The sequence below is a fragment of the Antechinus flavipes genome, chromosome 2 (genome assembly GCF_016432865.1).
Source record: "Antechinus flavipes isolate AdamAnt ecotype Samford, QLD, Australia chromosome 2, AdamAnt_v2, whole genome shotgun sequence".
Taxonomy (NCBI): domain Eukaryota; kingdom Metazoa; phylum Chordata; class Mammalia; order Dasyuromorphia; family Dasyuridae; genus Antechinus; species Antechinus flavipes.
The window spans coordinates 192369559-193522991 of record NC_067399.1 but is presented as its reverse complement, the minus strand read 5'-3'; the positions used below and the strand labels follow the sequence as shown (position 1 = coordinate 193522991).

The window sequence follows — 1153433 nt, the reverse complement described above, 5'->3', positions numbered from 1 at the left end:
GATGGTGCAGTGGATAGAGCATCAACCCTGAAGTCAGGAGGACCTGAGTTCAAAACTGGCCTCAGACATCTTAACATTTCCTAGCTGTGTGACCCTGGACAAGTCACATAACCCCAATTGCCCCAGAAAAAAATAAACAAACAAACAAATAAATAAATAAAATAAAAATAAGTAAAAATATAAATTAAAAAATAAAATAAAAAGTTGAAGGGGCACCCTTTCACTCTCGTAGTTCTGTAACCCTTTGAATCTGAATTTTATAGTGTTCTATTAGCCTTTTATTTCAAACTCCCCAAGCTATCATCACTCTCACCTCATTTTCTGGTAGAAGTCAGTAATCATTTTCATGCTTTGCTCATACAGTGAAGGGGCATAGACTTATAGGAGCATGGACTACATCCTTTGTTGTGGGTTTAAGGAGAGAAAGGTGTACTAATCCTCTTCTACTATAACTGAATTTAATTACAAGCAATTTGCACAAAACTCATCATTGATACAATAAAGATGAATATTAGTATGTAGTAGAGATTAAGACCTGAGTTCAAATCCTGATACATTCACTTGCTAGTTTTGTGACAGGGAAAGTTACTTAACCTCTATTTAATCTATATATCCTCATCTGTAAAATGATGATAGTAATAACATTTATCTCCTAGGTTTGTTGCGAGGATCAAGTAGGATAATTACAAAGCATGTAGCATAGTGGCTGGCACATAGTGAATACTATATAAATGTTATTATTATTATCATTACATTTTCTTATATTCTATCCTACTTGGCTCACCCTGCTCCCTCCCAGTGTTTATTTTACCATGAGCAGTTTTAGAATCTTTTTCTGAGGATTTAGTCTTCATACCACCACCTCAATCTGTCACTGCTTGTCCCATGTGCTCAAATACTCAGATTTGCCCCACAAACAGCACAAAATTGTGCCTTGGAGTGAACATAGACCTGTGGAAAACAGATAAAATTTGAGTCAAAGCAGAAGTTTTCCTGGGACAACTGAAGAAGATTTGAAGAAAGATGTAGGACGACAGTTTAACCAGTGTGAAGTGTAAACACTTCCAGGCTCCCCAGAAACAATTCTGAGACTTGGTGTTGGTGGAGCCTCAGCTAGAGCCACAGAAATTTTCACCTCCCTGAGTGTATGCTAAGTTGGGAGGTCTTAGTCCAGGAAAATTGAGGGAAACTTGGCTGATCTGTGCTGCAGAGACAAAGTTCTGGGCAAAAGGAGCCAGCACACCCATGAATGCAGAAGCAGTGAAACTGGGACCTGTTATCTGTTGGTATTTGCAGGAGTGGAGACCTCTTGGTTTGGCCAGGTCAGAGGGAAGAGCTAAAGTGAAGTTAGAGGCACCATTCCCCCAAACTCAGAATTAGAGGTGTTTACACTAAATTTTTTTCATTGAAAAAAATAAATGGGCAAAGGAGAGAAAAAAAACAGTCATAGAAATTTATTATAGGAATAAGGAAAGTCCTGGGTTAATCCTCAGAGAGGGACAATGAAGTAAAAAATCCTCTTCTACTCCAAAGAGTACTGTTAAATGGCTACCTGGCTAGAAAGAATTTATAGAAGAACTTAAAAAAGGCTTTAAAAATAAAATGAGAGACATTGAGGAAAAAATTTTAAACATAAGAATCCCCCCCCCAAAAAAATAACAAAATTATGGAGGAAAAGCTAACCAATGAGAAAAGGAAATATAGATTCTTAAAGAAAAAAAAATTCTTTGAAATTTAGTCTTGGGCAAAGGGAAGCCAGTGAAGCTGTAACAGACTAGAAATAACAATTTATATACATACATACATATATATATATGAGAGAGAGAGACATAGACAGAGAGAGACACAGACACAGACACAGAGACACAGAGAGAGACAGAGAGACAAAGAAATGAGAAAACTAAAATAGAATGTGAAACATGCTAAGAAAAACAACAGATCTGGAAAAAAGATGAAGAAGAGGAAATATAAAAATAATTGGAGTTCTTGAAATCTATGACCAAAAAAAAAAAATTAACACAAAAATGCAAGAAATAATAAAAGAAAATGGTCCTGGAATGATAGAACACAAGAGGAAAATAGAAATATATTGTGATCTTTTTCTTCTCAAAAAGCAGCCAGGTGATAAAAGTTCAGATCTTTTATTATCCCAATATAGCCCGGTTAGCTTAGAGGCCTATCTCTCTGCTTGGTTCCAAGAGCTCTCTCCAAATGTCTTTAAATCCAAAGGTCTGGTCCTTCAGCCTCTGCCTCTTGTTTTCTTCAGCCTCCAGCCAGCTCCAACTCTTCATGTCATTCCGGTGAAATCTCGACTTGTAGCGTCTTCCTCTCTCCAGAGCCCTCCAACTGGCCCATTGGCCTATTTATGCTCCTTCCAGAGAGAGGGATTATGGGTAGTTCTGCTTAGTACCTTGTTTCAGGTTCTGCCCAAAACATCTTCTTGTAAGATTAGATCAACTCTAACTACTTAGCAGTTAGTAAGGATTCCAACATCTCCCCCTTTCTTTTGTTTTAAAACATAGGGGGTTCCTGAGGGGGTACACATAAATCCATCAATATGGGCCAGAACTTTGTAACAGATATACATGGTATACATAAATCCATCAATATGGGAGGCATTATACATAATTTACAAAAGCACACAGCAATATAACACAGGCTAGTGGTAATGTAACAAATAACATGAATCAACATGAAAATTTAACTACTGCAAAAGTCTCATCAACAATCTTTCATCTCAAGAAATCCAATGATTCTTGCAATTGCTTAAAATACATAAGCACATAGTAATATAACACAGGCTAGTAGTAATGTAACAACATAAATCGACCTGAAAATTTACAAATGTCCATAAGTCCTAGAAATAGTCCATAAGGAATCCATTGTTCATTAGTTCATGCGCCAGGAATCTAATAATTCCTGTAAGCTCTGAAGTACTGCAAAAAGTCTCATCAACAATTTTTCATCTCAGGGAATCCAGTGATTCTTACTGGTTTTTCAGGAACTAAAACAGTTTCATCTTGTGTTAGGAAATCCAATGATTCCTGAAGATTTTAAAAGTCTTTTTTTTTTTTAACAGTCTCCTTGTCAGCCATTTGATTCTTTCTCCATCTGTGGAAATATAAGCAGATCCTCTTCCCCAAGCAGTTAATCTAATTCCCTTCTATTTACCAAATTTGGGATTTCTCCTCATCATCTGGTAATTACATTGGAGCTGTTTGCACTGGATATTGCCTTGTTGTCTTAAAAGACCTGTATTCTTCCCAACTGTAATCCTGATTGCTTTTCTGTTGGTTGATGACATCAGAATCCTGAATTTCTAAAGTCTCTCTGGGTGTAACTTCAGCTGCTATCATGCCCCACCTGTCCTTTGATTGATACTTTGGAGCTGGGCCTTGCCTCTCATTCTTCTGGGTCAATATACATTTAGAAGCCCAGTGAAAGCCTTGGTTACATTTTGGACATGGGGTTTTGGGTTTTCTCTCACCCTGTCTTCTCACTTTATCTCCATTTCTACATTGGGCTCTTAGATGTCCAATTTTTCCGCAATGAAAACATCGACGAGTTTCTCTAGAATTCCTCTGCCAAGAAGGACCTTGTCTTTCCATGTTCATCATTGTCTGGGCATAATAAGCATTTGGGCCCACTGTGGCACAGCGTCTTATGATTTCCTCTAAAGGAGAATCTTTGTCTAGCCCCCATATAATTCTTTTGCAAACCTCATTGGCATTTTCCTTAGCCAAATGTTTAGTCATTATTTCTGTTGCTGCATTGTCTCCAATGGTTCTTATTACAGCTGTTTGTAAACGTCCCACAAAATCTGCAAAAGTTTCATTGGGACCTTGCTCTATTTTTGTGAAAGCATTATTTCCATCTTTCTGTCCAGGGAGAGAATTCCAAGCTTTTATTGCAGCCTTAGAAATTTGCTCATACACTGTTGTGGGATAATAAATCTGTTCTGAACTCTCTGCATACTGACCGTCACCAGCTAGTTGGTCAAAAGCAACTTGTACAATAGCTCCTGTTTGCCTATTGCGTTGGGCTTGAATCTGCTTTACTGTGTTTCTGTCTCTCTCCCTCCCCCTTGTTCCACCCATGAAGGGTTAATTGCGGGGGGAGGGTCATGAGATGTGGAATCACCTAATTCCTCCTGCTGTGAAGTATCATACTCAGAATTGTAATTAACTCCATTCTCATCTGATTCGTCCTCCTTTTCACCTAGTAAAGTTGGCATTTCTTCCTCCTGTACTTTCCTTTTCATCATTCTATCACTTAAATAACTTCTTATAGCCAATTGTATTACATTATATGTATTAATTATTGAGTTAGGCCCATTTTTATCATAGAATTGACAAAGATCCTCTCCAACCAATTTCCATTCATTTAGATCTAATTCCTTATCAAGAGAGAAACAAGGACATATGTCCTTTACAGTTTGTAAAAATTCAGTGATTTGCTGTAAACTTATAATTAAACCTTGGCTTTCCATAATTTTGACAATGCTGTCTAAACATTTTCCTTGAACAGAAACAGGCTGTTTTCTAAATATCTGTCCCATCTTAGATGAAATTCTACTTTAACTCTTCTAACAAAATTTCTTTGTTGCACTCACCCTAATTTCTGGGTTGATGAGTCTTTTCCACTGGATCAGGATCAGAGGCTTTTCCACTTGAATCAGGATCGGAGCTTTTCCACTGAAATCCACTGAGGGGGTCTGTTAGCCCCACATTCAGGGCGCCAAAATGTTGTGATCTAGTTCAGATGGATCTGAATCGGCCCCACGTTGGGCGCCAAAATGTGGTGATCTTTTTCTTCTCAAAAAACAGCCAGGTGATAAAAGTTCAGATCTTTTATTATCCCAATATAGCCCGGTTAGCTTAGAGGCCTATCTCTCTGCTTGGTTCCAAGAGCTCTCTCCAAATGTCTTTAAATCCAAAGGTCTGGTCCTTCAGCCTCTGCCTCTTGTTTTCTTCAGCCTCCAGCCAGCTCCAACTCTTCATGTCATTCCGGTGAAATCTCGACTTGTAGCGTCTTCCTCTCTCCAGAGCCCTCCAACTGGCCCATTGGCCTATTTATGCTCCTTCCAGAGAGAGGGATTATGGGTAGTTCTGCTTAGTACCTTGTTTCAGGTTCTGCCCAAAACATCTTCTTGTAAGATTAGATCAACTCTAACTACTTAGCAGTTAGTAAGGATTCCAACAGAAATAGGAAAAAAAAAATCTACTGATCACTACTTCAAAGAGATTCTATTTGAAAAACACATAGGAATTTTATTGCCAAATGTCAAAACTCCTAGATCAAAGAGAAAATTCTGTAGGAAAAACAAAGAACAACAATAACAGCAATAAAAATAAAACAGTTCAAATATGCTGGGTTACAATTAGAATTGTACAGGATTTATTGGTAGATATAATAAAACATGGCAGATACTAGAATAACATATATTGACAATCAAAAGAATTAGACCTGTGGCTAACAATATCATATTCATCAAAACTACTATAATATTGAATGACATTGAACAAATTTGTAGAATTTCAGGACTTTGTCTCAATCAAACCTGAACTTAATTAAAAATTTAACATACAAGAATCAACATCAAAGATTAATTTCAAGTGACTCACCAAGGACAAATTGTTTTTGTTTTTTAAACATATTAATGTATACTAAATGTTTAAGATTGACATCAATAATTGGGTAAAAAAATTGGGGCAGTACTGAATATAATTTGACTCTTAAAAACAAAACTGTCTAGAAAAAGGTAAAAATAGTACTTAGGCTATATTCATGCAGTACAGAGGAAGAATAAAATAGGGTGTAGAAGGGTATATAGATTTATGGCAGTGGGAGAATGAAGGAAAGAACAACAACATTGGGTGATAGAGAAGAAGAGCAAGATGCTAGAAGAGCTGGAAAGTTATATGAAACATAATTCATCTATTTTTAATCCACTAACCCTGGCTGAAACTATGAGGTCACAGGATTTATAATTAGGTGTTATCTTAAAATTTTTCAAATATTGCCAACATGTTTTAGGAATCAGGAAACTGAGGCCCAGAGAAGATAAGCATTATCCATAAGTTAAGGTAACACTCCCATTTAGTGACAGAGCCTCCTGGAGATTATTGTGAGGATAAAATAAGATAAAATCTGTAAACTTAAAGTGATATATAAGTGCTAGTCATTATTATCTATCCATGAATGTGTCAAAATAAAGTAAAAAAAAAAATTGCAGATTAGCAACAAGGGGAAATTAAAGATGAGTTACATATTCAGAATGATTCTAAAACATCTGAAATTATGAAGGTTTTACTTAAAAGAAAAAAAATGAAATATCAGAAAAGGAGACAAATAAAAGTATATATTTAAAAAGTAAGATGAAACTCAGGAGAATAAAGAATTTATTGATTCTTTTGTGAAAGCAAAGTAGGCCATTTTCTATCTCAATTCTTACCTAGCCCTTTACTACTGAATGGGTGTTTCCTTAGACAAACTGAGATCTAGGAAAGACCTTAGGTTTAAAAGGCCAAGGTCTCCCACTGCCTCCTGGGCCATTGTCAGTCATCATCAAGACCTATGTCTTGCTACTGGATTTTGATAACTTTAAAGGAGAGAGTGGAGCTGATGACTTTGTACAAATTTGCTTCACACAATCCAATTCACTTTTCTGAAGTCATTGATCTTTGAGAACACAGTATGAATAACTGTCTGTGAGTAGCTACCCCCAACAGGGGACCCAACAGGCCAGTTCCAGTTGGTCAATGTTGCTGTTTCCTCCTCCTTCTACTCCATGTCTTCCTCCTTCTTTCTCCTCTTCTTCTTCCTGATGGGGAATCATACCTTTACATGTGGGTGTTCTTTCCAAAAGAATATAAATTTTTATCATTTATATTTTACAAGGTGCTTCAGGGTTTGGGGAGTAGATTTTTTTTCTTCTTTACTTATTTTATTATTTTTGTCTTTTTTAAAATTGGGACAATTAACTCTTTTGAGTCATGGTATTCATTTATGATTTTTTGAAATATATTTCTGAAAAACCAGATTTTGATAAAAAGCCTATTGGAATTCAAATGTATCTATTTAACTATACCTTTAAACCCATATCATTCTGGCTCTCATTGATTGGCTAATAATGGAACTCAGCTCAAGTCTCACTTATGAGTGACTTTGCACAGCTCTGTCTCATTTAAATCTAGTTCACTTGTAAGTCAAGACACTATCCTCCTGACGTCAGGACAAAGGATGAACAGCAAGAACAACATAAAAACTTAGCACAGTGTCTGATACATAGTATATATTCATTAAAGGTTGATTGATCGATTGATCTCATCCTCAATTTCATCATCTATAAAATGAAAATAATAATAGTATCTACTCATACTTGTGAGGATCAGACAGTATAGTCTATATAAAATAGTTGGCAAACTTTAAAGTATTGTGTAAATCCTAGTCAGTGTTGTTGTTGTTGTTGTTGTTGTTGTTGCTATATTAAAAATAATCATATCTAGGGGATATGATCATAGGCTGACCATTAGATTGATTATCATGTTTACTGAGATATTTAAGTTTATTGGCTGTACTGGTATATACCTTTAAACAATACACCTTCAAGAATAAAAACCAAGGAAATCTCTATTAATTAGAATGAACACTTGTGAAATATTGAAAGCATGCTACTGAGACAGTCCACCATATCTCCAACCTAGAGGATTCAGAGAAATCATTTAATGAAATTTTACAACTACTTGCAATCATCCCTGAAAATTAATACAGGGACTTAAAGGGAAAATTCATATAGGGATTTAAAAAATCAAGTAGGAGAGAATTTACCCTAAATCTAAGTTATTCTAAAAGCTAGAATAATAATGGAAACATTGTGGTTATTTGCAGACCAGGATCAGACCTCAGAAGTAAGGGTAATTCAGGGATCTTCAGTCAGGGTTTTCAATTAGGAACAAGAAGGAAACATATACTGTGTTTCCCCAATAATAAGACCTATCCCGAAAATAAGCCCTCCCCTTATTGTGTAAGATTCCTCTAAAATAAGCCCTCCCCTGAAAATAAGCCCTATTGAGATTGCTACTGTAGTGAAGGTGATCCCCTGCCCTACACGCTACATTATGGTACCCTCTGTATGCACCGTTCCCCCTTTCCCCCCCCTCGGGTGAAACGCACACTGCGCTCTGAGCTGCATCCAATCAGAGCTGCAGCAGTGAGCGCATCATCCTGTTCTTCCCCGGTGATTTGCTTGCTGGCGCCATTGAGAGCAGTGCCGTGGAGGAGAGCTGAGGCAGGAAAACATAAAAACCCAGTATGTAAGCAGGAGTGAGGGGGCATGATGGAGGATAAAAGGGGCATGATGGAGGATAGAAGGAGCACTCAGGGGGCATGATGGAGGATAAAAGAAGAACTCAGGGGGCATGATGGAGGATAAAAGAAGAACTCAGCCAGCATTCACTGCGCTAAAGAAATGAAGAACTTCATTGCAGAGAGAAGAATAGATCAAGTAATGATTCCTCCAGGAATGACTGCCTATCTCCAGGCCCTTGATATTGCAATAAACAAGCCATTCAAGAATTGTTTGCGCATGGAAGTCAATGATTACATTGAAAATAGAATGGAAAGAAATCAGCGTGGTAACTTTGTGAAGCCCTGTCTGCAAGAAGTCGTGACTTGGGTGAAGAAGTCATGGGATAAAATTACTGACAGCTGTGTCGCCAAGGCACCACAAGCAGGTTACCTGGATAAGACATGTTCATTTAAAGAGAACTATATTGCTGGACATGACAGATTGGGTCCACTTCTTCTGAAGGAAATAGAGGCGCAAGACATCCAGGATGGAATTCAGGGTACGGACACTTATGATAATGTTGTTGAAGAAGATGACATGATCATTATTGAATAAAGATATATTTTTTTTGTTCACATTTACCTGTTCATTAAAATTGCTGTCAGTGTTCATTAAAATAAGCCCTCCCCTGAAAATAAGCCCTCTGGTGTTTTTTCTGTCCAAAAAAAATTAATAAGACAGTGTCTTATTATCAGGGAAACACAGTAGTAGGCACAGAGGGTGACTGATTCTTCAGGTCCATTGACTGTAATGAGAAAATAAAGATTGAGTTCCAAGACAAAGAAGAGTCAGAGTCAAAAATTCATATTTTCTATATAAGTATACCTCAAAGATTTTGTGGGTTTAGTTCCAGACCACTGCAATAAAGCAAATATCATAATAAAATAAGTCATATGAAATTTTTGGTTTACTAGTGCTTATAAAAGTTATGTTTGAACTATACTATAGTCTAAGTATATAATACTATTATATTTTTTTAAACAGTGTGCATACCTTAATTTAAAAACAAATATTGCCCAAAATGTTAACTGTCACCTGATCATTCGTAGAGTTGCAATCTTTTCGCTGGTAGAGAGTCTTACCTTGATGTTAATGGCTGCTGACAGATCTGAATAGTGGTTGCTGAAGGTTGGAGTAGCTGTGACAATTTCTTAAATTGAGCCAACAATGAAGTTTGCCTCATCTATTGACTCTCTTTTTCATTTGAAAACGTAGAGGTCACTGTAGGTTTATTAATTGACCTAATTTCAATATTTTTGTGTCTCAAGGAATAGGGAAGCTTGAAGAAAGGGAGAGAGAAGGAATGAGGTATGCCTATATTGTTTTAAGTTAAATTTTAATCCTCTGAGGGAGGGATTATAAATGTTATCCTGATTTAAACAAAAATAAGGCAAATGAAACTTAAGGAGCTTCATTGATAGAATTGGATCTAAACCCATGCTTCTAACTTCAAGTCCATTGATATCTGAGAAGAGCAGATGTCCACCTATATATGTCAAGATTGCAGGGACAATTTGCTCACAAATATCTTTCAGGAAAAATGACTAATAAATGATAGAGATGAGATTCAAGCTTAGATCCTCTGACTTAAAATCCAGAGCTCCTTTCACTACATTTTCCTGCCTGCCTTAGGAAGTAGAGTGCTGGGGGAGTCTACTGTGTCTCATAGATGGAAATTATCTGTTCTTAACCTGTTCTGTTTAGATACAAGCCAATTGGTCCCAAAGACCCACAAATATGACAGTTGCTGGATCTACACACTAGTCAGTGAGTTTAAAAAAAAAAAAAAAAAAACAAATTGTAAATAAAAATAAAGGAATAATAATTTGTAAAAAAAAAAAGTAATAATAATTGTTCATATATCATAAGCAATTTAAAATTTACAGAATATAATTTTTATCCACAATTTACCAACAAAGGGGAGAATTTTGGTTTACTAGTGCATATAAAAGTTATGTTTGAACTATACTATAGTCTATGTATATAATATTATTATATTTTTAAAAACAATATGGATACCTTAATTTAAAAAAAAATATATATTGCCAAAAATGTTAACTGTCACTTGATCATTCAGAGAGTTGTAATCTTTTTGCTGGTAGAGAGTCTTTCTTTGATGTTAATGGCTGCTGACAGATCTGGATAGTGGTTGCTAAAGGTTGGAGTGGCTGAAGGTGTGGAGTGGCTTAGAAAAAGTACCCATAGTGGTGAGATTCTTAACAACTCTATACATCTGGGATAGATGAGGGAAATGGAGGGCCTAGCACAACTGACAAAAGGTAACTGAGCAATATCTTGGTGCCAATATCATCAAAACAAGAACTGGGAAAGGCCAGGAAGTGAGTAAGAAGGAGCTAACACAGTGAGGACCAGGTAGTGCAGTTTTCCTTCTTTCTTTCATTCCTTCATTCCTTCCTTCCTTCCCTCTCTTCCTTCTTCCTTCCTGCCTTCTTGCTCCTTTTCCTCCTCCCTTCCTAACTTCCTTTCCTCCTTTCTTCCTTTCCTTTTTCCCTCTTACCTTCATTCCCTGATTTCTTCCCTCCTTCCTTTCCTTCTTCCTTCCTTCATTCCTTCCTTGCTTCCTTCCCTTCTTCTTTCCCTCCTTCATTCCCTCTTTCCTTTCCTCCTACTCTCTCTCCTTCCCTCCTTCTTTCCTTCCTTCTTAATCCACAATTTACCAACAAAGGGTAGAGAAAAAGCACCCACAATGGTGAGATTCTCAACAAACATATATTTAGGACATATACACCTTTTCCTCCTTCCTTCCCAGACTTCCTTACCTTCTTCCTTCTTCCTTGCTCTTCCCTTCCTTCCTTCTTTCTTCCTCTCTTCTATCTCCCTTTCCTCCTTCTCTCCTACCTTTCTTCCCACCTTTTTTCCTTTTTTACTTCCTTCGCTCCCTCCCTCATTTTTTCCTTCCTCCCTCCTTCCTTTCTTTTCCCTCAAAAACCACTTGATCTTTGTTTTGGCCTATATTGCCTTAGAGTAAATGTTAATAGTTTTTGATGCTTTTTTGACCAGAAACCTTGAGAGTCTTCCTTTTTCAGATTAGTTCTTTTTTCCCCTTTTCTGATTAGGTAAAAAAGGCCACTCTTTGCCTCATTCCTTTTTTACCCAGCTTCAATTACTGACTGAGATGTTGCCTTAGTTGAATTAAAACACGTTAAAGACTTTAGATTAAAAAAGCCAAGGTCCCCCAGTGCATTCTGGACAATCTCCAGTTGTCCTGATATATATATCTGGCTACTGGACTGAGATGATTCTGAAGAAGAAAGTAAGGTTGATGACCTTGCACAGCCATTCCTCACTCAAATCCAATTTACTTGCATGTGATGGCATCACCTCCCTAATGTCCTGGTTATCTTCAAGAAAGAAGGACAAACAATATTCTAGAAATGAGGAAACTTATTAATTTCTCAGAGATAATGCACAAATAGCAAGAAACTATAGATGATTTAAAAAGGAAACAATTTTAAATGAAAAAATTCAGGAAAAAAGTGGGTCAGAAATCAGTTCTTCAAACATTGAAAAAAAAAAAAAACCTTACCAAACAATGGAATAGAAAAAAGTTAAAAAAGAGTTGATAATCACTCCAAGGAAGACACTTTGAGAAATAGAATAACTATTTTGGAATGCAAAAATAAAGATGTAGAAAACACTTTGAAAAGAACACATGATTGACTGACCACAATAATAACCTGCTCAGAGATTATTGAGAGGAATATTACTGCCATCCTTCTTCCCTACAAAAGAAATGAACTAATTAATTAATTAATTAATTAATAGCTGGCATAGTATTGAAGAGAACAGAATACAAGAAAACTCCTCAACTTTTGAATATAGAGACCATGAACCAATCAATTAAACAAGACCACAGATTGCCATGAGGGTTAGGGAGAATAATAGAGAATTCACACTTCAAACTCCAGGTAATTAAATTTTATACTTTCAAGGAAAAAAATGCAAATTTTGAAAGTAATAAAGTAGGTAGACTTTTTATGAGAAATTAGTGTTGAAAATGTAAAAGTAGATTTCAAAAGTTGCAGACTAAACCTGCAAATCATATCCTATACCTTGTAAAAAAAAAAAATCAATTGTTAAAAAAAAAAAAAGAAACATTTGAAGAATTCCCCTCACCAATAAAACAGTAATCAATCAGTTATTTAAATTAAAAGTAACTCAGACACCAGAAAGAAAAGAAAGTTAGATAAGTTTGATTATAGATTAAAGTCTAAATAATAGAATTAATTCTATCATGTTTATGAAGTGATAGTATCTTATTTTTAAATAAGTTTTATTTTGAGGATAAAACAATAACAATAAATAGGGATATATCAGGAACAAATAGGACTTCAGTAGCTAAAGATTAAAGGGAGATTTTTAAGAATTCAGAGAAGTAAAGGAGGAAGCCTCAAATTAATATTAAATGGACTAAAATTCCTATTGCCCTATAAGTGAATCAATATATTTTGTGGAATTCACAAAGTGAAATAATCTCCTGGGGAAAGTAGAGTCAAGGAAAGAGAGTAATGGGAACAGTGAAGGGATAAATTCCCTTTAACGTTAACTAGTTGAGGGAGGAGGGCTGTGGTATAACAGAATAAATAAAAATTGGGAAAGTCAATGAAAGAGAATTACATTTGGTGATAGTTGTCCTTCATTCTAGAAGAGGACAAAATAATATCACTACATTGGATTTAAATTACAGTGTGTCTGACTATGGCTGATCAGACCAATATGAGCTTAGAATCCTCTACCACAGATCAGACACATATGAACATGAAGATATTTTTAAATTTATGCATCTCCTGTTCCTTTTGAGGTATTGAAATTCTGCTTTACTTATAGAGGCCCAGGTGTTCTTTGATGGAGGCACATCAGGCTGGGTGGAGCTGTGTCTGTCCATTCCAAAGTTCTTCAGAGACCCCTTGAGAGTGTCCTTGCATTCTTTATTTTAGCCACGTGAGTATCTTCCTCCTGTGAGTTCTCTGTAAAACACTCTTTTAATTAGGCAGACTTGGCATTTAAAAAATTTGGCCAGCCCATAGAAGTTACACTTTCTGCAGAAGAGTTTGAATGTTTGACAGTTTAGCTCAAGAAAGGACCTCAGTGTACCCTAGCTAATCTTGACAGATGATCTTCAGAATCTTCCTAAAATAATTCAAATGGAAGTGAGTCATTTTCCTGTTGTGGTGCTAGTATGCAGTCCAGATTTCATAGGCATGTAACAATGAAGTCAGACATTTAGTTTCATATACATTCTAATACCTCTTCTTGTAATGCTGGAGAAACTGAGGCAGGATAGAGATTAGAAAACAATTTAATTTATTTGAAAGGGAGAGATTAACTGGGACCAGACAGATCCATGGTTTGGTCCCAGGATGGAATGAAACTATTGTCTCCAAGAAGTGAGCAACCAATGTTGGATACAAAGATTCTTTTATAGGCTAATGGGGGAGGCACCTGGGATAGGGATGACCTAATGGGAGGAGACACCTAGGATAGGAATGACATTATGGAGGGAGGAACCAGAGATAGGGAGAGGCTCCTGATATTCTAATGATATCTAAGATATAAAACTTTTATCCTATCAAGCATTCTAATGATTAAGAGGAATGGTTATAGTCTGAGGTCTTGGGGCAGAGTAACTGAGGTAGGACAATAAGGAAACTGGGTCAGGACATTAAAAGGAAACTATGGCACAACATTCTCTCCCACATTTTCCAGCAACTAGAAAATTTCCATAGCCTTCCAAACACTGAGTTTACCCAGGCAATGCATGTTTTCCACTTCATTATTTATGTATACATCCCTGGAAAGTATACTGCCAAGGTAAGTGCACTTCAAGGAGAAAGGGAAGAATATCTCTTGAGAATATCCACAAAGAAGAAAGAGGCAGATACACAAGGCTGGGGTTTATTGATTTGTCCAATCATTTCATCCCATTCTGACTAGTTGATAAGATTACTGTACCTTAACTAGGTGAAAACAACCAATCAATTTAAATAATAGGCTTCAGTTTTAATCAATCAAAGGCTTTATGTTAAATGTAAAAAAAAAAAAAAAAAAAAAAAAAAAAAAACACTTGGAAGTGGAGGGAAGCTATACTGGAAGAAGATTCAATAGTCTGAGGAAACTTGGACACATTCTCTGCATTGTCTATAAATTATCTAATTGTCTTTTAAAGTTGAAAAAGGAATCCAGACCACAGTGAAGCAAGTGTAGTATTCCAGTAAGACCCCTAAGGAGGAACTGCCTGGGTCATAAAAGGGAAAGGTGAGATCTAGCATTTCACCTTGTCCTATGTCTCCTTACCCACTATTCCCTCCCCTAATCTCAGCTTTTGATGGAAGCAGATACTATGAATTTTAAAAGATCTAGAAGACTGTGGATTTTTCATATCCTTCCTATCAGTGTTCTGATGGCATCCCCAGATCAGCTGATGGCAATGATTACATGGGGAATGTAGGATAGACTGAAAATGCCAATGGAGAACTTCTTAAGTACCCTACTCATGCAGAAAAGGAATTCCAGCATGTAGGAGCTGGGAGTTACTCCTTTACCACGGATTCTCTGTTTTATCCTGGACTCTGTAGGTACTTATTGGAAAATATTTCTAATAGTCACAGATCTTTCCCTTTCCTTTTTCCTTTTCCTTTTCCCTTCTCCTTCCCTTCCCTTTCTCTTTCCCTTTCCTTTTCCATAGGGTAAACTTTTTTTTGGTGGGGGAAGCTTCTCTTAATTATTCTTACCCATGCTTACTGAAGTACATTAAATACCACTTCTGAAAAGCTACTGAAGGCTAGATAACTAAGATGATCTCAAATACAATTTTGGGAGAAAGGAGGGGGAGAAAATTTGGGGGAAATGAGCTAATGAGATTAGAGATCACTCCTGATTTCTCAGGAATATCCTTCGAATTCTTAGGTAGAAATTCTCCAGGAATCTGAGACTTATCTGTGAGTGAGCTTTGAGAAAAAAGATTCTTTAAGATTATATGAGCTACATGTATCTTTAGTAAGAAATAGGGATCTTATAATGGATATTTTATAGGAAGAATTTACACATATAGGGTACGCTTTCTGTGAGAAATTTCTGTCTCCTGCATCCTACCTTAGATTAAGAAAATATGTTTCCAAGATCAACTCCAAAAGGGTGGAGGAGAGATAGAATCAGAGATAACAGTGAGTTAGAGATGTAGACAAATTGGGATAAGGGCAGGGTAAAGAATAAGATCTAAGGCATTTGGAACACCAAGTGGCATCACCAATAACATACTGCTTCATCTGCTATTGTTTCCCTCATGAACTAATATTTCTGAAAGTTAAAAAAAAAAAAAAAGAAGAAAATAAGGACAATCAATTAAAACCTAGAAAAACAATAACAGAAATTTGTACTACATAAACTTTATATTTATCTAGAATAGGAAAGAATAAAGAAATATCAAGCAAAATTATAGCTGAGGAATCAGAAAATAAATGTCAGAACTGAAAGGAATTTGGAAGAGAAAAATACACACAAAGGAAAAATTAAAGAAAACTTCTTGAAAAGAAGAACAAAAAATGTTCCTTAAAATGAGAGTTTGGAAAGGAGGAGAAAGGGAAGGGCTTTTTGACTCTAAGAAAGGCTTCTTGACTCTAAGAATAGTCATTGCACTAAATTCAATTATGTGAAGAAATGAGAGACAGTGGAAAATGCATTGGATTTAGAGTCTGATGATATAGAGATAAGGAGGTTAAGGAATTTAGAGTGTCACTAGCATTGTCCACAAAAGGTTTTCCTCCCATGCTGGTACCAGCTTGATTGTCAAAGGAGAAAGTGACCATTTGCATTTATTCATTAGCATTTATGACATTGCTTTTTTTCATCCTCCATTCTCCAAGGAGCCTAAAGACATTAGGAGGGTGATGTATTGTTTTGTACATGAAATGGATTTAAGTTATCAAAGTTATCAGCCTCACTCTCTGAAGTCCAGCAGCAAGATTCCTTCCCTATCATCAATCCTACTACTATTGTGGAATATATTCTTTTCTTCCTCTTTCCAATATTAAAAGAATTTTACCACATTCTCTTTTTACTTTTACTTTTTACATTTACTTAAAGAATTTACCACATTCTCTCCCACTATAAGGTTACAACATTAAAACTGGAAGATTTCTTGAGCAAGTCACTTAGGACTTCAACTAAGAAGCATAGATTTGAGGACAAATCCTTGGGGTTCTCTACTAGAGATTTTCTCTAAGGTCATATCAACCAAGCAATGACTATCTCGTTAGTCTGTTCATACAATTAGTACACAATCTTTCTTTATATATACCATTGCCTAAGGCATATCTTGTCTCCTAGAATACCATTATATTTTTTGTCAAATGCTTCACTGATATATGTGTGTTTGTGTGTGTGTGTGTGTGTGTGTTTAGATAGCAGAACTCTAAACAATGTATATAACATTATCATAATCTCCAAGTCTAAAAAACCTGTCTAAAAAAGATATGTGATTAGTCTGCAGTGACCTAGAATTGAAGAAACTATGTTTTTCTGGTTGCTTTTGATTACTACTTTTCTAGGAGTTCATTAACTAGCCCTTAATGCTGCAATCTAAAATTCTGTATGGAAACAAACTTCAAGTTCACAAGTCTATAGCTTGCAAACTCTTCCATTTTCATGAAAATCTGTTACAATATGTTCTGACTTAGGGAGAAGGACAAAATTTGTAAAGATAGGAAATATCAATCAGCAAAGAGAGTACATTCTAAAATAGAGGCTGGTTTCGCATTCAGGAGGGAGGAGGATTATAAAGTGGCTGAATCTCTTTCTATCACACATCATTAATATTTGTTCAGCCCAGACTCCTCTCTTTTCTAAACACCCTTACAAGTCATGGCTCTTTATGGTTGCTGAAATCCCATAGTAAGCATGGATTCCTACTTTTTCATCAATCAATAATTCAATATAAAGAGGATCCAATGGAGCTTCCTTCTCCCCATTAAAAGAGAAAAAAAATTCTTATTCAACTTGGTGATGCTTCAAATTCAACTTCAACTAAAAGTTGATCTCTGTTAAATTGCAAAGAATTTGCAAGAAAGAAAGAGAGTTGAAAGGGGAGAGCACTTGCAATCTTAAGTTAGCCCTCATTTAAACCTGAGAGTAAAGGAATACTACATTCCTCCTTAAGTTCAGATTTTGATAAGTGAAAACCAGGAAGACATTGGATGCCAAAAAGGGGAAGAATAGAAAAAAATAAAAAAAATAAATAATTTGAACACCTTGATGTAGTAAGATAAAATGAAAAACCCTGAATTTAGATTCAGAAAACATGGGTTTAAATCTACCATATTCCACTTAACTAGCTATGTGACCTTAGCCAAATCATTTCATATCTCATATCTCTCATAGCAGGTTCTTTTTCTACAAATAAAGAATTTGGACCAGATGTTTTCTAATGATCTTTTAAATTCTTAAATATATGAACTATCTATTTTACAAGGCCAAACTACTTTTCCATTTTATCTTGGCCTCTTATATTTTGATATTCAACTTTGGAGCTGGCTGTTATTCTTATCCCTTATGTCCTTCACCCACTTCTCCCAGTCCATTCTCCTTCTTTTCACTCCCTCTCTAACTTTTCTCTATCCTCTATCTATACTAAAACATCCCTCTGATATCTTAGTATACTCTCTGCAATTGTATTAAGAGATGATTTCTGAATGAAACTGATAAACCAGTTCTCTGAATTCCAACAAAAATTCAATTTGTTTCAACCAATGTTTGCTAAGCATTTTCTATTTGCAATATTGTGTTCTGGGGATACAATGACTATCCTCAAGGAGGTTAACATTTTTAAGATAATGAGACACATTCACAAATCTCATATATAAAAATGAGAAAGTTCATGAGCATAGTCAAATAAAGAATCAAGGGGTATTGTACAGGGTGCGAGCTATTCTAAATCTATAATCCTAATACCTTATATATTTTTATTTTGAAGTTAATACAAACTTGGAATCTACAAAAATATACAACCTGCACCCCTAATTTTTCTTTCTGGCCCAATACTATTTGCAATTATTTACAAATAGAATGACACTGGTATTCACTTTTAATACAAAAACAAATGTATCTCATCTTCTCATTGTGATTCTAACTTCCAATTTAGAGATGAATAACAACTTAGAAATTTGATGCCATGTCAGATTAATTAAAATAGATTCTTCCTGTTGGATTGAAGAGAAATTAGTCCAACACTTAAATAATTATCTAAAATGAACAAAATATTTAAAATAAATTACAAAGATTATAAACTTCTTGAGGGCAGGAACTGTCTTTTTTCCTCCTTATTTATATCCCTGGCACTTGTAAGCACATCGTAGAAACTTAATAAATGTTTATTGACTGACCCACAAAACATAGATCCAAGACAGAGAAACAAAAAGCAGTTCAAATTATGCCATACAAAGTAGATAACTGTTTTCAAAAGTATTACCAAGTCAGAGATGAAAGGAAGGCAACCGGTATACACAGATGGCTTTAGTAAACTAAGTGAGACAACACGATTTCATTAGCAATCAGAACTGACATAGAAATGGACACAAATGAATATTGTTTTTCAAACTTCATGATGGATTTATGATCATATTCAAGTGGGCATTTCCTCAATCCATGCAGATTGCAACTCTTCCTCACTGTCTCCTCTTGTATAATTCTATTCATGTTTTTCTTTAAATCCTCCATAAATGAACTACTCAATGCATTAGATGCCTTTCTTTAGGATCATTAATATTTTCAGATACCAGAAAGGCACTCTTTCTATCCATCTGTTATCACTCCCTGTCGTTGTACAGACAGCCCATTTCCTTTTCCAATCATGCATGCCCTTGATAATGTCTTTTCCACTATTTTTCACATGCATGCCATCATTAGTAATATGCTACAGCCTGTCTTCAGTCTTTATAAAACTCTCCACAGAGTCCTCTGACTGACCCATAATTTCGATTCTTCTGAAGCTGAGGCATTCTGTGATTTGAAGTCCTATCTCATATCTAGGAGAGTACAGGTAGGCAGACTATTTTGTCAGGGAGCAATTTGGGATTTTTGAATGAACAGATATTTCCCCAAAGCTGTCCACCTGTTCTCTTCCTTCTATTCAATGTTGAGCATACCTTACCTGTATTGCTTATCCAAGTAATGATGAACCAACTTACCTAGCTGCCAAAAAACTGAATATCCTAATATTTAAAAGATAAATTCTTGAATCATTTTGTCTGTGTACATGTTTGAAGATCTGTAGTATTCTAGATGCTCCATGTTTCTTTCTGCCTTAGAAGTTTATTATGACACTCAAGTAAAATAAGGTTTGTAAAATGTTACATAAATATTAGCTGCTATCTATCAATTTATTCTTCCACATCCATAAGTTATTTTCTAGTATATTTCTTCTTTCTCGATTAAATGTCATGAAAATGTGTTTTATATTTGGTGAGCTAATTATAGGTTTCCCCAGAGTACTATCCTAATCTTCTTTCTCAACTCCTATGAATTAAATTATCATCTCTACACACTTCTTATATTATAAATAGTAATCAATCACCATCATATACAAAAACTTGTATAGCTATTTCTCAATTGATGGGCATCTACTCATTTTCCAATTTTTTGCAATCACAAAAAAAGAGTTGCTATGAATATTTTTGTATATAGAAGTATTTCTCCTAGTATTCCAAATTTCCTTTAAAGAATGCAAAGAAGAGGGGCAGCTAGTTGGTGTAATGGATAGACCAACTACCCTGAAGTCAGGAGGACCTGAGTTCAAATCTGACCTCAGACACTTATCACTTCCTGGCTGTATGACCCTAGGCAAGTCACTTAATCCCAATTGCCTCAGCAAAAAAAAAAAAAAAAGTGCAAAGAAGAGGGACAACTACCCAGAATACATCCTGTAATTGCTTACTCTGATCTTTTGTAATTTCATTTTGTCGGCATCAGACCTTAGTTAATATCCAGCATAATATTTTCCTTTCACTTTTCTTGGCTGCCAAGCTTTTCTCAAAAATATATTTTTTAAAAAGCTATTGAAAAAGCTGCATAAGTTCACTATAATTTAAGTTTAGATGTCTTCTTCCTATGATTCCGTAATCAATCTCTATCCCTAAGTGCTTTACTATCACAATCAATACAATGGATATTCCAACTTTTTCTACTCTCTTTAAATTTTTAACTCATTTTTACTCCTTATATGTTCTTCTGATGATATCATTTTCTGTTTTCCTAACTACCTAATGTAAATCTCTTCAATTCCTCTTTTTTCAAGCTAAAAAATTCTTCTGTAACTCCATCTCTTTTTTATTATAGCAGCTCTAAGAAATGCTATCGCTACACCAAGGGTTAAGCAGCAATACAAGTAGAACAGTGATCCTTTTGTTTGCAATAAGATGATCTTTTCTTTCCAAGTCTAACCTCTGCCTCCTCTTTCATCTTTCATGTTTCATACAGGACTTTTCCCCTTCTTTGCCTCTATTTACCTTTCTGTCTTCCTCTTTTTCTTTCTCCTTTCTCCTTCTCTCTCTGCCTCTCCATATCTTTTTTTAAATTTCTGTCTCTTTCCTATCTCTCTCATCTTTTCCATTTTACTCATTCTACTTTACTTTTCTTTCACTTTTTCCACAAACATATTGTATGTTAATTTTCCCTGAAAAAGAAAAATAATTTCAATACTCTTCCCCCTTATAACACACACACACACACACACACACACACACACACTTCTTTTAACCAACAAACATACTGAAAAAGTGATTTACCTTGGATACCTTTAATTTCTTCATATTCATTGATCCTTTAATTGTAATGTCAGAGAAACTGAGCAAGACAGAGATTAGAGAACAATTTAATAGTTTATTAAATGGAGAGATTTTCTGGGACCAAGTGATCCATGTTTGGTCCCACGGCTGAACGAGATTATCATCTCAAAGAATACGGCCCTGAGTATGGGGACAGCAAGATTTTTTTATAGGATAACAAGAACAATGACATAGTGGGAGGTACCTGGATGGGGATAACCTTAATGGGGGAGGTACCTAAGATGACACAATGGAGGGAGGTACTGGAGAGGTTACTGATATCCTAATGATGTTTAAAATGGATAGACCTTTATCCTGTCAAACATTAAGAAGGAATGATTATAGCCTAAAGATATAAAACCTTTATCTCATCAAACATTAAGTTATAACCCGAGGCAAAATAACTAAATAGGACAATGGAGAAACTGGGTCAGGACATTAAAAGGGAACTGTGGCATAACATTCCACACTCTTTCTCTTCTAACTATTCAAATCTTTGAATATCTTCCTCTAGATGGTCTTAGCACCATAATTTTGGCCAACCTTATGTGAAGTAAATAGACAAAATAAAAATCAAAATACAGTTGGAACAATGAAAAAACTTATGGCAAGGTCAAGTCTCTCCCTGATAACCCCACAGTTAATCAGCAATACACAAAGTTCCTTATTTCACTCATGTCAGGTCCTCTGCAGTTGTGGAGCATATGGACAGTTTACTGTGAGTTAGGTCTGTGGTCATTTGTGCATGACTCGGCCTCTGCTTACAGAGCAACAGGGCTCAAGACAGTTGTGCCGCCCATTCAGAGGGGCAACCCGCTCCAGGGGAGAAGGGTGAGACTTGGAGTAGCTCCACCTGTCCTGCCTAGAGGAACAGACAGGGCTGCAGAAAGGATCAGATTTCTGAGCAGGTTATGCTAGACCAAGTTAGGCAAACCCAAACTTTTAGAGGCCCAATATCAAACTACAAAGTTCTTTTAAATACACTGAAATACTAATTAAGGACCTGGGGTAACAGGAGTGGAGAAACAGATCAGAGAGACTGACAGGTCTCTGATTTCTGGTTGTTTCTAAAAAAAAATAATCCCCAAAACTGAGTCTGCCAGCACAATTCCAACAGAATAAGGGATTTCAAAGTTAAAGCATAACCAGTAAATTATAGTCCAGTAAATTTAAGCAAGGAGTAAAAATGAAAAAGACTATTTAAAGGACTTCCAGTTAAATCTGAACTAGTAAGATAGGGAGTAGGGCAGAAGTGCCTAAGAAAATACACCAGTTTCCCCAATTTCCTATTTCTTCCTCCTTTTTTTTTAACTCATGGAAAGGAATTATCAAATAACCATCCCACATATAAATCATATACATATGTGTATACATAACCGACCAGAAATCCCTCAAACATAACAGCAATAGTTACACAAGTTTAACAATTTCCATCCCAAATCTTAAACACACAGTAATATAGTTAAAATCCTAACAATTCAATCACTTTCCCAATCCCCCATATCAGTCCAAATTACATCAGGAGAAGGGGTGATGGTTTTCTCAAAAGCTGCTTCCTGCTAAAAATGGGCGGAGATGCTCAGTCTAGGGAGGGGGATGGGTATGATGTGGCGTGCTGACAATCAAAGCTTGATCTAGGTCCCAGAAGCAAGTCAATATATCTGTAATTTGACCAAATCTAGAAACAAAAACACATCTAACAAAGAAAAGTTAGAACTGTCTGAGATAGAAAGACTGGTCCACAAGGATTGCTATAAGATATGGCCTCTCATTAGTTATAAACCTTAAAAAAACTTGAATATCCAGACACAATATATAGTAACCAATAGATGACCAGACTAAATACTTATTTGCTCAAGCATTTACGATATAATGATTACAGATAAGCAGATTGGAAACAGCAAGGTGTGGCATAATTGAATTGCATTAACAATTTCTTATTGACCATTGCTCTGATTATAGAAATCAGTTACAGGAGGAAAAAAAAAAATGCAGTGAAATATTAACTACAAACCCAAGAAATTTTACCTCCAATAACAAATCCTAAACTGATATTTACCATAACCTTATATTTATACAAATCAGTTTGCTGCTTTTAGCCAAGAACCAGGTAGCCACAACTTGATAAAAAATGTTTGGAACAGTTTAGAGGGAGGGGGGAGGAGAGGATTCCATGTGGCTGCCCTTCCCCCCACTCCACCTCCAAAGAGACAGGGGAAAAAGGGGATGTCAAACTAAACTTCACTCCAGGTTAACTAGATGCTCCAATAGCTGAACTAATAGCAGTGGGGGGTGAGTTTAAATCTTTCCTTTTGAGTACAAAAGATCGCTACCCCACCCAACATTTAAAGTAGCAAAAGTCAGTAGGGAGGGCAGGGGGAAGATTCCATAAAACCCACATGTTCAGCAGAGCTGGATTTAAAGCATAGCTTATAATGTTATAATATAGGTAACAAACTCTGAACCAAACTAAATACAGCTTTAAATTCCCAATAATACAAAACTGCTTTTCCTATCATATTTCAAATAATGAAACAGCATAGTTTCTTTCTCTCCCTCTGGTCCCATGTGCCCATTATTCCCAATGGACTTCTCCCAAGTTCTAACTTGGCCAGAGTTGAAGCCTTCAGAAAAGTCACATCCTTTTTGCTACATACTTTGCCTAATTAGGGGCACATGACCCCTTTCAGGTAAGTTAACAGAACTTCTTTAACAAGCTATTGTTCTTTTTAAGATCTCATACTTAAAATTAATTAAATATAGCCTGCATAGGCAACAGTAAAATTATTTCTCACATTTTAAAACTGCCTAAAAGAACACACAGAACAAATCTGGCATGCAAAGACAATAGTAACATTATTTCCCAAATTTGATCATTGTTCTTAAACTTAACAGAGCTCTTAAATTAACAAAACAGACAAATTACACAGAACACAGGGTACACCTAGACTATCCAGCAGTCAAAGTCAGCTCCATACAGAACACAGAACACACCTAGATTGTCCAGCAGTCAAAAAGTCAGCTCCAGTCTGCCCTCTCCTCCCATAATCCAAACAGAGCCTGCCATTTGTTTGTTTGTTTGTTTTTTGGCTAGATGATGTCTTAAAAAAAAAAAAACCCAGATTTGTACTCTGGAATGCCAGAGTTGTGCCAACTGGCACACAGAACCAAATGATGTGTCTTAGAAGACACTCAGGTAGTGTCAACTGCGTCCAGTTCGACACTAATCAAAAACCAGAGCCAGATGGTGTCTTAAAGAGACACCCAGGTAGTGACAACTGCATCCAGTTCGACACTACTCAAAACCAAAGCCAAAACACAGACAGACAGACAGACAAAAACAGATCCAGGAGACACAAAACCAGAGGATATTATCCAGTGTCCTGAATAATAACCTCAGAATTCAATGCCCGTCATTCTGTCAGCATTCTATTATTCTGAGAATCCAGGTGCTAAGAGATCAGATTGGACTTACTCTCCAAATCGAAAAGTATCCACTGTCAGGTGTGGCCCCAGCTGGTGAGCTGCTCTCTTCCTGGAGCCTCTGGAGGAATCCAGAGGGCTGGCCTTTTCCAAGAAAGATAAAACCCAGATCCCCAACTGCCTTCCAGGCCCAAAGTGGAGACTTGAAATGTCTCTAACCCCCAGTCCCATTCTCAGTTCCCAATATCTCGCTGGGGCCTCCAAAATGTAATGCCGGAGAAACTGAGCAAGACAGAGATTAGAGAACAATTTAATAGTTTATTAAGTTGAGAGATTTTCTGGGACTAAATAATCCATGTTTGGTCCCAGGGCTGATCGAGACTATCGTCTCAAAGAATCCAGCCCTAAGTTTCTGAACAGCAAGATTTTGATAGGATAACAAGAACAATGATATAGTGGGGGAGGTATCTGGATGGGGATAACCTAATGGAGGGAGGCACCTAAGATGACACAATGGAGGGAGGTACTGGAGAGGTTACTGATATTCTAATGATGTTTAAAATGGATAGACCTTTATCCTGTCAAACTTTAAGAAGGAATGATTATAGCCTAAAGATATAAAACATTAATTTCATCAAACATTAAGAGAGAAAGGTTATAACCTGAGGCAGAGTAACTAAATAGAACAATTAGGGAAACTGGATCAGAATATTAAAAGAGAACTGTGGCATAACATTAATAATTACTTATTTCCTTAATATCCTGCTAAAATTAACAATCATAGCTAACATTTATAAAGCAATTCAATATTTGCAAAGTGCTTACCTCATAGCAATCCCATGAAGTAAATAGTGTTTTGTTATTCCCATTTTCTATGTAGCAGAGATGGACTAGAAAAAAAGAGACCATCTTTGAAAACATAGGTATACCCTGCTTTAGCTCAATTTAAGTGGCTGCTTACAACATTAGTTTTATCCTACCCAAATAATTCAGGGGTCAGACTATGTAATAGAAAATTTTCCATTTGGTTACAAAGTATTAGGAACTGACAACTCAGATATTATTCGATCAAAACTGAGTGTGCATTAAAAAAAAAAGTTCCACTCTTTCATTAGCCCCTTTTAATTCTGCATCTATTTGAGACAGGATTGCTCAGAAGTGGTCCCCAGTGCCAAATAGAGGAGGGGAAGCAGTTTTATGTCTCGCCTAACCACAGCAACATCAGTTTTTGTTTGTTTGTTTTGTTGTATGAGTATGAGTGTATGTGTTTATTCTTTCTTGATCTTAGGCCAAAATTATTACTAGCCTGGAAGAGTTCAGATAATACTCTGAATGCAGGAGATTCTGAGGCCCTATCTTTGGTCCATCTATAAACCACAGATAATTGGCAATAGTATCAATGGCTACTGGAATGGAAGTGATACAAAGTAGTAAATGCATCAAGATATGGATGAGCATGTTGACAGCTTGAGGTAGTACCTTTGCCTCAAGATAGAAAGCAGTGCTGATTTTGTACCAAAGAAAGACAATAATACTTGGAGCCCAATAAAAAGCTATGCTTAAGGGAAACCTTATGAATAATCCATGAAGGGAAACAAGGACAAGAATTTGGAATTGTATCTTTGCCATAAGTGCCATAAGTATGTGTGCTTCACTTCCACATTGACCTTTAAGTTTTATTCCACTCTATCCAAGGACTTTTTCTATATAATGAAAAAAAGTACCCCATTGTTGGGAAATTTTTTTGTACCAATACTTTTGCTATGCCTTCTTATTAAATACTTTTGCTAAAACTTAATGAAGTTCTTTCCTGTTCATTTGTCTCCTGATTTGTGTCCAGAAAGGGTGATTCATTTACAATGCAGGTACATGAACTGATCTGGCTTCAGTTTTAGAAACTGTGAACTTAATAAACAAGTCTGGTGTTTCTGAGCTTATTTTTAAAAATTGTTCTTAATTCTTCTTTGACCCAGCAGTTCCATTAATGGGTCTATATACCAAGCAAATCATAAAGGAGGAAAAAGAACTGACATGTGCAAAAATGTTTGTGGCAGCTTTTTTTATAATAGCAAAGAATTGGAAAATGAATAGATGCCCATCAATTGGGGAGTAGCTGAATAAGTTGTGGAATATAAAAAGTAATTGATTATTATTGTTCTATAAAAATGATGAACAAGCTGATTTTAGAAAGGCCTGCAAAGATTTACAAGAACTGTTGCTGAACAAAACAAGTAGAACCAGGAATTCTTTGTATATAGTAACAGCAAGATTGTATGATGATCCCGGCAGGGGTCCTCAAACTTTTTAAATAGGGAGTTCACTGTCCCTCAGACTGTTGGAGGGTCAGACTATAGTAAATACAAAAACTTTGTTTTGTGGGCCTTTAAATAAAGAAACTTCATAGCCCTGGGTGAGGGGGATAAACTTCCTCAGCTGCCTCATCTGGCCTGCAGGCCATAGTTTGAGGACCCCTGAATAGTAACAACAAGATTGTGTGAAATCTAAGATTTCTTCTTTATGATTTCCTCAGTGGTTCAGTGATCCAAAGTAATGCCAATAAACTTTGGATAGAAAATGACAACAGCATCCAGAGAGAGCACTATGGAGATTAATGTAAATCAACCCACGTTATGTTTGCATCTTTTTCCTGTTTTTTTTCCCCTCTCTCATGGTTTTCCTTTGTTGTTCTGATTTTTCTCTCCCAACATGATTCATATAGAAATGTATAACCAGAAAAAAAAAAAAGTTGTTTTTAGTTTTATGTGTAGGTAGTTATACCCATCAGATGCAATCAAGCTACAGCAATTTGAGAACTAATATTCCACATTAAATGTGTAGATAAACAACTCCATTAGAGAAACCTGGAAAAGACAGGATGATTGGATCTTGAACCAATAAGTCTTGGACTTGGAACTTAGAACTATGTTATCTAGGAAATGAGCTAAATCTAATACTCTTATAAAACCCAGAGTATGAGATGGTTGTTTTTCAGTTATTGGATCAAGTCCAACTGTTCAAGAAAAAAATAATAGAGTGATTAGCCATTCCTTCCTCCAGCATGTCCCCATTTTATAGATGGAGATCTGAGGCAAAAAAAAAAAAAAAAAAAAAGTTGCATAATTTGCTCAGGATCACAAAACTATTAATTGTTTAAGGTAAGATTTGAACTCAGATCTTCCTAACATTCAATCCATTCTACATCTAGTTGAAGTTGTAGTGGTATAGGTGGTACAGTGGAAGTGGTACAGTTTATAGAGCACTAGGCTTAGAGTATATGTACTTTGTACATATACAGTACTTTTAAACATATTTTCATATTTCGTTCTGCTGTTCAAGAAAAAAATCATACTAAATGAAAAAAAAAAATACACCCCCAAAAAAGCAAGCAAGCAAACAAAAACAGTGAAATATTATTCTTCAATCTATAATCAGTCTTCATAGTTTCCTGTCTGAATGCAGATGTCATTTTTCAACCCATGTCTATTGGAATTGTTTTGCATTACCACATTACTGAGAAGAGCTCATCATAGTTGATCATCTTAGTTCATGTAAGTCTTCCCAGGCTTTTCTGAAATCATCCTACTGATCATTTTTTATAGAACAATAATATCCCTTCCCTTCATATACCATAAATTATTTAGCCATTCCCCAATTGATGGACATCCACTAAATTTTCAATTCCATGCCATTACAAAAAAAACTGCTACAACCATTTTTGTACATGTGATCCTTTTTCTTCTTTTATGACTTTTGGGATATAGGTCCAGTATGACATTGATGGATAAAAAGGTATGTGCAATTTTATAGCTCTTTGCAAATAGTTCCATACGCTTTTCCAGAATGGTTTGATCAGTTTACAATTCCACCATCATCGCATTAATATCCCAGTTTTCTCACAATCCTTCCAATATCTATCATAGGGGATACAATGAGATGGAGTTTGTGGAAAGAGAAACAAAGAGCTGTATACCTCGATACCAAGTGCACACATACACTCATTCCCACATATATACACACATACACACACACAGAGAAAATCAACTCAATGGTTGGAAAAAGCCAGAAATGAAATAAAGAAATTATTTTCCCAAGTTGATAGATGTATAAAGTATTGAACTAGTCATGAGAATGCTGAAATATGATGAAAAGATTGTAAGTTACTAATTATCTCCTTGTTAATACAAAGTTGAAGAACCAGATTTATTGACATGGTCTCTTCATGATTTATTAATATGAGATCAATTATATCTTTTCAATGAATTATCATCTCATATTGACCTTCTGCTCATGTCTACCCCCTTATTTCTTTGTAGATTTTAGAGGGTGCTATACCTTCGTGGTGTATATGCAGAATTGACTATTTAACCCCTTCCCAATGTAAGTAGATTTTCAGAATTACCAGACCTCTAGACCTTAATCTAATGCTTTTGTATTTATTCTTTCTCTGCACCTCATCTTTATAAATCTTTCTTTTGAGCTACCCAATTAATAATATCAATCTTAAACATGTGGTATACATTTCATGTAAAAAATAAACAATTTGTCCATGTTAAGTTTCTTGAAATTAATCTTGACACAGGCTCTAAATGTTAAATTTTCTATTAAGTTTGGGTTTGATTGAAAGAAAATCCTTTTAATCTCATAGTTTTTGGAATATTTCATTTTTCATTTGATATTATGAATAAATTTGCTAAATTTGACATTTTTTTACCACATGCCTAGTTCTTTTGATTGCTGCTTTATATGATTTCAGGATCTGTGGTCTTTTATTCAGGCAACTGATAAGTACTATACAATTCTAATTATAGCAACAGAGTATTTGAATTGGCTTTTTTCCTTGCTTCTTGTAAAATTTTCTCTTTAATGTTGGGGTTTCAAAATTTGGCAATAATATTCCTATATGTTTTCCATAAAGGATCTCTTTGAGGTGGTGATTGATGGATTTTTTTCTGTTTCTATTTCCCCCTCTATTTTTCTCTCACATCATATCACTTCCATGATAATTTTCTTGTATGATTTCATGCATTATTGTGTCAAGGTTCTTTTTTTGGTCAAGGTAGTCCAATTATCTTATATTTTTTCTTCCTGATCTGTTCTCCAGATCTGCTATTTTTTTCTTATAAGATGCTTCATATTCTGTTTTATTTTTTTCATTCTTTATATTTGTTTTGTTATTTCATGATCTCTTATTATTTCACTGGATTCCTCTTGCCAAATTCTAATTTTCAAAGAGATATTTTCATCTTTAAGACTCTATATTTCCTTTTCTAGTTGTATAATTTTTTTTTGAAAATAATCTTCTTTTACTTAATTTTTTTTTCCCTTGGGCAACTAGGTGGCACAGTAGATAGAATATCAGCCCTGAAGTTAGGAAGACCTTAGTTCAAATCTGACCTTAAACACTTAATACTTCCTATCTATGTGAACCTGGGCAAGTCACTTAACCCCCAAAAATTCCTCAATGTCTTTGATTTTTAAATGCTTTGAATTCTTCAATAAATTTTCTCTAAGCAGTGAGCCATTTAACATTGCTCTTTGGAGCAGAAGAAACTGTTACTTCAGTGTCCTCCTCTGAAGATGCTCCCTGGTCTTCCCTATTCCCACAATAAGTTTTATGATGGGGTTCTTTCTTTTTTGCCAACTCATTTTTTACAAGAAGCATTAGTTTAAGCACCTCTAATTTTGAGGAAGGGGGATGTGGCCTCTAGCTTCACTTCACCTCCACTCTCTGACCTGGAATCCAGAACTGTAATGGGCTGAGGCTCGGGTTGATGCACTGAGATCCCAAGCGCATGAGGCTAAATAGTAATTGGACCATACTCTATTAATATATAAGCCTGGAGAAAGAATGGTTCCTGCCCAGTCTTTGTGCAAGTCCTGATGTGTTGTATAGGAAATGACAATTTTGATGGATGGAGGCAGGGGAGTGGAAAAGGAAGGGGAAGGAGAGACTGCTTGCATTGCCATTGCGACGGCCTTTCAGCTCAGGGTTCTCTGTGCTAACTGGCTTCCTGTCGCAGGTGCCCATATTGCTATCTCAATCCTTCTTGCTCATATTGCTATTGCAATCCTTCTTGCCCATATTGCTATCGCAATCTTTTTTCACCTCTTCACTTCAATAAAGATTGAAGATTTTCCCCTTAATCTGAATTCCTGGCTCCGGCTGGAACTTAGGTGAGTATAAGACAAACAGGGAACTTATTTTCTTAAAGAACCTTTTTTGGCTGAAATGGGACAGATCCTAGCTAAAGATTCTCCATCCCCCACCCCTATCCCCCCACCCCCAGCCCCACCCAGGAGTGGTGCTATAGAAAGCCTGCTTAAGCTGATAGAAGATCAAGGGCTACTTATAACTTGGGAACAGACAGCTAGACTTCTGGGCACATTAAAACGCACCTCCCCTTGGTTCTTAGAGGAAGAGCAAATCTCTCCAGATAATTGGGCATTGATTGGTCAACAGTCTCCACATATTACAATGAAAACGGTCCTCATTCAATTTCCATCGAGGCATTCTATTTATACAATATAATACAGTTGGCCTTAAGATACTATATAAGTTCTAGAAGAAAAGGAAAAAAAAAAACTCTAGGAATAGCCAAATGGAGAAGCCTGAGATAAAGGAGGAAGATAATGAGCAGATTAATGACCATATCCCCACAGGGCATGGAGACTTAAGTGAGCTCAAGGGTGGGGTGAATCTGAGGCAGCTTCAGCCCCACCTAAGGAGCAGGTAATTGACTCTCCTCCATCAACTCCACCCTCCGGGATGTGGGTGGCAATGACAGCACCAGCACCTCCCCCCCCTGTATCCAGCCGCTCCTTTGAGTAGATTGCAAAAGGGACTAATTAAGGCCAAAAAAGAAGGGAGAAATGTATTGGAATTCCAACACCACATTTTTCCAGTTATTCAACAATTTAATTCTTCAGGTCAAGAAAGTAGAAGATACTCTCCTTTTGATATAGAAATCCTCAAAGACCTGAAAAAAGCTTGCACTCTTTATGGGGCTACATCAGCTTATGTTAAGATGCTATTACAAAATTTGTCTTTTGAAATCTTGACCCCTAATGACTGGAAATCTATAGCAAGGATATGCCTAGAACCTGGACAGAACTACTTGTGGCTTTCTGAATATAGTGAGCTCTGTAGGATACAAGCCCAACAAAATAGTGAAAGTGGAGTTCATGCTGCAATCACCTATGACCTATTAACAGGTGTAGGTCCTTATGCAGATGTCGCAGTACAAATTAATTATTCTATAGCAGCATATCAGCAAATTGCTGCTAATGCTATCAAGCATGGGCTTCTCTCCACAATAAAGACAACAAGGGTGGGGCCTTCACAAAAATAACACAAGGGCCAAATGAACCTTTTGCTGACTTTGTGGGACATTTGCAGACAGCTATCACAAGAACAAATGGAGAAAATGCAATAACAGACATTTTGATAAGGCAACTTGCTAAGGAAAATGCTAATGAGGTTTGCTGAAGAATTATACTAGGACTGCGCAAGGATGCTCCTTTAGAGGAGCTCATAAGACGCTGTGCCACCGCAGGCACAGATGCCTTTTATAGCCAGGCTATGATGCAGACTTCCCAAAATCCAAACATGAGAAGACAGAGTCCCTCCTGGCAAAGGACTTCCAGAGAGACTTGTAGATGCTTTCAGTATGGAAAAGTAGGGCATCTGAAAGCTCAATGTTGGTATAGAGAAAGAACGGGAAAACAGGGTGGGAGAACAAGACTCAATACCCCATGTCCAAAATGCAACAGAGGCTTCCATTGGGCCTCAGAATGTAGACAGATTCAGGGAAATGGGATTAGGAGCCCAGCCCCAGGGCCCAAGGCAAAAAACACTTGGGGCATGATGGCAGCCAATGGTGCACCCAGAGAGTGCCTACAAGTCCAGTACCCAGACATGAACAATCAGCCAGAAAGCCATATGATGGGAGAAGGGGATTACACAGTCAACCAGCCAGGAAGCAACCTGATGGGAGAAAGGAATTATAATTGGAGAGAATAGAGCTGTATGCAGCTGGGACAACTGAGATACCCCCTGGAGAGGTAAAGTCTGTTCCTCTCCAGCCTATGGATCCCTTACCTCCAGGCACAGTAGGCTTGACCATTTCACCTCCTTTTTATACGTACAAAACAGTGTCCATCCACACACTGATGTGGGAAACTGGGGAATGTGTAGATAATATCCCAGTCACTAGTACAGGTAGACAATGTGTGACTTATCACCCAGGAGAAGTAGTAGCATCAGGTTTACTCATACAGAATCCTAATAAGCAGCCTCGTGATAGTCACCCAGGTTCTGACTCCAGACCACAAAATCCAGGAATATACTAGACAGCAGCAGTAACGGCTGACCGACCTATGCTCACGATCTATATAAATAGCCCACCATTGGAAGGATTGGTAGACACAGGTGCAGATCGTACAGTTATTAGAGGTGCCAGTTGGCCCATTCACTGGCCAAAGATTAAGGCAGACACCTACATGTCTGGAGTAGGAGGATCAATAGCAGCTGAAGTTAGTGCTGCCCCTATGAGATGGACTTTTGAAGGCAAAACAAGAGCTTTTACTCCTTTTATAGTTGAAAAAATCCCCATCAATCTGTGGGGAAGAGACTTTTTACAACAATTAGGGTTAAAAATGAGTACTTTGGTTTTTTAAGCAGGGCTGCTGTTGAAGGCCTGCCAACACTTTCATCTGTTCCTATCCAATGGAAAACTGATACACCAGTGTGGATAGAACAGTGGCCCTTAGGCAGCGATAAAATTCAGGCCTTATTAGATATAGTACATTAGCAGCTTGAACAAGGGCACTTACAACCTTGTCTAAGTCCTTGGAATTCCTCAGTGTTCATTGTAAAAAAGAAATATGGAAAATGGAGGCTGCTCACTGATTTAAGAAAAGTGAATGAACAGATGGAAACTATGGAACTCTTCAGCCTGGACTTCCATCTCCTACTCAGTTGCCTAGGGAATGGCCTCTTTGGGTCATAGATATTAAGGATTGTTTCTATTCTATCCCTCTGGATAAGGAGGATATGAAAAGATTTGCCTTTTCAGTGTCCAACATTAACTTAGTTGAGCCTTACAAAAGATATGAATGGACAGTTTTGCCACAGGGAAAGAAAAACAGCTCCACTATGTGTCAAATGTATGTTGCTGCTGCTCTTGCTCCAGTAAGAAAAGCATTTCCAAAAGTTATGCTATTACATTATATGGATGATATATTGGGATGTGCACCTGAGGAACAAATGCTAGAAGCATGTCTACAAAAGACATTAGAAACACTAAGATACTATAAATTATACATAGCTGAAGAGAAAATTCAAAGACATGCTTCTTTTCAATATTTAGGATATGAAGTATACCCTAAGGTGCTTATAGTACAAAAACTGTCCTTAAGAACAGAGAAGCTAAACACCTTAAATGATTTTCAGAAATTGATAGGAGATATCCAGTGGATGCGACCAGTGTTAGGTTTGACTACCTATCAGTTACAACCATTATATGACATTTTAAGGGGAGACAGTGCTTTAAATTCATCACGCTAGCTTACAAAAGAAGCTCAAGAGCCTTTGAGAAAAGTCGAACTGGCTTTATCCAATGTGGTTGAAAGAGTCTCAACCCTTGGAAATATCGGTTTTTGCTACATAAGAGGCACCCATAGCAGTCCTTCATCAAGGAGACAGTGTGATAGAATGGGTGAACCTCCCGGCACAACCAGAACAAAGCCTTACTCCTTACCCAGTGCTTGTGGCTAGAATTTTATTAAAGGCCATTAAGTGAGCAGTACAATTATCTGGGACAAGACCTGACAAGATATATACCTTTTACACCAATACACAAATTAATGTGTACTGTGAGACCATCCCAGAGTGGCAAATTTTATTAGCCATGGCTCCAAATTTTACACATGGGTCTCCATTAAAGATAACCAGACTTACATAATTGGCGATAGATTCTTGAAGAATAAGTTTCTAAAGTTCTTCTTAAAGGACCAACTATCTTTATAGATGCATCCAAACACAATATTTGTGCTGTATACTCTCATGACTTAACTATAAAGAGAGTAATCAGAACTCCTTTTCAGTCCACTCAGCAGAACGAATTATATGCGTCATGCTAGCTCTCACTTATTACACATGAGACATAAATATAATATCTGATTCAGCCTATTCAGTAGGTGTGGTAAAAAGAATTGCCACAGCCCAAATAAAATTTACAGCTTCTAATGTATATCAGCTCTTTAAGGAACTTCAGGAGCAAGTGAGAAAACATCCAGGTAAGATTTATATCTTGCATGTCCACTCACATAGTGGACTCCCAGGTCCTATTTTTGATGGGAATTCAAAGGCAGATAGCCTTTTAACTATGTTAGCCAGTACACTTTTATTTCAGGAGGCCCAGGAATCCCATTCTAAATACCATCAGGCTGCTCGAGCTTTGTGTTTACAATTTGGGATAACAAAAGAGGAAGCTAGGAGCATAGTAAAAAGCTGTACAGCTTGCCTTCCTTTCCACACTCCTACACTGCCTCCAGGGAAGAACCCTCGTGGTTTGAGACCCAATGAAATCTGGCAAATGGATGTAACCCATTATAAATCTTTTGATTGTCTGTCTTTTATCCATGTTGTGGTAGACACCTTTTCAGGATTCACTTTTGCCATACCAGCAGCAAAAGAGACAGCCCGAGTGGTCACTGAATTCCTCATTCAAGCATTTGCCATTATGGGTGTGCCACAAGCAATAAAAACAGACAATGGTCCTGCATACACCTCCAAACATTTTGCACACTTTTGTGCACAGTATAAGATTTTATACAGCACTGGCATACCCTTTAATCCTCAAGGACAGGCAATAGTAGAGAGGAGAAACAGAGACATTAAGATGCTGCTCCAAAAACAAAAGAAAGGGGGAGCCACAGGTAACCCTAGAGAACTACTAAATCTAACCCTTTATACTATTAACTTCTTGATTTTTGACAAAGACGCACTGGCTCCAGCAGACAGGTTTGATAACCCACCGGAAGGGCAGTGTCCAGTGCGAGCAGCTCCACTATCTTTAGATAATTGCCAGTAATGTGGAGAGACCCAAAAAGTGGTGAATGGAAGGGACCAGGTAGGCTAACTGCTTGGGGGAGAGGGTTTGCTTGTATCTCTATAATCAGGAAATTGGAATCAGATGGGTGCCAACGAGCCATATTCGCCTTGTCCATCGCAGAGAGATAGAGCAGACCCTTGAAATGAAGGTGAAGACCCAAGCCATATCCAGTGGTTCTGTTGCTGATTGTGCTCACCATTGAAAGAGCATGGCAGTTATGGCGTTTGACTCATGGACATAGAAAATTGTTGGAATTCAAAACCCTCAGGAATTATTGGATTCTCTGAGACATGATAAAATTATTGTAGGATTTGAAAACCCTCAGGAATCATTGGATCCTTTAAGACATAAGACTTGAAAGCCCTCAGGAATCATTGGATTTTCTGAGAAATGATAAGACTGTTAAAGGACTTCAAAATCTGATGGAATCATTGGATTCCCTAATACATAAAAAGACTTTTGCAGGACTTCAAAAACTTGGGGGGATGATTGGATTCCCTGATATGTGAAGCAATGGACAATTCATTGGTTTGGGACTATCTCTTGGCTGCTAAAAAAGGCGTATGTGTGACTGCTGTTTACATACTCTCCTTCTAGGACTTCTGGAAATCTTTTACAATACCATGTTGATTTATATTGTTTGTTATACTGTTACTTGGGTGTACAATTCATGTTTGTTACACCACATCAAGCCTGCACTGACTGTGGGGAGAGTCATCACTAATAGCCTCTGCGTTATTGCTATGTGCTTGTGCAATACCTCCCCTGCTGATGGGTTTGTGCATAATAAGACCCTTCAGCCCAGAAACTTGCTACCAATCCCCACTTCCCTTTGGTGCTTTTCATCTCCCTTCTTGAGATGTCCTTTTTAGTGCTTTCACCTCCCTTCTTGAGAAGTCAGGGGGGTCGTGATCACGTCCTTTTCGGTGCTTTCACCTCCTTTCCTGAGAAGTCAGGGAGAATGTGATCACCTCCCCTTGGGGGCTCTGACATCCCTGAGGAGTCAGGGATGGCATGACTACCTGTGTTCTAAAACAAAAGAAAGCGGGAGATGTAATGGGCTGAGGCTCGGGTTGATGCACTGAGGTCCCAAGCACATGAGGCTAAATAGTAATTGGACCTTACTCTATTAATATATAAGTTTGGAGAAAGAATGGCCTCCGCCCATTTTTTGTGCAAGTCCTGATGTGTTGTATAGGAAATGATGATTTTGGTGGGTGGAGGCAGAGGAGTGGAAAAGGAAGGGGAAGGAGAGACTGCTCGCATTAATACTGTGATGGCTCTTCAGCTCAGGTCTCTCTCTGCTAGCTGGCTTCTTGTCGCAGCTGCCCATATTGCTATCGCAATCCTTCTTGCCCATATTGCTCTCGCAATCTTTTTTCACCTCTTCACTTCAATAAAGATTGAAGATTTTTCCCTTAACCTGAATTCCTGGCTCTGGCTGATTTTAAATACGTGGTCATTACACTGAACCAAGAGTTCCCCACTCCTGCAAGTGCCCACAATCAACAACATCCTGGCTCCACTGTTTCTACACTCACCAAGTGTGCTTATTCCTTCTTATCCACGGTTACACTCCTGTAGACCCATAGGTGGGCCTGGTATTCCTAATGAGCAAAGGTTCCCTAGTCTTTCTCAAACTCAGACCCCCAACTTCTCATGCTGTCTAGGAGGTAAAAATTTCTGTGGTTCCTACTGAGGCTCCAGTGAAACCCAACTAGCCTCAGGGCTTCCGACCAAGTATTTCTGTGGAGCTTGCCTGAAGGTATTTGTACTTCATATTGGCTAATCCCTGGCCTGAGGTTTTTTTTTTTTTTTTTTTCCCTCAGATCTTCTTGGATTGTACCAGGAGGTCCCAGGTCCTGCCCCAAGTCTTGATTTTTCATAAGACTATGTTTGCCCTGAGGTACAAATATGTTCTGTTTGTGTAGAAAATCTGGAGAACTTGAAATTTAGTGATTTACTCCATCATTTTCCCAGAATCCTCCCCTGTCTTACTTAATTTTTAAAATTCTCTTTGAGCTCTTCTATGGCCTGAGATCAATTCATATTTTTATTTGAGATTTTAGATGTAGGAATTTTGACTTTGTTGTCTTCTTCCAAGTGTGTTTTCATTTTCCTTGTCACCATACTAACTTCCTATAGTCATAATTTTTTTTCCTTTTTTTTTGTCATTTTTTCAAAGTATTTCTTTATTTTTAACTCTTTGTTAAAATGGGCCTTTGATTCTAGAGTAGAGGGAACATTCTTTCAAGCTTCTGAATATTCAGAATATTCTGACAAGCATATTACCATATTAACAAATGATAGATATTTCTTTAATCTGTGTTGGTAATTGCTCTGACAGTGTAAACTGCATCTCATTCATGCTTTCTTTTTTTTTATTAACCATTATTTTGCTGATGTCAGAACACATCTGGAATATCATGTGATGTTCTAAGTGTCTCATTTTAGGTAAAATAGTAATAGGCTAGAAAATATCCAAAATAAGATCCAGGAAAAAGGCCATTATCTCCATGTGTGATGACAATCAGTGGAAGAATGTTTAAAATGGAGAATAAATGACTTGGGGGGAACATGTTCCCCTTCCAATTACTTGCCAAAATATTTTTTTTCCCTAAAGTGAATGTCACTCCCTTACTTGATAAATTTGATAAATGGCTCCCTCTGAACCAGAAGAGCAAATAAAAAGTCCTCTCTCTACTATAAAACATTGCCCTCAGCATAGACTCTTTGGTTCAGCCATTCTGGATTCTTGATTGTCTTCATACACAATCTACTTCCAATCTCCTTTGCTTTATATTGGCCAGGCCCATGCTTGAAATTTATTCATTACTTTCTTTTACCTCCTAGAATTCCTAGCTTCCTTCAAAATTGTCCTCAAGCAGCCACCTACATAAATCTTTTCAGGATCTTTCCCAATTACTATTAAATTTCAAACCAAATTATCTTTTATTTATTTTGTGTACTCCTATGTTTCATATATATAACAACAACACTTGTAAAGTCCTTTAAGGTTTTCAAGGCTCTTTACAAATATCATTCATTTTTCTCTTCACAGTAGACATAGGAAATAGGTGATATTATTATCTTAATTTTTGAAACGAGGAAACTGAAGTAGATAAATTGTAACTTGCCCAGGATTACATAGCTCATAAGTGTCTCAGTAAGTATTTGAACTCAGGTCTTGAATACAACTCTAGCTTTATATCCAATGTACTCTCTTAAACACCTCATTTCTTCCCCTTTGCTTTATTAAAAGCTTTTCAGTGGCAGAGACTATTTCACTTTAGTCTTGGTATACCTAATTCAGCAGAATATATAGCACCTGGTAGGCATTTAATAAATAGACTCTAGCTGATTCCTTGGTCACTTTTGCTGGATCATCTTCCAAATCAATCCTTCAAACAAAAAGTGTCCCTCAAGATTCAGTTCTGAGCCCCCTTCTCTTTTTCTTCTACACTACTTCACTTGCAAATCTCATCACTTCCTATAGATTTAATTACCATCTCTATGCTTATGATTTTCAAATGTACCTATTCTACCCCAACTTCTCTGCTGACCTTCAATCTCTCATAAGCTGCTGCCTTTCAAAAATCTTGAATTTGTTGTCCATTAGATATCTTAAATTCAAAATATCCCAAAACAGAACTCATTATCTTTTCTCCTAATCCCTCCCCTGCTACTCCCTCCCCCACTACCTTTTCTATTACTTGCCATCTTCCCAGACCCTCAGGTTGCAACCTAAGATTCTTCCTGAATTCTTCAGTATCTTTCCCTTTCCCCATTCATATGCAAGCTGCTGTGGAGTCCTGTTGATTTTGCCTTTGCAACATTTCTTACATGTACCATTTTCTTTCCTGTGACACTGCTAATACTCCAAGCCCTCATTCATAGGATTATTGTAATAACTTGCTGGTGACTCTATCTGCTTCAACTTTCTCCCCATTTTGACTCATACCTTATTCAGATTTTCCTAAAGCTCAGATCCAATCATGTGACTCAATAATACTCAATAAATTTCAGTGGCTTCCAATTGCCTAAAGGATAAAATAGAAAATGATTTGTTTTAACATTCAAAGTTCTTCATAACCTAACCTCCTCCTACATTTCTACTCCCTGACATTATATTCAGTCACAGTGTCCTCCTGACTGTTCTACAAACAAGACACTTTGTCTCTCAGGTCTGACTGTACCCTCTTTCACTCTAAATATTGATCTTCCTTCTTTCCTAAAATCCCATTTTCTATAGCAAGCCATACCCAACACTTTGTAATTTCAGTGACTTTTCTCTGTTAATTATCTTTTTTTGTTCAGTCATTTCAGACTGTTCATAACCTATTTGGGGTTTTCTTGGAAAAGATACTATAATGGTTCACCATTTTTTTCTCTAGCTCAGGTTTTACAGATAAAAAAAAAATGAGGAAAAAATGATCACATACCTAGTAACTATGTTATTACAGATTTGACTCAGAAAGATGAGTCTCCCGATTCCAAGCCCAGTGCTCTATCCATAGCATCACCTAGATGCCTGTTAATTGTGTACTTATTACACAATACATAAGTATGAATAATACCTTTTGACCCAGCAGTACCATTACTGCATCTGTATCCTAAGAAAATCATAAAGGAGGGAAAAATATCTACATGTGCAAAAATGTTTATAGAGCTCTTTTTGTGGCAGCAAAAAATTGGAAAATGAGCAGATGCCCATCAATTAGGGAATGACTGGACAAGTTGTGCCATATAAAACAATGGAATATTATTGTTCTTTAATAAATGATGAACAAGCTAATTATAGAAAGGCCTGGAAAGATTTACATGAACTGATGCTGAAAAAAGCAGAACTAGCAATGCATTGTACATAATAATAGCAAGAATGTGTGATGATCAACTATAAAAGACTTGATTCTTCTCAGTAGTTCAGTGAACCAAAACAATCCCAATAGACTGGACAGAAAATACCACCTACATCCAAGAAAAGAATTAAAGCGATTGGATATAAATCAACACATGCTATGTTCATTTCTTTTTTCTTTTTTCTTTTATCTCTCTCATGGTTTTTCCCTTTACCTCTGTTTTTTTCCCCCAACATGATTCATAAAGCAATATGTATTAAAAATACATAAACTTACTACAAAAAAGAAATCTGAAAAAAAGTGAATTTATTTTGTATATAGCTTGCTTTGTATATATTTGTTTGCAGCTTGTTTTCCCTCATTAGATTGTAAGATTCTTGAGGGCAAGAATTATCCAACTATTTTGAGGGCAAAAAAGCATCCTTTTTTTTTTTTTTATCCCCAAAACATATCACAGTCCCTGGAACATAGTAGCTCTTAAAAATGTTTATCTATTGATTGACCAACTGAAGACAGTCAAATTTTCTGATTTTCATATGAGGGGAAAAAACAAATGTCTCCAATTATGATTTAGTGAGTTTGACATGAACTCTTTTTTATTTTTTTTGGCAAGACAATTGGGATTAAGTGAATTGCCCAGGGTCATACAGCTAATGAGTATTAAGAATCTGAGGCCACATTTGAACTCAGGTTCTTCTGACTTTACGGACAATGCTCTATCCACTGGACCATCTAGCTACCCCTAAACATGTAATCTTAATATTCTAGATTATGACTAAAGAAACAAGTACTTAGAACTGGTGATCAGAATGAACATGAATTCATTAAGAAAGGACCATAACAGACTATTTCTATGTTTTCTTTTTTCTTTTTTCTTTTTTTTTTTTTTTTTTTTTTTGGACTTAATTAGTAAACTTAGGGAGATACTCTGAACTAGGTAGTATGTTCAGATTTCAATAAGAGTAATTTAACAAAATGTTCTTTATCCTCATGAAAAAGATGGAAAAAATACATGATTGGTAATGGAATTAATGGGATCATGAACTTGTTGGCCAACCAAATAATTAACTGATTGATGCCAATTTGAAGATAGGTCTCCAATGAAGGACCTTAGGATTCAACTTCTTTGCACTTTGTGTTTTAGAATTATTATCAGTGATGTCAGTGAGATCATAGATATCATTTTTTATCATTTTTAGAAGACATTTTTAGAATTCCTAGAAAGGAAAGCTAAAACATTGACAGCAGAATGCCAATTCAAAAAGATCTCTTAATAGTCAAGAATAGTGAAGGAAATTTTATAATCTAAAATTTAATAGAGATAAACATAAGGTCCTGAACTTAGCTTCAAGAAACCAGCTTTACTAGTAAAGGAAGATGAAAGATTTCACTTGAAAGCAGTTTGTGCAAAAAGATAAAATAAAATGTAGTAAATTTCAAGATCAATTTGAATATAGAGCAAAAATAAATGGTTATATATCTTAAAATGTGGTATTTTATGCTTCATGTTTTAGTTTGTATTTTTAAAGAAAGTCAGTTATTAATTTTAAACATAAGCATAGTTTAGATTTAGTTTCTTTAATATGAACAAAATTATTTCCTTCATGTTTGTATATTTCATAAATGTAAAAATAATGTAAATATAAATAATATTTTTAAACTACCTGAGTGCATGTCTTAATGAAATGTTTCCTAATACTCATAATGAGTACTGTAAAGTGGCAATCAAAAAGCTAATATTAGCAAACTTATTTTGCATCAATAGAAACTAAGTTTCCAGAGTAAGGGACCTGGTCGGGTCATAACTGAAATATATCTTATATACCAGGGATTCTTTAACTTTTTCCACTCCTGACCCCTTTTTGCCCAAAAGATTCTTTTATGCTTTTATGTGATTCTGGGTATATAGATACATAAAATAGGCATACAAATCAAACATTTACTGATAATAAATTATAATTTCATTGTCTCCCATATTCATAATCCGATATGGGGTTAAGAAGCTTTGCCATATACCATACCACATATCAAATGACAGGAATGCAACCAGAAGGATAAATGGACTTAAAACCATTTTTTATTAGAAATTGTTAAAAAAAAAACCTGGACATTTAGCTTCAGATTAGATACTGTAGCTGACCTAAAATATTTCATAGAGGATCCTTTAAAAAAAAAAAAAAAAGGATTACAACTTTTATCATTGGTTCCATGAGAGAACTTGGAGAAATGCCTGTGAGGTTCAGCTAATTGCCTCAATATAAAAGAATAATGGGGTTTCTAGTGGTTAGAGCACCAGCCCTGAAGTTAGGAACACTCAGATACTTAACACTTCCTAGCTGTGTGAACCTGGGCAAGTTACTTAACCCCAATTGCCCAGCAATATATGTGTGTGTGTGTGTGTGTGTGTGTGTGTGTGTGTGTGTATTTATATATATTTAATTCCTAACAATTACTATTGTCCAATCGAATCCAAGCCAAAATCATTTATTTAAAGGGAGAACAAAGGTCTGAAGGAGTTTATATTTTACTGGGTAGATACAACATGGAATGAGATAAGTACATACATAATGATTGGAGATGGAATGAGCACTAACACCTAAAAGGAGATATGGAATGGCTTGCTCCCAGAGAATAAGAGAGTTCTGAGTTACTAGAAATTTTCAAGCAGATGTTGGATGGCAACTTCTTGGGGATGTTCTAGTTTGGACTCAGGTTTAGGGTTGAAGTTAGACTAAATGATCTTTGGGTTTCTTTGTCTCTCTTCAATTCCCTGACATAGAACACCTTTATAATAAACCCCAGCCATGGTCCAAGAGGAAAGAGTTCCATAGTCAGGATATCTAGGACATCAAATTTGAAAGGCATATATGCATTAAAGATCCTAGTCTAGTCTCTTCATTCTACTAAAGTGGAAAATACAGCTCAGAGAGCTGAAATTATTTTTTTCATAATCTCATAACAAGTCCTTTGACTTTTGACCCTCATATAATTGTCTACTATCATGAGCCACCATGATGCAATAAAAAGAATCAGATGTCACCAGTTGTTGATGCTGGATATTTTTTTCCACTGGCATATTTTAAAATGATCCAAACAACCAATTCATTCAAGCTGGTTTGTGAAAGAAAGAAAGGGGGAAAAACACAGCCTGGGTGATTCCTCCTCTCCTCCAATTTTAACTGGGCCAGACCTGGTAATCATCAGCCACAATGTCCGCCAAGAAGAGCATATGCAAAATGAATTCAGCAGTGACTCAATTCCTAAGTCATTCAACTTCTGTCCCAAACTGGATCAGCACTGAATGGAGAGAGCCAAACTTTAGGGAGCTATGGTCTAGGGAGCCAGCTCCCACTAGCAAGCAGGCTGCTCCCTTCTTCACCAGCTGTGGCCTCCATGTGGCCCTCTGTGGTTGTTATAGCCAAGGTCACACTGGAAAAAGGAAATATGCCCTGCTGGAAATGTGATTTGAAGGGCATATCTCTATAAAGAGACATTTTGGACTTCCCATTTGTAAAAAGTTCCTCTCAGGTATCTATGCTTTTACAAGCAAGAATTAAGGAGGTGATATATTTAAAAGTACTTTGTGTCTGTAAAATACTATGCAAATATAAGTTGGTTGTTTCTGTCATTGTTTTTGCCTTTGTGGTAGGAGTGATAAGCAGAATTCCTGATTTTCTAGACCTCCCAAAAACATTCTACTTGTTCAGCTCCATGAACAATGCATCTGTCCCATAACTCAAAGGTCTCCTAATTCTCTCTATTGCTCATTCATTAAAGTGGATTGCACTTATACCTCAACATGGTGTGAAAGACAAGGTGGGTAGGCTTTAGATATGGATTAGCATTAGGCCTAATGGGAGGTGGAGAACCACATTTTCAAATCCCATTTTTTATAGTTATTAGCTGTCTTTACCATAGATAAGTCCTATAATTTTCTAGACCCACTTTCCTCTCCTATTAAATGAGAAAAATACCCAACCACCTCCAAGGGTTTTTGTGAGATTCAAATGATATGTAATGTGTTTCCAAGACTCAAATCATTTAATTGAATATAATTTTTCCAAATATTCAAAAAAGAGGAAGATACCAAAGTTATGGGAAAAAAATCTTAGCATTTGTTGATATCCCTTCCCAAATCAAAGTGCCCAAGAAAACACCATCCCAAATGCCAAATAAAATATTTATTCTTCCATAGGTACAAAATCTTTATGAAGATCATCTATCCACAAAATGAGGATATCATTGATGAGAGTATTAGTAAGGAACAAGATGGAGTTTGAAAATGATGAAAATGATGTTCAACAAAATACTACATGTGCAGCATTTCATAATTGACAGCAAGGTATAGAGAAGAGAATATCATATCTTGCTTCTTATTTGATGACTTTGAGAAAGCATTTGATCTAGTAAAATAAAATGCCACCTTTAGGTGCTTTTACAAAGATTTCTTCCATCTATATATCAACATCATTCAGGATTCCCTGGAATATATAGCAATGGAAAAAGCTCTGTTCAGTAATCTTCAGCATAATAAGGATCAGCCAGGTCATAAAGCTGTAGATGTATACTCCCTCCAAAAATGTAATGTTCTCTGGTTTGGTTTTCTTGGGGTCTCTGGGAGCAGCCTTCTTTTCAGTTCAGTAATCACCACAAGAGTACCCAGGGGTTAAAGTCCAAATCCTTTATTATCTCTTTGCCTAATGCTGGGCAGCTTTCTGGAGAGCCTTTCAGTCTGACCTTGGTCTTAGTGGGGGAAATGCAGGAGGCCAGGCCAGCCACCAGGAAGATCGAAGATTGAATTGAATTTCTCCCCTTAGTTCTGAAAGCTTACACTCCCGCCTGTCTTCTCTGCCTTCTGAATCTCTCAGAATGAATCCTGGCTGAGGCTCCTAGCTTATATGCTCTATATTAAGTATAAACCAATCATAGGAAACCAATTTTTGTTTTAGAATTAACTCAATTATACTGAACCATGCTAAACTAGATAACCATTGGTTCTATCAATTCCACTGACTTAGCACCTTGTAAGAATTTTTTGTTTCAAGTTCAGAGTTCTGGCCCATAACATCTCCTGCTTTCTTTTGTTTTAGGACATAGGTGGTCATGACCTCCCTGACTTCGCAAGGAGATGAGAACCTTAACAAAGGGGGGTGATCACACCTTCCCTGACTCCTCAAAAAAGGAGTGAAAACCCCAAAAAGGGAGGTGATCATGCCCTCCCTGATGTCTCAGGAAGGGAGATAAAAACACCAAAAGAAATGGGAAATCAAATCAGATTTAGCAGGTTTCTGAAGGGTCTCACTTGAAACAGGTATATACATAAATTCATTAATGTGGGAGTCATTACACATAATTACATAAATTATTTAAACACATAGCAATATAACACAGGCTAGTAATGATGTGACAAATAACATGAACCAATATGAGGAATTATACATGTCCATAAGTCCTAGAAATAGTCCAAAACCAATCTATTGTCCATTGCTTCATGTGTGTAGGGAATCCAATTATTCCTGCAAGTTTTGAAGTCCTGCAATAGTCTCATCTTATGTTAGAGAAATCCAATGATTCCTGCATATTTTGAAGTCCTTCATCAGTCTTATCATTGCTCAGGGAATCCAATGATTCCTACTGGTTTTGAAGTTCTGCAACAGTCTTATGAACAATTTTTCATCTCAGGGAATCCAATGATTCCTGTTGGTTTTAAAGTTCTTTAACAGTCTCATTATCAACCATGCTCTTTCAGTGTCAGATGTTTCTTAAATCTTCTCCTTTGTTTCAAGGTTTTTCACTGTTTTCTGTCTCTCTCTGATGGATAAGGCGAATATGGCTCATTGGCACCCCACTGATTCCTTCTCCATCTATAGAAATACAAACAAACCCTTTCTCCCAAGCAGTTAACCTATATAGTCCTTTCTATTTACCACTTTCTAGATCTCTCCTCATCACCTGGCAATTACATAGGAGCTTCTTGCACTGGACACTGCCCTTTTGTTTGGTATTGTTGGTATGTTCTGTATTATCCCCAAGTGTAATTCTTTTCTCTCATCTGATTGCTTTTTTGATGATTGATCACATCAGAGTCCTAAACTTCTAAAGACTCTCTGTGTGTAACATCGGCTGCCATCATGCCCCACCTGTTTTTTGTTTGAGGTTTTGGAGCTGGGCTCTGCCTCTCATTTCCCTGGGTCAATCTACATTCTGAGGCCCAGTGGAAACCTCAGTTGCATTTTGGACATAGGGTTTTGGGTTTTATTCTCTCACCCTGTCCTCTCCCTCTATCTCTATACCTACATTGGGTTATCAGATGCCAAATTTTTCCACATTGAAAGCATTGGTGAGTCTCTCTAGAAGTGCCCTTGCTAAGAGGGACCCTGTCTTCCCATGTTCATCACAGTCTGGGTATAATAAGCATTTGTGCCCACTGGGGCACAGCATCTTATGATCTACTCTAAAGGAGCATCCTTGTGTACTCCTAGTATAATCCTTCTACAAACCTCATTAGCTTTTTCTTTAGCCAGTTCTCTTATCATAATTCTTGTAGCTGCATTTTCTTCAATGGTTCTTGTGACAGCTGTCTGCAGACATCCCATAAAATCAGCAAAGGATTCATTGGGACCTTGCTCTATTTTTATGAAGGCTTCCCCTCCTCTTTTCCTCGGAGGGAGCCCCAAGCTTTTATAGCAACAGCAGCAATTTGCTCATATGCTGCTATGGGGTAATTAATCTGTGGTAAATTGTCTGCATACTGACCTTCATCTCCTAGTTGATCAAAGGTGATTTGCATATTAACTCCAGTTTGCCTACTTCATTGGGCTTGTACCCTGCATAGTTCATTATACTCTGAAAGCCACAACAAGTTTTGTCCAGGTTCTAAACATGTCCTTGCTATAGATTTCCAATCACTAGGGGTTAAGATTTTAAAAGCCAAATTCTCTAGTAACATCTTAACATAAAACTATGTAGCCTCATAAAGAGTGTAACCCTTTTTCAAATCCTTAATTTTTTACAGATCTCCTTTGTTGACCTGAAGAATCAAACTCTTCAATAACAGGATATGCATTTATTTTTAAACTTTTAAATCAGATATATGCTGTCCTACTTTTTTTAGCTTTAACCAGTGCCTTTTGTAATTTTTCCATAAGCTGCTTTATAGGTGGTACTGATTGTGTTACTGCTCCTCCTCCTCCTCCTTCTCCCTCCACCTATGAAAAGGGTTAATTGAGGGAGGTAAGTCAGGGGATAAGGAATGCCCTAATGGCACCTGCTGTGAAGCACCACACTCAGAATTGTACTTAACTCCATTCTTATCTGATTCTTCATCCTTTTCACCTGGTTTATCTGGATCCTCCCCTTCCTGCTCTTTCTTTCTTTCTTTCTTTCTTTTTTTTTTTTTTTCTTATTTTAATACTTATATAATTTCTTAAAGCCAGTTGTTTTAAGTTATATGTATAAAGTGGTTTTTTTGGAAATTGGTCAGGTCCATTACATTGTAGTATTCACATAGTTGTTCTCCTACTAATTTCCACTAGTCTGGATCTAATTTTTTTTTTCCTTTGAGAACCAAGATATGTACTGTACAGTTTCTAAAAGTTCAATGATCTGCTCCCAAGTTACAATCAAATCTTGGTTTTTTATAAGTTTAACAATGCTTTCTACACATTTTCCTTAAATTGCAAAAGGCTGTTTTTTAAACATCTGTTTGACTTCAGCTGAAGTACCAGTTTAGCTCTTTACAAAGTTTCCTTCTTGTACTCACCTTAATTTCTGGGTCACAGATGAAGGTTCTTGGTCCCATGTTCGGACCCCAAAATGTAATGTTCTCTGTTGAGGTTTTCTTGGGGTTCCTGGGAGCAGCCTTTGTTTCAGCTGCTACAAACATGTACATGTGAATCCTTTTCACTTCTTTTTTATTTCCTTGGGATACAGACCCTGTAGTAGCACTACTGGATCAAAGGGTATGCACAGCATTATAGTCCTTTGGGAATAGTTCCAAATTGCTTTCCAGAATAATTGGATCATTTCACAACTTCATTAACAATATATTAGGGTCCCAGTTTTCCTACATCCCCTCCAACATTTGTTTTTTATCATTTCCTGTCATGTTAGCCAATTAAATAGATGTGAAGTGGTATGTCAGAATTTTTTAAATTTGCATTTTTCTAATCACTAGTGAAGTAAAGCATTTTTTCATATCACTATGGATGGCATTATTTCATCATCTGAAAATTGTCTTTTCATATTCTTTAACAATTTATCAATTGGGGAATGACTTGTATTTTTATAAATTTGACAAGGTTCTTTATATATTTTTAGAAATGAGACCTTTATCAGAAACACTGGCTGTAAATTCCCCCCTCCCCCAGCTTTGCACTTCTCTTTTAATCTTCTTTGTGTTGTTTTGTGTGTGTGTGTATGTGTGTGTGTGTGTGTGTGTGTGTGCAAAACCTTTTTAATTTAATATAATCAAAAATACCCATTTTGCCTTTTATAATATTCTCTAGTTCTTCTTTGATCATAAATTCCTTCCTTCTCCAAAGATATGATAGGTGTATTATCCTTTGCTCTCCTAATTTGCTTGTAATATCATCCTTTATACCCAAATCATGTGCCCATTTTGATTTTATTTTGATATGAAGTGTGAGGTGTAGCTCTAATGCTGAGTTTCTGACATATAATTTTCCAGTTTTTCCAGAAATTTTAATGAAATGGTGAGTTCTTATCCCAGAAGCTAGAATTTGGGGGTTTATCAAATACTAGATAACTCATTGATTATTGTGTCAGGTGTATCTAACCTATTCCGCTGATCTATCACTGTGTTTCTTACCAATACCAAATACTTTTGATGACTACTGCTTTATAATATAGTTTTGTCTGGTACTGCTAGGCCACCATCTATTTTTTTTTTTTTTCATTTACTCCCTTGATATTCTTGACCTTTTATTCTTCCAGATGAAATTAGTTATTTTAAAATTTGTCTCTTGAAGATAATACATTCTATTAGGACTTAGGGACATACCTCGGCAGCTATGATCTCAAATTTTCTCCTCATGAAAGGACAAGGAATTAGAATCTCCCATTCTTCAGCCTATTTATCTGGAATTTATCTGGAAAAAATTTTCCAATATAGGCATCTCTTATTTTATGCCAGGTAGAAAGGCTGGGAGCCATTTGTCTCTGTGGCTGCTTCTATGAGTCACAGCACAATACTGCTAGCCAGAAGAATGATTCACCATCTTATTAGTGCCAATGGAGGTATAAAGACTTCTGCCTCATTGTATAGTGGAGTAGAAAGAATAACTTCTCTGGAATTAAGAAAATTTGGCTTTTAGTCCTAGATCCAAAACTTATCAGATGAATGACTAGGGTTTTTAATCTTTTCTGAGACTCAATTTCCTAATCTATAAAGTGGGGCTAATAATATTTTCTGTACCTCATAGAATTATTGTGAACAAAACACTTTGAAGGTGTAAAATGCTAAATAAATGCAATTTATTGCTATTACTTTTTCTCTGAAAAATTGTGCCTTTTATTCTATAAAGCATGATAAGAAAGCAAAAAATAAATTAAGAAAAACCATCTGATTTCCAAGCTGAAACTTGAAGAAATCCAGGGAAGAAGGGAGGTTAGAATGAAGAAGTAGAGCATTCCAAGCATAAGAAACAACCAGTGAAAATGCTTGGCATCTAGATGTTGTTCTACAAAGAGCAAGGAAGGCATTGGTGATATACAATCATTCTTTTAGGGAGATTAATTGGATAATTGAGTAAAGGATGGTCGGAAGTGGAGAGAAACTTGAAGTGATGAGTACAATTACAACAACCTAGGGAATGAAGGCCTCTACTATAAGGGCGGCAATGCCAGAGGAAAAAAAAGGAGGCATATATAAGGAATGCAAAAAAGGTAAAATAGAACTAAAATAGGATATGGGAAGAAAGAATGAGAAACCTGATGATAAGACTGGACATCCTAGAGCATGTTTATCCTAACCACTAATAAAGAAACTCCAGAAGGAAGAGAATTTTTTTTTTTTTTTTTTTTTTTTTTGGTGTGTGTGGGAAATAATGATCTTAGTTTAGGACATATTTTTGGACATCTTAGTGTTATTGTTTAAAATTAGCTTTTCTAGATATGAAAATCTAGATGTATCACTATAAACAAACAAACTAACAAACAAAAAGCTCGTCACAGAAGTAGAGATAAGACTCCCTTTTAAAGAAAATGTGCTCTTAATACTATTACCTTTAGCTTTTTCCAGAATATTATTCTAGTAATGATGCCCATTCACTCATGCATACTAATTTTTTCTTCCAATTGACATTAAGCATAAGGGATAACCTAGAGATTACATTACACATTTTGGGTCCAAAAAGATATTGATGAATTAGATTATTGAACAGAATCTTGAATTTAGAAGCTTAAATTCAATAGAAAAGTAAAGGTATTGTATTTCGGTCAAAAAATCACTTTCACAAATTCAAACTGAGGAAGATATATGATGGAAGCAATTTTTCTGGAATAAAAGTCTTGAGTTTTCATAAATGTAAACCTTAATATGAGTTACCAGAATGTTAGGACAAACAAAAACAATTAATGAAAACTTTATCTGCAAAACTTCCAGAAACAAGTAGGTGAAAATCCTATTATATATTCCATCCTTATTGGATCTCATCTGTGATGTTTTCAGTTCTGGATTTCACAAGTTTAACAAAAATTGATAAAGTGAAGAGCATCTAGAGATAATCACTATGCTCAAGACCTTTAAGACCATATCACATAAGGATTAGTTGAAAGAACTATGATTATGAAGTCTGCACACACACAATAAGCATAGAAGAGCTGTCTTTAATTACTTGAGCATCTTAGAAGAGAGAATAGGCTTTATGTATTTGGCTTGAGAATGGAGTGAAGAACAATATGTAAAAGTTGTGAAGAGGAAAATTTAGTTTTGATATCAAAGGAACTCAATTTAAGCTGTCCAAAACTGTAATGGGGATTCCTTTTCGGGCATAAGTGTGACTAGATGGCTGCTGATGTCTTTTTAACTATCAAATGTCATGATTCTATGATTCCTCATCTGCCACAGACAGGTTCAATTTCATTTATTTATTTATTTATTTATTTTTTTGGTATCATGTCTCTCTTCTCTCCCTTACTCCCCAACATCAAAGAAAAAAAAAAAAAAGTCTATTCCTAATGTATCTATTTCTTTACCATTCATTCTCTCATCAACTTTCTGTAAATAGGATCTCTTACAGAATGTATTACTAAGAATGCTTCTCAAAAATAACATCTTAATTGCCAAATTATACAGTTCTCAAACTCTTTTGATGCTATTCACCACACCCTTCTCCTTGGTGACCTCTCACATAAGAGATATCTAACTATCATTTTTTGTTTTCTATTTGTCTAACCACTTTGAATTTTGTAACTTCTCACTCTTTTTGACTCAAGAAACATTTATTAAAGGTCTAATGTGTGTCATAGGTTATGGGAACCCTTTGGAAAACAAAAACAAAAAGCAAGGAGATCTTAAGATCAAGAAATTTATGTTCTACTTAGGAGATATTCCATGTACTAAAATAATTTAAAATAAATACAAAGAAATAATGGGACCAAGATATTAGCAAATGGGGAAATCATAATCATAATTCTGAACTAAATGTAGGGCCTGACACATAGTGGATGCTTATTTATGGATTAACTAAAAGAAGGTGAACTGCACTACAAGGCAGAAGTAAAAAGGAAGTGCTTGGAAGAAAAGCAAAGCAAAAGAAAAGCACACATGGAATGTTGTATAAAAAGAATGATAGGCAGGATAATTTGGGTAAAATGTAGTGTGTGATGTGAGTAATATACAATACATCTTTAAAGGTAAATCACAGACAGCTTAAAAGCTAAGCTAAAGAATATATACATCTTAACCGGGAAGTAAAAAGGAAGTTACTGAAGCTTTCTGAGCAAGGGTATAACATGGACTTAGTCCTTTGGATAGTCAATCTACAACTATGTAGATTAAAGAAAAGAAAGATGAGGGGTAAGGATGCCGTTTAACTGGCATTTCAAAAGGTCAGGTGGGATTCTCCTATTATTTGAATGAAGATGATGGCCAGGTAAATAGAAAAATATGGGTAAGGAATAAGCAGATTTTAAAAGACTTGGAAAATAATGGATGTGATGAATGTGATTCTGATGTTGGGAACGTCTTCCTCTACCTTTACATAGATAATCTTTCTCTGTACTCTTGTCCCTTTCTTCTTTTCCTCACTCTTCCTTTTCCTACTTTTCACCTACTACTCATTTTCCTCCCTCAACCTTTTTCTATATAATCTCCAGATCTCTTTTGAAGCTACTACTCTGGTCTCCTTTTGTTGTCTTTAAGCAGTGACTTTTTACCTAGGTGTAGAACTTTATATTTATCTTTGCTTACATTCATTTCATTAAATTCATCTGCTTTATGTCTGAAGCTGATCTGAGGGGTGATCAATATTCATGACAAAACATCAATGGATTCATTGGCATCAAAAACATTCAAAATAAGAGATAGTATTTTTATCTTCCCCTCCTCTCCAAAGAAAAAAGTCATCAGGGGAAAATTATTTGAAGCAAAAGTCACTAATGTCACTGTTGAGTGACTGAACCCCTCTCTCCATTAGATAATTACTCTAATGTGGTATGGAAGGACATATTGTCTTCCTATTTGGAACTTGTGACATAGAACACTTTAGATATTATTTCCTATAATAATGCATACTCTATTATAGATTTGTGCTCCTAAAGCACCAAAAAACCTTTCTCCCCTTTTCTTCCATTTATCCCCTAAATAGTTATGTAGAAAAAAAAATGTAAAAAAGTCTCTTTTAGTTGGAAGGATTTAGTTGGAAGGATTATGAAAGGAAATATAAGGTATATGTCTCTGTATATGTGCATGTGAAAGAGAAATAAAACAGATGCACACATACACAGAGGAGAGAGAATGAGAAGGAAAGAGAGAGAGAGAGACAGAGAAAGAGAGAGAGAGAGACAGAGAGACAGAGACAGACAGACAAACAGACAGAGAAAGAGAGAAAGAAAGAGGGAAGGAGGAGGGGAGGGAGGGAGAGAGAGAAACAATATGATATGTGCTAGAGATTGTGAGATTTGCTGCCTATTCTGAAGGATACATTTAAAACACATATTAAAGGATGAATATGAACAGATATTATTTAAGGTATCAAGAGCTTTTGAATAAGTAGATTGAGTTAGATTTAACAAAAATAGAATGTTATCGATTCTTGACCTCAGGAATTACTGAATGAAAGAAGCATTTGGATAAGATTTGAGCTCTTCATGAGACAAAGTGGAACAGGGATCGCCAACACTGAGGTTCACTATGAAATGAAAGAAAGAAAACATTCTAGTAAACAAGACAGAGGAGAAAAGCAATAAAAGTTAGTATTACTTTGCATATACGGAGTTAAGGAAAAGAAGGTATTAGTGTTGACAGCAAGATTTTAGTACTCATTGGAAGATTAAGTAAAATTGGTGTTTGGGGAAAAAAATAATTAACTTGGAGTCAAGATGAGCAGTTCAGTTTTGAGCATGTTAAATGTGGGCTGATCTGAAAAAAATTAGTATCTCTAAATGAAGATATCCTATTTAAAGCCAGAAGTCAAGTGAAAAATTAGGCTAAAGGAAACTTATTTGGGAGTCATTAGCATAAAGATAATTTCTTATCATTTTTGATAAAGCCTTAAGATTAGATGAAACTTTCAAGAGAAAGAGTATAAAAGGAGACACGAGCAGAATCAATACTTAAAATTTGAGGAATGCCCATAGATAGGAAACTAGAAACAGAAAAAAAAATTGTCAATGGATACAAAGAGGGAGCAATTAGAAAAATATAAGGAATAATGAGATAGTCTAGTGACAGAGGTAAAGAGACAGAAAATCTTCAAGAAATAAGGAATTATCAATAATACACAAAACTATAAAGAGGTCAAGAGTATGACAGAGGACAAACATTTGATTTGACCATGGTCATCTTTTAAAGAGCAGTTTTAATAAGAGTGATGGAAACAAAAGTCTGATTACAGAAGATTGAGGGACCATATTTAGGAAATGGAGACTGTGTGTCTAGTTCCTTTATGAATTTCAGATATTTAAGTAAGATTAGATAAGGCATGGTATTAGATAAACAGATTGGGGAAAGACTATAAAAATCATTTCATCTTATTTCATTATATATATATATATATATATATATATATATATATATATATATATAGCATAATGTAGCAAGTTTTCTTATGAGAAAACTTGATTTATAAGATTTTCCAGTGAGATTTTCAAATAATAGAGATTTTCATATACAGTATCTAAGATTTTCAATAGTATCCCTAACTGTAATAATTGTCATCATCCAATAGAATTCAAGAGTGAATTGGTAGGACAGAACAACTTTAAGTGTATGCAAATCACAAGTAATTGCCTACAGAAGCAATTTAAAGCTGAAAAGAAAAAAAATTATTTAGAGTATTTTTAAATATGAATCATATAATAATAATTGTAATTGACATTGATGTAGTACTTTAAATTTTACAAAGCACTTTGTATACATTAATCCTTCTGAACTTCACAATATTCTGAGATTCAGAGAGGTTAAGTGACTTGTCACTATCAATACAACTAGCAAATATCAAAGGCAGGGCATGAACCTAAGTTCTCCCGAACATAGGCTTAGCATTGTAACCATTACACAATACTACCTCTTTCCATTGGGTCATGGAACAAAAGAAGAAAACCATGAGATAATTCTAGGCAAAATGTTGAGATTAGTAAGTTTCTTCTACTAATAACTACTCACAAGAAAGAATGTGCTCTCTACAATTTTATACCCCCATGTGAATCCCAGTTCCCAGTGTTATTGCTTCCAGGAATATTTGTATTCCTACTCATGGAAAAATAAGATTTTTCTCCATTATTAGTGGATTTAAAACATGCCCTACAGATGATGAAGTTGGGAGTACAGGGTAAAAACAAGCATTAACCACCAACTCTATAGATTATTTGTGAGTAATGGCAAAGTCAAGGATATGAACATCTCAGTATTTAAAGATGAATAGAAGAGTAGATTGTGGTAATGGAGTAGATTGTGGAACTGGGACACTAGGCTATTTTAGAGGGTGTCAATATGTATGTTAAAATACCCAAAGGTCAGAAAATGAAGAGAAAATACTGACTGAGGCACTAAAATTATTGATGAAAGAAGGACCATAACTACAGGAACGGGACTTGGATAAGAGTAAGACGTAGATTTTATGCTGAATTGGAAAGATTGAGCCTCCAAGGAGGAAAGGTTTTTTATTAAATGTAAATCAGGGAGGATCTGGAAATGGCAATGGCAAGTAGAGAGTATAATCCCCATAATGATCAGCAAGTTTGGAAGTATGGAAGAAAGTATACAGTTAGCACTAGAAAGGATAGTAAGGGAAAAGATGTCATCAATAAGGAGCCATATCTCAGTGAGAACCAAAACATGGAAAACAGGAGAAAGAAAAAATTTAAAATGAAAATAATTTTTTAAAATTTTGGAGCAAGTATTCTGGAACAAAGCTTCTTAAATTTGGGGGTCAGGTAACTGGATGTGAGTATTGTGAAATTTTGATTTATTATCAGTAAATATTTAACTGTTTTATACCCATATACCCAAAGTTGTGTCAAAATTTCTTGGGTGAATTATTATTCAATATTGTATTAGAGAAGCTAGCTTCGGCAATAAAAGTCGAGAAAGAGATCAGAGGAATTAGAGTAGGCAATGAGGAAACCAAACTATCACTCTTTGCAGATGATATGATGGTATACCTAGAGAACTCCAGAGATTCTACTAAAAAGCTATTAGAAATAATTCATATCTTTAGAAAAGTAGCAGGATACAAAATAAATCTCCACAAGTCCTCAGCATTTTTATACATCACCAACAAAATCCAACAGCAAGAGATACAAAGAGAAATTCCATTAAAAATAACTGTCAACAGTATAAAATATTTGGGGATCTATCTACCAAAGGAAAGTCAGGAATTATATGAGCAAAATTACAAAAAAACTTTCCACACAAATAAAGTCAGACTTAAATATCTGGGAAAATATTAAGTGCTCTTGGATAGGACGAGCGAATATAACAAAGATGACAATACTTTCTAAACTAATCTATTTATTTAGTGCTATACCAATCAGACTTTCAAGAAAATATTTTAATGATCTAAAAACAATAACAATAAAATTTATATGAAAGAACAAAAGAGCGAGAATCTCAAGGGAATTAATGAAAAAAAAAATCAAATGAATGTGGCCTAGCTGTACCTGATCTAAAGCTATATTATAAAGCAGCAGTCAAAACCATTTGGTGCTGGCTAAAGAAATAGAATTGTTGATCAGTGGAATAGGTTAGGTACACAAGACAAAATAGTCAACTATAGAAATCTAGTGTTTGACAAACTCAAAGATCCTAACTTTTGGGATAAGAATTCATTATTTGACAAAAACTGCTGGGATAACTGGAAATTAGTATGGCAGAAATTAGGCATGGATCCACACTTAATACCATATACCAAGATAAGATCAAAATGGGTCCATGATTTAGGCATAAAGAACGAGATTATAAATAATTTAGAGGAACATGGGATAGTTTATCTCTCAGACTTGTGGAGGAGGAAGAAATTTGTGACCAAAGATGAATTAGAAACCATTCTTGATCACAAAATAGAAATTTTTGATTATATCAAATCAAAAAGCCTTTGTAACAAACAAAACTAATGCAAACAAGATTAGAAGGGAAACAACAAACTGGGAAAATATCTTCACAGTTAAAGATTCTGATAAAGGCTTCATTTCCAAAATATAGGGAGAACTGACTTAATTGATAAGAAATCAAGCCATTCTCCAATTGATAAATGGTCAAAGGATATGAACAGACAATTTTCAGATGAAGAAGTTGAAACTATCCCCACTCATATGAAAGAGTGTTCCAAATCACTATTGATCAGAGAAATGCAAATTAAGACAACTCTGAGATACCACTACACACCTGTCAGATTGGCTAAGATGACAGGAAAAAATAATGATGAATGTTGGAGGGGATGAGGGAAAACTGGGACACTGATACATTGTTGGTGAAGTTGTGAATGAATCTAGCCATTCTGGAGAGCAATCTGGAATTATGCCCCAAAAGTCATCAAACTGTACATACCCTTTGATCCAGCAGTGTTACTTCTGGGCTTATATCCCAAAGAAATACTAAAGAAGGGAAAGGGACCCGTATGTGCCAAAATGTTTGTGGCAGCCCTGTTTGTAGTGGCTAGAAACTGGAAAATGAATGGATCCCATCAATTGGAGAATGGTTGAGTAAATTGTGTTATATGAATGTTATGGAATATTATTGTTCTGTAAGAAATGACCAGCAGGATGAATACAGAGAAACTTGGAGAGATTTACATGAACTGATGCTAAATGAAATGAGCAGAGCCAGGAGATCATTATATATTTCAACAACGATACTGTATGAGGATGTATTCTGATGGAAATGGATTTCTTTGATAAAGAGAAGCTCCAACTCAGTTTCAATTGATCAATGATGAACAGAAGCAGCTACACCCAAAGAAAGAACACTGAGAAATAAATGTACACTGTTTGCATTTTTGTTTTTCTTCCCAGATTATTTTTACCTTCTGAATCCAATTCTTCTTATGCAACAAAAGAACTATTTGGTTCTGCACACATATATTGTATCTAGGATATACTGTGACATATTTACCATGTATAGGACTGCTTGCCATCTGGGGGAGGGGGTGAAAAGAGGGAGGGGAAAAATCAGAACAGAAGTGAGTGCAAGGGATAATGCTGTAAAAAAATTACCCTAGCATGGGTTCTGTCAATAAAAAAAAATATTTAAAAATAAATAAATACCCCCCTCCAAAAAAAAAAGAGAATAGATAATAATAATAATAAAAAAATTTCTTGGGTGAAAAGGAGCCATGAGTGGAAATAGTTTAAGAAGCCCTATATTAGAAGGCATAAGAAAAGAGAAAGGAAACTTTCTAATGGGGCATGTAAAGAGTAAAATTGAAATAGATAAGCATATGAGAATAGTGAGTCAATGACTGTTAGTGGATCTTAACCATTAGCAGCCGAGAGTTCAGGATGATGGAAGTATAAAGAAACGAGTATGTAAGCCACTGAGAAGTGAGTCCAGGTAGAATATCAGTGATTATAGAGAAGTCCAAGAAGGAGGTAAGAGAATAAATTATTAAAGGTCATTCTTTGAGGTCCAACTTCATTCCAGATGGAAATACTGTGTCTATTAAAACCCAAAAGGGCCTCCCTCAACAGACTTTTTAAAAATTCTCAGCAAATGATGATGTGAGAAATGGGCAGTGATCCTCTCCTTACCCCCTCATGAAAAAGAAGTGATATGATCAGCTCTATGCTTTAGATAATTCACTTTAGCAAACGAGAAGATGATATATTTGAGTGGAGAAAAATACCTAAAAGTAGGCAATATGGTTAGAGGGCTATTATAACATTGAAGGTGAGAGGTGATAAGGATCTGAAATAGGGTTAGGGCCATGTGAGTAGAAAAAAAGGGGACATATAAAGAGATATTGTGAAGATAGAAATAATAATATTAGGCAACATTGTGGATATTTCAAAGAGTGCTAATGTCAAGGTTGATTCCAAGATTTTGAGTGTTGGAACTAGCATCCTACTGTCTAAGAGACTAGTTCAGAAAAAATGAAAAGATCAGGAGAAATGAGTAGGAGTTCTGTTTTGGTTATGGTGAGTTGAGATGCGTGTGATACAGCATTTCAAAACATCTAAAATGCAATTGTTAATACATCCATGTAGAAAAGATAAACTCATTGAAACTGACTATGCCTTTCATCTCAGCCTATCCCTTTCATCACACTACACCTTGACTATTGCAATAGACTGCTGCTGGATCTGCCTACCTTAAATTTTACTCACTCCAACTCATTCTCTATCCAATGAATAAAGTGATTTTCCTGGAACAGAAAAACCAATCATCTACCTGATTATTCAATAAGTTCCAGAGGTTCCCTATAATCTCAAGAGTCTCATTTAAACTGCTGTTTGGCATTCAAAGTCTTTTATATAAACCTAATTCCCCTTCTATCTTTCCAGTCTTATTATAACTCACTTCCTAATACTAACTTTTCAATCGAGTGGCATTTGCCTACCAGCTGCTCCACAAATAAGACACCCCATTTCTCAATCCCAGACATGTCTCCTCCATTAGATTTGAAATTTCTTAAAATCAGGGACTGTCTTTTGCCTTTCTATATCATTAATATTTAACATAGTGCATGGTACATTGTAAGGGCTTAGCAAATGTTTGTTTATTGATTAATTGATTGATGAGATCACAAAATAAGATAATATGAGAAGAAAAGAGAAGACCCAGGATTTAGAAACTTCAGGAATACAATATTTAGGAAAAGTGACAATAATAAAGATCAACAAAATGAGAGTAAAAAACAATGATCAAAAAGTAGGATAACCAAGAGAAAGTTGTATAAAAAAATCTCTATAAAAGGATATCCAGAAGGAGAAGATACTCATAATGTCAAATACAGGAAAAAGTTCAAGGAACATGAGGACTGGAAAAAAAGACTATTAAGTTTGGCAATGTTTTGGTATGTCAAGGATCACAATTGATCTAGTGTGTTAATTATTCCCCCAAATTTTGCGTCAGCTTCAAATTTGTTAATTATGTCATCTCAACCTTAATCCCGATTATTGATAAAGAAAATATCAAACAACATAGAATCAAGGACAGATTCCTAATGAGACTTCATTGGGAACTTTTTCCCAAATTTATATTGAACCTTTGGTTTGACTTTTCTACCAGTGTGTAATTGAACTATTTTCTGGCCCATATCTTTCCATAAGGATAGCATCAGTGACTTCATTAAATACTTCATTAAGATCTAGATAAACTGTATCTATAAACTTCTTCTCTTGATCCCTTTTTTGGTAATCCCATGAATAAAATGAAATAGAAGTATATTGATATGACTGTTTTGATCAAAACATTATGAATCTTTGTAATTACTGTAGCCTTCTAAGTATTTCTTTAATAATAATCCACATTCTACTGCATCTCGTATCCTGGATATCAGCTATTTAAATACCCATTTTTATTAGTCCTTTACTATCTCAAGGTCACTCTTCTTTTCAGACAAAATACTAGCAAAATAAAAGTTGATCAGCTCTGCTTTCTATAATCATTTATAATAATTCATTCTACCCCAAGAAGATTTTTATTTTCATTAAATATCCCTTTCTTGTTACCACTGCCACCAAAAAATACCATTTTATTGTTCTTGGCTTTTCTTATCATACTCATATCATTCTATGCTTTGGAAATCCTGACACTGTTCTGTTATTCTCTACCCCCTTCACCACCCAACTTGCTAATCTCAAATCAGTAGGTCTAGATTTCCTAGAAATGGACTATCATCATGCTATTAAATTCTAGATGTCTCAATTTCTTTCTAGTAATTCTATTGTTAAGGGAGATACATTCCTACCTCTTGTCATTATATCTCATAAATCCTCATTGGTATATTTTCCATTTATGCAAATTAATCACCATATCACTAAATATTAAATAAAACAAAATCATAATAAATTTTAACTTCATGGTTAATATATGTAAAATGCAATAATGATCCATACCTCAGAGTCCATACACAAATCTTGGTCATACTATCCTACCAATAGTCTTAGTATCTTTGAGGAAAAGTGGGCACACACTTATAGAAACCTGTCAGGGAGGCAAATGAGTGAGAAAACTCATTTCTTATGGCAATGTAAAATTCTAGAATGCATTTTTCTTTGTCCTTGATATTTTCAGAAAGAATCCATAATGCACAAAGCTACCTGTTCCCTTTCTTACTCTCATCACTCTCTTCCAGAGCAAAAACTATTCTTCTTCTACCTCTCAAGTTGATAAAGCAGTAACATATTTCTTTTAATTTTCAATTGTTCTTAAGATGGTGTCAAAATAATTTTATGTATTATAGTGACAAGCAATTTTCTTAAGCCAGAAAAATGCGGAGTTCCTCATGTTGGTTCTCTGGGAAGCACAGAGAAACCAAGCCAAACCTTCATTAAATACTATCCTGTGTTGTCTGATAATACCTCAGCATATGATTACTTAACAACATAGCTCACAGCAGTTTCTCAGGTTGGTTTTCTGGGCAGTGGAAACACACCCAAACATCTCTTTACTCAACAGGATTCTGCATTATAAAGTATAATCACAGTGTCTTATTACAGCAAGGCAAAGCTTTCAGAAATGCCTTTCTCCTATCTGCTATTCTCTCACAAACCAACAAACCAAAGAGGGCAGAGGAGAGCAACCCCATATTTCAGAGGTTTCTTTTCTTTCAAATCTTAGATGGAATTGATGGGCAATAAATGAAACTTAGCAGTATTCAGCTTTTCTTCACTTAGAAGACTCCTAGAATTTTCTTGAGTCAATCCACAAAGCATGGCTTCTTTTTCTATCAGTAAGCTTACAAGTATTGCAGCTAAAGCCTTCCTGTCAGCTGATTGCACCTGCTAGTCTTCTCACTCAGCTCCTGCTGCCTTGTTAACTGTCCTGTTATATTTGTAACTCCTCTCCTGCTGGGTTTTTCACTGCTTCTAATGTCTCAAATCAGAGCTTGTTGGTGGTCTTTCTCTTATTAGGTAAAACTCTTAAAATCTGGCTTTTGGTTAGTTATAAAAGCAACAGATCTCATTTAATCTTCCCATCATACCCAAAGAGCTATTTATTAACCTTTTTTTGTGAATTTTACCCTCTCAAGCTCTACATATAGTCACAGGTAACTGAGCTGAAAGAGTACAATATAATGCAAATAGTCATTTCTCTGCCTTCAAAGAAGTCCTTTATGTCCTCTGTTCACTGCCCCCATAGCCTGTAGCTTTCCTTACAAATTAATAAAATAATAAATTTTTCCACCTATGGATTTTTCATTAATTTTTCATGGAAAATAATTTTTTTCTCAATTCAGAAATAAAAAAATTTCCACATTAATTCCCAATATATGAATACAAAATCTTAATCATTTTTCTTTGCTCAATATCCTATTTTCTTTCATATAATTTCATTTTTGTCCCCTTTAGCATATTAGTCACATATAAAACAAGCATTTTACATGTACATTCTTGTACCCTGTGTTACCAGCTTTGGCTTTGTTACATTGATCTAATTGTGTCTGACTGTACGTGACCTCATTTGAGGTTTTCTTGGCAAAAATACCCTTTACCATTTCCTTCTTCAGATCATTTCTACAGATAAGGAGATGAGATAAACAGACTTAAGTGACTTTTCCAGGATCATAGAGATAATAAGTATCTGAGATTGGATTTGAACTCAGGTCCTTGTATCCCTAGAACAGTCACTTTTTGTCCACTGAACCACTTAGTTGCCCTCTACATTCACTGTACAGATCTTTAAAAAAAATTAAGTTGGTTGGTGAGTTACTTGCCAAACATCAGAATTCCTTCTAAATTTTAGTTTATTTCTTCAGATATTGAGTTGGGATTTACAGAATAAGTAGAAATTAAACAGGCAAGTAGGAGAGGGACATTCCCTACATAAGGAGCAAGATGATCACATCCACAGATGCAAGTAGCCAAATGGGTTATCTGAAGAACACAAAATAACCCAATGTGGTTATAGAATAGAATGAATGGAGAAAAGGTATATATTATAAAACTGGAAAAATGGGGCAGTGTCACAATGTAGAATGATTGGATTTTCAGAAAAAAATTTAGAAGTTTGTTTTATAGTCAAGGAATTAGAAGAGTGAAGACTTTTTATTTGATGAATTCCATCATTTGATGAAATTTCGAAAAGATTTATGAATAAGAAAGATTATTCTAGAGGCTGTGTGAAAGATAAATTGGAGGGAGAAAAAAGTTGAGGGAAAGGGTTTATAAGAAAACCTTTTGTTTTCTTATACAAACGTTTGTAACAAAGAATTCTGGCACTTAGTGAAAATGTGGATTCCTCAGGACTCCAAATTTTTAACCCCAAAGGAGGAAGTGTAGGGTAAAGGAGGAGATAGTTGGGAAAGTGATTTTGGAGAATGAGAGACTTCAGAGGAAAACAAAAAAAAATGATAAAATCCTGTCACTAATGGACAAAGTTAGGCTGACAAAAGGAAAATAAGGTTTGAGCAAGGTGAATTTGAAAAAATCTATGTGGCCATTAGTGACCTCAGGCAAAAATCCCCCAAAGCCTCTTTGCCCTACTTTCAGCTTTTGCTATTACAATAACTATGGCAGAATGAAACCTTAGAAAGTGATCAAATCCAACTCATTAATTATTGCAATTAGATTTAATCCAGTTAGCCCTAATCTGCATCATTCATATATATATATGTATATATATACACACATATATATATTATATATTATTATTATTACGTATTATACCGAATATAACTTCAATAGTTAGAAATTACTGAAGAGATGTCTCATTTATATAGTGGTAAGTGGATCTTACAAGTAAATTTCCTTATTTAAAACTGATGATTCTACAGAAGTTCAGGCAACTCAACCATGTCATGTACTACCGACTAAGAATATAAAGACAGATCCCACACATTCTGATTTAGAAGCAAAAGACCTTCAAGATTGGGTCTCAGGCTGCTTTTAGAGGTCCCAGACCACTGATGATAAGGGAGTCAAACAGGTAGTCAGAAGATTACAAGGGGGCCTCTTTGCTAGCACTCAGGCAGAACTCTGTTGCTTTGCCCATACTTGGATGCAGAACACAATCCTGGGTCACAGTTCTAGGTAAGAAGAAGTACAGGTATACTAGAACTCAAATAGATTTGAGCAGATTGAACCTAATGACTTTATAAGAAATCAAAATACAATAAAGAAAAAGCAAAAAAGAAAAAATGAAATATCTCATTGGCAAAACAATAGATTTGGAAAATAGATCCAGGAGAGAGAATTTAAAATTTATCAGTCTACCTGAAAGTTATGATCAGAAAGAGTCTGGATATCATATTTCAAGAAATTATCAAAGAAAACTGTCCTGATATTATAGAACCAGAGGGTAAAATAGAAATTGAAAGAAATCCACTGCTTACCTCCTAAAAGAGATCCCAAAATAAAAATTATAATTGTGCAAATGGAAGCTAATAACTTCATGAAAAATCAAGAAACAATAAAACAAAACCAAAAGAATGAAAAAATAACACAATATAAAATTTCTCATTAAAAAAAAACTGACTTGGAAAAAAATCCAGAAGAGATAATTTTAAAATAATGAATCTACCTGAAAGCCATGATCAAAAAAAGAAGCTACACAATATCTTTAAAGAACCTGTTAAAGAAAACTCTTAATACTCTGAAAGAGGATAAAAGAGAAATTGAAAAATTCCATCAATTTCTTGAAAGAGATCCCCAAAATGGAAATTCCCGGGAATATTATAAACAAATTCCAGAACTCCCAGATTAAGGATAAAATATTGCAAGCATTCAGAAGAAAATTCAAATATTGTGAATCCAAGATTCAGCAGCTTCTACATTGAAGGATTGGCCAGCTTAGAATATAATATGCTGGAGAGCAAAGGAATTAGATTTACAACCAAGAGTTACTTTCCCAGAAAACAAACAAACAAACAAACAAAAAAAAACTGAGTATAATCCTTCAGGAGAAAATGGATGCTTAAGGAAATAGAGGATTTTCCAGCATTCTTGATGAAAATACCAGAGTTGAATAGAAAAGACTCAGGAGAAGCATAAAACTGTAACCAGGAAAGAGACATCCTAAGGGACTTAATAAAGTTAATCTGTTTATATTCCTACATGGGAAGATGATACTTGTAATTCATAAGAACTCTCTCATTATTAGGGCAGTTAGAAGTATATATAGATGGAGGGCACAGATGTGAGTTGAATATGAAGGAATAGTATCTAAAAAAGTACAATTAAGGACTGAGAGATGAGTATACTGGAAGAAAAGGAAAGGGAGCATAGAAAGGCATAAATTATCTGCTATAAAAGAAGCAACAAAAAGGTTTCACAATGGAAGGAAAAAGGAGGAGGGAAAGGTAAATAAATGAACTTACTTTCATCACAATGACTCAAAGATGGAATAACATACACATTCAATTGGGTATAGAAATTACTCTATAGGAAAATCTGAGGAGAGGGGTATACAAGAAGTGGTGAGGATGATAGAAGAGAGGACATATATGGGAAGGGGAAGAGTCAGAAACAAAAGGAGGAGAGACAGGGTAAAAGAAGAGAGAGAGAGAGAGGAGCAGCTAGGTGGCACAGTGGGTAGAGCACCAGCCTGAAGTCAGGAGGACCTGAGTTGAAATCTGGTCTCAGACACTTAACACTTCCTAGCTGTGTGACCCTGGACAAGTCACTTAACCCTAATTGCTTAGCAAAAAAAAAAAAAAAAAAAGAAGAAGAAGAAGAGAGAATAGAATAAATGGGGTGAAATACAGTTAGCAATTGTAATTATGATAAAAATTCTGAAGTAAGTTTCTCTGATAAAGGCCTCATTTCTCAAACACATAGGGAACTGAAGCAAATTTATAAAAATTATAACTGATAAATGACTAAAAGATATGACAGTTTTCAGATGAGGTAATCAAGTCTACTTATAGCCACATGAAAAAATACTCCAACTTATTGTTGATTGGAGATATCATAACTAGATTGGCTAATAGGCCAGAAACAGAAAATGACAAATGTTGGAGGGAATTTGGGGAAAAAGAGGCATTGATACACTGTTGGTGGAATTATGAACTGATTCACCACTCTGTAGAACAATTTGGAACTATGCTTAATGGACTACAAAACCATGTATACCCTTTAATCTAGTAATTCCACTATTAGGCATGAATTCCAAAAAAAAGATTTGTTTAAAAATGAAAAGGGCCTATATGTACAAAATTTTTATAGCATCTCTTTTCTCAGGGCAAAGAATTGAAAATTGAAGGGATTCCCATTAATTGGGGAATGGCTGAAAAAATTGTGATACAAGATTATAATGGAATACTATCCTGCTATAAGAAATAATGAGCAGAATGCTCTAAGAAAAACCTGGAAAGACATGAGCTTGTGTAAAAAGAAATATACTAACTACAAAGCAACAAAAATAATATGATCAACTGTGAATGACTTAGCTATTCTTAATAATACAATGATCCAAGACAACTCTGAAGGACTTTTGATGAAAAATGCTATACATACTCAGAAAAGAAACTGATTGTGTCTGAATACAGATTGAAGCATACTTTTTAACTTTATGTTTCCTGAGGTTTTTTTGGGGAGGTAGTTTCTATGTTTTATTTCACAGCATGACTTTGTGTAAATGTTTTACATCACTACACAAGTGCCTTCTCAATGAGGGATATCGAGAAGGTCAATGGGAGAAAATCTGGAGCTCAAAGTTTTAAAAACAAATGTTAAAAATTGTTTTACATGTAATTAAGGAAAACTAAAATACTAAATAATGGGGGGAAAGGATGTTTGAAGTGGCAAAAATTAAAATAAAATGATGAAAAATATTTCTATACATTCTATATATCTATATAGAATAGAGGATAATAGAGTAGAGCAAGTAATTACTAGGAGGGGAGGAAAAACCCAAGTTGAAGGTGGTTCTCTGAGTTTCATGGTTGCTAAGTAAAACTGAGCTTTCAAATCATGCTATCTGATTCCAAATGCAAAGCTTTTTTCCACTACCCCTCACAACAATGTTTTATAGAAGATCAAAGCATTATTAGAAAAGTAAGTTGTTCTTTAAACCTGTCTTCTATTGATAACAAAAACCCTTTCTTCTAGAAGTGTAAAGAGGGTTAAAAATATTTTCATTATCTCTCTTCTGTTCTACTGAATTGCAGTTGAGTTTATTTTGTGGAGAGGTAAAAAAGAATGAAACAGGAAAGAGCAGTGGAACAAATTGCCAAGATCCTAGTGACTCACTGTTAGTTCTGGAAAGGAAGTTAGAAATTTTAGTTTTCCCAAATTCGGGGTACTATAAGGATACTGTTTTATTGGTTCTTAGAAAAATAGTCAATGTTAGTGCTTTGAGTTTCAATCAGAGAATGATGAAGTGCATTGTAGTATTTTTAAGGATTGGTTTCTAAAATTTAGATCTTGAATAAAACACAATGGAAAGAGTGCTGAATTTGAGTCAGAGGATAGTTTATAACAGCCTTACAAGTTGCTTTCTGTGTGAACTTGAGCAAGTAACTTCACCTCTGAGGGACTCACTGTCCCAATAAGTGGGAGGAATAAAATGATTCTTACGCTCCCTTCTGACTTTAATTCTATCATCCTATCATCTAGTACAATAGGATCTTTTTATAGATGAAGATGCTGAAGCCCAGACAAGGAAAATGAATTGCATAAAACCATACAACTAGTGTAAGTAGCAAAGTCAGAATTCTAAACCAGGTTTTCCATTTGAAAATTCTTTTCAGTACTTCACACTAATTTTTAACACTTATTCTCTAGAAGAGGACATTTTCATTTATATATTTATTATATGTATTTATATGTAAGCATATGCTTCCATAACACATATGTGACATATACCTCTAGAGTTCATGTATATTTTATTTCGTTTTTAATAGAACAATAGAAGGTGCAGTATACAGCTTGAATTCAATATTTCAGAGTGAGCCAGGGTTTTCCCTGCATTGAAAGAATGTTCACAGCTTGGCGCTTAAGCCTGCCATGCTATGCTTCCCACGCTTTTTAATTTAAGCTCCCCTGGCTATTGGAGATGGACTGCAAATGATGGTGACTCTCCTGATAATGCCATTCAGAGGTCAGTGTGTAGTAGAAGCCAGAAGCCCAGGGATGAAGTATAGTATTTAAAATAATAAAGATTAAAAATATGTATCCCCCAACTCAGTGGAGCAAAGCTAACAACCCACATAAAGAGTCTTCGTGTGGGATGATACTGTCTCTTGGAGGCAGGAGTATTGCATGCAGCTGTTATAAATCTTTTGCCTGCATACAACTGCAGAGGGAGGACCTTGCTAGCAGCACAAAGCAGAGAAAAGTATGAGGTGTGTGTCTGTGTGGGTAGGTGTGGATGAGAGAGAGAGAGAGAGAGAGAGAGAGAGAGAGAGAGAGAGAGAGAGAGAGAGAGAGAGAGAGAAAGAGAGAGAGACAGAGAGAGACAGAGACAGAGAGACAGAGACAGACAGAGACAGAGAGAGAGAGAGAGAAAGACAGAGAGACAGAGAGAGAGAGAGAGAGACAAAGACAGACAGAGACAGAGGGAGGGAGGTGAGACACACACACACACACACACACACACACACAGATTGGACACTGAGGGAGAAGAGGATGTGAGAAAAATTGAATTGCAGAGAAAGACTTGTACAATCACTTATGTGATTGGATGTGAAACTATTTCCCTTTTCTCTCATCTAAAACAATAGTTTTATCTGCCTGATTCCAGGGTGTAGATTTACCTATTCAATTGTATTTTGTCATAAAAAGAGCTTCAGTAAAGTGACATCCTTTCTTTATCTCTCTCTCTCCCTCCCTCCTTCCTTCCCTCCCTCTCTCCTTTCCCTCCCTCCCTCCCTTCTCTTTCTCTTTCTTTCTCTCTCTCTCTCCCTCCCCCGCTGCAGAGCATAGTTCAACAACAGCAAGTCTTCTATCCTACTCTATTTCTTAAAGAAATAGTGACTGTTTGCCTGTCAGCTTTTCTATTTCAAAGCTCTACCATATTTGCTTTCAACTCTTGTAGTCAAAGATAGAAAATACCACTTCCTTTGAATGTAGTACTAAATAGTTTCTCTTCCACCTAGATTGCAATTGCTTCTGGGAATCATGAAAAGCTAAATTGGTGTCATAATTAAAGAATGGACAGTAGCTAATGTCTGTAAAATTTTTGTTAAAGTAATTTATACAATTTTATCATTAAGAATATGCCTCTCCTTTTTACTTTTGTGTTTTAATAGCTTATTATTGTTATTTTTCAAACAATATTAATTTATTAACATGCTTCCTCTTATTCCCTGCCACTAAGCAAATAAAAGAATAAAAGAAGAAAGGAAGGAAGGAAAGAAAGAAGGAAGAAAGGAAGGAAGGAAGGAAGGAAGGAAGGAAGGAAGGAAGGAAGGAAGGAAGGAAGGAAGGAAGGAAAGAAGGAAGGAAAGAAGGAAGAAAGGAAGGAAGGAAGGAAGGAAGGAAGGAAGGAAGGAAGGAAGGAAGGAAGGAAGGAAGGAAGGAAGGAAAAGAGCTCCCAAAATATGTGTGATGACATAGTTTGATTAAATTGTCACATTATATATGTATGAATATGCATATCTCTTTTTGAATTTAAGTCCACCACTTTTCTGAAAGAAGGTGAGTGATGTGCTTCATTTTTTCCTTTGGACCCATTATTATTCATTATGCAGATCATAATTCTAAAAACTTAAAATGTTATTTTTCTCCATAATATTATTATCATGTAAAGTGTTCTCTTATTTCTACTCATTTTGATCTGCATCACTTCATAAAGATGTTTCCTCTGAAACTGTTCATTTCATCATTTCTTATGATACTGTAATATTCCCTTACATCAATATATAACAATTTATTTAGACATTTCCCTTTAAAAGATTTAGGCTACCCATAAATATTTTTGTACATATAATCTTTTTCTTCTTTCTTTGAATCTTTTGGGCATAGGCCTAGGGCTGGTACAGTTGTATTAGAGGGTATGCAAAATTGATAGTTCCAAATTACTTTCCAGAATGACAGGATCAAAAAAGAAATATTCCTTATTTAAGATGCTCCATCTCTCTCCTCATAATGGATAGTGAGCAATACATGTTTGAAATCATAGTCTTCTCCCTTGGATTGTGAACTCCTAGAGAGAAGAAATTGTATGTGTTTGTTTTTCTCTTTATGTTTTTGGTTTGTTTTGCCTTTCTTTGTACCCCCAGTCAGTACTAAGCACAATGATGCACATAGTATATGTTTAATATCTGCTATTTTACTTTTCTATGACCATTTTGTTTATTATGCAGTGTATTTATTGTATTCATTCAGTATCTCATTCAAATCAATAGCATTAAGAAGTAATTTGTATATGGTTCAGCTCTTCTGGGAAACTGTTACCTCAGTGTGTCATGAGGGCATGAAAGTCATATTAGGTTCTCCAAGCAATGCTAGGATAAGGAAAAACAAACAAACAAACCTGTGGAAAGTCATATCAAGATAAAAAGACTTTGAGTGTCATTCTAATGTCTAGACTGTATTGATTATTTGAAGATCAGCCTAAATAAGTAGAGAAATGTCCATACTCAAATGATAAACCACATGATAATGAATTGTATCTTTCTGGGATTCAGATTGTCAAGCCCTAGATCCTAAGATCCAGAAGTGAAGTTGAATTCAGAGAAAACACATGTTCTCACTCTAATTGTTTATTATAAAAATTCAACAGGTCTGTTCTACTTCAAGTCCATTTGTTGTCATTTTAATTTTATTATAAATGACTTAGGAATATCTACCTTAAATGTACCTCATGAAACACTACCCATCAGGTTTTTTTCCCTATATTTCCTCAATTTTTTTCTCTGTAATTGTGGGGATGATAATATTCTTCATTTATGAGGTCCTGGTTTGGATCTTCACAATTTATGTATTTCAGAACAGTGAGAAAGATTAGTGTAGTAGAAAGGTTATTTACTGTCTTTAAGTCAAAAGATCTGGCTCTGACATTTATAAACTGACTTTGTGTAAATCACTTAATTTTGCTAAGTCCCAGTTCCCTCATCTATAAAATTAGATCAGATGTCCTAAGTGTCTTTTAGCTTCATAACTATGATTTTCCTTTCATATTTTGCAAAAGAGCTTGTATTCTAAAGCAGGATTTCTCTTGGCAATTTGTCTCTTATTTGGAATTTGTATTTTATATCTAAGATAGTTTCTAGACTCTGCCGGTTTGCCATGAGGATTATTTTGCCAAGTCAAAACAAGAATATATTAAGCACTTACCAAAAAAGAGGAGAGGAGATCAGAAAAAAAAAAAACAAAAAACTGAGCAATACATCCAAAAAAATTCTGAAAAAAGATCAATGCGCAACATGTGGGGAGCTTCAACTTCTACAAAGGACCAGGGTATGGGAATTACTTCTCATACATCTTCTTCTTTGCAATTTGGCAATATATATATATATATATATATATATATATATATATATATATATGTATATATAATATATATATACATATATATATATATTTGCATTTACATTGTTTTAAACGTTGTGTTTTGGGTCTACTCATTTTATTCTGAATCAGTTTATGTAGTTCTTTCCATCTTTCCAAATGATATTAATTGTTTCTTACATCAGTAATATTCCATTATATTCATGCACCATAAGCTGTTCATCCATTCTCCAAACAATGTATTTATAATGTCTTAAAATTATTACAATTTTTTGATATCACCAAAAAAGTGCTACTTTAAATATATGTGAAGATTTTCTTTTCAGTGTCATACTTGAGCTATAAGTCCAGTAATGAAATTTCTGGGGCAATGAATATAAATTTTTTAATAACTTTATTTGTATAATTACAAATTGTTTTCCATGATTACATGTAAGATTATAACTCCACAAAGAATACACCAGTTTGCTTATCTTCCCACAACCCTAACAACATAAACTATTCCAATTGTTTGTCATGTTTGCCAGTTTATAGGATATGAGGTGAAAATTCAGTGTTGTTTTATAATGTCCAGACTAGCTCTCTGGAGGGCCTTAGCATCAATCAGAGTCAGTATCGGTCAAATTTTGAAGGTCTTTAGAAGGAGAAGTGAAGGAGGCAGACAAGGTGCCCTGAGGCTTGCTGAAGATAAATCTTGGATTCTGGAGTCTGTTGCCTGAAGTGCTCTCTCCTCAGCATGCTTCTGACCCATTCCCTCAGCCCTCCAAACCTTGACTCTTATTACCTCATCATAATGCATTCAGCAAACACCAATCTTGAGGTGAGCCATCACATCACCCTATGTTTATAGAACCATTAACACACCTTGAGTAGTTAATTAGCCTTAAGTGCTCTGCTATCTTAGATTCAAATACACCTTTTCAAGTTCCAGCCCTCTACATTGTTTCAAAGTGTAAAGTGAAGTTTTTGAACTTTATTATTAGTGATCTGGAACATTCTTGTATGTGATTTTTAAAAGTTTCTAATTCTATTTTAAGAAATATTAGATCATATCTTTTAACAACTTATCAAGAAAGGGATGGCTTTTAATGATAGATATGTTTCTTGTTTGCATATCTTGAACATCAAAACCTTATAGAGAAAAGTGTTATAATTTTCCCATTTAAACACTTCTCTCTTCATACTAGGTATGTTAATTTTATCTGTGCAGAAGTTTTTGTTTCACATCTAATAAGGGTTATCTATTTTATTCTTTGCAATTGTTTCCATCTCATTTGGTAAAGAGTATAAATCACCTACCCATTACTTTTTTAGGCATATCATCTGTTTCTCTTCTAATTAGTTTAATGATATGATAATAACAACATGTGTCCATTTGTAATAATTTGGGGAATATAGTGAAAAGTACTAACCTAAACTTAATTTGTGCCAGACTGTTCCCAATTTTATCAAGAGGTTTTATCAGAGTCCATTCATATGTAATTTGTGGTTTCTGATTATCAAAAACTGTGTTATTATGATCTATTGTTTAAGTCTTCATTTTCCAGTCTGTTCCATTGATCTACCTTTTCATTCTGTTAACTAATGCCAGAATATTTTGATGACTGTTGCTTCATAATATAGTTTAGGACTGGAAGTGCTATTCTCCATTCAACCCTATCTCTTTTCATTACTTCCCAGAGATTCCCCCGGCCCAAGAAATGCTGTTATTATTTTTTAAAATTCTGAAAAGAATCCTTTCAAAATTGTATTAGCATAGTGTTAGAAGGATTAGCTAACAAAGTCAGTATTGTCATATTTATTACATTGATATTGCTCAACCATGAACACTGAGTATTCCTCAAGCTATTTGTTCTTTCTTTCTTTAAGTAGCATTTTGTAATTGAATCTAGATAAGTCTTTTGTATACTTTGGTCATTTTTTTTTTTTTTTTTTTTTTACAGATAGGTTACTTTCCCAATTTTTGAGGACACATTTTGTAGTATGACTGCTAATTGATTTTTAAAAGTTGATAGAATTCTCCTGTGAATCCATGAAAACCAGGAGGTTCCCTAATTCCTTGGGTAGCTGTTTTAGATCTCATTCTATTCCCTTTTCTAAGATTGGATTATTTAAGATTTCTTTTTGGTTATCTTCTATTAATTTGATATTTTTGTATTTTGAAGGTATTCCTGTTTTTTAAGTTCTTAGTTTGCTAACATTTAATTATGTGTAATAAGTTTTGATTCTTATTTCTTCTAATTTTGTTGTGACTCCTCTTGTTCATTTCTTATTTTGTTCATTTGATTTTCTGCCTTCTTTTGATCACATTGGCTAATGATTTGTCAATTTTATAGATCTTTTCAGAGACTCAGCTTTTAGTTTCATTTACCATTTCTAAAATTTTTGATTTATAGTTAATAGATTTCTCCTCTAATTTTTTAATATCTCCTCTTTTATGCTTATCTTAAATTTGTTTATTTGTTGGATTTCCTTGTTTTAAATGTGTATTTTTAGCTCATTAACTTCCCCTTTCTCCTTACCCCCCCAAATTCTGTTCATGTATGTTGGTACAGAGAACTACTTTAACTTTATCACAAAAATTTTGTTTTTATTTCCTTATTAATATTTTCTTTCATATTCCTTATTTCTATGATTTGTTCATCCTAATTCAAATAAGGAGAGGCCACACATAAAAGGAAGCTGAAAGGCTGGGAGGGATGAAAGGAAAAAGGTATCCATGGTGGAAATTGAAGAAAAAAAGTTCAGACAATGAGGTGAGGACTCTCAAAGGGAATGAAGAAATGAACATGACTGTCTAAGGCACCTTCTTTAATATGGATGAATACTCCTAGAAAAGCTGATCAGGTAGAGGAATGGATCCTAAACAGTAGATCCATCTTCCAAAGTGAGACCGTATCTGTGTTCTCAAGGGTAAACATAGTGCACAGCTAACACCTCATCTCGATTACCAAGCTCTTCATACTAGTCCCTAACTTCAATTACAAACATCTATATTATTTAAACAGATATTTGATCAGCTCTAGTTGGGAGTTTCCTCAATCTATTCAAAAAGTATCTGATCCACAATTTTTCATCTTCATGCCTTCCATGAATTCCAAAAGGATAATCATTGTACAACTGGTACCTAGAATACTATTTTGGATATAATGTTATATGAATGTTTGCCAAATTGAATCAATAAATAGAAGAGCATTTATTATTTACTGGATAGCATGCATTTATTATGCGCTGAGGTCAATGAATTCAAGAAAACAAGCCAGTTCCTGTCCTATTTCTAAAGGTGGATATGACCTGGAAGCAGAAAGACCTCTATTCGAACACTAGCTGTGTGATCCCAGGCAAGTTATTTCACATCTCTAGCCTCACTTTCCTCATCTGTAAAAGTGGAATAAAAACATAACACCTGCTTCCCAGGGCTGCTGTGAAGGTCAATGGAGAAAATTTGTGTAAAGCAATTTGCAAACTTTAACATGTTATATAAATGCAAGTTACTTTTATTACATGTTAATGCAGAAAGAAAAAATAATAAAACCTATTAAAAAAGAAGCAGAAAAAGAACTATCACACTCATGGTTGTATGTTTTAGAAATGACGAGGGAGAGGTCCCAGGCCTGATTCCAGGTAGGATAAGAATAAATTTGCCTATCTAGAAGTAAGAATCCAAGACTCCAGTAAGAGGAAACTGAGAAAGTTAAGGACAATTGTCATAGAGCAGAAAGCCTGTTTAGAAATATCTGGAAACCAAATTAAGACCTTCTTTTAAATATTCTAACATTTTGTTTATATATCAGGACATTTGGGTTTATCCAGCTTTTATCTCTGCTGTTACCACAGGATTAACAAACACCACCTCTTATAGACATACATATCTTCAGTAATACATTTTATGTCCCTTATCATAAAAAAGTCTTTGTTGTCAATAGCAACCTGCTTATATTCACTCTCCATACATCTGTTGCCCTTTGGGGTCACAACATTATTTTGATTCTTCAAAGATCATACTGGTCCATGATTCATCACTAGGAAATGGTAGTAAAGGTCTTTAGTTTCGACTATTTTATTTTATTTTATTTTATGGAGGCAACAGTTTTTTAAAACATATATTTAAAATGTAGAGAGCTTTGTCTGCCCACAATTATCCTTTTAATTTGATGTTTATTTATTGCTTTTGTCTTCTCCAGTCTGACTGCTGATTGGACATATGATTCTGAAATGATTATTATGTTTGTTACTAATTATTTTTTGCCAAAGAGATAATCATTTTTCTGTCAGATTTTTATATAGAATTATATCCTTAATTCCAGTAACTAAAAGGGACTTTCAAATCCTTTAGTTCTCTATTTGCCTCAGTTTCCTCAACTATAAAACGGGGATAGTGATAGTTCCTACCTCACAGGGTTATTGTGAGGATCAAATGACATCAAAATGATATTTGTAAAGCATTTAGCTTGTGCCTGGTATATATTGGGCACTTTAAGAAATGCTTATGGCCTCTTTTCTTCATTCCTGCCATTGTCTTACAGATGTAAAAACTGAAATTCAGAGTTTAAATGGTCCAAGGTCATATAACTACTAAAGGCTATAGTTGAGAGATGAACTCATATTCTGAGTCTAAATCCAGTATTTGTACTGTACTGTTCTGACTCTTCTTTTAATCATTTGGTATATTCAACATCTTGGCAGCCATTTCTTGAAGAAAATCTTCATGATGTGTAAACATGAGAATTCTTTAGCAATAGTTTGACCTCTTCTGTTTCTTGCTTTAAAATACTATTTCCTAAATCAGTTTTTGTCATGAACAGCTGCCTCACTTTTGAAGACAATATATATCAAGTTCTTCATATAATTTTTCTTCATCCTCTAAAATGGATAGTGTTGTGGAAACTGTAATTATCTTCATAATGGCCTTTTTGTGTTGTACAAGGTGAGATGACTAATTACCTCATGAAATAGTGTTTCTTTTGATACAAGATGAAATAAACTTTGAATTTTCTTCATTGATTTCCCTGATGTAATGCATATCTGTGAACCTTCCACTTAGCTGAAAATGTTATACCTTTTTATTCTACTTAGGCCAACTGTCAGTATGGATGTGTCCGTTCTTCAAATATCCTAATGATTTTGCTGTTGGGCAAAAATAATTTTTTATGATTTAACATCTTTTTTTTGCAGTAATATCCAAATGGCTTTGAGAATAATCAAGTAGAAACAGAAGTATTTTTAACTAGAAAGTTTCAATGTAGAGAAGACAAGTAATGTCCAGAAAGTGATATTAAATACCAAAGTTGTAAATTCAGTTACCCAGTATTTAGAAAATCTGAGAACATAGGTAACTTAGAGAATAACTATCTATTTGATGAAGGCTTTTAGGAAAACTGAGGAGCAGTCTGGCAGAAATTAGGTTTAGAACAGTATCTTATACTGTATATTACTCTAAACTCAAGATAGATATACAACTTATATATAAAAGATCAACCTAGAAAAATTAGAAGAGTACTAAATCAGGTACTTTCCATAGCTGTGACAAGGATAATTTTATTAACCAAAAATGGATAGAGAGAAACCCAAATGATGAAATGAATAATTTTATGTACACGATTAAAAAAAAAAGCTTTTACACAAACAAAATCAATGAAACTTAGATTTTTAAAGATGCATACAGAGTAGATAAAAGATAATCTCAGAAAAATTAATACTAGAAAAAGCTTCCTATGATGAATGAAGGAAGCATGGAAAACTAAGAAGTAGAGCTATTTAGATAGGGAATGCACCAGGGACAATCTATGCAAAGGCGGGAGAAATAGAAGATATAGTGCTTAAGTACAACATGCAGGACAATATGGATGAATCTCAGAGGGTAAGGAGAAGAAGAAAGTATGAGAAGAATAAGAAGAAAGTAGGAAGAGGTCTTGTTATGAAGGACTTTGAATGTCATAATGAGGACAGAACATTGTAACAACTGATGATGTTTTGGTTAGTTTTGCTAAGATTTTTTTCTCTCTTATTTACTTATATATCTAGTATTAATTTATTTGCTTATGTTTACAAGAGACAATTAAATGGATAGGAAAAGGAGAAAATAAATATTCAGAAATGAATGTGATATAAAGGCAAAATATGTCAACAAAATTTATTGTTGAAAAGAAACCAAGACTTTGTGGGTTGGGAAAAGAAAAGTAAGAAATTGTGGTAACAATTAAAAAATGGAACTAGATTTGTATGGAAGCCAGAAAAAATAATACCCCAAAATCATGAGATTATATCTGGGGAAAGTAATAAAAATGATAGATTTTTTTCCCACCTCTCCATGTTATAGTTTACCAAGTATCTGTTATGTGCCATTCATGGTGCTAGGCAGTGGAGTAGAAGCTTAAATATTACTGGTGGTATGCAATAGGGCACCTTCTGAGTTGAAATCAGATAAAATTGCTTCTGTCCACTCAGGTAATTGAAATAGACAAATGATCATCATCATACAAAATCACCCACAAATTCTCCTTAGAAGAAAGAGCTATAGTATACTCCATTGTTTTTATAACTCATCGAACTGACCATGTCCTCAGAAGGTTGGACAGCTAGGTTCTGTGAGCCCTGACCCAAGCTGGGAAGAATCTACAATAACTATCGTGTTTAAAAAAAAAAAAAAAAAAAAAAAAAACAAAAAAAAAAACTCAAACAAACCAAAAACTACTAAAAACAAAAGTCAGGAAAAGACAAATCCCTTTTCTTTGGACAAAAGAAAGACCCTACAGTTTGGTCACTGCTTCCAGTGCTACCTTCCCATTACAAGCTGCGTTTCTTTCTGAAAGAAAACGAAGTAGCTGACCATTTGCACAGAAGGAGTTCAGATATTTCAGACACCTAAAGTGCAGGTAATATCTGAGTGGGGAAAAAAGTGCATTCATCTACGCCTACGCCTTCTCCCACACTTCCCTGAGAAGCTAGTTCTGTACAGGATGAACTTTCCTATCAAGGTGACTTTTGTTTAAAATAGAAAAATCTCTCTCTCTCCTCTCTCTCTCTCTCTCTCTCTCTCTCTCTCTCTCTCTCTCTCTCTCTCTCTCTCCTGAGAACTGGAGAGAAACGGAAAAGCATAAATGGAGCCCCCATTTCCTCCCCTCTCCTCCCGCAAAGGAGGGCAGTGGCAAGTCTACAAGATGACAGTTTCTCAGGGCAATTTACCATCCCCACAGCTGCAGTGCAGCTGTCCCGTGATCTCCTACCGTTTCTCCCTGGCAAGGCTGGTAAGGACCTTGCTTTGCAGGAAAGACTGCGCGTCTGCCTTCCCTGAGTGATGCCTCCAACGGGCCAGCCGTTCACGTGGCCTGGGGTCGCTTTCCTGCAGGGCAAGCACATGCATTTCTTTCCAGGAAAGAAGCTGCTTCCACAGGCAGAGGCTACACCATATGGGTAATCACAGGGCTTTATGGGAAAGGACACAGATTTGCATAACACCCAAGTGCATCATTTCACTGACTCTCTTCTCTCAGAAAATCCCCCTCTCCATCTCTGACAGCAGCAGGGATTGTGCCTGGTCAGTGATCTCTCTGCACAAATTGTCTTTGTGAATATGACCTCAGAAAGATAGTCAGATCATCCCCACACTGCTTTCTCCCCGGACTGGAAGCTGGGTAAATTATTCTGGGTCAATAGCACCATTCTTTATATAAAGAGAAATAGGAATCCACATGAAGCATTATGTAGGGCTTTCTCAAAGAGAGTAGGATGTTTCTGTTTTGTTTTTAATATTTGGGATCAAAAAATTATGCTAAATAATATCAAAGAATCAGAGTTAGAGCTAGAAGTATCTTAAGAGTCATCTTGTCCAACCTCCTCTTTTTTACAAATTTGGAAATTGAGGCCCAGGAAGGTTAAGTGATTTGATTAAAGTGACAGAGTCAGGATTTAAACTCAGGCCTCCTGACTTCAAATCTAATATTTTTGTTTAGTTTTGTTTTCTTCCATATTATATTGTCTCTTCTCTGGGCCTTAGTGTCTCTCTTTATAAAAACAATCTATCTAGCTCTGATTCATCTTATAAATAGAGTCTGCTATCAGTATGAGGAACACAGCAACGTGTGTCTTCAATTGGATGAAGATATTGCTGAGAGCTCATTGTATGGCCCCAAAGTATGACCCACAATTATTTCTCTCATCTTTCTTTTTTTCTATCATGATTCAGGCTATTAACATCCACATTTAGTAGCCTGAATTATTTTGCATCTTAGAAACCTCCCTCCCCAACATTCCCCTCCCTGGCACTAAGCTTTATTACCAAAGAAAATAAATATTTCACATTTCATTTCTTTTTACAATTATGACAATGCAAAATGATAATAGATAATAGATATGGTATCAGATATGTATTAAGGTATCTTTATAAATGGTAATAGGTCCCTGATAGAAAAGAACTTGGACAAAATATTAGTATAGTTCTAGATGCTATCTCCAAAAGGGGAAAAACAGGGAAACCCAGATGATTTAGTGAATATTATTCCTGGAACTGAGTTGGAATACTGTTTTGACCCATATCTCAGCAGATGTGGGTAAATATAACCCTTTTCATGTTATTTAACCTTTCAGTTTATTCATCTGAAAAGAAAAATAGGGATAACAACACATTATTGACAAATGAAGTTCTTAGTTTTTGTTTTGTTTTCTTGAAGAAAATATTTTAGAAATTATAAAGACTATGAAAATGTTCCCAAACTGTACCACATAAGACTATAAGTAAATGGAAAGAAACATACCAAGTATTTCATATTTAGTTTAAGGGTATAGAACTGGTCATAGTAAAGTATAATAGAGTATGACATAACTTGAAGGTCATTAGGAAAATGTCTCTATCATCCTTCTGCTACTTATGTCTTAAATTCTAGCATCATATATTCATCCCTTGGGTAGTTGGACTTTGCCTGCTCTTCATTCTTTTTTAAATTGTTGATCAGTAGTAGTAGTAGTAGTAGTAGTAGTAGTAGTAGTAGTAGTAGTAGTAGAAGTAGAAGTAGTAGTAGTATTAATAGTAGTAGTCCTACTACTAGTAGTAATAATAATAGTAATAGTCATAATAGTAGCAGCAGCAGTTGTAGTAATAGTAGAAGTAGTAGTAATAATAGTAGCAGCAGCAGTTGTTGTTATCGATCTAACAGCAATAAGCATTCACACAACACTTTCAAGTTTTCAAAGCATTCATCTCGTTCCCTCACAACAACCCTACAAGATAGCTAGCTACTGTAAATTATTACCATGATCAGTTTTGGGGAAATCATTATGATAGCTGAGCAGAAAAATGTATTTGATTAGGGAGAAGCTTAAGGCAAAAAGAGCAAGAAGGCTACTGCAATAGTCTAGGCATGAGTGGAAGTGGTAGAAAGAGGATCATTGCAGATCTGACAAGATTTGTTAATGGTTTAGAAAGAATGAATGTGAGTGAGGATTTGAAAAAGACATCAAGGATGTAAACTTGCATGATGGGGAGGATAGTGGTGTTCTTGAAAGTAATAGGAAAGGTGGGAAGAGGGGAAGGTTTGGAGAGAAAGGTAAGTATTTGTTTTGGACATGTTGGGTTTGAGATGCCTATGGTTTATCCAAGTTGTCAAAAAAATAGTAAATAATGTAAGATAGAGCTCAAGGAGGAGCTTAGAACTGGATATATAGATCTCAGATCATCTTCATTGAACTCGTTAATTATTAATAAGTAATAATATATAGATTAGCAAGTAAAAATATGTAGAGCGAGGAGAGAAGAGAGTCCTGGATAGAACCTTGCTTTAAAAAATAGGATCAGGATCTTGAATGGGCTTTAAATTTAAATTGTATGAATCTCAAAGGATGATAAGTTGCTGAGTGATTGAAGTTGAGGGAAATTGGGTTGACTAGGTGGCACAGTGGAGAGAGCACTGGGCTTGTGGTTAGTCAGAAAGATTGGACGGAGTTCAAACCTGACCTCCTGACTATGTAATTCTGTGCAAGTTACTTAATTTCTGTTTGCCTTAGTCCACTAGAGAAAGCAATGACAAACCACTCCAGTAACTTTTCCTAGAAAACATCATACACAGCCGGTCCATATAGTTATGAAAAGTCAGACATAAATGAACAACAATTAGGTGAAGTATATAGAACATCTGACATGGAGTTAGGAAGCTCTGAGTTCAAAACCCATCCTCAATAACAACTGTGTGATGATAAGCAAATCATTTAACCTCTCTTTGCCTCATTATCCTCATTTGTAAAAAAAAAAAAAAAAAAAAAATGAATAATAATAGTACTAACCTCACATGATTGTATGAGGATAAAATGAAATTTTTATATAGTGCTTAGCACAGATCCTGGCTCATGATGGGTACTATTTAAGTATTAGTGATGATGATAATGGTGATAGTGATGAAGACAATGATGACGGAGGAAGCAATAAGGGAGTATTCAAACTCTGCTACCACAACTTGTGTGTCAGGGGATGCAAATGAAAATGGAGCCAATTTTGGAAAGGGTGACAAGAGATAAAGTGTTGGCAGGAGGAAGCCAGTGAGTGCTGAGATGAAACAAGTGAAGAAAGGAAAGGTAAGGAAAGCAAATATTGATTATGGTCTAGGTATTCCAGAGAGTAGAGTAAGTTGATGCTCACTAAATGTTTGTTGTCTGATTGGCTCAAGTAAACGTTAGGATAAATTATATGAAGTATTTTCAAAAAACATGCCAAGGGAAATCTGGGCTTCCCTGTCTTTGGGTTTTTTTTTTTTTTTTTTTTTTTTGGTTTTTCTTGGAGATAGCATCTGTGATAAATTATATAACTCTGTAAACTCTTCAGTATCTTTGTGGTGATAATCAAATGAGATGATGATAATAGAAAAAATTTCAATAAATTCATTATTTTAGTGCAAAACTTCTTTCACCAATGCAGATAAAACCTAATCATGCTCTCTTGTTTACTATGAACATTCTACAAATCTTCCATAAAATACCTACTTCAAATATTAGAAACAGAGTAAGCTCATATATGGAGAACTATCTCCTTGGGCAAATTTGATTCAATGAGATTGATGGGCATATACCAAAATAAAAAAAAAATATCAAATTGGGTACGTGATTCAGACATAAGGAGTGATGTCAAAAAACAAATTAATGTAACATGGGGAAAATACCTGTCAGATACATAAATAAGGGAATAGTTTATGACCAAACAAGAGATAGAGCAGATCATAAGAGGTAAAATGAATAATTTTCATGATATGAAATTAAAATGTTTTTGTACAAACAAAACTAGTGCAACCAATATTAAAGGAAAGCAGAAAATTGGTGGGGAATTAATAGCAAGTTTCCCTGATAAAGGCCTCACTTCTCACATAAATAGAAAACAGAGTCAAATTTATAAAAATACAAGCCATTCCTCAATTGATAAATGGTCATAAACAGGGAGTTTTTGGAAGAAGAAATCAGTAATCAAAAGTTATCAATAACCAAATGAAAAATGCATCAAATCACTAATAATTAGAAAAAAACAAATTAAAAACAACTCTGAGGTAATACCTCACACATATCAGATTAACTAAAATAAGAGAAAAGTAAAATGAGAAATTCTGGAGGGTATATGGAAAAACTGAGGCATAAATGCATTATTGATAGTTTTCTGCAGAATAATTGGGAACCACTTCTAAAGGGCTATCAAATTGTGTGTCTTTGAAGTCATCAGAACCACTACTAGGCCTGTAACCAGGGAAAGGCCTATATGTGCCAAAATATTTATATCAGCTCTTTTTGAGATGACAAAGAATTGGAAATTGAGGAGATATACATTGTTTGATATCTGACAAGCTCTAAGTGCTTCATAGCAGTTGGTACAGTTGCCTTCGTGGCCACTGGAAGAAATTGTTCCCAGCTATTCATTCCACTGGGGAAGTCTTTACAAACTTGTCTTAGACATTCCCCTAAGTCACCAAGAGATTTGAGAACTATCAGTTACTTTCAACCTAGTTTAGCCCAATTGCTAATAGGGGTTTATTGGAATCCCTAGGCATGTTATAGCTTCTTGGAGGCACAGATAAGAGATATTTAAAACAAAAACAACCCTCCTCCCCACCCCATAAACACCTTACAGTATGTGCATTTCCAATTTAGATTGTAAACAGAAGAGGCTCCTGAACAGGGCATAGATACAGTGCTATAGGTTAATCAACATAATTGGATTGTAATAAAAAGTGACTAGAAATCATTGAATCTTCCTGGTGATGAAGATGAAAAAAAATATTTTTAGAAGTATGAAATTACTTTCCTAAGGTCATACTGTTAGTGACAGAGCTCAGGCTAGAACCCAGGTTTTCTTACTCCCAGGTTGAGATCTTGCCAGCAAATCATGCTGATGACAAGAGATGTCAATAGCAATCCTCTGCTCTCCTACACTGCACATGCTGAGCTTTTTCCTGCACCCTCCTGAGCAATCCATCTTGCTAGAGAAATACATGTTGTTATTAGTAATGACTATTTTTGAGCAAGCAAATTATTGTCAGCGATTTATAGAACATAACAACCCAGGAAAGGATAAAGAGAAAGTAACCTATCACACACACACACACACACACACACACACACACACACACCTGGGGACAAGAGCCAACTTTTGTTGTTGTTATTATTGTTGTAATTGCCACTGATACTTTTGTTATAGAATTGTGTAAAGGGACCATGAGCTTTTTGCATTGTTAGGACAGTTAACTGCCTGTCCCTTCACCCTCTGATGATTCTTCTGCCTCCTTGAGGTTTCAGATACCTTTGGGATAATTTGTATGGCCTGAACTCTTACTTACTCACACACTAGAGCCCCTTTGCATCATATAGACAGGCATCCAAGTGTAATATGAAGAGCATTGTCCTAGTGCTGGCAGAAGATCTGAGTTTAAATTCTAGCCCCACCACTGGCTGTGTGATTTTGACCAAGTTAGGATCTGAGTCTCAGATTCCTTGTTAGGAAAATTAAAGACTGATCAAATAATCAATAAACATTTATTAAGTACCTAGCATGTGGCAGACATTGTACTAAATGCTAGGAATACAAAGAGGAAAGACAGTATGGAGAAACTTATTTAACCACTGGGCTTCAGTTTTCTTCTCTGAAAAATGGAAGATTCGGGGCAGCTAGATGATGCAGTGGGTTAAGTGCCAGCTTTGAAGTCAGGAGGACCTATTTTCAAAAATGTCCTCAGACACTTAACACTTTCTAACTGTGTGACCCTGGGCAAGTCATTTAACTGCAATTGCCTCAGCAAAAAAAAATCAAAAAAAAAAAATGGAGCATTTGGGCTAGATATCTCCTAGGTGTATTCCAGCCCTAGAATCTCTGATCCTACGAAACTTCATTTCTCAGAGCTTTTCTTTCCTCATTATTAAAGTGAGAAACAGATCACAGGCAGCCTGGGAAATTTTGTTATTATTGTGCTAAACTTAATATACCACAAATAAACTCTCTCTGTCTGTTTCCTCATCCCCCAATATGTGTGTATGTGTGTTTCTCTCTCTCTATATGTCTCCATATGTATATAGCTATCCAATATATATGTATATATTTATAAAAAGTTCATTTCATATACAATTCTTTTTTTTCTGTTCTTTGTATATCAAAGCATTTGTATTTATAAAAATTCACTACATGTGAATATAGATAGAGAATTAAGTGAAACAGTTAGACCAGATTTTAAAAGCAGTGTTTTCAGAATCCTATGAGTCAGTAATTAGTCCAACTGCCTTAACTATCTAAGAATCTTATTATATAAGGGGTGCCAGGATCCTAACAAAGGTATTGTAATGAAAGAAGGAAAATGGGATTTGGAAGAAATAGGGCAAAAACAAGAAACCTCTATAGTGTTGTATTTAAAACTATCCTGTAACATTTCAGCATATGTGGACCAAATATCTAGTCACTATTAGCAAGTATTTATCACTAGAAATCATAATTTATTTCAATTGAATTCAATAATAATTTGTTAAATTTCTATGTATCAGGCACTGTGCTAGGTACTAAGTATATATAAAAAGACAAAAATAGTCCCTGTCCTCAAAGAACTTATATTCCATAAGGGGGGAATAATATACATTGATCAAGAATACAATTATGAACAAGGTAAATGTACAATAATTATGGAAGAGAGAAAACATTAAAAACAATAATAGATGATATTTAAACTGAGCCTTGAAAAACTGGGGATTTCAAAAAACTGAGAGAATAGGAGCATGGGTATTCCAAGCATGGGTTGACAGGAAATTTTCTGTTTATCTCTATAACTTTTGTCTTTTTCCTCTCCTATATATTAATATATAGAGGGGAGATTAATCTTATATAAGGAGGGATGATCCATATGAAAAATGTAGTAAATGTAGAATAAAAAATATTTGGTAAATGAACTGTGTCAAATTCATTAGAATACAAATCATTTCGCAATTAATAGTCAAAGGATATGAATAGACAATTTTCAGAAGAAGAAATTAAAGCCATCTACAATCATATAAAATGTTCTAAATCACTATTGATTAGGGAAATGCAAATTAAGACAACTCTGAGGAACCCCTTCACACCTTTCAGATTGGATAAAATGACAGGAAAAGATAATGATAAATGTTGAAGGGGATGAAGGAAAGCAGGGACCCAACTGTAATTTGGTGGAATTGTGAAATGATCCACCCATTGTGGAGAACTATTTGGAATTATGTCAAAAGTCTGCATACCCTTTGATCCAGCAGTGTCTCTACTAGGTCTATATCCCAAAGAGATCATAAAAGAGGGAAAAGGACCTACATGTGCAAAAATGTTTATAGCAGCTCTTTTTGTGGTGGCAAAAAATTGGAAAATGAGTAGGTGGCTGTCAATTGGGGGATGATTGTATAAATTGTAGTTCATGAAACTAATGGATTATTATTCTATTAAAAATGAACAAATTGATTTTAGAAAGGGCTGGAAATATTTACATGAACTGATGCTGAGTGAAATAAACAGAATCAGGAATACATTGTATACAATAACAGCAAAACTGTGCAATGATCAGCTATGACAGCTGTGTTCTTTTCAATGGTTCAGTGATCAAAGACAATTCCGGTAAACTTTGGATGGAAAATACCATCCTCATCCAGAAAGAGCTGAAATTCTATCAATACATTCTATGTTCACTTTTTTCTCTTTATTTTTCTCTCATGATTTTTCCCTTTTGTTCTGATTTTTTTCTCCTAATGTGATTCATAAGGAAATATGTAAAAAGGAAAAAAAAAGAATGTAATTTATACCCAAATTAATTAATTAATTAATTCTTTAAAATATGCAGCATCTAAAATAGTACTTTGAATATTCAAGAAAAGAATTTGCATTTTATCCTAGAGATAAGAGGCAACCACTGAACGGGTTGCAAAAGGTAGTGTGCTCAGCAGAATACCAGCTTTATCACTTTCTAGCTGTGCTATCTTAGGCAAATTAATTTACCTCTAGTTTTCAATTTCTTCATCTTGCACAAGGGATTGCATTAGATGATCTCTTGATATATTATGCTTTAAAATCTCTGCTCCTTTGAAACTAGGAACCTAACCATCCTGAATAGAAGAATGACATGGTCATATTTTTGATTCAGCAACGTCAGTTTAGCAGCTATGGGGAAGGATATATAGGAGAGAAAAAAGATGAAAGTTAAAGAAACAAATAGAAAAGTAATTGCCTTGGCAAGTGATAATGATTTAAACTCGGGAAATGACCCAAGTTCCTATATATGGAGATACAACCCCCTATTAGAATGTAAGTTCCTTGAGGGTAGCAGCTATTTCCCTTTGCTTATGCAATTCAAGTGCTGGGCATAGTACCAGGCACTAGTATGATCTTATTGTTCAATTAATATAGAGAGGGCAGATATGTAGAGATGTTACAGAGTTTGAATTGAGGCATCTTAGTACTAATTATAAATAAGGAGGGATGAAAAAATATGAAGAATCAAATATGACTCCAAGACTATGAAATCCTTTCTAATAAGTTACTGTGTCCAAAAAATATATATAACTTTATCTTAAATGCTTCATCAAATGCTTCCCTTACCCATCTCTTACCCACTCCTACCTAATGCAGACAAAATGAAGCACTCCTATATAACACCATTCTGGATCCTGTAAGTGATGTGTTCCAAGCTGTGTTATTACTTAGAACAAAGACATATTATCAATATGGTCAATGTTTGAAGACTTTTCAACTTAGTAGATTATATAGGAGTTTAAAATCAACTGAAATAGTTTTTGACAGGGAGTCCAGCATCATCTCTCATTCCACATTAAATTAGGAATTGGAGGAGGACTACAGCAGTAAAAGATCTAACACAACAAGCATAGTGTCCATCAAGGTGATATTGAAATATATTAAATCCAAAAGATATTCATTTCTTTTAATTACCCTTTTAAACACTGTGTATACCCTTTGATCCAGCAGTGTTACTACGGGGCTTATATCCCAAAGAGAACTTAAAGAAGGGTAAGGGACTTGTATGTGCCAAAATGTTTGTGGCAGCCCTCTTTGTAGTGGTTAGAAATTGGAAAATGAATGGATGCCCATCAATTGGAGAATGGTTGGGTAAATTGTGGTATAAGAATGTTATGGAATATTATTGTTCTATAAGAAATGACCAATAGGATGAATACAGAGAGGCTTGGAGAGACTTACATGAACTGATGCTGATGAAATGAGCAGGACCAGGAGATCATTATACACTTCAACAACGATACTATATGAGGATCAATTCTGATGGAAGTGGATATCTTCGGCAATGAGAAGATCAGTGATGAACAGAACAAGCTACACCCAGAAAAAGAACACTGGGAAATGAATGTGAACTACTTGCATTTTTGTTTTTCTTCCCAGTTTATTTTTACCTTTCTAAATCCGATTTTTCTTGTGTAACAAGAGAACTGTATAAATATGTATACATATATTGTATTTGAGATACACTTTAACATGTTTAACATGTATGAAACTGTCTGCATCTAGGGGAGGGGGTAGATGGAAGGAAGGGAAAAGTTGGAACAAAAGCAATTGCAAGGGACAATGTAGAAAAATTACCCCTGCATATGTTCTGTCAATAAAAACTATAAAAATAAATCAATAAAATAAAATATAAAAAATTAACCTTTTAAGCCTATATGATTTTTCTTCTCTAAAATTCTATAAACTTTTTGGTGTCTAGGATTTTATGTGAGCATATACACAAGTATGTATTGTGTATTTTGTATATATTTATGTATTGTATATGCATACATTTAGATGCATATAATATACACACATACTTATATATGCATGGGTTTCCCAAAGTGCTTGAACACTACTATATATACAAATGTCACTTTAACTAAATACATGCTGAACAAAAGTTCGTTCAGTTAAACAAAAACTGTTCATCTATTATTTTGTCAATTTGGATTATTGGGAGTAAGTATCTTTTTAGTGCTTGCAGAGCTCCCTAAGGAAACCCTTTCTTCCACCTTATGCATCTGGGGCTTATTGAAATCAATACAATATCATTCTTAAGCATTAGCATCTGGAGGGCTTCATCATCTATAAGAAATCTGCTTCTAGGCAGAAATCCTCCAAACTGGGTACAAGTATGTTTGCCAAGCATATATCCATCTGCTTTATATCTTATTTAATATTGATAAACAAAGAAAAAATATTTTTGAGGTTGTAACCATCAAGAATTTGTATATGATCTAACATGTATATATGGCACATGAAGGTCCATAGTATATGCTTACTGTGCCTCATTTATATATTTATATGCATTACTTCTATATGTGTAGATAGATGATAGAGAGGAAGATAGATACATAAGGTATAAAAATATATAAATGCACAGATATAGATAGGAGTGATTTACTTTGCTAGAGAAGATGCTTTTTCCACATCAGATTTGGGGGAGGTAACATAAAAATTGGGGATTCATGTGAGTTTTATTCATCTCAGATAATTTTTATCATGAAGCATTTTGCTACAATGACTAATAACGATTAACTAGCATAAGGGACATCTTCTAGGAAACGTGTGCTTAGAAAAGAAGGTGGGCTGGCCATGTATCAAAAGCGAAGGGTAAGACAAGGACAGCTCAAGTGTTGTACTCATGCACACAAAATGTTAAAAAGACCTAGAGGAAGGCCTCTAGTGCAATGAATAAATCCTTCATGAAGGATTTATGGAGGAAACAGACAAGAATTGCACAGGATGAGGAGAGACGATAAATTGTATTCTTCACTATTGGAGAGAGTGCCCCTTTCAAAGATATCGTAGGTCTATTGAATTATTGAAGTATTCGAATGAATGAATGAAAATATGTACACGGACAATGAGTTTTAGTAGACCCATCAGGCAAAGGCAATTATCTATATAGCAGTGATCTGAAAAACAGTGATGTTATTTTTTTTAATTACAGCACTTATTACATACCTACCATAGATTAAGGAATAGGATATTATAATATTAGAGGTAGTTGCAACACAGAACATATTCTCTCTCTCTCTCTCTTTTTTTTTTAAATAACTTTTTATTGATAGAACCCATGCCAGGGTAATTTTTTACAGCATTATCCCTTGTAGTCACTTCTGTTCCAATTTTTCCCCTCCCTCCCTCCACCCTCTCCCCCAGATGGCAAGCAGTCCTTTACATGTTGAGTAGGTTACAGTATATTCTAGATACAATATATGTGTGCAGAAGTGAACAGTTTTGTTGTTGCACAGGGAGAATTGGATTCAGAAGGTATAAATAACCCTGGAAGAAAAACAAAAATGCAAGCAGTTTATATTCATTTCCCAGTGTTCTTTCTTTGGGTGTAGCTGCTTCTGTCCATCCTTCATCACTTGAAACTGAATTAGCTCTCTTTATTGAAGTGATCCGCTTCCATCAGAATACATCCTCAAACAGTATCGTTGTTGAGGTATATAATGATCTCCTGGTTCTGCTCATCTCACTTAGCATCAGTTCATGTAAATCTCTCCAAGTTTCTCTGTATTCATCCTGCTGGTCATTTCTTACAGAACAATAATATTCCATAACATTCATACACCACAATTTACTCAACCATTCTCCAATTGATGGGCATCCATTCATTTTCCAGCTTCTAGCCACTACAAACAGGGCTGCCACAAACATTTTGGCACATACAGGTCCCTTTCCCTTCTTTAGTATCTCTTTGGAATATAAGCCCAATAGAAATACTGCTGGATCAAAGGGTATGCAGTTTGATAACTTTTTGAGCATAGTTCCAAATTGCTCTACAGAATGGCTGGATGTGTTCACAATTCCACCAACAATGTATCAGGGTGCCTGTTTTCCCACATCCCCTCCAACATTCTGCATTATCTTTCCCTGTCATTCTAGCCAATCTGACAGGTGTGTAGTGGTATCTCAGAGTTGTCTTAATTTGCATTTCTCTGATTAATAATGATTTGGAGCATATTTTCATATGTCTATAAATACAGAACATATTCTCAACAAGATTTCATCTGATAAGGAATAAGATATACCTACACAAACAATTATCACATATTTTTGATTAAATATATGGCATACCTGCCCTTAAGTTTGAAGCAGGGGAAGGATTTCAGTTGGCAGAGGTGGGGATGTTATGATCTTAGAGGCCTGGAGATGAAGTATTCAAAAGCACAGAGGCAATTGATGACAAGACGAAATTGAGAAATGGCTGCTCCTCCACTTGAGCCCATGGGATGCATTAAGGTGAGTGGTGTGTGATTATCCCCTATTTAAGATAAATTACTATTGTTATACTCCATAATATAATTGTTGTTGTGCAACTTAGCCTTTAGCTCTATGAGGTTATGTCTCTAATAGAGAGTATTTCTGACATAAATGGGATTGGTGGGATTAGAACAGGAAGTCTTTTAATAGGAGACAGCCAGCATGTCTCCAATCACATAATCCTCATTATGATCCTCACTATCCCTCTGTACCACCACACTCCTGCCAGGGCATAGTGAAAATGATCAAGATGGCAGAATGGTTTGAGGGAGTAAAGCTCTGATCTCACCAGTTCTTTCCTATTCCCTTCCTGCCAAGTATGTTTACTTTGAAGTGTTAAAAGAGCTGGTACACTGAACTGTCTGTTAACATGAAAGGATCCTAGACTTAGTTGAGGAAGCAATATCCTGAAGGAAACTGAGCTGAAATGACCAAAGCAAGTAGAAGATATGTCTCTGAATTCAATGAGCCATTGGTCACCTGAATGACCTATGGCACTGTTTACCAAAGATAAATGTGGTTCTGTTGTCTAATGAGAGATTTGACATCTGGACCATGCACAGCTTTTGTAATGAAATTCCAGGGGTGGGCACTTAGTTATCTAGCCACTGATTGGGGATGGCTGCTGTTTCCATGGTGATTTCACACAAAATCCAACCTACCCTCCTTTCCCACCTCCTCCCCTTCCCTGTAACCTCCATTAAATAGAAACAAAAGGAATAATACAGAAGAATCAGTTTAATGAAGTTGGGCACAGTATAGAAGCTTTTAAGTATCGTTTTGTGGTAGTGGTTTCCTGGAATGGCTATACAATTGCATTCAGCTAGTCTCAGGAAGGAGAGTGGATGGAGAAAGGCTTTCACTGTGTTTTTAATCTCTCCCTTATTGTCAAGCATCAAATGAAATAGTACTTAGACAGAAAACCTCCTAGCTTGGGGGAAGGCCCTTATTTCTCACTACCTTTGTAAAACCTGCTTTATCTTTCCACATAAATATGGGGAAAGAATAGGGTATTCCGGAAAAATGACTACATCCTAGGTACCTTCTCTCCCTAAAGAGCATGAAGGGTAGAAATACGAATATGTGTAAGTGGTGACTCTTATCTTTCTAGCCAGCAGGAAAATTGATTTTTAAAATCATGTTTGTTGATTTATTATTATCATTATTATTATTTTGGCAAAGGGACCATGGTATAGTAAAGAAGAAAATAAATAGCATGAGTGTGATGCCAGAAGATCTTGGCAGAAAGATGGTTCAATGGATAGAGTGATGGGCCTAGAGTGAGGAAGATCTGAATTTGAATCTTGCCTCAAAAACCTACTAGCTGAGAAATCAACTTTATACTGTTTTTCTCTGTTTCTCACACATAAAATGTACTTGAGAAGGAAAAGGCGAAGTAATCCAGTATCTTTGCCAAGAAAATCTCATAGACAGCATGGTCCATTGGGTAATGAAGAGTTCAGCATCAATGAACATTTACAATTCTTCCTCTTCCTTCTGTGAGACTCTAGATAAGTCCCTTAAATTCCTTGGTCCCAAATTATTTCTTATCGAAAGGGGTTTGTTAATCTCATTGCACTCATCTATTATACTTTCCAGTATGACTGTATCCATTTAAAAAGCAGTATAAGCTTCCAGGCAGAGAGAGAGGCCTTGCATATTGATCTCCAGTCAAGTCAGTAATGATTGGGCCTGCCAGTGTTTCTGTAGCATTTATATAGTGCTTTAAGTTTTGCAAAGCATTTTAAAAATATGATCTCTTATAATCTTCACAACAGTCTTGGGAGATGAGTAGTATAATTTTCTCTGTTTTACAGGTGAAAAAAATAAGGCAGACAGAAGTTCAGTGACTTGCCCAGCTAGACATCTTTGTGGCAAGATTTGAACTCCAAATTTCCTGATTCTAAGTTTTCTGCTCTAACCTCTGCACTGACTAGCTGTCTCTATTGTTTCTATTTTCTGTTGCTCTTAGAGGAAAGCTTATTGCCTAAGATCTCTTGAGCATTTTTCTCTGATTAAGGCCCAATTTCTCAAATATACACTGATTACAGAACTTAGTTAAATGTATAAACATGAGCCATTCTGTAACTGATAAATGTACAAAGAATATAAATAGACAATTTTCAGAAAAAGAAGTCAAATCTATCCCTCCTCATATAAAAATGCTCTTAAAAATATCTCTATTGATTGGAGAAATGCAAATAAAAACAACTTTGAGGTACTACTTCTCACCTATCAGAAGCTCTGGAGATTTCACCCACAAACAAAACAAAATTAAGCCTCAGAGCAAACATAGACCAGCAAAAAACAAAAGAAAACTTGGGGCAAAACAGGTTCCTCCTGGGACAAAGAAAAGACCCTAATTAAGACTCCAGGCTGGAGTTTAGCTAGTGGGAAATAAAAACACCTCCAGGCTAGCTCCATTGAAATAGCCAGCCAGGAGCCCCAGGGCTAACTAGGTTTTGGCTGGAGCCTCAACCAGAACCATGGGAACTTTCACCTCCTAGGCAGCAAGAACAGTGAGGGTCTGAGTCCAGGAAGACTGAGGGAACCTTTTCTGATCAGGAACACCAGCCTCAGCTGTGCTGCAGAGACAAAGCCCTGGGTGAGAAGGAACCAACACATCTGTGAGTGCAGAGGCAGCGGGGAAAGTAAGTACGTGCAGGAGAGTAGAGCTTTTGGTTTGGGGTTCCAGATCAAAGGGGAGAACTGAAGGGAAGCTAGAGGTGTCAACCCCCAACCCAGGATTAAAGCTGTTTACACTGAGTTCTCTTGAAAAATGAATAACAAATTACAATGTTGACTATAACAATAACAACAACAACAAAAGAGATCTTAAAATCTTTGAGAGATCTAAGAACAAGCCCTAAAGCTATGGTAGCTGGAATCTGTAGGAAATTTTGCAAATAGCTGAACCTAATGAGGTTTGAAGTCTTGGAACTGCTTGATATAGCTTAGAAATGAATTGAAGGCAGCCAAGAGGGAGCAACCCATGATTCATTTATTTTCTGTTACTTTTGAAAGAGATTTTGGTGGGTCATATGTTACATAGAAGCTATGTTAAGTTTGAACCCAGTATACCCAAGTACTGAAGTAGTAAAAAGGAGAGTGGGCCCTTGTTGTTAGGGAAGATGCATTTTGTTCTTGGTATATCTTCTCAGAAAATGTCATTTATAAGAAATAAAATCAAATGTTCTTCAATCTCTAAATCTCATGATATATATAATTAACATTTAAGATAAGGGTTATTAATCTGGTCTGTGTACATTTTTTCAAATTTTGATAATAGTATTTCAATACAATTGGTTTCTTTGGCAAGTCTCTATTTTATCCATAGGATTCACTGAGTTACCAAAAAGACCCATGTTGTCTTTTAAAAAATTATGAACTTGATCATGTTATAATGTCACTGTGACTGTATACACTGTTCTCCTGGTACTGCTCATTTCATTCAGTATCAGTTCATATAAGTCATTTCAGGTTCTTCTAAAATCTGACTGCTCATCATTTCTTATAGAAAAATATGTTCATTATATTCAAATGTCACAATTTGCTCAGTTAGTGCCAAAAGATGGACATTCCCTCAATTTCCAATTGTTTGCAACCATAAAGAGAGTTGCTATAAATGTTTTTGTATATGTAGATTTTTTTTTTTCTCTTTTTCATGATCTCTTTGGGATACAGACCTACTAGTATTGCCAAATGAATAATTGTTTTCCCAAATTGTTGGATCAGCTCACAATTGCACTAACAATGCAACAATGTCCTGATCTTTATACATCCTCTCTAATATTTATCATTTTCCTTTTCTATCATATTAGCCAATCTGATCTGTTAGAGGTGGTGTCTCAGAAGTTGCTTTCATTTGCATTTCTCTAATTAATAATTATTTAGAGCATTTATTTTTTAAATTAAAACTTTTTATTTTCAAAATATATACATGGATAATTTTTAACATTCACTCTTACAAAACTTTGTGTTTTAATTTTTTCCCTCACTTACCCCTTCCTTTTCCCCTTCCCCTCAACAGCAAGTGATCCAATATGTATTAAACATGTTTGATTCTGTTATACATATTTCCATAAATATCATTCTGCACAAGAAAAATCAAAAAAGAAAAAAATGAGAAAGAAAACAAAATGCAAGCAAACAACAACAAAAAGAGTGAAAATACTATGTTGTAGTCCACATTCAGTTCCCACTGCCCTCTTTCTGAGTGCCATGGCTTTCTTTATCACAAGACATTGGGACCGAATGACCTGAATCATCCCATTGTTGACAAGCGTCATGTCCATCAGAATTGATCATCAAATAATCTTGAAGGGCATTTCTTCATATGATTATAAGTAGCTTTAATTTCTTCATCTGAAAATTGACTGGGGAATGCGTTGTGTTCTTATAAACTTCATTCAGTTCCTGATAAATGTACTGGCTCTCATTCTCCAATTGATAAATGGTCAAAAGATATGAACAGACAATTTTCAGATAAAGAAATTGAAACCATTTCTAGTCATATGAAAAGGTGCTCTAAATCCTATTTATTAGAGAAATGCAAATTAAGACAAGTCTCAGGTACTATTACACATCTCTCAGATTGGCTAAGATGACAGGAAAAGATAATGGCAAATGTTGAAGGAAATGTGGGAAAACTGGGACACTAATACATTGTTAGTGGAATTGTGAACAGATTCAGCCATTCTAGAGAACAATTTGAAATTATGCTCAAAAGATTCTCAAACTGTGCATACCCTTTGACCCAGAAGTGTTTCTATTGGGTTTATCTCCCAAAGAGACCTTAAAGGAGGGAAAGGGACCCAAATGTGCAAAAAATGTTTGTGGCAGTCCTTTTTATAGTGGCAAGAAATTGGAAACTGAGTGGATGCTTATCAGGTGGAGAATGGATGAATAAGTTATTATATATGAATGTTATGGAATATTATTGTTCTATAGGAAATTGATCAGCAGGATGATTTTAGAAAGGCTGGGGAAACTTACATGAACTAAGTGAAATGAGCAGAATCAGGAGATCATTGTACATTGCAACAAGAAGATTATATGATAATCAATTCTGATGGATGTGATTCTTATTAACAATTAGATGATTCAGGCCAATTTCAATAATCTTGTGATGATGAGAAACATCTACAGCTAGAGAGGAGATCGTGGGAACTGAATGTGGATCTCAACATAGCATTTTCACTTCTTTTGTTATTGTTTGCTTGAATTTTATTTTCTTTCTCTTTTTTTTTTCCTTTTTGAGCTGATTCTTCTTGTGCAGCAAGATAATTATATAAATATGTATGCCTATTTTGCATTTACATATATTTTTACCATGTTTAACATGTATTGGATTACTTGCCATCTAGGAGATGGGGTAGGAGAAGGGGGGAAATTGGAACACAAGGTTTTGTGAGGATCAATGGTGAAAAATTATCCTTGGATATGTGTTGAAAATAAAAAGCTTCAATTTAAAAAAAAAAAAAAGAAAGATACAGGAGGTACAAAGAGGAATGTTTTCAATAGGAGTGATGTTTTCAATAGGAGTCTTTATAAAATCCTTCCACTGAGCTCTCTAATCATTTCTAGAATCATAAATATAGAGTTCAAAAGAATCTCAAAGAACAATTAAAGACCTTAGAGATGAGGAAACTGGGTGAGAGAAGTGAAGTGACATGTATAAAGTCCGAGATATGGGGCATCAAAGTTGAACTTTGAATCACTATCTTCTGACAACATTGTCAGAGTGCTTTTTATTATTCTTGACTTTTGAAATTTAAAATAAAAATCTCCCTTTACCACTTTACTGGGCAGGATAACTTGAGATGCCTTCCAATAAAATGAGCCTATGTAAAAAAGAAAGAAAGAAATACTGACTATAAAAATTGTTTCCCAACTTTGTGCTTCCCTTCTCATAGGTTTTGTATTGCAAAATCTTTTTAATTTAATATAATCAAAATTATCCATTTTACATTTTATACTCTTCTTTAATTCTTCTTTGGCTACAAATTCCTGCCTTGTCCAAAGATCTGAGAGGTAGACTCTCCCTTGCTCTCTTTATTTGCTTACAGTATCATTCATTATGTCTAAATCTTGAACCCATTTTGGTCTTATCTTAGTATAGGGTGTTACATGTTGGTCAATGTCTAGTTTCTGCCCTACTATTTTCTAATTTTGCCAGCATTTTTTTGTCAAATAGTTCTTATCTTAGAAGCTGGAATCTTTAGGTTTATTAAATAGTAGATTACTATAATTATTAATCACTGTGTCTTGTATACCTAATCTATTGCACTGATCCACCAATCTATTTCTTAGCCAGTACAACTACTTTTGATGATTGTCATTTTATAATAAAATATTAGATCTAGAATGGCTAGGCCAACTTTCGTTGTATTTTATTCATTAATTCCTTAATATTCTTGACCTTCTCCAGATGAATTTTGTTATTATTTTTAACCTTTTAAGATATTTTTGGTAATTTGATTGATATGGCATTGAATATGTAAGTTAAGTAGAATTAATATTTTTATCATATTAGCTTGGTCTTCCAATGATCAATTAACATTTTTCCAAGTGTTTAGATCTGACTTTATTTGTGTACATATTATTTTATGATAGTGTTTATCTACTTTTTTGGGTTTGTTGTAGTAAGTAGACTCCCAAATATTTTATACTCCCATATATTTTCAACATATATATTTTATTTTACAGTTATTTTAAATTGAATTTCTCTATGTCTTGCAGCTGGACTTTGTTAGTAATATATAGAAATGCCAGTGATTTATATGAACTTATTTTATATCCTGCAACTTTGCTAAAGCTGTTAATTATTTTAAGTAGTTTTATTTTAGTTTACCTCTAACATTATTTAATTATACCATCGTATCATCTGCAGATGTTTTTCTTGTGGCTAAAGCTAATATTTCTAGCACAATATCGAACATTTGTGGTGATAATGAACATCCTTACTTTAACCCTGAACTTATTGAAAAAGTAACAAGCTTATTTCCATTGTATATAATGCTTGTTGATGATTTAGATACTTCATAATTCATTCTTATGCTCTCCAGTGTTATAAATCAACATTTTAAAAATATTTAAGCTATTTTCTTTACTGTTTTTTGCATCTCATCCCATCTCTTTGTAATTACTCAATAGACTCTAGAGTCCTTTTAGTCCTTAATTCTCAACCTTTCCTCTTTCTATAAGGCTTCTTATTTCTTTTTGAAAACTTTATTACTTTGTTATGGGCCAGAACTCTGAAACAAGGATTCTTACAAGGTGCTTGAGTCAGTGGAATTGATGATACAATGGTTATCTAGTTTAGCATGGTGCTTAATAGTTCTCTAAGATCAGTATGATTGCTTTAATCTTACAACAAGTAATAGTTTCCTAGTGATATAATGATTGGTTTATATTCAGTGTAGAGCAAATAAGCTGGGACTCAGAGTCAGAGACAGACTCAGAAGGGCTTGGAGAGAGACTCAGAAAGGCCAGACACAAACTCGGAAGGGACGCAGAGACAGATTCATTCCATCATCCACCTTTGTGGTGGCTGGAGGCTGAAGCAAAAGCTCTTGGAGCAAGGAGAGCCAGATTCATTCACTCCATCTCATACCACCGTGGTGGCAGGCCTGTCCTCCTTAGTTTCTCCACTGAAACCAAGACTCTGGAAGTTCTCTAAGAAAGCTATCCCGGCCCCAGACAAAGAAACTAGATTGTGAAGGAGATAATAAAGGATTTGGACTTTAACACCTGGCTCTTCTTGTGGTGATTACTCTGCTGAAAGGAAGGCTGCTCCAAAACCTCCAGAAAACCAAACAAGAACATTACATTACTTTTTCTCCTTTTTCTGCCTTTTATGAGTTCCACCTCCTCTAATCTCAATACACAGATTCCAGTATGATATGCTCAGGCTGTGCTCTATCACTTTACTTTTCATTTTTTAAAAATATCTTTGCAGCTACTTATGCAGGAGTGATAATGTTTGAACTTGTTTGCATGGCTGTCTTATATAGTATCTTACCTGGGGGCATTTTACAAAGACTCCATCTTCTAAACACCCAATGTGCTCTTGGGAATTTTTTTTTTGCATTGATTAACTGTAATAAAATACAAATAGGAAAGTATTGTTTGTCTAAGGCTATAGACCAATTTGTCCTGTGTATGGTTGGTTTGTATATAGCCATTTTTATGTTGGCTCCTCTGTTACTCTGTGAGCTCCTCGAGGGCAGGGATATCACTCAGGGTTTTTCTGAAGACTAAATGAGATATTTCTAAAGTGGTTAGCATACACACACACACACATCTCAATAATGGACACATGGTTTATAACTGCTTCAGTTCTCTGGATCAGACAGAGAATATTAACAAGCAGAGAAACAACAGCAAAACAGGAAAAGGAATGGAGGACAAAGAATACAAGAAATCAAACCCTAAACTTCACTCCTCAAAAGAAAAAGTCAGGAGAAGAAATAACTATGATAGTTTCATAGAACTTGCAAAATATATCAGATCTGATTTGTCTTGTGCAACATGATAATTGTGGAAATGTGAATAGAAGAACTGCACAGGTTCACTATATATATTGAATTATTTGCCATCTGGGGGAGGGCATAGGGAAAGAGAAGGAGAAAAAATTTGGAATACTAGGTTTTGCAAACTATCTATGCATTAATTTTGAAAATAAAAAACTTTTTTTTTTTTAAAAAAGGAGCAAGACTTCCATGGGGAAGTCATCTTGGAAAGACTCACATCAAAATATTGAAATTCTAATATATATATATATATATATATTCAGAAAAGTCAGGATTCTCCTGATCATACTTATAGTTTGGAAACATGTTTGCTTTAAAAAGAGTTGGCAATGATAACCATTTTGCTCAAAAGAATTTCCCTGTATTGGAGATGATTTTTGTTTCTTGTTTATATATCCCTTCAATTCACATGAAAAAGCCCAGATTTTCTAAGAACTTTTTTTGAATGATTAAGTCAGATGTTTTCTATTACCTTGTTAAACAAAATAAATTTCATCCAGATAATGGTCCCCACATGGTACATACTAGATAGTATATAAATGCTAAATTGTTGTGATATGACATGACACCAGGGAGGGAATGCCATGCAAGTGAATTGAATTTAAGCAAGGGGGTATTGTGCAAAGTCACCTACGTCACTTTCCCCTCCAGAAGCATCTGGCTCCAGTGGCAAGATATAGATCAAGATGACTGGAGATGACCCTGGATGTAATAAGTGACTTTGGCCTTTTTAAGCTAAGAGTTTCTCTCAGTTTAACTGAGGCTATATCTTTTTAGTGATTTATACTAGATAGCAATTGAGGCAAAGAATGTCCTCTTTCATTAAGTAAAAAAAAAAAAAAAAAAAAACAAAAGCAAACCAAAAGACATAAACAAATAAATGTGGGAGAGGAAGACCCTCAGGATGTCTGGCCAAAGCAGAAATGATTGCTATTTATAACATTACAATGACCAAATGGGGCTTGGCCTGGGACCTCCTGGTGGACAATCAATGAGAAGTATAGTAATTTTTGATTTAAGGAATGGTCCTAAAGAAGGAAATCTAGCCAGTAAACCCAAGATATCTTGGGGGGAAGGGGGAAAGGGAAGAAGGGAGGTGGGGGATGTCAGAGATCCAAAAGAAAAGGGAAAAAAAAAGCTTTTAAGAGCATTTGTGTAAATAAGAGTATGATATTCTTTATGGTCAGAGGGAGGAAAGGAAGCAAGGAAGCAAAGAAGGAAGGAAAGGAGGGAGGAAGGGAAGGAGAGAAAGCGGAAAGAAGGGAAGAAGTGAAGGAGAGAGGAAGTGAAAGGGAAATGAAACTGTGTTCCCTTTAAAATTATCACTCTCTGAAACTATGTTGCCTTTAAAGAAGAGATCAGAGTTTCCCCAGGCTCCAAGGAGTCTAGAGAGAGAGCCCATCTTCCCAGGATGAGAGAAGCAGCCCTATTCAAGGCCAAATTAACTCCCATTGATCTTTTGGGAAAGTCACATCCTTATTCAGAAAATTCTAAATTCTCATTCAATTGAGAAATCCTGGTCTGATCAGCTCAGGCTGTCCCAGGTAACTCCTTCCTTTCCCCACCAAAAGCCGCACATAAAATAGGTTTTATTTTACTCATTTCTTTGCAGAACATCCAAAGCAACTTGCTCTGCCTCTTTTGTAAAGTTGCTAGGACCCTACCCTATGGGAAGGAATTCTCTTCTCAGTGCCAGCTTCCATTGCCCTATTAGGACTTTGCCACTAAAGAAGTCAGTCTCTTAGCAAAACTGGCTTCCTATCCGAGAATAAACTTCCATTTTTGCCAATTAATATTTTGAGTTCATGAATTCCTTCACAAAGAACCTGCACCGACTAAAAGGAGATTTTAACAATTTTCTGACTGCCACTAACCTCATCAGAAGGACGGAAGAAGGGGAGGGAGGAAGGAAGGAAAGAAGGGAGGGAGGAAGGGAGGAAGGAATGAAGGAAGGGACAGAGAGAGGGTTGGAGGAAGGGAGGGAGAAAGGGTGGGAAAGAGGAAGGGAGAAAGGGTAGGAGGAAGAAAAAGAAGAAGGAAGGAATAGAGACCTATTTACCTAGGTAGCTAGGTAGCAGTGAAAGTAATAGTGGTGGTGGTGGTGGTGGTGGTGGTGGTGGTTTTGGTGTTGGTGTTGGTGGTGATGGTGATGGGGGTTATAATAGAAGTGTTAGAATTACCCCACCCTGGGGCTTAACACAGTGCCTGCCATTTAAAAGTTGCTAAATAAATTTTTATTGACTGAAAATCTCTGCCAATCCTTATCCTTTACATATGTCTTAATTTTTTAAGAAATAAGTCTATTTGCTTTTAGTCTAAGATGTTTCCCCCAGCAAAAATGAAAATAAAACAGTATCCCAAGTAAAGATATGAATCAGATATAGTCACTTTTATTCCCACACAAAAAGGGAATGATGAACAATAAAGAATGATAGAATGGTTACAATTGCCAATGAACAAACTCCTTTGAGGCACTTGCAATAAGGCTATTCATTAAACTATTTGATATTATATCCCTCCTAAATATAATAACAGCAAATGTGCTTTTTATTTTCCATGTTTTCTCTGTCTGTCTCTCTCTCTCTCTCTCTCTCTCTCTTTCTCTCTCTCTCTGACTTTCTCTGTCTTTCTCCTCCTATCTCCCATTCTTCTCTTTTCCTTTCCCTTTAATTCTCCTCTATGAATCTTCCTTTTCTCTTCTTCTTCCTTTGTTACTCCCATCTCTTTTTGTAATCAATAAATCACAGAATGATTATAACAAAATCTAATAACTTATCATTCTTTTTACAATCAGAAACCAAATAAGTAAGCCTTGTCATAATACAATTTCTATATATTTTATTTCACTTCTGCCCTCTCATCATCAAGTAGTAAATGGAATCTCCCGAGGTTCTCTCTGTTAGCTGTTTCCCTTGCTGCTCTTCTCTTTTTATCATCTCTGAGGCCACAATTGGTCCACTAGTTGCTCCTTTGGTGCCAGTCTTCTCCTGATGTTTTTTTGTTAGGGAATGAGGGATATGGGTGTAAAAGGCTGAAACTCTGAGTTGATGCACTGGGGTTGGACAACCGAGCAATTAAAGCAATTACCTATTGGACAAAACTCTATTAGCATATACTTGGAAAATGACCCTTCCCACTATTCTGTGCTGGTTTGATATTTTGGTGTATACAGAGAATTGTGGAAGGTATTAGGGGTGGAGTAAAACAAGCCAGAGTCACTTTGGCAGTAGATGAGGAGAAAGAAGGTCATGGAGATCCTGTGTCCATTCCCTTCACTTCTACCCCTAAAGGCCAAGAATAAAGACCAAGGACTTTTGCTTATCCTGACTCCGGCTGATTCTAAGGCATCCAGGGTGCTAACTCAGTTTTCACATATGGGGATTTCAGGTGTTTTTGAGATCTCATAGACATAGAAGGGATACAGATGCATCCCAAGCAGAGTAATACCTACATTGGATGAGTATAGGTGGGGGATAAAACTTCTGCCATTCTCTTCACCCTACCCTCTCAGAAGTAGCTTCAAATCCCTTTCATCATTGTTGATGTCAGAAAGAAGAGGAGAGAGCATATTCAGAGAGTTTTGCCTCAGCAGGCAATTAAAAAAGAGTTGGAAAATTCATGTGTTTGATTGGAACTCTGACTGAGCATACAGAGGGAACCACTTTGGGGAGATTCTTTGCTCTTCTCAATCTGTATCTTTTTCTTCCTTTCAAGACAATCTTTTTTCTATTCCTTCAAGAGAAAATAGTATAAAGAAACTGAATTTGGAGTCAGAGAATCTAGATACAAAATATAGTCTTTATAATAACTACATAAACTTGCACAAAAAGAAAACAAATAATAAAAAAGGATTTTAATTCATAGGGAAGAGGATTTTATGCACCTAAATTAAAGGTTCTTAAGAGTGTGTGTGTGTGTGTGTGTGTGTGTGTGTGTGTGAGAGAGAGAGAGAGAGAGAGAGAGAGAGAGAGAGAGAAATAGAAAGAGAGACAGAGAGACAGAGACAGAGACAGAGACTCATTTAAAAGTCTGGTGATGGCTACAGAGCCTTCTCAGAATAATAGTTTTAAAATAATAGAAGAAAACGCTAAATTTCAATTAAAAGACAATAAACATAAATATATGTTTTTCCCATCCAAAATCATGCACCCCTGATATTTTTCCATGGATGAATCTCTTATGTAGAACTTTCCTAACACTCTAGGAACCAAATTATGAAGGCAGCTACAAATCTAAAAGACCAGCCTTGGAATATATATACATATACATACACACACACACACACACACACACACACACACACACACATATTTAACAAATAGAATATCACAAAAACATACTGCACATTAACACAAAATTAATATGAAATAGTTATTTCTTCCACATCACAACTTTCCCCATTGAGGAGGTTTTGCTATATTGTGGGTTGACATAAGAAATAAAATGGGATTTTTTTTTGGGGGGGGGGTTGCAGAAGTTGTGGAAGATACATGAAAACTAGCAAACAACACTGAAAAGTTTAGAAACTCAGAAATGCATAAAATGTTTATATAATGTACAATATGAATATATTTTATCTTTTAGTACCATAATAATTTAGACATCTTCCCTGATACAAAGGGAGGACCAAAAAATTTTCCAAATCACAGGAATACTGTGCCCCTAACCCTCAAGATATGGAAGGAATAACTTTAATTTTCTTTTTATTGCCATGAAAGCATTTCAGATGGATATAGCTCTATGCAAGAGAAAAAACCCAGAAGACCTAGGCTCACATATTGACTTTGGACTAACACCCTGTGTGACCCATTTGATCAAATAATTTAACTTTTTTGGGATTTGGATTCTCAGTTAAAAGTAAAAGAAGAGTTTGATTCAGAGTAATCATAGTTTTCTCCAATATTCATTAACTATGTGATCTTGAACATATCAATTAATTTCTCTTAGGTTATGTTTCCTCAGTTATAAGATGAGGATAACAATGATGCTTACCTAACAGAATTACTGGGAGGATCAAATGAGATAATATATGTAAAAAGTTGTTTTTGTTTCTGTTTTTGGCTAAAATCCAATATAGTCCTACAAGCATATGATGAATACTCTAAGTTCTGGGGAATAACAAAAACTAGACTTGTGATTCCAATAGTATAAGGTCCCCTAGGTGAAAAACATTGTCTCAAATATAAGTTAGCACCCTCTCTACAACTTGTATCCTTAGAAAGTGAATGAAAACAATGGGGACTTAAGTGGCTTGTCCAGTTATTTGGCCCCTTATATGTTAGAAGTAGGAGTGGTACTTTTGGTTGAATAATAGTGTTACTAGTCACTTTTTTCTTTATTATCTCTCAAGCAGTAAGAGTCAAAAGATTGCCCACCTCAAAAAAAAAAAAATGGTTCCTGACTTCACAAAGCTTATATAAAGGATTTGGAGTTAGGGACCTATATGACTTTTTCTAGATCAAAATCTGTGATCCTAAGATCATCTTGGAAGCATTAAAGTAGGTTTTCAATTACAATAATTGCAAACAATAGTACTCATTTAATATAACCAAAAACATGTATTTAATCTTCATGATTGTTTGTATACTAAAACAACACAAATGTAATTCTTACAATATTATAATAAGGCAGATGTGTTAGAGAAAATATTGAACATTCCCTACCCTTAAACTTTTATTAAGGTTATCATATCATGTATCATATTATGAAAGAAACTATCTCTAAAACAATGTGAAGAGAATTACATATACTAAGTGATTTTTTTTTTTTTAACAAGACAGTCAAGTAGACACATATATGATAAAAATGCAAGCACAGGGAGGTAAATAAGGCTGCATCTAAGTGAATTTTTAGTTTTCTGTCCTGATGTCTCTTTCATTCATTTATGTTCTGGAAGATTGCTTCTCTTTCTCAGGTAAATTCTCCATCTCCACAACAGAAGACTTTTGGGAGAACAAAGACCGAGAAAAGGTAATAGATAAAGAGTGTGGCTGCTTAGTGGTTAGGGAAACTCTCTTGTGACACTGTTATTGAAAGCATTCTTTGCGACCTTTAAGAAATTAAATTCAGCTGAGATGAAGTACAAGTTGGTCTCACTTGGCAAGGTCTTTTTCTTTTTTTAAAGAAAAAGTTCATGTGAATGAATCCAACCATTCTGGAGAGCAATTTGGAAATTTGCTCAAAAAAGTTATCAAACTGTGCATACCCTTTGATCCAGCAGTGTTACTACTGGGCTTATATCCTAAAGAGATGTTAAAGGAGGGAAAGGGACCCACACGTGCAGGAATGTTTATGGCAGCCCTTTTTGTAATGGCAAGAAACTGGAAAACTGAGTGGATGCCCATCAATTGGAGAATGTTTGAATAAATTACGGTATATGAATATTATGGAATATTATTGTTCTGTAAGAAATGACCAACAAGATGATTTCAGAGAGGTCTGGAGAGACTTACATGAACTGATGCTAAATGAAAGGAGCAGAACTAAGAGATCATTGTCCATGGCAACAAGATGACTATACAATGATCAATTCTGATGTATGTGGCTCTCTTAAACGATGAATTGTTTCAGACCAGTTCCAACTGTTCAGTAACAAAGAGAGCCATCTACACCCAGAGAGAGGACTATGGGAATTGAATGTGGACCACAACATAGCATTTTCACTCTTTGTTTGCTTGCATTTTTATTTTCCTTCTCAGGTTTTTTTTCTTTTCTTTTCTTTTCTTTTTTTTTCTTTCTTTTTTTTTTTTTTTGTATTTGTAACTATATTTTTAATTCTAGTAATATGGGGTAGATCTCATAATTAAAGACAATGATTTTGATGATTTCAGAGAGAAACATTCCATAGCTAATTTTAATTTTCTTAAGAAAATTTAATTTTAAGTACTCATTAAATGAACCGAATCATGTATATTAATAATATATGTAATAAAAAGGCTATAAAAAGTAAGATACAAATATAAACAAAAAAATGTCCAATTTTTGTCAAATCATAATTAATTCCATATTCATTTAATTTTTATGTAAGTCTCTTGCTTACTTCAGTCCCATTACATTTTATCTTGAATCCCTTTACCTAGAATAGTGGCCATCTTTTTCTCTAAAACTCACTAAGTCTCTGAAGTACTAGGGAGATTTGCCATTATTTACTCTCTCTTATTTGTTTTGTGATTTGATTTATCTAAATCTGAGAGTGCAAGATTGAGATCTCCCACTATTATAGTTTTGCTGTCTATTTCTTCTCGCAACTCTCTTAGCTTCTCTTTAAGGAAGTTAGATGCTATACCACTTGGTGCATATATGTTTAATACTGATATTGCTTCATTGTCTATAGTACCCTTAAGCAAGATATAGTTTCCCTCCTTATCTCTTTTAATTAGATCAATCTTTGCTTTTGCTTGATCTGAGATAAGGATGGCTACCCCTGCTTTTTTGACTTCACCTGAAGCATAATAGATTCTGCTCCAGCCTTTTACCTTTAGTCTGTATATATCTCCCTTTTTTAAATGTGTTTCCTGTAAACAACAGATTGTAGGGTTCTGACTTTTGATCCAGTCTGCTATCCGCCTCCTCTTTATGGGAGAGTTCATCCCATTCACATTTGCAGTTAAAATAACCAATTCTGCATTTTCTGCCATCCTAATATCCCCAGATTATACTTTTCTTTTTCTTGCCCTCCTTCACTTCTTCCCTATTGGTCCCACTAACGTCGCGCAGCTCTCCCTCTTTAGTATCCCTCCTTCCTCCCTTTGAATCCCTTCCCCTTTCTTGTACCCTTCCCTTATTACTCTTTTTCCTTCTCCCTTTTCCTCTCCCACTTTTTAATGAAGTGAGAGAAGAATCTGTGTAAAACAAATATGTCAATTGTTTCCTCTTTGAGTCAACTCTGATGAGAGTAGGATTCACACAATGTTCCTCCCCCTCTCCAAGTTCCCTCATATATGATAGGTTTCCTCTGCCTCATTGTCGCATGTAGTTTCCCTCTTTTTATCTCCTTTCTTCCCTTTTTCTGACGCTATCCCTTTTCCATTTCTACTTCCCTTTTTTATGTTATATTGGTAAAATCAAATTATACATATGGTTTTTATGTATATTCACAACAGAAATACAGTTCTCAAGAGTTCCTTTTACCTTTTTCTACTTCTCTTGATTCCTGTTGTTGAAGATCAAATTTTTTGTTTAAGTCTGGTTTTTTCCTTAGAAACAGATGGAATTCCTCTATTTCATTAAATGTCCATCTTCTTCTGTGGAAAAAAAATACTCAGCTTAGCTGGATAGTTTATTCTTGGCTGCATTCCAAGTTCTTTTGCCTTTCGGAATATCTGATTCCAGGCCCTTCGATCCTTTAATGTTGAGGCAGCCAGATCTTGCGTGACCCTTATTGTGGCATCTCGGTATTTGAACTGTTTTTTTCCTGGCTGCTTGTAAAATTTTTTCTTTAGTCTGGAAATTCTGAAGTTTGGCCACACTATTCCTCAGAGTCTTTATTTTAGGGTCTTTTTCAGAAGGTGTTCAATGAATTCTTTCAGCGCCTATTTTCCCTTCCGGTTCTATTAATTCTGGGCAGTTCTCTTTGATGATTTCCTGTAAAATAGTATCTAGGCTCTTTTTTTAATCATAATTTTCTGGTAGTCCGATGATCCTCAGGTTATTTCTCCTAGATCTATTTTCCAGGTCTGTTGTTTTTCCAAGTAAATATTTGACATTTTTTCCCAATCTTTCATTTTTTTTTTGGTTTTGCTTGACTGATTCTTGATGACTCAATGAATCAGTCATTTCTATTTGTTCAGTTCTAATTTTTAGTGAGTTATTTTCTTCATTAGCTTTTTTTACTTCTTTTTGTATATGTCCAATTGAGTTGTTTTGCTCTATGGAATTTTTTTCCATTTCACTAATTTTTGTTTTTTTAGTGAGTCATTTTCTTTTTCCAATTCGCAAACTCTGTTTTTTACCTTTTCCAATTCACATTTCAGGAAGTTGTTTTCTTTTTCCACTTTATCAAATTTTTCTTTTAGTGAGTTATGTGTCTTTCCCCATTTCTCTTCTAGCTCTCTTTTAAGGTTTTTAATAGTCTCTTCTAAGAGAGCCTTTTGTATTGGAGACCAACAATAGTCTGGAGACTGTCTGCTATTAGTCTCTTCAGGGTTGAAAAGCTGTTCTCTTTCTGTGGAGAAACTATCAATCGTTCTTTTGATTTTTTTACTCATTTTGTTAAAGACTGTAAGGTCTGCCTTCAGAGCCAGGAGGTTACTAGCTTCCTCTGCAGAGCAATGAAAGGTATATGGACGGGGTAGCTGTCCTGCCCACCGGCTACAAAAAGCAGCGAGGTACTGGAGTGCTCTGGGAAAGAGTTCCCCACCTGAAAGTAACTCAGGCCTGCAGGGCTGGGCTGGGAAAGTGCCTTTCAAAGAACCTCAGCTGTGTGAGATAACGACTGCCCTGGGGCTAGACACTTAGCAGTGAGAGTTTCACTGCCCCAAGCCAAACCCTGCCCTGGGACTATGGGTATTAGCAGCTGAGCAGTGAATGGATTTGCAGGGACCAGAAGTGTCTGCCTGGGAAGCACAGTCAGCTGGGGAGGTTCTATTGCCCCAGGCCGAGCCCCCCACACTGCCAATTAGAGGCTGCCCAGGCTGTGCCCCACTGTCGTGCAGATTAGTAACTGCCCCCGCAAAAGCCCCGAACTGCCGGATGTGGCCACAGGGCTGTGGTAAAGTCTGCCTGAGTCACTTCCGGGTTTGAGGGGTTACAGCCAGATCTCGTTAGGTTCTGGCATTTTTTAGAGGACCCTCTGTTTTAGGCTTTAACTTCTCTGCCAGTTTACTGCTTTGTAATCAAGGAAGAGCAGTTAGCCTATAGCAGAGTCGTCTCTATAACTTCTCTAGCCACAGAGATCACCCCCGCCTCTGGTCTGCTCAGGATGCTAGCCTCTCGCTGCCTGTGCTAGTCTGTTCCTGGTCTCTCAGGACAAACCTTTCCTGGCGAGCTTCCGGATCGGCTGGTAAGTTGTAGTGCTTCTTATCTTCATGAATTTAAGCAGTGAAGAGTTATTTTTGAGGCTGGATTAAATAGTTGGTTATGAGGGTAATGAGAGGAGCTTAGAGAGTCGTGTGTGCCTGCTCCGCCATCTTGGCTCTGCCCCGGAAGTGCCGTTTTTTTTCTTTTCTTTCTGGATCCAATTCTTCTTGTGCAGCAAGATAACTGTATGGATATGTATACATATATTGGATTTAACATATATTTTAACATGCATTGGACTACCTGGCATCTAGGGGAGGGGTGGGAGGAAGGAGGGAAAAATTTGGAGCAGAAGGTTTTGCAAGGGTCAGTGTTGAAAAATTATCTATGCATATGTTTTGTAAACAAAAAGCTAAAATAAAGAAAAAGTTCATTTTGATCTCTGATAAGGGGAAATTTTAGTTTGTTTTGTTCATAATAATGAGTAGGAGGTTTCAATGCTAAACTTTAATCCCTTCATATTAGTAGGAATATGATTTTTTAAGGTAATTAGGAGAAGTTAAGTCTATTAAGATATTAATATGAAGTAGATTCCTTAAAAGTATTAATTAAAAAAAAAAAACAATACCAGCAAAATTAAAGGTTAGAAAGCAAACTTATACTAGCTGAAAATCCTGATTGGAAATAAAGTTAAATTTTTTTTTTAACATATTTGAAACATGGCATACTCAATCCTATTCCTCTGTCTTTTCATTCTTATTATTTTCCCCTTTGGTTTATTGTCTGATGTCTATCTTTTTTTCCATCATCACTTCTGTTGTTGTTCAATCATGTCATACTCTTTGAGACCTGTTTTGGAGTTTTTTTTTGACAAAAATAATAGAGAAGTTTGTAATTTCCTTCTCCAGATTATTTTTAGATGAGAAACTGAGAACAGGGTTAAGTGATTTTCCTAAAATCAGACAGCTAATAAGCATCTGAGCCCAGATTTGAATTTATGAAGAGAACTCTATGATTCCAAGCCCAGTGCTTGAAACTATGTCACCTAGATGCCCTATCCACATAACTGCCATATTCTTCATCAATAGCTAACATTTATATAGTACCCTGGGTAACTAGACGGTACAGTGTCCAGAGCACTGGGCCAGGAGTCAGAACAACTCTTCTTCATGAGCTCAAATCCAGCCCCAGGTACTTACTAGGTATATCTGATCCTGGGCAAGTCTTTTAACCATGTCCATTTCAGTTTCCTCATGGGTAAAATGAGCTGGAGAAGAAAATAGTAAACTACTCCAGTATCTTCACCAACAAAATCCCAAATGGGATGATGAGTTGGACATTACTGAAACAATCTAACAACAAATACAATATATAATACGTATTGTGCACTATGCTGAATACTTTACAAATATTATCTCATTTGATCTTCACAATAATCCTGGGAGGAAGATGACTTTCTTTTTCCTTTCTTTATATAATCTGCAGCACAATATTTTGCACTTAAATGCTTGTTGATTTGATACCCTTGAATTCAGTAGTAATTCACTCCTAGAATTATTCTCCTAACTTTCTGGCAGTTCTTTGTCTTTAGTTGTTTTATTTTTCTCTTCTTACTATATATGGACATTTCCCAGGATTCTACTCCTGACTCCCTTCTTTTCTTTTTCTTGAATCTCTTCTTTTGATGATCTAACCTATTAACAGAATGTTTATGATTTCATATGTAACATTACAACCTCTGTGGAGACAACCCCCAAATCTTTCAATCTGGAATATGGCCTGTTCTTTTGAGTGACAATCTTTCAGTTTTAATTTTCTCATGAATTCCCCCATCTGATTCTTGCCAAACTCATATAAGAGTGCTAAAATGACTTTGCTAAAATCAGGATATCTTAGAATTGTCCAAGACCCCAACTAATTGCCTAGATGGCCTTAGGCAAATTATTTCCTACATTGAGCCTTAGTTTCTTTATCTGAAAAGTCAGGGAATTGAACTACAAGATCTCTAAGGTCTTTTCCAATCCTAATATTCTTATAAGTCCTTAATTTAACTTACTCTCAACCTAAATTATCTAATGACATCACAATTCTTTTATGATCTCTGACACAAGATTTGTAATAATCTGACTTGTTCTTTCTTAGCCCAGTAAGTCTAATAATTCACTAAGTCTTGCTGTTTCTACCTTCAAATCTCTGAATTCTATCTTCTTTGCTATTGTCATCATCCAGGGCCTCATAATCACTTGGTCTGAACTATTAAAATAGAAACCTAATTCATCTGGCTGTTCTGACCAAGTCCTCTCCAACATCTCTGAGACCTGAAATCAGAGGAATCATTCTCATCCATAGTTCTGATCATAGTCAAGTTAGTGATAAACAGTGTGAACATAGTCAAGTCAGTGAAATCAGTGGTGATAGTGATCAAGTCAGTGTAGAGGAGTAGGAAATTCCTTGCAAAGGGGACATAGAAACTAACCCCAGGCTTCAAAGATACAAGCAGCACACAAAGTGCATCTTGACAGCCTCCAAAATCTTAGAGACTAAACACCATCTGAGAGGCAAGAAAATTACTTTTTTGGTTCCCAAAGAATAAACACCATCTACTGGAAGCAGGAGAGTGATTCTCTGGTTTCAGGAGAGGCACACACTGGTAACAGGTATATTAATAATAAAAGGTAATCTTCCAAAATGTGCTCTCCTTGGAGCCTAGATTTGGAGGCTTCTTTCTCTGACCTCTCTACCTTAGAATCTATTGTTATCCTGCCTTCTCTCCATGTAGAAAGACTATAGATTTCCATTATCACTGGATATGGAGCAAACTACAGTTATTGGACACCAGTCTTCTCTCTAAAATCATGATTGTTTCCAGAAGATCAAGAAGAAGGCCTCTCATACCCATCCTAAAGCTTTATTATACATGAAGGAAATTTTGTCATTCAAAGTTAGATCTAGTCTTAAGACTTTTTCCAACTTTGTTTCACCTATCATCATCTTGGGATTAGGTAAGAAAATTTACTCTGAATGTGTTTCAGTCAGTCTCCTGAAGACCTATATAGTTGGTTTCTAAAAACACTGTTTCCTGACCAAATCTCCTTTCTTCCTGAGTGTTAGAGAGAAAACTTGGTACTGGTACTTTTTAACCAGTGTTTTAACCTGTAAAGTGAAAATCCTGTTAACTGTTCTATACTATGACTACTCAATTTCTTTTTCTTCTGTTTCTATGAGAGAGTCTTTAGTTACCTGGGTTTAAAAAAAGCCTCCCTCCCATAATCCATCCCAATTCACCTCAAATCCATCCATCTTGCACCCCTGTTCTTTTGTTTCTTTTCATTGTGCCCTGTGTAACAAAAATTTCCCATTTTTAATTCCTATACCATCTTTTTAATGTATTGAATATTGGTAAAACTAAAGCGACTCTATCACATCACTGCCAATCTTATTCAGAACCACAGACATCTGTTATGGCCTACAACACACTGGACTAGAAGGACTCCACTTCCAATCCCTCTCTCTGATGCCATAAATGCAATCTTTTATCTTTAAAAGTTCATTCCATTCATCAATATCCTCCCTCTGACGCCAAAACTGCAACCTTTTCTCTTTAAAGGTTCATTCCATCCATCAACATCATTCTAACCAGATCTTCTTTGCAAGTTATCTACCATCCTAGATCATTCTCCCTCCTTTCTCTTGAAGTCCAATTCCTTTGTCTTCCTTTGTGCCCTAATTTCTGGTTGATACTTAGAGACACCCTCTTCTTATAGTTTTCTTCATACATTAATTTCCAGCCAAAATAAAGTACATCCTATTCCTCCCAAACAATATTCTATCCCTTGTATTTTTGCAAAAGCTTTCTATTATGCTTAAAATTCTCTCCCTTTTATTCTATTTACTTCAAACTCTCTTATTTCTCATGGACAGGCTTTCATATTCTCCCTAGGTATTCCTATTTTTCTTTGTGCTCTCTGTCTCTACATTTGTCTTTGTCTTGTCTGCTTGTCTGTCTATCTATATCATTATTTTCTCAATTAATCGTGTTCTTATTTATCTGTTTATATGATATAGCTTTTCAATAGACTGACAACTCCTTAAAGGTAGGTACTGTTTCATCAATGTATTTTCTAGCATTTATGTCTTGCACATAGTAGGCAATTAATATATGTTGGATTAGATTGATTTGGAGATTAGTCCTTACTACCAACTTCTTGCTAATTTCTCTTTCTATGTCCTCATTTTCCTCATTTGTAAACTGAGGTTGGGCTAGGTGATCCTCCATTTATCCTTTTCATGGATCCTATGGTATAGTCAAAATAGTATATTTGTACAATTTTTTGAACAAAATTCCATGCTTTTGTCCAAGTTCTTCTGTGGGATTGACCCTTCTTCAGTCTTGGTATGTCAATTTTGACCTATCTCTCAAAGTGCAATTAAATTTCTTCATCTCTCTGAATCCTTCTTCAATTCTCTCAGCAGAAGTCATTGTTCCCTTCTCTGAACTTACACAGTGCTATTTCTTTTTGGCATTTATCATATATTGGTTTGTAGTCTAATTGTTTATACATGAAATTTCTCTACTAATCAGATTTGTGAAGTCAAGAACCACATTTTAGTCTTCTTTTTGTCTCTCAAAAGGCTTTGTATATTGCCATGTACATGTTTGTATACACACTTATATACATATGTAGTGCTGAGTTCTTAAATCCTTAAAATAGGAATTTTAACCAAGAAAAGGTGGACTACATCAAAGCATAGAATGATATATGATATAATGAGAGAAAAGTAAGACCCGAGACTTTCAAAAATATGTGATTAAAAAGAAGAAATGAATAAATTCTTATGATGATATTGAATTCCATAATTAGTAGCAGGCTATAGTCAAAAATCACAAAGATCTGGATTCAAATCTAGTCTCAGACACTTACTTGATATGTGACTGACCCTGAACAATTCAATGATGTTAGAGTTTCTTTCTGTAAAATTGGGTATAGTAATATTTACTTCTCAGGGAAGGTAAGTGGTATAGTGGATAGAGAGGTAGGCCTTAAGTCATCAAGAATCATTTTCTTCAGTTCATCTCGGCCCTTTTATATATTAGCTGGGTATCCCTGGACAAGTCATTTAACTCTATTTGCTTCAGTTTCTTCATCCACAAATGAATTGGAAGAGGAAATGGAAGAAAATCTTTGCCAAGAAAACCCTAAATTGAATCACAAATAATTTGATACAACTGAAAAATTGACTGGACAGCCACAACATGTACCTCACAAGGTTGTTATTTGGGTCAAATCATATATATATATATATATATATATATATATATATATATAATATATTGCTTTCTAAATTTTGAATGATTGTATGAATATTAGCCATTATTACATTGTATTAAATAATTAATAAAATCCTATTATTCAGTACAATTAATGATATTACATCACCTTATATTCATGAAGCCACTATATGTTTTTGATTTAATGGAAAGAATTCTAAATTTAGAGTCATTGACTTGATTGAATTCTAGATATTATGATGATTTTTTTCCAAATCAATATAATCTGATCTCTCTGAGCCTCAATGTCATGTGAGAAATGTGGATAATATTCATCAGTCAATTAATCACTAAGTACTTTTTGGTTTCTTCTATTTGCCAAGAATGATACCAGGCATCATTGACACAAGGATAAAAATGAAACTGTCCCATAAATTTGTCATGAAGAATGTGCTTTGAGAAACTCAAGGAATCATAAAGGCAAGTGCCACAATAGTTCATATAAGGAGATCTAGCTGTGAAATCAGGGGATAAAGGTTTTAATCTAGAATTCAGTTCTTATTCTGTGATATTGTACAAGTCATTTAACTTTCATGAACTTCAGTTGGTCCATCTAAAAATGGAGGTAGTAACATTCTTTAAGCACAGAATTAAGAGAGAATCTCAATAAATTTGGATATATAAATATGAATTATTATTGCCATAACACAAAATCAAAAGCAGCAATAATGACTAAAACAGTACTTCTAATGATCACTAAAACTTTTACATTATGGAGAAGCAGGATTCCATCAGAGCTTGGAGTAGAGTCAGATGTGGCAAAGGCATGTACCACAGGTTTCATAACTAAGAACTGAAAGTACTTTGTAAAGATAAATCTTACAAACTGTATAGAGCCAATTAAAGTAATATATTTTCATAAAACCAGTAATAGAATTAAGTCTTAGGGCACAATAACATGTAGTGAGATATCTGAATCACAAATGAATGTCCATATTGTCTTAAATTATTGAACCAGAAGATTAAGATATTCTCTGGACAAAACTGATATTTCCTTTAATTTGGAGTTACTTCATAGGAGTAACAATAATACTGAATAATTGAGAAAGGGAACTGATCTAAGGAAAATATTATTTTTTAACCTCAGGAAATTATGAAGGAAATTGGATAGATAAAACACCAAGATTTTGGTATCTGATTCAAACTGTCTAAATAACTTAGCTTGTAGCATATGGTGGAAAGTTTATAGAACTGTCACCAAGAAGAGGAAATTATTGAAGGTCAAGTATCCAGGAAGTAATCAAGAGACATTATAAGGCATACCCAGGGACTATTACTGGAAAAGATGGATAAAAAAGCATTCTGCTGAAATAATATAAAAGTAGGAGTTTTTCAAATTCTGTTAAAGAATTAAAAATAATGGCTTCTGCTGTTGACTCTAATAAAAGGAATACATATTTATTGAAAGTCAATTTTATGGTGATGTAGAAAGCAAAGAGGAAAAATATGCTAGACATGAAATCCACATTATCTAGGATCAAATGCTCTCTCAGGCACTAGGTATTTGACACTGGATGTATGAACTCTTCCAATCTCACTTTTATAATCTGCAAATTAGTAATTATGTGATTTGTAGCTTTAAGGGATTTTAGAGATTATAAAATCCAACTCCTTCACTTGACAGAGGAAGAAACGAAAACCTGACTTTATTCTTTAATTATCATGATCAGTGCTTATTAATTTATGAGATATTAGTACTTATAGTACTTCACATCACAGGACTTCAGTAAGAACAAAATGAAATAATGTTAAATGTTTTGCAAACCATAAAGTAATATATAAATGTCATTTTTTATTAGTAGTGCAGTTCCTCTGAGGATACAAATCAATAACCAAGTTTTTTTTTTTTTTTTTTATCAAATACCTACTATATATGAAGCATCTTTCCTGATCCTATGGATAAAAAAAAATAAAAGCATAGTTACAATACTTGTTATAATTTGAAAGATACTTCACACACACTAAATAATAACAAAATCAGAGCCTAAATAATAAAGCAATAATAAAGCACGAAGAATGACAGAACAAAATTGTACATAATGAAGAATACTGAATTAGGAATCAGAGATCCTGCATTTAAATTTGGTTTCTGGTATTTTCTATCTGGATGACCACTAACGGGTAATTTTACTTATCTACGAAGACAACTTCCTCATATTGAGTTTGACTCATGAAGGGTGTAGACTAGGTCTTTGCTAAATTCCCATTAACTTATAAATCTATTCCCTGTCTCTCTCTACAAATATATAAACCCTTTAATGACAGTTATCATGTTTTCTTTTCTTTTATTCCTCTAGCTGTTCTAGCATCTAAACTATTGCATTTTACATTGTAAGTGCATGATAAAAATAAAATGAAGAATTGGACAAATGGTAATAAATGAATGAATGGTAGTGTATCCAGAGAACAAAATCTGACTTTAGTCAGAATGCTAGGCTTAAATCTATATGATATGAGCAAATAGAATATAAGCTGTTCAATATAAGGGACAGTTTTATTTTTTTCTGTCACTGGAGATCCTTAATCTGTGTTAGTTGAGATGAATTGAAATAAATTTCCCTGATCTGGGTTCCAATTTCATCTATAAATTGAGGGACTTAATTAAGATAATCTCCAAATTTCTTTATAATAATAAATCCCATGGGATTTAAAAGGTACAAATTATACAAAAAAACCCAATAAATTTAGAGATAGACTACCATGTAAGTGAATTCATCTAAGCTTGATATGCTTCAAATCAATAGTACCACAATAAAATGATGCTTACTACATGTGTGACCTTAAGCAAGTCATTTAATTACCATCTGCCTCAGTTTTTTCATTTGTAAAATGAGAGCAGTTAGACTACATGGTTTCTTCCAGCTCTAAATTTATGGTCTTAAATATGTCAGATACTTTATGTCTCCAAGGCTTTAATTCTCCATTTTTAAGATAGCAACAATAATTCCTGTTCTGCCTTTCCATAACTTGCAATAAGGTTCAAACAAAAACACCATATAAACTTAGGCTATTATTACTGATATTTATGAAAAATACATGTTTCTGGGAAACTATATATAAATCAAATTTTTGTAAACCAAATCATATTTTCCCCTTTTACTTACAATGTAATTCTAATATGGTTTATCTCTATTCTTTGTTTATGATTGATCCTTCAGTCTCAGCTCTCTTGAATCTTAAGCTGTCTTTCTCTTCTCCATTGTCAAAAACCTATGATGTATAAATAAATTCTTAAGTGTATTGGAGAAACTCATGAGTTAAAAAAGAAAAAGCAACATTAATATAAATCTTTTGTTAAGTGATAATGTGAATAATCACCTCCTAGTCTGTCTACTGTATAATTTCAAATACTTATGATTTTCCTTTTTTTTTTTCCCCAAAAATGGTGGTTTTACTTTAAGCTGAAAGAATATCAAATAATTGCTCATAATCACTCTCATTTTCATAGTACTTTAAAGTTTATAAAGCAATTGTTTCAGAATAACCCTGTGAGAAAGGCAGGAAAAGCATTTTTATACTCACTTTATAAATAAGGAAACTGAGACTCGGAAGGGATAATTAGCTTATCCAATGTCACAGAATAAATAATATAGTTGAAGATAGGAATGAAGTGACCTCTGGGCTCACTCCCTCTTTTAACTCCCATATCAATTTTAGAAAACGAAGCTTTTAGACTTGGAGTTGACCACAAAGAAGCAAATCTATTCATGTGATAGAGTATTGATCCAGTTGCACTGGACACTAGAAAGAGGAAGCAGAGCCAATTTTATAGCACTCAGAATCTCACACATAGGTGGAAGACTGTTGGCACTTGACTGTTATGAATGTGATATTTCTCTTTTTAATTAAATTGTAATTTTACTTTGATTTCTTGTTTATTTGTTATTGTCTTTTGTCTGTTTCCTTTTTTGCTCTTTGGAAACCCCCTAACTTGCCCAGGTTTGAACTATAGTTGCCACCCACATATCTAATCCCACTTCTAATCAACACTCATTTTCCAACTTGGTTGGCTTTGTCTCTCCAGAGAGCAAAGTTCTCTCACTTCAGGAAACTTACCACATTGGTGCTAGACTTTAATGTAATCATTAGATTTATGTTAGTAGTATTGCAGCTGAAAACTCTCAAACACAGTTATACCACGGTCTCAGTCTTTCTATTGGCAGAGATTACAAGCATGTACTACCATACCTGATTTATTTTTGTTTTGAAAAAAGAAGTGTTTTTTTTTTAATCACTGTTTTCCACTATTTTTGCAACTTCTCACATATTTTTGTTAGCAAATATGGTATAGAGAAGGAAAGGGTGGGACAACTTTTCTTCATAAATTATAAGTTCTCTGTGATCAGGAACTATATTTTATTAAATTCAATCTAATAAGCATTAATTGAACACTTGCTATGTGCAACAAATTCTCTTAGGCAGTAGGCATACAAAGGCAAATATAAGAGTTCCTGACCTCAGGAAGCTTATATTTACTTGTGGGAGGTGGGGGTAGTGAGACACAAGGCATACACAAATAAATAAATATAAAATACATATATAACAACAGTTCTTCAGGGCTAGGTCACTAAAATGTTGAGGATCCCATAGCTTTTGACCCATGCATAATAAGGCTAAATTCAGTCCTAGAACAGACTGAGGCCTGTGAAAATAAGTAAGGTTCTTTTCTTCTCAGACAGAATTTTTACACTCACACAGTGATTATAAAGTCACAGGGATTATAAAACAATGGTCTGGTTAAGTCATAAAGGTACACCCTATAAACAATTTCTGAGACTGATGAATTTGCATTTGACTTCACCTTGGCACTGTACTGTACAAATAGTCTTCTCAAGGTATATTGGTTCTGGCAAATCAGTTTAAGGATTGCTCTTTTTTTTTATAAGTAATCATTTTTACTAAGAATTGCTGTAGCTCAAAATGTATTTTTTTTATGTAGCTAGCAATGATTGAAGGATACAATACCCCACAATTTAGCATAGTGCTTGGCACAGAGTAGCTAATAAATGTTCATTGATTTAGCTTCAAAATAACTATGCCTCTAAAGTCTATATTTCAGACTTGCTATTCAGGCACCTATGCTCAGGGATATAACCACAAAGCAGGAAGCTCATATATCTGAATATGCTATAATCTCCAAGGTTGTAATAGGATATCTCTCTTCCCCAGGAAGTTCCAGAAAGAGAAAATTACATGACAACATTCTGAAGAGAGGAAGATAGGAGAGGGAGAGAGAGACAGTAGATACTTACTCCTTTGATGGTCCAATGAATGGCCAGTCCTTCTGATATAGACTACTCTCCCTGTTGTTATGGAGGCTGAGGAGGCCAGGCTCCATCTCTAAGTGCTAAGTCTTTCAAATCTGAAACAATGCATGTGGCTCACTCAAAAGTACCAGGGCAGATGTATTGCCAAATGGGGCCTGACCTTTCCCAGAAAGGAGACCAAGAACACAATAAAGGATGTATCCTAGCCAAGATGAAATGGGGTAAATAGTAAATCTCATATATGAAGTACCATCTTTATGGGGGTAAAACTGTGTCCCCTTTTTTTGCCACAAGTCCCAGGCTTTTCCAATTTTATAGCTTTTTGTTCTTTTTAAGCATCCCTAGAGAGAGAGAAAGATATGACAAAAATTTTCCCCTATTAAAAGGGCTTTTTGTCAAGTCATAGGAGTTTTCTGGCCGAGCATCCTTGGACAGAGAATTCTGCTGGGTGTGGAGTCCCCAAACAACCCAAAGGGTTCCCGGAAGTTTGGGCTATCCTCGCTATAGAAAGGACCACCAGAAAAGGGGGCTTACCTCAGCCAGGCTCTCGGGGATCCCCATACTAGTCCACCAAAAGATGATGTGTAGGAATAAGAGAGAAATCCCCGCTCTGCTTGGAGACGAAGGTCCAAATGCAAAAGAATTCACAAACCCGAAATATTAGTGGCAAAAAGGAAGTTTCATTGGCACTGAGAAGTCAGCTTTAATAGGAAGACTGACTTCCTCAGTGGCAAAATCCTGGAAGAGAAATAAAAATGAGAAGAGAATGTCTTCACAGTGGGCAAGAGTCCTGGTAGACAGCTGTGCCCTACTCCGGACTTCTGCAAGAATATGAGTTTAGAATTATCCTTTATAGAAATCTGAGGCTAATAAGGGCCCCAGTTGAAAAGAAAGCAAGTGCCCCCAGGTCTGGATACTTGGAGTTTCAAGCCACTCAATATCAAACCCAGATCACCCAATTGAATGAAAATCACTCTGAAGGTTTCCTGAATGGGGATCTGGCTTCCCAAAAGAGCAATGGGGGTAGGTGGGTGGGGGCGAGTTGATTTGCCTTAGAAAGGCCCAGTTTGAGAAATATGCCATCTCCTAGACTCTCTGGAGTCTCTGTTCTTTTACAGATCAAAAGGGGACATAATTTCAGAGTGTTAATTTTACAGATTAAAGGGGACACACCTCATCAATTTTGAAGGGGGCTAAGAATTCTAAAAGATGAAGATTGGGAGAGAGAACATTCAAGGCACAGAAGACAATCTTATTTATCCTTCTGTCCTCTATACAAATAGCAAGTATTCAATAGAGTTTGCTCAATTGAATTGGGCTAGAGGGACTTCCATTCCATTTCCTCCCTTATAAACACATACAAAAGACTTGGCAGTTCACCTGACCTCCTACTATTTGTTCTGTTCTCTGCCCCTCTGCTTTCTCTTGCTTCCTTTTTTCCTACTTTATACATAAAAATACAGATGTATGAATGGGGTAAGAGAACTGATTGGCAAGCCTGAGGTAGAAGAGGGTCAAAGAGAACCATTTCAATTTATTTCTTTTCTTACCTCAATTTCAGTACAGAAATATGAATAAAATACTAACCATTTGAGAAAATGATATGGTTACAGGACATTAATTAATAGAATATTTACAATGCATGTTACCAGTCAGATTCTAGATTACATACTTGGGAATTGCATAGATGTTTTAAAGTCTTTTATTTAGCTATAATATTTTGATGTGGGAAAGTGACATGTGGGAAAGTAACTGTCAATAGGCGTACAGGGGACTTAGAGATGGAAGGAGCCATAAAGAGCACTTAATTCAACCCTTTTATTTTACAAATGAGGAAACTGAGCCTCATGCTGATTAAGCAAAATGGCTTACAGATCACAGATAATAATAATAATAATGAAAAGGAAGAACCAGATCTGAATGTAAGTTTCCTATCCAATACTTTTTTATCTCAGAACAGATGTTAAGATTTTACACACAGACACACACATAAACACACACACACACACACACACACACAAACACACACACACACGCTGACTAAGAATGTATGATTTATTTGACTTTCAAAAATCATAAAATCTACAGGCTAAAGTTTTTAAAAATAAAATTGTGTGCTTATCATTTTTCCTCATTACTTTAATATAAATAGAGAGCTTTTTAAAAGTGCCTTTTATAATGATGATGATAGCATCTTTATCCATTTGTGGGAAGCAGAGCAAATATTTTCCAACTTGTAGGCAAATAACTATATGTCTGGATATCAAAAGTAAATATCCAAAAAAGGACAAAATGCAATTAAAATTTCATTTATTTTTATGGCGAGAATGCCTTGCCATTTTATCTATAAAATCATATTGCCTTGCTAATTGATAATACACATTAAAAGGTTACTAATAGAAAGGTCCCATATTCACATAATATATAATGACCTTCCTTATACATTTTCCATTATTCTGTCACCTCATGTTCACCTACAGCCTTTAATCCTCTTCTTGTTGTTTTTATGGGATTTGTGTTGTTTCTCTCACTCTACTTTCATTATGAAGAAGTTATTTTAAAAGGAAAGGAAAAAAGAGAAAGAATGAACTCTATGGCTCATTTCTTTGGTCAATCTTTACAAAGAAACTGGAAAAGGTTGTTATTTTATTAGAATGTCAATGAAAATGTCTGAGAGTCTATTCACTTATCTAATAAACTAATGTCTGTTTCATTGCATTATAAGGGAATCTGTCTGAACTCTGACCTAATCCCAATTTTTAATAATCTGTTTTCCTGTATTTTATTATCAGTATTCAGGATACCAAAATTCATGATTCATTACTCACAGGAATAAAAATTAGCCAATTTAATTAATAGTAAATTCATGAATTGTCATTTTCTTTCAGCTTCATTTTGAAGGATTAGCTATTTGTTTGTTATTCTTTATACCATGATAAATTGTTTTTAAATGAGAGTATGTCCTGAACTTGATTCCCTGGAGAGAAGTGCATGTATGTCCTATGGTATTATTTAGGTAAACAACAAATCTAGAATTCAGTTATATTGTCTTCTTTCCCAAATCAAGGGAAAGGACAGGAAAACATTAGTATATCTGAGGCATTGAAAAAGTAGTGTCATAGAAATCTAAATAATATGTATATATAATTTATTTATTTTTAATACATATTGCATTATGAATCATATTGGGAAAGAAAAATCTGAACAAAAGAGAAAAACTGAGAGAGAGAAAAAAAACAAAAAAGAAGTAAACATATAACATGTTGATTTACATTCAATCTCCATAATTCTCTTTCTGGATGTAGATGGTGTTTTTAATTAAAAGTCCACTGGGATTGCCCTGGTTTACTGAGCCACTGAGAAGAACCAAGTCATCCATAGTTGATCATCACACATTTCTTGCTATTATTCTTTACAATGTATTCTTGGTTCTGCTTGTTTTGCTCAGTAACAGTTCATGTAAATCTTTCCTGAACTTTCTAATATCAGCTTGTTCTTCATTTTTTATAGAACAATAATATTACATTATATTCAAATATCACAACTTGTTCAGCTATTCCCCAATTTATGGGCATCTACTTATTTTCCAATTCTTTGCTACCACAAAAAAGAGCTGCTACAAATATTTTTGCACATGAGGGTCCTTTCCCCTCCTTTATGATTCCCATGGGATACAGACCCAATAGCGGCACTACTGGGACAAAGGATATGCATAGTTTTATATCCCAGTGAGCATAATTACAAATCACCCTCCAGAATGGTTGGATCATTTCACAACTCCATCAACAATGCATTGGTGAGCCAATTTTCCCATATCTTTTCCAACATTTATTATCTTTTCAAGTTATCTTAGACAATATAAGAGGTTTGAGGTGGTATCTCAGAGTTGTTTTAATTTGCATTTCTCTAATCAATAGAGATATGATTATAAATGGCTTTAATTTTGTCATATGAAAATTGTTCATATACTTTGACCATTTATCAATTGGGGAATGACTTATATTCTTATAAATTTCACACAGTTCTTTATATATTTTATAAATGAGATCTTTATCAGAAACATTGGCTGTAAAAAAAAAAAAAAAATTTCCCTGTTTTGTACTTTCCTTTTTAATCTTGTTTCTGTTGGTTTTGTTGGTAGAAAACCTTTTTAATTTAATGTAATCAAAGTTGTCCATTTTGTCTTTTGTAATGTTCTCTAGTGCTTCTTTGGTCAAAGAAATCTAATCATAATCATAATCATAATGAATACAAAATATATATATTTTCCCATTTTGCCTCTAGCTTAAAAAGACTGCAATTCAAGGCCCTCAATAAAATGGTTCCTATCTACTTTACTAACTTTAATTTATATTATTCTTGTTCACACATTCCATATTCTGGCGAAAATGGACTGATTGGTGCTTCCCAGTGTAGGCCTGCAATCTCCCACCTCAATACACAGAATCAGCCAGTACAAATTCAGGAATAGAAATCATTCCTTTCTTGAATTCCTTCTCTCTTTTTTAACAAGGTTCAGCTCAGACATCAACTTGCCTGGACCGTTAAAATTGTTCTTTCCTTCCTCAGATTTTCTTAGAATACTTTAGTTTTATTTCTTCTTTGTCATGTCATAATCAATACCCTCCTCCTTTTCCCAGATTTCCCTTAAGACAATTTCTATCTCCAACCAATAATTTAAATAATTCACATTTCTATTATACTTTTATGCAGTGCTTTCTCCACAATCCACAGTTAAGTAGGGTTTATCTCCTTTTATAAAGAAGAAAACTGAAGATGAGTGAAATGAAATGGCCACATCTAAAATCACAAAAATTATTAGAATAGTGTGTGTGTGTGTATGTGTGTGTGTGTGTGTGTGTGTGTGTGTGTGTGTATATATGTATATATATATATATATATATATATATATATATATAAAATATTGTACTTATTTTTCACTTGATCCTTATGGCACCTCTTGATTTGGTTCTACAAAATAAGAGAAACTGAATTGAAATCCTCATGTTTATCCCATATCCTTCATTTTCCATTGCTTTTGTGATCAAATCATCTGATAAATCAAGAGGATCTCCCTTTCATGCAAAATCTGGGGAGCTTTATTCTTGAATACACATTTGTTTGTGTTAAAGTTTAAACTCAATTATAGTGTCCTCAAGAAGTTTTAGAACCCTCATAATTACTTTTTATTTATCTTGATATTGCTTATATTATAATCCCCTATATATAAATATATGTATTTTTATGGACCATATATATATATGATATACAAAACATATCTATAGATGTGTATGGATTACATAAATGTGTGGTTTGTATTGTGGATTGCATGAAATATGTAAAGAGTACAATACATGTATGTATGGATTAGGGGTTTAATATGTGTACAAGTTTTCTTCCATGATGAAATGTAAACTTCATGAAGGTAGTGACTATTTAATTTTATGTTTGCCTCCGGATCTAGAGCACCTAGCACAACGACTTAAACATACCAGGACTTTGACAAATAGATGCTAATTGATCTACTGACAGTATTATTTCTTAAGCTTTGATCATGTACAGAAGTAATGGATTTTGTAAGTACAATCTGTTATTTTCCTCTTCATTAAGTTTGTGTTTGGTGCTTGCAATGGACAATAAATATTTATTAAGCTGGGGGAGATACAAAATGAAGATTATATTCATTTTCTGATCTCAAATACTTTATAAGTTAATTGAAAGAATTCAGTGATAAGACTTAAAAGTGAAAAGAACCTTAAAGATCTTTTCATTTTCTAAATAACTATGAAGAAATAAAGAGATTGCCCAAAGCCACATGTTTAGTAAAGAGAATTTACACTTGTATTGTGCCTGGGACTTAATAGGTGTTTACTAAATTCTTGTTTTACTTAATGATTCTGTTCCTAATTCAATTAGATTTATACTATACCATGCTGCCCAATGGCTACTAAGCTATTCTCCTTATGCTCTCTCCTTCCCTGGCTCATTTCCAGCACTTTAGAGTAACTGACTTTGGCCATCTTCTAGTATAATCATTCATTCATTCTTAACCAAAGATAAAAGACTTGCCTGAGGTCACATGAATAGCAAATTGTACAGGATTTGAACTCCAGTCCTTAGACTACAAAAACACATTCTTTCCACTATATCACATTGATTTTTTTCCGCTCTGTCCCCATATACACACAATCATCGGATGTTTTCAAAGAAATTCACATTAACACTGTCCACAATGAAACTAGATCCTTAAAGGTGGCTGCAATGATTTCTGGTAAAAACAATCTTTGAATTGTGGCTCAGGAAATGTATGCAAAGACACTGTTAAAAGTAAACCTAACAAGCTGTGTGGTATTGAGACAAGTTTCCTAATAGCTCCTTGTTCTTGGAATATATGTTGTTTTAATACTGTGGTAATTATGTGAACTTGAAGCAGTACTTGGGGTCTAGAATTGTCCTTGAGTGTGTTGTGCAATGAATAATTTAAATGAGATGTGGAGAAACTAATTGGTTAATAACCATAATTGGGATTAAAGAGTAATTTTGATTTTTAAAGGATGTTTAAAAGGATAAATATTCAGTTTTCTCATTTTACTTAAAAAAACACTTTTTTAAAGCTTACCTCTCTAAAAAGCAACACATAATGAAAAACACTGGTAGATTAAATGGGGTGAGTGGTAATATTACCCTTGATGTTAAAGTGACATGCTATCGTCAAAGAGAGCCTGCTGCTGACAAGCTGGTGAAGGCAAGCAGCCGGCTTGTGCTCTACCCGGAGGATATTGACTGTTAGTATTTATGTTTTATGTTGCTTGGGAAATGTACATGGTGTAGCACAAAAGATTAAATTGTGCTGAACAAAGAGCACAATACCGACCCCCAGGAGGAAGCTAGCTTTTTAAAAGCATGAGTGACATGGGGCCAGACTAGCACAGGGTGGGTGGAAGTAGGAAGTTCTAATATGAATGTATTAGAGGACTGATGGTTTTTTAAGAAGGGAAGAGAGAGGGCTAGCTGAATATTTGCCTGACTGGAGTATTGTGTTTTAAAGAACTATACATCTGAGTTTATAAGTAGGAAAGAAAATAAGAGAACAAGAGAGCTCTGGCTCTAAAGAAAGAGATACAGAATACAGCAAGAACTGATAGGAGAGACATGATTTCAAGTCGCACAAATCATAAATCACAACGTACACTAACTAACACAGGCTAGATGAGGATCAATGTCCAGGATTTCTAGTAGTCAGGAAAAATTGTTTATGCCAAGAGAGGAAACTAAGTTCCAGGTCACATCAGACTGTGACCTTATTTGGGGTTTTATAGGCAAAGATACTAGAGTGGTTTAACACAGGCTAGATGAGGATCAATGTCCAGGATTTCTAGTAGTCAGGAAAAATTGTTTATGCCAAGAGAGGAAACTAAGTTCCAGGTCACATCAGACTGTGACCTTATTTGGGGTTTTATAGGCAAAGATACTAGAGTGGTTTCTCGTTTTCTTCTCCATCTCATTTTACAGATAAGGAAACTGAGGCAAACAGGGATTAAGTGACTCACTCAGAGTAACATGGCTAATAAGATCTGGGTAGGATTTAAATTCAAAATTCACATTTTAAAATGTAAATTTCTATCTCTAGAATCAATACTTCATATGCTATATCACCTAGCTGAATCCACAATATTGGGTAGATATTATAAGGAGAACTTATGGGAGGTTTCATATGATAAAACTCCTCATGAACAGGAACTAAGATCAACTTCTTTTTTAAGCTTGCATTTCTGCTACCCAAATTTATTCTTATCCATGCCTATTCTAATTGAAGGGAAAATCTAGAGAGGCAAAATTATTTCCTTTGTTTTAATGAACAGTGGAAAAAATATGTCTTCTAATGACCAAAGCTTCAGGGGTTAATGTCAAAAGATATGCATGAGCCAAACATTCTCTTTAGAATATATAAATGGCATGGTAAGCTAGAGACCATTACACTTGGATTTTTTTTAAAATGAGCATCTTGATAATGTCTAATACATTTATTAGTTGTATGCTCATAACCAACTCACCTTAACTTCCCAGAGACAGTTTCCTTATCTGTAAAATAGGGATAAAGTTTTTGTACTATCTATATTACAAGGTTGCTGTACAGAATTCATTTGGTAAGCCTCTTGGAAAAAAATTTGGTGTGACTGTGGTCAGATTTCAGCAAGAGATTTGTGTTAAATTCTAAACACCAAAGTCAATGAAGCTCAATGATAAACTCATGTGGTGTCCAGAGGAAAGAAGTTAGGATGGTGAAAGAATGAGAGTTCATAATGGTAGGAATGAGTTGAAGGATGCAGGAACATTTATCCTGGGGAAGAGAAAAATGAGGAAGAGGAGTGGAATGATAGGAGGGAGGGAACAGAATTATAATAGAAGTAACAAAAAGGCAAATTTAGTCTTAGTCATGGAAAAACAAACAAACAAACAAAAGATCTACCAAATAACAACAACTTCTTAATCCTTCAGAGGTGTCCAGAAGTGAAATGGTCTATCTTAATGGGTCTTTAAAGCAGAACTGAATAGTTACTTATTACATATGATGTGAAGTGGATTGCTTGATGGGAAATGCATTAGACTAAATGGAGGTTTCTTCCTATTCTGAGATTTCATGATATATATTTAATCTATTATTAGTAATCATGATTTAACATTTGACTAATTGAGAGCTATGCAACATCTTTGCCTAAAATAAAAAAAAAAATACCAATTAGTAACACAAAACTCCCAATTCATGAAATCAGTTGGTCTAATGGTGGCATATATTAAGGTATAGATGTGAATATTTCTATGAAAAGCACATATCACTCAACCACTTGACACAATACCTCAGCGAATCATGTTTTCTTTATTCATATTTTTTCTTCCTCTGTGGACTCTTTCTCATTCATCTTTACATTCCATCTTTACATTCCATCCATTTTAAGTCTCTATTTCTGAAACTATCACTTATTTATTCATTTTCAAATTTTATTCATTCATTCATTTACTTATTTACCTATTAATTCATTGATTTGTTCAATTAATTTATAATACGTGGAGTTGAAGGGATAAAAGACTTATTCATTTAAAATGGAAAGAGAGTCTGAGAAATGTGTGTGGAAATCAGACAACTTATAGAAAAAATCTTTTGGGCAAGAGGGAGATGAGGCTGGCATATGAAAGAGAATGCATAAGGAAGCTATTGAAAGGAGCCTATTAATGCTGATCACCTATAACTTGAAAGGGTAGAGCAGATTTGAGGCATAATTACAAAGTTGATAAAAGTTTTCTTTGGTGGCTTTGACCTTTTTTTTCTTTGACCACCTCCCCTATTTGAGATCCCACAGTCTTGAATATTCTGAGATTCCCATTATTAAACTTTCCTCTTTTGGTAGTAGCCTAAACCTTAAAACGACTTGCTCTCTTTTCACTACCAAAACTTCCATTTCCCCAGTATCCTGAGGTAGATATTGTTTGTTGTATAAAAGAAACAATACTAAGCTTAGTATCTAGTGGAATGGGTTTTAGTACCATAACCTACATTTTCCTGGCAGTCTTAGACAAGTAGCTTTCTGTCACTGGGTTTAATGCCTTAATCAATAAAATGAAAGGATTGAAAAAGGAAGTGTAGTATAGTGGAAAGGGAAATTAATTTAAAAGATTCTAACTCAGATTGGCTATTATCATCTATATCAATCTGAGCAAGTCTCCTCTTAACCCTTTTTGTCCTTATTTTTCTTTATATGGCCATGCCATCCTTAAACTCCCTTCCATTTCCAACAGTTCTTGATTTTATGACGTTTTCAAACTAAATCTGCTGAACGTGTCTTAAAAAAAAATCACTAGCATAGTAATAAAAAAATGGTACATTTATTTTTTAATTTGATCTTTAGAGTAACTTTATGAAATGGTGAGAGCAGATACTATGATCTCCACTTTACAAATGAGAAAATGAGGATCAAAATAGTTAACTGATTTGCCCTGAGTTATATAGTTATCAAGTGATCTAGGTTAGAGAAAAAAAAAAAGATCTTCACTAACTTACCTATATAACAATGGTAGTATATTATAATGGAAAAAAAAAAACCCACTACTGACTTTATAGTTGGTTATATCTGAATGTTTCTAAAAGAAAAAAAAAAGTCTATAGTTGCTACTAAAATATTTATATTTTAAAATGCAAAATGGATAATTTAAATTATATTAAATTAAAAAAAGGCTTTGTACAAACAAAGCCAATGCAGACAAATTAGAAGGGAAGAAGAAAACTGAGACATGTTTTTTTTTTTTTTTTTTATCCAAGAGTTCTGATAAAGGCCTCATTTCTAAAATATATAGAGAATTAACTCAAATTTATAATAATACAAGCCAGTCTCCTATTGATAAATGGTGAAAGGATATGAACAGATAATTTTCAGACAAATAAATTAAAACCATTTCTAGTCATGAAAAAATGCTCTGAATCACTATTGATCAGAGGAATGCAAATTAAGATAACTCTGCAGTACTACAGCAGTAGTACAACTATAACTAAGATGAAAGGAAAAGATAATGATAAATGTTGAAGAGGATGTGGGAAAACTGGGATACTAATACATTGGTGGAGTTATGAACTGATCCAACCATTCCAGAGAGCAATTTGGAACAATATCCAAAGGGCTATCAAACTGTAATAATATCCTTTGATCCAGCAGTATTTCTACTGGACCTGTATTCCAAAGAGATCATAAAAAAGGGGTAGGGACCCATATGTGCAAAATTATTTATAGCAGCCCTCTCTGAAGAGTCAAGGAACTGGAAAATGAATGGATGCCCATCAGTTAAAGAATGGCTTTATAAGTTATGGTGGATGGATATTATATAAAATTATTGTTCTTTATAAAAAATGATCAGCAGGATGATTTCAGAAAAGCCTGGAGAGATTTACATGAACTGATGCTAAGTGAAGTGAGTAGAATCAAGAAAACATTGTATACAGCAGCAACAAAATTATCTGATGATCAACTCTGATGGATGTGGCTCTTTTTAACAATGAGTTGATTCAATCCAGTTTCAAGAGACTTGTGATGGAAAGAGCCATCTGAATTCAGAGAGAGGATTGTGGGAACTGAATGTGGATTACAGCATATTATTTTCACCTTTTTATTGTTGTTTATTTGCTTTTTGTTTTATCATGTTATTTCCCTTTTTGATCTTTTTTTTTTGTTTAGCATAATAAATGTGGTAATATGTATAGAAGAAATGCATATGTTTAACATATATTGGATTGTTGTCTAGGTTGGGGAAAGCAGGGAGAAAAATTTGGAATACAAAGTTTGCAAAGATGAATGTTGAAAACTATCTTTGCATACATTTTGAAAATAAAAAAGCTGTTATTTTAAAAACAACAATAGTAACAGCAGCAATAACACTAACAACAATAGTAATAATTAGCATTAATGAAGGGTTTACTCTGTGTCAGACAATGTACCAACTGTCTTAAAACCAATATGTCACTTGATCCTTAAAACAACCTGGAGAGGCAGATGCTATCATTTTTTTAATTTTATAGTTGAGAAAATTGAAGCTAACAAAGGTTAAATTATTTGCCTAAAGATACAAAGTAGTAATGCATAAGGGTATATTTGAACTCAGATCTTTCTGATTCCAAGCACAATTCTCTAGCTACTATACCACCTAGCTGAGAAAATTCCATCTTCTATGAAAAGTCTTTCTTAATTTCCTTAAAGTTTCATCCCTTCCTTCTGCTAACTATCTCGAAATCATCTTATATGTAGCCTAATTTTAACAAGATTGTTTTCATGTTATCTTCCCTCTTAGACCTTCTATCTTATCTTTTGCTTGTACTCAGAATCTTTTTCATGAGAAGAGTACTAAAACAATGTATTAAGAAGATATTAAGCCAGATAAGAATTATTCTTTGTTAGGAAGAGATTCATACTGGTGGTAAAGACATATTTGTCTGAAAGAATTCTTTCTTTTACTCACTAAATATCTTTGGCTAAGCTCTTTAGGATCATAGGAATATTGATTAAGAATTGGAAGAGGCTATAGAGATCTAGGTCAGCCTTCTTATTTTACCAATTTGGAACCTGACACTTACAAAGATGAACCATATAGTCATATAGAAAATAGTCATAATTGACACATCGAAAATTTAAGGCTGTTTTATGACTCAAATTCAGCATTCATTTAGAGCAGGCCTACTCTGCCTCTCTTAATACCCATAACTTTTCTCCTTTCCCTTTCCCTCCATTCTCCAATCTTTAGTTTTCTTTTTAAAATGAAGGAAGTAGATTAATATCTAAGGCTCCTTCCAGCACTAACTTCCCATGATTCTATGAATATTCCCTACATACTTATAGGTTTTCTTTTCTCTTCTTTTTAAAATATTTATTTGCTTGTTTGTTTTTTACATCAGCTTGCAAGTTTTTTAAATGCAATATATTGCTTTAAATGGTTGATTTGTTCTACTTTCAGAATGAAGTTTCAAAAATTGTCATATGATCAAGAATTCCATTGGTCTTTATGGTGGAATTACTACCAAAGGAGAGATACTTTTAATCATTTACCTGATAGATTGACTAAAAGAAAGCCCTGAAGTTTCTTTGAAAGAAAAAATAAGTAAATGAGAAATAAGAGTGAAAGAAATGTTAATAAAAAGCTGAATCACAAATATTTCAATATTTTTCCAATTACATGAAAAATAGTTTACATTCATTTTTAAAATTTTGAATTCCAAATTCTCTCCTGTCCTCCTTCTTCTATTCCCTTATTGCAGTTTGATGTAGGTTTTAACTACAACGTCATGTATAGCATATTTCAATCTTAGTCATGGTATAAAAGAATACCCCCAAAAAAAAATCCCACAAGAAAAATAAAGTTTTCTTTTCAAAATATTCTTCCATCTTCATTTTGTCTATTCTTTAACTGTTTTGAGGACATTAATTTTATTTTTTTCTTAATTTTTCAAAGTCAAAAACTTTGCCGTATACTTCTTTTGCTTTCTCATGCTAGTATAGTTTCAGGTACATGTTATATGAAATAAAGAAAGAAAAAAAGGATGGAAGAAAGGAAGAGAGAGAAAGAGAAAGAGAGGAAAAGGAAGAAATTTTTAAAGAAAGAAAAAAGAAGTAATTTATACTCTTTTTTGATTATTTTGATTTGTCATGCTTTAGTGATTTGTTTTCATATAACACAAGGTAAAACAACAACAACACATCCTATAAAATAGAGATCCTTTAAAATGGAATGTGCTGCCCTATGTGTGAAAAGTGAAATGGAGTAATCAGTTTCCTAATATAGATTTTTAAGAAGAGGCTAGATGACCACTGGTCAGAGATCTTGTAGAAGGAATTTCCAAGTGTAAATCTGTAAATATTTGTAGTATTATAGGTTTAGAGCTATAAGGTCCTCCAGGACCATCTAGTCCAACTCTCTTTATTTTACAGATAAATAATTAAAGTCTAGAAATGTTAAGTGATTTGCTCAGGGAAACACAAATAGTAATTGGCAGAGGCAGCCAATGTCCTTTGATTCTAAATTTCCACTACTTCAAACAATCAAAACTCTTTTCTAAATGAAAACTCTAGGTGCCAGGGTAACAGTGGAAATCTAGGAAAAGCTACAGCTCATGAGAGCACTGAAGTATATGGTGAGATCCATTTTTCATCATCACACAGCATTTTTCATCATAAATTCTTCAAAACTGTCATATCATTGCATTGATGAGAATAGCTAAATTATTTACAATTGATAATTATTAAAATATTGTTGTTATTATGTATAATACTATGGTTCTGCTCACCTCGCTTTTAATCAGTTCATGCAAGTCTTTCCAGATCTTCCTGAAAGCATCCTGCTCATCAGTTCTTATAACACAATAGTATTCCATCACAATCATATGCCATAATGTGTAGCCACTATTGATAGATATCTCCTCAATTTCCAATTCTTTGTTACTACCAAAAAATGCTGCTATGAATATTTAGTATATATAGGTCCTTTTCCCTTTTAATATAGATATAGACAGAGGGAGAAAGATCTAGATCAAAGTGCATGCAACAGTTTTATAGCCCTTTGGGCATAATTCCAAATTGATCTCCAGAATGATTGAGTCATAACTTCAATAGTGCATGAGCATCCCAATTTTTCCATATCCCCTTGAACATGGATTATATTTCATTTGTCACATTAGCCAATCTAATAGCTATGAGGTAATTCTTCAGAGTTGTTTTAATTTGCGTTTTTCTAATCAATAGTGATTTTTAGCATTTTTTTCAGCACACACATTTTTGAAGGTTTGACAATGCAAACAGATTTTTTTGTGTCTTCTGACCTGTCATGGAAATAATGATCATTTTATAAGTAGTATTCTTTACATATGTAATATGGATCCAAATCACATACTGAATGGAATTAATTCAGATGAATCCTTTAGGAACAAAGTTAGTCCACTCCAGAGTGCACAGATCAGAGTGGCAGGATATTTGGAGAAGATTAGAACTTAGACCAACAATGAAAAACTCTTGCCCTTTCAAGTTCACTGAGCTCTTGAACCTCTGTTGTCCCCAAAGGCAAAGCTCTGAAAGCTGAGGATGGTGCTATTCAACTGTTCCCAATACTGACAAGAATAAGTGTATTCATTGTGATCTCTTAATAGCAGAGTAAATGTTGAACCAGCTTTTGTGTTCCTTAATTTCTTGACTTGCCAAAATTTTCCAGTTCATTTCATACAAGTAATTGAAGCTATTGAGCCCCAGCTTCCCCTATTTTTTTCCAGCACTTTGATGCTTTGAACATGAGATCAATCTGTCTTTCTTGACTTCATTGTGGCTACCCTTGCAGAAGAGATGAAGGCAATTTGGGAGCTGCAGCTGTCAACCTATTGTTTGAACTCCTGGCCCACGTGGCTTTTGCAGGAATGTATGGAAGCCAGAGCTTCTATTACAGCTAACAGTGTAGCTTCCACCTTGACATCTGGCTGAGTTCCTGCTCAATTTAAAGCAGCTGCAGTCATTCCCCTGTTCTAACGACTTTCCTTATTACCTGACAATCTATCTGAACTATCGACTCATTTCCGACCTGCCAGTTGCCTCAAAAGTTATGGAAATGGTCCTCAAGCTGCAGCTTCAGAGTTGCCTCCCCAAAACACTATGGAAGCTTCAAACTGCTATCATTGGCTGGAGACAAATGCCAAGTGACCAGGCAATAATGTTCATATATGCTGCAATAAGAGAAAAATGGTACTACATTGTTTGACTGAAAAGCATCATGGTCCCTGGGAGCTAAGGTTAAGAACACTTGCCATTGAGAGTTGTTCTTGATCCTTGGCATATATGTGGGAGGCAGCAGAAAAAAGAAAATGGGCCTCACTATATTCTTCAGTGCTTTTTAAAGTTATACCTTTTCCCAGATCTCCATTGTTTACCTGGGATCTTAGAGTTTTCATTTAGGAAAGAGTTTTGATTGTTTCAAGCAGTAAAAACTTTGAATCAAAGGACACTGGTTGCCTCTGCCAATTAATATCCATGTTACCCTGAGCAAGTCACTTAATATTTCTAGACTTTGAAATCCCATCTACAATGTCTCTGACCAGTGATCATCTTGCTTCTTCTTAAAGATGTTCTCTACTAGGAAACCCATTACTCCATTTCACTTCTCATGCTAGGGCAACACATTCCATTTTAGAAGAACTCATTTTATAGGATTCCCCCTTTGTGTTACATGGAAATAAATCACTAAAACATGACAGTATCAAAGTAATCAAAAAGGAGTATCTCTTTTCTGTCCTTTATTTTTTCTTAATTTCTTCCTCTTTCCCTTCTTTCTTTAGTCCTTCATTCTTTTGTTCTCTCTTTCTATCTTTTCTTCTTTCTTTCATAAAACATGCACCTGAAAGTATATGGCTCTGAAAATACAGAAGTATAGGGCATGGCTTTTGACTCCAAGGAACTTAAGAAATCAATTAAGAAATTAATATTAATAAAATCAATATTCTCAAAATAGTTAAAGAAGAACATATAAATGAAATGAGTGGTCCTGACTCTCTGGTATTTCTTCCTTTGTAGGCTGCATGTAGCTAGTAAATATAGTTCCCATTTTCAGAAAATGACGAAGTTTGAATGAATGCTTTTAAATTCACCAGTTCAGTGTCATTATTGTTTTGTAAAATATACATATGGTTTTTGGTTGAGAGTAGGAGGCTTGGGAGATATGATGATGAAAAGATTTGGAAGAGTCAGTTTGCTAAGTAGGAGAGTGAGATGATAATTAGTACAGGTATGGTAGGATAACCCAGATGAAATTGTGTAGCACAAATTTGTAGTGAACCCAATCAGAAGGATTGCATGATTTACTTCATCTGAGATGAATTTGCTTGACAAAGGCAAAGAGTGTAGCAAAGTTTTTATTGATAGACAAATACACAAAAGCAGAAAATTTTAAGAGTTGGAAAGAATCTATGATATTTTCTACTTCAAATCCATCATTATACAAGTGATGAATCTGAGGCTCAGGGAAATTAGCTGACTTACCTAAGGTCACATGGATGGTAAATGATGGACTTTGGATTCAAACACAAGGCATACCTTGGGAAGTTCTCAGAATGAAAATCAGTTAACTTCAGAATTGGAAGAAATCTCAGAATCCATCTGGTCCAACCCATGTCTGAGCAGGAATCATCTGTTTGCAATTTGCCCAATGAGAAGCAATCTGACTTTCTTTAGGACAGAGTTTCTTAAATTTTTTCCACTCATAAGTTCTTTTCACCCTAGGAATTTTTACACAGCCCCATAGAGGTATATAAAATTGGCACATAAATCAAACATTTACTGATACTAAATTATAATTTCATGACCCCCACATTCAGTTACAAGACCCCACATGAAGTCACCAACCACAGTTTAAGATATTTTGCTCTAAAAGCCCATTGGAAAAGCAAAATTCACAACCTACTGAACCATTCCATTAAATGCAAAGAATCTCTAATTCTTAGGCAAAAAATTGTGTACATGGAATCTAACTCATACCTATTAGAACTGTCCTTTATTCCAGGTTCTAGCTCCTGCTGGTTCTATGCAGATCATGCAGATCCTCAAATAGATCCCCTTCTAATGAGGCAGAAAATATATAAATAAGTATGTACATACCAAATGCACATAGCATTAATGAAAAGCAATTTCAGGGGCAAAGCATGAAAAGTAGGTTGGGAAACTGAGAAAATCCTTTGTCAAAAGGCAGACTGAATCTTGAAAGAAACCCAAGAAGTCAAGAGACAGTGGTAAGGAGAGAGCAATCAGTGCATAAAAGATAGCTGTGTATGGACAAAGAATTAGGAGATGGAGCATCTTGTGAGAAGAATAGCAAGTAGGTCAATGTAACTGAATCATAAAGTATATGGAGGAGGGTAAAATTTAACAACACTTTAAAATTAGGAAGGGGGCAGGTTATTACAGTCTCTAAATGTTAAATTATGTTTTATTATTTATTCTGGTGGTAATAAGAAATCATTGGAGTTCACAGGGGATCGGGAGAGGAATGACATAGACCTGTGTCTCAGGAAAATTTCCTTGGCATTTCAGTGGAAAGACAAATTATATGAAACAGAAACTTGTGGTAGGAAGATAAACCAAAAGTTTATCATATCAGTATAAGTTTGAGGTGATAAAGAGTCTGAACCAAGGTAGAGGCTAAATGAAGATGAGGGAACAAAGGACATATAAGAGAAATATTGTGGAAGTAGGAACAAAACAATAAATAGGATATATGGAACTTTTCTTATCATCTATAAATTTGATAAGTACAATATTCATGCCTTTATCCAAGTCATTGATTAAAGTTTAGAAGTACTCCATTAGAGACATCCTTCCCAGTCAACACTGAACTATTACTGCCTACTATTGGAATCTTGTTATTTTACTAGTTTTAAATCCAATCCACTTATACTATTGCCTAGCATGCACTTCCTCCTTGTTCACAATTACAGTATGAGAGACTTTGAAACCTAAGTAAACTATTTATATAAAATTCTTCTGTTCTACATGCTTCTAATAAGCATGTCAAAAAAAGGAGAGGAAGTTAATTGCACATGACCTATTCTTAATGAAATCATGCTGATTCTTTGTAATCTCTACTTTCTTTTCCAGAGGTTTTTAAGCCATACCTTTTTAAAGCATTCTTGAAATTCAATACTGTTTTGTTATGTCAGAGGCCTACCTCTAATGCCAGCATCTTCTAGCTCAAGTTCAGTTTTAGAAGAAAATGAGCCATTCTCAAACTACAACCAAAGATATTACTTTGGTCTAACAGGGCAAGAATAAAAAGCAATATAAAAAGTGTATAGTAATTAAAAAGTATACAGTAGCACTTAGTTTCTTTGGTCTCATCCCTGCCCCATTTGGAAATACATGTGATGGTAACATTCCTTATGTGGGCTCTAGAAATCTACCCAGTCCAAAGGGCCTTGATTCTATATGGCTAGAATTTTTATGCCTTTAGTTGACCAGGTTTCTTCCCCAAATTGAAAAGGGAAAGAATTTGTAACAAATATACAAGTCAAGCAAAGTAAATTCCTGCATTGAACATATCCAAATATATACCTCACTCTGTATCTTGAAACCATCACTTCTCTATCAAAAGGGATAAAATGGTAAATCTTCACACTTATACGATCATTTGTCATGTGCAGTGATCAGTCATCTTAAATATTTTCAGTTGTTTCCTTTATAAAGCTGTATTGAATAAATTGGTACAATTCTACTTATATCATTCTGCACAAGTTCATCACTTCCTTAGTTTGCTTTGAAAACATATACAATTGAATTATTTTGGAAATTAATTATAAATCATTTTCTAGAATGAGTGAATAGTTCCACCAAATAATGTACTAATATGCCCATGTCCCCCAAACCCTCACAACAGTTGTTATTCTCTTTTTATATAATATTTATCAATCTGATATATATGAGTTGGAACTTCAGAATTGCTTAATTTTACATTTAATTGTTAGTGATTTGGAGAATATTTTTCTGTTACTATTGGTAGACTGAATTCCTTCCCTTGAAAATTACCAATTCATATCACTTGACCACTTATCAATTGAGAAGTGACTCTGAATCCATCTCTTTTATAATATTGAATATGATAGATTTATCAGAAAAAAAAAACTTTCTATAAAGCTTTTTCCCTTTACTTGTCTATTTCCTTACTAATATTGAATGGACTGATTTTATCTGTGAAAAAATTTTTAAATTTTATATAATTATGTTTTGAAATTCTCCCTATACTTCATTTGGTCATGAATTATTGTTGCATCCATAGATATGAAAGGTAAATTTGTTGTTTTTTTCTATTTATATCTAATGTCATTCTTACCCATTTATATATGGAACTTATTTTGGTATGAGAAGTGTCTGATGCCTAGTTTCTATTAGACCATTTTCCAGTTTCCACAAAACTAAGTTTTGTGTATCATCTTCATCTCTATTATCTTCTCCTCCTCTTCTTTCCTTCCTCCCACCCACCCTCCCTTCTTTCTTTTCTTCTTCCTTCCTTCCTTCCTTCCTTCCTTCCTTCCTTCCTTCCTTCCTTCCTTCCTTCCTTTCTTTCTTTCTTTTATTTTTTCTTTCTTTCTTTTTTTTCTTTCTCTTTCTTTCTTACCTTTCTTTCTTTCTTTCTTACCTTTCTCTCTTCTTTTTCGTCCTTTTCATCATATATATATATATATAGTGTCTCCCATGTGCCAGACACATAGTAATGTGCTAAATACTTTAAAAATATTATTTCATTTGATTCTCATAATAACCATCGGAAGAAGATTCTATTTTTAGCTTCCATTTTATGGCTAAGAAAATTGAGGCAAACAGAGATTAAATGACTGCCTGGTATTTCTACCTTTCTCTTTTACTGCTTTTTCTCCCATCATTTCTCTTGAGATTCTTAACCTTTGATTCCTCTAAATGATTTCCACTATTATTTTCTAAATCTACAAAATAATCTTTTGGTACAATTTAATTGGTATGACACTACTGTAAGCAAATTAATTTGAGTTACAGTTTTATTACATTGACATAATCTACCCATGAGCAATTTTTTTCAGTTACTTAGGTGTCTGTTAATTTCTATAAGAAATGTTTCACATTTTGTTCATAAACTTCCTAGATATGTCTCGCTAGATAAACTATCTACCATTTTATGTGTTCTGTTGTTATTTGCATGGAATTTCTCTCTCTGGCTCTTCCTACTGGGTCTTGTGGATAATGTAGAAAAATACTGATGATTTATATGGATTTGTTTTATATCCTGCAGTTTTGCTGAATTTATTTGTTTTCATCATTTTAGCTGTTTCTTTAAGAGACAGATCTCTAAATATATCATTATTATCTATAAAAAGGAAAGTTTTGTTTCTTCCTTGCTTATGTTTTTTCTCTTGATATGTTTTTCTTATATCATTGATCTCATTAGGATTTCTAACACTGTTGAAGAGAACTGGTGACAATGGATATCATTGCTCTGTTTCTGATCTTATAAATACAGCTTCTAAATTTTTTTCACTGTATATAACTACTAGTAGTCACATTTTGCCTTATGAGTAAATTGCAAAAGCCCCAATTTCATAGTAATTTTGTCTTTAGAAACATAAAATTGACTCCACCAATTAGAGAGTAACATCTTCCTAACTAGCTAGATTGGATCCCAATCCTGTTCTTGTATTTGAATCCTATAGGCACCATACACTCTGATGTGGCAAACAAAGGGACACAGAGAAATAATGATATGGTCAGTCACATATGTTTATGAAAAATAAAAATATATTAGTCCATTGCTTTCTATATAAAATAAATGGATACAATTAGAAATGGATATTAACTGAAATAAGGCAAGAGTAGGCACTGGAGCCATCATTTCTTTTGTGTCTTTTTTTAAAATTTTAATTCAACAGTCATCTGAAGAAGTGGTCACAACTTTTATGTGAGTCATGTTAACTTCCACCTATTCCCTTCACCAAATTTCCCTTAAAATCTTGGGTTTGAGGAAGAGAACTTAAATATTACTTTCACTGCTTCCTTGATCATGGCCATACTTTATATGCAGAGAAAAGATATCATCACTTCCTTTCTCTTTCTGTGTTATCTTCTCTTTTCTTTTATTCTCCTCCTTTACTCAATATTTAGAAGGAAAGACCTGTCTTCCAATGCTTATCTTATATTGATTTATTATTTTTGCATTCTGGCAAAACCACAACTCCCAGAGTCTTTAGTAACTCTGGCCCTTATTCAAAATCCAAAATAAAGTAATTGTCCAGTGTTTCCTAAAAGACTGTCAAACATATAATGAATCTCTAAATAAATTTACCATTTCTACTAATCAAAGTATTTTGTATTTTTGTAAATAATATATTTCACCTATGTTTTTTTTATATCAAATTAGAAAAACATATGTCTAACCTATGCTACCTCTACAAGTGGCCCAGGGTAGGGAGAAGGAACAATGTCCTCTCTCCCATTCCCTATACCTTTGATACCCACAATGCAAGAACAGCAGGATGACCTGAGAGATAGATCAGAGTTCAGACTAGAAAGGGGAAGGAGGCAATCAGAATTTGCTTTAGATAAAAAATATTCTAGGAACACTCAAAACCTGCTGACCCAGACTATCCCTGAGATCCTAGAATAACACAACACTCAGTACTCTAAGATAGAATATACAAGCAACAGGAAAAGCCCTAGTATTCTCTCTAAAAGTGCTGTAGAATCCAACTCTAACATTAAGTCTAAAATCAGGAAGCATGAAAAAAGAATGGACAACACAGCAAGAGATCTCACCATAAGGAACTGTTATGATGGCAAGGAAGTTAAAACTAGAAAGCTGGAAAAAGAGAATGACTTTAAAATATTTAGAAATGAAATCTCAGAAAAAAACAAAGGCTGGAAAAATTCGGCTAGACTTCTTGAAAGATATGAAATAAGACTTAAAAATAATTTTTCTAATAAATGGAATAAGAGATGTTCAAGAAAAATATTGGAAAAGAATGAGAGTTATGTAAAAAAAAGAATTGAAAAGGGAATTAACAGCCTGATATAAAAGTTATACAAAACTTTCTCGGGCAACAAACTTTCTGAAAATTAGAATGGAACAAATAGAAGCCAATTAATTCATAAGGAAATAGTAAGATTTAAAGCTAAAGGTTTGGAAAATAAAACAAAGTATGAGGAGTCTCACAGCAAAAATTACTAACCCATAAAACAGATGAAAAAGAAAAAATATATATTTCAGAGAGACTTGGAGAAACTTACGCGAACTGATGCTAAGTAGTAAAACTAAGAGCAAGATTATATAATGATCAATTCTGATGAATGTAGTTCTTTTAAACAATGAGATGATTTAATTTAGTTCCAATGGTCTTGTGATAAAGAGAGCCATCTGCACCCAGAGAGAGGACTGTGGGAACTAAGTGTAGACCACAACATAGCATTTTCACTCTTTTTCGCTGTTGTTTGCTTGTCTTTTTTTCCCCCTTTTTGAACTGATTGTGTGTGTGTGTGTGTGTGTGTGTGTGTGTGTGCAGCATGACAATTGTGGAAATATGTATGGAAGAATTGCACGTATTAATTATTTGCCATCTAGGGGAGGGAGAAAGGAATGAAGGAAAAAAAAATTGGAGCACAAGGTTTTGCAAAGGTGAATGTTGAAAATTATCTATGTACATGTTTTGAAAATAAAAAGCTTTAATAATTTTAAAAAGGAAAAAAATCAATAATTTTATATCAAAAAAGCCTTGATATACTATTTCTAAAATGCTTAAAAGAAAACTTTCAATAACTTTTAGAACCAGGAAATGAATTAGAAATATATTTCAGTGATTACTTCCTATAATGAAAATTCCTAGGTACATCATAGCCAAGATCCAAAGTTTCTAGGTTAAAGAAAAAGTACAGAAAACTCTAAGAAAGAAAACTTCAAACATTAAGGAATCACAATCACACATAATTTAGTAGCCACCACAATAAAGGAGCAGAGAACTTGGAATAAAATATTCTCAAAGGAAAGGGGTATGGACTTACAGCTAAAAATAACTTACCCAGTAAAATTGAGTATCATACTTTGGGAAGAAAAATGGGTTTTTAATAATAGAGAACTTCTAAACATTTTTGACAGGAATGTCAGTTATGCATAAGCATTTAAGTGCAAACAGGAGTAAAGGGAAACATTAAAAAGATTAAAATGAATAAACAAGGAAATAGGTGGGGAAATGATACATGTATACTTTCTGAAGACTATCATCCATCATCCAGTTAGAGAATACCTAGGAATGATCTTGTTATCTTAAGAAAAGAATGAAGAAAGAGAATGAAATAGTCTTACAGTAGGGATAGTTGGAAAAGAAGGGGAAAGAATGTTAGGGGAAGTTTTTTCATATAATTAGGCTGCATAGAGAGTAGTGGGGAGCAGCTGGAACTTAAAACTCACCTTTATCTAAATTAGCCAAAATGGGGATCTCACACACACACACACACACACACACACACACACACGCACGCACACACACACTCATTCACAGTTGGATGCAGCAATACAATCCATTCAACAGGAAAATAAGAGGGAAAGAGAGAAGGGGGAAGAGATTTTAAGGAATGCATGATTAAGAGAAGGATTAGTCCTGAGCAAAACATACTCTAAGGATGCACAAAAATATTGATATCATTTTGAAGTATAAAATGATGGGAATCTGAAGGGGTACCTATAAATTGGGGAAGGAAAGAACAAGTTGTGATGAAATACTGTTGTACTGAATGACCAAACAAAATTCCAGAAATTTGAGGATAAAACATGCTACTTATTTCATTATATAAAATAAGAGAACTCAGAATGCAAAATAAGACAATTTTTTGACATGTTCAATGTGGAAATTTGTTTCGATGACTATATATATTTGCAGTGGTTTTTTTTTTTCCCCTAGTATTTTAAATATGGGGAAAAGTATTGAGAAAGCAGATTTTATCCAATTGAAACAAATTAGTACTTAAAAATTTGAAAAAAGGAAGAATTAGCTGACTTTTCTCTTAAAAACAACTACTACGTGTGTGTGTGTGTGTGTGTGTGTGTGTGTGTGTGTGTGTGTGTGTGTGTAAATTTAAAATCCTCTAGAATTGCTTTTACTGCATCCAAAAGTTTTATTATGTGGTCTCCTTGTCATTTTCTTTGTTGATGTGTACCATTTTAATTTCTTTTTTCACATTTTAAAAGTTTGTCCAGGTATTTGTATTTCATCTGGTTTCCTCCAAATCTCCCATAATCATGCTAAATTATTTTGAAAGTTGGTTAGAAGGATGCTGATACCAACTATGGTTAGTCAACTTTGAATCCTTTTCCTTTAGGCTAAAAACTCTAGTATGAAATTATTTTCTAAGCAAATAGTATTTTTAAAAATTATGATCCCAATTTTGCATTTCAGAAATTAAATTCAGAATCATAATCAAAACTTTCTTACTGTATGCCAATGATTTTTTTCCTATCACTCAACCAATTTGATTGCAAAGGAGAAAAGTTATTATTAATTTCAGGGTTACAAAACACCTGAATTCTATAAAATGTTCATATCAGAGTAGTATGTTTAATTTAAATACTCTGATTCTTTTTTCTTTTCTTCCTTAGTAGAGCTTTTTTCTAGTTATTTTATTTTCCCCATGTATTTTTAAAGCTTTTTATTTTAAAAACATATGCATAGATAGTTTTAACATTCACCCTTGCAAAACCTTGTGTTCCAATTTTTTTCTCCCTTTCCCCCACCATTTCCCCTAAATGGTGAGTAATCCAATATATGTCAAACATGTGCAATTCTTCTATAACATTTCCACAATCATCATGCTGCACAAGAAAATTCAGAACAAGAAATTTTTTAAAAATGAGAAAGAAAGCAAAATACAAGTAAACAACAACAGCAAGATAAAAATGCTCTCTTGTGATCTACATTCAGTCCTTAACAATCTTCCCTCTGAATACAGATGGCTCTCTTTATCACAAGACCATTGTGACTACTCTGAATAACCTTGCTGGTGAAAAGATTCATGTCTCTTATAATTGATCGTTGTATAATCTTGCTGTGTACAATGTTCTCTTGGTTCTACTTACTTCATTTAGCATCAATTCATATAAGTCTCATCAGGCCTTCCTGAAATCATTCTGCTTGTCGTTTCTTATAAAATAATATTACTTCCTTAAATTCATATACCGTGATTCATTCAGCTATTTTTCAACTGATGGGCATCCACTGTTTCCAGTTCCTTGTCACTACAAAAAGGGCTGCTTTAAATATTTTTGCACATGTAGGTCCTTTTCCTTTTTTATGATCTCTTTGGGATACAGGCCCATTAGGGACTCTGCTGGATCAAAAGGTATGCATAGTTTAATAGTCTTTTGGGAATAGTTATAAATTGCTCTCCAGAATGGTTGGATCAGTTCACAACTCCACTAACAATGGATTAGTGTCCCAGTTTTCCCACATCCCATCTATTCATCATTATCTTTTTCTGTCATCTTAGCCAATCTAAGAGGAATGCAGTGGTGCCTCAGAGTTGTCTTAATTTGCATTTCTTAAATCAATTATGATTTGGGACATTTTTTCATATGACTAGAAATGTTTTTAATTTCTTCATCTAAAAATTGTTTCTTCATGTCCTTTGGACATTTACCAGTTCTAGAATGACTTGTATTCTTATAAATTTGAGTTCATTCTCTATGTAGTTTAGAAATGAGGCCTTTATCAGAACCTTTGGATATAAAATTTTTTTGCAATTTTCTGCTTCCCTTCTAATGTTTTCTGCATTGGTTTTGTTCAAAATACTCTAATTCTCAGAGGTAAATAATCACATTCTGATCTAGAGAACTTATATGATTGATTATGTACCTAGCAAATGAATTTCTATTAGCATGATCTGAGATAATAAATTCAAAGAGGCCTAGCATGTGGAAGTGAAAGAATGCTGGACTCAGAAAACCTGACTTCTAATGCTTGATCAAACATTAGTGTCATTGAATCTAGAGAAATAATTTAGTTCTCCTGGGCTTTTTGTTCAAAGGCAGAGAGTTTAAACTAGATAACTAAGATTCAATTCAACTTTGATTCTGTCTCTGAAAATACTCAAACTCCTGTATAAACATAAGATAGTTGTTATTTTTTTTAATTCATCTAAATTATATATTCAATTGAATATATGGAATGGAAATCAAAAGAAATAATGGATGGATTTTTGACATGAAAATAGTTCAGATCTAAGAGCTATCAGCAACTAATCACAGTTGACACTAAACCTCTGACTTTGAAAATACAAATCATTACCTTTTTATTCTAGGTAAATTCATCTAGTGATATTTTACAAATAGCCTATTAGGCAAGAAGCTTTATGTGCCATTGGGGTCATTTTTGTTTTAGGCTCCCATCTAGTATAAATGTTACATGGTCCTTGATTTTTCTGCTGCCAGACCTTATTATTCTGCCAAGAAAAAAATCTTGAATGACTCCCAGTTATCTTTGGAATAAAGTATAAATTCCTCTGCTTATCAGTTAATGTCCTCTACATTTTGACTTCAATATATTTTTCTAACCTTTTTTCATATCACTCTCCTTCATAAGATTTATATTTCAATCAAATTTATCTATTAGCTATTACCTAATGTTAAATAGCATTTGGCAGTTAGAATGCAAAAGAAAAAATTAAACTTTTGATTGAATGCAATCTAATTTCATCAGTCAAAAGATGCAAACAATACAAACAACACCCTCCCTGTAGGAACAGATAATCAAGTATACATCCAATCAAGTCCAGATAAGCTTTTTCCCTTTTTACCAATGTTCATAAAAAGGTTTTCTCGATGTTATATGTCTCTGAAGTGGTTATTTGGCAAATGTCTGCCAATCAACACTTTCTTTAAATGAGCATGGAAATGCTCCATTTTCAAATGGGGGAAGCAGAAGAAATGCAACTGAAGAGCAAGCTGAAAGCTTACTGTTTTTAAAATATAATTTTATAGGTAGTTTATTATTTGAACTACTGATAAAAGTATTCATAATATTTTTCTATTGATGTTCTGTCCTACTGTGAGAGAATCTACATATGCGCATCAGTTATTTGAAAACATCTATATAGTTGTTTTTTATATCAAACCACATAAATTCTTATCTCACCACTGAAAAACAACTTTCTCAAAACAACTCAATCACAAAATGGACACTTAAAATATAGGTTTTAATTATTGAGATAAAATTTATTCTCACTATAAATTGGCATACCATCTCATATCTCATATTCAAACTTAGAAACCTTGTTGCATGCTGAAAAGTACTCTTTCCTCATCTCTGCTTCAAAGAATCCATTTCATCTTTCAAAGGTCAGTTCAGGTACTATTTTCTTTGTAAGATCTTCATAATATTAATAAAATTAATAATTAATATTGATTAATAATTACCCTTAATTTACTTTTTACACTATCTATTTGTATGTACATATTGTTTCTCAACAGAAGAATATGAGGTTAAGAACATAATATAACTATTCCTAGTCCTTTTTACATAGTAAGCACTTTAAAAAATACTTATTAAATTGAATGGAATCAAATTTAGTCAGTGATTCAAAGTTTACTGATTTGGCCATAAAGTGACTTGAAATTCTTCAGATTAAAATGTTCACAAATTCAGTTTATATTCGTTAAATAGTCTCTGATCTATTAGAAAATTGTTTTCTAGGAAAACAAACAATTTCCACTGATTACAAGAACATAGGACAGAGAAAAGGACCAGAGATTTAGAAATTATCTGACTGTTAACAAATCAAAGCTAGTTTATAGATGATGGAATAGAAACTCAGAAAGAGGAAATGAGGGTTAATAGGAAATATGTAATGAGTAGCAGAATAGTCATTTGAGCTTAGGTCCCCTGACTCCAAAATCAGTGATTTTTTTTTTTCTCATTATACTTTGGTTCTTATTTGAGACTCTGAACTCTCACTTTTACTTTAAAACATTTCTTTTATTGGGGAAATCTGAATAGTAAAGAATGAAAATTTCTTATCTTCCTTCTAAACCTCTGTTTTGTTTCTCTTAATGTATAATTGATTCTGTGCTCCAATTTAGCTCTAATCCCTCTCTATTCATCGGAGTCAATGTGTGTATTCCTTGTCTTCCACCCTGCATATTCTCAGATCAGAGTGATAGTTCATATTATTCTCTCTTGCTATGTTCCTAACCTCTTTCTTTCTAACCTATTCAAAATTTACCCATCCTGAAGGACCAAGATAAAATTTAGTGGATATGAATTTCCAACTCTAGTCTTGAATTAAAAATCAAACACACACATACAGAATGAAGGAATTATAGTAAGACAACAATTTATGTGGAAAATGTGCATCTATGTGCTGTATCTCTGTGTTGTTTCTGTGTTTACACATACATATATGGGGATTTTTTATTGGACTCAAAATGAGTCAGAATGTTATGACATCCAAAAAAGCTAATGTAATTTTTGCCCCAAAAGAAGCACATTTTTTTTTCCTAAAAGAAGCAAATTGCCCCACTTCTTAATGTGGTAAAAGCCCTGTTCCCACACATTTTGAGAAATAACTAAAGTTATCCCGAGGATCATTTTCAAATTAAAAAAACTTAGATGTTGAGAACTGAAATAACTTACCCAGAGACATGTATACAGGAAATAAAAATGTGCTTCTTTCAGTACAAAAATTACATTAGCTTTTTTGAAATGTAAGGGATAATGAAAGTTCAGAACCTGGGGTTCACTCAAACTTTCTGGCCACCAAACTGTGAGTTATTGTGTCCTAGAAGCATAGGTTCTTATAGAAGCAGGCCTAGATTGAGTAATTAGGATGGGTAGGATGTGCAAAGGAGATAGTACTTTACTTAACCTCCTGTGTGGGGAAAGGGGTAATCCTTTCAATGAAGCTCATTACCTGACTGTGCATGTTAACATAGAAAAATGAATCTTAGGCTACAGAATATTAGGACACCAAAAAAAATTGTTAAATTTTTTTAAATTTAAAAATTTGTTAAAATATAGAAACAACCTTAGAACACAGAATATTATAATGTCAAAAAAAAAGTTAGACTATAATATGCCAACGATGGAAGGGGTCTTGGAGCATAGAATGCTAAGAGCTGAAAGTGATCTTAAAAGATAAACTATTAGGGCATCAAAAGACTTGTTAGTATCTTGATTTCCCAAAATGAGATCATCTAGTCCAATACTCTCATTGTCATTTTAGAGAAGAGAAAGCAGAGGCCCTTACTTGAAAGGACAAGCAATTTCTCAAGCTTCTTGTTCAGTTGTTTCATTTATGTCCAATTTTTTGTGATCCCATTTGGTGTTGGCAAATATATTGCTGTTGTTTGTCATTTAGGCATTTTACAGATGAGGAAATTGAGGCAAACTGAATTAGATGACTTGTCCAGGCTCATATAGTTAGTATATGTCTGATATCAGATTTGAACTCAGGAAGATGAATCTTCCTGATTTCAGGCACAGCACTCAAATAACAAGTTGACATTTGTTTTTGGTTTTGTTTGGGGTTATTTATTCTAATTATTATAATTTTTTTTCTGAGGCAATTGGGATTAAGTGACTTGCCCAGGGTCATACAACTAGGAAGTGTTAAGTGTCTGGAATATATTTGAACTCAGGTCCTCCTGACTTCAGGGTTGGTTGGTCCTCTCTCCACTGCACCAACTAATTGCCCCACAAGTGACAGTTAGAGCCAGATTCTCTGAATCTTAAACCAGGATATGATTTCCCCTTCCCCTAGAGTAGTCTATCTTCCTAAATATTTATCTTTGATAATCATAGCGATTTGAGATATAAAAAGTCCTTCTAAACATTAGCTGGGTTAAGGGATTTATTCTTGAACCATTATGAACCGCCATCCTACAGCCTTCTAATGCCGATTTGTGTCCTGAAATCTGAGGGAGTAAATTCTACGAGTGAGAGTGTTAAAGGGCTGTCTCTGCTCTCTGGGGATTCCGAGGCAATATTCTGTCAGCCTTCTTTCTAATCAGGTGCTTCCTCTTTTGCCACTGGGTCAGAATGACAGGCAGCTTGCCTCCCCCCGGGAACCAGCAGCTGAGTAGATTTGGTTAGTCTCCTTTCTGTCCCTTGTGATTGGGAGAAGGGCTTTTAAATTTCAAAACACCAATTTTCTGAACCATACAATTTGGCATTTGTTGGCTTATAAGCTATCTTTGTATTTTTTTTTCTATTTTCTCCCCATTCATAAGTCTCATCTTCACAAGATTCTACATACTTAAGGACACAGGTCATGTTGTAGACTATTGTCTCTCATTGTTCATAAGTGTTTGAGCTCAGCATTCAATAAGATTGTGTTGATTCATTGATATTTCGGGCTTTTATGAAACTTCAATAAGTAAATATGACTCCAGTTCTAACGCAAACTGAATTAAAATTGTCCTTAGGAACTATGAAGAGTTATAGATAATGGTGATGGATTAAAAACCAATTGTACATATATATTTTGAACATCAAGTATAATATAATCATTGCTATACCTGTTGAAAACAATAATTGATTGTGGAACTGAAAGTTTGTATATATTCTTATGCAATAATAAAAGTTTGTTGTATATGTTATCATAAGTAATAATGCTTATTAATTTCTTTTAAATTTTATGGCACAGGTATTCTTATCCCCATTTCATAAGTGGGAATATGTTTGCATGGCAAGATTTTACTAGAAGTTTCCACTTTTCTGATACTTTCTCATTGTGGCATTTAATGGATTTCACATAACCTAGCATCATATAGGGTGTAACTATGTTGAGATTAATTTCTATGAGTCACACAAGAAACATGCTTCATTATTATAATTATAAATTATAATTTATATTAGGCTCCATGAGAGCAAGAATACATAAGGTTTTTTTGGTTTGTTTCTTTTAATATTGCTTATTCTGTCCAGCATAAGTTTATACATAGTAGATAATATTGATTTACTAATTGATTATGCATTTGGAATGCCTAACCTTTAGGGAGAACTGTTTTCATAGGTTAGGTACTTATTTCACTGCATGAGATAAAAGTCTGCTTTTATTATCTCATTCTATATAGCTCTTGTTCAGTTATCCCCATAAATCCTTTGTGAGAATCTCAAAAAATTTAAGTGACTGACCTAAGGATATTTGACAAATATATGTTTACATTTTTATTTGTGTTTGATTCTCTACTGAATCCAAGTCTAATAATGTTTCTTCTTAGCAATATACCTGATTCACATTTGGTCTTTTACATGTCTTAAACTAAGAGTAAGTTACTTATGGAAAGGGGCCATTTCTTTTTATATATATATATATGTATATATGTATGTATACATATATATATATACATACATACATACATATATACATATATATATATATATATCTTTTTATTTACAAGGTACATGCATGGGTAATTTTTCAGCATTGACATTTGCAAAAACTTTTGTTCCAATTTTTTCCCTTCTTCCCTCCACTCTCTCCCCGAGATGGCAGGTAGACCAATACATGTTAAATATATTAAAATATATGTTAAATTCAATATATGTATAAATATCCATACAGTTATTTTGCTGCACAAGAATTGGATTTTGAAATAATGTACAATTAACCTGTGAAGGAAATCAAAAATGCAAGCAGACAAAAACAGAGAGATTGGAAATGCTATGTAATGGTTCACACCCATTTCCCAGAGTTCTTTCACTGGGTGTAGATGATTCTATTCATTATTGAACAAATGGAACTGATTTGGTTCATCTCATTGTTGAAGAGAGCCATGTCCATCAGAATTGATCATCATATAGTACAGTTGTTGAAGTATATAATGATTTCCTGGCCTTGCTCATTTCACTCAGCATCAGTTCATGTAAGTATCTCCAAGCCTCTCTGTATTCATCCTGCTGGTCATTTCTTACAGAACAATAATATTCCATAACATTCATATACCACAATTTATTCAGCCATTTTCCAATTGATGGGCATCTACTCAGTTTCCAATTTCTAGCAACTACAGAGATGGCTGTCACAAACATTTTTGTACATATAGGCTGAAAGAGGCCGTTTCTATTTTTCTTTTTTAAATCTCCCACAGCTCTTCATGTAAAGTTAGCTGTTCTACCCAAACCTCTTTGCCAATCTCCAGTGTCACATTTCCATTTGCCTTTTAGATATCTTAAACTGGTTGTCCAGCAGATATCTTAAACTCAAAATGTCCAAAAATGAATTTGTTATTTCTCTCCCTAAATTCTCCCTATCTTCTTTTTTCCTTGTTACTATAGAGGTTAAATGCATTTTCCCAGTCTTTCAGTCTCAAAACCTAGGATTCACTCTGAACTCACTATCTCTCATCTCCCATATCCAATTATTTACCAAGGATCACAATTTCATCTTTGCAAAACTCTCAGATACTCCCCCTTACCTCATCTGATACAACCATCATTCTTGGGTAGACCTTCTTTACCTTACATCTATATGATTGCAATAGCCTTCTGTGCATTTGCCTGACTCATCTCTTCTCACTCCAATATATCTTCTATTCAGAAAGTGAAGTGATTTTCCTGAAAGAAAAATCCACACATCCACTTAATAAACCCTAGTGATTTCTTATCACCTCTAGGATCCAATATGCAATCCTTTCTCCAGCAATTAAAGTTCTTTACAATCTAGCTCCCTCCTAGATTACTCTCTACCTATATTCTGATTCAGTGACACTGACTTCTTGGCTGTTCCATGAACAAGACACTCTATCTCTATGGTTTGGATATTTTCTCTGGCTGTCTTCCATCATTGGAATTCTTTCCCACTTCATCTTTACCAACTGGTTTACTGGTTTCCTTTAGGTCCCAATTAAAATTTGCATTCTACAGTAAATCTTTCCCAACCCCTCTTAATTCTAGTGTTTTCTTTCTATTAATTATTTCATATATATATATATATACATATAAAGTGTTTGTATATGTCTGTTTATTTATGTTTTTCTCATTAGAATTTTGAGCTTATTGAGGACAGAAGCTTTCTTTTGCCACATTTTTTTTTTCTCCAAGACATTAACCCAGTGTCTGACATTTAGTAAACACCTAATAATTTTTATTGATTGATTCATTGATATAAAAGGGATTCAATAAATAGATTTTTATGGATTGATTACTATAAATTAAATTCCCCCTTTTAAAATGATCTTCCCCTTAGCTTCAGTACCTGATTTTTCTTAGGTTAAATGTGCTGTCCTTCATAAATAGGTAAGATTCTTCATTTGTAATCCAAATCTTTTTTATTCGTTTGTTATCCAAGTCATTTTTCTAAAAATTATGGTGCACATATTGATTAACAAATCAATATTGTACCAAAAGAACCAAATTACTATCAATGCTGATAGTCTTGCTATAAATTAAACTAGAAGATTATAAGGAATTGGCAGTTAAATGAAATAAAGAATCATAGTTTTTGTTTTAGTTTTCTTTCTTGAAAGGGTATACAAGGTGGCTGGTGCGTGAGCGGCCGAGAAACCAAATATGGGCCTCCTTTCAGCTCTGACTCAGGGCCTGGTCCGAGGGGCAGACAGAATGAGCAAGTGGACAAGCAAGCGTGGCCCCCGGACCTTCTACAAAGGTCGTGGGGCCAAATTCACCGGCTTTTCTAAAAGTGGGAAGTTTGTGATGGTGAAGGAAATGGTCCCTGAGTTTGTGGTTCCGGATTTGACGGGTTTCAAACTCAAGCCTTATGTGTCCTATCGAGCTCCAGCAGGCACAGATGAACCACTGACAGCTAAGCAGCTCTTTATGGAAGCCGTAGCACCTTCAATTGAAAAGGACTTTAAAGAAGGAACTTTTGACCCTAACAACTTGGAAAAGTATGGCTTTGAGCCCTCTCAAGAAGGCAAGCTTTTCCAGCTGTATCCTAAAAATTATGTGCAATAAAAATAAATGTTTGACCTCTAAAAAAAAAAAAGAAAAAAAGAAAGGGTATACAAAAGAATGAGCAGCATTGTTTTTCTCATCTGTTGAAGAAAATAAGAAACACACTTTCATGGGATATCTGTTGTTTTTCAGTGGTTTTAGTCATATCTGACTCTTTAGTCAGGCCATTTGGCCTTTTTGTGGCAAAGATAGTGTAGTGGTTGGCCCTTCCCTTTTCCAGCTCATTTTACAAACAAGAAAGTAGATGCAAAAAAGATTAATTGACTTCCCCAGGGTCATAGAGTTAATCAGTATCTGAATCTGAATCTGGATTTGAACTCAGGTCTTCCCAGCTTCAGATCCCATTTTCTGTTGCTCAAATTAGAGCTTTACAGATATCTACAAATAACAACTCAAAAGAGTTCAACCTAATAATCTAAATAAGAAAATAAAAATATGTAGATGAAGAATGCATGTTTTCTAAGGTATGATATACAGGTGAATGGTCAGCCCATGGAACTGGTCTATAAGGAGATATATTTTGAAAAAAACACTATAGATGGACCATGAACTGAACCTAGAATAGAATAGGAGAAAGAGAGGAGTCTGGATTGCATTTATGATTTTATGCAGTGTTTGAACTAAAAGATTATTTTAAAAAAGGAAAATAGTATCATTTTTCCTAGAGCTAAATGGCTACAGATTATAGATTACTGCAATACATAGGTTACCCAAAGGATGATAGAAAGATGGGAAGAGAGTGTAAATAGACTACCACACATTAACAAGGAAAAGGTTTGGACAAAAAAAGAGTACAAACATCATTAAATGTAGGAATAACTCAAAACTTTGGACTTGTCATGCAAAAAAAGGAAAAGATAATACATAATTAGCATGCATTATATCCATGTAATCTGAAAGATTCAGAAAAACACCATAAATATAATCAATGGAGCCCTGACGTAATTTAATGAGAAGATATGGAATGTCATAAAACAAAAATGTGTTATGATATTCAATATTGAAAGAAACACATGTATTGGTGAGATCAATTCATTTGAAAATTTAATTATAAGCTATTATATTGCAATAATCTTTCCAGGGTTAATGCTAGGAAAAGCCCTGAAGCAACACAAGGCCAGTTTTTATACCCCCCTTCTCCCAACACTTTTAGAATTCCTCATCCTGCTTCTCACCTTCCCCTCTATAATGCTCAGTTCACTCATGATGCATCAGGTTCTAATCTTAGTTCTGCTACATATTACCTAAATATCTTGGACAAAACCAAAATAAGCAATTTTTTGGAATGGGGACATTTTAACCTAGGGGACAGAGCCTCAGACTTGCTAGGAATACAAAGGCAAAAGCAAAACAATCTCTGTCCTGGAGGAGCCAAATCAGATAAAATACTAGGAATATTTCAGCAGAGAGCAGAAAAAGTTGAGGTAAAATATGAAACTGGGATTGAATCTTGATGAATGGTAAAGGATCCTAAAGGAGGAAATACCAGAGAGTACAGGTAATTTCCCTTCTCTGGATCTTAGTGAACTTATCCATAAAATTCAGCAAGTAGCAAAGATGGTTTGTAAAATACTTTAAATCCTCCTTTCCTAAGATTGTAATAGTCATGAAGGTAGGAATATTGTGTTATCTCAATTTCCTCTCCAATCTACCTCTCATTTCCATCACGCATGAAAAATGAAAGTTGGTATTATTATTGTTGTTCAAAGTCCTGTCAAACACTTTGTGAGCCCAATTAGGGTTTTCTTGGCAAAGATAATGAAGTAGTTTGCTGTTTCCTTCTCCAATTTATTTTTTAAGTGAGGAAACTCTGGCAAACAAGGTTAAGTGACTTTACAGAACTGCACTGTTAATCTGAGGCTAGAAATGAACTCAGGAAAAATCATTCTGATTCCAGGCCCAGTACTCTGTCCCACATACACTGTCCTATCTAGCTGCTGAAAATAAAACAACTTCATAGTGAAGTACAGTTGAGATAATGGATGTGTAATGGAGACTGGCCATCAAGACCTTCTCCCTCCTACCCTGCTTCTATGTTCTAATCAGAGTATATTAAGGGATAATCCTACCTTCCTCCACATGTTTTAGCCCAAACTATCTTGGAGAGTTTATAGAAGTGAGCTGAGCTCACACGATCTATTTCTACTCCTCTTGCTGCTGTTGCAGCAATCAAGGAATCATTGCACCCAAACTAAGATACAAAAACTTTCAGGTTAGAGCCAGAGCATGTCTGACTCACTGGGAGGGATCAATGTCCATAAACTTGTCTGCTCAATATTATGTGCTCTAATATGAGTGCATATACGTGTGTCTAGGTGAAAGAATATAATAACTGCCTATGACACACACTCTTACACATACTCTTGTGGTTGTTGAACAGTTGTTTCAATTGTGTCTAATTGTTCATGAACCAGTTTGGAATTTTCTTGGCAAACATATTGAAGTAGTTTGCCATTCCCTTCTCCAGCTCATTTCACATCTGAGGAAACTGAGGTAAATAGGGTTAAGTGACTTTCCCAGGTCATATGCTTAGTAAGTATCAGAAACTTGCTTTGAACTCAGGTCTCCCCGACTGTCCAATTCCTTCCTCATTTTGTATTTATTGACTTAAATTTTTATCTTTTTTAGCACTTTACTCGTTCCCATTAACACCGTTCTTATGAAATTTGGCTCTTCATTCTGACCTCTTGATGTTTTCCACCAAGCCCTGGATGTCTCTTAGGCTGTCTCTTAGGCTGCTACATTATATTTTATGAAATAGGGAAATTGCAGACAGAAAACTCATGCACATTCAGTGCATGTTATATTGGATTAGAGGCAGGTAGATCTCAATCTTCAGACAAATTATTCAGACTTTCTGACAAGAGTGTCATTTGCCTAGAACATAAAATTATCTTCTGTTCCTCAATTTCAATATTTCACTATCATGCATTAACCTTTTCTGCCAGACATTTAGAGTTTATAGTATATTATTACTTAACTAATGTGTATCCTCTAATGTAATTGTATTCTATTTTTATTATTGTATATATATGTATATATATATATTTCTCCATTAAAGTTCTCCTTTGTGTATCATGGTGGCTTCAATAACATCCTAGAATTCATTAACCCTATAGTTGCAAGCTTTTTTCATTTGCAAACAAATTGGGAAGATTAAGAGTTTGGGGCTGGAGATAGATTTTCATCTATGAATAAACTTAAGTACAGAAGATAGTGAACAGATAATAGAAGTTTTAGTTCCACCAACTCATGAAACCATTTGCATTACTCACTGCTATGAATTGATCATCAATGAAACTACATATATTAAAATATTAAAATATTTCTGTTTTCCATATTTACTAGATTAGAAACTACTTGAATGCAAAAGTGAATTTTTATTTATCTTTATTTCCTTCTCATTTCCTAACACCATATCTGATGAATGATCAATATTTTATATAATTTGCTTATTGATTGATTGATTCAATGAAATGAACTCATGCTATAAAGCCAAAGGGTTATCAATTTTTATATATTCATATTGGACCAGTAGTTGCAAAATGAACATTATCAGATGAATCTTAAGTGTCTTTCTGAATGGTTTGACGTTTTATACCCAAATTATATTGCTTTAAATTTCTCTGAAGCAAAAGTGAAAAGTAGCTATATCTATCTTCTTTTTGTATGAAATGTTTGTCCAATGTAGTTTAAATCCCTTGTGAGTGTTTGTCTTAATTTTATAATTCATTCTCTTGTTCACTATGTGCCTCTATCAGGATATACTTGTCATCAATTTGTTCCTCAGCTTGACCTTCCTACATTTCACTTCTTTTTCCCCTCTTATCCCTAATCACCACTCAAGACACAAATCTTCCTTCTTCCACTGCAATGAATATTTTTCTTGTTCCTTATAGTATTGCCTTAAGCTGCCCCAATCTCTTTATCTCTACCTCTCTAATGACCTATTCTCCTGTGCCATTTAGACTTACCATTCTATTGTAAGAATGGTTACAATGAAAATATTTTTCATAAACTCCCATTTCAAATAGTTTAATCTATGAATAAACAATTCCTTAACATGTCTAGGCACTAAGATAAATCCTGGAAATACAATAACAACAATAATAAATACTACAATAATAATTATAAACAATTGTCCTCAAGGAATTTATATTCTAATTCTATTCTTTCAATTTACTCCCCTCCAGGCATACTGTTCCCCACATACTACATTCTAACTCTCCCCTCTAAGCATTTTTCCTGGCTTTCCCCTATGCCTGAAACTTTTTTTCTATTCATCACTGAATTCTATTTTCCCTGACTTCCTTCAAATAGTAGCTAAAATCTTACTTTCTGCAAGAATGCTTTTGCTCTCCTTAATCTTAGTACCTTCCCTCTGAGACTACCTCCACTTTATCCCACATATATCTTGTTTGTGCACAGTTATTTGAATGTTGTCTCACTCCTGAGAGTATGAGTTCCTTGAAAACAGGGACTCCTTTTTGCATTTTTTTGTATTCTCAATATATAAATTTAAAAAGTGATTTTTAGAAGGGAAGGAATAGGGCAGCTGGTTGGTACAGTGAATAGACTGGCCCTGAAGTCAGGAGGATATGAGTTCAAATTTGATCACAGACACTTAACATTTGCTAGCTATGTGACCCTGGGAAAATTACTTAATTCCAATTGCTTTGCCAAAAAAAAAGGGGGGGGGGTGGAGGGAGGCTCTAGAAATTAGAAGAATAAGGAAAGGCCTCTGATAGAAAGTGGCTTTTAAGATGAGAGATTCTGGGAGCCAGAGCTAAAGAGAGAGAGTTTTCCAAGGATGATATATGAGGGCAGCTAGTATAAAGGCACTGAGAAAGGGAAAAGAACATCATGCTGAAGAACACCAAATAAGCCTATATGACTAGATTGTAGAGTATATTAAAGGGATTGAAGCATAATGTAAAGATGAATTCATCCAGGTAGTGCAAAGCTTTAAATGCCAAAGGGGATAAAAAGGAATTTATATAATCTCAGTATGGAGCCAGTATAGTTTACTGAATAAGGGGTAAACATGGTCAGATATGTTTTAGAAAAATCACATTTGTGGCTGTACAAAGATGGACAGAGATATATTGGGATGGTGAAAGACTTGAGCCATAGACATGAATTAGCAAGATGATGTAGTAATCCAGCTGCAGGGTTTTGAGATTCTGAAAAATGCTGGCTATCATAGAGAAAAGAGCGTGTATTACAAAATATATATATTATAAGTAGAAACAACAATGAAAACCTTAGGATGCTTTTGTAACATTACTTCATTTACTACTCTTCAATGCTCTTCTCCCCATATCTCAGCAAAAGGTCTACAACTGAAGCTCACTTTTCTCCCCTACTTCACATCTGAAAAGCTTTCTTCATCATCTCTCCATCCATTCTCTCTTCTTTTGCTTCAGACTCTGATGAAGAGCTTGCCCTTCTCCAGGTTAATCTCTTCACTTATGTTCTTGATTAGGAATTCTTCCCTTGATTATTACCTTCAGTGGTCCTTCACAACTGGAATTATCTCTCTTCTTAACATCTCTACCTTCTTTTGAAGCACTATCATCTATTTTTTACTTACTCCTCCCCAACCTCTGACTCAATCTCTTTCCCTTTAAGAATTTTTTAATATTTATTTTGCAACTCTATTTGAAAATTTATCTACATGTTGTCTTCTTTAAACCAAAGTAAGTTTCATTAGGACATGGACTGTTATATTTTTGAAATAATAATAGATGATAGCTAACATTTACATAGCACTAAGCAATTAACAATTATTTTATTTAAGCCTCAAAATAACCTAGGAGATAGGTGTTATCATTATCTTCAATTTATAGATGAAGAAACTGAAGTAAATAGTAATCAAGTGACTTGTCTATGATAATTCAGCTAGCAAGTGTCCGAGACTGAATTTGTGCTCATTAGGTTTTCCTAAATCCAAGCTCACAAATCTATCCATTGTGCCACTTTGAATCACCAGTAACTTGCATGTAGTAAGAATGTAATAAATGTCTGTTGATAGAAGTGTATGGATGAAATTTTCTTTCTTCCTCACTAGTTCCTTGACTTAGGAGGAGCAAGCAAAAGAATTTCCATATTTAATTCTTCTTCTAGACCATAATTCTGCACCCATCTCTTATCAATTCTACCTATTTTGAAGTAATTATCACCTATCTTGTCATTTTTATATACTATCATACAGAATACTCTCCTCTCCACGTCATCATCCTCTTCCTCATCCTGTTTCCCAATAGAAAATTTATTTTAACATTTATGTATGACAAAATAGCTTTCAGCTAATGACTGATTTTGTCCAGTTTCAAAGACTTACATACAAGCCCAGACCTACTACTTCATGCTCATAACTAAACTAGCCTACTATTCCTTACTCTCACTTATTCTATATTTCATTTAAATGTAGATCTCCAAGAGGAAGAGAAGATGGTCTGCTGGTATCTCTGAGGAGTAGGGAAAGAAGACAATTTAGGAATAGTCAACATGAAAACTGTTTTCAAACATATGAAGGATTCCCATATTTAAAAAGAGATTAGACTCCAGGACCCTGGAGAAGTTGTAGAAAAGCAAGCTTATATTTCAGTTAATAAAAATACTTCCTAATTATATTTAAATGAGCTTTCTTAACCTGAAGTTTCTTAGCCCACTAAGGTTCTGTGTACAGATTTCAGGAGGTCTTTGAACTTGGATGAGGAAAAATTTCATCTTTATTTTCACTGAAATTTGTTTCTTTTTTTCCTTTTTAATCTTATATATTTTACTTTATGTATTTAAAAAATATTTCTGAAAAGAGGCTTTATCTGATACCAAAAGGGGCCATGACACAAAAAAGTTAAGAACCCCTGATTAAGAGCCATTTCAAAATTGAAGAATACCTCAGGAGACAGCGAATTCCCCTTCCCAGTCAGTTCACATGGAGGCTACTTGACCCCTTGTCAGATATGTTAGAAAGTGGATTCTTGTTTTGTGTATAGCTTGAATTAGATGGCCTTGTATGTCCTTTCTAGGTCTAATATTGCTATTCTATGTAATTCTGAATTTTTTCCCTTTCTGACAATTCCAGTTTATATAATCTCCCCATGTTTATTCTTTCCTCCTAAGTACCCTTGTCCCTGATGCCCACATGGTTACCCATAGTGACCATTTTATTTGCTCAGGAAGCATTATAGTCTGTGGCGAGGATATGGAACAGACTCGGGAACACTAAAATGCGTACAGGCTGTAATTTAATTTGAATCACCTCTGCTTCCCCCTTAGACCTGATTTCACCTTGGCAGTCCCATTAATAAGGGGTCTTTGTGAATTTTATCTAGACCAGGGGTTTTAATATGATTTTTGTTTCATGGACCCTTCTGGCAGACTGGTGAAGCTTATAGACCTCATCTTAAAATAGATTTTTTAAATTCCAAAATAAAAGATCTCAGAAATATATAAAGGAAACTAATTATAATGAAATATATTTTAAAAACAAATTTAACCCCAGATTAAAAACCTTGCTTTAGTCAGTTGTTGAGAGAGAGAGAACAAGACAGAGGCAGAGAGACAAAGACCCAGAGCAAGACAGAATAAGACAAAGCGAGACAGGGAGAGGGAAAGGGAGGAGGAGAGAAAAAGAGTGACAGACACAAGAAGAAAAAGAAAGAGAAAGAGATAGACACACCGAGAGACAGCAAGAAAGAGACAGAGATAGACAAAGATAGATGGAGAGAGGGAGATAAAGAGGGAAAGGAGAAGAGGGAAAAGGAGAGGGAGAGGGAGGAAGGAACAGGGCAGAGGCAGAGAGGAAACAAATTGTCTATTTATTAACTGTCTACTATTTGCCAAGCTCTGTGCTAAGCATTTTACAAATATTAAAAATATTATCTGAACCATAGCAAGTAGATAGGTGATATTATTATTATTATTATCACTAGCATTTTATAATTGAGGAAACCAAGTCAAACAGGAGGTAAATAACTTGCCTAGGCTTATAAAGCTGGTAAATGTCTGAACTTAGAGTTCAACTCAATTTTTCCTGACCAGATCCAGAATTCTATCCATTGTACTTCCTAACTATGTCCAGACATAAAATATCCAGAGACAAAGCGAGAAGAATCAAGAGAAGACTAGGGTTAAAGATAGAAGTCTTGTGGATCTTTTATGTATAGTTTATCTTAAGTCCAGATCCTTTCTTTTTAATTCTCATTGTTTTAAGATTGATCAGGCATTTATCTCTCCAGTGATCTCCATCTCTCTCTATTTCTTCTCTAACTACCAAATCACTTCTACTTCTGGTACTATAGGAAATTGGGAAGTTTCTGATTCTTAACATTTTTGTTCAATCATTTGTCAGTTATCTTGGACTTTTTATGATCTCATCTGCAATTTTCTTGGCAAATGTACCATATTCTTCTCCAGTTCATTTTACAGATGAAGAAGCTGTGGCAAACAGAATTAAGTGACTTGCCCAGAATCACACAATTTGTAAGTGTCTGAGACTTGATTTGAATTCAGACAGGTGAATCTTCTTGACTTCTCCTTCAATGGGGATTGGTGGAGTGAGTATTTAATTTGAAACCAGAAAAGTTGAATTCAAATCTCACCTTTCATGCCATGTAACTTGTATAAGTTACTTCAGCTTTCTTTCAAATTAATTTAATTTGAATCACCTCTGCTTCCCCCTTAGACCTGATTTCACCTTGGCAGTCCCATTAATAAGGGGTCTTTGTGAATTTTATCTAGACCAGGAGTTTTAATATGATTTTTGTTTCATGGACCCTTCTGGCAGATTGGTGAAGCTTATAGACCTCATCTTAAAATAGATTTTTTAAATTCCAAAATAAAAGATCTCAGAAATATATAAAGGAAACTAATTATAGTGAAATATATTTTAAAAACAATTTAACCCCAGATTAAAACTTAGCCACAATGCCCACCACATAAAAGGTATTTAAAACATACTTACCAATTATCTAATTTTGATTAATAATATTTTATTGCCTACTTCACAGGATTGTAAGAAAACTGCTTTGCAGACCTTAAAGTACCACAGAATCCATTCCCATCAATTAAGCTAAGGGAATTCTTGTTTGTGTAACTAATTTGCCTCATGCTGTCCAAAAGTTTCTTTATAAGCAGGACAGCATCTCCCCAAAACAAAGTGGAATTCTTTTTTGGGGAGGAGGTGCTAGAATTAACATAAGTTAAAGCATTGTTTTTGTCTCAATGATTCAAAGATTTTAGTGCAGTGCAAAGAGTCCTAGTTTGGGAATTAATAGATCCATGTTTTTGCTTTTGATTAATTTTTATCATTTTATTTATAAATTTTATTTATTTATTTATCTCATCATTTTATTATAAAGGAATTTTTGTAAACTATTTTTGAAGTGAATAATTTACTTTATTATGCCCTTAATTATGCTTGTGTTTATAATCATTGATTTTCTGATAAGCATACCAGATTTGTTAGTTTCAAGAAGCTTTGGCAAGGTACAATTAGTGCCTTCACCTTCTTTCCTTTCCAATTTTCTTTTAAATTTCTAAAATCTGGTATTTAATTTCATCATTCCACTAAAATGATTCCTTTATCATTGATCTCTTATTTGCCAAATATAATTATTGCTCTTAATTTTTCTCCTTAACCTCATAGCATCTTTTGACACTGTTTATCATCCTCTTCTCGATATGCTCTTCTTTCTAGATTTTTGTAATACTGTTCTCTCCTAGCTCTTCTTTTTCCTGCATGATCGATGCTTCTCTGTTTCTTTCTTGAATTCTTAATTGTTATTTATTTTATTTTTAACTCACAGTCTCAGGAACTTTCATCTCATGTGCTTTTATTTCTCAAATTGTCATCTGGTGAATAGCAAAGAGCTAAGTGGAGCCAAGTTTGAAGGAACTCCCACTGTTTCTGGATCACCACTCCCAGGCCTAGAGGTGCTGACTACACACATGTTTGAGCCCTGCTTGTGATTTGAATTTAGGCAAATCATTTCATTTCTACAGGTTCCCATTTATTCAACTTTCAAATGAAGAAGTTGAATTAGATTTTTTTTAAGTCCCTTCCAGTTCCAACATTCTATGATCCTAAGATGGTGCCTCTTTGTCCATCCCCAAGTAGTTTGAGCACTCAGCTACATGGAACCAACTCAAAGGAATAATATCCTACTAATTACTGAAGCTGTTATGTGCTTGCTAATCTGCTTTTTGTCTTTGCTGTTGATGACTCATTTTGGTCTTTATGACCTCGTTTAGGGCTCTTTTGACAAGGATACTGGAGTGGTGCACCATTTTCTTTTCCAGCTCATACAAATGAAAAAACTGAGGTAAATAGGGTTTGAATTGCCAAGGTTAACACAACTAGTGTCTGAGATCAATTTTGAATTCAGGTTTTCCTGACTCCAGGAGTGATACTCTATACATTGCTCCACCTAGCAACCTAATGCTTCCTAATAAACACTGCTGATAGAATCAAAAAATGACAGTATACTTTAGATAGAAATAAGAAAGAAGTTTTTTTGAATCTTGACACAGTCACCTACTAATTGTGTTAATTCTGGATAAGATAATCTCTCCATCTTTGCCCATGATATTTGCAAGGTACTTGCCTGTAGATCTGTTCCAAACTCCTTTGATTTGCCAGCCATTTCTCATACAATTAATCCATCATAATCCATAATCATTTACTAAGTGCCAGCTATATAACAGTAGGTACTAGGTATATTTGACATACATTGAATTACTTGACATCTGGGAGAGGGGTGAGGGAGAAGGGAGGGAGAAAAAAATTTGGAACACAAAGTTTTGCAAGGGTAAATGTTGAAAATTATGCATATGTTTTGAAAATAAAAAGTTTTAATTAAAAAAAACAGCAGGTGCTAAGGATACAATTTCAAAGGATGAAAGAATGTCTACTCAAGTAGTTTGCGTTAGACAAGCATAAGATAAGCATAAACAATATAAAAATAAAGATTTACTTTAAATGATTACAAAGTAAATAATTACAAGAAAAAAAGAAACACAAAGAATGAAACAAATAAAAAGAAAGAATGAAACAATCCCTGCTCTCAAGAAGCTTATATTTCAATGCAGGATTGTGGTATAAATATAAGTGGACATAGAATAAGTAGAAATAAATATAAAATAGAGAAAGAGCTTATTATTTCATTGGCTTGAGGAATTTCTAGTTGAGGAAATTTCTATTACCAAGATAGCTAGGAATCTTCCTATGCAATGTCTTACCCTTAGAAAATTTCCTAGAGACCTGAAAAGTTAGATGATTTTCTCAATCAGTAGAGAAACCCAGGACTTTATATGTATGTGAATGTGTGTATGCATATACAGATATATATACATATATATGTATATATATATATATATATATATATATATATATATATACACACATACATATACACACATGTATATATATATATTATGCATGTCTATACACATATATATTATGCATATGTGTATAGACATACATAATATATATTATATAAATTATATGTGTGCATATCTATCTATAATAAATTCAAGACAATTGAGGAAGGATGGCACTAGCATTTGTGAGACTTTTAAAAGGCTTCATTTAGAAAACAGGTCTTGAGTTACAACCTTAAATCCATAAAGATTTTAGGAGGTAGTGTTGAAGAGATTTAGCATTTTGGATATGAGAGATGGTTGAGATAGAAGATTCAGTACTGAATAAGGAATAGAGATGTCCAATTTGGCTAGATGACAGACTATGAAAGGGGAGTTATATGCAGATATATTGAAAAGATTGGTTGGTGCTAGAGTGTACATTATAAAAGTTTAATAGAAGGACTTATATTTTTTTATTCTAGTAGCAATAGGAAATCATTGAACTATTTTGACTAGAGGAGTTGCATGGTCAGATTTACACTTAAGAAAAATCCCATTTGCAGATGTTGAAGAGTGAAGTGGGGAGTGATTTTTGTTAGATCAATTAGGAAACTATTTCAGTAATCCAAGAAAAAGAAGGTTTAGACTCTAAAGCAGGTTAGGGATTGGATAGAGAAAGAGAAGGGGTTGGATGTTATAGATGGGGTAAAGGGACAGATAGCAAGATTTGACAACTGATTCAATGTAATGTTCTCTTCTTTTCAAAAAATATGATGGTTCTCTGGGAGCAGGTTTCTTGGAGAGGTTCTGGAAACAGCCTTAGTTTCAGTTCCAAGTAATAATCACCTCAAATGCATCCAGGTGTTAAAAGTTTAAATCCTTTATTGTCTCCTTCAAAATAGCCCAGTTAGTTTTCTTTTCTTTTTTTTTTTTAATTTTAATTTTTTAATAATTTTTTATTGATAAAACGCATGCCAGGGTAATTTTTTACAGCATTATCCCTTGCATTCACTTCTGTTCCGATTTTTCCCCTCCCTCCCTCCACCCCTTCCCCCGATGGCAAGAGTCCTTTACATGTTGAATGGGTTGCAGTATATCCTAGAAACAATATATGTGTGCAGAACCAAACAGTTTTCTTGTTGCACAGGGAGAATTGAATTCAGAAGGTATAAATAACCTGGGAAGAAAAACATAAATGCAAGCAGTTTATATTCATTTCCAGTGTTCTTTCTCTGGGTGTAGCTGCTTCTGTCCATCTTTGATCAATTAAGGCTCTCTTTATCAAAGAGGTCCATTTCCATCAGAATACATCCTCAAACAGTATCGTTGTTGAGGTATATAATGATCTCCTGGTTCTGCTCATTTCACTCAGCATCAGTTCATGTAAGTCTCGCCAGTCCTCTCTGTGTTCATCCTGCTGGTCATTCCTTACAGAACAATAATATTCCATAACATTCATATACCACAATTTACTCAACCATTCTCCAATTGATGGACATCCTTTCATTTTCCAGCTTCTAGCCACTACAAACAGGGCTGCCACAAACATTTTGGCACATACAGGTCCCTTTCCTTTCTTTAGTATCTCTTTGGGGTATAAGCCCAGTAGAAACACTGCTGGATCAAAGGGTATGCACAGCTTGATAACTTTTTGAGCATAATTCCAAATTGTTCTCCAGAATGGCTGGATGTGTTCACAATTCCACCAACAATGTATCAGTGTCCCTGTTTTCCCACATCCCCTCCAACATTCCCCATTATCTTTCCCTGTCATTCTAGCCAATCTGACAGGTGTGTAGTGGTATCTCAGAGTTGTCTTAATTTGCATTTCTCTGATTAATAATGATTTGGAGCATATTTTCATATGTCTATAAATAGTTTCAATTTCTTCATCTGAGAATTGTCTGTTCATATCCTTTGACCATTTATCAATTGGAGAATGGTTTGATTTCTTATAGGTTAGGGTCAATTCTCTATATATTTTGGAAATGAGGCCTTTATCAGAACCTTTGATTGTAAAAATGTTTTCCCAGTTTATTGTTTCCCTTCTAATCTTGTCTGCATTTGTTTTGTTTGTACAAAAACTTTTCAATTTGATATAATCAAAATTTTCTATGTTGTGGTCAATAGTGATCTCTAGTTCTTCTTTGGTCACAAATTCCCCCCTCTTCCACAGGTCTGAGAGGTAAACTATCCTATGCTCTTCCAATTTATTTATCATCTCATTCTTTATGCCTAGATCATGAACCCATTTTGACCTTATCTTGATGTACGGTGTTAAGTGTGGGTCAATGCTTAGTTTCTGCCATACTGATTTCCAATTTTCCCAGCAATTTTTGTCAAATAATGCATTCTTATCCCAGAAACTGGTGTCTTTGAGTTTGTCAAACACTATATTATTAAAGTTATTGGCTGTTTTGTCCTTTGAACCTAACCTATTCCATTGATCAACTAGTCTATTTCTTAGTCAATACCAGATGGTTTTAGTAACTGCTGCTTTATAATATAATTTTAGATCTGGTACAGCTAGGCCACCTTCATTTGATTTTTTTTTTCATTAATTCCCTTGAAATTTTTGACCTTTTGTTTTTCCATATGAACTTTGTTGTTATTTTTTCTAATTCATCAAAGTAGTTTTTTGGGAGTCTGATTGGTATAGCGCTAAATAAGTAGATTAATTTAGGTAGTATTGTCATCTTTATTATATTTGCTCGTCCAATCCAAGAGCATTTAATATTTTTCCAGTTGGTTAGATCAGACTTAATTTGTGTGGAAAGTGTTTTGTAGTTTTGCTCATAAAGTTTCTGATTTTCTCTTGGCAGATAGATTCCTAAATATTTTATACAATCAGTAGTTACTTTAAATGGAATTTCTTTTTGTATCTCAAACTGTTGGGTTTTGTTAGTGATATATAAGAATGCTGATGACTTATGTGGGTTTATTTTATATTCTGCAACTTTGCTGAAGGTGTAGATTGTTTCTAATAACTTTTTGGTAGAATCTCTGGGGTTTTCTAAGTACACCATCATATCATCAGCAAAGAGTGATAATTTGGTTTCCTCATTGCCTATTCTTATTCCTTTAATCTCTTTCTCAACTCTTATTGCCAAAGCTAGCATTTCTAATACAATATTAAATAGTAACGGTGATAGTGGGCAACCTTGTTTTACTCCTCATCTTATTGGGAATGGTTGCAGTTTGTCCCCGTTACATATAATGCTTACTGCTGGTTTTAAATAGATGCTACTGATTATTTTAAGGAAAAGTCCATTTATTCCTATGCTCTCAAGTGTTTTTTATTAGGAATGGATGTTGGAGTTTATCAAATGCTTTTTCTGCATCTATTGAGATGATCATATGGTTTTTGTTAATTTGATTATTAATATGGCCAATTATATTGGTAGTTTTCCTAATATTGAACCAGCCCTGCATTCCTGGTATAAATCCTACTTGATCATGATGTATTATCCTGGGGATGATTTTCTGTAATCTTTTTGCTAATATCTTATTTAAGATTTTAGCATCAATATTCATTAGGGAGATTGGTCTATAATTTTCTTTCTCTGTTTTCAACCTACCTGGTTTAGGTATCAGTACCATGTCTGTGTCATAAAAGAAGTTTGGTAGGACTCCTTCATTCCCTATTTTTTCAAATAGTTTATAAATCATTGGGGCTAATTGTTCTTTGAATGTTTGGTAGAATTCACATGTAAATCCATCTGGTCCCGGGGATTTTTTTTTAGGGAGTTGATTAATAGCTTGTTCTATTTCTTTTTCTGAAATGGGACTATTTAAGCAATTTACTTCCTCCTCTGATAATCTGGGAAGCCTATATTTTTGGAGGTAGTCATCTATTTCACTTAGGTTATCAAATTTATTGGCATAAAGTTGGGCAAAGTAACCCCTTATTATTTCTTTAATTTCCTCTTCATCAGTGGTAAGTTGTCCTTTTTCATTTTTAAGACTGCCAATTTGATTTCCCTCTCTCCTTTTTCTAATTAGATTTACCAAAGGTTTATCAATTTTATTGGTTTTTTCATAAAACCAACTCTTAGTTTTATTTATTAGTTCAATAGTTTTTTTACTTTCTATATTATTAATTTCTCCTTTTAATTTTAGAATTTCAAGTTTAGTAATTGATTGGGGGTTTTTAATTTGGTCTTTTTCTAACTTTTTAAGTTCCAGGCCCAATTCATTGATCTTCTCTTTTTCTATTTTATTCAACTAAGCCTCTAAGGATATAAAATTTCCCCTTATTACTGCTTTGGCTGCATCCCATAAATTTTGATATGATGTCTCATTGTTGTCATTATCTTGAGTAAAATTATTAATTATGTCTATAATTTGCTGTTTCACCCAATCATTCTTTAAGATGAGATTATTTAGTTTCCAATTACTTTTTGCTCTATTTACACCTAACTTTTTGTTAAATGTAGTTTTTATTGCGTTGTGATCTGAAAAAAACACATTTACTATTTCTGCCTTCCTGCATTTAATTTTGAGGTCTTTATGTCCTAATATATGGTCAATTTTTGTGTAGGTTCCATGAACTGCTGAGAAGAAAGTATACTCCTTTCTGTCACCATTTAGTTTTCTCAAGAGATCTATCATACCTAATTTTTCTAATATTCTATTTACCTCTTTAATTTCTTTCTTATTTGTTTTGTGATTTGATTTATCTAAATCTGAGAGTGCAAGATTGAGATCTCCCACTATTATAGTTTTACTGTCTATTTCTTCTCGCAACTCTCTTAGCTTCTCTTTAAGGAAGTTAGATGCAATACCACTTGGTGCATATATGTTTAATACTGATATTGCTTCATTCTCTATAGTACCCTTAAGCAAGATATAGTTTCCTTCCTTATCTCTTTTAATTAGATCAATCTTTGCTTTTGCTTGATCTGAGATAAGGATGGCTACCCCTGCTTTTTTGACTTCACCTGAAGCATAATAGATTCTGCTCCAGCCTTTTACCTTTAGTCTATATGTATCTCCCTGTTTTAAATGTGTTTCCTGTAAACAACAGATTGTAGGGTTCTGACTTTTGATCCAGTCTGCTATCTGCCTCCTCTTTATGGGAGAGTTCATCCCATTCACATTTGCGGTTAAAATAACCAATTCTGCATTTCCTGCCATCCTAATATCCCCAGATGATACTTTTCTTTTTCTTGCCCTCCTTCCCTTCTTCCCTATTGATCCCACTAACGTCACACAGCTCTCCCTCTTTAGTATCCCTCCCTCCTCCCTTGGAATCCCTTCCCCTTTCTTGTACCCTCCCCTTATTACTCTTTTTCCTTCTCCCTTTTCCTCTCCCACTTTTTAATGAAGTGAGAGAAGAATCTGTATAAAACAAATATGTCAATTGTTTCCTCTTTGAGCCAACTCTGATGAGAGTAGGATTCACACAATGTTCCTCCCCCTCTCTAAGTTCCCTCATATATGATAGGTTTCCTCTGCCTCATTGTCGCATGTAGTTTCCCTCTTTTTATCTCCTTTCTTCCCTTTTTCTGATGCTATCCCTTTTCCATTTCTACTTCCCTTTTTTATGTGATATTGGTAAAATCAAATTATACATATGGTTTTTATGTATATTCACAACAGAAATATAGTTCTCAAGAGTTCCTTTTACCTTTTTCTACTTCTCTTGATTCCTGTTGTTGAAGATCAAATTTTTTGTTTAAGTCTGGTTTTTTCCTTAGAAACAGATGGAATTCCTCTATTTCATTAAATATCCATCTTCTTCCGTGGAAAAAAATACTCAGCTTAGCTGGATAGTTTATTCTTGGCTGCATTCCAAGTTCTTTTGCCTTTCAGAATATCTGATTCCAGGCCCTTCGATCCTTTAATGTTGAGGCAGCCAGATCTTGCGTGACCCTTATTGTGGCATCTCGGTATTTGAACTGTGTTTTCCTGGCTGCTTGTAAAATTTTTTCTTTAGTCTGGAAATTCTGAAGTTTGGCCACAATATTCCTTGCAGTCTTTATTTTAGGGTCTTTTTCAGAAGGTGTTCAATGAATTCTTTCAACGCCTATTTTCCCTTCCGGTTCTATTACTTCTGGGCAGTTCTCTTTGATGATTTCCTGTAAAATAGTATCTAGGCTCTTTTTTTCATCATAATTTTCTGGTAGTCTGATGATCCTCAGGTTATCTCTCCTAGATCTATTTTCCAGATCTGTTGTTTTTCCCAGTAAATATTTGACATTTTTTTCCAATATTTCATTTTTTTGGTTTTGCTTGACTGATTCTTGATGTCTCAATGAATCAGTCATTTCTATTTGTTCACTTCTAATTTTTAGTGAATTATTTTCTTCATTAGCTTTTTTTTACTTCTTTTTGTATATGTCCAATTGAGTTGTTTTGCTCTATGGAATTTTTTTTCCATTTCACTATTTTTTTTTTTTTTTAGTGAGTTATTTTCTTTTTCCAATTCGCAAACTTTGTTTTTTACCTTTTCCAATTCACATTTCAGGAAGTTGTTTTCTTTTTCCACTTTATCAAATTTTTCTTTTAATAAGTTATGTGCCTTTTCTGTACTCTTTTGCATAGCTTCTCTTTCCTTTCCCCATTTTTCTTCTAGCTCTCTTTTAAGGTTTTGAATAGTCTCTTCTAGAGAGCCTTTTGTATTGGAGACCACTAATCGTCTGGAGACTGTCCGCTATTAGTCTCTTCAGGGTTGAAAAGCTGTTCTCTTTCTGTGGAGAAACTATCAATCGTTCTTTTGATTTTTTTACTCATTTTGTTAAAGCCTGTAAGGTCTGCCTTCAGAGCCAGGAGGTTACCAGCTTCCTCTGCAGAGCAGTGAAAGGTATATGGACGGGGTAGCTGTCCTGCCCACCGGCTACAAAAAGCAGCGAGGTACTGGAGTGCTCTGGGAAAGAGTTCCCCACCTGAAAGTAACTCAGGCCTGCAGGGCCGAGCTGGGAAAGTGCCTTTCAAAGAACCTCAGCTGTGTGAGATAACGACTGCCCTGGGGCTAGACACTTAGCAGTGAGAGTTTCACTTCCCAAGCCAAACCCTGCCCTGGGGCTATGGGTATTAGCAGCTGAGCAGTGAATGGATTTGCAGGGACCAGAAGTGTCTGCCTGGGAAGCACAGTCAGCTGGGGAGGTTCTATTGCCCCAGGCCGAGCCCCCCACACTGCCAATTAGAGGCTGTCCAGGCTGCGCCCCACTGTCGTGCAGATTAGTAACTGCCCCCGAAAAAGCCCCGAACTGCCGGATGTGGCCACAGGGCTGCGGTAAAGTCTGCCTGAGTCACTTCCGGGTTTGAGGGGTTACAGCCAGATCTCATTAGGTTCTGGCATTTTTTAGAGTACCCTCTGTTTTAGGCTTTAATTTCTCTGCCAGTTTACTGCTTTGTAATCAAGGCAGAGCAGTTACCCTATAGCAGAGTGGTCCCTATAACTTCTCTAGCCACAGAGATCACCCCTGCCCCTGGTCTGCTCAGGACGCTAGCCTCTCACTGCCTGTGCTAGTCTGTTCCTGGCCCCTCAGGACAAACCTTTCCTGGCAAGTTTCCGGATCGGCTGGTAAGTTGTAGTGCTTCTTATCTTCATGAATTTAAGCAGTGAAGAGTTATTTTTGAGGCTGGATTAAATATTTGGTTATGAGGGTAATGAGAGGAGCTTAGAGAGTGGTGTTGCCTGCTCCGCCATCTTGGCTCCGCCCCGAAGTCCCCCACTTACTTTATAATCCCCAGTTAGTTTTCTTAGAGGCCTATCTCCCTCCTTGGTTCCAAGAGCTCTTGCAGTTTGTTTGTCAACTTCAGTCTCCAGCTCTCTCTGAATCTTGGTTCTACTCTTCTCAACTGAATTCTGGCTCTGTCAATCTCCTGAACTGACTTACTTCACTGACTCCTCCAATGAATCCTCTGACTTGTAAATCTCTTGAAGTCTCCTGACTGAGGCTCCAAGAGTTTCTTATATATGATCTCTTAAAGATGTGAACCTAAAGGTTGACTCCTCCTCTGAGAGAGAGGGATTGTGGGAGGTGTAAACTTGTGAATCTCATACTGACTTCTGAAATCTTCCAAACTTGTGAACTAATGTGTGAGCTAATGTGTAAATTCTCTTAAAAGTATGACCTCTAATGTGTGAACCAATTACCTAAGCATTATTTCTATCAACTCTAGTGAGTTAACACTTTGTAAAGATTCTGACAATTCAGTGTGTAAAGTCATGAAGAATAAGGAGTAGAGGATAATGTCCAGATTATTGCCTTGGAAAACCAGCACAATGGAAATACTTTCAACAAAAAATAGAAAAGCTTTAAAAAGGGGGGAGAGGGGGGGAGGGAAGGAGAGAGGGAGAAGATGAGTTCTGTTCCGGACATGTTATCTTAAGGATTCTAATTCAAAATACACTATTGATGATTTGAGACTGAACCTCAGGAGAGTGACTGGTACTCTCTATATAGATTGTTGAGTCTTCTATATAGTCATAATAAAAAACCCATGGTAGCTGAAGAGGTTATCAAGACAGAGAGTACACAGAGAGAAATGAAGATTGTCTTTGGCAGAGGTTTGGGTGATACCCACAGATCTTTCCTTTCCCCATTTTTCTTCTAGCTCTCTTTTAAGGTTTTGAATAGTCTCTTCTAGAGAGCCTTTTGTATTGGAGACCACTAATCGTCTGGAGACTGTCCGCTATTAGTCTCTTCAGGGTTGAAAAGCTGTTCTCTTTCTGTGGAGAAACTATCAATCGTTCTTTTGATTTTTTTACTCATTTTGTTAAAGCCTGTAAGGTCTGCCTTCAGAGCCAGGAGGTTACCAGCTTCCTCTGCAGAGCAGTGAAAGGTATATGGACGGGGTAGCTGTCCTGCCCACCGGCTACAAAAAGCAGCGAGGTACTGGAGTGCTCTGGGAAAGAGTTCCCCACCTGAAAGTAACTCAGGCCTGCAGGGCCGAGCTGGGAAAGTGCCTTTCAAAGAACCTCAGCTGTGTGAGATAACGACTGCCCTGGGGCTAGACACTTAGCAGTGAGAGTTTCACTTCCCAAGCCAAACCCTGCCCTGGGGCTATGGGTATTAGCAGCTGAGCAGTGAATGGATTTGCAGGGACCAGAAGTGTCTGCCTGGGAAGCACAGTCAGCTGGGGAGGTTCTATTGCCCCAGGCCGAGCCCCCCACACTGCCAATTAGAGGCTGTCCAGGCTGCGCCCCACTGTCGTGCAGATTAGTAACTGCCCCCGAAAAAGCCCCGAACTGCCGGATGTGGCCACAGGGCTGCGGTAAAGTCTGCCTGAGTCACTTCCGGGTTTGAGGGGTTACAGCCAGATCTCATTAGGTTCTGGCATTTTTTAGAGTACCCTCTGTTTTAGGCTTTAATTTCTCTGCCAGTTTACTGCTTTGTAATCAAGGCAGAGCAGTTACCCTATAGCAGAGTGGTCCCTATAACTTCTCTAGCCACAGAGATCACCCCTGCCCCTGGTCTGCTCAGGACGCTAGCCTCTCACTGCCTGTGCTAGTCTGTTCCTGGCCCCTCAGGACAAACCTTTCCTGGCAAGTTTCCGGATCGGCTGGTAAGTTGTAGTGCTTCTTATCTTCATGAATTTAAGCAGTGAAGAGTTATTTTTGAGGCTGGATTAAATATTTGGTTATGAGGGTAATGAGAGGAGCTTAGAGAGTGGTGTTGCCTGCTCCGCCATCTTGGCTCCGCCCCGGAAGTCCCCCACTTACTTTATAATCCCCAGTTAGTTTTCTTAGAGGCCTATCTCCCTCCTTGGTTCCAAGAGCTCTTGCAGTTTGTTTGTCAACTTCAGTCTCCAGCTCTCTCTGAATCTTGGTTCTACTCTTCTCAACTGAATTCTGGCTCTGTCAATCTCCTGAACTGACTTACTTCACTGACTCCTCCAATGAATCCTCTGACTTGTAAATCTCTCGAAGTCTCCTGACTGAGGCTCCAAGAGTTTCTTATATATGATTTCTTAAAGATGTGAACCTAAAGGTTGACTCCTCCTCTGAGAGAGAGGGATTGTGGGAGGTGTAAACTTGTGAATCTCATACTGACTTCTGAAATCTTCCAAACTTGTGAACTAATGTGTGAGCTAATGTGTAAATTCTCTTAAAAGTATGACCTCTAATGTGTGAACCAATTACCTAAGCATTATTTCTATCAACTCTAGTGAGTTAACACTTTGTAAAGATTCTGACAATTCAGTGTGTAAAATCATGAAGAATAAGGAGTAGAGGATAATGTCCAGATTATTGCCTTGGAAAACCAGCACAATGGAAATACTTTCAACAAAAAATAGAAAAGCTTTAAAAAGGGGGGAGAGGGGGGAGGGAGGGAAGGAGAGAGGGAGAAGATGAGTTCTGTTCCGGACATGTTATCTTAAGGATTCTAATTCAAAATACACTATTGATGATTTGAGACTGAACCTCAGGAGAGTGACTGGTACTCTCTATATAGATTGTTGAGTCTTCTATATAGTCATAATAAAAAACCCATGGTAGCTGAAGAGGTTATCAAGACAGAGAGTACACAGAGAGAAATGAAGATTGTCTTTGGCAGAGGTTTGGGTGATACCCACAGATAAATAATACTAAATGGTTAATGAACCAACAGAGTAGACAATATCAGAGTTAGAAAATTAGGAGCAGAACCAGGAAAAAGTTGTGTCATAAAATACCAGGAATTTCCATGAGAAAAAAATGGTTCACAATGTCAAATATTGTCACCAAGATTGTCTTAATTTTATAGGGCCAAAGATAGTTTCTCTGCTTCTCCCAGTTAGTACCAAAATATGAAATAGGACGTGAGGTTTCTTTTCTGTAGGTAGCCTTATAAGTATCACAGTGGATAGAATGCTGGGACTTAGGGTATGAAGACTTAAACTCTAGTGTCATCTTAGACATTTCCTAGTTGTAGGACCCTGGGAAAGCAGTTTAACCTTTTTTAGTTTTATTTTTCTCATTTATAAAATGAGGACAATAGCATGTCTATCTTTTCTCTATATAATATTTCACTCAATGATCTCACCAGCTTACTTGGATTCAATTATCATTGATTTGCTGATGATTCTTTAATCTGCCTATCTAGCCAGTTTTTCTACCTACTTACAGTTTGATATCTATGATTGTTAGATATTTTTTCAAGTATATTACACATATCTTAAACTCAACATATCTAAAATTGAATTTATTTCCCCCCAAAAAAAAAATTTCCCCTTCCAAAGTTCCCTCTTACTGTCAAGTAAAAAGAATATTGGGAAGTCTACCATCCTGTTAGTATTACAGGCAACTTGGATGTCATCTTCTACTCCTCACTTTATTTTTTTATTTATTTTTTTATTATAGCTTTTTATGTATAAAATATATGCATGGGTAATTTTTCAACACTGGCCTTTGCAAAACCTTCTGTTCCAACTTTTCCCTTCCTTCCCCCATCTCATCCCCTAGATGGCTGGTAGTCCAATACATGTTAAATATGTTAAAGTATATGTTAAATTCAATATATGTATACATATTCATACAATTATCTTGCTATACAAGAAAAATTGAACTAAAAAGAAAGAAAAAAATCTGAGAAGGAAAACAAGAATGTAAGCAAACAATAACAGAAAGAATAGAAATGCTTATTGTGGTTCACACTCATTTCCCATAGTTGTCTCTCAGTGTGGCTGGTTCTCTTCATTACTAAACAATTGGAACTGGTTTGAATCATCTTATTGTTGAAGAGAGCCACATCCCATCAGAGCTGATCCTAGTATCATCTTCTTGTTGCCATGTATAATGATCTCCTGGTTCAGCTTATTTCACTTAGCATCAATTCATGTAAGTCTCTCCAAGCCTCTCTGAAATCATCCTACTGGTCATTTCTTACAGAACAATAATATTCATAACATTCATATACCACAATTTATTCAGCGATTCTCCAACTGATGGACAGCCATTCGATTTCCAGTTTCTAGTCACAACAAAAAGGACTGCCACAAACATTTTTGCACATGTGGGTCTTTTTCCCTTCTTTAAGATCTCTTTGGGATGTAAGCCCAGTAATAACACTGCTGAATTAAAGGGTATGCACAGTTTGATAATTTTTTGAGCATAGTTCCAAATTGCTCTCCAAAATGGTTGTATTCATTCACAATTCCACTAACAATGTATCAGTGTCCCAGTTTTCCCAAATTCACTCCAAGATTCGTCATTATCTTTTCCTATCATCTTAGCCAATCTGAGAGATATGTAGTGGTATCTCAGAGTTGTCTTAATTTTCATTTCTTTGATAAATAATGATTTGGATCACCTTTCCATATGACTGAAAATAGTTTCAATTTCATCATCTAAAAATTGTCTGTTCATATCCTTTGACCATTTATCAATTGGAGAATGACTTGATTTCTTATAAATATGAGTCAATTCTCTCTATATTTTGGAAATGAGGTCTTTATCAGAACCTTTGAATGTAAAAATGTTTTCCTAGTTTATTGCTTCCCTTCTAATCTTGTCTACATTAGTTTTGTTTGTATAAAACCTTTTCAACTTAATATAATCAAAATTATCAATTTTTGATTTCTATAATCAATAATGATTTCTAGTTCTTTGATCACAAGTTTTTTTCCTTCTCCACAAGTCTGAGAGGTAAATGATCCTATGTTCATCTAATTTATTTATAATCTTATTCTTTATGCCTAAGTCATGACCTTATATTGGTATACAGTGTTAAGTGTGAATTAGTGCCTAATTTCTGCCATACTAGTTTCCAACTTTCCCAGTAGTTTTTGTCAAATAGTGAATTCTTATCCCAAAAGTTAGGGTCTTTGGATTTCTCAAACACTAGTTGCTATAGTTACTGACTATTTTATCCTGTGAACCTAATCTATTCCACTGATCAACTAATCTATTTCTTAGCCAGTACCAAATGGTTTTAATGACTGCTGCCTTATAATATAGTTTTAGATCTGGTACAGCTAGGCTACCTTCATTTGATTTTTCATTAGTTTCCTTGAAATTCTTTTTTTTTTAATTTTTATTTAATAATTACTTTATATTGACACTCGTTTCTGTTCCGATTTTTTTTTCCCTCTCTCCCTCCATCCCCTCCCCTAGATGGCAAGCAGTCCTTTATATGTTGGATATGTTGCAGTATATCCTAGATACAATATATGTTTGCAGAACCGAACAGTTCTCTTGTTGCATAGGGAGAATTGGATTCAGAAGGTATAAATAACCCGGGAAGAAAAACAAAAATGCAGATAGTTCACATTTGTTTCCCAGTGTTCTTTCTTTGGGTGTAGCTGCTTTTGTCCGTCATTTATCAATTGAAACTCAGGTCTCTTTGTCAAAGAAATCCACTTCCATCAAACTATGTCCTCATACAATATCGTTGTCGAAGTGTATAATGATCTCCTGGTTCTGCTCATTTCACTTAGCATCAGTTCATGTAAGTCTCGCCAGTCCTCTCTGTATTCATCCTGCTGGTCATTTCTTACAGAACAATAATATTCCATAACATTCATATACCACAATTTACCCAGCCATTCTCCAATTGATGGGCATCCAAGTTTCCTTGAAATTCTTGACCTTTTGTTCTTCTCTATGAATTTTGTTGTTATTTTTTCTAGGTCATTAAAATAGTTTGTTGAGAGTCTGAATGGTATAGCACTAAATAAATAGATTAGTTTAGGTAATATTGTCATCTTTATTATATTCACTCAGCCTATCCAAGAGCACTTAATATTTTTCCAATTGTTTAGATCTGATTGTATTTGTGTGGAAAGTGTTTTGTAGTTTTGCTTATATAGTTCCTGACTTTCCTTTGGCAGATAGATTTCCAAATATTTTATGCTATCGACATTTATTTTAAATGGAATTTCTATTTGTATCTCTTGCTGTTGGATTTTGTTAGGTAGAGATGTGTAGAGAGCCTGAAATCTAGAGAAATATACTTGAAACAAGTTGATGAGATAATGGTTTGCTAGTTCACATATATACTTAGTACTTAGTATGGTGATGTAATGGTTCTCTAGTTCACACATATTCAGTATAGTGTAATGATGTAATTATAATAAGGTGTTTAAACTGGGAATAAAGTCAGACTGGGAGAGGAATACTGGTTGAGAATGGCAGACTGGCAGACTGCTGGAGAAGACTGGCTCAGCCTGAGACTGGGTTGGATTGTGACAGATACAGACTGTTTAAGAGACAATAAAAACTTTGGACTCTATTCCTGTCATTCTCCTGGTGTCTATCCTGCTGAGACCAAGGCCCTTCTGGAGGACCTCCAGAAAGCTAGCCTGAACATTACAGTGATGTATAAAAATGCTGATGATTTATGTTGGTTTATTTTGTATCCTGCAACTTTGCTAAAGTTATAAATTATTTCTAAGAGCTTTTTAGTAGATTCTCTGGGGTTCTCTAAGTATACCATCATATCATCTGCAAAGAGGGATAATTTGGTTTCCCCAATACCTACTCTCACTCCTTTAATCTCTTTTTCATCTCTTATTGCCAAAGCTATCATTTCTTTTTTTTTAATTTTTTTTGAATTTTGAAAAAAATTTCTTTACATTATCCCTTGCACTCATTTCTGTTCTGACTTTTTCCCTCCCTCCCTCCACCCCCTCCCCCAGATGACAAGCAGTCCTATACATGTGAAATATGTCACAATATATCCTAGATACAATCTATGTGTGCAGAACCGAACAATTCTCTTGGTGCACAGGAAGAATTGGATTCAGAAGGAAAAAATAACCTGCGAAGAAAAACAAAAATGCAAACAGTTTGCATTTATCTCCCAGTGTTCTTTCTTTGGGTGTAGCTGCTTCTGTCCATCATTGATCGATTGAAACTGAGTTAGATCTTCTCTTTGTCAAAGAAATCCACTTCTGTCAGAATACATCCTCATACAGTATTGTTGTTGAAGTATATAATGATCTCCTGGTTCTGCTCATTTCGCTTAGCATCAGTTCATGTAAGTCTCTCCAAGCCTCTCTGTATCCATCCTGCTGGTCATTTCTTACAGAACAATAATATTCTATAACATTCATATATCACAATTTACCCAACCATTCTCCAATTGTTGGGCATCCATTAATTTTCTAGTTTCTAGCCACTACAAACAGGGCTGCCACAAAAATTTTGGCACATAGGTTCCTTTCCCTTCTTTAGTATCTCTTTGGGGTATAAAGCCCTTTAGTCAAAGCTATCATTATTAATGCAATATTGAATAGTAAAGATGATAGTGGGCAACCTTGTTTCACTCCTGATCTTGTTGAAAATGGTTCTAGTTTATCCCCATTACATATGATGTTTACTGATGGTTTTAAATAGATGCTACTGACTATTTTAAGGAAAAGTCCATTTATTTCTAAACTCTCTAGTTTTTGTTTTTGTTTTTTTTTTTAATAGGAATGGGTCTTGGATTTTATCAAATGCTTTTTGTGCATCTATTGAGATGATCATATTTTTTTTTGTTAATTTGGTTATTGATATAGGTCAATTATGCTAATAGTTTTCCTAATATTGAACCAGCTTTGCATTCCTGGTATAAATCCTACTTGGTCATCGTGTATTATCCTGGGGATGATTTTCTGCAATCTCTTTTATTTAAGATTTTTACATCAATATTCATTAGCGAGATTGGTCTATAATTTTCTTTCTCTGTTTTCCTCCTACCTGTTTTAGGTATCAGTACCATGTCTGTGTTATAAAAGGAATTTGTTAGGACTCCTTCATTCCCTATTTTTTCAAATAGTTTGTGTAGTGTTGGAGTTAATTGTTCTTTAAATGTTTGGTAGAATTCACATGTAAAATCTTCTGGTCCTGGGGACTTTTTCTTAAGGGGTTGATTTATTGCTTGTTGTATTTATTTTTTATAATGGCACTATTTAAGCAATTTATTTCCTCCTCTGTTAATCTGGGCAACCTATATTTTTTGTAGGTATTCATCTATTTCACTTAGGTTATCAAATTTATTGGCATAAAATGGACAAAGTAACTCCTAATTATTGCTCTGATTTCCTCTTCATTCGTGGAGAGTTCTCACTTTTCATTTTTAAGAATAACAATTTGATTTTCCTCTTTCCTTTTTCTAATCAAATTCACCAAAGGTTTATCTATTTTGTTTTTGGTTTTTTGCATAAAACCAACTTTTAGTTTTGTTTATTAATTCAATAGTTTTTTTTTTTACTTTCAATTTTATTAATCTCTCCTTTTATTTTTAGAATTTCAAGTTTAGTATTTGATCTGAGGATTATAATTTGCTCTTTTTCTTGATTTTTTAGTTGCAATCTCAATTCATTGATATTCTCTTTCTCTATTTTATGCAAGTAAGCCTCTAGAGAGATGGATTTCCTCTTATTACTACTTTAACTGCATCTCACAAATTTTGGTGTGTTATCTCATTGTCATTTTCTTGGATGAAATTATTAATTGTGTCTATGATTTGCTGTTTCACCCACTCATTTTTAGGATGGGATTATTTAGTTTCCAATTACTTTTTGGTCTATTTTCCCATGGCTTTTTATTGAATGTATTTTTTATTGCATAGTGCTCTGAAAAGAATGCATTTACTACTTCTGCCTTTCTGCATTTGATTTTGAGGTCTTTTTGTCCTAATATATGGTCAGTTTTCATATAGTTTCCATGAACTGGCAAGGAGAAAGTGTACTCCTTCTGCATCCATTCAGTTTTCTTCAAAGATCTATCATATCTAACTTTTCTAATATTCTATTTATCTCTTTAACTTCTTTCTTACTTATTTTGTTGTTTGATTAATCTAATTCTGAGAGTACAAGGTTGAGATCTCCCACTGTTATCGTTTTGCTGTCTATTTCTTCTTGCAGCTCTCTTAACTTCTCCTTTAGGAATTTAGTTGCTATTCCCCTTGGTGCATATATGTTTAATGTTGATATTGCTTCATTATCTGTGGAACCCTTTAGCAAAATGTAGTTTCCTTCCTTATCTCTTTTAATTAGATCAATTTTTGTTTTTGCTTGATCTGAGATGAGGATGGCTACCCTTGCTTTTTTACTTCACCTGAAGCATGATAGATTCTGCTCCAGCCTTTTACCTTTATTCTGTATGTATGACCCTGCTTTAAATGTGTTTCCTGTAAACAACATATTATAGGATTTTGGCTTTTAATCTAGTCTGCTATCAATTTATGCTTTATGGAAATGTTTACCCCATTCACATTTATGCTTAAAACTAACAATTCTGTATTTCTTGCCATCTTATTATCCCCAGATTATACATTTCTCTTTCCTTTCCCCCTTACTCCCCTCCCCAGTATTTAATTTATGGGCACCACTTGCCTCAAGCAACCCTTCCCCTTTGGAGTCTCTCTCCCTTAGAGTCCCTCCCTTTTCCTATACCTTTCCCCTACTATTTCTGTATTCCCTTCTATTTAGCTTACCCCTTCCTTTTTCCAATTTTCCCCTCCCACTTTTCAATGAGATGAGAGAAGTTTCTCTGTAAACCAAATATTTCTAATATTTTCTCTTTGAGCCATATCTGATGAGAGTAATATTCATACAATGTTCATTCCCCTCCCTTCTTTCCCTCAGGTATAATAGGTTTCTTTTGCCTCTTTGTGAGATGTAATTTCCCTCTTTTTACCTCCACTTTTCCCTTTTTTCTGGTACAATCCTCTTTCCATCTCTAGTTCCTTTTCTATATTATAAAAGTAAATCAAATTATACATGCACCCTAAGTATACCCATAACAGAAATACAGTTCTAAAGAGTTTTTGTTTTGTTTTGTTTTGTTTTACCTTTATATGTTTATCTTTGAGTCCTATATTTGGAGGTCAAATTTTTTGTTTAGCTCTGGTTTTTTCATCAGAAATAAATGGAAGAAAATGCTTACTTTAGGTGGGTAGTTTATTCTTGGCTGCATTCCAATTCCTTTGTCTTTTGGAATATCAGATTCCAGGCCCTTCTCTCTTTTAATGTGGAAGCTGTTAGATCCTGAGTAGTTCTTATTGTGACTCCTTTGTATTTGATTTTTTTTTTCCTGGCTGCTTATAATATTTTTTCCTTGGTCCCTTAGTTCTGAAATTTAGTCACAATATTCCTTGGAATTTTAATTTTGGCATCTCTTTTAGGAGGTCTTCAGTGAATTCTTTCAATGGCAATTTTACTTTGTGATTTTATGACATCTGAGTAGTTCTCTTTGAGGATTTCCTGAAAAAATAGTGTTTAGCCTCTTTTTTTATCATGGTTTTCAGGGAGTCCAATAAACCTCAGATTGTCTCTCCTAGATCTATTTTCCAATTCAGTTGTTTTCCCAAATAGTTATTTTACATATTTTTCTTTTTTTTTTTTCATTTTTTTTTTTTTTTGGTTTTGCTTGATTTATTCTTTATGTCTCATTGAGTCATTCACTTCCATTTGTTCAGTTCTGATTTTTAATGAATTATTTTCTTCATTAACTTTTCTTATTTCTTTTTTGTAATAGGCCCAAATGAGCTTTTAAATGAGTTGTTTTGTTCTATGGAAATTTTTTCCATTTCACAATTTTTTTTAAGAAGTTATTTTCTTTTTCCAGTTCACAAATTCTGTTTTCTTGGGAGTTCTTTAACTTTTCCATTTCACATTTCAGAGAATTGTTTTCTTTTTCCACTTCAAAAAATCTTTCTTTTAATGAGTGATATGCCCTTTCCAAACTCTCTTGCAATGTTTTCCTTTCCTTTCCCCATTCTTCTTGTAGCTTTCTTTTAAGATCTTTTAAAAATTTCATCTAGGAGAGCCTTGTGTGGAGGGGACTAGATTATATCCCTTTTTGGAGCTTCATCTGGAGACAATCTGCTTTTAGTCTCCTCAGGGTTTGAAATCTATTCTCTTTGATAATAGAAGCTCTCTATAGTTAGAGCTTCCTTTGCCTTTTTACACACACACACACACACATATATATATATACACACACACATATTTTACATTTTTTTTTTTTAAGTTGGGATATGCTTTTTGGACAAGGATGTTCTAAACTTCCTCTACAGATTCCCAGAAGTAGCAATAGCTGCACTGAGATTGCACTGAGTCACTTCCAGTGCTGGGTAAGTGTGGCCAGGTCCCATGAGAGTTCAGCACTTTAGGGTACACTTTTTACCCTCTGCATTTGTTTTGGATGTTTTATAATTCCCTGGTGATCTTCTGGCTTGCAACCATGACAGAGTAGCCAATATTGTGGTAGAGTCCTCCCCGTAGATTCTCTGCCTCATGAAGACTGCACCTGTCTGTTCAGCCTGTGCTGGCATCTGTGCTCTACTTCTCTGCCTGCACCTAGCCACCTCCTCCTGTGCCCACCTGATCAAAACAGACCTTTTCTGGCGATCTTCAGAATTATCTTCTGCTGGTAATTTGCTGCACTCCCAATATTTGTGGATTCTGTCAGTCTAGCACTAATTCAGAGGCTGAATTTTGTAATTATTGTGAGGGGAGAAGGAGAGCTCAGAAAGAAGCATGTAACCTCTCTACCATCTTGGCTCCATTCCTACTCCTCATTTTCTCTCACATCCTATATCCAATATGTTCCAAAGACCTGCAGATTTCAGCTTTGCAAAATTTCTCAAATGTACTCTCTTTTCTCTTCTAATATTTCTACCACCCTGCTGGAGATCTTCTTCATCTCATGGATGGATTTTTGCAGTAGCATGATTGTTGTCTGTAATGTTCTGGTTGATTTTGTGGAGGTCTTTAGAGCAGCCTTTGTTTCAACAGGATAATCACCAAGAGAATAGCCAGGGATAAAGTCCAAATTCTTTATTGCCTCCTTGCCCGGGGCCCAATTAGCTTTCTTGAGGCCCTTCAGATATGCCTTGGTCTCAGTGGGGGGAGCAGGAGGACAGGCCAACCACCACAGGCTGATGAAGATGGAATGAATTTCTCTCTCCTTGGCTCTGAGAGCTTGAGCGCCTGCCTCCAGTTTTGTTGTCTTCTCCAAGTCTCTGTCTCCAAGCTTCTTGGTCCCACAGGAGAGCCACCAGGAGCCTGACCAAAGATGGAATGTCTCTGGCTGAGTTTGTCCCAGTTTTATATGCTCTATTTTAATTACATCATTGTAGATGTGAATCTTGTAGAATAGGTGTCAATCTTGTAGAACTATATTAAGTATTAAGTACATATACTGAACTAGAGAACTATTAATCACTATGCTAAACTAGATAACCATTGTATTATCAATTTCACTAACATAACACCTTGCAAGAATCCTTGTTTGAAGTATAATAGTTCTGGCCCATAACAGTTGTCTACCTGCCACAAATCTCTCCCTACTCTAATCCATCCTCCATTCAGTTACAAAATCATTTTCTTAAAAAAAAAAAAAAAAAAAGACTAGTCCAAAGATATAACTTCCTACTCAATAAGCTTTAGTGCTTCCTTATCACTTCCAAAATTAAATATAAAATCCTTGGTATGATGTTCAAAGCTTTTTTACAAGCTGATATTATGTTCCTACCTTTCCAGACTTCTTATAGATACATCTTCTCCATGTTCTCAGATTCAGTGACATTGATTTCCCTAATATTTCTTGAAATTCTGTCTCTCCCCTTAGAGCTTTTGCTCTGGCTATCCTCCAACCTGAAATGTTATCCATTCTCACTTTTACCTTTTGACTTTCCTGATTTTTGTCAAGTCACAACTATAATCAGAATTTCTACAAGAAGTTTTCCCAACCCATATTAATTCCATCTTCTTCTGTGTTAGAATCATATTCTATTTATCATCTACATACACATACACACATATGTTTACATATGTTTTATATGTGTGTATGAGCATATATACAATGCTATTTGTACAGTTGTTTGCATGTTTTCTTCTCCCTTTTTTTTGAGCTTTTCTGGGACAAAGATTGTCATTTGCCCTTCTTTAATTGTCAATACTTAGCACAGTTTCTGACATATAGTAGGTGCATGATAAATACTTATTGGCTCTGTAATTTACAGGTTTATTATGAAAATCAAATAAGATAATTTATTTAAAGCACTTTGCAAACACTGAAGCTCTCTATAAATGTTAGCTATTGTTTTTTCTTTCATTCAAATTATTGGCTTTAATTTGCTCTGAGAACAGTATGGCAGATATTTGTAGTGGATAAAGACAAGTGTTGGCTGATAAAGTATCTGAATGTGCAAGGGGGAAGATGTCACTGGGAAGATGTAAAGATTAGACTCAATACTATCCTTATCAACGTAAAGCTTACAATCTAATAGAATCAAAGAAGTTGGAATTTTGAAAGAGTTTCAATTTATGGAAATCTCCAATCAAAATCTAGGTAACCACTGTAGAATACATTGTATAAAGGATCCTAGAACAGAAATATTTTGGGTTAGTTGACCTCTGAATTTTCTTTCAGGTCTCAGATTCTTTTAACTAAATGTGTTAAGAAATAGGGTACCACTGAAGGATTTTTTAAATAAAATACTAATGTGATTAGATTTATATATGTGCGTGAAACATTGTCAAAGCAGGGTGAAGGTTGGATTATCATACTTTTTTGTAAGGAAAATAGAAAGAAATGACTTATTTAAGAATACAATTGGTTGAATGACTGGGCTGGAAGAGTGTCATTAGTGATTTGACACTAGTGTGGAAGAGTCTCCAATGATGTACCCTAGGGATTGGTGCTTGGCCCAGGGTTATTTAATATTACTGTTAATGGTCTGGGGGTTTCTTGAAGGTGTCTGGTGTGTTATAATGATATCTCTTTTAAGTATGAATTAGATTTCATGATTGCTAAAACTACTTCTAACTCCCAAATTCTATGCTTCTGTGACAGACAGTAGGGACAGGAAAAACTGTTTAAAAAACTATTGCTTTAGTCTAAAGGGATAGTAATGAGGGCCCATACTGTGTGATGGCAGGCAGTAGGGAAAAAATAGATGTGAAAGTTGTTTCTAAGGTAGAGTCAATAGGACATTGTTGAGTTATTGGATAAGAGAGGTGAAGGAAAAAGAAGAGTCAAAGATAACGCTAAGGTGATGTACATGGTAGACGGGGTGATTGCTAATGCCAAAGACAGAAATAGTGAAGAAAAAACAGGTTTAGGGAAAAGATTGAAATTGAAGAGTCAGTGGAAAATTCAGGTAGAAATGTCCTGTAGGGAGTTAGAAATAAAGGTTCCTTGTCACTGTCTTTCAATATGGTTCCTGCCACCATTGTTCTATTATAATTGCTCTTTTAGAGATTACAGGCAATTTACTAAATGCTCAAATCCCATGGTCTCAGCTTTCTTTCAATCCTAACCTTGCCTGTTCTTTCTGCTGTATTTGCTGCTGTTTGCATTCTCTGCTTATTGTATCTTCTCTCTTCCCTTGGTTTCATTGACACCACACTCTTGTTGTTCTCCTCTTGTCTTTCTAATCGTTCTTTCTCTGACTTCAGGCAGAAACTCAGTATTTTCGAGATCTAAGGTTTCTCCCTAAATTTTGAATCTATTTCTCTATATTTTATTTTCTGGCACATTTGATCAGCAATCAAGCATTTATTAAGAGCTTACTCTTTGTAAATTGCAAGGGAATAAAAAAAAAATCTAAATCCCTTCCTGTCTTTTAGGATCTTATATTCGAATGGGAAAGGAATATACAAAAATAAGAACATACAAAATGCATAGTAATGAGGGCCCATACTGTGTGATGGCAGGCAGTAGGGAAAAAATAGATGTGAAAGTTGTTTCTAAGGTAGAGTCAATAGGACATTGTTGAGTTATTGGATAAGAGAGGTGAAGGAAAAAGAAGAGTCAAAGATAACGCTAAGGTGATGTACATGGTAGACGGGGTGATTGCTAATGCCAAAGACAGAAATAGTGAAGAAAAAACAGGTTTAGGGAAAAGATTGAAATTGAAGAGTCAGTGGAAAATTCAGGTAGAAATGTCCTGTAGGGAGTTAGAAATAAAGGTTCCTTGTCACTGTCTTTCAATATGGTTCCTGCCACCATTGTTCTATTATAATTGCTCTTTTAGAGATTACAGGCAATTTACTAAATGCTCAAATCCCGTGGTCTCAGCTTTCTTTCAATCCTAACCTTGCCTGTTCTTTCTGCTGTATTTGCTGCTGTTTGCATTCTCTGCTTATTGTATCTTCTCTCTTCCCTTGGTTTCATTGACACCACACTCTTGTTGTTCTCCTCTTGTCTTTCTAATCGTTCTTTCTCTGACTTCAGGCAGAAACTCAGTATTTTCGAGATCTAAGGTTTCTCCCTAAATTTTGAATCTATTTCTCTATATTTTATTTTCTGGCACATTTGATCAGCAATCAAGCATTTATTAAGAGCTTACTCTTTGTAAATTGCAAGGGAATAAAAAAAAAAAATCTAAATCCCTTCCTGTCTTTTAGGATCTTATATTCGAATGGGAAAGGAATATACAAAAATAAGAACATACAAAATGCATATACAATGCACAACAGATAACTTTAGAAATGAAGACAATAAGGAGGACCAGAGAATGTTTTCTCAAGAAGGCAACATGTTTTTTGACTTTAATATTGGGAATAGCTAGCTTTTATATAGTTCTTTTAAATTTTGCAAAGCACTTTATATATAAACTCATTTAATCCTTATAATAACCTTATAATGTTGGTGCTATTATCACTTTATAAATGAAGAAACTGACTCATGAAGAAGTAAAGTAACTTACTCAGAGTAAAACAGATAAATGTCTAAGGCCTGGTCTTGAACTCAGGTGTTCTTGATGCTAAATCCCATATTTTATCTATTGTCATGTGTAGCAGCTTAATGATACTTCTCTTTTTTAAGTGTAGAAATAAAAATATAATATGGAATAATCCTGCCCAAATTTTCACAAGGCTTCTTCTTTAATATTTCTCTGGGTCAAACTTAATTATGCACTTTCTTATAGATATAGACAAATCCTTGAGCAATCATTTCATTCATTCTCTCTGATTATTGTGTCAATTCCTCATAGAAGCCCCTATATTTTTTTTGTCTGCAAATAATCATATTTGTAGAGAATTCCCACGTTTAGAAACTCCCCCAATAGAATACATATTGAAAATTTATCTGCATTTTATAATCTTAGAAAATTATTTTGCTATGTGAGAAGTTAAATATCTTGTAATCACAGTCACTGTCAGGAGTACTTAAAACTTGATCTTCTTGATGGTAAGGCCTGTTTTCTTTTTGCTGCTCCACACTTTCTAGGTATTCAACAAATAATTAATATTTCCATTTTGATCTCTGAAACCTGGAAAGATATCTTGAAATTTATGGGTTAGATTTCTTTCTTAAAGACCATGTCTTAAACCCAAATCACTTCCACTCTCATTTTTGCCCAACAATAGGTCCCAGGCCAAGTCCCACATAGCTATTGTTTAAGCCCTGATTAGCTCAGAGTGATTTCTTTCCAAGTGTCCAACATACAATTATTATTTCAAAATTTGAAGCAAAGTATTAAAAAAGAAAGAGATTCGCACTAGTGAAGACATATGGCAGTAGCATGAAGTACAGCTTATATGGCATCTAAATGGAAGAAGCATCACCTAATAATGGTTAAAAACCCTTTTGGTGCTCCCATTTGCAAATGACATTTTTAGATTACATTGAGCACCAGATCCTTCTAGACCTACTCAAAATCTAAAGTCATTCAAAAGAGATTACCTGAACAATCCACGTATGAAAAATCAAATGGATGAAAAATGCCTTTTTCTCAGATTTCCAAATGACATGTATTTGGAAGGATGATCCACTGACTTAATCCTTCAGTATGATAAATAGACATCAACATATAGATAAATGGATATAGATAGTGTATAGATACAAATAAAGATATATGTATATTTAGATACATAGAAGGATATATACACACACATATATATCCATCCCATCTATTGTAATATTTATATCTATCCATATCTATCTATGTACACATATGTTTATCAGGTAACCATTGCAAATTGACAAGGATCTAGGCCAGATTGGTTAAAGAAGAAGGGATGGTTTTTTCAAGAAACCCAAATGTCTCAATGTAATTAAATCCATCATCAAACTCATCAAACTCTCCAAAGAACCAAAATTGTAAGTGATCCAGAGGACAATGGAAAGGAAAACAGTCCTATTGTCATAAATGACAGGTATTTTGATCATTTCTGAATTATAATGTTGTTCTCCACTAGACCTAGCACTTCAATTACTACCTTTGGTTGCTCTTCTCCTAATAGATGGGGATATACCATATGTAAACTCCCCCAAGCAAACCTGTCGACTCTTACATCTAATATTGTAAAAATAGCAATTAAATTAACACTACTATTTCCAGAAATTACATGTTAACCAATTGCCCTGTAATTCTATTTACCATAACTGATTTCCCTGACCAAAGTATCTTCCCCTCCAACACCCTGGAGTGTAGTCTTCCCATATTAAAATGTAAGGGACAACTAGATGGCACAGTGTGTAGAGTTATGGGCTGAGAATCAAGAACTCATCTTCCTGGGTTCAAATCTAGCCTCAGACGCTTACTACCTGTGTGACCATAGGCAAGTCACTTAATCCTATTTGCCTCAGTTTCCTCAATTATAAAATGAGTAGGAGAAAGAAATGACAAACCACTTTCAAGGCCAAGAAAACTCTGAATGAGATCACTTATCACAAAAAATCAGACATAACGGAAATGACTGAACAAGAAAATTAAAATGCAAACTCATTGAAAGAAGGAATTAGTTGTGTGTGGGGTGTGTATGTGTGTGTGTGTTCATAGTACTGACACTTAATTCAGCAGCTGAGCAGTAAGGAGTCATTAAATATATTTTCATTAGTTGGTATATTTATAGACTCCTAGGATTGTACATTTAAAACTTAAAGGTCCTTAGGGGTCCTTTAGTCAAGATTTCTATCTTATAGATTGGAAAATTGTGACCCAGAAAGTTAAAGTAAATTATCCAAGATGACCCTCAGTAGTTGAGCCAAGCATAACCTCCAAGTCTTTTAGCTCCAAATCCAGTGCTGCAGATTTCAACCTTTTGTTACTGCTTACTTATGTTTAAGAAATTTTAATAAGTTGCATAGAAAACATCAAGGATGTATGTGATCATAGACAGGGAAGAAGACATTTAGTGAATAATAAAGGTTGACCATCATGAATGTTAAAAGTAGTATCTAAGATGTTTGGGGTTTTTTTAGACCTGAAAGAATGCTTCCCATGAATTGGGTACATGCTCTTCAAAAGAAGTGTGGAAGGACATTAATTAGAATCACAGAGGATAACGTGGGATAGATAGCCTGCAATATGAAGTTTTAGGAAGTGCTCATAACTTCAGATTATCCATAATAGATAGAACTATTTTATGTTCTCTGAATAAGACTCATACTTTCCCACCTCTGGGCCTTTACCTATTATCTTCTCTCAAACTGGGATTCTCTTTCTTCATTTTCAATCCTATTTCTGCTCATCTTTTCAGGCCAAAATCAACTCTCATTTCACTCTAGAAATCTTCTGTAATATCTACAGTCAAGGAGCAGCAACATAAATAAATAAGCCACACTCCCTGCCTTTGAGGATTTTGAATTCTATTAGGAAGACATAAATGTAGAAGTACATTTAAAAAAATCAGAATATATTAGGTACTTTGGATAAAAAGTAAAACAATATGAATTCAGATGAGGGAGAACTAAGAACATAGTATTATAAATATAGAGCTGGAAAGGAGCTCAAAGCCCATGGAATATAACCCCATCATTTTATAAATGAGGAAACTGAGGCTCGGGGAGATTGGTAATTGGCCAATGTATAATTAATAGTAATTAGAGTTCCAATCTAAAACCAAGTCTTCTTCATTCCAGAGCATCTGTTGTTTCCATTATACCAAAGTAATTTTTCTTTTCTTTCAACATCCTTAGCAGTTTATATACCTTTTATTGTACTTTTACATTCCAGTTTACATAAAACTTATCTACCCTATTGGACTTCAAACTTCCTAAAAGCAAAGACTGTTTTATTCTATTTTATGTGTTCATCATACCCAACACTATGGGACAGTAATTTAGTAAATTATTACCAAATTAATAAATTTGGGTTTGTTCTTTTAAAAAATGAGACAGAGTCCATTTGCTGTCTGTCAAATAAAAGATAACAAAACTTAAGGTTAAATAGAAAAAGAAAGTGAATATTTCAGTGGTTATTTATGGGACAAAGTGGCTGTCAGAGTTAATAAGAACAAAGAGGTAAAGAAAGAAATCCTCATACAATAACCACCAGGAAACCTTTTCAGATTTCACACTCTGAGCTAAAGAGACAAAAAAAATGGGGTAAACAGGGTTTTACCTGAAAACCCTTATATTGTATTTCTGAATCTCAGCTAAGAATTGTATCTCAAAGGTGTCAAACAAAGAAAAAAGATGCTGATTTCATCTCTAACTGGGGGAAAAACTGACAGAAATTAGTATAGGTAACTAGAAATAAATACAGTTATGAAATTCTGAGAGCAACCTTCACTGGCAATTGAAGACTTTCCATAGTTGTTCTCTTTATGGCATAAGGAAATGTGTTATCACAAGACTAGGAAACACTGATGGTATGCAAATATAGTTCTAAATCTAAATTTTACTCCTACTTAAATCAAACAAAAAGGGTCATTTTGACCCTTAATTGTACTTAGCATCTGTATTTTTAAAAAAAGATACTTTGATAGCAGTTTTCTTCGGTGTTGCTAAGATAATACTAAGATTCACATCTTTAATTTCTTCTAGATTAAAGGTGGACTAAATTATTATATATATATATATATGTTTCTGTATGTGGTAAATACTATGCACATTGTGGAGAAATGATCCTGTTTTTATACCCTGACAATGGGGTATCCAGTGTTTTGTTGCTACCATATGCATTTGGGGGCAAAGCGATGAGAATTGCTCTCCACATACTGTTGTCATCTAATTCCCTCAGCATAATTGCAGGCAAAGGGGTGAGGGATGATTTGTCCACAAAAAGCTATTGATTAACATGTTTTTCTTTTTCCCCCTTTCTTTCCTCCCTCCTTCCCTTCTTTTTTATTCCTTCCTTCCTTCCTTCTTCCTTTCTTCTTTCCTTTCTTCCTTCCTTTCATTCTTTCCTCTTTCTTTTCTTTCTTTCTTTGCATTAATATGCATATTTCAAATATTAGGCCAAATGTTGATTTCTTCCAGTGTTGGTTAGTAATATTATATCATTGAGAAAGCTGTTACGAGAATTGATATCTCCTTTCCCAGCTCAAACTTGGCATTACTTGCAGTAAAATGTTCTGGCTTAGAAGCAGTATTATATTAAGCATTTATGTTAGCAAGGCATCATGTAAGTGCCTGTTATTAATAATACCATAATAAGGAGTGTCCGAGTAGGATGCAAAAGGAATAGCTTTTCTGTCTTCTAAATTTTAGGGCTGTCTATCTTTAACATGTTTGTTAATAATTTTAAAATAACTCTTCTATAATATTTCATATTTTAAGTAGAACTTTCCTCATATTAGTCCTATGAAATAGATAATATGAAAGTTAGTATTTCCATTTTACTTATAGGCAGTTAAGGCCAGTGGCAAAGTTAGCATAGAGTGGATATGATCTTCTCAAAGAAAGTATGGACATTGGTGGACTTTAAGTCTAGTGATAGGATATATTTCTAGAAAGCATGCCCCCAAGGTTTCATTTTTGGCTTTGTAGTACCAAATACATAGCAGGTATTTAGTAAATGTTTGTTGAATGCCTAGTCCACAATAAGTGCTTAATAAATAATTTGTTGCATGGTACAAGAGAGGAAATGACTTCTGCATAGATAGATAGTAAGTGATAACCTGGAGTCATAACATTTTGCATTAGGATAGGAAAGACCTTAGAGATGGTCTATTGAGAGGCAATTTTTATAGAAGAATGAGTGCTGAATATGGATTTGGAAGACATTAATTTGAGGTCTAGTTTGTCCTATTACCATTTGGAAAACTTTGGGCCAGTCACAACCTCTGAATCTCAATTTTCTTCTCTGTGAAATGAGGAATTCTTTGTGAAATCTTATAGCTCTAAAATTCTGATCCCAATCTATCATCGTCTTTTCATGAATGAGAAAATCAAGGGTTAGAAAATGGAAATATTTTGCTCAAAATCCCAAATGTAGTAACTAGATAGGAATCTAGGTTCTCTGTCTCCCAAATAGGGTTTTTTTTTTCATTTGTACTCTGATTGTCAGAGCTAAAACTTACCGTGTTTCCCTGATAATAAGACCTATCCCGAAAATAAGCCCTTCCCTTATTGTGTAAGATTCCTCTAAAATAAGCCCTCCTCTGAAAATAAGCCCTGTTGAGATTGCTACTGTAGTGAAGGTGATCCCCTGCACTACAGGCTATATTACGGAACCCTCTATATACACCATTCCCCTCTCCCTCCTCCCCCCTCCCCCCCCCCAGGTGAAACACACGCTGCGCTCCGAGCTGCATCCAATCAGAGCTGCAGCAGTGAGCGCGTCATCCTGTTCTTCACCAGTGATTTGCTTGCTGTCACCATTGAGAGCAGTGCTGCAGAGGAGAGCTGAGGCAGGACAACATAAAAACCCGGTATGTAAGCGGGAGTGAGGGGGCATGATGGAGGATAAAAGGGGCATGATGGAGGATAAAAGAAGAACTCAGGGGGCATGATGGAGGATAAAAGAAGAACTCAGCCAGCACTCACTGTGCTAAAGAAATGAAGAACTTCCTTGCAGAGAGAAGAATAGATCAAGTAATGATTCCTGCAGGAATAACTGCCTATCTCCAGACCCTTGATATTGCAATAAACAAGCCATTCAAGGACCATTTGCGCATGGAAGTCAATGACTACATTGAAAATAGAATGGAATAGAAATCAGCGTGGAAACTTTGTGAAGCCCTGTCTGCAAGAAGTCGTGACTTGGGTGAAGAAGTCATGGGATAAAATTACTGACAGCTGTGTTGCCAAGGCACTACAAGCAGGTTACCTGGACAACTCACGTTCATTTAAAGAGAGCTATATTGCTGGACATGACAGAATGGGTCCACTTCTTCTGAAGGAAATAGAGGCGCAAGACATCCAGGACGGAATTCAGGGTATGGACACTTATGACGATGTTGTTGAAGAAGATGACATGATCATTATTGAATAAAGGTACTTTTTTTTGTTTACATTTACCTGTTTATTAAAATTGCTATCAATGTTTATTAAAATAAGCCCTCCCCTGAAAATAAGCCCTCTGGTGTTTTTCTGTCCAAAAAAATAGTAAGACAGTGTCTTATTATCAGGGAAACACGGTACTTGAACTAGAGCAGTTTTCTGTAAAGTCATCAAGCTGTCTTGTATCATGAAAAAGTAAGAATATTTCTCTACTTTCCTTCTAACCTCCAATTCTTCTCCAACCAACACAGTGCCGGGTATTTTTTTTATCAGTCATCTCATAATATTGTTTTAGTTGAAACTTTAGGTGAAACTATTTTCACATAGTCTTTTCAAATGAAAATTATATAACATTATAGGTAAAAAAGTGGCTCAGAACTTACTCACCTTTGGAGTTAAGAAAGCAATTCAGAACTTATTCAGCTTTGGAGGTAAGAAAGCTGCTCAGAACTTACTCAGTTTTTATAAAAAATAGAATGAGAGTGGATGGGTGGTAGGGAATGATAATAAATGGTCCCACCAAAAGTTTTTCATTTTCCTCTGTGAAGGAAACAAACAAAAAACTGTTAGGATTTCTGCAGTTTAACAAGCTTAGTGTAATTGAAATGATAGAAAACAATCTCCTCTAAATGATGCTGTCTTCAACAGCAAATACACCCCCTCACAGTACTCAAAATTGCCAGGCAAAATGTCAAACCTGGTAGCAAAACATCTAGGTTCAAATATTCAGGCTGCAACAACTTTCTGTATTTCCTTACTAATGGCTCCTCCATCTCTCTGGACTCAATTTCTAATTTCTTTTCTTTAGAAAGGGGGTGATAGTATTTGTACCGCTTAGTTCATAGAATTGTTGTGAAAGTGCAATGGAATTTTTGATGCAAAAATACTTTTTTAATTCTAAAGCATCACATAAAAGTAGACTGAAAATTAACTAGTTTTAAGTGAACATGAAAAAACTTCTCTAAAACATGAAGGTAGATCACAGAGCATCTTGCTACACTGTTAATATCACATTATTGTCCTTTTCTTTTCTTCCTTTCCCTCCCTATATGTGGCTTCTATAAATGGATCACAGAAATTCTGACTGGAAGAGATTGGGAAATCATCTATTACAGGGATTCTTTAACCTGAGATCATTGGACCCCCAAAAAAGTTTATGCACAAATTTCAGAAGTCCACGAACCTGGATTAGAAAAAAAATGCATCTTTATTTTCACTAATCTTTAAGTAAAATTCAGGTTTTCCCCAATTATTTAAAAATTATTATTCATAAAATAGTGCCACAGATTCACCACACTGTCAAATGGATCCATGATACAAAAATAGTTAAGAACCTTAGATCAAGTTCAACTCTTAGGGAAAGATAAAGACAGAGATAGAGTCATGGAGTAAGAATCAGGATAGAAGCAGAGACAAACTAAGACAGATAAACCTACAAATTTCCCCAAAGTCTTACAGGCAATAAACACAGAGATAGGATTTAGTTCTAGCAACAGCTTGGAAAATTGGAAAAGCCCATGCCTGATAATTAATAACAGAATGACTATGGGCAAGCCTCTTATTCTCTCTGACTTTGCAGTTTTCCATCTGTAAAATGGAAATAATGATACCTACTAATAATGTTGCTATGTGGATCAAAGTTAAGTACTTAAAATACTTCATGAATTCGAAAGTACTATATGCCAGGTATTATTACTGCATTAATTTAAAACTTAACTATACATGAATACATTTTTGATACATATGCACACACACACACACACACACACACACACACGCACACAGAGAAACAGACACCCACAGAGATACACCAATATTAGAGGCCAATTACAATAGCTGGAAATTCATGACTTATGACTTCTGCCCTGATTGGTAGAACAATGTTTATGGTGATGCAAAAAGAGGATAAACTATGCTCTTGAGGTAATAATGCAAGGATCCTCCCCACTAAGCATAGAAAGCACTCCGTATTTTAGCTGGTCTGAACATTGTCAAATCCATTAGAAGCTCTTCAAGTCAAAGTGACAGCACTGATTGGTGGGATGGCTGATAGAATAAGTCAAATGTCAGTAATGTTCCCTGACTGCTAATAATGCTGATTCGATGATATGTAAAACTCTCTGGCAATAGAAGTGGCCTTTTCTCTGCCATCTCTCCCTTCCTCCTCTATATCATTCCCCCTTTTTTTACTCTCTTTCCTTCTTTTTCTATAATCTTAATACAGCAAATTTCCATGATATACGAGTTGGAAACTTATATTTTGATCTCAAGTCAATGTCACCCTAGCTAGAACTGTGTTCAGCCTATTGTTTTAGGATGTGCTCATTTAGGATAATTTTGTTCAGCTTTAATGAGCACTTAACGATTGATGGCTGGATCAAGAGGTCTGGACAAAATGGCAAAGGTTTTGTCAATTAAAAGATGCTAATCTCAGCATTCTGCTTAAAGGAAAGGAAACGAAAAAGCAACGGAAAGACAAATGGAATGTTGAAAGCATAAACACAGAGACCTAAACCAATTCATTCCAGACTCATTTATTAGGAAATTTGTTTTGTTAATTATTTTTAATCACTGACATAAAAATAAAGGAAAGAGAATTTGCCATTTAATCACATATAGAGTTTAGTGTATTATTTTCAAGAGAGTTAGCTAGAAATGTAGGTGGTCTTTTCTATCTGTTTAATTTTTTTTAAGGAAGGGAAAAAATATCCTGGCTAAGGACATGTTAAATATTTAAGTGCAACACCGCAGAATTTTCTGGGAGTGTAGTGGCATATTGAACTAATTTAGGTTATCAGTTATCTGAATCAGCTACATGACTTGCATTCAGAGTGAATAGGTAAGGCTTCATCAAATTTCAGCAGGTTTCAGGAAACAAGGTTAGAATTAGGGGGTACAGCTGGTCACTTTCAGAATTCCATCTTGCTCAGTTACTCAGTAAATATTTATTGAACACTTGACAATATACAAATTGTTCTTGAGTATCATATGTTTAATCAAAATTAAAAGCTAAAATTGTGATACATGAAGTAAGTCATATAAAATATGATACTGAGTGTCAGTTGGTGGTGATGATGCTGAGGGGTTGGAGGATGGTAGTGTTGGATAATTAATAGGGTAGGACCATGCCAAGGAGTAACTTATTTGGAGTATGTGGATCAACAGGGAGACAAAAAGGCACTTTCTAGTAACTTGTAATTGTCACCAATTATTATTGACTATTAATTGTTTCTTTGCTGTCACAATCCAGCTAAATTTCAGTGTCCTAGGACAAAATATAGAACACCTCCACCATGGTTAAGGATTTGTACCAAAATATAAAATACATTTTCCCCAGTCATAGAATGTTAATACTTAGAAAACTATGGAACTCATTTATAAAAATTTAATATTCATAATGAGCATAAGTTTTATAAATTACTGAAATAAATACTATACATTCAGGGAAACTGTGATAAAGGCAAATATCAGTATGAGGAATCACATATTCTACTCAATCCATAAATAATCACAGAATGACAGAATCTGAGAATTTGAAGAGAATTCATTGGTCATCTTGCCAGAAACCTTTACATGTAGCCCTTTATCACTGAAAGGATTAACAGGAAATGCAGATTTTTTTAATGTTTTGCCCAACACTGGAAAAAAGGACTAAAGAATCATGGCAGGTAGGTATATTAGTAGATAGTACACTGGAACTCAGGAAGACTTGAATTCAAAAAGACCTCAGATACTTCTTTGGACAAATTATTTAACCCTTTGACTGCCTCACTTTCCCAAATATGGAATGGGGATCATAATAGTATCTACCTTCCACAATTGTTGTGAGGTTCAAATGAGATAATATGCTTCATGTTCTTAGCACATAGTAGGAGCTTAATAAATGCTTATTCCTAACCCTCCCACTCTGAAGATACTGGGAGGTAGATGTTGTATGTGATAGGGAGAGCCCAGGACCTTTTGAGCTTAAGGGGATGAGAGGCCCCAGAGATGGAGACAAGTGCAAGCAGCAAGTTAATTGCTAATAAAGGATGCTGTGACCCCAAATTGAATAAATTCCTGATTAGTTGGATCCTTGTCTAACTCACTGAGACTCACTTATGGAGTAATCTGTCTAGACATAATTTTTGCTATATTCCTGACTACCTATCTTGGCATTACTGAGTCCTGGCAAACTTGTTCATTCTCTTTTTTCTTCAACATCAGCAAACCTCTGAATTTTCCTGAATCTTTTAATTTTTTTTTTAAATTTGACATCTATACTTTGAAAAAAGGATTTTTTTTCAGATAATGATTAGCTAATTTGTATTACATTCTGAGAGAGTACTTGCTTTGAAAGCGCACACATCAAGGACAATTTCAATCTCTCTCTCTCTCTCTCCTCTCTTTCAAAACACATAAAACTAAGTTTCTTGTGAATGGAACCACTATCATAATTCACCAGTGAAGATCTTTGCTTGAAGAACTCTAAACAATAGAACTCAACAGCTCTTGAGAGAGTCTATTCCATGTTTGAACAAATCTAAGTGTTAGAAAGTTGTTTTTTTCTTCAACTCAAGTCTAAAGTTTTCTCCCTGAAACTTTCTATCCTTTACTTCTACCTCTGTTGTCTTGTGGCCAAAAACTAATAAGCCTAATAATCACATATGTACAGTCCTTCAAATATGTGAACAGAACCACCATCCTCCTGCCATCCAATCTTGCATTTCTCAGATTAATCATTCCCTTTAACTCACTCTCTCATGATATGACTTCAGGTTTCTTAAGTCTTCTTTGGATAGTCTCCATTTTATTGGTTCCAGTCTTAAACTGTGATACCCAGAACACGATACACTATTCCATATGATATCTAAAGAATACAGTATAGAAGAAGCTATTCAGAGGAAGGGATATTAAGTTATCGCTTAATGTAGCCCAAGAATGCATTAGCTTTTTTTATTGCCAAATTACACTGCTAATTCAAATTGAGCTTTCAGTTTCCTAAAGCTCCTAGATTTTCTTTGAAGCAATCTCAAACAATCCCTGCTATAATTTCTCCAACATGGAGGATTCGAAGAATTTCAGAGTAAGAATTGCATTGTAGACAAAGGGCCTATGTTTGAGCCTTTTGGGACAATTGTGTGACCTTGGGGAAATCACTTCTCTGCCTCATTTTCCTCTTCTATAAAATGGAGATAATTATATTTATTTTCCTTATTTCAAAGGACCATGGTGAGCTGCATACAAGATGCTTTGAAACTATAAAGTGATACATGAGTTGAAGTTATTATGTATAAATTAATGAATTGTAACAGTGAAACTAGGTAATCTCCAGTACAAATATAAACTCTTACTAAAACTAGTGGTACCTATAACTCAAATTTCAGCAGAATACCATTTCTCTGAATTAGCATTTTAGTGAAATATATGTTTAAAAATAAATGATGCAATCATTAAATCTGATGAGAACTTGAAAATAAAATACTGTGTGGGAAAATGAGAAATATAACTTGGAGTAAATAAGTGAAAAGTTATACATTGCTTTACCAAATCTGAAACCTCACATTTATTATATTTTCTATAATAAAAGTATTCAGGAATAAGATGTTTTAACTTGAGGGGGTGAAAGATGGAAGGCTAAGCTACAAACTGACCCCGTTAGAAGGCCTAAAATAGAAAGTTTTCCAGAGAGTAACGAGTAATTTTTTTTTTTTTTTTTACATTTCTCCACATTCTTCTACAGTGAGATATTGAAGACAGCTCTGGCATTATTATTTAGTATGTTTTTTTTTTTAAATTAAATAGAGGAAAACTTCAATTAACTAGAATGCCCTGGAAATGAAATATTTTAACAAATGAAATATTAAAGTTAAATGAGAGATAATCAAAAGCTTTATTAGATTTGAAGGATGTTTGATAAACATCATTCTACTAACTTTGTGGATATAACAGAAATTAGTGAAACTGTCTTGAACAATTAAAGAGCATAAAAATTCATAGAATCATACTTATGAACACCCATTCTTATTTTAGTTGCTCTATGTATAAGAGACTGGAATTATTTTAACTGATTATGGAATATCACTTGGAAATTAATTTTTTTCTTTTAAATATTTGCTTATGAAACATTTAACTGTTCTAAAAATGAATTGTATTATATAAACAGATAGTAATCACTACTACAAGTATAATAATAAATTTTTGAGCATTTACATGGTACCTTTGTGCCAATCACGATACTAATTTTTTTCATTTTTTCATACACACACAGATGCACACAATCCAGATTTTTATTTTTTTTTAATTTTTATTTAATAATTACTTTATGTTGACACTCGTTTCTGTTCCAATTTTTTTCCCTCCCTCCCTCCACCCCCTCCCCTAGATGGCAAGTAGTCCTTTATATGTTGGATATGTTGCAGTATATCCTAGATACAATATATGTTTGCAGAACCGAACAGTTCTCTTGTTGCATAGGGAGAATTGGATTCAGAAGGTATAAATAACCTGGGAAGAAAAACAAAAATGCAGATAGTTCACATTCGTTTCCCAGTGTTCTTTCTTTGGGTGTAGCTGCTTTTGTCCGTCATTTATCAATTGAAACTCAGGTCTCTTTGTCAAAGAAATCCACTTCCATCAAAATATGTCCTCATACAATATCGTTGTCGAAGTGTATAATGATCTCCTGGTTCTGCTCATTTCACTTAGCATCAGTTCATGTAAGTCTCGCCAGTCCTCTCTGTATTCATCCTGCTGGTCATTTCTTACAGAACAATAATATTCCATAACATTCATATACCACAATTTACCCAGCCATTCTCCAATTGATGGGCATCCATTCATTTTCCAGTTTCTAGCCACTACAAACAGGGCTGCTATAAACATTTTGGCACAGTCCCTTTCCCTTCTTTAGTATTTCTTTGGGATATAAGCCCAATAGGAACACTGCTGGATCAAAGGGTATGCACAATTTGATAATTTTTGGGCATAATTCCAGATTGCTCTCCAGAATGGTTGGATTCGTTCACAACTCCACCAACAATGCATTAGTGTCCCAGTTTTCCCGCATCCCCTCCAACATTCATCATTATTTTTTCCTGTCATCTTAGCCAATCTGACAGGTGTGTAGTGGTATCTCAGAGTTGTCTTAATTTGCATTTCTCTGATCAATAATGATTTGGAACACTCTTTCATATGAGTGGTAATAGTTTCAATTTCATCCTCTGAAAATTGTCTGTTCATATCCTTTGACCATTTATCAATTGGAGAATGGCTTGATTTCTTATAAATTTGAGTCAGTTCTCTATATATTTTGGAAATGAGGCCTTTATCAGAACCTTTAACTGTGAAAATGTTTTCCCAGTTTGTTGCTTCCCTTCTAATCTTGTTTGCATTAGTTTTATTTGTACAAAGGCTTTTTAATTTGATGTAATCAAAATTTTCTATTCTGTGATCAGTAATGGTCTCTAGTTCATCTTTGGTCACAAATTTCTTTCTCCTCCACAAGTCTGAGAGATAAACTATTCTATGTTCCTCTAATTTATTTATAATCTCGTTCTTTATGCCTAGGTCATAGACCCATTTTGATCTTATCTTGGTATATGGTGTTAAGTGTGGGTCCATGCCTAATTTCTGCCATACTAATTTCCAATTATCCCAGCAGTTTTTATCAAATAATGAATTCTTTTCCCAGAAGTTAGGGGCTTTGGGTTTGTCAAACACTAGATTGCTATAGTTGACTATTCTGTCTTGTGAACCTAGCCTTTTCCACTGATCCACTAATCTATTTCTTAGCCAATACCAAATGGTTTTGGTGACTGCTGCTTTATAATATAATTTTAGATCAGGTACAGCTAGGCCACCTTCATTTGATTTTTTTTTCATTAATTCCCTTGAGATTCTCGACTTTTTATTGTTCCATATGAATTTTGTTGTTATTTTTTCTAGATCATTAAAATATTTTCTTGGAAGTCTGATTGGTATAGCACTAAATAAATAGATTAGTTTAGGGAGTATTGTCATCTTTATTATGTTCGCTCGGCCGATCCAAGAGCACTTAATATTTTTCCAATTATTTAAGTCTGACTTTATTTGTGTGAAGACTTTTTTATAATTTTGCTCATATAATTCCTGACTTTCCTTTGGTAGATAGATTCCCAAATATTTTATGGTATCAACAGTTATTCTGAATGGAATTTCTCTTTGTATCTCTTGCTGTTGGGTTTTGTTGGTGATGTATAAAAATGCTGAGGATTTATGGGGATTTATTTTGTAGCCAGCTACTTTGCTAAAATTATGAATTATTTCCAATAGCTTTTTAGTAGAATCTCTGGGGTTCTCTAGGTATACCATCATATCATCTGCAAAGAGTGATAGTTTGGTTTCCTCATTGCCTACTCTAATTCCTTTAATATCTTTCTCGACTCTTATTGCCGAGGCTAGTGTTTCTAATACGATATTAAATAATAATGGTGATAGTGGGCAACCTTGCTTCACTCCAGATCTTACTGGGAAAGGTTCCAGTTTTTCCCCATTGCATATGATGCTTACTGATGGTTTTAAATATATGCTCCTGACTATTTTAAGGAAAAGTCCATTTATTCCTATGCTCTCAAGTGTTTTTATTAGGAATGGATGTTGGATTTTATCAAATGCTTTTTCTGCATCTATTGAGATGATCATATGGTTTTTGTTTGGTTGGTTATTGATATAGTCAATTATGCTAATAGTTTTCCTAATATTGAACCAGCCCTGCATTCCTGGTATAAATCCTACTTGGTCATAGTGTATTATCCTGGTGACGATTTTCTGTAATCTTTTTGCTAATATTTTATTTAAGATTTTAGCATCAATATTCATTAGGGAGATTGGTCTATAATTTTCTTTCTCTGTTTTCAGCCTACCTGGTTTAGGTATCAGTACCATGTCTGTGTCATAAAAGGAGTTTGGTAGGACTCCTTCAATCCCTATTTTTTCAAATAGTTTATATAACATTGGAATTAATTGTTCTTTAAATGTTTGGTAGAATTCACATGTAAATCCATCTGGTCCTGGGGATTTTTTCTTAGGGAGTTGATTGATAGTTTGTTCTATTTCTTTTTCTGAGATGGGACTGTTTAGGATATTTACTTCTTCCTCTGTTAGTTTGGGCAAGCTATATTTTTGGAGGTATTTTTCTATTTCATTTAAGTTGTCGAATTTATTGGCATAAAGTTGGGCAAAGTAACTCCTAATTATTGCTCTAATTTCCTCTTCGTTAGTGGTGAGTTCTCCCTTTTCATTTTTAAGACTAACAATTTGATTTTCCTCTTTCCTTTTTTAATCAGATTTACTAAGGGTTTGTCTATTTTGTTGGTTTTTTCATAGAACCAACTCTTAGTTTTATTAATCAATTCAATAGTTTTTTTACTTTCAATTTTATTGATCTCTCCTTTTATTTTTAGAATTTCAAGTTTAGTGTTTGACTGGGGGTTTTTAATTTGTTCCTTTTCTAGCATTTTTAGTTGCAAACCCAATTCATTGACCTTCTCTTTCTCTATTTTATACAAATAGGCCTCTAGAGATATGAAATTTCCCCTTATTACCGCTTTGGCTGCATCCCATACATTTTGGTATGATGTCTCATTATTATCGTTTTCTTGGGTGAAGTTATTAATTATGTCTATGATTTGCTGTTTCACCCAATCATTCTTTAGTATGAGATTATTTAGTTTCCAATTATTTTTTGGTCTACTTCCCCCTGGTTTTTTGTTGAATGTAATTTTCATTGCATCGTGGTCTGAAAAGGATGCATTTACTATTTCTGCCTTACTGCATTTGAGTTTGAGGTTTTTATGTCCTAATATATGGTCAATTTTTGTATAGGTTCCATGAACTGCTGAAAAGAAAGTGTATTCCTTTCTGTCTCCATTACATTTTCTCCAGAGATCTATCATATCTAACTTTTCTAGTATTCTATTTACCTCTTTGACTTCTTTCTTATTTATTTTGTGGTTTGATTTATCTAATTCTGAGAGTGCAAGGTTAAGATCTCCCACTATTATAGTTTTACTGTCTATTTCTTCTTGCAGCTCTCTTAGTTTCTCTTTTAAGAATTTAGATGCTACCCCACTTGGTGCATATATGTTTAATATAGATAGTGCTTCATTATCCATGCTACCCTTTAGCAAGATATAGTGCCCTTCCTTATCTCTTTTAATTAGATCAATTTTTGCTTTAGCTTGATCTGAGATCAGGATGGCTACCCCTGCTTTTTTGACTTCACCTGAAGCATAGTAGATTTTGCTCCAACCTTTTACCTTTACTCTGCATGTATCTCCCCGCTTCAGGTGTGTTTCCTGTAAACAACATATTGTAGGATTCTGGCTTTTAATCCATTCTGCTAACCGCTTCCTCTTTATGGGGGAGTTTACCCCGTTCACGTTTATGGTTAGAATGACCAATTCTGTATTACTTGCCATCTTGTTAACCCCAGTTTATGCTTTTCTCCCTTCTTTCCCCTTCCCCCCCCTTCCCAGTATTAAGCTTGTGAGCACCACTTGCTTCTCAAAGCCCTCCCTTTTTAGTATCCCTCCCCCCGCCTTAAGAGTTCCTCCCCCTATCTTACCCCTTTCCCTCCCAGTTCCCGTATTCCCTTCCACTTAGCTTATTCCTTCCCTTTTCACTTTTCCCTTCTCACTTTTCAATGAGGTGGGAGAAGTTTCACCATAGATTGAATATGTCTTAAGATTTTTCACTTAAAGCCAATTCTGAAGGCAGTAAGATACCCACTATATTCATCCCCCTCCATTCTTTCTCTCAGATATAATAGGTTTCCTATGCCTCTTCATGAGATGTACTACCCCCACTTTACCCTTTTTCTGATACAATGTCCTTTCCACATCAATTTCTAGAACAAGGTATACATGTATTCTTTATACATCTATATAGTCAAAATATAGTTCCCAAGATTAATCTTTACCTTTTTAGATTTCTCTTGAGTTCTATATTTGTAGATCAAACTTTTTGTTAAGTTCTGTTTTTTTCATCAGAAATAGATGAAATTTGCTTACTTCGTTGAATGTCCATCTTCTTCCCTGGAAAAAGATGCTCATTCTCGCTGGGTAAGTTATTTTTGGTTGCATACCAAGTTCCTTAGCCTTTCGGAATATCATATTCCAGGCCCTTCGATCTTTTAATGTGGATGCTGCCAGATCCTGGGTGATCCTTATTGTGGCTCCTTGATACTTGAATTGGGTTTTTCTAGCCGCTTGCAATATTTTTTCCTTCATCTGAGGGTTCTGGCATTTGGCCACTATATTCCTTGGTGTTTTGATTTTAGGATCCCTTTCAGTGGGTGATCGATGAATCCTTTCAATGTTTATTTTTTCCTCTGTTCCTATGACTTCTGGGCAGTTCTCTTTGATAATTTCCTGGAAAATAGTGTCCAGGCTCTTTTTTTCATCATGTTTTTCTGGAAGTCCAATGATTCTCAGATTGTCTCTCCTGGATCTGTTTTCCAGGTCTGTTGTCTTCCCCAGAAGGTATTTCACATTTTTCTCCATTGTTTGATTTTTTTGGATTTGCTTGACTGATTCTTCTTGTCTCCTCGAGTCATTCAATTCCACTTGTTCAATTCTGATTTTCAGTGAAGTATTCTCTTCACTCATTTTTTAAAAATCTTTTTCTAATTGTCCAATTGAGTTCTTTTGTTCTGTGGAATTTTTTTCCATTTCGCCAATTTTGTTTTTTAGAGAGCTGTTTTCTGTTTCCAGTTCACTAATCCTATTTTTCAAGGATTTTACTTCTTTATCCACTCTCTCTTTAACTGACTTCTCCAGGCTCTTTTGCCAAGCCTCCCTCTCCTTTTCCCATTTTTCTTCTAGCTCCCTTGTGAGAGCCTTTTTAATTACTTCTATGAGGTTCATCTGTGCTGAGGAGCAGATGATCTCCTCCTTTGGGGATTCACCTGGGGACTGCCTGTTTTTAGTCTCCTCAGGATTTAGAGTCTGCTCTCTATCTGTATAGAAGCTGTCAAGGGTTAAAGTCCTCTTCAGCTTCTTGCTCATTCTGTCTATTAATCAGAGACAAACTACCAAAGAAAAACAGAAAAAACTGGAGTCTTTCTTTGGGGGAGGCTGGGTGTGTTACCGAGCTTCCTCTACAGACTGCAGGGGGCAGCAGTGAGGCACTAGCAGGACTGTGTTGCGCCTGCGCTCTGATGTCCCAGAGTGCTGAGTCACTGTGGGGGGGGGGGGGGGGGGGGGGGCGGCCAGGTCCTGAGAGACTCCAGCTGTTTGGGGTTGTATTCTTCAGCCCCGGTGTTTTTAGCTTCTCTGCTGGGCTGCTGACTTGCTGCCGGAGCAAAGTATCCAAACCTGTAGCGAAGCTCTCCCCGCAGAGACGGCTGCGATCACTCCCCACCCCCTCTCCAGTCTGCTCCCGTGCTCTCACTGCCGCTGCCCGCCGCCTGCGCCCGATCTAAAACCATCCCAGCCCTCCAGTAAAGACAGACCTTTCTTGGCGAATCTCAAGGATGGCTTCTCTTGGTAACTATATGTGGGTTTTTTTTTCAGTCAAGCATTAATTCAGAGGCTTGTAATGAAGTGGATAGTGAGAGAAAGCGTGGAGCTTACACAGCTGTGAGCCTCCTCTCCGCCATCTTAACCGGAAGTCCAATCCAGATTTTTAGAATGAAGATTTCAAAAGTTTCAGAAGGAAAGTCTGGGTACCATAGTGTAACAATTATAGTAAAAGTCAGCTCATGAGAAATATGAAATTTAGAAAAGTGAAATTCTGAAAATAGAGAAATACATGATAAGAAGTAAAAAGGAGATCTTTTTGAAAAGACCACTAATTTTGTGCAGTAAATTCCTGAATCAACTAATTTTAAAGGACATTTATAGAATATGGAAACAAAGCCCAGTAACAAAATAAGAATATAGAAATGCAGTGTGGTACTGATAGAATAATGTTGCAATATGCTTAAGTTAATTAAGAAAAGCTAAGGTGAGACTTGTGGTTAAGATAGCTTTCTAAATAAAGACAGACCCCTTATTTCACAGATGCCAACTTGTGAAAAATCCTGACATTCCCACTAGATGAAACATAACTTAAAAATTCAATGAGAATTTTCAATAAGTGCTCCCTTTGCTCTATATCTACATAAGAGATGACCCAAAAGCATGAGATCAATTAAAAAAGAGAGAGTCAGTAATAAAAACAATGCCACTATCATCAAATGTACATATAGTTCATAAGGCAAAATTGGATCCCTTAAGAAATCCTCAAGGTAGACATAAATCTTCAGGAATAAGGCCTTGTGTAAATCTAGAAATGAAAATAGACAGCAACCAATATGAGGAGAGAAGTGGGAAAGGGATAAAGGCACAAAGTCTAACAATGAAGCAAGATTAAAAAAAAATTAAAAAGAAACTTTGAAGAAGAATTAAAAGTAAAATAAGTAGCTTACAAAAGAAAATGAAAAACATTATTCAAGTAATAAGGCAGCCAGAAATATTAGAACTAAATCAAATGATTAGAAAACATATCTAACATAAAATACTGACCTTTGAAACCAATCACTTAAAAATAATGTACAAATCAATAGATTTTATAACCAAAAATTACTCAAAGCTATTAGAACCAGAGAGCAAAATAAAGATAGAAAGAATTACCAATTGCTTCCTGAAAGGAGTTCCAAAATAAAAATTTCTAATAATATCATAAAAAAACCTGGAGCACCCACATCAAATGTACACATATATATATATATATATATATATATACAGACAGACATAGTTTTATTATTATTATTATTATTATAACTTTTTATTGACAGAACATATGCCTGGGTAATTTTTTACATTATCCCTTGCATTCACTTCTCTTCCTACTTTTCCCTTTCCTTCCTCCACTCCCTCCCCTACATGGCAAGCAATCTTATACATGTAAAATATGTTATAGTATATCCTAGATACAATATATGTATGCAGAACCAAACAGTTCTCTTGTTGCACAGAAAGAATTGGATTCAGAAAGTAAAAATAATCTGGGAAGAAAAACAAAAATGCAAACAGTTTACACTCATTTCTCAGTGCTCCTTCTCTGGGTATAGCTGCTTCCGTCCATCATTGATTGATTGGAACTGAGTTAGAGCTTCTCTTTGTCGAAGAAATCCACTTCCATTAGAATACATCCTCATACGGTATCATTGTTGAAGTATATAACGATCTCCTGGTTCTGCTTATTTCACTTAGCATCAGTTCATGTAAGTCTCTCCAAGTCTCTCTGCATTCATCCTGCTGGTCATTTCTTACAAAACAATAATATTCCATAACATTCACATACCACAATTTACCCAACCATTCTCCAATTAATGGGCATCCATTCATTTTCCAGCTTCTAGCCACTACAAAAAGGGCTGCCACAAACATTTTGGCACATATAGGTCCCTTTCCCTTCTTAGTATCTCTTTGGGATATAAGCCCAATAGAAACACTGCTGGATCAAAGGGTATGCACAGTTTGATAACTTTGGGGGCATAATTCCAGATTGCTCTCCAGAATGGTTGGATTTGTTCACAACTCCACCAACAATGCATCAGTGTCCCAGTGTTCCCGCATCCCCTCTAACATTCATCATTATTTTTTCTGTCATTTTAACCAATCTGACAGGTATGTAGTGATCTCTCAGAATTGTCTTAATTTGCATTTCTCTGATCAATAATGATTTGGAATACTCATATAAGTGGAAATAGTTTCAATTTCGTCATCTGAAAATTGTCTGTTCATATCCTTTGACCATTTATCAATTGGACAATGGTTTGATTTCTTATAAATTGGAGTCAATTCTCTATATATTTTGGAAATGAGGCTTTTATCAGCACCTTTAATTGTAAAAATGTTTTCCCAGTTTGTTGCTTCCCTTCTAATTTTGTTTACATTAGTTTTGTTTGTACAAAAGCTTTTTAATTTGATGTAATCAAAATTTTCTATTTTGTGATCAATAACGATCTCTAGTTCTTCTTTGGTCACAAATTCCTTCCTCCTCCACAAGTCTGAGAGATAAACTATCCTATGTTCTGCTCATTTATTTATGATCTCATTCTTTATGCCTGAATCTTGGACCTATTTTGATCTTATCTTGGTATATGGTGTTAAGTGTGGGTCCATGCCTAATTTCTGCCATATTAATTTCCAGTTTTGGCAGCAGTTTTTGTCAAATAACGAATTTTTATCCCAAAAGTTGGGCTCTTTGGGTTTGTCAAACACCAAATTGCTATAGTTATTGACTATTTTGTCTTATGAACCTAACCTATTCCACTGATCAACTAATCTATTTCTTAGCTAATACCAAATGGTTTTGGTGACTGCTGCTTTATAACATAGTTTTAGATCAGGTACAGCTAGACCACCTTCATTTGATTTTTTCCATTACTTTCCTTGAAATTCTCGACCTTTTTGTGACAGAAGTAGTTTCTAAAAGAAAGAATTCAAATGACAGGGAGCCATAGTTGGGATCATATAACTTGGGAAGTTTCTACCAAAAAATGAAATAGGTAGTTTCAATAAAATATTCTGAAAGGCAAAAATATATAGAATGACAGACCAAAACAGTACATTAAAAAAAATTAAGTATAGTACTATAGGGAGGGAAGGTCCACAGGGAGTTTTAACTGAACAGAAAACTCTTTGGGTATTTTTGATGAAGGACCAGAGTGGAGTAGAAACTAAGCCCAGAAAAATATAAAAAGAAAATTTATTTCAACATTTGGAAGAAGCTGTATGATGATACAATGCTAATATTCTAAAAGAAGGAGATGAAATAAGTATCTTATCTGTGTTCAAAAAGTATTGAGGGATTTAAGGAAAAATAAAAGTCTCAAAAGTAGGATTGTTTTGGCTGGAAGGTTTGAAGAAGGGAAGCAGAATGAAGGCTAAAAGGAATTCACAAATGCAGAAAAAAATATTGATATAAAATTTATTTATTTGGGTGCTTTAGAAAAAAATATAAACTTAGGGGAAAGAATGAGGGAGGTAGTCATTGAATGAATCTCATACATATATAAACTAAATAAAAGAAGACTAAAACAGATATGTAGATCTATTCACACACATACACACATGTGTATCTTTAGTTCTGAAACATATCAAACCCAACATAGAAAAAAAAAGAGATAGAAGCCTAGGATAGTAACAAGATAGGAGGATAATAACAGAGATGGAATAGAGCAAAACAATCTCATCCTGAGAGAGAAAAAAATAATCAGGGAGAAGAGAAAGCAAAAAAATATATATTATAATTTCAGGAAATACCTTAGATTATCTCTTAGGCAAATGAGAGATTTAAAAAGTGGCTGCTTATGAATGTAGTGGAATATTATTGTACAATGGGATGAAATAAATAATTTCAAAGAATCCTTACTATCATGAATGGATGCAGTTAATTAAGCATGATAGGGAGAGCAATTAATACACAAATAACAACATTATTTAGAAAAAAATTTTTTTGAATTCTTAAGGACACTATGGAATAACCACCATTGTCTCCAGAGGGTCCATATTCTAACAAAGAGGTAATGGATAAAAGATGCATAGACATATATTTTGGACTTTGCCATGATATGCATGTACTGTTGTTGCTTTCCTGGCTGTGATTTTTTGTCGTAGTATTTTGTTGTTCTTTCTTTGTTTTGCTTATTTGGAGGTAGGATAGAGCAGATCAAAGGCATAAACAATAGTGATGTCAAAAGAAAAAGTCACTGAAACATTTTTCTTAAATGCAGAGAAGGTAAACGAATGAACTTCAGATGAAAACATAGCCACACACTTCTGTTTTAAAGGCAAGATAAAATTTATTATATAATCAAAAAAGAATAAAATTATATGAAATATAGATACATGGTTTTATAGAGAATGCTCCTTTTATGTTACGATGCATATTTGAAATTTTTGTATCTTTTTTAGTCTTTACTTCAAAATAAAAACAATTTAGAAAATCATATTATCTGTTCACAGGGGGCAATGTATCACATTAAAAAAAAAGATAAATACATGAAATTGTTCTATGTGAGGATGGACAGAGAAAGAAATAAAAGCTAAGCATACCAAAATACTTTTGTTTGTTATTGGTGTTGTATTAAGAGAAGAGGTAGTTTAAAAGATATGGTTACTGCTTCTGAAGGACTGAATTATGTTAACAATAATTAAAAGAGCTGCTCAATTTTTCTTTCTTCTTGTTCTTAGTCTTCTTCATTGAGTCCTTTCTTCTCCTCCTCCTTCTTCATCTCTTCTTTTCCTTTTCCTCCTTCGTCTTCTTATCATTGTTCTCTTTTCTTTGACAAAAAGAATGACTTCTGTATTGGAAAGGACTGAGTGGAAATGGCTATTCAGCAACTACTACCCAACATAAGTGACAAAGTGGAAAGAGTACCATATATGGGATAAGACTTATCTGGCTTCAAACTCCAATTCTGTTTTTTATTATTTATATAATCTGTAACAAGTGATTTGTTCCTCTGATTCTTCATCTACATAATGAAATATTTCAGCTGTTGTGGTTGTGGTGCACATTCATAAAGATAAAGATTCCACAAATAAAAAGCTGCCTATATTGCTATTCTTTGCCTGTTCACATCATATCTGAAACATTTTATACAATTTTGGACTCCCTATTTTCAAAATGTTATAAGACTGTTCAGAAGAGGAAAATTTTGATGAGGAGGAGCCTTGAGTTCATATCAAATGAGTACTGGCTAAAGTTACTGGAGATATTTAACCAAAAGAATAAAAGAATACTTCACCCTGGGCAGTCACTTCATTTGTGAATGCCCTAGCATTACTCTGTACTTTTACATTGCCAGTCTCTCCTAATTCCCAGGGTGTCAGAGAATATTCTGGCCACTGACCTTTGCAGTGTCAACTAACTTTAACCTAACTTGACTCCTCTGAGGCCTTCAGAGGTTTCTGGCTACAATTTCTTGAATTGTAGTTTAATAATTGAGAGCATGCTCAAGAATAGCCATGTACAAACTTAAAAGTCTTTATTATACTTGCTCACATAATGCCCTGACCTGTTAACTCCCAAGTGAACACCAGGTCTGCAAGAGACCCACATGTTCACTATTAAGCTCCTTGCCTCTTTTCCCTCCACTTGGTTCAGCTACTCCAACATAAAGAGAGGGACTTCCTGCTACGGTGGGTTTAAGAAGGGTCTGTAAGGTCACATGCATAGCTAATCAGAGAAGGAGAGAAGGAGACGTCTCCCATTATGAAGCTCTCTCAATATGACCAAGGTCCCATCCATGGGGCAGTCTCTAGCCACAGAAATTGCTTTTGGGCCACTCAAGCATTTCTGGCTTCTTACTTCCTGTTTTCCCTGTGTTGACTCATTGTAAAGAGACCCTTATAGATTCAAAGGGACATAATTGTGGTCTTTAAATATTTGAAGGATTTTAACATGAAAGAGGTATATGCTTCACTTGGTTTGTCCTAAAATTATAGTAATGAGACTAATGGATAGAAATCATCATGTGGCAAATTTCAGTTTGATGTCAGAGAAAAAATAATCTTAACAATTAGAGATATAATTGTCTTACATTTCTCTAATAGCTTCTCCATAAATCTGTAGAAAAGCCCCTTTCTTCATTTAATACAGCCATCCACAAATGGTTTTTATGCCAGAATTCATTTGTAATTTACTTACCTGGAAAAAAAGAGTAAATTTTACCATAGAAATTTTGTTACAAGATTATCCATAGATATATGTGCTATTGGGGCTTCCAGGCAATCCTACATATGCTTATTCTTCCAATGGCTTACTGATTCTAATGGTGTTTTGCAGTGTACAATGTGAATTTCCCACAGGATATCATTTGAATCTCAAAATAAGCTTGTGCAAATGATGTATTCCTGTCTCATAGATGAGGAAACTGAGATCCAGAGAGGTTGATGTAATGTACCCATGATTGCACTAATGGTACTATTTTATTTAGACTTCATAGAATTCTACCTATAAGAAAATACATAAAGTAAAGCATTCTCTTCATTGAAGATTTTTTTTAAAGGCTAGATGATAATTTTTATGTCTTCTTGTTCTTAGTCTTCTTCATTGAGTCCTTTCTTCTCCTCCTCCTTCTTCATCTCTTCTTTTCCTTTTCCTCCTTCGTCTTCTTATCATTGTTCTCTTTTCTTTGACAAAAAGAATGACTTCTGTATTGGAAAGGACTGAGTGGAAATGGCTATTCAGCAACTACTACCCAACATAAGTGACAAAGTGGAAAGAGTACCATATATGGGATAAGACTTATCTGGCTTCAAACTCCAATTCTGTTTTTTATTATTTATATAATCTGTAACAAGTGATTTGTTCCTCTGATTCTTCATCTACATAATGAAATATTTCAGCTGTTGTGGTTGTGGTGCACATTCGTAAAGATAAAGATTCCACAAATAAAAAGCTGCCTATATTGCTATTCTTTGCCTGTTCACATCATATCTGAAACATTTTATACAATTTTGGACTTCCTATTTTTCAAAATGTTATAAGACTGTTCAGAAGAGGAAAATTTTGATGAGGAGGAGCCTTGAGTTCATATCAAATGAGTACTGGCTAAAGTTACTGGAGATATTTAACCAAAAGAATAAAAGAATACTTCACCCTGGGCAGTCACTTCATTTGTGAATGCCCTAGCATTACTCTGTACTTTTACATTGCCAGTCTCTCCTAATTCCCAGGGTGTCAGAGAATATTCTGGCCTTTGCAGTGTCAACTAACTTTAACCTAACTTGCCTCCTCTGAGGCCTTCAGAGGTTTCTGGCTACAATTTCTTGAATTGTAGTTTAATAATTGAGAGCATGCTCAAGAATAGCCATGTACAAACTTAAAAGTCTTTATTATACTTGCTCACATAATGCCCTGACCTGTTAACTCCCAAGTGAACACCAGGTCTGCAAGAGACCCACATGTTCACTATCAACCTCCTTGCCTCTTTTCCCTCCACTTGGTTCAGCTACTCCAACATAAAGAGAGGGACTTCCTGCTACGGTGGGTTTAAGAAGGGTCTGTAAGGTCACATGCATAGCTAATCAGAGAAGGAGAGAAGGAGACGTCTCCCATTATGAAGCTCTCTCAATATGACCAAGGTCCCATCCATGGGGCAGTCTCTAGCCACAGAAATTGCTTTTGGGCCACTCAAGCATTTCTGGCTTCTTACTTCCTGTTTTCCCTGTGTTGACTCATTGTAAAGAGACCCTTATAGATTCAAAGGGACATAATTGTGGTCTTTAAATATTTGAAGGATTTTAACATGAAAGAGGTATATGCTTCACTTGGTTTGTCCTAAAATTATAGTAATGAGACTAATGGATAGAAATCATCATGTGGCAAATTTCAGTTTGATGTCAGAGAAAAAATAATCTTAACAATTAGAGATATAATTGTCTTACATTTCTCTAATAGCTTCTCCATAAATCTGTAGAAAAGCCCCTTTCTTCATTTAATACAGCCATCCACAAATGGTTTTTATGCCAGAATTCATTTGTAATTTACTTACCTGGAAAAAAAGAGTAAATTTTACCATAGAAATTTTGTTACAAGATTATCCATAGATATATGTGCTATTGGGGCTTCCAGGCAATCCTACATATGCTTATTCTTCCAATGGCTTACTGATTCTAATGGTGTTTTGCAGTGTACAATGTGAATTTCCCACAGGATATCATTTGAATCTCAAAATAAGCTTGTGCAAATGATGTATTCCTGTCTCATAGATGAGGAAACTGAGATCCAGAGAGGTTGATGTAATGTACCCATGATTGCACTAATGGTACTATTTTATTTAGACTTCATAGAATTCTACCTATAAGAAAATACATAAAGTAAAGCATTCTCTTCATTGAAGATTTTTTTTAAAGGCTAGATGATAATTTTTATGTCTGTTGAAAATGGTTATGAATTGGACTAAATGCCATGAGGTCTTTTCCTCAATCCTGTGATTCTTTGATTTAGACTTTAAATTTAGTTATTTCTATGCATTTCTGATATTTTAGTTTGATAGATTTGAATCAGGCACTACAATGTTACAAAAACTTGAGGGTAACAGAATTCTCATTCTATTTGACTAAACTGAAAAGGTTTTGCTTATGTTACAGCTTCATAATTTTAGAGTTGGAAAGGACATAAGAGGCTCTCTAGCTCAATATCTTCATTTACAGATGAGGAAAATGAGATTTCTTAAGGTCACATATATAGTAAAAAAAAAATAGAACCAAGATTCAAACTACAGTTCTCTGATTCCCAATCCAATGATCCTATTTTTCAAATATACTATATCTTCATTTTGGGAAATATATATGCACTCCCCAAACTTAGAAACACAACTAAAGAATAACCAAAGCATATTGGCAGGTAGGGAAAACTAATATAAAACCTTCAGTCCCTTATGGGTAACTGGATATTATATCCCAATCCAAAAGTTTCTTAAGTGTCATCTCTAAAATAGCACATTACAAGTAATGTATCTAGAAGTATTCTCCCGAATTTTGCTGATGTCTTCTTCTTGGATCTTAGGTTGCTATGGTATAAACAATACAGAGGGTCAGTGAATGAGGTACAGAATTAGAAAGGAGAAGAATGGGCTGAATTACTCTGAGGAAATTGCAAAGCATTTTTACTGACCTCAAGCTTCTCATAAAAGCAAAAGCTCATGTTATCAGTACAAACCTGTTACCACTCCTGTTATCCCTCCACTTGGTTCAGCTACTCCAACATAAAGAGAGGGACTTCCTGCTACGGTGGGTTTAAGAAGGGTCTGTAAGGTCACATGCATAGCTAATCAGAGAAGGAGAGAAGGAGACGTCTCCCATTATGAAGCTCTCTCAATATGACCAAGGTCCCATCCATGGGGCAGTCTCTAGCCACAGAAATTGCTTTTGGGCCACTCAAGCATTTCTGGCTTCTTACTTCCTGTTTTCCCTGTGTTGACTCATTGTAAAGAGACCCTTATAGATTCAAAGGGACATAATTGTGGTCTTTAAATATTTGAAGGATTTTAACATGAAAGAGGTATATGCTTCACTTGGTTTGTCCTAAAATTATAGTAATGAGACTAATGGATAGAAATCATCATGTGGCAAATTTCAGTTTGATGTCAGAGAAAAAATAATCTTAACAATTAGAGATATAATTGTCTTACATTTCTCTAATAGCTTCTCCATAAATCTGTAGAAAAGCCCCTTTCTTCATTTAATACAGCCATCCACAAATGGTTTTTATGCCAGAATTCATTTGTAATTTACTTACCTGGAAAAAAAGAGTAAATTTTACCATAGAAATTTTGTTACAAGATTATCCATAGATATATGTGCTATTGGGGCTTCCAGGCAATCCTACATATGCTTATTCTTCCAATGGCTTACTGATTCTAATGGTGTTTTGCAGTGTACAATGTGAATTTCCCACAGGATATCATTTGAATCTCAAAATAAGCTTGTGCAAATGATGTATTCCTGTCTCATAGATGAGGAAACTGAGATCCAGAGAGGTTGATGTAATGTACCCATGATTGCACTAATGGTACTATTTTATTTAGACTTCATAGAATTCTACCTATAAGAAAATACATAAAGTAAAGCATTCTCTTCATTGAAGATTTTTTTTTAAAGGCTAGATGATAATTTTTATGTCTGTTGAAAATGGTTATGAATTGGACTAAATGCCATGAGGTCTTTTCCTCAATCCTGTGATTCTTTGATTTAGACTTTAAATTTAGTTATTTCTATGCATTTCTGATATTTTAGTTTGATAGATTTGAATCAGGCACTACAATGTTACAAAAACTTGAGGGTAACAGAATTCTCATTCTATTTGACTAAACTGAAAAGGTTTTGCTTATGTTACAGCTTCATAATTTTAGATTTGGAAAGGACATAAGAGGCTCTCTAGCTCAATATCTTCATTTACAGATGAGGAAAATGAGATTTCTTAAGGTCACATATATAGTAAAAAAAATAGAACCAAGATTCAAACTACAGTTCTCTGATTCCCAATCCAATGATCCTATTTTTCAAATATACTATATCTTCATTTTGGGAAATATATATGCACTCCCCAAACTTAGAAACACATCTAAAGAATAACCAAAGCATATTGGCAGGTAGGGAAAACTAATATAAAACCTTCAGTCCCTTATGGGTAACTGGATATTATATCCCAATCCAAAAGTTTCTTAAGTGTCATCTCTAAAATAGCACATTACAAGTAATGTATCTAGAAGTATTCTCCTGAATTTTGCTGATGTCTTCTTCTTGGATCTTAGGTTGCTATGGTATAAACAATACAGAGGGTCAGTGAATGAGGTACAGAATTAGAAAGGAGAAGAATGGGCTGAATTACTCTGAGGAAATTGCAAAGCATTTTTACTGACCTCAAGCTTCTCATAAAAGCAAAAGCTCATGTTATCAGTACAAACCTGTTACCACTCCTGTTATATAGCAACAAGACTTGGCATGCTACTGCCTCCAAAGAACCAAAAATGAGTATCACATAGAGGGGAATGGAGAAGTACATGGTAACTAAGTAAACAGTCTAAAACATGATCAGCAAAGAATTCCAAAGAACAGAAGTAAAGAATGCCATGAGAGAAAGTAGGTGAGCTGATGACATTAAAAGGGCGAAGGGTAAGGGATAAATACCTAGAATACTTCAATATATCCTCATAATGCTGAAAGAAAGTAAGGAAAGCTTTCAAGAAATTGGGTAAAATTCCTAAGGTGAACTTTTGGGAATATATAGACAATAGCTGCCCAGTGTGGGCAATTAAAAATGGTTTGCAATCTGCAGCAATGGAGGGAACTCCTAACTCGAGAAGAGTATAAAATTTGGAGCTATCATCAGATCTAGGATTTCCCCAAAATAGTTTGCAAATGCAGAAACTTGGAAGAAGAGAGAGTACATGACCTATCCAACATCATCTAGATAGTAAGTTGTAGACATAATATTGATACTCATTTATTCTATAGCCAGTGCTCTCTCCACTATATCAAGCTATTTCTGCACTTTTCCTATCATAGCTGATCATTTAATATCTATTTTCTTATATATAGAATTCTATGAATTGTGGTATGAAATCTAAATAAAATACTACCTTAGTGCAGCTGTGGGTAGATTACATCTACCTCTCTGGGCCTCAGTTTCCTCTTCTATCAGAGGGGAATAATATCATTACACAGGCTTATTTTGAGAATCAAATGACATCCTATGGATAACTCACATTGTATCTTGTAAAGCACCATTAGAATCAGTAAACCACAGGAAAAACAATGCCTGGAAGCCAAAGTAGCATATATATCTATAAACAATCTTATAACAATATTTCTATGGGAAAATTTATTCTGTGTTCCAGATGAGTGAATTACAAATGGATTCTGGAGTAAAAACCATTTGTGGACGACTGTATTAAATGAAAAAAAGGGCTTTTCTAGAAGATTTATGGGGAAGCTATTAGAGAAATTTGACAGTTATATAAGAATTTACATAATCTAGACTAAAGAATCTAACATACAGCACTGAGTAGTTCCTTTTTTTAAGTAGCCCACTCAGGAAGATAGAGAAGGTAAGTAAGACAGAGCAGAAGAGAGGCATGGGGAGAAAATTATTATATGATCCTAACTGGCCTTCTGCCCTGGGCCTGAGGAGCACACCAACACAAAGGAGTTTATGTATGGATTCCAGACAACTACTGTGCTATGGAAACTGCCTTTAGATATGGATTAAGAGAGTGGGAGAGCAGGTTTAGAACTGCTAAAAAGTGTACTTTGCTGTCATTCTATCAGACACTGCTGTGAAGTAAAATGATTACACAGGGCAAAATGACCCATTTTGATTTGGTACAGGACAGACACAGGGCTAGTCTAAGTGTGTGGAACACTAATTAGCATGTTGCCTGGATAACATTTTTCAGTACTCAGTATATCAAACCTCTTTAAATATATCAATCCATTTGGGAAAGAAATAGGTCTCCACTCTCTTTTACAAACCATTCTTTTTCTATTTTAGAGTCCCAAAATGTGAATGGGGAAAAAAAGATATATTTTACCTCTTCGTTTATAAATGTTTTCATGTCTCACACTTAGAAGGTTAAAGATTTGACAAGATGAACATTTGGGAAAGATAATTGATTTCTCTGAGATTCTCTGTCTTCTAGTTTAGCATTAGCCTATATGAATTTCATTCATTTTTCAGTTAATTAAATTCCTTAATAAATCTCAGAAATTCATTTGAGGATATTAAGTAAACCTTTTTGATTGTTTGTTTTCAAATGTGTGTTTGACTTGTTTGTTTCTTAGTTAGTCTACAGTCAACATAAAATAATACAAAAAATTATCAAGAGAATTGTATCAAGAGAATTGAGATCTAATATTGGCCTTGATGTGACATTTAACCAATCAACCTCTCTCCTCCCAAATTTCCTCTACTTTAAAATAAGGGGTTTGAACTAATAGTTACTATCATCATGGCTTATATTTATGTATAATTTTTATAATTTTACATATATATGTCTGAAAAAGTAGATAACATAGATAGATATGCAGATAGATAAAAAATTTTAGAATATATACAATCTTTTCCTTATTTGGAAATAGACCAAGTAGTGGTATTGCTGGGTCAAAGAGTATAGGCAGTTTATTAACTCTTTGGGCATAATGCCAGATTGCAGCTCTCTTTGTGGTAACAAAGAACTAGAAACTTTAGGAATACCCATTAATTGGAGAATGACTAAATGATTTGTGATATATGATTTTGGTAGAATACTACTATGTTATAAGGAATAATGTGCTCACTGCTTTTATTATTTATTTATTTGATTTCACAAGACAACTAGGATTAAGTGGCATGACCAGGGTCACACAGTAAGTGCTCAGTGCCTGAGACTAGATTTAAATTTAGATTCTCCGGATTCAGGACCAATCAGTCCTCTCTCTTCACTGCACCATCTGTGTACACCAAACTAAATGGTTTTAGAAAAATATGGAAAGACTTGCACAAAATAATAAATAATTAAAGAGTAGAACAAAGAAAAATTGTATACAGTAAGTAGTATTTTAAGAATAACTTTGAATGAACATTTTGACTATTATGAATACCCAAATGTGTAATCTTTCCCCATCTCCTCATATTCTCCTATGCCTTTGAATCCATAAGTATCATTGTATATGTTGACCTCATTTAGAAGAAAACTACAGTTTCTTATAAGGTTTCTCTACCATCAGCCTCTAACACAGAGGTAATTGTATTAGCTATAATTACCTTTTTGTTGATCTTTTTGATTATGTTCATCATAAGATTGATATGGTCAGATGAGATTTTTATGAAATTATATTTCTTTTTGCCTTTGGATTCATTATGAAATGGATTCACCAAATCTCTCATTAGCCTCTTTGAGGACTTCTTTATATATGGATTCAAATTCACTGTGATTTTTGCTTTTATTTATAATTATCACAATGACACTTTTGTGTGGAGCCCAGTTATCCCATCTTTTATCATTGCTGCATATAAAACCCTGAAAGACTAGAATCAGGCATTGTATTATCAGATAGAATATTGTAGAAGGCTGAAACTCTTATGTCATTGCACTGAAGTCAGTTCAAGCACTTAGGGCTAATTACTGATTGGACAATACTTTATGGGCATATGCTTGGAAAATGGTCCTTCCCACTATCCTGTGCTGGCTCAATGATTGGTGTATAGAGGATTGTAGGAGGGACTAGGGAGTGGAGCAAGATGAGCCAGGGTCATACTTTGGCAGTAGACAAGGGAGAAGGCGGTTGGGTAGATTCTGCTTTGATCCTGTTCAATCCTGTGTCTAAAGACCAAAAATAAAGACTAAGGACTTTTGCTTATCCTGATTCCGGCTGATTCTGAGGTATCCTGGGTGCTAGTGTGGTTGTCACAGAATATGAAATCTAATCTTATCTTAGAGTAAGCTTAGAATCATGAAGCAATTTTTAATATAACAATTATAATCAATTATAAACTATAATATAAATTAAATAATAAATTATATTATACAAAGAATTATAATGAGAGAATTTGGGATCTAAAAGGAATTCAGACATTGTCTGGTACAATTTATTCATTTTCTTGATAAGGAAGCTGAGGCCAAAAGGGTTAATGTGACTAGACCAAGGTTATACACTAAAAATAGTAGGAACAAGAATTAACCATGTGTGTTCTAACTATAAATCCAATATTCTTGCAATTATATCATACAATCTCATTAATATTTGCCCCAAAATGATGTTTAGCAGTAAATTAAATCACAAAAGTGAAATACTAAAATGGATCTAGATTACTAAAGTAGCAGGAAATAGTGAAAAGAATTATAGAATCAGAATTAAATGTCCTGAGTGTAATTACTAGTTCTGATATGTAGTAGCCATATGACTAGATGATACAGTGTCTGGAGTCAAGGTAACATCTTCCTGAATTCAAATCTGGGGCCAGACACTTACTAACTATGTGACCCTGGGCAAGTAATTTAACTCTATTTACCTAACTTTTTTTATCTGTAAAACAGCCTAGAGAAGAAAAAGCCAAACCACTTCAGGATCTTTTCCAAGATAATCTCAAATGGAGTCAAAAAGAGTCAGACATGACTTAACTGAACAAAAAATAAGAGCCACATGACCCTGGAAAAATTATATCTGCCTCTGTTGATATACTGTTTAATCAATTTATAAAATGGGGAAAAATTAACTATCTTGATTCTGACATTTTGAAGGAATCTTTTTCAGGTATTGATTGGTATAATCTTTTCTCCCTTTACCCTTGATCTAACAGATCTGGGGAGAATTATAATTTATTAAATATTTAATTATATAGCTTTTTAGTCATAATTTCTAATAGCATAATATAGGCTTTACATATTTGATTTTGATATTCATATAGTCTTATAATTCTTTGATTATTTCTCCTTAGTCTGTTTTTCAAGTCAGTTGTTTTTTTATATATAAAAACCTTGATTATGTTTTAATATCTTTTCTTGTCTCATGGAGTTATTGCCTTCTGTTTGACTCATTCCAATTTTCAAAGTGTTTGCTTTCTGGGTAAGATTTACCATCTTCTATTCTAAGCTATTAATTCCATTTCTCATTCTTTCTTCCATAACTCTTATTTAATTTACCATTACATTTTTAAAAGTATTGTTTCTTCAATGTTTCACATTTTAAATCCTATTTGCTCATATCCCTGACCTCAGTTTCTAGACTAGGTTGTAATCAACCTTCCTTCAAGTCCCCAGGTATTGCCCTGGCTCTTTCTTCTCTGATTTAAACAGATTAGCTGGGGTCTGTACCAAATGTTGTCTAGCCTTTCTTTTTGTGTTCAAGTTTTCTGGACCCCAAGTTGGAAACTGCTCTGGCCCTGTCATCTTCTTTGGGTACAAGTTCCATATTTTTGACTTATTTTTAGAGCCACTCTGGGTTGCTCAGACCTCTAGTCCCTAGGAGTGCCAGTCAAACCCCTGGAGATATACTTATATAGTTCAAGTTTGAGGGCTGTCTGCCAACTTAACTTCTCAGAGCAAGTAGTCTAGTCTAACCTGTGAAAAATCAAATGAAATTGGAAATACTAAAGAGGCAACCTTTTTTACTGTTGGACATACACTTCCAAGTAATTCAGAATAGTAGTAGAGGGGAAAATCCAGTTTTATTTTGTTTTGTTTTTCCTAATCTTTATAAATCAATCTATATCTATTCCTTTAAGTATGAGGGCAAGTAATCAACTTTTTGTTTTCTAAGAGATTAGTAGTGCCCAGTTACTCCTACTTCTTTTTAAAAAAAATCATTTTATTAATAATGCCAGCATGCTTGTTAATAAAAAGATGGTCACTTGACCATTTCTCTTAGACCATAGACTCTTCACAGTGCTGAGTTCACAGTTTATATACCCTTGGAAGAATAGATGGCAATCAACTCTGATAGGTTAACAATTAATGAGAAAATGAATATTACAATAAGAGACTGGGCTTTATCCCAGTGGGAGTGTTGGGGTAGTATCTTGGTCAAAAAGACTTAACAATTTATACAACACCTGTCTGACAAAAGGGAAATCCACATTTTCTCAGACCTGTCTGAGCAACACAATAAATAGGAATGCACCCATTAATCCAAACTTAGAATTTAGTTTACTGTCTTTGATTAAAACTCAACCAGAATGGCTGAGTAAATCTTTTAGAAAGATTTCTCAGATTAATTGATTTCTGAATGAGGAATCAGAAAAGAGAAAAAAACTTGGTCCTAACATAATAATCATTAACATAAGAGAGAAATAATCGTTTCTTTCATGAATAAGGGGTCAGATATTTATTGTAGCACTTTTTGTGGTAGCATGTATTGAAAACAAAGTAGGATAAAGAAATGAATGGTGGCACATAAATGTAATGAAATAATGCTCCATTCTTTAAAAACAAATGACAAATATGAAATATCTGGAGAAACAATAGAAGGCATATGAAGTGATACAAAGTGCTATAAACAGACCCAGGAAGAAGATGGTATATTATAAATAATGACTGATGTGAAGTCTGAAACTAGCTTATTCTGTTCCCTTGTCAGGAAATGCTGAAACAACCTATCCAGCTTCTATTTTCAGTACAAACCAGTTACTCTTACATCTTGATTTAAAAGACTGAGTTCTGAAACTTTCCAGAAAATCAGTATTGTCAATGAAATTCCCCCTCCTTTATTCAATAAACTGGTTCATGCAGCTACTGGAGTCATGTTGTTTAGTAGTCCTACCATTGTCTCTCACTACCCCCTGTTAAGCCTTGGAAATAGTAGTTTGTGCTTCTGTCCCTGCTATTCAAAGCTGCTATTAATAACTCCAGGAACAATAGGTTGCATAAATGCATTGACTTTCCTACAGAGTGATATAGGTCTGCTCGTATTATTATTATCTGCATTTTCACAAATAAAAAAAAAAACTGCAAATAGAATCAGTGGCAGCTAGTATCAGTTGTCAAATTCAAACTTAGGTCTGTTTGATTCCTAGATATAGAAGTATAATTGTGTATGTAATTCATATTTATCTTATATTTAATTGGTATATATGTTGTGGCTGCATCTTTCCCTTATAATATAAACTTCTTATGGGCAGAGATTGTTATTTGTATACCAATTGCCCAAGATGATGTCTGACACATGATAAGTACTTGATAAATTCTATTAACACATAATAGACACTAAAAATTCTCTTATAATGGCCTTGAGTTTTAGTTCTGGACTAGGGAGTTTTAATTAATTAAGCTCATTCTCAATGATCTGGAGATATTGCCTAGAAGCCTAGAAGAAATTCTAAGACTTCTCAAGCAAGAATTAATAGGAATGTCCATCTTCTATAGATAGGGAGGTTAAATCAAAATTCCAAACAAACGTTCATATTGTTATAAATTAATCAAAATTGATAAAAATTATTTTAGCCATCCATTTCCCAAATTTGAAGCACCTCATATCTATTATCTCTACTTGTATAAGGAAGAGAAGGCATTGAGCTTGAAAGGAAAAAGGCTTGCTTTAAGAAGGCATTGTAGGTGGTCTTATATCCCAAAGAGATCTTAAAGGGAAAGGGACCTGTATGTGCAAGAATGTTTTTGGCAGTCCTCTTTGTAGTGACCAGAAAGTGGAAACTGAGTGGATGCTCATCTATTATAGAATGGCTGAATAAATTGTGGTATATGAATGTTATATAATATTATTATTCTGTAAGAAATGACCAGCAGGATGATTTCAGAAAGGCCTGGAGAGATTTACATGAACTGATGCTGAGTGAAATGAGCAGGACCAGGAGATCATTATATACTTCAACAACAATACTATATGATGATCAATTCTGATAGACACAGTCCTCTTCAACAATGAGATGAACCAACTCAGTTCCAATAGAGCAGTGATGAATTGAACCAGCTACATCTAGTAAAAGAACTCAGAGAAATGAGTATGAACCACTACATAGAATTCCCAATCTCTTTATTTTTGTCTGCCTGCATTTTTGATTTTCTTCACAAGTTAATTGTACACTATTTCAAAGTCCGATTCTTTTTGTACAGCAAAATAATTGTAGAGACATGTATACATATATTGTATTTAACATATATTTTAACATACTTAATATGTATTGGTCAACCTGCCATCTAGGGAAGGAGGTGGGGAAAGGAGGCAAAAAATTGGAACAAAAGGTTTTGCAATTGTCAATGCTGAAAAATTACCCATGCATATATCTTGTAAATAAAAAGCTATAATAAAAAAAAAAGAAAAGAAAAAAAAAAAGGAGGCATAGTAGGACAAATTGAAATGATGCAAGACCAATGATAAATTGCAAATTCAATAATAAATGGTATTGATGTAGTTAGAGTCTTATAGGTATTGAATTCCTCACAAATATTTTCTCATTTGATCTTTTCAACAACCCATAAAACACAGAATCTGATCATGTCACTCTCTTGTTCTAAAAACTTTAGTAGCTTCTTATTTGCCTTTAGAATAAAATCCAAAGTTCTTTGTCTATTTTAATGCTCATCACAGTCTGACTCCAACCTAATTTTTTAGATAGATCTCCCAATGCCACATAGACACTCATTTTTTCCAGCTAAATTTACTTATTCACTTTTCCTTTAACATAACATTTAATCTGTTATCTCCATGACTTTACTAAACATTCTCCATTCTTACATGCAACTCTTTCAAAGGAATCTTTACTTTCTTTCAAAGCACAGTTGAAAAGCCATCTCCAGTAATTGAGCGTTCATAATTTCCCCACTTGTTAGTGTTTCTTTGAAAATTGCTTTACATTTATTATATGCATATGTGTATATGTGTGTATACATGCATATAAATATATACATTAGTATTTCATTATCTGTATACATATTGCTCTCTCTCCCCACACATGCAAATAGAAAGTGTTCTTTTTGACAGCTGGGATACTTTTTACTACTTTGACTTTGTGCTAGGATAATATCTTACATCTAATATGTAATTAATATAGACTTATTGAGTTGAAATGGATAGGTACTATAGCTATTATTATCTCCATTTCATAGATGAAGCAGCATACTGTAGTAGAATCATTAATTGGAGAAAAAAGACTGAGATTTGGGGAAGGACTGGGAAGTTGAGTTACTGTCTGACAACTATCTTCATTTATTTGAAAAGTTGTCAAATGGATTTATCCTGCTTGGCCTTAGAGAGAAAAACTAGCTTACAGGGAAGCAAATTTAAGCCTTATCTAAGGAAAATGTTTCCCCAAACTAGAGGGATCGAAAAACAGAATGAGTTGCTTCAGCAAGTAGAAGGTTTCACCTTTATGTGAGGGTTTATGGATATAAGGGATAACTAATAATTTGCTGGAGATGACAGAAGGAATTCTTGTTCAGGAACAGGTTAGATTAAACAATCCCTATGATTCCTTGTCCCTTTGAGAATCTTTTTTTTCACTTGTATCTGACTCACCATGACCCCATTTAAGCAAATTAACCTTAAATGTTTTGTCATTTTCTTTTCCAGTTCATTTTACAGATCAGGAAATTGAGTCAAACAAGGATATGTGTCTTATTCAATATCACAGAACTGCTAAGTGTCTGAGGCTAGATTTGACTTCACGGAAATGAGTCTTCCTTACATCAGCAAGACATTCACTGTGGCTTTTAGCTATCCTTTGACATTCTATGAATCTTTTATTCTGATCAATGAATTTGGCAGTATTTGGTTTTATATGCTACTTTGCCAGTTATTATACATGTGACCTTAGAGAAGTAATTTCATTTTTCTGGGCCTCAATTTCTTCATCTGCAAAAAAGAATGGGATACATGAGAATTTTTCTAAGATCTCTCCTACTTATACATCAGTGATCCTTCTTACACTATTCTCTTTTTGTGCCTATCTAACACTAAATGTTAGACACATCCTGAGTGAACTCTAAGGCACAACGTGATTAGATCAATTGCTTAGTTCATACTGATGATTATCAATTTTAATGAATTAGAACTTAAAGTCAGATTCTGATACTCCCAATAAAATATTTTTAAAAATACCATATTTCTCTGCCACCTTAGAAGGCATAAAAATAGAAAAATGACTCAATCACCTATGGAAATTCTTTGAGCAAAGATACTGTCCAGTTAATAAGTAAAGGACAAGTTGTGACACCATTAATCTCTGCAAATACTAGTTGTAATCACAAGAAAAATCCCCTTCTCATTCTGTAAGGAATGTAGAAAAGATTGGTGGTCACATCTCTTGCTTAGCCATACCCCTACAAGATAGTTATCCTTGTCAGAAGTGTGGCTTTCAAACTAGAATGATGATAGATAGTTATAGCATAACGACAATAATTAGTTACTGTCATCTTCTTTAGATTTTTTTTTTTTTGAGGGAGAGGGAGGAGCAGCAAATTGGGCACTGCCCTGACTTTTTAAGAGCATTCCTTTTACATAATAGCACTTTCTGGTAATTACTTCCTTTCAAGTCACTGTACAATAATAGCATTTAATGATTGGAAATCTTTACACTTCAATGTACACATTTAAAACAATAACTTTGGGAAAACTTTAAACTCTTTCTTTTTCAGTAATTCACAAATTCAATAGCTCAATATAGGATTTTCACTGTTTTAATGAACTCATCTCTGCCAGCTATTTTCTCCTGTTTGTGCTCTAGAAATTTGCCCATTCCACTGTAAGATGAAAAAACCCAAAGGAATCAATTGTGAATCTCGATGGAATGTTCTTTTTTCTTTCTGACCCATCATAATACTTTTTTCCCCCTTTCAAAAAAATATGTCCTCTTAGCTCCCCTCAGCTTTAGGTCTATGATCCTATGATTATCACTGCATTTTATGATACTGGTAAAGTTACACCTGAAATTCATTCAATCGCTTACTGAACATTCACTCAACAGTCATTTATTAAGTACCTTCTATATGATGATTCTATGTTAGGGTTTAGGGATACAAAATTAAAATATGACAATTTCTGAAGCTCCTTGAGAAGCTTACAAATTATTGAAAGGAAAATGTATAGAAATTAGTAATTTAGTACCTTATTATGTTTTATATTATAATATCAAATGAAAATACAAAATTATTTCTGGGGTTAAGACAGATGTTCAGGGGAATGAGGACAGGCCTTATGTGAGATGTGACCCTTGACCTGAACTCCAGCTGAGAACTCTAGTAAAATGTATTCCCATAATAAAATGTCAGTAAAATGTGGCTATGAATTGTTTTTGTTTTGTTTTGTTTTGGTCAATGAATATCTTAAGCACTTAGGAGAATGCCTGAATCATACTAAGTATTTAATGATTGTTGATTGTTTTTACAGTCATGGCAGGGCAGCTTATATGATGACATGGAGTTGAGGGATGGAATTCCATACATAGACAAAAGCAAATATAATCATTTGGCTATAAATTACACATCATGAAATAGAGTAATGTGTAATAATCTCAGGAAAGTCAACTGAAGCCAAATTGGAAGAGGCTTCTCATGCCAAATTAAGGAATAGTATTTTACCCTAGAAGTGATCATGGAGCCACTGGAGGAAAAGAATGGTCCAATCTAAGAGGAAAAAGTCCCCTACATCTACAATGTTGTAAAAATGGGTGATTGAAAGAAATGAGAGTGATGTTGATAGAAACTGAAAAATTAAGGGAAAGGATCAGTGTTGGGGAGGAAGATAATCAGTAGTATTTTATACATTTTGAAGTTAAGGTATTTATGGAATATCTGTGTGGAAATGACTAATATGAAGTAGGTGATAAAAGGATCTTAGCTGAGGAGAAAATGGAGCTAGACAGTACAAACAAATCTGGTTGTCTTTTGCATAGAAAAAATAAATGACTGTGGAAATTGATGAGATGAGAGACATGTAAGGAATAAAGAGTTAATTTTATAATGAGTAAAGAGTAGGAGTTTAAAAACAATCTAATCCAATTACTCCCATTTTTCAGATGAGGAAACTGGGACCAAGAGAGAAGTGATGACTTACTAAAGAAGAATGACAAAAAGGGATAAGAATTGGCTGGCAATTCTGTAACTAAATCCAGTGTTCATTTTCTAGCAAATGACACTTTCTTCGATGTCTTCTATCAATTGATGTATATTTGTTTATTTCTAGATACTTCTGTGTGGATATTATGCCATTTTTATTTCTCTGCACATTTTCCCTAAAGTTTATTGAGCATTTCAACATGTCCAGAACTAGGTAGACACAATGGAATTGTGCTTTGCAAAATCATTTTTAAAATATAAAGTCTATCAGAAAAACAAAAGATTTTAGGGCTGAAAGGAACCTTTGAGTACACCTAATTCAACTCATCCATTTCATAATTGAGGAGTTGAAGGTTCTTGCTTAAATTATTTAAGATCATATCTAGCTAGTGGCAGAGCCAAGTGAGGACTCAGGTTTCTTAAGTCCCAGTCAAATGCTTCATTTAATTTGATGTGATGTCAGAGATGATTTTTGACAAAGATGTGAAGCATGTGAGATTTATCTTTTAGTATAGTGATACTTATAGTATTAGCAAATGGGTTCCTGGATGTCATTGAAACATTTTCAGGTATTCCTCAATATCAAAATTATTTTCATAACAATACTAAGATGTTTTTATTCATAATACTGTAAAATTTGAGAGATATAACTTACCAAATTTTAATTAGAATTTCTGGAATCCAGATTCTCTTTATGTTTATGACTTTGGGCAAGTCAACCTCTTGGCACTGGTTTCCTTGTAGTAAACAGAGTGAACTGGGCTAAGATTTCTGAAGTTCCCTAGTTCTAAGTTCTACATTTTTAATTTTCACTATAATCTCATCAACTCAGATTCAATTACTGTTTCAATGCAGACAATCCTAAAATATATAACATATACATACACAAACACACATAAAATTACACATATATACATACATGACCCCTTTGGATATCACAATGCTTTGCAGGCCACACTTTCCCTCCCCCCCCAACTGGATGGAGTTATCAATATTCTTGCTGTATTGGCCATGCTTCATGAAAAGGAAGAAGAATGAGAAGGGAGGAAAACAATGTGCGGTATACCTCATACTTATCTGGTCAATGGATTCTTTATATTACTCTAGTTATCTGTACCTGACTTTTAGCATGAGGACCAAAAAGAAAACAAGTCCAATTTTATTTCTGCTTCAGGGAAGTTTGTTAGAAGGTATTAATCATCAAAAAAATGATACAATTTTCTGTCATGATTACAGCTCAGAGTCTTAGAGTTAAGGAAAGTTTTAATTTTCTTTTATGATGAACTTAATAATATGTATAAACATTTTCAGAAAACAGGATTATATATGAAATTGTATATGTGTGAATATATTATATATAATATATAGTTTTTAATGAGTATTAACTTAAACACAATTAATTATAAAACTTTACTCCATTCCTATGTTCTCCTCAACTTTCTTCTGTCCTTTTGTTATTTTATCTTTTCTCTGTTCTTTCTTCATTTCAAACAAAATAAATCAACATATTGACCATATATGAAAAATCTCATTATTCATCTCTAGACCATCCCATCTCTACAAAGAGATGGAAAACATACTTCAGAACTTCTAATGTAATCCACCATTGGTTATTGATTGCATTGATCAGATTATTAATTCATTCACAGATTTTCTATATAAATTTGCAATACTTTTATAAATTCTTCTCCTAGTTCTGCCTACTGAACTCTGTTATTTCATACAAATCTTTCCAGGAATTTCTGAATTCGTTCTTTTCAATATTTGTTAGAGCATACTAATACTTAATTGCATTCAAAAATCATAATTTGTTTAACCATTCTTATTTTCTTTCCAGTTCTTTGCTACCAAAAATGCTGATTTTTTTATGCATATGAGTCCTTTTTTTGAAAGATCTTTGACCTCTTTAGGATATATGCTTTATCATCATCTCAGTGGGCTAAAGAGTATGCCCTCAGTTTAATGAGTTTGGGTATAATTTCATATTGCTTTCCAGAATGGTTAGACAAATATGTAGTTCTATTTATTAGTGTGCCTGTCTTCCCAGAGATCTCTCTTACTTCTCAACCATTTACAATCTAATGATAAGATAAAAGCCATATTATTCCACCCAATTTTGAATAATTTTAAAAGTATTATTTGTTATTAATATAAATGTAAGTTGACATATCAGTAATAAAAACAACAAAAACCATTTTGTTATATTAATAGATGCAGAAAAAAAAGCATTTGAAATAATACAACACCCAAACATAGGATAAAATAGAGCCTTTTTAAATTTTTTATTTTATTTTTTCCATATACTTGTAAAAACAATTTTAAAAATTTTGAATTCCAAATTCTCTCCTTCCTTTCTTATCCTTCTCCAAATTCCTGAGAAGTCAATCAATTTTGTATATGTATTACACACATATATGTGTGTGTGTGAATGTATGTATGTATTTATATAGTATATTACATATATGTGTAATGTATAGTGTGTGCTATACATACATGTTATAATGTATATTATTATAATACATATGTGTGTATGTATATATTACACATATGTAATCATTCAAAGCATTTTCATGTTAGCTATGTTGTGGGGCAGACCCAAAACAATGAAAACAGACAAAGAAAAATTTTAAAAAATATATTCTTTGACCTACATTCATACACTGCCAGTTCTTTGTCTGGAGTTGGATAACCTTTTTCATTATAAGTCCTTAGGGAATTGTCTGGGGATTGTTGTATTGTTGAGTGTAGCTAGATCATTCACAGTTGATCATTATATAATTTTGCTGTTATTATATTCACTATTCTCGCCTGTTAGATTTTGTATCAGTTTATGTAAGTCTTTCCAGGTTTTCCTGGAAGCATTCTTCATATCATTTCATATAGCACCAAAGTATTCCATCAATATTCCATCCACTATACCAATATTCATCCATATAGGACTTCATCAGCTATTCCCTAGTTTCAATTTTCAATTTTCAATTCTTTGCCACCACAAAATAAGTTATTATAAATATTTGTGTTCTTTTAGGTCCCTTTTTTCCCAAAATTTATTCAGAATTGACACCTATTAATGGCATTTCTGGACATAGTTCCAAATTGCTCTACAAAATGGTAGGATCACAATATAACCAACAATTCTTTATATGCTAATTTTCCCATAACCCTCCAATATTGTAATTTTTTTATTTTTCTGTCAAACTAGCCATTCTGATAGATATGAGAACTGTTTAATTCAGGGGTCCTCAAACTTTTTAAATAGGGGGCCAGTTCACTGTCCCTCAGACTGTTGGAAGGCCAGACTATAGTAAAAACAAAAACTTTGTTTTGTGAGCCTTTAAATAAAGAAACTTAATAGCTCTGGGTGAGGAGGATAAACATCCTCAGCTGCCACATCTGGCCCGTGGGCCGTAGTTTGAGGACCCCTGGAATTTGTCTTTTTTAATTTAAATGTAGATAACTTTGATTTCTTCTGCAAACTGCCTGTTCATATCCTTTGAGCATTTTTTTAGTTAGGAAATGGCTTGGATTTTTTATACATTTGATTCAGTTCTCAATATATTTTTGATAAATGATGCATTAAGCAGAGAAGGTTGCTATAAAATTTTGTTTCACAGTTATGATTATTGAATATTTCCTTTCATTCTATTTTCTCCTAATTATTTTCTCTCCTTTCACCCTATCACTGTTCAAAAGTGTTCTACTTCTGATTATCACCTCTCAAATTGCCCAACATTCTATCAGCCTCTACTCATCCTTTCCCCCTTCCCTTCCTACTTTCCTGTAGAATAACATATAATTGTATACACAACTTAAGTGTATATGTTATTCCTTCTTTTTTAAATCCTTATTTTTTAATGATAGCTTTTTATTTTCAAAATACATGCAAAGGTAGTTTTCAACATTCACACTTGCAAAACTTTGTATTCCAATTTTTTTCTTCCTCCTTTCCCTCTTCCCCATTCCCTAGATAGAGAGTAATCCAATATAGGTTAAACATGTACAATTCTTTTAAACATATTTCCACATTTATCATGCTGCAACAAGAAAAATCAGATTAAAAAGGAAAAAAATGAGAAAGGAAAAAAAGTAAGCAAACAATATAAAAAGTGAAAATGCTATGTTGTGATCCACATTTAGTCCCTTTATTCTCTTCCTAAATGCAGATGGCTCTTTCCATGACAATTCTATTGGAATAGATCTGAATTTCCTCATTGTTGAAAGGAGCTAAGTTCATCAAGTTGATCATCACATAGACTTCTTGTTACTGTGTGCAATAATCTCTTGGTTCTACTCATTTCACTTAGCATCAGTTCATATAAGTCTCTCCAGGCCTTTCTAAAATCACACTGCTGATCATTTCTTATAGAACAATAATATTTCATTATATTCATATATCATAACTTATTCAACCATTCCTCAACTAATGGCCATCTACTCAGTTTCTAGTTCTTTGCTACCACAAAAACAACTGCTGCAAACATTTCTACACATGTAGGTCTTTTCCCATTTTATGATCTATTTGGCATATAGACCTAATAGAGACATTCCTAGATCAAAGAGTATGCATAGTTCGATAGCTCTTTGGGCATAGTTCCAAACTGCTTTCCAGAATTATTGGATCAGTTTACAACTTCATCAGCAATGTATTAGTGCCCAGTTTTTTTCCACATTCCCTCCAAAATTTATCATTATTTTTTCCTGTCATCTTAGCCAATCTGAGAGGTATGTAGTATACCTTGGAGTAGCCTTAATTTGCATTTTCCTAATCAATTGTGATTTAGAGCATTTTTTCATGTGATTAGAAGGGGCTTTATTTTTTTTTCCTCTGAAGATTGTCTATTCATATCCATTGACCATTTTTTAGTTAGGAAATGGCTTGGATTTTTTATACATTTGATTCAGTTCTCAATATATTTTTGATAAATGATGCATTAAGCAGAGAAGGTTGCTATAAAATTTTGTTTCACAGTTATGATTATTGAATATTTCCTTTCATTCTATTTTCTCCTAATTATTTTCTCTCCTTTCACCCTATCACTGTTCAAAAGTGTTCTACTTCTGATTATCACCTCTCAAATTGCCCAACATTCTATCAGCCTCTACTCATCCTTTCCCCCTTCCCTTCCTACTTTCCTGTAGAATAACATATAATTGTATACACAACTTAAGTGTATATGTTATTCCTTCTTTTTTAAATCCTTATTTTTTAATGATAGCTTTTTATTTTCAAAATACATGCAAAGGTAGTTTTCAACATTCACACTTGCAAAACTTTGTATTCCAATTTTTTTCTTCCTCCTTTCCCTCTTCCCCATTCCCTAGATAGAGAGTAATCCAATATAGGTTAAACATGTACAATTCTTTTAAACATATTTCCACATTTATCATGCTGCAACAAGAAAAATCAGATTAAAAAGGAAAAAAATGAGAAAGGAAAAAAAGTAAGCAAACAATATAAAAAGTGAAAATGCTATGTTGTGATCCACATTTAGTCCCTTTATTCTCTTCCTAAATGCAGATGGCTCTTTCCATGACAATTCTATTGGAATAGATCTGAATTTCCTCATTGTTGAAAGGAGCTAAGTTCATCAAGTTGATCATCACATAGACTTCTTGTTACTGTGTGCAATAATCTCTTGGTTCTACTCATTTCACTTAGCATCAGTTCATATAAGTCTCTCCAGGCCTTTCTAAAATCACACTGCTGATCATTTCTTATAGAACAATAATATTTCATTATATTCATATATCATAACTTATTCAACCATTCCTCAACTAATGGCCATCTACTCAGTTTCTAGTTCTTTGCTACCACAAAAACAACTGCTGCAAACATTTCTACACATGTAGGTCTTTTCCCATTTTATGATCTATTTGGCATATAGACCTAATAGAGACATTCCTAGATCAAAGAGTATGCATAGTTCGATAGCTCTTTGGGCATAGTTCCAAACTGCTTTCCAGAATTATTGGATCAGTTTACAACTTCATCAGCAATGTATTAGTGCCCAGTTTTTTTCCACATTCCCTCCAAAATTTATCATTATTTTTTCGTCATCTTAGCCAATCTGAGAGGTATGTAGTATACCTTGGAGTAGCCTTAATTTGCATTTTCCTAATCAATTGTGATTTAGAGCATTTTTTCATGTGATTAGAAGGGGCTTTATTTTTTTTTCCTCTGAAGATTGTCTATTCATATCCATTGACCATTTATCCACTGGAGAATGGCTCGTATTCTTATAAATTTGTGTCAATTCTCTATACATTTTAGAAATGAGGCCTTTATCAAAAACCTTGGATATAAATTTTCCCCAGTTTTCTATTTCTCTTCCAATGCTGTCTGCATTGGTTTTGTTTGTACAATTGTTTTTAACTTAATATAGTCAAAATTATTCATTTTGCAATTAATAATGTATCCAACTTCTTTTGCCATAAATTCTTTCTTCTCCATAGATCTGAGAAGTAGACTATCCCTTGGTTTCTTAATTCGCTTATAATATCATCCTTTATGTCTAAATAATGAATCCATTTCAACCTTATCTTGATCAATGCCTAGTTTCTGCCACACCATTTTCCAATTTTCACAGCAATTTTTGTCAAATAATGAGTTTTTCTCCCAGAAGCTGGAATCCTTCAGTTTATCAAACACAAGATTACTATAGTCACTGACTATTGTGTCTTGTGAACCTAACTTATTCCACTGAACAACTACTACATTTCTTAGCCATTATCAAATTGTCTCGATGACCACTGCTTTATAATATAGTTTTAGATGTGGTACAGCTAGGTTACCTTTATTTGCATTTTTTTCATTAATTCCCTTGAATTCTTGACCATTTGTTCTTCTAGATGAATTTTGTTATTTTTTCAAGCTCTGAAATTCCTTGGTAACTTGATTGGTGTGGCACTAAATAAGTAGATTAATTTAGATAGAATTGGCATTCGTATTATATTAGCTTGGCCTATCCATGAGACTTCCAACTGTTTAGATCTAATTTTATCTATGTGAAGTGTTTTGTACTTGTGTTTATATAGTTCCTGACTTTGTTTTGTCAGGTAGACTCCCAAACTTGTGTATTGCTTATAGTTATTTTAAATGGAATTTCTCTTTGTATCTTTTGCTACTAGATTGTGTTATATAGCATATAGAAATGTCAATGATTTATGTGGATTTATGTTGTATCCTGCAACTTTGCTCAAGTTGTTAATTCTTTGTAATAGTTTTTTAGTTGATTCTCTTGGGTTTCCTAAGTATGCCAATATGTCATCTACAACGATGACATTACCTATTCTAGTTTTCTTATTGCTAAAGCTAACATTTCTAATGCAACATTGAATACTAATAGTGATAGTAGGCAACTTTATTTCACCCCTGATCTTATTGAAAATACTTCTAGTTTATCCCCATCATATATGATGTTTGCTTATGGTTTTTAGTTTAAGGAAAACTCCATTCCTATGTTTTCTATAGTTTTTAATAGGAATGGGTATTGGATTTTGTCAAATGCTTTTTCTCCATCTATTGAGATAATCATATGATTTCTGTTAGTTTGGTTATTGATATAGGCAGTTATGCTGAGTTTCCTAATATTAAACCAGCCCTGCATTCCTGATATAAGTTCTACTTGGTCATAATGCATTATACTGGCAATAAGTTGTTGTGACCTCTTTGTTGATATTTTATTTGAGATTTTTGCATCAAAATTCATTAGGGAAATTGGTCTATAATTTTCTTTCTCTTTTTAGACCCTATCTTATTTAGGTATCAGCACAATATCTGTGTGTTAATAGGAATTTCATAGGACTCCTTCCCTATTTTTCCAAATAGTTTTCATAATATTTGAATTAATTGCTCTTTAAATGTTTAGTAGAATTCTCTTGTAAATCTATTTGACCCTACAAAGTTTTTCTAAGGGAGTCCATTAATAGCCTCTTCAATTTCCTTTTTATAAACTGGAACTGTTTAAGAAATTTATTTCCTCCTCTGTTAATTGGAGCAATCTATATTTTTCTAAGTATCCATGCATTTCTCTTAGACTATCAGATTTATTGGCATACAATTGAGCAAAATAGTGCCTAATTATTGCTTTAATTTCTTCTTCATTGAATTGAATTCATTCTTAATTCACCACTCATTATTTAGAATTAGATTATCTAGTTTCCAATTTAGTTTAGTTTCCAAAATTTGGTTTCCAATTAATTTTTTATCTCTTTTTCTCAGACCCTTTATTACATGTAATTTTTATTGCAGCATGATAGAAAAAGAATGCATTTACATTTTGCATTTGATTTTGATATTTTTATGCCCTAATACAGAGTAAATTTTTATGTAGGTACATGAATACCACCAAGAAAAAAGGAAATCTCTTTTTCTCTCCATTCAGTTTTCTTCAAAGGTCCATCAAAACTGACTTCTCTAAATTTTTACTTACCTCTTTAACTTCTTTCTTATTTATTTTATGGTTGGATTTATGTAGTTCTGATAAAGTGAGGTTGAAATCCCTCACTAGTATAGTTTTGCTATCTATTTCTTTTTACAACTCTTTTAATTTCTCCATTAGAAATTTGAATGCTATATCACTTGGTGCATATATGTTTAGTATTTGTATTACTTCATTATTTATGGTATTCTTAGGAAAGTATATTTTCTTCCTTATCTCTTTTAATTAGATCCATTTTTGCTTTTGCTTAATCTGAGATTAAGATCAAACCCTTGCTTTTCTTTTCTTTTTTTTTTTTTTACTTCAGCTGAAGTATAATAGATTTTGCTTCAGCCTTTTACCTTTGCTCTGTATGTATCACTTTGATTTAAATGTTTTTCTTATAAACAAAATATTGTATAATTCTGGCTTTCAATCCAGTCTTTTATCTACTTCTGATTTATGAGAAAGTTCATCCCATTCACATTTACAATTAAAATTACTAAATCTATATTTCCCAAAATCCTATTTTTCCTCTTTTACTTTTCTCTCTCCTTTCCCCTTTTCACTCCTCACCGGTGTTTTGTTTCTGACAACCACTTTCTTTCAATCTGCCCTTTCCTTTTATAGCTCATCCTCTTTTCTTATCCCTTTCCCCTTACACTTTTCTGTTCTCCCTTCTATTAGTCTCTTCATTTCCCTTCCTCTTTCCCCTCCTACATCTCTAGAAGGTAAGACAAATTTCTATATTAAACTAAAAATGCCTAATATTCTCTCTTTGAGACAAATCAAATGAGATTGAGGTTTAAACAATATTAGTCACCCTCCCTTCTTTCTTTCATCTGCAATAGGTCTTTTTTGTGTCTTCATGTGATGCACTATACCCCATTTTACCTTCTACTTCCTCCTCTTTTAGTAAAATCCCTTTTCTACCCCTAGTTTCATTTTATATCATCAAAATAAAGTCACATTATAGCTACACCCTCTAAGTATACCCCTAACAAAGATACTGTTCTCAAGAGTTAAAGATATCTTTTTCCCATATAGGGATGTAACTATTTTAACCTTTAAAAAAACATAGTTTTTTCCTTCTCTTTTTACCTTTTTATGCTCATCTTGAGTTCTATATTTGGAAATCAAGTTTTCTATTCAGTTCTGGTCTTTTAATCAAAAATAAATGAAAATCCCATTTTTCATTGAATGTCCATGTTTTCCCCTGAAAGATAATGCTTAATTTTGCTGCATAAGTGATTCTTGGTTGCAATCTATGCTTCTTTATCCTCCAGAATATCATATTATAGGCTCTTCCATATTTTAAACTGGAAGCTGCTAGATCCTGAGTAATTCTGATTGTGGCTCCTTGATATTTGAATTTTTCCTTCTGGCTGCTTATCCTATTTTCTCCTTGAACTGATAATTCTGGAATGTAAATACAATACTTTTTGCAGTTTTCTTCTTAAGGTATCTTTCAGGAAATGATTGGCATATTCTTCCAATTGCTATTTTATCCCCTGATTCTAGGACATTAGGACAGCTTTTCTTGATGATTTCTTAGAAGTCATGATATAGTCAATATCCACACACTCTTGAAAGATGTTGTCCAGGCTCTTTTTTTCATTATGACTTTCAGGTAGTCCAGTTATTTTTAGATTGTCTTTCCTGGATCTATTTTCCAGGTAAGTTGTTTCCCCAATGAGTTATATTACCTTTTTCTTCTATTGGAGGGGGGGGATTATTTGATTGATTCTTGATATCTCATTGAGTTATTCACTCCATTTATGCAATTCTAATCTTTAGTGAATTATTTTCCTGAGTTAGCTTTTTTTACCTCCTTTTGCATTTGGTCAATTGAATTTTTTTTAAATTTAATTTTATTTAATAATAACTTTGTATTGACAGAATCCGTGCCAGGATAATTTTTACACAGCATTATCCCTTGCAATCACTTATGTTTCATTTTTTCCCCTCCCTCCCTCCCCCCCCCCAAGATGGCAAGCAGTCCTATATATGTTAAATATGTTGCAGTATATCCTAGATACAATACATATTTGCAGAACCGAACAGTTCTCCCGCTGCACAGGGAGAATTGGATTCAGAAGGTAAAAATAACTCAGGAAGAAAATCAAAAATCAAATAGTTCACATTCATTTCCCAGTGTTGCTTCTTTGGGTGTAGCTGTTTCTCTCCATCATTTATCCAATGAAACTCAGTTAAGTCTCTTTGTCAGAGAAATCCACTTCCATCAGAATACATCCTCATACAATATCGTTGTCGAAGTGTATAATGATCTCCTGGTTCTGCTCATCTCACTTAGCATCAGTCCATGTAGGTCTCTCCAAGCCTCTCTGTATTCATCCTGCTGGTCATTCCTTACAGAGCAACAATATTCCATAACATTCATATACTACAATTTACCCAGCCATTCTCCAATTGATGGGCATCCATTCATTTTCCAGTTTCTAGCCACTACAAACAGGGCTGCTACAAACATTTTGGCACATACAGGTCCCTTTCCCTTTTTTAGTATCTCTTTGGGGTATAAGCCCAATAGAAACACTGCTGGATCAAAGGGTATGCACAGTTTGATAACTTTTTGGGCATAATTCCAGATTGCTCTCCAGAATGGCTGGATTCGTTCACAACTCCACCAACAATGCATTAGTGTCCCCATTTTCCCGCATCCCCTCCAACATTCATCATTATTTTTTCCTGTCATCTTAGCCAATCTGACAGGTGTGTAGTGATATCTCAGAGTTGTCTTAATTTGCATTTCTCTGATCAATAGTGATTTGGAACACTCTTTCATGTGAGTGGTAATAGTTTCAATTTCTTCATCTGAAAATTGTCTGTTCATATCCTTTGACCATTTATCAATTGGAGAATGGCTTGATTTTTTATAAATTTGAGTCAGTTCTCTATATATTTTGGAAATGAGGCCTTTATCAGAACCTTTAATTGTAAAGATGTTTTCCCAGTTTGTTGCTTCCCTACTAATCTTGTTTGCATTCGTTCTGTTTGTACAAAGGCTTTTTAATTTGATATAAACAAAATTTTCTATTTTGTGATCGGTAATGGTCTCTAGTTCATCTTTGGTCACAAATTTCTTTCTCCTCCACAAGTCTGAGAGATAAACTATCCTATGTTCCTCTAATTTATTTATAATCTCGTTCTTTATGCCTAGGTCATGGACCCATTTTGATCTTATCTTGGTATGTGGTGTTAAGTGTGGGTCCTTGCCTAATTTCTGCCATACTAATTTCCAGTTATCCCAGCAGTTTTTATCAAATAATGAATTCTTTTCCCAGAAGTTAGGGGCTTTGGGTTTGTCAAACACTAGATTGCTATAGTTGACTATTCTGTCTTGTGAACCTAGCCTTTTCCACTGATCCACTAATCTATTTCTTAGCCAATACCAAATGGTTTTGGTGACTGCTGCTTTATAATATAATTTTAGATCAGGTACAGCTAGGCCACCTTCATTTGATTTTTTTTTCATTAATTCCCTTGAGATTCTCGACTTTTTATTGTTCCATATGAATTTTGTTGTTATTTTTTCTAGATCATTAAAATATTTTCTTGGAAGTCTGATTGGTATAGCACTAAATAAATAGATTAGTTTAGGGAGTATTGTCATCTTTATTATATTCGCTCGGCCTATCCAAGAGCACTTAATATTTTTCCAATTATTTAAGTCTGACTTTATTTGTGTGAAAACTTTTTTGTAATTTTGCTCATATAATTCCTGACTTTCCTTTGGTAGGTAGATTCCCAAATATTTTATGCTATCAACAGTTATTTTGAATGGAATTTCTCTTTGTATCTCTTGCTCTTGGATTTTGTTGGTGGTGTATAAGAATGCTGAGGATTTATGGGGATTTATTTTGTATCCTGCTACTTTGCTAAAATTATGAATTATTTCTAATAGCTTTTTAGTAGAATCTCTGGGGTTTTCTAGGTATACCATCATATCATCTGCAAAGAGTGATAGTTTGGTTTCCTCATTGCCTACTCTAATTCCTTTAATCTCTTTCTCGACTCTTATTGCAGAGGCTAGTGTTTCTAATACAATATTGAATAATAATGGTGATAGTGGGCAGCCTTGTTTCACTCCAGATCTTACTGGGAAAGGTTCTAGTTTTTCCCCATTGCATATGATGCTTACTGAAGGTTTAAAATATATGCCCCTAACTATTTTAAGGAAAAGTCCTTTTATTCCTATGCTCTCAAGTGTTTTTATTAGGAATGGCTGTTGGATTTTATCAAATGCTTTTTCTGCATCTATTGAGATGATCATATGGTTTTTGTTTGGTTGGTTGTTGATATAGTCAATTATGTTAATAGTTTTCCTAATATTGAACCAGCCCTGCATTCCTGGTATAAATCCTACTTGGTCATAGTGTATTATCCTGGGGATGATTTTCTGTAATCTTTTTGCTAATATTTTATTTAAGATTTTAGCATCAATATTCATTAGGGAGATTGGTCTATAATTTTCTTTCTCTGTTTTCAGCCTACCTGGTTTAGGTATCAGTACCATATCTGTGTCATAAAAGGAGTTTGGTAGGACTCCTTCAATCCCTACTTCTTCAAATAGTTTATTTAGCATTGGAGTTAATTGATCTTTAAATATTTGATAGAATTCAGATGTAAATCCATCTGGTCCTGGGGTTTTTTTCTTAGGGAGTTGATTAATAGTTTGTTCTATTTCTTTTTCTGAGATAGGAGTGTTTAGGATATTTACTTCTTCCTCTGTTAGTTTAGGCAAGTTATATTTTTGGAGGTATTCTTCTATTTCATTTAAGTTGTCGAATTTATTGGCGTAAAGTTGGGCAAAGTAACTCCTAATTATTGCTCTAATTTCCTCTTCGTTAGTGGTGAGTTCTCCCTTTTCATTTTTAAGACTAACAATTTGATTTTCCTCTTTCCTTTTTTTAATCAGATTTACTAAGGGTTTGTCTATTTTGTTGGTTTTTTCATAGAACCAACTCTTAGTTTTATTAATTAATTCAATAGTTTTTTTACTTTCAATTTTATTGATCTCTCCTTTTATTTTTTGAATTTCAAGTTTAGTGTTTGATTGGGGGTTTTTAATTTGTTCCTTTTCTAGCATTTTTAGTTGCAAGCCCAATTCATTGACCTTCTCTTTCTCTATTTTATACAAATAGGCCTCTAGAGATATGAGATTTCCCCTTATTACCGCTTTGGCTGCATCCCATACATTTTGGTATGATGTCTCATTATTATCGTTTTCTTGGATGAAGTTATTAATTATGTCTATAATTTGCTGTTTCACCCAATCATTCTTTAGTATGAGATTATTTAGTTTCCAATTATTTTTTGGTCTATTTTCCTGTGGCTTTTTATTGAATGTAATTTTCAATGCATCATGGTCTGAAAAGGATGCATTCACTATTTCTGCCTTACTGCATTTGAGTTTGAGGTTTTTATGTCCTAATATATGGTCAATTTTTGTATAAGTTCCATGAACTGCTGAAAAGAAGGTGTACTCCTTTCTGTCCCCATTACATTTTCTCCAGAGATCTATCATATCTAATTTTTCTAGTATTCTATTTATCTCTTTGACTTCTTTCTTATTTATTTTGTGGTTTGATTTATCTAATTCTGAGAGTGCAAGGTTGAGATCTCCCACTATTATAGTTTTACTGTCTATTTCTTCTTGCAGCTCTCTTAATTTCTCTTTTAAGAATTTAGATGCTACACTACTTGGTGCATATATGTTTAATATAGATACTTCTTCATTATTCATTCTACCCTTTAGCAAGATATAGTGCCCTTCCTTATCTCTTTTGATTAGATCAATTTTTGCTTTAGCTTGATCTGAGATCAGGATGGCTACCCCTGCTTTTTTGGCTTCACCTGAAGCATAGTAGGTTTTGCTCCAACCTTTTACCTTTAACCTGCATGTATCACCCCGCTTCAGGTGTGTTTCCTGTATACAACATATTGTAGGATTCTGGCTTTTAATCCATTCTGCTAACCGCTTCCTCTTTATAGAGGAGTTTACCCCGTTCACATTTATGGTTAAAATGATCAATTCTGTATTACTTGCCATCTTGTTAACCCCGGTTTATGCTTTTCTCCCTTCTTACTCCCTTACCCCCCTTTTCAGTATTAAGCTTGTGAGCACCACTTGCTTCTCACAGTCCTCCCTTTATAGTATCCCTCCCCGCCCCCTTAGAGTTCCCCCCCCAACTTGCCCCTTTCCCTCCCAGTTACCGTATTCCCTTCCACTTAGCTTATTCCTTCCTTTTTCACTTTTCCCTTCTCACTTTTCAATGAGGTGGGAGAAGTTTCACCATAGATTGAATATGTCTAAAATTCTTCTCTTAATGCCAATTCTGAAAGCAGTAAAATACTCACTATATTCATCCCTCTCCATTCTTTCTCTCAGATATACTAGGTTTTCTTTGCCTCTTCATGAAATGTAGTACCCCCACTTTCCCTTTTTTCTGGTACAATGTCCTTTCCACATCTAGTTTCTAGAACAAGGTATACATGTATTCTTTATACATCTTTATAGCCGAAATATAGTACCCAAGATTAATCTTTACCTTTTTAGATTTCTCTTGAGTTCTGTGCTTGTAGATCAAATTTTTTGTTAAGTTCTGGCTTTTTCATCAGAAATAGATGAAATTCGCTTATTTCGTTGAATGTCCATCTTCTTCCCTGGAAAAAGATGCTCAATCTCGCTGGGTAAGTTATTTTTGGTTGCATACCAAGTTCCTTAGCCTTTCGGAATATCATATTCCAGGCCCTTCGATCTTTTAATGTGGATGCTGCCAGATCCTGGGTGATCCTTATTGTGGCTCCTTGATACTTGAATTGGGTTTTTCTAGCCGCTTGCAGTATTTTTTCCTTTGCCTGAGGGTTCTGGCATTTGGCCACTATATTCCTTGGTGTTTTGATTTTAGGATCCCTTTCAGTAGGGGATCGATGAATTCTTTCAATGTCTATTTTACCTTCTGTTTCTATGACTTCTGGGCAGTTCTCTTTGATAATTTCCTGGAAAATAGTGTCCAGGCTCTTTTTTTCATCATACTTTTCTGGAAGTCCGATGATTCTCAGGTTGTCTCTCCTGGATCTGTTTTCCAGGTCTGTTGTCTTCCCCAGAAGGTATTTCACATTCTTTTCCATTGTTTGATTTTTTTGGATTTGCTTGACTGATTCTTCTTGTCTCCTCGAGTCATTCAATTCCAATTGTTCGACCCTGATTTTCAGTGAGGTATTTTCTTCACTCACTTTTTTAAGATCTTTTTCTAATTGTCCAATTGAGTTCTTTTGTTCTGTGGAATTTTTTTCCATTTCGCCAATTTTGTTTTCCAGTTCACCAATCCTATTTTTCAAGGATTTGGTTTCTTTATCCACTCTCTCTTTAACTGATTTCTCCAGGCTCTTTTGCCAAGCCTCCCTCTCCTTTTGCAGAGCCTCCCTCTCCTTTTGCCAAGCCTCCCTCTCCTTTTCCCATTTTTCTTCTATCTCCCTTGTGAGAGCCTTTTTAATTTCCTCCATGAGATTCATCTGTGCTGAGGAACATATGATCTCCTCCTTTGGGGATTCACCTGGGGACTGTTTGTTTTTAGTCTCCTCAGGATTTGGAGTCTGCTCTTTATCTGTATAAAAGCTGTCCAGGGTTAAATTCTTTTTCAGTTTCTTGCTCATTCTGTCTAATTATCAAAGACAAACTCAAAGAAACAGAAGGAAAAAAACCCCTTGAATGGAGGCTGCTTTCTTTGGGGGAGGGGCAGGGTATTCGTGAGGCACGGGTCCTACTGTGCTATGGCGCCTGCGCGCTGAGATCCGAGCGCTCTGAGATCCGAGTGGGCTGAGACACTGTGGGGGAGGGGTGGCCAGGTCCCGAGAGACTCCAGCTGTTTGGGGTTGTATTCTTCACTCCCCGTGTTTTTAGCTTCTCTGCTGGGCTGCTGACTCGCTGCCGGAGCAAAGTATCTAATCCTGTAGCAAAGCTCTCCCCGCAGAGACGGCTGCGATCACGCCCCACCCCCTCTCCGCTCTACTCGGTTCTGAGCTGCTGTCTGTGCTCTCGCTGCAACTGCTGCCCGCAGACTGCTTCTGATTTAAATACCGTCCCCGCCCTCGCGCAAAAACAGACCTTTCTTGACGAGTCTCAAGGATGGTTTCTCTTGGTAAGTAATTGTATGTTTTTTTTCAGTCGAGCATTAATTCAGAGGCATGAAATGAAATGAATAGTGAGAGAAAAACACGGAGGTTACACAGCAGTGTATTTCCTCTCCGCCATCTTGGCTGGAAGTCGGTCAATTGAATTTTTAAATAAGTTGTTTTGTTCATTGGATTCTTTCCCATTTCACCAATTACATATTTTAGGGAGTAGTTTTTACTTTTTTTTCACCAATTCTGTTTTTCAAGTAGTTTTCTTTTTTCATTTCATCAAATCTATTTTTAAGGAGTTGTATTCTTTTCTAATTCACCAAATCTATTTTTAAGGAGTGATTTTCTTGAGACAATTTCTGTTTCTTTTTCCAAAGTTCCCAAGACCTTTCCCTATTTTTCTTCTAACTCTCTTTTAAGATCCTTTTTGAATTCTTGCAAGAGAGCCTTTTGAATATTCTTTGATCCAGCAGTGTTTCTACTGGGCTTATAACCCAAAGAGATATTAAAGGAGGGAAAGGAACCCACATGTGCAAAAATATTTGTGGCAGCCATTTTTCTAGTGGCAAAAAATTGAAAACTGAATGGATGGTCATAGATTTGAGAATGGCTGAATAAATTGTGATATATGAATGTTATGGAATATTATTGTTCTATAAGAAATGACCAGCAGGATGAGTTCAGAGCCTGGAGAGACTTAAATGAATTGATGCTAAGTGAAATGAGCAGAACCAGGAAATCATTATACATGGCAACAATAAGATTATATGATGATCAATTCTGATGGACATGGCTCTCCTCAACAAAGACCAGTTCCAATTGTTCAATGATGAAAAGAACCATCTACACCCAGAGAGAGGATAGTTGGAACTGAATGTGGTTCACAACATTGCATTCTCACTCTTTTTGTTGTTTTTTGCATGCATTTTATTTTGCTTCACTTTTTTTTTTTACTGGTTTGATTTCATTTTTCTTGTGCAGCACAATAATTGTATAAATTTGTATGCATTTATTGGATTTCTTATGTTTTTAACCATGTTTTATTGGACTACTTGCCATCTAGGGGAGGGCATGAGGGAAGGGAAGGGAATCAGAATACAAAGTTTTGCAAGGGCTAATGTCGAAGAATTATGCACACATATGTTTTGAAAAATAAAAAGCTTTAATAAAGAGAGAGAGCAAGCATTTTGAATTGAAGAGCAACTCATATCATTACACTGTGTACAGAACAAGAGAGGTAAGGGTGGTCAAATTGTCTTCTGTGTTCTACCCATTTGTCAGGGATTCTGTAAATTCTCATGTAATATTGGACTTAAGTATCATCTGATATCACTTCCAAGTAGGAGAAATAATTTGAAAAAATATATATAATATTCCTAATGTGCTCCAGCTAGTAAATTTCAGTCAAACTTTCCCAAGTTTTTTTGGGCCTAAGAACACTATGCCTTCAAATGCCTCAAAATTCTTAGTGAATACAGGAATGTAGATTCTAGTATTCTCACTTGAGCATTAGGGACAAGGTAGACTATGATATCTGAAATTTTTAATTGCAAATTTCTTGTGCCCATGAAAGATGAAAGTAAACTATATTAGAACTTGTTTAGAACTCTTGAAACCATAAACTATTGTGTTGTGTTTATAAAAAAATACATAACTTGACTCAGCTCACTTCTTTGTATCTATTACATTCTTTTTTTGTATCTATTAAGTCTAATTATTATTTGCTCTCCTTAGTTATATTTTAGTTATACTTTAATATCCATTGGTATGCAGGTGTCTTTTTTTTCAATGCAAATGAAAACAGATTTTTTTTCATCTCTTTGTATGGCTAGGACCTACTGGAGCTTCTTATATAATAACAAGCAGTAAGTAATTGTTTATCAAATTGAATTGAAGTTTCAAATACCATATTTCAGAAAGGACATTGATAGATTGAATGTTTCCTAAGAAAGGTAAATGAAATGGTGAGACTTGGAACTCATAACATTGGAAAATGGGGTAAAAAGTCTGGAGATATTTATCACGGAAATAAAACATCTCTAAATATTTGACAGGTTAGTATGAAGAAGAAAGATTACATGAGTTCTGTTCCCCCTCCTCCCCAAAAAAAGGATATCAATAGAAAGGAGATTTTAGCTTGATATTAGGGAAAACTTTCTAATATGCAAAAAATGGAATGAGCTACCTTGGGAGGCACTGAATATTCTTCTATTTGAAATCTTCAAGGATTTCATGAGGATAGATGATCACATTAAAGAGATGTTACAAAGTAGAACCCTGTTGAGGTATGAACCAGATGAAATGGTCTTTGTAGTACCTTCCAATTCATAAATCCTTGACTCTATTGTATATCTTTTTGTCATAATAAAATATATAGGGCACCTCTCCAGGTTGAAGAGGTTTCTCGTTGCCTCTGGAAATGATAGTACTGTACTTCCTAAAATCTTACTTTTTCAATATATTTTATTTATAATGATCCAGTTAATATGTAGTGTACATATTGTTAACTTTATTTTATAAATGAGAAATTAGTCTTAGGCACTGCCTGGTTTCACAGTTAGCAGCAGAGGCCAAATTTAAGCCAAGATATTTTTAAGGAGCACAGTGTTCTTTCTAGAATACCATGGAGCTTCTTAGAATGGTATGAATAAAAGGTACTGCCATAGTGGATTATGCCTCCTACACAAGGATTTGCATTTGAAAAGAGGCAATATGGAAGTGAAAATGTGTTGTTAGTCCGTAGTCAGTAGCAGTGATGGAACCTGAATTATAGGATCATAGGATACAGTGCTAGGAAGCATCTTGTTTATCATTAATACAATTAATATAATAATACAATAATATTTATTTTACATATGAAATAAGTAAGGCCTAAAGGAGTAAAGAATGTTATCAAAAGATATAAAACAGCAGAAGCAAGATTTGAAGAAATGAACTAACAGAGGCAGAAGACAAGGTTAAAACTTGGCTTTGTTACTCTCTATGTAACTTTGAGCAAATCCTTTTAGTTGTTAAAACCTTAGGTTACTTGTGTATAAATGCAAAATTAATCAAGATCATCCATTCCCAAAGTATTTATGCAAGTTGGGTGCTACCGCAAAATCACAGAGGTATTTCCCCACCTGCCATCTCTGCCCTCACCACTAATCCAGGAAGAGGGGAAAGGGAGAAAGCACAGAGAAGAAAGTGATTTGTTCAAAGTTTCTATGATTACAACAATGTGAATAAAAACTTCACTAAAAAGAAACTGTATTCTAAGTAAATAGTCAGGAATGCTCATGAAGAAAGATAAGAACATAAACAAATCCCCTCTCGCTGCAGAAAAATAATGCCCTTCTAGATCAGAACATTATATACATTGTAATGATAAATTATACTGAACATTTCCTTTCTATAAAGAAGTGTTCAATATGGAAATATAAGAGAGAAATGTTTTTCTTTTTTTTCCCCAGAAATGATACTTTCTGGGCGTACCATTTCTTCATTGTAATGGTACTCTTTTCCCAAATACTATATCAAATTCTTTATTTATCTATCTGTCTGTCTAGATATCTATCTATTACTTACAAACATACATATCATATATAAAAGCATATACCTATATACATATGTATGTACATGTACATGTATATATTTGTGTATATATTTTCATAGGCAACTGAGTGGCACAGTGAATAGAGCACAAGCCCTAGAGCCCGGAAGACTCATCTTCTTAAATTTAAATTCAGCTCCAGATATTTATTAGTTGTGTGAGCATGTCATTTAACCCCATGTGCTTCAGTTTCCTCATCTATAGAATGACCTGGAGAAAATGTGAAACTATCCTAGTACATTTCCTTAGAAAATTGAAAATGGGGTCACATACATGATTAAAAACAACTGAAGAACTGCAATATCATGCACATACACATACAAACACACAATTTGTCCCAAAAAGTCTCAGTTCAGTTTAAAATTTTAATAGCTTAAAAATATAAAACTTCAAATGATAAACATATGTATATGCATATATATTCACTTAATATTTCTAATGATAGTATATACATTTCTTGAGAATAGCACTTGATTCATAAGATAATTTCTGTCTTTATCTACCCAGAATTTGCACCCCATAAATAAAAAAATACTTATTATTTATAGCATGAGATCCAGAATTAGAAGATCTGGGCTCAGATCCTGGCACCACTGTTAATTATGTGACATGGGCAAGTTATTTCACCTCTTAGAACATAACTTTATTACCTTTAAATCAGATGGTTGAATTAAATGGTATTTGAGGTATCTGACATACTGTCTGTAACATGCTCATCGCAAACATTAAAATGTGAATTTGTCAAGTTCATTAAAAGGTCAATAAATTACAACCATAAATGACTCTATAATGAGCTCTTTGGATACTCTATGAGTTGAAGGAAGTAACCATGTTGAGTGTGGAAAAGGGAAGACTCAGTGAAAATAGGATAACTGCTTTTACAAGGACTTGAGAATCTGATATTTTGGAAGAGGTATTAGACTCATTCATTTTGGCTTAGAGAACAGAGATAGAATTAATGGATGGGAATCACAAAGAAGGACATTTAATCTAGATGTTAGGAAAACCTCCCTAACAATTAAGAGTTGTCCAAACGAGGAATATATTACTTTGAGGTTTTCTTCCTTATAGATCTTCTAACAGGGGCTACATAATCATTTATTGAACATACTACTGGAGATTTATCTTGTGTATGCCTTGAACTACATTTCAAAGTCTCTTCTAATACTCAAATTCTATGATTCTGAAACTACATTTCAAAGTCTTTTCTAATAGTCAAATTCTATGACTCCTTCTTAGTTTTAAATTTGTATAGAGAGTCAACGTGGTTTCTGGAAAAGACAACTGAAAAAGATTATATGGGATCATATATTCTGAAATTTACTAGTTCTGTAATTTTTGACAAATCATTTTCCCTTTCTAGGATACAATTTCTTTCTGTCAAAAGAGGGATACTAATTAAACTATTTATCCCACAGGACAGTTTTATGGGTAATGTTACTTATTATTGCATTCTTCTACAAATATACTTATTATCCACATGAAGAATTCCTGTATCCAAAGATACCTGCCATAACAGGTAGAACCTGTAAAAGAAAAGTTTTGATATTGTTTAGAAAAATATTAAAAAGTCCATACTGAATGGAGGAGATTAGTATTTTTGGATAGTTTTGCAAGTTTACATAGAGGTCATTCAATTTGTTCAGAAAAAATTGTTTTGAATATACTTAATATACTTTTAAAATATCATTAGTTACCATAGTGAGCTAGGAGTGAACAATACCAGGTAATTAGGTAGAAGTCTAGATTCTGATTCACATTTTTTTTTTTAAAAAAGGAAAAATAAGTCTAGGAAAAGTCACTTAGTTCTATTTTTGGAGCTTCACGTTACAGTTGAAAGAACACTGATATGACCTCAAGCAAATCATATCCTCTATTCCAATCTTCAATTTTTCTTATCTTTTTTTCTAAGAAAATTAGCAAAGAAAATGGTAAAGGACAGATAATCTCATTTCTTAAAAGTATAAAAAAAAACAAGAAAATTTTGCACTCTCTCATCTGCATCAAGTTCAGAATGTTTATATATCTTTTATAGCCTAGTCACCATTATTTATTTTCTAGGTACGAGGTAGTCTTTTCCCTAGAAAATAAAGTAAAAGGATATAAAGTATGACTCTGTACTCTCTACATTATTAGTGAGAATACAGTGTTTCATTTTCAAAAAATGATGAGGTTTCAATGTGAAAACAAAGGAAAAAAAACATATTTGAAGAGGCAGATGGGTACCTTGACCTGTTTCTGTATGTTTCAGTATAGAACACTGTGTCACAAAGGAGATAGTAAAAAAAAAAAAAAAAAAAAGGACTACTTAATACTTAGAAGTAAGGAAAAGATCTGACATTCTTTTAAAGAGGAGGGAGGTATACCCTCTGAGAAACTAGCAGCTGCTTGTCTTCCAAGGAATAATTATTTGGTTCCAAAGGTTCTATTTATGTGAGAAGTCTTCTGGTAAAGGTCAGGAGAAGAAATGATTAGTGGTGGTTACTAGTTCCCTGTTGAGAGGTAACTATGTGCTAATCTGCTAATGGCAATAAAGAGGTCTGCTGTTTTTCTACCATTTATATCACAGTAGATGACTTGTCAAACCAGATTTTTACCTATTTAAAATATTAATATCTTTTGTTTTTGTTTTTTCTCTTTTAAAATATATTTCTCCTTTTCTTCTTTCTGATTATCAATGATCTGTAAGAAAATTTTAAAGTATATTTTAAAAGTGACAGCAAATATAATCAAAAATCAATTGTGTATAATTATATATGATATTAAAAATCCATAGTTCCTTATACCTGCAAAGAGATAAATATAGATTTTCTCACCTCTTCTCTTGAGTCATCCTAAACAAATATAACTAACAAGAGTTGATAGAGTGACTAATCATGACCAGAAAATTGATGGAAAAACATGCCTCCGGATTTTCATTAGAGTTGTGTTTTTTAAAAAAAAATAGATATTTAAAATGAGGTATACATTTTTACAGAAGAAGGAAATGGCAACCTATTCTAGATTCTTTGTCAAGAAAACCCCACATGGCCACAAAGAGTCTGATGTGATAAAAAAAAATGCTAAACAATAAACATATATATTTTACATATACCTATTGTTTTATTTCACTTTGCTTAATACACATTGGAATTTTATTCTATTCTAGGAACTATTTGGTCTTGCTAGAGAATATGTAGAAAACAAATGATTTCTTTTATGAAGTTTTTATTCTAATGGAAAGATGACTTGTATAATGCATGAATATACACACGCATGTATGTATATATGTGTGTGTTTATACATGAATGAATATATATGTTTGTGACTATTGAAACATACGAGATAAATAGTGTAAATAATATTTATAATGATAATAGCAACTAACATTGATATAGTTTTTACCATATGCCAGGTGCTATACTAAATGCTCTAAATTTTTTTTTTCATTTGATTCTCACAGCAACCCTTTGAGGGAGATATAAAGAACCTGATGCGAACAGTAGCTAACTGACTTCTTCAGGTCCATAGCTATTGCCTACATTCAAATTTGAACTCATATCTTCCTGACTTCAGGCCTGATGCTCTGTCTACTATGTCTGTAGACTGAATTACCTCCAGATGAAAGCTGGTTTAGAGGAGGAAGCGCTAATAGTTAGTGGGAATGGGAAAGACATATAGAAGGTTCACCTTGAGTCTTAAAAAAAAGATTCTAGAAGCAAAAGTAAGGAAGAATATTCTAGTTATAGGGACAGTGAATGTAAAATGAGTTGGGAAATGAAGAATTACATGGAAGAAACAGCACATAAGCCTATATGTATATGAACTATAACATTTATATGGAAGAATAATGGGTTAAAAGATTAGATAGATAGGAAGGTAGCATGTTATGAGGTGATTTACAGCCAAAACCAAAAAATGCATATTTGATCCTTGTAGTAATAAAGAGATGTGAAATTCATTAAGTAGGTAGGAAACATAGACCTACATTTTAGGAAAATCATTTTGGAAGTATTGTGGATAACATTAAAGTGGGAAGAGATTTGAATTGGGGAATCCAAATAGAAGAATATTGCAGTTATCCTAGAAAAAAGTGGTAAATATCTGAAGCTGGATCATAACTATGTGAACAAGGATAAGGAAATATATATGCATGTGTATTATATATATATATATATATATATATATACATATATATATATATATATATATTATATATATATATATGTAACAATGTATTTCAGTTTATTACATATGTAGAGTAAGGGAGAAAGAAGTATGGAGAATTGTGAGCCAGTTATTAACTTCAATGGCTTAAAGGATAGTGATACTCTTGAAAGAAAAAGAGAGAAAAGTTCTGGGGACAAGATAATTTTTTGGACAAGTAGAATATGAGATGTTTATAGGTCATATAATTTGACATAGTTCAAGATACTTGGACTCAGGAGAAATTTTAGAATTGAATTTTAAAAATCTAAGATTCATCTGTATAGAAAGGATAAGAAAACCTAAAATATATGATGAAATCATCAAATAAGAGGACATAAAGAGGAAAAAAAGAAAAATTATTTAGGATAGCCCTTCTGAGTCTACACAGTTAGTGGATGTGTCATGGGAAAAGATCCAGCAATGGAGAGAGACAATGAGTGATAAGATAGGTAATATAAGAAACATGTCAGAGCAGAAACAAAAATTCAGACAAGAGAATATTCAGGAGAAAAAGGTAACTGACACTGTTAAAGGCTGAAGAGAAATAGGAAGAATGAGGATAGGAGAAATGTCATTGGATTGGTCATTTAGATTTTGTGTACCATGATGTTTCCCTGTCTCACCTTTTTTGAGATGCAAATTTGTTCATTTGTTTGTTTTTGATAAATTGATTAGTTCTGGTGATTTTTTTAAATTTAAAAATGTATATATTATATACTATAACTCTCTGGGAAGAGAAAGGGAGAAAGTAGTGGAAATTTAGGTGACAAAAATGTATTAATAAAATGTATGCTTTTTAAAAAAATCATCAAAGATCTGTGCATATTCTTTGATCCAGCAGTGTCATTCCTGTATTTGTATCCCAAAATGATCAGAAAAGAAGGAAAATGATCCACATAGACAAAAATTTTTGGAACAGCCCTTTTTTGTTGTGGCAAGGAACTGGAAATTGAGTGGATATCCATGTGTTGGGAAATGGCTAAATAAGTTATGGTAAATTAAGATAATGGAATATTATTGTTCTATAAGAAATAATGAGCAGACTGAGTTTGGAATAGCCTGGAAAGACTTATATAAGGTAATTTTAAATGAAATGAGCAGAACCAGGAAACACTGTGCATAGGAGTAACATTATGTGATAATCATCTGTGAATGATGACTTAGTTCTTCTCAACAATGATAATTAAAGGCAATTCTAGTAGATGTGGAATGGAAATTATCATTTGCATATATAGAGAGAACTATGGAGATTAAATGTGCATCAAAGCATTGTATTTTCACTTTTTTGTTGTCTTTTTTTTTGTTTGTTTGTTTGTTTGTTTTTCCCTTTTGGTCTGATTTTTCTCATACAACATGGCAAATATGGAAATATATTTGCTATCTTGTGGAAGGGAGAAAGTAAGGGTGGAAGGGAGAAAAAATTGGAACCCAAAGTCTTACAAAAATGCATGTTGAAAACTATCTTTTTTCAATTCATCAAAGATGGACAGAAGCAGCTACACCCAAAGAAAGAACACTGGGAAATGAATATAAACTGCTTGCATTTTTGTTTTTCTTCCCGGGTTATTTATACCTTCTGAATTCAATTCTCTCTGTGCAACAAGAAAACTGTTCCGTTCTGCACACATATATCGTATCTAGGATATACTGTAACTTATTCAACATGTAAAGGACTGCTTGCCATCTGGGGGAGGGGTTGGAAAGAGGGAGGGGAAAAATCAGAACAGAAATGAATGCAAGGGATAATGTTGTAAAAAATTACCCTGGCATGGGTTCTATCAATAAAAAGTTATTTTAAAAACTATCTTTACATCTACTTAAAAAAATAAAGTACTATTAAAAATTTTAAAATATCACTATACTATTTATCAAAGATAGAAAAGAAGGAAAAAATGAATGTATTTTATATCTGTGTATGTATATATTTATAGATATACACATACACCACTAACAAAGAGGTGAAACCACCAATTGGAGAATAGTTCAATAAATTATAGTACATGAATGAATATATTATAATTTTGTTATGCCATAAGAGATTATGAAGTGCATGATTTTAGTAAACCTGGGATGGCTTTTATAAATCACTATGGAGTAAAGTGAACAGAAGCAGGAAATAATTTATACCAAAACAGAAACATTGTAAAAAACAACTTAGACCCAAAAATTGTTATCAATGTAATGATCAAAAATAATTCAAGAGAACTAGAGATGAAATATACAATCTACCTCATTACAAAGAAGTCATTATACAGAATGATACAAAATTTTCAGACATAGTCAATATAGGAATTTATTTTGACTATGTACATTTGTTTAAGAGTTTTATTTTGCTTTTAAAAAAAGGAGCTAAAGAAAAAATGAATAAAAATACATTTAATTGTAAAACGTGTTAAAAATAAAAAATATATTGAAATGCTTTATTTTTACATTGTAAAAATTTATCCTAGTATTCTTCACCCTTATTTTCCCAGAAAACCAATCCATGTAATAAACAATTTTTCAAAGAAAAAAATCAGCAAAATTGTCCAATAATTCACAAAATAAGAAAATATATTCAATGTTCTATACCCATGGACACCCCACATCTCTCTCTCTCTCTCTCTCTCTCTCTCTCTCTCTCTCTCTCTCTATATATATATATATATATATATATATATATATATATATATATAAAGTCAGGTAGGTAAATGTTCTCATCTCCTTTTGAAGCCATATTTATTTTGTTGTAATTTTTCAAAATTAATTTCTAACTTATTTGTTGGTTTTGTTTTTTCTATTTACATTGTTTTCATTGTGAATATCAGTTTCTTGGTTCTGCTTATCTAACTGAATCTGTTCACATAAGTTTTTCCATACTTCTCTTTAATTATTTTGTTTCATATTTCTTATAAGACAGTATTCCACTACATTTGTGTATGACAATTTTGTTTAACTATTACCTAATTAATGAGCTTCTAATTTGTTTCTACTTATTTACTATAAAAAACAAACTGAGATTACAATAAATATGTTGATGTTTATAGGGGCTATTTTCTTATCAAGTATCTCCTGGAATATATGCCCAATAGCCAAAGTTGTAGTTTAATGTGTTATTGGCATTTTGTACACTTTCTTTTCATAATTAAATTGTTATTCAAAGATTGTACTAATTTATATTTCCATCCATCCAATAATTTATATTGGAAACAAAGCACTAATGTTTCCATTTCCAAACCCCCAAAATTGAACTTTTCTTTTATCATGTTTACTAATTTGCCAAATATAAGGTGAACCTTAAGATTGCTTTGATTTAGATTTCTCTTATTATTAATGATTCAAAATATTCTTCCATATGATCCTTTAAAGAATGTAATTCACTTTTGAGAACTATTTATACATATTTTTGACCACTTATCTGTTTTAGAATAACTTTTGAATATTTGAAGGCATAAATATATGCATATATTCACATGTTCACATATTTAACATATATTATGTTTTATTATATATACATGTGTAAATATGTTTATATACACACACATATATACATATATACTCATTTGTATTCTTTTTAGAATTGCCTCTATCAATTCTTCCTATAATTATAAAACATAAATGATACTTCTATTGTAATTTTTCTGTCATGATATCTAATATTAAAATCACTAACCTTTTTGAATTTATTGTCATGTGTGAGATATTGATTTAAACCTAATTTCTGCAATTGCTTTCCAATTCTTCAGGGCTTTTTTGGTCTTGTTTTGCAAAAATTTCAGAGATACTAAGCAATTTACATTTTCAAGTTTGTTGAAAAGTTTATTATTGAGTATCACATTATTTTTTTCCCTGATTTTCTCTTTTCTATTCTGTTTCATTGATTTACTCTATTTTTCCAATTACTTCCAAATAATTTTGATGGCTACTATTTTTATGGTCTACATATACTATTTTCTTTTATTGGTATCTTTTTATTATTTTTCTTTATATTTTTGATTTTCTATTTCTCTAAGTAAACTTTACTATTACTTTATCAAGTTAGGTGGCATAGTGGATAGAGTTCTGAACCTGGAGTCAGGAAGACTCCTCTTCATCAATTCAAATTTGTCCTCAGATACTTACTAACTTTGAGACCCTGGGTTTTGCCTCAGTTCTCTTTAATAAACTGAGCTAGAGAAGAAAAAGGCAAACCAATCCAATATCTTTGCCAAGAAAACTTTAAAAGGTCACAAAGAATCAGATATGACTGAAATATCTGAATAACAAAAGGCCCCTCTTCAAAAGTGTATTGTGTAGTCAAAGTAATTGCTGATGCCCTAGGCTATTCTAAAGTAAAATCATACCACTGGCAAAAGATTTATATTCTCTCTATCTTCTACTTTTACATTACTGTGGTATCTTTTGATAATGCTGGTATTTCTAGGACTATATCAAACAATAGTACTGATTGAACATTTTTGCTTTACTCCCACATTTATTTATAAAGCCTTTAGTGTATTCTCATTCTATGTTACAGTTATTTTGGTCCTAGAAAGATATTTTATGTGGTATTTGAAAAGACCTTTCCATGTCTACAATTTATAGGGTTTTTAGCTTAAATAAGTATTGTATTTTGTCAAAACCTTTTTTTCCTTGACTTCCATTGGCTAATATAATGATGAGGTTTTCTATGGTATGTTTTTAATATGATTAATTACATCGATTGTTTTCCTAATGTTTAAACATCCTTTGAATACTTCAGATAAAAATGTTTGTTGATATTTCACCTTCTTCTTTTTACTTCTACTTGTAACCCCAGTTATATGACATAATTTCTCCCACCCTTTCTTTCTTTTATATGACTATTTATTCCTTTTTTTCCTGTTTATTTCTCTTTTTTAAGATACTCAAAATATAATAAAATCACTTCCAAGCCTTCTTTATTATTTGATTCCCTCTGTGATGTCTAATAAAATTTGTATTTTGAAGGAATAATTTTATCATCCCTTGCTATTAGAATATAAATTCTGCGTCCTTCTTTATTTCCTTGTATTTACCTTTAGTGTTTCCCTTGACTTCCTCATTTGTATTTTAAAGTTTCTACTTAACTTTCTTCCTTAAAAAAATCCCAGGAGGGAGTAACCTGGAAAAATTATTCTGTCTAAAATTATAATCAGTTTTAATGGGCTACTTATTCTTTACTATACACCTATGTCTTTTGCCTTTTGGAATATAATAGTTTAAACTTTTCATTCTTTTGGAGGGAAGAGTGTTCAGGAGTATTGTGAGTCTCAAATAAGATCAATAAAGTAAATTACTTTATAATTGTTAAAGTACTACATTAATACTAAATATTAATAGTATTAGCCTACAATAATCTAGCTTCCAGACTGGTGATGATAATTTTATTCGTTGAACCTTGCATCGCATTCCTGCTGAGATTGGTCATGTTAATAGAGCAATATCAGAGTGTACTGATAAATGTTTAACAATCAAATAATAATCAAATGTAAGGAATGTGTAAGTAACTTTCTTGTTTGAACTTTGCCATTTAATGAAAATCACTTTGGGTCTGAAGGACAAAATCTAGCTTGCCTCTGGTTGGAACTCCAATACATTGCTGCTAGACCCACTTGTAATCAGCTAGTTAGAAAGCTCTGTAAATTTAGAGTGCTGAAACTAGAAACACTCTCTGTTTGAGCTCCCAACTCTGGCATTCTAATGCAGACTTCAGCTTATGCCAGGAGTCTGATTAAGAGCCACACAGACTATACTTTTTTTTTTTTTTTCTGTTCTTGGTCATTGCCTGATATATAGTGTCAATGCTAGCATAACTAATTGCAAACTATGTCTTTATTTTGGACTAGATCTGCAACTTAGCTCTACAGTATGAGTATTAGAGTTACAAATTGGTACCTGTTCTAACTCTTAACATGTCTCTCTTGTCAAATCCTTTTTTTCCTTGACTTCCATTGGCTAATATAATGATGAGGTTTTCTATGGTATGTTTTTAATATGATTAATTACATCGATTGTTTTCCTAATGTTTAAACATCCTTTGAATACTTCAGATAAAAATGTTTGTTGATATTTCACCTTCTTCTTTTTACTTCTACTTGTAACCCCAGTTATATGACATAATTTCTCCCACCCTTTCTTTCTTTTATATGACTATTTATTCCTTTTTTTCCTGTTTATTTCTCTTTTTTAAGATACTCAAAATATAATAAAATCACTTCCAAGCCTTCTTTATTATTTGATTCCCTCTGTGATGTCTAATAAAATTTGTATTTTGAAGGAATAATTTTATCATCCCTTGCTATTAGAATATAAATTCTGCGTCCTTCTTTATTTCCTTGTATTTACCTTTAGTGTTTCCCTTGACTTCCTCATTTGTATTTTAAAGTTTCTACTTAACTTTCTTCCTTAAAAAAATCCCAGGAGGGAGTAACCTGGAAAAATTATTCTGTCTAAAATTATAATCAGTTTTAATGGGCTACTTATTCTTTACTATACACCTATGTCTTTTGCCTTTTGGAATATAATAGTTTAAACTTTTCATTCTTTTGGAGGGAAGAGTGTTCAGGAGTATTGTGAGTCTCAAATAAGATCAATAAAGTAAATTACTTTATAATTGTTAAAGTACTACATTAATACTAAATATTAATAGTATTAGCCTACAATAATCTAGCTTCCAGACTGGTGATGATAATTTTATTCGTTGAACCTTGCATCGCATTCCTGCTGAGATTGGTCATGTTAATAGAGCAATATCAGAGTGTACTGATAAATGTTTAACAATCAAATAATAATCAAATGTAAGGAATGTGTAAGTAACTTTCTTGTTTGAACTTTGCCATTTAATGAAAATCACTTTGGGTCTGAAGGACAAAATCTAGCTTGCCTCTGGTTGGAACTCCAATACATTGCTGCTAGACCCACTTGTAATCAGCTAGTTAGAAAGCTCTGTAAATTTAGAGTGCTGAAACTAGAAACACTCTCTGTTTGAGCTCCCAACTCTGGCATTCTAATGCAGACTTCAGCTTATGCCAGGAGTCTGATTAAGAGCCACACAGACTATACTTTTTTTTTTTTTTCTGTTCTTGGTCATTGCCTGATATATAGTGTCAATGCTAGCATAACTAATTGCAAACTATGTCTTTATTTTGGACTAGATCTGCAACTTAGCTCTACAGTATGAGTATTAGAGTTACAAATTGGTACCTGTTCTAACTCTTAACATGTCTCTCTTGTCAAATCCTTCTTTGCTGATTCTGGGACCTTTGCTTTTTTAAGATTTATAATAGCTTTTTTGTTTTTCAAAATACATGCAAAGATAGTTTTCAACATTCACTCTTGCAAAACTTTGTGTTCCAAATTTATCTCCCTCCTTCTCCACCTCCCCCATCAAGCAATCCAATATAGATTAAACATGTGCAATTCTTCTAAACATATTTGAGACCTTTTTTTAACCTAACACTGTGCCAAGACCCTGTTCCATCTCTCCTCTAGAAGACTTAACACAGAGTCCTCCTGGCTAGAACTTATCCCCAATAACAACAAATCGTTTTATTGATCTCCTTATGATGACTTGGACTGAAAAAAATAACACTGATTTTTCCTTAGATTTTCCAATCAGAACTCAGTCTGACTGAGATTTTAATTTCTAAGTCTTTATGAAGTAATTGTAAGGGAAAATTAGCTTGTATTGCCATCTTCTACCCTGCCAAAATGTCCACTTTTCTCCTAATCATTTTATAATCACCAAATCTAATAAATTTTATCAAACCTCATTATGTCATTTGCTACATAGTTGGTCTTCAATAAATGGTTTCTGATTATCTAAATTAGTGATGTTAAAATAAAATAAAGACTGAGGGCCACATACTGAATAAGAAAACCACAAATTAACATTGTTTATTTTTTTAATCACATTTTTAAAATTTTGTTAAACATTTCCCAATTACATTTTTAATCTGGTTTGGGCCACAGTCTCAATTTTCCAGAAGAGTTAGATGATTTTGGTGTAAAAGACTAGGGTTGGTGATAAATTTGGATTTTTACAATCCATGAATGAGAAGTTGCTGAAGAAAGTACATGTTAGATGTAGAAATAGGTAGAAAATAAATATTCTATCCCTTTTACTTCTTCTGCTGCTTTCCCATGACTAGTAAGTCTAGGGCTGTGAATTAAAGGAAAATCATTACTAGAAATCATGACAAAGAATGTGATGTCATCTGAAAGAATCAGATCTTAGTGTATGCCAGAAGGTAAAAAAGATGAAAAGAAGTACTATTAGATTACAAAAGATTTGTTATTTATAGTGTAGGTTTTTTATGTTCTCTTGAATAGGTGATCAGATCCAGCATAGAATATTTATAGGGTCAGAAAGACAGAATAGAGGTAGATGGTAATAAAAATATAGGGTTGGAAAGTTGTACTTTTGCTTTTGGGATCAACCAAGATGGTTAAAATAAGAAGAGTCTGAATATGCTAATCATTCAGAAATGAATGCAGGCTGAACAACAGTTAAGCACATTGATAGTGGTAGACTATTACAAGGTTTAGTAATTGCTTTCAAGTGCCTGAATTGGCATGCTGCTTTGTCCTAGGAAGAATCAAGAGGTCTTCCCCCTACTAGGAATGAGAAGGAGACAGTATATTACTATTAAGTTAAGTGCTGCATCATGGAGTACAATTCTAGTATGATCCTTGGGATCCCAGAAAAATGTACAAGCAAAGAATTGATGGACTAGTTTCCACCCATTAATTTTGAGTTGAGCCTTGATGTTCTGTGGCTATTGGGATCCAGAAGCCTAGCAAGGTGGCTGGAGGTAGTATCCTGGACTTGTGCTAATAGCAAATCTTGAACATAGCCTAGTACTATTTGATAAAAGAGTAAAATTAGATCTAGGTGACTGGGGAATGATCACTGATGTTTTAAAAGGAAAAATCAATAAAACACTAATATTTTTAAATGAATTTGCTTGGATTTTTGTAAATATAATCAGAAGGATTAGACATTACAAAGGCATGTGCAGAAGGGAAATTGTCTTTGCATATCATCCAACTTAGATAACATAGAATATCTAAAATGTAGGGAGAAAAATAGCAGTATTAATACCCAGAAGTTCACAAAAATAATATCTAGGAGAGGAGCCAACCATAAAACACATGACCTTAGCTTTCTAAACACAAGTCCACAAAGTGTGGATAAAGTAAATTAGAGGTCATAATATAAAGAAGTAAATTTAACATCATTGATATTAATAATGTGAGGCCAGGTGGAATTAGATAACAAATCAGTTATGACTCTTAAAGCATATATCTCATGGAAGAATGGAATAATATAGGAGAGTATAAAGAAAAAATGATATCTTTGCATATTGAAGAAATATATCCTTATAAAAAGATATAGGAAGAAATAGAAGGCCACATAATAGAGAATATTTGAGCAAAGATAAACAGAAACAGAAACTGGTATATTATTATCAGAGTATACTATATACAGTGCCTTTACAGAGAAGGTGAAAAAAAAAACTATCATAAAATCAAACATTTAAAAAAACCCGATAAACCCAAAGACTCCAGCTTCTGGCATAAGAACTCACTATTTGACAAGAATTGCTAGGAAAATTGGAAAATAATACAGCAGAAACTAGGCACTGACCAATATCTAACACCCCAAGTCAAGATGAAGTCAAAATGAGTTCATGATTTAGCTATAGTGATAATATAAGCAAATTAGAAGAACAAGGGATAGTCTACTTCTCAGATCTATGGAGAAGAAAGGAATTTATGGGCAAAGAAGAACTAGAGAACAATATGAAAAGCAAAATGGATACTTTTGATTCCATTACCTTAAAAAGTTTTTGTACAGACAAAAACAATGCAGTCTTTTGTTTTAGTCCTGGATCAGTAGTGAAGCAATCAAGTGGGACAACCCCACATACCAGCTCAGAAAGCAAATTCTGGGAAACTGGATTGTTTCCTGGAAAGATCAGGCTACCCTCTGCTGGGAGCAAAATACCAAGCACAAGGGGCAGAAAACTGGGGGAAATTTTTATATCTAAGGATTCTGATAAAAACCTCATTTCTAAAATGTATAGGCAATTAACTCAAATTTATAAGAATACAAGCTATTCTTCAATTGATAAATGGTCAAAGAATATGGAGAGACAATTTTCAAATGAAGAAATTAAATCTATTGCTATTCATATAAAATGTTCTACATAAGTATTAAGCAGAGAAATGCAAATTATGACAACTCTGAGGTACCACTACATACTTCTCAGATTGGTTAAGATGACAGGACAATATAATGATAAATGTTGGAGGAGATGTGGGAAAATTGGGACACTAATATATTGTTGGTAGAGTTGTAAACTTATCCAACCATTTTGGAGATCAATTTGGAACTATGACCAAAGGACTATCAAACGGTGTATACTTTTTGATTCTCTACTGGATCTGTATCCCAAAGAAATAGTTTAAAAGGGAAAAAGACCGACATGGGCAAAAATTTTTGTAAGTCTTTTTTTAATTTAAAAAATTAGGTTTTTTATGAGATCAGATTGCTATCCCTGTTTTTTTTTTTAAACTTCAGCTGAAGCATAATAGATTCTGCTCCTGTCCCTTGCCTTTAGTCTATGTATCTCTCTGCTAAGAGTTATGTTTCTTGTAAACAACATATTGCAGGATTCTGTCTTTGGATCACTGTGCTATCTACTTCCATTTCATTCCATCCCATTCATATTCACAGTTATTTCTACTTGTATATTTCCTTCCATCCTATTCTTCCTTCTGTTGTCCTCTTTCTCATTTCTCCCTTTCCCTCTTCATCAGTGTTTTCCTTCTGTCTACCACTTTCCCTGATCTGCACTCCCTTCTATAAGTCCCTGTAACGGGCTGAAAACTCTGAGTAGATGCGCTGAGGTCAGAGCACTTAAGGCCAATTACCAATTAGACAATACTCTATCAGGATATGCTTGGAGAAAGAATGGCTGTGCCCACTACGCTACAGGCTTAATCTGTTATATAGGAAACTGGGTGGAGGATTTGATGGGTGGAGTGAAAAAAACAGAGTCCCTCCTGGCACATTCGTGTCTCGATTGCTTTCACTTTGTATAGCCATTCTGTTCACCTCCACAAAGAATAAAGATCAAGGACTTTTGCTGATCCTGACTCTGGCTGATTCTAAAGTACCCAGGGTGCTAACTCGGTCATCACAAGTCCCCACCTCCAAACCTCTTTACTTAATCTCCTTCCCTCTCTGTTAGGTAAAATAGATTTCTATATTCAATTGGTTGCATATATGATTGCCTTTTTGAATCAATATAAATGAGAGGAAGGATTAGATGATGCTCATTACCAACACTCACATTTTCCCATCCACTGTAATAGGTCTTTCATAATTTTTTATATGAAATAATTTATACTATTCTCTCTTTCTCTTCCTTCTGTACACAGTGTACTTCTCTTTCTTATCCCTTAATATTTTTGTCAGTCTTTCAAATTTACCATATATTCATACCTTCTTTGTTTATTCTTTCTAGCTATTACTATCAGTGCCACAATTATTAAGAAGTTCAAGTATTACAAATATTATTTTTCTATGTAGATATGTAAACAATTTTGCTCTATTGAATCCCTTTTTACCTGTTTATGCTTTTCTTGGGCCTTTATATCAGAGGTCAAATTTTTTATTTAGTTCTGGTCTTCTTATGAAAACTTGAAATCCTTCTATTTCATTGAATGACCATTTCTCCTTAAAATATTATGCTTCACCAAGTATGTGATCCTTAGTTGTAGTCCTAGCTACTTTGTCTTCCAGAATATCACGTTATATTAACTGATCCTTTAATATTGCAGTTGCCAGATACTGTGTGATCCTGATGGTAACTCCTCAATATTTTAATTGTTTCTTTTGGGTTACTTGTAGTATTTTCTTTTTGACCTTATATTCTGAAATTTGACTATAATGTTCCTTGTCATTTTTAATTGGAGACTTCTTTCCTGAAGTGCTCAGTGAAGTCTTTAAATGCCTATTTTGCCTTTGGTTTTTAGCATATCAGGGCAGTTTTTCCTTGGTAATTTCTTGGAAGATGCTGTCCAGATCTTCCTTTTGATTGTGGATTTCAGGTAGTCTCCTGGATCTATTTCCCAGGTCATTTTTCTCCATGAGATATTTTACAGTTTCTTCCATTATTTTTTCATTCTTTTGAATGTTTAATTGATTCTTTTTTTAAATTTTATTTTATTTAATAATAACTTTATATTGACAGAATTCATGCCAGGGTAATTTTTTTACAACATTATCCCTTGCACTTGCTTATGTTTCGATTTTTCCCCTTCCTCCCTTCACCCCCTCCCCAAGATGGCAAGCAGTCCTATATATGTTAGATATGTTGCAGTATATCCTAGATACAATATATGTTTGCAGAACCGAACAGTTCTCTTGTTGCACAGGGAGAATTGGATTCAGAAGGTAAAAATAACTCGGGAAGAAAATCAAAAATGCAAATAGTTCATATTCGTTTCCCAGTGTTCTTTCTTTGGGTGTAGCTGTTTCTGTCCATCATTTATCCATTGAAACTCAGGTCTCTTTGTCAAAGAAAACCACTTCCATCAGAATACATCCTCATACAATATCATTGTCAAAGTGTATAATGATCTCCTGGTTCTGCTTAGCATCAGTTCATGTAGGTCTCTCCAAGCCTCTCTGTATTCATCCTGCTGGTCATTCCTTACAGAGCAATAATATTCCATAACATTCATATACCACAATTTACCAGCCATTCTCCAATTGATGGGCATCCATTCATTTTCCAGTTTCTAGCCACTACAAACAGGGCTGCCACAAACATTTTGGCACATACAGGTCCTTTCCCTTTTTTAGTATCTCTTTGGGGTATAAGCCCAATAGAAATACTGCTGGATCAAAAGGTATGCATATTTTGATAACTTTTTGGGCATAATTCCAGATTGCTCTCCAGAATGGTTGGGTTCATTCACAACTCCACCAACAATGCATCAGTGTCCCAGTTTTCCAGCATCCCCTCCAACATTCATCATTATTTTTTCCTGTCATTTTAGCCAATCTGACAGGTGTGTAGTGGTATCTCAGAGTTGTCTTAATTTGCATTTCTCTGATCAATAGTGATTTGGAACACTCTTTCATATGAGTGGTAATAGTTTCAATTTCATCATCTGAAAATTGTCTGTTCATATCCTTTGACCATTTATCAATTGGAGAATGGCTTGGTTTCTGTTTAATTGATTCTTGATGTCTTATGTAATCAACAGCTTCCCTTTGATCAATTCTAATTTTAAGGAGTTGGATTTTTTAAATCACCTTTTGTACTTTCTTTTCCTTTCACCAATTCTACTTTTTTAAAGCAATTTTCCAAACTGTTAACTCTTTTTTCATAGTTCTCTTTTATCCCTCTCATTTCTTTTCCCAATCTTTCTTCTACCTCTTTTATATAATATTCAAGCTCCTTTTTGAAGTCTTCCAGGAGTTCTTTTTGGGCTTTAGAACACTTCTCATTTATCTTTAGTGTTTTGTTCATAGACATTTTGACATTGTTATCCTCTTCTGAGTTTTTGCTATGGTCTTCTCTGGGACCATAAAAACTGTTTCATTGTTGTTGTTGTTGTTGTTGTTGTTGTTGTTGTTGTTGTTGTTATGGGGATGGAGGTGTATATTTCTCCTTTCTTTTACGTTTGTGCTCTACTTCCAGGAATGAAGAATTATTGTCTCAGGCTTCTTGTACTAATAGCCACATACCCTGATTGTTTACTTGATGCTGCCCTGATGTTGCCAAGAACGAGAAGAGACCCTCATGTTTAGTGCTGGCTGAGGGAATGGGGTAAAAGATGATTGATGTTGCTGGGAGGCTATAAAGCTCTGATAGTTTCCCTGGTGCTAAATTGGGATTCATATGCTGAGGCCAGGGACAGTGTTTCTATCTTCCCCCAGAACTAAGTGAAGCATTTGATAGGGTGGTCTCTGGAGGATGCTAATTTGTATGGTGCTCTGCTGAGACTAGTGGAGATCTGGCCACTGAAGAATGCCCAATTGCTTGAGGCTACTCTGGAGCATGTGGTGATTTCTGGACTTAGAGGCCATCAGCTCCCCTAGTTTTGTCAAAACATGTTGGGTAGTCCTAATGTTAGCATTTTCCTGCTTCACTGAGGCTCAAGATCTCCTGCTGAATTGCTGAGGTGGTGTTTGCTCACTAAACTCACTAAGTAAATAGTTTCCTCTCTTGGAATGTATAATATCCCCTCCCACCTGCTTACTCCTACCCAAGTGAGAGGTAACCCTCCTATCGATCCTCAAAGTTTCCTGGGCTAAGAGGTTGTTTTACTCCTTCACTTTGCTGTTTCTGCCACTCTAGAACCTGTCTTGGAGCATTATTTTGGCTTGCCCAGAAGTGAACATGGAAGTGTTACAGCAATTCGCTGCTTACTATGCCATCTTGGATACTGGAAGCCTAAGTACAGTGAATTTTAAATTTTGATATGAAAAGCAGGGTGTGTGTGTGTGTGTGTGTGTGTGTGTGTGTTTATGTTTTGTTTTAATCCAGAGTAACTGCAAATCTCATCAAATTAGCTGCCTTTGGGCAAGATCAACATGTTAAATTACATACTGCCTAATCATAACAGAGTTCACAGCAAATTAGCTTAAATTTAAGCTCACTCTTTAAAAAACCAAAATAGCTAGAAAAATCCCTTGCTTTTCCTTTCCAAGCCAATGTTGACAACAGAGTGCAACAAGTCTGTAGGAGAAACTTCAGCCCTGTTGGCTTTTATTTGGTGCTGAAAGAAACAACCATGACTAAAACTATGAACCAATTAGTCATCAGTCAGTTAATAAACATTTATTAAATACATACTATGTTTAAACTATCATGCTAAGTGCTAAGAATACAAATAGAGTTAAAATATGGTCCCTGCTCCCAAGGACCTCACAATTTAATAGAGAAGGATTACACACACACACACACACACACACACACACACACACACACACACAGGATAAATAGGATATAAATGAGAATAAGATTCTAGAATTTAGAGGGACTAGGAAAGCCTTCCTGTGGAATGTTACCTAGGACATAAAGGAGCCAAATAAATCAGTAGGCAGAGATGAGGAATCAATTAAAGTCAATTCTCTTTTATTAGTAAAAAAACAGGAAGAACTTGAAAGAATGTCAAATGACTGCTTCTGTCACAGTGCCAACAGAGCAGCTTTACAACCTTCATGCTATGTCTTCAATTCCTATGTCAGGTTCATTTATCTGTTTCTTATATACTTTTCCTATTCATTCAGTGACTTAAAAGAGATCCTCCTGACATTCAGCAACTTACCATTCACTTGATAAGTCATAACTGTCAAAATGTCCTTATAAAATTAAATAGTCTTGATATAATCATACCTGTTTCTATATGTTTATCTGACTTATTTTTTAAAACTCAACCTCTTCAGCCTAAAATATGTACACACAAATGAGCTTAAGTACCATGATGCTCTGAAACTATGAATGCATCAATAATCCTCTATCTCTTTAGTGCCCTCAATTCCCTATATATTTAAGAGCTGTCTTTATGAGAGAAATTGACTGTCAATTTTTTTATATTATTTCATTGTCTATGGTGAATTTTAGCAAAATATAGTTTCCTTGGTTATCTCTTTTACTTGTCTATTTTTGTTTTTGCTTTGTCTGAGATCAGAATTGCTACCTTTGCCTTTTTTTTCACTTCAACTGAAGCATAATAGATTCTGCTCCAGTCCCATATTTTAACTCTGTGTGGGTTTTTTTTTTTTTTCTGTTTCAAGTATGCCTCTTGTATATAGCATATTGTTAGATTTTGGTTTTTAATATATTTTTAATCTGCTTCATTTTATGGGTGATGTCATCTCATTCACACTCACAATTATGATTCCTAAGTATATATTTCCCTCTATTCCATTTTCTTTTATTTATGCTTTCTTTTTAATTTTTTTTTAAAAAATTAACTTAAATACAAAAGAAAATGGAAAAAAATGAAAAAAGACATTGCCATGTACACAATAGAACATGAGAAGATTCAAAATATGAAACAATAAATTTTCATATCAAGAAAATCAAGAAAATGCAATAAATACCAGACATGTGTTCAGAGCTTTTCTTTGTCTCCTCGTAAGTTTTCTTTTGTTCTCTGCTGTGCACTTTTTGCTTTTTTTCTCTTTTTTTCCCCTACTTAGCCCCCAGATCCCCAAGCAGATTTTAAATACAAAGTAGGTATAGAAAGAAAAACAAAAACAATACTGCCGTGTGCACAGCAGAGCATGAGAGGATTCAAAATATGAAACAAATTTATATTTCAAGAAACCTATATAATTATAAGCCTAATTATATAACTATGAATTTATATAAATTTTATATAAATATAAAAAAAATTACTGTTTCAAGTGTCCATCTTTGCTTCCTTGTAAATTTTCTTTTCTTCTGTGTATTTTTAATTTAATTACCCCCTTCCTTCTGTCCACTTGCCCCAAGAAGACTTCAATTAAACACAGATATATCTATACATATATACATACATATGCATATCTACACATTCACATATATAGAAATATACATTAATAATCATATACAAATACACATTCATATACATCTATGTAAGGCTGTACTATGTTCGTTCTTTGTTTTCTCTGAAGATTCATAACATCATCCTTCATAAATTCAAATCTTTCCATATTTTTCTAAATCCACCAACTCATTTCCTTTGCTACAACAATATTCCCAAACTAACATTATCTAATTATTTTAAATAGTCTAAAAATATATTGATTAATAAGGCTGACATATAGTGCAGTTTCCTTGTTATTTTCTTTTGATTAAATCTATTTTACCTTTAACTTTGTCTGAGATTAGTGATTATTACTTCTATTTTTTTCTAGTAAATTGTACTCCTAATCATTATTATCATATTACATATATGTTTGTATGTAGTGTTCCTTTTAGCCCATTCTTGATGTAAGTAGGATTTCAGAACTACAAGCCATTCTCTCCCATCTAATTCTTCTATATCAGTTCTTGTTCTCACATGTTATTTATATAATATAATTAATTGTTTTACCTTTGCCTACCCAGTTTTGCTTTTTTAGAATAACATCATGATTAGCTCAACCTCAATCTTTCTTTCAAACTACCCAGTTACTAATGACAATCTTAGACATATGGCTTACATTTCCATGTATAAAACATAAACAATTTTTCCTTATTGAATCCCTTGTAATCAGTCTTTGATGTTTACCAGATATTTCTCTTGGATCTTATACGTCCATTTTTTTTTATTGTTTAGGTTTTTTTGCAGCAAATACCTAAAAACCTAGCAATTCATTGAATTTCCATTTTGTTATTATTCAGGATTATAGTTAACTTTTCTGGGTGTGATATTTTTATCTACAATCCTAGTTCTTTTACTCTTCAGTATATATTCTTCTAAGACCTGTGGTCTTTTGATGTAGTTACTGCTAAATCTTGTGTGAATCTAGTTGTGATTCTGCCAAATTTGAATTACCTTTTTCTTGTTGCTTGTTAATATTTTTCAGTGATCTAGGGGTTTATTAATAGTATGTCTATTGTGTGTTTCTCTATAAATGTGTATCTATCTATCTATATAGTTCCTCCTTCTTTGAACCAATTACAATGAAAGTAAGATTCAAGATTTCCTGCCACGTACATCTCCATTTTTACCCCCACTATAAAAGTTCTTCTTTATATGTTTCTTTAATAGTATAAAATTTTCCTCATTAGATCTCTTTCTTCCCCTATCTCCCATTACATTTTCCTTTCTCACCCCTTCACTTTTTAAAAATATTCACAACATAATTTACTTACATCCATGGATTTCAATGAAGGAGTACTGTACAAAGTCATCAGCATCATTTTCCTGAGACATCAAAGTTCAGTGGTAATATAAAACTTAAAATAATGGAGTTGGCTTTGAATGCATCTTGGATATCTGACCAAGTGTTCAATATTATATGGTGCTATTCCTGCAACTTCATAATCATTGGAACAAATTATCCTCATCTGCTCATCATCTATCATATATTATATGATCATATTATATCACATGTCATATGAAATATAAGTTCTTTACTCCTTTAGTGTGGAAGCTGCTTAAGTTTGTGTGATCCTGGGTGGCTTCATGATTTTCCAATGTCTGCTTGCAATATATACATTTGACTTAAATTTCTGAAATTGGACTTTACTATTTTTGGGCGTTTTCATGTTGAAATCTTTTTCAAAAGGTTATCACTGAAAAATTTCAGTTTCTCTTTTACCTTCTAGATCTAGGCTATTAGGGCAATTTTCCTTAATTTTTTCTTCAAATATGACGTCTAAGCTATTTTTTTTAAACTTTGTTTTTGATATAGTCAAATATTTCTTAAATCTATTTTCCAGGATAGTTGCTTTTCTAATAATGTATTTCTTTTTTTTTCTATTTTTTCATTCTTTTGATTTTGTTTTATTGTTCCTTAGTGTCTGATTATAATTTTTAAGGAATTGTTTTCTTCAGTGCGATTTTATACCTCTTTTTCCATTTGACCAATTCTGCTTTTTCATGAGTGTTTTTGTTGGTGAATTTTTGTTCCTCTTTTATCATTAACCAATTGTGTCTGTTCACTCTAATTTTTTTCTCATTTTTCCCCCTCTACCACTTATTTCTTTTTTTTCCCAGAATTCTTATTGAATTTAGGTACAATTATCATTTGTTTCCTTTGAGATTCTTTGATAGCTGCTTTCATAGTGTTGTCTTTTTCTGATTTTGTGTGTTGATCTTCCCTTAAACCAAAGTAGCAATGAACCCAGATAAGAGTAGAAATTTATCAGAGTAGGAATAGGAGAACAAAGTTCTATTTCCGGAACAGAAACGATTGCAAGGGATAATGTTGTAAAAAAAATTACCCGGGCATGGATTCTGTCAATATAAAGTAATTATTAAAAAAAAAAATTTCCACTTCTATTTCCACTTTTTGCATTCTTTTGCTTCAGGAATGTATCATAAAATTACTAATTCTGTGAGTCACATTTATTACTATCATTTTTATTGTCAAATGGAAATGAGTTACTAAATTCCCCTCCACCCCCCACTCCTGCTTCCTAGGTATGGGTGAATAAAAATGAGTAAGCTGCCCTTTTGTATACAAGATAAAGATCACACATCCCTGCTTGTCATTACTCAATGTGGTGTTTCTATATTGTCAACCCTTACTTATGTCATACTACTTTACTTTCTTCACTGTATACTCCAATATAACCACTGCTCCCTTCACATAATATGTACATTTTTTCATTGAATATTTAACAGATTTGGGTTCCTTTAATAGAAATGGAAATTTTGGAAGGCAGGAAAGCAAGATAAAAAGTTCAGTTCTTAAAAAGTTGAGTTTAAAATATCCTTGGGTTTTTAAAAGCTCAGTAGGTTTTCCATGGGAATATGATATGGATGGAGAGCTAGCAAATAAAACTGAGATGGAACACTCATACACACAGATTGGAAGGCAACCAGTATCTAGAGGGAGAATGCAGTCAGTAATGTCAAATAAAGTCATTAAGTTGTTGCAAATAAGAACTAAGACTTGGACCTTTTACAGTACTTTTATGGCACTTCTAAAGAACTTTTTATTAATATTTTGCTTTGCAACTATCTCTTTGTCTCTTCCTTTTGCTAGACTGTAAGGTCCTTGTCTTAGCTAACTTTATATCTAATCAGCACCAAAATACTCTTCTTAAAGTAGACGTTTAATATGTGTTGGCTGTAATTGTTTTTTCCAGATAATGCAGATAATGAAAAGATAGAGAAAAGTATTTATTTCTAGATATGACCTAATTCCTTTTCAAGATATATATATATATATATATAATATATATATATATAATATATATATATAATATATATATATATATATTTGTTCCATAAGTACTTTTCTGTACATTTTTGACAAATCCACAAGATATTAACTAACTCTTTTCAGATATATCATGACAAATAAGTTCTTCCCTAAATTATACCTTTGTTTCTTCTATAACAGGACTTCCTATGGAGATGACCAAGGCTTCCTTCAGTTCTATATCTTAGATGAGAAAATAAGAGTAAATTAACACATCAGTTTGCAAATGTTGTCTTTATTTTATTTCTCTACACATCCCTCTTTATTTGTTCCTTTCCTTTCCAAAGAAAACTTAATGTTTCTATACATAACTTCTATACAACATTAGAAGTAGCTAGCTATTTACCAAATAAAATGATAGAATATCGCTTTGTTATTATTATTTTTCTTCAAGTATTTCTAAATTTTGAGCGGTTAGTAAGTTTCTAGTAATGGACTAATGGAAAATTGAGAGCAAACAGAAACCATTTGAATGCAGAAGAGTGTGAGAAATGTCAAATTCAAAATAAAGAAACTACCTGCAATTATGTGTTCCTATATTTTTATTTTATCACTGGAGTTTCAAAATTGCATTTTCTTACCTAGATATTAATTGATGTTTAAAACTCATTAAACCATTTTTAGTGATTTATTTAATTTTATAATTAGATCCTGTGATTGGATTATCTCTCAGATGTTAAGCTTTCCTTTAGTAAGAAAACATTCAATGAATATAGATATAAAATTTTGGAAGTATAGTACATCATTTTAATAAATATTAATTAATTAATTAATAATTATATTATATCATTATAATAACAAATTATTAACACTTAATAAATAAATATTTAAATGCTGTTTTAAAATAATGGAATAATGACAGCACAATAATATGCAATTTTTTTCTCATTGGACTATAATTTCAGGCTCCTTGTTGTCCCCAGAGTTACCTCATGGTAACTTTCCTAAATGGTATATGAAATTCAATTTTGATCATCAGAATTAAGGAAACAATTTTTGGATGACATGATCTACGATAGATCATCAAAAAGCATAAATAAGGAATGGATCATAGAATCATAGATTTTTTTTTAAATCTGGAATATCCCACTGAAACCATTGACTTCAAACCCTTCCTTTTACATGTGAGGAAAATGAGGCTAAGATAGAAGAAGTCAATTCCTTCTATTTTACATCTGATATATCTGAAGACCAGAGAATTTAAATGATGTCTTGTATAGATAGTGGAACATGTAAAAAGTATGTGAGATATAATTTTGGATAGTTAATCATTTTATTAATTATGCTACAGGAAAATTAATAAAAGGATTCAGTAGCACTCTTGAATGCCAAAGACCCCTCATGAAACTCACTCAACACTCATATGGCTTTGGAAGAATGTATGCTCCTGAGGGTGAAAATCACCTCTAATTGGATAACAAATAATGAGAAGAAATTTTAAAATGAAAAGTAGATATCTTCAAAAAGGATCACTTTTTTTTTACCAAGACCTCCTTCAGCCTTAGAAATCTAGAAAAAGAACATAACACTACCTCCCACCTCTGAGCAGAATATAATGAGCTCCCCCATTTGTGTGGGGTCTGTACAACTTTGAGGAGAAAGTTGATTCATTCTCATCATCAGCAATGTCTTCAGATTCTAGCTCAATCTATTTAAAGAATAAGAATTTTGGAATTTGGAGAAAACCTTGCATTTCCTCAAGGACTTATTATTGAATTAGTATTTCTCTCAATAGTAAATGACCAAGATTTAAATCCAAGTCTTTTGACTTTCAAGATCAGAAGTCTTTTCACTATTTCATATAGTCTGTTTTCTAGAAAAGAGAGTATTAATGTAGGGATGTGGTTAACTAGTTAGCTATAATATAGTAAGCCACTACTAATGAAATTCATTTCCTCTTTTTGTATAGATAAAGTGTCTATGTGGGTGACTATGAGTACTAAAAAAGAAAAATAAATAAAGGTGAGTAAGAAACAGATTGAAAAGAAATGTGAGAAATAGTTATTACACTCAAGGTCAGACTGACCCAGTCTAATCTGGCACAAAGTCCAACTAGCCTTTCAGGGCAAAAACAATTTTGAGACCAGTTTCCTAGATTGTGTGACATATGTAATTAGAGATAGGATGATAAAGAAATGGAATTTTGGACCAGTTTTTTTCAACAGCTCAGGGAAGCAACTCCTTGTATTCTTCTGTCATCATTACCATTACATAAATCTGAGTTCAAACTAAAATTGTAGAGTTCATGGAACAGGGTATCTACTCTGAATATAGCTTCTAAGTGAATTTATATTCTAGAAGTACCTATACGGTGCAGTGGATAGAGTGTTGGCTTTCTACTCAAGAAGTTAAAAATTCAGAACAAATCCTGTCATTGATACTTTTTAGCTATGTGACCCAGAACAAAATATGTAACTTCTGTTTGCCTTGGTTACCTCAATTGAAAAATGAATATAATCACTGAGTTTAGTTTAGAAGGAATTATTATAAGTATCCAACGAGTTGATGTTTATAGAGTACTGCACACATAGAAGACATTTATTCCCTTCTCCCTTCCTCCATTTTTGTTTTCCCTTATACTCTAGTCTATTCTTTCTCTGATTCATACCCCATATAGCTTCCAAAATAATTTTAAATCCTAAAGCTCATAGTATCATAAAATAAAATTTAAATATTAAAACTCATAAAATTAGAAACCTTCACTAATTCCACTAAAATAAAACAAAACTTTTCAGCTTTGCCTATCAATCCCTTCAGAGTCTAGGTGCTATCAAATTTTATTCACTTATAATGTGAATAACTTCTATACTGCTTCATAACTGCTCTGTATTATAGTCAAAGTGATCTGCCAGTTGTTCCCTAAACTAAATACACTATCATTTTTGTGCTTTTGCACAGACTTCCTCCAATATCTCCTAAATCTCACCTTTAGAATCTCTAGCTTGTTTAAGGCTTAATTCATGTACCCAACTTCTACCAAAAATCTACCCTGAGATCCATAGTTTTATGTGCTCTCTCTCCTCAAGTTATCACAGATGTTTTTGTTTGATAATTAAAATCCCTTTAATAGAAAGTAAGATCTTGGAAAAACAGAAACTAATTTTTAATTCTCAGTGATTATCATAGTGCTTTACCCAGAGACAACTTTTAAAAAATGCTTTTTGGATTAGACTGGATTGGATTGGACAGTGACTAGAAACTATGTTATTTTGACCATTTTAGTATTTTTGGTTGGCCTTGGGAATTGGCAGGAAGCTCCAAATTGGACTTGAAAGATTATTATGATTTTCAGATGAGATGTTGGTACTCATATATTCCCTATCTTATGATGTGGGGTTTATTTTGGTTCAGTTCAATTCAATAAAATTGTTAGTCAATAATCACTTGATCAAAAACCATTTATTAAATGAATACTATGTCACTGAATGGGTATAGCCTCAGTCAAACTGAGACCTGTTGAAGACTTTAGTTTAAGAAGGCCATAGTATCCCATTCATTCAGTATCATTTCCAGTCATCCAGATCTATATCTGGCCACTGGATCCAGATATTTCTGAAGTAAAAAGTGATGCAGGTGACTTTGAACAGCCCTATCTCACTTAAATCCAATTCACTTTCATGTCATGGCATCATTTCCCTGATGGTCATGGTTTGCTTCAAGAAAAAGGATGAAACAGCTATGAGCTTGGTCCTGTGCTAAGGAAAAAAAAAAAGAAATGAAACAGCACTTGTCCTCAAACAGCTTATACAATATCTAAAATGAAATAGAATGAACCCAAATAAAAAAGTTAAAGAGAATTACTTTGAGATAAAGAATAACAACAAAAGATGGAAGAGTGTAATCACAAGGGAATTATTTTGGAAGAAAAAATACCAACAAATAAGAGATGGAAGAAAGTAATCAGGGCAGGTCTTCTTTTGGATATAGAAGTTAATTTATTTTTGATCAAAGTAGATTTTACTTAATCTTATTATTCTATTATCAATTTCTTATGCCTCTGTTTGGTCCAACCTTAATTTATTTGGCCCACTATTCTAGCTTGTCAAATTTTATTTTGCATCCTGACTGTATTAGTTTTCCCTGCTGGTTTTATGCCTTGTCCAAATTTTATAAGCAAACCATATATTCCTATTTAAAAAAAAAAAAAGACATTTAATAGCTTCCATACAAAACTTTAGTCCATTGATGGATAGGTGAGACAATGTAGGACCTTGTTCCGTATAAAAGTTGGCAGAGAATAAAAGGGAGTCTGTCAAAGGAGTATGAAAAAGATATTTAATTAATGGAATTTGGGACTAAGGTGAGGCAAAAGCCTGATTCTTAGACAGGAGTATATGCCATTTTAGGGCCAACATTTAAGTCAACTCAATAAATTACATATGTAGGGTTTTTTATATTTATATCCCCTCTACAGAAAGTGAGGAATGGTTTTCAAATGTAGGTGAACTGAAATTTAGAGGTAGAGTTTAAGTAATCCTAATTTTAATATTTGTATGATATAAAGGCAGGCATATATTGCCTCTATACAAATTACTTCCAAATCTATATATCCAATCTTAGTCTCTCTCATGAGTTCCAGACCCACATCACCATTTTTCTATTAAATATTTTAAAATGGTTGTCTCATAAGCATCTTAAACTTAAGATGACCAAAGAATTCATCTTTCCCCTAAATCTACTCCTCTTTTAGACTTCTCTATTTCTGTCAAGGTAGGAAAAAGATGCCATTTCTACCAACAATCTTCTAGTCACTCAGGTGAGCAACTTTGTTAGTATCTTTGACACTTCACTCTTTCAGCTTATATATTCATATTTTCTATTACTACTTTTCACAAAATCTACAATCCCTCTAATTAAATTTTCTCTCATTCCTTATATAATATATGGAACTCCATTTCCCATATCCAAGCCTTTGTACTAACTATCCTCCAGGCTTCAAATGTACTTCCTTCTTCCCTTTGCCTCTTGCTTTCAAATTCAAGAATATAGCAATCCTCTCCCTATTCCCTGAGGTGTGTTCTCTAATAACAACAAAAATTAATTAAAATTCAGTCTCTCTGTCTGTTTCTGATTCTGTCTATAGATAGACAGATAGATAGATCAACATGTATATATGGATATAGGTATATATGTGTGGGTATAAATGTATATTTCTATATGTAAATGTGTATATGGTTTATTTTGGTATTCCTCTATGTAGCATAAGATAGTTAATGACAGCAACTGTTTCATTTGTGTCTTTGAATCCCAAGCACCTAGCTCAGTACCTGGTACATTGTAGGTATATAACATGTCAATTGATGGATTGATTGTTTGATTAAATAAATGAATGAGACATCACATCCCTGATCTAATAGACAGCAGATGCTTATTTGAAATGATAAGTGGCATTTACTATAAAAGCTAACTCATATCAGGGGACTATACTGGCAATGAGAGATCAAAAGTCAGGAGCTGCATAGATAGTCTGTGGAGTGGCTTCACATAATCCCAAAGGTCAATTGGGAATATTCAGGCTCTATGGTTTGCTCTATTGGGTTTAAATTTCATCCCCAATGTGGATGTAAATTCCCAGTGTTTTGTTGTTATTGTTTAAAAGCCAGTCTATTGTTTCCTTTGACTTGAGGAAGCTATGTTAATTCCCTCCCCTCCCATCCCCCAATTTTAATTTGGATTTTACTACTCCAAAGATCCCAGCAAAGTATACACTGCATCTGGCTAAGGGCTTTATTTTTATTATCAGTATTATCTTACGTTAGCATCACACTTCATCTCTAAACAAATAGGTGCCTTTGCAAGTTATCATTATCTAAAGAGAGATTTGGGGAGAAGATAAGTAAGACTGAATTAATTAGAAAATAAATAAGAAGTCCCAATCATTTTTCCTAACATCTCTCCCTACCATATGTAAAAATTATAGCAAGGCTATGAAGAAGACTTTTGTAGCTCCATTTGGAGAACTTCAAACCAATTCACTGAATTAACTTTCTCTTTGGAAAACCCTATTTATCTTCATATGCTATTGTTGACAGCCACAAACTAACTTCAATTATCAGGATGATCTAAATGACCATCCCAGAACAACTAAAGGGTCATAAAAGTTTTATTTAGCTTGCAAACATATAGATCTTTAATACAAGGCAAAGATATATGCTGATAGTTCTGTTTCTGATTCTGTTTCAGTTCGGTTAGTTGCCAAGATTTTCCCTGGTTTCCTCTTTTGTCCATGGAGACTGTGTTCAGTTTGGTAGAGAATACACTAAGTCTGAAAAGAGAGTGGGCTGACTCAGAGTGCTTTTTTTAAAAAAATTTTTATAGGCTAATAGTTACACCAAAGATCCTTTCACTAGTGTAAAAACTTCCAGTGTGCATGAAACAAAGAAAACCTTTTCATTATATCGTTATCTATTTGTCAGGGTCTACTTTGTTCAAAAATATCCTATAGTTTCCATGTATTTTATAATCTTCTCATATCCATATTATAGGTACTTTTCCATGAAATTGTCTGCTTCATTGAGTCTGCTCAATTCTGAGTAATGAATGTGGTCCTGGTTGTGAAGTATCACCTACATACATAAATACATACATTCATATATAGGACTTCAGCACTATTAACTGCCACCTAGCTGCCTCAATAGGAACATTTCACACAAATCAACTATCCAAAATTCTGTAAAAGACTATCCTATGTACAAAGCCCAGGGAAAGGCAGGTTCAAGAATTATTGTTGTTGTCCATTCTTCATTCTTGAAAAGGATGAATGACATAAGCAAAATGATGTCTTGACTTGTTAGTGAACTGAATTTAAGAGAGATAGAGTTGTGCAAAGTCATCAGGCCCACTCTCTTCCCTGCAGAGTCAGCAGAGTCCAATGGCAGGATAGATCAGAATGACTAGAGATTGACCTTTTTAAGCTAAGATCTCTCCCAAATCTTAGTTTGTCTGAGGTAGCACCTATTCAGTAGTTCAAGGCAAGATAAGAATTAAGATGGCCTACGTTACTTTCACAAAAGAATCAATGAAGAGGGAAAAAATTCTCAGTTTCTGACCAGAACAGAAACAATTGTTATTTATACATTTTATGCCATCAAAACCTAAACAATGATCTGGATTCAAGAAAAGACATGTAGTAAAAGGGTAACTTATAGTTCCTAGTTTCTAGAAGATCTTTTGAGAAGACCAATACACACACACACACACACACACACACACACACACACACAGCATTTCTGTGTTCTAGAGTTTTAGAAATGTTCACCATTTTTGCTATTAAGATGCTGTTCTGAAAACGACCTATGTACTCTGTATTGGGCCCTAGTTGCTGGGATTTAGTTGTTTTTTTCTGACTATGAATCCACCTAAGCAAAAATGAGGGATTAGCCAACTATAAAATTATATTTTTATAATCTATTTGCTCCACAAATTACATGAAATTAATAAGAAAATATTTATTTACTTTTTTTACTTTGGTGAATTCAACATATGGACAATCAATATTAGCACTCCAATCACAATAATGATGAAAATCTGTTCAAATTATACTTCTGATGCTTGCTTACTAGTTCTGTAATCTTTTTTGTTCTGAGATTGATATTTATTCAATCTTTTTTAAAGAGCTTTTTATTTTCAAAACATATGCATAGATAATTTTCAACATTCACCCTTGCAAAACCTTGTGTTCCCATTTTTCTCCCTTCCTTACCCTCACCTCCCCAGATGACAAGTAATCTAATATGTGTTAAATACATGCAATTATTCTATACTTATACATAATACAATTATTATGCTGCCCAAAAAAAATCAGATCAAAAAGAAAAAAAAAAAAAAAGAAGAAGAAGTAGCTCTGTATTCTTGAACAAGTCATTTAACCTCTCTGAATCTCAGTTTCCTCACCTATAAAATGCAGATAACAAAAACACCTTCTTCACATGTTTGTTAGGAGGGATAAGTGAGAAAATGTATGTAAATATATTGTAATTTATATAATTTATATTGGTAAATCTTAATGGGTGATATAAATGTTAGTAATTGTTATATTATCATCTCAAGTGATTCTTATTGGCCTTTCTTTACATATTATGCAGCCCCACTCTTTCAATGCAAAGGACTGCAGGGAAAGTTGAAGTTCTTTTAAAAAATTTTTTTCATTTCTAATAATGCAATATTTAAGTTCTAAATCAGTCATTCTGAATTTCTGCTTTATACCTATTTCACCTTCTTTTCCTATCTATATTTAATAGCTTTGATAATATTTTTAGTTATTGTTGTTAATATGTTTCAGCCTACCAAAAACCTATCATTTTGTATTTCTTCTGATATAAAGACATTAGAATCATAGTGATGGAAGACAGATTAATATTCATCTGGCCAATTAATGAATCAATTTATTGAATAACTAATATCTAGTTTATTGAATAGTTAATATCTAAATTCTAGGTACTATACTAGATGATAGGGATATAAGTATAAAGAATAAAATAACCCATACTCAAATGAAACTTACATTCTAATGAAGGAGACAAGTAACATATTGCAAAATATAAATTTAATACACTAAAGATATATTAAATTGTGTGATAAACAGTAGTTTGAAATGAAAGATACTATCATTTGATTGAATCAGGATAATGTTATGTATAAATAGTCATTGAGCTACATCTTGAAGGAAGAGGCACTCTAAATCAAAGGGTATTTTGAACATGGGGAGGGAGAAGATAGTGCAAATTGCCAGAGAAAGTAGCATCATTGTACATGATGAAAGGAGAGAAGAGCAGTTTGGTTGGATCACAGAATGTGGAAGAAAGAGAATGTCTTCTAGTCTGAAGAGACCAGAAAGATAAGATGTGTCCAGATTGTATAGAGACCAAAAAGTCAAATAGAGCAATTTGTATTTTATTCTAGTGAAATTAAAGAGCCACTAGAGTTGGATGAATAATGAAGTCACATGGTCAGATTTGTGCTAGAGAAAATTACTTGGTCAGAATTGGAGAGTAGTTTAGCCCTTTCATTTTATGGATGAGAAAACTGAGATATCCAAAAGTTAGAGAATATATCCTTTAAATGTTACATAAAGTAGTCTGGTTATTCTTCCTGATACTGATGGAGTTGAGTGCCTAGAATGTGATTACTATATCCTTTACGTGTTATAATAATAACCTAGGGGTTGAGGAGGTGGGGTTGTTTTTCTGATGCTATATCATGAATCTTCACCTTTGCTCTTCATTCTTTCCATTGTGATTATGGATATGTTGTCATTTAAATCATCCAGACTAAATCCACTAGAAAAGCAATATTTTTTAATGTGGAACAACAATAACTAACATTATTCAATCCTTACTATATCCCAGGTACTGCACTAGATACTTTATATCATTTCATTTAACATTCACAACAACTCTGGGAGGTAGATGCTATTATTAATCTTATTTTACAGATGAGAAATTTGAGGAAAAGAGGGGGTAAGTGACTTGATCAAGATCACACAGCTAATAAGTACCTGATGCCAATTTTGAACTCAGGTCTTGCTGACTTCAGACCTAATACTCTATCTAATTACTGTCTTAAGAATATTTGATATAAAACATCCTTCTAATATTCTTTGACAGACTATATGATCAATATATCCAAAGTCCAGGAGAAAGTGGGCTTAAGAAGAGATACATAGCAAAGGGATGATTTAAAACCCCCAGTTCCATGGGAGTTCTTTTCTACTCTTTACGTTTTACTTTAAAAGTTCTTCTTATGCATAGTATAGCTTCTTTGCTAGTTTACTTCAGAAACCATGCATCTAAATATAGTTAATCTTTGGCTTCTGATGAAAACATGACTGCCCCTGTTCCACAGATGTTACTGGAATGCCAATGAAAATACAGAAGGTCCTCTGACGTACTGTGCTATAAGATCCTCCTGCAAGGTGGTGGGGTGTGGGAACATCCCAATACCAAAAACTGGTTGTCATCCCTGAGAGATAAACTGGAATGCTAGCTTTTATTAATTGTTTGTTGGAATCTCTCTACCTTTGGAAATGGAATCTCTGGTCTGCTATTTTATAGAAGAACTCAGAGGGCAGAATCAATTTTTCTTAGACAGTCAGAACATATTTCCTGTACAGTCATCTAATTTGCCTAATGGCTCATCAAAAATTTCTAAATTGATCAAGACCTTTTCATACTTAGTTTGATTGCTTTTGATTGATTGATACAATTGAGATGAATTTCCACCTTGGCAAAATTCTGTTCCTTACATTTTATCACTTAATATTAGGGGGAGTGGAATTATAATCAATTCTTCTCAATGTCCCCCACCTTAACATAAGTAATAATGACAAAAGTGGATGGGATTTGAACTCAAATCTCATGTGACTCCAAGTTTAGATCTATTTTCACTGAGATGCTTTCCATGATCCATAGCCACATGAAATTGCTAGGAAAATATTGATATTAAATAGATGGGCATAACAAATGCAATATTTTTAATGATACAAAATAAAAGTCAATATAGATACATCACTGTCTACTACTATACTAAATAAATGTCTAATTATGGAATGATTTTAATATGGTCATCTTTTTTATAATTTTAAGAGATCTAAATAATAATACTAATACAATTAATAATAGTATATTTTATATATATATATATACATATACATATATATCATTATAAAGTTGGCAAAATAGTTTACATATTTCATCTCTTTAAAAGTCTAAAACTACTCCTAGCTTTTAAAGGACTAAAGAGCCCCAGAGAAACCTTAATCTTTTGAACCCTTTCTAGGAAATCTAAAGGTTATACAGAAGGAAGTTGTCTTTCTAGACCAGACTTAGCATCTGGCATGCAAAACTGGATTGGGGTCTCTGTGGATATCAGCTGACAAATCCATAATGTGTGGATCAGTGAATTTCAGTTGCTAATAAAGGATAATGGTCATCCATGATTGAATTATTTAAGAGACCCCTGGTTTGGCTTGTTCTGCTGGGACCTCCCAAGTTGACAGATGGATTATTCTGGACTCAGCTAGATGTTTGAAACTGAATGGTTGTTTCCCTTTAATATCCTTATGGGCTTCAACTTTCATGAAATAATGCAATGATTTTTAAGGCAGCCATTGTTTCGATGATGTAATTTTAAAAAATGATCCTCAGCACAGTGGATTGAATTTTAAAACAATAGAATTACAGAATTTTAGTGTTGTATTACAGCTTAGAGATTATCTCATCTGAATCATGTATTTTACACATGAGGAAGACTCACCTAAAATCATACAACTAATTAGAAAGAGGGTAGCTACTGAGAAACTCAAATCTCTTGACTCTTAGCCTTATATTAGTTGTAATTGAAAAATCATAATATAGACAATTATCAATTTATTATTGTTGTTGTTAATATTTTGGCTATAGTATGATACTAATAATAACCACAACATTATCAGTTTATCCAATTGTGCAATAATTCATTAACTATCAAAGATGAAGGAATATTTGAATTTTAAGAACACATTCCAAAGACATTAAAGAGTTATATAAGATCTTATATCAATTACAGTTTCACGTTCATTGTGTCCATGATACTTACTATCTAACCATTTCATTCTCTGCTGTCCCTTTTCTGTTAGCTTTCAATCTTGTTAATGACCTATTTCTTCCCAGAGACTTGTATAATCTTAGAACCTAAGTTGTCATATTGCTATGTGTAGGGTTTAAAAAGAAAGTAAGGAATAAGATTTGTTTTACCCCATAGGTACTTCCCACTAAAGCTTATTTGTTTGAGGTTTTTTGGACACACACACACACACACACACACACACACACACACACACACACACATATATATATATATATATATACTTTTTAAAGTTTCTCTTTCCAGGTGTCACAGTTTGCTTTGTCCTGTTTCTATTTATAGTCAACCCCTATGGCTCAGCCCCCAGCTTCACAAATAGCTCAGCTCCTTTCCTGATTTCTGTAATCCTTTCCTAAAATGGAGCATACTAGCTTCCCCAGAGCATGGACTCTTTCTAACAGGTGGTCTCCATGGAAAGGTCACTTGACCTCAAAAACAGTTATATGCAGCTCAAAAAATACTTCTATATCAAAACTTCTATTTGATTTTGAAACGTCTTTTACATATTCAGGTCCCATAGCCTTCTCTTCTCTTATAGTAGTCTCTTAGGATCTATAAAATACTTCATTTTGATCCTGTTCAAAGTATTCTCTTTTCTAATTCAGACCAACATAAAACATGTCCACCTTCTTAGTAGTAGTAGGACTAGTTTGTCCTAATGCCTAAACAGAATATCTCCTACTCATTTTAGCATTTCCCACTGAATTTTAAGGTTTTCAGGGATACCTCTGCTTCTTCCTCACTTTTCCTTTTTGCCATGATATTCCTGTAAGATATCTGAGCTGGGTTGTTCAAATAAGTCTAAGGATGATTTGGTAAAGAGTACTAAAAGTAAGAACTATGGGTGGAAGGGAATAAATAAAGTGAGAAAATTGAATTCTGTGTTCCTCTAATTTTGCACCAATATTCAACTTTAATTATATGAATCTAGAATTGATAGTGTAGATAATTATTCCATGAGAATGAAAGAGGTAGTAGACAGTCTTTATGAGATGCTATAGATTGAAAAAAATATTTTCAGGAAAACCTGAAAATTTCTCCGAATTTAACCAGCATATTCCTCAGAAAATAGAGATGCAATGCCTCATAGGGAGCTAAATAATTAGCTTGGTAAAATTTGCTAAAGATTGAATTCTGCTCATCTAACTTTCAAAAAAATTAATCACTGAAGAAAAATATGTTAAGTACCTACTATATTCCATGTACTCTGCTATAAACTGGGGATACTACTATAAAAATGAATCTGACTTCTAGTAAATTTAATTCTACTGGATTACCAAAAATTATCTATGTAGGTAAAGAAGCAACAGAAGAGGGTATTAGTTGTACTAAAAATAACTTTTTTATATAGTATGTCTTAGTTCTTATTTTGTATTCCCCTGGAACATTTCTCTAGCATCTCTAAAATACTCTCTCCTTCTCACATAAAGAGTGTAGCCAAATGCTTATCTAATTCTATCAGACCTCCTTAGAGAAACATTACTGAGACTAGTATATGAACTTGGGCAGTTGACTGCCTTAATGAGCTTATACAAGTGGATTTAACAATTTATAGTATTCAGAGGATCATAGATCAAGATATGAATTTCACATTCCATTTCTTTAGCATAATTCTCTTATTTTACAGATAAGCTGAAGTTTAGAGAGGTTGCCCAAGGCCATACAGGTAGTAAATAACATTGCTAGGATTCAAATATAGATCTTCACAATACTATAAACTATCCTTACTATTCTACTATGCATATTGTCTTGATTAATCCTGATTACAGAGAAAATAAGAAACAAAGATACATTGAATATTGTTTCATACAGAATTCTCCTATCACAGATATGAGCAAAAGAAAAGAAGTTGGAAAAATTCAAAAGAATGGCATGATCTGGGGGAGGGGGTGGAGGGAGGGAGGGGAAAAATTGGAACAGAAGTGAATGCAAGGCATAATGTTGTAAAAAATTACCCTGGCATGAGTTCTATCAATAAAAAGTTATTAAAAATCAAAATGGGTCTCTGACCTAGGCATAAAGAACGAGATTATAAATAAATTAGAGGAACATAGAATAGTTTATCTCTCAGACTTGTGGAGGAGAAAGAAATTTGTGACCAAAGATGAACTAGAGACCATTACTGATCACAAAATAGAAAATTTCGATTACATCAAATTAAAAAGCCTTTGTACAAATAAAACTAATGCAAACAAGATTAGAAGGGAAGCAACAAACTGGGAAAACATTTTCATAATTAAAGGTTCTGATAAAGGCCTCATTTCCAAAATATATAGAGAACTGACTCAAATTTACAAGAAATCAAGCCATTCTCCAATTGATAAATGGTCAAAGGATATGAACAGACAATTTTCAGAGGATGAAATTGAAACTATTACCACTCATATGAAAGAGTGTTCCAAATCATTATTGATCAGAGAAATGCAAATTAAGACAACTCTGAGATACCACTACACACCTGTCAGATTGGCTAAGATGACAGGAAAAAATAATGATGAATGTTGGAGGGGATGCGGGAAAACTGGGACACTAATGCATTGTTGGTGGAGTTGTGAACGAATCCAACCATTCTGGAGAGCAATCTGGAATTATGCCCAAAAAATTATCAAACTGTGTATATCCTTTGATCCAGCAGTGTTTCTATTGGGCTTATATCCCAAAGAAATACTAAAGAAGGGAAAGGGACCTATATGTGCCAAAATGTTTGTAGCAGCCCTGTTTGTAGTGGCCAGAAACTGGAAAATGAATGGATGCCCATCAATTAGAGAATGGCTGGGTAAATTGTGGTATATGAATGTTATGGAATATTATTGTTTTGTAAGAAATGACCAGCAGGATGAATACAGAGAGGACTGGCGAGACTTACATGAACTGATGCTAAGTGAAATGAGCAGAACCAGGAGATCATTATACACTTCGACAACGATATTGTATGAGGACATATTTTGATGGAAGTGGATTTCTTTGACAAAGAGACCTGAGTTTCAATTGATAAATGACGGACAAAAGCAGCTACACCCAAAGAAATAACACTGGGAAACGAATGTGAACTATCTGCATTTTTGTTTTTCTTCCCGGGTTATTTATACCTTCTGAATCCAATTCTCCCTATGCAACAAGAGAACTGTTCGGTTCTGCAAACATATATTGTATCTAGGATATACTGCAACATATCCAACATATAAAGGACTGCTTGCCATCTAGAGGAGGGGGTGGAGGGAGGGAGGGGAAAAAAATCGGAACAGAAATGAGTGTCAATATAAAGTAATTATTAAATAAAAAATTTTTAAAAAAATAAAAAATAAAAAAAGTTATTAAAAACAAACAAACAAAAGAATGGCATGGACTTGAATGATATAACTAATATGTAGAATGAACAGAAGCTTTTGAAAATGTTAACAGCAGTTTAAAAAAATCTTTTTTAGCTGAATTCAAAGCAGGAAAAAACAAGAAATGAATAGACCTATCATTTGCTTATGTGGAGGTCACATTAATTGATGTTTAAAAGAAAGTAGAACTACTCACTTGCTGTTTCATTTTATCTTCTTTTTCTTCAGACTAAGAAAGGTAGGAAAAATATGGTTAAGGTGAGCATTCAAGGTAATGGGTCCAGAAAAAAAATTAAATGCAAAGAAATAATATATTATTTAGAATAATATACATAGAATACAATGCTATATATTAGAATAAAATATTATTTAGAATAAAATAATTCTCATATTCCATTATATACTTCTTTATGATTCCTAAACTGTCATGAAAAATGACAGAATTTGTTGAAAGACTTGAAATAAATAAATATTGCTTATGTTATTATTGAGAAAATTTATTCCACAAACTAAACATCTCTGAGGCTGGCATTAACCCCAAACAAAATTCTAAATAGGATGGCTTTTAAGCACTTAAAAATTGAAGCATTTATAGCATTTATTACCAAGACCAAACTATGCCATCCTAATCTCATTAGGGGGAGGGTGGCAACCAGAGTAGTATCTAATTGCATAATATAACAGGATTTTAGTTAAATGTTTCACAAAATCTCTTATGACATTGTCTTCTTATGAAGAAGATGGGGAAATGCAAGATAGTAATACAGTTCTATGACTTATTAGTCTATTGAAATGATCATTTTAAAAGACTTTGGTGAGTGGATCTACTTACACCTAATGTATCAGTTGTCTCCCTCTATAAGAATGTGAGCTCCTTGAGATTGGAGACTGTCTTACTTTTCTATTATACCCCAGTAATTAGCGTATAGTAAGCACTTTATGATTATTTTCATTCATTTAATCTTTATTTGATTCAACTCTTAAAGCAGTCTCTAATGGTGTGTCACTATAAAATACTATGTGTGACTCTATTCAGTTAAACATGTTTTATCAATATACAAAATGATTATAAAAAGGATATGCTTATCAAATCTATATGCCACAACTTTGGAAGACATCATTAAATAGATTGAATGACAGAATGAGAATCCAAAAAGGTATTGATAGACTAGAAATAACATGTTGAATATAATGATATGAAATGTAAGAACAAGTGTAAAGTTCAAATCTAACAGCAAAAAAGTTCACAAGTTTAGTAAGAGGGAGGTGTGGCTTAAATGACAATAAAAAAAGAGACAAGAGTTTTTGGTTTACTGCCAGCCATATGTGACTGATTTGGCTGCCAAAGTTGAAATACAGTCTAAGCTTATATTAATAGGATTAGGTTATTCAGAATGTAAGAGATGATAGTTCCTACATATTCTTCCTATCTGATGGGTCTTATTCTTCTCTGTAACCACATTTTGAGAGAGGTATTACCAAACTAAAGACTCCCTGAGGGGGCTATCAAAGATAGTGAGGATACTGGTTGAACAAACTGGTAACACTCAGCCTACAGAAGAGAAAACTTAACATAGATATTTTGTTGTGTTGTTCAGTGACTACTCTGTGTGACCCCATGAATCCTGGCATGCCAGGACTTTTGCGTTCTACTATCTTTTAATTTTGTTCAGTTTCACGTTCATTGTGTCCATGATACTTACTATCTAACCATTTCATTCTCTGCTATCCCTTTTCTGTTAGCTTTCAATCTTTCCCAATATCAAGATCTTTTCCAATGAGTCCAATCTTGCCATTATGTAGCCAAAGTATTTAAATTTCCACTTCAGTATTTGAACTTCCAGTGAATGACCTGAATTAGTTTCTTTAAGTATTGACTGATTTGATCTCCTTGCTATTCAAGGGACTCTCAAAAGTCTTCTCCAGCACTATAATGTGAAAGCATAAATTCTGCAATACTCAGTTGTCCTTCTAGTCCAATTCTCACAATCATATGTTGTTACTGGGAAAAACAACAAAAAAAAAAAAAAAACTATAGCTTTGACTATACTGACCTTTGTCAGAAGGGTGACTTCTCTTCTTTTTAGTGGGCTGTCCAGATTTGCCATAATTTTTCTTCCAATGAAAAGGGATTTTTTTTATTATTATTTCATGACTACAGTTGCCATCTGAAGTGATCTTTGAGCTTAAGAATATAAAATTTGACACTGCTTCCATTTCTTCTCCCTCTATTTGTCAGGAAGAGATGGGACCAGTTGTCAAGATCTTATTTTTGTTTTTTATTCTAAGCATCAAGCCAACTTTTACACTCTCTTCTTTTACCCTCTCAAGAGACTTTTAATTCTTCACTTCCTGCCATCAGATGGCAGAATATGGATATAACCATCTTTCAAGTATTTGAAAGGCTAGATTCTGTTGGTGAATTAGATAGTATGGTATTCATCTATAGAAAGCAGGACTAGAATCAATTAATAGAAGTTACAGGGAAATAGAATTTTGTCTCTGGTATAAAGAATTTCCTCAAAATTTACAATATATAGAAAATGGAAATGACCACTTTATGAAGTTCCCTATCACTGGAGTAAGGAAAGCAGTGTCTGCACCATGAAAATGTGCAGAAAAGACCAAAATTGGCTTTATATGAGAATTAGGCTTTATGACTATTAAAGAGACAGGACAGACAGAAGCAGAGACAGACAAACACACAGAGAGATGCTTTCAATTGTGATTCTTCTGTACCAACCTTTCATTAGTTCACAACTTCAATTCCTTTGAACTGACTCTGGTTTAATTTAAAAATGAGAAAATCATTCTCTAACTACTTTGATATTAGTTATTTTTCTTCATTTTTAATTAAATTTTATTTTTTCAACTAACAAGCATTTATTTTTTCTCTTACTTTCACCTTTATGTACTCTATTCCCACTAGGAAAAAAAAAGAAAAATAAAATCCTTGTAAGAAATAAAGTAATCAAGGAAAACAAATTCTCCCATTGTCTCACTTTATATATATAAAATACATGTGTTTGTCTCATTTTGACTATTTAGTTCTTCATCTCTCTCAGAATAGGTAGTATTCTGGAATTATGGTTAATTGTAGCATCTATCAGAATTCTTAAGTCTTAGAAAGCTGTTTGTTTTTATAGTTATAAAGAACCCAATAGGTTCTTTAAATACTTCTTCATTCTACTTTCTCAACTCTACATTAATTTATATGAATCCCTCTGGCATTTCTTAAACATAATGGTATTTCCTTACATTCATCTACCAAAATCTCTTCAATCATGTCCCAATTCATGGGCACTCTCTTAGCTTCCAGTATTTTGCCACATGTTAGTGTATGTATGTATAAAATTTCTTTCTTTGATCTCTTTGGAGCCTAGTAATGGTATTACTCAATCTCTTCCTTTCAAATGGCCCTAAAAATGAAGCTCAATTAGCTGACTGTTGGAATCTTTACAAACTGCTAATTCATTAGAGTTGATAGATTATTGATCTGCTCTTACAAGAAGATGTTTTGGGCCAGAACCTGAAACAACGTACTAAGTAGAACTAATTGATACAATGCTTGTGTTCGCACCTTTACTCATTGGAGTTCACAAGTATGAGAGATTCACAAAGTTAACTGTAACTTTGTGAATTCACACCTCCCTTGAAGCTCTTAGGGCCAGAGAGCACTATGGGAGAAAACCCATAATCCCTCTCTCTCATATCCCACAATTCCTCTCTCTCGTATAAAAGAAACAGACAGATGCTCTTGGACAGATTTTACTAGAATTACATGAAGAGTGGAGCTGGCTGGAGGCTGAAAAAAGCAGAGGCAGAAGCAAAGGACAAAACTGCAAGAGCTCTTGGAACCAAGCAGAGAAATAGGCCTCAACTAACCAGGCTATTTTGGAAGGAGAAAATAAACATTGTATTTTTACCATCTGGCTGTATTTGGGGTAATTATTGATCTGAACTGATACTAAGACTGCCTCCAAGAAAACCTCCCTGAGAAACCTGCACCCTCTTCCCCAGAGAGAACTATTCTACTTAAAAAAAAAAAAAAATACATTTTGGCGCCCAAACAGGGACCTGTTCCAAAATACTTGTGGCTTCCAGACCTCTCCACTCAGAAACATCAAAGAGGACTGGAAGGTCAGCAGAAATGATCTGTGGAACCAGGGTGATAATACAGCATATGATCCCAATGTGGGCTGCACCAGCACAGCCTGACCTGGCCCCAGTCTATATCCCAGCATCAGTTAGGGGGAATTCTGAATTAGCAGTGATGCTGGAGGCTTCTGGATCTCTGGACCTGAGAACACCAAGGAGAACTTGTAAGGTCAGTAGGGAGGGTCTGTGGCAATGCAGTGGAAACCCAGTGTGCAGTCCCAGTGCAGGCTGCACCAGTGCAGCTCCAGTTCTGCTCCAGTTCCAACCCTGGGACCTGAGCATAAGCAAATCAGGCCTCTATTGATTTAGCACACTAGATCTTACAGCTACAGTAGAGTGGAGAGTCCTGATTTGCTTATGCTCAGGTCTCAGAGTGACGCAAGTGGGACCCATAAGTTTAATACTAGGGAAAGGGGTAAGGAGGGCAAGCAAAAGAAAAGCATAATCTGGGTATATTATGATGGCAGGAAATACAGAATTAGTAATTTTAACCATAAATGTGAATGGGATAAACTCTCCCTTAAAGCGGAGGTAGATAGCAAACTGGATCAAAAGTCAGAACCCTACAATATGTTGTTTATAGGAAACACATTTAAAGCAGGGAGATACATACAGAGTAAAAGGCTGGAGCAGAATTTATTATGCTTCAGGGGAAGTCAAAAAAGCAGGGGTAGCCATCCTTATCTCAGATCAAGCAAAAATTGATCTAATTAAAATAGATAAGGAAGGAAACTATATCTTGCTAAAGGGTACTATAGACACTGAAGCAATATCAATACTAAACATATATGCAGCAAGTGGTATAGCATTTAACTTCCTAAAGGAGAAGTTAAGAGAGTTGCAAGAAGAAATAGACAGCAAAACTATAATAGTGGGAGATCTCAACCTTGCACTCTCAGAATTAGATAAATCAAACCACAAAACAAATAAGAAAGAAATTAAAGAGGTAAATAGAATATTAGAAAAATTAGGTATGATAGATCTCTGGAGAAAACTGAATGGTGACAGAAAGGAGTATACTTTCTTCTCAGCAGTTCATGGAATCTATGCAAAAATTGACCATATGTTAGGACATAAAGACCTCAAAATTAAATGCAGGAAGGCAGAAATAGTAAATGCTTTCTTTTCAGATCATGATGCAATAAAAACTACATTCAACAAAAAGTTAGAGGTAAATAAACCAAAAAATAATTGGAAATTAAATAATCTCATCTTAAAGAATGATTGGGTGAAACAGCAAATTATAGACACAATTAATAATTTCACTCAAGTTAATGACAATGATGAGACATCATACCAAAATTTGTGGGATTCAGCCAAAGTGATAATAAGGGGAAATTTTATATCTTTAGAGGCTTATTTGAATAAAATAGAGAAAGAGAAGATCAATGAACTGGGCTTACAACTTAAAAAGCTAGAAAAAGACCAAATTTAAAACCCCCAATCAAACACTAAACTTGAAATTCTAAAATTAAAAGGAGAAATTAATAATATTGAAAGTAAAAAAAATATCAAATTAATAAATAAAACTAAGAGCTGGTTTTATGAAAAAACAATAAAATAGATAAACCTTTGGTAAATCTGATTAGAAAAAGGAAAGAGGAAAATCAAATTGTTAGTCTTAAAAATGAAAAGGGGGAACTTTCCACAATGAAGAGGAAATTAGAACAATAATAAGGAGTTACTTTGCCCAACTTTATGCCAATAAATTTGATAATCTAAATGAAATGGATGACTACCTCCAAAAATGTAGTCTTCCCAGATTAACAGAGGAGGAAGCAAATTGCTTAAATAGTCCCATCTCAGAAAAAGAAATAGAACAAGCTATTAATCAACTCCCTAAGAAAAAATCTCCAGGACCAGATGGATTTATATGTAAATTCTACCAAACATTTAAAGAACAATTAGTCCCAATGCTATATAAACTATTTGAAAAATTAGGGAATGAAGGAGTCCAACCAAATTCCTTTTATGACACAGACATGGTACTAATATCTAAACCAGGTAGATTGAAAACAGAGAAAAAAAATTATTGACCAATCTCCCTAATGAATATTGGTGCTAAAATCTTAAACAAAATATATCTTAAGCAAGATATTAGCAAAAAGACTACAGAAAATCACCCCCAGGATAATACACCATGATCAAGGAGGATTTATACCAGTAATGCAGGGCTGGTTCAATATTAGAAAGACTATCAGTATAATTGACCATATTAATAACCAAATTAACAAAAACCACATGATCATCTCAATAGATACAGAAAAAGCATTTGATAAAATCCAACATCCATTCCTATTAAAAAAACACTTGAGAGTATAAAAATAAATTGTCTTCTCCTTAAAATAATCAGTAGCATCTACTTAAAACTATCAGTATCATATGTAATGGGGATAAACTGGAACCATTCCCAATAAGATTAGGAGTGAAACAAGGTTGCCCACTATCACTGTTACTCTTCAATATTGTATTAGAAATGCTAGCTTTGGCAATAAGAGCTGAGAAAGCAATTAAAGGAATTAGAGCAGGTAATGAGGAAACCAAATTATCACTCTTTGCTGATGATATGATGCTATATTTAGAGAACCCCAGAGATTCTACTAAAAAGCTATTAGAAATAATCCATATCTTTAGAAAAATTACAAGATACAAAATAAACCTATATAAGTCATCAGCATTCTTATGTATCACTAAATCCAACAATTAGAGTTACAAAGAGAAATTTCATTTTAAGTAACTACTGACGGTATAAAATATTTAGGAATCTATCTGCCAACTGAAAATCAGAAACTATATGAGCAAAACTACAAAACTCTTTTGAGGACACAGTCATCTTCCTAATCCCTTAGGCTCACTACCTGAGTATCATCCTTACTTCCTGACTCTTTCTCATCCCCAATATATAATCTATGGGCAAGGTCTGGCAATATTACCTTTGTTACATCTCTCTCATCCACTTCTCTCCTCTGATATTGCAATTGTCCTATGTAGGTCTTGATTTCAGGTATAACCTCTCACTGGAACCATTGAAATAGTCTGCTGGTTGTACTCCCTACCAAAAAAACATGTTTCAGTAAGCCTCCAGCTGTCAAAATGATCTTCCTAAAGCACAAATCTGACCATGTCACATCCCAAACCACCACACATAGACATAATTCACACACATACATACATACATACACACAGAAACTCAACAAACTCTTCCCTAGAAATTTTTGGCCAAAGAAGAACTAGAAAACATTATAAAATGCAAAATGGACAATTTTGACTACATTAAATTAACAAGGTTTTGCACAAACAAAAATATAGCCAAGATTAGAAGGGAAGCAGAAAGCTAAAAAAAATTTACAGCTAGTGTTTCTGATAAACACTTTATTTCTAAAATGTATAGAGATCTGACTCAAATTTATAAAAATAAAAGCCATTCCCTAATTGAGAAATACAATTTTCAGATGAAGAAATTAAAGTCACTTGACCAGAGAAATGAAAATTAAGACAACTCTGAGGTACCACTTCACACCTATAATGTGATGAGATGAGAGAGATAATGATGAATATTGGAAGGGATGCAGGGAAAAATGTGTTAGAATTGTAAACTGATCCAACCATTCTGAATTGCAATTTACAGCCCAAAGGACTGTGAGATGAAGATGAATCTAGTTGTGCCTCAGAGAGAGCCTTCTCAGTCTTTCGCTGAACTCTAGACTCATAGCTTCTTCCTCTGAAAACTCTCCTTCTGCCACCAGCCAGCCAAGTGGAAAATATTCCAATGAATCTCTCTTGCCTCCGAGAGAGGGCTTCTGGCATAATTCAGCTGAAATCTGACCAAGAACCTCTGTCTGTCTATCTCTTTTATACGAGAGAGAGGAATTGTGGGATACGAGAGAGAGAGGGATTATGGGTTTCTCCCATAGTGCTCTCTGGACCTAAGAGCTTCAAGGGAGGTGTGAATTCACAAAGTTACAAAGTTTACTTTGTGAAACTCCCATACTTGTGAACTCCAATGAGTAAAGGTATGAACACAAGCCTTGTATTAATTAGTTCTACTTAGTACCTTGTTTCAGGTTCTGGCCCAAAACATCTTGTAAGAGCAGATCAATAATCTACCAACTCTAATGAGTTAGCAGTTTGTAAAGATTCCAACATCTCCCCCTTTCTTTTGTTTTAGAACACACCCCAAATAGCAATCGTAAGAGAGTCTCTTAAAAAAGACACTTGCTCAGCTGGCAAGAGAAACTGATATATCACCATTCCTCCCTCGTAAACGTCCATCAGCTGAGCATTCTCTTTCTATAAGGTCACTACTGGATATCTCCATTACACCAGAGTCCAGTACTAGCTATGGAGAGTGACATTATTTCTAGACATTCCAGAAAACTCTGGGAGATTGAGTCAACTAACAAGATTGAAGTGTAATAAAAATAGTAAAAGACTAGGACCAATGTACCTTTCATTACCACCAAATACCTCGGTCTTCTTTCCTTCCTCTGATTGTGAGGGAAAAGGGACTCACATTTCCCAGATCAATTGCCTTACTGGGCCCTCATGGTAAAACTATGCATACCCTTTGATGTATCAGTGTCACTACTGGGCCTATAATCTCAAAGAGATTTTTAAAGAGAGAAAAGGACTCACATGTGCAAAAGTGTTTGTGGCAGTATTTTTTGTAGTGGAAAGAAACCAGAAATTGAGGAAATGCCCATCTATTGGGGAATGGCTGAATAAATTATGATAATATGAATCTAATTAAGTATTATTGTTCTATAAGAAATGGTAGACTGATTTCAGAAAAGCCTGGAAAGACCTACAAGAACTGATGCTGAGTGAAGTGAGCAGAACCAAAAAAAGACATTATACACAGCAACTACAAGGTCATATAATGATCAATTGTAATGGATTTGGTCCTTCTCAACAATGTGGTGATTCAAGGCAATTCTAATGGACTTGGGATGGGAAATGTCATTTGCATCCAAAGAGAGAATTATGGAGACTGTATATGGATCAAAGCACGATGTTTTCACCTTTTTAATTTTTTTTTCTTTCTCATAAGCTGATTTTCTTGCACAACATGGCAAATATGGAAATATGTTTAAAAGAATTGCACGTATTTAACCAATATCAGATTACTTGTTTTCTTGGGCAGGGGGGAGTGGGAGAGGAGAGGAAAACCATTTAGAACACAGAGCCTTACAAAAATGAATGGTGAAAACTATCTTATGTATTTGGGAAATAAAATACTATTGAAAATTAAAATAAATAAATAAGCACTCCCTATAACCTCTAGAACTAAATATAAAATCCCACTGTTTGGTATTCAAAGTCATTAATAATCTGTTCCCCATGCACATTTCCAATATTTTGATTATTTACACCCTCTGCTATATACTCTATAATCTGATGACAGGACCTCCTTGTTGTTCCTTAACTAAAACAGTTCATCTCTCAACTCCCAAGTATTTTCAGGATCTTTCCCATATAAAATGATCTCTTTCCTCACCTTTACCTCCTAAATTCCATGAGTTTTTTCCTACTCCCAGAAAAAAACATTTTCTACAGGAAATTTTCCCCAAATTCTCCCCCACCCCAATTCTAGTGACTTCTCTCAATAGCTTACTCTCAATTTTGTGCATCATTATTTGCATGTTTCCACAGTAGATTGTGAACATCCTGAGAATAGGAACTGTCATTTACATTTCATTGTAATCTCAGTGCTTAACACAGTGTCTGGTACTGTATATATATCTGGTATATAGTTTGTAGTTTATAAGCATTTAATTGATTTTTTAGTTTAGCATAAAGTTTAATTAAATTACTCTACACATTTCTTTAAAATGACATGAAAATGTGTCCTTAGCTGTAAAAAAAACAGATGTAGGCCCTCCAATTAGTACTGATTCTTCTCTCTGTACATCTCTCAAGATTTAACGTCTGAACTAACTCTTTATGTCACATATTATTAAAGACAATTGAAATTAACTAAGGAGTACAGTGAAGGAATTTTTAAAAACACACAAATATCTCTGCATATATTTTTATGTATACATGTGAGTGTGTCTGATGAATGAGGTTCCATTTTTCTAGATAGCTATCATTTATATAGCACATTAAGATTAACACAGGACTTTACAAATGCCTCACTTTATCTTAATAGTCTTGGCAAATAGTTGCTATTATTTTGCCTATTTTGTGGCTTAAGAAATTGAAGCAGGCAAAGGTTAAGCAACTTTTTCAAGATTTCACAATAAATAAAATAGGCAGAATTTGAACTCAATTCTTCCTGTCTCCATATTCACTATTCTTAAATATTGCTTCAATATGCTGTCAATTTGAAAGGATAATTCACTTTTTGTATTATACCACTAATCAATTTCCAAAATCATGATTGGTACTCAAGCACAGTGGCAATGGGGCATGTATGAAAATAAAATAAAATCTATCCCAAAATGGGGAGAGAGCCTTGAAGAAGAGTAAAATCATGCTCTTACCTCCTTTTCCCTATTTATGGATATGATAAAGCTTTGTAGGAAATCTAGATTTTTACAAAGATTTTTATGAAATCTTAAAAAAAATCAAGAAATGAGGTGTTTGTTTTTTAATACAAGAGTCAAGAACCTATCTTTAGCTTGAAAGCTTCCAAGGCTTTTAACCTTGGAATCATAATGCAAAGTCTGGCTATTTGCTTCTACCAGCACCTAAACAGAAAGGGGAGGGAGGTGAGAAGGAATTCACAGAACAATGGAATGTCATTAAAGAAGTCTGCTCATAATAGCTCATTGACAGTTATACAGAGAGAAGATGTTTTAATATGTATAAAGAAGACTTTGTACCACAAAATATAATAAAGAAGACAATAAAAATTAAGCATCTTTTTACATCTAGGCCAGCATCCAAATGTAACAAATTAGCAATTATTTTAAAATACTTTAAAATTTTATAACAATTTGTAAAACATTGCACAGTATAAATATATATTCCCATAGATGCATGGAGATCCCATAAGGGTACCTATTATATAAAAAAAAGTTCCTCCTTTTCTCCTCTCTTTCTCTTTCATGTGTTTGATTAATAAACTTTTTTTTTTCTCCATGAAAATTACATTATTCCAAATCCACTGGCCATTCATTCATTCTCTTTCTGGATCTTCTAGGTCAGTTTTCAACCTTTCTATTCTCTTTCAGATATTCCTTTTCATTTTGCCCCTTGGATTTTCCAGATGGCATGTCTAGCACTTCTTTGAGTATTTTGAGCGGACCCTCACTTGCAACATTGCTTCTCAGTGCACTGTATTTTATAACAGTTAAAAATAGTTTAAAAAGCTGAGCGGAAGTCACGGTATTGGGCCAAAGCCAACTTTAATTCATGTCTTAAACTCCTGGAAATTCAGCTATTTCTACACATTTTCCATTTTATTTTTTCACCTAATGCTGGCTTCCATAAAAGGATAACTCTGGAAATTAAATCTATGTTCATAAATGCAGCTGTTAGGTCAGCATATAACAGGTGGTCTCCATAGTCTATATGCCCCAAACTCCAAAGGTAGCTCAAAGGAAGAGGTAATTTTGGCTTGACCTCAAAGATCTGAACTTCAGCCAGGAGCCTGTGTTTGCCCTTGATAAATAAGCTAAATTATAGTGGTCACCGAAGTAATTTTCCTAAAGCACAGGTCAGATTATGTCATCATACTACCATCTCCCCTCAGTAAATTCCAGTTGTTCCCTATTGCCTCTAGGATCAAATACAAAATGTTCTGTTTCATATCCAAAGCCCTTCAAAACTAACCCCTTTCTACCTTTCCAGTCATGTTACTCCTTAGTCCCCAATATCAATTCTGTAATCCAATGACTCTGGCCTCCTGTCTAATCCACAAAGAAGATATTCCAACTCTAGACTCCATGCACTTTCTCTCGCTCTCCTCCATGCCTGGAATGCTTTCCATCATCCAACCCCTCTTAATTACAGTGCCTTCCTTCCATTGATTATTTCCTTTTTAATCTCTATATACTTTGCTTTGTATATATTTGCATGTTTTCCCTCATTAGATTGAAAACTTCTTGAAGGCAGGGAATGTAGTTTGCCACTTTTTTGTATTACCAGAATGAGTTGGGAATTTCCATAGTCAAACTGAAACTAGTTAAAAACCCTGCTTTAAAAATGATAAGGCCATGGCAGCTAGGTGGCTCAGTGGATAGAGTACCAGTCCTAAAATCAGGAGGACCAGAATTCAAATTTGACCTCAGACACTTAACACTTCACAATTCCTGGCTGTGTGACCCTGGGCAAGTCATTTAACCCCCAATTGCCTCAGAAAAAAAAAAAAAAAGACAAGGTCTTTGCTCACTGATTGGACTTTCAATGGCCTCATTTCTACTCCTTTTGATACAAAGTTTGTCTATAGAGATGACCCATTTAACCCTCAAAGTGCTTCATGAGGTTAAAAAGGACCCAGAAAACAGATAATCTGCATTATGAAAGGTGAGCTGCTGACCCTATTAGATAACTGGGGGATTCAAAAAACCTGGCCTAAAACATGCTTTTAAATATGTCTCGGGACTTTCATGAAATTACATTTAAGTGCTATTCAACTTTATTTTTTGAATAACTAAAAGTAATTGAGTAAATATGGAAATGACAGTTATTCTGATCCTCATCTTGCCACTGGACCCAAATGGCTCCAGAGGAGAAAGTGAGGCTGGTAACAGTGCACAGCTCTCCCTCACTTACTTTAAAGTTTGATACTCATTATTAACATATTCTCCATCACTTTTTAAAGTCCAATCGACAAAAAGAAATAAAATAAATCAAGCCTTGATTTGTAGGATTTGCTGATTTCTGAGGGGAAAATGTTCACATAGAAAATTTTAAGATCTGTTCTCTTGAGCCTTTTAAAGCTGGCTTCATCATACCTCACACTTGGCACTTTCTTGATCACCTCCAAAACAACTATATCTATTACATAATAGACACAATAAATTGTGATTGATAGTTCTTTATGCTATAAAATTTGATCTTCTTGGGGTTCTAAATATTTAATGCTGTGGAGAAACTGATTAATTGAAATGCTCCTCATTGGGACAAATTTCAGTTAGGTTGGAAAGTTTATGACTGTTGTTTGTGCCTTAAGCACATTTTCTCATGAAACCATTCATTCATTTAATATACATTTATTAAACACTTACAAAGCATATTATGTACATAACTGAGTTAAGAGCTGGAAACTTTTTTATAAAGTCTCTACCCTCAAAGAGCTTACATTCTAGGGTGGAGAACACCAAATCTACTCAAGTAAGTCAATACAAAATATTAGCATTATAAATATTAAGTAGTTGATAGGGGAGACACTAAAGTATAGCAGCATTAGTAAACATACAGGAAACACTTTGTGTTTATCATAGCATTTGAGGTGAATCTTGAAGAAAGCAAGATATTCTAAATCTGAGGCAGGAAGCATCAGGTTTGGAGTATGCTGAGGCAGGAAGCATCAGGCTCAGGAGAACAGATTGTTAAATTTTCTGTGTGAACATTCACCCCTCAGAAATCAGCAAATGCTACAAATTAGATCTTGATTTATTTTATTTTTTGTTGTTGATTGTCTGGACTTAAGAAAGTGATGGAGAATATATTAATAATACATATTAAAGGTTAAAGTACCTATATATAACATAAATATGTATGCACACATGTACATACATTTACATATACAAATATATACTGGCATATATTTTCTTTCCTCCTCCCATCCAGAGCCACTTGTTAAACATTGAAAGAAGCTGTTGAAGTTTCTTCTAGAGAGAAATGATAATGTTGTCAGACTTGTACTTTAGAAAGTTTTATTTTTTCACAATTGAGTGGAGGATGATTTGGTGAAGGGAAAGAATAACCTCAGAGACGAATTAGAATAATATGAATCTACGACTTTCAAATTAACAGATATGTGAAAGATGTCTCCAACAGATAAGAGATTAGACCAAAGAGAGGCAGTACAATTGGAAAATATATATAAACAGAAAATGATTGTATACTTTTATGATTGGATTAAAGAATAATTTATTATATCCTCCTAGTCTCAGGAATATTTTCTAGACCATTACATAATAATAGCTGATATTTAAATAGAACTTTTCGATTAAGAAATCTTCTTACATCTATTGCTGGCGGCGCACTAGATGGAATGCCAGGCCTAGAGTCAGGAAGTATGAATTCAAATTTTATCTTAGACATTTCCTAGCTTTGTGTTTTGGGGCAACTTATTTAACCTCTGTTTGCCTCAGCTTCTTTATCTGTAAAAACAGGAATAATTATAGCATCTATCTCTCAGAATTGTTATGAGGATCAAATGCAATAATATTTATAAAATGACTAGCACGTTGAAATCATTATATACAACATCTTTTTTTAACATTTCAATTTATAATTTATTTATTAGCATCCTTTTATTTTTAAATTTTGATTTAAAAAATCTTTCCCTTCCTCTAAATCTTTTCTTCACCCATTGAAAGGACAAGTAATGTGATAATAATACTTATGAAATAATGCACAACATATTTCCATATTAACCATACTTTCAGAGCAAGAAAAATGCTTCAAAAGTAACAAAATTTTACTTCAATTTGCCCTCAGAATTCATCAGTTCTTTCTCTGTACATAGCATTTTTTTTCTTAGTAATTTTTTTGGAATCATCTTGCATCATTGTATTGATCAGAATAGGCAAGTTTTTCATAGTTGATCATCATTAGATTATTGCTATTAGTGAGTACAATGATCTATTAGTTCTTCTCACTTCACTTTGCTTCAGTCCATGTATTTTTTTTGTTTTTTTCTGAAACCAACACCCTCAAAATTTTTTGCAGTACAATCATACTCCATCACAATCATAGATCAAAACTTGTTTAGCTATTCTCCAGTTGATAAATATCCCTCAAAGTAATTTTTTCTTACTACAAAAAAAGAGATATTGTCTCTTGTACAAATTAAGTCCTTTCTCCTTTTATTTTATCTCTTTCAGATACAAACAATATTTCTTTATCAAAGAGTATTCATAGTTTTATAGCCCTTTGGTCATAGTTTCTAATTATTCCCTAGAATAGTTGACTACTCTCTTAGCAATTCAGTAGCTTATCTATTTTTAACCTCATTTTCTTCATCAGTTGGCATTTCTGATAGGTGTGAGGTTGTATCTCAGAGTTGTTTTAATTTTTATTTTTCTAATCAACAGCATTTTAGAGTTATTGTCTTTGACTATAGATTATTTTGATTTCTTCTGAAATCTTTATATGCTTGAACCATTTTTCAGTTGAGAAGCGATTTTATACATTTGATTTAGTTTTATAATAAACATATATTTGAGAAATAATATCTTTTTCAGAGAAAGTATAAAAAATTTTGACATCACTTCATTTTCTACTGAAACCTTTTAGCATAATATAATTTCCCTGATTTTTCTCTTTTAATTAGATCTATTTTTGTTTTTGCATTTTCTGAGATCATGATTGCTACCCCAGGCTTTTTTTTTTTAATTTTGACTGAAGCATATTGGCTTCTGTTTCAGCCCTTTATTTTAACTCTGTATATGTCTTTCTGTTTCAAGGGTGTCTCTTCCAAACAACATATTGCGGGATTCTAATTTCTAATTTATTCTGCTGTTTCTGCTTCTAAAGTCACTGAATCAAAAGCTTATACACAGTAATGGCAATACCTGACTAAAATACCCCATATTCCAGCACGGTGTAAAACACATTGGATTTAGATTCATGGAGATCTGGATCTAAATTCTGTCTCCTGTACTTATTTCCAGTGTGATCTTAGTTTTGTTCTTAGTAACTTACAACCTCTCATATCAGGACTAATTTTCCCCTTTTGGTATTCCTGTTTGTCTTCCCAGGGTCATATGGAATGAAACTTTGAGACCTCAGAATTCTTTACTTTTACATCTAGTGAAGCTGAAATCAAGAGAAATAGAGTGATTTACTCTATTTCATCCCATAAGTTAGCTAGAGTTGTGATAATTGAAGACTTCTCTGTCCTATTCTTGCTATCAGCAGACTATTAACTAATGCCTCAATCCTTTTAGGATACTCAGATCTAACACTGTCCTAGGCCAGTCAATAATACATTTGTTTAATCTTATCTGATTAAATAAGATGGTCTCTAAAACATGTTATAATGGAAAGAATACTGACTCTGGATTCAAAGAAATTATATTCAAATCCCACCTCTGATTTTATCTATGTCACCTTTGACAAATAAACACTCATTCTGGGCTTCAGTGTTTTCATCTGCAGAATAAGAAGATTGAATTTGATAGTCTCTAGAGTATCTTCCAGTTCTTAACAGTGATCCCAGGATAGTTTTCTATTTTGCATCCAATAATCTTCTTCTTTTCAGCCTAATTCACTAAATTCTAATTTTTAATTCACTAAAACTAAGTAGGCCTTAGTTTTCATATCTGCAAAATGAAGCTGATGATGTACATGACATTGAAAGTGCCTTTTATCTTTGATGCTATGAGATTTTAATTCAATTCAACAAATATTTATGGATCTAGTCCCTAAATATCTATTAGTATTGTTTCAGGTGTGGGGACAAAAATATTCCCCTTCTAGAAAAAACATGAAAAGGCATGCTGAAGATCAAAAATATATATAATAGGGCGAGTTCTAGCATTAATGAAATCATCAATCCTGAAAGTATTGATAAAGAGATTATTTCTATTTAAAATTAAAATTAAAAGACATGGTCTTTGCTCTCAAGACTACAAAGGTGAAATGACACATATTTAATTAAGCCTTTCTTTGTCTTTCTATTAAATCATATGCTAGTGATAATATACATTTCAAATATGTATAATGTCATCTTTGGGTAGTTGTTTTGTAAATCTGAAACTCTATCTGTCTCTCAATCAGATTTTTGTCATACTTTAACTCAAATAATTTTTTTCTTGCAGAAACCTATTTTTATTTCTTCTTTTTATTTTCTTGGACATACTATTTTAATTAATGTGTTATATAGAGTACTCTACAGTCTCTGGAATGTTTGAGTATTTTTGAGATTGGGAACTATTTCCTAAAGTGAAATAAGTATATTTTAGAGAAAATAAATCCATATTAATTGAAAAAAACCTTTAAAAATAAATACCCTTCACAAAAAGATTGTGCCTTTGTGCTATTCCTAAGTGCAATATTAAAGGAAAAGTAAATGTATGAAAGTATCCCAGGTGAATATTTGATTTCTGTCACTTTTAATATTCATTTTCATCTGTCTTTTACATGCTAACAGTTTACCATCTGGGTAGCAATAGCTGTTGTCCAACCGTTGCCAAGGTTCACTGATAAATCCCAAATTCTTGGGATGAGAATGACTATGGACATTAGAAAGGGATATTATATAGTAGGCATTTATTTATTTAAGAGTTTTATATTAACAAGTTTCAAAATGATAAGATATTTAAAATAGCTTATATTTACTCAAGAATTTCCATTCTATTTAGGAAGTCATTTCAAATCAATTTCTAATTTTCAAGGATTTAAAGAGTCTTTAATATCATCAAGTTATTTCACAATAATGCATTAGTTGGGTCATATATTCCATTCTCAAATTGTCAGTTCTATATAAAGAGAATGCAGATTGAGATGTTTCTAGATATGTACTCAATATATTTATACAATATTCAAAAAGAGTTCTGTACTAGTCTAACTAAAGTCTGATTAGTTTGTCTATAATTTGGCAGATGAGACAAAAAGGATTAAAAACTATGTGGTTATTTAAAATTAAATCCTTTTATTTGAATTTATATAAATAACATTAACCAATCTTCCTTTTATAAATTAAAAAGAAAAAGCAAGGTCTTAATTAACTACATTATTACTAAAATAATGTCCCTTGAAGTATTGTAGAAGACTGGGTTCTGCCAGATGGTACTAATATTGTAGAGCCCTTTGGAGTGGTCTACAGCTTGATGCTACAATGGCTCCACATACAGACAGCCTTCCAAAGGATATTTTGGCAGGAATGTAAATAATATCCAAACCACACATTGAAGGAGGAGCAGAAGTCTAGAGGTAATTTCACATTCTAAATTTTAGAGCTTAGAAATCATCTAGTTCCTCATGTTAGAGATGAAGAAACCTCTTGCTACAAATAAGGATTTCTACTTTTGCTATCTCTTGAAGATAGTCTAGTGAATTGGGAGTAATCTTAACTCCAAGGCTGATTCTATGTCATCAAACCACTAACAGTCACCACGGACATTTGGCAGAGTCAGACTCTAATGAAAGTCATTTGGACAGCTGTGGGATGGCCTGTGGGGTAGCTTCTACCTTTTTTCAACATTTAGAGGAAGAGATGAGACATCTGCTGCTTTTGAATACCGTAAGCAGTGCCATAGAATGAGAGAAATTCATCCAATTGGCTTATGAATGTTGTCCAAGTCCAAAACCAAACTCCTATTATGTGTCCACATGCTGTAGGGGCAAAGGAAATATGGTATATAGAGAAAAACCAAATTTACTGGATCTGGGCTCAAATCCTACTTATTAAATTTACTAATTGGATGATCTTGGGCAAGAATCTTAGTATCTGGGACTCAGTTTCTTCATTTAGAAAATGAGGCAGTTGTTCACAAAATAATTTCAAAAGTCTCTGTCACTTCTCAATTATATAATCCTATTTGCCTGGCTCCTTACTCATGACACTCTCTAATGAATCCTATAACTTTAAAGTTGGAAGGTACTTCAGAGGTCATCTAGCCCATCTTCTACCTGGACAAGAATCAATCTATTCTATGACATATATGACAATTATAATCAGGACTTTGTTTTAAACCTTCCATTGAAGAAAAGCACATTCCTTTCAGAGGCATTCCAGAACAATTTGGGGTAGTACTCATTGTTAAAAAGTGTTTGCCTATACCAAGTCTAGATTGTTTAAATCCTACAATCATTGTATCTTTTGGTATCAAGATGAATAGATTTAATCTTTCTTTCAAATGACAACTCTTCAAATTCTTTAAAAACAATAATTATTTCCTCTTATCAGTTCTTCAAAGTAAATATCTTCAGTTTCTTCATTCAATACATAGCTAATCCCTGAGGCAACTCATCTCACATATGAATCCTCAGAAAATGTTTTCCTGACTAAATGTTTGAGGCATTCTTTGGGTTAACATCAATTAAAATCCATGATGAAAACTCTCCAGCAATGTTTTAATTTTTACCTTCCAGCCAGAGGATACTTAAATTTAGCAACATATTTTTAATCGACTAGTACTATAACTAATAAAAAAAAAAGATTCCCAACATACACACTTTGGATATACTAGCTTCTAAATTACCACAATACTGGTAGAGAAGTACACAAAACTCAAATAAATGATGATAACAGCTAGCATTTATATACATCTACTATGTGTGAGGCACTACACTAAGTATTTTACAAATATCTCATTTGATCCTCATATATGGTAACTGCTTTTGTATCCCTGTTTTATAAATAACTGAGGTAAACTGATATTAAATGATTTACTCAAGTGACTTGCCTCAGACATCTAGATAAGTGACTAGAAACATATTTGAAACTGATACAATAATTTCATCCAAGAGAATGACAATAATGAAATAACATACCAAAATTTGTGGAATGCAGTGAAAGCAGTAATAAGGGGAAATCTTATATTTCTAGAGGCTTACTTGCATGAAATAGAGAAAAAAAATTTCAGTGAATTGAGCTTGCAACTAAAAATGCTAGAAAAGGAACAAATTAAAAACTCCCAATCAAATACCAAACTTGAAATTGTAAAAATAAAAGGAGAGATTAATAAAATTGAAAGTAAAAAAAAAAAAACTATTGAGTTAATTAATAAAACTAAGAGTTGGTTGTATGACAAAACCTTTAGTAAATAGATAAAACTTTAGTAAATTCGATCAGAAAAAGGAAAGAGGAAAATAAAATTGTTAGTCTTAAAAGTGTAAAGGGAGAACTTTCCACTAATGAAGAGGAAATCAGAGCAATAATTAGGAGTTACTTTGCCCAATTTTATGCCTATAAATTTGATAAATTAAGTGATATGGAAAGATACTTAGAAAAATATAGGTTCCAGATTAACGGAAGAGGAAGTAAATTGCTTAAATAGTCCCATTTTAGAAAAAGAAATAGAACAAGCTAATAATCAACTCCCTAAGAAAAAATCCCCAGGACCAGATGGATTTATATCTAAATTCTACTAAACATTTAAAGAAAAATTAACACTAATACTATATAAATTATTTGAAAAAATAGGGAATGAAGGATTCTTACCAAATTCCTTTTATGACATAGACATGGTACTGATACACAAACCAGGTAGGATGAAAACAGAGAAAGAAAATTACAAATCAATCTCCCTAATGAATATTGATGCAAAAATCTTAAGTAAAATATTAGCAAAAAAATTACAGAAAACTATCCCTTGGATAATACACCATGACCAAGTAGGATTTATACCAGGAATGCAAGACTGATTTAATATTAGAAAAACTATTAGCAAAATTGACTATATCAATAACAAAATTAGCAACATCTCAATAGATGCATACCCTTTGATCCAGCAGTGTTACTACTGGGCTTATATCCCAACGAGATCTTAAAGAAGGGAAAAGGACCCACATGTGCAAAAATGTTTGTGGAAACCCTTTTTGTAGTGCTAGAAACTGGAAACTGAATGGATGTCCATCAGTTGGAGAATTACTGAATAAATTGTGGTATATGAATGTTATGAGATATTATTATCTATTAGAAATGACCAGCAGGTAAGATGGCGGAGAGGAGGCACATAGCTGTGTAAGCTCCACGCTTTCTCTCACTATCCATTTCATTACAAGCCTCTGAATTAATGCTTGACTGAAAAAAAACCCACAAATAGTTACCAAGAGAAGCCATCCTTGAGATTCGCCAAGAAAGGTCTGTCTTTACTGGAGGGCTGGGACGGTTTTAGATCTGGCGCAGGCGGCGGGCAACGGCAGTGAGAGCACGGGAGCAGACTGGAGAGGGGGTGGGGAGTGATCTCAGCCTTCTCTGCAGGGAGAGCTTCGCTACAGGATTAGATACTTTGCTCCGGCAGCAAGTCAGCAGCCCAGCAGAGAAGCTAAAAACACCGGGGGTAAAGAATACAACCCCAAACAGCTGGAGTCTCTCGGGACCTGGCCGCCCTCCCCTTCCCCCCTCCCCCCACAGTGACTCAGCACGCTCTGGGATCTCAGAGCGCAGGCGCACACAATCCTACTAGTGCCTCATTGCTGCCCCCCGCTGTCTGGCGAGGAAGCTCGGTAACAAACCCAGCCCCTCCCCCAAAGAAAGACTCCAGTTTTTTCTGTTTTTTTTTTGCTAGTTTGTCTTTGATTATTAGACAGAATGAGCAAGAAACTGAAGAGGACTTTAACCCTTGACAGCTTCTATACAGATAGAGAGCAGACTCTAAATCCTGAGAAGACTAAAAACAGACAGTCCCCAGGTGAATCCCCAAAGGAGGAGATCATCTGTTCCTCAGCACAGATGAACCTCATAGAAGTAATTAAAAAGACTCTCACAAGGGAGCTAGAAGAAAAATGGGAAAAGCAGAGTGAGGCTTGGCAAAAGGAGAGGGAAGCTTGGGAAAAGGAGAGGGAGGCTTGGCAAAAGAGCCTGGAGAAGTCAGTTAAAGAGAGAGTGGATAAAGAAGTAAAATCCTTGAAAAATAGGATTGGTGAACTGGAAAACAAAATTGGCGAAATGGAAAAAAATTCCACAGAACAAAAGAACTCAATGGGACAATTAGAAAAAGATTTTTAAAAAGTGAGTGAAGAAAATACTTCACTGAAAATCAGAATTGAACAATTGGAATTGAATGACTCAAGGAGATAAGAAGAATCAGTCAAGCAAATCCAAAAAAATCAAACAATGGAAAAGAATGTGAAATACCTTCTGGGGAAGACAACAGACCTGGAAAACAGATCCAGGAGAGACAATCTGAGAATCATTGGACTTCCAGAAAAACATGATGAAAAAAAGAGCCTGGACACTATTTTCCAGGAAATTATCAAAGAGAACTGCCCAGAAGTCATAGGAACAGAGGAAAAAATAAACATTGAAAGGATTCATCGATCACCCACTGAAAGGGCTCCTAAAATCAAAACACTAAGGAATATAGTGGCCAAATGCCAGAACCCTCAGACGAAGGAAAAAATATTGCAAGAGGCTAGAAAAACCCAATTCAAGTATCAAGGAGCCACAATAAGGATCACCCAGGATCTGGCAGCATCCACATTAAAAGATCGAAGGGCCTGGAATATGATATTCCAAAAGGCTAAGGAACTTGGTATGCAACCAAAAATAACTTACCCAGTGAGAATGAGCATCTTTTTCCAGGGAAGAAGATGGACATTCAACGAAGTAAGCGAATTTCATCTATTTCTGATGAAAAAGCCAGAACTTAACAAAAAGTTTGATCTACAAATATAGAACTCAAGAGAAATCTAAAAAGGTAAAGATTAATCTTGGGAACTATATTTCGACTATATAGATGTATAAAGAATACATGTATACCTTGTTCTAGAAATTGATGTGGAAAGGACATTGTACCAGAAAAAGGGTAAAGTGGGGGTAGTACATCTCATGAAGAGGCAAAGAAAACCTATTATATCTGAGAGAAAGAATGGAGGGAGATGAATATAGTGGGTATCTTACTGCCTTCAGAATTGGCTTTAAGTGAAAAATCTTAAGACATATTCAATCTATGGTGAAACTTCTCCCACCTCATTGAAAAGTGAGAAGGGAAAAGTGAAAAGGGAAGGAATAAGCTAAGTGGAAGGGAATACGGTAACTGGGAGGGAAAGGGGTAAGATAGGGGAAGGAACTCTAAGGCGGGGGGAGGGATACTAAAAAAGGAGGGCTGTGAGAAGCAAGTGGTGCTCACAAGCTTAATACTGGGAAGGGGGGGGGGGGAAGAGGTAAGAAGGGAGAAAAGCATAAACCGGGGTTAACAAGATGGCAAGTAATACAGAATTGATCATTCTAACCATAAATGTGAACGGGGTAAACTCCCCCATAAAGAGGAAGCGGTTAGCAGAATGGATTAAAAGCCAGAATCCTACAATATGTTGTTTACAGGAAACACACCTGAAGCGGGGAGATACATGCAGGTTAAAGGTAAAAGGTTGGAGCAAAATCTACTATGCTTCAGGTGAAGTCAAAAAAGCATGGGTAGCCATCCTGATCTCAGATCAAGCTAAAGCAAAAATTGATCTAATTAAAAGAGATAAGGAAGGGCACTATATCTTGCTAAAGGGTAGCATGGATAATGAAGCACTATCTATATTAAACATATATGCACCAAGTGGTGTAGTATCAAAATTCTTAAAAGAGAAATTAAGAGAGCTGCAAGAAGAAATAGACAGTAAAACTATAATAGTGGGAGATCTTAACCTTGCACTCTCAGAATTAGATAAATCAAACCACAAAATAAACAAGAAAGATGTCAAAGAGGTAAATAAAATACTAGAAAAGTTAGATATGATAGATCTCTGGAGAAAATGTAATGGAGACAGAAAGGAATACACTTTCTTTTCAGCAGTTCATGGAACCTATACAAAAATTGACCATATATTAGGACATAAAAACTTCAAACTCAAATGCAGTAAGGCAGAAATAGTAAATGCATCCTTTTCAGACCACAATGCAATGAAAATTACATTCAACAAAAAACCAGGGGGAAGTAGACCAAAAAATAATTAGAAACTAAATAATCTCATACTAAAGAATGATTGGGTGAAACAGCAAATCATAGACATAATTAATAACTTCACCCAAGAAAACGATAATAATGAGACATCATACCAAAATGTATGGGATGCAGCCAAAGCGGTAATAAGGGGAAATTTCATATCTCTAGAGGCCTATTTGTATAAAATAGAGAAAGAGAAGGTCAATGAATTGGGTTTGCAACTAAAAATGCTAGAAAAGAAACAAATTTAAAACCCCCAGTCAAACACTAAACTTGAAATTCTAAAAATAAAAGGAGAGATCAATAAAATTGAAAGTAAAAAAACTATTGAATTAATTAATAAAACTAAGAGTTGGTTCTATGAAAAAACCAACAAAATAGACAAACCCTTAGTAAATCTGATTAAAAAAAGGAATGAGGAAAATCAAATTGTTAGTCTTAAAAATGAAAAGGGAGAACTCGCCACTAATGAAGAGGAAATTAGAGCAATAATTAGGAGTTACTTTGCCCAACTTTATGCCAATAAATTCGACAACTTAAATGAAATAGAAAAATACCTCCAAAAATATAGCTTGCCCAAACTAACAGAGGAAGAAGTAAATGTCCTAAACAGTCCCATCTCAGAAAAAGAAATAGAACAAACTATCAATCAACTCCCTAAGAAAAAATCCCCAGGACCAGATGGATTTACATGTGAATTCTACCAAACATTTAAAGAACAATTAACTCCAATGCTAAATAAACTATTTGAAAAAATAGGGATTGAAGGAGTCCTACCAAACTCCTTTTATGACACAGACATGGTACTGATACCTAAGCCAGGCAGGCTGAAAACAGAGAAAGAAAATTATAGACCAATCTCCCTAATGAATATTGATGCTAAAATCTTAAATAAAATATTAGCAAAAAGATTACAGAAAATCGTCACCAGGATAATACACTATGACCAAGTAGGATTTATACCAGGAATGCAGGGCTGGTTCAATATTAGGAAAACTATTAGCATAATTGACTATATCAATAACCAAACAAACAAAAACCATATGATCATCTCAATAGATGCAGAAAAAGCATTTGATAAAATCCAACATCCATTCCTAATACAAACACTTGAGAGCATAGGAATAAATGGACTTTTCCTTAAAATAGTCAGGAGCATATATTTAAAACCATCAGTAAGCATCATATGCAATGGGGAAAAACTGGAACCTTTCCCAGTAAGATCTGGAGTGAAGCAAGGTTGCCCACTATCACCATTATTATTTAATATCGTATTAGAAACACTAGCCTTGGCAATAAGAGTCGAGAAAGATATTAAAGGAATTAGAGTAGGCAATGAGGAAACCAAACTATCACTCTTTGCAGATGATATGATGGTATACCTAGAGAACCCCAGAGATTCTACTAAAAAGCTATTAGAAATAATTCATAATTTTAGCAAAGTAGCTGGCTACAAAATAAATCCACATAAATCCTCAGCGTTTTTATACATCACCAACAAAACCCAACAGCAAGAGATACAAAGAGAAATTCCATTCAGAATAACTGTTGATACCATAAAATATTTGGGAATCTATCTACCAAAGGAAAGTCAGGAATTATATGAGCAAAATTATAAAAAAGTCTCCACACAAATAAAGTCAGACTTAAATAATTGGAAAAATATTAAGTGCTCTTGGATCGGCCGAGCAAACATAATAAAGATGACAATACTCCCTAAACTAATCTATTTATTTAGTGCTATACCAATCAGACTTCCAAGAAAATATTTTAATGATCTAGAAAAAATAACAACAAAATTCATATGGAACAATAAAAAGTCGAGAATCTCAAGGGAATTAATGAAAAAAAAAAATCAAATGAAGCTGGCCTAGCTGTACCTGATCTAAAATTATATTATAAAGCAGCAGTCACCAAAACCATTTGGTATTGGCTAAGAAATAGATTAGTGGATCAGTGGAAAAGATTAGGTTCACAAGACAGAATAGTCAACTATAGCAATCTAGTGTTTGACAAACCCAAAGCCCCTAACTTCTGGGAAAAGTATTCATTATTTGATAAAAACTGCTGGGATAATTGGAAATTAGTATGGCAGAAATTAGGCATGGACCCATACTTAACACCATATACCAAGATAAGATCAAAATGGGTCCATGACCTAGGCATAAAGAACGAGATTATAAATAAATTAGAGGAACATAGAATAGATTATCTCTCAGACTTGTGGAGGAGAAAGAAATTTGTGACCAAAGATGAACTAGAGACCATTACTGATCACAAAATAGAAAATTTTGATTACATCAAATTAAAAAGCCTCTGTACAAACAAAAGTAATGCAAACAAGATTAGAAGGGAAGCAACAAACTGGGAAAACATCTTCACAGTTAAAGGTTCTGATAAAGGCCTCATTTCCAAAATATATAGAGAACTGACTCAAATTTATAAGAAATCAAGCCATTCTCCAATTGATAAATTGTCAAAGGATATGAACAGACAGTTTTCAGAGGATGAAATTGAAACTATTACCACTCATATGAAAGAGTGTTCCAAATCATTATTGATCAGAGAAATGCAAATTAAGACAACTCTGAGATACCACTACACACCTGTCAGATTGGCTAAGATGACAGGAAAAAATAATGATGAATGTTGGAGGGGATGTGGGAAAACTGGAACACTAATGCATTGTTGGTGGAGTTGTGAACGAATCCAACCATTCTGGAGAGCAATCTGGAATTATGCCCAAAAAATTATCAAATTGTGCATACCCTTTGATCCAGCAGTGTTTCTATTGGGCTTATATCCCAAAGAAATACTAAAGAAGGGAAAGGGACCTGTATGTGCCAAAATGTTTGTAGCAGCCCTATTTGTAGTGGCTAGAAACTGGAAAATGAATGGATGCCCATCAATTGGAGAATGGCTGGGTAAATTGTGGTATATGAATGTTATGGAATATTATTGTTCTGTAAGAAATGACCAGCAGGATGAATACAGAGAGGCTTGGAGAGACTTACATGAACTGATGCTAAGTGAAATGAGCAGAACCAGGAGATCATTATACACTTTGACAACGATACTGTATGAGGATGTATTCTGATGGAAGTGGATTTCTTTGACAAAGAGACCTGAGTTTCAATTGATAAATGACGAACAGAAGCAGCTACATCCAAAGAAAGAACACTGGGAAATGAATGTGAACTATTTACATTTTTGTTTTTCTTCCCGGGTTATTTATACCTTCTGAATCCAATTCTCCCTGTGCAACAAGAGAACTGTTCGGTTATGCAAACATATATTGTATCTAGGATATACTGCAACATATCCAACATATATAGGACTGCTTGCCATCTAGGGGAGGGGGTGAAGGGAGGGAGGGGAAAAATCGGAACAGAAATGAGTGCAAGGGATAATGTTGTAAAAAAAATTACCCTGGCATGAATTCTGTCAATATAAAGTAATTATTAAATAAAAATTAAAAAAAAAAAGAAAAAGAAAAAGAAATGACCAGCAGGATGAATACAGAGAGGACTGGCGAGACTTACATGAACTGATGCTAAGTGAAATGAGCAGAACCAGGAGATCATTATACACTTCGACAACGATATTGTATGAGGACATATTTTGATGAAGTGGATTTCTTTGACAAAGAGACCTAACTGAGTTTCAATTGATAAATGACGGACAAAAGCAGCTACACCCAAAGGAAGAACACTGGGAAACGAATGTGAACTATCTGCATTTTTGTTTTTCTTCCCGGGTTATTTATACTTCTGAATCCAATCCTCCCTGTGCAACAAGAAAACTGTTCGGTTCTGCAAACATATATTGTATCTAGGATATACTGCAACATATCCAATATATAAAGGACTGCTTGCCATCTAGGGGAGGGGGAGGAGGAAGGGAGGGAAAAAAAATCGGAACAGAAACGAGTGCAAGGGATAATGTTGTAAAAAAAAAAAAAAATTACCCTGGCATGGATTCTGTCAATATAAAGTAATTATTAAATAAAAATTAAAAAAAAAAAAAAAAGAAAAAGAAAAAGAAATGACCAGCAGGATGATTTCAGAGAGGCTTGGAGAGACTTATGTGAATTAATGCTAAGTGAAACAAACAGAACCAGAAGACTTCTCAAAAAGGGAGGGGGTAAAAACACCAAAAAAATGAGGTGATTATGCCCTCCCTGACATCTCAGGACAGGAAGTTAAAACACCAAAGGGAAATGGGAAGTCAAACTAGATTTTGTTAGCGGATTTCCAAAGGGTCTCACTTGAAACAGGTATACACAAATCCATCAGCATAAGAGGTATTACACAAGTACATAGTAATATAACACAGGCTAGTAGTGATGTAACAAACAGCATGAATCAACATGAGGAATTATACATATCCATAAGTCATAGAAATAGTCCAAAACCAATTTTTGTCCATTACTTCATGTGTTAGGAATTCCAATGATTCCTGTAAGTTTTGAAATCCTACAATAGTCTCATCATTCTGACCTCCCTGAGGAGTCAGGGATGGCATGCTCACCTGTGTTCTAAAACAAAAGAAAGCGGGAGATGTAATGGGCTGAGGCTTGAGTTGATGCACTGAGGCCCCAAGCACATGAGGCTAAATAGTAATTGGACCATACTCTATTAATATATAAGCTTGGAGAAAGAATGGCCCCCGCCCACTCTTTGTGCAAGTCCTGATGTGTTGTATAGGAAATGATGATTTTGGTGGGTGGAGGCAGGGGAGTGGAAAAGGAAGAGGAAAGAGAGACTACTTGCATTGCCATTGCAACGGCTTTTCAGCTCAGATCCCCCCTGTTAGCTGGCTTCCTGTCACAGCTGCCCATATTGCTATCACAATCTTTCTTGCCCATATTGCTATCGCAATCCTTACTCACCTCTTCACTTCAATAAAGATTGAAGATTTTTCCCTTAACCTGAAATCCTGACTCCGACTGATTTTAAATACGCAGTCATTATACATCTTATGTCAGGGAATCCAATGATTCTTGCAGATTTTGACTGAATTGATTCAGGATACTGTATCAGTCTTATTATATGTTAGGGAATCCAATGATTCCTAATGGTTTTCAAGTCCTGGAACAATCTTATGTCTCAAAGAATCCAGTGATTCTTGTGGCTTTTGAAGTTCTGCAACAGTCTTATCAAAATTTTTTTATGTTCAGGAGTCAATTGACATACATATTGGGTTAACAGTCATGCTTTTTCAGTGTCAGATGTTTCTTAGGTCTTCTCCTTTGTTTTGAGATTTTTTTCTCTTTTTTCTGTCTCTCTCTGATGAACAAAGTGAATATGGCTCATTGGCTCCCATCTGATTCCTTCTCCATCTATAGAGATACAAGCAAACCATCTCCCCCAAGGAGCTAACCTATCTGGTCCCTTCCATTCACCATTTTCTGAATCTCTCCTCATGACCAGCAATTATCTTAGAGCTGCTCGCACTGGACACTGTCTTTCTGTTGGATTATAAAACCTGTATTCTCCCCAGTTGTAATCCCCTTTTCCCATCAGGTTGCTTTTTGGCTGATAGATCATATCAAAGTACTGAACTTCTAAAGACTCTCTGGGTAGAACCTCTGCTGCCATCATACCCCACTTGTTTTTTTGCCTGGGGCCCTGGAGCTGGACCCCAATACTCATTTCCCTGATTCAATCTACATTTTGAGTCCACTGGAGGCCCTGGAGCTGGTCCTTGCTTTCTGTTTCCCTGAGTCAATCTACATTCTAATGCTCAATGGAAGCCTCTGTTGCATTTTAAACATAGGGTTTGGGGTTTTGTTATACCCTGTTCTCTCACTCTATCTATGCCAACACTGAACTTTCATATATCTTACTTTTACCACACTGAAAGTATTGACAAGTATCTCTAGAAGTCCCTTGCCAAAAGGGATCCTATCTTCACATATACAGCATCATAATTGTATATAAAAGGCATTTGTGCCCCCCATGGCAGAGCATCTTATGATCTGCTCTAAAGGAACATCTTTGTGTAGTCCTAATATAATTCTTCTGCAAAATTCATTAGCATTTTCTTTAGCAAGTTGTCTTATTATTTTTCCTACTGCTGCTTTTTCACCAATAGTTTGTATGACAGCTGTCTGCAGACATCCCACAAAATCAGCAAAGGGTTCATTTGGGTCTTGCTCTATTTTTTGTGATGGCTTCCCTTCCATCTTGTTTTCCTGGGACGGTGCCCCATGCTTTGATAGCAGCAGCAGCAGCAATTTGCTCAAATGCTATCAAAGGATAATTAATCTGTGCTAAAGTGTCTGCATAATGACCTATACCTGCTAGATGATCAGAGGTGACTGGTATATTAATTCCAGTTTGCCTAATTCGTTGGTCTTGTATTCTACAGAGTTCACTATACTCTGAAAGCCACAACAAGTTTTGTCCAGGTTCTAAATATGTCCTTGCTATAGATTTCCAAACATTAGAGGTTAAAATTTCAAAAGCCAAATTCTCTAATATCATTTTAACATAAGATGACTTGGCCCCATAAAGAGTGCAATCCTTGTTCAGATCTTTGATAATTTCCAGATCAAAAGGAGAGTATCTTCTTCTGGCTTGACCTGAAGAATCAAATTCTTCAATCACAGGGTATGCTTTTATTCTTAAATGAGATATATCCTGTCCTTCTTTTTTCACTTTAACTAATGCCTTTTTGTAATTGAGTCATAGGGGGTAGAAAAAGCTGCTTCATAGGTGGTGCTGATTGTGTCACTGCCCCTCCCTCCCCTCCTCCTCCTTTCACCCATGAAAGGGAAGTTGAGGGGGAAAGTCATGAGATGGGGAATGTCCTAGTGGCTTTTGCTGTGTGACGCACCATACTCCTTAATTTAGTTAGCACTGTATTTAACTCCTTTCTTGTCTAATTCTTCATGCTTTTCAGCTGTTTTATCAGTACCCTTCCCCTCCTGCTCTTTTTTTTTCTTTTTCTTTATTCTAAAACTTATGTAATTCCCTAAAGTCAATTGTATCATTATATATAGAGAATGTTTCTTTAGGAATTGAATCAGGATCATTTTATCATTATAATATTCTATTAGTTGCTCTCCCACTAGTTTCCTCTTATCTGGTTCTAATTTTTCTTTCTTAGAGAACCAAGGAGATGTGTACTGTAATGTTTCTAAGAGTTCAATGATCTGCTTCCACATTACAGTCAAACCTTTTTTTTTTTTTTTATTAGTTTAACTATGCACTCTATACACTTCCCTTGGGGTGGGGAAGATTCTTTTCTAAGCATTTGTCCCATTTCAGCTGAAACACTAGTTTAGCTCTTACCAAAGTTTCCTACTTGTCTATTTTTATACTCACCCTATTTCCAAGTCACAGGGACTTCTCCAATGAACTCAAGATTGTGTCAGTGGAACTGCTGAGTGTAAATTCTTACTCCACATTCAGAGGTAAAATTCTAATGTCTTGGGCTAGCTTTCTGGAGGATCTCTGTATGGGCCTTGGTCTTAGATGGAGAAGTAATGAAGGCAGGAGAGCCACCACAAGGATGATAAAGGATGGAGTCTTGAGTCTTCAAGTCCTCTCAGCCTTTAAATACCTTAGTATGATTACATCACTATAGTACACTGAGCATGCACCAATTGTAGAAACATTACATCACCATGCTAAGTAGTAAGTATATGTAAACTAGATAACCATAGTCTTATCAATTCCACTGAGTTAACACCTTGTTGTAGGATTAAATCAATCACATTGAACTAGAGAATTCATATGCTAGACTAGATAATCATTGTATTATTAATTCCATTAAGTTAGCACCTTGTTGTAAAAATCCTTGTTTCAAGTACATTTCTCCAGAGTTATGGCCCATGACATTTTCAAATGGATATAGGTGACAAGAAAAATGAGCATCTCAATATGGTAGGGAAGTGTCTTTCTTAATTGTATACTTGTGAAAAGTATACCGAAGTATATAAAGCATACTTTATATAAAAAAGTAAAAATAAAAAGTATTGGATACTTTAAAAGTCTAAATTTACCTCCTGAATCATAATCTGTACTCCTAGATTTTCCCTCTGGAATTAAAGAGAATAAAATAAATCACAAATGTTTCTGATTTCTACCACATTTCTTTTTTTTTTCTAGATGCATTAACGTTGTCTTTGTGAAAGTCTTTACAGAAGTCCTTGCAGGAGGTACATAACCTGTTATGCTACTATTTTTTTAATAGTATCTTCTTTGATATCAAAGTCATATATTTATTTAAAATGTATTGTGAAGTGTTGTTCTAAGCCTAATTCTTGCCACAATATTCATTTTTGTTCCAATACCATGATGGCATGATGGCAACATTTGATATTTTGGGGTCTTCTTGATGCATAGAAAAAAAAAAAAACTTTTTTATCCCTGCTCCCTCAATTTTGTTTTGTATGTCTCTGCTTTTTATGTATACTTCTTATAATCAACAGAATATAGGATTCTTTTTAAAAATCTTTTTCTTAATCCAATTATATTTAAAATTATAAGAATTATGTTTATATTTTCCTTCATCTATTTCTAAAGTGGGGCAGAAGGAGAGAACAAGTTATGATTATATACCCTCTTTTGCTATGACTACAATTAATGTTCCTTAGGTTGTAAAATTTCAAGCTTTTTTTTTTTCTTTTAAATTCCTATTCCTATTGGATCTCACTTATCCCTCAACTCCCATCACTCTTCTCATTTGTTACCTCTTTCTCTTTAGGATTTTGTTTTTCAGTTCCTCTCTTCCCTCTACTTTTATCTGAATAAAATCTTCCCTCTTCACCTTCCTTCCTCCCCCCGCAGGTAGATTCCTCATTCATTCCTCCCTTTTAACTAGTTCTGGGTATTGGGTTTATCTTTTAATTTCATTTTCTGGTGTCCCTTTCCAAAAAAGATTTTTGTCATTTTCTTCATTATCTTTCTTTCTGTTTATTGTAGACCCTCATTGTTTGTTTCATGACACCTATAATCACCTGCTCTCTCTTTCTCTCTCTTTCTCTCTCTCTCTCTCTCTCTCTCTCTCTTATATTCTTCACACAATCAAAACTTCCAAGATATCTCTTCTAGATTCCCTCTTCTGCATAATTTTTATCACTTATTTGTGGGGCTTACCACATGAATTACCATTTTTGATGTCTTTTATTGCAGATATTAGAAAGGGCTCTATCCCATGGTAGAATAACACATTACCCCTGATCTTTATTATCTCTTCTTCACCTTCCCTCCCACTACATTTGTCTGGAAATATTTCTCCTGTGACCATATTCTCCTACTCCTTTAGGTTCCCTTTCCACAGATATTCCACCTTTCTCCCTTCCAGTATAATTATATTTTTCAGGCACTAAATCCCTCAGACTTCATCCAGTATAAGGTTCTCATTTTTCTTCATCCACAGAATATCAATAGAACTGATGTGGTACTTGGTCATGGGTATTTAGGAGAATGTTGACAGGATGAATTACTATAAACAACCTGGAAGCCAAACTATTTTCAAAGGCCACCAGGGAGGAGAACTGATATGATTATCTCTTTAAGGACCATTTGATTTTGATTAAGTCTTTTATTATCTTAAGTAGGTACTTATTGCAGTAGGCCTTGGTTAAGTTTCTTGTTCAATTCTTTGACTGTAGCTAATCAATGAGTCAAGTTATGATGTCAATTCCCCTCCTTCCCCCAATAGAGATTATATTTCCCCTTTAAAGGAACATATTGTACTGTAAACTCCTACTAAAACTCATTCTTCAAGAATTTAGTTCTCCTTATGGAGTTGAGGGATCATTAGTGTTATGAGCCAGAACTTGAAACAAGGTACAAAGTCAGTGGAATTGATAGAGACAATGGTTATTTAGCCTGGTGCTTAACAGTTCTCTAGTTCAGTACATGTAACTTCGTACTTAATACAATTCTACAAGATTCATCCCTTTGATTAGAGAGGATATAAGCTCAGACAAACAGCCAAAATCAGAACTAGGGAACACAGAGAAGTGGTAGCAAGCTCTGCTCCGTCACTTCTCCACTGAAACCAAGATCCGGAAGGCCTCCTGAAAAACTATCTGAGCCCCAAGTGAAGGAGACAAGACTCTGAAGGAGACAATAAAGGATTTGGACTTTAACCCCTGCCTACTGAACTGAAATGAAGGCTATCTCCAGAGACCCCATAAAAACCTCAACAGAGAACAATACATTTTAAAGAGACTATTACAATTAGGAACTTGCCATACCTTAAAGGCATCAACTTCCTTAATGGTGTCTCCTCCCTAATTAACTGTGACTTCCACTAGGAAACTTAGCCTAAGTCTTCTCTTTTATTAATTGTTAAAAAACACCATATTGATTTAGCTCACTCTTAACAGCATAATAAAATCTTCTGCTTCTTGATTTAGAGATGTCAAAGCCTTATAAATTATTTATGAGACACTTCGTGATACTAGCCCATAACACTAACATATTTGAGGGTCCAAAACCTCCTCTCCCCAACATTTGGTAACAAACCCCATTAGAAACCTCTCCCACCTCCAAAGTAAGACCTCCTTCATTTCCTTTCATTTTCAATGTTCTTCCCTCCTCTTCATTCACACCCTTGTAGTTCCTCTTCTTTCCAAGACCAGACAGGTCTTCCTGTCTCACCTTCCCCTCATTTCAAGCCTTAGATTTTACTTAGTGTATCTCACAGCCCTCTTTAATCCCATGTTTCTTTCCCTCCTTTTATGTACTTTCTCATGTTGTAATGTAGCCCCACAAAAGGAGCATTCACTTGTAGGCAAGGTTTTTCCAGGTTCTATTTATAATGTCTTCTGCCTGTTTCTTCAGTGTTACCTCTACCATATTTGAATATTCTCCCCTGTCTCCGGATGAACTTTCAAAGAGAAATCTCTTACTAGTATTTCTGTTGTCACTCTATTGCTGTTGTTTGCATTTATTCTTTACTCAGGCATTTCTGTCATTTGGGGATTTTGAAATGCAAATAGTCTTTTAAGTTCTCTTTAAGTTTTTAAAAGTTTTGAGTTTTTAAGTCTTAAAGTTTTCTTTCTAAGATGTTTCAAACTCTTCTTTATTATTGAACATCCATCTTTTATCTTATATGGTTAAGTTTAAGTATGAGGGATAGGTCACCCCGCCTCCATCTAGAGCTTTTCTACACTTTGGAACTGTCTCCATTTCCTCTTACTTTTTTGAAGTGTGGAGTAGTCTTGCATTATTGAAAGACCTTTCCTTTGTATTTGAAGGTCTTTCTCCTGGTGACTTGAAGAACTTGTTTTGTTGTGCTACAGTTCTCTTTTAATGTCCTGATACAAGTTTCCCTAATTGTGCTATTTAATTATTCTGCCTCAGGTTATACCCATTCCCTCTTAATGTTTGATGAGATAAAGGTCTTAGGGTATACTTATTTCCTCTTAATGTCTAATGGGATAAAGGTCTTTATCCATTTTAGACATCTTTAGCATATCAGGAGACTCCAGTACCTCTCTCCCTTATGTCATCCTAAGTGCCTGCCTCCATTTTGTCATCCTCATCCTAGGTTCCTCCTCCATTATGTCATCAGTTTTATAACCATATAAAAGAATTTTGTATCTGACATTCAGGGCTGGATTCTTTGAGACTATAGTCTCGTTCAGCCCTGGGCCCAAACCATGGATCCATTTGGTCCCAGTAAATCTCTCCATTTAATAAACTATCAAATTGTTCTCTAATCTCTATCTTGCTCAGTTTCTCTGGCATTACAGTTTCTGAAATGAATTGCCAAATTTAACACTCTGTGGTTTGGAATTTATATCCTTGAATCTTGTTTTTGTTTTTGCTTTTTTTCCTGAAAGTGATATGTGCTTTCCTTCCAAAGGAATTTCATTTTCTATGTTCCAGAGTTCTGGGTAGTTTTCTTCTATGATTTCCTTCATGATTAAGGTTTTTTTCATTAAAACTTTCATTAAGATTTTTTTCTCCTATCATGTTCTAGAAGACCTACCATCCTTAGGTTTTCTCTAAACATCCTACCTTTGAAATCTACATATTTTATGTAGTTTTTTTAGTTTTTTGCTTCATTTCTTCTAAACTGTTCTTTACTTCTGTGCATTTGCATTTCTGATTTATTATTCTCTCTGTTATTGATGAGTCTTGATTTACATTGTAAATTCAATTTTTTCCCTCTTTTGTTCATTATTTTTGCTGTTCAGAACTTAAATTCTGTTCCCATAATTCTCATTTCTCTTTTAAATTACTTAAGAATAACATTTTATGAGTCTCTTCCATAAGGCCTTTTATCTCATCAAGTATTGACTCATTTTCTTCAGTTGTTATTGTTTTTCCTATTGATTTACTTGTTTATGTTCAAGGTCTCTGAAGTTTCTTTTTTCTGGTATCTTTAGTACTTTTAATCTTCCCCCACTTGTTTTCCTCCACCATTGTCCATTTCTGATTCCCTGCCCTCTGAGATTATATTTTTCTTTGAGATTGGATATGAAAGCACCTCAGCCTCCTTGCATATTAGACAATTCAGCGTTCACTAGCTTAGTTCCTGACCCAAATGACTATTGGGTGATCAGATCTCTTTCCTTCTGGAAAAATTATTAGAGTGGATTTTGAGGTAAGCTTGTGTTTTGTTCTTGGGTCTGCTAGTGAAGCCTTGATGCAGGTAATATGAATGGTGAGAGAAAGGTCCTGAGAGAGCTCAAAATCAATGAATACCATTGAATTCCTGGGTTTCATTGTTGTTGTTGTTTTAACTTATTTTAGTTAACAGATGTCCTAGACTATGGTTTTGTTGTTATATATGTATATATATGGAAAGATAGAAATGAATATACACACAAAAAACACACAAATTTAAATTATTTCACAAATTGCTTGTGAATATATACATTGATTTTTTTCCAGATAGTAGACCCTTTTATTAAAAAATTTGCTTTTTATGTCTTCAAAGTCACATTCTTTAGAATTTCCCAAAGTTTTGAATAGAATTGATCTATAGCTTTTATACCACAAATTGCTATTCTTCTTTTCTCTCGGTCTTTCAAATTTGCTTTTTGCTAAATCTCTTCCCCTTCACAAAATCTAGGTTGCAATGCTTACTTCCCCTCAGGGAGATTACCAATCTTTTACTCTACCAACTATTTCCTGTAGGTTGCCAGAAGAATTCAGATGCAAAATGTAATTTCATTTTATTAGTTCTTTCACCTTTTAAAAGATGGAGTTAATGTTAACCAACTCAAGAAGTTATTAGCAGCTCTTCTTTGGGCTGAGAGGAAGCCTAAGAATATATCTAAATAACTGAAGTTCTTCAGTACTTCCTACTGTTGAGGTGTGAGAAATGAGGAGTGAGATATCCCCAGGCCTGGTATCCCAGTTTTTCTAGCAAAAGAATTTGCAGTCCCAAACTGCAGGTGAGGTTTTTGGCCAAAAAAAAAAAAATGGGCTCATTACACTGAGAAATAACTTCCTCAATTGGGCCAAATCCTGAAAGGAATTTTAGCAAGGTAGGTTTTTGGCAAAGATGAGTTTACACTGAGAAACAATTTCTCAGTGGCCAAATCCTGATAGAGATTTTAGCAAAGGTTTGGGGTACAGCCTTTGATTATATTGGATTTTATTGCCCAGGCCTAGGGAGTGATCTCCAGATGAATTTTAGGGATTAATTTTCAATTCAATAAAAGGTGGTGATTTGGGCCCAGGCTAAAATCTCCATTTGAATTGTAGGTGGAGATTGCTATGGGAGTTTCTCCTAGGAACAGGAGGGTGGAGCCCCTTCCAGAGGTCTGGAGGGTTGAGATTTTAGGGTTTTCTAACCCAGGTCCACCTTCCCCCCAAATCATGTTGTACACAAGTTTACATCACTGCTACTGAGCTTATAGAGTTGTATTGCATTCACTCTCTGCTCAAGAAACAACATATTCTGATTGTAGGAGTTTCCATGAGAACTCAGAAAGAATCTTACCTACCATAAAGTATGCAAGTGGGGAAAGGGAGATGGAAAGAAAAATAAATGTACCTAATGCACTAAGGAAAACTACTCCCTGGTAATAACTTCAGCTTTTCTTCGGGTAAAGATTATTGTGCTTGTTTTTTGTTTTGTTTTGTTTGTTTGTTTGTTTTTGTAATTTGATCTCCTTTGAAATGTGTAGCTAACCAGCAGTGTTCCTTGGCAGAATGCAAATGGGAGAAGTATGCAAGATGTGGGGTGGCAGAAGTTTCTAAAAGGTTAGGTTTCTTCCTGTGAAAAATATGAATATACTGTGTCTAAAATGATGGACAGCTCCTTCAAAATAGAATTAATCAGGCTCATCCTTTTACCAGAAAGGAGAATAAAATACAACTTGAAAATTTGTCTTTACACATCTCCCTAGATTTGTTTCTTTGGCCTCTGAGGTTATTTTATTTGTAGAGAATATGATTTTCTAAAACTCAGTTTCATCCACATTTTTATACTGTAAGAACAAAATTATTTGTTTTTCCCTCCATTGATCTTTCCCCAAAATGCTTCTCCCCTCTAGTCCTGGATTTCTTAACAATAGTATAGTCTTTTAATATGCAATGGTACCCACCTCAATCTCCTCTTTTATTTATTCTATTTCTTTTGAATGTATTACATCTACAAGAAGCCACATTCTACCCATATATTTTACCCACCAACTCTCAGTGATGTGTATATTATGAGATCAAATTTTCCCCCTTGCATTGCAGCTACTAGTACTGAAAATTCAAGCATTTGTGTATAGGCATTTGCAGTGATCAGTTTTACAAATAGTTTTTGATTTTCTTGAAGATTCTTTCTTATGATCTTCTGGATCTTTCAACTACTATGCCTCCTGAATTATGGTTACTCTTTATGGCATTTAGCTTGGTAAATATACAAGAGTAATTTTATCCTTCTTCATCTTTTTTTGTTTTAAAATTCTTTTGATTAATCATGCAAGATTTCCTAACAAATATGTTCTTATCAATTTTTATTAAGTGTATCTCTCTGGCTAGGAGTCCTTCTTCCTTATAATGAATAGCTTCCATTTCCATTTTCTTTTTTCACTTCCTTTTTTCTTTATTTTTTTTTTTATTTTTTGTATATTCTGTGCTTTTTCTTTACTAATTCTATTTATTTTTTAAATTCTATTTATTTATTTAAAGGAAAAAAGAATAGAAAAAAGAAATATAAAAAAAGGAAAATAAAAACAAAACAAAACAAAACAAATCAGAAAATTGCCATGTGCACAGCAAAACACCAAGAAGTATTAAAAAATATATAACAATAAATTTCCAATTCCAAAAAGGATATATAGTAGTAGAAGAGAGCCTTGTCCATCAGAATTGATCATCATATAGTCTTGTTGTTGCCATGTATAATGATCTCCTGGTTCTGTTCAATTTTACTTAGCATCATTTTATGTAAGTCTCTCCAAGCCTCTCTGAAATCATCCTGCTAGTCGTTTCTTACAGAACAATAATATTCCATAACTTTCATATATCATCATTTATTCAGCCATTCTCCAAATGATGGGCATCCATTCTGTTTTCAGTTTCTAGCCATTACAAAAAGGGCTGCCACAAACATTTTTATACATGTGGGTCCCTTTCCCTCCTTCATAATCTCTTTGGGATATAAGCCCAGTAGAAATGCTGCTGGATCAAAGTGTATGCACAGTTTGATAACTTTTTGAGCATAGTTCCAAACTGCTCTCCAGAATAGTTACATCCATTCACAGTTTCACCTACAATGTATCAGTGTCCCAGTGTTCCCAAGTCCCCTCCAGTATTTGTCATTATCTTTTCCTGTCATTTTAGCCAATCTGACAGGTGTGTAGTGATATTGGAGTGTATTCTTCAAGAGGTCATTAAGGAAAACTGCCCCAATACTCATTGAAAGAATTCATCAATCACCTTCAGAAAGAGATCCCATAAGAAAAAGCCAAAGAACATTGTTGTGAAACGCTAGAATTACAATCTCAAGGAAAAAATACTGCAAGCTGCCAGGGGGAAAAATCAAATATCAAGGAGCAGCAGTCAGGATTAGCCAGGATCTACAGAACAAAGGAACACAAGGGCTGGAATATCATATTCCAGAGGGCAAAGGACCTAGGGTTATAACCAAGAATTAACTACCCAACAAAACAGCATAATTTTTCAGGGGAGGCAATGGATCTTCAGAGACTTTCAATCATTTCTATTGAAAAAAACAGAATTAAACAGAAAATTTAATCCACACACACAAGACTCAATAGAAACATAGAAAATTAAATGGGGGAAAATATATATTGTTTAAAGGTTAAACTGTTTACCTCCCTAGATGATATCTGTAATTCTTGAGAACTGTATCTGTCACTAAGGCAGACAGAACTTGGCATTACAAGGACTAAGGGTGTGGTTGTGAATGATCTTTGATGTGATGACATCCAAGAAAAAGACATTAAGGGATGGGATTGTACTGAAAAAAGAGGAAAGGGGAAGTATAATGGGACAATTAGTTCACATGAAGAGGCACAAAAGACCTATTACAATTGGTGAAAAGAAGGTAAGGGGATGAGCATTGTCTGAAGCTTGATCTCAGTTTTAGATCTAAGAGAAAATAACTTTATCATTCAATTGGGTGTAGAAATTTATGTAACCCCCATTAAGAAGTAGGAAAAGAAATAGGAAATAAAAGGGAGTGGCAGGATAGCAGGGAGAGCAGAACACTAGGGGAAAAGGTAAGAGAAGGAGGGAAGGTATGATAGGAGATAAGGTATTGGGTGGGATGGGTTAAAAAAAAAAACCTACTAAGAGAAGGGGGAGGAGCTATAGAATATAAGGTAATGAATTAGGTTGATTTAAAAAACCATTACTAAAGCCAGAATAGAAAAAGAGAACAATAGTATATACAGAGGAGAAAATAGGATGGAGGGAAATACAGAGCTGGTAATCATAATTGTGAATGTGAATGGAATGAATTCTCCTATAAAATGGAAGCAAATAGCAGAGTGGATTAAAAAACAGAATCCTACAATATGTTGTTTACAAGAAATACATTTGGCACAGAGAGACACATACAAAGTGAAGTTAAAGGCTGGAATAGAATTTATTATGCTTTAGCTGAATGAAAAAAAAAAAAAAAGCAAGGATAGCAGTTCTGATCTCATCCCCCTCACATCCCCCAAGTAGGTTGTAGTTAAGCCCAAACATATATATATATATACACACACACACACACACACACACACATACATACATACACACATATACTATGCATACACACACACACACACACACACACACACTTACCTATACATTCACAGTAACCCACAGACTACCTCCCTACACACACACACACATAAACATAGAACTACTTGTATACATTTCTACATATACTCAGACACAAATATATCCACACATATTTACCCAAATGTAAAACCATATGTTTTTTTTTTCTCTTCTACATTACTAGAAAAGGTTTCCTTTCAATTTTAGATACATAAAAATTATTCTAAATATAAATAGTGAAATGAGCTTTTTTCATATATAAAGTAGAAACAAAACAATATCATAAGAAACTGTAGCTTCATTTTGTACTTAATGCTTAATTTTTTTAAATGTAATTAATTCTACGTTGCTTTCAAAACCATCCTTAATGAAATAACAACAGCAATCATCTTAATAATAATGTTGAATGCTTACATGGCACCATATTCCAGGTAATGTATTAAACACTTTGAGGATATTATCTCTTTTGATCCCTACGACAACTCTACAAGTAGTTGAAATTACCACCTTCATTTTACAAATGAAGAAATTGAAAGAAACTGGTTAAATGGATTACCCAGGGATTTGCAGCTCATGTCTGAAGTCAAATTTGAACTCAAGTCTTCCTAACTATAGATCTGACTCTATTACTGCACCACCAAGATGCTTGGCTACATTTCTTTCTGAACCTCATTTTATTGCCTTCTTTGCATTTTAACATCTTATGTACTGAGTGGGTGCCTAAATTAACACAGAAAAAAAAAAAAAAACTAAAGTTAAAAGTCAAAAACATCAAAAGTTAAAAAAAGAAAGTCTACTAACATGTAATAGACATACCCATAGTAGAAAGGGCAAAAGGCTTGAATACCTTAAGTGCATATTAAAAGACTCTAAAATAATGACTATGCCTCCAGAGTATAGCCTTTATTCACATTTAGTCAAAAAAGATTTACTAAGTATATGATAAATGAATGTTAAATTCTGGAAATACTAAAAAAAAAAAAAAAAAAAATTCCTCCCCTCAAAAGGTTTACAATCCAATAGAAGAAAACAACATATAAAAAGATAAATGGAGAGGAAGAAGGGAGGAGGTATACAGTAAAGGTATTCAGTTGTATTTGACTTTTCCAGATCAAGAACCATATAAAGCCAATAGTACTCATGGGTTTCTTGGTCTATCCCTTCCTTCTCTACTGGATTAAGGCAAATAAATAGAAATTATTGGTAAATATACAAGAGTAATTTTATCCTTCATCTTTTTTTGTTTTAAAATTCTTTTGATTAATCATGCAAGATTTCCTAACAAATATGTTCTTATCAATTTTTATTAAGTGTATCTCTCTGGCTAGGAGTCCTTCTTCCTTATAATGAATAGCTTCCATTTCCATTTTCTTTTTTCACTTCCTTTTTTCTTTAATTTATTTTTTTATTTTTTGTATATTCTGTGCTTTTTCTTTACTAATTCTATTTATTTTTTTAATTCTATTTATTTATTTAAAGGAAAAAAGAATAGAAAAAAATATATAAAAAAAGGAAAATAAAAACAAAACAAATCAGAAAATTGCCATGTGCACAGCAAAACACCAAGAAGTATTATATATTTTACCCACTTGCTCAGGGTCACACTATCTAGTAAGTGTCTGATGTCACATTTGAACTCAGGTCTTTCTAATTATGCCCAGAACTCTGTCCATTGAACCATCTAGCTGCTTCAAGGAAGTGTTTGATAGAGAAGCTCAAAAGAGGTTAGCTTGATAAGAAATGAGTCTGATTGCCCTCCTTAAATATAAGCATTTGGGGAAATTCTTCACTCTGCTCTCAAAAGAGAGAACCAGAGAATACTGAGTATACTGATAAGGTACTGATGAGAAAACAAAGGCTAATACAATATTATGGATTTTGAGCTTTTGTTGATGACATTCCTGGTGGCATAACAGAAAATGCCAAAGGAACACAGCTGGTGGGAAATGAAGGAGACAATTCATAATGGTCCTTAACTTACATAAAATACTTAATTTGTATAAAACATACAAAGGTCATTCCCCAATAAATGTGATCAAAGTATATGAACAAATAGTTGTTAGTGCAATAATTTTGGGATTTAATTTGGAATTCTGTAAATAAATTGATCAAAAATGTCCATATGACAGAAAGATTCACCATTAGCTATACAATAATTACTGAGAAAACCTTCACACACATGAAAATTTTTCTAGTAGCACTTTTTTGCGGCAACAAAAAGTTGGAGACAAAGGCAAATTGTGGTATATGAATGTAATGGAATATTAATTTGCTATAAGAAACAACAAACATGATGATCATAAAAAAGCATAGAAAGATTTACATAAATTGACATAATGTGAAGCACAACCAAAATAATAAAATGCACAATGACTAAAATGTTGTAAAGGGAAAAATTAGCAATCTCAAAATAATCAAATGCAAATGTTGCAAAATTACAGAGAACAAACATGGTCCAAAGAAGGGATATGAAAAGATTCTTTTACTTTATTCCTTTTCAGAGGTTGTAAGTTTATGGGTATGCAATATTACATATATTTTCAGACTTATTTGATATGATAATTAGCTTTGCTGATTTTTTCTTCTAAATTTTTTTTCTCTAAAATATTATCTGTTATAGGATGGGTTATTTGGGAGGAGGGATGAAGAGAAGTACTGGGAGAAAATTGAGTAATGTAAAAACCAAAAAAGAGCAATAAAACATTTATTTTAAAGGTTTACCAAAAGAATATCAGTGGTGAATAATGATCAATAATAATAATACTTAGTACCCTAAAAGAACATAGAAGGCTTTTAGAGGGAAGGTATTACTAAGCAGAAGAATTTGGAGAAAAGAAAAAACATGTCTTCTCCAACATCCTTCCCAGAGATGATTAACAATTCCAGAGCAGAGGCTGAAAGGGAGTTTAAGGGGAGAAACTTCTGCTGATCCTAAGTTAAGGGTGACCACAAAAGCTTCAAAAAATCTTTTTAGAACACTAGCTGGTAAAAAAAAAAAAGGTTAACAAGCCCTTGTGAAGAGAAGCAATGTACTCTTCAGTTTTGTAAATAGTTGAAAGTAGAGAAAAATTTTAACTTCCCATTAAAGAGCGAACACAGAAGACTGGAGGATCAACCTATCAATGAAGAGATACTATGAGACAAATTCAGAAACCGAGTGGCCATTCTGGCATTTTCTTGCACTCAGTGGCAATCAGAATAGCCTTCCTGGCCCTATTTATTTATTTATTTATTTATTTATTTATTTTTTAAAATATCTTTTTATTGATAGAACACATGCCAGGGTAATTTTTTACAGCATTATCCCTTGCATTCACTTCTGTTCCGATTTTTCCCCTCTCTCCCTCCACCCCTTCCCCCAGATGGCAAGCAGTCCTTTTCATGTTGAATAGGTTACAGTATATCCTGGATACAATATATGTGTGCAGAACCGAACAGTTTTCTTGTTGCACTGGGAGAATTGAATTCAGAAGGTATAAATAACCCTGGAAGAAAAACAAAAATGCAAGCAGTTTATATTCATTTCCCAGTGTTCTTTCTCTGGGTGTAGCTGCTTCTGTCCATCTTTGATCAATTAAGGCTCTCTTTATCGAAGAGATCCACTTCCATCAGAATACATCCTCAAACAGTATCATTGGTGAGCTATATAATCATCTCCTCGTCCTGCTCACTTCACTCAGCATCAGTTCATGTAAGTCTTGCCAGTCCTCTCTGTATTCATCCTGCTGGTCATTCCTTACAGAACAATAATATTCCATAACATTCATATACCACAATTTACTCAACCATTCTCCAATTGATGGACATCCTTTCATTTTCCAGCTTCTAGCCACTACAAACAGGGCTGCCACAAACATTTTGGCACATACAGGTCCCTTTCCTTTCTTTAGTATCTATTTGGGGTATAAGCCCAGTAGAAACACTGCTGGATCAAAGGGTATGCACAGTTTGATAACTTTTTGAGCATAGTTCCAAATTGCTCTCCAGAATGGCTGGATGTGTTCACAATTCCACCAACAATGTATCAGTGTCCCTGTTTTTCCACATCCCCTCCAACATTCCCCATTATCTTTCCCTGTCATTCTAGCCAATCTGACAGGTGTGTAGTGGTATCTCAGAGTTGTTTTAATTTGCATTTCTCTGATTAATAATGATTTGGAGCATATTTTCATATGTCTATAAATAGTTTCAATTTCTTCATCTGAGAATTGTCTGTTCATATCCTTTGACCATTTATCAATTGGAGAATGGTTTGATTTCTTATAAATTAGAGTCAATTCTCTATATATTTTGGAAATGAGGCCTGGCCCTATTTATTGCGTTACTTCTTTCTTTAGTGACCTATCCAGAACTAACTAGCAGCTACTGTATAATGGTCTGCCTGATCATAATCATCATCAGTGTGTGGGACAGGTGCTAGACCCCCTTCCCCAAATTAACTAATCAGAGACATCTTCAGGTACAAAGATAAAACATTTATTTAGAACCTGCAGGGAGAGATCCAGCATACCTGGGAAGCATCTCGGCTCCCAACATGTCCCTGACTTGACAAGCTAGAAACAGGAAAGCTGGTTAAATAGCAAAAGAGCCAAGCCTTTTCATTGGATAGACTAAAACAAAGTAACCATCACTGAACAATGATCACCTGTGTTGTCTACTTCCTATGGGTCACATCACTTCCTGTCAGGCTTAAGGTCTGACCTTTAGAGACCTCTTGGCCTAGAGATGATATGACTTCTTGCAATCTGGGCCTAAGACCTGATCTTCTATTCTGAAGACCTCTAGGAATAGGGATCATGTGACTCAGGCCTACGATTTTATCTACTCTATTTCATAGATTTTTTTTTTTTGAGAAAGCTTCACTCAGTCAATTCCATTCAAAAGGAACCAGTACATTTCAGTCTAACGCTAAGAGAGTCTGATGAGGATCCAATATAGCTAGCAGGTAACTAATTCTGTTTAGCCCAGCAGCAACATGTCCCATCTAGATTCCTGAGGACCTTTTAGAGAGAACAAAAATGAGATTTTGTTGTTTCAATATTTTGAGTTGTCATGTATATATGTGTGTGTGTCCACTGCACATGAACTCATTGTAATTTTGTAATTTGAATTTCACCTATACTTCCCCCCCCTCCCCCGGGAATCCTAAAGTATTTATGGTATAATGTAGCTGTGTATATTTATTTTACTATGCTATTTGAATAAATGCCTTTGCTAAAGATCTAAGTTAACTGACATTGTTAAAAGGAAGCACCTAATGAAGCTCATGTGGTGTTTTGGAGGGTAGTTACCTAAAAAGTTAATCCATCTGTCCCTTTGAGGAGCCAATAGTCCAGCGGCGGTATAGTTGGGAAAGTAAGACTTAAAGGGACATTATTTGTTTCAACAACTCTTTTCCTTTTTGGCATGACTAATGCCTCTCTTACCCCAGGCACCACACTCCAAATTAAATCCAAGAGAAAGGGGAAACAATTCTTTGTAACAAGTAAACATGGTTAAGAAAATAAATGCACAAGGAATGTACCCTAATTGTACCAAACATAAAACTATATTATAAAACAGCAATTATTAAAACTGTCTGATGCTGGCTAAGAAATAGAGAAGTGGATCAATGGAATGGGTTAGGTACACAGTAGTCAATGATTATAGTAATCTAGTGTTTGATAAACTTAAAGATCCCAGCTATTAGAATAAGAATTCACTATCTGACAGAAATTTCTGGGAAAATTGGAGAATTATATAGCAGAAAGTAGGTATTGATTAATATCTCACACTGTATACTAAGATAAGGTCAAAATAGGTTCATGATTTATACATAAAGGGTGATACTATAAGCAAATCATTAGAGTGAGGCATAGTCTACCTGTTAGATTTGTAGAGAAGGGAGGAATTTATAGCTAAAGAAGAACTAGAGAACATTATGAAATGCAAAATGGATAATTTGATTACATTAAATTAAAGAGTTTTTGCCAATACAGTCAAGAATAGAAGGGATGTAGAAAGCTGGGGTGAGGGGAAAAATTTTATAACCACTGTTTCTGATAAAGGCCAAATTTCTCAAATATATAAAGAACTGATTCAAATTTATAAGGATAAAAGTCATTCCTCAATAGATAAATGATCAAAGGATATGAACTACTTTTAATTGAAGAAATTAGTCATTTCTAGTCATATAAAAATGTTCTAAATTACTATTGATTAGAGAAATGCAAATTAAAACAACTCTGAGGTACTCTACCTATATATATATATATATATCTCAGATTGGCTAAGAAGACAGGAAAAGGTAATGATAAATGTTGGGGGAAGATGTGGGAAAAATTGGAACACTAAGACATTGTTGGTTATAATGTCCAGACTAGCTTTCTGGAGGTTCTCTGGATGGGCCTTGGTCTTTAAATGGAGAAGTGATAAAAGCAGGAAAGTTACCACAAGGCTGGTCAAGGATGAAGTCCAGAGTCTGGAATCTTCTCTGTGTCTGTGGCTGAGACTCTCTGTTTCCAGTCCTCCCAGCCTTTAAATACTTCAGTACGATTATATCATTACAGCAACTGAGCATGTGCCAACTGTAGCCATTATATCACCATAGTGTACTAAATATATGCCAATTAGAGTGATTGTATCATTACATCACATTAATTATATGTTTAACTAGAGAACTATTATTCCATCAATCTCACTGAGTAGGTGCTTAACTATAAACACCCTGCTATCCTTAATTCAAGTATACCTTTCTAGAGTTCTGGCCCTCTATATCTCCTGCCTTTTTTTTTGTTTGTTTGTTTGTTTGTTTGTTTGTTTTAGAACATAGGTGGTCAAACCCTCCCTGACTTCTCACCAAAGGGAAATGGGGAGTCAAACCAGATATTGTTAGCAACATGAATCAATATGAGGAAATTTGTATGTTCATAAGTCTTAGAAGAAGGGTATATAAATAACATTCACATATACACCTCCTTCAATAGCCAAGAGATAGTCCAAAACCAATCTATGGTCCATTACTTCATGTGTCAGGGAATGCAATGATTCCTGCAAATTTTGAAGTCCTGCAACAGTCTTATTATGTGTCAGGGAATCCAATGATTCCTGAAAGTTTTGAAGTCCTACATCAGTCTTATTATGTCAAGGAATCCAATGATTCCCACAAGTTTTGAAGTACAGTAGTCTTTTCATGTCTCAGGGAATCCAATGATCCCTGCTGATTTTAAAGTCCTGCAACAGTAGGTTTTTTTGTTTTTTTTTTTTTTTTTTTTTTTTGGGGGGGGTTCATGAGTCAATTGCCATATTCATAGGGTTAACAGCCATGCTCTTTCAGTGGCACATATACTCAGAGATGGAACTACCTGATGTTTCTTGAGTTTTCTCCTTCATTTCAAGGATCTTCTCTTTTTCCATCTCTGTAGGATAGACAAGGTGAATACAGCTCATTGGCACCTATCTTATTCCTTCTCCATCTGTAGAGATATAAGCAAACTCTCTCCAAGATTACATAATAAAACTTTACATATCCTTTAAAGACATATTACTGGAACTATATCCCAAAGAGATAATAAAAAAAGGGGAAAAGACCCACATCTGCAAAAATGTTTGCAGCAGCTCTTTTTGTAGTAGCAAGGAACAGAAAATTGAATGGATGCCCATTCATTGGGGAAAGACTGATTATAGTATGTGAACGTAATGAAATGTTATTGTCCAATAAGAAATGATGAGCAGCTGATTTCAGAAAAGCTTGTAAGACCTACATGAACTGATGCTGAGTGAAGTGAGCAGAAACAAGAGAACATTGTACATAGTAACAACAAGATTTATGTGATGATCAACTGTGATGGACTTGGTTCTTCTCAAAAATGTGGTGATTCAAGGCAATTCCAATAGACTTCCGATGGAATATGTCGATCACATCCAGAGAGAACTATGGAGACTGAATATGAATGGCAGCACAGTATTTTCACTTTTTTCTTTTAACTCTTTGATCTGATTTTTCTTTCACAACATGACAAATATGGGAAAATGTTAAAAGGTTGACACATATTTAAACTGTGTCCAATTGCTTGCTGTCTTGGGGAAAAGAAAGACAAGTGAGGAAGGGAAAAATTTAGAACACAAAGTTTTAGAAAAATGAATGCTGAAAACTATCTTCACAAGTATTGAAAAAATAAAATGCCATTAAGAAAATAAATTCACAAAGTATATCCCCAAATGTATGCTTCTTTCTGCATCTTGAAAACCATAATTTTTCATTAGAAGATGGTAATATGCTTCAGCATAGATACTCTGGAGATTTTGTTGGACCTCAATTAAAGTTACAAAATCTTTCAAAGGTGTTTTTCTTTATAATATTTTTGTCCTTTTATGAATTTTTGTCTTTGTTCTGATCACTTCCTTTGGCATCAGTTCATACTATCTAAAAATCTCTGAAAGTGTTTCAGCTTTTTACAAAATTTATTATTTTTTTTTGGCTACACATGTATGTTAACTTTTAAAATACACATTTATGAATCATGTTGGGAAATATTAGAACAAAAGGGAAAAACCACAAGAGAGGAAAAAAAAACAGAAAAAATGATTTGTTTACTTAATTTTATTCTCATCCACTACCCACCACCCTTTCAGGATAGGGACAGCAAGATACAGAGCAGACTAACTGGAGGTAGCCCCTGATGGATGATAGCTTTTTTGATCCTGTTATTATTCTCTTTTTTAGCCTTACCCTTTCTATTGGTGTATTGCTTCACCAAACTCTCTCTCTCTCTCTCTGTTGTGTGTGTGTGTGTGTATCCAATTCTCCTTTATCTGTTTCAGATAAGACATCTATATAATTCCATTCTATATGTTTCTCCTTCAAGGTTTTTATAATCTTTTCATGTCTTTCAATTATAAGAAATTTGTATTTTTACCACTTCACTTTCTTCCTTCTTTCTATACTCATGTATTCTCTTTTGCCCTCCCTTTTCTTTCCCTTCTGAAAACATTCAGAAGAGAACCAACCAACCCCAAAATTTTCATTTTGAGAATCCTTAATACTCTTGGAAAACAACAAGAATTTAAAGGTATTCTTTCCTTCCTTCCCATATTATAATTCTAATACTCTATCACCATGCAGCTTCTTCCTATCACTCAAATAAGTTTTCATTTCTAGTTTTCTTTTAACTCTTGTATTTGTAGTTCAACGCTATATTCAGTTCTAGTCTTTTCATTAAAAATGATTGGATCCTACAATCCATTGAATTTTTTTTCCCCATTGGTAGGATCATATATAGCATTGTAGTAAGTTATTCTTAATCATATATTTGCATCTCAGTGTTTTTAGAATATTGAATTTCAAGATCTCACTTCATTCAGAGTAGAAGATGAAAAGTCGTCATTTTGATTATGCTTCCTTGATACTTAAAACAACTTCTATTCTAGATGCTTGCAATATCTCTTCTATTGTGGAGTTCTAGATTTTTTACTATGACAAACCTGGGACTTTTCCATCTTTCTTTGCTCCTTGATATATGAAGGGTGTTTGATTCTTTCTTAATTTTGCCTTCTAGTGCACTGTGCTGCTTTCATCTCTAGTTTCTTGAAATATCATATCTATAATTTCTTAGAAATAGAGTGGTTTTAATCATGGTTTCAGGAAGTATAATGATTCTTAATATACCTCACAGTCAGTTGTTTTAATATCAGATATCTTGTATTTTCTTCTTTTTTTAATCTTTTGGTTTTGTCCTAGTATCTCATTGTCTCATAAAGTCATTAATTTGTTTAGTTTGTTCTACTTTTCAAGGATTTTGCATAACTTGTGGCTAAATTTACTTCCATGAACTTTATCTTTTTTTCTTCTAAAATATTTATTCTTTAAATTTTACTGTGTAGAGCTTTTATGTCACTTTTTATCTTACTCCATTTCTTTCCTTTTAAAAAACTATATTCAAGTTGTCAAAGGATTATTTATAGATATTGAAAATGTTGTTGTTGTTGTGTTGTCTATCATTCTCAAAGAGGACCATGACATCAGAGAGATGATACCATGACATTAGAGTGGATTATATTTAAGTGAGGGAGGGCTGTGCAAACTCACTAGCTTCACTTTCTCCTCTAGAGCCATTTGAGTTCAGCAGCAAGATACAGAGCAGACTAACTGGAGGTAGCCCCTGATGGGCCATCTGATGAAGTGGAAATTCTTGGCCTTTTTAAATTAAGGTCTTTCCCAGGTCTCAGTTTGATTGAAGCAATACCCATTCAGTGATTAAGGCTAGATAAGTGTTGGCTCAAAGAATAAACTCTTTTATTTCTTTAAAAAAGTCAATTTGGAAGAGGAAGATCATCAGCATTTTTGATCAAAACAGAAACATTTGCTATTTATATTCATCCTGAGCCAATCAGGGCCTAAACAATGACTAACTGGAGGATGGCCTGGGACCTGCTGGATTTTTTTTTTTGTTTGTTTGTTTGTTTTGTTTTGTTTTGTTTTTTGTCAATAATACTTTATTTTTTTCAAATACATGTAAAGATAGTTTTCAACATTCATGTTTGTAAAACTTTGCCTTCTAAAATTTTCTCCCTCCCTCTCTTATCTTTCTCTTCCCCAAGACAGTAAATAATCTGGTACAGGTTAAACATGTGTCAACCCTTTGAATATATTTCCATATTTGTTATACTGTGCAAGAAAAGTCAGACCAACAATGGGGACAAAAATGAAAAATAAAACAAACAAAAAAAGTTGAAAATACTATGCTTCAATCTACATTTAATCTCTATAGTTCTCTCTCATGATGCAATTGGCAGCGCTTTCCATCCCAAGCCCATTGGAATTGCCTTGAATCACCACATTGTTGAGAAGAACCAAATTCATCACAGTTGATCATCACATATTCTTATTATAATCATGTACAATATTCTCCTTATTCTGCTCACTTCACTCAGACTCAGTTCATGTAAGTCTTTCCAGGCTTTTCTAATATCAGTTTATTCATCATTTCTTATAGGATAATATTATTCCATTACCTTAATACAACATAATTTATTCGACCATTTTCCAGTGAATGGACATCCATTTAATTTTCAGTTCCTTAAAAAATTCTATTAACATTTTTACACATATGAGTCCTTTGCCTGGGACCTATTGTTAGCCAAATAATTACTACCAGGGTAATTTAGATTTAAGGCATTCCTCAAGAAAAGAATCCAGTAAGCCCCAAGATATCTTGGGTGGTGATTTAAGTCATACAATCCATGAGTCTGAGATCAGCAATACCTGAGTTCAAATCCAACCCCAGACACTTCCTGGTTGTGTGATCCTGGGGAGGTCGTTTAATTTCTGATTGCTTAACAAAATTGATACACTGGAGAAGGAAATGGTCAACCACTCCAGCATCTTTGCCAAGAAAACTTCTAATGGATTCACATTAAATCAGACATGACTGAACAACAACTTACAAATTTGAAAATACCATATGGATAGAAGAACATCAGACAGCAATGGACCTGGAGTCAGAAAGATCTGAATTAAAATCCAACCTCAGACACTTACTACCTCTGTGACCCTAGAAAAATCAATTAACCTCAATTTATCTCAGTTTTCTCAACTGTAAAATGACTATACTAACTGGTAAATGTCATGCGGATCAAATAAAATAACATTTTTTTAAAGTGCTTTGCATAATGCCTGGCACATAAGTGATGCTTTATAAATACCTGTTCACTTGGTTCTCTCTTTTTGATTTATAATCAACAAATTCTGACCTGGTTATATTTTCCTCAGTCTAAAGATTCTGAAACTCTGAAGGTCATCGTGTAATCCTATTTCCTATCCTCTACTATGTGAATCTTTATTCTCATTCCCTCAAATCACACCATCACTAAAGTTCCAAACAAAAGCTATCTATACCTTTTACTATTCCCTCTGGAATACCTATTCCATGAACAACAAACTTCATTCAATTTTTTTTTTCTTTTTCCACTTCTTCCATCTTCTGACTCTCAGTGGGATATAGCTCCCCCTTGCCCACCATGACCCAGCCTCCTTGGCCATTTTTTCTCCTCTTCCACCACTGGCAATATTTTCATTCACTCACCTTGACTTACTGATTGAAGTGGAGGAGAGATTAGAATTTTTTTTGTACTTATTGTCATTTCCAAGTTCTCCCCTTATCATCATCACACATCATCACATCTTCAACATCTGCCACTCAATCAAAAAAAAAAAAAAAAACTTTTCTGCAGTCCTCCAGAATACTATGATACTTTATTCTGTCTTCAATAAATTCAGCACATAGCTTAAAATCTATACTCCTTAATTCCTGGCCTTATACTACAGGACTTCAACAGATGAAAGAGAAAGAGAGAGAGAGAGAGAGAGAGAGAGAGAGAGAGAGAGAGAGAGAGAGAGAGAGAGAGAGAGAGAGAGAGAGAGAGAGAGAGAAAGAAAGAAATAGATACTCCCTGAAATACTCTGACCTTCCAGTTCATTACTTTCCAACTTTTTTCTACCCTACATCAGCCACACACAATGATTTTTCCACTCTTTATCTTACACCTGGAAATATACCACTTTCATGTTCATGAACTCTTAAATTGTCCTTTCTAATAACAATTCAATGTTTTTTCATCTTTCTATCTTCCAACACAAAACTTTGCTCTTCATTCATATTATGATATCTAATCACTTAACTTTCTTGGTCCTTTCTATTATTTCTATGCTATATACTCTCCTGATTTCTTGGTGGATCAATTGAACTTTAAACTAATCCTCTTTTTCTTGAATGCCTATTTATAGGATATCTAGTGGTTTAGTGGCTAGATTTCTTTCTTAAGGACCATGCTTCAAACTAAAATCAATATGATTCTCGTTGATTGACCACCAATGAGTCCCAAGCCAAACTCCTTTTGGTCATTGTTTGGGTCTTGATTGATTTAGATTGAATATAAATAACTATCCCTTCTGCTTTGGCCAGAAACCTTAAAGGTCTTCCCTTCCCAGATTTATTTATTTAAGGTTTTTATTTTATTTTATTTTTTGGGCCAGGTGAAAGAGGAGATTCTTTTTTTTTTTAATTAAAGCTTTTTTATTTACAAAACATATGCATGGGTAATTTTTCAACATTGACCCTTCCAAACCTTCTGTTCCAAATTTTCTGCTACTTTCCCCTATCCCCTCCCTTTGATGGCAGGTATTACAATACATGTTAAATATGTTAAAATATATGTTGAAACCAATATATGTATACACATTTATACAATTTTCTTGTTGCACAAGAAAAATCAGATCAAGAAGGGAAAAAAAATCTGAGAAATAAAACAAAATGCAAGCAAATAACAGAAAGAGTGAGAGAGCCATGCCCATCAGAACTGGTCATCATATAGAATTGTTGCCATGTATAATGATCTTCTGGTTCTGTTCATTTCTCTTAGCATCAGTTCATGTAAGTCTCTCCAGGCTTCTCTGAAATCATCCTGTTGGTCATTTCTTACAGAACAATAATATTCCATAGCATTCATATACCATAATTTATTCATCCATTCTCTAATTGATGGGCATCCATTCACTTTCAAATTTGTTGCCATTACAAAAAGGGCTGCCACAAACATTTGTATACATGTGGGTCCCTTTCCCTCCTTTAAGATCTCTTTGGAACATAAGTCCAATAGAAACACTGCTAGGTCAAAGGGTATACACAATTTGATACTTTTTGAGCATAGTTCCAATTGCTCTCCAAAATGGTTGGATCTCTTCAAAGTTCCACCAACAATATATCAATGTTCCAATTTTACCACATCCCCTCCAACATTCGTCATTATCTTTTCCTGTCGTCTTAGCCAATCTGATTGGTATGTAATGGTATCTCAGAGTTGCTTCAATTTGCATTTTTCTGATCAATAGTGATTTGGAGCACCTTTTCATGTGACTGCAAATAGTTTCAATTTCTTCATCTGAAAATTGTCTGTTCAAATCCTTTGACCATTTATCAATTGGAGAATGGCTTGATTTCTTATAAATTAGAGTCAATTCTCTATATATTTTAGAAATGAGGTCTTTATCAGAACCTTTAACTGTAAAAATGTTTTCCCAATTTAGTCCTTCCCTTCTAATCTTGTCTGTATTAGTTTTGTTTATACTAAACCTTTTTAATTTAATATAATCAAAATTATTTTGTGATCAATAATGATCTCTAGTTTTTATTTGGTCATACATTTCTTTCTCCTCCACAGGTCTGAGAGGCAAATTATCCTATATTCTTCTAATTTGTTTATAATATCATTCTTTATGTCTAGATCATGAACCCATTTTGACTTTATCTTGGTATATGGTGTTATATGTGGGTCAAGGCCTAGTTTCTGCCATACTAATTTCCAATTTTCCCAGCAGTTTTTGTCAAAAAGTGAATTCTTATCCCAAAAGTTGGGGTCTTTGGGCTTGTCAAACACTAGGTTGCTATAGTTATTGACTATTTTGTCCTGTGAATCTAATCTATTCCAATGATCAACTACTCTTTTTCTTAGCCAGGACCAAATGGTTTTGATGACAACTGCTTTATAGTATAGTTTTAGATCTGGTACAGCAAGGCCATTTTCATTTGCCTTTTTTTTTTTTTTTCATTAATTCTCCTGAAATTTCTAACCTTTTGTTCTTCCAGATGAATTTTGTTGTTATTTTTTCTAGGTCAGCAAAATAATTTCTTGGGAGTTTGATTGGTATAGCACTAAATAAATAGATTAGTTTAGGTAGTATTGTCATTTTTATTATATTCACTTAACTTATCCAAGAGCACTTGATATTTTTCCAATTATTTACATCTGACTTTATTTGTGTGGAAAATGTGTTTTGTAGTTTTTCTCATATCATTCCTTACTTTCTTTTGGCAGGATAGATTCCCAAATATTTTGTACTATCAGCAGTTATTTTAAATGGAATTTCTCTTTTTATCTCTTACTGTTGGATTTTGTTAGTGATATATAAAAATGCTGATGATTTATGTGGATTTATTTTGTATCCTGAAACTTTGCTAAGTTGTGGATTATTTCTAATAGCTTTTTAGTTGATTCTCTGGGGTTCTCTAAGTATACCATCATATCATCTGCAATGAGTAATAATTTGGTTTCCTCATTATCTTCTCTAATTCTTTTAATCTTTTTTTTTTCATTTCTTATTGCCAAAGATAGAATTTCTAATACAATATTGAATAGTAATGGTGATAGTGGGCAACATTGTTTCATCCCTGATCATATTGTGAATGGTTCCAGTTTATGCCCGTTACATTTGATGCTTGCTGATAGCTTTAAATAGGTGCTACTGACTATTTTAAGGTGAAGTCCATTTATTCCTATACTCTGTAGTGTTTTTAATAGGAATGAATGTTGCATTTTATCAATTTTTTGCATCTATTGAAATAATCATATGGTTTTTATTAATTTGGTTATTGATATGGTCAATTATGCTGATAGTTTTCTTAATATTGAACCAGTCCTGCATTCCTGGTATAAATCCTACTTGGTCATGGTGTATTATCCAGGGGATGATATTCTGTAATCTCTTTGCTAATATTTTATTTAAGATTTTAGCATCAATATTCATTAGGAAGATTGGTCCATAATTTTCTTTCTCTGTTTTCATCCTACCTGGTTTAGGTATTAGTACTATGTCTGTGACATAAAAGGAATTTGGTAAAAGTCCTTCATTCCTTATTTTTTCAAATAGCTTATATAGTATTGGAGTTAATTGTTCTTTAAATATTTGGTAGAATTCACATGTAAATGCATCTGGTCCTAGGGATTTTTTTTTTCTTATGGAATTGATTAATACCTTGTTCTATTTCTTTTTCTAAAATGGGACTGTAAGTAATTTATTTTCCGAAAGAGGAAATTCTTTGTCATCATTGCTACCTAGTCCTAATCACTGAATTAATTTAGTCTCAGTCACACTGAAACCTATTGAAGATCTTAGCATTAAAAGGCTTAGGTCTCCCATTGCATCCAGAGCCATCTCTGTCATGCTGACTTATATTTTGTCCACTTATCATATTATTGATTATGAGCTGTTAAGTCTCACTCTTGTATCATCTTCTGCTCACATGTACTGCTGAATGAAAGTGGTGAAAAATCACATAGATATTAGGTTTGGATCCAATACAAATGTGTTTTACCACATTTTATATAGGCCTTCTCTGCTCATAGGCAATCTTTTTACACCATCATAATTAAATCACTGTTCCACTACAGTGGCATTTCTAAATCTCTTTTTATTCTTCTTCAAAGCTCCCATGGCTCCTCCTCTGCACTTTCAGCTGAGACTCTTGCCTAATGTTTTGCTAAAAAAATTGAGACCATTTGTCTATGTCCCATATTCTCCTTTCCTCTTAATCTCATATCACCTAAATGCCTTCTATTCTTATCCCCTTCACTCCTCTCACAGTAAAAAGTGGCCCTCCCTTTGACAAGGCAAATAAGCGACTTCCCTTTCATCCCATTTCTCCCCCCCCATCCCAGATTCCGTCCTCTATTATTATTTTCAATATCTCCTTTTAAATTATTCCTTATCATTTATAAGCATGCCCACATTCACCCATCCTCAAAAAATTCCTTCTTGATCCAGCCAAGCTTAACTAACAACTGACCAATATCTGTCTATCTATATGTCTGTCTCTGTATCTCTGTCTCTCTGTCCCTCCCTGATCTTCTCTCTCCTTTTATGCTTAAAGTCCTTGAGAAACCGTATACAATAAGACTCTCCATTTGTTTTTATCTTATTCATCTTAAGTCTCTACATTCTAGCTTATGTCTTCATCATGCAACTAAAACTATCTATCCAGATTTACTAGTGATTCTTTAATTACCAAACCTAATAATCTTTTCTTACTCTTCCTTCTTGACCTCTCTGAAAACTTTAATGCTATTTGATCAAACTCATCTACTTGATACTTTAATCTCTATAGGTTATCATGACAATTTTTTCTCCTGGTTTGGCTCTTATGTATCTGACTTCTCCTAAATCACTTTTACTAGATCTCAATCCAAGTGATGTTTGTAAATACATGTATGCATGTTATTTTGTAGGCTTTTTGAGGGCAAAGACTTCCCTTTTTTTCCTCTATATTTCCAACACCTAACATAGTGTTTAGCACATAATAGATACTTCATTGACTTTAAACACATTCAGGATTCCTAGTTTTTTTTAATATTTTCTGCATAATCTGGTAGCCTGTCTTAGGTTTTGGTATCTCCCTAACCTAGGTTCCAGAAATGTCTTTACCTTTCCTTGGTTGCAGCTGCTGCCTACAAGTTATGAATATGGATTATATTTTCTTTTTATAACAGTAAGTAGGCAGGGAGGATTCGGGGAAGATGAAAGAGTAGGTCAGAAAATTTCAAACTCTTCAGACTTCTCCCACAAACAGAACAAATTTGTACCTCAGGATGAACATACACTGATAAAAAACAAAGAAGATGAGATAGACTTTCTGGGACGATTTGAGAAGACTCAAAGAAAGAACCCAGTATTGAGGATGGCATTAATCAGTATAAAAAACAGGAAGTGGGGAGACAAAAGCCTTAGCCAGAACTACAGGAACTTTCACCTCCCTGAGAGCATAGGGAGTGGCCGTTTGAGTTCAGGAAGACTGAGGGAACCTCTGCTGATTAGTTGCCAGGTCCAGATATGCTGCAGAAATGGAGCCCATGGACTACAAGGAAACAGTACATAAGTGGTGGGGCAGGAATAATGCTGGCTGCAAGCACTTAAAGGAAGGTGAAGTTTTTGTTTTGGAATTCCATGTCAGAAGGGAAAGCTAAAGTGAAAATAGAGGCACTATTTCTTACCCAACCCAGGATGAGAGAAATTTACACTAATAATCTTATTTAAAAAAAAAAAATGAATAGGCAAAGAAGACTACAATCATAGAAACTTGCTATGGAAATAGGGAAGACCAGGGTTCATCTTCAAAGGAGGCCAGTGAAGTAGGTAAAAAGGCTTCTTCTGTCCACTGACTAATAAATAATAAATAACTACCTGTCAAGAAAAAGTTTGTAGAAGAACTCAAAAAAGGCTTCAAAAACAAATAAGAGAGACTGAGGGGGAAAAAATTAATTGATTAATTAATTAAAAAGAAGCATCCAAGAAAAACAAGATTTTGGAAAGAAAGTCAACCAATTAGAAGAGGAGATCCAGTTTTAAAGAAGAAAATAATTCTGAACAGAATCTTATGGAATACAGCCACTCTCCAGCTCAAGATAGATTGGAAAAACTGCAGTGAAAAGGGTGTTCAGCCCAGCTGAGATAGACTCTGGGAAAGCTGGTGAGAGGATCTTAATCACAGCAAATCAGCAACTAAGACCCTCAGTCCTGGCTCAGTAGAGAAGCTCAGTGGGGCAATTTCTAGTACCAGCTCAGAAAGCAAATTCTGGGAAATCAGGCAGTTTCCTGAAAAGAGCAGGCAAAGCAATCCCCTGCAAACACAAAAGGATACTGTGCCCAAAGCCAAGGCTCAGAGCTGCACAGGAAGCCTAAGACAGCACCACGTTTCCCCCAGGAGCAGAGCTCAACACAAAGCTCTAGAATACCTCTGGTATTAAAGAAGAAATAGCAAAAGGAAAGGAAAAAAATGAACAAGAAAGAGAAAGAATCCTGACCATAGAAAGGTACTCTGGTGACAAGGAAGAAAAAAATACCAACTCAATTAAGGACACAATGTCCAAAGAGGAAATTTCTCTCTCTCTCTCAAAGCTTTTTATTTTCAAAACATATGTATGGATAATTTTTTGACACTGACCCTTGCATAACCTTGTGTGCCAAATTTTCCCCTCCTTCCCCCAACCCCCTCCCTTAGATGTCAAGTAATTCAATAGTTATACATTTAAAATATGTTAAATGCAATATATGTAAACATTTACACAATTATCTTGCTGCATAAGAAAGATCAGATAAAAAAGGAGAGAAAATGAGTAAGAAAACAAAATGTAAGCCAACAATAACAAAAAGAGTGAGAATGTTATGTTGTGATACACGTTCAGTTCCCACAGTCGTCTCTCTGGGTATAGATGCCTCTCTTCATCACAAGATTATTGGAACTGGCTTCAATCATTTCATTGTTGGAAAGAGTCACGTCTATCAGAATACATCATCATATAGTCTTGTTGTTGTCCTGTACAATGATCTCCTAGTTCTGCTCATTTCACTTAGCATTTCATGTAGATCTCTCCAGGCCTCTATAAAATCATGCTCCTGCTCATTTCTTATAGAACAATAATATTCTATAACATTCATATACCATAATTTATTCTGCCATTCTCCAACTGATGGGCATCCACTCAGTTTCCAGTTTCTTGCCACTACAAAAAGGGCTGCTACAAACATTTTTAAACAAGTGGATCCCTTTCCCTCCTTTAAGATCTCTTTGGGTGATAAGCCCAATAGAAACATTGCTGGATCAAAGGGTGTGTGCAGTTTGACACATTTTTGAGCATAGTTCCAAATTACTCTCCAGAATGGCTAGATCCATTCACAATTCCACCAAAAATGTAGTAGTGTCCCAGTTTTCTCACATTCCCTTCAACATTTATCATTATCTTTCCCTCTCATTTTAGCAATCTGAGAGGTGTGTAATGGTATCTCAGAGTTGCTTAATTTGCATTTCTCTGATCAATAGTGATTTAGTGAACTTTTTCATATGGTTAGAAATGGTTTTAATTTCTTCATCTGAAAATTATTTGTTCATATCCTTTGACCATTTATCAATTGGAGAATTGTTTTAATTCTTATAAATTTGAGTCGGTTCTCTATATATTTTTAAAATGAGGCCTTTATCAGAACCCTTTAATACAAAATTATTTTCCCAATTTAGTGCTTCCCTTCTAAACTTGTTTGTATTTGTTTTGTTTGAACAAGAACTTTTTAACTTAATATAATCAAAATTATCTATTTGGTATTCAATTATGTGTTCTAGTTCCTCTTTGGCCACAAATTCCTTCCTTCTTCACAAAGCTGAGAGCTTTTGTTCTTCTAATTGCTTATAATATCACTCTTGATGTCTAAATCATGAACCCATTTCATCCTTATTTGGAATATAGTATTAGGTGTGGATCAATGCCTAGTTTCTTCCATACTAGTTTCCAATTTTCCCAGCAGTTTTTTGTCAAATAGTAAGTTCTTATCTCAAAAGCTGGGGTGTTTAGGTTTGTCAATACTAGATTGCATAATTTTTGACTATTTTATCTGTGAACCTAACCTATTCCACTGATCAACTAGCCTATTGTTTAGCCAGTACCAAATGGTTTTAATGGTCACTACTTTATAATGCAGTTTTAGGTCTGACGCAGGTAAGCCACCTTCATTGGTATTTTTTTTTCATTAATTCTCTTGAAGTTCTTGACCATTTGTTCTTCCAAATAAACTTTGTTATTATTTTTTCTAGATATATAAAATAATTTATTGGGAGTTTGATTGGTATAGCACTATATATGTAGATTAATTTAGGTAGTGGTATCATTTTTATTATATTTCTTGGTCTAACCATGAGCACTTGATATTTTTCCACCTTATTAGATCTGAATTTATTTTTGTGGAAAGTGTTTTGTAGTTGCATTCATATAGTTACTGACTTTCCCTTAGCAGAAAGATTCCCAAATATTTTATACTATCAACTTATTTTTAATGGAATTTCTCTTTGTATCTCTTGACTTTTTTGGTAATATATAAAAATGCTGATTATTTATGTGGATTTATTTTGTATCCTGCAACTTTGCTAAACTTGTGAATTGTTTCTAGTAGTTTTTCACTTGATTCTCTATGAATCTAAGAGTACCATCATATTTGCAAAGAGTGATAATTTGGTTTCCTCATTACCTTCTCTAATTCCTTTCATCTCTTTTTCGTCTCATATTGCCAAAGCTAGCATTTCTAATACAATATTGAACAGTAATAGTGATAGTGAGCAATGTTGTTTCACTCCTGATCTTATTGGGAATGTTTCTAGTTTGTACCCATTACATATGATGCTTGTGGATGGTTTTAAATAGTTGCTGCTGATCATCTTAATTCCTATACTCTCTAGTGTTTTTAATAGGAATGGGTGTTGGATTTTATCAAATGCTTTTTCTTCATTGATTGAAATATTCATATGATTTTTATTAGTTTGTTAATATTTTATTTGAGATTTTTGAATCAATATTCATTAAGGAAATTGGTCTATAATTTTTTTTTTGTCTGTTTTAACCTACCTGGTTTAGTTGTCAGCTCCATATCTGTGGCATAAAAGGAATTTGGTAGGAGTCCTTCATTCCCTATTTTTTCAAATAGTTTATATAGTATTGGAGTTCATTGTTCTTTAAATTTTTGGTAGAATTCACATGTAAAACCATCTGGTTCTGGGAATTTTTTCTTATGGAGTTGATTAATATCGTGTTCTATTTCTTTTTCTAAAATGAGACTATTTAAATGATTTATTTCCTCTTCTGTTAATTTGGACAATCTATATTTTAGTAGATAGTCCTCCATTTCACTTAGGTTGTCAAATTTATTGGCATAAAGTTGGGCAAAGTAACTCTTAATTATTGTTCTAATTTTCTCTTCATTGGTGGAAAGTTTTCCCTTTTCACTTTTGAGACTAATAATTTGATTTTCCTCTTTCCTTTTTCTAATCAAATTAAAGGTTTATCTATTTTGTTGTTTTTTTCATAAAACCAATTTTAGTTTTATTTAAGCAAATAGTTTTGTTTTGTTTTTTTACTTTCAATTATATTGATCTCTCCTTTTATTTTTTAGAATTTCAACTTTGGTATTTGATCGGGGGTTTTAATATGTTCTTTTTTTTAGCTTTTTTAGTTGCAAGCCCAATTCATTGATCTTTTTTTCCCCTCTATTTTATGCAAGTAAGCATCTAAAGATATAAAATTTCCCCTTTACTGCTTTTGCTGCATCTAACAAATTTTGGTATATTGTCTCATTATTTTCATTCTTGTGGATGAAATTATGATTTGCCATTTTACTCATTCATTCTTTGGGATGGGATTATTTAGTTTCCAATTACTTTTTGGTCTATTTTCTCTTGGCCTTTTATTTAATGTAATTTTTATTGCATTTTTACTTTTTTTCTATTTTTTCATGTTTTTTTTTTGTTTTCCTTGACTGATTCTTGTTGTTTCATTGAGTCATTTATTTCCATTTATTCAGTTCTGAATTTTAGTGAATTATTTTCTTCATTTACTTTTTTTTACTTCTTTTTCTATTTGTCCAACTGAATTTTTAAATGAGTTGTTTTGTTCTATGATCTGAAGAAAATGAATTTACTATCTCTGCCTTTCTGCATTTGGTTTTGATGTCTTTATGTCCTAATATATGACCAGTTTTTGTATAGGTTCCATGAATTGCTGAGAAGAAAGTGTACTTTTTTCTGTCTCCATTGAGTTTTCTCCAAAAATTTATAATAGTTACTTTTTTTAGTATTCTATTTACCTCTTTAACTTCTTTCTTATTTATTTTGTGGTTTGATTTATCTAGTTCTGAGAGAGCAAGGTTGAGATTTCACACTATTATACTTTTGCTATCTATTTCTTCGTGCAACTCTCTTAACTTCTTTAGGAATTTAGATGCTACACCAGTTGGTGTCTATATGTTCAATATTGATATTGCTTCATTGTATATGGTACTCTTCTGTAAGATATAGTTTCTTTCTTTATCTCTTTTAATTAGATTAATTTTTGCTTTTGTTTGATCTGAGATCAGAATGGCTACTCTTGCTTTTTTTACTTCACCTAAAGAGTGATATATTCTGCTCCAGCCTTTTACCTTTATTCTGTATGTATCTCTCTGGGTTGAATGTGTTTCTTGTAAACAACATATTGTAGGATTCTGGCTTTTAATCCAGTCTGCTATCCATTTTCACTTTATGGGAGAATTCACCCCATTCACATTTATGGTTACAACTATTAATTCTGTGTTTCCTGCCATCTTATTAACTCCAAATTATACTTTTCCTCTTTCCCTCCTCCCCAGTATTTTACTTATGAGCACTACTTGCCTGAAGCAGTCCTCCTCCTTTAGAGATCCTCCCCCTTTCTTAAACCTTTTCACTACTATTTCTGCTTTCCCTTCTATTTAGCCTACCCCTTCCCTTTTCCCCCTTTTCCTCCCACTTTTCTTTAGAAGAGAGAAGTTTCTCAGTGAAAATAAATATGTCTAATATTCTTTCATTGAGCCAAATTTGATGAGAGTAAGATTCACACAATGTTCACCACCCTCCCTTTTTTCCCTCTCAATTATAATAATTTTTCTTTGCCTCTTCCTGAGATGTAATTTCCCTCATTTTACCTCCACTTTCCTCTTTTTTTTTTCCAGTACAATCCCCTTTCCACCTCTGGTTTCCTTTTTTATATTATAACAGTAAAATCATATTATACATGCACTATGTATACCCATAACAGAAATACAGTTCTCAAGAGTTCTTTTCTTTTTACCTTTTTTATGCTTCTCCTGAGTGGTATATTTGGAGGTCATTTTTTTTAAGCTCTGGTCTTTTCATCAGAAATAAATGGAATTCACCTATTTCATTGAATGTCCATCTTCTTCCCTGAAAGAAAATGCTCAGTTTAGCAAAGTAATTTATTCTTGGCTGCATTCCAAGTCCCTTTGCCTTTTGTAATATCAGATTCCAGGACCTTTGATCCTTTAAAATGGAAGCTGCTAGATCCTGGGTAATCTTTATTGTAACTCCTCAGTATCTAAATTCTTTCCTTCTGGCTACTTGTAATATTTTTTTCTTGGTCTGATAGTTCTGAAATTTAGCCACAATATTCCTTGGAGTTTTAATTTTGGGATCATTTTCATGAGGTGTTTGATGAATTCTTTCAATGGGTATTTTACCTTCTGATTCTATGACATTCAGGTAATTTCTGATGATTTCCTGAAAAATAATGTCTAGGCTCTTTTTTTCATCATGGTTTTCAGGAAGTCTAATAATCCTTAGAGTGTCTCTCCTAGATATATTTTCCAGATCAATTATTTGCCCAGTTGTGTCTTTTACTTTTTTCTATTTTTTCATGTTTTTTTTTTGTTTTCCTTGACTGATTCTTGTTGTTTCATTGAGTCATTTATTTCCATTTATTCAGTTCTGAATTTTAGTGAATTATTTTCTTCATTTACTTTTTTTTTACTTCTTTTTCTATTTGTCCAACTGAATTTTTAAATGAGTTGTTTTGTTCTATGAATTTTTTTTCCATTTCACAAATTCTGTTTTTTAAGGAGTTATTTTCTTTTTTTGTTTCACAAATTTTTTTCATATAATTATAAATGGCTTTAATCTCATCATCAGAAAATTGTCTGTTTATATCCTTTGACATCTATCAATTAGGGAATGACTTCTATTCTTATAAATTTGACAAGAGTCCTTTAATATATTTTAGAAATAAGATTTTTTTCAGAAATACTGGCAATAAAGATTTTTTTTATCAGCTTTGTACTTCCCTTTTAATTTTGTTTCTGTTGATTTTGTTTGTGCAAAATCTTTTTAATTTAATGTAATCAAACCTTATGAAAGCCAAAATGGCAACTCACTGTTTGACAAAAATTGCTGGGAAATTTAGAAAGTAGTATGGCAGAAACTAGCGCCCTGACCAACACCTAGCTCCCTATACCAAAATGGATTCATGATTTAGATATAAAGAGTAATACTATAGGTAAGTGGAGTCAAAATGGCCCAGTAAAGTCAGGAAGTTGTCCAAGCTCTCCCTCAAACTTCTCCAAATTCCTTTAAATGATGACTTTAAACAAATTTTAGAGCATCAGAACCTAAAAAGATAGAGTAGAACATTTTCTAGCTGAAGATAACTTAGAAGCTCAGCAGAAAAGATCTGCTACACCGGGGTAGGAATCCAGTTTGCAATACAGGTGCAGGGTGTGCCAGGGCATGGACCCAGCCCCAGTCCTGACTCAGTCCAAACTTCTGAATCAGAAATAGTGCTGGAATCTTCTGAATCTCTCAGTTCCAAGACACCAAGGAGGACTCTGAAAATCAGTGGAGAGGATCTATGGCAATGGGTGTGCAGTTCCACCACAGCTCAGGTCAGTGGAGGCCCAGTCTTGCCCAGCACACACTTGCCCAGCTGCAGTAGGGTGATCACACTCCTAATAGCTCCAGGGCAAAAAAGATTGTTTGTGATCAGGTTTCTAGAAAAATTTCTGGAAACAATTGCACAAAAACCCTGAAACTTGGGACAATGTATCCTCCACCCTGGAAAGAGAGCACTACTTTAACAAAGACTTAAAAGCAGAGTTATGGGCTAGGAAAATGAGCAGAAAATTAAAAAAAAAAGTTGCTGACCCTTGAAAGTTATTTTGGTGACAAGAGAGATCAAAACACATACTCAGAAGATGATAAGAAATTCAAAACTCCTACATCCAAAGCCTCCAAAGAAAAATAAGAACTGGGCTCAGGTCATAAAGGACTCAAAAGTGACTTTGAAAATTAAGTTAAAAAGATAGAGGAAATATTGGGGAAAATTAGAGAGGTGCAAAAGGAAACACAAAAAGCTAATGAGAAGAATGCCTTATAAAGCAAAATTGGCAATTTGAAAAGGAGGTACAAAAGTTCACTGAGGAAAATAATTCCTTAAAAAATAGACTTGAGCAAATTGAAGCTAATGACTTCATGAGAAATTAAGATACAATAAAGTAGAACAAAAAATGAAAAAGTAGGGGAAAATGTGAAATATCTCATTAGAAAAATAATTGACATGAAAAATACATCCAGGAGAAAGAATTTTAAAATGATTGGTTTACCTGAAAGTCATGATTTTAAAAAGAGCCTGGGCATCATCTTTCTTTCTTTTTTTTTTAATTTATTTTTTTCATAATTATAACTTTTTATTGACAGAACCCATGCCAGGGTAATTTTTTACAACATTATCCCTTGCATTCACTTCTGTTCCGATTTTTCCCCTCCCTCCCTCCACCCCTTCCCCCAGATGGCAAGCAGTCCTTTACATGTTAAATAGGTTACAGTATATCCTAGATACAATATATGTGTGTAGAACCAAACCGTTCTCTTGTTGCATAGGGAGAATTGGATTCAGAAGGTATAAATAACCCGGGAAGAAAAACAAAAATGCAAGCAGTTTATATTCATTTCCCAGTGTTCTTTCTTTGGGTGTAGCTGCTTCTGTCCATCCTTGATCAATTGAAACTGAATTAGCTCTCTTTATTGAAGAGATCCACTTCCATCAGAATATATCCTCATACAGTATCGTTGTTGAGGTATATAATGATCTCCTGGTTCTGCTCATTTCACTTAGCATCAGTTCATGTAAGACTCGCCAGTCCTCTCTGTATTCATCCTGCTGGTCATTTCTTATGGAACAATAATATTCCATAACATTCATATACCACAATTTACTCAACCATTCTCCAATTGATGGGCATCCATTCATTTTCCAGCTTCTAACCACTACAAACAAGTCCTGGGCATCATCTTTCAAGAAATTATTGAGGAAAACTGTCCAGATATTCTAAAATCAAAGGGTAAAATAGAAATTGAAAGGATCCACTGTGGTTCATCTCCTGACAAGAGATCCCAAAATTAAAACTCCTTGAATATTATAGCCAAATTCCAGAACTTCTACATTGAGAAGAAAATATTGCAAACATCCAAAAAGAAATAATTTAAGTATAATGGAGCCACAATCAGGATCATACAAGATTTAACAGCTTCTACATTAAAGGACCAGAGGACTTGGAATATGATATTCCAGAGAGCAATGGAGCAATGGAGGTGATTCCAAGAATCACCTATTCAGCAAAACTAAGTAAAATTCTTCAGGGGAAAAGGGGGTCATTCAATGAAATAAAAGACCAGAACTGAATAGAAAATATGATTTTCAAATATAGGACTCTGGAGAAGCATAAGAAGGTAATTAGGAAAGTGATATCATAAGGGACTTAATAAGCTTTATCTGTTCCTACATGGAAGCATGATACTTGTAACTCCTTCAAACATTTTCATTATTATGGCAGTTAGAAGGACTATATATAAAGAGAGGGCACATTTGTGAGTTGAATATGAAGAGCTAATATCTTTTTTTAATGATGAAACTAAGGAGTGAGAAAGAAATGTACTGGAAGAAAGGGAAAGGAAGAAGTGGACTGGTACAAATTATCTACTATTAAAAAAAAGAGACTTTTTTTTTTTTTTTTTACAGTGGAGGGGAAGTGAAGAAGGATAGGATAAGTAAGTGAACTGTCATCAGAATTGGCTCAAATTAGAAATGACATACATACTAAATAGAGATATAGAAATCAATCTTACCCTCCAGGAAAAGAGAGGGCATATCAGGGGAGGGAGTATTTTGTAGCAAAACACTTTTGAGAAGGGACAGGCCAAAATGAGAAAGAGAATAAATTGGGGAAAATACAATTAGCAATAGTAATTGCAAAAAAAAAAAAAAATTGAAGCAAATTTCTTTCATAAGGCCTCATTTCCCAAAAATAGAGGAAACTGAGTCAAATTTATAAAAAAAAAAATAAGATCCATATCCCAATAGATAAATGATCAAAAGATATGATATATGCCCAAAGGGCTGCAAATTCATGCATATCCTTTGACTTAACAACACCACTACTAAGTATGAATATCTAAAGAGATTCAGAAAAAAAAAAAAAAAAAACAGGAAAAAAAAAAAAAGAAATGACCTATATGTACAAAAAATACTCATAGCAGTTGTCTTCTCAGGACAAAAAAGAAAAGAAAAAAAAAAGAAAAGAAAAGAAATCGAGAGGATGCCCATCATTTGGGGAATAGCTCAATAAACTGTGGTATGTGTTTATGATGGAATATTATTCTTCTCTAGGAAATGATGAGCAGAATGTGCTCATGGGCAAAAAAAAAAAAAAAAAAACATCTCTGGAATATATTCCATGAATGGAGTGAAATTTACTGTATGCAACATAATAGCAATGTTCTGGGATGACCAGCTGTAAATGACTTTGCTATTCTCAGTGGTATAATCAACCATAACTACTCTGAAGGACTTAGAATGAAAAATCCTATACATATCCAGAAAAGAAATTGAATGAACTGAATACAGATTAAAGCATTCTCAATTTCTCTCTTTATAGCTCTCTTTCTCTTATTTATCTTATCTCCCCATTCATTAGAGTGAGAGATAAAGATTCTTTTCCACAACTTGACATTTATGGAAATGTTTTGCATAAATTCACATGTGATTTCTTAATTGTGGGTAGGGAGAAAGGAGAGAATCTTGAATCTCAAAATCTAAAAAATAAATGTCAAAAAATTGTTTTGAATGTAACTGGGAACAATATCAAATACATAAATCAATATTTTTTAATAGTGATAATATAAGCAAATTAGAAGTACAAAAGATAGTTTATCTCAGAGTTATAGAGAAGAAAAGAATTTATAGGCAAAGAAGAACTTGAGTGTGTTATAAAATGCAAATTTGATAATTTTGATTATATTAAATTAAAATTTTTGTACAAAACCAATGAAATACAATTGCAACAGAAGCAAAAAACTGGGGGGAGGGGGAATTAAAATCCAAGGGTTCTGATAAAGACCTCATTTCTAAAATATATAGAGAATCGACTCAAATTTATAAAATACAAGCTATTCTCCAATTGATAAATGGTCAAAGGATATGAACAATTAATTTTCAGATGAAGAAATTAAAACTATTTCTAGTCATGTGAAAAAATGCTCTAAATCACTATTGATCAAAGAAATGCAAATTAAGACAACTCTGAGGTACCACTACATACCTCTCAGATTGATTAAGATGACAGGAAAAGATAATTCATAAATGTTGGAGGGGACATGAGTAAACTGGAACACTAATACATTGTTGGTGGAGTTGTCAACCATTCTGGAGAGCAATATGGAACTATACCCCAAAGGCATACCCTTTGATCCAGCAGTGATTCTACTGGGTCTGTATCCCAAAGAGATAGTTTTTAAAAAATGTTATGTGCAAAAATGTTTGTAGCAGCCCCTTTTGTAGTGGCAAAGAAGTAGAAACTGAGTGGATGCCCATCAGTTGAGCTGAATAAGTTATTGTATATAAATGTTATGGAATATTATTGTTCTATAAAAAATGATCAGCAGAATGAATTCAGAAGGACCTGGAGAGACTTCAAATTACTGATACTAAATGAACCAAGAAAACATTGTATATAACAACAAAAAGAATATATAATGATCAATTCTAATAGATGTGGCTCTTTTCAACAATGAGGTGATTCAGGCCAATTCCAATAGATTTGGGATGGATAGAATCATTTGCATATAGAAAAATGAATTGTGGGGACTAAATGTGGATCACAACACGGTATTTTCACCTTTTTTGTTGTTGTTTGCTTGCTTTTTCTTTCTCATTTTTTTCCTTTTTGATCTGATTGTGTGTGTGTGTGTGTGTGTGTGTGTGTGTGTGTGTGTGTTATATATATATAACCAATATAACACAGATCAGGAGCAGACTTTATTAGGAAAAAAAAAGTTAGGCTTAGGAATCATTGATCTCAGACAAAATCAAAATTAAAGGTTCAATCAAGAGAGAAATCTCCATTATATGTTAGACATTTTGCTTTGGATGTATGTGTACATATATATAAATGTGTATGTATATCCATGTTTGTATGTGTATGTATGCTTGTGTGTATGTGGATATGTTATGTGGGTGGTTGTGAATATATATGCATATATATATATATATATATATATATATTATACATGTACATACACATATAAGCATTCTGTATTGTGTGTATGTGTATATCTGTGCTTAATTATAGCCTGCTTGGGAGAGGTTGTGGGGGATGAAAGGGGAGAGACCCAAATAAAGTAAAAAGTACACAGCAGAGTTCAAAAAAATAACCTACAAGGAAGCACAAAAAAGATGGACCATCTGAATACAATCTCTTCTATTATTTACATGCTTTCTTGAAATGGAAATTTATTATTACATATTTTGAATCCTCCTTGATGTTCTGCTGGGCACATCACAATGTTTTGTTCTATTTTTTTTATTTTCCTTTTCTTTCTTTTACTATTTGTTCTTTTTTCTTATTCTATATTTAATTTAATAAAACATTTAAAATTAATATAAAATTTAAAAGTAAGTAATCTTCTCTTCGTTCATATAAAAATAGAAGTTAAAGAACAAAGATATATAATCACTTACTTAAGAATTTTCTCCATGTACTCAGTATTAAAAAACATTGGAAAAGTAAGAAGTTTGAAGGGAAAGAAACTCATCCAGTTGCTTGGAGAATTTTATTACCTGAACAGTTATGAGGAAGTTTCTCTGAATGAATAGAGTTTCTGAATGTACTTATTTTATTTATACATGTTTATTATGTTTTTAAAAGACACTTTAAATACAATTCAAGTGCAATGACTTTTTTGTTTTATTTTTCTTTTTAAATATTTTATTTTTATTATTCCAATTTTGACAAACAATAACAAATAGGCACATACATATCCACATGTAAAAAATACAATAAAAAATTATTAGTAAATAAAATAAAAGTATGGATCTTATGATAGTGCTGTCATAATGGTAATGTGATGAAGAGAGTTGAAAATATAAATAACCTAGAGAGTTAAAGGACGTGAAGTTGATCCAGATGTCATCTATTAATTGATATAACCCTCAACATTATTGCCAATGTCATAGTTTTAAAGAGTACCAAAGGCCCACTCAGATTTTGAAATTATACCAAAACAGCAAGTTTCTTTTTTGTTTGTTTGTTTTTGTTTGAGTGTTTTGTGTTTGTTTATCATTGATTCAACAAATAGCTTAAAGCAGGTCCTAAAGTTAAGAAGATAAGAACCAAGAAGAATAATTTAGCATGCTTTCTTTATAGAATGATGTCTGTTACAACCCAATTACAGTCATCTTTATCTAAAATGTTCTCCTGATTCTGTTTACCTTGTTTCACCAAATCAAATAAATTTTCCCAAATTTCTCTGAATGCATGTGTTTTATTATTTCTACCAGTACAATAATATTTTATTATTAATTCCTTTATTTTCCAATTCTTTGTTATAATAAAAAAAATACTGTTGTGAATATTCTTGCATATATAGGTTTGTTTCCTCTTTGTTTTACCTCTTTTTATATATTCCTGCTAATGGTATAGCCTAGATAAGTGAATTTTAGCGTTTAATTCCAAAATGAATTCCATAATATTTGTACTAATTCGCAGCTCAACTAACAGAGCATTAGTGGATCCGGTCTTCCAAATCCTTCCAACAATTATTTTCCTTTTCCTTTTTTTGTGAGGTTTGGCACTTTTGTAGATGGCAAAGCCTCAGAGTTGTTTTAATTTGTCTTTTTTTCTTAGTTTTAGATATTTGGAGTACTTTTTCACAAGAATGCTGATAGTCTCTGCACTTCTTTTGAATAAGGACTATTCATGGCCATTGAACATTTATTTTTTGGGAACTGCATTTTGTTCTGTTATACTTGAATCATAACCCTATAAATATTGGATATCAATGAAGAGGTTCTCTTTCTCAGAGAAATGTGCATAGATTTTTTTTTCCCCTTGCTGATAATTTTCCTGCTTGCTGTAGCTAAATTTATTTTGTTAAATAGGTTTTTTAAATTTTTTGCAAGCAAAATCATTCTCTCTTTCTGTTGCTAATATGGACTTTAACTGTTGCCATATCCATAGTTGTGATAGATGTCTCCTTCTCTGTTGCTCTTATTTACTTATGATGTGACTTTATATATAAGTGATACAACCATTTGAAGTATGTTGTAATATATGATGTGAACTGTTGTTTTAAAAATAATTTCTGTCAGATTCTTTATAATTTTATTCATTAGTTCTTATCAAATAGTCAATCCTTACCACAGAAATTAGATGTTTGCATTTATAGACACATGTGCTGTGTCTTCATTTGCTTCTGGGACTTGTGCTTGTAATGAACCCCAGTCCTAAACTTTTCTATTTTCTAATCCTCACCAAATATTTTTTTTTTAATGATTACAGCTTTATAATAAAGATTGGATCTGATATTTGAAGTTCCTTCTCCCCTATTTTTTTATTATTTACTTTGAGGTTCTTAATTTTTTCTTCCTTCAAATGACTTTGATATGATATTTTCTAGCTTAAAAAAGGAAAGCTTTAGTAGTTTCACTGATAAGTAAATTATTTTTATTAAGTGATTATTTTTATGATATTTATACTGTCCAACATAAGCAATTAATAGTTCCTTAATTATTTATTTATATTATCAAGATTTACATCTTTTATCTATATATTCCCTCTGTGTGTCTTGCTAGCTGAACTCCAAAATATTTCATTTATTTGTAGTTATCTTGAATGAATTTTTTCCCATCTCATTGTATTTGATTTTATTGAAAATAATCATAATGACAGATGATTTATGTAAGTTTGATAGTTAAATTATTAAAGTAATTAATTTGTTTCACTTAATTTTAGTTGCCAAAGATGGTTGCCATTTTGAGTGCATGGTTCCTGAGATGAGAATATGTCTCAGAGGGGAGAGATGCATAAAAATTATGAAGGCTGCTTGATTTGAATGCATCTTTCAGAGAGTTACAATTCTGCAGTTCAGCCAGTTCCATTTGATAAATTGTATCCACATTTTCAATGTCAATAGAAAATGGGTTATGGAAAAACTGCATGTCTTGTTCATGGAGATGAAGCTCTTTAAATCTAAATTGGAACTCCTTTTGCAATTTTTCCAGTGAATCCACACGTTTTGTTTGGGAATGCAATCAACGGTTTTTCCACTAACATATTTTGAGTTGTGAGGAGATGGCAGAAGTTTTCCTCCTTCACTTGTTTGATGAGAGGGCCTAATTTTACTTCAAATGCTTTGACATGTGATTGCATATCACAGATGAGCTTCCCCTTTCCTTGAAGTTGCATATTGAAATTGTTGAGTAGCTCTGTTACATCTGTCAGAAAGGCAAGGTGCCATTTCCATTCTGCATCATTGAGTTCTGGTACTTCTTTGTTTTTTGAAAGCAGAAAATTTGTAATCTGTGGAAGTAAGTCATAGAAATGGTTCAAAACTCTCCCTCAATTCAGCCAGTGGACTTCTGTGTGATATAGAACATCTTCATATTCAACATTTAGCTTAGACAGAAATTCCTGAAATTATCTGTGATTTAGTGCATTAGCTCTAATGAAGTTAACACAAGATACCACAATTTTCATAACAGAGTCCCACTTCAATGATTTACTACACAGCACTTGTTGGTGGATGAGGCGGAGTATGGCTATTGGATGAGAATGGTTATGTTTGTCCATCTCTTGGTTAATGTGAGCAATTACTCCTTTCTTAGACCCCACCATGCTAGGAGCACCATCAGTTGTCATGCTGGCTAATTTAGCCCAGTCCAGCTCCAAACCATTCATAATTTGGCAAATCTTTTCATAGATATCCTCTCCTGTAGTTGTTCCTTTGATGCTTTGCAGTGCAGCAAGCTCTTCTATGACTTCAAAATAATCCTTCGTCCCACAAATAAAAATTAGAAGTTGTGCAGAATCACAAACATCATTGCTTTCCTCGAGTGCCAAGGAAAAATATGAATTTTTTTTTTTTACGGAGTTTTGCAAATGCTGATTCAAATTGTCTCCCATTTCTTCAATCCTCCATGTAATTGTAGGTTCTGAAAGACTCGCTGTAATAAATAAATCAGCCTTCTCTGGACACATCTCTTTGGCAACAGAAAGAAAGCATTCTTTAACAAATTCTCCCTCCTTTAACAAATTCTCCCTCCACGAATGGTCTGCCAGTGCGTGCTATTAGTTTGGCAACTTGAAAACTTGCTCACAGTGATGAAATATTTAGCTGCTTCTGCTTCACAAAAATATTTTGCTGAGTTGTCAATGTATTTTTCAGTTTTAATATTTTATTTTTTCTCACTTCTCCAACCAAACAATCATTTATGTTGAATTTCATAGTGTCGACGCAAATTATATTCTTTGAACACAGACACTATATTCTGGCATATCAGACATATAGCTCTTTCCTTGTACTGCATGAAACAGTAATCATAAGTCCACTGTTCTTTGAATATCCTACACTCTGAGTCAATTTTTCTTTTTCTTGACATCATTATTTCCTAGGGATTCCAAATTGCTATTAGTAAAATACCAATATATATGTATATATTGGTATTTTATTTATATATATATTTATATATATATATATTGCTACAAAAACAATATACCAACAATAACTTTGCCCACACAGAGACATACAGGCCGCAATGCCCAACTTCCTCCAGCTGCCTCTGCACTGTGATGCCTCCGTTTCCTCCACTCTCTCTCCCACTTTTCGCGCTCCTGCTTCCAACCTTCACTGCTGCAGTGAATTCCCCCTGCAGTGGCGGGAACATGTGTAGCATGCACTGTACATCCTCCGCCTGTCTGTTGTGGTGGTTGTCGTTACTTTACAAGACCGCAGGCCATCAGTTCTCCATCTTCTGTATCTCTCTCCCTTCCCCACACCACACACCCTCGCCTGGGAACTCACCTCACCTCGGTATTGCCTCACACTTTGTCTCTGCCTCAGCCCAGTGCTAACCCAAGTTTAGGTCGAATGTCACTTCTGGTTCGATTTTGCCATAACCCCGCGGACCACATAAATGTCCTCAGCTGCTGCATCTGACCCATGGGCCATAGTTTGAGGACCCCTGGCTTAGACTCTCCCACTACAGTCCATTCTTCAATCAGCTGTCAAAATGATTTTCCTAAATCATAGATATTCTAACTATGCATTTATACTCTCCTCTAAATGAATAAAGTCCAGTGGTTTCCTTTCATACCTGGTATCAAATTTGAATGCTCTTTTTGCTGTACAAAGCCCTTTGTAAACCTCCCCCTTACTACCTTTTGAGTCTTTTTACACCTTATCCCTCTCTAGTACTCTAAGATTTATTTTGAAATCTACTCTCATCTACTCAGACCCAGTGGCACTAACCTCCTTGCTATTCCTCAAATAAGACAGTTTATCTCTCAAATCTGGGAATTTTCAATATCTTCAATATTTTAAATTACTTCCCTTTCTATGATAAGTGGCATAGTGGATAGATCCCAGGGCCTGAATTTAGGAGGGTCTAGAGTCAAATAAGTCCCCAGACATTTAAAAGCTGTGTGAAATAGAGATTGACCAATTTTGTCTCAGTTTCCTCAACTGTGAAATGGAATCATAATTCTTATTTCCAAATGATTATCTTGTCTCTGTTGATTACCTCCAATTAATCCTATATAGATGATGTTTATAAAGAGTTGTTTTCATATAATGTCCTCCATTATGCTATGAGTTCCTTGAAACTAAGGGATTTTTTTTTTTGCTTTTATTTCTAATGTAAGCAATTCTATAGCGTCTGGCACATACTGAACACAATAAATTCTTCTTAACCGATTGACGTTTTTTAAAAGCTATTTTCCACAATTGCTGTTGAAATTTGTTTTGCTTGTGAATATTTTCTTCCTATTCCATATTCTTTCTTAAGTTTCCCTTTCTCTTTTTCAATTCCCTTCTCTTTTCATGGTAGAGTTTAAAATATTTCCAATACAAAACATCTTTTCTTTTTGTTTAAGTACTCATGTGCAACCCTCCTTAAGTTGATTCAGATGAGTAATGTTTATGTGATGATTTCTTCCTCAGGACCTTTCTTTATGTTTGTAGCTGCATGCACCATGATTTTTAGATGTTCTAAATCCCACTCAGTTTTTTCTCATTTTTCTAATGTATTCCTTTTATTTCATCTCTTAAGATCTTTTAAAAAAAAATAAGATAAAACCACCTTCAGTTCTTCTCTTTAGTTCAATTCCTTCTGTGATTCTTGAACCTATTTAGATTTTAAAAGACCATCTTTCTTGACAATCTATATCAGAATACAAATGTTTCATCATTACTTATCTTATTCTAATTTCTCATGTATTTATGTGTTCTTAATAAGATAGATTGAAAAAGCAGAAGATATATGTTATTAAGTCCAACTTCCTAATTTTACAAAAAAGAAAAACTGAGACACAAAGAGCCTAAGTGCTTTTCTAAGATCATTCAGATAATAACAAGTGGCAGAGTTGGAAATCAAAACTAGTTCCTGAAATGCCAATCTAATTTAGGCATTTAGAAGTTATTTATCTAATCATAATAATATCCTTATTCATATTTTCATTTCATACAAAAGAATGAAACTGCACATTTCCAAGTAGTTAATATCATAGACCTTTCAATTTACTAATTTTTCTTTGTAAATAGCATTTCATTTTTTTCCAATGACATGTAAAGATAATTATCAATATCATTTTTATAAGATTTTCAATTCTAAGTTTTTCTCTTTCCATGTGTCACTATTATGCGGATCAAAGGATATGCACAGTTTTATAACTCTTTGAGCATAGTTCGAAATTGTTCTCCAGAATGGTTGGATCAGTTCACATAGATTGAATGTAAATAATAGTCATTTTTGCTTTGACCATAAACCCTAAGAGTTTTCCTCTCCCAGATTCATTCTATTGGAATCCTAGTGTTAACTCAACTTGAAACAAGGTGATAACTCAAGTTAACTCAATGTAATTGATACAATGCTTGTGTTCACACCTTTACTCATTGGAATTCACAAGTATGGGAGTTTGGCAAAGTTAACTTTGTAACTCTGTGAATTCACACCTCCTTTGAAGCTCTTAGGGCCAGAGAGCATTATGGGAGAAACCCATAATCCCTCTCTCTTGTATTCCACAATTCCTCTCTCTCATATATAAGAAATAGACAGAGGCTCTTGGACAGAATTCAGCTGAATTACATGGAGAAGGGAGCTGAATTTAGATTGAGAGGGGAGCATCAAATGAGTTCAGCCAGAAGCCCTCTCTGGGTGAGGAATTTTATTTCAGAACATTGACTGGGGTTGGAGAGGAGCACTCTGGGAGATTGAGAGCCAGAAGCCCTCTCTCAGAGGCAAGGCAGATTCAACTTGGTGCTGGCTCTGGAGGCTGAAGAAAGCAGAGGCAGAAGCAAAGGACAAAGCTGCAAGAGCTCTTAGAACCAAGCAGAGAGAGAGGCTTCTAAGAAAAGCCAACTGGGCTATATTGGAGATTGAGAGCCAGAAGCCCTTTCTCTGAGGCAAGAGAGATCCATTCCATTTTCCACTTGGCTGGCTGGAGGACTGAAGGACAAACCTTTGGATTTGGAGACATTTGGAGGGAGCTCTTGGAATCAAGGAGAGAGATAAGCCTCTCAACTAACCGGGCTATTTTGGAAGGAGAAAATAAACATTTGCATTTTATCACCTGGCTGCATTTTGGATGATTATTACTCTTAACCAAAACTAAGGCTGCCTCCAGAAAACCTCCCTGAGAAACCTGCTTACTTCCAGAGAAAACTATTATATTTTAAAGAACAAAAATACTACACATTCATTCATTCATTTATTTATTTAGATTTTTTTTTGGACTAAGTAAAAGAGGAGATTCTTTACCTCAATTTTTATGTAGCCTTAACCCCTGAATGGGTATCACTTCAGTCAAACTGAGACTTGTTGAAGATCTTCACTTAAAAAGGTCAAGGACTCCCGTTGTTTCCAGGGTTATCTACAGTGATCTTGATCTATATCTTGCCACTGAACCTAGTTATCTCTGTAGGGGAAAGCAAGGCAGGTGACCTTGCACAGCCCTCCCTTACTTAAATACAATTCATTTGCAGGTCATGGCATCACATTCGCAAGGTCATGGTCCTCTTCAAGAAAGGACAAATAAACCTAAGTATATCATCATATCATCTACAAAAAGTGACAGTTTTGTTTCTTCATCCTACTCTGATTCCTTCAATTTCTCTTATTGCTAAAGCTGACATTCCCAGTACTATATTAAATAATAGTGCTGATACAAGGTATCCTTGCTTCATTGCTGGTCTTATTGGGAATGCCTCTGGCATGTTCTCATTACATATAATACTTGCTGATTGTTTTAGATAGGTGCTACTTATCATTTTAAGAAAAACTCCATTTATTCCTATGCTCTCTAGTGTTTTTACTAGTTTTTACTATAGTGCTATATTTTGTCAAAAGCCTTTCCTGCATCTATTGAAATAATCATATGATTTCTTTTGGTTTTGTTATGGATATGGTCAATTTCCTAATACTGAGCCAGCCTAATATTCCTGGGGTAAAGGTTGGAGGAGGAGTCAGGCATTGTGCAATCAGGAAGTAAAAGAGCCTTTGAAGCCTGAGACCCCCTTGCCCCAGAAGTGGTTTCTGTGAATAAACAGAAACCACCTCATGGGGGGGAGGGGAGGGGGAACTCTGGTCCCATTGAGATTGCATTGTTAACAGAAGGAGTCTTCTTCTCTGATTGGCTGTATGTAAGACTCATAGATCCTATTTAATCTGTGGGGACAAGGAAGTCGCTCTCTTTGACCAGGAGTTCATCAAGAGTTCACTAGGAGTCAGCAGGAGATCAGTTAGAGGTAGGATGTAAATTCGTGAATAAAAGACCTTGAGCTTGCACATGGCTGTTCTCAAGCACTCTATTGTGCATTTAAACCATCATTCTATGAAATGATGGCCAGAAATCTCTGAAGACCTCAGACAGAGGTAAGGTTGGTAAAATTGGCTTAAGCACTGCAAAAGACAGTGAGCAGAGATTTCTCTGAGGGCCTGGGAATTAGGAGAGACTGGCAATAGTGAATGCAGAGTGGGCATTAACAAGGGGCATTCATAATCTGGTACAAATCCCACTTTGTCATAGTGTATTATCCTGTTGATAAATTTCCTTACTCTCTTCGCTACTATTTTATCTAAAAATTTCAAATCAATGTTTCTATAGTAAATTGGTCTACATTTTTTTTTTCTGTTTTGATTCTTCCTGGCTCAGGTATCAGGGCCATATTTGTTTCATAATAAGAATTTGATCTCTCTCCTTTTCTACTTATTCTTCCAAATAGTTTATATACTATTTGAATTAATTCATCTATAAATGTTTGATAGAATTCACTTGTAAACTATCGGGCCCTGAAGTTTTTTTCTTAGGGAGTTTATTGTTGGCTTGTTCAATTACTTTTTTTAAGTAAGATTTTTAAAGTATTTTATTTACTCTTCTGTTAAAATGGGCAATGTATATGTTTTTTAAATATCCATCTATTTCAATTAGACTGTCAGATTTATTGGCATAACGTTGGGCAAAATATCTCCTAATCATTGTTTTGTTTTCTAATTCATTAGCAGTATATTCACACTTTTTATTTTTGATGTTTTCTTCTTTATTTCTTCTTTCTTTTCTTTTTTTAACCAAACTTAAAAACCACAGGTTTATCTATTTTATCATTCTTTTTTCATAAAACCAACTCTTAGTTTTATTTATTAGTTCCATAGTTTTCTTACTTTCAGTGTTATTAATCTTTCCTTTGATTTTTAGATTATGTAATTTATTATTTAATTGGATGTTTTTAATTTGTGCTTTTTCTAGCTTTTTAAATTTCATGCCCAATTAAATGATCTTCTCTTTATCTATTTTATTCATTAAGCACTTAGAAATTTGCCTCTCTATGGCATAATCTCTTTGGCTGCATCCCATTAGTTTTGATATGGTGTCTCATTATTGTCATTGCCTTGGATAAATTTATTTGTATTTTCTATTATTTGATTTTTGATCCCTTCTTTATTTAGTTCTAAATTATTTAGTTTCTAATTAATTTTGGTGTATCTATCAATGGTCTTTTATTACATCATAATCTTAAAATGATGCATTCAATATTTCTGCCATTCTGCATTTGATTTTGAGTTTTTTTGTAGTTTCCATGTACCACTGAGAAAAAGGTATATTCTTTTCTATTCACTTCCTTAACTTCTTTCTTGTATATTTTGTGATTAGATTTATCTACTTCTGAGAGAGGAAAGTTGAGATCCCCAACTAATACAGTTTTGTTATCTATTTCTTCTTATAACTTGCTTAACTTATCCTCTAGGAATTTAGATTTCATGTCAATTGGTGCATATATTTTTAATAATAAAAACAATTTTAATAATTGTTTGTGGTACCCTTTAGCAAGATGCAGTTTCTGTCATTATCTTCTTTAATTATATCTATTTTTGCTTTTGCTGTCTGAGATCAGGATTGCTACTCTTGGTTTTTTTTATTACTTCAGCTGAAGCATTTTACCTTTACTCTGTGTGTATCTCTCCACTTCAAATGTATTTCTTGTAAACAACATTTTATAGGATTCTGGCTTTTAAAATACTTTTGTCTTCTTCTGTTTTATGGGATAGTTAATTCTACTCATGTTCATAGTTATGATTATTGTGTATTTTCTTCCATCCTATTCTTTTTTTCAATTTGTTCAGTTCTAATTTTAAGAAATTATTTTCTTCAGTTTCTAAGCTGTTAACTTTTGTATAACTTTTATTTTTACTACTATCCCAATTTTTCTGCTATCTCTCTTATTTGATTTTTAAAATCATTTTTGAGCACTTCCAAGGGAACCTTTTGGGGCTTGAGATCAATTTGTATGCACTTTTGAGGCTTTGCATGAAGGCATTTTGATATTTTTGTTCTCTTCTGAATTTTTGTTTTGATCTTCCCTACAACCATAGTGGCTGTCTATGTTTAGAACCCCTTTTAGAGTTCTTGCTCATTTTCCAGTCAGCTTCACAACTTATATTGTTGAATTCTTCTCCTGGGAAAGTGCAGGCATTGTCCCAACCTGCTTGTGCTATGGCCTACGGGCTTGGTTACTGACTTTCTGTGGTGGGGCCTTAGGTACTGATAGCTTGCCCAATGCACCATGGTGGTTCAAGGTAGTTGCGCCTGTTTTGCCCTTGGTTCTAGAGCTGGCAGTTAACTTTCTGCACTGGTGTTACAGGGCTCATAGCTAATCTGCCATGCCATTGGCCTGCTGAATCAAGACAATGGGGCTTAATTGTTGGTCTGTGCTGTGGCTAAAAGGCTCCCACTGGCTCACCCAAACACTGCCTGTGCTGGGCCATGTTCTACTTTGATCCAAGAAAGACAGACTTTTCCTGAAGTCCTTTGAAATTATCTTAAACTGGAAATCTTTTTCACTTCATGTTATATGGGTTCTGTCGCTCCAAAATCTTTGATTTAATGTTGTTTCTAAGAGGAGAACTCAGGCAATTTCTTGGCTTTTTTCTGCCGTCTTGACTCATTTTTGCATTTTTCTACTCGAAGAGAATAGAAATGATATTTATACCAGTAATACGTAAATCCATAAAGGAATCATCATACAGATTTCACTTATCTCATTTTAAGATTGTAGAGTCAAAAATGATGGCCAATTTTTATATCATCAGAGACTGTTAAAATTGAAAAGGACCTTAGAGATCATGACAGTTCGTAAACTTTACTATGGGGACTAATTTGAATACTTACTCATCTATATGTTAACTGGGTAATATTGGGGAAATTACTTATCACTTCTAAGGCTCAGTTCCCTTGTCTATAAAGGAAAGACTTCATATTAATTATATTTGTAAGGGATTCTAGATTTAAAATGATTCAACTCCATCATTTTACATAACAGTCTGTCTTAATTAAGCTCAGGACTTTTAATCAAAGCCTATTCCTTTTGGCAAAATGCAATTGGCAATTGAGTTTTTCATAAAGCTAAACTGATATTTTTATTAAAATACATTCAAATTTTGAAAACAGGAATAAATTATTTTTTAAAATAATATTGCTATTTTGACCCACACTTAACATGGGTTCATGATCTAGATATAAAGAATGATTTTATAAATAAATTAGAAGACCATAGGATAGTTTCTCTCTCAGACCTATGGAGGAGGAAGGAATTTGTGACCAAAGAAGAACTAGAGATCATTATTGATCACCAAATAGAAAATTTTGATTACATTAAGTTAAAAATTTTTTGTACAAACAAAATTAATACAGACAAGATTAGAAGGGAAGCAATAAACTGGGAAAATATTTTTATATTCAAAGGTTGTGATAAGGCCTCATTTCCAAAAATAAAGATAATTTTCTCAAATTTATAGGAAATCAAGCCATTCTCCAGTTGATAAATGCTCAAAGGATATGAAAAGACAATTTTCAGATGAAGAAATTGAAACTATTTCTAGTCATATGAAAAGATACTCCAAATCACTATTGATCAGAGAAATGCAAGTTAAGACAACGCTGAGATACTCTCTCTCACCTCTCAGATTGGCTAAGATGACAGGAAAAAATAATGACAAATGTTGGAGGGGATATTGGAAAACTGGGACATTGATACATTGTTGGTGAAATTGTGAAAGAATTTAACCATTCTGGGGAAAATTTGGAAATGTGCTCAAAAAGTTATCAAACTATGCATACCCCTTGATCCAGAAATGTTATTACTGGGCTTATATCCCAAAGAGATCTTAAAGAAGGAAAAGGGACCCACATGTGCAAAAATGTTTGTGGCAGCCCTTTTTGTAGTAGCTAGAAACTGGAAATTAAATGGATGCCCATCAATTGGAGAATTGCTGAATAATTGTGGTATATGAATATTATGGAATATTATTGTTCTCTAAGAAATGATGAACAGGATGATTTCAGAGAAGCTTGGAGAGACTTACATGAATTGATGTTAAGTGAAATGAGCAGAACCAGGAGATCCTTATGGCAACAGCAAGATTATACAATGATCAAATCTGATGGATGTTGCTCTCTTCAACAATGAAATGATTCAAACCAACTCCAATTGTTCAGTGATGAAGAGAATCAACTACATCCAGAGAGAGAACTATGGGAAATGAGTGTGGACCACAACATAGTATTTCCACTCTTTCTGTTACTGTTTGCTTGCATTTTTGTTTTCCCTCTCGGGTTTTTTTTCTTTCTTTGTAGATCAGATTTTTCTTGTGCAACAAGATAACTGTATAAATCTGCATACACATATTGGATTTAACATATACTTTAACATATATAACATGTATTAGACTACTTGCCATTTAGGGGAGAGGTGGGAAGGAGGGGAAAAGTTGGTTTTGCATGGGTCAGTGTTGAAAAATTACCCATACATATGTTTTGTAAATAAAAAACTATAAGAAAAAAAAAGAAAAATAATAATTTTGCCATGGGTCAAAATCATCATGGGAAATTTCCAGCAGAGTGATGACCTAGAAACTGTTTATTCATTTTTGAGGAAGTTCAGTAGCTTATATATAAATAATAAAGATGATCAGGAAAGCTAGACACAGATACACACGTGTAATCTTCCCTTCAGCTTTAATGTTTAACTTTGTCTTAACGTAAACATGGTAAGAAATAAAAAATGAATAGAAATTAAATATTGATGTCTATAAACTCAAAAGAAAGATCTTAAACAGTATTGTGGAGTGATAATCTCATATTTAAAGGGAAGTCTTAGAAATCCTGAAGGATCTTGGAAAAGATTATAATCATTATTATTCTAAACTAAAGAAAACATGTAATATTTTCGCTTACCTGGAACTCATTTATCCAGCAATTTCTTCTCACTAAGAAATAAGAAGATGGAAGGGCTTCTGAGCAATGAAAATTGACATGAAAGATCATGTAAAGCCTTTACTTTACTCCCAGAGGAGTTTCATGGGCTTCTGGTTACAGCCAATTGATTCTTACAATATAATAAATTTAGTCATCTGGGTTCTAATCTCATAGCAGAGTAACAAATTCAAAATGGGGAGAGATACTATTATGGGAAAGTACACTAAAAATAGTAAGAAATTATAATGAAAGTTGATCCATTCTGGCTTCATTTATTTCAAGGGCAATCAAACTTATATACTTCAATTGGATCATAGGATTTCACGTGCAAAGAGATCCTTGGAGATTATCTAGTTTGATTTCATTTTGTAGAGAAAGACAGTGGATCCTAGAAAGAAATATTGTGCCTGAATTCACGTAGGTGGTAAATAACCTCTGAAGTCATCATTGCAATTATTAACCTTTGAGGTCATCATTAGATTATAATCCCAGGTTTTGTTTTGTTTGGTTTTGTTTTTTAAGAAATTAATGTTTATAATTCCTTTCATTGTCTTGGACAGATTAAATTCTATATTATTTTAGAACACAGAGGAAGTATGTAATATATTTTTAAAAGATTGTCATTTGAAGTGATTAAAACATTGAAAATTGAACAAACTTTTATTATCTAGGAAATCAATCTTTCAATAACTGAAATTTTACTGTGGTTGCTTTTGAGGTCTTAGAAATGTTAACAAAGTTTTAAGGTAAAAAAACAATTTTCATTTCTCAGAAGGTTCAATAGCTCAGGTCTTTCTGAACTCTTCTCCATTGAGTTATCTATTTGTCCAATCCTACTACATTTGCAAGCTATATTACCATGGAAAAGTCATTTAATTTCTCCAATAACACTTGTTACTTCACAGATTTATGGTGATGAAAGCATTTAGTAAACTATTAAGTAAATTGAAACTATATAGTGAACTGAAAATGTAATCAATTATTATTAGTAATAGTAAATGGTTACAGAATAGAATAATAAATTACATATCATTGGTTATAGAGTATTGGACTTAGAATGAGGAAGATTCAGGTTCAAATTCCATCTGTGATACTTAATAACTATGTAACCAAGAGAATATAATAATAAGAAGAATACCTTTAGTAAAGCATATAATACTTATAGCATTTTGCAAGGCTATTATGAAATCCAAAAGAGATATTATGTGTTATATAAAATCACTGCAAAATTTTAGGTGCTGTATATCAATACGTAATTACAAGTTTACAGTGAATAGAATGTTAGATTTAGCAACAGAAAGACCAGGATTTGAAGCCTGCTTCCAGTCTGTGTGATTCTAGCCAAGTAACTAAGCCTTTCTCAGCCTCAGTTTTCTCAACCCTCAGAGGTTTGTATGATAAATAAATGACATTCTATTTGTAAAACACTCAGCTCAGTATCTGGCATATAGTAGGCACATAATAAATGCTTGTTCCCTCCTTTTTTTCCAACATCACTCCCACAGAACATTGTTATGAGGATTCAATCAGATAATGTATGTAAAGTATTTTACTTAAAATGTTATATAACTGCTTGCTGTCCTCATTAGTGTTAATGTCATTTTATTCATCTTTTTTGATGAAGTTAGGATTGAAATGTTTCTGGGATAGGTAACTATCCTGATATCTTTTATATTTAACATTTTGCAGACTATTACACAGATAGAGAAAATGACTGCTTTTTGTAATTAAATAGCATAGTGGATGTTAGCTCATCTCCTGCATGCTAATTGACAACATATTGAGTGGTAGGCAGGGTGACAAAGCTGATTTATACCTCATGCTGTTCCTACATACTTTTGATTTCCTCTACTGGTCCTCCATATTTTCACTGCTTCCTATTTTGTGTTTGGAAGTTATAAATTTATATCTAGCATGACAAAATCTAATAAAAATGATGGGGTCAGGGTAGCAATTCCTAGTACAAAAGAGGAGGAGCAAGGCACAAGGCACATGTAAAGAATTAACAATGGCATTCTCTTTACCAAAAGGTACCTTCATTTATAAAAAAAGGTTATAGATAAAATGAAGAAGAAAATAGATGCTAGGAATGGTAAATATAAAATAGATTCAGGAGAACAATAGAAAAAAATATATAGTTAACAAGGAAAAGAGTTTTTAACAATTAACAATGGAAAGACAAGTTCCCTAATGGAACTCACAATTAATCAGAAGGGAATATGCCATGAAGTAAGAATAGAGTACTGAGTGGCAGGATAAATCCATAGAGGCATTTAGCAGACTAACCCCAAAAGGAGTTGGCAAAGGAAGAGGATTATACCATTGATAGCGGGCTAAACCTAAAATGGATTTAGCAGCCAAAAAGAGTTAGTTAGCTACAATAATAAAAAAGAGGCACACACACGAGGCACAGAGAGGTGAAATAAAAAGAAAGAAATCATGAGGCAGGATACCATTGTGGGCTAAAAAAATATTTTGATAAAAATAGCATAGGCCATGGGCAGACTTATAGGGGAAATTTAACAGAGGGAGGGAATTGACATGACTTAGATTTTCTGATTATAGGGTAGGGCAGCTAGGTAGGGCAGTGGATAGTGCACCAACCCCCAAAGTCAGGAGGACCTGAGTTCAAATCTGACCTCAGACACTTAACATTTCCTAGCTGTGTGACCCTGGGCAAGTCACTTAACCCCAATTTCTTCAGCAAAAGAAAACAACAACAGTAAGGTGAGATTTCCAAAGACCTCCAGTTGGAGTGGAACAGTAATCAATAAATTCAATAAAAGACTCACCCAAGGTTAAGCTGATCCTTAAGCCTGATCAGTGCCCTTCCCTGCTTGCCTTAAGAGGTGTTGTAAATCTTATCAGTGCTTTAGGCTTTCTCTGTCAATATCCATTAAATAACTTTGTTCATATGCTTTCATGGATAAATTTTATATCTAGATTATTATGAAAAAATTACATCTTTGATAATACACTGACTTCTGCATTTTATTTGTTTAATGATGAAGGATATCTTGAAGTCTCTAGTGGTATTGATTTCTTGTTTTTTAGTTTATGAAGGAAAGCAATCTTTCTTGATATCATTCTGGGTATCATATTATATTTTTATTAATATTCAATGGATTCTAATTTATTCATGGTTATGTTCTAAAATTACCATTTTCCCCTTCAATTAGTATACAGACCTTCTTGGAAAAAACAAGAACCGAGGAATTCTACAACTTGTTGAGGGGAAAGAGGCATGTTAAGCAGGATAAATGAAAAATCCAGTCAAGGATTGGAGAGCCAGAAAATAAGGAAATAATAAAGAATATTAGTTATAAAAGATTTAGGATTCCAGATAGAAAGAGAGGATAACTAGATATTAGAAAATGAAGGGGAAAATCTGGACCATAAGAAATAAAGTCCAGACATTAGCAAGTTCATGTTCTGCCTATAAAGGGAGAGAAATAACTCTAATCTTTCAATTCAGATAAATTAAACTATTCACTTCAACAAGCATTTCTTAAGTTAGCTATTTGGTATAAGGAACTATGCCAGGTTCTAGAAATCACCACAGCTTTCCAGGTGGTTACATTCTAAGGAGTATATAGATAAGTATAAACAAAGTAAAAGAAAGTAATTTCAAGAGGGAGACAGCATTAGCAACAGAGGCTGTCAGGAAAAGCTTCCTGTAGGAGGTAACATTTACACTTTGAAGGAAGATATAATCTTAATAAGTAGAGGTAAAGAGGGAACACATTTCAAATATATGAGGGGAAAGTACATGGAAGTTGGAATTAAAATGTCATTAAAGGAAAAAGAAGGATGAAAGATATATGAAAGAGAACAATGTGAAAGAAGACTAGAAAAGTTAATGAAAGCAATTTGGCTGAGAACTTTAAAGCTTGGCCAAATACTTTGTTGTTTGTCTTTTCTTCCCCAAGAAGACCAATGACATCAAAAGGCTGATGTAGTGACTTTCAAATGAAGTGAATTTGAGTGAGACAGAGGTATACCAAGTCATCAAACTCACTCTCTCTCCCAGAGACATTTTTAGTCCAGTGGCAAGACATATGTCAAGATGATTGGCAATGGTATAGGATCCAGTGGGAAATCATAGCCTTTTCAAGCCAAGTCTTTCTGGAGTCTTAGCCTCTCTGAGGAACTCCCCTTTCAATAATTAAAGAGTAGGTAAGAGTAGAGGCAAAAGATGCCCAATTTTGCCTACACAAAAGAATTAGTCTGGGAAGGAAAAACTTTTGTGTTTTTGGCCAGAACAGAAACAGTAGTTAGTCACATTTACTCAGAGCCATCAAAATCCAAACAATGATCAAGTGATGCTTGGGCTGAGACCTGTTATTGACCAGTCTGTGAGAGCCAGAGTGATTTGGATATAAAGGCATCATCATGTACTTCCATTAAAGTGATACAGGTTTCATCAAAGTCTGTTTTTTCAGAGTTATATTTCAAGAAATCATAAATGACAACTATATGAAACAAAAGAATTAATTATCCCAGCTTAACAATTTAAGTATGTATATATACATATATACATATGTATATATACATATACATGTATATATATATACACACATACATTTAACACATATATATGTACTTAATACATATATATACTTAATATTGAAGATTTTTAAAAATATGTGTCTGTATTTATGAGGACCTGTGAGAAAATAAAATGATCAGATCTGAAATTTGTAGTATCAATTTGCCATATGGAAGATTAATCAGAGAACAAAGAGGCTGCAAGCAGCAGGATTAATTACTAGCAGAAGTGATAAGGGCTTAAACTTAGAGGTTTTATGAGTAAAAGAAAGGGATGTAAGTGAGAGACACAGGGGAGATAGAATCCATAGTACTGGAAACCATATTGGACTGGGAAAGAAAGAGGGAAGAAAAAAATAGAGCTCCAAGATTATTCATCCAAACCTGCCCAGCTAGAAGAGACAGTATAGAAATAAAATTATTTCTCTGTGTATGACCTTAACCTTAGTGTTCAGATTCAAAAGGAGGTCCCTAAAGGTTGAGGTCACAGATCTGTATCACAAGGTATCTCAAAAGAATTTGCATATTTGAATCCATCTTCAAGTCAAGGGATGATGTTTATTGTAATTGTAATGCCAATTAAAACAGGCTAAGTTTCAAAAGGATTTAGCCAAGAACTAGGAGCAAGAAGATAAATTTATAGGAAAAGACAGAGAAATCCAGTTCTTCATGTCACTGATATGCTAATATTATGGCTTAGAGATAGAACTGAGGAATGATGTGGTTTAGAGGTGGGGATGAGGAGTAGTCTGATATGCACCTCACCATTTAACTCAGAAACCCTATTATCACTGATCAACAGATTGCTATCTGGCAGTCAGCAATGTTTCTAGGACTATACTATGATATTCATAATGCCAATAAATAGATTATTAGAATAATAGCATCCCTAAGGTTTGGGGTTCTCTGGATTACTGATATATTTCTCCTAGAAGCTACACCATCATCATCCCCCTCTCAAGTAGTTTGAAACCTAAATTCATTTGGGACAAAATGATGGAGGTCTAGATTTCTGGAGCTGCTTCAGGCTGATAAGGGACATAGAACTGGTCCAATTACCTAGTGGAGTCTAGACTGAGAAAGGGAGACCTGTGACTTGAAGTTGGGGGCAGCAGCATCCAGGGGTGCTAAGTGGCAGAATCAAGTGATATTCAGGCTAAACAAGTACTTGGAATTAATGGCTTGGTGCCTGGGAGAAACAAGTCTCACAAGTAGATTAAAATGCAGGGGCCAAAAATGAAGGAAAAAAGGAATAAACAGAAGTGGATTTGGTATAGGGGTTACTAGGGATAATAAGTAGGAATTCTATCCAGAGAAAGACTTGGAGGAAAGTGAAAGATGAGGCTATCATGAATGTCTCACATCCAGATAGCTTTTCCTAGGACAAATTCCAAAGAACATTTCTCCCAAATACCTGATTTTGTCTTCTCAAAGGAGAAGGGGCAATGGGTGGAACAGGGGTATTAAGGAAAGGAGTGTTCAGGTGGCCTAGGGTGCAAGCACTGGTTAGGGAGGATAACAGGAAGAATAGAGAAGATAATTAAACTTAATTGCCTCAATCACAACTTAGGTATTTGAGAAATGAAGGCTGGGCAAGCCAAAATGAGGTATGGTCTCTTTTAGCAAAACCTCTGAGGCTTTTAAGTCTTGCAAGGGAAGACTTTTACTCAATTAATAAAGGTGTCAAAAAAAAAAAAAAAAAAAAGCCCAAAGCAGTTTGAAGCCCCTGTATATGGATAAAATCTGTCAGTCCTCCCCTGGGTATGTATCCCTCCTCTGAATGGACTTTTAATAGCCCTTTCAAGATTTACTTGAGCACAAACTGTGCAGGTCTGAGAGATCAGTTTAATTGTTTCTTCTGGATTGAGACCAGTGAAAATAGATTTCACAAGGGATCAGAGAGCATTTTTTTCCCAACTGAGTAGCTTGGTGTGGGCCAGAAAGAAATTTCCACTTCCTGACCTCTGGCATCAGAAGTTGGCCTGAAGGAATTTGAAACCACTCAGAAGAAGAAAGGGTATATCCCCCCACCTTTTTTTTTTCCAGCAAGGGTTTGTTGAGGGAGGTATATAAGGGAGTGTAGGAATCAGGGAGTTGGGAAATTAAAGGTGCTGTGGTCAAGGGCAAAGAGACACAGCATGGGAAGCTGAATCAGCAAACTGTTTCTCTTGACGTGAAGTGAATCCCCTTTCTGTTGTCCTTTATAAAACAGAACAGAAACAAAACATAACAAACTTCTCTAGGTTCATAGACCACTTGCAATAATTATAGAATTTCCCCTGCATACTTAATGGGGGAATTTTTTTTGTTGTAAAAAATCTTCTTTCTTTCCATATGGCCCCATGAGCATGCAAAACATGAAAGGAATATTTGTAGTCATAGATATTCATTTTCATTCTTTTCCCTAATTCTAAAGCTCTGGTGAGGGAAAAAAATGCTCGGAACCTGGTGGTGAGTTAGAACTTCCAATGGTTGGCCTAAGTAGAGTTTAGAAGCTTCCTCAATTAGAAGAGGTATGGCAGCCACTGCTCTAAGGCAGGAAAGTCAGCCCAAAGATAGCAAGTTTCTTTGAGAAGCCTACAAAATCCAGCCATGTCCATAAAAGTACATGGTTGTTCTTTAAGCAGGTTCAGTGAGTGATAAGATTGTCTGCTTCCTCTCAGCTGTGAGCAAATGGGAGGTGGGTGTTAATTCATGGTCCAAATACAAACTTCATTTCCCCAAGGCCAGGGTTTTTATGGCTGCAGCCAAAGAAGTCTCTATGTTTGGGCTGAAGATCAAGATGTCATCTACATACTGGATAACCAGTGCCAAATAAATGGGGGCTGTCACAGAAGCCATTGGAGAAATGAAGGCTGGGCAAGCCAAAATGAGGTAGGATTAGCCATGTTAATTGGTGGGGGTTATATTCCCCTGAATTTGCTCATTCAAAGGCAAAGAATATCAGTTATAATCCCAAGAGATTTTTATCTCAAATAGCAAATTCTACTAATCACAGGTGAAGCCTAGATACTTAATTTTTAAAAGGACTTATCAGGATTTACACACATAGGAGATTTTATATATAAAAATATTTATATATTTAAACTCATCCTGGTGCAAAGGATCAATTATTAAATAAACGTATAGATTCGTAGTCAACACATCCCTTGTTCAGGAACTATACATCCTAAACAGGCTCACTTCTCAGTACTGATAACCTTGCTTACCCTGATGGTTTCAAAAAAAACTAGCAAGCTTACAAATTAAGGGGAGTTGACAGAGACCCCAGAAAAGGGGCTAAGCTTGCAATAGCCCAATCTAACTATTCTTAGTATTTTCATGGGCTGTGCTGTTTAATATCTTTCCACACTCTGTGAAGGGGGAAAAGAGTGCAGCACATCTTCATAATTGAAGGCAAACTGATAAGGCTTTTGCCTCATCCCTCTTGTTTCACACGTGGTAATTACCAATTTTAGATTTAATATGATGACAATAACTCCATATAACTCAGTTAACAATTTTAAATTTTTCATAACAGCCAAATAGTCTTAGATATAATTTCCTCTTAAATTTCTAGCAAAGGTAAAAATACCTAATTCCCTAAATTACATTTACAAAACATTATAAAACAGAATTAGCAAGGCTAAATAAACTTTCCACCTTCTTTTAATTATTCAGTTTATTCTGTCCACAAGCTGTTGCAATTTTGGAAGTTCTCAGGAAAGGTTTCTATTCCCTTAAATAAGTTTCCCTTTTGTTCTAAAGAGAAAACAAGACAATTCATAAAATTCAGACTCTACTGCAAAAATGAAGAGGGGTTTATAGAATTTACATTTAAATATCCAATTTTAACATATGTGCCACTTTAGAAGTTATTGATGTAACTTCAATTTATGAGTTCCCTAAATTTTAATTAAATGTTCCAAACAAACTGAATTGCCATTTGGTTATTTTCCAATTCACACAAATCATTTCTCTTTTGCCAGCCAGGAAAGAGTTAAATGTCAGTTCTACTGACAGGGCCCTAAGAAGTCTGATTCTAAATAATTCAAAAACAGACTATATCTTGCCAGACTTTTAAAGTAACAACTAAGGGTTTTTCTGTCTTCCTAAAGTTCCCTAACTCTTAAATCTTCTGTTAACATTGTCAATGCAAATAGATTACAATTTACATATCCCTTTAGTGGGCTTTGATTAGAGTTCCTTTAAAACTGCTTTTACTATCATAAGTCAAATAACTAATTTCACTGAACTAAGTTTATTTTCTCTCTTTTCCTCTCACTCTTTTGTGCATATGTCCCTGTTGAAGTCAGGAAAGAAGGGAAGGGGGAAGAAAGAGAAAGAGAATCTCTTTCCTTTATGCATTATTCTCATAGTCCTGGGGAGGCCTTAATTTAGTTGAATTTGCTTCAAAATTACTTCACACACACAAATAAAAATCATTTTCCTTAACATTGGCTTTAGGTCACATATAAAAACCCATGTGAAGCTATCAAACATAAAGCAAATATGTGATCTTCACAAAAACATTCATTATTATTTCTCTTTACAAATCATAAAACTGGACAAAGATAAGATAATTTGCTATAAATTACATAGCTAATGCATATCTACAATTGAAACAGAGAATGAAGGGCTGATCAAATGCAGAGGTTGATGGGGTCAAGGGGGTAGGGGGGTGTGGGGGTATTTCTCACCTCACAGTGCCAAGCTGGGTGCTATCAGGGGCATTTGGATTCTTCTCAGGCAATTATTAGACAGAACCAGCTGAAGGCTGGGATAACTGGTGCCAGGATCTCTCTTTAATGGTTGTTTCAGGTTCCAGAGCTCAGGGAATGGTGACCTTGAAGACTGACAGCCATTCCATCCTTACTCCCCCAAGCTGGATTGGTGAGGTGTTTGGACAAGGTTGTGTGGGGTCCACGTGGCTGTTACTGCTTCCCCCATTTCTACAGGTAGGGCAGAATTTGAGTTTCCCTGCATTTACTCAGCATTCTTTTTTCTTAATCTTATCTGAGATGAGAGGGGCTAAGAGAAGGACATGGGATGTATCAATGTTGTTAGCAATCCCTACCGCTAAGATACACTTAGAACTCTAGGGAATAGAGTATTGTGATTGATCAGGGCTGTGGAGAGGGTCCAAACCTTCTAGGTTGCTTTCCCAGTGGAGTAGAAGAGGACTCCCAGACAAGATAGGAGTCAAAGAATGGTTAGTAAAAACTTGCTATTTACCTAGGTTGTTTTGTTTTTCTTTCAGAATGAATTCATGGAATTATTCCTAATGTCTCAGGAAATACTTTTTGCAATCTTAAAATAACTAATTGCCAAATTCCTTAATCATTACTCTCAAAATCTTTAGGATCTGCTAAGATATTATTTTAGCAGCTCTATAATTTTAATTAGCTAACTTTATTTCTGTAGCCCCCAGTTTGTCCAAAACTGGAGTCCACAGGAAAAAATCAGGCTTTTTCCCCTTTTAAGGTGGAAGTCAAGGATGTTAAGAAATCTTTCCCAGCATTTTAACTACAACATAGAAGTTTTTTCTTGCTGGCTGTGTTTTGAATCTTTCCAGTAACAAAATTTAGCTCATAGAACAAATATGACATAGACTTACTGCATATACACACAAATACAGACAAAAATGACATGGAAGAAACTATCCTATCTTTGCCAAAAGCCATAAAATTTCTAAAAAGGAGCAACAGTTAGTTCTTTGCTAAAAGTCGTCCTACAGCATTTTACCTTCTCTGGCATCCCAGAGAGAGTGAAAAATTGGCAAAGGTTAGTTTGCCGAGAATTGCAAGAATTTCCAAGCTTAGGCATACCCAGTCAAGGAAAATCCAAGAGCATGAAGTTTAAGACGACCCAGACAAGCCTTCTCCCAGTTTATTGGGGTGTCTTTCCTTGATAAAGAAGGGATAAAGTCAGGGGAGACCAAAATCTCTTAGTACAGGGCTACCAAATGTTGAGATTCATAAGGAGATCCCAAAAGATTAGAGTTCCAGACCAATGATGCGAGATATCTAAAAAGAATTTGCAGGTTTGGAACCATTTCCAAGTCAAGGGGCAAAGTTTTTTTGTAATTGTAAGGACAATTGAAGCAGGTTATGGTACAAAAGGATTTAGCCAAGAACAAGCAACAAGAAGATAAATTTATAGGAAAAGACAAAAAAAAATCTAGTTCTTCATGTCACTGATATGTTAATATTATGGCTTAGTGGTAGAACTAAGGAAAGGTATGATATGCATCTCAATATTGAATTTTATGGTTTAGAGGTAGGGTTGAAGAGAAATCTGGTATGCAACTCACCATTTATCTCAGAAACCCTGTTATCATTGATCAATAGATTATTATCTGGCAGTCAGATATGTTTCTGAGAGCATATTATCACATTCCTAAAGCCAGGAGACTTTAGGATCATGACAAACAGATTGTTAGAATAATAGTACTCCTAAAGTTTGGGGACCTCAAGATTACTGCTGTATTTTTCTCAGAAGCTATACCCCCATCACTAATAAGAGTATTAGAAATAAATCCTTGACCAGTTGCTTGGTAAATGAATTTCCTTATTGGATGCTGACTATATCAATGAAAGCATAGATCCTATATAAAAAGGAAAAGAAAGAAAAAAAATGCCCTTAGTAGAAATGTCAATTAAATAACTGGATTGATTTTCCTTGATAATACTTCATGCTTTTGGATACAAGGCTCAAGAAGTCATTTGCCAGTTGTCATTCTATTCAGTCCTTGAATTATTATAAGAAAAAAAACACACAAAGGAACAAGGAGCCACCTTAAATTTTTCCCTGCTTTGGCTTTTGATTGAATGTCAGAAAAGAAATAATTTGAGTCACATCCAGGCAAAAATATTGTCTAAAGGGGTGATGATTGGAAAGGTCAGAAGAAAGTATTGAAAGTGGAAAGATGGTCTGACTGAGACGAGATTAGATTTCTAAATTGCTTAGTTGTAGATGGAGTAACTGTTTGCTTGGAATATCTGACACAAAATCATTACCATAACATCATTTATGATCTACTACTGATCTACTAAAAGAAGTGCTTCAATCATGACATCTGTCTAGGTAAAGTACCTATCAACACTGAGTATATGGCTGTTTTGACAATCATGCCATTTTACTATCCCCAAGAGCAGCTTGATGGCACAGTGGGCAGAGTACTGGCCCTGGAGTCAAGAGGACCTGAGGTCAAATCTGGCCTCAGATATTTATAGCTTTGTAATCCTGTTTGCCTTTGTTTCCTCATTTGTAAAATTAACCTGAAAAGAAAATGACAAACCACTATAATATTTTTGCCAACAAAACCTCAAATGGAGTCATAAAGAGTTGAATATGACTGAACAAAACACAGCAAAGTTTCCCCAAATTTTTAGAGTTATTAAACCATCAGTAGGATATCGTTTAGAATCATTGAATCAAAGACCACAGGGTGGAAAGAGACCTTTGGAATAATGTGGTCTAATCCATTGATTTTTAATATGAGAGTACTAAGGCTTAAAGATAGAATATGACTTGTTTCATTTCAAACAGTTAGTCAATGGCAAAGCTTGAACTATATTTTTTACTAGGTTAGTATTCTTTCCCTTATTATACAGTTTTTCATGTTAGTATTTCTTAGTCAGTGAACTCTACTTTAATATCAGAAAACTATGGTACTCATGATAAATAAATCACAAATTCAAAGAACAGAAGCAGTCAACTGTACGTAAATACAAGTTAGAAAAAAAAATGTTGCTTCTTCATTTCCTCTTATTGTTTAGAGATAAAGTGATATTGTCCAAGGGTTAGGCATGTCTGGGCAATAGCAAAAGCAGCAAGGGACATGTGAAAAAGTTGCAATACAGATGAATCAGAAAACTTAAGAATCAGATATAGAAGGCAAAGAATAAATCATTTGTTTTAGAATGAACCTAAAAGATTGTAATAAATGCTAAGAAAAGCAGAAGATATGAAAGAAAGAAAGATTTCAAAAAAAAAAAGATTAATAACAGTTGCAATACATAGTTTAAGTACAATTCATGTAATATAGACCACAGAGTTAGTGGAGACAATAGGATCTTTATTAAATATAAAAGATGATTTATTAATAGTGAGGAGCTAATGAGAGAGAAAAATATAAAGGCAGAGAGACAGAGAGAAACAGAAACAGACAGACACACAGACAGAGACAGAGAATAAATATAAGGGAAAAAAATCTAGATGCCATAAGGGCAAATATCATAATCAAAGTCTTGTATCTTGAGGAGAAATTTTGAAATATAACTGTCAGGCTAACTATATCTGAATTTTTAGTAGTGGCTTGGAAGAAAAAAGAACACAACAAGAAAATGACTAAAATAAATGTTACCAGTTTTAGTGTCCATAATTTTTTTCAGTATAACAACTCTCAAAAAATATCTCCCTTAGAATGACAAGGAGGCTGTCACAATAATAACTTTTATTTCTATAGCACTTTTAAAAGTTTCTTCATAAAAAGCTTCAGAAAAATTTGCCCCTGCTATTTACTTTCTTAATACGTAAAATGAGGGGAGAAGGTTTAGATTAAATAGTTTTTGAGGTCCCATTCAAAACTTCAAGTTGAAAACACGCAGGAAAACTAAAATTCTGAAGAACAACTATATTTGTCAAGAGTTACATATAGTAAGTATCCCAGCCAGATTTCAAACCAGGTCTCTCTAATTGTTATACCCTTTCTAACCCCATCTGAAAAGCTCCATATCAAATGAATATTTCTAATAAGAACTGACATTTATGTAACAATTTAAAGTTTTCTGAACCTGCTTCATTTCACTAGCTATTAGTTTCATTGCTTTATACAACCATTTTCCTAATCATGAATCCTTATGTGATTGCTGTACTTTTTTCCCCCATTATCACACATGTTTAGGCATATGCACTCAAACACATTCTCTCTCTCTCTCTCTTTCTCTCTCTCTCTCTCGCTCTCTCTCTCCCAAATACACATATATCTTTCACATTATTTTTCATTAATCTACAAAACAGTCTTCAAATTATATCTGACTAGTATATCATTAATACAGCAGAAATTATCCTCTGAATGACACTAAAACTTCTTAGTTTGGTAATCAGTTTCCCACAATGTCACTTTTCCCCCTATGTAGACTTCCCTCCTTTCTCCTTACCAAACTTCCTCCAACCAAACCGGACCACTTGTGTCTATACTTTTCTACCTTGCACCTGATTGGTATATTTAATGTAAAGGATCTGATCTTAGAAAGTTCCACATTAAGGCTGGTGGTCCCATATCCCATCCCACTGAGTGGGCCTTCTAGAAGAATGACAAGCTCTCTTTGTTTCTCAGAGAAGGAACAATTTTATATGTCCCTGTATGCTTCCATTTCTTTAATCAGAGAAGTGTGAGCAATGTAAATTATAGAGTCAAATTTAGCTCTGAGCCCCCATCTACTAAAAATACAACCTCCTAACTTTGTTGTTGTTCACTAAATATTAGTCTTATGAAATTGGCATAGTCAATTCTATATGAAAATAGAAAGAACATGATTAACCAAATACAACATTTTACTTTTTGCATGAAATCAGTAACAGAGATTTTTAAAAATATATAATAAAGCATGTAGAATTGTAATTATGTGTTCCCAAATTCTCCTAAGGCCAGGTAGCCCATGGATCACCCTGAATGCAGGATTTTCAAGAAACAGTTTAGTTTGATTAACATTTTAACAGTTTCTTATCCAGTATGTAGGCAAAGCAGCATTTCTTTCTTCTTATATTTAAGAAATGCAATTGACTTGGCAAATGATCGGCTCACATATGCAAGTAGGACCTATTGCTAGCTTGAAGACTCAGGAATTCTTGATCTGTAGCTTGGCTCCTCCTTGTGGCACAAGACATAGACTCAGTGGGAGATAGAATTTCTAATGCCCAGTACTCTTCTATCTTAACATTCTGTCACTTGCATATAACTCTAAGTGCCTATTATCATGTTTCGCTCATTACTTCCCCTGAAATGGATGAGTGGAATATAAACAAGAGCAGACCATGAAATTGTCTCTGTTCCACTCACCATCTTGCATCCTCTGTCCACCTCATTCCTTCCTTGATCTTAAGTCCATCAATTCTCTGGTTACCAAGAGGTATGTCACATCCTACTTCTGTCTTACTGTCTCTTCAGTTTCCATAACTTTTGACATAAAACTTTTTATATATCCATCCTTCAAGGATTTTTTTCAAATACTGCATGATTCTTGAAATTATTCCCGATCATTATTTCTGTAAAGAATCTATTTAGTATGTAATGTCTTTATTCAAATTTTTATTAGGTTCATATGAATACATAGCTTATCAATCCTGCTATCCAGATAATACCTGGGCTATAACATGAGTGTAATGAATGAAAAATCATTTACTGAGTTCCAAATACTAGAGACACAAAAAGAAAATAGATATAGTCCCTGATGACAAACTCACATTCTACTTAGAGGAGACAACATATAATGTTCAGTTGCAGGTCAGATTAGAAGGTCTCAAAGTCCTAAAAGTATAAATACAAGTTATATGACAATGCTCAGAGGTCTGGAGGGCAGTGAGGTGATAAGGCTAATAGGACCTTTAGATGTAGTGACAAAGCAAATGATATGATGTAGTGGTCCTCCATCTTACTAGAAGGATTGTATTTAGTGACTCTTTTTTCAACTAAGTGAAGAAGTCTATTTTGAAGATTGGAATAAAAGGAAGGCAACAGTTTGTTACCATTGGGATGTAGGAAATGGGCCTGAGATCTTAGTGGAGATAGAATTCTTCTCTAATGGAGGGGTGAAAGTGGGGGCAGTATCTATCCAGTAAGCGGGAAGAAAAAGAAATTTTGGTGGGAAGTGGGGATAGAAGGATTCCTCATGTTGATTGTTCTCAACTTATACATTGCATGGGATTTGAAAGTACAGGAGTGGGGAAGTAGAGGAGAGAGGATGGGGAATTACTACTGGAGCCTGTTCCTGCATTAATGAAGAATATCAGCACATATTTATGGAAAGAATTAATGAATGACTTTAGAGAAATAGGATAAAACTAATGGACATGTGTTACAGAAAAGGAAAAGTTTTGAGCTTAGAGGTGTGAACTTATAAAGTTCAATTTGGTTTTTTGCTGTTTCAGTAAGACCCCACCCTCACCCAGCTGACCTAGAAGTACACTACTGATGATTTAGTCTCCTACATTACTAAGAGGATTGATACCATCTTGCAAAATTTCTTTCAATTCCCCTTCTCTGTTTCTTAATATGATCACCCTTCTTTCATTATATCTCTAAGGAAGAAATATCCCTAATTCGTTGCTAAAATAAAACCATCAACCCATTTTTGATATCATTTCTTTACATGTCATCTAGAGTATGACTTTAGTAATTGCTCCCTCTCTCACTCATGTATCTTCAATTAATCCTCTCCACTGAATCACAGACTCTCAGAATCTCAGACTTGGAAGAGTTCAGATAACATCTAATCAAACCCACACATTAATAAATAAATGAATGGTATATTTAATTTCTGGTCACATTCCACTTCTCACTATGTAACCCCTTCCTTCCATCTATAAGCTATCCCTTGTAAGAGCACAAAGTTGAGGAGAATAAAAAAATAGTTCAGTAAATATGACCAAAACATAAATAAATGAGTGAAACTTTTATTAAGCACATACTATGTGCAAAATACTGTGTGAAATTTTGCAGGGTTCAAATAAAAAAAATAAGAAATTTCTTGCACTCAAGATACTTACATTCTAATGAGGGAGAAGACAAATATGAAGGTTTCAGTTGCAAATCTGATTAAAAGATCCCATGGTCTTCAGGGTATAGCAGCAAAGTGGATGATAATGTTCCTTTTTAAATATCATCTTCAGTGATCAAATTATACCAATTTCTGATGTTTTAACATTTGACAGTACAAAGGATTTTTGTGACAAAAATTTCTTTTTCTTAGTTTTCAGCAGCATTTGCAGTAACAGGGGTCAGTTTGTCTTTCCATAGTTGTTGTTTCCCAGAATGGTGGTTGAGGGCATTAGAATAGAAGCACTTTTATTCTCAAGGTTCTTGGCTAAAGGATATGGAGTTTTCTCCATCAGAGTCTAAAGGAAAAAGTTAGTCAATATGATAGTAGTGGTTTGACTTGCCTGGCACATACTGCTTTCTGTATCTTTTACAGTTCCTTACTGCTTCAAACAAGCTATCCTGCCTGCCTCAAACTGTGTGACAGTTGTTTGGCAGATGATAAGAATGGTTGACTCATTCACTGTAGGAATTTCTGTCCCAGATTATGGCTAGGCTGGAAGAAGAACTTGTGGTCTGCGAGGTATTATCTCTCCCAAAGTTCCTATACTTATCTGCTGGTTGATGGCAGTTAGTAAACAGATATTGCTAATAATGATGAAGGTGAGTACCATCTCCATAGTGATTTGTCTTCTTTATCATGTCTATAGGAGCTGAGTCAAAAGAAGGTCTAATGATTTATGTGGAACTGCTATTCTTAAGTGTAATGGGCTGAGGCTTGAGTTGATGCACTGAGGTCCCAAGCACGTGAGGCTAAATAGTAATCGGACCATACTCTATTAATATATAAGCCTGGAGAAAGAATGGCCCCCACCCACTCTTTGTGCAAGTCCTGATGTGTTGTATAGGAAATGACGATTCTGGTGGGTGGAGGCAGGGGAGTGAAAAAGGAAGGGGAGGAGAGCTCAGACCTCTCTCTCTCTGCTAGCATTTTTTTTTTTTTTGCTTTTGCCATTGCGACGACCTTTCTGTTTGTTTCTCTTCTTCTTTTTGCTTTTTGCTGAGGCAGTTGGGGTTAAGTGACTTGCCCATGGTCACACAACCAGGAATTGTTAAGTGTCTGAGGCTGGATTTGAACTCAGGTCCTCCTGACTTCAGGGCTGGTACTCTACCCAGCAAAAATCTGAAATTCACACAAGACCATATAATGATCCAGAAATCTATTAACCAAACTATAAGTCAACTTATCTACTCTTCCACATGCAAATAGGAACGAGGGTCACCAACAAAACCATTTCTTATAAGCAACTAAGAAAGTAGTTACTTGTTATAACCAGAGTCAGTTGTTAATATGTTCAATAGTAAATGATTCTTCATGACTCTGTAGACTTTCGTATGCCAATGTTGTGATGAGGTTTTTTTGGCAAAGATATTTGAGTAGTTTCCATCATTCCTCCAGTGGATTAAGCCAAACTGTGGTCAAATGACTCACCCAGAGTCATACAGTGTGTGAGGCTGGATTTTAAAACCAAACTTTATTAGCACAGACCCAGCACTCTCTCCACTGAGTCACTTAGCTACCTTTGAAGTGGACCATAAATACACATGTATATAATCTAAAAGATTCTGTTCACAGAGCAAGAACAATAAAAGTCTAGGTCTCCCTTAAGAAAGGCATAAGTAGTCAGAAAACCCCAGCAACCCCAGGATACTGACTTTGGAAACCTGAAGGTAGGGGGCAACAGCAACCAGTGAAGTATAGTGATGCTAGTACTGGGATACCCCAAAACTAGGGCTTCTGAGATCCCTACAGAGTTCAGTATGGGCAGGTATTGGAGGCTACAGCTGATCTATTTTCCTTCACTTGTCTTGTCATGCAATTTTTAATTAGGGGAAGGAGAGGCATTAGAGAAGAGAGGAAGGATTAGCAAGTATCATGTCAAATGGAAGAGGAGCACTGAAACATTTTTTAGTGCATAGAAGAGACCAGTGGTTTAGAAAGTAGCACAAACAGGACAGTTTTGAAAGGAACTATGGAATGAATATATTCTTTTAATAATTAAGATACATGAGGTAGTGATTCATAGTTACAGCTGAAATCATTTTTGAGATTTTACTGGGTATCTGGCAACTTTTTAAAAGAAAATTATTTTAGCAGTAGTATGGAGGATAGATTGATGTGGAGAGAGACTTGGGACAAGGGAACCAATTAGGAGACTGTTTTAATAATCTAGAGGAGAAATAAAAAGGTCCAAACTAAGATGGAAGCTGTATAATTAAAATGAAGGGATCTGATGTGAGAGTTGTTATGGAAAAAAAATGCAAAACTTTGTCACCATCTCTTTAGAAAATGAGTGAAGTGATTTCTCAATTATTTTCAAATTTATTTATTTGTAAATCCAATTTATTTATTTGGACATTATAATTACAGCATTCATTTTTCTTATTTTTGTTTTGTTTATTTGTATTTTTATAGTCATCATGAATATTGTTTTGTTGATTCAGCTTATTTCTCCCTGTATAAGGTCACATAAGTCTTATCTTGAAGTCCAATTCATTTATCCATTCTCTATTCAGTGGTCACCTACTTTGCTTCCACTTATTTGCTACTATAAATGTTTTTTGTGTATACACGACCTTTTTGTGTATGTCTGTCTTCTTGGGGACCATATGCCCAGAAGTGAGATTTCTGGGTCAGAGATATGGATATTTTATTCACTTTTAAAGCATAATTTCAAAATTATTTCCAGATCAAATGACTCTACCAACAGAACATAACACTTTATTGATTACCATTTGCAATCTATATAGCACAAGAATCTTGTTGGAATCCTTACTAACTGCTAAGTAATTAGAGTTGATCTAATCTTACAAGAAGATGTTTTGGGCAGAACCTGAAACAAGGTACTAAGTAGAACTACCCATAATCCCTCTCTGGAAGGAGCATAAATAGGCCAATGGGCCAGTCGGAGAGTTCTTCAGAGAGTGAAGAAGCTACAAGTCGAGATTTCACCGGAATGACATGAAGATTGGAGCTGGCTGGAGGCTGAAGAAAGCAGAGGCAGAGGCTGAAGGACCAGACCTTTGGATTTAAAGACATTTGGAGAGAGCTCTTGGAACCAAGCAGAGAGATAGGCCTCTAAGCTAACCGGGCTAGAAGAAAAAGATCACCGCATTTTGGCGCCCTGAACGTGGGGCTGACAGACCCCTCAGTGGATTTCAGTGGAAAAGCTCCGATCCTGATTCAAGTGGAAAAGCCTCTAATCCTGATCCAGTGGAAAAGACTTCAACCCAGAAATTAGGGTGAGTGCAACAAAGAAATTTTGTTAGAAGAGTTAAAGTAGAATTTCAGCTAAGATGGGACAGATATTTAGAAAACAGCCTGTTTCTGTTCAAGGAAAATGTTTAGACAGCATTGTCAAAATTATGGAAAGCCAAGGTTTAATTATAAGTTTACAGCAAATCACTGAACTTTTACAAACTGTAAAGGACATATGTCCTTGTTTCTCTCTTGATAAGGAATTAGATCTAAATGAATGGAAATTGGTTGGAGAGGATCTTTGTCAATTCTATGATAAAAATGGGCCTAACTCAATAATTAATACATATAATGTAATACAATTGGCTATAAGAAGTCATTTAAGTGATAGAATGATGAAAAGGAAAGTACAGGAGGAAGAATTGCCAACTTTACTAGGTGAAAAGGAGGACGAATCAGATGAGAATGGAGTTAATTACAATTCTGAGTATGATACTTCACAGCAGGAGGAATTAGGTGATTCCACATCTCATGACCCTCCCCCCGCAATTAACCCTTCATGGGTGGAACAAGGGGGAGGGAGAGAGACAGAAACACAGTCAGCTTCTCCTGTAAAGCAGAATTTGACGAGATTAGAAAAAGCATTAATTAAAGCAAAAAATGAAGGAGAAGATATATCTGATTTTATAAATGCATATCCTGTGATTGAAGAGCTCAACTCCTCAGGTCAAAAAGAGAGAAAATACACTCCTTTTAATTTGAGAAAAATTAAAGATTTGAAAAAGGGTTGCACTCTTTATGGGGCTACATCATCTTATGTGAAGATGTTACTAGATAATTTGTTTTATGAAATCCTAACCCCGAATGACTGGAAATCCATAGCGAAAACTTGTCTAGAACCGGGACAAAATTTATTGTGGCTTTCGGAGTTTCATGAATTATGTAGGATTCAAGCCCAACGCAATAGGCAAACAGGAGCTGTTGTACAAATCGCTTTTGACCAACTAACTGGAGAAGGTCAGTATGCAGAGAATTCAGAACAGATTTATTATCCCATAACAGTGTATGAGCAAATTTCTAAGGCTGCAATAAAAGCTTGGAATTCTCTCCCTGGACAGAAAGATGGAAATAATGCTTTCACAAAAATAGAGCAAGGTCCCAATGAACCTTTTACAGATTTTGTGGGACGTTTACAAACAGCTGTAATAAGAACCATTGGAGACAATGCAGCAATAGAAATAATGACTAGACATTTGGCTAAGGAAAATGCCAATGAGGTTTGCAAGAGAATTATATGGGGGCTAGACAAAAATGCTTCTTTAGAAGAGATCATAAGACGCTGTGCCACAGTGGGCACAAATGCTTATTATACCCAAACTATGATGAATATGGGAAGACAAGGTCCTTCTTGGCAGAGGAATTCTAGAGAAACTCGTCGATGTTTTCATTGCGGAAAAGTTGGACATTTGAGAGCTCATTGTAGATATGGAGATAGAGTGAGAAGACAGGGTGAGAGAAAACCCAAAACCCCATGTCCAAAATGTAACCGAGGCTTTCACTGGGCCTCTAAATGTATATTTACCCAGAGGAATGAGAGGCAGGGCCCAGCTCTAAAGTATCAATCAAAGGACAGGTGGGGCATGATAGCAGCTGAGGTTACACCCAGAGAGACTTTAGAAATTCAGGATTCTGATGTCATCAACCAACAGAAAAGCAATCAGGATTACAGTTGGGAAGAATACAGGCCTTTTAAGACAACAAGACAATTTCCAATACAAACAACTCCAATGTAATTACCAGATGATGAGGAGAAATCCCAAAAGTGGTAAATAGAAGAGAATTAGATAGGTTAACTGCTTGGGGAAGAGGATCTGCTTATATTTCCACAGGTGGAAAAGGAATCAGATGGCTAACAATGAGACTGTCAAAAGAACTTTAAAATCTTCAGCTTTCAGTTCCTGAAAAACCAGCAAGAATCACTGGGTTCCCTGAGATGAAAAATTGTTGATGAGACTTTTGCAGTACTTCAGGGCTTACAGGAACTATTGGATTCCTGGCACATGAACTAATGGACAATGGAATCCTATTGGACTGTTTCTAGGACTTATGGACATGTGTAAATTTTTAGGTTGATTCATGTTGTTACATTACTACTAGCCTGTGTTATATTGCTATGTACTTATGTAAATTATGTATAATGCCTCCCATATTGATGGATTTATGTATACCATGTATATCTGTTACAAAGTTCTGGCCCATATTGATGGATTTATGTGTACCCCCTCAGAAACCCCCTATGTTTTAAAACAAAAGAAAGGGGGAGATGTTGGAATCCTTACTAACTGCTAACTAGTTAGAGTTAATCTAATCTTACAAGAAGATGTTTTGGGCAGAACCTGAAACAAGGTACTAAGTAGAAAAGAAAGGGGGAGATGTTGGAATCCTTACTAACTGCTAAGTAATTAGAGTTGATCTAATCTTACAAGAAGATGTTTTGGGCAGAACCTGAAACAAGGTACTAAGTAGAACTACCCATAATCCCTCTCTGGAAGGAGCATAAATAGGCCAATGGGCCAGTCGGAGAGTTCTTCAGAGAGTGAAGAAGCTACAAGTCGAGATTTCACCGGAATGACATGAAGATTGGAGCTGGCTGGAGGCTGAAGAAAGCAGAGGCAGAGGCTGAAGGACCAGACCTTTGGATTTAAAGACATTTGGAGAGAGCTCTTGGAACCAAGCAGAGAGATAGGCCTCTAAGCTAACCGGGCTAGAAGAAAAAGATCACCGCAGAATCTCACTTAATTCATGAGGAAACTGAGGTCCTGTGATGTTAAATAATTAACTAAAATTTACATAGTTTCAGATTTGGGCTACAAAGACAAATATAAGAACTGAAGCTATAAAGATATTTGAGAATGTGTAGGCAAAAACTTATAATGCTTTTTGATCTCTCCTGTGCCCATATTTGATAAATATATTCTAAGACATTCAGATCCAAGATGACATGAGGAATAGGACCTGCTTTGTGTCTTCTTTTGACCTGGTCAGGTAGAAAATTCAGAAGTTAAAAAAATTGAGGGTTATTTTTAGACCAATTAATTTTACTTGTTTGGGGGAGTTATTGGTAAGTAAACTCCCTATTAATGCAGAACTATCTTTGTTTCAATTAAAGTTGCCTGGAACACTCCAAAGTTAAGTGACTTACCGGAAATCACACAGTTAATTTGAGTTAGAGCAGGGGTTATTTACCTATTTTGTGTCATCAACCCCATGACCATATGGGAAATACTATGGAAGCTTTTTCTGAGTACTATTTTTATCTTTTTATTTCACTTTTATTTATTTATTTATCCACTCACTCACTTATTTATTTATTTATTTATTGTTGAGGCCATTGGGATTATGTGACTTGCCCAGTCTTAATTATTTCTCAAATAATTCAGCTAGGAAGTCTTAAGTGTCTCAGGCCAGATTTGAACTCAGGTCCTCCTGTGAGTACTATTTTTAAATGCATAAAATAATATACATGGGATCAAGAAAGAAACCAATTGTTCAGTTACTGAAATATCTCAAACAATCAAATTCATGGAAACTAGGTTAAAAATCTCTACATTAAATGCAGAACTGGAATGGGAATTCTTCCTTACTCTAAAGATGACTCCTCTCCATGACACTAAGCTGCCTTCTTTTTAGGATACAGCTTTTAAGATGCATTTTAAACATGGTTGGGGTGGGATGATGAATGTTTTGATTTTAATATATTGATAGTGCCAACAAAATAAACCCTAAAGCCTAATTCAAGGAATTTTTTTTTTTGGTTACAATTTAAACACTTCATTAAAAGATAGGCATTATGACTCTATAGGGGCATAATAGTATGTGTGTGTGTGTGTGTGTGTGTGTGTGTGTGTGTGTGTGTGTGTGTGTGTAACCTAGGTGGCTCAGTAGATAGAGCTCCTAGGTCTACAGTCAGAAAGACCTAAATTCAAATTCAACCTCAAACACTTACTAGCTGTGTGACAATGGGCAAATTCTTAACCTTGCCTTAATCCAGTAGAGCAGGAAATGAAAAACTACTTCTTTATCTTTGCCCAGAAAAACCCCCAGATAGTGTCACATAGAGATGAACATAACTGAAAAATGACTGAACAAATATAAGTCTAGACAGAAGTGTATTGGATTGAGAGACCAGACACCCTGGCTTCAAAATCTAACTAACATTCAGTAGTAGAGTGACTCTATTGCAAATCACCTCACAATTCTGAGCCTGTTTGCTTATCTGCAAAGTGGGAAAACTCATGCTGCCTCCCTTATACATTTGTCATGAAGATAATGCTTTATAAACTTTAAAGTTCCCTTTTTCTCAAGCATAATTATTAAAAGTATAGAATCTTTCTGTGACCTCTACCAACTGTGGAAGCCAACATTTTATACAAAGCAAAAGAATCTGGTTTTAAAGGCAGAAGAAATAAGATTGATCCTAACTGTACTGGTTAACAACTTAATCTTGGATGAGCCTTCAGACTTTCAGATCCTTAGATTCCTCATTTATGACTTAAGAATTATTATTTCTGTTACCTTTCATGGAAAATTGTTATGAGGGGTATATAAATTTGAGCTACTACTAAAATTCATGGAAAGTATAATCATGAAGTAACATAGCAGAGTAGATAAATGTCTGCTTTCATATTTAGGAAGCCCTGAGTTTAAATCCTGCCCCTGAACTATGATCCATTTTTTTTTTCAGTGACCAAAGTCATTTACTAAAACTATACAGTGAAAACAATGTTGTTTTAAAAACAACTTTGAGTGACTAAGTCATTTTGACTATTATAAATACCCAAATTAACCACAAAAGGATCTATTAAGGAAGACTCTATTTGTATCAAGGAAAAGAAGTGATAAATAGAAGTATGTATAGAATAATTTTAAATATACATACACTCATATTTGTGTCTGATGGCAGCCATCTCTAGGGCAGGGAAGTGGGGAGAATGAAAGGAAGGGAAGAAAAAAAGTTACATGATAACCTTTTTATTTATTTAAAAGGAATAGTAAATTGTACATAAAGGATTTGCAATTTTATATCTATCATCTTTTTTTAAATAACTTTTTATTGACAGAACCCATGCCAGGGTAATTTTTTACAATATCCCTTGCACTCACTTCTGTTCCAATTTTTCCCCTCTCTCCTTCCACCCCCTTCCCCAATATGGCAAGCAGTCCTATACATGTTAACTATATCATAGTATATCCTAAATAAATATATGTGTGCAGAACCAAACAGTTCTCTTGTTGCACAGGGAGAATTGGATTCAGAAGGTAAAAATAACCCGCGAAGAAAAACAAAAATGCAAACAGTTTACATTCATTTCCCAGTGTTTTTTCTCTGGGTGCAGCTGCTTCTGTCCATCATTGATCAATTGAAACTGAGTTAGATCTTCTCTTTGTCAAAGAGATCCACTTCCATCAGAATACATCCTCATACAATATCATTGTTATAATGATCTCCTGGTTCTGCTCATTTCACTTAGCATCAATTCATGTAAGTCTTGCCAGTCCTCTCTGTATTCAGCCTGCTGATCATTTCTTACAGAACAATAATATTCCATAACATTCATATACCACAATTTACCCAACCATTCTCCAATTGATGGGCATCCATTCATTTTCCAGCTTCTAGCCACTACAAACAGGGCTGTCACAAACATTTTGGCACATACAGGTCCCTTTCCCTTCTTTAGTATCTCTTTGGGATATAAGCCCAGGAGTAGCTGGATCAAAGGGTATGCACAGTTTGATAACTTTGGGGGCATAATTCCAGATTGCTCTCCAGAATGGTTGTATTCGTTCACAACTCCACCAACAATGGATCAGTGTCCCAGTTTTCCCGCATCCCCTCCAACATTCATCATTATTTTTTCCTGTCATCTTAGCCAATCTGACAGGTGTGTAGTGGTATTTCAGAGTTGTCTTAATTTGTATTTCTCTGATCAATAGTGATTTGGAAAACTCTTTCATATGAGTGGAAATAGTTTCAATTTCATCATTTGAAAATTGTCTATTCATATCCTTTGATCATTTATCAGTTGGAGAATGGCTTGAATTCTTATAAATTAGAGTCAATTCTCTATATATTTTGGAAATGAGGCCTTTATCAGAACCTTTAACTGTGAAGATGTTTTCCCACTTTGTTGCTTCCCTTCTAATCTTGTTTGCATTAGTTTTGTTTGTACAAAGGCTTTTTAATTTGATGTAATCAAAATTTTCTATTTTGTGATCAGTAATGATCTCTAGTTCCTCTTTGGTCACAAATTTCTTCCTCCTCCACAAGTCTGAGAGATAAACTATCCTATGTTCCTCTAATTTATTTATAATCTCATTCTTTATACCTAAATCATGGACCCATTTTGATCTTATCTTAGTATATGATGTTAACTATGGGTCCATGCCTAATTTCTGCCATACTAATTTGTGGTGATTTCATTTTTAGAATAATATAATGGTTCTCTCTGGGAGAAGGTTTCTCAGAGAGGTTTTCTGGAGGCAGCCTTAGTTTCGGTTAAGAGTAATAATCACCCAAAATGCAGCCAGCTGTATAAAAATGCAAACATTTATTTTCTCCTTCCAAAATAGCCTGGTTAGTTGAGGCCTATCTCTCTGCTTGGTTTCAAGAGCTCTTGCAGATTGTCCTTTGCTTCTGCCTCTGCTTTCTTTAGCCTCCAGCCAGCCAAGTGGAAAATGGAATGAATCTCTCTTGCCTCAGAGAGAGTGCTTTTGGGCTTCCTCCCAGAGTGCTCCTCTCCAACCCCAGTCAATGTTCAGAAGTAACTCTCTCTAACCCGAAGTAACTAACTAACTTGAAGCTAAGAGCCTCTTTATATATGATCTCCCAAAGGTTGACTCCTCCTTCTGGAGGCACACCTAAGGGAGGTGTGAATTCACAAAATTACGAAGTTTACTTTGTGAATCTCCCATAGTTGTGAACTCCAATGAGTACTTAAATACTTCTTGGTTATATGAGCTCTCTAAAGGTGTGAATACAAGCATTGTATCAATTTGTTCTACTTAGTACTTTGTTTCAAGTTCTGGCCCAAAACATCTCCTTGTAAGATCAGATCAATGATACTGAACCATGCTAAATTAGATAATTATTGTCTCTAATGACAACAATTTGTAAAGATTCCAACACTAATTTCCAGTTATCCCAGCAGTTTTTGTCAAATAATGAATCCCAAAAATTAGGATCTTTGGGTTTGTCAAATACTAGATTGCTATAGTTGACTATTTTGTCTTGTGAACCTAACCTATTCCACTGATCAACTAATCTATTTCTTAGCCAATACCAAATGGTTTTGGTGACTGCTACTTTATAATATAGTTTTAGATCAGGTACAGCTAGGTCACCTTCATTTGATTTTTTTTTTCATTAATTCCCTTGAGATTCTTTATCTATCATCTTTAAAAAAAAAAAAAAAATTCTGCTATTTTATGGAAATGTTTGTGTTATTTCATGAAATTAAAAAACAAAAATAGAAAAAAATATAAATTACAAAAGGCTTGAAGATTTTCACTTACAGTGGGCATTTCAACAATAATATTTTTATACTTATGAAATAATAGACTCTGCAAAATTTGAAAAGTATTATTTTCCCATATATCATAGGATACTAAGATCACAGATTTGGGGAAGGAATGAGCTGTTTTATCTAGCCCAACTCCCTCCTTTTACAGATGAGCACTCAGGTCTGGAGAAGTTAAGTGTAATGGGCTGAGGCTTGAGTTGATGCACTGAGGTCCCAAGCACGGGAGGCTAAATAATAATTGGACCATACTCTATTAATATATATTCTTGGAGAAAGAATGGCACCCCACCCACTCTTTGTACAAGTCCTGATGTGTTGTATAGGAAATGACGATTTTGGTGGGTGGAGGTAAGGAGGTGGGAAAGGGAAGCAGAAAGAGAGACTGCTGGCTGGCGTCTTGATACAGCTGCTCACATTGCTATCACAATCCCCCTTCACCTCCGATTCACCTCTGCTAACTGGCTTCCTGTCGCAGCTGCCCATATTGCTATCACAATCCTTCTTCACTGCCCATATTGCTATCACAATCCTTCTTCATCTCTGCTGAGAATAAAGATTGAAGATTTTTCCCTTAACCTGAATTCCTGACTCTGGCTGATTTTAATTATGTGGTCATCACATTTGGTGCCCAAGCGTGGGAACCAAGGACTCTACTTTCACTGAAGAAGTCACCAGTGACCAGAAACTCAGGTGAGTATTGTAATAGACAAACAGGGAACTTATTTTCTTAAAGACTAAACTAGTAACCTTTTTTGGCTGAAATGAGACAGATGCAAGCTAAAGATTCTTCATCTCTCCTCCCAACCCCCCCCCCCATGCCCACCCCCACCCAGGAGTGGTGCTATAGAAAGCCTGCTTAAGCTGATAGAAGATCAAGGGCTACTTATAACTTGGGAACAGACAGATAGACTTCTGGATACATTAAAACACACCTCCCCTTTGTTCTTAGAGGAAGAGCAAATCTCTCCAGATAATTGGACATTAATTGGGCAATAGCTCTCTGCATATTACAATGAAAATGGTCCTCATTCAATTTCCATCAAGGCATTCTATTTATGCAATACAATACAGTTGGCCTTAAGAAATCAGATAAGTTATAGAAGAGAAAGAAAAAAACTCTAGGAATAGTCAAATGCAGAAGCCTGAGATAAAGGAAGAAGATAATGAATAGATTAATGACCATATCCCCACAGGGCATGGAGACTTAAGTGAGGCTCAAGGGTGTGGTGAATCTGAGGTAGCTTCTGCCCCACCTAAGGAGCAAGTAATTGACTCTCCTCCATCAACTCCACTCTCCAGGATGGAGGGAAGAGGGGTAGTGGTGGGGAGCACTGACAGCACCAGCACCTCCCCCCCACCCAGCATCCAGCCGCTCCTATGACTGGATTGTAAAAGGGACTAATTAAGGCCAAAGCGGAAGGGAGAGATGTATTGGAATTTCAACACCACATTTTTCCTGTAATTCAACAGTTTAATTCTTCAGGTCAAGAAAATAGAAGATACGCTCCTTTTGATATAGAAATCCTCAAAGACCTGAAAAAGGCTTGCACTCTTTATGGGGCTACATCAGCTTATGTTAAGATGTTATTACAGAATTTGGCTTTTGAAATCTTGACCCCCTAATGTGGAAATCTATAGCAAGGATGTCTAGGTAGAACCTGGACAAAACTATTTGTGGTTTTCTGAATATAGTGAGCTCTGTAGGATACAAGCCCAACAAAATAGTCAAAATGGAGTTCATGCTGCAATCACCTGTGACCTACTAACAGGTGTAGGTTCCTATGTAGACATTGCAGTACAAATTAATTATTCCATAGCAGCATATGAGCAAATTGCTGCTAATGCTATCAAAGCGTGGGCTTCTCTCCACAATAAAGATGACAAGGGTAAGGCCTTCACAAAAATAACACAAGGGCCTAACGAACGAAGCCTTTGCTGACTTTGTGGGATGTTTGTTGACAGCTATCACAAGAACAAATGGGGAAAATGCAATAACAGACATTTTGATAAAGCAACTTGCTAAGGAAAATATTAATGAGGTTTGCAGAAGAATTATACTGGGACTGCACAAGGATGCTCCTTTAGAGGAGCTCATAAGACGCTGTGCCACAGTGGGCACACATGCCTTTTATAGCCAGGTTATGATGCAGACTTCCCAAAATGCAAACATGGGAAGACAGAGTCCCTCTTGGCAAGGGACTTCCAAAGAGACTCATCAATGCTTTCAGTGTGGTAAAATAGAGCATCTGAAACCTCAATGTTGATATAGAGACAGAATGAGAAAACAGGTTAGGAGAACAAGACCGGATATCCCATGTCCAAAATGCAACAGATGCTTCCATTGGGCCTCACAATGTAGACAGATTCAGGGAAATGGGATGAGGGGTCCAGCCCCAGGGCCCAAGGCAAAAAACACTTGGGGCACGATGGCAGCCAATGGTGCACCCAGAGAGTGCCTACAAGTCCAGTACCCAGACATGACCAATCAGCCAGAAAGCCATATGATGGGAGAAGGGGATTACACAATCAATCAGCCAGAAAGCAACTTGATGGGAGAAAGGAATTACAATTGGGGAGAATAGAACTGTATGCAGCTGGGACAACTGAGATACCTCTGGAGAGGTGAAATCTGTTCCTCTCCAGCTTATGGATTCCTTGCCTCCAGGCACAGTAGGCTTGACCATTTCCCCTCCTTTTTGTACGTACAAAACAGTGTCCATCCACATGCTGATGTGGGAAACTGGGGAATGTGTAGATAATATCCCAGTCACTAATACAGGTAGACAATGTGTGACTTATCACCCAGGAGAAGTAGTAGCATCAGGTTTACTCATACAGAGAACTAATAAGCAACCTGGTGATAGTCACCCAGATTCTGACTCCAGACCACAAAATCCAGGAATATACTGGACAACAGCTATAACAGCTGACCAATATATGCTCATGATCTATATAAATAGCCTTCTATATAAAATTAGAAGGATTGGTAGACACAGGTGCAGATCATACAGTCATTAGAGGTACCAATTGGCCCAATCACTGGCCAAAGATTAAAGCAGACACCTACATGTCTGGCATAGGAGGATCAATAGCAGCTAAAGTTAGTGCTGCCCCTATGAGATGGACTTTTGAAGGCAAAACAGGAGATTTTACTCCTTTTATAGTTGAAAAAATTCCCATCAATCTGTGGGGAAGAGACGTTTTACAGCAATTAGGGTTAAAAATGAGTACTTTGGTTTTTTAAGCAGGGCTTCTGTTGAAGGCCTGCCAACACTTTCACCTGTTCCTATCCAATGGAAAACTGATACACCAGTGTGGATAGAACAGTGGCCCTTAGGTAGCGATAAAATTCAGGCCTTATTAGATATAGTACAGGAGCAGCTTGAACAAGGGCACTTACAACCTTCTCTAAGTCCTTGGAATTCCCCAGTATTCATTGTGAAAAAGAAATCGGGAAAATGGAGGATGTGCACTGATTTAAGAAAAGTGAATGAACAGATAGAAACTATGGAAACTCTTCATCCTGGACTTCCATCTCCTACTCAATTGCCTAGAGAATGGCCTCTTTGGGTCATAGATATTAAGGATTGTTTTTATTCTATCCCTCTGGATAAGAAGGATATGAAAAAATTTGCCTTTTCAGTGCCCAGTGTTAACTTAGCTGAGCCTTATAAAATATATGAATGGACAGTTTTTCCACAGGGAATGAAAAACAGTCCCACTATGTGTCAAATGTATGTTGCTGCTGCTCTTGCTCCAGTAAGAAAAGCATTTCCAAAAGTTATGCTATTACATTATATGGATGACATATTGGGATGTGCACCTGAGGAACAAATGCTAGAAGCATGTCTACTAAAGACCATAGAAACACTAAGGAACTACAAATTGTACATAGCTGAAGAAAAAATTCTAAGACGTGCTCCTTTTCAATATTTAGGATATGAAGTATACCCTCAGGTGCTTACAGTACAAAAACTGTCCTTAAGAACAGGGAAGCTAAACACCTTAAATGATTTTCAGAAATTGATAGGAGATATCCAATGGATGCGACCAGTGTTAGGCTTGACTACCTATCAGGTACCACCATTACATGACATTTTAAGGGGAGACAGTGCTTTAAATTCACCACAACTGCTTACAAAAGAAGCTCAAGAGGCTATGAGAAAAGTTGAACTGGCTTTATCCAATGTGGTTGAAAGAGTCACTCAAAAACCCTTGGAAATATCAGTTTTGCCACACAAGAGACACCCACAGCAGTGGTTCATCAAGGAGACGGTGTGATAGAGTGGCTGAACCTCCTGGCACAACCAGAACAAAGCTTTACTCCTTACCCAGTGCTTGTGGCTAGAATTTTATTAAAGGCCATTAAGTGAGCAGTACAATTATCTGGGACAAGACCTGACAAGATATACACCTTTTACACCAATACACAAATTAATGTGTGCTATGAGACCATCCCAGAGTGGCAAATTTTATTATCCATGGCTCCAAATTTTACACATGGATCTCCATTAAAGATAACCAGACTTTTACATAATTGGCAATGGATTCTTGAAGAAAAAGTTTCTAAAGTTCCTCTTAAAGGACCAACTATCTTTACAGACGCATCCAAACATAATATTTGTGCTGTATATTCTCATGATTTAACCATAAAAAGAGTAGTCAGAATTCCTTTTCAGTCCACTCAGCAGAACGAATATATGCTATCATGCTAGCTCTTACTTATTACCCTGGAAACATAAATATAATATCTGATTCAGCCTATTCAATAGGCAAAAAATTGCCACAGTCCAAATAAAATTTGCAGCTTCTTATATCAGCTCTTTAAGGAACTTCAAGAACAAGTGAGAAAGCATCCAGGAAAGATTTATATCCTGTATATCCACTCACATATTGGACTTCCAGGTCCTATTTTTGATGGAAATTCAAAGGAAGATAGCCTTTTAACTATGTTAGCCAGTATGCCTTTATTTTAGGAGGCCCAGGAATCCTGGCTCGAGCTGCTTGAGCTTTACATTTACAATTTGGGATAACAAAAGAGGAAGCTAGGAGCATAGTAAAAAGCTGTACAGCTTGCCTTCCTTTCCACGCTCCTACACTGCCTCCAGGGAAGAACCTCGTGGTTTGAGACCCAATGAAATCTGGCAAATGGATGTGACCCATTATAAATCTTTTGGTCATCTGTCTTTTATCCATGTTGTGGTAGATATCTTTTCAGGATTCACTTTTGCAATACCAGCCACAAAAGAGACAGCCCGAGTGGTCACTGAATTCCTCACAAAAGCGTTTGCCATTATGGGTGTACCACAAGCAATAAAAATGGACAATGGTCCTGCATATACCTCCAAACATTTTGCACACTTTTGTGCACAGTATAAGATTTTACACACCACTGACATACCCTTTAATCCTCAAGGACAGACAATAGTAGAGAGGAGAAACAGAGACATTAAGACGCTGCTCCAAAAACAAAAGAAAGGGGGAGCCACAGGTAACCCTAGAGAACTTGTAAATCTAACCCTTTATACTATTAACTTCTTGATTTTTGACAAAGATGCACTGGCTCCAGCAGACAGGTTTTATAATCCACCGGAAGGGCAGTGTCCAGTGCGAGCAGCTCCACTATCTTTAGATAATCACCAGATGATGTGGAGAGACCCAGAAAGTGGTGAATAGAAGGGACCAGATAGGCTAACTGCTTGGGGGAGAGGGTTTGCTTGTATCTCTACAGGTGGAGAATGAATCAGATGGGTGCCAACGAGCCATATTCGCCTTGTCCATTGCAGAGAGATGGAGCAGACCCTTGAAATGAAGAAGACCCAAGAAATACCGGGTGGTTCTGTTACTGATTGTGTTCACCATTGAAAGAGCGTGGCAGTTATGGCGTTTGATTCATGGACATAGAAAATTGTAGGACTTGAAAACCCTCAGGAATCATTGAATTCTCTGAGACATAAGATTGTTGTAGGACTTGAAAACCCTCAGGAATCATTGGATTCTTTGAGACATAAGACTTGAAAGCCCTCAGGAATCATTGGATTCTCTGAGAAATGATAAGACTGTTGCAGGACTTCAAAATCTGCTGGAATCGTTGGATTCCCTAACACATAAAAAGTCTTTTGCAGGACTTCAAAAACTTGGGGGGGGGATCATTGGATTCCCTGATATGTGGAGCAATGGACAATAGATTGGTTTTGGACTATCTCTTGGCTGCTGAAGAAGGCGTATGTGTGACTGCTGTTTACATACTCTCCTTCTAGGACTTCTGGCAATCTTTTACAACACTATGTTGATTTATATTGATTGTCATACCATTCCTTGCGTGTACAATCATGTTTGTTACACCATATCAAGCCTGCACTGACTGTGGGGAGAGTCATCACTAATAGCCTCTGCGTTATTGCTATGTGCTTGTGTAATACCTCCCATGCTGATGGGTTTGTGCATACCTGTTTCTAATTAGACCCTTCATCCCAGAAACCTGCTAGCAACCCCCACTTCCCTTTGGTGCTTTTCATCTCCCTTCCTGAGATGTCAGGGAGTGCGTGATTATCTTCTTTTTAGTGCTTTCACTTCCCTTCCTGAGAAGTCAGGGGGGTTGTGATCACCTCCTTTTTGGTGCTTTTATCTCCTTTCCTGAGAAGTCAGGGAGGGTGTGATCACCTCCCCTTGGGGGCTCTGACCTCCCTGAGGAGTCAGGGATGGCATGACCACCTGTGTTCTAAAACAAAAGAAAGCAGGAGATTTAATGGGCTGAGGCTTGAGTTGATGCACTGAGGTCCCAAGCACATGAGGCTGAATAGTAATTGGGCCATACTCTATTAATATATATGCTTGGAGAAAGAATGGCACTCCACCCACTCTTTGTACAAGTCCTGATGTGTTGTATAGGAAATGACGATTTTGGTGGGTGGAGGTAAGGGGATGGGAAAGGGAAGTGGAAAGAGAGACTGCTGGCTGGCCTCTTGACACAGCTGCTCGCATTGCTATCGTGACTGCCCTTCACCTCTGATTCACCTCTGCTTGCTGGCTTCCTGTTGCAACTGCCCATATTGGTATCGCAATCCTTCTTCACTTCTACTGAGAATACAGATGGAAGATTTTCCCCTTAACCTGAATTCCTGACTCCAGCTGATTTTAAATACATGGTCATCACATTAAGGAGCTTGCCCAAAGTCACATAGCAGGTATTCATAGAGTTATGATTACTAATTTCCAGAGTCATTGTGAAGAATGAACCCTGGAATTAATAAAACTTTAAATAGGAGTTACCTATATCTTATGGTCCAGAAAAATATTAAAAATCTAAATGGTTAAGTGGCACTGTGTGGTTTATGTTTTTTTTTTTCCTGGAAGGGAAAGTATTTGATCATGAGAATTTATGACCAAAATTTTAGATATGGAATGGTTATCTTATTCATATATAGAAATAGAAGCCTAGGGATATTAAAACTTATCTAAAGTCACAGAGTCAGTAATAGAGTCAGGATTCAAATCCAGGTCCATTGACATGAAGTCCCTCTCCTATGTCTCTTCTACCTTCTTTGCATCTTGCCAAGTTATCTAAATAAGAGTCTCTCAGGATGGCTCAGTAAGGTGCCAGCTCTAAGATATTCAATATCTTGCCTGATTAAGTCCTAGGTCTGGGGGTTGAAGGAAACAAAGAGCTTGATTAGAGAGTGTTGAAGAGAAGCAATTTAAGAGGAACACAATGACTCCAGAAGTGCTTTAGAGATTATAAGTGGCATCTTTGCATCTCACATAATGTATTATGTACAATGTACAAAAGAGACGAGGAATGTAACTGGATGAAACTAATCTATCACATGTGATCAAAAGTGCATAGTCTTATGAAATATACTGAGGAAGAAAGTGTCAGAAAATAAGTTAATGGACAATTGTTTGTAGAGGGGAAGAAATATATTATTTTACTCACTCACTGATATTTTGTTTTAGAATAAGCTGAATGTTCAAATATGTGCAAAACACTTGACCTAGTGCTAAAAAAAAAAAAAAAAAAAAAAGAGTTCACTCACCAACACCTAATATAGTCAGTGTTTCAAGACTCCAGGCTTTCCAGAATGAAGGTATTCCCCTCCCTCCACTCAGATTGTGATCCCTCTACAATTTACACGGTGGCGAGAACATTGAATTTGATATTCCAGAATTGCATTCACCTGAATGATACTGTGCAACTCATTTTATTCTTTTGGGATTCAGTTCATTTCAAAATGAAACGAATGAACTACTTTATTAAGTACCTGTCTATGTTACTATAGGACTTTCTTGAATTGTTATGAATAAATAGAAACAAGGAAAGAATAGTTGAATGAACAAGTAGATGGATGGTTTTTAAGTAGATAGATGGATGATAAGTTTCCTTATAGTTCATCTCCTGATGAACTCTTTCTATCCCTAGCTAAGCTAAGCACATATACACTTATTTCAGATTTTGAACCCATATGCATGCATGTACACACACACACACATACACACAAAAACCATCTTCCAACCTTATGCTAACTCTTCATGAATTCTAATATTAGTCTTCTGTTGGCATAGTTCTCTAGAATCCAGAGTCACCTCCAAGTTAAGAAGAGATAATATGGTAGGACTATAGTGTGATTTAAATTCTAGTTCAAATAGTGGAAATGAAAATAATTCTACTTGGAGAATTCGTCTTGCAGAGAGATTAAATATGGATAAATATGAATTGTGCTATTGTTCTCATTTCCCTTCATATTTTCCTTCAAGAGAATCAAACAAATTTAATGCAAAGTATGAAGGAAAGGAAAATGTATTGAGGATATAGCAAGATAAACAACATTAAAATAAGAAGAGATACATAAAGGTATGTATACATATATTCAAGTATATATGTATACATAAAGGTATGTATACATATATTCAAGTATATATGTGTATACATAGGTACAAACATATATATTCACTGTGCATACATGTATACATATATTTTGTATATATACATATATATTTTCTTCAGATATATGTATATAGAACGATAACTATTGGTTATTTTTTTTAATTTAAAGGAAACATTTTTCTTTCTAAGAAAACAGCAAAATTCTATCAAAGCATGAAATAATAGTGTTGTCCTAGAACCTATAATTTAGAAATTGCTTTAGCAGTATAATAACAATTTGGTTTCATAATAAGATTAGCAATACCTAGAGTACTTCAACAGTTGCAAATTATTATACATTTGGCCATTTCTGACTCTGTGTCTCAATGGACCATAATGTCCATAGGGTTTTCTCCATATTGTAGTGTTATGCCATTTCCTTCTCCAGTGGATGAAGGCAAACAGAGATTAAGTGACTAGTCTTGTCACACATCTAGTAAATGTGTGAGGTCAGGTCTTCCTGAGTCCACTGAGCCATCTAGTTGTCCTCTTGCCCAGGATCATAGAATCTAGTAATTGTTTGAGACAGGATTCAAACTCCATTTTTCTTGGATCTCAGCCTCATACTATATACATTGTATCATCTAATAATATATACACGGTAGTTTTTATTTGTCTTGTTTAGACAGGTTATAGGGAACTTCTGATAGAAACTCCTTCTATCAATGCTTGCCAATAGCTGCTCTGCAATTTTTAGTCCTGTAGAGCTGCATGGGTTACTGAGAAGGCATTATGTGTCAGAAGTGAATGGGAAGCCATATTTCCCTAACTACAAGAGCCATTCTTTATCCACAATTAAGCTTCCTGTAAATACCTAGTTAATTTTTACTTTAAAATATGAAGCTGACCAATACTATATCCTTCTTTCTTATACTGCAGTAGTACTTCAGGTGAGAAGCCTTTATCTCAATTAATGACAGAATGACCAATGTTCTCTTGTATCATTATGTGCAGGATATATTGTCAGAAGTCTCTTCCTACCCCCTCTTCAACTGAGTTGAACTTGAAGGTTTTTTTCAAGTTACTTACCCTACTTATAGTTTATAAAACTGTCCTATGTGTCTTGTAATGTTGCTGTGAACACACACACACATACAAAGATAAACAAATAATGTAAAATCAGCTAGTTGAGGCTTTAAGAAGGAAAATACCTCATTATAGCATTGAATATTAGTGAATGTATGGATACACACAAATACACACACATACACACACACACGCACACGCACACACACACACCACACACTACACACCACACACACCATCTATTTATGATTAAAACAGTGAATCTGTGAAAGGGTGCACCTAGATGCTTTGATCAAAGAAATTAATTTGAAAATTTTTTGTTAATAAGTAAAATGACCAATAGTAAGTTACTAGGGACTCAAAATACTAGAATTATTTCCAGAAGAAAAAGAAACACCTATGTTTATAGGCTACATCGGACATTTCTTTTTGTTTTCCAATACTCTGGAAAATATCTCAGATGCTGTGATGATTCCTTAGTTCTATTAAGATGAAAAGTCAGTCTCTTTTCAAAAAGATATGTAATTGACAGATATATAGTCACACAATCTCAGAGTTATAAGAGATCTCAGCAGATAGTCCAATTCATATCTTTAAAAAAATAAGAAAAAAGAAGAAACCCCACTAGAATAGTCATTCAACATCTGCTGAAAGATATCTATTGAGTGGGAAGTCACTACCTTGGAAGGCAGAGCATTCCACAACTGGGCAGTTCTAATTATCATGAAACTTTTCCTAACTTCTAATCTGTATTTCCCTTCTTACAATTTCCATCCCTTATTCTTTCACTGTCCTTGGTGACTAAATAGAACAAGTCTATACGTCTTCCATTTGATAAACTTTTTAATATCTGAACATGTTGATAAGGGGCTTCCTGAGTCTTTTCTTTTTTAGAGGAAATTTTCCCATGTTCCTTAACTAGACTTGTTATGACATGGGATCATGGCCTTCCTGTGTAAGCTGTTCAGTTTAACAATGTCCTTCCTCAACTGTGGTGACTCATCATGAATACAACATTCTAGACAGGGTCTGGCCAGTGACAAAGCAATTACAGCTCCTGGCCTAGAATCCAGAAGTCCTAAATCCAAAGTCAACTTTGCTAACTATATGAACCTTGACAAGTAATTTAAGCTCCATCTGCCTCATTATTCTCAACTATAAAATGATGATTGTAAATGATTTTTATTTTCTATGATGGGAAAATACAATGAGATATTTTGAAAATGATTAGCACAGTGGCTGGCACACAGTAGAAGCTTAATAATTGTTTCCTTCCTTCCTCATAAATGGAAGTTCTGCCTCTTCTAATGCAGGCTAACATCACATTAGATTTTTGCTTGCCATTACACACTGCTAATCTATATTGATCGGGTAGCCCACAAAAACAAGCAAACTCCTTTTTTTCAGACACTTTTTTCCTTTCTTTATCTTAGCCATATTATATTAACAAAGGTAATATTTTTTTTTAAATCTGAGTGTGACTTTTCATTTATTCCTATCAGATTTTATTTTATTTTATTCAGCTCAAGTTTGTAACTTGTCAATATATTTTTGGATCTTGACTTTGTCATCTAGGGGGCCATTGACAATTTCCTACTTTTTTGTCATCTGAAAATTGGAAAAGGATGTCATTTAGATTTTGATTAGCGTTATCAATAAAATGTTAAATAGTACAGAGCTAAGAACAGTTTCTTGGTACATGCTATTTGAGACTTTCTGCCATGTTGACTTGAAACCATCATAAACAGTAATTCTGAAAAAGATCTTAGGCTTAATTTCATATGCATATTTGGTAGGAGTCAATGGTATTATATCTGAACAACAACAACAAAGCTAATATACCTTAGGCTGCTTTAAGAGAGACACAGTTAAGAAATAGGGAGATCATCGTTCCACTGGATTCTACCTTCATTAGACCCTATCTGGCATATTGTATGAAGTTCTGGGTATCACATTCTAACAACACTGTTAACTGGAGAGTTTTCTGAGTAGGACAACTATTAGGGTGAAAGCCTTTGAATCCATTTTCTTAAGAAGGTTGGCTAAAAGAAAACTGGACACATTTGGCCTGTGGAGAAAAGAAAGATTTAATTTCTTCCATTTGACCAACTAAGAATTAGGCAACTGCCTCCTAACAATCTTACCATCTCCTTCCCATCACTAATCTTTCCTTTGCATAGATTTTATCATAGGGCAATAAAAGACTGTGTCAGGGTTGTGACTGTGGAAATATAGAATAAAAGTCCTTAAGTATTAAGGACTTAGTAATTAACTGAATTTGAGATGATGAAGAAGAAAGAGTTAAGAAAATAACAAAGCTATAAGAAAGAAAGACTATAATTGGTGGGGTACTTACAGAAGGAATGACATCAGAAGGATTAGATGGTTTAAGGAAAGAAGCCAGGAAAATAATAAATTTGGTTTTGTATATGTTCATTTTGAGGTGAGTTCAGAGATTCCTTGTAGGCAGTTGAACATGAAGATCTTTGATTCAGACAAAATTTTAGTTACATATAATTTTTTATCAATTATTTGCATAGTTAAAAAAGTAAAAGTGAATGATTGCAAAGTGAAATAATGGATAGAGAAAAGAAGATCAAGGATGGAACCTTGTAAAATGCCTACATTAAAAGCTTAGGTAAAAATGAGCTATAGATGGAGACAAGGGAATAGTTAGACAGATGGAGGAAAAATAAGGATAATGTGGCATCTTGGCAGCCAAGTGAGGAGAGACTCTAAAAGGAAAAAAAAATGGTTAATGTGTTGAATGTTGCTGAAGGGAAAGGGATGACTTAAAAGAAGCTAAAGACTGAGTTATTAGACCACTTGTGACTTGAGAGAGCAGTTTCAACTCAGTGATAATTAAAGGAAAAGATTTTCAAAAGTGAAAACCTTACGATGCAAAGCCTTTGTTAAATATGAGATATTACTCTCATTTTCTATTATGTCAAGTAAGAACCTAGAAATGAAAATAGGTTGCCCAATGCAAAGTGAATATAAATTTGGTTTAACTATCCTAAAACTTCTGATTCAAAAAGACTTAGATGTCAAACACCTCTAATTTCAAAGATATTCACTTAGTTTGTCAACAGCTAAATATTAAGCACTTAACTATGAGCCTGGAATTGTGCTAGAATTTCTTTCATTCAGTATTTACTTGAATGAGGCTTTCTTAACAAGTCTTTCTAATGTCACACTCTACTCATTCCAATTAATTCTTCCAGAAGAAGATTTTTATGCATAAATTTAACCATATTACTCCTCTGCTCAAAAATCTTTCATTTTTGCCTAGCATTCAGAGCTCTCTTCAATTGCCCATCCAACCCCATGAGCTTCAGAATAATGGATTACTCTTTCCTCCTTAAATGAAATCTACTTTCTCTAATCTCTTTGCTGTTGCTTACAATATTCTTTATGGTTAAAATGCTTTCCTCCCCTTCTCTGCATATTGACTCCTTACCCAACATTTAAAGTCCATCTTAGATGCCTCTTCTATAAAGTGCATTATGATACCCAGGGTTAATAAAGAACTCATCTTTCTATCCCCAAATAGCATTTTCCTAATCTTCTAATCACAGGGCTTCTTAAATCTTTTTGCTTTAAACTCTTTTTCACCTAGGAAATTTCTATGTGACCCTGGATATCTAAGTAAATAAAATAGGTATAAAAATCACACATTTACTGATAACAAATAATGATTTTGTTACTCCACATTCAATTATGAGGCCTTATATAGGTTTGTGAACCACAGTTTAAGAAGCTGAGATCTAATGCACTGATCATGAAATATGTATTTTATCTCATTTGATGAATCAGTATTTTACAGTTACTATTATGCATAGGTGGAATTCTTACTTCAGGTAGTAGTGAGTATTCCGTCTGCCAAGGTCCTAAATTGGAGACAAGATAATGATTCATCAAAATATGGATATCTTCTATATTAATTTTTAAAAAAACTTAAGATGAATAAGATAGGCTGATGAGAGTGGGAATTAGAATCACTTTCATTATCTTTATTAACCATATATTTTGTATTTTCTTTAAAATAAAAACATTGGGACTTCCGGCCAAGATGGCGGAGAGGAAATACACTTCTGTGTAATCTCCGTGTTTTTCTCTCACTATTCATTTCATTTCATGCCTCTGAATTAATGCTCGACTGAAAAAAAACCATACAATTACTTACCAAGAGAAACCATCCTTGAGACTCGTCAAGAAAGGTCTGTTTTTGCGCGAGGGCGGGGACGGTATTTGGAAGCAGTCTGCGGGCAGCAGCTGCAACCAGAGCACAGATAGCAGCTCAGAACCGGGTGGAGCGGAGAGAGGGTAGGACGCGATCGCAGCCGTCTCTGCGGCGAGAGCTTTGCTATAGGAGCAAGTCAGCAGCCCAGCAGAGAAGCTAAAAACACCGGGGGTGAAGAATACAATCCCAAACAGCTGGAGTTTCTCGGGACCTGGCCACCCCTCCCCCACAGTGTCTTAGCCCGCTCGGATCTCAGAGCGCTCGGATCTCAGTGCGCAGGCGCCATAGCACAGTAGGACCTGTGCCTCACGAATACCCTGCCCCTCCCCCAAAGAAAGCAGCCTCCATTCAAGGGGTTTTTTTTCCTTCTGTTTCTTTGATAGTTTGTCTTTGATAAATAGACAGAATGAGCAAGAAACTGAAAAAGAATTTAACCCTGGACAGCTTTTATACAGATAAAGAGCAGACTCCAAACCCTGAGGAGACTAAAAACAAACAGTCCCCAGGTGAATCCCCGAAGGAGGAGACCTTATGTCCCTCAGCACAGATGAATCTCATGGAGGAAATTAAAAAGGCTCTCACAAGGGAGCTAGAAGAAAAATGGGAAAAGGAGAGGGAGGCTCTGCAAAAGGAGAGGGAGGCTTGGCAAAAGAGCCTGGAGAAGTCAGTTAAAGAGAGAGTGGATAAAGAAACCAAATCCTTGAAAAATAGGATTAGTGAACTGGAAACAGAAAACAGCTCTCTAAAAAACAAAATTGGCGAAATGGAAAAAAATTCCACAGAACAAAAGAACTCAATTGGACAATTAGAAAAAGATCTTAAAAAAGTGAGTGAAGAAAATACCTCACTGAAAATCAGGGTCGAACAATTGGAATTGAATGACTCGAGGAGACAAGAAGAATCAGTCAAGCAAATCCAAAAAAATCAAACAATGGAAAAGGATGTGAAATACCTTCTGGGGAAGACAACAGACCTGGAAAACAGATCCAGGAGAGACAACCTGAGAATCATCGGACTTCCAGAAAAGTATGATGAAAAAAAAAGCCTGAACACTATCTTCCAGGAAATTATCAAAGAGAACTGCCCAGAAGTCATAGAAACAGAAGGTAAAATAGACATTGAAAGAATTCATCGATCCCCTACTGAAAGGGATCCTAAAATCAAAACACCAAGGAATATAGTGGCCAAATGCCAGAACCCTCAGGCAAAGGAAAAAATACTGCAAGCGGCTAGAAAAACCCAATTCAAGTATCAAGGAGCCACAATAAGGATCACCCAGGATCTGGCAGCATCCACATTAAAGGATCGAAGGGCCTGGAATATGATATTCCGAAAGGCTAAGGAACTTGGTATGCAACCAAAAATAACTTACCCAGCGAGATTGAGCATCTTTTTCCAGGGAAGAAGATGGACATTCAACGAAATAAGCGAATTTCATCTATTTCTGATGAAAAAGCCAGAACTTAACAAAAAATTGATCTACAAGCACAGAACTCAAGAGAAATCTAAAAAGGTAAAGATTAATCTTGGGAACTATATTTCGGCTGTAAAGATGTATAAAGAATACATGTATACCTTGTTCTAGAAACTAGTTGTGGAAAGGACATTGTACTAGAAAAAAGGGAAAGTGGGGGTACTACATTTCATGAAGAGGCAAAGAAAACCTAGTATATCTGAGAGAAAGAATGGAGAGGAATGAAAATAGTGAGTATTTTACTGCTTTCAGAATTGGCATTATATTCAATCTATGGTGAAACTTCTCCCACCTCATTGAAAAGTGAGAAGGGAAAAGTGAAAAAGGAAGGAATAAGCTAAGTGGAAGGGAATACGGTAACTGGGAGGGAAAGGGGCAAGTTGGGGGGGGGAACTCTAAGGGGGGGGAGGGATACTGAAAAAGGGAGGGCTGTGAGAAGCAAGGGGAGCTCACAAGCTTAATACTGGAAGGGGGTAAGGGAGGGGGTAAGGGAGTAAGAAGGGAGAAAAGCATAAACCGGGGTTAACAAGATGGCAAGTAATACAGAATTGATCATTTTAACCATAAATGTGAACGGGGTAAACTCCTCTATAAAGAGGAAGCGGTTAGCAGAATGGATTAAAAGCCAGAATCCTACAATATGTTGTATACAGGAAACACACCTGAAGCGGGGTGATACATGCAGGTTAAAGGTAAAAGGTTGGAGCAAAATCTACTATGCTTCAGGTGAAGCCAAAAAAGCAGGGGTAGCCATCCTGATCTCAGATCAAGCTAAAGCAAAAATTGATCTAATCAAAAGAGATATGGAAGGGCACTATATCTTGCTAAAGGGTAGAATGAATAATGAAGAAATATCTATATTAAATATATATGCACCAAGTAGTGTAGCATCTAAATTCCTAAAAGAGAAATTAAGAGAGCTGCAAGAAGAAATAGACAGTAAAACTATAATAGTGGGAGATCTCAACCTTGCACTCTCAGAATTAGATAAATCAAACCACAAAATAAATAAGAAAGAAGTCAAAGAGATAAATAGAATACTAGAAAAATTAGATATGATAGATCTCTGGAGAAAATGTAATGGGGACAGAAAGGAGTACACCTTCTTTTCAGCAGTTCATGGAACTTATACAAAAATTGATCATATATTAGGACATAAAAACCTCAAACTCAAATGCAGTAAGGCAGAAATAGTGAATGCATCCTTTTCAGACCATGATGCATTGAAAATTACATTCAATAAAAAGCCACAGGAAAGTAGACCAAAAAATAATTGGAAACTAAATAATCTCATACTAAAGAATGATTGGGTGAAACAGCAAATTATAGACATAATTAATAACTTCATCCAAGAAAATGATAATAATGAGACATCATACCAAAATGTATGGGATGCAGCCAAAGCGGTAATAAGGGGAAATCTCATATCTCTAGAGGCCTATTTGTATAAAATAGAGAAAGAGAAGGTCAATGAATTGGGCTTGCAACTAAAAATGCTAGAAAAGGAACAAATTAAAAACCCCCAATCAAACACTAAACTTGAAATTCAAAAAATAAAAGGAGAGATCAATAAAATTGAAAGTAAAAAAACTATTGAATTGATTAATAAAACTAAGAGTTGGTTCTATGAAAAAACCAACAAAATAGACAAACCCTTAGTAAATCTGATTAAAAAAAGGAAAGAGGAAAATCAAATTGTTAGTCTTAAAAATGAAAAGGGAGAACTCACCACTAACGAAGAGGAAATTAGAGCAATAATTAGGAGTTACTTTGCCCAACTTTACGCCAATAAATTCGACAACTTAAATGAAATAGAAGAATACCTCCAAAAATATAGCTTACCTAAACTAACAGAGGAAGAAGTAAATATCCTAAACACTCCTATCTCAGAAAAAGAAATAGAACAAACTATCAATCAACTCCCTAAGAAAAAAACCCCAGGACCAGATGGATTTACATCTGAATTCTATCAAACATTTAAAGATCAATTAACTCCAATGCTAAATAAACTATTTGAAGAAGTAGGGATTGAAGGAGTCCTACCAAACTCCTTTTATGACACAGATATGGTACTGATACCTAAACCAGATAGGCTGAAAACAGAGAAAGAAAATTATAGACCAATCTCCCTAATGAATATTGATGCTAAAATCTTAAATAAAATATTAGCAAAAAGATTACAGAAAATCATCCCCAGGATAATACACTATGACCAAGTAGGATTTATACCAGGAATGCAGGGCTGGTTCAATATTAGGAAAACTATTAACATAATTGACTATATCAACAACCAACCAAACAAAAACCATATGATCATTTCAATAGATGCAGAAAAAGCATTTGATAAAATCCAACAGCCATTCCTAATAAAAACACTTGAGAGCATAGGAATAAAAGGACTTTTCCTTAAAATAGTTAGGAGCATATATTTTAAACCTTCAGTAAGCATCATATGCAATGGGGAAAAACTGGAACCTTTCCCGTAAGATCTGGAGTGAAGCAAGGTTGCCCACTATCACCATTATTATTCAATATTGTATTAGAAACACTGGCCTCTGCAATAAGAGTCGAGAAAGAGATTAAAGGAATTAGAGTAGGCAATGAGGAAACCAAACTATCACTCTTTGCAGATGATATGATGGTATACCTAGAAAACCCCAGAGATTCTACTAAAAAGCTATTAGAAATAATTCATAATTTTAGCAAAGTAGCAGGATACAAAATAAATCCCCATAAATCCTCAGCATTCTTATACACCACCAACAAAATCCAAGAGCAAGAGATACAAAGAGAAATTCCATTCAAAATAACTGTTGATAGCATAAAATATTTGGGAATCTACCTACCAAAGGAAAGTCAGGAATTATATGAGCAAAATTACAAAAAAGTTTTCACACAAATAAAGTCAGACTTAAATAATTGGAAAAATATTAAGTGCTCTTGGATAGGCCGAGCAAATATAATAAAGATGACAATACTCCCTAAACTAATCTATTTATTTAGTGCTATACCAATCAGACTTCCAAGAAAATATTTTAATGATTTAGAAAAAATAACAACAAAATTCATATGGAACAATAAAAAGTCGAGAATCTCAAGGGAATTAATGAAAAAAAAATCAAATGAAGGTGGTCTAGCTGTACCTGATCTAAAATTATATTATAAAGCAGCAGTCACCAAAACCATCTGGTATTGGCTTAGAAATAGATTAGTTGATCAGTGGAAAAGGTTAGGTTCACAAGACAGAATAGTCAACTATAGCAATCTAGTGTTTGACAAACCCAAAGATTCTAAATTTTGGGATAAGATTTCATTATTTGATAAAAACTGCTGGGATAACTGGAAATTAGTATGGCAGAAATTAGGCAAGGACCCACACTTAACACCACATACCAAGATAAGATCAAAATGGGTCCATGACCTAGGCATAAAGAACGAGATTATAAATAAATTAGAGGAACATAGGATAGTTTATCTCTCAGACTTGTGGAGGAGAAAAAAATTTGTGACCAAAGATGAACTAGAGACCATTACCAATCACAAAATAGAAAATTTTGATTATATCAAATTAAAAAGCCTTTGTACAAACAGAACAAATGCAAACAAGATTAGTAGGGAAGTAACTAACTGGGAAAACATCTTTACAATTAAAGGTTCTGATAAAGGCCTCATTTCCAAAATATATAGAGAACTGACTCAAATTTATAAAAAATCAAGCCATTCTCCAATTGATAAATGGTCAAAGGATATGAACAGACAATTTTCAGATGAAGAAATTGAAACTATTACCACTCACATGAAAGAGTGTTCCAAATCACTATTGATCAGAGAAATGCAAATTAAGACAACTCTGAGATATCACTACACTCCTGTCAGATTGGCTAAGATGACAGGAAAAAACAATGATGAATGTTGGAGGGGATGCGGGAAAATGGGGACATTGATGCATTGTTGGTGGAGTTGTGAATGAATCCAGCCATTCTGGAGAGCGATCTGGAATTATGCCCAAAAAGTTATCAAACTGTGCATACCCTTTGATCCAACAGTGTTTCTATTGGGCTTATACCCCAAAGAGATACTAAAAAAGGGAAGGGGACCTGTATGTGCCAAAATGTTTGTAGCAGCCCTGTTTGTAGTGGCTAGAAACTGGAAAATGAATGGATGCCCATCAATTGGAGAATGGCTGGGTAAATTGTGGTATATGAATGTTATGGAATATTATTGCTCTGTAAGGAATGACCAGCAGGATGAATACAGAGAGGCTTGGAGAGACCTACATGGACTGATGCTAAGTGAGATGAGCAGAACCAGGAGATCATTATACACTTCGACAACGATATTGTATGAGGATGTATTCTGATGGAAGTGGATTTCTCTGACAAAGAGACTTAACTGAGTTTCATTGGAGAAATGATGGACAGAAACAGCTACACCCAAAGAAGGAATACTGGGAAATGAATGTAAACTATTTGCATTTTTGATTTTCTTCCCGAGTTATTTTTACCTTCTGAATCCAATTCTCCCTGTGCAACAAGAGAACTGATTGGTTCTGCAAATATGTATTGTATCTAGGATATACTGCAACATGTTTAGCATATATAGGACTGCTTGCCATCCTGGGGGGGGGGAGGAGGGAGGGAGGGGAAAAAACGAAACATAAGTGATTGCAAGGGATAATGTCGTGTAGAAATTATCCTGGCATGGATTCTGTCAATGCGAAGTTATTATTAAATAAAATAAAATTTATTATAAAAAAAATAAATAAATAAATAAAATAAAAACATTGTTTTGTATTGTTCCCTAGGATTCAGAACAATCATTCTTGCTCTTTTAGTGATCATGTAAAACAACTCTCTTGACTTCCAAAGGTCTTTTTTCCTCACTTATGAAATTTGAGAGTTAGCCTAACTCTTAGATATAGCTATATTTCTAAAATAATATAATTCTGATGGTGATTATACTATCTTATGAAAAATATAATTGAGCAATATGAAACTCATATTCTAAGTCAATTTGCATTCAGTAAAATCACTTTGTGGATTTAAGAAGATATCTCAGAATCACAATTTTTTAGTGTTGTAAGAAACCTCAGAAGTCATCTAGTATAAACCATAAATAATCCAAAAAAGTGGTCAAGTAGACTTTTAGAATTTTAGCATTGAAAGGGACATTAAAATCATTTAGACTAACCTGTACCTCAGCAGGAATTACTTCTATGATATTGCTAACTTGTAATCATCTTGCTTACTCCTTGAAACAGATCATTTCACATTTGAATATCTTTAGTTTTTAGGGAATGTTTCTTAATATTAGATAGAAATTTGTCCTGTGGGTCAAAACAGAGAAAAAAAATTATAGACCAATTTCCCTAATGAATATTGATACAAAAAAAAAAAAAAACCTTTTTTTTTTCTTTTGCTGAGGCAATTGGGGTTAAGTGACTTGCCTAAGGTCATACAGGGAGGAAGTGTTGTGTCTGAAGTCAGATTTGCACTCAGGTCCTCCTGACTTCAGGTTTGATAACCTATCCATTGTACCATCTAGCTGCCCTCTCTGCAAAATCTTAAAATATTGCAAAGGGATTACAGCAACTTATCAGTAAGATAATATATCATGACAAAGTAGGATTTATACTAGGAATGCAGGTATCATTCAATATCAGCTATCAACATAACTGACAATATCAATAAACAAACATAAATATGATTATATCAACAGTTACAGAAAACATATTTGACCAAATATAGCAACTATTTCTACTAAACATACTAGAGAACATATGAATAAATCAAGTTTTCCCTAAAGTGGTAGCTTCTGGAATAAGAACTTACTATCTGACAGAAATTGCTGGGAAAACTAGAAAATAATATGGCATAAACTAGGCATTGACCAGCACCTAAGATCCTATCCAAGATATGGTTGAAATAGGTTTATGATTTAGGCATAAAGAGTGACACTACAAGCAAATTAGGAGCACAGTCTCTCAGATCTGTAGAGAAGGGAAGAATATATGTCAAAAAAAAAAAACCAAGAGATCATTATGAAATATAAATAGGTAATTTTGATTATATTAAATTTAAAAATTTGTACAAACAAAACTAATGCAGTCAAAATTAGAAGGGAAGCAGAAAGCTGGGGAAATATTTTTTGCATCCAAGGGTTCTGATAAAGGTCTCATTTCTAAAATATATAGAGAATTGACTCAAATTTATAACAATACAAGCCAATTCCCCATTGATAAGTGGTCAAAGGATATGAATAACTTTCAGATGAAGAAATTAAAGCCATTTCTAAGGATATGAAAAATGCTCTTTATCACAATGATTAGAGAAATGCAAATTAAGACAACTCTGAGGTACCACTTCAAATCTCTCAGATTGACTAAGATGATAGAAAAAGATAATGATAAATATTGGAGGAGATGTAGGAAAACTGGAACATTAATACATTGTTATTGAAGTGAACTGATCCAATCACTCTGAAGAAGAATTTAGAACTATGCCTAAAGAGTTATAAAACTGTAGATACCCTTTGATCCAACAGTGTTTCTCCTAGGTCTGTATCCCAAAAAGATCATAAAAAAGGAAAAAAGGACCCACATGTGCAAAAATGTTGTTGGCAGCTTTTTTTGTAGTGACAAAGAACTAGAAACTGAGTGGATGCCCATCCATTGTAGAATGGCTAAATAAGTTATGGTATACGAAGGTAGTGAAATATTATTGTCCTATAAGAAATGATGAGCAGGATGATTTCAAAAAAGCCTAGAATACTTACATGAACTGATGCTGAGTAAAGTGAATAGAATCAGAAAAACATTGTATATAGCAACAAGATTATGTGATGATCAACTATGATAGACTTGGCTCTTTTCATCAATGAAGTAATTCAAAGTAATTTCAGTGGATGGAAAGAGCCATATGCAACTAGAGGGAGAGCTATGGAGATTGTGTATCAAAGCATGGCATTTTTACTTTTGTTGTTGTTGTTGTTGCTTGCTTGCTTGTTTTTTTCTCATTTTTTTCTCTTATGATCAGATTTTTCTTGTGCAGCATGACAAATACGAAGGTATGTTTTGAAGAATTGATCATGTTTAACCTATACTGTATTGTTTGCTGTCTAGAGAGGAGTGGAGAAAGGGAAGGAGGAAGAAAATTTTGCAACACAAGATTGATTTTGCAGTGGTGAATGTTGAAAACTATCTTTGTATTATTTAGAAAAATAAAAAAAAAACTATTATAAAATAAAATAAAATAAATTGCCCTTTAGTACTCTGCTCATGCTCCTAGTTCTGCTTTCAGAGATTGAACCAAAAAAAAAAAACCTAAGCCCTTTTCCATGAGAGAATATCTCTCCCAGGTTTTATCATCTCCATGTTAAAAAGCTATAGTTGTTTAAATTTCAATAGTACTTTTTTTTTAACTACATGTAAAGATAATTTTCAAAATTCATTTTTTTTTAGATTTTGACTTCAATTTTTTTCTTCTTCTCTTATTTCTCCCCTCCCCAAAACTGCAAACTATCTGATGTAGGTTATATATATGTATACACACACACACACACACATAATCATTTTAAACATATTTCCATATTAGTTATGTGTTGACAGAAAAACCATAATGGGGAAAACACAAGAAAAAAGCAAACAAAAACAAAAACAAAAATTAAAGGTGAAAATTTTATGCTTCAATCCATGTTCAGTCTCTATATTTCTCTCTCTGGATTCAGATGACATTTTTAAATCCTAAATCTTTTGGAATTGTATTGGATCACTGTGTTGCTCAGAAGAGCTAAAAGTCTATTATAGCTGTTTATCACATAATCTTCTTGTTACAATGTACAATGTTCTTGCCTGCTTCTGTTCACTTCACCTAACATCAGTTCATGCAAGTCTTTCCAGGCTTTTCTGAAATCTGCCTGTATTTTTTTTTATTATAGAACAATAGCATTCCATTACATTCACGTGCCATAAGTTATTAAACCATTCCCTACTTGATAGGCAATCACTCAATTTCCAATTCCTTGCCAAAAGAAAATGAGCTACTACCAACATTTTTTTGCATATGTGGATCCTTTCCCTTCTTTTACTATCTTTTTGGCATATAGACCAGTAGTGACACTGCTGGATCACATGGTATGCATAGTCTTATAGCCCTTTGGGCATAGTTCCAAATTCCTCTCCAGAAGAGCTGGATGAATTAGATCAGTTGAATCAATTCACAAATCTACCAGAATTAGTGTTCTAGTTTCCCCACATCCCTTCCAACATTTATAATTATCTTTTCTTGTCATCTTAGCCAGCCTGATAGGGTGAGGCAGTACCTCAGAGTTGTTTTAATTTGCATTTCTCTAATCAATAGTAATCTATGACTAGAAATGACTAATTTCTTCAATTAAAAGTAGTTCATAATTTTCAAAATCAGAACAATACTTAACCCTTCTTTTGTCCAGGGTCCAGATATCCTTTTCTCCATGATTTTTCAAAAGATTATTGACTGAAATTTAGCAGTTCTCTTTGTCAGTTTTTTCAGTGTCTTTGGAATTAGTTTTGAGAATAGTGGCAAATACTTGAAGAATACCTTATTTCCCTATTTTCATGATCATAAATTCCCCATTTTCCCATAATTTACCTATAATTGCTATTCTAAAGATTATTCTACTAATAATAACTGTCAATTAAGAATTGATAAACTTTTCATTCTTCTGGTATCTATTATCATTATCTTTTCAACCTTAAGTAGCATTCCTTTTTTTATTCTCCTCTGTTCCCAACATAATTTAAACATATATGTGGACACATATACACACATATATACATACACATACATTTTATTATGAGATGAGCAAAGCTCATCTCCAATAATTCTGAGATTTAGTATTCCTTGTGCTATTCTTTTAGGCTTAAGTAAAACTTTTATATTCATTCTCTAATACTAATTTTTGTTTCCATATATAAATTTCTTTTAAAAATCTTTATTGGTCAATGATCTCTTTGAATATCCATGTCAATATCCAAGACAATTTCCTCCTATTCCTTTTCATCAAAGTTTTTTTTTCTTCAGAATTTAATTCTGAAGACATTTGCATCCATCTTAGGTTAACTCCATCAATAATATTTTAGGCCAGGTGATGCTAATTAATAATAGCTACCACTTGTTATAGCACTTAAAGATTGAAAATGTGCTCTTATATCAAAAGTCCTATAAAGTTTTTGTTTGTGCTCTATTATCCTCGATTTATAAATGAGGACATAGGAATTGAGGGGTTAAAAAGCCAGGACTATAAAATTTTATCCCATTGCCTCCTTTAAAATCCCTATTTTTTAAAAAATTCGAGCAGTAGTTCTCAAACTTTTGTTCTGTTTTTCTTTATACCATTTTAAATTATTGAAAATGTGTCCAAAAAGTTTTTGTCAAATATATTTATAGATATTTACCATATTAAAAGTAAAAACTAATTTTGAATATGCAGACCATCTAAAAGGGTTTCAGAGGCCCCCAGGATTCTCTGGACCCTACTTTGAGAACTACTGCTTTAGACCATAGGATAGAATGAACCTTAGAAATTTCTCTAGCTGAATTGCTTCATTTTATACTTGAATGAATAAGATTACAGGAAGAGGAAATGACTTATCCATGGTAGGTCACATAGTTAAATAAATATCAGAGTTGGGATGTGTGTATGTATATGTGTATATATGATATGTGTTTGTATGTGTGCAGTGTGTGCATGCATATATACATATATATTCAAGACATCAGAAATATGTTATAAAACATATGATTAAGCTCAAGGTCAGCCTGAAGGTTGGGTATGTGGTTAGAAGGAGTCAAGGAGTCTGCTTCAGCTTAAATTGCAAAGCCACAAAATGCCAGATCCTGTAGTAGAGGAGATCTCACCACTTTATAAGCTTCCTATTTCTACTTTTTAGGTCTTCTCTGGTTCCTGTGGGCCAAAAGCCAATCCCAGCAGAATTTGGCTAGCCCTTACAAGTCACTTGTAACATCTGGTTGATCTGGCAAGTAACAAGGTCAAAGGGATGAACATAAGCTCCTGGTGAGAAAAATTCTGACATTTGGATCCTATTCCCAAACACTTGTCATCAACATCAAGTAATTCCCAATGCTTTAAATCAGAGTGGGTCTTAGTGATCTTGGTGCTATATAAAAGAAGGAACAAGGACAAGATCAGAGACAGAAACCATAATATTATACATTTGACCAATAATACTGCTAATATAATACTATATCTAAAACATAAAACAAAAAACTCCTACAATAACAAAGAAAGAAAGCCATTGACTCGGGATGTTACTAATGCTACTAATATAGCTTTATACATGCAAATTGCAAAGATTTATCATCTTAAAATTTTCCTTCTCCTCAACAGCACAGCAATGTTGTACATCAGAAGTAAAGCATTATTTCTTACATTTTGAATGATCTGCTTAGTGAGGTTTAATGGAAAGAATACTGGATATAAACTCTTAGGACCTGAGTTCAAATAACAGTTCTTCTATCTACTACCCATGATCTTCAGAAAAATATTTACCCTCACTAGGCCTGAGTTTTTTCATCTCTCATTATCTGAATTCATCATCTTTTTCATCAAAAGAAGAATTTGGATTTAAATCTTTCAACTCTTCCCTCCCCCTCCTCTTTATATATATAATAGTTGAGCCCGGTTTCAAAGTATTACCTTGATTGAAATTGATGGGAGACAAAAATTATCTTCAAATTGAAATATTCGTATCCTTAAATATGAATTGTGCCTTAAATATTGAAGCTATTGGTTGGTTGGTCAGGGTGGGGTGGTCAAGGAATGGGAGAGGGAAAAGAATAACTCATTTCTGTGTGGAGTAGTAATATAGACTTAATGATAAATGGACCTAGCACCTCAAGAGCAATCTGAAGTTCATAAATTTAGGAAGTAGATGACTGGCAGAGATGTTCGGTATGTATTTATCTTTGTGATTAGGTATTTCTTTGTTTTTTCTCTTTTTTTTCTGTTGTTTTTCCTTTCAGTCTCCACACTTTCCCTTATTGCCTGGCTATTTTTTTCTCTTATTAGGATTTTTATGAAAGAAAATGAAAATAGATAATAATCAGAAAAGTGTACTATCTTTTTAGTGAATTTAAGCTTTTCTCTAGTGCAAAATCATTATATTAACATGAATATTCTCCCTGAAGTGCTCTGTGGATGAAAATCTTAGAACATAAAAATCTCTAAATAGATGCAGTTGTAGGTAATCTAAGGGACAAGAGATAGAGAGAGTGAAATGGTGGTTACAAGTAAGTTATGACAAATTTCTAACGATGACCTATGCTCATTAAATAGCTTAAGGTACATTATTGAGAAAATTTATTAGAAATTAGAAAAACAAGATTAGTTATTTAGATGGCATTAGGCAACAAATAATGAATTCATTACTGAAAATACCAGCAGTACCCTCAAAATGGCCAGAGACCTATGTATTTTAAGAAAGTCTTCTTTTGGAAGACCTTAGGGAAGCTTGGAAAGGATACAGAAACATGGATGGGTTTCAGTCTTCTTCATTGCATAGATTATTTGCATAAAAGAGATCTGAGATCTCTTGAAGAAGAATTGAAGTCTTCTTAGAGACATTTGTTGTACAAGCTATTGTCTAATGCTTGAAAATATAATAAATAGGATCTCATTTTTAAATGTACAAGTAATCTCCCAAGTAATCACTAGATTATGACTCTAAGAAGGAGACAGATAAAATCAAATCATACAGAATTAAAGAACTTTACAGTAATAAGGGACCTTGGAGGCTATCTAGTTCAAGCTATATTTGAAATGGAATCCCTACTACAGTATTCTCAATAAGTGTCATCAAGCCTCAAGTTGAGATGTCTATTGAGGAGAAATACACTACTTCATCAAGCAGCCCATTTCAATTATGAATAGCTCTAATTGTTTAGAAAAATATTTTCCTAACATGAAGTCATAATTTTTCTCTTTTAAACTTCCAGCTATTAGTCCTAGTTCTGTCTTGTAGGACCAAAAAACCCAAATATAATCCCTCATCTATGTGATAGTTAATAGATATTTACTAAACATTTCCTATTCTCAGCATTCTACTAGAAACTATAGGTACATACAAAGATATATATAACATGAATATATCACACTCAGAAATCTTAAAGTTTTCATGGGAAAATAAGACCAATACACATGAAATAGTTATAAAACATTTAGATGCTAAGTTAAGAAGTGTTATTCAATCAACAATCATTTATTACCTGCCTTCTTTGTGCCAGGAATTTTGCTTAGCTCCAGGGATACAAAGAAAAAGATGAAATAATCTTTACCATCAAAAAGCTTATACATTATCAAGGAAAATCAAATGTATACATGTAATTATATGCAAAATATGTCAAAATAACACAATAGTGACTGAGATCAGAAAACATCATGTAGGAAAAAAGTTTTAGCTGAACACTGAAGGAAATTCAGAATTCTAAGAAGTAGAAGGGAGGAAGGAATGTGTTCTGGTCATGGGGGATGACCTAAGCCTAAGCACAGAAATGATAATGAAATGCAATGAAAAGTGAGTACTAGCAAGGAAGCTAGTTTGGCTACACTATATAGTAAGAATTCAAAGAGTGTAATAATTAGATTGAATTCCTTTAAAAAAATGAGAAAATTCCTATAGAAGGTGACTCCTGAAGTGTTTTTGTCACCAAGTAGAAAATGGTTTTTAAAATTATGGATAGATTCTCTATGTGTATTGTAGATTAACCCTAGACTCAGGGATGCAGGAAACATTTTTATAAAACTGTGACACCTTTTTGGTCCATAATATCTTTAAGCATGATATTTTTCTAGTCTCTAAAATTTCTGTTCTCTCAATAATGTATTCTCTCTGTTTCCCATCTCCATCTAGAAAATCTAATTCCTATGACTCTGGACTCAGATTGGTGAGCATTTACTAGATTTCAATTACTCTGGGCATCTACCATGTCACTCTAATTTCCCTATTTCATCCCCTCCTTCACTTTTCATGTCTTACTCAAAACAGTAATCAAAGTAGCACTACTTGTCCTATAATGATATGTCAATCAATTGCTTTATGATGTCCAAAACCCATATCCTTGTTATTAACTTCTATATTTCTTCCCTATCAGAACCTAAGCTCCTTGAAGTCAAGGACTACCTTATATTTGTATTGATTACTTGTATTTGTATCCCCAGTGCTTAACACAGTGCCAGACATATAATACTTAATGCCTTTTCATTCATTAATTCATAATTGTCTTTTGAATTGATATATATATATAGAGAGAGAGAGAGAGAGAGAGAGAGAGAAAGAGAGAGAGAGAGAGAGAGAGAGAGAGAGAGAGAGAGATGTTTTCTACACACCTTTATGGTTATAATTTTCTCTAATAAAGTTAGCTTATACAATACTATATTTGTAGTTTTAACTTAATTTCTGTTTGTTAGAAGACAACCTGATCATTCTCTCCTGCTACCTTCTGTCTTCTCCTGTTTCCATACAACCATCGTTATACTGCTATTCAGTATTCTGCAGACAAATAATGAAGAACTACTATGTTGAAGTAATGATACACAAAAAGGAAGATTTCTCTTCACTAGGAAGCCTGGTTCCAGTTCTTTTTTTTTTTTTTTTTTTGAAGAATGTACAATCAAGTAAATTAGTTAAAAATCTTGATGCTTTCATACATGTGTAAGAAGAAGCTGGCATATACACAGACTTACACATGCAAAAACACTTTAAATACATACCATGAAATTAATTCTCTTTTTTTAAATGGAGATTTTATAAAGAATAGGAAGTGTACTCCTTAAGTTAAAAGACACTGATCTATCATTAGGCAGCATGATCAAAGGGCATGTCCTGTGATCACAGATGTGGTTTGTTATTGTCATTAGACAATGAACACCATATATCAAGCCACTTAATGTCTGGGATTTATTTTCTTTGTTCTTAGTTTAAAGGTATATCCATTGGAAATGGTTGCATAGACAAATTTTTTCTCCCTAGTAACCAAAGGAATAAAGTAAGCAGGTCATGAGTCTAAAAAGTATCTAGCTTTAAAAAAAAAAAGATAGAGAATATCTCATATGTGGATTAAATTGCCAAGGGCAGCAAAAAGCATATTATAAATAATTGAAGCAGGAATTAGATAAATATTTGGAGGAAAAATATTATTGTGGTCTAATTGCTAACTCCAAGGAGATATTAGACCTAGATGAGCAATAACCACCCCCCGCTCCATCCCCCATTTCAGCCTTTAGCCCTAAATTTCTTGAAGGACATTATTGTAGTTTTTAAAATCAGTTGATTTTAATTTTAATTTTTTAATTGGGTTATATTAAGTACAACTAAAATGGAACTGTAAAATGTAAACAGCAATGTTACTCCATTGTCGTATTTTGTGGCTCTGATTCATTGTTGTTGTTGTTTTTTCCCCAGACATTATTTCTCTTAAGCTGGTCGAGTACTGGCATTCTCAACCCTGAAAAACACAGAGGGCTGAGAAGAGGGAATATAAATGCTTCGCTGGAGCCAGACTAAGGCTGGGGCAGTTGCTGTCAATAAATTGAGGTTGAAATACATTGACAGTATGATGGGGGAGGTGTTCTTCAATGCTAGAAATCCCAGGAATACCTTATCTTGGGAATAAAGGATTAGATTCTATGTTCATCAACTTAGTAGTTTCCTGTTTCAGTGAGAGACAGCTACAGCTTCAGGTAACCAAAACAGTATGCCTAAATAGATATAATGGTATGTGTGCATGTATATATACATACATATATGCATGTATGTATATTATATGTGAATATATGGGTAAATGCCAAATATAGAATACTTAGTATGCACACAGAAAAGTATATTGTGTAATATATAGATGTAAATCTATGTTTTGAAATTTGTTACCTGGAATCAGGTAGATTTTTCCCTTTAGTGTTATAATATATTTTGAGGTAATTTTAGCTTATAGAACTAAGTCTATTTCTGCTTTGTTAAGAATATCATGTAGAAGATAGATGTTTATATTTTTATTTTATAAATATATTTTGTCTTTGGCATAATGCTTTTAAATATCTTAAATGACATATTTTCTCATTAATTTACTCAAGCATCATTCATTTCCATGCATTTTTTTTTGCTTATTTTTATGTGAACGTCTTGTCCTTTACAAAATGGAAACAAATCCCAGTGAAGTAGAGTGGTGTATCATAGTTGTATGATCAATTTGGACTGTGATTTTTTACTCCATGGTAATCGCATAGACTCTGGAGAACTGTCCTTAAATAGTATATAGCTGACTGTCTGGGGAAACTCAGTTTCAAGCCTCCTAGAGACAGGAAAATACAAGCTACCATTTTCCCCCTACAGACTGTAAATGATTCCCAGTCTTTGCTCCATAGAACATCCGATTCAGAGCCCAATCAGCTGAAAAAGCTGCACAGACGTCATTAGGGGTGTGTGTGTGTGTGTGTGTGTGTGTGTGTGTGTGTGTGGTATAGAGGGAGGGAGGAAGAGAGAGAGAGAGAGAGAGAGAGAGAGAGAGAGAGAGAGAGAGAGAGAGAGAGAGAGATGGAAGCAGGGAGGAAGGGAGGGAGATAAGGAGGGAGAGGAAGGGAAAAGCAAAGGGGAGAAGAGAGAAGAGAGGAATAGAAGGGAAGAGAGAGAGAGAAAGGGAGGGAGGGAGGGAAGGAGAGAGAAAGAGAAAGAGAGAGAGAAAGAGAAGAGAGAAGAGAGAGAGAGAGAGAGAGAGAGAGAGAGAGAGAGAGAGAGAGAGAGAGAGAGAGAGAGAGGGAGGGAGGCACCGAGTGTGAGCACAATCAGCTGCAGTTCCTTTGCCTAGTAAAGAATCCATGAAAGCAGTTCTATTGATTTCTGATTCACACTGCAGCAACAGGGCTAGAGTGCAGCAGGAAAGAGTCATGTCTTAGAAACTGGAATTAACTAAAGGCAAATAAAAAGGCATGTGAGTGTGTGTTCCGATCTTCATAATCAGCTCTTTGTTTCTGAAACAAAACTAAATCAAAACTAAATGAGGGGTCGGGAAAGCTAATCTGATAGCTTGCTTTCATCTGAAAGGAACACTAAAAGAAGAACTGATCTATATGGAATCTGTTAATTATCTGTAGTAAAAATAAAATAGTTCCACTCTTTAAATTGTTTTTATAAGGTTTTATATACTAGTTGAATACCAACATAGTATTGAACAAGCACCTAAGAGAATTCACAGGAAGATCAAAAAGTACAGTTCAAGAGGGGGTGTTGCACATGTAAGTTGAGGTTTGATTTCTTCTAAATATTTTGTTTTGTTTTGCTTTTACAAATATTTCATTGTGTGAGTACTGATTGTTCTTACTTTCTGTGTTGTTCCATTTTTGAGGCACTAGCATCACGTTGGCAAGCACTTGAAATGGAAACCATTTTTGCCTAGGCTGCTTTTCCCAAGCTTCGATGGAGTGCATGTGAGGTTGAAAGCTGGAATTTTTCTTTTGTGGTCTGTTGCTTGTGATTTGGTAGGAGATTGTTGCATCTCATGTGTTTAAATGTTGTCTTGGTCTTTCAGCCAGCTTGCATCTGTGAAGAAACCCTCCCTACCCCCCCACATGCCATTCCACCACCCACCCCACCCCACCCCCACCGGGGAAATACTGGACTAAGTGCAGTTTTCACAATTATGGCATGTCAGGCAGGCAGTGTAAGTGTGAGCAAAAAAAAAAAAATCAGAAGAACCCCCACCCCCTACCCCAGCACCATTATATTTTTGAGGGGGAAAGATGGTGATACCTTTTTTAAAAAACGAAAGGCAGTAAGCCATTATTAGCAAGAGCTATATTGAGCATGCTTGCCAGACAGGCAGCAAAGCTCAGCTCTAGTTCCGCCCAGACATGTGCCTTGCCATTTTCATTTTAATCAGTCTGCTCAGGATGGCTGCTGATTCATTTTGCAGGATGGCCCCCTGGGAGCCAAGGTAGAAGCCTGAGGCGAGCTGCTATTGCATCAATGCAGGGCACCGCATCAGAAGAGAGAGAGTAAGGGGGATAGAGAGAGAGTAACAGAGAAAAAGATCCCAGTACACCAAGATTCAAATATCAGCATTGCTATTAGAAATATCTTTCATGAAATCTAATATGTTAAATAAAATATAATAAAAAGTAGAAAAGAAAATTTCTTCACAGTTTTCCCCTTCTTCTGCCCTTCCCCTTAATCCCTGCACCCCAACAGTGGCCTAGAATTGCATTTGTTTTCTTCATGGTCACTGTAAAATAAAATACAGTTCTTTATTTACCTGATAAGTAGCTGGAGTGGTATACCTGATTTAGCTGGAGACTTTGATTTGTGGGATTGACAACCTTATTATGCAGTGAGCTTATTATTGATATTATTCTGCTCTCGGTTGCCATGGCCACCTTGTGAGAGACATTCAATTTTCTCTCTTCCATCATCATTATCTATGAGGCCATCTGTTGTGGAAAATGAATTCAGCCTCATTTGCATGACTGATAAGCAAATTTTTTTTTTTTTATCTATTTAACAGAAGGTCATATGCCGGGGATTTGGAGCTGGTGAAAAAAATGTGGAAAAAAAAAGCATATCGAGAGGATGAGTGGGAGTGCGTGCATTAGAGGATGTATGTGGAAGTAAAACAGATCCCTTAGGCCTGCTAGCCTATCGTGCTGCATTTGTCATTCCTGCCCAGGCGACATTTTTTTTCCCTTAAGCTTCTGCACACTAAACAGAGGGAGAGATCTTTCCCCTGCACTCTTCTTGAAGTTCCCCTGCATTTTGTTCAGTTTTGGTGGGTGTATTTTAATTTTTTTAATCACTGGAATGTGGGGTACCATTTTAATATTCACAGAAGAAAAAAGAACAGCCTTTCTGGTTCTCGGTGGTATGCTTTATTACTCGTCATCCTTTCAAAGTTGTAGTGGAGCAGGGTTCTCTCTTGATTTCTGTCATGTAAGCCAATGCAGTTATGAACAATTGAACTTATATTTAACTTACTGTGCAATATGAGTGCTTTTGTGAAGTATATGTGTGTGTGTATGCATGTGTCTATATCTGTACTAACAGTTTAAATCTTGAACTTAAACTGGAAAGATTTTGTTCTATAGATTGTTAGAAGTTGGTGCTGAAATGTCTATTGTTTTATCTTTCCAAGTTGTTCTATCATAGCTGATTAGTTGGAATGTTTCTGAGTTACAGCAGTTTTAGAGATATAGTAAAGATCTTTAAAATAGCAGACGTTGGGTTGCATGAATTAAGTATGGTATTGTTTATGAAAAACTTGCTGCATGTACAGTCTAGTTCTGAATTATATGAAGAGGCTGAAACAAAACTTCCCAGAAAAAATACTATATAACAAATAAAATATTGTATTTCTTTTAAAAGAACTAGAGTTTTTACTAAAAATAATATATATTGTGAAGAAAATGAAGCTTTATTCAAACTTACAAACTAAAATAAAAGCTTATTTTAAAAACATTCAACCTGTAAACATGGAATTTAGAATAGGCTGAGATGGTATTTCACTAATATATATTTCATATATAACACAATTACTGTGATTTATATATATATGAAATATATATGTATGTATATTGCTATTGAACTTACTATTCCAAAACTTCAAGCTGCATACTTTAACTTCCACACAGTTCAGAATGAGCTAACAAAGCTTCAGCAAATACCACAGCAGCTACCAAGAAAAAATAAGCAGTGAAACTTTAAAATTTAGTAATAACTTATCCAGAAGGATTACCTGAGAGTAAGCATTAGAGAAAATATTGAAAATAAGATTTAATAAGAAAACTCTTTATACTAGTTTTATTTCTCATTGATCAAGATTAAACTTCACATGTTGAAAAAAAAATCCTTATAGTGACCACAGACTTAGACATTAGCAAGAGAAATGCTTTAGAAAATAGGAATTATTTTTCAAATATTCAACATCTAGTACTCATACTAATTTTTTAAAAATTATTGTTTAAAAAAGGTAGCAATGTGATTACTTTAAAGATAGAAGAAAATTTTATACAATATTCTTTTTCTTTTCTTTGTGAAAGGGTAGGGGAATAATTACCATTGACCTACAGATATAGGATACAGGGGTCCTATATCTTGAGGACCCTTAATCTGATTTATTTAACCAGTATGCCCTTGTCAGAGTAAAACAGGGATGAGTTTTGAATTTCTGGTGAAAAGAAGTTTTGTTTCTGCTAATTGACCTAAATGTGAGAGTATCTGATTCAGGCTCACTAAAAAAGCTGGAAAGCTTTTTGTAAAAATTTGCCTAAAAATTTCTACTGTAACAGAAATTGGTTTAAGAAACAACAGAAGCACATATCCATTATAACATCTGAATGCCAGGAGTTTTTCAAGTTATATGCCAAAAAAGTATTAAAAAGTATTATTTTCCTATCATAGACTTCTGACAAGTAGTGGCAGTTAAGTAATCATTCTATCTGACACCCAACCTCTGTGGTGTGTGTGTGTGTGTGTGTGTGTGTGTATGTGTGAAAGAGAGAGTGAGTGAGTGTGTGTGTATGTGTGTGTGGGGGGGGTACAGCAATTTTTTTTTATCACAGATAGACTTTTTAAAGGTATAAATTGGATTTCAGGACTAAATTATAAAGTCTACCACAGCAAAACTTATAGAGTTTTGATGCTAGTTTCCTTAAAGGCCTACAGTTGAAACCTCTAAGTTAAGTAGAGGCTGTCTTTACCTTCTATTTATTAACAAATTGTTTCAAGGGTTTGCAAAAGAAAATTGTCAACTTTTCAAAAGCTTAGGAGATAGCACTGTGGATGTTCTCTCCCTTTCCTCACCCCCCCCCAAAAAAAAGTTAATTACCAAGCTTGGTTGGATTCCTCCTTGCCACCCTGACATTTGACTGCTGCTAATTCACTGATTAATCTCATTAATGTGATTATAGTAGGATTTGGAGTTGGCTGCCATTGTTCTGTAGACAGTGCTATTCAGCCTGAACACTTGCCACCTCATTCAGTTTTGCTGTGATTTTTCAAAGGCTGGTGGAGTGAGCTATTGTGAAAGAGGTTTCTCTGCCTTTCCCTTTCAGCACCGGGAGCTGTCCGCTGCTGATAGCAATTACATTCAGCAGTGACTGACTTCCTACTAGTTTACTGGCAATGTGAAAATGGCTTACTTTCATCACCTTAATGATTCTGCTCATTGAGGTAGAAGCAAGAGGGGGTTTTAATGGTCACAGTTAGACATTTTGAAGATGGTGGAAAAAAATACTATATATATTTTACACATATATGTATATATGTATATATATATACATACAACATACAAATATAAGCATATGTACATTATATATTATGTGTGTTTTTTTTAATTTGTAAAAATCTCAATCTGTCCTTGTATTGAAACTTATTTTCCTCTTCAAAAAGTATGACAATGATGTATCTATGATGACTATCTCTGTGCATTTTTTGATATGTCTTGAGAAATATGAACACCCAATAGTGTCACCTGTCCTTGCTTTTTAAATAAGACTTACTTTGTGTGATCCAGTATTACCTAGTTTCATATAAGGATATCAGGTACACATGCCCTCTTAATTTAAAATCTAAGTTAAACTCTAATCTAAAATTATTATATTCTAAATTATACACATTTTCCTGGTAGACATCTATTTCATAGGGATCTATCTGTGGCTGAAATAGAATAAACATTAGGGCCTAGTATAGTAACTTGTGTCCACATATGAGTATGGAAAAATAATTTTATATGAAATTTACACGTGTTGTATGTGATTATACAAATTTTTAAATAGTATAGACATAACTTTTGGGAAAATACATTAACTTTTTGATACTTTTTATTATGTTTTCCTATTTCTTTTGATTATTTTTAACCTTCCTCTTTGTCTAAAATGTTTACATTTGAAAACTTGCTACTCTACTTGCAGAATCATTTTATTTCTGCATGCTTTACATAAAGTTGTATGTGGCATTTCTGAACATCAAGAAAGCTTTATTGTGAAAGTGAATTTAAAAAAAGTTTTCTATTAAATTATACATTTATACCTTAACATATAACTATTTGCATGGGTATATGTTAATCTGTTTAATAAATGATGCACTTCCAAATATCTTTCAAATGATAAGCAAAAGAATTAATTAATATATTTTCAACAAATGTGGTTTACTAATTAAGGAATTTTCTAGTGTTACAAAAAAATGAACTGGCTATTTCATCCTTAAATTAAAATATAAACAAAGTTTTTTGAGGGATATAGAATAAAACATTTCATAGCCTGTCTTTCAGAGACCAAATTTTCAACTTTAAATAACTCAAAAGAATGTTTGCTTTGAATTTATTATTTTTTTAATATTTCATTGTCATTGAGTTGAGAAGAGGGTGAGAAAGGACCCTATGGACACACCATTATATTCAGCAGTTCAAGTGTTACTTTGCTTGATATTTTTTCCTAAATGCCCAGGAACATAATTTGGAATTGATTATTAAGTTGTCAGATGAATCTAGTACTTTGCCCTAAGTTATACCTCTAAAGCTAAGCACCACCAGAAATGTTCCCAAGAAGAAAATGAAGTGGCAGTTTAGGAAAGGGAGATTAATTCTGTTTTGCTAAACTGATTTGCTTTGCTTTATTTGAAGGATTTATGTTATGTATTCACTTTTCAAAAAAATATTTGAAAACATGGCCTCTACTAAATACTTTTTACCATATGGAGGTAGGGGGAAGTGTAGAGTATGGAGAAGTCTAATGGAGAAAATAATGAAGAAGGAGATAGAATTAGACCAAGGGTTTAACATGAAAAAATATATTCTTCCTTAGGTCAAGGTAAAGCCTAATGATTTACTCAGTTTCTTAATCTTATTGTGTACTTTATTGCTCTGTGTGTGTATGGGAAGGGGCAAAGGAGAGGGTTAATAATCATTCTTTAGCCATAATAATTATACAATAAATTCTAAGAATCCATATATAAATAGTTTGAAAGTATCATAATGTCTCTAAAATATGTATACATTACATATAATAATGGAAATTAAGTGTTTTAAAAAGGATCCTTTCTAAAGATAAAAATATATATTTAGCCAAACATAACATAATGGAAATCCCTCACTCACAGTATTAATTTTTAGATTTTTTGAAGTAATTTGGTCTATGTTTTGGGGTTTTTTAAATTATTTTAAAAACAACTCCCAACATTCTAAAAATCATTTTGGTATCAAATAATTTTCCTTGTGAGCAAAAAAAGTTTATTATTGATGTATTATTTATGTCTGTTCTTATATCTATTTTTTTGTTGTGTCTCTGTCTCTAATTCCTCAGATTCTCTGTGTATGTATCTCCCTTTTTCTGTTTCATACCTTCATTGTTCAGGCATACACAATGTTTTTTTTTTCTATGCATCTTTCCAGTATTCTACTGTTTGTGGCTTTAATATCATAATGAGTCTTTAGGGTATCAGCAGAAGTAACCAGAGATATAAGAAACAATTTTAAACCAGGTATTGTAAAAGCAGAAGAAAAAAATAGAGTTCCTTGTTTAATACTTAAAGACATATTTTAAACATAGCTGGACTAGGTTGCATTTGCTAAGAAATTTGTACAATGTTTCTGCATTTTAATCCTTCTCAGCATAGTGATTATCAGAAAAGTTAGAAGTAGAGTGGAGTATTTTATTCTGAGTTGGTAGGTTTTGTCTAAAATATTTTATAGGAGCTTTTCTTTCAGACTGCAGTGATTTCTGGCAGTGCTATATGGGAAGGGAATTGTAACCTCTGTAGTAACCAGTATGTCTGGTCTCAACACGTCAGGCAACAGGCTTGGTCTATAGAGGGATTACCTTTGAGGGCTGGGATAAGGTGTTCTTGGTAACTTCCTACTTCTCTGTCAGCCCTCACTGCCTCACCAAGGAAACAGAAGTCAGCATTGTCTCCCATGAAAAACCTGCAGTGTTTTATCAAGAGTGGTGGTACTAGCTGAAAGCATCACTGTAGACAGCAAGCTAAAAGAGTGAAGGTACTAAGAGGTGCTGGGATAACTAGAATGGGGATAAATAGGAAATGCAATAAAGGAATGTGAGATTCTCTTCATGTCAGAAATAATCCTGCATGTCTGGAGAAACTGCCTGTTAAAGAGGGTTTTGCTTGATGGCTAACAACTGCACTCCAAAAAGGTACACTCTTTTCATTTTTTAAAATTAATGTTAGATAAGATTTGCTCAGCCATTAGACTTGCATTTTGGCACTTATAATAGGATAAATGGTCTCTGATTTCTTTTTAGATACTTTAATCAATAGTTTTTCTTGTTGTTGTTGTTTTGCTTATTATTTCCTCCTCCTCCTTCCATGGGACCTTGAGCTTGCTTAGATGCTTTCAATTCTTATCTGATTAAAAAATTTTAAATTGTTCATAAAATCTCATGTTTTAGGGCAGAAATGTAACAACAAAGCCTTTCAAAAAAAGTCCAATGAGATTTCAGTATTACAGCTTTGTAATGTGCCTGAGATGTCTGTCTGCATGCTGCTTGGAGTTGTTGCTAAACAAGAGTCGGGATGTATTAAAGGCTAGTTACAATGGGGGAGGGGTGGGGAGGTGCTACCATAGCCTTTATGATTTAATGTAGCCTTTCATGATGGTGAGCGTTATAATAGAGAGATTTACCAAAAAAAAAAAAAAAAAGAGTAGCATGGAAAGTGTGGTTGGTGAAAGCAAACATTTATTGCTCATCTTAAAAAAATTATTAAAATTAGAAAATTTTTTACTGGAAAAATCCTAATGGAAGTCATATATTATTATTTTTCTTTGTATTTTGAAGATCATATTTGGGCTTGGCTGTCTGAATAAAAGTTTTCCTGCTTCTTCTACAAGCTAATAGATAATGATTTCAGCTATATAAGTCCTTTTTGTCTTTCTAGTTTCATTTCTTTTGTCTGAAAATATATTTTGAAAATATATAATGAAGCAGACTAGAGTGAAGTAGGCAACCTGAAAGAGGCTTGAAAAATCAGTTAGAGTTAACTCTTTAGGAGCTGTTCTTTCATTATAAAAGAGAGGATGGGTTTTTTTTTAACCTCATATTTTTTTTAAAGGAAAGGATTTTAAAATATTTTATGTACTGCTGATTTGTGCAAAGTTTCTTTTGCTACAGCATGATTTTACCATCGCATCATTGACAGAGGAAGTATTTTTAGATATATCACCTAGTCGGTAGCTGTTAACAGCCTGACTGTGGTATTTACAGTTCCCATCTATTACATTAAATACAGCACTGCACATGATACACATTCTGCTCTAGAGATTTAGGGGCCTGTGGGTACAATGTAAGAAGCATACAGCATACATCCCCAATCTTGTCTGATTGTACTGCAAGACTAATAAACAGGAGGGTTAGAAATTATTGGTTTAATCCAAAGCTAGTACTTGAAAAATACCTAGCTCAGCGATGAAGGTCTCCCACACATTAGGATTTTGGGAAATGGATATATTTTGTACTGCTTAAAGGATGCAGACTGAGACAGGGTAAGTCAGCAATATGCTACTGATGTGATTCTGCTGCAGTAATGTGGTCTCTGAGGGAAGTTGTGCTCGATGCACACAACCCAGCCAGGCTTTCTGTAGCCCATCGCCTGTCTGTCTGCTGCTTTTACATGGAGGTTGCACTGTAGCCATCAGCCAGAGTGCGGCACGCATGCCCATCTTTTCTGTCGTTTAGTGGTGTCAACTTATTAATTTCCATCTTCAACTACAGGCCCGTTAGTTTCCTGTCTAAAAGCATTATTACTTTTGTCCATGTGGCAAAATAATTAGCATACAGATGAGAAGTGATCCTGTGCCTGAGCTCCGATAGAAGGAGAAGATGTGCAGTGAAAAGTTGATTGGATGAATGGAGAACAAATGGTGGGCGTTCAAAAGCGTTAGAAGAGTTTTGTAGTCATGGAGCAGGTTTGTGAATTTCCTGGTCGAATCTCTTAAGATGGAAGGAAGGCAGGCAGGAAGGCAGGGGTTTCTGGGGTTGAAATGATTGCCTGTCAGACTGTGGCCTAGTTGAAGGTGCAAAATTGGACTCCACGCGGGGATAATTCATTTGGACTACTTTTGTTTTGCAATTCTTCAGCTTTCTATTTGATATCCCCTCAAGGTAAATATGTTATGTTTGCCCTGTTGTTTTCAGAATAGTTTGCTCCTCCTTACAAAGTAGAACAAAGTTCAACTCTTTTTGGTCAGTAACAAAAGCATAGCTGTTTGCTGCAGGTTTGGGTTTAGCGGCTCTGAACATCTTCCTGGGCATATGTCTGAAGTGGAGGTTAACTGTTTAGTGATGATTATTTTCAGAAATTTTCAGCAGCTTTTATTAAATGTGTTTTATTAATATTTGCTGGAATAGCATTATTCAAACTAGTAAAACTACTGAATTTTGTTTCTGTGACAACCCAGAAGCCAATAGTTTAGGTTGGTATATATGTACATGTCTATGTATGTAGGTAGGTATGTATGTACGTGTATTGTGTATGTATGCATGTGTATTTTTTCCTGACTGAAGGATGTTTTGGAGTTATTGGGTTTTTTTTGCTAGTTTTAAAAGTCAATTGGCTGCTGGTGATCAAAAACAAAACAAAGTTTATATTGATCTTTGTAATCTGTAGATTGGAAATAAAATTTGCATGAACTAACTCTGTTGTGCTAACTTATTTGTAGAATAACAATACATCTCCCTTTTTATATTTAACAATTCTGTAGACTCAGTTTGAGAATGCTAGGAAAGGTTGATGGAATCCTAAATTTCTATTGTCATTCAATGGCATAGATTTCTTATATAATTCTGTTGATGTATGCATTGCAACATGGATGTTTTAATATTTAGTTGGAGATACTTCCATGTCTGAGACATCATTTGTGAACAATTTTATCCTGTTTTAATGATTCTTAATTTCCTTTAAAAAAACTGAGATTTTTATTTCAACTGACCTAATTTTATAACTGCTGTTAAGGTTGAGACTAAGTAGAAATTATTATCCTTTAAATGTCTTTTCATAGTTTTCTGACTGTTTCAAATCTGGTAGGTGATTTGCTTTAATTCTTGAGAAGGAGAAGATGAGAAATAGTAGTTAAGAGTTGCTTGACTTTATTTTTTAATGATTTGGGGAATAATAGCAAATATTTAATAAAAATATAACTTTTGAGGGGAAGAATTTATTTTTTTTCAGTTCTATAAATTCAGCACAAAAAAAGGCAAATCACAAACACATTTTTTAAAAAGTCTGCAATACAAGATTGAGCTATTAACCCTTTAGTTGATAAAATGTTCATACTTTATTATTATTGTTATTATTATTTTACCATTTTCCATGTTTTTCCAGTTTCTGAATACTATCATTGAACTCGTTTGCATAATGGGTGAGTTTTCTACCTCTCATATTTGTTCTTATGTATTTATGTTAAAAACCTATGCATTTCTTTTTAATTTTCATATTTTTTGATCAACATGAAAGGAAAAATATTTGATTGTTTATAATTTTCTCCCCAAAGAAGTGGAGTACCCTATAGAAGCATATTAGCTTCTCCTAAAAGCTCTGAAGTAAAGAAAAGTATCTTATCTTGTGTGTGTCTTGCATTGTTCCACTTATTCTCCATTAATTTTACCAAATGAATGGTTTAAAGACTATGACTTAGTTTTCTGATAGTTTTCAACTTTTTTGAGGCTAAAATTTTCATTATTTGACTCAACCTATAAGCACCCACTTATTTAGCAGAAGGTGAATACTTAAGAGCTACCTATCCATAAAGCTTTCTTTGTGTTTGGCTGTTTTACAGAGGTATAGTCAGACCTTTTTAAAGGGGCCAGAATTATGTCAGATTAGTTTCCAGTTGACAGACTTACTTTATACCACTATCTGTCACAGTAGTTTTCAAGTACTGGAGTTGAGCTATGTTTGCATTCAAAGACAATTAAGCCTTTCAGAGCTAAAAATATGACAATGTGTGTTTTGCTCGCTTAATGCAAGATGGGTTTGATCTCAGACATTTTCCTACACCAATTCTGAGGCTGCATATCAAGTTTGCAATGAAAAACTTTTCTTTCTACATACATTTTAAGACAACCTAGAAGATTTTTGCTTGTTTGTTTAAAATCAGCAGCAAAGATTGTATAATTCTTGGGATTAATGGGAAGAAATATAATATATTGAAGGTCCTATATTTTATATTCTTGATATTATTCCTCCAATTTGGGTAAAAATCTACCACTTTTGTGATGTTTATGTTACTAGAACAAGAACCATATGTGGTTTTTTTCTACAAATTGTCATTTGACCTTACTTTAATCAAAATTGTATTCTCTCATATATTTTTCACTGCTGGGGTACTGTAATTAGTCTCTTGGAAGCTTGTTCTGAGGCTTTGTTTTGCAAGGTGCAAGTGAAGTGTTCACAGCAACTGTGCTGCTTCTGAGTCACCAAGTAAATGTGTAAACTAGGTACATCAGTTTTAAATGTATTTATGAACTCACATTACTAGACTTCAAAGACATTCTGTGACTTGATGCTTTACCAAAAGTTCAACTGCTCAAGCAAGAATCTCATTTTTTTTCTTTAAGATAATTGCTAAATTTAGAGTTTTTGCTTGAAAGACTTTTAGTTCTGGCATTTCTTTAAATCAAGCATCCCCTGAACTAAAATTTTTATTTTGAGGGATGGAAATCCCTTTTAATAAATTAAAATAGATTTTCATTATAGAAGTTTTTTCTCAAGAACTGTTTTGACCAGAACTATCATGGTACTATCTCACTCTTAGTATCAGAGCAGCAGGTTTTAATGATGCTTAAGGGAAAAAGGAGGAATGAAAAGTCAGGTTTCCTTATCCATTCCAGTGATTCACACATCATTGCTACAAAAGCACAAAGACACCCCTTATAGGTTGGTTTTCAATTGGACCATATCTCAGATTCCTTGTACCATGTACTGTCTCTCTCTGATACAACCGAACAGAAGCTGCAGACACTGAACTAAGTATTGTCGCCATGAAACAATGCTAGCTCGCCAGCCTGGTTGTGGGAATAATCAAGGCTGGAGGGCACCCCATAGAGAGCCATCAAATCAGGTCTGCTGTGGAAGTGTCTGGTAGATTGTGAACATTCAGGAATCAATGTTGCATCTGCTAGGAGACCCTTTGGCTCATTGAAACTCCTACCCGCCTAACGCATCTGGGCAAGGGGTTTTCAGAAGCCAGTTTCCTTCAGGATAAATTTAATATGTCTTGAGGGCTAGGCATAAGAAAATTGATTCTAGCTCTGCACTAGCAAAACTCATAAACATCTGTAAGATCACAGCTTTTCAACAACCCCGGCATTGGGGGCTATAATTTTGTGAAATATTCTAAGCCTACTCTTCTCATACCTCATGCCAGCATGGCATTTTTTAATTAGGAAGTTGATTAAAAAGGGCACAGTATACCATGAATGTATGTTCATTTGGCAACCATCCAGCTGTTCATTGTCTGGATCCATGGAAAGTGCTGCTCATCACTAGTTGCAGGAGAAAGAGAAAAAATCAGTGTGTTGCCTGAGAGATGGGTTTGGAAAAATCACCCTCATATCTAATGTCAAATTGATCTCTGATGGCGAGTCTGTAGATGAACACATTCAACTTTAGAAATGAAATTCACATTCATTTGCAGATGACTTATTAATATATGGTCATTTGACTATTCAAACTAAAAAATACTTTGGCCCTGATTTGCTGGGAATGGTGTAAAGGCCAAAAAGGCCATTCATATGCCTCTGAGCTCAAGCTTGCTGCTTTTAGTCCACTTCCATTATATCTCATAGAAATGGAGAAAGTGACAATGTTCATTCTGACAAATAGTCTTAATTATTTACTTTATAAGTGACTAGTATTGTTAGTATTGTTTCATGTTTTTCTTTCCTAGGGAAATCCCTCTCTCCACTAGCTGTGAGTAAGAACTTGGACTATATTATCAGAGGAATAAAATTTTATGCCTAATTGTAGTGTTCCTCTGGCTAATGTGGTGTGAATAAGTACCATGTTATAGCATTTAACCCTGTCCATCCTTCTCTTTGCATGAGCACTTGTTCCATCCCAAGTAGGATAAAGAAAATGAAGTAATATAGTCAACATTCAGTTCTGATAAAAAAAAAATTGAGAATGATCTCACTTGTACAGAGGGCAGATGTTCTGGGAATTCCTTTTAACTCTAGGGAGTGAGAAAAGGATTAAGAATCAAGGGAATACCTCCCTGCCCCAAAAGGCATCCTCCAATATTGATAGCACTTTTCTCTTTTGTTCTTTTTCTCCATCCTATATGACCTTTTTTAGAAATTAATGAAGTTTGTATTTTAGTAATATTTAACATAAAGTGATAGAATCAATAAATCTTAAGTTCAAAGCCCATATCACTCTCAACTATTGTCTTCTAATGGAAGAAGTCAGACAACAAAGTTAGGATTGGAAACTATATTTATAAGCAATACCTCCTTCTCTCTTTTCTCTTTTTCTCTCCCTCTTTCTTTATCTTTATGTCTGCATGTGTATTTATATGTAATATATATATAAATATATATATAAAATCCATATTTCAAAACTATATTTTTAAACTGTTCTTTTGAAGATTCTAGATTCTAGATAGTTTAATTCTGGTTATTGTGTGTGTGTGTGTGTGTGTGTGTATGAATGTAATGTTGCTGCTGCCACAGCAGAGGAAGAGTCACAGAAAAATGAACCAGTCTGAAAATGATGAGGTAGAGTCACTGCAAGTAATTACAAACTCAAGGAGGACTAGGTCTAAGCAGGGTTATTAGAACACTGCTTTTATAGGACAATATTAGAGAAAACTTTCCATTGTTTAGTCACAGGCTTACTGGTTGGCCAAGGACTATTTAGAGACAAGAAGACAGGCGAAGAGGAGCCTGGCTCACATTCACTCCTCTCTCGTCTCTGACACAATCAGCACAACCAGGATGCAGACAGTCAAAAGGGGCAGGAATATTGGTCCTGTAACTGCTCACCATTGGTAGAAGCATACCTAAAAAGGAGGGGGAATGAGGGGGATTCCAATTAGAAAGCTGCCATGCATTTCAAACCATTCAGATGAGTACATGCCACATTTACATAGTCTGAGCAGATTGAGCATACCTGCCAGTTCTAGAATTAAGAAGCCTGAGATTAAAACCAGAGGGAGAGAAGTTTGGCTAGAATTAATATTCTCTATTTTAACTTGTTAGAAAATTGAGTAGATGATTCTGTGTGCTTTTTGCACAAACATTAGAAAGTCAGGTCACTGCTGAAGGAAAAATAAAACACAGAAATTTGTGCATGGGGGGCCAAGACTTTGGGTAAGAAAAATAGTTGATACAATAGGTTCTTGTCATTGCAGGAAACAGCTTTGCATAACTAGGATAATATAGTTAGAGTGTAAGAGGCCTTAGGAACCATGTAGCTTGGCATTTTTGCAAAAGACAAATCTAATACTTTGTGAAACTAAGTGATTGTGATGGCCCAGCTAGCAAGTTTGAATTGGGAACTGAACCTAGTCCATCTCACTCCAAATCTATCTCCCTTTACATCCTACTAATTTGCTGAATTAGAAAAAAAAACAACACATCATATAATGGTACTTTATTGGTCTTCTGTTAAGATGATCAAAGCTTGGTTGTGAACTAATACACAATTCATTGACATAACATCCTAAAAATTCTAGAGGCTACTTATTCAACTGAGTTCTTCATGACCCTGGCCATAAAACATGGAAGCAATTTCATTGCCTCAACATGTCAGTCTGATATGCTGTTACCATGATTTTGTTAGCTCACAAACAACCCTTCTCCCTGATGGATCCACACCTGTAGTTCCAGCCAAGAAGTGTTGTGATCTTTTCTCCAGGGACAGGTTAATGCACCTGTTTACAAATGGGTTGAGCCACCTGTTCTTCTAGTTTTAAAGGTAATGATCAAAACAGTTCCAGATCAAAGGGGCTTGAAATATCTGTGTGAATGTCAAATTTTTGCATTTAAAAGAATGATTTTTCCTTAATCCTAAAAATATAATGTATTAACATTATATTTCTTCTTTATTTGTTGGTATTCCTCCACCCCAAGAAGATGCACAATACATCTAAAACATAATCTTAAAAAATTACCTAATATACTAAGAGGCTAAATGACTTGTTCAGGGTCACATAACCAGTACATATGTAAAGCAGAACCTAAACTCGTCTTCATGACTTATAGGTTAATTCATGTGTCCTATACTCTGTTGTCTTTTGTTATGTAGTCAGAAAATATTAAAGATTAAATAACTATTCTAAGTGACATAGGTTAGATTATGAAAGTTGAATGCTGCAACTATACTGAAAAATAATATAATTTACTATAAACTTTTACAATATTTCAATTAAAAAGAAAACTAAAATGCTCAGAACATCAATCAGTAAAGATATTAGTGCCTCATCTATATAGTTATTTATTTATATAGTTATTTTTAAGTTACAAAACACTTTTCTCACAACAACGCTGTGAGGTAAGTAGTGTAAATATCATTATATCTATTCCGCAAATGAGAAAACTGAGACATAGACCTTCCTTCATTCACAAATTTAATGACTAGTTCTTCTTGCAGGACTATCATTGCCCAAGTGTTCCAGTACATGTGCAAGCATTCTCTTTTGTTCCTTATCCTTTACCCTCTGAAAAGGAAAATAATATAATTTTCACTGACTAGTTCAGGTATTATTTCATTATATCTGTGCTGTAAATATTTATAAATAACTCAAAAATCTTGGTCAGAAGAAGGGAAGTAGAAACCTCTTAGAAGCTTGATATTTCTGGTAGCACATATTCATGGAATACAAGAACTATATATCTATCTTTGCTACCTAATTTCATTATCTGTTAACTACTAAGATGTCTTCTAAGATAAAAGTTCTGGACACCTTTTTAGTATAACACTCATTCATTGCCATTTCTTCATTTATGCACACAAACATTCTGAAAAAAAAAAAATTCCCTGTGCTCTTAAATATTCATTTCAAGTCAGAGATATTTGAAGGGGTAGTGTGAAAAGGGCATTGTGTTCATAATCAAGAGATCTAAATTTGAATTCTTCCTGGGTTACTTACCGACTGAGTGATATTAAGAAAGTCACTTAGCTTCTCTGACCTTTGTTTGATAAATTAGAAGATTGGATTAGAGTTGAGGCTTGAAAAAGGTCTTGCCACACCTAAACACTATTATCTTATGAGAAATTGTCCTGTTAAAGAGCAAAACTCCAAATGAAAATTTTAGATCTGTGACTCATTCAATTATAAGTAGACCCCTATCAAAAGTGAGGTGCCTAAGAATATTGCTATATTTAAGTTTTTAATTTGGCTGGCACAGCGATTCATGTTAGTTGTTTCATAGAGACAGGAAGAATTTCATAGCCACGTTACTTTCAATGATCAGTCAATTCAGCTTTTGTTTGAGAGATTTTCAGAGAAATTTCCTACCGTTGATTCCAAGAATGAGAAAGAGAGGTGTTCAGAGTCACTAAGGGCGATGGATATTCTTCAAAATAAAAGAAATGCTCAGTCCTATGTTCATTACTTTATCCATCCCCCTCTCCTCTGTCATTCTGAGGCATTCTGATTGGATTCCCTATAACTAAGAAGCAGATTGTTTAGGCTGGAATTAAATGGGGGCAGGTGGTACCACCTGCTGTAAATTCTTCAGCTCTTATTAGCGTCCACATCCGTCCGTGCCTGTTAGTTGTTGTTTCAATTGTGGGAAGAGACACAGGGGCCTAGCATCATGAAATTATAAGATATTAGGAATATGAGATCATGCCCAACTCAGATAGAAGTAGTTTACCTAAAATCATACAGCAAGTAAATAGTAGAACTAGGAAATAATTCAAATCTATAGATTCTATATCCACAAGTCTTTTAACTGTGCCATCCTGCCTTGAGTTAGACTTTGGTTCTTGAAAAATGTATGTGGTGTTTTCAATTAAAAAAAAATTGCAACATGTGGCTATTAGTATTGCCTGAGACTAGGAAACTGGTAAGAAGTAATGATCCAATTGTCTGAAGGAGTGGTATCAAACTTAAACAGGGCTGACTAACTCATACATAATGATCTTGGTGAGTCATATTGACTTAGAAAAACATATATGTGAACATTATCTTTGTTCCATTGTATTTTTACTGGGTTAAATATTTTTCAATTACCTTTTAATCTTCTTTCTTCCTTGCCATGAGTTTACCATATCTGGATATTTTAAATAATTCTGAGAATATATTCCTTTCCAATTATTTCATTGATTCTGTGGTTTAAATATTACTATAAATGTAAGTTATAAAACTTAAATACTTAAAAGGTAATTTTTAGAAATCTAGTTCATAAAATCAAAAATCTAGAAGTAAAAGAACAACAGAAACCATCTATTCCAATGTCTTCATTTAGAGATGAGGAAAATAAGAAATAGGAAGAGTGAGTGAACTTTATTTCAAGTAGTGATCATATAAATGATAAGCAACAAAAGTAGGATTTGAACTCATGTTCTCTGACTCTAGAGTTCATCCTTTTTCTATTGTGTCACATTGCTTCCTTTGTTCTATCCCCATTCTTGCCTTACTGACACAGACTATTAGAACAGGTAAACCAGTGTAACAGTGGAAAACATAGCATTCGGAATTAGTAAATGTGGATTTTCATCCTGCCTCAGATAATTATCAGCCATAAAGTTATGGACAAGTTATTTAATTTCTCATACCCATTTTTCTTTATTTGTAAAATAGGAATAATCATGCCATATTTTTACTGTCTCTAAAACAGCATTGTAAGAAAAGTGACTTATGAATCCTAAAGTCCTATGTATATGAGATACTATTTACATGCATCCTGGATTAGAATTAGAAAGAAAAAAAAAACACAAAAGAATTCAGAATTGCAACTAGAATCAAATGATTGAGATTTGAAAAGTTCCTTTAGGGGATCATTTAGTCCAAACTCTTCATTTTCCAGATGAAGAAACTGAGGCCGAGAGTAAGAATGTGAATTCTGTAAGATAAAACTGTTAACAAATACAGATCTTCAGGTTCCAAAACCCATATTCTTCTCATTGCACCAAAGAGCATTGTGAGAAAATAGAATGTTCAATAATTTTACAGTGTCATAGGAAGTGAGATCTGAATTCTACTCCTTTTTCCATCCATTGATATGTTTGTTCTTTGCCAGTTATGTGCTTTTTAGGATAGGATAAACAATTGACTTTGGGCTTTCTAACACCAAACTCAGAGTAGGTTAGCTTCCATGTTTGATAGTCATTCTTATATTTATAGGAATCAGCACAAAAGCATTAAAAGGAACAGGGTTGTCAATTTAATCTAATTCTCAACTTGCCCAGCCCTTGGGGGGTAAGAAAAGTTATTAAGGAATCTGAATGGAATTTAACATGTAGCTGAAATAGAACTTCCATTTAAATTATTTTTGCTTTGAGAATATAATTTTTATTTTTTGTCAGAGGTGCTTCATGTAAACAGTAAATATAATTGGAGGGATCCGTAGTGAGATGGAAAGAACCCTGGATTTGACATCAGAAGACCTAGATATGATTCTCGTTCTAAACTTGTCCTTCTTCCCATTAAATCAGCAGTTCTCAAACTTTTAGATTTCAGAATCTCTCTATACTAAATTACAGAGGATTCTAGAGAGCTTTTATTTATGTGAGTTATATCTACTCATATTTGCCATATTAGAAATTTAAACTGAGCATTTAAAAAATTCATTTAAAATAATAATAAGCCTATTTCATGTTAACATAAATACCATTTTATGAAAGATAACCATATTTTCCAAAACAAAAACAATTTAACAAGAATAGTGGCATTGTTTTTGCATATTTTTGCAAATCTCTTTAATGTTTGGCTTAATAGAAGACAGCTGGATTTTCATATCTGCTTCTACGTTCAATCTGTTGCGATAGATTATTTTCGTTGAAGAAACTCCAACCACACACACACATACCAACATATTTGGAAAAAGGAGAAGTTTTAATAGGCAAAAATTACCTTACTGTTATTTTTAAAAAATTAGTTTTGCCCTCTTAGACTTCCAGAAAGCTGTAGACCACATTTTAAGGATTGCCACGCTACATAATACTTAGTAAATAACTATTATGTTACTGTGGGAAAGTGATTTCTGTTCAATTACAGTTTTCTAACTTAAAAATGCTAGTAATAATACCGATATTAATGGATATATTGCACAGTATAAACCCAAAAACATGATGCAATCATTATTGATAATAATAAGCAACAGTTGCTTTATATATCAATAACCTGTTTGTTTTTTATCAATGTAACTTCTTTCATGGATATAGATTACAATTTAGGTTATTTTTGTTGTTTAGTCACTTCGGTAATATCTGATTTTTCATGATCCCATTTGGGGTTTTTTTAAGTAAGATGTTAGAATGGTTTGTCATTTACTTTTCTAGATTCTTTTACAGTTGAGGAAACTGAGGCAAACAGGATGAAATGATTTGCCAGGGTTCACACAATTAGTAAGGGTGTAAGGCCAGATTTTAACTCAGGAAGATTAGTCTTCTGACCCCAGGTCCAGAGTACTATCCACTGTGCCAGCTAGCTGTCCACAATAGAATGTTCTCCTATATAATGTTGCTCTATATTGTAAAATATAATTAGTCATAATATGATTACTGCAATTACTTCTATTATTACTACTGATGATGAAGAGGAAAAGAATGATATTATTGATTATGATGATCATTAGCCTTGATAATTAAAAAAAAAAATTGGCAGCTAGATGGATCAGTGGACAAAGTCAGGAAGATATATCTTCCTGAGTTCGAATCTAACTTAATACACCTACTAGCTGTATGACTCTGGGTAATTCACCTCATCTTGTTTACTTTAGTTCTTCATCATCTCTTAAATGAGCTAGAGAAGGAAATGGCAAATCATTATAGTATCTTTGCCAAGAAAACCTCAAATGGAATCATAAAAAGTTGGGCATGACTGAAAAACAATTCAACAAGAACAACAACAACAAGGATAGCACAAAGGATTTCTTCTGGAGAGATTTTATTAGTTGCATTTTTCTGATATGAAGTTCTAATGATGATTTTTATGATGATGATCTAGTACTATATGACTTAGTAATGTAGCATGATAAAAAATTAAATGTTGCTGATTTCTATGATGAGTTGATAGTTAAGAATAATCCTATTTTAATTTTTACTGTGAGTTTATTCAAATAATTTTCATACATATAATCATCCCCTTTAATCTCAAAATATTTCTGAACAGAAATACAGAGTAAGAGGGTCACAGAATAATGAATTAAGGAATTTAAATTTTAAAGGAATTGGATCTTAGATGTTATCTCGCCCCAAATCTTCATTTTTCAGATTGGGAAACTGAAATCCAGACAGATTTAGGCATTTTTCCTATGTCACACTCACAGTAAGGAATAGCATGAAAATTTGAACCCAAGATACTAGTTCTCTTTTCCATTGCCTCATACTATTATCCCATTTGATGGATGGTTAAGTGTTGTACAAAGAAAGTAAGCAGGGGAATAATGTTGAAAACTTGAGCCTGAAACCTCAGTCTCCCATCGCTAGCTCCCATCTATATTTATTTTCCAAACTGTTTATTCTGGTACTAATAATCAAGAAATTGAGGTGTCAGTCTCATGTCTTCAATATGATGAATTCTGTGCTTTGATTTGCCAACATAAAATGGCATAATACTAGTAGATAACAGAAAGAAAAAGATTGACCACAAATTAGAATAACAAAAAAACCCTAAATTAGATAAAAAACCAAAATATACTAATTTAATGCAATATTATTATGCAACAGAAAATAATAGAATATTACTATGCAATATAAAGTTCTTCAAATGTGAGGAATTCAGAGAAACACTGGAAGATTTAAATGATTTCATATAGAACCAAATAAGTAAAACCCCAAGGACAATATATTTCTCTACAATAATGCAAATGAAAAAAAAAATCATTAAAAGGAAGTTTCAATTTGAGTAAAAGAAATATAAACAAAGATCCTGGATGAGAGATAATGGGCATAATAAAGCATATCTCATCCATTATGTCAAAGATTTAGGGGAATACTATGGTAGAATATTATGTATAATTTCAGACAGGGTTTTCCTATCAGATTTTTTTCCTAAACTATTTGTTTTCCTAATGTAGTATTCAGTCTGTAAGGGAATGGGTGATGAATTATATAGACAGAAGTTAGCTAGAAAATCTATATTAAATAGCACATTGATAGTATCTTCATGCTGGACCTGAAATAAAAAAAAATAGATTCTGAATCCTGCCTCAAATACTTACTAATTATGAGACCTCAGGCAAATCGCTAGACTTCTCTCAGCCTCAGTTTTTCCATTTACAAAATGGAGAGAATAAAAGCACCTACCTCCCAGTGTGGTTGTGAGTATGAGTATCAAATGAGACAATCATTATATAGCACTTGGTACAGCACTTAGCATATAGTAAGCACTATATAAATATTAGTTGTCATCATTATCATCATCACTATCATCATTGCTTCACAAGGTTAGGATCAAACAAAATTACATATGTAAGGTACTTTACAACTCTAAAGTGCTAGGTAGATGCTAACTATATTATTATTATTATTATCATTGGATACTGCTAATATCCAATCAAGCAACAATCACTTATCACAATATGATAAGTGCTAAGCTTTGCAGTTGAGACCAGAAATGTAAAGGCTATATACAATAAAATAATCCCTGACTTGAAGCAACTTATATTTTATTAGGAAAAATAATATACATGTGTATGTGTATATGCATGCATACATACATACATACATACATATTCAAAGGAAATTCAAAACAATTATGTTTGATATCATTAGCAAATGATAGGAAAGGCTTTTTGTAGGAGATGATACTCAAACTGAAGGAAGAAAGCTAAGGATTCTCTTACATGAGCCATGTTTCTTTAACTACATGCCACCAGTAAAATGGGGGAAAGAAAAGTGAGAATACTAAATATGGGGAAAATCATAGAAAAAAAAAGAAATAGACAAATTAAGGGAAGAAAAATGCAGATAGTAAATTGAGTTGCAATTCTCTGACTTTTTAAAGTCTGAGGTTAATAGCTTTGGTTAATACTAGGTTAATACAAGGATGAGTTAAAGGGAAGGTCAGGTTACAGAATATTCCTTTTCAGAAGATCCATGGGTTCCTAAGTGACAAAAGAATGTATCTTATTATCTAGCAAATATAACTATTGAGTTATTTTATCAAAAGAAAACTTTACTGAAACTGTAATAAACCAAAGCAACAAAAAGTGAAAAAAAAATACAGAGACCTTGTGTGTATATTTGTGTGTGTGTGCCAATGTATACTAGATAATGATTTGTTCTCTGATTTATGAATTATTTGAATAATGACAATGGATTGAAATTAATCAAATCAGCAATCATTTATTTAATGTTTTGTGCAGGACACTGTGCTGTGTGCTTTGGTGAAGTAGAAGATATTGTTCCTGTCCTCAAGAAAATTGCCATTTAGTTGAGGAGACAAGAATATTGCATAGTGCATAGAGTGCTGGACTTGGAGTCAGGAATATCTGGGTTTCAATCCTGACGCCGAAACTTATTAGCTGTGTGACCTTGGGTAAGTCCACTTAATTATTCTGAATCTCAGTTTATTCATCTTTGAAATAATAAAATTGGACCTATATGATTCCTTTCAGTTTTAAATTTGTGATCTGATGATCCTAAAATCTAAATATGTGAAAAGTTAATGACCAATAAGAAGATACGATTAGTAATCCAAAACAAATGCAAAACCACTCAATTTCAAGAACACTTCTTAAGCAACAATAAAATGCAATGCAGTGAAGGTGCTACTATCTAAAGATATAAAAATGAAATATTACATGAACTCTGAATTCAAGGAATTTATATTCTCATTTTGAATATTTGGAATGCATGTGTATGTGCACGATATAAGATAAAGCATGATTCAGACCAAAAAAAAATGTTCTAGATCAAAGATTGATATACAATTTGAGAGATCATTATCAAATGGGATGATTAAGGGGGTTTTCAGAAAGAAGAGATTTTGCAAAAGAGGAAGAAAATGATTACAAAAATAGAGATGAGGAGGAAACACATTTCAAGAAAGGGAACTGATGACTTACATAAATATATATAAGTGTGATAGTGGCAGGAGAAAACCAGTTAAAAAATGTGAGTACCTGATAGCTTCTTTTTACTGAAATATGCATAAAATGCTCTTAAGTTCCTACATGAAAAACTTATATCTTCTGGATGTAAAGAAAGGTTTTTGAGCAGAAGAGTGGTATAATCAAAAATTGATTTAGTTGCTTATGATAAAAAATTATGAGAAGAATGACCAAGTCAAAGAGAGTAGGAAGCTATGCAATTAACCAGACAGTCAATGGTTAATTGCCAAATGAGTTCTACACAGTATAAGTATGATAGAAATTCAGAAGAGGGTGCTATTACATCAGGCTGCAATGGTCCGGATAAGGTGTATAGAAAAACTTTATTTTGAACTGAATCTTGAAGGATGTTACAACTTAGGCAAGGTGCCCTGCATAATGGACGTTTTTAGCAAATTTTTAATAGAATTAAATTGGTTGAAACTTTTGGGGCAAAACCACAAAGATGGGAAATTTCTGATTGTATAAGTAAGTTTACTAATCTTGTATAATATTAACTAAGTGCATATATGTAGTATCTTCATGTTTTCCATAGTTCATATCAATTAATCAATAAACAGCTACTTATTACATATTTCCTTTGTGCCAGATAGTGTGACAGTCTCTGGAAATATCAAGAAAGCTCTGGAAATACCAAGAAAGTGTGACAAGCTCTGGAAATGCCAAGTAGCTCATATTCAGATGAGAGAGAAAGTATGGAAATGGCTAGATACATTCAGAATACATATAGTATAAATGAGAGATAATCAAAGAGGGAAGGTCATAAGATCTGGGGAGATTGGAAAAGGCCCTTTGCAGATCATGATATCTGAGATGTCTTTTTTTTTCTTTCTTTTTTTTTTAATAACTTTTTATTGACAGAAACCATGCCAGGGTAATTTTGTACAGCATTATCCCTTGCACTCACTTCTGTTCCAATTTTTCCCTTCCCTCCCTCCATCCCCTCCCCCAGATGGCAAGCAGTCCTTTACATGTTAAATATGTTACAGTATATCCTAGATACAATATATGTGTGCAGAACCGAGCAGTTCTCTTGTTGCACAGGGAGAATTGGATTCAGGTATAAATAACCCGGGAAGAAAAAGAAAAATGCAAGCAGTTTATATTCATTTCCCAGTGTTCTTTCTTTGGGTGTAGCTGCTTCTGTCCATCCTTGATCAATTGAAACTGAATTAGCTCTCTTTATTGAAGAGATCCACTTCCATCAGAATACATCCTCAAACAGTATCGTTGTTGAGGTATATAATGATCTCCTGGTTCTGCTCATTTCACTTAGCATCAGTTCATGTAAGTCTCGCCAGTCCTCTCTGTATTCATCCTGCTGGTCATTTCTTACAGAACAATAATATTCCATAACATTCATATACCACAATTTACTCAACCATTCTCCAGTTGATGGGCATCCATTCAATTTCCAGCTTCTAGCCCCTACAAACAGGGCTGCCACAAACATTTTGGCACATACAGGTCCCTTTCCCTTTAGTATCTCTTTGAGGTATAAGTCCAGTAGAGACACTGCTGGATCAAAGGGTATGCACAGTTTGATAACTTTTTGATCATAGTTCCAAATTGCTCTCCAGAATGGCTGGATGTGTTCACAATTCCACCAACAATGTATCAGTGTCCCTGTTTTCCCACATCCCCTCCAACATTCCACATTATCTTTCCCTGTCATTCTAGCCAATCTGACAGGTATGTAGTGGTATCTCAGAGATGTCTTAATTCGCATTTCTCTGATTAATAATGATTTGGAGCATATTTTCATATGGCTATAAAAAAGTTTTAATTTCTTTGAGAATTATCTGTTCATATGAGATAAGTCTTGAAGGAAACCTTAGCTAGAAGTGATGAAGGAGATGTTTTAAATTAGCAAAGAATTCTACATATACCATCTCAGTCCTGTAAGATAAGTGTTACAGGTATTATGCCCATCTTGCCAATAAGAAAACTAAGGATCAAAGTGATTAAATCATTGTCCTATGGTCAAAGAACTACTATCAGAACTGGATCCTGCACACAGTTCTTTCTTCTAAATCCATTACTTCATCCAATGTCATCTCTATGTCTTTATAAAATTTACAGTATGGTATGGGGGAATAGGGATAAAGACACAAGCATAGCTAACCACAATATACAACATTTTGTGAGTTCCCCAGAGAAATACTAAGAAATGCTAGATGAGGTTCATGGGAGAATAAGGCAGAATTAAGAAGATTTAAATGTTCTTGTATCCTTTGACTTGAGAATAACATACTGAGTTCTAAAGTAATTGGCAAAACACAAACTTCAAAGAAATAATGGGATATTCATCATTTTTTCTTTGCTTTGTAAACACAAATAAGGATTTTTCATTCATTACATCTAGTTTTGCTTTAAGGATAATAAATTCAGAGTGAGTCATGAATATTAAATACGTGTGTGATAATGTTGAATGGTTTTTATTTTGCTAACAGAGTGAGATTTGGACCCCAACATTGTTTATGATGTGTAATGATCATGAATCTGCTTAGTTCAGGAATAAAATGTTCAAATCAGTTGACTTTTGCAATTCTTAATATTTCCCTCTCTTGCTGTTAGTAATATCTTCTAAGATGAGTATTACAAAATGGATAGTCTATTTTATCATAGAAAGAAAAATGACCACATTCATTTATTTCTGGCTCTTTCCCAAGTAGGCCATTTTATACAAGCACCTATTTTGATATCTGTACATGAAGGTAAGCATTACTAGGATAATAAATGCAACCTTCCAAATTGTTTTGAAAAAATAGATTTTTCTATTTTTTTCCTATCTTGTCTTTTTGAGATTAAATCAAAATTCTCTCTTATTCTTACACATATCAAAAGAACAAATTGGGTTTTGATAATTAAGTAAAATATTCTTAAGTTTTCAAACTTATTAATGTTTTAGAAGCTTAGGTAATTTTCCTATCTTTCACATTTGTGAAAAAAATCATCAAGCTGGGAAATAGAAAAGGTAGTCAGGTATAACTGAGAACACACATTATTTGGAATCACTGAAACTTGGGTTTGAGTTCTGGCTTTTTCCTCTTTTATATTTACATGTTATTGAGCAAATCTCATAATCTCTCTGGGGTTCAGGTTCATTTTCTCTCTTCTATAAAAAGAGAAGGATAGACTCTAAGAGGCCCTCTCCTTTGCCTTCCAGGTCTCAATTCATGATTTGATGATTTCATTTTTATGCTGAGGAAATGACTTGTTTAAAGTAATGGGTACACTGAGATTAACTTCTCATTGCTCCCTTTTCCAGTAATATTTATTGTAATTTGTTAGCAAGATATTTATTGAGAATTTTCTCTGTGTATCATGATGTTCTGGACCTCCCTCAGACATTCAGAAACAACATATGGTTTGCTACCTGCCATCTAGGAATTTAAAATCTTACTGGAAAGACAAGAATTATACTCAAAAAATCGAGAACAATACAAAACAGTATATAAAGGAGAGAGGGAAAGGAGGAGAGTGACAAAAAGACAGCAAGATGAGAGAGTTCACAAGTACAAAGTAGTCAATTTTACAAAGACACATGACCTTAAATTCTTCATCTCCAGTCCCACATTTCCAAAGGCATTCAGGTTATTTCTATGTGATTACCTTACCAAGATTTCTAACACTATGTTTAAAGCTTTTTCCTTCTAATTTTTTTCCAGATGACTTTCTCTTTTCCCCAATCTACATTCATTCAACTTCCCTATTAACCATTCTTGTGCATTCCTACTGCTATTAATCTATTAATATAGCTTTTCCTCACCCTTTTGAAGTATTGATATAGGCTCTAAAAGATCTTTCTGTCTCCATTGTCTTTTCCATTCCTATTCATATTCTATACCATTGTCAGACTCATCTTCTCTTTGAACATATCCAGTCATGTCACTCCTCTGTTCAAAGCTCTTCATTGGTTCCCTTAAGATCATACAATTTAAAGTTCTAAACTGAATTTAGAGAGAATATAAGCCAAAGGCTGTTAACCTGAGGTCCATGAATGCCAAAAAAATTTCTGGAAGTCCATGAATTTAAGTGGGGAAATTGTATTTTTAATATAATTGATTTATTTTCTAATCTTATGAATTTTATTTTATGCTTTTAAAGCCATTTTCTAGAGAAGAAATTCATAGGCTTTGCCAGATAGTCAAGAAGAGATTCGTGACACATACACACAAAAAAGTCTGAAAACTCTTCATATAGTTCAACCTTCTAATCTAAATTCTAATGTAAAGAAGACTAGAGAACTCTTCTTTAAAATTAGAAGGTTGAACTAGATCAAGGGTTCTCAGACTTGTGTGTGTGTGTCTGTGAGTGTGTGTGTGTGTGTGATGTGAAGGCCAAAGTGGGTAGTCTTACAAATAACCACACGAATCCAGATAGTATGATTCCAAATTCACTGTACCCGACACTGTATCACAATGCCTTCTCTATTGAATAAATTTCATATTCCCTTTTTTCTCAATCATTCAAGCTTTTCCATGACATTCCACTATCTAATCTTTTCAGTCTTTCCTCTCTCTCCCCTAATAGGTTCAACTGTTCTTACTATGTCTTTATTACTATTCCTCCCCTCTCTGGATCTAACTCCATTTCTTTACTCAGTATTCCTTGTTCAAAGTCCATTCCAAATGCTTTTGGCCCCCAAACACTATATATTGCCTCTAGTATTAAAAAAAATTGTCAATTATTTGGCTTTTGAAGCTTCAGCTTAAATCTGCTTTCTCAGGCTTTCTTTGTCATATACATTCTATAATTTGATGCACTATGTGGTTCAACTACAGTGGCCTACTTCTTGTTCTCCTTTCACTGTCTAGTACTCTATGTCTCAGCTCTGTGCTTTTGCCCAGGCTGGCGCTCATATTTGGAATGTATGCCCTCCTCATGTCCACATTTTAGAATCCTTAACTTTAAAGTTCAACTCAAGTGACACATCCTATGAAGCTTGTTATGACACCCTTTAGATACTAATTTTCTTATCCCCAAATTTGTATTTAATTTGTCTTTATTTTGTATTTGCTCATGGTGGTTTTCCCCTAGAATGTAAGTTCCTTGAAGGCAAGGATTATTTCATTTTTGTTGTTGTATCCTTGCTATCATAGTATAATGTGATTGATTTTCTGATAATCTCAGTCAATAATGACCTTCCTATGTTTAGAATTCACAAATAATTGTATTTATACCACTCATTTGCTTGTTGTGAATTATTACACATGGTGGTTGTTTATGAATCAAAATTAGAGATGACTATGTGAATTAGTGGTCAATTAGGTGGCACACTGGACAGAGTGCCAGACTTGGAGTCAGGAAGACTCATCTTATCAGTTCATATCTGGCCTCAGGTACTTACTAGCTAAGTAACTCTTTGCAAGTAACTTAACTCTCTTTGCCTCAGTTTCCTCATCCATAAAATAAGGTAGAGAAGGAAATGGCAGATCATTCCAGTATTTTGCCCCCCCCAAAAAAAAACCAAATGGGCTCTTGAAGAATCAGATACAACTGAAATAACTGAACATAATGTAGACTAATAGTAGCTTCAAAAACTCTAAATCAGTATTTTCTCAATGCTGTTCTTTCTTATCTCCATATTAGACAATAATAGGATCACAGAATTAGAGTTAGAAGGAATTTAGAAGTCATCATGTCCAGTGGTATCAAATTTAAATAGTTACAGGGCCACTACACTGTGTATAAAAATCCCTGGTAGATTCATATTGACTTAGAAAACTATTGAGCAACATTATCTGTGTTCTAATGTATTTTTTATTTCTTTTTAAAAATATTTCCCAAGGACCCACAAGTACAAAAAATATTTATAGCAGCCATTTTTGTATTGGCAAGGAACTGTAAACTGAGAGGATGCCTATTAGTTCGAGAAAGCCTGAATAAGTTATGTATGTATATGAATGTTATGGTATATTATTGTTCTATAAAAAATCTATCAGCAGGATGATTTCAGAAAAGCCTGGAGACACTTGCATTAAATGATGCTAAATGAAGTGAATAGAACCAAAAAACACTGTACACAAAAACAACAAGAATATACAATGATCAATTCTGATAGACGTGGCTTTTTTCAACAATGAGGTGATTCAGGCCAATTCCAATAGACTTGGAATGAAGAGAGCCATCTGCATCCAGAAAGAGGACTATAGGGAATGAATGTAGATCACAACATAGTTTTCACCTTTTTTGTTGTTGCTTGTTTGGTTTTTTTTTTTCTTTCTCATTTTTTTTTTCCTTTTGGTCTGATTTTTCTTGTGCAGTCAATTAATTGTATAAATATGTATACAAGAATTTCACATTTAACATATATTGGATTACTTTCTGTTTAGGAGAGGAGAGAGGGAAGGGAAGGAGAAAAAAACTGGAACACAAGGTTTTGCAAGGATAAATGTTGAAAACTGACTTTACATATATTTTGAAAATAAAAAGCTATTATTAAAAAGATAAAAACATATTTCCCATTTACATTTTAATCTGGTTCAAGAGTTTTGTCAGCAATATTTGAGGCCTCTGCTCTAATCTAACCCCTCTATCTTTTACAAATGAGAATATTTTGTGAGTCAGCATGTTATAGATTTGTACCCAAATCCTGTGACCACAACTATAAAGTTTGTTCTGCTGCATTTAGACCAGTTACTTAATTAGTTCCCTGAGGGCAGAAACTGCAAATTCTCTAAACTTTCAGTAAATTTCAGCATCTAGAATGATATTCTCCTCCTAAGAGGTACATAAAATTTTTGTTGACTTGAATTTATAATGAAATTTTATAAATATGATGATTTTATGTTTGTATTATGAAGACTTCAGAAGTCATCATATTCATTTCCCTCATTTTATGAATGAGGAAACTGAGGATTATCAGGGTTAAACAATTTGATCAAAATCACAAAAGGAATAAGTATCAAAGGAGTTATTTGAACAATGCTCCTTGTATAATATATTAATACAGTTAGCGATATAGTAGATGGAGTGCTCAATTTGAAATTAGGAATACCCGAGTTCAAATGTGACATCAGACATTAGTTAAGTGATCCTAGGGAAGTCAACAGTTCTGTGATTCAGTTTCCTCGTTTGGAAAATGGGAATAATACTATTCCTTACTTGAGATGTTTGCTCTATCCTTTGCAAATCTTAAAGCACTATATAATTATTAGCTATTAATAGTATAGAGGACACAGTAATTAAATTACCAGGCTTGGTAGTCTTCTTCAGGAAGAAAATCATCTTCCTGAGTTCAAATCTGACTTTAGACATTTACTAGCTGTGTGACGGTGGCCAAGTTCCTTAATTTTATTTGCCTCTATTTTCTCATCTGTAAAATGAGCTGGACAAGGAAATGGCAAACTATCTTTGATGAAAATACCCCAAATGGGATCACAAAGAATCATACAGAACTGAAACAATTCGATAATAATGAAAATAGTTTAATGCTTTCATTTTATAATCTCTCATACCTGAATATCTTATATAACTTAAAATGTATAACTTTTCAAACTCCTTAAGATCAAGGACCATGAACTACTGTCTTTCCTTTCTATTTTTGCAGAGCATCTTCTAAATCAGTGATTCTCAAAATAATGACTACTGGGAATGCTTGAGCGGGTTCATAAGGTTGAGGCTCTTTTGATATTAATACAAAGATACTTAATTCCTAATATGACTAATATCAACAGACACATTTTTATGAGTAAAAAGGAATGCTAAGAAAAAAATAATTCCAGATTATTCTGGTTGATAGTACTGTGTAAGTGATAAGTATTTATTCTCTGATTAAGTTATAAAAAAAGTTAATTTGTTCTTGAGCTGTATTAATAGTAATATGATATACAAAACAGGTAAGATTTTATTTCCATTCTGCTTGGTCAGGACAATTATGGAATGTTATATTCATTGCTGAGGGTTGAAGTTTTAGTAGAACACAAACAAAATGGAATGAAAAGGATAAACTAGAGAATGAAATCGTGAGAGTACTGGTAATTATCAGGTGAATCTTAACTGAAGGACCTAAAAATACCTAATATAAAAAACAAAATGACAAAAAAGTTTAAGGGAGGTGGGGGACATCATAACTGTCTTAAATTATTTGAAACTATCGTGTTGAACACTTATTCTTAATAGTTCCAAGAAATAACATGCAGAGCCAAAGCAGAACTTTTCCAGACTTGTCAACAACGGAGTGGATTATATTAGCAAGTAGTGAAGTGTTTGAGGATATCAACATTAGAAGCTGTGTTCTCTTCAACTCCTCAATCTCATTCACCATATATATCTAGTAAATGTCCAAATCTTGTCATTTATACCTTCCCAACCTTTACCTTTTCACCTTTTACCTTCATGTTTTATCTTCACATTTTTACCTTTACCTCTGCTTTTTAACTTCTCTGCATTCATATGGCCTACATTTTAGTTCAGGCTCTTATGAGCTCTCGCCTGGACTATTATTATAGCTTTCTAATTGGTTTGCTTGCTTCAGATCCCTTCCAACACCAATCTATCTTCAGCTGACAAAGTGATTTCCCCAAATGATAGTCTGACCATGTCATGTACCTATGCAGGAAACTTCAATGATTTATTATCATTGAGATCGATATAACATCTCCTATTTGGCATTTAAATCTCTTCACAATCTGTCACTTGAAAGATACTCAGGCCTTCCAAGTATTCTTGCATTTATTTCCCTTCCCACACTCTGTGAACCATCCATACTGGCTTTCTTGTTTTACACATACACACATACACACACACACACACACACACAAAACAAAACCAAAAACAACAATACCAACAACAACAACAACTTAGCTCCATCTTCCATCTCCATATCTTTTCATTGGCTGTTTTCTATGTCTAGAAAACTTTTCCTCATTTCTACTTTAGGTTCCCTGAAGGAAATTCAGTTTGAATTTCTCCTTTTGAAGGTGACCATTCCCAGTACCTACCATGTCTCCATTCTCCCTTTCTCCACTCCTACTCATCTGATAAGGACTTCTCTCTAACATATTATTGTCTATGTACTCTTTCAATACTTTGTATTACCTAGCTATTCTTATTTTTGTCTCCTTAGACTTTAGAAGTCTGCTCTTTGAGAGCATAACAAGTGCCTGTTGATTGGCTGGCTGCCCTGAAGTTCTAAGGCAGAAGCTAAATAACTGACTACCTGATAGGATTGTTACATAGGAAATGACATTCTAATTTGGCATGGAAGGATCTAGATACTATCTGAAGTACTTTCCACCTCTATTTTTGTATGAGTACAACTTCACTGGCCTAGGCCTATAGCTTCCGTTTCATTTCTCTCTCCTTTTCTCATTCCCACTTTTCACTTCATCCTTTACTAGATGGATTATGATCTGTCATTCAATGAATCAGTTACAAAGCTCTCATTGAATATTTGCTATGTGCCAAATACTTGGAGGGAGAGGGGATCCAAAGAAAAACAAAAATAACCTTTTCCCTTAAAGATTGTATATTCTATTTGCTTCCTAGATGGTTAGAAGAAAAAGATTCATTTAGTTTTCCTTTTCATTCTTCCTACTCTGTCCTGGAGGAGTAACCACCCAGTAATAATAGTATCAGCAAGTAACCAGAGATTCTAGAAAGAGTTCCTTCTTTTCTACTTTGTGTTCCATCACTATCATAAGAAGCTACCTTGGATATTCCCCAGAAAAAATGTGGGAGGCAGTGCCCATAAATCCCAACTTGGTAATCAATAAAAAGAAAAAATTTCCATACTTCATCCCAGACGATTTGGCTCCAACCCTTTCTAAACTTCTCTGTGTCTCATTTAGTCCTAGTGTGTACAAGACACAGGGTTAAGCAAGATTATTACTACTATACATACTTTCAAAGTTCAATAGATAAGGTAGGATATCAATAAAAGCCAGAATACCCAATCAATAAATACCCTTACCCAGAATCATGGAAGGCAGGAAGGCGATTTTTATTAGAATCTATTTGGACACTTCTTACTTTATCTACTTATTCAGCAAGTGTATTCTCTCTTATTGACACCTGATAGGTACTATTTGGTCCCACTTAAAAATAAATAGTTCTGTATCTAGCACTTAGATTGAAGCAACTGAAAGGGCCCTTCAAGATTTAAAATGCTGGAGTTTATTCACAACAATCAATGTTAATTATTGGGCAGAGAGGTGGATGGAATTGCAAAGACCAGGACTTTCTTCCCTGCTCTCCACAACCTCCTTTCACTCCTCTGGGTCTCCTTTCTTTTCTCTCCACTGAGGATTGCCCACACTCTCCTAGGAAGGAGTAGATTTCAGGACAGCAATCAGGTCAGAGTGCATTTTGAATCAGATGTTTCTGCACTTGAGCCCACGCACAGAGATAAGCTTTAGCACCTGCTAACAGAAAAGTGCTTGAACTTCTTTCCCTGCTGAGTGCAGAGGTGTTACCATGATAGAGGCAAGAGGGCAGGGGAGGAGGGGGATTGGGAAGGCCCCACAATGGGCAGGTGTGCCCTGAAAACAAAAAAGAACCACAGGCTTGACACAGATTTGGCTGTGGCAGCCTAGCTCTTGTTTAGTTTTGCTTCAGCACTGAGGCTAAGAACAGTGCTCTATAAAGGAACTTCCTGTTCTTAATGTAATATAGAAATTTGGATTTCCTAATGAAATAATTTTAAAAATCAAAATTGATTTTGTAATTAAGGTAATACTACTAGATTGAACAAAGCTTATTGAGAGAAAAATATGATTCTCAACATCATTTCAAGATATTAAAATGCCCATATTGGGTAGAGGGATGAACTTTGCTGTCAGTTATTGGTCTCAAATAATATTTGTTTGGCTCTGAAAAAGGGCAGTTACGGTCTCTGGATGAAATGCTTCCTGGCATTATATGCCAGTAGCTCCTAATTTCGATTTGTGATGTCCTTTCTTGTTTACTTGTTCTGGTTTCTGCATAGGGTTGTGACGACCATTCTAGCTTGCAATGTGGTTTGAAATTTAGCTGTGAAACCTCTGCAATCAATTTCACACCAACCCCAAAGGCCTGAAGTAGGAAGGCTGTTGCATAAACACTCCAGTATTGCTCAGACCAGTGATGCAAGTAAAACAATTAACTTACTTGCTCAGAACTTTCATAACAGGAAATGGGTTGAAAAGCATTATAAATGATGCTTAATGTCTATGATAATGATTAGGTTGGTGGGGAGGGTTAATCTTAAAAGTGTTGAAATGAAACCAGAAGGAGCTATGTAGATTGGTAGTAGCTAAATTACTCCGATGAGCATATTCCAAATGATGTTCTGTAGATGTGAATTAAACTTTACATAAAAAAATCTGGATACTACTTATATTTCTTTTAAATTATTAAATATAAAATCACACAGATATCAAAAATATGTGCAGCATTTTTTTTTACTTTGAATGAAGGTTTAATTCCTTTTTTTTTTTTGCTCTAAAATTTCTCCAACCCTCCAAACCAGTATTTGTATGTTGTATCAATCTATTTGGCTCTAAACATATTCTACAGCTAAATTAATATGGTAAATGACAAATTTATATTTCCCTCAGAATTCAAGTCATCTTACTTCCGCTCACCATACCAGACTATACTAATATATTCCTCTCTTTTATATACTTATAACTCATAATGTATACACCCTTCATTTGTCTGATGTTTTAGCAGGAAGAGAGCAGTGATTTCATTGACATGGAGAACACCCAGTGTTTTTCCTTCACTGATGTAGGTTGATAACTCATAATAATCCTAGCTCACATTTATTTCTATATGTTAAATATATTGCATTTTGCACACATGTTTGCATAGATTATCTTATTGTATCCTTGTAATGACCTCTTGAAGTAAATTCTTATATTATCCTCACTTTACAGGATGAGGAAACTAGGGCCCAGAAAAGTCATTAACTTATCTAAGCTCACACAGATAGGATATAGCAGAACCAGGATTTGAACTTTGGTCCATATTCAATAGAACCACTATACCATGAGTCTGCAAAATTTCAAGAGATATAAAAGATAAAACATTCTTTGGGAAATTTTTAGGTCTTTTGGCCCATGTGCATGAAGTAGTATGTTCTCCTGTGTAAATTTTCAATGCTTCTTCTGTGAGTAACAAAACCCTATTTCAGTCATTCTTCATCAGAGAAGAGACCAATATTTCCATGGTAAGGGCTTATATTACATAGCTCTGAGTTGAAGTAGTTTTTCAGCAACCCATCTGACTTGATTTGATTAATCTCCCGTTAGCCAATGCACTAGTCTCAGAAACTGAGTTTTGTTTCATTCGATGTGTAATAATATATTGTTTCTCATATATGTGCTACAGAACTCTGTCTCTTGCCTATATGCAAATTTACTAATTGTTTTCAACTTTACTCCTGCTTTTAAAGGTCCATTAGTCCCAAAGGGACATGACTATGGAGTTTGGATAATAGTGTGTGGACACTTATTCCTCCAAATGTTTTATCATAGCACACACCCAGAACTAGTGAAGAAAGAGATAATAATGACTAATGATTTTGAAGTATCTAATACTTGAGAATTCACTCCAATTTATGCCCACTAAAAATGAATGGAAAAAGATCTACTAATTGACAGTTATTCATTTCCCTACTATTGTGAATGCCATGAATAGTTCTATGGAACCACAGAAGCAACATATAACACCATTTTGATGAGTAAAAGAGAGTGGAGTTTTGGATTAGAAAACCAATACTTTTCCATTAAAGCATACATACATATTTATGATACATTGTTATTCATTCAACAAACATTTATTAAATGCCTATTAATATGTGCCAAACCATGTAGACACTTGAATATACGAAGTGAAAAACAAATAGTTTCTGTTCTCAAGAAGTTTACATTCTATCATAATTTATTTGTGAGCATTAGAATAATGGTGTCCTTAGAAATTAGTGCCCACAGTTAATCTCAATTCTTACTTCTATATTTCTATAATGATTTCTATAATGAATCATTATCCAGTAGAAACATTATCTAGAGCCAGAACACCAGGGTATGAAATCTAACTTTATTTTTTTACATTCGTGACCTTGAAATTTTCATTTCTCTCTTCCTCATCTTGCTCAATTATAAAATTAATTTCCTTCCAGCTCTAAATTACTAGTGACTATCACCTATTACAAATAATATCCTTGTACTCCAAAATATTGTGCTTTTTCCACATGTAACAAGTACAAAAGAACCTAAACATGAGACACTTGTAAAGGACTAGAACTTGTTCTCAATTCATTCCTATTATGTTTCTGAAACAACAAATGTAGAATTTATAAGATATTTACATAAATGGGGAGGGATAATTTTTTTTAAAAAATTAATTTTAATTTAATTAAAATTTATTTTAAAATATTACAAATGTTTGGATAATTTCATAGTTTTCTTCAAAACTATCTATTTGAGCAGAGCAAGTCTTCTATCTTTCTAGGGACAGGCAAAGAACTCATTGTTCATTGTGAGCAGACATCAGCTACAGGAATATGCATATATCAGCATATTTAGTGACAGCCATACTCTTTGTAATTTGACATCTCAGTCAAGTTTGTCTTTGACTCAGGCAGAAATAGAAGTAGCTCGCCCCCTCCTCCTCATCCCTTCAAAAGGAAAAAAAAAAGTCCCATAATTCCAGTGTTCATCTTGTGTTGAGTGATGAACTCACCTAGTTAACGAATAGAACTACACCATAACTGTCCCTTCCTTTCATGTTTTTTTTTTCTTTCCTCCAACATTTACAATGATTAGAAATACTTATAGGTCCTTAAGTCAGCAATTTATTATGATGTATTTAATTTTTTTTTTTTTGTTCTGGCTCTAATTATAATCATAGAGTCACAAAATCTTAGTACTGGAAGGAAAATTACAGAACATTTACTCCAATCTTTTTTTTTTATTTTATTTTTTCTGTCATGTATTCCTTTGTCTGGTTGGTAAAGCACATGAACCTCAGAAAAAATTTTTTTATAAAATAAAATATATAGAACTGCATAGGAAAATAACTATTTTGAAGTATACTTATCAAAATATTAAAACAATTCAGGTTTAACCTCAGGTTAAAAAAAATTCAGTCCAGCGCTTCTGATTTTATAGAAGAGAACCTGAGGACTAAAGATGATTACAATTAATATAAAGTTACAGTCAATATAAAACATCAAGAAATAGGACACTGGTTTCCTAACATCTCATATACTACCTTTTCTAATATCATGGCATTTTCTACATTTATGTAAATGATGATGAATGGGTTTAATTGCCTTTGTGTTTTGATACATACTATTGCAGTACCATCCATGGAATATTCAAGTTTCTACTCTATGTAGGTAATCAAAGGAACTGTGATTTTATTCACTTGGATTGATATCTAATCAAAAAATCTTTATTGGTGTTTCCTGTGCACCAGGCATCATGCTAAATTAAGCATTTAAAGACAACAATGAGACAGCTGCTAGTCTTGCACCCATATTTGTAGTTGTTCAATCATTTTTTAGTCATGTCCAACTATTCATGACCTTATTTAGAATTTTTTTGGGAAAGATATTAGAGTAATTTAACGTTTCCTTTTCCAGGTCATTTTACAGATGAGGAAACTGAGACAAGCAGGGTGAAGTGACTTTCTCAGATTCAGAGAGTCAGTAAATATACAAGGTCAGATTTGCATTCAGGAAGAGAAATCTCTATTATAGAATAGAGTGTTCTATTCACTGTATTATCAAGCTGCCCCACATATATACCCTGTGTCTAGCTGCATCCAAGTAGTTCAATATAAAATTTATACAATATAATTTGGGGGAGGTAAAGGTTTCACTTTAAAAAGCAATGCCTGGTCTGAGCTTGGAAAGAAGCTGGAATTCTAACAGCTAGAGGTCCTAAGAAAGAGCATTCCATATAAGAGGGAAAGCACAAAGTACAAAGGTACAGAAATAGTTAAAAGAACAAGAAAGCTAATGTGACTGGAATATAGAATATGTGAAGGAATGTGATTCCAATAAATCTGGAAAGATAGGCTAGAATGAGATGGTGAAGCCCTTTTAAATGCCACACAGAGACATTTGTATTTTATCCGAGAGGCAACTGGAAGCTACAGGCGGTTTTCAAGTAGAGGACTGACATGGTCAGACCTATGCTTTACAAAATCACTTTGAAAGCTGTACTCAGGATGGATTAGAGGGGGCAGAGAATTGAGAGGGAGAACAATTAGGTGATTATTGCAATAATCCAATCCATTGATGCATACTGAAATATCTCTCACTTAGTAGATAATTTTCATGAGTTTCTAGGGCTAAAAATATTCATGTCCATGGCCAGACTCCATCAGCCAGATATGAACTTCTTTAGAGTTAGCTAGATCAGTCCTCACTCATAGCCCATGGCCAAGCTCAAAAGTAGACCTTTTAAAGTTTGGGGATATCTTCCAGTACATGGAATACAATCTTTAAGATCCCAGTTTAACTCCATGTTATGATGAGGCATCAGAGACAGACTTACAGTGGAGAATATATGTTATACTGTAGTGTCAAATAATTAATCAACATTTTAAAGTTACAGGCACTGTGCTAGTGATTCTATTTGCATTTCACATCTAAAGATCTACTTTGGGAGATAGTGATTATACCTTTTCATATCATCAGCTTGTTTCTGCATCTTTTTTCCCCTCTGCCCCAATTTTCCTTGATCTCTCTTATTTAATTTTTCAATTCCTTTTCAAATTCTTCCAAGAACTCTCTTTAGGCTTGTGACCTTCTGATGTTACTCTTAGGGTAGGAGTGCCTTTTTAAAATCACATAATCTTCCTCTGAATATTTACCCAGATCTTTTATATCAAAATAGCTACCTACAGTCAAGTTCTTTTTTTCCTTTGCTTACCCATTTTCATTTTTATTTTGTTTATTTTATTTTTAATAGCTTTTATTAATCAAGTTTTACTCCTGAGTTGTGGGTAATGTTTTTTTAGGCCTCAGATGCTCGATACTGTTTTTTCTCGATTCTACCTACCTTGGTAGAATTCTTCCTCCTCTTCACTCTAAGACTTAGTTAAGGCTTCTGCCACACTGTCCCCAAAATGCTGAGTTTTCATACTCAGCTGATGTGTGTTCACTTCTCTTTGCCCACAGCCATACAACTAGGGGAATCATGGCTGGTCAGCACTGCTAAGTCTGGCTTCCAGAAACAGCACAGGATCCCTCAGTCTTCCTCACTTAGCATCTGCTGTTCTTCAGATGAAGGTTTGTGAGGTAAAGTTCCTGAGGCTGTGAGTTAAAAGTTATTAGGTAAAATTTCTTTAGGCCCTGAGTGAATGAAAGTAGAAGGTGAAATTTCTTGTGGACTCATTTGCTTTCCTCAGTGCCTGACATTTGTTAATTCAGTGGAGTTGACCTGGAGGTATCTATACTTCATTCAGGCCAACCTCAGCCTCTGGAATCTGCTCTGAAGTCTTCTCAAGTTATATTTTTATCCCATTATTTTTGCTGCTATATTTTCATTTTGTGTTTTTTTTTCCTGCTTTTAGAGGAAATATGGAAATCCTGGAAATTTCTGACCTACTCTACAATCTTCCCAGAACCCCCTTCAATTTTGCCAGGGTTATTATGGGAGATAGGTAAATTCTGGTCTCTAAATTTTTGGTCTCTCTTCCCAGTGGTAAAAACCTGTAAACAAATATTGCTGTTTATTTCATCTACTAGTGAATCTATCTATGGATTAGAAAGCCAATTGTAAAAGATGCAAAGATATTTCTGAGACATAACAACATAGAACTTTGGAGCAAACAAAAAAAGACAAAATGTAGAGGAAGAGGCATTATGAAGGAATGAAAGGTAGACAGATGTTGGAAAGAAGAGCTAGAGGAAAGAGAGAGACTAAATTAGAGATAGGCAAAGAGATAAAGTAGAGGAAAAGTATGCCTAGAGAGAAAAGGTTAAATTTTATATGATTAGTTGCCCCTACAACTTTTCTAAGCTATTAAAAATTTATGAGACACACCCCTTGGTTAGAAGCAGTTCAATTTTCCATTCTGAAAGTTGTCTTATATTAGATCAAGATCAAAGGATAGACCAGGATTCATCAATATATTTTTTATATTAACCATTGGGAGTCAATACTCCTGAATTCAGAGGATGCTTCTTGTTTTGCTGACAATAGAATCTGATTATCAATGTCAGAAAGATTAAGGAATCATCTGCACCCCAAATGTCTAATTTACATTGGCTCTTGATGCTTACTACCTATGTGACTATAAAAATCATGGAACCTCACTGGGCTTCATACTCTCACTTATGAAATCATGGGGCTGAACCTCCAATGCATTCTCATGAGTAGTTTCCAGTAATAAATCCATAATCCTAAAATTCTCTGAAATCACAACATTTAGAGCTGGAAAGCTCCTGAAAAGTCCAACTCTCTCATTTCACAATGAACAGAACTAAGGCCAAGATAAGGATAGTTACTATTTCCCCAAGGTCATACAGGCAGTAACTGACAGAACAAGAATTTTCTTTATACAGAAAAAAAAAAAAAAACCAAGATCTTTATACTCCAAATCCTATTTGCATATCTTTCCCACTGTATAAGTATTTGTAAAAATAATAATGATTAGAGAAAAAGTTTTTCAAATTGTTTTTCCAAGAATTCATTTAATAAACATTTTTTAGAATTTCTTTTTCTGCCTCTCTCACTTCCCATCACATCATCATCCCTTTTGTAGAATTAGTATTTTATCTACATATAAAAAATTCTCTGAAATATTTATATTATTTGAGGAAATGTGCATAATTAATGGCATTCTTCTCAAAGTGGAAGTATGTAAATAAGTAAGTGACACAATGGCTGAATAAGATGGGATGTCGTGAGCAGCAATATTCTAAAGAGAGAGAGGAAGATTCCTGTGTTTCAATAAAGATCCGGTTTTCATGGGCTCAGAAGGTATAGAAGATGCGTGATTATTCGGTGATGCTTGAAGCTAACATTATATGGGTAAGGGTTGAATATTTAAAACAAAATACTACTTTGCTTCAGTAATTTTTGATAAAGCAAGGAAATTGAAAGCATTTGGGATTGGATTGTCATGGCATATTTGTTTCTTTTAAGCAGTAATGTGAACTTCAAAGGCAATCAGAAATAGTATGGTGCATTAAAATGAATGGAGGATCTAATGTTAAGGGAGGAGAGTTCAAACAGTGGCTTGTTCATGTGCTATCTGGTTAACCTTGGGCAAGTGATTTAAATTCTTTGACCCTCAGTCACTTGAATTATAAAATGAGGAGATATGAATTCAGTATCCTACAACTTCCTTTACAAATCCAAATCTTTGATTCTAAGTTAGATGTGCCTGGCACATAGTTAGAACTTAGTAAAGACTCATCACTTGCTCCATTTTATAATGAGAGAAAGAGAGGTGAAAAGAACCATATTCCATTGATGGATTTTTGATCATGGATAAATCAGCTACTTAAAGAGTAGCTGGGAGCACTAAATTAATTAGAATTAGCCAGAATTCCATAGCCACTATATAATAGAAGCAAAAATTAAATCCAGGCTTTCTTGAGTATTGACCACATGTCTTCCTGATTCTAAGCAAGGAAGGACAGGGGGGAGAGGGAGGGGAAAAGCTTAAATCTTGTGCTGTAAAATGTGGGATTGGAAATAGATTAAATGTAGGGTTCCTTCCAAATCTAAATATTATTTCTGGATTTTGTATATTTAACTACTTAGTAGCTCCTCTACAGAAGTTTAGAAGATTGGCTACTGCCATACAAACTTACAAATTATCTGAATTAATTAACTTCTATTTATTTTCTTTATCTAGGATGAGCCCAAATTTCTTCATTATTGAATGCCATGATAATAATTTGACTTGAATCCATGTTTGAAAAGCATGGGAGCTGCTCCAAAGTTATTGACAAGCCATAGTGACATTGATTTTTTTTTCCCCTTTATACTTAATTAAAGGGATAAAATAGTTCAGCAAGCTGGTGAAAAAACTTCTTGTGCCAGATTCTGATTTTTGGAAGCTAACAAATGAATAATCATTAGTATGGAAATAGAATTTTATGTTTAATAAAACTGATTTTTTTAATGGAACTGTCCTCTAAGTGACTCATGAACCTCTTACTCTAATATGTCAAGGGATACATGAGTCAGCAAGTTAAACAAAGAGGTAGAGGGCAAAAAATGAGCAAATGCTCATTGACAATTCAGTGTTACATATTTCTAATTTCATTAATAATGTTGACTTCATTTGCAGAAGGGAATTCCAGTAGAATGCTGTCCACTTGATAAGTGTTTAGACAATCAGAAAAAAAAAAAAAAAAAAAAAAGGTACAGAAATTGATCTGTAGCTATTGATTTCAAGTGAAATGGGTTAACAGAAAAATCTCTCTTTGGAAATTTAAATATACCCACCCACATATCCCCACACACACACACATAACCATGCCATCTGACATTAAATTTCAAGCTCTTGAGCTGATTATGGGGCACACTGACTTCAGATTGACAAAAACCATCACCATGACAATAGGACACTAATTGGCATTCTGACTAGAAGGCTGGCAAGGAAGGACAAAGACTCAGCAAAATGTACAGACTCCATTGCCCTTAGGGAAGTGGTACATTTAGGTGAGTCATAGACATTGATGGGCAGGGCTCATTTGAAATTCTGGGAAATTCTAACCACGCCTTTTGCCTGGTCAAAGATACAATTCTTCTGGTCCAGGACCATTTTGCCTGAGGAAGAATTACAGCAATATACCTATGGAGGAGAATCCAAAGTATTTGGCTCCCAAAGAAGTTTGCCACCTTTTAAATAAGCACAGCCTTTTCAAAAACAGAAGGAAACTTTTATTCTTTGGCCCTATTACAGCTATTAAGCAAGAAATGACCATTGATTTTAGTAATAGATAAGAAAATTCAGTAACCAGAGAATGCAGGGTTGGGATTCTGAAAGTATCTTCATCAAGACTGACTACCTTATTAATGTCTAAGTGTTTACTTGAATTCAGGTTCCATTATGGTGCCTCACAGAATTGAAACCTAGAATATTGATATATTTAAGTATTTAAAAATAGAAGTACTTTAAAAAATAATTTAATGATGAAGCATTTTGCTCTTTATATAATCAATAACACTGAATTTAAAAATACATGCATATTTAGTTACACACATACATAGTATAATGCTGGAGAAACTGAGGCAAGATAGAGATTAGATAGTATTTAATATTTTATTTGAAAGGGAGAGATTTACTGGGACCAAGTGGATCCATGGTTTGGTTCCAGGGCTGAATGAGACTATTGTCTCCAAGAATCCAGCAAACAATCTGAATTTTCAATGACATATATACATATGGCTCAGACACAAGGGGTAGATGGAGGCAGGGGCAGAGTCAGAGTGATGAGAGCAAGAATGGGACTTTGACAGAGTGGAGGGAAGGCACCAGAGATGACAAAATGGGAGGAGGCACCTCAGAGATGAGGAGAGGCATCTTGATAAAATAGTATCTGGTATTCTGATAGCTTGGGATGAGGAGAGACATTCTGATATGCTGAGTATAAGAGCTTTTGTCCTTATCAAATATTCTGATATTTGGATAAGAGGGAGAGGTGGTTTTGCAGGATTGAGCAGAACAATTATAAACTGAGGTAGAACAATTAGGGAAACCAAGGCAGAACAATTTAGGGAAACTGAGTCAGGATAATTAGGGAAACTGAGTCAGGATAATAAAAGAGAATTGTGGCACGCCAATATGTATACATATATATAATTTAAAATTTATCAATATGTATTAAAAAAAACTCAATTTTACAGGCATTGTGCTAAGTATTAAGTGCTAAGAAAGGCAAAATGAAACATCCCTTGACCTCAGAAAGTTTACATCCTATCAAAACAAGGTACTTTCCAAACTTTAATTGGAAGATGCCATTTTAAATCTTTGGATAATACCTCCATGAAGCAGTTAGATAGTAAAATTGATAAAGAGCTAGAAATAGAATCAGGAAGATATTAATTCAAATGTGAATCATAGTTGTTGTGTTTTCTTGGGCAAGTCACTTATTATCTTCTGATTCTGGTCTATAAAATGGGGACAATAATAGTACTTGCCACACAGAGGTGTTGTGAGAACAAAATGAGATAATATTTTGTAAAGTGTTTTGTAAACCTTAAAATTATATATTTGCTGGTTCTTCTTAGTTATTCTTAAGTTTTTATTCTTAGTTATTATTATTATTAAGTTATTGTTAAGCCTTCTCTAACTAGGCTCACAGAATATTATAGCTATAAGAGACACTAGCCATTTTGTCTAGCTACTTCATTTTCCAAGAGAAAACCAGAGATTCAGAGAGGAGAAGTAATTTATATGTCACACCAGAAGTTAGTGACAGATATAAGGCATGAATCTCTTTGTTCAAGTCCAATTTTTCTAATACACCAGGCTGACTAGAATCTGCACAAGGTATTCTGCTTAGCCTGGACTTCATTAAGCAGGCAAGAGACTGCTAATGGTTACATTTTTCAGAGTATGCCTCATGTATAAGTATGTCTCTTCTTTCTAGTCTTCAGATCCTCAAGGATTCCTATTTCTTTCTGCTTGCCTCACCCAACAACACAAGAGCTAGGCATGTTTTAGACAGCCCATACTTTATTGAAAGGAAGCTGATAAATGTCAATAAGTGGCAAAGTACTTAAACTCCAATTTAAAATAAAAAAAAAATAAAAACATATTTAGGAGAGGAGACCTGATATACAAACCTTGACTTTTTTCCCTCAACAACTTGCCTGGAATATAATGAGTGCTTATAATAAATTCTAGTATGATCGTCTCCAACCCAAATTACCTATGTGACAATGCACAAGTCACTTTGTGATTTTTCCAATATTCCAGACAGCCATCTAAGAATGTCAGTTACTAGTGAGTAGTTGATCTTTGGGTAAGGAAGTTTACATACTAGTTTGCATACTAGGAATTCCACTAACAGATGAAATCGAAGATTCAACTAAGAGAAAAAAGCATTTATATTATGGAGACCATGAAATTGGGTCTGTAAGACTTATGGGAAGGAAATTTAGAGAGGTAGGTCAGCCCCTTTCTTTTATAGATGAAGGAACTGATGCCAAGTGAAATTACTTGACTTACATGTTTTCACAGAGCTATTAAGTAATACAGCTGGATTTTTATTCCAAAGCCAACAGCTTTCACATTGTTTGGAGATGGCATTATGAAGTTATAATATTAGCAAAGATGTATTCTATAAAATTAATACTGTAACCTCCATTTCTTAGATTTAATTCAATTCTTCAGCTTCTTGGAGACACTAAACAATTGGTTTCTTAGATTCTCTCTCTGTCTCTGTCTCTGTCTCTCTGTCTCTTTCTTTGTCTCTCTCTGTCTCTCCCCTTCTCTGTCTGTCTCTTCTCTGTATCTGTCTATTTCTGTCTCTGGATCTCTATCTTTGTCTCTTTCTCTATCTGTCTGTCTCTGTGTGCATGTGTGTCTGTCTCTCCATCTCTGGCTGTCTGTCTCTGTCCCCCTGGGTGTGTCTCTCTTTGTCTCTCTATCTCTCTTCCATCTTTTCCTTTATCTTTCCATCTGTCTCTGTCTCAGTCTGTGTGTGTGTGTGTCATCTGTTTCTATGTCCCTCTGTCTTTGTCTCTGTCTCTGTGTCTGTCCCTCTGTTTCTACCTCTGTGTTTCTGTATATGTCTCTCTCTCTCTCTCTCTCTCTCTCCTCTCTCTCTCTCTCTCTCTCTCTCTCTCTCTCTCTCTCCATCTCTGCTCCCCCCCCCCCCCCCCTGCCTCTCTGTCTCTCTCTGTCTCTCTCTGCCTCTCTCTCTCTCTCTCTCTTTCTCTCTCTCTCTCTCTCTCTCTCTCTCTCTCTCTCTCTCTCTCTCTGTCCTTCTGTGTGTCTCTCTGTCTCTGTCTCTGTCTTTCTCTCTTTTCCCCTCCCTTTTTCCACTGCCCTTCCTTGCTTATAATCAGGAAGACATGTGGTCAATACTCAGGAAAGCCTAGATTTAATCTTTGCTTCTATTATATAGTGGCTATGGAATTCTGGCTAATTCTAATTAATTTAGTGCTCCCACTTAATCTTTAAGGCTCTAAGAAATAGAATGAGTGTGATCTGCATTCTTCTTCAAGAGATCTCTTTACTAGTAAAATCATAGTTTCATTAAAAAAAATACTTTTGATTTGAGAGCCATACAATAAATGTAACTATGGATTCAGAAAGTATTTCTAGGACATGCAGATCTTAATCCCCCCCAAAATTACAAAACTGGTTCCTACTTGATGGGGCTGTGTACTGTGCTTTTGTAAAATCAGAAATATCTTGATTGTCAATACTTTATTGTCAGTACCTCTTAAAAATCTTTACTTGGTCCAATGTCTGACTCTCAACTGAGAAGGATAAATTTGCAAATGGGCAGGTCATCTTATCTGCACACTGGTGACATCCCTAGACATCACAATTGCATTTGTTTCCTATTCATTCAGGTCTAAGCGGAATAGACCGGGAGGATCTTAAAGGCTTGTTTACAAGGTTTGTGAACACTGTATTAGGCATGATTATGCTCTAGCCATCTAACAATATTGCTCATAAAAAAGGTAAAGAATCTCCCTTATGCAACCAAATTACATGTAAGTGGTTCCTTCAGATTGAGAGCATGCCACAAGGTTTCCCTTCACAACCAAGAAATATTGAAGCTCTTCAAATTGGCAGCTCTGCGGCACTTGCCATCCCAGCAGCAGGAACAGCTTGGCTGATCTGTCTTGTCTGACTTTTGTCCCCTGCTGATCTCCTTGCTTTAACATTGACTGGCTCCCATGAGCCGATTCTTTCTTCCCCGTGCCTCTCCCTCCTCTTGTCCTCCTCCTCCAGAATTCATGATACATTCACCACATGCCTGCATTCAGGTTGTAATATCAAGAGAAGAGGAAAAAATAACATATATTATCCCAGATTTTTCTGCATAACCCTAGACAATGGTTAAAGCTCCCTAAAGAGAAATGTTAGGTGCTAGGATCTGAAATCTTGTCCCAAAATGAAGAAATTTCTCTTTAAATGAAAGTAGCAGAAATCAGCAAGAGAATACACTTCCAATAAATACATTTCCCTTGCCTTTAGAGAATCTATGCTCCAATTTCTTTATGAAAAGTCTCCAATTCCTATTTGCCTCCCAGGGTAGCCTTTGTTTGGGGAGGAATGATATGAAGTTACCTGCTTTTCATATCACTGAAGGTGAAGGCTTCTTTGAACAACAAAGTGTTTCCTTTTAACTGAGTCAGGTTGGTCATGGGCATAATTATTCATAATAAACTGAAATGTATCTAGTGCTTTAAAGTTTGGAACTATTTTGCACACATGTCCTTATAGAATTTTTGTGAGGCTCAGATGAAATAATGCTTTTGAAGTACTTTGTAAGCTTTAAAGTGCTACATCAATATCAGTTTCTGATATTTATCATTGTTCATCACCATCATCATCTTTATCATCCCATTTCAACTTCATAAAATTGCCAGCTATAGGCCAGAAAGGGTAAACTAGGTCTAAAAGACATTATGTCCATTTTGCAGACGAGGAACCTAAGGCTCAGCAAAATTAATTGACTTGCTCTGAGTCATACAATGTCAGTAGTACTATCTGAATCTAGCTCATGAATTATGAATCAGATATCATGAAGATACCTTGTCTAGAGCTGTCCTCCAATTATACCTTGTTCATTATAACTAGATTGGCTGGGAATGTCCATGTCTAGAAAGTGTGTTTTATGTTTCTTATTCCATGATCCTTTTAAAGTGGTAAGATAATTAAATTAATCTAATAAAATATTTATATTTTATAATATTTTATATATTACTATATGTTATTACATAACATATAATAATATAACATAGCATAATAATTATTTTCTTTATTTCCAAATGATGTTTTCTACTTTGCTTATTAAATGAATCTATGATCTTGTAGGTAGAGATCATCCTTCACTCAGCATAAATTGTAATATATCCAGGCTTTGATCTGTTGTCCATGTCCTTTAAGAAATCTTCCATCTGTGAGCAGGATTCTTTAACATTTCTTGAGTACCAGTCTGGCACTTTAGCTGCCCAGATATTATTCATTTCTTTCTTTATGTTACCTATATTCCTTTTTTTAAGATCATGATTTACAGATTAAATGAATTTGTTATTGAGTCACTTTGATGGTACCTGATTTTTTTTATCCCATTTGGGATTTTTGGGGACAAAAAAAATTTCTAACATTTTTCAGATGAGGAAATTGAGGCAATATTAAGTGACTTGTTCAAGGTAACAGAGCTAATAAATGCCTAAAGCCTGATTTGGACTCAAACCTACTTGACTCCAGGTCCAGTACTCGATCTATTGTACCATTTACCTGCCCAAAAGTGAGTTTAGAGATCTTGTAGTCCTATTCTCCATTTTTTTTTTACAGATGAAGAAACTGAGAGCCAAATAGATTAAATGATTTGTCCAAACTTACTTAGAAACAAGTTGGATCTATATCAATCAGTACCTTATTTTCAACTGTAACACCCCAATTTCATTATCTATAAATGTAGGAGTTGGTTTAGGGATCAGTTCTTTGTCCCAAGGAAGCCATTTTAAACATAAATAGCACACAGACCCCATGAGGACACACAAGAGAAGACCAACAAAATATATTTTAACCAAAAAAAGTTCTGTACACCAAAACTTATTGGTAGCCCATAGATTTTGGTTTTTCAATATAATATGGGTGTTCAAAAGGCAGGATGCCCACTTTCACCCACTTTTATCAGTTTCCTTCCACAAGGATGCAAGATGGCACAGTAGCTAGATTAAGGGACTTTAAATCAGGAAGAATTCTGTTCAAATCCTGTTTCAACCATTATTTGTGTGACCTTATCATTTTAGCTTTGTCTTCCTCAGTTTTCTCATCTGTAAAAAGGAAATAATAATAATAACTACTTCACAGAGTTATGATGATCTAATGAATAAAAATATAGAAAGCATTTTGCAAGTTCTAGCACATTTTATAATTTCTAGTTATTATAATTATTAATAGAAGTGAGGTCCTCCAACTCTAAATCCAGTGTTCTTGCTTCTATACCATCCTATTTTCCTTATATATGTGTCTAATGATATACTTTTGGAGCCCATTTTATGTCCATGAGACTTCTTTGGTAATTTCTTAACATCACTGACTTACAAATCCACCATAAATCTGTTAATTTCACTTTGAATCACCTGTAACTCTCCATAGTTGTACTATCCCATGAATCAAAGCCATCTATTACGCCAGATCTTCAGCAACAGAAAGAAGTTTAGGATTTTTCAAAGTACAATGCATTGCCTTAATATGATCCAATTCACTCTTCCCTTATTCAATTCTGGTGCTATTATTAACGAAGCGGGAGAAGGCTTTTAAAAATATTTTATTCTTTTTTTTTTTTTTTTTTTTTAGAAAGGAGAGAATGTATTTAAGTTTTTTCTTCCCCCTTTGGTTTTTTGTTGTTAGATTTTGTTTTTGTTTTGATTAGGCTAATCTTAGAATCAGAATAGTGGAAAGAACTCTGAATTTAGAGTCACATGGATTGAGTTCAAATCTTTCTTCTACTACTCAGATCTTGAATCTATTTACTATTTGTCAGACATGATATTTATCTCACATCTCTGAGATTTTGTGCTGGCTCTCTCATACCTATAGCATTCTTCGGCCTTATCTCTGCATCTCAAAATCTGTGACTCCTTTAAAAAGTTATTTTAAGTACCACCTCCAAAAGGATACTATTCCTGATTCTCTCTATTACTGGGACTTCCACATTACTCTAGAAATATATACACATGTACATAAGTATACATACACATCCACACACACACATATATACATATATATATATACACACATCTATGTGTAGGTAGATAGGTAAGTAGATAGATAGATAGATCAGATCGATGGATGGATGAATGGATAGGTTTTTGTTTTCCCTGAAAGAATATAAGTTCACTGAGGACACAAACTGCTTAATTTTTGTCCTTGGATTTGTAGTACCTAGAACAAAGCACATTTTAGGTACTTAATTAATAAAGACTTGTTTGGTAGATTGAGTAAGTCATTTAACCTATATGAATCTGAATTTCCTAAACTGAAAAATAGGAAAGGTGCTTCCTTCTATGGTCCCTATAGATCTGAATTCAAAGGTCTATGTTAGAATTCATTGGTATTCTTTGGATACAAACAAGTAGACAGTAAACACAGGAAACCTCAAAATGTATTGAGTAATTGTGGGAATAATCAGTATAATACAAATAATAACTGGATTTTTAATATTTTAAAATTGTAAAATACCAGCCAATGTTTAAGTTATGAATATAAGTAATCCAAAAACAGATAATTGAGTAGTGTCCCTACATCATCAGGCTAGCTTTCCTTATATAATTGAAATTTTCAAGAGATTGATATGTAAGTGCAAACTGCAAAGGCTTCCTTGCTCATTTTCTTGGCTCCAGTCACTCTTCAAATTCCAATCTGGTCTCCATATTACTCAGTTAATAAAATGTTTCTGTCATCTTGTTATTCTCTTACTCAAAAACTGAAACTGTTTCCTTATTGTCTATTGCATCCTGATTTCTTCTGCATTGACTTTCAGATTATTCCATAATTGGTTCCATTCTATCTATTTGGCATTATTTCCTACTGCTCTTCAATATGAAAATTTTTTTTTTTAAATAAAAAAAGCCTCTATGCTTTATTTGGGGCTCCTACTAGGAGTGGTCTCTTTCATTTCCTCTTTTTGTCAAAATTATAATCATTCTGTCTTTTCTAATCCATAGCTTACCTTTTCAAAGAAACATTTCTTGAATACTCCATCTTACTCTGATCTCTATTTTCTTTCAACTCCTTTTATTGCAGTGATAATTATGGTGATCGCTAAGATTTGTATATCTTCTTAAGATAGTTGATTTCAACCTCTTATTGTATGTCCTGATTCCTTTGGCAATCCCATGAAGCTTACAGGCACTTCCTCAGAATAATGCTTTTAAACATATAAAACAAAAATTGAAAGCCAATTATATTAACATACAGTCATTAAAATATTTTTAAAAGAAAGAAATTCACAGAATTCAGGGTAATAACCCAAATCCTAAACTTTGCAAATAGCTTTCTTTATACATACTAGTTTATTTGAGTTCCCCAGCAATCCTGTGAGATGAGTAATATTACTATTTCCATTTTACAGAAAATTATAATAATAAATAACTAGCATTTTATAGTGCCTACTGTGTGTGAGACACTGTGCTAAGTACTTTACAAATATTATCTGATTTAATTCTTACAGCAATCCTACAAGGTAACTGCAGTCATTATCCTTATTTAGAGGAAAATGAGCAAAAAAATTGAGGTTAAAGTGACATGCCTAAGATCACACAGTAAGTGTCCAAAGTGATATTTGCATTCCTTTCTCCCTGCCTCAAAAATCTATAGCCCTATCACTACACTTAAGCTTGCTTCTACTTAATCAAGCCATTAGCATATTTTATTTACCATAGATCATCTCTAATAGTTTTTTGTATGCTAATTTTGTCACTCCAGATTAATGGTAAGCTACTTGAAGACAAAGCAATAATTTTTGTCCTTTCCCCCCTTTTCCAGGTATATCAATGGAGTTAACTACACATTTATATTTTATGATTTGCATATAGTATGCCTACATAAAACAGGAAAAAATTGTTAATACATCAAAATGTGCAAATTTTGTTCTAATATGTATTTTTAAAAATTTCCCTTGTTGGGAGGCTCCTTCAGTCCTGAACCACTTTACATATTGAGTAAAAGTCCTGCTTTCCCACCATTTTATTCAAATACCAAATACTTAAAGGTTTCATTAAGGCATCTTTCTTAATTTTATTATATAAGCCACAGTTGACAAATTCTCTCTCTCTCTCTCTCTCTCTCTCTCTCTCTCTCTCTCTCTCTCTCTCTCTCTCTCTCTCTCTCTCTCTCTCTCTCTCTCTCTCTCTCTCTCTCTCTCTCTCTCTCTCCATATGTATATGTGTGTATGTGTGATATATATTAAGCTGACTTGCTGAGTCCAAGGAAAAACCCAAACTTCCTTAACTCTTCATCATTTTATGGTCAGTTATCCTTTTTCCGATTCATCTCTCTTTTACAAAATATTCTGTTAGGGGTTGTATGTCATTCTACCCACCAAGACCACTTTCAATTCCCCAACAATAATCTGTAAACAAATTGACTATAGTCTCACTGGACTGAGCCTTGATATAACTTGTAGGATATGTCAGGGTTCCCACATTATTACAGGGTACCATTCTAATGACAAATTGCTTTCTAAGTATTGTCAAGTGACCTGAAAACAATCCTGTCATTCTGGCATCATTGTCTCTTACCAGACAAATGTATCTATATGACCTCATTCTCTGGTGAGTAATCACCTCATAGCCTGAGGTATTATACTAATTGAATATTTTACTCAGTAAAACTCAGCTAATTGCCTGTTTTTGTGTGGTAGGGTTATTAATATTATTAATGTTAGCAGTAGAATTTTTCCTCTTCCTTTCCATTGCCACATATTTTTAATTCTATAAACCATCTCCTTTTAATGTCTACAAAATAAAATGGAAAATAACCAGAATTTTTCTTGTATAGATTCTTCTCTTCCTCCTTCACTGTCCTTCCTCTTTCTATTCATCTCTTCCTTTTCCTCTTCTCTCACATCGTTTCTTTGTCCCACCATTCTCTCTATTTCTTTCCCCTTTCATCCATTCTCAATATATCTGTGCAGTTCATATATTTACAATGCACAGATAGGTTGAAGAACCTTGAAGTGAATGTCAATAGGCTTGACTTTCCTCCAGTTGCCAAGTTTTGCCTCACAGTATGTGCCTTTTTCATATTTTGTTACTCTGAGGGAGTCCATGTGTTGACATCTTCAAACTGAGTCCTGGGCATGTGGTTAGTTTATGCTTCTGACCCTTGCCTCACTAATCTCAAAAGCAGATTCTCACCTACAACCAAGCAATTCAGAACCAATGTCACTGTGCCCCTTTTTTTGTACTCTGTTCTCTACTACCTGCCAAATACTTTGGTGTCATGTAGGAAAGACCCACATTCACTTTTCCTCACTCTCCAGGTACTTAGCAGTTTGATGGGTACATCATGCCCCCAAATACAATGGTCATTTAAAAAAAAAAAGCCTCAATCTTGTTCTATCTTGTCTCCAAGGATAGGATTCTAAAATCATTGCTTTTCCTCTAAGCATCTGGCATGCTGTTCCTAAAATATAGAGGCATTTTTCTTCCCCTCCTTGATGTGTCATCCTTGCCCTCATTCTCCTCTTCAGCTGTTTGGAAGGTAGTGAGGACTAATGCAGCTGTCTTGAACAAAAGCTATACAATATCCATGACATCTAATCTCACTGATGATATAGGGACCTCTGCCTCCCATATCTGTTAAGCTGGACTCTTTTCCTCTTCCCATTGCCTTTGGGGAAACTGTCTGTACCATGAATCTTTTGTACTGCTTCTTGATCCTGCTTCTGCTTTGACACAGACCTCCACAAGCATGATATACAAAGGAAAGAACAGACATTTGAAAGTCATAGAAGGATATTATGTTTTTTTTTCACTGGGTAAATTGACCCTTGTGTCCTTCCCCACCCCTGGAATACAAATACAAAACACACACACACACACACACACACACACACACACACACACACACACACACACCTGCATTCACATACACACAATTCCATTCTAACATCTCTTTCCCACATACATAATTTCCCTCCCATTTCCCCTGAAACAGTCTGTTAACTATTTATCTGCAAATTTAAGTTAGGCCCTAGCTTTCACATGGCTCCAAAATTCTGGATCTAAAATGACTATTTATAATTCTGGCATACTAACCCCAAAAGACCACTTTCTTTGACTTTTTGCTTTCACATGGAATTATTCCAAAAAAAAATATTTAAATGTCACATATTTGGATTATGTCAAGATTTCCCAAAATGTGAGTAAGAGAATCCCAGATCCCATATGAGGCACTCAAGGTGCTTTTTATATTCCACAGAGAATGACAGAAGCATACAAAAACACAATATATTCAGCCCATATGCCCACCTGAGGAAAGAACTGAACTTGTCAGCCCAATTTGATTTCTGTTGAGGACTCTGTAGTATCCACCTAAGCTTAATAGTACCATGCTAAGATTTAGGTTCCCCCAGAGAAAATAAGCAAACTTTTGGAATTGCTATATAAAAACTCCCTTACCATCAGATTTAGACTGTTCGACTATCTCATACCATTGAAAGGTGAGAAAATTTCTATCTCTTGCTTCTCAAAGTTTTAAGACCCTTACTACTTCATTTATAATGTGGGAAATCTTTTATTCTAAAAGGCTCACTGTATCAAAGAATTTCCTTCTCTCTCTTGAGCAGGATTCATAACCTGGGGAAAGCATCTGTGGCTATTTTTTAGGAGAAAGGAATCAGGAAGAATAAATCTTTATGTTCACTAACTTCCAACTGAACTTTAGCATTTCTTTCAATTTTGACACAAAAAAGGTGAAAATAGTCCTTTTTAAAGAAGTGTTGATATTGCCTGAACTTTCAAACTGGTAGGGGAAAAGACGAAGTAGATGTCACCCATGAGACTACACATAAGACTGGTGCTACCCAGGAAATATAGCAACACCTGCTTGAATCTAGATTACATGATTATGTCACTTAGAAAATAAAAACCTACACTGCCTTCTACACAAGATCTTGGGACTTATAAACATCATTTATGAATTAATTACTAAGAGACTACAGTGAAAAACACGTGTTTACTTCCATCCTGTGCTTTTGCAGAAAATCTAATAATTTGTCATTTGCTGCCATTATTTGGGTTAGGAAATTCTATTCTCAGGATCCTTTCTCTCATGCCACATAGACACACACATATACACATAATTCCCATGGATTCTTGCCCCAAGATAATTACTTTTAAGTATGGGTGAGAAGTCTATGGCTTCTATCCACCAGAGAATGCAGGTCTAATCTACTATAGTATATTGGTTTATCATTTGAAGAAAACAAAAGGAAAAGAGGGTAGAGGATTAACTACACTTTCCTTCTTAAGTCAATCCAGAGGGTGGATACTGTGAGGAGTCTATCCTCTTAAGTATCTTACAGCCAATCATCTTGACAGTCCTTGGAAACCCATCAGCAAGCATCTGTTTTTGTCAAGGAAAATGTGATATATCTACACTCTTCTTCTTCTTCAGGAAGATGCCTTTTAACAAAAGTTAATGATTTGTAATAACATCAGGTAATTTGAGGAACTTATCAAATTGTTCAGAAGTAACCCTTCATGATCACCTCTCTTGACATAGCCTAGAGATAAATATGTAGGATTACCTTAAGAGAGATAATTGTCACAAGGTCTTAATTAAGCAATAGAAAAGACACTCTTACAGACAAATTTATTGAAGGTAGAGATATAAATTGATCTAACCATTCTGAAAATCATTTTGTAATTATACAAAGAAACAAAACTATTCCTATAGTTTGACAAAAAAATTTCACTACTAGATAGTTATTCTAAATAGATTGATGATAAAAAAGAGAGGATCCACATGTATCAAAGAATTTATCGCAGCAGTTTTTGTAGTACTAAGGATTTGGAAATAAAGTAGATGCCTCTCCATTTCAGGATGGCTAAACATTAGTTGTGGTACATTATTAAAATGAAATACTGGTGTACTATTAAAAACAAGGAATGTGATGAATGTAGAAATGCATGGAAAGACATATGAACTAATGCAAAAGAAACAGGATCAGGAAATTGGTATACATACATATAAGAGTAATCCCTTTATCTATCTTTATTTTTATTATTTGTATTTTTCTATTTACACACACACACACACACACACACACATGTATGTATGTATGTATAGTAAATGAGAAACAACAAAATAATCGGAGCCAAATGCTGCAGAATTATAATGTCAAGTTTGGTGCCAAAAAAGTGAAATAAAGATATTTCTTCTTTCATTTACAAAAGTGAAGGACAAGGATATGGGACCCACTTTATCCAACATATTCTCCGTTGTCTCTATATATTTTTCTTCCTTTATTTTAATTACTTTCTCTGATCCTAGGGAGACATAAGACATAAGTTGGTGGATAATGCATTGGGCATTTGTAATTTTTTTTGATTATGAATTTAAAATATAAGAACTCCATTCTATATACATAATAAAAACAATTACGTTTTTCATTGTATTTATTAAATGTGCTTATTTGTAATCACATTCACATATTGTATGTATATACATGCATTATATTGTAAGTATGCATTATTATGTTTCTACGTTTATTTGTCTAGCTTTCTATATTTGGTTATAAATACACACACACACACACACATATATATTTCAGTATTAATTGTTTTAGGATCAGCATCCTGAAAAAATAGATGGTAGTTATTGCAATTTGTTTTTTTAGAGGGCCTGGAACTACAGTCATGGTACTATGGGTAATTAGTACTAATGAACCCTTTTTTGGGGAGGTTATGATAACCGTAGCACTAAGCTCTTGGTGTTGTGATGGCAAGTTACTAGGGCCTGGTGTCAGAACATAAATATACTAATTCCCCTTGGCTAAGCTAAACCTGTCTTCAGGAGGACTTCCCCAGAGTTTATTGACAAGGGAGAAAGGCAACCATTTCCCCTCAGCCAGATCAGAAGATCCCTGATTCCCTTCTGCCTCCTTCTACCTTTTCTCTTGAGAATGGTCTCCCAGGGCCTTCTCTGTACTTGTGTTTGAGTGAGATGATGTTTACAGAATGACACAAGTGAGCTTTGGGTTTGGGGAATGGTAACCTCTTTGAGTATTAAATATATTTAAATTTATCTGATCCAATTAAATTTGGTCACTTTAATTTTTGTGCTGTTCCTTTAAAATGAATATTTCATCTAGATCCACTTTTTGTGCTTTGTTAGATAGTATGATGAAAATCAATTTTAAGTTTTTCAGATTTTTCAGAATTCATGTCACTGATATGAAATTTGTTAATTATTTTCTATCAGAGTCATTTGATTTGCCTAATATTCAAGCAATCTTTCATCTGTGTATTGTATTTAAATATTAGCAACAATGTGTAGATTTCAGGAAAAATGTCTAAGAACGATAAATGAATTTCTCTTGGCCTTGCTCACAAAATGAACATCAAAGTTTATGTGGTTACCTTCAGGGTGTAATATTTTTGTTTCTATTGCTTTATAAACCATTTTTAATATGTGTTTATGTCCTGGAAGATAATATCAAAAGAGGTAGTGTAGTGCTATGGAAGAATACATTGTGAGCAGATCTGAGTTTGAATCACAAACTGTTGACTATCTTTGCAACCTTCAGCAAACTCCTTTCCCTTGAGTCTGTTTCTCCCTCTGTAAAATAAGTAGGTTAGAGCAAATGTTATCTAATTTCTCTTTCAACTTCTTATCCAATTAAAATATTTCTTTGTAAAACAAATAATATAAATTATGATTGAATATACTATAGAAAGACTGGAAGAAAATACTATAGACTAGTAAAAATGAATTAATAAATAAAATAATCTTTTAGGCTTATGTGGGGTGATTTTTTTTTTTTTTTAGTCTATCTGCAAGACTGAGATAGAGTATGTCAGCATTAACCTGGCAAAGGAAACAATAAAATTTTTTCTTTGGATAAGGAATATGCAGTCACCCTTTGTGATCTCCTGTTTCACTCTGATGACAATAGAGGATCATGACTGCTTAGGCAATTATCCCCATCACCGTGGGCCCTATCAGGGGATAATTGATCGTGACCTGACTCAGGCTTTCTGTGCCACAGGCAAGTATGTCTCACAGGGTCAATGCCATATAGCTTCCCAGTGAACCCTGTAACAGAAGCTGCTTATGCTATAGGAATAGTCAATTTGAAAAGTTTAATCACTGACTTTTCAATCTCTTAAATTAGGGGAGGGGGAAAGTAACTGTCATTAATGAAATAATGCTGAGTTAAGGAACTACATTTTAAGAAACTACATGTATTTAATACCCAACTCTGAATACGTTTGCATGTATGTTGTCCTCGGCCACTAAAGTGTGTTTTTCCATGAATGTTTTCAAATACAGAAATTTTATGATTGATTTTCATATCTAGTAAAAGTCAAAGTAGAAATCTTAATTTTTATTAAGTTAATCTTAACATTAATCTTTAAATTAGATAGCAAAAAAACTCACCAGTGAACTTTGTCTGGTTCTTCACAAGTGATAATAAAAACAATATAGACATTCAATCTAACAATCTTTAGTCTCAATGTATTTTAAAAAAGTGTTGTTCAGAAGCTTTCACATAGTATCTGGTTAATAAATGTTTATTAGGTTAGGCCATTTGTTGGAATCTTTACAAAGTGATAAGTCAGTTGCCTAATTTAGCATGGTACTTAGCAAATTCTCTAGCTCACTAATGTATTTAAGTACTCATTGTAGTCCACACTTTTGGGAGATTCACAAGTTAGTATTCAGTATGAGATTCACATGTCAGAAACCCATAATCCCACTCTCAGATCCCATAATCCCACTCTCTCAGAGGAGGAGTCAACCTTTGTGAGATCATATATAAAGAAGCTCTTAGAGCTGTTGATTGGTTCAGTTGAAAAGATTGAGATGGGAGCACTCTGGGAGGAAGCCCATTCTCAGAGGTGGAGTCAGATTCATTCCATTTTCCACCTTTGTGCTGGCTGGAGGATGAAGGACAAACCTTTGGAATTGGCGACATTCGGACAGAGCTCTTGGAATCAAGCAGAGAGATAGGCCACCAAGAAAACTAACCGGGCTATTTTGGAGGAAACAATAAAAGATCTGAACTTTTAACACCTGGCTGCATTTGGAGTGATTATTACTCTGAACCGAAACTAAGGCTGCCTCCAGAAAACCTTCCCAAGAAACCTGCTCCCAGAGAGAACCATTATATTTTAAAGAAGAGAACACCACAGCCATTTTTAAGTGAATTTTTATTAATATTTTCTGTTTTTTATATTACCCTAGTATCCCATGCATCCCTTCTCCCTTCCTTGCCAGAGTTATCTAATATAATAAATAGTAATTTTTTCCGTTTTAAAATATAGATTATTTTAAGCAAATACTACATTCAAAAGATAGTAACAAAATTATGCTATTTGTCTGATTCCCCTCCTGCACAATTTTTTCCTCAATGTACTTAATTTTTAAAATTTCTATATTAGTGTTATTGTAAAAGAAAGCACACACCAAAAATAAATAAAAATAGTATGCTTTAATCTTCATTCAGACTCCATTAGTTCTTTCTTAGCAGGTAGATAGGATTTTTCATTATAAGTCCCTCAGAATTGCCTTGGCTCTTTGAAGTGCTGAGATTACTAAGTTATTCACAGTTGATCATCACACAATACCACTGTTTCTTTGAATAATATTCTGGTTTTGCTTACTTAACTCTGCAACAGTTAATGTAAGTTTTTTCCAGGTTTTTCTGAAAAAAAAAAAAAAAACCTTATCTTCATAGCATAACAGTATCTCATTACAATTATATAGCACAAATTTGTTTAACCATTTCCCAATTGATGGGCATCCTCTCAACTTCCAATTCTTTGCCATAAAAAGAGCTACTGTAAGTATTTTTGTACATATAGGCCCTTTTCTTTTTAAAAATTTTTCTTTGGTATTTACAATTAGTAGTGCTATTATTGGGTCAAAGAGTATGCAATTTTATAGTCTTTTATAGGCATTGTTCCAATTGTTCTTCAGAACAGATAAATCAGTTCACAACTCCAACAGTGCCTTAGAATCCCAATTTTCCTCACATCCCTTACAGCATTTGGCATTTTCAGGTTAGATCATTTAAAAAATGTTTTCTTCATTGAGTCAGTAGTAGGCACAGTAGATACAGGGGGAAGAGTGGAGAATTAGTGAAAGTAATTTAATATGGGCTTGTAAAGGTTACATGGGCAATCTAAAAAATAAATAAATAAAAGCAAATAAATCATTGTGCTATTTCTTATCTGGATTTTTACATACCTAAAAGTTCTAGAAATGATTATTTCTCACATAATCCCAATGCAAATATTCAGTCTGTTAATCAAGAACAATGATAAAGACCATTAGAGTAGAATAGTTGTAATAAACTGGAGACAATACAAGATTGTTTATTATTCTCATTATTTTTGGAGGATAGTTATTTGAAGAAGTAGCAAAATCAAAACTCTGTTTTATCATTGTGATTTTGCAATTTTGGGCTCTGAAGTTGCCAAATGTCAAAAGAATTTTAATAAGGTCAATAGTCAGGAATCATGTCTTATTTGTTTTTGCCAATTAATCAACTAACTAATTAACCAATTAACCAGATCTAACTTCAAGATCAAGATCCTTCACCTCTCTACCCCTCAGATTTCTCAACCATAAGAATGGGCTGGTGAGACTTGCCCCACCTATCTTAGAGATTGCTGTGAAAAAAGTACTTTGTAGTTTAAAATGTCATGTAAATGTGAGTTATTATCTCCCCAAGCCCTGAACAGAATTCTCGGCATGTGGTCTTCACTTAATAAATGTTTACTTAAATTCAGTTCAATTAGTAAGCTCCAACAACAAAAACAACTAGAACTGATATACAGGGAAATGGCTTATCAATGGGAAGAAACATTTATGCCTGAGTTTTGAAGAGAACCCTTGGTTACAGTAACATTTTTGTAGGTCCCACTATTTCATATTAAACCATTAAAGTTAGTACTTAGAATGCCTCCAATTACATTATTTATCAGTCACTCATACTTCTTGTATAAAGTACATTTTAGTCCTTTGGGAAAGTTAAAATAATTGATTTGACTAACTTCAAAGAGTGACAATCTAATAAAATAAGAATCATAACATTTATGTTTAATAAATATGTATGTAGAGGGTAAATCACATCATATATTTTACTTGGTGTGGTTTACAAAATCACACAAGTATAGATTGCCACTTTACAGGAATTGACACATCTGTCTTCAATTCTTTTTTCCAAGTATTGTCACATCCCTTTACAGAGCCATTTATAAATATCCATACCCATTCAATTCTTAGTTCTGACTGGATCTAAGCAGGAAATGACATTCTTCTCCACGTGGAAATCAGTTATCCTACTTTTCTATGTCATTAAAGTAACATTCTCAAAGTTTCAGTTCTTAAAAGACAATTTTAATGGTAATCATTTTGTATATTACCAATTGAAGAGTCAGAAAACCAGAGTTCAAGATCTGTTTATGACATACTGACTGAACAACTCACGCAAATCACTTGACCTCTTTCTCAATTATCTAAATTACAAAACAGGTATTAACCTCCATTAGTAGAGGAACTTTCCTCAATGGGAGTCACTTATACTAATGAAATCACAGGACTAGCAAAACTTCCTAGAGAAAAACAATACAAATAGGAGAACTCATAGTATCATTGCTTATTTAGTAGATCTCTTTTTAAAATGTATCTGCCCTTCACTCGGTTTTTAAAGGACTTAAATAATGTTTCATATTTGGAAAAGGATGACCAGACATGGCTATTTGTGAACACCACTGCTTACATAAATAGGCCACATAATACATGGCAACCCAAGATTCTTCAAGATCTTTAATTCTGAGAAATTCTAAAAATTCTAAAAATATTCAAACACTTACCATTTACAAGTCACTAGATAGATAGATAGATAGATAGATAGATAGATAGATATACATATACATATAGATAAATTTATATAGAGAGATAGAGATATAGAGATGATAGATAGATAGATAATCTCTTTGGCTTTCTAAGTTTTCTACAATTTGTTACCAACCAACCTTAGCTCCCTAAACAAATTAATTTATCAGTCACTTGCTATGAATAAGGCAATGTAACAAGAGATCAAAATACAAAATTTAATATGATATAGACTATATCCTCAATGATCGAACATTCTTAATCAGTTATAATGATCACTTTTGTGGTTTGCAAAGTATTTTATCTACCTAAAAAAGTATTTATCTATTATATATAACAGATATAATATAATATATAATATAATTATATGATAGTATAATATATAATAAGTATTATTTTATTTATCTATCTAAAAAGTATTTATCTACCTAAAGAGGAAGATGATTCAAGAATTTTTTTACATGTGACTAAACTGAAACTCAGAGATGTAGAGCCAACAAACTTTTCCAATCTTATATTCTACTCCCTCCTATGAAATATTTTATAGTTTATACAAATTGGAAGGCTCCCTTCAAATTCTAAACTTACTGACCTAACTGATGTCTATGTTCATGGCAGATCTTCTAACTGGAATGTTTTTCCCTATAATTCTCTATATTGAAATTCTGTTCTTGCTAGTCGAGGCCTATTTCAATATTACTTTCTCACTACACCTGCCCATCTGAAAGTAATTTCTCATTCTTCTGAACAACAATATAAATAACAACTTCTCACAGATGCATAATTTTTTCCAAATGTTTTTCTCTTAATCACTTTGTGGGACAGTTGAAGAACTGAGTCTTACAGGTTTTGATTTATTCATAGGAATGCAGTTCTAGGTAGTACAGCCAAGATGAAAATAGCTAACTTCAAGTTCAATGCTGTTTCTAATATATCATGCTATTTCTCATTTCCAAAAAAAAAAAAATTTGTACCACTATCAAACATTTCTTATGTCATAAATTGAAAATAGAATATACATGGAATGAGCACCAGCCCTGAAATCAGGAGGACCTGAGTTCAAGTCTAGTCTCAGATACTTAACCTACCTGTGTGATCTTGAGCAAGTCATTTAACTCCAATTACCTCAGGAAAAAAAAAAAATATATATATATACAACTTTGAAGTCAGGAAGTCCTAAATTCGAGATCTACCTTTGACACATGTTCTCAATGTGACTCTGAGGAAATGACTTTTCCTCTGAGAAATCCACCACATCTCTCAAAGTATAAATTTAAATAAATTTACATTTAAATGTGTCTTTAAGAAGCCAACTAGCATATTATATGGAGCAATGGACTCAACACAAAAATATGTGACATCAAATTCTGCCTCAATTATTTACCAGATAGGTTAATCATTTCATCCTAATTTCTCTCAACCTCATCTCAGCTTCCTTACCTGCAATATAAGGCTAATGATATGGTAGTATCCACCTTTCCAGATACAGATGAGGCTCAAAATAAGATAATATATGTAAAGTGTTTGGCAAATTAAAAAAAATATCACCATCAGTTCTTATTATCATATTATATAGTTAAATAATAGCTTATTCAGGGTAAGAATATATCTTACTTATTTTTATATCTCATCACCTAATGAAATTCTTATACATAGTAGCTATTCAATTAGATCACAAGATCATAGATTTAGAGCTGAAAAGGTGTTGAAAAATTAAGTCAACCTCCTTTATTATATAAATTAAGAAACTGAGTCATAGTGAAATTAAGTAGTTTGTTTAGGGTCACATAGAGCAAGAATTGTCTAAAGCACAAAATGAACTCATGTTTTTCAGAATCCATTTGCCAAGTCCATTGTCCTACTCTGTCTTATCATGCCTCCATAAATACTGACCTAAATTGAACAAAATATATAGCATTTCTGAAGTACTGGAAATGAATGAAAAGATTTCAAGTGGGGAATGTTAAGGATTTCAAAGGAGTTCAGTATATATTTGTGTTGTAGAAAAGCAAGAAGGGCATTCCAGGCCAGCAAAATGGTATGTGCAAAGGGTTAGACCTTTTAAGACCTTTCTGCTTCAGGTTTGCCTCCCACGGATTAGCTAAAATTGGAATGAATATGGTTGGTGGTTGCAAAAAGTTGAATTAATGTTCCCTAGAAATGATTTTCCCCTTTCAATCATTTGAGTCTTCCTATCTAAAACTAGAAAAACTAAAAATAAGAATTAGTAAGAACTTCTACTCTTCTTTCCTCTGTCTCTTCCCCATCTTTTCTCTTTTTCCTTTTTCTTACCTTTTTCTTTCTCTCTTCTGTTACACACACACACACACACACACACACACACACACACTTACACACTTCTGTTCCTTTCCCCTCACCATTACTTGTCATCTTTCTCTTGCTTTCCCCCCAATCCTCCAAGGTTTTCCAGAGTGGATAACACTATACTTATAGTGTGTGTGTGTGTGTGTGTGTGTGTGTGTGTGTGTGTGTGGTCTTTGTTTCAATCCAGGGTTTATAGTCCTATATTTCTATCATGTATCTTATTAATATCTACCACCATTTGGTTATCAGGTCATTCCACCTCTTCATATATATGAAAAGATAATAAGATAATATGTACATTTGGTCCTACTACTCGTTCCCAGCCATGGGGGACTTATTGACAAGGTTTTTTTTGAAGTCTTTGCAGAGAGGTTAAGGACTTGAAAGTTGACTTAAAATTTTCACTCCTGTCCTCATTTTCTCCATAATTTATATCTGAAACAAACTGGCATTGAAAGTGTTGGATTTTTGGCAATATTCTGGTGTCACACATGAGCTAGGAGGTGAAAAAAAGTAGAATGCCTTCAGTATTCTATAAAGATAAGATATAAACCTTTAATTTAAAGAAGTTAATTTGGAACATAAGGAAATATATCCAAATAATTTAAAATTAAATAAACATTATAAGCAACATAATAATCAACCATCTTCTGTCACATATTACACACAAGGGCACTTCTTTTGTAGCCCACAGGTATTTTCTGGAAATACTAAATGAATTTGAAAATCTGAGTTCCTGCTTGTGAATTCAACATATAGAAATTTTCTGCACAATACCTTTGACTATGCTTTGTGTCCTATGAAATTATCAGAGATAAGTTAAACAAATAAACAAAGGTAAGAATTATTGATTACCAGCAAATGAAACATAAAGACAGCCAGATGACCATTATATATATTTAATTATATATCAAAGTTAATTATATATCAAAGAACTTTGGCCTACTACCATCTCACTGGTACAGAATTTGCTTCAGGCTTTAAATTACAGTTTCTTATTCTCAGCTCTGACCCCTATGGGAACTCTGTAAATAATTGGTGATGATTATTAAAAATCACCCTTCCAAAATCACCTATCAGTTTATAAGGACCTATTTGTCCTTGATACCCAAAATAGGCTGTCATCCTTTAAGTGAATATAATGTCTAATTTGATGGAAGAAAAAGAGTAAAAAAAAAGAATGAAAAGACACTATAATTAAGGAAATAAATTCATGCTTGAAAAATAATTCTTTCTGGTATTAGAATATTTTGAAATATTTTCATTAATTCTAAATATTACACATCAAGCAACTACAATTGAATCTGGAGTGCTATGGACTTTTATTACAGTATAATGGAAAGGATACTAGATTAGAAAGCAGAATTGGATTCTAACTTTAGCTTCAATTAGAATCTTTTCTCTAACCCTTTTTATAAGTCACTATCTCTCTGTCTCTCACTATATTTACTTCTTCAAAGAGTTGGATACTGGATGGTCTCTAAAAATATCATAGAAAGCAAGTTATAGACTTATAGACATAGCATTATACTAGCCACACAACTACTTATAATCCTTACTTGTCAATCTTGATTTGGATTTTATAATTTCTACTCTCCTGCATGTCAGATAGGCATTTATAATTTTTTGGTGAAACTTTAATACAGTTTAATGTTTCACCTTTAGGAGATCTCATATGGCAGTTATACTAAAGTCCTTTCACCTGTTTATTTTTTTAAGTACCTGAAAAGTATCTGAAAATATTAGTGATCTCTATCTTATTCTATATGTTAGATGACATAGGAAATTAATCATCTGCTATGACCCTGATGTAAAAAAGAGGTCACAGAGATGCCTTGAAGAAGCATTTATAGAAAAGGAAAAAATATTTCATTATTCTCAATATATTATGCTCTGGAAACAAAATGAACTAATACAATTAAAACATATTAGGAAATAAAATGTTTAAAAAACATTGTTATGAAATAGAAATTAACCAGAAAATTAGAATCAAAGGATGTCATTGTTAAAACATGTCTCCAGACAGTCCCAGAATCTACTCAATAATATCCTCACCAAGTGCATCCAAAGCCTCTGTTTTGTCATTTACAGTAGTAGACAACTAGCAACCCCAGAAAGCGGCCCATTTCACTGTTGGATAGCTCTAATAGCTAGAAAATTCTCCCCTTAGCTAGAAAAAAAATCTGCCTCCAAGAAAATAAAAAGAAAGAAAGAGAGAGGGAGGGAAGGAGAGAAGAAGGGAGGGAAGGAGGAAGGGAGAAGAAAGGAGGGAGGGAGGGAGAGAGAGAAAGAGAGAGAAAGAAAGAAAGAAAGGAAGGAAGGAAGGAAGGAAGGAAGGAAGGAAGGAAGGAAGGAAGGAAGGAAGGAAGGAAGGAAGGAAGGAAGGAAGGAAGAAGGAAGGAAGGAAGGAAGGAAAGAAAGAAACAAAGAAACAAAGAAACAGAAAAAGAAAGAAAGGAAAAGAGAAAAAGAAAAAAATCCTGTTTAAAAAAAAAGAATATAATTAAGAAACTAGATTCAGGCTGCAAGTCCTTGATTTATAGGTCCTCTTCTTGCCCTTTAGAGACACATGGCATGCCTATTCTTAATCCTTCTTTCCATATTAGCCCGTCATATGCTTAAAAACAGCTCTTTTGCTGACCTTCTCTTCCACAAGTCTTCTATTTTTTTTTTACGCTAAATGCTCTTAGTTCCTTTAAATTAAATTAACCAGAACAGCCTATTCCTTAAACATTCCTGTTAATGGAGACTTAAGTCTGATAAATTTGGGTTAATTAGTATTCTGACTCAAAATTTCTTAGCTGTTCTTCCTGACCAATGAACTATTTAGAGAGAGCTACCGAAAAATTTAAAGGGTATCTATTATAGGACTACTTGTACTGGATTATTTGTTCAAGTAACACACAGAAATAAAAACACCCTCCAAAAGACCTATAACACAACCTACTTCCCTATGTTGTTGTAGTATAGATTCAGTAGCATCTAATTCCCTGTGACCCCCCTTTGGAGTCTTTTTTGGCAAAGATATTTTTGGCAAAGAGAGATTTGTCATTTCCTTCTTCAGCTTATTTTACAGATGAGGAAACTGAGACAAACAGTATTAAGTGACTTGCTCAGAGTCATACAGCTAGCTAGAGAGTGTCTGAGGTCAGATTTGAACTCAGGAAGATGAGTCTTCTTGATTGTAGGCCCTGCAATCTTTCTATTATACCACTTGGCTCTATCTCCTTTTAGTTTCTTGTCAAAATTTTGATTAAATCTTCTGCCACTGGAGTAAACATATTTGGCTTCTAACCCGTTTTTACAACTAACTAGCTATGTGACTTCAGGTAAGACTATTAAGTTTCTTAATCTATCAAACAATGACTCAAAACAATCCTCATAAGTTCCTCATCTCCCCTTCTCCAAACTGCATTTCATTATTTTTCTCCTTTCCCCTTCTCTCCATTCTCACATCCCTCACAATTCTAGTGTCTTAATCCCCCAAATCTCTTTGCCTTTAATTTCCCACTACTCTTACTTCCCTTCCCTTCCTAGTTCCTGCTAAACTAATTCTCGCCCACCCCCACCTACAGCATTTTCTCATTTTCAGTAGCTCTTTGCTAGCTTTCTCCAGGTAACAAATATGCTTGGGGCTCTCTAATTTTATTAAAAACAAACTAAAAACTTTCACTTTACTATTATTCCCTCAAGATCTCTCTATTCCCTACTCACTAGCACACTGCTAAAAAAGAGTAGTCTTTCTTCACTGCCTCTACTTCCAGTGCATTCACTATTCAATCTAAAACCACAAAATTGAAAGAGATTGAAAAAATCATTTAGTTTGACGTATCACAGAATAAGATTTCCATGTAAAACATAAAACCTTTGTTTGAAGACTTCTAAATATGGAGATCCAACTGCTTCTCAAAGGAGTCCTTTACAATTTTGGATAACTCTAATTGTTAGGGATCTACTTTTTTAAACATTATGTCAAGCTAGAAATCTTCCTCCATTTTTTGTTCATTTCCTTTAGGAAATGTTACACCTTCTCAGGTCAAATAGAAAAAAAAAATCCTTTTTAAATATAACATTCCCTTGGATACTTAAAAAAAGACAACATCCTATCGGTCTAGGTTACTCATTTCCAATTTCTTCAACCAATATGACATTGTTTCTGGTTTGATCACCAACATACTTATTTTGTCCCAAATCTTTTCCAGAGGATTAATGATCTTCTTAAAAAGTGGCACACAGAACTATGATAACTCCAGTTGTGATCTAAAGAATAGCAGAACTATTATATCCTTTCTTCTGAATGTTCCATTTTAATGCTAACTAAAGTCACTTTGTGGTTGCCCTGTCATATCATGCATATAAAGTTTTAGAGATTTTATGGATTCATAAATAACTTTTAGCTTTAACATAGTGTATGGTAGTAAGAATTTTATGAAGGTAGTGTTTCTTCCTTCTTTCATAAATGCTTCCTTTCATGTAATGATGCCCTTTGCATAGTGGCCCTTCAGAATCTGGATTTAAAAAATACATTCAAGTTCATAGTATAATATTTGTCTCATCATTGTAGCCTTAATTATCTTTGAGAATATCGCCTCCATCATTCAGCACACTTTCTCTCTTTCCTACTTTTTTATCATCTGAAAATTTGATAAATATGTCATCTATGCCTATATTTTTGTTGATAAAAATGTTAAATAACATATGGCCAAGAAGAGATCCTTGGATTATTCAACTACAACCTTTCTTCCAATGATATTGAGCCATTAACAATATTCTTTGGTCCAAATCTGTAGTGTTAACCTGAAATAGAAAAGGATTCTTGTTTATAAATTTAGGTCAGCATATTAACTTAAAATACCTCACGTTAACAACATTTATTTTCTATTTTACTGTCAATTATTTTGCCAAATATCTCCAAGTTATATTTTAATCAGATTTAGTTCATTCAAAAGTTTTGAAATAGCTTTGTGGTTTGATAACCTCTGGTCAAATAAATTCTCTTTGAATCCAGTCTAACTGTCCTGCAATCACCATACATATCTCCATTTTTCACAAGAATAGCATAAAAAACATATTAAAAGTTTTGCTAAAATCTAATGAAATTCCATGTTTGTTGTGCCTGCTTAATAAATTGTTGTTGATTAGTTGATTGATTGATTTATCAGCCTAGTAAATCTGTCCCTCCAAAAAGGAAATGAACTAGCCATGTTAATTCTTTGTGATCATTGCTTCCTTTTTTATATGTTCACTAAACATGGCTTTAATGACACATTTTAGAATTTTACCAGAAATTGAAGCAAAGTATATAATATAGTTTGTAGACTTCCTTGCTATCAATCTTTCTCTTACATTATATTATATTTGCTCACTACAACATTACCAATATTGCCAAATCCATTGACATCCCAATTATTCTTGACTTTTTCATTGTACATGACAATAGTGATCTCTTTCTATGTCTTGATGCTTTTCATTTCTTCCATTTCAATGTTCTTTTTTCCTTTTGCTAATTTTTAATATATCTCTCTGTTCCTTCTGTTTCCAAATTGTTGATGTTTTCATCTTCTTACTACCCTCTAAATGTGGGCATTCCCCAAGATAGACTTCAGTTCATTTCTCTCTCTCTCTCTTTTTTTTTTTAACAGTCTCACAACCTTCTTATTTTCTGTCACAAAGTGTTTTGGTGATTTCTTCTTATTTTAAGAAATTTGAGGAAGCAATGAAATGTAGGAAGAGGACCAGACTTGGAATCCAAAAATCTGTATTGAAGTTCCTACTCTTCTATGTAACTTTGGCCAAACTGCTTCATCTCTTTAAATATTAGAGAAATTAAGAGAAGTGAAATGAGTTGATATTATCATGTAGCTAGTAAATGACAGAGTTCTTAAAATAATGCCCCCAAAATTACTGAATGTGCATACTTATTTATCTTACTTATTTAATATGTATATTTCCACAAGTATGCATACATCCAAATGACAGTTACATTAGTGTCAGTTCTAGTACTGGCTCTATCATTAATTATCCATATAACCTTGGGAAGCATATTTAACCTTGATGAATTTTTTCATTTCAAAAGGCTGGATGAAAAGAAAACATATTTCTGCTCTAAATTCTGTGATTTAACTTTTTTTTTGTTTATAATGATTTTGAGTTATTCAATATATCTGTATTCATCTTCAGCTCTAGGCAATTTTGAATTAAGGTCATGAATTTAAGAGTTTAAGAGAACATTTTACAAAAAAGTAAAATGAATCTTTCCAAGAAGTCATCTGACTTACCTTTAAACAAATCAATTGGGTAAAATTCTTCTTTCTCCCCACTTCCAATGCATTACTTCATCTTTGTGACTGATTTTTATTCTGATCCCAAGAGAAAGTTAATATTCACCAGGATTCTAAATTCCATGCAATTTCTACTATGAGACAAGTGGTAGCATGTCTTCTTATGACATTTGAATATTATGTTTCATTTTTTCAAATTATGTGAATAAAAATGGAAGGATTAATAAATTAATTAAAAAATTAGTAACTGTCAAGTTGATTTTAATAGCCAAATAAAAACAATTTGGCTTTTTGAAGACTGACATTAGTTATATCTACCAGCTAACATAAATAGATGAAATGTATATCTTACATATATGTGTATGTATGTATATATATATATATATATATATATAATATATATATATATATATATATATATGTCTATCTATCTATCTATCTATTAGAAGCTCACTTGGTAATTAAAACAGCATCTACCATGATCTTAGAACACCATCCTCTGATGAATCAACAGTAGTACTAGATTCAAAGGGAAAGATGTAGCACAAAAGACAAGTGTGAGCTGAAGGAAAACATCATTCCCTGTACATTAAAAGATACAAGATAATGGCTTGCCAACAAAGAGCTAAATGAGGTCATCTTAAGGGTGTGGTGTGAGGGAGGGAACCATAGAATTGTAATTAAGAAAGATAAGAGAAATAGATTTCTTCTGTGATTTGAAGAAGACTCTAACCACTCAAAAATTCTTCTTTCTGGCAAATCTTGCTCTCTCTATTTGCTTAAACAACTTTCATACTTAACACTTCCATCCTTAAAAAAAAAAAAAAATTAATAATAGGGAAAGGAAAGGATAATGTCTTTGTATTTTGTTTTAAAGGAAAACCAGTTTGTTTTAACTTGAGGAAGGAAATCTTCTTTATCCAAAATTTAGTTCCCTTGAGCCAATATATTATAGGAGCTTCCACAATGAGATTTGGAAGGCACTCACATTTATAGCAATCAAAAAAGAGAATGACATTTTAGAGAATATTAAGATGATTAGAAAAATACAAAGACTCAGGCAACCTTCCTATTACAATCTGTAAAAATGCAGCCATAGCTACAAATGAAATCAGTAGCTGGAAAGCCAATAAGTATCACATTATTATATTTACCACAAGGACTTAAAATATCATCCACTCTTTTGTTAGAATTGTGTGAATTCTTTTGTAGACAAAACCTAGATTATCTTTTGGGGATTAAATAGGAATATTTTTAAGGTATATAATAAAGTTACCTGGAATCATGATTTTTGATAGAGTAGAGAGCTTTTATGATATAACCTGGAAGGCAACACTCAATATATGGAAACGTGACAGTGTCAGTTGAGACATTTGCTTTTTAAAGAGTGAAGAGAGTTTTCCTAGATATCAAATTGGGTTTCTTTGTATTGCATATCTCTTTAGTGACCTAAAGATAAGCTTAGTCACATAAAATGGTTTTTAATGAGACAATAAAACTTCAAAAATTATGTCCATATATTTAATAGAGATAAATTAAGATATATATTGGGGTTCTTTTTCTTCAAGGCATGAGTTTTAAGCTGCTCAAGTGTCAAGAGAAAAGATAAGAATGAGATGCAAATGCAGGGAGAAAAAACTAGTGAGAAGAGGAATTTAAAATGATGTTTTAAAAGATTTCAAAACTGACTACAAATAGCCAGAATGTTTGGAAACACCAGAGGGTAAAATTGGAAAGTGGGGTGTCAGAGAGAGCTCTCAAATCCCATTATTTCATAACAAGATTTTGTGGTTGTAACTCCTATACCCAGCTTTAGAAATAAATCTAGCCAGAAACTCTGAATTTTTAATCTGGAAAGGTTTTCATTTTCCCAGAGAATAATCCACCTAAAGATCAGATCTGTTACCTGGGAAACTAGACCTCCAGAACTAGCTTCTAGAATAAGGCCAGGGAAAATCACACTCCAGTATGGTCAGAGTTTACTGCTAATATGCTGACATGTTTGGTCAGACCATAGCTTAACATTAAATTTCACCAGAAATATAGGTGAAATTCCAGGTTAGACTGAGCAAAGCCCTGAATAGCAATACCAGTTAGCAATGTGATCCATAGTGGAAAGAGTAGTCAAAAAATAATTTAGGCTCTGTGAAGAAAAATAAATCAAGAAAAGCCAATTATCATTATTCCTGGGTGAATGTCACATATAACCAAAGTTATATAAAAGAGCTTGCTTTTTATCCACTCATATAAAATCTTGCCCATGGCTGAAAATGAAGATTTATTCTCTTCTCCATATGCTAAATTATTTTGCTTCCCTAATCAAAATATCATAGAACTTGATCACAATATCTCTCTGAAACAATACATATGCATATTTCCCATGTGCAATGCACATTATGGATAATGGATATATTATGGATAAATCAGCTCAGAAGAAAGATTGCAAGGATATAGGAAATAAGTAACAGGGTTCTATGTGGGAATTTGTCAAAAATCCTGGCTATATTCATGTTCTGGGGGATTTGAGAGCTCTTGTCCATTTTTTTGGACACATAAACTCTCAATACTTTATATGGGAGACTTCTGAGGATATTCTAGGAAAGAGGAACAAATATTATGTTAAAGTATTGAAAAGACAATCTAATTCAAAACTGGAGTGCAAAATCACATAAGTGTCTTGTATTTCTATTTTGTTTTATACATTTTTTCATAGCATTTTTACATGTTATGTCATGGAAGGTTCTCTGAATGTGATAAAAATTAGTATTTCTCACCATTTCTTAGACTACTAAACTTAGGCCTTCAGAGATCTTCCTTACTTGTTGACTGATCTACCTGAGGTTATTTATGAAGTTTCTTAGTGGCAGAACTAGAAATCTAGGTCTCATGACAAATAGCCCAAGGCTTATTCCATCGTATCACCTTGTTTCCCAAAATGGAGTGAGAGAAAACAGAGAGATGGTGAAGGACTTATCAATCAGTCATTGGGCTAGGGGCTGAGAATACAAAGAAACAAAAAAAAAATTAATTATAACCCCAAGTATCTTATGTTTCTTAGATACATATAAATGAAAGTATATTCAAAAGGCATTTATATAAAATATGTACAAATTAAATGTAAAATATTATATGAGAAAAAGGGGGAGGAAAGCATAGACATGAGAAGAAATACTTTGACCATAAATGAAGCAACAGTTTTTAAAATCAATCATCTCTTTGTTCTCTAGTTTCTCAACTATGAGCTAATTTTGGTTATAGACTCCTAACTCCCTTGTCATGTCATATTTCACTGTATAAGAGGTACTCCAAAAATAACAATCAGTGCTGTTATGCAAATAAAAATCAGTACTGTACAATAAAGTCACATTTATCTAAACCTAGAATACTGGAATATACTTTTTTCCCTTTTTGCTATCTTGTTAATTAAGGATTTGGATAGTAGAAATCTGCTATAGATTCTTTAAGATTTGAATGACCTATTCACACAACTATAGAATACTATAAAATGTAATTCACAGGAGAGTTATATGGAATATAATTTGATTTTCCTTTCATTCCAAGGACACTTAAGTATCATCCAGGATCTCCAAGTCACACTTGTGAATATTAATTATCAATATTCAGTATTGTAATTAGGAAAAATAACCCTGAATTTTATGATTGTTTGGAATCTAGATAAATGGGAGCTTACTAGGAAAATTTAATGGTTATGTTGTCAATATTTTATATATTGTTATTTCACTGGTACAATGTGCTTAGTCTCTTCAGTAAAACAGTTATTCACACTGGCCATAATCAAAGCATTCCCTGCTTGTAGATCTTCCTAGAGATTTAGATGCTCTTAGCACAGTCCTTCAAGAACTCAAGGTCATCTCCATATCATGAAGAGGCCTGTAGTTGTCAGTAGTTGAGCAATGGACAACTAAATTGGATGTTGTCAACATAATAATAATAATAGTTTTTTTTTTTTTTTAACTTGAACAGATTCTAGGATTCATCTAATCCCAGTTACTTAGTTTGTAGACAAGGAAACTGAAGTCCAGAAAAGTTAATGTATGTGTTCAGGGGTTACATAGCTACTTAGAGGCAACTTCAAGATTATAACTCATCTCCTTATTCCCTGACCATTAAGTAAAAAAATTTAAAAATCAGTCATAAGTCCATATGCAATATTATTTAAGGGGTATTTGGCATCCCGATCCTTTGAGGTACAAAAAAAATTGTCCAAATTTAAATGTATACAGAAAGTTATGATTTAAATGATTCTCCAAATGATGGCAATCAGGGGCTCAAATCTAACATATAACTTACTATGCATTTTGTTGCTTTTCAGTGCCCTATTATTAATATTAACATCCCTATCAAAATCCCTTCCTGAATAATCTAAAATTAATGGGATTGCATTCTTCTTATTTAAAAGTGCAGGTGATATCTGGAACAAAAGAGCAAAGAGGAATTTCAAGTATCCCCATAGGTACAATTCCTAAGCTCCTGTGAGTTTTTGTCATAATTGATTAGAGATTTTGGTGTCTCCAAATTTCACTTCTTAGTTTGTTGAAAAAGGCACCCCAGTTCCACATATACTATTGCAAAATTGTCTATGAATTATCAAGTAAAGATTAAAAAAATTTTGTACCCGAGATGTATATGAACTTGAATTATTTTTTATTATAATTTACAGCATAGAAAATAAGAAACTTCTTGGCAGAGTTAATGTACTATCTCTCTGTGCATAGGAACTTGTAAGAAATGTTCTGGTCCTGGAAAATTGTGATGACCGCGTATTTAAAATCAGCCAGATAAAAAAAGCCAGAGTCAGGAATTCAGGTTAAGGGAAAAATCTTCAATCTTTATACTCAGTAGAGGTGAAGAAGGATTGCGATAATAATATGGGCAGCTGTGATAGGAAGCCAGCTAGCAGAGTGAAAAGGAATTGCAGGTGAAAAGGGGATCGGAGGTGAAGGGCGGTTGCAATAGCAATGTGAGCAGTTGTGTCAAGAAGCCAGCCAGCAGTCTCTCTTTCCCCTTCCCTTTCCACTCCCCTGCCTCCACCCACCAAAGTCATTTCCTATACAACACATCAGGACTTGCACAAAGAGTGGGTGGGGGCCATTCTTTCTCCAAGCATTTATATTAATAGAGTATGGTCCAATTACTATTTAGCCTCATGTGCTTGGGACCTCAGTGCATCAACTCAAACCTCAGCCCATTACATCTCCTGCTTTCTTTTGTTTTAGAACATAGGTGGTCATGCCATCCCTGACTCCTTAGGGAGGTCAGACTCCCCAAGGGGAGGTGATCACACCCTCCCTGACTTCTCAGAAAAGGAGGTGAAAGCACCAAAAAGGAGGTGATCATGACTCACCTGACTTCTCAGGAAGGGAGGTGAAAGCACTAAAAAGGAGATAATCACGCCCTCCCTGACATCTCAGGAAGGGAGATGAAAAGCACCAAAGGGAAGTGGGGGTTGCTAGTGGGTTTCTGGGGTGAAGGGTCTTATTATGCACAAATCCATCAGTATGGGAGGTATTACACAAGCACATAGCAATAACTCAGAGGCTATTGGTGATGACTCTCCCCACAGTCAGTGCAGGCTTCATGTGGTGTAACAAACATGAATTGTACACACAAATAACAGTATAACAAGCAATATAAATCAACATGGTGTTGTAAAAGATTGCCAGAAGTCCTAGAAGGAGGATATGTAAACAAGTCACACATACGCCTTCTTTAGCAGCCAAGAGATAGTCCAAAACCAATCTATTGTCCATTGCTTCACCTATCAGGGAATCCAATGATCCCCCCAAGTTTTTGAAGTCCTGCAAAAGCCTTTTTATGTGTTAGGGAATCCAACAATTACAGCAGATTTTGAAATCCTGTAACAGTCGTATCATTTCTCAGAAAATCCAATGATTCCTGAGGGTTTTCAAGTCCTACAACAATCTTATCATGTCTCAGAGAATCCAATGATTCCTGAGGGTTTTGAAGTCCAACGATTTTCTATGTCCATGAGTCAAACGCCATAACTGCCATGCTCTTTCAATGGTGAGCACAATCAGCACCAGCACAATCCGATATTTCTTGGGTCTTCTCCTTCGTTTCAAGGGTTTGCTCTGTCTCTCTGCGATGGACAAGGTGAATACAGCTCTTTGGCACCCTTCTGATTCCTTCTCCTCCTGTAAAAATACAAGAAAACTCTCTTCCCCAAGCAGTTAACCTAATTCCCTTCTATTTACCACTTTCTGGATCTCTCCACATCACCTGGCGATTATCTAAAGATAGTGGAGCTGTTTTGCATTGGACACTGCCTTGTTGTGTTAAAAGGCCTGTACTCTCCCCAACTGTAATCCTGATTGCTTTTCTGTTGGTTGATGACATCAGAGTCCTGAATTTCTAAAGATTCTCTGGGTGTAACCTCAGTTGCTATCATGCCCCATCTATCTTTTGATTGTTACCTTGGCGCTGGGCCCTGCCTCTCATTTCTCTGGGTCAGTCTACATTCAGAGGTCCAGTGAAAGCCTCTGTTGCATTTTGTACATGGGATATTGGGTCTTGTTCTCCCACCCTGTTTTCTCATTCTGTCTCTATACCAACATTGAGCTTTCAGATGCCCTACTTTTCCACACTGACAGCATCTACGAGTCTCTCTGGAAGTCCCTTGCCAAAAGGGACCCTGTCTCCCCATATTGGGATCTTGGGAAGTCTGCATCATAGCCTGGCTATAAAAGGCATCTGTGCCCACTGTGCCACAGGGTCTTATGAGCTCCTCTAAAGGAGCATCCTTGTGCAGTCCCAGTATAATTCTTCTGCAAACCTCATTAGCATTTTCCTTAGCAAGTTGCCTTATCAAAATGTCTGTTACTGCATTTTCCCCAGTAGTTCTTGTGATAGCTGTCTGCAAACATCCCACAAAGTCAGCAAAGGGTTCATTTGGCCCTTGTGTTATTTTTGTGAAGGCCTCACCCTTGTCATCTTTATTGTGGAGAGAAGCCCACACTTTGATAGCATTAGCAGCAATTTGCTGATATGCTGCTATGGAATAATTAATCTGTATTGCGACGTCTGCATAAGGAACTACACATGTTAGTAGGTTAGAGGTGATTGCAGTATGAACTCCACTTTGACTATTTTGTTGGGCTTGTATCCTACAGAGCTCACTATATTCAGAAAGCCACAAGTAGTTTTGTCCAGGTTCTAGGCATACCCTTGCTATAGATTTCCAGTCATTCCAGGGGTTAAGATTTCAAAAGCAAAATTTTGTAATAACATCTTAACATAAGCTGATGTAGCCCCATAAAGAGTGCAAGCCTTTTTCAGGTCTTTGAGGATTTCTATATCAAAAGGAGCATATTTTCTACTTTCTTGACCTGAAGAATTAAACTGTTGAATTACAGGAAAAATGTGATGTTGAAATTCCTATACATCTCTCCCTTCCTCTTTGGCCTTAATTAGTCCCTTTTGCAATCTAGTCACAGGAGCAGCTGGATGCTGGGGAGGGGGGAGGTGCTGGTGCTGTCACTGCCCCTCCCACTACCTCTCCTCCCTCCATCCCAGAGGGTGAAGTGTCAATTACCTGCTCCTTAGGTGGGGCTGAAGCTGCCTCAGATTCACCCCATCTTTGAGTCTCACTTAAGTCTCCATGCCCTGTGGGGATATGGTCATTAATCTGTTCATTATCTTCCTCCTTTATCTCAGGCTTCCCCATTGGCTATTCCTAGAGCTTTTTCCTTTTCTTCTATAACTTATAGGGTCTCTTAAGGCCAACTGTATTATATTGTATAAATAGAATGCCTCAATGGAAATTGAATGAGGACCGTTTTCATTGTGATATGCAGAGAGCTGTTGCCCAATTAATGTCCAATTATCTGGAGAGATTTGCTCTTCCTCTAAGAACCAAGGGGAAGTACGTTTTAATGTATCCAGAAGTCTAGCTGTCTGTTCCCAAGTTATAAGTAGCCTTTGTTCTTCTATCAGCTTAAGCAGGCTTTCTATAGCTCCACTCCTGGATGGGGGTGGGGGTGGGGGGATTGGGGTGGGGGATGGAGAATCTTTAGCTAGCATCTGTCCCATTTCAGCCAAAAAAGGTTACTAGTTTAGTCTATTATACTCACCTAAGTTCCTCGTCACTGGAGATTTCTTCAGTGAAAGTAGGGTCCTTGGTTCCCACGCTTGGGCCCCAAATGTGATGACCGTGTATTTAAAATCAGCCGGAGTCAGGAATTCAGGTTAAGGGGAAAATCTTCAATCTTTATTCTTTTTGAAATGAAGAAGGATTGAGATAGCAATATGGGCAGCTGCGACAGGAAGCCAGCCAGCTGAGGTGAAGGGGGATTGCAGGTGAAGGGGGGTCGCGATAGCAATGTGAGCAGCTGTGACAAGCCGCCAGCCAGCAGTTTCTCTTTTCCCTTCCCTTTCCACTCCCCTGCCTCCACCCACCAAAGTCATTTCCTATACAACACATCAGGACTTGCACAAAGAGTGGGCAGGGGCCATTCTTTCTCCAAACATATATATTGATAGAGTATGGTTCAATTACTATTTAGCTTCACGTGCTTGCCGTGCACCTCAGTGCATCAACTCAAGCCTCAGCCCATTACAGAAAATTAAAAAAAAAAAACACATTGGGGGACAATTCAAGAGTATAAACAATTATTTGATTGTAAGAAAGCTAAAGTAAAGAGTTGGCTAGTGGGGAAAATATTGCATATTAGTTATTTTTGCTCATACAAAGATAACTGTAGCATGGTATGATGGATAGAAAGATGGTTTCAAAACAGAAAGTCATAGGTTTGAGTCTTCACTTTGATATATCACAGTTGTATGACCCAAGCTAAAGAACTTTTAGTACCTTGAGGGATAGCTTAATATCTACTTTAAATCAAAATACTAAAAAAAAAAAAAGTGCATATTTTCCTTCAAAAATCAGCTAAAGCACTACCATCAATATAAGGCCTTTCCTAATTTCCCGTTGCTTATGTGTGTATGCTTCCCTGAAATTACCTTATGTGTAATTATATGTTGTTTCACTGGATAAATTTCTGGTTTCTTATGGTCAGGGATAGATTTATTTGTGTGTGTGTGTGTGTGTGTGTGTGTATGTGTGTATGTGTGTGTGTGTGAGTGTGTATGTGTGTGTGTGTGTTTGTATGTCCCCAGAATCAAGTACAATACCTGGCATCTAATTTTTGTTAATTGATTGATTGGTACAATCATGATAGAGGAGGCCTTAGAGCTCAAACGGTCCTGAGAGATACATAGCAAACTTGCTCATGTACAAAGACATTTCTGAATGAAGGTCTATCTTTACTATAGACCAATGTTCTATAAGCAGGGGTACATAGCTTATTAAAGACTTAATAATGGTCTCTGATAGCCTGGGCCGTTCCTCTTGAAAGCTGATAAAACATCATTTATTAGGATATTGATGAAGCATTGACCTGATTTTTGTAAATATGGTAATGAGAAAAGTCTATTATCGGCTATCCAAATCAGCAGTCTTCCACAATTGGGGCTGGGAAAGATAGAAAGGTCAAAGGAAAACCAATCATCTCTTAGTTTTTCCTACTGCTTTTCAATCAATGTGTCCCTCATGTAATTACAATATGTACTTCTGATGTTAAAGATTTTAGAGAGTAATAAGAGCAGTTCAATAGTAGTGAAACAAAAAAAAAAAAAATCATGCAGTGAGGCCTACAAAAAGCTTCTTTCAATTTGGTACTGCAATATTCCTATGTCTTTCTCTTCCTTTACATATCTATCGATATGACCCTTGGGATAATCCTATGTGAGACTGTTGCTGTCCCTTTTTTTCAAAACAAGTGACTTGACCATGGAGTCAAGTCATCTCAGGATAAGAAAAAGAATGAAAATCACATTAGCTTTTTATACTTAAAGTGTACAGTCTAGAAAAAATCTGGAAAAATATGCTGATATGTTTTAAAATATAATGATGGAAGCTTCCATAGAAATACAACCATCAAAGAGGTAAATTTTATATATAATGTCCTCTTAATTTTAATATTTTGAGTTAGAGTATCATATATATGCATAGTTGATTAACTCTTAAACATTGCAAAACTCCAGTGTCTCAGTGATCCCTAAGAGCAACAGCTTGTAACGGTAGTGGGATAGGGCTGCTCTGGTTTTCCTTAGGGGCATCTAAGGACATCTGTACTGGTCTAAAATGTCTCTGATGGAATACTATGGAAGTGAAGTATAATTTCCCAATAAGTGAGAGGAGGAAACTTCACCCTTATGAATCATTCATCTACTTCCATTGAAGATGAATGTATACCTCATTTTATGAATGCAGACTACTTTGTGTACTGTCTGGAATAAACAAATCAAGAGAGAGACCGCAGAATATTGAGCTAGTTGTGATTTTACATGGACCTTAATATAAAATTCAGCATCCCAGCTATTGTGTAGGTTTTAAAATGTTATCTAAATTGGTATCACCAAAGCAGTAAATGGACTATATCATGAATCCCTTGCTGATTCCTATGATTTCTCACATGCAACAGATAATATAGTGATAGTAATTTCCATATTAAAAAACAATAAACATACACAAACCATATGTAATAGGAAAGTGATTAGTACAGATCTAATCCACATCTGGCTTGCTGCCTCTGCACTACTGTTCCACACTCCCACAGAGCTGATCTGAAGGCGGAAGGGAAGGAATTTGTCCTTAGATTCAAAGAGTAATTATGCAATATGTTATATTGTAGCAGAGCAAAATCAACTAAATGGGAAAGAAAGAAAAAAGAAACACAGAGGAAACAGTAAGAATGGAATTAATTTTTAAAAATTAGAAAAAATCAATCTCACTATTAAAAAGGCATGCAATGTTGAGTATTCATTCTTTCATCTTTTATCTATGTTCTGCAATACCTTGAAAAAGATGTGGCACATGCACTGTACCATAGATTGAGCACTGACATCTAAATACTCAAAGTTCTGATATCGATCAAAAAGAGTTCTTGGAAAATGTAGAGTCCGGTGCTATTTAGAAGAAAGTGCTTTTCTGCATACAAATCTTCCTTCCAATCTCAAATTAGCACTTTATTTCTACCTCTCATGGTCACAGATTCTATTTTTTGTTGTAGCTATTTTTTGTGTGTGCTCTGTCTCTTATTTAACTTGGAGTTTCATAAAGGCAGGGACTGATGAAGATGGATTTTGAATTAGGAGAGCTGGATTTGGATCATGACACTAACAGGTAGCCAGCTGTGTTACTATGGGCAAGTCACTTTTGAGACTGAAACTTTCACTTTTACATTTATAAAATAGGGATTATAATGCTTGCACTACCCATATAATAAGGAAGATACTTAGTCAACTTCAAAGTACTATGTAAATGTAAGCAATTAATAAATTTTGGCAACCTCCCCAGCATTGAGCATGATCATTTGTACTTAATATGTGCTTATTATTTTATTGTCCAAATGGATTATAGGAATGGGACATTCAGGATCGTTTAGTCAAACCTATTGAATTTACTAAATCAGGAAAGTGAGGCTCAGGGAGCTTAAGTGATTTTCCTAAAATCAAAAAAGCTGTAATTAGGATGTAGTGACTGAGACCTTGCCTCAGGGCACCAAATTATAGAGTGCATTGGCTTATTTCTTCAGTGGATAACAGCAATTATATAGCAACCACCCACCTCTGGATCCAATCACATCTCAGGCAAGTTCTTCCTAAATTCAGCCCAGCAGCCCCAGTAGAAGCCTCCCTGCTAGGTCAAAGTATATCGAGTCTTCTTTCTCCTTCCAAGAAATCTTTACATATCAATTTCTGAACTTCCTTCTCTCCTCCTATAGCTGACTGATTTACTGTGTGTCCTGGGCAACAGAAGTGCTCATTACTGTTCTGATAAGGACAACTAGCTATAAGTGGCAGAGACATTATTTGCACCCAGATCTTAGGATTCCAAATCCAGTGTTCTTGTAATGATGTTTTCCTTGCCTTAAAGGAATATCCTCAATTTGATCACTGTTCTATGACTTTTTTATGACTATTTTGTTACCAAGGTTATGGCATTATGAGGATGTTCAGTATTTTTTTTTAACAAAATCTATGATTTTAGTGGTACAGAGAATTTGGGAGGAGAGACGGCACACCCTACACCATTCAGACCAACACCTGCTCTGTCAATTATACTTTTAGTGTCAGGGCACTGAGAAGTTAAGTGATTTCCTCCAAGCACACAGCTATCATATAACACAGGGAGAAGCAGAGTGTACATCTTCCTGATGGAGAGTTCACCTCTTCATCTACTGCTCTTCACTGCCTCTCTTTCTTCTTTGGTTAAGATGAGATTTATCTTCAAGTCTCTTTTTCCCTTCCTCCTCTTGCTCATTTTTATTTGGAAACATCGAACTTCTCTGGGAAAACCTCAGTTTGACAAGCTTGTCACTTCAGGAAGAGATGCCCTTTGTGCCCACAAATACAGGGATCCCTGTATAGTTTGCAAGAACTATTTCTGTCTCTGTCCTTTTGTACATTTTTTTCCTAAAATGTTTAAATGGAGTGAAGGCTGTTTCTAAGGCAGAACAGAAATGGTATGCTCAGATGGAGAGAAAACTGGCACTTGGAGATCAGGGAGGCTCATCTCTGGCACTGAACTGTTTTGAAATCCCAAGCTGGTTTCCAACACTTCAAGTTCTGGTTTGCTCATCATCAAGAGAGGGCAGAGAGAATTAGTCAGAAGGCATATGTTTATTATAATCCAAACTTATATGAGGCTGTCTGGAAGATAGGAAATGAGAATTCCCAAGGTAATAATAACTCTCTTTTGCATAATACTTTCCTCATAAGAAGCTTTGAGGTAACTACTGCAAGTATTATCTTCATTTTCCAGATAAGGAAACAAGCTCAGAGTAGTTAAGATAAACTTTCTATAATGCTTCCTACAAGTGGCTCATTTTGAGGAATGGTGGATTTCTCATCATTGGAGGTCTCTAAGCAAAAACTAGATAAGGAGTATCAAGTATCTTGTATGAAAGATTCTTTTGGGGTCATAGACTGGACTAGATGGCCATTGTAGCTAAAATTCTATATTGTTGTTTGTCTTTCATTCTTGAAGAGGAGCACAACATCAGGGAGGTGATGCCATTACATGGAAATGAGTTAGATTTAGATGAGAGAGGACTGTGTAAGGTCACCTGCCTCACTTCCCCCTCCAGAGTTGTCTGTGTTCAATGGCAAGAAATGGATTGAGACAGCTGGAATGACCCTGGATGCAATGGGAGACTTTGGCCTTTTTAAGTAAAGGTCTTCAATAGTTCTCAGTTTGAATGGGGTCACATCCATTCAGTGATTCAGGCTAGGTTAGCAACTGAGGCAAAGAATGTCCTCTTTCACCTAGTCTGAAAAATCTAAGTAAATAAATGAATGAATGAATGAATCAAGAGGGGAAGACCCTCAGGATTTCTGGTCAAAGCAGAAATAAGTCAGTCATTATTTAGGTCTTGAGTGATTCAGATTGAATGTATAACTCTATGATTTATTCAAGGTCACACAATTAGTAAAATTAACAGCTAATATTTATACATATACATTTGCACCACATATCAGCTCCAATAAGTGCTTTAAATTTAAATAATAAGTGCTCATAACAACCTTTGGTAGATGGGGGCTTATTATTCTCATTTTTACAGATGAGGGAATTGAGGAAAACAGAGTAAGTGAATTGCCCAGGGACATATAACTAACAAGTCACTAAACCAGATTTGAATTCAGGTCTTCCTGACTCCATCTCTGGCACTATATCTACTATGCCAACTGGCCACTTCAATATTTAAGCATCATCAATGAGATTTGAATCAATTTTCTGTTACAGATTCCATATCCAACATATTCAACCATTCCATGCTGCCTCATAATTTCATCTAAGAAGATTAAAGAGCAAAGATAAAAGAAATTAGTAGGAATTGGTTACGTACTATGTGGAACAATAATGTAGTTGTAGAAATTACACTCAAAGAATGTTGATCACTTACCCCTTCCAAACTTTCCTCATATTTTATACACACACACACACACACACACACACACACACACACATACACACACGAGAGAAAGAGAGAGAGAGAGAGAGAAAGAGAGAGAGAGAGAGAGAGAGAGAGAGAGCGAGAGCTTGATACCATTATGTAATTACATAAAATTTTTGTGTTCAGCATAACTTGGTACAGGTTTGAATGGCAACATTAGTTGTTCTTATCATCTCAACCAAAATTTCTTGAAGACCCTAACAGCTATATATTATTAGAAGCTAGATGAAAACATAATTACACTATACAACCAAATGTGTGCTGTTCTTAACTAAAGCTGTTACATTTGTCATTCCTTTTGCTTCCATCACAGTTCATGATCCCATGGTTTACAAAATTCCAAAATGCAGTTACTATTTAGCAACAAAAGCACTTCGGTTTATTTCTAATAATAACAGCTTCTATTTATAGGTATCTTCAAGCATTACAAAGGGCTTTTTTATACTTTGTCCACAATACTTTATGTGGTCAAGTTGTGTTTTTGCCCTATTTCTGTTTAGGTCTTAAGATATCCCTAGTGGATATCTGTGACTTCTCCCTCTAATAGATTACTACATGTAAGGTAGAATATTTGAAAGGATAGTCCTTGGCTCTTCTCCAGGAAAATAGTTATTGCTCCAACTTCACCTACTTACTCCTGCTTATTTCTTTTCCTGGAATTCTTCCATCTCCCAAATTTAAATCAGTCCTTATCTTTCATTCCCTTTGCTTTATAATATCCACTTTCCATTAATATATTTTCCTCTCACTTGTTACAACCCTTTTCTACTCCACAGGTTTGAATATTTCTTTATTGCTGACTGCTAATATACCCTTTCATGTTTGTCTCCTGAAATGGACCCAATAAGAAACCTCAAAAAACTGTTTCATATTGTAGCTCAGGAGTTGGCACATGGGCTGATTTTTTTATGACAAGAGGACTGGCCACCAGCATCACATTCTCCTTCCTCCTTTTCCATACAATAGCAGCCCAATTACTTTCTTGCCCCAAATTGGTTGCCAGATACTCAGTTCAGATTTTACAGTGACTTTCCCTTGAGAACTCCTCAAAAATATAGAAGTTTTGCATCAGTTTAGAACCTTTCTTTTTGGAAGGGATCCCTACTTTAATTGAATAGCCAGGAAAATTTATATGAAACCTAGAGTCTGATGTTGTTAAATAACCACTGAATTGTTTATTTGATAAGATTAACATATAAAAGGAGTAAAATTGGTATATTTCAAACTCATAAGCAGAATAAAATCCAAATTGAACAATGCCATTGTAACTAGTAGTTTTCCTTTTAAATTATTTTATAATTATATACTTACTAACATTCAACAAATAATCAAAAAGCATAGTAAAAATTCAAATAAATTTTTAAAATTCAAATTAGAATATAATACATATTGCATATATATATGTGTGTGTGTGTGTGTGTGTGTGTGTATATATATATATATATATATATATATATATATATAATAATGATTTGTCTTGTGTATCCTTTTCAATCCATCTGTTTTCCAATAAGGTTGTATTGCCTTTGTTATTTTTTTTTAATATGGGGTATAGTCAATATACTACTCCTTTCTCCAGGAGATTTTTTCCTCTCCCTGAGTCTTTGTCACTGCTGTATTTGTTTCATTGGTTTACCTCACTTTCCTTTGCTAGAGCATCATCTCTCTACCTACTAAGTATGTTTGTTTCAAAAGTCTTTGTCTTCAATTTCCCCTCTCACAGTTTTCTCTTTTTGGGTGATGAAATTTGCTTTCAACTCCTGCTTAGTAACAACTATCATCTTCATGCAAATAAATTCCAGATCTATATATCCAACCAAAATCTATCTTGATCTCCAGCCAACCCCAAGTGCTGAGCGGGCATCTTGACCCTGAAATATTCAATCATCTCATCTGCCTTACTACTCAAGAATATCCCTCTTTAGGCCAGAACCTCTTCACTGTGTTCCTCCTAGGGTCTCCATTTTGTGAAGGGATTTCAGGTGGCCCTCTTAAACTCTGCTCCTGATTTCAAAACCACCCTACAAAAACTTTTCTGTTCCTTTTTGCTGGCTATCGTTTCCTATGAGAATGCAAAGTCTTTGAAGGCAAGGACTGTCTTTATTTATGCATAAGTTTGTATTTCTATGCATATATTGTCTGATGTGTAGTGTGCACTCCATAATGTTTATTTGACTTCTTCCCTCCCTTTCTCCCTTCCTTCCTTCATTATATTTGGGGAATGAAAGATCTGGTGCTTATACTCACCTAAGAAGAGGGGGAAATTCTGTAAAGACATCCCTCCCCGCAAAATCCTCCAAACTAATCAGTAAGGGTTCTTTTTTAAATTTAGAAGGAGTTATATACTTTTCTTAACTATAGATTTATCGCTGATCAAACATTTTGATGAATGTCTGAAGGAATTTGTATTCCTTATACCTATATTAGTAGGATTTTGTTAGGGTGGAAAATGTTACATTGTGAGAGAAAAAATAATCCAGAAATTGAAATCCAAAGATCACCTCCAAAATAGAAAATACAATCTAGGAAGTGATTATTCTTAATATGGAAATGATTTGACTTGATTTGATTATTCTTAATATAAAAATGAATTTAATCTGGTGATTTTTGGCATCTACTCTTTTTTATTTTACTTGAATATACTGTAGCTTTTCAGAATTTTTTTTTTTACTGTTCATAATGCATCTTCAAAAAAACATATTTTAAGTGCTTCTTTTTATTTTTTCCTACTTGAAAAGCTATTCTTTAGAATAAGAAAATCAGTAATTTAGTAAGAAAGATAACAAGAAAGTCAAAAAAATTTCTTCCATGATTGATTAAGATTTAAGACTTTCTCAAGCTTCTGTAAATGTGTCATTGAGATTATTTCTTCCACCAGCAGGACCTCTCTTTAACTTAATACATGGTCTTTTAGAGTCTTTGTGGCCAAAAAGTTCATCCCACTAATGTTAACTTGGTACTGAGTCTCTCTAGATTTAATATATCTGCGTACCAGATATATTTATTTGATTTTAATAGCCTTGACTAATTGGAGCTACTCGTAGTACTTGTGTACCTTAAAAGTATACATACATACATATGTGTGTATATGTGTGGTTTTATATATATATATATATACACACACACACTTTAATATAAACATGTGTTGTGCATATGCATGTAATATGTATGTGATATATACATTCATATGCACAAATATCTGTATACTTGTCTACTTTATAGTATAAACTGCCTGAATTATGTTTGAATAAGATATCTAATCTAAGAATTATGTTTCCCAAGGAAGCTTTTCAACATTTTATAATTTTATATATTTTATATCATATAGAGATCCAATGGGGAACTAAAATTAGTTCATTCATGTCCCTCTCCCATCAAAAATAACTTACAAAACACACACATGTCCACACATGTAAACCCCCACTTTTATTTAAAATTACTTAGGGAACTGAGGTAAAATTTTCTAAATGACTTTCTTTTCTACATCAGTTTGCATATTTTAATGATAATCTTGACAGTCAACTGTCATTTTTTCTGGAATAACTTCATTGTCTGAGAATGTCTTCATGGACCAAGAAAATCTAAAACAGAAATGAATATCAAATTTAGATATTCTGATCAAAGATTCAAAAGCATTACTTTATAGTAAATGTTGCCATAAGATATTGGGAACAGAATAAGGAATGACCAGAAAGAAAACTTGTGAGGTATTATTTTGCACCTACTGAATTAGGTAATTCCCAGTTTTCCCATGAAGGAAAGGCGGGTTTAGTCAGACTTGCTATAAGTTTCACAGCCATCTGAATTCAATTTCATTATTGACCTTTCCGTGACATTAAAAGCCCAATATTAAATATGTGATTTTACCAAATCATTCATGTACTCCACTCATGCTGATTTACTGTAGGCACCAGAATCAGGCTAAAAATAAGCAATTGGTAGACAGGGAAAAAATCACTATTGTCTTTACAATCTTAGGTGGCTAGTGTAATGGATTTGAGATTCATAGAATAAATCATAAAAAGAATATTTAGCCCCTCTTTAATTTTTAGCATGATTATATGACTATTGAGTTGTCAAATATCTGTGCAATGAACAACTGTACAACTTTTGCACCCCAGGGGAAAGTTTCACATAATAGAACAGATGTTTGTGATTCCTAATGCCTTTTAAAAAATCTTTTGAATATGGAATTACTATTGATTTCAAAGGCTAGAATACTAATAGGAAGCATCAACCCTGAGTTATGATGGGCCAATGGATAGTAATGAGGTGGATGTTACAAAGGGCTGTTGGGATTGCTAGGGCTAGAGACTAATATAGAGACCAGAATAGATAGCTGTTCAGGAGCCAAGATAAAGGCTTATCACAGTACCATCGTCTAAGGACAAAAGCACAAGAATTGATACTCTTATGTCATATAAGCTCAGCAACAATTAAGAAGGTAGGAATTCTGATTGACAGATTGAGATGTATCAGTGGGTTATTGAGGTCAAGGTAATAGAAAAGACCTAAAATCCAAGCAAGATAAATCAGGCTATAATGGCAGTGCCCAAAGTACCATGAGAGGTTCTTTGACCCACATTCAGCTTTTGAATGCCCTTCTACACTTAATTCATATTTCTCAACTGAATCCATATACTCCATATTCTAGCTACACTGACTTGTATAGATTCTTCACTGAAATCTACAGTCTATATTTTAGTTCTGTGTCTCTGTCCATGGAGTATTCTCTCTTCTTATATGTGTATCTTTAAATCCTTGCCTTTATTCAAAGTTCAGCTGAAGTGCTTTTCCTAATCTTCCCAGTTGTTGCCATCTTCCTGATGTTTCCAGCAAATGAAAAGCTAGGTCTGAAGTGGGTTCAAATCTGACTCCATACATTAAGAAGTAGACCTTAGTCTACTCTTGTTAGGAATTTTTTCTTCCTTCAGTTGCTTTATGTGGTATTCACCCTATTGTTGTCTTATATTTGCTTATCTATCTATCTTATAGCTCTTGAGATAAGAAAGGCTGGGCAAGATTGGAAAAGATTCTCACAATCTGGCTGCTAATTAATAGTAGTTCAATCTTATTTTACTTGGCACGGACAAATACAAAGAGCTATTTACAGATATTTATCATACCTATCAGAAAATTGATGGCAAATGTGTAGCCTTTTTCATACATAAACAGAATTTCCATTGTCCTGAAACTAATGCATTTTGTTATAGATGCTAATAATGCTATAAAATAAGACTCAATATTTGGAATTTTGGATTTTTCTGGCTTCTTGAATGAACAAGTATGTTGGTATCTCCTTCATACTCATAATGGAGATAATCATGCTTTTAACTCACATGACTTCACAAGGCTGCTATTTACTTTAGCTCCCCAAGAAGTATATAGTTTCTATCAGATAAGCCCATAAAATTAAAAAGCATTCAATTAAGGTAATATTGTTCTTTGTTTGCCAAAAAGAGTCTTCTTTGTTCTCCCTACCAAAAATTTACCTTTGTAACTCCCAATATAATGTATTTATACATACATAAATATGTACATATATGTATGTATGTATATACATACATTTATATGTATTATTTATTTATAAACATGATATAGCTTCTTGAAGGCATGTTTTTGTCCCAAGTGGATTACACAGTGCAGGCATTTAATATGTGCTTATTGATTATTTCTTTTAATATCAACATTTATCTATCTTATTCTTTTATGAAAGGTTTTTGCCCATTTCTAGATATATTGTACTAAGATATGCAATCCTGTGATTTATTTTTTTCAGCAAACCTTTTATTTCAGTCAGAAAACTAAAGAGCTCATTGTTGTGTATCGATATTTGCTTTTCTACCCCCTCCCCCAAAACATTTCTTTCTGGGAAAAACATTTAAAGCATCATTTCTGGTACACTGAAAAAATAATCCTGCTTATTAAATAGTCTGGATATATTGGTATAAAAATGCATATGTTTATGTTAGTTCTTATATCTCTTAGAAAATGTCTCTGTGACACTATCTTAGAGAGTGACTTTTTTCTGAGCTAGGATTTTCTATAAAGGGAATATGTTGTGTTTGGAAACAGAGTCTTGCTCCTACATAATAATAATACTAGCATGTAACCTCAGCACTGGTAGCACTGCAAAAGCTATTTAAAGAGAATTGGGTCCTAAGTTATTATTGACTACAAACTGAGATCAATGGGAGTGTAATTTCAGTTCTCTGATGTCAAAATATAGCATAAGTACTGCTACGATTTCAGTAGAGTTCAGCTCATGTTAAGGAAAAGAAAATATCTTTCAAAGCACAAGGCAAATATGTGAATAGCTAGTTACAAAATCATAAAATATTAAATGACCTATTTTGGAAGGATCTTAGTGTTTATGATGAACATGTGAGACCACATGTGAGAATTAAGTGTTTATAAAGTTCTTTGAGGACAAGAATGAAAGTGTATGCTTTGGAAAAGCTTTTCTAAAGCATGGACGAGAGACAGAATAATTACCGTATTTATGTATTTTTTTTTAAATGTCAAGACAGTCTGGGGCTGCCAAGTGATACCAGATCCCATTGGGTGAAGGAACTGAAAGGATATGAAGGCAAGAAAAGATAAGAGATGTAGAAAGAAGGGAGATAATGAAAAATAATCTTTACCGCATAAAGTATTATTCATTTTCTCATTTCAAAGCACCTCTGTAGCCTTTAGTTTTTAGACAGCCTCATATTTTTCACTGTTTCCATGTGATTTTATGTGTATTTTTTACATATGGGAATAGAGTTCAGTCTGCTGGATATGTAAAATGGAAACAACCTCTCTCTGTTTAGAAAAGAGGTAAGTGGCTAAGAGTGTAAATGTGATAGTGGCTGTGTACAAGTTAATTGTATTAGTATCATGCCTCGAATATAGTAGGCACCTAATAAATGCTTGCTGATTGAGAAATGAATGGATTATTCATGTCATTTCAAAGTCTGAATTTCATTTAGTTTCAATTTAGCCAAAGAGATGATTTCACATCAGAGGATGTGTCTATCAAAACCAGTGCAAAAGAAATTTTATGAGTCAGAATAAATATTCATCACACCCAGATTCTTCTACTGTGCTGCTTCAAATCCCCCATCCACCTACCTGTGACTCACATGCTATCTACTCTCAAGTCCCCTGTCAAATATTGCTCTCAAAAACTTTAGAAACCAAGAGATAACTAATATTTATGTAGAGTTTCAAGGTTTCCCTAATTCAATACACAAAACCACCTTATGACTTATCATCATTACAAATATTACTTTTTCTACTTTATAGAAGAGGAAACTAAAGGGGGTCAGAAAAGTTAAATGACTTGTACAAGTTTCAATCTAGGGCAGGATTTAAATTCAGGGATTCCCATCTTCAAATGTAGTCCTCTATTTAATAAATTCTTTTGCTTCTCCCTAAGTTTTTAATAAATGTTGGCAAAATTTCAAAATTGGAAGAGACCTCCAAAGCCATCTAGTCCAACTGCTACTTGTAAAGAAACTTTTTTACAATGTATCTAAGTAGTCATTTATTTATGCTTGAAAATCTTTAGTGAAGAGAAACACACTATTCCTTTGTACCATTAAAGATGTAATTATAAGTTATGTATTTTTTTAATTTACCTCTCCTTATTCCCAACATCAAACCTAAATTTATCTCTTTATAACTTCTAATCATTTTATATACTTTCTAGACACAACCAAAAAAATCTAATCTTTTTTCTACATTAGTTTTTCAAATATTTGAAGTCAGTTTTCATGCCTCTCCTGTCTTAAGTCCTCAATTCTCTTTTCTAAGTCTAATAGATCTAGTTTTTTTATCATGTCTTCATATGGCATGGATTCAAGGACCTTCAACATCCTGATTGCCTTCAGAATACCCTCTTATTTATGAACATTCCTTATCAAATGTGCTACCTATAACTGCATACAGTGTCCCACATATTTGACCATGGTATAGTGAAAATATGCCTAGAACTATGATATTATTAACCTTACTTGTCATAAGACACTGTTTTCTCGAATTGAAACTGCTACCCATTAACTTTCCTGTGTCCTTTTCAAATACACTTATTTCTAATCACATTTCCCCTAATTTGTACTAGTTGGGTTGATTACTTGAACCTAAGCATCTTGCTTTACATTTATTCCTGTTAAATTTCATCTTATTTACTTTACTCCATTCCTTAGTATAGCGAGGTCTTCTGGAATTCAAGTTTTGTCATCTCATATGTCAGCTATATGTTATCTGAAAATTTTATACCCATAGTATCTATGTCTTTATCCAGGTCATTGCTAACTAAATGTTAAATAAATAGTACACAAACAAGCACAGCTCTCTGTAATGATTCCAATGGAAATTTCTTTCCAGGTTGATAGTGAGCATCTCTTTGGGTCTGATCAATTAACTAGTTTTGAATTTATCTGTTTTTATTATTATCTAGCCATAGTCTTTGAATCATGCATTCAGATTAATTTAGTGATTCAAAATCAGTTAAATTGCTAACAATCTCCAGTTAGAAAAAATGCAAGTGTCTAGACAATTGTCTTCATGAAAGTTAATTTGACTTTGAGTCTAGATTGTGGAGGGGAAATACAAAGAATATTTCAGCCCTTGGCCTTTAGAATGTCACAGTAGTGTAGGGTGATGGGATTTCTATGTGTGTACATAAGTGTAATTGAAAGTTCTATTTTCTAGTCATTGTAAAATCGTTATACAAGATATTGAAGAATGGTGTTGACTGAAGCTTAACACTAAACACTTAGGTCAATAAAGCCGGATGTTAAGCTAAGTAGAAGACAGAATATGCTTATTATCACCAGTGTGATAGTCCCAGCTGCTGGACTTCAGGACAGTCCATCTTTACAACAAGAGATCTTTATAACTGACCAATTTGTCAGATCATCCCTTGATATTTTGTGGAATCCTCATAGAAGGGGCCTATTAAACAGAATTAGGTGAATTCAGAAACTTTTTTATTATTAAATTGAGTGGGGGGAAAACAAATTTTTTTCTAGATTGGGGTATAGTCAGAATAAATTTCTTTACTTCTTTCTTCAGGTCATCCTTCTTGGGCTTATATGTCTACACAGATCAAAACTAGAGGTCCAAAATTTGCAAACATTTGGTCAGTTGTGTTTTAAAATGATTTGTAAAACTGTTTATTTCCTTTAGTTTGATTAGTTGTTTGAATTGAATTGACTGATCAATTTTTTTCTTGTTAGAAGTATAGATGACAGGAAGTATGTGAGTGATTTCATTTATATATGGATTTCCAACATGAGCAAATTCCCTTTGCCAATGAAGATTAACATTTTATCAGCAATTTAGTCCAAGATCTGCCTGGAACACCAAGAGGTTACATGTATATATGTTACATATATATTATAAAATTCAGATAATCAGAAACATCACCTAGCCAGAACAAGTACTCTGGATATTTTGGATAATAAAGAAGTCATTCTAATTTTCAATTTTCAGCAGAGTAAGAGAAAGTTTAGAAATCCTGATAGAATAGAGGGAAGTTGGAGTAGTAGAATGGATGGAGTGTAATAAAAATTAAATATTATCCTACCTCTGCTTTTAATTGGATGGGTGATATCAAACAAGTACCCTATGTATATTTTGACAATGTATGAATTTCCAATTCCTAATGGCCTTATGGCTTATTGTCTGGAGAAAACTCCTTCTACCTATGCATATTAGCAACTCCTTTATAATTTAAGGCTTTAGACAAGAGTTCAAAACCTTTACTGTGTTATGAATTCCTTAGGCAGTCTCATGAACTTTAGGAAAATTGTTTTTAAAAACACAAAATAAATTAAAACTTATAGGATTACAAAGGAAACCAATGATCAAAATATTTTTTTAAATTATGGACTTCAGGTTAAGAAGCCCCATCTTTGTAATAATTAAAGGCTAAATGACTTGTACATCATCACAATATCAGCATGTGTCAGTAGCCATAACTTGAACCTAAATCATCCTGTCACCAGAGCTCCCCCTAACCATTTTGTCATCTTCCCTCTCTATTTCCCTTTTATAGATACAGAAACTGAAACATATATAGGCATCTTGTTTGATATCACCCATCCAGTCAAAAGCAGAGCTGGATTAAATTTAGTTTTTATTATACTCTAGTCTATCTATTAATCCAACTTTCCTTCAAAACCTAAAAAATTCTTTTTAGATTTAAATTTTTACTAGACTATGAAAGATCTCTTACAAGAAGACACTCTTCACTGATGATCTTCCCAAAATACCATTTCATTGTATTCTATATAAGGAAATGAAGAATAGCAAAATACTGATAAACTAGAGTACTAAATAGCCATAATTGTCAGGATTATTTTTCCCTATATTAATAATTGAATCGGTGATGAAACAATTTATTAAACATTTGGTGTATATCAGGCACTGACTATATAAAGAAAAAAATGAAACTGTTTCTCCTCTCAAGCATCCTGTATAAGATACATACATATATGTATGTGTATATATATGCATGCATGTATGTATGTAAAGCATTATATATGTGTATATATGTATATCTTGTCTCCCCAATAGAATGTAAGCTTCTTAAGTGCAGAGACAGATATATGTACATACATGTATATGTACATGTGTATATAAGTACATATACATGTGTTGTATAATATAATCATATTGTACACATGTGTGTGCAAACATATACTAAACAAACTTGGGAGGAATAGGACTAGAATTTGAGGGGTAACACATCTGGCAAGGGAAGAATAAACCAAGAAGGGTTTCAAGTAGAAAGTGGTATTTGAACTGAGTCTGGAAAAAAATCAGGTATCCTTAGAGACATATATAAGGAGGATGAGTATATAAGGAAGATGTATAGTCAGTTCAAAGATAAGAAGGTAGAAAATGAAATTCTGTAAGTGAGAAACAGCAAGAAAGTCAATATAATTTGACTCTAAATACATAGTGGGAAGTAATAAGCACTAAGGCTCAGACAGAAGGATTGTAAAGGATTGTAACTACCAAACAGAAGAGTTTATATTGATTCTAGAAGGAACCTAGAGTTGAACAGTGAGAGTGAACATACCTGTGCTAGAGGAAAATCACTTTGGTAATTGAGTGAAGGAGATATGGAAGCAGAAAGACCAATTGAATGGCTCTTATCAATAGCCCAGCTGAGAGATGATGAGGACTTGAATAAGAATGAATGGAAAGAAGAGGGGAGATATAAAAGATATAGTAGAGACCAAAACAATAAGCTCTTGCATCTGGATATGTGGGGTGAGTAAGGGTGAGGTCTATAGATGATACTGAGATTGGAAACTAGGGTGATTGAACAGATGGTGATGCCCTTAACAGAAATAGGGAGATCTGGAAGAGGAAAGGGTTTGGGAAGAAAGATAATGAGTTCCATTTTAGATAACTCAGGATATCCTATTTGAAAATCCAACAGTCAGTTGATACTATAGGATTAGCACACAGTAAAGAAACTAGAAATGAATATATAGATTTGCAGGTCCATTTCAAGAATTAAACCCATGGGAACTTATGAGGGTACCAAAAGCGAATGTATAAGGAGAGAAGAGAGCCCAAAGAAGAACCTCAGCATTTATCCACAGTTAGGGAGCATTACATCTACTATGATCAAGCAAAGAATCTAAGAACGAAAAAATGATCAAAAAAGAGAAGAGATTCAAAAGAGAGTAATATTTCATTATATAACCTTTTAAGGTTTACTAAGTATGTCTATTCTAACATTCAAGGTCCTTTACAATATGTCCCCTACCTTCTTTTCCAATATTATTTCATAAATGTCCTTTCTATATTCTACACACTATCCAAAGGTTTAACCAAATCAACGCTTTTGAGTCTTGACCCATATCCTTGGGCTAAAATGTCCCCTTCTACAGTCTTAGTTTCTTAGATGAATAAATTAACAGATTTTTATTAGATTGGATTTAATTAAATTTGTTAAAATATATCTTTGAGGATGAAGAGATTACTGAAGTACAAAATAAAATGATAATTTCTTTTCCCCTCAATAAACAAACACACACATACATACACACCGAAAGAGAGAGAGAGAGAGAGAGAGAGAGAAACAGTACAAAAAATCCCTAATCAGATTCCTAACACTAGCAAAACAAGATGATCTAATGAGATAAAAGATATCAGACTAGGTTAGAGAGGCAGACTAGGATGATGGATAGTGTGTTCAAATAAGAAAGACCTGGGTTTAAACTTCTATTTTTACTGCTAATTAACTGTGTGACTATGAAGTATCACTCATCATCTCTGAACCTAAGATTTTGGACGATTTTGTTCTGTTTTAATGAAGTCAATAATATCCATAATACCTACTTCACAGAGTTGCTCTAAGACTCAAATGAACTAACAATTTTAAATCACAGCTGAAAATAACATTAATAATATGCTAAGAAATCATTTCTCAATGTAATGACTATATGGCAGTAAGTAAAAAACTAGGAAAGACAAGTTTATAAATACATATGAAAAATTATCTCTAGCAGCTCAATTATTCACTGTTTTTGGATTATCACAGAACTATCAGAATCTAGAGGGAAAAGAACTGGAATAAAAGCAACTAATATCTTTAAACTCAAAGATATGATGAAAAGGTTGGCCAATTGGTGGCAACTAAAGGAGAATATGATAACTTTCAATACACTTAGAGAGCATAAATAGGAGGGAGAAAGATAGAAGAACTAGTTAGTTGGGATAATGGTCTTAAATTCTGAAAAAGAACATTGTGACAGAGTGTCAGAGGAAGATCCCTGACAGGGAGGTCTTTTAGATGATTGAAAAATTTCCCAGAGGAAGAGGAGGTGGGAGCACCATCTCAGGGGATATTAAAATGAGACAACAAAACAGTCAGAACAATTCCCATTGTCATTGGATCAACTTGATAATGGAGTAAATGTTTCTACATCTAATTGCAAAATCTATTTTGAAGGTAGTTTTGCTTATTGATTCAAGGGGGGGGGTATATTCCATTTTAGAAACAGAGTTATAAAAAGAAATGAAAATTTCATTACACCTCCTATAAGAGCACTAAATAAAATGTATGTAGAGTGTCAAATAAAACAAAAATTAATTCAGGAGAAAATTAATTTTAGGTGAGATAGCAAAAAAATATCTTTTTTTCTAAACCAAATTCTGAAGCACTTAGCCTGAAAACAATTAGGTTTGATAAGTTGTAGTATTATCCACTGTAAATGGGAAGTATAGATGATCTTAAGGTATAAGAAAATAAGGAATTGTGATAGTAATATGTGGTTTATGTTTGGCATAATGGATGCTCTATAATGCCACTCACTCTCATTTATAATACTGGAGCAAATCACATTGCTGACAAGTTAACATATTTGCCACTTGGGTGGCTTTGAGAATTTTTGAGAAAAATTTAACTCCTTAAATCTTAGTGGTAGCAACAAAAAAAGTCGTTATTAAATAAGATTCTAACTGACTTATTTGAAAGACAAATCTATTTTGCAAGGAAGTATCCTCCTTAAGAATAGATAGTTTAATTTTTTAAAAAAAAATTATTCTTAGTACCAAACATAAGTATTTTATAAATGCTTATATCCTAATGACTAGAAAGCATGCTTTTATTTCTGTTTGTTTGTTTTTGCAAGGCAATTGGAGTTATATGACTGGCACAGAATCACACAGTTAATATGTGTTGTGTTTGAGTCAGGATTTTAACTCAGGTCCTCCTGACTCCAGGACCAGTGCTCTATCCATTTCATCATCTAGCTGCCCCCCATGCTTTTATTTCTGGAACAAAATCTGAAGTAAAAATGATTAACATATCATTCAGGACAAGAAAGATATTCTATACTCTGAGTCAAATATACCCTGTATCTTATTCCTAAACATGACAGAAGTTGCCACTGATAAAGAGGCAATGTGAAGGATTCTTCCTCAGGAATTCTAAGAAATGTATTTCAATACTTCAAGAGTCTGTGTGGGTACTTCTTCATCTTATCAATGAAAGGTGATCTCATTGAGGAAGATCACAGCTCCTTTATTGCCATGATGAGCAATCTAAAGCAAATATTTATTAATGTGCCTGGTATTGCAATAAGTACTGAGGATATCACACAGAGAGAGAGAGACAGAAAGAGAGACAGAGAGAGAGCAAAACAGACACAGAGATAGACAGAGAGATAGAGACACAAAGAGATACAGAGATAGAGACAGAGACAGAAAAAGACAGAACGAGAATCATGGTGCCTGCCCTCAAGAAATTCACATTCTTATGGGAAAAAAAAGGAAATAAACACAAAAAGATAAAGAGAATATTAATGGTAGACAATTTCAAAAAAATACCACTAGCAGTGAGAGCAACTGGAACAAACTTTGGGTAGAAAATAGGTCATCATGAGTTGCTCTGTCTGAGAAAAAAAAAAAACATAATCACCCAGCAGTCAAATTCTGTTTCCAGAATTATTGATATAGATTGGTAAGGAATGTCTAAGTAAATTTGGTTCAACTTCTACATTTTGTATAAGAAAGAACTGAGACCCAGAGATGTTGGGTAAGTTGCCCAAACTCTTATAGGTAGTAATTACCAAAGATAAAAGTAGAACTCAGATCTTCTGTTCTGGAGAGAGTATATTTTTAAATATATGATAGTAAAATTTTCTGAACTTAATTCATCTAGTCTAAAGCCAGTAGACAAAGTTTTTCACGGAGCCTATACTTACTCATAGCCTCTTTAGCTTGAAAGAACTTTTCAAATTTGTGTTCTTTCAATATACTTTTGGAGATCACAAATTCACCTCCACATCAAGATAAGGCATCACAGAGTAGAGCTATAATAGCTGTGAGATGATTAAGATTACTGTCAGGAGGAGAAATTACTCATGCATATAAAATATTTGAATAAAAAACAAATGGCACTAAGATATTGAGCTAGGTTTCCTGGCACAATGGAGATTTCCTAGAAAGTATAATGATTCATAGAATGTTGAAGCCAGAAGAAACCTCAGAGGCCATCTAACCCAATACATACCTTATCTAGAAGATGATCCTCTAGATCATCTTCAATAAAGTCATCTAACCTTTTCTTGGCTACCTTCTATAAACAGGAACCCACTATCTTACAAGCCAGCTAATTCAACTTTTTCTTTTCTTTTCTTGATTCTTTTTCCATGATAAACATTTATGTATTAGTCTAACTCTGATAGAAATCTGTATATATAACAAAGTATAGTTATATTATAGTGATTGCATCTGAATGTGCTTTAACAATTCCTATTTCTAGCTTTCTATTGTAAAAAAAATTTTTTTCTCCTATTTCCTTAGCCATGAGAAAAAAAATTCTTTCTTCAGTGGTTATAGATAGAAAGATAGATAGATAGATAAACAAATATGTATATGTTATATTTTAATATACTTCCCTCATCTGATAGATATATATATAGATATATATATATATCCCTATTAAATTATATCTTAATAAATATGGTTGAATTTTAGAAAAGTGCAGGAGACAAATCTAGCATGTATCTGATTTCCAAGATCAGAATTGAATTGGACTGATCATAGTCATGAAAGTTATTTTATCATGTATTTGTTCCTTTATCCAGGAAATTATGTAATCATGCTAATGAAGATTTTCTCTTTAGAGAAACACAAGGTTTATACATTATAATTTTTATCTAATTGTTTACTATCTGTGGTTTATTTATTATTTACATATATAAAATGTTTCAGGAGTGCCAAAAGTGCTGATTCAAGCTTTAGCTATTAAAGTCTAATAATTTACTGGGATATCCTATAATACAGGGATGCCTTACATATAGTACATATAATATATGTTATATATTTGAAGTAATATATAACATATTACTTACATATTATCATAATAATAATATTGATAGGGGAGGCACTGTAATTTTATCCTTAGCAAAAGTAAGAACATAGGCTCCAAATTTTGTGTGTTATAGACACATTTCTTAGTATAGTGAAGCTTTAGGTTCTCCTTCTCAATGTTTGAAACTCCAGAAAATAAAATATATAATTTTACAAAGGAAACCAGTTAGAGTGAAATACAGGGATCAAACTAATGAAAAAATTAGTTTATTATCATATAATGAGAATCCCAGAGTTAGAGGGTGCATTTTGGACATTGGACTACCTGAGTTCAGGTCCCACCTCTGACACATACTATCTCTGAATTAAAGAAAATTACTGTTCTACATAAATAAAGGTATTTTCTCTTAGCAGATGTAGCTCCAAAAAGGAAATCACAAGTTAAAGCAAAATGTTGTTGTTGATGATGATGATGATGCAAAAGCAGATGCTAAAATATGAATTAGCTATAAAACTGAAGTTTAAAAACACTCTTCTTGATTGAAGTAGACTACATCAAAACCAGAGGCCTATGGAAAGTTTTATTATATCCCTGCAAATAAGGCCACCACTTGAAGCAAGTTTCTTTTTTTCCCTTTAGGGAACCCCATATTTCCCCATAGCATCTAGGACAAGTCTGGATGGTTTCCAACGTTGTAGAAATCAGGGAAAAAGCCTGTAGGGACATGTCCTCTATCTTAAGTACATAAACACCTACATTAGTCATACCATTATTAAAAAAATATATAGTCATAAAAATATAGACTCCCCTACCAGGTGCCCAGGATCATCATTATACCTTTGTCTCCATTCTATGGTGCCCTACCTAGATCTGCCTTCTGGGAAGCATCCATGCTTTGAAGCTTGATTAGCCTGAAATACCCACCCAAATGTTCCAGCATTGTACTCTTTTCAGTTCTTCTCTTTGCTATCTCTGTATCCCTCTCTGTTCTTTTTTTATTATAAAGTCTTTGAGAGCCGTTTCTGTGTCACAGAGCTATCTCCAGAATTATATGACTAAAACTTTGACCTAAGATGGAAATATTGGAGATGCCCTTCAGTCTGACAGTTCTTTACCTTCACAGAAGAATATGTCTCTCTCTTACCTAAGTTAGGGTTCATTCCATGGAGATCTTGTGCCCCATAACCAGCTTCATGACATTAATAAATCTGTTCCCAGGGCCATGGGTAAAGAAACTATAGATGAACACATCCTCTCTTTATGAAACTGAGTGCATCAGGAAGGGAGGGGATGTGGACAAGCTACCAAATTTTCCAGCAACACATTAGCAGGGCAAACTATCCCTTGCGTTGACCCCACACTCTTCAATTAGATTTGCAAGTATATATAGGAATCAGGACAATAATTCCCATTTATTACTGCAAGCTGTGTCAATCTGTCTTATCTTAAAGCAATACCTTGCACTAGTAAGAACTTAAGGTCTTTTTCATTTATTCATTTCAGTTCAAACATTCATTTCATTTATTCTTATCTGTAACACTTTTTATACATTCTTTGTAAATACTAAACACTAAATTAATGCTTGTTGAATTTCAATTCAGTGCAAGTTAAAATATTAATGGTTGATAATATTTTTATCATACTTTCTCCCCCTAACTAATGCCTTAACTTAAAGCAGTGAGGACTCTTAAAAGTGTAGAAATATTGGGAGGAGGCATTAGAGCCCTCAAGCACTTGGAAATCTCCTTCTTTTGCCCTGGGTCTGATTTGAAAGTAAAGTCTCAAGAGCTTTTAACTCCCAGAAAAAAGGTGGTAGATAATCAGGGACCAGACTGTTTCAAACAAAACAGTCCATCTTAGAATAGGTATTAGATATTCCCTAATAAAAACCATGAAATTTTTACTTGGAATACAGTGTGCAATTTAGGACTGAAGACTGAGAATAAAAAAAGCGCAGAGATACAACATACTCAAGACACAAAGGCAGAAAAATGAATAGTGATTGTTAGTTTAGCAGAGTGATGAAAGCAAATTGGAGTGAGCTGATGATGAGCTAAATCATCTTTTGTAAGTCTGAAGCATAAGATTTATTTGGGTATTTAAGAGTAAAAGTCTTTACCAGAAAAACGAAGTGTGTATAACAGGTGCTTAATGAATGTTTGTTGACTATCTATAAAGGGACTTAAAGGTATAAAATAACTGTACCCATTACTTAGATAATAAGAAGAATGAAGATTTGGATTCAAACCTTCTGATCAAAATCCAGTGCTCTTTGTACTTCATAATGCTAAAATAGCAGATTTTCTTCCTTAAATTCATTTTTTGCCCAGAATTCCAAATATTTTATATTAATTACTTTCAAATTCCATGCTCTGTAATAGAATATAACCTAATTATTGTTCTATATGAGACACCATAATAGGATTATATAATCCCTGAAGCATATGATCCATAAAATAAATTATTAATAAAAAATAACATATTAACGATATCTTACCAGAAGAAAAAGTTTGCCCCTTTTAGCTTTTGTCAATTTCTTGTTCAGTATTTTTCAATCATTTCCTCATATGGGATGGAAAATAACTGCCTAGATTCTGAGTTTCAATCTAACTGTGAGGTTCAGCTGTAGATGCCATTATCTCACAAATTAAATCCAAAATTATTGGAGGAAAAGCAATGAGGAAGATAACCTTATTCGGTAAATTAACATGACTTTTTTAAAATTTTATTTTCCAGACCAAAAAAGTCTCATTTATATTCTGGCTTTTAGTAATGTGTAGTAATAGAAGGCTATGTATTTAGAAAGAGAGAGACATCTTTGCAGATTATACAATGATTTTTTTCTTCATGCTCACAATTCCAAATTTGAATGGAAATGTTCCTTCAAAATATTGATTGCTTGATTTTCACAACTTTCCAATTTAGCAACATCTTATAATCTTTAACCAACCATTGTCCATAAATTTCACTCCTATATACAATACATTGTTCTGTAATCCCAGATACTAGTTTTCAAGTACTTAATTTTTTTTTGTCTAGAGACACAGAAAACAATTCTTGGTTATGAATGGTAAAAGTATAGATGTCTAAGTTTAAATTGCATAGAGTCTAACGAATAGTCACTACTTTATAACTAAGCAAGATCTGTTATCACAAAAGGTGGTATCTGCTAGTGACCAACTTATGGATGATTAGATTCTCTGTACATTATCAGGCTGCTTCTCAGATAGCAGACATGATCTTTCACTAGGACCATCTTGCTAGAACCTGCTGGAACCTAGATTTTATGAATAGAGTCAGAAGGACATTAAACATACTTGCAAAAAATATAGTTTCACAAAATAATTGAAGGGAAAACAAGTCTATAGAAAACTGTGTAAGATGCAATTAAATCAGTTAATAGCAGAGGTGTATATATGAAACTGGGAGAACAAATACATGAAAATTGGAACAGATCTGTAAGTATTTTTATTCAGCAATTTATGTTTTGTAGTTGAGAAAAGCAGAGGCACCATATTTGAAAAGCATTATAGTATGTAAGGGGGTAGATATGGCAATAAAGATAAAGATGGAAAGAACAGCTGGACCTGACCAAGTATACAGAGAAAAAAAATTCTTGCAATAACTTAATGAATTGTGAAAGCATAGAGTTATAATTTTCAAGATATAAAAAAGTAAAGATACTGAATAATTGGAAAGATCTCAGAGAAGACAAAAGAAAAAAAGGCATAGGGAAAAACCTTAATATCAATTTGCTATCTTCTCAGTTTTATATAATATTTATAAAAATAATCTACACACATATATAGAAGATATCATTGATGAAAATATAAGTATTTTTCATAATTTTCTATAATATCATAACTTCATGAGTAATACCTTTGACTGATGAAGAGCATAGAGAATATGAGCTCATATGTTTATTGTTAGTTGACTATTAATTAAAAGTATTTTGTCTAGTAAATACAATTTTAAAGACTTTTGTCCAACAAGGTATTAGTCATCTACATGTCAAGATCATCTCAGGTTCCGTAGTGGTTGAAACTAGAACTTTAAGATTTTTTTAACATTCTAATATTAATCAAGTCATTAAGCAGAGATATCTAAGTTTATAAGATTGGTTTCCTAATATCATGGGATAGGTTCTATTCAGAGTTCATTTAGAATATCTTTTGCAGCTGACAAATCCCTATAAATACTCTTGTTTGAGTAAAGCATTTTATTCATTTCACCAATATCTAGAATACTACAAAGGGCTTGTTTGCTGAAATATATGATGGCTCAAAATAGATCTATCAACATACAAAATAAAAACCAAATTGTTAAGTAATATTTCTTGATGAACAATCCCTTGAATTACTTCATGATTAACTTTACTAATGGCCAACACTGAAGATGGGCAATAAGTTGGATATACAATTGAAAAAGAGTGAGCTGGATTTCATTTGAGAAATTGTATAGCATAAATAATTCTAATTTATTCTCTAGTGTAAAAACCTACTTTTTAAAATACTAATGTTCTTCTAGTGGTGCTATATGGGAGAAAAACATGGAATGCTACAATCTTTGAGCAATCAAAATTGTGGATGACCTAAGGAACAGTGAAGAGACAGTGTATGTAAGTAGACTCAATATATTATCAATATTACTTGCATGCAAAAATGGTATAAAAGACAACATCCACAAAAAGCAGATGAGATGTCATATAGCAAGAGAAGGGAATACCCAATAGTTTATTCCAAGTGCTCCATGGCTACTCATAGAATATTTGTTTGTTTTTAATGATGGAGGAGGAGTGAGATCAAATATTTATTAAGTAACTATTATGAATCAAACACTATATTGACCACCCTACAAATATTATCACATTTGAGTGTCACAACAACCCTGGGAGGTAGGGTACTATTATCATCTCAATTTTTTAATTCTTTTTTTCTTTTTGTATTAAAATGTTTTATTTTCAAAATGAAAGCATGGATAATTTTTCAATACTGAGCCTTGCAAAACCTTGTGTTCCAAATTTTTCCCCTCCTTCCTCTCCCCTCTCCCCTAAATGGCAAGTAAAATCCAATATATGTTAAACATGTTAAAATATATATAACATCTCAAGGGGCAGCTAGCTGGTATAGTGGATAGAGCACCAGCCCTAAAGTCAGGAGGACCTGAGTTCAAATCTGACCTCAGACATTTAATACTTCCTAGCTTTGTGACCCTGGGCAAGTCACTTAACCTCAATTTCCTCAGCAAATATATACATACATATATATATATATATATATATATATATATGTGTGTGTGTGTGTGTGTGTGTGTGTGTGTGTGTGTGTGTGTGTGTGTATTGAAATTGAGATTACATATATATATATATGTAATCTCAATTTCACAGTTAAGGAAACTAAAGTAGACATTGGTTAAATAAATGACTTGCTCAGGATTAGAGTGACTAAGGCCTAATTTGAACTCGAGTCTTTTTTACTCTAAGTCTAGCACTTTATTACACTACATAATTGTCTCAGAAAATAGCTACTTCTAGTGAGGTTAGATGGTCTTTATTGCAGAGTGAATGGTAGAACATGCATAAAAATCATCCCATAAATAAAAAAATAGATTCCAGTTTGTATCATTGGAAGAGGGTTACCTATATCTAATGCAGTCACAATACTTAGCTTAAAAAGTCCAAGTTCTCCCATTGCATCCCAGGGCCATTTCCAATCCTCTTGATCTATATTTTGCCATTGAACCTGAATGGTTCTGGAGGGTAAACTGAGGCAGGTGGCTTTGTACAGCCCTCCCTCATTAAATGCAATTAATTTTCATGTCATACATCATCTCCTTGATGTCATGGTCCTTTTCAAGAATGAAGGACAAATAACAGTGACTTCTATTCCTTTTCCCTTCTCTTTGGTATAAGTACTCTTTAACTTCTTCCTTAGCAATTAATTGTCTCTTATTTGACTCTATCACTTAATGACTTTCACTCTGATCTTCAAGTGTCATTGGAATGAAGAGAACTCAAAAATCTATATCTCCAGCACCAACACTTCTAACTGCATGATGGACCTCTCCATTTAGACATCCTATTAATGCCTCAAACATAACATATTTAAAATCAAATTTATCATCCATTCCACCAAACTTCCTTATCTTTCTGGCTTCCTTTTATGTAGGAAATGGTACCACTATTCTAAGTATATACTTTTATAGCCAATTTTGACTCTTTACTCTAAGTCATCCCAATTGTAATGAGAAAAGTGACATGGAGTCAGAGAACCTAGATTTTAATTTTGGCTGTGCTGCTTATATTACTGTGACCTTGGACAAGTAACAACCTTTCTCAATTTGTTACATCATCAAAATGAGGACATTGATGCAATGATTTATAAAAACCTTTCTAACTCTAAATCTATGATCTTTTCCTCTTATAGTCATTCACCACTCTAAAGCTCAATCTAATCTAATAATTTTGCCATTTGTATTGATTATATCTTCATAATGTCTCCTTGAATCTGTCCTCTCTTTTCCATTCCCATTCCCATTGACCTAGTTCAGGCCTTAGTAATTTTCATTCTGACTCCTATTAATCACCTTCCCTTCTTCTCTCCTCAATCTAGTTTTCTTGATCACACTACCCTTGGGTCAGAAACTTTCAGTTTCTCCTCCTTTCTAACTGTATAAACTCCTTATCCTAATCAAGATTCTCCCAAAACTCTCTCTCATCTACTTTTCTAGTTTTATTTTATACTACTACCCTTCATGCATTCTATGATCTATTCAAACCAGACTATCCAATATTCCCCACCCATTCTCACCCTTGTATTCTTACTCACATTCTTCATTTACTTAGGATGCCATCTGCTTTATCCCTCCACCTCGAAGCTCAGCTCCAATGCCACCTCCTTCATAAAGCTTTGCTTGCAATGTGTTGTGACTAAATAAAGCACAGATACCAAGCATCATTGGCCTGAAAATTGTGCTCCTTTTTGATCAGCACATGGAACTTGGTAGTAAAAGCATTCTGATAGCATTTGACTTCCATATATGTATATAATATATGATCACCTGATTTCTATATTGGAAATTTGGACTCCTTGAGATCTCCAAGGTCCCTTCCAACTATGTAATTCTCTGAAAATTAGTAATATTTTTGACATTACAAATATTCAATTAGAAATATTGCTCAATGCTGCAAAGCTTTTCTACCCAAATCATTAAGATGCTACTTTTTGGAAAAGAAAATTCTGAGGAAAGCATTTTTCTAAAAATCCAGTTAAAAAGTATAATATTAAATAGTTTCATAGCAATTTAAGCTTCTAGTAATAAAATATATTGTCCTTCCTGTGACTATATTTAGATCAGTATCTATATTACAGACATATTCTTAGATTTCAGCAACCTTTGGGCAAAGTATCTCAAAATGGCCATGAAAGCTAAAAAGAAAAATATCAGTTAGATAATATTACAATTAGGTGAATTCAGAATCATCCAAGTGGCTGATTCCAAGGAGTGATATTTAAAGGGCTCATATTCATTTTGAAGGATGTCTTTAATAGTAATGTTCCCTTGCTCTTATTCTGTCCTTTGTGTTTATTGGTGACACAAATGAAGCCTGCTTCTGTGGAAGTCAAGAAATTGACAGGGATAGATAAATTGTCAGTCAACAGAAATGGGATTACAAAAGATCTTAATAAAGCAAAAATTATGAAACAAATCTAACAAGATAAAGTATACCAGGGATAAATGTAAAATGAATATACACAGCTTTAAAAAAATCTGTTGCACAAGAAAAAAAAGTGGGAGATATAACTAAATAACATCTCCATAAGCCAAGTGATGCAAAAAGGAAAAAAAAATAAAATAAGACTTAAAACAAGTTTAGATGGTAGGAATCAAGTGGAATTATCATGGAGAAAATAGAACTGAGGACAAGTTGAAAAGAAAGTTGAAAAAGAAAGCGTATAAAATATAAGAATTCCAAGTTAGAATTTTCCTTTTTGTATTCATTCATTCATTTCATTCTACAATAACATTATTGAATATCTATCTTTCTAGCACATTCTACTAGGTTCTTCAGATATTTTATTCAGATAAGATTCAGTGCTACCTTCATTGAACTCATTCAACTTGTAGTCTCAAAGTAGAGACTTAAGACACAAACACAGATTACCTTAATGATCAATATTATCTTGCAATTTCTTGAGAAAGATATACAACAAAATGTGTGATAATTACTTAGTCAGGAAGATTTGAATTCATATTCTACTTCAAACTCCTACTGTGTGATAGTGGACAAATTATTTAATTCATTTAACATTTTTTCATTGGTAAAGAAAGGGATGATGGAAGTTAGACTGAAGTTCCCCTCTACCTCAACATCTTTGATCTGTTATCAATTTGAAGATAAAGGAAAAACTAGGGGAGGTTCATGGAAAAGGTAGCATGCGAATTGGACTTTAAATGATCATTGAAAATTCAGTATGCAAAGAGCATAAAAGATAACTATCAGTGTAAAGTACAATGTGAGAGTTAGGGAAGGACATATCTAAGGGAAAGAGTTTGTACCTGTTTAGTGAAAAGTCATTAACTTAGGTATTTCATTAAATATGTAAACCATATTTTTGGCGGGGGTTGTGGCCTTTTTAAAGATCTTTCTATTACCTTGTAGTGTAGGATGCTTTATTTTCCAATAAAGAAGTTCATAACACTAAATTATCACTTTTTATAGAAAATATAATTTGGTAATAGAAACACGTGCAACATTCTTAAGTCTGTATAGCAAATCAAGAACAGAGCTCAAAGTAACAGCTAGATGTTCTAGTTCTTTCTGGTATCATACTGTGTTATTTTTTTCATCTCCAAGTTAGACTGAAATTATTAGTTCACATACCAATATTAATCTACTTTAAGTAGCTCCATTCAATCATAATTATAACTAATACACAAATGCATTTTCATAAAAACAGCTTTTTAATTAATTAATAAGAAAACAGCTATTCTTTGCCTACTCTGGGTCCCATTACTAGAATTTGTTATATTATAACCCCAGATAGAAAATGTACCAGTTATGTGATCTACTTTCAGATTTTTCTTCTCTAACCTCTTTTGTATTGCTATTGTTTGTAGTGATGGTACTCTTTTTAAAGGGGAGGTATCATAAACAGGGAATAAAGAAAGTTACAAATATTGTTAGCCAATATGAATATCATGGAGACAGAATTGTCCTATTGATAATTTAATTTTTGGCCTTTAAATAAGTTTGGAGAGGGTGAATTTTAGTATATAAATATAAAGGAAAGCAGATACATAGATAGATAGATAGAAGGTAGATGATAGATCAGCTAGATAATGTTACAGTTAGATATATAGGTATATAATGCAACTTTAGCAATCTTAGATATGACTAAAAACCAAAAAGTAATTTTAAAAAAGGCCTTAGTAGCCCAGATTGATGTTAGAATCATAAATTGGACAGCACCTTAAAATTCATCTAATCCAATCCCTCTCTCACCCCACCTCCATTTTACAGTTAAGAAAAATGATATAGAACACAAAAAAGCAAGTTACACAGGTGGTAACAGCTAGAATTCAAACCTTTCCTTCCTACTTAAGTCTATTTCTATTACACTATACTGTCATCTACCATTTTCCTCCATCATATTACAAGAAGCATGTTCTAGAGCTCAGTTACATAATTTATGCAAGAGAGACTATTATCAGATTATTTTTTAAACTCATATACCAAAGTTGAACCATTTTGATTACATGGAAAATTATCCACAATAGAGCACTGAACTTGGAATTAGGCATAACTGCACTCACATCTCAGATATTCACTAGCTGTGTGATCCAGAACAAATCATTTAACAATGCTCTCCCTGTTTTTTTTTTTTAATTTGTAAAAATGAGGGAGTTCAATAGAAAGTTCCTTCCAAGCTCTAAAATCTTTAGTCTTGAATTTAGGAGACTATAACTAGCAAATTAGAAGAGAGTGTATTGGTGAAGTAATAGGGATAATTAATGTCTAATAATAAGGAAAAAGAAAAGTATAGAAAAAAGATAAAAAGAATTCAAAAACTGATGGCAGGTTAGCATCATTTAGTGCAGAAGAAAATAGTCTAGCACCTCTTTAGACTCTGAGGACATGGCTTCTGTTATAATCTTTCTACTAACTCAATCAATAAATGTTTAAGCTCCTATTTCATGAAAAGCACTGAGGTTGGTAGAAATATAAAATTTATATAAATGTACAATATCTGCTCTCATAGAATTCACAATCTACTATAGCAGTAATGTCAATATTGACTTAGGAAACTACAAATTAACATTATTTGTATTAGTTTCCTCATTTGCAAAATGAACTGGAGAAAAAAATGATAAACCAACCTAGTTTCTTTGACAAGAAAACCCCAAATGGAGTCATGAAGAGTCAGACATGATTGACAGATTGAACAAGAAGAATAGTGAAGGTTTTATTGTATTTTTATTTATTTCATTAAAAATTTTCCAGTAACATTTTAATCCAGTTCTAGTAGCATTTGATTTCTAGTCTCTCTGTACTAGAGTAAAACAAGATAAAGGTTTTCATGTTTTCTTACTCTTTTGCTTCTCTTTCTACTTATCTGACCATTCTTCAGTCTTGTTACTAGTTCCTCATATAGAACTTGTCTCATAAAGGTGGAGTTTCCCCAAGGCTCTGTCTTAGGCCCTCTACTCTTTTCTTTTTATACTTTCTCAGTAGCTTCATGGATTCCCATGGGTTTAATTATCATTTCTCTGCCAATGACTCCCAAATCTATATATTTAGCTCTAGTCTCTTTCCTGGGCTCCAGTTCATCATCAGCAATTATCTTTTGGACATTTCAAACTACATGTTCTGGAGATCTTTCAACCTCAACATAGCTAAAATAGAACTCATTCTTTTCCCTAAATACAACCTTCTTCCAAATTAACCTTTTTTTTTCCTATTTTAGGCAGCATCATTCAATCAGTCCTTTGGGTTCAAAACCTTGACGTTAACCTCAACTTATCACTTTCTAACATCATATATTCAATAAGTTGCCAAATCTTATAATTTCCATCTCCAAAATATCTCTACTTCTCTTCTCATAGAGCCACCACTTTAGTCTTGGCTATATTATTTTAACTTCTTAATTGTTCTTCCTATCTCAAGTCTCTCCTTGAACTCCACCTTAACCTCCATGTAGTTGCTAAAGTTATTTCCTTAATTACTGATCAACTGTGTCACTCCCCTATTCAATATATTACAATGGCTTTTTTCTTGGAAACCAAATATAAACTCCTCTGTTTAATTTTTGAAGCCCTTCACACCATGACCTCCTCAATCTATCTTTTGGGATTCCCTGTACATTCCTCTTCTCATGTTCTCCCTGCTCCTCCTCCAGCACTACAGTAGCTGTCCTTGAGAGTAGACACATGGCACAAACTTCCTGCTTCCCCTGCCATAACACTACCCCACCAAGGCTTTTATCCATCTCTTTCTCTTTCTCCCTGCTTCTCTATCTCTCTCTGTTTCTCTCTCTGTCTCTAGTCTGTATCTTGTCTCTCCCTCTCCCTCCCTTTCTCACTCTCTCCCTTTCTTCCTCCTCTTCCCCCTCTCCTTTTCCTCTCTTCTCCTCTCCCCGTCCCCCTCTCTCTTCTCATTTCTCCCCCTCTCCCCTTTCGCCCTCTTCCTTCTCATTTCTCTCCCTTTCCTCCTTTCCCTCTCCCCCTCTCCCTCCCTCCTTCCCCCTCTTTACTTCCCCTATTCTTCTCCCTTCTCTCTTTCCCTCTCCCTTCTCCCTCTTCCCCTCTCTCTCACTATTCTCCCTCTTCCCCTCTCCCCTCTGTCCCTTCCCCTCTCTCCCTCCCTCTCTTTCCTCTCTTTCTCCCTCCCTCTCCCCCTCCTCCTCTTCCTCTTTCCCTTTCCTTCTCTACTTCCCCCTTTCTCATTCCTCTCTTCCCCTCTTCCTTCTCCCTCCCCCTCTCCCTTTTCTTCTCTCCCCCTCCTCCTCCTCTCCCTCCCCCCCACCTCTCTTCTCCAGGATACAATTGCATTTCTGACTACAAATTTTAATCTGAAGGGAAAATCTTGCAAAATCTAATTATCTGTCTCCACCAAAGGACTTCTCTTTCTCAACACAGATTCTCTGTCTGGACTCATTCCTCAATGTTTAACATATACCCTTAATGTTCTCCCACCATATTCTCCTTCACTCCTTTTACTGATGAAGAGGTGACCCTTCTTTCCAAGGAGAATCCTTTTACATGAAATCTTTTCCAGTCCTCATCTCTTTCAGCTGCTTTTGACAGTACTAATTACCATCTCATACTGGATACTCTCTCCTTTCTAAGTTTCCGTACGTTATTCATTTTTGGTTCTTCTCCTACCTGTCTGTTCCTTCTAATCCTGTTAACACACAATAACTGTCCCCTAAAGTTCTGTCCCGAAAGCTCTTCTTTTTTCTCTTTATACAACTCTCACTTGGTGATTTCATCAGTCCCATGCATTTAATTATCATACATTTGCAGATGATTCGCATATTATATATCCAGCCCTAGTACTAACAACTTTCCAGTTACTCAGGCTCACAAATTTAGAGTCATTCTTGAATCCTCTCTCACAGTCATACACCATAATCAATTTTAAATCTTTTTGTTTCTACTTTCATTCTCTCCATTCATACAGGCACCACCCTAGTTTATGTTCTCATTTTAATTAGATTTTTGAAATAGTCTTCTAATTGGTCTTTCTAACTAGTTTCTTCCCACTTCAATCTATCTTTCTCTACTTAACTGACAAAGTGAGTTAAGTACAGGTCTGACTTTGTTATCCTTCCACTCTACTCCCCCCATCCCCATTCAATAAGCTTCAGTGGCTCTCTATTATATCCAGGGTCAAACATTAAGTCTTCTGTTAGTATTTCAAATGCTTCATAGCCTTGTACCTCCTTCTTCCCTTTCCAATCTTCTCTCATTTTGGTCTCTTCCAGGTACTTCATGATTCAGATATATTGGTCTATTTGTTTTTCTACTCCATGTCATGACTATGTCTTTGAATTGTCTGGAACCCCATTCCTGGAATATTCTATTCCTTTACTGACACTTCTTAGCTTCTCCAGAATCCTCCAAGAATCAGCTCAGATCGTCCTTTGGCCACACATAGATCTGTCTCAATCTCTTTTCTACCTTTACACAAACATATTAAACGTAAATATGATTTCTTCCATTAAAATGTGAGCTCCTTTAGAACAAGAACTGTTTTTTTCTCATTTATATCCTGAGCACTTTCTATGGTCTTATATGTTTGTACAACATAGTAAGGCTATAAAAGGTGTTTATTGATTGACTAACTCTAGGATATAGCCAAACTGGTCCTTTTTCTGTTTTTCACATACAAAATTCCATCTGCTTTTTCCATGACTTTTGATTGACTGTTCCTATGACTGGAATGTACATTCTCTTCATCTTATACCACCTAAAATTCCCCTCTTAAGACATAGTTCAAGTACTATTTTTGCATGAGTCCTTTCATAATCCTATCAACTGCTAATGAGTTTTCCTTTACACTACCTTTTATTTAATTGCTTTGAATTAATTTTTTAATATTTATTCTGTATATAGATACATGGTTCTTGCTATCTTCTCCCATGGAATGTAAATTTCTTGCAAGTAGAGATGATTTCATTTATTAATACTACACATCTAGAAGTAGAGATATAAAACAAAAATTTATGACTATGAACATAAAACGGGTCATTCTATTGTTAAGTTTTCTGCATCACTAACTAAAGATCAGCTACTAGAAGGAACCAAACTTTGAAACATTTTATCTTTTTGGAGAGAAATATTCAAAAAAAATTCATTTGTTTTCCTGTCTTCTTAAACACATGCTACTTCTTAAAAATTTTTATATCCCTACTTCTAGATTTGTATATTAATAAAAAGATTAAACTCAATTTCATTAACCCAAAATCTTCGTGGATAAGGGAAAGAACTGGATAGCATATGCATCCTTCTCAAAGTTCTGCTTTATTTAGGGTTCATTGTTTGAACTTCTAGTACTGCTTCAAGGTGTGAAAACCCAGTCCACACAGCTGTGCTAGGCTGTGTCATGCAACAGAGGGCTATGAGGCTTTATGATGTTTGTTGCTCCCAGCTGTGCATTCCCATAGTAGGAAAAGCTGGATTAAGACCTAAGGTGGTAAAGCCAAGCACATGTGCTTTAGAGGATGCAATTGGACTAAGGAGCTTAAGAGCATCTGTATGTAGTACATGTAATAAACATTTGACATTTGTCAGATGCTTAAAGCTGAATGAATCTGCTGAAAGATTATTTTGTATATCCAGTTGTCATTTAGTAATAAGATGATTACTTAGAATAGTATTTGTGGAAATGCTGCTCTTTGCCCACTGCTTGGTTCCTATTATCCAAGATATCTCTTTATAAATTTAAACTCCAAATGTGATATAGAATGTGTTTCATCATAATATGGTATCATTAATATATCCTTTATAATATCTATATTTTGAGATTACATTTAGCAAACATTTATTACATGATTACTATAGCCACAGCAATGGGCCAGGTGACAGAGAAGATATAATTCTTACCTTCATCTTATAGAGCAACTGACAGTCTAGGAAGAAAATAAGACAAATAACACGTATTTGGATATTAGTAGGACTGACTGGAAAACTTGTGAACAGAGAAATTGATGGCAGAGTAGTTAAGATAATGAACTGCTAATCTATTGTGCTCTGCACAGTTGGGTTTAAATCCCAACTAGTTCATTCCTCTGTCAGGTAGACGGCACAGTAGATAGCGTGCTAAACCTGATGTCGAGTTCAAATCTGGATTCAGACATTTACTAGCTATGTGACTGGGCAAGTTCTTAAGCCTCTTTACCTCATTTTCTCATCTAAAGAAGGAATTGCCAAAAAAAAAAAAAAAAACCCTCAAATGGGATCACAGAAAGTCAGACAGGATTGTAAATGACTGAACAACAATACAGTCTCTGAAACATAGTAGTTAGGCACTTAATAATGTTTGTTAATAATGTGTCTGATTCATCATAGTCACAGAGCTGGAAGGGACTTCAGAGGCTAAAGAAAAAGAAGAATGTATGTACAGTTTTTGACAATAGCAAATAGTCTGCTTTAGAGATGTGGATGGAGCCTTTGTATAGGGAAGTATTTGAAGCATAGAGTCAGGAAAGGTTTCTATAGGAGAAAGATTCTTCAGTGTTTCCAGGTATTATCAATAATCACAGCTATCACTAAAACATTGTGAAGTCTAAATTGGAGGGCATGGGGAAGTAGTACCTATTAAAAAAAATAACACTTGATCATAGCCAAAAGGACTTTGTAGAACTTTACTTGAATTGTTTCTGCCAGAATTGTCTAACAAAAAAAAAGAAAATAGCCATCTCTGTTAATGTCATTCACTCATAATAACTTAAAGATTCAGCATCGCTACTATAATACTCAGACACACATTTGGAGTTTGGTTAGAGATAACAACAAATCTATATAGGCCTCATTTTATCCTTATGAAAAATGGATCTTGAACTAGATGATCCCTAATATATTTTCCAGCTTTAACATGATCTGTCATCACTGAAACAGCAACAGCTTACCCATAATTGTTATCAATTAGTTCAAATATAAAAATATGCCACTCACTTCTTCAATTATATAAATACATAGGCTTCTACTGTAGGGAAGAAAGTGTAAAAGTTGTATTATGGACTTGAATAAAATAAATCAAATCATCAAATAAAAAAAACTTCTTAAAATACACACATACACACACACATGAGCTCCCTTCAAACCTCAACTTAAATATCTCTATTTGAACAAGATCTTTATTAATTTCTTCTCTTGTCAGTGCTCCCTATCACAACTAAAATTATATTTCATTTATGATATATATATACATAAATTTTACATAGAATGTATGCATATATGTGTACATCCACATATATATGTATTAATGTATATATATTGACATATGTCTTATCAATGTCAATTTGTTTCCCCAAGTGAAAGGTGAAAACCTTAATAACAAAGAGCATTTTATTTTTGTCTTTATATCTTTAGTGTCTTCCATAATTGTTGATATCAAATTAATGTCAGATAAACGAATGAATGAGTGAATGAAACATTTATTAAGGGCTTGTTGCTGTGTTGTTTCATCCTATGTGTTGCTTTATGATCCCATCTGGGGTTTTCTTGGCAAGCATGCTTAAATGATCTGCCATTTTCTTCTCTAGCTCATTTTTTTTACAGATGAGGAAACTAAAGCAAACAGGTTTATGTAACTTGCCAGTCACACAGCTAGTAAGCATCTGAGGTCAGATTTGAACTCAAGAAGATGAGTTTTCCTGACTCCAGACTAGTATCCACTACACCACTATTATTCTATGGACTAGGGTTACAAATAGAAAATTAGCAGAGTGCCTGCAAATTAATGCTTCAAATTTAATTTTAACACAATACCTCCATGGCAATCTCATATGAACTTTGAATTGTGTTCATTCTCGTTTTCTTTATATAGACTGTCTTTCATCAAGTTTAGAAACCCCATAAAGAAAGGGATCTTAATCTTACCTTTTATCCCCAGAGCCTATTATAGGTCCCTGGAGGAAGGAAGCAAGCTCTTAAGTGCCTACTGTGTGCTAAGCACTGCACTAATAATATATACAAATATTATCTCATGCAGTCTTCACAACAACCTTGGCAGGTAGGTAATATTATTATCAATGAAGAAAACTGAGGTAGACATTGAGTCATTAAGTGAATTGCCCAGGGTCATGCAGCTAGTGTCTGAATTTATATTTGAGCTCAGGTCTTCATAACTCCAGGCCCAGCTCTTCATCTACTTGGTCAGCCTTAATCACAATAGTCACTTAAAAAAAGGTTCATTGCTATCAGATGAGCATCTTGATTTTTTTCAAAGATGTCATATGAAAAAGTATAACAAGTTTAAGTGTATATAGGGTTGCATGAAGATATAAGAAGACTATACTTAATGAATAAGCATTGAAAGAATTCTGAAGGTAAAGCTAGGAGAGGAGAAGATTTAGATAGATGTTTTCAAGGGTCTGAAGCACTATTATGTAGAAAAGAGACTAGACTTGTTTGGCTTAGTCTCAGAGGGCAGAAATAGAAGAAACGAACAAGAGTTACAAGAAGCAGATTTTTATTGTGCAACAGAACTTGCTTAAAGTTGAAAGGCTACTTTGGTAGTGAATATTCCTGAAGGTTCAAATAGAGTCTGCATGGTCACTTGTTATGGATTTTATAGAATAAATTCCTATTTAGGTACAATTTGTATTCAATACCCTCTGAGATCCTGTCCTTTGAGATACTGTGATTCCTGTGTTATTCGTATACTGAGGACAGAGATTTAATGTAGAATATGTAGTTTATTTTGTCTGAACATGTGAATAGAGTTACTAGCAATAATTTTCTAGCCTAAATGGGGACAAACACTAGGATAATGATAAAGGTTAAAAGAAAATATATCAATTAACTATAGCAGTCTTTTGCCACTTTGATTTTATGGATATGAACTTGAGTATCATTTTCTTCTTAAGTTTTTAGTCTATTGATTCACTATTCTGATTTGCTAGCTTATGTATTTATTCATATGCATTTTCTGGCTTTTTCTTTCCATGAGAGCTCTTCATCCTTCCTTTTAATTGCACCCCATTTCCCCAATGGTGCACTAGCACTGACAGTAGTATCAGTTGGTGACATTGGGCAACAGCATTAGGGCAGGATTCCCCACTGTGTGACTCTCAGTCTTGACTATTATCCTGGAATTTGATATGCTGACTCAGGCAAAAGTTGGCACACTTAAAGAAGAAGACTGTAATATCTTTCTCAGCTCCTTGGAGGAAAGTCATTATACGTAATTCTAGGACATCCTTCCCTATCAATTAATATATATGTTTGGTATCTCTTGCTAGAAAAGGAAAGGCTGTGAAATAAAGGTCAGATCCACAGCTTCCTTAGTAACTCAACTTTTTATTTAGTGATACACTTGGAAGAATCTTTGTCTCTGTCTCTCCTTTCCCCAATTTCTCCAAGTTCTTTCTCTCTCTCTCTCTCTCTCTCTCTCTCTCTCTCTCTCTCTCTCTCTTTCTCTCTCTCTCTCTCTATCTATCTCTCTCTCTCAATCTCTCTCTCTTGCATGCTCTCTCTCGCTCTCTCTTACTCTCACTTTCTCTGTGTGTGTGTATGTGTTTATCTTCTCTATCTTTCTCTTTCTCTCTGTTCATTCCTTCAGAGATAGCATAATAGCACCAGTCAGTTTATTTTTATATATTTCTCTTTGATGGCTAAGATGTAAAATATTCACAGCAGTAATTATCCATGAACAAAATAGAAAAATAAAGGTTTAAGTTAAAATCTGGGAAGTTACTTCGCTTTTAAGTTTAAAACATTGCCCATCCAGTTTTTTCTTTTTTTTCTTTTTCTCTCTTTATTCTTTTTTTTTTTTACTAGATATGTAGCTAAATACTTAGAAAATGTCATCATCTGGAATAATGGAGAGAAAGAGCTAGTGACATCACCAATAAAGTAGAGAAAGAAAAAGATAAGGAAAGACTTGGGAGAGGAGATAGATGGTGTTCACAGAGAAACAAGTCATTGCAATATGACATCCAAGTCCTTGTCAGATGTGTATAGGGAAAACATGAGGGGAATGATGCTTTCTTCTGTCTTCTAGGAAACATCAAAGGTACAATATGGTCTAATTGAAAAACAATTGGTTTGGGAGTCAAAAGACCTAGTATCCAGTCCTTCCACTGATTTTTACTAAGTGACCATAGATCATTCAGTTTAGTTCCTCTTGGCCTTATTTTCCTTATAAAAAAAAAACAAAAACAAAAACAAAAACAGTTCACTAATACATTATCTACCTCACCCAGTTCAAGTTTCTGATAGATAGATAGATAGATAGACAGACAGAAAGACAGACAGATAGATGCTAGATGAAAAGCATTTCACTAGACGATAATGAAAATTTCTGCCCTCCAAGAGCTTTCATTATACTGGAATAGGTCTCTGTGAGGAAGAAACTTTGCAAATCTCAAAGCAATTTAAAAAAATTAAACATGAGGAAGCCCAGCCTTAACTTACTACCTTAAACTCCTTCCTGTCTCTTTCTTAATATCTTAAAATATTATATTTAATATAAGATATTATTCTTAATACAGTATGATATTAAATATCTAAAAAACTTCTGCTTCTCAAAATAGTTCTAACACATTGACCTTAAGTGAAAATGTAAAGGACTTAAGGAGACAAAGCGTGATGAATACTTAAAAAAGGAAGTATGAATGTAGAGCTTGGAAAATATCAGTTATGCCTTTGAAAATTAGAAATTCACATCTAAGACTTCTGTTAAAAGAATGGAATATGTCTATCTGAGTAATTGAATAAAGTCATTGTTTTTTTTAAGCTTTACTTGTTCTTCTGTTGAGGGGTGTGAGGGTATATGCCATGGCATGATAAAAAAAAAAAAAACAATGACTGGAATCAAAGAAGCCGAGTTTGAATTCCACATCTGATGGTTACTACCACTTAAACTTACTGGTTCTCAGTTTCCTCGAATGTAAAATGAAAGGGTAGTACTAGATAAATTCTGAGTTCTTTCAATGTTCTTGATCTGAAATCCTAAGTGGTCTTTCTATATTTTCTTAAAGAAAAAACTAAAACCACCAGGTAAGTATTTGCTCTGCAGCAGTCTCTGAAAGGGGAAGATATTCTTCCTAAATCTCATGTTCTAAGCAAGATGTAAGTTTGGAATGTACACATACTGTGGTACAGCCAAACTGAACCATCTGCTGTTCACCAAGATAGACATGTCATCTCTAATATCTCTGAATTTGCAGAAGCCATTACCCTATATGGAAAGCACCTCTTTATATCTTTCATAACCTTTCTTTTTCATTAAGGCTCAGCTTTGCTATTTCCATTTCCATTTCTCTTTCATTTTCCCCCATAACTGTAAGCATTTAACAAAAGTTCAGCGACTGTCTAATTTTAGCTTTTTTATGTATTTCTAGAACTCTCCCACTAACCTTTCCTTTGCCTTTGTTACTCCTTCCTTTCTATGGAATGTGTCCATTCATTCACCCCTCTGAGAAGAATAAAAAATAGTCACTTTGAAAAAAGTGACCATTACATTTAGATTATTATATCCTAAAAAATCAGCACTACGTTCCATAGTGGGATTGGATAGATATTGGTTGGATTAAGTATTAAAATTATTAATGACAAAGTTGATGTGTAAGTTAACCAGCTAATATCAATCAGAAGCCACTTGTTCTGATTAAGAAACTATGTCAGACAATATGGGGAACATGAAGAATTTTAAAAGCCAGTAGTTTAAATTATAGTTGGGAGCTAAAACATATATATATATATACATACATATATATATAAATTTAAAAACCCATCTACTTTCAACAGATGCTTTTGTTGAACAAATAAGTTGGAGGTCACTTGTGATCTAGATTGGGACATAAAAAGGCTTCACAAAAAAAGTTGGAAAACTAAAAAGGTAGTATTGAAGTTGATTAAATTGGGCAAAATTTGAAGAAAAATTGGGCAAAATTGAGTAAAAACTTTCCAGGTTTGGGGGATGAAATGAGAAAGGAAAAAAATGGCAGCATGTTGGAAGAGTAATACTTGGATCTGAGACTTTATATTGAAAAACAAATGGAGAAAAATCAAGAAAGCTTATGAAGATTACAAAGGATCAGAGTTTTCAAAACTAGTGGAACTTCCATTTTTAAAATTGACTGAATAAGGTCTGAACTAAGTTTCCAGGTTGACCACTAAAAATTGGCAGACTAAGACAAATCATGTTGTATATTCTTTTTGTAGAGACATGATTAAATCCAACCCAGTGCAATTCATCAAGTACCCATTAAGAATTTACTATGTACATAGAACTATGACTAATTCCGCAGGTACTAAACCAAGGCAAGGAAAAATTCCTGCCTTCTAGTAGATTACATTCTATTGTGGGGATGCAATATGTAAAAAATGGGATGCATACATGATAATTTAATTAGTTAATGACAATGCAAATGTCTATAAAACAAACATTCTGGAAGTGAATTTATTTTAGAACACTTTTTATTGTTAACCATAGAGTCACATTTACTAATTAATATGCTAATCACATGAGGCACACATATTCTGTGCCTATACATTAATGTCTAGATGATTTGCAAACCTTGAAATGCTTTGTAAATGTCACAATTATTATCTATTGAGAAAACAATGGCTATTTTACATTTTCTCGAGATCTAGTTCTAAATCCTATCTTCCTATTTAGTGGGCACTTTGAAAGATTCTGCAAGGTTTTTGTGTTGTGTTTTATTTTTTGTTTGTTTTGGTTGAGTTAATACACATTCTAAAGTGTCTAAAATCCTACTGAGAAGTAATTCACTAGCTCAATTTGAGATATACTTTGGGTCCTCATAAGTAAGTAATGAATAAACAGATGATGATGTTTTAATAAACAGTGGCTGATGAAAATATTAGAAAATGCATTTGTCTAACATGCTTCTATTTTTAATCATATTTCATTTTATTAAATGACTTTTTCCCTTCTCACCTTCCTACTTTCTATCACCCTCCCATTGAGAAATCAAGAAAAAAAAAATTGTTGTTTTAAACATAATATTCCCTTTCCTAAAAAGAAGTCCCTTTTTTACCTCACTCCCCAGATATTCCTTGTTTTAAACATAATATTCCCACTCCTAAAAAAGAAGTCCCTTTCTTATCTCAGTCCCCGGGGCAGCTAGATAGTACAGTGGATAGAGCACCAGCCTTGAAGTCAGGAGGACCTGAGTTCAAATCTAGTCTCAGACACTTAACACTTCCTACCTGTGTGACCCTGGGCAGGTCACTTAACCCCAATTGCCTCAGCAAATTAAAAAAATAATAATAATAACTAAATATCTCACCCCCCAGTCTTTTGATTTATAAAAACACCTTCTCTTCACCTAATTGTCCATCTGGGCATTCTATTTAATACATATGTGACTTCAGGAAAATCATTCTGCTAGTGGTAGGATTCAGTTTCTTCATATGGAAAATGAGGGATATGAATCAGTTGATTTCTCATGAACATTCCAGTTAGAAAATTCTATGATCCTATTTCTTGTTTATTCAACAAATCATTAGCTGGCATTTATTAAGTATTACGCACTGTACTAATTTAGGGGCTATAAAAATGGCAAAAACATGATCTCTGTCATCAATGAGCAAACATAGTAGGGGATATGATATGAATAACTATATGTACAGGACACCTACACAATGTAGGTGAATTGTAGGAAAGTCACAAATACTTGGGAGAGAGAAGAAATGGGAATGGTCTCTTACAGAAGATAGATTTGTGTAGAGTCTCAGAGTAAGTCAGGAAAGCCAGAAGGAAGAGCTGAAGAAAAGAAAAGATGATAGCCAGTGAAAATTAATGAAATTGGAAAATGATTTGTCTTGTAAGAGAAACAGTAAGAAGGCTAGTATATCTATATGTAAAAGATAATAAAATATAAGAATTCTTGAAATGTAGAAAGGTGCTAAATTGTGAAAGGCTTTAAAAGTCAAACTGGGTTTGATATTTGATCTTGGAGGCAATAGTGAACCAATGTAATTTATCCAGTGAGAAGAGAGAATTACTATGCATTAGAAAGATCACTTTGATAACTAGTCAAGAATGGACTGGAATAAAGCAGAGTTAAGACATGGAGAGCAATTAACAAGAAGTAGTGTAGATATAAGATAATGGGGGCCTGTACCTTAGGAGGCACCTATGTCAATGGAGACAGGAGCACTTATATGAGAGAGATTATAAAGGCAAAAATGACAAGATTTGGTAATAGGTTGGTAAGTGAGGATGACTTGAAAGTTGGAAACTGAGTAGCTAAAATGATAATGGTGTGTTTGATAGTAATAGGGAAGTTCTAAAGAGGGAAAGGATTTAGGGAAAAGAATTTTGTTTTGGATAGTTTAAGATTAAGTTGTCTCCCAAAAATTCAATTCAAGTTGTTCAAAAAGCATTTGGTGATGCCAGATTGGAAGTCAGAATTGGGTAAATAGATTTGAGAGTCATCCTGCAGAGAGAAGATCAGGAGCTGATGAAATCACCCAGCACAATAGTATATAGAGAAAAGTCAGGAAAGCCAAGTACCAACCCTCAAGGTAAATTCATGTTTGTGGGTATGATTTAGATAAAGATTCAACAAAGAAGACACTGAAGGGGTAGTCAGGCAGGTAGGAAGAGAATGAAATATTTATTGTGACAACCAGGAGCAGAACAGAAATCTAGAAGCTAGAAGAAACATAAAATGTACATTAAGAAACATTCCCTGTCCTCATGAAGTTTGATCTATTGTAGGAATGAAACAAAAACATAAGTAAATATACTATATACCAGCTCATATGTTAATAGAATGAGAAGGATACAAATCAGAGTACTAGATGAGGTCCAAGAGAGAAGGACATTTTATTACCTATTTGTGTATGAGAGTGGGCATGGAATAGGTAAGAGATCAGGATAGAAGAAGTCATGGAGGGGTTGGCATTTGAGTTATGTTCTAAAGGAAATATAGCAGTTCACCATAACATGAGGAACATATCTATATTTACATCTATATCTATATATTTCTATAAATCCACAGCTAAGGGAAAGGGTGCAAACACTGAGCCTAAAACCTCAGACAGAATAGATGCCCAGTCAAGATTTGTCTTGGATTGGATTAACACTGAATTTGTCTGAGAAAAGGATAAAAAGCCCTATCTCACCCATAGAGTGAAATATATCTTTTCACAACTGAGTGATTTCTTCTCTCCTTCCACTTCATGATTAACAAAAAAGATCCCACCCCATCAGACTTCTCTTTTCGTGCTCACTTGCAGCATGCAGAATTTGTCATTTCATCTCAGTTATTCTCCCTCTCCCTATTCCCCTAGCTCCCAGGTGCCCACCAACATTGGTCTGTGGATAGTTGATAGAAACCAAACAAAAATAAACCATGAAATTTAAGTATTCAAGATAAAGCATTTATTTGGGCTGAAACCATTGCCAAGTCAGAAAGAAGTTATCTTTCTTATGGCACTGATGTCACTAGATGATAGGTGACTTCTTTAATGCATCATCACTTCCATCTTTGACATTAGCACAGATCCTTTTTTATTTCCCTCCTCTCATCCACACAAAACACAAAATCTTAGGCCCTGAGAGCAGATAAGTGGAAGTTCAGTAAATGTCCTCTGTTCTCTGCTCCCTACAAGAATAGTATACATATGAAGTAAGACATTTTCAGCAATTCACTAGACAATATGACAACCCCCAGTTTTAAAAGAAGTCTCAAAGTAAGATGTCTATTATTCCTTCATACAAGCCATTTCTGTTAATCTTTAGTTAGACTTCTTTGTTCTCTGAGTGATTTAGATGAGCCCACTTGGCCCTCTTTTCATTGATAGAGAATGCCTAAATAGAGTCTATTTTTATAAACAAAGCAGGGATAGAAAGAAAAAGTCCCCTAGGAACAAATAAATTAACTTTCATCAATCAAAATAATATACCTTTCCAGCCTTTGTTCAAAGTTATTTAATATCCTTGAGCTTCCAAAGTTATCAGTGTTAACATTTAGGGACTGTAGCATACTTTATTACCATTTATTAATTAATACATCACAATTGCAGACCATCTTTCATTACTGAAAATGCCACCAGTAAAGGTAGTATTGTGTGGAATTAATAGATGTTTTGTGCTAAATTCCTCCCCCTTTCCCAGCACATACAAATACACTTTTCTGCCTGACTTCCTACTAATAATAATCATAACATTTATGTAGCATTTTTGCAAGGGCTGCAAATAAATTGTCTCATTTGATCCTCACAAGAATATTTTGAAGTAGATAGAGTAGGTATTATTGTCCCCATTCTACTGATGAGGAAATTGAGTCTCAAAGAATTATGATAAAGCTGGAATTAGGTTAGACCCAGATTATGAAGGATTTTGTATGTTAAATAGAGGAGGAATTTGTAATTGTTTATAGAAATATTAGCGAGCCAGTGCAATTTATTCAGTGGAATGATGTATATGGTCACACTTGCTTTTTAGGAAAATCATTTTGACAATTTTTAATCATTCCTTTAGTCCTTCCTATAATTACTTAGGTGGGACAATGGAAATTACTGGCCTTGATTCTACACTATATTCGTATGCTGAAAGTGTTGTATGACATTATATCTGATGGTCAGAATCCCCAAATAATCCTTGGCTGATTTGACTGACATGTATTACTTAAATAGAAAATTATACTACATGTGACAGCTAAGGATTAGAAAATGAAAAGGCTCTCTCCTCTACCCATTCCTTCAACAACAAAAAAGTTGTAAATCTGTGTTTCAGATTTTAAGCCTCTAAATTACAGGTTCTTACCTGTTAACCTGTTCATTGTACTTGCATGTATGTATGTATATGTAGAAGACAAGGAGAAACAGGTAGGCAGAGAATGGGGTAGGGGAAGCACCACATTTCAATATAATTGATTTCCTTTGTTATTTTGTGTGTGTGTGTGTGTGTGTGTGTGTGTGTGTGTGTATTGGTTGCTTATAAAACATAATTCTAAGAAGGGCTTCTCAGTCAGATAACAGCTGTATGACACATAAAAAAGTGAAGACTCCCATCTCTAAAATTCTTCAAAATGTATGTCAAGAATATAGTCTTGGATAATTGATAAGTAAAATGAATTAACCCTATATATGTCTTTGGAAGTTTGAGACTTTAAGAAGTGGGTTGCAAAAATTGGCAATGTACCAAGTAATTCCCTTCATTTACCACATGAAGGTCCCCAAACTTTTGCTTTTTCTTGGTTCCTGGTACTACTTTCTCAGTTCACTTACCTCAGATCACCTTGTCCACATCTAGGAAGTTACAAAGATTTTTGAAGTTCTGTGAGATGACCAGTGCTTTGGACACTACTGTCCTTGGTTACAGAAGCTTATGTTCTGAGGAAAAGAAGATATACTTTCAGATGCTGTACCTTGTCCCATTTGCTCTTCCATGTATCAAACAACAGTTCTTTAAAAATCTCTATTCTTCTTGGAGAATCATTAGTTATCTTCTGGATCTGCCAGGAAGGTTACATAAATAAGTCCAGCAAGAAATTCTGGGAGGATGGGGAATGGCCACAGAGAGATAGGAATATGTCTGATATACTCTTTCTATCAGTGTGGTACTTACGTCAAGAAACGTCATCCATGCCAAAACAAAATATAATGAAAAATGAGAAAATTGATATAGAAGGGGAACCACTCTCAGTCTAGACAATCTAGAAAGATGATTTAGACTCTGCTTGCCACAGTAGGATAATATATGCAATTTAGATTTATGAGAAACTTTTGCGAAGCCCAAAAATCTCTTCTATATATTAAATGTGTAAGGTCATAAATAGGAACATACAATCCAAACTCATTTTGAAAATCTAATCTGCAGGTTCCTGTGAACATTTGTTGTAAGTCTTTCAGTGGAAAATGATACTAAATGAGACCACATCCCCTCTCCATACTGCCAACTTGGCAACTTTTTTGTTTTTGTTTTATGCCAACAAGAACCCAACTCCAGAATTACTAGTTTTTCATAAGGAAGTTTTGTGTGCAGTGGTTAAGATATTACAAGCATGGGACAGCATCACTTGAGTCAAGCATCTAATAAACTGATTCCTTTATGGAAATTATATCCTGTATTTTTGTGCTTTCTATCTTCCCTTATATATGATCCTCCTCAAATTCCAATTCTATGTCTTTTTAAAGAAGTATTCAGATATTGAATGAAGTATATTTTATTTTGTTTTGTTTTAAATAAAGCTTACTTTGTTGTGCTATTCTTAAAGCTCATTTGGGATTTAAGACCTTAAGCACCCAAATAATAGTTCCAAATTCAGCACATTCATAAATGATTTGTAGGTACATTTGAGCTATTAAATGTTATTTGAATGTTTAAGTCGTCCTAGAATTTTTATCATCCTGTGTATTTATTTGGGATTTTTCCCCTAGTAAAATCTACCTTAACATGTTTAAGAGAATAGAAAGTGATAAACGTATCCTGTTTTAAGCAAACCTAAATATAGAAGTCTAGATTAAAAACAATATGTGAACGATGATTATTCATTTTACTAAAAAGTTTTTCACTTTACAAATTTTTCACCATCATAAGTTACCTAGTTAATCAGCTTCTCTGGTGACTAAAAATAAAATTCACTGGACACAATTTTTATTAGCATGAAAGTTTTCCAAAAAATATTTTCCAATTTGGGAGTACATATGGATTGGAAGTGGACAAAAGAGTACTTTTAGTATTTACTGGACAAGCACTGGATGTTAAGCTAAAAGATAATGTTTGACGTTAGACTTGCATTGGGCTTCAGCATAAATTATCTTTTTTTGTGAGGAAGGGACAGATAGTACAGTGATTAGGGTAATAATATATTGGTGTTAATGATGTTAGACCATTTCAGATGTCTATTAATTTATAATTTGTCATCCCTAGAAGAAGTTACATGCATTTGTAATAAGAACTCATGCAGATGCCACAGAAAATGAAATGATAAATCTTAATAACATAAGAGCTCAAGAATTCTATTTCACATGAATACTAGTTCTTTGCTTTTATATAATGCTTGAAGTACTTTCTTTAAAATGATTCATGAGGGACACAATACTAGCATTATGATCAGTGAGGAAACCAAGATTCATACACAAACACAAGATTGCCCAATGTTACACATTTGATAAGTAGCAGAGCAAAAATTTGAAGCTGTCTTCTGACTCCAAATCTGCTCCATTTTTCACTATGCTGTTTTAACTTTCTTAGTTAGTTGATGATTGTGGTATCTTTATAACTGTGATGGAGTTCATTTGTGCTTCTTAAGGGTAAAATAGGTCGATGAAGATAGATTGTTGCTGAAAGGAGCCCTAAATGAAAATGCAATTCTACAATATCATCCCCTTCCTTGAATAATTTCACTATTATAGCTTCATGCCTTTGGGTCTTAAAGACTTTTTAAAAATATTATAACTGAATATTTTAATTATTGGTTAATATCTTAGTGGTGATTCTTCAGGGGATAGGAAAGGTAAAAGGATACCTAACTGGATAGGAGAGAGAGAAAAATGCTGATAGAAGGGAGAAAGGAATCCTAATCAGAGAAGATGGCAGCAAAGAAAAACTTGATCATATTTCTGACTTTGACAAAATTACGACTTCTTTTTTTGGTGTTTTCCTCTTACTCAAAATACATACATTTTAAAGTAATGATTAGTAGGATATTTGAAAAATTTTAATGCTCTAATATATACAGTGTTGTAGGTATAGTAACAAAGAGGAAAACAAAGATTCTAGTGAATCTCAGTGAAGAATATTCATCTGCTATGATGATAAGTTATCCCTTTATTTCTTAGGCTCAGATGGACAGACAGGTGGTATACTGGATAGAGCACTGGGTTTTGAGTCAGAAACATTCAAGTTCACAGCTAACTTGAGATACTAGCTATGTGACTCTGACCAAGTCATATAAACTCTGTTTACCTTTGTTTCCTTATATAAAATAAGTATGATAATTACCTCAAAGGGTTTTTATGAAGGTCAAATTAAATAATAATTGTTAAGTACTTAGTGTCGACTTACTATGTAGTAAGTAATATATAAATGTTAGCTTTTATTATACGTGTCACTGTTGAGTTTGTTCCAATAGTGGATGACTTGCTGCCCAACCTTCTTATGCTCAACTCTAATTCTTCTCTACTTAACTAAAACAAACGCCAAACAATTATCCTTGTTGCTAATATTATTTTCAGTCTTTCTAGTTTCTTAGCATTTACCAGAACTTACACTCTGTAGTCATAGCTTTTGAAATTCTCCATATAAGTTATCAGATATAAACTTTAGATACATACTGACAGTAAAACAGGTCCATGATCAAAGAGGAGAAAGAAAAGAACTAGGTAACAATATAGTGAAGTTGAAAGAGCTTGGAGTCATGAGTTCTGGGATAGAATTCCAACTTTGCCACTTATTTTACCTGTGTGACTAAGTCAAAACATTTAAACCTTCTGAACTTCTATCTCCTCATTTTTAAAAAGAAAATAATTTTATCTACTGATCTCTAAGGTCCTTTCCTTCTCTAGAGCTACAATCATATGAATCCCTATGTAAAATAATCCTCACAGCACTTTCAGTAATTCCATATCTCTACTGGGGAGCACTATCTTTTCAAAATTAATGTTCTCCCAGTGTTGCTTTATGGATGCAAAACAGAGAATACCTAAATCTCTGAAGAATCAAGATTCCAAAGAGCCATGGAGAAATATACAGTAACTATAAATAAGCTGTGCTTTATTATGAACTATGATTTTCACATGAGGAGTAGAATAAATTATCAAGTACAGAGAGGATGAAAAAAGGACTATTCATATAGCAAAAGTTATGGGTAATAATAGGAGACCGGGAACAGGGTCAGAGAATTTGGGATTTTAAAAATGACCTCTATGGTAATACAATACAATTGGTAACAATAATATGCTCAACAAATAGTCACATAGGTTCATCTAGAAGACTTAAAAAAAAGGAGAAACCATACCACTTTGGGGCAACTCCAGTTGTAACATTTTTCCTGACATTGAGTCCAAATATTCTTCTTTTCAATTCCCAAACATTTTTGACCTCTGGGATCAAATGGAAAAGTGTAGCCTTTAATTCACAATTCAACACTTCAAATACACAGTTATCATGTACCATTTGAGTCATCCAATATCCAGTCTAAACATGTACAGTTCATTCAATTAATCTTCATATTACATAGATTCAAGAACCCTCTCCCCCTTGGTTACTCAGTAGCTTATAAATGCCTCCCTTAAATTGTGACACCTAGAACTGAAGGCAAGTATTCCAGATAAGGTCTGATGAAAACAAAGTGCATTGATACCATCACCTCTCTATTTTTGAAGCTTTATTTTCCTTAATGCAGTGCAAGGTTAAATTAGTTTTTGTCTGCTAATTTATATTGAGCTTGTAGTTTACTAAAAACCCCTAGTTCTTTTTCAGAATTTTTTCAGCAAAATGCCTTAGCTTGTTAAAGATCCAAAAGGATCTTGACTCTACCATTGTGTTAACTATCCTATCCAAGTGTGCAACATCTGCAAAGTTGACAAGCATATCATTGATGCATTTATCATCCAAATCATTGCTAAAACTATTAAACAGCACAGAGACAAGTAAGGATATTACATCATATCATGTTGACATTGAACCATTAACATTTTCTTTTTGAGTCTGCCCAGGTATCTGGCACATAGCAGGTATTAAATAAATAAATGCTTATTAATTGATTGATCCCACCATTTTTAAATCCATCTGTTATGTATTCTAATTGATATCTTTCTATCTTATTTATCTTATATTTTATCAAAAAACTTCACTAAAATTCTGGATAATTATGTCAACAATATTTAGTACTTCAATAATTGTCAAAAAACAGAAATATAGTTTTACTGATATAAGCTATTCTTAATATAGTCTTACTATGTTTTGGGAACTATTATTTCCCTTTCTAATTGTTCACCAAACATCTCTTTAATGATTCTTCTAGAATTTCCCAAAAATTGAAGTCAAGCTTACTAGTTTATAGAGTGTAAACATTTCACTTTTTTGAAAATCAAAACATTTATCCTTCTCCAATTTTGTGCTTCCTCTCCTATTTCTAGTTATTTTTGCAAATGTCACTAGCAGTGACTTTTTCAAGTACATCTTTCAGTTCTTCCACAACCTGAAGATGTAGTTTAGCTGCACCAAGCACCTTGAATTCGTCAAGCACAGCTGCATGCCTTCTTCCTATCTTCTCATACTGGGTATCAATTGCCTATTAGACACATTTGTTCTATTATTTCCAAATAAAGTTCATTACAATAATGACCCATAGGAACACAATTGATGAATTGAGCATTCTCTGTGGAGAATGTGAACAAGAATTCCATAGAACAAAGATGCATAAAATGAAAGAGCTGTCACCTGCCTTGATGATGAGAATGTAGCAAAATAGCAAAATATCAATGCATGTCAAAAAAGTCCCAAATTTTCTAAGTTCAGACAATTCACATTTATAAGCATCAAATTAAATGTTTTAAAGTATTTTGCAACTTTAAAACACTATATAAAAGTTATTTGACAATAATATTTTTGAAGGACTTTTCTCACTGATTGATAGTAGAAGTATTATCCCTATTTTCAGAAGATAGGAAAACTGATGTTCTGAGATGTTAATTGATCTATCTGTGATCATGTATCTAGTAAATGTCTTATGTGGAAATTGAATCAGAGTCCAAGGTGACGTCCTCCATGGCATATTGCTGATCTACACTTGCATTCAATTATATATGTTTCCTTTTTTTCTATTTGTTTTTCTTCCATTTTCTATTTTATTTTCTTTTTTCCCTTCCATACCCAGCAACCCTGTATTCAGGGTTTTCTAAAATATATGTGTGTGTGTGTGTGTGTGTGTGTGTGTACATGTATATTCATATACATTGTGTGTATGCATATGTATATGTATAATTTCAACCTAGCATTTTGTCATCAATCTTATTTCAACAAAGAAGTCTATGAATAAAACAATGTATATTTCTTGAACTGGAATGCATGCCTTATATCTGAACTTATTTCTTGACAATGAGACTTTGGTACAGACTTTCTATGGCAGCTGTAAATTGCATTCCTTTTCCCTAAGTCATGAAAAAAATCTAAATTATATGTTGGAATTATCACTGAACTCTAGTTTAGCCAAGAGACCTGGGTTTGAGTCTTAGGTCTGGTGTTAACTGGGTACCATCAGGTAAATAATTTTCCCTTTCTGGATCTGTTTTCCTCATATATATTATTAAAGGGTTAGACTATAAGATTTCTAAGATGACTTTTATTAAGAAATCTTTTGGCCATATGATGATATGAGAGATAGATAATTGTGAAGTTCTTTGAACACTGAGAAAGAATGCTATTATGTACATTAGGAATGAGAAATGGTTTACTTAAAAAAAAAAAAAGAAAACATTGACCTACAATAAAATCTGTCTAGGGTCATGTGGGAATAAAGAAAAAATTAATTTATTTTTGATTTGTGCAGGGAAATGTATAAAATGTTATAGTTACTTCATTTTTACATTCAGAAGAGAGTATAAAAACATATTCTACAAATGCCACCTATTTTGAAACTTGATTTAGTTTCATAAGGTGTCCAATCAGTTAACTAAGAGATTGGGGAGCAGAGAAAGGAAAGGACATTAGAGAAGGAAAGATATGCCAATTAATAGAGTGTTGGTATGTTCTGAAATATTAGTAATCCGTTATTTTGATGAATTAATTTTTTAGGAACATAGCGTTAAACATCAATTCAAACAACTACACTTAATAATTATTTACATTTAAATTAATTAACATCAATACATGCATAATAATTTTCCAGTCTCTAAATCCCCATCATGACTCTTTCTCTATTAATTCTTATTCCCTTTTCCTTAAAATGATTTTAAATAAGTATGTAGATAATTCTTTGGATTCTGCTCTTTTTTAAAACTTTGTATTATTTCATGAAAGTCTTTCTCAGAAAATTTTATAGTTCTCACACTTGTCCATCTTAATTGGATTAAATTATTTAATTATATTAATGTGTAATTACAACTTTTCATAGAATCACAGACATTGCCCAAGTGTAGAATGAGTTTTCTAAACAAACTGTAGCCCATGGGAAGTATTTCGGTCAACAATCTCAAGTGTAGCAAAACAGATTAAAATACAATTGGGAATTTTTTAAAGAAAAAATAAATACATGATAAAACATAGGTTATATTAATATGTGGTGTTTTGAGTCAATATATGGCCTTTAGGAATTTTTATGTATGTTTTAGTGGTTCAGTTTCTATTTGAGTTTGACACCATTAATCTAAACAAATCATTTTATATGTAACAGAGGGTACCATTGCCATCACTGTCTGGAAAGCCAGATAGGTTAGATTTCAGTCATCTTGTATGGTTCTCTGATATTCTTAGCAGAACTGGAAGTGGAAATCTCAGTTTTCTGCCATTGGATCTAGATCCCACCAATGTAGTTTCCTCAATTACACAGAGATCCTCCATACCCCAGTCCCATTAGCCACTAATAGCAAAATTAGGTTTCTTTTCACCTAAATATTTACTTCAGAAGGTCGTCACAAATATAAAAAATTTATCCAATGTGTGAGAAACATTATTGACATGCCTACACACACACCCACACATACCCCTCACCTAAACACACACACACACACACACACACACACACACACACACATACACACACACACACACACACACACACCCCACTGGACAACCTCAATCTCTTGGGAGGGCATGGGATTTTAGATTCATAGCTCAGCTATCTTTCAGCTATCTATAGAGGACAATCCCACTTCCAATGTAAAACTCCCTTAAAGGCTCAAGTCCCAGGCACTCTGGTTTCTCAGGGCCTCATAATCAACTGGTTGGCTGTGTCATCCTTCCTGCAATCCTGGCTCCAAGGTCATAATGGCTTAAATTCCCAGTCCTGTGAGTTTGAGCTCTATCACCTGAAAGGGAAGAGGAGAAAAAGTACAGAACAGAAACACACGCCATTATTCCCATTTCTTAGGGAAAGGAAAGATTTTCCCCTTTCACTAGTTCAGTTCATGGCACCCATGCAATGAATAAAATGGAAGGATCTCTCCCCTATGAATAAAATAGATAAAAGTCATCAAAAAGAGCATAAAAGAAAGGACATTGGAAAACAAGTGCAGCCCAAATGACTAAGTCTTGACAGCTTTAAAGACATAAGAGGCCAGTCAAAGGAGACCATCCCAGTACAAATGTAGGGGATGAAGAGGCTTCCATTTTTGACAATCTATATATGCTACAAAGGCCCCTCAAGGGTGTTTCCATGTTAGGAGAACTGAGAGTGCCAGATTATCTAAAGTTACAAATAAAAGATGAAACATGACCCAAATTAGGAGAGCTAATAACTTTTTAAAGGTAGTTCTCATTCTCATTTCCAGGAATATTTCCTTTGCACTGACCAGGACCTTCATTAGCCAAGTAACTGACTTTTTTTATATGTAAAATGGGCATGATAAAACTGCCACTAAACTACCTGGAAGAGATATTGAAAAAGATGTGAGACATTATTTGTGACCCCTTAGAAAGAAATTTTTTACATGATCAAACAATTCCATAGTCAAATAATAATAATAACCTCTCAGTATTATTGCATCTTAAAGCTGTGGAATGTTTTTTTCAACAACAAACCCATGAGGCATGTAGGATAAGTGTGATTATCACCAGCATTACCCACAATTTACAGATGAAGAACTTCAGTTTCAGTTAGATAACATGATTTACCCAAGATCACATAACTATTAAGTGGCAGAAGTTGGGTTTTCAACCCAGAATTTCCTCCATTGCATCTTGAATTATGAACATGGAAACCTAGAAAAGAAAGATGAATAAATACGTCCATTTGTAGATAGTCATTGCTTAATCATGTGTCTAGCTACATGAGATATTCTAGCACTTTTGCCAGTGGGATTGTTTTCTACAAGAGTAAAACAGCATATTGTTTTTTCCTCAATGTCCTAAGGATATGCATCTTTTACAAAGTAAACTCAGACCTTAGTTCTAGGTCTGTACTAGTAACAATATTACATTTGTATAATCACTTTACAGTCATGATCTCACTTGTATTTCGCAGCAGTCTAGAAAGGTAGGAAAAATGTTCCTTGTGGGCTAGAACAGTCTCTTTCTGTCAGTAAGTAAAAAAAAAAAATTTATAAAGTACCTACCATATGCCAGAAATTATGCTAATCACTGGGAAGACAAAGAAAGACAAAAGACGGCTCCTGATCTCAAGAAGCTTGAGATCTAATGAGGGAAACAATAGACAAAAAGCTCTGAACAGGCAAGTTATATACAAGACAAGCACTAGCATTAAAGAGGATTAGGAAAAGCTTTTTGTAGAAGTTAGGATTTTTGCTGTGACTTGAAGGAAGCCAGGAAAATTAACAGGTAGAGATAGGGAAAGAGCTCATTCCAGGCTTGAGGGACAGCCAGTAAAAATGGCTGTAGTCAGATGATGTAGTATGTTATGGAAGGAACATGAAGAAAGCCAATATCCTTGACTAACAAAGTATGTATGGTGAGCAAGATAGAAAAAGGCTATAAAGTTAGGAGGTTGCCAGATAGGCTTAGCATGTTAACCAATAATTTTTTAATTTGATGTTGAAGATGATAGGGAGCTACTGTATTTTCTTGAATAGAAGATGATATGGTCATACCTGCACTTTAGGAAGATTAATTTGACAACTGTGTGCAGTGTGGACAGGAGCAAAGAGAGACATGAAGCAGAGAAACCAACTAACAGGCTATGGCAATAGCTTGGAATGCATAGCACCTAATACAATATGTGTCATATAGTTGAAATTTAATTATGGCTTGTCAAATTGAATTGAATTGAATCTTAATTTTACAGACGAGGAAACTGAGATTCTGAGAGCTTTACATTTGTCCAAAGTTCCTTGGCTAGTAAGTGTCTGTGCTAGTTTTTGTACTAAAATATTCTTGATTCCAGTTCCAACTCTCTCTCCCCTGTGGCTTGCTGCTTTTAAAATAACTAGCTTTAGGACTTTTAGGAATTTACTTAATCTCTCTAACCCTCAGCTTTATAATCTTTAAAATGAAGGATTGAGCAAGATGATTGTAAGTTCCTTTCTTTCTCTAACATCTCATGTCTTGTATCTTAAAGATTAACTCTGATAGAGAGCCATAGAGGGTTTCCTATTCTTTCAATTCATGAAGTCATATTCAATGTTACCTATAGGGATGCTTTATCCTTAAGATAGAACAATCCCAAAATGAAAAACAAAGTGCAGTGATGCTACAAATCAAAGATTTTTACCGCTTAGTCCTGTAATTTAGACGCACCACTCTCTATTTTGTGCAAGCCCCACACATACACCCACCTTCCTCCCCTCTTCCCTACCTACTTACCCACCCACCTGGAACATCTCCTGTCAACACTGGCACAGTCATGTATACTAATCATGGGAAGAGTAACCAGAAATTTCAAGTTTTCTTAAGCAAAATTGTTCATAAGAGATAGTTTCTTCCTTTGCTCCTCTGCTGGCATTTACTTTAAGTCTGCAGTAGGATAAGACTCATTAAAATGAAGAATTTATACTTGTAATTGAAGGCATATGCAAGAAGTTCTGAAGTGAGGAGAGATAATGATATTTGAGATGCTAGGGTTAAGAAAGGACATTTTTTCATTCTATTCCTTTCTTTCCCAAAGCTGAAGTTGTAATAAAGGTCCTTAGGTACATTATCTTTCTTGTTGGTTTCACATTGGCATTCATGTCATGAGGGCATTTGGGGTAGATGATAACAAACACAGATTAGGTTATAAACAATTTGCCATGTGTTCTGCTAAAGCAGATCCGGTGAGTTGTGAATGACTTGTGAAGATTCCAGCCAGGCAAATGGAACCCTGGGGGGTAGAGGGAAGGAGTGATTCAGGGGAATACAGAAGGAAAAGATCCAAGTAATTTCCTTGGGGAAAAAAAGCCAGCTTAAAAAAGGAAATCTAATCTTTGGCATTTTGAAGTCATGGTTGGTGATGTGTCTAGCCCACTACTTAAATATCAGGGTTTTCTTGCATTCACTGAGCAACTCAGAGAACTCAGTGATGACATATTGTGTCTATTTGCATCACAAATTCAAATGCAATACCAATCTAGCTTATTACTCTTTCTCTAAGGAATGTGATTGTCTGCCCCACTGCCTGCCTGCTTGCACCAAAACCCATTCACAGCTGATCTTCCCTGATGCAATACAAAAATCATGTCTTTTAATTAGGGATAAAAGGGAGAAAGGGGGCAGCAGGGGAGAGAAGAATGTACATTATGGAAAATTTGGAACTGGAACGTTGTGAATACAAAATTTCACCATGGAAACCCATTATCTGAGGTTTGAGCTCATTTTGAATGCTGTGATGGATCTGGGAGTGAGTGTGGGGTTGTTGCAGGGGGAGGAAGGAAGGGGAGGTGGATGATGAGTGACAGTTGGCTCACCCCAGCCAATCAGAGGGTGGCAGGCAGGCAGGGATGATAGGAAAAGGAGCTCAGAAAGGTGCACAGAGGCCCTGGGAAACACAGCTTCTGTGGCAGTGTTGGTCAAGAAGCAGTACAGATAAAGACAAGGTTAGGAGGTGAGAGACCTTGGAGGAAAGAGGAAAATCTACAGCAAGAGGTTTATCTGAGAACACAGAGCAGGGGACTGCCACAAACAAACATGCCTGAAGGGGAGGCACTCGGAGACAGAGAAATTGATTGAGTAAGACAGGCAAGGGCTTCAATAGAGAAGCATTCTACTGAGGAAGGAGCAGAGGAAGAGAGCAGGAGAAAGCAAAAACCCAGAGGAGAGAAAGGTCAGGCAACCGGCAAGGAGGAAAGCAGTCAAAGGGGAAAAAAAGTAGCAGAGAAATAAGAAAGCTAGGGAAGAGAGAGCAATTCATTAGAAATAAAGCCAGACATTGTATTTCTGTCTTATTCCTAAATTGCACAAAGGGGAAAAAAAAAAAAAAAAACAAAACACCACCACCAAAACAAATCTTTATAAAAAATTTCTAATTGGGTTCTTTTTAATTATATTGCACAAAGGAGAAAATTTTTTAAGAAATTTTTTTCCATGCTATCTTAATGAGGATTTTGAGCAGTTATGACATCTCTAATTTGAACCATGCCTTTATATGACTTTTTAAAAACACCACGATGGGAAGGAGGTGGGCTAAGACAATACTCATATTAGTGGCTTGCCATCTTTATGAACTGAACATGATGCTATGATAAACAATATACAGTACCATCCAGAATTGGCTTTCATTTGCTTCATCGTAATTTTTTATCTCAGGCATTAACATGTAGTTTGGACAAAGCATACATCTTATTTGAAAAGGATATCTGAAATTTTCCAAAATGAGTCCAGTTATAAATGTGCTGCTAGAAAGAAATAGTATATGGCTCAATGTATCCTACAATAACAGAATTCTCAGCATTAAGTTCCTTTAGATGCAACTCTGATTTCTGTCACTTTTAATAACCAAGGAATAATCAAAGCTTTTTTTGAGGGGGAGGGAGTTATTCTTCAAGTTTTCTACTGTGGAAAAAAATAGAAGTAGCAAATTATGAACTAACTCAAGCTATTATTTTTAATTTAAGTTATGGATACAACAACTACATGAATGGATATATTCACATTCCTAACTCTGTATAATTTCTATTAGGAATGATGAGAATCGTGTAGGTGCATTAAAGAGAATAATATACCACTGTCAGCTTATAAATTCAAGTCTCTTGACCTGATAAATATGAATTAGTTCCCAATTAGAATTTATGAAGTACCATTTCATAATGGGTGACCCTCCCATTTTATTTTATACATTTTATAGGGGTACTCAAACTTTTTAAATAGGGGGCCAGTTCACTGTCCCTCAGACTTTTGGAGGGCCAGCCTATAGTAAAAACAAAAACTTTTGTTTTGTGGGCCTTTAAATAAAGAAACTTCATAGCTCTGGGTGAGGGGCTAAACATCCTCAGCTGTTGCATCTGGCCTATGGGCCATAGTTTGAGGACCCCTGGATAGGCCATCTAAAAGGTATAAACCAGGTGCTAGATTTCATTGTATATGTTAAATTCTTTTAAAAACGAAAACTGATACAAATTTCTTTAGCAAAAAGCTTTCTGAGTATAGGTTGATAATATGCTTAGTGCATTGATCAGTATTCACTAAAAAATACAGTACAAAAGTATATATAGTTAAATATGCACCAGGTATTGCATTTTGTTCCATAATTCAGCTATGAAAATAGAAATTAATGGTGTGGGAAAACTGCCATTGGGTATTAGATGACTTTGCTCTCTAGGAGGTCCTAAGTTCTTTGTGTTTATTTCCTCTCTCACTGACTGCCTTTAGGAAGAATGTTAGCGATTTGATTTTGTGGCATATTTCCATTTTGTAATCCTATACTCTTACTTGTGCTTTCAGGACAGAGGAGAGCAGGATCATGAGATTATATGATCAGAAAAAGTTAAGAGCTGGAAGACACTTGATAGGTCAACTTAACTATAAGCTTTTTGAAGAACACCTCAGAAAGGCCTTGACTCCCCCCCTCCATACCAGAGGTCTTTAAGCAACAACTGGATGACCAGCTGTTAAGATTATTTGGGGTATTGCTGCTTAGTTATATTACATGATCACTATAGTCTTTTCCAACTCTGAGATTTTTATCTAAACTTTGTATTTCCCTGTATGTTGAATAAATATCGGTTGTTTTCCATCATCTAGTTAAGCACAGGAAAGACAAAACTATCCACATAATTGCCCAGATTGACTTAATAAGATGCATTTTTCCAACATAGAAACTGGCTACCATTAGAACGTGGGCTAAAATTAAGCAAGGCAGGCCATGACCTATGTCCTGCAGTCCCTGAAATTCTCCTTTATTTGCTGTCATTATTATTCTTTAGCATTTCATACTGCTTTGAGGCCCAACTACTCTGATAAGATGCTATGGTATATTTTCAAATCCAAGATTACAGGATCATTAAATTTAAAACTGAGAAAGATCATCTATTTTAGAGATTCTTAAACTTCTTTCTGTCATGGACCTCTCAACATTCTGGTAAAGACTATGGATCTCTTCTCAGAAAAATATTTTTAAATACAGAAAATATTTTTAAATAGAATTAAAAAGGAAAGCACCTATTTTGAAAAATAGTTTTAAAATGTAAGGAAAAATTCAAACAAACCCAGGTTAAGAATTCCTGAACTAATCTTAACATTTTTTTAATAAAGGAGGAAACTGAGTACCAGAGAACAAAGTTGTCTTTCTAGCTCTAACAACTTGTGATTTTTTTTAAAATTTTCAACTGTGAAAGGAAAGACTATATGCTATTGAATTATTTAAAGATACCGAGGCATTTAAATTAATCAAATAAAAGTAAATAATTGCTTTGGGTCAGAACTGCATTCCAACATACCTCATCTCTTGCCTTAGAAGGTATCTATGTACTCTGCCTTTGTATAAGGCCACCACTGGTCAGGCAGAGAATGCCCAAAAGTTAAACTTGAGAACATCATTTTGACTAGTAGATACAATAGTAGGGAAGCTCTTTTTTGATATGTATTAGGTCAAGATGAGATTTTGTGAATTTGTTTCATACTGTATTGCTTTCCTAGAACTTAGATATAGAAGAGACCCTACAAGGCTACAGAATCATAACACTATAGTTTTTGAGACAAAATGATCTTAGACATCACCCAGTCTTAACCTTCATTTCAGTAGACGAGAAAAAGAAAAAAGGAGTTTTAGTTACTTGACCAATACCACACAGGTAGCAAGTACTAGAGGAATTAGCCAAAAGCAAAATCAGAATTTGAACCCAGATCTTTTAGGTCCAAAATCAAGACATCTTTCCATTACATTATACTCTCATGCTTCCTTGAGCCTATATGCATCTCAGGGATGTCAGAGGAAAGAACTACCAGAGTTGACTTATGCCATCACAAGAAATTAGTCTTCAGTAACAATTGTGCCCATTGCTGTTGTGTAGGCAGGTTATCTTATGATAATGCACCATGGAATGTGGCTTCCACCTCCTGCAGGATCACTTCACTTTTTTCTCTCTCTCTACTATATAAATGCAAAGAAAACTCTCAGGAGGTATTTACTCAGGAACTTTTTTTTCCCCTCAGCACATAACAATATGCAAATAGCCAGGGATCAAAGGTAAGTCAGAGAAAAAAATGGCATTAAGTAGAATAAGTCAGCCCAGCCAGCAGCCTAACTACATGACAGACCCAGAGGCAACTTCAGAGCTGTCAGTTTCATTGCTTGTGGAGCACACCAAGAAACCAGCTGCTGCTGCTGCTACTGGAAAAACATTTTCTCCAGCTCCCTATCTTAGTTGTAAACTGGTCTTTAGTCTCATAAGTGGAGCCCTCAGCTCTTATCTTGCTGCTGGAGATATACCTGGGTAAAGGAATTTTTCCTGTTAATAATTATCACTATTAAATTGGCAAGTCTTTTATAACGGTACCTATTTCCTATGAATAGTCCATTTAACTGGACTTTGAATCTCCAATACTCTTTAAATATAAAATTGGGACTCCCTGATTATCAATATTTTTAAAAAGAGAAAAAGTCATGCTATTAAGGATGTACAGAGAAATATATAATCTATAGCATAAACTTCCACCCTGTTGCCCTCAGAAAATATCCTTTAAATGCTAAAGAGATAGAAATGTCATGTTGACTAGAAATAAACTTTCTTACTTTCAGAAAGTTTTTTTTTCCTTCATATCATAGGCTTTGTTGCAACAGCTGTGTGGGATTCCAAAACATTTCTATAAATGTTTTTCTATTACAAAGCAAACCATCAACTTTTTTTTTTTCAATTGAGAAATCACCATTGACTCTATAAAAGGGATGGCAGATGACTCATAAAGTCCCATCTACAATAGACTACTTTCCATGAAATCTGAAATTCAAACAAAAACAGAGGAAAAGAGGAACAATTTTGGTGGCTGTGGAATAAGTTTTGGCAATCAAATTGTTAAAATTAATTAAAATAACATCTGTCTGTTTCAGTTGACTGCTTATTTCTGGAGGTGCATGTTAAGATTACAAAGACTTGTCTTGAGGTGAGAGATGGTGGTGCAGTGGAAAGTTCACCAAGTTGGTTTGAAAAACTTAAAAAGGCATAAATTTAAAGGCTTCTGCATAGAGCCATAGAACTACAAGCAGAGAAACCCTTCAGAAGATATCCATTCCAATTCCCTCATTTTACAGATGAGAGAAGACAGGTAGAAGGAAGTAAAGCGATTTGTTGAAAGGGTAAATAGGTGAAGTGGCAAGCATCAGAGGTAACATTTGAATCCAGATCTTCTGATTCAAGATACTGCCTGACTCTGCTATTTTTGTGCTCTGTGACTTTTATTGGGGTATTTCACTCTCTGGACCTCCTTTCCCTCTTTCTCTTCATTTTAATGAAGGAGTTGGGTTTTATATTAACTCTAAGGTCATTTTTCCTGTCTATGTTTTATGAAATCTGGGCTTCTTTTTATAGATTTCTTTCAAATTCTAATGCACTATTTGGCCATCAAATAGCCACATACTCAACAAGAAATTCATATTACAATATATTAAAAACAAAATATTTAAAACTTACTTTAAAACAGAAAAGGAGAATTTTTAAATAGAGTTTTAATTGGAGTGTTTCATTTTTATTTTTTGTGGGTTTTTTTTTTCCCCTAAGGCAAAAAGTAACTTGCCGAGGCACATATAGCTAGAAAGTATTAAGTTCTAAGCCCAGATTTGAACTCTGGTCCTTCATATTTCAGGACTGGTGCTCGTGACTGCATCATCTAGCTGCCCCAAAAGGAGAATTTTTTTTTTAATATATTCTTCAAAAGTTTTTAAGGAAGCCTTTTTTTCAGGGGGTGGTTGGAGAGGCTTATTCTTAGTCATCCATTGAAAGGTTAAAATTTACAACTATTTCCTTTCAAAAGTATGTTTTCTGCTCTTAAGTGGGTGGCTAGTGTGTCTATAGCTTCTTGAAGTTAGGCCTATTCCCAATTATTTGTTCCTGGTTTAGACATTTGTTTTGAAAAAAAAAAGTTTGACATCAAGTTAATTAAATGTGATTTGGCAAACAAATTTAATTAAAGGAGCTAATGACCTCCAAAGACCTTTGGTGCTACTCAAGATCCCATTCTGCACAAAGTTGAGTTTACTTTATATTTGACAAACGCGTTACTTCTGAGATAGTTACTTAATCAGGTTTCTAATTGGCCATTATTATTCTAAACTTTTGTCATATATTTTCTTCTTTCATACTGACTAAGGTACAATATTATCCTTCCTAAAAAAATTGTAGAGTTCTTGTCTTCTTCACTTACTTTCTATGAGATCTTGCACAAGGCATTTAACTTATTTGAATGTAAATTTCTCTTTAAAAAATTTAAATGTGTCTTTATATTTTAACACACTATTTTCCCCCAGCCATCAAGCACTTATTTTTCTCCCTAGCCCCATCTGATAAAGTAAAAGAGAAAAAAGAAAAAAAGGGGGAAAAACATGGTTAATAAAATTTTATTAAGTTCATGCTATATGCCAGATTCTATGTTAAGGATACAAATATGAGAAAGAGAAAATCAGAGATTGAGACTGAGAGAGACACAAAGATAGAGAGATAGAGAAAGATAGAGGAAGGAAGGAAGGATGGATGGATGGGAGGAAGAAAGAAAGAAAATAATTGTATCATATAAGCACAGTCAAGTTCCCATATTGGCCACATCTAAAAATGTGTTTCTTATTTTGCACATTAGAACCTGATCTCTTTATCAGAAGGTACAAAATGTTTATTAGTCCTTTGGAATCATGTTGATTATTTAGTTGACTAGACAGGAGTATTTCAGAATTGTTCATTTATGTATAATCTATGTTATAGTATATATTGTTTTTTAGGTTTTACTTACTTCTCACTATAGCAATTCATAAAGGTCTTCCCATGTGTGTCTAAATAGTCTTTCTTCATTAATTACAGCATGCAATATCCATTACATTCACATTCCATAATTTGTCCAGCCATTCCTCAATTATTGGCTACCCCTTAGGTGCCACCACAAAAAAAGCTGATATATATATATATATATATATATATATATATATATATATATATATATATATATATATTTGTACCTTCCACGCACTCTGTAGCCTATTTATAAACATCATCCCATTCATTTACTGTAGTTTTCCCCACTACTTGCAATGTTTGCCTTTCTTACCTCCTCTTCCTCTTAGTTTTCCTGACTTTCTTTAGGAATCAGTCCAAATTCCCTCTCCCGTTTCTGCAAAGGATTTTTTTCCCTCCCATCACAATGCCTAAGGACTTCCTTTTGAAACTATCTCTCATTTGTAATATAAACACATGCATACATGTATATATGTATAATATATAATATATATGCACATCTATGAACACATATACATGTACATTATATTTGTGTGTATATGTGCTGTGTGTAAAATGTATGTGCTTAACTGTTTACCTGTTGTCTCCCCCATTCTAATGTAAATTTCTAGAAAGGAGGAACAGTGATTTTGCCTTTAAACATTTTTTTTTTGAGCACACACAGTGCCTGGCATTTATTGAGTCTTTGATAATTTTGTATTTACTGATGAACTATCTATATGATTCAATTGGATTCAGTCTATTTCTCAGGCACAGAGTATGTCACCATACCAACTGGCCATTTTGTAAAATGCTTGCATAGTAACTTCCAGTGTAAATTAGGAAACCTAGGTAAAAATACTGAGTCTATACATATCTACATGTCTCGCAAATGATGGATTAGCATATTTTCCATGCAATTCTCTATGTACCCCCAACTATTTTATTTTCCTAAATACCTGGGTCAATAGCTCAAGGTATCAGTTTCTCTTTATCTCTAGGACACATATTATATATGTGTTTGATAGACCGATGAAGCCCATGAACCCTTTCTCAGCATAATATTTTCGTAAAAATTCAAAATTGAAAGAAAGCTAAATTTTAGAGATTTATGAAAATAAAAAGATAGATAATCCCCATCCAAATTCAACAAACTCATTGCTGTGCCCTAGGTATTCACAGAAATAGTTCCAACCTTAAATGTCTTCTCTTCTCACTTTCCCTACCAGATTCTTACCCATTTTCCAATACTTAAGTTTTGTGTCATTTATTCCGAGAGCACTTCTTTGACTTCTCTATTGCTGGTGCTCTCTTTTCTTCTGAAGTTTCAAAGCACCACTCAAATACAGTTGCTATATTTACCTGAAACTAAAGTTCTCCCTTGTCCTACCACCCTTAAGTAGTATAACTTAAAAAAAAAACTTTTTTTTAAAGATAAAATTAAAAAATACAAGTTTTAAATCCAGGCACAAGTGCCATCTAGTGGCAAAAGAGGATACTGTGAGATAACTTTTGACTGGCTATAGCTTAAAAGTGAGAACACTATTGTAAATTTTAAATGATGAAGATAAAAGGGAGAACTAAATTAAAATGATGAAAAAATAATATTGGGCTAAGAGTCTAAAGAATGGTGTTCAAATTCCATATGGGTCAATTATTAGCTGTTTGATTAGTTGCTCTTTACAGGTTCTTTTTTGGCTCTAGTATTCTATGTTTCCATGAAGAGGGATAAAGTGAATAAAGTCATAATTATTACTGCACTTTATTAAAGATAGGATACATGAACTACTTTATGAAGCCCTTTAATAAAATGTTTATATCATTTTTTAATTTTGTTTTGGTCCAGATCTGTGATTTCATTGGTATAAGTAGTCTCTTGAGTATAGAAACCCCTTACAAAGGAGATCAGAAATTAGTATACTCTATAATCTTAGAGGATTCACAAAGGGCCCTGAGTGAGGGGTTAAGCGATTTGCTCCTGGTCAAACATTGAGTCAGTGTGTGTCAAAGACATGATGTGAACCCATGTGGGCCCTTTAAGATCTCCCATACTTCTCTCCCTCTCTCATATCATTCGTATATAATATGACTGCAAGCATATAATCAAACATTTTATGTATATGTAATTTTATGCTTCTAAGAAGGACTTTCTTTAAATTCAGAGTTCTCTTCCTTCCAAGCCAACACAATTCTATTTATTACTCTATTTTTCTATTATTTTTTGTATTTCACCTTTCTAAATTGATTTGTCAAAATATAGAAACTTTATTTTAACACTGCTTTGCATTCTCCACAGACCCTTGTGTAATAAAGATTTGTTGACTAATTACATGAAATTTAACCTTTTTTCTTGGATTTTGTAATGATTATTTTGCAAGTCATTGTTTTAACTAAACTTACTTTTCAGATTCCTACTCTTTTTTAATTACTAATTTCCTGGAAGAATATACAAAGTATCAAGGCAGGCATTCATCAGTGTGCAACTTGAAATTTGGCAGCAAGATATGTTTATTATTACAATAAAATTTATTCTTTTGTTAAGTATTTATGTTGTCTACAACTATAGATAAGAAATTGAATCTAAAGATCAGAGCAAGAAATGTAAAACTTTAGTGGCAACAATTGATAAAATTGAAAGTAGCAAATATAGTCTATTTCAAACTAGTTCAATGGACTAGTGTTTTACTCCTGTCTTTTCTACTTTGTCCTTGGAAAAGTTTTTCACCCCTCTGAGTCTCAATTTCCACATCATTAAAAAAAAGAAATGGTATAGATTACATAGGTTCCTTCTTGCACTAATATTCTGTGATTCAGTGGTTTAGGAGTCTTATAATCTGAAGATCTTGGTTCTCTGGTTCCACTGTGGACCTGCCAAGTGTCTTCAAGCTAATCATTTTTAAAAGTTTATTAATATTCTCTTCTATAAAATAGGAATAATGATAATGAAAAACTGAGTATTAAAAATAGGAGAGTCATTCCATAACCTAAAGGCAATGCAGAACAATGGAAAGGGTGACGGATCTAGAATCTAAAGGCCAGGCTTCAATTCCTGCTTTTTCCCCTACTATGAGATGGCAAATGAATTGCCCTGGGCTTCAGGTTACTTATCTGAGACAGTTGGATGAGATGATTTTTTTTTCAGCTCTAAATCTATGATGTTGAAGTAAAGTCTCTGAAGTCAAAGCCATACCCATCACCTTATGCATCTTTACTTTTAATGGTCTCCTCTTTGTGTGCTGGCAAAATCTTTTATTTCTCTAGTTCTTGGGTCCTGTAATCTATAAAATGAGATGATTATAGTTCATCTAAAATCATTTCTAGGTCCAACTCTTGTTGTCTTATTTTTTGAGGATTTTGCCAAATTTGACAGTTGTGAGGTATCAGTTAGGTGGTCACAACCAAAAAAGAAGAATCAAGAATATTATTTGACTTGTACCAATATTGTTGATTTGCAGCTCTTTTATGTAGTGTTACATTATATTTATCTTAGGCATATTATAATATGATATTAATCATGTAATAATTATACATATAACAATATTAACCATATAAGTATATATAATAATGTAATAATTATATTAGATTATAATATAAATTATATTTTGTAAGCTATAAAACATAAATTATTTATTTTATTATCCAAAAACAACAACAACATTTAGACAGCAAGGAATCATAGTAGTCAAAATTCTAGGCCCAGAATCAGGAAGACAGGTTCAAATTTGATTTCAGACACTAATTGTGTGATCATGGATAAGTCACTTAACTTCTGTCTGTCTCGGTTTCCTCACTTTAAGAGTGCAGATAGTAATAACATCCAGGATTTTGGGAAAGATAAAATTAGATAATATTTGTAAAATTCTTTGAAGTTATAAGATGGAATTGTAAACTCTTAGAAAACCTTCCAAAATTTTAAAGGCTTAGAATATGGATCAAGTAATGATCTATATATCTGTCATATCAGATTAAGTAAATTCAGATTGTTCAAAAGGAAGGTGATTTTCATGTTTTTTTCCCTAGTAATAAAAATTGCTATTCATGAATATTATCTATTGAGGCTCCAGGCTAGAAAGAATATTAACTCTAGCAAGCTCAAGTTCATGAAGGAATAAGGTGTCAAAGGAGGTCTGAGAAAATAACATGTATGGTTTCTGCTTTCCTATCAACATGCTCAGAGAGTACTTTCCAAAAACTTCTAAAGCATTCTCCAAAATTTCCAGCATTCTTCTACTTACTTAGTGGAAATATGAACATGTGAATATATTGTGATAAGATGGAAGCTGGAGGGGGTGGGGCACTGGAAAGGAAGGGGGAAGGAGGGCAGGCAGGGAAGGAGAGAAGCTGTATTACTGTGTTATAGTCATATCAGTCTTTTTCCTCAGGGACATTAGTTTTACATAGTCCCACTGAACCCATTAGACTTCATTCTGAACCATCTGTTTCAAAAACTCAGCATTCCCTTATTTGTGTTTGCTCTCATTGTTTGGCTTTTAAAAAAGTAAAAATAATAAGATCATTTCGGCTGTGTGTGTAAGTGTATTAGCCTGTAATGAAAATCCTAAAATAATTCAATTTTATGATATGCCAGTGGCAAGTCCAAACTGTGAGAAACCCTATATTTCATGCATTGTCTATACCAAAAAAACTGCTTTAGCTGTTTTGAGTATTTTGACATGTCTAGATGATTTTTGACTGTCAATCAAGCTTGTTTGAAATAGATTTCATTTGAGGATTTGTGGAGTTGGTTTGGTAGCTTTTTTTTGATTGTCGGAGGTGTTGGTTTGTTTTAAACTTTGCCTAGTTAATAATACTAGTAATAATATTAAAGTATTTTTTTAATTCAGCCTATGATTTCATAGGTATGAAAAATTACGGATGAAGAAACTTCTATTACTGTAGATAAGTATTTGCTCCATAAGGTTACTGAAAGGTTTGTAAATAGTCCAAGTTCTCTACTCACACTGCCATAAATACAAATACTGATACTAATAGTAATACTAATAATAATTACAGGCTGCTAGGTGGCATAGCAGATAAAGTTCTGAGCCTGGAATCAAGAAGAATTGAATTCAAATCTGTCCTCAGACATACTGTATGACCTTGGAAGTCAATTATTATCTGCCTAGTTTCCTCATCAGTAAAAATAGAGATAAAAATAATGCAAGGGTTGTTGTAAAGATCCTATGTGGTATTTGTAAAGTCCTAATGTCTGGGGCATAGTAAGAGCTTAATAAATGCTTGTTTCCCTCCTAACAATCATAACAGCAATGGCTTATACTTATTTATATAATAATTCATTCACAATTGAAAGGTACTGGTTAAAGCTTTAATTCCTACCTTCTGTGCCATCTTTCCCTAGAATACTTTGAACAGGAGAGTTGATGTGGTAACATCACAGGGTATTTGTGGGTGTTGTCAGTTTTGTATTTAAACAGCTGTTACTTCAAAATTTTAATTTATTTATCAAAAAGTATTTCTCAAACACAAAATTTCAGAGATGAGGAACTAAATATGTGTTTAGTGGATTTTTTTTTTCTATTTCAAACACTAGGTATGAAAGTGAATTTGAGCACTAAAGTTTTTTTTTAGCCCAATCTTGCAAAGGCATAGTAGGGTTTTAAAAATCCTTAAATGACAGATATTAACAAATATACATTGAACATGTTTGATTAATAACTTGAAAATGCAACATAAAACTCAACTATTATATAGTTTTTAATGCTTGGTGCCATAGGCAATCATAGTGCTAAGGTCTTTAAAATGAAAATGTCTTAAAGTAAATAATTAAGAAAAAACATAAAATCCTTTATCTTATATATTATTCAAAAGGAAGAAAACTAAATGGATAAATATACTTTAGCTACTGTCCTAAAAAACACCTTATTATAGGGTACTTCCAAGAGTAATCCAAATCATTATTTCCTTCCTCCTTGCTTCCATCCCTGCTTCCCCTCCTTCCCCCTCCCTTTCTCTCCTTTTTTCTCTGTCTTTCTCTCTCTGTGTGCACATCTTTTTCTCTTCTTTCTTTTCTTCCTTTTTTCTTCCTTCCTTCATTCCTTCCTTTCTTTCCAAAAGCATAGCTTACATGAATCTAGAAGTCATTTGGGAAACACCCTGAATATTCTTCTGTAATTTCATCTGTTCTAATAATTATATTGCTATTTATTTCAGAATATTCCCATGAGCTGATTCATGAATATGCAACTTTTACTTTTGTAGGTCTATTTATTCTTCAAATATCTTCCTATTATCATAGCTTATTGCCTGTTTATTTTTATTTACTTGGTTTAAATATAAGCACATGTTTTATAACAACATTGATAATTTTTTTCCCAAGCAGTTTCAAGATTTGGGGTTTATTTTTAGATAACTAGTTTTGTTGATTTCAGTAAATGCCCTACATTGAGAAAAGAAATAAGGAAAAAAGAAAGTAAGGGTTCATTATAAAGTTTTTTAACAATATAAATTCTGGGATTATTCTATTTTTTAATTTAGGAAATTAGATTTTATATTTCTCTTATTCTTACACTATGATTAAGTTATGAATAAGTATTAGGAAGAATTATGGTTTAATAGAAATATCAATTGATTGAGAGACAGGAGATAATTAAACTATATTTTGTTTTTCAAGTCAATTTCCCTTTTGGGGCTAAACTTTCCTCACTTGTAAAATAAAATATTTTAAAATTCTGACATTTAATGATTTTCTAACTTATTAGAAGGAAGCAAAAACACCCCCACTTCCATCTCCTACTCTCAAAAAATAAATAAGGCTTTAGAATTTAAGTTGTCCTTTCCCAGTAATATTGAGAATATAGAGATATTGGTGATAGTGCATATATTACCTAAAGCCTTTTCTATACTAAGGTCACTAAAAGCTCAGGAAACTTCTTCCCAATCTCATATTCATAATCTATTTATCAAAAATTGTATACTTGAATGTGGCGATTATGCTAGGAATGTGGATCAATAGGAAGACAACGACCTTGCTCTCTTAGCTTAACTTTTGTCCTAACTCAAATTCATTTACAGGGCCTTTATTATCTCTTTATGATAGCCACAAGCTTCTCAGATTCAAAACTAATCTAAACTATAATTAGTGCTTATTCACTTAGGTTTTTTTGCAAACAAAACAAATTCATCCACAAAAGAGAAGTAAGAGAGGATATAGAAACAATTATAAAAAATAAAATGTTATTGTTTAATCATTTTTCAATCATTTCTGACTCTTTGTAACTCCATTTGGGGTTTTCTTAGCAGAGATAGGAGAGTGGTTTGCCATTTCCTTCTCCAGTTCATTTTTCAGAGAAGTGAACTGAGGCAAACTGAGTTAAGTGACTTGCCTAGGATAACATAGTTAGTAAAGACCTGAGGCCACATTAGAACTTAGGTCTTCCTAACTCTAGATATAGGCTTTTCATATACTTCAGCACAAACCTAAAAATTAATTCATCTAAGTTAGGTGACTCAAATAGTCTCCTGATATAAAAAAGACTAATAGACTCTCTTACTATTTCCTTATTCATCTTGAGTATGAACTCCTTTTAAGTAATTTCTTTTCTTTCATTTCCTGTACAAAAGTCATCTTTGAAATAAAAATAAGCTATAGCTGTAATGAACTGATAATGGTAATTACTGTAATGAAACTATGTGGGTAGTGTTTTAAAGTTTTCAAAACTACCATCTAGATTATCTCGTTTGATCTACATAATAATTCTGCTACATGGGAAGGCATTTCTGTGTTATGGGTGAAAAAACTGAGGTCAAAGGAATAAAGTAATTTGACCAAGATCACAAGTTTAGTAAGTATTGGGTCTTGGGTTCATAGGTAGACCACTGCTTTGCCTTAATATTAGCTAACACCTTAATTGTCAGTTTAAGACTTTAGCAGGGATTAGCTAAAAACTGTAATTACCATTTAAGACCTGGGCAGGGATTAGTTTGCTGCCAGCGAAGAACTAAAACAGGACATAGAATGAATGGGTGCCTGGGGAGAAGAGAAGAAAAAGGAAAGGAACACTGATAGGGACAACAAACTTTGGCCAAACTAGTTTTGCTCAAAGCTGGGTCGTTGGATTTCTTTTGTTTCTCTGATTGCCCAGGCCTCTTTGACACTATCACCTTCATCATCATTTAATTAGATGAGCCCTTAGTGAAAATCTAATTTAATCTTCTTAGGATGTGAATAGTTCCTGATATCTGTGCTTTGCCTGTATTAATTCCTGTCCAGGTATATAAAGGACCAATCAGGGTGCTGATCTCTGTAAACAATTTTTGTTTGTTGCATAGATGACTGCAAACATGAAGTTAGCAAAGCAGGGATTGTTTTTGATGTCTCCCTTTTCTTCCTTGTTCTGATCTATACAAAGGTATTGCCTTTGCTTCAGATATCCAATCTCTCTTCCTGCTCCCAAACTCCTTTCCCCTTCTAAAATAATGAAGGATATCTTTGTCTTTACATTTTGTCTGAAACCAGTCTTAATTCTTTTAAGTATTAGCATTTTTAAACCTCTTTTCTCTGGCTTTGAAAAGAAAGGATTTATTTCATTGAAAAGAAGTTAATATGATAGTATTTTCAGCTAACCATATAGTCACTCCTGCCTTCTCATTTTACTTAGCTCTTGAGAGGAGAAGAGACAGACCCAACTTCATAGAAGTAAATTTAAAAAAAAAAAATTTAAAGTCCAATCCTCTGTCTCTGATCATAAATACAGTGCTTTTCCCAGTATACAGTAACTGTGTCCTGAGAAATTAGGGCAAATTGGGAGAGAAGATAGGGAATCCTAAAATCATTTACCTTAAGGCTGCCTCAAGGCTTTAAGACTCTTGACATGTGGAATGAAGATCAGATCAGAAAGAAAGAAAGAAAAGAAAAGCATTAAGTATTAATGACAACTCCTCCCCATTATTCCTCTGTCCAAAGGTTCTTAATACACAATCCATTCTTTCAAATGACTTCTCTTCCAACTTGTGATACCTTTTATTGATATGTTCTCTCCTCCCCAATCCCTCAGAAATTATATCATTATTTCTTCAGAAAGAAAACCTACAGCTTCACAGTTAAGAGTTTTTGCATCATCAAAAATTTTATTTTTGGAGAAGGAAAAAGGAAGGCATGAGTATGGAGTTGGATATAAGGATTTTGGAGGTGGGGTAGGCCTACCAAATTGATATCTCTAAAATGCATATCAGATTATCCTCCTTGAGACCTTGGCTTATCACCTCTAGGATGTCACTTAGAATCTAGAATTTTTTTAACTATGATTTTTTTTCCTTTAATTATGTACCAGATATCAGCTATATTAATATTGTTTTAGATTCATCTTTACATATGTTTACATGTACATGTATAGATGTTTATGTGAATGTTTACATGTAGTTATATATATATATATAAATGTATACATATATGTGAGGCGTATGTTGGAAGGTAAATGTGTGAATATGTATGCATGTATGTGCTTAACTATATAGCCTGTTTGAAGTAGTTGAAGGGTATGAAAGGAGAAAAAAAGAATAAAGTAAAAAGTACACAGCAGAGTACAAAAGAATAACCAAAAGGAAGCAAAGAAAAGATGAACAGTCACGAATATAATATTATCACATATGCTTTTTTGAAATAAAGATTTATTGCTACATATTTTGAATCCTCCTGATATTCTGTTGTGTACATGATAACATTGTGTTTTGTTTTGTTTCTTCTTTTGTCTTTATTTTGTTTTTTTTCTTATTTTGTATTTAGTTTCCAATAAATAAATACTTAAAATTATCTGCTAGATAGAAAAACAGGGAAAAAATAGTGATTATTTCTTGTAATCATCAACATTTCTAATTAACAAAGTGGAATGGGAGAGAAAATTGTTGTATGTGTATCTTGTTCCTGCTCTAGAATAAGCTCCTTGTTTTCCTCCAATCCATATCATTTAGGGGGAAAGGTCTAAGAGCTTACATACATAACAATAATGACTACAACTATTATGATGCTTCAAAGGATCCATGATTTTGAAAGTAAGTTTGCGCCATGATTAAAAGTGTGGAAGACTACAATGACTTCTCACTTAGTAACAGGTCATAGATTTAGACATGGAAGAAATCATAAAAGTTATTTAATCCAACTCTCTTGTTTTATAGACAAGGAAACTAAAGTCTAAAGAAGTTAAACAGTTGTGCTTCAGTTCCCAGAAAAACTTTACCTGACTTCTTTCCACATTCCATGTTCACAATCAAACAGACTTACTTGGTCTTACTTGGTCATCCATACATGATATTCCCTTTTCTGACCTTATATCTTTGAGTAGCCTACTTTCCATGCATGGAATGCTCTTCCTCTTCACCTTCAGGTCTTGAGACCTCTATTCTCTTAAGGTTTGGTTCAAGTGCCATCTCCTTCAAGAAGCTCTTCCTGATTCTCTTCATCACTAATATTTCCTCCAAGGTATTTCCTGTTTATTTTATATATTTTCAACTTGTTATCTGTTCAATTATTATCCTTCAGCCAAGTGTAAAAAGTGTTCTTTTTAATCCTCAGGCTTTATTGGCAGAGTGCACTTTGCATTGATTTGAACAGATTAGGTAGCATAAAAGCAAGTGGTTGGTACCCTAAAAAAATTAGCTATACAGGATGAGCTAGAAATAATAGTGGTAGGAGGAATTGTTGGAAAAGGAGCAAAGAATTCTTGTTCTAATGGAGAAAGATGAGAACCTTTGACTTTTAATGTGTTTATATGTTGTGTGTGTCATAATGTTGTTAATGATGATAATGATAATGAATACAACTATTATGGTATTTCAAAGGATCTATGCTTTTGAAAGTACATCTATGCCATGATTGAAAGTGTGGAAGATTACAATGACTTAGTAGGTCATAGATTCAGACATGGAAGAATTCATGCAAGTTATTTAATCTAACTCTTTCATTTTATATACAAGGAAACTGAAGCTCAAAGAAATTAAATGACAGCTGTCATTTACTTGTCATGGTTTTTCAAAATAAAAGAAATGAATTGACCTCACACACATAGTAAGTGTCTTTAGGCAGGATTCCTAACTACAGGTTCAATAATCTATCTACTTTATGAAACTTGTTCTCTTGGCTAAGGTCCCACAGATTATAAGGAAAAGAATCAAAAACTTGAGGCTCAGATTCCAGATCCAATTCCTTTGTGCCATTTGATCTTCATGAATTTCAGTGGCAAAAAATCCAATCAAAATTCACCTTCTGGTAGGAGTCCAGTTCAGTTTTCTCCCTGATGATCCTCTCAAGGAACACGTTCTCTATTTAATACCTTTTCACCTTGCTAGGATATGTCAAAGCTTGTAGTCTGTTGGCACAGTCTTTGAGAACCCACCTTTACATAATGGCAGAGTTTCAACATAGAAATTTAGTGGAGGATTATATCATATTGAGGAACAAGAAATTTTACATAGACACTAAATAAAAAATAAAAGGATTTTAGATCTTGGAAATCATCTGCTTCAATCTTTTCATCTTCCAAGTGAGGAACTTAAAATTAGAGATGAAAAGTGACTTGCCCAATTATCACAAAAATAGGAAATGGAAGAGCCATCCATAATTCATATTCAGGTCTTATGATCCCCAAGATCTGTATGCAATTTCAAAATGGTTTGGGTGGAAGTCATCTAATCCAATCTTCTTCATTTTTTAGAGGAAGAAGCTATAGCCACAAATCTGAGATTACTTTTAGGATCTTAGATCTAAAACAGAAAGAATAGATCTCAGAAGTCATCTAGGGCAAATATCTCATTTACAAATGAGGAAGTTATGATTTACCCACTGTCATTGGCAAATTTTAAGTGTCTAAGGTGGGGCAGAGATTCCAAACATGGCTACCATGTGAGGACCCTCTGTCCACTGGACCCTCTGTCCAGTGCCCTCCTTATCTCTCCCTTCCCCTATACTTTAACTTTGCTTATCCAATAATAAACCTCTTTTATCAATCTAAAAAAAAAAAGTGTCTAAGGTGGGAGGTGAGCCCTCAATCTTTTGGTTATAAGAGCCAGTGCTATTTACACTGCATCATCTTTACTCTAATCATTGGTAAACAGTAAGTGGCAGATAGGAACCCAGCACACAGGGATTCTGACTCAGAAATTCTTCTTTCCATTGCAGTACATTTAACTTAAAAAAAAAGTTGAAGAAAACTAAGAATGCAGTTCAATTATATAAAAGTGATACTAATTTCAATCCTTTCTTTGAATTGCTTACCAATTATGCCTAATTACCATGCAGCATAGTATTGATTATGTATATCCTTAAATATGTTAACTTTGTTGTCAGTTTTGATTACAACAGTTAACTCAGCACATGTGTTCTCACTCTTTATGGCCTGATGTTCAGCAACTTATAAAAAAAAAAAAAAGGCAGAGTACTTTAGTTCCAACCCAGTGATAATTCTACATTCAGCTGGCAATCACCTAATAAACACTCTAAAGTGTTAACTAATAATGGTTCAGGGTGCCCATCCCTCTCTAAGAGCAGATACACTTTAATAAACACTTTGGAAATGCTAACATTTTCCAGGCCAAAAAGAATGCATCTCTAATGATGCAATTTAAAGTCTTATCACAGGAGATAAGGAAGGAATTTAGGGCAAGAAGACTCAACTGGTACTTATCAAACCATACAATTATATCTGTACATGTAGTTTGTCCCAGCTAGTAGAGACTTTCAAGGCCCTCTATCTTAAGGTAGTAGTAACATTTCTAGGAATATGAGATTTAGAAGTAAAAAGGACATTCATCCAGTCCAATCCTTTCATTTTATAATTAAGGGAAATAAGTTCCAGAAAAAATAAAAGACTTGGAATCCAAGCCCAAGTCTTAGGATTTCAAATGAATTATTCTTTCTGCCTTCTAATGCTGCTAAAAATCAAACACTGATAGACTAGTTTGTATTCAGTCATTTCTATCATGTCCAATTCTTCATGGCCCCACCTGGGCTTTTCTTGACAAAAATATTGGAGCGGTTTGTTATTTCTTTCTCCAGATCATTTTGCAGATGAGGAAACTGAGGCAAACAGGGTTAAGTGACTTGCTATGGGTTACACAACTAGTAAGTAGCTGAGACTAGAGCTGAATTTAGAGAGATGAGTTTTTCTGGCTCTAGACCAAATACTCTATCTACTGCATCATCTAGTTGCTCCAATAGACTAGTATTACATGTGCTAGATATTAGGAGAAATATGTATATGCATGCATACACATATAAAAATGTATGTATGTATGTATACACATACTTAAATATGTTTATGTGTATTATCCAAAAACACACAAGAGTTTTGATCCAAATTGTGTATTTAGAAGATACTATTCTGCATATCCGTATTCTGTGGATACATATATTTATATATATATGTCCATCTAAGGTTTTAAACTATGTAAATATATGTATATGTGTCCATGTGTATATAATCATTAAAAGTTTTTGAGAAAGACACACTTTCACATTCTCATATTTATTTATGTGCTTGTCTGTATGTGCTATTAATTTCCCATACTGCCTTCTGAAAAAAAAAATTCCAAACATTTTGAGATAATTCTCAAGATATTCCAATGAATTCTTCTATCTTTATCACACCTTATTCTTCATTTTGTAAATGTATGTCCCAAACAAACTCAATTTGTTCTGATATTCTACATCGGGTCTAAAATTCACTTCCTAAGCACCTTTTCTCATACTATTCACTGTACCTAGCATGTCTTCCTCTTTTGTTACTTTCTATTGAAATATAAGATGAGCACTTCAACAATGGATTGTTGGAAACAGTTACTCACATCTCTATCATTCAACAAAAAATTCAGCTCTTTAGAGGCAAAAAGTATGATATGTTGGAGGGGAAACTACTAGATTTGGAATCAAATTCCGATTTCAAATCTAATTTCTACTGATGTTACACGTGTAAATACATATCAACAAATTGTTTTAACTTTTCTCATTTGTAAAAAGTGTGGGTGGAGCCAAATGATCTTTAAGATTTCTTCTAGTTCTAAATCTATGAAAAAAAAATTGTTTCAGGTGGAAGAAAAGTGACTAAGACCACATGAGGTTGCTGATTGGGGAAGATGGGTAACAATTTGGAAACCCACATCCTCTCTCAGATAATACTATATAAGTGTCTACAGAAAAAACAGGTGGATCCACATGCTATCTTCCTTAAGTCAGTTCTAAATTCTTTTACCTGCTAATCCATTCCTAAGGGACAGGAGGGCTGTTCTATGTTAACTCTTAAGTGTGATAACCTAGTAATGTAGTTTCTAGTGGTGTATTCATTTTAACACATTTCCATCACAATCCAACAGTTTGGATGGCCCCATGGAGTTTATTATAATGAGATTTTGCCTTTGAATTCTACTCTGGTCTGGCATCATTTCTAGAATTATGCTAATTAATTCAAGCTAGCTTTCCATTCAGCAAGAAAGCTTTACTGATTTAGATTCTCTGGTTTGGACAGTAATACAAAAAAACAAAACATAGGGTTTTTTAAGAGCAAGTTTTACCTAACAAAAAAAATGAAAGTAAGACTAGGAGACTGCCTAGTTAATTTGGGTTACAAAACACATCAGTGATCTCAATTACTGGAATTTTCAGTCTGCATTGATGAAATAAACTGAACAATTGGTAATACTTCCTTTCACTTGATATAATCTAGCCAAAGCCTAAAATGAATGATCTCAGATTCAGAATGGATTTGATATTGTGATTTCTATCCTGGAGAGTGAAAGAGTGAAAGAGTCAGGTTGGAGGCTTGTGGCCCTCTCTAGGAGGTGGAGGAAGATAGGCCAGCAGCTCTGATGCCAGCAAGTTGAACCAGAGAAAAAATCTCAAGTGAAATGTTTAAAGAGGTGACTATAGCTTTTTACTATGCTCTGGTGAGATCATATCAGTTTAATTCAGAATACACATTTTGGGAAGGACTTCCGTGAGTTGGGAAGTGTACAGAAGAGGGTGAAGAAGATGGCAAATGGCTTTGAGAGTTTAAAGGAATCAGAAGTGTTTAGTCTCGAAAAGAGATGGCTAAAGGGTACAAGAGAGCTGTCTCCAAGTCTGAAGAGTTGCAATATGCAAGAGAAATCAAATTTTAACTCCTTCATCCCAGACAATGATGCCAAGAGTGGAAGTTACAAAGACAGCTTTAAAGTCAATATAAAGAAAAAAATTTCCCAACAAAGAGAAATACATAAAAGTAAAATGGACTATCTCAGGAAAAATTGGGGCTAATTCTTATCAAAGGACTTGTAGCAAAACCCCTTATAATTTGTCAAATATTATCTAAAAAGATTTCTTGTCCAGGAATGCATTGGTGTTGTTCTTTAAGGTCTCTTCTGACTCAGAGATATGTGAAATTAATATCTTCAAATATGGCTTATTTTATAATGCTTATTATAAGAAGCAATGTTATATATCATGTAAATAGTACTTCTTCTGGAGTCAGGAAACCTGAGTTCAAATTCTGGCCCTGACAATTATTAGTTGAGTGGCCCAAGAAAAATAACTTACTCTTGAATCTCAGTTTCTTCAACTATAAACTAATGGGATTGGACTCAATCACAGAAAAAAGAATAAGACGGGATCTTAGAGGTTAGCTAATTTTATACATAGGAAATATATCTCTAAGGTCTTTCCCAGCTCCAGAATTCTATGATAGTGTCCCTTTATCTCTCTAAGTATAGCAATATATTCCTTTTAACATTTCTTAAATAATTAATAGTTTCCTCATCTGTATAATGTGGATAATGACACTTGTATTCCTTAATTCAAATGGGGTATTTTGAGGGAAATGTTTGTAAACTTTAACTTGGGATAGAAATGTGAGTTCTTAGTCACTAGCTACATACTCCTTAATCTTATCTTTTTACATTCTGATAACCACAGAAAGAATGAAATGTGAGGAAACTGTTCAGTGATGCTTCACTGAACAGAAATCAGTGGAGTTTAGAAGTAAAAAAAGAAACTTTATGTGGCAATCACTGTTGTCTGTATTTTATTTGTAACAAGTCAAGATTTCTAGGAAGATTTAAAAATACATGTGTGCCCAATGATCTGATTAATTAAATGCTTATTATAGGAGTTTGTGTTGCTGACTTTTCTTATAATTTATGAAACCAGAAAGTAAAACTGAGCATTAAATGCACAAGTCACAGAATGAAGGAGTGAAAGGAATGTATCTTAAAAATCAAGTAAAATTCAACCATTAAAACATGTATGAAATATAAAAGAAATCATTAAACTTCTGAACTTGGAGTCAGAGTACTTAACTGTATTGTGCTATTGAGCAAATCACTTAGTCTATCTCATCTGAAAAATGAATATAATACATATACTATCTACAAAGTCCAAGGGAATTTATTTTCTTTGAGGACTGAGAATTTTGTTTTTGTCTCAGCAGCTGGCATAAGTACTTTAATGAGTACTTAGTAAGCTAAGAGTTAACTGGGAATATACCTACACACATGTCTGTGTGTGTACATATACATGTATATGTGTCTGTGTACATAAATAAATATGTATATATAATGTGTATATTATATGCACTATATATGTATAATGTCTCAAAGCCATTTGCCATCTTCTTCACCCTCTATATACTTCCCAACTCATCTAACTTTAAAGTATTGTAGCTGTAACAGTATACCAAATATTATGGCTGTGGTTTTATGATATATATCTGTGTTTCACTGGTGTAAATAATTCCTGGTAAGGAAACTCTGCCAATGCAAATTGACACTCTTCTACCTCTTCTTTTCTGAGAGAGTCTCCAGGTACACCAAGAAATTAACACACTTGCCCAGATCACAAAGCTCACATATTTTAAAGATATGATTTGAACTAGGTGTTCTTGACTCTTAAGCTGGTTCCCTTTGGAGTCATGTTATTGTTGTTCAGTCTTTTCAGTCATGTCTGACTCTTCATGACTCTATATTGGGATTTTCTTGGAGTGGTTTGACATTTCCTTCTCCAGCTTATTTTATACACAAGAAGTCTTGGGACAAACAGGGCTAAATGACTTACCAAGTTTGCACAGCTATGAAGTGTTTGAGGTCAAATTTGAATTCAGGTCTTTCTGGCTCCAAATTCAGTGTTCTGTCTACTGAGCCACCTAGCTTTAGCATAATGGGCTTTCACATTACCATAATGCCTAATTCTGTATTAGTTCAATTTGCTAAATTATGACAGTGTCACTGAAAATATTTAAATATGACATATTTCTAGTGCTTGTTACTTTCAATATGTCCTTTGATCTATAATTTGGCCTTTGTGTGATAGGGAAAGGTCACTGCATTGGAAGTAGAAAGCCTAGGTTTGAATTCTAAGTGAAAATTATTACCAATCTAATGTTGGACAAGTCCCTTCTCTTTCTAGGTCATAGGACTTAGAGCTAGATGGGCTATTATTTAATCTAAATCCCTCATTTTCCTAATATTGAAGACAACTTTGGTCAAAGGATAAATGACTTGCCAAGGTCAGAAAGATAACAAGTACAAAAGGTAGGACTTGAATTCATGTTCTCTGAATTCACATCTGTTTCAAATTCCCATATCTGTAAAGTAAGGGAGCTAAACTAGATATCTAAAGGCTCTTCCAACTCAATATCCCATCCTAGCTGCTGAATATATTCCCTTTGTCTTGTCCTTTTCAAAGTTCACTGAATTGTTTTCCTGAATATTGATTTTTCCATCTAGGTAGGTGATATGCATAGGCATTGAATGGCCTGTAGAGCATTTAACTTTAGATCCCACATAAGCTGTCATTTTATCCTTGAGTAGCTCACACTCTTGTCATGTCTTACTGCTTAAATATTCATGTGTTCCCAAAGCTTTTGCAGAAACTGTCTTAGTAGACTGTATTTTCCTAAGCAATCTTATATGCTCTGCATAGATAGGATCCTTGAAGACCATATAAGCCATTGATACTAATTCCATTTACTTTCATTTACTAGAAAACTTTATATTTTATATATGCATTTTATATACATTTTAGAAATTAAAATACTTTTATTTTACTACTGTTTCATAATATTCTTGGATGTATACTAAGTACTGCTGCACATTTAAAGCAAGTAATATGCATGCTATTTCAGGGTAACCATTCTCCAGATCATAGGTACATTGCTAAAATATAGGAACACTCTATAATAGCAAATGAAAACTTTTTAATTGTTAAGTTGGAATATTATGCATGTAGAACTTAAAAATTATAATTATGAACTACTCAAATTTGTTTTCTTTCTCAATGTATGATTTTTGCATTTAATGACATCTACAGTAGTATGTCTCTTTTAGTTAACAGAAATGTAAATATTGCATTGTTTTTTTTTTGAAGACCATACCTTAGCATTGATTCATATTGAGTTTGCAGTCCACTTAAAGCCCTAGATATATTTTCACATAAATTGTCATCTAACTACACTTCTTCCATCTTGTACTTTGGAATTGAACATTGTGATCTGAAATTTATATTTATATCCATATTAAAATTAATCCCTTTAAATTTGCCCAGTGTCCTACTCTATAAACACTTCTTTACATCCTAAATTTGTCAGTGAACAGTTTAGAGAAAAAGCTTATCTTTTTCTCACCTAAAAATTTTGACAAGCATGCCATTATGTCTTTATCCAAGTCATTGATAAAAAAAAAAAAAAAAATTAAAGTATACAGTGCCAAGGAAACATTCCTGGTACACTCTAATAGAGACCAAAGGCCAAGTAATCCATAACAAAGAATATTCTTTGGGTTTGATTATTCAACCAGTTCAGAATGCTCCCCACTGTTATATCAGCTAGCCAATATATGTTCATCTTGTCCATAGAAATGCTGTCAAATACTTTTGTGAAGTTGAATTATGTCTCTACATTTCCCTATTTTACAAATTTAGCAACCTCATCCAATAAAGAGAATGGGGTTTGTTTGACATACCCTATTCTTGATCAAATCCTCCATATACAAAATGAGTACAAGCTGGCTCTTACTGATTATCATTTCTGGTTTTAGATACTCAATAATCATCCTTTTAATGATATGTTCCAGTATTTATCCAGAAATTGAAATCGTCTTTATAGTTTACAAACTCTACTTTCTTCCATTTGAATGAAAATCAGTACAATGTCTCTTTTCCAGATTTCATACACTCTTTTTGTTCTCCATGACTTTTCAAAAATGACTAAGTCTTTCTCAGCAAACACAAGAGCCAGTTTTTCAATTCCTTCAGGATTAGAATTCATCCAATTCTAGTAACTTAAATTCATGGAGGGAAGGTAGGTTCTGATTTACAAGTTCCCTACTTATCTTGGGTATCAAGTCCCTATTAACCATCTCACCCTGTCTTCCTCATTCCAAGGATCATTAATTTCTTGGTAAAGAAAAAGAAACAAGATCAAAATTGTATGTTTATGCCTTTTCTCTCAATTGTGTTCTCATAGTACCATTCATTCTAAACATCTGTCCTATTCCTTCTTTTGTACTCCTTGTAGACATAACTGCCATCTTTCTTTCTCCTTGTGCATCTTGAACTATTTAACTCTATGTATATTTTGCCTGTTTTGCTTCCATTTTTCTCTGCATTTTTAAAAATCTAACTTTATTAATAATTACTTTGTGTACCTATATTTACCAATTCAGGCAACTTTGACTTTTCTTACTTCCAGTGAAATGGACATTTTTCAAGGGCAGAGTCAAATTTTGTCTTTGTGATACTTCCCATATAGGTTTTTTTTTTTAAATAAATGTTTATTGAATTGAAATTTTAAAAAAAAGGTTTTTTTTCTAATTGGAATTATTTCTATTTGCATTTTTAGAATTTCATTTTTTTTAGAGCTTCTCAGCTTTCTTGTGCTGACTTCCCTGTACAATTTTAGTTATTCATCTGGGGAAAGCATTAATGGGACTTGTCAAGTAATGGAAAGGGCACTGAATTTAGAAGCAGTGGAGCAGGAACTGGAGGTTGGAATCTGAGCCTTGCTACTTCCTCTATGACCTTCAACAAGTCATTTTCCCCCTTGGTGTTCTCATATATAAAATTAGCAGTTTGGATTATATGACCTTTCAAGGTTTGTTCCAGGGCTAAATATTATGACTCCATTCTATCATGCCTGTTCTGGAGAAAATGAAAAGGAGGAAGGATCTGGGAATGAGTAAGAAATGGACATGAATATACACCCTGCTGCCTACTCACTTTCCTTAACTGAACATTAAAGTCTCTTAAGATCTCTTCCAGTTCTATCATTTGGTGACTTTATCTACTATGATGGAGGGACCTAAAGGGATTTTACGGTATATACAGAACCAGGGCAAGTGGAATATATGTATGTGTTTATGTATGTATGTGCACATATGTGTGTGTTCATCTTGTTTTGTTTTACACATAGAAACATATACAAACTTTAAAATAGGGTTTTGTGTTGAAACAAGAGGGTCCAGAGTTTCTAGGTTTTCCACAAATCTACAGAAATGCCACGCTTAACTTCTGTAAACAAAAGTAAGTTATGTCAGATAATTCTTAGGATGCTAGATTCAGAGTTAGAAGGAACCATCATTAAAGTAATAGCCTCAATCAGTCTCTTTATTTTAGAGATAATGGAATTAGGACCCAGAGAAAAGGAATTATATTCCTATGTTCAGAAATTCTATATTCATAATCTTATGAAAATTTTAACTATTAGATGGCATGTTATCTATATAGCATATTTCTCATCATAAAAAACCTCATAGCACTAAAAATAGAGAAATACTGAAAAATCTATTCTCCAACATTTAAAATATTTATGAAGTATTTATTAAGTACCAGTAACTGTGTGAGGTACTAGAAAGACATACAAGAATAAAACAAAACCTATTCTCATGGAATTTACATTCTAATGAAGTAGGAATTACTATAATTATTATTATTACTAGAGAGACATTATGGCATAGAGAATAGAGAGCTGCCCTTAAAGTCTTGATGACCTCCATTTAAGTCCTGTCCCAACACAGATTATCTGTATGACCCTGGCTGTGAAACTTGACATCTTAGAGCTTTTAGCAACTCTGTAAGAATGTAAGTTGCAGAAAAATGTCACCCTGCATAGGTAGAGGAAGTTTCTTCACCAGAGGATCCTTATACCAGTGAAATTATAGATAAAGGTCCTATCCCTCCTTTATTACTAGTGGTACTATTAGGTGCCATATATATAAAGTAATATGGCACAGTTATAATTTATTTATATATCAATTGTTCTTCAGAATAGACAGCAAAATATGAGTATTGTACTTTATATTTTGTAAGATCAAGAAATAGAAAGGTAACCTAACTTGCCCAGTATTTCATAGTTAATAAGCAATAGAATTAGAATTAGAACTTGAATCAAATTCTTTGGATACTAAATTCATTGCTTTAGCTAGTGTACTATATCTGCCTCCTGATTAAAATTATGCTCCCTATATGGAGAGAATCTAAAACTAAATATTTGGGATTATCTTAGTAGTGGACATAAAAATATAATTTGTGAAAATTTCTTATAAATAGTATCATACTATACATTTAGAGGTAAAGGGATCTGAAAGGCCCATCTAGTCCAGTGGCATTACTTTGCAGATGAAGAAACTGAGGTCTGAAGAAATATACTCATCCAAAGTCTACAACAGTTAGATGCAGAGCCAATGCCCTCTGACTTCTTCCTACTATCCTTCTCATTGTACTATTTTGACTGTCTTTCAGTATGAAGTGCTCTTCACCACCGGGGGTGAGATTCAAAGCTAAGATTCTTAAATGCTACCTAAAAAGTATGACCTTACTTTGCTTTGTGCTCCCTGACAATCCTTTTGGCTCCGTAGTGACTTAAAGGGAACAGTGGCATCCTCTTCAATCTTTAAAACCATCTCTTACCCTATGGAGATGTTCGTGGTGGTCTGAACACAGAATTGATCCCTTCAAGTCCTGGTTAGCTTGCAAGATACAACAAAATTATAGCAGAACGTGAGAATAGTAGCAGACAACTGATTAGCAATTTTATTCCTTATTCTTTTTGTCTCGAAATTTTCCAACTCTGGGTAGCAAATAGGATTAAATAATACATAGTAGGGTGAGTATCCTGATAAAGTGAACAAATAATATTAATGGTGAAACATAGGAAGATGTAAATGAGAAAAATATATTTGATATATTTGTTTTATTTGATAAAATAAAAAAAATAACACAAATATTTTAGGTAAAACTGGCTTTAACCATATTGATTTTTAATGTAATATATTTTCATCAATTTTAATGTACAGATCTTTTGCTAAAATATATATTTTTATGTTTTAAAAGAGTAGGATTTTTTTCCTAACTTCAATTAGTCACTCAGGAAGAAGTTCAGTGTAGTGGGATAAATACAAGCTTTGGAGTAATGAAAACCTGGATTCAAATCCTAATTTAAAAAAAAAATGTTCTTGCATGACTTTATATAATTCATTTCTCTTCTCTGGGTCTAATTTCCTTCTTTATAAAATAAGGGGATTGATTAAATATCTTCGGCCTTCCATCTCTAAAACTCAATGATTCCATAAAAGTATAAGACAGAAAAACAGGATATTTAAATTCTTAGATGCTGAGCTAATGCTTACATCTTCTAAGCTAGTATATCTGTTCTTTTACTAAGAACTTTAGAGTCATTTTATTGCTGAAGATATTCAGATGTAGAGAGAAGAATTTACCCAAGATAATATACCTTGACATTATATTATATCCACACAACTTTAAAGGATAAGTTTTTATGGGATGAACAGAAAATTTTCCTTATGGTCAACAATTTATAATATTCACCCTACTACTTCTCTCTCCAATGGTCTTTCTATTTTGAAAAAGTAAATATATAATTAATTGCCAACTGAAAATTGTTGGGGGCCCTTCATACAGAGTAAACAAAAAGAAAACGTTTGACTCTGTAATAATAAGGATATGATCATACTTCCTGGCCTTTAGTTGAGGCTCCTATTAGAAAAGCAAGACACAAGAAGCATCTGCAAAGCAACTTTACATAGTGTGTGCAAAGTGGTGTGATGTTGATGTTTATTTGTTTCTAGTTCTCAATGATACTTATGAGACAATTTTTAGATGATAATCTTAGAACCAACTTCATAGTGGAATATGCCCTGGTCGAAGAGTAACAGAATGATGAGCTTTGGAATGGGCTTTTAAAATTGAACTTTAGAGATTGATTGTATAATTCCATAACCTCCCTTTAATTTTTTTTGGTTGTACAACTAATAAGTATAAAGTATCTGAGGCCAGATTTGAATCAGATCCTCCTGAATCCAGAGTCAATGTTCCTTCCTCATTTAGCTGCTCCCATACCTTCCTTTTAAAGGAGAAGAAACTGAGGCGCAAAGGGGTGAGGTGATTTGCCTGAGGTCACACATAAAGTGATCCATATTTTCTAATTCCTGTGCCTATCAAATTTGTCATCCAAACTGAATTGGACATCTATTTTCCTCTTTTTCATCCTACCCCCAACCTCAAGTGAATCTTATCATCCATATGATCCTAATGACCTCTTAAAATATCTTTTTTAATTTTCTTGACTTCAATATAGAAACCATCCTAGACAAATGCTAATGTAAACATTTCCAGAGGAAAAGATTATACAGTTACAGAATCATTGTGTAAGAAGGAACCTCAAAATTTTCTAGTTCAACCATTGCCTAACCACAGATTCCCTAAACTCCTGACATGTTGTCAACTTGTCTGCAGGGAAAGACCTCAGGTGACAGAAAGGTCTTCCTGGACAATCTGTTTGCCAGTCCTCACTGGAAACAAATAAATCCTTATATCTTAGCAAAGACTCTCTGGCAGCATGGCTCAGCCCTATTTTCTCTTTATTCCAGACTCAACAGAGTTCTCAGTGGTATGCATACATTTAAAAGGAGCTTGTGGTTCAGCTGTATTATAAGAGATAAGAGTGCACAAGAAAGGGTAACAATTTTTTAAAAACTGTATTCCATCATGACAATAGCTTTGTTTTCTTAAAAAAAAAATTATAAGTGCAAGAATTCTATTTGATCAGCCTGTGTCTGCCCCACCTTCATTCACCAATTAACATCCTCCTCCTTTCTTATCATCTTGACCTACTTCTATTTCCCCCCAAAATCAATAAAGCACCTGCTTTAAACAGGTGCTCTGGAAAATCAAATCTTCTCTAAAAAAAGAAATGTAAAGAGGGAATCATAGAAAAGTATTCCATTCCTAATTGTATTTGCTGCTTGTTTTTTTTCTTAAAACCATCTGACTAGTCTCCATTGGCCTGACTAGCAGGTGGGCTAGTGTTTATTTTTAAGGACCCTTAACAAGGTCAGATAAAATATATGACCTATTAGATGGCAAAATTTGGACTGTTGTCTCATGTATTCTGCCCATGGATACTGACGTAGATGAATTCATACCTCCTTTTAAACTGTGTGTCTGACACCTCAAAAGGTCAAATGAGAAGATGAACAATCTGTATTCAACTGATATATAAGGAATTTGTCTCTCAATTTCAGGTCAAAATAAAAATGACCCTCCCCACATAATTTTCTACAAACTCTTAACCATAATTTTAAGAGAATTCTTCAAACTGATGCTCTCTTATAATGGTATTGATAATATAGTAGAATCTCAGTAGTATTGTCATACTTCTCTATATTAACAACTACAAGGGTAGGGGTTTGGATTCTAATCCTTCATAAAGAACCTTCTCATTGTCATATATAATCCACTTATTCACTTCATATATACTAATCAAAAAAAGTATTGCCTTATACTTAACAAGTGGGTCAATATCATGAGCAAAAGGTTTATATTTTCAATAGAATCATAGGATTTAAAGTTGGCAGTGCTTTTACAGATCATTTATTCCAAGGGGTTATTAACCTGGGATCTATTGTCCATGGATAGATTTGAATGAATCTGTTAATTTGTATGGGAAAAAAGCTAACTAGCTAGCTAGCTAGATATCTTTATTTTTACTAAGTCCTAAATTAAATTGAACATTAACTTGAATTATTGAAAAATATCATTCTGAAAATGAGTCCATACTGCCCAAAAGATCTATGACACAAAAGATTTAATCTAATCTAACCATCTCATCTGACATAAGAAGAAACTATGGCCTGGGGAAAAAAAGGGATGATTTATCCACATTCTCCCATCTAGCAAGTAGCACAGTAAGTATTCAAACACAGATCTTCAGACCTTAAATGCAGTGCTCCTTCTACAATTTATTTAAAGGGACTAGGAGTGGAGAAGAAGAAAGGGTATTACTGAGGACTTATTTTGGAATATTCTTTGGTTACTTTATAAAGAACTATGAATTGGCTCTAAAAGTATTTGTAGAGTAGGCAAGGTGTATAGCTTGAAATTTGAAAGGACTAATTGGAAGAATACTAATGTCAGAGAGGAGGATCATAGATTTAAAACTAGAGGGACCCTATGAAGTCATAGAATTCCAATTCCTTCATTTTGGAAATAGTAAAACTGAGGTAGAGAAAAGTTAAATGACTTGCCCAAGATCACACAGGCAGTCAAAGGCAGAGTTAAGATATAAATCTATCTCCTTTGATTCCAAATTCAGTCACCATTCTGCTTCTACTCAACCCTCTTTCAACTGCACAATGAAAAAGACAATTTAGGTTAAAAAATATGTACTGAAATAAGCAAAGTATTGAAAACAAATACCTATTACTTTTGAAAACTGTATTTTTAGCTGTTTCAGTCATTTTTCTCCCCCAAATCACCTTTTCCTTCTAAAAATATTTTTAATATCTTCAGGAGTGGCTCCCCCACCTTCCACCCCACTACTCATTTAATCATTTAGTCCCTGTTTCTTTTCTTATGGGGGCAAGCTGGTTTCCTCATTTTTGCAGTTCATCAATACAAAACTGATTTGAAGCTGAGCTGTATAATAATAAGCCTTTCAGCAGCCGGGCTTGACACTTGCCTTGTAATTAAGGCCTGATGGTTGTGTTGATGGCAAATGAAAGAAAATGGCTTTGTTCTCAATTCCAGAGGCTTGATTGCTGGTTCTCGTTCTCACCTGAATTCGACCCATTCTGCATTGTGCACATGATTGCTGGAGTGTGAGTAATTGCGGCCCTGGCAGATGACATTTTCATGAAGCACACTCTGTACTGCTCCAGAGGGAATTTACAGAATTTATAGCTGGGGAAGCTCATCAAACATGGATTTAGGAAATGCCTGTGTGGAAAGTGGGAGCCTACAACCAAATATCAGAGCTTTGCTTTTGACATTTGCCTTTACGTAAAGGACTACTGCCTGCAACCTGTTTTACCTTCTGTTTACAATCCTTCTGGAGTCTGGATTTTGTGATTATGAACCGATATTTAAGTTCATTTAGGCCAGATTTTAGTAATAGCTTTTCTTTGATTTCTCTGTTATCCAAAAGTAGAATATCAGGAGCAAATAAAGATAAAGAAAGGGGCGTAAGAAAGAGCTTTTTTTTTTTTTTCTCTGTGTTCCAGCACACCTTGTTTTGTGCAGCATATGTATTCTTGAAAGTTCGATGGAAGTCCTAGGACTGATCATAGAATTCTAGAATCATAGAATGGCACTTGGAGAAATTTGGGGATTCATCTAGTCTAGCCCACTCTATATCCAAACTGTTTAGATGAGGAAATTAAGGACCAGAGGCTTTTTAAAATTTTTCTTCAAATTGTATTTTAATATCCTAAGATAAATCACCATTTGGTGATATATATATACACACATACACATATATTTGTGTATGTGAATTCATACATATTTTGTTAAAATTAAAATTACTTTTTATATAATATTTATTTCTTATCCAGCTAATAACTTTTATTTACAGGCTTTTTCCTTACCCAGTTAACAACTTTTACTTATGCATTTTATCAGAATCATTTCCTAATATACTGTGTGACAATTTATCCAAGAAAAAATTGAATAAATCCTAGTTGATAAAACAACCATATCTGAGATGATATTCTAGATTCAAAACCAATTGTCACTTCTCTACATGGAGAAAGAAGTGTGTTTTCTCCTCTCTTCTCTAGAATAAAGATAGGTCCCTAAAATCAGAACAGAGTCATATTCTGAGTTGTTTTTGTTTATAGTATTGTGGTTATTTTGTATATCGGTTTCTTAGTTCTATGATATTTACATCAAGTCACAAAAGTCTTCCCAATTAAAGGAACATCATAATGGATGTTATATGAATAATTTTCCTGTTCTGGGTTTTACTAAAGTAGGGTTCACCTACAAAACGACTCCCCTGATAAGCTATTTACCTGCATATCCTTATCTTTATCACACGTAGAGATTAGTTGTACAAACATCATTTCAACCAAGCTGATTCCTCTGTATCTATGAAATTTTGGGTTTTCAGTAATCCTACATACTTGTCATTTCATTTGGGAAATCCAAATTGCCTTTAAATTTTTTTAAGTAAACATTTGAAAGATATTGACTAGAAATCATAGGATTTATGTTCATCAAGAAAATAAATATGAGGGGGGGTGGAGGGAGGGAGGGGAAAAAACGAAACATAAGAGAGTACAAGGGATAATGTTGTAAAAAATTACCCTGGCATGGATTCTGTCAATACAAAGTTATTATTAAATAAAAGAAAATTTAAAAAAAAGAAAAAGAAAAAGAAAATAAATATGAGATTTTGTAAACACTTATAATCCTTATTTGATTTTATTTTTGAAATATGGAAAACTTTTTTTTTCTGAGGCAATTGGGGCTAAGTAAATTGCCCAGGATCACATAGTTAGGAAGTGTTAAGTGTCTGAGACCACATTTGAACTCAGGTTCTCCTGACTTTAAGGCTGGTGCTCTATCCACTAGGCCACCTAGCTGCCCTGTAAAACAAAATTTTAAGCAATTTAGCATCTTACAAAATAAATTAATTTTGAATTGAAATTGACTTAAAGTTTTTATTTTTCAAAAGTTTTTTAAAAGAAAAACTTTGAAGAGAATAATATAAAAATATAATCTATAAAGATTTTAGTTGAAAATATGAGTAATCCATATAAGAAGATACAATCTAATATGTATTAATTTCCACACAGGACACCATAGGGAGAATACCTCATCTTAATTTCATTTTTTCCTTATATTCTTAGTGTCAAGAGCTTAGTAAATGTTTGTTGACTAATTGTTCAATGGAGAAAAAAAAAAAAAAGAACTAAGATCATTGATGTGGATAGGACCAGAGAGACCCTTTAATTTAGTTGTTTCACTTTTCAGATAAGGATCCTGAGACCCAGGTAAAGTAGGCAGTTTGCTCACAGTTATACAGGTAATGAGTGTCAGCAGCAGAATCTGAATCCAAGTCCCCTGACAATGGAAACAGTCCTTTACACTGTGACATTTTGCCTTCTAATTTGTGGGATGATTATTCTGGACAGAATATTTTTCACAATGGAAGTGATCATAGAATCTGGAGCTTGTCAGACAGATTCTTCAGCTTCTATCCAAATGCAGCATGAAGCAAGAAAAAAAGCACAATTCTTGGAATCAGAATATTTGGTCAGGTTCGAATTCCGACCCTTGCATTAAATGTGTGACCAAAAGAATGACTTATCTCTTTGTTTCTCTGGTTCCTTTTGTACATAGTGTGGATAAGATCACTTAAAACCAGTTTTGTGAAAACTATGTCATGTGTACCAAAAAGCACCTGTAAATGTGAGTTCTTATTGTTTCCAAAAAGTATTTATTACATTTTTTACAGCTATAAAACCAGTGATTTTGTCCCTTACACAGAGCAGCATTGTGGTAATGTTTTGCATATTGGCTACTTTTGCTTCATTTAGATTGATTTATATAATCTAGAACTTTTTAAAAAATGGAATGAGATCTTAAATTTTGCCTTGTTTGAAGTATTGTGGCATTTTAGGGTTAATTGTGGTAGTTTTGCTACTTTATGCCCAATAAAAACATTTTTAAAAACTATTCAACATTTACCCCAATGGTAAATTTATTCTTTTTTATATTATATTCAAGGATTATTTAGGTGCTTGTTCTTTGATTTGATTAAGTTTTTTTGTTTTATTTATCGATTAGCCTGTAGGAGATTACAGCTAAAGCATTTTTCAAGTGTCTGAAATATTATTGTTATTTGTGACTAATACTAATTAATTTAGCTAAATGGTCTAAATATTTGAAGTTGTTCATTTGTCTGTGAGTTCAGCATTGGTCCAGTCCTTTGAGCAGAACCTACTCTGGCTTTGCTTCATTGAAGTCATAGATCTGTTTATCAATACTAATAAGAGCAAGAGGGAGAAGATCAATTTAACTACAGCCACTGTTACTAATTTATGATACTATCTTCCTAATACTTGAGGGTGGGAACAAAGATCTTAAATATTCTTTCATAGATTTTTATAAGAAGCATCTATTTTAACCAGTTTTTCATTGAAGATTTTTATTGAGAAAGAGGAAAATGTAACAAAAAAAAAAGGACTAACCTTGGAATTCAGAGAGTAGGGTTCAATCCTGAGAAAGTCTTATAATTTCTCTTAATCTCTTTCCTGTCTGTAGGATGAGGGGACAGTGTTTAGCAAATATTGAAGTGCTATAGAAATGTGAATTATTAATGTTATACATATATTTGTAAATATATAATAGCTATATAATGTATTTAAGTTGTTGAGCTATTGGACTGTTAAAGAAATTAATCATATTCTAAATGCATATAGATTCCAGAACATTTTAATTTTCTTTAAGGATCCTAACGAACAGCAAAGGGTAGAAGTCTACAGAATTTGTTCCATTCTAAGCTACATCTTCAAAAATTGCTTCTTTATAGAAAACTTTGATGTGTATACCAGGACAGTGATAGGGAATAAGCTGTAAAGTTTAGACTGTTATAAATGCCTAAAATTTGGTGTGTTGCATTATATTATTTGTTTATTAAAATTGTCATTTATATTTGTCAGTGGACAATATCTGCTGCTTCATAAGGCGATAAAAAAAAGTTAAGAAACCTAGCAAGATGCATCTGGTACTGTTAGGAATGTGAAGTTCTCTAATAAGTAGTGTGATACAGCTACAGTTATGAACAATACAGTTGTCTGCTGACTCTAAATAATTTACCATATATTAACAATATAATAACCCTTCAAAAAATATCCACCAACACTATATAAGCCACAAAATCTAGAAATACGGTAATATTTAATGGCACTAAATAATATCTATATAGACACATATTATATATTCATGTATATTATATAATGTGTAAGATGTGTGTATACACACACTTATACACATACACACACACACACATACACACACTCTAATAGAGAACAGTGTCCTTTTGTAGAAAAAAAAATGATTTTAAAATCAAAAGTCCAGAGGTTGACTCTAAATTCTGACAATTACTCACTAAATCACCTTGGGTCATCTCTCTCCTCTTTGTCATTCATTTCCTAATCAGTAAAACTAGGAGATGGAGCAGGAAGAGACTTCAGAGATCATGTAATCCTAAACCCTGTGTACCTGCTTTTATGAATTTAGAAAAGTCTTTTTTTTTTTTTTTTTGTGCTTTGGTTCTCAGTTTTCTTTATCAAATTAGGGGATGCAGAGAATGAAACACAGGCTAGATGATCTTTAAATCTCCTTTCAGCTCTAAATGCTTTGTTCCTATATTTCAGTGCATGTAGGGTATGTACATTAAAAAACAGCCCATTCCCATTTATATTCAATCCCCTAGTTACTAATATTTTAGAAATAAAGGAAAGACATTTTGGAAGGAGGCATATGGCATCATAAACTAATACAAGGCACACCAGGCCCATTACAAAATGAAGTTTTTAGGGTCTAATCCTCTAGTGTTACAGGTCTTACTCTCCTATTGATTGCACTTGTGGTTAGGTATTCCAAGGACCATTGCTTTAAAAACTTTGCTCCTTCTTGTCATAAAGGCTAACGAAGGTATGTGTGATGGGGAATGTTGGGCTGGGGGATGAAATGGAAAATCTTGTCCTGTCGAGAGAACTTGATAGTTCTTACCCACCACTGTGCAACCTATGTGTACAGCCAGATATGTGGCTTGCTTGCAGGCAGTGAAGGTCATATCTCAGTGGGATACTCAGTGCAGGTGTAGTTGTGAGTGGGAGGCTCAAACACTTGTCAAGTTGTCAAGGACTTGGTCTTTTTATCTCAGAACCGTGCTATTCATGATACCAAAGTGGGGCAACAAAGGAGGAGGAATGAAATGCTAAAACATATGTCTAATGATTTGCATTTCCATAACACTTTACAGTTTCCAAGGTACTTTCTTTAGAATAACCCTAGGAAGTAAGTATGACAAGTGTTATTTTATCAATGAGGAAACTAGAGGGAGTGACTTAGCTAAGGTCGGTCACACAAGGACAAATGAACAACAGAGAAGAGATTTCAAACTTGGTATTACAATGTCAAGTGAAGGGCTCTAACAGTTATACTGTACTGATATGTGTCTGCCAAAGGCATTTTTTCTGACTCTTTCTTAGTGGATGAAATCTTGATTTTCTAGCATATTTTTATGACCTTAACTCTGTTCTCTAAGCCAGTGTTGAAAACAAAGTAAAGCATACAAACATAATGGGAAAAAAAATAAATTCTATCCATATTCTCTTCTGATTCTTATTGATAAACATATAAATTCTGAAAATAGTTGTAAGCAATTTCTACGTTATTTCTTCATTGCAAAAATATTTTTAAAAGTTTGTGCACAGCATTATAGGCAGTGAAAAAGATGCAAAGAAAAATAAAATAGGAATTCTATTCTAAAAATCTTATAACTTAATAGGACATATACGATAATCAAAAATCAATTACATGAAAAATATAATTTCATGAGAGAGAGAGACAACTACTGATGGAATTACAAAGAGGAAGAGATCACTTTAAGATGAGAAATCAGGAAACATTTTATGGAGGGGATAATATGAGTCAGGCTTTGAATGAGAACAAAGATTTAAACTGGCGAAGATTGGGGGCTGGCTGGGTGGGGAAGAAATTGTTTTGTTCTATTACTTAAGAGTTTGAGCATCTTTGATCTCATGCGTGTGGGAATTATCAGCATGAAAACTCCCAAAAAAATTACAACCCCATCTATTCACTAAATTATCATAGAGAGTTGTCTGGGATAATGATTTGCCTAGGATTGTAATAGTTTAAGTCAGAAACAAGATTTGAAACCAGTACTTCCTGACTCCAAAAGCAATTTCCTAATCGTTATACTCTGTCTCTCTAGGTGCCATTTTTTTTAACAGCACTATTTCCTATTAAAATTTTAAGGCATTAACATAGACTATATATATATGTTTTAGATCATTGTATTCATATATATGTTCATTATATTGATATCATTGCAATAGTCTGTGGATTTACACATCATATTTTGGCCATTCCTTTATTGTTAGGCATTTCAGTTGTTTTTAATTTTAGGAATGTGAAGTTCTCTAATAATTAGCATGATATAGATACAATTATGAAGAATACAGTTTTCTGCTGGCTCTAAATAATTTATTTTCTAATGTTTATTATCAAAATTTCTATTCCATATCTTTTTGTAGATTTTTTTTTTGTTAAGGTTGTTTCTTATCATTATATTTGGTGGGTCAGAGGTATTAAGAAATAAACTAATTATTATAAAAGTAGAATTTGCTTAAGCTAAATGGGACATATAGAGATTCATAAAAGCTCAACTCAGGAGTTTTCTTTTAATTTACTAGAACCCTAGTGATAGGAAAAGGACAGGGAGTGATATAATTGATTTATGGACAGAACTTCAATAATCTGGTCAATCATAATCTGGTCAAAAAGGGCAGAGCATCCACATTTCCTTGAGTAGTTTGAATAGAGCAGTATACCTTTCATAGATAACTCTTAGAATGAGAGATGTGTTATAGAGTTGGAAGAGATATCTAAAGTCATCTAGTCAAATCCCCTCATTTTAGATAAGTTTGAAAAATATTAGCCATGATCATTGCCAAATTCCAAAGTGTTACATATGGTTTGACAAAGAATATTGGAAATGACCCAATTTAATATCTTATAGAGATATCAGGTGTAAAGAAATTTTTATGAAGACTGAAAAATCCAACACTAGTTTTATATCTCCTTTTTCATGGCAGAGGGATAGGGAACAAATAGGACTTAATACTGTTTATGTTTTCAGATGCAGTCATTTTATCAGATGTTTGTATTTAATGGCACATGTTTTTGTCACATGACAGGATTCAAATTGGAAGGATAAGGGTTTTTCCCCCAGAAATAGATATGATGTGAAGACAGAAAGTGAAACCATGTTTAACAGATCATTTTTATAGTAATAACAGCTCCCATGTCTATAATGTTTTAAGTTTGATAAAGTCCTTTCTTCACAACAATACTTTTAAGACAAATAGCATAAGTATTATTATGCACATTCTACAGAAAAGGAATATTAATAATAGAGTTTATATATGTAAAGTTCCTTTGAAAGGGTTAAAGCCCATACAAATGTGAAAGTTTAATTTTATTGTTTTTTTTGTTATATTAACAATCTCAATAATAGCAGCCAGCATTTAGATAGTGATTTAAGATTTGCAAAATATTTCACAAACATTTCCTTCTTTGATACTTAGAACAATACTGAGAGGTAGCTGCTATACCATCTCCATTTTGTGGATAAGAATATTAAAGCATACAGAGATTAGACTTGTCGGAGATAACATGGCTAGTAAGAATCTAAAGTCACCTGTAACTCATATCTTCCTGACTCCAAGCCCAGTATCACCTGTCTATTAGATTCTGAATATAGTCACAGTTAAGTAATTTTAAATAAATAAATAAATATGGTGTGTGTGTGTGTGTGTGTGTGTGTGTGTGTGTGTGTGTGGCATGAGTGAACTCATTGTGAAAAGAGCATTGTGAAAAGAGCATTGCACTACAAGTCAGAAGAACTTGGGCTGTACATAGACCCAAGGTCTGAGTTGTAACCCAAGACCCTTTCCATTATATTATGTATGATATTTTGTTGTTTTATTAGATTGGGATAGCATTGATACTTCTTAACAGGACCAGGCAATTCTATTCAAGGACTAGTTGTTAAGTCTTTTGCTGACTTGACCAGTGTTACACAGTTAATATTTGTAAGAGGCAACAATTGAACCCAGACCTCCCCATTTCCCAGCCCAGCTTTCTATAAGCTATGCTATGCTATTTTTTTCTACATAAAACAAAAATACAATAAAGACATAAGGAAAAAAATACTGTATTCTAAGGAGGGAAGGAAAAAAATCCCTCAGTGATTCAGAGAAAGTGGTGTCAAAGAAGGGCTTTGAAAGTCAGAAATGATTTCATGGAATCAATCTTAGAAGGCACCTTGGAAATCAGTAAGTCCTATCTAAAGACTAAAGTCTCTTTATAACTTCCCTAATGAGTGGTCATCTAGCTTCTAATGGAATAGCTCCAGTGATAAAGGCACATACCTCCTCCTGAGACAGCCCTTTCCATTCTCTGCCAGTTTTAATTGTGAGGGAGGGCTTCCTTACACTAAGTTGAAATTTGCCTTCCTGTAACTTCCATCCTTTTAGCTCTTCCCTGTGGGTACAAAGAGAATGAGTATAATCCCTTTTCCCTTGACAAGGCTCTTAAATATTTAAAGATAATGATTATGCCCAGCCCCTTTTCTTCTTCTCCTCCTTCCAAAGCTCACCTTCACCAGACTAAATATCCCCAGCTCCTTCAGTTGATTTTTCAATAATATGGTTTCTACTTCTTCCAGCAGATTGGAAGACTTTCTTCTGAACACAGTGAAGCTTGTCAAATGCCCTTCGTAGAAAATGATGCCCACAGTTCCATGTGATTTGACCAGAGCAGGACTACTGCACATTCCCCCATTCTGAGCATTATATCTCAATCTGATAATGCCACCTAGAAATGCATTTTTATAATCTTTGCATTGTTGACTCATTTTGAACTTGTTGAACCCTCAAGCCCTGAGAAGACTTTTTGATACAAACTTTCAGTCATACTTCACCCCTCTTATACTTATGCAGAGTAATTATATATATATAATATTATATATATATATATTATATATATATACACACATATAAAATACATGTATATGTATATATTAGCAATTGTAGACCTTTATATTTTGCCCTATTTAATTGAATCTTAATAGATTTAGATTATTGCTCTGACTCATTTCTCATTCTTTCACTTTCTCTCTCTGTCTACATGTATATATAAATATACATATACAACTAAATACATATATGTATTTGCCTCTGTATATCTTTTTTGTCATTCACAATGCTTTCTATCCCTAAAATTTTCATAATTGGTAAATTTGACCACTAAACTAAGAAATTTATAAAAATATTTAACAGAGCATGATTGATGACAGACACCTGATCCACTTCCCTGGAGATCTCTTCCTTGGTGGACATGTTTATTTAAAAACATCCATTCTTTGGTTCTGGTCGCCTAATCAGCTCCAAATATACCAAGCTATATTCTAATTTTTAGAATCTTTTTTAATCCAAGCAGCCCCCCCACACACACACACATTACAGAGGATGAATGTGAAGCATTTCCTTGACAGTCTAGTAACCCAGTTCAAAAAAGTAAGGAGGTGAACCTGATATGAATTAGCCATAGTGAATTTATTTTGACACACACTCATCATCCTTTACCTTTTTAGTTGGTCCTATATCATCATTTCAATAATCAAACCATTCTAGAATTCAAAGAAACCTGTCATATTCACAAGCTTAGAGCTCTATAGAATCTATTTTCTTTTTAAAAATTGGGACTACATTTGTCTAGAGAAATTGCTATTATCTTTACTATTGTCAAGATAGTTATTAATATTTCAGCAATCATATCTGCAAATTCCTTTATTATCCTTAAAATGATTTTAGGATCTTTGCTCTAGAAATGGAAGTTGCCTCATTTTATTGTTGAGAAAACTGAGTCCCAAAAATATAGTTGAATTGCCCAGTGTTGTACAAGTAATAAATGAAAGTAGATGGGATTTTAGCTAAGGTCCTGCGGCTCCAAGTTCAGTACTCTATCATTGCACAATATTTTCTCAAATGACTTGAATTCATTCACAACTAAGTGTTCTCTTACTGACTTCAGAAAAGCTCATACTTTGATTTCCTATTAATTATTTTTGCTTTAGGAAAATAGTAAAATTGGCAGAGTTTGGCTCTTGGGAATCTTTTTACCACATCTCTCCCCCTCTCTCTGCTTCTCTCTCTGTTTCCCTGACTCTTTGTCTCTCTGTCTCCTCTCTGTCTCTGTCTCTCTGTCTCTTTATCTCTCTGTGTTTCTCTCTGTCTCTCTCTTTCCCTGTCTCTGTCTCTCTTTTTCTCTCTGTCTATCTCTCTGTGTCTCTCTGTCTCTGTGTGTCTCTGTCTCTCTGTCTTTGTTCCTCTCCCCCTCTCCTCCCTCTCTCCCTCCCTCCTTTTTTCTCTCTCTCCCTCCCTCCCTTTCTCTTCTCTCCCTACCTTCCTCCCTCTCTCTCTCTCTCTCTCTTTCTCTCCCTCCCTCCCTTTCTCTTCTCTCCCTACCTTCCTCCCTCCCTCTCTTTCTCTCTCTCTCTCTCTCTCTCTCTCTCTGTCTCTCTCTCTCCTTAGTCTCTCTCAGCTCCTATTCTCTAGAGACCTATATTTTATTCCCTTCCTTTAGACCTTGCTCTCAGACAGATAATGGCTCATCCCCATACCCTACCCCCACTCCCAATGTCATTGACAGAGGCTTAAAAGCTATTCATCTCAGTATTGTTTGCATTTTAACAAGGGAATCCTAAACATGGAAAAGCTTTCAAGACCCAAAGAATGAATCAATGATGGGAAACTTTCAATCACCATAAATGATGGTGAAGGACATTTTGAATGAGGTTATTCTGTTTAGTAGTCTTCTTTCCATATTCTGAAGGTCTTGCCCTGATATATAAGCACTACATATAAATTCTCACTCTGAAAACCCTGAGGAATAATAGGAATAACAAGTATTTAGGGGTTTGGGACCATGATCATTTTTATACCCCATTTAAGGTATAGATGACATTTGTTAGTTTGGGGAGTAGTATGGGGAATTAAAATAGGAGAGTAGATTTTATTCAGGGAAGTTACTCTCCTTAATTATATCACCTGGGAACAAGCACCCAATGCATATTTATTGAATAGAATTAAAAATATAAAGATAGCCATTGAGCACTCAATATGATAACTGCTGTAAAACCATATATATGCATATATAGAATGAAGTCCCCTAGGTCTAGACTCTCTGTCTAACTGTGTGACCTTAGGCAAGATACTTAGAATAGAATTATAAATCACAGAATTATGATTTTAAAGCTGGAAGAGATTTTATTTGTCATATAATCTAATTCTGTCATTTCACAGATGAATAAACTAAGAGCCAGTGAAATGAAGTGACTTGCCCAAGATCGCACAGATAGTAAATGGCAAGAATTAGGATTATATCTTACTCCAGCACTCTTTACCTTATATCTCACTACTTTACTTTGGAGGCTTCAATGTATTTATCTATAAAATGAAGAGGTTGAACAAGAAGACCACTAAGTTTCCTTCCATCCTTTAAACTCTTAATTTGTAATAATATCAATATTATTATCAGTCTATTCATTTTGCAATTTAGATGTGAGACTTTTATTTCAATAAAAATTATAACATTAAATAAGCTTTGATAGGGGTAACTAAACTCTCATTTCAATGCCTCATTATGGTCTAGAGTTATGACTCTGTTCTCAGAAGCAACCAGCAGAACCTTCAAGAGTCCAGATGAATTCCCATAATGTAATAGGAAAACAGAACTTAGTTGCTAAGCTACAGTGATACATGCTTTCCATATGGTATCACAGTCTTTGGCATATTAACTGGAAATCTAGAAATACTTTAAACATGGGCCCAGTTAGTTTTGAGAAGAAAAAAAATTAAGCTATCAATAGTCATATGGAAAATGCTACAAATTACTAATTGTTGTTGTTATGATTGTTGTTCAGTCATTTCAATTATGTTCAATTATTAGTGACTCCATTTAGGGTTTTCTTGGGAAAAATACTGTGGTGGTTTTGTCATTTCTTTCTCTAGCTCATTTTACAGATGAACAACTGAGCAAACAGGGTTGCAGAGCAAATGAGTGTCTGAGACCAGATCTGAAATAAAAAAGATAGTCTTCCAGACTTGCTGACTGGCACTGTATCCACTGTACCACCCACCTTCCCTACTAATAATTTGAGAAATGCAAATTAAAATATCTCTAAGACTCTTCCTCATACGCATTGGTTTGACAAAAAAAAAAAAGAAAAATGACAAATGACAAATGCTAGAGGGATGTGAGAAAACAGGTTCATTAAAATATTTTTGGTGAATCTTTGAACAAATCTAGCAATTTTAGGAAGCAATCATTTGCATCCCCTTTGATCTAGTGATACCATTACTAGGTCTATTCCTCCATAAAAATCAAAGAAGGAAAAACATCCATATGTATAAAAGTATTTATATTAGCTCTTTTTTGTGGTGGCAAAATTTTACAAATTGGTGGTACAATGGGGCATGGTCATCGATTAGAAAATGATTGAATAAGTTGTGGTATATGAATGTGATCATATACTGCAGTGATGTAAGAAATAAAGAGAGGAAGATTTCACTCAAACCTGAGAAGACTTGTATAAATTGATGAAGAGAAATGTAATCAAGACCAAGAATGCAATTTATACAATAATAACAATATGATAAAAAATAATCTAACTTGATAAATAGGAATTTAGAAGACTCATGATGGAACACACTATGTATATTCTGATGGCAATAATAGACTTAAAGAACAGCCTGAAAAAATTTTTAGACATGAACAATGTTGGAATTTGCTTTCTTTAACTATTTTTAGTATATACAATGAGTATTAAAAAAGACATTTGTTTGAATTTTTAATTTAAAAAAGGAAAATAAGTATAGATGTGGTAATGGATTACATATCTACTGGGTATGGTCATCACCAGGTTTTTTGGTCACAATCATCAAATTGGGCCAATTTGTAATATTTTTTTCTATCTACTTGTCAACTCATGGAACCATCTACCAAGGCATAAAGGGCCTATAATCTGTGTAGGTGGAAGTGTTCACATTACTGAAAATTTCTTGATGTACTAAAAAAAATTCTACAAATATAGGCCTTTAAAGTAAATAAATATAAACTCTAGGAGACAATTACTTCCCTTGAATCCTTATTCCAAATTCTGGAGTAAATTTCTTATAGAATAATAAGGAAGTTCTATGAAGAAAACAATAGCAAAAGAATCATAATCCAGGCTTCAAAACTTAACTGGACTCAGAATTTCTGAGTTAGAAAACACTGTGGAACCCATTTGCTCAACTCATAGCTGACCCTTAATAAAATCCTCAATAAATGTCATAGTTTCAGAAATTGTTATTATTAAAACATTTTCTTCCTCTTAGTTCCCTTACATTGAAGTTTAATTTGCCTATCTGGAATTTTCTTTCTTTCTTTTTTTTTTTTTAAATTTTGCTCCTAATTTTACTCATTAGGACCAAGCAGAAAAAAAACAAAACTTGATTTCACATGACAACCCTTCTACTTGGAGTCAGATTTCATAATTTGTCAAGTCTAGCCACATTCTCACTTTACAATTTTGAAGTTGATTTTTAAGCCTAAGTGCAAGATTCTATATTCAATCCATTTTATAGATAGATTTTTATTTTTATCTTCACCTTATAGATGAAAAGTTGCCTGTGGAAACATGTTAAATAACATTCTTTGGAGTTTTATCAAGTTGAGTTGTCATAATGGTCAAAGTGAACTTATTATTTGATTTTATAATGTGACATAGTTAATTTCAAAATATTGTGATTCTGATCTCCTCCCTCAAAATAATCTAATTAAGACATTCAGGAGCTTAGAAACTCAAAGCCATGATTCATAGATTCAAGCCCTTTCTCCAAGGAATATTAGCTGTAAGAGTTTGAGTCATTAACATGCAATATATTATCTAGAGAACTCTCTAATACTAAGAAGAGAAGGTATGAACTTGAATTGGTAAAGAGAATTTGTTTACCCAGAGATTCTTTATACCATAGAAATCATACATTTGCTCTTTATCCCCTATTCTTCTTTAATGCTACTTTGTTGACCACCTGAAATATTACAGTAAGTAGGTTTTTCCTTAAAGCTAATTTATTGTTAATCTGTTGTTAGAAGACTTAATAGTTTACTTTTTCATGTACTACCCCCCCAAAAAAAATGTGGCATAGATAGTACAAGTATTATTATACTCGTAGAGAAAGTAATTGAACTTCAGAGAGATTAAATTATTTGCCCATCATCACATTACTAGCCACAAGGCTAGTAAACAAAATATCTGGGATACAAATCAATTTTCTGACTCTAAATTCAGGGTCCTTTAATTATTCATAATGTTTTATTATTATTATAAATTTAGCTATTATTATCATTCTAACAGATGTTGCACTTAGAATAGGTGATCTCAAAGGGGGAAAAATGTGACATCACAAGATATTTTAAATAGTATGTGTTATTTATTTAGAGGAATGTGAGTTTATAGTGGGTCAGAGTGATTTGAGAAACTTTCATGGAAATGTGGGTATTTGATATATGGAATCGCTTGGAATTTGGAAAGACAAGTAGAAAGAAAGTTCATATAAAGGAAAACATGAACAAAGCAACAGAAGTGAATAAGATCAAGAAATCTTGGAAGATACATTTGGAGGTCAATTTGGCTAGAGAAAAGAGTTCAGGTAAAATGGTATTGAGAGGTAATGATAGAAACCAACTTGGTTACAGATGATGAAAGGGATAGGATTTCAAGATTTCCAACTAGAAAAGAACCTGGAAATCATTTAGTATAATTCCTTATTTTACAGATGAGAAAACTAAAGGCCAAAGATATGAAATTATTTTCTCAAGGCCATAGTGGCAAGCAGACTTGGACTTTTGGGTACAAATCTATTGCTTTCTCTACTGTACTTATTATAATGCACTTGAATAGAGATTAAGAGATTTGTCCTGCTGGTTATTCTATTTATTATAAAGAAGAGTATTTTAATGAAAACTTTAAAAAATAAAAACTGATTTAATAATATGATGTAGATTGAATTAGATTAGGGACTAACAAGAGATAGGAAGACATGTTAAGAAGTGATCTCAATACTCCAATGAGCCTTGAATGAATGATTTGTGTGGAGGGGGCTGGAAAAGAATGAGTATAATGTAACTTTACATCATTTGATTCAGTCTTACCTGCTGATTTTAGAAATCATTTTCCAAGAAAATAATCAACAGAATAAATTGGTAGGAAGGGGTTCAGTGAGATTAAATTTAATTCAGTTCAATTCAATATATATTAATCAGAGGTTTATTCTTAAGGCCTAACTATTTTGAGGTCACTATAGTAGAGAAAGTCACAGTTTCTGGTCTCAAAGACTTATTACTTTATTAGAGAGAAGAAAAGTTTGCAAATAAGTATAATGCAGATTGGAATTTGATAAATGCATAAAACATATATAAAAACAAATCACTGGGAAATTCAAAGAGGGATATCAATCCTGCTGGAGTATCATATCAGGGAAGATTGTATGGATGATATGGTTCTTGGTAGGAGAGTTCAAAAAAAGGAGTTCAATTAACTTGGATTCTTTAACAATAATATGCTTTATGGTAATCTTTTAAAGATGATTACAAATAATATATGGGACTTAGTGGAACCATGTGAGAATAGAATTTATCATTTGTTTGCCAGTAGTATAGGTATGAAGAAAATGGTCTCAAAGGTTCAAAGTCCCCATCTATAGGCAATCACATATGGCATGTGGTCCCCATTTAATACTTCTGCATTGTAAAATGACAAATCAAAAGTTCTGTCCTTTTTTGCAAATTTAGTCTATTACTGACAGGTCTGCTGGTAGGTTAATACTTATATGTGCCCTGGAAATAAAAGTATGCCTTTGTCAATTCAATGTCATTTCACAGGTTCTCGAAAATGAATTTCATGATGTCCTTTGAGAAACACCTCCCTTCTTTCCAAATGAGCATGCTATTTCTTAACACATTTCTGAACCTCTTTTCGTAACTGGTTAGTGAGCTTTCTTGCATGTGAACTCAATCTGACTCCACAAAAACATAGTATATGCAGTCATTGGTTATATACTGCAATCTGTTTCAGTTTCCAAGGGGAATGTCACTGTCAAAGTTGGCTATTTTCTTTCCAATAAGCCACTTGTTCTTCGTGTAAATTGCTTCCATTTTATTTCAAGGTAGTTTTTCTCTGCATTAGGAAATTTATTTTTTCTTAATGTAAGATAGTATAATGGAATTGACCCCACATGCCAAAATCTCACATTATTTATTTGTGAACAAACTTCTTCATGCTAACATTTCAATTCTAATCACTGATTACACTGGCATGGAACTCTACATATATGAAATTTCTGTTGTATGAGTCAGATTATATCTTTCTTGTCATGAAGATGATACTGATTTCTTTTGTCCAAATACCAACTATAGTAATATTTTTCCAAAATGAACATGCCATCATTTTCAACCATTTTCATTTTCCCTCCCTGCTTCTTCCTCAACACTTTTAAAGTTTTGCCCTTAGAAATGTTACATTTTTTGCCATTGTTGTAATTAGTTTTTTCTTATAAATCCAATTATTTAACCCAATAAACATATATTAAGCACCTACAGTATACCAGGCACTGTGTTAGTGATGAAGATACAATTAATAAAAAGAAAGACATTCCCTACTTTCAATGAACTTAGAATCTAAAGTGAGGGCTAGGGGGGGACAATACACAAAAAGAGGCATGAAAGTGGAGAGAAAGAGGAAGTACCTAATATAGGGATATCTTGTTCCATGGTATTATAAGGAAACAGATGCAAAGTGGAGTGATCTGAAGGGATCTTGTCCTCTATAAAGGATGACATTATGAAGGAGTTTAGTACTTCACCCTCCATCTCTCCAAAAGGATTTAAGAAAGGTGAAATGAATCAAAGTTTGAGATAGCAGCATGGTGGTGAGCTTAGAAGTAATGATCTTATCCTGAGGAGCATCTTGTTCTTTAGAGATGAAAATACCCAGGAAGCAAATGCAAAGTGGAGTTTCTGAATTTGATGATGTTCTTTGATACAAAAAAAGTGGGGAAAAAAACTATTAGTCAAATTCTGAATTGTATTATCTGTACATTTAATCTTTTTAATTTGTTTAAAGTACTCTGATTTATTTGCTACCAGAATGGCTAATTTCAGCAGAGTGCAATAGTAAATGAAGTACTAGTCTTAGAGTTAGGCAGGTGTGGTTTCAATCCTGCTTTTGAGACTTTACAGGTGTGAGATCATGGGCAACTCTCTTAATGTCTCTAAACCTCAGTGTACATATATGTAAAATTAAAATAATTTCACCCACCATATCTTTATCTCAAGTCATGAGGGTTATAGGAAATTCTCTATGCTTTGTAAATCATAAAAATCTCCAAGATTATAAAGATTTAAGATGATGACGATTATGATGATGATTGAAATTAATGACCACTCAATTGCAGTTAAAGGTCAGAGTCTGTGTACCAATTGTGGAACTCTGAAAGCTAATATGTAATATTAAATAGACACTAAAGCTGCCATTAATTTTGAAAATATCTGTTACTAAAAATAGTGCAAATCATTAATCAGGTGTATGATAAAAATTGAAAAAAAATAAAAGGCACAGAATTTTTGTACAATGTTAAAATCCATTCTTTCAATAAAGTATCTATAACAATATAATACATAAGGCTAGCCAGTAGGAAACTAAGATACAAAGATGAAAGTCATTAAAAAATCTTAAAATTTAGTTCCATAGGTGTACCACATTTCTTCTGATGTTTACCTATTTCCCTCTTAGGATTATCGCACTCATTTTCTTTGTTTAATTACATAAAATTTCCTATTCTTTGTTCTCCAAACAAACTTGGAATTCTCTATATTCAGCACTCCATCTGTCCCATCTCCTCTCTATTCTACCTCCAAGCTTTTACAAAGGCTATTCCCCATTCCCAGAATGTACTCCATTCTCATAACTATCTCTTAAAATCTGTAATTCATTCAAAGATCAGTTACAACATATTTTTTTAACAAAATTCCTTTTCTAATTCTTGTTACATGTTAGTGCTCAGGTAGAAAATAATTAAGAGGAAAGAAGAGAAAGTTAGGATACAAATTCAGCCTGACTGTAGCCTGAACATAGCTGTACTTAGAAGTCTGATAGTTATATTCCATGTGTAATTCATTGGAACTGATTGTAATATTATTTTATTTTACATTAAACTTTAATAGAGGAATGATCAATAACAGAGAAACAAAACGTCTCATTGTTCAGTAGTCCTTGACAGATCTTAAAGACAACATTCTGATGAGGCATTGGTATACATCAAATAGATGCTTTTGTGTCTACATGTTATAATTAATTGACACATTCAAATTTTGATTTGAAGAGTACTAATCTGAGAGTTTTATTTTACTTTCAAATTGCTAAGTAAGAAGGATTTTATATGCTCATATGTAATATATAAAGAATAAAATTTAGAGAGTTATTTCTTTATCATTTAGTAACATAAGTCTAGGTATAAAATGATCATTTTATGTACTTGATCATTTTAATAAACATTTTCTCACACCATCAATACCATATAATATAGTCTTTGTTTGATTAAAAAAGGGAGTAAGGAGAGGTGGCAGAGAGGAAAGGGCACTTTCAAGTTATACAAGCAAATGTTTTTTCTTTAATGCAAGAGAAACTCTATTGTCATGGGAGAGAAAAACACAATGTATTAAAAAAAAAAAAAAAAAAAAAAAAAAGCTTGAGGGAGTGATGAGAAGATTTATACAGAAAGTTAAATCTTGCTGCCAAAGTAAGAATTTAGTAGGTTGCTTTATGCTCCAGTGACAATGAATAAGTTCTTCATAATGGATTACCTTTACTTGGAGTTATAGTCATACCCTAGCAATAAACTGTGGTGTTACTTAACAAAAGTTTAAAACTGTAAATGTGTGTTTACTGCAGAGCAAAGATAGAAAAGTAAATGACTTGAATTTATTTCAGTGCCTTATCGGCTCTTTAATCACTTTGACATAGACACTTCTGTGATCCCAATTCCTCTATAATTTCTCATTCATGTTCACATAATCCTTTCTTGATTACAAAGAATTTTTCCTATGAGGAGTCAGTGGAAGTATTATTATCCTCAATGTGCAGATTAACAAACTGAGACAAGGAGAATTTTAATGATTAGCCAAAGATCAGCACTTCAGAAGCCTAATCTATCTCTGATCTTATTGGTATTAGTCTTTTTTCCACCAGTGCCTGTCTTAACCCATCCAAGACAGCTGATCTTTGGAATTATTTTCAATAGTTAGACAAAATCTACTATTCTTTCCACAAATCCGTCACCAGGATTTCCTACGGGTCATAAAGCCTCCTTCTTGGTCCTTGATTAATTCAGATTCCACTCTAGAAATCAGATGTAACTCAAGTCCAGTGCTACTTTCTTAGTCTAAAATTTTCCATGGCAAAATACTATCTCATAAAACCACTAATTATTAAAAAATTATTTTAAATGTCTGAGTTAACTTACCTCCCTTAATAAATGTAGACTAACTGTTGAGTGTAATGGTTCATTGATAATTTCTATAATGAGCACAATTAAATGGCTTTTAGTTAACTAGTCACTATATGAGACTATAGAAGCAGTCACTGTATAAGACTTAACTTGTAAAAATAAAGGATACTGAACTAAATGTGCACTAACCATAATACATATATAGGAAACTAAAATTTAAAAACACATAAACAACTTAAATAATTGATATGAGTACTTTTATTGTTATTTTCCTCTTCTGTTGATGAGGAATGTATAGAGAAAATGTTCATTTAAGAATTTCAAATATAGTACATTATTGTAAAAATAGAGTTTTTAAAAGAAAAAATACATAAGTAAACAATGAAAAATAATTTCATGGAATTACCACAAATTATATTTATTATAAAAATTTTACATTTTGCATTCAAATAAAATTGTTTTATTCATGTAAAAATTACTTCATTTTGTTTATAACAGGTGGGTTATTTTCCTTTTTTTTTTTTTTTTGCTGAGGCAATTGGGGTTAAGTGACTTGCCCATTGGTCATACAGCTAGGCAGTGTTAAGTATCTGAGGCCAAATTTCAACTCAGATCCTCCTGACTTGAAGGCTGGCACTCTATCCCCTGCATCACCTAGCTGCCTAGGTGATTTTCTTAATAAAAGTGTGACTAAGATCTGCATTCAAGTTCTGTTCAGGCTACAACTGGGCTAAAAGGGATATTAAGAACAATATGAATTGAATACTCCAAGTCTTCATAAAAATTTTTACTAAAAACAAGTAATCTCTCAATCAATATCCAAGCATTGGTATTCTAAGGGATTCAAGGACATAATTTCTGCTTTCAAAGGGTTTATAATCTCCTTAGTGATATGAATGGTTCTCAGGTCACTTTCCTTATCCTCAAACCAGTTGACCACTTCTCAGGTATGTTATTTTTATAAAAGATATTATTTGAATATGAGTTGGATTAGACAGGCTCGAATTTCTCTCCAAATCTGAGTATCTGTGGTACTGTGTGAGTCTGTAAATCCATTCCAGAATGGAATGAAGTCAGCAAAGTATTTCAGAAATACCTTGAAAAACTATTGCATTGTATAATTTGAAACAGTTTACTATGACCTATCTACTTCTCAATGTATGTCAGAACTCTTTCAATTTCCATTTGCACATTTTTTAGGAAAAAAGGTTCTGTTCTTTATGTCTTTGTTTTAGTAAAATCTTATTAAGGAAAATAATAAAATTCATTATGGTTGCATTTTTATAGGCAGTTTGTTTATTTCATAGGAAATAATGTGTTATCTTACTTCAAATCCCAGTTGCTAAGTACTCTGAATATGTTCTTTATTGCAAGGTAACCCGCAAGAAGTCTAGTACAGTATCTTTTAGAGGATTTATGGTAATGCTGCTGAATTTAGCTGATCATAAACAGCATGGTGAGCCCCTAAGGGTCTCTTCATTTTCCTGACACACTCCACTGCTGCCCCATTAACACTTCGTCTGTTATTGCCACATACTCAATTTAATGAGTATCTTTGAATTTGGAGGTCTGCACCAGAAACAATAGCTCTAACAACCAATGCCCTACCTAGTCATTTTACTCGCTCTCTGCCTAGTTTCTAGTTATGCCTTTTTATATATTTACCTGAAGTTCTGAGTTGGGGGAAAGGGTTATGGCATTGTCTATGTAATCCAAGCATATTTTATTTTAATTACAACTGCCACAAATCCCAAACTGTATACAAAAATATATGAGAGAGTATAGATGAAAAGCAAAATGCAAACCAGTGAAAACATTGTTTTTCAACTATGATAACATTAAATTAGTGACATGAAACACTGTCATCAGGAATGGACCATTTTGTATTCATGGTGAAGTCATATTGACTTGAAAGAATATTTAAAATAGCTAAAATATATTTTAATTATTCTTCAAACAACCAATTGTATCAAAGAAAGAAAAGGGACTAGATGCAGTTTCAGTGGTTGCCTGCTATTTGAATAGCATATAGAATGTCAAATCCAACTTTTTAGAGGCTTTTTAAAGTTCTTAAAGTTATCTAGAACAAAAGAAATGCATATTTCAAATATTTTCTGATATATTAATATCCTTCTGAAGCAGTGTTCCTAACTAAAATAATTTACAATTTATCCAAAGTAGTTACACATATTAAGCATAATTCTTTATTATGAATCTAAAAGAGCACAGGGGAAAACATCTCTTTTAGCTCTTCCTCATTTCGCTTTAGGTATTTCATGTTTGCTTGTTTTGTTTTGTTTTGTTTTCTTTTTAGAAAATGAATTTGGAGGAAAATTGATGAAATTCCATTCAGTGAACTCCAACAACCTCTGAGAGCAAAGTCTGGACCAAAGTTGAATCATCTCACCAAGGGATTTCAGGTACATTTGGCCTCAGTGTAGCACTCTCCAGAGATTATTAATGAAAGTTAATTTCCTCTATAGTTTATTCCATTTACTTTTAGCTCTTGGTAAAAGAGATTTTTTTTTTCCTGCGGGGTGCTCCAAAGCTTGCATGAGGCATTTAGGAGTTCTGTTGTGCATTCTCTTTAAGCAGTCAATTCATGCTAAAAAGAGCCATTTGCAGTTAAATTAGATGATGCATGTATTGTTCTTGATACTAAAGTTATACAGAGCAGGAATGAATGCTGGATCCTGATGGACCATGATACAGTGAAGTTCTTTGGGCTGTCAAGAGAACAAAAAATAGTCTAAGATTGGTTACCCTTCAGTGATAATATTGCATTTCATATAAGTCTAAGGAGAGTTTTCCATTCATTCCAGAAATGACTAGTTGTCAAGTATTGTTGTGTTGGAGGAGTTTTTGTATGTTTATAACAAATCTAAGCTTTCTGCAGACATCTTATTTGGAAATTCCCAATTGCTAAAATTCACACCATGAGTATATGGCAATTGGAAGTTATGAACCTTCAGCCTTTAGGCTTTTGAGTTTATAAGTGAAATTAAATTTTAAAACTGTAGAGCTCTTTGTCTCAGTCCCCATATTAAGGAGAATTTTCAAACTATGCCCTTTTATATGAAAAAGATGAAGAGATCCCATTTTCTCAGGATAGATGGAGAGAACTGTGGCATCTTCATTGTGCAATATTACTTTTTTTATCTGCTTCCTGTTTCGTTTGGCTTCCTGTTCACAGGAAAATTCATTACTTACTTAAAATTCAGAGAATGAGCTTGATTTCCATCATCAACAACCTTATATCAAGAGTCTTTTGTAGGGGAGGACGGTGGGGGAGCAAGACAGTTGTGGTTGTAAGTGATTTACCCAGACTCACACAGCTGGTAAATCTTAAATGTTGAGGCCAGATCTGAACTCAGATGTTTCTGATTTCAGACCTGGTGATTTATCCACTGCACCATCTAACTGAACCATCTTAACAGAGTCTAAAAAATTTTAAAGAGAAATTGTATTGCATAGTAGTTATAGGAATAGACTTGGAGTTAGAAAGACCTGGAATTGACTGATGCCTCTGATATATACTGGCTATGTACTAAGAGCAAGTAACTGAACCTTTCAGTATCTCCAAACTTGTCTATAGGACTTTAAGTTACAAAGGAAAGCTATATGAAAGGAACTTTAATGCCCCAAATTCCCTACATCAATGAAATCATGTCTGGATAAAAACAAAATAAAGAAAAATAAAATGGCATAATGGGTCTTATATCATTATTATATATATATATATAATTATTTTCCTAAAGAAAAGCTCTTTGTACAGTTGTTCAAAAGTAAGAGAGCTGTTAATAATACATTTCCCTGACTTGAAAAGTTAACTTCCTTACTCTGAGTGTTGAGACTTATGAAAGGGTCACTGTTTCCTACAATTAATTTTATTTGTTTGGAGAGTGATGAGAAATTAAAAATTTTGTTAGACTAAAAATTTTCATGATATGTAATATCCTTTAACGTAGATGGCCCGAACTCTGGAAAAGTATACTTGAAACAAGGATATTTACAATAGGGTGTTTACTCAGTCTAATGATGAGATAATGGTTCTCTAGTTTACATATACTTAGTACTTGGTATAGTGATGTAATGGTTCCACAATTGACACATGCTCAGTGTGCTGTACTGGTGTAATTGTACTAAGATAAATAAGGTCTGAGAGGATTTGAAATAAGCAGATTTGAGAGAGACTTAAGTGAGAATGTGCTCAAACAGGATCTCAGACTCCAGACTCCAGACAGATCCAAAAGAAAGCTGGCCCAGACATTACACTTTAAGATAGGGTTTCTTGGGTCAGCTAGATGGTTCAGTGGATAGAATGCTGTCCCTAAAATCAGGAGGATCTGAGTTTAAATCTGGCTTCAGACACTTAATACTTCCTAGCTGTGTGACCCTGGGCAAGTCACTTAACTCCAATTGCCTTAGGGGGAAAAAAAAAGTAGGGGTTCTTATATTTGCATCATCAGTGACTAACATAATGCTTGGTATATAATAAGTGCTTAATAACTGTATATTAATTGATGAATAGATGGTGGGAAGAAGAAGTCTGGGTGAATTTAATGCTTTGTATATCCTAGAAATAATTTCACAATTAATTATTTTGAAAATAATCTATATATTTTAACCCAAAGTATTCCAGTGTACTGGTCATATGTGAAACATACATAAAACTTTACTAAGTTAAAAAACAATGAAAAGTGTTCTTTAGCATTTATCTTTGGATAGGTCAAAAGTTGGGGCATACTATTGAGTTGTGAGATTAGGATATTTTGCAAAATAGGCAGACCACGTTATACATGTTCAGAGAAAAGCAATGGACAAAATTTAAAGATTGTTAAACTAATCAAAGGACCATGCACATTTGTGTATTTATAGTTAGTTTATGTATTCCAATTCATATCAAACTTACTCTTTGATTTTGGTAATGATATACATGAAAATCAACATAAGATGGCAGCACATGTGCAAATTATGTTCACATTTTCACTTACCGATTTCAACTTTTTTCAGTTATTTCTATTTATTCAATCTCCTATAAATGCTAAGTTTTATACCTAATGGAAAAATAATTTTATATAGTCTGTATTTATTTAATAGATACATTCTACTAACAATAGAATGGAGGATGAAATGAAACACTATAAATATAATCTGAAGTTTGTTTAGACACATTAATACAAACATACTGTTGTGATGGAAGTTCATATTAACTTCTGGAAGGAAGAGATAACTCTTTGTATAAAGGGAAAGTTTACAGATCACCCTATTACAATGATTTAAATTCAGAGTTTATAAATAACCACAATCTTTTTTGAGAAGAGGGGTTTCTTTTCTAACTTGCTTTCCAAATTTCAGCAGTTGCAAAAATCAGGAAAGAGATCTATAAATTATAATTCACAGACATCTTGGTCCACAGAAAAGCCTTGTTGTGTGTATCACATGAGCCAGTCAGCAGGGATTGATGACAAGCAATGTCTACTGCTAGGGCAGTAAGGAAAACAACACTTGCCACAGTGTTGTAGCTCTGCACATCAGGGCAAGGAGAGAGAAACCTAAAAGATTCAGAGTGGGAAAAAATGTTTCCAGCATTTTCAAAAATATATCACTCTGCTGACCAGAAAATGTAATATTTAAATCAGACTGAAAATTTTGTGAGATATAAAATCAAATTAAATCCAGTTCCAAGGAGTATTGTCTCACCTGAGTTACAGAAAATTTTTTGTATAAATTCCCAAATGCCAAAATGAGATCTTGCCCCTCTCTAGAATAATAAGAGTAATAATAAAAAGCAACAACAAAAAATATTTAGTAATTTGCACCATACTATTCATATTATAATACATAATTCCAGGTAATGCAAAACCAAATCCCCCTTTATATTATTCATTCAGTTCTCATCCAAAAACACTTTGTAACCATCAAAAAATGAAAGAGGAAATGTCAAGCAAGAAATTATTTCTAAGCCATGGGAGAAAATATTTTCAAATAGGAGTGGCATATTCATTTAGTATTTGATGAAGGTGTGAATTTAAGAGGATACTAATATCAAAGACCAGAGAAGACAAGACTATCACTAATGAAGCCACCTTTTTTTTTAATCATTCTTATTATGGATTAAATGTCACCATGGGGAATTATTTGAATAATTCAAATTAGACTACTCTCTATAGCATCGAATTTACCTTTCTTATTTAAAGTAAATCTACAAGAAAGACATATAATACAGTCTCTGACAGATCCTACCAAGGTTGAAAAGGCCCTAAGAATGGATTTGTTGGTAGACTATCATCTGAGATTGAATTTAATTAATCAGAAAGAGTAATCACTTACTTGGCCATAAGGTAATGATTTTTTTTAGTCATAATAATTCTCAAAGACTATACAGCAAAATATGGAGGACTTTTGATCCATTTCATTTATACTAATTAATCACAGATCCTTATAGAATTAAAAGTAATAATTGAGTTCACAATTATTAGAAATAAATAGTTATGTGAATTGTTTCTGATTTATAAGTGAGTAGAAATAGTACTGTTTAACGTAGTAGAAATGTAACACACAGGACTCTGATGGTACAAAGTAGTCTTGAAAAGAGAGTGATAGTTTACTAAAATGACTTAAAATATTATTAGAATCAAAAATCAACAAAGAAAATAAATAACCTCTCATCTTACTCTCCTTCTGGTGAAGCTCATTATCTTGTTATTTCAGTAGAGATAATATCATTGATAAAAGGACTTCTAAAATTGCATATTATAACCATACATATATTCTTATCTAATATATTTGTAGTATATTTTTTCTATGATTACCCCATAGAAGATATACATGATGCTTGAGAGATCTTCCTATAAATCTCATAATATTTTAAAAATTACTTAGGAATGATACAACTGAAAAGAAAAAAACAGGCTGATCCTACGGTGAATGCAATGGATAGGTCAAAGTTTGCATAGGGTACCACAACACCATTCCCTGATATTAAGATTTTTTATCCCTTTTTATTTACAAGTTATATGCATGGGTAATTATACAGCATTGACAATTGCCAAATCTTTTGTTCCAATTTTTCCCCTCCTTCCCCCCACCTCCTCTTCCATATGGCAGGTTGACCAATACATGTTAAATATGTTAAAGTATACATTAAATACAGAATAAGTATGTCCAAACAGTTATTTTGCTATACAAAAAGAATCGGACTTTGAAATAGTGTACAATTAATCTGTGAAGGAAATCAAAAATGCAGGCAGACAAAAATAGAGGGACTGGGAATTCTATGTAATGGTTCATAGTCATCTCCCAGAGTTCTTTCACTGGGTGTAACTGGTTCAATTCATTACTGCTCTATTGGAACTGATTTGGTTCATCTCATTGCTGAAGATGATCATCATCTTCATTGATCATTATATAGTATTGTTGTTGAGGTATATAATGATCTCCTGGTCCTGCTCATTTCACTCAGCATCAGTTCATATAAGTCTCTCCAGGCCTTTCTGAAATTATCCTGCTGGTCATTTCTTATAGAACAATAATATTCCATAATATTCATATACCACCATTTATTCAGCCATTCTCCAATTGATGGGCACCTGATATTAAGATTTAAAGGACTGATAGATTGTATGGATCAATATTAGGACATTTATAGAAAGGCATGGAGAGAAGAACATATAAGATGAAAAGGTATAGAGGGACTTAAATTTGCACTCATTGAAGGAGTGTGTAGTTTGTATCCACAATAATGCCACTGATCCAGCAAACAACTGACATGATAGTTGAACTGACCATTGGTTGTCCTTTACTTTTGTTATATCTCCTTGCTTTTCCAATTATTTATGTTGTTGATTATACTTTTAAACCAGTGGTAACTAATAAAATAATTATTTTTTTTAATTAAAAATTAAAGGAAGGGGGAAGTTCACAATGAACATGATGCAATGAAAATGAATTATATTTACTGGTAACTTTCTTCAAAAAGTATCCCTGTTCATTAGATAAAACATTTTAATGACTATAGTGCCTTTCTTCTGTGTGGGCTAGAGTAATATATTAGCTCCTTTTTATCATTTGAAAAATAGAGGTGTCTCAAGTCAAAGGACTTTCTAAAGATCTTTCAAACATTTTTCCATTGGTACAGATACATGGAAAAAGTGGGAAGATGGGAAGCATAAAGGTATAACTTAATTTTGACTAGAGATATGGTATCATTTTTTTATCCAGGGGTATATAGTTCAAGTATGTAAAATTTTTTTCTACTATAATACTAAGACTTGTATCATTGGCATTTTTAACCCTCTCCTTACCTTTAAAAAAAATGAGACTTGCCATACTACAAGGAAAGAATGCCTTTACTACAATGACAAAAAGAGGAGGCAGGTTTGAATCCACTGTATAATTATGGAATTAGATGCAGCTGTGTTATTCTTGAAATGGGCAGCAGACTGGCAGCTAAAATCAGTCAGAGGTGCCACCAACACCCCCAAACCTGCTGTTGAAGAGTATAAGTTAGGAATCACCAGATGGTACGTCATCCCCCCGGGGCATTACTTTTAGAAGGAAAACCATTGTTGAGCTAGAATCTTATGTACCTCAGAACCCTCTGTTACCATGAAGAAAATCCCTGATAGCTTTTCTCTAAAAATAGTTAAGGCAGGCAAAGTATTGTTAGCAAGGAATTGTTCTGAGAGTAGCTTGTCCACATTCTTCTCTTACCCACCATAGTACACCTGTTCACAAAATTTTTTCAGCCCCCAAATATTTGAAACACTGCTTCTGTTGTTGAAGTATTCTCTCCCACACTTCAGCTATAGATATGTAACAGAAAGCATATGTGTATCTATCACAATAAGCAGCCCTTATTAATTAATATATGAACCTAGGTCTTCCTATAGCCAAGACCAGCTCTCTACTCTTCTACTCAATCCACTACCTCAATGATCAGTGAATAAACATTTATTGAGTGCCTACTATATACCAAGCACTGTGCTAAGCCTATATTTGTATCAAATTCAAATGGAAAGAGGAGAAGGTATCACTAAGCCATACAAAAGGATCCCTGAAATCTGCAGATTGATTTAGAAAACCACATATTAACATTGTCTATGTTCTATCCTGCTTTTGTTTATTTTGTTAAATATTTCTCAACTATAATTTTATCTGGTACAGCCCAAACTGAGGAGAGTTTGGGGCCACGAGGATAAATGTAGGCTGTCTGTTTGATACCCGATCACTATGCCATACTACCCTTACTGCCAAATATGTTTATATATGTATGTGTTTGTATATATGTGTGTGTATATACATATATATACACACACACAAAGTGGCTAACATTGTTACAGTACTTTAAAGTTTTCAGAGGACTTTATACATAGTATCTCATCTAATACTGTATCATATACATATTTATAAACACATATAATGGATAATGTAATAAAGTTGACATTTATATAGAGCTGTAAGATTTACAGAAAGATTTGTATAAGTTATATTTATTTGATCTTTACATACTTGATCCTATGAAGGAACTACTTGAGATGTTATTAAATGGGAATTTAATAGATAAGGAAAATGAGGTTTTGAAAAGTAGAATATTCAAACCATAGTTATATAGTTAATAAGGTAACAGAAACAGTTTTCTAATCCAAATCTTCCTTGCTCTAAATCTATCACTTTATCTACTCTACCATTAAGTTCAGAGACAGATTAGATTAGATGATATCTGATGTCCCTTCCAATTTTGAACTTTGTGATTCAATTATATATTGGGAGATAGAGAATGAGAGGGAAGTGAACTTACATTCACCAGGCAGCTCAGTCTTCCTCATTTGCTAAAGTTAAGAAGAGAATGAGATTTCTCAGGGCCTTCCCACTATAACTATTGCTCTTCAGTAATTCAATGAAATAATTCAACAAATATCTATTAAGCTATTTGTAAATCATCATTCTATATGATAATAAACATAAAATATAGTTCACTTCTTCCTAGAACGTAATGGTTTACCTATAGAGTAAGACACATGAATAATTATTTTAAAATTGGAGATTAATTTATTAAGATTTATTCAAGAATATGGAATATTGTCTACTATAAATTTAAAATCTGAGTCTTATAGCAGAAGACTTAAAAAATGTTTTACCATTGAAGGCAACCATTATGACTTCATTCTAAATGAATATAAGATTTCTATTTTGTATCCATGCTTCCATTTAATAGTGAAACAATTGAGATAGTCTAGCATAATAGAAAGAAAAATAGGTGAGGAACTGGGTTCTAGCCTAAATTCTGCCTCTTATTTCTGTATGACTTTGGGTAAATCATTTAATTTTTCTTAGCCTCAATTTTCTTATGTACAATAGGAATAAAAATGCCTACCTCATCAGGATATGAGGATCAAATGCATTCGTTTGCAAAAATACCTCTTTAAAACATTTTTTAAAATGCAATATTTTAAGGGCAGTGGTGAGTTGCAAAAGCTTTGAACTTAGAGTTAGAAGAGTTGTGTTCAGGCTCTAGTTCCAGGAACCATGGTCATGTGACCTTGAACAAACAAATCAATCTCTCTAAATGTTTCTTGATTTCTTTACCTATAAAATAAAACAATGCCTATCTATTTCATAAGATTATCATGGAGGTCAATGCAATGTATCCAAATGCTACACAATTATGAACTATTATTTTTATTGTTGAGACATTATTGAAAATTTTTCCATGCATGTAAAGATGGTGCTGGAGAAACTGACATTTGGAGAAATGGTATTTAAACCATAATGAGCTGGAAATGTTGAGTATGAGTTTGCTTGCTATAGAGCTTAGATAAAACATGTAGCTCTATGACTGAGATAGTGCTAGCCTGATTTGCATCTGTATACCACTGAAAGCGAATTGCTTTTACATACACTATGCTATTTGATTCTCCCATAACCATTCTCTTAAGGAGATACCTCAAACATTTTTATTTTGCTGACCTAGAAATTAAGATAGATAATTCCCTTAGATTCCTGGAATGGATGATTCACACTACAGCATTTTAAATGTTAAGTAATAGTCTATACACCCAGTTTGCAGAGCATAGACATAAGGAAGAAATGTAACTACTACTTTTCTTGTTTAATTCTTTCATTCATGTTCAACCCTTTATCACCATATTTGGGGTTTTCTGGCAAAGATACTGAAGTGGTTTGCCATATCCTTCTTCTGTTCATTTTATAGAAGAGGAAACTGAGATAAACAGGATTAAATGATTTTATCAGTTCATAAGGTGAATAAGTATCTGAGGACAGATTGAACTCCATTCTTCCTAACTCTAGACCTGGCACTCTAACCACAGCATCACCTAGCTGCCTTTTAAGTAGTCTAGAACCCAATTTCTTAAATTGTGGCTCATGAATCTATGTGGAATCTCTTAACTGAATGGGAAGTCACAAAGTTATGATTTGTTATCAGTAATTGTGTGGGATGTCTATACCTATTTTACATACACATATACCCAGTGTCAAATAAAAATTTCATGGATGAATAGGAGTTGCAAGTGAAAAAAATTTAAGAAGCTCTGTTTTGGAAGAACAGAACTTCTCCTTGAGAGAACTTTTTTTTTTGTTTGTGCCTTATGTATCCTTAAAGTTCTCAGATAGTACATAGTAGATGCTTAATAAATATTATTAAACTTAAATGAATTAAATGTGATAAACTAGAACAAATGAGTAAGAGCTGTAAGAGAAAAGTAGATTTGCTGGTAATGTAAGAAAATAAAGAAACCCTTTTTTTAAAAGTAGAGTCAGCCAAAAGTGAAATGAGATCCATCAAAAGGGGAAAAGCTTATCATCTCTATATGAAAAGCTAAATGGTCACTGCTTATATAGTTGTGGATATTTGGAGATAGTTGACTGATGCAGTTGTCAAAAAAAAACCCTATCTTTAGACTTTAGACTTTAGAAAAAAATATCTTTAGACTGCATTAGAAGAAGCACAACTTTCAAAAATAAAGAAGTGACAGACCTCCTTTGTTGAGTTTGGGCTCCCACAGTTTAAAAATGGCATTGACAAGCTAGAAAGTATCCATTCAGAGGAAGATGATCAAGATATTGAATGGTCTTCGAGCTGATATAAAGGAACTGGAAATGGTTATCCTGGAGAAGATATATTTTTCATATATATTTTCAAGTATTTAAAGGCCTAACATGTGAAAGAGATATTATTCTTTGTTTATCATCAGGAACAAACTCATGGAAAGTGGATGTAAGTTGCAAATTTAGGCTTGATATCAAGACAAACTTCATAACAGTTAGAGTTATTGAAAATGAAGTGGAATGCTTTAGGACAAAGTGGGTGCCTTTTTGTTGCATGTTCTTAAGGGGAGGCTGAATGACAACTTATCAGGAATAACAGTTCTTTGGAGGGAATGAATTGAGATGAATTAAAGTTTATTTTCCTCTTTTGCATTATGGATTCCATTTAGCAGCCTATGTAGCCCTTCTTAAATAATGCTTTTAAATATCTAAAATAAAATATATAAGATGACAAAGAAAGGAATTATTGAAATAAAGATATAGTTTGTTTTGTTCTTTCCCCATCTAAGTCTATGATTATCTGACTGTAGACCTGCATGATTAAATAGACTCTTTGATCTCTTCTAAATCTTCAATTTTGCAAATTTATGATATCATAGTTGGGCTTTTCCATAGGTAGGCATTGAACTAGTTCATTTCTGAAATCCCTTCCAATTTCATAAAAGCACTCTTATTTCTGGTACATTTAGCTGAATGAAACTTATGGGTCATACATTTGAAATAAGAAGTATACATTTATAATTATTTGTGAAGATTATCTAATCAACAATGGTTTTGTTTCTTCACTGGATATTTTGAGGGGAAATTTTTACCCTTAGATACCTTTTTTCAATTTCTTCATTATTATATTCCTCACATCCTAAATTTTCTACATTAAAAGCAATTTTATAGTTTATACACAGCATAAGAAAAATAATCAACTTGTGTGTATTTTTAATTAAACTTTAATTATGATACCACTACCATGTTTAACTCTTTAAACCTTAACAATTATTAAAAGAATATATTTTCAAAGACTTTAGAATTAGGAGTACTTTGGGAACTAGACCATCTAGTTCAACACTTTCATTTGATACTTAAGGAAATAAATTCAAAGAAGGGAATTGACTTTCCAGGGGTCCCACAGAAATGGGATTTCAACATGGATCCTCCAAAAGTAGTCTTCTTTTTATTGCACTAGGCTACCAAATTCAAGAAGCCTATCTGAAATTGATATTATATGAGAAAACCCTTATTTGACCAAACAGGCTTCAAAGCAATATTAAAAAAAATACAGAAATAAAAGAAATACTTCAAAATAATACAGTTTAAAGTCATTGACATCTATGTTAAAAATAGACTCAAGATCTACCTTGGCAGTGCATGCATTGGAATAATGCAAATTTAAGATTTTTTTTTAACAAACAAATCATTTCTATAGAATTCCAACTATCATTCTATCACCTCAAAATGGATCTATCCAAAACCTAATTTATCTTTTTCTTAAAACTTACTCCCTTTTCTTATTTCATTATTTTTGTTGATAACATCAATATTTAGTCTCTGATGCTTGAAACCTTGATATTTTAATCTCTTCCATTTCTCTTATCTAATCAGGGACTAAATTCTATTATTCAAATACTTAAAAATCTTTGCATGTGCATTTCAGTTCAAGAGATGAATATATAACCATTTTAAAGATCTAAAGTATTTTACAAATGTTACTTGCTATCTTTCCCCTTATTTCGACCACACCTTAGTTCAGACTTTCATAACTATCTCCAATCTACTTGGTAATTGTACTGCCTTCCAAACTATTCTTATCTCTTCAAACCCCTCTGAATCCTAATATTTTTGTTAATTAATAAGAAACTCTAATGAGCCAACTATAACTAACAGCGTTCATGACTGTTACTCTAAAATGCAGAGTATTAGCTGAGTATAAGAAAAGACTCCTTTTATTACCAAATACTACTGATCACGCATCTAAATGAAAAATTCTAGAATAGTATTTCTGCATCATTAGGAAATGAAACTGTTTAATCTTGTTTGCAGAATGAAACCAAGATCTAGAAGTGGGCCTTGGCTAACAACCAAACCACAAACTGAGGTAAACCACCAAAACAATGTAATTTCTGCTGTCCTGTAAAGCCTTCTTTGATCATTTTGAGAACAAGTGATCTTTCTTCCCTCTCCCATGCATACTTACATTTGACTTCGTAGTGCAATACTTTCTATAGAGACTCTTTCTTCCTTGCCACTTCATTCTTCTTTGTATCTCTCAAAATGCCATACATGTCAGTATTCCATAAAAAATTGTGGAATGAATAACTAAATTCAAAAATTAAAGTAAGCAAATAATATGCAAAGCTCTGTTCAAGTTCTGATGAATATAAAGAAAAAGAATGACATAGTTCCTTCCTTCTAGGAGTCACATTCTACTAGAGAATATGGAATTAGAGAGATAAAAAATTCAAGGCAAAATGTAATAAAGGTAAGGTAGAATTCCAAATGATCTAAAAAGAATTTGAGGATCAAGAAGAATTCACAGCGTGAGCAGTCTTGAAGGAATAAATGAAATTGCAAAATGTCACATCTCAGCATGTTTTCCTCTATATCCTCTACCGGGGATCCTCAAACTACGGCCCGCGGGCCAGATGCGGCAGCTGAGGACAATTATCCCCCTCACCCAGGGCTATGAAGTTTCTTTATTTAAAAGCCCATAAAACAAAGTTTTTGTTTTTACTATAGTCCAGCCCTCCAACAGTCTGAGGGACAGTGAACTGGCTCCCTATTTAAAAAATTTGAGGACCCTTGCGAGACCAAGGGGTTGGTGGATATTCTACAAAATTTATATAACTTTTGAATAGTGAATCAGGATCTTCTCTCCTTTTAATGCTCTTTTCTGTTATATCACAGTTTCTGGAAAATGAAATATGAAAATCCACCTTTTTTTCTTTAAGATAATTCATATAAAGCCTATCCAGGGTTTTAAAAGCTAACATTTTTTGGTGATTTTTTAGTCCTTCATCTAAGATAATCTTTAAGGCTATAGATGTGCTTTTGGGGGATAAATACCCATCCTTTAAAGACACTCACCATAACCTGTGTCAATTGCCAATTTTGTTGGAAGCGGAAGCTGATTATATTGAAATATCCCTGTAGCCTGCCCCCTCTCCCCCACTCTCTCTCTCTGTCTCTGTCTCTCTCATCCTAGGAAAGCATATGTATCTCCATAAGGAAAAATAGCTTTGAAGCATACACCCACACCTGTTGAGTGGATAATTAAGGGGAATTTCCAAAGCTGTCAATTGAACAACTTCCATACTATTTTATTCACACCTGTGCACTCAATTAAAAGATATAGATTATCAAGGTGATAAGGAGATAAATTCAACATGATTGCTCATCTAAACAGGGAATATCTTGGGGATGTATTTAATAACTGGGCCTGTAGCCTTTACTGAATGCTCAACAATTCATGCTAGAACTTGAAACAAAAGTTCTACCTCTTTCTCTTTGTTGTCAATTCTGAAAAATGGGTTCATTATAAGAGCCATCATGATTATTTATTGCATCATTTCTGGATTACCCAAGCAGAATCCTTGATATTTCTGGGCTATCCATTTCTCTACTGCCAGACAAGTGTCCAAAGGGTCTCCATTTGTGTCTGTTTCAAGTATTTTGCCATAATTCTCTTCTTGTTGCTCAGCAATTTGAAATGTGAATGCATAAAATTATTGTTTTGTGGAAAGCAACAGAGGTTGAAATAGCAACAAGGGATAGTATTAGATAGTCTTAATTAGATAATCTTTCCCCTACCATGTTGTTTCTAAATAGTTTTCTCTAATTCCAGTCTATATGGGATAGATTCTTAGCATCAGAGAGCTAGAAGAATCTCAGAGATCATTGAATCCAACCCCCTTATTTTATACATCATAAAAACCAAGTCCCCAGGAGGTAAAATAATTTGCTAAAAGATCATAAGAGAAACATGGAATTAAAAAAAAGATTAAAACCAGGTCTTCTGACCCCATCACAGCTCTTTCTACTACAGTCGCTTTGGTGACAGACACCACTACTCCCCTCCCAACATAAAAATGTTCAAAGAAAATCCTAGGAAAATGAGTCATTGCCTCCAGGGATAATTGTAATACTCAAAAGTGGTATCCAAGAAAGCTCTAGGATCCACCTGTACTGCTCCATACAAGGGAGCTTGACTGCATGTCCTACACAAACACTCACACACACACACATGCATGCACTCACACACACACATGCTCATACATACACAAACATAAACTCTCTCATTCTTTCAACAAATATTTATTCAGTGTATGAGGGGCTTCATGGCACAAGAGAGAAAGCCCAACTCTGAACCCATAGGTCTTTGCTTCAAATCTCACTTATTAGCTGTATGACCATAAACAATTTATTGAACCTTTTGTCTCTAAATGTCCTTATTGGTAAAGTGAGAAAATTAGATTCAATAGTCTCAGTGAACCATTTATAGATTATGATTCTACATGATAGACACAATTCTATTTGCTGAGAATAGAGAGAAATAAATGAAATCATACCTACACCAAAGAAGCCTGTATTCCATTGAGGAAATAAGCAGGTTCATATGAAAGAAAATGCAAAATATATACATAGCAAATTCAAGCCAAAAAGTATTTATTAAATATCTACTATATACCAGGCACTGTATTAAATTCTGTTAACATGAAACAAGGAGAGATAAAAGGAGTTCAGTCAAATGAGGGAGACACCATGCAAACAATAGATGTACAAACAAGATATATACAGGATACAATGGCGATAAGTCAGGAGGCAGCAATGAGGAGGGACAGAATTCCAGGCAAGAGGGTCAACCAGAGAAATTCCCAGAGTAATGAGATGAAGCAAAAATAGGAAAAAAAGGACAGTATCACTGAATGAAAATACATGAAAGGAAGTAAGATATAAGAAAACTGGAAAGGTAGAAAGTGGCCAGGTTATAAAGGGCTCTAAAGGTCAAACAGAAGATTATGTATTAGATCCTAGGGGCAATGAATCAATGGAGTTGATTGAATTGAGGGATGATATGATCAGACATATTTCAAGAAAACCAATTTGGCAAGTGAGTAGAAGATGGATTGGAATGAGGAGAAACAAATCAAAGAGACCAACAAAATGAATATGATAATAGTCTAGGCATGAAAAGATGAGGTGTCACTAAAGTAAAGGCTGTGTCAGAGATGAGAGGAGGAGAATACAAAAGTTGTGCCAAAAGCAGAAACAAAATGACAGAATGGGATGACTGTTTGGATGAGTGAATGGAACAGGAGTGAAAAGTTGAGGATGACTCCTAGATTGTGCGCCAAGGTCACTGGGAGAATAATAGCAACTGTAGGGATCAACAAAGATTTTATGTAGGATGAGGCATTTGAGTTAACTTAGAAAAAAAGTTTGAGATGCTAAGTGTAGAAGTAAGGTAAAAGTACATTTCAGGCATTTGTGCAAAGTATGAAGACTGAAGATGGGATAGAATGTATTGGGAAGAACTAGTAGATCGCTATAGTTTAAATCTGTAAAGTCAAAATCAGCACATCTAAATCACATTATAACCGTGGCAAATGGGGTTGCAAAATACAATGATAAGATAATTGTCTGTAGCCTTTGGGTGGATAGAATGATACAAGCATTTCATATAAATTTGAGTAAAAAATTATTCATTTGGAGATGAACCATCACTAGAAAAGAAAAAGAATATGTTTTAGGAAAAAAAATCTATCCCCTTACAAGTTTTGTCATTTCTCCACTTAGAATAGCCCAAAGCTGACAGCCAGGGGAACATGCACATTGCTAGTGTGGCTAGTTGATGGCAAACATGCTTTTTTCACAACTCCCTATGAATCTGCCAAACCTTTTCTTACAGTCCCCACTCCTTTCTCTCTCTCTCTCACTTTTTTTTTCAGAAAACAAAGGTAAGGTACCAGTAATTGTTTTAAATCTAACTAGTAAAGGTTGATGCCATATTTCGAGATGCAGACTTGACTCCATTTTACTGTTTTGTTTTCTAATCCAGTTTGCTAAGGGTACAGTGGGAGTAGGATGTGCTGTTTCCATTTTATGAGACAGATGTTCTGGTAGAAGTGTACCCCATGAACTAGAATATCCTGAATGTACTATGGAACTCAGGGTTATTGGAGCACACCCAGAGCAGCACATGTAATGTTTGAGAGGTCAACTAGGAAAATCAGAATACACGGGACTAGGAGCCCAAAAATTGAATAAGGAACCAGGTATGAACCTTCAGTGGGGAGGGAGAGGGAAGTTGTGTGTTATTTAAATATGAAAGCTTTAAGATGCTAGGTCTGTTGAGAATTTGGCACTACAGGTCTGTTGTCTGCTATAATTAAGAGTTGTTTAGAAATAAAAACCTGATGTATGCACAAGAATGATATTGACTGTCTCCAATAAAAATTCAAGGAAAAGCCAGTGTGATAGGTTTCAGGAGAAAATATTGTTATGGTAACATGTATTTTTTTCTTAAAAATGAATATGAAAACAAGGCAGAGGAACTGATAGTCTAAAAAGAATTTTTAAAGGGTATGACTATTTCTTTATCTGATACTATGATTTCATCAATGTGGGGTATTCCCTTTATGGTTACTTTTTCTACCAACACAGTGTTGCAATTAACTTTAAACTTCCACTTTTAGAGAATTGCATGAAGGACTATAAGGTTGGGATGGCTAGATGGCACACTGGACAGAATTCTAGGCCTAGAGTCAGGTCTTAGTTCAAATTTTGCCTTAGACACTTAATAACTATGCATGCACATGTCACTTAATTCTATCTACCTCAGTTCCCTCATCTGTAAAATGAGTTGGAGAAGGAAATGGCAAACCACTGTGGTATCTCTTCCAGGAAAATTCCAAATGGGCTCCTAAAGAGTTGACCATAACAGAAAAATGACTGAACAAAAACTTTGAGGTTAGCGCAGGAATTAAAATCCAATTAAATGTCAGAGGCAGATTTTCCTGATGCCAACAGTAGTCCTCTTTCTCCCATGCTATTTTACACTGTATTCATGGTATAAATAAGAAAGAAAAGAAATTTTCCCTCTAGGATTAGCCTACAATATGAAATAGTAGAAAAAAGCCCTGAAATAGGACATCAAAAATACAATAAATCACAATTCAATTGCTTGTAGTGCTTTTCAATTTACAAAATGCTTTCTTTCAATATATCTCTGCAAAAGGCAATGTACCCATATTGCAAATTAGGAAAGTGAGGCTTAGAAAATGATATTCATAATGACATATCTAGTCAGTAGCAAAACTTTAACTGGAAAATCAATCATTTTATTAAGCTCAGTGTTTTGTTTACTCATAAAACCTGGATTTAACACTTTTTTTTCCTCTTGTAAGCTATATGTCCTTAATGAAGTCATGTAACCTCCTTAATCTCAGTTTCTTCACCTCTGAAATGAGAAAATAATATGTTCAAAATTTTCCTCATGGGATTATGTGGTTTAAACAGAAACTACATGTAAAATATTTTATGATCATAAAATTGGGTATGAATAGGTTATTATGTATTTACAGATGCTTATAATTATGTGTTCTTTTCAGTACGTCTGTAATGATTAAAAGAATGAACTCCCCAAATATCTTGTATCATATGGATAACACATTGATGAATTAAAACCCCAATAACAATGAAATACAAATGAGTATTAAAAACTGGATTTAATTGTAGTTCCCATTTTTCCTCAAGATGCCCAGAGAAATTCTACGAGTACTCAAGTGTTTCTTTGGTATGGTGGGTATTTGAATATTAACTGAAGGTTTCACTAAGTTATATCTACTTAATAATACCTGGTTCTTAATTTAACTAAATGGATATTCACTTCACCCATAGAAATCATACTCCTTCCTATTCTCATCCCCATTCACATCTCCAATCACACACTTTTGGAGAATATGTTATTTTCAAGAATTTCTGCAATAAAAAAAAATCAGCTTTCTGGCAATGAACTTCCCCACAAGTAGCCAAACCTGAACTCAGGAAATAGAACTAGAGTCTATTATTATGTCTCTATAATCAAAATCTTTAGTTTTATAATGACTTTTTGATCTTGGGTTCCACTGTTATCCCTCTGATAACCCAGGGTCCCCTTGATTCATTGGCCCCTACTTCAAGTTACTTAGTTTCACTTGTATTTTTATATATTTTAAGACTATTATTTTGTGTTTGAGGGTAATATCCCCAAATCTCTGGCATGATTATCCCATGAGATTATGTAATTGATTAAATGGAATTATACTTGGATTTGTAATTCCCATGAAAATTTCTTTATAATTTATACTAGGTGAATGAGCAACAAATTATGATTATGAAATCAGCTTGCTTTTTTTGTTTTTTCATTGTGGCATTTTTTTTCAGTGAAGTCTTTTTTAAAATATTTATCAGAAAAGATATTTTTTGGTTCTCTAAAATGAAAAATGATAGGAATTCAGTTGTGACACTATTGGATTAAACAAAAATTTGGAATTTTAAAAGAAACAAAAGGTAAAGAAAATCTCCTTTCATTAATTTTCTGAATATTCAAAAAGATCCAATTAAAATCTGTTTGGCATTTTTTCCCTCAATTTCCCTCAAGGTCTTACAGATTACTCATTTTCTCAATACACTTCTCCCAACAGTCTCATTGTTATAGGATCTGCTATTGGCTGCTTTGTTTTAAAACTGGAAACTTTTCCTCATTATGAAAATCATTCTCAATAGTCTTTGAATGCCTTTTCCTCTGATATTTGCAGGAAACATGGATTGGGCACAGTATATATCCTAATTTCTTATATTCTAATATGTTAATTTTTGTTATATATTTAAAATATCAACTTTATTTTTCAACATTTCTTCTTTTAAAATTTCAAGTTTCAAATTCTCCCTCTTTCCCATTCCTCCCACACTTAATGAAAAGGCAAGCAATATAATAGCAATTATACACTGGAAATCATTAGCCATAGCACAAAAAAGCAATAAAAATAAAGTGAAAAAATGTGTACTTCTGTTTGCATTGAGTTCATTATTTCTCTCTCTCTCTCTCTCTCTCTCTCTCTCTCTCTCTCTCTCTCCTCTCTCTCTCTCTCTCTCTCCTCTCTCTCTCTTCTCTCTCTCTCTCTCTTCTCTCTCTCTCTCCTCTCTCTCTCTCTCTTTCTCTCTCTCTCTCTCTTTCTCTCTCTCTCTCTCCCTGATTATTTCTTATAATTCAATAATACTTAGTCACAATCGTATGCCAAAATTTATTCATCCATTCCTAATTGAAGAGCAGCCCTTCAATTTCCAATTCTTTAACACCTCAAAAAGAACAACTATAAATATATTTGTACATATAGATCCTTTTCCTTTTTCTTTGAAAGTCTTTGGGGTAACTACTTAATAGTGTTACTGTTGGTTCAAAGGACTTTGTGCATAGTTCCAAACTGTTCTCCAGAATAGCTGGACCAGTCCACAGCTGTACTAAGAGTGCATTAGTGCAACTATTTTCCTCATCTTTCCATCACTTGTCATTTCTGATGAGTGTGAGGTGATACCTCAGAGTTTTAATTGGCATTTTTAAAATCTATAGTGAGTTAGAGCATTTATATGATTATAAATAGCTGTGATTTCTTCTTTTGAAAATTATTTATATCTTTTAATTACTTATCAATTGTGAAATAGCTCTTATTTTTATAAATCTGACTCAGATCTCTATGTTTAGGAGACATGAAGTCATTATTAGTAGAACTTGCTGTAAAAAATATTGATTTTACTTCACTTTCTGTGATACTTTCAGACAAAAGTGTACTTTCTCTGCTTATCTCTTTTAATTAGATCTATTTTTTTTTTGTCGGAAATTTTGATTTTTGGGGTTTTTTTTCTACTTCAACTGAAGCATATTAGATTCTTTTTCAATCCTATATTTTAACTCTCTGTTTTTTGGTTTCAAGTGTGTCTCTTATAAACAACATATGGCTGAATTCTAATTTCTAATCTGTTCTATCTGCTTCTGTTATATGGATGAGCACAAATCATCTGCACACAATTATGAAACCATTTCCCTCCATTCCATTTTCTTCTATTTCTCTCTGTATATCCCTATCTCTCAGTCTCTCTGTCTCTGTCTCTGTCTCTGTCTCTGTGTGTATCTTTGTTTCTCTCTGTCTCTCTTTTTCTGTCTGTCTGTATCTCTCTCTCTCCCTCCTTCCCTTCCCCTTCTCTCTCTCTCTCTTTCTCTCTCTCTCTCTCTCTCTCTCTCTCTCTCTCTCTCTCTCTCTCTCTCTCCATTATCCTTTACCTTCTCAAAATTATCTTTTGTTTTTGACTTCTGCCTCCTTTAATCCATTCCTTCTTTTATTAGCTCCCTCACATACACACAGAGAAACTTTCTCTTAATCCTTTCCTCTTCTATTTCCCTGTTTAATAGGATATAATTTAATTATGATTTTTAATTTTTGGTCGTGGAGACAGAATTAAATTAGGATTTCTTAGAAATATTTAACATAAAAAACATGTTTTTCTCAGTCTCTTTACATGCGTTTCAATAAACCGTTGAAATACAATTAATCTTTTTCAGCCTGATTTGTAGAAAAAGATTCCCTTGTGTGATCAGAACTTGGACATTGATTGCTATACTGTAAAAGGCAAGAAAAGTTAACATGTTCAGAAAACCATTCTTTTATCCTACAAATAAGTACTTTGGGTTCCTTTATTTGTGCTACAGGATCTAATAAGCTCAATAAACCATTCATATAACATGGTCCAGAATCACCAGTTGGGTATGTGTAAGCTCATCCTTCAATTGCTAAAGACAACACATAGAAGATGGAAGGTTCTTCATCAGATTAGATAGAAAAGCCTACATTCTAACTGTGCAATAGCAGATTGTGCATCGGTGCAAATTGTGGCAAAACTAAGATGAGACAGAATGGTATAACAATCAATCAGTAAACATTCAATTAAGCTTCTACATTATGCCAGACCCTGTTCTAGACACTGGGGATATAAGGCGGAAGATAATCAAAAGTAATTTGTTTGGATCAGGAAATACCTTCCTAACACTTAATAGCTTTATACCTCTTAAGTTTTTTAATCTTTATGTATTTTAAGCAATTCAATCAATTAACCATGGGGTCTGAGCTAGAAGGTAACTTAGAAGCCATTTAGTCCAAATGCCTCATTTTATAGATGAAGAACTGGAGCTCAAAGAAATGGTTTCCCCAAAGCCATGTAAGTAGTAAATGTTGAAAATGGCATTCAAATCAAGGTCTACTTATTTCAAATTCAGTGTATTGTTGTTGTTGTTTGTTCCCTCCATTGTTTCATAATACTTCATATCAACAAGCATTTATTAAACACCATATGCACAGATGGTTTCAATTATTCTGGTAAAGAAAATTTCCTATGTTAATCTTCTTCTTTACTCATTTTTCAATCATATCTGACTCTTCATGATATTTTTTGGGGGGAGGGTAGTCTTAGCAAAGATACTAGAGTGGCTTATTTTCTTCTCCACCTCATTGAACAGATGAAGAAACTGAAGCAAATAGTGGTAACTGATTTGTCTAGGATCACACATCTGAGTTATAAAATATCTGAATCTGGATTTGAACTCAGAAAGAAGAATCTTGCTGACTTCAGATCTGGTACATTATTCATTAGACCATTTAGCTATCCCCTTCCTGTGTTAATAAAATCATGTAAAAACCAGGATTACACATTTAGAGCTGAAAGAAATATTAGAAGTTATTGAGTGCAACTCTTCTCATATACAAGTGATTTAGGTAAGTTGTTCAGGTGAGATATGTGTATATGTAGTGTATATATCACATATATACTTACATATACACAATTGTGAAGGGACTAATGGAAAGAGAGAGATAGATAGAGACAGATGGAGAGACAGAGACAGAAATAGAGACAGAGACAAAGAGGGAGGGACGGAGGGAAAGAAAGAATATTTTAATATTTTCATTGATTTTATCAGATGTCCTTCTAGCAAAATTCATTACATTAACAATAGAAGAGTGTTTTCTATTAGACTATCCACAGGATTATAATATAACATAATGGATCACAATCTGATTATTTTTTGATACCCAGAAAAGTTTTAGTAGAACTACAAAATCTTTATGTGAATTTTATTCTTGGAGGCATGTTTCTTTTGTTTGTTACTTTCCAGAATAAAATAGGAAAACATATACTCACATAAGTACACATGACATTCACAGAATCAACCGTGCTTCATTGGCAGTCAAGGAAAATTTCATTCTTGTCTTAGCTCTACAAGGAAATTTGTTATTGACTTTAGACAAGTCACGCAGAAGTTTTTCTCTGCACAATTTTTAGAGGTTCAAATATCATTTCAGACATTAACTCTGTGACCCAAGCATATGGTTTAATTGACCATATATGAATCTTCATCTTATTTGTAAAGTGGGGACAACAAACTAGTATCAAAGTTACATGATCATTGTAATGATCAAATGGGATGATAAATGTAAAATGCTAGGTAAAATCTAAAGTTATATATAAATGTTAGCTATTATTACTTGGAGGGATAAAGAAGTGAATCCTAAAACTGAAATTTTAGTTGTAATCCTAATTCCACTAAGGAAATCCCCCTCCACCAAAATAGTTCAGTAGCTCATTTATAATTTATAGATTTAAGTGAGCTGTATAGTGTCATTGAGAAATTGAATGGTTTGACATGGCTTTATAACTGGTAATTCCAAAGCTATCCCTCTCTCTATTGTGCTACATTTACCACATTATCCATCTTGATATGTATATTTTATTTAAACTATAAAATCCAGCTAAATGATTTTTTCCTTAAGAATATTCTAATAATACACATAAAATCAGAAAATTTAAGTTTAACAGTAGTATTTTCTCTGTGCTTTGGGAATTTGATCTGTCTCATTTTTGTGTGCAAAAGTAGAACATAGTTCCCTGATTAACTTTAGTACACTTTGGTTAATGTTGATAAGTTTAAATATTATTTAGGCTCATATTGTAGCTCTCCAAATGCTGCAAGAACACATCAAAATTTGGACCTACGCAATGTGTATCCACCTCATAGAGTTTTCTCAAGAAATGTAGCCACACTCTAAAATAAATGGGGTAGATATTTTCCTGATCCCTTTGAGAAACTAAAACCATCTAATTCTCCTTGGTTTATTCCTTCACAGTCTGCATATATTTGCTATGCCTAATGATTTCTTCCTCCCAGTATGCTAAAGAGATTGAACCAGTCCTAGTGTGACCAATGCCCCTTAAAGCAAGAGAATTAAGAATGATGCTGGTCTCTCATTGCTTTATAACTATGAAAAATATTTGAAATTAGTGCATGTTGTTGTGTAGCATAAACACTTTTATGGTTAAGCACAATAAGAAAATATTGAAGTTAGCCAAGTGACATTTCCCTCCTTTTAACTTCACTAAAAAATGATTTCCATACAGTTGCATTAACTTTTACTTTCAATGTCCAACATCTTTGTAAACTTAAATGAGTATTTAATATAGTTCTTTATTTCCTTTTTTTATATATTTGAGCCCTTGCTTGATATTTGTTTTATCATTTTCCATTAATTTATTTGGTTTCTCTCTGTTTCTCTTTCTCTCTCTTTGTTTCTATGTCACACACACATAAACACACACACACACACACACACACACACACACACAAACACACATCATTGCTTTCTGTTGAAGATACTTCTACCATATCCTAAACCTAAAAGCATAAAAAACCATTCAGGTTATGGAGTATGGGATTTGAGATATAAGTAGCAGCAAAAAACTTAAAGTTGCTATGTGCTGGCTTATAATAGGTGGTATTCCATGCTATTCTTTCTGACAGATAAACAAATAGATTTAGAGAAGAGCTCCTTTGAACATGTGTTATTTTTTGAGAAAAGATTTTTTGAAGGATCTTTTTTACTTTTTGAAGTTAGGGACCATAGCTAATAATCCTAGAGACAAGATCTTTCTTTTATATTTCTTCATTTATTCATTTTCCTCTACCCCTCTATGAAGGTTGATATCCTCAAGACTATCCTGTCCTTTTTTTTTCTCTCTATTCACCTATAATAATCTCATCTGCCCAAGTAGGCTCAAGAAACCTTCTATATTAATAATTTCCAAATCTATATATCCAGTGTAATCTCTCTCCTGAAATGCCATTCTAAATTATCTATTTGTTGCTTAATGATCCAGTTATCCTGTGGTTGTTGAGCTCTTAAGTCATATCTGACTCTTCATGACCAATACTGTGAGGGAGTTTTTTTTAGCAAGAACCCTGAAGTGGTTTGCCATTTCTTTCTACAGTGGATTAAGGCAACCAGGAGGTTAAGTGATTTGCCTAGGATCACATGGCTAGTAAGGGTCTGAGGCTGGATTTGAACTCAGGTCTATTCAACTCCATGTACTGCATCCACTGAGTCACCTAGTTGACAGTTGTCCTACCAGTACCCAAAACACAATGTACATACAAAAAAAATCTGTCATCTTATTTTTTAAACTTGTCCCTTCTCTAAATCCCTAAGTAGCACCATTAATAATTTTCCCACTTATCCAGATTAATAACTTCAAAGTCATCTCCCTCATCCTCAACTTCCAATAACTTTCTGTTTCCTGTCATTTCTAAACATTTTGCACATACATTCTCTCTTTCTTATCTCTGCAACTGACACCTAAGTTTCATTATATCTCACTTGAATTTGATTAACAATTTTAGTTTTTCTTTCCAACCCATAATTTCTTGATCAACCAAAATTACTTCAGTTCACTATTCAGGTTTCTTCAGTGGTTCCCTACTGTCTTTAGGTAAAATATAAATTCCTAGCCTGAAATGTGAGAGCCTTCACAAGAGTATTTCAAACTTCCTTTCCAGCTTAACTTTCTGTTACTCTACTCCCCTTCACATTCTAAGCATATTTGGTTTGATAAAAGTTAAGTGATGACCACACATAACATTCTTTTGCCAGCATATATTCATTCTGGCCATTATTCATGCATCAAATGCACTCTTTCTTCACTTTAAGTGTTCTTTTCTTCCTTCAGAGTTTCAGGTCAGATATCATCTTCTTTAGAGAAACCTTTCTCAATCTGATATACATCACACACACACACACACACACACACACACACACACACACACTCCTATGAAAATAAAAATGATCTCTTCTACCTCAAATCTTTCTGAAACAGTGATTTCCAGTCTGCAGACCTCCAGAGCAGTATGGATTTACTGCAAGGAGTCTGTAGATCTATATACAAATCCATAAATAAACAAACACTTTTATGTGTAGAGTAAATAAATAATATATCTCATACATATATGCATTACTATTTTTCAAATATATGTAGATGCAGTTGTGATTAATAAAAATACATATTCATTTAAAGTGTTACAGAATTCATGGTAGCTTTTTATTACCATGAATTTTCTCAGGCAATGGATACTAATAGTACAATCCTCATACTAAAAGGTTGAGAAGCACTGTCCCAAATTCATCTAAATCTCCTTCCAAAATTCTTTATCTTGAATCATACAGATTTAAATGTGTGTTGCATACCTATCTTTGTTTCCAGTAGAATATAAATTTCTTGTGAGCAAAATTTACTTCTTTATTATTATTTTGGAATTATCTGTGTCAAATATAGTGACTTCTATATGTTTATTGATAAAGTTTGTTGTTCATTGAATTACGATGTTTTAAAAAGGCTAGAACTTTTAGCCTCCTCCCTGATACTTGACAAACAGCTTTCCCCCCTCAAGATCCTTTATTAATTTTATTACCCTGAAAGTGAAAGAAATATCCTCTGAGCTGTTAAGATTCTTTTAGATTGTTTTTTTCAAGTACAACCTATAGGCTAGATCTAGCCAGTATGAAATGAAGTGGGAGATTTGAAATTATCCTGTAAAGTCAGATGATAGAGGATATAATATGGATGACTCAGGTTTAAAAATAAATAAATAAATAACAATCCTGCTCTAGTTATCTGAGTAATTTTTTAAAATGTAGTTTTTCAGAGGTTTTTTTTTGTTGTTGTTGTTTAAGTTTTCTCAATCCATATATCTAAATTCATATAAATAGAAATCCTAAATAGTGTAGTGGTATCTACATTCTATTGAAAGAACCAGAGGAAGGCTTTTTTAATTATTTTCAAAATGTCTGTTTTTCCCACAATTACCCTGTGAAATAGAGAGAGAAATCAAGTCCTGTTTGTTGTCCGGCTTGCCCCTTCCTGGGAAAGAAGGGGATGGAAATGCTGCATTCAATTTTTCTTTATGCATATCTTAGTGTCCAGAACTATGTGAGCCATGTTCCCCAGTCTATCCACTATCACATACTCTTATGTTATTGTAGATGTAATAAGGATAAAAATTAAATAAATACAGGAAAAAAAACACAATCAGACTGTTCTCACACTTTGTCACTTTTGTCCAAAAAAAAAAAAAAAAAAAAGATTTTGTCTAAATCTTTTAGGCAATTACTTGAGTTCAAGGACCAATGGAGGAATATATAAATGAATGAATGAGTAAATTAAAGAATAAAAAAAAACTTTACATTATATGTCAATAATTTTTCTATGTGCCAGCCACACGCATTGAAAATAAGATTATCCCTGCTTTCAAAGATGTTGTATTCTAATGAGAAAGACAACATAGATAAGGGAATTGGTAGCCAAGTGTTTGGTTTTAGAAATCATTTGAATGGTTATTGGAGCAAATAAGGGAAATTATTGAAATATCCTTTCTAAATATAATAGCGTTATAGATATGCTTACTCTTCTAGAGACTGAAATTGAGGTTGTGAAGAAGAATTGGGGTACATACATTATGACAGAACATAAGTCAAGGAGATGGCTGTATAGAAATGTGAACTGTGATTAGTACCAGGGAGGTATCATGAGTTATGTGACACATTTAGCATTCAAGACAAAATGGATCACAATTAGTATGAAAGAGAATTCCAGAACTGAGAGGGTTAAGTATGGACCATGTATGAACTCTGTAGGTCTAAAGAGTTTAAAGAGTTCTAGAAATAGGCAGATATAATGAACAAAAGATAGCTGGGAAAGAATAGACAGAAAATACAGAAATCCTGGGAAATGAGGGAGTCATCAATTATTGAATTATTTATTCTGTGTATCACATTAAATGAAAAGCTATGGATAAGACAAAGGAAACAATAGACATCCTCAAATACAGGTGGCATGACCACAGAACCAAATATCATTGGAATCTAAAAGCAAGGGAAAGACTTATTACATCATTTTCCTTCTAGCCAAAATTATCACTTGGATTTCACCCTTAAGTGATTATATTTAAATTTTTAAGTTTTATTTTGTCATTGTTTGCTATAGTAAGATTCAGATGCAGAAAAAGAATTGAACTCAAAATTAAGAGATTTGAGTTTTAGTCCTGACTGCCACAGACTCATTGTGAAATTCCGAATAAGCCATTTCTTATCTCTGAGGTTAGTTTCCTAATTTGCTTTAAAAATGAGGAAGATAGAAAAATATTTTCTAAAGTCCATTCCAATCCTAATATTCTATGATTTCACACTTATCGGATTTTACTATATATAATCAAATTTTATTATCCAAGAAGATTGTAGGATAAGAGGTTTTTAGATTTGAAAGGAATCTCAGAGATTATCTAGTCCAAACCATGCATTGTGCAAATCAGTAATTATCCACAAGAATTTACTTCTCACTACCCAGCATACAGAATCACAAATTCATAATTCTAGTTTAAGGGACCTCAGTGGCAATCCAAGTCCAATCTTCTTAATGCCTATGGACATTGTCACTTATTTAAGATTATACATAGAAGTGTAAAAGGAATTATTTGAACCCTAGTCAATTGATTGATTAAAAGTCATTTGTCTTATATTTTACAGGATTACACAGTATAACTTATTTCAGATTGGTTACCAATTGAGGAAGGGAAGAAGGAAAGAAGGGAAAGGAGGAATAGAATTTGGAACTTAAAATTTTTTTAAGTCTTTTTAAAATTGTTTAAAAATGTAATTGAGGAAAAAATAAAGTATTATATTTAAAAAGTTATCCATCCTCTTGTGATAAAGAGCGCCATATGCACCTAGAGAGAGGATTGTAGGGACTGAGTATAGATCACAACATAGTATTTTCACTCTTTTTGTTGTTGTTTGCTTGCATTTTGTTTTCTTTCTAATTTTTTTTTCTGTTTTGATGTGATTTTCTTGTGCAGCATGATAATTTTGGAAAAATGTATAGAAGAATTTCACATGTTTAACCAATATGGGATTATATGCCATCTAAGGAAGGAGGTGAGGAGAAGGGAGGGAAAAATTTGGAATGCAAAGGTTTTGCAAGGATGAATATTGAAAATTATCTGTGCATATGTTTTGAAAATAAAAAAAATTAGTAATAATAAAGTTATTTTTAGCATAACAGCTAATATTTAGCATAACAGTAATTTTATAATGATAAAAGCCACAAAAGAATGAGACAAAGTTGGAGTTAGTGGTGGGGTCGTTAATCAAAGTTGTAATAATTGTACCATTCCAAGGTAGTTCTATGTTATGTTGTTAATATTGTGTCTTTGACTACTGCCAAAGTTGTGGCAATATATAAATCATGTTACAAATCATCACTAGTCATTATCTTCATTGTACTTATTGCTTTCTTCATGCACTGGTCAGGATATAAATGACTTTAATTGCTTTCTAAGATATCCTGAGTAATTTGATAAGGGGAAAAAAATGTCAGTGAGAGCTGATAGCTTTCAGAATTTGAGAAGGCTAGCAAAGGAAAAACGACCATGCATGTGAAACAATGGATGCCCAGTTGCTAGTTGATCTTTGGGCATATTTAGGAAGAGGTGAGCCATACTTTCATCATTGATATATATGCATATATATATATATATATATATATATATATCATTGGTGTTGAAAATTAGTTCCTGGTTGTACAGAAGGATGATGATAAAAGGCTATTAATAATTTTTGACCTTGTACTACTTCACTGATTCACTGAGTTTCTAGGATAGTTACAGTTATAATAAGAAAAGCATAAATATCTGATGGGTATAAAATATCTTAGAGTTTGGAGATTGAGTGCAAGAGGCCTCTAACAATGTCCTTCAGGCTAAGAAATCTATGTTTCCTCCTTCTTAATCTCTAAATTGACATTCCTTTCATGTAGTCTGATATGATTGTTCAAGAATATAGTTTCTAACTAACCCATAAAAAAGGAAATTATCTCTCCAACATTTATATTAGCTCCGAAAAGGGCAACATAGAAAACAAGGTGTTTTCAAATTCAAAAGTAGAAATCCTTATGAGTTTCAAGAGAGGTTTTACCGATGGACAAACAGGCCACTGTTGTTTACAGCAGAAAGTCCCAGATGGGTAAATCTGCTTGCTATTTGCCCCAGCTGTCAAAGCCCAGTCTGTGGGCGTCATCCATTAACATTCATTTGGCTGCCATTTCAGTTTTCACAAGTAGGTCAGTAGCATATTGGCCTCCTGTCAACCTCTGAACTTCAAGCCTCCTGCGGTTCCCTGGGGGTGTGAGTGTTTCGTGCTCTTTTAGAATCCCCTTTTTTTGATGAGCTGACATTTCTCCAGTGGAATGTGCCTCTTCTGGTGGCAGTGCATGTTTGTGCAGGTGTCAGCCTCAGAATGCAATGACTCATCCCCCTTCCAATCTTACAAGGACGACAGAATATGTAGGACACAGCCTAAATTGCTTCCTATAGTTATGATGGGTCTTTCTTTAGTCATCTTTCTAATAGAGATCTAGAGGTAAAAGTTCTGTTCAGAATGGCTGAACAACATGTCTTCAATGACAAAAGGATGCTCCCTTACAAATTCTCCACTCCCCTAGAGCTTTTTATCTTGTTTGGCAATAATGTGTTGATAGTAAGATGAAAATGACTTAGCTAAAATGGTTGTCTGACTTATTCACTGTGATAAGCCAGAAAAAAAATGGGAAAATGGGAAATGAGAAAGGGAGTATTTTGAATAAGAAACTAAGCTAGACAATATACCTGCTTGGAACACATGCACCTTTGGATTTTGTTTGGTTAAAGCTGGATTTGGTTTGAGTTTCATGATATCTTTTAGATATCATGAAACTTCACTGCCTAAATCTGACCTCTCAACAAGAGCCATAGTTTGGCTTTTCCATTTTAGGGAAAAACCAAGAAACAGTGTACAGTGATTTTAAAAAAAATTGAACTTGATAGTAAAAGTGTGTTGGAATAACAAAACCTTGCATAATAATGTTTCTGGAGCTGATTTAGTATTTGTAACCTTTAAAGTATGTGACTTCGAGAATATTCATGGATAAATTTTTAAGTTTTAAAAAAAATTACCATTGCCCAACAAAGGTTCATTTTCATTAGTCAGTATATTGAAATATAGATCCATTTTGGATTTCCCATGCCCCCATAATTTAGGAGATACATGGTTTATCAAGATTCTATTACAAAAAGCTTTGGTGATATTTTTCAGAATAAATAATGACATTTGGGATCACATTAAATTATTTTTTTCTCTTAAAATTGAGAATTTGGGTCAATCATTCAAAATGTATAGCTAAAATCAAAAGTCAGAATACTGGAATTCATGGTTTTAAATTGAGGCAAAAGTGCTAAATCCCAAATAATTTTTCAATGAACATATTTTCCATTGATCCTACTATAAACATAATGCTCTTTGCTTTAATGTAGATCTGTTTGCTATATGTCTGCTTTGTATTTTAAATCTTCCTATCTCTTAGATTATAATTTGGCATATTGATTCAATCATTCAATAAATATCATAGATGAAGGGAAAAAAGAGTGTGTTGGAGCCAACTTTTACAGCCTTTTTGCGAGTCAATTATTAAAGTTTCAATGTAAGCATTTGCACCTCAGAAACAGGCAAATTCGACAAAAGTGGGCTTGATTTATCATTTTGTCAATTGTCTAAATTAGAGATATTAAAGTCAAAACTCCTAAGCTCTGGAACCAATTTAAAATGTAATTGAGAAATGTCTAACAAAACAAATAAATAATATAATACATTGGAGTTTGTGAAATTAATTTTTCAAGGCCGATTTGTTTCCACGACATCCTGTAATTTACATGGCATATCTATTTGGACAATTCAGTAAGAACAAAATTGATTTGAATACTTATGGAATTCTTTAAAATTCTATTTTAAATCTTTTGTATGTGTACATATACTTACATCTGTATGTGGGCAAATAGATATTGATGTCCATGACAACTGAATCAATGTAAGCAAAAAAAAGATTTCTAAAATATAAAAAACTATACAAATGGAATTTATTTTGTGACTTGCTCAGACACATAGATAGACTTTTTTGTTTGAAAATTAAACAAAGGTCATCTGTGTCAGTACTTGGCAAAGGCCATCTGATGCTGACTGGCTGAGCCTTGCAAAGCCACAAGACAACTGAATCAACATTTTTTCCAGAATGTCTTCCTTCTTAAAATGACAAATAAGATTTCCTTCAAAATACAAACTATCCAGGATGTGGTGGCTAAAGCCTGTAATTCCTGCTATCAGGGAACTGAGGCTAGTGGATCTTTTGAGCTCAGGAGTTCCAAGGTGCAATAGGATTAGACCCAATCGAGTATCTATACTAAATCCTGAGCTAGGTGGTATATGGATACAGCACTGGTTCTGGAGGCAAGAAGACTTGAATTAAAACCCACACACATATTCTTACTAGCTCTGTGATCCTGGCCCAATCATAAATTTCTGTTTGTCTCAAATTCTTCAGCTGTAAAATAGAAATACTAACAGCACTTACTTTTCAGAGTTATTGTGAAAATCAAATGAGATAATATTTGTAAAGCACTTTGCACAGTGCACAAAGTAGGTATTATTTCCTTCTTATCTTCCCCAATATGATGATGCCCAGGGTTTAGGGGACCTATAGGCTGCATATAGAGGGAATGAATCATAAAACATCAAAAATAGAGCAGGTCAAAACTTCCATAACAATAAGAAGTGGGATTGGGCTTGTGAGGGATCTTTGAACTTCCACCCTAAAGAAAATAAAGAAACCCAGTCTCAAAAAAAAATTTTTTTTAAGGATCAAACATTACAAAATGCCAGCGTTAGCTGAAGCTTTGTTCATATAGCTTCTCTTATTCACACAAAAAAATCCCACATAAATTCTGAGGTCTCTCATTCCATTCCCACTGACAAATCTCAGATTTCTATTTGTCTGCATTTTCCCCTCAGAGTTCCAGGAATTTGACATGATTCTCCAATGCCATGATCTTAAACACCACTACCACCACCCCCCAGTGTGTTTTCCCCTCCAAATTAAGAATCAAGTTAATCAGCTGGTCATACCTAGTTTTTAGGAAGGAGCATAGGATAAGCAACTTTGGTAAAAAAAAATAAACATACCCTACATACAGAGTACATGAAAATGAAATCTCAGACTTGGAATACACATGTCGTAAAGGGAAACCACACAGCCCTTGATTGTTACTTTTCCTACTTCCTAGTCTCAACATTTTAATATATTAAAACATGATTTTAATCATACATATGATTAAAATTGGTACACATTTTATATCATATGGTATATATATATGTGCATATATGTATCTGCATACATGTGTGTACATAAAACAGCTGTTCTTCACTTGATAAAGTAATCTTCTTTAAAAATCATCTAAATGTGTAAATAACAGATTTTCAGCTTAATCTTCTCAAGAGTGTTTACATTTTTAAAAAGTATACTTCTCAACTGAAATGAACTTGTCAAATAAGCAAAGAGTCTTTCCCAAACAACATTTAGTTGAATTGAAATGTTTAAAATATTTGAGAATAGGGTTGTGGTGACCATGAAGGGACCATCCAGAAACACATGGGAGAATGGTGAGAATAGTAGTTAAAGAGTTAAATTTAGATTTTAAAAAGTCTCATTATAAAATTTAGCAAGTATTAAAAAATTCAATAATTATTGTCTGGAGATCTATTTGAACTGATGAACATAAAGAACTAATTATGAAATCTGTTCTGATTGTTCAAGAGAAGCTAAAAAAATATTAATTTTGAGGAAAATAATAACTGGTGATGAAATTTTTTTGCTTTTTTTGTTTATTTTTCCTCTAACATGATCCCTAACATAAAAATGGGAAAATGCTGCTATTCCTGAGATCCAAAAAAAATATAAATGTCAAAATCATTAGTGAAAAACACTAATTTATTTCTTTGAGATCAATGGTATGGCTCATGGAATTCATTTCACAAGGTTAGGCAGCAATCAGGCTTATTATACGGAAAATCTAAAGCTTTACAATTTTTTTGTGGTTAAAAAATGAATGATCCAGTCTGTCCCATGATCAACTTCATCAGCATGATGATGCTCTGAATCACAGGGTACTTTCTCTGATTCAATTTTCAACCCATTCCCAATAAAAGATATTGGTCCAAACTTATCATTTTTTTTATTTGATAGCTATTGATAGTAATTTGATTAATTGAAGTACACATATCGAAATCACAAAAATATCAAAATAGTGAAGTGTTATTATTGCTTTATTTTTATTATATTTAAATTTTTTAGCCAAACTTGTGATTTCTTTCCTATAAAGATCTCCCAATGGAAAAAATTTCCTCTAGCAATGAAAATCAATACTTTCTATTTCACTTAGGGATTTACAAAGTTATCTGAAACACTGAGATTAAGTGACTTGCATTGGGTCACAGTGTCAATAGGTATCCTAAGCAAGATGGCTTCAGCAGCCAGCCTTGGATTTGCTACCCTATTCTGTTTCCTTTTATACATCAAAATATTTTGCACATTATATTAATGATACAACAGTACTAATAGTTATAAAAAACTAAATATGATTATTTCAAAGCTTCTACCTCCTTCCAAAGAGGGCAAAAAAAAAAAAGCATATGGTGTTGTGTTCTTCCTAGAAATTTAATTTAAAATTTTCAGAGTAAATTTTCAAATATCATCTCATTTTATCCCAATTACAATTCTGGAAATTATATTCTTATCTCCATTTTACATTTGTAGAAAATGAGATAGACAGCAATGAAGCAACTTGCCCAAGATCATATAACTAGTAAATATAAGTGGTGGAATTTGAACTCAGGTCTCTTGGACTTCAGACTAATTTTTCTAAATCAGTTATTTGAAGAAAATATTCATCTGGAAATATACTTCTCAAGCCCATACATTCTTAACAGTATAGCAAAAAGGACAGCATCTGGGGGATTTTTTTTTTAACTCACACCTCTGATACTTCCTAGCAATGTGATGTTGGGTCAACCACTCATTTTTTCCTGTGTATCAGTTTCCTTATTTCTAAAATGGAAGGAATTGAAGCAGCTAAATTCTGATATCACTACATGATTAAAACCTGATGCTTTTAAGAATCCTTTATAGGAATGTCATGAAATATTAGTGACTTCTCAAAGCAATATGGAAGATCTAAATAATAAAAATTATACTTATTTCTTTATATTGAAAACTTCATATGTTAAAACAAAATATCTGGAGAAGAAACTTGAATTTCTTATAAAGCAACATCTAGCTAGTTATAATACTTTTGCATCATGCAGTTGAAAGAAAGAAACAGACTGACAGAAAGAGAGAAATAGAGAAAGAAAAAAAAGAAGGAAAGAAAGGAAGAAGCAATGAATGAAAGAAGAAAGGAAGGAGAAATAAAAAGGAATAGAGAGACAGAGAAAGAAACAGAGACAGAGAGAGAGAAGAGAAAGAAGAGAGAAAGAGACAGAAAGAGACACAGAAAGACAGAGAGAGAGAGCACAAATCTCTAATGTGTATACCTCTCATCAGCTGATACTATGACAACAAGATGCATTTGTCTGTCAAGGAGAAGCTCAGCCTTCATTGGGGGATTGTCACAGCTCCCTGAACATAGCAGGCCTGGTCCTGTGGTTGAGAAGAGGAGTGATTACACTGCTCAGTCTCTGGAACCAAATTAACTCTTTCTAACCACTAGGGTTTCAGGGAACTGGGATATATAATTGACTAAGTGGACCCTAGTGGCTTAAAAGAGTTAATTTCCCTTCAGAAATGAGCAAATTCACTTCCTTCTCAATGGTAGACCTATACTCTTCTCAGAACCATAAAAAGTTGAATCAGGACTAATATCAGAAAGAATGTTAGAGATCATTCAGGACACACTCCATCCCCCTTTGACAGGTTAAAAAAAAAACTGAAAATTTTGATAAGTTGTAGTCTGCCCAGAGTAACAAAGCTGGGTAGTAGGAGAGACAGAGCTAGAAGTTAGACTTTATAAACTTCTAGCCAGAACTCAACAACCTTACACTAATGTAATGTCATTATAGTTACCTTCAAGTGATGATAATAATTTACATATACGTAATACAAAGTACTTTGTAACTATTATTTCAATGGATCCTTAAAGCAATCTTTTGACGAAGGTACCACAGGTATTAACAATACTAGAAGTAGGAATCTTTGCACCTCAGGCAACCCATGCAAACCATATCTAGGATAAGGCAAGGGAGGTATTCTAAACAGGAAAGGGAAAATGGCATTACTCTGCAAATGAACAAACATCTTGAGGTAAAACTAGTCTGTTGCTGAGGAAGCTGTTCACTCCCTTCCCCATTCCACCATCATTCAGTTATTTGATAGGGTCCTATTTCGACTAATTGTTATTTTCCATACCTATGTATCATACATAGGTATCAAACTCAGTTGTTTCTTCATATTTAGCATCATAAAAGATTGATGTTGCTAGGGAACAGAGTAAGGTCATAATTTTTAGAGCAAATATATACATATTTTTAAATGTTTTGAAAGAATGGGAAAAGAGTACTTGAAGCTTTTCCTTTTCTCCCCACCCCCCAAAAAGTCTCTCAAACCATCACATCAGAGCTTGAAAGGATAACAGATAGTTCAACTCCTCTACTTGTTCAAAATCACAAAGGAAGTTTGAAGCTTTTTTGAAATTACGCATGATCTGAGATAAAAGTTCCAAACATTTAGACTCACAACTAAAAGTGATATTAGAAGTCATCTTATCCAACTCTGTCATTTTCAAAAGAAGGCAACAGAAACTCAAAATTAGTTTCAAAGCAGAGACCCAAGGGTCAATGTTTTTTCCAACAAGTTAATGACATTTATCCTCCTATAGTGTCTTTGACCTTTGAGAGCCCCTAATATCCAACAAGACAGGACTAAAACCTGTGAGAGGGGGAGCTAGACTCAATGTCTATCTGGGAACACCCTGATTCCAGTCTCACCACCATCACTCCTGTCCTTAGGCTCTTGTTGATAGGAAAGTTAAATGCTAGTTATAAAATTTCAAGAGAAAAATGAAAGGTCCTGGGGAAAGGTGACCCAGGAGCATTTCCAGATAAGCATGTTGACCTAGAGGAAGCTGTAAGACCCCCATCATTCTTTCCTATCCTTATTTTGCTTAAGGTGCTTACTCCACTACCTCCTCTTTTTCTAGAATGGATTGTGTTGAGAATCCACTGAATATTCCTTGCAATGAAGAGTTATTACACCATCCCTGGAACAGATGAATCTCTTTGTCTTCCCAAATATTCTGAAAAGCCATTTTTCAACTCACAGAACAGCTTGTTATAATGTCAACCTGGTCCTAATGTATCTAATTTTTTAGAGGACTGTGTTTTTATATTGACAATGACATCTCACAAACTTATTGGGTAACTCTTTAAATATTAGGGGTTGGGTTTTTTAATATTTAAAAAATGAAAGAAGCGGGCTTGATTTTGACACCAAGCACATTTAGAAATAGCATTAACATAAGGAAGAAACTATTTAAAATTTGAAACATAACTTGAGGATGGGGGAAGTACATATTTGAAACATACTATAGTCTATCAATCTAGCTATTGGTGAGAGTCCAATTCAATCAAAAAATGCAAATGTTTGCATTTGAGGACACAAGTGGTAGTAATAATGATTATAAGTAGTAGTAACAACAAGCATATAAATATAGCATATTTACATAACACTTTTTTGCCAGGCACTATAATAAATGCTACACAATTATTTCATTTGATCCTTATAAAATCCTTATAAAAATCATGAGAGGTATATGCTATTATTCTCTCCATTTTATAGATGAGGAAACTGAGGCAAATAGAGATTAAGTGAATTTCTTAAAGTCACACAGCTTGTGTAAGGCTGAATTTGAACTCAAGTCTTTCCAGTCCCAGGTCTGACATTTTATCCACAGAACCAGGTAACTGCCTTAATTAACTTATCACGTTTTTTGCAACATTAATCACTAATTAATAATTAGCATCATTATGAATGTTAGCTAGCATTTATAGAGTGATTAAAGTTCACAACATGCCTTTCACATACCATCTCATTAGATCCTCACAACAACCCTGTGAGGTAGGACCTATTATTATTCCCCATTTTACAGATTCTATTTTCATCCCTTTAAAGAGTTGATGAGTTGTCATAAGAAACAGGGATTAGATTTAGGCCCCCAAGGTAGAGTCAGAGTAATGTTTCAATAACTTTTAAGGCAGGACCAAATTATCCTAATTATCAAAGGTATTCAAAACTGAAGTACCTATCTTTTCATTTGCTAAATTTCCAATTAGTGAAAGTGTTCAAGCAGAAGCTAGATAGTCATTTTAGAAGCAATTCATGTTTCAGGTGGAGATTAGACCAACTGACCTTTGAAGTTTTATAAATGACAATTTTTGCTTTATAGTAGACTTTGTGCATAGACTTCATATTCTCAGGATCTGTAGAGCATGGAAAGAAAATTTAACTTAGAAACCATAGTAAAAATGAAGAATTTATCTGAAGATATTGCTGAGGCAATTTCAACTTCCTTCAAAATTGTCATCACTTTTTGCTAAAGTACTCAATTTTGGGATGTGACTTGTGCCTTAGGTGTACCATAATTCTTCAACTAGTGAATAGAGTCAGATTTGATTGACATTTTCTGTATGTTTAAATAGTGTGCCACTATATTTCAAGAGGCTTTAGGGAACCATCAGATTTAAATATTGCAATGGGATCTTCAATTTTAAAAATTATCTCCTAAGTCACATGGAATCAGTTATGCCAGTGTTTTGGCCTTATTTTAGAAAAAAGAGAGAGAAACTTCTGCCTCGTTTGGGTCTCCAATAAGACAGATTCAGAAGAAAAGCTCCAAAATACTTTTGCTCATTCAATATCACAATATCTGAATGAGCAACATCACTCTGAAAAGTAAGCAAACAGTTTTAGATAGAACCCAAATGTCATTTTAGACCAGTATTTCTTAAAGTGTAGTCTGGGGACCATTCCAAGAGAGTCTGTGATATCAAAATTATTTTCATAATGATATTAAGGCATTTTAATTCAGTGCAATCAGGAAGATCTGAGTTCAAATCCCACCTCACATTCTTAATAGCGGTGTAACCCTGGGTAAGTGACAACTTCTGTCTGCCTTACTTTCTACAACTATAAAATGAAGATAATTATAGTATCCACTCACCAGGGTGGTTGTAAGGGTCAAATGAGATAATATTTGTAAAGTACTTAGCAAAGTGCTTCACACACCCGTAGGTATTTGATAAATGTCTGCTCTCTTTTCCGTTTCCCTTCAACTTAATCAGGTAAATATTGATAGATATAATCCACATTAATCCACATTGGGGGAAGCCATCAATAATTTTTAAAAGTGTTAAAAGGTCCTGACATCTAATGTTTAACATAATAAGAAATGTGTTTTTAAAACATGGAATATAGTGTTCAATTGTATTGCAAAAAGAGAGAACACTGAGCCTTCTAGGATGCAAATCTTGGCTTTACCATTTACTCACTATATAACTTTGAATAAGTTGTTTAAGGGCTCTGACCCTTAGTTTCTTTAACCAGAATAGGAAGGGCATGAATTAGAGGATCTGTAATGTCCCTTCCTATCCTAACAAGGGTCTTTGGATTTGGAATTTGAATTCTCTGTTTAATCAAAGCCCATAATTTACAACAGAGAATTCTGAGGAAATTGAGATCCCTTAACATTGAAATGTTTTCATCCAAAGCACTTGTGGGTACTTAATTTCCCATGGAGGTAGGCTTCAAACCTACATTGGTTTTATTTGTACAAAGTCTTTTAAATTTAATGTAGTCAAAATTACACATTTTATATGTCATAGTGTTCTGTTTGGTCATAAATTCTTCACTTCTCCTTTGATATGACATGGTTTTATCTTTATGTCTGAATCAAGTACTCACTTTGACCTTATCTTGGTATATGGTATAAGAAGTTGGTCTATCCCTAGTTTTTTCCATAATGTTTTCAAGTTTTTTGTCAAATAAGTTTCTGTTCTATATATATGGTCAACCTATTAAGCAGGATTCTCTCAAGAATCTTGCCAGCAAGTTCTATAAGCAGGAGACTCTCAGATTATAAATTCACTACTCTTGGATCCCTGAAAGCAATTCATTGTTGTTGTTGTTTCCAAGTCTTTATTATCAGATTTGGCGTTTTCTTGGCAAAGGTACTGAAGAATTTTGCCATATTCTTTTCCAGTTCATTTTATAGATGAAGGAACTGAACCAAATAGCTTTAAGTGACTTGCCCAAGATTATATCTCTAGTAAGTAGCTCGGCATGGATGCACTGTACTATTTAGGTGAATCCCCATATTCCCCAATTTATAGTGTTCACTTTGAGGACCATTTCTAGAGCTTGTTCTATGATCAATATAGACAATTTAATCCCCTGACATTTCCAGGTTGATTCCTCTGTGAATAATAAATATCCTAAGAGGAGTCTGGAGGAGGAAAGACAAAGTTTTGACACATAGGCCGCAGTATTAGTGATACCTTCAGAAGCTGAGTATATACATAGTAAGACTTTTTCATTTGATTTCATTTTCACTTCAGCTAAGCTTTCGCTTCATACTTAGGCACTAATATTATTTGTCAGTTTTACATCCATGTGCCCAGAGGCTAATGATGGGTATATCTTTTATAAATCTAATCAGTAAGTAAATAAACTCAGTATGTAGATCCTTTGCCAATAAAATGCCTCCTTCTATAAAAGCTCTTTTATAAAGCTAAGGTGACATCTCCACTGAAAATTATGAATTTTCTTGTGATGGCCTTTTGAAAACCAGGAGCTGCAAGCATATTTTTTGGCATAACTATTCCATAATAACATATTTGATTTATGTATGCTTGCATGTTGAATGGCATTTTATGAGGGTGCTGAGTAGTATGGATCTTAATATTGATTAATTGGTCTTTTCACATATTGTTCCAGGCCATTTGTGAACCTAATTCATCTTTAGCTTTTTTTTTTTTTTATATTTAGTAGCATTATTTTTTTCCTTTAAGTATTAACTGCTTGGCTTGGCTATTCTTTCAAATTCTCCTATTGGCTTCCTAACTGAATATCACAAAAGAAGTTTAATCATATCCAACAATAAAAAAGGTAACAATGCTGTTTGGGGAGTTGTAGCTAAATCTATGGAACAGCTAGATGGCACAGTGGTTAAGACACAGGGCCTAGAATCAGAAGGGACCAGAGTTCAAATCTGACCTCAGATACTTGTGTGATACTGGTCAAGTTACTTAATCACTTCCTATATAAAATTAGAGAAGGAAATGGCATATTATTCCAATACCTTTGTCAAGACAATCTCTGGACAGTTGATCAAGAATACAAGGTTGGAAAGACTCTGTGACATGAGTGAATAGCCTAATACCTCATGTCAAAAAAATCAGTGAGTTTTAGTGAATTGCAAGCTTAATATGAGTTATTAGTGAAATCTGGAAGATTAAATATGCAGATAGGCTGAATTAGGAGGAAAGTGGGCCACTCTTTTATACTCTTTGGAAAACTGGGAATATTTATAATGGAGAAGAGAAGATTTTATCTATGGGATATAGGAAAGACAAAAGAGATTTTTTTTCAATTATTTCAAAACTTGCTGTATAAAATTGAATGATCAACAAGCATTTAATATTCATCTGGCACTTATGTTATGGGGCAGCTAGGTGGCACAGTGGATAGAGTACCAGGTCTACAGCTAGAAAGATTGATCTTCATGAGTTCAAATTTATAGCTCTGTCAAGAAAAATCCCAAAATGAGTCACAAAGAGTCATTCATGACTGAACAGCAATAACAAAATACTGGGAATATGGATAAGAATTTTTCCTATGACTTCATTGATATAGGGAACTACAAAATGGGGAAACCACCTCTACCAATGAAGATTAGTCTAACAAAATAATAAAAGCACTGAAAGGTTCAATGACATGACCAGCATTATAGTGTCAGTATGTGTCAAAGGAGGAACTTTGATTAAGTTTCCTGTATTCAAGGCCAAATCTCTGTCCATTAGGCAAATGCTACCTCTAGTTATTAAGTATAGAAAGACTAAAGGGAAAAAGTCTCTCCTTAGGAAACTTGCATTTTAGTAAGAAAAATAATGTAAATTAAACATTTTTGTTTGTTTGTTTAGCCCCCGAAAGCAAAGCCAGGACCAATGATTAGAAAGTTGCAGGACAGATTTAGAATCACTATATGGAGGGAGAGGTTGGGAAAACCTTCCTCTTAGTTTGACTTATTCAAAATAAAATGCCCAGGGGTAGAAATTGAAGGTGTGCTTAGAATTCCTATTACAAAAAATTCTAAATGAGTACTTGATGAACTACTTATCAGCAGTGTTGTAGACAAGTTTCAATATAAGGATAAAGATTGAGTTAAAGGACTTCTTAAGTATCAACTAATTCTAAATTTCTGATTCTTTAAAAACAAGGAAATGAAGAAATGTAAATGATGGAATAATTTGTTTGATTTAGGGTAAGAAGTGGATTTTTAAAAATGTTTTTATCTTCCTCGATGTTTAGCACAGTTTTTCAGATAGCAAGCAATCAATAGATGTTTATACATTGAATTGATGTTCAATTCAGTTTTACCCCATTGACTTATGAAAAAATAAATGATAGTACCATGTCTTATCTTCATCATACATCTCTGAATAAGTTAACATTGATCTGTCCCATGACCTAAGTTGTCTAAGGTACCAAAAATGCCTAATAGTGTCTTCTGCTCCTAACATCTAGGTCATAGCTGGATATAAAATAGTTTAAAATAAAGTTACATATATGATATCTATCTACTGCTATATTCTGATAAATGATCGAGATATGAAATTTACTAGTATGTTCTAAACTGATATGTCTTAATTCAAATGATAAACTCAAATAACTGCACAAATTAAAGTGACAGGGAGGTTCAGTTGTTTGAAAAAATGTTAGTTCTAAATTCACAGAAAAAAAAATCTCCAGAATACATGATTTGACACATTGGAACCTATTCAGTTTTCCTAACAAATCCTGAAATTTTGGAAAAGACATTTTACTTGTATAAATAATTTACATCTGCTATCTTGAAAACGTTTAAATCTATGCATGTATATACAAAAATCAATTTATAAAAACAGATAAAGTTAGTAAATTTTCTAGTTAAATAAGTCTTCAATTTACAAAAGAATTAATTGCCAGGTTCTTGAGGGTACATTTATGTATTGAATTATAAAAGATGAACTACTAAACAAAAATGTTGAAAGAGGTCAAAGAAACTTTAAACCTCAAACATAAATGGTTATTTTCAAAAACAATAACAATCATGACAAAACATCTCCAAAACTACTAGGTAAATCAGAGGGAATAATTATGCATAATTAGATGCATAAGATTTTTCAGGAATACATCTATTCTATAAAATAAAGTCAACATAAACTCAGAAATTATGTGAAAGTTAATTCTAGTTAATATTTTAAGTGTTACTTAAAGAAATCAGGGCAACTTTTAAAATGTGCAAATTTTCCTACATCTGTAGCTAAATTAACTTAAGGAATTTGGGGTTTTTTTAAAGACATAACAGGGATGTCATGTTTGGTGGTATGTCAAATTCATGTCAAAAAATTGCTGGCATTTGCTGCTTCCAAGCACAAAGAAGTATACTGTGACCGCCAAAATCATACATAGATTAGTATAACCAAATGGAGGATAAAAAATCAGAAAAGGCCTCCATATAGCATATAGTGAAAGGGGCACATTTTAAACATGCAATACCACTAGTGCAAAGAAAGAGAAAGAATGCCATTTATGAGCACAATTAATAGATTATCTAAAAAGAATGTGTTATGTATTAAAAAAAAAAAGGAAATAGTATGGACTAAGATTGAGAAGGGCTTTAAAGAATTGAGATGTTTGTTGTGGTGGTGGTGGTGGTGGTGGTGGTGGTTTTGCTAAGACAGTATGGATTCATTGAACTTTTTTAGTAAAGATCTATGTGGTAAGAATTGTATCTTCAGGATATCATTTTTGGGTCGGGATTACAATATGCAGAAAATTAATTGAAAAAGGGAAAGTCCACGGGCAAGGAAACCAATTAGTGGTTATCTGTATTAGTGCATTACTGAGAGAGAGACAGAGACAGAGACAGAGAGACAGACACAGACAGAGACAGAGACAGACAGACAGAGACAGAGAGAGACAGAGACAGATAGAGTGCGTGTGGTGTGTGTGTGTGTGTGTGTGTGTGTGTGTGTGTGTGTGTGTGTGCTTTGTACATGAATGAGAATTAGGGATTATATAGAAAGGGATCAACTAGACTTGGCAACTGATTGGATATGAAGTAAAGAATGGGGGAATAGTACTAATCAAAAGGTTGTTAATATGGATGATCAGAAAAATGTTGGCACTCTCAAAAGAAATAAGGAAGTTTGAGAAATATTTAAGACTTGTTCCCTACCCCTATGGACCTTATTATAGTTTCTGGAGATAAGGAATTTATACAAGTAACTATAAAACAATATGAAATCATAATGATTGGCATTTCTATAGCTTTTAAGTATTATATGATCTCCCTCACTGTATGCTTAAGCAACTGGATGAGCACTTTTTAGCAATGTTGTCAAAGGAATTTTTGCTCAGGTGTGGTTTGGACTAGATGTCCCCTAGAGTCTTTGCCAACTCAGAGATCCTGTGACTCTAAGACTTGCTGTCCAGAAGACATCACAAATTGTGACAAGCTATTATGTGCTATTGGCAGATGAAACTAAAAACATGAAGCAATATTCAGCCAACTGACTAAACTTTGAAGAGATTATTAAATTGTTTTAGCCATTGAAAAAGTGACTTAGTCCACTTAGGGAAAATGGAAGAGTCAATAAAAATCCTGGCAGAGTCAAATGGAGGCAATCCAATTTTGCTAGCTTCTTTTCCTTTCTCCAAAAGTAGAATTAATTCCTATTTACCTGTTGCTTCTGAAGTTTCTTTCAGAGGAATGTGTCAAAATCTTTAACTGTTTCTGGAATCCCAGATTGTGCTAACTGACAAGTACATTTGCCATCTGCTTTAGAAAAGGAATCTGTGGTGTCTGCCACTTGTGATAAGCAATGTATTATGGTGAGAGACAGACAGCACAGTGTAGTGAAAGGAACACAGAGGTGGGAGTTAGAGTACCTGAATTCAAATCTCAGCTCTGTCATTTAATAAGTGCGGGAGTGACCTTAAGAAAGTTATATCCCATTTCTGAGTTTCTGTTTTTTCAACTATAAAATAAAAAGCCAGCTGTTTGGTTGTTGACCTTCATTCTTGAAGAGAACCAAAATGATATCACTATGTTAGAGTCGAATTACAGTGTGTCTGACCGGTCATAGCAAAATGAACTCGGAGTGCTCTGCTACAGGTCGGACACAAATAGTCCATGTGAACATTTAAGGTAACTTCTCTAATTTTGTGCATCTGGCATTTCTTTTGGACAATTTAATTCTGCTTTGCTCATAGAACACAGTACTTTCTCTGATGAGGGCATGCCAAGCTGGAAAGTCTTGTGCCAGTGTCTCCCACATCATATAATCAATTTTAAAGTTCTTCAGAGAGACCTTGAGAGTGTCCTTGTATCAATTTTTCTGACTACCTTATGAGCTCTTGCCCTGTGTGAGTTCTCCATAATTTTTTTTTGGCAAGTATACATTTGGCATTCAAACAATGAGCCCAGTCCAACAGAGTTGTGCTCTCAGCAGTAGAGCTGAAATAATTGGCAATTTAGCTTGAGAAAAGACCTCAGTGTCTGATATCTTATTCTGCCAGGTGATCTTCAGATCTTCCTAAGACAATTCAGATGGAAGCGATTCAGTTTCCTGGCATGGTACTGGTATACTATCCAGGTTTCACAGGCATACAACAATAAGGTCAGCACCACGGCTCTATAAACCTTCAGTTTAGTAGTCAGGATAATACTTATCCTCTCCCACAATTTACTTCTGAGCCTCCCAAACATTAATTTATTGATTTAGATTTTTTGGATTAAGCTAAAGAGGAGATTCTTGCCTCAATTGCTACCTAGCCTTAATCACTGAATGACTGCAAACTCAATCAAACTGAGATGTGCTAAAGACCTTAGCTTAAAAAGACCGAGATCTCCCATTACATCCAGGGCCATCTCCAGTTGTCCTGATCTATATCTGGACACTGGACCCCGACAGTTCTGGAGGAGAAAGTGAGGCAGATGACCTTGCACAACCCTCCCTCACTTAAAGCCAAATTCACTTGCATGTGATAGCATCACCTCCCTGATGTCATGATCCTCTTCAAGAATGAAGGACAAACAACAGCCCAAACACTGAGTTAGCTCTGACAATGTGTATGTCAATCTCATGATCAATGTGGATATCCTTGGAAAGTATAGTGCCAAGGTAAGAGAATTTATTCACAACATTCAAAATTTCACCATTTACTGTAACTAATGGTTCAGCACTTATAGATGGTGGGGTGCAGCTGATGGAGGACCCATGTTTTCTTGGCATTAATTGTTAGGCTAAAATTAACAAAAGCAGCAGAGATTGAGCCATACTTTGTTGTGTCTCAGCTTTGGAAGCTGCATTGAGCACACAATCATTTGCAAATAAAAAATCATGCCCCAACATTCTCTCCACTTTAGTTTTGACTTGGAGCCTTTTCAAATTAAAGAATTTACCATCAGTGTAGTACCTGATAGAATACTGAGCCTAAAGTTAGAAAGACCAGAGGTAGAATCTTACTTTAGATACTAGTTATCTGATCTTGAGCATGAAACTTAACATCTTAGCTTCAGTTTCTGAATGAATAGAAGATGTGGATAATAATATCTACTTTTTAGATTTCTTTTGAAAATCAAGTGAAAGAGTATAGGTAAGGTACTTCACAAATTATAAAATGATGCATAAATGTCATTATTAACAATCCAGGAGGTCTTTCTACCTCTAAATGCTATGATTTTAGTATAATTCCACCATCAGATTTGCCTTTTAGCTACATTAAAGCTCCAGATAATAAAGAACTGAATTAAGAGCTAACTAAAGACCAGTGTACAGGGTCAGTCTAGAAGGCAACCTTGAACAAAGACCAGGAAATGAGGCTGAAGATAGCTGAGGCAAAAAAAAATCTCAGAAAATCATAACAGGTCTCTTGAGAAGGTAAATGCACTCATCCTCATTGCATGTCATTATTAGTCTGGAATCATAGAATCTCAAAGCTAGAAAGGGTCTCAAAATCCATCTACTCCATATTGTACCTGAATAGAAATATTCAACAAGAGGTCCTCTAATTTCTCTAAGGAACCCATTCCTCTTTTCAATAACTCTCATTGCTTGTTCTATCCAGGCCCTAAGTAATATTTGCTGCTCCAAGCATGTATCCACAAACTGTATTTCCTCTAAGCACGTCCTACTAGGGTAACAATACCCAGTTATCTCACAGAATGTTAAGTATTGCACCTGTTCCTCCTCCTCTCTAGTTACTTACACTGCAGTGTATGTTACTTCAAGTGGGAGATGGGAAGAAAAGAACCTTCAATGGCTCCCTGCTGTTCTCCTCCTACTCTCATTCAAACTTTCTCAAGAGAGGAAAGGAAAAGCCCAGAAAAGAAAGGATAAGAAGAGGAGGCAGAGTGGGTAGAAGAGATTGAGAAGGAAAGGTCTGAGAACATTTTCAAGTGGTTTTCACCCACTCGGAAGTCACTTGAAATTATAGGCTTGTAGAAAATAACTTTTTCCCACCTCTTTTCACCCAATTGCAAGCCCTGATGTGACTATTAATCCTTTTGCTCTAATGGATTTATTACAAGACCAAAGAATTATGAGTTTCTCTTATAGGAGTTTCATAAAGGACTATTTGCCATCCCTTCAAATTGAGCTTTTTATGGAGGTATTTTCCCTATTCTTTACTGTATTTCCACTGACCAATTATAATCATGTCACCCACGGCAGCTATTACAAGATCACCAGCTACTTGTCTGTAGGAGATCATGTAGTCATAACTATCCTGAGTCATAATTCAACTCAAGATTTAGAAATGCAGCTTTTAATCTAATTATCTATCTCTGATCTGGTATCTAATTAATAGGATTATGCAAAACTTAATAGGGGAAAGGCCTCTCATCTCTTTCTCAGCAATTGCATCTTTAAGATTTTTTTAAAAACTGTTTTAATATGACTTACAGCAGAAATAAGCCTTACAGATTCATAACTCTTCCATCCTCAACCTCACAGCTAAGGAAACACAAAAACTTACTGTAACTTCCAGGAGTCCATCACATGAAAGAAGCCACACCTTCTCTCTAGAGAGATTCTATCCTATAGTGGGAGATAATCCTAGAAAGCAGAAAACTCAGATTTTCATCTAAGTCCTATTAGCAGTGGGACTCTAAAATAGTTTGGTCAAATCTTCTCTAGACTTCAGTTTCCTCTTCAAAGCTAAGGTGTTGAAATGAATAATGAATTAACTCTTCAGATTCCACTTTAAAAAAAAAAAAAAGATTCTTTCATATCAAGAATTGAATTCCCTTGGGTAAGCTCCAAGAAGGACTTGTCTTTTTTTTTTTTAAACAATTTTCTCTTTATAACAGAATTCAAATGATGTTTGAGTGCATATTAGTAACAGTATTCTTGAATAGTCATTCTGGGAAGAAAGAAAATAAAGACTTACAAAGTAATCTGCATATTTTAATAGTGATAATATACAAATGATTATTTTTTAAGTTAGTGTTTCAAAGAATTTATTTTGACTCAAGATATATAAAAAATTAATTTTAATGAAGATGAAGTTAATGTAAGTATAATCAAAAAAATTTATTAATCAATTTATATTATGTTTTGAAATAGATGCTCTTTAATACCTGAAGATAAATTTTCCACAAATGAGAGGAAAGAATTTGGACCCATATCTCTCCTGACTCAAAATCCCAAGGCTCTTTCCATTTCCCAGTGCTACCTCCATTGTAAAGAAAGATGCTACTAAAATTGTGCTAAAAAAAAAAATTCCTTGCCAGAGAATTTCATTAATGAATTGCTGAGAGAAATTTTGTTATAAAGTAGAATAAAATGGCAAAAAATTATCGTATAGAAAAGATAACTCATTTATTTTCAATAAAACAAAACATTTTAGCAACAGCATAATTTGGAATTCATAAAAAGTATCATTAACAAAAAATAAGGGGGGAGGCACTTGTTAAAAATAAAACAAAAACATCTATGGGGACACAATACAGAATTCCACAGGTCTATGGAATTAGAAAATTTGAGGAACCTCAAAAGTCATATAATCTGGTCCATAGCTGAACAAAAATCCTTTCCACAACATCCCTGATGAATGATTATACAGCTTGTGGTTGAAGACTTCTGGTTAAAAGAAGGAAAGAGTTCCCACTCCTTCTTCAGGGGGCCCAGGTGACTTCGGGACACAGTTGTTAGCAAATTGTTCTTAAAATGATAAATAAACCTATTTATGCAAAGAATAAAAAAGAAAGAAAAAAGGAGAAGAGAGGGGAAGTGATAATGATGGAGGAAGATAAGGAGGGAATGAAAGAAAGAGACAGAGAAACAAAGGCAGAGAATAGAAATTTCATTCTTAGAGGGAAGAGACTTTCATTTTTTTTCCAAGTCCTTGCTGCTTAACATATAGAAGGCCCTGAAAAAATGTTTGTTGAACGAGTGAATAATAAACTAATTTTCCTTAGAAATAAAGATGAAAAGGAAACTCAATAAGCTCCATTTTTTTTTCTTTTAGTAAGTTTGCTAAAAGTAAGCAAAAACAAAAACAAACAAATAAAAATAAGAAGATAAAATTGGAGCCTATAAGAAAGGAATCAGCCTTTAGGGATAAATGACATCTTCTTATTATCTTTCCAATATTTCATGCTCCCATTCCCCTTCAGGGCTTGCTTGGTCACTAATCTTGCTGCCAACCAAGCTGACAGCTGACAGCATTTGAGGCTTTAATGAACTCTGTTTAGAAGGGTCTGCTAATCACCTTCCAGCACCATTGTCTCTCCTCTTTTGCACAGCCCTTTCCCCAGACATTCTGACATCAGCTTTGAAGATGCTCCTTTGCTTATAGTATTCAACCTTCTGAGGCCTGATTACTGTGACACTGACCTTTAAAATGTGTTTTCTTGGATGAAAATGACACAGCAACCAATTGAGAAAGGAAAACAAAACACTGAATTGTCAACTCAGGATCATTATTGTTTGTGTCCAAAAGTACTTAGAAAGAATAGGAGTCTGAGGCCCTAAATGGCTCAGCCTTTAATTTGTGTCTCCACCCACAGCATGAAGGGAATTTTAAATAATTCTGGACCAGAAAGAACAATTATATTAATTAATTGGACATATGTTTTGACCTGAATTATCAAGATCAATGATAGTGAATTTTAGACTTACAGCAAGTTTCTACTTTTTGGCAATTCTTTAATTGTCAAAGTTTTATATTTTTTATAACTTCTAAAAAAGACTATATGGGAAAGGCAAATTCGGCCTTAACTTTAAATAATCAATTTGACCAACTCTTCAATTGAATTTTGGAGTCAGAGTAAACCTGGTCAGGGGAATGTCTCATGCATATTCCAGCCTTTTTCTCTTTTCAGAATCAATCAAGTCATCATAGTAAGAAATACTTATTCTTCATTAGTGCTATCATTAGTGCTACCCTGGTATCTTAACTACCATGGGTTTGTATTTCAAGATTCATTCACTCAATGATACAAGTATTTATTAAGTATTTCCTTCACACAAAATCCTATATTAGCTGTACTGGGTGCTAGAAATATATTTGCAAGTTTTAAAGTTGATTTGAAGTGAGTGGGGAAAAAATACAAAGAGCCATCACTTGGTTTTGGAGAAAATAAGAGTGAATTGCATTTGCTTAAGCCTGACAATAAAAAGAAGGACAATTTGATAGTCTACTTGAAAAGAAAAGATTAGGTTGAGTCTACAGATTTCACATCAATTATTTTAAAATTATATTCATCTAGTCTGGTTCAGAGGACAGTTCACTAAGACCAAGTATATCTATATTTTGCAAAGGTATATTATTGAATAAATGAATGAAGTCACAAGTGATTTCTCAATATTTGAAGACAAAGAATGGGAATAAAAAAATTAATCCTTGTTTTCCAATTGAAAAAAAATCTTCAGAAGTGAATGTCATATTTGTATAACGCTTGAAGCTTCGTAAATTGCTTTGCTCACAAAAGTCTAATAAGAGAGGCAACAAAAGGATTACTTGAAAAATTAAAAGTAAAGGGTTGTATCTGTTAATCAATGAAATTTCAAGCTTCTGTTAAATGCTCACTATTCATGAGGCACTAAGGCCCCAAACCAAAAATGAAACAACTCCTGCCCTCAAAGAGTTTACTGAAGAAAAATAAATCAATTATATTCAATTCAGTAAATATTTATTAAGCATCTACTATGTGCCAGTCACTGTCCTAAGCACTGGGAATATAAAAAAAGAGATAAAAGATAGTCCTAATACTCAAGGTGTTTGCAATATAATGGGGAAAACATCATGAAAATAAATATATAGAAAACAAGCCATCTAAAGGATAAATAGAAAATAATTAAAAGGGGAAATACAATAATTAAGAGTTGCTAGAAAAGGCTTCCTAGAAAAATTGGGATTTTAATTGGGACTTAAAGGAAGACAGGGAAATCAGTGGTCAGAATGGAGAAAAAATGGGGCAAAATGCGAACAAAAATTTTTTAATTAAATTATTTATGTTGTGTATAGGAAAAAACATTGGTAAGTAAGGGGTCAGGGAGGTTTCATGAAGACTGTGACTCTTGAACTGAGCCTTAAAGGGCAAGGACATGAAAAATTCTACAGTGAAAAGATGAGCAAGGAACTCATTACAAGCATAAGGAACTGCCTATACAAAGACATAGAGATGGAAGATTGGATGGTTTTGTTTGATTTTGGATTTGGTTTTGGTTTTCATTTGTTTCTTTGTTTTACAGAAAATAGCAAATAGGATTCTATAGGTTAAATCATTGTGGTTTAGGAAACCTTGAATGGAAGGAAAATAAAAGAAACACACATGGAAAATAATATGAAACACACTTTAAAAGACAAACTAAGGAGTTCATAGTTTATTCTAGCTAGAGGCAAGAGAATGCCACTGAAGCATCTCATTCTAAGACCAATGAATTTGATACTATACTTGGCTGCCTCCTTAATAACAATTTTAAAAGAAAGAGAAGAAATTGATCAGTTGCTATGCTTTATAGTCATATCTCTAAGTTCAAAACCAAAACAATTAATGAGAATGAACAACAAGCCTCCTGATTATCTGATTTTCCATAATTTTGAATTAATATTTTGAATTTCCTTTTCTGTCATCCCAGGAAAGTCTAAACTTCAATTTGATATAACTTTGGATCTACAAATTATTAGGGCAAGTATTATTATCCTCCATTTTGTAGATGAGGAAACTGAGACTCTGGAAATATTGACACTTATTAGCTTCTTGACCCTAGGTAAATCATTTCCCCTCTGAGCTTCCGTATTCTCATCTGTATAATGCCTTTGTTTATAATGTCTGTAGCATTTATCTAATGGGGTTATTATGAAGATCAATGAGAAAATTAGTCTCATTTGTTTTTCAAAGCTTAAAGTACAATATAATTATCATTATATGATATATATATAATTATCATAAGCATAGAGATAATAAATTATAGAATCAGGAATCTCTACTTCAAATCTGAGGCTCTTTATATGACAGCAGAGTTACCTACCAAAAGAAAACTATATATTTATAGTCTTATCATTGTCCTAGATTCTTTAGAGGCTGAACCTAACTAATAATGAATTCATTTGTCACAATGAGTTTTCCTTTGTCAATTTGTATAGATTTGCATTTTTATCCTTCATATATTTCATTATTTGCTATTGTTGTTCAGTTATTTTGATTATGTCTGACTCTCTGTGCTTCCATTTTGGGGTTTTCTTGGCAAAGGTAATTCTTTCTCCAATTCATTTTATAGATAAAAAAATGAAGTAAACAGGGTTAAATGACTTGCCCAAATTCACAAGTCTTCTAGGCTAAATTTAAATTCACAAGGATGTCTTTCTGATTCCAAGTTCAATGCACTATCCGTTGGGCAACCAAGCTGCCCCATTTCATTATTGAATTCTTGATTTTTTTCAGTAGTTTATGAGACAGAGTTTTAAAGTTGGTATAAAGCTTCAAACTTACCACAGAGCTGACCAAAAGCAAATGATACTTAATACTCTTCCTCATGTTTTATTTTAAGTCATGATCATAAAGGACTATTTTGCCTAATTAATTCTGTCCCAAAGAATCAGAGAGAAATGAATGCCCCTGAACTGCCCCCCCCTTTAAAAGATGATATCACATTTATTGAATATCTACCCCTCCCCCATGCCACCACATCTCTCTGCTTCCCCACCCCCACTAATCACTGAGAAGAAAAAAGCTGAAATATCACCACTAGATATAGACCAAAGAATTAATTGTAGTATTGCATTTAATTTTTGCATTTTTTTTTATTAATTTGGAGCTAGAGTTCTTAACTTTTACATGTGTCATGGGTCCTTTAGACAATCTGATGATTTCTCAGGAAAGTGTTTTAATTGAAGAAAATTAAAGACATAAAATTACAAGAAAACCAATTATAGTGAAATTCAATTTCTCTCTCACTCTTACATATGCCTGTGTGTGTATGTGTATGTGTTTGTGTGTGTGTGTGTGTGCGTACACACACACACACACACACACACACACACACACACAACATGAGTTCTTAGATACAGGGTTATGAGGCCCCAAATAGAAGTAACTTTCAGGGGGAAAAAGCATGCTACCTGAAGACATAGTTCTTGGATTCAAACCCCAATCCCCTACTTAATATTTTTAGGTATAATAAATACATGCCTTAGGCAAGTCATTTCAATTTCCACCAATGCATACTGGAGTACCCCCAAATTGTCTTTAATATAAAGAATGTATCAGTCATTTTGGCTAATATCTTCATTGAAGCTATTTAATTGTTTTGGTTCTGCTTTTCTTTATTTAGCATGAATGCCCCAACAACCCTATGAGATAAGCATAGTATATATAAAAAATCCTGTGAGACAAAGCTATTACAGAAAAGGAAACTGAGAGTTGATCGATTTGATCAGGGTCTCATGAGGATCATTCAATGAAGTAGCTACTTTCTGTCAGGTACTGGACTAGAATGGGAGTAAGGATATCAAAAAGAAAATACTCTCTAGTTTCAAGAAATTTGCCTTCTATCAGGAAAGACCATGTGAATGTAGATAAGTATATACAAACAAATGAATTCCAAACACAAAATAATTTAGTTGGAAGAGGAAGCACATAGCTCATACAGCATAGCTATAAAGTAACCGCAAGAGTCAAATTCAGTTCTCTTGACTTGAATTTCAACACTATTTCCCCATTATCATATATGAATGTTTTAAGTGCGATAATATTTGTTGTATATTTAGCAAATCTGACATATTTAGACATGATGAATCTGGTTATTAGAGTGGCTTATAAAAATAATTTTTATCAATTATTCAATCAATAAGCATGTATTAAAGTGCCAGTCGGAAAATATCTTAGGATTGCCCTATAGGGCTAGAGAAATAATCTATCATTGTTTAGGTTCAGTATTCTAAAAACATAATAATGTAAAGGTGATTTTCTATTATGTGAAACATTCATAAAAATCTCATTTCGTTAATTTTCTTTTCTCTCAAAACTTTTTTTTGTCTTGTTCATTATCAAGAGATTTATTTCTATATCTCTTATAATTCAGTGTCACTCAAGGGCCCTATTGTTATTTGGTTAAATACCAATCTTGTTTAACTTCATGTTTGCTGTTTTTATTTAAATTTCATTTTTAATGTTTCTTTTCCTAGTGACCCTTCCCTCTAATCTGTGAATCTTATTTTTCTTAGTGGAGTTATTCATTAAGGTTAAAATTGGCACTGTGATATAGTGAACCAAGTCCTGAATTGGGAATTAGAAAAATTGAGTTCTAGTCTCACTTCTGGCACTAACACTATGACCTTGGACAGCTCACAGTTCTCAACTCTCTGTATCAATTTCCTCTTCTGTTGAATGAGATTTTAATTGTATGGGTGGATCAATTCTAAATTCAATAATGGTTGACAAATCAGTTTATACACTATCTCATTGTTTCTCAATTAGTTTGTTTAATCAGTTAGTTTGAATTTATTTTGTGCCTATTACATACCATTGTTTTACAAGGCATTGTGAACTATACAAAAGGGAAAAGAACATCACTGTTCTTGTCTTCAAATAACTGATTTTTTTATTATGTATACAAAACTATGCAAATAAATCAATATGTGAATCAGAAAACTTAACTATGGCATGCCAAATTGTACAAATGAGATACTTATGCTACTTATTTTTGAGGTAAACAATAATCATTATTTTCCATTTTACAGAGGAAACTGTACCCATTTACAGGGAAACTTCCATTGGTTGTAGTGCATTGGCTCTAGTATTTATTACATGATTTATCTTGTACATAGTTATTTTCATGTTATCTCTGTCCATTCTGTTCCCCCACTACCACCATTGGAATGTGGGTTCTCATTCCATATACTCTTCTGTATATTCCCAACAGTTAACAGAGTGCCACATATATAGGAAATACTTGTTGACTGATTGACTAACTTGGGTCAATCAAGTCAACTAACCACATATAGATATTCTATAATTCTATTGATCTTTTTTCATAGTTGTTCCATGATTTCATGGAAGGAATGCTGGACTTAGCATTACAGAATCGTAGGATTTAAATTAGAAAGGATCTTAGAGATCACCTAGAAAATCCCCCATTTTACAGTTCAGAAAACTAAGCCAAAAAAATTTTTTTTTTGCTTAAGCTCATCCAGATAAATAGCAGACCTAGAATTTAAACTTAGATTGGCCCCAAATTTTAGACATGACAAATTTCCAATTCAGGAGGCTTGAGATCTAATTTAAATTTCAATACTTAGCTGTAAGATGCAGCTTCATCTATCAGTCCTACTTTTCTCATCTATAAAATAGTTATTATTTTTTGTTGGAAATATATTTTGTGAATCCCAAGATACTATATAGGATAAAAAACTTAAATTGGAAGGAACTAGAGAAATAAATCACTATTTCCAAACCTCTCAATCCACAGATGAATAATAGTTGGTCCCTGAATAGTTAACTGATTGATCCAAGTAGTAAATGGCACAGCCAGGTTTTGAATTTAGATCTTTTGACTCCCAAGTCAGTGACCTCTCTACTTTACCAATCCAAATGTGAGTTATTATTATTATTAACTTATTAAGAGTCAAGAGACTAGCAAGGTTCTATATCTACAATGGATGATGAACATTTGTTTAAATGAAATTTAATTTTTCTAAGCATAAAGATTTATGGGAATGAATGCTAATTTTTGATTCTATGGAACAGAGGGAATTTCCATAGTCAAGACTCCCTACAACAATTAAATCACAAATCTAGTCCAAAACAAAAAATAAATAAGTAAAAATAAGAAAAAAAATAAAACATCCCCTTCATAAATTAAATAAGAATGTTTTAAATGTAGAATCTGGGAGATATCATTGGGCTGTAAGCAATGTAATGCAGTGTCATTTGGTTCCTATTTACTTCAAAATTACTTTTACCAGATATAAGCTGGTAAACAGAGAGACTTTTGATCATTTTCGTGTGTGTGTGTGTGTGTGTGTGTGTGTGTGTGTGTACGTATTTCACAAAAGTTTTAGACCTCAACTGACAAAAGGATAGGCTTAACTAGGGTCTGGTGGGGATCCATCTACTAGGTAAACCCCCTGGGCAGGGTGATGTGTGAAAGTTAAGGAAGATGTTACACTTTAGTATCAATAAGTAACTAAAGGATTTCTTTTATGACAGGATAAGTCTGATGTCATGGGAAGAGTGGGGTTTAGAACAAGGGAAAAGCAGTCAAAATCAGAAAATAGACAAGTTACTTCTTTCTGGATCTCAGTTTCTCCATAAATTAAATAAGAGGTTAGATTAGATTATCACTGATAACTATTTCAGTTCTAAATTCTATGATTCTAAGGTAGCATAGCTATCTTTCTTACCATGAATTTGTAGCTCATTTATACTCTGTCCTTGGTTTATTTGCCTATTTGATTTCTCCAGTCTTTTGGTTGAGATTTTATGGTTCCCTAACTTACAAAATACATTAATTTCATTGGGACTTAGATCCCTTAAAACTTAGTTCATATTACTGTCTCTTTCCTGTCTATTTTCTTAGAGAAATTGGAATGTAAATTCATGTAGTATGGATGAGTTGAAAACATAGGATTTAAAACTAGAAAGGACATTAGTGATCACAGAGTCCAATTACCTCATTTTACAAAAGGAAAAACTGTCACATGTGGAGTCAGTCAAGGGCAGATTCAGAACTAGAACTCACATTTTCTTATTCTGAGTCTTGTGCTCTTAACTCTATACTATGCTTTGCATATAGGCAATATGACACCATATCAAAAGCTACTAATCTTTCCTCCCAGGTGATTTTCTCTTGCTCATCAAAATGAAAACTGGGGATGGGAAAACTTCCTTTGGGTATTTCTAGTGAATGAGCATAAACCAGGGGCCACATGATGTCCTTTGGTTCACTGCAAGTTCACATCGAGGGTAGGAACTGTGCCTTTTTTTAAAAAATTAATTCATTTTCTGATAAATCTATTTGAGTAGGACTATTCCCAAACCTCATCTCACACCGACAGGGTGCAAAATGTGCCTGGCAGATCGAGCAGCTTGCATTTGAAACAAGACCTTATTTCCCGGCCCATCTGTGCTGAAGCCAAAATTTTGGTATTTCTCTGTGGATTTTTCATCTTTCATCTGAGCCCAAGTTATTTGTCAGTTTCTCTCTGACTATGTCACTCTTTTTGCTCAGGAAGCTAACAGATAAATAATGGTCCCAGTCCAGTACACATCTGAGAACAAGCTGAGCAGGCTTTGATTTGGATTTAGTAATGATTTCTATCACTCTGACTGTTTCACATGGCTGATAACCAAAGCTAGTAAATAAGACTGCATCCAAAGCCAAAGTAAATATGGGAAGCAGCCGACTAAGGAGAAGGTGAATAGGTTATACTGTGCATATGGGTTTGCTGATGCTTGAGTCCAACTCACCCACTTTCTCAGTCTGATAAAAGCAAAGAATCTTTGCTCTCTGCAAATAAAACCAAAACAAGGAATAATCATCCGGAAAAGCAGCTCACACAATTGAACTGGCAAATGCTCTAGCTGGCATTTCACCTCAATAACCACAGTGTCATCTAAATTCCCTTTAGAACTAAATTTTAGAGAATATACAACAGGATTGTCAGGTGAGAGAAATCTGTACACATTGGTCTCTGTCTACTGCATTTCACACGACACATCCCTACATTTAAATGAACAGGGAAGATTCCTAGTTCTGAATCTACCTCTGTTTCATCTTCCTGTTACACCTACTCAGAGCCATGTGCTCAGTAAAATAAGTCTTTTCTGCCTTTCAACTCCTCTGAGCCCTGCCATCTTTTCAGTGAACAGCTGAACTGATCTTTATCTTTCCCACTTGTACACTTCAATAATAATTCCTGTGGGTAAATCAAAGAATCACAGAAAGACCTCAGATGCTATCCAAGTACCATCACCATCTTTACTGTGTGGAAAGAAATTATGATTCTCCTCCTCCTCCCTTTCCTCCTCTTTATTCTACTTCTACTCCCATTTCATCCAGGGTCATCTCCAGTCATCTTTATCTATATCTTGCCATTGGACTCATGATTCTGGAGGGGAAAGTAAGGCAAATGACCTTGTACAGTCCATCCTCATTTAAATCCAATTAATTTGCATATCATGGCATCACTTCCCTGATGTCATGGTCCTCTCCAAGAATGAAGGACAAACAACAATTACTACTACTACAACAACACATACATACTCTCCTTTAAGTTTCCCCTTTATAGGACAACCATTTCCCAGCTGACACTACTGACACAAATCAAAGAGACTTCTCCCACTCATCAAAAGCTCTTGAGACATTTGCTTGATGAAAACTAAATAAAAACCTTCCCTTTTAAGAGTTCATTCAACCAAATTAAATTTTACCTGCTTTAAAATTGAACATATTCCTAATCAGAAAGACACAACTGAATACTATGTCAAGGTGCTTCATGAAGAACTTATGTAGCATGTGCACTCAAACACACAGATGACCTTCTTTTACAAATGCACAGATATCCTCCCTTTCCCTTCATCCATCTTCCTCCCTCTCTTCTTCCCCTTTTCTATGTTTATTAGTCTACCTTTGTCTCTTCCTGTCCCTATCTTCCTATTTGTCTGTCTCTGTCTCTTTATCTGTCTGCCATTATTTGTATCTTTCTGTTTCTTTCTGTCCTTTTTTTCTCCCTCTCCTTCCATTCTCACTCTCCCTCCTTCCACACTACTTTCTTATTTTTTCTCTACCTCTTTAAGTCTCTCCTTCCAATCTGTATTTATAGTTTAATTGTCTTTATGAATTCCAGTTTTTTTTTCTTGGCATTTAGAGGGATTACCCAAACTTCAACAGAAGTCCCTGCTAAAAGATCCTTCACAAGTGATGGTTAAGCCTCCATTCCAGCAAAGGAGAATTTATTATCTCTTGACATAGTTCTTCAAGTTAGTTTACCACATATGGGTTACAAGAATATTATGTGCAGAGAACTGTGTTATTCCCCTGGGAGATATAATATTTAGAAATCTCAGACATCATAGGTATATAGTAGAGCTGTAGTCTAACTAGCAGATATAACAAATTCACAAGTAATGATAATACATAATATTCTTGATGTTAGAGAGATCAAAATAAAATGTTATATGATGTTTGAAAGCAAGAAGAGTTATTACAGATAGGTGGAGGCCTAAGGAAAGAGTGGGGAAGATCCTGGAGAATCTCATAGAATAAATAACATTTCAATTGTACATTAAAGAATATGTAGAGGTATAAATTTGAGAGTAATTTGAATACAGGTGATAATTCATCAAGTGAATGATATTATCCAGGAAGAGCATATAGAGAAGAGTGAGTGCCAAAGACAGAACTTTGGGGAACATAAATGTTTAAAAGATTTTAAGGAGATAATGGCCAAATAAGGGAGACAACAACAGAATGGTTAAAGATACATCAGGAGAGGAGACAGGCCATGAAAGTATGATATCTCAGAAGTCAAAGTAAATTAATACAAAGGAAAAAGTTGTCAAGAGTGACAGATGCTTCAATAAGGTAAAGGAAGATGAAAACTCAAAAATGTCCATGAGACTTGTTGATTAGAGAGTCACTGGTGGCTTTTGAGAGATTAATTTCAGTAGAATGGTATAAAAAGATTGAAGCTAGATTACAAGATATCAAGGAAAAGGAGAGTAAAGAGAAAATGGATAAACTGGTACAGACTACTTTTTCAAAGAGTTTATTTGTACTATAATATCTAGAACTAAAAGAGATGAGTTTTTTTTAACTTCTCATTTGACAAATGAGAAACTAATACTCAAAGATTGTCAAACAGCATTCATATCAGAATGTTCCAAATATTTGTCAGAGTTTTCTTTATTGTACAATAAAATAACAATAGCAATTTACATTATATAACACATGTCTTTCAAAACAATGCAGCTGGGTAGTACAGTAAATAGATCACTGAGGTTGGAATCAGGGAGACTTATTTTCATGAGTTTAAATCTGGATTCCAAAACTTACTAGCTATATGATCTTGGCAAGTCAATTAGCCCTATTTGTCTTAGTTCCTTTCTATAAAATGATCTAGAAAAGGAAATGGCAAACTACTACAACAAATTTGCCCAAAAAACCCAAAAATGATGTCATGAAAAGTCAGACATAACAGAAATAATTAAACATTTACAAAACACTTTACTCATAATAGCTATGTGAGGTAGTTGTGGGATAGAGGTGATTATTTTAATCATATAGGAAACTAAATTACAGAGAGGCTAAGTGAATGATCCCAAGTTGCAAAGAAGACTTGGACAGTCAGAACTTTGGTTTACTCTTCTATGAAATACAATAATTGAATTAAATCAGAAATGTTGAATTAATGGCTTTCCAGCTACATAAAGACAAAACAAGTGGCTAAACCAGATCAAAAGTTAACTGAGAACTTTTTAACAAAATAAAATATAAATACAATACAACATAATATTAATTTGTATTTCTAAGTCAATATGTGTGCAACAGATATCTATTTCTATTTGAGTTTGATTTCACCGGACTTGTTCACCGTCTCCTTCAGCTTTGACATTGTTCAGTTTATATTATTATAGGAAATATAAGGGAGAAAGTGCAATAATATCCAGAAAGAGGAATTTAGAGAAGACTTAATGATCCATTTAAAGTGACCTTTCAGTTGATCTTTGTATGATGGGCAAGAGTCCTGTCTTCTAAAATATTAGTAGTCTAAACCAATTTGTTGTCAGCAACATAATTAATGTTCTCTCTTTGGCTTCATCTAGATCACTAATGAAATTGTTCATTTACATTGACCTTCATTTACACAAACAGTAGCCATTGAATGCATTGTAGGGCTAGTCTCCACCCTCTTGTTCAAATTATTCTCAAAGACTAATAAGTCTTTAAAGAGACTTAATTTAATTAATGTAATTTAAAGAGAGAGTCTAGGTGGTTGGGGCTGGACAACCCATACATTTACTAAATATAGGCTATAGTCATGAATAAATGTTGGAAAATCCAAAGCTCTCCATTTCATGGTCCCTTATCACACATTACGTCTTTATGATTCTGCCCACATTGGGATGGGCATAGGGTAGAAGACAGAAATGATCCCCATTTTGAGCAACCATGGTACAAACTGTTGTTTGATGAGAATATAATATGACAGAATCAAAAATTTAGCTGAAGTCCAGAAAGATTACATCTATTGCTTCTCCTTTATCTCTGTGCCCTGTCACTCTATCACAGAAGGAAATTAAATTGATCTGGCCCAATTTTCTTTTTACAAAAGCCTTTTTGGTTCTTATCCAGTGCTTTTTGTTGTTGCAGATAGTTGCAAATTGATTGGTAATTTGTCCTACCACCTTCCCAGATAGCACAAACTAGTCAGCCTGGAATTACCATGGTCATCCTTTTCTTTGTTTTTTGAAAATAAAAGTCCTTTCATTTGCCCTTTACTTCCAGAAGCTATTATCTGTAAATTCTCAAAAATAATAACTAGTGGAATCACATCAACATCTGCCAATTCTGTAAGTATCTGAGGATGTACATTGGGTCATTGCCAATTGAAATTCAATGATCTTCTTCATAGTGAATTTTCAAACCATCTCCTTTGAGCCCAATTTAGTTGGTTCTCATGCTTCTAGCATAGATATAGCTTAACTTGATTATATGATGACATTTGAGTATTTTTTGTGGAAATAAAAGTTTAATATATACAAACAAAGAGAAAAATCTGGATTTTGGGAGAGGTGTGCTGGAGTTATCCATGAGTCAATATATTCTGAGTCAATTTAAACTTCTAGGGTGAGCATTTGCATCTCACAAATTAATGAATGTTATAAGTCAGGGGATTTGATTTAATTTTGTTGATTATCTAGACTTCAGAAAGTGATGAAGAAAATATTAATATTGCAGATTAAGATTAAAATTGTGTTCTTCATATTTTTTTGCAGGGATCAAGGGGAATCTATTTGTTAAATATTTACTAGCACACTGCTACTGTTACATCTTTTCTTTTTTCCTGGAAGTTTTCTCTCATGTTCATCAGGTGTTCAACCATTTTATTTAGTCCTTTTGGGATTTTTGTAATTGAAGCTCTCTAGAATAGGCATTTTTCTACTTCACAGAATTTTCTAATATTGCTCCCTTAACTCATATCAATAAAGATATTAATTTAAATAGAAAATAAATTAAATAAACCTACCATCAGAACATATTCTTATTGGGATACAGGGAAATGTAGAGATGAATTCAGACTATATACACTATTGCAACTATTCTCCCTAGTGACAACAGCATTCATTTATCATTTGCAAGACAATTGATCATAGATAGGCTGGAATAGAGGCAATATAACATAGTGGAAAAAACACTGGATTTGTAATGAGTTTGAATCTTCATTCTTTTTTTATTATCTGTTTAACTTTTGTGGCAAATATATAGCACAGTAGAGTGTCAGACCTTGAACCAGGAAGACACAAGTTCAAATCCTACTAGTTTTGTGAACCTGGGAAAGTCACCCTCAACTGTAAAATGAGGATAATATATCACCTACTTCCCAAGATGGTTGCGAGGATCAAGTGAGCTAATATTTTAAAGAATTTTATAAACCTGAAAGCACTATAAAAACAACAGCTTGTAATTAATACTATCATCATCAACTCCAGCAGCAGTAGCAGCAAAATATCTCTTCTAATTTCTGGGCCTTCAGTTTCTTCTGATGACAGCTCAAATGACCTCAAATTCCTATGAAGCTCCAAATCTCTTCATCATAAAAAGCTAACTGGCTCATATGGTTCTAAACTCATGCCTTAAGCATTTGATATTTAATCATATTCATGGACTAGTGATTTTTGCTGATAAAACTTGTTTCTATAACTTAAAATCATTACACTTGTATTGTTTTCTCGGTGGGTCTTCAAAAAGAGATCAGATAACTCTAGAGCAGAAATGTTATATAGAAGATATTCCTAATGAGATACAGATGGGGGAAAATGACTTCTGAAACCCTTCTGACTCTTTTTTTGTTTGTTTGTTTTTTTATTTCTGTGAATTCATGTGATTTTAGTATTAGGAAGACTTTCAGAGACCATATAATTCAATCTAGATGCTGGCTATCTTTCCTAATCCTACTCCCAACTCTTAATCGCCTTAATTCTTTTATTCCAAGAAATTGAGCCCAGTACCTTTTAAATTGCTTGTTTGGTTTGTGGATGACTGTATTGTTTTTCTATCATGTATACATATTGATGAAGTTTTTTGTTTAATTCCTAAGAACTCTGTAAAACCCAACTCAAGTGTGACTCACTCCATGAAGCCTTCATTTCCACTCGCCAAATCATTAATATCCTTTTCCCTTCAGGTTTCATATAATTCTTTGTATTGAAATTCTCTCATGTAAATATCATGTACTGTACTTTTTCTGTGTTGAAATCTAATCCCTCTACTAAATTATGAATTCTATAATATTAAATACATCTTCTATAAATTCTATCTCCCCCATTGCGTAGATCAATGTTGTCCTTAAAATCATCTCATAAACACTGAATGAATGGAAGAATGAATTGAGCCATGTATATTTACTAAGAAAAATCTATTTCATACACTTTCTCTGGACTAGATGTTTAACAATGTTCTCCATGCTATTCATATTATTTTCTCTTTTTTTCAATTTAATCTTTATATCACCTATTAGTATTTTTCCATTTCATAGACCTAGAATCAGGAAAATCTGAGTTCAAATCCAGAATAGCTGTGTGACCTCAAATAAGTCAATTAACTTCTACTTGCTTTCCACTGGAGAAAGAAATGGCATACTATTTTGCCAATAAAACCCCATTTTGGGTGATAAATACAACTAAATAACTGAACAACAGCAAAGAAGGAACTTAAGAGCACATCACTTTTACCAATACCTGAAGGACAATATTGTAACAAATATTCATCTGTCCTTTGTTTGAAGACCTGCAATGATGGGAAGTTCACTACTTCCTGAGTCAATCCATGGCATTTTGGACATCCATAATCACTTTGATTATTTATTTATTTATTTTTGGTACATCAAAATCTCTCTCTTGCCAACTTCTACCTATTCCTACTAATTCTGGACTCAAGTCAAAATAAGTGTATTTCTCTCTCTCATTTATCTCATTCCAGATATTGTGTTTTTCTTGATAGAACCTAAGATCATGTTAGTTCTTTTGGCTATCTTGTCACTTTGTTGAATCACATTAAAATCATAGGTGATGATATCTTTATCTCTTGAATTATTATCTAATTACCCACCCCACCCCCAACACACACACTACACACACATATACACACACTGAACTTGTTGATTATTTTAAATTAACATATTATTTAGCATTTATCTGTATCAAATGGCAGGATGGTATAATGAAAAATATGAGTTTTATGAGAGATCTGAGTTCAAATCCCACTTCTGATACTTACTAGCTGTGTGACTATGGAAAAAAGTACTTAATTTATTTGAGTCTCAGCTTCAGGAAGTGTAAAATGGGGTTAATAACATCCAGGGTACACACTTTATAAGGTTGTAAAATTCTAATGAGCTAATATACGCACAAGTGCTTTTTAAACCTTGATGTACTATGTAAATGTTAACTATATCTATTAGATTTTATTAGATTTTTTTTTAGCCATTTGACACTTTCTGGATATAGACTCTTTGATCTAATATGAAAGTCATCCTACTAAATTTGGTGTCATCAAATTGACAGGCATGCTATTACTGCTATTATCCAAGGTGTCAAAAGATAAAGGTATAAAAGAGAACAAAATCCCTGGAGGGACATTACATTAAAGATGTCTCCCAAGCTCTATTGTGCCCAGCGGAAGATGGAAAGTGCAAGGTAATAGCACACATACAATATGAGGTCTTTTCACCTGAGAAAAGACTGGTAGGGACCAAGCTGGACATCTTCTATTTGTGCAAAAAGTCTACTACTTCTTGATGCTTCCTTATAGCCATCCACCTCAGGTGAGAAGATTTAGGATCTTATACTAAACATCTTGTATCTTCCATTTCCTGCTGCACACAGCTATATTCCTTAGGAAAAGGTTGCTAGGGACCAGTCTGGGCATCTTCCATCCATCCCAAAACTACCTTGTTCATTTCTGCCAACACAAGGGAATTTCCACCTCCTGCCTCCAGCCCCATGTGCCAACTTGAATGTGGAGACCTCCCCTACAGAAAAGGTGAATACTCCTCCTTTTAATTTCAGACCTTCTGCTGTGTCTGTTCTTTGAGGGTCCACCACCACTCAATGCTAAACATTCTCCCATCTAGTCATACTCTTTACATCCTAGTGACTTTGAACCTCCATAGGTCATCATCCAAACCCTATTCCACACTTCCTACTACAATTCCTACTACTATTAATAATAATATGGGGAGTACCTCAGTTAAATTGATGAGTCATAGAGTAGTAAAATTTTATTTGGGATACAAAGTAGTGGGGAAAATATTTCTCACTTGGATTTTAAAGACCACCTTTTAGCAGAATTATTCATGTATGCATCCATATATAGCACAGAGCTAGAAGGAAAGGAAGTTCTTAAATAAATACAATCCTTGAGAGGGAGATTTCGTGGGCAATGCTAGTCTAGGGGGTTGCTTCACAAACCCCAAGTATTAACATTCATGATTCTAACTTTCTAGAAAAAGAAGAGTGTAGTATTCTCATCTTTTGTATAATATATGATGGTTCTCTGTGAGAGCAGGTTTCTTGGGGAGGTTTTCTGGAGGCAGCCTTAGTTTCGGTTCTGAGTAATAATCATTCCAAATACAGCCAGCTGATAAAATCCAAACGTTTATTTTCTCCTTCCAAGTCTTGTTTCTTTTCTTGGGCCTGGTTAGCTTTCTTAGAGGCCTATCTTGCAGTAGAGAAGCAAAGGAGGAGAGTCTGCCACCACGGTGGTGTGAGATGGGATGAATGCATCTGGTTCCACCTCTGAGAGTGGGTTTCTTCTGAACTGTCGTTTCTCCACTCTGAATCTTTTTAACTGAACTCTGCTGACTGAGTTCAGCTGTTTTTATGCTCTCTCAAAGGTTGACTCCTCCTCCGAGAGTGGGATTATGGGTTTCTGACTTGTGAATCTCATACTGAATACTGACTTGTGAATCTCTCAAAAGTGTGTACTCCAATGAGTACTTAAATACATTAGTGAGCTAGAGAATTTGCTAAGTACCATGCTAAATTAGGCAACTAACTTAGCACTTTGTAAGGATTCTAACAGAAGAGGACTTTACAGAGAAGCATGTCCCTTAGTGAGAGAATAGGTAGTTAGGTGGAGTAAGGATCCCAACTTTGCCCATTATATTATTGTTATTTGGTTGGGGTTGGTATGGAGAAGGAGATAAGTTATCTTACCTGTCTAGCAGCCCCAAATATATTTCTTTGGGGGGGAGTCAAAGACAATAGAGTAGTACAATAAGACTGAATATCTAGATGGCTCTCTGTGGGGGTAAAAGAGGAACTCAATAGCTTTTGGACTGCTGCCTGTCCAACAGCTCCAACTTCAGTTCCTTTTTGAGATGAGACTGAAGGAGAGAAATATTAAGTTTGGATAGAATCTTGTGGAAAAGCATGATCTACAAGAGATGAAGAATTATATTGTTTTAATTATTAATTAAATAAGCATTATTACTATTATTTTGAAATCTTGCAAATTATAGTATTATATATAGTATATATGTTATATATAGTAGTATCATATTACACTACTAAATCATAAATTTCATGAGGTCAGGGATTATGTTTTATGTATATTTTGTATCCTTAGTTATTTAAAAAATCCACTGTTGTGTGTTTACTAAATTCTTAATAAATGTTTGTAGATTTGGTTTGACTTAACTTACAATGACATATAAGGATTTTTTTGTTTGTTTTATTCTTTTTTTCTCTGAATATTTCATCTCAGTCATTTAAACTACTGAATTTAGTATTTTGGAGTTCAGATTTTGCTTGTTAAAGAGAATTTCAGTTTCACTAGACTCTTTAAATTATCATAGAGAAGAGTTAAAAAGGAACTTAAAGTTCATCTAGTATAACCCCCCTCATTTTACAGAAGAACTGAGGTCCAGGGAAATCTAAATGACTTGCTCAGTACCTCTCTGGCATCAAATGGTAGAACTAGGATCTTACAGTTATAATTTTAGAAATGGAACATGTTTTAATGGTCACCTAGTCCAACACTCTCATTTTATAGCTTAGGAACTGATACCCAGAAAGGCTAAATAACTTCTCCATAGAATTATAAATAGATCATAAATAGCAGCCAGGATTTGAACCAAAGTTTCCTGACTTCAAATCCAAGCTTTTTCACTATAATATGTTGTTTACTTATAGGTGTTTATATATAGAAAGATGTAGCAAATGTATAGAAGTGTAACAGATTCTAGGAAACAAATCTTAACCTCTCTATTCCACCTTCCCTGTAGGAAACTGTGGAAAGATTTCCAGAAAAAGCAGGTGTGCAAATTACTCTTCCTAAAGACTTTATACCATCCATTTTTAGTACATAAAATGTGGTTCCTCTGAAAGACTAATCACATGATATCACATGTCACAGACTATCACAGTGATACTGGAATCTTCTGAGCATGTCAAAAAATGAAGTGGAAATAGACTGGTCCCTTTTAATTTGGATGAATTTCATTTATGTTCCTGGATCAAGTTGTGTTCATAGAAGCTCCAGACCTTACTTATCTTAATAAATTATGAAGCCCAGATGTTAAAATGAATCTTTCACATTTCTAGGCTATTTCCTTTATTTCAACACATAGGATTATTTTTTCTAAAACATAGTACAAGAATTACATAGTAACCTCATCTCTACTCAGTGATATAAGACAATGAAATTTGTTGGGATATTCAAGTCTCATAGGCATTTATTTACAAACCCATAATATGAAATCTATGCTTTGATATGTATATAATATATGCATACAGTATTACATAATAATCACATAATTATTAATATAATTATGTTTTTATATATACATATATATTACCCAAAATATGTGACTGTAACTTTAACACTGCCTTGAAGAGACTTAAGAATTCATGTAATATAACCTCCCTCACTTGCAGATGAGAAAATTGAGTTCAAGATGGGTTACTTGACTTGCCCAAGGTTATAGAAGTAGGCTAATCTCAGGGGCAGGTTTCTTAACTTAAGGTCTCTGAATAAGACTCCAATCTAGGTATTGTCATCACATCATCATCATCACCATCATTTATGAAGCAATTATGATGTGGGAAGTGGGAAATCAGAACAAAACAGCTCAACTATGGAAGGAGTCCTTTTGGGAAAAGAAAAATAGGCTATCTTCTCAATTCTTCTACCCAAGTCCACAGACTGAAAGGAAGTCGTTGACACTGTAAAAAAGGGATGCTACAAATATAGAAACTTGAAGGATATCAGACTAGATATAGCTGAATGCAGTGATATTATACTGGGCAGCAGAAGATCAAAAGGCAAGCTTACAGTTCTTATTGTTCATCCTTCTTCCCAAAGAAGACAGATAACATCATGAGTATTTTGGCTTTTGTGTGAATTGGAATCAAATGTGGCAAATTTGCACAAAGTGATTAACTTCACTCTCTCCTCCAGAGTCATCTAATGCCAATGACAGAACAAGAGTCAATATGACTAGTGATAGCCCCTATAATGTGTAATATTGGCCTTTCTAAATTAAGATCTTTTTCAGGTCTCACTTTGTCTAAGGAAAGGTGCATTCATTGACTAGGGACTAGTCAAGAAAAAAAAATGGGCCTAATTTGATAGGAACAATATATGCCTTAGGGAAGAAGATGCCTCCTTCCAGAAAGGAAGTATAGTCCTATATCAGCACTCTAATTGTTGGTTTCATCTAATCTAGAGTATTATATCCCAGATACCATGAACATTATTTCTGATGGGGTGAGAATGGAGAAAAGGATTCATTAATATTTTGCTACAAGAAAAAAATATAATGATTCTAAAGATGAGTACATAGTGAATACCAAGATAAAGCAAACCTCATATCACAACCAAAAAGGAAAACAGAACAAATCAAACAAATAAAAACGATATGGTATTCATATAAAGCGTATCCTTTTTTTTTTTTTTTTTGGCTGAGGCAGTGGGGTTAAGTGACTTGCCCAGGGTCACACAGCTAGGAAGTGTCATGTGTCTGAGATCACATTTGAACTCAGATCTTCCTGACTTCAGGACCTAAATGCCCTCATTTTATCCATTTATTGTATCCATTCTTATAACATTTATCCATTATTATAAATCCAAGTTTATCCATTCTTAGGGTTGAAGAGAGCAAAAGAAGGAGGAGCAAAATGCATTCATTCTAGTGACAGTCTACAGCTACTATTCATGACATTCAGATGCCATAATACCAGTAATAGCAATTCCTGATATAGAAAATAAATTCTCTTCCTAATACTTTCTGACTTGTCTTCTCTGCAATTTTGCTATTAGCAGATCCCAGGCGGTTTAAAGGAAAGCATAGGGAGGCCACACCAAAAGCTTCTGTGGGATCTATTGTATTCTATTTACACATTCAATTCTTTGAGGATTCTTATTATTTCAGCTAATATACCAAACAAATGCTTTTGCAAAGCCACGCAATTAAAATGTACTTCCTAAAGGTTTTGTGCTATTAAAATGGATCATTTGTATCTTGGAGAACTAATAGGACAATTAGGGAAGTGGAGGGTATTGAAACTAGAGAAATTGTAAAGCTAGCAACTAATTTTTTGCAGTAATGAATGTTACATCTACTGGACACCCCTTATTATTTGCAATAATAATGATAATCCTGAAGTAATGTGCAATAATGGTCCAAAATGCTTCATTTTATAATTGGCATAAGTGATTTGAAATGGTTGCTACAGAATAGTGTTTTAAGATCTCCCTTTTTCTTTCATTCTTTCTTTTCTAATAAGGTAAAACAATAATTATTGCATGATTTTCTGTAAATACTTTGAGCCCGAGGCTAAAACCAGCATCCTCTTTTCAATGGAAGCTTCATATTAATCTCTGTAGATGAAAAGAAGAAAACATCCAGTCTAAGTTTCAGTCGCTTGGACGTTCCTATATTTCTCCTTCAAGAAACTTCTTGTATTGATGAACTCAAGGAGAAAATGTATGTGCTATAGTGAAAAAAAAAAAAAAGTGTGGACTCCAGAGTCAAAGGACCTGGATTCAAATCTCATTTCTGAGATGATAGTACTTGAATAAATCACCTCATTAAATGAAGGGGTTTATTTTACATGACTTCTGAGATCCACTCCAGCTTTAAATTGGTAATTTTATGAAAAGGTCAGGAAGTCTTTGATGGGTAACAAGAACTAGAGACATTGTAAGGATTCCCTGAAAGCAATTTTGCTTTCATTTTGCATATTTCAAAATTTCCAAATTGCATTTCAAATCGGATATTTCATTTTCCAGCACCTTGGACTGCCACAACATGCAACTTAAGGCATTACAGCAGAAAAAAAATGAACAAATAATTTATGTAAATACCTCTTATGGTATACCATTGTCTTTGTGGATATATGTTTGCTGACCTTTATGCATTATTTCTTGTGTAACTTAATTGTATGATAGAAAGAGTTTTTTTTGGCTCTGAAATCAGCAAATATGAGCTCATTCCATCTTTGATGCTTAATACCTAACTTTGGGTAGATCATTTAATCTCCCTGAGTCTCAATTTCCCCATTTGTAAAATGAGATGGTTAAATTAGATGGGTTTATCTCCAGCTCTAGAAGAGATTGCTTTACAAATAGCCCATAATTTACCAAAACACTAATATTTTCACTCTGTTACACTTCTCTGGATATAACAACTAAGCAATCTTTAGGAAAAATTTTTTAAACTATGATGAAAATTGAACATTCAGATGCTAGCTACAGAATGCTAATTGTTTGAATTATTGGGACAATGTATATAACTGAAACCTTTTTCAAATAATATTTCTGGTCACTAAGAATAATGACAGATATTTTTGTTATGTTTAAAAGTTAATGAAGCATTTAACATACATTTTCTTAGTTGAACTTCACAATAATCCTATGAGGTAATATTAAAGATATTTTGGGCCCCATTTTACAGATAAGGAAACTGAGACTCAGATAGGTTAAGTGAAGTGTCCGTGATCATATAAGTGTAATAGTAAGTAACAGTGTCAGCAGCAAGTCCTGAATCCTGATCCTTGTGATTCCAAGCCCAGTAATTATATTTCACAATCGTTCCTAATACTCCTAACAACTTTATGGCATAGGCGTCACTTAATCAGTTGATTAAAAAAATTCATCTACCTTTCAGTCATATAATTATTCTACATGCTTTGAGCTGAACAGTTATTTACCCCAGTAGCATATTATTCATTTTAAGCATATATTTTAATATGTTTGAATACCATGATCTGGTTTTATACTTGTAATTTAATTTTTTAAAAAAGGCTTAACCATATTAATGACTTTTAGATTCTGTTAATATCAAATAAATCTGTACACATATGAAAATATCATATACAAATGAAAAAGAAGAACACAAAAGACTGATATGGTTCCATTCAAACATTTAAAGTTTTCCATAAATTTCAGTACTTTGGCCAAGTGATGCGTTGCCTTTAGCAGAGCTATGGAGAAAATCCATTTTCCCCTGTTTTCACAGTTGTCTGCTGGGTTAAATTCTGTAAGTGAAAACTTCATGCAAACAGACCCTTCTGCTATGTCCTCTACCCTTTGAAATCCAAAGAAAACAAATGATACTGGATCTTCTTCTCTTATTGAATATAAATATACCACGGTGCATATGTGTGTGTGTGTGTGTGTGTGTGTGTGTGTGTGTGTATGTACTTTTAGGGTTTCGTTTTACTTTGATTTAGCATCTACTACTTTATACCTGATGCAGAAAGATAGAATCATCAACAAATGTCATTGATTTTAAGTTACAGTTAACTCTAATGTAGTGAAATGTGAAAAGGAAAAAACAGTCAGAAAAAAAGCCCAGAATGATGCTTGTGATTAGGAGACTAAGAGAAAAGAAGAGGGAAAAAGGGAGAGAAAAAGGGAGAGAGAGAGGGAGGGAAGAAGGGAGGGAGAGAAAAAAAGAAAGAAAGAGAGAGACAGAGACAGAGATAGAGAAAGAGACAGAGACAGACAGAGAGACAGAGAGACAGAGACAGAGACACAGAGAAAGAGAGAGAGAGAACGAGGGATGGGAGGAGAGAGGGAAAGAGGGAGGAAGGGAATGAAAGAGGGGGAGGGAGAGGAGAGATAGGGAGAGAAAAGAGAGAAATAGAGGGAGTAAGAATAGAGGAACAGGGAGGGAGAGGAAGGGAGGGGAGGGAACAAGGAGAGAAAAGGAGAGACAGAGACAGAGACAGAGAGGAGAATGAAAGTGAAAGGAAAAAGAATGAGACTACGTGTATGTGTTTGTATCTGAATATGTAGATTAGATGACTCTCTTTTCACATGTATTCAAGGATACACAGTCATATCCATTACATGCACCTCCATAGTTGAACAGAATTCAGGACACTACTCCTCTGGCCATAATTTATCCATGTAACTGAATATTGCAGCAATTAATTTATTAAAATACCCTTTTAGTGCTTTTGCTGGCTGATTATCAGGCTATCATTCAGCAGCAGAAGACCCCCTTCCTCCCACCCCTTAACGATAATGTCATGGACTCCCTCCCTTAGACTCTGGGCTCCTTTCCATATTTCAGGGGGAGGGTGAGGAGACCATTGATTTAGAATTTCACAGCTGCCCTACTGCACAACTTCTATGACAAGAATCAGGATTGAGCATTGCAGAGGTGCTTTGGCAGAAGCCTGGGATAAAATCTCTGGGGTGCCAAGGGATCATGATGGATATCTCAAGCCCCAGTCCATGAAGAAACCATTACAAATGTGTTTTTACCTCAGATATATCTAAGTCTTCACTTGGATGTCATTACATGCTCAGATTTCTCTGTGAATTAAGACAAAAATATGCAGACCAGTGTGTATAAAAGTGTGGAAGAATATTCTACCCCTATTCATGTGTGGTGTCCATAGCAACAGTGAGCTCTTATGTTAAGAAATTCTCAATTAGTATTAAGTACACAAGTGTATATGACTGAGAAGCATTATTTTTCCATATACATACACACAAATTATATTGAGGCATTGTGGTACACTGAACTAGGAGTTAAGAGTATTGGGTTCTTGTCCAGGTCTGCTGTTAGAGATAAAATTATAAAGTATAGCAGTATATCATCAACTTTCCTTTTCTGGGATAAAGTTTCCTTATTTATCATATAATAGAGCTGTATGATTCCTAAGATTCTTTTTTTGCTCTAAAATTCTGTGCCCTCTATTCCCAATAATGCCATGAACTCCCTCCTGAAGCTCTGGACTGCTTTCCATATTTGGAGGGGCAGGGTGAGCAGACCATTGATTTAGATACATGTTACAAGGCATACACACACACACACACACACACACACACACACACACACACATATATATATATTAGGTTACTGGTAACTCTAATGTTGTAAAATGTGAACAGGAAAAAACAAACAGAAATATATGAACCTAGATAGATAGATAGATAGATAGATGCACATACACAGATATATATGAACTTGACCAAGTTCACAGTTAAGTTTAGATGAATAATGCCTCTTCTTTTGAAATCTTCCTTGAATTCCCCAAGTAAGAAATGAGCTCTACAAACTCACATAGGACTTTATTGATACTGCTTTTAGGTACTTAGAATAATAATAACTGACATTTGTATATTACCTTAAAGGTTACAAAAGCACCTTACATAAATTATTTCATATAAATTTCACAATGACTATATGAATTAGACACCACAGGTATTATCTGAATTTAAAAGATAGATTAATGAAAATGTATTTAGGGGATCACTATCTGCTAAACACTAGTGATGAAAATAGAAAAAGTAAGATACTCCCTGCTCTCAAGGAGTTCACATTCTAATGACAGAATAATATACATAGGAGATTTCAACTTAAAGGTCAGTAGACATGTGCAATTGTCTCTCAGTGTACATTGATGAGAGAATGATGACAAAACCAAAAAGATAGCAATATTTCTTTAATGTTGAGCCATTTGACAAAGTCAAGAATTTTCTTTTCTGGGTCTTTAGAATATATGACTGTAGCATCCTCAGAAGCAGTTACCAGGATATTTTCCAGGGTTTTCTTCCCAGTTTGGTGGCTGTGAGGGCTGGGCTGAAAGCAAGACTAGTGATCATAGGAATGTTACCACTCCCATGGCACTTTGGTTTCCAGTTGGTGGCAGTTGGTGAACAAGCGACTAGCGGTGGTAGTGGACAAGACGGAGCCCTTTTCAACATGAATCATTCTACTTAATAATAGATGTGCAGTTTAAGTTAAAACCAGGACCAGCATTCTGAGGAGCTTTGCTATACTCAAAGCTACTTTGCTTAAATCCCTTAGGATCTGAATAGAGGAAGTAGTTGAAGTGGACACGTATTAACTCTTATTCCTTGCTCAAGGTGCCTTGTAGTATCAGCTAGACTGGCTTCTTGTTAGGACAGCGTATCAGACATCTTGCCCGATGAAGATAGTGAGCTATGAGAAAATGATATAACTTGCCGATCGTCAAACAGCTAATGTTAAAGACAGGAGCTGATCTGAATCCAGATCATCCTGATTTCAAAACTAGCATTTTATCTACTCTGTCACCCTGTGTCAGGGGAGTCATTTGGAAAGCAGAGCTCAAACTGAAATTTGGTAGAAGAGACTGAATGACTTTAGAGGCTTGAGAGTTCAAAAGGTCCTAAAAGATAAACTAATCCAGCTCTACCATTTTACAGATAAGGAAACAGAAGCATGAAGAAATGAAGGGATTGGCCCAAAGTCACATAGGTAGTAAAGAGCAGAACTCAAATTTGAACCTATTTCTTCTTATTTCAAAATTCAGCTATTTCTATTGGACCTCAAATATCCCTCCTTAACAGATAGAAGCATTCAACTCCATTTTTTTTCCATGTCAATATTGGATTCTCTAATAGCAATAACTCATAAGAATATAATACTGCAAAATCCTCAGAGCAGTTACAGATTCCAAAGCACTTTTTCTCACAACATTGTGAAATGGCTGATGCAAGCTAGTATTTTACAGACAGCTCCATTTACAGAGAACAAAAATTGAGATTCAGAGAGAAAAGTAAAGTAACTTTGGTAAAATCACAGAGCTTTTAAATGACTGAACTGGGACTTAAACCCAAGGCTTTTGCCTCGAAACCTAGTACTATTTTTACTATATAAAATTTCTGCCAGACTATTTGGGAGAGAATGTACCTTCAGGGGATGACACATGTTTGGTGTCAAAATAGAAAGATACTTATGCATATATATGTATATATATATATATAAAACCTTGTAGGTATGTTTATATATATTTTTGTTCTTTGTGGCAAAAGCATCTATATTATTGACCAGTAGGCAATTGGTTAAGTGAAAGAAAACTTTGGAAATTATTTTTATCATGATTTTGAAAAAATTATTAGTTCTGGAGTGGTATGATCAAAGGCATAGATGAAGGAATAATCAAAATTTGCAATGGGAACGATTAGTCATTTTTAATTTCAGTGCTTCTCTCAATTTGTTGTATGGTCTTGAATAATCCCTTTCCAATCTTATTTTTTGTTTTGTTTTATTTTTTATTAAAAAAAGAATAGAAAAAAGAAAGACAGAAAAGGAAAACAGAACAGAATAGAACATTGCCATGTCCAGCAGAACATCAGGGAGGAATTGAAATATATAACATTAAATTTCCAGTTCAAGAAAAGATATATAATAGTAGAGAAATTTATATTCATGAGAGCCAGTTTTCTTTGATTCTTTGTAGGTTTTTCTTTTGTTCTCTATTGAGCATTTTTTTTACTTTATTATTTTTTTCCCCTTTCATCCTCCCTTCCTCTCTCAAGCAGTATATAGTTAAATCAGTTTGTTGTGTGGTGTTGGATAATCCCTTTACAATTTTAGGGCCTCAAGTTTTTCATCTTTGGTATACTCAAATGTAGGCTCATTGTTTCTCAGAGTTACTGGAAAAGAATAAAACATTATTAAAAAGAATAATATGAATTTCCAGGATTCCACTGAAATTAGCTTTGTGTAAATGGTGAAATAGACAAACCCATACTGTGTTGTATAGATCTGACTGATGACTAAGATCTGTCTCTCTACTGTGCCAAAATAGCTGGATGCTTTGGCAGTTTATGAACTAATGCCCTGAATGATAGTTTAAATTTTTTACTTTTCACCTGATTGTTTTGGCATTACAGCCTGACATGCAATATGTTGGGCAGCTTTTAATGAACAAATAGCTACATTACTATAATTAGATATTTTAAGTCCAAAAATGAATTTGCTCTCTAAAAATATTTCCTTCAAAATAGGGCAGAAAGATTTAATATTGGTAGGGTGACATGAATAACATGTGTCTTTTGCCCATATTATATCCTCACGAAATGAAATATTTCAATTATCAACTTTTAAAATGTTGAGCCTTTAAAAATCATAAATATCTTCCTCATTTTTGAATGAGAAAAGTATATATATGTATGTATATATGTGTATATACATACATACATATATATATATATATATATATATATATATATACATACATACATATATATATATATATATATATATATATCTCCATCCCAAATTAAGTAGCATTCTCTCATTCTCTGGAGAACCAAGAGCTCAAAGTTCACTTTTATTTTGATATAAGCAGAAATGATTCACCAACATTTAACTCTGAAACAAGATCACAAAACCCTTGAACCAGAATGTGAATAGTTATGTCAACTATGTAACAACAGTAATTTAAACCTAGGTAAGTGATCATTTCAGCTAAAAGAACCATAGTTCTGAGAAGAAGGTGGGAGGAATTAACAAAGAAATGAGGTTTCAGGTCTCTGGAATGAAAGCAAGATACTACTGTCCTGAGATCATTTTTTTCTTTGTTCCCAGATCACCCTAACATTTTTATCTGCTGCCTAGTGATGCTATTGCTCAATGCTACATGGGTCCTGCTGAGTTTCACTTGTTCCTTACATATCCAAAATCTATTTCTGCCTCTGTTCTCTCATAACTCAGGAGGGTGCAATGGAGGTTATCAACTGACTATGGTTCATATTTAGTTTCTTAATATATGGATTTGTGGATCCAACTACCTATCTTCAATTAACATACTTAATTTCTGTTTTGCAAAGATAAGCCAAACCAATCTCATCTCTCAAACAAAAACAAAACAAAATGATACCATTCTTGTTAGTAACAAATTTCTGACATGACAGCCCAAAGCAAAAGCAGCAAACTGAAAGGTCAGATCAGACCATTATATTACAGATGTCATCATTAGTGAATTCAAAAAGTTGATAGAAAGGGTGTAGAGTAAGACTATGCTTAAATAACTAAGTATACACATGCAATACCCCTACAGAAACACACACCCCACACACTCACAATTTAGTGTAAATTTAAACTATAGATGAATGGTCAGAAAATGTCAAATTTCATTGTTCAGAATAATTGAATTTTATAATCTTAAGTTTTTAAAGCTGAGCTTTGATTGTATTAGCTGAAGATAAGATGTTAAGCACTAACATCCTGTATCTTGGTGGACCATGAATATAATCTCCAATCATTTCCTTGATAATCAGAATATCAAAAGCATATTGGAAATCTTAGCTTTGCTTAAAGGACAATTTCCACCTCTACTGAAAGAGGAGTCTTTGAAAAGACATATGACAAAATGTATTTCCCTCTGGTTGGCTAACAAAGAGAATTAGTCTTCAATGAAAGGATCCATGTTTTCTTCACTGTAGGTATCCCCTTCACTGATACTGACTATAAACCCTGTCTGCCTTAGTCTATAGGCTTCATGAATTGTTCTAGTTTTTAGAATAAATAATAATAATAAATTTTTATCCTGTGACCAACCCTTTGGTGATAAATATTCAATTACTGAGCTTGGCTAGCCATCAAACAACTGACACCTAATCTACAACTTACTGTCTATGTGCTCTTAGTGAACACAATCTACTTGTTTATCTATTAAAAAAGAGGTGCTTAGGCTAAATGATCTCTAAAATCTTAGAAAATCTAATTTCTATGATTTAATTAATTAGTCAACCAGTCATCCAAGCAACAAGCACATATGTATTAATTAACTATTATTTGCAAGTTCTTGTACTTACTAGCCTGGGGATAGAAAGACAAAAGTAAAAGATTCTCCTTGTTCTCAAGGAACTAAGTCTGAGGGATATTCTGTATTTTTATGTATGAGCATAAAAAGATGCAAAGGAGAAATAATATAAATTCTATCTTGTTCAGTTGTTTTTCAGTAATATACAACTCTTCATAATACCATTTGAGATTTTATTGGCAAAGATACTGGAGTGGTTTGTCATTTCCTTCTCCAGTTCGTTTTACACATAAGGAAACTGAGGCAAATAGGATTAAGTGACTTGTCAAGATTCACGCAGTGTCTGGAGCCAGATTTAAACTGAGGAATATGAATCCTTCTGATTCTGAGCCCAGCACTCTATCTCCTGTACTATGTAGCTACCTAAATTCTATCTCTAGGCATTCCAATGCTAAAGTAACCAGGTCATGGAAGCCAAGGAAAAGGTATGATTTGAAAAGAAAGAATAGGAAAAAAATATATATTTCTTGAGCTTGTTTATTAAAAGGACAGTAAGTTACAAAGTGATTATAGAGATTATTGAATCTAAATTCCTTTTTTTACAATTAAGGAACCTGACCTAGGGAATTACACAAAGTCACACAGACACAGTTTGGAAGGAACAGAAGAAGATCTTCTTAGCTTAAATCTAGAGATCTTGATTCCTGCATCAGAACAAAGCCAGATACTGTGCCAACAGGACTAAAATCACACAGTCCAGTCTCTTTAGGCATCATAAAATTCAGGGTACTACTTCCTCTGCCATTATAAGTGTGAAGATTTATGTGACTTGTTTGTCTTCCTCCATTACCAGTCGTGTCATAATCATATGGTTGGATTTCCCCAAAGAACAATTAGGCATTTGCCTCAAGGGTAACTTCTATTCTTTGTAGTATAAGGAGGGGAGCTGCTGTCTCTGGAGACTGTCTACTGACCTGACATGGGAATTTCCTAGCACAAATGTGAACCTAGTTCCTATTTAGCCAGGGACTAATCAGTGCCCTTCTAATATTATGTTTGTTTGCAGAGCAAGGAAAAGGCATTATTTTTTTTTTACACTATGATTTTCTTAGACAATTTAGGATAAAATTAATCACTGTGGCAATGGTATCATAGAATCTAAAATTTTATGTTATACCTGAGGTTGCAATAATAAAGTAGTACCCAACATCTGGGATCCAAGTGGTAAAATTGGAATAAAAGGGGTCAGGAAAAAAGAGAAGAAAAGCTTCACATGTAGCAAAGGAAAAAGGAAAAACTACCAGCAGCCTATAGTTATAAATAAAGTCATGGAGAGCCAAAGATCTAGAAGATTCTAAAGGTCTCTTTGATATTATTTGATTCATTGAAAAGGAGAAAGAGCACACTATAATTGGTTATCAATATCTACATAAGGTTAGTTGTCCCACAAAATTTGAGAGTTATAGGTGAAGTAGGAAGGAACAGAAGAAGAGAGATAGAAGGGGGGAACAGGAACACTGCTTTTCCAAAGTAATGACTCATGTTAGAAAGAGCAGCAAATGAGAATATTCTGAGATTGTAAATCTAAGGTTTGTGCAGAGATTACAAGGGCAGGGAGAAAGGGAGCCTTCAATTTGGATGGGAAAAATTTATCTTTGTTTCAATGTAATCAATTTCCTTTGTAATATGATGTATCTTGTTTTGTTATTCAGAAGAAAGATCCATGGACTTCACCAGACTAGCAAAGATCCATAATGAATAAAAATGTTGAAAACTCAGGCTATAGGTAGTAAGAATGGGTAGGCAGAAACATATATCTTGACAATGTTGGGAAAGAACCAATAAGGGACTACCTAAACTTCACTAATTCTTGAAACCATTAGTTTATGGTAATAATAATAAATTTGTATATGGCACTTGAACACTTGCAAAAGCTCTTTATCTATATTATCTCATTTGAGCCTCATGACAACCCTATGAAGAAGATAATGTAACTTTTATTATTTTAGAGAGAAGAAACTGAGGCTCGAACTTGTCCTCAATCTTTCTGTCTCCAAGTCTATCTATTATTCCATTCTTGTTTTGTTTAGCTTTCGTTTGTTTGAGACTGGGTCTCTCTATTTCACCTCTCTATCTCACCTCACAATGAAAAAGTCACTCATAGGCCAGTTCTCAATGTTAATCAGCAAGGAAGCTTTAACCTGCTCCATTTTTTTCCACTTAGGCCAGTTCATTTCTCCTTAGGCATCCTGGTGACCTTCTGATCCTAGTGCCATATTTCTATAGGTTACTCCAGCTCAGAATTTGCATACTCAAGTGCTTCAGGCATTCCAGCAACAAGAACTATTGGCATGTGTTACAATGCCTGGCTACTTGAATATGAAAAAAAAAGTCAATCATAATATAAATTTACAAGGTATACACATAGGTGTGTATACATGTATATATGCATATGTGTTTGTACTGAGAAGGAAAAAAATTGTGCAAATGGAAACTGGTACATTTATGAAAAGAAATAAAAGGGAGACAGTTAATGCTAGGGACATTTTCAAGAAAGCCACTTTAAGAATCATCTCTTGGATCAATACTCATTTAGCTTTATGTCCTACACCATTTTCATCTGGCTGTGCATCTATCTACAGCATAATACAATAACTAATGTTTTTAGTGCTGACCTGAATCAAGAAAAAAATATTAGATTACATTGAAACCTTGCCCTGGTTAAGATGGCAAAGAAATACATGATAAAATTTTGAACCATTTCCACCAAAAAAAACAGCTACAAAATTTAAAAATTCCTTGGCACACCAGACTCTGACATCCATTCATTGGCACATATTAACAGCCATGTCTGACCTGAATATTCAGTGCTTTTCTTTTTCATCTCTAGTTTCCAGATGTCTCAATTTTCCTTGTATTATTCTTATTTTTATAAATGTTGTAAGACAATAGAATGTAAGGATTGTTAGGACAGTAACTGATCCCCTTTTACTGTCTTTGTATCTCCTTGCTCAAGTACAATGCATTGCTCATTTTGATTTTGTTTCAAAACTTGTGATTTCATCCATATAGCAGATGGAGAAAACTGAGAGTCTTGCTCCCTATATACTATTTCATGCTGCCTCTTGTAACTATCATTCAGTTAATGTAGTTTGTTGTATTTAGTTGAACCCAGGTTTCTATATGGCTAATAATTAAGTTATCTGGAAATCATACCTGTATAGAGTGGGTCTCTATTTGAAAGCAATACTAACTAAAATATTATCCTATAGCATTTAAATAATAATTGACAATTACACAGTGCTTTCTTTGATTTTCACAAAGCACTTTATGCACATTACCTCAGTATCAGTAATGTTATTTTACAGATGAAGAAAATAAAGCTCAGGGCAGTTACATTCTTTTCATCTTCCTGTTAAGGGTACAAAAGTAGCAATCTGTTGACCTTAAAAAATAATAATAAAAAAGTGTGTGGTCTTCCTGGCTCATGTTTTTAAGACACAAAATATAACCTCTCAACACTCATCAAAAACAGATGATTGTTGCCTACTTCTAAAGATTCACAAGAGCAGAAATGATAGTTCCATAGGAACCTAAAATGCATTGTTAAATTATGAAGATTTGGACAAGAATATGAAGAGCTCTGGGGTGCAAGTTGCATTTTCCTCATTGCAACTCATTTACTAGGGATATAAGAGAGAAAAAGAAAAGAAAACTGAGTTGTCATGAATATCCGTCTGAGAATGGAATTTAAATCTGACCATAGCTTAAAATATAGGAATGGCAGACTTCTGGGCAGAGATGGAATATATCTAGTAAAGGCTGGTAAGAATGTATTTGTCTGGTGTTTTGTAAATCTGATAAAAATAGATTTAAAATGAAATGGATGGGGGAGGGAGAAAAAATACTTGTACAGAACCAGCTGGCTACATAAAATATAAAGTAGCTACAGTAAATGAAGGATAGAAATTGAGGCACTCAGAAGTTTGAGAAACAAAATCCAAGAAAAGAACTAATACAACTCCAAATGTCTGGTAGTAGAGAGGGTTTAAAGTGTTGGGGAAGAAAAGCCCAAAAAGTTGTCTGTGAGTATTTTGAAGGGCTGTGGTAGGGAAGACTTATTTTATTCAGTTTGATATGAGAGAAAAAAACCCAGAAACAATGGATAGATGTTACAACAAATCAAAGTGAGGTTTGAAAAACTTTCTAGTAGTTAGAGTTGTTCTCAAGTAAAATAGGCTTTCTCAAGATACGACTTCAATGGAAGTCTTCAGGCAGATGCTGGTGCTTATCAGGTATCTTGTAATAGAGATTCCTTTCAAATGCCTACATGACCTCTGAGATCCTGTGCATTAGAAATTTCTATGGTTTTGTAATTCTGTGAATAAATAGATGCATCCTAAAGAAATGTAACATTAGAAAAGAAGCCAAAACTTGCTTTTTCAGGAATCCAATCAGGATAAGCATTTTAAGGATGGGCAATTATATTAATTGCCTCTCTAAAGCAGCTGTGAGGTTCTATGATGGGTCCGATGCACAGTGCCATATGCCTACTACTACTACTTGATGAGGAAATTCACATTCTGTAGTGATACTATTGTATGTAACCCAATACACTTAGAACATCAAAAGCAAGCACCTCAGATAGTAATTTTAAATATAGGTAAGGTAACTAGGAAAATCTGCTTTGGATTCAGTAAATATAGTGACTAAATGTTCAAGTCCCAATTATGGCTAACATCATAGAATCCATTTTTATGAATTCATTGAATTCGTTCTTCACATGGTTTAGAAGTATTTAGTAAGAAAGCTAAATGAAAAAAATATATTAGAATGCATGTCTAAGCCTGAGTTAAATAAATAATTTAATGAGTTAAGTAAATAAATTCTGTCTCAGATTAAAAGACAGAAAACAAATAATTTCATATTTGAATTTCCTAGGACTGCCATAAAATCACAAGATCATATTTTGAGGCCTTTGATGTTATCTAGTCCACCCCCCATTTTATTTGTAAGAAAACCAAAGCCTAGGCAATCAATAAGCATTTATTAAGTATAAGTTCTATGTGAGACACCGTGCTAAGCACACAGAATATCAAAACAAAACCAAAAAAAAAAAAAAAAAAAAGCAACAAACAACTGAAAGAAAAGAACAAGAAGATAGTCCTTGTCCTCTAAGAGGATAATCTAGTGGAGAAAGAAGCACACAAAGAGAAGATGAAAAGAAGAGAAGTAGGGAGCTTATTTTTTGTTGCTTGTTTGCTTTTTTAAAGTTTGTTTTGATATACTTAAGAAATGCTTACAAATATTATTTATTATTATTAAGTGCTCATATCTAACTTAGAAGTGTAAATTTGTGCCCCAGGAGACTTTACCTCTCAGTGACAGACAAACAAGCTATAATAGACATCGGATGAAAAGGTGATTAATTCCCAAAGGTAGAACTTGTTGGAAGTCATAATTAACTTACATTCACGTTATTTGTGTACAAATAACATATATACATATATGTATAATTGCAGATAAAGAATCTTTCAAAGAAAATATGTGAATAGAAGAATTACATTTAAAAAGGGGAATGAAAAAGAAAAGAATATAAATAATCATGCATTTTCTTGGGAAATTGGGATGATATAGCAACAGAAGGCTTAGAGTCAGGGGAAATGGGGTCTAATCCTGGCTTTATCACTAACTGAACATGTGACATAAGTAGTTATGGCATTTTTTCTAAAACTTATTTTACTAACCTATAAAAGGAAGGGAATGGACCTAATTATCTCCAAAGGCCATTGTAGTTCTGACATCTTATAAGATGTCTTCAATCTCTTATCTTATTATAAATACTTTCTTTGTATTTCTTTTGTTATTAATAAAAGTAGCTTATATTTTATGGCATTTGTTAAGCATTTTCCTCAGTTATCTGAAGAAAAAGTTAGTGCTACTATTATTTAGGTGACTCAGTAGATAAAATGTTGGACTTGGGGGTCAGAAAGATATGAATTCATATCCTACTTTAAAATGGGCAAGTCACTTCACTTCTCTATATCCTAGTTTCCTCATACATAAAATGAGAATGATAATAACATACTACCTTACTTGGCAAAGATCAAATGAAATAACTTGCAAACTATTTTGCCAACTTTTGAGCCTAAAGGCTAGCTACTATTATCCTCATTTGGCAGATAATGATTAATCAGATAAATCAAGCTGCTTAATTTCTCACAATAAAGATGTAATCTGAGCAGTAACTCAAACTTAAGCTTTCTGATTCCAACTCCAAGAATTTTTTCTCATTTTTAACACTATGTCCTCTTTTTCCTGCATTGTTGACTTCTCTAATTACACAACCAGCTTAGCACTTTGTGATCTGACTTAGGTAACATTGCTATTTTTTGGTATATGTCTAGTTCTCGCCTACCTCCCCTCCCTCTTACTGGATCCTAAGCTTCTTCATTCATTCCATAAGCATTTATTTGATGCCTGCTGTTTGAAATGTTCTAGATACGGGGGATATGGAGAGAAATTAAAATATTTCCTTTAGTTTATATTCTTAGAGGGACTGAAGATAAGGTGTTGACATGGACAGAAATAAATACAAAGCAAATACAAAGTAAATTCTGGGATCAGGGTGGCACTAAGCATTTGGGAAAATCTGAATGTATGCCTCAGGCAGAAGGTAGCCCTGGAAAGGAGCTCTCAACAAAGCTAGGGATGCTGTTAAAATGCAGATGAGAAGGAAGTACATTTCAGGCATGTGGGATGCCTATTCAAAGACATGAAGGTAGGATATCAAATGTTACGCAAGAACAATTATAGACATGTCAGTTTGACTAGAATTTGTAGTGAATGAATATGAGAAATGTTGAGGAAGCCAAGGAATGTTGTTCAGAAACAGATTATAAAGGGCAATTTATTTCAAAGTTCCTATTTTATTCTAGAGACAATTAGGAGCCACTAGAACATCTTGAGCAAGGAAACCTCACATTCAAATCTCTACTTTAGGAAGACTAATTTGGCACCTGTCTACATGGATCAGAGAGGGAAAGAATGAAGATAAGGAGGTAAATTAGGAGGTAGATCTAGTACTTCTAGTGACTGAACTCTGATGGTGGCTATGTGACTGGACACCATAAGGCATATGGAACACACTTAATGAATGTAACGAAGATAAAAACAACAAGATCTGGCAACTGATTGGATGTTGAGAGTGAGGAATAGGGAAGAACTGAAGAGGCTTTTGAGGCAACTAAAAGGATGGAGGTGCCCTCAACAGAATTTTTTTCCCAATAAGGAATATGTTGTTTTGGGCTTATTTTTAAAACAGACCTTCCAGTCACATAACAGATTAATTCTATAATTAAGATACATCTCTTTGCTTACTATCATCTGTAGTACATAAAATATTTTCATTTTAATCATGTGAAACTGCTGTAATATATCATCCATAAATGTAAAGTAGTGGTTAAATGGACCTACTTTTTTGAGTCCTTCATGTACACAATCTACAACAGAAGTGCATAAGGTTCAACAATTTGGAAAGCAATTTGGAACTATGTTAAAAGGACTATCAAACTGCATACCCTTTGATCAAGCAGTTCTCTACTGGATTTGTATCCTAAAGAGATCATAAAAAGAGGGAAAGAGACACACATACGCAAAAATATTTGTGGTAGCCCTTTTTGGAGTGGCAAGAAACTAGAAACTAAGTGAATGACTATCAATTGGAGAATGACTGAATAACTTATGGTATATGAATATTATGGAATATTATTGTTCTCTAAGAAATGATCAGCAGGATGATTTTGGAGAGGCCTGGAGAGACTTACATGAACTGATGCTAAGTGAAATGAGCAGAACCAGGAGATCATTATACACGGAAACAGCAAGATTATACCATGATCAACTCTGATGGACTTGGCTCTTTTCAACAATGAGGTGATTCAGGCCAGTTCCAATGGTCTTATGATTTTTTTTAAAAAGCCATCTTCACCCAGAGAGAGGACAGTGGAAACTGAATATGGACTACAACATAGTATTTTCACTCTTTTTGTTGTTGTTTGCTTGCATTTTGTTCTTTTTTCTTACTTTTTTTCCTTTTTGATCTGATTTTTCTTGTGCAATATGATATTTGTTGAAATATGTATAGAAGAATTGCACATGTTTAATTTTTATTAGATCACTCACCATCTAGGAGAGGGGATGGGGAGAAAGGAGGAAAAAATTAGAACACAAGGTTTTATAAAGATGAACATTGAAAATTATCCATGTGTATATTTTGTAAATAAAAAGTTTTAATTTAAAAAACGGTTTAGCAAGTTAAGAACATCTCTGAAGCCAATCATTTGGAAGTAGCCAGAACAAAAAGTGCCAGATATGAAGGCAGGGGAGATCTTCATTAAAAGGTTAGCTCAGATCCTAACCAGATAATCCATCATAGACAATTTGCTTCATCTTCCTGAATCTTGTTTCCCTCTTCATGATGGAGTCAAAAATACAATGAAGAAAATGAATTCCAGCTATGATTATAAAAGATTAAGAAAATAATATATTTCATTCTTCTTTAATGAAAACTGCCATTCTCAATATAACCCAAGAACACATTAATAAGGTTATTTTTAGCTGTTACATCCTATTATTTATTCATACTGAGCTTGTAGTCCACTAAAAGCATCAGATCATTTTCAGACAAAATGAATTCTTCTTTCCACCTCAAATGGAATGGAATATCTGGAATATCACATTCAGGTCTGGGCATCACAGTTTAGAAAGGAGATTGATAAATTAGAGATTATTTAGGGAAGACCAATCTAACTACAAGTACATGTTCTAAGTTGGAGAAACCAAGGAAATTTAACCTGGAAAAGATAAAATTGATGAGGGAAGATGATGGACAATATAATATCCTACTTTCAAATATTCAAAAGATTGATAAGTGAAAAAATTATGTGACTTAATTTGTCTGAACCCATAACAAAGGAGGAAGAAGAAGTTGAAATGGCAATAAGATATTCATGCCATGAAAATTTTCCTAATGATTAGAACTGTCCAAAAAAAGCAAAATGGACTAGCTCTGGAACTAAGATTTATTCACAATGGGAATCTTCAAGTGGAGATGGGGCAATACATTTATCAAGTAAATGTTTAATAAATAGTTTATTGACTAGCCTAGCTACAGCATTTTCCTGATATAAAGTTCAGTGACCTTATCAGAAAAAGAAATACAGTTAGCCTGGTATGACCTGCTGTTAATTAAGGCATAGTAGCCCTTTGTAATCATCATCAATTTTTATGGCTGTTCACTAACCATTTCTAATGAGCCAGTCTATATTTTTCACAGGAACCAAAGTCAAATTTACTAGTCTATAGTTTACAGATTCTGTTCTTTCCCTTTAAAAATAATCCGGGAAACATTTGCCTCTTACCCATCCTACAGTACATCTCTTATTTTTCACAGTGCTTCATTCACTGACAATGATTTAAAAATCACATCTGCTAGTAAGATTTTTTTTTCATTATCCTAGGATATAATTCATCTGAATCAGGTTACTTGAATTCAGTAAAGGAAGCTAGTTGCTCTCTGTCTACTTAATTATCTTAGGTATCAACTCCCTTTTAAGCATTATTATTTTACTATTTCTAGTGCAAAAGTTATTTTTCTTTCCAAACAAAAAAAACCCTAACCCTCAATGAAAATTAGCTAACCATATTTGCTGATCCTAACTATATTCACTCACCCTAATTACCCACCACTTGTTCCTATCCTAAGACCCCAGCAAGGGTCTTCAAACTTTTTAAATAAGGGGCCAGATCACTGTCCCTCAGACTGTTGGAGGGCCGGACTATAGTAAAAACAAAAACTTTGTTTTGTGGGCCTTTAAATAAAGAAATTTCATAGGCCTGGGTGAGGGGGATAAACATCCTCAGCTGCTGCATTTGGCCTGCGGCCGTAGTTTGAGGACCCTGAAGAGTTTAAAAATCATCATTTTTACTGAGCTTTGCTTTCCTTGTCAATTCTAGCTCATTTTGAGCCTCAATACTCCTGACACTATTTTTAAAGGATTATTGCCTTTTCCTTATTTGTTATTGTTCAGTCATTTCAATTGTTTGAGTCTTTGTGAGTCTATTTGAGACTTTCTTGGCAAAGATACTAGTGAGATTTGCCATTTTCTTCTCCAGCTCATTTTATTGATGAGAAAACTAAGACAAACAGGCTTAAGTGATTTACCCAGGCTCACACAACTAGTGAGTGTCTCAGGCTGGATTTGAATTTAGGTCTTCCTGTCTCCAGGCCCAGAACTCTATCCACTAACTTCTTTTTCATTATATTCGTCTTTTATTACTTTCTCTGGGATCCATCTTCTATACTTATTTTTAATATAAATTGCTGTGGATTTGCAGGATGGATTAGAAAGCTGAGTTAATTTTTAAAAGTTTTTTTATTAAATCATTACTATGTGACAAGCACCATGCTAAATGCTGGGGCTACAAATAGAAGGCAATGAAGGAGCAGGAGGAAAAGGAAGAGGAGGAGGAGAAAGAAAAAGAAGAGGAAGAGGAGGAGGAGGAGGAGGAGGAGGAGGAGAGGGACAGGGCCAGGAATAGGGACAGGGAGGAGAAGAAGGAGAAAGAAGAACAAGAACAACAAGAAGAACAAGAACAAAAAAGAACAAGAACAAAAACAACAACAAAAAAGAAAGAACAAGAAAAACAAGAACAAGAAAGAAAAAAGGAAGAAAAAAATGGCAATTCTAAAATTTAAAATGTTAGTTTGCCAGTTCCCTTATGCATCAACATTGATTGCTTTCTTTAGACAACTATTATTTTTATCCTAGCCATAATTATTTCATTTTGTCCTCAAAATTTCATTCTCAAGAGTTTTCCAATCTCTCCTTGACAAACTCTTATATAAACTTTTTACCAGAGGAAGGACAATTCTATCCTTCCTCTGAACTCTTTAAAATCTGTTTTCCTAAAATGTAAGTCTAACATATGACTTTTAGACTTTTCCTAGTTTTTTTTCTCCTCTCTCAAAATGCTAGGTTGAAGTGGTCACAAACTATCAAAGAGACGATGATTTCTACTCCAGCAACAATTTCCTTACTGTCAATGAAAATCAGATCCAGAATTGAATTTCCTCTTATTGTTTTCTCTACCTTATAAAGGATGAAATTAATACTAAGGCAAATTAAGAAACAATTAGCTTTTCTCTTTTTGGCAGATGTTTGGATAACTAAAATATCCCAGTTTTGCTGTATCACACTTTCATGATCAGGGCATGTTGTCTACATTCCATATTCCTAATATATTTCCTCTTTTTGAACCAGTGACCCATAGTATACTCTGATGGAAAAAAAAAAAGGCTTCTTTTTCTTCCTCAATTTCATCCAGGAATTTCTTACTCCTAGGTTTTCTCACATGAGTATCCCTGCTTACTACAACATTTTATTTCTTTTGAATGAGCCATGCCCCTCCACAGCCATGGTCTAGTCTTATTTTCATCCTATTATATTTTAATGCTACCTGAGTTTTATTTTGCCTTCTTGGATTTTTGTCTTCTATGAAATTCCATGTGGCTCAGCTGCACTTCTTTCTTCTTTGTAGAGTCTATTTAATTTAGCTTGATTGATATGCATAATCCCTTTTCTCCTTTCCACAGCTTTTATGTTAAAGATCTTTTGATTAGATTTGTTCAACAGTCAAATAAAGTCCTCAATAGCAAAGAACTCCAGATTCATCATTAGACATCTTCTTTCTAATAAGCTATTAACTTCTCAAACCAGTTTGTTTCTTCTATACCCTTTATCTTCAGTAGCCACCAACAACAAAAAAAATCAACCTGTGCTCCTTTTATCTTCAGTTTCTTGAAGACCCCAAACTTCAAAATCTTTGGAAGTGCTGACTGTTATGAAGGATATTTCTTTCCTGTTGCTATTAGAGATTCTTTTCAACTCTGATATTTAATGATTCTGTGAATATCACACTAAAGATATGACATTCCTAAATTTTATTCTTTATTTCCCCAATTGACTCTTTCAATATATCTTATCAAATATCGTCCAGTTATGCTATGAGCCATACTAATCCCAAGGATTATTATAAAGGAGTTGAATTCCCAGAACTTAACTAGCTATATCTTACTTTCAGTTTTCTAGACATAAGCCTGAGGGTCAAGATTAATTCTGTAATATTATTGGTCCAATTCCCTACTCCTATTTTTCCTCCAGCCATGGTAGGAATTATTTGGTCTATCAGCCTTAAACAATGTTTAGAAAGGAAGTATTTACTAAGATGCTACAGCAACAATTGTTTCAAACCATCTCCAAAAAAGTAGGTAAATTTTCTCATAAACAAATAGTCTAAAGGAAAGGGAGCCCAAGATTAATGAGTACGTGTGAGAAGGGCTAACTGAGCTCCTAGTTGCTGGAAATCCTTTTCTTTTATTAGTGGGGTATTCATTAAATTCTCCTTAAGGATCATAAATCTACTGTGTCCTTATCTTCTGATGCAGACATTGCTATCATGCTATTCAGAGTTGTCATTTAGAATATTAAAGGATAGAACAGAAGAGGAAGAGGGGAACTAAGGAAAACTAATATTGACCACAAAGGAATGATGTTAGAATTCTGCTGGGAAAGTCCAGCATCCTACAGATGGTGAAAATCTGGCAGTCATTCTCAGGTCTAAAGATATGGGAGAGGTATTGGGAGAAGGGGGGATAAGAGAAAACTGATTAAAGCCCTCCTCTTCCCTCCCCAGAAATAGTTCCTTCTCTAGGAGCTCAGGTAAAATGCCACACTCACTCCAGTTTCTTAAATTCTTCTTATTCAGGCTAATTCTATAGTTTATGTCAGACCCGGAGGAAATCCCCTGGCCAACTCAATCAGTCCTCTTGTCTGGTGCCATTTTTTTAATCAAAAAAAAAAAAGACTTTCAACTTCAAGGCTAAAATTGAATGGATTGATTTCAGAGCCTCATCCTTATATAAACATTTTTTTAGCATCAATGTAAAATGCAGTAGATTTAGCCCTTCCCTCCCCGATTAATGTTTTTGCCCTCTAGGAGTTTAAGAGCATAACTTTTAGAAAAGGGAGGTGGGGGTAATACCATTTATAAACAGATTAGTAAATACAAGGTAATTTGAGGAGAATAAGAGCTCTAACAACTAGAAGAAACAATAGTCTTCCTTCCTGTAGGAGCATCTTGAAGGAAGATAGGAATATTAAGAAGCTGAGATGAAGAAGCAGTGCACTTCTGACAAGAGGAAAGCCTATGCAAAGGCACAAAGAAACGATATTACTTCCAGCCTGATGAGGGTTTCAGGAACATTTATCTTTGTGTTGACTTTCATGTATCTTGATGATTTGTCCCACAGAATGCAGGGAAACATAATTTTAGAACCTTAAGAGGAACATATTTCTGTTGACCACTGAGATGGGGACGTAGCTTGTTTTAAGCATGGCTTTCTTTGTCCATAACAAATCTCTCTAAATCACTCTCAGCCCACTGGATTTTGCTTATTTCAACCCTTAGTGAAACTCTCTGGGGGTTCCCCCCTTTTTTAAACCAGTATGCAATACAGTTCATAAGCGCAGGTTTGTAGTCATCTGGTTTCCCCTCTGAACCTTCTCCAAGTTTGGCATCCTGTTAACGGATCTCCCATCTGTAGCTATATCCCCTGTGTAATGGAAGGGAAAAAATAGAAATGTTTAATATGGCTTTATTGTTTGCTTAGTTTTATGTGTCACAGCTTTCTGGAGAGAAGGCAGAATGAATTTTAATTTTTTTTCTGCCTTTCTCCCTAGTATGCTGCCTTCTCTCCCTCTTCCTGATGTTGATACTGAAACAAAGAAATTTCTTAACATCCTTCTCCCAGGTGTTTGTTTATTATCTTAAAAAGAGAGAGAGAGAGAGAGAGAGAGAGAGAGAGAGAGAGAGAGATCAGAGTTTTACCTCAGAGGTCACCTCTTTCACTGAAGTAACACATAAGGTCATTTAATTAGGATTATAGCATCACAGATTTTAAGTAAAAAATCAACTTAGATGCTATTGAATATAGCACCTTAATTTTGCAAATAAGGAAATTGAGACCCAAAGGCATTAATTGACTTGCCCAGGATCATACAACTAGGAAGTATCTGAGACAGAATTTAGACCTAGGTCTTCTTTTTTTCCCCCCTTTCCTGCTCTCTCTCTCTCTCTCTCTCTCTCTCTCTCTCTCTCTCTCTCTCTCTCTCTCTCTGTGTGTGTGTGTGTGTGTGTGTGTGTGTGTGTGTGTTTCTCTCTCTCTCTCCCTCTCTCTCTATTACTTTTTTAATTAAAGCTTTTTATTTACAAAACATATACATGGATAATTTTTCATTGACTCTTTGCAAAATCTTGTGTTTCAAATTTTCCCTTCCTTCTCCCCACCCTTTCCCCTAAATAGCAGGTAATCCAATACATGTTAAATATGTTAAAATAAGTGTTCAATCCAATATATGTATACATATTTATAGTTATCTTGCTGCACAAGAAAAATCTGATCAAAAAGAAAAAAATGAGAAAGAAAACAAAATGCAAGCAAACAACAACAGAAGGAGTGAAAATGCTATGTTGTGGTCCACACTCAGTTCCCACAGTCTTCTCTCTGAGTGTAGATGGCTCTCTTCATCACGAGATTATTGGAACTGATCTGAATCATCTCATTGTTGGAAAGAGCCATGTCCATCAGAAGTGATCATCGTATAATTTTGTTGTTGCCATGTACAATGATCTCCTGGTTCTGTTCATTTCACTTAGCATCAGTTCACCAAAACTATGTCTCCAAAATCATCCTGCTGATCATTTCTTATAGAACAATAATATTCCATAATATTCATATATCATAACAGCCATTCTCCAACTAATAGGCATCCACTCCATTTCCAGTTTCTTGACACTACAAAAAGGGCTGCTACAAACATTTTTTGCACATGTGGGTCCCTTTCCCTCCTTGAAGATCTCTTTGGGATATACACCCAGTAGAAACACTGCTGGATCAAAGGATATGCACAGTTTGATAACTTTTTGAGCATAGTTCCCAATTGCTCTCGAGAATGGCTGGATCCATTTTCAATTCCATCAACAATGTATTAGTGTCCCAATTTTTCCACTTCCCCTCCAACATTCATCATTATCTTTTCCTGTCATTTTAGTCAATCTGAGAGGTGTGTAGTGCTATGTGGTGCTGTCTCAGAGTTGTTTTAATTTGCATTTCTCTCATCAGTAGTGATTTAGAGCACCTTTTCATATGACTAGAAATGATTTTAATTTCCTCATCTGAAAATTGTATGTTCATATCCTTTGGCCATTTATCAGTTGGAGAATGGCTTGAATGCTTAGAAATTTGAGTCAATTCTCTATATATTTTAGAAATGAGACCTTTATCAGAGCTCTTAAATGTAAAAATGTTTTCCCAATTTATTGCTTCCCTTCTAATCTTGTCTGCATTAATTTTATTGGTACAAAAACTTTTCAACTTAATATAACCAAAATTATCTATTTGGTTCACTAAAGAGTTCCAGTTCTTCTTTGTTACAAATTCCTTTCTTCTCCACAGATCTGCGAGGTAGACTATCCTATACTCTTCTAATTTGCTTCTAATATCACTCTTTACGTCTAAATCATGGACTCACTTCAACCTTATTTTGGTATATGGTGTTAGGTGTGGTAGACCCAACTTTTCTTGACTCCATGTCCATCTTCATAGGACTGTCATACCTCCAGTTACAACAACTTGCTATCCATCTGAGACAGCCAGATGAATTTCTGACCAACTAATTTTTTTTTAGGAATTTTTTTTTACCTTGAGTTAAATTCTTTCTTTACAATTTCTACATACTACTCCTATCCCTGACAAATGTGGTGATTTTTTAAAAAATTAAGTTATTTCTGATCTATCTTCTAAATGACAATCCTTCAAAATTTGAACTCAGAAATCATGATCTCTTAAGTCTTGTTTTCATCAGAGCAAAAATATGATCACAGGATTTAGACCTAAAGGGAACTTTATAGATCATCTAATCCAACATCTACATTTTTATAAATGAAAAAAACTGAGTCTAAGAGGGATTAAGTGATTTTCTCAAAGTTACATATCTGGTAAGGAATGAAGCCAAGTCATGAATTCAAGTCCACTAATTCCAAATTCAATATTCTTTTATCAAGAACTTTATCATTACTTGAAGGATATGTGTTTTTTCTTTCTAATGTTTTGGAAGCTTAATATTGCTATATCTCTTATTATAATATATAACCAATATTGTTAGTACATATATTCTTAATTCATTTATATTTCATATTTTCTATTTTTTACTTATGTTAAATAATAATACAATTATCTTCAAATTATTTCCAGTGATAAAATTTAATATATTAAAAATATTCAAAATTAAGATCAATATAAAAATATTTTCATATATTACATATAATTTTCAATATTCGAATACTCTAAATCATTTATAAATTTCTTATATTTGAAAATCTGGATTTGCTTAAATAAAAAAATAAGGAAAAAATGTTTTCCCTTATGAACTGAGAACTGTGATTCCCAAAGAGAAAGCCGAGATGCCCTTTAGAATTTAGAACAGGTTTAGAGAACATTGTAGTCCTGAACCACCAAAGGGATATTTCCCTTGATCTACTGGTCTGCATTGGGTCAGTAATAACTTCAAGAGGCTAACATCTGAAATTGTCAAGGTCTTGAGCCCCTGAAGAATTGTCCTTATATGGCCTCTACTCTCCCAAGTAATTGGCAGTCATTTTTCAAACAAAATAATAAAACAAAAAGAAGAAAAAAATATTTTAATGTCACAGCTCTTTTAAAAAGTTTTTTTTTGTTTTCATTTTTTGGTTACTTTTCATTGTAAGTCAACAAAGTTCTCAATCTGTGCCCACCACTCTGCTTGGTGCTATAGAGGATAGAAAAGAAATTGCAAGACATCAACCATTCCCTCAAAATACTAAAATTAATCTCAAAGAAACACTTCAAGAACAATCTAATGTGCAATCAAAACTTCCAATTTTTTGGTTTGGATTTCATATTCATATGTCGAGAATAGAAAGACCTTGAAGGCTATGGAAGTCATGAAAATTTTTGTGCACAAAACAGTACTTAATCTGTACTTTGTGACACTTCCTAATCTCCTAAAAAGTTTTTATAGCATTGTGTTTGTAGGTTTTGTTGGGGTTTTTTTATTTGAGTGATTTTAAAGTAATTTGATTTTAGTATTTTGCAGCATCAAAATGAATAAATACAATTCAGAGGAAAAATAAAATCAGAGATATAAATCATTGATACAAATTGATAAGGCTATATATAATCAGAAAGGAACACATAAGTAAACACAGAGACAGAAATTACACTCTTTTTGTCTCTACTTACATATCAATGTGGAAGGTGGCAAGTAGAAAGAAGAACGATGACTACCAGTATGTGCTACAGCTGTATTAAAAAGTAGTGTGCGATATGTGAGAATTGCCTTCTCTTTTCATAAGTGGAGTGAATACTGTTGAATTCCTGGGTCCTCTTATTGCTCCTAGTTTCATGTTACAGATTTTTAGCATGATAAAATGTGCCCATCACTTTAAGTAAATTCCAGGATGCTAGTATGCAAAATTAATTAAAATAATAATACATAAAATACAACTTAATGCTTTAATTTAATTTTTTAAAAAATTTTCCCTATATTATTCAACATATTTCCCTATATTTCTGGCTTTTCCCTATATTATTCAACATATTTATATATGTATATATATATATATATATATATATATATATATATGTTTAAACATATGAGTATATATGTTTAAAAACACATAAGTCATTTGCACTGAAACTGTAAGTACCATGATCATGCTTCAAATAAACTCAGTTGGAAAAAGACAACTTCTCTCTATCATATCATCTCTTCCTACACTAGCTTCTTTTTTTAATTCAGATGCTAGTGTTTCTACTGGGCTTATACTCCAAAGAGATACTAAAGAAGGGAAAGGGATCTGTATGTGCCAAAATGTTTGTGGCAGCCCTGTTTGTAGTGGCTAGAAGCTGGAAAATGAATGGATGCCCATCCATTGGAGAATGGTTGAATAAATTGTGGTATATGAATGTTATGGAATATTATTGTTCTGTAAGGAATGACCAGTGGGATGAATACAGAGAGGACTGGTGAGACTTACATGAACTGATGCTAAGTGAAATGAGCAGAACCAGGAGATCATTATATACCTCAACAATGATATTGTTTGAGGATGTATTCTGATGGAAGTGGATCTCTTCGATAAAGAGAACTAATTCAGTTTCATTTGATCAAAGATGGACAGAAGCAGCTACACCCAAAGAAAGAACAATGGGAAATGAATATAAACTGCTTGCATTTTTGTTTTTCTTCCCGGGTTATTTCTACCTTCTGAATCCAATTCTCCCTGTGCAACAAGAAAACTGTTCGGTTCTGCACACATATATTGTATCTAGGATATACTGTAACCTGTTTAACATGCAAAGGACTGCTTGCCATCTGGGGGAGGGGGTGGAAGGAGGGAGGGAAAAAAATAGGAACAGAAGTGAGTGCAAGGGATAATGCTATAAAAAATTACCCTGGCATGGGTTCTGTCAATAAAAAGTTATTTTAAAAAAAATTCAGATGCTAACTTAATTTCCAAAACAAAAGAGTCAAGTAAATTGGATAATATCCTCAGAATATTCAGTGATGTTATCCACATATTTGGCTATCTAAAAAAATAATAATTATAAGGAGCTGAGAAATAGCATTAGGTTAATTTAGCACTTATTTCATTTATCTCAGTTAAAATATGCATGAAGGAATAGTAAAAGCAAAGCAACATGACATTTTTAGCTTATAGAGAAAATATTCAAATTGATCTAGGTTGTCATCAATTTGAAAACTCCCCAATGATTCAGATTGTAATCTATGAATCCCAGCCATGTGTTCTATTTCCATGTGTTCTCATAAAGTTCTAATAATGAATTCAGTAAAAATACTGGTGGGCTTTGATTTTTTCCTGCCTCATGAAGATATTATTGGAGGATCCTGACTATCCATCTGCCATCCCTTATATTCACCAACCCATGGTCTCTCCCAATCATATAAATGATGACATCATTTATTCCTGTTCTTCAGAGTTTTTTGTTCAGTTGTTCAGTCATGCATGACTCTTTGTGACTCCACAGAACATAGCACACTTTGATATAAGAACTTTCGGAGATGGGAAGTGATAAAAGAAGAGAGTGGATTGTTTTATTGTATTTTTTATTTGTATTTTGGATCCTCAGGCTAGTTATTTTTCAGGAAAAAAAATGAATTCATCTTTCAAAAAAAATTCCTAGACTTATGCTTAGTAAAAAGGAAAAAAAATATGATAGTACAACATGAAATTGGTGCACATAACATTATTGACAATTATCCTGTTTCTATTATTCTGAGCCCTTATTTTAAAAGACTATTAGGTTTTGGACCCTCATAAAGCATTTTACATAATAATATAAAAATATCAGTGCTTCACTTGAGAAGTATTGCCCTTTTTTATGACACTGAAAAATAACTCTAGATTTAGACTCTATTTTAAGATATCTAACAGAATTTCTGATTGGTGCCTTTGCTTTGACAGGAAATCAAGTGACCAACGTTGTCAACTACAGTACTGATTCTTTCATGGTGTCACAGTTTATGGAAATGAAGCAATCTCATAAGTTATTTTCCAGAAAATTACTTGTTAAAAGATGGGATGGTAAATTAAGCAAAATTGTATGGTCATAAGAATTGTCAGTAATGTCAAACACTGACTGACCTGATCATGATCATGATCTTGATCAATGCCATCTCTGCCACTGAGAATCTCAGGGTAAGATTTAGCAATAACTTGGGTAATCCAAAGTGGTGAAACATTTAGGAGCAGAGAGACAGTACTATATGAGGCTTCATTGAAGGATCTTAGATGTTTATCCTGGAGGAGAAAAAATTAAGAAGTTATAATAATTGTGTTCAATTCTCAAAAAGATTCTTACTTTGCACATATTAGACACTTAATAGGTATTGCTAAATTCATTTTCAAGTAGAAAAAAAGATAAGACCAAAATTAGTGAAAGTTAAAAAGAGACAAAATGAGATTCAATATAAAGAGTTTGGAGTCAGAGGACTCGAGTTCCAATATATAACTAAATACCTTTGTGATTTTGAATATGTTACTTTACTTCACTGAGTGTGATTCAGTGATTTAATTCTCCTTGTTTATAAAATGGGGATCAGTCAATAAACAAACATTCATCTAATGCCTTCTTTCTCTTAGGCACTTGAAATATAGTAACAAAAATAAAACAATCCCATTCTAGGAGCATTAGTTATTAGACATGACAGATGATCAGATATGGCAATTAAGAAATCATTGGTAACTTTGCAGAAAGCGATTTCAGTTTAGTGATGAAGTTAGAAGCCAGAATGTATAAAGTTATACAAGGAGAGAAAGTAATAGCAACAGATTTTTTTTAGATTTGAGAAATAGAGAAGAGATTTAAAATAATAGTAGATAAAGGGAGATGGTAGAATCTAGGAAATTTTTTTTAAAAATTTTAATAGATGGAACAAACTTGGGCTTTTTGTAGAAGCAATAAAGGAATTAGTATGTTAAGAAAAGTTGAAAATTAGTGGGATGGGACTAATTATAGGGTAATTTGCTGGAGAAGACAGGTAGTAATGGGATAAACTATAATGAAGACACTTTGACCTTGTCAAAGAAAAGAGCCACCTTCAGACTCCAGTATAGGGGAAGTGAGAATGTGGTATGAGATCAAGTGGTTTTGAGTTAAAGAGACAAGAAGAAAAAGAAGAAAATCATAAGTAGCCTTTAATTTTTTCAACAAAGTTATGAGATGAAGTCATAGTCAAGAGGTTGTGGGGGAATAAGTGTCAGAAGTATAAAGAGAGAATTTTAGATTAATCTCCATAAAGAGGATGATAGGGAATCAATAAGAAAAATTATTGTTCTTTCTAACTTTTAAGGTTCTTATAAGGATAACATGAGTCAGTAAAACGGTATTTAACACATTTAAAACAATGTACATGTAGATGATAGCAATGAATTTTAAAAGGCTATAGAAATGTAAAAATATCATTATTGAGATAATTGTTCCTGTAATCCAAAAATGGAGGCAACTGGGTAGGATAGTGGATACTGCACCAGGTCTCAAATTGGGACGATCTGAATTCAATTCCAGCGTCAGACACTTGTTAGTTATGTGATAATGGGCAAGTAACTTAAGCTTGTTTAGCTGTTGGTGACTATTGTTCTTCAGCTGTTTTCAGTTATGTTCAATTTTTAATGAATCTTTTCTTTTTTGGGTTTTCTTAGCAAAGATTCTGTAGTGTTTTGCTATTTCCTTCTCCAGCTCATTGTACAGATGAGGAACTGCAAACTACTCCAGTATCTTTGCCAAGAAACCCCCAAATGGGGTCATGAACAATCAGACAGTTTTGAAAATAACTAAGAACAACTACAACAAAATCCAGGAAACCCTGACTGGAATGTTCAAGGCAATTTTTTGGTTGGTTTGTTTGGTGATGGTGATGGTGGTGGTGATGGTGATAGTGGTGGTGGTTGTTGTTGCTTTGAGAAGTGGGATTTAAAAGTGGGATAGATAGCAAAAACTTAGGAACCAATCCTCTATTCCTTGCTTCAGCCTTAATGACATCAGTCACTCACCATTTATTAAGTACCTATATGCCAGGTCCAGTGCTAAACTCTGGGGATACAAAATAAGGCAAAAGACAGTCCCTCAAAAACCTCATAATCTAGTGGAGAAGGGAAAGCAAATTTGTGAGGCAAATTCCATATAGGCAAGAGAAAAATTTCCATTCTTTCCCTTTCCTCCCACTCAAGCATCAACCTGCAGGTTTGTAGCTATTCATTTTCCTGACCTGAGGGTTGGGAAGAAAAATCAGACAAAAGCTATTGAGTATTTTCAACACCGCTAGTCACAGTCAAGTTCTCACTGCTGTGTGGCTCATTTGTGCCTTAACAATGTAAACTAAATGCCCTCATGTAATGAGTGTTCTATTGCACGATCTCATTCATCCTCCTACAGCACTTAGGGCCACAGAATTTATAGCATTTGATTATGTACTGCTTGTATTGCATTATTCTCTAATTGTTTTTTCTGTTGGTCTTTATATTCTGGGCAAGAATGCAAGTTACTTGAAGGCAAAGACTATGTTTCATACTCATTGAGTATCACTCTGGTCATGGAGGAAGCAGCATGGCATAGCGGATACGCAGTCCTCCTCAAAGCCAAGGAGGTTTGAAATTGAGTCCCACTTCTGATGTAAACTGACTATGTGACTCTAAGCAAGTCACTTAACATTTCAATAGCAATTGTGTGACACACTAAGTCTCTAGAGCAATTTCATATATCAGGAGTTGCTGGTACTCCTGGAATCATAATTCTGATACAAAATAAGAGCCCCTAAAATCCCCTTGCATTCTTCCCTCAAGGTATCCTTCCATGACCTCCTTTGCATTTTTCTTGCCACTTCCCTAGTCTAATGTTTTATCATATCATGTGATACTGTTCTTCCTGACTCACTCCTAAGTGAAGGTACCTTTTTTAAAAAGGGAGAGGATTCTTCACACTGTTAGGACCCAGAAATACCATGGCACAAATCAAAGTTTCTTGACTGGGATATGGACTTCTCCTTTACAATCCAAGAAGAAAAGCAATGTGAGTGAGGTCAAAGCTAGGATCAAGGATTAAGTTCAAAAGAATAAGTACATAGCTGCAGATCAGAATCAGGCTGAGAAGAGTTATTAGTGGGAAAAGCAATTCTATCGACCAGGAATTCCTCAGTTTGCTACTTTCAGCTCTCAAGGATATCCATGAATTTATGTACAGTTCTCATCTCCTACTCCTTTCTACTAGCATCACTCTGCATAGCAATAGTCCTACCTAAAATCTTTCCATCCTCTAACCCATATTTCACAGTGATAAGATTAATATTCACAAAATACAGCTTTCTTCATGTCCCCACATCACCCCTCCACTATAGCACCCTAATGTCCTTGGAATCAAGAATACACATGTGACATTTTAACAAAAGTTTTCCCACCCTGAGTAGAAAACTTTTCTCCCACTGTGTCCCTTTAGTGTCATTTTAGCTATGCTGGTCTCCCAATTCCCTGCTATGTATGTTCATGATGTTGTTTCCACTTGGCATATTTCCCTTCTCTTCTTTACTATATCCTTAATTCTTAATCATATATTAAGTCTTAGCTCAAGCACTATCCTTAGACAAATCTTTCTCTGAACACTCCAGCTCACATTGACTTCTCTCTTCTATGGATTCCCTAATACTGGCATACTCAGTGTAATAATACAGCAGTGAGAATAACTTTCTCCCCAGACTTTGGGGAACAGAGGAAGGACATTTCAAGGACATGCTTCAGCATGTTTGAATTACAGTGGCAGTACTTTCAAGCATAGCCAAGTAGCTTTATGTGGGCAATAGTGGTGAATACACACACATAGATTATTTGGGCTTTGCCTAAAGTTAAGTAATCATTATGTTGAATTAATATCAATCTATATAAAGATAAATCTGCAAATGAAGAGTTCAGCATATTTGTTTTTTAAAAAGGTAATAGCAAGAATAAGGGATTTTGATTGGCACAAATGTTTTAATAAAGGCTACATGATATGCTTAAAAGAATATTGAACTTGAAGACAATTAGGAATAAGCTCTTAAAATGAGAACCAAGAAAGTATATTATAGGTTATCTAATTCAACTCTTCAGCTTACATATAAGAAAGCTGAAGTTCAGAGGGTCATTTGTCCAAGGTTGTATAGTTAGTAAGTGGCATGACTGTAGTAATCTAAATCTGACTCCTGATTCCAAACTGAAGCTGGTCTTTTAATCTCTCTGCCTCTCAGTTTTATCATCTGTAAAATGAGTGGATTTACCTAAATAATCTATCTTCCTTCCAACTTTTAAAAATCTATGATCCTATAAGTCACTCCATAGCTTTGAAACTTGTTTCTCAATTATGAAAATGGGTTAATAATTCTTGTCCTGAGAGATACAGAATGGAGAATAAATAGTATGATTCAACCTTGGTTCCTGGAAGACCTGAGAGCAAGCCCTTGAATTTTACTCTAGTTGTTTGACTATAAGCAAGTCACAAGTTGCCAATCTATATCAGAGGAAGGAGCTTTCACAACAGAAGTTCTCTACACATAAAAATCAAAGAACAATAAAACAATTAATTTACAGAAGTGAGAAGAAAGAAAATTTTAATTTATAATGACATAAATATAAATTTTTTGTTATCAATCATCATCAGCAGCCAGGTCTTTATTAGTGCATACAATGAATCCTATGAATTAATTGCAAGAATTTAAGTCACAACTAAAATTTCACCTACAAGAAGTCTTTGTCAATCCCTCTTAATGTATATACCTTCCTTCTTTCCATTATTTTTTTTGTTTGCATATATTTGCTTTGCTTTTTTTTTAATCTCCTCCACTAGATTATGAGGGAGTATCTTTTGTCTCTCTTTGTATCCCCAGAACTTTATAGCATGTGGCACAGAGTAGATGTCTAATAGATGGTTTTAACTGATTATTGAAACTTGTTCTATTGAAAATTATGTAAAATATGGTCATTGGTTTCAACCCAATAGAAATACGCAGTGTGAATTTAAATCATGTGACTACTTTATAGTAGCCATTATTTATACTAATCAGGACCTAACTGCAATAAAATAGTACAGATGTCTTTATTAGCTCATGAAGTCTCAATCAGTTAACATCAGTCAACAAGAACTTCATAAGCAGATAGGAATTGTTCTTGGTGCAGGGGTTGCAAAGAAAAAAGGCAAAGTAGTGCCTCAGGATCTTAACTTCTAAGATTTTTAAGAAAAAAAATTCCTACCATAAAAATGGAAATTTTAGAGTAGAAATTTCTAACTATCAACAATGAGCATTTTTAAGTCAGAAAAAAAATGTTTTTTTAAGATAGAAAACTCATTGAGAGAATGTTACCTGAAAAAAATAAGTTTAAATAAAGAAACTATGAAAAATAATTTAAGAAGCATAAGAAATTAAATTGTCAATGAAGTTTATGCCATTGATTTTTAGAAATGAACATAAATGATGAAAGTGTTTTTTGGTCTTTTGAGAGAAACTAGATGAAATTGCACAAGTCCATGTGTGTGTATGCAGTCTATCTGTATAAAACAGCAACCAGTGAAAAAAGAAAGGTGGTTTTTCTATATGATCCTAAAATAATGTATTAAAGTTTTCTAGGGAAATCTCTATCACATCTAAGACCCAAAAAGGTATATGTATACACATCAATGAAACAAAAATATATTTTTGTTTGAAAGTGGAGAAATTATATATTAGCAATTTATTCTATGAGATGGAGCAACCAATCAAGTGCATAATGGAGAAACTTTCTGTTTGAGACAGTCTGTGGGAAGCAAATTAAGTTATTTTAGCCCTGGATTTGACTCCTTTGGGACAATGCTTTTACTGACTCACATTATGTTTTTCACCTAGAGTATTAAGACCCAAACATGTATTTCCTGGCATTATAAACTATTTGATTCACCAAATATGGTTCCAATTAACCTTTAGTTTTTACTTCCACCTTCAAAATGAAGATTGGTTCTCACCAAAAATATTCAAGATTGTACCTCAACTTCTTAAGGCATTTAATTCCAAGAAAAAAAATTAAGAAACATTTAAATAAATGGCAACAATATTCAAATAACTCAGAAAGAACCAGAAACCATTTCAATGTCCGTTATGTGCCAGATACTATACTAGGCACTGAGGATTTAAAACAAAACAAGGCCTTTTTCTCAAGGAGCATATGATATTGAATAAACAAAATTGGACATTTAATTATGAAAACTATGTCAAAAAAAAAAAAAAACTATGTCAAGAAATTCTGGAAAGACTCCATACACCTTGTGATATGATATGAAAGACAATGACATAACAATAGAATAAGTGGACCTTGTATAAAGTATTCTGAATATGGGAACTGAATTACCTTGAAAGGAATACTAATGCTTTTCTTTTTTTTAATCTCATGACTCTTTTTTTCAATATCTTATATCAAGTAATAGCTCACATTTATTTACATTGGGTTTTAACAGTTTACAAACATTTTACATATTCATTTCATTTACTATTTGCCCCAGGAGTTAGATCCCATCCCAACTCCCTCAAGAAGAGAGTAGTGCTACTAATGGGTCTGTATCCCCAGGAAAAGATAAAGGAAGGAAAAGGATCACTTATGCAAAAATGTTTGTAGCAGCTCTTTTTTTGTGGTGGCAAGGAACTGGAAAACAAGTAGATGACCATCAATTGGGGGGAATAAGCTGTGATATTATTTTTCTATTAAAAATGATGAACAAGTTGATTTTAGAAAGGCTTGGAAAGATTTACATAAACTGCTGCTGAACAAAACAAACAGAATCAAGAATATATTGTACACAATAACAGCAAGAATGTGTGAATATTAACTATGAAAAACTTGATTCTTCCCAATGGTTTAGTGATCCAAAGCAACCATAAACTTAGAGTTGAAAGAGACCTTAGAGGCCACCTAGTACAAAACTTCTTTTTATGAATGAGGAAACTGAAATTTAGAGAAATTAAGAGACTTACAGATTTTGATTAGAAAATGCCATCTGTGTCTAGAAAAAGAACTATGGAGACTAAATGTAAAGCAACATATGCTATGTTCACTTCTTTTTTTTCTGTTTTTATTTTCCTCTCCCATGGTTTTTCCCTTTCATTCCGATTTCTCTCTCCCAACATGATTCATAAAGCAATATGTATTAAAAATAAATTATTTTTTTTAAAAAAGAGGACAGCACAATTCAATCTGAGTAGTCTGTCTTTGCTTTAAAAAAAAAGTGAAGAAATGTGCCATTTCATCAGTTTTCCAGCTCTGTTTGTTGCCTTGAGGAAGGAGATGATCACCACTCTTTCTGCCTTCTGATAACAAATTTTACTCTTTGTTCACAAAATAACCTTAAATATATTAACTCCTCCATTGAAGGGAGCCAAGCCTGTTGATTTCACCTTTATAATAACTCTTGAATACATGCTCTTTTCTCCTTTGATATTCCTACCACCTTGATAAGAGGCCCTCATCTTCTCACAGAAACTACTGCAATACTTTGCTTGTTGAATTCTCTGCCTCAAGTCTCTCCCAGTTCCAATCTTATCCTCCATTCAGCTGCCAAAATGATTTTCCTAAAAAGTACACCTGACATATCATCCTCCCTGCTCAATAAACTTTGGTGGCTCTTTCGACCTCCAGGATCAAATACAAAATCCCTTATTTGGCATTCAAAGCTCTTCACAATCTGCCACCTCCTTCCAGTCTTTATATATCTTACACCATGTTCCCTCCCATATACCATTTAATCCAGTAACACTGGCTTTCTTGTTATTCCTTGAACAAGACACTAAATCTTCAGACTCAGGGTGTGGCAGTCCCCCAAACCTGTAATAGTCTGCTTCCTCATCTTTACCTCCTGGCTTACTTGGTTTTCTTCAAATTCCAGCTAAATTTTCACTGTGTACAGAAAGTTTCTTTATCCCTTTTAATTCTAATGCTTTACCTCTCTTGATTATTTCCCTATTTATTCCTCATTTGTACATAGCTGTTTACATGTTCTCTTCCCCATTGTGTTGTGAGATCTCAAAGGTTAGTTACTTCCTTTTGCCTTTCTTTGTATCCCCACCACTTAGCACAGTTCCAAGCACATAATTGGTATCTAATACAATGTTTATTGACTGATTCACAATAGAAAAAACTGAGACTTGGAAACATTAAATGTCTTTTTCAGAGCTATCCTAGTTATAGGGAAAGATGAGACTAAAATTCATATACTAAAATCATAAAATACAAAACTAGAAAGGGCCATTTTACAAAGAAGGAAAATGACAGTCAAAATAGGAAAATGATGTGCTCAGTATCACACAGCCTGGATCTAAACCCTCACTTTAGGTTCCAGATTCATTCTATATCCCTACTTGTTAGAGTTGCCCAATTGGTCTTTGATCTCCAGTTATCAGCTGATTATATTATCGGCAGCTGCTATAACATATATTTGAGGGTGAATACAGTGTTACCGTGTTTTCCCGATAATAAAACAGTCTTATTATTTTTTTGGACAGAAAAACAGCAGAGGGCTTATTTTCAGGGGAGGGCTTATTTTAATGAACATTGACAGCAATTTTAATAAACAGGTAAATGTGAACAAAAAAAAGTACCTTTATTCAATAATGATCACGTCATCTTCTTCAACAACATCGTCATAAGTGTCCATACCCTGAATTCCATCCTGGATGTCTTGCGCCTCTATTTCCTTCAGAAGAAGTGGACCCAATCTGTCATGTCCAGCAATATAGCTCTTTAAATGAACATGTCTTGTCCAGATAACCTGCTCATAGTGCCTTGGCGACACAGCTGTCAGTAATTTTATCCCATGACTTCACATTGTGGGGGGGAGGGGGCGGTACATACAGAGGGTACCGTAATGTAGCGTGTAGCGCAGGGGATCACCTTCACTACAGTAGCAATCTCAATAGGGCTTATTTTAGAGGAATCTTACACAGTAAGGGGAGGGCTTATTTTCGGGATAGGTCTTATTATTGGGGAAACACGGTAAGTTACTCAATTAGGATTTGTTGAATTGAATCATAACATTAGTGTGTTTCTTAGATTATTGATTCCAACTCAAATGTTTAGGAATTTATGATAGAAAAGATTAAACTATCCAGGAGTTAAACATTTTACTGTCTGTGAAAATGAATAGTATACTTAAGGAGAATGATAAAAAGAGAAATGTATAAGACAAATACCTCCATTTTTCATTCATATATAAGTAATCAATATAGAGAAGCAATGTTAAACAGTGAATACTGTGCTGGATTTGAACAGAGCAAGATTAAGATTTAAATTCCATTTCCAAAATTTATTGGCTCTTTCACTGTGGATAGGACATAATATCTGAGGCTTAGTTTCTCCCTCTGTAAAATCCTGTAGATATCTGTAGATGCTACTGCAAAAAGAAGCAACTGGTGGTACAAAAGATTGAATGGCAGGCCTGGGATCTGGAAGTTTTGAGTCCAAATGTCATTTTGAAAATTAAGCCATTTTTTGTTTCAGTTTTTTCTATGGTAAAATGAGTACAATATTAGCACCTATTTCACAGGGTTATTTAGGATTATAACAGTAGTAAAAAAAAAAAAAAGTACTTATCAGAGTACTTAGCACATAGTAGGTGCTATATAAATGCTTATTCCCTTCCCTTTCCAAAGGGTGAATACAAGGTCCAAATGTGATGAGGTATGTAAGATACTTTGTAAAATCTTTCACCTGATTGGAGAGTAAGAAATCAAGGGCTACGACAAGATTACAAATCTGAGAGACTAGAGGACAGCAATAGAGAAGTTTGGAATGATAGCAATTTTGAGAAAAGTAAGAGAGAAAGAGTTCTGTATTGTGTATTATATTCATCTGCCTAGGTGACTGGGCCATAGCTACATTTGTTGGTTTGCTAAGAACTGCTTCCCCAAAATGAGGAAACATGCAGCTGGTCTGATGGAAAGATAGGTCAAAGATCTTTAAAAACTATAGTAAGGGGGACATTTATTCATTTATTCATCAGTTCATTCAGTGAAAAAAAGGAAACCTGGTGGAAAATTGGATAACTAACTTTATAACCAGGAAAATCTGAGTTCAAGTTCCATCTCTGAAATGTATTGGGCAAATCCCTTAATCTCTCAATGCTCTAGGCAATTTTAATATTGATTTATAGTAAGATTGTTTCTTCAGAAATCACAAATCCAGTCCTTATCATTCAACAAACATGTAAGTGTCTGAAGTTTGCAAGCACACAAAGTTTAAGTAAGACACAGATTTCTATTCTTACTGAGTTTATAGCCAAGAGAGGCAATCATAAGACCATAAACTTAGAGTTGAAAGAGACCTTAGAGGCCACCCAGTACAAACCTTCTTTTTATGAATGAGGAAACTGAAATTTAGAGAAATTAAGAGACTTACCCAAGATCACACAACTAGTAGGCATCTGAGCCTGGATTAGAATTCAGTTCTTCTTGACTTTGAGTCTATTATTCGAAGCACCAGCCAGCCAACCAGCTGCCTGAAAACAAAGTTCCTTTCTTAGCAAATAGTGAAAAGCAACCGTTGTCCATTTTATTGAAATTGATAAGGTCTGAAAGACTCATCTTCCTGAGTTCAAATCTAGTCTCAACACTTATTAGCTGTGTGACCCTGAGCAAGTCACTTAATCTTGTTTGAGGCAAACACTTTCCTCATCAGTAAAATGAGCTGGAGAAGGAAATGGTAAAATCACTCCAGTATCTTTGCCACAAAAACCCCAAATAGGGTCACAAAGATTCAGAAAAGACTGAAAAATGATTTCGCTCAAATTTGACTCAATATTTCTTTTATAGTTCTTCCTTAATATCTGTATGTTTCACTATATCTAATTTCTGTTGCTGTTTTGTAGTTTGTTAAAGTAATAGCATGAATTTTTAATCATAAAATCACTTTTTAAATTTTATATGAATTTAAAGAAAACTTGGGAGGAAATGTCATTACATGGTTGCTATTTTCCCCAGTTAGTTGGTCATGTTGTCATCAAAGTTCCTGAGAACAGTTCAATTTAGGAGAATTCACTTGAAAGGAACCTTTCCCAGAAACACATCAATTCCATGAAATGTATGCTATTCTGGTGGAATGTTGCCTTTTAAAATGTTAGTGACTGAGAAAACATTCAGGTCAGCTCATTCATCCATCCATAAGTGAATTACTTAAGACTCCTTAATTTATTAGCCATGCAAAATGTGGATTGGTTGAAGGAAATTGGTATATAAAGAGAGAAGCCTTGCTTAGGAGCTTTAGGCTTGAAAGGTGTCTTCATTTGTTTTGCAATAGCAAGAGTGAGGGATTTTGAATCTTGAGAATCTGGGTTCAAATTACGAAACTCTGCCATTTATTATCCCTTTTGATTTTTGGTAAAGACATTTAACCTCTCTGAGCCTAATTTTTTTTTCATTAATAAGAGGAGGAAGCTGAATTAGATGTCCTCCAAGTTCCCCATCTGGCTCTCAATCTATAATGCTATCATCCTAAAAGAATTTATATTTGTTCTATTTGACATTAAAAGGCATCATATCAGGGCTATGTGTGGAAATGTGATGAAGCAATAAGGAAACCTGCTATAATAGAAAAGGCACTAGGAGCCAGAAGATCTGAGTTCTAAACCCAGTTCTGCCACTTCTTATAAGTACTGCCCTCAAAGCAAATTGTTTCATTTTATGGGTCTCAGTTTCCTATCTGCAAAAATAAGAGAATTAATGATTTTTTGACTTCTTGCCAATTCTAAACATGCTTTTAACCTTTTTTGGTACCAAATATGAGATTTCTTTGGAATAAGATAGATGTTCATTCCTGTCTCCAAAGTTAGCCCTCCATCCACAAATCCATGCTGCTTTTCATTATAAAAAATGTTTTTATGAAGATAAGTTAGCCTCAATACAAAGAAAGAATTTCCAAACATTAAAATTATACAAAAGAGGAATGAGCTGCCTTGGGAAAAAGATTATTTATTCCTCATCACTTGGAGATCTTTAACAGATGATGGATAGCCAATTGTTATGAATGTGGAAGAAAAAGCATTGCTCAGGTACAATTTGGACCTGCATGTCCTCTGAGTTTTTCTTCAACTCTGTCATTATGAGTCTTTGGGTCCAGACAACAAACAGGTAAATGGAGAACAATAAGACGTTATTTACATTGTCATCTTTTCTTCTATAACTTGTATCAGTTGTTGTAAATTATTGTTTATTTATATTTTTTAAAAACTGTGGAACAACTGTGACCAAATAAGTATGTATGTTTACAAAAGTAAACATGCTGTGTTAACACTCTTTGAAACCCATTCCAATTAAGACAAGACAATGAAGGAAGCATATTGTTATAAGACATGAGTATGTCTAGATAAGCCCATCACTCCTTGTGATGGCTAAGGGAGTCATTATGAGTCTGAGGGAAAATGGCTTAGGTTTCTCAGATACACAATTGTTCAAAAGTATGTTTCATTCATTAAAATTTTTTTAATCCAAGAAAACTATCATTCCATATCCTAGAAAGTGTGCCAGTCTAATACCAGTTATTTAAGTATTTATTTTTGGCTCTCTTCTTATAAAATTATATGATTTATATCTGGAAAAGGATCTTAAGTAATTATATAAATTGTGGTGAGAATAGAATAGACTGGACTTGTCCACATCTGAAGAAACACTCTGTGGTGTTCTCTTCTTTTTCTAAAATAAAATCATTCTCTCTGGGAGCAGGTTTCTTGTGGAGGCTTTCTGGAGGCAGCCTTAGTTTCATCTCAGAGTAATAATCACTCCAAATGCAGCCAGCTGATAAAATACAAACATTTATTTTCTCCTTCCTTGGGCCCCAGTAGCTTTCTTAGAGGCCTCGGCTTTCCTTGGTTCAGAGAGCTCTTGTTGCTAGTCTTTTGCCTCTAGCTCAATTCCAACTGGTGGCTTCTTCTGAATTGACTCTCCTCCACTCTGAATCTTTTCAACTGAACTCCTGACTGAGCTTCTGTCAGCTTCTTATATATGATCTCCCAAAGGCTGACTCCTCCTCTGAGAGAGTGGGATTATGGGTTTCTGACTTGTGAAACTCATACTGAATACTGACTTGTGAATCTCCCAAAAGTGTGAACTCCATTGATTACTTAAATACATTAGTGAGCTAGAGAATTTGATAAGTACCATGCTAAATTAGGCAACTGACTTATCACTTTGTAAGGATTCTAACAACACTCCTTCCTCTCTTTAAGGACTTTTCTTCCCCACCAGAGTATTTCAGAAACCTGCAATTTTAATATTTTGATCTTTGAGGTTCTATAGACCTCTGTGACCACAAAGGTTAAGGACAAAAAAAAAGGTTGAGGCCACAAAGCAAGAGGATGCTGGTAATTGAGGTTATAGGAGGAGAGAGTATTCATCAATACTACACATACAATTACTCTTTCTGACTCAGCTAGCTCTCTCTGATCTTCAGAATCCCTTTTATATCCTTGCTTTTTAGTGAAATATTCTCTCTCTCTGCAATAGACCTCACCCTTCTTAATCCCTGTCCCCCTGTCTTTTCTGTAATTGCTTGTATAGCTAACAAACTCCACATCATCCTGAATTTTTTTCTTTCAAATTCATTTCATCTTCTGGTGCTCCTTGAAATCTAATTTCCTTCTAAAGACACCATATGTCTTAGCACCCTCTGCAAGATTAATTTTAATTTCTCTTATATCCTCTGATAAAAAAAAGACACAGGAGAATTTGACATTCTCTTTCCATTCAATCTCCAAAATTCAACTTCATTGACTGTAGATTCTTAATAGAACATCTTGCCTCCATTTTCTGACCCCTTCAATATATCATCTACAGAGCTGTAAAATTAATCTTCCAAAAGTTCAAGTCATGGAATTAGGAAGATCTGAATTCATACCCAGCTTCATATGCTTACTAGCTACGTGATTCTGGGCTCTTGACTTCTTTTTACCTCAGTTTCCACAAACTGCAAAATGGGGATAATAATTGTTGTGATCAAATTACATAATAACTGTAAAGTACTTAGCATCACTGTCTAGCATATAGTAAACAGTATATAAATAAAAGCTATGGTGATGAAATATTAATATTACTCCCATGTTCAAGAAATTCAATCAATTCACTACTATTTCATCTCCAAAATAAAATACAAACTTCTCTACTTTGATTTTAAAGTCCTAGAATTCAACAAAAACATAGTACATGGAGCACATCTTTTCCATTGCAAGTCATTGAAAAGATGAACACCTGATAAAACTTTGAATTATCAGCCCACACTTGTAACAGTCTTCATTACAAAGAATGAATTAAAGATGTGCTATTTTCACTTCAGTTTCTAATTTATTTTCTCTAAACAATTTAAAATAATTTATTAGAGAATAGTAATAATGGCAGATATTTACATAATGATTTATGACTTGTAAAATACTTTATATACACTATCTCATTGGATTCTCATAAATAAATTTGGCAATGCAAGTACTATTATTCTCCTTTTATAAATAAGGAACTGAATATCATAAAGTCTAAGTGAAACTTTCAGGAATAAGAGTCAATTTAAAGTCATCTGACTATCTCTTGTGTTTTTTTTCCTATTACTCCTTAGATGCCTAACACCCCCCCCCAAAAAAAAACCCCACCAGTGACATTAGCATAGCTATTTTAACTTGTCATAAAATTATAAGAAAATCATAAATTTTATCAAATTAATTTTGTTATGTGATCTGTTAGAGACTGACTTTTCCTTTTCAATTTTTGTGCTATATTATAAAATACTATAGGCAATAGGAGGAAAACATTATCACCTATCTTATTCCTTCCAGTTATCAGGGACATTTTGCTAAACTACAAATTAGATGCAACACAAAACCAAAATGTAAGCAATATAAGTCTCAATTCCAAATCTGCAATTTAGCATTAGTGTGATTAATATGTTTTGCATGACTTGAATTGTTCTAACTCTGTCTGATGATAATATCAATCAGTACATCATGATTATCATCTGACACTTAGCTAAGCATGCATACACACAATCAAAAAAAAAAAAAGAGCTAGATACTGTGTTGTCTACTGGATTATTAGAAATGGATTTTCTTGAGCCGAAGTTCTTGGCTTTCTCATAATAACTTGACTGATCATCCAACTAGCATTATTAAGCTTCCCTTTTTTTATACCAAGCACTGTGTTAAGTTCTAGGAATATCCTTATGCCTATATACATTATCTCCCCCTGATTGATATGTTTCTCAAGAATGGGGAGTGTTTTACTTTTGTTTTTTTTTTTTTTTTTTTTTTTTTTTTTTTTTTTTTTTTTTTTTTTTTTTTTTTTTATTTAATAATTACATTATATTGACACTCATTTCTGTTCCGATTTTTTTTCCCCTCCCTCCCTCCACCCCCTCCCCTAGATGGCAAGCAGTCCTTTATATGTTGGATATGTTGCAGTATATCCTAGATACAATATATGTTTGCAGAACCGAACAGTTCTCTTGTTGCGTAGGGAGAATTGGATTCAGAAGGTATAAATAATCCGGGAAGAAAAACAAAAATGCAGATAGTTCACATTCGTTTCCCAGTGTTCTTTCTTTGGGTGTAGCTGCTTTTGTCCATCATTTATCAATTGAAACTCAGGTCTCTTTGTCAAAGAAATCCACTTCCATCAAAATATGTCCTCATACAATATCGTTGTCGAAGTGTATAATGATCTCCTGGTTCTGCTCATTTCACTTAGCATCAGTTCATGTAGGTCTCTCCAAGCCTCTCTGTATTCATCCTGCTGGTCATTTCTTACAGAACAATAATATTCCATAACATTCATATACCACAATTTACCCAGCCATTCTCCAATTGATGGGCATCCATTCATTTTCCAGTTTCTAGCCACTACAAACAGGGCTGCTACAAACATTTTGGCACATACAGGTCCCTTTCCCTTCTTTAGTATTTCTTTGGGATATAAGCCCAATAGAAACACTGCTGGATCAAAGGATATGCACATTTTGATAATTTTTTGGGCATAATTCCAGATTGCTCTCCAGAATGGTTGGATTCGTTCACAACTCCACCAACAATGCATTAGTGTCCCAGTTTTCCCGCATCCCCTCCAACATTCATCATTATTTTTTCCTGTCATCTTAGCCAATCTGACAGGTGTGTAGTGGTATCTCAGAGTTGTCTTAATTTGCATTTCTCTGATCAATAATGATTTGGAACACTCTTTCATATGAGTGGTAATAGTTTCAATCTCATCCTCTGAAAATTGTCTGTTCATATCCTTTGACCATTTATCAATTGGAGAATGGCTTGATTTCTTATAAATTTGAGTCAGTTCTCTATATATTTTGGAAATGAGGCCTTTATCAGAACCTTTAACTGTGAAAATGTTTTCCCAGTTTGTTGCTTCCCTTCTAATCTTGTTTGCATTAGTTTTATTTGTACAAAGGCTTTTTAATTTGATGTAATCGAAATTTTCTATTCTGTGATCAGTAATGGTCTCTAGTTCATCTTTGGTCACAAATTTCTTTCTCCTCCACAAGTCTGAGAGATAAACTATTCTATGTTCCTCTAATTTATTTATAGTCTCGTTCTTTATGCCTAGGTCATAGACCCATTTTGATCTTATCTTGGTATATGGTGTTAAGTGTGGGTCCATGCCTAATTTCTGCCATACTAATTTCCAATTATCCCAGCAGTTTTTATCAAATATTGAATTCTTTTCCCAGAAGTTAGGGGCTTTGGGTTTGTCAAACACTAGATTGCTATAATTGACTATTCTGTCTTGTGAGCCTAGCCTTTTCCACTGATCCACTAATCTATTTCTTAGCCAATACCAAATGGTTTTGGTGACTGCTGCTTTATAATATAATTTTAGATCAGGTACAGCTAGGCCACCTTCATTTGATTTTTTTTTCATTAGTTCCCTTGAGATTCTCGACTTTTTATTGTTCCATATGAATTTTGTTGTTATTTTTTCTAGATCAATAAAATATTTTCTTGGAAGTCTGATTGGTATAGCACTAAATAAATAGATTAGTTTAGGGAGTATTGTCATCTTTATTATGTTCGCTCGGCCAATCCAAGAGCACTTAATATTTTTCCAATTATTTAAGTCTGACTTTATTTGTGTGGAGACTTTTTTATAATTTTGCTCATATAATTCCTGACTTTCCTTTGGTAGATAGATTCCCAAATATTTTATGGTATCAACAGTTATTCTGAATGGAGTTTCTCTTTGTATCTCTTGCTGTTGGGTTTTGTTGGTGATGTATAAAAATGCTGAGGATTTATGGGGATTTATTTTGTAGCCAGCTACTTTGCTAAAATTATGAATTATTTCCAATAGCTTTTTGGTAGAATCTCTGGGGTTCTCTAGGTATACCATCATATCATCTGCAAAGAGTGATAGTTTGGTTTCCTCATTGCCTACTCTAATTCCTTTTATATCTTTCTCGACTCTTATTGCCGAGGCTAGTGTTTCTAATACGATATTAAATAATAATGGTGATAGTGGGCAACCTTGCTTCACTCCAGATCTTACTGGGAAAGGTTCCAGTTTTTCCCCATTGCATATGATGCTTACTGATGGTTTTAAATATATGCTCCTGACTATTTTAAGGAAAAGTCCATTTATTCCTATGCTCTCAAGTGTTTTTATTAGGAATGGATGTTGGATTTTATCAAATGCTTTTTCTGCATCTATTGAGATGATCATGTGGTTTTTGTTTGTTTGGTTATTGATATAGTCAATTATGCTAATAGTTTTCCTAATATTGAACCAGCCCTGCATTCCTGGTATAAATCCTACTTGGTCATAGTGTATTATCCTGGTGACAATTTCTGTAATCTTTTTGCTAATATTTTATTTAAGATTTTAGCATCAATATTCATTAGGGAGATTGGTCTATAATTTTCTTTCTCTGTTTTCAGCCTACCTGGTTTAGGTATCAGTACCATATCTGTGTCATAAAAGGAGTTTGGTAGGACTCCTTCAATCCCTATTTTTTCAAATAGTTTATATAACATTGGAGTTAATTGTTCTTTAAATGTTTGGTAGAATTCACATGTAAATCCATCTGGTCCTGGGGATTTTTTCTTAGGGAGTTGATTGATAGTTTGTTCTATTTCTTTTTCTGAGATGGGACTGTTTAGGATATTTACTTCTTCCTCTGTTAGTTTGGGCAAGCTGTATTTTTGGAGGTATTTTTCTATTTCATTTAAGTTGTCGAATTTATTGGCATAAAGTTGGGCAAAGTAACTCCTAATTATTGCTCTAATTTCCTCTTCGTTAGTGGTGAGTTCTCCCTTTTCATTTTTAAGACTAACAATTTGATTTTCCTCTTTCCTTTTTTTAATCAGATTTACTAAGGGTTTGTCTATTTTGTTGGTTTTTTCATAGAACCAACTCTTAGTTTTATTAATCAATTCAATAGTTTTTTTACTTTCAATTTTATTGATCTCACCTTTTACTTTTAGAATTTCAAGTTTAGTGTTTGACTGGGGGTTTTTAATTTGTTCCTTTTCTAGCTTTTTAATTGCAAACTCAATTCATTGACCTTCTCTTTCTCTATTTTATACAAATAGGCCTCTAGAGATATGAAATTTCCCCTTATTACCGCTTTGGCTGCATCCCATACATTTTGGTATGATGTCTCATTATTATCGTTTTCTTGGGTGAAGTTATTAATTATGTCTATGATTTGCTGTTTTACCCAATCATTCTTTAGTATGAGATTATTTAGTTTCCAATTATTTTTTGGTCTACTTCCCTGGTTTTTTGTTGAATGTAATTTTCATTGCATCGTGGTCTGAAAAGGATGCATTTACTATTTCTGCCTTACTGCATTTGAGTTTGAGGTTTTTATGCCCTAATATATGGTCAATTTTTGTATAGGTTCCATGAACTGCTGAAAAGAAAGTGTATTCCTTTCTGTCTCCATTACATTTTCTCCAGAGATCTATCATATCTAGCTTTTCTAGTATTCTGTTTACCTCTTTGACTTCTTTCTTATTTATTTTCTGGTTTGATTTATCTAATTCTGAGAGTGCAAGGTTAAGATCTCCCACTATTATAGTTTTACTGTCTATTTCTTCTTGCAGCTCTCTTAGTTTCTCTTTTAAGAATTTAGATGCTACCCCACTTGGTGCATATATGTTTAATATAGATAGTGCTTCATTATCCATGCTACCCTTTAGCAAGATATAGTGTCCTTCCTTATCTCTTTTAATTAGGTCAATTTTTGCTTTAGCTTGATCTGAGATCAGGATGGCTACCCCTGCTTTTTTGACTTCACCTGAAGCATAGTAAATTTTGCTCCAACCTTTTACCTTTAACCTGCATGTATCTCCCCGCTTCAGGTGTGTTTCCTGTAAACAACATATTGTAGGATTCTGGCTTTTAATCCATTCTGCTAACCGCTTCCTCTTTATGGGGGAGTTTACCCCGTTCACGTTTATGGTTAGAATGACCAATTCTGTATTACTTGCTATCTTGTTAACCCCGGTTTATGCTTTCCTCCCTTCTTTCCCCTTTCCCCCCTTCCAAGTATTAAGCTTGTGAGCACCCCTTGCTTCTCACAGCCCTCCCTTTTTAGTGTCCCTCCCCCCGCCTTAGAGTTCCTCCCCCTATCTTACCCCTTTCCCTCCAGTTCCCGTATTCCCTTCCGCTTAGCTTATTCCTTCCCTTTCCACTTTTCCCTTCTCACTTTTCAATGAGATGGGAGAAGTTTCACCATAGATTGAATATGTCTTAAGATTTTTCACTTAAAGCCAATTCTGAAGGCAGTAAGATACCCACTATATTCATCCCCCTCCATTCTTTCTCTCAGATATAATAGGTTTCCTATGCCTCTTCATGTGATGTACTACCCCCACTTTACCCTTTTTCTGGTACAGTGTCCTTTCCACATCAATTTCTAGAACAAGGTATACATGTATTCTTTATACATCTATATAGTCAAAATATAGTTCCCAAGATTAATCTTTACCTTTTTAGATTTCTCTTGAGTTCTACATTTGTAGATCAAACTTTTTGTTAAGTTCTGGTTTTTTCATCAGAAATAGATGAAATTCGCTTACTTCGTTGAATGTCCATCTTCTTCCCTGGAAAAAGATGCTCATTCTCGCTGGGTAAGTTATTTTTGGTTGCATACCAAGTTCCTTAGCCTTTCGGAATATCATATTCCAGGCCCTTCGATCTTTTAATGTGGATGCTGCCAGATCCTGGGTGATCCTTATCGTGGCTCCTTGATACTTGAATTGGGTTTTTCTAGCCGCTTGCAATATTTTTTCTTTCATCTGAGGGTTCTGGCATTTGGCCACTATATTCCTTGGTGTTTTGATTTTAGGATCCCTTTCAGTGGGTGATCGATGAATCCTTTCAATGTTTATTTTTTCCTCTGTTCCTATGACTTCTGGGCAGTTCTCTTTGATAATTTCCTGGAAGACAATGTCCAGGCTCTTTTTTTCATCATGTTTTTCTGGGAGTCCAATGATTCTCAGATTGTCTCTCCTGGATCTGTTTTCCAGGTCTGTTGTCTTCCCCAGAAGGTATTTCACATTTTTCTCCATTGTTTGATTTTTTTGGATTTGCTTGACTGATTCTTCTTGTCTCCTCGAGTCATTCAATTCCACTTGTTCAATTCTGATTTTCAGTGAAGTATTCTCTTCACTCACTTTTTAAAAATCTTCTCTAAATGTCCAATTGAGTTCTTTTTTTGTTCTGTGAATTTTTTCCATTTCGCCAATTTTGTTTTTTAGAGAGCTGTTTTCTGTTTCCAGTTCACTAATCCTATTTTTCAAGGATTTTACTTCTTTATCCACTCTCTCTTTAACTGACTTCTCCAGGCTCTTTTCCCACTTTTCTTCTAGCTCCCTTGTGAGAGCCTTTTTAATCACTTCTATGAGGTTCATCTGTGCTGAGGAACAGACAATCTCCTCCTTTGGGTAATCACCTGGGGACTGTCTGTTTTTAGTCTCCTCAGGATTTAGAGTCTGCTCTCTATCTGTATAGAAGCTGTCAAGGGTTAAAGTCCTCTTCAGCTTCTTGCTCATTCTGTCTATTAATCAGAGACAAACTAGCAAAGAAAAACAGAAAAAACTGGAGTCTTTCTTTGGGGGGGGCTGGGTGTGTTATCGAGCTTCCTCTACAGACTGCAGGGGGCAGCAGTGAGGCACTAGCAGGACTGTGCTGCGCCTGCGCTCTGAGATCCCAGAGCGTGCTGAGTCACTGAGGGGGGGGGAAGGGGGGGGCCAGGTCTGAGAGACTCCAGCTGTTTGCGGTTGTGTTCTTCAGCCCCGGTGTTTTTAGCTTCTCTGCTGGGCTGTTGACTTGCTGCAGGTTCCAAACCTGTAGCGAAGCTCTCCCCGCAGAGACGGCTACGATCACTCCCCACCCCCTCTCCAGTCTGCTCCCGTGCTCTCACTGCCGCTGCCCGCCGCCTGCGCCCGATCTAAAACCGCCCCAGCCCTCCAGTAAAGACAGACCTTTCTTGGCGGATCTCAAGGATGGCTTCTCTTGGTAACTATTTGTGGGTTTTTTTCAGTCAAGCATTGATTCAGAGGCTTGTAATGAAGTGGATAGTGAGAGAAAGCGCGGAGCTTATGCCACTGTGAGCCTCCTCTCCGCCATCTTAACCGGAAGTCCCTTTACTTTTGTTTTAAGGGCTCTGTTGATCAATAGATAGAGGGTACATAGAACAATAGAAAACACATTGGAGAAAAAAGTCACATCCACTTTTGGAATAAAACTAGGTCATTCCTCAAATGTCAGGTCCCAATGACTGCAGATTCTGTCCCAGAATACACAGTGCCTGATACATGAGTGCTTAATACATACTTGTTGCTTACTTAATTGCTGAATGCTTGTGCCATGAGTTATCATGGTCAAAATGTTTTTTACTAAGTAGTGGCTAATCTTAAAATGAGCCCCCTCCATAATAAATTAGACTGGAGCTGAACAGCAGATATGGTCTCTCATGCACATAAAGCCTGGAGGTTTTGAATCTTTAAATATCCTTTCCCTAAGCCTATATTGGGATGACATAGTCTTCAAGAACAAAGGCCCAGATACAGATCCTGATGACACATCAGTTGAACATCATTTGCAAATGGGATTTTACTCATGTCAGTGTCAGGAACACTCACCCTGATGAGATCACAGATCCATCAAAGCATCAAAAGAACCACTGTTTAACACAAACTCATTTAATATTTAAGTTAGCATAAACTCATTATTTATATATACTTCTTAAGGAACAGCAAGCCAGCTAGATAACTAATGAATAGAGCAGTGAACCTAGAAAGGGGAAGATCGGAGTTTAAAAATCATCCTCAAGCATCTACTAGCTACAAGACCCTAGATAAATCACTTAATCTTTGTTTGCCTTAATCTATAGAAGAAATGGGAAACCATTGCAGTATCCCCTTATTAAGAAAACCCCATGGACAATAAGGGGTCCATGTGGTCACAACATGAATCAGATATGACTCAGGAACAGAAAGGAACAGTCCTCTTACAGAATTTAGTTTTACATCCTATTTTCTTATGGTTTTGATATAACACATTTCATATATCAAGTATATCTATAATATATTTGAATTGAATATAGCATGTGATGTTTTTAACGAAGGCCAATACCTATACGTGTACCCTAAATCCTATTCCCCTCTTGTCCTCTCTAGTAAATTGCCTCTACTTCTATTTCTACTTTCTCTTACCTTTAATCTCTCTTTATCTATTAGCTCTTTTCTGGCTTCCTAAAAATACACCTATATATGCCCTATCTTTAAAAACTCTTACCATCCATGCTACCTTTCATCTTATATCCCTCCTCCTGTTTGTCTGAAAGGGATCATGGTCTTTTGGATATCAGATATTTCCTCATCCAGCTGCTCTGGCTCCACAGCCACTGCTCATTATGACTCCACTGTACTTCATTCTATTTTTTTATTAAAAAGAAAACCACTCCAAAATGCTAGCCACCTTGTTTCTATAGGTATAAGAAGAAAGAAGCCATTCCACTTCTCCTGTAACACACACACACACACACACACACACACACACACACACACACACACACTCTCTTCAATTCCTTGAGAGAAATTTTTTGGCTGACAACTGTGACATAAAATGAGATATTCTCCAAACCATTTTTTACAAAGTCACTAGAATTAAAAATAAAGTTGTGTTACATTTCTAACACTATTTCTTATCTTGGAATTAGACATTTTTGAATAGACTAATCAAGTACAGGTAGGTGGAAGGGGAAAAAAAGCAAGATATTTGCCCTACAGGCCTAACTGTAAGCAATGGAATCAGCAATCATTAAAAAAATAAAATTTAAAAAAAAATCTATTAATCTCTCTTGCTTCTTCTCCCTCAATGAGTTTTTCATAACTTGATAGTCCTGAGACATTTGCATAGGAGTTTATTTCTCTTTGATGCCTTCCAGGAAAATAAGCATAGCAGGAAGAATCTTGCTTTTCAGGGTTATGGCTCAGCTTGTTAATATTCTAACTAGAGGAAAAATGCTCTTATTTATGTTTTGGCTTCCATTCCTGGTAGCACTCAGCCCTTTTTTTCTTATTGAAAGAATTTAAGAAGATGACGGTCTGATTCCTTTAAGAGTGTATCCTTCTTTTGGACAAGAGTAGGCTTTATTAAGTGCTTCTGAAAAAATATTCTCACACAAGTATGGTCAGTTCATTGAATATTATTTGACAAGTTGTAGATCTGGGTTTATTTTCTTTCTTGGTTTATTATACTTTAATCAGAAAACATGTGACATCTCAATATCAGGAATTTGTCGATTATTTTTCAAGAGTGACTAGTCTCCAGGGTTAGGGAATAGAATAGTCATAAATCTATTTCTTTCTGCTGCAAAATAAAATCATTTTGACTATTTTACTGTTAAAAGACACTAGTATCTTTTGTGAAGAAGATTAAGGCAAAAAAAATGTGTGTGTGTGTGTGTGTGTGTGTGTGTGTGTGTGTGTACATATGCAAAAGACAGTTTGGAACAATTAAAAGAGTTCTTTAGTTTTAATGAGAAAGTTGAAAGAAGGAAGCATATAGTATACCAAATTTGTATATAAATCATCACTATGGTGACATTATCACAAAAAGGCCAACAGGTTGCCCAAAGAACAATGGAGAGAAATACATTGAGGGCAATGTAGGAGACAAGTAAGTTTCAGCATATCACCAATGATGATTTATGTATAATAATACATGGTAAAAACACATCATCAAGAACACATATAAAACTGGATGATGGGTTCTCTAGAAAGAACAAGAAAATAGATATTGAACCTTGAGCTGGCATTAAAAGAACTAGAGTACAGTCTCCAGAACACCGGATGTCTCTTTAGAGGATTAAGGGATAGCTTATATAAAATTATTGCAACAAACATTGGTAATCATTTTTAAGCAAGTTAAGACATAGTGTTGTAAAGTGACTAAAATATGAACCTTGAGACATGGATTCAAGTCCTATTTCTCACACATATAAGTCCTTGAACAAATCACTTTACTGCTCAGTGCCACAGGCAACATCCAAGATCTTAAATTTCAGATATGCTACTAAATATCAATTAAGGGTGTTTTTGTACTCCCTCTTCTTCCTCTTCCCCCAGTCCACCCCCCATAAATCTCATTTCATCAAAGAATCCCCATTCCACTAGAAGTTAGAGATACATGAATACATAGTCAATATATTTAGTAGAACCCAGAAGTATGTTAAGCTCACCTAGCTGGCACAGTGTGTAGAACTCCAGGATTGGAATCAGGAATACTTATCATCCCAAATTCAAATCCAACCTCAGAGACTTAATCTATGTGACCCTAGGCAAGTCACTTAACCTTTATTACTTTAGTTTCTAATTCTGTAAAATGAGCTGCAAAAAGAAACCACTTAAATATCTTTGCCAAGAGAACTTTAAATGAGGTTTAAAAGAACAAATGAAAAAGATACGTATGAGAAAAGAACAATAAAATATAGCATGCTACAATCAACTTAAAATATAAAGAAGTTGGAGAAAAATTTAAGATATAAAGAAAAGTTGGAAAGAAGAAAAATATAGTGCTATAAATTCTGCTATCCAGTAATTCCTCAAACAAAAATCTCTATTTACAGGTATTTCTGTTTCACCAGTAAATTCAAGAGTGAAACTTGTAATTCTGAACCGAAGCCATGCATAATCCTAAAATACCTTGAAAATCATCAGAAAAAGGCTTCTGTGTTGTTCTAAATAACACAAAATAACATATGTTAAGTGTACTTTTTTAAGCTAATTATTGAAGAGTTAGTGATTTGTGAACAGTATATTGACAGCATATTATAAATTTTTACCTACCAAAGTATTTGATGAAGCCATATTCCAAAACCCTAATTCTGCTTATATGCAAAAATTACTATTATTTATGCCATACTTTTTTTCCCCAATATTTTCTCCCTGTTTTCTTAGTGGTATCCCCCAACTGTAAACTAATGAAGATGTTGTGCTCATTTGTAAAAAGAGGAGATAGATATATAAAAATATCAAATAACAATAATAATAATAACTAACATTTATATAGCACTTACTATGTATCAGGCACTGTGCTAAGCCACATAAGGTGAAGAATACACTGTCCCAGGTATAATCTTGTCCTTAGACAGCTACTTCCTAGCTATTTGACCTTGGATGAGCCCCTTAATTTCTCTGGGCCTGTGTTCTCCTTTGTAAAATGACACTTCATTCTAGCCTAATATCCATTAGAGTATTTGGAATCTTCCAACTCTATGGTTCTCAATCTTCAATTTCCCTCTTATATAGTATGTCAAATAGTATCAGGAGATAGTTTTACTAGGGTTAGGGTGGGTGAATCTAGAAAGTGGGATGTTAAGTGCTGTTTAATTACTTTTTGAGTGTAATGCCTCAGAAGACAGTACAGTAGGAAGTGAGATATATCAGTAATCAGGAAAAGGGGATTACCTTTAAAACCAGAAAAAAACTAACAAGACATTCTATATCTCTATTCACAAAGAATGAGGTAAACAACCATCTGTCTCAACTGGTGTGGTAATGCTGCCTGGAGGCAATGAACTAGGAAAAGACCTCTAGAGAATTCTAAAGGATGTCTCTTGTTCTCTCTCGTCATGAAAAGTTTTTTCTGCTCCTACTCTGAAATTTTGTTTAAGAAAAAAAGAAGCATAAAATTAGGGTTTATGAAAAAATCTTGGGATGCATAACTTTTTTAAAAGAAATTTATTTTTAAATTTATCAGAGAACTTTACAAGAATTTGAGGAATATGTCAATAGTCAAATTTTTGAAGTAATTATCAGTTTGTTAACACAAAAGTTTGTGCCAAGACTTCAATTTATACTTGTTCGTAAGATCATAGATTTGGAGCTGATAGGAAATCCTAGATATGATATAGTGAATAGAGATTCTTAATCTGAGGTTCTGTGAATTTGATTTTTAGATATATTTCGATAACTATTTCAAAAGTTTCTTTTGTAATTTGGGGTATTTTACTTTGTGTATTTAAAATAATTATTCTGAAAAAGTGGCCATAGCCTTCATCAGATTCCCTAAAAGGCTCTTTCTCCTCCTTCTTTTTCTGCCTCTGCCTCTGCCTCTGCCTTTGCCTCTGCCTTTGTCTCTCTGCCTCTTTATCTCTCCCTTTCTGTTTCTATCTCTGTCTATCTCTCCCTCTTTCCCTCTCAAGTCTCTCTCTCTCTGTCTCTGTGTATCTCTCTGCCTCTGTATCTGTCACACACACACACACACACACACACACACACACACACACATACACACACACATTAAGGTCCAAACCACTCTTTACTTGTGAATAAAATAAGAGAGAGGGTACTGCATCAGACCAAGGTCATACATGGTAAAGAACAGAGCCAGAACTTGATCCCAGCCCCTCTGGCATCTAGTGTGTTTCATTACACTATATATAAGGAAACAAGATCTCAGAAGTTAAGTTGATGGTATTACTTATTTTTAGGATTTTAATCATAAAAGTTCTGGGAAAGAAGAGGTCATTTTTGGCCTCGAGGCAGTTAGGTGGCACATTAGATAGAGTGTTAGGCCTAGAATCAGGAAGTCCAGAGTTCAAATACAGCCTCATATACTTATGGACAAGTTGCTTTTAATTTCTGTCTGCTTCAATTGCAAAGTGAGCACTTCCCTCTTAGGATTATTGAGGTTTTATAACGAGATAATATTTGTAAAGCACTTAGCACAGTGCCTGGCATATAACAGACACTAACTGCTTATTACCTATCTTCCTTGAAGGCTCATAGAAAGCTTCATAGAGAAAGAGGGCTTTCAGCACTTCTTCTCAAATGTTTTATTAAATTCTTTAGGTTTACATAATGGTGAATTTAAGACTAATTCAACAAGTGTTTCTTAAAGTAACTATTGGAGAAAGATGCATGGTAACTGTTGTGGATACAAAGTTAAAAATAAGAAAGAGACCCTGCCCACAAGAAACTTTCTTTCTACTGGGAAAGACAACATATTTTCAGATAAGTAAATACCAAGTAATTTGAGAGAGAGCTGACAGCTAGGGAGATCTAAAAAGGCTTTGCAGAACTAAAGCTGAATACATTCCAAGCAGGGGAACAGCCTGTACAAACATAGAGAGCAAGGATATAGAATGTAAAATCTAGTGGAAAGCACAGAAGTCATTTTAACTGAAATATAGAGAGCATGAGGAAGAGCAACATGAAATGTTTGAAAAGGGACGCTGATTGTGAAAGATTTTTAAAGCAAAATTGAAGAGCTTCTTTCTCCTAAAATAAAGAGGGAGCTATTGAAGATTCTCAAGCAAAGAAGTAATGTAGTCAGGCTTTATGAAGACTATTTTAGCCTCAGTGAGAGGAACAGCAAATTTAGTAGGGAGAGATTGGAAGCAAGGAGACCAATTAGGAATGTATGAAAATAGTGTAGGTAACAGGTTACACAGGATCTGACCTAAGGTGCTTATTATAGAAGAGGAGATAAGAAGATGGATAGTAAAGAGGCTATGAAATTAGACTTGATAAGATTTGGTATTTGACTGAATATAGGAGGAGAGAGAACTGTCCAGGATAGATACAGTAAGGACATTTAACTATCATTGAAATAGAAATAAAAACAATAGAAATAATATATTCAAACGATTATCCTCCTACGTGACTCCTGTGGTCCCAAGAATAGTCTGGGAAGAAAGCTTCCTCTCTTCAGATTCATTTCCCCACTCCCACTCACCCCATTCCTCTCCAAAGCTAGGAAAACAAAGAAAAGTCTCTGCAACCTATGCTACATAAAATACAAGCGACTGACAGCAGGGACTATTGCACTTTTCTGAGTAACCCCAGTGCCTTGCACTGTAAATGAATGGCACATGGTAGATATTAACAATTGCTTAACTGAATCCGGGCTCTCCCACCCACAATCGGTTACCTCAAAAAAATTCCTTCCCATATCTAAGCCTCAGTTTCCTCAATTGTCAAAAGAGGGAGCTGGACAAAATAACAGAGAGATATTTACATAATTCTTTAAAGTTTTATAATCTTATTTTAAAGTATTTCACTACTTACAAGAAACTGTGAGGTAGGTATTATTCTTATTCCTATTTTATAGATGAGCAAACTGAGCCTGGGTATCTAGGCAGCACAATGGTTCAAGCACAAGATCTGGAGTCAGGAAGACCTGTGTTAAAATTTGGCTTCAGACAATTGCTATTTGTGTGACCCTAGGCAAGTCACTTAACCCTGCTTGTCTCAATTTCTTCATTTAAAAAATGAGCTGGAGAAAAAAAATGATAAATCATTCCAGTATCTTTGCCAAGAAAACCCCAAATAGGGTCATGAAGAGTCAGACATGATTGAAATGACTAAACAACAAGAACAAAATGAGTCTAAGAGAAGTTAAATGTTTTACCCAGAGTCCCATAGTTAGGGAATTTTTGAGGTAGGATTTTAGCCTGAAAGGCTGAAAAAAAAATTACCTCTTATGAAAGAAATAAGGTTATTCTCAGGACTTTGTGCAAAGCCATTCCTAAAGTATAACTGGATCTGCATGAAGAATTAACTTGGTCATAACTTCTTTTATTTTGCAAGACAGCTGCCTGCTCCATTTAACTGACCACCCAGGGAACTTCTTCCTAAATAAGTATGTGCAGAATATGGGATTAGCTCATGTCTTTGCATATGAGCCAGCCTTATATCTGAAAAGTCATGTATTTATTGAGTTAGTGTTGATTTGAATATTTTCAAATTTTTGAAACACACTGGAAGTTTGCTGCATTAGCACTGGATCTTTTTATAAATTAAAAAAATCAAGATAATTAAGTAGTCCTATTTTATGAATTTTTTTTAAGTAAGGCATAGAACACCTATATATAAGCTTTACAGGTTTCTGACCATTTCCTCTCCTATGTCATTATCAACAATTTCTGTGTGCAAGTACCTATGTGGAAGATTATTTAAAAAGCTTGTCAGATAGAAAACACATCTTTGTGACAAAAATGCAGGATTATAGTTATAGAGGTATGCATTCTGATTAGATTATTTATTTATTGCAATTTCCCTCTCTGTTTTAGGAGGAATTATTATGATTATGAAAGTATATCCTCACACATTGTTAGGGGGGAAAAAGAAAACCCATGAAATGATGCTGAAGTGATTCTGTTACCCTAAAGATGTTAGGAAAGTTGGTGATATTTTAAAGGCTTTTCAAGAGAATGGTTTGGAATATTTAGTATGAGAGTAAAGAGTTCTCTGGTTTGTATGTGAAGATATATGTTCTGTATTAAGAGAGGCTTACACTAAAGCATCCTTAATTTTCTTAGTAAATTTCTGGTCTTAGATTCATATTGGTTAAATGGGGAAATTACTATCTTATATGCATCTCTTGTCAAAGGTTTACAACCTATATTAGCAAAAGGGTGAACTTGATAACTTATCCACCTCTAAATTACATGATCTATAAGTAATCCCTTCTTGATAATCAATGATAAAATGAATCATCAAAGAGTAATAAAAATCCTTAAAGTGATAGTGGTGCATTTCTTAAAAAGTGAGACATTAAACATAAATACAGTAACACTGTACATGTTTTTTTTTTCCTTCAGAAGTCTTAATAAGGTACCAAATTGAAAATCTTTATATCTTACTTAACTTTCAATGCTATTAGCACATTATAAAATAATTCAGATCAATCTTGCCTGATGCTATTTTTTTTTGAGATTTATTTAAGTAGGATAGGTAGATGGCATGATAGAATAGTAGACTTGGAATTAAAAACTAAACTGTATTCATGACTTAGATACTATGTATGTAATCCTGAACTTTCTCAACCAATCTTGACTACAAACTTTAGACATGTAGACGACTTAATTAATTATTCTGTACATATTATCATTTTGTGGTCAACTTTCTGTGAAAAGTCTATGCAGTATTAATTGAGGCTGGTCTTTCGACCACACATATAACCTTTTTAATCTTCCTTCTCTCCCTTTCTAGAGTGACTACCTCTGGTGAGAAGAGAAAGATGTAGTTTTCTCATCCAGTCAAGTTTTAATCCCTGACATATCATCATCAGAATTCCATCAAGAAGGATACAGTTGTTGACATAGACATATGGAAGAACCAAAAGCCACATAAAGGTAATTGTCTTATACTAATCAATGACATAGATTTATAAACTTGCGTAAGTTTCTTGAACAGAATCTTGTTCTATATGACAATATTTAAAATAAATGACAATATTGTTATTTGTAGGGCAGCTAGGTGACACAGTGGAGTGTCAGCCTGAAGTCAGGAAGGCTCATCCCCATAAGTTGAAATCTGTCCAGACATACTGGTTCTGTGACCGTGGGCAAATCACTTGACCTTATATGCCTCAGTTTCTTCATCTGTAAAATATGTTGAAGAAGGAAATGGCAATATCTTTGCTAAGAAAACCCCAAATGGGATTTTACAATTTGAACATGTCTAAATGACTAAACAACAATGAAAATTATTATTCTTGCCTACTTCATGGTAAAGAACAATCATCCTTAGCTATTTTGAGTTGTACTTGTTAAAAGCACATGACTGTGCTCCTGGACAAATTATTTAACTTCTTAGGGCCCCAGGCAATTTTCTAAGACTATAGGCTACAGAATAGTTGCAAACCTGTATTGGCAGAAGGAGTTTTCTCATCTAAAGTTCCCCAATGCTAATGAAATCATAAAGTCAAACAAAATAATAAATTATAGAATGAGATCTCAGTTTTTATATGCTTTTTGATGAAGAAATACAATTATAATTATATTAAACATACCATAAATGCCTATCTTCTATAATACAATATATTCATATTAGTAAATTCATAATAACAATTAATTGAAAATTAATTCAAATTAATCATATTATTTATTTCATAGAATCTTAGACTCAGAAGTAACTGCAGAGATAATCTTAACCTATATAAAAATTCCTTCTATGATAACCCTCAAAGGTCTAACTTATGTTTGAACAGTTCAGTGATAGAGAATATATTACTTTTATTCTATTGTTGGACACCTCTATTAATTGGAACTTTCTTAGGTAAGATTGAATTTTTACTAACTGTAGCTATACAAAATAAACAATCTATTACCAACCTTCCAAAAATTTTAAGGTTGTTTTCATCTACCTCCCCCGCCAAGTCTTTTCTCTTTGAGCATAATACAGAAAAAGAATACTGTCCCATTTTTCCTATTATATATGTGAAAAAAATTAACTAGATTGTGACTTTGAGGCTTCCATATATAGCTTAAAATTTCCTTGAGACTTTCAAGACACCCTGGGTTGCTAAAGAGTGATATTGGTTATCCACAATTCAGGTTCACAATGAACTATATTCAGATATAATAACTCATGATTTCATAGCACTTCCAGACAATACCACGTAGTTAAAAGCACCGAAATTGAAATCTGGAAGACTTAGGATTTAAGTCTCAAGTTTGATATTTACCAGCTTTTTGACAGTGGGGCAAGTCATTTAATCTCCCCAGCTTCAATAAATCAGATCTCACACCTTAGCCAAAAGGATTAATGTGGTGATTTCGATACAGTGCCCAAGTCATAGTCTAAAGAGAATTCTTCTGGATGGTGATTACACATAAGGACCTGTGGTGAGCTTTTTCTTCTCAAAACGCAGCCAGGTGATAAAAGTTCAGATCTTTTATTATCTTCAATATAGCCCGGTTAGCTTAGAGGCCTATCTCTCTGCTTGGTTCCAAGAGCTCTCTCTGAATGTCGCCAAATCCAAAGGTCTGGTCCTTCAGCCTCTGCCTCTGCTTTCTTCAGCCTCCAGCCAGCTCCACTCTTCATATCATTCCAGTGAAATCTCGACTTGTAGCTTCTTCACTCTAAAGAACTTCTTCGACTGGCCCATTGGCCTATTTATGCTCCTTCCAGAGAGAGGGATTATGGGTTTTCTCCCATAGTGCTCTCTGGCCCAAAGAGCTTCAAGGGAGGTATGAACTCATTGAACTCCAATGAGTAAAGGTGTGAACAAAGCCTTGTATTAATTAGTTCTACTTAGTACCTTGTTTCAGGTTCTGCCCAAAACATCTTCTTGTAAGATTAGATCAACTCTAATTAGTTAGCAGTTAGTAAGGATTCCAACAAGGACCAGTGAGTGGTAAATAAGAGAAGCCTTCTGTCTGAAGGTATCCCTGTTGTCTTTCTTCTAAAGGTTATTTTACAAATATGTTTAATGAGTCATTTTACTGCCATGTAGTTCCTTAATTATCTGTTCAGGGAATTTATGCTATTCAGGATTCTGTCACTAATTGGATATGCAAACTCAACTTCACTCTTTGTTCTTCAGTTTGCTCATCTATAAAATGAGAGGGTTGGACAAAATTTTGCCCCATTGGAGCTCAAAGTCTTTGTTGATTCATTACTGTCATTTGGTCCAATTCATTAAAAAAAAATTGATTAATTACCTACTATATGCAAGACAAGATGACCTCTTAAGATCAGTAGCTAATTTTAAGATTTTGGTCTTGAAGGTAAATTTTGGAAAGGCCATGTTAATTTTTGTCCATTATGAATAAGGAAATCTTTAATGATAAAGTCCTCATTTTTTTTCAGAAGATACTCCATTGCAAGGGCATATTAGATGAAATTTACATATATTTTAATATTAAAATAATCAATTTTCTTAGTGATGTTGATTGGTTGGTTGTTGGCCTTTGTTCTTGAAAAGGACCAAAATGATATTGTTAGGTTAGACTCAAGTTACAATGTGTCTAATTGTGGCAAATCAGATTAATATGAGCTTGAAATGCTTTACCACAGATCAGGCACAAATAGTCCATGTAAAAATCTAAGGAGGGGTATTCTCTAAATTCGTGTATCTCACATTTGTTTTTGAGCTATTCCAGTTTTGCTTTGCTCACAGAGTACAGTACCTTCTTTGAAGATGGCACGCTATGCTGGGCAGTCTTGTGCCAGTATATCTCATATCATGCAATCAACTGGAATTTATTGGATAAAGTGATGTTGTACCTGTCTATTGTGTATTCTATGTGCAGCTACTACTTAAACTGGGTATTTGTACTTTTTTACAATCACAAGCTTAATTTAGGGTCAGGCTTGGGGAAAATTATTAAAACGGAAAGCTAGTCTTCAGCACCCTAATTTTTATCAACCTCTTTTAATGCCACCCTTTAGCCCCTTACATGCCCTACCCAAACCCCATTACTACCTATTATATGGGGCTTAACAAGTTCTATCTTTTTAATACTCTGATCATTTTTCTCTTTCTTGATACCATCAAAATTTCTCTATCCAGTTTTCCATTTTCTCAGGCTTTGCACTCTACTAGGCAAAAAGTATGGTAGCTGTTAATTAGCAAAATTAATCCATACTGATTAGTGCTACTCCTTTGATTCCTTTTTTTGACATAAATTGTGTTCTTGAAGTTCATTGCCAGTAGAATACAAATCCTAAAAGGTTTTTCCAAAACATTAAAGAGTGCAACATTGAGACTAATGACAGGATATCTCTCTGCTGAAGACTGACATGATAAAAAATAAAGAGAATCCCTACCATAATAATAATTATTATTATTATTAAATTATGGTGATGGTAGTAATGATGAGACCCAAATTCTTAGCAGTTTCAATGGACATTATATCTTCTACTGAACTCTGTAATTTAAGCAAAAAAGCCTTTTCTCTCTTCTCCTCGTGAATCACAGTCCATTTCCTTGCTCTCCCTTGGCCATACCACTTACTTGGAAAGCACTACTTCCTTAACTCTGTCTCATGGAGTACCTGTCATCCTTTAAGACTTATTTCAAGCACCATCTCTGAAGCTTTTCCTGATTTCTCCAATTGGTTGTTTGGTAATTTCCTCTCTCTCAAAATAAGAAAGAAAGAAAGAAAGAAAGAAAGAAAGAAAGAAAGAAAGAAAGAAAGAAAGAAAGAAAGAAAGAAAGAAAGAAAGAAAAGAAAAAAGAAAGAAAGAAAGAAAGAAAGAAAGAAAGAAAGAAAGAAAGAAAGAAAGAAAGAAAGAAAGAAAGAAAAGAAAGAAAGAAAGAAAGAAAGAAAGAAAGAAAAAAAGACAAAGCTGCATGAGAAGCTGATCCTTCAGCTTTTGTCCCACCTTATTGGCAGATCACTTCACAGAAGGGGCATTTGATCTCTGGTCATTCTGAAATCAACTTTTCTCAGATCAAGGTTCAAAGCATAGCCAGAGTGCTGCTATTCTGAACTTGGCCTGGCATTGACTGAGGAGGAAACTCTTTTACTTTTCCCCTTAATTCATCCCCATTGTGACACTGTTATTGAACTCCCCCATCATTCTCAGTCCAGCAGCCATAGCTCTCTGCCATCATTGCTCCCAGACTGCTCTCTAACCACTAACTAGAATGAACCCCAAGAGTGAACCTCTAACCAGATGTTTTTAAATAAGCCTGGAGAATTTCAAGCACCTGCTTCCTCTGTTCTCCCTTCTTCCTCCCATCCCAGATACACATGCACTCAGACTCCTGGCACTGAATTCATCCTTTCTCTCTCAGTCTCTCATCAATCCCAGCTCCTAACGAAACCCCTTCTAGCCACAAATCCCCTGTATTTCATACAGTTTTTTTATTGCTTTGGTTAAATTAGATGGATACATCAGAATTATAAGTTATACAATACATCCTTGAGTCTCTAAGAGAGGAGGCCAAAATTACACACTGAAAATGGTTAAATAACAACTGGAGGCAGCGAAGGATAGAGCAGAAAAACAAATGATCCATTTAAAACATATTATAATTCAAAGAAGAGGTTAAGAAAGAGATGGGGGTGGGGAATGTTGTAGAGATCACTAGAGAAAGACTTCATATAAGGGGTTGGTGAACATGATTTTGGATAGATAGAGGAAGGAGATCTCAGAAAAGGCAGAGAATATTTGAAAGCATGAAGGAAGGCAGCAGTAATAATAATGGTTAACTTTCTAATTTTTTACTTTTTTGAGTTCCAAATTCTATCCTTCTATACAGCTAGCAAGTATGAGTCAAGAATTTAGCTCAGGTCTTCTTTAACTTCCTGAGCAATGAGATGACAATGGATAGAGCACAGGAACTGGAGGTAGGAAGACCTGAGTGACCTCAGACATTTACTAGCTGTGTGACCCTAGACAAGTCACTTAACCCTGTTTGCCTCAATTTTCTCATCTATAAAATGACCTGGAAAATGAAATGACAAACTACTGTAGTATCCTAGCCAAGGAAATTCTAAATGATGTCATGGAGATTTAAACATGACTCAAATCATAGAACAATCATGACAACTTCCTGACTCCAAGGATAATGCTGTATCTACTACCCAATGATGCACTTTGTAATACTTGCCAGTGTATATCAAGTTAGGGAAAAAACACATATTAACATTATTTATGTTTTGTTGTATTTTTATCTTTTAAAATATTTCCTAATTCCATTTGTATCTGCTTCTGACCACCTTGAGTAGAGCTTTGGAACATGTGTTTGTTGCCCCCAGGCTGGAGGTTTTAACATCTCTGCACTGAATTTTAATGAACAATGCTGCCTCAATGAACATGTATTTTTTGATAACGAACTCAGTCTAGTTGCTGAAGAGACTGCTGAAGTTAAGAAGTTGTAGGAAATAAGCAAAAAATTGAATTAAAAGGAAACATATATCTCTAAGTAGTGGGCAAAGAAGTTTCCATTCTATGCAGGCAACACCTAGAGATTTTTTTAACATGGAAGTGACATGATGCTGTCAGGGTTCTGTCCCTTTTCTATGATTCCTGGTCAAGATAGCTTCATTCAGAGCAGAGTGAAAACTCACTAAGTGATTTACTGATTTCTCAGACTCTTTCAGGAGTCAGGTGCTGTTTTTTTCAACATAGGCTTTCTTTTCTCTGTTCCATCCAAATTTATCTCTTAATTACAAGAGGTTTCTTCACCCCTTTAGTTAACAATTATTTTCCCTTATAAAACTGATGACAAAGGATAGAATAAAAAGCCCACTGTTTAAGCTAACTACTAAGGTCCAGGCTCAGGTTCTTGAGGACAGAAAGCAGGCTTTGCTATGGGTGAAGTATTTTATGCTCCTAAGCTTCTTTTCTCATCCTTATATAAAACGAGGGAGTTGAATGCCTCTAAAGTTTCTTCCAGCTCCAGACCTATTCTGCTAATACCCGAATTCTGGGTTCACTCTTATTCTTTAGAAACTAATATCCTGATCATTTGTGTACTCAAAAACTCTTAGGTTTCCTCTCACAATGGTTCTGCCTTTCTCCCAAACTACTCTCTTTGTCCTATTTCCTCCCTGTCAAGCCATCCTTGAGCTTGTATCAACTATTATCCTTACCCTAGGCTTACAGCAATATTTAGATTTAAGGGAAATTTTGACCTGATATATCAAAATTAGGTTCCATGAGTGCTGAGCTGTGAATACCTAGGGAGGCCATGGTAGCCACCACTGTAGGAAATCCAATTTTCTGTAAACTAGAGCTCAAGAAAAATCATACGCTTCATTCAATCTTTTGTAGGAAAACTATATTGCTGAAAGGAAGAGGGGAAATTTTGCAGAATTTTCTTCTGCATGGTAAATGTTTGAGAGCAAAAAAAAATAGAGAGAGTATCATGAAAGCTGACATATACTGAAATAACTTCATCATGAACTAATGGAGCTGACATTATTTACACATTTCTCTGAACACAGTTCACTTAAACATAGACAAGAAGCAGTTGACCTTTGATCAATTTAAATATCATTTAAGGATTGGATACAGGTTAAAATTCTTCTCAATCTGAGATTATCTAGGCTATAGGCTAACAGTTTTTCCAAAACAAGAGACTCAAATTACTTACCCTTATTATATGGGACTAACTGTGAGTAATTGGCTGCTTTCCTCTTACCTGAAGTGGAGGGATTCTGAGGAATCAAGTGATTGATAGAGGAGGTGGGAAGTAGAGACTTTAGTAGAGGAAGGAGAAATAATTTTAAAATGGCACTTCTGGGAGCAAATTGCCCTAAGTTGGCTACTTAAACAGGCTGAATGTATTAGAAGAGTGTCGGGACATGAGAGAGAAAAGGTAAGAGAGAGGATCAGCAAGAAACATGGGATAGTGATGATTCTACCATGGTCATTGATGGCAATCAGGAATGTTCTATTTTATTCCATCTTTAACACATTTATTATAGGTTACTCAACTCTAGTCTAGGTAATATCTAATGGAGGGAGAAGGGGGGAAAGAAGATAGCAAAAGTGAAGTAATATTTCAGGAATCCCTCAAAAGTAATAGAATGCTGCAGCATACCTCAGGGTCACCAGAAATCATAAAGTAATAATGATTCACATTTATGTAGTATTTTAAAGTTTACAAAGCTTTTTTTTTTTTCATGTGAGATCAGTAATGCAAACAGTATCTCCAGTTTGTGCTGTAATACTTAAGGAAAATGAGATTCAAAGACTGATTTCTATGGGGTCAAATAGCTCACAAGCATCAGAGCCAATACATGAATCAAAGTTTTTGACTAGTGTAATTAGAGTATTGATTACAATAGGCTAACAGTTAGTACTCTTTTCTCTAATATATATAACTACAAGGTATATAGTACACAAGGTATTCAGGATGCTCATTATAAAATTACTTTCATATTGTTTTCCTTTTGGAATTACAGTTTGTGCTGAAGAATTTCCAAGTAACTTGTCATTATCAGATGTTTTCTGAAGATGACTTGAATTTGATCTAAAATAGGCACCTGAATCAGTTTATGTCTTCTCTGAAGAATGTAGGTATGGAGGAGGTTCTTTATAATCCACAGGATTCTCTGAACATCCCACAAAGCAGCAATATCAAATTTGATTAGAAATGGATCTTAAAGGTCATATTTTAATTTAGAAAGCTGCAAAATAGCATTGTTTCTGTTGTATCATATTTTTATTTATTTTAAAATCATCCTCCAATTAGATTTTAATATAATTTGGTCCAGTCAAAAGTTTTGATGCTGCAAAAAAAGTTTTATATTTCTGGAACTAGAGTCCCTATAGGGCTTGAAATAGATTTTTTAAAACTTCAGAGAGACCCCAGAATCAGTCTTTTTTTTTCTAAGAGTTGAGCAGTAAACTAAAATGCATGTTTTCCAGATTTCACTTTTCTCAACAGATGTACTGGGGGATGGAAAAAGTCTATTATTATCATGGGGTATACATGAAGATACTCTGTCATTTGGTGGTACTCAGATTTAGCACCTGAGTTTGATTTATCAACCATTCAGTAATATTCATTGAGTACCTACTATGTGAAATCACTATTTTATTTGCTATAGCGATTCAAAAATTCCACTTACAGAGCTTATTCCTTAATTTCATGCATTTAACAGTTTACAATAGACAGTATCAACCACTGGGTTGGGAAAAAACAATGTGAATTCCCCAGAGAATACTCTGGTGGAATGTGACCAGATAAGGAAATTTCTTTGCTATTTTCTTTGTTTTTTTAAAAAAATAAGATAAATATTTCCCTTGGTTCCTTGCCCATTAATGTTTCTTCTCTGATAATAGTTTACATTCTGATTCTGTGACTTGCACCTGCTCTTTTACAAGAACACTGAGCTAGATGTTATTTAAAGATTATTATTTATTGCTAATAACAACAGGTATTTAGTATTTTTGCTCAAATTTCTGGGAATATCTCAGTAAAATATTCTACAAAAAGCTGGGTTGGAATGAGCACGGAGTTCAATCTCTTTGTCCTCTAATAAAATCAATCCTCTTTTTTTATATCATATGTAACAGTAATTTGAGTTGGATTTTCTTCCTTCAATTCTTCCTTCAAAAGCAAATTCATTACCAAAATGAGAAGCACAGTTAATAGTCAGCAAGCTCATATTAAGCAATTACTAAATATTGTTAGAGGTAATGTTTAAGGGGGGTAGGTAGATATATTGGAAAAGCCTAATAGTTCATTATATTGGTCTTCACAAAATGTTTCTGTTTGTAACACTAGCCTTTTATGATAGTAAGCTCTAGTTTTGTCCATTATAAGGCAGAACTGTCACTTATTGGGGATAAGCTCTCTGGGAACCTGCTCTCCATTTTCTCTGTGAATACCAAAAGCCAGATCTGTCCAAAAATCATATGGAAATATTCTGCATTCATAGTAAAAATAAGAGAGGGTAGAACTAAACCTTGCCCCCCCCAAAAAAAAAGCATTAAGTAAGCAATGTAAGAGAGAGACAGAGAAAGGGAAATAGACAGAAACCATGAGGACAAATAAAATGAGATTATAACATCACTATTATCAGTGTTTGAGTTTAATTGGCCTTTACTTTTAGTTTCCTTCCTCCCTCATTCCCATGAATCATTTCACCTTCCTTGAATCATAAATCCTTAAGAGCTTTGTAATTTTTTTTCAAAAATGATTTTTACTTTCAGCTCTTCTTCCAATCCTGTTTTTAATGCTTCCAACATCCTTAATTATGGAATAGTTTAAATCTTGATACTATCTCTTTAGCATTTTTACATTGTAATCTGAGTTCAACTCATTACATAATCAAAAATAAACACTTTCATTCTGGTAAGGCATTAAATACTCATTTTAACCAGGAAAGATTTGATCAAGGGCCTTAAAGCACTACATGCAGGGTAGGAAGGGGATAAATTCAAAGGACTGCTGTGATCAGTTTATAAAAGATAAGTGCTTAAAAGAAGAACAAAATAACCATGTTTTTGTCGCTATGATGTTTTAATTTCTAAATCTCTGTTTTAAAAGCTGTTTTCAAGCATTCTCTGTCCAGTACTTACATATACAGTGTGGCTGTCCTAAAATAGCCTCAAATGTAGCCAGCTAATTTCTGTTTCCAGGGTAACTGACCTAATTTGCATTGACTTTTAGTGAAGGGACTAAAGCCTATAAACACACTGTGATAGGTAAATCCCTGAAGTTATAGAGTATTATATTGAACATCGCATTTAAACGTACAAGCAAAATATTCTGGTCTCTATTGAGCTGGGGGAAAAGAACCTGGGACTCTCACATGTCCCTACAAAAGTCAAACAAATATGTTTTAAAATATATCTCATTTGATATGGGTATTCTGTCCAGTGAATCAGATCACAGCCCATTCCTGTTTGTCCATCCCATGTGACTTTTGCCATCTCAAAAATTAGCTTTCAAGAGCGACTCTTTCTTATTTTCCTTGAGCTTACAGTGGCACCAATGGACCATACACATTGCCCATCATTCATTTTTGCCATAAAGACCAGCATATCTTTACTTTTTTTAATATTTAAAGAGTTATTTCTTTTTATGCATTTTTTTATTTTAAACTTACATACAAAGTGAGAAAGGAAAAGAAGAGCATTGTCATGTATACAATAGGCCATAAAAAGGATTTGATCCAAAACAATAAATTCCCACTTCAAGAAAAACCTATATAAATGCTACACATCATTTTCAAGACTGCTCAGCCTTTCTTTGCTTATTTGTTGTTTTTCTTTTCCTTCTCTGTTTTCCTTTCTTTAAACTTTTTTTCCCTTCCTCACTCTACCACCCAAAAGAAGGCTGCAATTAAGCATTTATATACACATTATAAATAGATATCTATAAATATACGCATATATACTCATATATGTATGTATATACATACACACATAGGTATAAAATCATACCATGCTTATTTCTCCTATCATCTGGTTTTCTGAAGGTGGATAGCATTTTCCTTCATAATTCTGTCTTCCCAAGTTTTTCTAAATCAGCCAACTCATCATATATCACAGCAATCTTCCAACTGAGTCACATCATATCTAAGAGATTGTCTATGAATTTTCTGCATTCTTTCTATTCTTGATTGCATAGGTTTTGATCCTATAAGAACATTTTAATTTAAATAATCAAAATTATTATTTTTATATTTCAACAATGCTTTCACTTTATAATATAGCTTAAGGTCTGATACCAAATCTATTTCTTTTATATATTTTCCCCCTGGTGTTTTTGAAGTTCCTGGCCTTTTGTTCTTCCAAATGAATTTTATTATCATTATTCTACCTTGGTAAAAACAATTTTAATAATTTAATTGGAATGATATTGAATACATAGATTCATTAGGTAAAACTGTCATTTAAAAATTATATTAGCTGTACTTCATGAACAACATATGTATTATTTCAATTATTTACATCTGAGTTTGTATAAAAAGTGTTTTATGTTTTGTTCCTGTGTCTGTTTTGGGCAGGTATAGGCTTAGTATTTTATACTGTTTAGATATTTTAAGTGATCTAAAACAATAGGGAGCCATTTTGCTGACAGAGTAAAATTTCTCTGTTTTTTACTTTTTATTAAATTTGTTTTAACTTTATCTGAGATTATGATTACTACCTCTGCTTTTTCACATACTTTATGTTTATATCTCTCATTTTTACAATATTTTCTGAAAGCAACATCCTATTGAATTCAAAATTTTAATATGCTGTTTTTATTTTATAGATAAATTTGTCCCATTCACTCTTTAAACTATAATCACTTCTTGTGTATTTTCCTCCTTTCTATTTTTCCTCCCTATACTTCTCATCCTATTTATTTCATATTCCCTCACAGCTCTGCTTTACTTCTACCTGCTTTGTTCTTCTTTTTATCAATCTACCCACCCATCTAAGAGTACCTCCCTTATTCTCTTTCCTCACCCTATCGCGTTGCCCTCTAATTTCTTTATAAATTTGAAAGAATTTTATAACCTTGTAGTATATATAGTTTCCTCTTTAACTTTTTTCTGATGAGAGCAAGTTTCCAGTACTACCTACCCCATCTCCATTAGCTTCTTCTGTATCTGTTTTTCCTTTTATGCCTCATTTATGAAATAATTACTCCTTTTCATGTCTCTCTACAGGTTTATTTTTTTTAAGAATCATCCCATCATACTCAACTCAGCCCATGTCTTTCTTTCAAATTACCCAAATAATGATTACAATCATGATAGTACTGCTAATATTTTCACATATATGAACTAACCAGTTTGCCTTTGTTGACTTCCTTATAATTGGTATTTAATGTTTATCTTATATTTCTCCTTAACATTGTTTGAGTCCATTAAATATTCTTTTTAGGGTAATTATTCTTAACTTTTCTTGGTAAGTTGCCCTTGGTTATAACCACAGTTCTTTTGCTTTATGAAAGATAATATTTTAAAACCTATGGTCCTTCAATATTATAGTTGCCAGGTCTTGTCTAGCTTATTATAGCTCCAAAATATTTTAAATTATTTTGGGTTTTTTGTTGTTGTTGTTGTTGTTGTTGCTTCTAATATTTTTTTCCTTAACTGGTAGCTTTGAAACTTGGCTATTATATTCCTGCAAGTTTTCCTCCTGATGTCTCTTTTAGGTATTAATCAGAGGAATTTTTTAATATTTCTATTTTGCCTTCTTCTTCTAGAACTTCAGGGTAATTTTCTTGGTAATTTCTTTTAACATTGTATCAAGATTCTTTTTTATTAATCATAATGTTCAGGTAGTCTGGTGTTCTTATATTATTTCACTTTGATCTGTTTTCCATATTGGTTGTTTTTTCTGATGAGATGTTTCACTATCTCTTCTATTTTTTTCATAATTTTGATTTTGTTTTATGATTTCCTGGGATCTTAGGATTTTATTAGCTTCCCCTTTCCCTTTAAGATTTTGATTCTCTATCTCCAATTGACTGATTTCTTAAGTTTTCTTGATTTTCGTGGATTGCTCTTATTTTTTCCTAATTTTTCCTTGATCTCTCTTATTTGATTTTTAACATCCTTTTAAAGTTCTTCCAAGAACTGTTTGCTTGGGATCATTTGACATTTCTTATTGAAAAAGGAGCGATTTTTTAACTTCATTATCTTCCTCTAAATATGAACCCTGACCTTCTCTATCCCCATAGTAACTATCTATGGTTGGGTTCTTTCTTGTTTGCTTACTCATTTTTATTTATTTGTCATTTTGTTTTATTTTGTTTTTAGCAGCTATTTGTGTAATCAAATTATAGTACCCAAGTATGGGGAATGATATTCCAAGCTTCGGGTCCTTTTTACTGTTATTTTCTGAGATCTGTCTCAGGGACTAATTTTGTGCTCTCCTCTTCAGTCCTAAAACATAAGTAAAACCTTTCCTGACATCTTCCAAAATTGTCTTAGGAGTACAACTGCTTTAACCTATGTTTATTTCTACTTCACTGAGGTAATGTTATTTCTTTTGGGGGGAAGAAATTTGAAGACCTAAAAGTTTTCTGATCAACTCTCCTATCTTTGCAAAAATCTCTCCCCATCTTTTATATTCATTCCTTGCTTCTCTTTGCTTTCTTTGCTTCACATTACATCTCCTTCCTAACTGCTGGTTTATAATGTATGTCAGTCTATTCACACCCAATGTACATCTCTTCATAGCCCTTTGGGTGTTTTTCAACTTTAGTTCTTCAGAGACTCTAGTGTTCCATGACACAAAGACATATAACTAAATAGATATCTGAGGAAGAAATGAGGGAAAATGAGAGGAAGAGGGAGGGAGGGAGATGGGGGGAAGAAAAAAGAGGGAAAGAGAGAGAAGGGGTGAAGAGAGAGGAAGTGTAGAGAAGGGGAGAAGAAGAGAAAGGGAAAAAGAAAGAGAAAAAGGAAGGGTGAGGGATTGAGAGAGAGACTTCTTGATGGAATGATTCGAGATTCTTACTTTAATAAAACTAATACCCTAAAAAATTGTTAGGTCCAACAAAAGTTGTAAGTGCAAAATTTTCAAAATTATCATTTTATTGTATCTATTCTTACTCGTGTAAAGAAAAATATTCTACTCACGAAGACAGGTGAATTTTTACAAGAACACATGCAAAGATTATTCCTACCATGTTCATTACATACAGATACCATATTCATTACATACAAAAAAAAAGTATGTCTCATATCCTATAAATCTATAGACATATTCTAATTTGACATTGCTAAACATTTTTCTTCCACGGTTTAGGAGGCAGTTCTCTAAATAGTTGAATCTAGTGCAAATTGTGCCAAGTAAGAACAGGTACAAGTCTATGCAACAATATAATACATAAATATTATTCAGTGTTTATTTTATGTTAAATATTGTGCCAGGAACTAAGAAAATATAAAATTTTGTAAAACTCTGAATTTCATGGAGCTTATATTCTAGAAGGGTTAATATGCCTCATATGTAAACTATAATATAAGATTTTGTTGTTTAGTGCTTTTCTGTTATCTGTGACTCTTTGTGACCCCATTTGGCATTTTCTTAGCAAAGATTTGCCATTTTCTTCTCCAGCTCATTTTACATATGAGAAAACTAATGCAAACAGGGTTAAGAGAGTTGCCAAGGGTCACATAGCTAGTAAGTGTCTGAGACCATCCAGTTCTGGCACTCTATCCACTATGTCTCATAGATGCTCAAAATTTTAAAATAAATAAACTTTTCATAAGAGAAGCAGAAAGTAAATGACAGTTGACTTAAAAAAAATAAGAATTAAAGTTATTAAATGTATGCTGCAATATTCTGGATGTGATATCCAGATTACAGTTTCAACTGTAAGCTACTGAAAAGAGTAAGAAAAATTATTAAGATATTAATATGTTAATTATTTTATACTGAATTTTTTACATACCATATGGACAAGAAAACAGCCCTCATAGATCTAAAAGGAATCTCAGAAGTAATCCAGTTCAACCCACTCATTTTATAAGTGAAGAAACTTAGGCCCAGTGAAATTATTTGACTTGTTTACAGAAGTACTAAGTGGCACAATTAGGATTCAAATCCAAATCCAGAGTTTATATAGTTATAGTTCACTATATCTTTTTGCCTCTCTCTATATATAGATAGATATTGTATGAGCTTAGCAACCCGTCAGGAGCTTCATTTCTCCATTTTGTAAGAATTCTATTTTAAAATTTATAGATGAAGATAGAAATTAAATCAATTCATATTTTTATAAAGGAGAAGGTTTTTAGAAAAAATCATTAAAAACATCATATCTGCAGCCAATATTTATGAAGATTTTTAATATTTTTATTAATAGTTCTAATTTATAGGGCACACTCTTATTTTAAAAGGTTCTTTTCTGACAACACATAAAACATAGGTAACATCAAAATAGTTTTCCTTTTTAAAGATGAGGAAGCTCAGACTCAGAGTTATTGTTATAATCATTAAATGATTAATGGCTGTTAAACAAAGTTATAATTTTCAGTTTTACAGATAGAACAAATAGCATGTATATTTGTCTTGAAATTAGAGAATGTTGTTGAATGGAAAGTCTAATACACAAAGTCCCCAACACATTGTTGCAAGGGAGGTACCAAAATAAGATGAGATAAGAAAGAATCTGTTCTGAGCTTCAATTGTTAAGGGTGGAAAATCAGTAGTTTCTAATTTTAGTTAATTATTTTTTTTCTATTTAGTTGCTATTTAGTTGTTTTATTTATGCTATAGAAGAACTAAGGATACTGTCAGTACTCCCTTTAAATACCTTGGACAAATCCCCAGTTGCCCTACCTTAGTTATGGCTTTGGTAGTAATGATTGAAGTTGGAAATCCATTACAGATCTTTTGATTCCAGGCCCAATAATACTTCCACTTCATAATGCCTTCCTACAGACAAAAAGAATCACAGAATTTCAGAGTGAAAGAAAATCTTAACAGCCTTTTATTACAATCTATACCTGCAAGGAATCATTATCATAATATACCTGACAAGAGTTTATACCAACTCTACTTTGACACCTCCAAGGAAGAGGGACCTACCATGTCTCAAAGCAACCAATTCTATTTTTAGACGGTTCTAATTGTAAAGAATTGTTTTGTTCTGTTTTGTTTTGTTTTCCTTTCTGAAATCCAGCATAAATTTTCCTCTTTGCAACTTCTATCCATAACTTCAGTTCTGCCTTCCAGGCCAGATCTTTTAAACATCACTGACGGTGTCTCAGCAATCACATCTGCCAGTTCTGCCATGACCCAAGGCTATTGTTGATCTGACAGGTAACTTGAATTCAACCATGACAACTAAGTCTTCTATTACTGTCTACTTACATATCATGGGTATCAACTCCCTGATAGTCACTATTGTTCTGTCATTCCCAGTATAAAAACCCTTCTTTTTTTGCAGACAAAATGGAAGCAAAAATCAGGTTTGGGAAGCTTTGTTTTCTCTGTGTTGTTAGTTGTCATTGCCCCATTCACCTGAAGCAAAAGAATTTCCCTTCTTTAATCATCCATTTTCTCTCAAAATAGCAAAAATCCCTTCTTGTTGTCCTTAGTTTCCCTCAACAGTCTCCATTCATTCTGAGCTTTAGCAGTTCTGACACTATTTTTAGAGTTCTGTGCAACATTCATATATTCATTCTTTGTTACCTGGATTTGCTTCCATATGCCGCACAATTCTTTAAAAAATCTAAATTGGTTAGTGAGTTCTTTTTTTACATTTTCTTCAGACAGATTCTATTTTACCCTCTTCTCACTGGAATTGTTTCTCTTTGTGGCTTCAGAATTTCATTCTTGAATATCCGTCATACCTCCTGGAATGACTTGCACCTGAAACAGTTTACTCTATGGGGACCCTACATCTATTTTTCATCTCAGCATTTTGAAGTCTATTTTCCAAAATCTGAGTGTGTGTGTCAAACTATGTCCAGATTTTCTCCGATCTAACACAACTCTAGAATGGAGTGGTGATTCTTCCTCTGATACCACCTCAGCAACCAATTCCTCACTGTCAATAAAAATCAAATTCAGAATGGAATTTTTCCTTGATGATCTTTCTATCTTTTGAAGGATAAAAATATAACCAAGATAAGTCAAGAAATTATTGGGTACTCTCTTTTTTGACAGTGAGAGAGCTTTAGCAGATGTCTGGATAAGTGAATTCCCATATCCATTTCATATCATGCCTCAGTGCCAGACTTGTGATTTGTTCCTTAAATTCCTCATCTATTTTCACTTTCTGTCAAGGACATATATAGAATACTATAATGACAAATCACTTCTGTTTCTCTCTTTTGTGATCTTTGCATAAATATTCTGTCATACTCCTCCCTCTCTCACCACTACCCCAAGTACCCACATATCCAGATTTTCTCCCCCTAATATATCTTCTTAATAAGCGGTGTTACCCTATCTATCTAGAATCATGGTACAATCATTGATCTCATCCCACCAAGCCTCAATGATACTTGTGATCTGAAACTTACTTTCTTGTACTAGGGCTTCTATTTTCTTTTGTTTGTCGCATAAATTTGGGGCATCTGTGTACAGATATATGAAGCCATTTCACTATTGCCTGCTTTTTTTGGATTTAATCCCCTGTCATTTTCTAGATCCTCTTTCTTCTTAGTCACTACCTTTTATACTATCTAATTTGAGGGATTTACATAAGCAGTGTTCTCCTTCCTAGCCCCTTTGATTTGATTTGGCAAAGTACCTGGTAAAAATACATGTTGATAAGCCATCTCTAGACAGGAATTGTTCATCTCTATATTTTAAATGGTGGTTCAGAAATTCAAATCTTTTTTTCAGACTTACCCTTCTTAATTAGCTATTCACTTCCTAAATTAATCTTTCTCTTCTTCCCTCTTTGCCTTCAATAAGCAACAATGAAGAAAACACAACTTGTGCCCCTGTAGTCTTCAGGCTTTTGCCAAGACTTTAAAATTGTTGACAATGTTTATAGGTTCCTTCTGGAAGTATAATTTGTGCTCATGTAAATTGCAAGACCTTGGTAGTTGTTTGAGCAGCTCTCTACTATATCTAGGATGACACTGTTGTCATATTGGAAAATAGTTTTCATTCACTGTCTTATTGCTTAGAGTTTTCTATCTCACCATCTCCATCTTCTGCTGACCTCTTGATTTCCTTCAAGTTTCAGCTAAAATCTTACAGAAGAAGTCTTTCCCAATTTCCCCTAAATGCTAGTACTTTCCCTCTGTGAATTATCTCCAATTTATCCTATGAATATCTTATTTTTACATTATTATTTGTATATTAGACTGTGAACTTCTTGAGAGCATAGATTACTTTGTGACATTTCTTTGTATCCCCAGCACATAGCACAGATCTTGGCATATAGTAAGTTTAATAAATACTTGTTGATTGACAGGCCCTATTAACACATATCATTCTTTGGAGGAAAAAGAGCTGCTTCCACTTCTTCAGAACATCTAGATCCTTCCTCTTCAGGAAGAGTCTTACATCTGTTTTTAAACTCCAATTGTATAGCTGCCCTTTTCCTTTCCTTTCTCTTGTGTTTTGTGCCTTCCTGTTTGCCATCATCCTGACAAGAGTCATCTATTGTTTTCTCCACTCCAAAATTCTTCCCTACCCTTTTGAAGTCTCACTGCTGTTTCATTCAAGAACATTTCATCTTTCCTTATAACTTAGCAGGTATATGTGTGAGGGGGTGGGGAAGGGAAATCCTTTCACCTTCTCCTCCAAAAGAAAGATCATTTTATGTTTGGATCACAAATAAGTCACTGAGTGGTAGAAGAAATATAAGTGTCACATACTTTATGGAAGTCACTGCCTATTTTCCCTACTCTCCGTGATGGTTGAGAATTTTTCAGTCTTGTTTCTTCTACCTGCTTGTGGGTGCTGCAATCTTGACCCTAAGCATCTGGTTAAAACTTTTAAAGCCAGTTATTCCCCTTATTCAAATTCTTTTCCTTTGTTTCAACAAGTCAGCAGCCACTATCATACCTACATCACCTTTAGCCTTGTACCAAATCTCCATTTCATTTATTTGTCCCATTTACTGATCCCTTCTATCAATTTGTTTAACATTCTAATTTTTCCACTTACCTTTTTTTTTATAACTTATGCTGCCTTGTCTTGCCTTATGCTTTCTCCTTCTTCTTTAGTCTATTACTTCAGAGAATACCCCTGCATCTTTGTTGCTCTTCTTTAATCCATATTTATCTATATAGATATGTATGTATTAATTGATATATTTATAGATGGATTAAGGATATATATGTATGGATATGTGTATATATGTGTGTACATGTGTATATATACCTATATCCATATATCTATAACATATATACATATCATTATATACATGTGTATATATATTCTAACTCTTAATTGTCCTTGATCTTGTTTCTTTTTCAGTCTTGAAGATTCTGAACAGGCATTCAGAGATCTGCTTGAAGGTTTTTCTCCTTCAAATTCTCAATTTCTCCCAATTTTTCCTCCCCTAATTCAACTTCTGACCTACTTCACCAGTTCAAACATCTCCAAATCATTCATATAATTTCCATCTTAATCTTTTTCATTTGAAGCCCTTCACTTTTTTTCTGTTTCTTCTCCTTTAGAAGCTAGAAGTAGAACCAGCTGGCTATAATTCCAATATCCTATTCTTGCAATTTGAAAGAAATACAAGTGAATTGTATAGGAGAGAGAAAACTGATGAAAACCACACTGAGATGAAAAGTACCTGTCTTCAGAAGAAACATTTTCATTGAAATTTCTAAAGGAAAATTTCAATAGTTTGAACATTAGTTTTGTTAGAAGCTGGTTTTTAGAGCAGTATCATAGCAGAGAGAATTGTTGATAAACATTTCCATGAATACTTTCTAAGTATTTCTGATTGCTGTCCTCAAACAATGAAAAGTATGAGCTGTTCCAGAGACCTTCTTATTCACGCTAGAGTGAAGGGTCATTCATCTTTTCCTGATGATGTGATCATCACCCACATAGGTGACTGCCTAGGAGCTATTCTGGATAATATTCCTTTGAATAAGTGGATATGTCATCCTCCCAAAACATATAGACAGTGAAACCCACTGCAAAAGTATAAGATAGACCTTCTTCTACCAGGTTCTCCCTCCCTAACTGGCTCTCTCTACTACTAACTGCTACATTGGCACTTTCAGGTGGGGATGAACAAAATAAATCTCAGTGAAGCAATACCAGGACTGTAGAACTCCCACCAGAAATTTTAATATCTGCATCTGTGATTGATGAGGCCAATCTTCCCATCATTTCATGGGGGATTTACATGCATAACTCTCATTAGCATTAATGTGAATTTCTTGCATAAATTTTAACACAAGAAAGTAAGGAAAGATAGAATCTGATGTCTATGTTTTTTTTTTTCAGGCTAAAGGCTTCAATCTTTCAGTCTTTCAGATTGCTTGCCATGCTGGGTGCATTTAAGCCACAAGTTTTCTTTGTAGAGAAATTGACCTTGAACTGGATTCTGAACTTGTAGAACCACAACCTTCTCCTATATTGGTTCTATCATCCTTATAAATGTATAGATCCTATTACCAAAATTGATCCTTCAGCTTCCCATTTGAGTGTCATGCTATTCAATGATAACATGAATTTCATTCTAAAATAGGTCAAGTCAAGTCAAGAAGTTAGCAAACATTTATAAAGCACTTACTATGTACCAGACTCTATCCTAAGCTCTGGGGATACAAAGAAAGGCAAAATAGTCTCTGCTTTCAAGGAATTCACAGTACCATGGGGAATATGATATGCAAATAAAAATAAACAGGATAAATTGGAAATAATCTTAGAAATAATCAGTAACACTGATGAGTCTGGGAAAGAAATCTTACAGAAAGTGGACAGACAGTGAAAACACAGAATCAAGAGATGCTGTGATATAATGAACAAAAATCACTGTGTATTCTACTCCATAGAGGATAGTAAGATTGCAAATAGAGATTGCAAACATAGAAAGGAGAAGAACATCAGATTTTTTATGAGATGAATGAGCTTTTTTGTAATAACAATGTATATCCTTGTTTTTAAAAAATACTGGCTATATGATCCTTCTAACCTCACTGACCTCTAGGCAGTTCTTGAAGACTACAAGTTGAAATAAAGATGCTGATTTGCATGAGTATAATTTTCTCGCCAATTGTTCCCTATACCAATAAAATCACTTGTCCAGTCCCCTTCTTTATGTATATGCATGTATGGGAGTGTGAAAGTAGAGGCAGAGGTTTTCCCATATCTCCCTAAGTTAAAAAAAATGCAGGTTCATTCATAATTTTAGCAATATGTGTTTATAGAAACAACAGAGGCTATTTTCCAATCATATTATCTATGGCACAAGAGTTAATCCCACATAAATCTCAGGTGTTAGTTTCTCATCAGCCCTGGCCAGAAGCCACCTGAAATAAATTTCTTAAAGTATTCCTGTTCCCTTCTCTCTATTATGCTACTCTTGAAGCTTTCTTACATTCTGTTATTAGAGGTTGAGAGATGAAGGGAGTGACATAAAATGCCCAGACCACCTTTGCAACTTGATATGCTATATAGAACCTGACAAAGATTTGCAGTGAGAATGTCAAATGCATCTATCCTCCTTGAGAGTGATTAATATAGTGGAACTATGGTATAAAGATCTTTTAATTGCAATTCAGAAATGCTGGGATAATTTATAGGCAGATGTTGGTAGAAGACACAGCTTTACAGAATATAAGTCCAGATGTATATAGATGAGATAGTTAATATAGTAATGTGAGGGGGAAAATATTACATCTTTGTAGATTGTTGGTATAAGGCAAGAAAATTGACTCATTGATTTATACCACTTGCAAATCACTTTTGAAACTCAAAGAGCCACAAGAACCTATACTTAATATGTTAACATAGGAACTAATTTCACATTCCTCAAAGTGTTGCTTCACTGGTCAGTCTGAGAGACAAACTTTAAGAGCCAAACTCTAAGTCACGATCAACTAATCTGACAAAGGTTAGAACACCCACCAATAAAAATTGTCCCATAGTCAAATATTTTGCCTTTTCCTTTAGTTTTTTTAGGTAACATGATGTCATGTTGATTTTTTTTTCCTTTGAGGGACATAAAAGTGATAAGTAAATCAATGGGAATAGCAAATTGATCTGTTTAATACTGGATAGCTAAGTGGCACAGTGGATAGAGTACTAGTCCTGGACTCAGGACTCTTTCTGAGTTCAAAACGGGTTTCAAACACTAATTATATGACCCTAGGCAAATCATTTAACTCTGTTTGCCTCTATTTCCTCCTCTATAAAAAATGAGCAGGACAAGGACATGGCAAAACACTTCAGAATCTGCCAGGAAGACCCCAAATGGGGTCGCAAAGAATTGAACACAAGTTAAATAGCTGAACAACAAATGAAATGTAGTTGGCTGGAATTCACAATTGTCCCAATATAATGAAAAGAGAAGGGAACTTGTTGTCCAGAGATCTAAGTTCAGATCCCAGAGCTGATCCTTTCTAACAGTGGGCAAATTCTATAGATTTTCTGACTTTAGTTGATTACTCGATAAGATCAGGAGAATCATATTTTTACTCCCTATCTTATGAACTATTGTAAAGGAAGTTCTTTGTGTACCTAAAAGTGCTACTTACCTCATAGAATATTGTAAAGGAAGTTCTCTGTGAACCTAAAAATATTGTGTAAATGTGAATGGATACAGTAAACACACACACAAAAAAAAAAAAAAATGCATCTATCAAATTAATTTACATTGTGATTTCTTCAAATGCAGAAATAATGTATTTCACCAGTCCCATCCCATTTGTGTCATTAAGGGAGATTTTTAAAAATTGTTCAAAGGTGTAAATGTTTAAAGTATATACACACACACACACACACACACACACATATATATATGTATATATATATATATATGGATATGGATATGTATGAATATGGATATGTATGTATTCATGAAGTAAGATAATATTTATGGAGCACTCTAAAGTAAAATACTTAAGAAAACAATTCATTATAAATCCAATGAGTATAAATTAATTTTATTTTAAAAAATATGTATCCAGGGACAGCTAGGTGGTGCAGTGAAAAGAGCACCACCCCTGAAGTCAGGAAGTCCGGGGTTCAAATCCGGCTTCAGACACTTAACACTTCCTAGCTGTGTGACCCTGGGCAAGTCATTTAATCCCAGTTGTCCCGGGGGAAAAAATGTATCCATTTGCTTTTCATTGCATATAGCTAAACTATTTAAAAATAAAGCAAGGCAGTGTATTTCATTTCAAAGGAACAGTGACTATTCATTTTAGTTGTGTGTTAATTGATCCTCTAGAACTTTCTTTACTCTTTCTCAATAGTGAAATATGTTGGTCAAAATGCCAACATTTTTTAGGGACCAGGTCAAAAATAATGTATCAGCAATAGATAAATACATTTGGGAGTGTGTCAGCAATTCTGGTTGGCTAGCTACAACATTGGTTATGGGAATCATAGGATGCATAGTGGGAGAAGTGAATATGGTGAAGGCAGAGTTGATGTCAAAAAAAAAAAAGAGTGACTTGTCAAGCGTTATTCAGCTAGTAAGTGTCTGAGGCTAGATTTGGATTCAGATGTCCCTGATTCCAAGGCCAGCACTCTAGCCATTAGAGTGTCACATACCTGTATGTTGAGTTTCATGAGGAGCCCCCTATGAAGTGCTTTAAAGCCTTCTCCAATTTGCAGTAGAAAAATATTAATATCCTGATTCTTTGCATAGAATTTCAAGTTAATTAGAAAATTAAGATGTAAAAAAAAATAAAAATACATGAATGCTTCAGTGAATCTGCAATCTCATCAATGTAGGCATTTCCCCCAATAGTGTACTTTGCATCTCATCAGTATAAGCTTATCACTATAAGTATGAAAATTTAAGGTAAAAGCTTTTTAGTAACAGTTATGGATAAACATGCCACAGACACGGCACCTATAGGCCACAATAGAAGGGATACTATATTTAGAGACAGAGGACCTGGGCTTTAATCGTTGTTGTGCAATCAACTGCCTGGGTGCTCTTAGAAAAATTACTTCATCCTTTTAAGCCTATTTCCTTCATCCATAAAAGGAGAAAAATGAAATAAGTGATTTCTCAGATCCTTTCCAGCCCTAAATCTATACAATCCTATGATCTTATTCTGAGATGATGGAACAATAATCATTCTATTAGTCTTCACTATTACTTATTCTATTTACCATTTTTAAAATTCTCTTCTACCCTCTTTCCTTCCTTTTCATACCATTAGTTACTATGGCAACACTGTCAGCATTTGTGATACTCACAAAATCAATCTGTGACTGACAAATTTATCACTTAAAATTGATATAATGGTGGTTGATATTAAAGACAGTAACAACATCTAGTATGAAGTAATTTCAGTTTAGATTTATAAATGATTATCAAAAAATGACCAGGCCACAGGTATCTATTTCCCTATTCTCCCTATTGTATCTAGGATACACCATGACATAACTAACTTGTATGGGACTGCTTGCCATCTGGGGAGGGGATGAAAGGAGGGAAGGGAAAAGTCAGAACAGAAGTGAGTGCAAGGGATAATGTTGTAAAAAAAAATTACCCAGGCATGGGCTCTGTCAATAAAAAGTTATTAAAAAAAAAAAAAAAGGAATTGCCCGGATCTTAGAATAAACTTACCTTTCTTTATTAATTAACAAGGATGAATTTTGATTCTTCCTAAACAGAAGAGAAGCGGCCTTTTATTCAACCAATTACATTTTCCCTCGTTCTATTTAATATCCATTCTATGCAAGGTTTTAGATAGGTGGTCAATAAGTCATTGATAAATGAAAGTTCCTATCTAATAAGTAAAATAATAGAAGTATATTCTGCTCTATTTCCATTTTGAAAAACAGCTTTCTGAATAGAAAGCTGGGATTATAAAGTAGAATTATTGAAATGCTAGGAAAGAATTTAAAGATTATCTGGGTCTTATATTGCAAAGAAGAGTTTTAAGTCCTTAAGAAAGCAAGCAACTTTCCTGTTCTTATGGCTTGTTGCAGAGCCATAATCAAAAGGCAATTACTCTGGCTCAAATCTAGCATTCTTTCAACTTCCCTACAGAACTGTTAAGGGGGAAAGTATTGCTTTCTGTTGGTTCTGCTGACACATACTTTTGAGATCAAGAGGTGAAGGGGCTGTCTTCAGAGTACAGAAGTGTTTAGGCCTGGTGTCTGCTATGCCATTTAGCTTTAAATGGCTAAATCCTTTCTCTTAACTCCTTTGCATTTTTCTTTTAGTATTATTTTAGTATTTCAATGTCATGTCTCTTAAATCACATAGATCAGAACCCCTTGATGTTTTAGTACACAATTTTCAAGGATTTTTGTGACTGAAAAATTCTCTCCAAACTTAGCTAGGATTCTCCTCAGCCAAAAGATGTACTGTGCATCCCCTGGACAACCTAAACGTAAAGAGTTGAGGGTTTGGTAGAGAATGTATTTCATTTACATAGACTAAAACTCCACAGTTACTATTATACCACTCACTAGGCATGTAAGTTAGTTCCTTTGTGTAAACAATAAAAAATATTATAGTAGTAGATTTTTTTAAATTAACAACCATTATTTTACAAAGAACAATTTATTGGATATGTATGGAAATTAATTCATTAAGTATGCATCAAGCATTTATTTCATATGCAGAAGTCTTCTTAGATGCTAAGGAGATTGTAAAATAAGCTAATAGTATGTTCCCTGGACGTGAAGAACAAGTTGCCTAAAGCTCATTGACATAACAGGCAAAGAACTAAAAAATGCCACGTAAGAGTAGATGAGATGATGCCTTCAGGAAGAATCACAGATGAGCAAGATGGCTTTGAAAGTTGTATATTGAATATATGTTGTATTTAAAGATAAAAAAGCAAGCTTTATATAATAGAAATTCATATACATAATACAGTTTCATGCACATTCTTCTTCTGTTCCACAATGTACATTGAAATCTTAACTAGTAATCGAATTCACAATTTTAAAAATAATAAGGGATGATACCTTGTTATCAAGGGAAAACATCTCAACTGCCCAAAATTAGAACTGCCCAGAAGTTAAATGTTACCTTAAAAGATAGTAGGTTTCCTTTCCTTAAAGGATTTCAATCAGAAGATGTATGTTTGTTAGTGATGTATATTATAGAGGAAATTTCTTTTGGGGAATGGATTTAATTAAATGGTTAATGATGCCCCTGCCAAGTCTCAAATTCTCTGCTTCTGTCTGCTATAGTACAAATTCTATCATAAATGCTGAGGGGAAAGCTGAGGACAGAAATCTATAATCCCTGTTTCCATATCTACTTAAACTTCTGGAATTCTTTTTCAAGATTTTTCCCCCTTTCTATATGTCTTCTTTTGCCCCCACACTCTATTTCTTTCTGCTGCAGTCAAGTACTATTATGACTGCTTTGTTCATCCCACACCTGTAATCAATTCTTTCCAGTCTGGAATAGTCTTTTGTGTCCATTCTCTTTATTCCTTTAGAAATCTTATTTCATCTGACAAGCCAGATTTCTACTAAAACAGTCTTCAGCTGGCAAAAATGAATGAAATTAACCCATAAACTCCATATAACTCTTGCCTAGTCATACTGATGCTATTTCTCGATTGAATATATCTTTACTCTATTTGGAATCTTATGTCTTTTAAATGTGTAGAGATTACATAACTAAAATCCTACAATGGCAACCTGTATATCTCAGGAACTACTTGGAGATTTGACTAAATGTGCTGTAGATTAGGTTATGCTGTACATCAAAAGAAATGCTGAAGTGCTGAAGGCAATCTAACTTTGTCATTTCTTTCAATCATCCATACTAATGCTTACTGTCTTTCTACTTATAAACACAATTAGCTAGGTAGATATACACATATATGCACATGGCATACTTCACACATACTTCAACATTTCAAAGATCTGGGATTTCATCATTGTAGTTCTAAAACCAGAGACTGTCTTTGACAGTTGTCGACAAAAAAATTATAACCTTGCACCAAATTTAATAAATACCTTTATATAGCTAAGCTGGTGCTCAGATGACAGATATACAATCCTTTATAGAGTTCCAACTAACATTTATTAAATATACATGTGTGTATGTTGTGTATATATATATATACATATATATGTATGTATACATATAAAATGCACGATTATTTTCAGATTTATATATATGTATATATTATATATAATTTATGTATGTTACATGCATACTTCAATAGTTCAAAGATCTGTGATTTCATCATTGAGGTTCTTAAAACTATATACGTACACACATGCACACACAACCTATATATGTAATGGAATATATGAGTATATTTATACATCATCACATATACATAAATGTGTACACATGTGTATATGTATCTATTTCTATAAAGCCACATGCATATCTGTATGTATATATGTATACATATATACCATGCATATATTCATAATATAAATATATGCTTTTTCAGATTTTTTTTCCCACTAAATGATCTTGTTATAGTGTGGAGATAATCCCAGATTCTCAATGAACATGCAAAATGATTCTTAAGCTTCTACCAAACTGGAAAGACTTCAGGTTTGTGTCATATAAAATACTGTATATATTTATTTACGTAATACTAGAAATACATCTATACATATATTTTATGCATGGGATAAACAGTTTCAAAGAGAAAAAAAGAATAAAATGTGCTCAACCTTGAATTACTGAATGTAAATGTTCTTCCCTTGGGAGTCTGGAGGATTAGTCAGTCAGTTAGCATTTATTAGGTGTTTACTATGTGCCAAGAACCATGCTAAATGCTGGGGATAAAAATATAAATAGAAAGAAAGATAGTCCTTGCCCTCAAGAAATTTACATTCTAATGAGGAAAGACAACATATAAAAGGAATTCAAAAGATTGGCAGAATGCTAAGTTAGTATTCTGGACCCAACAGAGGAAGCTTGTTAAAAAAAAAAAATGGGACATGACAGCATGGAGGGTTATCCTTAAATGAAGGTTCTTAGAAGAGCTATCCAACGTGTGAAATCTAAGGATGAAGTGATGCTTCAGATGAGGAGCTAAGTCATGGCAAAAGAAGTCTGGTGTGTAGCCTGGAGAAAAATGAAAGAGATATTTTTTAAATGGGCCAAAACTAAAAAAAAAAAAAAAATGCAATTCATGGGAATCTAAATCTCTTAATTCACTTACAGAACACCCCATGCAATTGCTCAAGCCATCAAGTTTTTAAATGTGTTAATTTTCTTAGTAGACCACATCTGAATATAATGCCCAATCCATGGGACCACAGATGCAGAATTGAAAGGGAACATAAAAACCAACCCTGTCATTTTACAGAAGAAGAAACAAGCACAGATAAAGCAGTTTGCCTCAAGGAGAGTCAGAATTCAAACCCAGATCATCTGAATCAAAATAAGATATCCTTTTCATTGGACCACACTACCTTCTGGATATGACAGTTTAGGATAAATATTAACAAAACATAGAGAATGCAACTATAGGAGAACAACCAGGATAGAGGAAGTCCTTAAATACATAACATGAGAAGAAGAAATGGAAGGTATTTATTCTGGAGAAGAGAAAACTCAGTTTGGGCATGATGTGGGAAAGACAAGTTAGGTATGGAGCTAAAGATTAGAACTGGGAGTAAAGTGTAAATTTGTACTTAAATTTAGGTTTGGTATCAGGAGACATTTCCTATCTTTGTATGGAATGAGCTGCTTTGGAAAGTGGTAGATTTTCACTGGAGATATTCAAATAAAGGCAGGAAATTTTTTGGTTTGATTTGTGCTGGGGCGGGGGGGGGGTGCGGATTCTTCACTAAATTTTGGTTAGGCAAGATGCCTGTGCTTACTTCAACTCTAAAAATTTTACTATTCTGTGACTATTATCATTATTTTATTGTAACAGTCCCTGATTTCATTAGTGTTGGTGTGCCTTCCAGTGACATAGGTGACAACTCCTCTATACTTCAGTAGAGCATCATTTGAGTTGTCAAGTTAAAAAAAATCACCACATCGCCAATCTGGTAATTAGCCTCTCCATATTTAAGAAGATTGACCTTCTGACAATGAACATATTAGTAATCCTGTAACTGAAGTTACCTAGTTAATCTCTGCCAGAATTTATAATCTGTAAGCAGCATAGTCTTCTAAAACTAGTCATTGCATCTTCACAAGTTTTCTCAAATTTCAGGCTATTGCAGACGCTATAGCAACAGTTGGGAAATATGAACATCTTATTTCTTAAAAGTTATCTCAGTTTTATTGGATTATTTTCTTCATTTTTTCTAGAATAGATAATCTTCATGGGTATCTAGCCAGATTTAAAAGCAGGATTTTTATAGAGAGGATGGAGTTGGACAGGGATAGGAATGAAGTGAGAGAAGGGATAGGGAAGTAGAATACAGAGAAGTAGAATCATTCAAGTTTATTCCAGTCACTGATTGTACAGTTAACCTTAGGGAAATCTTTGAAGTGACAAACCCTTGAAAATGTAATTACAGGGCAACTCATAGTTGACTAAGGGGAAGGGGGAGTCCAGAGAGAATTTTGCATTTAACCTTCTCCCTCCTTCAGTTCCATTCCTCTTCTCCAAACCACTATTCTTTCTCCTATCATTGATCGTCATCTAAGAAAAGGTAGTAGCAAACAATGCAACCAAAACTGTGAGCTGAGAAAAAAACCTGTGTGCAAAGATAGCTTAAGATGGCAATATTCTTTTTTTATGGGGGAGGAAGAAGAGAAAAATTGTTCTTTTTTTCAACAAATCCTCCAAAACCTGGCAATTAACTACATAAACCAAAGGGGAACTTTATAAAATCTTCATAAAAAGACTTCCAAGTCCAAGCAAGAATTGTGAATTATCACCCTGCTGCATGTACTCTCTAAGTTTGAATGGACTTTCTCCTGGACTCTGTATTTATTCTCAGGAAAGTATGACATCCTACACTTTAAGAGGTATGTTTTATGACAATTGTTCTTATTATAGAACCCTAGTAAATACCCCCAATTAAAAACTAATTAGCTGTGAGTTGCTCATTTAAATCAACTGTATATGTTTGCAAAGCCTCTACTTATTCATCTGTTAAATGAAAGGATTATATAAGAGATCCACTATGGGTGCTATTTTAAGCTCTAAACCATTCCCAAGTGACCATTTTCATTTCATTGTTATAGACAAGGCATAAAAGCCTTGATATGATAGTTCTAGCTTTGAGTCCTATGATCAGTAGTACTTGAAAATCCAACAGCCTCTCAGAACTCTGTGGAGAATCCTAAGAGAAATTAGAAACCAAAAAAAATGGTAGTAGAAATGGGAAATGATATAATAAACTTAGAGGTAATGATGCAAATAGAAAATTTGATGGTAAATTACCAATATTGAATTAAAATGTTTGAAGAAAAATATGTCTGTTTGTCAAGAACTGTAGGGAAAACTGGAAAAGGTTTGGCAGAAAAGAAGTATAAACCACCACCTCATATCCCACATCATGATATGATTGAAATGGATATGAAATAAGAATATTAAAGATTCCACCATAAAATAATAGAAAAAGAACCCAATTATATCTTTTTCACAGCCATCACTAAGGGGAGAATTCTTAACAAAATAATTTCAATTAAGTAAAATTAACAAATAAAAATAACAAATTTTTTCCATGAAATATCTTCAATAAGGATTTGACATCCAAGATACATAAGGAACTAACATAAATACCTAAGAATAAAAACCAGATTCCAAAGGATATTAAATAAGAGGTTGGCAAAGAATTAGAAACTCTTAAAAACCATGTCAAACATTACTCCAAATAATTAACAAGAGAAATTCAAATCAAAATAACTGCTATTTTAACCCAGGACTAGTAAATAGGACCAAAACAATGGGAACGGTCAATATTAGAAAAGTTTTGGAAAGACTGTTGCACTATTTTTGGAGCAGTGAATTGCTCCAGTTGTTCTGGAAAGTAATTTACAATTATACTTAGAAAATAATTAAAATGTACATATACTTTGACCCAGAAAGAAAGGTTACATATTCACCAAAATATTTAAAATACTACTTTGTTTTATAGGAACCACATAATTGAAAATAGCTATTCATTAAGTGAGATTTTGTTGTTGTTGTTGTTGAGGCAATTGGGATTAAGTGACTTGCCTAGGGTCACACAGCTAGGAATGTTAAGTGTCTGAGACCAAAGTTGGACTCAGGTCTTCCTGACTTCAGAACTGATGCTGTATCCACTGCACCATCTACCTGCTCCTAAATGAGAAATATTTAGACAGATGATGTATATGAATATAATGGAATATTACTTACCAAAAAATCAACAAATGTGAAGAATAGAGAGTTACATGGGAAGATATTTGAATTGAAGCAAAGTGAAAGTAAGAAAAAAATCAGGATAAATAGGCATGCAGTTTAAAACTATATTAATAGAAACACCACCACAAATCACAACTGAATACTAAAATTATAATGAACCACTGTGGCTCAAGGAAGAGATAGGAGAATTTTCCTTTCACCCTTCTTTGAAGAGGTTAAGCATATCATATACTGAAGGATTTGATTGAAATGCCATTTTTTCTCTTTTATTCTTTGTCATACGGGATAAATCTCCATTTAAGAGTCATGAGGTAGAAAAAAAGTGATGTAAAAGCAAAATTTAATAAAATCTTGAAAAAATATATTATATATATATTTCAGATGATGTATGATAATGGGGAAAAAACTGAATTTGGATTCAGAAAAGTTGGATTTGAGCTCTAACTCTAACATTTACTACTATCTATGCTATTGGTAAGTCAATTTGATAAGGGACTTCAATTTCCTCATTTGTAAAATGAGGCTATTTGATTTCTAAGGTAGCTTCCAGTTCTAAATCTACAATCTTATGCAGATAACCTAGATAAAGGGTATTGACTGAGCAGTGCAGACCAGTAAAGAGAACATTAGATGTAGAGTCAAAAAACTAGAATTTGAATCTTAATTCTACTGCTTTCTATAAATTACTTTGGGCATGACAATTCCTCTCTGAAGGTACAAAATTTCCTCTTTGTAAATGGGGAGATAGACTGGATAATCTCTAACTTCAGATTCTTGAATCCTATGAATATTGAAGATTTAGCCCAAAGTTGGGCTAAATTTTTCTGATTGATTTGGTGTTACCTTCTTAGCATGTTGGTGATATCCTTCAATTCTTCCACCTACAATGTCATCCAAGTTGTCACAACTTCAAATATAGATTAAAACTTAGCTGCCAGAATAGTACTGAGGCATGAAGCTTACTTTCCCTTTAAGCTAATATATCTCTATAGCACCCTTCTTCAGAGAAAGTGTTTCTGCAGGCACATACGTGCATATGTGTGAGTGTACACACATGTACATACCCACATCTATATTTGTTTTTCAAATTCCACCACCTGATAAATATAAGATATCAATTTCCAAATCTTTACATTTCTCTTCTGTTTCCTGACAATTTATTATTACTGAATATTCTCATAATTCAAATAAATATAGTGTTTATATTACATTTGTAAAACTCCATTGGCTATAAAGATGAAAGTAATTCTATACAAATGAAAAATTCCTGGAATATGACAGGTGACAATTTTCTGAATTACCCTCCATGTCTTAGTGAAACTCAGTTCTGTAAGATGTTTTTCACTAATATATATGAATTACCAAAATATTTAGTAGATTAGTTGCTATTCTTGATTTTCCATAATCCATCCTTAGTTCTCCACCAAAGCTGTCCTATTTAGGAAAAATCTCCCTCCCCTTTTCCTTTTCCCCCTCTTTCCTCTTTTCTCCCCCACTTCTCCTCTTTCTTTTTATCTCAGTCCCTACTTCTCCTCTTTCTCCTTTCTGTCTCTCCCTCTCTTTCTATCTTTCTCCTTCTCTCCCCCTCTCTCTTACTCTCTCCTCTCTCTCTTTATATTTTTGTCTCTCTCAGGCACACATATGCCAGGAGACATCCCTGAATGGTTTAAAGAGCTCTGAATTTAAAGACAAATAACATCGGTTTATTATCTGTGTGACCTTGGGCAAGTTCTTTCCTAAGAAAACTATTCCTAAGTAACAATTTCCATTTTAGAATTTGTAACAGCAAAGGAATGAAAGCTGTAGTATGATACTTTCAATTTTAAGACCTGTGATCAAGCCTATAATATGTAAGGATAATGTATCCCTTTCCATGCTAGCTCCTAAGGAATGTGCCATATAGTTTAGAGTGATTTTTCCCCAAAGCAGGATATATTAATCAAGATAGGAAATTTAAATTTAAAAGAGGAAATTAAAAGGACATTTAATGTCCAATTTTATATAGATTTTAATATATATAGTATAGATTTTAATACTAACCCATACTTCAGCCAATATTTTAAAACCATTGCTATGTATTTTTTAAAATTTTTATTATTCTGCTTGTGAATCATAATTCACAAAAGTCAATACCACCCATTCTGCAAAGGAACACATTTTATTTAAAATATGTTGTATCTTTGGTAGATCTAATGTCTATCTCCCTTCCCTCCTTTTTGTTTCATGAAAATCCAAAATTATCACAAAATTCATCAAATAATTTATTCATCAAACAAATCATTTAAACAAATAATGGACATTGTTCCATCCAAAACTTAGGAAGTGTTGTCATCATTCTTGTTTAAAAGCCCTGGAAGCAAATAGATTATAGTAAACATAGGTTTATTCAGAAATCTAATGTGTCAGGACTTAGTGTTTCCAAATGAGGCTGTCTCCCTCTACAGAACTTTATTTATTAAAAAGAAGATACTTCCCAGGTTTTCAGCCTTGAATATACATTATATTAGTCTTGTCATACTTCAAAAAGGTCAAGACTACATTTTCCCTTGACCTCTTGTCAATATATAACAAAATTAAGGCAATACAGCATAATGAAAAGAATATTAGGCTTGAACCAAGAAACAGTTTGCATTCCAGTTCTGACACTAGTTACGTGGCTAATAGGAAGTCATTCATTCTTTTAGAGTCTTAATCTACCCACATGAATACGTTGGTCAGAGTCCCAAGTAAGCCATTTCAGGTTTGAAACACTTTATGGGTCAATATTTAAGCAGAAATTTTCAAGTTCCTAATAATTAATTTGCTTTACTTGGACAACGAAAAGACATCATTAAAGGGAAAAAATGTTATCAAATAGCAAGTCAAAACAAGTGAAAAGAAACAAATTTCCATGACACACATAGGGGTAGACTATTCCACAGGTTACCACAAGTGGTATAGGAGAGACATAAAGAAACATGTGACATAGAAAATAAATGGAAAGGCACACATGCAGAAAAAATATATTGCTGAGAAATATGCCTGTAAGGACACAAAGGGAAGAGGTGTATTCACATGTGGCCAAGGGAATTCATGCCTTTAATATTGCAAAACTGTCTGTGTCCCCTGGATGAGATGTCTTTGTAGAAACTCCCTGTTTTCTCCCCTTGAGCTGGTGGTGCTCTGCTGCTCCATCATACTCTGCTTTCTGATACATTAACTTTTCCCCCAAGGCATTTCTACCTGAGCTACTCTCTGCTTGGTTTTTCCACAGCTACTGTCTGTGATTAATATGAGCTAGATTACAACCACTTCTTAATTTTTTCTTCGCAGGGATAAGTGTCTACAAACTCAATGCTGTCTTAACTCTTTTGGGATATAGACCCTAATCAGCAGCACTGTCAGTTAGTCAGAAAAGCTATTAGGCATTTTTAAATCTGTCCTTTTCTTTTGCTGCCACTTAAGTTCCTTCATCCTAACATCTTATCTCAATTATAATTTGAAAATCTCTTTTAACAAATATATTTTCGATTCAGAAAAATGAATGCTCTTCAAATTATCCCAGAAACTTCATTTAGCAAAACTGAAAAAAGCTGTTGTAGAGAGCAGCTTTCTAGCATCCATTTGATTTATCATGAAAATCAACTTAGAAGCAAGACTAAAAAAGGTCAAGGGAAAGCTGATAGACTTGGCTACTACTATGCACCAGCCACAACAATCACTATATTCACATTCTCTCTCCATATTAAAGAATTATCAATTCCAGCAAATTATACCAAATTTACAATAGTAATCTTTAAGTGTACATCATGGGTATTCACATATTGTCATATCCTCTAGACATGTATAACCACCTTGAATCCCTAGCACATATTCAGATGACTTCATCTACATTAAAATTATATACAGCAACATGTACATACTCAGAAACAGAATATATGTCATGTTTAAATAAATACCCAGCTTTTAGTTCCAGGCCTGGCACATAGTTTGTTGTTGTTGCCAACATTTCTGGTCACATCTGACTCTTCATGACCTCATTTGAAGTTTTCTTGGCAAAGATACTGGAGTGGTTTTCCATTTCCTTCTCCAATTCATTTTACAGAAAAAGAAACTTAAGTAATAGTGCTAAATGACTTGTCTAGGATCTGATAGCTTGTAAGTGTCTAAGGTCATATTTGAACTCATGAAGATGAGTCAGCCTGACTCTAGACTTTTTACTCTATACATTTGTCCACCTAGCTGCCCCAGTACATAGCTGGTACCTAATGAATAGTTGTTGACTATGTCCATAAAACAAAAGTGTAAAGTATAAGCTAAAAAAAAATACAAGAGTCTCATTTAATATATATAATACAAAGCATTAGACATGAGGGTTTTAATCAATAATCAACACAAAGGTCATATATAGTAAATGAGAGATAGCATAATATAGGGAGGAGAGAATTAGAAAAACCTGGGTTCAGGTTCTTTCTCAGATAGCTGTGTGACTGAACAATTCACATTGCCTCCAAATGATCCCATGTTTTATAGGTGAACATATCCTCAAAAATTAAGAGTTGCTGATGTGCATTAGTTAAAAAAAATTTCCATGATGGAACTTTCTAACATTGATGAAATCATAGGTATATACTAAAATGCATGAATTAGATGACTCTATTAGTCTCTTTCAATTCCGATTCTAGGTTGCAAAATTTCAGAGGTTTTGAGGGAAAATGGAAGATTTTGGGGAAGGGCAAGCCCCATAACATTCACTTCTAATGAGTGACATTCAGGACCTAGTACAATATAAGATGCTTCATTAACTTGAGGGAATTTGATCATGATGATGATGATGAGTAATTACTATAATAATAATTGATATTTAAGGATTCCTTTTCCAAATTTTTGCTATCACAAAAAGAGCTGCTACAAACTTTGTGCACATGTGGATCCTTACCCCTTTTTTATGATTTCTTTGGGCTATAGACTGGGTCAAAGGGTGTGCACAGTTTTATAGCCCTTTGGACATACTCCACAATGATACTGAACAATGTAATTAATATTATCCCCATTTAACACATGAGGAGTACATGGAATAAAGAAGCAAAGATTCAACAGCCATAGAATATGTCAAAATATACTAATACATTGTTGGTGGAATTGTGAATACATCCAACCATTCTGGAGATCAATTTGGAACTATGCTCAAAAAGTTATCAAACTGTGCATACCCTTTGATCCAGCAGTGTTCTATTGGGCTTATACCCCAAAGAGATCTTAAAGAAGGGAAAGGGACCTGTATGTACATGAATATTTGTGGTAGCCCTCTTTGTAGTGAACAGAAACTGGAAACTGAGTGGATGCCCATCAATTGGAGAATGGCTGAATAAATTGTAGTATATGAATATTATGGAATATTATTGTTAGGTAAGAAATGGCCAACAGGATGATTTCAGAAAGGCCTGGAGAGACTTACACGAACTGATGCTGAGTGAAACGAGCAGGGCCAGGAGATGATTATATACTTAACAACAATACTATATGATGATCAATTCTGATGGACCTGGCCATCTTCAGCAATGAGATGAACCAAATCAGTTCCAATGGAGCAATAATGAACTGAACCACCTACATCCAGCGAAAGAACTCTGGGAGATGACTAAGAACCATTACATTGAATTCCCAATCCCAATATTTTTGCCTGCCCGCATTCTGGATTTCCTTCACAGGCTAATTGTACAATATTTCAGAGTCTGATTATTTTTGTACAGCAAAATAATGATTTGGCCATGTATGCTTATTTTTGTATTTAATTTATACTTTAATATATTTAACATCTACTGGTCAACCTGCCAGTTGGGGGAGGGGGTGGAGGGAAGGAGGGGAAAAATTGAAACAAAAGGTTTGGCAATTGTTAATGCTGTAAAATTATCCATGCATATAACTTGTAAATAAAAAGCTATTAAAAATAATACTAATAATTTTAAAATACCCTATAAAAAAAGAATATGTCGAAGTATATAATAAAACCAAATATACAATTCACCTGTAACAGATTGTCTCACATGGTGAAATCACATCCAAACAACACTTTAATGGGCATGGTTGGGCTGCATGTATGACTTTCTTCCCCTTTGTCCCTAAAATAGTTTATGATCCCCTGGTCACTGGCTAAGTAGTCCTAGCAATTACACTGGGATCTGCTGAAAGTTCTGTACCCTTACTTAGATTTTTGTCTGGCCCTGGCTGGCCCTATATCCTTGGATTATACATAAGATTATAAGGGACCAGATAGGACTAAAGGAGGTAGAAAATTTTAATCAATGTCATTGTGCTAATATGTTTGATAGGGATAATATCCACTGCGCTACTATGACTGTTGTGAGAGAAGGTTTTGTGAATCTCAAGTTTTTAAATAACATAATTATCATTATTATCATCATCATTATTATGAAAATGTTCCCTGAGAAAATGAAGCATTTTGGAGGGCAGGACCTGAGGATTTAGGATAGAAATGAAAATGATAAAGTTTGGCCCTTTCCCAGACTCTCCAGAAAACCTAAGTAGAGTTAGTGTTTTTTTCCCTCAAAATCCTCAAAAAGGAGGCTCATCTAGTCCTATTCTTTACAGATGAGGAAATTGAAGTCCAAAGATAGGCTTGCTCAAATTTGCACCACTGAGAAAAGAATAGAAATTAAAATTTAATTTTTGACTGAAAATCCAGGGCTCTTCTGCTGGGCTACCCAATTTATTGCTAAAGTCAAAGACAATTGAATAAAAAGACTAATAGATCTCAGAAAATAGTAGAACATCTAAGATTCCATTTTTCCTTTTTTCCACCCAAAGTACTTCGAAATATCTGACAATATTATCATTAATTTCTTTACTATTTTGGGGACATTGCTGACCAGATACTATAATTTCCTAGATGTGGGTACTTCCTCTACTCTTTCATAATGTTATGTAATTAATTAGAAAACTTAGTAAGCATTTGTCTTGAGTTAGGTGCTTATGCTAGGTACTGGAATACAAAAATAAAAATAAAACGGTCCCCTCCCTCAAGGAGCTTACACTTTATTAGGGGGTGACAGCCTTTATATATAGTTTATTATATAATACTTTAAAGTTAACAAAACATTCTACCATTACAACAACTTTGTGATGATTAATGAGATGACTATCCCCATTTTTTGCACTTGAGGAAACTGAGACTTAGAGGAATTAAGTGACTTACCTAGAATCACCCAGTAAGGAAACAAAATTTAAATTCAGTTTTTCCTGACTTCAAATCCAATGTTTTAACACCTACTTCATATATATATATAGGTAAGATACAAAGTAAAATAATATAGAAAATATATACAGTGAACTTTCAGAGTTAGTGTGAGCAAAAAGAAAAGAAACCATTACACCATGCTCAACCTGGTGGTAACCCTTTCTAAATTTAGCAGACTGGTCTTTAAGAAATCAATATATTGTTTGTCTCTGGTCCTGTTTTTGCTTTCAAGCCTTTTCAGATTTGTTTTGTTTTTGCTGAGGCAATTGGGGTAAAGTGACTTGCCCAGGGTCACACAGCTAGGAAGTGTTAAGTGTCTGAAGCCAAATTTGAACGCAGGTCTTCCTTACTTCAGGGCTGATGCTCTAGCTGCCCCTAAGTCTTTTCAGTTTGATAGAGACTGCCTACATTTGCTATTTACTGGCATAATTTTAGTGAATCCCAGGTTATTCCACACTACTTACTAAATCCACACAGAATTTACCTAAGAAGGTTTAGCTACACTGCTATTCAGCAAACATTTTCAATTCAACAAATAAGACATTAATCATCTTCTGAGTGTGAGGCACTGACATTACCACTTCCTCTTTGAAGTGGAATAATAACCATTTTTTTTTATCAGCCTTTCCCCACCACCATCACCACCACCACCACCACCTTCACTTGATCTAAAGGATGTGAGATGGGACAAGTCGGGACTTGGTCTGGATAGGGTAGTATAAAGAGAGAGGCATTATTGGTTCTGCCAGTCTCAAATAATAAGAACATAATGTCAATAGGTAGCACAAAAGAGAAATGACTAATAGCATGTGGACTTAGAAGTAACAGTGGCAGTTCAATTTTAAAGTCCAAAGGGAAAAACAAAGAACTTGGAGAAGAGAAAAATCCCTCTGAATATCTCTTTGAATCCCTGTCTTTCACTAAATCTTTCTTTTAAACCATCATGTAATTGATGGGTTTAAAAAGTTGTTTTGTCTCATATATCATGCTCTAAATATTAGGTTTGACTATAATTGCAATAGATTATACTAATTAATTTTTATTTTATCAAGTGTAATTGGTTAGGGTGCTATAGTCTTTTGAATATAATATGTAAATGTGAAGAAATGGCTATGCTAATCTATCTGATCTGAGCATAAAGTATGAACAGTTGTAGGTGCCATGTCCCTGCTTTTCAGTATTACTGCTTAATATTCAGAAATGCTTAGGGCAGTCCCTTATATAGGTAATAATCTAATAACATTCCTCAGAAAAGTATCTATCGTAGCAAAATATTCCTATCATAGCAGAAAAAGGATGAAGAAATTCTTAGAAAGTTTTGGTCCAAGCAGTATGGTACAGAAGAAATCACCATTGGATTTAGAAATAGAGACTTAGGTTTGAATCCTGCTTTGGACATTTACTATCTGTGTAATCTTCAGTAAATCATTTATCTTCTTGGATCCTCAGTTTTCTCATCTATAAAATGAGAGGGTTGGACTCAATGATCTCTGAAGTCCTTTCCAAACCCAATTCTATCATCATATAACCTGAATTCTAATCTATGTGACTTTGCTCAAACCACTTAAGCTTCTTGATTTTCTCAGCTGTCAAATTTTATGTTCTGACCTCTGAAGGACCTCAAATCTCCAAATCTATGATAGCATGATTCCATTGATTCCCCCTTCCGGGTTATTGATCTTTCATAGTAAGCTTTTCAGAATTACATCTAGCCTTCCACATTCATCTTACTTAAGTTGTCTCCCTTTATTAATTTCGAGAAACACACCTTACCACTCAGGTACATAGGAGAGTGTATGTTACATTACAGTGTAATAAAAAAAGGTGCTGAATTTGATGTCGAGACCTGGTCCCAAGTCCCAGATCTGTCACTGATAGTTACTATCTTTATAATTGCAGATGGGTCACTTGACTCTTTGCATCAAACTTTTTTCACCTATAAAATGAGGATAATAAACTTTAATAAGGATAATATGTTATAGAATTGTGAGCTATTGTTTAAAATAATTGCCGATAAAGATGATAAACTCTTTACCTAATTTTAGATTCAATACATATTCATTTCTCTTTGTCTCTGTCTGTCTCCCTCTCTCTCCCTCTATGACTGTCTGTCTCATTGGCTCTGTCTCTGTTCCTGTTTCTCTCTGTCTATCTCTATCTCTTGTCTGTCTGTCTGTTTCTCTCTCTCTCTCTCTCTCTCTCTCTCTCTCTCTCTCTCTCTCTCTCTCTCTCTCTTTCTCTCTCTCTCTCTCTCCTTCCTCCCTCCTATTTCACAGAAAGTATCAATATATCAGACTGCCCTCTTTATGATTCATTTCTCTCAGCTTTTGAAGACTACTTAAGATCTAGTTCTGTCTGATACAACTAAAAGCATCCCTAAGATTAGTAGTTAGGAAATATTAGGGAAAGGCATTTTATACTTTATTTCTAAGTCAATTCTCATATACGTCTCTAAAGGAGTACTACTAATTAGCACTATGTTAATAAGATTGACTAAAACAAAATCAAAGTTCATGGAAATGCAAATCATCTTTAAACTAAAGATGTCCCCACTGAAGTTGCTTAGATATTCAGGTGAATAAGAGTGAGAAACTAAAGGAAAAATCTGGCCTTGCATTTTTAGGACAAATGAGAGAGAATTCTACTTATCTTAAAAGGATCCCATTTCAGGAAAGAAAAGTCAGTTATTTTAAGGGTTCTCTTAGACAAAAGTAAGTCACCAAGAAAAATCCTTCCTGGGCTCTTGGAAAGAAAAGTTCCATTAGACTCATCTATCTGAGATAATTTGGAGTAATCTTACCAACTGGAAAAAGGATTAGGCGTTCTCTTATGATTTCTCTCTTACCATTCCTTAATTTTGTGTCTTCAGAAGAAGCCTACATCTTGTCAAGCAAAGCTGCTATCCCTACTTTGGTCTGTTCTGGGTCAATATGGTAAAGTGAAAAGAGCAATGAATGCAGAAGCATCGGATCCATATTTTAGTTCTTCTGCCACTTATTATCTGAAGGAACTTGGGCAAATAATTTCACTTCTCTGGGTCTCAATTCTCTCATCTGCAAAATGAAGATATTAGATTAAATTCCTTCCAAAGTCTTTTCCTCACCAGCTGTTTCAACCTATGTATGATCCTGTATGGATCTCTTAATATTTCCCTGGAATGGATTCATGCTTTGAAGGTGGAAATCTAGAATAGGGTCAGGGGAGCCAATTTACTTCTGAATCTCTTCTTCTCTTAAACTCCCACCTCATTCCCCCATTTCTACCATCCTTTTTAAGGTAAAGCTTCTCAGTGGAAAAAACGAAATTGAGCTTGATTAAAAATTATCTTTAGAAACAAATAATAATTATCAGATTATATAACTAGCTTATTTAAATTTTAATACATAAAGTTGAGGAATCACATTAGTGATACCCAGATATGAATGGGGTTTGACATGATTTATGTTGAAGGCTTGTTTTTCAGGAATTAAGGAATTGTTTTGCAGGAATGAAGATGAAATATTCTCATCAGTATTTTGGTCACACCTGATTGGAGGATCCATCTTCTACAATATTGGGTCAATTTCACTACATCAACATGCAGGCTGAAAAATGCCTCTGTTTGGGTGATTAAATGAGGATAAATGATTAACCTTTATGAGGCTTAAAGTTGTACATCTCTCTAATGCCCAGGAAAGTCTATTAAATTGACAGGAATAAAAGAAATAAATGAAAGTATATGTATATATATATATAAAATCATCATCAGATTTAACTGTTTATTTTTTTATTGAAATATCTATGTAGAATTAACTTCCCAATTCTTTCTTCAATTCCTGAGAAACTATGCAGTAGAAATAAATTATAAGTAAATTTATTTATTATCAGATTATAATAATGAAAATGGAAATCATATTAAAAGATATATGTAGGCAAATGAAAAATAGTAGCTATTTTTGTTTTGAAAGACCAAATATAAAACTCATTTTTTTCAGTAGAGGAGTGGTAGATGATACATATAGAATGTTGCATACCCAGTCAGACCGAATGATTATATCCATTGGTTTTTATTAATTTTATTTCTTTGTTATAAAGGAGGGTTATTTAGGAGAAAGTCAATATTGGCATTAAAAAAAGGCATCAATACAACATTTTTTTTGTCCAGATTTGTAAAATCTATTGATGAGGAAAATTCCCAGTTGTAGAAATTCTTTCCCTTAATCAGTTCAGCAATTTGTCTACAACATAGTTTTAAAGCACTGCATGGAGTACTGAAAGTTTAAGTATTTTGTCCATATTGGTACAAGTAATGTATGTCACAGGTAGGTCAGGAATCTGGGTCTTGCTGTACTTTAGAAATTTCAAAATCTAAAATTCTGTACTGTGTTTAAAAAAAAAAACCATTTTTACTTGTTAACTTTATTAATAATGTTTCACAGTTATCTGTATCATTAGACTCATATCCACAACAGAAAAATATTGTAACTTCAAAGACAGATAAAGGATTCTTACCATTATACATACTGCCTATTAAAATTTTAAATTGTTTTTGAAATAGCAATTGTCACAGAATCCAAATGAATGGGGGCAGGATAATTCCTTGGGTGTGTATGAAGAGTGGATGATGTTCTTCTAGCCTACTGAAAAGAAGGAAAATCCCTCCCTCTCCCCATATGAAAATCCCTTCTGTTTTGGAAAGGAATCCTGTGCACAATGGGTAAATGCATGCATTTGGAATTGCCATAGCAACAGTGTGATCAAATTTATCATTAGAAATATAAGACCCACTTGCTCATCAACCTGTTTAACCAACCTTCTAGGGCATCCCTTTTATGGCTAATGGAGGAAGCCAAGATAGTTAAATGAGGTTAAGTGATTTGCCTGAGTTCACACAGATGGGAGCCTTAGAACAGGAAATTCTGAGTTCTTAGTCCATTTTCTTCCCCTAAGACAGTGCTTCTCAGAAATGAGTATGTGTCTATTAATGCAATGATGATAACCACTAAAGCCTTATAAGGAAGCATTAACAAGTATAAATATAAAGGTTTTTAATATACCCTATATCTTCAAAGATGTGGAGTTTCAGATTTTTTAGGGTAAAACAAACTCCTGCAAGATTGAAATGGCATCTGACTTCATGACACAAAGGGTAAAAAAGAAACACGTCATTTGTGGTAAACTGCAAAGCATTTTGATTTAAAAGATGCTGGCAATTATAAACACAGAACAAACTTTAAATCAATAGTGATTCAATAAATGTGTTATTGGCATATTTGTGAATTACAAGATCATTTTTCTTAATATTTTGAATATCATATCATAGGGTCATAGATTTAGAACTGTCAGGCATCTTCTTGTCTTTCAGTCATTTTCAGTCATGTCTGACTCTTCGTGGCTCTATTTGTAGTTTTCTTGGCATATTCTGGAATAGTTTGCCATTTTCTTTTCCAGCCAATTTTACAGACAAGAAAATGAGGCAAACAGGATTAAGTACTTGCCCATGATCATACAGCAACTAAATGTCTAAGACCAGATTTGAATTCATGAAGATGGATTTTTTAACTAAATTCTAACCCCCTTATTTTTCAGATGAAGAAAGTGAGACACTAAGAATTTAAGTGATTTACTTAGGACTACACAGATATTATCAAATGTTCTATACCTATGTTGTCATATAAAATGACCATTGCTCTTATGTTCTCAAAATCGTGGCTTATACTTGAAGAAAAAGAAACCTTGGAGGACATTTAGAGATACTCACCAAATACACAAAAGCTTATTAAGCTTTTAACTATTAAGTTAAGAAAGAGGACCAACTTTTTCTCTCTTCTAAAGCAGTAAAAGGGATTTAGATTAGGTAAAAACGGAATTGACTTGCAGTGAAAGTTATTGAATACTAAATTGAGTTGTCAAGGCAAGAGGGTAGCATCACCGACTCTGGTTTTGTTCACAAACTCAATAGCACTTCAACTGTCAGAAGATAATTTTCCTTAAAGGCAAAAGGATCCACTAGGTGATTATAATAAGTCCATAGTAACCTTACCATTCTTTGACATTTCGCCCTCTTCTCAGGCTTCCTATTACCTGGAATGCTGGAGCACAGGCATAATGCTTTGAATAACTCTACAATTCTCTACAAAGACATGCCTTTCCCTCATCACTGGGAAACCATTCCCAGACTGGCATGTACATCATTCCCAGGTTGAATAGAATTTTTGAATAACGCAGCCTGAAGAACTTGGGAGTGAGAGTCTTCAAACTTTAAAACTAGGACAGATTTGGAAACTTAGCCTAGTTTTATACTGAAAAGATCAGAGTCCAAGGAGGAAACAAATGATTCTGCTGGAATGCCTCAAGCCAAGGGCTAGAATAAGTCACTTGTCTTCAATGACTGAATCAACAATCAACAAGCATTCATGTAGCATTTAATATTAATCTATGATAATCATGGGGACTACAAAAAAGAGAAAATAGCCCTGTCCTCAAGGAACTTCTGTCCTAATGGAATCCAATGCAGATATATACATATGCACACACATTTAGAGATCTACATATGTCTGTATGTATGCATATATATGTAAGACAGAAACCAAGAGAAATATTTAAGAATGACAAAACAACTGGTGAAAAAGGGAAAAGGGGAAAATTATTTACTTAGCACTTACTATGTTCCAAGAATTGTGATAAGTACATTTAACAAATATTATAGCTTTTAAGTATAAGTCTGTAGGCAACCATAGGCACAATGAATAGAGTGAATCGACTAGAAGTCAGGAAGGCTCATCTTCCTGAGTTCAAACATAGCCTCAGACAATTACTAAGTATGTGAACCTGGACAAATCCTTTAACCCTGTTCACCTTAGATCTTCATCTGTAAAATGATTTGGAAAAGGAAATGGCAAAGCACTCCAATATCTTTGCCAAGAAATCCCAAATGGGGTCACAAAAAGTCAGACATAACTGAAATGAATGAACAGCAAATATAAGTGAGGCACAGTGTCTAGATGGAAAATAAAAAGAATAGTTTTATCCAGGGTAGGAAAAAATGTTCTTAACTGGTGTTATTTGCAAATGAACAGTAGAGTATTTGTTAGTATTTATGCATGTATATGTGTGTACAGGTATATATGTACATATAAACATATGTGTGATAGATATAAGATATGCAAGATTCATTAAAAGTGTGGCCTTTTCTAGAATTTCTAAGCATTAATAGGGTCATATAGACAGTAGGAGGTTAATAAAGAAGACACAAACACGAACTAGCCAAAAGTGACTCAATTTGTCTCCTGAGGGGTCTTTTTGCCTACTCCAGTTCCAACCACAAATCTATCCAGTCGCACACCTCCTCTCTGAAAAAATGCTGAACTTGGGAGTGCCTGAGTACAAATCTTATCTCTGTAACAATGGGCAAATGAAGTCATGTCCCCTTTCTCTACCTAAGCTTCATCATCTGTAAAGAAGAGACTATATTATCTGCCTTTTAAGATTGTAATATTTGTAAACCTTAAAAAAGTATAGAAAGAGAAATTATTGTTGTTATAGTTCCGTTGAAAATATAGATGGGTAGCAAAGTTAGGATGGAAACTATTGTGGATTACATTATGTTTTGCTAGGTCTAGGATTTAATCTCCCTATGAAATAAATGTCTTGCTTGATATTTCAGCCAGAACCCTAGCTCCAGATTCCAGGAATTTGCTTCACCCTGTCAAAGCCTGTAGCCTTTCCTACCCCAGCCAGTGGCTAGACAATAGTGAATAATATTTCTCCTTCTCTGATGTTGATCAGCTAAGAGGGCAGCCAAAAGGTTATAGGGTACATAAATGTGTCCCAGACAATCAAACTGTATTTGTATCCTAGCAGATGATAAATTGCATTCTCTACAATCAGCTTAATTGGTCTCTGAGAGTGAAAGCAAGGACAATGGTTTTTCCTATGTTCTTTGGTTGGCCCCTACCTTATTTACTGGCAGTTCTTTCCAAGACAGACTGCAAATACATCCCTTTCTTGACTCATTGAATTCATCCTGAGGTAACCAGAGGCCCAATTGACTTCGAAAGCGGGGTGTTATATATGTATGTTGAAGGATAGAAATCTAAAGAAACAAATTTCATAGCCTTCTAAGAAATCTGCAGTTTTAAGGGGTGGGGAAGATGACCAGTGTCTTTATAGTGGAGGGGGATGGGGAAGGAGATGAGGCTAAAGAATATTGGTTGTTAGTAAAACTATAAATGGAGGGGACAGGCCTTGGCCCAAATCCATTCAATATTTTCCAGCAGATAAGATTTTCTGTTTAGCAGTTGTCCACACAGAAAGCATACTGTGTACTTCTTATACTTTTAAATTCCTCAAAGAAAAAAATCTATAGTTAAGATGTAAGAAATAAAAATCCAACCCCATCTAAGTATGGGTATGCCTGTTACATACCACAACATGGTGCTATTTTTCAGTAAATAATTTCTTTGATAGTTTTCAGAGAATCAGACAATACAATGTTAGTTGTATTACCCTTATACACACAAATCAATAAGCCAGGAACCATTAATTAAGCACCTGATGTGTCCTGGGCACTAAATGCTGGAGATGCATGTCTATATTGCAACAATAATAATCCACATTTATATAGCACTTTAAGATTTAAAAAGGACTTGCCTTACAAATGCATTGTAAGGTAGGAAGTGTGTTGTTGGTCAGTCCTTTTTCAATTGTTTTTGATTCTTGGTGACCCGTTTTAGGGTTCTCTTGGCAAACTGCAGTAGGTTGCCATTTCCTACTCTAGCTCATTTTACAGATGAGGATACTGAGGCAAACCGAGTTAAGGGACTTGCCCAGGATCACAAAGCTAATAAGTGTTTGAGGCCAAATTCTGAATTTAGGAAGATGACTCTATCTGACTCCATACTCAATACTCTATCCACTATGCCACTAAGGTGCCCTGGGGAGTACAGGTATTACCATAATTCCCTTTTCACAGATAATGAAATTAAATTATAAAGATGTATTTTATAGAATTAAATATAAATATGAAGAATTTAGAGACAGAAGGGACATTAGTGATCATTTAATCCAATGTCCCCCCCATTTACCCATTTACAAATAAATTAACTGAAGTTCAGAAAGATCATACAACTTACCTACCATCTCCCAGGGTATAAATGTCAGGATCAGATATCTAACTCAGATCCTTTGATTTTCAATTCAGAAATCTTTTCATTCCATGACTTACCCACAATAGTAAAGCTGCCTCAGTACTTTATTTAAACCAGGATTTTTGACTCTATGTTCAGTGTCATCTTCATTTTATCACATTGTCCACAAGGATAAAAAATGTAAGAGAAATATCAAATATGTTTCTTCCTTTAAATAACATTCAGTCTCATTGGAGGAGCCCAAAAATTAAATACACCGATACACAGAGAACTATTTGTAAGAGTCAGGGTTGTTATGTGCTTTTGTTTCTCTTTCATTCTCATCTATCTTCCACAAAGAGAAAGGGAGCCAACCTTCAATATTTCCATACAGCTTGGGAAAACATAGAAAAGGGAGAGAGAATTTTTTTAAAAAATAGATTTTTATTTATCAACTATTCTATGCAAGATACCATGCTACATACTTAAGGAATATAAAGCAGTTCTGTCTGAAGTACTCATACTCTAAGAGAATATATGTATGTTTAAACATATATTAGAGCAACAAGTTGGTACAGGTGTGAGTGAAGGATTTGGAGTAAAGAAGACCTGGCTCATATATTTACTAACAGTCTGACTAGACAAATAAAATCCTCTATCTCCCTCAGTTTCCTCATATGTAAAGTGAAGATAATAATAACAACTAACTTCCAGAATTATTGAGACAAATGGGATAATAAACAGACAGCATTTTGCAAACCTTAAAGGGTTATAAAAGTGCCAATCATCATCCTTCTTATTGTTATTATTCTTAGTGTTGGTATATATCAGTACACATAGCCACATTTTTACTGATGCTGTAAATTATTAGTATCAAATCAGTTGCATGGAAAATGAATGGTATAGGAGTTTAGGGAAGGGAAAGGTAATATTTGCTGCTGAGCTGATCAGATAAGGCTTTGTAAAAGCAATAGAATTTGGTATAGACCTTAAGTGAATAGAAGGGAACCAACCATATGCAAAATGGAGTGGGGAAAGTATTCCAGTTGGATGAAAAAGTTAAAAGCAAAGACTTAGGAGGCAAGTTAGCACACACAACATGAGTTTAGAGAGTAGCACATATAACTGTTGTTTGATTGGTTTTCAGTCATGTCCAATTCTTTATGACCCCATTTGGGATTTTATTGGTAAAGAAACTGGAATAGTTTACCATTTTCTTTTCCACTTCGTTTTACAGATAACAAAACTGAGGCAAATAGGGTTAAGTCTCTGAGACTAGAGTTGATGTCAAGAAGTTGAGTTTTCCTGACTCTGGGTCTGGCATTTTGTCCACTGTGCCACTCTCCACAATTTGGGTCATGGGAAAAAAAAAAAAAAAAACATTGTTTTTCCAGGGACAGGTAGGTGGTGCAATGGATGGAGCAGGAGACTTGAAGCAAGAGAGGCCTGAGTTTGCATACTGTCTCAGAAGCTGCTTTATCAACTAACTGATTGACTCTAAGAATATGCCTTAATCCCTCTGTGTCTCAGTCTATCCATCTGCAATAATAATAATAGCACTTCCCTCACAGGATTGCTGTGAGAATCAAAGAGGGTAACATATGCAAAATGCTTTAGAAACCTTAAAGTTTTTATTATACATAGCATTCCATTTCCTATTTTTGCTCTTGAGAAATCTCTCCTCCATGACTGCAATCCTTCCTCTGCCTCTTAAGGTCTCTTAGAATTTCTAACTTCCTTCAAAGCTCAGCTTAAATACCACCTCTTCTAGGCCTTTCCTGATCCCCAAGCTACTAGTGATTAACCCTCTCCTAAACTTACTTTTAAAACATTTTACATAGGTTTTTCTGTATATGTTTATAGCTGTCAGGAACTGTTTTATCTCTGTCTTTATATTCCCAGCACCCAGCAAACTCTTTGGTACATAGTGACAATAAATGCTGATTGTTTGATAGTAAGAAACAATGGCAAGGTAATGAATTCCCCATCTTTATAAGTGTTCAAGCAGCAGCTCAATGACTTCTTGAGTATGTTGTGGAAAAAAAATTATACATCAATCTGGGTGCTAAAATGGATGATCTTTGAGATTTTGAGGGCCGTTTTTATGCCTCTGATTAAAAGTATGTAAAGAAATTTGGAAGTCAAATTGTGGAAAACTCTTTATTCCAAGTATAGTGGACCCATCAAAAGCTTTTTAACTATTTTAAAGAGACATGATCAATAAGGATGCAATTTTGAAATATATCACCACTAACAAAATAGCTATCTCATACTTTAAGTTAGACTAGAACCAAATTCTTCCCTAAATATGATATTATATAATTGTTGGACCTGTTCAAATGTATGTGGATTGCCCAGTCACCCAGCATCTGAGACCTAAACTACACAACATCTCTTAATTGACTGTCTCCAAAATGCTTCCTGTCAAGCAGTTTGTTAGTAGCAAATATTAATTGAGTTGAATCAACGCCCTTGAATTCAACTCTGGCTTGTCTGTGGGAGGCTAATGATAATTGAAAAGAAGAATCCAAAAGATATTTGTATTTATTTTTGAAATTCAGTAAAAAAATAGACTCAGGCAGACCCAGACCTGGATTGATACTCAAACCCTTTTTCTAACTTCATTCAGTAATGATATTGGGCATTGCTCAAGCTTTTGGCAGAATTTACACTAATCCAAGATTAAATAAAAGCAGCTCTGTAATAGGAGTTGGGAGATCTAAGTTCCAGAATTGGCTTGCCCAGCTAACTTACTGTGTAACCTTGCGCTAATCAGCTCACACTCTTATCCCCCATCTGAAAGGAACGAGATGCTCTCTAAAGTTCTATCCAACTCTGATGTGACTGTCCAAAGTCCCATACAGATACAGATTACTTTTTTTTTTATAGAAGTAAACCTTACTCCACTCTAAAAGAGGAAAATCACTGACAAAACAAGTCATTTATCCAAAGATAAATGAATAATAGACAGAAGAGTTGTGGATAAACAATAATTGATGTAGAAATACCTGGACATTTTATAATGTTCAAGATCAATATGAGTCAATGGTGTGACATTACACTCAATTATCCAACCTTAGGCTAAGTTACACTCAAATATCCAACCTAAGGCTAAGTTGAGAGGCATGAGGTCCAGAGAAAGGCAGGAGATAGCTTTCTGCAGCATTCAGCCCTACTCATACCACAACTACAGTAGTGGTATACAATTCTGGGTATCATATTTTAGGAAGAACATTGGAAATATGGGTTATGTCCAGTGGGAAGCAACAAGTATATTAGGGGACTCGAGAATATGCCAGATGATATTAGTTGAAGGAACTATAGAAGAGAATAGGAAAGCCATCTTTAAGCAGCTATACCACATGGGAGAGGAATAAGATTAATTGTTCTTAATCCCAAAAGAAAGAAATAGGAGCAATAGGTAGAAGATGAAGGAAAGTAGGTCTCAGTGCAAAACTGGGGAAAGTATTTCAAATCTAGAGATATTCTAAAGTGGAACTAGTGACATAGAATGAGTAATATAAGAGGTAACCTCAGAGAGGAGAGATGAGCACTTATCAGAGTTTTTGTAAAGAATATTTTTATTCAGGTACATGAACAGCACAAGAGGACTACTGAGATCTGTTCTACCTAGGCCATTAAGTAGTGCAATGGATAGAGTTAGGGCTTAGAGTCAGGAAGATCTGAGTTTAAATATAACTTTAAACACTTACTAGCTATGTGACATTTGGCCAATCATTTCTGTTTTCCTCAGCTTTCTCTTTTGTAAAATGGGGATAATAATACACCTGTCTTCCAAGGTTGTTGTGAGGATCAATTTAGATAATTATAAAGCATTTAGCACAATGCTTGGCATATAGTAAGCATTATATAGATGTTAGTTATTATTGTTATTGTTATCATTATTATATCTGAAATTTTGTGAAGAACAAAACTGGTGAGAATGCCAGAATCACATTTTCTGGGATACATTGGTCATCTTTACTGTATTTAATGTATTCCCATAGGAGACTACCTCTAATTTTACAGGGAATTTTAAGAAGTCAGGAGGAATACATTAGCTACACAGCAATAAAACATTAAAGGATAGAGAACTTATAAAAAAGTACATGTGAGAATGGAATCCTTGGGGATAGTAATTCATATTCTCAATTAAGAAGATGTAAAATAAACTTATCAAAAGGTAAAGGAGGTTTTAACTCTTATTACTTGGCAGGATTTCTATGGCTAACTCTCTGGAATAGTTCCTTTGCTAGAAAAAATTATCATTATGAACTATATATATCATATACATATATATCAATTCTATGGTTAAAGTCTAAATTCTTAATTTTGATTAATGTCAGCATTGATAGCACTGGTCAAAACTGATAGCTATAACAATAAAACCAAAATTTCTAACGGTATCATAAACAAAGTAGCACCAATAGTCTATTTCGTGACCAAACATCATTTTAATTCCCACCATTGATTGTCATATTTTTTAGTCAAAGCAGCATATGTTGCTGCATTTTTGGATTTATCTGAGTCGTATATTCCATTTTCCTTCAAATTACAGAACTCTTTATGAATTAGGGAAGTGGAAATTAAAAGAACACTGAATTTTTATTCAAGGGCCATGTATTATAATCATGGTCTCAGTCAACAGATGTTGTTTTGTATGGGTGGAGGGAATACTCACACTCACCTCTCATTCCAGGAGTTTGGATTCCTCCATCGTACATGAAGAAGTTAGAAGAGATGATCTCTAAAGTCCTTTCTGTCTCTGTCATTCAATGGTTCCATGAATAAAATAATAATCCAAACAACTCTGGAATACTGATGACAACAACTCAAAGTGAACCCTCTCTTATGGCAACATATAGTGGTGTAAATGGGATATATGCTGTCTTGGAGGAGAAGGAAACACAGCTGTTGCTGGGCCTCTGGACATAATTATTAGCAAGATTTTAATATCACACATCATTTAAATTGTAATTTAAGCAAGTAGATGCTTTTTAATTCACCATCTGTGTAGTGAAATCAATAGTAGGAAAATTAGGCTGTGCTTTAATTAGACATAACCTGGTTGATTTGCTGTCAGATTGCAATGCCCATGATTGACGAGAAGGTGAATCCAACCACTTTCAAATTATATAATGGCTGGTCCTCAGTGATTTCACAAACATATTTTCACAAACATAATATGAATAAGTATAAGTACCCAGCCATGTGCACACAACCAAATCTTTGTTCATTTATTTTTCTTATCAATGGGGCAATCACTATCCAATATTTCATTCTAAATGATTTCATCTTTGTCTAGAATCCTCTTTGTGTGTTTTTGCCTTTTGTGATAGCTCTCTCCTGATCAGCTGTTCTAAAATATAATTCCATGGTGTGAGATGTTGGAATATTTTTCCTTTCACTGATATGCCCACTCATTTCCATGGAAACCTAGATCCTCAAAGGAAAAGCTCATAGAAGCCATAGTTGTTTGGAAAACAGAAAGTACAGGGGTTCCTGTGACTGCTGCGGTAACTAGGACTCAGGCACTTTCTCCAATACTATAATTTTGTTTTAGGGAAGGATAACTCGGCCCCAATATTAGACTTCATTAAACCAAAATGAGTTCTTTATTTGTCTTGTATTGTTTCATTAACAGTTAAACATAACTGGTGCATATGCTAATGTAAAGCATGTAAAATTATACTCAACATTCTCAAACACTTAGCAGTTTATAATTGCTTGATATTTCTTTAGAAATTTGGAGAAAGTACCTCCCTTCTGTAATCATGACATTCACATACTTCACCTGAAAAATTCTTAACTTAGCATCTTTCTTAGACTGATTCAAAAATATATTATTTTTGTAGTGATTCTCATTGTAAAAAATCCCATTTTGTCTTATTATTACTTGTAATTTTTTTCTCTTAATCATTCATTGTTTATTATATGTCAGGCACCATACTAGATTCTGGGGATGCAAAGAGAAAGAAAAAGAGAGAGAAGGAGACAGAGAGAGAGAGACAAAGAGAGAGAGAGAGAGACAAAGACAGACATGGAGGGAGGGAAAAAAAGAGGGAGGAAAGAGGGAGGGAGAGAGGAAGGGATGGAAAAAAAGAGGGAGGAAGGAAGGAAGGAAGGAAGGAAGCATGGAAGGATGGAAGGAAGAAAGGAAGAAAAGGAAGGAAGGAAGAAAAAGAAAAGAAGGAAGGAAGGATGGAAGGATGGAAGGAAGAAAAGGAAGGAAGGAAGAAAAGAAAGGAAGGAAGAAGGAAGGAAGGAAGGAAAGAAGGAAAGAAGGAAGGAAGGAAAAAAGGAAGGAAGGAAGAAAGGAAGGAAGGAAGAAAAAGAAATGGCTACTGCCCTCAAGGACCTTACATTCTATTGTTGCAAAAATGCAACAATATATAGTATCATATGGATGTATGCAAATTATAATAAATACTAAGTAGTTCTTCAGGTTATTTTCTTTACTTGTTATCCTCATATGCCTCAACCTAGCAAGGAAGTTCTTTGGGTTCTCAAAGTTCTGCGAGCTGAACACAAGCTCTAATACATCCCACCAAGGTGAAAAATCTTCCAGTGTGAGCCTACTGATGGATTCAGCTAAGAATTAGTTTTATTAGATTCAGAGAGACTCATTACCTGTTTGGTTCTAGCATGACAAATTTCGTGACAATTCATAAAACTGGTTGAGATATGGAAAAGCTTCAATCTTACATGGGTGGAGGAAATACACTCATGAAATCATAGATTCTCAAAGTACTGAAGGGTGATATTTTATATCCAATTTAATCTTTATGTATGTATCATCTCTTCTATTTATTATACATAAGAAGTGTTTTTTTTTTTCATTTTGATAAACTCTACTGCACCTAGCATTGTGCCTTTTACACAATAGAAACTTAATAACAGTTTGTTGAATGACTGGAGTAATGGATGGAATAAATGAATGCTTGTTCCTCTGTTCCACATCTATTTCTATAACTTAACTTTACATAACATCCCTTTTCCTTTGAAGATTACATTTCCCTTGTGGGAGTATCTTCAACAGCAAAGGGTATATTCTAATGTTGATTCAGTGCCCATGGGGCTAGGAGGATTAATTAATTCATTGCTGTATAGAACTTGGAGATCCTCAGATAGAAGGTGGAATGGAAGAGCAGCAGATGATTATTAAAGTATTAAATCCATGCTCTGCCACTAAATATAAGGCAGCTGAATTCTCACCAACTGTTCAAGAGAAAACGTAATTCCTACACATCTAGCCCCAGGGAAAAATGAAAGAAGAGCAGTTATAATGCACTGAGCTGGCTTTCAAATATGTTTATTTTTATTTTAAAAGTTCAGCGAGGCTATGCATTGTTGAGTCGGGTCTTCTTCACAGTTTGGTATTATTTATAAGATAAGTTTGGTGCAGAGATACAGGAGGAGGGAAAAAGCTTTTTCAATCTCTTAGCGATATAGGTTGAATCCCCACAGGATGAAATAAGGAGATGTGCTTAACCCATATTTCTTGAACTAACACGTATATTAAGCAGTTTATATGGGAATAACTTCAGCCACCCCTTAAAAGGCACTAGCCTCTGGGGTGGTGTGTAGCAGCTCTTCAATTGAGCACATGGCAACAGGGCCTTGCAAGCTTCAGCCAGCACAGAGCATTTTACATTTTTAAAAAAGCTGGAAGCAGCATATCAGGTAGGCAGAATTTAATTACCCTCTGGCAACCATCCAGGCCAGCAGGGTTAGCATCTAGTTTCCTGGAAGAGTTACCCTGTGATTCTGAGTACTTGCAATCAAGCTAAAAATGGGTAGAGTGGAGGGAAAATCGCCTCCTCTGTGTCATCAGTGCCTAAGGATGCCAACTCTGCTGAATATTGACATGCCTGTGAATTTGACTTGTCCTGAAGACCCTTAGCAGGTCACCTCCAGGAGACAATTAGTTAGCCCTAGTCAACATTCCAGAGCAGATATAAAGTGTTTGTTAAAGATAATGATCCTTTTGGGTCTTCTTCTGAAATATCAAATGCCTCATGCTAATAATAACTAGCTTTTATATAATAGCTTGCATTTTTGTAGCATTTAAAGTTGCAAAGCATTTTATGTATCATTTTATGTGATTCTTACAACAGCCCTAGAAGGTATGTGCTATCATCATCCCCATTTTACAGATGAGGAAAATTGTCAAGAGGGCTAATTGACTTACCCAGAGATCTTTAATTAGTAAATGTCTCAGCCAGAATTAATCTCATTCCAGACTCCCAGTCCTGCACTCTCACCATTGTATCATCTAGCTGCCTAATTATTGCTCCCTGCTTACTTTGTCCCTTGACTGTTTAGCCTTCTCCACCCCTATCTCATTTAATCAATCAGCCCCTACTTTAAGTAAAACATTATGTTGGGTACTTTGAAATGTACAAATACTATCATTCAATTTCATGCATATTTAGGAAGTGCCTACTATGAGCCCAGCATGCTAGTAAATTGGGGACATAGAGAAACCAAAGTCCAACAGTTTACCAATGAGAGACTTAAGTTTGGCTAATGGAGAACTTAGTGGATTGTGAGCCCCAGAGTAAAGACGATCAGAGCAGTCACTAATAAAGGCAGATGTGCCAGTGAGAAAGTAAAAACAATTTGAATCATTGGTGTTGGGCATGTAGAGTGGGTGATGTGACTAAAAAAGGAAAATCCTCTGGAGGCATTTCCCTGTGTGACACACTTCGCCAGGGTAGCCCTGAGCATGGACTCATGGAGTCAATTGGGTGGTGGCTGGTCTGGAGCACTACCTGGTATTGGGTCCTGCTGTACCTGACAATCCTCAAGGAAACATCCAAGAAACAGGTTGTGACAATAGAGCCTAGTCTGCTTTATATAACTAAATAAATATTTCTGAGCTTTCTTTTCTGTAATGTTCTTATTTTGATTTTTCTGGAGTCTCTGGAGTATAAATCCATCTCTATTGATGGAGGAAGATCTTAAAGTCCATTCTCTAAATAATAGAAATCTCTCTTTTCAGAATATAGTGATTATATATCAAAAACATTAATAGATATGTTGACAACTGTGTTCCTTTGTAAATTCATTTCAAATTAACAAACATCTAATAGGAATTTATTGCATGCAACATACTACTAGGTAAAAAAAAAAAAAATGAGATAAGATATAGTCCCTATTGAAAAAAAGACAATTATGGAGGTTTTGTTTTCTAAATATACTCACTGCCTTTCAAAGAGAAATTTATTAGTTTTTAGTGAGTACCTAAAAGGTACTGCTACTCTAGATACATACTCTTTTCCCTTTTCCCTTGTTCTCATTTATTAACAGTATTTATACAGTACTTTCTATTTCCAAAGTACTTTATTGTCTCTTATATTCTCATGGTTCTGTTTTTGTGTCCTATCACATTCGTGCATGGCACTGATCCACTCACATAGTTATAATGAGGAGAACCCTGAACTCTGACTTTGGCGGGGAAGCCATGGGGTAAACTTGAGAAACTCTCCTCTGGGACAGGTCAGCATCAGGGAATCAAGATAAATTGATTTCATTCTATATCTTGGTGGGATTAGCTATACCTCTATTCAGTTGAGTCCAGGACTACTATTTAGCTCGAACTTAAGTAGTCTCATTTAGCTAGAGATCTATACCTGATACCTCTATTGAGCTGAAAATTAGTCCAGGACCACTCCTACTGAGCTCTAATTTAAGTGGTCTTACTCAATTGGAAATCTAGGCTTGGGGGCAATGATCACATTGCATTCAATTGAAACCTCAGTCTCAGATTTCCTATTTAAAGGGCAATTTGGGGACTCATTTCTTTGCAAAGATTCAAAAGCAGGACCATGCCTAGCCAAGGGACCTCTTCTTGGCATAGCTGCCTGCAAGGACCCCTGCCTGCTGAGAAGAAATTCTCTTCTCAGAGTTAACCCCTCTTTATCTCTCTGCCAGGATTTCTCTATACCCCTTGTTTATCTCTCTGCCAGGATTTCTCTACTAGGATCCTTATTTCTCTGCCAGGATTTCTCTGCTAGATCTTTACTTCTCTGTCAGGACCTTGTCACCAAGTTGCTACTTAGCAAAAGCTGACTTCTTATCCAACAATAAACTTTCTTTTTGCCAGTCTAACTTTTCGGGTTTGTGAATCACATTGAACCTGTGTGCTAACCAGAAGGGATTCTCACAACTCTCTGCACTGCCACTAGTTGCATAAGCTATGACAATAGATACTTTTGTAGAGAGAGAAAAAACACACCTTTTCGGGGATTTCTAGCAAAGAAATCTCAGAGGGCAGTAGATTTGTTCATTTTAGGAAAGCTACTGATATGCTATACTTGGATCAGTTCGAGGAGTCCACTATATGCTAATTTTATCCTGTAAAGGTTGGTTAGAATTAGGACTAGTCTTCTTCCTTCCAGAGCCATTATTACCTTTATTAGTTAGGTCTTCCAGAGCTAGCTTTACCTTTATAAAGTAGCATTCTTTTGTAGTTAGACATCCTCCATTCCAGAATTAGTATAACCAAATCCATAAAACCAACCTAAGGCAGACATCTTGAAGTCAAAAAGTATACATTTAAGACAATCTAAATGATAGAAACAACTTGAAGCCATGGTATGATATCCTGGAAATTACAATCACATCATTCCCTCCCCAAATAGCTTTCTTGAAATTATAGTCACATAAGAATCAAATCCTGCACTATCACTTATCCTTTCATTGGAGTGGGAATGATTCTAAGAAATATATACTGCTCAATATGGATGAATATTAAAGGATTAAACTTTTTTTAACTTCAAGGACTTAACCATCATATTAGAATAATTAATTTTGGTTTAATTGGATAGTTTGGAGAAGGTAGGAAAATATCAGTGGATACTACATAAAATGGCACTTCACTGTACTTATAGTAGAACGTATCTTCTGAAGTAATTCCATATTTCATTTTTAAAAATATATTTCAATATGTATATATAATCAAGTATAGAATTTTTCAAGAATGATTAAAACAGAAATAAATTAGGGCTGAGACCACATATTTCCCAAGAAACTCAAAGAGAATTTTTATAGCTGAGTTTTAATTTCAGAACCCACAAAAAAGGGCTTGGGGGGAGAGAGATCCTGCAGATTCTTAACAATAGTGATAGCATTAGCTGATGCTTTAATATAACACATTTGTAAATGCCTTCACTAGGCCACAGGGCCCCTGATGTAGCAGCAGCAGTAAAAGCAGCAGCAACAGCAGCAGCAGCAGCAGCATGGAATTCAATCTTTCCCATGTCCTTGGAAGTTATTTTGGCTTCATGAAGTAATATCCTTTCCAAAATCACATGCAGCTATTTTCTGTGTGTGCAGTGTTTATGTGCAAGTCTCAAACTGAAAATTTGCTATGAATATTTTATGGAATACTTTTTGGAATTCTTTCATTTGTTCTTTTGGAAGGCATTGTCTGCTGTAGTTTTCATTGTTAGCAAAATATACCCACCTCCTGTTCCTCCATTGAATAATACTACAGCTGCAGTAAATAGGAATTCCAGGTCCTGTTTAATTTATGGTAATGATGTTAGTTGTGCTGTGATTCATATTTTTCATGTTTCTCTTATTAATTTATCATTTAATTGTTCCAAATTTCAAAATACTATAAGCTATTTATAATATATGCCTTTCAAAAAGACCTCCATAATATTCAGTTGCATGTGAGCAGCAGTTACATCTAGTGAAAGCTTGAGATTTATTGAAAGTATTTCTTTCAGTGGGTAAAGCCCCTTAGCTATGAGATAATAATAAAGCTAAAATCGTTTCCTATTGTCTTTTTGTCAACAGGGTAAGAAGTCTGTTTGAAATGATATTCTCATTCTACACAGTCTGCTTTTTTTTTTCATTACTTCCCGCATTTCCTTTTTTTTTTTTCTGTATCTCCAGGATAAAGTGTTTTTGGCCACTGTTTAAGACTATCCTTTTGTTGGTCTTAACTTTTCTCAGTTCTTTCTTCAGAGTTCCTTGCTTTCGTGTAGCAACTTTTTTTTTTCTGAAGGATACAGTATAACCTGTGTTTATCAGACTGGGGTATTTGTTTTTAAAACTATAGATAGCATCACAGAATGTCAAGAGGTAGAAGAGTCTTTATAAGCCATCTAATTCATAGCAGACCTGAACAAGAATCATCTCTATAGTATTCTGGATACCCATCCCCCTTGAGGCAGCTTAGTCCAGTTCAAAAAAAGTTTTCATACATTAACTTCACAATTATTTCTTTTCAATTTTCACCCCAAGTTCTTCCACCTGGGCTTAAACAAAACAAACTCTCCCTCTTCTATGGGTAAATAAACACTTTAATGCTAGAAAATAGGTATCACAACCGTAATTTTTAAAGAGTTGTCCCACACATCTCCTATATCAGGAAATTATCTAATGAAAAGGAATAGAACTTCTTGGGAGAGGCTCACTCATCATGTAATGACTGTGGCAGAGATAAGAGGCCAAACCAAAAGCAAAAAAAAAAAAAGTATTAGGATAGTAAGGAATACCGCTTTTGCTGATAGCAGCTTCAGTTTCTTAGAATCCAGAATGGTTTATTCCTTTTGAGGTCTGCTTAGAATACACAAGCAATCAGAAACATTCTGTGGTAATTCTGTTGCAAAAGTGGCACTTTTTCTATGAGAAGGAGAAGAGAAAAGAAAATTATACAAGGAATATAAGGGAGACTTTTAGGGGAAGTGTTTGCCATGCAGCTTACAGTTATCAGAATAAGACATTCCCCATTCAAAGGCACAATACAAGAAGAGTGACTAAATAGTTCTTACAACTTTGAAAGAGATTCTTTTAAACAAAACTGGTTAAGGTATCAATTCCGGCAAGACTTCAAGTATCTCTTATACAAAGTCAACAAATAGTTGTTTCAACAGTGGATAAGACCAAGTACTTTGCCATATCTTTGCATAGTCTATTATATTTCATTTCTCCTTTAATAGTAGTAAAGAAATTTATATGTCAGGTGACTAGTGGATTTCTACATTGTTAGTCCATCAAGAGAGCAATTGATAGCACAGTAGATGGAGTGCCAGTCCTAGAGTCAGGAAGATGAGTCTTCCTGAATTCAATCTTGCCTCACTTACTAGCTGTGTCAATCTGAGCAAGTCACTTGATCCGGTTTGCCTCAGTTTCCTCATCTGTAAAATGAGTTGGAAAAGGAAATGGCAAATAACTCCCAATCTCTGGAATACCATGAAGACCTCAAAAAGGGTCACAGAGTCAGACACGATTAAAGAACAACTGAACAACCACAAAATTAGCACTCCTTCACTATATCATGAAATAAATATGGTTTCCATTTTTCCCCACATACACATATATTAAGATGTGCCCTGATAAAATTGAGACAGACAATCTTCCCTCAGTTCCCCCAGGTAGACTCTGCATAGTGGAATCGAAAGAATGATAGAAAGAACAAGAAACTAGGACTCAGAGTCTATTCCTTATAACTTTGTGATTTTGCTCAATCTCAGCTTTCTTCCTCTGTCAAGTAGGTGCTTTTCCAAACAATATCTAAATCTTGTGATCCCTAATGATTTGAACCTACACCTTCTAAATCAGAGTTTCCTCTTCTTCTTATATATGTGCAAGTTGTGGGTCCCCACTCACATACTCTTTTTGTAGGTAAGAAACTAGAATTATTACAGTGAATTGGGACTTGAAAGTCCACATGCTTCAATTCCAGCACAGTTGTATTTCTAATGGTTTTGGTCAAAACTAACAGACAATGAAGAACCTAATTAAGAAAAATCAATCAGCGACAGGCCCAGCTTGGAGTGACCTCAAAAGCTGTCTACTCAGCCCCTTCATTTTACAGATAAGGAGAATAAGGTATTGGGGTGCCAAGTGGCAGTTATTTCCTAGGCCAGATCTAAAGCCAATTTCTCAACTCCAAAGTCACTGTAAGTTGGAAATACAAAGCACAAAATTCCCCACAAAAAGTGTTTCCTTAAAAATGAAAAGAGAAAAAATTTAAGAGAGGGTAAAAGTTTAAAGAATCAAATTCCTCCAGCTTTCAGAAGTATAGAAGCATAAAAGCAAGGGACCTAGCATTAGAAGTTCCATCTCTGCCACTTACTGGCAATAAGAACTTAGGTATTTTACTTAATCACTGTATGCCTTGGCTTTCCTAACTAAAGTAATTGGAATAATATTTGAGTTGGCTTTGAGGTCATAGCCTTGTTGTAAGTTTCAAATGATATAATACTTGTGAAAAACACTTTGTAAATATGAATGTGCCAAATAAACATGAGTTATTAGTAAGTCAAGCTACTATCTACATAGCTGTATACTAGAACCAGTTGTGAGAATGAACGCATTGGAGATTTAGGGGGTCAGATTCTTCAATACATGGTTATAATTGACTTAATTTTATATTATAATGGATTCTCTTAAAGTATGAGGTGATTTTTTTTTTTTGCTCAGAATTGTGCTGCTTTCTGTTACCCTAGAAATGTTTGCATGAAAATATAGTAGCAGCAAAAGGAAATCTGCAGCAAAATCCTTAATAGTTTATCTGAAAACCTTCAACATGTCAGCAGAGGGATAAAGGGAGCATCAACCTACTAGACCAAAATTAGGAACTCATATGCTCTTGAAAATTTCCTGAAACATTTTATGCCTTATTTAATGCAATTGTATAGAACTTGGAACTAAAAATTTGGGGTCAGAATTCAAACTCTGCTGTTTATCAGCCATGTGTTTGACTTTGGACAAGATATTATGATATAGTAAGTGACATGAAGACTGGATTTGGAGTCAGAAGACCTCGGTTCAAATCCTGCCTTACTACACATTTACATGCTTGACCACAGACAAAGCATTTGACTTTTCTAGACCTTAATTTTTTCATCTGTAGCATAAAGATACTAATACTTATACTATCTAAGTCCTAAAGAGTTTGGCTAAAGCATTATACTAATAATTTGTTAATTAAAGCATTGGTATGTTACTTAAAAATTGCAGCATTTAATCTGTAATCTGGTAATATAAGGAATTTAACCTTTAAGGTTTAAAAACAGTTTTCCTCATAGCGATCCTTTATAACAAATTGATGCAATTATCATTATTCCCATTTTACAAATGGAGAAACAGAAGTTCGCATAGATAGTAAATATAAAAATCAAGACCCATGGAACTGTAGGTCCAATGTTCTTTCTACAGGACTACACTGCATTCCAGATACCTCAGTGATTTTCCTTCGCATAAACTGGGGAGCCAAAATCATAGTATCATTTTGGGTAACTTGTCCTTGTAAAATAAATGAAGGTCATTCTTTTTCATACTACCCACATCAATAGATACCTTCTCCTATCCCATTCTGCCAGCCACTTCAGGTGTCCTATCACTCTAGTCTCCCCTCACATAGTTTGTGTCCTGTCATATGCTATTTCCCATTATTCAAGAAATATTATACCTTCCTCATCCAACTCTGAAATTTCCCATGATTTTGTAGAAGACATTGCTAGGAGTATATTTTTAATTTGGAGTTACACCTGTGGATAGACTATGATTTCACTGGTGATAAGAATTCCCAGTGAAGAAACTCCTTTCACCAATGGAGATTAATATGTGTTCTGTAATTTCTATATTTGCTTGGGGCCTTGAAAGCTTTAGTAACTGCTCAGGATCACACAACCAATATTGGTTCAGAGGCTCATGCCTAGATCTTCCTGAATATGAAATATGCTTTCTCTAGCTAAAACATGGCCAGAAAGTGTGTTTTTAAAGGAAGTGTGATGCCAGCCAAAGAATGCTGGCTTTGGATTAAAAAAAAAAAAAAAGTATGCTCCTTGAGGACAGGGATCATGTCCCAATTAAACTTTACAGATCCTCCATCCCACCCCATCCCAAAAACAATTTTGCTGGTAATGCTACTTATATGACCATGGGCGGGGTGATACAATTCTCTGAGGCTCTCTCTCCATTTTTATAATAAGAATAATACTGTCTGTACTGTGTGGCACCTCTAAAAATGTGAATTATTCTGATCATTATCTCTGTCCTATATCCTATGACTTTGAGAGTAAAAAATAGTTAATCAATAATATAATCTATAACAAAAGAATTAATATGACCTTTGCAATGACCTTCTTGAATCAGATTTTGAAACTCCCACCTAGCTTGACTAAAGCATTTGTAACTTAACATACTATTATCAAGTCAGACAGACTGGGAAGGATCTGGGGGAGGGGGGGAGGGAGGAGCTTTTTCAGCAGTCTTTAAATCACATTGAGAATGCAACTTCATGCATAACCATTTATGCATGGAGGATCTCTATTTTCAAGAATCTTATTTGATTCTAAATCTATTACAAGTAGGAAGGAAGGGAGGAAGCAAGGAAAACTAAGGCAAATTGAAGTTGAGTAATTTGCCCAGTTAGTAAAAGTTTGAGACCAGATTTGAATTTAATTCTTCCTGATTCTATCCACTTAACCAACTACTTCCCTCTAGTACCCAAGGATGGTCCCCACCTCTAGGCTGTATCTAGAATGGAAGTTCTAGGTTGAAGCTAATCTAGGAAGTCAATATTGGTTCTGCCTCACCTGATTCTGGAGAGAGTTTATTTCCAGGCTACCTGGAACTTCTTATTAGTTTATGGAGCAAACATTCCAATTGGAAACAGGAACCCCAGAATTTTTTTTGAATAGATTAAAAAAAAAAAAAAACTAACAACCAATAGAACTGACCATTATTTCTGAGTCACTTGATACAAACAAGCAGCAATAATCTTAGAGAAAGGAGTTGCTGGGATTATCCCAGTCCAGATCCATGCTGCAAAACCACTGTAACAGGGTCTTAACTGTGGGGATCCAAAGGTCTCCTGTGTGACTTCTAATCACAGGGCAATAGCACTTGCATTTGAAAAGGATCTTGGAGATCACTATTCAAACTGTTACCAAAAAAGGACAAGGGTTCAAAGTTTTTACATAGGGTCAGTAAAAAAAATATACGTATATATGCATATATATACATATATACATATATATGTATATATATTTAACATTGTCTTTTTAATTTTCATTCAGTTTAATAAAATATATAGCAAGTCAGTATAACAAATGAGTAAACATTGCTTTTTGTAAGCTTAATAAATGTCATATATGTATACATATATATAATTTTTCATATCATCAATGCTAATTAAAATACAAATTAACTTAAAATACTACTACATTCAGAAGAGTTTTTACCATTATATATTTTCTCAATCAATGGTACATATAATGTCATGTAGTCATCTGTAAAATGTTTTGACTTTAGCATAGCATCATAATTGAAAAGTTTGGGAACAACAGATTTAGTTGTGTCATTTTACACTTAAGAAAAGTGAGTCCCAGAAAGTTAGTCAGATGCCCAAGGTTATATAATTAATAAGTAGCAAATTCATGATTTGAACATTAATCCTCTGATACCAAAACTACTCTCTTTTTGCTTTACCATGATGCCTCTAAAGCTTAAATTTTAGATACTTTAACAAGAATGTTTCTATGCCTCATAGTAGTTGGTAGGCTCTAGAACATGATAGCTGAGAAATTCAGAGAACATGATATTGATGTTTTATTTCATGATATTTATTCTCAAGTAAACTAAAGAGATGCTATATGCTGTTTTCCATATTTTACAGATGGATAAACTGAGGCACAGGGAGATTAAGTGACTACCCCACGGTTTGACAGCCTGAGAGGACTAGAATTAGACCTCAGAGTTCCTGACCCCCAGACCTGTGTCCTTCATATTGAGCCACCACGCTGCCTCCCTACTTAAGAGAAAATACTTTCTATAAGGTAAATGGTGGCTTCTTCTTTGTTTGGGGACATATGGGATGTGCCCCCAAAAGTAACTACATCTAGGTATATCTCTATCTCTATATCTATCCATATTATATTTAACATATTAATATGACCTATGAATATATACTAAATGCTAAGTAACAGACAATGGAGTTTTTAGATTTTTTCTATTTATTTCTAAATAAGAGTCAGTTTGAGCAATTTTTAAAATATCTGTAACCTTTTATTTTAATCTAATGAAAAATCAATTTTCCTACAATTGACGTGAAAGCCAAATAAAACTTACCCCATTGAATCTATAATCCTTTGATTCCATAAAAAACTCCTTATATAACTTCTAACCTATGAATTAGAAGAGGAGCTTTGTCACCTCAGGAAAAAAGGTGCAGTCACTAAAAGCAGCATATAGTGTAATGACAAAAGATCCAGAAGATGTGGAGTCAAATCTGTTATGCGTTTGGCTTGGAACTTTGGATTATTCACTTAACATTTCTGAGCTTCAGAAATTCTGACCAGCTGAACTATGTTATGATTATGAGACAGATAAATAGATTTTAAAAAACAAGACCAAAAAAAAAAAAAACAGGGAAATATTGAAATATGAAAAATCAACAGGTACTTATGTGGGTTAAATGGACAGAGCTATACATGTGTGTGCATGTGAAGCAACACATAATACTTCAGACTTGTAAAGAAAGTTAGGAATCATCTAATCCAATCTATTCGATTTACAGAGGATGAAGCTAAAGCAGAAAAAGTAGTAATTTGCTCATGGTTTTATAGCTACTAAGTGACAGAGCTAGGGTGAGAATCCAGTTCCCCTTGCTCTATGAACTATGCTAAGCTGAAAATAAATTACCTTTACTAAATTTAACCATCTTCAAGAAAAACATGGATGGGGGTTTAAGGAGTGGGAATAGGAGGAACATACATGATATAAAACAGAAGAGTACTAAATCAGCAGGACAAAATTCTAATTAGAATTATCATTTGTTTGCAATATTTTTCCCTTCTCCTTGATGCTGTTCTAGTGGCAGTGCAGAGAGTTGTGGGAATCCTCTTTGGTTGGAGACATAGGTTCAACATGAAAGAATTCACGAACCTGAAAAGTTTGAATGGCAAAAGGGAAGTTTATTCTGTTGGCACTGAGAAGCCGGCTTTAGTAAGAAGGCAAACTTCTCAGTGATAAGGTCCTGGCAGAGAAATAATAAAAGGTTATCACTGAGAAGAAGGTCTCTTCACAGCGGGCAGGAGTCCTGGTAGCCTCTGTGCCAAGAGAAAAGGTCCCTTGGCAAAGCATACTGCTTCAGACTTCTGCAAAGATATGAGTTTAAAGTTATCTTTTTTATAAGAGATCTGAGATTGGAGTTTCTATTGAATGTGATTCCTTCAATGTTGTCGCTGCCCCCAGGCCCAGATTTCCAGTTGATTGAGACCACTTAAGTTATATCAGGTCAATATCTCCAGTGAGCTAGTGGTTCTGGATTAATTTTCAACTCAATAAAGGTCGCAGCTAGTCCCACCAAGATAACAGAATGAAACCATTTATCTTGATTCCCTGAGGCAAGCCTCTCCCAGAGGAGAGTTTCTCAGAGTTCATCCCCCAAATCAGGGAGTACAGTTTTAGGGTTCAACCCCATCATCCTCCCTATAGGGAAGCAGTTTCTATTCTGATCAATCATGAAATATTTGAACTTTATCTTTCTATACCCTGCCTCCTCTTTCTATGACCCACTCCCAACCCCAATTATTACCTCATCCCTCAGTTCAAAAAGCAGCTCTGCCATGAAACATTTCATGCTCCCACAATTATTAGTTCCTCCACACCACACCACATTATCAGTTCCTCTTTGTTTATTTCGTATATGCACATTGTTTCTTCTTATAGAATGTAAGCTTCCTAAAGTACAGTGTTGGGCACAAAGTACTTAATAAATTCTTATTTCTTATTTGATTAAAATGAAAAATAATCTATCAGTTATTTACCCTTTATGGATGACTGACTTATTATATTTTGGTCTTGAACTCATTCACACTAACATGCTATTTTAACCATCATTCACGTTTTAATTTTTTTAAATATACTTATCAAAATGAAAGGAATTTCTTCTATAAGAGAATAGTGGGGAAATTTAGAGTTGGAGAATCTGATGACATCATGTAGGATAAGTTCAGAAACTTAAAGGTATAGAAGCCACTGCTTTCCTGTTCTCTTCCTGCCCATGTCTTGAAATGGGCCAGTTTGATTTGCTACAGGCCTTAAAGGGCTGCAGAGAATAGCAAATGGCCTTGGAGGAGCTATATAACTAAAGACCGTAAATAGTACAGCCCAGCAAATACTGTAATTAGAAACTAGCAGTTGAATCCAAGGAAAAGCAGAAGTACATACTAACAGGACTTTCTTTACCCACAGGAAGAGGAATCTGTGACTTTCTGTCATAGCCTTCAAATTCCTATAGCCAGCCTGGTTCTAGCATCCATTTGCCAGCAGTCATTTTACTCTATCCCCATCATCCTCTTCTCAGCCAAATAACATTTCCTTACTGATAAATCAAAGTATAGAATCACAGAATTTTCAGTCTAGAAAAAATGTTAAGGATTATCTAGTCCAAATTCCTCATTTCAAATTTGAGGTGATTGAGGTTCAGAGAAAAAGAAAAGAATAGCAAGTTGTAGTCAAAATACCACTGAATGTGGAAAATCTAGCCTTTAATAAGTACTCTTTTTACGATCTATAATCCCACAGGGTAAGTCACTTCTTTCTCAAGGCCTTCATTTCCTCATGTGTTAAGTGTTATATGGAGAGAGTTGGTTGAAATGGTCTCTACAATCCTTTTCACTTCAAAAATCTATGTCACATAACTAGCAAATAGGGAAGGAAGTATTAGAATGCAGACTCAAAATCCAAAATTCTTTTCAAGTCCTGCTCACCCCTTCTTCTGTCCTTCAATAGATATTTGTTTCCTGGCACATTTGACATTTTTTTTAGCTAGTAGGGAATTATCTTTTTGTACCACAACCTCAATTTACCTGGTATCCTGAAATGCATTCCCCACCTTCTTATATTATTTCTTCTTCTGAGAGCAGCCTTGTCTCTCAAAGTCTCAATTTCCTCCTCTGTAAAAATAGAGGTTTGGGCTCCTAGAGGTAATAGGAAGCCACTGGAGTTTATTAAGTAGGAAAGTGACATGATCATTATCATGTTTCAGAAAAATAGCTTTAGTGGTGGAATGGAAAATGGATTGGAGTTAGGAGAAACTTGAAGCAAACAGGCCCACCAGAAGGCTAATACAGAAATTAAAACATAAGGTAATGAGGACCTGTACTAGAGTGGCAACAGAGTGAGATGAGAAAAGGGGGCATATTAAAGAGATGTTACCATACTGAAACCAAAAGACTTTGGCAAGACCTTGGATATGGGGGTAGGGAGGAAGAAAAAGATAGAGAAGAATCCAGGATGACTCACTCTTACATTGCAAGGTTGGGGGACTGGAAGGATAGTGTTAGTATCTCTAGTAATAGTGAAAGTAGCAGGAGGGAAGGGTTTAGGGGAAAAGTTCATGGGTTCTGTTTTGGACATATTGAATTTAAGTTGTCTTCTGGACATTCATTTTGAGACATCTGAAAGGCAATTGCAGGTGTAAGATTGCAAATCAGCAGAGAGATTGGGATAGGAAGAGTAGATTTAAGAAGCATTAGAATAGAGATGATAATTAAATCTGTGTGAGCTGCTGAGATCACCAAGTAGAGAAAAGGACATAGGGCAAAACAATTATATATAAAATGTATATTAGTATATATAAAATATATTATGTATAATATATAATTGCATATAATATGTATTATATATACATATGTTATTTATAATGATCTGAATGAAGATTCTGTAAAGGAAAGATAAAAGGAATGGTAAGATAGGTAGGAGAAAATGAGGAAAACATCATTGAATGGAGAGTTCCACTCTTATACCCTCAAAGGACAGTTGCAACAAAAGATGGAAGACCTCAAGTCAAGGGGAGGGTAAATTTGTATTATACTGAAGATTCACCACCTCCCAATTGGGAGATCTTGGCAGAAGGAGTAGCAGATGCCTTGTGCTAATAAAGATGGAAATGGCTGCTTTGGGGGAAATGGAATATATGTGACCTGACCACAAAAAGCTTTTCCTCAGAAAACACTATGTGCTGTTAAGCTGGAGACAGAAAGATCAGGTTCCTAGAATATCCAAGTTCTGAAGTCTTTCACATGAGGAAGGTGGCTGTGAGGCAACATCATGAAGAGGAAGACTCCTTACCAAGTGGTAGAAGGGATCTCAGAGGCAAACAGTTTATAAATAAGGTAACTGTGTCCCAAAGGCTAAGTGACTTTCCTAGAATCACTCAATCAGTAAGCCTCAGAGATAGAAGTAAAATCTAGCTTTTTCCAAAGATTCCAGAATCATGGTCTTTTCCACTGTACTCCACTGTTAGTTAAAAATCAGTATTTTTGATTAGAAAGGTTTTTTAAAAAGAGTCAGGATAGTGTGAGTTTCAAATCCTCTCTGAAATCCTGACATATTTAGGCTGCTGACTTCAGTTTTCTCATCTACAAAACAGGGATAATGTTGCTTATAGTAGTATTCTAAGTATATCATAAGGTTGTTGTGAGATTCAAATGAAATAATGCATGCAACATGCATTGAAAACTTTAAAGTTTTATATGAATTCAATTATTTTCCCCATCTTCTATTATAGCTAATGAGGTAGGGTTTTTTTTTTAAGGGAATCTTAGATTTGATAGAATCTTTCTGCTAATAAATTTAGTCATCTTTTGAATATATTATATTAGTTGCCTTTATAAATATCCCTAAAATCCATTTCCGGCAACACACACACACACACACACACACACACACGTGTGCGCGCACGTGCGTGTGTGTGTGTGTGTGTGTGTGTGTGTATGTATGCGCGTTTGCAAACTTGGTGGAGTTGAAAGGGTGAAGGTTTGCCAGTTACTATGATGCTTGTGGATGGTGTGTAAATAAAGGAGGAGGAAATGAGGGGGAAGTTAGGGGAATAGGAAGAATAAAAGGGCTAGATGAAGCAGGAAGAGTTCAAAGCTCTCCGTTTGTTCTACATTCTAGACTTTTTGTATATACCTGCCAACAACAAAATTGCTGATCTTTATTTACCTTTTTGACTAACACAAAACTATAAATCTGTCTATAGATCTAAATAACTTAGTCATGAAAGAGTCAGATCTTTTGACTAGTCATGCCTGTACTTTTTCCACTTATGAAACACTCTAGAGGTCCATTGCTAATCTTTACTGATGGAAGAAATGGTATGCTTTCAAGGAAATAATAGCTAAAGTTATTACAATTGATAACTGTTACACAGATCAGGACAAGGCAATCTACTAGATTTACTACATAAAAACATGTCTATTGTATCATAAAACTAGGATTCAATTGCTCTCTGTGTGCAGAAGACTCCTAAATCCACTTATTTATCTTCATCTATTTCTTGAACTCTAATCTCACATCTCTACCTATGTGCACCATAGGCATCTCAAATTCAAAATAACCAAAACAGTGCTCTTTTTCTTTACCACTTACTTCATCACTCTTTTCATTTTCCTCTTTCTATCAGGGACATCATCGTTCTTTGCAACTACTTAGATGTACAAAAAAATACATCCTTAAGTGAGGTCATTCTTGACCTCACTGTCACTCACACCTAATATACAACCAATTGCTGAGTCTAGTCAAATTCATTTCATCAATATCTCATATACTTCCCCTTCTTCCCTTTCTACCAAAAACCCCAATCTAATCCTTCATCACTTTTTGGCCAGATTATTGCAAAAGCCCCTAATCAGTTATCCTACATCTATCTTCTCTCTCTCTTCAATCTTTTTTCCCTACAGCTGTCAAATTATTTTCCCCTAAAACACAAATGTTACTATCTTGACCAAGAAATTTCATGATTGCCTTTAGGATAAAACACAAGCACCTCTACTTGACATTGAAATTTATTCACAATCTATCTGGCTCTAGCCTCTTTTTAAAGAAATTATATATTACTTATTCTCATATAACCTATACTCCAGTAAGCTTATCATGTTTGCTATTCCATGTAACAAAAAATTCCACCCCCCCACCATTTCCATATCTTTGTGTAAGCTTTCCTCCCTGCCAGGAAAGCATACCCTTCTTGGAACAACTAGATCCCATAGCAAAAGTGCTATGTCCTTTAAGAGACTTTCTCTGATTCCCTTAGTTGGTAGGATTGTACCCAAATTACTGTCTATGTATTTTGCATATGCTCAATGCATGCTTACTATTTATCTATAAACTTATTCTATAATTCACATCATAACCTTGGGCTTCCCTGACACACATATATTCCTTAGTAGGAATATATAAGCTCCTCGTAAGAAGATAATATCTCACTTGTATATTTAAATTTTGAGTACATAATATAATGTTCATTAGTTAAGATGTTTTACTAATGTTTATTTACTATTATTGAAGTAATGAAACATCTTATTTCATCAGAAGTTATAGAATCATAGTTTTATATCTAGAAGGATCTCAAAGGCCACGATCTTCCAGAAAGTATGAAAAATGAGATTTTGCAGCTATATTATGATTATTGCCCATCCATTTTGTGTGTGAGATACACCAGACATAAACTGGCTATTTGGGTGTCTTTCTCCTAAGCTGTTATTTTAAATTACTCAAATCTTTTCTTTCCCCATATAGGAAAAAAAAATAAAACACTTTAATTTATATCACCCAGAAGAGTAAGTTAAATTCCTCTCTGTCTTCTCAGAGGCACTTTTCTAAAGTTTCCTTCTTGAATCCCTTTTTTTCCTTTTCAAAACTCTTTTTTCCTGGTCATACCATATTTAGTGTTGTGTTCAGTTCTAATCAGTATGTTCTAGGCAGGATGCTAACAAACTGGAACATGAACAGATGGAGGGATAGGGGGCCTCTAACCTTGCCATGTAAGCTTTGATTGAAGGAAGTGAGAATAATCCATCTAAGAAAGGGAAGAATTAGAACCATAGGATCTAGCATTGGACAAGGCCTCACTTAATTTTTAATTTTTAAAAATTAATTTTTAAAAAATTTTATTCTTAATTTATAAGATAAAATAAGCATTTCCCTAACATAGTAAAAAAAAAAAAAAAAAAAGATTGCACATGAAATTGCAAATCTATTATGTACAACTTGCTGTTTTAAATATTTAATAAAGTTATCATGCAAATTTCTTTTTTTCTTCCCATCCCTACTCCCACACTATACAAACATGGATATTATATTTGTTAAATCATTCTATACATATTTTTATTTATGAGTTCTTTCTGTGGATGCAAATAGTGTCTTCCTTTATAGGTTCTTTGTGGTTAATTTGGGTACTTATAATAGTCAAAATGACTTAGGCATTCAAAGTTCTTTAAACAATATTGTTGTTACTGTATACAGTATTCTCTTGGTTATGCTCATTTTGCTTTTTATTATTTCATGCAAGTCATTCCATGTTTTCTTTTCAAAAATCAACAAGACTATCATTTCTAATAACATGGTAGTATGAAAAGAATCATCACATGGTGTGTGATACAGGGGTTCTCAATCCAAGGACTTTAAACTTTTTTTTTTGGAGAATATTTTGATAACTTCATTTAAATATAATTGATTTCCTTTGTAATTCTGTAGATCTTGTTTTATGTATTCAAGACATTCTGAGACAGGACCTATCAGTTTCACTAGGCCAAAGGGATCCATGATGCAATCAAGGTTAAGAAGCCCGGGGTAAAGAAAAGAGCAATTGATTTGGAGTCAGATTTAGTTCCAGATCTGACAATTGCTAGATATGTGACTTGAGAAAAATAATTTCATCTCTCTGCGCTTCAATGCTATCATATAAAATGAAATTTGACTATGTAATCTCTGTTTCCTCTGCCTCTAAATCTATATGGATCTATTCTTTCTAAGTAACACTATAGCTTGGCCTCAGGAAAAAGAAGGGGGATAGTGAGAGAACTATGACCCAAGGTGAATATTATATGGAGAGAGAGAGATTTTAGTGCAATATAAAGAAGAAATTCTCGATAAAATTATAGTTTCCCAACACTGGATTGGGCTTCCTCATAGATATATAATTTTTTAATTATCTGATCATTTGGGGAAAAAAATATTTAAAGAGAAATTTTCTTAACTTTTTTTCAAAATCAAAGGACACTTAAAAGATTACATTAAGCTCCCTATATTTTATTTCAATACTAAAACTGGAATCTTATTTTAAGATTTAGGAAGTGTTCCAAATATGTTCTCATTTGATTCTCACAACAACCTTGTGAGATAAGTACCATTATTATTCCCATTTTGTGAATCAAATAACTGAGGCAAAAAAAAAAAAGTTAGGAAACTTCCCTAGACTCACATAACTAGTAAGTATTTGAGACAATTATAACTTAGATCTTCTGACTACAAGTCCTATGTTCTGTGCCCCCAAGTACATATAACCTCAGTGTTTTATTTTGTTTTCATTTTTTTTTCATTTAAAAATAGAAATCCTATCAATTCATTAAAGTAATATTTACTATGTACCCACTTGATAGAGAATGGTTAGTGTAATTAAGACTCTATAAGTAGCTTTAGGACTTTTTTAGACTTTGTCATGAGGATTAATTATGAGGAATTTAAGAATAATTCCCTTTCTAATTTATAATTTGCTTAAATGTGATATTATTTTTCTTTCTTCCTGTTGTTTTGTTAAATGTAGATTAGTATATCTGTAGAAGGACTTTGAAGACAGAGGGCAGAATTAGCTGGTATCTTCAAGAAAAATCTGATATGAACAATAAGATATAACAAGTCTTGAATGGCACAAATAGAAAAAAGGAAGGAACCCTTGAAAGAATAATAACATGACTAAAAGAACAGAAGAAGGGGAGTCAGACTTAGAATAAATTGTGCATACTGAGAAGTAAGAAATAAGATAGGCTAGATTGGAAATTGATTCATTAGAGTATGTGAAAGCTAGGTAAAGGGCTTTAGAATTAATGATAAATGGCTATAGGGATCATTTAATGTTTGTTTGGGATTATAGGATTTAGAGATACTCCAGAATTTGAAGATCATATAGTTCACTATATTCATTTTATAGATAAATAAATTGAGATCCAAAGAAGGGACTTGCCAAGATCACAAAAATAATAGAGTTAGGAATCAAACAAGTTTTCCAAATCTTATTTTAGCACTTTTTAAACTATATGACTCTAATTCTTGACAGTAAGGTGATAAAAGAGACTGATTGATTAGAATGAAGAATTGAATCTTGGAGAGAATAGAGACAGGAAGACAGGGTAGAAGGCATGGAAGCATAACTACTCAAATTAGACTTGTGGCATGGGAAATGGCAAATCCAATTTTCCTTAAAAGAAAGAATTATAGTAAAGAACAGTATTAAGCCAAAGAAGCTGGCTAAAACTGGTTGATTTAAAAAAAAAATGTAGGGAAACCCTTTATTATAGTTTTATTGTTTATGATAATCTGTGTAGATAATCATTACTAAATAAATGACATATCTTTCTGAATAGAAAAAAAAAAAAAGAAAGAATTATAGATTTATGAGTTATGAGGTACAGTATGAATTAACAATTATATAGGACTTTGAAGTTTGGAAAGCACTTACATATATTATCTCATGTCATTCTCAAAATGACTTTGTGAATTAAGTATTTACAAATATTGTTGTTTCCATTTTACAGATAAGAAAAGTGAGGATTAGAAGGGAAGAGGAGTAAATGGAGACCAGTTTGAATTCATGTTTCTTGACTTTCAGTCCTATGTTTTTTATCATTATACACAATGAATGATCAAAGGAAACTATGAATTTTCCAGAGTGGAGACTAACAAAATAATGTCACCAGTAAGAAAAATGTAGATGTTTAAAAGAAAAGACACTTTAGTGAGAAAGATGTTTATCTATAACCATACTAAGTTGTAAGTGACAGTTTATTACTCTCAAAGAGGACCAAAATGACATTACTATGTTAGAGTCAAGTAAGTGTGTCTGGCTGTGGCTGATCAGACCAAAATAAGCTTGGAATGCTTTGCCACAGGTAGAATACAAATAGGACCTATGAACATTTAAGGTGTATTCTCTAATTCTGTGCATCTCATATTTCTTCTGAGCTAATTCAATTCTATTCTGCTCATAGAACACAACATCTTCTCTGACAAAGAGACACTATGCTGGGCAGTTCTCTGCTAGTGTCTCTTATGTCATACAATCAATCCTAAAATTCTTGAGAGACCTTGAGAATGTTCTTGTATTGCTTTTTCTCCTCACCTTGTGAATGCTTGTCCTCTGTAAGTTCTCCACAAAATAGTCTTAATGTGACAGTAGCATCCAAATGGAAGTGTCCTAAGAATAATATGAGAAATGTGAGATTGAAAACTGGATAGATCAAGAGATCTAGAGTGAAAATCTATGCAACTATCAGAACAAAAGAGTTTTTAATTTTAAAGCAACGCCCATGCCTATGAACAAGTGCTGAGAACTGACTACATAATGAGGAAAAGTTCAAGTAGAATCTCATTCAATATATCCAAGTTATTGTATTCTCCCTTTGATGCTATGTGGCTTCAAAACTTGGAAAAACATATATAAAAAAAATCAAAATCCCCAAACTCCAAAGGCTGTAATACTTATGGTAGTTATCAATAGCCATCAGCATATGATTGAACAGTTATTTGTGCATGGGACAAGTACCAAAAAAAATCATCAATTATATACATATCACAAAAATATGGGGGGTAAGTCCTATATGGAGGAGTAAGGCATAGCAAATGGATAGCTTGAGTACTGCAGTGTTATCCATAGACTATTTATAGTTTTACTTATTAATTAGATCCTCTATAAAAGATTTACAAAAAATAAATAAATAAAAATAGAACAAGGCTTGTACAGAATAAGAGAGGTTGAATGGTCTGCCATCTGTAATATGGAGGAATTACCCATCCTGATCAGATTCCATTCAAAAATAAGTATTAATGCTCAGGAAAATGGTCCCCATCGATAGACTAGCTTCCTGATGTGGTTTCAATGAATTCTCTCATATTAAAAATCCCACAGACACACTTTCTCAAGAGCCTGAATGAAAGTCACTTTTTATTAAAAACAACAATAACAACAAATTAGGTTATGTACGATTTGCATTATAAATAGGAAAAGATAAGAACACTGGTTATATAATCTTTTGTTTTACCATTCCATAAGAATTAATTTTCAAAAACCTTCTTCATTTCCTCCCTGACACTTAATCCAAACTCACCCATTGAAAATAATTCACAAAAAAATAGTCAGGATTTTGTTTTAGGGTTTAGGGTCAGTATCAACTTCTTGCTTCCCTCCTCTGGGTTCAAAATATTGACTTGCAAAGGGAGAACCATTCAGGAGTGACAGGAACATTGAAGAAGCAGGGTAAGGGGTTATTTATGTTAGGGTGGAGAAAGGAAAACAACAACTACTTTCAAATTCCTACAGAATGACTATGTGGATTGTATGAAATATCTGAATTTAAGCTTAGTTATAACAAAACAAAATTAGTTGTGTAGATTGAAAGGTTAATGTATACAGGATCTATAACATATTTTTGTTCTCTATAGTGCATAACTGTGATTTTTACATAGTAGTTGTTCAAAAAATGATCTTTGATAGGAGATGGGCTTCTTTTAGATTAAAGAGAAATGAAAAAAGAGCTAAAGTCCAACACCCTAACACAGAGTCAGGTTAGCATATCAAAGAAATCAAGAGAGATAAGATTTTTTAGGGTATGAGGCATGACCACGTTGGTTTGTGCCCCAGCATTGTAAGAAACCTTTCTCGCTCTCTTCTTTCTTTATGGCAACATGTTTACCCAAACCTGAACACATTCTAACAGATTAGGAAAATGAAGTGTTTCCAAAAGGAGCAGTCACATTAAAAATAACTCAGTTTTAATTACCTAAAAAGTAACTCTAAAGTAAGAAAGCTATGAAATAAATGCATTACTGTAGTTGCTAAGCCCAATCAGTGTGCTTCCCATTTAAACAAATTCTTAAAAAGATAATACAATTAGCTCTTAATGATTAAATATTCATTAAATACAATGAAAAACAAGAATTAACATAACAATAAATCTGTAAACCTAATTCACATTCTCCCACAAATGTACACAATATAGATAGGGAAGAATGTACCAAATTTAGGAGAAAAAATAATGACTTGGAGAAAATCAGGAGCTTAGGGCAACTCACAATTGTGGATAGCAGGCCTTGATGTTTTTGATGTCCTTAAGTAATACTCTGCATCAAAATTCACCTGTTGGACAACGTTGTTTCTCCAGTGTGTTTACTCCAGTCAAATTTCTACTTGTCTTTAAGGAAGAATTACTCTTTTTTAGCAAAAGCAGTTTTCATAAGCCTAGGATCTGCAGAATTATTATGATCAGTTCTCTTGGTAAAACTTTGAAGAGTTTCCCTCTCTCAAACTTTAGGAGTCATTAAAGGAAAAGATAAATTAACATCTTTCCCCAACCAGTTTTGTTAAATTGTAGAGGATTCTTTTTACTCCATTAAATCCCAATTGCAAAGATTTTCCTCTACACTATTCAACTCCCAGAAGAAAAACTTGTCTTTGCCTCATCAGCTCATCAGTGAACAAAGCAGACTCTTAAGTTTCTTTGACCTCTTGGTTTGACTATGTAGTCATCCACCTAGCTGGATTGCTCTGAGATCAGCTCTCTTGAAATAATTAGAAGTAGGCTCAGTTCCTACTACTCCACTTCCATCTCCTCTGTTGCTCCCATCACTGATTTAATCCAATCTCAAAGAAGGATCTCCTAGAGCAGGGGTCCTCAAACTTTTTAAATAGGAAACAAGTTCACTGTCCCTCAGACTGTGGGAGGGCCAGACTATAGTAAAAACAAAAACTTTGTTTTGTGAGCCTTTAAATAAAGAAACTTCATAGCCCTGGGGGATAAACGTCCTCAGCGAGGTCTGCGGGCCTCTGGCTGGCTAGCTGTAGTTTGAGGACCCCTGTCATAGAGGGAAGTGGCTGACCTTTACCTTATGGTATTAAACTAAAATGCACATTCCTATCAGGCATGTTGCAAATAAATAATATACAATTCTCCATGGTTAACAAAAAGCTCTACTTTTCTGAGTTTCTTAGCTATTAACCTCTAGATTTTTATAATAGCCACATACAAACTAGCTACTAAGGAGTGAAACAATCAGCCTCTTTTAACATAAGTAAGGGCTTTTCTCTAGCACCTGCTTTCTTTCATTTTCTCTTAGAGCTATGTTCTACCCTAAAAATGTTTTTTTTTCTAAGATGCTGCTTTCTCTCAGTCATCTATACTTCTGCTCCTTTCCACAGATAAAATTGTCCAAATTTATTTAAAAAAAAAAAAAAAAAGATAGTGTCCATAGTGTCAAATTCAATGAAGAAATCAAAGGAGGTGATATTATGATGGAATAGCTGAAAGGCACTCTAATTTCTCTGGACCTCAGTTTCCTCATCTATAATATAAGGATAATAATAGCACCTACTTTAAAGAGTTGTTGTGAGGATTAAGTGCTTACATTTAATGTATGTAAAATGATATAATGTGTGTAGAATGTTTTTAAATCTTAAAGTGCTATATAAATGCTAGTAGTGGTATTAGTAGTAGTAATAATGATGGTGATGGTGGTGGTGATAGTTATAGTAATAGTAGTAGTAGTAGCAGTAGTAGCAGTAGTAGTAGTAATAGTAGTAGTAGTAGTAGTAGTAGTAGTAGTAATAGGAGTAGTAATACAGATAAGATAATATTGATGATAACTCATAATTTGATGCTTAATATGTGCTAGGTATTATGCTAAGTACTTATCTCATTTGATCCTCACAATAACCCTGGGAGGTAGCTGCTATTATTATCACCATTTTATAGATGAGAAAACTAACACATTACACAGAAAAGTAAAAAGACCAAGATAAAATTAGGGATAATGAAGTGAAGTCTGAGCCCTCTACACTTTGCTTCCATAAATACTAAGAAGTTCAGAAGCAAAGAAAGACAAATTTTATGTATTGTAATTTAATTTATTATCTATCTATAGAGTACAATTGGTATCTTATTATGTCCTGCCACACTTTTTAAATGCCTATACACCTATTAGTTCATTTTTCTATTGATAGCTAAGACTATTAAGACTATCTTTTGCCAGGCTTCTTTCATCAGAGTGTGTATGTGCCTGCAAGTATTGCATCCCATTGTGGATAGGGATACTGAGTTTATATTTGTTGTAGCACCACCAAACACAATGCAGAACACAGAGTGGCATTTATTTAATATTTGTTGATGGAGGCATTCATCTCCTATTCCAAAAAAAATTATTAATAGAATAATACCATCTATCTTATATCACCATTATTTCATAAAAACTATTTTTCTTTCTTTGCCCCTAAATTAATTAATTCAGTTTTTCCAGGCAAACATATTTGTAGCCTATGTCTTCACTAAAATACAATAACAATAAAAATAACAACAACAACAATAATAATAGCTAACATTTATATAATGCTTTAAGTCTTAAGAAGTATTTTCCACAAGTTATCTTGGGAGGTAGAGTATATAAGTGCTAGTTAGGTTTGTGCTGCCTTTAATGCAGTTTATAATAATATTAATTTTTTTGGTTTCTATTTTTGACTCATATTGAGTTTATGGTTAACTAAAAACCCACTTTTTAAAAATTAGACCTATATATCATTCTTGAGAGGATAATAATAGGCATTATTATGCCCATTATAGACAAGAAAACTAAGACAAATTTTATTCATAATCAACACAATTAATAACTATTCCAGAACTAAATCTAGGTCTCCTATAAGCCCCTGCTCTTTCCACTAGACTGCAGCATCCTAATAAACCATCTTGGGATTTAAGAGGGCAAATGAAGGGAATCTGTGTGGCCAATGCAAATAGCCTGGTGTTTTTCATCCCAGACTTAAGGGACTGAAAATTGTCAAATCGGTTTGTGGAACCTCCCTGTATTCCTCTTCTCTGAAAGGTGCCTGAATAACACCCTATTTTCTCTTTGCACAACTTCCTTTTTGTCCAATGTTATAAAATGAAAGGCCACATTCTTGCATAATTTGTGAACTAGATCTAGCATTTTGGTCATTTTTCCCCCTCATTCTTCATTCCTCTGAGCCCCATAATTTTATATATTCAGCTATTTGGCCCTTCACAGACCTCTTCTCATATTCTCCCTGTTTTCCACAGAGCATCTGAACCCTCTGCTAGCATATCAACAGGGTCTGCTGCTTTTATTTAGTTCACATGGGCTTTTTTTTTATCCTAACTGCAAGGTTCAGCGGTTCCATGTCAATATCTCATTGCTTAAAGGTCCTCCAGGGTTACAACGCCTAAGAATGCACTCTTAGCTTTTCACTTCTCTGGAGTATTTGCAATCCCAAGACTATGGAAAGAAAATTGTCAGTTGACTTGAGGGAGTTTTTTGGAACCAGAATCTCTACAATCCAAAAGGAAGCTTGATGAGAGTCAGGATAATATAATATACTTGGTGTGAGGAGACCTGAGTTCAAAAACTAATTTATGAGCTGTGTGACTCGTTCTGATCAATTAAGCACTCTGAATTTCTGTTTGTTCACTGGCCAGTGAGAATAATAAAGTACTCATACAACCTGTTTCACAAGGCTGTTGTGAGAATGACCTTAATGTGAGATAGTACTATCAGTAAATATAATAACCGTTAATACAAACTTAATGTGATATATAGTAATATCTGCTATTATTTTCATATCTGGCATCCTCTTTTCAGATTTCCCAACTATACAAAATGTAGATAAATAGATACTTTTGCCAATGCTTCTCCAAAGTCATTGATCCAAAGTGCTGTTATTAAAAAAAAAAAGCTTACCATATTGGGCTTCTTCAGAAAGAGTAATAGAAAAAAGGCAGAAATAAAGTTCTATATTTAAATATATTTATGATATGTTCACATCTGTAATATGTGCAATTCTGGTCTCTGATGTCAGAAAAGCTATGCTAAATCTAGAGATAGACCAGAGAAGGACACTCATAGTCATTTATTTTTTCATTGATTATCTAATTTTAAGAAAGTGATAGAGAAAATATTAATAAGAAAGATTAAAGTTAAAAATGTTTCATATACACATTTTTCTGAAGAGCAGGTAATTAAACTTGTGTCAATATACCCCTGATTGAGTACTATATTTACAGCTTTAAATGATTATGAAAACCCCAGAGGTAGAAAGAAAATCAGAGACCCATACCCAAAGTATAAAATGCTATCTTCTATATCCAGCCTCTCTTTGAAAACATGCAGTGATTCATTATACCCAAGACCGGCTATTTAATTTAGTCACAACCCTGTTGGGAGATTTTTACATCTTCACTTAAATATTTCTTTGCTTCTTTTTTTTCTTTTGTTTATATTTATTTGAATTTTTCTCTAGTTATATTTAAAATATTTTTTTAATTTATTAAAAAAATTTTTGAATTCCAGGTTCTTTCCCATATCCCTGTCCACAATTAAGAAACCACATGTGAAGTTATGCAAAACATTTCCATAAAAGCCATGTTGTGGGGAAAAAAAAAAACCCTAGATTTCCCATCCTGATGAAAATAAAAACCCTCAAGAAAAATAAAGTTTTTAAAAAGAGAGAAAGAAAATGCTTCTACCTGTATTCAGATAAAAATAAAGTTTTTAAAAAGAGAGAAAGAAAATGCTTCTACCTGTATTCAGATAAAACCAATTCCTTCTCTGGGTATAGATAGAACTTTTCATCCTACGTCCTTCAGGGTAGTTGTGAATCATTTTGCTTCTGAGAATATCAAAGTTAATTACAGCTGGTCATTCTAGAATATTACTATTAGTTTGTGCATTTGTAGCACATTTCATTTTCTTGAATTCATGGAGGATTTTCCAGATTTTTTTTTCTGAGAGCATCTTGCACATCATGTTCCACAGAACAATAGTTTGTCATCACAAAAACATACCACGCTTCATTGAGCAATTTCCCAATTGATGAGCATCCCCTCAATTTCCATTTTTTTTTTTTGGCCTGAGAAGAGAGCTACAATAAATATTTTTGTACATATAGGTCATTTTCCTTTCTTTTTTAAAAAATCTCTTTTGGTATTCATGCTATTAATAATGTTCTTAGGTCAAAGGATATGCATGAATTTATAGCCCTTTTGACATAGATCATATTTTTTGATCATTTATCAATTGGGGCATGGCTCCTATTTATTATTATTATAATTACTATTACTAACTGTATTTGCTCCCCTATTTATTCTCTCTCCTTTCACCCTGTCTCTTCTCAAAAGTGTTTTGCCATTGACCACTTCCTCCCCTAATATGCCCTCTCCTTTATCACTCTCCCCTTCCTTTATTCCATTCCCCTCCTATTTTCCTGCAGAGTAGAATAGATGTCTATACCCCTATTTGAATATATATATATATATATGTGTGTGTAATTTCCTCTTTGAGCCAATTCTGATGAGAGCAAGGTTCACTCATGCATCCTTTCTTCTCCCTCTTCCCCTACATTGTAAAAGCATTTTCTTGCCTCTTTTTTATGGCAGATAATTCACCCTATTCCACTTCTCCCTTTCCCTTTCTTCCAATACATTGCTTTCTCACCTCTTAATTTCATTTAAAAAATATTATCCCTTCATATGAAACTCACACCCATATATACTCCTTCTAAGTGTCATCATAATGAGAAAGTTCTAATGAGTTACAAGTATCATCCTCCCATGTAGGAATGTAAACATATAAATCTTAAGTCCTTTATGGTATCACTTTCCTGATTACCTCTTTATGCTTCTCCAGAATCCTGTATTTGAAAATCACATTTTTTGATTCAGCTCTGGTCTCTTCATCACAAATGTTTGAAAATTCTCTTTTTCATTAAATGACCTCCTTTTCCTCTCAAGAGTTATACTCAGTTTTCTGGGTAAGTGATTCTTGGTTATAATACAACCTCCTTTGCTCTCTGGAATTTCATGTTCTAAACCCTCGGTCCTTTAATGTAGAAACTGATAAATCTTGTGTTATCCCAACTGTGGCTCCACTGTACTTGGATTGCTTCTTTCTGAATGTCTGCAATATTTTCTCCTTAACCTGGGAGTTCCAGAATTTTCCTGGGAATTTTCACTTTGGGATCTCTTTCAGGAAGTAATTGATGAATTCTTTCAATTTATACTGTGCCCTCTGGTTCTAGAATATCCGGACAGTTTTCCTTGGAAATTTCTTGAAAGATAGTATTCAAGTTCGTGTTTTTGATCATGATTTTCAAGTAGACCAATAATTTTTAAATTATCTCTGCTGTTTTGATTTTCTAGCTCAGTTATTTTTCCAATGAGATATTTAACTTTTTTCATTTTTTCTTTTTTGTTTCGATTTTGCTTTATTGTATCTTGTTTTCTCATAAAGTCATTAGCTTCCATTTGCTCAATTATAGTTTTTAAGGAATTATTTTCCTCAGTGAGCTTTTGTATTTCCTTTCCCAATTATTTTTGCTTTTTAAGGCATTCTTCTCCTCATTAGCTTTTTGTGTTTTTTTTAATAATATTCTCAGTTCTTTTCCTAACTTTTCCTCTATCTCTCTTACTTGGTTTTCAAAATCCCTTTTTGAGCTCTTCCATAGCTTGAACCCAATTTTTATTTTTCTTGGAGGCTTTGAATATAGGAGCTTTGAATTTGTCATCACCTTTTGAGTGTGTGTTTTGATCTTCCTTGTTACTATAATAACTTTCAATACTCAGAAACTTTTTGTTGTCTGTTCATTTTCCTAGGCTATTACTCAGCTTTTAACTCTTTGTTAAAGTAGGGTTCTGTTTCCAGGGTGGAGAGTACACTGTCCCAAGCTTCAGGGTTTTGTGCAGCTGTTTTCAGAGATTCTTATTGGAAACTGATTACAAGCACAATTTTCTGCCCTGTAATTATTAGGAATTTCTCTTCCCTACTATAGCTATAAGATGTAGGTGCTAAACTAACAGAGTCCTGCTTTGCTGACACCAGAACCAACACTGTAGATGAGGCTGGGGCCAGGGCTGCACTGAGGTGGCCTGTGCTGGGACTACATGCCTGACTCCTACCCCGTTGCCCCATACCCTCTCTGCTAATCTTCCAAGTCCTCCCTCGTGTCCCTGGGCTGAGAAATCCAGAAGCCTTCACACCCTGATGCTAATTCAGAGATCTTGCCTTACTGATGCTGGGGCTGGAGCTAAAGTGGGCCAAGGCTGGAACTGAGGCAGTGCTGGCATGACCTGCACTGGGATTGCATGCTGGACTCCTACAAACCTTTTCTTCTGACCTCTCAAGTACTCTTTGGTGTCTTTGGGTTGAGAGATCTGTAAGCCACCAGTACTGCCACTGACTGAGAAGTTGGTCTGGGATCAGGGCTGTCAGGGCTTGGATTCAGAACAGGGCTAAGGCTGGGGGTGGAATGGTTTGCACCAGGACTGCAAGCTGGAATCTCACACTGTTATCACAGACCTTTTCTGTTGATTTTTTAGGTTGCCTTCAGCTGAAAAATGTCCTACTCTGTCTTTTTGGGGTGTTTTGGGGGTATATAGTGCATCCTCCAACTGGAAACAGAGCCCTACTTTAACAGAGAATTAAAAGCTGAGTAATAAAAGAGGAAAATTATCAGACAACCAAAAAAGTTTTTGAGCATTAAAAGGTATGGTGACATGGAAGAGCAAAACACACACTCAGAAGGTAATAACAAAATCAAAGCTCCTACATCCAAAGCCTCTAAGAAAAGTAAGAATTGAGCTTAAACTATGGAAGAGCTCAAAAATGGATTTTGAAAATCAAGTAAGAGAGATAAAGGAAAAGCTAGGAAAAGAACTGAGAATAGTGCAAAAGGAAACACAAAAAGCTAATCAGGAGAAGAATGCCTTAAAAAGCAAAATTGACCAATTTGGAAAGAAGATACAAAATCTCACCGAGGAAAATAATTCCTTTTTTTTATTAAAGCTTTTTTTATTTTAAAAATATATACATGAATAATTTTCAATATTCACCCTTACAAAACCATCCTAATTTTTCCCTCCTTTCCTACTCCTAGTGGGACCCTTTCTAGGGGGTCGCCTCCTAGACAACAAGTGATCCAATATATGTTGAAACATGTTTGATTCTTCTATACATATTTCCACAGATATCATGCTACACAAGAAAAATCATATCTAAAAGGAAAAAGTGAAAAAGAAAACAAAATGCAAGCAAACAACAATAAAAAAAGTGAAAATACTATATTGTGGTCTATATTCAGTTCCTGCTTTCCTCTCTCTGAGTGCAAATGGCTTTCTTCATCACAAGAACAATGGAACTGGCCTAAATCATCTCAATGTTGAGGAAAGCCATGTCCATAAGAATTAATCATCATATAATCTTGCTGGTGCCACACATAATGATCCCCCAGTTCTGCTCATTTCACTTAGCATAAGTTCACGTAAATCTCTCCAGGTCTCTCTGAAATAATCCTGATGTTCATTTCTTATAGAACAATAATATTCCATAACATTCATATACCATAACTTATTCAGCCATTCTCCAACTAATGGGCATCCACGCAGTTTCCAGTTTCTTGCCACTACAAAAAGGGCTATCACAAACATTTTTGCACATGTGGGTCCCTTTCCCTCCTTTAAGATCTCTTTAGGATACCAACCCAGTAAAAACACTGCTGGATCAAAGGGTATACACAGTTTGATAGCCCTTTGGGCATAGTTCCAAATTGCTCTTCAGAACGGTTGAATCAGTTCACAACTCCACCAGCAATATATTAGTGTCCCAGTTTTTCCACCTCCCCTCCAATATTCATCATTAGCTTTTCCTATCATTTTAGTTGATCTGAGAGGTATGTAGTAGTATCTCAGAGTTGTCTTAATTTGCATTTCTCTGATCAATAGTGAGTTAGAGAACCTTTTCATATGACTAGAAATGTTTTTAATTACTTCATCTTAAAATTGTCTGTTCATATCTTTGACCATTTATCTACTGAAGAATTCTTATAAATTTGAGTCAATTCTCTCTATATTTTAGAAATGAGGCCTTTATCAGAATTCTTTAATGTAAAAATTTTTTCCCATTTTATTGCTTCCCTTCTAATCTTGTCTGCATTGGTTTTGTTTACAAAAACCTTTTAACATAATATAATCAAAATTATTCATTTTTCATTCAATAATGTACTCCAATTCTTCTTTGGCTACAAATTCCTTACTTTTCCATAGATCTGAGAGGTAAATTGTCCTTTGTTCTTTTAATTTGTTTATGGATATCACTCTTTATGTCTAAATCATGAACCCATTTTGACTTTATTTTGGTATATTTGGTATTGTTAGGTATAGGTCAGTACCTAGTTTCTGCCACACTAATTTTTAATTTCCCCAGCACTTTTTGTCAAATAGTCAGTTTTTATCACAAAAGCTGGAGTCTTTGAGTTTGTCAAACATTATATTACTATAGTCATTGACTATTTTGGAGGAAAATAAGTGATTGAGGGAGAAGTTGGGTGAGTTCTTACCTTTACTCTACCATCTTGGCTCCACCTCTGAGCTTGTCTATTTCTTTGCTTTTTTGAGGCTTAACTTTTGAATTCAAGAAGGAAACACGAAAGGATTAAGAGAAGAATAGCCTCTATAAATGAGAAAATAACTTTACCCTGATGTCTATTAGGTCTTTAATATGCATTTTTTATGAAAAATAAGTAACATAAAAATTGTGGGAGTCATAGAGGGCAGTCTGTATTCTAGTAAGAGCAAGAGAATGAATTTGCAATTTTCATATAAATTATAAGATTTCATGAGATAGTATTCATAACTAAATTGCAATCAAGGAAACTAATGTGACCATATATAAATCTGGTGAGCTATTATTTTATAAGGAAAGGGAAAAAATGGAAGACATGCAAAATTAAGAATACAAATTGGTAGTCTGAACCTGTATAAAAATAATGCCAATAATATTAAAGACAAGCTAAGGGTTACAAAAATTCCTCAAGGAAAAGAAAAGAATTTTCAAAGAAAGTTAAGAGCAAGAAGACAAAAAAAAAAATAATTCATGATTACAGATAACAATGTGTTGTTAATTGATAACAGAAAGGAAATATTTCAACTTCTCTTTAAGATCAATTTTTCTGTATCACATAAAATACTCTTAATGTAATGTAATGTAAAATGTAAATGGTAAAAGATAAAATACTAGCTAAGAAAGGTTTACATATCAGTAAGGGTGACCAAAGAGGTTTTAAGAAAACAACAAAGTACTTTAAATAACTTTTCCATTTCACTCTCAGAGAAATTACTCTTAGGAATACTGAAGTATCTTGTAAATATGATAGCTAAAAAAGCTACCAGAAGATTAGAGCTGGGAAGATATCCTGACTTTCAAAAAAAAAAAAAGAAAGAAAGAAAAGTAGATTCTGGAATGTAAAAGTTAATGGACTTGACTTCCAAAAATTATTGACAAAATTTCAGATGAATATTAAACAAATTCTTTATGCAGAACTGAAAAGGTGTGCTGTAATTATTAGAAAATACCATGGCTTCATGAAAAACAAATCAGGCCAAAAAAATGCTATTTTCATTGCAATATGGTTGTTGAACTATTAGATAGTGTAGCTAGTGGGGTATCGGAATCTAGCAGCAAATATACAAAGTTTCTCTTGATACTTGTGGAAAAGAGAACACAATAGGTACTAGATTATAATATAGCTAGCAGGATTCAAAACTGATTATACAGTCACATAAAAAGAGTACAGGTTAAAAAGATGGATGCTATACTGGAAGGAAATCTTTAAATTATGCTTTAGACGTCTATTCTCAACCCTATGCTTTTTCACATTTTGATAGAGATAGGAGGTATGCTTAGAAAAATTTTAGATGATATAAATCATCTATGGATGACAAATCAAAATGCAGAAGGATCTTAGATTGCAACAGGCTAAATCTAACAAAATGAGATGTAATAAAGATAAAAGTTCTTCACTTTTGTTCAGATAATTATTTATAACTGTTTAGGATGAAGAACTGTTATAACTTTTCAACAAGATGCTCCATATGAGTCAATATTGTGATATAGCTTTTAAAAAAGTTAATGCAACCACATGTAAAATCTAATGGAACAAAATAGTCTAGAATGAGAGAAGTGATAAATTCTATTATTCATCACCTTAGACCACAATTGGAGTATTTATTTTTAGTTCTGAAAACTATATTTTAAAAGTGATATTCATGGGTAACTTTTTTCATACCAGTTCAAATCTGCAAACGAATTTGGAACCTATTTTTTGGAAAATTGCCAGACTAAAAATGATAGACCTGTTTGAAGAAATTATGGGAGAAGGGGCTGCTATATTTCTTCTTACTACTCTTCCATCTTGGATTCCTGTCAGTCTTCATTTTGGTTTTCTTTCTTCTTTTAAGATGAATTCACAAATCTCTTGAACTGAAAAATGAAAAAGAACTTTGCTTTTTAAGTTTTTATCATAACTTTGAATTCACCATTCTTTAGGTAAAAATGCATTTATAGTTTTCAAATCTTCAACTGAATATTTAAAATAGTAATGAAGTTAGGCAACAGAAAAAATGAATCTGCCTACCAAATAATAAAGAGACAAGGAGATACATTAGTAAGTGACTATTCAATATATATATTTTCTCTGATGAAAAATTCTACTCTACTAATACATCATTGTTTGTGAATTGGTCTATCCAATCTGCAAAGCAATTTGGAACTATTTTCCCAAATTTACTAAACTATATGTACCCGTTGACCCAGTTATATCATGACCAGTCTATTCCCTAAAAAAGATCAAAGAAAAGATAAAAAGGACCTAGTGATACAAAAATAAGTATAGCAGAAGTTTTTTTGTTGTCACTAAAAACTGGAAACTAAGGGGCTGTCCTTTTGTGAATAACTAAACAAATTACATGTTGATGTAATAAAATATCATTTTGCATAAGAAATGAACAAAGGAAAGCAGGGAGAATTCTTTGAACTTATACTAAACAAAGTGTGAACCAAGTTAAATTCCACAATGACCCACACTATTGTAAAGGAAAAAAATCTTTTGAAAGATTTTAGAATTCATAGACCTACCAAAGATGAAATAGACCACTACCTCCTGCCAGGGGTGTATTGAACTTAAAAGTGTAGGAGATATGTATTCTCTTCGGAATACAATATTCTGACATCTATGGTCTTTAGGTGTAGAATTTTTAGACATGGACAATCTGAGAATATTTTTTTGGACTATAAAAAATTTATTTGAAGAACATTTTTAATTGTTTTAATTTAAGGGGCAGTAAGAGGGAGAGAAGGAAAGAAAAACAAAGGAGGGATACAGGAGATTTTTAAGTGACATTTGCACACTGGAATAAACAGAGAAGAAAGCAATACGAATAATGTAAGAACTCAAAATAATAACACATGAAGAATGAAAGAATTCCTCTTTTTCACTAGAGGCCTCTTTAAAAAAAAAAAAAGCACTAATTGTAGAAGTATGTTATCCACTGTATTGTAGAAGACTTTCTTATCTGCTTCTGTGTTGAATTTCATCTGGGATTCCTTTCAACTCTAGGATTCAGTGATTTTATGATTTATACTTAATACTAAATGAATTTTCAATGTATTTTTGCCATCTTCCTCATTGCTAACCTTTTCACAGAAGTCACTAAGTATGTAATTTTACCTTGATTTCATCCTTTGTAGCTACTTCAAAATAATATTCTGAGTACCAAAAAAAAAAAAATGATAAGCAACATCCTATTTGAAAAGAGAAAATTTTCATTATTCTATTATCATCTCACATTTTCATAGTGCTTTAAGGTTTACAAAGCAATTATTGAATTGCCTGTGATGTGATTTTTTTTTTTGCAAAAGTGTAACAATCCTTTTGGATTCCCTATAGTCATCTTTAAGGCTTTTTGAAACTTTAAGTTAGTTTTTTAAATCCTTCAAATGCTTCATTAGCTTTGAAAGCTTCAAATGTGACTATAAGGAATGCCTCCTTGGGTGAAGGGAATCCAAGATGTCAGTTACAAGCAAATATCCTGGGGCCATTTTTGAAGTTCTCAAACCATCATCTCAGTATTTAAAATTCCTTTTCCCTGCCTAAAATCAAATGGTTGAATACTATGTGGCATTATTCACATTTAACCTTCTATTCATGTTGAGATTTCCTTTGGCTTACCCATGGTGCATAAGCTTTTTGGTTGCAGAAATAAATATGACTCTTGTGGTTGGTGAATTAATATTTCCCCAAAGGTTTTTATTTAATTATGTAAATATAAAAAAAATCCAGTTGAGTTAACTTAAGTCACAAAAATGGGAAATAACAGATGCATTCATTTATTGCAACTTGTGAATACCTTGAAGGAAGTGACCATTCCTTTTGTAGTTTCTCTACATATTGTTATTAATAATGTGAGACCTAAAGAAACAAGTATCAGACTAAAAGTTCAGAAACATATATTCAAATTTTATGTCACCATTACCAAATCACTTCATATTTCTGAAGATCAGTTTCTTCTATAAAATGAGAGGGTTGAATTAGAGCAGTGGTATCAAACTGCATTAGAAACAGGGACCATTAAATAATATATAAGGATCCCTTCAGCACATATTGATTTTTAAAAACACATATTAGTATTATCTGAGTTTTATTGTATTTGTATGTATTTTGTTAAATATGTCCCAACTACATTTTAATTTGGATCCAGCTACACTTGGTAGTGTTGTGGGTTGCAGGCAGCCTGAAGACAACCTGTTTGAGAACTGTGAACTAGATGATCTCTAAAATTGTATATGGCTCTAAATCCATGATCCTGTAGAAGTAAACACTATGTCTTTTTTCTACAGTGACAGGAATAACTAGAGGATAGCAGCAAAAAAAAAAAAAAAGTACTTCTATTGTACCACAATTTCAGAAGAATTAATATTTAAATTTACCCTAACCTGAAGGACTACAGGGAGGAGCATGGTTGGCACGAGTAGACTGTGATACATTACCAAGAAACATTAGAAATCATTAGAGAAATTTATAAGAAATCAAGCATTTCGCCAATTAGTAAATGGTCAAAGGATATGAACAGACAATTCTCAGACCAAGAAATTGAAACTATTTCTAGCCATATGAAAAGATGCTCCAAGTCATTATTAATCAGAGAAATGCAAATTAAGACAACTCTGAGATACCACTACATACCTGTCAGATTGGCTAGAATGACAGGAAAGATAATGCAGAATGTTGGAGGGAAAACAGGGACACTGATGCATTGTTGGTGGGATTGTGAATACATCCAGCCATTCTGGAGAGTAATTTGGAACTATGCTCAAAAAGTTATCAAACTGTGCATACCCTTTGATCCAGCAGTGTTACTACTGGGCTTATACCCTAAAGAGATTTTAAAGAAGGGAAAGGGACCTGTATGTGCAAGAATGTTTGTGGCAGCCCTCTTTGTAGTGACCAGAAACTGGAAACTGAGTGGATGCCCATCAATTGGAGAATGGCAAAAAAACTGTGATATATGAATATCATGGAATATTATTTTCTGTTCTGTATTGTTCTGTAAGAAATGACCAGCAGGATGATTTTAGAAAGGCCTGGAGAGACTTACATGAACTGATGCTGAGTGAAATGAGCAGGACCAGGAGATCATTATATACTTCAGCAACAATACTATATGATGATCAATTCTGATGGATGTGGCCATCTTCAGCAATGAGATGAACCAAATCATTTCCAATAGAGCAGTAATGAATTGAACCAGCTACATCCAGCGAAAGAACTCTGGGAGATGACTATGAACCGCTACATAGAATTCCCAATTCCTCTATTTTTGTCTACCTGCAATTTTGATTTCCTTCACAGACTAATTGTATGATACTTTAAAGTCCAATTCTTTTTGTACAGCAAAATAACTGTTTGGACATATATACATATATGGTATTTAATTTACTCTTTAATATATTTAACATGTATTGGTCAACCTGCCATCTGGGGGAAGGGGTGGGGGGAAGAAGGGGAAAAGTTGGAACAAAAGATTTTGCAATTGTCAATGCTGAAAAATTACCCATGCATATATCTTGTAAATGAAAACCTATTTAAAAAAAAGAAATTATTAGAGAAGCTGTAGAGGATACCATCAGACTAATAAAAACACACATATAGATAATATATAATCATATTTTATAACATATAATGTATAATTTTAAAAAGACGGGAAGTAGGTCATTCAGTGAGATGTATTGTTGTTCAGTCTTTCCAGTTATATCCAAATCTTCATGACCCCAGTTGGATTGTTCTTGGCAAAGATATTAGAGTGAGTTGCCATTTTTTTCTCCAACTCATTTTACTGATGAGAAAATTGGGGCCAACAGGGTTTAAATGATTTGCCCACATAACTAGTAAGTGTCTGAGACCATGTTTGAACTCAGGTATTCCTGACTCCAGAAACAGGTCTCTAGACATTGCACCACCTAGCTATCCAAAAATGAGAATAAGAGATAACAAATGTAAAGTTGTATTCAATTCATCTTCAAAGAGCATAAGACCAAATAAAACACTCACTACACCAAATTTACCTCTGAATAGATACCTGCTTGCTAGGTACAATGTGTCTGCTGCTAAATTGATTTGCAGCTGGACTGGTTCAAGAAGTTTGTTCCCTAGAGCTGTCTTAACTGCTATGGCTACCAGCAGATTCAGTTAATGACTCCCATTGCTGTACTGCTAAAGATTCTTCCAATATTTTGAAGCCCCCAAAGCCACAATCTGTTAGGTCATCAATTTCAACAACCTAAATCAAGGAAGAAGAAACATAATAAAGTCAGAAAAATATAGCTGCCATGCATTTACAGTCTTAGGGCAGCCCAGGTATAAAGTGAAGGCAGAAAAAGCATCTCCTGGGGCTGTCACTGATAACTGTCTCCTCAACCAGAAGTGCAGCATTTCTTCCTCTTCGTTCAAGATTTCTTCCATTAGCTCAAATTTTTTTTCTTTTGTTTCTTTGTTTTGTTTTCTGTATATGCATTTAGTTCTAGATAAGCAATCAGTAAGATGATGCCTTCATATACTCTGTCAGGAAGGTAAAGTATCATCTTTCTACAGTACCGTTTGAGAAATAGGCTCATACTTCCATATTGATACCAGACAATACATTTTTCATTCTTAGAAGACTAGGCTATTATTGGCCACCATTATCCCTTCACCTTGTTACAGAAGACAGTTCATTGATGCAGCCATTGTCCTACTTTGCATCCCCCAATTGAGATACAAGGTATTTGTTTTGACAGTCTTTTATTAAGATGCCACAAAATCCTGAACTGAGAGGAAGGAAGTTAGAGTTTCAGAGTTCATTTCATCTTGCAGAATGATGATTTTTCTGGAGATCATGAAGTCCTTGAACATAGATAAGTTGGGAATAAATTCATTCATTTGGAGAAGAATTGAGTGGTAAACTTAAGATGCATGTTATGAGCAACTCAGGAGTTCAAAGAAGAAAGAGAGTATGTATATGGTTGTTAAAATATCATAGCCAACCTAGTATGGAATTTAAAGAATGAGTGAGATTTCAATGGACAGATGTAATAAACAAGGGCATTTTAGATCAGGGAAAAGCATTTACAAAGGATAAAGTTTGAGTGTGCCTTAGAGTGGCCATAAATAGTTTTCTGAATTTATATGAGACTGCTACCAATGGCTAGCTTTCCTAATCAATATCAGTTCCTTAAAAAATACTAAATGATCATGATTATAAAGATATCCCTTTGATTTGAATTTATATCCCTTCCAACCATGATACAAATTTAAATACCAATAGATGATATAAGGAAAAAGAGAAATCCTGTCTATAACAGGCACACAAGAAAATATTGGTAATGGAAAGACTTTGCTAAGTCCTTAATATAAAAAGAAAGAACATGAAGGACAAGAACTGACTTACTCTTGTATTTATATCTTTAGCACCTAGTACCTAGCACAGTCCCTGATATTTAGTGGGTAATTAATGAATGTTTGAAGAATGGATGAATAGATGACTTCCCATAAAGGGCACACACACACACACACACACACACACACACACACACACACACACCCCTACTTATATATGGGATGTGTGTGTATGAAACCTTTTCTAAAATCTTGAGTTTCAAACACTTAGTAGGAATATACTCTCTCTTCCCCCTCAAAAAAAGATACTAAAATGAAATATTATTTTCTTACCTTTGCCTTTTTTTCTACATTTTAATTAGCCTTAAGTCTGCTTCTTCAGATTTTAAAAATAAAATGACAAGAATAGGACTTCTCGGAATTTAAAAGGTCTCTTTAAATGCAAATGAAATAAATAAAATTGGGCATACTTTCTTATGAAGGAATCTTTACTCCTCAAGTTTGTCTTATTTATCCATACTATGCTTAAGAACAGACTGACCATCAACTAGGAAGATATTTTCCTTCCCCCTTAAGTTTTTATATTTGCTTTCAGTGGATTATAAAGTCATGTTTTCTTCTTCCTTAAAAACATAATTTTATATTCTATTAGAAACAGAAAACAAGACCCAGGATCATTATATTGTTACATTGCAAGTTGTATATGCCTTTATCCAATTGAAGAAACAAAGGAAAAGGAACTAGATTGCCAAGCCTCACTTTTGAGAAATTTTTTTATGTTAATATTTTTGTGACTTTGTATCCTAATAGTTTGAAGATCAGTGTTCTAATTCTTAAATTTAAATTTTATACGTCAGATATTTTTATCAGCATGTTTAGTCTTCTAACTACTTTCAAGGAGCCTGAGTGAAGGAAATTAAGAATTGTTTTGTGTGTATTAAGAATAAGAGAGCAAAGTTTGAAATCTATGTAATTTCTGGCTTGGAATAGACAATTGGCCTTATGGACAAGACAAAATACATTGTACAGCATGTTTTAGCAAAAAAACCAAACAAACAAAAACAGTAAAATGAAGTCAAAAGACCTAGATTTTAGCCCTACCTTTTTCATTAATTAGGTATATAAACAAATTACTTTATTAATTTGGGCTTCATCTTCTTCAATTGAAGAATTAGAATTGTCTATTGAATCCCTAAGGCTTCTTCCAGATGAAAGATTCTATGCCATATTGGCACATTCCATGTTTTTTAAGCAAAGTTCTTTACTTTTGCTTCTGATTTATTTTTTCTAATGCTGTTTTACTCCCATTGAATTATTCAGATACAAGTATTAAGATTTCCGCACTATTTTGTAGAACTCAAATAATGTGCTAATACTATATAGCAGTCTTCTTAAAGGAAGGTGTCAGCAAGAGACATATAATCAAAGGGACATGTCCCTAGAAGCAAAGAAGTCTGCCAAGATGGAATTCAGGGATGTAGTTATCTGGAAAATGATAGAGAAATAGAGAGGAAAGCAGCATGGTAGAAAACAAGGAACTAGCTAGCCTGGGTTCTTAAAAGGATGTTCTAGGAGAAGCCTACCACACTCCCATCACCGGGAGGAGGCCCAGGGCAAAAGATACTTTCAAAAGTTTCAGGAATGAAATTATCTTACAAGATGAAAAGAGTTCAGGGGCATATTGAAGCGCAGAAAAGCAGCTGAGTGGGAAAGTTTCTAACAATTAGAATTCTACAAATGCAGATTAGGATGCTTGAGGTAGGATTTTATCTCTTAGACGCTTTTAGGCAGAAATTGGCTGATCACTCCATTATAGAATCTATTTTCTTTAAGGTATGGAATGAAGTAGGTATCTGAATAGGTCCCTTCCAAGTATGAATTCTGCAATTCTATCATTCTGCTATAGGGAAAAATAAGCATACACAAGGAGAGAGAGAGAGACTATTTGGAGTATTGTAAAGGCCTTAAACTAAAAGCGATATTTGTCTAACTGGCCACCAATATATCCTAAGCCAAGTCCCATTTGGTCCAGATTGACTCTGATTAAATATAAACAGCAGTCATTTTTGCTTTGATTCATTCATTCATTCATTCATTTACTCTAAAGAGGATTGTCTTTGCCTCAATTGCTACCTAGTTTTAATCACCAAATGAGTGAGGCCTTAGTCAAATTGAAACTATTGAAGACCTTAGCTTAAAAAAATGAGTGAGGCTTTAGTCAAATTGAAACTATTGAAGACCTTAGCTTAAAAAGGCCATGGTCTCCAGTTTCATCCAGAACCATCTCTAGGCACCTTAATCTATATCTTGCCACTATATCCAGATGGCTCTGGAGGGGAAAATGAAGCAGGTGACCTAGCACAGTCCTCCCTCACTTAAATCCAATTCACTTGCATGTTACAGCATGATCTCCCTGATGTCATGGTCCTCTTTGAGACTGAAGGACAAACAACAACCACCATCAATAGAGGGCTATTAGATTCAGGGTTCCTTGGATTTAATTCTTTGTTCTGACACATGCTAGCTTTGAAACTATACCCAAAGCATGTAACTCTCTCCTATTCCCTAAACAAATGCTCCAAAACTAGAGGTTCAAGATGAATTGCCAATCTGCATTGGTAGAGTGAGTTGCTATGTCAGTGGAAGCTGACCTATACAGACCAATACAAGGTAAAGTAAAATAAACCCAAAGGAGAGGTCCAGATAATCTGCACTGAGAATAATAGAGAGAGAGGAAGTATTTTAGAGTGTCCTTCATAGAGGAGACTGTACCTGAACTGAATTTGAAAGGAAAAGAAAGACATCAACATGGGAATGTTTTTGGAGGGAAGGGGAAGCTCTCTTCGTGAGAAATGACATTTGCAAAATCATGGGATTGGGAAGAAGTTTTGAGTAGAATTAAGTAAAACCTTAAGTGATAATAAGCTTCTCTATGGCTATGCACCATGACTATACTTTACATTCAAGGACCTGATATCAGTCTTTAGGTCCTTATAAAATATCACTAAATGTCCTTGTAAGGAGATAAATATTGACAACCATATTATCATTGATTTATCAAAGCTTTGATTAAAAAATTTCTTCCCTTTAAGGCATGTGTCCATTTTAGAAAGAAATCCTAATCCTCTGATATGGAAATAAATAAGCAAATGGAAATAGTAGAACTAAATCTACCCAACCCAATGTGTGGTTTGTCCCATGTTCCATCTCCCACTACTGCTTCTCCAAAGCCTGAGGGAAAAGAGCAACCCCAGATGCTATTCTTCCAGAACAGTGTTGTTTTGCCACTTCTAGTTGCTATGAGACTGGGTGCTTTGATGGGAACTTTGAAATTGCAGCCTGAGCCATCTGTAAAATGAGGGGGTTGTATTATCTTATCTCTAAGGTCCCTGTTAGCTCTTAATTCTATGATCCCTAGACTTAAGAGAACATGCTATTGATATTAGCAAAATCCTAATCCACTGATATATCATCGTGTCTATGTAAATATACCCTTTCCTGTAGAAAATTTTAGTGTTATTTAATCAGCAAATATATATTAAACATCTATACTGTGCAGTGTACTGTGAGGGAGGAGGAGTTGGTTGAGGGGGAATAAGAGACTAAACTAATTGTAGCCAAGATTTCTATACTACTTTGTACATAACATTCTTTTATTTGGTTCTCAGTACGGCCCTATGAGGTTGGGGCTATCATTATCCCCATATTCCAGGAAAGGAAACTAAATATTATTATTTATATATTTTAATATTCCTTTTTTCCAAATTCTCTCTCTTCCTCTAGCCTCTCCCACACCTATTTAGGGGTCTAGCAAAATATCAATTATACATATGAAATTGTGCAAAACATTTCTATATTAGCCATTTTTTTTAAAAAGCAAGGAAAATAAAGTAGAAAAAAACCTATATTTTAATTTGCACTTAGAGTTCATTAGTTCTCTCTTGAGGTGGGTAGCATTGTTCATCATGAATCTTTTGAAATTGTTTGAATCACTGTACTGAACAGAAAAAGTCATTCACAGTTGATCATTGTTATAATATTGCTATTGCTGTATACTATGATTTCCAGGTTCTTCGGACTTCACTCTCTACTGAGTGAAGGTCTTTTCATATTTTTTTGAAACCATCCTATTTGACATTTATTATAGTGCAATAGTATTCCATCAAAACCTTATAACTTTTAGTATTCTATTATAACTTCTTTCGGCCATTCCCCAATTAATGAACATTCTCTAAATTTCTCAATTTTTTGCTGATACAAAAAGAGTGGTATAAATATTAGTCTTCATAGTTCTTAAATCACTATTTATGTGACAAGGATACTATTTATGGAGTCAGAGAAATTGAGTTCAAATCTTTTCTGCTTCTCCCACTTCCTATTTTACCGGAATCATTTTGTACACTCATGGAAGCCTTCATTTCCTCATCTGTAAAATGTAAGGGTTGGATTTAAACTATATCTATTGTCCCTCACAATTCTAAATCCTATTAGTGAGTAATATCTATAGATTTGCCAGAGACAATCATTTATTGAATACCTACTGTATATCAAATACTTTCCAAATACTGTGATATAAAGAAAAACAAAAGACAATCTCTACTCTCAATGTGTTCTAATGAGGGAGACAGTGTGCAAACATCTATATAAAAACAAAATACCTAAGGGATAATTTGGAGATGATCAATTGAGAGAAGGAATTTGGCATTAAAGGGGAATAATAAAGACATCTTGTAGAAGGTGAGATTTAATTTCAGTCGTAAAGAAAGTCAAGAAAGTCATCAGGTAGCGATGAGAAGGAAAAGAATTCCAGACTTGAGGAGAAGCAGAGAAAATTCAGATTCAGGAGGAGTTGTATTTTAGGAAAAGAAAGAAACCAATGTCAGTGGGTTTTTTTTATCATTGCAGAATATATGAGGATTATTAAGTCTTAAGAAAACCAGAGGGGGCCAAAGGTAAAACAATAAATTTTACATTTGATCCTAGAAACAATCCTGATTTTTACTGAATAAGAGTGTGACATGGTGAGATGTGCTGTAAGAAGATTAATTTGACAAATGAATGGACAGTAAATTGAAGTCAAGAAACTTGAGATAGGGAAATCAACCAAAATTCTATTGAAATAGTCTAAGTATGACATGATAAAGGTCTGCATCCAGATAGTAGCAGCATCAGAGGAAAGATAAGGACATACACTAAAGATGCTAAAGATAAAATTGACTGAACTTAACAAAAGATTGGATGAGAAATCTAGGATGAGACCCAGACTGTAATTCTGGGTAAATGGTAGTGTAGATGAAACTCCAGCAAAGGACACTGAGGAGTGATCAGGTAATTAGTAAGAGATACAGAGTAATGTAATGTCATGGAAATCTTGAAAGAGACCAGGGTCTGCAGAGAGGTCAAGAAGAATGAGAATTGAGAAAAGGTTATTGGATTTGGCAATTAAGTCCTTTTTGTAACTTTGGAGATAGCCATTTCAGTTTATTCAGAAGTCAAAAAACAAACTATCAAGAGCTAAGAAAAGAGTATGAAGAAAGTAAGAGGTATCAGTTATTGATAACCTCAAGAAGTTTAACCAAAAAAAAAAGATATGTCAAAGAGAGGCAGAATTAAACTAATATTTTTTTAAAAACCTCTAAAAGTGGGATCTTTACAAAGTAGAGTAAGTTGTCTTGGGAGGTAGTCAATTCTATATTAAAAGTGTTCAGTAAAGATGGACTATGTTACCATCCTTATTTAGGTCTTCATCACCTGTCTTCTAGTCTACTGTAAATTCGTATCTTAATAAATTAGCAAATTTTGTATCTTTGACTATATTTTCCCCTCTCCAATCTGTATTCTAAATAAATATTACTGAATCTTCCCAAATCCAAATCTGAACATGATATTCTCCAGTTCAAAAAGCTGTAGTGCTTCCCTCTTACCCCTAGAATAAAATACAAATTCTACCCCTCCTAAGTTTAATCTATATTTCTCTCCAAGTTCTCTATATTCCAGTCAAACTAACTTATTTCCTGTTTTCTATTCATGATATTCCATTTCCCACCTTCATGTCTTTTTATGGGTTATACCCCATGCCTGGAATTCATCCTGACTTCTGCCTTATAGAAACCTTAGTTTCCTTTAAAGTTCAGCTCAACTTCCATATTCTCTAGGAAGACTTTTTGGATCATCTCAGGGACTAGAACTTTTTTTTTCTTGGAAATAACTTTTTATCTATTTTATTTGTATTTCCTGTGTGCATGTTTTTTTTTTGTTTCCAGTAGCATGTAAGCTCCTTGAGGGTAGGAATTTTTCATTTTTTCCTGACTCCTTAATTCCTGGTTCTCCATACCTTTCCAAATCTGAGATTCTTCCTTTCAGGGAAGTGATAGGTCACTGTAGGCTGGAATAAGCAAGAAAAATATAGGAAAAAAATTATGCTGGGCCCTGATGGATTGAAAATATTCAGCTTCATAGAGAAGTAGGGGCTTTCATATAGAGGAAATTGTTTTCATTCTAATATGAAGAGTGTGTGTGTGTGTATGTGTGTGTGTGTGTCCCCTTAAAACTTATCATCAGGGACCATAGAAAAAGTCTAGAGAAAAGGGAACTGGGAGCTATGATTGCAGAGTAAAGGCAGAAACTTGCCCAACCTTTCCCCCAAACTGCTCCTGTTTCTAGACTTCTCAGCCCGGGGACACAAGAGAGGTCTCAGAAAGTCAGTGGACAGAGTCCGGGGCAATGAGGTGGGTGTCTGGTGTGCAGTCTCAACACAGCCCTGGTCAGCACACTAGATCTTACAGCATCAGTGGGGCAGGGACATACCTAAAAGCTCCAGAGAAGAAAAGAGTGCTTGTGGTCAAGTTCTAAAGGATTTCTGAAAACAGCTGCACAAACATCCTCCATCCTGGAAAGAGAGCCCTACTTTAATGAAAAGTTAAAAGCTGAGTAACAGGCTAGGAAAATAAGCAGAAAACAAAAAAAAAGTTTCTGATCATTGAAAGTTATTATGGTGACAAGGAATATCAAAACACACACTCAGAAGATGATAAAGTCAAAAATCCTATATCTAAAGCCTCCAAGAAAAATATGAATTGCGCTTAGCCCATGGAAGAGCTCAAAAGCGACTTTGGAAATCAAGTAAGAGAGATAGAGGAAAGAATTGAGAGAGGTAGAAATTCAAAAAGCTAATGAAGAGAAAACAGCCTTAAATGCAAAATTAGCCAATTGGGAAAGGAGGTAAAAAGCTCACTGAGGAAAATAATTCTTAAAAAATAGGACTGAGCAAATGGAAGCTAATGACTTTATAAGAAATCAAAATAAATAAATAATGAAATATCTCATTGGAAAAACAACTGACCTGGAAAATAGATCCAGGAGAGAGAATTTAAAAATTATTGGTCTACCAAAAAGTCATGATCAAAAAAAAATAAAGAGCCTGGGCATCACCTTTCAAGAAACTATCAAGTAAAGCTATCTGATATTCTAGAACTAGAGGGTAAAATAGAAATTGAAAGAATGCATCTATCACCTCCTGAAAAAGATCTCAAAATAAAACTCCCAGCAATGTTACAGCTAAATTCTGCTATTTTCAGGTCAAGGAAAAAATATTGCAAGTATCAAGAAAATTAGCCTGAAGGTGTTTCTATTCTGTCTTAATGATATCAAAAGAAAAATAGAGAGACAGACATAGCGGAATAGTTTGGCAAAGGGAAAGAAAGAGTAGGAGACATTATACCACATAATTAGGTGCACAAGTGGAAGTCTGTATAAGAGGGAAAAAAAGTTAAAGGAAGTGAGTGACACTTGAACTTCATTCTAATCTGAAGTATCCAAAGAGAAAAGAATATACACAGAGTTGGATACAAAAATGCATTTTGCTAAACCAGGAATAGAAAGGAAAAGAGACAAGATGTGATAAGAAGATGGATTAAGAAAAGAATTAGTCCTAATTCCCCTCTCTACTCCCCCCTCAAAAAAAATTATAAGGCTATTTAAAAAATATATTTATAGAGGCTCTTTTGTGATGACAAAATTAGGAAGCTAAAGAGGTTATCATCAACGTGAGAATGATTCACCAAGTCATCATGGCATATGGAATATTATACTATATGTTGGAATATGTTACCTAGGAAGACTGTGAAATAAACACAATCAGGAGAATAATTTATGCCATGACAACATTATTATAAAGACAGACAACTTTTAAAAAATAGGAACTCTGATGAGTGTAATGATCAATAAGAATTAAGGAGAATTCATTTAAAGGTGATGAACTCTATACAATAAGACACGTTTTCTTGGTTATATCCAATGCAGAAATGTCTTTTGCTTGACTTAATATGTTTGTAACAAGGATTTTGTTTTTCTTTGGGGAAGGTTTGGGATAATAAAAGGGAAAGAAGGAAGATTTTTGCTAATTCAAAAAAATAATTTAAAAAAGATGACAATGTTATTAAAATGAACTTGATTGAAGTTGAAAGAGCATTTCTCTATTTATCAAAACCATATTCCTGCCTCTAAGCAGAACTCTTTAAACTTTTTCAGTCTGAGGGTTGCTATTCTTTTACTCAAAAATCTTTCATACCTTTCAAACTACCAGCCACTCATCAGAAAACTTTATATTGCCTATAAACTTATTTAATCCACTGATAGAAATATGGAGTAACATTGAATTAAGAACATGTCACTATTGAGTAGTCCTGAAATACTAAACCTGATAGTTCTTCTTTTATTGATCCTTCAAATCTGTAGTTTTATTACCTAAATATATCTTAATTTATCATTTATGCTCTTATAGAATCATAGAATATTAGTTTCAGAAAAGTCCTATATCTGAAGAGTAACTACTTGTTTAATATCTCTAATATCATTCAGACATTGCACGAAGGCCTCAATAAAGAAAAAAAGCGCACTGTACTTTAAGATGGTTCTAACTGTTAGAAAAATTTCCTTGTGCTGAAATCAGATTACTATTCCTACAATTTCTACACATTGTCTGTATCTCTTTTCTTTGGAGCCAAGGAAAATCAATTGTCTCTATCCCATGACAACACATCAAATACCTGAAATCAGCTAGCATTCTTCACTCCACCCACAATCTCATCTTCTAAGCTCAAGACTAAGCATCCCCATTTGTGAGGAAAAATAGTGGCACTAATGATAACATAGCAGCTGTTGCTTCTCTCCTATCTATAGACCTGTCACTGTCCTAAAAGTGACATAAATTAAATTAGCTTTGTATGACGTGATTTTTCAAAAAAGATCTAAGACAAACAAAACAAGATATTTTAAATTCAGCAACTTTTGATTTTGTCCAATGCTTATTTGATAGTTAATTTGATATTCATGCAATGATGTTTTTAATCAATTTTAAGCTTGTCCTTCCATATTTTAGATTTTGGACTTCTACCAATCTTTAGGCAACTCATTTATCTTCTATAAGCTTTTAAAAGCAATAGCTAATGCCTCCATAATAACTTTAACCTTGTATGCCATTAAAGACTGCATTTAGGTGATTTATTCACATAATCCTTGATGAGTTCTTTTTTTTCTCTCTCCACAACCATCCTAACACAAATCAATCAATGACCTGCTGAACAGATGTTCTATGCCCAGTACCATATCAAGGAATACTGGAAATAGAAAAAGAGAATGATCTTTGCCCTCAAGGAACTTAAAACATATTTAAAAAACAATGCCTAACAAAAGTGAAATAATCAGAGATCAACCTCATTTCTTCACTTTCATTTTTCACCTAGTTACATTCCTCTGAGTTTCTCTATCATCTCGCTAGGAACCTCATCATCCCATAGGATTGAATCAGCCTTGGTACTCCCACTTCATAGTCCCCTCTTCCTCTCTGATTTGAGAGCAGAGCAAAGAGCTTTTTCCTCAAAACTTTCGTTTAAAGAGACCAAACTGGCTAGCTATCTCATTTCCCATCCAGGTACAGTCCTTTGGGATATTCCATCATGCCTCTTCTTTCTCTATTCCCTACAGCTCTCTTTTGCATTTTATCTTCCTCCTTCCCATTAGATTGTAGGCTCCTTGAAGGAAAGCACTGTTTTTTTCCTTTACCAAAGCTTAGCATACGTCCTTAGAATAAGGGATTTATAAATGTTTAGTGAATGTAAAATAAGTGGATTGCATTAGGAAAAACTCTCAGCTCTTTCCAATATTTAAAGTTTATAACTACTTCTATCATTCTTAATATGAGTATGTTGGTGTGTTTGCATGTATCTTTACATATATGTTGTTGGAATCCTTACTAACTGCTAATTAATTAGAGTTGATCTAATCTTACAAGAAGATTTTGGCCAGAACCTGAAACAAGGTACTAAGTAGAACTAATTAATACAAGGCTTGTGTTCACACCTTTACTCATTGGAGTCCACAAGTATGCTAGCTTCACAAAGTACACTTTCTAACTTCAAGGGAGTCCACACCTCCCTTAAAGCTCTTTGGGCCAGAGAGCACTATGTGAGAAAACCCATAATCCCATTCTCTCAGAAGATTCACATATAAGGCAAGACAGCCATTCCAGAATACATTTTTTCCTCTTGTCTGGCTGGTGGCAGACGAAGAGTTTACAGAGGAAGAAGCTACGAGTGGAGAGTTCAGTGGACCACCAGATTCATCTTCATCTCACAGCACTGTAGTTGGTGCCTGGGCTCCCCAGAAGGATACAAGAGAGACATTCCATCTCTGTGTTGGTTGGAGGCTGAAGAAAGCAGAGGCAGAGGCTGAAGGACAGAACCTTTGGATTTGGAGATATTCGGAGGGCTCTAAGCCTCTAAACCGGCTGTGTTTTGAGAAGAACAAGAACTCCAACATTTGAACTCATAACAATATGTATATATGCATGTATAACCTGTGTGCTTACCTATGCAAACAGAGTCCTTTTCTGTGGCAGGTGAAAGATGAAATGATTTAGGAAAATAAAGGTTCTATCTTCCAAACATAGTGATTTATTAAGCAATGTACATGCCAATTGCTTAACAAAATGGGACCATATCTTCTCAACTTAAGCCTGGACCCTCAATACATGGAGAGTTAGACTTTTATACATCAAAGACAATTATTCAAATAATGCCAATTAGTTAAAAGAAAACTACACATTAGGTAATCTGACTTTTGATTGGAGGCAAGATTAGAAACTTTGCAAGTTGAGAAAGGGAAAGTGAACAGATGAAATTCTCTGAATTCAGGAAAGGAAATTCCCCACTCCCCAACTATCCACAAACAATCAAGGGAATGTGGAAACAATAACTGATTGATACAGATGGGGCCAGTTTTCAGATAAGACATATGGCTTGCTTGAGATATACAATTATAAGAAAATTCTTTGCATTAGTCTTTGCATTTGACTGGTTTTCTGTTGAGTATAATCTAAATTCTTTCTTAAAATCTCTAATCAGGGGGAGGTAGTTCAGATTCCCAGTCATGCAGGAACTAGATTCAAAAAATACAATATGTTTTTCTCCCAGTTTCCACAGCTGAATAATGTTTTCTCATAGGACAGAATTTGGACTAGACCCATAATTGAGTAGAAATTAAACTAGCTCCAGAACTGAGTCACAAATTGATGTCAATGTGGTTATTTCAACTCTCTCAATTAACCATTTGTTTTCCTAATTCCCTGAAATCTCTCATTACTTTATTATTGTTGACAATTTTTCTAAAATACAGAAATATACAGTATATATAGTATATATGGTAAAGCATATATAGTATACAGTATAAAGTATATACAATATATACAGAAAACACTTTACAATTACACAAATATAACCATTTATATGTTTGAAACTTTAGTTTCAACTGCTTTATCCTATGATCCCAAGCCCTATTAAAAAGACAAAACATATCTTCTAATTGTTCTAAGTTGCTTAGAAGGCTATCCAGAGACTTAAGTTCAATTCAGAAGCCCTAAAACTAATTTCAATCCTTTCAAAGTTATTTTGATCCCCTGTTCTCCAAAGGTACCCATTATTTCAGAATTTATTCCTCAACTTCACCTTTAAAAAGACTTATACTCTGGTTCTAAGCTATTTTTTACAAACTTATTTCCAATTATTTGCTATTGTGCATACTGCATTACCCTAGAACAGGCCTTCTTACTTTTACTAAACTTGGCACTTCTTCTTTGCCTATGCTTTTGCATTGACTATCCTTTAGATCCTGGAAGACATGGATTTTTTTTTTGTCTTTCTTTGTATCCTTGTTGCTTAGCACATCTTGAGCCCATAATAAATGCTTATTGACTAATTCCTGCAATGTATTTCTTCCCCGCCTCCACCTCTTAAAATTTTTAGATTATAAATCTCTGTATTGTGACCAAGTAAAATTCAAGCTCCTTAAGGCAAAAAAAAAGGGGGGGAGGTTGTTTTGTTTTGATTTGCTTTGCTTTGATTTTTAATTTCCAGGCTTAGTTCCTTGAATGGAAAAAGTATTTAATAGGTATTTCTTGAATTAAATAGAACTGTGCTTCTTTGTTGGCTTATTGCTATAGTGTGTCTCTTAAGATTACTTCAAGCCAAACCAATACTTTATATAAGATCTTAGGCTTTCAAGTAAACCTTAGAAGTTATCTAGTCCAAGCTATCACATTATAGACAAAAAAAAACTTTAGTGATTTGAAAGTAAATTGAATCCTATCCAAAGATGGGATTTAACCCCAGAATTTCTACAATTTGGAGGGAAGACACAAGAGTATAGGTAGGTTTGGGAGATATGGAGTGTCATAAAATCAACTTGTTTTTGCTGTAGTAACCTTGAGAGAAATAAACTCTACTATCATGAATCTACTTGTTATGTATTTAAGAAGACTAGGTTTTTCTTGAAAAAATACCAAGTTATTGTATCTTTATTCTAACTCAGAATTATTTTTATTTCTGGCTTGTGTGGATATTTTAACATCACTTTTAAATCATTAAGCCCTAAAATGACCATAGAATTCTAACCAGAACCTGCATAATGCTGATAGTATTACTTTAACAATATGGTTTCATTTTTATAGTCTCATCTTACAATCATACTACTTTTCCTGTGAGAAATTTAATCTATGCATCTTAAAGGAGAAACTGTATAGATAAAGAAACTGAGTCATCCAAAATACCCACAAAGTACAAAAATACTATCAAAAATGTACCTTATTGTGAGTTTAATTTGATTCAACAAACATTTATTTATCACCTACTATTTAGGGAGCTGTTCTCAGTATAGGAGATACAAATTTCAACTTAGCCACTTTTCTTATTCTCAGCAGCTTGACATTTATTAGAAGAGTAGCATGTGCAAGATAAGATGTTGTGAAAGCAAAAGCTGCATCTAGGTAGAGTTCTCAAGTAAGATTTCAGGAGAGATAGAATGCTTTCAGCTTTCTGGATTGGAGATGTGAATAATTGAAGAAGCTTCTGAGCCTTAAAGATAGAGAATTTGGACCCAGGGAAATCAGGATAGAATGCTGGTCATAAATTCAGCAAGATTAGGAGAAAGGATGTTAGGGTTCAGTGAGAAAGATGGTTTATCTTAGATGAACTTTCTTCAGAATTTCCATTGCCTCTTGCTTGTACTTTTTTTTTCTTCTGCTTTGTATTATGGTTATTTATTTGAGTATATGTGTTATCCTCTTCAGTAGAATAGAAGCAATTGTATAGAAGGAGCCATATTTTTATTCATCTTTGTATTCTGCATAGCACCAAGTATAGTACTGTTAAGTCGGTATCTATGATATGTTTACTGAATAAATGAAAGAATGACTTTAAAAGTATAACCCAATTCATATCTTTCCCTTTCTTTCTTGAGTCACAGATTTTAAAGTTGGAAGGGAGTTAAGAGATTATTTAAGACTAACATCCTCACTTTATAGACAGGGAACTTGAGATCTGGACAAGTCAAATGATTTGTCCAAGGTCATAGGAAGTATGTAGTAAAACTCAGTTAGATATTAGATTTCTTTTCACTAAACTATTTTATTTTCCTCTAACCATCCAAGGACTTTAGATTTACTGTGAATGTTTATTTTTTAGTTTTTAATTAATTTAGAACGATTTCATGGAAAGTTAATATATATTTTCTTTTTTTTTAATAGTATTTTTTTTTACCAATTACACATCATGAAATTTTAGCATTCGTTTTTACAAGATATTGAGATCCAAATTTTTCTTCTTCCCTTTCTATCTTCCTCTCTTTTGAAAATGGCAATTTGATGTATTGTGTGTGTGTGTGTGTGTGTGTACATGTGTATAGGTTGACATCATGTGAAGTATACATATACATATATATGTGTATATATATAATATATATTTCCTTATTAGTCATGGTTGTGAAAAAAAATAGCAGATCAAAGGAGAAAAAACATGTAAGTGAAAAATTATGCTTCAATCTGCATTCAGAGTTCATTGGTTTTTTTATCTGGATGTGGATAGCATTTTCTTTGTACTTGTACTTTGTACTTGTCTTGTATAATTGTGTTGCTGAATGGAGCTGAATCATTCATACTTGGTCATCACACAATGTTGTTTATACTATATACAATGTTTTCTTGATTCTTACATTTTGAATAAATTCTTACATGTCTTCTCGAGTTTTTTCTGAAATCTGTCTATTCATCATTTCTTATTGAGCAATAGTATTCCATTATATTCATATACCACAGCTTGTTTAGCCACTCCCCAAATGATGGGCATACCCTCAGTTTCCAACATTTTGCCACCATGAAAAGGGCTGCTATCAATATTTTTGCACATATAAGTCAATTTCCCTTTTTGATGATCTCTTTGGGAAACAGACCTATTAGTCATATTGGTGGAAAGATATTATTAAGTTGATTTGTTATCATATTTGTCTCTCTGACCACTGGCTGACTTTCCCTTATTTTAGTCAGTACCAAATAGTTTTAAAAATCCCTGCTTTTGTAGTATACTGAGATCTGGTATTCCTAACCCAAGTCTTGTTCTTTCCCACTTTTTCTCCATGATTTCCCTTTAAAATATTGACCCTGTCTTTCTCCAAACAAACTTTGTTATTTTTTCTGGCTCTCTAAAGTAATCTTTTGGTAATTTGACAAGACATTGAATAATTAATTAATTTCCATATAATTTCTGTTTTAATTATACCGACATCGTACAATCATAAATATCACATCACTTATTTGGCTGTGTCTTTATTTCTGTAAAGAATATTTTTAATTGTATTCATATAGTTTCTATGAGTGGCAAAATGGGTAGATTAAAAAAATAGGTAGATTTTTAAATATTTTATAAATACTATAACCATGCCACCATGATTATCTTCGGTCTAAGAAAGAAACAACCAAGTGATAATCCTTTTATCATTAAACATGCTAACATTATTAATAAAATGATTAAAGTATCCAGAAATCATGTCTCTTGAACCTTTTAAACATCACAACATAAAATTCTTTTCCTCATGAAAACAAAAGATTTGAACTGGATCTTTTCCATGCCAAGATTATTATATATTGAGGTTGATGTCTAGAAATCCTTATTACAAAATACAACAACTCTTCAACTATACAATACACAATGCTTTAGACCATTTCTGCCCAATAGTAAGTCATTTCACTTCTTGTAATATCTTCACAACATCAGTGGTCATTACAAGAAATGAATGATTGTAAAATCCAAATTTATCAATTTGCTAATTTTAAGCAAACTAGAAAGGATGGTTTATGGGAACAAAGTAGAAGCTACTCGCTAAGATAAGGTCAAAGGATTACAACTATAAGTGTTTTATATGCATATCTATTTGTTTTTTCAGGTTATCCCATCCCCATGAATTATTTTTCTCAAATAACTGGAAGTTGATTATATAGCAAATACTGTACAGTGGTACAGAATAGTTAAAAATAGTTCCCCCAACTTGATTCAGAATTGAGAAAGGCTTATTAGCACTTTAAAAATGATTTCTAAAAGATGTCATCTGCTATGGAAAATATCTAAGAAAGTCTGCCTATTCCTAGTTATATTTTGATAATGGAGACTCCTGATACATGCATAGAAAAAAAGTCACAAATATTTTATAGAAATGGGGCAGTGGGCAACTATTGGTATTGACTGAATATTTTTTGTAAAAACTTTTTCTGTGATTTTTCTCTACTGGGAGAAAGGGAGATATGTCCTTCTTTGACATATCTTTATATTATGTGGGCCATAACACAGCTTCCTTCTGTATATGGAATATAAGCCTCTTGAAAGCAAGAGTTGTTTCATTTTTCTATTTGTATCCCCAAAGCCAAGCACAGCAATGACCATATAGCAGGCACTGAATAAAGGCTTATTCATCAATACAATTGATATAATTTATCAAGTCAAACTGGTTGGAACTGTCTACGAAACCCAACCAGCCTAAGAAGTCTGTTACTCTATAGTATTAGAACCATAGTAAACTATATATGTCTGTATTCGACAACTTCATTCTGCTTACAAATCTGAATGGACACATGAAAAGGGCAGAGAAATAACAGCTCAGAGAACTTTAGTTAGATATGAACAGTCATTCCAATGGCTTATCACTTATTGGCCATTCTGGTATAATAAGTAGGATTTTACAATAAAGTAGATCTGCTGTTGTGTATTATTAATATATTTAAAAAATTATTGCACATATATGTTATTACATGCTTATAATGAAGTATCCAAATCTATTCATACAAACATCTGATTTGTTAGTATGAATGAAAATGAAGTTTAGTTCAATTAGATGGGATATGAGGTATTTGTTTCCTTTTTTCTTCTCTTCCTTCCTCTCTCTCTTCCTCTCTTCTTCTCTTTCTTTTTCTCTATTTCCCTTTGTCCCTCTTTCCCTCCCTTTCTTTCTCTCTCTTTCTTTCCATCCATTTTTTCTTCTCCCTTTCCCTTCCTGTGTTTTTCTTCCTTTCTTCTCTTTTTTCCTCTATCTCTTACTCCTTTCCCCCCTCCTTTCCTTCTTCCTATTTGCTTTGACTTTTGTTCCTATTTGGTCATCCCACATGCTTTTGTTTATGGGAAATGTGTCTTTAAGCTTTTTTTTTTTTTAATTCATTTTAAATTCCACAGCTAGTGATCATGTTATTTAAGAATTCTCAAACCAAAAAAAAAAAAATTAAAGAATTTTTTTAAAGAATTCTCTCCTGTGGCCTTAGATATAGATATGTAATAGGAGGCATACATGTAACTGCCACCCTGAAGAGACTCATATTTTAAGAGTCCTCACGAAAGAAGAGGGGTCAGGATGATGAAGAGGGAATTCCTGTTCAGGTACAAATTGAACTAAGGAGCTTCTGCCTTCTCTTCCAACTCTTAAATTAAGTCTGAGTGACATACATATTCCAAAGTACATCTCAAAGTAACTTGGGGGGGGGGAGAATTTAAAGAATAGTAATGTATTTTCATTTTTTAAAATATCCCCCCCCAAAAAAAGGTTGATTAAATATTGCCTATGATAGCACTTTTTTTTTGAGAGGGGGGCAGGCAGTGTTTGACATTATATAATATATCTAGGTTTCCTGAAACTCATTCTTCCATTCCCACCCGTTCCAGAGACTTCACTTTGCAGAATAAAATGGAATTAAAATATTGTCAATAAATGGTGAGGGAGCTGGTACCACTCAGTACATTGATAGTCTGTGCATGCAGGATAAGAACATTGACTGCCTGCTAATCTATTCCCAGATGGAGGTGGATGCCGACGAGAAACGCCATCGCACACGCTCCAAAGGGGTTCGAGGTAAGTCTGCTATTTCACTAAATCACTGGAGGCTTCTGCTCAGGGTGACCTTCATCCTCCAGAATCTCTTTGCACGATTCATTCTGACCCTTGCTTTTACACAACCTTTTTGCTAATTTTCTCTAGAAGAGGGGTACTTGTAATAGATGATAAATTTTTATATATTTTCCATCTTTCTGCAGTTCCCGTGGAACCAGCCATACAGGAGCTGTTCAGGTTAGTGCTCTGAGTGTAAAATGTATCCCCATTAGCAATTTAGAAAATTCATGCCTTTTAATGGGTATAATGCACTTTCAAGTTCATTGGTGCTTTGCTCATGCCCTGCTGCACTGATGAAATTAATTCCCCTGAGACTTGCTAATAAAAAGCACCCCCCTCCCTTCTTTTTCCCCCTTCAGTTATTTGATTTTTCTTTTTCCGTCTTTGTTGTCCTCCATCTCAGCAAAACCTACTGACTGCTTTTAGTATAATCTCTCCGCAGCACACAACACCTCTGTAATTAATTCTTTTCCTTTTTTCAGCTGCCCCACTCCTGGCTGTGATGGTAGCGGTCACGTTAGTGGCAAATATGCAAGACACAGAAGGTAATACTGGTGTTCTTTCCACAATATAACTGGAAATGTTTGATAACCATCTTGTCTTTGGTGACTTTGTTAAATGACTGGAACCAAAAGACAAAACTGACTAGCTGAATGTTTTTGGAAAACAATTCATTTTGTATTTGCGTTTGGGGGAATTTTTTTCCCTTCCTCTTTTCCTTTGAACGTCCCTCCCTTGTCTCAGACAATTACAGTGTTTCTTAGAAGGTGAACTAGTGTTACCATCTCTGCATGGCATAAAGTCATAATAATACAAAAGTCAGATCAAATTTGGATTAGTCAGAAGTTACATGTGTATATACACACACAGATATCTTCACTCATTTTGATATATATTTTTCTTGCAATGTTAAAATGATTATCATAGCTGAAATGACCCCCATCCCCCACCCTTGAGAACTCTAGTTTCTTCCTTCTATTTTCTCTCATTTTCATTATAATGGATCTGTAAATCATGTATGGCAAATGAAAATGTGCCCTTAGTGACATTCTTGTGCTATTATGACTTCTGTCATTTAAGTTAATTTTGGAAAACAAAGTATAGGCTTTGAAACAGAGATAGTCACGTGATAAGGTTAGCTTCAAAGGTCAAAATCTGGGACAGATCAATGATAATAAGACTTGGAGATCCAAGTGACTATATTATGGTCATAAAGAGTATTATGCTAGCTCCTTAATGGGAAAAGAATGTGTTTAGATTATTACTGGGAAATTAGCTGAAAGTTATACAGCAATCTATTCTTTCTATGTTTTTTACTTGAGATGGGGTGCGAAGCAAGATTTGAAATACTGCAGTGTGGTAGCCCCCAGAGAAATCATAACTATCCTCTGTTAGATAACCTTCAGAATTTAAGTTTTGGTTATGATGGCTGAGAGTATTTGACATGCAAGAATATGGTTGAACACCAATGTTTCTATGAAAACTGGCCTAGAAAAATAAATGGCAGACAGTATGACCACTCTTAATTGTTACCAAGATGTCATGACATTTATTGTGGATTTGTATGTGCTTTTTGAGTATATCTACTTTCAACCATTTAAGAGAAAAAGAGAATTAGTGCAGGAAAATAGAAAGCTGACCTTGAAGTTAGGAAGATCTGAGTTCAAATCTTCCCTTTGTCACATACTAGTTATGTGACTATAACTACTGTAACATATAGCTATATGTCACCAAGTCTCTCAGTGCCTCCAAACAACTCCCCAAACCTACAAATCATAAAAAAAATTATATTGTCCTCCTTAATGGGAATTTCAATGTCAAGTTCCCCATTTATATGAAATAATAAAACCAGAAACAAAACAAAACAAGAAGAAAACAAAACAAAACAAAAAAAAAAGAAAAATTTAAGTGAAAATTCAACATGAATTAGGTTAATAATAAATACAGTTTATATTCCTTTTAGGAAAACCAAAGTTGACAATCACCCCAAACTAACAAAAGCAAATTTATTTAAGCATCAAATAAACATTTCCTTTCTAGAACTATGTAATGGAAAGGAAATAATTATTTTGATTCTCCTTCAGGAATATTAAGGGACAGAATTGTTAATTACTTGAAAATTAATTGCTGTGCTATATTGTAAGGAAGCAAGAAAATTTTAAATTAGGAGGAAAGTGCGTCTGGTTTGTCACACAATGGCTGATATTTGACAAGAACAAGTAAAATTAAATAAATAAAATTTAAGAAATCTAAATTTAAGAAATTTAAAATTAAGAAAAAGTAGCTCACTTTTGTTTTCAGGAATAATGTAGATAAAATCAAGTTTTTAAATTATTTAGATAACTTTATAAGAACACACCGCACTTTTTACATAAATGGATAGTGCACCATTGCTTATTTCCTTTTGAATATAAAGCAGTTATCTAGTTAATGTGTGGTATATGTCTTCCTGTTATGCTTTCTTGGCCAATCAGCAGCTGAATACAATCTATAGTTGAATAATAAGGCAATGTATACAAAAAAATTTCACATGACTTGTGAAAATATTTTATTAATTAGATAAAATTTGAATTGTTTCACAAATAAAATTTGTTCAGTTTCCATTTTGCTATTTTTAACATTTACACAGTCTCTGCCAAACTGTATACTTATTTATGTGAGTGTACACCTGATCTGAATGTTGTGTATGAGAGTGTATATACATATGAAATGTTATAGACATCTTACTCCAAATAAACAAAACAAGCAATAAAAATAAAAATAAGGAAGGTTAAGATAGGTGTAGTTATAAAATGGTAATTCTGCTTCTTGCTGTTGAAGCATGATTCTGGTTTGTTGGTATTCAGTCTGAATCTTAGACCTGCTAATTAGATGAAATCTTGAGGTCTCACAAATGCATGTAAATTTAGAAACATATGCAAAAAAAATCCCATTTTTTTAGTTGTTAAAGTTTCTCTCTGTTTATGCTATTGTGATTATCAATACACCAGTCAGATTACATCCCATTAATAGGCTTCTAATTAATTTGAATAGGAATTGCTGACAGATGCATTAGAGTATAATGGAAAGAGCACAATTTGAGAAATTTATTAACTAATCATGCCTTCAAAGGACTGATAGTAAAGCAAACCTTATACTTCTCAAAAGAGAGGTGGCAGACTATGGGTGTGGATTAAAACATACATTTTACTAACAATGTCTTCATTTGTTTTATTAATTTACACCTATTTATTACAAACAGAGATTCTTCCTGGTAAAGGGAGAGGTTGAAGTAGATCATTGCAAGTTGATATTGTTAAAAATGGACAAAACATTGAAAACAGAAAAAATAAAAGCTAACACACAGCTTTACTTCTAGATCCTGAAATGCTCATAAAATCATATGAAAAATAATTTTTCATATTTTTTTTACTTTACTTTAAAAAAATAAAAAGAAGGTATAGGCCTAGAAATAAAAAAAAAAAAACACCTTAATTCCAATCTGTTTCTGCCCCAACTCTTTGTGTGGCCCTAGACAAATTAGGTACCCAACATGAACTTCAGTTTTCTCATATATAAAATGAAAGAGTTGTACTAAATAACATTTAAGATGCTTTACAAAGCAAATTCTATTATTTTGTTGTTTTTTTTTCTTTTCACAGGAGAATTACATTGAGCTTCTAGTGGATTATTAAAGGATTTTTTTTATTTCCTGCATACTTTTTATTTATTGGAGAATTTTAACTAGTATTATATGTCTGAGATAAAGAGAGACAAAGAAAGGGAGGGAGAGAAAGAGGGAGAGAGAGAGGGGTGGAAGAAGCAATTAGGTAGTGCTGTGGTTTGAGTGCTGAGCCTAAAATCAGGAACACTTATCTTCATGAATTCAAATCTTGCCTCAATCATTTACTAGCTATGTGACCTTGCAATCCTATATTTTTGCCAAAGAAGAGTCCAAATGGGGTCATGAAGAGTTAGACACAACTGAAAAATTACTGGACAACAACATATATGTGTATATGTGCACACATTATATACTCACACACATACACATATATGTATGTGTATATATTTATGTATCCAGAAGGTGAAAAAATGTATATCCCTAATAGTACATGTGTGAGCCAAGAGACACAGCATGTTGTGTGGAAAAACCATTGGACTTGCAAGAAGACTCTCTGGGTTTCCATACTGATTCTACTATCACAAGTCATATGACCTTGAATGAGACATTTCTTCTCCACAGGTCACTGTTTTCTTCACTGTAAAAGATTTTAGCTGAGCAATACAATTCACTTTAAAACAAATATTAAGTCATTTTAGTAGGTTTTTGGGGGAAGACAGCTATCAATTTTACTTTTAGTGAGTTCTTAAATCCAAATAGTGAGATGATTCATCAAAACAATGTTCCTTTTAGATCTGTATTACATTTTTTAAAAATCTATTTGGGTCTCTCTGCCTCTCTCTCTTTTCTCTCTCTCTCTCTCTCTCTCTCTCTCTCTCTCTCTCTCTCTCTCTCACACACACACACACACACACACACACACACACACACATACACATAATTTTCATTAAAAGGCCCCAACAAATAAAAATCATGCATTCTTATAAGATGAAATGAATAAAAAATTACATTTTTTAAAAAAATCATATGGAATTAAAGCTTATACAGTCAGGTTCATGATGTAAAATAATCTTTTTATCTACTCTGAATTATAGAATAATAGAAATAAAAAAGACCTTAAAAGTCATCTAGTCCAACTTTTAGTCTAATTTCCAATTTTCTTCTGCCAACTAATAATGATGACATGTCTTACAATCATAAATTTAAAACTGGAGATAATATAAAGCTCACCTAATCCAGTTTTCTTATTTTGTATATGAAGAAACTGAAGCACACAGCAGGGAAGCAACTTGCCTAAATTTGAAAAGATATTTAATGGCAAAGTCAGAATATGAGCCTAGTTCCTTTAAATTTAATGCAGAATATTTCATATACATGACCTCATTTAACTTTCAAATAACAAATGTACTTATTAAATAGTACAATTATGACTATTACCACTTTATAGATGAGAGAACCATATCTTTAAAAAGATGAAATAAGTTGCTCAAGATCACATATCTAATAAAAAGCAGAAACAGATTTGAAACCCAATTTTCTGATTCAAAATCCAATCAATGCTTTTCTTACCATGCTATATACTACATAAACAAATACATCCTTAATAAGCGGTCATCCAGTTTCTTCTTGAATATTTCAAATGGCAGTGGACATACTGGAAAGAACTCATTCCATTGCTTGACAGCTCTGATGATTTAAATTTTTTCTTGGCATAGAGCCAGAACTTGTCTCCATGTAACTCAAAACCCTAGAGCAGAATATGATTAATCCCTTTTTAATATGACAGCCCTTCAAAAACTTGAAGACTACTCTCCTGTCTTAATTGAGTCTTCTCTTCTTCAAGTTGAATATCCCTAGTTCCCATTCCCTTGCTCAAAAACTTTCAATGGATCCCAATTGCCTCTAGGAGAAAGTATAAGTTAATTATCATAGCATTTAAAAGCCTTTCACAATCTGACTCCTACCTACTTCTCACTTTATTATTTTCTTTCATGAACTGTATGTTTCAGACAAATTACTTATCATTCCCCAAACTTAGCAATTCATCTACCAACTCTGTACATTCATACTAGACATTTCCCTTGCCTGAAATACACTGCAAAGGATAGATATTTGCTTCTCAAAGTCCTTTTTATTGCTGCTATTATTCATTCATTTTTCAGTTGTGTCAATCTTTCTGTGTCCCCTTTTGAAGTTTTCTTTGCAAAGATACTGGATTGAGGCAAAAAGGGTTAAGTGACTTGCCCAGGATCACACAGCTAGGAAGTATTTGAGGTCAAATTTGAACTTTAAGTCCACCTGAGTCCAGGGCAGGTGATCTCTCCAGCTGCCCCAACTTCCTTCAGTGTTCAATTCAAGTATCACTTCCGTGACACCTCAGCATCCATCCCTTTATTTCTAGTACTTCCTCTGTCCTCAGTTTTATGTGTATTCTATTTATTTAACAAATATTGTATTCCCTGAGTAAAATATCACCTTTTTGAAGGTCATTTTGGTCTATGACTTCAATTTGATATGTGGTGACTGATACATAGTAGACAATAAATACATATTTATTAAATTCTCTATGGCATGATTTAAGTCCATTGGCTGTCTTTGTCACATCATTTGTAGAACACTTAGAGTGCTGGACACAATATTTCAGAAGTTATCTGACAAGCAGGGGGATGTAGTGGGATTATCACCACCTTTTTCTGGACACTGCCTTTCATCATTCCATATTATTGTTTACATTGAATTTTTAAAAAGCACTAATTTTGGAGTTAGAATATATTTACAAATCTCCTCACATTTTAACATTTGGGCAAGTTCCCTTCTTCTTACCCTCAACCCTAAAATGAAGCTATTGAGTTAGGTTTGAAGTACTATGGATACAAAGAAAGACAAAAGCACCACCCTTCTTCGTGATGCTTATTATACCCTAAATGTGAAGATAAAAATTAGCAATAATAACAATAATAATGTGCCTATGAAATATATAAATTTTAAAGAGAAAGTGATCTTATTAGCATGGTGGGAGTAGGAAGAACAGGACTTGAAAAGCCCTCCTACAGAAGATAAAATTGGAGCTGAATCTTGAAGGGAATTTGAAGGTAAGATTGATGAGTGACAATTCCAGGAAATAATGACACAATCACTAAAAAGGAACAGAGCCAGGAATATTAGTGCCATATGCAAAGAACCTCTGGAATGGCAGTGTCTAGATTCTATAATGGAATAAAATATAAAAAGATGGGAAAGGACCTAGTTCTTAAGGCCATTAAATGTCAAAAATAGGAGTTTGCATTTGATCTTGGAGGTAATGGGGAGCTGCTGGAGGTTATTAATCAGAGAGATGATATAGTCATATTTGTATTTCAGCATTTGGTGGATTTGATCAGGGAGAGATTTGAGGAGGCAGACCAACCATGAAACCATTACAAATAGTCCAAGAGGAGGTGATGAGTATGGTGCCTGAATTAATAGAGAGAAGGGAACTTTTATGAGACATGTTGTAAAGATAAAAATGGCAAACATTGGCAACAGATTGAATATATAGGATGACTAAAAGTGAGGAGTTGAGGATGATAGGAAGAATGCTCTAATCTTCCTGACTGACTAGAAAGATAGTGGTGCATAGTGGTGCCCTCAACAGTAATAGGGATGTTCGGGGCTTCAAAGGTTTGAGAGAAGAAAATGAGTTCTCCTCTGGAATACATCTAATAATCCAATTTTAGAGGACCAAAATAAAGTTTATGGATATGAGACAGTAACTCAGAAGAGAGGTTAGAGATAAATAAATCTGAGAATCATCTGCCTGGGAATGATCATTGAACCCATGGGAAATGATGATATTGACAATGAGAGAGAAGATTAGAGGACCCCGGGTTAGAGTTTCAGGGAATACCCAAGATGAAGGGTCACACTTAGAAACTGAAGAAATGTTCTGAGAAATAGAAGAACCAAAAGATAGCAGTGTTACAGAAGCCTAGAAAAGAGGGTAAACCACAGTATCAAAATGTTCAGATCTTTCTCCATTTGAACTTTTGTTAAGCCATGTTATTCCTTATTTTGTCCTTGTGCAAGTTTTTTTTTCTTTTATCCTATTATACCATATCCTTTATCTCCATAAAATGTCATGTAATTGTATTAACACATCTTTCCAACCAAAGATATACTTCTATGGTAAAGATGCGAGATTGTTAGATTATTATTGTTTGGGTTTGGGGGGGAAGGGATAAGGGATAGAAGGCAGAGATTGTTGAATAATAGTAGTTTTTGATTCCTTAACAGTAACTGAAGGTTAATTATTATCCTAAGATGTAGTATAATCCACATGTGTTTGATAAAACAATGTTTTATATAATATATATAATATATGTATATACATGTATGTGTTTATGTAGCTATTTTAAATGACCTAAATTAATTTACAATATAGAAGAAAAGCTTTAAAAACCAGGCATTTAGAGTAATGATAAAAACACCACATATGTAGTATTTTTCCTATAATTCTATAAAATTGGTGATTTAACAATTTTTGTCCCCATTTTTTAAATAAATAAAAAAACCTGAGGCTCAGACATATTAGAAACATTTTCCAGCTTCCATGAGTAATATCTTCCACCTTTTCTGATTTCCTATCCAATGTTCCTTTCATTATCCTATGACATGTTTCTTACTAAGAGTCTATTTATCATTGTTTAGCTAAGATTAATTGTTGGTGTATTTTAGGTAAGATCTTCTGTCTTAGTTAAAAACTTTTACCCTTGGGTCAATGTTAGTGTTTTAATTTCCCCACATCTCATAGCAAGAACTCATATTTAGTGTCAAAAAAATTTTGTGGACTGACATCTGTAATCAAGGCCAAGTGTCTTACTAACACATTAATAAACTCCCAAAATGTATAATCAGAGTGTCAGTTGATGAATTTGATGTTTGTTTTTCTCTCCTGGAGATGTTAGTAGGTATTGGACCTTTAATAATGGAGTATCCAGCCATGTCTCCTACTCAATATTCAAGCTACATTTGAAATGCTGATAGGAAATGCCCTTAAGGAAGAAAGAATGGTTATGATCAGAAGATGAGAACCTATGTCCTCCATTCTTGTTTCCTAGGGGCATTTCTCACAGAGGAATTGTAGGTTAGAAAGTAATGAACTTAATAAGATAGAGTCTTCTGAACAAACATCCATTCCTTGTAGATTGTCTGCTGAATTTTACTGTCAACTCCTCTCCTTTGTTGAGGAGTCATAAAGGTGTCATGAAATTAAAGCTCATTAATCATAGGATTTGGAGTTGGATGTTATATTAAAGGACAGCCAGTTTGACGGGTGAGGAAACTGAGGTTCACAGAGAAGTGATTATTCTACAGTGACAAAATTAGTTACTCAAAATCTAGTGCTTTCTCCACAGTATCCCTACTTCCTCACCCTTCATTTTACTGGATGAGGAGACTGAGATTAAAGTTATCTATAAAGTAGACCTCACCACAAAAACAAACAAACAAACAAACAAGAGACCAATCAAGCCTAATATGTATAGATACTTGCACTAATTAATTTTAACTAATTAATTCTAAGGAAGCAACATGATATAGGGAAAGAACATCTACTTTGCATTTGAAGACATAGATTTGAGTCCTGCCTTTCACACTTCCTAGCAAAATAACTTTTGGCAAGTCATTCCTTTGACCCTTAGTTTCCTCATCTCTAAAATGAGAATTTAACTTAACATCACATACCCTACTCAAAGTTTTTGGAAACATCAGACTACTAAAGACCAGTAAATTTGTCTAATTATAAAAACTGAAGCAAATGTGCAAATGATAATAATAATATGCTGCTGCAAGTCTAATCTGCTTTTAATTAAATGTGTAGAACCTGAAAATATCCAAATAAACCAGCTGATGGCATTTATTATAGATATTCCAACATTCTACATTCAACACCATGAAAATGTAGAATTTAATGTCTACTGAGAGTTTTCTAATAGAACTTTCCTATAAAATGGCTTACATATGGTTCATCTACTCAATGGTTGTTGTTATTCAGTTATATCTGATTCTTCATGACACCATTTGAAGTTTTCTTGACAAAGATATTAGAGTACTTTGCCATTTCTTTCTCCAACTCATTTTACAGATAAAGAAATTGAAGGAAACAGGATTGAGTAATTTGCTGAGGGTCAGACTGCTAGTAATATCTAAGACTGGATTTGAACTTAAATCTTCCTGACTCCCAAACCAGCATTCTATTGACTGTGCCACTCATTCTCTCACAACAAATACACAGATACTCAGGCTTGTGATGGAAAAGTCTTTAATATAAAAGCATTTCTGAAATATCTGCTTAAGATAAAAAATCTTGACTTATTTTTACAGATCCCCTCAACAATTTATTTTCCTAATTTACGGCTTGATTTAGAAAAACCCAAATTAAAATTAGTTTTAGGAGACATAAGTTTCTTACGTGTGATTTTAGCATCTGCTTATTCCTGCTCTTCTATTTCATGTCTGTGTGATGTTGAGCAAATCACCTCTCCTCTTCAGATCTCAATTTCTTCATCTGTGAAATGAAGTCTTTAAAAACAGATGATCTCTAAGGTCCTATCTAGTTAAAAAAAAATCTGTCATTCTGTGATCTTAGCCAAACTTAACGGATATGATCTCATTATTTCTATATTTTGAAATCTTTCCAATAAAAATCAAAAATGGAAATAATCACCATCTTTGCAAAAAGAATAAAATCAAATTAAAACATGGCAGAATCTAATATTTCCTATTCAAATGCAATTATGATGTACTTTCCACCCAGGAAGTTAGAAATTAATTAGATCTTTTCCCTTTTCTAAACAGTAGTTTTTGCATTTAGCCCCCAAACACAAACATCTACAGGACAAAAAGATAATAGAAATGTCTATCAGGAGAAATATTTTTTTTCACATCAGCAGTTCTATGTTAGTCTTTCCCCCCATCAAATTAGAAGATTTCTAGTAAAGATTTTGGAAATTTGATAATTCATATTTCTGTAGGTTTTTTTAAATGAACCGTCTATATTTATATTACTCTGGAAATATTTATATTATCATCCATAAGTTCATCTTGCACTGATGCTTGAGCTTTGCTTCCCCCTTTCAAAAAAAAAAAAAGACGTTATTAGTTTATTGACCACAAAATTTTAAAATCTACTTTGTTTTTGTTTTTTTTGTTTTTTTTTTTGTTTTTTACTATCTTCAAAGTATCCTTTAGCTTTGGCATCTTGACCAAAGGAAACAACCATGGAGTTGGATGACTTGTTTGCATATCCCATTTGTTATATGTGAGTCTTTCCCCATTTGAAAAAGAATGAGCTCTCAAAAATTCAAATTAAAACTTTAAAATTAAAATCTTCAAACATGGGAGCAAATAGATTTTTCTCATTAAAAAAATTATTGAATTTGCTCTGGCTTATGCCATATTTCTTATTCCAAAAAAATTCCTTTTTTCATTTCCTATACCTTTTCACCCACCAGTATGATTGCCATGGCTGCAGCCTCGGGTGAATAATTGCCTGTCTTCACAAGAGCATGTTCTGGAGCTGAAGCCGAATGCCTGCTTCCTGATGTATGCCTCATTTGGATTCTGCCAACAGCCTAGGGGCTGTATTATTCATGCCTTGACAGATAGCACTCACTAAAAGCATTGGAACAGAGCCAGGTACTGGCAGAGAGATATAGGGGAGCATTGCAACTTGCAACTGAGAAGAGCATCTATAATACAAAACAGAGAGAAAGAGAGAGAGAGAGAGAGAGAGAGAGAGAGAGAGAGAGAGAGAGAGAGAGAGAGAGAGAGAGAGAGAATCATACCTCTCTTTTACCAGTTTTACTTTGAGGGAAAATTCATTTGCATCAAAATAAAATACCCTAAAAATAATTACATTTTTTTCTTAACCACGCTTGAAAGTTTAACACAATTTTCCACATTTAATTGCAAAGCTGATTTTAATTAGTAAGCCCCTGCATGTGAAAAATGAAGATTCACTTGGGTGACTGTAACACATTGCAGTGTCTGCCGAATGCTCTAATTAATGTATGGCTGCTGTACAACAGGGTGCACTGTGGGATATTTATGAAAAATTCCATGCACGCAGCTACACAGCCAGTCTATCTGTATTTTAGTTCATGAATCCACAAGAATAAATAACTCCCCCCCTTTTATTCTTTATGAGACATCATTGTGCATGCCATCACTCCATCCATAAACTTTATGGCATGCCTGTCCTTTTTAGTATTTGTCACTGATATTATAAATCAGAAGTTAGGGCATACATATTTCAACATTAATTTGATAGCAGAGCAAAGTTGCACACTGTGCAGAAATTTGAAAGCCACCAAGGCATTTGTGTGAACTGGAGAGCCCAATCAAGTGGAATCCCTAGTTGTTAGCATTTCCCCCTTGGCATGTTCATGCTAATTATATGAATATTGGGATCCAATCCATAGGTACCATTTTATTTTGGAATGAATCAAGCTAACCTTTATTATTGTTTTAAATTGTAATATAGTTAGCCACTGGACATTTTCCTAAGGAAAAACTTTGTAAAAGTATATTAAATTATTTACATTCTATTTCATGCGTGTAAAAAAGCATGGTTTAGTGGGTAGAAGACCAAAGTTAAATCAGGTAGACTTGAGTTTAAAGCCTGTCTCTGATACTTTTAGCTATGTGATTGTGAGAAAGCTGTTTAACTTCTCAATGCCCTAGGAAACTCTGAAAGACTGAAATTATTGACAATTTACTCACTTGCATGAGTGGAAGGAATTCCTATAAGGAGAATTCCCCATATTAATTAAATCGAGATCTAAACCCTACATACAATATAGGTAATATACATATATACACATACTTCATGCATATGTATACATATACATAGATAGACAAACATATTTCATCAGTTCCAGAATAATACATTTAAGATGCATACATTGAGGCAGTGGAAAGAAAATTAGATTTGGAATCACAAGATGGTTTCAAATCTCCTCCGCTACTTTATGACCTTTGGGAAATCATTTAATATTTGTGTGGCTCAGTTTCTTCATCAATAAGATAAAATTAGACTCAGTGATTCTTGGATCTGTTTCAGTTCAAATTTCTTAAATGTATACATATACGTATGTATATATATATATATGTATGTATGTATATATAATGTTTGTATATAAATAAATATCAATATAGATGTGGATGCAAATATAGATAGATATTTCTTCCTAGTATGTAGTAGGCATTTAATAAGCAATTCTTGACTTCTAGAGTGATCTCTAGATTCTATCATAATGAGTGATTGCTAATCCTTATAACTGGAGGAAAAAATGGCAAACCATTCCAGTTTCTTTGCCAAGAAAACCCTAAATGGAATATGAAGAGCCAGACATGACTGAAAATGACTAAATAATAACAATCTTTATAAATTTGTATATGTATGTCTATGTATATGTCCATATGCATATTTATAAGGGATTACATGACTACTATGTAATAACACTTCTATCTAAAACTATATAATAAATAATAATGTATTTTAGAAAATACTTTGATAAATTGTATTTTAAAAGATTTTTTTAATATTTTGATAAAGCATCATTATTTCCTCTAAATATTTTCTCAAACTAATTTTCTACTACAAAAAAAAAAAAGAGAGAGAGAGAGAGAAAACATAGGGGATTTTCAAATGGAATATTGCAAATCATAAATAAATGTACTGACAGAGAATCTATACTATATTAGAGGTCTGTATTGGATGCTGTCTAAATTTAGCAATATGCTCTTTTGTCTGATTTCTTGATTAATGATCAAAGAGAGCTCTAAAACATATAACAGAAATTGGTGTGTGACTGTCAAAGAGTAGCTATCATTCAGGGCTTACTCCTCCAAAAAACCATAGGTCATTTCTTACTACCACCATCTGGGTTGGGTATATCCATGATACAATCAATGGCAAAACTTTATAGATTTCATTTTGCCAGGAGTGAGGAGTATGATATGTACATGAAAATTTCAAAAACAGAGTTGACCCATCTGTACAATGAGACAGACAGACATTTGGTGCAAATTGTTCTTTGTAAGTTTGAGCAAGTCCCAAAAATGGGTATGCAAAAGTTGTAGTAGAGCTACTCTAGTTTTTTTTTACTTGTTTGTTTGTTTGTTTTTTGAGAGAGATGTTGATATGTTGAGAAGTTCTTTGGAGATGTATCTGTACAGTGTAACCATAGTCTGTTGATACATAATGAAAAAATTAGCAACCACTTATAGTGATATACACTAGAGGTCATTCCTAGTATCAAGTCAAGTAAACAGAAATTTTTAAGCATCTACTATATACCAGTCACTGTGCTAAACACGGGGTATAAATAAGGGAGACAAAAAGTGATTTGAAAATAAATGTTTAGAAATATATAAATATATAGAAACATGATTTGTATAGAATAAACTGGATATAGAATTGCCGAGAGAAGATACTAGAATGACAGAAATATGAGAAAGCCCTCCCATGGAATGTAGGATTTGAGTTAAGATTTGAAGGAAGCCAGGAAAACCATAAGGTAGAATAACATTCCTTCGAGGGATTCCCAAACCCAAGGAAAATGCTGAGAGTTGAGAAATGGAATGTCACAGGTGGGAAACAGAACTCTTATCTGATGCTTGGACCACTTTATTAGAAATAAATGACTTTTTGAGGCATTGGCAAAATATATATTGAAGCAAAATATGTTTTGTTTAACATAGATCAAATGGGTTTTTTGTTGTTGTTTTGGTTTGGTTTTTTTTTTCCCTTTAAGACACAAAAAAGGAGACAAAGTAATAGGGGAGATGTTAAACACTTTGCAGAGAGTTAGTGAGAAACAACTTAGACCCCATTTGGTCTCTAGTATATATTATCTGTCATAAAATTTAGGTCTAGAAGAATCCTTAGAGCATTTCTAACCAAAATTGCTCACTTTACATATAAAGATATCTAGGCAAAGAAAAAACAAATGATTTGCACAAGCTTACAAAGGAAAGGCAGGGCCAAGTTTTTAACCAAAGTCTTCTGATCTAAATCCAAGGATGTCTGTTTCCTCTATACTGCTTTGCCCAAAAACAAATTTCCTCCCATCTTACAAAAATGCAGCCTCTGGGAAAATTTTTTAACTACAAAAGTATGTTATCCAACATTAGACCCTGAAATGTATTCCATAATCTCAAATCCCAGTATGCACATATTGCCAAAAAAAAAAAAAGTTATGGGTGCAGAGGTGTGACATGCTAATTTGCTGCAACTTATTGGAATCTATATTCATCATTTGAGGAATTAGTCTTATGATTTTATAATGTGACAAACTTCTGGTATGAAAATTTCCACCCCATGCAGATCGACATTCTATGAGTTATATACTCTTATTGTGTTATATATACATAATATAGTGCCTCTGGCAGGCTATGAAGCCAAGACTTCCTGACTCCAGAGCCAGCCCTTTATCCACTATCCCACACATCTCTTATGTATAACATAACAGTAAAGCCTCTATTTAGTTGAAACAAACAAGTAGTACAGCAGTATTGTTTCCATTTTCTAACCTTAATAAATACAAAATAACTCCCTTTCAAAATTCTTTCAGTATATATTACAGAAGGGTGGGTCTCAATCCAAGGAGCAAATATCCCTTTTGACTCCTACTTTTACTATGATCCCCTATTCTTCTCATATGCGAGCAGCTGAAAGAATTGGATGAAAAGGTAGAAAAGGCTGGAAAAAAGACATTAGAATCTGTTTTTATTATGAATCTAAACTAATTTTTCTTCACAGCATAGATTTATGAATCTACTAATCAAAAAAAGTAGTCATCACCTTCCTTAGAGATATAGAAGAATAGTGTAGACTCCTCTCTGCCTGCAGGGAGGTAGGAACGGCCCTTTCTGATGTTGGGAGATTATTCTGCATGGCTTCCATGAGGTCTTTCCAATCCTCTGAATCCATATCATCTAGGGCTTATAAAAGAAAACACAACCTGTGCCAATTTTTCCTTTGCTTTTTGGTAGCACAAGCCATGTGCTTTTTTTCCTGATTGCACACAGTTGTCAGTCTACCTAACTTCCTGCAATCTTTTTTCCTCTTCAGCTCAAGTTTGGTCTGACAGGAGGCCACTAGCTGGCAGAAAACAGCCAAATCATCAATGTCTCTCCAACAGCCAGGAATAGGAAAATATCCCTAAATTTGGAACAGAGTCCACTTCTTCCAAGATTTTTTTTATCCCAAACTCAAAATTAATCTGTGCAAAGAAGTCCTAGTATGGAAACTCCTTTCGTGAATCCTGACATAATTTAGAATCTTAAAAAGTTGCCTAGAGCCCAGAAAGTATAAATGACTTAGCCTTACACAGCTAGTATCTATCAGAATAAGGATTTAATGATTTTAAAGATCATAAATCATAGATCTAAAACTGCAAGGGAAATTAGAAGCCATCTAGCCCAATACCTTCATTTTATAGTTCAGAAAATTGAGATGCAGAAAGGTAAAATGATATGTCCAATGTCACACAAGAATTAGAGAGCAGAGCAAAGCTGCTCTTGTATCTACTATGACATTATTGTCTCTCTTCCAGGAGCATATATGGTCACAATTAGGTAGGGAAACGTTGGGGTAAGAGGTGAGGGAAAAAAAGGAAGACAAAACCAATTTCTTCATTCTTCATCTCTCAAATGAAGAGGTTAAACCAAATCACCTTTAGTATCTTTTCTGATCCTAAATTTATGGACTTATGATCCATTCTGCTGCGCCATGTCCTGCAAATATCCCAGAGATTGCAAATGCCCTCCTATTGATTTGACTACTTTATTATATAAGATTTGTGCTTAACCAAGCTGTCATCAAATAAGATGATAATATAATTATACAAATGTAAGTTATTGTTACAGTAATAATGATGATGTGACTTTATATATCACATAATGTGTACCATATGCGTATGAGCACATATCAATATATCTGGTTCTTTTGACATTTTAAAACAAAATTGCCCTACCTTCTCTCCATTGAGAAAAAGAAATAAACTCAATTCATATAATCCCATAGTTTTGAAAAGATCCATTCATTATTATAAAGCCATTGTGGAAGGCTGTATTATTTCATGCTATATTTAACATCTCAAGAGATATGCTTCATATGTGAGTGAATGCATTTTCCTAAAACACTGGGGAGGAAAGGGGTGGGGTGGAAGGGTAAATACCTTAGAAGATATTCTTTCCATAAATAATGTATGTATGATTCAGGGATGCTCTAGACTCTCTTCATTAGCCTCACTCACCAATGAGATTGCTTATTATGCTTTTGAATGAACTGTGTGTGCTCCCCAAGGGATTTAGGGGCAGTGAAAGTAGGCAGAGAAAACAGCAAAGGAAAGGAATGGAATAATAAGAGTTGATTTTCTTTATTCTGAGATCTAAAGGCTTCTGTGTTACCTAACCTCTCGACACCTTGAGTGCTCAGAGGAGCCAAGAGAAGTTGAAAGGTAATAGAGCTTTCTAAGGAAAGTACAGTGTGTTGTAGTTTTTGAAGTTGAGTTCATATTGTATATAGTTCTCAATTACGGTATAATGATGGTTTTAGCCTCACTATTCTGTCATCTAAGAATTGTACATAATAACATAGGAGGCCATTGGCAAAAAAAAAAATTAAGGAGGGGTTTTAAGAGTCCCCCAAAAAAGTTAGATCCTAATATTTGTTACCAATACCATAACAAAAGTACATAAAAATGAAGATTGGATTCCTTCTTTCATTGAGTGAGGGAGCTAAAATTTGATTGAGAAATAGCTCAAGGAATTAGGAAAGTTCCACCAGACTCCTTTAGATAAGAAGTATGGGTTGAATTAGGGAGGTCAAGGTTTCTAATCTTCTCAATCACTCCTGTTATTTGAAATCAGTTCACATGCAATATTTTTGCATGTATGATTCTCAGTGATAACTATAAGTTCCAAAAGACAACTAGGAAAATTGCAAAGTAGACAATTTTTTCTTTAGTTCACTTTACTACTTCCTTCTTTCCCTAGTTTCCTTAGTTGACAGGGACTAAATTCTGCCCTCTAATTATCAACCTTTCACAGCATCCAATTTTTACCCTCCCACTCTAAAACGATGCTACTCCTCTGCCTATCCTGATCAAAACTCATATTCCCAGACAATTCGTGATTTCTGAGTGATTAATGGAAGTAATTTACACAAAGGATGAATGACTAATCAAGTTAACCTCAGTATGTGTCTGCATTTAAATTCGCATTGTTTCTGATTTCAAAGAAATCTTCAATTGTCACAGTTGATGGGAATGCTATTTTCAAGCTCACCCAAAGTAAGGAAATTTTATTGAGTCCACTCACCATGTACTCAAGCTCTTCCTTAACACTGTGAACTAAAGTCCACAAATTTCAGTAAACTAAGAGCCATTGGTTAGAGCAGAGTACATTCTTTGGCAGAGGATATGCCATGAATATTTCAAACTGTATTATGAATCTTTTACCTTAAAACTAGAAAGAAAAGAGAAGGTATATATAATAAAAGGTCATTGGTTGCCACAGAAAACATTAGGTGAAACAACATTTCAAGGCATTGCTATTAACATGAGAACAATTTGACATCGTCAAGGACTCAAAATGTTAGAGGAGAATTCCTTAAAAGATTTGAAAAGCCTTATTTTGAAATTCACTATTATGCAGGATATGCCTATATAATTAATCAGTAAGGAATTATTAATACTTACTATGAGCCATGAACCACAATTAATCCCTGGAGATACTATGACAAAATTGAAACAATCCCTACTTTGAAGGATTTTAGATGTCAATAGGAAAAATAACATGTACATACATAATGATACATGTCCAAATTGAATACAATGTAACCTTGGAGGGGAAAGCACTAAATGCTGGTGTACTAGAAAAGGCTTTATGCAGAATAATATTTGAGCTCAGTCTCAGAAGAAACCAGAAATTCCTCTGGTGCTTTTCTAAGATCATTGAGCTCATCATTTCTTATGGCACAAAAATATTCTATCACAGTCATATGCCATTACTTGTTGAACCATTCTCCAGTTGATGGGTATCCCTGTGATTTCCAGTTCTTTGCCACCATAGTGAGAGCTAATATAAACATTTAAAACATATAGTTTTTTTTCTTTTTCTCTAATCATTTTTGGAATTTGATGAAACAGAAGAATAAATAACAGAAGATATTTCCAAGTATGCAGAAGAGTCATTACAAAGAAACAGGGATGGGAGATGAAGTATCTCATGTGAGGAATAGCAAATAGACTAATATGGCTAGACTCTTGGATGAGTGGAAAATAATATAAAAGAGGATAGAAAAATAGGGAGGGAGAAAAATTGGGAAGGGTTTTAAACGCCAAAGAGAGAGGTTTATATTTGATTTTAAAGGGAATGAAAAGCGCTGGTGGCTTTGTGTGTGTGTGTGTGTGTGTGTGTGTGTGTGTGTGAGAGAGAGAGAGAGAGAGAGAGAGAGAGAGAGAGAGAGAGAGAAAGTATTAGAGGGATAAAGAGTGACATGGTCCTATACTTTAAGAAAATAACTTTGGCACTTGAAATTGCATTGAGATGAGACATGAGAAAGAAAATCCTTTTAGGAGGCTATTTCAATAATCTAAATGAGAAGTAATGAAAGCTTGAATTAGAATAGTAGCTATATGAGTAGAGAGAAAGGATGTATATAAGAAGTATTGTGGAAATTTAAATGACAAGATTGTACATCTGATTGCTAAGTAGCACAATGGCTGGAACCCCTCAGACACTAGACGTGGACAAGTCATTTAACTCCTATTTGCCTCAAGTTCCTCATCTGTAAAAAGGGGATGATAATAATACCTACCTTCTAGGGTTGTTATGAGAATTAGATGACTGTAAAATGCTTAGCACAGTGCCTGGCACATAGTAAGTGCTACATGAGTGTTGGCTCTTATTATTAATATGTGTAGATAAAATATTATATATGAAATCTTAAGGGTTATTTTTAAAATAAATATATATATACACATATGTATATATGTATGTATGTATGTATATATATATACATATATATATATATATATTCATGACTGACTTTCCCAGTGTGAATTGTTGACAAGAGAATCGAGTCTATATTACTGAATCCTAATCAATGAATGTATGTCCAAACCTGTGATTTCACTTCATCAGCCTATGACATTTCCAGAGTATAAGCATCCTCCATCAATATTACACCTTACTGACTCTAACATTAGCCCTCTATGCAATATATTATGCTGACTTATGATCTTAATTATAACCTGAATAAAATATTCTATGTTGGAGCAGAAATAAATGCACACTGGTAAACTTTTACTTGGGACTAATGGGCCAGAAATATAATTTAGAATTTGCTTCAAAGTAATATTTTCTTTTTAAAAAAGAAGGAAAGAGATTCACCTAAGAATCTCTTAGGAGACAACATAGTGCAATAAATATCTGTTGAATTTGGAGTCAGGAGACTTGAGTTCAAATTTTAACTGTCATTTATTTCTCTGTGTCCTTAAGCAAATTACTTAAGCTCTCTGATTCTCATTTTCTACCTCTGATTTTGAAGTTTCTTCTAGCCCTAAATCTATAATGACATGAATCTAGAATGATATAATGAATAACATTATTTTAAGGCTATAATGACAATCCCAGAGAGATACTCTGAAACAAATAATTTCCTGCTAATATGCAACTTTCTTTGCTCATGGCTTTTCTAAGTGTGACCAGTAGATTCATAAAGTCTAGAATAACATAGAGGAAGATTCCTCTGCATTTCATCTGAATAAGAGCATGCCTGACATATGATTTCAGTTCTGAGCACACTGTGAGATTACAGAATCTTTATGGGGGACCAGGAATCATGGAATCCAGTTTATACTTGAGCAAGAATCCTCTCCATAATGTACCCAGCAAGAGGTCATCCAAATTCTAATTGAACACTTTTTATTTGGCAGTTAAAGTGATATAGTGGAAAGAGTGATGGATTTAGACTTCAAAAATGAAAACCTGAATTCAGATCTTTCCTCAGATACTAGCTGTGTAATAATGGAAAAGTCACTAAAATTCATCTGTAAAATGGAATAATAATAGATCTACCTCAGAAGGTTATTGTGAAGATTGGAGGTAACATTTGTTAAGCCCTTTGAAAACCCTAGAGTATTACATAAATGCTAGTTATTATCATTATTATGTTATTAAGATCTGCCTATAAGAGGAAATCTGTTGTCCCCCCCAAACAAATATTTTCACTCTTAGTTATTTCTCATTATTAAGAACAATGTTTCTTGCATCAACTCTAAATTTTCTTCTTTGCAATTTCCATGTTTTGTTCTTAGTTCTGGCCTTTGAGATGAAATAGAACAAGTCTAATCTACATTGCCCATAATCTTCAAATTTTTGAAGATAGCTGTCCTGTCCCTCCTAAGTATCTGCTAGATCTTCTCTTAAGACTGAACACGTCCAATTCCTTTAGGACTATTTTCAAATGGCATAATCACAAGGCCTTTACTATCCTGATTACCTCTTTATGCCTTCCAGATTTCTGATATCCTACCTAAATTATAAAACCTGTGTTCCAGATACTGTTTGATTGGGATGCAGTATTTCAGTGTAGTACAGTGAGAAAAGCAATGGCTTAGGAGTCAGAAGACCTGGATTCATATCCCCCAATCCTAATTCTGTCACTTACTTTCCTTGTGATCTCTACATGCCTATAAGTAATTGATAAAAAGGTCAAATACAGAAACAAAAAGAAATCCCTGTGGGTATTATTTTAAAGATATTCTGCCATATGACAATATGGACAATTACTCAAAATCAAACTCACTCTGATATTATCTAGCCTATTGTCCATATTGTCCACACCCTAGAATTAGAAGTCTTATCTTTAAAGAATCCTAGAAGGCAATAGTTACTGTTGGGAGGATTCCATTTCATATAACACTTATTTGTAAGAAACAGAAATAAAAACTGGAAAAGACTTAGAACATGATGATTACTTATATTTATAAATATAGATATTTAAATATCTATAATATTTAAGAGGAAATGAAATTTTCTGTGTAGAAAGCTCATCTCAAAGGCTAAAGTAAGAACAGTGGGTAATTTTAGACAATGTGATGAAAATCTTTTTAACAATTGTATCTATCTAAAGTATAATGGGCTACTATTTCAGGTGCAGTGAGCTCCCTTAAGTAGAGGTCTTCAAACAGAGATCAAATGTCTTCTTATCAAGAATTTTATAGAGGGGATCTACTCATATTAAGATTGGACTAGTTGTCCTCTGAGATAATTTCCAACACTGAGGTCCTGTGGTTTTGATTCTCTCATTTCCCTTAACTCCTTCAGCATGGCCAAGAGACTGCAATTGTTATGGGACTAAAATTGCTCAGCCATGCTCTCTGTCACCTGGACCCTAAAAAGAAAAGCATTTTCCGCAAGAATGGGTAATGTTTATTGGGGGAGGGAATAAAAACAATCTTGAAAAACAAAGAGAGTACTAATTTCCCCAAGTTCTTGTTAGCTACTCTCTGACCAGGGGGAAAAAATCATATAGACATAACCCCTATTAAATTTTTTTTAAAAATTAGAAAGATCCCAGCTTTAAACAGCCTCTCAATTAAAAGTTAATTTCTCCACAACTACTTTCATCCTCCCCTAGTCAATTCTTTCAACTACTACCATGCCCAGAGGCATGAAAACAACAGTTAAGTAAATTTGGTATAAGATTTCAGAGTTTTATCAATACTCATTATTTCAGTGATCTGAGGACTGATTATCTTTATCTAGCTTTTCTTAGGTGCCTTCATCAAGGTACTAGGATAGAAAGTGATAACGTATGTTTTCCTCCACTTGGGGATTTTTCTATAATAGCTCTTGTCCATGATTCTCAGTTATCCCTGTCCTTTTCTTCCTTGGATTATATTCTTCAATCCTCAAATACAGAACTAAAAGTAAATAACTGAAGTGTAATGTGAATTTAACTCTTCTTACTTCGAATCTAGTGTTATTTCCATGATATTTCAAAACCATTTCTCATTTTGGACCTGTCTATCCCATGAGGCCATGAGACCAAGAGATTGATTTTTTTCAACCTTAGTAATATGGATACAGGTAGAAATATACCTGATTCTTTTTTTTAATTTTTAATTTTTTTAGCTTTTTATTTATAAGATATACACATGGGTAATTTTCCAGCATTGACCTTTGCAAAACCTTCTGTCCAACTTTTCCCCTCCTTTGCCTCCCAATCTTTTCCCTTAGATGGCAGGTAGACCAATATATGTTAAATATGTTAAAGTATATGTTAAACACAATACATGTATACATCTGATTCCTTTTACCAGATCTCTTTGCATCTCTTAGCATTCTCTGGATAGATTGTGATGTGTTTTATATAATTCCAAGTCAATTGCCAAAGGTTCCCTATATACATACAGTATTCCAGGCACTATACTAGGTAATTGGGATGTAAATATAAAACTGAGACCACTCTTGACTTCAGGGAAGGAATACTTTTTTTGCGGGGGAGGAGGGAGAGGAAGGTGTAAAACACATCAGGAAGTGATAATCAAGAAAGGAAGCTGCGGCTTTAGCAGTCATAGGGATTTTTAGTGAAGCCAAAGCCATGGAAATAATCACTTCCTTCACACTAGCAATTGTAATATTGATTTGATTATTGTTCCCTGAGGAAGAGGAAAAAACTGAGAGGGGGGAGTAAGGGAAGGAGAAAGGTACAGTAGTATACATATCTGCTAAGGTAGTAGATGTCCTCATTATGTAGACCCTAATGCCTTGCAAGGTCAGTGGCTAGATGGGATGCAGCATAGCCTGGGATCAGCCACATGACAGAAGTGAGAATTGATACTTTCATCCTCAAATCCCAGAAACGCTATCCATGGATAAGTCCCTAAACTAAATGCAATTCCATGAAGCAATTTGTTGTCAATAGATAAACATGAGATAATCATTTAGAAGACCTGGACTATAGACTTGTCTTCCTTGTTTATTAGATATGATCTTGAAAAATTATCTCCCCTGATCAGATATATGTTTTCCTCATCTCCAAAAGGGGGATGATAATAATAACTACTCTACCTACTCATATGGTGATTGTGAGGAACAATGAGAATAGGATGGGGAAAGAGGAAAGAAACAAGAGATAGAAACAGAGACAGAGGAGAAAAAGAGAAGGAGACACATAGAGAGAAGGATTGATTATGTGACTACCATATTGTTCAGGACTATATTAGACGCTGTCAGGAGAAAGATAAAAATGAAATACTCTTTGCCCTCAAGATATTTTGTTTCCTTAAATAAAACAATATACAGAAAATACTTTGCAAACCTCAACATAATATATAAACGTTAAGGGAAGGGAAAGGAAAAAAAAACATTTATTAAGCACTTACTATGTGTCAAGGATGTTGCTATGCACTTTGCAAATAGTATTGCATTTGATCTTCACAATCTGATGAGATAGGAACTATTATTATCAGTATTTTACAGTTGGCAGATAAGGTAGATAGAAGTTAAATGACTTGCCTGGGATCACACAGCTAATAAGGGTCTGAGACTAGATTCGAACTGAAGTTTTTCTTATTCCAGTCCTTAGAGGTAGTAAAGGGCCATTGAAGATTTTTAAGCAGAGTAATGATATGATCAGATGTTTGTCCTAAAAATATCAATTTGAAAGCACTGGGAAATATAGAGAGATATACATATACAGATATAAACATACATATGTATATGTATATATATATATATATTTTATGCAATGTGTGTTTATATTTATATGTGTTATATATGTGCATGTACATGCATGTTATATATATGTATGTATAAAATGTATACATAACTTATTTTTAGAAGCCCATAAAACATAGGTCACCAACACATAAATTTAGGTAAATTGTATGTCAAATCACAAACTGTGGAAACTTAACCACCTATGGTTTAAATTCTTATCACTTAGGATAGGTGTTAGTCTCTCCCTCACATTCCCCAAGCCTCTCACCTCACCAACTCTACTAATTCATTTCTTCTTTCCCTCTCAAATGAATTATGACTTATTTTTTAAAAATTCATATTCTGAGAAGCACATACCAGCCCAATCTTAAGCCTTTCAGGTCTAGGGGAGTTATTAAATAAAGGGCTGAATGTTTCCATAGAAAAAAAGGAACATCTGGATTAAAACTGATCATTTCCACTTAGTAGATAGGGGATCATTGGGAAGTCAATTCACCTTTTTGAATCAGATTCCTCATCTTTTAAATAAAGATAATAATGTCTTTAGTGGCTACTTTAGAGCTCTAAATAAGTCCTTGATGTGAACATGGTCTTATCATTTATCTCTTTTTCTTAAAAGGGAAGCTATGTGTGTGTATGATATGTATGCACATACTATATATAATTTATTTTAATTCTTTTTGATTACAAATTTATGTTACTGAAAGGCACATGTGTCATTTTTCTTAAGCAAAAGTCCAGTATTTGAGACTGTGAAAGCACTTGATCAGTATTTGACTTCACAGCAGTTGAGGGTGGAGGAGGATTAGTAAGCATTGTATTGATCTGTCAAATCTTCCTTTTAACCATTGTATTTGTTCAGTTGTTTTTTAGTTGTGTACTCCATTTGACCCCATTTGGAGTTGTTGTTTTTTCGTTGTTGTTGTTTGTTTGTTTGTTTTTTGCTTTTTTTGCAAAGATACAGGAGTGGGTTGCCAGTTTCTTTTCCAGTTCATTTTGTACATGAGGAAATGGAGGCAAATAAGGTAAAGTGACTTGTCCAGGGTCACACAACTAGTGAGTGTCTGAAACCAGATTTGAAGTGAGGACTATTCCCAAATTCAGGCCTAGCATTTTATTGACTGTGCCACTCAACTCTCATTTTAACTATTGTTAACTCATACTTTTTAAATGACTTGGCATGATCTTGTAATGCCCATACAAAGCATATTTGTCAAAATTATTATCTCTGAATTAATGTTGAAATTGGAGCATTTTAAATATCTGGTTTTACAATGTTATTTACTATATAGCTGAATTCTATTGCATGGAGGTAATAAATTGATTTAAAAAAAAAAAAAACTTGGTCCCACTATCTTACTTAAGCATAACAAACAGGGACTACTTACCTACCCAGTCCCATTATTGATCTGACCTTTTCTGCTTGGAAAATTGACCATTCTGCCCCTTCTTAGGCAACTCTAGTGGCCTCCTTCTCCTAGGGGTTTACATCTTAATGCTGAATTTACTTTAAACACTGATATGTCAGAACATCCAGCTTGTTTTATCACTTTCTAATTATATAGCCTGAATTCAAGTCTGAAATTGGAAGCAAACTGAAAAGGCCTCACACCGAGTGTGGGACTTCAATTAGGCCTTATAAGAGTAGTATTTTTTTTCTGAGCAGAGACAGTATACCACCTACCAATGATAGTATAGCAAGACTTCCACCCTGTAGTATGAAGGGTATTTTGATAAGCAGATCTTGGGGGTCCCCTCCAAAACCATTTAAGTTTCCAGTGATTTAACTGGCATTGTTTGCAGGGGGAAAATGGGAGGAGGGGGGAATAGCAGGACTGTAGCCTCCATCAAGAAATTCATTTTACATTACTAGTGCCTTTTCATGACCTACTTGCAATGGATCTATTAGTAATATTGTATATAGTATTGTCATATTATTTCAGAGGGGGAAAGGATTATGCTGGGGTACTTTTCTCCAACACCTATTATATCATTTTATCCTGTCAATTTAGCAATCACCTCAAGTTAATTTCAGGATCTATTTTACAGAGTGAGATCTATTAGCAAGTTGGAAATATTAAATCTCTATCTGAGTAGACACAACAAATTTATTCTATAAACAAATATTTCTTCTGGTACTTTGGGAAACAAATATTTCTTTTGCTACTTTCTCTGAATTCTTGCAGATCAGGGTGTTTATGTCACTCATTTTTACCAGTGTTCACCAATCGATACTGTCTATTGAATGTCCATTGCAGGAAGAACACTCTAATAGGCACTGTAAGGAACACCAAATCAGTTAGAAGAGATGGCCATAGAACCATAGAATTTCAGTGCCATCTATCCAACCCCAATTATGATTAAAAATCCCCTCTCTAGTTTCTTATTAAGTAGTCTTCCAACCTTTCCATAAAGACCCACAACTAAGGGAAATTGCTACCTCCCAAGAAAAGCCATTTTCCACTTTTGGATAGCTCTTACTATTAGGAAGATTTCTTAGTCTCTATCATAAAGGCACTTACAGTCTAATGGACAAGATGGGAGTAACAGGAATAGATAGATATGGGGCCAATTAACTGCAGTTCTTCAGTAACGTATGCCTAAATGTCAATTATTCAAGGCTGGAAGAATCAGAGTGATGAGAGCCAAATGGGCTTTGTCCAAAAGGCTTCTTGGAATAGAAGACAGATTTTATAAGTAGAGAAGATATTTCTTTTCAGATTGAAGCTGTCAAGTGGGAGAATGCAGATGAAGTGCTCCAGTTCTTTGGTTATAAAAGAGAATTTGGTGGAAACAGAATGGAATAGTGAAAAAGACTACTAGACATGCATCCAGGGAATGTTAGTTTGATGCTTAACCTGATGTTGGACAAAGTCATTTGCCTTCCCTTGACTTCAGTTTCTGGCTCTATAAAACAAAGAACTTACATCAGAAGCTCATTTAGAAAGCTTCCTAAGGACATTCTTTTATCCTGTGACTTCTTAGTAATTTCAAGTGTGATGGCTATTGGGTAACTTTGTCTTGCTTTAAGAAAACCTAATGTAAAAATGCTCAGTTGCCAAACAGAATTTTTAATGCATTGTATGCCTCACCATTGACAAATTCAGTTTCTCCATTCTGCTGTATATTGCCTAAAAGGTAAAGTCCTAGGCATACAGTAAATGCTCAAATAAGACTTGTCAAATGAAGGCTAACTGCTGAAAAAAAGGAAAAATAACTGGAAGGGAACAAGTTATGAAGTTTAAGAATTTTTCTGCATCTAAAAAGACCATTCACCCAACTTAAACTGGCTTCGTTGTCTACAATTAAATAAATGCTAAACTGTCTTTATGTTTCAAAAGCAACTGACCTTCATTGAATTTCTAGCTAACTCAAATGACAACTTCATCTCAATCTGTCAATGTCATGTATATGTTTAAACATAAGACCCCAAGTAGACTTAAATGTTTGTATATTTAAATTGGATTATTTGTATACTATATTTGTCTAATGCACAGGTGATCATTCTCTCTCAATGAGAGGGTCCATGTTTTCATTTTACTGAAATTTTGAGATAACTCTAAGGGATGTCCCCTTGAATAGACCTGGGAAAAAAGTATTAGTTGTGGTTCTGTTCCCTCACCATCTAGAATTCTAAGAGAGTGGATAAAAAAGAATATGGCCATGGCCATGAGTTAGTAGATCAATTCAATAAATATTTTTCAAGTGTGTATTATGTACAAAGCCCCATGTTTTCAGATAAGTAATGCCACAAAAGAGCTGTCATTTTACTCTCTCAGATCTCCCTGTTGAGGCCCCCCAAGCCAGTTTAAGTTATTTCTGTTTTCTACAAAGATGGAAACTTTTAAGGCACAGATTTTTAAGAATAATAAGCTAAAGTGATGGATGCATATATATATGTATATGATCTTTTGATAGAAGTATCTGATTTATGTGTTTAATCAATGCTTTTTATTTATAATTGATATTTGACTAGAGGTTATTACATATATTTCATCAGTGGAAAACAATATGATATGGTTAAGAAAAAAAAATGTTGGACTTCGAATGAAAAGACATAGTTAAAGATTCATCCTTATTATTTTTATTTACATTGTCCTGGCAATGTCTCTGAGTATAATTTTTTTCATTTGGCAAAATGGAATAATAACCTTTGCCCCACTCTACGTCATAATATTTTTAGAACATGCAAATAAGATAATGCATGTAAAGGCACACCAGAAAGCATGAAATGCTATATCATCATGTGCTATTATTTTTATTCAATAAATACTAATCGTACATACTCTCAAGAATGTATAAGAGCTCCAGCAATCTCCCTATTAAAATTTAATAAATATGGTCTAATCACCTATTATAGGCAAGATACTGTGTTTCCTGTTAGCAGCAAGCAATGAAAACAGGGCCTGCTATCATCACCATTATGGTGCTTATAGTCTAAGAGAGTAACAGTAATCTCTTAAAATAAGTATAATATGAACTAGTTTGTGAAAAAGAAAGATGATGTGAAAGGACCTAGAGAAAATACAATAAGGAACATTGAAATGGAATATCAGAAATGGCTTAATAGACAAGGTGGTAGTAAATTGAGCTTTGAAATAGAAGAATTTCAGTGAATACTATTATGGAAAAAGACATTCTAGGCATGAGGATACAATAATTGGGTCAATGAGTCACAGTGTTATAAATCAACAAAATGAGGGGGGATTGAGGAACTGAAGCATTTTAACTTTAACTTAACTTTAATTTCAACAAACATATACAAGTTTTAATTTCTATAAACTAAGGCAGACTATATATTGTGGGTTGAAGAGCACACAGGGGAAGGCCTCCATGGCTGTACAAGGAATGTCAGTCTGCACAAATTGTATTATCTCCCTTTTGAGACCTTGATCTGTGCCAGGACAAAGCTGGCCAAGATATTTGTCTGAGGAGCAGAAACAGAGAGCAGTGGTTCAACTTCATCCTATATCTCTCCACCATTTGATTTCTGGAATTATTCCTGTACTAAATATAGCTCTACCCTTGGCACTTGAGCCTGGAAAGTTCACTCCATGCCTCTCCTCTCCCTAATTATCTCAGTCTGCTTGTTCAAATTTAAATGTCAAAGGAGCGAAGGCAAGAGGGAAAAGGAGGAAAGAAAGGGAAAGGGAAGGATAGAGGAAGGGGAAGAAAGGAATGAAAAGAAAAAGGGAAGGGGAGAGTAGAAAGCTAGAGAAGACATAAGGAAAGAGATGGTGGTAAGAGGAGAGGAAAAAATATGAGGAGGCTAATTGGTATAATGGATAGAGCACCAGCCCTAAAGTCAGGAGGACCTGAGTTCAAATGTCAAGTGCCTGAGGCACTTAACACTTTCTGACTGTGTGACCCTGGGCAAGTCACTTAACCCCAATTGTCTAAGAAAGAAAGGAAGGAAAAAAGGAAGGAAAAAAGGAAGGAAGGAAGGAAGGAAGGAAGAAGGAAGAAAGGAAAAGAGAGAGAGAGAAAAGGGAGAGAGAAAAAAGAGAGAGAAAGAAAGGAAGGAAAGAAAGAAAGAAAGAAAGAAAAAAGAAAAAAGAAAGAAAAAGGGAGAGAGAAAAAAGAGAGAGAAAGAAAGAAAGAAAGAAAGAAAGAAAGAAAGAAAGAAAGAAAGAAAGAAAGAAAGAGAAAGAGAAAAAGAAAGAAAGAAAGAAAGAAAGAAAGAAAGAAAGAAAGAAAGAAAGAAAGAAAGAAAGAAAGAAAGAAAGAGAAAGATAAGAAAAGAAAAAATAAAATATAAATTTCTTGGAAGACTATGACAACATGAATATTCTGAATCTTCTTGATAGAATCTTTGCTGTAAAATTTTATGGGAATTTTATGTTTCACTAGGTTGCTCCATGAAGAAGAGAATTACATGTTCTTCAATGGTGTGGGGTTTACACCATATTAGATCTCACATCTCTTGTCATCTGAATTTTATAAAAATACCACGTACTTGCTACATCTGTAGCCTCAGAAGTAGCATTAGATGACAAAACAATACTGTGGAAGTATTATTATATGGTGTTAATATGATAAAACCCAGATCAGCTTCCCAAGTCTAATAGATTATGTTACAGGAATGATACAGTAGTAAGAAACCCACCATGTGACTTCCTGCTGAAACTGGAGGTCAGGGGGTGCATGGAATTTCTATGGTGGTTTGAAAAGTAAATGAATGGAAGGAAATAACTGTATCCAACCAAGATATTAAATGAACACTGAGCGAGAAGCTACAAAGGCAAATGGGATTGGATTATAAGGTAAAGCTTCAACAGAAGAATGAAAGACACAGCTTATTAACTAAGTGTTGCTGCAGGAAATTAAACTCAGGAAAGCATAGTGGAGAATCCGTTTTTGAAGATCCCTCATCTATAAACAGATTTTTCTTAAGTTTATTATTTGTTACTTAGTATCCACTGATTTCTGGAGTACTTTTGAAAAGCTAAAACATGATACATTTTTATCATTTGCCAATAATGGTACTTTTAGCAAATGAATATTGAAGGTGCCTCACAATTTTCCTATAAAGATTTCTTTTTTCTATGGAATTTGGAATGTTTTCTTTTCCAGTCTATTCAAGAACATTCACATTTCCAGGAGCTAAAAATGTTCACGCACCTTTTCCCCCACTGAAGCAGAAACATATAAACATCTCAATCCTTTAATGATGAGAATTTAGAATATTTCCCACTTGAATGACTTCTAACCAACCATGTAAGACAAAGCACAGTGTCCTGTGGCTTATGGGAGAGGGTGAAACTCTGGATCGTAAGCTCAGGAATGGCTATATCTCTGCTTATTCTTCTGTTGATGGGCTTTCAAATCAGGTCCAGATATATCTAGTATATACTCTGGAATCAATAGAATAGTCCATAATCAATCAGCAAGTTAACAAGCATTTATTAAATGTTTTCAACATACCTGGAAGTGTTGGGCATCTGGGATACAAATACAAAACTGAGACAATCCCTGCTTTCAAGATAAACATATTCTACTAGAGAGACAACATGTTAATATCATGTTATTTTTCTTATTGCTACTCATCTCTTTACCATTAAGGGAAACAGAGTTGACTTGGAAGTACATAAAAAACAGTAACAATAGTTGTAATCATAATAATTATACTATCTGAACTCAATCAAAAAGTATAAAAATGAAATAACGTGTATACATACACATATACGAACACACCCACGCGCGCGCACACACACCTCTTGGGGATTTGTAAAGAACTTTATAAACATTATTTCATTTGATCCTCAAAACATCCCTATGTGGAAGATGCTTTAGATATTAATTTAGCTTTCCAGATAAGGGAACTGAAGCTCACAGCAGTTGAGTGACTTTCACTCCCTCTGTTATCCCTTTGAAACCTAATTATCATTATTCTTAAAAGCAGAACTATAGTCCATTGATTTTTTAAAAAGAGAATAAGAATAATATTTAGAATAGGAAAGGCAGATAATGACGTAATGGTTGTCCTGCATTGAGGATCTTCCAAGAAGACTGTAGCCCCTCTCTGTCTTAGTACTTAAGTTCAACCAGGAATGAAGGAATTTAGTCCTTTTGTTGATGTTAAATATGATCTTTCAAATTTTTGCTTATTCAGATAGATGTATATAAATGTTTTATAAATAAAAAGACACACCTAAAGACATTCTTAAGGTAATTACATTTATTTTATCTTAAGGAAAATTCTCCTGGAATCTTTCTTTAAAAGGAAAGGATTATGCTGGATATATTCCAGTATTTAGAAATTTAAGGAGTCTTGGAGTCTTCTCATCCAATCCCCTCATTTTAAAAGTGAGAACAATGAATTGCACTAGAAACAGTAGTAGAAAATGGAATGAAGTATTGCCTTTCTTTTGTCACCTTGTATAGGAAACAGGTGAAAAAATGGATCTAATTAAGCTGTTAAAAAATCTGTCATCCCATGACCTAGAGAATATAGATTATTTTAAAATATTTTAACAAGGAAAAGGAATATTAGAATTATTAGATATTAGAATATTACAGTTTAGCTACTGAATGACTTTAGTTTAACTTATTTAATTTGTTTTTGAACCAAAATAGTCTAAAGATACTTACTTTAGTTTAAATTCACCCAAATTCAAGATTTTCAAATTTGGATTCCTAACCTTTCAAGGGAAGTCAAATTTTTAAGTAAATATATACAAATATGTGTATAACTGTGCATTTGCTTAAATACATATACAGACACATGAAATAAGGAATGGGTCCACAAATTAATTATCATAAGAATTGATATGAGAAACTTCCAAATTAGGAAATTCTCTTTGCCAGTACAGATTAGTACTCTCTCTATAATTTATAATCTTGAACAGTTGCAAAGACATTGAAATGATTAAGTGATTTGCCCAGGATCACATAGACAATATATGATAGAAATGACATCTTCAACCCAGGCTTTGCTAAACAGAAATCCAGCTGTCTAGCCACAATACCAAATGACAGTAAACGAAGTGGGGGATATAACTTCTCCAGTGAATTAACTTCTCCAGTGAATTATACCCTTTGTCTAGTTTTCTTTCTACTGGTACTACAATAGAAAAAAAAAAACAAAATAAAAATATTGGACCAGCATTCATCCCTTCCAGGTCTAACATCATGTTCTTGTACTAATTCTATAAATGTGTAATTTCCTATCTTGTTAAAAGCTGACCCCCTTTGGAAGTATCTTAATTCAATTCAACAAACATTTATTAAGCAACCACTAAATATGCAAGGCATTGGGGGAAAAAAAGATAAAGCCAAAACAGTTTTTCCCTCAGGTAGCTGGGAATTTTTAAAATTTGTGTAGAACTGACATACATATAGACAAGTCTAATACAAGATATTCATTATGATAAGGACAAAGGGGAAATCCAGACCAAATACTATAGGAATATTTGAGAGGAAAGAAAACTTCAATAATGGAGGAAATGGGCAAAACTATAGGAAGGACATGGCACCTGAGATAGCACTTGGAGAAAAATAAGGATTCTGAAAGGTAGGAGAGATGAAGAAAGAGTACATTCCAAGAATGGGGGAACACCTGTGTGAAAGCACAATAGTGAGAATAGAAATTGTAATCGGATGCAGTTTTCAGGGAGCAAGCTGGTCCAGCTATTTGAGACTTACTGCCAAAACAACAACAAAAAATCCATAAATAGTACACTACTTGTCTAGATTAATATAGATTCCATATATGAAAAGATGATTAGCTTAAACTTAAAAAGAATCTGATTCTGTTATTCTCAATACTTCAGAGATCTAAAACGGAAAAAGTATCATTTTGTCTATGGAGAAGGGAACAGATTCATTCATTTATTCTACAAATATTTAATAAATGCCCCTCTGCTGATTACATATTGCTTCCCTTAGACAAATGGCTGGCTTCTAAAGATTTTGGTCTCTTTATATAGGAGATAAAGGAATTGGGTGAAATGATTTCTGGGCTGTCTTCTAATTCTAAATACTATGATCCTGAATTCCATCACCACTCCTTCAACAATTGACAGTTAAACACTCTAGACCAATTCAAAGGTGTTAATAACCAATAAGATAAAACTTGCTATGTATCAGGCACTGTGCTAAGCACTGGCATTACAAATACAAGCAGAAAGAGAAAGCTTACCTTTAAGGAGCTGATATTGCCATGGGAAGGAAAATACATAAAAGAGATCTAAAAGGGGGGCAGAGGAAGGTATCACTTCTAAGGACATGGATGAAAAAGTGCTCTGAAGATGAGTCAAGAGAGCAGCCTAGAGAGGAATGAAGATATCTTTGACCTGGACCTCCTGATTTAATTGGAGGATCTGGGAGGAACCAACCAAACAGAATATTTATATTATTATAGAGTTATTCAGAACACTGGCATATGATGACTTGACCAGATTTAGACAAAACAGTTAAAAGTAGTATTTAAACTCTGGTCTTCCTAAACCTAAGGTCAGTTCTCTATTTACCATACACACTAAGAATCAAAATGTTCAAGCATTAAAAAAGCAAAAATAACCACCTTTTTGTCTTTACTCAAATCCACTGGACTTGCATATATAGTTGTATTGAAGTAACTGCATGCTGGTCCGTAAACAATTATATTATAATCTAGAGGTAGTATATATAGTCTTGGGCCAGCTACAAAGTGCAGTGAATAGAGCACCAGGCTTGGAGTCAAGAAGATCTGAGTTCAAATCTTCTATCAGATATTTATTTACCCTATTATCTCAGCAAATTAACCCCTATTTGTATCAGTTGTTCATCTATAAAATAGGGGTATACTGAAGAAGGAAATGATGAACAACTCTAGTATCTTTGCCAAGAAAACCTCACAGTCAAAAGTCCATGGGGATCACATAGAGTCAGATACAACTGAATGACTGGACAACAAAAATAAACATACTTTACTGGATAAGGAGTGAGAAAGCTTGGATTCAAGTCCCAGTTGTGTCATTTATTAGCCATATGATAATTTTTCCTCTCTAAACCTCAGTTTCCCCACTTTTATAATATGTAACTTTCCATTTAGTTCAAATATTCTTTGTAATAGAGTGTAGGCTCTTTGAGAATAACAACTGTTTCATTCTACTTGTATCCCAAAGCATAAGTGCTTTGTTGATTAATTGATTGATTGTTATGCACTAAGTCATAGAGAGTTATAAAGATATTATCTACCAGGTTTTCTTTCCAAAAGTCTTGGAATCCAGTAGACAATATTAGCCAAGAGTACAAATGACTATCCAAAATAGAATATGATGGATTGATACTTAAGAAAAGGATGACTGGCTTTGTCTCAAATCTGTAGAACCAAGCCTTCTGAATTTTATTCCAGTTAAGGAAAAGTTAATTATTTTTTACTTAAAGATCTCAAGAGTTTATATCAGTATATATTCCTATGTCCAACAGCAATTACAAACCCTCTACAATAGGGCCTCCTAATGGTAGGGTTGGGAATTAAGCATATGCAAATATGTGTGTATTCATATATGCAAACATGATATACACACATACATATAAATGCATGTATATTATATGTAATAAATATGCATATAATTTATATATCATTGATAATGTTAATTTGTGGTTTTCTAAGTCAACATATGGCCTGCAAAGATCTGTTTCTATTTGAGTTTGTTTTCCTTTGCTCTGTATCACACCCAAATCAGTCTGGTATCATTCTCGGCACATAACATTCCATCTCTCCTTTTCATAGATATTACCAAAACCTGAAATACACTGCTTCTTCACCTCTACTTCTCAAGTACCCAAACTCTTTTCATGCTCAACTCAAGGTCAATCTCCTACACAACTGATTATCTAATGCCACTCCACCCCTAATTACTTTGTAGTGATTTATCAATGTTGTTTCTCACCACTAGCACTCTTCCCATTCTCACCCCTGCAATAAAATGTAAGTTCTTTGAACTTAGAAAATGTCTTTTTGTCTTTCATAGCACCCTGAACATTTAATAAATGCTTGTCTAATTGAAGAACACAAGTTCACCTCTACACCATGATGAAACATTGATGGAGATTTTTCACGAAAAATTATTAAAACACTGACTATTGTTAGCTCAAAAACTCTCTGTCCTTAAAGATCTCGTAATCTAGTTTTGGAAATGACAAGTATGCATGAAGCAAGAAAAAAATTAGGCAAAATAATATGTAATTAAGTACTAATCTTATAATGATATAATCTAAGTAATAGAAGAGTTCAAACAAAAGGTAAAAATCTGTACAGTCTACAACTGCCAAGAAAGCTTAAAGGAGAAGATAAAATTGGCATTTGGACCTTAAGGAATTGGTAGGATTTAGTTCAAGGAGAGGTTAATCCAGGCTTGTGAACTGGCAAGAATAATTATGATGAGTTTGTAGAATGGTAAGGAAATCATCTTGATAATAGTGAAGTATAAATGCTAAATCATATTGGTAGATAGAGTCAAATAGATAATCTGAGTTTAGATTATAGAAAGCCTAAATACCAAGCAGAAGAGCTTAGTTCTGGTTTGGTAAGCTATAGGAAATATTAAAAGATTTTTCAGAGACTTCAGAGGACATTCACTCTAATTTGTTTATTTAGCATTTAAAAAAAAAACTAAAATCTAGGATGTTGTGATTTGTCAAGGATCACACATTTAATAAGCATTTGAGGTGAGATTTCATCAGGTCCTTTTGTGTTACCACACATTCCACTACACAATACCTATGTCTTCAAGATTAGGCATAATTTAGAAGGCAGCTGTGTATGTAGTCATGGGAAACTGGCATTCTCTCAGTTAACTGGCACTCTCTGTTTGCTCAAACCAGAATAAATATCATAATTTTTTGGCTTAATAACTATTTTGCCTTTTAAATAGTAGTAGAAACCTATTCTGGAAAAATTAAATCTCATCTTAAAGGAAGAGCTGATTATGAGTGTGTATGGGAAATTGGTAGAGCAGAAGATAACCCATTTCAGAATCTGTGAGAGAGAAAAGGGAAAGAAGTCACAGTCTGACATGGACCTACAATTTTAGTAGAACAGATTTTCAAAAGTTCAGAGAAACAATAAAAAAGGATTTAACAGCCTAAAATTCTGTAAGGGAAATAAACCCAAGAGGGATGAAAAGCCCTAAAAAATGACATTCAGAAGATATAAAAATTCTAATTCTATTGAAAAGTAGAATTTTTAAAAGAAAAATACATAGTGAATGTTTTAATCAACTTAAGTGTTTTTTTTAATTATTGTATATTTTGTCTTTTTAGTTAAAGCTTTACCATGCTTTATTATACTCTTGTCTTGTTGTCTTATATCATTTTTGGTTGCACCCCTCCATAAGAAAATTATTGTAATCAATAATGAAAAAGAAAAAAAAGTTGACTTAAATTAACCAATACATCCAACAAGTTTGCCAGTATATAGAATATTCACACTTATAGGCTCTTATTTCCAAAAAAGAAAAAAAGGAAGTAAAATTCATTCTCTGATCATTTCCTGAGGAACAAGATTGATCTTTATAATTATGTAATATTAAATTTTATTATCTTTTGAGGTTTATTGTTATTGTTTTGTTGTTTGTTGTTTATTTTGGGGTTTTGTCTGCTATTTACACTTACAGTCATTATGTACAGTTGTCTCTTGACATTCACAGGGGTTAGGGACACAGGAATTCCATGAATATGAAAAATCTTGAATAACTCTAGGCTCCACCCTAAGTCTTTATTTTTAACAACTCTAATCATATTTAACATTAAAAAAAAAACGAAATATATTGCACCCATATGACTGTATAGTCATACCTCAATATTCTGGGTTTTTACAGTTACGTTTTGGTTATTTGGGACTTGGCCTTGAATATTAAATGAGAATTTTTGGAGATTTGCAGTGTAATGTAATAAATCATAAACATTTATATGTGAAGGAAACTTTTAGAAGTAAAAAATTATAAATGCATAAATATATATATTTTCATCTCTTTTATTGTTTATTACTTTAAGTATACAAGCATAAGTTTATTATAAACAGTTAAAAGTTTGTGTTCTAAAGAATTATAAAAGCACACTCTTTTGGAATGCCTTCTCTCTACCATCCAGACTCACTCACTTGACTTTCTCCTGACATGATGAGTTATTATCTTCCTCCTTTCATAGGTGAGGGAAATTTGTGAAGCAGTTACAGAAACTATACCAGTAGCTTTGTGAAGACTCTAGATACTTTTTTGGGATACTAATCTCTCTTGCTTAGAAACTACAACTTTTTAATGGGTTCAGTTTGTTGTTTTATTTATTTTAGGTGTTAAATAAATATGATCAAATTATTTAAAATAAAGGTTTGGAGTACGACCTATAATTACTTGTAGTTTTTCACATTTGCAGAGGACTTGTATCCCTAACCCCAAAGAATGTTAAGAGGTAACTATATTCTTTTCATGGCTTTGGTTATTTTGCTCTTTATTATTTATGTCTTCCTATGATTCTCTAAATTCTTCATATATATCATTCTTTAAGAAGTCATAATATTCCATTACATTCATTTACCACTATTTGTTTAGTAATGACCCAAATGATGAGCATCTATCTTAGTTCCATTTCCTTGCCATCATTAAAAAAAAATTCTGCTGTATTAATGTATATGGGATTTTTCTGTCTCTAGCTTCCTTGGGGTATATGCCTAGCATTATAGGTATATAACTAGTAGTGGGATCTCTAGGTAAAAAGGAGTGATCACTTTAGTCACTCTCAGTATAATTACAAATTGCTTTCCAAAATAGTTACATCAATTTAGATTTTTAAAAGACATAACAGAAAATGGAAGCAAGGGCAGGTAATGGAGGATCAAACAACAAAGATATATATATATACACACATATATAACGGCCCTTTAAAAATAGTGTCAGGAAAACTAAAGGTCAGAATGGGGTGAAGCTGGCAAGTAATATTAAAGAAAGTTAGATAGTTTTGTTTTTATTTGGTTTGCTTTTGCTTCTTCTTCACCTTAGCCTTCTCTGTCTCTTTCTCCTCCTCCTCCTTCTTTTGTTTTGAATGGAATGATAACTGCTTATGTAGATAAGTAGAGTTAAATTAATTCTAATTTTATTTTTGTTTTCCCTTCCGAGATGAATAATCTTTGGATAGAAATGAACATAACAAAAATGGCTAATAAGGAGTTTCAAGATAAATAGGGAGATAGTAAGAAAGCATCTTTTGACATAAAAGGCATCAATGACACACTAATCAAATTTGTAGATGATATGAAACTAGGATAGATAGTAGTCAAAAAATTACTAAAAGGCTAAAAAGTTGAGCCAAATCTAATCATTCAAAAATTTTAAAAGGTAAATATACAGTCTTAATTTGGGTTCAAAAAAATCAACTTTAAAATGTACAAGATTGGTGTGGTGAGACATGTCTTCATAGAATTATAGATTTAGACCTTGGAGGCATTTTAGATATGTCAGTTAACCTGAAGAAAATGGGGTGTTTTAGTGAACTGGAAGATTCATGAGGCAATGGCATAATGCTGCAGCCAAAAACAAAACCAAAACAAAACAATAAAACTTAAACATGGATTGTATCAAGAAGAATTGTGTCTAGAGCAAAGGTAAAGTCCAACCCATTGTATTCTGCCCTTTTCAGACAATACATGTTCAGTTCATATGATGTTCAGTTCATCATGTACACTTTAAGAAGGAATTTCCCAAGGAAAGGTTTATGTTGTTGCTGGGTCATTTTTCAGTCATGTCTAACTCTTAATCATCTGCCTTTTGGGGTCTTCTTGGCTAAAATACTGAATTAGTTTGGAATTTTCTTTTCCAGATCATTTTTACAGACAAATAGGTTTAAATGACTTTCTCAGAGTCACACAGCTACTAAGTGTCTAAAGCCAGATTTAAACTCAGGAAGATGAGTCTTCCTGATCATAGGCCAATACTATTACTTCACCTAGATGCCCACCCACACCTCCACCCCCAGGAGAGTACTTACAATAATAAAAAGTCTCAACATTATGTTTTTGGTACTACTTCAGCTGTAGTACCAAGAAGAGGAGACTTGGAGGAAATATGATAGCTGTTTTCAGGTGCTAAAGGGCTTTCATTTTAAAAAAGAATAGATTCATTCCACAATGACAGAATTAGAAGTAACAGGTGCAAATCACAAAACTGCCATTTTAATATAAAAAAAAAATATCCAAAAGTGAAATGGATCTATGGAGATAGTGATTACTTCTATTTTTTTAATAGCTTTTTATTTACAAGTTCTATTCATGGGTAATTTTACAGCATTGACAATTGCCAAACTTTTTGTTCCAATTTTTCCCCTCTTTCCCCCCCTTCCCACCTCCCCCATGGCAGGTTGACCAATACATGTTAAGTATGTTAAAGTATAAATTAAATACAATATAAGCATACATGTCCTAACAGTTATTTTGCTGTACAAAAAGAATCGGAGTTTGAAATAGTGTACAATTAGCCTGTGAAGGAAATAAAAAATGCAGGCAGACAAAAATAGAGGGATTGGGAATTCTATGTAATGGTTCATAGTCATCTCCTAGAGTACTTTTGCTGGGTGTAGCTGGTTCAATTCATTACTGCTCTTTTGGGCTGCTTTGGTTCATCTCATTGTTGAAGAGGGCCATGTCCATCAGAATTGATCATCATATAGTATTGTTGTTGAAGTATATAATGATCTCCTGGTCCTGCTCATTTCACATAAGTTCATGTAAGTCTCTCTAGGCCTTTATGAAATCCTCCTGCTGGTCATTTCTTACCGAACAATAATATTCCATAATATTCATATACCACAATTTATTCAGCCATTCTCCAATTGATGGGCATCCACTCAGTTTCCAGTTTCTGGCCTATAGTGATTACTTCTTCTCTCCTTTAAGGTCTTCAAGAAGCTATTACATGGCCTCTGTGATCTTTCAACTCAGAAATTCTCTGTGATACCTGGATTCTAATCCTGGCTCTCTATAACCTTAAGCAAGTCACTTAATACTTCTGAACCTTAGTTTACCCATCTGCAAAATGAGGCTTGACTAAATGTTCTCAGAATTCCCTTAGAAATATAGATCTCGGGGCAGCTAGGTGGTGCAGTGGATAGAGCACCAGCCCTGAAGTCAGGAAGACCTGATTTCAAATCTGGTCTCAGACACTTAACACTTCCTAGCTGTGTGAACCTGGGCAAGTCACTTAATGCAAATTGCCTCAGAGGGGAAAAAAACATAGATCTTGAAAGTTGAATATACACTTATGGGCTTTCTAAGTGTAACCCCACATTTGTCAGATTTAATGAAGCAAGGAAGTAGTGAAGCTGGAACCTCCACCAAATTTCTTCTTATTTCAGATCCAGCATTCTGCTGTGACATGAAGCCTCATAAATCTAAAATTATATTTTAATACCATTTAGAGTTGATTTTTCCAGTGAATAATTTTGAAAAATACACACATAAGGTGATTGAGAGAAGTGATCTTTCATTGGGCATTGCTCTATTTGACTTATATTGAAACAACAGACATTTGAAGGTACTTATTTTCTCATTCAAATCTTGGTTTTGATGTTTTTACTTCTGTTTGCAGTAGTTGTAAACAGTCCTTGATTTTAAGATTACAAATCTACAACACAAAAACATGTTAAAGTAATTGCTTGTTTAATGTTTTATAACTAAAGATATTTGTTTGGGGTTCAACTTTAAATCAAAGAATAACCAGGTAGCCATTCTACCTGCATTTCTGTTCAGTTATAAAGTTCTTTGTAATGAACCACATTAAAGTATCATGTTTATATCCTATCTCCCTACTAAACTGAAAACTCTATTACCATACAAAAATCCTTAGACTGCAAAAAATTTAAGGGAAGGGGAAAATTAAACCAAACCAACAGTCTTTGGTGAGATGGATCAGAAATGTGCTTAGGATGATAAATCATTAGGAAACATAAAATGTTAGGAGTATTGGTAGAATCAGAAAAGTAACTAGGAATTCTTATACCTGATACAAACTCAATTGTGGTGGGGTAGAGTAGGGTAAGTACTGATGCAAGCTTCTTCCTCATGATTTGACTTAAGCTCCCATGGGGGCTGAGGATCAGGTGGACCCAAGGAAAGAGAGATTATGGCAATAAGATCCTGGGGTTGCAGCCTGATAACAGTCTTGTCACATTGAAATGATGAGGATAGAGATAGGGTGGGGAGCCTTCAGTCTTTCTTCATTCAGTCATCTGCCATTCTTTGTGAGAGGATCATTCTAAAGGTAGTTAGGCGAAATTTCTTGAGGCCAAAAGTAAGGTGAAAGTTGAGGTGAAAATTCTTCAAGCCTAGGATTTTTGCCAATGGATCTGCCTTCAGGGCCTGCTGTATATTGATTCAACAAAGTAAGCCTAGAGCTGTCTACCTTTCACTAAGGACAAATCTCAGCCCCTGGACTTTTCTCTCAGATCCTCTCAAGTTGTTTTAGAAGAACAATTACTTTACTCTTTTCTTTTTTCTTCCTGTTTGTGGAGGAAATCTGGAGAGCCTGAAAATTGCTGTTTCACCATCTTTCCAGAATGCCTCCAAAGACCAAGCTAAAAGAAACTATTTAAAAAGTGACCCTGAACCTGAATCCTGTCCTATTTCCCGCTGGCCATTCTACCTGCATTTCTGTTCAGAGTTACAGAGTTCTTTGTAATGAACCCACTTTAAACTATCATATAATATTATGTATTAAAATTACATGTTTATATCCTATCCCTCTACTAAACTGAAAACTCTATTACCATACAATCTTGGTTTTTTTCTAAGTGTGCTCTGGACACAGTAGGCATTTATACATATATGACTGAATGACATATACATTAAATAATCTTTCGCCATATGTATCATTTAAACTTGTCCCCAGAATTAGTTTGAATTTCCTTTAGGGATAGCTAAATAGTACAATAGATATAATGATGAGTCTGGAGTCAGGAAAACTCAACTTCCTAAATTCGAATCTGACTTCAGACACGTTCTCCTTTGCAATATGTATACTATCATTCTACACTAATGTAGCATAATAGAAATAGCCCTAATTTTGAGTAAGAATTGAAGTTATTTCAATAACTTCTTATTTCAATCATTTCAATTATGTCTGACTTCAAGACCTCATTTGGGATGTTCTTTACAAAGATAGTGGAGGGGTTTGCCATTTCCTTCTCCAGCTCATACTTTACAGATGAGGAAACTGAAGCAAGCGGGGTTAAATGATTTGCCAGGAATACACATATAGGAAGTGTCTATGACACTTCCATAAACTCTTCTTCAAGAGTTTAAAAGTTTTAAACTCTTGAAGAAGAGTTTTCCTGATACCAGTTCAGTTCACTTTATTCCACTGAACCACCCAGTAAATCCCTAAGTAAGAATACCCAGATTCAAATTATTTACTTGCTAGCTGTATAACTTTAAACAAGTTACATCTCTTCCACCTCTTAAATATAAAGAAATTGGTCTATATTAGTAACTCGCAATCTAGAAGCTGTAGAATTTTGTCATGGAAATTACTTCTAAAGAAGGAATGATGTCTCTCATAGCTTTGTATTTTCAAATCTATCCACATGCTGTTGTGATTAACAATATAAATCTATACAAAATCTTTACTGAAATAATGATAAACAGCATTTATATAGCACTTTAAGGATTGTAAAGCACTTTACATATATTAACTTATTATTCACAACCTTGTATGATGGATTCCATTATTATTCCCATTTTATAGATAATGAAAATGAGACAAGTTTAGTGATTTACCAGCTGTCATACATCTTAAAAATATCTATGGTAAGGAATTGATTCAGGTATTCCTGACTCTAAAATGCAATATTTTATTCACAGTACTATCATTTAATTTTTTGTTATTATATATTTTTGAATCAAAGAATAATAATCAACAAATATTTATGAAGCACCTTTTATAAGCCTAGCAATATGGTAGGTCTTGAGATTAAAACAATGAAGCAAAATCTACCATCAAAGAGTTTATATTCTTTTGGAGAAGAAAATTTGTGCATAAGTAAGCAGATAGAAAAATAGAGGGAGGAGTAGAACTGTAGCTTTGTTAGTATACTCCCAAATCTGGAAAGAAATTTTCTACCAATGCAAGTTATTACTTCTGCAACTGATGAGCCTGAGATGCTTAGGATCCTGAGAAGTTAGAAGTAATCTTGTTTAGAATTACACAAACACTATGTATCTAAGGCAAGATTTAATCCAAGTCTTAGTTCTGAGACCAGTTCTCTATCCACTGCACCACAAAGTAATTTTTCAAAAGAAAGCACTAGATGCTGGAAGTATCAGCAAAAGATTCAAGGAAAATGGAAACCTTGAAATAATATAATATTAATAATACAACTTCTTTCACTTGAACATTCTAGAAATTTTCTGGTATTATAAAGGAAATCTTTAAATTTAAAAAGTATGTATGAATTAGATAATCTCTAAATTTTTTTTACATTTCTAAACATTATGATCCCAGTTCAATAATGATATATGTGTTTTTTTTTAAACACCATGTATAACACAGTGAAACTTATACAAAAAAGAATATTTTCTTCAAAATACATTTAAAAATATACAAACATTCCTTCCAAGACATGGAAGGTACAATTCTTCTTTTCCCTTAGATGGCCTCAGTATCAAGAAGAGGAAAGTGATTAGCTTCATATTTTAGCTCAGCTCTCTTAAAGCACAGTCTCATTCTGAGTCTATATTTTTTCCACCCCCAGGAATAGGCACCCTGACTTCTCAGGCTTTCAGGCTGATCTGGCTGACTGCTGCAGTCCTGACTTGAAACTCTGATCCCCTGGGGATCTCCTCTGGGACCTTGAACAGAGTACAAATAACACAAAAGAGGAACAATATCACCTCCACCCCCACCCCCAGGCCCATTTCTTGGAGCTTAAGTAAAAAAGAGAGACCAGGGGAAACCAAATTCTTCCTCCCCCCCTTTTCAATTCAATTCATGGCACATAGGCTGGGTACTAGGTGCTATAGTCAGGAGCATAACAGAAGAATGACAGAAAAGAGAACAGACACTTCTTTTAAAGACACAGACAGCCAATCAAGGAGGTTACCTATACACACACACGGTAAGGGCCCAGTGGGCTCCATGGTAAGCAAACTGTGCATACTCCAAGCCTAGTCACATATGTACATATTACTTAATATTATTTACTACATGTATACTATTTAATATAATAATATATTTTAGTTCACTTTGGATTATATTGATTGATTTCTTTTCAAATGTCCTTTTTCTAAATATATCAATATATTCCATCTGTTTTATTTATTCTTCTATCATGCATCTCCTGAATTCTGCTTGGTTTCTCACCCTCCCCTACATCTCTGCATTATAGATAGAAAGTAAGAAATAGGATTGACCTCACAGTTATAAAACTGAATAATAGGATTTAAGAAGAGGTCAAGGGAAAGTAGAACTGTTGAACAGTTTTTCTCATTTCTGACTATACCAAAAACAGAGCCATGGGTCTTTACCAAAGACTTATTTGAGACTCAACTGGATGTACTCATATCTAGTTTAACATTTAGGATTATCCTCAAGCTGTTGCTAGGCATTTCCTTAGCTTTCTGTGGAGCTGAAATTGTCAAAGGTTTGTGATTTGTGTCAAAGATTTTTTTTTTGCAATTTAGAAAGATTTCTAAGAATTTAACAAGCTGCCTGGCTGAATCAGTATGCTATGGCAGCCCTGGGGCAAGCCCAGTGCTGACACTCAGCAGCTTCTGAAATCACTGCAAGGTTGGAAAAGGAATGAGATTAACACCCCACTGAAATCGGTGCTCTTGCTGTGACATGCAGTAACCTCTCTTTACAGGTTTGCTGCTCACCTCATGGGAGAAAAAACATGATACACTATATACAGATTTACATAAATTCATGCTCTCACGTATCATGCTTTGAGATATTTCAAGTTACCAATAGAACATAGGTGGCTCTCTGGCCCATGTGACTGCTTATATACTGCAGGTAAAACCTGGTAAAGTCCTTTATTTGGCTTGTATTTTGTGCCACATTAAAAATAAATGCCAGAGACTGGCACTAAATAATTATAGATAAAATAAAGAAGTAGCATAAGGGAATTCTGTCACCACTGGGTGCCAGTTTTATTTACATTTTACATCAATAGATTTAACAAGAAATGTATGCATTGAGGCATGGGAATTGCATGAGACTCTGGAAGGGAGTACCAGTTCATCCCAATAGTTGATAAAATGGATCCAGGGCAGGAGTCTGGAAAATACATCATGTTTTGTCAAATGATTTGGGGGAGGGGAAGTAATGTGGGGCAGGCAGGAAAATAAAAAGTAATGAAATAGAATTGAAAAGATTACAAAAGTATTTTGAAAGCGTCATTCATCAGGAAAAACCAACAGTAAGAAGTAAATGAGTCCACAGTCACAAATCATAGAATGGTGGCACAGAAAGGGACTTAACAAATAATTTGGTCCATCTTTTTTCATTTTTCAGAAAGGGAAGCAGGGGCCCAGAGATGGAAATAACTTGCCCAAGATCATACAGAAAAATCAGCAAAGTGAGGTCTTAATCTAATTCGCCCAATGTTTAGTCTAGTGAGTTTTTCTATTCTCCAGTGAGCCCTAATTTTGAGAATCCTTTTTTTTAAATGTCAAAAATTCTAGGGATTCCTATGAAAATGACTGTGTCTTAAGTATCTATTAATTGAGAAAATATATCATGGGAAGAGGCTAGCCCAAATTTAGTAAGAAGTCTAAATAAGCATATGTTTCATTAATAATTACAACTAAATATTTCTGAAAAATAAGAATACATGAGATTTTTAGTTCAAAAAATGCATTACTGGGGCAGCTAGTTGATGTAGTAGGTAGAGCACCAGCCCTGAAATCAGGAGGACTTGAGTTCAAATCTGGCCTCAGACACTTTAACACATCCTGGCTGTGTGACCTCGAGGAAGTCACTTAACCAAAATTGCCTCAGCAAAAAAAAAAAAAAAGCATTGCCAATGTAAATTTTCTTACTAACATTTACTAACTATATATTATACTTCTTCATTTTGGGGATGCAGAAATACACTGATGATAACTTGGAATGTGCATATGGATTCATAGATACAATATGGACCACAAGTTTAGCCCAAGGGTTACAAACTCCATATTTACACTGTCTTTTAAGATAGAGAGATATTATCTTGCAGCAAATAAAGAGCTGGCTGGATAGCCAGGAAAATTTGGAATCAAGTTTTCCCTCTAACACACTGGCCATGAAATCCTGGCCTAATCACTATGCCCCTCAGTTTTCTAGCCTCAGTTGCTCACTTAAGTTGTAAAAATGGTATTGACCTACATAGGTAGAGGAAGTTTCATCACCTAGGACTTCCCTATATTGGTTAAGCATAGCTCCAGATCGTAATCCTTTCTCTTTCTCTTCAATTCATCCCCAAAGGAACTGTGATATCAGAACTAAGAACATTGCTTTAAGGAGACACTATGGCTAGATGAAATGAATTACTGGACTGGGAGTTGGTAGACTTCAAGGTATCAAGAGCTACACCAGTAAGAGAAGGGCTTGGATCTCCAATGTCTTTTCTAATTCTCCAAGTTGCCTCCTTGAGACTAATTTTTCTCCTCGAAATAGAAATAGCCCTGAAGTGTATGAATGTATATTATTTATACATATAAATATATTTTGAAATCATGTTTAACAAAAGAAACTAAAAATAGTCCAGATTATATAACTATTGAACTTATAAAATCAGAGAGTTGAAAAGAATTTTTATAATGATATAATTCAATTCCTTCATTTTATATGTGAGAAATTGAGGCCTAGAAAGGTAAAGTCACTTGCACAAAGTTAAACAGTTACTGGACTAAGTCTAAATTTCTTTCCTAAGTTATGGAGTTCATAAAAGCAAATGATCCCACAATGAGAAGATTGGGAAAAAAAGTTATCAAATGCCATAAAAGTACTCATCTAACACTTTGTAATTCTAAGTCTGTTTTAAGTAAGAGAAGCAGAAACCCACAAATTTTCTCTTTTCTCATTCTCCTGAAAGTAAAAGTCGAAGAGAAAGCATTGCAAAATCATAGCTATTGAACCAAATAATAATCTAATTGCAGGGGTCCTCAAACTACATCCCAGATGCGGCAGCTAAAAATGTTTATCCCCCTCACCCAGGGCTATGAAGTTTCTTTATTTAAAGGCCCACAAACCAAAGTCTTTGTTTTTACTATAGTCCGGCCCTCCAACAGTTTGAGGGACAGTGAACTGGCCCCCTATTTAAAAAGTTCTGAGAACCCCTGAGAGAGTAACCATTTTATTTTGCAAATTGGGAAACTATGGACCAGGTTGGAGCAGGAATAATGAGAAGATAGTAGTGTACCTAAGGTACTCATCCTTTGAGCAACCATGTTCTTGTTTGGCCCAGGGGACTATAGGTGGGACCTACTTCAATACTTCTGTCCCTGGTAGAATCCATAAAAAGAATCAGATTTCACTCTATTTTCTTTGAGATTTAGGAAGACAGAGTAGCCATAATTTGGGGGATATTGTTATACTTGAAATCAGGAAGACTTAGGTTCAAATGCTACCTCTGACACTAATTGTGTGAGCCAGTGCAAATATCCCGAGTCTTAGTTTCCACATTTATAAAATTAGGGATTTGGGATGGATGGCCTCTGTGCTCCCTTTCAGAATAATCTTATGGTAGTACGTTCAAGGCAATTTGACCTTCAACATTAGAGACACTGGCAGAATACGTAAGTGACTGGATAGTTATATAGGTGACCAAGAAGAAAGTGGAGAAATAAAAAGTTAGGGCTAGAATAAGAAATAAAAACCAGGAATCTTTATTTATAGGGCTATCTGTGCTAGAAATGGTAAATTAATGACTGAAAGGTATTTCCTCATTGCCATTTGGAAAAAGTAATTGGATTACATCCCCAAATGGGTTTAGATTACTTGATTGTGATTAATATTATAAGTGCAGACAAGCTTATAAACTTAGTTTTAATTTACCACTGAGGATAAAGATATTGAGAACTTAACTACTCATACAAACTGCATTGATGTGTATGTGTGTGTGCGCACATGCATGTATTAAGGACATGTGCAAGCAAAAAGGAGAGTGGGACAGAAAGGATATAAAGTAGCATAGACCCTTTCTTTTATTATAAGCTAATATTTGAACACACACATATAAAATCAATGTCAACATATGTTCCCTTTAGAATGTAATCTCTTAGAATGTCTAAATTTCAAATAAAAACTAAAAATTTATATCAGAAATTCATTTGGAGGATTTTTTGCTATCAGTGATCTGTTCTATACACACCCACAGGACAGACTAGTGAAAAGAACATTGACTGAGCCAAAAGTTCGAAGTTCAAAGCAGATCTTCTGCTACCTTCTAGACAAGCAGTATGGTCAAGTCATTTAACCCCCCCTTGAGTTCACTTTTCCCCACCTAAAAAATAGGGATAATAATGCTATATGGTATATGGGATTTTTGTGAATATCAAATACACTGTTAAATCCAAATTTCTACACAAACGTAAGGTGGTATTATTATCATTATTGATTTTTATAAAACAGGTATTTAAATCTGCTTTTGTTTACAAGTCACTAGGATAGGAGGTGGGGAAAATGATTATGATTATTCATTCAATTATTCATTCATTCATTGGATGACATATCTGAGCTAAAAAATGCAAAAAATTCTATCTGCAAAATAAAAAAAAAATCTGCAAAAAATGCAAAAAAAACCCCACAGGATTTCTCTATGTTTTGTGATATAAAGCATGTTTAGGTAGATTTTTAATTTTTGTCTTCATAGTTACAAAGGGCTATAGTTGTACATTTACCATGGTAATTTTTGATAGTAAGTAAATCAAGAAGTTAGTGTGGGACTATTAGATTTATAATCAGAAATTCTAGGTCAAATACTTTGGTCTACTGATATTTCATCTGTGGGATCTTACACTAGATAACTCAGGGACTCAGTATTCTTATCCATCACAGTCTTCTCAAGACTGGATTAGATTAGATTGACCATTAGGATCATAGTAAATTCCTAAATTAGTTCATGTTGAAGCAGCATCTTATTTCTACATGCACTTCTCTGTATTTAGTTGAATATCCAGAAAGACCTGAATTCAAATCTTCCTGTCCCTAAGAACCATCTTCTGTCACTATTCTGAGTTACCAACCATTTTGCATTTAGTAGATTTTTAATAAGCATTTGTTAAATTGAATTGAGTTTCAGAGGATATATTAATATCTATGGTTCATCTAAATACTCATAATACAAAATCATTTCATAATATAATGTGTGATGTAGGATAAAATAACACAGGATAGGATAATTACAATAAAATATAGAAATGAATGCAATAGAAATATTTCTTGGATTTATTTTCCCATAGAAATGCTTTAAACATACTAAATCATCACCAACATTCTCAATTAATTGGCTTTCCACTAAAATATATGCATCATTAATCTTCATGGCATACTAATGAGTTGGGATTATTATACCCATTTTACTGACTGGAAATCTAAGGCATAATGATTTATTGGACTTGTAGCATAGCAAATCAAGGTGAAATCCAAGACCGAATTTTTAATAGTAACTAGATGAATAAGGTGTTTTTCAAAGCATTATAATTGCAACAATAATTTCCAGGTTATGGGTTCCTGTGCTATTAGTTTGCTGTTGGCACTGAAGTCAGTTTGCTAAATACTTCAGAAGATGTATAAGTCAAAGTCAACAATTAAGAAATTTGATTAAATGGTATAAGACTTCTATCACTCTGACCATCAAGGTTGGAATAATAACACACCTCTTTTACTTTCCTAAACAGTGTTTATGGCTGTCCTTTGGCTAAAAAAAGGAAAACACAAGATAAGCAACCCCAAGAACCTGCTCCCAAAAGAAAGCCATTTGTGGTTAAAACCGACAACTCCTCAGTAGATGAATGTTATGAAACGGATGGAACTGAGGAAATGGATGAGAAAGAAGAAGAGGAGGAGGAGGAATACTCTGATGACAATGAGGAACAAGGGGAAGAAGATGAAGATGATGAAGAGATAGATCGAGAGGAAGAGGAGGAGATTGAAGAAGAGGAAGAAGATGATGAAGAAGGAGAAGATGTGGAGGATGAAGAAGAGGAAGAAGAGGAGGAGGAGGAAGAAGAGGAGGAGGAAGAAGAGCATGGTAATCATTAACATATTAATAAAGAAATAGATGGTATTCTGAGTTGTTTTCATTATGAATTCTGAGAGTTGGTCTTCATGACACAAGTTTTGAGTAATGGAAATCATGCAGAAATTGTTTTTCTTCTTTATTCACCTTTTATGAAATCCCCTTAATCTTTATTTTAAAGACTGTGATCTAAGTATACTAATCTGTAGACATGTTTAAGGCAAATAACTATCCAAGTAGAATGTCAAAGACTACTGTAGTTTGCAGATATGTATGTTTCTGCATATGTTTATGTATATAATGTATCACACACATATGTGTGTACGATCAATTTTAGATTATCAGTCCTATAAAGTACTATAATTTGGTTTAGCTAGAAAATCCACAAGGCATTTTGTCTTGAATGACTTGAAAACTTTGCAAGGGTGACTATTACTTGATATGACCTTACTATAAAAATGACTTTAACTCATTTATTTGTTTGATGATATTTAAACCTCCACGCAGCTGCAAATATGTTGACTGGTAAAATCTGGATTTGGGATATTGGTTGCAAAGACTTCACCATAGTGATCTTCTCATAAGACTAGGGTGGAAATGGATATTAATGAAATGATAAAGAAAGTGATTAATCCAGAAATATTTCACCTATGTATTTTCAGAATATGACTCTGATTTGGCATGTCCACATTTCTGTTTAGTATGAACAAATAATGACATTTAGGACATTGGAGTTGGAATGTTTTAGGAACAAGATGTGAATGATTTGATTTTTCATTAATTTCTTTTTACCAAAACTAAGATGTTAGGAACTATTTACAGAAGGTTTCAGTTTCTTTATCTGTAAAATGAGCAGGTTGGATTTGCTGCTCTCCAAGGTCTCTTCCAATATAAAATCTATAGTCTTAAGGAGGAAAGAAGGAAGGAAAGAAGGAAGGAAGGAAGAAAAGAAGGAAGGAAGGAAGGAAGAAAGGGGAGGAAGAAGGAAAGAAGGGAGGGAAGGAGGAAGGGAGGGAGGGAGGAAGGGAAAGAAGGAGGAAGGGAGGGAGGGAAGGAGAGAGGAAAGAAGGAAAGAAGGAAAGGAGGGATGGAGGAAGGAAAAAAGGGAGAGAGGGAGGAAAGAAGGCAGAAAGGGAGGAAGGAAGGAAAAAAAGGAAGGAAGGGAGGAAGGGAGGAAGGGAGGAAGGAAGGGAGGGAGGGAGGAAGGAAGGAAGGAGGAGAGGGAGGGAGGAAGGAAGGAAGAGAGGAAGGGAGGGAGGAAGGAATGCTAGCTTGAGTTTTTCAGTGCTAGTCCTTTCTTAATTTGGGGGGGAGGGATTTGTCTAATAGAAATACCTAAACTCAATGAGAAAATTGGGGGGAGGTGTTTTAATCCACCTCACCCCCATTCTGGCCTCAAAGCTATTTAGAAGTTTGAATGCTAGGAAAGCCAGTTCCCTAATACAAACTACTGTTGTTTTCTAGAGCCTGTGGGGAAATCTTTTCTTAGTTCAAGTAGGTGTGTGGTGGTTGTTTCTAAACCTATAAGGCAAGCATTAAACAGTCTAACCATTCCTTTTTCAGAAATAATGGTAGTTTTACTCCTGTGAAGCCTGGCGTGGTCACATAGGAAAATCGGAATGATTACAGTAGTTCGGGGTCATAATGGAAAAATAATATCTACATACTACCCAAAACAAATTATTTTTTAAAATCTTCAGAACTGAGATAAATTCTCCTAGTCAATAAATTCATAGTTTTTTTCTAGTACTGAATCTAGTAAAGAGGGAGTACAATCTATGATCATGTTAGAAAACAATATATGTCTGAAACAACATGCTTTTGTTTGGTATTTTTGTTGTAATGTATTAATTATGTTGGAAAAGACTCCACAAAAGGTAAATCTTTTAACTAAAAAGTTAATATTTTCTTTAAAAATCATAAAAATATTTTGTTTTGGTGGATTTTGATCAGGAGGGTCCCTTGTCAGCAAAAATATTACCATCATTTATATTCTCAAAAATTCCGTAATGAAGTCTCATACAATCAAATATTTGGAGAGTTGGATAATATAGCTATTGCTAATTTCTAGACAGATTAGACCTGTTCTCTTGTAGCTGATTGTTATAGATGATTCACAAGTTGGCCCTGGTTTATGATAAAAATAATATGAAACAACATTCTCTCAAGTTCTATTTTCTGCATCCAGAAAGCAGTAGAGATGTTTATTTTAAAATATGGAAGCTGATATGGGAGAAAGAAAATAGTATTAATCACATAAAAGATTTTTATTTAAATTAGGACATACCACTGATCAAATATCCAAGATATGTCTCCACTTCTGCTGTTTTCTCAAATACTCCACTTATTACATCAGATTGTTCTTTTTGCTCTTTTGTCCACCCTAATTTGAACATTATGAGGACATCTTTTGAAATGTACAATCTTACTTTTAGAATCTGATTGCTAGAAGTTCACATGGACTTCTTTGGATCTGTTTTTTTGTTGAACATATTTGTTTTGTTGGAAATTCAGAGAAGCAGAGTACAAGTTCTGGCAAGTTCTGATAGCCTGGTGATGGACTGTGTGTCTTTCATACAAGGACTAACCTCACATGAAAAATAATCTGGGGATGAGTAGCTTGAAACAACTTATTCCCAGATTAGCTTCAGGGTGCTGAATTTTTTAGATATAGCAATTCACAGTGGATATCTACCAAAACATAGAGGGCTTGTGATATGTCCCCATGGAAGAAGTATTCAACATTGATGAAATTACAGGCCCTTGAGCATGAACTATTGAAGCAGGAAATTCATAGGTTTTAGCCCATTGTTAGTGCATAAAAAAATTAAAAGTAAATATATTGGGGGGAGGAAAATCTAATTAGGTAAACATAATAGAAATAATATACTACCATAAAGAAACAAACAAGAACACTATCATATTATCTATTATATTCCTAGTGCTGGGAGTATAAGAGAAGGCCTGTTAGAATTTTGCTTTTAAAAAACTCTTTTTAGGTAAACTGAAAATAACATTCAGACATAATAATTTGGAAGATATATTACAAAAGCAAATAAACAATTCTGCCAAATGTAAAATTTTTAAATCCCCTTCAACATCTCTCTTCGACACAATAATAGTATAATGATAATAGCCATCTAGTACTTATATAGCACTTTAAGGATTACAAATTACTTCATATGTGTTTCTCATTTGATCCTTAAAACAATCCTATGGAATAGACGCTATTCTCATCCCCATTTTACAGATAAATAAACTGAATCTGAAGGAAGTTAAGTAACTTGACTAACATCACACAGGCAGTAATTATCAGGGGTAGAATTTGATTTCAACTGTTACTGACTCCAAGGATAGCACTTTAACCACTATGCTATCTAGCAATATAGTAGAATGAAAAGATTTGAAATTAAAGGATTTTGATCTGAATTCCAACTATAAAACTTATTACTAAATGACTTTGGACAAGTTAATCAGCCTCAGTTCTTTCATCTCTAAAATGGAGGGATTCAAATAGATGACCCTTAAAATCCCTCTCAGATCTAAATCTCAATTTTCACATACCTGAAGAATTGTCTGTAACTTCCCCACCCCAAAAGTTGGCTTGACAACATTGGAAAGTCTTTTTTTTCATATTTTATTTTATTTTATAATAACTTTATATTGACAGAATCCATGCCAGGGTAATTTTTTTACAACATTATCCCTTGCACTCGCTTCTGTTCCGATTTTTCCCCTCCCTCCCTCCACCCTCTCCCCTAGATGACAAGCAGTCCTATATATGTTAGATATGTTGCAGTATATCCTAGATACAATATATGTTTGCAGAACTGAACTGTTCTCTTGTTGCACAGGGAGAATTGGATTCAGAAGGTAAAAATAACCTGGGAAGAAAAACAAAAATGCAAATAGTTCATATTCATTTCCCAGTGTTCTTTCTTTGGATGTAGCTGCTTCTGTCCATCATTTATCAATTGAGACTAAGTTAGGTCTCTTTGTCAAAGAAATCCACTTCCATCAGAATATGTCCTCATACAATATCGTTGTCGAGGTGTATAATGATCTCCTGGTTCTGGTCATTTCACTTAACATCAGTTCATGTAAGTCTCTCCAAGCCTCTCTGTATTCATCCTGCTGGTCATTTCTTATAGAACAATAATATTCCATAACATTCATATACCACAATTTATCCAACCATTCTCCAATTGATGGGCATCCATTCAATTTCCAGTTTCTAGACACTACAAACAGGGCTGCCACAAACATTTTGGCATATACAGATCCCTTTCCCTTCTTTAGTATTTCTTTGGGATATAAGCCCAGAAATAACACTGCTGGACCAAAAGGTATGCACAGTTTGATAACTTTTGGGGCATAATTCCATTGGAAAGTCTTGATACAATTAAGTACCATTATAGACAAATCTTTTCCAAGTTATTAGGAAACCAAGTAGAAAAAGCAGATCAGTTTGCTATTTTTATGATAATCTGTCAAATAATTCCCAATCCTCAAAGGACCCCAGTCAGTCTAAGACAAAAACTGAAGGTCAATTTTAAGAATGCTCTTCTGTGTTCTACTTGTTGCACATCCTTGGAAGGAGGCAACAAAAGCTTGTTTGATTTGTAAAACAAACTATAAATTTTTCTTCTGAGAAAAAAAATTCATTTCAAATAACAGATTCCCAAGGGCTGTTTTGCAAAATTTTCCTGTTATAGGGGAAAATCTCCAGTGGAGCAGCTTTAAGAACAAATGTTTTAAGGCACCATTTAGCCTATATCACAAGAAAACACTCAAAATGGCTTGTACCCCAGGTGTTTCTTAGTCCTGTGGGGTGAGGAGGAGTCAGCCTGGGCCTTGCTCAAAGGCATAATTCTATTTTGATCATTTCACATGACCAGACTCTTAGATATTCATCCTAGTTTACTGAAAAAGGACTTTCAAAAGACATCTCTGTCAGTCATTTATTTCTGTTCCCAAATATGACAAATATTTTACATTTCACACCATTGCTATAAGTGGTAATCATCTCACTAACTTCCTGCCACTCAAAGAAATATGTTTAACATGAAAACCAAAGTTTCCCTGTTTTCTGTTGAAATAGCTGGCCATTGCTCATAAATAGTGAGAGTGATATTTTTGTCACACACGTGAATAGATCCAGCAGCAACTGTATTTTGGAATTGTATTTTCTTAAAGCATTCATTTCTTACATATGAAGACTACAAAAGAGTGGTGGACCATTATGTTAAGAAACCTTGAGATCCCAATGAGTCTTATTTTTCTCATTTTGCATTAACAGAGATCTTTATCTCTCTGAGTTTTTCATCAGGCTCCTTATAAAACTGGTCACATCAATATCCTTTAAATATATGATGCAAACATCAATCTTAAGGTGAAGAATACAAGTTTATTCAGAGAACTATGACAGGTTATCTATAGAAAAGGAAGAAAGACTGACTAATGCACATATAAACTAAAAGGGCAAAGGTTGGGGTAGATTTGATTGAGGAGATCAGGATTCTGAATTAAATATTTTTCATATTTTTAAAACTAAACTTAGAGGCAACATCAAACTTCTTCTTTTGAGGTTAGATTAGATAATATGAAGGACAGCAGTAATTCCATCCATAACAATACCACATATGTCTTTGATCCAGAACTAATTTGAGAGTCACAGGACTCAAGAAAGCAAAGAATCCACAAGCACCATACTGAGCTTAAGGAGGAAATAGGGAGGTAATGGTAAATACTTTTCATATACTATGAATTCATTTTAAACTGCTCTGATATGCATTTATTTTCATTTTCTACTTGTCTTAATATAAGAGGAAAAGGTGATGGTGGTAGTGGATAGTTGAATCCATCTGCCCCTAATTTAGGCCCTCGTTTAGTTATGAAAATTCTCTTATGATAAAATTAAAATGACTACTATTTAGTGATCAAAGATTTTTCTAATCATTAATTCCAATTTTTATATATTGTATTTTTTTCTGGCTATCTAAATGACAGTGTGTCTCTCACTTAGTTCTCCTGTGATCTAAAAAACAGAATAAAGTTATATAGAATCTAGTGAGTTATAATTCATTTTCATATTTTAGCCCATTAAAAAAAGACCTGAGCTTTAAAATGATCATTAATCTCTGGTCCCTTAATGATAAATTATTAAGTTCTTAACAACTTAAAAGGAAAAATCCTGTTTTGTACAGTTTTCAATAGATATAATAGAAGTTCTAGGAGGGGATAAAGCACAGAAAGCTATGAAGTATACAGAAGAAAACTGATCTCATATTGCCACTGTTAATATTTGGCTACTTCAAGAGTCATCCTTAGGAAAATGGCATTTTTTAAAGCTACTTCTTTACAAAAAGTTATTTTTTCTTTCTTTCTTTCTTTTTTGAGGGGGGCATTTTTTCTTGACTGAACTCTTGAAGCATATTAATGAAAATTATTTTGGAGGACAGTTTGCTATGTAATTGGATACAATGAAAGTATCTTTTCTTTAGTGTAAGTCTTTTGACAGTGTAAATTGATGAGAGCCTTACATGTTAACATGAAAGGAAGAGTTGGATGATTTGAGAGAAAATTAAAATATTTATATGAAGCCTTTTCAAATATCTAGCATGACTTGTCAGTATTCCAATACTTTCACTACACAGTAAAAAAGCAAAAAGGTTTCTCTATGTGTGCTTAATTTAACGACATTGGGTTTAGACCAGAATTTTTTTAAAAGTTCCTGAATTTTTTTTTCTCATTTTAGTTACAAATAGATTAAAATGGGAACCTCTTCCCACCACCACCCCCATTCCATGTTAAGGAGGATTAAGCAGGATTTATTGAACTTTTTTTTTTTTTTTAGTAACCAAACCTTAGTAGAAAGTATCTGACCTATTACTTTGCACTAAAGCAAACAATAACTAAATAATTTAAAAAGTTAATGGAATTCCAATCTACTTTTTCAAAAAGGAATTTAGTAGTGGAAACGATTTTGGCATTAGTCAGATCTGGGTTTAAATCCTAACTTTGCTACCAGTTTTCCTTGGAAAAGGATAAATTATAATAGAGATTTAGTTTCCTCATTTTACTGAAAATGATGGGGTTCAAATAGGTGAAATCTAAGTTTCCTACCTCTGAATGCCCTATTACAATATTTTAACAAAGTTGCTTTCAAATCAAATGGAATGATGTTTCTGATAAGCATAATACCCTAAAATTCATAATAAATAAGTTCATGTTTTATTTTTAAAAGTCCCTTTTGATATGTGTAATAAATGTTTCATATAATACAACTGCCATTAAATCTGTATGATATACACAATCTTTGAGCCTTAATTTTTCACAATAAAATTAAAGGACTAGATTAGATGATATCTAAGGTTCCGAATCCTGTTATATTTTGTTTCATTGCCATCTAAACTCATTAACCAAAAGTCTTCTAATATCCCATAGAGGTAAGTGATCTAAGAAGTGATAAACTTGAGGGAATCAACATAAACCCTCGATTTCATTCAATCAATAAGCATTCATTAACTGCATACAATGTTCCAAACACTGTGCTCTATATGGGGGATACAATGTTCAAAAATACAAAAGCATGACAGTCCTTTAAGGATCTTAAATTCTAAGGCATCTTTATATTTGAGACCCAATCATGATACAGGAAACATTTGGGTTTGAAGAAAAAAAATCTATTAAACTAAAGGAAAGTTGGGAAAAGAACAGACCTTTTTTTTTCTTTTAAAGAACTTTATTTAGTCCTTGAAGAAGTATGTATTCTCATTAGCTTATTATTAGACATCTACTTAGAGATGCCCAGGAGCCTTATTGTTCTTCTTAGCTCCCTTCTTTCTGCAGTTCAGCCTTCCTTTCAAGTTCTTTCAGTATCCTCTTTGGGTTTCTGATTTTCTGTGTTTCTCCTGTGCCACAATTTTTTCCAAATCATCTTGTTAACTCTTATGTGCAGCTGAAGGTTCTGAATGGCTATTGCCTCTGCTCGGTTCTTCTCACTCCTCAGATTCCATTTGTCCCATTGAGAAATCCAAATTATGACAAGTCCACCTTCCAGATCAAAGATCATGATAGTTCCAAATCTATCTCAAGGTTGAGATGATATGGTTATCTCTCTAAACTACAAATCCCAGGGTGCTAGTTCATTTCCAAACTTCTAATACAACAAACCATAAAAAATAAATAAAGAGTATTTATGAAACACAGCATATTCCACTAGGATAAGAAGGTATTCCTTAGATAGTTCCTAGATGATCGCTAGGATAATTAGAGAAATCAAGAAAGACCTCTTTGCAAAGGAGGCACTTTCAGTGGGCCTTAAAGAAAGGGTTCCAAGAGACAAGGAAGGAAAGCATTGGTAGTATGACTCATAGTCATCAAACAATAATGAGCAAGTTAAGATACTATCAGAAAAACAAAACAGAATCTAAAGCTTCCATATGTTCAATTCAAGGAAAATACAATTGGATAAAAAGATAGAATTCTAACATCTGAAGAGTTAACATCTCACCCTATAATATACCAGTTTTTGATCAGTAAATTGAGTGCATATAGATATATGTGTCATCTCCTTTTGAGAATGAATGACTGAGAAAATAAACTAGCTAATGAGCTTATTTTCAGACATCCCTACATTTCATAGGTTTATATATTCTTTTATACAAAATTCAAAGCTATATTGAAAATTAAAATCTCTGTATTCTTTGAAGAAGCAAACTTAAAAAAAAATACAAGTTATATTGAATAGTAGGTAGCTAGTCATAATTGGAATCAAAAAGGCCTGGGTTTTAGTTTAGATTCTAGGATTATAGTTATGGCAGTAGAATTAACCTACTTAAGGTTGTTATGTAACCTCACAATTCCCAAAGATTTTCTCTAAGACTAAAAGTGAGGGGCGGGGGAAGAGAGGATAAGAGGAGATAGTAGATTTACATTGGTAGGGGGAGTATCTTTATTGGGAGTTCCTTAATCAGTAAACACCACTTAATTAAATTAAAACATTGATTAAAACACTGCTATGTGTCAGACATTGTCCTAATTCCTGGGGATTCAAAAACAGAATTTTAAATCCTATTTTGAAATTTTAGGATTAATGAATATAGTGCATCGTTTAATCCCTATATTTTTAAGGTCTATATTACAGAAGTAATCACTGATTGTGTTCTCATTATTTGTTTATTATCTGTTTTAAAATACATATTATAGGTTAACACTATAGTCCAAATGTGAGACAAGGAACCGTTAGACTAAAGTTTTTCACTTGATACTGCCACGCCTCTCTGTCTTGCAAGGTTGTTGTGAGGCTTAAATGAAATCATGTCGATGGAAGTGCTTTGTAAACTATAAAGTTCCACATACACTATAATTATTATTTAACAGCAATATTACCATATAATAATTTTATATATAATGTCATATCCAGGATTCAGTATTAAAGGATATGTGTTGTTGCAAGGTGCTTCTATTACTTCCAAAATCTCCTTGGATGAGACTTGACTTGAACACCTTTCAGACTGTGCTTAAAGTAACAGTTTATCTTAATGGCATAGTCACTTGATGGCACAGACTCCGACATGTTTATAATTCAATTCAATTAAGAGCTATTAAGCACTTCATACTTGTTCAACACTAGACTAGGTGCCAGATTGGTAGAAAATATATGAGATATAAACCACCTTGCCTTCAAAAAATTTATCATCTCATTGCTGGGAATTAGACATGTATAAATAAATAAAAAATAAATATCATATTCCAAAAACAGAATAAAAAGGCAATGGGATCTGACAGAAGCAATAAAAATTCTTGTTAGAAGTTTTCTGACATTGAAAACTGTCAAAAGTATGGGTGACCTAAGAAAAATTACTTTTGCCTTGGGATCTGAGTTTTGTTGTTGATGTTGTTTTCTTATCTGTGAAACAAAGCTTTATCCAAGATGTTATCTAGGAGGCTAAGTCTTAAAGTCAGAAGCGATAGGTCTTCTTTGCTTGGTAAAGACATTTTGTTTTATGTTGTTCTTAAAAGGATATAGGAGATGTTCTCTTTTGTCTGGAATGGTTTATATATGCTTCCACCTGAAAGTGAAACAAAGAGCCTGATGACCTCTTAAAGTCCTTATGAATGTTTTGAGAAATTGACAATCACAGGAATAAAGGGAAAACCCTGTTGCTGAAACTTGAAGTTTTCAGATTATGAAGAAACAATGTTTCTTCTTACCTCAAGGAAAACACAATTGGATAAAGAGATAGAATAGATTCTATCCAAATGTTCCTGTTGATCTCAATGGTCAATTTGCCAATACCTATAATAAGCAGAGGAATCCTATCATTCTAAAGCCTTGATACTTTCAATAAGTTCTCAAATCCTTTTCCATGAAAATAGTTTATAAATATATTTGTAATATTGTACTGTCACTTCCTCCCCCCACCACCACCATTCCCTGAGTTGTCCTAGGCTCCTCTGAGCCATCTCTATCTAAAATAAATAGGACTTTAGAAATCTGCAATTCAGACATACTACACAAGACAAAAATATGATCTTGAATTATTTTCCTGAAGCTTACTTTGCACAAAGATATTTATGTGAATGTGTACATTTATGCACACATGTTTATGTGAAGGGCAGAAGGGAGTAGGTCATGATTCTATACATTTTTTTTAGCACTTACTTGCCTTGTAAAATACCTATTAAATAAAATTCTTTCTCCCAATCACCAAATTTCTTTCATTCCCATAAACACCATGACTGAATATGTACTCTTTCTCCACAAACATAAGCCAATTCTTTATTAAACTTATAATCACTATGTTAAGCTGGACCCTAAATTCCCACTGGACAAACACCAGTCCTAAGACTGTAGTCTTCCAGTTCATATATGTCTGAGGAATTATAAGTTTCTGGGGCCCACTCGGCTCCTGCCAGTCTATGTAGTGGTGTGAATAGTTGAAAGTCTACATCTGACATTTAGTGGCCTTAGTATAAGGATTTGTATGCTAGAATGGAAAATTCAATAAAAGTCTAGAATCTATTAAATAGTATTTGTTAAGTATGTACTATAGCCATGGGACTGTATACACCTTCACTATGAGTAGGATACAAAGATAGAAAATATTTCATGGCTTCATTAGGGAGATAAGATCTTATCTTAATATAAAGATATTGCTTTAAATCCTAAATTATGTATTATAAACATGAACATACAATAGGGTTTCAGAGAAGGGAAAGATTGTGGTCCTGGAGTTTTTCAGAAAGGTATCATGAAGAAAGTATGTTTGCTTGGTCTTTCAAGGAGTGTGGACTACTGACTTCCAATCTTGGTTCTCTCTCCAATGCTTTCATACTACTTCCCCCAAAAAAATCTCTCTTTAGCATAAGCCTGTCTGTATCACTTGCCTGTTCCAAAGCCTTCAGTACCTCCATATTGACACTAGACTATACTACAAAATTTTAAACTTGACATTTAAAGTCCTTCACAACCTGGCTCCAGCCCAATTTATCAGAATTATTTTACATCATTGTCCTTCATATATTTTACATTCCAGTCATACCTTTTATTCCTTAAGCTCAGCATTTTCTGTCTTACAATTGCACAGTTAACACTCTGTTTTGAAATCATGCTTAAAAGACACTCTCTCCCTCACTGATAGTTCTTGGCATTACTGACTTCCTGGAGCTCAGTTCAAATGCTACATTCTACAAACAAATTTTCTTGATTTTCTTGATCACCATAGTTTTACACACTCTGTCTCTTAAATAATAATAACAATCTGTTTACATATTGGATCTCCTCATTAAATGTAAGGTGTGTGAGGACCTTTTCATTCCTTTTTTTTTTTCCTCATCCCCTAGCACAGTGAAAAAACAGGTGTTTAATAAATGCTGCCAGACTGAGTTAACTTGCTGAGAAAAAGGAAAAGCTTGTGTAAATCAAATGGAATAACATCAACAAAAAAGCATATAGTGGAATTTGAATGGACAAGTTTAGTGATTTCCGTTAATGGAAGATGAAATTAAATATCAGATGAAGTTTGGACATTGACCCAGTAGACACATTTCCTAAGTTATTGAGTAGAGGAGTGAAATGATAAAATCAATATGTGGTATTGGGATGGATATGATTATAATACTCATATCTTATGTTCATCTTCTCAGTCTGAGTTGTCCTAATGGTAACAGCACATTCCCAAGACAGTCTTCTTTTTAAAAAATATATATATATAGTATTTAAAGGGACAGCTAGGTGGCACAGTGGATACAGCACCAGCCCTGAAGTCAGGAGGACTCGAGTTCAAATCTGTCCTCAGACCTTTAACACTTCCTAGCTATGTGACCTTGGGCAAGTTACTTAACCCCAATTGCCTCAGCAAAAAATGTGTGTGTGTGTGTGTGTGTGTGTGTGTGTGTAATATATAGTATTAATACAAGAAATATCAACCTCATATTATGTGAAGAAATAAAGTGTTTTACCATAGAATGACTTGAAGTTTTAGTTTCAAGTGAGCAATTTCATATTTCTCACCTTTTTCTGAAAGGAAAACTTACTTTATTCTTAAGGGAAACTGTGTTCATCTTTCTGGCAATCTCATTATTGTCTTCTGCTCCAAGACAAGCAATTGAAAATATCATTTGAATTGAAGTTAGGTCAAATCAACAATCAAATGCTTTCTATATGTGGGGCACCAGAAATACAAATACAAGCAAAAAAGACACTCTGACCTCAAGGAGTTCACATTCAAATGAGGGAAGTTTTCAAAAGAGTAGAGATAGGTTCCTAGATAAACCTGTTTTCTGAATCTTCTCTAAACCAGCTCAAATCCCTGACTCACAACATTTGCCTCCATTGCCTCTAGTATTCACATTGTATATGACTAGGGACCTTCTTCAGTAAGCTTTCAAACCACGAAGTCCACAAATAACAGATCGTTAATTATATTAAATGATTGGCATACATCTAAAATAAAATTAGTTTGAATCTGACCATTACTGTTGTTATTATTATAATTAATTTTATAGCTCAAATGTAATGATGTCAATGTGAAAAATGAGTATATCAATTATTATCTTTTTTTAAAATTTTCAATCTCAGATAAACTGATATCTGATATCTGATAAACTATGCAAATTAGTAGAAAGACATGTCAAATTAGCTATATGAATTAACAGAATTTTACAGTCTGAATTTGGGATAATTTTGACACTGTATATCTTAGTCTTATTAAATATAAAGCACAATCCAAGACTTTTTTATTTCTAAGAACTTATAATATTGAATTATATGTGATCTAGGGAAGGGGGTGTGGGGAAAGGAGATAAAATTGGAACACAAGGTTTTTCCAGGATCAATGTTGAAAAATTATCTTTGCATATGTTTTGAAAATAAAAAACTTCAATAAAAAATAAAAACATAAAAAAGAACTTATACTGTAATGTCAATCTGTTGTGAATGGTACTATTTCAACCAACTTGCCTCATATTGCTTACTATCACCAATTTATCTCAGAGTTATTAAAATATAAAGTAATTTTTTTTATTTTATAAGGCTTTTAATTTTCAAAACATATGTATAGATAGTTTTCAACATTGACATAATTTTCAACATTCACTCTTGCAAAATCTTGTGTTCCAATTTTTTTTCTTCCTTTCTTCTCCAATCCCTTCCCCTAGATGGCAAATAATCCAATATATGTTAAACATATTCTTCTATACATATTTCCACAATTATCATACCAGACATGAAAAATCAGATCAAAAAGAAAAAAAATGACAATGAAAACAAAATGCAAGCGAACAATAATAACAACAAAAGTGAAAATATTATTTGTCATCCATACTCAGTCACCACAGTCCTCTCTGTGGGTACATTTAGCTCCTTTCATCCCAAGATCTTTAGAACTAATCTGAATCATTTCACTGTTGAACAGAGCCATGTCCATCAGAATTAATCACTGTATAATGTTCTCAATGTGTACAATGTTCTCTTGGTTCTACTCATTTCACTTAGCATCAGTTCATGTAAATCTCTCCAGGTCTTTTTGAAATCACTCTCTTGATCATTTCTTATAAAACAATGATATTCCATAATATTCATATACTACAACTTATTTAACCATTCTCCAGCTGATGGGCATCCAATCAATTTTCAGTTCCTTGCCTACAAAAAGGGCTGCTATGAACATTTTTGCACATGTGGATCCTTTTCCCTTTTTTATAACTTCTTTGGGATATAGTCCCAGAAGAGACACAGCTGGATCAGGAGGTATGCACAATTCGATAGTCTTTTGGGCATAGTTCCATATTGATCTCCAGAATAGCTGAATTAATTCACAACTCCACCAACAATGTATTAGTGTCCCAGTTTTCCCACATTCCCTCCAACATTCATCATTATCTTTTTCTGTCATCTTAGCCAATCTGAGAGGTGTGTAGTGGTATCTCAGAGTTTACCTGGAGTTTTAATGAACAGAGAGAATTTCCATACATACAGCAATGCTTTCAAAAGTGATTCTATATTAAATCCTAAATCTCCATTTCATGTTTCTTATTCATGTTTGTTGGCATTAAGATTCAAATGAATTCTAAATATTACTTTCAAAACTATTCTGCATATCTGTACTTTCTTTAGAACTTCTCCATTTGTAAAACTGTTTCCATGGTCGTCTTTTTTGGGTGTCATTCTTGATAGCCTTTTTCCCTTTATAATGTGCCCTCACTACTACTACTACCACACACATATTTCATTAACTGGAAGAAAAAAAATGTGAAACAAGATCGTGTTCAAAAACTATGTCTGTTTACCTTGTTAATTTGGATTTAGTTGCTCAAAGTTGTTCTTAAATATGTTCATTTTTTCTGCTCACCTCACTCTTCAAATTCATACAAATCTTTCCATATTTTTCTAAGATCACTGAGCTCATCATTTCTTGTAGCACAGTAGTATTCCAACACAATTATATACTACAACTTATTCAATCATTCTCCAACAGAAGGGTCTGTCTGCAACTTCCAGGTCATTCAGATCTGCTTGAACATTTTAGAACATGTAGTTCTTTTCCTTTTTCCTTAATCATCTCTAGAAATCATCTACTAGTGGTTTATTAATGAATCAAAGGGTATAGGCAGTTTAATAGCTCTTTGGGTATAATTCCACATTACTTTCAAAAATGGTTGGATCAGTTTACAATTCCACCAACAATGAATTCACATCTCGATTTTTCCATATCTTCTTCAACATTTCTCTCTTTCCCCTTCAACCATTTTAACCAATCTTGTAGTTGTAAAGCGATACCTTTAGATTGTTTCAATTTGCAATTTTCTAATCAATGATTTTGAGCATTTTTCATATCACTATAAATTGCTTTGAATTCTTCTTTGGAAAACTTCCTATTTATGTTCTTTGACCCTTTATCATCAATTAAGGAATGACTCGCATTCATATAGATTTAACAAAATTCATTATATATTTGAGATATGAGACATTTATCTGAAAAATTGTCTACTAATTACCCTCAAAAAAATTTCTGCTTTCCTTCTGAACTTGGCTACATTTTTATTGTTTGTACAGAATCATTTTAATTTAATGTAATCAAAATTTTTCATTCTACATCTAATTTTGCTCTCTATCTCTTACTTGTAGAGAACTTTATTCTCTATCTCTTGCCTATCCATAGGTCTGATAAGTAATATGTTTCATGTTCTTTTAATTTTCTTGTAATATCTCTTTATATCTAAGTCATATGTCCATATCTTAGTAAATGATATTAGATATTTACTTAAGCCCAGTTTCTACCTTATTACTTTCCAGTTTTTTCCGACAATTTTTATAATATAATAAATTCTTACCCCCAAATCTTAAGTCTTTATATTTGTCAAATAAAAGTTATTATATTTATTTGTTTCGTAAAGTATAAGTTTACTTCATTCCATTGATCTACCATTCTATATCTTAGCCAATACCAAATAGTTTTGATAATTATAACCTTATAATTTAGATTAAAATCTGGTACTACTAAACCTCTTTCCTTTACATTTTTCATTAGTTCCTTTGAAGTTCTTGACTTATTTAAAATTAATTTTGTCATTTTTTTCTCATTCAGTAAAATAATTTTTGGTAATTTAATTGGGATAGTATTAAATATATAAATTAGTTTAGGTAAAATTGTCATTGTATTTTGTTGGCTTTGCCTACCCATAAACAATTAATATTTCTCCAATTATTTAAATTTGATTTTATTTGCATTAAAAAGTTTTTTTTAATAATATGGTTATATTATTTCTGGCTTTGTTTTGGCAGGTGCATGCCCATGCATTTTATCTTGTCTGGAATTATTTTGAATGGATTTTTTTTTAACTTTAAAGTTTCTTCACAACTCTTATTTCTAACTACCTCCTAGATATTTCCAACTAGATATGCTATTAAGCGCTTCAAAATCAATGTGTCTAAAACTGAATTCATTATCTTCTTCCTTTAAATTAACTCTGATTCATCTTTCTGTTAATAATGTCACCACTCAGGATGAAAATCTCTGAGCCATCTTTAACACTCCTCTCTTTCTTACCCTATTATAACATCCAATCACTTGCCAAATTTTATGGAATTTCTTTTGTCTATACTTTTCACTCTATCTCTTCATTCCTGCCCCATCTCCCACATTGTCTTAGTTTAGTTCTTTATTACCTGGACTTTTGCTACGTCCTTCTCTCAGTCTTGACTTTTCTTTCTGCAACCCTTCAATGCATACTTTGCAGAGTTGCTATTATCATTCAAATGGAATTACCATGTCACTCCAATGACAAAAAAGTTTTTAAAGGTTCTTGAATGCTTTAGGAAAAAATACAAATTCTTCATCCCACTGGGCCGAAGGTCAGAAAGCCTCATCTTCCTTTTTAGTTCAAATTGGATTTGCTAGTTATATGACCTTAAGCAAGTCATATAATCCTGTTTGCCTCAATTTCTTCATGTGTAAAATCACCTGGAGAAAGAACAAATCACGCCAGTATCAAACAAACAAACAAGTAAATAAACAAAATACAAATGGAGTGTCACAAAGAGACAGACATCACTGAAAATGAATGAAGAACAATTAAAAGTCTTCAATAATCTATTTCTAATTTACCTTTCTATCCTTATTTTATCTTTCTATCCTTCAAGTACTTTTGGCCTATATGGGCTATTAACTATACCCTATTCTTGGCTATCTGGCTGTTTCTTGATACTCCTATTTCTCTACCAATTAAAATCAACTTCCTTGAATTTCTTTGACAAAGAGACCTAACTGAGTTTCAATTGATAAATGATGGACAAAAGCAGCTACACCCAAAGAAAGAACACTGGGAAACGAATGTGAACTATCTGCATTTTTGTTTTTCTTCCCGGGTTATTTATACCTTCTGAATCCAATTCTCCCTGTGCAACAAGAGAACTGTTCAGTTCTGCAAACATATATTGTATCTAGGATAAACTGCAACATATCCAACATATAAAGGACTGCTTGCCATCTAGGGGAGGGGGTGGAGAGAGGGAGGGGAAAAAAAATCGGAACAGAAATGAGTGCAAGGGATAATGTTGTAAAAAAAATTACCTTGGCATGGATTCTGTCAATATAAAGTAATTATTAAATAAAAATTTAAAAAAATAATAAAATAAAATAAACTTCCTTTATGGCCCGATTCAGAGTCTACCTCCTCTATAAAGTCCTCCATATCTATCTTTTCCTTCTAAAATCATCTTTTTCTTCTCTTTCTCCTTCAACTTTCTTATTTTGTCTCTTTACTTCCTGTTTTTTCTCTCATTCTATGCTATAATTTTCATTTATGTATAACAAAGTACTATGGAAAGAATAATGCATTTAGAGTCAAGTGGCTTCAATTCAATCCTGTCACTATTATTGACTCTTTGTATAATTTGAACCAAGTCATTTTACCTATGTAGGACTTGGTTTTTTTTTTTTTAATCTATAAAATGACTTAATCCCCTTAAGATCCTTTATATCTCTAAATCTGTATTCTTATAAGCTTACATGTGTCCCTAACAAACACATTAAATTATAAGGTATGATGGTAAGAACTGTCATTTTTTTCTATCTCTCTATATCACCAATATTAGAGGAGTATCTTCTCCACTAGACAATAGAACTAAATATGTTGAACTGCATAAAAGTGAATACAAGGGAATTCATGAATAATGATAGAACTTCTGGACCCCCTCAACTTATAACCAAAGAAATACTTGAAAATACTCTGATAATATGTAAGGGTAGCCTTAATGAAGCTAATTCTCACCATGCCTCAGTTTCCCAAGGCTATCTTTCTTCAAATAGACACAGTATAATTTGATCAGTGTTATTAAATCTCTTTCAGAATACAACCATTAGACAAAGCCTGAGTGCTGTTATTATTTTAAACAATCAATATACTTGAAAGGAAATTTAGACTAAGGAAAAATCCAGGAAATGTCAGATCTTTAACCCTCACTTCAGTTATAAAGAAGTTATTAAACTCAGTGACTAGAGCCAATATTACTAACCATTTCAGAAATGCATAATTTAGTAAGGAATCATCATGATGTATTTATAAGGGGAAAATTATGCCTCACAAATGTGGACCTTGCCTTTGTTCTGAGAACAGCAAAGAATCAGTCATAGGTAGTAGAGAGAGGTCATAGATAATTTATCTGGATTTTAGAGAAGCTTTGTTACTGTTCCACATAAAAGATTGATTTATAGAGTCAGAAGACCTAAGATAACAGCAAATGCAAAGGAATAGAGCAAAAGAATACAAATTGAAGAGACTAATTCTATTGGCTGCTAATAAGTCAAATAATTAGATATACAGACATTTTAGGCAATGGGAACAAAGTCCAAAACTAATCACAAGAAGCTACACACAATTGACAATGAAGCCTGGGAAAATATATGGGATGATTGCCTCTAATTTAGGCAAATCAACTTCATGGTGTTTATCAGCAGTAAGTAAAAGGAAAACAATAACTGAGATGGCCATATGTGGTATCAATCAGTAGAATGTATTCAGGCATTATGTAAGGGTGAAGATAATATATTTGAGAATACCATTGTAATGTTCAGGCTAGCTTTCTGGAGGTCCTTCAGACAGATACTGGTCTCAGCAGGATAGACACCACGAGAATGGTTTTAAGAATAGAATCTAGATTCTTTATTCTTGATCTTAGTGCAGGAGGCATGAGAGTCACCACGAGGCTGGTCAAAGATAAAATGTCTATCTTCCCAGTCCTTCTTAGCCCTTATATACCTTATTGTAATTACATCATTACAGTATATTGAGTATGTATGAACTAAAGAACCATTACATCACCATACTAAGTATATATGTGAACTAGAGAACCCTGATTTCATCAATTCCACTGAGTTAACATCTTGTTTCAAGTATATGGGCCCTCTACATGCCATGAAGACTATATAATGGGGCTCTGTACACCATAGTGTTACCAATTACACAGTAGGGGAGCTTGAGATAAACCGGCAAATAATGAAAATCTAGAAGTATGGAGGGGAGAAAGTAGTGAGAATTAAAGGGAGAATTGATTTAACTTGCATTTCTCTAATTAGTAGTAATTTAGGTGGGAATAAGAAGGAAAGAAAATACATTTCTATTCAATTGTTTTAACTCAAAAAAAAAAAAAAAGCAAAGGGATAAGAATAGATGAAATTAAGTATGTATGAATTTTTGAAGGGTTGCCATGTGGGAAAAAGAATTTGGATATGATTTTCTCAGCTTTAGAAGGACCAATGGATAAAGTTACTACAAATTTGATTTCAATTAAACATAAAGAAAATAATATTAACAAAAGTGTGGGAAATTAAATGGAATGGATAATGAAGAGGTAATTTCATCAATACCAAAAGTCTTTAAATAGGCTAAGTGACTGCTTGTTGGAGATGTTGTAGACAGAATTTGTTGCTTAGAATAAATGACTTCAAAACTCTCTTTCAACCTGATATCCTATTATTTATTTTGTTTTCTCTATGCCTGTCTCCAGACTGGATTATGAACCACTCAAGGGCCAGCAGAGAAAGAATATAGCATGGTCAAGAGTGCAGTCAGGAAACCTTTTGTTCAAGCTTTGGAACAGTGAGGGAACAAATACATTAAATTTAGTGAGGGACCTTGGAATCAATTCCTACCTCTGCTAATTATTACTTGCATAATTTTTGGCAAATTACTTAACCTTGCTGGGACTGAGTTTCTTTATCTAATAAGTGAAGGGATTGGACTCAATGATTTCTAAGTTATAAATAATTGATATGACACATAGTTGCTGTGTATTCTTCTTGAGTTTCAGTCGTGTCTGGCTCTTCGTGACTTTCCTTCTCCAACTTGTTTTACAGGTGAGGAAAATGAGACAAGCAGGGTTAAGTGACTTGCCCAGAATCACCTGAGTAGTAAGTGTCTGAGAACAGATTTAAACTCAAGAAGATGAGTCTTTCTGATTCTAGGACAGACGTTTTATCTACTATGCCACCTAGCATCCATGCTAGTTATATATCTAGGAGCAAGCCATTCTCTAAGATTAAAGTTTCAGATTAGTTACTGAGATGATTGAAATAGCATTTACCAAATTGGGAGTTCCTGATGAATCACAAGACCACAAAAAAAAGGAAAAGGAAAAGGACCTTTTTGTCTTCCTAGAGCATAGCATACTGCTCTGTTTATTACAGGCAATGAAGGAATGTTTGTTGATAGTGGTGATATTAAAACTACATAATCGCTAACACTAAATAATTCAGGAATATAGAAGAATGAGTGAGGTTAAATACCATCTGCTCATGCCCAGCATAATTTAGTGCAGGGGAAGGGGAATGTCTCCAGTTACACCACAGGCACATAATCTTACAGAAAAAAAAAGAAGAAGAAAAAAAAAAAACTATAAAAGTATCAGGGAAAAGAGCATCTACCTTAGCATCCACTCTGGAGACTTTATGAATCACCACTGGACTGCCATCTCCTGGACTTCCTAAAGATAACACCACTTATACAGCCAAAATTGTCATCACACATTCTACACTAATTCCTATTCTGTGGGATCCCAGGGTTTTCACACAGATTCTAGTGTAAATGTTAAAGAAGTGGTTCTAAGGAACATTGTGAGAGGGCAGAGCTCACATTAAAGAATACAGGTATTGAAACTACAGGATGAATTTATTATGTCAATTTACTTATTCCAACGCTATTTACATTTTGTATCCTTATTTCTAATTATAAAATATAAAGGGCTGTGTCCCAATTTAAAGAACTTTTGGAATCAGTGAATAACTGGCAGAAAGATTTTTGGTTTTGTTAAGAGGAAGATTATGTGTTTGTGTATGTATGTATGTGAGTGTTTTGTTTTATTTTGTTTTGTTTTGGCATAGGGATCCTTCTCAGTGTTTTTGAAATAAAAACAATTCAACTCCACAAACACATAAAATGCTTACTATCAAGGCATTAAGCACATGGCTAGTAGCCCTCCAAGTAATTGTCAGGCTACTCATGATTCCAAAATTCCAACCCCCTGCTTCTTTTTTCAATTTGGATGGCATCAAAAGCAAAATATTTTTTTTTTTGCTTTGAACCAAAAATTTCTTTACTCTTTGGATCAGAATCTTTATGGTGAGCTCAGATTCTCTCTCTTAAATGGTTGGGAATACCACTTTAAAAATTTTAGAATGTTTTCAAGAATAAGAGAAATTATAATTTGCTTTTAATGAAAAGACCATTGACCTGGTAGTCAGCGAACCTGTGTTTTAACTAGCTGTGTCCAACCTAAATTTTCTTTCTAAATTCTTTGAATCTATGACAATTAGAATGGTAAGATTTAGTGCAGTGTGGACAACAGGGATATGACCATATTCTCAATTGTTCTTCTAAGTTTCATGAAATGACATGGATCAAATAATTGCTTTTAAGATAACTACTGAAAGGATCTTAAATGTTTCATACTTATTCTGCCTTTTCAGTGCATCCATGATCTAACCAACATGCTAAAGGCCTTCACTTGGTCATATTTCATGGATAACAGCACAGCACACAAGTCATTCATCACTTTTGATATATGACAAGTCTACTTTCTTTTCTGGTCATACATGTCCTTGAGGATGCTTTTGATGCAGCTTCTTTCACACAAGACATTATTGGTAATAGGTTTATTTATACATACTGTGTATCTTTTCATTGCTCTTTGGGTCACTTGCAATTTTGATTCTCATAAGATCCTACAAAGTGTTCCATATGTCATACCTAGTCATCTCTAGAAGAATACTAGTGTTTAGAAAAAGATAGATTTCTGTGGGAATGAGCAACTTGCAAGCATTGAAAATGCTACAGTTTCTGAGCCAGTTCTTCCTTAAACTATTGTTTTAGGTCCAACTCACTATCCATCTAAAGCACTTCTACAAAATACTTATAATGAGAAGTTGACAGAGTGAGCTTACCCATTTAGCTTTATGTCACAATCTAGGCTTTTGACATTTTTGGTTTGTTTTTCTAATGTGGATGCCTAAGCCAGTCTCTGTCAGTGATTGTAGATTTCATTTTAGAGATTTTATAATGTTTTAGGACTCAAAATGAATGCAATGCCATCTGTGAAATGAGAATTTCACTATCAATAGGGATTTTTTTTGGTTGTCTGCTCAGGGTACTTTCCAACCTTAGGTGAGCTTGTGTGTCCCAATTTATGCTTTGCTTAATGTTACTATTCAGCCAATTATTGATTGATTATACTGGTAGTCCAAGCTGTCATAGAATTTTACATAATTTATATATATGGGAAAGTTTTTCTTTAAAAAAGAAAGAAAGAAAGAAAGTGCTTAATGCTGCAGTTGGTTCCACTGAGTCAATTTTTGAAATCAAGGGACAAAAAAAAAATACAAACAAAACCTAGGATCTTATATTCTCTAAATTCTTTAATTGTAGAATTATGGAAATACCTGCTGTAGTACCCAACAATTTGCAGAAGGCTTTCTGTTCCTTTTTGATGCTTTTGTCAAAGAAATCCTCAAAGAGCTTTTACATAGATTAGAAAATATGGAATATGGGTTAGTAATTGCCAAATAATTCCAGGTCACTTAAAAAATTTAAATGTCTTCTTTGAACAGTTTTACTTTTAATATCTTTGAGAAATCTTTAAAAATTATTCTTAAATAACTTTAAAATTGTATCTCCCCTAGCACTGATTTCTAACACCAAGATCAGGTACACCTACCTCATCTCCACAGTTTCATATTCTTAATAACTGCTTGCTCACACAGTGTCTTGAATATCAGTTAGTAGAATATAAGCATAGTAATTACAATATTGTTGTTGATGAGACTATATCACAATAGAAATGCTGACACAGCAGATCTGTTCTATTTAATGCCTATTTGCTATCCTATTTTCAGTTTCATCTACCAATGCTCTTAGAATAATCATGTTTAGCTGGATCTTATGCCAAACTTTCTGTAGGCTCATTTTCTCTTTAACTGTTTTTCACTGTTTTGTGTAATGATCCTGCTCATAAGCAGACCCACCTGCCTGCTTTCTTTGTAATGTTTTTTCAAATGAGTTTATGCTCTAAACTGTTACACACCATGGCTTCCTGGTCTCTATTCCTAACAAGGGATCATGTATTCTCTAAGTAATTATTGTATCCGTTCAGATTCCTCCTTGAAATAATAATAATAATGTTAACTGTCATTGAGTTCTGAGGTTTCAAAATTCTTTTCCATTTATTATCTCTTTTAAGTCTCACAACCAGTCTGTGAGACTAGTCCTGAAAGAATTGTTATCTACAATTTATAGATGAGAAAACTTACCCACTACACGTAAAATAACTTATACATGATAATAGAGTTAGTATGTTGTAAAATCAGAATTTGAACCCAAGCCTTTCCTTAAATTCAAGTCTAGCACTCATGTCACTATATGATTCTGTCTGACATCATTATAATGCAAATAACAACTTTTTTTACTAATTAAATCTCCTTGAGAAATCATTATAATCATAATCAATGTCTCCTTTGTCCATTTCCCATTTTTCAAGTTGATAACTTGTTTAAACAGGTCAGATTGTAGCTACTCTGATCACATGCAGTGTCTACTTATCTTTATCCTTTCTTTTAATTTAGTATTGATTTTTACCTTTGCTTTAGCCAGTGTAAGAGCTGATTGCACATAGATAGATGATTCTGAAATAAATGTTGGTGACTAGTCATTTCCTGTTTATTATTGTATGGTCAATTTGCTTTTCTATCTTCCTTCCCTTTTTTCCTTTTTTCATATTGTTTTCTTTTTTTCCTTCCTTCTTTTGTTCCAATGTTGATCAGAGCTCATCACCTACAGCATATTTCAACTCTCTTTTTGAAAAGACATATTCATGATCCTATACACAGGAAAGAAGCTTCAGAATTGTCTGCAGACTTTTGATCTCGTATTTCTTGATCCTGAACTGCAGTTTCCAAAACAGTTTTCAGATAACCCTTCCCTACACAAACCTTTTCAATTACATCACCAAGCACAAAGTAGATACTTATTTGGTGACTGAGTGACTGTGTTGACTTAGTTTGGAAGATTCTATTACATTCAATATCACATCTCAAATAAGATTATATATATGTGTGTATATATATATACTTCAAGATTAAATGTGGGTGAATATGCAACCATCATTACCAAAACTAACATCCCTACTCATCATCATTTTTTCTACTTTATTAAATATGACAGTGAAATTATTTTATTATAATTTTATTATAAATATATATTGTAATCTATAATTATAACAATCTATCATTATAATTATAATTTTGTTATAATTATTTTATGGTTATTTCCTTGCTTACACTTATCATAAGCACTGCAAGGTGAAAAGACCAAGTATCCTACGAAATAATGATTCTTGATGCCTATGTTATACAGCTACATTAGTACCTTTTTGTTTCTCCTTAGAAATACCTTTTTTTCCTTCTTATGTTATTTATAGAAAAGTATCAATATTCTTACAATTTTATTCAATTCCTCTACTAGCATATCAAACAATAGTCTCTACCTTGGTAAAGGTCACACGTTAAGATTATCGACAGTTAAAATACTGTTTGTAGATTAAGAACTATGAGATTTTTAGCATCCTCTATATTCTTTATTATCACCAAGGCACAGTCACTGAAAAAGCTGAAGGGGGGCATAAGGGAAAGATAGTCATTTTTTTCAATCTAGAACATACATTCCCATGACCCCTTAGAATCCAATCATCTGGAGATAAGTCCTTCTCACATATATATGCCGGCTATAAGAGAAAGAATACCAGGATTAACCTTAGAGTCTATCCAACTAATTAGGGCCTGTTAGAGTTTGTACTCTTTACAAAGTCTTTGATAATGAAGAATTATGACTCTATGATAAGGCATTTAAAGAGGACTTTATTTGATGGCTAAATTCCTACCAATAAGAATTCTGATGTTTTATCCTGCTATCGATCTATAATATGACTTTGTCTAAACCTGATTTTTGTATAGCAAGGTCTCCCCTGACCACTTCTAAATCTACAAACATTTTCAAATATGTAATTAAAAATTAACTTTAATTTTAAAAATATATTTTAAAATGCTCAGGGCAATCATTTAAAAAGCATCTCCAAAATCTTACCACAGACCCGAAACTATTTCCAACCCCACTTCTTATCTTCACTGCCAGACTTTCCAGAAAAATAGTTTAATTCCCTGTAAGTTCAATAGAAAACAGCAGTAAAAGAGAGTAGCCAAAATAAAAGGCCTAAACACAGTGTCCAAAGTAAGAAAGATTATTGTCCCATTATATAATACATGTCACACTATATCTGAAGCATTGTGTTCAATTCTGAGTACTAGGTTTTAGGAAAAATACACTGATAACATAGAGAATATTTCTGGATTATCATGTAATAAAAAAATATATTCTAGGGAAAAAAATGTTTTCTAGCCAGGTAGATCTAGGAACTCTAACTAGGAACTTTGGAACTTGCTGCAAATATACTTGGGGGTGAGAAGTCTAAGAAAGAATCACTCTGGTATGTGATTAAAGATCAGTTGAGGCAGATGTCTAAGTAACTAAGCAAATTGACAGAGTGAAGGCTAAGATATCTGATAGGACAATGTTATTTGTAAAAGGCTGAGTGGTTATTGAGTATGGCACTGGGGAACAAGATAAACGCTAGCTCTTCCTCCTTCTATGTGTTGGAAATGGGATGAGATAGTCCTTAGCTGTAAGGAGAAATCCAAGAGAAGTGAGTGATTAGAGGAAAGTTACATTTCATTGATCAGTATCAGATGGAATAAATGTGGGAGAAAGAGAACTAGGACCATAAGATCACATAGATTTTGAGCTGAAAGGGATCTTGAAAACCATCTGGCCTAAGTCTTTCATCCTATAGATGAAGAACCTAACACCCATAGAAGCAAAATTTCTTGCCGAAGATCACACAAGTAGAACATAGCAGGGCCCAGATGCAAATTGCAGTTTTACTGCCCCTCAACAGAGTAATATTCTCCTTGTTAACAGTGGAAAGGTTAGCAAAAGGAGGTTGAATAAGTTTACTATTGACTCACATGGATCATAGTGTCTGGTATGAGATTGCAAGCCACAGCTTTCCTCAACTGATCCTGTCCTGATCTTTTATATTTTTGTGAATAGAGAAAATAGGCCTATATGAGAAAATAGGTTTTAATTAATCTAATTTAAACAAATGCATCCAACTCAATTAGCCATTTAAAAAATCTGGAAACCTTTAAAATGTTTGTCAGTTATAATTTCTTAAAACTATACTATTTAAAATCCAACTACATATATTGAAAAATAATTCTTAAAAATTTATACCTTACCAACAACATAATGGTAATAGCTAGTATTTTCACAGAGCTCTTTAAAGTTTCTTTGATCACTGTCCGTTCATAAGGAAACTCTCATTTAGTTAGGGTTAAGCTAGATGATCTCTATGATACATTCTAATTCTGAGATTCTGTAGTCCCTAATGAGTCTTCAGACTGAAGAGAGAGAATAGTGGAACAAATGATGGCAGTAAAGGGAGACTTTCAATAAAGTGAAGAGAGAAAAGAAAGATGCTCACATGAACAATATTTCAGAACTGGAAGAGGAGAACTCACAGTCACCTAGTCCAATTCACCCTGAAAAGGAGCACCCATTATAACAAATCCCAAAAGGCAACATCACTTCCATTCAAAGATGTCCAGGTAAAGGAAATCTATTGTCTTCTGAAGCGGCTTGTTCCATTTTTGTAGAGTTCTGATTGTGAGGAAGTTTTCCCCTTAAAGCCCAAAATTGATGTTTTGTAGTATCCACTTGCCTAGTTCTTCCCTCTAAGACTAGAGAACAGTTATAATCCCTATTCCAAAAAAAAAAAAGTCACTCTTCATATACATGAAAACAACCACCCTGAGTCTTTTCTTCTCTAATTTAAACATGACCAATTTCTTTCAAAAAATTTCATATGAAATAAAATCAAGGCTCACTATGTGAGCTGCTCTCTCTAGAAAATATTTATCTTATCAATGTTTTTCCTTATATATGATACTCAGAATTTATCACAGTCCTTCAAATGTGGTCTAGTTAGGATAAGATGTAGCTATTTGATTATTTTTCATCTTTGTGACTCCATTTGGGATTTTCTTAGCAAAAATGCTAGAGTTTTTTGCTGTTTTCTTCTCCAGTTCATTTTACATATAAGGAAATTGAGACAAACAGGGTTAAGTGATTTGCCCAGGGTTAAGTGAGACCATATTTGAACTCAGAAAGTTGAGGCATTCTATACACTGCACCTCTTAGGTTGCCCTTTCAAAAGGAGATTAGGAGATATGTTATCAAATCCTTTCAAATTATCTAGGTAACATATGAAGTATTTTGATAGTGGAAGCCTCAGTTTCTCATCTATAAAATAAGCTAGAGAAGAAAATGGTAAACTACTTTATTGTCTTTTCCCGGAAAACTTCAAATAAGATCATAGGAAGTCAGCATAAATGTAACAACTGAATAACAAGGTAACATATAGCAGGCATTAACTAATTTTCCAGAACTGTCAAAATAGTCCAACATGACCTACTCTTCTTTAAAGCTATGCTGATAATCATAGTTTCCCTTTCACTTTGTTAATGACTTAATCTAGAAATTTCCCAGGAATTAAATTCAAGCTCACTAGCCTATATTTTATAAATGCTACATAGTACTATATATTGCTCTTTTCCATTTCCATAATAATTTTCCCTTTCTCTACATTCAAAATCATTAACAGTCAAACATCTATCATATCTACCAATTCTTTCAGAATCTACAAATGTAGTTAATCTGGGCCAAGTGACTTGATTTCATCAAACATGGCTAGGAATTATTTTACTATTCCCCCTCCATATTTCGGCTATCAATTCTCTTTTAATTATTTTATTCTGTCATTTCTAATGTGAAGATCAATGTTCACCGCAGAGAAAACAGAAACAAAGTAAAATCTGAGCAGCTTTGCCTTCCCTGTGGTCTATTACCACCACACCATCCATCACAAATGATATCACCTATTCTGTGATCTTCCAATCTAGCTAAGAAATAAACAAATATAAACACAATTTTGTGATCTCTAGCTTTCCTTTACCAACTTCCACTCACTCTAAGCTTTAGGAGTCCTGGCACTGTTTTTCAGGACACTGCTCCACTATTAGATTCATTCTCTCTGATTTGCCCTTGCTTCTATCTTCTATGAATATGTATGTGTAGTTTTTTTAGAATCTAATTTGATTGGTGAATTCTCTGTGCAAATACATCAGTCTCCTCAGACATGTCCCATTTTTTTTCCTTCTGCATCAGAATTATTTCCCTTTGTGGTATGACTTAAAATTTTCATTTTTGAGAGTTTCTCATTTCTCCTAGGTGGTCTTCCTCTGTAGCATTTTAGGCCATGGTATCTTCACTATTTTTTCTCTGAACAATTTAAAATCTGTTCTCCCAGAACAAGGAAGCATTTTAGACCATATCCAATTTCCCTCTTCTTTTTTGTCACAAACTTTTTAAGGGAGTAGTCACTTCTTTCCTTCTATATACAAAATAGCCATTATTTCTAACTCACAACCAGTTCTTCATTGTTTTAGTGAATCAGATCCAGAATAGAAGTTTTCTTTGTTGGTTCCTCTACATATTGAAAGATAAAATGATCTTTTATGCAAGTCAATACTCTATTATCTGTTCTCATTTAGATAACAGAGATCTTTAACAGATGTCTGGATAGAATACCCCAAAGTTACTATATTGTACCTCAGTTCCAGGTTTTTTATATTTCTTGAACTCTTCAACTATTTCTTCTTTTTTTTCCTCCCATTAATCTTTTACTCAGGTATTCTCTATACATCTTTTTCCTTCTAATTCTTATATTTTCTCACATTAATATTCCTTCTTGTTATATTATTGTTTTCATTATTCACTCCATCTCTTTGACCTGCCCTGTTTCCTTAAAATATAATCATGTAAAGAAGTATTTTAATCATGGGTCTCTGTACCCTGCCTCAATGATAATATTTGTAAAGCACTTAGCACAATACTTGATACATAGAAGGCACTTAATAAACGCTTATTCCTTCCCTTCCCCTTACTGCTGAGGTCATTGTTAACTCTGTCTATTAAAGTCAGAGTTTATTTTAATCTTGCTTGTCTTAATCTTGGATAAAAAGGAATTAAGGCTTTGAGGCAGGTCTGGTTGTGTTTTTGAAATTTCAAAATTCTATGCACTTTTGCAGATAGAATAGAAAGAAATAGTACAAGAGAAAGACCAAAGGGGTAAGAGAGACAATAAATAATGGAACAAGGAATTAGAAGTGAGAAGGGCTAAGACTGAAAACACCTACTTAACAAAGGCTAAAGAGTTGAAAGAGATCTTGGAGGCCATCTAGTCCAACATCCTTATCTTACAGATGAAGAACCTGAGAGCCAGGGAGGTAAGATGACTTACCCATGATCACAGAGGAATTACATACCAAAAGCAGGATCAGAACTCATACCCTCAAATTCAAGAGCCAGTGTTCTTCCCATTTTACCAGACTACCTTAATATAAAGAAAAATTAGTACACTGAGAAATGTGCTATAGTAAAAAGGCAAATTGGGATAATTCATTTTGGATGACATATTTTTTTTCTTTAGAATTTTATTGATGACTTCTGCTTTTTCATCATTTCCATTGTTAAATATATGCTTCTATCCAATAAACTTTCCCATGCACCAAAGAGAAGTTAGAACCGATTAATACATGAATCATGATTGAGACCATAGGTAGCATTACTCACCCATATTCTTCTACCTTTCCAGTGAAAGAAGAAATGTGTATTCTTTCATCTTCTCTTGGTTGGCAATCATTTCATAGTATAAAGTTTTATTTTATTGATTTGGGTCTTTTTTTTTACTTACATTGTTATAATCCTTTTAATACAGCTTTCCAGGTGTGGCATTCTTTGTTTTATATCAATTCATAAAAGTATTCTATGGCTCTCTAAATTTCTTATATTTATTCCATATGACACAGTAATATTCCATGATTATCATGTCCCATAATCTGTTTTACCATTCCTCAACTAATTGTTTCCAGGTCTTTGCTACCACAAAAGTGCTGATATGAATATTTCAGCATATATGGTACCTTTATTTCTGTCTTTGACCTCTCCATTAAATGCCTAGCAGTGGACTCCCTGGGGTTGAGGAATATAAACATTTCAATTATCTTTTTCCAATAATTCTAAATGTTTTTTTAGATTGGTTGGATCAATTCATTCACTATCTTATTAAGTATTATATCACTACAAATATATGTTTATGGTTTGGTTGAAAAATAAACATACCAAAAAGTAGAATAAAAGAGTAGAATAAAACTTTGATTATAAGCAATTGGATTTTGTGTTTAACTCAGTAAATGTTTAATCCCAGGCTGTCACAGTCTACAGCAATTTCTTTACCCATCACCACTGTCAGACCCTATGTGTTCAGGAAAGGAGATTCGTGTTATTATTAGCCTCAGAAAACATGAAGAAGAAGGCAAACACCTGAAAGAAAATAAAACTGTTGAGTTTATTCCAGAGTAAACACAAAGGATTTCTGAGCTATGAAGACAATTCCTGATGTACAGTAGGTAATTGGTTGTTGACTGACTGACTGATTGTTCCTCTCCATTAGCCCAGATAATTAAGAGTTGACTTTGTAGCAAATGTATTTATGAAATAGTTAAATACAGGTAGGTTCAGAAAATCTATTAGCCTGTAAGGATTTAGAGCCAAGCATGTCATTTCCACCAGCCATTCATATATCAACTGCTGTCAGTCATGATACCTCAGATGGCAGGAATCAAGCTTTTGTTAGCTGAAGATGAGTTGAAGATGAAATGACTTGCATTTGCAATTTTTAAGATTTTTTCCTCCCCATAACTACCCTTCTTCTCAGCCAACCTAATTTTTTCTAGTACTTTGCTAAAATCCTGAAAAATATGCCAGTGGCTACAACTTGTAACTTGTGTTACAAATACCCATTTCTCTTTCATTATTATATCTTCTAATCTTCAATAATTGAAAAGCATTGGTTAATATTTATTTTTCATTTCTTTTGGGAAAACTGAAGTAGAGCATGTAACAGAGCTCTGCTTACATTACTCCATGGGGGAGACAATCCATACCTGGTTGGAAGTTACAGTAGTAAGGAAATGAAGGAAGAACACTTGGACTTTATTTTGGTCATAGAAAACATAATGTGGCAGAATCAAAGATGATTCCAAAGTGTGGAGTCTAGGAAATTAAAAGATATGACCAAGAAAAATAAGGTTAAGAAGAAGATTAAAACATTAGTTCAATGCATAAGTAGATTCTTGAATATATCCTTTTCAGGACCATCCACACTTTCTTATCCTGAGGAGTTCTTGTTCATGTCATTCCAAAATCTTCCACAGTGGATCTAGCCAACATGCTAAATGTCTTGTTTTAGTTATTATATAAGAAACAAGTATTAGTGCTTTATTTGTCAATCTACAATACTTTTCTCTTGCTATGTAATCATTTCACCACCTTCTTGGATTCTATATTTCTGGAGTAATAGCCCAAAAGATAATACCTGCAGTATATCCCAAATGAAGTATGGATTTTTTCAGTTTTAGCAACCTGAAAACAATTATTTAGTGTTTGCTGTGGTCTTTAGGCGGAATGGGCTTTTCTTTGTCACATTACTAATCTAAGCATTTTTCTTCTCTTACATGTTTGGGAGGAAAGCTATTGCATTGTTGGAGTATAATAAATGAGACACCTCATTTAGGAATAAGTTAATTGCCCTGCTGTATTCTGCTTTGTTCTAAGCACATCTAGAACATTGTGGGAAGCTCTGAGAACTATATTTTACAAAAGGCAATACCAATTGGAGAATGTCCAGAGAAGGAAAATCAGGATAGGAGGCACTGTGAGTTCATATGTAAAATCTCCTATAGAAACTAGAGATTTTTGACCTGGATAAAAGAAAACTTGGGGGAGGGAAGAGTTGAGGGAGAATATGACAGCTATCTTAAATATCTGAAAAGCTATATTGTGAAATAAGGCTTAGATTTGTTCTATTTGGTTCCCAAAGGCAAAGTTGGGAGCAGTGAAACATCCATTGAGGTCTTCTCCAACTGATCTGTGAAGGAAATATGAAAGCAAAAACTTCAAATTTATTTTATTTTATTCATTAACTCAACTTTCCATTGATTCAAGACTATGTATGTGTTTTGAGTGATCATGAATCACATCTTTCAGATCCTTCTTCCTGTAGATTCTTTATAGGCACCGTAATCTGGGGCTTAAAAGCCTCCACCAACTTTACATCAGAGAAGAATTCAGAAAACAGAGAAACAAGAAATGCTGCATGGACATGGCACAAGCTGCTTAACATAAGGGGTATCCCAAAACCACAGCCCAAGCATCCAAAACTAAAGTGCATGAATTGAGAGGAGAATATAACTTTTAGAATTTCAAAAATTTTTAAATTGCAATCTACTTCTACTCCTACATCTCTAAACTAGGTAAATGTTACAAGCTTATTTCTGAGATTAGTTTTTTCACTACCTTTTTAAATAACTACACTGGCCAATTTTTTTTTCTTCTCACTGCTCTTAGAGGATACTTCTACCCCTCTAAGAGAAAGGTGTGGACTGAAGAGGATGATCTAGAAAAATGCCATTTCTACTTTTGGTTGTCCTGTGAATTCTAAATAATTGAGCTCAATTTACTCATGTGTAGATAGATGTGTGAAATGAGGTGCAAGAGACAAATAACTCTGATACTCAATACACTTTGATTATCAGGATTATTATAAGATTTTCTGATTTTGGTTTGTTTGTTTGCTTGTTTTCTGAGTGAAAAAAATTTCATTCCCAAACTGAGTGATTCATTTATATATTAAGAGACTGCTCATTCCATCATTTACAGTTCTAAGCATGAACAAAAAAAAGGATTAAAGGGAAGAGCAGAAGTAATGTAAACACACCCTTAGTTAACTGAAAGTGTTAACGCCAACAAGCCTTACTTCACAAACATGCCAATAAACAAAACTTGTTTTATACTTGACATAATAAAAAAGATTTAACACTTGAATTTGGCACATGGTTTGACTGAACCAAACTCTAAAAAAAAATGGATTTAAACATAGAATTCATTTCCCCCCCATATTATTAAAAATAATTTTCAGAGGGGAAAAGATCAATAAATGGTCATTGGGAGTTATGATTTTTTTTAAAGTACAATCTTGTAATTTAATCAAAATAGGTGACTCACATTATTAAAAACTTCCTCTACCTGGGATCTGTAAGTGACTTATAGTCTTGGAGCTGACTGGAATACTAAGAGATTAAGTGACTTATCTGTGGTCATATAGCCAGTATATGGCAAGTCCTGATATGGGCTTATCCTGGTTCTAAAGATGCCTTTCAAATCACCAATTATGCTACTTTGACCTCTAAGCATAGTGGACACTGAATAAACATTTTGTTGAATTGAATTGAACTGTGTAATGTTTAGTGATCATGATGGTTTTAAGAATATTGTTTCATTATACAAATTTTCAGGTTAAAATAGTAGGATTTTGTTTGAGTCCTGGAATCTGAATTTTAAAAAAGAAAGAAAGAAAGAAACCAGTTTCCCAAATAGTTTTTGAGGAAGTGAATGAATTTGTGAACCTAATAATTCTATCTTCTCATAAAGATTTTCTTGAGATGAAAATACAACCATGAATGACATCCTATTATTTTAGTGCAATTTGTTTTCACTCTGGAACTATACTATTCTCCATAGGTATTTGTTTCCTGAGCATTCACTTTCTTACCTGTCCCCTTCCCACCTGATTTTGTAATGCTTGTGGGATCCATATTAAACCTGGTTTATCTCCTAAAATTTCTCTATAGAACTTTCTTTGCTTTACTGTGTATCATGAAAAATCATGTCTCAGTAACATCAAATTTGTGATGACTGTATAGGTCTGGTACCCTTTGAATTCACCTAAGAATTCATGATGGTAGTGAACAGAAATAGTAGAATATATCTTTGGGTAGTTCCTTAAAAATGTGTCTTTCCCTCAGCCATGTAGAGAAGAATTTCCATTGAGACAAACTACTCGGAAACCATTATACTTTATACTCATTTCAGATCTGGTAAGGAATAAAATCCATAGGCTCTTAAAAAGTTTAGTAATGTGGTTATTATAAATCTAATTAAGTTGCAAAAAAAGAAAAAAGTTATTTTTGAAATTTAAGAAAAAGTAAAATTTCATATCTAAAATATTTACAATATTTGCTGGTTTATTGTAAGATTAATAACAGAAATTAATGGTGCATAGCAAATATTAAAAATAGCTTGGTGTTCATTAGAGTAATCTATTATCATAATGTCTGCCATTTAAACCTAACTGCAAATGGGGCTTAAAGGTCCTAGAATTATGATAAACAGTGTTTGACTTGTAGTTTCTTTTCTGACCATGCAAATATAACTACCATTCAACTTCTAGCTTTTTTTCCTTTTCCTTTCCTTTTTTTTCTTTTTTAATTTTTTTGCAGAAGATCATCAAATGAATTGTCACAATACTCGAATAATGCAAGACACAGAAAAAGACGATAACAATAATGATGAGTATGATAATTACGATGAACTCGTGGCCAAGTCATTGTTAAATCTGGGCAAAATTGCTGAGGATGCAGCATACCGAGCCAGGACTGAATCAGAAATGAACAGCAATACATCCAATAGTCTGGAAGACGATAGTGACAAAAATGAAAACATGGGTCGAAAAACTGAGCTGAGTTTAGACTTAGACAGTGATGTTGTTAGGGAAACTGTGGACTCCCTTAAATTACTAGCACAAGGACATGGTGTAGTGCTTTCGGAGAACATTAATGACAGAAATTATACGGACAATATATCACAGCAAGATAACAGAAACATGAACTTTGTAATGCTAGGGAAACCTATGAACAATGGACTTATGGAAAAAATGGTAGAGGAGAGTGATGAAGAAGTATGTCTCAGCAGTTTAGAGTGCTTGAGAAACCAATGTTTTGATCTTGCTAGGAAACTCAGTGAAACAAACCCACAGGAAAGAAATCAACAGCAAAACATGAACATCCGTCAACATGTCAGACAAGAAGATGACTTCCCAGGAAGAACACCGGATAGGAATTATTCTGACATGATGAACTTAATGAGGCTTGAAGAACAGTTAAGCCCCAGATCTAGAACTTTTGCTAGCTGTGCAAAAGAGGATGGGTGTCATGAAAGAGATGATGACACCACCTCTGTTAATTCAGACAGGTCTGAAGAAGTATTTGATATGACCAAGGGTAATTTAACCCTTCTTGAAAAAGCTATTGCTTTGGAAACTGAGAGAGCAAAAGCCATGAGGGAAAAAATGGCAATGGAAGCTGGCAGAAGGGATAATATGAGGTCATTTGAAGAGCAGCCGCCAAGACAACTTCCTGGGGAGGAGAGAAAGCCTAAAACCAGTGACAGCCATGTCAAAAAGCCATACTATGGTAAAGGTAAAATTTTATCTAACATATGTTGTCTCATGATGACGTGAGCAAAAATAAAATGCTTTCTTTATAGTTTAACATGGACATGCATTACAGTAAGTTATAGATTTAATATTTATTCCTTTTATGTAGCCCTCAAATAGCTTATTGTGCTTGTGACTTAAAAGCAAATAAACTATTTTAAAAGAAATATATACAATATTCAATGTCATATACAAGTAAATGACAATATTTTTCCAGTGAAAAAAATAGTAATTCTTTGGAATATAGTGTTGAACTAAAGAGAATAAACTTAGGAGTGAAATTATGATAAAAAGAATCACATTCTCCATTTGATGGTAAGACTTTATGTAACAGTTAGTCAATCAGCTATGAAATGCATATTTTACAGATTGGATTGGATAGGTGGCATCATGATTTATAAAATTATCATCAATGACAGTTATTGATGAAGTCTCTCCCATTTAAAACGTTAAGTTCCCTGATAGAAATTGAACAGTATCAGAATGACCGATAACATAAGATAAGGGCAGTGACTGCACATTAATTATCTTAAGATACTAAGGTAATGGAAGCCATTTGCTATGCAAGGCATGGTGTGGCCTGGGCTAAGATCAATAGCAATTTCTTTCCTATATTCATTCCACTTCACTGATTCTATTCCATTGTGGAAACTGTTAAGGTGTTTTTATTAACTATAATCCAACCCTGCACACTAAAAAAATATGTGTAATGGGTTGTTTTTTATTGTGATTTCATTTATTTAAAAGAGAATATATGCATATGTGTACAGGGATAAATAGTTAATGTGCATATATTTATGTATGTGGGTGTGTGTTTTTAACACTTTGCAATTATATAGGTATTCTATAGGTGTGGTTTCAACTTGAATGATTTGTTTCATGTTTGCCCTGAAAGGTGTTGCTTTTTCTACCTTCAGGCATTTTAAAATGTAATTACAGTTAGCTTTACTTTGTCTCAGAAAAGCTAATTTGAGCATCTGGATTAGAAAGGTTATTGTTGAATTATTTTGAATCACAAAGTAAAAATTATTCAATTTTTTTCCCCAAGGGACATAGGTGTATATTCTCCTCTCAATGTATGCACATGATTCTGGTAATGCATGTCACCAAATGGTGATAAGTTGGGCATTCACAAGGCTGAGTCCCATTCAGTCTTTTACCCTTTAGAAAACCGACATCTAAATAACTTACCAGTTGACTATAGGGTTCTTAAAATATTGGCTGCATAGATTCTGACAGTTGTTTCAAGAAGGCTTTTCAATAAGTTTTTTTTTTTAACTTGGAAATTATTCTACTGTATAGGTGGTCATAAGTTGTACCATATGTTATGGGACTTAGCTTATTTTTTTAATAAAATCAAAAATTCTTCCTTGTAGAAGAATTAAGACTCAGATTTTACTGGGGGAGAGTTAAAGATTAAGCATTATATAATGTATATTTCAAATAAAACAAAGTACAATGCTACTATTATAAATAAATTATCCTGACATTCTATATTAGAAGCATTTAACTAAGAATTACAGAACCTTCTTCAGCCAAATAAAAATATAAAAGATGTTTTACAACTTACTGTATCTTGACTTGCATATAATTGCCCAATTAGACAAGTTCATCATGTGGTCATGTTTTAGTATTCTTGTTAATAAACATTATGGTTAAGAGTTTGTTGCCTTTGGTCAAAGTTATAGTAAGTGCTCTGACACCAGAGGGCAGAACTAAGAACTCTGGGGAAAGGTTGGAAGAGACAGGTTTAGGAACTTTTTTAAGGAAATACTTCACAGAAATTAGAGCTCAAGAAAGGGAATGGATTATTTTAGGAAGTAGAGAGTTCTCTCTCATTGAAGATTTTCATGGGGAAGTTGGATGACCACTTCTTGGGACAGTATGGAGGATATTCTTGGACAAGAGACTTCCATTCAGTTCTGAAATTCTGGGATTCTATTCCAAAAAATGGTCTGGTTTACTGTTTTACAAATCCTACGTTGCCTAGCTTCTTTGGTTTTCTGCTATTGTTGCTATTGTGGGCCCTTTAACAGCAGCAGCAGCACTCACAGAGTTGTACTGGGAGACATAGAACATAAATATCTTATCTCCCTGCTCTAAGCAGAAAAGGGACAGGAAATGTGATTTCTTTCCTCCTCAGAATTGCTAGACTGAAAAATAAACTCAGACTAACATGGAATTTTAAAATGATAGAGGAAGCCATGATTCCTCACCTTCCTTCAACCTCTTCAAATCCTTTCTCTCTGTTAGATTTTTAAAATAAATCTTTGTCAATCCGTTTCACTGTCTCCAAAGTTTCTTTTGAAGATACCCACAAGTATATGTTATATTCTTCAAAGAAAAGAAACCAATTCAAGCAGGGCATCTAGGATTAATTTCTATGCTAATTGGGAGGTAGTCTAAAGGGTTTTATGTTTTTGTTGTTCTTATGCTTGTATTTTTTAATAAAGATATGATAATTATTATTTTATCATCACCATCTAACAGATTCTCACAATTGTAGACAGTAGATTTTTTTAAAGTCTTTGTTTATAACTACATATTTGCTCTTTATTAAAGGCAAAATCTAGATCGTCATGGTACATAATTAATGTTACACTTGTATTACCTGTACTCTTGATTCATTTAACACAAATTTTTAAAGCTGTTAGAAGTTATCAAAATTAGAGTAACAAAGTTTTAATAACAGAATAGAAAAGGGGAGAAAACAAAACTGATATTAGAAGAGCTAACCAAATCTGACATGCAGACTTTTTTTATATAAGACACCAAGTTTATTTAGCATGAACTTGGGGAAAAATATAGGTGAAGGGAAAGGCAGATAGTGTTAATATATTGTGTAAAGCAAGGGGTGGAGATAGGAAGAATTGTTCAGAAGAATTGTCCAAACCCAGCCAGCATTCATGCATCGAGAGGAGACTATGCCCCTTTTGTCTTCCAATAAATAAAATGGTGTATAGGTCATGTGATTTTATTTCATGTATGGGCATACTTATGAAAACTATAGAACTATTTGAAAGAATACATTTTAATAGGTATTAGCAAATTTCCTAAATAAGATCAATTCATCCATTGATTCAAGGCCATTATCATCTCTCCTGATAATGTGTTCTTTGAAAAATCTCATGACTTGCCTATTACAGGACTTAGAAAAATCACTAATATCTTCTAAATAGTTGTTACTTTACTTTTAACACTTGTGTCTTTGCATCAATTCAATGTTTACAATTATTCACTAATGCAAAAAAATATTTTACTTAATAAGAGACGGGCATGGGGGAGAGAAGTTCAATAGAAATGCTTTAGTGATATGCATAAGAGAGATATAAATGAAACAGTTGATTTTAAAATACAAAAATTTCAAGTTATTATTGTGGTATAAACTATAAATGATGACAGTAAAGTACATGATGATTGAGACAAAGTTTACCAAACAAATGTCACTTGCAAAAATTCTAGTACCCACAAAGTAAAAATTAAAAGATAGATGCATTTATCAAACAATATCTGAAAATCTACTTTCTTACAATTTAAAAGGATCAATAGCAAATGGGATTAAAATGAATAAATTAAGAGAAAAGAAGACAAAAATCACCAACTCATATTATACTCTATTAGGAAGAGATGATAGAAGGAAAATAGTATGAATCCTGAACCACAATATACAAATATGACCTAACCTCAAAGGTCATAAAAGAATTTAAATTTAATCTTCTACAATTTTAACATCCAAACTATAAAAAAAAAAATCTGGCTTCTTAGTAACCTTGGCAATTGGTTTTCACCAACTGGCAAGAGATCTATAAAATGGACTTTGAAAAAACTCTACTCTTATATCTGAAACATTTACAAAGAAAGATTTAATGTTGGGAAATTTTTCAAAAGTAACTCCATTTCTTTTATGAAATTTAATGTTAAGTTTTTGACCAAATGCCTGTTTTGGTCTTTACTAGGCTAGTATTACAGAGAAGCCAATAAGATTATAAAGATCCATTGCCCCTCTTAAAACTGAATACATGTACAACATTACCAAATTATTCCTCCAGTTTCACAATAAAGACCAAGAAGTCAGAACAAGTGATTACTGTAGTGACTTCTGAAATACTTTTGATTGCTTAAAGTATTTATCAGAATTCCCATATTTTTGTCACATACTTACACTGCCTTCTGAAAGTGCAATTCATTTTCAGCAAGAGGCTAAATTGGTATGATAAGATGAGTCTCTTAACCTCAAGAGAATAAACTTCAACAAAAGTAAATTTACAGCTTTCAGTACATTCAGCAGCAATACTCAATACAGGGGAAATACTGCTGAAGTGTTTTGAATGACCTTATACTTTTTAGTCAATGAGTGGAAAGGAAATTGGTCATTGACAATGCTAGATGGAGAGGGGGAAGATGTTCTCTAAAAAGGTCATGCTCCATCACTATTTCGTCAATATTTCTTTAAGCAGCTATCTAACATATAAAACACACACCAAAAAAAAAAAATGTGCCAAGCCAAATGTAGGTTTGGAATATTCTGTATTTCTTTATAGAATAGAACCCATTTATTATGTCACTCATTGTTATACTAGTTTCATCTATACAAGGGGTAAAATGTGTCATTCCAAAACAATCAGTTGCCCAGAATCAAAGTCTAATATCTGTGGTCTTGAACTTGGCCACAAGTAGTGTTTCAATTTATGTCACATTGTCAGTTAACCACATTTCTCTTAAATCAGTGAAATGCGTTCATTTGACACTTGTTGTCACTTTTAGATCCCTCAAGAACAGAAAAAAAAGAAAGCAAGTGTCCAACCCCCGGCTGTGATGGAACTGGCCACGTAACGGGGCTTTATCCTCATCATCGCAGTTTATCCGGATGTCCTCACAAAGATAGGGTTCCTCCAGAGAGTAAGTCCATGTTTCACGGATACCAAGTGTGAATAAAAGCTCTTACAGATCTGTCTTTTGCCATCCTTCTTTTTATCTTTTCTTCATCCTCATCTCACGTCACAGTGCAACCTCGTTTATCTGGTTCCCTACCTATCTAGACCTCCAAATCATCCAGACTGTCTGGATTGTGCAAGTGATTATTGTAGATCTCCTCTAATGGGACTTAGCATTCTCCACCATGGTGTTATCTGTCAGCTGAGAGACAACCTAATGCATGAGCTTTTTAGTCTTGTCTCTTTGATTTGAGATCCTCTCCAACCCCATGTGCATATAGGAAGAGGGCCTTGAGACATTTCTCTGGGTTACTTGGATTTTTGTAGATGATCCTAGTCAGTGCTTATATATGAGGTTGTACTGTATTTTCATTTGTAATGTCTATTCCATATGATACTTATTACATCATTTCTACCACAGTATAAATTTAAGTCAGAAATTTTAAAAAACGCATTTAAGGCAGGCATTATGCTAACCTCTGGGGATAGAAATACAAAAATGAAGACTATCCCTGTCCTCAAGAAGGTTAAAATAGTACATGTAAGGGAGTGGTGGCCAGGAATATATGTTTTGGTCTTTGTTTTTTTATTTAAGAGATTAATGAATTAAGTTTGAATCATGTGGAACAAATCTCAAGAAAAATATTATATCTAACAATATTTAATGGTGGTAATGTCCAACTTCTCCCCTTTCTTACATGGAAAGTGCCTGCCCAATTTTAAAACATTTAAAATGAATTGTTTAAGAAGAGTTAACCTGCTTTCACAGCTTCAGAATTGGCTCTAGAAAATAGAGGGCTTGACTTTGAGCCTAAGTTGGCAATATTTCTACATGAAAGTATGAGACACTGTCATTTCCCTGGCATACCAATCTTTGCCACTGTTTATAGCAGGGACGGAGGGTGAAGGAATCTAGAACTAGCTTCTAAATGTGGTGTGTTGTACCTCTACCCTCTTTTTTTTAAGTGACTTTCAGGATATGTCCCATTAAAACAGAGAAGGCACAAGTGGTACTAAAGAATTAAAGATCAGAGGGAAAACTGCAAACTCCAGTGTGCTCCCTTGTCAGTGTTTAAGAACTGAAAATGCAGGTTTAGCTCCAGTATTGTACTGAAAGTTTTGGCTCGTGTTCCTTGTAAACATTTTAGAAGAAAATGTGCATGACAGTAGAATTTCATTTTTGAATATTTGTCATTCCTGTGATTACTAAAAATGTTAGTGAATAAATAGTTCTTGATGTATCCAACTTGTGAAATATACTTTAAGAATGCCCCTGAATGGAGAAGATATTGGGACTTAAGTGTTAGGACACTTGTGGTCAAATCCTAACACCTCTATGTGATAGCTGTGTGACCTTAGGTAAATCACCTACTCTGGAACCCTGGATCACCTTTTATAAAATGAGGGGATTGGACTACATGCTAACTAAGGTTTCTTCCAGATCTCATTCTTTGAGCAGCACTTAGCATATGCTAGAAGAGTAGAAAAGTTATTTTAAGGGGCTTAAAATAGGAGGCAATGGATGGGAATGAAAACGGGAATTAGGGTCAATCACTTTTCTGATCCTGGCTCTGTTTCTAACTAGATTAGACATCTTGATCAAGTCACACAAGGGTTTCTAGACTATTTAAATGGTTTCCAAAGTTCCTTGCAAATTCAGAATTTTATGATTCTAGAGAAAAATTAATCTATCCATACTATTCCTTGAGGACATGCATTTTTTGTTTGCCTTTAAGGTAAAAGATAAAATCAACAAGTAGTAGATAGATGTTGGCCTCGAAGACAGAGATCTGCTTTAAAATATTACCTCTAACATAAACTATTTGTGTGACTATGACCAACTCACCAAACTTTTCAATATTCCAGATAACTCTCTAAAACTAAGTTGCAAGAAAGGTGTTGATCTGCATTATGAATGGATGGATGGATGGATGGATGGATGAAAAGGCATTTATTAAGCACTAAAATCCCAATACTGTGCTAAGTACTAAGGCGGGGACTGAAAAAATTAGACTCATCCCTTTCAATGAGTTCTTATACTCTAATTGAGGGAAACAATCAATAAAAGAAAGCTAGAAAAAGGAGTTTCCTCAGGAGGACTTTTCTAAACTAATTAAATCACAGGTCCAGTTCCTGTTCCCTAATATAAAAGATAAGTTGCTGACTGAACCTCAAAAAAGTCACTACACATTAGAGTTTCATGAGAAAATACTAAGTACAGTAAACTTTGAACTCTGTCATGGCATAATAGCTCAATATTATATGAATTTAGTTTATTCTACCACAGGTCAAGTGATATCACATGAAATCTAACTATCAGTAACCAAAAGACCGGCATATCATTAGTCCAAAAAATGTATCTTAATCCTATCCTATCCTGTCCAATTCTAGGCAGCTTTATGAATGTATTCTAATGCTATTTATCTTGGGTCACTAATTTAAATATATATAATATAATATAATCATTGCTAAGCACTTGTGAATACATGGTTCTTCATAAAATATAAATAACAGTGGAAGCCCTTTCTGGGAGTGATTTGCCATCCTTTTCCACTTCTAAGCAGGCTTGCTTCATATATTTCACCAAAAGGAGATATGTATCGCTGTTGTGATTCTTTTGGAATTCCCTCCAAATCACTTCAAGGCACACAATATGAAATGGGAAGATGATTGTAATTATAGGATAATTTAGTCCAGTAAGTCATAGCAAAGCTTTATGGTGCTAGTCAGGTTTGTAAATGTAGATACCTAAGCACAGTTTTTTACTCAAAAGAAGGGCTTCAGAATATTATTCTGTATTTTTAAGTGTCCTGGCTTTTGAAGCCAACTACTAAGAAGCATGGAGTCAAAAGCCTGGACCAAATCCCACTTCTCTGTCACCACGGGCTAATTGTTAAAGTCCATGAGCCTCAGTTTCCTCATCTGTAAAGTCAAGATTAATGATATCAATAGTACCTACCTCACAGGGTTGTTGTGAGGCTCAAATGAAATAATGTATGTAAATTGCTTTGCAAACCTTAAATTGCTACAGAAACATTACTTTTTTTAAACATCCAATGAGGCCAATTCACAAAGTGAAATTCCTGTGTTCTTTGCCCTCACCAAATTGCACCCCAACCTGTGCTTTAACAAAAGAGTTTTGTTCATAATAAGAAATATGTAAAAGTGTAGACAGATCCATATAAATCCATCTTCACCAAGCAAACCACTTAACAGAATGCCCTACTGACAGTGAATTAGGAATATTATTTTCCTATAAGAAAAACAACATATTATCATCAGTAAAGTTCTTGCTTGTTAATTTTACATGATGAAATGATTGTTCACCTAATTTGTCTAGCTTCTCATAGTAATATTTTAGGAACAATATAAGAGTTAATTCTAAAAAGTCATTATTATAAATTGGTTTGATTTATACAATAAGGTCTGCTCTTCCTGTCCCTTCCCCCATTTCCCAACTATGTAATATTCTGAGATTGAAAATGTACAGATGTTCAAGAAATATCACTAATCTACATGCTATTCTGTGGCTAATCAATATTCAGTACTAATGTATGGAAAATATATCAGTAGTCCCTTGCTTCATTGTGACACTAGAGACAAATTAATTATTACATTCTCTATCCTTCATAACTCTCCTCGTGCTCCTGTGCTCTGCATGCCAATTAGAATGAGATCAGAAATTCTCTCTTTCTTCCCTTCCTGTGTTTTTCTGACCATGCCCATCACCAAAATTTGAAGGAATGTCTTTTGTAAACTAACCCAGCCTCTTGTGATACTGATTACATATTCTTGCATTCTTAGTGTTTCTATGTTTTAATACTCGGCTGTTTTCTCTACCTCTTCTTGTCAAGTTCTTGCCATGCATGAAAATGTTCTCAAGTGTCCTACACCAGGCTGCACAGGGCGCGGGCACGTAAATAGCAACAGGAACTCTCACCGAAGGTAAGAAAAGCACTCTGGGACTTGATGAGAGATAAAATCTTCTCAATGGCAGCATTCCTAGTGAACCCTTCCAAGGGTATGTGCTTCCTAAGGCACTTCTCTATCTTACAGAAGGTGACAGATGGTCTTTGGTGTGCTGTTTATAAAGAATTAAGAGTATGTTCACATATTGCATGTGGAAGACAAATGCATATGTTCCCCCTTTTTTGCAGGTTGGGTTGAGTTGTCTGTATCCTTTCCTCAGGTTCCATCTGATAGCTCAGATCCAATTATCTTACGAGGATAATTCAGATTCTTTTCCACTGGATTAATTCCTTTGCATTTATCCACTTTGGAAGATATCTGATACTTTTTACTTCACTCCCTCTGCACAGTGAAATTTTTCTGAACTTTCCCTCACAGGACTCAGCTTTGTTAACTTACTACTTGGAATTCATTAATGAAAACCTGAGTTTTGAGGAATGCACTGTTCATTCCAAAGAATGAAATGAAACTGATGCCAGAACCTGTACCTGAGGAGCTGTTATATGAATAATTACCTCTACAATCAAAACTGTCCCAATATATCCCCATCTTTTCTACTATAGTTAACCAGTGTTACAACCCCTGGGGTACTGTTTTATCTAAACTATGTATCATCTGCAGAAGAGAATATAAGTCCTCACAAATAGCTGGTGCTTAATAAATGTTACTTGTATTGAACTGTTGTCTTGTCTTAAACAGCTTGGTGTGATGAGATCAATGGTTTAGGTGTTGTCTTTAGCACTACTGTCAAAACTAAAGTGCTCAGCCTCTGATATAAAGCTAATAAGAGAAGTAAAGAATTTCTGGTTAGTGGACAGTTGTCATATTTAAGACCTAAATTTCCAGTTTCTAAAAAAAATTAATATAAAATAAAATACATAAAAGTCATACCAAACATGATGTATTCTTCCTTAGATGATTCAGAAAATATTTCATTATCCTCAGAAACTCAGAATCACTATCCTATAAATGTATAGAAATGCTGATTCTTTCAGAGTTCAGTTAATGAATGCCAGAAAGACCAGCATCTTTTGCTGTAGCCCTATTTCAAAACAAAACAAAAAAAAAAACTTAACATTTTTCTACTACACAAATTCTCTTTTTTTTGGGTCCTAGCCAGTCTTACTGTATATCATTAAAACCTTCCTAAAAACCATTCCACATAAACTGTCTTTATATCAGAGAATGAGCAGAACTTAGAAGAATTTCCTGTTAATGGATATTCCTAGATTTCCCTGATAACACACAGGATTATGGGCTTTGCATAAATGAAGAGTGTTGCTAAAAGTTTCACTTTGTTTCATTTTTATTTACCTGTCTGCATTACTTGGGTTATGTGGCCTGAGTCTACCACACCAGAACCCAGACTATTAAAGATTTGCCAGGATAAATATTTGTGAAGCAGAAATCTGGAGAGACAGATAAAGTATAATGAAAAGAATATACCATTTGACTATAAAGCTACTTCAAACCCAGCTACTTCATTTGCTACCTGTGTGATCTTGAACAAGATCCTGATCATAAATGAAAAAGTTGGATTGGACCATGCCTTAAGTCCTTGCCAGATTCTCCTCCTGTGATCCCATATCAATGTTCAGCTCTTGTGCATAGTTCTTGAATTTAAAGTTCAGATAATAAGATTGACAATATCTTTTACCTCATATTTGTATAGCATGATAACATAGTTTAAAAGTTATAGCATATAAATAACCCAAGTACCAAAATGTCACACAGAATGAGCTCAAATGAACAGGACCCATTTTAAGACCCCCAGTGTCAGTTATGCAAACAAAGTGCCTCAAAATATCAGAGTTTGGTAGCAATTGAATGTCAATCTGATATCTTCTCACCACTTTTATTTCCATTCACGTGGAGATCACTAAAGAGATCTGACCAGAAAGGCATGCAACAGACTATGAGGACAAGCAAAAGAATTGTTTCTAGTACCAGCTGACAGTTTTATAATTTCAACTAAGAGCTCCATCTGCTGGTACCAGGTCATTTGTTTCCACACTTGGGAAACTTGGAAATTTGTCCCTAAAGAGTTCCTGTTATGTTCTTATTTCCAAATTTGTTGAGTATCACAGAACAGAAATGGAATTTAGACTTCCAATTTATCTACATCTCATGTTATCTCAATTGGGGAAAAAAAATTTGAACAGTTCCAATTCAGATGCATTCAGGTTATCAGTGCCCTCCAATAATATTTACTCATTAAATGTTCACACATGTGAGCAGCATCAGTCTTGTAGATAAGAAACAAAATCATCAGAGTTAACCATTTCACTAATAAATGAGCAAGCAAGAAAATATAACCTACCTCCTCAAGTCAAGTAGAGAGAAGAGCATTTTTAAACACCTTATTTCACCTTTCCAGTCAGCATCTTGTGGGGCTGGCTAAGGAAAAGATGGAAGGTGGTAATTGGACAGGTATATTGTAAGATTGTTTTGAGACAAAACAATTAAATTCCCTTTTCTAATTGCAGCCTCTCTGGATGCCCTATTGCTGCAGCAGAAAAACTGGCGAAAGCTCAAGAAAAACACCAGAGCTGTGATGTGTCAAAATCCAACCAGGCGTCAGATCGAGTTTTAAGGTATTATATTTTCCCAAAGATAGACGTGGGGTTTAAAACAAGGATTCCCCTAAATCACTAAAAAAAAGTTGTTCCTAAGAAATTAGTTCTCTAAGGTACTGTTTGAGATCATTTATCAATGAAAAAGAGTCAATGAAGCAGTTTGGGATAATAGAAAAATCTTTGGAGCTAGAATCAGAGTGCCCAGAGATTGATGAAATTTGGGTTCTTTAAGGAGACAGATAATCAAGGGTGAGTCACTGAGCCTCAATTTCTTAAAGCACAGCTCTGATTGATCATATTTAATGTCCCATGCTCAAAAATTCTACTAGGTGCCTATTGTCTCTAGGATAAAATACAAATAAAATACAACTTCTGTTTAATATTTAAAGGCCCTCGCAATTTGGTTCCAGTTTACTTTTTCTGGGCTTATTAAACATTTCTCCCCTTAATACATTCTCCATTCTGTCCAAGCCCACCTACCTCTTGTTTTTCAAACATAACAATCTATCTCCCTTCTCCATACCTTTGTACAAGCTGTTCCTTTTGTCTGAAAAATATACTTCATTTTCACTTCTCTTTGACATATTTCAAAAGGATATTGATCTTGAGTTCTTCTTTCTTGTATGAGGACTTTCCTGATCCCATCAGATGTTGGTGGCATCCCAGTCCCTTTCTCTCCCTGCAAAATACAGTGTATTTTAATTACTTATATGTGTAGACATTGTCTGTCCTGAAATATTAATTTCCTTGAGAGAAAGGTCTGTTTCATTTTTTAATTTTTCAATCAATAATACCTACCAAAATATATAACACAGATTAAACACTAAATGTTTTTTACTTCATTAATTGATCTGGAAAATGATAATAATAATGCTTCTACCATTTATCATAGAAAATTCTAGAGAAAAATGATCCCATAATTAAAAAGAGATATATAGAACTATATTATTAATGTTGGCATAATAGAAAAAATAAGGACCCCCAACTAGGTTGTAGTCTCAACTCTGCTATCAGCAAATATATGACTTTAATCAAGTTTCTTCATTTCTCTAGGCCATGGTTTTCTTATGGGGTCAAATTAGATGAATTTTAAAGATTCTTCCAGACTATAGTCTCTAAATTGCCTAAAACTTTATAAATATTAGAAGAATGCTTTAAAATTATTCCCAAACTACATTTTCTTTAAATATTTTTATAAAGTTGTTTTCTATCCAAACTAAGGATGTTAATGCTTTTCAAACAATGGTGAATTGTCCTACTATAATGATCTTCTGTTTACCCAGGACTTTTTCATACAAATGCTTTCATTCTTGCTTGCCATCTCTTTTGATCCCTCAAATTTCCCTGTGAGGTAAATGGAAGATAAATGTTACTATCATATTTTGACAGCTTAAAGTTGCCACAGCACAGAAATGTGAAGAGCTTCCCTAAGGTCACAAAACAGGTTACAGTGATGAGGTATCTAGATTCACTAGATCCTACCTTTGCAGAGTCTAGGCAAATGAGATGATTGTCAGTAGCAGCTGAGCAGTTGAAATAAAACTTCAAAGTTCAACGTAGGTAGACATTTGTCTAGTTTCCTGGAATCTTCTCTCCCCTGCCCACAGGTACCCAGTAAATTATCTATAACTGTCTTTGAATCCTCAACTCTTAACAAATTTCATTTTTATCTTTGAATTTTCAGCTCCTAACACAATGCCTAGCATACTAGGCAATTAATAAATTCATGCATTCATTTATTAACTTGTTATACTATCCTCTGGCAAGTCTAAAGACTTCTGCCCTATGTACCAATATTAACCTTTTCCTCCCTCACAACTCAACTTATCTCAGTGCAGGGATTTTTGAGCTAGGTGTTAAGAATGAAAGACATTATTTAAAAAAAAAATTACACTGATATGTAATCTAACAGGCCAACCTTGTCTAAGAGATTTTGAATTTCAAAAAAGATTTTTGATGATAAGAAAATGAAGTTGGCAATGTGAGTGAAAGAAATTTTGAGCAGAATTGCAGAATCTCATGCTTGGAAGGGAACACAGTGGTTACTTTGGTGACATAGTGAATAAATAGTGTGTTGAGCCTAGAGTCAGAAAAGCCTGGGAAGTTCAAATCCATCCTCAGACACTTATTAGCTGTGTGACATTGGACAAATCACTTAGATCTTATTTCCCTCATTTTCCTTAAGTATAAAATGAGAATAATAATAGCAACTACCTACCAAAGATGTTGTGGTGAAGAATAAATGAGTTAGTATTTGGCAAACACTTAAAACAGTACTATCTTGCACATAAAAGATACTATATGTTAGCTATTATTACTATTGTTATTATCTACTCCAAACTATACCTACAATCCTCTACACCACAGCTGTGCTTGAAGAGTTATGGTAAAAGAGAACCCCTACCTCTTGTTAGCCCCTTCAGACTTCATGTAGCACTATTCCCTGAGTCCCAAATCAGAACAAATATAATCCTTCCTCAATTTAGCAGGCATGCCTTAAAATCCTTTAACACAGTTCTATTTCCCCTAATTGTTCTCTTCTGCAGGCTCAACATTTCTAGTTCCTTCAGCACAAACTCAAATAAGCATAAATTCAAGGCCTTTTATCCTTCTGATTTACCCTCCTTACAGTTAAGATGTTCAGCTCATCATTTTCATGCACAGAAATGACGAGCATTGAACAAAATAGTTTTGATGTGATTCTACCAGAGTATATTAGGAATATCACTCCCTTTGCTGTTGGACACTATGGAATTCAAGATCTAATTAGCTGTCTTGGCTACAGACTCAAATTGAGCTGATGGTCTATTGGGACACCCAATTTTTTTTTAAATTATGAAGTACTGTCTTGGCTTCTCCAAGTTCCAATCCTATGATCTTATGATTCTAGTCTTTTAAAGGACCTCTTTTGATAAATTTAAACTTCCAATAATTATATCATTTAATAAAATAACTTCTTATTGAATAAAGTCCTCTTCAGTTAACATAGCTCATATGATTATAACTGCTTTCCTTAAAACAACTATTTAAAGTGAATAATTCAGGCAATTATAATAATAGCTAATGCATAGCACTTTAAGGTTTGCAAAGCACCTTACAAATATTGTCTCATTTTATCCTCACAATAAACCTATGAGGTACATATTGTTAATCTCATTTTTTACAGATAAGAAAACTGAGGCAAAGAGGTTAAATTACCTGCTGAGGTTCACACAACTATTTGAAGTCAGATTTGAAACCAGGTTTTCCTGGTTCTAAATGCAGGACCTAACTGTATTATCTATAGTTTATAGATGAAGAAACTGAGATTAAGCAACTGGCCCACAGTCATATCCCTATCACCAGAGACTTGACCCAAATCCAGGTATTCAGGCTTTAAAACCAGGACTTTTCCCACTGTGCCACACTCTCTTTTGATGCAGGAGCTGAATAGAATATCCTCATATTCTGAAAACCAATTTTTTTCCTGTATATGGAATAAGGGTAAAGAGTTATTGTCCCCCCAAAAAAGCTGTATCAAATACCAAATAAAAGAAAATCCTGTAGCCTCTGATCTCATAAATGTCATAGCATTTCTGATGGCTAATAAGTGTGCACATTCCTCACCACATCCTAACTTGGGGGAAAAGAGGCCTTTTTTTTTCATGGTTACACACACACACACACACACACATACACACACACACACACACACACACACACACACACACACGGTACACTTTCTCTTTTTAGAGATAGGAATTCCCCAGAAACCCTGGCAGAGATGTCCAAGAGCAGCAGCTGTCTCTCCAGCAGGCTGATCTTGTTTTCGTTTTGACTCTGGCCTCTAGCACTATCATGTGATCCCCATGTCCAATATCCCATGCAAGTCATCCTAAACTTCACCTACCTCAAGGATTTTCTCCTTCTCTTATTCTACACAAAAAAAAAAAAAAACAACTTAACTATTTGAGTTAAAATCCCATGGGCTGAAATAAGAAAACCTGTATTTGGCTTATTCTAAGGAATCATAAAGATTAAGTGGAAACTGACAATATGCATATTCAAATCCCTGAAACTGTTATAGTTTCGGATATATTTATTGTTTTTGCTGATTTTGCACTTTCAGCTAAGATTCATTCATATGATAACTAATTTGGAGTTGGAAGGGTCCTTAGAAGTCATCTTATTGAACCTCTCTCATTTTATGGATAAAGAAACTGAGGTTCAAGAAAATTAAATGATCTTCAAGGTGATAAGTGATAAGTACAGAGTGAGGATTTTGAACTCAGGTCCTATTTTATTCTATTCTTTTAAGTGTTCCTCCCACCATGCTTCCTCTATTTCATGATTCTGCCACTGTCTTTGAATCTAGTTTAGAACCACTCCTCCAACTTCCTCATTGTTTTTTTTTTCATCCTTCTCCTTCATGTAAATGAAGTCTAATAAGGAATAGCATAGAATGTAGACCAAATCATTCTCTCCAATCCAATTCCCCATATCATTAATATTCCTAAAGTATGTCTACAGTTAAGTCATTTTCCCTGTAGAGAAACCTTAAATAGTGTCCAGTGCCTGTACAAAAAAGTCCACAATCTTTGATTTAGCCTGATATTCAAGGATATTCAGCTATCTTGTCGCAACCTATTTTTTAATCTTATATCACATTATGCCATTGTAATAATGTATGCTACTAATTGGATTATTTCTCTTCATAGATAGGCCCATTCTTTTCCATTTTTATGCATTTGATAACACAATTTCCTCTTTCTAAACTGGCATCTCCCCTTAGTTATACATCGTCAAAATCTTACCCATCTGTTAGGCCAAGTTCATGTACAACCTCTTCTACAAAGTGTACCCATCTCCTCAGCTAAAAAAGAACCACCATTCCTCTCAAGTACTATAACATTTTATTCAAAGCTCATTTAGCAAGAACGAAAGCTGAAACAGTCAGTATATAGACATACAAAGTTTTTCTCTGCTTTATTAGTATCTAGTCATGTTCTAATTTCACTCATACTTACTATGGCATGCTTGCTTTCTCTTTCCCTTTCTCAGACTCAGTTTTCTCATGTATAAAATAATAATGATACCTAACTATCCCATGAGTTTTTGTGAGGATCAAATGTGATAATCTACATAAAGTGCTTCACAACAATGAATGTAGAGAAATTAAAGTCCTCTGTAGCCATATATCTAAAAAGGAAAACTAATGAGCAAATTCATTAATTAGGTTGCTGGTTACAATAATGTCAACTCTAATTATTAATTTATTTGAATAAGACATTCTGTCTTTATAATGGACAGTGTCTCTTGGTATCCTCATATAATTTAAAATGAATGCTTCAACATTTCAAGGAAATGTGAGTTGATTTATAGACACAGTATACAATTGAATTCTATAGTACGTGACCACTATGTGTAAGACACTGTGTTGGATACTGAGACACGTACACAAATGAAATAGTCCCTGGCCTCAAGAAATTTACATTTTATTTCTACATCTCAGTAATAAGTAATAAGCCACTTTATGAGTGGCTAAAGCAAGAAAAAAATCTTTCACCAGTAGGCCAATTCATAAATATAGACAAACTGAGTCTATTATCTAGTCAGTCCCAAAGACCTTTCCATTTTGGTAGGATCTACCAGAGCTTGTGCTACTCAGGCACAGCCTTTGAGAAGTCATGGTCACCTCTGGACCAAAATGAGACTTGGGAGAAGAGATTTAATGTGCATTTTCTTTCATGGGTCTGTTAACATTTCACACTTGCACTTTAAGCTTCAATAAGAATTTCATGTACTGATATCTATCATCAGTATGTAGGAACTTAAGTGAGCAAATGGTTAATCTTCACAAGAGAATTAGAAATTAAAACCTAATACATGAATTTGCTTATGGTTCTTTCCAGCTAAAGCATTTGCCATTATGATATTTTTAGCTTTAACATTTTTTTTCAGACCTATGATTTCATCATTCCTGCCAGCAAAGAAGCTCTTGACCCTTTTTGTGTACCATAGACACCTTTCCAAGCCTGATTATAACTATAGATCCCTTCTCAGAAGAATGTTTTTAAATGCATAAAACCAAAGATATAAGATTACAAAGAAAACCAATATATTGCATTAAGCTTGTCTTCACACACACACACACACACACACACACACACACACAATTTTGTTTTAATTTCATGAACTCCAAGAAACCCCAAGTTAAAACTTATCATAGCTTTATACTTAAAACAATTGTTTTCCAGACTTATGGTTTCAACAGTGAGAGGTCAATCAATCAACTTTCAAGTATTTATTAAGCACCTACCATGTGCCAAGGCACATTAGATAAAAAGCTATAATTAAACTGTCCTTGTTCTAAAGAAACTGGTATTCTATCTAAGGAAATTTACATCTATACATATACACAAATTAGGTACAAATTTGATTGAAGGAGGAGGATTACAAAAGATAGTACTGAAGCTAAGTCTTGAAAGCTTCCAAGAGTGGGAGATAAGAAAGGAATGGGTTCAAAATTTATAAAGGAAAATCAGTGCAAAGACATGAAGTTAATAAGTAAAGTGGTGCATATAAGGAACAATAAAAAGGCCAGTTGACTGACTTTCTTATCTTCAACTTTCTTTGAAAGTTCTATAAGACAGTTAGAGGTTTAGTGATTGCCTTTGATAACAGAATCAGCCAGTATATTTCAGAGCTAAGTCATGAATCAAACTCTTCCCTACTTCAAGAATGACTCTCTACCTACTATTCCAGGTAACTTAATAGTAATTACATACTTTAAAAAGTAAAAAAAATAAAATAAAATAAAAAAATTTTCCTCCCTGGAAACTCCGGATTTTTCTACAAAGATAGTGTAAAAAATGCTGCATATATGAAAATATTCATAAATACTTTATACTTTCAGAAAAAGCAAAACAAAATGTCTTATTAGACTCCTGAATCTTGTGATTAAAAAGTAGGGGGTTGGGGAGTTGTGAATGTAAATGGATGATACCTGAATACTTTCAAAGCCCAGACAAATAAATTAATATTAATAATTATTATTAATTAATATTGAAAGAAATATGTGAGTATTTTGTACTATATAGTACCACATCTATACATATATATCCACTCTGTTTTCCAGCTAGATGATTTCACTAAATCTACATTTATAAGAGTAGTTATTTCATTTCCTCTTATTATTTTCTATGAAAACAATATTTTTGGCCTACTTGAGAACTTCTATATCTATTTCTGATTTCTGCCAAAATAAATTGATATGGAAATCTTCCAACCAAGTTTGCTTTTCATAACTCTTCTTCACTCCTACCCAACTTCTATAAGGAATAGTAATTAAAGAAACAATGGATATATTGTAAATAAATTTAATGAAACATACTTTCGAACTCAGCATAGTTAGGGGATGTAATGGATACAACATTGAGTTTGAAGTCAGAAAGACTCCATTTCGAGTTTTAATCTACTCTGAGATACTTATAGCTATGTGACACACAGCAAGTCACTTAACCCTTTTGCCTCAGTTTCCTCATCTGTAAAATAGACTGGAGAAAGAAATGGCATACTACTCTAGTATTTTTGCCAAGAAACGGGGTAATGGAAAGTCAGACAAAACTGAATAACAATCAAATTGAACTTCTGAATTCAGAAGTAGTTGCTTTTAGATAGGAAGTCTATTTGATACTATAATTAATGTTTAGCTATGGCTTAGGAAAATATGCAGCATTTTTCTCATAAAGCAAAACTGTAAATACAGAGATAAGTTGTGGTTTTTAAAATAAAATTTGTTAAAATTGTCTGCTTTTTATCCAAACTGTATCCTAAACACATGCATAATAACAACTTTCCATATCTTTTATGTTTCAGGCCGATGTGCTTCGTAAAGCAACTAGAGATCCCTCAATATGGCTACAGAAACAATGTCCCCACAACCACACCTCGCTCCAACTTGGCCAAGGAACTAGAGAAATATTCCAAGACGTCGTTTGAATATAACACTTACGACAATCATACTTATGGCAAGAGAGCCATAGCCCCCAAGGTGCAAACCAGGGATATATCCCCCAAAGGATATGATGGTAGGAGGTGCACACTCTTATACATGAGAGACAAGTTTGCCATTAATAATGTTGTTATTGTATATATCAGTTGCCTTCAAATAAGGCTCATGTTTGTGGTCATTCAGCACTTGCCAAAGGATTGCCACCACATTGGCAGCATGACACCATGTACTTGAACCCTCCAAAGTTCACACAGGTATGTGTGAATTGGCCCCACTGGATGCTTAGGAAGAACAGGGAAGGTTTCCTTCTCTCCACACCTCCAGAGTACCACAACCTTGGAGCTTACAGAAAGGGAAGGAAAGAATCAGGATGATTATTTTGCCTGGTCTTGGTAAGAGACCTTTTAATTCAACTTATCCAACCTGTAGCTCAGACAGGATCTTTAGTTTAGTGTAATGGAGGTCTGGCACATCAGCTTGTTCAAATGGCTTCTTTTTATATGACAGACAATGGGAAAGATGGCTTCTGGAAAAATCCTAATAATGTACACAAGCAGTAACTTTGAAACAGTGTGAAACATGCATGGACATTCTGAAGCTGGTTCTGTTAACTAATCAAATAGTACAACCTTTTCCTATTGGCTGCATAGCGAGAACTGTCAGTATCTTTGGAAAGGAGTCCTGAACTTGGATTTAGGGAGAAATGGATTCAAATTCCTTCTCATACATTTCCTACCTGGGTAACTTTGGGACAAGTCATATAACTGTTCAGTTTTTTTTTCCCTCCCCTGTAAAATGAGGATAATAATAGCACCTACCTCACAGGGTTGTTGTGAGGATCAAATGAGATAACATATAGATAGTATGGATAGTGCTTTGCAAACCATAAAGCACTATGAAAATGGTATTATTATTGTTAATGATAACAATAATAATAAAGGCTTCTCCCAATAATGTGGTTAGCCAATCTAAACCAATTTTAGAATGTCCATGCCCCCTCCATAATTTCCTCATGGCACTTTTCTTACACAATATCACAATTTTCCTTGAAACCATCTCCCCAGTATCTTTCACATTAAAAAAAAAAACCTTCTGAACAAGCTGATGGGGTCTGCACATGTGCCAGACCCCCATGATACTAGCAACCCAAAATATGTAGAATCAACAAAAAACTACAGAAACTGTAATAATGAGATAGATAATATGGGGACAGTGATAAGGCACACTTTGGAAACACAGTAGTCGCCCCTACTGTGTTCTCGGCTTCTTTGAAAACCCAACTGTTCCATTCCATATCTTTCCAAAAACTCAAGAATCATATGCTTGCTTTCTGGAATGAGAAAGAAGGGAAAAAAACAGGATGTAATGTATCTGCTATCTCACAATAGAACTGTTTTATTTGTTTCTTTCCTGTTTCCTCTTTCTGAGTGAGAGAAATCATGAATATGATGGTATAAAGAAATAAAAAAAGAAATTACAAAAATATAATACAATACAAGCAAGCAAGAAACATAATCCATGGATTTCTTAAGAAAATAGGTATTTCTCCTATACATATTTTGAATCCATTGACAAAAGCTTCCAAAAATGTTTACAATAGGTCAATTCATTTTATTATTAACTTGGTCAATAGTTGTTTTAAAGGGGTAGAATAAGGCCCATTTTTTTCTCTTATAGATTCCTAAATGAACCATTTGTAGATAAATTTTGATAAAATATTACAAGGTATAGGCCTTTGCTTGTTTAAAAATCTTCTCCATGTTCTTACAACAGAGGGGGAAATTATTTTAAGATCTGTTCACTATTTGCGAAATGTTTAATTAAAAGTCCCACATACTAAGGTTTCCATCAGAATGCTTAGAGAATGAGTTTTAATAAATTGAATCTAAACAAAAGTACACCTGAAATGAAAATTCAGTTTTTGTCAATGATGCCAAAATGTATCAGAATACTTTTTTATTTGCTTTTTTTTGCCCAACATTGGGAACATCAATTCTCATTTCACAAAACTATGGTTACAGACAAACATGGTTTTAGAAGATAAGCTTAATGTGCATTAGCCCAAGAAATATCTAAAAGCTGGTTCTCAACATAAATTACTGATTTAGGGATATGTTGCTTTGATTCATCCTTTCCTCTGAAAGTAAAGAATCTAAATAAGACTACACAAAACTGAACGTTCTGATTTGAATTCCATTGGTTTTTAAATGTGAGTAAACTTTCCATTAGGTGTTCATTTTACTTTAGGTGATTTTTTTTTCCATTTTAAGACTATCCTAATTTCTTGTGCCCATGACTAGATTGAACTTTCATAATGAGAAAAGGAAATCCTGAGTTAATTTGTAGTCAACACAAAAAAAATGATCAAAGTGAATTTTTCACAACAGATGTTACTATGCTCAAATAATTACGATCACATTCAATTCAGATTCTCATGCCATGACAGAGTGTCCACTGTCAAAAAGCTATGCAGAACATGGACCTCAGTCAGTCAACAAGTCTTTACTGATTATTTTAAAAAGTTAGTTCCACTGTCCTTGACAAATACTTGGGTATACATATTAAAGAATAAATAACTTTCCCATCATTCATAATGAATAATGTAAATTGATCCTATGTTTTTGAACGTGATAAGAAAGAAACTGAAGAAAGTCCTCACTGAGAATTAAATTGGTAGATCCAGGATAGTTGGTTGGATTTAAGATTAACTATTCCTGGATATTGTTTTTTTTAAATGTAATTGGTTTCTAGAGAGTTGCTTCATAATCTGAAAATGTCCTTCCCTAAATTCTTAATTTAATGAGATAGGTAATAAAGAGATATCTTGCACATCATTGGAATTTAATAAGCATTTGTTGAACTGAATTGAATAAATACTATTATAGAATTTAGAACTGGAAGAAGCTTTAGCAATCACCTATTTCAACCATCTCATTTAAACCCAAAGCCTAGAGGTGGAATGATACAGTGAAGTTCACAGAGACAGTAAATGGCAGTGCCAGGTTTTCACATAGGCCTTCTATCTTCAAATCTAATTATTTTTTCACTATACCGAATATAAGTGATTTTGTATCTTTTTTAAGAATAATGGCAAAATAGAGTGTCTGAAAAGTAATAGGAATTAAGAAACTAAAGACAGTGGTGATGAGAGCATATATTCTCATAAAAAATACCATCATGTCCTTTACAATACTAGCTCAGAGGATGGCATGAAGATTTGATGCTGTAATATTACAAACCAATCAGGTTACAACAGTTTTGTAATACAAATGAATATTTTTGGAGAGTACATGATTCAATTCTTGGTATATTCAAATCTTTATAATTGTAAAAAATGTTGGAAGGTTGTACTATACCCCCAAGCTACATGATGCATCACTCTACGCCTCACTACCCACCCTTAATTTTCAGTCTCTCTCTTTATTTATTGGCTTCTTTCTTACTACTTGTAAATATGTCTAGATCTTTCTCAACTTTTAAAAATCTTAATTTGATCCCATTATCTCCTCAAGTTATTGTTCCATTTCTTCTCCCTTTCATAACTAACGTAGGGTGGAGGGAAATTACCTATATAATTCTTGCTCCTCTATTTTTTCATCTCATCTTCATTCTCAATCTTGCAGCAATCTGTCTTCTAACCTCATTATTAAACCAAAAGTGTTCTACAAGGTTCTTAACAAACTATTATTTGTCATATCTGATGAGATTTTATTCAGTCTTGCCTTTTTTACCTTCTGCTCCATTTGACACTTGAATAACCCCCTTTCTAAAAACCCTTCTTTCCCTATGATTTCATGACATTGTTTGCTCCTGATTTTTCTGCTAACTGTAAAAAGCTTCTTCTTTTTAGTGCCCAATGAATGATCATCAACCTTGTCTATCACTTACATGAAGCAGTACCTGTCTTTTCTGTGTTCACACTCTAGGTAGAAACCTCCAGCATTCATGTATCCAGCCCAAGTTTCTCTCCTGAATTTTAGACTCACATTACCAACTTCCTTTTAAACAATTCTAATTAGAAATGAACTGTCCAAAAGAGAATGTGTTATCTCTTTCTTCCTTCCAAAAACAAATTGTCCCTCTTCTTCCTAACTTCTCTATTTCTATTGAGGGAACACAACTAATCCTTTTAATCATATAGGTTACTTAAGTCCTTTAACTTTTACTTCATTCACCCTTGTCTCTGGTTATCTATGATTTTTATTTTACCCATTCAGCTTGAATTTCTTTCTTGAATTTCTTGAGTATTTACACAATCAAAAGAAAAATCACAAAGTCAAGAACAAACGTCAGAGATCATTTGTTCCAGTTCCAGTTAGATAAGAAGCTCCTCCAAAAAAAAAAAAAAAAATCAAGTGACCATCCAGCTTTTTTTTTTTAATCATAGCTCTCATTCCATGTTTTGTTCCATTTACAAAACACAGATCTCTGTGCTTTAATATAAATCACTGATAAAAACACAGAAAAGCTCAGGACTAAATACAGCTCTTTAGAGGCATTATTCCAAATTTATATTGACCTATTAATGGCTATTCCCTGTTCCAATCATTCAACCAAATTTGAACTCATTTAACTGTACTAACATTTAACCCACATTTCTGCACCAATGATCAAAGAATAAAATAAAAGAAATATGTTGCATCCTTTGCCGAAATGTGTAAATTGTATAAACAATACTTCCCTGATCTACCAGTGTATTGATCCTACAAAAGAAAATAGTTCAGTCTGTCATGATGTGTACTTGATGAAAGCATGAAGTGATTTCTGCTTTCCTTTCTAAATGTTGTGATACCATTCTTTTAATAGTACTTTCTAGAAATGTCTAGCAAATAAATTCAGATTCATTGTTCTAGAACTTATAGATTCAATTCTCTTCCTTCTTTTTTTTTAATTGGTAGGGAAAGGGAGGCAGAATATTGCTTGTTTCCAGACCTATAATACTTATTCAATTTTCTATGAGCTTTAAAAGAATGCTGATAATGGTTCAGTAATTGCATCCACTATTTCTTTCAATACCCTGGAATAAAGTTTTTCTGAAACTAGCAATTTATAAGATTCTAACACATCTTTACTGATAAGTTGTCCCTCTATCTATAACCCATGAACTGTAATGCTGGAGAAACTGAGGCAGGATAGAGATTAGAGAACAATTTAATATTTTATTTGAAAGGGAGAGATTTACTGGGACCAAATGGATCCATGGTTTGGTTCCAGGGCTGAATGAGACTATCATCTCCAAGTATCCAGCAGTGACTGTCAGAAACAAGATTCTTTTATAGAGTAACAAGAACAGTGATGTAATGGGGGAGGTACCTGGGATGGGTATGACATAATGGAGGCAGGCACCTAGGGTGACATAATGGAGGGAGGAACTGGAGAGGCTTCTGATATTCTAATGATGCCTAAGATATAAGACCTTGATCTTATCAAACATTAAGAGGGAATTATTATAACCTTAGGCAGAGTAACTGAGTAGGACAATTAGGGAAACTGGGTCAGGACATTAAAAGGGAACTGTAGCACAACAGAGCCTCCTTGCCAAACCTACTCACTTGGAGTATTATGTTCAATATTGACAATAATGATGATAGTTATAATTTATAGATCATGTTTATATTTCTAAAGAATTTTTATACATCATCTTATTGATAGTGTATGTAAATGAATGTCATCCCATCTCATCTACTGTAAGACTTCATCTCTCATTCCCCTATATTACTGCAGTTCCCAATCAATAGTCCCCATTCTTTTATCCTTAAAACATAAGATTATAGGATGAAAACCCTAAAGCCAAACAGAACTTAGAGACTTCAGAGCCCACCCATCTAATTTTATTTTATTTATCTAACCTAATTCAGTAAGGAAACTGAAACCCAGAAAGGTCTCACAAATAGCAAATTATAAAAACCAAGATTCAAACTCAGGTCCTTTAATTTCAAATCCAAGGTTCTTTTGCTCTGATATCCCCTTTTTTAATCATTCATTTTTCTGCCAAATTCCTAAAACAGAAAGGCTATTCCTTATTTTCCTTTTTCATTTTCTCATTCATTTCTTAAACTCCTACAATCTAGCTACTTCCCCAACACCATAATAAAACTACTCTTTTGAAAGAACCTAACAACTTCTGCCTTATCAAACTCTAAATAATCTTTTCACAATCATAAGATCATATACCTTAAGATAATATCTCTAGAGCTAGAAGAGATTTCAGAGGTCACCTTGTCCAATCCCCTAATTTTACAGAAGAGAAAACTGAATCCCAAAAAAGTTAAGATGGCCTAAGGTCATTCAGATTATAAGTGTCAGATCAAGATTCAAGCACAACTCTCACCATGTGATCTCTAGCTACTCCTTTTAAAAAGATTAAACTTTCTTGATTTCCATTGCACAGCACTTCCTAGATTCTGTCTCTTCTTATTCTTATCCTTTGACTTTTTGTACCTGCCAAGACCATGTCCCCAACTTCCTGGTCATCTCTACATTAAACTTTCAATTAGTTTACCTACACTCTCACCTTAGCTATACTTTCATATTTTATCTTCCTGTTGGTTATTACAATAGTATCTCAAACTCATCTTTTCAAAAACCATATTCCTTAACATCTTTTTCTACAATGATTTCCTAAATTTTCCACTTAAGTTCATATTATTCTCAGGTTCCTAACTTTCCCAGCTCAAAAGCCTGAAGGAAATGTAACAGAGGAGGTTTTGGAGTCAAAGGACCTAGCTAATCACTTAACCTCTCTAGACCCAGTTTCCTAATCTGTAAAATAAAGGATTTGATTCATTGACTTCTAAGCTAACTATAGATCTAGATCCTTGATCCTTGTTGAGAAAGAGCAGCAAACTTGGAGTCACAAGATTTGAAGTCAAACTCCACCTCTGCCATTTATTACCTCCTTGACCTTCCTCGTCTATAAAATCTATAAAATGAAGAAGTTAAACTAGATGACTTCTGAAATTTTTGAAGTTCTATATCGATAATTAAATGATTTTGTGTGATCTTTGACCTTTTCCTTTCTTCTTTCATATCAATCAGTCTTCATGACTCTTAAATTCATCTTTTTCTACTTCCAATATCATCACAATGTTACAATACTTCTCTGCTCAGTCCTATATTCCTGCAATTCCCTTATAGCTTATCTTTCTGCTTCCAATTACCCTGTGCAGCATGCCACACCTACTGCTCTGATGAATCTTCCTATAACACTGGTTTCATAAAGTCAGTCTCTTTGTTATACATCCTAATCCATCTATGTAAATCCATAAGGACCATTTGATCCTTCCTACCCTACTAATTTTACCCATTCTCTTTCACCTACCTAGAATTTTCTATCCCTTTCCATTATTCTATCATGCCTTCAAATTCGAGCCCAAATGCTACCTTCCCTGTGGAATTTCCTCTGAAAGCTCTAATCCATCTTCAGCTCTCCCTTCTCTTAATTTCTTCTACAATAATTATCTGCCATACAATTAGGGTCCTATGTCTATAATGTAAAATTTAGTAATTTGTTATAAATGGTCTCGGTTAATTGTTTCATAGGTTTACAACTAGTATCCCATACTAACTAGATTGTAAGCTCCTTGAGGGTAGGATCTCAGCCTTCCATTGTAGAGAACTGGAACTCTGGAGAAGTATACTTGAAACAAGGTGTTAACTCAGTGAAATTGATGAGCTCTACTTCACATGTATACTTAGTACTTAGCACAGTGATGTAATGGTTCTCTAGTTCACACATACATAGTATGCTGTAATGATGTAATTGTAATACTGTATATAAGGGCTAAGAAGGAGTGGAAGAGAGACATTCTATCTTTGACCAGCCTTGTGATGCCTGTTCTGCCTTCTGCACTCCTTCACTAAGATCAAGGATGGTCCCGAGGACTTCCAGAAAGCTAGCCCAAACACTACATTCTATCATATCATATAATACATAGCACAATGCTGCACACATTAGGGATAATCTAGAAATACTTTGTGATTAGTTCACTAAAGTAAATTATACCTATATCCCATAGGTAATTTGTAGGGAGAAGCTTCTTTCAAAAAAGCTTTCTTTTCCATGGAAGAATTTTACTTCAAAATCATAGTTTGCTTGGAAAGCTTGCTGCAATAATAGCATCCTATTTCAAATGACCAGATCCAGTTGTGCCAATTAGCATATGTAAAGAGCCTGAGGTAATCTATATGGACTGATTATAGATTTGTAGCTAAAATAGTTCTTAGAGGTTATCTAGTCCAATATTCTCTGAGGAAACTGAGTGTTTAACACTTACTAGTTGTATGACTGAGCATGACATTTAATATCTCTCAGTAAGAATTTGAACCGAGGTTGTCTTGTATCTAAGATCAGCACTTTATTAATTATATCCAAAGTCTATGGAGTCTCCTCCCATATCTGTGTGTTCACATGGCTTAAGAAGCATTTTGGGGCAGTCTGAAGGGTTAAGTTTTTCTCTCATTTTAGCTTACTGAACACACCTTGGAAGAAAACACTGTGAAAATCTTTAAAGCAAAGCTTAGGTATGTTTGTGTCTAAGGTTTCTCCAAAATATGAGTATAGGTCCTTTCTAGAAGAGGTACTCCATGTTCAAAGTGAGTATCAATCAGGCAGCTAGATGGCAGAAGGGACAGAGTGTTCTTCTTGGAGTCGGGAAGATGAAAACTCAAATAAGGTCTTAGAACCAACCAGCTAATTAACTCTGAATTATGTTACCAAACTACTGTCCATCTCAATTTCTTCATCTGTAAAGTATGTATAATAAGAGCATCTACCTCCCAGAATTGTTTTGCGGATAAAATGAAATAATATTTATATATTGCTTTGCTAATCTTATAGTGCCTTATTATTATTTGTTATTATTATTATTATTTCCTCTACCATGGAAAATTTGTAAGATACAAAATAACTCAAAGGCATACATGAAGAAATAGAGAAACAAAATATTTCAAATAGCTAGCCTATAAAACTCATTATAACTTCAGAAAGGTAAATACAACTTTATGGGACTATTGAACATATTTTGCAGTCAATTCAGCTCAGAACTAAATTGGAGAAATCCTGAGTCTAAAGTAAATTAAAGAAGCCCGACTAACAGAATTTTAATACGTTCTAGCTCTTTATTCTCTTACTTTATTCTTTTACTTATTTTCATAAAGATTTGTACTTGTAAAAACATAGTAATGCATTTGCTGCAGGAATCAAGTATATAGTAAGAAAAGACATCTTTAACATCCCAGGACCATAGATTTAGAACTAAAAGGAAGATTAAAGGAGATTGGAGGACTCATTAACAAATGCCAACAAGGTTCTTGCAGATTTTAAAAACTAGTGGAAATATTTCAGATTCAAGAATTTTTTTTAACCTTTGTATATAGCTAACCACAAGAAACATCATGGTTAGCTATGTTGTGGCTAGGACAATCTTTGGTACTAGGAAGCACTAGATTCAAGCTCTGTCATTGATTATTCCAGCAGTATGACCTTAAGCAAGACTTACTTAAACTCTCACTGCTTCAGGCAACTCTATAAGGCTTTATAACACATAAAAGTTACTGATCTTCATTGGTTGGAGGAGTTTCCACATCACTAAAAACACATGTCTAAACCAAAACTAAAAACACACAACTAGCATACCTTACTGATCAGATATTTCCCTGCACTGGGATATTTCTTCTTTCCCTTTAGTTGAGGGATGAGTGTTCTCCAAATAATTTCTCTTATGGTACAGTGCACTGATGTGATTATCAAAAGAAATAGGAGACTTTTAAAGACTTGATAAGAATAAATTAAGCCAAGCATGATGACACAAGCCTATAATCCCAGTTACTGACAGATCTCTTGAATTTCTGACTTCTGAGCTGCTGTGAGCCATGTTGATCTGATGTCTACACTAAGTTTGGCCTTAATATAGGAGTACTAATGGAGAGTAGAGGGAACTAAAGTGTCTAAAAAGGGCAAACTGGCCCAGGTCAGAAATGAAGCAGATCAGATTTCTTGCCAATTGCCTGCCATCTAGAAGTGGGCTCAGCCCATGTATATCCCCTGTATTTATAGTCTAAGCAAGAGAGGGAGACAAGGGAAAGAAAGAAGACAAAAAAGAAAGGATATGAAGGAAGGAAAAAAGGAAGAAAGTGTATTTTGTCATTGTATTTAAAATTTGAATCAAACCTTGGAGGTGTAGCCCAAATCTTTTAAACTGGAGAAATAGGTATAGATAATACAAATGAATTGGATTTTCCCTAGTTGCTAGAACTGTGCTATGTACACAGCAGGAATGAATGGATGGAGGTACATTGCTGGCATTAAAAAGCATTAATCATTCTACTTTTTGAAAGTAAATAGCAGCATTTTTTTAGTCACTGTTGTGATCTCTTGAACTGCTCTTATTTATTCTTCCAAAAACTTCAAAGACTAAGAATAGCGAATGGGGGAATTATGTCAGCACTAGCAGAAACAGATAGCAACAACTTTCTCACATAATTCTGACATCCTCATCAATCCCATCCTGTTTTAAAACTAAACAATATACTAGATTTAGTATTGGACAATCCTATGTGAACAAATGTGAATAAATGTAGCAAATTCTTAAAACTAATATTGCTAATGTTGCTGTAGCTTGTCTTATCAATAAAAGATTAATAAAGGGGCTTTAATTTACTAAAATATTTATCAGCACAGAAATATCCCCTTAATTTAAAGAATGGATGAATGAAAAATCAGCTATTATGACCTTACCATGTGCCTAGTACATAAAACAAAAAATGATCATTTTGATTTAGTTTACATGATACATATTTTGCTAGCATAACTATTGTTACATTTGATTGATTTGGGGATTTGAAATTCTTTCTGCTCTAATAAGCTATCAGCAATCTAATTACCTGTTCACAGTAGACAGAAAAGCCTGAGTCCTATGGCATAAGTTCAGATAATAAGCAGTGCCATTGATAATAGTGTCCTTAGGAAAATTTCAGACCCATATTTTTTAATGATTATTCTAAATTGCTGATAATTTTTTCAATGCCATAATCCCAATAAGATGATAAAAGTACTTTACAAGTATTCAAGATTACTCAAAAATTCTTACTCTCTGACAGCTCAGACATAATGGAAAGATCACAGATGTGAGATGTCAGAAGCCCGGATTTTCTTTCTGGCTTTGCTACATTAGTTTTATGACTTGAACAAATCATTTGACCTCTCTGAGCCTCAGTTTCTTCATTTATATAAAAGAAAAAAATAACTTCTGCTCTGTCTCTGTTTTAAGCCTCTGATGAGATAATGGATGGAAAAGTACTCTAAAAATCTATTGCCATCTACAAATACAAAATATTGTTATAAATGAGGGGCTTACTTTCCTTCAGAGATAAAAATCTTCTTTTTATTTATAAAATATATAGTAACATCTAAATCATATAATTTGATTGTTCAGAAGAACTCCTAACACAAATCTGACTTTCATATAAAACTGAATTATGTATAGATTTTATTTTCTCTAAAATAATATTTATTAAGAAACTCCTATTTACAGAAAAAACACTATATTAGATTTGGAGGGAGAAACAAAGGTTGAATAAGAAATAGTTCTTGGTTACATAGAACTTATACTCTGTATAGTAGAGGGATTGTATCAAATCAGACAACTATAAAGCACAATATTACATGTTGAATGTATTAGGCAGTTATAAAACTAGAGAGAGAATGCATCCTTTGCATTTATTTTGAACAAAAATGAATGCAATCCTTTTTATTGTCTCTTTTTTTTAAACTGAAGATTTTGCTTTTCCTTGATACAGATTTTTTTTTCTTTGAGGTCCGCAGCTCCAAAAGAAAACAAGTTAACTTACCCTCTTTTAAGTAAAATATTCTGCTATTCTGTTTTTATGATTAAACTACTTAGCAAAGTAGTTTTTCATTGATGTGCGAAAGTCAACTTCTACATGGACTAACCTAAACTGCAAATGAATTGAATCTGTATTCATAAGGAAAAAATCTTACAAAACACTCATCTCTTACATAAACCAAAAAAGCTATTTCTGCACCAGTGACAGGGGTGGCTCATTGCTTCTGCATTCTTCCCTATTTTGCCTCCTGTAGCACTAGTCTGGGATGGAAGAAGGGAGTTAATTCCCAGTTTCTCAATATTTCCAGTTGTCCTATATTTCCCAAATGAGATGGGATTTCATGAGGAGGTATTTGACATAATGGCTTCCACTCATATATTTCTCCCCCTCCTCCCTAGACATTGTCCCATAGTAGCCTGGAACCATGAACTCCCTGGTTATCATGTTTCTGTGACTTAACTTGGGAATATCTTAACCCAATATTCAGAATAAGAGGTCCTGCCTATTTCAGTATTTGAACAGCTTTGAGAGTAAAAGTAGAAAAAGTACTGAACTTTGTGTCAAAAAAATAAATAAATAAACTAAGTTCAGTATAAGTTGGGTGACCTCAGGAAAGTGTCTTAACTTTTCAGAGTCTCAGCATCTAGAAAATGGAAATGAGTAATATCTATAGTACCTGTCTCATAGGAAGGAGTTTATTGCTCTGCCAATTTAATCATCTATAGTATAATGACATGTATATACATGTATATATAAATATATGTAGCTATATCGATACTATTTTAAGATACATTTATATGTATGTATGTATCTCTATGTGTAACCTGAAGTAGAAAATGAAAACACTGAAAGTCAGACCCAAGTCACACAGGCAACAATGACAAAACCAGAATCAGACCCTGACTCATAGAATCTCTGAAATGGAAGGGCTCTCAGATGCCTGTCCTCTAATTTCAAATCCAACGATTTATATTTTCACTAAACTATACTACTGAACCTAAGCCAGGGTTCTCTCATCACTTTTTCCCCAAACCTTTTGATTTTGAATTATTTAACATGTGTAATAAGTAGAATGCCAATCTGAAAATTAAACTGGAAAGTCTTGATTTAAGTCTTACTCTTGACTTATAGTGGCTATGTGACCATAAGAAAGTTACTAAGCTCCTAGTTGCCTCCTCAGGCAATTCTCAGGCTCTAAATTTCTACAGAAAGAGTTCAAAACCAATCCAAATAGATAAATATATTAATTAGCTTAGATTGCACTAAGACTTTGGGGACATACATACAAGTATATGAAGAGGCAACATAGAATAACAACAGTCAGCCAATCTATGTGACCCTGGGAAATAATATAACTTTTCAGCCCCCTAAGTAACTCTGATCTGCATTGGCAGACTAAGTTCTACAATGAGAACTCCCTATAATATAAATCACATGTCTGGTGTCTGGTAGATAGTAGGCACTTAATAAATATTTATTAATTTGTTTATTAATAATATCTAGAAAGGATACCTATTATCTGTTGAGTCATGTCAGTGATGTCTGACTCTTTATGACCCCATTTGGGTTTTTTCTTGATGAAGATTCTGGAATAGTTTGCCCTTTCCTTATCCATCTCATTTTACAGCTGAAGAAACTGAGGCAAACATGGCTAAGTGACTTGCCTAGGTCACACAGCTATTAAGTGTCTGAGGCCAGATTTGAACTCAAGAAGAGTCTTCCTAATTCATGTCTGACATTCTCTCCGTTGCACCAGTCTGATAAGGAAATTCTATATCATGTTTTTAAAGATTAAAAAATACAACCTATTCAGTATTGAACCAAACTTTGAAATGATAATACCTTGATATTACAGCCTTAATCCTAATAATTCAATGGCATTTTTCTCATTGACTTCCATTAAATATTGTTATTCCAGTTCTCACTTTACAGTGAAAATATTTGAGGGCAAAACTATTGGATTGCTTTCCTTAGAGTGTCAGTCCTTTGTGTTATACATAGTGAGCTCTCTCTCTCTCTCTCTCTCTCTCTCTCTCTCTCTCTCTCTCTCTCTTTTTTTTTCTCCTTCCCTTTTTCTCTGCACCACCCTTTGTCTCCTTTTCTCTTTTCAATTGCAAATGCGTTCTTCCTTACAGTATAGGCATTAGTGATGGCCTAAAGGACATGAAGGATAGTGTGCAGGTGGCCAGGTTCCAGTCCAAGGCTCTGACAATAAGAAACAGGCTTGGCTGTGGGCAATTCTGGAAAGGAGACAAATCCTTAGTCAATCCTGTCCCTTGTCAGTACTCTCTGTCTTCCCCAGGTGTTTAGTATTTGTATGTTATCTCCGTGATACCTGTCACATAGAAAAACTCATTTACAGTAGGATGCTAGAAATGGAATATGGTATCCCAGGAGTATTTTCACTTTAAAAGATGATTACAAGGTCAGATAATACTGAATGCAAACGAATATAATTTTAATTATGGGAATTCAGGAATGAGAGGGAGGAAGATTTTTGAGTAGTGGTATTGCATGTATCCCCAAAATCATACCATCTAGTAAAAATGTATTCCATTTGCAAATAAAGCTGGGAGCTCCCTTTCAGCTCAGAATCTATGACATTTACCTGGCCTTTATTAGAAACAGCCATCTTCTGGCTGTAAATTTTGTTGAAATTGTTCATAATAATGAGAGGCAGTGTGGCATAATTGATAGAGAACTAATCTAGGAGTCAAGAAAAATGGAGTGAAAGTCCCGACTCTCACATGTTATTGGCATTATATCTCCTGGGCAAGTCTTTTAATTTCAAGTATACCAGATATCTGTCTAAAATTGTATGTTGCAAAGCAAATGCTGATCAGCAAAGTTAGAGAGAATTTACTCACTGGGAAATCCTTTCAACAATTAGATCACCAAGTTTGATTCATGTTTGTATGTGCGCGCCATTGTGTGTTGGGGAGGGGGGGATGTAAGTATATACATATACATATATTGAGGGACAAATATCTATATCCTACCCTATACGTATTAATATAATATATAAATAAAGATTTCACATTTAAATAGCACTTTAAGGTTTACAAAGCATTTTCATCATAATAATTCAGTAAGAAGGTAATACAAGTATTTTCTCCATTTACAATTAATGAAATTGAGTCACAGATTAATTGTCTAAGGCCACATAACAAGCAAATTTTGATTACAGAATTTGATCTCAAGTCATAGAATCAAAAACTTGAGTTGAAAGAGAACTTAGAATTTGTGTAGTTACAGAATCATAAACCTGGAGCTGGCAAAGATCTCAGAGGCCATTTCTTCTAGTAAATGAGGAAGAAATTGAGGCTTAGAGGTTGAGTGTTGTCCAAAATCACACAGATTATAGGATCATAGATTTAAAGTTGGAAGGGATTTTAAGGGCCAACCCCTTCCTCCCATTATATAGAAAGAATAAGTCAAGAGAGAATAAATGACTTGTTTTCGATCAAACTGCTGGTAAGTGGCTGAGACAGGATTTGAATTCAGGTCTTTCTTTCTCCAAGTCCAATGCTCTATTCAGCATATCACAATGCTTGAAGATTGAATGACTTATGTGAAAAATATGGTATTACAAGGAGATCTAGTGACATAAAACTCTGATCAAGACATATCTCCATCCTTTTTTCATCCACATAATAATGAAGTTTTAAAGGGTTTTTTTTAATAGTATGTATAAAGTGCTTGTGTGACAGCTACTGATGATGAGTTTTCAAAGAAAAAAAAAACCTTCCAAAGAAGGTAAGTACTGTGCAGAATAGTGAGGAGACAATTAAAAACCTCAGATTGTGACAGATGTAGTAGGTAGAGTCTGTCTTTGAATCTTATTAGTCATGTTTAGAAATCTGTCTTGACATTAGCAGGTTCTGCAGTTTCCTTTTCCCCTGCTTTTCCCATCTTTTGTCCCTTCTTGCTTGGTATGAGCATTTACATTTCCTCTCTCCTTTCAAGGAGACAGACTCACCAGTCACATTGCCTGGTTAGCATTCTGAGCTTGAAATCCATCCCCTCACCTTCACAAAGGGCATGGTTTCTGTTGGCCTGAGGAACAGCAGTCCCCAGGTCTCTTGTGAATCTGGGTCACCGACATGTCATCACAGTGAGCTTCTGGTACAGATCTGCAGTACCCATGTCTTCTTTATTTAGGCCAGCCAATAGCTTCACAGATGAGTGATTTGGGAAGGTCCTAGTCACCAAATGAGTTTATGAGCAATCCTTAATGTGGAGAGAAAGCCCTATTTCCCTTGTGCCTCTAACCGGGCTGTCATGCATAGTTGTTTGTTTGCTATACATTATTTCATTTTGTGTCCAAGCTGTGAATGGGTATTATTTTTCATCGTTATTCTATGCTTCCTATCCCCTGAAGATTTCTCCTATGTTATGGAGAGTGTGCTGGATTTAGACTCAGAGGATATGGGTTTGAATTCCAGCCCTGACACTAAGTTTTAAGAGGCAGGGCAAGTTAATTCCCTTCTCTGTGCCTTCGTTTCCTTATCTGTAAAAATGAGGGTGTTGGATTTTTGTCTAGTTTATTTCCAAATCCCATGATCTTAAATCTATTTTCACCCTTTCTCCTCCGGTTGCCTAGTTACATTTACTAAGGCAATCTGCCCTATTTTCCCGATCCAGTATCTAGCACATTGCCATCTTAAGGGTTAAGCAAGCAAAATTACGTTCCAAGCAAGGGTTAAGTAATGCCCAGCTGTAGTGTGGTACTCAGAAAAACCACATATGCTACCTCTGCAATCTTGGGCGGGTCAGTTGGCCTTTCTCTGAGTCTCATTTTCCTCCTCTCTAAAAATTGTGTTGAACTAGATGAACTAATATAGCCTTTGGCATCCCAAACACATTGTAGAAGGGGAGAAATGTGTTGGTTTTTTTTTTTCTTTATGCATCAGTCCATTTATATCATTAAGAATGTCACACCCCACCACCCCTTTCCCAAGAAACTATTGTTGGTTTTGTTTCACCCTTTCTAGGGTGATGGGGTTGGAAAAGGGTGGGGTGGTGGAAGAACGAGATGGGAGGGAGGCAAAGGGAGAGATGTTTGTTTTTTTTTTTTCCTTCATTTTCGGAGGGTGCTCTTCCTCGTAGGTCACCCTTGGGCTTTTTTCTCTCTGTCTCCCCAGCTAAACGGTATTGCAAGAACTCCAGCCCCACCAGCAGCACGACGAGCAGCTATGCCCCGAGCAGCAGCAGCAACATGAGTTGTGGAGGCGGCAGCAGCGCCAGCAGCACCTGCAGCAAGAGCAGCTTTGATTACACGCACGATATGGAGGCAGCACACATGGCCGCCACGGCCATCCTGAATCTATCCACGCGCTGCCGGGAGATGCCTCAGAACCTCTCCACCAAACCTCAGGACCTCTGTGCCCGGGTAACGACAGCCCGCCCCGCTGGTCCCCCGCAGCTGCTGCTGCGCGTACCTACGCATGCGGGCAGAGCAGGCACGGGCTTTCCAGCCAGCTCCTCGTGCTCTGGCTCTGCCACCCAATCAAAAGCGAAAACCTTTCGGAATGCAGTGAAATAAATAAAAGATGATGGAGCACATTCCCCAGCGGTAGCTCGAGAAACCGAGAAACCTGGGTCAAGGTTTAGCTCTTTAAAAATGGGAGGGGAAAAAGGAAAGGAAGTAAAAGGAATGTGCAGTTTAATTGTGGGGCCAATAACGGAATATAAAAAGCATTTTTAAGAGTTTTTTTTTTTTTTAATGGGAGGGGGGGATTGTTTGTTTTTATATTTTAAGCCATGACTTAGTTCCACAGACATTAACTATGCTGTTATTTAAAACAACAACAACAACAATATTTGGGAAATAGAAATTAGGAGGATCTTTTTTTTCGATATGCATGGAGAACTCAAACGCTCCCGAAAATTTCAGAATAATTTTTTTTTTGGTAACTTCTATAGATGTCTAGTTTCATGCAGCATCTTTAAAAGGATGCAAAGCCTAAATGAAGTTTAAAAACAACAATAAAGCCAGCCAGTGGATGTGACTTCGAATTTGTACAATAATGTCTTCAGAGCCACTCCCCCCATGCCAGTGGGTTTTTCCCTTAGGGCATTAATCAGTGCTCAGAAAACAAAGGGGGAAAAATTGAAGGAGGTGCAAGCCATACTGACGTTCTTTATTTAGCCATCCTCGCCATTCACTAATCAAAACTATTACATTTGCTAAAATACTATGTTAATGTATTGAGGTGTTGAGGTAGTGATGTGGAGTTTTGGTTTGGGTGGTGGTGGTAAGGGGTTGGAAAGGTTCTTGGACATTGATTAATTTCTTCTGCAGTCAGTGGAGGAAGGGAAATGAATATTTGAAATGCACCAGAGACCCAGTAAAGAGCTACCTCCGAAGGCCACTAGATGGCTTGGGAGAGAGATACAGTGCAAAGGAAACAGCATTGTGTTCTTAGAGCAAGGGGTTGAACTGGCAGACATATTTAGCTCTTCTCCAGAAAAACAGATTTTTTTTTTCCTCCTGTTGTTTAAGCTTCTTGGTAATTCAGATCTCACAGACATAACTGTAGTTTTTTTGTTTTTTGGTTTTTTAATAATTTCAATTTGTATGCATGCCACAAGGTCAGTAACTTTACCTTTTCAAATACTTCCTTTTTATATTCATGGCTTTTTATCCTATAGATTGGGGAGGATCTACTAGTGGCATGCAAATAGTGTTCTTTGCAGTCGATGCAGGTGAAATGTTGAACAAGGACTAGGATGAAAGAGATTCTGTAGACGGAAAAACAACGACCTCATTCCAGGTCTCCCACCCCCATTAAGTTTATTAAAATGACAGGTTTGAGAGAATAAATACATTACAAGGCTGAAATTAGCAACAAAACTGAAATCTGGAATGGGCTTTAACAAAAGATGTTCAAATAGAATAATATGGTAAAATTTATTGAGATAACCCAAAGGAAGAGATTTTCATCCCAAATACCTTTCTGCAGTTATATTACATCCAGAAGAGAGATAGCTGCTAGACATTTGAGTAGGTAGCAGCAGCTTTCACACCAGCTCTGAAATCAAAATTTTGTTCAAGAGAATATCACTTTTAGAATTTAAAAAGGAGGGGAGGAGAGAAGGGTTATATTTTTATTTTTTTCCCTTTTTTGTTCTACTTTCTCTTTCCCCTTAAACTACCCCTTCCCCAGACATATTCCCAATTTGGGGATGGGGGGTGGTGCTCAATTGATTTGTTTTCCCTAAGCAAACAAGGCAGCATACTTAGGGAAAGGTATAATTGGTAAGAACTTAATCCATAGAAGTAATATGCATTGTAAAGGCTGCTCTTATTTCTTTGAACTAGCAAATTTGTTTTAGTGAAGAAATTGTAAATATTTGCCCTGTTCAACCCCTTCTCCCTTCTCCATTCTTGGATTATTAGTTTTTAAGGCAGCAAATACACCTTGCTTTTCAGAAAGAAAGAAAAAAATGCTAGCTACTAAGCTAATTTCACAGCTTAGTATGGCTGAGAGTAGAGAATTTACAAGTCCTAACTCATTTCATCAATGTGTTGTGTTGTATGACACACTTTTGCAAGGACAAAGAAGACTTAATGCCTGAACTCCAAATTAACTGAGGATGTTACATCATTTAAAGTAATATTCATTGGAAGAAATGTTTAAAGTCAACTGATTGAGTCATAGAATTGTCAATCTTTTTTAAGTTGATTAACAATGTTTCTTTTCTTTTGACAGAATCCTGATATGGAAGTTGATGAAAATGGAACTTTGGATCTAAGCATGAACAAGCAGAGACAACGAGATGGGTGCTGTACCATTTTGACACCTCTAGAGCCAATGTCACCACAGCGACAGGCAGTGATGAATAATCGGTGTTTCCAGCTGAATGAGGGTGACTGCTGGGACTTACCAGTAGACTACACCAAAATGAAACCCAGAAGGATAGATGAAGATGATTCCAAAGAGATTAATGTATGTCTTTTTCATCTAGAGCCACTCATTGCAACGTGATTTTTTTCTGATCACATGGTTTTAAAATCTGTCTGAAAGCAAGTCAAATGCCATGTGTTTGGGTGAAGAGAAAATTAATGGTTTACTTAAAAGAGACTATTAGCTGGTTAGTCCTTGGAAAATTCAGCTGTGGCTGTATTTAAAACTCATCAGTCAATATTTTAAACTATGAATTATATTTTCTAGCCACTGTGTTCTAGCAGATAGTTTTCTTCCATCAAAAATTGTAAAAAATCTATAAACACATTCTGCATAAGTAAAGTGACCAGAATGACATTTTCACATAATATAAAATTTTCTTTTCAGGTAGAGGATTAAAATTAATCTCTTGCATATTTAAATGGCTATTAAGTATTTCATATTTTTGTCAGCACTACAAGGTAAGTGAGGCAGTTTGACACAGTGGAAAAACAACAGGTTTTGAGTCGTAGGATCTAGCACCATTTTACTTGAGTGACCCTTGGCAAGTCAACTCTTTCAGCTTATCTATGGCAAATAAACCTTTAAAGTTCCATCTGCATATAAATCCGATGGCTTTGCCTAGTCTCAAAAAAAAAAAAAAAAAAAAAAAAAAAAAAAGAAAAAGAAAAAGAAAAGAAACACTAAAATATTCCAAACAGAACACTTCAATAAATACACAATTCTTTTAAGATGTTAACAGCAGTTACACAGTAAGGTGTAATTCAAGGTCAAGGTTTCAAAGCACTGTTATAATCTTGACATTTGGTTGTAGGAACCTTTGGTTGTAAGAGGAAAATAAAGAAACCTGTGTGTTATTGAACTGGTTATTTCTCTTGTACTCTAGAAATGGGAGGTTTCTTTTCAAATACAAAGAGAATATACTAGTATCAGAATAAGAATGTCTTTTCCACAAGTTTAGAAAAAAAGAAAATTTGAATTCTTGTGATGATTCCTTGAAAAGCTATCTATATGACTATTTAATCAGCAAGACTGCCTTCCTTATTCTTCAATGTGGTTCTAAATATTAAGCTATTGTTAAAGAGAACTGAATATGAATGGCAAACTAAATTTAGTAGTATTTGCAGTATGAAATCATTATTTCCAAATATGGAATGGCAGTTTTATTTTCATTTTTTTAAATTAAAAATAAGAGACCACTTTAAAATGACAGAACAATTTGCACACTATACATTGTTGCATAAAATAAAAATACATGTACTCTGCATGTGTTTGTGGAACATGGTTGCTTATATAAGGCAAACAGATTTTAAACCCATCTTATATTGCCATCTATAGGAATTTCTTGACTACTACAGTCATTTTAGTTTTAAAAGTTGCTCCTTTTCTCTAAGGATTTTCCAAATTTCTAGATTTTCAAAAGTGTAAAGGACCTTAGATATCTTCTAGTCAAACCCTTTAATTTTACAGGTGACGAAACAAAGGAAAATAAATTTAGAACTAGGAGAGAACTTAGAAATTATGTAATCCCTCATGCTAGAAGAGACATATAACAGCAGTATAAAGGACATAATATTACATCCCTGCCTCTATTTCTTTGTAGAGTTTGTCTCCTATTCCAATATCTAGAATATTGTCCTTCCTTTCACCTCTTGGAATCCCTCTCTCCCTTGAAGGTCCAGCTGAGATCATATTTCATACAGACATTTCCTTATCTCCCTAGTTGTTAATGGCTCCCTCTTCCAAACTTCATACACACACACACACACACACACACACATATATATATATATATATATATACACATACATATACAAATACATGTGAAAACACATATTTATACATGTGTATGTACATATTGTGTATTTTTTTTACCTTTACCCCCAGTAGAATGTAGCTCCTTAGGGCAAAGACTATTCATTTGTAATTTTGTGTCTATGATACCTATAAAGATATCTTTCACATAACAGATAAATCATGAATAATTATTAGATTTGCTAGAACTGTAGACATCTAGGTTTCAGGACTTTAAATTCTCAGCCCAATGTTTTTCTTTCTGTTTTGTTTGTTTGTTTGTTTGTTTGTTTATTATATCATGATACTTTTTCTTATGTAAAAGTAATTTTAAAATTCAAGATAATCCACAAATGGATTTTTCTTGGTCCTGAATCTTTAGGCCATAAGTATATAAAGTCACATGGCACTAATTTTAGAAGTTATAGTGCCCTCCTTTGTTGAGATCCAACTACAAAATTTTTTATTTTATTTTATGTGTTGTTTAATCTAGTAGCATGAAGCATTATTGCTGGTATTAAGGATCTATCTAAAACCAAAGGTTTATTGAGAATATATCATCTGCCCAGGACTGTAACATTCTATGGGGCAGTAATGTGCCTAGCTGGTTCAACAGGTAGAATGCCAAGCCTGGAGTCAGAAAGACTCACCTTCATTTTTCTGAGTTCAAATCAGGCCTCACACATTTACCAGTTGTCTGACCCTGGGTAAGTCATTTAATCTGTTTGCCTCAGTTTTCTCATCTGTAAAATGATCTGGAGAAAGAAATGGCAAACCAGAATCTTTGCCAAGAAAACCCCAAATGGGGGTTCCAACAAAAGTCGGAAATAACTGAAAACCAAACAATTATGTGTTGTGGTGTGTGTGTGTGTGTGTGTGTGTGTGTGTGTGTGTGTGTGTACACACACCATTGAAGCAAAAAAATAGCATGTATTATCTCATCCATTTTTAAAATTTATCTGACATTCCATAAAGTTGACATTGAAAGATAGCCAGTTGATAACACATAAATATACATACATACACATATACACATTTATATCACCTTAAATTTTACAAACTGTTTTCCTCACAGTCTGAGGACATAGGTAGCAAAGTATCATTATCCCTATTTTATATGCAATGTCTAGGTTATATAGAATAGATGCATTTTATTGCAGTGGCCAGAGTTACACAGCTAGTAAACCAAGAAGTGGAATCAAGTCTCTTGAATTCATATCTAAGACTCTATCTACTGAATCACTGGTTTATCCACTGATTATCTGTGCTTGTAAAAAGAAAGTATGAGATAAAGTCACTGCTCTCAAGTAGCTTGAACTATTTAGGAAGTTAGAGTAGTTGATAGAATACTATCACAGTTTTAAAAAAACAAAACCCTCATTGAAAGAAGTCCTATTCACATTTGTAGAAGTGAATTTAAGGAAGCAAAGAAATTATTGGCATTACAAAAATTGGCAATAGCATTACATCAGCACATAGAGGCACGGGCTGCCTCTAAATACAGTTAGAAGACTGGGCATGTTGATGAATCAAATAATTAAGAAATAAGATATATTTGTTAATGGCAATTTTCATTCTATGGCCTAGTTGAGTCTTAAATCACATGATCCTCATAGTTGCCTATTTGCCTGCAGCCAGAAGATTTGGATCCTTTCCAGGAGGCGCTAGAGGAAAGAAGGTATCCTGGTGAAGTGACCATTCCCAGCCCCAAGCCCAAGTATCCTCAATGCAAAGAAAGCAAAAAGGATTTAATAACGTAAGCATAATGTGAGGTGAAATTATTTTTCTCTTCCTCACCTTTCCCCTCTTTGGATTATTTTAAAGAATTGAATCTGTACATGCCTTGCCGTATGAGCATGCGACATTCGCAGCATATAAATGTTTCCAATTGCGAGTTCAGTAAAGTGAGAGGCTAACGTGTATTTTGCTTGTTCTTAACTATGCTGTAGTGTATGGAAATGCCTTTTTTTTTTTTCATTTAATCCTGTTCATTTTGCAGCTTTTCTTTAGGATGCTTAAATCCCCATGCAGACATTGCAGCTAAACTGGAAACAATGAAACTTTTTAAAAGTTTTTTTTTTCTTTTTCTTTTCTTTATTTTTTTTTAAAAACATACTTACTATTTTGGCTGTTTTTGTTTTTGTTTGGTGGCAGATGTCCAACACCAGGGTGTGATGGGAGTGGTCATGTGACTGGTAATTACGCCTCACATAGAAGGTGTGACTTCATTTTTTTCATGGTGGATTCTGTCTTTTCAATTTATTGTTTTCAGCTTACCTCAACAATGCTGTCAAAGTAAAAATGTTGAACTATGTGTTAACCCTCTAAGTGCTATATGTTGACCTTCAAAAGCATGCTAACCTGTGTGTTGTATAATGTCTTTTAGTACTAAATACATCTTAAAAGTTTTCAAAATATATTTAAGAATTGAACCAAAAGGACGGCATATTTTATTTTATCAATTCCAAAAAAAATTATATATTATCTGACATTCCATAAAGTTCATATTGAAAGATATATAGATTTACAATACAAAAATTCAATATACAGCACTTGCCCCATTGCTTTTCTGCATTAAACTTTTTAATTTTTTTACTTTTTATGTTGTGTTTGTTTGGGAGGTTTGAGCTTATTAGAGGGTTGACTTACTTGGATATCCTGAACTGTCTTACAGTCTCTCTGGCTGCCCTTTGGCTGACAAAAGCATTCGCAGTATGCTGGCCACCAGTTCACAAGAGCTCAAGTAAGATATAAGAAAACAATTCTCTTTTTGTGGTGGTGTAGTTGTGGTGGTTGTTGTGTCGTTGTTGTTGTTTTAATCTAGTCATACAGTAGTTCATTGAAAATGAGATTGGAAATAAGAAATATGAATCTGAAAAGTACATGTGCATGATTGATGCTATCATATGGCACACATGAGAATCTCCATGATTTGCCCACTTAGCGTTACCCATTCTGTTCTTTTCTCATTTTCCTCTCATTCTTTAATTACATCACAGCCTTTCTATCTTGTCATTTCTCTAGCCTAATATTTTCTCCTCAAAAATACCTGTGGCTATATATGAATACCTTTGTGTATACATATTTGCTTGCAAGTATTTAAATATATATTACACATATATACATACATACACAATCACATGAACAATTTTGAAAATTTTGAAAAAAATATTCAACTAAATATTAATGGAATATTTTGTAAGAAAGAAAATATGTCAATTTCATTCATGCCAAAGTTAGTCTTTTTAAAATTTCAGAAATTAAAATAACCAAAGCATTTGATCATTTAAAGGATAGTCATTGAAGGAGAAGTAATTAGCTATAAAGGATAATTTTTAAACTATAAACAATACATTTATTTATATATTCCATTTTAGTAGGGAAAAATATATTATCCCAGTCCCTTAAGCATGCTGTGGTTATAATGATGCATATAGTTTTAACTATATGTACTATTTTCAACTATTTTCAACTATATTCAAGGGAGCAATTAGAGCTCCCTTTTTCTTATTCTATTATCTTCCCACTACCCCTTGCCACTTAAAAGGTTAAAAATCAAGAATGAACAAAATTCTTGTTCCAAATCAAATTGTTTTTCCTATCTAGAATTTAAGGGCAAACTTTGGAATGCTGACTACAATTGGCATTTTAGGAATTCCTCTGTGTTTAGATCCAGGGCAAATTATAGAAGGAATTCCTTTCCTCCCTCCTGCAATGAAAAACTGTTTAAAACTTTGATAGTCTAGTCAGAATAGTTATTCAACTATCTAACAAAAAGAGGGGGAAAAGGCCAAGAGGACAAGACCAATCACCATTTGAGAACATCAGACTAATAAGAACCACACTTCCTCAGAATTCATTTTTCTTGATTAACTTCTCTACTGTCTGTGAAAGGCATCATTAGGGCTTGTTTGCTTGATGTTCATTTTGCTTGGACTGGCGTTTATTAACCAGCAGAAAGAAAATGCTGTTTCTCACCTATATTGGCTTCCTTCTCCATTTTCCCAATTCTTTTACAATAGACCAAGGTTAGCACAAAGGATAGGACCTTGTTTCACACACATGTCATCTTTTACAGGATCCCTGTTCAAGGCCCTAGTGCCATAGAGCACCTGCTCATGTTCAGTGACTTCCTGAATTAGCACTTTCATCAGGAGACTCTTGGCGTTATCTTCATGGAATTTAACACCTGGAGGGTGTCCTCTCAATTAACCGCTTTAAAGTCTGTAGCATCATCCAAAGCAGTGCCTAATGGACGAAGTAGCTTTTAGAGTCTCAAAATGGACAGCATTAGCAACATGTTGTTACTCAATTGAATACTCTCTGTTAAGGCAGTTTTCGGGAGTGGGGAAGATGTTAATGCTCTGAAACCATACTTCTCTATGTGGTCAAGTTTGTGACCACTAGATTGGCTGAATTTGGAACTTGGCCAATACATCAGAATACAGTGACTGTCTTTTGAATTTCTTGATGAGAAATACTTTGCAAAATATTCGTCATATCTCCACCTCCATACAGGTCAGCTATAAACAAGAAATTTCCCATTGTACCACTGTCGTCTATTATTGCTTGTTACTGGTTAGTGTCACCAAACCCTCATAAGCCAGGAAAATTTCCTTCGTATGTTTGCTTTCCGTTGGCTGCCATCTGTTAGCATGATTGTGGCATTTTGATTGCCTAAATTTTAAGTAAATTCATAAGCTCAATTTCAGAAGATTTAATGCTTCCTTCTTGATTTCCCCTCCCCCCACATCTTGGAAGGTAGATATAATAGCCCACTTCACATTCAGTATCTTCACAGGAGGCAATCTTGCTCCTAACATATCCCAATACATAATAGAGGTGTCCCATTCCCTCCATCTTGCTTCTTTTTAGAAATCATCATTACCGTATCTTCCAGAGGGTGAATGTCCTTGTCTGAATTGGAATTAGTCTAAAAGGGCCATTCTTTCCCTAGCACCTCTGTCAAAATAAATGAATACCCTGTCATTGAACCTCTTCAGTGAATTTAAATAAATCACACCAATGAATTTCTCCCAAAAGTGATCCATTTTTCAGAGCCAAAAAAAAAAAAAATCCTGTTTTTTAATAAAAGAAAGAAGACATTAAATGACGTGTATTATATGACAAAGTATCCCACTTAACAAAGGAAGCCATAGATATTAACAATAATTTTAAAGACATATTTCAATATGTGGCAACTGCCCCTTCATCCCTTTTTTCATTCAAATCAAAAAGGTTTATTGTTCAACTTTCCCTGGGGCATAGAAGGCTGGAAATAGTCACCACAATGATCCTGACTTTTGCTGATCTCTCCATGATGAACCATGTCTGTGTGACCTTCTGGTGGCATTACAGTTTAAGGATTTCTCAAAAGTTCTGGGGGAGTTCCTACAAAAAGGAACTCTGCTGAGCAAGAGAATGGAATGCACACTGTCCTCTGCAATAGAGTGTTTGATCCTACACTTCTAAGATTTCATCTCTAAAGACATACGAAAAATCAGGTCCCAGTTACTTGCAAAACTCTCTCTCCATTATGTATCTCATCACAAATGGAATTTATGTAATCTTTTTAACATTTCCAAGTCTGAGTGGTGGTGGTGGTATGGGAACAGGATATTCTTGATAATGGACAAGATGATAGGATTTGCCAACTAGCTCTTAAGTTTATCTCCTCCTTTTGTCCAGTTTTTATCCTAATACCAAAGGATGTTTACTTTGTGTCTTTCTGTGTACAATATGTAAACTGAAAAAGTAACATATTAAAATGTGATATGCAAATGCATTTTTTTTCAAACCATGGAACTAGTGCTTTCTGCTGTCATTCACCCATCTAAGTCAAAAAAAAAAAAAAAAGAGCATCTTAAAAGATTTGGGAAGTAACATACACCAAAGTTACAAAACTTAAAAATGGCAAATGAGGGTGACTCCAGTTTAGTGAGTTTCCATGACTTGCAGATCCTTTCAAGTTGACACTTTGAGGTAGAATTGGTAGCTGCATTGCATTAGACTTGACATTGACCTACCTCACAGGGATGTTGTGAGGATTCATGCTTGTAACATTCTTTGAAACCCCAGATTAAAATAATAAAAACCCTTTAAGTTAAAGTGCTGTTGTTTGTGAAAACCCTGCCTAAAATCATTCTGAAGTTGAGCATCTTTCTGTGAAATTTCATTTACTCAAATCCACCTGAAAGTAGCAACTTGAAAGAACTTGCAAATCCAATCCAGCTAGTCCATTTCTCTACATCCAAATTAATTGGACCATGGTCATTCAGTAACCCCAAACACAACCATAACTTCTCAGATATTTGAACATTAATCTGATTCATTGAACAGATTCTTGTTATCAAAGTGTGGAACATATTCCTCCATTCATTATTTCTTTTAACAAATATTTTCGCATATTTGTTATATGCAAAGTGTTGAGGTTAATACATAAATGAATGAAGCAAAACCTATGCCTCCATGGGGTTTAGTTTAATCATAGAGAAAAGACAGATACACAAAAGAACTAATGTAGAAAATACAATGTTTTTCTAAGACAGGGGATAAGTTTCCTTCAAACAATAACCCATATCTTATGGTCCCATCACTTCTCCATGACTGGAAAGATCCTAATGTTGCGCTCTCTCTCTCTCTCTCTCTCTCTCTCTCTCTCTCTCTCTCTCTCTCTCTCTCTCTCTCTCTCTCTCTCTCTCTCTCTCTCTCTCTCTCTCTCTCTCTCTCTCTCTCTCTCTCTCACACACACACACACACACACACCCCTATTAAAAAATATTTAAGGAGAGGCATAAATCTCTTTGTTAGGTCAGAAACAAAATTATGCAAATATAAAAGGATATAGCTATCTTAAATATTTTATAGTGAATTTAACCCAGTTCTAAGTCAATCTGAGCAGTAAGATAATCATGGGTTGTTAGTATCACCTTATCTTTTACACTTTTAGATTTCTTAACTCTAAATAGCTCATCTCTGATTTCACTGGTATAGATAGGGTTACCTCCAGATTAAGAAAACTCACCCTATCAATGCAGGTCAACACCTGCTATACAATTTACTGTCTTAAGAGAGTTGCCAGAGGTATAAGTATAGTCCTATTATTTCACATTTTTTTTGTCTCAATAGTGAGTTCAGTAATAGATATTTTTTAAGAGAAAAATTATGGTCCTTATTTAATCTTTGGTTTGAAAAAGGTTTGTGTAGTTCAATTAAACAACAATCAGTGTAAAAATTGGAGACTGAAGTGCAGTTTTCTTCCTTGAATTCTGAGAATTAAGCAAGTCTTTGGACACTTGTGTTCTAGTTGTTTTTAGAAGTATATGAGGACTTTTGTCTTCCAAAAATCTTTTACTTCAAGTTAATCAAATTTATTTTGAAACGAACTTCAAACATAAATACCAAAAACTAGAATTTAGGTCAAAATATTTCTTTTAACTAAATGTTACTGAACTGTAGGCTCTATTGGGTTATATTTCTTTGGAGGATAAAATTAAAATATACACAACCGGTTAATTTATTAACCAGGTCTAGAAAAACTCTAAATCCTACTCTAGATAATACAAAGTTTCTATTGTTTTGTACATCTGAAACTCAACCAATTTCCTTGCACTTTAGGGATTTAGAAACATTCTCTTCAATATAACTTGTCACCATTTCACAATTAATTGTGTATTCACTTGGTAGAAACCTCATGAATTGTAGTTGTTTATGCCTCTCCTCATTTCTTCAGATAACTATATTTCCTCATCTTGGGAAATGATAGGACCCTTTGTGTAAATTTATTCTCATAAGGGAAAAAACTACTGTTAGGGGTCTACTAGACACTAGTGTTTGGATATATGAATGGATAACATCAAACTTTTTAAGCACTCCTTTGAATTTCCCTTGCTAAAACGGATTGTTGAAATTTAAAAAAATATTCATTTCTTAAGCAAAAACTTCACAGATACTGTGTGATTTTGTGTGTACATTTATGAGCCAGAGGAAGGAGAGCAGTCAGGGGTCAATAAATTACTTCTCAGGTGAAATAACACTATAGAAATGGACTTAAGGAAACACTGGGAGGTTAGCATAGTTCCCTAGGACTTTGTTTAAGCTCAGATTCCAAATTTTGTTCTAAACATCTAAGGCTGTGGCAGATGGTTAGGGATCCATTTTGGTAAAGGATTTTGTTAAGTCTTTCATTTGGGGCCTTAGGAACCAAGAGATCCTGGAAAGATGTCTTCTTTATTTTTAAAGTAGGTATTAAGAGTAAACTGTAGTCCTTTGTTATTCTCTTTTAGGATGGAATCCTTTAGCATGTCTTGCCAACCTCTAAATGTTTCTTGTGCTCTGTTCTCAAATATCTCCTAATGTACCTTGTCTCTATCTCCACCTTTTACCTTTACCTTTTATTATACTTCTTATTACACCTTACCTTTTAATTATACTTATTCTTGTATATTTTACACTATCCTTTTATTAGACATAAGACCCTTGAAGTCAATAACATGTCATTTTTCATCTAAGTCTCTTCTAAGCTTAGCCTGTTTCTTTACACATAGTAGGTGGTGAATTCTTGACATATAAAATACTATAGAAATGGGAGCTATAATTATTTCCTCTGGGGCAATTCTCTGCCCAACTCCTGCCATTTAAAAAAAAACCACAAGAGCACTGGATTGCCTAGGAGCTTGGCAATAAAAGGATATGTAAGCATTTAAGGACAGCTAAATGCCCTGGGAATAACTCAAAAAGTCATGCATGTAGCAAGATATTTGCAGGTGGAAAACTGCTCATACTAATTGCTCACAATCAGTGGATGGCCTTTTGGCTTGCTCTAGTAATATTCTAGTTGTGACAATTGGGGCTGATCACCTAAAATGGATTTTGAAAACATGTGCCATACATTTTTCAAGAAGAAGAAAATCTAAATTGTCTGATGGTGTAAATGTATTTTTGTTGCTGTTGTAACAAACATGGTTGTGTCCTGTTTTGAACAAATGTGATATGTATGTATGTATACCTGTGTGTGTGTGTGTGTGTGTGTGTGTGTGACACTAACAAAGTGGTCAGAAAGCAGTTAATTGCATTTTCCTATATAACCCCCCAAAAACCCTCTTTTTAAAAAATGTAATTCAGCAAATATCTATTGAGCATCTACACTGAGAAAGCATTTTCTTAGGAGGTAAAGGATCATGGAATCATAGATTAGAGCTGGAAAGAACTCAAAAGACCACCTAGTTCAAACTCCTCATTTTACAGATGAGGAAACTGAATCCCAGGGAGGTAAGTGACTTGCCTATGTTCATATAGGTCAATGGTGGGGTTTCAATTTGGGTCTTTCACATACCAGGAGCCTGTCAGAATGCTAAACAAAGTATGGTCCTGTCTCTACCCTCAAAGTGCTTACTGTCTAAGTCATGCAGATTCCTATAATACAAGAGAGAATGAGAAATCCTCTAAGAAACACAAAGTTTGATGAGAACTCAGAGGGAAAGATTTTGTCTTTCTGTGGGGTCATCATTTGTAGAGATTCTCTCAAACATGTGAGTTCACTCTCTTGCAAAACTTGTCTAATGATGCAAATTCAGCCTTTGATTAAGGATTCTGCAGGGCCTCTGGGTCCTCATTATGAAGAATAATTACCATTATCTAGGTCTGCAGAAAATGGGATCATTTCTTCTTCTGTAAAATGAGGGGATTGGACTTCATTTGACTTCTAGGCCCTTTGCCAACACCAAAGGTCTGTGAAGCTATGAGATGGACATTTTTGCCTGTTGATCCCAGAAAGTATGCTAAAAGTTGATTTTTTTTTTGGTCATTTTGTTAGGTTTCCATTATAAGTTGTATGTAAAGTGTGCTGTTTCCTTTTTCTTCCAATTTGGAAGATAACCCGAACTTTTTGAATAATTAAGAACTGTAATTCTTTGGATTCTGATTAATAGGTTTTTATTATAACTGAAAAACTTATTCACCTTTCTTCTCCTCCTCCCCCCCCAAAAAAGAATAGGAACTAATAATTCATCTTTAAAAATAATTTGAAAACTTTCTTCATAAGAGTAATCTAAGTTATAAAATGTAAAGTCCACAATTTTTCAGGAATATATGTATATTTATCCTGCAAAGTAGCATGCATAGCATTAATACATAAGGAATCCAAACACACTTCAGAACAAGGAGCAATATTTCACAAAATAATGTATTGCTTATCTAAATGCCCAAAACACTAAGAAGAGAATTTTCATCTTTGCTTTATTTTGTAGAGAGAATATCACACTTGTCATGTTCAGAATAACTAGGAAGTCTCTGAAACTTGTAGTATGACTGTTTAAAAAATTGTACCCTAGCATATTGTTATAGGTTTATTTTTACAAATAGCATTAAATATCACTAAACATTTAATTGGCATATTTGGGGTTTTTTATCTTTTCATGTAAACATAAAAAATTGATCATTTCCTGCTTGTTTTTTTTTTATTTCCATCTGCTCCTCCAACCACATATTCACTACCCAATGTTATGTTTCAAAAGAAGACTATAATACTTTTATGAAATTGACTAGAGCGGCTTAAGTTCTCTGGATTTTGGTCTATTGGCAAAAGAAAAGCATTCTCAGAAATGAAAAGTAATGAAGTACACCGAGTAAAAATGTGCTATAATTCTATTGAATATTCATAAGTTGAAATACATTGTCCTATTACTTCTATTTCAGATCTTCTTAAAAATTAAAAACTAACATTGATTTCCAGATTCTATATTAATCAAGTAAAAAAATGTTTTTCTTGCATCCAACTTAAAATGCCCACTTGCACAGCAAAATGAGAATCCCCATATTGCCCATATTAAAAACATAGACCTAATAATGCTATAAAAAAATAGAGGATTAAAGCAAATACTTTTATTGAAATTTATTATCATCTATTTTAATGAAAACCAAATGAAATATGATTATTTGAAAAAGGCAAACTAATTTGTCATCAATAAACATATGATAAATAGGGATTTTGTCCCATTTAAAGATTATTGTTATCAACACCCTTTTCCATCAGTTTTTATGATGGAAGAATTTTGCCATAGTAATCCCATACTCAAAAAATGACTTTATTACGTTAAAGAGAAATTAAACTAGTTATAACATTTTTCTACCTTTAAATTTTTATAATTTCCTCCCCAACTGAATTAATTTATTCTTTACATTAATAATTCTAGTACTAAACCACTTAAATAGTTTAAAAACAATTATAATCATATGCTTGAATCTTAAGACATGGAAAAAACATGAATTTTGAAAATGGCTACCATGCTTTGCTGGAAAACCTACCTGAGAGAATGGATGCTGTCTTGGAAATATTGCATTCCTTTAGAGTTGGTTGCTTTATTTTGATTTTGAAATCATCACAAGATAAGCTCCTTTAATAGATAAAGGATCAGGAACATATTTTTGACTCAGAAGTCTAACCATGGCTTATCTTCCCTATGTATGAACATGAGAAATGATTTGTTGAGATATGGCAGAAACAAAACAAAACAAAAACAATTTAACTCTCAACCTAGCAGGTCTAAAAATTATAGTCAATATAATATTTGACAAATTTTCTCCTTTGTCCATCTATTGAAGTTATCTAAGATGATTGATTTTTGCTTCTTAGTGAGAAGAGAAAGAAGAAAAAAAAGGACAGAAAGGAGAAGAGAAGAGAGGAGAGGAGAGGAGAGGAGAGGAGAGGAGAGGAAAGGGAAGGAGAAAGGAAAGTGAAGGAGAAAAGAGAGGAGGAAGGAGAAAAGAGAGGGAAAAAGGAAGGAGAGGATATGGACTGAGAAAAGAGAAGAGACAAGGGAAAAGAAGGAAGGGAGGGAAAGGGAAATGAGTGGAGTGGAATATATTAATAGGCTTTGATAGATATGTGTATATGATATATATATATATGTATATATACATACAAGGAGAAATTATGTTTTATCTACAATTCAAAATCCTACAGTTTTGCTTGTTAGCATGCTAAGCATCTAGACATCCATTCACTTCCTTTCATAAAGCCTTTTAATTTTTTTTAAAGTATGAGATCTCTTCATATATCAAATCTAATTAAATCTGGCCTGTCCTTAATTATTGGGAATTCTAAGCCCCATTTTCATCTTGTTCTCTGCTCCTCTGGGGTAGTTCTGAAAAATGACCTCCCATTGACTTCAAGGGAACTCTATGCTTGTCTCAGCTCCCTGGGGTGAAGAGTTAGATGAGAAACAGGTCCTGGGTGATTGATATGTCTGACCAGTAAGGATCAGGTTACATTAGCTTTTAATTGTAAATTTGAGGTTTTAATCTAGTAAACACTTAACTAATTTATAGTCCCCTGGAGCACAATGAACAAAATTGAAAATAAAGTAGATATTCCCTTTGGGAAATTATTGACAAGGATTTTGGAGGGGGTTGTCTTTTTGTTTTGTTTTGCTTTGTTTTCCTATTGCAGTTTTAAGAGTAAGGATTATCCATAGCATTATCTGTCTTGCAGTACATCAATTTTCTACAAATTGGTTCAGGCAGACAGAAGAGGGTAAGGTAGAAAGGCAATGCAGTATATTCATGCACAGGACATCATCCCTTATATTAGAATAGAAAGATATCTGAGCTAGAGGAAGAGGGTAAAAGCAAGTCATATTTCCATATGAACTTTTTATTTGTTATTTACTTATTTTTTGTTGTTGGTTGGTTTGTACCTGACCATATTTTCAAGTTTCTCTATAATCTTTTATAGAAAGAAAAATAGTACATCATTTACATCATCATTAAATTGCCTTCTGATGAAAAACATGTGCTCATGGTGTGATATTTTTTTCCCTAGTCTATATTTTAAAAAATAGTATCTAACTCCTTAGTCCTGCTTTTGACTCATACCAGCTGTGGAATCATAGATATCTTATTTAACCTCTGATTGCCCCCAGGCAACTTTCTATGATTATAATTCTAAGTTGGGTTGCTGCTGCATTAGCAAGAAGAAAAACAAGCCTTTATTAAGCACCTAAAATTTGTAGATGCTATTATTATATTTATATTACAGTTAAAGAAACTGAGCCAGAGAGAGATTAAGTGACTTCCAGGGTCACACAGGAAAAAGTGGAATTTATATCTTCCTGATTCTAGCCCCAATACTCTCTAGCAACTGCACTACCTTGCTGCCTATAGAAGAAAGAATTGCTACACTTTGACTTTCTCATCATGAAGGAAGCACAGTTCTAGATATTAATAATAATAATAGTAAAGTTGGGTAATTCTCTTTGAAATTAATAAGTAAATATTTGTTGTACATTCTGCCAAATAAAGAAAAGATATAATTGTATTTATAAAATGAGCAATGTTTATTGGGGGAAAATGTGTATATATGATATTATAAATATATATACATCTAAAATATCCATTGAAATTTCATAAACTTTAAAATTTTTAAATTTTAGTAAATTAGGAATTAGTAAAAATCATTAAAAAATTTTAATTAAAATAAGTAAAATTTTAAATGTTTTAACAGCTTTAAAACTTATGCTGTCAAAACATATCAGCCAAATATTACCAAAGTATTTACATCCCACAAAATGCTTTTTTAAAAAAATATTCTATTTTCTTCACTTAATACAGTTTGAATGTAATAAAATTTGTGAATAGAATTAGTTTTACAGTGCTCCTGAGGGCTAGGAGTTGACTGCTAATGTATAAAATATAGTGAAACTTCACCCACTGTGTCTTTTTTCCAGGAAGGATTTTTGGTAAGAGGATGGCACGTGAGGATGGCAGTGGATAGGAGGGAAATAATAAAGAAGGAACAAATTCTTAAATCAAGCATTTACAAGAACATATGGTCTAAGCAAAAACCATTAATATAAAGAAAAGACCTAGATTCTAATTCTGACTCTGATACCTGTGTGACATTAAGGATAAATACCTTAGTTTCCTCATACGTAAAATAAAGGAGTTAGACTAGATCATCTCAAATGTCCCTTCCAGTTCTAAACTTTATAATGCCAGATTCTTATACTAAGCAAAAAATGTGAAACTTAGCCAAGTTTCATCTTTAGAGTGACAGACTTAATTAGTATTTTGAAGTAAAAGGTACCTTTAAAAGATTTTGTTCAACTTCCCTTTATTTACAAATGATGAAAAGGAGATGCAAAGAGATTGTCTTAACCAAACTTACCCAAGTAATAACTAACAAGCTGACATTTATACATTTTCTTTTTTCTGGCCAAATTCAGTTTTCACTATATATATATATGTGTGTGTGTGTGTGTGTGTGTGTATGTGTGTGTGTATATATATATATATATATATATATATATATATATATACGTATATGTGTATATATATATATATATATACATATATACATATGGCTTCTAGTTCTAGATCTAGATCCTAATTAACAATGCTAAGAGCTAGGGCATTTTTTATCTCAGCATTGCAGGTAGAATTATTCAACACAGAACTCAGTGAAACACTATTTTATTAAGTATCTTCTCTATGTACAGCCCTGTACTAGGTATTAGGGATATAAAAATGAAAAATCATATAATATCAGCATTCAAGGACCTTATAACCTAATGTCAGAGTAGGTAAAATTATATACATAAACAATACTTTAAGGTAGAATTTCATAAGTTTAAAAGAGACATCAATAGAAAGAATCATGAGAAATTTGAAGAGTGACTGGTTTTCATCTGGAATGATTAGGGAGTACTTCAAGAAGGATATGGTTCTCAAAGAAAGGGAAATTTTTCAACTAAAGATTGGAAGGAAGTAGTGGGGGTTCATTTTAAACATAAGAATTTAGTTTAAGTAAAAGTGCAGAAACAAAGAGAGAAAAACCATAAGGAGGAGTGTAAGTGACATTTTCAGGCTAACATACAAAGTATATCAAGAGAAGTTATGTAAAAATGGGACAATAGGTGAATTATAAGATCTTTAAATAACATTTGAAGAATAATATACTTGATTCAATAAATGATAAGAAGCCAGTAAAGATTTGTTCTAAAAGCTATGAATTGGACTTGTTAATTAAGTAACTGCCTGAAGGTGGATTGGTGAGATAGAGGTTATTTGAGAGGTTTTTCATAGTAGTCTATGTAAGAGTTAACAAAAGCCTGAATTTGAGTTGATAGAAAAAGTGAAAAATAGCTCATGAACCTTCAAAGTAATGTTGAAATAGAATTAATCAAACTTGGCAACTGATTAGATGTAGAGGGTAAGAAAAAGAAGGTGAGAGTCAAAAGAACAACTAAAGAGTGCTAAGTATAACTAAGCCTAGATGAATGCAGAGAACCTTAGTGCTATCTACAAAAATATAGATAAATTAATGAGATTTTAGGGATTCAAGTTTGAGGAAGTAGGAGATGAATACAATTCTGGACATACTAGGTTTGAGATGCCAAATAAGACATCAGATATTTTCCCATAAGCTAACAGGTAGTTAGGAATCTATGGGAAAGATCTAGAGTAAAGTTGTGCAGGGAGATTTGGGAGCAGTCTTTTTTAAAATATTTTAAAATGATATTTGAAACCATGGGACTAAATTAAATTGCCAAGATGGGAGAGTATAGAGAAGAGAACCAAGAATAATCTTCTTGAGAGTCATCTATTTGGTGAGCAGAAAGAATTAAAGAAAGAGCCAAAGAAACAAAGTATGGTTAGAGAAGAAAACTTAAAAGGCACTTAGCACTTAAGGAGTAGATAACACTATTACATGTTACAAAGAAGTCAAATAGGATGATTTTTTTTAAAAAGACTATTGGATTTGTTGATAACACCAGTAGTGACCTTGTCAAAAATTGCTTTAGTAGAATGGGAGAAAAGAAGTTGAAGAGTAAGTATGTATTTAAAAAGGAAGGTCAGGAACTTGAGACTACTTTTTCTAGAAGTTCCATAGTAAAGAAAAAGGGATAATAATCCCTATTACTAATAGGGATTAATTTGGTCAAAGGAATGTTAGAGATGATCTTGTCATTTGACAGAATTAAAGTCCAAAGAGGTTGAATGAATTTCCCAAAGTCTCATTATCAGTGTGTCAAAGGCAGGACTTGAACCCAATTTTTCTAACTAGCCAGCTCTCTGTCTATTATACCATATTGCCTCTCTTAGGTAGTATTAGACCTTTTTTTTTTCAAGAATTAAAAAAAGCACGTTTCTCCCAAGGATCCTGTAAGGAAGGTAGCATAAAGGTTATCTCCATTCTAAAACTGAAGAAATTTAAATCCAGAGGGTAGGCAGGAAGGACTTACTCAAAGGTCATATGGCTGGTATATATCAGAGCTTCAATTGCAACCCAGGCATTGTATCATGTCCAGAACCCTTGTCTACACCATTCTGCCCTTCACTTCCTCCATGAAGCATGCAAAGACCAAATACTGACCTTAAAGCCTTTACTTCATCCATGACCTTTCCATCAAACCCAGTTTAACAAAAAAAATTTTTTAGAGTTCTTGGGGAGAAGAGAGAATTTATGTTGACTATATCACCATTCTCTTCACTTCCCTACCAGATAGTAGAGCTAATGCAATCTGAAATCTATGACAGTCTTCCACATAATTATCTGTTATGAAAATAATACCTTTCTCTTCTTTGATGTTTTATACTTTTAATATTAAATTCCCACAGCAGCTCTATATGATGAGTGAGTTAGCATTGTCTCTTGTTAGTGCTTAATTTCTGCCAAAATCCTGTAAGGTAGGTAAAGAATCAGTATCATATTGGGAAGAAATACTAATCTTCTGGACAGGAAAGAAGCTGGATTTGAACTTTAGCTCTGATAACTGCTTGTAGTTCAATACTATATAGAATGGAAATAACAGTTGCACTCTCTCCCCTAGAGAGCATTATTTCAATCCAACAGACCCTGATTAAAAGCTTCCTCTGAATAAGACATAGATATTGGGGATGCAAACTACAAAAAACAAAAGAAAAAAAAAACTATCAGAAACAATTCTTGTCCTCAAGGAGCTTAGAGTTTGTATGAATGTCATTTGGTATATTATTTAGAACTCTGGACAGATCTGAGCTTTCATTAGAGTTAGAAATTCACTCCAGTTTCATACTTCACAGCCTACTCATGTCTGCCCATCTTTTGCAGCTTTGGGGATCAAAGGATTCTAAATTTAAAGCTGAAAGGGTGTTAGAGGCTAAACTCCAATCATATTTTAGAAATTGGAAAACCAAGGTAGAAAGAAGTTAAAGTGATTTGCCTATGGTCACACAATTAGTAAGTATCGAGATGAAATTGTCAAGTCTTTCTGATTCCATTCTTAATGCTACAACTGTTGGGTCAACTAGTTTATGCTTGTTGCTTGCAAAAGTTTGCCAAAGGGAGCATATCCACTGTTCTGGAACCCTTTCTTGATTTCTCCTGACTTTTTGAGGATATAACTTTTGAGTCTTTATTAGGCCAAATGTTCTTGCTCCCCCAATAAAATGCAATAAGTATTTATTACATGCTGGAATGCTCAGATATCTCAAAGCAAAATCAAGAACAGAAGCTGAGGTCTCCTCATTGCTAGACCACTGCTTTTTTTTTCTCCACCATTTCTGGATAAAACACTTACTTCAGAGCCTAGGAAACTATTTTTGGGTCTTCCAAGTTATTATTACAATGACTTCTACTTAGACATGACAATAATTTGAATACTGATAGCAAATGAATGGAATTCTACTGAAATTTAGTTTTAAATATCCACTCTGAAGAGAGGAACACTGGTTGGTGTAAACAAGCAGGGAGTTTCATTGTTTAAAAATGTGTGAGTTAGTTTTGTTCCTATTCTGATTCTTTACCTCTTTCCCTATCCACTGAAGAACTGTCAAAATACTTAATGTGTCTAATTCACCACTGAATGACTCTAGCAGAGGACAGAAAACAGAAAGGAGAGGGCAGGCTTTCTGGGGAAGTCCTTAATCTACAAACCAGGTAATTAGCTTGGGGGAATAAGCTTCCACAGGAATCTTGAGAAACACAAGATTTTCAAAGGCAGTATTGGTGAATAGAATGCAAGCTCTGAGAGGCCTTACCTCAGCATTTCGTATAATGGTATATGGAAGATGTTTATTAAACTCCAGTTGACTGATGGACTGACTACCAAATAGGAAAGGCATCATACCACAAGGCTCAGAGACAGACTGTTACATTATTACTGTCCTATAAGTGAGAAATCTGAGAGGTTATATGCTTTAGCCCATAGCTAATTAATAAAAGAACAAGGACTAGATCCCAGGCCTCTTGACTCCTGGCCCTTTCCTTAGAAAATGCACTGCGTGATATTTAAGAATAAATGCACAAAATAGAAAGTATGTGAATTAAAGCCATAAAACAATATATTTAATGGTTTGTATCTGAGAGAGAAATTATCTATAAAAATATACAATGGCTTTCAGGAAGGAAGAGCATAAAAATTTCATAACAAAACTTTACTCAAAAAGGGATAATTCACTTCTTAGACTTTTATACCTGTAACTTGTCATTTTCCTTGGTGGGATCAAGGTGTATCTGTTAGTCCCAATAGAGAATTATCATTGGGGTTAATTTTTTGTGTAATTTTCTCATAATGAGTCTCCTCATACTTAAATACTCTAGTCCATAGACACCAGATACTGCCCATTGCCACTCATATTCAGATTTTTCAGTTTTGTTCTGGCGGGTAGGTAATATGGTACAAAAAGTGCTAGAACTTGTCAGATATTCTGGGACTCTGGGCTAAGCCCCTTTTCTCATCTTCAATTTCTTGATCTGTAAAGTGATAATAATAACACCTGTAACATAGGTAACAACCGTTATATGTAACGTTATATGTAACAGCCGTTCAGGAAATCAAAAGCAATAATGTATACACAGTGTTTTGCAAACTTTAAATTAGCATATAAATACTAGCTATTATTATTGTTATCATCATTGTTATCATTGTTAAGATCTCTCATAACTTGTATTCTACTAGTATAACTTTGAAGAACCCCAGCTTACCTTCAGATCGTGAAGAAATATTGGAGTAGAATCATAAGGAACCTTAAAAAGAGTGCTGAACTTGGTGTCAAGAAACGTGATTAAAATTACATCTCGCTACCTAAAACCTTTTGGATTTAAGTCAAGTCATTTAATTTCTCTGGGCTTCAATTTTCCCATTTATGAAGAATAAGGATCTTGGACTAGAAGACTTCTAAAGCCCTTTCCAGGATAAATCTCTAATCTTATGATCATCCATGCCTAGGGTTTTTAACCTGAGGACTATGAACTTATTTTCTTAAATAATTTGATAAATAGACATCAATATTATAGGTTTCCTTTGTAATCCCATGTGCTTTATTTTATGTATTTAAAAACCTTATTCTGAGGAGTTCTTAGGTTTGACCAGACTATCAAAGAGGTCCATAGCACAAAAAAGATTAAGAAGCCTGCTCTAGTCCAACTCCTTTGTTTAGCAAACTCGGGGTTATAAAAGGCAAAGTGATTTATTCAAGCACCAAATGCTAATGTGTACATCAGATCAGATACTTGAATTCAGGCCATAATATAGTATTGTGTAATTTTCCTGTCTTCTATTTGTAATTTTCATTCTCCCATTTTAAAGTTGTTCTTAGTCTAAATGGACCAAACAAGAGCAATGAATCAGAATGTTGTCCACTCCCATGTCTCTTTATTCTTTTTCAATTTTAGCAAATCTTCTAAAGTCATACCTTGCCCCTCCCAAAGATTCATTTAACAGCTATTAAAGGAACTAACAGAAAGAATTTTTTAGCAGTGGACTAAAAATCTTCTTCCATTAGGGCATCCAAAGGAAGCTGGGGAATACTATAGCTAAATTACCATAGCAACATATTCCCTTGTTTTGTACCTCTTCCTCCCAGTCCCATACCAGCCCTCATGCTTCCTCTCTCTCCAATCCCCTTGCAATCTTAGAGCCATAGGGTAAATACATTCTCCTTTCCTGCAGAAATCTTTAGATAGAGACTATCCCTCCAGAGATTTATGGCACCTGCTCTCTCTTCTGTAAGGCAAGGAACTAGACTCAAAGAGACTTGCTCTAAGCACATGCTAATAAAATGAGAACAGGAAAAAAATGATTAAATGAAATAAATTAATAGCTCTAGGCTCTCATCTACCAAAACATTTTCCAACTAGGAAGGTTTTAATTTTTTATTTTCATATTCTTTCTCTCTCTTTTTTAAGACATCTATTCTTATTGTTCCTTTGTGTAAATAACACTACATTTGAGAATGGATATGTATGTATGTGTCCATATCTATGTGATATATACATACATATACACATGTGTATATATACATAGATATACTTGTATGTGTTTGTATTATATGTGTGTCCATATACACATTATACACGCATGTATATATGTGTGTGTGTATATTTTCTGTATTGACAAGTATATTTTTCAATTAAGCATATGTGTTTTTGGTATTACTTAGTAGAAGTCTATATCTGGTCAGAGACTTGAGACGTCCCTCTTGCTATTTCAAAATTATTTCCTTTAAAAATAATAATTATATCCAACTCTCCCTTAAAAGTACATTAATATATAAATTTTTAATATTTTAATTTTCCTAGAACACAGGAAATTGTAACTAGAGAGTAACAGATAGCAATTCTTCTAAGTTGGTATTTTATTTAATACATGTTTAAAAGTACTTTGTAGTAGAGCATAATTAGTACAATGATGATAAATTTACATTAACTTGAATATTTGTGTATGATTGCATTAGCCTAGCTATAATCAATTCATATATATATATGGATTATAATGTGCTATATAGTGTGGTAATATTAAAATGTGGATAGTCCAACTTCTGCCTTTCTAATAATTCTTCCGGATAGTCTACTTGGGAAGATCAGACCTTTGCATATGCATAAGAAAAATATAAGGCCATAAATGATCACTGACAAATGAAGGATCTTGATTAATGGCATTAAGATGGAGAAAACTACCCTCCTGGGATGTTTAAATAAGGTGAAATTTGAACTGGGCTTTAAGGAATATGTTGATTTTTTAATAAATGAAGAGAAAAGGCGCTCAAGACAAGGAAAAATAAGGATAAAAAAATCAAAGAGGTATCAGAAATATATAGAAAGTATTATAAATAATCAAGTGCATGGCTTTTCTGGAGTATGTTACAGAATCAAATGAACTATTATTTTAAATTTCTCATTGGTCATTTTATAAAAGGTCTTGAAAAGAGCACAGATTAGGACTGCAGAATATGTGATCTATTATAGTTGAATATCATTAACTGTTTTTCTCTCCCTTTCTTTTCCTCCTTCATAACTTGGACTCAGCCCCTTTTATTCAATGACTTAATATCTTCTCCATCCTATGAAGCAGATCACAGGAGTTTATATATTGTCTGAATTCTATTAGTAGCTACAGCTGGAGCAATCTTGGGTAAAATGATGAAGGAGATGATTTGTCTTTTAGTATCCTCCCTTGACATAGCTTCCTTTCCCTTCCCTTCTTACTCTCTTCACATGCATATTTTAAGGGACAAGTCATAATAGTCATAATAATTAGTAAATGTTTTTTTCCAATATTTGTATTTATCCCTATTGCCCTTCTTCTCCAAACCATTGCCCTAAAATCTGATATCTTGTAAATGATTATTACTAGTAAAACAAATGTAGAATGAACCTCTCCATGCAGATAATTCTTCAGGACTCGAATGATGATCTCATTAACATGGGTATACCTTCCATAATAGCAGACTGTAAGTCTGCTCATTTCTCCTACCATATATTCTCTGTAAAGGATTTATCCTACATGTTAGAGGATTTCCTTCATTTTTTTTACATCTTGTCTTAATAATTGTGTCACATTAATATTGTGACCCACAAACAATACCTTTGTATACCATTTTAGCAGAACCACCACTCAAAAACCTCTATTTCTTTGAAAACCACTCTTTGTAACCTGATCCAACTCCATATTGCAGTCATCTATTAGTGTCCAGATCATAAGATTTTCTCTTATTTCTCCAAGTGTTCAATATTTCATTTACAGTCTTCCTTTCCTCTTTCCCCATCCCCCTCTACCTTTGTAATCTCAACTTTTGCCCTTACACTTATGGACTTCACCATGTATAGTGACACACCATGTATTGCCCTACCCATCCGGGTACTCAACCTTCTAACCTCCTATGAATTCTATATTCACTACCTACACAATGATAAATATATCCTTGATATATTAACTCTAAGATCCAAAATTATTTCTATTCATTCTATTGTCTGCAAATTTTCTTTATCCACTACTTTCCCTCCTAATACACAATGTTGCCCAGGCCTTCACATCCTTATGAAACTTTAACTTAACCCTGTGTCTTCAAGCCATCTCTTCTCCCTTTCACAACCGGTGACCACCAAAAGTGGCCATTTACACCAGAGATTTCAAAATCAAGGCTAGCCCCATGGGGTTATAAAACTCCTAAGTATGTCCAGAACAACATTAAAATGTAGTTGAAAAAAGTTTATTTTTTTTTTAAAAATGACAGCTTTATGTCACAGTTGATAGAGTACTAGCCCCAAAGTCACGAGTTACTGAGTTATTAGCTGTTACTTTAACTTAGCAAGTTACTTTAACCCAATTGCCTCAAAAAAACAAAAAACAAAACAAAACAAAACAAACAAAACAAAAAACCTCAGACAATATAATACAACATCAATAATATCAACAAGTAGTTTTTGAAGTCAATATGCTCCCAGCAGGAATCTCTTTTTATTTTAGTTTGACTTCATTGCTTCCATCTCCTCATTTTCTATGAACATTTCTTCTCTTGTTTCTTGTCCTCCAATCCCAAAACTACACTGAAGCAGCTCTCCTCAAAAATTAGCAAGTAGTTCTTAAATATTAGGGGTAAGTAGATACATACTGGATAGAGCAAAGAGCTTGGGACCAGAAGACTCATGTTCAGGAGTTCTAATATGGCCTCAGATATTCACATTGTGTGAACGTAGGCTAGTGACTTAATCCTGTTTGCCTCAGTTTTAATATCTTAAAATAAGCTAGAAAGGGAAATGGCAAATCATTCCAATATCTTTAAAAGAAAATCCCAAATGGAGTCACAAAAGGCAGGTGTAATTGAAAGACAACTGAACAATAAAATTAATAGTGATTGGGAATATTTTTCATATGGCTATAAATAGCTTCGGTTTCTTCCCTTGAGAATTCCCTGTTCATATCCTTAGAATATTTATGAAAAAAAGGAATGACTCTTAGTATTAGTAATTTTAATACATTCCTTAAATTTCTTGGAAATGAAACCTTTATCAGAGAAACTTGTTGCAAAGATTATTTTCTCAATTAATTGTTTCCCATTTAATCTTACCTTTCCATTTTTATTTAATATCTCCTATAAATACTCTCTTCACCAAATTGGCCTGCAAGCTGCTTTCTCCTGTCTCTGAGCCTCTGCATAAGTTTGCCTCTTCTCACCCTCCACCCAAGCTGAAATGAACTCCTCCTCCATCTTCCTCTTATAGAATTTCTAGTTTACCTTCAGGTGCTCAGATGTCACCTCCCCCAAAAGGACTTTCTGTCTTCCTATTGTTTGGATTCAGGGAGACCCTTCCAAATATTAGGGTTCTGGACTGGTTGTCACTAGTGTCCCAAAAGAATCTGAAGGCTTAGACCATCTCCTAGTCAAAATGTAAAGTTCTATTTAAATTATAATGCTATTATAAGAGTAGGCTTGGTTCCAAAAGGAAACTAGCAAATAAGCAGGAAACAAACAGATATATTTAAAGGAAAAGCAAGAGAAAACCAGATGGTCCTTATCACTGATATGCTAATTTTATGGCTTAATGGTAGAGCTGAGCAGTGGTCAGATTCTTAAAAGAACATGCGGTTCTGACACTTTGTGCACAGCTACCCTCCCCATAATTCATGGAATGAAATAGGGGATAGCTGAAAGGGGTGGAGTTCTTCAGGTGTGTTTTTAGGCCTGCCACATTGGTGGGTAAGTGACATTCATCCAAATTCTTACTGCATCTACATTAATTTTAGACATTCCATTATCTCTGCTCATTAGCTTCAAGCATCCCACTATTGCTGGCCAACAGGCTATTAACTGACACCCAGCAATCTTTTGGACTCAGATCCTGGCCATACCAAGTAAACTAAGGCAAAATAGACTAAGGGAAAAAATATATCATTCTTAACTCAAGGTAGCCAAGGGTCTATACTACATCATTTCCAAGACCAGGTAGCTTGAGAGTTATTAGCTACCTCATTCATAAGGGATATACCACATCACTGTTACACACACACATACACAAACAATTATACCCCTACAGCCTGCTCTCTTCACCTTGCATTCACCTTTAGTATTCTATTTTTCACATAATTACTTCCTATCACTTTTTATATACTTTGTTGTATTAGTAAAATAAACATGTGCTATAGCCTTGCCTCTGATACAAAGAAAACTCTTCAAGGGTGTTCCCTGACACAACACCTTGAACATAGTAGATACTTAATAAACATTTACTGAGTTAAAATGAATTGAATTCAAAGCTTACAAATCACATTCTTATCAGGCCTATAAATTTAATAGTTTAAAAATTCTTATCATCAGTTTATAGAAGAGGAAAGTGAGCCTCAAAAAACTTAAATACATTTGTCCAGTGGCACATAACTAGGGAATTTTGGAGCCCAATCTAAGTAAAAAAACAATGCTCTTTATATTATAAGTGTCTTCTTATGATAATCAACTATGTATTAAGCACTTACTATGTCTCAAGCACTATAAGATCAAAAGAAAGGCAAAAAAAAAAACTGACTGTTCTCAAGTAGTTCAAAGTCTTATGGGAGAGACAATGTGCAAATAATTATGTAAATGATTCACGCAAAATTGTTGTTTAGTCAGTTAGTCATATTTGAGTCTAGTGGGTCCCATTTAGATTTTCATGGCAAAAATTATATAAGTGGTTTGCCATTTCCTCCAGCTTGTATTACAGATAAGGAAGCTAAAGAGGGTTAAGTAACATGCCCAGGGTGACAAAGTAAGTATCTGCGGTTATATTTGAACAAAAGTCCTTCTGACTCCAAAACCAGTGTTCTTTCCCATTGTTAAAAAAAAAAAAAAGTGCCCCACATGCAAGTTATGTGAAAGGAAATTGTAGATAATCAAAAGGGGGAAAGAAGATACTAGCATAAAATAAGATTGGGAAAAGCTTTTAACAAAAAAATGAGACTTTAGTTGAGACTCCACAGAGAAACTGAGGCAAGATATTAGAGAGGGTTTAAATATTTTATTAGAGGGAGAGTTTGACTGGCAGCCAAACAGGATTTATGTTTGATTGCCAGCCAGGTGGATGGGACTCTTGTCCCAAAGCAACCAACAATGAGCAAGGGATTCCAGAGACTCTTATAGGGCTCCAGCAATCAAGGAAACAAAGGCAAGGGGAGATAAAGCACTGGTTGAGTCAAAATTGTAGGAAATGACCATAAATTCAGTTCTGACAAGTTGGGGATAAGGAAGGATCATAAATTCTTATAAGTTGGGAAGAAGCTAGAAGATACTAAGTCTGAGGCAGAAGATACCCAACCTTTGAGATAAGCCATCTAAAGTTTTAGGACTCTTTGTGATGCCAGTGGCCAGAGCTCCAAAGCCCTAATTATCTGAGTCCTAATGGCCAGGAAGAGGGGTTGCCACCAGGGAAACTGAGGTAGAACATAAGGAAGCCAAAAATTGGGTAAAATAAGTAAGAGAATTACAGACATAGAGGACAAAGAGTGAAAATGTAGAATCAGGAGATACAATGTTTTGTGAGAATAGAAAAGAAGCCAGTGTCATTGAGTCACAGAGTATTTGGAGGGAACTAAGGTAAAAAACTACAAAGTTAGCAATAGTCACAATTATGGAGGAACTTAAAAGCTAAATGCCAATCAGAAATTTTATATTTTACCTTAGAGTTAATAGGGAGGAATTGAAGTTTATTGAATGAGGGGAAACTAAGATCCCTGAGCCCTGATCAGCCCTGCATTGAAAGATCAATTTGCTGACTGAATGGAAGATGAACTGCAATGGAGAATGCATGGGGCAGAAAAACCAGCCAGTAGACTACTGCAGAAATCAGCATGAGATGATGAAGGCCTAGGCAGAGTAGTTGACTTTGTCAGAAGAAAGAAGAAAAAGTATATGAGTGAAGTTGCAGAGACAAAATTGTAATTTGTTGATAGCTTGGACATAGGGTTTGAGACTGTGCAGTTGAAGATGACATCTAGATTAAGCCTTCTAAAGATAAAGGGAAATTGGTAGAGAGGAGAGCTTTCAAGAAAGGGAAGATAATGAGTTCTACTTTGGATATATTGAATTTAAGGTGTCTATGGAATGTTCAATTTGAAATGTATAATAGGTTGTGATAAATAACTACTGTGTATTAGGGGAAAATAATGACCACTAACTGTATAAGCAAATTTTACTTGATTCTATTCCATATGAATGGTATTTCCTTCTTTTTCCCTGATTCAATCTATTTTCCAAAGATTGCTTATTACACTAAACATCCCCGATTCCTCATATTTCATAATCCTCTAACAGATGCTCAATGATGACTCAAGCATATCATTATACATTCTATGCTTATATTTTGCATTGCTGCTGAAAAAATTAGAAAGTGACCTCACTAGTTTTCCCTCAGCAGTCATAGCCCAGATACAAATCAGCCAGTTCTCTGGCAAATTCCTTACTTCACTGCCCCAAGATATATCGTCTCTAAGCCAAGGTATGAACAGAGAACCTGTAGACACTCATACCTAAAGAAGGGAAAAGTTAAATGGCATGAGATCGCTAATTATAAATATTTTTAAACTGGCCATGTAGAAGAATGATTAGATGTGTGTTGCTTAGCTCCAGAGGGCAGAACTAACAGTAAATGAGTCTACAGTGTAGAGAAACAGCTTTTAGCTCCATGTAAAGAAAAACTTCCTAATAATGAAAGTTGTTCAAAAGTTTATTAGATTGTCTTAATGAATAAAGAATAAGCCATCACTAGAAGCTTTCAAGTATGCTTCCTGCCTTCTTTTATTCTTCCATTTTTTCCTTTTTTACTCATATACCATCTGGTTGATTGCCTACCATTTTAGTCTCTTTTCTAAATCAGATACTTTTTTTCTTTCATTACAGAAAAGAAATCTATATGGTTCCTCCAGCATGTGATTCACTTTTCTTTTGATTGTCCTGACTTCCTAGCTAAAGTAGACTAACAGTTCTTACCATTTGCCAAGTTTCTTAGTAATCAGAATGTTAGTCTTTACCTCTAATAATTAATCAAAATCATTTGAATTTTTGAACTCTATATGCAAAACTTTTTTTAATCACTGATTTTGAATCCCTAAAATATCTTGAATGGGGGGAAGATAATCTTAACAAAAAATTTCACTGATGTGAATCAACTTATTCACAAGTTACTGTCATGCATAAAGGATGGAAATGGCAAAGGAAGCATTATGTTTAAATCTCATTTGTGCTTCATTGAAAAATATACTTCAAAAACAAATATTCTTAAGTAGCTGAAGGAAGAGACCAAGAGAGTAAAGAAGTAGACTGATTTATGATTTTTTAAAATATGAATCATCTTATTCAAGAGGGAGTTATCTATATTATTGTTGTTCACTTCATATTCCTGTAATTATTTTAGATCAATGAAACCCAGCAAACAATTTTGATAAAATCTGCAAGAATGTATCTTAAATTGTGGAATACTAAAACAATTTATCTATTTTTCTTCATTTTATTTTGGCCTCTTTCCAATATTACAAGTGACCCAAAAATGTCATTTAAAAGAAGCCTTAGTTTCTTATGTTGAAATTTGTCATCAATATACAAAAACCTAGTAAGTAAACTATTTTGTTAAATGTACCACTGACTAAGACAGACATTGAGAGTGCCCTAAAAAAAGGAGAATTAGGAATTATTGAGAAAAAGAAGAGCTGGAGAAGTCAGCATGGTGTGATGGAATGAAAACTGGACTAAGCATTGGGAGATCTGACTTCTCTAGGGATTAACTCTATAATATTGGATAAGTAACCTGATTTATTTGAGTATCTGTTTCCTTATCTGTTAAATAATGGAGTTAAATAACATGAATATTAAAGGCCATTCCAACTCCAAAATCCATTAAAATGCTATGGGGAAAAGATCACTGTATCAAGAAAGTTTACACAGTAGACAAAAGGTATTGTGGAAGGATGTATATGTGTGTGTGTATGATTTCTGGAAGGCATAAAGAAGGAAGAAAATTGGAACCAGGTAAAGGTATTGGAAGAGGGAATTATAGGAGATGAGAATGAAATGAAGATCAAAAACTTTGAAACTGGTAGAAAAAGATGACATCAAAAAGTGTCAAGATTGCAGAATAGGAAAAGCTGAAAGAAAAGTAGCAAAGAACATAGGGAGCTACAAAGGACACCTAATTAAAGGAGCTTTAATTAGGAAAGATGTAATCTAGGAAAGGGGTAAGAAAAAAATTGTCACATTCTCTTCGTACTAATTAAAAGTGCTTTCCCCAATATATTAGCTAGAACAAAGATTCTTAATCATTTCGAATCATAGACCCAGTCAACAAGCATTTATTAAGCCTATGCTCCCTCTTCAGAATGTTTTTAATACATAAAGGATCAGGAAGGAATCAATTATAATGAATTTTTTGGGGGGGTAATAAATAAATAAATATATATATTATATATATATTTAAGATTGTGGATCCCAAGCTAAGAATTTTTGAAGAGGTTTTGATAAGGGATTCAACTAATCAGCGAAAACATTGAAAGCAAAAACAAACAAAAAATGTGCTAACTCTATTTGATTTTAATATGGTTTGATTACACATTTTGCTCTGTTTTTGAGTTGGATAAAATACAGGATAAGGCAGTATGGCATAGCATCTCAGGGGTCAGTCTTAAACTCAAGAAGATCTATGTTCAAGTTCTACTTTTAACACAAACTTAAGTGTCATTTAGCCCAAGTATCTCTCTCAGTAATTGCTAGAGAAAACTGAAAGTTTCACACAACAGTGTAAGAAAGAAGAAAAAAAAAAAAAAAAACTAAGAAAATCGAGCTATTCTTGATCCAGAATTCTTACTGACTTCCTTTCACTTAAAACAAATTATGATAGCTGACTTTCTCAAAGGTAACCTCTGCTGACAGATTTTTAAATCCTAAGTTTCCAATGCAGCTAGGGAGAAAACTGTGAGCCACATGTAACTGTTTTGAACTGTCCATGCATTTCCTATGATTCCACTGAATCATTAATTTTGCATAGGCTTTCCTGAATACTGTCCCAGGTCCAAAGTATATTTGTATACCCAAAACTTAAATGATAAGCTCCAATTTGTATATTTATTTTGCCAGCCCAAAGAAGACACATTACTTCAAAGGAAAAGACATTTGATTGAATGATATAGCAAGTTAAATAACAAGAAAAATAATTCCCTATCTGCACAGAGCACACTCTTGCAAATGTTACCAGACCATCATTGGGGAAAGGGGCACAAGAAAAAGCCATGTGACAAACAATAATGGTAGTAGTAATTAGCAGAGATGGGAATCAGAAAAAGAACACAGAGAGAGAAAAATAGGGAATGTAGCACTAAGGAAACCATGAAAAAAGATATAAGGGAAAATAGAAATGGATAGAGGAATTCACACATCCAGTACTGGCCTGTTGCTATTTTCTCTGGTGATATCAATGGATAAGGTTCTTCCTACACTGAATTAGGATCCTTTGCTATTCTGTGTTTTCTGCTATCCTGCTCTCTGATGGCCATCTCTGCTTTAAGCCAAATGTGTCAATTGAGTTGCTCTCTCTACTTCTGCTCTCTCTTTACATCTCTGCTATTACTTTTGTTTACTCTCTTCTATCATACACTAATTTAGAGGAACTCTGTCATTTCTGCCCTCAAATTGAGAGGAATCTACCAGATCTTTTGATTAATAGCACTTAGCATAGTACCTGGAACATAGTTGGTGCTTAATAAATGTTGTTGCCTTAATATAAGGAGAAAGATTTACTTTTTTTATGATTGAAACTAAGCTACCAATACAACCAGATAGCTAGAAAAGCTCATTGGTATTTTTAACTCTTGTATTTTGAATTTCTTGTCCTCTTTCTAGATTTACACAGTTCCTGTGTTAAAAGGGATTAGAAAAATTCTTCTAACTCCCATCATAACCTTGTTTGTTAATCTGGATCTCTAAAAATCATCCCAGAAGATTCCACTTAGAAAAAAATTACAGAAGAATTGTATGGAGCTAGGGTGGAGACAGGGTTCTTTTCAATCCTTATGAATGTATCTTTTTGCCATGGAAATCAACTCATACAAGATGAAAAAAGGGCAATGATATTCAGTAGAGCTGTTGATTTCCAATGCAGTTCCTTCATTTTGTATTTCTATCTTTGTAATTATGTGTTCCTATCAGCAAAAATAATCATATTCTGTCTCCTTACACTACTATTATAGAACAAAACCTATATTAAATGTACACATTTCTTTGGAAGCAGGGATTGTTGTTCTGTCCAAATTTGTATCTTTCCAGTTCCTAATATAGCTATAATGGGGCTTCTTTCACAGGACCTTGCATAATAAATGTTTGTTTACTTGAAGTGCTAGAAAAATTCTGTTATTTTTGAGTAACTAACTAACTAACTTTCCATTCTCTTTGTTTTGAAAGGATTGGAGCAAGGAATATTTTGATTTGTTTAGCTTTTTTTGTTTGTTTTTCCTAGAGTACAGTTAATATCTGGTGAGGAAAGAGGGCCTTATAGGTTTTATACCCATTGGCAATTATTCCTAATAAGCCAAATATATATGGGTACTAATAGAATTCATAGTTGGGGCACTTGGGTTGGAAAGCAAGAAACAAAAGGAGGGGGAAGATTGAGAAAGAGGGAGACAAAGAGAGTATTTATTGAAGATTTATTAAGTATCAGATGTGAATCCAGAAAAGAAGTAAGTATGGATGGCCAAGGCATTTCTTCAAATGGTGGTTTCAGGAATTCACTAAAGTTTTATGGATTGATAGATATCTAGTCTCAGACCTGATTAAACCCCAATGAGAAAGAGATCAATTTCAAGTGTATCCATAAATATTGTTGCTGTTGTTGTTTTAATTTCACCCAAGGTAAATGATATAAAATATCCAAAAGTTTCAGTAACTCAATCAAACAGGAAGTGATTTTTCTTTTTTTTTTTTTTGTTTTTAGCCTTGTTGCTTAAATGTCTGACAAATTCAAATCTGAGAAAATTTCCTTTGCATGTGGAATTCTTCAGGTTTCACTTCCTTAAAATAAGGTAGCTAAATTAAGTGACCTCTTAAGGTCTTTTCCATCTCCAATCTTCTTTGTTCTATAATAGTGGAACTTCTGTGCCCTAACTTCTATAAAAATTTAAAATTTACAAAGTTTTTTTTTTAACAGTAGACTTATAAAAGTAGGAAGTACAAATATTTGTATCCCTATTTTATAGATGTAGAAACTGAATGTTAAGACAATTGACTGGAAAGTGTTGAAACTGGGATTTAAATTCAGATCATTTGAATGCAAGACTAGAATTCTTTCCACAATACCTTGCTGCCTCTCATGTTCTATGTTCTAAAGGTCTTTCCAGCTCTAACATACTATGACCATATGAAATGCAAACCACATTTAACAATTGCATATGCCATATAATGGTATACTCTACAATCAGGAAAAGTCCTATTGGATGCAAAGCAGCTCTCTTTAGGTAATACCCTTTGGACTGAGGAAGGTGGTTAGAAATGGGAATGTTTGTTGCCTTGAGTCCATTGCACTAGTCATCTTTCGTTTTTGTTTTTTTGTTTGTTTGTTTTTTTTGCATGGGTCCTTCGAGTCCAATCCCAATACTGAGTCCAGCTGCCCCAGCCTCTTGTTTAGCTGCCTCCACTGCTGCTGGAACGTGCATGTGCTCTGGCAGCAGTTTCCCATGGAACATCCCCTTAAATGAATGGGACGTCAGGATGTGCTAGGTACGTTCAGCCACACTGGACAAAAGCGTATTTGCTGGATGGGTCTGGTGCGTCATTCAGCTCTGCGGCGGCTAACAGTGTTGGCATTAAGGGGTCAGAATCAGACTGTACACTCAGATCCACTAACCCCTTCTCTGATGTGGGGAGTTACAGCCTTTGTCATTTGAGGGTGGGGGTGGGGAACTGATTAATTTTAAATGCTGTATGATTATGGTATAAAAAAGATCCCGTGGTTTAACAGTAATTCGTTTATTTTATTGATGTTATTGGGAGGCAACTAGGTGGTGCAGTGGAGAGATCACTGGGCTTGAAGTCAGGAGGACCTGAGTTCAAATCTAGCCAGAGACACTCCTAAGCTGTGTGACATTGGGCAAGTCACTTAACCACTCTATGCCTTTCCACTTACTCAGTGCCTCAGTTTCCTCATCTGCAAAATGAGGATAATGATAGCACTTACCTCCCAGGGTTGTTGTGAGGATCAAATGAAATAATATTTATGAAGTGCTTTGCCAACTTGATAATACTGTATAAATGCTAGCTATTGTTATTGTCACAAATTATTTATAAGGATATGGGTATTGGACCAGATAATTTCATGCAGAATAAAAAATAAAGCTGCCACAGCAAGTACTTTTCAAGTTCCAAAAATATATCAACCTATAGAAAACACAAGCATAATCCTAGACTTTGCCTCAGTTCTGCTTAGGTATATTTTGAATCCTGTCTATACTTTAAGGTTGGTGTTGTTCAATCTTTTCAATTGTATCTGATTCTTCATGACCCCATTTGATGTTTTCTTGACAAAAAAAAAAAAATAGAGATTATTGCTATTTCCTTTTACAGACGAGGAAACTGAAGGAAACAGAGACTTGCCCGGGGGTCACACAGCTAGTAAGTGTCTGAGGCTGAATTTGAGCTCAGGTTTTCCTGACTACAGGCCCCATGTTCAATCCACTGGGCCATCTAATTGTCCTCAGATACCTTAGTATACTTCAATGTTTAATTCATCAACCATGAGTCATTCTCTTTGGTTAAAGTTAAACTAGACTTAATCTGATTCAATTCAACAAGCATTTATCAAGCACCTGGGCCAAAATAGGAAGGGGGTTAAGTATATATAAAAAAGTAATAGAGAGCAGAAAGACCTGGATTCAAGTCCTGTCTGAGACATAAAACAATGGTTAAGACCCCTGAGTAAATCACAACTTCTCAGGGCTCAAGGCAATCGCTTAAGACTAAAACTCAGAAATAGTTACGATCTTCATTGGTAGAGGCAGACACACCAGGAGTTCCCTACACTTAAACAGATAACTAATTCATAATGGGAAAAAGAAAAAATAAACAAGCAAATAAAAATTCCCTGTACTAAGCATTCTTTAAGTAAGGGATCTACATACACAAAAGAAAAGCAGCACTTGTTCTTATGAATTTTACAAACATCCAGTTGAGATAATTCTTGGATGGTATAAATTTTCTATAGTTAATTGAGGTCAGTAATAAAGAAATTTAAAGGTGAACTTCATTTTTTCACCAAATCAACATCATTAAGCACCTACTCTGTCAGCCACCATAATAAATGTTGGGGAAATAAAGACGGAAGATGCTGTCTTCAAGGAACTGCATCCTTCTAGAGAAAACAATATATACACATATAAGTCTATAGAAAATATTAAGCATAAATTTATTCAAATTGAATACAAAGAGATTTGGATTGAGAGGCACCAATAATTTGAAGGACACAAAGACCTCAAACTCAAGGTGACCCTGAGCTCAAGACAATAAAGGCTTTGTTCACTGGAATTCAAACACTCCCACTAATCCTCCTATAGTTGCATTAATTAATATTTCTATGTCTCTCCAGTTTGTGATAATTAATCTAGATATTGAAGACCTAGAGATAATGCCAAATGCTGCAATACTATCTGAATCTCTATAATAATAGTGATTATTGTTATTATAAATCCTGTTACTATAAAAGTACTGTTTGTGGTTTTGGATTTCTCATCTTATGATATGTATGGTAAGAATGGCAGTTTTTTTATTAACAGACTACTTTGCAATTTGCAATTTGTTGATTGCAATTACATTGAATCTTTGAGTAGTAAAAAAGGCACTAGATTTTGAATCAAAGGACTAGGATTAAATCCTAACTCTGCTATAATTTACAACTACGTATCTGTTTGACAAGCTAAACTTAAAAGTCTTAGTTTTCTTATCTGTCAATTAAGTGCCCAAATACTGTGATTCTAATGAAAGTGAAACACATTTTTTATTAACCAGAATAGTCTGTACCCTGACCACATCAAATTACAGGGAAATTTTGCACAAGTAAGATGACTCCTTTTGATATCTAATTTAAAAAGAAATACTTACTTGATCTAGATTTTTTTTCTAGATATTGAAGACCTAGAAATAATACCAATACTACAATACTATCTGAATCTCTATAATAATAGTGATTATTATTATTATAAATCCTGTTATTATAAAAGTACTGTTTGTGTTTTTGGATTTCTCATCTTATGATATGTATGGTAAGAATGGTAATTCTTTATTAACAGAATATGTTGCAAATTTGCAATTTGTTGATTGCAATTACATTGAATCTTTGAGTAATAAAAAAGGCACTAAATTTTGAATCAAAGGACTAGGATTAAATCCCAACTCTGCTATAATTTACAACTATGTATCTGTTTGACAAGCTAAACTTAAAAGTCTTAGTTTTCTTATCTGTCAATTAAGTGCCTAAATACTGTGATTCTAATGAAAGTGAAACACATTTTTTATTAACCAGAATAGTCTGTACTCTGACCACATCAAATTACAGGGAAATTTTGCACAAGTAAGATGACTCCTTTTGATATCTAATTTAAAAAGAAATACTTATTTGATCTAGATTTTTTTTCAAAGTTTATTGCCTCTGTACACAAATACACCAAAATACTGTTCTTCAGCCTTAAAACTATTGCTTCTTCCTTCTTTACAATGGAGAAGTAAGAAGTAGGAGTAGAGGATTTCTAAGATATCTTCCAGATCCAACATTTTATTTCTATGGCTTTGCCAAGGGGGAAAAAAAAAAGATAAAAAAGCAGGGTTGCCTTTACCTATAGCTGAAACACTTACATGATGATTTCAAGAAGAATTTCAAGGAAGATGATCCCTTCTTCCAGACAATACATCCTCCTAATTAGTTGATAATTAAAATTCTAGTATTAGCAATTCATTCTTTTGACTTGAGATCTTGATTTCTTTTTAAATTAAACACCTAAAAGAGGGCATAAGCATCTCCAGATTTACCCAGGAAATTTAGTTTAGAAAATTTTCTCCTGAAATTGAAAGAGGAGACACCTGAGTTGGAGACAGACACTATCAAAGAGAGAAAAGGATAGAGAAAAGAAAAAGTTGAGAGAAATTTCACCAATTGCACCGTGTTGGTTTGGACCCAGGACAGGGTAAAAATAATGAAAAACAGAATAATGGCTGCTCTTAATCTAAATTATAAAGTCCCCAGAGAGAAAATTAGCTTTTTTTTTTTTTACTGTTAAAAAAATAAAAACAATTTACAAAGGTTTTCAATTTGTTTGGATTTTAAAATCTGATCTTAAGAAGTTAGTCAATCTGATATAGAGGGGAAAAAATTCATATTTCAATTTAGGCCATATCTATTTAAAGTGAAATGGGCAACTGGGTCAATTCCCTAGATCAATAGTCTCCAAAATTTTCTGATAGTTCTCCATTTTTGATCTAAAAAATTGGACTTGATTTCATTACATATACATATTTATTTATAAATTATAAATATTTATTTACAAATTATTTAGTAAGAGGAAGCATGTTATTATATGTGTGGAGAACTGGCCTGCAAGGCAGGAAAGCCTGGGTTCAAGTCCTACATATTAATTGTATAGCCCTGAACAAGTCACTTAACTCTTAATTTTAGTAGACAACTGCCTAAGACTATCAGCTGCACAGAAGATGTCAATGTCTGTAGTAATTTAAGTGTCTTCCTGAGAGCTCCCTATACCAATAAAATCCAAACCATTAATTACATAGATTATAAAATTTATATGTAAGTTTGTTTTTAAATGAGATAAAGAGGAAATAAATTTGTGATTACTATAATAATGATTACATTATACTAATATTCTATTATAAAATTATAACATTTTACTACACTCCATGGAAATTCCCTGAAGTTATAAGTAGAGGAGGAATATGAATAGATTTTATCCTTTTGGCAACCAAGTAGAAAGCAGGATGGATTGGAGAATCACTCCTCAGCTTTCTGGCTATCCAAATGAGGATTAATTGGAGAGGAAGAGACATTAGGCAGGAGAACAGTATGGAGGCCACCACTGAGATAGTAGCTGTGTGAGTAGAAAAGAGACATGTGATAGAAGATGTGGGATAAAAAAGATAAGATTTGACATTTGATTAGATATATGAGGTAAGGAACAATGAAGAGACAAATATTACTCCAGAGTTATGTTCCTGGGTGATTGGAAGAATGGTGGTAACTTCCAAAAAATAGTAAAGTTCAGAAAAGTAGTTGTTGGAAGAAAATTGATGTAATAATATTGTAACTCATCTGGGTCTGCTCAACCTTTGAGACTCACTTTGTCCCACCCAAAATGAGCAGGAAATTAGGGGAGAAAAGGGGGAAATCTCCCTGATTATAGGCAAGGGTACTTGTCACAGCTACCAGGTAATGTGGAGATTAGAGAAATTCTTTCTTGCAGTACCTATTCTGGCTGCCTACACAGTAATTCAGTTACAACTGCTTTGAAGAGATAATACAAGCCCCAAGTTTGTCTGTTGAGGGGAAGGTGGGAATCTATCTTTCAAATCTCTAGTTGTTCTAGTAACACACCCTTTGGGACCAGACCTGGCCCACAAAGGGAAGCCTCAATTGAAGAACATTGTTTAATGCAATCAAATCAAAGGAGAGTTTTCAATTAAAAATATCAACATATAACTTTGCTGCTTACCAGCTGAGTGACCTTGACAAATCACTTAACCTCTCTGGGCCTCAATTTCTTCATCCAAAAAATTAGGGGTTTGGACTAACAAACCTTTGAGTCTATATGGCCCCTTTGAGGGCAGTCAAATTATATCTTTTTTTCTTTGTTAGGGTAGAAGAGAGCCACATCTGCCTTTTTTTTTTCATTTTTTTAAAAATTTCTAAATATATTTTACATATATTTAATTTATACTTTCTATTTTGTTCTATTTGGGGCATAACAAATGAGAGGGCAGTATATCTGCCTTGTTCTAATTGAGTAACTCAGTAACTGAGCCTCATTATTCAGCTGACCTTCAGTTATTACAATAATTTATTGTTGTTTGATCTAAAGTTCCAAATACTCAATTGAATTTTTTTCTATCCTTTATATTTCTGAATCTCTAAATTAATTAGGATCAGATCCACAACTAGGGTAGAGCAGTGCTTTGCCATGGAGCAGTAAAAGTATTGTGAGTACTGTCCTGAAATATTTTTCCCCTGCTTACCTTAGTCTTGGTTGCCTTGTCCCACAACATATTTCCTCTGCCCTTGCAATCATACCACCAGGGAGTTCTTCTCAAAATCCTCCCATTTACTCAGGTGCAAAAATTGCTGGTTAAGTATATGTTGGACATAATCTTGTCAGATTCTGTCTGGTTCTCATTAGATTCAATTGATTCAAATACATAATTATAGCAAAAACTCATGTTTCTCTAACAGTTGAAATTTTGGAAATTGTAATTCTCTATTAAGCCTATGAGATAGACAATATAGATATTATTTCCTCTATTTCACATCTGAAGGAAATGAGGCCCAGGAAGCAATAAAAATAAGCTTTTCTAATTTTACCAGTTTTTTTTAAAAAATTGAATCAAGAATGAGGATGAAAATTGTAAATCAAGAAAATAAGTATTGCTTACATTAAATTGTGAGACTAATTTTTGAATTTCAAAATAGAAAAGATTTAGTAACTGTTAAGTTTTATTTAAATTGGATTGATGATTGCTAAGATTCCTTCTAGTTCTAAATCTTATACTAAAATAACTATTAATCTTGTTAGTTAAGAGTCCTTTTTTAAAAAGTTTTACTGATACTTTTAAAATATTGCTTCTATTTCCTAATATCACTTCCCCCCTCAAATAAAATGCTTCATTATAAAAAAGAAATACAGTTAAACAAAATAAATATATTGACCATGTCTCCCTATATTCTTCATTCTCTACCAAGCATCTACCACCTCTCTACAAAAAGGAGAGAAGTATATCTCATCAGTAATCTGTAGCTACAGGTGATCATCATACTGATTTGAATTTTGATGGCTTTTATTATCATGTCCTTTTCTACCATTATGGTCAGTTTGTATAATTTGTCCTTGGTTCTTCTTATTTGTTTTATGTCAGTTCATCCAAATTTTCTCAAGTTTCTCTGAATAATTTGTATCTCTCATTTCTTATAGCCTATCTGATATCATGCCATAATTTCTTAGTCATTCATTCCCCAATTAGTAGTAACCTGCTTTGTTTCCATTGAATTCACTACCAAAAAGAGTAAAATTATGAATATTTTATCAGGGGACTCCTATTAATATCATTAATCTCCTTGAATTATGTTTCAATAGTGGGATTATGGAGTGAATGAACTTGAACAATTTAGTAATTTTTCTTACAAAATTTCAAATTGTTTTTCAGAGAAGTTAGATTAAGTCACAGCTATACCTGTTTTTACCATAACCCTTCCTATACTCATAATTTCCATTTTTGTCATCTTTGCTTAATTTGATGGCTGTGAAATAAAACCTCAAAGTTGTTAGTTTTTTCATTTGCATTTCTTTTATTATTTGTGCTATGGAAATTTTTATATGGTTACCCATGGTACACCAGATTTAAATCTGGAAAGGCCTGAAGAAGCCATCTAGTTCAGGCTCCTAATTTTAGGATATGCAGCTGAGGTCCAGAGAAACTGAGAAATTTGCCTGAGATTACAAAGGCAGTCTGTAAGGAGCAGTGCTTGGATTTGAATTTGCACACTGATTCCATATTGAATGCTGATAACTTTCATTTCTTCTTTTAAAAACTGTTTGTACACATATTTAACAACTTCAAAATGGCCCATAAGAGAGAGAGAGAGAGAGAGAGAGAGAGAGAAACTGATGAAGATATACCACATGTATGCACATCTACATATTTATACATACATGCATAAATTTATACATACATTCTTTACATATCTGAGATATCAGACTTTTATCAGAAATATTTGATGTAAAAATTAAGGTTTTTTTTGATTCCTGAATCCATTGTAAAGTCTCATATGAATAGTGACATAACAGAAAATTCACTAGTTGTAGAATCAAAATATGTAGTTCTTCTTCTTTCCACTCAGAAAAAATCATATCTGCTTTTTTTGATGTTCTGTAATTTCTACAGAGTAGAATGTGACCTGATCTTGGACTCCTTCCAAAGAAGTTAGTCATGCAAATGACCCATTATGAAAGAGTTTCACCTATAATGCCATGACACTGTATGGATCATGTTCCAGTTTTTAAAATGTATTTTTGACACATGTAAATAGCTGATGGTTATAACAATAGCTGATATTTCTATAGCCCTTTGAAATTAACTAGTTACTTTGTCTACATTATCAAAGTTTTGACCTGTATTAGGGTCTTCTGACCCCTATAATATGTAATAATAAATATCATATCTTTAATATACTCCCAAAGCATTAACATTAATTCATTAACCTCTATAACATTCTTTTTAGAAAGAAAAATGAAAAAAAAAGTTTTTATAAGACAAGATAAAGTAGGGATTATTCTAGGTTTTCCTGTGAATAATTAAGCAGTAATGTAAAAGAAGTTGCTAGATAAAATAAATTATGGATTTGTACCTAAACAGGTTAGATATGGTATATTTTGGAAGAGAAATGGACTTAGCTCAAAAGACCTGGGTTAATGTCTTAACTTTACCTGTGACCCAGGGACAATTTACTTTTCTATATCTCAGTTTTCTCACCTGTAAAATGAGGGTATTGAATAAGATGATCTTGAAGTCCTTTCTAACTATAACATCATATGCTCCAAAACCATAAAGAGGTAAAAGGACTGAAAAACAAATCAGAGATGGACTCAGGAACTGAGCTAAATTAGAGCCTAATCCAAATATCTGATTTCTTACATTTGCCACCCCTTATGTATGAAAATATAAAACTATTCTTTATTTATACACATCCATGCACATTATTTTAGATAATGCAGTGTTTATTATGGTCTTTATAAGGAAATCAGTTCTTTATAGTTGTGTGCTTGATAGGTCCCTGTCCAAATTCAGAAAGACATTTAAGTCTGCTAAAAATCAAAGTCAACAAACTTTTACTCCTATGTAAATATCAAGGTACTTTTGACATTGATAATCAAAATAAACCAAATAATAGATCCATTGGAAAGCTCTTCTAATATATACTTATATACCTATGCTTTGATAACTTTTCACAGACACCCACAGAAGGTATTAAGAATCTTCCTTGAAATATGAGGCAGTACCTTCCTCTGTTCTTTGTAGAGATGGGAAACTGTGGATTTGGAACATCAAAAATTATGGTGTATTTAGTTACTTTTGATCGTTTGCTTTTTTTTCTCTTTTTAATCTTTGGTATGCCATATGCCATAGGAGATAGTAATTCAACTTATGAGTTCATTGATATACATAGTATCTTAGTGAAGAAGCTCCCTTTACCAATGTAGGACTTGACTTTTCACTGTCATTTATCATCTTAGAGAGTTGATAAAGCACTGAGAGGTTGTGACTTGTTGATGTCATATAGCTAAAATGCATCAGAATTGGGATTTGAACCTAGGCTTTCTTAGTTTTAAGATCTGTTCTCTATTGACTATACCATTCTGCCTCAAAAAAATATAAGAAAAAATTGAGTATATTTTTAAAATAATCTGTTTTCATAAAATAAAAGATAAAATTTTAATTACCTTAAATTAGTGATGACAAACTCAAATAGAAATTTTTGTTGCATGTCCAACTCATCATGACCTCCTTTATGGTTTTCTTGGCAAAGATAGTAAAATAGTTTATCATTTCCTTCTCCCTCTCATTTTACGGATAAGGAGGCAAACAAAATTAAGTGACTTAGCTTCGGTCACACAGCTAGTGGACCTGAGGCCAGATTTGAACTCAAGAAGATGTGTCCAGTGCTCTGTCCACTGAGCTATCTAGCTAAAATGGGGGACAATAAACTATACATAAGGACCCCTCCTGGCTGCATATTGACTTAGAAAACTACATTCTCTGTGTTCTATTATGTTTTTATTTATTTTGTTAAATATCTCTCAATCACACTTTAATCTGGTTCAGGCTGTGCATAGGAATGTGTATGGGCAGCATGTGACCCCAGAGCAGCCTGTTTGACTCTTCAACCCTAAATGGAAGCTGGAATATTCCTGTGAAATGTGTGTGTGTGTGTATGTGTGTGTGTATATGTGTGTATGTGCTTGTGCATGTGTGTTTGTGTTCTTGGGATTATGAATTTAGGACTAGAAGAGGTTTGAGAGGCCATATAGTCCAAAGTTTTAGTTTGCAAATGAAGAAATTGAGTCTGCGAGAAGTGACTTGGCCAGAGTAACATAGATAGTAAATGTTAAAGGCAGAATTAAAATTTAAGATTTCCCAACTCCAAATCCAGCACTCTGTTTACTATACTAACTCATGAGAGACATTTCCAGCCAGATTATTGTCTTACTTTTTTTTACCTGTGAACTTAATCGGTTATAAATGGTATAAATAAAGATATTAGAGAAGTTACCCAAAGTCTGTGGCCATAAGCCGGTTAGCAATAATGCAGGCTGAAGGTAAGACCAGAAACAGAGAATTATTCTTCATCCTTATCTTTAATTTCCTTATAATGGCTATACAAATTTCAAGATTGCTTAATTCAGCTTTCCTTTCTCAACATTTTTTTTATCCCAACTTACTATAACCTTATATTATAGGTAAGGAAACCAATTTTGGGAAAAAATAATGTTTTATTGTCCTATTTGTTTTGAATAGTATTCAGCTTAATAATGACCCATAAGATTACAGAAGGCAGGATGGAGCAACAGGTTGATAGGTGTAAGATTTGTATTATGTCAGTGTGACCATGACACTATCTGCTTGGTGTTGGATAGGTAAACCTCAGTTTACTAGTGAGGTTAGGTACATAATTCCCATGGACCTGTCCAGTTTTAAAACTATAATCCTAGGACAGGGTTCTTCATCTATTGTATCATGGAACCCTTTGGCAAACTGATAAAATCTTTGGATTTCTCAAAATAATTTTCTTTAAGAATTCATCATTGAAGGGCATGCTAAATCTTAGTTGCAGATATATGAACAAAAAAAATGATTTTTTTCACATTGAAGTTAACAGACATCTTATCAGTCCTTTGGCAGTCCATGTGCCCATGGCAAGGAAGAGCCCTTGTTTTGGAATGACAACCAGAGGACAAAGGGAATGCCTAAATTGAAATTAGTCTTTAAGGGGAAAAAAAAACTACTTTCCTGTGCTGGTCCAACTGCCTCCATGCTGAGAACCTGCACAAGTTTTCATGGGAGACAAAGAGGGGGCAGTTTCTATGGGAACGCAGTTAGCTTCATCTGCTATTTCTCAATGCAAGCTGCTCAGTACAAACTCCTAAAGCATCCTCTCCACAGGAGACCAGGAGTAATCACATGTAGTCCTCATTTTTCACAGGGAATGCCTTTCAAAAGTCAGATGCAAAATGAATTTTTGTAAATAGATATTAAATACATCAGGATAACTCACTTTAAGTATAAAGGAAAACTGATGTAAATATTGTTCTGAGCTAGGAAACCTTTGGGAATCCAAATAGTCACCTCCTCAAAAGCAAAATGCAGTTGAGAAAGGATCTGCCTTTGAAGCCTGGAAGCCCAGAATCCTCATTACTGAGCAGAGTAGCTTAAACTCATTAGGCCTTAATTTTCTTACCTATAAAATAATGTTGTAGTAGATGATTTCTGAGGTCCCCACAGTTCTAAATTTATGTTCTATTTTATTTGATTAGAGTTTGGGATTTTGTTTGTTTGTTTGTTTTAAAACAGACTTTCCTGAAATACAGAAATTGAGAAAGGGAATAATAATATCTTGACTGCTAAAGTCCATGTGAATGCAAACAATCTGAAATTTTCAATAGGTATACTAGGGACTGTGTTGGAGTCTGATGATTTTATGAAAAAAAAAATGAAACTATCTGCCTCAAGGGCTTTGTTGTCCATTGTGTCCAAATCTTTATGACCCTGTGGACCACAGCATGCCAATATTATCCATGAGGTTTTCTGGCCACCAGTACTAGAGCAGTTTGCTATTTCCTTCTCCAATGGATTAAAGCAAATAGGAGTTAAAAATGCCTTACCCAGAGTCACACAGCTACTAAGTATTTGAGTTCCAAGCCCAGTACTCTATCCGCTGAGTAACCTATCTGTCTCAAGGATTTTACATCCAAAAAAACTAGGTTATGGGATAGAATAAAGCAATAATTCCAGAATTTAGTTCATGTGCTCCAGAAAAAACAAAACTCATAAATTTAAAGTTTGAAGAGATTGTAGAGATCATCCAAGCTAATCTACTCCTTTCACAAATGATAAATCATAGAAATTATGGATCAAAAATAACAAAGTAAAGTGAGAGATTAACAGTTACTAATAGGAAAAACTGAGATTAAGTCCTCATTTATAAAATGAATTGGAGAAGAAAATGGCAAATCACCCCAGTACCTTTACCAAGAAAACTCTAAATGGAGATAGATTGGAAAGATAGGAAAGGACAAGTCTATAAAGTCATTTAAATACCACATGGAGAAGTGTATATTTGATCCTATATGTAAAAGAACCATTGGAGTTTTTTAAGTAGCAGAAGAACATGGTCAGACCTATGCTTTAGGAAAATGACGTTAGTGGCTTTGTATAGAAGAGATAAGAATAGAGAGATATTTGAGGCACACAGGCAAGTATCCTTGGCTCCTACTTCCACTTGCACCTCGCTGTTAGAAGGTGCTAAAGATAGATTACTGATCCTTAGAAATAAGTATTCCCTGATTCTGAATGAGCTAAGAGCAAATGTACAGAACAGCAGAAATCTTTCAGTGTCTCTGGCACTCCGCTGTAACCACTGAGTGTTCATGCAAATGCAGATTTCCACATGCCTTTTTGGGTTTGTTTTTTAGTCTGCTAACTGTAGCATCAACAGCATGAGGGAGGTCTAGTTCACACTGGGTAAGTTCCAATCATGATTAAAAAAACAAACCCAAAATGCCTGTATTTTAAAGAAAGTCAGCAGGGATAATGGAATCCTCAAGAACATCATAAACTTACAGATTCCTACATATAGAATTCTGGCGACATGAGCCAAGTTGAGTTTGTGTGTTTGTAGATAGAGGGAAAAAAATTTTCAGATGCTTGTTTTTTTCTGCATTTTTTTTTTGGCAAGGAAAAGATATTTTGATAAATGATATTCAAATTTTCCAAAAGTTCCTTTAAAATCTTATGTAATAGGAATGCACTTCATTTTAATTTATAATAATTAAAATTAAATGGTCATTTATTTATTTATTTATTTGTTGTTTCAGTTGTTTTCACTCATGTCCAACCCTGTGTGACCCTATTTGGGGTTTTCTTGACAGAAAACTGCAGTGGGTTTGCCATTTCCTTCTCCAGCTCATTTTATAGATGTAGAAACTGAGGGAAACATGGTTAAGTGACTTGCTCAGAGTCACATAGCTAGTAGATATCTCAGATATCTGAGTAAATATTTGAGGCTGGATTTGAACTCAGGAGGATAGGTGCCATTGTGTCACCTAGCTGCCCATATATAAGTATAAATTATGTTAATTACAATATATATTATTATATAATTTTGTTTTACATGGTTTCTATATATATATATATATATATATGTGTATACATATATTTCCATATGTGTGTTATAATGTATATGCACACTAATATATGTGAGAGTATAATTCCACTGGACTGAGGATCAGCTTTGGAGTCAGGATAACTTAAGTTCAAGTTTCTGTCTCTGACGTATACTGGCTTCATGTGACCATGAGCCATGGTCTGAGCTTCCAGACCTGAGTTTCCATATGCTGATTTGCATTGTTATTTCTTCTCTAAAATAATAAAATAACAGATCTGATGCAGACATTGATGCAGGTACTATGGATAAAAAATAAAAGATCATAGTCTATGACCTTAAAGAGTTTACAGTCTAACTGGCAGAAGAGACAGCCTGTGTAACACACTAAGTGGAGACATATATATATATATATATATATATATATATATATATATATATATATATATATATATATAACTAATTTTGAAAATAAAAATAGGTCATTCACTTATATTACATGGAATAAGCATTTAGTGAGCATTTGTTATCGATACCATGCTGGAGTAGACAATGATAAAAACAACAGTTCTTGGCCACAAAGAACTAAACACTATTGCTTAAGTTAGTCAGTCAATAAGCATCATTAAGCACTTCTAGGATATTCAAAAAAAATAGATTTATTTTGGTGGGGAAGGCACTGTGGACAAGATGGCAGTAGGAAATCAGGAAAGGCTTCATTTAGAAAAGGTTATGTTTGAACAAAAGTACTGGCTGAAGCTAGACATTCTAACAGGCTGAGGTGAATGGAGAGAGCATGTGTGCTTTCCAGAAAAGAGAGAATGGATTGCTTGCATTGACCAATACCTTTTGGCCCTCCTGGGCAACTCAGCTATGCTATTCTACAGCAGTAGAGTTTCCCAAACTACTGAGAGTACAGAGCCCAACCAATAAATAGATACTTAGTCCAAACTCTTGATATGGAATATTACTGGTGAGGACATTTTCTCCACCTATTCATCTGTTCTGACAGTACTATATGTTCTATATTATAACTCCATTACAATATAATAATGTATTGACATATAAGCACAATATGTTATTACATGGTATATATTATGATATAGTATTTTATTATATATTATAAAATGATATTCCCTGCATTGTATTATATTACAAACACTTGTGATAGTAATGGAAAAAACTAATGAATATTTCTGAAGATTTTTTTCTCATTAAAATGATAGATTTGCAGTATTTTAACTTAGAAGAGCTAGAGAGAATATTTGAGAAAATGAATGTCAAGTATAAATGACTTGTTCTTAAGTAATAGTATCCCCCGTTTTAATAAATTCTTAGAACAAAACTTTTATGTCACAGTTTCTTCTAAGAAATGATGACTTGTATTAGTTATAGTTCTTCCTCTGCTGAAGGTTTGTACATGTTTTTATAGGTAATTACCCACTTGGGAAAGCAACCCACATCTGTGGAGGATGGGCTTTTACCCACAAGCAAATATGGGTAGTGGGAGGGGGAATGACCAGTTGAATTCTACCGAGTAAATTATTTGAATATAGGCTACTAAACATTTTATTTTTTTCAAACTCTGTGTGTTTGTGTGTATGTGTGTATTTGTATCCAATCATGGGTGAGTATTCAAACTCTAGGCAGGCTTTTATACCCATGTAAAATATCTTTTTACCAATGTACATATTGCTATTTTTTAAATCCTGTTTTCTTCTTCTTCCCTGCCTTTATTTTTGATCACTCTTAACCTTTTTTTAATTGATACGAAAATGTATTAATATGAAACACATCTCTCATTTTCTGTTACTGGTTTCTAGAAAAACTGTCTAAGAAAATTATTTCCATTCTGCTGTTTGTTACTCTCACTGTGGGAACTGGCCCTTAACTAAGCTCAGGTTTTCAAGATGATTATGCATCCTGTGAGAGCTAGGATTACATTCCCTTGCTTGAGGCTGCACATGACTTAGAGCAGTTTAAAATTACAACAGGCTTTCACACATCCTTTTGTCAAAACATGGCATTCGTGCAACTAAAATTGGTCTGCATTTCATTTGATTTTCTATTTTGCTCATTGAAAAGTATCCTCTCATCTTGAGATATTAGGTTTCTTGCTGTCTAAGCCTCAAGTTTTTATATGTACTGACCTGATCTCAATATTTGATATCAAGTATGTCTTTCCATTCAGAAAATCAATACAAAGTTCTCATTGTCTGTATAAATATAATTAAATAATTCTAACCCCACCAAATTAAAATTTAATTTATTTATTTGATTATTTGCTTTATTTATCTAAGTATCTATTCATTATTATTATTTTTACTTTCGTATTAAAAGCTGGTGCCCAGCAGGTGACTTGCCTAGAGAAAATGTTAAGTTACAATTTCACCACTAGATGGTGATATTGTTTAGCATCACTGTAATTTAGGCCAGAGGTGAAATTAGGAAAAAGTACCATGTTTTGCCCTAATACCTGGTCTCTATATGTTTCATGATGAGTATTGTGAGATTGTTCAATTGATAACTTACTGTCAGTGAGACAACCTACAAATCATTCGATTACTCATGACAGCAATAAAACAAAAAATCCAGAACCTCTTGGTCTCTGGCTTTTAGTTGCTGGCTCTAAAGTTGGCATAGTTTGTAAGGATCATTATGATGTAAATAGTCTTCTAGATGAAAAATGGTATGAGAGAATAGCTTGGTTTAATGTTTTAATCAAAACTGAACTCACAAATCCATTTTGGTGTACACAACTAGCCAATCAGAAAAACAAAACCAATTCATTCAGTTACATTATACTCAACAAGCATTTATTAAGTTCCTGCTATGTGTGCAGGACACTGGGATGGGCCTGGCAATACCTGGACAGAAACCAAAACCAAATAAATAGTCCTACCCACAAAGAACTTAACAGCCTACTGCACAAACTAATTAATCACTCAGTAAACCAGAATTTTTCTTAAAAAAAAAAATTCAGGCTAAGTTCTGGTTACAAGAAAAGGCAAAACAAGACCAATAACAAAGTACTTGATTTCAAAGAGCATATATTCTAATGGTGGAGATAACATGTCACTAGATATATAAGAATATATACAGGACATCTGGCAGGTAATCCAATGGTAGTTCTTCAAATCCCACCCAAAGAAGATGGAGTTTGAGCCGAGTATTGAAAGTAAGACAAAGTAACCAAGAGAGGACAAAACGTTCTAAGCATAGGTGAAAACCTGGACAAAGGACAGCCTAGGAGATGGAGTGCTGTATTCCAGGAACTAGAAGTCAAATCAGTCTGTGTCAATAAAGGTAGCCTGAGAGAAGATAAATTTTTTGTTCCTTCAGACCACATTACAATCTAGGTCACTGAACACCTTAGGGCCTCTTGTTTTGATTTTCAAGGTAACCAAATGTTGGATTAAGTACAAATAGATTGCTTTATAATACTGGGGATCAGGGCAAAGAGTGACACCTGCTTTACATACTATTACATAAGACTTTTAATGGAAGTATCCACATTGTTGTTATACGAGCTGCAAAATTTGATCTGTGGCAGATCCAACTCTACATAAAGACACGACTATTAGAACTGCACTCTACTGAATTTAAAGAGCTCATGACATGGTTGGTGTCTGTGATTTCTTCAGTTGGAATTTCCCCATATGGAAACTCCCTCCACACATATGGATGGAGACCTGTAACTCCTTTGTAATAGATTGAGAGACTTGGTCTTAGAGAGTTGATCTTCAGGTGTTATAAAACCAATACCAATCAGAGATAGAATTTGAAATAGGTCCTGACTCCAAGTCTTGCCCTCTGTATACCACACTTCTGAAAGTATCCATGAGAAAATTTGACTATATTTGGGATTCTCATTTGTTGTTCAAATCAACTAATTCAATTAATTGATGACCTAAGAAAAATAAAATTGTTCTGTGCTCAAAGAACTATAGAATGCTATTTTCGGCACATTTCTTCTTAGAACTATGATAGCATCCTAGGAGAAAGAATTTAACCTAAGTTTTGTATTTGGAAGTTATACTTTGTTTTTATTGAATTAGACATTAGACTTTAGTTCAGTCAAGTACTATCTCTACAGAGACAAGTGGAACAATAGTAGAGACAGGTCTTTGAGAACTCAGCAAAGAAGGTGCTTTTTTTAGAACTTAATTGTTTGAACATTCTGATTTTTTCCCCAAGTAAATTCCAGTAAATGATGCTATTTATAATTTTAATTCTAGGTGCCCCACCCCCGGTTGTGATGGCTCTGGACATATTACTGGCAATTATGCTTCTCATCGAAGGTATGTAAAATGATCCTTATTCTTTTTTTCAAATATGTCATGTATTAATTAGTAAGATATCAGCAAAACATAATTAGTGCCTGGGATGGCTGCTGATCAAACTTTATATGGACATACTAGGTGAGAGAATTTTTCTGTAAAGCAAGGATTCTTAAACTGTTGTTTGTAACCCCAAGTGAGGTCTTGTAACTGAATTTGGGGATCATGAATTATCAGTAAATGTTTGTTTTTTATACCTATTTTATATATCTATATACCTGGGGTCATATAAAAATTTCTCAAGTTAAAAGGGGTCACTACTGGGAAAAGTTTAAGAAGCCCTGCTATAGAGAATATAGGATGTCATGGGAATTAGACCTTTGTAATACTAGCACACAGTTAACACACCCTGTCATGGCAGTTCCTTAAAATTGAATTTTCTCAAACAAACTCAAACATCAAACTAAAATAAGCTTTTTCTTGAACTTAGCAATACTGAGAGAGAAGAGGGAAAGTCTCCCCTCACCTTGAAATAATAATAATCCAAGAAAAGTCAAAGAAACAATGTCCAATCTAGGACTATCTAGGAAATATATTATCATCCCACTATCATATACCAGTCATAGATATTTAGAAGCAAACATATTCTTTTAGACAATGAAATTTTTAACTACTGAAGTTAATGGTTCCTGTGAGCAGGGATCAATAGAACTTATGATTACATTATAACAGTGATAAAAATTTTATGCACAGTATTGCAAATGTGTGTGATATTTATCTGCATGTGTGTGTATATATATATACACACATGCATGCATACATACATACATGTACACATATATTGTTGAACCTTGCTTTGCCTGGTAAAACTATTTGATCAAGTAAGATAGGAAACTTTATATTAGGAGTAATTTGGAAAAAACTCTTTGGCATACTGTCAACAATAGTGAATCTATTTCAAATGGTGATAGAAAATGTGCACTTAGTTCTTTGCCCTGGATTAATAGAGCCTGAGTAGTAAAGATGATCACAGAGGTAATAAGGAGTCAGTCAATACACATTTATTAAGAGCCTGCCATAAGCCAAGCATTATGTTAAGCCCTAGGGGTCAAAAAAAAAAAAAAAAAGGCAAAGGACAGTCCCAAAAAGCTCACAGTCAAAGTCACAGAGACAACAAGAAAGAATGAATAAGTATGCTACCTGGAAGTAAAATACAAAACAATAAAACAAAGAAAGACACTAGAATCAAGAAGGGTGGGAAAGATGGTTGATGAGATTTTAGCTGGGATTTGAAAGAAGCCAGTAAAGTCAGGAGATAAAGATGAGAAAGAAAAACATTCCAAATATGGGAGAAGCCAGAGAAAATGTCTGGAGTGGTAGAAAGATGGGAAGGCTTGTTTAAGGAACTGTAAGTAGTCAGTATTCCTGGCAAGGAATAAAATTGAAAAAGTATTGGGAGGGAAGTAAGAAGTAGATAGGTTATAAAGGACTTTGAACATCAAACAGGATTGAATATCTCACTCTGGAGGTAAGAGAAAAAACATTGGGTTTATTGAATGAAGGATGGCATAGTTAGAACTGTTCTTTAGGAAAATCACTTGTGACTGAATAGAAGATTGAATGGATCAAGGAAGGACTTGATGCATATTGAGATAAGGGAACTCCTTTAAGACATGGTCTTTTGAGGGCAGTTAGGTGTTGCAGTGGATAAAGCATCAGCCCTGAAATCAGGAGGACCTGAGTTCAAATTTGACCTTAGACACCTAATACGTCCTGGCTGTGTGACCCCAGGGCAAGTCACTTAACCACAAATTGACTCAGCAAAAAAAAAAAAAAGAAAGAAAAGAAAAGAAAAGAAAAGAAAAGAAAAAAAGAAAGAAAGTGTCTTTTCCCAAAGAAATAATACTTGTAGTCTATATGTAATAATCTAAGTTTATATGTAATAATCATATCATAAATACACACATATACATATAAATATATATATGAAGCATAAATTTTGAAAATTCTGATGCCAGATAGTTGTTTCTTGTCCATATGCATAGACATAAATGGATTGGTCTGCATATGATAGCTAGCAGCTCCTTCTGGCATGCATTCAAAATGGTTAAATTCCTGAAAAATCCATGGTGCTTCCTCTCTTGAGAGCTCTGGATTGAAAAGCAAGCACAGTAAGAACAGATAAACAATTTGATTTGAAAATAAAATAAATGAGGAAGAAAAGTTAAAGGGGAGCCAAATTGCCTACCCATAAGTCATAGCACACCTACTAACTATGGATATCCCCCAAGGATCTCTTCTGGTTTCTCTTCACTTTTTCCTCTAGAGAAGAGCCAACTAGGTGGCACAGTGAATGGAGCAATGACATTATAGCAATCAGGAAGATGTGAGTTCAAAGCTTGTCTCAGACACTTACTAGTTAAGTGATCCTGTAAAAGTCACTTAATCTCTGTACGCTTCACTTTCCTAAACTGTAAAAATAGAAAAGTATTTATATAACATTTAAATATTTACATAATGTTTAAAAGATTTATAACACTGACACATAGTAGCCATTTAATAAACACTTATTTCCCTCCTCTACACCAAATCATTTAGTGATCTCATTGCTTCTCATTAGTTCAATTTTCATCTTTCTAAAGATCTATACATCTAGCCCTAGTCTCCCTTATGAGCTACTGTCAAGCATCACCAACTGCCTTTGAGATACATTGAACTCTGATGTCATAGATATCTCAAACTAAACTTGGCCCAGTTAGAGTTCAGTAAAGGCTTTTAGCAAAAGCTAAAGAGACACTGGAATGTGTCTTCAGGTCCAAAGTAGACATTAGAGGATTCAATAGCTCGATTTTTATGAAGAAACTAGCAAGAGTAGGGACTTTCTTGCCCAGACACATAGAAGCTTTGTCCCTAGTCACTCATTTATATGAGATTCTCAAAGGAGTCAGGAGTGAACATGACTGAATTGAAAATGATCATCTTAAGGCAAGGTAAAGTACTAGCTTTTGAACCAGAAAGAGGAGGCAATACCTCTCCCACCTTCCGTCTCTTAATTGGAGATAACAAGAGCCCCAGCTCTAGTCTACCATCTGTCTATCTATCTAGTCTATCCTTTTCCACAATTTTTCCAGCTTCAGGAACGTCAGCTTTTTCTGTAGCTTTCTTATAAATACAAAACAGAACTTATCAATCTGTTCCACTCCCAAGCCCATGCCTTTTCCCAACTTTCCCCACAACTGTCCAAGGTACTACCATTCTCTACCATTCTCCCAATTATTCAGTGTCCTCTGAATCATGCTTGATTCCTCACTCATATTCACCCCACTTAAGTAATCTGTTGCCAAATACTATCATTTCTACCAACACAATATTTCTCCCTTCTTTTCACTCATATTGACACCATCCTAATACAAGCTATTATCACATCTTATCTAAACTATTGCAATAAGCTTCTGATTGGCCTGTCTTTAGTTTCTCCACTCCAATCCATCCTCCATTCAGCTGCTAAAGTGATTTTCTTAGAGTATAAATCTGAATACATCCTCTGCCTCCCAATATATTCCTGTGGTTCTCTTGTTATCTCCAGGATCAAATACAAAATCCTCTATTTGATATTTAAAACACTTCGCAATCTGGCCCTTTCCAATCTTTCCAGTCTTCTTCGTACTCTCCCCTCCAGACACTGAACAATACACTGGTTTACTTGCTGTACCTCACACATGACATTCTCTCTCCTGTTTCTCTGTACTAGCTGTCATGCCTGTGATGCTTTTTCTCTTCCCCTTTGCCTAAGTTTCTTTGACTTCCTTCAAGCCTCAACATAAATCTTACTTCTGTGAGAAGCTTACTCTCTTTCCCTACATTTGCTAGTACCTTAACATCTTGATATTTCTTTTTATCCATTGAATACTATCTTGCATGAATATTTTCATGTTGTTCTGGTTAGACTACACACCTTGAAGAGAAGAATTGTTTTTATCTCTCTTTGGATCCCAGAATTTACCACAGTACCCAGCAAATATTAAGTGTATGATAATAACAATAATGATTTTATTTATGTATATACATATATATTCCAGGCATTATTTTTGTATTCCCAATAGTCATATAATATTGTTATATATGTATGTAAAACTATCATTATATTATAATAATTATTAATTATATAATTAGTACATCGTTAATATTATATTGTTATAATATATAATATTACATATTACATAATTATAATATATTATTATATATCATATATATATATATATATATATATATAATTTTTAAGGTTTGCCAAGCATTTTACAAATATTGTCTCATATTATCTTCATGATAACCTTGGAGAGTAGGTGCTATTATTATTTGAAAGATAAAGAAACTGAAGCACTCAGAGATTAAGTGAGTGGTCCATGGTCACATGGCTAGAAAATGTTTGAAGATGCATTTGATCTTAGGTTTTCCTATCTCCAGTTTTAGTACTCTATTCAATGTACCATCTAGCTATGTCTGGTTTGCTTAGTATACTTGTTGACAAACTAGTGATCCAGGCAGTACACACAACTTGAAGCCAAAGCGAGAAAAGCACTGGTTCTCTGGACTTGCTTGAATTGTCCTCATGAACCAAATTAAATGGTTAGAGTAGTGTGGAAATCACTTAAATTTGATTACACTTAACTTTTTGTCACATCAGATTGTGAGATTCTCAAGGACAAAAATTGTCTTTTGCCTTTCTTTTATCCCCAGTAATTAACAAAGTGCCGGGCACATAATTAGCATTTAATATACACATTGACTGACTGCCACAATTTTAAATGAAAGTTAAACTAAAAACTGTGGGATATTTTTTTTCTTTTTACCACAAAGATACCCATTACCAGCAATTATACCATGCTATTGAGTTTTCTAAAAATAATTACATTTTGGGCTATATGGTCCAGAAAAACATTGCTGGCATTTATAATGATTGATCATATGATCATTAGGCCAGATCAGTCTTAACATTAAGCCAGCAATATTTGTCTGAACCATGTTCTTCACAGTGTTAAGGGAAAATATACATACATACATACATACATACACATATGGACACTCATGTGTGTAAACACATATATGTATCTTGGGTATGGTTATGGGTATTGTATATGATTATATATGTATATATTCATATACTGCCATTGGAGAGCATTTGTTGAGAAGGTTCTATTTATATTAATGTTTGCATATTTTATAAATGCATTTCTTAATGTGTGTATGTATTTAATGTATAAGCTCTACTTTCTGTCCTATAGCCAGTACCCATTTAGGGTACCCTAGAATCCCAAGGGATTTGAGGCTTCTCTTTTCTATAGTCATTTGCTTAAGGTACCCAGTTCTGTTCCCTCCATTGTAAGTGTCCTATTACTAGAATCCCAGTTTCATTTAATCACTTGAGATCAATTAGATTTTAAGAAGCTATACCAAAAGGAAATAAACAAATATCCCCTTTGACACCTGAAGACATAATTTCCCCTAGAACATATCAGTGGAGATAGAGTATAAGAGGGTAGGAGGAGAAGATTAGACCCCTAACAGTTCAATTCCTGCATACCATTGGAGCAACCAAGTTCATATATGGATGTGGCTCGACTGTCAGATGAATCCTTTTGATGGACAGGGGTTCTAAAGATAATTCCTAAAAATTGCTTCTTGCTCTTTGGGACATTATCACTTCGTTAATTATAAAATTCAGCCTTGATGGTGACTCTTGGATTCCTGTGACTCCCTTTCCTAACCTTTGAAACTCTCAAGATCAGAGAATCTCCTTCCTTCAGCCAGAATGGAAATGAACAAATGAAAAGGCTAAGGACCAAGGTTTGTTTCTCAGAGCCATTTGGCCCCAGACCAGAAGTTCCAAATACTTTTGACTGTATATCATAGGCTCTAACTAGATGCTATAAATGGAGTCAGCAAATACAGTGAAGAGAGAGAATGGGGTCAAGAAAAAGTAGCTGAAGCTGAGATACCTTTTTAAATTCTCCATAGACAATCAAAGAGCTTCATCTCAACATTGTGATTAGCAGACAAGAACAAGTTACAGATATTAAGTATGCTCCATGGTTTCTCCAAGACACTTCTCTTATACATCATAATGATCTTCCAGGAAGCAGGCCTTCCAGCTTCTCCATATGGAGAAGTCACAACATTCAAGCAAGCTGATGGGGTCTGTGTTTGCAGTTGAGTCCCATTACGTGTATGTCTATTTTTATTTTTGTGTGCCTATTGAGTTTATATTGTTATATAAAATTTATTGATATATTTTGTTTTAATACCACACTCTTTCCAATAATACCCAAACTCCCTTCTATAAAGGACATTTTCCTATGGATAGGTTACCATTAACATAAAGGATCATCATAACCATCATTAACTCTGAGAATATGGTACCAACATCAACCATTATATTTGAGCATTTTTATACCCATGATACATTGTAAATGTATGATAGGAGCAACTTGATCATATGCCATCATGTTAAGGCAACTAGTTCAGAAGACAATTAGACATTTAGTTAGAAGTATGAAATGAATAGTATATCCTGAGCTATGTAGTCTTCATTCTGATTTAATTTGGAGACTAAACATTGAAATAACAAACTGTATCCTATAAAATCAACTTTTTGAAAAGTATAAATTTTATTCACTATTGCTTGGTCTACATAGCCTTAAAAGACAGTTAGATTGCCTTTTCAAATAAACTGAATTTTCCCCCTTTATTAATTTGTTGGCTTGTTTGGCATCCTATACTCAGCTATAGTTTAGTCTAATAATTTTTCACTCATCCACTTAGAAAGTTAGGTATTAGTATAAATTTTTACATTTTAAAGTAATTTAAGTAAATTTAAGTAAAATTTACAATTTTAAGTAATTAAGTAAGTTGAGTTAGCTTAACACGAGTTTAATCCCAAAGAGAAAATGCTATTAAAATGAATCTTAGAAGGTTAAAAGTGAATTTGTGTAGAGGGCTGGAACTATGCACTTAAGTTGGGACTGCTGAGCGCTTGAGGCTAACTTCTGATTGGACAATACTCTATGGACATATGCTTGGAAAATGGTCCTTTCCATTATCCATATTGGCTCAATGATTGGTGTATAGAGGATTGTAGGAGGGACTGGAGGGTGGAGTAAAGCTAGCCAGAGACACACTCTCTGCGGGTAGACAAGGGAAGGTGGTCGTGGAGATTCTGCTTTCATCCTGTTCAATCCTGAGTCTGGGGACAAAGAATAAAGATTGAGAACTTTTGCTTATCCTGACTTCGGCTGATTCTGGGGTGTCCTGGATGCTAGCGCGGTCTATACAAATTTGGATTTATTTTTGTGTGATTATTCCAGTTAGAAACCTTTTGTATATCAAAAGTCATGTGAAGCTTTTAAAAACCATAGTAAAGGTTACTCTTGGGGGAAAAAAAGAGGAAACCCCAGTACAGGCAAAAACAAATGCTATTTATTATGCATAGAATCTGTCTCGTGTGTGAGAGGGCCAGAGTCTTAGAGGAAAGAATTGGTTTTAGAGTCAGGAAAACCTCCATTCCAGTTCCACTTCTGATACATATGCCTGAAGAACTTTGGCAAGTGATTGAACTTCTCAGTGACCCCAGTTAATTCTCTTATACACTAAGTTATCAAATATTTTGCACTGGTAGAGGTAACATTCTCTCTGACAGTTCGCTAAAAGAACAAAAGTTGCAGAGACAAGTAAGTGCTTACTTGTACTGGTAGAAGAAATTTCTTTAATTGGGAAGATAATGAAGTTGCAGTTCTAGCTTCTATACCTATTTATCATTTTGCCAATTACTTTTTGCCAGCAGAGTTCCTTGATGTACTAACATTTTTTGATGGTTAATAATTCAGTATTTCTGGGAACCCCTGGTTTTCTCAGTGGACACTCCTTTTCAAACCCATTCTGCAAGAGATTCTTGTTACAAATAAATTAGATAGAATTAAGTCTTTACTCCAGAGAACCAAAATTTTGCAGGTATTAGCAGCATAAAAATAGCTGAAATGAGCACCTCGTTAATGAGAATGATTAGTTAAAAATAGAATGCTTCCAGATAACTTGCTTCTTTTCTGTTAGGCTATATCCCAGGTAAGCCATCATTGGCTTGTCCCCACCTTGTTCTCAGTCTCAACAAACACATTTGCTTATAAAAATTGATTTGAGGATGTATTTTAATGCTGCTTCTGCAGAGCTTGTTTTGTGTCACCTGCCCTAAGTGCCAAAATTATTAATTATTCTTGTAACCATGTCCTTCCAAAAATCCTCTGAAAAAGATGCCTTATCTGGATCTTTAATTGTTCTCTAAGATCTACTGCATCCCTAAAATAGTCTATATTTTATATCTTACTCTCTTTACTTGACCAGCTCATTTCTCTTTCTGATTACATAATTACATCAAGATAGTCTTTCCTTTTGCATGAAAAAGCATTAATAGTAATGGGGTATAGTTTATATCTACTATCCATTTCACTATGCCTTTTGGATTCCTCAAAAACTAAGCCATTTTATGATTCACACCTATATAGTTTCAGTTAAATTCTGTTTTTCAATTTCCCTAATTTTGTGGACTCCAAATTCCAGTCTTACATCCTTAGAGTCACACTGGATTCCTCCCTCTACCTGCTCAATCAATGGCTAAAAATAGTCTTGGAGCAGCTAGGTGCATAGAGCACCAGGCCTGAAGTTAGGAGGACCTCAGTTCAAATCAGACCTCAGACACTTACCACTTCCTAACAGTGTGACCCTGGGCAAGTCACTTAACCCCAATTGCCTCAGGGAAAAAAAAATAGTCTTGTTAGTTTTACCTCTATATCTTTTACATCCATCCCCTTATCCCTATTCACACATCCCTAGTTGATATTCTTATTATTTTTCTCATGGATTATTACAATAATTTTTAATTGTTCTCCTTGCCCTAAATTTCTCACCTGTATGATCCATTCATATATGCCACTGAGATAAAACTCAATTTAAAACAAGGGCCACTAAACTGCATCTAAAAATCCCTGTGGAGCTTATATTAATTTATTTTTTAATAATATCTAATACTTAACATTTACAAAGTCCTTACAATGTACCTGACACTGTTTTAAGCACTTTACAATTATTATGTCATTTGAACTTTACAACAAACCAGGAAGGTAGATACTATTATTTCCTTTTTACAGCTGAGGAAACAGAGATTAAGTGACCTGCCCCAGTACACACAGCAAATAAGAGTCTGAGGCCATATTTGAACTCAATCATAGCTCTAAATCTAGGACTCTACAATGTGAGTCCCCTAGCTACCTTCATGTTGCTTCTATATCATGATGTTGAAATTTTTTTTCTTCCAATTTTATTCTCTTGCTGTCAGGAATAGGATATAAAGTTAAAGGATCTGTTGGATATAAACACTGCACTGACAAAAGTAAAATCCTTACTAGTAAAGTGGCAGTTAACATGGAGTGAGTGCTATTAAATCCCAGAGGGTCTTGGAAATCTTCCTGATCTGTCTTGACAACTATATTATGGTCTTATAACAAAACCCAGGTTCTTCGTGGCCTTGAAGACATCATCTAATTCATTGACCAGATTAGATTTATTTTTAAAAAATCCATACCTGTCTCTCCAGTGAAACAACTTAATTGTCTAAAAATTCCTCTATGACTCAAATACAAACTCCTTACTACTGTTGTTTAAGAAGTATAGCATCAGGAATTCTGGGTTTGGAGACCAAGAATGTAGATTGAATTCCCATCTTTGCTACAAATTATGTGTGAACTTGGGGAAAAAAGTTTGCAACTTCAGTTTCCTCACCTGTAATATGAAGAGGTTAGGGCCCTCTAAATCTATTAACCTAAACCTTCTTTTTTTGGTTCTTAGTAAAGAATTGAATTGTTCTTAGTGAAGAATGAAATTACAGGCATTGTTACTAAGGATAATAACAATACCTGTAATTTCAACAGTAATGGTAACTGTCCAACAAGGAAATTTCTTCTACTAAGGCAGCTGGCACCTTCTCTGCAATTAATAGCTTTAGAGAGTTGCCTAAAATACTGAGATTAAGTGATTTATCCAGGATTCCACACATATGGCGTATCAGTCTATTCTTGAGCCCATATCTCTGTTACACTGAGGCCAATCCTCTATCTACTATGCCAAAAAGACTATTCACCTATGTTTTCTATCAGTCTCTCTTTTCCCAGCCTAAATAATCCCATTTTCTTCAGTTTTTCCTTAAAGACTTTATTTTCCATTTATACTATTGTGAGCCTTCTATAATTCTCCAAATTGTTCTACTGTTGTTGAACACATTACAGTAAGTATACTTGTTCTAAATATGAGTTGATAAGGATAGATTTACCATTTTATTTCAATCTCCTTAGCACCTTCCATAGGACCTTGAAAATAAGCAGTACTAAATATTTGTTGAATTGAAATTCTTCCCCATTTGTGTACCACACTTGCCTTTTTAAATTAGAGCATTTATAATTAAAAAATAATATCTGTTCTGAAAAGAAATGCTTATATTAATTTTACTTCTATTTTCAAATCCCCCATATTATTATATTAATTCACTCTCACTAGGCTATCCTCATAGTTTTGATGAAGATTCAGTTGCATTCAACTCAACAACCACTTCTTTATGCAAGAGATGTGCTACATTCTTATACAATTATCCCATCCATATCACCAGTTTCCCCATTGCAATTACATTGTATCTTGGGTCAGTATAAAAAATTAAATTGGAATTTTGGGGGAGTTTTATGGAAGATGTAGACAACATACAAAAGCCAACAGAAGACATAAAAAAGTTTAGAAATGCATAAAATATATGTATAATATTACAAAATATCAAAATACTTTATCTTTTAATTTCATAATAATTCAGACTTATTCTCTGGTATGAAAGAAGGACCAAAAAAAAAAAATTTACAAAGATTTTTCAGATCTTGGGAGCAGCACACCCCTAACCTCTCTGAACCCATGTGAAAGGGATAACTGTATTTTACTAGGAAGAATATGCCACGTGCTTATTTAAGTAAATAAAAAATATATAATAAGTAACAAAATAATTTTGAGAGGAAGAGAATCGCTAATAAATATAATAATATATAATCTACTATATATAATAATATATAATCTAAGTGAAATAAATGAAATTTACAAAAATTAACAGAGGAGGAAATAAATTACTTAAATAGTCTATTTTAGAAAAAGATATTTAACAAGCTATTAATCAACTCTTTGAGAATAGGGATGGTTTTGGTTTTAGTATTATATCCCCAATGCTTGGGAGAATAATTGCAAAAAGTAAGTCTGTACCTGGTATTTATTAAATGATTGAATAAATGAATAAGTTTACTATGAGCTGTCATTTCACTACACATACATATTGCATACTATATATTGAGTCATAGGATTTGAGCTGGAAGAGATCTTACAGAAAACCTTGTTGTTTACTCGTTTTCAATTGTTTCTGACTTTTCATGACACTATTTGGGGTTTTCTTGGCAGAGATACTACAGTAATTTGCCATTTCCTTATCCAGTTTATTTTACAGATGAGGAAACTGAGACAAACAGGGTTAAAGTAACTTGTTCAGGGTCACACAGCTAGTAAGTATATGAAGCCAGATTTGAACTCTGGAAGATGTATCTTCTGGCCTTCAGATTTATCACTCTGTCCACTATACTATCAACCTGCTGTATACATATTATATAAAGAGATAATCTTAGCATCATAGTATCACAGACCTAGAGTAAGAAAGGGCTTAAGGGATCATATAGTCCAACTTCTCTCATTTTAGACATCAGAAAACTTAGACCTAAAAAGAAACCTTTTTGTTCAGGATCGTAGAGGGGACATGCAGCAGAACCATAATTCTGAAATCAGGTTCTCTAATTTTAAACCTATTAGATTAAAAATATATGCATGTGTATTTATGTGTATATATCATATATATATGTATATAAATGTGCATGTGTTAAATGTAACTATAAACATAATAGTATGTCTTTATGTATGATATAACAGCTATGCATACATATATATTGTGACATTGCAACTTTATATAATAACACTAGCTAGTATTTATATGGTATCTACTTGGTGTTATTCATTGTGTTAAGCACTTAACAGATATTATCTCATTTGATCCTCACCACAACTATAAGGGGTAGTTTCTATTATTAACCTCAATTTATAATTGAAGAAACTGAGATAGAGAGAAGGTAAATAAGTAGTGCAGGATCACATAGCTAGTGTCTGAGAGTATTTGAATTCATCTTCCTGCTCCACTTCAGGTGCTCTAAGCACTGAGCCACTTGGCTACTGTATACATATCACAAACACACACATTTTGTGTGTATGCACACGTATTTGTTTTCCATGTGTGTGTGTTTATGAAAAAAAGCTTCCATATCACAGTAGCTTTCTTATTGAAAAGATTTAAAAATCCAAGTCTCTAGGATCAGAGCCACAGCTTCCAGCAAAATCTCTCCTCTTCAGCCCTCTATGAGCTCTGGACAGAAGGGACTGTGGATAGTACACCCCTTTTAATGCAGAGAATTCACCAGCTGCTTAAAAGGGAAATGAAAAGACCAAGCTAAGAAAAGTTTATGAGGAAAGTGCCAACAGGTCTTTCTTGAGTCAACTTGGATCCTGGCCAAGACTTGGCAATACTCCTAATTGGCAGGAGCTGCAGAATACTCACAGCACTCTCTCAGAATGGCCTGTTTTAACTCAACAGCAGGTTCATGTTGCCCAATTCTCTCTTTGAAGGGTACCCAGCAATTTATTGAGACTTTTTTTTAATGCTGGATATCTGGCCATACCTAACTTCTTACTAACTCAGGCCTGAACTCTGGATTTGGGAGGCATCTCAGAGATCATCAAGGTCATTTTATCTTATCTTTTAGAAAAAGTAAATGAGATCCCATGGGTAATAAGAAGCAGAATTGAAATTGAAACTCAGAGCCTCTGACACCAAATTGAGTATTTTTTCCACACTGGCATACTTCTCATTTCCATTTCTCTGTTCTTTTTCCCGTGACCAGAGATCTCTAGTTCTACTTTAATCCCCTAGAGGAATTCCTGGTTTTTATATTTTGGGAATTGCTCTTTTGCCTTTGTCTTTTAAGAAACATTCCTTTTGAAACATAAGTGATTGCAAGGGATAATGCTGTGTAAAAATTATCCTGGCATGGATTCTGTCAATACAAAGTTATTATTAAATAAAAAAAAAAAAAAAGAAACATTCCTTCTTCCTAAAATTTTATTCAGGTTAGAATCAGTCTCAAAATTGGAAGAGATGAGCAATAATCTTATTCAACTCATATTTTAAAATGAATATCCAATATTGCACATTCAAGTGGTCATTCATCTTTTGTTTGATTACCTTTGCTGAGGAGGAATGTCTCCCGAGGCAGTTGCTTTTTGTTTTTTAGATAATTATTGTTAAGAAGTTTTTCCAGACATCAAGCAAGCCTAAATTTGCCTCTTTGAACCCCACTTCTACCCACCTTGCTCATAAATCTGCCACTTTAGCTGAACAAAACAAGTTTTAACTCCTTTTCTACTTAGCCACCTTAAAAATATTTGAAGAAAGATGTCATACCCCTCTAACCCTTCTTTTCCCCAAGCTAAAAACACCCCCTCATCTAAAGCTTAAAAGACACAGACTTGAGGTTTCTCACCTTTAACCTGCATGTATCTCCCTGCTTCAGGTGTGTTTCCTGTAAACAACATATTGTAGGATTCTGGATTTTAATCCATTCTGCTAACCGCTTCCTCTTTATGGGGGAGTTTACCCCGTTCACATTTATAGTTAAAATGACCAATTCTGTATTACTTGCCATCTTGTTAACCCCTGTTTATGTTTTTCTCCCTTCTTTGCTCCTTACCCCCCTTCCCAGTGTTAAGCTTGTGAGCACCACTTGCTTCTCACAGCCCTCCCTTTTTAGTATCCCCCCCTTAGAGTTCCTCCCCCTATCTTACCCCTTTCCCTCCCAGTTTCTGTGTTTCCTTCCACTTAGCTTATTCCTTCCCTTTTCACTTTTCCCTTCCCACTTTTCAATGAGGTGGGAGAAGTTTCACCATATATTGAATATGTCTAAAATTTTTCTCTTAAAGCCAATTCTGAAGGCAGTAAGATACCCACTATATTCATCCCCCTCCATTCTTTCTCTCAGATATAATAGGTTTCCTTTGCCTCTTCATGAGATGTAGTACCTCCACTTTACCCTTTTTCTGGTACAATGTCCTTTCCACATCTAGTTTCTAGAACAAGGTATACATGTATTCTTTATACATCTTTATAGCCGAAATGTAGTTCCCAAAATTAATCTTTACCATTTTAGATTTCTCTTGAGTTCTATATTTGTAGATCAAACTTTTTGTTAAGTTCTGGCTTTTTCATCAAAAATAGGTGAAATTTGCTTACTTCGTTGAATGTCCATCTTCTTCCCTGGAAAAAGATGCTCATTCTAGCTGGGTAAGTTATTTTTGGTTGCATACCAAGTTCCTTAGCCTTTCAGAATATCATATTCCAGGCCCTCCAATTCTTTAATGTGGCTGCTGCTAGATCCTGGGTGATCCTTATTGTGGCTCCTCGATATTTGAATTGGGTTTTTCTAGCTGCTTGCAATATTTTTTCTTTCGTCTGAAGGTTCTGGCATTTGGCCACTATATTTCTTGGTGTTTTGATTTTAGGATCCCTTTCAGTAGGGGATCGATGAATTCTTTCAATGTCTATTTTACCCTCTGTTTCTATGACTTCTGGGCAGTTCTCTTTGATAATTTCCTGGAAAATAGTGTCCAGGCTCTTTTTTTTCATCATGCTTTTCTGGGAGTCCAATGATTCTCAGATTGTCTCTCCTGGATCTGTTTTCCAGGTCTGTTGTCTTCCCCAGAAGGTATTTCACATTCTTTTCCATTGTTTGATTTTTTTGGATTTGCTTGACTGATTCTTCTTGTCTCCTCGAGTCATTCAATTCCATTTGCTCGATTCTGATTTTCAATGAAGTATTTTCTTCACTCACTTTTTAAAAAAATCTTTTTCTAATTGTCCAATTGAGTTCTTTTGTTCTATGGAATTTTTTTTCCATTTCACCAATTTTGTTTTTTAGAGAGCTATTTTCTGTTTCCAGTTCACCAATCCTATTTTTCAAGGATTTTATTTCTCTATACACTCTCTCTTTAAATGAGTGGAATGACTTCTCCAGGCTCTCTTGCCAAGCCTCCCTCTCCTTTTCCCACTTTTCTTCTAGCTCCCTTGTGAGAGCCTTTTTAATCTCTTCTATGAGGTTCATCTGTGCTGAGGAACAGATGATCTCCTGCTTTGGGGATTCACCTGGAGACTGTCTGTTTTTAGTCTCCTCAGGATTTAGAGTCTGCTCTCTATCTGTATAGAAACTGTCAAGGGTTAAAGTCCTCTTCAATTTTTTGCTCATTTTGTCAAAGAACCAAAGACAAACTAGCAAAGAAAAAAAAAAAAAGAAAAAACCCTAAATGGAGTCTGTTTTTTGTGGGGAGGGGCTGGGTGATGGTACCGAGCTTCCTCTACAGACTGCGGGGGCAGCAGTGAGATACTAGCCCGACTGTGCTGCGCCTGCGCTCTGAGACTCCAAGAGCGTGCTGAGACACTGTGGGGGAGGGGTGGCCTGGTCCAGAGAGACTCCAGCTGTTTGGGGTTGTATTCTTCACCCCCCCCCCCCCAGTATTTTTAGCTTCTCTGCTGGGCTACTGACTTGCTGCCAGAGCAAAGTATCCAATCCTGTAGCAAAGCTCCCCCCGCTGAGACGGCTGAGATCACACCCCATCCCCTCTCCAGTCTGCTCCCGTGCTCTCACTGCTGCTGCCTGCCCTCAGCTTGCGCCCAATCCAAAACCGTCCCCGCCCTCGAGCAAAAACAGACCTTTCCTGGTGAATCTCAAGAATGGCTTCTCTTGGTAACTATTTGTGGGTTTTTTTTCAGTCAAGCATTAATTCAGAGGCTTGTAATGAAATGGATAGTGAGAGAAAATGTGGAGCTTACACAGCTGTGTGCCTCCTCTCCGCCATCTTGGCCGGAAGTCCCCCGAAAGCTATGTCTTTATCCTTATTCTATTCTCATCATCTCTATGAAGATGACCACAGTTCTATATAGCTAGCTCTAATCCTCCTGATTTTTAGTACCACATTACCTGTTCCCTAAGGGACATTTCAAACTCAGGATTCCATACATATCTCATACTCAATACATCCAAAACAGAAGTTATCATTCCCATCAAACTCACCCCTTTTCTGAACTTCCCTGTGTCTGTTAAAAAGTTGTAGGCTGCCAGCCTTAAAACTGACGACTTCTCACTCTCACTCCACATATTCTTTCACTTGTCAGATCTTGTCATTTCTTCTCTCACAATATCTCTCACACTTGACTACTTACTACTCATGTAGCCACTAGCTTTGTTCAGAATTTCTTTACTGTTTATCTGGATTATTGCAGTAGTTTCCTAATTGAGTCCCCTAACTCAAGTTGCTCCCCCAGTCTAATCCATCCTTCATCTAGCTGCCAGGATGATATATATAAAGCACAAATCCAACCAAGTTCCTCCTCTACTTAGTAAACATTGAAGTAAACTCTGATGATTCCCTACTGCCTCAAGCATAAGAAATAAACTCCTCTGTTTGACATTTAAAGCCCTTTCACAACCTGACTCATTACCATTCTTACTATATATTGCTCTCCTTTCAAGCACACTGGAGTTCAGGCAAAAATCATCTTCTTGTTTTTCGTCACACATCTTACTCACTTGCCTTTGTTCTGACATTCTCTTCCAGTCTAGAACAGATTCCCTATCCTTGTCCCTGCTTATTAGAATCCCTATTAGATTAGAATCAAAATCTTCATTACTCAGTTCAAATACTACCTTTTACATAAAGGCTTTCCTTATCCTCCAATTGCTACTGTCCTCCCTCTCACAAACTCCTTGTATTATATATATGTGTGTATGTATGTATATATAGTTTTCTCCATAGAATGTAACTTCCTTGAGGGCAGAAACTATTTCCTTATTGTCATGGAGTCCTCAACACCTAAAACAGTAGTTGACACAAAGCAGGAATGTAATAAATGTTGATTGATTGTGTAATTGAGAGAAGTGTCACTGATACAACCAAGCATACCAGTATTGAAGATATTAAACAAAAGTTTATATGGTTGACACACAAAACTGGTGCATAAAAGATGCATGCTGAACATATCAAACTGTCATTCAGCTACTAGTCCACAACTACTTAAATGATTTATACTTGGCTTCTTTGATTCCTTGATTCATTATTGGTTTCTGCTCTTGCTTTCAATCTTACTGGATGACCCAGGTTTGACTTAATCACCTCCACCCGGGTCCTTTCCATGATGATTCTGCTCCTGATCCTTTGTTTCGTTGACATCTGCTCCTGCCCCTCCATTCCAACTACATCACTACCTCCTCTTTAAATAGATTCAGACACATTGTTGAGGTTTCTGAACATTCCAACATTTAACTCCTAATCAAGTCTGATTCAAGCAAATTATATACCACATCTTTACTGTATGAAGGGAGAAGTTGAAGTACAACAGAATATTCAAGCAAGATAGTTGGTGCATAATGATGTTGAGTGGGGCTTATGCAAACAGAATGAGGAATATAATCTTTGACTACCAAGGTACAATAATGCTGCATTGTGTTTTGATGCTGAAAAGTAACCTTTGCATAGCAAATCAAGATAGCATAATGAAAAGCAGACATATCACCTTGACAACAAAAGTCCATATAGTTAAAGCTATAGTTTTTCCAGTGGCGATGTATGGCTGTGAGAGTTGGATTATAAGGAGAGCTGGGGCTCCAGAGAATCAGTATTTTTGAATTATGGTGTCTCATGGACATCAGGGAGATTAAATAAATAAGTACTTAAAGTGTTCATTGGAAGGTCATATATTGAAACTGAACCTTAAATACTTTGACTACAAAATGACAACAACAACAATACTTATGTGTGACCACACATGGCTGAAACAGAAGCAAGTTGATTATCTGGAAGTAAATGTGTATCCAAATTATGATGTCAAGTTATGGACAAAAACGGAAAATAACAATTATGGATGCAGTACAGTATGGTATACACTGCCCATGTAGTGAAGGCATGCCACAAATGACAACATGAATTTTATAAAGAAGCTATAAAATTCCACTATTAAAACTATACCTTAAGAAGGTCAAAGAAGAAGAAAAAGTTCCTATACATATAATAATATTTATAGCAACTCTTTTTATGGTGGCAAGGAACTGAAAATGAAGATGAGTGCCACCAATTAGGGAATGGCTGAATAAATTATGAAATAAGAATGTCATGGAATACTGTAGTTGTAAAAAACACGAAAAACCTAACACCTAGAAACCTGAGAAGACTTGTATGTATACAGAATATAGTTAAGCATAATCAGAAGGAACATTATACTATAATATCAACATTTTAAAAACAAATAATTTTGAAAAACTTAAGAACAACAATAAATAATGATTCCAGAGGACTGATGATGAAAAATACTACCCTTGTACTGACAAATTGATAATTGCTTAATATGCAAAATGAGATACACATTTTAATATGATCAATATGGCTATATGTTTTGCTTAATTAAGTTTGTTACAAGGGCCTTCTTTTTCTTTCCAGTGGGGAAGCCAAGACAGCCAAACAATTCTTGAAACTGAAAAAAAAACCAATAAGTAAGAAATAAAAACTGATAAATAAAAGCAGCTATAGACCCAAAGAAAAACAATATAGAAATACAAGATCTTAGTTGAATGAAATCTCAGAGATCATAATGCAATTCATTTCTTAATGAAAATTTCCTCTCTGAGGTCCTCAAAGGTTGGTTATTCAGTCTCCACTTAACGAATTCCAAATCTTCCAAGTCTGATGAAAAACTACTCTACTTATAGACAGTACAAATTTTTAGGAAACTTTCTCTATATCTCTTCAACTTCCACCCATTGCTACAAGCTCAGCTTTCTTAGTGAAGTAAAACAAGCTTTATATATGAATATATCTATGTACACATATGCATGTAAATGCATGTGCATAAAGAATATGTTCAGGTAATATACATATACATTTAACTATATTCTGCATATATACAAATATGTAAGCATATGACATGTATGAATATATTTCTGTAGATATAAATAAACATATTACTATCATAACATTTAATTGCATTTGTGTATGTGTGTTATCTATAACATTATGTTATGTGTGCCACATATGATTGACATGTGTGTTTCTGTGTACAGTTATATGGTTAGTATTTACATATACACATACACAAGAATATATTCACACATATGAGCAGCTGGTATAGTAGATGGACAGAGAGATGGACCTGGAATGAGGAAGACTTCAAATCCAGCCTTAGACATCAATTCTTTGCACCACAAAAAGAGTTGCTATAAATATTGTTTATATATATATATATATATATGTATACATATATATACACATATATATAATAAATATATATAGGAATTTTTTCTTCTTTTATCTTCTTAAGATATAAGTCTAATAATAGTATTTTATAGCTTCTTTACAAAGATCCTGTTGCCATTTATGGTATTCCTTCACTACATAGACAGTATTTATAATACTGTTTTGTGTGACCTCAGCCAAATTACCTCTCTGCCTCAGTTTCCTCATCTGTAAAATAAGAATAATAATAGTACCTATTTCACATAGTTGTTATGAGAATAAAAATGAGATAATATTTATAAAGTGCTTTGTCAACCTTAAAATACACAAAAAATGCTAGTTTTTTTTTTTTAATTGTCGTTTTATGGGGTGTACACTTGTGATTTCATCAGTGTGAGAATTCAGTGTGGAAACTGCTCTAATCAATGGAAATCAACAACTTGTCTATAACTTATACTTTTGGCATTGCCTGGAGTACTGGTTCACAGAATCAAAGACTTATTTGAGCCAAGATTTGAACCAAGATTGTCAGATTCCAATCCCCACGTGCTTTCTGCAATCTATACTGTTTCTCCAATGAAAGATGAAGTATCTTCATAGTAAACACATGGACCCAAATAATTCTCCTTGACTTGACCTCTATCTACAATTGCATGTTGCTTCTTTTAACATAATAGTCATTCTAATGCTTTAAAATAGCTATTATTACCTTTCCATATTTTATCTTCTTCAGAATAAGCATCTCCAGTTTTTTCAAGTGATCTTAGTGTAATTTACATTCTCTTCATCATTGTGATCATTTCTCTGGGCATGTTCTAGTTAATCAATGTCTTTCAAAATTAAGGCATCTGTTACTAAGTAAAATGTCCCAAACTTGGTTTATGCAGGGCAGCGGACAGCAGAACTATTAGCTTCTCCTTTTTGAATAGAATGATGATGATATTGATGATGACAAAGATAATGACAATTATAACAAACATTTCTGTATCATCTACTCTATGTTAGATAACTATGCTAAGTGTTTTACAAATATTTCATTTGAGTCTCATACCAATCCTGGAAGGTAGATGCTATTATTATTTCCATTTTACAATTGATGAAACTAAAGCAAGCAGAGGTTTTCTGGTTTATCCAAGATAAAAAAAAAAAAAAATCTATTAAGTATCTGAGTCTGGTTTTGAACTCAGGTCTTCTTGATTCCAGGTCCAAAACTCTTTCTACTTATTATTATTATTAAATTAGCTTATTATTGTTAAATTAGCTTTTGAGGGCTGCCACATCACACTGTTGACTCACACTAAATTTGAAGTCTTCAAAACTCTTAGACTTTTTCACATCCTTATCTAGCCATACTTCCTTTACCTGTAATTGTGAAGTTAATTATTGAGAGTCCAAATGTAGGATTTTTCACTATTCCCTACTAATTTTCACTTCTATTAGATTTACTCCTTCATTCTAGTCTGTCAAGATCTTTTCTCCTGAATCCTGAATCTTTCACCCAACATGTTATCTTTCCCTTTCAGTTTTTTGTCACCCACAAATTTGATAAGTATACCATCAGTTCCTTCATTTAAATTGCCAATAAAAATGTCAAATAGCACAGGCCCTAGGAAAAATTAATAAGATGCTCTTTGGGAAATATTCTTTAGGTAGATAGCAATCCATTAATTTCTATCCTTTTGAGATATTAACCAGTTCTGTTTCTACCTAATCAAACTCTCATCTATCCTATCATTCCATCTTGTTCACAAGAATATCATGAGATATTTTGTCAGATTCCTTGCTTAAATTCAGGCATTTTATAACCATAGGGGTTATTTGATTTATTTTTCTGGAAACTTGTTAATAAAGGAAATGAGGCAAAATGCCTTTTTTATAAATGAGTTTCAACAAATAAAAACCTTTCAAAATACAGAGAATAAAAAGATTGTGCACATATTAATCTGTAAAATTATTACATTCAATTTTATTTTAATTATGTAAATTTCAAAAAAATTGTCCCAAAATTGCCCTGCTTGTATCTTTCTGAATGTTTTTCTTTGTCTTTTTCAATGTTTTATCAATGATCTTTTCTATTTCTTTGTATCCTTTTCATTACATACTAATAGAAATCCAACCTTATAACATTAATTAGTACATCAAGAAAAATCAACATGTTGTCTATGACGTATTCTTTTTAAAAATTATTACAAATTTGACAGCTATTAACCAATATGAACATTAAATATTCAAAGAACAGAAAAGTATTGCAAATCAAACCATGTACTTTTTTTATATAGTTTGCATTTTGATGTTTATATTGTTTAATATGATAGCAACAAATTTCCCTAATTGTCTCTCCCTTTCTGGGATTCTTTCATTTCTCTTTTGTATATTTTTAGATGTTTCATTGATGCTCTTCTCTTTCTTTTCTATCACTTAGTTCACAAGTACAAAGAAAGTTTTTTTTAAAGTTCCTATTCTCAAAGAGCTCACAATCTAATGAAGAGAAAACATGCAAACTGAGTATAAACATGATGCACATTGGACATTGGAGATTATCAGCAAAAAGATGGCACTAGCATTAAATGAGTCAGGAAAAACTTCTTGAGAAGAAATTTTAATTGAGACTTGAAGGAAGTCAGTTTACAAAGATCAGGACATGAGGGATAACATAAAAATGCTTGGTTGGGAGATGGAATGTACTCTGAGGTAAAATAAATTTACCTGTTCTTGTTGAACCTATGTTGGTTCTTTGTGATCAATGTTTTTTTTTCCTCAAATTCATTTAATAAATTATAGATTTTCCCCAGAAATCAAATCCATGATCACTAGTCTAAAGGTTCAGAAATCTTCCCTCATCTTTTTTTTTAATTAGTGCATTTGGCCAAATTTAATCTTAAGTGCCGTTTCCATTTTCTACATTTTCTAAAAGTCAGTAACAGAAGCCTGGCCAGCACATTTATGATTTTTTTTTCAGGATCCTGGAATATAGTGCCTCAAGGTATCGTGACTGTATCTAATTGGTGGCACCTTGGTACTCTCTTACCATCTCACTTATCTTGTGTTTCAAATCACTGTAACCATTTTTATTCCATTTTTTCTCATCCAAAAATTATTCTACTTAATAAGGAAAAAACAGAAGCAAAAAATGTTAGGTAGTTCTGCCTTCTCTTTATAAGACATTTTTATTTTTCCATTCAGTTCTTTCTGTCATTTCCTTGCTCTTCTTCCTCTTGTCCCCATTAAGGAAAACAATAATTCTAATTCTAACAGTGAATTGTTGTTCTATTGTGTCCACCTCTTCATGACGCCATTTAGAGTTTTCTTGCCAAAGAGTAGTTGCCATTTCCTTCTTCAGCTCACTTTACAGCTAATAAAATTAAGGTAAACAGGGTTAAGTGACTCACTCAGAGCCATAGAATTAAGTGTCTGAGGCCAAATTTGAACTCAGGTCTTCCTGTCTCCAGGTCTGACACTCTATCCACTGTAATACCTAGTTCTAACAAAATTAATTAGCTTAAACTAATCAATTCTTGAACAAGTAGGACTTTATTCTGCAGTTACAAGAGAGAAAAAACTAAGGCCAGTATTACCACTGGACTTTTCTTCCTAAAGAGCAAGGTTCAAAGAGATATTTTGAATACAATCTAAAATGTATAAAGATTATAAATTAATGCAATTAATAACTCATAGAGGGGGAAAAGACAAATGGAAAATATAATGAAAAGGGGACATCAGAAAAAGAAGCAGCTGTCTTAACTGACCTGACTGAATCTATAAGACCTCCTAAACTCAATTAAAACAAAGAAGTATTTTAAATTTAAAATAACATTCTAAATTCCTGAAATCATGTTGCTTCCTTCTCCAGGTAAAACATAAGTTCTAAAACTTAATTAAAAGTCTCTAAAAATTTTGCCCCAACAATCATTGTTCCATTGTGGTCTGGAGGGGATAGAGAGTAAAGTGGCAGGTCATTTAGCAAGTATTCATAAAAAATTATTTGTATTCATCTTCAATTATCTGTTCTTGTCTCCTTTCATTTGTTATTCAGTAGTTTCAGTCATATCTCATTTTTTGTGATCCCATTTGGAATTTTCTTAACAAGAATACTGGGATAGTTTGCCATTTCCTTCTCCAGATCATTTTAGACAAGAACTTGAGCAAATAGATGGAAGTGACTTGACCAGGATCACACAATTAGTATCGAAAGCCAGATTTGCATAGATGAATATTCCTTACTTCAGACTAAGCATTCTATTCACTAGGGACACTTAGATACCCCATGTCCTTTTCCATATAAGTTGTTAATTAAAAAAAAAACTAATTTACTAATGAGTTTCCTTTACGCTTGGTAGGGGACAGCGTCCCCTTTTTTGTGATGAGATTCATTTTTGTTTCTACATATATATATGTTTATGCATACAAAAAGCATTTCAGAAAATGTTTTTTTTAATTCATAATTCAATACATGGTTACCTGGAGCCAAGTCCTTCTAAAACAGAGCTTAATTACATAGAAGTTTACCCTTATGAAACATAAGGGTTTAATGGTATTCCATGCTTCATGCCAGTACTTACACAAGTATAGAAAGGATTCTATAGATACCATAAATACTGACAATCTTTGCATTACAAATAATTTCATTGTAAAAAAAAAAAAAAGAAAGAAAGAAAGAAAAAGAAACCATCTGTGTATCCCTAATTCTTTATCCCATAAGAAAATGAAAACCACAGGAAGATTCAGATTATTGTAAGGTTTATAACAAACAACTAGGATTAGTGATCCAGATAATAAAGAAAAAGAAATAATAACATGTATATGGTACATGAAGTTTTGCAATGGAGTTTACAAATCTACAAATCTCATTTTACTCTCACAATAACCCTGGGAGGGTTCTATTATTTTCCCCATTTTGTGTATATGGAAACTATTACAGACATAGTCCTGGCCAAATCACAGCCATTAAGTACAAATCCTAGGGCAGGATTTGAATTCAGGTCTTCCTGACTCCAGCATTTGATCCAGAATACTATCTAGTTGTTTAAAAAAAAAAAAAAATTATGGGGTAGGAGACAAATCAATAGCCTCTTTTTATTCCCTACTAATATCAGCAATGTGATAAAACCAAACTGCAATCCCATTGAGATTGTTTCCCTTATTTGTCTCTATATCCCCAGCACAATATTGGGGATGTAATATGAAATTTAAAAATATTTGCTAGTTGATTGCTTTTTTTAACTATTAAAGTTTATCCCAAAAATAACTTGGTACAAAACAGATTTATTTCAGAATTTAAACACACATAATTTAATATGGATTTAAAACTCTATTTTTTTAAAGCATAAAAGAAACAAATTCATCATTGATAAACCAATCCTCCACTTGGGGGTGGGCTGGTAAATGTTTAGCTACTGACTCTCAAAAAAAAAAAAAAAAAAAAAAAGAGCCAGTTACACATTTTTAAAGTCTGCATCATTAATATTTCACTTTCTTGAGTCTAGGCAGTCTACAAAACAATAAATCAAACCCTGTTCAGATTTATAGTGTTTGTCAGTAGTACAAATGCTCACATAAAAAAAATAATTATAATATGAATGCATCAATATGATGTGGCTTCAGAATATCTGTAGGGTCCTTCTGCACGTGAAATCTCAGGGTTTATTCCTTCAATACTTTCATTAAATTTCTACTCTCCTTTTCCTGTTCCCTCTTCACCCACACATCCAAACCAAGAATATCTGTTAAGATGGAGTTTGTACTAGCAGGGGAGCGCAGCTACTTGTATACCCTTGACCGAAGAACTGGACGCTTCTATCGGGAAAGGTTTTCCTCTCGACCGAGCGCCCAGCTTCGAGAGGGACGCACACGGAGCGGTGAGGGAGGAATGGGACACCAACCTAGCCAGCCAGATCAGCCGAATCAACCCTGGCGATCAATGGGGTTACAGATGTCGCAGCCAGATCGCCCTCACAAGCGAATATCTGTTAATGTGCTTCCCTTAAGGGTCTAATTTTTTTCTTAATAGACCAGTATACTTCAAGTTAAGCATTTTTAAACGCCTACCATAGGTAAAAATCTCTCAGTGGAATCCCTCAGATGCCCTCAAGGAATTCATATTCTAATGGAGGAGACAACATGCAAATAATTCTGTATAAATAAGATGTAGACTGGATAACTTGGGGGAATTCTCAGAGGAAATGCACTAGCATTAAGTATTAGCTGAAAAAAGCTTCTTGCAGAAAATGGAATTTTAACTCAGACATGAACAAAGCTAGGAAACATTGGAGGGATAGAAATCTAGGCAAGAGAGACATCCAGTGAAATATAGAATCAGGAGACCCAATGTTTTGTGCTAGGAACAGAAAGGAGGCCATTGTCAATAGATTATAGAGTACATGGCGGGAAGAAAGCATGAGAAGACTGGAATGGTAGGAACAAGCCAGATCATGAAGAGCTTTAAAGAGCAATAAAAATATTTTAGATTTGATCCTGAGGGTAACAGAGAACCAGTGAGTTTATTGAATGAGTAATGGGAGGAAAGTGATATGATTTGGGCTTCAGGAAGATCACTTTGTTAGGTGAGAAGAAGATGGACCAGAAGGAGAAAAAAGACAGGAGTTTAACCAAAAGGATACAGGGGGTGATGAGAGACTGCACCTGAATAGTATCAGTGTCAGAGGAGAGAAGTGAAAGAAAAGGAAAGAAAAACATCAGTTTTAGGTGATCCTCAGGAGGGAGTTTAATCACAAAACGGAGAAGAGATATAGAATTATAACTTGTGGGAATGGATAGCTAAAGTGAATATGAGGAACATGGTCACTTTTGTAAGCAGTAGAGAAGTAATCAGTATATAAGAATGAGACTGAAAATTAGTGGGAAAGCATGTATTATGGAGGGAGAGATCTGTTAGAGAAGATGAGGTGAAATTTGATCACTTGTGCATTTGGAAAGGCCACTTTCTTTGGCAAGGTAAGGGGTCACTTTTTCATGGGAGAAAGGAATGAAAGAGGAGCTAGTGAGGGAAGGCATCTAAGTGATATAAGATGTGAAAGAGTAGAGAAGAAGGGACTCCATTGAAATGGACTCAATGTTTTCAATGAAATTTTTGGCTCAGACAGTAGTGGCAAAGGAGTCATAGAAAGATTGAAGAGGGATGGAAATGTTCAAAAAAAAAAAAAACCTCTTGTGATGAGTAAGATAATGAATCAGTTAAAGAAGGACTGTCTTGGTGCAATAAAGAACCCAGTAATCACAATTTCTGCACAAAGATACAGCTTTATACTGCAACTCATGATAGAAGTCCAAGCAATAGGTGGTAGAAGTCATCTAAGGCAAGACAAGTTTATTGATAGAATAAAGGAGTCATGGATTCTAGAGCAGAGCATAATGGAGAGTTGAGCTGGTTCAGCAAAGGCTCAAGATGGGGGAAAAAGGAAAGGGTAGCTCTTTGAGGCATGATGGCCTGGGAAAGAACTGAGGAGTGGAATCCTCACAATGAGGATGAAGTAAGGGGTTAGATTTTACAATTTAGCGAAGCCTATGGACCTCTTTTTGGAATAGTTTTTAAAAGCATAAAATAAAATACAAAGAAAAACAATCATGTTCAAATTCAGTTATCAAAATATCTTTTAAAAAAAAAAGTGGTTTGGAGTCCCTGATTTACTCTAACTCCCTTAATTTTATAGAAAAGGAAAGCAAGGGTCAGAGATCATACTACTTATAAATAGCAGGATTCCTAAGAATAGAAGTTTCCCAGACCATTATCTCTACACTCTGAAATTAAAATTTCATTAAAATTTCCCCTTTTTATGTTGTATGATTTCTTTATTTGGTTATTAGTTCTCCTTTTATGGTCAACTGTCTCAGTCTCTGAGTAAATATACTTAGCTCAGCCCAAAATTTGTGAGACAATTCACAGCTTCATTTAAACAAAGGAATCTCATTTCTGGTTTCCCATGACAAAACCCAGGAACTTTCAAGAGTATCCAAGTCAAGTAACATTGTTAAAGAAAGTATAGTGAATAAAGGATAAGGGATTGCTTTCTTAAAAGTTCCTTCTTGCTTAGTCTTTCAGGTTGTCCAAGAGCAAAGAAAAGTGGAATCAGGATAGCACAAAGCAAAGAAGACAAAGAGGATCAAGAGCCCATTAGGTAAGTAGAATGCTAACACCTGGTAGATCCGTTGCACAAATACAGATTTCACTATTTTTAAGACCAGGCAATCCAATATCCCTGAAACTGGGAGTGGCCATAAGCAAAATATAGCAGCAGGTACACCAATCTTTTAAAATTTTAGTAAATAAGTGAGAGAGAAGTTTTTTTCAAAGTGAAGAGCAAAGTATGAGAAAAGACCTAGAAGTACCAGTGAAGAAATAGATATTACGGCTAATGTCCAACAGAAAGTTAATGTTCATCAAAAAGCCCTGCAGGTTTGTCTAATGTTTATCAGTCCTGGAAAAAGAATTGGTGAGAGAATCAGACATTCAGTTCTAGAAGGGCTCTTAGATAACATCTGGTCCAACTCCCTCATTTTATATATGAGAAAACTGGGTATAGGGAAATGGAAGAATTTGCCCAAGGAAGTCCCAGGTAGGAAGCTGCAGAACTGCCACTTGAACCCAGAATTTCTGACTGTAGATACATTGATTTTATGGCTCTGATAGAGGAAGGCAGGGTGACTTCCAAGGGAGAATGCTGGACCTAGAGTTAGGAAACTCTGAATTTGAATCCTACCTCAGATATTTACTAGTTATATGGCCTTTTTATCCAAATGATTTGGTCTCTCTGAACCTCAATTACTCCACCTGTAATATGGAGTATAGTAATGATGATAGCACCTACCTCCTGGGGTTGTTTTGAACAAAAACAAAATAAAATTTGTAAGATACTTTGCAAATCCTAAAGTAACATTTAAATCAAACCATTATCATTGTTGTTGTATCATGCTGTATTATTATTAAAATGTGTTTCTCGATTGTAAAATAATAATAGCTCACATTTATATAGTGCTTACTATGTGCCAGGCACTGTATTAGGACTTATACAATTATTTTATCACTCTATCCTCACAAAATCCTAGGAAGTAGGTGCTATTATTATCCTCATTTACAGATGAGAAAACTGAAGCAAACAGAAGTGATTTGCCCAGGATCACACAGCTAGTAAGTATCTAAGGTCAGATTTGAACTCAGTTCTTCTTCACCCTAGGTCCAACACTCTACCCACCGCACCACCTAAATAGTGTTATTTGCTAATATATCCAGCTCTCAAAGGTACTATGAGGATCAAATAAGAAGTTATGTCAACACGTCTTGTAAATCAAAATACACCATATAAATGTCAGCTATTGTTTCTGCTATATGTAATTTAATTTTCATTAATAAATTGCATGGTTTTCTATCTCTCTTAAAGTATAAACAGTTTGATTTACTGAATTAGGAAAGATATGATCATTAGATTACGAGAAAGTTCATTGACATTTGGTGAATGTTTTCTAGAATCTAGATTTATACTGAGAATTGGACATCAGACAAGCCGCGGGCTATTGTGGTGCATCAGCCCATGGTTGGACATCAGCTGTGATAGAGATGCTGCAGGGTGTCTTATTTAACAAGAAGGATATGTTCTGGCTAACAATACACTAGTGTCCTGTAGGAACATAAAGGAGCCAGTTGAGTGTTCCAACTCCTGCCCCCTGGATATCCAAAATGTTAAAGCAAAAAGCACAGTTCTCTTCCTCATTTAAAAACTTAATCCTATTCTGTCTTCAAGCTGAAAATAATGAGACTAAACAAGATCCCCTGTGAATTTTACATTGTCCCCTTCTACAGACCAGTAATCCACCCCAGAGTAGAACTTTTGAAAAAAAAAAACTGTCTTTCCAAAAGGAATTTCAAGCCTTCATCTAAGCTGGAGCCCACATCTTCTACTTACTAAAGTATGGGGCTTTTCCAAGAACTCTCCAGCCATGAGATGATATAGTTAATAATTCCACTAGGTGGCATCTTTGTTGATTTCAATTTATTATTTTTTTCTTTCTTTCTTTCTTTCTTTCTTTTTTTTTTTTTTTTTTTTGAGTCCGTAGAGCATGATTGTTCTTTTTTTTTTTCATGTCAGGTTGTTTTGACTTTGTTGTAGAGGCTACCAGGTATATGATGGCAAGACAGTAAAGTTTATCTCATCTATCTGCTATCCAGATGTCCAGTTCCTGGTTGTGATGGTCAGGGTCATATAACTGGAAAGTATGCATCCCACCGCAGTGCGTCAGGGTGCCCTCTAGCAGCCAAAAGGCAAAAGGATGGGTACTTAAATGGCTCCCAGTTCTCTTGGAAGTCAGTGAAGACGGAAGGTATGTCATGTCCCACTCCAGGATGTGATGGCTCAGGACACGTCAGTGGTAGTTTCCTTACACACCGCAGGTGAGTAATTCTCCCGTTGGTTGTTGTCTATGATGAGACCCTATTTCATTAGTTGGGAATGGTCTTGTATCCAGTCTTCTGGTCCTTGTGTGAACTGGAGCTTTTCATAAGCTAAACATAGTGTCTTCATTAGAAAAAAATAAAAAACCTGAGAGACAGTAAGGGAAATTGTCAAGTTTTAGGGACTAGAGGAGAGATGGAAATAAGACTTCTGAACATAAAACACATACATTGTGAGTTTATGAGCTCAAGTGTCATTAGATGTAATAAAATACAAGTTTTTCAAAGTATTATCTTCAGTGCAGCTAGGTATGTCCATTAAAACACACAATAACCATTTATAATAACTGTTACAGTAATTACAAGAGAATTGCCCTTAGTGTAAAGCTATGAGGTCCAATACTTGATTTTATAACTTCTTGATGTATCTTCAAGCAGTATGAGGGGAATCTGGAAATTTTCAAAAGATTTTCTCAGCCCAAATAATTTGAATTTGTTTTATTCTAAAGGGTATTTTGAAATGGAGGAAGATATTCAGAAGATTCTAGGACTTAGAGGTAGAAAGGATGTAGTCCAACCCCCTTATTTTCACAGATGAGGACACTGAGGGCCACAGAGAAGAGGTGACATAGTATCAAAGATATGAATGAAACCCAATACTTTGATTCCCAATCCAGTACTCTTTTCAAAAATAATAAAACTCAAAATTGAAAGAAATCTCAAACTCCATTTAGTCCTATAATATACCATGCATTGCCAGAACAATGTTAGTAGTACATCACAATGACAAAAATGTTTAGAATTCTTACTGTCAAAACAGAGACATAAACAGAAGCAGTTTACTTAGCCTAGATTAGCGCAGATTTGTGGAAGGAGTGTCTAATGACTACTCCTCTGCTCTCCTAATTTAACCTACAAGTTTAGAGGAAGTAGCGAAACTTAAGTTGTTCATCCCCCTATTAACTGAAAGAATGTCAACTTGTCCCTCAATCATTTATCCCAGCAAGAACAAAAATAAAGAAACAAGGACAATGGTGACTTGTCATTAGGCTTCTGGAGGGGAGGGAGGAGGTCATTTAAAAATAGATCATACTTAATGCAACAAAGGTAGCATGATATAGTGGATGGGGCAATGAACTTGAAGTCAGAAGGACCTGGATTCAAATCCAATCTCAGATACTTACTGAATGATGTTGTGTAGATCTGACCTCAGTCCTCCATTTTCCTCATCTGTAAAAATGTGAGGATTGGTCCCACAAATCTTTCCAGTTCTAGAGACATGAATCTATATATATTCCCTTTAAGTTAGGAAAATTCTCTTTATAGGGAGATATAAAAACATCCAAATAGTTACCATAAATATCATCATTTATAGATAGAATCCTCCCCTAAAAAGATAGAGTCAATATCTTCACCAGCATAGTGAAATAAATCTACCAGATTTGTCATTAGTTGGAGGATCTATGTTACACTCATTGCTCTATTTATTACTACTTGTGGAACCTTGACCAAGTCACTTAACTTTTCTGAAACTCAGCTTTCTTCTTTGTAAAATGAAGAGACTGAAGTAGTTGATATCTAAGCTAAGCAGTTCAGTGTCCACTGAAGCATACACTTCAAAGGCCACACTTTCTCATTCTTGAAATGTCATCCATGTGCTCAGATAAATTTGCTTTTGAACAGTAAATGTTCATAAGAGATACTTATTTCTATCTGCCAATTTTTGATTGAATTGTCATAACTAAGGGCAAAGGGAATATTTCACATATTGGGGCCATTTTGCCATGGGTAATATCACTCAAAGGTATCATACCTTTTTGATATAAGCTATAGGTTTGACTTCCAGACTGTGGCTACTTCATAAATAAGTTGAAATGTCTGGAAGGAAATTAGAGGAATTCTGATAAGTGTTGTTGCCACAAATTCCAGGCCTCCATTTTATTCTCTGTTAACTAAGGTGATTGGACAAGATGGTCTCTACCTAAGGCTGTCTGTAATTCTATTTGACTTGTCAGAGATCTGGCACTCAGGCAGGAGACAGTTGTTACCTACTTCTACAAAAGATGATATGACCCCAGCTACTATTTATTAAAATGTCTGTTATGTGCTAAGCACTAGGAGTATAAGGAAAGGAAAAAGAAAAATATAAAGCCAGTTTCCGCTCTTATAAGAGCTCATGGTCTAAAGGAGGAAATTACATACAAACAGTAATTCAGGAAAAACACAAAGGAAAAACACAAATTAAGAAAGACTAAAAAAGGCTTCCTGTAGAAGGACTTTATCTGAAGACTTGAAGGAAGCTAGCGAAGCTAGGAGGCAGACAGAAATGAAAAGATAAGAGAATTCCAGGCATAGGAGACAGTCAATAAAAATGTTCTATAAGGAACAGAAAGGAGACTATTGGAGTCACTGGATCTCAGAGTACATGAATAAGGTACAAAAAGATTGGAAAGGTAGACAAGGTCAGGTTATGAAAGGCTTTGAAAACCAAGAAAGGGATTTTATATTTGATTTTGAGGTAATAGGGAACAACCAGAATTTATTGAATGGTGGATGGAGGGGAGTGTTATGATACATTTTAGATAGATAATATTAGCTGCTTAGTGTAGAATAAATTAGAGTAGGAAGAGATTTGAGGAAGGAAAAGGCCACCAATGCAGATGCAAAGTGATAAGGACCTGTACCAGGATGGTTGCCTTGTTCAAACAGAAAAGGGGTTATATCCCAATTCACTGTGTCTGAAAGTCTTCCCAAATTCACTCAGCTTCTCAAAACTCTAAAGGCAAAGAGTCCTAAGAGAATATTAGCCCTTGAGTAGGGGTAAAAAGTTTCCATTTGATTATATTCCTTCAAATAAGCATATTACATGGCCCCACATACAGGATGATTGCATTGCTTTAAAACCTACATATAATCAGCAGGATAACATGAAATACCATTTTGGCAATGCTCAATCAAGGATGATTCCTATGCACATGTTCTCCCCAGTACTTAACTTAATTAACTTTCCATTGCTTCCACCAAGTAGCAAAAAGGAATGATTTTTTTTCCCTCCAAAGAGAAGTCTCCAATGTTTATGGGCTCTGTCATTTTTCTCTTTTTCAAAGATATATCTCCTGTATCCTCTCCATTATAGTTTTCATCACAAGTTTTCATGAACACATAGCTAATGGGTTCTACAACATAAGGACGTCTTAGCAGTACACATTCTATATAGTTGGACAACAGATTTGGGATCCAGAAAGATGGTAACAGGTCATGGGTTGAATTCAATAAAAATAAAATGAAGAGATGATAATATATGGGTTAAAATAATCAATTGCACAAGTACTACATGAAGGAATTTTGCCTAGACAATATTTTATGTGAAAAAGAGGTACACTCAGTAAGAATGAACACAATGATATGACAATTAAAAAAAAAAGCTAATGGAATCTTAGGCTGCATAGTATCCAGAAGGAGGAAGGAAATAAGTTTGTGTCCTGCTTTGGCCAGATTACATCTGCAGCATTGTATTTGGAATGCTATATTTTAGGAAGGGCATCCTTCCTTCCTTCCTTTACAAGCTGGAACACATCTAGAACAAGGTGGATAAGACTAGAAGACAGTGAGTAGCTTAGAAACTTTCTAGAGAAAGAGATTTGACAGTATTTATTTTGGAAAAAAACATAAAACATTTCATTTTGGAAGAGAAATAGTGGACTACAGGTGTAGAAGGAAACATGCTGTCAAACATGGTCAGGGCATTAATTTTTCTAGTTGAAGTGTATATATTTGTAACAAACAAGGTTTCTTTGGATTTTGTAAATAACAGAGATAAAAAATAATGAAAGTAAATAAGATACATGGAAGGGGCATTTATTTATTAAGCACTCATTATGGACCAGAGACAATGTTAAGCACTGGGAACAAACAAAAAAAGACATTCCCTGCTCTCCTGAGCTTACATTCTAAAAAGGAAGACAGCACTTTAAAAGGGAGCTGGAAGATGCTGAGTATAGAATGAGAGAGAAACATGTGGAAGAGAGATCCTTGCCAGAGCATGGTAGTGAAAAATAGAAAGTTAGGATCAGAGCCAGGAAAGGAATAAAGAAAAGGTCTGAGAATTGTTACTAAGAGTAATAAGTAAAAATGCAGAGAGCTAGATTTTCATTTAGAAATGAAAAAGTTTTCAAGAGAGCAATTCCAAATGGGAACACACTACTTCAGGAGAGATCATGGATACTACCTTCCTAAAAGAAAACATCCACTTGAGAAGGAATTGCTGTTCAGGTAGCAGATTGATTAAATGACCTCTTGGATCCCTTTCAACTCATATTTTGTGATTTTACTTTACTCAATTACCTTGTCTTTCATCTGTTGCCTTGCTGTCTTTCTCTTTCCAAAGTAGAAGCCTCTCCAGCAGCAATAACTTGGTCCTTTCATGAAAGCCCTCCTGAACTCCACTCATATAATTAATATTTTTTCAGTGTTTTAGGTCTTTGGAGAAGTAGAATCTTTCCCTATTTCATCCTTGATCAAAACGATTTATCTAATTTACTAGTATCTTCTGGTGTCTGTCCACAAAAAAACCCTTACCCGCCTTTCTTTCCTTAGGTCAGGAACACTTAGCTTCTTACTCAGTCTCCTAGAAGTGAGCAGCCCATATCCATCAAAATCCTTTCACTCCCTACTCCCCTTCTCTTGTCCTTGATCTTAAGGTTTTCTAACAGCTTATTACTCCAGGCCCTCCATTCTGAAAAATAGCTAATCCTGGGTTATTCTAATAATCACATTAAGCCATCAGTTTCTTTCCTCAAAACTACTGAATCCTTCACCATTACTATCAATCCACCTGGCTAACCCTGAAAGGGAATAGGAGATCTTGCTGGGAGGTCTTCATACTTATGTCCACTAGGTTTAAAATTGCCATGTCAAATTAAACTCCAGTTCATCCCATATCAATAGTCTCTCTTTTCTTCTATACTTTCCAATAGTTCTCTCTCATTAAACAGATAAAGATCAAACTCCTTAATTTAGTACTCAAGGCCTTCTGCCCCCTGGCTTGAACCCTACTCTCCAGTCTTCTCTGATATTACTGAACATTTGAAGCATTCTGGCTAAACCAAGCAACTTGTTGTTCAGTTGTTTCAGTCATACCCAATTCCTTGTGACCCCATTTGGTATTTTCTTGGTAAAAATACTAGAGTGGTTTGTCATTTTCTTTTCAATTCATTTTATAGATGAGAAAACTGAAGGATACAGGGTTAAATGATTTGCTCACTTACACAGCTAGTAAGTGTCTGAGGCCATGTTTGAACTCAGAAAGATGAAGCTTCCTGACTTCAGACCTGGTACTTTATCTATTTCTGCCCTTACTCTTCTCTAACTATATCAAAGAAGATAATGGTTTATATTAAATAGAATATTACTCTAGATTCTAGAAGACCTACATTCATATCCCGCCTTTGATATTTACTACCCAGTTGTTAAAGAAAAAATTTGACCTATCTAAGCCTTAATTTCATTATCTATAAAAATAGATACTCAAAATTATAAAAATATCAAAATTATCAAAAATATCAAAATAATACTCAGTTATCTCATGGAGATGTTATGAAGCTCAAATTAAATAAGGTATATAAAGTACTTTGTAAACCTTAAAGAGCATATAATTATCCATTTTTAGTATTAATATTATGTACTTTTTCATTTTAAACCTTTGCTAAGATAATTTGTTGTGTCTGGAATGCCCTATACTCTGCCCCAACCAGTTGAAACTCTACCCATCCTCTAAGAACCAACTTAATGCTACCTCCTTGATGAAGTCTTCCTTATTCTCTCACAAGGCTGATATTTAAACTTCAGCAGAACATAAAGGAATTTGTTAGGCTACGAAATAGCCATTCCATATTTTACCTCATCTATGTGTTGTTCAAACAACTTTCAATCTATGTCTTCTGGTAAAAATGGATCAGGCATAGACCAATGCTTTTGTTGGTGGTTTTCTTTTCTGAGAGTGCAGAATTCATTTATCTGAGCTACTTCTTTTGCTTCTAATTAGCAGTGATCAAATGTATCTAGGATGTTGAATTCCTAATCCTGCCACCAAGCCTGAACATGTCCATCTCAAGATAGAAATTTGTTCACCTAAGATCAAGAAAAAATAGACATAAAAAGGCAGCCTAAAGCCTAGGTTTAACTCACTGAAATAAGATATGTGTTGCTCGGAGAGCAAGATCGGGGATAGGATCAGCTGTCCCCCTCATCACATAGTTTACATATGATCCAAAGTAGAAAATAAAGAGAATACTGAAGATGGTGCTACTCTCTTTTAAATAGTTACTGAGCCATTACCTCTTCCTACTTAGCAATTAACAAATAGATTGTACTATCATTTCAAAACCCCAAGGCTCTCAGCACTTACTCAACAATGATTAGAAGCAACTGAAAACAACAGCTTTGTACAAAATCAGAAATGTCTCTGTTACAGTTTTCTACCCACTTCACAGCATTGTAGGATCCAAAGAGATAATATGCATAAAATAGTTTTAATCTTTAAAGCTCTACTCTTGTAATCATTAAATACTGCTGAATATAAAACCCGAGTTTTATTGAAGAAATAACATGTTAAAACTAAGAGAATGATGAATTTGGAGAAAAAAAGCCTAGATTCAAATCCTTTCATTCCTTCATACTCTCTGAATAATACTGAGCATGTCTCTTGACCTCTCTAGGCTTCTGTTCTATGATCCTAAAAATAGGGAAACACTCACTATTTTAAAGCATCTGTCATTTGTGTAGTAACAAGGGCATGTACCACAACAATCTGGAATTTCTTGTAACATATACTTCCCCTCCCTCTCTCTACCAACGCCATTGACTTGACTGAGCTGTCAAAATCAGGCCAGGAAGGGATGCTTTTGATCACTGGTTTTAACATTGTTGGCTGATTGCTTAATCAAGCCAATGATGGGAGAATTAGGAAGGTAATCATGAGCTCTCTCCCCCATTCCTTAAACTGAATCAACATTAAAAAATTCCGAATAACAATGTGAGATACTGTGATCCTGGAAATGCTAGCACAATACAAGGCGCTCTCCACTTTGCATGTCATTGCAGTGAGTAGGGGAAGGAAAGGAAGGAAAGAAGGAAGGAAGCAACGGAGGGAGGGAGGAAGGAATGAAGAAATGAAGGAAGGAACGAAGGAAGGGGAGAGAAGGAAAGAAGGAAGGAACAAAGGAAGGAAGAAGGAGGGAGGGAAGGAGAAAGGGAAAGAGGGAGGGAAGGAGAAAAGGAAGGAAGGAAGGAAGGAAGGAAGGAAGGAAGGAAGGAAGGAAGGAAGGAAGGAAGGAAGGAAGGAAGGAAGGAAGGAAAGAAGGAAGGAAGGAAGGAAGGAAGGAGAGAAGGAAAAAAGGAAGGAATAAAGGAAGAAAGAAGGAGGGAGGGAAGGAGAAAGGGAAAGAGGGAAGAAGGGAGGGAGAGAGGGAGAAAGGAACAAACGAAAGGAAGAAGGGAAGGAGGGAGGGAAGGAAGGAAGAAACATCAGATAAAAGGAGAGAAGAAGGAACTAGCATGTATTTAGCATATACAGTGCACTAGGTACTATGCTAAATGCTTTACAATTATTTTCTCATGAAGATAAGCCAAATGTTTTCTGATGAGTTCCATCAGAACCATTAAATGGAGTAACACCTAATACCCTGTGTGGTTATAGTCTCCTTCAAAATATAGGAGAAATAATAAATATAGCTACTAGCATTTATATTGCACCTTAAGAACTTGGCAAATATCCCATTCTATTTTCACAACTCAAGATTTTATTATTAAACTTATTTTACTGGTGATGAAACTGAGGCTGAAATTAGGTGACTAGCCAGGTGACATAATTCATATCCAAATCATGATTTGGACTCAAATTTTCTTAACTTCACTCCTTTAGCATTCTATCCACTGTATTACTTTGTTTTTATTGTTCAGTTATGTCAATTGTGTCCAATTCTTTATGGCCCCATTTCAAATTGTATTGGCAAAGATATTGGAATGATTGGCCATTTTCTTCTCCAGCTCTAGCTCATTTTACAAATAAGTACCTGAGGCAAAAAGGGTTAAGTGACTTGCCTAGGGTCACTCAGCTAATAAATGTCTGAGGTTGGATTTAAACTCACAAAGATGAATCTTCTTGATTCTAGTTCCAGGACTCTGTCCATTCTGCCACCTAGCTGTCCTACTGCTTTACTTAGCTGCCTTTAAGGAGAAAGAATCTAGGGTAAACCATTTAGGAGAAGGCTAAAAATGTAAATACTCTTAAGGGAATTAGAACAGTGGAATACCAGTGATAGTTTCCAGTGTGATCATAAGGGAATAATTTCCAGGGCTTTAGACTTTTCATCTGAAAAAGGAGAAATGAGAGAGTGTGTATTTATAGTGGTCTCTAACAACACTTTCTCCAGCAGTTTTCAGTAGCTCAGAAGGTGCAGGTGCAGAAAAGTAAAAGGGTCAGATGATCCATGGTTGGGGATTAGGAGAATGAGTAGAAACTATAGAAGGATAGAGGAACAAAGAATTTAAAGATGGACAGCAATGCACCATTGAAATGCATAACTGTGAAGCAGTAAAGTACAGCCAAAATTTAGGGTGATAGCCTGAGAGAACCAGGAGACAACTTACAGAAATCAGATCCCTTCCTGAGAGTATTTTGATGGGGGGAGAAAAGAAACAGCAGAAGACTCCATTGGAGTTTTAAAAAAAAAAGGAGCGACTTTTTCTAGGGGCTAAAAATGGGACAGAAATAAGTTTGAAAACAGTTACTAAATAATTGTGTCAAGCCCTAGCTCTGTATAGGAATTTTTATTTCCCTTTATGTCAACAATCTATGTTTGCTTTTAGAGTATATGGATTGAGATTGGCTTTGGGAGTGAAGGCAGTCTCCAATACAACATATAAACCTATGCTATTTTACTTGGTGATCTTATCATCTTCCATGGATTTAATAATCATCCCATGCAAATGATTCTCCAACGTGTTTGCCCAGAGCTAATCTCTCTCCTCCACTCTAATCTCCCATTTCCAATTTCCTACTAGATATTTTGAATTGGATTTTCTATAGACATTTTAAACTTAACATTTCCAAAACTGAACTCATCTTTTCCACCAAATTCTGTCCTACTCTTAGCTTCTTATGGATGTTGAGGGCACCATTATCTTCCCGGTCACCCAGACTATAACCTAAGTATCATCCTTGAACCCTGACTGCCTCTCACTTACCCCTTCCCATTTCCAATGTGGTTTCAAGACTTGTCCATCCTACCTTTACAATATCTTGTATACATTCCCCTTTATCTTATGACTCTCCCACCATCCTGTGCAGGCCCTCATCAACTCATGCTATGGACTATTGCAATAGCCTCTTAGCTAGATCTCACTATCTCAAGTCTCTCCCCACTCCAAGGCATCCTCCACACAGATATTAAATTGATCTTCCTTAATTTTAGGTCTGACTATGCCCCTATTTGATAAACTCCAATGGCTCCCTATTACCTCCAAGATCAAATGGAAAATCTGTTAAATTTTTAAAGTCCTGTAAAGCAAGGAGGGAATATATCCTAGACAGGTAGAAATGCCTTTGCAAAGGCAAGGAAGTGAGCATAGAGAGAGAGAGAGACTGTATTAAGTTATTCCTCATTGTATTTGTGCAAGAATGTCACTACACGAATTCAAAAGGAGGCACCATTTATTTTTTTGCTGAAGTGTTTGCAGGGATTCTGGAAAGTGTTATCACAAGAGAATTTGAAGGCCATCTTTACACACCACTTTTCTGGTGTGTATGAAGAACCATGGAGCCTTTCTCCTTGACTGGCATCTGAATCTTTCTCTATATATGTCCCCCCATGTGAGCTCCTTGGGGACAGAGATTGTCTTACTTTTCTACTTGGCGCATAGCATTATACTTTGCACATAGGAAGTACTACACTTGCATAAACATGCATTCCCAGCAAGTGACCATCCAGCCTTCACTAAAATTCCAGTGAGAAAGGACCCATTATCTCCCAAGGCAGCTCAAGAGAGTTATCTGAAAGTATTTTAAGAGGGATTAAACTTGTTCTGTTTAGTGTCAGAGAACAGAACTGGGATCAGTGATGTTGTAGAGAAGCAAACTTTAGCAGGAGGTAAGGAAAAACTTTAGTGGAGCATCCAAAAAGAAAGTTATCCCTCCCCAGAGTCTGTCTAGAAAAGCCTGCATTGTCCCTGTTCCTGAGGTACCCCACAAATAATATTCTTAGTATTCATATTTAGGTAGGAGTCAGTTTATACAGTCTCCAAAGTTCCTACTAATACTGAGGTCCTATAATTATATAAACAAATCAGTTTCTAACGTTTTAGAACATGGGGCTAGAAAACAAAACAAAAAAAAATTCCCATTTTTACCCCCTTTTTAATCGAATAATAGCCACCTGGTTAGATAATTAATGAGAACCATTCAAAGTTCCAAAAGCAAAAATATTACTACAAGGCAAGAAACAACAAGTTTCCTATGCTTCAAAGGTTCCATTTGTACAGTAAGTTTCCTCTTTCAAGTTTCTTTCTAAGTATTGGAACATTCATGTGAGATCCTCTACTTTGCCTGGTATTGTTCTTATATATCCCTCTAGGCTTTTTAATTAATGAAACAGAACTCCACAATCAATTTCTAATTTAATCTTCCTACCTACAAGATCACTTGGCTGGATGACAATGTTTATCTTTAACACTCATCTCTTAGGCATGGGGTTATATAAAATAAGGCTGGAAAAATGGGTCTGGAACCACATTGAGGAAAGCTGTAAGATAGCAGTTTCAGAAGATTAAAATTTGAGCATAGAGGCAATAGAGAGCCACTGAAATTTTTTGAACAAGAGGATACCATGTTCATATCTGTGCCTTAGGAAGACTGTTAAATCTGTTTTACCAGTACTACAAAGGGGCGAAGAGAAGAAGAGAAGTTAGACCATAAAAATTTCAAAGCATAGGCTCTGAACATATACCAAAAAGTTGGTAAACCCAGAGCATTAGTTTTATGCTTTATTTATTATAGCATTACTTATGCTTTGGTTATATTAGCAAGATGGGTACATTGGAATTCTTCAAAGAGAAGAAGATACCAGTGACAGAAGGAAAAGATCTATACTGGTAAACAAGGAACTAGCTAGTTAACATGGCACCTACAGTTGATATCTCAAGTTTGATTTTGCAGACTCTGGCTAGGTACTTGATTGTTCTTCTTAAATATATTAAATAAATATTAGTAAAAAAAATTAAGCCAGAAATTCTCTTATTGCACTTACATGTTAAGCAAGGAATTTTTTATTTTTCACTATATATACTATGCTGGGCTTACATGACCAGCATTCTTTCCCAAGCCATTACTAAGCCCACCCACAAGAAATTAGTTCATTTATACTGAGTAATGATAGACTGATACAGAACATAAAATTGTAGGTTTAAAGATGAAGGGAACTCAGAGGCTGCCTAGTTCAACACTTCATTTTACAGATGAGGAAACTGAGGCACAGGGACAATTAAGTGATTTGCCCAAGTTTACTTAGTGTAAGAAACAAGAGACATCAGATTTGATCCCAGATCCTCTAGCTCCAGACCAATGTTTTTCCTTCTTTACCGTAGTGTTTCCTATAATTTTCCACTAATATGTTCATGATGTCAAGAGAAATAGAGAAGAACTGTCAACATGTGAGAGGTTCACACTAGCTGAGCAAGAATGGGTGGCTTCCAATTAGCATCACTAGAGGAAATATCAGAAACTGATAGGAATTTATCACTGTCATTAGAGAAGAGGTATCACCATCCACTTTGCTGGTATATGAAAGATCATGAAGGCTTTCTCCTTGACTGGCATCTGAATCTTCCTCTATGTATCTCCCCCCATGTGAGCTCCTTGAGGACAGAGATTGTCTTACTTTTCTACTTGGTGCATAGCATTATACTTAACGCATAGGAAGCACTTAATAAATGTTATTTCATTCATTCATTCAGCATACCCAGCCATGAGATCCCAACTAGAAAGTGTGTATATAAGCATTGTATAAAGCTGAAAGGAAAAACATTTAAGAAAAGATTTTTTTGTAAATCCCAGGATATAACACCAATCAAAGCATCTGTTTTAATCTGATGAGTTTTCTCCTAAAATGACCTTGGACCTGTGAAGATGATAGTAGAGAAAATTCACAAGTGAGTTGTGTGTTTATAGTAGCATGGAAAACAGTTCCTTCCTGCTTGGGAAAACAAACAAACAAGAATGTTCTATATAGCCCTCCTCTCAGTTCAATAAGTCCTAATCTTCTTCTTCAAGCAAACCAGACTTCCTCAGAGGAAAATATCTGTGATCTTTGGGTCTCATCTTCCCCCTTTCATCCCACCAAAAAAAATCCCAAATATAGAATTTAAAATTTAGAAAAGTACTGAGAGATCATCTAGTACAGGGTTCCTTAGCCTTTTATGTCATGAACCCTTTTGCTATTACCCTTTGAGGATGCCTATGGATCTCTTTTCAGATTGCTTTTTTAATGCATACAATAAAATACCTAGGATTACAAAGGAAGCCAATTATATAGAAGTTATGAAAATATTTTTAAAAGAATTCTTTGACCTTGTCACTATTGAGCTGAGGAGGGAAAGAAAAGAATGGCTCTGGAGGAGAGTGAAGCTGGTGACTTTGCACAGCTCTGTCTCACTTAAATCTAATTCAGTTGCAAGCCATGACATCACCTTCCTGGTCCTCTTCAATAATGAAGAAAATCACAATAGAGGGGAAAGCTGAGGTACAAAGAGTGGGCTTCTAAAGCTTTTGCTTTTTCCCTCCACATCCAAAGCCTTTGTCACTAACTATTCAGATGAAGAGGGAAAGGAAAGAAGCAGAAAAATTAGAAATATTTGGTGGGTGAGAGAGAACCTAACAAATAATATAATTAAATTGATTCAAAACTCGTTAAAAGAACAAATGGAAGGAATAGTCATTAATCATGATTCATTGCCAACTTAAAAGGAGGGAATTCCTCCAGGGTTTTTGGCTTAACATTGTGCTATTTATTATTTTTGTCAATGTATTGAATAAAATCATAGATGACTTGCATATCAAATGTGCAGATCCTGCAAAATGATAGTAGCTAATAAATGAAGGACAGCCATCAGTATTCAGAGATTATCTGAACAGACTAGAACATTGTAGTACATGAGCTAAAATGAAATTTATTAGCAGTGTAATACTTGAAATTATATTCATATTTGGATTCAAGGAGTCAGTTTCACAGGTACAAAAGAGACAGCTCTTGAATAGCAGGTTTTCTGAAAAAGATCTGCGAGCCTTGGTCTACTGCAAGCTTGATGTGAGTCAACAGTATGAGATGATAGCCAAGAAAAGCTAATGTAATCATCTGCTTTGAAAGGCATTGTGTCTGGCCCTAGGACTCCTGTTATATTGTACTTAGTTTGAAGTTTTATATTTTAGAAAGAACATTGTTAAACTGTACAACATCCAAAGGAAAGTGACCAAGGTAGTAAAGAGTCTTAAGTTCAAGGAAAGTATGGAATATATGATAAATGTCTTCAACTATATAGAAGTCTGTCAAATGGAAGTAGGAATAGAGATGTTCTGTGGGGTCCCAAAAACAGAATAGTAATAATAGATAGAAGTTACAGAAATAAGGAAAACCTTCCTAGAAATTAGAGCTGTTAAGCAAAAAAAAAAAAAAAAAAAAAAAAAAGAATCACTGCTTGTTTGACAAGGTATTGCTGAGATTCCTGCTTAAATAGGAATTGGATTTTTACCTGAGGAATGGGTGTTTGGTTCGACTCTTTGTTCTTGAGGCCACTGGGTGAGTGGGGAGAAAGGGAAAGAGGGACTCAATATGCAGGCAGGCTGGCTTCCAACTTAGCCCTCCTTCTCTTTTACCTCCCTTTGCCACCCCCTCATTTCTTACCTAGCCTTAATCATTGATTGCATGGCTGTCTCAGTCAATCCAAAACTTGTTAAAACTTTATCTTGAAAAGACCAAGGTCTTCCACTGCATCTGGAATCATCTCCAATCATCCTGATCAATAACTTGCCATTGGGTCCAGAGGCTTTGGAAGGGAGATAGTAACGTTGGTGACTTTGGACAGCCTTCCCTTACCTAAATCCAATTCACTTGCAAGTTATGACATCATCTTCCCGATGTAATGGTCCTCTTTGAGAATGAAGGACAAACAACCACAATAAGAACAACAAGAATTGGACTCGAAAGCCTTTGGGGCTTCTTCCGTTTCTGAGATCCTAACATTTTCTGGTCTGAAGAAGTAGAAATATGAAATCAACTAGCATTTATTAGGTGCCTGCTATGTTTCAGAAATTGTGCTAAACATGTAGAATACCAAGAAAGATAAAAAATAATCACTTCTCTGAAAAAACTCACAATTTAATGGGTAAGAAAACATTCAAACAACTACATACAAATGCAACCCTTGTCCCAAAGCTCATTAGTAGATAAGAATTTCTCTCCTCATTGATGGAGATGAATGACCTGCCCTGTGTGAATGGAAAAGACCTTCAATACTTTCAGGATTCTTCAAGCATCAAATCACTTTAGATGCTTTTGGCTTTAAACTTTGAGAAGAAAGATGGAAAAGGCCATTCTCACTTCAGTTTCCTAAAGGAAAAAACTCTGGAAAAACATAAGAGGAACTGGCAGTCCCCATCAGAGCTCTATCCCTAGTTAAAGACTGCGGAGTTTTCCCTTGGATGACATCTCTCTTCATTGAGCTGAGTTATCTTATTCCCAAAGGGAGAACTCTTTACTCTGTCTAGTATTTATTCTCCTATATATATCTCCTATTTTTTTTGTTTTGCTTACTATTTTTATAAACAGGTTTCTTTGTTGTTTGCTACATGTATTCATTGTGGAACTGATATTTGGTGGGAAATGGGTTGGTCCTTAACATAGAGCTTAGGGTTTCCCTTATCCCCAATAATGACAAAAAGATCAAAAGTTAGATTGAATCCTATCATACATCTTAGACTATTTAAGTGAGTAGATAGATAATACTTCTATACTGGTACTTTTCTCTGTCTGAGGAGTATAGACCAGCTTCTGGCCTCAACTTGCTGCTTTCCTTCCTAGCAAAAATCAAAAGTTCCCATTGGAGAAGGGTAAGCAAAGAAGAAGGTAGAAATGTCTATTCTACCTACCTTTGAATCACACAATGACAGGCTTCATATATGTGAGCCTCCCTACTAATAAGACCTCTCACTCCTCACATAAATAAGAGATAAGAGATATACAAAATAAATTAGGGATAGTGTCAGAGAGAAAGTACCAAGATTAAAGAGGGAAGAGAAAGGCTTTTTGTAGAAAGTGACAGTTTAGCTGATCGATAAAAGAAACCAGGAGATGGAGATAAGGAGGAAGAGAATTCCAGCTATGAGGAATAAAGAGTAAAAAATATTCTGAACCTGGAGAGTATTATCATGTTAGAATAGCAGTGGGGCCAGTGTCACTGGACTGTGGAAGATGTAATTAGATGGGAAAGTAGAGTAAGAGCTAAGAAGGGTTATAGCTTTTTAAAAATCAAACATAAGATTTTTTGATATTTCATTTTGGAAGAAATGAAGAACCACTTGTATCTGATTAAATAAGAAAGTGAAATGATTAGACTTTTGCTTTAGGATGATCAGTATGACAGCTTGGTATAAGAGAATGGATTGAAATGGGTAGACACTTGAGGCAAGGAAAATAACTAGCAGAATATTACAATAATACAGGTGTAAGAATATAAAGACATGTATCAGTGTGGTAGGCAGATCCAGAGAAGAAAAAAAAATGTTAGTGTTAAAACAATATAATGATTTAGGAAGGTGACTACTGGCTATAATGATCATTATTTATACAGCTTTACAATTTATAAAGTACTTTCATATTATCAATTCTCACAAAAATCCCGATATAATAGGTCTTTTGTGAGTGGGGAAACTGAAACTCAGAGTGGTGAAAGCCATCTAGGCTAAGTCATTCCAACGAGTAAAACTTTCTGATCCCCAAACAAGAGATCTTGATTTTCATACACTTGAAAAAATTCTGCTAATCCTGAAGAAATTGGGAGGACCATAAGTTTTAATGGATTACTGTAGACTAGGTCCCAGAGATATTGAAAGAAATTCAGGTAGGAAAAAAAAACAATAAAAATGGTAGGGAGAGAGAGGGAGGAGGAAAGAAGGAGGAGAGGGAAGAAAAGATGGAAAGGAAAGAAGGAAGGAAGGAAGGAAGGAAGGAAGGAAGGAAGGAAGGAAGGAAGGAAGGAAGGAAGGAAGGAAGGAGAGAGGGAGGAAAAAGGTAAAAAGAAAGGAGGGAGAAAGGAAAGAAGAAGTAAAGGAGAAAGAAAGAAAGAAAGAAAGAAAGAAAGAAAGAAAGAAAGAAAGAAAGAAAGAAAGAAAGAAAGAAAGAAAGAAAGAAAGAAAGAAAGAAAGAAAGAAAGAAAGAAAGAAAGAAAGAAAGAAAGAAAGAAAGAAAGAAAGAAAGAAAGAAAGAAAGAAAGAAAGAAAGAAAGAAAGAAAGAAAGAAAGGAGTTCCTGGAGTGGAGCCAAGATGGCAGAGTAAAGTCAGGAACCTGCTCGAGCTCTCTCAGTTTCCCTTGAAAACTACATGAAACTAAGCTACTGAACATCATATCCTTTCATCCTGTCATTGTGTATGATGTGTAGAGGAGAAAGAGCACTGGTTCAGAAGACAAGTGAAATCCTAGCTCTGAAGTTTACTAGTTGTGTGACCATGGAGTCCTTTCACATGTCCAAGGCAATACTACCAAACCATTAAAACAGAGTAATAATATCTGTAATTTCTTCCTTATAGTTATAAAGATCAAATGAAACGGTTTTATTATATGTGGGAGATAGCAAGCCAGAGTGACAAAAAGTCAAATGGACACCAAAAAAGTGGTAATTATATATAGTTTATATGTGGCAGATAAGTTGACTTTCAGATCCATTCTGCTTACTTATAGAAAGGGTGGCTATCCATGACCCTGTTTTTTGGGCACATTAGATGCCCAGTAAGGGTTTGTAGAAGTATGCTTTCCCTTCATAATCTAGAAAATTATAGCTCTTTGTTTCAATTCTTAAAAGCACCATCAAAATAGCATTATATTAATGGTTTACTTACATAGGCACTTCTCAGTTTACAAATATTCTATTTCAAATGTTTGTAAGATAATTGTTCAGGAAATATACATTTTTGTGGAAACAATAATGTACAATTTAATAGTTTCCAAATCTAGACTATAAATTTCAATAAACCTTATCCCTGTATAGCAAAGTTTTGACAGGCTGAAACTTCTGTTATAGTGGTTAGTCAACAAGCTTCTGAGTCAAGTTCATTTCTAGTCAAGGATGTACTGGTAAATATTTAATAGCTACTTCTCCAAAAACACATGATTCTTTTCATAAGTCTAGAGTATCAACAAAACAATAAATCAAGCCCTAATTTGTAGCATTTGCCTATTTCCAAGGTGTAAATACTAACACGAAAAGTTTATAATTAGCTCTCACAGGCAAGTGTTAATTAGCTTCTGTATATTCCCAGTTTCAGTGCATATAATACCTGGGTAAATATTCTCTCAAAGTCCCAGGCAATTCTCTATGATTCTAAGTTATATTTGTGTTGCAGAGGTACATGACAAAGAGACAGAGAGAAGAAGTTGAAATCACAGATCGTCACATTAAAAAAAAAAAAAAGATTGATTGCATTATCTACTTTCACAGGATAGCTGTGAGGAAAATATTTCTATTACCTAATACAGTACCTAGCACAGAGTATTAGTCAGGCTTGTATTGATCTGAATAATTGTGATTTTATCTACAAAGCAGATCGCGATCACTCCACACTACTTTCCTACTACAGACAATTTCAGGATTTCCTGTGGCATGGGAAGGATTGTTTTAGACACTTCCATGTTCACCAGCCCAAACTACTACTGTTTTGTTTCAAAAGTACAGCTGGTCAAAAATGGCTATAGAAATCCTATGACAAACTCCTCTACTTCTTAAGTGATGACAAAGTCCAAATAGCCACCAGGTGGCAGCATTACCTTATATTTGTTTTATTACTGTCGTCCACTTGAAATTTTTTCTTGCCTAACAAAAGTGACCAAGAGAACATATAGTATTCTGACCTACATGTGCCTACTCTGCCAACTATATACAATTTTTATTAGAATAATCTGCATCCCTATTAATTACAGCATTAAAAATGGACACAGGCTTCTCAAGCAATATTCCACTGTAGAACACATCTTTACAGTAACAGAATTGAGTGCAATACATATATGGGTAAATAGATATGTATATAGATATATAGGTCTATACCTACTTTATGTATGTATATACATATATAGACACACATACATACATACATATACATATTCCCATATAAACATATCAAATATAGGTTCTTTCTTACTCGGTTTATCATTTGTTGACTTTTAAAAAGGGATTTATTTCCACAGCAGAAAAACCATTTTGACAACACTCCACTAGGTTGAGGACGTTCAATCATGTCTGACTATGTGACTCCATAGATTCAGTCTATGAAGTTTTCTTGGCAAAAATAAGGGAGTGGGGTACCATTCCTTCTCTAGTGTGTCCCTATTTTATAACTGAGGAACTGAGGCAAATCCGGTTAAATAACTTGCCCAGGGTCATACAGTTAGTAAGGGCTTGAGGTCACACGTGAAGTCAGATATCCAGGGTGACCCACACACAAATAATTCCAACAAAAAAAGAAAGGAATATGTGGGAGAGTTGTACATGCAAAATTCCATGTCAGATCTAAAAACTATTAAAAAAAAAAAATTTACTTCTCATTGAGGGGATCAACAAAGGTTTTAGGATCTTTGATTTATAACAAGGAGGAACCTTAGAGATTCTCAGAACCCAATCCTCTCATTTTATAGATGATGAAACTTAAGGATCAAACAAAAAGGCTTAGTGAGTTGCCCAGAATCACAGCTAATAAGCATCTGAGGTAGTTCTTCCTGACTACAAGTCCAGATTTATTTACTGAATTTAACAAAAACCAATAATACTTTCATAGGAAGTAATAATAGATATCGGGACAGGTTATTGAAGACCTAGCAAGCAATGTGAACAAAAGTTTAAACATAAGAAAGGATCAGCTTGTATGAGTGATGGCAAATAGTCTCATTGGGGTTGTTGCTTAAAATATAAAGCAAGAAGTAATAAGTAATGTGTGAAAAAAGTAAGCAGAACCAGGCAGCTAGGTGGAGCAGTAGTTATACTGCAAGGCTTGGAATCAGGAAGACTCTTCTTCTTGACTTCAAATCTGAAGTTTGATAAGTAAAATTTGTGTGAACTTGGATAAATAATTTAATACTGTTTGCCTTAGTTCTGTCATCTGTAAAATGTGCTGGAGAAGCAAATGGCAAAATCACTCAATCACATCAAATGAAGTCATGAATAGTCGGACATCACCAAATTTGTGAAGAGCAAATTTTTACTTATCTTGTGTAAGGATTGTGCCAGGACCATCACATTTCAAAATGTACTGGAAATTTTCTAGAAATGCTAAGAACAACAACAACAAATGGGTTTTATTTTTTTAACTAAATGAGGGAAAAGCTAAATATCCAGGAAGAGACTGCTACCCTGGATAGATGACAGAAAGAAGGCTGAAATCCTTAACCTTTCTTCTCTGTTAAAAATAACAACATTTAGACTGGAAAGCTCACAAGTGACTAATAGAGAGTCAATACCAGGAAAAATAGAGGCATAGTAACTGAATACCCTGAATTTAATGGATCATGAGATCCTAATGAACTCTCACCATGATTATAAGAGCTAGTTAACCATGGAAAGGTGAAGAACTTTAGAGGTAAAAAATTAGAGAAAGCAGAACAAATGTCTTGGGTTGTTGGGTTTTTGTCTTTTTGAAAGGAAGAGTGGGGTTTACAGGCTGTAGGCCAGTGATCTTGGTGGAATTCTAGCAATATTCAGAGATGGAATGTTAAGAAAAGAAAGTAATCATCATAAAATGGCCGACATGTATCTATGAAGAATAAGATATATATTAAAATCATTTTCTATTAGATTGGCATACTAAATGAATACTGTAAATTTACCAATATTTCAGCACAATTGTTTAAGTCCTTTATGCTTTAGCAGCTGGGCAGCTAAGTGGCAAGAGTGGATAGAGTTTAGAGCACAAAGTCAAAAAGACCTAAGTTCAAATTCAAGTTCAGTCTGTATTAGCTGAGTGATCCTGGCCAAGTCACTTAACTTCCTCAATAAAAAAATGCGAATAATAATTGCACTTAGTTTTCAGGGTTATTGTGAGGATCCAAAGAAATATTTGTTAGTATATAGTTCAGTGCTGATATACAGTAAGTACTACGTAAATGCTAGCTATCATTGTTGTTACTATCCTTTTTTGTACAGAATGGGTGATATAAACCATGCAATTATATAGCTAAATGGGTAAGGGTTCAGAATTGATTGAATAATCTAATCTATAATCACAATAATCCATTGCCAATCTATAGAGTTTTCAGTTTCAGAACACCAGGGATCTGTCCTTAACTCTGTAGTTTTCAACATTTTTATTAGTGACCTGAATGAAGGCATAGATGATACATAGCAAATTTGTAAAGGCCTCAAGATAGTTAATATACTAAATGACAAATCCAGGATACAAATTTTTTGACAGACTAGAATGTTGGGGCAGATATAATAAAATGAAAATTAATAGTTGATAAATATAAAAAAATCACATTCAAAAAATTAACTAAAAGTATAAAATGGACAGAAACAATTAAACAGTCATTCATCTGAAAAAGAAGATCTTGAAGATATAATGGATATTACTGTCAATTTGAATCAGTAGTACCACATGATATTCAAAAGAACAAAGATGGTCTTAGCCTGGATTAAGAGAATTTGAGAAGTACTAATCCTCCTATATTGTGCTCTGACCAGATTCTATTTATAGTTTTAAGTTCAGACCTGAGACCCTCAATTTAGGGAAGATATAGAGAAGCAGGAGAATTACAACTAGATGAGGGGAATCAGAGTGAAAGGGTTTAAAATCATATCATAAAAAAGAATGTAGGGTATTTAGCCTGAAGAAGAGAATATTTAAAGAAAATTTGATAAGTGGTTTCAAATGTTTATACCTGAAGAGACCTTAGACTTGTCATATTTGGCTTCAGTGGACAGAACCAGGAGCCAGAGGTAAAAGCTTCAAAGAGGTCAAATTAGCTTCAATAAAGAAAAAAAAAACAAAACTTAACTATTAAATTCATCCAAAAATGAAATGTAATACCTTGAGAAGTAGAAGGCTCCCCTCACCAAAGGCCTTCAAGGAACAGCTGGGTGAGCACTTATGTTGACCACTCAGGCATGCTAATCATATCATGGAGGGGATTTATTAAAGCATCTATTCTGCACCATGCACTGTGCTAAGTAATTTGATCTGTACAACAACTCCAAAAGATAGGTTCTATTATAACTCCCCTTTTAAAGCTGAAGAACCTGAGAAAAACTGTGCTTAAATGACTTGTCCAGGGTCACAGAGACTGTAAATATATAAAGTTAAATTTGAACGCAAGTCTCCTTGATTCACAAGGCCCAGTTGTCAATCCACTGTACCATCTAAATTACTCTGTGTCCTTTGAGGTCCCTTTCAAATTTGAGATTGAGTGTGTGACGACTCAATAATCAACAAAGAACAAAAGAATTGACATGATTGGTTCTTTTTTTTTTTTTTATGATTGGTTCTTTGTGTTAATGAAGATTATTCTGACATTGGTTTGAGGAATGGATTGAATAAGAGCGAAATTTTGTAAGTGACTGTACTAAAAAAACAATAATTAATAATATGTACCACTCCAAGGCTTACGAAGTAGAGAGATACATAATTATCTTCTTTGAGCCTGAAAGCCCATTGAGGCAGATATTGCAGGTATTATTATCTCTGTGTGTTACAAATGAGGAATTTGAGTCACAGAGAATCTAAATAGCTTGCCTCTAGTCACCCTAGTAGTTAAAAGCCAAGAAAAAACGTAAATCCAGATCTTCTCTACTCCAAGCCCTTTAGTGACTACATACTGCCCCTCAATGAGTTTACAATCTAACAGAAAGAAGAATCCTATATATAACTATAACACAAAATTGCATATAAATGTGTAGGAAAAGTACAAAAAAACTGTTATGGAAGATCCATGTCAATTTCAGGAGCTAAGAGAAAACTTCATGGAATAGAAAGCTTTGAAATGGGGCCTTGAGTAATGTAGAAGAATTCGACATAGGAATAGGATAGAAGATTAGGCAAAGGAGGGATGAGATCAGAGAAGAGCAAATAATCCAGGTTATCAAATTTATAAAATAGATGAAAGTTTATGAGATAATAGAGGTTTCTAGATGAGTTCAAATCTAGCTTCAAATACTAGCTGTGTCCTGCACACGTCACCTACATTATTATGAGAAAATAATTGCAAAGTACTTAACACAGTGCATGGCATATTAGAAGTGCAATCTAAAAGTAAGTTGTTACTATCATTATTATTACTGGAAATTTAAGATACTTTACTAATTAAAAGAGGAACCAGGTAGTGACAGATCTGGAGTCAGAAAAACTCTTCTTCCTCAGTTCTAACTGACCTCAGATACTTACTACATGATCCTGGGCAAGAAAGTTTCTCATCTGGAAAATGAACTGGAAAAGAAAATGCAAAATGACTATAGCATCTTTGTCAAGAAAACTCTTTAAGTGGCGTCACAAAGGTTTATTTACAACTGAAAAACAACTAAACAATAACAAACTGAAAAGATGAACACTAGCTGATATCTTGGACAAGTAGGTGGTACAGTGAGTAGAGTCAAGAAGGCCTGGAGTCAAGAAGACCTCAGTTCAAATTTGGCCTCAAACTCTTGTAGCTATGAGACTCAGGGTTGTAAGAATCAGATGAGATAATAATGCAAATTGATTAACGCAGTATCTGGCACATAGTAAGCACTACATGAATTAATATTATCCTGGAAATTTATTATTATTAGTTTAATGCTAGAAATTTATGTCACCACAGAATTATAAAGAATCTTCAAAGATAATTAAGAAGTTTGGACTTAATTAGTAGGCAGTAGGGTACTGTGGAGTTTTTGATAAGAGTGACATCACAGTTGCAGTTTTAAGTTCAGACCTGAGACCCACAATTTAGGGAAGACATAGAGAAGCAGGAAAGTTAGTAAATGAGGGGAACCAGTGCAAAGGAGCCTGAGATCATATCAAAGAAGGAGTATGGGGTATTTAGTTTAGAGAAGAGATCATTTAGGGTAGATTAGATAAGTGTCTTCAAATGTTGGACTTGAAGAGAGCTCAGACTTGTTATTTTTGCTTCAGTGTATATCACCAAGGACAATGGTTTGTAAAAGCTTCAGAGGCCAGATTAGCTTCAGCAAAGGAAAAAGCTCCTAACCTATTAAACTATAAAATACTAGTGCAGCAATCTGGGTATGAAATAAGATCATATAAAGCACAGGAAAGATACCAGAGACATCACTTGAGTTTGAGTAATTCACTGAATCTCATTTCAACAATCTTCCTGAAAATGTTCTTGACTTCATTGTTTAAATGAATGATAAAATGTACCTAGAATGTGATAACATATATCTATATCTATCTATCTATAGATAGATATTTATAAATGCAAAACTGGCTTTCTAGAACAGTGAAAGTTACATTTCTATTGACTGATGGTTTCTTTTTCCTCTTAACTGTATGCCATTGAGGCTATAGTGAGGTGACCCCACTTTAAATTATAACTACCTAAATGAGTTACAACTATCACTTTCTCTTCATTTACTAAGCTTGTCACTGGAGTCAGAGGATCTGCCACTGATACATATTGCCTAAGTGATTTGGGGCAAGTTACAACTTCTCTGAGCCTCAGTTTCCTCATCTGAAAAATGAGAGGTTGGACTTGATGAACTCTGAAATCCATTCCCTCTAAATCTATAGTCCTATCATTCAAATCAATTTAATTCAGTAAACATTGATTAATCACTTATTACAAATTTTAAAAATTAAAAATGCAGTTCCTGCCATCAAGAGCTTACAATCCAATAGGAGAAAACAACACACAAAAGGAAGCAGAAAAGAGCTTCCAAGGCTTGGAAGAAATGAGATGATAGAATACCAGGGGGCACCAGGGCTAAGAACATGATGTTCCATCAAGTCAAAATCAAACACAGCAGAGTAATGGAAAACTGAAGCATTACCTGGAAAGTTCTGAATCCTCTAAAAAGGGAAGCTTTGAGAATTTATTGCTCCTCCCTCCACCCCTTTAATCAAAAGGAAGAAGCAACTAAGATGATCGAGGTGATAAGTATCAAAGGCTATTTTCTCAAATGAGATAATAAATGTAAATGCTTAGCATTGTGCCAGGTACACAGTATAGTATTTACTTAATAAATATTTACAATATTTATACAATTGTGTTGTCATGATCATTATTTTATGCAAAACTCCACTGGATCTTACCTGTAAGGATTTTCACAAATCTACTTACAAATTACTTTTGTCATGATTGATAGCTTCCTTTTTCTTCCCCAACTTTCATTCCCTGAAAATGGAAGACAAAAGCTAGATCATTTAATTCCTAGTCATTGCTCTAATCTATTTTTTTTCATCTCTAATAATCCATCCCTTCTATTAAAGTTCTTTTCTAATGCTTCTTCATACATGTCTTGGTGGAAATCTTTTTCTTTCTAAAGTTGAGCCACTCAATCACAAGTGCCAGTGAATGGAATCAAGCTCCAAAAATTAGTGGATTAACTTCCTCAGACACTGGGACCTGGATTGTGAAAAATCCAGGGTATGGAGGTCCAGGTCTGGGTAGAGAGGAGTGGTCCAAGTGGAGAGAAGCAGGACCGCACCCAGAGAGGCAGATGGTATAATAGCCTGGGAAAATAGCTGGGTAATTGGATGGACTTGTGAAGGTGAAGCATGATTGTTGATTGGCTGATTAATAAAGGAGAAGAAACCAAAAAAATGTTGTGTACAAAGAGTAGCAAATCCCTTAATTTAACTAAAATGGAGAATGAGTGAGTTATAATGAATGATGAGTGCAGAAAAATAGGTTGGAGCCAGATTGTGAAGGGCTTTATTAAAGGCTACTATAATTAGAACACACACAGACACACACACACACACACACCATACTATACTACACTACACTACACTATACTACATTAAAACTCCCTTTACCCTTTTTCTTTTCTGAATAGATAAAACAAGGTTTGAAGTTAAACAATTTACTGGAAATGTCAGAGACAATAATTAGGAAAGGAAACTTAAGCCTCCACATCCTTTCAGTTTCAAAGCTAACCACTCAGGCACATTGAAAGCATACAAAGAGAATTCTTAAATTACAGAGTGAATATTCTGATATTTATCATATGTTTTCTCAGTTCTATCACCATTCAAATTGATATTGTTTTATCTGATTTCACTAAATGCAATAGAAAATGTTATTTCTTATCTTTTTTTTTCCTCCCCAACTCCAGAATTTGATTTTAAAATTAATTTAATTTAATTATTAGCTTAATTAACTTTTTCTTAAAAATCAAAACATTAAACAATTCTCTCTTCTAATAAAGATAGCATGTGCTCTGATACTTATAAAGTTTCCAGGGGCAACCAATTTTATAACTTAATTACATATTTTTCAAGTTATTTTTAAAAATTCAGTATAGCATAGTTGTAATGCCGGAGAAACTGAGGCAGGAGAGAGATTAGAGAGTTTTTAATATTTTATTAATGGGAGAGTAAGATTGACTGGATAGGACTCTCCTCTAAAATTATCCAGTCAGACAGAGATAAAAATATACTGGGACCAAGGAATCCATGTTGGTCCCAGGGCTGGAGGAGACTGTCATCTCAAAGAATCCAGCATCCAGCATCTAGCCGCCAGCCACCAGCCGCCAACCTCCAGCCATGAATGGAGGAACCCCAACTTCTTAAATACCTTTTTCTCTAAACAAAGGAAGGGGTGAGAAGCTGTCAGGATGGGGGACGCCATAAATCCTAAAAAAAAAAAAACCCAGAGACAGGCTGTCTGAATACACAGAGATATCTTGGAATATTTTAGAGGGATATTGTAAATTCTTGAGGACAGAAAAGAATCAGGAAGTCTATTCTCTTGTTTATCTTGCTAACAATTTATAACCTTAGAGTAATTGGTCCTCAGTAGGACTGGGGGGGGGGGGGGGAGGAAGAGGGGAAGGGGCTGTTACAACTTAGGGGATTGACACAGAACAGTTAAAGAAACTGAGACAAGGGAAACTAGTGCAGGGAAACTGAGTCAAGACAGTTAAAGAGAACTGTGGCATAACATAGTGAATAGAGAACTGGCCTTGGAACTGGTCAAACCTAGATTCAAAATCCACACAGATAAGCTATTTGACCCTGGACAAGTTCCTTAATCTCTTAATGCCCCTAAATAACATTTGAAGATCATTCAAAAATTTTCAAACAAAAGTATTTGAATTAAAAGTAATTATGCTGGTGCAGTAAGGTGGGAAGCATATCTCTGCAGCAAAATTCAATATTAAAATATATCATGTCACAGTTTTGAAAAACATAAATCTATTACTTAATATTAACTATTAAGCAGAATCTTAGAATAACAGAATTTCACAGTAGACTAATAATTGGAAGGAATCTCAGTGGTCATCTAGTACAACCTGTATACTTGGATTCTTAACAAGCTTATAGAGACTTTATAGTTCTTTTATCCTTTTTTTTAAAAAATGAAACTTATTATCTGATATCTAGCTATTTGATGTGAACACATACAATAAACACATATATGTTTGTGTAGGGCAACTGTGGAATCCAAAACACTCCACTGTGTTTGGTTCTTTCTATTTTGTTATTGTCTACCATTTTGTGAACTAGATCTTGCTTTGATTATGGGGAAACTGACAGTTCTCAGAAAATGGGGTAGAAGGTGCTGACTATAAAATGTTCTATACATCTTGTAGTATGTTTCTGTAATTACCACACAATGTACCTGAATATTCTTGAAGTAACTATAAAATTTGTAAAACGATAGCCAAACAGAAAAAGAGAATGGCCCTATTGCTCAAGATTATATGAGTGGATTAGTCCCTGATTATTGAGTATGAGAAAGCTTTGTTAACTGCCAAAAAGAGTCCTTGTGCCAAGTGAGAACTCTTGTACCCAAACTGTTGAAGGCTAACCTTGCTAATAAATGAGTGTGCTCAGATTATACTTCCTTAAGCGTTATACTTCCTTAGTCTTTATCAGTTTCATTCATGGTAAATAAGAACACTGAGTCAGAGGGCCTGGATTCCATTTCTAGTTCTACCATGTAATGTTTATATTACTTTAAGCAAGTCAATTAATCCTTCAAGGCTTCAGTTGCATCATCTGTAAAATAAAGAGAATTAGATTAGGTGACTTCTAAAGTCATCTGCACTTCCAAATTTATGTTCTTGTGATCTAAAAAGAGTATATGGCATAGTAAGTATGCATTATATGTAAAAAAGCAGCCCAAGAGTAAAAAAAAAAAAAAAAAAAATCAGGGATTTAAGTACCACCTCTGATGCACATTGGCTGTGTGACTCCTGAATAAGTCACATATCCCATTAGTATCTCAGACAATTATCTAAGACAATAAGTAGCTAAAACTTTTTAGTTCCTTAGTCATTTTTTTGCATGAAACTCTTATTATAGACAGGTGTGATACAAGCACATATGCATAATAAATGTATGCATAATAAATGCATACATAGTATACACATACTATATATAGTATACACATATTATATATGTGTGTATATGTATTTTTACATATTATATCATTATATATACATGCATTTGTATATAATATATATATGCATAATATTTAAACAAAACCAGAATATATATATAAAATTTTGTGAATTACAAATGAGAAGACTTCTACATTTGGAATTAGAGGACCTGAATTCCAGTCACAATTCTATCATGTAATAGATTTGTGACCTTGAACAAAACTTTTAATCCTTTATATCTCAGTTTACTCATCTAGGTAAACTCTAAGAACATATTCATTTCTAAATTTCTGATCCTGTAATCAAAGAATCAACATAGTACAGTACAGAAAGTCAGTCAAGGATTAAGGAACAAATTCAACCACCTCTGAAACACCAAATGTGTGACGTTGAGTAGGTCGCTAGCTCTTAATGTTCCATACCACACTCTAAGACTAGAAACTTCAGAAAAAGTACTGATCTATATTAATAAAGAAAGCTCCTCACTAGATCACTATACCTGTGAACTTACAAGTTTGATCAAAAAACAAACAAAAACACCTCTAAGAATCTCAGCTATGACTTTTTGTATTAAGCATTGTATTCATTGTCAGAAACTCAAGTCCCAGTACAGTTTGACTCTACATCTCAGACCTCAGTTTCCTCCTCTGTAAAATAAAAAGTTGGACTAGATGTTGTTAAGGTCCATTCCAGTTCTACGTCCTTCAATCAGGAACTTTAATGGGATATAAGGATTTATAATAGTATGGCTATGGACTGGAACTCTTCCACTGAAGATTCTATATACTATACTGTATAGTTGAAGTAAGACTAAAGAACATTTGAACAGCAAAAAAGAACTGTTTAATTTATTTTGATAGCCAGATGAGCAGGGCTAGAGTTCTTTCATAGTTTTAATAGCTTAAGGGAGGTTTGTTTGTTTCTTGGTATAGTTTTTGAAAATAAAGGAACAAGGGTTCTACGTGGTGCAGTTGATAGAGCACCAGCCCTGAAGACAGGAAGACCTGAGTTCAAATTTGACCCCAGACACTTAATACTTCCTAGCTGTGTGAGTCTGGGCAAGTCATTTAAGCCCAATTGCCTCAACAAAAGAAATAAATAAAATAAAACAACGAATTTATTCTTCACTTAAAAAAAAAAAAGGTATTATGAAATGGGGGTTCATGGCTTCATGTAGAATTCTATTTTTAGGTTCACCTTCACCAATCAAATTGTTCAGTGTTTTGTTGTAGAATTCATTGTGAAATCAGTAAAAAAAAAAAAAACAAAAAAACAAAAAAAAAAAATCATCACTCTATTTAGGAGCCATGCTCAATTGGTTTTGTTTTTATTTACTTCTTTTTTTCTTTCCAGGGGTCATTTCTAACCTCTAGTAAATCTGTTTCTCTTTATACTTATCACAGTCTCTTTAAAACCTAAATCAGATTAAAATGATTTAATTGATGTGTGATCAGAGGAGTATATGCTGGGAGAACTAATCTCACTTAATTTTGTTAGTGCATCTCATCAAAGATAGTAGCCAGGGAGCACTTTTGGTGCTCTGCTTCAGGCGGAAGGATTACCAGCTGGTTTCTGATCTGGCTTACAGTGTTGACTCACCAAAGGCCACAGCCCATCCCACAATGAATGATCTATCTCTATATTTCCTTCAAGGTCCATTCTTGCAAATTCTCTTCTTGGTTTTCTGAGCCCTGAATATCAGTTTGTTTCTCTGGTGTCTGACCTTATATCATAGAATATCACACAAACCACCTCTGGACTAGCAGTATCTCATGATCCCTATGGGCAGCCATGAGAAACAAATGCACAGACTGAGGCAAATTGTAAAGGAGTGCCTATCAATTTGTTTTATTTTCTTTTTTAAGTCTAGGGAGCCATTAATAAAATTAAAAATAGCAATCACTTCAGATTCCCAGAACTGAAGATATATTGATTCTGACGTCACCAGATCTAAGTACAAATTGTGGTTCTGGCAGTTAGTACCTGTATGAGTTTGAGCAAATTATTTTACCCCTGGGCCTGAGTTTTCTCTTTTATAAAATAAAGGAGGGTTTGGATTAATTGGCCTTTAAGCTCTCTGCAAAGTCTAGACCTATGATCCTATATATTAGTATCTATTAATTGAGAAAATACAAAATAGCCAAACCCCCCATCACCTCCCCTCAAAAAAAACAAGTTCTAGATATAGTAATACTTTTAAATGAATTAATAGATATTCATAATAATTTCTACAAAATTGTTTTCCTGAGCAGCATTTGAATGAAAAAATCTTCATGAAGATCACAGCATAAAAAGAGCTAGAGGCAAGAATTAAGAATCTCCAAATGGTACCAACATGTATTTTGTATTGCATTTACATACACAAAGTATTTGAGTTATTCAGAGGCCCTCCAAATTATGTCAACATATACAAGAGGAAGGAGAGGTTTTCCAGGTTCCTCTTGGATATATCTGCTAGAGAAGAGAAGGTTAAAAAAAAATCAAAGGAAAGTACCACGAAAAAATGCTCCAGGAAAATTGAGAGGATCAGGGTCATATATAGATAAAATCCTGTTTTAAAGAATTAATTGGTGCATATTAAGGACTGTGCTCTAGCTGTACTTAGAATGAAAAAGTGATGACTGATAAAGGAGTAAAAAAAACACACACATACACAAAACTAACAGACACAGAACTAGAAAAGCATAGAAACCTAAGACTATTTAGCATCAAAACAGATTGTCCATTTAGATTCTAATAGGATATATATTATATATCCAGATTTGGAAGGAACTTCAAGTCATTTAGTCCAATGCCTTCATTTTACAGAAGGGGAAAATGAATTCCAGGAAGTTGTCCAAGGTTAAACTGGGAGTAATAGAATTGGAATTTGCAACCCATCATAGTCTGAGCCCAGAGCCAATGCTGTCTCTACTGTACCATGAATGCAGACTAGCCTGATTATAAAGGCTTGGAGATCTTCTGTCCTAAGTCCCTCACTACCAGTAAGCTATTAGGGCTCATTTGGTAGATCTAAATATGAATAAGAAATTGGGCACATAGGATTTCTTCAACACTGGATCTAATGAATAGCTCTTGTTGCTGTATAACATTGTGCTTTGATGGATGTCTTAGTACCTGTTATTAATAGGTTATTCATGTTCTTGTTGCCTACAGTCTATCAGGATGTCCACGAGCCACATCAGCCATGAAGAAAGCAAAGTTATCAGGAGAACAAATGCTAACAATAAAGCAGCGGGCCAGTAATGGTAAATGCTTGGTTGTTACATTTTTAATTGCATCTGTCAGTTAAGGGAAAGGGAAATAGATGGGAGAAGTAAAACCTAAATAGTTACAGGAAATGGGTTTGGATTGGGAGGGTGGAGAGAATAAGCGTTTATAAAACAGCCTGCATACCAGGCACTGTTCTAAGTATATTATAAATGATTTATGTCTTTTGGTCTTCACAACAACTTGAGAGGTAGGTGCTATTATTATCCCTGTTTTATAAATGAGGAAACAGAGGTCAATGGAAGTTAAGTAATTGTCCCCAGAGGTACACAGATAGTTAAGTGTCTAAGGTTACATTTAAACTCAAGACATTAGTTTTGGTTTTTCTCTTTGCTTGAAATAATGATTTTCAGCACTAAAAAGACCTGAGATACAAAGAACATTGTCCATCCATAAACCTAATACTGCTAAAGGGAAAGAATGATAAATACCCCCATCCTAGTAGTAAGAACGAAATGTGGTATGGCGCAATGAAAAAATGTGTTAAATTGGGAGCTAGAGAGCATGGAGTAAAATTGATCCTGGCAAATGTCAGTCTTTTCATCTATAAAATGAGGGGGTCAGACTAAATTACCTCATAGTTACTTTTCAATTCTAAATATATAATACTAGATTATAATACATATACAGAATTACCTAAATTACATATGTGTACATCAATTAATGTGATTCAACTTGGGCAAAGTTCTTATGTCAAAGGTGAGAAGATAAATATCACTTTTATATGTAGAGGTAAGGGAAGGATTCATGAGGACTTGAACTGAAGCCTTAAAGGAAAAGATTCTTAATAAGCTAAAGTGAGGAAGAGAACACATTCTAAGCAATACTTTCTTGAGCTGGTTTTTTAAGGTCTCTAATTTCTAATGTCTAGTAACCTCCTCTAAACTGTGAATAAATAGCCATTCACACCAAAATCCATATTTGGAACAACTTTGGAGCCAAAGTCTCACTCTTTGATTGGTGACTATTTCTCTTAGAGACAGCTAGTTAATATGTAATGCTAGAGAAACTGAGGCAAAATAGAGATTATAGAGTATTTCATATTTTATTTGAAAGGGAAAGATTTACTGAGACCAAATGGATCCATGATTTGGTCCCAGGGCTGAATAAGACTATGTCTCCAAGAATCCAGCATACAATGCGAGTTCTCAATGACATATGTACACGTGGCTCAGATACAGGGGGTAGACTAAGGCAGGATGCTGAGAGTGGGAACTCTGGACTAACAATCTAGTTCTGACAGTGTGAGGGGAGGCATGGGGAACATCTGATAACTGGGATTACAGAATGGGGAAAGGCACTCAACATTCTGATGATGTCTAAAATAGAAGGTCTTTCTCCTTATCTGGATCATCATGATTAGGAGGGAGCGGTGATGTTGCAGGATTGAACAGAACAATTCAGAGAAACCAAGGCAAGACAATTTAGGGAAACTGAGTCAGGACAATTAGGGAAACTGAGTCAGGATGATAAAAGAGAACTGTGGCACAACAGAGACAGTGTATAGAATTCCAGACCTGAAGTCAGAAAGTCCTGAGTTTAAATCCAGCCTTAGAAATTTACTAATTATATAATCATAGGCAAGTCACTTTTAACTTCTGTTGAAATAGCCCAGGCAATAAAATTCAAGACAGCCGCAATGAGGAAGATTTAGAATTTATTTGGTACCGAGCTCGGGATGGAATTCTGATGGAATTCCTTACAGAACTAAAGACAGCCTTATAAGCATTTCTGTTCAGTTTGTTACATTTTTCTGTGATTTGCATTTTACAACAGGAGGATGGGAACATAGATCAGTTTCGAGTACCGGCGGAGTACCACCCACCCCAACAGATACCCTTAAGGGCATTGTTGAGCCGGCCTTTTGAAATACAAAAGAAATCCCCCAACCTTCCTGAGCAAACTTTCTTCTGCTGGCCCGAGAAGGAAAGGAGGGGAAAAGAGGGCTATTTGTCCATTTCACTGTCTGTCTCAGTTTCCTCATCTATAAAATTAATCAATCAATAAACATTTTTGTTTTGTTCCAGGCACTGCCAGACACAAAATAAAACACAAAAAAGTCCCTGCCCTCAAGAAACTCACAACCTAACAAGGGAGACAATATGCAAAACAACATATGCAATCCATATAAAATATAAATAACCAATAATTAACAGAGGAAAGGCACCATAATTAAGAAGAGTAAGAAAAAGCTCCCCTTAAAAATGAGATTGTAGTTAGGATTTAAAGAAAGCCACAGAAGTCTGTATAGGTGTATTTGAGGTAGGAGAAGTTCCATCCATAGAGAGTTCCAGCCAGAAGAAATGCCCCAGAGAAGAAAGATAAGAATGTCTAGTTCATGGAATAGCCAAGAAGCTAGTGTTACTGGATCAAGGAGTATGTGGGGAGGAGTAAGATACAAAAAGAATGGAGAGACTGAAAATAGAAGGGGACTAGAAATGCAAATAACAATAACACCTACCTTTCGAGGTGGTTGGGAAACTAATGAGATATTAATCGTATTTTGTAAGCTTTAAAAAGCAATCTATATTAATATGGCTATTATTATTTCACAAAAGCCTCAGCCATGCTTTATTTCATTTTCTTCACTCTTATCACCTATTACACAGACTTTGCGAATCATCATCTGTCACACTGAACTCTTTCCTTCCTTCCCTCCCCATCTTTGGTTCTGGAATTGTGGTTCATGATTCACATTAATTTTGTTTTTTGTTCCTGAATGGAATATATCTATTTACTGCCCTATGGTCAAACTCACTATCCTTGTAACTTTCCGGACCAAAGTACCCCTCCCTATCCATCACATTCCTATGCAAGTTGTTTTTACCATTAGAATATAAGCTCCTTGAGGGAAGGGATTTGTCATTATTTAACATGGTAAATTTATACTTGCTATTTAAATTTATACTCAATATCTTCTCTCTCCATATTTTTATATCCCCACCTGAGAGAGGATTGTAGTGTCATAGGTCCATTACTTGTAGACTCAGCATACTCACATATAGATGAGATATCTATGTCTATCATTTTATCTTCAGATTCTCATGAGGAAAATCACAATTTCCATGAAATAAAAGAGTTAGAAAGAGCAAAATTATCTGAAATCCTCTTTTCCTCTCTTCTTGATCCTTCTCTTTGATTAACCCTGATTCTTAACTCATACACAGATTTGTAGCTTTTGCACAAAAATTGTCCTCATTTTTTCTCCTTATCATTGGAAGCTCTCTGTACAGCTAAGACAGTAATACACTATGTCTTTAGCAGAAATCCAACTTTAGTGATCAGAGAGAACTTTACTACATATTCAATGGAGTAGAGTAGTCAAGAAGTCAACTCCTGTTGACAAATGAAACCAAACCCCAAAATTACTCCATATTAAATTCTTATTGGATTCAGAAGTTTCTGGCCATGGGGGATTTTTTCAGTCTTCATTTTGTTTTGAGGCAAAGAATCTTAGTTTAATAATTTAGCGAATAAATATTTATTATCTGCCAAATAGTGTTCTGGATACTAGACTAAGCATTTCTCAACCCTCTAAAAACTTAAATCTACTATGGGATACATCATGTATGTAAGTATAATACAAGATAAAATGGAATTATGACAAAGGAAGTTCAGACAAAACAATCAGGGAAAATTTGAGGATGGAGAGAAGGTCAGCTTAAGGAATGAGGATAGTGGGCTAAGAAAGGCTACATTTAGGAATTAGATCTTAAAAGAAGAAAAAAATGAAAGGAGAATATATCATAAAGAAAGGAAGCAAGAGAGATGACAGAGTCTAGGAATCATGTAATTCAACCTGATCCAGTTCAAGAGTCCCTTGTGCAGCATCTTCCCATAGCCAGTTATCCAGCTTCCTCATGTTCAGGGGTGAGAGATACCATAACAGCAATGGGGCAGATTTTTGCTTCCGATCTGCAAATGAGGTTGTGGGCAAAAGAAAAAAAAAAGGGAGAGGGGGGACATTTTCACTGAGAGACTATTTCCTCAGCGGGCTGCTTCCTGATTAGGAAGATAGCAAAGGTTGGGTACAGAATCTTGCTTTTTATTAGCCTTCTATGATTGGAGCTAGGAAGAGATTAGGGGCTAATTTCCAAATCAATAAAGGGTGATAATTATTTCCCAGACCAAAGTGATTCTCAGATCAATTGGGAAGTGGGAGATTCCTGCGGAACCGGTAGTTTTCTCAAGATTTGGGAGATTCAGGTGGGTGGGAATCAGTTTTAAAAATTTCCCCAGGCCAGGTGGCCTACCTTCCACCAAGTTCAGGGGCCAGAGTCCTTATTACATCACTCACTCATAGATTGCTGATAAAATGGAATCTACTCCCCATCACCTCAAATAATCAGTCTATCACTAAACAATTCTACTTGTTAAGAAAGTTTTTGTTTATATTGATATAAAATCTGCCTCTGTGTTAACTTTTATCCACTTGTCTTAATTTTCCCCTTGATCCAAGAGTTATCGATTAATATCATCATCTTCATCAGTAGCTAAGAGGGTTTTAAAGTTTACAAGGTGCTTTCCACAAATTATCTTCATTTGTCATTAATTCCCCCCCCCCAAAAAAAAAAAACCCAACCTTGACAATTAGAAACCATATCATTTGAGAAATGATAAAGAACTTAGCCTTTTAGTCTGGAAAGAAGACTAATATTCAAGGAAGAAGCATGAGCTTTTCTGCCTTTTGTGTTACTGTCAACTGTCTTCTCCTAGATGCCCTATCTTGTTTTGGTTTCTTTGTTATTATTCTTTCTCATTGAATTGAATGGATCATCACATTTTTAAATGACATCAAGAAATTTATATTTGTATATATGTATAAAGAACAACTTAGAAAGTAAGAGACTTGAAATTTTATCATGGGAGTGACTAAAGGAATTGGAATGTGTAGATTTGTCACATGGAAATGAACTGAAATTAGTGAATTAGTGGCACTGCAAAGAGCAGAACTGAGATCAATAGGTGGAAGTTTCCATCATCCTATCTATATTGCTGAAGATGTAAGGGAAGCATAAGAGAAAACTTTTTAACAATTAAAATTGCCCAAATGATAAAATGGGTCTTTTAAAAAATACAATAGTGAGCTTTCCTTTAGTTGAAACAGAGATTGAATGGCTATTTTGGAAGGATGTGGTAGAAGGGATTCATGAAGGAGATACAATTAAACTGGCCTGAGAGAGGGGGGAGACAAAGCAACCAAGAAGTCTGTTACTCACAGAGAAGGTGACCTCAGTGATAAAGGAGGCTAAGCATAAACTGCAAAATACAAGTCTCAGATATAGGCTACACACATAAACACATTTACGTGCATACACAGATCCATGTCATACATAGAGAGATGTTCCCAGATAACACTGCCATATACAATCCTCTCTCTCACACTCTCTAAGAACCCATCCATCCACACAGGTGGTGACTCTCTAAGAACCCATCCATCCACACAGGTGGTGTGAGACTAAAGGGCTTTCTCTAATCCAAGAGTCATTTCTCAACAAGGCATACAAGGGAACAACAGGTGTCTGCTTCTGTCCTGTGGCTACTCCAAGGAGCTTCTAGCCACCAAATGCCTTTGCCCTTTGGAGGAGAGACGAAGTCCCTAGAAAAGGGAGCTAGTCGCTATGGCTTTAATAATCCAGTTGTGTAGAACGATAGTGACCACAAAAATAACCAAAGACTCTCAGAGTAAGAAAAAGCAAAAAGAGATTTATTAAGATCTGGCGGGAAAGGAATCTCCCTTCTGACAATAAAGGAGGCTAAGCATAAACTGCAAAATACAAGATTAAATCGAACCCAAGTCTCCCCCTTTGATCTTCTTTCCTATTGTTTGGGGGAGTCCAGGTTTACACTCTAAACATAGAAATCTTAAACCCAGAAATCTATCCCAGAAACAAAAGAATACAAGTCAATAATAAACCCTCAATTTAAATTTCCCTAGAGTACAGCTATAGAAGTAGATATCCTGTGATGAAGAGAATTCAAAGCCATCATCACCTTTAAAAGATATACTTAGATGCTAATTAAGAGGTGGTGGGAAACTGGAGGGGAATGTTCCTTCAAGACAATGGGACACCTGCAGCTTTTTAGCTCTAGTTCAACTTGTTACTATAATGCCTCAAGTCATAATTTGGTCATATTCCCTTGAGATGGTTTTTATTCAGTTAATCCCACACATAGTCAAACCCTCTCACTTCACTTGAGAAATTGACCCAGAAAAAGGAAGGGAATTTTCCAAGATCATACAGCAAGTTAGAGATGAGGATGTGGAGAGCAGTAGTAGCTATAGGGAGATCCTGCCACAAGGTCTCTGGGATACAAAGTTGGACAACAAACATGGTAGGCTTCCTGCAGCTCCAGTAACGAGGACAGGGAGGAGGAGGATCAGGATAGAAACTGGATATTCTTCTTCCTCTACTTGTGAAGATCTCAGGGTCTGCTCTCTGATAGGTTTTAGCACCACAAGTTAGCAGTTAGCCATGACGGGAAGAGACCTAGGCTGAAGGAAAGGAGACAGATCAATTTTCTATGCCTTTTTACTGTATGGCTCAAACATCTTTTGTTATTTGAAGGTTTTCGGAAGTAGAATGAATGATCTTTCTGTAGCAGAAAGTAGTAAATGTCGCATCAGATTGAATGTTGGGAATATAATAGAGAGGATTCCTGTTCAGAGAAGTTGAGGTCCCCTTCTAAGTTGGAGTGGGGAGTTCCATTTTCCCATCTGTAAAGTACATTGAACTAGATGATCTACAAGGTCTCTGGCAGTCTCCAAGGATTACCCAGCAACCTCTGCTAGGAGTTTGAGGGCCAGGAGATTGAAGAATGTGGATAATTAAATGCTTCAGACTAGCCTGGAAATGAGAGACACATTGCCTTCTGGAATGTATGAGGGCTTATTTTTCCCTAGGCATCCCACCTATTCACCCATTTGATTTCCCCCAAGGGAAGGTTTAGGAATATATCTGGGTGATTAATGGATGATGACACCAAAAACAAACAAAAAGCAGCCTATACCCCTTCTTGCTGAGGAGAGGAGGGAGGCATTTTCATGCATACTCAGGAACATATGTGCATTTAGAAGCACACACACACACACACACACACACACACACACACACACAGACTTTGGCCTAGACACTAGACTCTAACTTACACAGGGCTAGTCCAGATGCTCTTGGTAGATATTTAGATGGGGAAGGGAAGGGAAGGGAATGGAAAACAGGGCAGGAGAAAGAAAAATTTTAAATTACTCCAGAGTTTTAAGACTTGATTATTGGGAGAAAGATTCACACTAAAGATATTATAAGGTAAAAAGGGGACATTCTGAGGAGATAAAATGATGAGCAGAACATCTGGAGTGAGTCAACCAGGGCTTTGCCCCAGAGGACCAAAATTTTATGCATTTGTGTGCGTTTTCACACAGCATGTGGGCTTTTTCAGCAGCATAGAAAAGTCTAATTAATAACTAAAAGCTTAGCCCCTAATTAGCAAGAATAGATAAAATAGGAAGCTAACAAATCTTGTTAATAATAGCCATCTGTGACCCATTATCCCTGTTATTTTTATATCAATGAATTTCATGTTACTTGCTCCGCACACATTTTGTGCTATTTGCTCCAGGCACATGAATAACTAGCTATGTCTTAAATGAGGATTTCATTTTTTGATATGTTGATTTTCAGATGTCAGAGAGAGCACTTGATATTAAACAATTAAATTGCTCACATCTCTTTAATATTTTAAGTTTTAAAAAATGTTTTCCTTACAATACCTGTAATTTAGGTAGCATAATTATTATCATTCATATTTTACAGATGAAAAATCTCAGGTAGAAAGAATAAATGATGTGATCAGGATCACAAAACTATAAAGTTTTGGAGCTCATGTATTCTGACTCCAAAATTAGTGTTCTTTCCACTAGACGATGTCTCCTCTGTTATGGACAAACCCAAAATAAAGAACTTTAGATATTTAAGGGAATATAGAGAAAATCTCATGAAACAATCACAGAATCTCAGATTAGGATGAAGCATTAGAAATTCTCTATTATAATCCTTACCTCAAGGATAATCCATTTTATAGTGTGACTGATACTTGGTCTTTCAGTCTTTATTTGAGGATCACCAGTGAATCTACTCCAGTGAAACTACTAAGTTACAGGTTTGTTGTAAGGAATTTTTTTTTTAACTTAAAGTATTAAAGAGTTATGAGCAGTTTGTCTAATGGAAGTCTCTCTGGTGTCTGAAAACTAATGCATCAAACAATGAAATCATCACTTAAGATATATCTAGTTATTTAGGTGCCTGGACAAAGTAGCACAAAATATGCACAAAGCAAGTAGCATTATCTCCTATGGTACCTCAATTTACTTTTGAGTGGCTATAACTAGTAGGCTCCATGTCCCTCTGTTGTTATTAATCATTTTGTCATGTCCTATTCTTTGTGACCCCTTTGGGTTTTCTTGGCAAAGATACTAGATTAGTTTGCCATTTCCTTTTTCAATTAATTTTACAGGTAAGGAAGTTAAGGCTAACAAAGTTAAATGACTTGCCCAAATTCACACAACTAATAAGTTTCTGATTTGGGATTTGAATTCAGGACTTCCTGTCTCCAGGCTCATTGCTCTATTCACTGCACCACTTAGCTGCCCAATACTTCCTTATTTCATTCCTAAAATGTATTATTTTCTCTTTTACCCATTGCTCCTAGGAAGCAGAACAAGACTGATCCCTCTTTTATATTAGAGGCCTTCAGATACTTGCTCCAGATAAAAATATCTCAAAGCCTTTCAAATTATCATCATTCTTATAATTTCAAGGTCTTTCCTTATCTTGATAGCCTTTTTTGTAAACTATCCAGTTTATCAATGTTCATCCCAAGATATGACACAAAAGGGTTAGCACAATACTCCAAATGTGGACTGAGGAGGTTATACTGGTACTGGAAATTATGCCTCTCTTGGATGCCCCATTACATTTTTAAATCATAATGAATTTTTAATACATTAAAACTCCAGATCTTTTTCAAACAAACAGCTGTTGAATTTATGTTCCCCCCAAATCTGGCATTTTTTAATTTGATTATAGTTAGTATCAAACATATGACTTTCATCTATACTTATTTAACATGATCTCATTTGATTCATACTAATGCTCTAGAACATCAAAAACTTTTTGGATTATTACTCTATCATCCAACGTGTTAGATAACTACCACCACCCTTTCACATCACCTTCAAATTTGATAACTGTGCCATTTTTACCTTTATTGAAGTCATAGATAAGAGGAGGGAAGGGAATAAATATTTATACAGCTCCTACAATCTGCCAGACAGCGTTGATCCCCACACCTATCTTATGAGATAGATGCTATTATTATCCCTATTTTACAGGTGAGGAAACTGAAATAGACACAGGTTTCATGATTTGCCCAGGGTCACACACCTAACTTCTGAGGTTGAATTTGTGTCAGGTCTTCCTGACTCCAGATCTAGATCTCTATTTACTGCACCACTTAGCTGCTTTCTGACAAATAGAATGGGACAGGTCAAGAACTTGTTCCTGGAGCACTATATAGAAAGTTCCTTCCTAGTTGATATCAAAATATTTATTACTATGTGAGGAATTTATCTCTTCAGCCAGTTTCAGCTCTATGTAACTATACAATTATCCAGACTACATTTTCCCATATTTTCTAAAAGAATAACATGAGGGACTTCTCAAATGCTTAGTTAAAATGAAGGCAAACTTTATCACATATAACAGTGTCAAAAAAAAAGTCAGTGACTGATTTTTAACAATCCAATATTGTTTAATTTTGAACTGAGAATAGCACCAATTGGTCCAATATTTGTTCTTCTGAATATTTTTTATCTAGCAAGAATAAAATTCATGAGACACACAGGTAGCCAGACTCATAATGGCTCATATTTATATAGCTTTTAAAAGTTTGCAAAATTCTTTATATGCAATATAATAGCACATTTTCTAATCTATAATTACATGAAAAACTATTATTGCTCATTTTATGTAAATTGACATTATATTAGCCACTGGGCTCAGAGTTTAGGAAGGCCTAGGTTCACCTTCCTTTCTAGATACTACAGTTAACTGTGTGATCCTGAACAAAGTCATTTCACCTCTGTGCTTTAGTTTGTCAGTAGTTTTGCCTTGTTTTAATTTTTATTGAGGATATTGGACTCAGTGGTCTCTTAGGTCTCTTCAAGCTTTAAATCTGTGGTCTTATGAACTATTGATCCTCATAACAACCGTGTGATTTATGTAAGTGCTGTTTTATAATTTGCCTAACAAGGATGAGGAAACTTTGTCTCAAATTGAGGAAGTAACACAGGATCACAAAGCTAGATAGTGAAACTGCCAAGAAAAGAACCAGTTTCTTAACTGAATCCATAAAGACAACTAGACTATTGAAAGATTAAGTAAGGAATGTGAGTTAGAACTGGGACAAAGTATTTATGAATACTAGCATAGCAGGCAAGATTTAAAAATTAAAATTCCTTCATAGAACTTAAGAAATCGATGATGATAAAGATGTAGCACTTGTAGCCAAGACGACCTAGATTTTTCTGATACATGTAATCTTGGACAAGTCACTTAATCTCTTAGTTCTGGAATAATTCCCTTAAGGTTGTAAGTTGTACACAAGACTTGTAGATCTTCACATGTCTATTAATAGAAGGAATTTCCACACTGGGAGCTCCTGACACCATTGAATTCATTGGTCCAAACAAAAATAAAACAAATCAAAACTCCGAAAGTAGAGCCCAATAGAACTATGGTCTATGAGTCTGTGAACCAAAACTTGCTGACTTCACTAATTATAGAAGACATCATACTACAACATGGAAAATCACATTTTTTACATTAAAAACATATTGTTATTAAAAAAAAAATATTCAAAAGTTAAGTTCCTTATAACACATACTTTGGCCTTTGAGGCATATCCAGCTGCCTTACCTAATCCTAGTTCTAATACTGAAACTATCAACATTGAACTCAGAGTGAAAACCTTTCAAATGTTGGAGTGGTGAAATAAAATGTAGTTTGTAATGATTATACAGTCAGAATTTGAATAAAAAAAAAAACCAGCTTTAATTCAAACACACAAAAAACTGTATTGGAGTGATTTATCCTAAGATGCCCAAGATACTCCTATGCTCTATCTCTTCTACCTTTGTGGCCCCTTTTTTTCCTTTTATTCCTCCACTGTAGATCATAGGATCATAGATTTCAATGTAGGAAGGACCTCAAATGTCATCTTCATTTTATAGGAAAGGAAACTAAGGCCGTGGAGCTTTCTCACTCTTTAGAAGTAGCAATAATGTTGCAATTTAAGCAGAATTACTAAATTATTATTATTGTTCTCCAAAATATAAAAGTATTTTGCATTGGTTAATTTTTATATTTATAATAGAGTATTATAAATTAAGAGCTATAAGTAATCATAAGGAAGCTCGAATCCAGTATTTCCATTTTATAGAAGCACAATAATGAAAGTAGAAACCATGCAATAATGCAATAGGTGAATTCTGCTACTCTGGAAGAACAAGAACCTAAAGTCCTTGATTCATTTTTCTTATAAAAAATCTCATCTTTGAGTGATTATGTTTTATATGCCTTCCAAACTGAATTCATTTTTGTACTTGAAAAAATTTTCCTGAGAAAAAATAAAAATAGTAAAACAAAAGGTCAAGAAACCTCAAGGGATTTATATCAGAATTTTTTGTAAAACTCAAAAAAGGGGAAAAAAATCTAACATTTTTTAATTCCTGAAATTGATAAAATATTTGTTTCTCTTCTTTGTTTTCATTTTTCATTATAACAGGTATAGAAAATGATGAAGAAATCAAACAGTTAGATGAAGAAATTAAAGAGCTAAATGAATCCAATTCCCAGATGGAAGCTGACATGATTAAGCTCAGAACTCAGGTAACAGTTTTTCGAAGCCCTAAATTTCAGTCACATCTCTTCATTCTCAATTCAGAGACATACAAGGATCACTGAGTTGTGGAAAGATACATGTTCATTACTTATAAAAAATATTCCTCATTTTAAAAATTTATTTTAAAATTTTTGGTTGAGATTGAGCTTGCTTTAATTTTTTTTTTTTTTTTTGCAATGAAGTTTGATACACCATAATGGCATTTTGTTTTTTGTTTTGTTTTGTTTTGTTTTTCAAAGAAAACTCATTTGTGAAGTCATTTCCTGAAGATCCCCAATTTTTCTTTTTCTCCTACTTTAGGACATGGTTATAAATTAAACCCTGATTACAATATCTACCATTATCACATCAGAATGATAAGCTTGTTATGACCTACTTGCTCATCAAAGTTTAACCAGTATGAACATGACTTAGTCGCAATCACATTTTCAAGGTGATTGCTCAGAATTCCTTATAGAAAGATGTACCATGATACAGCATTAAAAGGGGCACTGACAGAGCTCTGGGCCTGGATATAACTTAATAGATAGTCTATGTAAAATACAATTATTGGCAAAGAACCCCTGATTCATTTTGGTAACTCAGGTAAGGCACAAAATATACACTATTAGTTAACCCCCAAATCTGAGCCTCGCACTCACCCAAAGGAGAGTCTCACTCAAAGAGGACATAATTTCCAGTAATAGATGGCACTGTAGAATATTCTTGGATGATGGTTCACCTGGATGTAAATGGATCCAGAGAAATGTTAATGCGATCCAAAAGTATGCTAAAAGCCTCTTGTTCTTCTGTACACATTGGGCACAGCTGTTCTACTGATTATTATTTCCCAGGTGCTTCCTGGAGTGCCCAATAAGTGAAAAAAAATATATTGTACAAGACTTGGAGACATTGGGTATAGGTTAAGGGCAATAAATTGAGGCCACTCACTGCATATACTTGTCCAGGAGCTATTCTTGGGATAACCCTGCTACAACCATTCTTAAGTATTGATCTGTGAGCTCTAAACTCTTCAGATTGAAGGAAGCTCTGAAATGAATGAGGCATTTTCTTAACAATTTTCTGCATTTGGGGTGTTATTTCTGAGGCTCTTCACTCTGGCTAGTAATAAAACTTATTGAGGTGATTATGTCTGTAACTCCATGAAAAAAAAAGTTCTATGAATTGTAGCAACCTAACAAGCTCTCCAACCACTGAAAAGTATTTTTGCCCAGTTGAAATCTCATTGGATAATATAAGTCCCTGAACTTTGCTTTATATTTTCTACAACACCCTATTAGAAAACCAGTGTTCATTTCACTCTATTTTATACAATTTTATAGAATCACATAATATCAAAATTAGAAAGTACCTCAGAAGTGACCTAGCCTGACCAGTAGTTGGTGAAGAATCCACCCAGAGACCATATAACCTTGGCTTGATGACTCCACTCCCTTCCAGGGTTACTCATTCCATATTGATATCTATAATTGTTAAGTTTACATCTTTGCAACTTTCACTCATGGCTCTTAGTTTTGTCCACCAAGGCCAAACTGAACTGTAATAGGCTGAGGCTTGAGTTGATGCACTGAGGTCCCAAGCACGAGGCTAAATAGTAATTGGACCATACTCTATTAATATATAAGCTTGGAGAAAGAATGGCCCCCGCACATTCTTTGTGCAAGTCCTGATTTTTGGTGGATGGAGGCAGGAGAGTGGAAAAGGAAGGAGAAGGAGAGACTGCTAGCATTTTGCTTTTGCCATTGCGATGACCTTTCTGTTTGTTTCTCTTCTTTTTGCTTTTGCTGAGGCAGTTGGGGTTAAGTGACTTGCCCGTGGTCACACAACCAGGAATTGTTAAATGTCTGAGGCTGGATTGAACTGGATTTGAGTCAGAATTCCTCCTGACTTCAGGGCTGGTGCTCTACCCACTGAGCCATCTCCTCCCCTTCTCTTCTGCTTTTTGCTTTTTGCTGTTTGTTTCTCTTCTTCTTTTTTTGCTTTTTCCCAGTCACTTAACCCCAACTGCCTCAGCAAAAGCAAAAAGAAGAGAAACAAACAGAAAGGTCGTCGCAATGGCAAAAGCAAAATGCTAGCAGTCTCTCCTTCTCCTTCCTTTTCCACTCTCCTGCCTCCATCCACCAAAAATCAGGACTTGCACAAAGAGTGTGCGGGGGCCATTCTTTCTCCAAGCTTATATATTAATAGAGTATGGTCCAATTACTATTTAGCCTCATGTGCTTGGGACCTCAGTGCATCAACTCAAGCCTCAGCCCATTACACTGAACAAATGCAATCCCTCTTGCACATCATAATCTTTCAGATGCTTGGGAACAGATGCTATTAAACATACCCTTCTCCCTCCAAATCCATAAATATTCTGTAAGTAGTTTGACCTCAACAGAAATGAATATTAAGCCCAATATATCTCTGAATAAAGTTCCTTCACAAGGTATTTGCTATTTTATAAGATTATGTGGATTGTTAAAATATCATAAGAGCTAGTCATACATGATAAATCTGCTATGCATGTTATTAAAACTCAGATAACAATTATGTCTTCAATGTCTGTCCTCTACCAGCTCATTTTATATTCTTTGGCATCTGAGGGAAATAGTTGCTTGAAAAGAGTACCTATTTTCATCTGATATCAAAAATGAATTTTAAGGGTTAATGTTTAATAATACTTATTGACTTGTCTTGTAAATGATCTGATCCAAATAAGGCTCTTCAAATGACCCTGGAATATGTTTGTTTTTTTTTTTTTTTTCATACAACCTTCTTTTGGCTTTGGGAAGAAAGCCAATACTTTCAAAATGGGTTTGTAACACAAAGTTGGGACCCATTGCAAAACACTATGCACAGTCCAGCGCTGTCATAAATAATCCTTTGCTCAAGACCAGGGAAAAGTGCCCAAGAATTTATATAACCATCATTAAAAAGAAAGGCAAATTTTAATTAATTCATCATCTCAGGCATAATGATTCAAGGTCAAGCTGCATCAAATACACAGATAACAGATATCTAGGCTCCTCATTTCAACGGATGTTCTCAGGAGAGCACAGACTGTCTTTTGTTGTTCTTTGTAATCTCAGTGCTTAGCAGAGTTCCTGGCACTTAATAAATATTTAAGAAATGCTAGTTGACTAACTGTAGCCAGACATTTTGGACTTGTGTACAAACCTTATAATCATGAAATATCCTGAGCTGATTTTTGTTTTTTCTCTAAAAATCACATTCCTTTTTCTTACATGTTTATGTGAGGTTGCCCAGTCAATGATTAAAATACACCTAATGCCTTCCAGTTTTATATATTCATACTGTTCATTCTGACTCCCACCCTTACTTCTCTGTTTATTCTCTGACATGGGGCTATTAGTCAGTGAATCATTGGACATTTATATAATTAGGAATCTTAGTGGTTCATCCCATGTCCAGCTCTGCTACTTTATTTTTAAAAGGGATTTCAGATGCTTTCTTTTTTAAAATTACTAAATGACCTCAAAGGTCCTCTCCAAAAAAAAAAATCTATTACACCTTCAGATGTTCTTCTTAAGGGTTTTATTAATTATATCAATCCAACTGTTATAAAACTGCAGATTGGTTTTGATCACTAACCATTTCTAAGAATTCATGTTAATGTGGGAGAGATAAGAGGTTGAGGTTTTAGTATTATGGTTTGAAGGGCACCAAAGATCAAGGACTAGGTTATAGCTAGGTATATTACAGAAACTATACTAGATTCAGAGTTTTCAAAAATCTATGCTGGATATCATCAAGTACTTCATAGGCTATCTTACCATAGAATATTGGGATATTTCTAAACCATGAAAAGTAAAATTCCTGCCACAAGCTCTTACAAAACAGCCAGTAGGTTAGAGCTTCTAGTGTATTATTTTTCCTAACTTCATATTTCTGTTCCACTAATGAAGTCAACAGAGAGAACCTTGAAAACTACTGTGGAATTATGAAAGTTGTAACTAATAATAATAACAGGTAGCCTTTATGTGACACCTTAAGATTTATAAATCACTTTATATGTTTTATCTCATTTGATCCTCACATCTTGTAAAATAAAAGCTATTATTATAATAGCCCAATTTACAGATGAGAAAAAAGGCAGACAAAGGTTATGTGATTTTCCAAGGGTCACACAGGTAATGAAAGGCTGAGATAGAATTTTAGCTCAGGACTTCTGGACTCCAAGTTCTGTGGTCTATACATTCCACCTAGATATTCCTAAATTGTAATCTCAAAAAATCAGCATACAGTCACAGAAAATTATAATAGTAAAGCAGATCTAAGGAAAATTATAAGCAAACTCCTTGGGATTGTTAGGCCACTGAAATAGTCATTGATTCTGTGGCTCTTTTTTTCTTTAATTGATGCTATTTACAGTTAGTTGATTTTGTCTTGGAACTACCTAAGTCATGATCCTTTATTTCTGAACTTAATTCAGAAATGTAGCTGGCCTATAGTGAATTAAATTTACAAATATAGTTCTGTTAATCAGTGTTCTATTCTTGTATCAAAGAAATCTGTTACCATTAGAGGATTCAGGTGGTCACCAGGGAGTCTGGTCTAGTATCTTTATACTACCAGGCTTTACTTCAAGGATGTCTGGTTTGTTATCTGAAGAAGTCTGGTTTGCTATCTCTGTCCTTGCAGATGCAGCTGGACTGGAACAATTAACTTTTCTTAAATCACTGGCTGAAAGGAGGGTATTGTTACTAAACCTCATTCTTAATTTCCATACAATCATATTTTCTTCCATTAACCATGCTAGCCTTCTTATTTTCTGTTCTCTCAAAAAACTAAAAAAGAGAGCCGCTTCCCTCATTTATAATCTTAGCTTTGCTGGGGAGGCTGATATCCTATTTATTAATAAATTTGTACTTTAGTACAAGTCTTTTACTAAAAGATCTTGCTCAGAAATAAGTGCCTCAATCTACCTTAATTTTAACTGTTACAACTGTTACACTACTAAGAAAAATTTGGGAGATTTCTGTAAGAAAGGAATCCTCAAACAGATTTCTTCAAAAGAGATTAAGGTAAAAGATAAAACTAGTCCCTACAGGTTTTGTTTTCTGTTTTGTTTTGTTTTATGGAAAGCATAGTAGAAGAAGAAGAAGAAGAAAAACCATACCAAACTTTCAATTGAATGTTCATTAATGCTTGGTGACATCATCTCAACAACCTTTTCTTTGTAACCTCTGCCCCATCCTAATGTTAGAGAGGCAATGTAGTCAAACAGATCAAGTACAGGATGGGGCATCAGGAAGACTGGGTCCTAATGCTGGTTAGATGTAGCATACTATCTGTCTTACTCTGAGCAAGTCACTTACCCTGTCTGGGAGCATCAGTTTCCTCAACTATCAAATGGAGATGAAAATAGTTTCTATCTCAAAACTGTGGTTAAAAGGATCAAGTGAGTTAATATATATTAAGTGCTACATATGTCAGCTATTTTTCTTGTGCTGCCTAGAGACAACCAACCCATAAATACTTGTCAATCTTGAGTAAGTGCTAAAGTTATATATGGAACTCAGTATTCTATTTCCTGCACTGTCCTAATCACCTGTGGGTATACAAAAGAAGTGCAAAATGCAGAGCATACCCAAAAGGAGTTTGCAACTCTGTTGGAGAAACAAGGAACAAGAAATAATCATTCCCCAAAATAATAATGGATTAAGTAGATTTAGGTCCAGTTGAATTCAAGAAGATCTGAGTTTCAGACATTACTCCTATTATAATAAACACTTAGCTTGGAGCCTGGCACATAGTGGGCATTGTAAATGTTTATCTACTTCCCTTCCCCCTATGTGACCATGATCAAGTTACTTCTTAGGGTCCCCAAACAATTCTCTGAGACTATAAGATACATGTTAGGTACTGTGCTGCAGTGATACTGGGAGTTTCCACATTAGGATTTTCCTACATTAATAAAAACTCAGGTCCAAATCAAAATGTTTGAGTAACAACATGTGTTTCTAGTGCTTTAAGATTTTAAAACAACTATCTATAGTAAATAATACATGTCAATTCACTGCCCCTGTTTTCAAGATAAGAAAATTGAAGTTCAGAGAAGTTAGATGAATTGTCAAGGCTCACCCAACTGGTTAAGGCTGAATCTGGATTATGAATGCAAGTCTCCCCATCACATGCCTAGTGTTCTTTTGAATGAATTATAGGACAGTATGTGATCAAAAGTGTGTGTTCAGGATTATATTATTAAATGAGCAAGACAATAAGAGATCCAGTCAGGGAAGACTTTGGGAAGGAAAAGGGCCTGAACTAATGCCTGGAAAGATCAATAGGATTTGAATATATGGAAAGAATATTGTAATCATAAATAATTCATCTTTGGATATCTAAATTAGATTCTCACTATAAAATTGATACTAATAGTACCAATTTATGCAAACACAATTGACTTTTCTTTAAAAATCTCCATTCTACAAATGAATAGTTTCCAAACTTAATGGCAAAATCTCTAGGGTCAGCTGTTTGGGGAGGGTTTAGGTTTGGTAGATTGGAAGATATCTTTGTAATTTATAAAATTCCTAAAACCAGTATTCATGATAAAGATGACAGAGGTCTTTAGCAGATAACTTATGGCATTCAAAATTAAGTCACAAATGGATAACATACTGTTACTGATAGTATTATTTCAAAGTGAGGCTTCCTTAATATGCAACAGACTGAATTTAAGAAACAGATTTTGAAGAATAGGGATGAAGAATGATTTGTAGTTTCTAACCAGACTACTGGCTTTGAACAGGATTTTGTTTATGAAATGGAATGAAAGAAAAACCTAAGAGATAAGAAAATGGAAACTCTAGTACAGGGCTAAAGAAAGCCAGAAGGAAAGAATTAAAAAAAAAAAAAATAGAGGAACACATGGAGTGATCAAGAGAGGAAAAAAAATAAGAGCAGGAAAGAGGTCATATACAGAAAGGACAAATGGAAAGTAGCAAATATATACTATAACGACCAAAAATTGGTATATCATAAATTCTGGAAAAAAGGAAAATAAACTGTAGATCATAAGACCTAGAAGGGATTTTATGAATCATACAGATATATATAAACTGAGCTTTAGAAATGTTAAGTAATTTTCTCAGAATCACACAGGAAATTAGTGAAAAAGACAGCTTTTAAAACAAGATCTTTTGACTCAAAATCTAGTGATCTTTTCACTCTATTGATCTATATTTCCATTCTGTTATTATTTTATCTGCTGTTTTCCTAGCAGATGGGGTCCAACAGAAAGTGCAATGGATTTGGAGTCAAAGGTTCTGGCTTTGCATCCTGAGCCTTATATTTCTTCTTTATTAGATCTTGAAAAAATAAAATATATATATATTAGATGATGTCAAGGCTCCTTCCAGAATTAAATCTATTTTTGTAAGATCCTATTAAAGTGATGTTGTGTCCAAGGGATCGTATGACTCAAAGTACTGAGATTACAATATTTGGTAAAGTAACCAATACGTAATAGCTAGAAGTTCAGATTATAACCTATTATTTGTAGAGGGTTGGACCAATTCATGGCCAAGATGGAAGTCTTAATTTGATAAGAACTTAAATATCTGAGGGAGTCTGAGTTATATAGGAGCTAGGCATAAACAGAGTTGTTCTTAGAGTTATCACAATATTTCACTCTATATCAAACTTCTGTAAGATAGGTAGGCATAGAAACAATATTAATATACCATGAAAGATTCTCTCTAGAAACATGTTACTTTAAATAGGAAAAGACCTCTAATATCTCTCTAGCATTTTTCTAAGGACAAATGAAATCCAACAGAATTAAACTGGCAATTTTAATATTCCATTGTAAGTTTAAATTCAAGATCCAGAGTTGAATAGCTCTTAGCAATTAGCTAGTCAGATATGTAGACATTTGGCTAACTGATTCTGTTAATGCTATGCCTGAAATATACTAAAGCAAAACAGAACAAAACAAAATCAAAACCTATCAAAATAACAGGTAAATTTCAAAATCATTGTTCACCCACAGTTATACAAATTTGATAAGTTCCCCCAATTTACCATATAAAATGTCTTCCATAAAAGACAAGCCAATTGACAGAACTCAGTTTTCTAACTGGCACAAACAAACCCTTAAAATGATACAAGTCTCTCTCCCAACTTTGTGATTTAAAGCAATAAAATTCCTTTTTTTCCCTCCCCTCTCCCCATCCAATATTACTGTTTTCACCCGCTTCAAGAGCGTGTGCGTCCTTTCGACTTGCCTTATATTACATGTTACACAAATTTGTGCATTTTAGATTACCACAATGGAGAGCAACTTGAAGACGATAGAAGAGGAGAACAAAGTAATTGAACAGCAAAATGAGTCTCTTCTTCATGAACTGGCTAATTTAAGCCAGTCTTTAATTCATAGTCTAGCTAATATCCAGCTGCCACATATGGTAAGTGATTGAGAGCAAAAGTTAAGGAATTTGACGGTCGTCCTCAGTTCACACCATACAGTAGATGTCTCTTTTTTTGTGTGTTTATGGTTCCTCAACCTGATGGATGGTGGTGGTTACAACTCTGAAACCATAATGATAAATGTAACCACCAAAAAAAAAAAAAAAAAAAAAAAGACATGGTGGGCCTGTTCCAATGTATCCTGTAAAATTAAATATGCTCTAAGTAGGCATTTTAAATATTATAAAATGGTGACGATAAACTATTATAGTATTTTATGCTTATATGAATATATTGTTAAGAATATAAAAGTTGTATATGAACTGCTATTTAATATCTCGTAGGATCCAATCAATGAACAAAATTTTGATGCTTACGTGACTACTTTGACGGACATGTATACAAATCAAGATCGTTATCAGAGTCCAGAAAATAAAGCCCTACTGGAAAATATAAAGCAGGCTGTGAGAGGAATTCAGGTCTGAACAGCTGCTGTAGTGATGAAAATCATGCTTAAAAAAAAGGATGCCTCTTGTTTTTTGCTGCTGTAACTTACCAGAAAGTGTTATATATTTATTTCTGTTGGAAACAGTGTTATGCTTACAAGACTTCATAATGATTTTATGTCTTGCTTTAAAGATAGTAACTGCAGACTAGTTTTTTGAATACATTCACATTTTGTACGTTTTCATATAAGCTGACATAGTGTGATATGCCATGTAATGTTTATAGCTGCTAACGTATGCACATTTTTGGGGTATATATATTTCTGAAGAGGTAAGCTGATCAAAATAAATAGAGTGTAAATTCTTTTTAATGCTTTAGTGATTAAATGTTTTAGTATTTTGAACTGAAATGGACGAAAACAGCTTTGAATGACAATGTTGCGGCCCTGCAGCCACTTTTTAAACACTATCATTTTTCCTCATGTTGGAGGATTTTATGGGATTTAAGAAATACATTTTGTGTGTGTATTGTTTCATAGCAAGAATTGGTTGCAAAATGCTTTATTTTTGAACAATGCTTGAAAATATTATGTGGTTTTTGTTTTCAGAGGATGGTGTGTGGTGGGGGCAATAAAATGAGGTTTTTTTTTTTTAATTCCAAGGATATGGCATGGATTAGATGTAAAATACAAGAAATGGGTGGTTTATTGTAAGACAACATCAAGCCATGGAAACTTGACAGAAGATTCAAAGCAGCTTAAACAGCACTTTTAAATTAACTTCTAAGCATTACATGGTATGAATATGGAAACTTCCATTAAGACAGAAACTTTTCAGAGGGGGACAACCTGAAGATTTCTTTTATTTGCAAAAAAACAAAAACAACAATAACAACAACAACAAAAAAAAAAAATTAACAAACTTCTGGAGCCACACTCTTTTATCTCTTTTTGCAGCAGCTTTCAGTACCCCTCTGAATTGTCGGTAATTTGCTATGTTGTTCATCTTTCAAAATTTGCGTGTTATCAATTTGAGCTACAAGACAATAATTTTAAAATTGATCTCTCCCCCTCCCCCTTTTTTTCCGCCTCTTTCCTTTGTGAATGAACATAAATTCTTAGCGACAATTCTAATTACTGAACTGAATTCTCAACTAGTTTGGAGAAGAATGCAGTTCAATAAGAATTATGGGGTGGTTGTTTTATTCCCTTCCTCCCCCTTTGGCTTTGAATAAACTCTTGTTATCCCATTCATAAGACTTTTAAAATGATATTTCATGTTCTACCTTTCGTTGGTGAACAATCGTTCCTATAGCATTCGCACATGCTTTGTTTGTTCTACTATTATTCTAACCTAAGAAGGAATGCAATCAGATTTTTAATGTGATTAAATATACTTGGGCACTTTTTTTTTTCTTTCCACTGGATCATTGTAAAACTTATTTGTACCTTCCAGATTTTATTCTTTCCTTCCCAATGACTGCACTATATGTATGCATAAGAACACTTTTTCTTATATTTGGTGGTTTTTTTTTTTCATTTTTCCTTTTAGAGGAATAATTCTAATGATGTGTTGTGTTTTCAGATGTTGAACTAACTTATGTTTGCTAGCATATCTTTTCCTTCCATGTCTTGATGTTATGCAGAAAGTACAAACGTACTTTAAAAATTTTGTTATTGAAAAAAAAAGATGGGTTTTGTAAAAAAAAATATTTTTAGCAGAACAGGACTTACAGGGTCATTGTCCCCACAATGTGCCAGTTGACTATTTGCACTTACCTTGTCCTATATATCCATACGGAGGTGTGCAATTTCTCGTGTCATTAGCCTTGTGACACTGGATCTGAACAAATTATAGTGGAGGCCATGGTGGCCCATCCAGTAATATTGCTAAGGGAGGCTACAGGGATCTCACAACAAATATTCTGATACAATACTCAACCTCGGTATATATATATGTATAAATATATGTATATCCCAGCGGCACTTTATACTGTTCACTGTACAAAAGCTTACAGTTTTCCACGAGGACTTTAATAACTAGCTGGGAAAAGATTATGTAATTACTTTGGGGCTCTGCAGTATCTTTTCTGTACAGTGCCCTCTTTCTGTTGTGCTTCTTAGTTGTAGCTGCCATGCTCAGAATTGCCTTTTTGAGAGCTGAAGCAAGGTGCTTGTCTTTCACCTTATGCCATATATATTGTACTTTGGCCCTAGCCTCTCTTTTAGGGCTTTCATTGTTCATAATGGCATATGCATTTCTCCACTGCATTGTGTCTGCCGCTTCTTTGCCAATATAGTAATGCTTTCAGTAGAGTAATAGATAGTATCAGTTTTGGATTCTTATTGTTATCACCTATGTACAATGGAAAGGGATTTTAAGCACAAATCTGCTGCTCATCTGATGTTGGTACATAATATCAAATCAAAAGTTATCTGTGACTATTATATAGGGATCACAAAAAAGTGTCACATATTAGAATGCTGACCTTTCATATGGAATTATTGTGAGTCATCAGAGTTTATTTATTATAACTTATTGTTCATATTCATTTCTAAGTTAATTTAAGTAATCATTTATTAAGACAGAATTTTGTATAAACTATTTATTGTGCTCTCTGTGGAACTGAAGTTTGATTTATTTTTGTACTACACGGCATGGATTTGTTGACATTTTAATTTTGCTATAAATGTGTGGAATCACAAGTTGCTGTGATACTTCATTTTTAAATTGTGAACTTTGTACAAATTTTGTCATGCTGGATGTTAACACATCTTACTCTAAATAAAAAAAAAAAAAATGAAACAAAACCAAAGACGTGTTGCCACCTCTGTGCCATAGTGATTCTATCTGTGGTCAGTGACATCTGCCATTGTGGAAATTATGGGGAATGGAATACATATTCAACTGCAAGATTCTAGGATTCCTTTTCTTCCCCTTTCCCCTCTCTCTTTTCCCCTCCCCCTCCTCCCTCCTCCAATCCTTCTCATAAAAGGAATTATTTTAGAAAAAGAAGTTGAAGATGAGAAGGTAGAATTCTACAGTATGTGCTCATTCAGGTGACTCCAAGCTGGAAAGAATTCAAATACTTGTTGTTGATGGTTTGAATATGTGTTGTGTGAAGCCAATCCTAGCAAGAATTAGGAAATCATCCCCATGCAAACTTCAGGGTGATGATTTTTTTTTTCAGTCCCAACAAAGAAATCACGTCCTAATGTTGAGGTCTAGCTTTGGGGTACCTAAATGAAATTAGGTTAAGGTCTAGTGGCAGGTTTGGGGTACAGATTCGACGCAAGGGGGTCTAGTAGCGGCGCGAGTTCCCAATAAAAGCATTTATTGGCCCAGAGAGCTAGATTGATAAAAGAGGTTTATTATTATATAAGCAAAGTTAAAGTATAGGAGAAGGTAGAGATAAGGAGGGCACTGGACAGAAGGTACAGTGGACAGAGGGTCCTCACATGGTAGCCATGTTTGGAATCTCTGCAAAGAGGGGTTCCCAGCGTGGCCTTTTTATAATAGGAGACTTAGCTCGAGGGGCTTTCGGGTGTAGCCCCAAAGTTGGCTCATATCCGGGTGGGGCTGGGAACAGGTCAGATCTTCTATTGGAATTCAAAAGGACCAGGATTTGTGAGTTAAAGAGCAATTTACATTATTAACTAGGAGAGGGTGGGAATCTAGAAAGCAAGCTTTCCCGCATCACTAAGGATTAAGAACTAGTGATAATCTTTTTTTTTTTAATGGGGGAGGGGAGAAGGCAGGACAATACACAAATCTTTCTATTTAACAAGTTTTCAGTAAATTCCAACTAATATATAAATCACAGTGACTCTAGGGATAAAAAAGACCAAAAAACAAACTAGTCTCTTCCCTCAGTTTACATGGGAACTTTGAAATGTAATCTCTGTCCTAATAATTATATTTTTGCATTCACATAACACTTTTTAATATCAAAGTGTACTTTATCTCTATTGACTCGATTATCATGTCACCAAATATGTACACAGAAGCTGAGAAGAGTCATATAGATTATGTGTTTGAGTCTGTTTGATTGTTATTTCAAAATCTTAAACATGTAAAAAAATAAAAACAACTGTGGGAACTGCTAAAATGGAAGAAACTCATTCTGGAATGAGCCATAGTCAAAGCAAACTTTACAAAGATTATAACTCCATTTATTGCCTGAGAAAAAGCAGTTTGCAAGAAGAAAAGAGACAGTTTCTCAACTTAAGGGAAGTGGGGAAAGTGAGGTATTTATACATTATTTATGACAGTGCAAGGAAGCCAGTTAAGGGAGAAACACAATAGAAGGAAATAGCTGGAAAGAGGGAGTCCAAGAAGACATCTGCAAGCACAACAAATCAGAAAGCAGGATGTTTGCTGCTCTTTAGATAATTTAGGAACCAAGATGTCTGCAGGGCTCTATGAGCAGGTCAAGATAGGTTTCAACAGGTGTCTCCAAGTTCAGTTAATGTTTACTTACAAGCACGCCTGGATTTCAGAAATCCTCCTGATTGGCTAGCTGTTGTGCTACTCCATAGTTTGGTTCCCTGGTGAAAACGAAAATTCTAGTATATTTCTTCACCTAATAGAGCCATTACAAAGCTCAAGTTCACACTGGGCAGCATACACTTTTAATATCTTGAAGCCAACCAATCAAGTTAATGCAAAATTAGCACATTTAAAACAATGTTTCTAATCCAATAAAGATCATGTTACTTATTCTTCTGAGTAATCAGTAATAATCTGTTACTGCATAATTTATTCTGAACATTTCAGGATGAGCCCCTCTATTTTTCATTCAATTCAAATCAATCAACACCCTTTTTTGCAAGACGCTCTGCTAGGCTACTAAAGGATAAATTTCCCCTTCCCTCTCTCTAAAAAAAAAAAAAAAAAAAAAAAAAAGCAAAGGCAAACAGTCTATGCCCTCAGTTTTCATTTCATTGGTAGAACAGACGATGCAGTATAAATAAATGCAATGTCTATGCAAAGTTAAGCTGTTATTTTAAAAGTTAAAGAATCCGAACATAAATTATGAAATAAAGCCATAACCAATAAAGTCTTCCCCACGGACAATGTAGATAATTGTTACCCGGGAAACTTGCAAAATTAGAGCGTTTAATTTAAACTTATTTTTGTGATTGCATTGTTTCCTGTGAAGTGGATTACATGGATCAGTCACAGTTAAAACAAAAAAATATACATAACCCAATTCCCTTTCGTAAAAGAATAGTAAGTGGCCACCAGCAATCTTGTTTACTTTGGCTACAATTTTTGGAATAACGTATACGCCTGCACTCACTTCCTCCTTAGTTTCCCGAAAGCGCTTTAGTATTTTAAGAGAAAAGATCTTGCACAGATTTACAACAAGGTAAGTACTACAGATAGTAGCCTGAGGAAGCAGTCTCTAGAGAGCTCTGATGAATATAATCCCCTGAGCAAGTTTGAGCTGTTCCGCCAGGGTTTGTGTGCCTCTTTATTCAAGAATTCTTGCATCACAAAACGAATTATAAATCGCGCGCTTAGTCTGAGCCGGATTTCTAGGACTAGCAAAGGGAGGAAAATACTGGGGAACTTCCGGATAGCAACCCATGGAAATATGGATGTTGGATTTTAGCCATTTAGGGAGGCGAGAAGGAAACGTCCCCCAGACCACGATAGGGTTGAATACCCTGTGAGCCGAAATGAAATTATCAATTGCTGTCTGAGATGAGGATAGTGGGAAAAGGCCCTAATACCAAAAGTGAAAGTCCGAAAATTTAAGGATTGGAAGCCCGGTACCCAGGAAAAAAATGTAGTAACAGAGCCTTCTGTGAAGTTAAGCATGCAAATCTTTTGCCATCATATCAATTTAGACCGGTATTAAAGAACTAGATTTAGCCAATGTGAATAGGGATGGATACTTTATACACACGTCATCTCCTTGATAAGGATGTGAACTATATGTGGGCAGGGGTTATTTCATTTTACTATTGTATTCCCACTAATTAGTACACTCTCTGGCATAAAAGAGGTGCTTACTAAGTGTTAGTTGATTGACCCAAAAAACTGGAGATAAATTACATTATTTTGGAAGAGTTATACAATTGTAAAGTTGAAAGCAATCTTAAAAGATGTTGAAGTTAATACAATTTTAGTAATTTGATGCCAAAGGAAACATAAATATTTGCATAATAGTTTAAGGTTTGCAAAACACTTTGCTTGCATTATCTATATTGAACTTGAACCTCAAAAAATTATATAAGTAGTATTACAGGTATTGCTATCCCCATTTTATAACACGTTGAGACGCTGTGATTTAACCAGGTTTTACCCATCTAGGTTGTCCTGATTTCAGGTCCACCATTCTATTTTCTGTGCCACATTGCCTCTCCTGTTCCTAGTTGAGAATATTTAGTGAGTCAGAATAGAGCTACCAATTAGTGATTTAATCATAGATTTAGAATTAAATGATATCTTAAAGGTTAATGAGTCTACCCCCATCATTGTGAATGAGATAAGGTGAGGTTTTTCAAGACAGTTGTGAAAATCAAGTAAGGCTTCTTCTATTTCAAAGTTTGAGTAGGCCTGAAGGACTTTTAAGCATTAAGTCAAGAGCATACTTAAAGTTTCCTCCCTCTTATCCCCCTAAGGGCATACTTAAGTCCCCTTTTTGTTATCCTCCCTATTTCAACCAAATCTGGGCAGCTGTGTACTTATTGTTCAAGTTCAATTTCTTGGGTAGTTTCCGTGTTTAGAATGTAAGATCCTCAGCCAATAAGGATGAGAGTCAGTGGTGGGAGGGGGGAATTGGCATTAGGGATTAAACGTGTTGACCCTGCCCCCTATGGTACTTCCTCCCTTCGATTGAGTGCTCTATGGGTGTGACAATTGATTCTCTGGAGAACGTAAAATAAAGGTTGCTTTGCTTCTAGATATCTCTCCAGTCTTTTTTTATTCAATGGTTTCTGACCCACACAATTGTAAGGAGTAGCTCTTACTTAAGACAGCTTCCCCAATCAGTTAAACTAAGAAAGCCCAAAAGAGCTCAAAATACCCTAGAATGGAAACTGAATCACCCAGTCATAGTAAGATCTGCAGAGATGTGGGTGGGGTTGGGTTGCCAGCACAGATGGGGCAGAGAGGAAGCTACAATGGGGCTGAAGCCTCCAGTTAGTTTTAAAAGTTCAGGACTTCTAGTAGTTCTAGTGGATTTGCAATCACTCTTTTTTGCTGTGAGGAAGTGGCTACTCACTTGATTTTCCAAGGCTACATAACTTTGTTGCTTTTCACCATTTCCAAGGCCTCACCCATGGATGGGAGTGAGGGAACACAGTGAATTCTGACTTCTACCTCCACCTTTCCTTCCCATCCCTGCCATTAGCATAGTTTGTTGGAAGTTTCCAGTGAGTTTTCATTTTTAAAAGCATCAAAGAGAAATAGATTGGGGGGGGGGGGGAAGGGGAAGGGGAACATTCCATTCCAATACTTCCCCCATATATTTTCCTCTCTGCCTTCTCTTTAACCAATGGGCAACCCAGTGTAATAAACTGTCAACCACAGGATATAAGTTTATGACCAGGGAACTTATCTAGGTTGTTAGGGTGTCATCTAGATTTCCAATATAGAGCCACTTATGCTAATGTTTACATAGTCTCTCTAATTTAGAACATGACAAATAGAAAATGCAATGAGATATCATAATAGGTCTTTATGGACCGGGTTTTGTAGAGGGAGTGTTTGGACTTGTGATTTAGGAGCACTGTACAATTAACTGGCTTTACTACTATGATTAACATAGCCCAAATTTATCAGAGGCAAAATCTGAATCCAGATCCTCCTCACTGCAGATGTTGAGGTCTAGCTTTGGGGTACCTAAATGAAATTAGGGTTAAGGTCTAGTGGCAGATTTGGGGTACAGATTCGACGCAAGGGGGTCTAGTAGCGGCGCGAGTTCCCAATAAAAGCATTTATTGGCCCAGAGAGCTAGATTGATAAAAGAGGTTTATTATTAGATAAGCAAAGGTAAAGTATAGGCGAAGGTAGAGATAAGGAGGGCACTGGACAGAGAGTCCAGTGGACAGAGGGTCCTCACATGGTAGCCATGTTTGGAATCTCTGCAAAGAGGGGTTCCCAGCGTGGCCTTTTTATAATAGGAGACTTAGCTCGAGGGGCTTTCGGGTGTAGCCCCAAAGTTGGCTCATATCCGGGTGGGGCTGGGAACAGGCCAAATCTTCTATTGGAATTCAAAAGGACCAGGATGTGTGAGTTAAAGAGCAATTTACATTATTAACTAGGAGAGGGTGGGAATCTAGAAAGCAAGCTTTCCCGCATCACAGAGACTTCTCTTTGTTTTGGCACTATTTCATCATTAATTCCCTGCTTACTCTACTGTCCAGACTCTTTAACCTAGCACTGAAGACCCTCTACAATTCCAGCCTCATCTCTGGTCACCTTGTCAAACAATGGAATAAAATACTCCTATAAATCAGTAAGCTCTTTGCCACTGCTACAAACAGAGGCTGGATAATCATTTGTGTGAGATAGGTGGAAGAAACTCTGGCACAAGGTAGACTTCAGCCTAGATAAACCTTTAAAATTCTTTATAATTCTCACAAAAGGAGAGCTCAGAGAATGGTCCCTGGAAGAATTTTTTTTTTAATTTCTCAAAAGCAAAATAGTCTTCAGTCAAAAAACATTTAGCTATTTAGTGAAATGAGGCTTTATTTAAAAAAAAAAATTCCAGAAAACAATCAGACTCTAAAAATATACATTACTTATGATTAAATACACCAAAGGAAAAATATTAACAAATGTCAATTATTAGACTATTTAATCAAATGGAAATACATAAAAATAAAGCCAAATAAAATAACCAAACATCCTATTATCCAGAATCACCAAATCTAAAATGGTATCCTGTACTGCTTATTCAATAATAATTTTTGAATTTTGGCTAATCAGTGTGACTAAGTGTTTTGGATTAATATTTCAAGCTGCCAGACATCTTTGCAAGACTCACACTCAATTTATTTTATCACATTATAGTAACCAATAAACATTTATTTATTAAGAGCCTACTATGTGCCAGGCATGGGTACTAAATGCTAGGGATAAGAAAAAAAGCAAAAAAATAGTACATATCTATGAGGTACTCAAAATCTTAATGTGATGCCAAAGAAACTGAGCAAGACAAGAGATTAGAGACCAATTCAATAGTTTATTAAATGGAGAGAAATACTGGGACCAATGGATCAATGTTTGATCCCAGAGCTGGATGAGACTATCATCTCCAGCCCAGAGTATTGGGACAGCAAGCTTTTATAGAATAATAAGAACAATGACATAATGGGGGTACCTATGTGGGGATAACCTAATGGAGGGGGAGGTTACTGATAATCTAATAACATCTAAAATGGATAAACCTGTTAAGGTCTAGCTTTGGGGTACCTAAGTGAAATTAGGGTTAAGGTCTAGTGACAGGTTTGGGGTACAGATTCGGCGCAAGGGGGTCTAGGCCAGAGAGCTAGATAAAAGAGGTTTATTATTAGATAAGTAAAGTTAAAAGTGTAATGCCGGAGAAACTGAGGCAGGAGAGAGATTAGAGAGTTTTTAATATTTTATTAATGGGAGAGTAAGATTGACTGGACAGGACTCTCGTCTCAGAATTATCCAGTCAGACAGAGATAAGTATACTGGGACCAAGGAATCCATATTGGTCCCAGGGCTGGAGGACCCAAAGAATCCAGCTTCCAGCATACAGCTGCCAGACGTCATACTCCAGCCATGAATGGAGGAACCCCAACTTCTTAAATACCTTTTTGGAGACAAAGAAGAAAGGGAGGGAAAGTTTTTTTATCAGGGAGGGGAAGCCATAAAACCTAAAAATTCCAGAGACAAAGAAGTAAAGATATCATGGGTTGATCTTGGAATATTCTAAAGGAATATTGTAAATCCCTAAAAGAATCAGGAGATCTACTCTTTTATCTTGCTAATTCATAACCCGAGAGCGAATAATCCTTAGTTTTACTGGGTCAGAGACAGAACAGTTAAGGTAACTGAGACAGGGAAACTGAGTCAGGACAGTTAAAGACAACTGTGGCATAACATTCCACACTCTTTCTCCTAAATATTCAAACCTTTGAATCTTAGCAGCTTCCTCCAGGTATCCAGGAGGTCTTTGACCCACCTTATGTAAAGCAAATGAGCCAAAAATAAAACTAGAAAAAAATGTAAGGACTCATATGGCAAGAGCAAGTCTCTCCCTGATAACCCCAGAGTTAACAGCTGTACAAAGGCTCCCTTGTTGCAAGCATGTCAGGTCCTCTACAGTTTTGGAGCACCACCTCAGCCAGAGAATCCAGTTTGAGATGGACAATATTTGTGCACTTAACTCAGTCTCTGCTTACAGAGCAGCAGGGTCCAAGGCCCAGTCAGAGAGGCAGCCCTCTCCATGGGGGAAGGATGAGGCTTGTAGTACTCCACCCCTCCCCACCCAGAGAAACAGGACTGCTATTAGAATACATATTTCTGAGCAGATTATGCAGTTAGACCATCAAGGCAGGCAAACTCCAAACTTTTTAGGTGCCTCAAGCCAACCTTCAAGGTCCTTTGAAATGCTGAAATACGTAATGAACTGGGGTTACAGGAATGGAAAAATAGATCAGAGAGACTGCCAGTGTCAGGACAGGTGTCTGATTTCTAAAAACTTTTCTAAAAAAATAATCCCCAAAACTGAGTCTGCCAGGGCACTTTTAACAAAATAAGGGATTCTAAAACTAAAGCATCCAAATTCAATCTGAACTAGTGAGATAGTGGGTGGGGCAGAAATGCCTAAGGCAAAGTGAATTAGGAGCTAAGGGTTCCCATTCTTTCAGGTATTTTGAAAAAAATATACCAGTTTCCCCAATGTTCTATCTCTACCTCCCTTTTTTTTTCTCACAGAAAGGAATTATCAAATGACCATTCCCCAAATAAATCCCAAGAGCAAATCAAAATCCCTATACATAACAGACTAATACAGTAGCATTTCCTAAAAAGGCCTAAAAAGCCCTCAAACATAACAGCAATGATTACACAGTTTTAATAAATCCCATCCCAAATCTTAAAACACACAGTAATAGATGATCCAGGTAAGTAAGGTTTAACAGTCAGTCATCAACCATTCCCAAAGTCCCTCATATCAGTCCAAAGTACAGTCGATGCAGAGTCAAGTCCATGGTCTCATTTTTAAAACTGCTGCTTCAGGCTATGAAGTAATAGGAGGCTCTCATTCCTTGCAGAATGGGTGTGTCATGCTGGCAATCAAAGCTGATCAAAGTTGATCCAGGTTCCAGAAGCAAGTCAATATCTGTAATTTGACCAAAATCTAGAACAAAAACACAAATCTAACACATAAAGATTGGATCAGTCTCAGATAGACTCAGTTCACCAGACTGTTGCAAAATACAAGGCCAAAATAAATTGACGAGCAGTTTCCTATGTGAAGAGATGAGTTTGCTTTACAGGCCAAGCAAATGGCTGCAGTCTTACAGACCCCTGTTAATTGTCCACTTATCATGTAGAAACCTTAAAGGAACAAAACACAAATATCCAGTAACAGACAGATGACCAGGCGAAATATTCAGTTGCCCAAGCATTTAGGATACATAATTACATATAACCAGACTGAAAATAGCAAGGCATGACATAATTGAATTGCATTAACAATTCTATTGACCATTGCTCTGATCAGAGAGAGATCAGTTACAGAAGGAAAAATTCAAGAACATAACTATAATATAACATAAGCAGTTGAGTTTTAACAGCTTATCAATCAATTGTCCCAGTAACTGTCACAGGGTGGAGCTTTAAAACTCCCAAATAGCATTAGCTAATTAACTCTAAGCCCAAAAACTTTTACCTCCAATAACAAATGTCATTAATCAAATTTCTGATAAATCTTAAACAAAGAGTTACCATAAGTTCACAACTTAGAACAATTATATCTAGGTAGATGTTACATGAGTGAACATTATACATACAAATCAGTTTGCTTTTAAAATACCCAATACATAGAAAAACATCCCAAATTGCATATTGTCCATAACAGAAACATTTTCAAAAGGACAAAGAAAAAAAACTATTATGTTCAGAGGCCCTTTAAATAACCTCAGGATGACCCAATACAATCAATTTAAACTTATACAAAAAACCCAATTCCACATAAAAGAATTCAAGAAGGTTTTTTTAACATAGCAATTAAACTAGAAATACTCGGACCAAAGTATGGATCACATTTATGACCATTTCTCTTAACCAAGAAAACCTTTATGAAGAAACAAATATTCAATCAATTAACCTAAAGTAAGCATGTCCTTAAAAATCACACTTTGCTGCACTGCCGCAATCAGATAAGAGAAAAAAAACAGCAGGAACATACTCAGGGGGGTAAGGGAAGGAGAGGATTCCACGTGGCCACCCTTCCTCCAATCCTGACCCTCTAGAAAAAAACTTCCCTCAGCTTCCCCACTCAATTTCCTACATGGGGATCCTTTTCAAGATTTAACCCATCAGTTTCCCAATATCAGGTTTCTTCCCAAATCCACCCATTTCCAACTTTCTCTTTCCCCCTGACTACATACTTAAACAATCTCCTTAAAGAACTTTCCTTCCCAGGTGCTCCTTTGGTAAAGTAGCAGAAGGCAGTGGGGGTGGGTGACTCCTTCCCCCACCTCTTCACCTACTCCCAAAAGTCTTTCTTTCACCTTCCTAACACCATGCAAACCTTTAATTTCCCTTACAAATCAGTCCTTCCTAAATCACCTGCATTCCTCTTTCCTTTTCCCTTCAAAAACCTGTAAGATTCACACTATAGTCAACCCGAACCTCCACAAAACCCACACTGTCCAGCAGAGCTGGATTTAAAGTATAACTTATGTTAACAAATAACTCAATATATTTCAAAAGGTAACAAACTGAATCAAACTAATACAGCTGTTTTTAAAAGTTTTTTCTCCTACCACATTTCTTCTAACAGCTATTAGCATCTTATCTCCAGAGCTTTTTATTGCCCAGGCCAGACTAAGCTTGAATTTTATTGCTCTTTACTCTAGTAGGCTTTTCCTAAAAAATTTTAAATCACAAGCAAATTTTCCTTAATCATTGTTCTTAAAACTTAACAAAGCTTTTAAATCAGCAAAAACAGACTAGGGGCTTTTTCCAGGATTCCCCACCCTCAGAGAGAAGTTTGTTTCACCTTGAAAATTCTGTGAACTTCCAAGGAAGCCCATTTATTTAGTGCTTTTCTCTGCCTTCACAGAGAATGCCTAGATATTCCATTCAAACTTCTTTCCTTCAAAATGTTAGCACCTGCTCTTCTATATATATTTTTTAACTTTCCGAACTTTCAAATCCCTTTCAATCTATTTTTTTTCCCTTTTTTTTTTCCTTTCCCTTTTCTCCCTTTTTCTCACAGGCTGCTGCAGTCAGCCAGAGACAGAGAGAGAGAGAGAAAGATTTTTCAAACTTCTTGATATTTTCTAAGCCTGCAACACAGAGGCTGAATCCTTATCTCTTACAAGCTTACTAACTTTTAACACAGACACACACAAACAAACATGGAGCTCCAATTTACTATGCACAGTTGCAACGTTGTTTTCCAACCAACAACATAACAGACAAACCACACAGAACATAGAACATATATCACACAGACTACACAGTTACAACATTAAGCAAACATACCCAGAGGCTATTTTCCAGCGTCCCAGAAAATACCCGTCTCAGAATTTTTAAACCCGTCGGTATTTATTCTGAGACCACAGGTTGCTAGCAACAGAACAGACCAGAACCAGAACCAAAACAAGATGGTACCCCAAAAGGTACCCAGACAGACTTACTCTCCCGAATGCCGAATCAAATGCCGAATCGATTTCGTTGTCCACTGTAGGCCGGACTGAGGCTGAGGAACCACTTAGCCAGAGTGCTGGTCTTTTCTCAAGGAACAGACCAAGGTCCTGAGCCCCCCTTAGGCCTAGGTGGAGACCGAGAGGTCTCTAATCTCTAATCCAGTTCTCAGTTTCTATTATCTCGGTGGAACCTCCAAATTGTAATGCCGGAGAAACTGAGGCAGGAGAGAGATTAGAGAGTTTTTAATATTTTATTAATGGGAGAGTAAGATTGACTGGACAGGACTCTCGTCTCAGATTATCCAGTCAGACAGAGATAAGTATACTGGGACCAAGGAATCCATATTGGTCCCAGGGCTGGAGGACCCAAAGAATCCAGCGTCCAGCATACAGCTGCCAGACGCCATACTCCAGCCATGAATGGAGGAACCCCAACTTCTTAAATACCTTTTTGGAGACAAAGAAGAGAAAGGGAGGGAAAGTTTTTTTATCAGGGAGGGGAAGCCATAAAACCTAAAAATTCCAGAGACAAAGAAGTAAAGATATCATGGGTTGATCTTGGAATATTCTAAAGGATATTGTAAATCCGTAAAAGAATCAGGAGATCTACTCTTTTATCTTGCTAATTTATAACCCGAGAGCAAATAATCCTTAGTTTTACTGGGTCAGAGACAGAACAGTTAAGGAAACTGAGACAGGGAAACTGAGTCAGGACAGTTAAAGAAAACTGTGGCATAACATTCCACACTCTTTCTCCTAAATATTCAAACCTTTGAATCTTAGCACCTTCCTCTAGGTATCCAGGAGGTCTTTGACCCACCCTATGTAAAGCAAACGAGCAAAAATAAAACTAGAAAAAATGTAAGGACTCATATGGCAAGAGCAAGTCTCTCCCTGATAATCCCAGAGTTAACAGCTGTACAAAGGCTCCCTTGTTGCAAGCATGTCAGGCCCTCTCCAGTTCTGGAGCACCACCTCAGCCAGAGAATCCAGTTTGAAATGGACAGTTAGGTCTGTGGTCATTTGTGCACTTAACTCAGTCTCTGCTTACAAAGCAGCAGGGTCCAAGGCTCATTCAGAGAGGCAGCCCTCTCCATGGGGGAAGGATGAGGCTTGTAGTAGCTCCACCCCTCCCCACCCAGAGAAACAGGCAGGGCTGCTACTAGAATACAGATTTCTGAGCAGATTACACAGTTAGACCATCACAGCAGGTAAACTCCAAACTTTTTAGGTGCCTCAAGCCAAACTTCAAGGTCCTTTGAAATGCTGAAATACGTAATGAACTGGGGTTACAGGAATGGAAAAATAGATCAGAGAGACTGCCAGTGTCAGGACCAGCGGCCCAGAAAATACCCGTCTCAGAATTTTTAAACCCGTCGGTATTTATTCTGAGACCACAGGTTGCTAGCAACAGAACAGACCAGAAACAGAACCAAAACCAGATGGTACCCCAAAAGGTACCCAGACAGACTTACTCTCCCGAATGCCGAATCAAATGCCGAATCGATTTCGTTGTCCACTGTAGGCCGGACTGAGGCTGAGGAACCACTTAGCCAGAGTGCTGGTCTTTTCTCAAGGAACAGACCCAGGTCCTGAGCCCCCCTCAGGCCTAGGTGGAGATGGAGAGGTCTCTAATCCAGTTCTCAGTTTCTATTATCTCGGTGGGACCTCCAAATTGTAATGCCGGAGAAACTGAGGCAGGAGAGAGATTGGAGAGTTTTTAATATTTTATTAATGGGAGAGTAAGATTGACTGGACAGGACTCTCGTCTCAGATTATCCAGTCAGACAGAGATAAGTATACTGGGACCAAGGAATCCATATTGGATTTTTAGGTTCTAAGAATTCCAAGAGACAAAGAAGTAAAGATATCATGGGTTAATCTTGGAATATTCTAAAGGATATTGTAAATCCGTAAAAGAATCAGGAGATCTACTCTTTTATCTTGCTAATTTATAACCCGAGAGCAAATAATCCTTAGTTTTACTGGGTCAGAGACAGAACAGTTAAGGAAACTGAGACAGGGAAACTGAGTCAGGACAGTTAAAGAGAACTGTGGCATAACAATGGTAGAGGAATCTCTACAAAGAGGGGTTCCCAGCGTGGCCTTTTTATAATAGGAGACTTAGCTCGAGGGGCTTTCAGGTGTAGCCCCAAAGTTGGCTCATATCCTGGTGGGGCTGGGAACAGGTCAGATCTTCTATTGGAATTCAAAGGGACCAGGATTTGTGAGTTAAAGGGCAATTTACATTATTAACTAGGAGAGGGTGGGAATCTAGAAAGGGATCTTTCCCACATCAAACCTTTATCTTGTCAAACATTAAGAAGGAATGTCTATAACCTAAAGATATAAAAGCTTTATCTCAAACATTAAAAGGGAAAGGCAGAGTAACTAAATAGGACAATTGGAGAAACTAGGTCAGGACATCAAAATGGAACTTTGGCACAACATTAATAGGCAGATATATAAAAAGAAGCTAAAAAAGACTGGGGGAAGTGAAGTGGGGGAAGGAAAGGTAGGAAGGGCTGGAGATATGATGAAGTTCTGTAGCCAGGTGGGAAATTGTGAGATGTTTGCCTGGGTTGTTGGTGTTGAGTCATTTTTCAGGTATGTAACTCGTTGTGGGCCCTATTTGGAGTTTTCTTGGCAAAGATGCTGGAGTGGTTTGCTTTGCAGATAAGGAAACAGAAGCAAAACAGGGTTGAGTGACTTGTAGCTGAGACCAGATTGCAGGAACTCAGAAACATGAGCTTTCATGACTCAAAGGGCATTCCAACCAATGTGCCACCTAGCTGCCCTGGGACTCTGCCTTAAATAGAAGTTCCCTGATGCCATCATCGAACTTCTTCAGGGAGAGTTGGGCCAAAAGTCAAGGAGTGCTGAGTGAGTGTGACATCATCTTCCTGATGTCATCACCCTCTCCCAGAAGGAAAGACAACAAATTACTGTATATCTATAGTTATCAATAGATAAATTTAGATATAGATGAATAGATTACAGACATTTAACAAACGATTATCATAACAAATGGTATAAAAATATCAGAGGTATATGCCTGGAAAAGATGGGGCCATATGCATTGAGAAGCTAGACAACCATGGGCCCTAGGGCCATGTACCCACATTAATGTCAAGAGACTGGGGGGGGGGTGACTAGCATGTAGAATATTTATGTGAAAGTGATGTAATGTGATTTTGGGTTCCCCTGATCTTGGGACTTCTAATGAGTCCTTGGTCTTCTAGCTTTGGAATCTGCCTCAGGAAACTGAGCACACTCAGTAGGCCACTCTTATAATTCATTTGGAGATTACTTCCCAGCCTTACCCTTGGGTCACAGAATTAACATATATATGATAGAAAGCTGTGTAAGTACCTCCTTGCTTTAGTCTTTTTGGATTCTCTTAGAATTCAATCCACTCAGTAATGGCGTCACATTGCTGTTAATAAACTTTGCCCCTTGACTAGGAGAGGGGTTCAAAGCCTTCAAATTCTTTAGAGACACCTAGTGACACTGATCTGGGACTTTTGGGGTCCCCCTTCTCAACCTCAACAAAAGTAAGGGTGCAGGAGTTGGGCGCAGATAGCATTATCTTTGCTGAGCTTTGGCAAAGAAAGGCCTTGTTTCTCACACTATCTCCTATTTTGAGAGCATTAGAATTATATTAATCAACACATGCTTTTGTTCAAAACAAAGGAAATACTTTTATTGCCATAGGGACTCCAGAAGAAAGATAAATATGATCAGCCCAGGATAAGAATTGATCACATAGTGATTACTAGGGGAAAGGAAGTATAGGGTGTCATTCCTTCTCATTTCTCATGATCTTAGAGGAAAGGTAGTGTGTCTTAATGGATTGGCAGCTGGACTTGGAGTCAGGAGAGCTTGGGTTCTGCTTCAGACAGGTGATGGGACCCTGAGCAACTCCAGGCCTATAAAGTGGCAGAGGAAGTTTGATATGCAGAGTGAAAGCGAGTTCCCTCACAAGGAATTTACCTGTTTTACTGAAATCATGGGTCTGTGTAAAATCAACAATAATAAAAACCACATTGGTAGAAGGTAGCTCTTTTCATTTCTGAATGATGAGAAACCACATGTTAATTAAAGATGAGCTTTGCACTTCATGGAAATATTGAGAAAGACTTCTGCTTTGGAAATAACTGGCATATAGTTTCAGTTTCTCTTTGGTTAGGTCACCAGAGCCATTTCAGTCAGAATAAACCCCCCACCCCCACATAACACAATGTCGTGGGAGAAAATTTATTCCAACTTTTAGCAAAGGAAACATCTTTTCATTTTAAAAAATTATTTCTATTATTTCTTAAAGCAAATCTATGAGTCCCATCATCCAAAATTATGTACATGTTATTTCCTCCAATATATCATAAAGTCTTTGAACACAGAAACTATTCAGGTCTCTCTTTTAATTCCAAATAGGTACCTACTAGGTTCTAGAAAAGTTCCTACCATTAAACCAACCACTTGTTCATTTTCTTTCCTTGAAAAGCCTTCCTCTCCCTTCCTGTCAATTAAAATTAAAATTTAAATCTTACCCACCCTTTTCCTCAAGAGCAAACCTCCCCCCACTGCGCCTTCAGAGATTTACCCTAAGGAGAAATATATGTAGATACTACTAAGCAGTTTCCCAGCTCCAGCAAAGATTGCCCTCGGTAAGGATTAGTTACACCTGAAGGAAAAGGTGTGTTCCCCTTGCAGTGTCTTTGTATTCACTGCTAGCACCGAGTAGTCTCCAGATGCTTAAAGGAATACATAAATTAATACGAAAAGACGAAAGATTATAAAAGAAAAGTATGGGGAAACAGAAAACTGGCCTTGGCATAAAAATGGCCCAGAGGCACCAAATATATTTTGTTCGCAACTAAGATAGAACAAAATGCCCTTTTCAGGATTAAAGAGGGGGCGGGAAGGAGGCGGAGTCTGGGCTGTAATTTGCTGCACCACCTACCACATTTCTTGGCTTTTAAAACTGTTTCCATTCTCTGAAGGTCAGTTACTTTCTTTTGCTATCAAACCTTTCTAGAGACTGAAGATGAGTTGGAATTACACTCCAAACAGCTATTACTATGACTATCAAAGTGGAAACTCTGGAAGCCAGTATGGACAATCATACCAAGGATCAGGTAGGTCGGAATAAAGATGGTAATAGGATGCTTAGCTGGAGACAACTGGGACAAAGTTCTCTTCTCAGAATAGAAGTGGGGATAGGGTTCTGTTCAGCTTTTTTGCCTTCTATCTTGAGACTTTCCTTGGTTATAGAGTCAAAGATTTAAAACATTTTTGCAGATTATGTAACTTACTCCTATTTCTAATTTTTAAAAATGTTAATCTGAGCAATCTGTTGAACAGGTGGGTTTTGAGGTGCTCTAGGTCTTCAATCTTAACCCAAAAAACTTTCCCACAAAAGTTACTGATTCTGCTGCTCAAAATCAGAAAGAAGCCCACTAAGAAGTGGTTAGGTCAGATGGGAGACTGGTCACGGATCATTTTTGTGCATCTATGTTATGATATGTTTTAATTAACTTTGGGCTTTCCTTTTGAGAGAATAGGAGTCTGGGTCCTAATTTTGCTAGCCTGAAAATATGTATGTGTAAAAATGGGCTTAATTTGTTTAACGATTCAGATAAAACTTTGCAGGGGTGTAATTGCAAACTGACTTTTAAGGAAGTCTAGGGAATTGAAACTAGAAACAAGTCCCACTTGGGTGGCAGAAAAGGTTGTGACTGTCTTGTTCCATCAAGAACAAAACTCAAAATTGAGTATTTAGGAGTTTATTAATTTATGGCAAAAAGTCAAATTATGTGGTATCATTTTAATCTTCCCTAGTTGCACATTATCTAGGATTCAAACCAAGGAACAGGAAAATTAAGACATTGGCAGGCACATAGTGAGTTTCTTAATAAGGCACATAAATTGATTACAATTTTAACTTTATAGAAAATTGAATATTACTTACATCAATCTTTGAATTCCTTGGAAGGTTTCTGTGGTCAGCATGACCTGGGCATTCTGGGGTGTGTGTGTGTGTGTGTATACAGTTTCTTATTATGCAAGTCTATATTCAAACAATACAGTAGTTAACAATTTGCCCCAAAGTCTCATTTAGGCTAATACACTGCAGAAATTTCTTTTACAGATCCTAACACTGTGTATGTAAAAGGTGCCTGCAAAAATAATGGAAGAGAAGGAGCACAAGGAGGTATTGGTACCTACTGGGGACCAAACCATAAATTGTAAGTATGTAGTCTTGCAAAAAGCCTACAAATGAGAACATTTTTAAAGACTTAATTTTGAGAAAGTCATAAGGCAAACTCCAAAATCTTCCTTTTTCAGTACATTTTACTATAATAAAGAACAATTTGGAAGACCAAGAGTAGAAACTTATTTCCCTTAGATTTACAAGTCATTTACCAATTTCCTGGTAGCCCGAGAGACATCATTAAAGCAATATAAAATAGGACTGCAATGGTATCGTCCAACATTACTAGATCTCACTATCTCTACTTTACCAGGCCAATGAATTGCCTGGGCCTTACCAGACTCATTGCCCAAATGCTACCCTCAGATCCCCAAGATTTCTCTTATAGACTTTTTGCTTGTTATAACAAACAACTTAATTTGCAAAACTATGAAATACTCCTAACTCTTTCCACATGCTGGCTTGCTATTCTCTCTTTAGTATCCTCTATAAACCCTATTCCCATCACCCTCTTTGGCATCCTAGGACTTGCTGTATGGCACTATCAGGTGCAGGTCACTTATTTTGACTAAAAGACTAATATTTTACTATATTGGCTATCTTCTCTTGAATTCTGGTTGACAATATCTGATTCCTGTCAAGTTAATTTATGAGTTATTTAAATGTTGCTTGGAATTAGGTTTAAATTATATCTATAGAACTGTTTTTGCCTTTGTACTTCACCTTTTATCTATATATGTCAAGACAATACATTTTAAAACTGCAAAAACAAGTTACTGTGTTTTCTTTGTCTTTTAAATAAGTTTGATCAGAACTTATCATTTTAAATGCAACCACTTTAGGATTTTGGTAATTCATTTAATTTCAGTTTAAGCTTTTTTTTATAAATGAGTTAGAGTAATTTGCAGAATTTTAAATGTTAATTAGAAATTCTAAAATTTGAATAGTTGTATGCTTTTTTATTTGGAACTGTTAAGTAGGCAGTCAAAATCTGAAGGTTTGGGAATAATCAGAATCCTACTTTTGTGTTTCAACTGAAAAATATACCACTCTAAAGCTTTTGTAGTCACTAAGAATTTTTGAACGAATTTCTAGACCAGCACTAGGAATAGATTCCTTTTGGGAAAATGAGGGATTTGGAGTTTTGTAAAATGATTAATGAAGGGAATCTCCTGGTTTGAAATTAACTCCTTAGCTTAAAATGGCAGGTTTACTTTTCAGTTGTTGTTGGTTGTTGTTTTTTAACTAAATTTAAAATTAAAATCCATTCTTTGTCTTATTTCTTACTTAGCCTTAATCATTGGTTTTGACCTTGTCTCAAACTGAGGTTCTGCAAAAAATTTTAGCTTAAACGCCAATGTTTCCCACTGCATCCAGGGCCATATACAGGTGCCCTGATTCCTCTTGTCTTGTCTCTGAATCCAGATTGTTCCAGAAGAGTGAGACTGGTGACTTGGCACAAACCTTTCTCATTTAAATTCAATTCATTTCCAAGTTATAGTCTTAGAAAACTTAAGATAAAATAAAATTCCCAACAGGCTTACTTAAAGAACATGAATCAGTTTTCCTACTATGTTAATCTTTCTAACCTTCTAAAATTCAAAATGTTATAGTCTGGTATATCTTAATGTGTTTTTGGTTTTCTTTTTTTGTACTGTTTTGTTCTTGTAGAAACACAAGTAGTACGTATTCTGGACGACAGACAAACCAAAGTGCATCTTTAGAAGTAAGTTAAAAGTTTTGATCTTTAGGAACTGAAAAAAGGCTTTTAGCTATGTCTAAAAGGCAAACAACTGAGGACTAACTAACACTGTTTATAATTAAGAAAATTTCAAAATTCTTCAAGTTAATTTGCATTCTGATCTTTTGAGTCCTGGTTTATTCCATTTTAAAAAGTAAACAGCTGCTGAAAAATAATTACTAGTTTCATTAATGTCCACAGCCAAAGAGGCAAGACCTTTTACCTGAGAAGTTGTTTTATGGCTAGCATTTATTTCTATATATTGGCAAAAAGTACGTTTATATTCACTCTTTTCATCTCCCACTACAACTATAAGGGACCTACAGGTTATCACCATTTTTACAAATGGGGAAACAAATTTAAGAAAGATTAAGTAATTGCTCAAAATCACAGAAAACTTGTGTCTTAAGGCAGGATTTGAATTCTTAAATCTTTGTAATTTCAAGTGCCACTTATTTACAGGGCCACCATTTATTAAGTGCCCTTATGGAGCTTAAGCATTTTACATCTAGGTAATGGCATCAGAAGTAATATTTTAAGAAGGGTTTTTCACTCTCACCTGGAAAACAAGCTTTAGCAAGCATGCAGCTTTGCATTGACATTATACTTTATTGCTTATTCCCGTGAAGGGAATGAGAGCTCGACAATTACCTTCTATTATTTTCTATATTGGTGTTTCTTCTGGGATGTAAATTTGTGTCAAAATTATATCTTGCCATGATTCCCCTCATGACTCCATTCCTTAAGTACGTAAGCAGCTAGTATAAGATAACAATGATCAAAAATGATTGTAAAGGGAAATATAGAAGTAACTTGCAAAACTGCCTTAAATATTAGAGACACATAAAAGCCATTGGCACACTGCCTGTTAAATGAAGATCACATCTTGGACGCTGCTAAAATAGAAACCAGCTAGGCCCTAATGTAAGAGCTTCAAACAGCCTATCACAAGATTGATGTAATAAGTTTTGGTTCCCTAAAGTAATATTGATAACTTTTGAGATTATGTTGAAATGTTAATGAGCTAACACTAAAGTGATTTAGTTTGCAAAACTCTGTCCCCAGAACATTTTTAACCTGCAATTTCTTACTTTCTTGGCTTTTAAGTTGTGATGTTGAATATGTTAGTTAACATTTCAGATGTGTGAATGGACTACTAAATAACATTTTAATTTCCACCTTTGGTACTTAAATTCATAATTATCATTCCCATTTCTAAAACATTTCACAATTACTAAGGGGTATAGATTGTCCAAGTATTGTCCCTATTTGACTGGGGGAGGGGCAAGGGAGGGAAACAAAATAGGAGTAATAAACTTCATGTTTTCACAATCAAAAGCTACAGAGTAGAGAAGAAAATGTGCATTTTTAATTCCTTTCTAATTAACTGTAGAAATTGTGAATCTCATGCCTTAACAAAAATTATTTTTTCAAGGCAGCTACAAAAGTGATTGAGCAAGCAAAGGCTCAAAATAAGAACAGAATCACTGTATGCACAGATAACCAACTTGTCACCAAAGGTAAGTTTTAGTACTATTGGGGATGTGCGTTGCATGGTGTCTCTGTAGTGGAGAAAAGAAACACGCTCACTTATCTCCAAAAGCTTAGCAAAACTAAGAATCCATTCTCAAGAGATTCTAAAGTCTAAAATAACTAGGAGGATCTAGTCTACTTTACTTTACTTGGCTAATCGAACGGAAGTCTCCTGAACCTTTCTCCATTTAAATATCAGTCACTTCATCTATTTGTAGTAATCCAGGTCTTCCAAAATCATTATTCTTGTTCTTATCCCATACTACTACACTGTAGTGAAAAAGGAGATTGGTGAGATTTAGGTCTCTATATATTTAAGAAACTGCAGAGCCTTTATAAGATTTCCAAGCCCATGGATTGGGGGTGGGGGGGGAAGTGAGGAAGTGGAGGGGGTGGGGGTGGAGGATGGATCATGACAGGTGGTGGATGGACACAAAAGCCTATTAGCATTACCTTCTGAATCCAAATAAATATGATCCCGGTCATCTTTATATGATTGATAATCTCCCAAGGATTAAAATAAGGGAAACAATAGATATATAATGTTTGGGTTCTTTAAGAGATTTTTTTTTTCTCAAGTTGTAAAATAGTCTGCATGGATGGAGTGCACCAATAAAGATAAAATTGCAAATACTAAAAAGTTAAAACTTTTTTTTAGAATTTTGTGTTCTAGTCCTAATTGTTTCCTGTAGTTATCGGCTACATGACCTGGCTGAATTCTAAATTTATATTTTACATCCTTAAAATGGAGAGAATATCTCTGCCTCTTAACCACATACAATGAAAACTGAATTTGAGTTACCAGTAGTAAGTGGTAATTTATTAAAGGCCTTGGCTTGATCTTTCCTCAAGCCAACTATTCCAAATCTAACCTTATGATCTTGAACCATTAATGGCCGTTGTCATAGGGAGTTGGGTTAGCTAACTTTGTGTGTGTGCGTGCACGCGCGCGCGTGCTTTATTGGGATAGAGATTATTACTGTTGTATTCTATATTGAAACTTTTCTTTTTTTTTTTTTAATAAATCATATGTAAGGTTTTTCAAGCCAAGTGGTTTTTTTTTTTTTTTTTTTTTTTTTTTTTTTTTTTTAATAAGCATTTAGACATTGGCTGGAGAAAATGAACACTTGTGTACATCTTTACTTCTGGCTGGAGAAAATGGAACACTTGTGTACATCTTTACTTCTAATTATGTACTAATATGGACAGTAATTTTCCTTAATTATGGAATCTCTGGTGGGAGGAAATTGTTTTTTCCCCAATTTGATAATACCAATAAGCAAAGGTAACTGTGCAGGTATGACCGAGTGGATTGACACATGGAAAGCAAATGACTGGAAAACAAGCAAAAATAAAGATGTTGTCCACAAAGATCATTTTGCCAAGTTGGATTCTATGACTCGAGGCATGAATGTTGAGTGGGTAAGGAATTTTAATTGGGAATTCTCTCGACAGAATACAAGGGAACATGGTTTATCTAGAAATCAAAGCTCAAAGTGGAATTTGGAAAATTTTCTAAATGGGCCTGTAAGGAGAACACTTAAAAGACTTAAAACAAAATGAATTTTTTGGGGGTCAGGAAATCGCTGAGTCTTGTAGTATAAAAATGTAGGAATGTGAATAATTTAAGAATTTAATGAAGCCATTTGAAAAATCCAGGCTCTAATAATTGTACTTGTTATGTGAGCAATATGATCTCATCTTTAGAAAAGATAACACTATCTATCTGATAAACAGACTACCCTATACAACCAATTTTCACTTGTTACATTTGAATGGCATTAAATTAGTGGAAGCTTTTTAGAAGATGTACCCCAAAAAAGGAAAGAGGATCTTAGAAGCATGCTTTTAAAGTTAAAATTTCATAGTTGATAACACAAAGGAAAACCATGTTATTAGTATGAAAAGTCATTCACTCCCTTTGAATATATTGAGATGAACTTCAATATAATCTGAATACTAACTGCTTAAGTCTGATGTTTGAGATTTTTCCTCAAAGATAAATTAAATTTCAACTTTTTCTTTATTTTAATAGAAACATGTACCTGCTGGTTCTAAAGAAGGAGGCAATGCTGAAGCTCGAAGACTAGCAAAAAATGCAACTAGAAAGAAGTGAGAAGACTAGATCAGTACTTAAGACAGTTAAAAAGTTTCCGTGTTTAACATTGCAATACCTTTTCTCTCCCTTATTCCCTTGTTTTGGAATTATACTCCATGGCTATTTTTGCCAGTTTGTTGTTTTTTCTCTGTGCTGTTTTAATTTTTTCCCTAATACAAATAAGAAAGAATTGCATATTGTAGAAATTGTTTTAAGAGAAGACATTATTTACCCAGCAGCTACTCCCCCCTCCCCCATTCCCTCAAGTATGTACTCAAAATGCCAATTATTACTTGGAACTTAGGAATAAAAATTCAATAAGTCTTATTTTCCATTAATTCATAATTTCTGATTTATGCACATCCTAGACTCTTCCATAAAATACTGCTTTTTCCATTTAAGATTAATACCGAGTTGACAAAGGTAAAATTCAATAACAAAGGGAAAGACTCAAAAAAAATTCTGATCAATAATGTTGATTAGTTCACATCAAAATTTTTTCCTCATTCTTTCTGTGTGTGAAATGTGTTTTATAATTCTTGGATACTGGTTACTTGTATCTATTTCCATTAAACCTCTTTAAGACTTAGCAACTATTTCAGTTTTTTTTTTTTTTTTTTTTAAGACTATGAAAGCAGAACAGAAGCTTCTATATTATGATCTTTAGGTTGATCTTTGTGTTCAGCCTTTCCCCATTTGTGACTATGTACATTCTGATTTGTAAGGCTTTCCTTGAACCTATTAGAAGCTCTTAATATTGCATAATTTTTCTATGTGCTTCCTACAATGATTATACTTCTCAATTAGGCAATAAAACTAGATTTTTTTTTTTTATTGGAGATAATTTGTAGTAACATGTATCAAGTCTTGATACAGCATAAGCACTTCATAAACTTCCCAAGTTAAAAGTGGTCTCCTGGAGAGGATACTTTAGGCAAGTGTAATCTTTGTTGGACTAATCTTTTTGGAATCTGTTCCAAAGAATCCTGAATCTGTTGTACTTGGCAAATTGTCCTTTGCTCTGATTCAAAATTGATACTGCTCTCGTTTTGCTTCCCATCACTATGTAGAAAACTAACTGGTTACCCAAAGTCCCTTCTAGCTCATTTTCTAGATGAGGAAACTGAAACAGTTAAGTCACTTGCCCAGCTAATGCTTTTTAAGCCAAATTTGAATTCTGGTCTTTCTGACAACTTCAACATTCTATCTATTGCTTCTTCTGGCTGCTGGAGCAACAGTATGAGAGGTAGAAAAATCCTGAACCCTCAAGTGGAGCTGATAAAGGTAACTTAGTCTTTTAAAGTTAGGGGAGGACAGATTGGGCTGAAGCCCAATCCTTGAGCAAACTGAAGCAAAATTATATTAGCACTAGATGACAGGATCCATGTCTGGATTTGGGTCTTGTAATTCCAGAATTCTACTTTGCTGCAGAAATTAGATTTGGCTTCCGAGTAAAAACAGTCATAAGTCAAACCTTATTTTTAAGATGGTGCTGGCCAAATAGCATGGCAATTAGGGTCGAGGACAACAGCCTTTATAACAATTTTGTCTCTAAGCCATGTTAGGGAATATTAAATCTGATAAAACATTTTTCTTGACAGTATTTGAATCATACCATCTGTTGAAAAAACAAGATAGTAACTTGGTTACCTGCGATCAAGGCAGTTTTACAGAGCTAGTCTAATAAACATTGAAGTTGGCATTTTAGAAAATATTAGCAATTTTCATAAGCTAATGTAGAACCCAGAGTTACTGTACAGCATGTCCTCTACACTTAGATACTTTTGATTTGCTCATTTCTCAGTCCATTCAAACTGAATAGCCAATGATCATATCCCTTAACTTTACCCAGTCCTCTAAAAGCAAATTTTAAGACCAACTCAAATGACACCTTCAAGAAGTCAACCTTCATCCCCTTAGCAGGTAAAACGCAAAGTATTAACGTTGTACAGTATTACAATATGACATTGGTATGATACAATTAGGTATTTGTATCTCACTTGGAACCTAAGGCAGTGCTTCGTTTGACACGCTCAGAACCTCTCCCCCAAGCTAGGAAGATCTTACTAATGCTTCTGGGCATCTCATTCTAGTGTTAGGAGGTTAGGAAATCCTGACTTAAAGCTGAAATTTTGCTTTACTTTAACTTATTTCTGCTATTGGTATAAACTCTGAATTTTCCGAAACAACCTGGTATAGCCCAGTCTTAATTATTTTTGGGCTGAAGTCCTAAAATTTGTGGGGAAAAGGCAATAAAAATGCTAATGAAGAAGAAAGACCCACAACTGGGTGGGTGCCAACCTGTCTGGCTGTTGCCCTGATATGATAATATATAGCTTCCATGGATAATGTTTCTTTCTCTGATGACAGCAACCTATTATCTACTTACCCACTTACTGTTTTATGGTTCTAAATTGGAGGATGTGGTAAGTGAGGGAAGAGAATTGAAAAGATTTCCTAGGGAAGTTAAAAAGGGGTCGTATAAATAAACAGTTATCAAGCATTTCTCAATGTTGTGGGCATTATGCTGAGGGATGAGTCTAAAGATATGAAGCAGAAAGGAAGTGCTGGAGCTAAATCTTGAAAGTACTATTTGAAAATGGTTTCCAGGCATAGAGGACAGACACAGATAGGAGATGAGGTGCTATGCAGTTGAGTATGCAAAGGTAAGCTGAGGGTGTTATAGGAAGAAATAAATCTCCCAGTGATTTCATGTGGTAAGCAATTGCTACTTGAATGTTTAAAACATAATTTCATTATACTTAAAATGCAGGTTTTGGT

The 1153433-nt window shown here is 34.3% G+C and overlaps 3 protein-coding genes across 15 annotated transcripts; all 3 read left to right on the top strand.

Annotated features, from left to right (window-relative positions):
- Positions 1 to 154202: 154202 nt before the first annotated feature.
- LOC127548586 (39S ribosomal protein L41, mitochondrial-like) lies at positions 154203 to 154677 on the top strand. Its single transcript, XM_051976045.1, has one exon. The coding sequence runs from the start codon at positions 154230 to 154232 to the stop codon at positions 154632 to 154634; it is 405 nt and encodes a 134-aa protein (XP_051832005.1). The 5' UTR covers positions 154203 to 154229; the 3' UTR covers positions 154635 to 154677.
- A 280562-nt stretch (positions 154678 to 435239) lies between these two features.
- MYT1L (myelin transcription factor 1 like) lies at positions 435240 to 1128013 on the top strand. 12 transcript variants are annotated; one of them, XM_051976036.1, is made up of 27 exons: positions 435244 to 435414; positions 456134 to 456306; positions 538642 to 538732; positions 625721 to 625826; positions 754050 to 754192; positions 819108 to 819267; positions 865913 to 865967; positions 866150 to 866183; positions 866489 to 866551; positions 916745 to 917097; positions 952152 to 953123; positions 957911 to 958045; positions 961935 to 962025; positions 964536 to 964643; positions 972483 to 972694; positions 989610 to 989857; positions 992181 to 992417; positions 995804 to 995925; positions 996324 to 996386; positions 996844 to 996912; positions 1043319 to 1043381; positions 1070906 to 1070989; positions 1073035 to 1073256; positions 1104263 to 1104354; positions 1116218 to 1116327; positions 1124608 to 1124751; positions 1125097 to 1128013. In XM_051976036.1, the coding sequence occupies exons 7-27, from the start codon at positions 865913 to 865915 to the stop codon at positions 1125235 to 1125237; spliced, it is 3618 nt and encodes a 1205-aa protein (XP_051831996.1). In that variant the 5' UTR covers positions 435244 to 435414; positions 456134 to 456306; positions 538642 to 538732; positions 625721 to 625826; positions 754050 to 754192; positions 819108 to 819267; the 3' UTR covers positions 1125238 to 1128013. The 12 variants fall into 12 exon arrangements, with proteins under 12 accessions (XP_051832001.1, XP_051831996.1, XP_051831989.1 ...); XM_051976029.1 differs by having other exon boundaries at positions 952152 to 953129; XM_051976035.1 differs by having other exon boundaries at positions 435245 to 435414; positions 952152 to 953129; positions 1116218 to 1116321.
- A 16037-nt stretch (positions 1128014 to 1144050) lies between these two features.
- Positions 1144051 to 1151248, top strand: LOC127548584 (ribonuclease H1-like). 2 transcript variants are annotated; one of them, XM_051976042.1, is made up of 6 exons: positions 1144051 to 1144204; positions 1145203 to 1145314; positions 1146952 to 1147006; positions 1148457 to 1148541; positions 1149852 to 1149976; positions 1150590 to 1151248. In XM_051976042.1, exons 1-6 carry the CDS (start codon positions 1144114 to 1144116, stop codon positions 1150668 to 1150670), a joined length of 549 nt encoding a protein of 182 aa, XP_051832002.1. In that variant the 5' UTR covers positions 1144051 to 1144113; the 3' UTR covers positions 1150671 to 1151248. The 2 variants fall into 2 exon arrangements, with proteins under 2 accessions (XP_051832002.1, XP_051832003.1); XM_051976043.1 differs by having other exon boundaries at positions 1144054 to 1144204; positions 1145218 to 1145314.
- The last annotated feature ends 2185 nt before the right edge of the window (positions 1151249 to 1153433 follow it).

Excerpts from the sequence above, each read along its gene's own strand:
- LOC127548586 (XM_051976045.1), top strand. The coding sequence starts at position 154,230 with ATGGGCCTCCTTTCAGCTCTGACTCAGGGCCTGGTCCGAGGGGCAGAC.
- MYT1L (XM_051976033.1), top strand. The coding sequence starts at position 865,913 with ATGGAGGTGGATGCCGACGAGAAACGCCATCGCACACGCTCCAAAGGG. Across the intron at positions 953,130-957,910 it reads AAAGCCATACTATGGTAAAG|ATCCCTCAAGAACAGAAAAA; the intron begins GTAAAATTTTAT and ends TGTCACTTTTAG. Across the intron at positions 1,043,382-1,070,905 it reads AATTATGCTTCTCATCGAAG|TCTTTCAGGTTGTCCAAGAG; the intron begins GTATGTAAAATG and ends CTTCTTGCTTAG.
- LOC127548584 (XM_051976042.1), top strand. The coding sequence starts at position 1,144,114 with ATGAGTTGGAATTACACTCCAAACAGCTATTACTATGACTATCAAAGT. Across the intron at positions 1,148,542-1,149,851 it reads TAACCAACTTGTCACCAAAG|GTATGACCGAGTGGATTGAC; the intron begins GTAAGTTTTAGT and ends GTAACTGTGCAG. Across the intron at positions 1,149,977-1,150,589 it reads GAGGCATGAATGTTGAGTGG|AAACATGTACCTGCTGGTTC; the intron begins GTAAGGAATTTT and ends TTATTTTAATAG.